This window comes from Ambystoma mexicanum, chromosome 6p, assembly GCF_040938575.1.
Source record: "Ambystoma mexicanum isolate Mex_15411 chromosome 6p, UKY_AmexF1_1, whole genome shotgun sequence".
Lineage (NCBI taxonomy): Eukaryota > Metazoa > Chordata > Amphibia > Caudata > Ambystomatidae > Ambystoma > Ambystoma mexicanum.
The window spans coordinates 228345579-229499011 of NC_090935.1; the positions used below are offsets into that span (position 1 = coordinate 228345579).

The following is a 1153433-nucleotide window of genomic DNA, read 5'->3' on the forward strand; positions in this document are numbered from 1 at the left end:
ATAGGGAAAGTCTTTGGTATGCTGTTGCTAGATAAATTTAAAGCCTGGGCCAATCAAGCTCCATGTGTTGATCATTTTCAAACGGGTTTTAAAATGAACATGGGAATGGCAGCAAACATCTTCTTAATGAATGTCCTAAAGAACAAGGTTCTAGAGGGAGGACCTCGAATCTTTATCGCCTTCATAGATTTAACCCATGCATTCAACAAACTAGACAGAATCCACCTCTGGAATAAACCTGAAGCTTGGGACTGTCCACCAGATCTTCTAGCTCCCATCAAGGCACTTTATACCGACATCACCATGCGTGTGCGACTAGACCAACAAGGAGCTTTATCATCAATGATTCTTACGGCACGAGGCGTGAAGCAGGGGTGTCCATTAACCGCAGCGCTTTTCTTAGAATATTTGAGAGATCTTAAGGAGTCCAAGATGAACATATAATACTTCTCACAAGAAATCACTGCAGTTGCCATCCCACAAGATGTGGTCCCTCGAGCCCTGCTTAACTGGTTATGGTTATGCAGCTCACCTCAAAAAGTGAGGAACCAGTGCCTGCTGCTATGCTAGTGCGACTGTGTGAAAGTGAACTCTGCATGACCTGACCTGGCCTGATGATGTCTTCTTGAACATATGTGCGACTCCTTCTCGGTCTCCGTCTCTTTTAAGAACAAATGTACCAACACAAATTAAATACAATATTAGAAGCACCAGGGCAGGTGGGGTGGATGCCGAGATTAATTTGGGCTGAATGTGCAGGACACATGAGAGAAGTATTCAGTGGCGGCTGGTGAATTATTTAACTGGAGGGGCGTAAATATTTGTCCCAGACATGCCACGCACCACTGAAGGGGAGTTTGTGGGGGTTCTATCCGCGAGAAGTTTGAAAAAAAATAATTGGTGAAAATTGTGCATTTTAGAGCACACTTTCTGGAAAAATTGTGTAAAAAGCCAAATAGTTTGCAATTGGGTTTTGTAGGGTAACTCATGAAAAAAATCCAATAGATGCAACTCACCAACATTGCACAGGGGAATTTCTCCAACACCTTTTTATGATGCCTTTTCCCACAACATGTGCCAGTATAAAACATTCACACTGGCCGTGCCCATACATTTCCATGCTAACTGCAGCATTATACCCTATTATTACCATATAAGAATATACCCATGTTTGCTTGGCGCATAATGCCAGGAATGATACTATAAGAAAACATGTCCATGTTTGTTCTGCCAATATATCGCAGTATCCCCACATAAGAACATACTCCAGTAGGCTTTACCATGTAAAATGCATGCCAAAGTATGAAACCATGTCCAAACTGGCTATACTAAAATAACAGTCGAGCTACTTAATAACACTTATCATGCTTGCATTATCAAAGATGCCCAATACAAAATTTCATACTGCAGTAAGAAATGCTAGACTAAGCGTATAAATGGACGCTCTTGCTTCATAATAACACTTATCATGCTTGCTTTAACAATGATGCTTAATACAAAATGCCATACTACAATAAGAAATGACTGAACTTGCTGCACTGAAATGCCAATCTAGCTACATAATAACACTTATGCTTGTTTTACCAAAGGTGCCTAATACAGAATGCCATGCCAGTGTAAGAATAATACCACTGATCCTGCTTGCTTTATCAAAGATGCCCAATACAAAATGTCATGCCCCAGTAAGAAATGGCTAGACTTGAAGCATAGAAAATGCCTGTCTTGCTTCATAATAACACTTATCATGATTGCTTTACCAAAGATGTCCAATACAAAATGTCATACCACAATAAGAAATTACTAGACTTGCTGCATTGGAATGCTATATTAGCTACACAATAACACCTATGCTTATTTTACTAAAGATGCCCAATACAAAATGGCATGCCTCAGTAAGAAATGGCTAGACTGTTTGAATAAGAAAAGCCAGTCTTTGTTCATAACAACACTTATCAGGCTTGCTTTACCAAAGATGCCCAATACAAATGTTATACCACTATCGAAAATGACTAGACTGGCTCAATTGGAATGCCAGTCTAGCTACATAATAACACTTATGCTTGTTTTACCAAAGATGCCCAATACAAAATGTCATGCCTCATTAAGAAATGGCTAGACTGGCTGCATTAAAATGCAAGTCTAGCTACATAATAACACTTATCATGCTTGCTTTATCAACCATGCACAGTAAAAAAGCCATGCCTGCTCCATGGTGTGCCAGTGCCTTGCAGTCAGACATAATCAAAATAATAATGAATGTGATTATGTGTGATTGCGAGGCACCGGGGGGCACTGGGTTAAGGCATATTTTTTTTTACTGGCCATCTATCATAGATGCCCAGTAAAAAAAAATGTGGTGCCTGTCCCCTGGGTCCCTCACACATGCACACAATCAATGTGGTTATGTGTGTATGCCAGGCACCGGGGGGCCAGGTGGCGGGGATGGTATTTTTTAATGGACACACAAACACACACACACCCACACACATATTTTTTACTAAACATCTAGAGCTGATTGTACAAACATCCTACCCCCACTCATCAAAATCACCTTGGACCAGCACAAACAAACACACATATACACATCATACACACAGCAAGCACTCACTGTCTCATTCACAGTCACAAGCACTCATTATGCTCTCACTCATAACACAAGCATACCTGCACCCATACACATATTTAAATAACAAACATACAAACACAGACATTTACACAAAATGCACACAGAAAGCGATCTCTTTCATTCACACGAACATCCATCATGCACTCACTCAAAACGCAAGCATTTGGTATTGCGAGTATAGCTCTTGGGCAACGTGCTTGCCTTGAAAGCAATGCAATGCAAAGCAACACAGGTTCGATCCCGATCCACGCTTATAAACCTCTGGGTATTAAGTGTGTTATTAATAACCAACCAAAATGAATACACGCATCCATACACATAAACATACACACACACACATTTACAGAACATACAGACATGAAGCACTCTCATTCAAACTAGCATACTTTCATCTAACAACACAAGCATACATATAATTAAATGAACATAAACAAACTTACCTTCTGCCGCGGGTCCAGAGGTTCCAGTATTGCAGCCACCTGCAAGCATGACCAGGAAGCTTCCTGGTAGGGGCCTGAGCATGGGTCCGGAGAAGCCTCACCCCAGCCTGCTCTGTCTGTATGTGCGAGGAGGCGCAGGAGCACCCTCTTGCACATATTGACGTGTAGTTCCCCAGCCATCATTTCCAACGAGCCATGCAAGGCTGGGGAAGCTAACGCCCCTCGCCTTGCATGCCTCCTTGAGCTTGCGTGGTATGGGAAATGTAACTGTGAAAGGGAAACAGCGGAGCACTCCCTCAGCTGAAAAAAACAGCAGACGGAGTGCTCGTATTTTACTGGGCTGGCTCCTCCATAATGGGTGAGAGGGGGCCAAGACCTGGTAGGTCAACGCCCCCTCTCCCATTATGGACGAGTCGGCCCTGGAAATATTGGAAATTAAACTGCAGAGCCCAGAACATTTTCTGCGCGATCAGCATCATAATCATTTTCTTCGTGACAAGGAAGAGGGGTCCTCCACCATGGCCCCCGGGTGGGCCCCAGTGCTGCTGAATTAGTTGAACCAATACCTGTTAGATCCCTGCAAAACACTGCAGAAAATCAAACATGGACTGGGCCCCTGAATGTTGGAAGGCAAAGAGGAAGTTGGCAACCATGTCTTTTCAGCATGTATGGACAATGCATGGATGTGGACTACTATTGACATGTGATCGTAGGTCTGCCGTGGTTGCTCTGCTAGTGGGTTCATTTATGTCCCCTATGGCCAGGCTTGGACTGGCCTATAGGGCACAGCCCGAACCAAAACACGCAAAATGCTAGTGTGGGCCCATTTTCTGGGTCAACGGGGGCCACGTTTCTGGCCATTGTGGGCTAGTTTAATAAGTTACTTCACCATGCGGCTTGTAGTTTTGACCAGTGTTACTGAATAAATATTCTTTAAAATGCACAATTTTCATCACATTGTATCAAAAACCTCCTGCCTGGGAACTATTCAAACAGTCTGTCACAAAAGGAATTCATTGCCATTTGCAACTGTGGCCCACTTTTTCATTGGTACCCGAGACCATTTTCTGCCCTTGTCTGACCCTACCTGTGGCTGGTGTTTTTCAATAGGGCAGGGGATGTATAATAGATGGATTTCAGTGGAGAACACGGAGTCTAGCTAAATCACGGGCGGTATTCCAGGAACCAGGCAGTATTTCTGATACTTCCTGCTTTCACTAAACACACTATCAGTATATAGGTATATACTTCATGCAGATTTTAAGCTCTACATTTTACCAGATGAGGGGTTTGAATACCACCGGGAAATCAACCAGGGCAATGAGAAGTAATAGTCTGTAAGTTTACTACCACCCCAAGTTGGAGGTGTGATGATTTGCCCATGCTATAAAACATGTTAGCTTGTCAATAAAGGAATGTGGTTGTGCTCCTCTTGCACCTGTGGGCCAGAAAGATGTGGCTGAGTCACAAATGGGGTGAACATTTGATCATCTGAGATGATTATATTTTCACCCTCAGAGAAGGGCTAGAAATGGCAGCCATGTGCATTTTCTCTCCACTGGGCAGCAGTGGCGGGACCGCTGCTGTCCCGCAGATGTTACCATCCTTTTCACAGGGAAGGGAACGCATATTTACCATTTTTCACAATTTGGACTTGGGATATTTCAGGAATTGCAAATGTGGTTCTTCTGAAATACTGCATTTATTTCCACATGTATAAAGTGCGACAACCCTGCGGGAGACCGGGCACTGGTAGTGTGAAGTAGAAGATAATCAGAAGATGTGGAGAGTCCGAGGTGAAAAGACAACTCAGTCAAAGAGCCAAGTCTTGCGGTGTTTTCTGAAGGATTTGTAGGAGGGATCAGCGGGGAGTGCCAGTGGCAAGGAGTTCCAGAGCAAGGAGTTCTATAACAGGGAAGCTAGAGCCACCTGCTCTGGTACATTGAAATCTGGGAAAGAAGAGCTTAAGACTGTTGATGGTGCGAGTAAGTCTGTTATGTTTTGTAAGGGAGAGTCTATGTGAGGTAAGGCGGCGCAGAGTCAGAAAGGCATTGATGGGTAATAGCCAGGGTTTTGAATTTTATAAGGTCTCGAATTGGAAGCCAATAGATTTCTTTCCTTGCGGCAATAGTATGCTTTCATTTGGGGAGGTCAAGGCAGTTCATAGGGCATTGTTGACTGGGTTGACTGAGGTGGGTGGTTTACTCAGCTCAGGGCTCATTAGGTGACTGCACTGTTGAATTTGCGCTTTGTTACCTAGGACACCGCTGCATACAACATTAACTCTTTGTTGACAATTGTGTTTTCTCTCTGCATTTAAACTGTTTAAAGACACGTGCTGTGACAATATAAATCAGCGCGTGCCTCCACGTTATATTTGTACTGAGATTAGCTTAATTGTCAGGTGAACTTTGCATGTGACCAGTGTTAGGGTGCACTGCCACTACCTGTGCCACACCTAGTACAGCAAAGGACTTACCATAGACTATTTAGGCAACTTTAAGATTTTGCAGGACTACAAGTCCCAGAAGCCCTGGCCCTCGTTATCTCGAAACGTCAGGCGCTTCAGTGCTGGTACTTCGAGTGACAAGCCGTCCATCGGCGTCTGCCCAGACCCCTGGCACTTTCTCCCCAGCCCCACCCACAGCACACAGTGAGAATGGGTATCGAACCCATGGGTAATCTGTGGGTTGAACTACATGCCATACAGTGTCTGGAGGCAATCCAACAACACGCAATGCTAGTTATGGAACGGGGCAGGATACAGCCTCAGAATGCCTTACATAGTTTGCTAGTAAAACGTGAACGCTCCCAGAAACAGGCACGTAAATGTAAGACAAACAAGACCATCAGTACCTCAACCAAAACCATGCCAAACATAAACCTAAGGGTATGTTTGCTAAACACGCGCTCCCTAAATCAACACGCCCAAAGCATACATGATTTTATACAGGAGGAAAACATTGACATCATGTGTCTTACCGAAAAATGGTTGCAAGACCTGATTGGTCCAACCTGCAACATTGCGGTCCCAACGGGTTACACCATACACCACACTAACAGAGACACAGGAAAAGGGGGTGGCATAGCAATGATAATTAGGGACTCACTCCTAATGTTTCCATCTACCTTGACCTGCCAAGGCTGCGAAACACTTCATCTGAAACACTGCCCTTCTGACACCAACTGCTTGAACATTGTCCTTAATTAAAGACCTCCATCTCTTACGTCAGAGTTCATTGAGGAACTCTCTGGACTACTCAACCTACTCAAAAGCCCCAACTCATCTTCGCTGGTCGTAGATGACCTCAACCGCTGGCGGGGTGACACTAAAGATAAAAAGGTGATAGATCTAGAGAAGGCCCTAACCGACCTTGATTTCCAAGTAGAAAACTCTGAACCTACAATGGATAATGGTCACCAGCTAGACTGGATCATTACGAACAATATAGCAACTAATAACTATGGAGCCACTCCTTGCATCTGGTCCGACCACTATAAAATATCTTTCACTCTAATCATGCCCACTCCACTTAAGAAAAGCCCCAACGAACCCAAGAAAATGACATGTAGGAATTTCAAAAAATTGAAAGAGCACACCTATTGTCCTGTACCAACAACATCCTAGCAGACCTTAAAGACGAAGATACCTGTGAAAAAATCATACTCAAATATGAACAGCACACTTCATATCTTATTGACAAGACAGCCCCTATCTACGCTAAAGTAGTCATACCCAATACTAACCATCAGAAATGGTATTCTCCAGATCTAGCGGCTCAAAAAAAAGAAAAAAGACAGCTTGAAACAGGATGGTTGAAGAAACCTAACACTAGCAATAAGGACAGTTGGAAGGAACTTGAGAGGTCCTACAAAAGGAACCTTGTGGAGGCAAAAAATAACTATTTCAGCACAAAAATACAGAAAGCCGCCAATGCCCCAGCTAAATTGTTTGAGATACCTAAATCTATTAACAAGCCTGATTCGCTGACTCCGGCCTTTGTCCCATCCCAAACAGAATGTGAAAACACTCAATTTGCATTCAGCAAAAAGATCACTAAAGCAAGAGAAGTAATAATTACCAATGCTGATATGCTCAACACTCTGGCATCAATGAAAACTTAATCTTGCGCAGAAAATATTCTCCCTCCTAAAATCATACTTGAAAATGCTGATATTTTTGTACCATTGTTTACAAAAATGGTCAATGCCTCTTTTCGAGATCAAATGGTACCCAAGAATATAAAAAAGGTGACCATCACCCGACTGGTCAAAAAACCTAACTTAGACCAACGAGAGCCAGGGAATCTAAGACCCATAATTAATTGCAACTTCATATAAAAATAATGGACAAAATTGCAACTGCACAACTGCAAGCATATGTAGAGACCAATGGTATACTACATCACCAGCAATTGGGCTTCCGTGCTGCCTATAGCACCAAAACGGCGATGCTGGACCTGCAGACGAAAATGCTGAGTATCATTGAAAGGGGCAATACGGGTCTGCTTATCCTGCTAGACCTTAGTGCTGCGTTTGATCTACTAGACCATCAGCTACTACAACAAGCACTGGAGAAAATCGCCAACTGCTCTAGGGTAGCCATAGGCTCGCTAACCTCATTCTTAGCAGACCGTATCTCTAGAGTGAGTACAACATTTTCTGTGGTGTTTCCCAGGGAGCTAGTCTCTCCCCACTACTCTTCAATCTATATCTACACCTATTGTGTGAAGCCCTAGACAATATAAATGCCTTTTTTACTAACTATGCTGATGGCACTCAGCTGGTAGTGGAACTGAGTGGGGACCATACGAAAGATAACAAAATGGTAAACAAACTCTACAATATCATTGAACAGTGGATAGACCATAACTGGATGAGTTGAAATGGGAAAAAAAACTGAGCTGATGGTCTTCGGGTCCAAACAAGCCAGGGCCAAATTACCATCCAGTTATGAGTCTTTCATGATAAAAGAGTCCCACATCCAAGTAGTGACTAGTGTCAAAACCTTGGGCATGACACTGGAGGCCTCCCTGAGCTCAGATGCTCAAGCCTCCTATGTCAGCAAAAATTGCTCCTACTACCTGAGATTATTAAAAGCCATCAGACCAATAGCCAGAGCGACTATTCTTTCTAGATTGGACCACGGCAACACCCTACTATTGGGTGCCAGTAAACAATGCCTGACAAAATGTCAACATATTTAGAATCATGCTGTGCGAATAATCAAGCATAAGAAAAAATCAGATCATATCAGTGAAGCAAGGAAGGAACTACATTGGCTAAGGATTAAAGACTGTGCAATGTTCAAATCAATGACATTCACAAACAAGTGCCTATATGGAAAAGCTCTGGCTTACCTTAAGTACAAGATTGTGGGCTACATCCCAACCTGCACTCTTAGATCTGAGGCCCAAGGGCTCATTACAACTAACCTCCACAGGAAAGCAAATGGTTTGGGCAGAGCCTTTCCAAACCGGTCTGCTCACCACTGGAACAAATTGCCTCTGAACCTGAGAGTTGAATCCAACCTCCTCAGATTCCGAAAGCAATTAAAAACCTTTCTATTCAAATGAACTAATAAACCCTAATTAGTAGTCCTGTGCCCTGTTCATCCAGTCCTTCTATGTATGTAAATGTCTTAATGTGGCACCCCGATGCCTGCAGGCTTTTGGCACCTTATAAACAAACAAACAAATAAATAAATAAATAAATACAATTGTTCTGGATCACTTGTACTTGTTGAGACTTCGTTTGGTGGTGCCTGCAAAGAGGACGTTGAAGTAGTTCAGGTTTGCGCTGATAATGGAGCGTGCAATGGTAAGGCGGTTGCTGTTGGTGAGAAAAGGATTGCAGGCGTTGAGGAGTTCAGTGGTGTATGCAGCAGTAGATGCAATAGCATTTATGTGTCGTGGCATGCTGAGGGTGGCATCAAGGTACACACCCAGTGTTTTGATGACAGGGGACACGGATAGTATTGCCATTGATGAAGAAGGACTGGTAAGCAGGGTCGAGAATGGAGAGGGTTGTTTGAGTACCATCGATTAGGATCTCGGTTTTATCATCATTCAGGCAGAGATTGTGGGATGCCATCCAAATTTGGATAGGTTCATAAATGCATTGAAATTGGAGCTATCCTCAAGGTAGTTACCTCAAAGAGGGATGAGAATCTGGGTGTCGTCGGCATTGTTGTTGTAGGTGCTGCCCAGACAGTCAAGGTGCTCAAAGAGGGGTTTGATGTAGATATTATATAAGGTAGGTGATACACATGAACCTTGAGGGACTCCACATAAGACAGGAGTGGGAGGGGCACTGGAATCCATGTGGCGGGCATGGTGGGAGAAGTTGGCTTCTGAAGTGAGGTGATGACAGAGAGTTTGATGGTCGACTAGGTCGAAGAGAGGTCTATCAAGAGGAGGCGGGCAAGTTGACCAGAGTCGCAGGTTAGTAATGTCGAGAAGAGCTGATTCAGTTCCATGGTGTGGTCAAAATCCAGATTGTCGGAGGCTAAGAATATTGTGTTGTTCAGGATAGTTTGGATCTGGAGATAAACTGCTCTATCATCGATTTTCTAGTAAGAACGGTCTTAATGGGGCAGTCATTGGCAGGGATCAATGGGTTGAGTGAGGGTTTTTTCAGAGGTAGGGTGCCCCATGTTTCTTTAAGTTTGATGGGCTGTGCAGGATTCGGAGGAGGTGTTAATGATAGGGGTAATGAGGGTGAGGAGGATGTCAGCGCAGTCTTCGATCAGAGGGGCTGGGCAGGAGTCACCTTTACAGCAGGATGGGTTTAGCCCCTTAATGATTTGGGCAACATCAATTTCTGTGACAGGGTGGAAGTTAATGGTAGTAACAACGGTGGGTGGGGGCGTTTGGAGGAGTGTTGGGATCTGGCGTGGATATACAGTTGTTTGGCCAGCATCTTCTTTTGAAGAGAAGACATTTTCCCAAAGATAGTATTTTGTATTTCACTGCTCTAAGTATCATTGATGGTGATCATGGAGAGTGGAATGGAAGGGATTTCTAGCTCTCACAGGCTGGTCAAGACCTTGTGTGAGTTGGAGCTAGCGTTGGTGATTTTAGTGGTATGCTCGAGGATTTTTCTGTATGTATTGCTAGTTTGTATTCCTTAGCTATGGTGGAGAATTGAGATTTGGTGACGGTCGATGGGTTGCATCACAATTCTGCTTCACTAGCACATTTGCTAGCATGGATGGCTGTGGGGTCAGCAGAGAACCAGGAGTATGTGTGGTGGATTTAGACTTTGTTAACTTGAGAGGGCAAGGGTGCCAACTGAGTGGGAAATTAGGTTGTAAGCTTTGACAAAGGAAGTAGGGTCAGTTGTGGAAGTGGATGGTGAGGTGGTGCTGGCTAGCAGGGGGAGAAGATGCTCATTAGTGAATGTCCATGTGTGCTGTGACAGGGTGTAGACATAAGTGGTGTGGGAGCACCAGGAAGTCGGTGTGAGTTGGGAAGAGAGAATGTGATGATGTGGTGGTCAGAGCAGGCACAGGGCGTATATGAGTGGAAATGCGTGTTACAGTCGACAAGCCAGTCTAATGCATGGCCTGGGATATTGTTAGTTCAAAAATATGAGGCTACTGCAAAGAAATTAAGACACACCACTCACAAGGGACAAATATATAAACAACCATTAGCGCTCGAGCGGACTCAGGTATTCGCAATGCATGTACACAGGCATAGAAAAAGTGAGCTAAGACATGGGGGAGTGGACGTACTTTATGCAGGTTTGGAATACCATAATAAATTTGGGCTAGCTCATCAGGTGATGATGGCTCATGACCTACGGACCTACAGATGTGGGCATTTTACCATAGCAACATGTACTAGAGCACTCAATGTAATCTCGCAGACAATTTACTGTCTGGGATGCAGAGCAGAGTGGGGTGTAGGAGTATATTGTGTTCCTACACAAGGTCACATTCCTTGCGCTAATTTATCTATGTTTTTTCTGGACTAAAAGGTCAGTCTGTTTTTCTACTCAGTAGCTTGGGCTTTCAGAACAACATATGCCATGAATTGTGCTTCACTTAGTATGGATGCACATTCACAATTAGCTGTGGAAAGAGCAATGGCGCCAAGGAAGACAGGAAGACACCTAATTTACAGATTAGCTACGTCCCTGCCAGTATTTCAAGGCTTTAAGGTTGAAAGACAAACAATGTGCTCAGCAGTTTCAGCATTCCTGTGCAGGGGCATGTTAGAGGAGTTTCCGAGGCGGTGAATTTGAGAATTCTCACCGCATTCAGAAATGAAAACTTGGAAATAAGAGCAAAACAACCAAGATGGCGTTTGGAGGCTGTGATAGCGTGATTTAATTTGTACGCACTTAGGCCAACATTATAATGCAAAATGGATATGCTTTTACAATATGGGAGGGAGTCAGGAAGAGATATGTACCTCCAATTCTGTGAATGGGGTTGGCAAGGGAAGTGGTATTGAAGTCAGTTGTATCATTGAGTCCAACATTCATATTTAAACGTAGATGTAATACATTGTCTAAAGTCTTCCTCGAAAGTGACAATTGGCCCAGGTTGCCGGAAGAGGAGGTGGAGGGCTATGGAGGATGTGGGTGATAGGGACAGTTTGGTGGAGAGTAGATTGCAGTTAGATAGGGTGTAAGAGGTAGTGTTTTGGATGGGGATGGAGTCTTGGTAGATGATTGCCACTCTGCCACTTTTACCTATTAGTTGTCGATGCAGTATATGGTGTAACCAGCAGGTAAGGCGATGGATAGGGCTGGACCAGAATCTGTATGAAGCCCAGTTTTGGTGATGGCAAGTAGGCCTAGGTATTTGCTAGTGATGATGTTGTAGATGTCAAGTGTGTGCGCAGGGGGAGAGAGAGCGTTAATTAGAGTGCAGCTGAGTGAGATGGAGCTGTTGTTATTGCTGCTGTCGTGGGAAATGGCTTCTGTTGATACGAGAGTGGGTGAGAGTGTGCTAGTGTGTGTAGGTGTGCATATTTCAGTGAGGGCGCGTAGGTGGGAGTTTATGGTATGAGGAGAAGGTGGGAATGAGAAGGAGGTTATAGAGGTGAGGCTAGGTTGGTGAGTCAAGAAGAGAGGCATCAGGGCATGGTTGTTTGTTAGGGGCAGGAAAAGAAACAGAGGGTTGCATGGAGGGATGAGTGGGAGAGATGGTGAAAGAAGAGACAGCAGGGAAATGGAGGAGAGGATGCAGGAATAAGATGGGGGTGGTGAGCAAATGGTAGTAGGGCTGATAAGTCTGGCGATGGGTGAGCAGCTACTTTTCAAAGGACTTACCTGGAAACGGTAGCCTAGCGAGCAGCGTGGTTCCAGGGGTGCATAGCCTTAACGGGGTGACTGATAGAGAAGGGTTAGGCCACTCCATGCCAAGACAGGTGTCAAAGGACTTTTATATGAGCCTTTGTTGGGAGCCTGATTCACCTGCAAGCTAGGGTCTGAGGTCATGTTTACCTCGGAGTGCAGTCAATCAGGGAGCTCGGCATCTGGGGCTTGCAGCAGTGCTGGTCTGGTGCAGCTTGGTCCGTGAGGCATCGAGATGGCAGTGGCCATCATGTCATTGAGCGGGTGCTCCGAATCGTCCAGAGGATCAGGTGCACTGTATTGTGTACTGTCTCTGATGGGGACAGCATGGTGGACGAGCCGGTAGTCGAAGGAAGAATGGTGGTCAAGGCAGTCATATTCGGGTGGATGTATTGCCCTACTAGCGGTAAAACTATAATGGGTGTGTACCACCAAACGTTACTATAGGTAGTAAGTAATCACCCAATACAGTATTCCTGGAGGGAATAGCACACAACCTATAGTGACCCCCTTAAAGTACTGAATATTTGCATTGTCGCTTTCCTTGTTTGCAATAATGTGCACAAAAGATGCATCATTAAATGTTGTCTGTTTGCTAAAAGACTCTTGTGTTTGTGTTATTGTATAAACCTCCACATATGTACTATTTATTTTGTGTATAGGTATATCAATGTGACACTTACTGTGATATTATGAAATGGTTTCCCTAGTTCATATGATGCCTTTGTGGTATTTACAATTTAAAGTAGCGGACTGCGTACGATACCTTAAACGTAAAACAGTACTGTCATAGTGGAGGGTTCTACTCATTCTGCTATTAGAATTCTAGAGCAGCTTGTTTTGCACATCATAAAACTGGTATGGATAATTTTACCTTCAACATTGCTTGATAATAAGATGGTCCATTTATGCATGCATGCATAGCTCCGGTGATTTGTGTGTCGATTAATTGACTAGTTAACTCATGATGCCTATTTATATTATGCTCATTTGATTAAGGGTAGGAGTGAGATTTGATGTTATCATCATCAGGTTTCATTTGCAATACAGTTTGAAGATAGAATACGTAATGAATATGCATGAAGGCCAGCCGTTCATCAAGATGGAGGATATGGGGTAAGGGGAGGGAGAGGTTGGTGTGTGTGTGTGTGTGTGTGTATATGCACAGTCACTTGCAAGATAGAGCCCTATCGAGGACTCTGATGTACTCTGGGCAATTTTGAATTACTTAGATGAAAGATCAATTACACCTTTTTCTAACATTGGTATTTGCAATAGGCAAGCAAGGTTGCCTATCATTTTTAGCTTGTTCCGTTTCAGTCAAACGCCTTAATTCTGCCATTTTTGAATTTTGCAAACAAGATTAGGGCAGGAAACCATTACAAAAATAAAATGAAAAAAAAGTATCACACATTTTCAGCCCTTCAAGAGTTCATCCAAGGTCAAATGCAGAATTGCTGCTCTCTAAGTGGAGACCATTTCCCACATATTATAGTGTGGCACCTCCACCACAGCATCTGAGACCAACGCTATAAAAAGGATTGCACAGGCAGAAAGCAGCTAGTCCAAGGCTGCATCGAGATGTTCAGGACTAGAATGGCCGGCGACCGGAAGCGTTGGACATTTCCATTTTGTTTTCTGGATTAGCAACCAGTGTTAATAACTAAAGGGAATCTGTTACAATAGCCTAGTCCGTGAGATTTTGAATGAAGGGAAGGTATGCCTAGTGGTGATGCATTGATAATAAAGCATACACTCATGTACTGTGTTTTGTCTGAATTTGTGGCAGGGTGCCTGTGTGATGTCATAAATCCAAGATGGCTGCCATTACGGATACGGATATTCCTTTTTGAGCTGTAACTGATTTTAGGGTGGTTCTATGAAAAATGTGCTAAGTAGGCTTTTTGTTAAACATTATTGAAGGAATAGAAAAGATCATATAAAAATCCTTTGATATATTTTACTGTTTTGGAGATGGGCCTCATTACACGGAAGGCGGTAAGGGTTAACGGTCACCGGTAATGCTACCGGTGACCGTTAACCCTTACCGCCTACTACGAGGTCCCTTTGCGGGACCCGACCTTAACGGCTGGTGTAGACCAGCCATTAAAGTAGGGACACGCAAAGGGACCTTGGTGCTAATTACGGTACCGCAATTTGCGGTACCGTAATTGGCGCCTTCCCCATTCCCATTATGCCCTATGGGGCAAAAATGGGAATGGGGAAGGGCCATGGCGGCATGGGGAATTACCGCCCCACCAACCTCGGAATGGGGTGGTAATTCCCCATTCCGCCATGGCGGAATCGGTAAATTACCGGCATGAACCATGATGCTAATAGCACCATGGTTTAGCACCTACCATGTAATGAGGCCCATAGTCTCATAAATTATTGCTACTTCATCACAAATCTTCGACTGTATGCTCAATAAATTAGAAAGTTTGAAATAGTTTGCAACATCCACATTGAACTAGACTACTTATTAAAACTAAAATAGCTATTTACATTTGAAGGGAGAAGGTCCCCTTCTGAGTCCCAGAGTTCATTTTCATCATCTACAAAATCAGAATCACAGAGCTCTTCGTCGCCACACTTACACAGTTCTGTGCACCTTAGTGACTGAGCTCAGCATTTGCAATGCACAGCACACCATTCTTGTACGCATGCACGCACCAGCTGCATGATTGTGGTGCACATGGAACCGTACACATAGGAGAATATTAATTATCTTTCTTCTCCCACCTGAATTGTGATGGATCTGGGAGATTTGGGTGTTGTTGAGCAACCCGTCACCTCTCGATCACCTGGTAATGAGTCCTGAGATGTATGATATTAGAGAGGAACTTGTTGTGACATATTTTCCCTTTGCATCTCTTTTTTAGTGAACATCCACCAACACAGTTGACCAATGTTTGAAATGTTTGTTCCTGGCAAGTAGGCTTGATAAATGAATCACTCTTTCAATCATTTATCTTCCTCCTTAAATTGTTCTAGACATCCAAGTCTTGCCAAAGATGCAAGGATTTATTTTTCTGAAGTCTTGAAAACATTTGAGAAAGATAGTTTTCCTTTTTTCGTAAAGTAACTGGCAACATCACGCCCTGAAAGAGCATGCATGCCTAGTAATGCCTGCATTCTTGTAGGCCCCAAGCAGGAGCACACACTTTTGAGATCTATAAATCTTCTGTTGGTTCCAACTCCTGTGACAAACATGCTCTTAGATGGGAAAAACAGTGACCACCACAGTGAAAGGACAAAAACATTGGTATGAGGTGAAAAAATGTGGAAGGTAGTAGCATGACGATGTGATACATAAAGGGAGTGAAGAGTTAGGTGTGTGTCCCGCTCCTCTGTGTGCTTTCCGTTCCGCCAACATCATTTCCATCTGATGACTTGGCTTAATTTCTCCAACTGGCTTCCAGGCTTCTTTTTATCCTCTTTGTGTGCAGAATTACTTTACTTGAGGGGTAAGCTGTTCACTCATCTTTAGTTTTAGAATGCAATAGGAGAGTTATCAAGGACCATTTTTCAATATTTGTATAATCTGTTATTTTGTACTCAACAGGTGTGGCTTTTCCTGCTCCTTTCCTTCGCATGGAGTTTTTGAGTGAATTTTAGGTATCAAATACTATATGGGTTGCATCATACTTGAACAGATAAGGTTCTATTTTCTTATTGAATTCAATTGCAAGGTCATAGCATGTCTTCGCATATCACCGTTTCTACAGTGCTTGCAATTCTGCCCTTCCGTCGAGGACAGCTGCTGAATATGTTTGCTCTGGTACGCAGATAATCTGTCCTCAGTAATAAATGGAAAGACCTATGTCATGTTGTTAGAGACCTCCGTATGTTGTTCCTCTTCCAGTGTCTTCATCAGCTTGCTTTTGTTTGCTGCTAAAATCCTTGTACCATCTAGGTTGAACATTGAAAGAGAATTTGCAATTGCTCAAGCATTGCTGTAGATCAATGTCAGTTTGACTTTGTGAAGCAATCAGCAAACATGTGAACAAAGAATGATCTGCCATCAACTGCACTATGGTTTCTGAAACTTTGTCTTAAGAACTTTGCATGGACTTTTACACAGCTGAAGTTTATCTTTTTTCATTGGTGCCCACAGGCTACAACTGTCTGATTCAATCTTGTCTTCTTTAACGCTGTTTTACATTTGGCAACCTTTTTCTGTCATTCTTGATATGCCCTTCTGAATTTTTTCATCAAAAACGGCCATTGTCGAATTGTTGATGAGCTCTTTTCCTTCATAATTCACAGCTTTAGACAATGTCATGTTCGAGCTGTAGATCGTTTGAAAATCTTCCTTTTGGTGTGTTGCTTTGAATGCAACCACTGCTTCCCTTGTTCGACATTATGGTAATTTGTTATTTTTGTGCATAAAAAGTGTATTCTGTATTTTCTTTTTCGAAATTTTCGGCATAAACGTTACCAGCAACTCTTCATCGAAAGATTCTTGAAGACTTCGGCCATCATCCAAAGTAGGTCCTCAAGCCTGTTAGAATGTAAAATGACCTTATTCTTCTCTGTAAAATCATCAGTGATTTGACTGCTTCCAGGATTCTGTGGTCTAAACCCTTTGGGACTGTTGCAAGACATGACCTCAGACAGGGACTGAGGAATCTTCTGCAGTGATCGAAATGATGATGGTGCTAATATTTCAACTGGGTTTAGGACATCTGACTCCTCCTTCTCCTGATAGACCACGATAACTGTACCATGCAAAGTTCCTCCATACTCATCCATGCCTTTTATCACCTCTCTGGCTATCTGTGTCTCAAGCCAAAGGACACTGGCATAACTTATAGAAGCCCACAGGCTATGCAGAAATTGAATGATGAATTTGCTGTGGGTAGCTGTGTGCATTGTGAGCCCAACTGCCACTTGCAAGAGCATTGTGCAGGTATGCCGTGTGGTAGAAGTGCTTGCTTAGGAAGCTTGTCATGCTGATAGCATTTCATATATAAACATCTGTGACAATTTATGAACCCTGTTCATTACAATGGTATCCAGTTATTCTGAATTACTTTTCATATCCCTCTGTCCTTGACAGCACCACTTGTAAAAAGAACAATTTCCTTTGGAACAACATCTGCAAAATTCACTTTTTCAAAACATCCAGTGAATTTCCATTTTATTTACAAGTTAGTATGGCTCTCTGTAAAATTATAGTTTCTTCAAGAAGGATTCTCATATTTTTCTCAATATCCTCAAATTCGTCTTCTGCATGACATAGTGCAACATCTGCTGTTACTTTCAGTGAGACTCGTTGTGGTTAATTTACCCTTTTGGGATTAATAAAAATATTGACAATACATTCAAGCTCTTCTTCTATGAAAACTTTGATTTGTTTTCTTGTTTTCATCTCTCCTTCTGTTAAACCATTGTTAGCTGCAATTTTCCTGTAAAGCTTTTAAATTTCCCCCATTATTGTTACACTGCCTTCAAGGAGAAAATCACTGATTGAAGATACAAATTCAACATTTGTTGCTCTGTAAAACAGTGAATTTGGCTGCATCTTTCCGCTCAGTGTAGGCTTGCATTGTACGACATTCACTACATGTGTGTTCCAACATAGCTTGTGATATGCAATTCCCCTTGCGTGAGGGTCTCCAGGATCTGTATATTTGCTAAGACGAATCTTCAATATGTCATTCTTAGACAGTTCTATTGCTCTCTTCAAACGGATGCCTGCTGAATCAGTTGCTATCAAATATAGTTGATTTCTTCTTTTTCCTTCTTTACTGCAAAAGAAACATTTATTTCTTTTGTACATTGTTATTTTTGATCTTGTAGTGTAGCTTCGTTCTACTTCTTCCTCTTCTTCATGCCTGAAGATAGACGGCTTTTACTCACTTAACTGCTCTCCATGCAATCATTTGCTGTGATCCATGTTTGCCTTATGAGTACATTACTTGTAGCGTTCCAAATGAAATGATGCTTTTTCATTTTTCACGTCTTCAGGTGTTGAGATGCCTAATCATAGACTTATGTTCACATATTTGATAAGATTTCACTCGGCTCTCTTCGTAATACACTCTAAAACCTTTTCATAACATTTTGGATTAACCAGGAGAAATTTCTTTCTTTGCTGACATAAAATACACAAGGAAAATGTATCCATTTTCTTTTTTGGTGGATGGTAGAAGTTTTGATATCTGGAGGTATTGACATTTAAAAAAAATAGATTTTAATGGAAGATAGAATCAAATGTCATGCTTCAACTGCTCTTAAAAAATTCAGAAGGAAAATAATGTTAGAAATTATGAAAAACGAACTGCAAACAGAAACTGGCAAACAATAAGAGATATCAAATTCTTTCATGGACCTTCTTTTTTTCTGTTGTTATGGTGAATAAAAAGGTCCTTAGAAAATATTTGATAAGATCACTTTGAAAGGAGTTATAGATTAATTCTGATTCTTAAATTCTAGTGGTGGCCATCTTGGATTACTGACGTCACACAGGCCCTCTGCCACAAATTCAGACAAAACACCTGGTAATACATGATTATATGCTTCATTTGAAATGCACCCTTGGTATTCATAACTTCCCTTGATTCAAAATCCCACAGAATTACATATGTCCCTCAAACATAAGAATTAACCAGACATCCCTTGTTGTACAAATGCCTACATAACTGCGACAGCTCCATCTTTTTCAGCTTCCTTCACTCTTCACTCTTCAAATGTTGAGACCTTTCCCTAGTCTGTCTACTAAGGATTCTCCTGATTTCTACACCTCTTTCTGCACCAGATACCTTAGATCTACAAAAGAGCCACAAATGGGCCAGGCGGATATCTCTTGGGCAGTGTGTTCCAAGACAACTCAGAGCAACCCAGGTTAGAATCCTGGTCCTGTGTGTTACAACAGTTCAGTCTCTCTTGACGTATTGACGTATGCCATGTATTCAGCGGATGCAATGTGCTGATGAATTGTTTTGAAGACTTGCTGACAGGGTTCTGACCATACAAACAGTGTTTGTTGTTTTGTTTTGTGAGGGCTCTCAGCGGCGCACTCACAGATGCAAAGTCTTGAATATAACAAGGACAATAGCTAGCAAGACCCAGGAATGATCGTAGATCTGATACATTGGTTGGGGGCTTACACTGTTGAGTGTCGCAACCTTCAACAGGGCTGGGGTCATGCCTTGGGCTAAAAATACATGTCCAAAGAAGCCAAGTGTACCTTTCCTGAACTTTTCCCTATCTAGCATGAGGTGGGCCACTTCCAACGCCATGCATACTCTCGCTAGCATGTTGTCATGTTATTCCTGGTTTTCCCAAACACCAGTATGTAGTCACTGTAATTTAGGCAGTTCAGAATGTGCTTGATGATATTAAGTAGTTCTGCTTGACAAATGTTGGCAGCCAAAGACACTCCGAATTTGTGGCACTTAATGTATGCGCTATATAAATAAACTATCATATCATATCATATAAAGGCCCAGGTGCGTGATAAATGATGTTATGTACTTAGACTCCTCGCTCAGTTCCAGCTGGTGGTAGCCTTTATTTAGATCCAATTTGGAAAATACAGTGGCCCCATTTGACAGATGAAGCATATCTGTGATACGCGGGCCTGGTGTCGTTCCCTCAAGATAGCCTAATTTGGTCGGTGCATGTCCACGCATATTCTGATGTCGGTGACTCTTTTTTGGGACCGGCACAATTGGGGACACCCACTGGGTGGGTCCAACATCCGTCTCGATGATGTCTTCCTCGATTACGTTTTGTAGTTCATTTTCTACCTGCTGCTGCATGTTTACTGGGATGATCCGGTAGTGTTGAGCCACTGGACGTACCTCCTGATCTGTGTAGGGTAATCTGTCATTTTTTTAGTTTGGCCAAACCCTTGAAGAGTGTCAGGAATAGTTATTTGATTTCTGCTGATGGATCAATGTATTTGTGGGCCATGAGGTGGTACACTACATTAATCCCATGTCTATTGCCGATTTAAAGCTTAGAATGCACACGCTGTCTGTGGCAGTTTCCAATACATGTATGGGTTTTTGTAGTGATTGCATTTTGTATTTACATTGGACCATGAAGTATCCTTTGCATAGCAGCAGCATCTTGGATCCATATGAATATATGTTTATCTCTGCTGGTTTATGTTTTGAGTGTGCGGTACTTTGCCATTAAGCTCCTCGCTGATTACATTTATTGTTGCTTCTATATCAACCAGGATTTTTGGTGTGTATATTATTAATGTGGAGGAGCAGTATGGGGCTCTGTCCATTCGCGATGGGATTTCCTAGCGCTTAAAGATGTCCTCTCTTCCTTGGTTCCTCTTGTGGATGTTCCTTCTTGCGTGGCTCTTCCGCAATGATTGGCTGGACCCACTATCTGTTTGAGATTGTTGAGATTGTTCCACTAGATATCGGACGTATCGTTTGGGCCACCTCTTGGTTTGTGAGGTGGATGGTATGCTTGCTTGCCATTCGACTGGTCCTTTATCGGATGTTCTTCCCTCATCCTTTTGCCCTCGATATCTCTGAAGAGGTGGTTCATGATATTGACTCATTATTGTGGGCGGTACTTGGGTCATCTCTTTCACATGTGCCATCATGCCGCCACTCGTTTCCCCTTGTGCTTGGCTGTGGTACATGCAACACACAGCCTTGAAGTGATTGTCACCTCCACATGCTGATCATTGTTGTCCTAGGGTTGGGCATGTGCCATCAAGGGGAAATTCATATCTGCATCAGTAGCAGAAAGGTTCCCCATTTTCTTTGAGGTGTGGTGTGGTTTCTATCTTGTTGACACTCTCAGTCTGCCCAGTGGCGACCTTCACATTGCCAATGTCCTCACCTGGAGGGCTAATGCCACATCTGACCGTGCGAGGCACAGGATTTTGTCCGGTGAGTGTAGTTTTTGAAGCATCCTTTTCCTAAAGTCTGCACAATCGCATCCGGCAAAAAATTGAGACATTAATGCCTCTTCATTGGAGTAATTGTTGAAGTCACAATGCTTGAGGTGAACTTGGAGCTGAAATACAAAAGCGTCCATAGATTCCCCTTTGTTCTGCCTGGTCGTGTGGAATATTTGTTGTTCGTACTCTAAATTGGTGTGTGGCGTGAAGTAGGCTGTCAAGGCTGTTCTTAGGTCCACGTATGTGTCAGTTTATCCTGCCGGGAACTTGTCTACGATATCACATAGATTGGGGCCAATAGCTAGTGTCAGGTGGCTGTGCTTCTTTTCCTCTTCCAGCGGGCACATGGCCTTCATGTATACTTCAAAATCTCTCGTTCACCTTTTCCATCTGGGACCCAGGCTGCTGGTTTCAGTCAGATCAATGTGGTTGGGTAGTTGCATGGCAATTTTGTCCTGTACTCTGAAGGGAAGCCCCCTGGTGGTTTGATGGGCGCTCTCAGGTCTTCTTGGTCCAATATTTTTGACTGTGTGTACTTGGGAGAATCAAGCAGTCTGGCACCTGCTTACTTTTGCAAATTAGTGTAGCTAGCAGCTCGGTTTGTGCACTGCTGTCGCCAGTGCTTGTTATGTGAGACTGACCTGATTTCTTCTGAACCAGTCAGGATGCGCCAACACCTCCCAGGCCCTTTGTAAGGCGGGTGGTAAGCGTATTATGGCAAAATACAGTGGTAATGATCAGGCCTTGTTTAGTTGCCTCCCTAAGGTTTCCCCGTTCTTTCTACTCTTTCTACTCTCTTTAAAGACCGGTCTTCTTTCCTGCTGGCACGTGATTGTCTACTTGTGTGCTTTGTACTGCTTTCTTTTATTGTCAGGGCGCGTGCTGTTCCTGGAACTCTCCCGTAGTGCGCACCTTCTCCTGTTATATTGCTACTGCACAGTGAGAGGGGCGCGTGTTGTGCGCCGCTTCCGTCGACCTCCTCCGCTCGCTGCTGCAGTGCACGCAGCTCTACCAAGGACACTGCAGATTTCTTTTCAGCCACCATCACTGTAAGTAGTATATGAGTCGTCACGCCGGCGGAGCCATTACCTACACCAGGTATAAACCTCCAGTGTTGCGTAGCTTCACACGCTATGAACTGTCAGGCAGGAGCGGGCTGACCTTCGTCGCCAGTGTAGCATTCCCCTTCTCACACAGCACCTTATGCAGCAGGCATAGCAATGAGTCGCGGACACGGGGAGCTGTATAACATGTCTTTATTCATCTACAACCTGACTCTAACTGACGTTTCCTCTTTTGCCCCTCCCTTTCTGCCCACCCTGAACCCTGTGGCACCCTCCCCGATCACGTGAGTCCCTTCTTGACTTCCTTTCATGACATTTCAAATACAGCATTTAATACTGATCCTAACTGCGCCCAATTGTGTCAGATATGGCTGTTGAGTGAAAAGGAATTTAAGAGCTTTTCTGACTGTCGCATAGGGCTGCCAGTGGTAAAGAGCAGGCCTCTGTATTGTGAGAGGGCAGGGCTTTGACAGTAGGTGCCACACAACCCAGCCTTCAGTGAGTGCTGGACAGTTAGATATCCTTTGGGTTCCAGTGCTCATGTGATTGGAGGTCTGATACCTGCTAAGGTGAGTAGCCTACACAAGGACATCATTTCACCAAAATGCCAGCGGTAGCGGAAGAGATCTCACATGACCTTTGACCTCTGATGGCATCACAGGAAGTGATGTCATTTGACCCCACTCACCCGGAATTGACATTTATCGACCTCAGAAGGATGAAAGGCTGAGTTGAGGTGTTTAAGAACAGACTAAATCAGTGACTCACCCCCTGAAGTGTGCCTGAAATAAATCATTAATGAGAGTAGGAATTATTGTATTGAATTTCTGAAAGATACATTATTTGTTATTCCTATTCTTTCTTATTTAGGGTCACTGCTCAAAGTGTTACACTTGTGGAACCCCCTGTTTTTTTTAAAGAGGCCTGAAAGAGAAAGCAAGCCAAAAATAAAGAGCCACATGCCACTGGCCACAGCCTGTGAGATTACATTTAAAAATAAATGTAAAAAAAATAAAAACTTTTTTCTGCTTTTTTTGGGGGGTAGCAAGGGAGACCACAGGGGTAGCAAGGGAGACCTTAGGAGTCACAACTGTGACCCCTGGCGACCCCGAAATGACGTCCCTGAGCATACAGCTGCCTTACCCCGCATAAGTTCTATGTGGGGGATTCCCTAGTAAAGCTAGAAATGAAAGCAGTACAGCAGCGCTCATAACATTGCATGAGCGCTGCTGTACAAGGCCCCGAAAGAAAAGCAGAGGTCTGCAAGGACCCTTGTGTATCTTGCGAATTGTTTGTGGGATTTAGCTACTATCTAGTGAGGGTATTGTGCAATGCGAGTTAGAGTCCTGGTTTATTGCAGATGTACGTGGGTGGGTGGTCGTGCTCATTGATGGATGCGGCTATCTTCCATTGAGATGGAGTGTGATATGTACCAGGGAGGCATGACTGACATGTAGTTACGATGAGTGAATGCAGATCATGCGATGCAGATCGAAAGGAATCCTGTCAGTGCGTGATAGGTACTGTCTTGTTGTCTCCTCACATGGCTCATCAGAGCCCACACCTGCCTGTCTTGGGGTTCAGCCATGAGGTGCACTAGGCTTGTCAAGATGAGGAAGGGAAGAGACAGGTCTGGAGAGCCTTACAAAAAGTGAGCTGATCTTCAATGCGGCAGATGCTAAGAGGGAAAGAGTTCCATATGGCGGGTGCTTGGAAGGAGAAGCAGGATACCCTTATTCTGCCCGATTTGGCAAGTGGGATGACCACAAGGGCTGCTGCGCCTGATCTCAGGTTTCTGGTGGGCCTGTAGGGGGTGAGCTTGTGTTGTAGATATTCTGGGCCAGTGCATTAAAGGGTGTCTCCCCATTTTACCCTTATATGCCATTGCACACATTTAGCTGGACCGATCCAATACTGTTTACTTACAATGTACAATGGCTACCTTTAACAATATCTATCATTTCCCTTTCTCTGTAACCACTTTTCTACCCACTGCTAAATAGTGCTCCATTGTACAAGGTGGGTTGTATTCTGATCTGATGTGTAATTTTGATTGAGAGATCTATGAGGTCATAAAAGTTCTGGTCGCAGGGAACTGTAGAAGGGACGATCCAGGGAATACACTTGGCACATCACATGTAGTTAATGGAACGCAACCCACGGCCACCATCTTCCAAACACCAATCGTCAATGGCCTGGTTCCAGAATCTGACCGCATCCTAGAGTGACACTACAACGTTCTGCATAAACAAGGTAACTACATTCATGTACAAAGATAACTGTACCCCACACACTATGAATGTACTGTGAATACTAACCACACACTACAACAGGAACCTTTGGACCAGTGATGCAGGTGTATGGTTGTTAGAGCCTGCTGTGTGCATGTACTGATGGATTCTGATCTTAGCCAGGATTGTCTTACAAGTGGGGCCTGAAGCTAATCTAGTTGGGCCCACTGTGGTGACATTAACATCGGCAAATGACCACACAGCACTGCTGAGTGGGCATTTACAGATTTTGGGTGGGCCTTGCCCACTCAGGCCCTACCCTGTCTACGCCTCTGAGGTTGAACCTCTTGCCTGCTGCCTGCAAGCGGTAACTGCAGATCACAACTGTGGGCGACCACATGTTTGACCTCCACATTTTGTGCCCTCAGATACGAGCTGGCCCCACACATCATCATGGCACCTGGGGAAGGGCGCTCAGTCAATCAGGTGGATGGAACAGCGGGCGAGAATACACATTCTCCAGCCACCCCGAAGCCCTTCCCTGAGTGGCACCATTTGTAGTTTTCTGGAATGCGGGGAGGCAACAGGGGGCCTCGCCCTCAATTAATTAGTTACTCATTAGTAAATGGTTCTTGCACATTTGTTTCATATTAATTATACATTCATTAATAAATGCGCCATATCATAAATTGCTCCCCTATTTTCTTTTCAAACTATCACACTTTTCTTGCATTTCCTTCTAGGCTAAATGTGGATCAATTAGGAAGGAGAGACATTTCCGCCATGACCCGGAAATTATAGTTTGATGTACAAACTCTTTGCAACTGTACTTAGGTCTGTAACCAGCGCCTCGATGCCCCCAGGCTTGGAACGCTTATACGAATGAATAAATAAATAAAACTCATCGTGTGTGAGGGAGAGTCTGTGGAGTTTGCACAGAATTAGTCAATATGGCGCGCAGGGCTAAGCTCTCACAGGCCACCCAGGCCTATTGGAGCAGAGATAGACCCGTGGGCCATGGACATCAAAACAGAAGCGGAGAAACTGTATATACTCGATAATCAGTAAATGATCCAATTAGCTCCATTAAAATTACTCCTGTCACCCACCACCACGACACAAACAAATTCGAAACCGGCCAGCGACGAGCTTGAAACCTTTGAACAAAGGCTTTTTGCCTGGTTTGATATTTCAAAGTTTTAGGTTACTGAATAAGAGTAACCGAGCCCTTGCCTTCATAGTACGATGTTCACATCCAGAGTAACGACGCTGGTGTGTTGGAAAGTCACACAACATACTACTTACTGTACGAGTACAGGGATTTGAAGAAACACATGAATGATTTTTATTTTTTTATTTTTATTTTTTTGTAATGCATTTATATTATGGGCTACAACAAGAACACGTGACATGCCCTGAATGGGCAGGGTGCAATGAGAGGATGGGGGATAGAGGAAGCAGCACGCACAATACATCTATCAAGTGTAAAATGCAGAATGTGTAATCTATGCGAAATCAGGTTCTACTCTCAATATGTTTGATTCCTCCAACCTTTTATTATTTTTTAAAGTCAAACTGATGAACACTTCCATGAACAAAAAAGCAAACAGTGGCCACAATGTGGTAGAATATTCACACACAAAGAACAAATTAAACGAAGGCAAGGTACATTAAAGCCACATTTTATGTGGTTAATTGCTCAACAATAATGTGCATCCAATATATCTGGTAGCCTGTCCTCTTTTGTTACATTTCTGAATTAAAATGTCGGCTTGGAGGCCACCAGGGGGCGCAGGCAAGATGGCGGCCTGAGCTTGTTGCTCCGTCCGAAAGCCCCGAGGTCCCAGAGGAGTACATGCGGAGATGGGGATCCAGCCCCAATAAAAGCACCAAAAACACACTTAGGAACGCAGAGCCTACATGAGGAGACGGCTCCGATATCTCGAGGTGCCCCCTGAGTCGAGACATCTCGACGGACGTTTGGGATGACCCCTCCCCCACGCCCACATTGCACAAGAAATCAGGGGAGGGACCGTGTCCTGCGGCCGACGCACCAGTGAGCCGCGGGGGCCGTGGAATACACCAGAGTCATTAGTCGGATGCTGCTGCACAGGTCGCGAGATCCCAGGGACGCATCTACTTGTGCGGGCCTGAACTCAACACCATAGGAGCGCGGCTCCTCCCCGGGACCCCTGCGCTGAGCCGATACCTGCCCGCGGATACTGGAGAAGGAGGAGGCCCCTGCACTACATACCTCCGAGGGGGCAGAAGAGCTGGGCTGAGGCATTCGCGAGCTGTGCGGGGTCCCTCCTCCCACCTCCGCCCCTGCTGCATATCCACGGGCCCTGCCCGAGGCCCGCACCGGAATCCCCTCCTGTGCCTGCAGGGTCCCCCCGGACACGCAGGCATACTGACGATGCCTGGAGGCGTGCAACGCCATCGCCGGAACTACGGCTGGCCCTGGAGCTGCGCCCCCGCTCCCCCTCTGACTGCCCTTGAGGGGCTCCTCCCAACCCAGCGGTAAGTGACTTTTGCCGGCACACAGGGGGCGTGGAGCTGATGGCCATTGCAAGGGGGCAGTGAGCGGCTAGAGGAATCGGAGCAAGGGGGAGAGTGCACACACACCCGTTGCACCTGAAGGCCCCTCGAGGGAATGGCTACCTGGCTCCACAACGGTAATTCCAAACAAAGCTAACAAATAACCGGACCACTTCATAGACCTTTTGAAAACCCCACCCGGCTGCCACTCTGTGACAGAAGCCTCTTCCCAGCAGCTGAACCCTGCGCGTACCGAGAGACGCCCACCCCAGTGCCGGACCTGCCAGCATGGAGCCCAGAACTATGCTATACACACTAGCCAAGAGGGGGCTTGCTAACACGGGCAAAGAAGGTTGACACTTGACAAAGCAATTTACCCGGTCAGGTCCATAAGGGAGTGCCATTTGGTCTGAGGACAGCCCAGCCCTAAGGCACATTGTAGGCGACACCACCGCCGCCTTATACTGCGCTTGCATACCCCCACTCAAGAACCCTCCCGACACCAAGCTGTCCTCCCCTCCTGCCGGCCAGAGGGGGGGACCTCAAGTCAGAGCCAAAAAGTGATTGGTGACTCCATGCAGGCACCCGGAATCAGGTGTGTTAGGTGCAACCAGTGACTCCGCATGGATCCAATCCTCCCTTTGAGCTGACACCCACAGACGTGGCGTCCCACCCATTAACGATTTCTGTCTGACATGATGAAGCAATCAATGGGGTACGGATAGGAGACTCACATTGTAAGATCGGCTTGTTTGCCGATGACGCCCTGCTCTATATCACCACACCATCCCAGACGGTGCCTCTGGTACTGCAAAGTCTAGCACGCTAAGGAGAACTCTCTGTGTTTTAGGTTAACTTTGGGAAGTCGGTGGCTTTTATATGGGGAAATCTGACAGATGCAGAGGTGGACTACATGGGAGGGCTCCCCTTCCAGCTCCAGAGGGACGGGTTTCGATGCATGGGTGTTCAAGTGACACGCCGCCCTGACGATCTTTTCCCCAATAATTTTCACCCCCTCTGGATAGAAGTCTAGAGGGATATGGAAAGATGGGCGAGATCGGGACTCTCATGGAAAGCACGCCTCAATTTGGTGAAAATGGTGATTCTCCCCAAGTTCCTATTCTTGTTCCAAATGCTCCCGGTACAAGTGCCCAAGACATTCTTAACGGAAATAAAATGAGCCCTCCTGCGATTTCTCTGGGCGGGCAAGAAACATAGGATCTCCTATGAGGTACTAACTAGGCCCAAGGAAGATGGAGGTTTGGGGTTCCCGGACTTGGAGACATACTATAAGGCCTCCCAGTTGAGGGTGCTGGTAGATCACTTCACCCCGGGGACGGAAAAGCAGTGGGTAGCGATGGATAACAAGTTTCTTGCCCTGGTAACATTGGATGAATGGCTATTTGTCCCCAGAGCGCGCATCCCGAGAAGGGTCCTGCATCACCCAGTGCTGGGGTCCTGTGGTCAGTATGGAGGGAGGGGGGTTACTATAGATGGCTCACAACCTGGCCTTCCCCACTGAGTTGTATCTGGGCCCCCGTTCATAGATAAGGTAGCAGAGCTAGCCGCATTTCAACAATGGTACGAAGCTGGTCTCAGCGGGGCGGGTTAGCTGTGGGTGGGGGGGCTCCTTTATACCCCTGAAGGACCTGGAGGAAGCCCTGAAGATGGACAGCCTTTCCCTGTTCCGTTATCTCCAGCTCAAGGGAGTTATCACTGAACCCTCATGGGGGGACACCCTCAGGAGGGACCTGACAGACTTTGAGAGACTACTTATCTCAAGCTGGGGTTCCAAGGGAGTGATATCTCGTCTCTACAAACTCCTCCTTCTGTCAGCTCCAAGGGATCCTCCGCCAGCGCGGATATAATGGGAGAAGGACCTAGAGGGGGTAATTGATGATAAAAGATGGTCCAAAATGTGTAGACGAGCTAACCGCTCAACGGCTTCACTCCAATTCTGACATCAGGCTCTGAAGGTGCTACACAGGTGGCACTATCCCCCGCAGGGGATAGCTAGGATGAGGGTGAAATATGACCAGCACTGTTGGAAGTGTTGGACGGAAAAAGGTGACTACATACATATGTGTTTGAGGTGCCCAATGGTGCAGACATATTGGGGAGAGGTCGTATCCTGGATTAAAGGGGTCTATGGAGTGGGGAGGACCCTGTGACCTTGGCTCCTCCTTTTCGGAATTGATGTGAATGATGACCACGAGGAGACCCAAAGTCATATGTTGCAGGTCATGCTTTTGGCGGCTAGTTGTTGTCTGGCCCAGAAGTGGAAAAGTCCACACATGCCAGGAGAAAAAGAATGGGTCACCAAAGTCCGGGCTATTTATGACATGGAGTTCTTAACACACCTCATTGATGAATCCAAATCGAACAATGAAGAACTGTGGCTCCCCTTTTTCGAAAAGTATGGACACCTGGCCTGAAGTGACAACATCACGCTTGGGGGCTACCCCAAACATGAAGGACCATCAGAAAGTGTACATTGAACAGATGGTGTGCTACACGAGATATGTGCCACAGGGGAGACAGAGTCCAGCCCAAGGCTCCAGTGTGCAAGGAAATAAGGTTCTGATTGTACCTTGAAATGTTCTCTGCGAGCTCTATAGACGCCGTAGATACCTGTGCTTGACCCATGGCTATGGGTGGGGGTGCGGGTCGGTTGGGCGATGGCTACTGTTATAATTGTACCAAGGAGACGACTTTTGATATACAATGAATGATGTTATAACCTAAAATGCCAATAAGTTTTGATTTTCCCCAAAAAAAGAATTTCGAATTAGCCATATTCAAAATGGAAACCGGTTGTGCTTCCAGACACCTGTCTGGATGTTGTGATCTGGATAGATTTACAGACCATGTGATTAACAAACGGCAAGGCGGCCGGGAGGCGGGCCTTGTAAACTGAGGGTGTTCATTAACTTTGAAGACTTTATAATCTGAGGGTTCTGATTGTAAACGTCTGTGTTCTTGTAGCTCGAGCAATCTAAGCATTCATTTGTAACCAACACGTTCCTTGTAGATATTGTATTATGAGGGTTTGTAATGTGGCATTAAGCACCCGTTCCAAGGGCTGGAACGGGTGGTAAAGGTCTGGCGGCCCAAGTTAAAGGCCTGAGCGAAGTGGGGGCTTTTAAAGAGCGCCCTGGGCCGTTACCACCCTTTCCAGCCCTTGTAATGGGTGTTTACTGCCATTAGCACTCGTCCCATGGACTGAGGTGGGGCTAAATTAAAGTATTTATGTTCGGTGAACGGGTCACCTTGTGGTGTCCCATTCACGGAATGAAAAAACGGTTCAAAGATGGCCTCCATGGAAAGGGAATATGGGGCTCCGTAGGGAGAACCTCCTTCCCTTTACATGGTAGCCTCATGCATAAGAAAAGGAAGAAGGAAGCAGTGTCAGAAGCAAGGGGGGAAGATGGTGGGCAGGGAAAGTGGCCATCAGGTGGCTTGGAATGCGGACTAACATCGGGACATTCAGCCCACGTTTCAAGCCTCCTGATTGACTGGCTCCCCATCCAAGGGTACTAATGTTCTTAACGAGGTGGAAACCATGGATGTCACTGAGATGTCTGCTGTGGTGTAGTACATTTTCTTCGTAGGTTATCAGGTGAAGCATAGTTGGAGCAGATTACTGGGCAAAGATTTCCTTTCCTAGCACAGATGATTATCAACTGTACTCAACTGTTATCCCTGGAACCCAGACATGGAACACACACATGAGGACTCCACACAGCTGCCATTCATCCATTGTTCCATTTAGCAGACCTCAAGCATACAAGATACAACATCCCCTCCTTCCTTAAATTCAAAGAGGAACAAACAATGCTACAGGGTTCTTATTGTGAACTAACCTTTCCTTGTAGATATTGTAATATCAGGGTTTGACTGTAAGCTACCCTTTCCTTGTAGCTCTTCTATCGTGAGTCTAGGGCCCTGCTCAAATTGGGGCAGACGCGACCTGTTTGCGTTGTTCCTGTTCAGTTTTTTTTCCCCTGTGTGCTGAGTAACAGGGGGTTACATTTCCTGACTTCCTCATTTGATGGTGTGACATCACTGAGATTCCATTGGTCGCCACTTCCTGAGCTGCAGTGACCAATTGCTCACTGCAGGGGCACTGTGGCACCTGGGAGATGTGAGACAGGGCAGGACCATTTTTTGATTGAAAGGGGAAAGGATACGCAACCGATGTGGGACTGACAGGAATGTGACAGTTGGTACTGATAGCTGGGCTCCAGAATAAAGGTAGTGATGTGTCCGCAAGGAGAACAGTTCTGGGAAAGGGTAACAGAATGTGGGTGGAGTCTTGTTAACTGTTTACTAGGTATAGGCTGGTAGTCCGGTCATGGAAAAAATAATGTCAGAGGAATGGCTCTATTAGTGTTTAGGTGTTGATAGCCATGAGTCAGGACTGAGTTTTTTCAAAGTGGAAGGAGGTTTTTGTCTGGTTTATCATCCAGGACTCGAGTCAGAGATGTATGTCTCCCAAGATTAGTATTTTACTGAAAGTCGAGGTAAAAGGCCCTTCAGGAAGTCTGACCACTTCGATGTAAATGACTATTGTATCCTGGAGATCGGCATTTCACTAGGGCTAGTGATTGACATTCCCATATGGTGTTCTTTCAAAAGTGTTTGATCCATATTCCGATACGTTGAGGTTTGATATTTGATTAGCAAATTTAAGCTTACCATGCTTGTGTTTTTGTGACCCTGTTGTTGCCCATCCCCGTGTTTTTCAAACCTTGTTGCTGGAGTCGATATTATACGCAGTTGGGAGCAGCATAGCGAGGATATGGTGAAGTTGTCAGTGAAACAGTCCTTATTATGCCGATGAGGTAAAGATCAAATTCTTCAACGTCATGATATATATTTGTTGCGTTTTTGATGGCTTACATAGCAATCGACTAACATTCAACATTTAATGTTGGGTTTTGGCGAGTGGAGATTCACACGTCTCCGTCTGCTCTGGCAAGGATTACTGGGGTGGTGTGGAGGACATTCCTCATAAAGGTTTGTTGGGCATACCCATTTCACTTGATCATTTTTAGAATTATAGGTATTGATTTGCATTGATTAAGGTTTTAACTTCTGGAAGCCATTTCGCCTTTGTGCCACGTTCAAATATGCTGTCTAAATTAATTGTGTGTGCATGAGCTTCCAAAACCTCCCCATAACTTTGCTGGACTATTCGTAACATACCCAGAAAGGTGTCTTCTATACTGCACCAATGATCCCTATTCAAACGGGTAGGCATTTGTCTGCATCGTAGATGTGCCTGTCTAGTGTTGAAATATCCCATGCATAAAACAGCACTTCCTTATGAGTCAATAAAGTTTTCTAGAGTCAAAAGGAGTGCATTTGAGCAAATTTCCAGGCCCACAATACACTGCTTGCGTGCCTCAGAACGGGTAGTTGAACTTCCAGTAATGGCTACAAGTCTTTGTAAATCCACCCTAATTTTGCTAATGTGTTCTAAACATTCTCAGATGCTCTGACCAAAGTGTGTCAGGCTATACGGCACCAGTGATGCCAAACAAGGGTGAAACATGGACGCAATTGTTTACATCCTTGGAATGTGTCTGTCTTGGGTTGGACAATGCGGACTATAAAATAGCACTATACTATACGAGAAGCAGTGAAAACCTGCCTTTCAGCTATTTTACACAAACCTAATGCTTTGTCCATGTGACTCTGAACTGGAGGTGAACGTCCAATGATGACACTGTAGCACACGTGATGTAGCCAAAAGAGCTCAGTTTACTCTCATATTTTAGGGGGGAGGTTTTTTGTCAAACCTTTATAAACCCACCATAATTTTCAGGAATGTAATCAACACTGAGCAGCCCCCCACCCCCCAAACCCCAAATACAATAGAATTTCCAACTGTTTCCGTGCCAGCCAAAACCAAAAACAGACCTCTCTGTCACTCCCCACCAAACCATGCAGCACAGCTTTACGACGTGAGAGGGAAGGGAGATTCTGTAGATGAACCACGTGACCCACATCTAAGCCATCGTTGGGTCGATGAAAAGGGACACCGGTGCCGGCCATTGGCGCATTTTCTAGTCTTGGCCACAAGGGGACGCTGCTCCTAATTGAGTGCTAATTGGTAGACATCCAGCTATAAGATCCTTCGTTTAGCAAAGAATCAAGGGGACGTCGATTATTTCCGGCTGGCGCTGGGGATGCGTTAACGTGATTGTGGTGCGGCTCTGAGGAAGAAACCCCATCCTCCTGCAGACATCAAAAAGGGGTCTGTGACCAGTTCACTTCAAGAAATATCACATACAGGAATGCAAATACCACCGTTTATTCAGAAAGGTTTCTGCCTCCACTGGTGTGTGCATCCGTGCTCGTGCTGGAGAGGGTGTGTGAGCAGTGGTAGCAGTGTACTGAAAAAAGTAGTGGAACCGTGGTCCATGTGACCATTTGTTGCGGCCAGGGCATTGAAATAGTCTAAGAGACTAGTAACTAAGGCTCCTATCACAACTTTCCACTTGCCTAGGGACATACCTGGGCATATCCTGTATATAGACTGGTGAATATGGTTGTAAAAAGCTGCCGGCCGTTCCCGCTCACTTTGATCACTGTGTGTGTATATGTGTCTGTGTAAGTGTGTCTGTTTGTGTATGCGTGTGAGTGTTTATGGCATGTATATATGTATGTATCAATACCATCCGTTCGACAAAAGTTCCCTGCTCTAACTGATCGAAGGCTAACTTCACATGAGCCTCTAATACTTGTGAAGCAGAAGTCCTCGGCAACCATGTTTGCTTCTGGGTTGCACGCCACCAGTTTTTGCCCGGGCGGTGAATGGCTCAGGAATTCAGGTTGTTTCGGGATTCCTGTACCCTAGACCATCCCAACCAGAAAATACTCCTGATGGCTGTCATTACAGTGAATCCCCCTGGATTTTGCATACATACATTTTACAGTTCTAAGCAGCGGTGGAAATTCGTGAGGATTCAAGGCTCTCTTCCCGCATCAACATTGCATGCACAGATGGTGTCTTGTATGTCTTCACTGAGCTGTGTAATTTTACACAGCAATCGAAAGGAGAAGTGCTTTCAACGAACAAAAAAGAAGTGCATACACTTACTGACGTAGGCTTTAAGTGGGCCGGGGCTCAGCACCAAAAATTGTTTTTATGCCAAAATCCTGCTGGGGCTCCCTGACCCATTTCTACTAACCTCACTCTGTGTGACCAACTCCATTTGTGTAATTCTCCATTTGTCTCACTTTCTATGTGTGTCTCGCTCTTGGAGTCTCTTTCTATTATTGTCCCTTTTTTAGTAGTCTTTCTCCCCACCCACAGTTCTCAAAATCCAAAAGCCATAGGGCCCGATTCACAGAGCGTGCTTCAATGGGATTGCACCATTATAAAACGCTTCTCCGAATAAGGCACACAACCAAAGACACCTTCTTGAATTCCTGTTTTTGGGCTAGTGTTGACAATGCAGCTATGGGCAAAGCGGATCGGAACCATTTCTTTTTTACTGAATGGCATCTCCCATTAAATGATGCTGTAAAAAGGGGTCAGAACAAATTGACCCTCTGAAAAGACAGCTATCAGTGAAGAGAAATGGAGCTGGTTCTTTTTCTCAAGATGTCCCTTTGAAATGGCCGTCAAGTAAATGATGTCATGTTCTCCCTCCAGTCATGTTCTCACCTCTCATTTAACTCTCAGTCCCGCTTTGTTCTGTGCCTGGGCCTTGGCAGCATGGTGACAGTGATCCCAAGCACAATGTGAACATAATGGTGACTCTGTCGCAACCTGTCAAAGGTGTTCATCAATCACAGACTGATTTTGCCTCGTTTTGGTGCCAGTGTTGTGATATACAAAGGCTTGAAGGTTTTTAAAACTTCCAATTTGTGGGTGCAGATAATGCACAGTGCTATTGATTTATTTGCCATAGATCACACCCTTTGTTAATCAGTGATGCTGGGATTTTAACCCTCTGTGCAATTGAGGCACCTGACCACATACGTTCTGAGCTCTAGTTGGGATATATATTCATGTTTTGGCATTCAAAAACCTAAGTCTTATAAAGTATGCTCGCAAAGTACACACATTGCATAGTAGACCAACTTGACAATGTATACATTGGTACAGAAACATGTTTAGTCCAAAAGAATATCCTTGCAGCTTTATTTTGCACATCCTAAAGGGACAACTACAGATGCCCGAATGCAAAGTAATACAGCCTAACATAATCTCTTCTGTTGTGCACCACTTTAATTTTAGCCCTTAAAGATACACAATTAAAGAAATATTGTGATAAGGTCACCTGCCTAAAGTAATTATTTGAGACACAACTCCAGCTTGTTTTATGTATGGTGTTAAAAATATTTGAATATTTATTTGTTCTCACTTTCATGGTCTAGTAAGGAGGGCAATATTTGGTAGGTATCCTCGAGTGGCATGTGGGCTTTTAGTCCAAATCATCCCAACACAGGTCAAACCACCAAAACATGTACACATTAGAAAAGGCCCTGCTAATAAAAAAAGAAACATTAAAATTCAATTGCTAGGCCCTTCTTAAGGCGCTGCCCATGCACACTCTCAGCATCAATCTGCCGTGCTCATGAACACTCTGGAGAGCTCATTTAGCCAAAGGGTGTTGCTTGTCCAGTCAAAACACCAGCAGCCCAGGCACTGCATCTTCAGGTCTCCTTTTGCTCTGCAGGCTGGGTCCTGAAGGAGAACTGCTGGGCCCTGTGGGTGGGGGAAAGAGAACTATGCATCGTTCCAAGGAAAGAGAATTTCAGTACATCACGATTGCTCCATGTCTCACTAGTTGGCCAACATGCCCATGTCTCAATGAGGAAAATTTCAGGACTCCCAGTAGTGTGATTTCCCTTACTCAATTAGGATTACCCAAAGACCTTTTCCCCAGCAGCACTGCAGTAATCTGATTTCAGGGAAATTAACATGATTGTACTGGGGGTAAGATCTAATTTCAATCGTGCTGTTTTTAAATGAACAGTTTCTCGCATCAATGCCCAGTATACCGTTGGCCACTCTCTGGGCCCTGAATTAAATCCAAAGAAAGTCAAAGGTACTCTGCCCTGATGGTGGAGTCTGGTGTGATTTAGAAGGTCCTCACGGATCACAAGTAGGGATCCACGTTACGCACGGAACCAATGGATGCACTTATTGATCAGCGCTTTCTTGGTTCCTAGGCGATGAGGGGCCCGTTTGGACACCTTAAACAAGAATATAGACCCCCCCTATGCATCCCCCTCTCGTCCCACTGGTTTTCGTACCCCACCGTGGCTGTAATCTGTGGGCCCTGGGCAAAGCACCATAGGGTGCAGGGTTGGAAGGTCCATAGCCCGCCCTGCCAACGGGTTTGCCATTCGTGCGGGTCCCTCTGAGTGCACGGGGTACCTTCCAAACTGTCATCTGTTGTGGTGACAGTGCTGCATGTTTCACCAGTATCAAGGTAAGGGCTGTAAGGCCTAGCTGGTTTTGGGCCTGGTACCCTTAGCCAACCTAGGCACGGTTAATATCAGTACTCTCTCTTGGTAGAGAGCAGGGGTGTCATTTGGGGGTCGCAGGGGTCACAATTGCGACCACTGGAGTCCCCCTTGCTACTCCTGTGGTCTCTCCTGCAACCCCTAAAAAGTTTGTTTTCAAACAATATATATCTTTTTTTAAATTGAAGCTACTGGTCTGTGGCCAGCGCCATGAGGCTTTGTTTCTGGAGTGACTGTCTTTCTTGTTCAGGCCTCTTAAAAAATAAAAAATAAACAGTGGTTGCACAAGTGTAACACTTTGAGCAGTACCCTAAATAGGAAAGATTATGAATAACAAATAATTTTTCTTTCTGGAATTCTATGAAATAATTGCTAGACTCATTAAAGGTGTATTTAAGGCACACTTCCGGGGATGAGTCATTGATTTAGTCTGTTCTTAAACACCTCAATTTAGCCTTTCATCCTTCTGAGATTGATAAATGAGTACCAACATAGGTTGGGTGATATTGTATGTATATTTGTCCTATATAAACCGTAAGTGCTTCATAAAAACACACCATTCTCATTTGGCCATAGACGTCTGCTTACATTCACAGTAATTTGGTAATATGGGCCTGTACACACTGATATTAACGATACATATGCTTGTATGAAATGTATATCACATTTTAGTGATATCGTAATCATATTTTCCGCAATGTATTGAGAAACAATGTCATTTGATGCCCCTTCCTGTTTTGTCAAGGGGTGAAAGGTCGTGTTCCATCACTTCCTGTGATGTCACTCCAGGATTGGGTGAAATTACATCACTTCCTGTGATATCACCAGAGGTCAAGGGTCGTTTGATGTCACTTCCGCTACCCCTGGCATTTTGGTGAAATGACGTCCCTGTTAAAAAGACTTGGACTCGGTCCGGCCACACGGGTACTACTTGTGATAGTAGGGACGTGTTGGTTGGGGCGGTCTATCTTGTCCAATGGTTTAGAAGTCCTCTGTACATCCTCCTGTCTAGTTAGTGTCCCACCTGTTGTTCCGCCTGCTCCATGGGCTTCAATGAGCGACAGGAGCAGCCTTTTTAAGCCTGCTATCTCAGACGGAGCAAGGCTGCATTTGCAGCAACCATCCAGGGGTTGCCCCAGAGGCACCTGTGTCTGGGTTGTGTGGAATGAGTAAGCCGGGTGTGGTAGATGGGCAGCAGTGGCTGGTCCTCGACCTGGTGCCTTCGTGTTTAAATCTGGGCCTATGTGGAAGGGCATCTCATGGTTGGCAGCGCGCAGGTTATCCCCAGTGCCCTCATTATCCATGTTTTCCGTAGCCGGGGTGGGGCTAGTAGAGCCCGGGGGTGATTGATGCCAGTGATATGAGATCAGATTGGGTGATCAGTGCAGTTATTTCATCATCTTGACAGTCCCACATATCCCTGGGTAGCGGCCACTCCCCCTGTGGGCAGTTCACTAATGCACTGTTCTATGGATTCTGGCCTGTGGTAACCAGCATGGGCACTGCAGCATTTTCGCCTACCGCAGTTCTGGTCAGTGTACTGCCAAAGTTGTCCGGACTGTTGTTGTTAGTTAGTGAAGCTTTGGGAGGGAGAGTCTCAGGGGATGTACTGGTTGAGACGCCCCAGCACGTCTCCTCGAGTGGCGGTGGACCCGCTATGTCATTTTCTATGCGATGGTCAGTGGTACTCCACCCAGGGCTTTCTCTGTGGGTGGTCACTCCGCTGCCAGTGCTTAGGTGCTCCTTCTCATTTTCCTTGTTTTCTGAGACTTGTCCCCCACCAAGTGATCTCATTTACACCAAGAAACTGGTTAATTTCCTTTATCAAAAAATATGCTTTGCCCATGATTCTAGTGGGGCTGTGGGGTTGTTTCAAGTCAGCGGCTTTTGCGATGGGCAGAGAAGATTCTAATGGCATTATTCCACAGGGGAGAGCCCAAAACCGATATGGAAGAGGGGGCGTGGCTCCAGCCTGCTGTGTGAGGCAAGTACCTTGGTGCAGTCTCGGTGCTAGGCCGAGGTCCGACAAACATCCGCGCCCTTTCCCTGCGGACTTATCCGGCTTTTGGCGCTTCGCGCTGTCGGGATCTTCTACTTCCACGTTCCCACGAGATCTCGTGGGACTGCGGGTCCCGCGATATCTCTACATATGTATTGGGCCTATCAATCAACCCTTACAGTTTGGTGCTGCTCTTGCTCGTCAGTAAGTGGTCGCCAGTTTGGACTGGTAGAATCTTTAACTAGGTCAAGCAACCCCACTGATCGGCTACTTCATGACGAGCCGGGACCCAAAATATGTGAGGAGTGGGCTGGGGTGAAGTGTATGTATGATGAGGGTGTGTCTGTGAAGTGGGGAGCGAGTTGGGTGGGAGGAATGTATGGTGGAAGTATGCTTGTAAATGGGTTGGGAGTGCTGCGATGTAACATGCATATCTAGGTTGGTGTGAGAATGAGGTGCGGGGGGAGGATCGAGCGGGCCATAGGTGTTTGGTCGACTGGTAGAGCATTAGTACGTTGGTCATGTAAGTAGGCACACACTCATTGACATGTTTATGAGTCAGACTTAATAGCTTAAAGTCTATTCGTGTAGATTGACATCCTCTGAGAAAGCCCTGGTTGGAGTACCACTGACCATCGCATAGAAAATGACATAGCGGGTCCACCGCCACTCGAGGAGACGTGCTGGGGCGTCTCAACCAGTACATCCCCTGAGACTCTCCCTCCCAAAGCTTCACTAACAACTAGTCCGGACAACTTTGGCAGCACACTGACCAGAACTGGGGTAGGCGAAAATGCTGCAGTGAGCCCATGAGGTTGACAGCGGGCGATTTAAGAACAGATAGTAATACAGAAAGATCCTACGCTGACAATAAGAAGGCATAGGGCCCCCAACTTGATGGGGCTAGAGTAATCCTATTACAGTACAGCCTTTCTACTTTGGAAAACTGAATATCTTCCAATATTTTGGTGTCTGCGAAAGTGGGTCTGGCTGGTGTTGCATTTTGTCACACAAGGGAGGACTGGCAACATTTAGCCTGGAAGGAGAGTGACATTTTCTGGCCGATAGTCAAGTTTCCCAAGCACACAATGCAGCGGCCCCACATTCCGCAGCACACAAAGTCAATACCAGCCTCCCCCATCCCACACATAGATAGTAGGCATTTCTTTCCTTTTATTAAATATGCCTTTCAGTTATGTTTGTGTTTCTTTTAGAGCCCGGACCACCAGGAAAATCTCCCATATAGCAAACATAGGAAAATGGTTTCACCGGGACAATATAATTGTTGAAATTGCGCCGCAGTTTGCAATTTGACAGCAGGCTACATCAAGCCCTGTCCGATCCGATCCCGTCTTTAGTTTTAGAACAATGTAAAGAGGTGGCAAAGCTAGAGAACTCATTGGTAGAGCCAGCCATTGCTGAAACAGGGGGGCTGGCTTTGCTCTCACAGCCAAACATGAGCTGCCGCGGCACGAGATCCATACCTGGCTTCCTGAGTCCCCAGCCCACAACACAAACCCATCACTGGCACCCTAGCACCCTGTCTACCCAATCCCCACAACATAAGACCCTCACTTGGCATCCTGCCTCTCCGTCAGTAAACATTATATGAAGGTTACAATGAAAGTTATATATAGATTAACACTACAGACTTTAAACCCACATGAGTGAGACTTTCTCTGCGGATAGCTAAGGAAAATAAGGCAGTGATAAAAAATGATTTGCTCAGGATCACACAATGTATTAAGTGTGGACGGTGGGGATGTGAACCCTGTCTTCCTGGTTACACATTTTCAATTTAGAGAGCTGGGGCGACTTACGACCTGATTTACAGAAGCGTTTAATAATGACGCAATCCCATAAGAAAAAGCCCTTAGAATAAGGCCTTTAATCTTTTCCTATTCCATCTTGGATATAAGCAACAACAAACCACTGTCTGCAAAGTTCTTATCCAAGGGATAAACTAGTACACTGTTCAATAACTCGAGCTTTCAAAGCACAAATGAATCTACAAGAGGGAAGCCTATGTATCGTCTGTATCCTTGGGCAAACACATCTATGAGTACACACAATTGTGCAGACGAAGATTATAATTATTATGCCAACTCACTATAATTATAAATGGCAAATCAGGGTGGTCTATTGTCTACATGTGAGCTGGGGAAACAGAATGCAGTGGGGGGCATGTAATGGGATTGGCATGATGGGTAATTAAAGGGGGTGATTTGCAAGGAATTGTGACTGAGCAATGAGGGTAAGGTAAAGGGTTGCGTGCATGGTAAGGTAGGGAATTGATCTAAGGGTTAAACGATGGAGCAAAAGGGGAACATAGGTCTGCAAGTTAATTGTAAGGAACAGGGGGTCATCACAAATGTGGTGCAAGTGAAGGACAGCAGTGGGTGATGAGTAAGAAAAAAAGGGTAACTGATCCAGAGGTGCACATCTGGAAAGGTCAGCAGGTTGATCAACGGTTGCCGAGATCTGTGCCTGACCTGCATGCCACGAAACCCGACTGTGGGACTAGCTCGGCCCTTTTCTTTTTTCCTGGAAAAGTGATGTTTACTTGCTTTATTAACTTATATTTCAATTAATATTTGAAATAATACGCCTCTTATATTTTTCAGGCTGATTTATCACGTCTTGGTGCTTTTAAAGTACACACAATTGTACAGAGTAAGCAGAGTAAGACTATAGCCTCTGCCAGACATGACATGAATCCATAGTCAGGGTTTTGCTGGTAATTGTGGCTATGGGGTCTGTACTTGGACAACACAGAGGGAAAGACACCAAGGAGACATGGCTTTTATTGTGCTCCCACAATGCCATTTCTTGGAAAGTCAGCTGCCTATTTTAATTCCTGAAAGCAGAGGGAACTGCAATGGGAATCCGCATGACTTCTGGGGATGGATAGGGCGCATGAGTAACCTACTATATTTATGTGAGTTTTCAAGGAAGGTGGAGTGTGGGTGTGTGCGCGCGCGCGCGTGTGTGTGTTTTTCAGTTTCTGTGACTGGAGTGATGCGTTAGAGTGTATTTGTGACTGAACAGGTACAGGTGGAAGGATGCATCTGTGTTCATGTGTCTTTGTATCTACATATCTGAATCTGGTGCCGATTTGTATAGGTGTCTTATGTTGGTCAGATAAGAGAAGAGTGTTCTGGGCAAGCAATGACAAATGATCACAGAGTTAGGTGGTCATTCAGAGTTGGGTGGTATCAGTAAAATCCAAAGTATTTGGAAAATAACACTGATTTTACCATCCACACAATTCAGGGTTTCATCAAATACTGTTGGCAGTATTCCCTGGGAATTTTCTGTGATATTTTAGAATGAATTTCTGCAGAAAATTCACCTATTTTTATTTCCACCTAGGAGGTGGAGTTAAAAAACCCAAAAAGACCTCAAATGTTTTAAAACCTTTTCTTACTGTACTGAAGGAAAGCGCAGGTGCCTCCCTTCAATAGAGTGAAAGCAGTTTTTACAAAGAGCCATGTCATGTCACACCCCCTTACCCATGTAATGCATTAAAAGGCTCAGAATTGACCCTTTTTTGCTTAACCAAAATGTGGTTAGAAGCAACTACTGTACATAATCCCTTTCTCCTTTAACATTGATGGTGAAAATGGCTGTAAGAGTGTTAAAAACACTTTTAGGTTTCCACCTTCAGAAGTGGTGGTATTTTTTAAATAGCTCTGGAGGTATTTCAGAAATACCACCACAGCTGGTTGTAAACTTTCAATAGGGCCTATGAAGGACCCCCTTAGTTTATAGTCTACTAATAATTAATCATACCTGAATGGAATGTTACATTTTTCAGTGTGTGTTTTTCAAGTTGGCCCCAAAAGTAGTTACCATAAAGAATCCAACAGCCATATCATTAACTACAATATAGTCTCTTCCAGAGGTGCCATTGGGTTTCCTTTGCAATAAACTCACTAGTGATCAAGAAATTCACCAGATCTTAGGGGGACAATTCTTACAAAAGGGAACTCTAATAAGATATAGACACGTGCTTTCTCGGCAAGTAGGTTGCTGTGGATTGCAACACGCCAGTGTGAAGTTATGCCAGCCTTACAATCCAGGGTCACAGAATCTTTCCCTTAAACGTGTACACTGCCGCTGGGCGGTATGAACATGCCTCTACAGCCTAGACTCGTCTCCCTGGCTCACCCACCGCGAAGATCCATGTGTGGAAGGCACCCAGGCACATTTAGAACATAGCTGAAATCAAGACGTGTGCCTCGCCCCCATCTACACAGAAGCCGAGAAGGCCTTGCAGCACTCACTTCCTTTCAAGCAGGCTGGATTCTGAAGGATTTTGTCTTTTTCAATTCCTTTTTTAAAACATTTTGCAGATTTGGTCCAGGAGAGCACATCCCAGCCTTGGGAGGTGGGGGGGGGGGGGGGTAATTGCCTCCTTTTCCCCCCTACCCAGTCCACCCCTGCCAAATCCTGCTATAATTTCAAGTTTTTATAGAACACCCCATGCCGGCTTCCCTATTCTTCTAAGCGCTGGAAGGATAGATGTGATAGCACTGGGATGGGGCATCCCTTACACCTGTGAGGAGAGAAGGTCGGTGTTCAAACTACAGCAGCGGTGTGTGCCCATGCTGATCTCGTGGCGAGCCTTTAGAACAGGATATGTGGACACCAAGGTGTGAGTCCATAATGCAATGCAGATCTCGGAAGGACTTGCGACACTCACCCCTAACCTTTTCCAATGAATACAAAAGGATGCTTCAGATATTATCACAGATATGAATTATCACCCTATGGTGGTGTAAGTCCATTGACCCCAAACCCCTTTTCCATGCAATAATCTTGTAAATGTGTGGATTGTTTCAACAGGAAGAATCGTATACATGTGCGTACTTGGCACCTATTTTAATCACATGTATGCATATTCTTACATTGCACATGAAACAATCACATACATGGGTGTACTTATAGTGTCCCATAACTAATCATACAAATGTGTACAATCTCAACGCACCTGACATAATTATATAAATCTGTGTGTATTCTATATAATATTATCATATGCATGTGTACAGTACTTAGAATGCATAGGAGTCTGCAAAACAAGTATACAAGCCTATAAGCAAAGTGCATCTAGTTGTGACAGCACTACTGATTTGTATTAAGAAAATAACATCTCTAGTGTAACTGGAATCATTTATTACAGTTGGGGATGATGTCACAATGCCTGCAGCTGGAGCCAGCACAGGGCAACATTCCTGTTGTCACATCAACCCTTAAAGCAATGACTAGTTGTTCATCGTCCTTGTTTCTAAAATATGTGACACTTTCCAGCTATTAACTGATTCATAACTGTTAATTGTAGTTTATTTATTTTGAGCACTGCTAGAGTTTAACACCAACTAAACAAATCTTTCTGCATTTGATCATTTATATAAAACCACAAAACAGCGTTAGATGTATTTTATTGAACTGTTTACACTATTTCCTGCAACACATTAAAAGTTGCCAATTTGCGTGTGACAGATTTCTATCTGCGAGGCTGTTAAAGCCCTAGCTTTTGTGATCTTCATTAAAATAAAATGAGGTAATTTTGTTTCAGAAAGACAGATCTGCTGAGAACCTCCTTTCATAAATGCACCATGCCAGAATTATAGTGCACACATGTGCATTTTCTGTGATAGTCTATATACACCCTTAGCTCCAGCCAGCCCTGAGGTGCCACAGAGCAGGTCACATGTGCATTCCTGACAGCTGCTGGAACATAAAGTTTCTGCAAGCAGAGGTTAGATTTTAATCTTCTGCTCCTTAGTTTCAAGATGTGATAATTGTATGCCTTAATCTGTCTGCTGCACTTACCATTTGAAATATAAGCCATGCAGGATTGTGGCATGGTGACTGCTAAAAGAACCCAATTATGCAGCCACCACAATTTAATTTCACGCTAATGTGAACTCTGTGAGCAGGGCCCAGGTATGACAGGACTAATGTGCATTGGTGTCCGGTCTGTCTTTAGAGCTGCAATCTGGGACAATGGCCTGGATGCTGCCTCCCCAGAGAAAGGCCTGCATCTTCCTTCAGTCCCAGGAGGATAGCTCAACGGCAACGTGCTTGCCTTGGAAGCAAGATGACACGGAGCAACATGGGTTCGATCCCTGGGTCCGCGCTTAGAAACCTCTGGGTATTAAGCGCGTTATAAATAACCTATCATATCATATCATATATCAATGGCACATAAGCCTCCCCCAGGAGCACTACTGGCAACAGGTGCATCAAAGGGAGCACTGCACTGACATAACAATGCCACCCACCCACCAGGGTGAGGGCCACTGGAGTCTCTTGGGAAGCTGTTGAGTTGGAGTAGGCAGGAAGGGGAGGTGAGCTGAGAGGAAAGTTTCACCATCTTGTTTTCTGTTAGGGCTCTCTACCAGTTCTGGCTCCCCACCCCCCATTTTCTCCAGACAAAGTACTCTGGGTGCAATGTCAGAAGACAAAGGGTACTGTTAGAAGGTACTGGAATGGACACCTTCAAATGGCTTGCTTTGGACCAATCTTCTGTGGCATTTTGCCTTAATAAGGAGAGGTCATCCTTTCTTCTTTGGGTTCCCAGAAGGATAAGAAAGATTCACTGACCCTCTGTTGGGGGTACAGCCTGCTCCAAAGTCATCTGTCATAGAGGTGAAGACAGATGGTACCCAAGACAGAGGAGAGCTCTGTCCCTTAAACATCCCCAGGGAACATTGGGGTGAACTGCTGCACACCAAAGGCTCTCTGCTGGCTGGACTAGAATCAGTACCCAGCTCACTGGAGGTAAGGGATCCCCTGCAGATGGCAGCCAAGTTCCTTGGAGTGCAGAACTAAGGACTCACCTTGCGCCTGGAGACACTGGGTTGGGTCTCCTAGCAACCCAGAAGTCAAGGAACAGCTCTGAGCCCTGTTTCCCACATAGAACCGATTGTGAGCTACGCAACCTGGACATTACCTGCATGTCCCAGCTTCTACGTGCTATGTGCCATTGGTGCTTGGACCCGTGTTGGACCCAGTCGGCCATCTTACTGACACAACACTGACTCACCACCTCAGGAAGGCCCTAGAAGTCTGGCTCAGTGCTGTTGAGCCCCAAAACACAAGAAAGAAGCCAAAGCAACTGTGAAGAGACCATGTACCCAGGTCCACCTTTTGGGACCATAATGAATTTCAAGCACCCCTTCTGTACTCTTTTTAGACAAAGACACATCCTTGAACTTTTAACATTGTTGCCATGTCTCTTGCCTGAACGCCCCTGTGGATCAAGGCAGCGTGACCTTCTCACCAAGCTCTGCATTCTCTGTGTTTCTTCTAAAGGGGTGCATTTGTAATGAATGTTTTTATTCCGTTGCATTATTTTATTAAAGTTTGTGTTTGTATCTATGATGCATCTGTACTAATCATAAAAGGAGAAAATAAACAGCATATCTAGAATTGTTCATTTGTAAGTATGTATTTAAATTGTTTCTTTAGCGCATACATGTGTGTATGTGCATTGCGCATGAAGAAATCACACAAATGAATGCAACTTTCCTTCACGGGTGTATTTTATTCACAATTATTATTATTATAATTGTTCTTTTATAACGCCCGAGTGGTTTCTAATCGCGGGATCAGGATTCGAACCTGTGTTGCTTCCAAGACAAAGTCGTTCCCCCTGAGCTATCTTCCCTCCCCAAAAACTTTATAACAATCTGATAGTTACTAACACTCCCTTCAACCGACAAAAAGCTGGAGGGTGAAAGGTTAATCCCCCCTCTTCTTCGCCCCACATGCGCAACCTGCACTCTTTCACCGTAGTCGTTTTACAGCGACCGCCTACACCCTTTCTGCAGCACAATAGTCTTTTTTTTTAACACAACCAGAACACTCTTCTACAGCTACAGTAGTAATTTAAATGATGACAATGGACAATCTTTGTATAGCTGCAGTCATTATTTTACAGTCACAACCCAGACTTTTTCTACAACTAGAACAGTCGTTTTGCAAGCAGGACCTGCACTTTTCTACAGCCACAGTCGTCACTTTAAGAGCTCAAACTACACCCTTTACGCAACCACTGTAGTCACTCCACCAGACTATTGAGTTATTCACTGCTCCACTCTAGGTCTTATCTTAGATGAACTTAAAGAGCATCTTGGCACTAAAACAGGACAGTAGCCACATACATGATTAACAGAACTTTTTAAAAAACAATCACCAGCCAGAGACTGCACCACTCCCAGGAGTGACAACCCCACTCCCCTAGTTCCTGATTAATCGAGAGCCAGACTATGCAAAGAATGAATTGTGCTATATTATATTTTGCTAAGACTGATGTCTTTTTAATTTTTTATTTGTCCATGATTCAATACAAAAGTAGAACCTTCACAAAAATCTTATTTACAGTGACCAATTAAAACAAAGCTTCGTTTAACAAATTATATAAAACAGGTATACACAATACAAGAGAACTTATGTCTTTCGTTTTGTGTTTTTTGTTAAAAAATTAATAAAATATCAATGTTGAAAAAAATACTACACCTCGAGGGTATCAGCATACGCCTGTGCATGTCTGCCTGTCACTCATCATTGGCCTATCTTGGCCAATTGCATCCTTTTCAGTAGCCCATTCATCTGCCGGAAGCTACTCCTCCATTGTGTCATGAAAAGAAAACACATACTAGGCAAAGTACAGGTCAGCCTACCGGTAGCTTCAGCCTGGCGCGCCCGTCTGCACCCCATTGGCACTGCATGCCTGCTCCCTGATCGAGATCGCCTTCCCTTCATTTAAGCCTCAGTTCTGGGAGTAGACCGCTTATGTAGCCTTAGTCAAAAAAGACGTTGTTTTCTCTGCGGGTCAGGCATGGATCCGGAGGCAAGGACCGGGCAACCGGAGGAGTCAAGATGCGCCGGCTATCCCTGCCGGGCTGCCACTGCTGGTCGCCAGGCCAAGGTAGATCTCTTTCAAGGCTAATGAAGTCATTAAAGAAGCATGAGGCTGACAAGGGCCCATCCAGCCCGGAGTAAACTCATGAGATGAGAAAAGAGAAAGCCAAGGAGAATGTCTAATGACATTGTCTTGCCATGCGGAGATTGCCAAAGGTTCTTTATCTCAGTGGCACATACAAAACTGTGGCCTGCCTTGCCGCACGGTGTGGGTTACCTTTAGTTGAGATAACATCCTCTTTACCCTCTACTCTGCAAGTGAAATTAATAGAGTCCGATCCTTATCTCCATCGTGCCCATCATGTGGAACTTTACTGAACCCGCATACGTTGGGTTCCTGACTGCAGAGTTACATGGTTGAATCAGTTTGGTGATGATGATGAGAACAAATAATTTTCCTATAGCGCTTGTTACCACAGGTTTTTCGGTTCAGGGCGCTGTAAATACAAGGCGTTATTATCACCCAGTTTACCTCAGTGATAATGAAACCTGGTATTAGCAGCTGGTATTTTACCTGTACTCAATTTACCAGCCTCACGTGGGTGAACAGTGGGCAGTGGGTTGCTTTGAGTTGATGGCATGGCATTCTTACAGCATGCATTGCCTTCTTAGTCCTGCTGTCCCTAGTAGCAGAGGGGCGGCAGCAGAAGCAGCCATGCACAATGCTGGAAACGGACACAATTTACTGGGGGAATCCCCGCTCCCATTTAAGCGGAGGTGGGGGGGGGGGGTTCTGAGGTGTGGGCGGGACTGCGGCCGGAATGTCAGTGGTGTGGGTGGGACTGTGGGGAGGAGCTAAGTGCTGAATGACATGTGTGCCTTGGCTATAGGATGCTGGCTCTTTTGCAGGCTCAGCCCTGGCAAACACCCCCTCAATTTAAGCACTGCCTATTGCAGAGGATAAAGAGGACGATCAAGTTGAAGGCATCGCAGAGAACAACCAAACAAGCTGCAGGTTGCAGTCCTTGTGGAATTCTCAGAGGCGCACTCAAACTGCCAGACTTCCTACCATACCGGCCCTCCAGCAAACTCAGCTGGATGGTTTCTCTGAACATGTTCTGGCGATTTTGTGGCCTCTCTCTTTTTGCCCAAAACATCATGCTTTGATGTCGAAGGTCAGCACCAAAGCCCACCGAACAGTTTTAAAGAACCCAGAGGCCCCACATTATAATTATGAAATAAAAGAGTGGTCTATATCGAAAGCTGAGTCCAGTGGCAGAAGCAAATTCCTCGCTGCCGGTTCTCCCATATTTGTTGGCGTGTCGTCCTCTCCAACAGACGCGGAACTCGCAGCTCTCGTGGAAAGAGGCAACAGAAGCAAATGGTCTCAGTGGTGGAGAATTAGCCAAAGGTTCTAGTGGAACAAACATGGCTCCAACGGGGTGGCCAAAATAAGTGGCGCCCCTCAAATGATCTTTCGACCACCGTGGTTATCTATCAGCTTCAGTTTGTCATACTATGTACGTGGGACGGCAAATGAAAATAGCTTGGCCAAGAAGGCTGAAGGTCCTAGAAAGGAAGCAAGTATCCAGAGTCTCAATAAGATGCCGCACTCATCTGTCGCAGCAAATGCTCAACATTCCCGAAAATTAATTTGCCAGGTAGGATTATTCCCATTTGCCTCAAAAAAGTTTCACACAAAAATGAGAGACCTTCAGGTGTTATGCGTCCGTCATGTGGCCCAGGCCCTAAGCTAGTTCAGAGGGTTGGTACGACAGTTAAATTAACATCCAGAGGCTCCTTGAGTGAAAGGGCTGTCTGCTGCGTGATGGCTCTGTAGTCCAGGAGGAATGGGCTGGAGGTCCTGGCTATCCTATGGTTACTAACTAAAGAGTCATCAGGCAGCATGAAAACCATTTAACCGCACAGTTAAAGTGCTTTTGTGCTGCCGGGTGACTCTTTACTCAGAAACAATAGGAGCGCCGCGCCCTCCAGGCCTCCTCCTGTTTCTGAGTACAGAGCCATCAGACAGCCTGTGTAGCCGAAGCCATGGTTAAGCGGGCTGTCTGCAGGTGTCAGTACTTTAGTTTAGAAAAAAAGAAAAGTTTATGGCTTTTCTTTTTTTCTAATCCAAAGTGCTGACACCTGTAGGCAGCCGGTGTAACCATTCAGCACTTCGGCTACACAGGCTGCCTGAGGTGTCAGCGTGGCAGGGGCTAGTCAAGGGTGGGCCCCGGCATGGCCCTGGCTTGGAAGCCCTTTCTGAGGACTGCCTCGGCTACCTGGCCCACTTAAAGTCCTAGGCATGTCTGAAATATATTTATTTATTTTATTTATTTATTTCATTTGTAAACCACACACAATCCCTCAGACATCAGGGCGCTGACTATACATTTTCTTTATAGGTAGTAGGCAAGGTAAAAAAGAAACTATTTAGACATGTTTGGATCCAGCTCAGGGTTGTATTAATGGAATATGAAACCTTTGATGATCATTTTAATTGGTCAATAAAAAATTGTAACATTTTAGCCCCATACCTGAGGAAATATCCGTCGAGAGAATTTAGGTTCAACATGTTGAGAGTAAAGCTAAATCGATGCCCAACTAGGGAAGTATTAGGGAGAAGGAGTAAGGTTTCTAAAGGTAAATGGTCATGTCGCTATTGTGCCCTAGAGGATGAGATCTTAAAAAACATCTGTGTGTCTCACGCCCGGATTTACGCTACGTGTGGGAGAAAATAACCCAGCTGTGCCCTGAGCTGACTGAAGCGGATCTGTGGATCAGAATCCTAAATACTAATGAGCTCTCACTGTCAATAAAGTTATTGGAGTTTCTGGAAGTTGTTCTCAAGGATTCTTAAAGGAAAATAATTTGGTTTTGTGATTTAAAAAATATTATGTCAAAAGGATTTTAAGGATTTTTGTATTTGAATTTTAAGGAATTTTGTATTTATTACATCTTTTAACTTTTGATTTTAAAAGATGCTTAAATTGTTAATGTGGTATTTGTGTCAATGTGTGAAAAGGTCACTTTTGTTCTAAAACACACAATAAATAAATACACATAAATACAATATAGGTAGTAGTACAGCCCAAACTCCCCAAGGGTGTACCTTTGTCAGAAGGGTCCCGCTGTGCGTGTGCCATGCGGTGCGGACCCTTCAAAACTAAACAATTTAATTATCTGCGAGGAAGCACCGTTGTGACATCTGCTTGATATCTCAAGCCTCAATCAGGAGGGCCAAGCTGGCACTCTACTCAGAGTCCCTCAAAACAAAGTACCTGGTTGATCCTGCCTGTCAGCGCGTTGCCCTGCAACCAGAAATGACACTGCACACCTTGCCACTGCCATGGACTGGCTTCTGAACACGGCACACCATGAGGAGGAGGGGCGCCACACCTCAGCTCTTTGCAGTGGCGGGCTCCACTCTTCGGTATGGAAGCGGACTGCTGCATTTGCACGCATTTGCTGCTGCCCGGGCTGCATCTGGTATTAGACGGTGCATCATATTTAAATACTACAACGTTGTATTTATGGTTGCTGTGGCTTCAGCTCTGAGTCTCCTGAGACTCAAAGCTGAAGACACAGCAAACATAAATACGTTATAAATGCTGCAGTTTTCTTTCTAAGTTAGAAAGAAATCTGCAGCATCTATTTCGCAGTGCTTTTAAAAAAGAATGAAATTTAAAGCACTTACCAGCAGCAGCTTGTGTTAATCTCTGCTCTCCGGCAATAATGAAGAAAAAGCCACCTGCTGGTAGCTTTTGTTTATTACAGCTGGCTGGCTTTTGCTTCATTAGTGCCGGAAGGGCAGAAAATAACACAAGCACAGGAGGCTCATCCAATTCACAAAATGGATGCCTCTTAGTGCTTAATATCTGTGACTTTGAGCCTCATTTGCTCAAAAGTTTACATGGGAACTTTCTTAATGAATATTTTTATATATATATTTTTGATGATGGCCCATCTTTCGAGCGAATACAATTTTTTATGGCACTATCTCTTTAATTACTAGAGTTCTCTTTTTACAATGTTACCATAGATTTACTTTCTTTTAGGTATCTTTTATGAGAAGTGTAATGTAAATGTATTTTCTGATGAATTTTCTTGTAGTTATTTTTCTGAATTATTGTGAACAATGTTTCCCTTTTTTCTCACCTCCTATTTTCTTAGGTTTATCCGCCTCTCTTTTCCTCTTAACACTACCTTATTTTTCTCTCTCTTTTTCCCCCTAGTCTTCTTACACAAACCTTACGTCTAACACTTACGCCCCATCATTCCATTTTAATGTATCGACATTCTGTGGTTCACTACAAATACCTCTGGAGTGGTGAAACATGCAGTGAATTCATATTGCATGTTTTACCACACCTCCCGATTACGTGCTTCGTTATGGTTACACTGCATGAGATATTACCACATGTACTAATGGTAAACAAGCTTGGTGGAATTACCTGATATAATACCACTAAACCCATAATAACTCCATTTTTGTTTTCACTTTGTGATCCTGCCTGGTGATTCAGTGTCTCAATTCATCTAGTAAGATAGCTCAGCGGGCTGAGCCCTTGCTGCTGTGATCTATGTATGAATCCTAGAAAGGCCAACTCAGCCGTTCATCCTTCCGAGGTCGATAAATGAGGACCAACCTCAGTTGTGATGATGTATGTAAATATGTTCTATGTACAGCGCTTAGGCGTAAGCACTATATAAATAAACAAATCATTATCATATTGCTATTTTTAAATAGTTCATCATGCAAAAATATTATTCAAATGAAACATAAAAATGTTATCCGTGGCATGCTTTGGATATAAAAGACTGTCTAAATATCATTCTGTTTTCATAATTATTGCTATGAGAGTTGGAAATATTTATTTCCATCAAATTACATTTTATTTATTTTTATTTATTGCACATTTGTAAGGCACCTATACAGCAGAAAGTGTTTCCAGGTGTCCCAAGACTAAAGGGGAGGTGGGGGAGGTGGGAGCAGAGGATAACAACAATAAAACGTCCTACTAGACCCTTGTGACATTCAGATCGCGCAAGTGCTGCAAGACAGGAAGTGCAGGGGGGCAGGTCAGGGCAGGGGGAAGGTAGGTGCGATGGGGTGGGGGAGGATGAAGGCGGGAGGGGATCCCAGGGGCTGGGTATGTGCTAAGGGGAGCCCGGAAGGCAAGTGTGCTGCTAGGGGGATAAGGGTCAATTGCGAAGAGTGGGGTGGACCAGACGCATTGGTCCAGTCAGGGAGGGTGTCCGAAGGCAAGTGCTGATAAGGGGGTTCTAGAGCAGACTGACTGAGGGAGGGCCTGACCCCTGTATGACTCCGAAGGGACTGGGCATTCAGTTGCAGCAGCAGGGGTAATTAGCAAAGGAGAGGGAGAGGGAAGGAGGAGTAGAAGAGGAAAGTTTTTAGAAGCTTCCAGAACTTAAGGAGTGATCTAGCTCAAGTCTGAGAGGGGCGGGGGCCATTCCAGCAGGAGTCTCCTGCCAAAGAAAGAGATCTACCCCCCACTCTCTGCTTGGAGAAACGTCTGACCTGCAGAGCGTTTTAACTAGAGGACCGAAGGACTCTGGCAGGGAGGAATTTAGGGAGAGAAATTTGGATGTAGCGTGGTCCCAGGCCCCAGAAAGCCTTGTGGATGATGCGAGAGGGTCTTGAATTTGATCCTTGCAGCCACCAGGAGCCAGTGGAGAGATTCTAGGTCTGGAGAGATGCAGTCCCTGGGTCTGAGGCCAAGGATAAGTCTTGCAGTCCTATTCTGGATTAGTTGAAGAGGGCGGATAGAGGAAAGAGGCAGATTGAGGAAGGGGATGTTGCAGTAGTCCAGCCCGGAGGGAACCAGAGTTCTAGAGACATTGAGTTCCTGGGGGAAGGTGAGGAAAGGGAGAATGCCTTTGAGGAAGTGAAACTGAAAGTGAACCGTCTTGGCAATGTCAGCGATACGAGGTGAGAAGGAGAGAGAGGAGTCGAAGATGACAACCAGGTTTTTTGCCTCACAAGAGGGTGAGGGGAGGGGACCCAAGGAGGACGGCCAGAGAGTAGGGGGGAGGAAAGGAGGGTGGAGTTCCAATGAGAAAGATCTTGGTTTTACTGGTGTTAAGACAGAGATCGTTGGCTGCACACCATGCCTGAGTACTAGTCAGACAATCAGGAATGAGGGGGGGAGGAGGGAAGCTTAAAGGAGAGGTCAGTGTCATCCGCATAACACTGGAAATGAGAGAAGGTGGAAATCAGGTGGGCAAGAAGTGCTAGGTAAATGTTAAAAAGCTACGGCAAGAGAATAGAGCCCTGAGGGATGCCGCGAGTACAGAGTGAGGTAGAGGAGAGAAAAGTGTTTGAACCTGGGAGGGCCGATTTGAAAGGAAGGATGTCAGCCAAACCAGTGGCTGGGCCGGGATGTCCAGAGTATCATGGAGCTGTTTTAGGAGGATGAGATGATTGACAGTGTCGAAGGCAGAGGACAAGTCAAGGAGGTTGAGAACAGAAGGAGAGTTTGAGTCGAGGTTTCACAGCAAGCCTTCACTGGTGTTCAGGAGAGCAGTTTCCATATATCTGGTTGCTCTGAAGCCAGACTGGTGGTCATGGAGACAGCCAACAGTGTGATGGATGCTGGATTCGTTGGGAGATGGCCAGCTTCTCCAATAGTTTGCACAGGGAGGGGGTGATGGAGATAGGGCGTAGTTAGCCGCACAGGAAGGGTCAGCAGACAGCTTTTTTAGGATGGGCTGCACAAGAGAGTGCTTGAGAGGAAATGGGAAGGAGCCAGTGGCAGAGGAGTGACTGTAGAACTCATCCAAAGAGGGAGGCAGCAATATTGTCCTTGATAGTTCTAGGGGCGCAGGGAAGCATATGTTTGGAGGAGACTTTCTTAGAACAAACAGTCTTGGTAACCTCATCTGGTGCTATGGGTGAGAAGGAGGAGAGCAGGAGGGATGGAAAGAGAAGGGCCAAAGGAGGCAAAAGTGCATGTGGAGGAGAGAGGGGAGTAGAGGAGAGTGAGGACAGGATGTCCTGGGTTTTGGTAGTGAAGTGGGAGATCAGATACGTGCAGAGGGCCTGGGAAGGAAAAGGAGAGACTGCAGTAGGATTGGGAAGTTCCTTACAGATTTTGAAAAGTTCAGCCATGTTGTTGGCGGCATCAGAGATGCAGGCTTGGATATAGGCCCGCTTCTTGGAACGGATAGAGAGTCTGTAATGCCTTTGGAGCAGGTGACAGGCCAGTTTGTCTGGGGATGTATAGTGCTTTGGAGCAGGCGACCAGCCAGTTTATCTGAGGAAGTTAAGTGCTTCCTGTCTTGTTTAATTGTTTAAGCATTTTAGACACGCACAATAGTGATTATTGTGGGATGCATTCAAACGCCCCAAACAGAAGTCCCTTTCACATGAACAGCAGAATTTTAAACACTGAAACAAAAACGGCTTGGCCTTTGTTTTTGTTTTTCAAGTAAAATTAAAGAGCCATGTGGAAAAGGGGCCTACCTGTCATTACCAAAGGAAAAGCTGCATTTTAATTTACAAAAGGAGGAATCAAAGATCCCGTTCACATGGAAAACAGGATTTTTAAAAAGTGACACCAAAAATGGCTGGCACATGGGTGTGCAAATAAAAGCAGTTTAAATATGAAAATGTATCACTGCTAACAGAAACTGTCAGATAAAAGACATGATGTGCGGGTTGAAAAAAAAACTCAATGTATATTATGTTTCAAATACAAAATACCAGTGATATTTGAAAAGCCACTTTGTTTTCATGGAAAAATGTTAGCACAACACAAACCCTTTTGCTGGCTGTGGGCAAACTTCAAAAGGAAATCTCCCACTCCCAGCATGATGTCACATCTCCCGTCTAATAACCAACTGTAATAAAGTGTCCGGCTAAAGGTGTCAACATTTTGTGTTCTCCAGACCTGCTGGTTCTGAAGGCATTGACTGCAAGAGAAGTTCCCCTTGGCTGGAGCATGACTAATATGTGTGAAAATGGGGATAACAACTTCAAAGAGCAAGCTTCCAACACAAATGAAACTGATAAAAAAACTCTGGGTACAGGCTGACCCAGTGAAAACAAATGGCCGGAAGGCAGCAGAAAAACCATTTGTCCAACATAAAGATTCACAAATAATGTTAAAGGACTATAATCATTTAGGCATTTTTCTCAGCAACCATAAGGTGGACTGTTTTCATGTCTGTACCATTTTTTAGATAAATTCCAAGCGATTTTGGAGATATAAAATTCATCCACCTGCGACTCATGGAATTGTAATGGCTATCTTAAATGTGTTTCTGGCTGATCTGAACATGTTCCAACTGTGAGAGTTGGTGAGCGGGTGGAGAATAAAATTAGGGATATGGTTAATATCTTACATATTCATAACTGTTATGCTTTTTATGGAAACGGCAGAAATGTACCACATGGCTGTGCTACATGTACGGACCTGGTGGTCAGCCTATCTAATTCCCCATGATTACCTGAATCAGCAAATATCTATGTTATGGAAATTGCTAGTAAAATTATGAAGTTGTGATATATATAGCCAATTTTTGCCAACAATTTGAAAGGAGAACAAATGGCGATTACAAATGGGAAATGCCATATGTTGTTCCAGACCCCTAACTAATCCTGACTTGGAGGCTGGGTTTGGGTGGAAAGAGAATGGTAATTGTCCAATCCTACTTGTGGGAATTATTGCAGGGTACGTCCCCGAGATTGTAAAAGTGGTGGTGTCATAGCTGCTATATAAGGGGGACAGACAAGAGACAAGGAAGGCTGCTGAAACTTATCATCTGACAGCTGTAAGGAAACACCAGAGGAGATTGCTGAGAGTACCTCTGGGTGGAGCAGGCTATTTCTAGGAAGGACTCAAAGCTGACTGGGTCCGATGGTGGAGAGCGAGAAGCCATCTTTGAGAGTGGACTGCCCATACCCCTGCCCTTTCTTTCCAGCTTGTCCTGAGATGCAGCTCCCTTTCCTGAACTTAAAACAGAGGCTTTCTATGTACGTAGAACTGAGTCCTAGAAAGCAAAAGGCGGGGGTGTCTGCTTGCCTTAAATCCGTTGCCAAAGTAGGGGCGGGGTCTGAAAAACAAGCCGCTAAATTACCCTGTGTTTATTTTAAACCAAAAGTGTGGGTAAAATCATAATTTCCATATGTATTTGTACCAATCTTGAAATCCTACTGCTAGCCTTTTAAGCCCAAAGGAAAATCAAAAGTGCACACACTGCATGATAATTGTTTTGATTATTGATCAGTTTCATTATTTCTTGAAGTGAAATTTGCAGAAATTGAAGAATTGTGAATGTGTTAATTTCAACTCACTTTTCTGATTTATTTATGCTGAGAGAAGTTGATTGTGTTGTACCACGATAAAAGTGGTGTTTGACATTTTCATGTTAATTTCTGTTACTTTTATTTAAATAAATACCAGTATATTTCCCATACACCTGCCTGATTCTTGGCTCATTGGTAGCTCAGGGGAGAGGGATTCAAGGGGCATGATATGCGTCTCAAGTAGGGCTGAAGAAAAGAATCCGATAAATAGTTTGTTGCGTGACACCTTGAGTTCGGAGGCAAGGAACTCCCTGTGTTCAGTGTGGTCTCTCAATAAACCGTAGAATTATAAACAAAAAGGGTTGGTGCATGAATGTTCTGTTCACACGGGCTTTCACGTATAAGTCGGGAAGAGACATGTATTATAGAAACAAAGTGAACAGCTACCCCTCCCTCAGATCTCCAGTTCTAGTCAGAACTCTATTTACAGTGCAAATGTACTATTAGAAACGGACAACGCCTTTGTATTTTCTTCATGCATACAAGATAATTGTGCTTTCAATGCAGTCAAAATATGTTTATCACTTTCAGGTTTTGTACAATGTTTTACAGGGTGTGTGTTAACAACCATTGAATTTTTGTCTAGTCGGATTTTATGTCAGAACACTTTCCCATAGCTAGATCACAGTATATGTTGTTTGTTAACGGTTGTTCAACAAAACGCGGAACACCAGGTGGCTGCACACAAGTAAACACAGTAACCACTCTTCTATTTGTTAATCGGATGTTGTTTCAGCAGTTTCGTCGACACAAAGTGTTTCGGCCCTTTTGATACTAGTTCGCACATCCAATCGACCATACCATGCAGTGTTCTAATGGGCCTTCATCAGGCCAGAGGAGGCACTTTGAATACTAACCCCACAATAGAGGCACATTGTAGAACAAGATTAGCCTATATTGCATTAGAAAGATGTTGTTACATGTTTTATGTTTGTCATGATATGTATGTATTTTAAATATTTTGATTAATATGGATTGTGCATAACAAGCAGAAATACATTATTTAGGTGTAGCTGTTCACTATGTTTCTATAATACCTGTCCCAATAAACTGTTACATTACATCCTTGTTAAAAGCAAAAACACTGTCAAGCTGCATTAATGTCTAATAATATTTTCTCTTCTCTCTGATTCAAGTGAAATAATGTAATTCACACAAACTTAGTAGTTCCACAAGGGCGACAAGGAAAATAACCCTGCTGTATATATCTGTATAGAATGCCTCCAGCGCTGTCATGTGCCGTGTGGAGCCCATTTTACACCTTGATTCTCTATGTGTTCATTGCGATCCTAAAAATAGACCTTCTTTCCTTCTATTACTAATTGATTAGTACAGGTATTTAAAGGTTAATGCACAGGGTGGAGAACAGTTTACATTGGAATGTAGTATAGGTGGCCTGAACACAGCGCACACTCTTGTTTCTCTGCTTCCTCACCATGTTCCTCCCCCTATGATTGTAAAGCGCTCTGTTGCTTCCTGAGTCTAGGTCTGTGCTCAATAAACACCCTTATAATAATAATAAAACAGAATCTCATAGGTAAGGAGATTCCCTGCACCGCACACACATTTTTACACACCATGAGTAGGAAAAACATAGTCTAACCATAAGGAGGACTTCTTTAACTCTTTGACTTCTTTGACTCTCAAGGGCATAGTTCAGGATTTCAGTAAAACAATTACACAAAACCTATAGAAAGGATAGCACAGATTTCATCTCCACAATTTTTATAGTGACATGTTTGGTTGCGGCACTTTGATCACCATGACATAATCGATGAGACAAAGTGGGGGAGGTGGAAGGGGGAGAGGATTATGGGGGGTACCCCATCACTAGGATGAAGATAGGAATTAGATGGCAATGATGAAATTGACTCTCAGAGATGAAACGAGATAGAACCCCATATAGATAAAGGTTGACTGTGAGGCCACATGGAGAGGCTATGCTGTGTTACATTAGTACTAAGAAGTGGCAGCAGCAGTAGAACAGTTTTGTTCAATATCAAGGTACACCAGAAAATACAAACAAGACAAAGACATAAAACACAAGAAAATAAAGTGGTATGAAATATAACAGTAATACATCAGGCTGGTGTTGTATTCCAGTAACAGATGAAGATATTTGGTACAAAACATATGCTACATAGAGTCAATTGGCAGGCGATGATCAAGTTGCCAAAATGGCAAGAAGAGGTTGTCATAGACCAGAGACAGGCTCTCCTTAATGTTCTGAGAAAGTGCATTCCAAGGGCAATTCCCCAACACTCAAGGGAATATCCCACCGATTCGTTCTTTTTGCTTACTTTTAGACAAGGTGCCATATTTGCACGCAAAATCTGGCTGGTACGTAGGGGTCAGTTAACTTAGTGAGATTATATGGGGCAGTACTATGAAGTATTTTCCATGTTTGCGACAGAACATGCCAGAAAATATGCATAGATTTGGTCATCCATGACTAGCCAGCCTAGACAGACATACAGACATACACTTTCCTCTTTGCAAGCACCTCAAAACCTTCCTCTTTGCCTCCGCTTTCTCTCCCCCTCTCCCCTGCTAATACTACTGAAACTGCACTGAATCTGCAACTGGGCCATTCACCGTTCTCGGCCCAGCCACTCTCCCCTGCACTGCCTTCACGGCAACCCCTGCACTACGGGACTGTGTCTGTATCCATACAGCCCCCCTTCCCAGCACTTGTCTGCACTTACCTCGCACTTGCCACCAGCTGGCCCTTGTTATTTATCCTGTATGCTGTATGCTTATAACCCTGTACTGCACTTTCCCCTCTCCCTTTCCCCCATGCACTTTTCCCTTCCCCTCTACCCTTGCACTTGCGCGATCTGAATGACACCTGGCCTAGTAAGATCGCTGTCTGTCTCCCCTTGTTCCCCCCCCCTGCCTCGTCGTGCCTTGAAACACTTGTGTATAGGCGCGTTACAAATGCCTTATCATATCATATCATATCATACATATATGATCCAGAAAAAAAAATCCCACATGGTGCAAATGGCCCTATTTTGCACTGCTTGTACTTTCGCACAAGGATTTCCTAACATATCCTGAGATGTACCGATGTGCAAAATTCCTACCAGCACTAGCAGTTTGCAGAGATTTTGCACAGAAAACAGTCAGCCTCTTCGGATGTTGAAAAAAGATGATACCATTCCTTTGCTACTGCATAGACCCATGGGGAGAAGGAGAGTCGACTATCAAGAATAACAACCAGATTTGGATGACTCGACTTGACTGGAGCTGTGGATTGGCCAAGATGGTGAGTCAATGGGAACTTTATTGAGGCAAAGATAGACCTGCATCACCACTGCACCCCATCCAAGCAACCCGCCACTGCCGAACCACCACTGGCATCACTGCGTAGATCGCTCAGGATATGGATTTAGTCAGTGCTGAAGGCCCAATCCTTCCACCATCTGGGTCAGGAGATAGTCATTGTATTTAAATAAGGCATTGTGCACACATTTCGAAAGTAAATGCTGAATGCACATTCAGCTGGGTCCAAATATCAAATCCCCAAATACCAAACAAGGGGAGCGGTAAAAAAATTGGTTTGGCGGTTGCAGGGGTGCCCCCGATTCCAAGGGAAGGATTTACTGGCTGACGTACGATAAAGTGAAATAATGAAACAAAAAAAACCCTTTGACGGAAGCCCCTACTCACTTTTGCGTAGGAGACCTATGTCACAGGGAGACGGGAGGGACACGGATCGGCTCATAGTGGAGGTACATTGGAGGAGGCAAAGGTAGGTAGAGAGCAGGGGGCACGAGTAGGGGTTCAGCAGCACACTGAGATCCATGTGCTCACTGTGTGCCGCCGTTTTGGGATTCAACATTTTCGGATTCGGTAAAATAGGGTGCAGTGATCACATAGATCCTTTACATAATAGAGGCGAGAGAGAGGAACTATGCGGTACGTCATAGACGACCAAGCGGCTGGGTGAGAAGTAATTGCCCAGATTCCCTCACTGACTCCTCTCCCTCCAAAATGAATGCATATCAACGCAGACCTTTTCATCTCCATGATATCTTCCAAGAAGTGGAACAGGATATGATGGTCTATGGTGTCAAATGCTGCTGACAGATCTAACAAAAGTAAGTCAGCCGACCATCTCCAATCCACCATGTTGAGCAGATTTTTCCTTATCGGAAGAGTGGTGGATTTCAATGTGCCTTGTAACATGAACGCCAGACTCCATTTCCGAATCATTGGGTAGCTGGTAGGTTCCACGTCTTATAGACTATTTCCCATGTTACACTAATCTAACGTTTGAGGGAGATTTCATGCCCTTAAATGTTCCAATGCGAGGGCACCGCATCTGGCAATATTTGCAGTATATGGATCATAGGTTGTTCTCACTTTTCAGTTTCTCCTGCTTTCCCCACAATTACCTTCCATTAACCTGTTTTGCTGATAAACATCTTGAGCAGGCCATCCCGGGCAGGAACAGCCCACTTTTCTAACAGACCGCTCGAAGCGATATTCAATACCAAAGGCCGTGGCTGTTACCGGCCAGTACCGTCCACCCAACCATTGTTTAGTGCCAAAAATAGCTGGTGTGCAAATGGTTTATGTTTATTTTTAAAACATTTCTTTGAAGGTAAGAGGCTTGCAAGTGAGAATCTTAGCATGGAACAGAGAGCCTAAAGCAAAATGGCCACCAGGGAGGAAGAAAATTTTACTAAAAAGAAGAGGCACTTTTCAATTTCCTTCAAGGGCACAACGGGTTGGAGGTGGTGTGGCGGAGGCCGCATACCGTAAGCTGAAATATTATGAATTTATTCTTTATAAATTTAGAGACTGTTTGGAGAGAGGGGAAGTAGTGGGTGCAGCCAAATGAGAGAAGACTGAGAGCGTGGACTTGTGATCAGTGATCCTAGCATTCCCATCGTCTGACAAACTCATCTAGGGAGGTCGTTTTTAGAAATGATACACAGTATGGGATAGGATGTGATCACAAGAGCCACAGTTGACTTGTGTCAGTTAGTTAGTGAGTCATGTGGTGTGTCACTTTCAAGGACATTTTTAGGGAGAAACATCTCCATGCCACTTCTACCTTGATATCGGAGTTCCTGTAAACAGGGAAAGAAGAAGAAAGGTCCTTTGACGCTGTGCAGGTAAATGCTTGGCCATTATGACAGGAATACCTAGTGAGAAGAGACAGGTGGAGAAGCAGGCAGCAAGACCGGCATCCTCACTGAGCCACCTGTTTCAGATGGGTACATCTCTACCAGTCATAACAAGGTTCTTGCGTTTAAAGATCACTCTAGGATTGGCTTGCAGAATATTTCTTGACAGCAGCATAGAGAGGAACATCTCAGAAAAGGTGTCAGGCACAAAACACAGGAGAGGAGTGATCCTTGGACCCAGGGTTCAGCTACAGCTGTGTAATACTGGAGCAGCAAGCACTGCCTGTGCCATCCAGCATGATGTATCCAGGTTAGCCTCTGATGGGGTGGGACCAAGCCTGATTTGCATATGATCTTTCCCCCCCTATAATGGCTTGGGAGCCTGAAAAACGAAGATCATCTGGAGGGTTGCCCAGAAACGTTCTCGTGGTTATGATTTATTCAAAACCTTTCCGCCATCAACCTTTGGTTTTGCTGTAGTCCCCATCTTGCATTCAAATAAAAGAATAATTCAGAGCAGTGACCCGCAAACATGGAACCTTGGTAACAATTAAATGAATCCTGAGACTAATCGACTACAGGACTCACCAATCACAATAAGAAACTCTGGGCACAGTGCTTTCCAGTGAAGACGAGATAGATTGGGAAACCAAGATTGCCACACTGGACAGCACTATTGCATCTGCCATCATTGGTGAAAATGAATTGTGAATATTTGACCACAAGCATAGCATTTTCTGCTAATCGCAGCCCTTTCTAGTCACTTGCACATGGAAAAGTGATTCACTGCTCTCAAATGTGTTTTAATTTAATTGTTTCAACAATCTGAGCATGCCAGAAGCAATTTACCATACATATTATTGGCCTCATTACAAGTTTGGTAGGCAGTGTAAGTCCACATTTTCTGGAGTTCATAAGACTCCAGGGGAATTTTGGCACAATTATCACCGCTGGTTGCGATTTTCTGGGCTTCAGTATGAGTTTGTCAGTGATTCAGTGGTAATGACACCAAATTACCACCAAAATAGTTTGCAGTTACAGCCACTTCGTTCCATGGGTTTACCACGGGATTGCAAGTGGTTGTAGAGTAGTGTAATTCCCCATTTCTGGAGTCTATAGGATACCATGGGGATTTTTGCCTGATTGTTTCCCAGCAGTATTACCACACAGTTAATCCACAGATGTTTGGAGGCACAGTCGAGGATTTACCTCCAGCAACAAGCTGGAGGTGAATCTGCCACTTTACCTTCAAAAATACTTCCAGCGGTAAATCCGCCAAAACCTTTAAAATGGCTATTACCACCAAAAAGGTGGCAGTAAGTTAATTACTGCCATTTTCTTCCCGCACCACCACACATGTAATGAGCCCTCTTTAGATAATGATTCAAATTCGCTCTAACATTAAGGAGCATTTCTCTATGGCTTTCGTAGGATCTAGAGGGACGTTCATGGAACTGCAGCTACAGGGCCTCATTACACGGTAGGCGGTGAGCCATGGCGCTATTAGCGCCATGGCTCATGCCGGTAAAATACCGGCACCGCCTTGGTGGAAAGGGGATTGACCGCCCCATTCCAAGGTTGGATGGGCGGTAAGTCCCCCTTCCACCATTGCCCTTCCCTATTCCCATTTCTGCCCCATAGGGCTCTATGGGAATGGGGAAGGTGCTAATTACGGCACCGCAATTTTGCGGTGCCGTAATTAGCTCCGAGATCCCTTTGCGGGTTGGATTTTAACGCCTGCAAAAAGCAGGCGTTAAATCCCCCAACCCGCAAAGGGACCTCGTAGTAAGGCGGTAAGGATTTACCGGTGCCGGTATTTTACCGGTACCGGTAAATCCTTACCGCCATCCGTGTAATGAGGCCCACAGTGTTGCTTGACTGCCCGAACACTGAAAGCTCAACACAGGAAGAAGCATTTTAGCAGCATTGTAACTAGAACTCTCCTGCTAGGGATGCAACCACACAAATTCCGCACATGCCCAGTTAAACAAAGTATCTCCCAATCTTACCCATTGTGTTTCCAGCCACTAAAACACAATGGAGCTTAGTACATACCACACCTCGAGGGTCGGAGGAGAGACATCAAGATCCAACATGGCGAAAAAGCCAAATATAGACTCAGCCGACCCCCTTGAATTCAAAACAACCACAGGTGCCCACAGAGAGGCCAGCCACTCACACCCCCCACCAAATTATCAGCCACAGATACAGACCTTCACCAAGAGAGCCACCCAATGGGAAGAAGGAGCATACTACGAAAGCATCCTCTCCAATCAGGCAGTGTGGTTTGTAGTAGCAGGAGGCTCATGTTTGGAGGAGGCTGGAGATTGGAGAGTGGTGGGAGGAGCAGAGGCTGGAGAGGTGGAGGAGAGTAGAGAGGTGGGAGCAGGGGAGAGCAGAACATCGTGGGTTGACAGTGACCAGAAGGAGGTGGGAGGAGGTGAGTAGGTGAAGGATTAAATGATATCGGCATGTATTGAGAGCCACTAGAAGGAAGGCAACAGGAGTTTTGTGCCACAGTATAATTCATCGGAGGAGAATTCATTGCATTTTTTTGATCGGATTTTGCCCCAAATGTATGAGGGGGGTGGATTTAGGTGAATAAATAATGTAGGGTATGAAGGAGATATGTGGACGGGCTCCAGTGTATATAATTGCGGCAGAATCGATCATGAAAACAAATAAAATGGGTGAATTCTCCATCGATTAATCCTTTTCGATAAAATCATGTAGAACAGAAGGGAGTGGCGGAGGTGAGGAGATTAAGGAGGAAGCAATAATATGTTTGTTTGTTTGTTTACAACGCGCACCAGACCCGAGGGTATCAGGGCGTGAGGATAAGTACATTTTCAGCTTACATGGTTACAAAGATACAATGTATATACAGGGTCGAGAGAGAACAGAGGAAGGTAGTGTAGTTCAGAAAGGAGAAAGAGGAGGCAATAATATCAGGAGGCGGGAGTGGACAGGAAGAAAAGGTCACCCGAGAGAGGTAATAAGACAGAGAGAGGTGGTGAGAAGTAATGGCCTAGAAGAGGAGGAGGTAGCACCAGCGCAAGGACAGTGAGGGAAGGAGAGGATAACAGCCTGGGTGAAGGAGGGATTGCATGATCTAAAGGGAAGGAAGAAGGGGTGATACCAGAGCGTGGTATTTACACTGAGGAGATCATGAGGAGGAGTCAGAAGTGATGGTAAACGAGGCACCGGGGAGAAAGAGAAGGAAACCTGGAGGCAGTGAAGGCGGGAACATCTCACTAGAGAGGGAAGCAGCCAGTTTATGGTGGGTCTGGGTGGCCCTATGCAGGACCAGCTGGCGGGAGAAGGTTCAAGACGGAAACTTAGAGAGGTGGGGAAAAAGAGCATGGGAAAGTTCGGGCAGACCAGGGATCTTCCCCTCCCCCTACTCACTCACCTTGCTGGCAATGTCCACTAACCCACCTCCCAACAGAATAAATACTAGCCGTGTGGTATGGGACCCCGAAAAACCCTGTATCTTATTCAGATTGCGAATATGAAGGGTTCAGATGACCCTAAACCCTGCAACACGAAGGAGAGTTGAGTGAAACGCCTCTTGAAGCGATTGCTTTAAAGGATGGGGGATCCCTAGAGAGCTGCTGGCTGTGGAAGATACATTGGGTAAGAGAGTTGCCTGTGGAGGATGGGACCCAAGCCTATTTAAGGAGAAGGCCATCCTAAGATGTTATTTGTGTGGGGAAAATACTACTGTTTACTTTGTTGCCCAATCGTATATCAGAGCCACCATAAAACACTGTTGGAGCTGAGATCTGGTCTTGGCATCCATCTTGATCCCAGGCAGAGCCTGTGGCATAGGTCACTTACAATGTTTTATGATGTCTCCTCCTGGCATGGCGCCTCAACTGTGGGAACGCTCACACTAGAGCGGGTGTGAGGTATGTTGGAGCCACATTGGCCTGTCAGAGGGGCTGACAGAGAGGTGTGAAGTACACATTAGCCTGTAAGAGGTGGGGTAGCTGTTATGCAATAAGCTGTGACTCTACTTCAGTGATAGGAAGCCTGTGGTTCTCCAATCACTTTCTTTGTACATATGCATGATAAAGCCAACACCTGTAGCTATGCCAAACCCCAAATCTGGGAATAGAATTCAATCAATGAAGGTGGAACCGGTTATCTCTGGTGAAATGTTTTATTTGATGTGTGCCAATCCAGTTCCAGTCCAGATAGGAAGAATAGTGTTGGATACAATGGTAACCTTTCCCTACAGAAAGCTACAATTCCTGATCCTATGCGTGAACTGGTTTTAGAATGCAGAGTTCATCATCTATTGACTTATTATGTCACCAAAACCCCACTTTTGACCCTGGTTTTGTCCAATGTAACTTACTTCTGTTCTCTATATGTTGGTCTACCTAATTATGTTCTCTTTCCTTTTGAATCATCTTGCATCCTGACGTTACTCGCCGCATCTGACATCGTATCCAGCTGGCTTACGCTGGTTTCCTATTCTGCATATGTTTGAACATCACTTTGTATGTATTGTGTTTACATGCGAACATGGCCTTGTGCCTGATTCTCCTGCTGCTTTCATTCCTTCATATCAACCTTCTCTCCAGCCATGAAAAGCTTCTTTTGCTGTAGGCCTAACATCCACCTTGAGCAATGTACCTTTTTTTAAATCTATTTATCCATCCATCCATCCATCCACCCATCGATTCACCCACCTACCCACCTACCAATCTATCTATCTATCTATCTATCTATCTATCTATCTATCTATCTATCTATCTATCTATCTATCTATCTATAACATTGCATCAATTTAAATCACCCTTAAAAGAGCTTCTTTAGCTTTTTCGCCAGTTGATGAAATTGTGCATCTTCTTTTAAGGCAGCTATAGTTTGCATATTGTATGTATTTGGTATTCTGCTCTTTCAAATCATTGGTGCCGTTATTTTCATTGTACAGCACTTTGGATGAAAACACTGTAGAAATGTCTTTTTAATAAATAAATAAATGCATTTTGAGATATCTTGGAAAGGGAATGCAGAGTGGGAGGAGGCTCGGTGTAGTATTTGTGGGGGCTTTAGTTGGGAGTGTGCCGGGCAGTGCGCCCCGTGTTGGCCATGCATAGGTTTCTGAGCGCGTGGCACTACATTGCGTCCATGACCCGGTGTGAGGGAACCAACGTTGTGCTGGGCGGATGGTGCGGATGAGTAGAAAACAGTGAGAAGCCAGATGCTGTTGCGTCACCGGTTATAACTCAATATGCGAGACAGTAAGGGGGAATCATTGGACATGTACATATGGGCAGAAATACACACCAAAGAACATCAATTTGGTTAAGGTAACAGGAACTAAAGACGAGAAAGAGAGAAGGAAGGTTAAATGATCCCACTACTTTGCCATGAGAGGCCACTGTGATGGCGAAGGAAAATGTGAGTACTGTAGGCATTTTAAGCCACAGAGCTTTGAGGAATTAGGAAGTGCCGAGAGGGTTACATAGTGTATTACACATTTCCTGATCCTGCATATGGACCCACATTGTCACCTACGGCTACAGGATTTTTTGACAGTCACTTGAGAGGAGTTTTGGCCGGCTGCCTTAAACACAGTGGGCCTCATTACACGGAAGGCGGAGAACCATGGCGCTATTAGCACCTTGGTTCATGCCGGTAAAATACCGGCACCGCCTTGGTGGAAAGGGGAATTACCGCCCCATTCCAAGGTTGGCGGGGAGGTAATTCCCCCTTCCATCATTGCCCTTCCCCATTCCCATTTTTGCCCCATAGGGCTCTATGGGAATGGTTGAAGGCGCTAATTACGGTACCGCAAATTACGGTACTGTAATTAGCTCCCTGGTCCCTTTGCGGGTTGGTTTTTAACACCTGCAAAAAGCAGGCGTTAAATTCCCCAACCCGCAAAGGGACCTCGTAGTAAGGTGGTAAGGATTTACCGGTACCGGTAAAATACCAATGCCGGTAAACCCTTACCGCCATCCGTGTAATGATGCCAGTTGATCCTTCAAAATTACATTGCCACGTGTGTTGACTACTTGCCCACTCCCTGTTTAAAGGTGAAACACTAAACTTGCCCATGCCCCTTGTCAGAGAAAATAATGTGGGAAGAACAACCAGCATGAACTGATTTCTACAGCTGAGCCAAGTCTTCTGCGGGTCAGAGGTTTAATTCAATTGTATTTTACTTGATGTAGTATTTATGCAGTGCACTACACATAGTTAACTGCTCAAACAAGCACGCACAGGGAAGTCCTCTTGTTTTGGGGGCCGATTTGGGAGAGGACATAAGTATAAGTTCTCCAGTAATGGGCCTGTGGATTTGGTGCACGTTAGCAGTGGGCCCGAGGCGGACTTCCATTTGAAAGGAGCGCTGCCATGGAAAATGGGATATTGTTATTGAAAATGTTCATTGTGGTTTCAAGATGTTGTGAGAAACAAGTATTAATTCAAAACATTGGCCTAATATATTAAAACCCATCCCCCCTCCAGAAAAAATCATCAGCCCCTCTCCTCTCACTCTTCCATTGAACAGAATGTAAAGACTAGATTTTGGAAGCCAAACCGAAAAGCATGGACACATAATCCCAGGCCATCCCCACACATGGCCATGGCAGTGTAGGTTGGTCAGCATCAGTAGTTCAACATGCCCAGAGGCTGAATCTAGAAGGGCAAGGAACGTCACTGGTCATAGCTTTGACAAAGATTAACATTCCACCCCAGATACTAACGAGTTTCAGGAGTTTGTAATGCTATGCATAGTTCCTCTTCTCATTCACTAGCATGCCCATCCATTCATGTGGGGAATACATCGCTTCCCAATAGACAGCGTTCAGAAGTCTAGCGCATAGAAGAGCCTTCATTCCAATCTCATTGCTTCCGGGGTGATAAGAATGAATTCCCTTTACAGACTCTCTTAGGAAACACCTGCAAGAGATTGGGGAGAGCTTAATCCAATGAATTCGTGACAAGATATTACAGCAGTACCTCACCCACTGAAGGCATAACTACCAAATGTGGGGACCCATGCCAGCACCCCTGCAAGCACATCAGCAAAGGCCCGATTCTCAAGCCTGCCCATGTCCTTGCATACATGTGTAAGGTGTAGCCATCCTTTAATTGGGGTAATTAAACTTGAGTCATTTTAATGGACTCCACATCAATCAACATCTGCATGAAAGACTGTGGAGCACACACATCTGTACCCTTTTGGCTTTTGAAATAAAATTGGACTGTGTTCCCACTCAGCCCACCAAATCCCAAGAACCCTTACCCATCCAATGTGCAGCAAACCAAGAAAATTCAGGGCCAAAGAGGAAAGATGAGCTATGAACAGAACATGAAAATCTAAGATAAAGAGAGCAAACTAGGGTAGCTGAAGGGGGCCTATGTCATTTCATCGACACCCGTTTTTATGACAGGTGTTTTTACGATGAGTTTTTGCCAAAAAACTCATCAAACATTGTTTACATCATTTTTGGGGGAGTTCTCCCTCCAAGTTCCCCGTCCTCTACTATTTTATATTATTCCCAACCCCCACTCCAACCCTTTAAATGTGCTTTCCGAGCCCCCCAAAAGACAATCGAAAAGTTTTTGGGGAAAAAACTCGTCGTAAAAACACCCGTCGTAAAAAACGGGTGTCGATGAAAGGACGTTGTACCCTGAAGGGATTGTCTAGACTCTAAATTCCCTGGAACGGGCCCTGGTGAAATAGCTGCAGCCGCTTAAACATAAAAGTGAAGAAATTGCACTGTCCTACATCCTACCCTAAATACAACAGACCTGCAATACACAGGGAAACAGTAACATGAGATGTCACTAAAGGTCAATGCAAACCAATTTTAATATAAACCTAAGCCTTCCTTTGATCCTCAACTTCCCACAGTTCTTCCCAGAGTAGGACATCAGGATGGGTAGACAGACAGAGACACGAATACTAACCTAGGACACTGGGTTCCCCCACACCCATCCAGGCAGCCGCTCTCATCCAAGTCCCAACCGTCCCTCCAGAACTTCTTCTTCTTCTTCTTCTTAATTATCGGATGCATGGGCGGACCCACGCAGGCGCTTCCCCATCCTAAAGGATGATGTGCACCAGACCCACCAATCAATACTTAGCTTACATAAACTCACAACTCCTCCCACCACCCCGTTTGCCTCAAAAATTCAACATCACACTATTCCTCCTCCTGCCTCTCTCCCCTTCACCTCCCAGCAAAGTCTTCCCACTCAGCTCAGCCACACCCAGCGCAGACAATCGAACACTCATCAATTCTCTCTCCTCAACATGTCTCTCACACCTAAGCAGAAAATGTCCCACAGTCTCAGGCACACCACACACCGCACAATTTCTCGACTCTCGTTTCCCCACTTGAAACAGACAATCATTCAGTCCCGCATGTCCTATCCTCAACCGATTCAGCATCACCTCCTCCCTCCAGAACTTCGAAACCACCACAATGCAGACACCAGCAACTATGCCATCACCCCCTCAACACGCACGTGTCAATACAACAGAACCCTCTCCTGTCAGGCTGCGTGTCTAAGCGCCAGAGAGGACGGCGGGCAATCCGGTCCTCCCGTACATCTATTCGGGCAGTTTCGATTACCTTCCGGGTTTGCAGGAAGCTAAATTGGTAATCACAAAAAAGGCGTGAGATTCAAATGTGCAGAGATCCGGTCAGTGGTAATGGGTTCAGGAGCCTTGGCTGCAACAGGGTTTCAATCTATGCGCCTTGATACCTCTGGGCTAAGCGCGATTTATGAATGCCAAATAAATAAATAAATAAATACATCCCAGCAGAGATATTTGATCCTTGAAAGTTTTCCAAGGCTACTAAAATGAGCGCCTTTGAGATGAAAATATTAGCCACTGTTATTCCAGAGACAATTCCGTTTGTGTTGTGGGTTAAACATTCAGCAACTGTGTGTTTTTTCAAAGATGGCTTTGGTAAGAGTCTTTTCGCTTGTCTCCAAATGGCAAGTTTGATATACATTTAATGTTGTGAGATGCAAAGCAGAGAAATGCTTTTTTCATGATGCAATACTTTATATACCAATCTTATAAGTAACATGTAGTGCCTTGTAAATGAGAACGCCTGGTGGCGTGACCTTTTGTGCTGAAGACATATATTGGATTTGGTCTTAATTGATTTTCCAGCGTGGGCGAAGGAAACCTTCCACTCTGACGTGCAGGTGGCACGAGATGCCGGCAGTGCGCCCGCTTCACAGGCAGGAAACATGTGTCATTCTCTTCTGAGCAGGGCGTGTGCCTCGCCGACAAAAGGTGTGCGCTGGCGGCCTGTGTGAAGGCCGTTTGCAGTCAACAGTTACCGTAAACTGGCAGAGATCGCCCTGGCGATCGCTATGGTTACAGAGAAGGAACATTCTCCCGCCGTGAGCAAGGGAAACAATGGATGTTCCACGTGTCTTCTGGCAGCTAAGAAAAAACACACAGCCTTTGTGAGGAGCAGCTGGCTGTGAGTCTACCCTGTGGCGCCGATGCAGGGCTGAACACTTGGCCCTACGAATATATTTTTCTTTTTAACACGCAGTGCCTAATTCTAAGAATGCAGACTGGAGATATAATATCAACTCTTCAACTATGTTTTCATTTTATGCTGCTGGGCATAACTGCCTACATTAGAAAATAAAAAGCCCTGAGATATATGCCCCGCCCATAGCCACACAAGACTGTCCAATTGCATAAGGCTCCGCCCATATGCCCCGCCCACATGTCAAAAAGGTAAGCTCGGTCGATGTAGCTGCCATTAGAAACACGTGTGCAGTTTGTACTTTACAGTGTAATGCAATAAATGTGATTTTTTTGAAATTAGAAACCCTATTTCTATTACAATCTATGCACCACACAGCTGCCTCCCCTAAAGAAAGTTATTTGCCTATGTTGCACTAAATGTATTCCTCCAGTTCCTTAAACTATATTGATCGTGTGATCGGCCATGTGCACAACACTGCTCCAAATGAAACTGCCTGTGCCCTCAAAAAGCGCATTTACCATTTTTAAAGTGCCACACACCATTCCATTCAGAGACAGTCTTGCAGCCTCTTTAAGTGATCCACCTATACATTGCTTTGAGAAAAGATGTTCCATTGATTTATAACAAGGAAAAATCCTCTGTTCGCCCCAAAGTCATACTACTGGGACCTGTGCACTACACAAGAAAGGTTGTTTCATGGACGTTTCTGTATATCTGATTCACTATTATAGCCACGAGGTAGCGATATCATCTCACTTTTCAATACTTTACTTTAGAAAGACTGTTTGATGATCTAACTGTCACAGACCTGCATAAAGGATTGACAACTCAGAGACTACACTCTTCCCAGTAGACCGGGAGAAGAGCGTAAAAATCCCAGAGTCTCTGGGCTAAACCCAGAGGTTAGGCAGCTATGCTGTTGAGTCTCATATAGCGCAGCTTCTGACATTTGCAGCACCCCTTGGCGTTTGGGTCCCGCAAAGAAAGGGGGTGGAGTTCTCAGTGGAGCAGTGGGAGGACAGCACGTTTGGTGTGGGTGAAATGGTGGCGCAAGTCAGATTGGATGAGCCATGCTACGGTGCGAGTAAACGTCCTCATGTTAAGAAATATGTGGTGCTAGGTGTGTTGCAGCATGAGATCTCGATTGGTCAAGTTGCTTCATGCTGCACGGCATCCAAAGGACTCTTGTGTAACCCCCACGCGGCAGTTGGCGTGTTGGTTAAGATGTGGTGTGAAGGGGAGAGGGTGTTTGGTGAGAGCAGATACTTGCTATACTTCAAGGGTAAAGTCATATGAGGTGGGTGAAGGGTGCCTATGAGTGCTTTTGTAGAGGAACGTTGGTGTTGCTTAGAAACAAGGCTAGGAGATTGATGCTAGCAAGAATTTTAGCAAGGCAGTGTGCACAATAGCATACTCCACCGTGGTTGTCAACAATATTTGGAAAACGAAATAAAAAATAGAGAAGCCTTCAATACAAGGGCATTCAATGGCGCTCTTCATTCTTGTGCGGCAAATCTTATTTTGTCTGTATCTCTGTTGTTTTTACAGTTCTACACTTGGCCAGCTCTTTCCATTTGTATAGAGGGATAGCTCTATTCCATGTCTTTACTCCCCTGTGGCAGAAGCAAGACCAAGTGTAGGGGAAGTTAGTCAAGTGTTTTGGGGTACATGATACATGTTCCCCTTGTTGAACAGGTCCTTGTGTTCATATGAGAGTCCACAGGTACTGCACAAGCCACAGGCTCTCTGTACGTTTGCAAACCCAGTGCTTGATTTATTTTCTTAAATCACAGTTCTCTCTTTTCAGCCCACAGTTTCACTCATTTTTATGCAATAATTCTCCTAGTGGTTCAATAGTATTCATATAGAGCCACAAAGGATAAGAGTTGTTCTTTATGAGTCGGTCTGAATGCACCCTCAATAGGTCTTACTATCTATGTCTACATGGCATTTCATCAGTTGATGCACTGTGACCTAAGTACTCTACTCTCCCTCTGAGAAATACCTATTTATTTCGGCATAAACACATATCTTGTGCGACCCAACATAGCATTGCTTTCTTCTTCTTCATCTACTACATACCTATAGAAATGAGCAGGTCATCCCAAAAGCATCCCCTTGAGCTTGGATGTCCCATTTGGCATTACACACAATGCAAATGGTTGCAGCTTTGGGTTCCGAGCAATCTGGTTTAAACATTTTAAATCTAGAATTGTACAGAATGTGGGCCAAACTACCCTTGAGATGCTGCATTGTGGGGAAATTGTGTCAGTAAACATGTCAACAATCAAACTGCAAATCTATACATTGACTAGTTTTTCCTCTTGTCTTGAATGCTACAACAATAGGTGATAGCTAAAGAGAGGGATTTGTTGGTTCAATGACACATTCACTTTACCGTCTGTTGAACAAGTCTGCCAAGTCTTTTTCAGACCTGCACTGACACATCCATAACGTTCTGGCACAAAGTTTTAGTTATTTAGTGTCCTGGCGAAGCCTTGCTCTTTCCATGCTCATGCCTGGACACCTTCCTAATATACACTATTGTCTGTTCCACACCTGACACTGGGCCTACTGACAGAACCTGCTCCTCAAGGCATACATTAAATGAATCTTTAGCATCTGTGTGGTTTCACCTTGTTACAAGGTAGTTTTTACAACATGCAAAAGTCTTGCTTAACGTACGGACAAAACATCATCTAAAGTATACTGACTTCAATTACAGCCTTCATTTTAAGTCTGGCAGATTTCTGATTGGAAATACTACAATGGGTAATTAACGTTACTGTTAATGCCATAATGAGGGCCATTTCATTTCCATGCACTTTGTGGCCTCTTGGTTTATTTCTCTGTCATGGAACATCACCATCACAGTTGCTGGAATCTGAGTGCCAGAGGCTTGCTGCCAAGCTCAGCAAAGGGGGAGGAACAGGCCAGTGGTGGTGGAAGCTTCAGGTGCCAGGTTGTGTGCATGGTTCCTAACCGAGAAACTGGTATTGCAAATGATTTAAAGTCATTGGCGGCTGGTGATCATTTTCATTGGAGTGGCATTAACATCTCCACTCAATTAATGTGAGCGATCAAGCATAGTGAGGAAGCCCTAAATAATGCAGTCGTGGTTCTCAATCCGAAATTTTATTTTTAAATGTATCAAAATGTTGCATTTTACTGCACAGGTACTTGCCAAAATGGGAGAAAAGGACACAAAATGTATGATTGGTTCTCTAGGGTAACACAATATACATTCCATTAGATACAGGTCAGTGTAGTGCACAGGAGAATGTTACAGCATTTTCCTGATGCCCCTGCTGACAATATCTGACAGCACTTCCACTGTAAATCAAATCATCTGCTTACTGTGTCCACATATATGTCATCATTGCCAATGTAAATCATTTCCATGACACTGGCGACACAATTCAAGGTCATCATTGCAACTTAAAATCACATTCATGTAGCTGGTACCACCAATATATGTCATCATTGCTATTGTAAAACACTTTTGTGGTGCTTTGAGCCACACTATATTACATAAATGTTGCTTTAAAATAATGTTTGTGACACTGGCGCCTCCAATATAGGTTATCATTGACACTCTAAAACACTTTTTATGGTGTGGTACAACATTTTATGCCATCAGTGCCACTACAAACAGCTTTCATCATGCTGTTATCCACAGTATATGCCACCAGAATCTCTTTAAATAACATGCATGATGGTGGTGTCCCCAATATGTCATCTTTTTCACTTTAAAACAATTATACGATTATAGTGCCCTGAATATAGGTCATCATTGGCACTGTAAAATGCATTCATGATGTTTTTTCCACACTATCTATCATACATGCTACTTTAAATGTCCTTCAGGATGCTGGAGCCCAGGGTATGTATCAACATTGCCACTTTAAATCGTGTTTATGATGCTGGTGTCCCTAATATGTTATAATTGAGACTGTACACTAGTACAGTCATTTCCTGATGCAGGTGTTCATGAACGAATACATTGGCCTCTGCCTCTGGGTCTGGCAGTCGCCACTGCATCTCTCCGGTGTAAGGACTAAGGAAACAGAGGCGAGGCAGAGGAAATGCTGTATTCACCTTCTGTAACATCATACTAGGGAAATATGGCTACCATATTCCATTGGCATGACGTCATAGTAAGAGGAACGGCTTTTAGAAACAAATTTAAATAACAACTTTAAATTATATTGACTTCCTATCAAAGCTGTGCACCTTAGATTGTGAGAGTGCATGAACACTAAGCATTCACATGCTAGAGCTGGCTGTAACGCTACCCTAAGGACTCAATACATACATACATGCTCGTATTCATGGCACATATTGTATGCATCCCAGTATCAAAAGCGCTTTCAAACACAATTTACTTGCTGTATAAGCGCCTTACAAATGCACAATAAAATAAAAGATAAAACAGAAAACCTTTAATTAGTGGCAACGAGCCACAAAAAGAGCAGTCAAAAGAATAATCAGAAAACAAAATCTCTAAGAAAATGTAGCAATTGGACTTCCAGCTACTTCTCAAACAAAAGAACAATTACATACCCCCATTTCTTGAATATGAATGAGAGAAGAATACTAACATGTGTACATCAGAACAGGTGCAAAGGGATGCTTTCACAACATAACTAATGTTAAAATAACAAAGAATCCATAAAGCCGAACAATTGGCAAGAAGGGTATCCCTTCCTTTAAAAAGTATTTTGCTCTTTATCCTTTGGTGAAATACACAGGGCCCGATTCATGGAATATTTGCCCGGTTCAAAGTGACTTTGCACTGCTGAAAAGTGACTTTTCACTGTCGACACCAACCCAGATTAATGGAACCATGCAAAGTGTATTTTTGCAGTTGAAAGTCCAGGCAAAGTCATTCTGTACTGCAGAAATGACTATGCACTGACTTTGCCCGGACTTGCACTGCAAAAATACACTTTGCATGGTTCCATGTATCACGGTTGGTGTCAGCAGTGCAAAGTAACAAACAAACAAACAAAGTCACTTTTCAGCAGTGCAAATTCACTTTGAATTTCTAGATTGGACTATTGTAACAGCCTCTTTCTAAATCTACCGGCCTCTACTCTCTGCCCTTTGCAACTCATCAGGAACAGGACTGCAAGACGTGTCCCTGGCCTCAAGCCCTGGGATCGTATCTCTCCAGCTCTGAAATCACTCCACTGCTTCCCAGTGGATGCAAGGATTAAATTCAAAACCCTCTGCATTGTCCACAAGGCTTTCTGGGGCATGGGTCCAAAATATCTTCAGCTATCCCTCTGTAAATATCTCCCCTCTCGAGCACTTCACTCCTCTACCTCTAACTCCCTCATGGTCTGTCGTTTTCCAAGAAATGACTTGAGGGTAGATCTCAGTCTTCGGCTGGGGCCTCCTTCTGGAACAGCCACCCTGCCACTCTGAAACTTGAGGAGAACCATCTCCGGTTGTGAAAGCACCTCAAGACCTTCCTCTTTGCCTCTGCCTTCGCCCCTCCTCTCCCCTGCTGATCTTCTCTCTCTCATCACTATGCACCTGGCCCACCCTCTGACTTCCGTGTCCAGGTACCTGCTCACCTTGCCACCCACCTGCACTACCTCCTGGCAATCCCTTGCACTGGGGTCTGTATCTGTTACCATTCAGTCCCCCCCTCTTTTTTCCTGCCCTCATCAGTCATACCCTGTCTGCTGCCTTAAACCCAGCACTCGCCATTCGCTGGCTGCACTACCACTGTTTGTTGCCTTTTATTATTTATTTATTTTACTATTTATCTGTTTTCCTTTGCTCCCCACTTTCCACCTCTCCCCCCTTACAAGCACTTTTCCCCTCTCCCCCTCCCATGCACTTGCACGTTCTCAATGTCACTGGGCCTAGTAAGATCGTTGTTTTTTTTCTCCCTTGTCCCCCTCCCTTGCCTTGTCGCGCTCTGAAACACTTGTGTACGAGCGCAATACAAATAAAATATCAATAACAAAATATTCCATTAATCGGGCCCACAGTCTTCTTCTGCATTCCAAAGCCCGCTGGAGGCATGACCTTTACATCAGACTGCTCAATGAGAGCAGTCTAATGTGTACATTACAAAGGACGTTCTTTTCTTTCTGCCTTTTTCTGTGTGGGTGATTTTAACACCAGTATTGCCAAAGCCAACAGTTTTGGGTTTGCAAAAGGGAACTCCTTCAGCCGGCTAGGCCTCTAATCAGACAAGGAAACTGGAGATGCGATCGGCATAGTCAAAGGACCACCGCAGTAGGAGAGGAGCCCATGGTTCCCGCGTTCCACTAGACCATCCAAGATGTTTTATTGCGCGTTTGTCTTGGAAGCAAGGCAACTCGACAAAACACAGGTTCGAATCCCGATCCCGCATTTAGAAACCACTCGCTGGTATTAAGAGCGTTATAAATAAACAATAAAATAAAAAAAATGTTTGTATTGGTATATCTAGTATCTCTACCGGAACTACCAAAATAAATTGGGTCTGGCATTGAATTCCTGCCATATAGCATCATTGTTACACCTGTCATCATTTCAATGATGAAATAAATAAATAAATAGGTTGACCCTCATTTGGCTTGGTAAGGACCAGGGCCATTTTGCTTTGGCCGATGTTCAGATCGTTTGGGCCCACGCTCGATGATCCGCCTGCGGTACACCTGCACGGTGCTGCCACGCGCTCGCTACAACAGAGCTCCTCCCGCTTCAACGTCCATCTTGTTTCTCTAGTTCCACCTCCGATTCCCCAAGAGCCCACAAAAGGGTCTTGGAGATGAGGTATTTATTTTCGATTAATGTTAACTTTTTTTTTACGATCTTTGGCCTGATTTACAAAGCATTTTCCAATGGCACTGCACCATTGAAAAACGGAAAACGATTTTATAAATCGGGCCGTTTAAGTATCTCTGTCAGACCAACGAGAAAACATTTCCTTTTTTCCTATCCCAAAATCTGATTCTTGAGTGTTGATATTTCCATTTTTCACTTGGCTTCACAATACAAGCCAGCATTTAGGAACACTTAAAGGAAGATTTTAATTTTTTTTATCAGTGAGCATTTTGTTTGGCCACCGGTTTGCATGGGCACGGAAAAAACAACGGGTTTCCCAATTAACCCTACTAAGAGTGGGGTGCCGTAATCAAATCACCTCTGATTACCGCCAAAAGGGGCCTCTTCCCTGTAGTACTGACTTCATACATGTATATTCTCACTGGTACATGAGATCGAAATTAAGAATGATAAAAACCTTTTATTTAATAACAGAAAAATATGTATGTATAAATAAATTGATTTGACAGTACATGTAATTACTTCATACAGTAGTTGAAAATCACATTCTCACCCACATGCACACGCATTCCCTAATGAGTCCAGCTTATCTCCATTCATATCAACAGCATGTACGACCGATTCATACAGTTTCAAAAAGGACTCATGAGCAATTTATGATTATAACTTCTTTGTCCAGCCAGTCTGTCCGGAACTGATATTCTTTTCTTCAATTCCTTAATACACTAAGATCTCAAATAGTCCAATGCCACGAATACTACAATGTAAGAAGCACTCTTCATGATCTGTCAGGGCTGGGCAGCAGTCCTCTCCTCTGCGTTCAGCTTACATCACTGAGCCCATAGCTGCTCCTTGCCGGGCGAAGCTATGAATGTGTCTTAGTTTATATTGCTATCACTTAGTGTGTTGCCTCTAGATTGCTCCCAATGTCTTGGTTTGCGTTGCTTAATAGACCGACTTTGACACTGCTTCATACAGGTAGTAGGTCAAAGGTTTGAAAACAAAAGGCTCAAATGCCTTTTTTTCAACACCCCTTTTGTTCCCCCCCAACCACCCCATTTTGTTTTTATAAATAAATTTGTATGTACACTAAACTTAAAAAATATATAAATAAATAAATTGAAAAAATTCGACCTTTTTTTCGGTCCTTTTGGATTCGAACAAAAGATCATTTGATCCTTTTAATTTGATCCTTTGAACGGACACCCTTTGGTACGGTTCTACGTTATTTTGCCGTGGGATTTTTTGTTGCAGGTTTTTTTAACCCCTCCAAAGCCCCTTTTTTTTCAATTATTCCCTTTCACCCACAAATATTTATTTAATTTTTAAACCCCCCCAAATTTTTTTAAAAAAGATGATTTTTTTTTCGATAAAAAACCGGCGATGAAAAGTCCCGCGACGAAAAATTCTGCGGCAAAAGAACTGTATACCCTTCGGTACACTCTTCGGAATTAAATGAGGAAACTGATTAATCTTTTTCTACCCAACATGATGAGGATTTTTGATGTGTGTTGCATTCGGGGGCAGATTGAAGTGCCAGGCTGAGCTCAGCTTAAAGACCAGACAGAGCAAAGGCAGAAGCAGATCCGGCCATTAGGAAAAGAGCAGAGACACCTGCAATTCCATCAGGCTTTATCGTTACTAACTGCTGCTGGATGTCGAGAGGGGAATTCAAAGCATATGCATCCCACACAAATGCAAGACAATTAATGACACGCTGCCCCTGGAGGAAAGATGGGATCTCATTAGGATTGAGCACAAGCTGTCCCTGGAAAGAACAGACGCGTGAAGCTAATGCACGGCTTAGAATTGCGAGGAAGGCCACAAGTGGGTGTCCTTTTCCATATTCTTATTTTTACAGCCCCATTGTTGTCAAATTATATCAAATTAAAAGAGGTTGACATAACTTGAGTTACAAAGAGGAGACAAATATTTAAGCTGTTTCCGCCACGAAACCCTCAAGCACCGCCAATACAGCAGGGTGTTGCGATGTGGCTTTGCGGGCCAGAACCTATCACAGCACCCAGCCAGTAAGGAGGCAGGTAAGGGGTGACTGGTTCACCTCCTACCATTCAGCAACAGCACCAACGTATGTGATCATCCTACACTCTGAACAATATTCTGCTCGGTATATCTCATCATGCCATACCCCTGCGTGACTCAGCAGCATCTGCACCAAACGGGCATGCAATGCATGCGACAAACAGGATGTAACATGGCGGGTCTTCGGCTCCACCCGCAGCCAAGCCAAGCCGGATGGCTATTACCCAGTTGTAAAAAAGAAACAACCCACAGACATGGCTTCTAAAACTACAACAAAGATTTGCAAAGTTTTCCATATGACTGACCCATTCCTTGTTCGTCTTCAGAGAAGGACTTAAGACTTTAACTTGGAACCACCTCCCAGGCTTCCCCTATGCTGAGAAGGAATTGCCATTCGGGATAAATAGGTGCTCAAGTCAAGCGCTGAAGACTGTATCACAGTGCATGCTCCAACCCACCGTGCCCGGCTTCTCCTATCCTATTGTCTCGGGAGGATAGCTCAGGGGCAACTCTCTCACCTTAGAAACAAGATGACACGGATCAACACAGGTTCGTTATAAATAACCTATTATAATTATGAAAATTATAATTAGAATTCACTCCCCAGTTATCATCAAAATATGGGTCATCTCACCCCTCCTCTTCCTAGAATTCTGTAAATGCATACATGATGATTTGCCCCCCTCCCACTGCCCCATGTATAGAGCTCAATCGCCTCCTGAGTCTGCACTTCACAAATATCTCAAAGAAAAGATGCTACCTACTATTGTGCACTAAAATGTTCATCCACCCACACAACGGGCCACATAGGAAATTGTAAGTAAAGAGAATACTACCCCATTGAGTTAACATTTTCTTAAGAACCAGATAATGCAGGGTCCTCAAACTCTGCTTATATATGGAATTCAAAATACATCCATCAGCAGACAATGAATATTAGAGAACATGGATACAGTCTAAGTATCCTCCCGGCCACAGTTCACATTGTAGAACATGTCTGTTCTCGTGTTCTCGTGTTGACTACTGGACAATGGGCTCAGGCTTCCACTTACCGGTGTGCTCCTCCCTTCTCCCATCCACTCGAGTAAGTGGCGTTTTGCTCCCGGGTGTAAATGTACGGCTCAGTTGGCAGTCGGTGTGGTAGAGTGAAAACCAGTGCCGACACGGGAAGGTCCAAGTCTTCTCTTTTCTTGTGTTGGTGACGGACACTTCCTCCACGAACCAGGCCTGCTGCTCTTCTATGCCGTCGTGCTTCAAGAGAATATTGAGAAAGGAGAGGAGCGTGAGTCATGGACTCAAATTTAAGACATTTCAGAGAGTAGCAAGAGCACGAGTTGGCTCACAGGTGTGGATTGAGATCATTTTATCATGGAATGGGGCACGGTTGTGGCACAAGGCTGTCTATCTCCCCACCAACTACGCTGTGTCCTACATAAGATAAGAAGAGCCGATTGGCCTTAATTCCTTTAATTTTAGGCACAACAAAAGATAACTTCAGGGCACAGCATCTGTCTGTTGTGAATTCCCTCCTAAACTGGCTTCACTTGGAATCCGCCAGTAAGTTCTCATTTTATTATGGGTAATTTAGAAGCAGAGAAGAAAGGAGGGAGAACAGAAGATAGCCATTCATAAGCCCTGCCTGGCCGGTGGGATCTTGCTGCCACAGGCGCCAATGCTACGATATGATATGATGTGATATGGCATTTATAACGCGCCTGTACATAAGTGTTTCAAGGCGCCAATGGGGGTTTTGTGTGTAGTGAGAGATTCTTTCTAAACTCGGAACAATAATGAGTGTTGAGTCAGCTAAGAAGGTTGTGTACGAGCATGCGGGCATTCAGATATGGAAGGAAATGGGTGGCAGCATAGAGTGGCGAAGGGCTACGAGTAAATGAGCGACCACCAAACACTGCATCTTCAGCATGTCGGAAATTCTGCCTCTAGACCCTATATGCAAATTATCACCAAGATTGCCTCTGCCCGGCCTTCCCTCACTCTGCCGGCAGGCTACCCGTCCAAAAGAGCTCACAACCTAAACCAGCCTGAAAGAATCTGCAGAGCCCTCAATGGTTTTGGACCAAACTATCTAAGTGTTAATACTCTCCAAACACCCCGCAGACAACTTCACTCAGTAGAAAGCAGAGCTATTGAACTGTCTACCTTTCCCCGTGTGTCTGGAAACCACGCTGTTGAGATTCAGGAACAGTCTGAAGACTTGACTCATTTAGAACTCATTTCTTCCTCGAATCCCTCCTTGAAACATTTTGTGGGCTTTGGCGTGTTACAAGATTGAGAAGAAATCGAAAGAAAATATATCCTGATTGCAGACACTGCAAGATCGTGCATCCATAGGCAGGGGCTTGCAGTTAAAGTTTGGAAGTGAGACAGAGAGTGCTGGAAGATGCTGCCCTAGACAAAAAAGGGACATGACACCATCAACTCATGACAGAAGAGACCCGAACCAACCAGACGATGGTAGTAAATGCCTGATCAGAGTGGGCTTGGGTTTGAGTTGAGCCAGAGGTGGAAGGCTTCTCTGCTTGTGTCTGGCCAGTCATCCATAAAGGAATGGTTCAATCTGGCACAAGAAGGGGGGGAACGTGTTACATGCATGGGACATTCACTCTTCTAGGTAATGTCATAGCTGCAAGTGGAAGAACAAGTACACAATATCTTAAAGGCTTCAGCGCATAATGCGTTCAAAGGCAAGACTTCAAGGAGGCTCCTGGTGAGTGCATACCTCCTCTCATGGAATTCCAATGCTCGTAAGGGCCTTGTAAAGCTATTCATTGGCCTGCAATAAGGAAGGCCACATTTCCTCAAGTGCAGTGCACTGACTGCTTGTTTGTATGGGTGGGGGCATGGCCCCTTGCTTAAGTGGCAGGCAGCACAGCACATTGTTTGCAAGGGGACTGTGCTACCTGCCTCTGGACAGGGACACGTACCCCTGCTACTTTTTGTTTCAATGCATAGCGCCAATTATAAGAATCCTCAGTGCCTCTTATTAATGTGCCACTACCGCAGGCCATGTTGACTGACAGGAGAGGTGTCCTATCCAGTTCTGCGAGTCAGTGCGCTTTGCGAGGGGTGTGCACGTCTGGATGGCTCTCTTGGTCCTGGTGTCTGCGTGTTGATGGTGCGAGCAGGAGGTAAGTGAAAGGTTAATGGGCAGTGTTTGTCTGATGTGTTTGTGTGTATGCATGCATGCAAGTTGGGTGTTATGAGTGTGCATATATTTGTTTTTATGTATGGGTGCATGAAGGGAATTGTCAAAGTGTGGTATGAATGCATGGGAATGAGAGTGTATGCTGGGTGAATGTATAAATGTGCGGGCGAGTAAGAGAGTGTATGTTGTGTGAAGATATGAATGCACAGGTGAATGAGTGAGTGAATGTTGTGTGAATGAGAGTGTGTGCACTTAGAGGTGTGTGTGCCTGTGCAGCATGTATAAAGGGGAAGAGAGCCTCTCATGTTTGGGGTGGCCTTCATAATTAGTTGTATTACATAGCTAGTATGGCATACTTTGGCACAACCAATCTAGCCATACTTTCTTACTGTGGCATAGAATTTATACTGGGCATCAAGGGTAAAGCAAAAATGATGAGTGCAATTATATAGATAATATTAGGTAAAGTTTGTCATAATATTATCAACTGTTAGAGGAACCCAGGGGAGCCGCCCGTGCAGTGGTTGCTGCATTGGACTACCAATATCTTGGAGAAATTGAGCTCCACCTTTTCTGTGTTTTATACTATTATATAGGTAGACAGGCATACTTTTGTGCGGCCAATCTAGCTATACTTTCATAGCATGATATTTATACTTGAAATCAAGGGTAAAGCAAACACGATGAGTGCTTTCATATAGCTGGACATACTTTGGTGATGTGAGTCTAGCTATACATTCTTACTGTTATCAAAGTATTGTCTACTGGGCATCAAAGGTAAAGCAAACATGATGAGTGCTATTATGTAGCTAAAATGGCCTACTTTGGTGCGACCTGCGGCAAATAGGAGTGGTGAGATTTCCATAGGGCCAGTATTGCCTACAAAGATTGGCCGTGAATTTCCCGCCAAGTTTGACAGTGTTTGAAGCAATGTTACCAGTACCAATAAAACACTGTGATGGTCTATGGTGACGGTATAGAAAACTGGTTCCCTGCCCCACCTTAGATCTGATCCAAGGGTCACTACAGGTTTTTGATTGTTCTCCCTATCAACCCTCAACAGCAGTACCAGATACAGCGACGTCCCCTGTGCTGGGTACAGGATTGGGCCCCAACCAAAATATGTGGGCGTGTCCCAGTACAGGCACTATAAAGGTATTAAAAGAGACGTTGGCCGAGCACTGTGGCAAAGCTCTGGCAATGGATGTCATAGGAAGTCGAATGTAACATGTATTACCTATTCCAACATTATCAGAAGCCAAACCCTTACAAAGAGTTGGATATACCATTATGAACCCCTCTGTCTTGCCACAATCAATGTCTCTCTTTAGCCAATCCAAGGAAGACTGCTACCTGGAGGAGGCGGTCTACACAACACAGGTCAAGTCTATGGGTGTGCCCTGGCTAGTTTGGGACCTGACAATAGAGGAGATGGCTTCTAGGGCAAGGGTAAGTAAATATTGTCCAGATATACCCCCCCCCTAGAATTCCCAGGAATTCATATTGGTGTGCCCCACTTGCCACAGTAGCAGGATGCTCTGTTAAGGGAATTGACACACAAGAAACAGAAACATCTCACGTCATTACGACCTGAGGTTTAGTTTTCTGCTCTGAGTTCCGTTGTTGCAGTGTTCTTAATCCCACACTGTGGCGTTCAGTTTTTCCTCGCAGACCAGTCAACGGCTGGATCTATGCCGCGTTCCCACAGTGTCCTGGCCTCCTCAGCCTTTCTGTAGGAAATACAGGGAATGAAACCCTGCTTCACTTACACCAAGTCACCAAGTTTGGAATTTTCAGTCTCTTGTCAGTGACACGTGTGCAACTATTTACCGCCTAAAGGGAGGTGATAGCACCCTGCAAGGATAGAAACAGGCCCTTTCAAAGAGCCATTCGATTACCAAAAAGCGGTGGCGCTGTAAGCAGAGCATTCTGAAACCTTAGGAATGATAATCTATAACCTGATTACCTTGCAACCCAGCTAAATCTCCCAATCCTTTACTGTATTCAGGCAACTGAGGGTGGGCTGCAATTGCCCACAGGCCTCATTCACAGTTACCTAGAACTGTGCGTTATTCTTATATGACAGTCCGCGCCCTTCTATAGTGGCTATATGATATGATATGGCATTTATAACACGCCTATACACAAGTGTTTCAAGGCACAACGAGGCAAGGGAGGGGAAACAGAGGGAGGACAGAGACAACGATCCTACTAGGCCAGGTGACATTGAGATCACGCAGGTGCAGGGGAGGGGGGAAGGGGAAAAGTGCAGGGGGAAGGGGGAGTGGGCAGTGCAGTACATAGGATAACAGTACAATAAATAAAGACAATAAATAAAAAAGTGCAGCCAGCTGGTGGCAAGTGCAAGGGTAAGTGCAGACGTCAGGTGTCAAGTGCTGGTAGGGCCTGTAGGGATACAGAAACAGTCCCAGAGTGCAAGGGTTGCCAGGAGGACAGTGCAGGTGTGCAACTGGCAGGGGGCTTGGTCCTGAGATCCGAGTGTAGCCAGGTAACCAGTGCAGTATCAGCAGGATCCTGCTATCAAGGCGAGTAGCAATACTAAAATAATCCTGTCCCCTGAAACACAGCAACTTCCTACTAACGGCTGAACAACCCACAATATCTTCCTACATTTGCTAATGTCTGAAGTCGAGGGGGCTGGATGCACGAAAAGTCCATGGATCCGAGACTATTAAAATGTTGTTGGTGGCATCACATTGAAGACCTGTTGGCACCCAAAAGAAAGACCCTCCTCTGGCACCATGCCCTGCCATGCGGAACATCCAGAAATCCTTCCTCTCTCTGCGCCCTCCACAAACAAAATGCTCTCATGCTAGTCTCTTCTGATCACACGTGGGGCACGGATAAAGCACACATGTAACAGTAAGAATTGAATTACTCCTGTGTTTCCCACAATAGTATCTTGTAAATACCACTTGTGGGCAGATGAACCGTAGTGGGTCACAAGGACTGCTTTTAAAATATTCTAGGAATTGAAAAAAAAAATATTCCCATGAATAACTGTTTGAATGGCACATCTGGTATGAATGTCGCTAAAGCGTAAAACATCCGAGCATCTGCCGCAGAAGCTGGCAACGCCTGCGGCTTTGCGGCATGGAGAAAGCGTACGCCTTTGCAAGTAATGCCGCTTTGCATCTGGAGATAAGTCTACCATGGAATAAAAAAATATATGACTTTTCAGTCCTAGCCCTTTTTCCACCTTCTTAGCTGAAAGGCCAGCAGCAAAGCTATCCTACATGTTCCCTCTCTCCCCCTAACACACCTAGCTCTTTCTGATTTGATAGAGCGCCTGGAGGCCATGCAGATGGCAGCGGTGAGCGGTATAGTTCCAAGTAACACGGTATATACCGCAAAACATTACACTTGAGGCCAGGAGGTGGAGCATTTGCTGATCTGCGCATTGAGCAGTTGCGCAAAGAGCATAACCTCCCATCCACTCTAGTCTCATCACAGTCCTTACTAAGGGAAGGCTCCCTGACCTCCAGCCATAAGGGTAATATACAATTACCCTTGTCCTCTGCCAGTGTTTTGATGTCTCCACGTGAAATCAACGGGCTGTTGCCAGTTTGAGGTATTGAACATAAGGGTGGCGGAGTCTCACTGTTGCAAACTATAACCCTCTCCTCCCCCTGAGCCCTTTCCTAACCGGAGCTGTGCTGTTGCAGGCGGCGGGTGTCATTCAATTTCCCAACTTCCTATTCTGGCTGCGCGGTTGCGGGTCTTTCACATGGATTATTGTTGACGGCATCACATCGTATGTGGTTGCACTATTGCGAGTGCGGGATCCTGCAGTCCCTTTGGGTCGTGCTGGTGAATGGGGATCCCTCTGGCAGGTAAGAATTTGGGCCTTGTTACAAGTTTGGTGGTGTGGTAATTCCGTTACCACCACCTTTTTTTGGTGGTAACAATATTACCGACATTTTTACGGCACTGCCAAACTACAAGATTGACTTGAAGTGGAGAATTTACCCTCCAACAGAAAGCCAAAAAGCAGCCGATTTACCACAGTGTAATTAGTGCTCTCTGTGAATACACCAAAATCGCCATGGAGTCACCCAAAAATAGGGACTAGCACCACCATACCACCACTCAGAATCCTGTATCCATGGTACAGAGTTTGAGAACGGTAACCAGTTTTGGCAGTAATTCTGCAGATGTACGACCAAATTACCACCAAACTCGGAATGAGGCCCTTTATGCTGTGTGAATTGATTTTCAGCCCGACATGAATGGGGCCCGTATTGCAAGGCCAGGTGCAGCGTTCTAATGACAATATCATTCTCCAGCAGTTCTAGCAGCATTCCTAGAGGGCTCCAACTTAGCGACAGTCAGCACCAGCCCCCACCCTGCATTGTAGGGGAGATGCACCCTCACCCGCTGTCTGGGCATGTGCCTTTTCAATAAACACACAGACACAATGTGTGTAATTCAACGGTATGGGTTGCTCTGCCACGGCCGTGGCGGCTACAACTCCTTTATTAACTCCTGCAAAGTGATGTGACATGCATCATTGCGCCCAGATGTTAGACTGTACTCAAACGCCCAACGTAACACCCCTCCTTTATCATATACATACATTAACTCTCATAACGACATGTTAAACAATAAATATATAAATATTCATAGATTCAGTGAAAAAACTTTGTTAAAGGGACATTATGGTTAAGTTGCACTAATAAACACTTATCAAATTCAGTGGAAAAGCTTTGTTAAAGGGATATTATGATTACAAGTAAAATAGAAAACCCACAGAAAATCGCCAGTTATGGTAAGATAAGCAACCATAATTCGCACAACCACTGCTAAGACTAACACCCAGGACATCAAAGATGACATCACAATTTTCATTGATGACATCACTGATGACATCAGAAATCTGGGCCACTTGGTTTTGTTCAATGACATATGAAAGCCAAATGTTTTTCTAAACGGACAGTAAGAATTCTGAAATGGAAAAGTTGCTATATCTGTAGAAGACGTTAACCTTCTTGTATATTGTAGAAGTCATTTCCTTAGGGTTTGGTGTCAGCTCATAGTGCACAGATATGGGCCAATAAACAGGCCGTAAACACACAATTCATTTAAGTACTTGATGATGAACTGTAATGTTATTGACATTTTGTATTGAAGTTGTCTCTGTCTTCTATACTGTAGTTTGCCTGTGTGGGCCTCTAATTTGTATGCGTTTTGGTCTTTATATGTATTGTTGGTACAAACACACGTATGTAGCAAGTCTTGACTTATTATCTATGTTCTCCATGCTTAACATTACTGAAAACTCTCCAAGGATATCTTTCACTATTTTACAATGCAAAATTACCAGAATATAAATATATTCGACTTTGACAGTGTATGCTGCAGCCATTTTTTTGTGTATGAATAATTATCTTCCTGCATTAACAACTACACTGCAATATAATGTTTTGGTTACATAAGTGCGTTCGTTCATACATTAAGTCGTTTCTCATCGATCTCCTGATCACCCCTAATACTTTGTTAGCAACATTATAAACACAACCGCTTGTAAGGACTTGACAATTGTGATGTCATCTTTGATGTCCTGGGTGTTAGTCTTAGCAGTGCACAGTGGTGGCGTGAGTTATGGTTGCTGACCTTACCATAACTGGCAAAGTTCTGAGGTTTTTCGGTTTTACTCGTAACCATAACGTTCCTTTAACAACATTTTCATTGAATTTCATAGGTTTTTATTAGTGTAACTTTACAATAATGTCCCTTTGACAAAGTTTTTTTAGTGTGTATATATATATATATATATACATATATATATTTTTTTTTTACAAGAAATCCAGATGCATTGGTTGAGGTACATGCACCACTCTGCTACTCCATTCCAGAGAAAGGAAGTGAACAGAACAATGCATGCAACAAGAGGCTCTTACACGTCCCGCTATATTGTGCACCAGGTGTCTGAATCCTTTGGCTGTTTAGATGTTTTAGAATACACCCCTATCAGCTCTAGCCATTATAATGAATGGTGAGGGACCATGGGCGATGTAGTCCATAACATCTGGAGAGCCACGGATTGCAGACCCCTGTAGTAGAAAATGTCACAGGTAGGAGAGAAGTGATCCTAAGACCTTCTTTCCCCTAAACACCTTACGTTACAGAAAATGGAACAAATGGTTATAGCCATCCATCTATAGAAGATGCCACGAGGATTTGAGCCCCAGCTATTTTCACGGCAGTTATACCGGTATTAATCCTTGGTGCAGAATCACAAATTATTTGAATCTAACCCTAGAAGGCAAAGTTAATTTGAATATACAAGGCTCATTTTGCTGATGTGTAGTGCCGATGACCAACTCAGTGCATAGTGGAGCCCCCGGGCATGCCTCTGTCACACAAGTGCAGAGGGGGGAGAATTCCATGATCTACTCATGACAGGTCAGCCATTCACACATGCACAATATGTGCTCACTAGTGAAAATGCTTTATGTTAACAGTTTTTTATTCTTATACTGTGAAAAAAATCACTGCCATTGTGGTCTCAGATAGCCTAGGCTTGTCTCGAGGTTGGCTTATTGTGCCCCCGCAAAGAGTAACTGGACCTTAATCTGCAGAAGTAAAAGAAGCAGTGGAAAGATAAAAGGGTGGGAAAGAGGGGACAAGTGTCACCTCTGTAAACACAGCGTAGCACATGAGAAGAGCGGGCAGGCGTAGACAGTCATATTCGTGTCTAGCAGGTTTCTAGCTGTTTCTAGCTGTGGAAATCTTTCTAACCTCCAGTGTGATGTCTCGGATCTCTCCGATATCCGGCCCGTACACTTTGAAGGTGTGATTGGACCCTTTGCTGAACTTGAAGGCGCTGGTTTTATCCGATGCATCAGATCCTGTTTTCTTAAATAGACGCGTCTTGTTAAGTTTTCCTTTCGAGCCCCTCATCCGGATAAAGACCTGAAAGAGAAGTAGTAGACATCACATCTTCAGGTTATCTCATTAAAGAATGTTCAGTAGCAACATTTTAATGAAGCTACCCGCTACTTACCATTAACCATAATCTGGAGAGGGCTATTCGGTTCACAAAGACGCTAGTATGATTAACTCCCACTTAGTAACAGTAAGTCATATAGTAAATACATTGTTTCCAAGTTCCTGGACTTGGTTAGTTCTGCCTGTTTATTTGATGAGCATGGTCACTGTAGTTCGGGAGAAGAGAAAACATGCCCTTCTGCCAGTTAACCATGCGGTCAGGTACACATAATATTCATAACAAGTCAGGAATAAGTTTGACTTGCTGATAGTGCGGTTATGTCATAGCCATCCTATTTCAATGTGGAGGATTTGGATTTAAATGTCACTGCAACAGGATTATCAGCTAATTTCACACCAAATGTTCCTACTAAAGCGTTTCGCAGTTCCCTTCCACTGCTCTATTTTATATTTGTGTAGATGTGTATTTTGCATTTATTTGAGTAATAGACCTGATGTTCCGCTGTCCATCATCTTGTTGCATCTTGCACGACTTTGACAATGGACATTGTTCCTGATTGAACCAGTCGATAAAACATTTAGGAGATTCTGAGTTCAGCAAGCCCCTGGTACAGCACGAACAACATTAAGCGGGGATAGAGGGGGTTTCTGCAGTTTAGGGCAGTCTGCAATCACAGGGCTGTTCAAAATGCATCACTTTCCTGGGGAAGGGCGTGGGGGGGGGGCGTCTAAAACTACCCTTAGTGCAGCAGGGTATGTACTCATCAAAACATGTTTCCAGTGAGGAGCTGTGCCCTTATGGAAATCCAGCAAAATAAAAATATTTTGAGCATGGGTCGGTCATATGCAAGGCATTTGTATTTTTTAAATTTAAATTTGTGTAGGGTATAAACTACAAATACTATTTTTGCTATTGTAGGGGAGGAATGGCCACGAGGCCCTCCTCACCTACAGCTCCCTCCCCAGGTGAGGACCATGGCTCGGTGGGAGCACCCTCATGCCACCCGGGCCCAGGTGGAGGGGGGTTCACCCGCCGACGACATTGCCCACACGCACCCTGTCTTTGCATTTACCGAAACTTAAGTCAGGCCTAGACGCCATCTTGCACAGCAAACATGGTGTGAGTTCAGCACACTGTAACGAGGCCCCCACCTTTGGAGGGCCTCTCATGCATCTCTGCCGCCTCAGCAGCCCTGGCAGATCCGCTGCGAGCGCGTTCCCATGAGAAAGTCGGAGATGAGCTAAACCCGAGATGCCAACACGGCAACATTATATTAGTAACAATGTGATATTGCACCCCGTATGACCCGGACCGCAAGGCCGGGGCAACGGGGAAAAAAGCTGAAGCATCACTATCTGAAGAAGGTAGAAAATAGTTCAAGTATTGGTATTAATGAACTACCTCTGTTTAAAATGTGAACGAACCATAAAAATGTAACGTTATATGATATCCCTCCAGGTCTGGACTAATGCTGCTATAACCACGGAGAAAGATGTTGACCAAACGTGTAACCTCTATTTGTAGAAGTGTTTTTCAATAGTATGTAGAAACTTGAACTCATATATGTTTTGAATCACCCAAAGCGGCGAGCATCAATCTCTGTAGGCCATAACCTAGATATCCCTCGTATAACGTCTAATGTACATACAATACGCACACAATGTAGTGAACATAATGTTAGGTAATGAAAAGGTACTGGAACCGACTGTATTAAAGAAATGTGTAACGAACATGAAAAATATATATATATATGTGTGTCTGAATAACGTTAAAATAAGGCAGAACAGTATAAAACTTCTGCATTCACTGATCAGCAACGCACGAGGAAAATACCTTTGTGAGTATATGCAAGGTCATTCCCTCTCCCACCCCACCAAGCCTGCCAGATAAAAAAGCTAAGACTTGTGCTGCGCTCCCTCACCTCCCCCAACCAAGCTGGCGTTACTTCAGAGAGTTAGAGGCCCCGGCGCCGCAACCAAGGCCACAGCCCGCCACCTATGTTATTTACAGCACGGTAATAAACCCACGGATGAACCCACTGATCTACCAGCACCTTCTCATAAATCCCCACGAACCCCCCCCCCCAAGAATCCTGACCCCGTGTAAGGACGACCCCCATCAGTGGGACAAGACACAAAGACCCATCTATATAATAACCTCTAACGCAGCAGACAGACATGTATCACTCGGCCCAGGTTCCAGAGCCCCGTCCCGTGACCTAAAATACCGGTCAATAAGACACAGGTAAATCTCACCCCAACCGACAACCACCAGACCTCTCACGAGGTGCATTCCTCATGTGTTGTGTTTATTTTATAAGATAAGCCGGTGAAGCGATTTATTAATGAACGTAAATGTCATCTTTTGAATAACTGTAGTGTGCATGGCCTAGGGCAAATGAGACAGGAAAGGTATTCGTCATTGTCACAGGCTGCCCCAGCACATCAACACCGCACGGATGACCTCAAGCCGGCCTGCCAGGCCCAACCCAACCCACGAGGCTGACCAGTGACGTCGTCCCGCCAAGACCAACCCCGCGGCAGCAACACCTATAGTTAGTCGACACCACCCAATCCCAATTGACTTGTGCCCCCTATAGTGTTTAGGTGTTGATGACGTTTTTTGTATTAGAAATACGCCTGTCTTTGCTATTGTCAGGCAGAGCGCTCTCGTAGGTTGCAGAGTTCTTTGCATGCCTTATCCTTGGATAAAATCCCACTTACGCTCACCCGCACTCTGTCTTGGTCTTATTCCCACTACGGGAGAGTCCCTTATTGTCTCTCATTACGGGGAGGATCGTGCTGAATTAGGGGCGCTTCCCTTCAGTGGTGACCCCGATAGCGTGATATCTCCAAACTATTTTTCCTAACTCCTTCTTAAACGACCCCCTTGTGGCACGAGAATCTCCGGTTGAGAAGGGATACGCACGGTGAGCCGTCTCCGGGAGGCCGCCCGCCAACGGCGACCGGCACAATAAGAAGTGCGCACTCAATGAGAAAGGGTACGGGATCCCGATTGGAAAAAAATCCCCTTTGAGTGCCGCTCGCCGGAGCCAGGGGCTGACCGTTGAGTTACCGGTGACGCCGCCTGGACGGACCCAGTTTCGGAGAGTATCGGTTCAAGACGGGCACGTGAGTACCGAGTGCGAGTGATCGTCAAGGGGAAAAGAAAGGGAATTGGGAATAACAGAACGGGGACAGGTAGAGGAGAAGAATATCGGGGGTCTACTACAGACGGGTCTTGAAATTTTCTTTATTCTTTCTTTTGCATATGGCCATTAGGAGTAAGAAATAAGTGACGTGGTAGAAGTGACGGAAACCTAGCTCCGAGAGGGGATGGAAGGCGGCGCCGCATAGTACTATCTAGACTAGTACTGGGAATATATGAAGAAGTGAGAAATAAGTTATTGGTGTCTAGCAAAAGGAGACACCGGGAATATTTTTTAGTGATTGTGCTCTCTCTCTCTATTTCTTCTTTTTCCATTTCCACGGGGTGGGGGGCGAAAATGAGAAGGGTATAAAGAAGTTAGAACACCTTAAAAAGGGGGAACTCAGTAGTGGCACGTACAGACGTGAACACAGTAACCTTAGCAGGAAAACAGGGACAGCTGGTTAGGGAGGAAAGGGAGGAGAAAAACAAAGAGTGTGAGTGGAAAGCATTGTGAGGGGTGCGCGCACCGTACGAGTGAGAGAGACGAACGGGTGGCCGCGAGGTGGTGTCAGAGAGTGTGGCCATAACCAGTACTTGATCAATTACAAGTGAGATCACATAAGAGTGCCTGGGAATGGGAAGGAGATGAGATATGGTGAGTGAGAAGAGATTTGTGCAGTGAATAACGGGGGGTGATAATTTTAAGAGGTCCGCTCTTGTCTGTGCCATAAAGAAATACATACGCATATTTACAGCTAATAAAAAGTAACGAAAGCGAACGTGGTAGCGCTAGCGATTTAAAGGATGGGGGCTGAAACTCCTTTGTCACACATTTGCAAGAGCTTGCCGGGATATGCTGAACGCATAAATAAATATCATGATCAATGGTTAACAGAATTGAAAGGGGAGGGGTTGCCCCAGATTTGGCCAGAAGGAGGGTCTTTTGACAAAAGCGTTCTTGATATGGTATGTACATGTATTCGCCTCAAGTATAAGGGAAAACAATGGCAGAACAGGAAGGAGATATTAGATCTTTGGAGATTGTTTGAGGAAGTACCCCCACCCAAAGCTCCAGCTCCAAATGTTGATTTACCCTCCACCACAGACAATCCACTAATGATCCCGCGAGAGGAAAAGGAACAGTTAAGTACAGAACAGCCTGCGGAAGTGGTTATGTTGTACCCAATATTACCTAAACCAGCCCCTGCAGCAGGATATAGCGACCCGATTTATGTGCCTCCCCCTTCAACCAGCACGCCACAAAGACCAACTGCACCCCCACCATACGAAAACACCAGAGAGCGCACCCAGGGAGGCACACAGAGAGTGGACATAGAGAAGTTAACGAGTGACTTAGAGTCGAGGCTTACAGTGGCACGAGATGAGCTCTCAAGAATAAAAGACATATGTGAACGCACAGCGTGCGCCCCCACACAATCTGGACGCACGTCTAGAGCGTCGAGCGAAAGTAGACAAATTGAGGAAGGATGGAAAAAGGGGGAAATACTGTTCAGAATTGAGGAAGAACCGACCAGGATAATAGAAGTAGGGACAGCAGAAGGAAGCATTGGTGATGTCTCGCGAGAGAGAGGGATCAGAGAGGATTTGTTATGTGATGTCAGAGGAGGGGGGGATGAGAGTGATAGATTGAGCATGGCAGTAGGAGGAGAAGGCGAGGAGCTAGATGGGGCATGTTCACTGGGGACTATAGAGGATGAATGGATAGGACGACTAAGAAATAGGGTGGGGAAGATGGCGTCATTAGAGTCAGCAGTGACTAAGGAAAAGGAAGCTGCAACGGCAAAAGGGAAATTACAACTACCATTACTCCACAGGGGAGGTGGGAGGCCGAATTATATACCATGGGCTCAGATGGACAAGGCTAACTTAATGAAATTACTACCACAGCTGTCAGGAGGGGCAAGCAAGTGGATATATGCATTTGAGAAACATACCGCGGGTATACCGCTGGCAGTAGGCGATGTGAAAAGCCTACTAGTGTCCGCAGTAGGGGATCAGGCAGACAGAGTGTGGGCTAAAGCGGGTTTTCCAGCTGTAACTTTGGAGTGTGATCGCCATGATGGGGCTTCTTTCAATACCGTGCGAGCAAGGGTGTGGGACGCACTGCGGGAAACCTTCCCAGATACCCCTGATTTGCAGTCAGTAATGCAATGTACCATGAATGATGGGGAGGACGCTATGGATTACATTCTCCGGGTGCAGGAGATGTGGAGAGCGGAAACGGGTACGCCCTGGCACCAATCCACGTCTCTATTTTACTTCATCATTAAAAGAGGGCTCCCAAAGGAAGTGCAAAAGGCACTAGATAAAATAGCAGGTGTTGAGGCAAAAGGCTGGCCGGAGATCCAAAGCATAATAGTACACCATTGTAAACGGATCAAAGAAAGAGAGAGGGAAGTAGCACAGAAAAGGTTGGCGGACGAGGCGAAGTTGGTGCAATCAAAATTGGTGAAGGTCGCAGCAGCGGTAGCGGGACTCCCACTCATACGGGAGGGAGAGGAAGGAGAGGAGGGGCAAATAGCAATACAAGGAAGAATAGCAGCGAATTGGGCAGGACAAGGGCAACGACAGTGGACAGAGCAGGAGCAGAACGGAGGTCCAACGTGGCAAGAGTGGGCCCCAAGAGGAGGAAGAGGTGGGTACAGGGGGCGAAGAGGAGGACAAGGGTATGGAGGAATGGGAGGAAATGGGTGGCAGGGTCCCAGAGGTCCACAGGGGAGCTGTTGGAATTGTGGGAGATGGGGGCATTACTCAAGGGAATGTAGGAGCAGACAAAACAACGGTTTCCAAGAGATAGAACAGTACGGACACCCCCATCCAGGAAGCCCCTACGGCCTCCCCATGGGACAATACCAGCAACCAGACAATGTAGTACAAAGGAGTAACGCACAACTACACGGACATCAATACCGAACACAAACCAGCCCACAGAATAATGACAATGTGCACTACACGCCTGGTAATACTTTCGCCACAGGAGCTAATGGGGCACCAGCCCCCGCACCTTACAGTGGAGTGTCAGTAGTTTCGGGGAACATTTTCGATCAAGGGGGGGCAATGAGACACCCCGCATAGGACAGCCCACAGAGAGCACTTGCGTGTCCAGTACTGTCTACGACCCACAATGCATCAGAGGAACCATTGATAGGAGCGCAGATAGGAGACAAGCAATTCATATTCATGGTGGATTCGGGAGCGGAGAAATCATGCATTAGAGAGGGCCGGTTCCCGTTATCTAATAGAACGTTAGAGACGCAGGGGTTCTCTGGGGCTGTAATTGAAGTTCCTTACACAGAGGTATTGGATGTGACAGTGGGGGGTAAAACAGTGAAAGCACCCTTACTGTACTATGAAAACTCTCCCATCAACTTACTGGGGAGAGATCTCTTGAGCAAACTAAACATGACCATATCATTCACAGGGAGCGGCATCGTATGTTCAACGCCAGGCATATGCCCCCTCCGTATATTAGCAGTAATACACGGCCACACAATAATAAAAGAGATCAGAGGGGTACCAAGAAATGAGGAGATGTTTGTTGAAGGCATGAGAACATTGGCTCTCATAGTACCAGAACTAAAAAGGGTGGAGTGGAGAATACCAGCAGAATTCCTTTTTCGTCCCATAGCAAGCCCTGACACTGCTCTTGGGGAAGTACTATCGTTGGATTTGCATGCAATACATGTATCAGCAAACAGAATATGTGTGATTGGTATTGACATGGAAGGGTGTGAGTGGCGGACAGTATTGTGTACAAATGCAAATATCCCGCTAAGAGAGCTCTCGGACGAGGAGCTATTTTCTGACACTGAGGGAGATGGTGAAGTAGTGATGGAACTGGCAATGCCCTGCGACATTGTAGTTACAGCCAGACAAACTAAAGTTGAACTAATGGCGGTAGTAGGAGCACCGCATACATTCCTTGATGAAGACATGAGTTCAGTACCCGCTAACTTATGGACTAATGGCCCCCACGATGTAGGGTTGCTACATGAAGTTCAGCCTGTGGTGATAAAAGTAAAACAAGGAGCAATACTACCCCGGGTGAAACAATATCCACTGTCGCGAGAAGCAGAAGAAGGGATCAGAGAGACAATAGAAGCACTGCTAGCACAGGGTATAATAGTGCCCTCAAACTCCCCATGCAACACATGCATTTACCCAATCAAAAAAGCAAAGGGGGGTTCATGGAGGATGATACAAGATTTACGCCCATTGAACGATGTGGTAATGAAGGAGTTCCCTTTAGTCCCGAACCCGGCGACAATACTGTGCAACATTCCAAAAATAGCATCACACTTCACAGTAATTGACTTAAAAAATGCATTCTTTTCGATTCCCTTGGCAGAAGAGAGCAGATACTTGACAGCATTTACATTGGGAGGAAGGAGGTTCGAACACTGCAGACTATCACAAGGATATTGCGAGAGCCCAAGCATATTTAACAGGGTACTACACGAAGATCTGGGGAATTTGTCTGTAGAAAGCACAGTGATTCAGTACGTTGATGACTTATTGGTTTGTGCACAGGCTGAGGAAGAATGCAGACAGGACTCGATAACACTCTTGACATTATTGGCAAATAAGGGGTACAAGGTGGACAAGGGGAAGTTACAATACTGTCTGACGGAAGTCCTATACTTGGGTCAGTTGATATCAAAGGATGGCAAGCGAATCATACCAGACAGGGCACAGGCGATTAGAACAATTGGGGAGCCCAAAACAGTAAAAGAGATGCAGAAATTTCTGGGTATGTGTAACTATTGCCGAGCATGGATATTGGACTATGCGGCGTACACAAGGCCCCTGCTACAGGCACTGAAAGAAGCACAACAAGAACACAAACGCATAGAATGGACAGAGGTGATGAACACAGCATTTAACTCACTAAAAGAGCTGATATCAAGCGCTCCAGTACTAGCAAACCCAGATTATGGGCGCGAATTCTTCTTATTTTCACACTGCAAAGGAACATTGATGACAGCAGTACTGACACAGAAAACATCCTTAGGGCACAAACCACTAGCTTACTACAGCGGCACCCTAGACGCAGTAATGCAAGGTCATTTCGCCTGCGAGCAATCCCTAGCTGCAGCCGCGTTCGCAATTGAAAAAAGTGCCACGATAGTGATGGGCTGCCCGGTGACACTGTTTGTGGAACACTCACTTTTTGCAATATTAGAGCGAACAAAGAGCACATTGACAACACAACGCGCCACAGCATATGAGATAATACTGTCCAGCGCTAACATCCATATAGTAAGATGTAAAACAGTGAACCCAGCCACATTCATCACAGAGGCATGCACCATAGAGGACATGCAAAACCACAACTGCGCCACGTACACAGGTGACGAAAGTAAGGATCCAGTGATTTTTGAAAATGCCCTGACCGAGGGTGAGATGTATTTTGTGGACGGGTCAGCATCAATAGACATGGAGACAGGAGAAAAGCATGTGGGTATGGCAGTGGTACGATTAGAGGAAGATGAATATGAGATACTAGTACAACACCGCCTCCCATCACACTATTCAGCGCAAGCAGCAGAACTAATAGCGCTAATAGAAGCATTGCATGCCGCCAAGGGGTGCGCAGTGACCATATATACAGACTCAGCATACATGACAACAACAGTTCACGGTGGGTTGGCCCGGTGGGGGCGGAGAGGGTTCCGACGAGCAGACGGAACGCCAGTCCAGCATGCAGAATTATTGAAAGAACTGATTGAGGCCCTGCAAGACCCCACGGCAGTGGCCATTGTAAAATGTCAAGCCCATACCACAAATACAGATTTTGTATCTTTGGGGAACGCGGCAGCAGACGCCGCTGCCAAAGCAGCTTCATATCTACAAAAAAGTGAAATAGGAGAGTACATATTGCACCACACAGCAAGCCAAGAGGTCCCCACAGGATACAACATGATGTCCACACAGGAGATAATAGAGCTGCAAGAGGGAGCTAGTGCAGAGGAAAAATTGCTGTGGACTAAGAGAGGATGCAGCAAATCACCGACTGATTTATTGTGGCGACAAGAGAGTTCAGGAAAAGTGGTAATGCCAATCACGCTGTTAGAAATAGCATTTCAACAACTACACTTTCCTGCACACAACACAAAGAAACACATAATGGCAGAGATACAAGAAGATTGGTTTACACCTTGCCTCCAGGAACACGTCACAAGGTTAGCTCTAGAATGCACGACATGTCAAATTTACAACTCAGGTATGACATTGCGTACACTAAGGGGTACGATACCAAAACCAAGTGGCCCATTCAGAGAGCTCCACATTGATTATGTAGACATGGGAGAAAGGTGTAACGGGGCTCGATACATGATTGTGGTTGTATGTCCATTTTCGAGGTGGGTGGAGGCAGGCCCTTGTGCCCGCCCTGACGCGAAGGGCGCCGCGAAGTTCCTAGTGCGGGAAGTGTTTCCGCGCTGGGGAATTTGCGACGTTATTCGCTCAGATAACGGGACGCATTTTGTTAATGAACTCTTTAAAGAAGTGACCACATTATTGGGAATAAAGCACAAATTATGTTCGATTTATCATCCTCAAAGTAATGGCGTCGTAGAAAAGATAAACGGCCTGTTAAAAAGCAGATTATCAAAACTTTGTTTTTCCCTTAAAAAGACTTGGATGTACTGCCTGCCTTTGGCCTTGTTTGAGCTACGAAACCAGCCAAGTAAGGATCACCATTTGTCCCCGCACGAGATCGTCACGGGAAGAAGAATGCACACAGCGCATTCGCCTCTCCGTGAGCGTTCTGATGCACACAGAAGCGCAGCTATATTGGGGGAGGAGTTCACAGAATACCTGCGAAAATTGACACGGGCAGCGCGCGTAATTTCAAAGCAACTAGCCCCCCCCTCGACAAGAGAGGAGGGGAACGCGACTGAACCAAACGGTTTGCCTGAAAAACCACTACAGCTAATGCCTGGTGACCTTATATATGTTAGAAGTTTTGTGCGGAGGTGGAACACACCACGCTTCCATGGCCCCTATGAGGTAGTGTTTTGCACGCCTACAGCAGTAAAGGTTAAGGGCCTGCGATATTGGGTGCATTTGACAGATGTACGTAAAGCTTACAGCGCTGCGGAGATTGAGGTGCAGGATGAGGCACAGGCAACAGCGGACGATGAGGTTGTGCGGAATGAATGATTGGAATTTTGTGTGCTTCATGAGATGAACAGCGAACACAATTAGCGCGCAACAAATGTCCTGGACTAAAACATGTACACATGTATATGTAAATTTTCTTTTTTTTTACAATTTTTGAAAGTTTTGCGTGGGGTTCTTTTTTCCCTTCCTGTGCTCTTTAAGATGTTTTTTATTATTGTTGTTTTTAAAATGTCATGTTTTTTATTATTTATATATATATAGTAAGGTACGAATAATATTGACTGAAAGCTACCTTGTCTGTCAACAAACCCCCGTCCTCACCCAACCTTATATGATATCACCGAAACGTTACAATGTGGAAATGATTACATGTTTGTACTTAATGAACTTTTGTGTCTCAAACAGGATTTTATCATGGCATCGAATGGGCAGCCTGCAACTAATAGATATGTTAGATTTAGAGAAATGTTAATGGCTAGATTAACATATTCATTTGAATGTGGTTTATCAATGTGTGCTATCGTGTTCTTCATCTCAATGTTTTGTCTGGTGTTACACTGGATTATAGCGTTCATCTCTACCGAGATGAACGAGGGGGGAGGGGGGAACAACACCACCCTTGCTCCTGGAACGAAAACAATTCCGACTGTAGGTATCAAAGAAGGTGATTTCTTGATCTGGGATGGATCACACTTTGTGTGGGGATACTATACTACACCACCCACTGCTGTCCTCTCACAATGGAGAACCAAAAATGTAGATAATGACACAATGTCCCAACCTGGAACATACAACAACCACACGATCCCTCCCGCCCCAGTTTCAAACAACGATCTCTTGTTTATTAAGGAGGATGGAAAAGTGATTATGATGACAGAACACAAGTCCCTATATGAAGAATTAGAAAAGGGGGGTGGGAGGGAGGAAGGGGGGCCTGGTTCTTCACCTCCTATAGCGAGAAGGTACAGAAGAAGGGAGAAAAGTAGGCGGAGAAGAGAGACTGGTGGAAAAGGGTATGATGAGTATTATGGGCTAGGGTTAGACAAAATGGAAGACCCACGACACCCTCACCAAGCAAATAAATGGTATGCAGATATGAGCACAACAGCTAAACAAACAACCAATGAGAGCTGTTATGTCTGCTCACTTATCCCCCATGCATCAGGCACACCTAAAGTATTGTTGCCACGAGAATTGCCCATTGTGGATGCCCAATGTCTCCTTCATCTCACGCTGTGTAGAATAAAGAACACTTTCCAAGCACACGATGTCTCTTTCAGAATGGTGCAGAACAACAAAACGTGCTATTCGCAAGCGTCTGGAGTGATCTGCCTCAAAGAACCTTTCTTTGCAATACAAGGGACACTGTTTTCCGAAAACAAATGGAAAGACGAAGAAGTGCTGTGCAAGGCAGAAGCACTGAAGGGTGTCCAACCGGAAAAGTTGCGGTGGATGGAAAGAACGTGCTTGCCAATATGGAAGGAACACATCCCTAAATTAACATGGGTAACAGCGATGGAAAAACCCTTTAAGCTACAAAGTGAAATACAAAACGAACTATGTTTCAAGGGAGAAGGAAAAATGGCAATAGGAACGAACAAGAACTGTAACAAAACTCTCACCATCCCAGATATGAAAAAAGGAACAGCAGCACTAATGGACACCTACTGGGTATGCGGGAACAAGGCGTACCTGCACCTTCCCCAATCATGGAGTGGTAGCTGCTCAATGGCCACTTTGCATTCAACACTAATGGTGATTCCCGAAAGCCATATTGACAGAAGTAACACGATGAACGGAGGCTTGAACCAGAATGCAGCGTCCCCAACTACACAAGCGCACCTTTATGTCCTGTCCTCCGGAGGGAAAGGAGAGGAGCTCTCAAGGAACAGGCGAGCCTCGAACTACATATCACAAGCATCATCTGATTTATTGGCACAGATCCCAGACAAGTATCGCCTGTTCAGCTCCGTGGAAACATTCTTTGCTTCACTAGTATCAAGTGTCCAAGCAAGAGCAAATGCAAAATGGCTCCAGATCACACGGTGGGAACTGATCCAGTTGGCCAATGACACTGAAGAAGGGTTTAACATAATAAAGGTGGAACTACGAGCTCTGCGATTAATGACCATGCAAAACAGGTATGTTCTAGACCTGTTAACAGCAATCGATGGAGGTGTTTGCCGAAAAATAGGAAGTGCATGCTGCACGTTCGTACCTTCCGAAGACGCAGAAAATGGGTCCCTGTCCCACGTTATTGAAGCAGTACATAACCTGGGCGAGAAGATGAAAATGGAAGGTGGAGCTGAGGATAGCTCGTGGTTCGACAATATCTTCTCTTGGGTTCCCTCATGGCTTGGAGTGACAATAAAGTTCCTGATACCAATAGTGGTGATCATCCTTGTGATGTTCTGCCTGTGCCAGGTGGGCCTCCGATGTTGTGCTAATGCAGTCCCAAACGGTGCAATGATGATGGTGACAATGGGCAACTCCGGTGGTACAATTAAAGCAACACAAGAAGTACATGTGCAGACAGGAACAGACAACACCCCCAGGTACCAGTTAGTGCCTATGTGCCGTGACAAGTACATAGTAGATAAGCTATGGCACACCACGATTAAAGAACCACGAGACGTAGAACTGGAATGGTATGAGGAGGTTTGGGTAGATCTGGAAGAGACCGGCGACTGTATATATTTGACATGTACACCAGACGAGTATGCTAGGAGAGGTGAGAGCTTAAGGGGGGTGTGCAGAGCATGGATGCCTATAAAAGGAACCCCTGCATGGGATGGTGCAGTGTTAGAGGAACAAGAATGTAGAAGATTAGAAGAGCTAAAGAAATTCGTTACTTTAAGTAACGAAAGGGGGGAAATGTAGGGGAGGAATGGCCACGAGGCCCTCCTCACCTACAGCTCCCTCCCCAGGTGAGGACCATGGCTCGGTGGGAGCACCCTCATGCCACCCGGGCCCAGGTGGAGGGGGGTTCACCCGCCGACGACATTGCCCACACGCACCCTGTCTTTGCATTTACCGAAACTTAAGTCAGGCCTAGACGCCATCTTGCACAGCAAACATGGTGTGAGTTCAGCACACTGTAACGAGGCCCCCACCTTTGGAGGGCCTCTCATGCATCTCTGCCGCCTCAGCAGCCCTGGCAGATCCGCTGCGAGCGCGTTCCCATGAGAAAGTCGGAGATGAGCTAAACCCGAGATGCCAACACGGCAACATTATATTAGTAACAATGTGATATTGCACCCCGTATGACCCGGACCGCAAGGCCGGGGCAACGGGGAAAAAAGCTGAAGCATCACTATCTGAAGAAGGTAGAAAATAGTTCAAGTATTGGTATTAATGAACTACCTCTGTTTAAAATGTGAACGAACCATAAAAATGTAACGTTATATGATATCCCTCCAGGTCTGGACTAATGCTGCTATAACCACGGAGAAAGATGTTGACCAAACGTGTAACCTCTATTTGTAGAAGTGTTTTTCAATAGTATGTAGAAACTTGAACTCATATATGTTTTGAATCACCCAAAGCGGCGAGCATCAATCTCTGTAGGCCATAACCTAGATATCCCTCGTATAACGTCTAATGTACATACAATACGCACACAATGTAGTGAACATAATGTTAGGTAATGAAAAGGTACTGGAACCGACTGTATTAAAGAAATGTGTAACGAACATGAAAAATATATATATATATGTGTGTCTGAATAACGTTAAAATAAGGCAGAACAGTATAAAACTTCTGCATTCACTGATCAGCAACGCACGAGGAAAATACCTTTGTGAGTATATGCAAGGTCATTCCCTCTCCCACCCCACCAAGCCTGCCAGATAAAAAAGCTAAGACTTGTGCTGCGCTCCCTCACCTCCCCCAACCAAGCTGGCGTTACTTCAGAGAGTTAGAGGCCCCGGCGCCGCAACCAAGGCCACAGCCCGCCACCTATGTTATTTACAGCACGGTAATAAACCCACGGATGAACCCACTGATCTACCAGCACCTTCTCATAAATCCCCACGAACCCCCCCCCCCAAGAATCCTGACCCCGTGTAAGGACGACCCCCATCAGTGGGACAAGACACAAAGACCCATCTATATAATAACCTCTAACGCAGCAGACAGACATGTATCACTCGGCCCAGGTTCCAGAGCCCCGTCCCGTGACCTAAAATACCGGTCAATAAGACACAGGTAAATCTCACCCCAACCGACAACCACCAGACCTCTCACGAGGTGCATTCCTCATGTGTTGTGTTTATTTTATAAGATAAGCCGGTGAAGCGATTTATTAATGAACGTAAATGTCATCTTTTGAATAACTGTAGTGTGCATGGCCTAGGGCAAATGAGACAGGAAAGGTATTCGTCATTGTCACAGGCTGCCCCAGCACATCAACACCGCACGGATGACCTCAAGCCGGCCTGCCAGGCCCAACCCAACCCACGAGGCTGACCAGTGACGTCGTCCCGCCAAGACCAACCCCGCGGCAGCAACACCTATAGTTAGTCGACACCACCCAATCCCAATTGACTTGTGCCCCCTATAGTGTTTAGGTGTTGATGACGTTTTTTGTATTAGAAATACGCCTGTCTTTGCTATTGTCAGGCAGAGCGCTCTCGTAGGTTGCAGAGTTCTTTGCATGCCTTATCCTTGGATAAAATCCCACTTACGCTCACCCGCACTCTGTCTTGGTCTTATTCCCACTACGGGAGAGTCCCTTATTGTCTCTCATTACGGGGAGGATCGTGCTGAATTAGGGGCGCTTCCCTTCACTATTTCAAGCATGAGGGCCATTGATGCTCGTAATATTGTTTTTTTTCAATTTCTAACATCAGACACTAGATTCTAGGCATAGGAAAAATACTATTTCTGGCAAGGCACACTTGCTACATGGATGGATGAATAGGTGGATGGATGGATGGATGGATGGATGGATGGATGGATGGATGGATGGATGGATGGATGGATGGATGGATAGGCAGATGGATGGATGGATGGATGGATGGATGGATGGATGGATGGATGGATGGATGGATGGATGGATGGATGGATGGGCAAATGAAGCACAGAAATATAATGTTTTCAATTTCTAACAGCAAGATACAGATACGGAACATAGAAAAACAACTAATACTGCACAAGGACACTGGATGGGTGGGCAGATATGAGCACAGACATATCATATAAGTGCCACTTAATATAAAATCCTGAAGTGGTCTAGGAACATCTTAAGTGTTGTTATATATGTTTTGCACATTTTTTAAAATGTGTTTTTATTGTGATATGGTTAAAAACAAACCTTTCACAAATTAGCAAGCTAATACAAAAAATATCACAGGTTTAAAATGACATGATCTTTTACATACTAATCTTCATAAAAACAGTCACTAAAAATACAGTGTAGAAGGTATGACCGCAAAATAGTTTTTAAAAAAAAGCTATTCAGTATTTCATCAATAAAAACAGAGCAATATAGCCATTGGGCACGCAACCAAGGATTATCAAAAGCATCAATTGAATACTTCTAAATGATGCACATGGAGCACGCAAGACTAGTGTCCTTTAAACAGAATGGCATCAGCCTGAACTGGCCTCGGAATCTTAATGCTGCAATTACAATTGGTGTAGGAGAACCAGCCAGAATCCGATGCCAGAATGTATCTATATCATACATTCTGAAGTCTCTTAAAAATCTTTCAAAAAAGAATTGCCGTTTTTCCCTTAAGTGCAGACACTGACCCCACTTTTTGTGATCCAGGAGTAAATCTTGGTAAAGTCTATACTTCCCAAGCGGCGCACAGGTGAGGTCCAATCCCAGTCCCAACTTTTTGAAAAACAGACCCTCGACCCAGCCATCCCCACTAATTACAGGCCTATTACCACAGTCCCATTTCTCCTTAAAATCATCGATAGAGTAGCCTACCTCCAAATCCAAAACTATCTTGAGACGAACCAACTACTAGGATCACGCCAATCTGGATTGAAACGGCCCTTATCGATCTTAAGACACAAATCGACGAGTTGAAGGACAAAGGTACAACAGCTATGCTCCTCCTCCTTGATTTATCAGCGGCCTTTGACCTGGTGGACCATGCAGTGTTATGCAACCACCTAGCGTCTGCTGCCCTTTTCTCATGTGAAGCTATAGCCTGGGTACAATCCTTCCTAGCCAACCGCACGATGAAAGTCTTCTCCCCCTCAGCCTCAGCGGACTCAATAGAAATCAGCTGTGGCATCCCACAAGGTTCATGTGTCTCCCCTACTATGTACAACATCTTCACTAAGCCACTCTTCGACAAACTGGACAGACTGGGGGTAACTTACACTAATTACGTGGACGACACGCAGATCCTCTTACCACTATCTGGCTACTTTGTTGAAGACACAGCTTTAGTAAATAAGATTTACCTCATCATTCAGGCATGGGTGGCCTCTCACGGCCTCTGCCTGAATGATGACAAAACAGAGATACTGATACTGGGTTCCGACTCTAACCTCAAAAAACGAAGCCCTAATTATCGTGACTTTAACATAGATGGTAATATAATCAAAGTGGCAACTGAGGTGAAAACACTAGGTGTCTACCTCGACGCCTCATTATCTCTCAAAAAACAAGTTAATTCCCTAGCCTCCTCCACAGCTTACACCTGCAAATTAATAAGGTTACCTTTCCAAAACGAATTGCATTACTTTAGCCAATGCCTTAGTCATGTCTAAATTGGACTATTGTAATGCCCTCTACGCAGGCGCTAGCAAAACTATCATAAATAAAATGCAAATACTTCAGAACAATTCTCTTAGAGCAGCTCTGGACATACCCCGCAGAGCCCACATATCCAACATTAGGAAAGACCATCACTGGTTAAAAATCAGTGACAGAGTCCTCCTCAAGACCCTATCCCTTACCTACAAAGGCCTGAACAATACTCAGCCCCCCTATATCTCGGCCAGACTGACTAAAAAATCCTCCACTCAATCCACTCCCTACTTGAAATACCTCGATTTATACTATCTAAAGCAGGTGGAGCGATCTTCCCGGTTAGAGCTGCCCGTGCCTGGAATGCACTCCCTACTGCACTGAGAGCCAACCTACCTTACACTAGATTTAGATGTAATGTGAAAAGATGGCTATGGTCTAATGATGACTTGCAAGAGACGCCTCTGCGCTAGCCTAGGATCGACCAGCATACTTATCTGACACATATTAGTAGTCTACCTCAGATAAGGGACCCGTACTTTGCTTCCTCGTATTCACTTGAACACTTTGCACATCTGTATTCATGCTATTTCTTCAATATTACATGTACGGCAATTTTTGAATATCTACTATGTTTGTAACCTAAGCCTAAGTATTCTTGCAACTGCTGCGCCCGGCTACCCTTGAGTTTGGAGTGCATTATCAAATAATAAACTAAACTATTGATAACTGATTTGGATTGGCAGCATATTATCTTGTGCTTATATACACAATTATTTTGTGCACTAAATCTAAACTACAAGGTAATGTCAGATTCCCACTGAGATAGATGAATTCACAGGGTATTTTGCATTTGCTCAGACTGATTTTATTGCTGTAGCACAAACCTTCACACTTTATTGTACACATTGGGCCTCATTACGAGGTTGGCAGTAGGTGTGCCTGTAGTACAGGCACAGCTTCTGCCGGTATTCATTTTTTTCCAGCAGCCAGAAAAGGGCAATTACCGGGTCATTATGACCTTGCCGGACCCGGTAATTGCCCTTTTCTGGGCGCTGGAAAAAAAGATTCCCCATTCCCATTTGAGCCCAGTAGGGCTCAATGGGGAGGATGGTAGCAGCGGTACCGTTAATAACGGTACCAATGCTACCATCATGTTCTGCTTGCGGGTGCCGGTACGGCCACCAGGTCAGACCTGGTGGCTGCAAGGGCACCCGCGAGTAGAACTCGTAGTATGGCGGTACGGTAGTAACGGTGCTGGTAGCGATACTGGCGCCATTGTTGCCTTAACGCCATACTTGTAATGAGTCCCAATGACATTGATTGTGCAGAATTCCTCCACATCATCAATGCCTGCGCAGGCAGCAAGAGCAGTTCCCACAGAATGGCGTGCTTGCTTTCAGCTGCTTCCTGCACCTGGAAAAACATGCACAATCCACTGCTCATGCGCTCACTGCAGAGATCCCTCGGGAATCCCTGCACGCATGCATGGAAGGGCACGAAAACAGGGGCAGATCCCAGAACCCAGAGATCTTCACCAAATACATGCAGTGAGCCCCTCATTTAGAATTTTGAATGTGCAAAAGGGCCGACGCGGTTGCATGGTCCTTTCTATGCAAAACGAAAGAGATGATGGCTGGAATATTTGGAATTTATCCTAACTTCTGGCATTGCTATGAGCAACCCTCCAAACCATTGTTCTTCAGCCTGCCAAGCCATTACAGAAGCGGAAAGACCGTGATTATGATGTATTCAAAACCTTCCAGTCATCACCTTTTGGTTTTGCTATTATCACCCTGAGTGGGACGGGTATGCCCAGAAGTGGGTCCCGTGCCTGATGGGACTAGAGATCCCTGCTACTCCTCACTGATGAGGCCCAGCAAGGCCAAAACATGTTTGCGGATGCTTGTGGTCTTGTGCAGAAGGGATATGACCTAGCAGTTTGTACTAAACAACCCCTTTTGAGGTGTGACCAAGCCAGATTTGCATGTAGTTTTTCCCCTTCTGTAATGGCTTGGCAGGCTGAAAGACGATGATCTGGAGGGTTGCCCAGAGCTGTGCCCGTGGTTATGATTTATTCTAAACCTTCCACCCATCAACTTTTGGTTTTGCATGCTCCTTTCTATTTCATTAAATGCGTGAGTCCTACTCTGTCAACCCTACATTACAAAGGGAGCGTTTCTTAATTTTCATTGGTCGTTACCCATGCAAATGAGGGACTCTCCTCCTCCTGTATGTATGCTCCAATTACAAAAGCATCCAGAAGACATGTCAAAAGTCTACCCAGGGGTGGTTACATTTAGTTATTCCCTTATCGCCTTATGAGAGTTAGCTGTCCAAATGTTTGGTCATTTCTATCCTACTCTCGCCTCACCTGGCCTCTCACATCTTTGCTCTTGATCAGATGCGTCACTCGATGGGGGCGCAGGGGGATATCGTCCTGGGTCCTCTGGTTGTAGCCCCGGATTGGAGCCCAGGGGCTCAAACCAAAAGGCTAGCTAGCCCCGAGTCCCGACAGTCCCTACATTAGCATAGCCCCGGACCTTATCCAGACCTAGCAGCACCGCTGTTCTTGACCTTTCTCCCACAGACCACGGTCCGGTTATCCCTGGCAGGGGTACGCCACACCGCTGCCTGCAAAGCCTTGGTGACGGGAGGCCATTAGTGTGGTGTATGAAAGCTTACTAACATAAGATAACATCCCAATGAAGTGTAATACTGTACAGGTATGCCACAGATTGCACTATTAATGCGCGATATCCCACACGGTGCTAATTTGCACAATGCACTATCAATCAGTGTTTGCACATGCATTAACCTGCGGCGGCTTACATAATACAGTCTTTATTCCCTTAAGGCACTGGCTAACAATTTATATTCCGCAGTGACAAAGACGTGTGAATATGTCCTTACCCGTGCGTCAGTTCCGGAATTCCTCTTTTCGCCAGTCTTCACAGACACTTTGTACAGCACTTTTGCAGGAGCGACAGGACCGGGCCAGGTATTAGATCTCTCAGGCCTGTTAGACGATACACTTCTGGCCCGCTTCTGTAAAGAAAAAGAAATGATCAAACTGTAAAAAGCGGGAAAACACAAAGCTATCAAACCTGATACTGTTGTAGTATGAACGTCCAAGATAACTCACCTTGCCCCACCCCCCACTCTCCTTTCTAAAGTCATTTCATAGTAAGTGCTCATTGCATGGAGGGGACGTCAATGTTAGCACTTAAGCTGTTTCATTCTGCGGTGTTCTCCTCTGTGCAGTTTTAAACATTTGCAAAATAGAGTGGAAAGCAAAGAGTAAAAACAGGCCGAATGGCTTGTGCGGCTCTTTTTTCTCCGCATTTTGCAAAAAGTGCGAAGACTGCTGGGCATATAGGCTGCGGAGACAGCTTGTACAATGGAGGAAATCCACCTGCTTTTAGCCACAGGAATCCATAGGCATCAATGGAATCCATAGGGATCAATTGGAATCCATTGGTCTAACGCCATCATAAGAATACATGCTGATGGTGAACCATGTGTTATTTGAAGGCGGAGCAGGAATGCAGAGCGTAAATGTACCATCCTTACCGTGCCCTTCTCTGCTTACAAATGAATTGAAAAGGCCAGATTCATGAACCTTTAGCGCAGTGCAAAGTGACTATGCACGGGTGCAAAGTGACTTTGCACGACCACCAAACACCCTCATTCACAGACCCATGCAAAGTATATTTCTGCAGTGCAAAGTGACTTTGCACCACTTTTGCACCAGTGCTAAGTCACTTTGCATTGCAAAAATACACTTTGCACCGCTCTGTGAATCAGGGTGTTTGTTGGCAATGCGAAGTCACTTTGCACCGTGCTAAAAGTTCCATGAATCAGGCCCAAAGTCTCCTGACTTGCAAAGTGAAGTGATAACTAAAGGCTTACACCTTGGTTTGACACGGGGTCCGAGGTGGTACTCTGATGAAAGAAATGTGCATATTTCCTATTAGGCTGCATTTCACATTAAATAAAGTGCACAGGACAAATCAGCCTTTGCCAAGAAAACACGTTTTCTTAAAACCTTGCTTGCTAAATACAAAAGTTATGCACCTTGGTCTTGAAACGAGTAAGAACACCTATCCTGTACAGCAAAGCCTCAATAGCAGTGCTATCCAATCACCTGCTTAGAGATTCTTCAGGTTACGTGCCTAGGTTTCTTGTCTCTCAACCACATGATCCGGTTTCTTTATCAAGTGGGGGCAGCACTTTACATTTTTTTATTTTATTATTTAAAAACACACAGGGCCTGATTCACGGAACATTTTCCTATGGGATAGCGCCGTTATAAGATGCTTCTGTGAATCAGACCCACAGAGTGCACGGAATCCACCCTGTGAAAAAAGTGGGAGGAGACCATCCACCCGCGTGGTCCCTCCAATTGAGCCCTGCTTTTGCTCCTCACTTTCACAGTTGAGGGTTTGCAAAATGGCCGCCATTGTTGGCCTGCGTTGGGCGGCCCTCCGTGTCTGCAGCCTGCCTGCTGATATGCTGCCTTGTCATGTTATGAGCTGGGTGCTGGTGTTGTGGAGCGATACGTGCCATTAGTTTGAGAATAAATGTCCATCCCAGCATAAGGGGGGTGAGGCTGTGTGCGTTTTCCCACAGTTGCATATCAGCAAGGTGTTGAAGTCATTCCTGGAACTTTCCTAATCTCGGACAGAGAATTCACAAGATTGCTCTATTTTTAAGCCCTGACACCAGAGTGTTAGGAAACGCTTAGAAATTGTGTTCAGCGGAGCGCGCGCATGCACTCGGCTCTCCCATATTAGAAGCGCTCCCCTAGGCTGCACTTGCCCTCGTTACATGTATTACTCACTGAAGTTACGTCAGCAGGCCCTAATGCCACGCAAGATGTGTAGATGTAGAATTAGATGACAAACATATGTTATAAAAAGTTTTAATATAAGCAAACAACATACACATGTATCACACATGAAGCGTACAATTAATGACTGCAACCTTAAACTCCAGCAATGTATTGCATTACTGGCCATGGCTGCTCATCACAGTCTACTGAGCATCTGGAAAACCTTGGACCATCGCTTCATTCACTCCACTAGCCCTCGGAATGCCACTGTAGCTCCCAGCTAACTGGATGCCTACTCATTGCCGACCATGGCTGCTCATCGCAGTCTACTGAGCATCGGAAAACCTTGGACTATCACTTCATTCACTCCACTAGCACTCGGAATGCCACTGTAGCTCCTAGCTAGCTGGATGCCTACTCATCGCCGGCCATGGCTGCTCATCACAGTCTACTGAGCATCTGGAAAACCTTGGACCATCGCTTCATTCACTCCACTAGCACTCGAATGCCACTGTAGCTCCCAGCTAGCTGGATGCCTACTCATCGCCGGCCATGGCTGCTCATCACAGTCTACTGAGCATCGGAAAATCTTGGACTATCGCTTCATTCATTCCACTAGCATTCGGAATGCCACTATAGCTCCCAGCTAGCTGGATGCCTACTCATCGCCGGCCATGGCTGCTCATCACAGTCTACTGAGCATCTGGAAAACCTTGGACCATCGCTTCATTCACTCCACTAGCACTCGGAATGCCACTGTAGCTTCCAGCTAGCTGGATGCCTACTAATTGCCGCCATGGCTGCTCATCACAGTCTACTGAGCATCCGGAAAACCTTGGACCATCGCTTCATTCACTCCACTAGCACTCGGAATGCCACTGTAGCTCCCAGGTAGCTGGATGCCTACTCATTGCCGGCCATGGCTGCTCATCACAGGCTACTGAGCATCGGAAAACCTTGGACTATCACTTCATTCATTCCACTAGCACTCGGAATGCCACTATAGCTCCCAGCTAGCTGGATGCTTACTCATTGCCGGCCATGGCTGCTCATCACAGTCTACTGAGCATCTGGAAAACCTTAGACCATCGCTTCATTCACTCCACTAGCACTCGGAATGCCACTGTAGCTCCCAGCTAGCTGGATGCCTACTCATTGCCGGCCATGGCTGCTCATCACAGTCTACTGAGCATCCGGAAAACCTTGGACCATCGCTTCATTCACTCAACTAGCACTCAGAACGCCACAGTAGCTCCCAGCTAGCTGGATGCCTACTCATTGCCGCCATGTCTGCTCATCACAGTCTACTGAGCATCTGGAAAACCTTGGACCATCGCTTCATTCATTCCACTAGCACTCGGAATGCCACTATAGCTCCCAGCTAGCTGGATGCCTACTCATTGCCGGCCATGGCTGCTCATCACAGTCTACTGAGCATCTGGAAAACCTTGGACCATCGCTTCATTCACTCCACTAGCACTCGGAAGGCCAGTGTAGCTCCCAGCTAGCTGGATGCCTACTCATTGCCGGCCATGGCTGCTCATCACAGTCTACTGAGCATCCGGAAAGCCTTGGACCATCGCTTCATTCACTCGACTAGCACTCAGAACGCCACTGTAGCTCCCAGCTAGCTGGATGCCTACTCATTGCCGCCATGGCTGCTCATCACAGTCTACTGAGCATCAGAAAACCTTGGACTATCGCTTCATTCACTCTACTAGCACTCGGAATGCCACTGTAGCTCCTAGCTAGCTGGATGCCTAATCATTGCCGGCCATGGCTGCTCATCACAGTCTACTGAGCATCTGGAAAACCTTGGACCAACGCTTCATTCACTCCACTAGCACTCGGAATGCCACTGTAGCTCCCAGCTAGCTGGATGCCTACTCATTGCCGGCCATGGCTGCTCATCACAGTCTACTGAGCATCGGAAAACCTTGGACTATCACTTCATTCATTCCACTAGCACTCGGAATGCCACTATAGCTCCCAGCTAGCTGGATGCTTACTCATTGCCGGCCATGGCTGCTCATCACAGTCTACTGAGCATCTGGAAAACCTTAGACCATCGCTTCATTCACTCCACTAGCACTCGGAATGCCACTGTAGCTCCCAGCTAGCTGGATGCCTACTCATTGCCGGCCATGGCTGCTCATCACAGTCTACTGAGCATCCGGAAAACCTTGGACCATCGCTTCATTCACTCAACTAGCACTCAGAACGCCACAGTAGCTCCCAGCTAGCTGGATGCCTACTCATTGCCGCCATGTCTGCTCATCACAGTCTACTGAGCATCGGAAAACCTTGGACTATCGCTTCATTCAATCCACTAGCACTCGGAATGCGACTGTAACTCCTAGCTAGCTGGATGCCTACTCATTGCCGGCCATGGCTGCTCATCACAGTCTACTGAGCATCTGGAAAACCTTGGACCATCGCTTCATTCACTCCACTAGCACTCGGAATGCCACTGTAGCTCCCAGCTAGCTGGATGCCTACTCATTGCCGCCATGGCTGTTCATCACAGTCTACTGAGCATCCGGAAAACCTTGGACCATCGCTTCATTCACTCCACTAGCACTCGGAATGCCACTGTAGCTCCCAGCTAGCTGGATGCCTACTCATTGCCGGCCATGGCTGATAATCACAGTCTACTGAGCATCGGAAAAGCTTGGACTATCGCTTCATTCACTCCACTAGCACTCAGAACCCCACTGTAGCTCCTAGCTAGCTGGATGCCTACTCATTGCCGGCCATGGCTGCTCATCACAGTCTACTGAGCATCCGGAAAAAACCTTGGATCATCGCTTCATTCACTCCACTAGCAATTGCAAAGCCACTGTAGCTCCCAGCTAGCTGGATGCCTACTCATTGCCGGCCATGGCTGCTCAATCGGAAATTCTTGGAACATCGCTTCATTCACTCCACTAGCAATTGGAATGCACTATAGCTCCTAGCTAGCTGGATGCCTACTCATTGCCGGCCATGGCTGCTCATCACAGTCTACTGAGCATCTGGAAAACCTTGGACCATCGCTTCATTCACTCCACTAGCACTCGGAATGCCACTGTAGCTCCCAGCTAGCTGGATGCCTACTCATTGCCGCCATGGCTGTTCATCACAGTCTACTGAGCATCCGGAAAACCTTGGACCATCGCTTCATTCACTCCACTAGCACTTGGAATGCCACTGTAGCTCCCAGCTAGCTGGATGCCTACTCATTGCCGGCCATGGCTGATCATCACAGTCTACTGAGCATCGGAAAACCTTGGACTATCGCTTCATTCACTCCACTAGCACTCGGAATGCCACTATAGCTCCTAGCTAGCTGGATGACTACTCATTGCCGGCCATGGCTGCTCATCACAGTCTACTGAGCATCTGGAAAACCTTGGACCATCGCTTCGTTCACTCCACTAGCACTCAGAATGCCCCTGTAGCTCCCAGCTAGCTGGATGCCTACTCATTGCCGGCCATGGCTGCTCATCACAGTCTACTGAGCATCTGGAAAACCTTGGACCATCGCTACATTCACTCGACTAGCACTCAGAACGCCACTGGAGCTCCCAGCTAGCTGGATGCCTACTCATTGACAGCCATGGCTGCTCATCACTGTCTACTGAGCATCCAGAAAACCTTGGACCATCGCTTCATTCACTCCACTAGCACTCAGAACCCCACTGTAGCTCCCAGCTAGCTGGATGCCTACTCATTGCCGGCAATGGCTGCTCATCACAGTCTACTGAGCATCCAGAAAACCTTGGACCATCGCTTCATTCACTCCACTAGCACTCGGAACACCACTGTAGCTCCGAGCTAGCTGGATACCTACTCATTGCCGCCATGGCTGCTCATCACAGTCTACTGAGCATCCGGAAAACCTTGGACCATCGCTTCATTAACTCCACTAGCACTCGGAACACCACTGTAGCTCCTAGCTACCTGGATGCCCCCTCATTGCCGGCCATGGCTGCTCATCAAAGTCTACTGAGCATCCGGAAAACCTTGGACCATCACCTCATTCACTCCACTAGCACTCGGAACGCCACTGTAGCTCCCAGCTAGCTGGATGCCTACTCATTGCCGGCCATGGCTGCTCATCACAGTCTACTGGACATCCGAAAAAACCCTGGACTATTGCTTCATTCACTCCACTAGCACTCAGAACGCCACTGTAGCTCCCAGCTAGCTGGATGCCTACTCACTGCCGGCCATGGCTGCTCATCACAGTCTACTGGGCATCCGGAAAACCTTGGACTATCGCTTCATTCACTCCACTAGCACTCAGAACGCCACTGTAGCTCCCAGCTAGCTGGATGCCTACTCATTGCCGGCCATGGCTGCTCATCACAGTCTACTGAGCATCCGGAAAACCTTGGACTATCACTTCATTCACTCCACTAGCACTCGGAACGCCACTGTAGCTCCCAGCTACCTGGATGCCCCCTCACTGCCGGCCATGGCTACTCATCACAGTCTACTGGGCATCCGGAAAACCTTGGACTATCGCTTCATTCACTCCACTAGCACTCAGAACGCCACTATAGCTCCCAGCTAGCTGGATGCCTACTCATTGCCGGCCATGGCTGCTCATCACAGTCTACTGAGCATCCGGAAAACCTTGGACTATCGCTTCATTCACTCCACTAGCACTCAAAACGCCACTGTAGCTCCTAGCTAGCTGGATGCCTACTCATTGCTGGCCATGGCTGCTCATCACAGTCTACTGAGCATCCGGAAAAAACCTTGGACCATCGCTTCATTCACTCCACTAGCAATTGGAACACCACTGTAGCTCCCAGCTAGCTGGATGCCTACTCATTGCCGGCCATGGCTGCTCAATCGGAAATTCTTGGAACATCGCTTCATTCACTCCACTAGCAATCGGAATGCCACTATAGCTCCTAGCTAGCTGGATGCCTACTAATTGCCGGCCATGGCTGATCATCACAGTCTACTGAGCATCGGAAAACCTTGGACCATCGCTTCATTCACGCCAATAGCACTCGGAATGCCACTGTAGCTACCAGCTAGCTGGATGCCTATTCATTGCCGGCCATGGCTGCTCATCACAGTCTACTGAGCATCGGAAAACCTTGGACCATCGCTTCATTCACTCCACTAGCAATTGGAACGCCACTGTAGCTCCCAGCTAGCTGGATGCCTACTCATTGCCGGCCATGGCTGCTCATCACAGTCTACTAAGCATCTGGAAAACCTTGGACCATCGCTTCATTCACTCCACTAGCACTCGGAATGCCACTGTAGCTCCAAGCTAGCTGGATGCCTACTCATTGCCGGCCATGGCTGCTCATCACAGTCTACTGAGCATCGGAAAACCTTGGACTATTGCTTCATTCACTCCACTAGCACTCGGAATGCCACTATAGCTCCTAGCTAGCTGGATGCCTACTGATTGCCGGCCATGGCTGTTCATCACAGTCTACTGAGCATCCGGAAAACCTTGGACCATCGCTTCATTCACTCCACTAGCACTCGGAATGCCACTGTAGCTCCCAGCTAGCTGGATGCCTACTCATTGCCGGCCATGGCTGCTCATCACAGTCTACTGAGCATCGGAAAACCTTGGACTATCGCTTCATTCACTCCACTAGCACTCGGAATGCCACTATAGCTCCTAGCTAGCTGGATGACTACTCATTGCCGGCCATGGCTGCTCATCACAGTCTACTGAGCATCTGGAAAACCTTGGACCATCGCTTCGTTCACTCCACTAGCACTCAGAATGCCACTGTAGCTCCCAGCTAGCTGGATGCCTACTCATTGCCGGCCATGGCTGCTCATCACAGTCTACTGATCATCTGGAAAACCTTAGACGATCGCTACATTCACTCGACTAGCACTCAGAACGCCACTGGAGCTCCCAGCTAGCTGGATGCCTACTCATTGACAGCCATGGCTGCTCATCACTGTCTACTGAGCATCCAGAAAACCTTGGACCATCGCTTCATTCACTCCACTAGCAATTGGAACACCACTGTAGCTCCCAGCTAGCTGGATGCCTACTCATTGCCGGCAATGGCTGCTCATCACAGTCTACTGAGCATCCAGAAAACCTTGGACCATCGCTTCATTCACTCCACTAGCACTCGGAACACCACTGTAGCTCCGAGCTAGCTGGATACCTACTCATTGCCGCCATGGCTGCTCATCACAGTCTACTGAGCATCCGGAAAACCTTGGACCATCGCTTCATTAACTCCACTAGCAGTCGGAACACCACTGTAGCTCCTAGCTACCTGGATGCCCCCTCATTGCCGCCATGGCTGCTCATCACAGTCTACTGAGCATCCGGAAAACCTTGGACCATTGCTTCATTCACTCCACTAGCACTCGGAACGCCACTGTAGCTCCTAGCTACCTGGATGCCCCCTCATTGCCGGCCATGGCTGCTCATCACAGTCTACTGAGCATCCGGAAAAACCTTGGACTATCGCTTCATTCACTCCACTAGCACTCAGAACCCCACTGTAGCTCCCAGCTAGCTGGATGCCTACTCATTGCCGGCCATGGCTGCTCATCACAGTCTACTGAGCATACAGAAAACCTTGGACCATCGCTTCATTCACTCCACTAGCACTCGGAACACCACTGTAGCTCCGAGCTAGCTGGATGCCTACTCATTGCCGCCATGGCTGCTCATCACAGTCTACTGAGCATCCGGAAAACCTTGGACCATCGCTTCATTCACTCCACTAGCACTCGGAACGCCACTGTAGCTCCTAGCTACCTGGATGCCCCCTCATTGCCGGCCATGGCTGCTCATCACAGTCTATTGAGTTCCGGAAAACCTTGGACCATCACTTCATTCACTCCACTAGCACTCGGAACGCCACTGTAGCTCCCAGCTAGCTGGATGCCTACTCATTGCCGGCCATGGCTGCTCATCACAGTCTACTGGACATCCGGAAAACCCTGGACTATCGCTTCATTCACTCCACTAGCACTCGGAACGCCACTGTAGCTCCCAGCTAGCTGGATGCCTACTCACTGCCGGCCATGGCTGCTCATCACAGTCTACTGGGCATCCGGAAAACCTTGGACTATCCCTTCATTCACTTCACTAGCACTCAGAACGCCACTGTAGCTCCCAGCTAGCTGGATGCCTACTCATTGCCGGCCATGGCTGCTCATCACAGTCTACTGAGCATCCAGAAAACCTTGGACTATCACTTGATTCACTCCACTAGCACTCAGAAAGCCACTGTAGCTCCTAGCTACCTGGATGCCCCCTCATTGCCGGCCATGGCTGCTCATCACAGTCTACTGAGCATCCGGAAAACCTTGGACCATCACTTCATTCACTCCACTAGCACTCGGAACGCCACTGTAGCTCCCAGCTAGCTGGATGCCTACTCATTGCCGGCCATGGCTGCTCATCACAGTCTACTGCACATCCGGAAAACCCTGGACTATCGCTTCATTCACTCCCCTAGCACTCAGAACGCCACTGTAGCTCCCAGCTAGCTGGATGCCTACTCACTGCCGGCCATGGCTGCTCATCACAGTCTACTGGGCATCCGGAAAACCTTGGACTATCGCTTCATTCACTCCACTAGCACTCAGAACGCCACTATAGCTCCCAGCTAGCTGGATGCCCACTCATTGCCGGCCATGGCTGCTCATCACAGTCTACTGAGCATCCGGAAAACCTTGGACTATCACTTCATGCACTCCACTAGCACTCAGAACGCCACTGTAGCTCCTAGCTAGCTGGATGCCTACTCATTGCCGGCCATGGCTGCTCATCACAGTCTACTGAGCATCCGGAAAACCTTGGACTATCGCTTCATTCACTCGACTAGCACTCAAAACGCCACTGTAGCTCCTAGCTAGCTGGATGCCTACTCATTGCTGGCCATGGCTGCTCATCACAGTCTACTGAGCATCCGGAAAAAACCTTGGACCATCGCTTCATTCACTCCACTAGCAATTGGAACACCACTGTAGCTCCCAGCTAGCTGGATGCCTACTCATTGCCGGCCATGGCTGCTCAATCGGAAATTCTTGGAACATCACTTCATTAACTCCACTAGCAATCGGAATGCCACTATAGCTCGTAGCTAGCTGGATGCCTACTCGTTGCCGGCCATGGCTGATCATCACAGTCTACTGAGCATCGGAAAACCTTGGGCCATCGCTTCATTCACGCCACTAGCACTCGGAATGCCACTGTAGCTTCCAGCTAGCTGGATGCCTACTCATTGCCGGCCATGGCTGCTCATCACAGTCTACTGAGCATCGGAAAACCTTGGACCATCGCTTCATTCACTCCACTAGCACTCAGAATGCCACTGTAGCTCCCAGCTAGCTGGATGCCTACTCATTGCCGGCCATGTCTGCTCATCACAGTCTACTAAGCATCTGGAAAACCTGGGACTATTGCTTCATTCACTCGACTAGCACTCGGAACGCCACTGGAGCTCCCAGCTAGCTGGATGCATACTCATTGACGGCCATGACTGCTCATCACAGTCTACTGAGCATCCGGAAAACCTTGGACTATCACTTCATTCACTCCACTAGCACTTGGAACGCCACGGTAGCTCCCAGCTAGCTGGATGCCTACTCATTGCCGGCCATGGCTGCTAATCACAGTCTACTGAGCATCCAGAAAACCTTGGACCATCGCTTCATTCACTCCACTAGCACTCGGAACGCCACTGTAGCTCCGAGCTACCTGGATGCCCCCTCATTGCCGGCCATGGCTGCTCATCACAGTCCACTGAGCATCTGGAAAACCTTGGACCATCGCTTCATTCACTCCACTAGAACTTGGAACGCCACTGTAGCTCCCAGCTAGCTGGATGCCTACTCATTGCTGGCCATGGCTGCTCATCACAGTCTACTGGGCATCCGGAAAACCTTGGACTATCGCTTCATTCACTCCACTAGCATTCGGAACGCCACTGTAGCTCCCAGCTAGCTGGATGCCTACTCACTGCCGGTCATGGCTGCTCATCACAGTCTACTGGGCATCTGGAAACCCTTGGACTATCGCTTCATTCACTCCACTAGCACTCAGAACGCCACTGTAGCTCCTAGCCAGCTGGATGTCTACTCATTGCCGGCCATGCCTGCTCATCACAGTCTACTGAGCATCGGAAAACCTTGGACTATCGCTTCATTCACTCCACTAGCACTCGGAATGCCACTGTAGCTCCTAGCTAGTTGGATGCCTACTCATTGCTGGCCATGGCTGCTCATCACAGTCTACTGGGCATCAGAAAACCTTGGACCATCGCTTCATTCACTCCACTAGCACTCGGAACGCCACTGTAGCTCCCATCTAGCTGGATGCCTACTCATTGCCGGCCATGGCTGCTCATCACAGTCTACTGGGCATCGGAAAACCTTGGACCATCGCTTCATTCACTCCACTAGCACTCGGAACGCCACTGTAGCTCCCAGCTAGCTGGATGCATACTCATTGACTGCCATGGCTGCTCATCACAGTCTACTGAGCATCCGGAAAACCTTGGACTATCGCTTCATTCACTCCACTAGCACTTGGAACGCCACTGTAGCTCCCAGCTAGCTGGATGCCTACTCATTGCCGGCCATGGCTGCTCATCACAGTCTACTGAGCATCCAGAAAACCTTGGACCATCGCTTCATTCACTCCACTAGCACTCAAAACGCCACTGTAGCTCCCAGCTAGCTGGATGCCTACTCATTGCCACCATGGCTGCTCATCACAGTCTACTGAGCATCCAGAAAACCTTGGGCCATCACTTATTTCACTCCACTAGGCCTCACAACCCCACTGTAGCTCCGAGCTACCTGGATGCCCCCTCATTGCCGGCTGTGGCTGCTCATCACAGTCTACTGAGCATCCGGAAAAAACCTTGGACCATCGCTTCATTCACTCCACTAGCACTCGGAACGCCACTGTAGCCCCCAGCTAGCTGGATGCCTACTCATTGCCGGTCATGGCTGCTCATCACAGTCTACTGGGCATCCGGAAAACCTTGGACTATCGCTTCATTCACTCCACTAGCACTCGGAACGCCACTGTAGCTCCTAGCCAGCTGGATGTCTACTCATTGCTGGCCATGGCTGCTCATCACAGTCTACTGAGGATCCGGAAAACCTTGGACTATCACTTCATTCACTCCACTTGCACTCAGAACGCCACTGTAGCTCCGAGCTAGCTGGATGCCTACTCATTGCCGGCCATGGCTGCTCATCACAGTCTACTGAGCATCCGGAAAACCTTGGACTATGGCTTCATTCACTCCACTAGCACTCAGAACGCCACTGTAGCTCCTAGCTAGCTGGATGCCTACTCATTGCCGGCCATGGCTGCTCATCACAGTCTACTGAGCATCCGGAAAAAACCTTGGACCATCGCTTCATTCACTCCACTAGCAATTGGAACACCACTGTAGCTCCCAGCTAGCTGGATGCCTACTCATTGCCGGTCATGGCTGCTCAATTGGAAATTCTTGGACCATCGCTTCATTCACTCCACTAGCACTCAGAACGCCACTGTAGCTCCTAGCTAGCTGGATGCCTACTCATTGCCACCATGGCTGCTCATCACAGTCTACTTAGTATCCGTAAAACCTTGGACTATCGCTTCATTCACTCCACTAGCACTCGGAACGCCACTGTAGCTCCCAGCTAGCTCGATGCCTACTCATTGCCGCCATGGCTGCTCATCACAGTCTACTGAGCATCCGGAAAAAACCTTGGACCATCGCTTCATTCACTCCACTAGCACTCGGAACGCCACTGTAGCTCCCAGCTAGCTGGATGCCTACTCATTGCCGGTCATGGCTGCTCATCACAGTCTACTGGGCATCCGGAAAACCTTGGACTATCGCTTCATTCACTCCACTAGCACTCGGAACGCCACTGTAGCTCCCAGCTAGCTGGATGCCTACTCATTGCTGGCCATGGCTGCTCATCACAGTCTACTGAGGATCCGGAAAACCTTGGACTAACGCTTCATTCACTCCACTAGCACTCAGAACTCCACTGTAGCTCCGAGCTAGCTGGATGCCTACTCATTGCCGGCCATGGCTGCTCATCACAGTCTACTGGGCATCCGGAAAACCTTGGACTATCGCTCCATTCACTCCACTAGCACTCGGAACGCCACCGTAGCTCCCAGCTAGCTGGATGCCTACTCACTGCCGGCCATGGCTGCTCATCACAGTCTACTGGGCATCTGGAAAACCTTGGACTATCGCTTCATTCACTCCACGAGCACTCAGAACGCCACTGTAGCTCCTAGCCAGCTGGATGTCTACTCATTGCCGGCCATGGCTGCTCATCACAGTCTACTGAGCAACGGAAAACCTTGGGCTATCGCTTCATTCACTCCACTAGCACTCGGAATGCCACTGTAGCTCCTAGCTAGCTGGATGCCTACTCATTGCCGGCCATGGCTGCTCATCACAGTCTACTGAGCATCGGAAAACCTTGGACCATCACTTCATTCACTCAACTAGCACTCAGAACGCCACTGTAGCTCTGAGCTAGCTGGATGCCTACTCATTGCCGGCCATGGCTGCTCATCACAGTCTACTGAGCACTCGGAAAACCTTGGACTTTTGCTTCATTCACTCCACTAGCACTCAGAACGCCACTGTAGCTCCTAGCGAGCTGGATGCCTACTCATTGCCGGCCATGGCTGCTCATCACAGTCTACTGAGCATCCGGAAAAAACCTTGGACCATCGCTTCATTCACTCCACTAGCAATTGGAACGCCACTGTAGCTCCCAGCTAGCTGGATGCATACTCATTGCCGGCCATGGCTGCTCAATCGGAAATTCTTGGACCATCGCTTCATTCACTCCACTAGCACTCGGAATGCCACTATAGCTCCTAGCTAGCTGGATGCCTACTCATTGCCAGCCATGGCTGCTCATCACAGTCTACTGAGCAACGGAAAACCTTGGACCATCGCTTCATTCACGCCACTAGCACTCGGAATTCCACTGTAGCTTCTAGCTAGCTCGGTGCCTACTCATTGCCGGCCATGGCTGCTCATCACAGTCTACTGAGCATCGGAAAACCTTGGACCATCGCTTCATTCACTCCACTAGCACTCGGAAGGCCACTATAGCTCCTAACGAGCTGGATGCCTACTCATTGCCGGCCATGGCTGCTCATCACAGTCTACTGAGCATCCGGAAAACCTTGGACCATTGCTTCATTCACTCCACTAGCACTCGGAACGCCACTGTAGCTCCTAGCTACCTGGATGCCCCCTCATTGCCGGCCATGGCTGCTCATCACAGTCTACTGAGCATCCGGAAAAACCTTGGACTATCGCTTCATTCACTCCACTAGCACTCAGAACCCCACTGTAGCTCCCAGCTAGCTGGATGCCTACTCATTGCCGGCCATGGCTGCTCATCACAGTCTACTGAGCATACAGAAAACCTTGGACCATCGCTTCATTCACTCCACTAGCACTCGGAACACCACTGTAGCTCCGAGCTAGCTGGATGCCTACTCATTGCCGCCATGGCTGCTCATCACAGTCTACTGAGCATCCGGAAAACCTTGGACCATCGCTTCATTCACTCCACTAGCACTCGGAACGCCACTGTAGCTCCTAGCTACCTGGATGCCCCCTCATTGCCGGCCATGGCTGCTAATCACAGTCTATTGAGTTCCGGAAAACCTTGGACCATCACTTCATTCACTCCACTAGCACTCGGAACGCCACTGTAGCTCCCAGCTAGCTGGATGCCTACTCATTGCCGGCCATGGCTGCTCATCACAGTCTACTGGACATCCGGAAAACCCTGGACTATCGCTTCATTCACTCCACTAGAACTCGGAACGCCACTGTAGCTCCCAGCTAGCTGGATGCCTACTCACTGCCGGCCATGGCTGCTCATCACAGTCTACTGGGCATCCGGAAAACCTTGGACTATCGCTTCATTCACTTCACTAGCACTCAGAACGCCACTGTAGCTCCCAGCTAGCTGGATGCCTACTCATTGCCGGCCATGGCTGCTCATCACAGTCTACTGAGCATCCGGAAAACCTTGGACTATCACTTGATTCACTCCACTAGCACTCAGAAAGCCACTGTAGCTCCTAGCTACCTGGATGCCCCCTCATTGCCGGCCATGGCTGCTCATCACAGTCTACTGAGCATCCAGAAAACCTTGGACCATCACTTCATTCACTCCACTAGCACTCGGAACGCCACTGTAGCTCCCAGCTAGCTGGATGCCTACTCATTGCCGGCCATGGCTGCTCATCACAGTCTACTGGGCATCCGGAAAACCTTGGACTATTGCTTCATTCACTCCACTAGCACTCAGAACGCCACTATAGCTCCCAGCTAGCTGGATGCCCACTCATTGCGGCCATGGCTGCTCATCACAGTCTACTGAGCATCCGGAAAACCTTGGACTATCACTTCATGCACTCCACTAGCACTCAGAACGCCACTGTAGCTCCTAGCTAGCTGGATGCCTACTCATTGCCGGCCATGGCTGCTCATCACAGTCTACTGAGCATCCGGAAAACCTTGGACTATCGCTTCATTCACTCGACTAGCACTCAAAACGCCACTGTAGCTCCTAGCTAGCTGGATGCCTACTCATTGCTGGCCATGGCTGCTCATCACAGTCTACTGAGCATCCGGAAAAAACCTTGGACCATCGCTTCATTCACTCCACTAGCAATTGGAACACCACTGTAGCTCCCAGCTAGCTGGATGCCTACTCATTGCCGGCCATGGCTGCTCAATCGGAAATTCTTGGAACATCACTTCATTAACTCCACTAGCAATCGGAATGCCACTATAGCTCGTAGCTAGCTGGATGCCTACTCGTTGCCGGCCATGGCTGATCATCACAGTCTACTGAGCATCGGAAAACCTTGGGCCATCGCTTCATTCACGCCACTAGCACTCGGAATGCCACTGTAGCTTCCAGCTAGCTGGATGCCTACTCATTGCCGGCCATGGCTGCTCATCACAGTCTACTGAGCATCGGAAAACTTTGGACCATCGCTTCATTCACTCCACTAGCACTCAGAATGCCACTGTAGCTCCCAGCTAGCTGGATGCCTACTCATTGCCGGCCATGTCTGCTCATCACAGTCTACTAAGCATCTGGAAAACCTGGGACTATTGCTTCATTCACTCGACTAGCACTCGGAACGCCACTGGAGCTCCCAGCTAGCTGGATGCATACTCATTGACGGCCATGACTGCTCATCACAGTCTACTGAGCATCCGGAAACCCTTGGACTATCACTTCATTCACTCCACTAGCACTTGGAACGCCACGGTAGCTCCCAGCTAGCTGGATGCCTACTCATTGCCGGCCATGGCTGCTAATCACAGTCTACTGAGCATCCAGAAAACCTTGGACCATCGCTTCATTCACTCCACTAGCACTCGGAACGCCACTGTAGCTCCGAGCTACCTGGATGCCCCCTCATTGCCGGCCATGGCTGCTCATCACAGTCCACTGAGCATCTGGAAAACCTTGGACCATCGCTTCATTCACTCCACTAGAACTTGGAACGCCACTGTAGCTCCCAGCTAGCTGGATGCCTACTCATTGCTGGCCATGGCTGCTCATCACAGTCTACTGGGCATCCGGAAAACCTTGGACTATCGCTTCATTCACTCCACTAGCATTCGGAACGCCACTGTAGCTCCCAGCTAGCTGGATGCCTACTCACTGCCGGTCATGGCTGCTCATCACAGTCTACTGGGCATCTGGAAACCCTTGGACTATCGCTTCATTCACTCCACTAGCACTCAGAACGCCACTGTAGCTCCTAGCCAGCTGGATGTCTACTCATTGCCGGCCATGCCTGCTCATCACAGTCTACTGAGCATCGGAAAACCTTGGACTATCGCTTCATTCACTCCACTAGCACTCGGAATGCCACTGTAGCTCCTAGCTAATTGGATGCCTACTCATTGCCGGCCATGGCTGCTCATCACAGTCTACTGAGCATCGGAAAACCTTGGACCATCGCTTCATTCACGCCACTAGCACTCGGAATGCCACTGTAGCTCCCAGCTAGCTGGATGCCTACTCATTGCCGGCCATGGCTGCTCATCACAGTCTACTGGGCATCAGAAAACCTTGGACCATCGCTTCATTCACTCCACTAGCACTCGGAACGCCACTGTAGCTCCCATCTAGCTGGATGCCTACTCATTGCCGGCCATGGCTGCTCATCACAGTCTACTGGGCATCGGAAAACCTTGGACCATCGCTTCATTCACTCCACTAGCACTCGGAACGCCACTGTAGCTCCCAGCTAGCTGGATGCATACTCATTGACTGCCATGGCTGCTCATCACAGTCTACTGAGCATCCGGAAAACCTTGGACTATCGCTTCATTCACTCCACTAGCACTTGGAACGCCACTGTAGCTCCCAGCTAGCTGGATGCCTACTCATTGCCGGCCATGGCTGCTCATCACAGTCTACTGAGCATCCAGAAAACCTTGGACCATCGCTTCATTCACTCCACTAGCACTCAAAACGCCACTGTAGCTCCCAGCTAGCTGGATGCCTACTCATTGCCACCATGGCTGCTCATCACAGTCTACTGAGCATCCAGAAAACCTTGGGCCATCACTTATTTCACTCCACTAGGCCTCACAACCCCACTGTAGCTCCGAGCTACCTGGATGCCCCCTCATTGCCGGCTGTGGCTGCTCATCACAGTCTACTGAGCATCCGGAAAAAACCTTGGACCATCGCTTCATTCACTCCACTAGCACTCGGAACGCCACTGTAGCCCCCAGCTAGCTGGATGCCTACTCATTGCCGGTCATGGCTGCTCATCACAGTCTACTGGGCATCCGGAAAACCTTGGACTATCACTTCATTCACTCCACTAGCACTCGGAACGCCACTGTAGCTCCTAGCCAGCTGGATGTCTACTCATTGCTGGCCATGGCTGCTCATCACAGTCTACTGAGGATCCGGAAAACCTTGGACTATCACTTCATTCACTCCACTAGCACTCAGAACGCCACTGTAGCTCCGAGCTAGCTGGATGCCTACTCATTGCCGGCCATGGCTGCTCATCACAGTCTACTGAGCATCCGGAAAACCTTGGACTATGGCTTCATTCACTCCACTAGCACTCAGAACGCCACTGTAGCTCCTAGCTAGCTGGATGCCTACTCATTGCCGGCCATGGCTGCTCATCACAGTCTACTGAGCATCCGGAAAAAACCTTGGACCATCGCTTCATTCACTCCACTAGCAATTGGAACACCACTGTAGCTCCCAGCTAGCTGGATGCCTACTCATTGCCGGTCATGGCTGCTCAATTGGAAATTCTTGGACCATCGCTTCATTCACTCCACTAGCACTCAGAACGCCACTGTAGCTCCTAGCTAGCTGGATGCCTACTCATTGCCACCATGGCTGCTCATCACAGTCTACTTAGTATCCGGAAAACCTTGGACTATCGCTTCATTCACTCCACTAGCACTCGGAACGCCACTGTAGCTCCCAGCTAGCTCGATGCCTACTCATTGCCGCCATGGCTGCTCATCACAGTCTACTGAGCATCCGGAAAAAACCTTGGACCATCGCTTCATTCACTCCACTTACACTCGGAACGCCACTGTAGCTCCCAGCTAGCTGGATGCCTACTCATTGCCGGTCATGGCTGCTCATCACAGTCTACTGGGCATCCGGAAAACCTTGGACTATCGCTTCATTCACTCCACTAGCACTCGGAACGCCACTGTAGCTCCCAGCTAGCTGGATGCCTACTCATTGCTGGCCATGGCTGCTCATCACAGTCTACTGAGGATCCGGAAAACCTTGGACTAACGCTTCATTCACTCCACTAGCACTCAGAACGCCACTGTAGCTCCGAGCTAGCTGGATGCCTACTCATTGCCGGCCATGGCTGCTCATCACAGTCTACTGGGCATCCGGAAAACCTTGGACTATCGCTCCATTCACTCCACTAGCACTCGGAACGCCACTGTAGCTCCCAGCTAGCTGGATGCCTACTCACTGCCGGCCATGGCTGCTCATCACAGTCTACTGGGCATCTGGAAAACCTTGGACTATCGCTTCATTCACTCCACGAGCACTCAGAACGCCACTGTAGCTCCTAGCCAGCTGGATGTCTACTCATTGCCGGCCATGGCTGCTCATCACAGTCTACTGAGCAACGGAAAACCTTGGGCTATCGCTTCATTCACTCCACTAGCACTCGGAATGCCACTGTAGCTCCTAGCTAGCTGGATGCCTACTCATTGCCGGCCATGGCTGCTCATCACAGTCTACTGAGCATCGGAAAACCTTGGACCATCACTTCATTCACTCAACTAGCACTCAGAACGCCACTGTAGCTCTGAGCTAGCTGGATGCCTACTCATTGCCGGCCATGGCTGCTCATCACAGTCTACTGAGCACTCGGAAAACCTTGGACTTTTGCTTCATTCACTCCACTAGCACTCAGAACGCCACTGTAGCTCCTAGCGAGCTGGATGCCTACTCATTGCCGGCCATGGCTGCTCATCACAGTCTACTGAGCATCCGGAAAAAACCTTGGACCTTCGCTTCATTCACTCCACTAGCAATTGGAACGCCACTGTAGCTCCCAGCTAGCTGGATGCATACTCATTGCCGGCCATGGCTGCTCAATCGGAAATTCTTGGACCATCGCTTCATTCACTCCACTAGCACTCGGAATGCCACTATAGCTCCTAGCTAGCTGGATGCCTACTCATTGCCAGCCATGGCTGCTCATCACAGTCTACTGAGCAACGGAAAACCTTGGACCATCGCTTCATTCACGCCACTAGCACTCGGAATTCCACTGTAGCTTCTAGCTAGCTCGGTGCCTACTCATTGCCGGCCATGGCTGCTCATCACAGTCTACTGAGCATCGGAAAACCTTGGACCATCGCTTCATTCACTCCACTAGCACTCGGAATGCCACTATAGCTCCTAACGAGCTGGATGCCTACTCATTGCCGGCCATGGCTGCTCATCACAGTCTACTGAGCATCGGAAAACCTTGGACCATCACTTCATTCACTCCACTAGCACTCGGAACGCCACTGTAGCTCCTAGCTAGCTCGATGCCTACTCATTGCCGGCCATGGCTGCTCATCACAGTCTACTGAGCATCGGAAAACCTTGGACCATCACTTCATTCACTCCACTAGCACTCGGAACGCCACTGTAGCTCCTAGCTAGCTGGATGCCTACTCATTGCCGGCCATGGCTGCTCATCACAGTCTACTGAGCAATCGGAAAACCTTGGACCATCACTTCATTCACTCCTCCTTCGCACCTCTTAACAAAGTACTACATTTCGCTAACCCCACGCTCCATGACCTGCCAGCTCCTCGCCCACATCCACTCAGTCCCTTCCCGCTGGGAGATTACCCATGCCAAACTGATCCCTTTTAAAACATCTTCTTGTCTTCAAGTCTTCCCAGACACTCCTCCCCTAAATGTCTCAAACCCACCCTATCCCATTACTCCTTTCTGCCCATTTGCCCTCCTTAATCAGAGGTATAGCCAGCATTGTCTAACAAGTGGGGCCTAAAGCTAATATAGATGGGTCCACCATAATGACATTAGCATCTGTAAATGCCCACACAGTGCTGCTGAGTGGGCATTTACATATTTTGGGTGTGCCTTGCCCGCTCAGACCTTACCCTGTCTACGTCGACCACTGGATTGGGTAGCAGCTCCCTGCCCCAGATATTGAGGTTGGCGCCAAAATTATCAGAAATAAATCTGCCTTCAAGCCTCAACCTGTCACCTTGGAGCAAACCTGCGGCCCGTCCCCTCAACGCTCATTCACTGCCATAATGCCCACTGCTGCGAATGAAGGGCTGTATGATTGCGCATGGCTGTACACTTGGTAAGTAAACATGATGTCTTTCAACGTTTTGTCTTGTAATCTCTCAATTTTCTCTACCCGGCTCAAAGTTAAAATTCAGTTTTTTGTAACAAAATGCCTCCATTGAGTCTTTAAAAAAAAACTAAAAATTATAATTACTATTATTATGGAATTTATTGAGCAAAGACCTAGATTCAAGAAGCAACAGAGCTCTGTTATATTTTGTGTTTTGTTTTATTACATGTTACGCTTGCATTCAGCCCGGATTTGAAAAAGGCGCCAATGAAACGCCGAAACACGTGTCATCCACATGGGCAGAACATATATCAAATAAATTAAAAAAAATATACTTGAAGAAACTTGACTACGTACTTTTATTCATTTACATCAGAAATCTGGCGCAAAGAGGTGTAGGCACAAACAAACGGCTGCTTACTTTACAGACGGAGCTGAGGGACTCTATGTCTCCGTGTTGACCTACATCCTTGCGACACAAGAATAAAATAATAAAATAAGAAAACCATTGCCAACCTTAATAGCACTAACATACGGGTCGCGAGAGTACACCTTATGAGATCCCCACTCAAGAAGTTCCTCACTCAGTAGATAAATAAATAACTACATACAACAAAAAAAACACACAATTAAAAAAAGAAAAACAGGCCTATTGGCTTTCTCAGTGTCTGCTACCGCCGCACCACTTGTGTATTCTCCAGAGCACAAACATGCTTTTGATTTTCCTCGCAGACTCTAATCGGATGATGTACTTATTACATATGTATTAGATACACATTAGAAAGGTATTACATTCTTAATACACGTAGAAGTGGAGAAGAGGTAGTTCACTCGTGGAGGAGGAGCCAAAAGCCTCTACCGGAAGTCCCGCCCCTAAGTAGCCTATTTGTTGGGAACTGGAAATAGTGACAAGCACAACACCTGTAAGGATGCCAATAACACGAGCAGCCTTTGAAGCAAAGTATCCATTGAGAAAACCTTTCTTTATGTATCCACGAAGAGCTGACAGTCTCTTGGGGAAGATCACTGAAGAGCGAGAGTAGATGGACAAAAGAGCTGACTGGTGACGTCACATGACGTAAAGTGACACACAGAGAAGGAGATAACAGAAGAGAAAGTAAAGAGAACATAGAGAATCTGGTGACGAACTAAGAATCGAGTAAACGTTCACATGCAAAATGAGGATGACGTGTGAAGAGCACGGAAAAACATGCAAACCATTTTATAACTGTACAGATGCTGGAAACACAAATAGACTATAAAAAGGCTGGCTCTACGTAGTGAATAGATTGCTGCGATGCGCCAAGGTATATATATGCATAGGAAATCTGGATGTTCCACATCATGTTTTAGAAACTGAGACCCCATGCAGTAGCTGATGAGCAAGAAAGAATTCAAGAGGGCTTGGTTGGTCCAGTGTCAAAAGGCCAGTGCAGCCGAGAACTGGTTGTCGAGCTTCAAGAGGTACAATGAATTCAAGAGACGGGCTCAGCCCCAGCCATGGTACAGCAAAAAGACAAGAAGTGCCAACTTTTATTTGTTTTAATAACATTAAAATGCAAGAAAAGAAGCTTGAAACATGATCTCCAGTCACGTGACCTAGATGGAAATAGGCTTGGGCAGAACAGTGCACTTCCTTTGAATTCCTAGGAGTTGTGAGGCTTGCAAGGCCATGTTCAAAGTCTAATTGAATGACAGAAAGTAAGAGCAATGATAGATGTTGGGTTAATTGGGTGGGGAGGCATGGTCAAGCCCAACACACCAACATCTGTGGTATCAGCTTGCGTGCTGCTAGCAAGTGGTATATTTCATAAGGGTACAAGCGTGTCAACCAATTATAGCGGGCCACGTCTGAAAGAGCCCTATAGCTTGTGAACCAATAAACCATTGTGTATCTTTTGATGATGACTTGCACTAGAGGAGTGCTTAGTTGCCCACCTGACAATAGAGTCCTATCACAACCCAATACCCCATAGAAAGTGTATGTAGATGTTTCACATAGACCAACCACAATCCAGTTTACGTTTTACAGATTGCCATATAGTGTGACATCCGTCATGATGACGTTTTACTATATAAATGTGTTTTTTATGTTTTTCGCTTATACTATGAGATGTCCGTTGATGTTCGTTGTACTCCCTGTTTTAGATAATTGTTAATAAAACAGCGTACCTTTTGCCAACTTAATGAGTCGATCTTTTCATTGACGTTTGAGTAAGCTCTGAATCCCCATCCATCCCATGAGAGCGCCACCTCATCTTAGAGGTCCCATATGGGTTCACACTGCTGCCACCTTAAAAAATAAATGCACTGCTCTATCGGAAATAGGCATCTGACCCCTACACTTTTGAAAGTAAAGTATCCACAAATGTGAAGATAGCCCGTAATCACAAAAGGCATCATCAGCCTATCTGTGTCTTAGTAGGCAGATGAGGAAATGCCACAATATGGTTGCGATCATACAGTATTAAGAGGAGATAGCATCGTATTTACAAAAGAGTGATGTCTCATTACACAGAGAGACTCTGCCTGCTAATCACGACTCTGAGCGGTGGACGAGGCCTTACACCAGCGTCATTCTGAGGCACCTGGGAATGATCACTGTGACTGTCTCAAATACCTGAACACAGTGGTAACTTATTGTTCTGGGGAGAGGTGGTGATGGTAATGTGAATTCCCTGACAGCTGCTGGAAGTCATATTACAAATAAAGGGCAGGTTCTATGTTATTATTTCGAAAAATATCTTTTTCACAACTCGCATTGCAACAAGTCTCTCGTGCAATGGGAGTAGTGAGAAGGATGTAATTTCACTCCATGTCCCCACCACCCACTGCACCTTCCCCCTTCTGTTTCTCTATTGGACACTCCCGAACACCTACCCATTCTACCCTCCCCCGTTCGCTTTATCCAGAGGACAGCGCTGGAATCCCAGCCACATGCCCTCTCTCCCTTCCCCATTTCCCTTCCCCTCTGCACTACCTCAGTACACTCGCCCCTCAGACTATGCCACTATTGATTTAATGTTCAAGCTGTTATAGGCTATGTCATTGATGATTTCTTGTCCAAGCTGGCTCTTATTGCTTCCTTGAAAAAACTACTAACCGATGCAGAAAAGGCTCGTATTTTTCTTCAAGTCATATTTCGTTCACATGACCTACCAGAAATCATAGTCTCACATTGGGCTCCCAATAGGTCTCAAGATTCTAGACATCCCTCAGTAAAGAACTTCAAATTCATAGAGACCTATCATCAGGTTATCACCCCCAGTCCAATGGGCAGACTGAGAAATTGAATCAGACTATAGAACAGTACTTGCACTGTTTTTCCTCTGCAACCAATGATAACTGGCTAGATTTACTACCCACAACAGAATTTGCCTGTGATAACTCATTGCAATTGCATTTTGCCCTCAGGAGTAGTCCTTTTCTGTGTACACATGGGTTACATCTGCAGATCTTCCCTTCTGCCTCAGGATCTGACGTGAAGGTACCTGGCATATACAAAAATCTCAAGAGCACCCAAAGGTAGCCACAGAAAAGCCTTGGATATCCTTCAGGAAACCTGTACCTTGATCAAACGAGCCACAGTCAAGAAACACAAGACTGCTCCACACTATCAGGTGAGAGATCAGGCAGGGCTCTCATCATGATACCTGCCTCCGCACCTGACTCTTTCCAAGTTGGCTCCAAAATTCTTTGGACCTTATCGGATCACCAGACCACTTACCTTTTACCTGGTCCATATCCACCCATTTTTCCATGTGCCTCAACTGAAGCCTCATCCTTCCAAACATTTTTGTGACTGAGGCAAGGCTCCCCCATCTCCTGTTTTTTGTGATGGACCTCCGGAATATGAAATTGATCATATTTGTGACTCCAGGTACCATTGGGGTCTCTTGCAGTACTTTACCGACTGGAAAAGGTATGGTCTGTGGGATTGCTCCCGGAAGCCTTCTTCTCAGGTCCATACTTCCTTTTTGATTCGTTGCTTCCATCACTGCTCCCCTTGGAAGTCGGGTCCCCGCCCTTCTGGAGGGGTACATGCTGTCACTCCTCATTCTCGCCAGAACCACACTGGCTATTATGGAAACAGTGGTATCATCTCATATGTTGCCTTCATCGTTTCTTTGTACGCCCATTCCAAAATAGCCATTCTGCAAGGCCACATTCAACAGAACTTGACCTGACCTGGACTCTGCCTCCTTCATTATGGCACTCGATCCACAGCCGGCTTCCTGACCGTATTTAAGGTAAGGAGTTTTCAAGCTCCTTGAGTCACAAAGTTCACCCTTGTGTTGACTTACGGTTTCCTTCAAGTTAGTCATTTTTCTTCCTCGCTCCTCCTTCCTGCCTTGTGTTGCTTGTGGTTCACGCTATCCTTGTCTCACTCCTTCCATCCTGCTTTTATTCTCTATTTCTGTGTTCAAACGTCCCGGTACCCCATTGTTTTGTGGATTCCTGTTATCCTTCGCCTTCTTTCCTACCGGGACTTCTTCTGGATTCCTGCTGGACACCTCCCTCAATGCTTCTTATTGGATTTCCTGGCCCAGAGGTTTTTCACCCCCATTAGGGTTTTCCTTTGCTGCCACTCTGGGATCCCACTTATTTCTTAGTGTTAAACTCCTGGGAACATCGCATCTACCAGTAGGGATAAACCTAGTCTCACCTTCCGAAAATGGCAGCAATCTGAAGAGGTATTTCCCATTGTTGACACTAGATTGTGGATTTTTTATTAAAGCATATTTATTTTTCTGATTTTATTTGTATCGGCTTTATTATGCGCTATTTGTTTTCTGTAACTATATATGTTTACGGTAAAGCGCTCTGATGCACATGTTGCTATGTTCCCACAGCATAAAAACCTAAAATAAGCTCATTTCAAACTCTTTAAGGAGCAGAAGAGGTTGCCAGACCTGCAGATGGCGTAAGTTAGAGCTGACCATAACTTTATTTCGATTTAACCTTTGTTATTATAATTCCATGTACATAGGTCTGACTGAACATCAAACACACCAACTCAGGCTCATTTAAAACTGAGCCGTAAGAAAGATCCTGGGAGTTAACATACGGAAGTCCACCTTCCATTCACTCAAGGTGATCCACTGATTCCCATGCGCATAGAATCTGCCTTTAGGTACTGGCACTCCAACCCCTCCACTACCATGGGCCCAAGTACATCTGCCATACCCCTACTCACCCGCCAGGAACCTCATGTCATCAGGTCCTACCTCTTGTACCACCCCAATTACAAAAGGCTTTGTCACGGAGTGAAATCTTCAACGCCTTCACCAACAATCGATGGATACTCCGGCCCAATTCTCTTAGAACTAAACCCAACTCTAAATGATTCAAGCAACTCCTTAAATCAACCAGCATCAACCTTAAAAAATGTGCACCTACAAATACCACATCCAGCTCCTTAGACCCGAGTCGCCTCTTCCTGGCCCCTTGACTCGGCCTGAGATTCCCACCTTCAGGGACCACGAGACGATAACTAAGCTTCGGTGATGCAATTGTATTGCACTTGTTTTGCACTTGTATCGCTGTCCACTAGGCTTTGTTGTCAAATAGGAATGCACCCTACTCAGGAAGATGGTTTGTATGCACTGCCTTCTTTCTTCCCTGCACTATGAAACAATTTCTCTTTTATAATGACCCTATACAAAACAGATATATACATAAAAACATACAACTTGGTATACTGCCGTTTTTTCCTTACTGTGCTAACTGGGCTGCATGGACTTTAGCTCTAGTATGCCAACTGGGATCATAGGCCTGCAGCCTTACTGTGCTAATTGGGCCACAGTAATCTCACATCACTCTGCCAAATGAGCTTGCTGGAAACTACCTGTTCTCTGCTGACTGGACACAGTGGATACACTGGAATCTAAGTTTACTATGATTTGTAATTCATAATTGATTGTTTACGCAGAGGTTTCTAAGTGCAGACCCAGGGATTAAACCAGTGATGCTCCGCGTCGTCTTGCTTCCCATGCGAGTGCGTTGCCCTTGAGCTATCCCCCCGAGATATGAACATACTGGAAACCACCATTACCATACCAACTAGGTATGATTGCTGGACCTTTAAAATCTGGAATTGGCTCTGCTCACTAGGCATACCGGAATCTGGCCCGGCTGTACTTAATGGGAATACTGAAATCAGCCCTTAGGGTCTCCCTGAGCATGGTGGATCCTGGCCTTACTATGCTAACAGATCAAAATGGCGTTTGGCTTCACAGCACCAAGTTGACATTGTAGAATCTGGCCTTATTGTGGCAAGTGTCATAAAAAAATCTGTCACTGATGGGCGAACTTGGAATTGCTCAACCAGCCCTAACTACGATGACATGGCCTATTCAAAATAGCCCCTACTATGCTAACTGTGCATATTAGTGTCTGGCTTCACTGTGAAAACTGGACTACACTGTGCTAACAGTTCAAATGTAATCTGCTGTTACTAAGCAAGCTGGGCATACTGGAATCTCTCCCGTCTCTGTTACCCGGGAACACTGGAAGGAAGCATTACAGTGGTAACATGCATACTGAAAACTGGCCTTCATTGTGCAAGCCGGCATGTTTGCACTTAATGTTCTGAAGAGCCACAGTGTGATCTGTCCTGACTGGAACAGAGGTGTATAGTGGTAAGTGGGCATGTTGGAATCTAGCTTTACTTTGCTGATTGGGCATATCGAAAGCGGATGATGCTGTGCTAACTGGGCATGCCTGATTGACCCTAAATTGTCATACGGCATATTCCAAGTTTGTAATCTTTTTCATCGAATGCATGCCATCGAAAATGGAATGCATCGAAACGTATGCAACGAAAAATGGTCCATCGAATTACCATACATAAAGTGTAAAGTGTTTATACATCGAAACCCTTTCATTGAAAAGGGTTTCGTTATATAAACACTTTACATTTCTTGCATGGAAAGTCGGTGAAACATGTAAAATGCTTTAACGTTATATGGAGCTGTCCAGTGCTTAAGTCTGAACAGCTCCGTATAAGATGTGTAGTGTGCACTTTTATTTTATTGGGGGGAGTGTCCAATAAAATAGAAGTCCCCAGTCAGAGAAAACAAAATGAAAATTTACACTACACATTTTATACAGAGCTGTTCAGATATAAGCACTGGACAGCTCCATATAACTATATGACAACACACTACACCAGTCAGAGGGAGCTGTCCAGTGCTGAAATATATAATGCATTTCAGCACTGGAATGCTCCCTAAACCTCCCCAACTCCCGGGGTCCCCTTTCCCTAACCTCCCACCCCAGCCGACATTTTCAAAAATCGTTTCTATTTACTTCAAAATCGAAATGTATTCAATGAAAGTGCATTTCGATGGAAAAGGCTTTCAATTAATACATTTCGTTGGATTTTAATTCGAGGAAAGTATATTCGATGGATAGACTGGATTCCCATATTCCCGTGCTTTATTAATTAGACATATTAGGCTCTGGAATGACCATGGAAGCTGAAAATAGTGATTCTTTTTGTAGCAACCTGGAATATTGAAAGCTGGCCTGATAGTGTTAACTGGTCATACCTAAATATGGCCTTACAGAGAATGTCAGATACATTTATGAACCCTTAGTCTGTTAAATTGATGTGCTGTCATATAGCTTACTGTGCAAACCTGTCTTTACTATTTTAAATGTCTTTAGTGGAGTCTCTCCTTACTGTACTAATTGGGCTTAATGAAATGCATGGCCTACCTGTGGCAATGTGACATATTGGGTTGATAATGAAAATGATAAATATGTGTTAGCTTTACGGCGCTTTCGCCAAAGCAGTGCCCACAGAACATTTTACATTCAATGATCACCCAACCCAAGTTGGTACTCCTATCTCCACCTCAGAAGGATGAAAGGCTGAGTTCACTGTGTCTACTGACATGGAGCCTCACTGTGCTAAAAGGGCATAGTAGAATCTGTCATGATTGCGTGAACTGGGAACCATGGACTGTGTCATTATAGAGGCGCTGCTGTTTAGCCAGACATTGTAGTATGTGTGGCCTTACTACTGTACATGGGCATAAAGGCATGCGGCTGTGCTCTCCTAACTAGGAGGAATGGAATCTGGCACTACTGTGATAGCGTATAATGTAATCTGGGACTACTAGGATCACTGTCCATATTGTTGACAGTGGTGTGAATATTGGCCATATGGTGTGGGTGCGTGGCCAATAGTGTGAGTACCCAGGTACATGAAACTGGAGCCTGACCAAAGCCCATACAATGTCCATACATGAGCCAAACCTGTTGGCTCATTCAATGCTTCATGTCAGTATCACACGCTCTCCATCCAATCTCCTCTACAAGCTGCCCTGTCACCTTCCTCTAAGATGGCGGGATACGTCATTGAGTTTAATGAGATCTGCGTGCAAGGTGCAGGTCACATGTCCACATCTAGAAAGGCTGGCGTCAAAATGTCCTCTTTCTGAAGCCGATATATTCAGCAAGATCAAGTTGAGTGATGGCAGGTCCGTTTTTAGACAGTGCCAAGAAATGGCAGAACATATAGTAGTGGGCGCTGCAGATATCATAGGCTATTAATGACCTGTCCTCCTCCCCTCTCCCACAGTCTGTTTTTGGCTAGACCCCATCACTTCTCCTCAGGACACAGACCATGGGCTGCAGTCCCCTGTTCTTACACAACTGAACACAGGTAAGAGATGCTAATCTCTGCTTTTCATTAAGGAGAAGTTGGGAATGGGTGATCATGACTTATGTGGTGTGGTGAAAATGTCGTCTTATTGTATGTGATGGATGCCATATTAGAATGTTCTACTTGCATAGCGGGACACTTCGTTGAAAATGCCTTACTAGTGGCGTCCTTTCCTAGATAGAAGGCATACCAGGGATGGTAGTGTTCGCGACAAACAGGCTGTTATGCCCACCGCTTAATCTTTGCATCCATAGGAAAAGCAGTTGCAGTTGGCAAGCTTTCTTACGGGTGGCTCCACTGCAACCAAATACAACTGCGAGCAAAAATACAACACGTTGGAGTATACGTACAGCTGAAGGGGGCCGTGGGTTGACTTGTAATCCAAACTTCCTGGCGTAGAAATCCATCATGTGCCAGTCGTTCATCGAGTTATATTGCGGGAGCACGTCAACGTGGCCATTTCTGTATCGATGGCCAGTGGAACCAGCACTGAAAGTACGGGCTGCAGAGACAGTGAGAGATAAGTGACATGTGAGGCAAGCAATGACTATGACTATGCACATGCAATTATCTACGTTCCATGATCGATTCGAACCATTACACGATATCCAATGATCGTCTCGAACCATTAAACGATATCAAAGCCAACTTTGTTCAGGCCTTTATACAGCAGGACTACATCTCTAACATTCTCCCAGTGGGGAGATTAGCAATAGGGAAATAGTTGGGTCTAGTGATTGAAACTGGATCCAAATAATACAGAGGGTAATCTTTCTCAAGAACTTAATTCTATGAATCTAGAATTGTGGTGTGATTGTATGAACTCGCATTCTGCCATGTTGCTCCATGGGACAACCCTGGCTTCCTGATTGACGCAACAGTCGGTTCCTGCATAATCCACCTGGAACTCCTTCCTGCCATCCTAGCCCTTTTTACCTTTGGCAGTAGGTTCCACTTGGGCATCCGATGCATCCTGCTCAAAGGGCCCAAGCGGTCTGCTGTGTGGCTGCAGGATTGCACATTAGTGAAGACATAAGAGAACATACATATCACCACTGCACTCACCTCACTACACTATTTGCCTGTGGCACAGAGAGTTCAATCCACAGAGTGATCCACTATCTTGGCCCCAAATGTATAATTTCACAATTTACCCGTTAGGGTTCTAATGAGCCTCTCGGCTAGCTTTTCACAAACTCCCTACAATGCCACCAGTTAAATGATGGAACTCCCTCCCTCATGCCTCTTCAGTTACGCGATGATCGGCATGTAAGTGAAGAAGGGACTAGTGCTATCATTGTTGCAACACCTCTGCGGTAAAGTCGCTTGATGGCATATTGGCTCTACAGATCCCTCCTAAACTAATACAGAACCACTGTCACTGCTAAGTAGCTCTGAACACCGCTGGACCCCGGTAGTGATTTTCGTTCAGCATCAGCGTGAACCAAGGCCAATGGGAAGCTGGAGGTTTCTATGAGAAGCACGGCTGAATGGATGAATGCCCTCAATTGTATGGGCGTAATCACCACTGCAGCCAATTATGAACTTCCCAACCGGAACGATGAAGTGTCAACCAGCATCAATTTTACATACTGGATGAAGCTGGGATTGTCCCAGTGGTACCCGTACATGGATGCCCCACATAGAGGCAGAACATGAAAGTCTAAGAGGAACAGACATGATTTCTGGGAATGGAATCTATAGGCACTGTAAAAACACTTCCACACCATCTAAGTTGCCGAGGGTCCTATAACAAGAGTTTGTGGATTGCATCTATATTAAGTGGAGGGCCTTTGGGACTCACGATGAATGCTGAAGAGGTTGGGCGATGTTATATAGCAAAACATAGGGAGCCAATCATAGAAGCTAAGTTATAAAAGCAATATCCTTATTAAAACAAGTCATGCCGGATACATGACTTCTTTCATCCATATACGCTTTATCAAGGGTGATAAAGAGCAATTCATTGGCTCCCTTTATCTTTGGTTTCACTAAAGCCAGTTACTGTCAGCCATCTTGTAATGGCATAACCTTAACATAGGGGCACCTATACCATGGCATATGATTATTATAAAATATATATATACAGAATGGTATTAAAACATTAAATCATAAATTCACCTATTGGTCATGGATACATCCGCCATCATGGACTACCAGACAAGCGCCATTACATTTCAGCTCATTAATCAACACCATTTGGAGCTCCACATTTGGCTTTTAACCCCCTACGCACACAATCCCTGATTCATAATAGTAGTCGACCGGTACATTAGAACCAGTTAAAAAGACTGTATATTAGTGAAAATCTCACATACCAAAAGGTTTCAGTGGCTATACATGGCTACATATTCTGACAAGGGAGAAACATAGATCACCCGCTTCTTATTTCAAGAGAAACATAGTTCGGAAACCACACATTATTTACTTGAGAATAAATGGAAGCCATCACTAATGCAGGGGCCTTTTGGATGAAGGGTACATTTGTGAATAATCATTGTTGTGTCCAGCTGTCTCAAAAGTTGTTCCCTCTATCGCCTCTCCTATTTGGATCCACAGTCTGTGCTGCAGAGAATCACACTCACTGAGTGTCCCTTTGATGACACTCTGCATAATGTGTTGCCAACAGATATTGTGCCTCTCCCTTTCTGATTGCTCGAAAGTGTTCTTGAGCCCTCATCACTAGGCGACAGTATGGCGCTCCCCACTGATAGCCTACTGCCGGGGCATACAAAAATACAAATTACAGAAGTGGTTTTACAAGTCAAAAGCTGTCTGATCCCCACACATTTGTCATCTTAATGTCTGTATAATTCCTTAGTTTATTTATTGCATACTTGCATGTATAAATGTATGCATATACAATCCAGCCTCTGTTGTTTCAAGCCACATGTTACTTTGTGGTGGCGGGCGGGTCTCAAAATAACTGTGTACCAAATTATCCCTCAGGGTGCGTTATCTCTAAGAAGCAAAAGAGGGTTTCCCACCAATCCTTGGTGTAAGAGTCAGATCTTGTAGAAGCAACTTGCAATGTATTTTAAATTTCTGCCTCCTCTGAAATAAAACCTGTGCTAAGCCACCACCTAAATGAGGTCTTAGTCTAGGATTTCAGCAATGCAGCCCTACTCAATTGTTTCCCTTCATGCTTTTCTAAGAAATCAAATTGGACAGCTCCACTAATGATGCTGCAGAAAACAGGGCCTTCTAAGCACTCTGCCAACACCCTATCCCTCCGGGGGACAGCAGAGGATCCCAAGATGGATAAAAGGATCTCATGGGGCAAGCCCATAACAATCCAGTATCCAGGTCCACTCCGCAACTCATCCCATGTCCACGTAATCCCCAGAGCCAGCAAAGGGTGACTCCATTTTGTTTTTTGCTGAGGGTAGTAGGTTTCCCAAGAGCTGAACCATAAGAGAGAGGCCATAGATCTCAGAGTGAGAAAGAAGGAGACATGGCCTCCAGTCGGTCACTGCAAATTATAGCCCCGGCACTGGGTAGTGGACTTTGTATTTTTGATTATTTATTTATTTTTCATTTGTAACGCACTAAGCATGCTTGTGACAATGTTCTTTACCTGAAAGAAACAAGATGTAAATTTACATTGACATGCTGACATTCAAATCCTTTTCAAATACGCCCAATTTTAATAATGTGTGATACATCCGTCCATATAGTTTACATATGCTTTGCCGATATAGCACTTCCCCTTGAGTGGAGAGATCAGATGTGCTATAAAAACACACGAGAAATAAAATGAGCTATTTGCGTCTTAAAAGTATCAAATATTAAGAAAATGAGAACATTGAACATGCATGGATTCAGTTAGCAGAGTCTTGCAAGGCGTGAGTTAAATCTTGTCTTCATGGTGGCCATTTTCTGGGTGCCTTGGAACTTGCGTTTATTGAAGAAACACTAGCATGTCACATGAGACAAAGAAAGAGTAACGGTGGCCACCCTATACATCCAAAATGGCTACCTGCCTACTCACATCCTTTTTTAAGGCAGCTTGCTAGTTTTTTTCATAGGACGCAAATGATCAACTCTTTTTGGTGCCTTATTATCGATAATTTCAAAGCAGGTGCATTCTCAAGCAAACGACTCTTCGGAGTGATCGCCTCACCAAAGCTACGTGCAATGGCCCACTATACCAATAGTTGCATTTCTCTCAGTAGTAGAGATCAGGTGAGAAGGATTCAGGGATGGCAGTCAGCTGTTTGTGAGAGAATCCACGCCCTTTCCAGCATATACTAAACTAAGCTATTGTAGCCAGTAGCTAGTGTTTGACGAATGCTGTATGAGGGTGAGTAGTAGCCTGAGCTGTGTGTTTTGCTGGTTTTCCTAAAAGGAACATGTATGAATTACCTTATGAGGAGGACACCCACATACTACTTGGCTTGGATGGGTAACTGGAGGTCCCGCCAACCAATGTCAGGTGTGTAGGTCAGTTATCTAAGATGCCTCCAACCTAAGCGTAGTGGGAAGACCAGGTTTCGCCTATAGGTGGATCACTTTGCCACTGGTCCCTTGCTTATACACAACCTTTATTGGCACCCTGTCTACTCTATATGTGATGGTTTCGTCCTATCAGCTTAACACTGCTGCATACTTAAAAAGCACCACTGCTGCATACATAAAAAGCACCTAACATAACCTAAGCCATAGCTATCGTTAAATTGGCCCTGTAACCCTCCAGATCGGCAGACCTCTGCTTGTCCGGGAGGCACCTGTTTGATTTCTGCACGCTGTCTAAAGAGGCGACTTCATTCCTCATTGACTTTGGTAAGTTCATTGGCTCTGTGCTATATGGGAAGTCCACGTCAACGCCCTGAGCCTGACTCACAGGGCTTGGCAGGGACTTGGGCCCATCTATATTCAGGCTCACACGCCCTGCATCCCAACAGAAATCTCTGCTGAGCCCAACTATGTCTTCTGTTGGTGCACGCTACCATCGCCCATGGTTAGAAGCAAGTTTATTGCCCAGCACTGTTCCACCCCTCTGCAGCCTCCTTCTGTTGAACCTCAGGCCTATCGTTAATCCCTTTGTCTCCAGGAAAGCTTTGAAGACCCAGCTCTTTCGGCTCAGGATTCCAATATCCTCCATTGTGCCTTGTCCAGGAGACCCCTCTAGCTATGTGTGCAACTTAGAAAAACTATAGCAGAACTTCAACATAACAATATCCCTCTGTTTCCTTGTAACATATCGCACTGTAAATAGATTCTAATCTGTTCTCTGTAAAATTCTATATTTATTGTACATGCTACACCTCTATTATTGATCTATTTGTATGTGTACTTATATGATGTGTATCTGCTGAGTAATTGCTTTGTATTTGCTTGTATTTGATATGTAACTAAGTTGTAAGATGTCTTATTGAATGCGCCCTGATACCTTTAGGTCTGGTGCGCAATACAAATAAATAAACAAACAAACAAACAAACAAACCCTTATTAATTTACAGTGGATAACCAATTAGATATACACATAACCATCCACATTCTAGGCTGGTCAACCGGGCATAATGTCATCAACATGCTCATCATTACATTACCACTGGGCACATTTTCCACCTGAAATGCTTACCAGCAAATGGAGCTCTTTTGCTGAGCAGGGATTGGGTGGGCCTGTGGTGAAAGCTTCCTTTGTGTCGTCGTAGCGAGTTGGTCCAGGCTTCAGGTTTGGTTCTTTGATCATTCCAGACTGGCTTGCCGCGTGGAGGAGAAGCATCTCGGAACTGAAACCCTAAGAGGAATTGAAGAAGCCTTAGATCGCAAGGATGTGGTCAAGATCGCAGCAGAGTTCGCATCATGACCTGTATTAAAGAAACTTTGCACCACTGCAACACTGCTTTGCTTGGTGTTTGCACTGCTGCAGAAATCGAGACATACTTATTGACCAGATGCAATTTGCATATAAAAGGTCCCTTTCCACATCATAGCCCCATAAAAGCATTGTGTACACTTGTACTATCTTTGAATCATGCAAATTCAGTATCATGAATTGGACTTGTCTTTCCATCATCTTTTCCATTATTGCATCATCTAGCTTCTAAGACACTGCTTCTCCCAATAAGCACTAACCTGTGTCATTTGCTGTTCATTTATTGACATACTAGTGGAAAATACTGTCTACATGGGCCAAAGGTTTGTTGGATGGAGGATTTCCATCATTGTTTTTGTTAAATTTCCATTGAGCAGCATTTTTTTGATTGGTGATGTTGGTGCGGACATTTTGTTGCGTTCACGATTGATTTTCCCTTTCACGGTCTCCTTCTGCGCCTGTCCTATTCATTCTACGGGATGCAGAACGTGATAGTTCCGGGGCCTGTTGGAGAGCTGTTTCCCGAACTGTCATATTGGCTCTATTTGCTTGCAATATTCTTTCACTTTGACGTGCCCTTTGTTGCTCAGTCATATTTGTCAGACGAATACGTTGAGCCTCATTTCTTCTGCGTTTAACGTTTTCTGTATCTTCATGTGTTAAAATGCTCTTAGGAGGCATTGTGGAGGAGTGATATGCTGAAAATAATTGTATTTACAGAAAGCTCCTTATGGGGGGAAAAAGCAATTCAGTTTGTTATATTAGAGAAATAGTGCAACAGCTCCCTCTAGCAGTGACAGCAGGCAAAGCAGGTAGTCCCTGCTGCACATGACTGCATCAGACAAACATACATCTGGCCTTTTATTATTATAGAGATGCATCCTGATAAAGCACTGGAGGGAAGATTTATAAGGAAGTTACTTTGAGTAACTCTGGCTTACCCTTGACCTACTCCTGGAGAGGGCTAATTCATTCGCAAATGTGGTTACTATGGGAAAGCATGACTTACTCCTGACCTACTTCAAATAGTGGCTTTTGCATAAGGGTATGAAGGGCTGTACTGACCTTACATCCTCTAATGGTTCCTTTCTCTGGATGGGTACCTACCTATGTGTCCGAAATCCCTCTGATAAGTATTATCTAATCAATCTTATATTGTTCTTCTGTCTGGATGGGTACCTACCCATGTGTTGACGATCCCTCTGATAAGTGTTATCTAATGGATCTCCTTCTGTTCCTTTCTCTGGATGGGTACTTACCCATGTGTCAGAGATCCCTCTGATAAGTGTTATCTAATGGATCTCCTTCTGTTCCTTTCTCTGGATGGGTACCTACCCATTTGTTAGAGATCCCTCTGATAAGTGTTATCTAATGGATCTCCTGTTATTCCCTTATTTGGATGGGTACCTACCTATGTGTCAGATCCCCTCTCTCCACTGCGCCTGTGGTCAGTTGCTTTATAGACTCAGTTTTCTGCTTGTACAGGAAGCGCCATCAGTCACCCCTACTGGCAGTTCTGGCACTAGTTCCACACACCCCCTTAATGCATGTAGGTACAGCTATGCGTTCCATCGATCAAGGACAGAGAAAATACAGCAGCATGTAAAGGTCATGTGCTCCCATGTGAGTTATTCTGTAAACACTTCACTCAGTGAGAAAATCAGACTAGTCAAGAGGAGCAGTATTGTGCAATCAATATTGCACAGCATAAGAACTTGCAGAGGACTGGATGGTGCCCCACATTACAAAGGTCAGTCTAATCTGTTTTGATCATTCTTTGATTTGTTAGTTGTGGTGGAAAAGAACAATAGCACTTTGATACAATCCGAAAGCAGCAGAGAGTGGTCGCAATCTCAGGATTTCCACAGACACACGAACAAGTAGAGGCACCGTCTGCCCCCTATCAGGGCTTTCTGTCTTCCCACAGACTCTACAGGGTCCTTTGCAACCTAATATGGCATTGGAGGGATTTAAGACCAACTCAGGTTCCAGGAGCACCTCAAGACCTTCCTCTTTGCTTCTGCTTTCTATCATCCTCTCCCCTGAAGATCTCCTGGTTGAATCTGAAATTGCACTGGTTACCTGGCTATCCCCTGATCTCGGGCCCAGGTCCCCCCGCCCCCTGCAAGTTGCACACCTGCACTGCCTTCCTGGCAACCCTGCACTTGGGGACTGTTTCTGTATCCCTACAGCCCTTACTAGCACTTGACACCTGATGGCTGCACTTACCCTTGCACTTGCCACCAGCTGGCTGCACTTCTATTTATTGTCTTTATTTATTTTACTGCTATCTTATGTACTGCACTGCCCCTTCCCCTTTCCCCCTGCACTTTTCCCCTTCCCCCCTCCCTTGCATTTGCGTGATCTCAATGTCACCAGTCCTAGTAGGATCGCTGTCTCTGTCCTCCCTCTGTTTCCCCTCTCTTGCCTCGTCACGCCTTGAAACACTTCTGTATAGGCGCGTTATAAATGCCTTATCATATCATATCATATCATATCATATCATATACAGGACACAATCCATGATCATGGCATAGATAAGAGGCTTCTTCCCTCTTCCGCAGTAGAGAGATCCTTGCCCCCTCACTAATATGGCCCATGATCATATGTAGCCAAGAGATCCTGCAGAACATGCACTAAGAAGTAAAGTAATTGATGAGGTGACGGCACATTCTATAGGTTATCCTGACATATTTGCTTTCCTTCCTGAAAAGAAAAATGAATATAGCAGACATGTTCCTAACCCTGACTCTGGGCTGCCCATCCTTTAGAGTGTTAGCAACATATTCCCGAAGTAATGGCTGGATTCTGAAAAAAAGCGATCTCGAGTCCCACACCGAAAATGTACCTGCTTCAAGGGTTTAGCACTGAGCTCCTAGACTGCATTAAGGTAGTCTCACTGCCACCTTCCTTCACGACCAAGACCAAAGTGGCCTCCAAAGACATTTCACTTTCAGACCATGTGGATGACAGAGTTGAGGGTTAACTGAAACAAACCATGTAGTGTAACATTATGACATCTGAACAGGGAGTCTTGCTCCTTATACTTCCCATTTCATCTGAAAGGACTCTCAGGCAATTGATCATGAGCCTGTAGAAAGGTACCAATTGCGCACGTGTGATCGAGCATCCCGAGAAACAGCTCATGTTCACATCTGACATTACCTGGGACTTCCTGCCGGCCATTGCCATCAGGTGTGAATCAGTAGTGAAGGGGAGGCCCCACGTTTGTTGAGGGCATGGAAGGCCATTCTCCTTCCCTTGCTGTATCTGGGCTAGAAACTGTTGGCCACAAGAGAGGCAAGAAGTCAAGGAGACAGCTGGAAAATCCAACCTGGCTCTTTCCATTCAGTCTAATGCCCTCCTGACCAGTCCGAGTTCACCAGGGCAGGAGATATGGGCAGGTATCATGACAGGGTCAGTGGCATGCCCTCCAAGATCCACCTTGCTGCCACACCAACCCCACAGCATTTCTATCAGAGCTTGTGCCATCCTCCTTGCTACTGTTCCAAAAACCTGAGGGGGGGAGACTTTGCCTCTTTGTAAATGCTTGTTTGAGGAGGATCTAGATGTCTGGACTCAGTATATTGCTCTAGATGAGCATCCAATAACATTCACATCTAGATCACTCAACTCCACGACCAGTGGCTGCCGGCAAGAAATTTGCTCTGAAGCAGAGATTTGTCCCTCCTGTAGAAATGGCCATCATCAAGCTCCCACTCCATGTGGGGATTGACAGACTATTCCAAAACCTTACTGGTACCAAAAGTATCAGGAGACATCCAACCCATTATAGTGGGTGAACAGGTTATTCAGCATTCTTACCATATAGAAGGAGACCTAACAGAAGAAAATCATCATGATTCTTAGTGTATCTATTTTGCTTTGTGGACTCAGAATACGCCTACCACGGCATAATGACCCTGGAATCTTGCCCGCACTATTTTAGCGCCATTTTGCATGAGACCCATTTCTATAGATGCATCATCTATAAGGGAATCAACCTCAAGCCACCCAGCTGACTCGTGGAGAAACTCAGCTTCTCCAGCGGACAGCAGACCACCAGAAGCCAGGACACGTGCAGACTTGCAATCCGCTGCTGCAAAAAGGAAAGGGCCAGAAAACAAGCCCTTCCTGCCTACAACGCTATGGAACCACTTCAACATAAGCATTAGACTCTCCTGCACGCTCCTACAACTCAGAAAATAACTCAAGACCCACCTTTCCCCCTCAACACCTAGGCCATCACATTGCTCCACGCGCCACCTGTCTCGCTAGATGATGCCCGCTCCCTCTCCACAGCCCTACCCCTCCTCTGTTCCCCTCTGTATCCTACCCGCTACTGTATATCTGTTCTGTTGTTACCTCTGAAAAGCGCTCTGTTATATATCTGTATTGGTGTATACCTCTGTAAAGCGCTCTGTTATGTATCTGTATCGGTGTGTACCTCTGTAAAGCGCTCTGTTATGTATCTGTATTGGTGTATACCTCTGTAAAGTGCTCTGTTATGTATCTGTATCGGTGTGTACCTCTGTAAAGCGCTCTGTTATGTATCTGTGTTGGTGTATACCTCTGTAAAGCGCTCCGTTATGTATCTGTTCTGTTGTATACCTCTGTAAAGCGCTCTGTTATGTATCTGTTCTGTTGTATACCTCTGTAAAGCGCTCTGTTATGTATCTGTATCGTGTGTACCTCTGTAAAGCGCTCTGTTATGTATCTGTGTTGGTGTATACCTCTGTAAAGCGCTCCGTTATGTATCTGTTCTGTTGTATACCTCTGTAAAGCGCTCTGTTATGTATCTGTGTTGGTGTATACCTGTGTAAAGCGCTCTGTTATGTATCTGTGTTGGTGTATACCTCTGTAAAGCGCTCCGTTATGTATCTGTTCTGTTGTATACCTCTGTAAAGCGCTCTGTTATGTATCTGTTCTGTTGTATACCTCTGTAAAGTGCTCCGTTATGTATCTGTTCTGTTGTATACCTCTGTAAAGCGGCTCTGTTATGCATCTGAACTGTTGCATACCTCTATGAAGCGCTCCGTTGCGTCTAGACGCTAGGTCCATGCTCAATAAATACCATAGTAATAATAATTTCCAGTTCAGGGTGTTTTCCTTTGGCCAAACATTGCCCCTAGTGTATCTTTGAAGGTGATGGCATGCTAGTAGGCACATCTATCTGCACCCTTAACAGGGCCTATGGCTCTGCAGCAGCCCAGGATACAGATACAGAGCAAATGTGAAAGCCTTGTGTGAAGTTTTGGTTTTTGCAGGAGTTGTGCATTCCCCTAAAGCCACCTCAAACCACCCCAGGATTCCAGTGACATAATCGATCATGTGAAAATACCGATTTCAACAGAACATGCTTTGAAACAATATCTTGAGACCCAGATGATTACTGTAGACCCACTACATGAATAAATACATTCCAAATAGTGTACTATTTGGGTAACATGATCTCATGTTCTGCCGCTTCCCTACTTGCCTGAGCATGAAACCTCAGAAAAAACTATGAACCCTTCTGCCCCAGCTCATGGGTGGTTAAAGCCCCAGCTCATCAGTGGTTAAAGCCCCAGCTCATCAGTGGTTAAAGAACCAAGAGTACATGCAGGCCTCCGTATTCGTCATGCTTTCAGCCATGGGCACCTGGACCCCTAGTGAATTGCCTTCTCAGTCCCTGGGATCCCAGATACTCGTTCTAGACGAGCCTTGCTCCAATCACACTGCTGATCATCTGAGAACTTCAATGGTGTTATGTTATGTTAGTGATTCTTATAAAGCGCACGGTCGGCCGAGGGCATCATGGCGCTAGGAGAAATGGAGCCAATGGTGGCTTCAGGAATACACTCCGATGGCTGGTTTCATCTCCCGTGGTTATGACTATTATGCCAGTTCCAGGGGGTAGGAGGCCGCACTGGCCCAGGAATAACCTCAGGGTGTTTGGTCTTTGGAGGATGCACACAATTCTCTGCTGTCCTGCTGGCCCTTTTGGAATTAGCCCCCAGAATCAAGAGTTGGCCCATTCTCCTTCGAACAGATGACATGGTGGCAAAATTCCAACTCAATGACTGGGGTGGACAAGCCCCCCACCAGTACTTGGAGCAGGTCGTCATCCGGATGGACAACATGGTGATGAAATTACACTAAGCAACTGGGGTGGACAAATCTACAGTATTTGAAACAAGTACAGGACTCAATCATGCCTTGGGCAGAATGCATTTTCCATAGAGGTCACCTACATGCCAGGGATGGAGAACTGCAAGGTGGAATTCTGAGTAGGCCTCGGCCTTCTTTGTGGAGAACAAGCCATCAGGCCCTAAGGAGACGTGGACCCCCTATTATAGATCTCCTTGCAACCAGGAGGACCGCCCTGCTCTGTAATTATTATTGTTCCAGTACATAGGACCAGTAGGATTGTAGGTCGGATTCGCTGTGTCTCATTTGGCCTCTATGTCCTCTCTATGCTTTTCCTCCATCTGCGCTTCTTTCCAGATTTGTTTTCCATTTTTAGATTTTAGAGGGGAGGGACTGTGTTGCCTCTAGATTAGAGGAGGAGAATCTGGTTTTGCTCTCTTCCTTCGAATGCCATCAACGACATGGCTTCTCCCTCTCTCTAGACTCCTTGTGACCACATGGCCTCTGAACATAGTGTCTTAGATTTCCCTGGCATGCCTGGAGAATCAGCCTATGCCAGGACATGACATTACTTTTGCTCTTGGTGTGGGGTTCAAGGCATGGCCCTTGTTTCTTGTCCTCCCATTCTTATTCTGGAGTTCCTTAAGGAAGATTTCAGACTGGAGCTGGTTGTCATTTCCCACAGGTGTCAGCTGGCTTCCATCAGTGCATTCAGGGAACTTAAGATGGGCATAGGGAATGAGAAGAAATTCACGTCTCCTTTTATGAGGAAGTGCCAGAGTTCTAGACCAGCTATCAGAACCCTATGCCCCATGTGGAATTTTCTTTCCGGTGCTTATTTGTCTGAGCTGCGTCCCTTTTGAACCCGTAGGGGGGATTCCCACAAAGTTGTTTTCTGTGTTCCTTCTCTTTGCCTCGGCTAGGCAAGGTAGGGAGGTGGATTCTTGTCCTGGTGTTTCCCAATTCTTGCATATTCCCTCTGACCACTTTGTTCTACTCTCCGCTTGGGGTTTTCATTCCAAGGTTGTCTCTTCTTTCCATCTGAATGAGGACATTATGCTTCCTGCCGTGTGTTGTCTAGGGTGCAATAATTGCTGTTGATCCTATTAGCCCCAGTTGTTAGTAGCACAGGCAGGGAGGAGGCTGACTGGGCCGCTCTTCCATTTTTGGCTCCTTTGTTCAAGGCCATGGAGAGTCAAAGCCCCCTTCCCAAACCCTGAGCAGGTGGACCAGGCCAACTATCTCTTCAGCTGTGGGATGTTTTTACCCATGCATCCGAGCCCTACCTCAAAAACTGGGCAGTACTGGCGTTGAAAACATCATGATGGCCAGAACTTCCCAGAAGATGCCCAGGGAAGGGCATGAAGAATAGGCTGCCACCCATTTTGCCGATGTTATGGGCACAGAAGGGCACTGCCTAAAACCACCATTGGACTACCCGCACAGTAGTCTGAAACCATTGGGAATGGCAATGCTGATTGCCAAAAGCCACCTAGAATTGTGGGGAATTCATTTTTCTTGAATGTCAAATATGGCAAAATCATGGGCACAGAATTACTTTACTTCAGAAACACACCAATGCCATGTCCTGAACATGGACAATATACTCCATGTAATATCACTTGCTGAAATGAATCAATCTAAAAAAAATCCCAAGGATGGATGCAGTAACCGCAAAATCCTGAGGGTGGCGCTGGCGGTCTAAACTCTGACAGGAGAGCTGTCTTGCAAAACTGTCTAGTGCAAAGAAAGGGGTCTCATTTCATCAAAAGTTCAAAGGGGTTGCCTGTCCTGAGAACTCTTGACACTTCAGAACTCAACACAAGAAGCCAGGAAATCACAGGGTTCTGTTAATTAAATGCAAAGTGGCTCCCTGGCCTCCTGATGTCAGCTTCCCAGAGACCACACAATGGCCCCTCTCCTCTGAAAGGAATATGTTGATTTTTACTGTTTTACTGTCAACAAAGGCCTGCCTGCCAGAAGACATGTGACTGACCCACCCAAGTCTTGGAGGCGGACTCCAACACTCTGAGGACTGAATTGAAAGTAAAATATATATTTTACAAAAACACTGATAACTCTTTGTAATCAAATGACAGAAATGTATAACTTTGAGAGACTTAATTTAAAAAATGTACCTTTAATTCAAGCCCAAACTCCAAATTGTGGGATATTCTGGGACAAAACCCTGCTGTTTATTAATATTACAGACTCCCTGTTTCAGCTAGACAAACGAAAATGCATTGGTATTTGGGTAGATATGTGAGGAACAGTTGTATAAAATTTAATGAAGATCCAATGTTGTTTAGCACATTAAAAAGTGCTAAAAGTTGCCATTTTTGAATGCAAGCTCTTAGAAACAGCAGATTTGGGACAGAGTATACCTCATGTGATATGTGACATGGGTATGTAATTTCAAACAACTGTGTAACTGTGAAATATGTATTTTGATCATATATAGATTTGGGTGCACAGATGACAGGGGAGTTTTTTCAAGAGATCATAAATGGCTGACATCACTCTGACACAACTTAGCTCCCCCAATCAGGGGAGAAATGAAAGCTGGACCCATGACAAGTGAGAGGGGCAAGTTTAGTTATGACCAACACACACACCCACTTGCAGAACATATAAATGGACCACTGAAACTTAGGTAGAGACATTCATTTCCATCTGCAGCGGGACGCTCTGCCGGAAAAATCCATACTTACCTCCATCAACCTTCAAGGAGCCAACACTTAGACTCCAAGATAAACAGAGACTACAGAACCTTAACCAAAAAGGCCACTGCCAGCAAGAGTATTTATCAACAGGCCTGAAAATCTTTTTGCAACTGAACTCTTCAGACAGCCGGCTGACGCCGTCTGAATTTTGCCAAGAACTTTTGCAAGAACCCGGTGACAGAAATATCCAAAGAGAAGGCAGGACCCGACCCAGAGAACCGGTGCCTAGCAGAGACCAGGCCATTGTATCCAGAGTGCTGACCCCGATGCTGTGAGCAGTTCCAGAGGCCAGGCGCTGTGAGCGGAACTCGGGAAGACCTGACCAGGCTGAAGTCCGTGACCAAGTCGCTTTCCGATTCAAAATCTCTTGTGAGTACTCAGCAAAACTCAGAACACATCTCTTAGTTAAAATCATATAATTCAATCCATTTTTAATCTAAGTAGAACTGCAGCTTAGCAATTGTGTTTTTCTGCCATCATTTTTAAAGCTGAAAAAGTGTTGCGTTTAAAATTTGCAAAACCAAAAACGACCTTCACTAGATCGCTCATATCTCCGCGACCGTTTGTCTTAGAGACTTGCAGTAACTTTCATCTGAAAGCTTAGAATCTTAGCTTTTAATCGCACCACATTCCTACCCCTTATAGTGTTACCGCAATCGCGGAACACGCATTCGCAAATATTGCCGCGATTTGCAAATTTCTTCACGTGTAAAAATCTGCTGCTGCTTGCCTTCCATTTGCCAGAAATTCGTTTAACCTGCTAATTATCCCTGAATCATTGCTAGTGTGAGCCTGGACTAATATTAACTAGATACCACTCACCCTGAACCTCTAGAGGGAATTAAAAACATTTTAACATATTTTCACTCCATTGCCAGCACATATCAAAGCATTTTGCCTGTGTTTCCAACTTCTGTAGTCTAAGCTTGCTAGGGTTAACTGAATCACATTTGATTCCATTTCTGAGAACTGTGTGCCTCCCTTCCATTTCCTTGCATAGCATAAAAGGAGGGGGGTGAATTGTCCAAGAAAGTGATTACATTGTCTTTTGCTGAAATCCTATCAAGTTATTTTCTGTACTGCATTTCATTCCACATTGCATCCATTTGAAACCATAAAAGTATTGTTGCTATCTTATCCATTTCATGTCAACTCCTTAGTGATTATCAAGAAGTGTGCTAGTGCCAGATTCTCCGTTGTTAATCTTTATCATATCAGATTAAGTGTGCTATTCAATTATTAATTTATTCTAAAGTGTGATATATATACCTATTGTTGAAACTATCAATTAAACCTTTTATCTTGCAAAACATAACTACTTCTTGGCTCAGTGGGGTCAGGAGGATTCCAAGAGAGGGGTGTAATATAGGGGTAGTCATCCAGAACGCATGAACTGGACATAAAGATATATCAATAAGGGTTTTCATTCAGTATTCTAGACTAGGCGTAGACTTGGCTGTAGTGCTGAATTGAATCCTCTTACAAATTGGGGGCTCGTGCCGGACGTTTGGGTTAGATCTACCATTTGTGCAGATTAATACAGCGTGCCAGCTGACCAGATACACATATCCGGTCGGATCACCACGCTGTGTTACGCTGTAAAGCACTCCTCAAAGGAACGCTCTTAGGAAAAGGTCTGTTTTGCAAAAATAAAATACAAACTTCTGTAAGTCAGGACAGAGACCAATCTCTAGAATGACGACCTTAGTAGACATGAAAATAGCCAGAGAGCACCTCTTACATAAACTATTTGTGAGAGGTGAATGGACTAAACAGGGCCAGGATGCCTGGTTGCAGGCCATCACGCGACAGGTCACTGAAACAGGGTCAGACCTATGGAGAGATCAGGGTCCATTACATGTGGCCCTGAGTGAACTATATATGGCTCCTAAAGCCAAAGATGAACACAATAAGATTGCCAGGATAGCAGCATACCTGTGCCTATATATGGGAGACATGCAGGATAAATGCACTGAAAGCCAAGATCTGGCAAATAGGCAACAGATGGCAGTAGAGAAGGCCCGATCTGATCTGGCCTCTTCTGAGCAGAGGCTGCAGAGGAGCCAGGAGTCAGAAAATGATAGTAGGCAATATATCATTAAAATAAAAGAGGATATGGGCATCCTACAACAGGAAAAGACAGACCAGGATACCAGATTTCTGGCCCTGCAGAAGGAGCACCAAGACAGTTTGGACTCCTTACTGCAGAACCAGAAAAAGTTGGAGCAACAGATCAATTTCAACAGGGCATGCGCAGAGCAGGTAGTCACCCTGCAAAGCCAGCTAGATAGAGAGAAAGAGGAGAGCACTAAACTGATTCTGAAAGACCTGGATACCCAGGCAGAGTTTGATGAGGAGCGCCAAAAAGCTGGTGCCTTTCAACGACAGAGGGACGACCTGGCAGCACAGATGCAGGCTCTCAGTCAGGAAAGAGACACTTTAGGCCAGGAAGTCTGCCACTTAAAAAAGGAAATTGAAGAAAATCACCTGGCCCTCCAGGGGCTGGGTGACCTCCAAAAAGAAAACCAGAACTTGGTAGAGCACACCAGAAGGGTGGAAGTTGCTCTGGCAAGAAAGGAGCAGGCCAGTAGGGATGGGACTCAGGAGGTAAACCTCCTGCAGTAAAGACTGGCCCAGTTCTCCAGGACCAACCAGGAAGCACAGAGGGAAAATGAGGCCCTCTGTCAACACAATGATAGGCTCCAACAACAGGTAGCGATGCAGGAGAGACTGATAGAGTCTAGTAAGGCCTTGACTGAGGAACTGAAAGCACAAATGCAGGCTCTTGCATTGCAACAGGGAGCAGGGGCGGATAGAGATGAGGTTCGCTGGGAAAGGGAAACTCCTGAGCATAACCTCAGGAGCCCTAGTACCAGAGGCCTGTATCTCTCTCAGTCCCTGGACTCTGCCACCCCCATGTCCCCTGGCGCACATGAGCACAGGGCCACAGGGATGGCAGATTACTATCCAGCTAAAAGTATGGGGCTCATAGGCCAGTACCACTCAGGAATGGAGGGGTGGGCATCCGGGTATGGGCACCCAAGTACAGTACAGTTCAGTGGGGAACCCCAGGAGAGTAGGCCCCTTAAGGGCATCCTGAAAACCTCTGCCCAGTTAGGTCAGTGGGGGGGGGGGTACCCAGCAAATCCTGGCAGCAAGGAGGGATCTGAGGACTCCTCTGAGCACCACAGGAAACAGGAGACCAGGTCCCCACATTCTGCCAGCCATTCCCAGGCTCGCAGAATCCGGGAAAACCTGGAAGATCTGACGGGAACCTCTGGGAGCAGTGCCTCTGAGTCAGAGGATGAATGGACCAGGGTTACCCGAACCAAAAGGGCCAATAAGGCAAAAAGGGCCTTGCTTAAGGACCCCTTAAAGCAGATTAAGGCGATCAGGAGCGTCATCACGCCTTACCATAAGAACGCTAAGTATTCTGTTTGGGAGCACTTAGAGTTGTTTGAGCAAATGATGGAGACTTTCCATTTGAAGGACAGCCAAAGCTGTATTCAATATGTAAAGTGGACCTTCTCCCCAGAATACTCCAGTTTCTTTGCGGGGCTGGAGGACCAAAATCATTTAAGATGGTCCACCTATAAGGCGGCCATCTTGAAACATTTTTCCATTCATAGAAATCCTCAAGAGGCTCGCAAGGCAGCCTACAATTTGCAATGTGGGGAGGATCAGGCCCCACAAGAATTTGTGCAAGAACTGAAACGTGCTTTTGCGCAGACCACCAGAAGGATGCGCACAGACAGTAGAGAATTCATTAATACATTTTTTCATGCCTTGCCCAAATACATAATGACCCAGCTCGTGAGGGATTTTCACGAGAAAAGATCTTTAGACTGGGTCATTGAACAGGCTACCCGGATCTATGAGCTGCAGAAACCGGTAGATAGCAAAAGTAATGCCCAGAAAAACCCCAAAGCCAACAGCACCCCTGCTGCTGCCAAGGTGGCAGAGGTAAAGGTCACCCCCGTTTTGGATTTGGAGATGGAGGGGGCCTAAAAACCTACCTGCACCTAATAATGCTAGGCCCAGAAGGTCCTCGGGCCAGTCACAGACAGGGAGCCAGGGAGGCAGCCCCACAAATGGGGTCCCTCGCTCTCCTGATTATGTAAGCCCCCGTTACAAGGGAAACAGACCCATCCTGGGTTATGTGTGGACTCCTCCAGCCCAAGGGGGGAGATCCAGCCAAGAACCTAACCCAGGGAACTTTCCTCCTAACTTCCCACCGGAGGGCAGAAATTCTCCGAATCCTGGGCAGAACTTTTTCCCCAGGTATCCACCCAATTTCCAGCCCCAAAATCCTCCACCCTTCTTTCCCCAATTCCCTGAGCCCAGACAACCTAATCCGGGAGAGGGGAGGCCAAGGGGGGAGGGGTACCCAAATCTTCCCAACCCGGGGTATTATCAGAGGAGGGACAGCTACCCTTCCCGGGATCAGCCCAGGGGAGAAAACAGGGCCCCGTATCAGCCTGAGCGGGTTTCCCAGTTAGAGCGCCAGGTTCAAAACATGGCGCGGGATCTGGGTCACATACTGAGGGCTCAGCAGAACCCTCAGATCGGCATGCCGGCGCAGAACGCACCCAACTCTGGACCTGGTGCTCCAGAACAATGACGGGGGCAGCACCCCGATAACTCACCGGTTCCCAGGGAGGAGGCACAAGGGGAAGGGGGGTGTAAAGCCTTGGAGGAAGCTTCCTTCCTCACTTGTAAACAGCCCCTGGAAACCCAGGAACCGGAAACAAAATCTCTTGCCCCTGAAAGTCTGCCTCCTAAGGAGCAGAGGGGGTGTAGGAGAAACAAAAGACCCAAACAGACCCAGTTTGAGGAGGAGGTACAGATCTTCCAATTTGAGGGAGAGGGATCCTCAGAGGATCCTGGGAAAAGGATCTTCTCCTTCAGAGAGGGGGGAACTCCTCCCAAAGAAAAATAGGTCCCTAGGGATGCAAATCCAGACTGGGGAGATGTGGAGACTGAGCTGCCGCCACCCACCATCTCGTCCCAGAACCAACCGCAAGAAAATCCCCTGGTTCAAACCCATCCTGGTGACTGCCTCCAAAAAGGGGGGGGCGGCCCAGAACCGGAGCCAGGGGAACCCACAATGGCTCTGATCTCCAGTTGCCAAATTTTTCTTTCAGATTCCCAAGGCTCTCCACAGAATTCTGCCCAAATCTCTTCGCTAGCGATGTCCAAAACCAGAAAGTTAGCCCACCGGTTGTCCAAAAATGTGCATTATCTGTGCCCCCTTGAGGAGAAGGAGGGAAGATACTATGCCCCGGTACAAGTACAGGGGCAGGGCACGATTTCAGCGCTGGTGGACACGGGATCTCAAGCTACCCTTCTGTCCAGAAGGGCCTTTGATGAACTGAATGCAGGAAGGGGAGAGAATTACCGAATTCCTCTCACCTCTCTTCCTGGGCAACTCCAGAACTTTGACGGGAAGGAAATTCCCGTCGAGGGGATGGCAGATTTGGACATTAAAATTGGGCGACACAAGTTGAAACACCCGGTCATAGTTGTGACTCCAGAGGGCACCCCTTGTTTACTAGGGAATGACCTCCTGAGAAGGTTGTCACCCCTAATAGATTGCGTAAACAAGGTCCTCTGGACCCAGACTAGCCGACCAATAAAATTAAAACAGAGTGTCAACCATGTTAGTTTAAACGGCACATGCCACATGGTTGAACAAAAATCTGACCAAGTAGAATTCCACTTCCAGAACAACCAGATTCCAGACGTGACAGTAATAGCAGTAGGACAACAGACTGGTGATGGAGGGTCCTCACTATTTCTGAAAATCAACCTTCCTTCCAGTCTAAAGTGGTACTCCACGCTGGAAGGAAACACTCTGAGATTCTATACTAATCCACAACCAGAAACTCCCACTCCTATAGTCCAGAAAGATGTGAAATCAGCTCAGAGCCTGGCTGATATTCAGCAAATTGGAGAGCAGTTGTTCATCCCTGTTCAGTTAAATGATGGGAAGGACTCTGTTCTCGCTCGAGTGTGTGTGAACAACGGTAAGAGCTTCATCAGCGAAGCCATGTTCCGCCAACTCCTAAAAGATCCAGCCATTCCCACATTCAAACTGATAGACAAATGGGAAATGGACCTGGAAGCACCTAATTCCAAACATCTCCTGCCAAGCAGGTGTATGCTCAAAATCTCCATTAGCAACAAGAGCATAGTCCACAATTGTTGGTTCGTGCGAGACGTCCCTGCCGCCTTTTACTTAGGCAGTGACATTCTCAATCGCTTTACCATTAGTTTGGACCTAATAAACTTCAAAGCTTGGTCCCGATTAGCGGATAATCCCATGGGCTTTGATGATCCAGAAAAAGCATTTAGGTCAGCTCAATTGCTACCTTATGCAGTTGAAATTCAGGTTAAAGAGGAAGTCACCATCCCAGAAAGGACCCGACAATTCTCCCTGGAAGTGAAAGTTAAAAGAGGACAATATTTGCAAAACCCTGATGCTTACATACATCTAAACGCTTCTCTCCAACAGCAAGGGTTGGGGGTAAACCCAACTCCATTAGTCAACATAGAACATGACACCATTCTAATAGAGGTGGATAACAGCGACTTAAAGAGTATTACTCTAGCCGCAGGCACCATTATTGGAATGGCGGTTGATGACCGACATTTTTCCATCGACCTAGTAAATGAACTGTTAGGACCAATCCCCAAGGACTGTTTTGACAGTGACAGTGAGGACAAAACAACACCAGACAGGATTTTTACCCGGCATGGGGGAACTTCCTGGTGTACACTTCCTGCCCTATGGTAAGGAAGATGTGACTTGTGACTTCAGGAGGGATGAGGTGATTTTCCAGATCCATGAGGGCTGCCTTTCCCACCTGAAGCCTCCAGTCCAAATCAGCACTCTGACCAGGGACTTCTCCACCCAGCTGGAGGAGGCCGCTGAAATAGCCAAACCAGAAGTCTTTCCAGGCTTCAGGCAGATGGTGGAAGAGAGAGTCAACCTAGCTGATGCCTGTTTGACTCTGGAACAAAAGCAAAAGTTGAAACAAGTTTTCTTGGATTTCCAAGATCTCTTTGCGGTAGACTCATATGACTGTGGTCGCACCAACATCCACACAACCACAATCCCCACGGACCCTGGCATGACTCCTGTGTTTGTGAAGCAATATCGCTTGCCTCTCGCATCAATGGAGTCCCTTACTGAAATAATTAAGAACCTTGAGTCCAGGGGAATAATCCGTCCAGTCCACAGCACCTTCAATAACCCGGTGCTGGGAATATTAAAGCCAAATGGCCAGTGGAGACTCTGCGCCGACCTCAGGGAGCTCAACAAACGGGTCCATACTTCCCGATGGCCACTGCCCTACATTGACCAAGGGCTGGCCCAGATCCAGGGGTCACAGGTATTCACTGCAATAGACCTGACCAATGGGTACTGGACCGTGCCTGTCAGTAGGGAGGACCAATACAAACTGGCTTTCACCTTTGGGGGCCAGCAGTACACATGGACCCGGACTCCCTTCGGATACCTCAACTCCGGCAATGAATTCAACATTTTCCTACATAAGGCCATGCCCGACCTGGGTGCGAGGGGTAACCTGGCTTATGTAGATGATGTCCTCATCAAAAGTTCATCTGTGGAGGAACACATAGCGGAGATCCGTTATGTTCTGACGCAGTTGAGGGCCGCCGGAGCAAAACTTTCCTTTCAGAAAGCACAGTGGTGTAGAACCTGTGTTAATTTCTTGGGGCATGAGATTACTCCTCAGGGTCTCTGTCCCCAGGAAAAGAAAGTGGAAGCACTTCAGAAACTGAAAGACCCCACAACTCTGCGAGAACTAAGCAGCCTCCTTGGACTGACTAATTACAGCAGAAAGTTCATTGAGGGCTACGCAGAGATTACCAGACCCCTGATTCATCTCCTGAAGGGGGGGGTCAAGTGGGAATGGGGTCCAGAACAATCCGAGGCAGTAAGACAACTCAAAAGAAGCCTCTCACAAGCGCCTTGCCTAGCTTACCCTGTCAGAAACAAGGAGTTCTTCCTGGAGACGGGGTTCTCTAATACGTGCTTGACGGCAGTATTATACCAAAAGCATGACAAGGTCAATAAAGTAATCTCCTATGCGAGCAAAACTTTATCCTCTGTGGAGAAAAAATTCAACGATTGTGAGAAGGCACTCCTGGCAACGGTGTGGGCATTGAAGAATTACCGCCCGTTTATCCAGGGGGAACACATCATAGTGGAGACTCCACACCAGCCTCTGCAATATCTCCAAAGTGACAGAATCCGGGCCGGAAATGTGAGTAATTCCCGAATTACTTCCTGGATTCTGTCAATGCAAGGCTTTCCTGTGGAGGTCAGATATGGCCAAAACAAGAAGAGTCACCTCGCGCAAGGTCTGGCTGACTTGCATGATTGTGCCAGAGAAAACTGTCTCGAGGACGAAAGTCTAAAAGTCAAGGACAACACGGAGGCATACCTTAATTCCCCACACAAAGTCTTTGAAGAAGACAAGTGTGAGGGAATGCCTACTGTGTATGTGGATGGATGCTCTTACCATGTTGACAACAACGGGGAGAAAGAACTGGTGGCCGGCGTAGGGAATGCATGGGTGAATGAGTCCCCAGAACCCTCCGCTGGATACAAAATTGGTCCCCGAAGTAGTCAGGTGGCAGAATTGATGGCTGTGCATCAGGCCATCCTCACTGCTGTCCAGCATCAACTCCGCGAACTGGTCATAATCACAGATTCGGATTATGTACGGAACGGGTTCGTGGAGCACCTGGTTAATTGGAAAACCAGAGGCATGTTATGTGCTAATAACAAACCCTTGAAACATGGGAAGTTGATCCAAAACATTGATGATCTGGTCACCTCGAATGAGATGACCATCTATTGGAAAAAGATCAAGGGTCATTCCAAAGTAGAGGGACCAGACAAAACTGGAAATGACTTAGCTGATCAGCTGGCCAAAACCGGGGCCATCCAAGGGGATCTAATTGAGATTGAGTCCCTGTTGGGGGAAATCCAGGTCACTGCTATCACTAGGTCCCAGACAAATGCTCACAACAACCTTTCAATTGCCCAATGGAGCAAGGAGACCCCTGATGCTGATTTGATTACCGCTCAGAAGGGGGATCCAGTTATTGGTAAGTTTTACCAACATCTTGAGGACCCTGAGAACTTTCCCCTGACGGATACCGATTACATTGGGAAAGAGGACCTAAGAGTGTTGATGAAATGTCCAAAAATGTTCCGAATCCAAGACGGTTTGCTGGTAAGGAAATCCAAAGCTGGCCACGATCAGTGGGTGGTTCCTACCTCATTCCGAAGCCTGATGTTAAGTCACGCCCACGATGCGGCCACCGCCGGTCATAAGGGGTTTCAGACAACACTGGAAATCTTAAGAGAGGTTGCATACTGGCCACACATGGGGCAGGACCTCGACCAATACTTGAAGGGGTGTCTTGTGTGTGCACAATTTCAGCCATCATCCCTCACACACCGTGCGCCTCTCCAAAAGCGGGGGATGACACTGCCATGGTCAGATTTACAAATCAACTTTGTAGGCCCTGTGATTCGCTCTGCTAGGGGGAATAAGTACATGTTGACTGTGACATGCTTGTTTACCAAGTGGGTGGAATGTCTCCCAGCCCCAAATTGCAAGGCAGAAACCGCAGCTGCCCTGATGATTAACCACATCTTTTACCGTTTTGGTCTACCTCAAAGGATTGAGTCAGACAGGGGTAGCCACTTCACCAGTGAAGTAATGACAAAGATGTGGGAGATACTGGGGGTCAAAAGGAAGTTGCATATTGCTTACAGGCCAGCTTCTTCTGGGGCAGTAGAGAGATATAACCGAACCATTGTGAGCATATTAAAGAAGTTTGTGGCAGATTCTGGGCCAAGTTGGGATATCCGATTACCTCTGGTCCTAATGGCCATCAGATCTACCCCTTCATCTGCAACCAAAATGTCACCATTTGAGTTGATGACTGGGCGCAAGATGGTGCTTCCGCAGCATTTGCTCTACAGGACCCAAGAGCAGACACTGATAAATGCCTCCACAACTCATGAGTATGTGGAGAATTTAAGGAAACACCTCCAACATGCTTTTGCTTATGCTCAGCGGAATCTAGAAAGATCGGCTGATAGCATGAAGACCCACTATGACCTGAAGACTTCCAGGAAGGAATATCAGGTGGGGGACCAGGTCTATCTATACAACTTCCAAAGAAACCAGGCAAAACAGCGGAAATTTTTGCCTACGTGGAAGGGACCCTTTGAGATCATCGACAAGATCTCCCCTGTGGCCTACAAAATCCACATCCCCAAAGGTCCTTTGGCAGCGGGGGAAGACAAGTGGGTCCACATAAACCAGTTGAAGTGTTGCCATCCCAGGCACACTCTGCAACAACTGGAGGAATCCTCTGGAATCCAAGCGGGTACTGACTCAGACTAATTCAGTTCCAATCATAAAACATACCACATCTAGTCTCTAAAATATTGTGATTTGCATGAAACTGTCTCTTAGTTATACTGTTTTTTTATCAAAATAAGAATGTAATGTTTCGTTATGATGAAATGCATATGCTGCCCCACTATCTCAACAGTGGTGGAAAAACGTCTATGAGTAGGTATTGCCGCTCTTCCTTTGTCGTCCTAGGAGAAAGAAAACCTGGAGACGGGCCAAGGAGGATGATCCGGAGACCGGGAGCAGAGACGCAATGGGCCGGGGTACCGCCCAATATTCCCATCAGGACCGGCGAGGAGAACCGATCGATCCACCGGATGGAGGAAAAGATGCTGAACTGTGCCATCTATTGGAAGAAGATGAGGAAACATCCCAGGTCTTGCGAGTCCCATCAGGAAACAGAATGGCCATCGCAAGAGGGGGGCTTGTGGGATGTTTTTACCCATGCATCCGAGCCCTACCTCAAAAACTGGGCAGTACTGGCGTTGAAAACATCATGATGGCCAGAACTTCCCAGAAGATGCCCAGGGAAGGGCATGAAGAATAGGCTGCCACCCATTTTGCTGATGTTATGGGCACAGAAGGGCACTGCCTAAAACCACCATTGGACTACCCGCACAGTAGTCTGAAACCATTGGGAATGGCAATGCTGATTGCCAAAAGCCACCTAGAATTGTGGGGAATTCATTTTTCTTGAATGTCAAATATGGCAAAATCATGGGCACAGAATTACTTTACTTCAGAAACACACCAATGCCATGTCCTGAACATGGACAATATACTCCATGTAATATCACTTGCTGAAATGAATCAATCTAAAAAAAATCCCAAGGATGGATGCAGTAACCGCAAAATCCTGAGGGTGGCGCTGGCGGTCTAAACTCTGACAGGAGAGCTGTCTTGCAAAACTGTCTAGTGCAAAGAAAGGGGTCTCATTTCATCAAAAGTTCAAAGGGGTTGCCTGTCCTGAGAACTCTTGACACTTCAGAACTCAACACAAGAAGCCAGGAAATCACAGGGTTCTGTTAATTAAATGCAAAGTGGCTCCCTGGCCTCCTGATGTCAGCTTCCCAGAGACCACACAATGGCCCCTCTCCTCTGAAAGGAATATGTTGATTTTTACTGTTTTACTGTCAACAAAGGCCTGCCTGCCAGAAGACATGTGACTGACCCACCCAAGTCTTGGAGGCGGACTCCAACACTCTGAGGACTGAATTGAAAGTAAAATATATATTTTACAAAAACACTGATAACTCTTTGTAATCAAATGACAGAAATGTATAACTTTGAGAGACTTAATTTAAAAAATGTACCTTTAATTCAAGCCCAAACTCCAAATTGTGGGATATTCTGGGACAAAACCCTGCTGTTTATTAATATTACAGACTCCCTGTTTCAGCTAGACAAACGAAAATGCATTGGTATTTGGGTAGATATGTGAGGAACAGTTGTATAAAATTTAATGAAGATCCAATGTTGTTTAGCACATTAAAAAGTGCTAAAAGTTGCCATTTTTGAATGCAAGCTCTTAGAAACAGCAGATTTGGGACAGAGTATACCTCATGTGATATGTGACATGGGTATGTAATTTCAAACAACTGTGTAACTGTGAAATATGTATTTTGATCATATATAGATTTGGGTGCACAGATGACAGGGGAGTTTTTTCAAGAGATCATAAATGGCTGACATCACTCTGACACAACTTAGCTCCCCCAATCAGGGGAGAAATGAAAGCTGGACCCATGACAAGTGAGAGGGGCAAGTTTAGTTATGACCAACACACACACCCACTTGCAGAACATATAAATGGACCACTGAAACTTAGGTAGAGACATTCATTTCCATCTGCAGCGGGACGCTCTGCCGGAAAAATCCATACTTACCTCCATCAACCTTCAAGGAGCCAACACTTAGACTCCAAGATAAACAGAGACTACAGAACCTTAACCAAAAAGGCCACTGCCAGCAAGAGTATTTGTCAACAGGCCTGAAAATCTTTTTGCAACTGAACTCTTCAGACAGCCGGCTGACGCCGTCTGAATTTTGCCAAGAACTTTTGCAAGAACCCGGTGACAGAAATATCCAAAGAGAAGGCAGGACCCGACCCAGAGAACCGGTGCCTAGCAGAGACCAGGCCATTGTATCCAGAGTGCTGACCCCGATGCTGTGAGCAGTTCCAGAGGCCAGGCGCTGTGAGCGGAACTCGGGAAGACCTGACCAGGCTGAAGTCCGTGACCAAGTCGCTTTCCGATTCAAAATCTCTTATGAGTACTCAGCAAAACTCAGAACACATCTCTTAGTTAAAATCATATAATTCAATCCATTTTTAATCTAAGTAGAACTGCAGCTTAGCAATTGTGTTATTCTGCCATCATTTTTAAAGCTGAAAAAGTGTTGCGTTTAAAATTTGCAAAACCAAAAACGACCTTCACTAAATCGCTCATATCTCCGCGACCGTTTGTCTTAGAGACTTGCAGTAACTTTCATCTGAAAGCTTAGAATCTTAGCTTTTAATCGCACCAAGAACCACATTCCTACCCCTTATACTTTTACCGCAATCGCGGGAACAGGCATTCGCGAATTTTGCAGCGATTTGCAAATTTCTTCACGTGTAAAAATCTGCTGCTGCTTGCCTTCCATTTGCCAGAAATTCGTTTAACCTGCTAATTATCCCTGAATCATTGCTAGTGTGAGCCTGGAATAATATTAACTAGATACCACTCACCCTGAACCTCTAGAGGGAATTAAAAGCATTTTAACATATTTTCACTCCATTGCCAGCACATATCAAAGCATTTTGCCTGTGTTTCCAACTTCTGTAGTCTAAGCTTGCTGGGGTTAACTGAATCACATTTGATTGCATTTCTGAGAACTGTGTGCCTCCCTTCCATTTCCTTGCATAGCATAAAAGGGGGGGGTGAATTGTCCAAGAAAGTGATTACATTGTCTTTTGCTGAAATCCTATCAAGTTATTTTCTGTACTGCATTTCATTCCACATTGCATCCATTTGAAACCATAAAAGTATTGTTGCTATCTTATCCATTTCATGTCAACTCCTTAGTGATTATCAAGAAGTGTGCTAGTGCCAGATTCTCCGTTGTTAATCTTTATCATATCAGATTAAGTGTGCTATTCAATTATTAATTTATTCTAAAGTGTGATATATATACCTATTGTTGAAACTATCAATTAAACCTTTTAACTTGCAAAACAGAACTACTTCTTGGCTCAGTGGGGTCAGGAGGATTCCAAGAGAGGGGTGTAATATAGGGGTAGTCATCCAGAACGCATGAACTGGACATAAAGATATATCAATAAGGGTTTTCATTCAGTATTCTAGACTAGGCGTTGACTTGACTGTAGTGCTGAATTGAATCCTCTTACACAGCCTCTGGCTTGGCTAAGGCCCCCTCACAAATGGCGCTTAGTGAAGAGGTCCCAAAGACGTTGCCTTCTCTTGGTCAGCCATCTAAGGGGTGGCAATTACTAATACTTGCTTGGGGATCTGAACACTCTTATTACCAATATGATCTGTGCTTCTGCCTTTGGCTTAGCCGTTCATCATATTAAAGACTAGGGTGTTCGTGGCTAGTTTTTGCTAGAAATAATGTCACTGGTGTAGATTAGTCCTGACCTGGTGTTGCCTCTGTTACATGTTCTGTGTCCGCAACCATGCTTGATATAGCATCTACTTGGAGAACTCAGACAAGGACGATATATGGAGGTGCAACGCTCTGATTACTTACCAGTAGTCGATATCATACCTTCTGTTCCTCGCCTCATTTCGACGTCCTGACTCTAACACCGTGGGGTATTTGTGGTTGGTCCCCTCGCCTGGTCATGCACTGGTGGATTTGGGGGGAATGCTACCCTTTATGCCTTTGGGGGGAGGGAGTATCCACTACAGGAAGCACATTTAACAGAAGAAGGCCTGGGTGGTATGATATAATAGGTTATTTATAACACGCTTAATACCAAGAGGTTTCCAAGCGTGGACCCGGGGATCGAACCTGTGTTGCTCCATGTCGTCCTGCTTCCAAGGCGAGCACGTTGCCCTGAGCTATCCTCCCGAGACAGGGTGTGGGCCACTGCTTCTCTGAGGACCGGGACAAGTAAGTGTAGGATATGCTCGAGTTACGTAATCCCGCCTTTCACTTCTAAACCACAAGAGAGATTTAGCATCGAAAGGTCACTAAGAAAAACCAGAGCATTTGAGGATAGTTTTATAGATTTTCATAAAGTTGTGAAAAACAATCCGCATTAAGAAGACTTTTAACAACACAAATGGGCTTCCATACTTGCCAGTACTTCACACTACATTGCAGCCACTGGAACCAAGTAGAAATTGAATAAAGGGGCACAATCAGTGAAGGAATGGTAACCCACTTGAGATCACTCCGAGAGACAACTGTGGTCTGGACATTACCCAAGACCTTCTCAGGGGCCACCTGCCATAATACCTTCCAGACCTGAGCAGTCTCCTTTCTTCTTTCATGCAATGAGTAAGCGTCTTCATTGGCTGTCTGAGGTGTGCCAGGGGAGGGGTCTGGTTCCAGAGTGAGTATAGGGGTCTGCATAGCTTTCCAGACTTCATCATAGAGCATGTGCTTAGCAAATCCCTATAAAAAGGGTTGGCAGACATTTACTAGGGTATCTCCAAAATAGAGGGGTGGTGCGCTCCTTTGCAGATGGGGAACATGAGCACCATGGGTGGACTGGGAACCAAAAGAGGCCCTGGAAATAATTTTCAAAGTGACCTCATATTACATATTTTCAGCAAGCTGAAAATGTTCCCCATGCGAACATTTGAAATACCACAAAAAAGAAGCCCAGGGTGCAGAGGCCTCCTGGGAAATCTCCAGAGTTCCCTACAGGCCAGCCCAGCCGTGATGGACACCTCAACAGGTGTGTGTGTGTGTGTGTGTGTTTGAATGCATGCAGCATCAGTACTTAAAGGTAACAGCATTATAATAACTCCTTATGTAGTAGTAATAATAAAAATGTGGATCCAAAATTCCTATATCTATAAAATGACGAACATCGTAGCAACAAATATAACATTCAATAAATAAATAAATCATTAAAAAATCAGCAATTCAATACACCAATTCCATATAATGCTCAGGTTTACGTCACACAGCATCTAAAAGTTTAGAAAACCTCAAAACAACCTCCGCTACAGTCAAAACACTAAAAAACATAAAATCAGCCCTACAACTTACAATTCTATTAGAAACAAGTTATCATACATTTCATAGTCAATGTATAGAGGGTAAAAGGACACATTGATATAGGGATTCAGTAATTGATGTACAAAATGGACACAATTCAGACTTGAAATGATCCCACTCAGCCACCAAGTTAGCTAAGGGTAAGAGATCCAGCCGGAAGTTTGCATATAATGCATGAGTCCGTAGACACAGTATCCACTCCAAATTGTGTTCACAACCCCAAGTGGTTTTCTGACATAAATATTCAATAGACCCTTTTAATTGCACGTTATCTTCATTAAACAAAAGGCTGAAACCTAAATCTTTTAATAATGACTTCATCAGGAATGGCCTTTTCCAATCACTGCCTTGATGTTGTCGGCTGAGTTCCTACAAAGCTCGTTTATGTCCTTTTACTTATTCCCTCACACTATTACGAAACCAAGAAGACAAAGCCCTCGACCCGACCTGACACTGCACAGGTAACAGCCCAATGTGAGAATGCACAGGCAGTGCAGGCACACACTTTGCGAAGCACAGGAAACTTCCCCCAATTCAACCGCTTCTTCTGCAACAGCGCTTACCGGTTGAGGGGCGGATCCGAGGCACTGTTGCGCTTGGGTAGGCATCTCTGGGCCGGGCAGCCGTTCCATCCCCAGGTGATGACTGAGACTGCAGGATGCCAGTCACTGAAGGAGAGGAGTTGTAATACTGAATCTGGGTTGGCATTCTCAGGGGTCCCGGCGTTCATATGTGTAGGGCAGAGTAATCGCGAACACCGTCAGTGGAGGTAACTGGTTTCAGCCTTGCCTTGTCTTCTGAAAAAGAAAGAGTTACTTATCAAAAACTCATGCAGCTGCGAAAGCAAGGAAGCTAACAGGGAAAGGGGATCGCCCTTTGTGTCCAAATGGATGCTGCTACGTTAGGATCAAGTTGCCCAGTAGTAAAGTTTACACAACCGTACAAAATGGATCAAATTCGACTGCAAAATATATGCAATATTGAAAAAACGGATAGAATTACACAATACACAGATTCATGCAAAAGGGCACTGAGTTTTCTTCTGGATTGTAGAGAAGGTTATCTGAGAAGAGTTTTTGGTCTGGAATGACTGCTGAACCAAGCGTATCCGTGGCACAGTTGTGACTTTCGTCACTGCCAGCATATATTATACTCACTGCCGGTGTCTGCGAATGCCACTGCAGATATAAAGAAAGTGACTTCAGAAAAAGGCTACCAGATCCGTGAGTCAGTCCATTCTCCTGCATAGCGGAGCCCCTACACACCCCCATTCGTCAACCCTGTTGCGCCGGACACCCCACAACTCTCACTGCCTTTTGTGTGTGTCAGAAGATTTGAGGAACGTCGCTTTTATTGTGACACACTGCCTCTGCATTAGGCATTGGTAAACTGGCTTCAATCACATTGAAACCTATTTAAACAATGGTGGTCCGAATTCAAACCTTAAGAGTTAAACTCAACGTGGCTCTAAAGATTCAGACTCTGATTCAAGCAGCTCGAATAGACAAGAGTACGTGCTGGGTCAACTAGTTTTAACATTTAGGCAGCTTTTCTCTGTTCACTGAATTCATTTACTACTAGGTTAGACTTATATGATGCATTTACTCCAACAGAAATTGATTCAACAAATTGATTGTTTAGAATGAACAGATGTGTTGAACCCAAACCTCAAGGCAGATTGAGCATTTTAAGGAGTGGTTGAAATCTGATCATGAGTCACTTCTACAGAGGTTTGGCTGATTGTAACTGATTTAAATCATGATCAGTGGCCTTGGAGATGAGTGGCGGGCCAATCTGACAAAAACTCCCAGCAGCAAACGAAATGGAGATCAAATCTACATCCTAAAATAGATGACAACAGAGACCTATGCCCCTACCCACACAGCTCCATGGATATAATTGGACCAGTGGGAGAAGCAGATCAAGGCCACAGGATAGGGCACTAATATCATTAATGCTGAACTTAATGGTGAAAACGAATTGCTAGGTGGCAATAAGTATGGATTACAAAAAGATTCCATCGAGATGTTCAACAGTAGCAAAGCAGAGGTCAAGGATTCCAGCCCAAGCTCTTTCCACACTCCCTTATTGTAGGCAAACAGCATGCATGCTGCCCAGTTACTCCGGAAATACGATATGTGAACTGTTTCACAAAGATAAAAGTTTTAAGAGAGATCTAGCACTATTTTGATGATAATACATATATGTCTAATAGGGCAGGCCCATGTCATTACATGTTTTACGTGGGCTAAAACCATCAGTGTGTCATAGGATCAGTTCTAAATGCATCATTGCTGGAGTATCTTCTTTGTTATTGTACAAAATGGGGAACTCACCCATAGGTCTCCCCATTACTTTTTCACCATATTGGTACCAAAATTAACATTGGATACGCAGGAGCTAAAGGCAGCTCCTGGATATCAGCATTATCCAGTGACCAGGAGCTACCAATGGGGAATGAGCAGCTACAACATTGCATTACGAAAATCAAGCCGCCACATGAGATGCAAACATATCATTACGTTGATTATTTATGACCTCTTACGCTTTCAATGTTGTATAGATGTGTCCTAATGTTTATAGATTATACCAAATGCACTTGGTTATATTCACATCAGTTCATATGGGGGGCCAAAAGTAGTTCCTGGTAGCTGTTGGTTTCAAACTATCCAGGTTCTGCTAGACTACAAGCAGGGGCTAAATAGCTCCCAGCTCCCCTCAATTTCCAACCTTGCCATACCCCGTCCTCTTTTTAAAATTAAAATGTGACGCTCCATAACCAATGCGTTGAAGCTGATGCTGAGAGCCATAGTGGCGCCGCGGCAACGATGTAAAGATATGTCTCAGATTCTTCTGCCTATATTGCAATGGTTCCATGTCATTTCGCCGACAGGCTTTTTTTACGACTGCCTTTTTTACGTGGACAGTATTACAAAAAAAGTAGTTGCATTTTTTGGGGGGATTTCCCCCCAAACTGCCCTTCTCCACCGATTTTTAACTATTCCAGAGCCCCCCAAGCCCTTATCTGCCCTTTCCCCAGATGACGTTTTCGTAATAGTGTCCACGTAAAAAGGCAGTCGTAAAAATGCCTGTTGATGAAATGACGGTATACTCCCTTTTCTTATAGAGCAAGCAAGGGTGTCAGTAGCACAGCTGATAGGCGCTTGAGCATGCCTGTCATGAGGTTTGTACCTGCATGCTTCAGGTGAGCTTAAGTGCCCTCTGAAAGAGCTCAGCCAGAAACAGTCTTAAAAACATCCACTGATTATTGCTGAGAGTTAACATTTTGCTAGCAAATGACCTGGATAACATGATACACGTTTGCTCAGAGTCTATTTGGGTGAAATGTTGCTTGATCAAAGTTTCGTTTTTAGCACCAATTGTATTAAAAGGCACGCAACATTATTTCAAGATGGCAACTGCATTTAACCTGTATGCACTTTACACAAGAGATTCCTCAGGACACCCACTTGGCTAACACAAATTTCCCTCCTTCAAATTAAACTTGCATAAAATGTTATTATCCAAGGAAGTGGTGAGAAAGAATAATTACATTGCCCCATTGATGCCTTGGAGAAGTGATCACCGAGTCAGTGAACATAACATGAAGAAATGAGTCTGTCTTCCATGACTATGATCAAATGACTTACCCAAAGTACTCTCGGAGAGAGAAAAGAGCAGCCAAGAGTTCTGACAGAGCTGCAGTGTTAGTGCGTGCAAAGAAGCCACAGAGAGACAGGGAAAAAAGGGGCACGTGTACTGAAGGTGAATGTCAGACACGGCGCCCATAAGCAGCAGAGAGGACACAGCTGAGGGGGGCCAAGACAGCAAGATATCACTGATAGAACTTGACGTGTGGTGGAGGAACACCGGATTCTAGGACCACACAGAGCATCAGAGTGTTTCCCGGGAAGTGTGCACATGAGACTAGGCTACGAGGTGAACAGGAGATGGTGAGGGGAACCCACAGAAGAGCGATGCTCATGAACAGCCATCAGTGCAGAGAAGCAGAGAAGGAGAACCGAGGAGGCCGCGGGACGCGAGGAGTAGGTCCCAGGAGCACTTCCAAGGAAACAACATCGAGAAAGTGTTTACAAGTAGCAAGGCTGTCGGTTGGGACAGGAAAGCACGTTTTTACGAGCCTGATATGAGGCAGGTTGAAAGGAGAAAGAGTAAAAACTGAAACCCAGAGAGAACATTCTAGGGCCAGTAGCCAAAGTGGTTGCCTGATGAAATGATGCAAGCTGGAACCTGAAGGCAAAGTTCCTAGAACCAATTAAATAAATTGACTGAAATTCTAACCATGCACACTGCCACGCTAATGCAAGGATCCCAAGTGGCGTCAAGAAACCGAAGGAAGGAACTGTGGCTCACTGAGAGTTTAGAGTTCCTAGTGCCCACCTGGTCCATCTAATTTCCAGTAACATTGTGGAACTACATGACGTCTCTGGTGTAATCAAGTCAGTAGATTGTGGCAATTAATATTGGTTATGATGCGGTCCGCAAGCAAGGGAGGACGATGGCAAATGTTGCCATCCACTGCCATGGGTTGGCCCTCAATAATGCAAAACTTTCAGCAGGCCGTGAACAATGGGTCAGGATTAGCAAGTGATAGCTTGCAAAGAGCTACAGAGCACGCCGCTGGATGTCCGAAGAAGATATCGGCGACCCGGCTCCAGACCATCAGAGCGAATCCTATCGCCCTCTTCACTGTCCAGAACTGAAAAGTCGAACATTTATATTGCATGTTCTGTGCCAGCTGCCGTTACAACTCTAGAGGTAGGGATAAGCAACAAGGCAACCCCATTGTACTGGAACACACTGATGGCGCTGTCTTGGAACATCGCACAGTTCCGCCGAAAAGTTGTGGGACACGGCTTTGCAAAAGTTGGAGCTGTACCATGATATAATACGCTGCAACAATCCCGGGCCAGGAGGGAATGTGGGTTTGTTCATAAGAGAAGCCTCGTGAAGTTTCGATGGCGGGCTTTATTTATTAATTTATTGTGCATTTGTAAGGTGCTTACACAACAGGTAAATTGTTTTCCAAAGCAATGGTGATCATTAGGGATTCATGTCAATTAGAGCCCATCCCTGGTTGCTGGGGAATTATTATTGTTAAATGCAGGGACACAGTCCAAGGTGGCCAGGTGCTTTTGATAGTGAAGATCTATTAGATCAGGATCTAGAAAAAATCAGATCTACCCTGAAGTTAATAACGGGGCATTACCCACTTCGGGTAATGCCCCGTGGCCCATAGTTACAGACCCGAGCAAAGCGAGGGCCTTAACTAAGGCCCCGGGGCATTACTGGTAATGCCACCCCTGCTCGAGGCCTATTGCTATTAGTACCCCGGCCCATAAGAACGGGGTACTAAGAGAAATCTCATTGTCCCTCGCCAGGTACTAATGCAATTTAGTATTGTGATTCTCACAATGATGCTATCCTTATTATTCGTAAACCCACACACCGATCGAAATTGATACATGTCTGGCCGTGATTTGAGGAATTGCAATGGAAGATCTGCATGCACCATTCGGCTAGAGTAAGATTAACGGGCAATAATTGACTGCATATCATTTGATATATTCTCCAGGAAAGCTTCTGTAGCAATTGAGATCTACACAAGACCAGAAGGCAACCATGGTCAATAAGGATTGTTTTGAAATCGCAGAAGAAATAATTGCTGCCTGTATATCCTCCTAGGAGTTAGCAGTGTAGCGCAAAACATAAACATCCCAGCGAAAGTGTGAGGCCAGGCACCTGGAAGCAATCGCCAGAGCGAACATGTGAGATTGTGTAATGCAAACAAGCAGGACCCATTTGAAATGATGCTCATTTGTGTGTAGGGAATCAGCATGGCTGGTGCATTGGTGCACGCGGCAAACGCAGGCCAACAGAGGAGCCCAAGGATGCAGAATGTGTTGCTGATAAGTAGGCATTAAACACTGTGGATGGGCAGGCCAAGAGGGGGATATGGCTATTCAACCAACTCAAATTAGTTTTGTCCAAAATAGCAACCACAGCTCTTTCGAGTCTCTGTCATGCCCAAAACCATGGACAGCACAGAAGCCAGATGACCTTTCTGTGGCGACTGTATGTGATTACACCGGTTGGGTGGAAGGACTGTTCGAGTAGGATAGCTCTGGGGCAACGCGTTTGTCTTGGAAGCAAGACAACACAGAGCAGCACAGGTTTGAATGCCGGTCCCACACTTAGCGACTGGTCTCCTGTATTAATGTTATCCTGCTGTAGCGGTCTCATAGATCCAAGTCTAAAGTAGTAAATTGGGTAGGCCCGAGGCTGCCGCACAATCAAGGTGCTCTATGCTGCAGGCAGAGTTTATGGTAGGTGGTAGATGTACAATAACACATTAGATAAACTTCTGCATATCTAAGGCAGTCTACTCGCTTTTATGGAGCTGGTTGACATGGGTTTCAGTCCGTCATAAAACGTGTGCCGTGTGGGAGGGCAACACACGAGATCTGCATCATCAAAGAAGTCCCTCACAAGGATTCCTGCGACCAATGCTAATCTTCATTTACATGTCTCTTGAGACCCCTCTGAAATTTCACCAAACCATATTGATATAATACCCTGCTCTAAGCATCATAGCACTCACAGACAAGGTATACAGCCATTCATAAGGCCTTTGCAGAAAGACATTTGGTCATTACCTTTTCAGAAACCTCACTCATGCATTTTGGCTGGCCCCAATCAAAGGCCCCATGCAGAGGAAAGTGGAAATAATGAAGGTTGCTAACACCTATCTGTATCTAGGGGTGAAATGCGCCTGCTCGGGGAGTTGCAGGGAACACCTGACTAAGGCTCCATGCTCAGTCTCTACTATGGATATGGCGTATGGTACCCTGTCGTTTTTCCGACAGGAATTCCTTTAAGTAATTTACTTCGAAGGAATTCCATCGAAAAACTCATCCAAATATATAGGTGGTGGAACAAGAGGTTAAAAAGAGTGGGGAGGGTTTTGGGGTACGGCACTTGTGGCGTTGCCCCTTTAAGGGTACGCACGCGACGGAGTGACGTCAACTCCGTCGCGTGCCAGTTTAAATAAACGGGGCGGCTCCTGGTGATGTCAGTTCACCGGGGAGCCCACACCGACAACATCTCCGTCTCTGTGTCTCATTACCACAGGGGGTGGGGGGCTCACGGAGGCGGCCCATCGGAGACCGCTAACAGTGGCGACGAGACCGGGATCGCTTCCTGGGACACGCGGGGGAGTTCCGCCGCAGCGCAGATGATCGTATGTGAGCGCGCGACGAACTCCGACCGCAGAGAAGGAAGCGACGCACGCGGCCGGCGGCCATTTTGATGAACAGGCTTCGGAGACTCACGGCTTCATAACGAAGCGTCGGTGAGCCATCCGGGCTTAATTTTTGGAAATTTCAGCGGCGGATGGTCGCTGAACACAGCACATGTCAATTTCGTGAGGAAATTTTGACAATTTTCACGATTATTGTCGAGCAAAGGCAGGGAGACTCCATGGGGAGCCTGCTGTTGCAATAGGAGTCTGTCTCTTCCTCTACTCAATTTTTGGACACATCATTGTCTGCATGCTGGCTGGAGTGACACCTTCACGAAGATCACGGCTGGTGGTGAGTTGCGGCCCCTTTCTTGCCAATCTTGTGGGGTGCCTGTGCGCTTTCCACCATGAACCAGGATGCTGCTGCTGCTGCTGCTCCTGCTGTTGTGGGTCCGGCACCGCCTGTGCTTCCACCTGCCCCTCCGCCGAAACCACCGGGGTCCCTACAGCCAATGCGTGAGTTTGATATCTCGGGTGCTCCATCGGGCCTGGGACAGAGGTGGAAGATGTGGATGGATAGGCTGGAGATGTACTTCAGGGCCACAATGGAAACAACGGACGACGGCAAGCTGGCCACCCTCCTGTACTCTGCTGGTCCGGCGGTGCATGAGGTATTTATGTCCCTGCAGCCGGTGGACGGATCGTTTGCTGCGGCAAAGGAGGCACTCCATAATCATTTTCTGCCAATGGCCAATGCGGACTATGAACGTTTTCTTATGGGAACGGCTCGCCAAAAAGATGATGAGACTCTGGATGTATTCTTTGGGCGGCTGCGGCGTCTGGCAGCACCGTGTGCCTGGAATGACCCCGAGGTCATGATTAGGAACCAACTCATTCAGGGGTGCAGCTCTGGGAAACTGAGACGCCAGATCCTGCGAGAGCCGGGCATCACCCTCCCTCGCATCCTAGAACTGGGGAGGTGCCACGAGGTCTCTGAACTGCGGGCAACCAGGATGGAAGCGGGTATTCGCCCAGCCAAGGTGGAAGAGATCTGTGCGGTCGGAAGAGGCCGCGGGTTAAGGCGCCCCATGAACAATCAGAGCCAGCGCGCGCAGGGGTCGAATGTCTCCTGCCCGAAGTGTGGCTACGATCTCCCGCACCCCGCGGAGTGCCCGGCAACGGGAGTCAAATGTGGCAGATGCGGAGGCCCTGACCATTTCGCCAGAATGTGTAAGTCTGCCGCCCCCAAAATTGTGCCGAGGGGACCAGTTCGAGCCGGCTTCTTCCGGCCCCAGAGGGCCTCCAACGTTGCCCAGGTGGACCAAGGTGACGAAGGAGCCCCTCAGGAGGAGGAGGAGGAGGACGAGGACGAGGAGAACGTGTTTTTCGTGTCCAGTGTGAGCGTACTCAAGTCCCGCTCCAAAAGACAACCCAGGTGTAACGTGTTGGTTAATGGAGACTCTGTGCCGATGCTAGTGGACACTGGCGCATCTGTAAATGTAATGGCCCGACAGCATTACAAGACCATGCTGGCCCCGCCTGCGCTGGCTGCGCCGAGGGCACGCATATTCACCTTCGGCGGGGACCGGCCTTTGCCTCTAGACGGTGTATTCGTGGCCCGTGTGCAGTATGGGGACTCACACATACGGGCTTGATTCTACGTTACACCGGTGAGCGACAACACCCTGCTCTGCTGTGCCGCGGCGGAGGCACTGGGTATTGTCACGTTCGCATACGCAGTATACTTAGAGGACATCCAGGTCCTCCTGGCCAAACATGGATCCCTGTTTGAGGGCATTGGACAGCTGGTGGGTGAGCCGGTCCGGCTCCATATCGATGAATCCATACAACCAGTGGCGCTGAAGCACCGACGGGTCCCTTTCCATCTCAGGGATCTGGTGGATCGTGAACTTGACAACCTCGTGGGGTTGGACATAATCCAAAAGGTTGAAGGACCCACCCCCTGGGTGTCCCCCATTGTCATCGCCCGCAAGCCCAAGCAACCCGATGCTGTGAGAATTTGTGTGGACATGCGGCTGCCTAATAAGGCCATAAAGAGGGAGCGACACCTCACCCCCACCATCGATGACATTATTGCGGAGCTGCAGGGTGCAAGGTTTTTCTCTAAGCTCGACCTGAGATCGGGCTATCATCAGGTGGTCTTGCACCCCGAGTCCAGGTACATTACTACCTTTACCACACATCGGGGTCTCTATCGATATAAAAGACTAAGCTTTGGGGTGTCCTCGGCAGCGGAGGTCTTTCAAAACATAATAAGAGGTGCACTGGCGGATCTGGAGGGCGTCCTTAATATCAGCGATGATATCCTAGTGTACGCCAAATCGGAAACGGAGCATCTGTCACGCCTGTCCAAGACTTTTGAACGGCTACGTCTGCTGGGCCTCACTTTACACAAGGACAAGTGCGAATTTCTGAAGACAGAGATCAAATTCTTTGGGTTCGTATTCAAGGCGGATGGGGTGTCACCAGATCCCCGCAAAGTGAGAGACATCAAGGAGGCGCGCCCGCCCGAAAATGTCGCGGAGGTGAGGAGTTTTCTGGGGATGGTTACTTACTGCGGCCGTTTCATCAGAAATCTCGCATCCCGCTCTGAGCCCCTGAGGTCGCTCACCAAGAAGGACACCACCTGGCAGTGGGGCCCTCTGGAACAGGCGGCATTTGACGATATTCAAGGGGCGTTAGCGGCGCATGACACCATGGCATTCTTTGACCCGAGCCTGCAGACGGAGATCGTGGTGGATGCCAGCCCATATGGGCTAGGGGCAGTGCTCACGCAAGTGGGAAAAGACCAGGAGGTCCGGCCAATAGCATACGCCAGCAAGGCCCTGTCTGACACTGAGCAACGTTACTCTCAAATCGAGAGGGAGGCCCTGGCGGTGCTGTGGGGCTGTCGGCACTTCCGCCTCTACTTTCTGGGGCGTCCCGTGACCGTGGTCACTGACCACAAGCCGCTGTTGCCGATCATGGCGGGCTCGTCATCTCGCCCGCCAGTGAGGATTGAGCGTTGGATGCTCGCCCTGCTGGAGTATGGGGTGTCATTGACCTATCGTCCCGGTGCCAACAATGCGGCGGACTACCTATCTCGACACCCCAGGAACGACTCGCAGGTGTCGGCGTCGGCGGAGGAAGCCGACGAACACGTCTGCCTGGTCATAGAGACTGCGACACCCAACTCCATGCAGGTGGAGGAACTTGAGGCGGCTTCGAAAGGCGACGAGTGTTTCTCCATCCTGAAGGAGGCCATGCAGAAGGGTGCCTGGAAGACAGTGCTGGAGGCGGTGGAGCGAAGAACATGTGAGGCCAGGGTCACTCTCGAGCAGTTGTGGAGAGTGAGAGAGGAACTAACATTCTCCGAGTCGGGGCTACTGCTAAGAGGGGAAAGGATCGTAGTGCCCCAGGCCAAAGTGGCACAGGTCATCGCGCTGGCGCACCAAGGTCATCAAGGGGCCCCCAAAACCAAAGCTCGCCTCCGTCAGAAGGTGTGGTTTCCTGAGTTGGAGCGGAAGGTGGAGGCGTTCGTGGCCTCTTGTGTGTGGTGTCAGGCGGCGGCCCCGGCCCAGAAGGAACCGTCCATTGAAGCAATGCCCCGCAGGACTCGACCATGGGAAGTGGTGCACGCCGACTCTGGGTCTACATCCAGAGGCACGCATTTTCTAGTGGTGGTAGACGAGTGGTCGAGGTACCCGGAAGTTGAGTTTATAGACTCAGTGGCGTTTGAGAACGTGGTGGTGGCGCTGGAGAAGATCTTTGCCACTCATGGCCTCCCCTCTGTGCTGTGCTCGGACAACGGAGCCCCATTCCAGGGGGAGAGTTTCGCAGAGCTCATGAAAGAGTATGGAATTCAACACCGGCGGGTCACCCCGCTGTGGCCCCGCGCCAACGGGGAGGCCGAGCGAATGATGCGCACCCTCAACAAGGTGTTCCGCATTGCCCATGGAAAAGGGGAGTGTTTGCAGAGGGCTCTGTACGTATTCCTACGAGGGTACCGCACCACCCCTCATTCGTCTACGGGGGTGGCTCCGGCAGAAGCACTATTCCAGCGGTGCCCGAGAGATGTCATACCGGAGGTGGGGGACAGAGACCCCGCCGTCATCGACAATGAGCAGGTGGAAGAGGACAGACAGGTCAGGACACAGATGGAGAACATCCGGAGGGGGCTCAGACCCCCACACATCGCGCTGGGGGATGAGGTGCTGGTAAGAAATCGTCACCCTCATGGAAAACTGTCTCTCACGTATGAACCCGCCCCCCTGGACGTGGTAGCTGTCAAGGGGTCAATGGTGACTGCATCGGATGGAACTTCATCGGTAACCAGGAATGCGTCGTTCTTCAGGAAGATTGGTGACCCCAGAGTGGACAACCCGGTCAACCGAGAAAGTGAAGGCGCTCTGGATGAAGGTGGGGGAGAACGCGCCGTAGTGGAATCGCCGGCTCGAGGCGGACCCAGTCCAGGAACACCAGCCAGGGACGGTGGCAGGAGGTACCCCCTGAGATCAGGGCGTGGGAAACCTGCCCGTCTCAGTGACTATGTTACGGACTGAGCTGGGAGGCTGACCGGGGACTAATGGTCAGGCCATGACAGGTACACACGGGGGATCCGGGGTGGCTGTCAATAAATGGGGGTTTTTGTTGAAACTTATAGAGTGATATGTGTCATAGATGTGTGCTAGTTAAGTACTCCTATTTCCAATTTGTTGTTATGGAAAAGGAGGAGTGTGGCGTTGCCCCTTTAAGGGTACGCACGCGACGGAGTGACGTCAACTCCGTCGCGTGCCAGTTTAAATAAACGGGGCGGCTCCTGGTGACGTCAGTTCACCGGGGAGCCCACACCGACAACATCTCCGTCGTTGTGTCTCATTACCACAGGGGGTGGGGGGCTCACGGAGGCGGCCCATCGGAGACCGCTAACAGCACTAGTATAGGGAAATAGGGGTGTTTGGGGGAACCCCTTCCAAAATGTTTTTTTTAAAAACAATTCAATGAGCTTTTTCGATGGAATTACTTCGAAGTAATTCCAGTCAGTTAAACCTCATGGAACCAGATCCACGCTATTCTGATATATGGGTGTGAAGTGTGGGAGCATGAGTAAAAAGAGATCCTGAAACATGTGCATAATAAAAACAGGACAAATAATCCCTATTTACCCCATACAGTAGTATGCAGCCTTTTTTCTAAATATCTTAAGGGGGATTAAACACAAGTTGTTTATGAAAACACCATGTTTTAATGTTAGCACCAAGATCATAACGAGGAGGGGCGTGTCTTGGGCGTGTCCCAATTTACAGCCAAATGTGCTCTGGGATCAAAAACTCTTATGCTTCTGATAAGTGCATTAGCTACCAGTGCACCAATGTTAATGCCTGTCTGTGCAGGTTATCAGGGATAGAGACCCCACTCAGGGGCCCATGACCCAATAGGAGGACTACCAGTCCAGAGGAGAAGAGAAGGTGGTGACTCAGCAAGGCTAGAGGCAGGATACATATTTTATGTTTTATTTATTTTATTTCCTTATTTATAAATCGCTGAAAGCCCTCCGGGCATCGGGGCGCTGAGACACATATACAAGGACATTCCATCAATGAATGGGGGACAAAACATTTTTCTAATTGGGTTCTTATATCGCGCTTCATGACGCAGTCCTGCCTCTAAGCGCAGGACAGAGTTTCAGACCTCTGCTGCTTGGCAATGTCTTGCCTCCAAGACAAGCGCATTGCCCTTGAGCTATCCACACAGCAATTTCGCAGTTAGATCAGATATGCATTGCAGATGGCCTAGTTCTAAGACACTGCTTAAATATGAGGCGCAGGAGAAGCTAGTAGCTAGTTTGGGAAAGTCAGATAATGTCCCAGAGTTTTCCTAAATCTCATGCAGCTTTCTCGAAGTCTCATGATGTACAGTCGTAGTTATTTGCGTATGTGGTTCCATTTGGCACAGACCAATCCTCCAAAGGTACTTCACAGTGAAGTCACTATAGATATGGAACCCTGAGGTTTAGTGTGCTGTGGTTGGAAAATAAAACAATAGGTGACTCAAGGAGGTTTGCAGAATTCCGGGATGCATAAACAATGTTCACATCTAATTAAGTGGTGTGTCCACATGACACATATCAAGCTTTTCAATTTGAATGAATAAGCCAGGAAATCAACGCAAAATACCGTAGACTGGTGGATCGACAGGCACCTATGAATTCATGGACCTAAAGCAGAAATGGACCCCTCTGAAACATACACAAACAATGCACTCAACTGGTTAACATAAACAGAAATAGGCGAGGCATTTTCCGACTCGGGCATATCCTTCGTTCACAGATAACTACAGTAAGGTGCAATATACACTATCAACACTAGCTCCTTAAAAAGAGATTGCGATTGTTTGAACGTTGTAAGAAGGTCACTATGGCTAGAGAATTTACCTTCATTCACTGAGGCTGTTATAAACAGGGACGCCATTTTAGGTGTCGCTATGGTCGCAACAGTGACCAAATATGAGGTCAGATTTTAGCCGGGCATAGGACACTGATTTCCAACATCTCCTCCATCTGAACTTTTATCCTGTGTTTTCTACACTCATTGGCATGAAATATTTTTGCTCACAAACTGTTAGTTAAAATGCACAAATGAATGCTTTACTTGCCATGCCTTTTACTTTAACTTTTATTTTCGCATTGATGTCATAGTGAATGTTTAACTATGCTTCTGCGTTCCACAACGCACATTACAGATTGTCATATGTAAAAAACGTACCAAAATGCTTTGCACAAAGAAAATAAGCATCAGCTTATCAATAAAAAGCTGCAATTGTGTACAAAAGAATTGGAATTTTGTACATCAATACTACATTAGAGATATCTGTTTGACAGCAGCAACGATGCCGTTTCCTTCAACAGCTGCCCAAACTGCACGGGCACCCATCAGGGTCTAAAACCAGCGTGCACAGAATTTACCCTACGCACCCCCAAGATCCATAGAGGGTAGGACAACACCCCTTGTTTTCGCAACAGTGACCCTGCCAGGGGCGTTGCTAGGGGGGGCTAAGGGGGCTATAGCCCTTGATCTTTTGGCTGTAACCCAGGATAGAATCTCAGGAGCTACAGCCAACAGACTAGCTAGCCCCCAGTCCCAACAGTTCCGACATCAGCTTAGCCCCGAGTCTTTTCCAGACTTAGCAACTCCCCTGGACCCTGCTGTCTCCATTGGTACCCCTGCTGTCTCCCTTGCTACCCCTGCTGTCTCCCCTGCTACCCTTGTGTAAAACAATATTTCTTTTTAAAAGGAACTGGCTGTGGGCAGCCCTCATCATTTTTACATCGCAACGGAGTCCAATGCTTCCCCAATGCATTTGTCACAGGCTGTTATGCCATTGGAAGTCTTTGAAAGAATGGTAGCATCTAGCCTGGTAGTGACACATGTGCCAGTAAGTCCCAATGATGAGTGGTGCTACTGGGCTTGTTCCTTGGTTTCCGGTGTGTCTCCAGTTCATAAGTGGCATGCAGACCTGTGATCAGATTCTTCCAAGATAGCCTCGATGCACCTACAAGTGCAGAACACAGCTCTTTACGGTGGCCTGGCGCAGGGAAAGCGATATAGAGGAAAGTCTCCAAACCACGCAGCGAGACTACACTACCATTGCCAGAGGTCTTCTTGTAGGCTAGTGCCGCGCAGGCACCTGGGGCTTGCTCTGCCGGATGTTTGAGCGGAGCGAAGTGCAATGGGCACAAAACCGCCAAATGAAAAGACAAGTAAGACAAGAAGAATGCACCACTCATGACGATGACCATGTCAAACGCTGACAAAGAAGATGACGATCAGAGTGCCAGGATTGAGTGGCAAGAGGGTAGGGAATATGTATCCATGGGTTTGCAGGGCCTCATGCAGTGCCAGCCTGCCCAGAAGTCTCTAGAGATAGACCGTGCCAATGCAAGCCATTGCAGCAGTCAGTTGGGCACTAGACATAGGTGCATTCATTTACAGCTCACAAATAACATAGCCAGAATTATGACACAAATCACACGTGAAAGATGGCAGTGAAACGCACACAATGACCTGCCTTTATCATTGCCATCGAATGTATTTCCGAATGTGTTGTATTCCATAGAATCATGTCGTGATGAACTGCAATTCATGTAACAAATTAACATCAATATTACTTATTACATATGTGTATCCAAATGATAAACGTAAAAACAGTAGAAATGTCTCTCGCGTTGGACTTGTTTGGGAGCTCATTCCCTTTGGCCAAAAGGTGGCTGTCCTAGCACTGACTCTACGCTGAAGCCATTGGACTAGAGTACAGGAAGAAGCGGGGGAGATGGGATGTCAGGAGGGCCACATATCTTGTGGATGTTGTTTGGGTATTTACCCACTAATTTACCACCAAAAGCCATGAAAAATACTGTGCTCTTTCCTATCAGCTACTAGCCCATGCACACCCTAAGTTCAACATCGCGGGATCTTTTTGAGCTAGCTCTGTTATGCAGGCACATCATGCTTGGCGCTGTATCGGCTTGCCAGTGGTATTTCTAAGTCTTCTTCTGGGAGATGATAGCTTAATTGCAGCTGTAACTGAGGCCCTGTCGTAAAAAAAATGTTTTAACCGAGTGTGCCTTTGGCCACTTGATTAATAAATAATGTGTGTTCTTGTATATGTTTTTTGAACTGAAGTCTAGTTAAAATAAGCCTTTGCAAAGCCAATAGTTGTGGCTTGTGCATAGCTACTGGGCATTTGCCAGGCACTGACATCACATTCCTGCGTAGTCACACCATTTTCCAGCTATTACAATTTTTTGGGCAGGCAGTGCGATTAAGGCATTCCCCAGCAAATGCCTGGCCCAGTCCTAAAAAGCCAAACCTTTTGGCTTTGCCAATGCTTGTTTTTTTATTTGTTTCACTTGCCCGATGCTTTATATATTATATGCCATGCACTCCAGGGAAATGCAAAACCACTGCATTTATTCTGAGGAAGAAATCATGCAACAGGTCAATGGCAGTCAACTCTTCTCTTTTTCTATTAGGGGCAAAGGATATGGGTTGTTTGCCCGTAACAGAAAAGTTTGCGGCCGAAAGACCATAGCTAACTTAACCGTTATGGTCAAACAACCCAAAGTAAATGCCTCCCCAAACATACCCTACATATACACTCCTCTCTTCCCCCCTTACTTACCTTTTGGCGGCACACGTAGTGTGCCTCCGACACCATGCGACAATGGTCCCCTTTTATTGAATTATTTGAAATGAAGCTATTTAAAGTGTTTGTAGGTGCTTCCATGATCTAGTGTTTAAGATTCAATGCATTGCACTACCTACTATTAGCATTTGGATGAATGCGCCTGGTGTGCTTATTGCGTGTGGTGTGTGCTGTGCTGTGCTGTGCTGTGGGCAAGAGTGAGGCACATTATTAATGCTAGTTAGTGCTCGATAGTTGCAAAGCAGAGGGAAATTCGAATGCCTTCATGAAGTTGTCATTTCGGTAGAGCTAAACTAGAATGCCATGATGTAGTTGCCAATTAATGTGATTATAGAGAAGACACGTGATGCAACTATTGACGTTGATTGCTTTATAATGATTATTTACATGCACAACATATATATGCAACGTTTTTAAAAAAAGTTTTTTAATGCACTGAATTAATACGGATTAACCATAATCCATTCTGGGATGTCAACATTATTTTGGTATTCGATGACAGAGCAGCGTCTGATGAACACTGTTCTGCCAGGTGCAATTGTCATCCCTAAACCACCATATTGATAAAGTGGTGTAAGTGCATGTCTAGTAATGCTGTGCTTGTTTTAGGTAAAATGTAAGCACCTGACGGATTGTGCATGTTTGGGGTGGAACTTGCTTGAGTTGTTGAGTATATTGTGTGCATGTTTAGGACTGCGTGCATGTAGTTTAGAGATTGCGGCCCACATGCTGGCCAGGTGCGGTGCCCTTTGTGCAATCATTGCTAGATCACTAGTGAAAAGGTTGTTAGAGTGAAACGGAATCTTAGAGCGGATATTGACACAGGTTTGCTGATACATGATGTCATTGTTAGCTCCCTATGTTGTATGAGTCACGAGTTTAATCTGAGCGACCAAAGTTTGAGTTATGTTCCGGGGGTTAAAGTTGTCGCGTGTTAAATTAGAGCGGCGAAAGTATAATATAGAACCAGTGATGTTGGTTCAGATTTGGTAAAAGGAATTGCAGGGGGTTTGGAGACGTTGGGTGCCCTAGAAAGCAAGCCTATAGCGAGTAGAGTTTTTTTCACTGTATTGTCCTGAGGAGAAATGTGTTCATGCAGTTGGAGTGCATGTGTTTAATGTTGTGTTGCCAGAGTTTATAATGATGAGTTAGGATTGGAGTTCCTATCCTTGAATAAATAGGTTTATTTGGCACACAGTTACCAGTGTTTTTAGGTGTACAGCAAGTGCTATCATGGTGATATGTGTTTTAAGGTGTACAGGTAGTGGTTTTGTGGTGGTATGTGTTCTTGTTAGAACCTCGTGGTTGTGTTAGACACTGGCGATAAGGATATGTCATATATGTTTTGAAATAATAAATTCAATATTTTCCATTCAAAACTTTTCTTGCTAGTACAAGATTTTACTATTCTGTTTGTGCTAGCATGCAGATGTGCACTGCACGCCTGTGGGTCATTCTGACAGGGCATGTGTACTATCATGCGCCATGCCTGTGTGGCTGCATACTCGTTTGCCTGTGCTCTTTGTGATGTTAGTTGCTTTTTCTATCAACCATCTCATTTATTTATGTTTCTTCTTTTGGGAGAAAGGTTGGTGTTGTGCAGGTTTGTTGGTTGGTTGTTGTTCTAGTGCTGATTTGGCTAAAATGGGTGCCAGGAGCGCTGTTGTTTGTTTGTTTGGTAGTTGTGTCCTCTTGTGGGCATTGGTATAGTGCGCAGATGTGCCAGACCTGTTGCCAGGGAGTGGAAGTCCCTGGTGCAAGGAGGTTCAGTTTTCTTTCGGGTTGCGATTGAAGGTAGGCTTATTTTGCCATTGTGGGGCAAGGGTTGTGCTTGCGAGTGGCAGTCACATTACCCTGGTGTGGCAGGCTACGATGCAAGAAGTTTTGGTTGATTTGTGATGGTTGGTCCCGGCTTGTACAGGGTTGTCCTTTGTGAATGTTTTGTGTTTTTGCAGAGGGAGATGTGTTGTGTCTGAGAATATGTGCATGGATGAATGCTGAGGTAGTCCTATTGGAATGTAATGATGTATGCTGGAGTGACAGGGACCGTGAGGGTCCATGAATGTCAGATAAAGGACTTGGAGTAGAGAAAGGAACCAGGGGGGATGCATGAGCCCGACTCTCCCACTGCTAACTTCTCATGCCGAAGAAGAATTAAGCATCCTGTTCCTTCACACTTACCTGGCTCTGGTCTGGTACCTGCCCCATGTTCATTTAGAGACCCAGATACTTCACTAACCTGAAGCGGGGGATGGTGAACTGTAAAATGTATATATTTCCATTCATGGTAATACAAAAGTGTTAGAGTAGGGGGCTTTTGACAGACAGAGGAGGCAGGAGTTATAATTCATTTCACAGGTAAAATTGCATTGCTGAAAACGTATGTACCCAAGTTGAGCATTTTCTAATCCTAGCTGGCTACTTATCCTAAACTGAATGACTGCAGTTTTTCTAGCAATAATGTGGGTGGAGCGCGCACACTCAACATGTTGTTTTCTAAGATTGAGGCAATAACATATAAACATGTGGGAAATAACTAAACCTTTTCCCAGCAAGCAAAGGTGTGCACCAGGAATGTGTATGCCCCCCCCCCCGCTATTTAAAGTGTTTATAAATGACTTGCCACCTTTCTATTAGCTCTACTAGCCGATGACCCTATTTTAAACAGCTTGAATGTAAGCCTATTTTTAATTCCGGTTGACATAACTATTACTTATGAGTATTAAGAAAACATTCATAGAAGTTGTAAGATTGGGTAACATCGAGGATCTTATTATCAATGATTCAAAGAAATCACCTCACATTTACTTGGACGTGAACGAGTGAGGATTGAAATCGTTGATTACTTTGACTATTTGATTATACATTTCAATAACACAGGCAATTGGCAATACCAACTCCAAAAAAGTGATTATGAAAAGACACATGGGGCCTGATTCACAGAAGGTTTTTTGTTCAATTGGATTGCGTCATTAAAAAATGCTTCTGTGAATCAGACCCAAAGTTTCGACTTTAGATTTTTGGCAAGAGCTTCAGGGTACGAGCAGTGGCCTCGATGATAGACATGCATGGGATGCAACTAAAGCTTCTGATCTCTACGGGCAAACACATTACTGGTATAGGTCAAATGGGGATAGACTTCGTGGTATGTCCGAAACCAGTATTGTTATGGCTAAAACTGTAGTACTTGATTAGACGAGTACCAGACTGTCATGAAAAATGTGCTTCAAAGGAGCAGTATGGAGCCTTGGCACTGCTTTTCCTATGAATAATGTTTTGCCAAAAATGAATATGGGTAATCTGTGGGCTTGCCCAGAATTAGAAGCTAGCTCTGCATCCAATGAATTTAAGAGTGCATTTTGGGATTGGGCAATGATGCCCTTTACAGATAAATATGTCAATACCTAAACAGGATGGGATTAATATACTTGTATCTTGGAATGATTACCCTGATTAATTTTATTAATTCCTGTAATACAGCAAATACACAGAGATGTCCGCAGTGTAATTATTATAAAGAAGACAAATACCATGTGTTATGTCTATGTCCTTTTAACAAAGATTGCAGTTGTTCCTGGCTTGTTCCGTTGCTTAAACAACACAATATAGCATCGTTAGCAGGGAACTCTTCAATTGTTTAAATGATCAGGGAAGAATTTAAAGTATTTGCTGTGTTAGGTTTTTTTTTAACAAGGGCTTGGATCGAAAGATCTACATTTCTTAACAAATTATGTTTTAATGTTTTCATTAATGGTTTTAATATAGTGAATGTTTGATTGTTTTAGTAAGTCCTAAATTGTATTTTCTAAATAAGTGTTTACTTTGGATTGAGCACAGTGCACTTAATATGATTTTGTCTAGATATTGAAAATTCTGCCATCATATTTTGTTTTTGTCATTCTTATGCAGCTTTTTCATGGAAAATATTTCTGAAATAAACTTCATGATGATGAGATGAGGATGCAGAAATTCCGGGCTTCAATATGGAAGACGCCACCTCACGTTTGACCTTGTGCTGTAGCCCAATATTTTAAAGTTCAACAGATGCCTAGTGTGTTGAGGAATTCTATGAAACCTACATTATGAAAAGGTATCCCCAAATGTGTTGCGAATGTTTGAAGATTAGATTTAAAATGTCTCAACGGTTGAAGAGCTACGCAAAAATGTAAATTAATAAGAGATGGAGCTAGCAACATTAAAAAACAACCTAACTATTTTGATCAGTGTGGACAAACAGAAAGAAATGTTGGAATGCATTAATCATAAAATAGAGAACTACAAAAAATAACTGGAATAAAATAATTCTATTATCATACACTGGATTACAGATTTGATGTAGTGTATGCCTGGTAGTAATTTAATGAATGAAAGGTGTCTGCACAAACAAGAATTACAAGTACATTATGTCATATATAGTATATATAGTTCAGAATTAGAGGAACTACAATAGGCAATAGTCAATTTCTATCAATCCCTCTCAATCTACCAATATTCATGGCGCCCCTGACATTGACATAATAGTTGGACAACCAGTGAGCTTAGCTCCCCTTTTTCTAGCTAAACAAGAAGCTTTTTTTGTACACAACATTATCTAATTAGGAGAGGTAAAAATATGCACTCCATTAGGAAAAATGACACAAACTAAAAGGCATAGCAGACATTAATTCTGACCTACCATTTACTAGAGTTATTAGTGGAAACAGAGAAAGTCTTATCATGTTTTCCTAGCTACAACTGAATTGATTTGTATTGATTAATACACAAAATTAAATGAACCATTTTGCATGACACTTAAGAACTATTCGCTGTATTGATATCTGCATTAGGAGAATATAATGAATGTAAACCTTAATCCAATTTCTGTCCCATTTGCTTTGACAGCTCAGAAAAAAAGAGCTTAAGAAAATATCATATTTAGACAATAGATCTGAAAAACTCACATTGAAACACGTCAAAAAGATAAAGAAGCTTACCCTTGAGCCAAATATTTTGCATCAAAATGATAGTCTCTGAAGCATGTGAATTGGGGTAATAAAACATCACATTAATGAACAAATTCACAACTGGATGCTACACAAAAGATAGGTTTGAAAATTGGTTTTCAAAAAGCAAGCAAAGAAATAGATACAGGTTTCTTCACTTGTAAACACATAAACAATAATTTGATCTTGTATATGCAACAACTTATTCTTAACAAGATTCTCAAAATTAAGGGATTTTATATTGGCTCTGGATATTATTCGATCATGATAAGCTACTGCATAAAATGTGTCTTGATCCACTTGTATTTGCATACAGAAAATCAAACCTACAAAATGTGTTAATGAGACTTTACAAGGCCACAGCCCAGTATTTGCTGGCTGAAGAATATTTAACTATTATTGCCACTCCTTTGGGGTAATTCTTGGGGCCTTCTTTTATCTCCTTTTGCTCCCCAATCTGTGTGGGGTACACAGTGGGTTTTGTATTTCACATTAGCTATTCAATGATTTGCAGATTCTCCTGAAGAAGGAGACTCACACTGGAAACAGTCAAAACATCACTGACATCCTCTAAAAAATCCAGAACTGGGCCATCATTAATCATCTGTGCTTAAATGCCTCAAAAAGAAAACTCATGTTTTTTGGAATACCTACACTCAACTAGCCACCTTTTGTGTAGCCCTCCCCAATGGGTCTTGCCCCTACTCCATACAAACGGGTCGAGGCCCTTGGAGTTACCCTCAACAACAAATGTATCCCCAATATCAAAATTATGACTATTTCTCAAAAATCTCCTTTCCACCTCCACATACTTAGGAAAAGAACACGTTCCTGACAGTGCCACACACAATAGATGTCACAGGATCCATGCTAATCTCGCACCTGGACTACTGCAAGAGCCTCTGCTCAGTCTCAAAAAATATATTACAAAAGAGGTGGCCACTTTGTGGTGGCAGTGGTCTGCCCTAGGGGTGGCGTACCAGTAAGGGGCTAGTAAGACTTGTATTCACAAAAAAGAGTACTGGTACGTCAAGGGTTGGCCTATGAACGGTATAAATGAATTAGTACCATATCGGTCCAATACCTGTATAACATCGTTGGTTATGTAAAGAACACTAGACCCAATTGTATATAACAGAGTCATAACCATTCATAACAATTGAAAACACATTTAATGTGGAAAATACATACATAGAATTAAATCAAACATGTAATTCAAATTTTTAACAGTGGATAAAATCTTTCAAACCATATATTAACGAGTTGAACCTATGAGAAATGAAGAGAACAAAATCAAAAATTAAACCAAAAGGAGAAAGGAAGAACCCGGACCAAATCCGGATATAAACAAGAGTTCCTTGTCATTTAGACGTACAATTTTTTCTATACAAATAAGAACAGAGAAAAACTCAGTGAAGTTACTCTGAAAGTCAATGCAATATTTCTAACTGCATTATTGCCGTAGACTGTAAACATCAAATGTGCAAAAGGGAAAAAAAATGTGTTTCCAATGAATAGTCTTATTAATTGAAAATAAAGTCCCAGGCTAAAAGTATTGAAAAGCTGAGATTGGGTCTGCCAACGCATCCGAGGGAGAAATATCAGTTGCATCTCCAGATGATAAAAATTAAGCTGCCAGATTCACCCTCGGCTTCAAACTGTAGGATCATGTCTCGAATACCTAAAATCCTACAAATTATTTCAATTTGACATTCGGGTCCTACACAGGGCACTTTGCCTCATTTTCTGGCTCCATGATAGAAGTACCCAAGCATCCCTAACTGTCTCCACTCTCACATTAACAAATAAGCCTGTAATGGATCCCTGAGAACCAGCCTTAAGAACAGCATTTCTATAACACACTTCAAAAGAACAGGACCTGTTGGGTGGTCTCTACCACCTAAAAACTGGAAACATCTCCCCACCATCTTGAGAACGGAAGCCAGCTTCAGAGGATTCAAAAGACAGCCAGAGCCATGACTTGCTGAACAAAGTTCCAAAGCACTGGGATTCCCCCATCCTAATAATAGCTCTACCCAGCCCTCCTCTGATCCCACTGACCTCCCTCCTACTGGCCACTTCCTAGCTTCCCAAGACCCTCGAACCCCAGTCTGTGCACAACAATGGTAACAATAAACATGCCTTATGCTTCTATAGCGCCAAGGGGCAAGGCCTTGGGTGCATATGCGCTCTGCAAATCTACCTGTAATGCTGCTGTGAACCGAAGATCCTGCCAAGTTCCACGCTTCTTAGCTTGATAAAGTCTCAAGTGTATGTTCAGTGTGAAGCGGTAGCTGGGGGTAAGGCAGGACTGGGGGCAGTGCGAGGGAGTTCAGTGGAGTTTCTGGTAAATGTGCCCTCTGCCACGCACTTCCACCTTATTCAGAACTTTTCATCTCTCTTCTGACCCCAACTAGCACGTGCCACTATATATAAGGACTTTACGCTCAGTGCTCTCCCTCTCACGCAGCATGCATCACAAGGCTTCTTTCAATAGATACTGAAATCTAATTAGATCACAGATGGTTTAGACACTGACATGGCCCCTGCACGCAATTTCAGAAATGTATTGTGCTATCATTCTTTGCAGCATACAGGGGGCGGCGGCGCAGGAAGTAGGGATATCGCGGTGCTGCACAACCTGAGCAAGCTGCAGAATGGACAATAATGCTGTTTTTGATCGATTTTCATTCTTCAATTAAGACTTTTTGCCATCGCCAAGGGGGTGCTCTAGATTTATTTCTTTTTATTAACATAAAATTATTCAGGTAGTTAGGTTTCAATATATGGTGATCATACCCCCCCTTTAATAAATGCTCCATGACAGAATTATAGTCACATGTGCCTTTGTTGAAACAGCCTACAGACACCAAGCTCTGTAGTGTCACATGTGTATCCCTGACAGCTGGTGGGACTCAAAGTTCTTGCAGGCAGAGGTGGGCTATTATTCTCCTGTACCTCTGATCTAAATTGTAATAAATGTATGCCATAGTTAGGCTGGTGGCATGTACATCTTTAAATATAAACCATGCGTAGTTGTGGTATGACGGCTGATGAGAGTATATCATTTTACAGCCTCAACAACTTGAAATCACAGAGTATCAGCTCTGTGAGCAGTGCCAGCTATGATAGGACTGATGTTTATTAGTGTTTTGTCTGACTGTCTCCCCTACAGCCATATCAAACAATAGACACAACTGCCCCTTTCATTCTCCTGCAGGAAGGAGAACACTTTCCCCCAGGGCATAGAAACTTCCTCCAGAAGGTCTCCTGGGAACTGGTGATTCAGAGACAGCACTGGCGTAACAAACTGACTCTCACACCAGGGTGTTGACTACTGGAATCCTTTTGCAGTCGGCATGAATGGGAAGGCGGTGGAGTTAGAGTATCCAGAAGGGAGAGGTAGGCTAGGAGAATGGTTATACCATCTTGATTTCTGTTAGGACTCTATTCCTTTTCCTGTCCCCTCCATTTCCAGTATGCACAGTAAGCTGGGAGTGAGGTCATAAAATATAGAGAGAAGAACAAGAAAAAGATAAAAAGCGGCCCGAGGAACAAAGGAAGTACAACAGAAGAAAGAAAGTAATAGAACAAAGGGACAGGAGAAAAATAAAAAGAGAGGAAGAAGAGGGACTACAAGTGAAGGAAAAAAGATTACAGAGAAGAAGAGAAGAAGAACGAAGGGAAGAATATGTTACAACAACCTGGACTGGGCGCTTGCAGCAGCCTTGCTTTGGACCAATCCCCTATGACATTTCTCCTTTAAAAGGAGGACAGTGGCAACGTGTCATTCTTTGATTCCTCTTTGTGCCAACAAGAGAAGAAGAAGGATACACTTTTGGACTTCTGTTGGGCGTGTGATGCATTCCTACGTCCTTGCCATGGAGGTTAAGACAGAAAGCATCCAGGGCTGGGGAGATATCTCCTGCTGTCCTGAGTGTCTTCGACCAACAAACTGTTGTACTCGCATCATCGGACATGACAGCACTGCTCTCAGACTCACTGCCCAGTGCCCAAAGCACGACTCAGTGTAGCCTGGCTCAATGCTTCTGAGCCCACAAAAAAGACCTTAAAAGGTATTACAAAGAGTCTCCTGCCCACCTGGACTACTTTTGGGAATATTGTGACTTTTAAGCCCCCCTTCTCTCTACCTTGTTCTTAGAGAGATATCCTTTGAACAATGACATTGTGCCAATCTTGAGCCTAAATAACTCTGCACGTCTAGTTAGACTACCCTTTCACAAACATCTGAATTCTCTGCGTTCATTTAAAGGGCTGGGTCGTCTGAGTGGTTTCTGATTCGTTTTTTGCATTTAATTATTTGATTAAAAGTCTATGTTTGTGTAGAACCTTTATTGGGCATACTTTCATTTTGGACTAATACTTAAAATGTTTGGGTTGCTACTGTTATCAGCTCACAGCCCTCCCATAGAGTATAGCCCTCCCTCGGCCTGCGCTAAGTCACAAGGCGGAGGAGGTATATCTGTCTGGCGATGTCTGTTTCGCCTCCCTGATTTGGATCACTGCTGGTTTAATGGTAGTGGGGGGTTAAATAGGTGGTTTAACCACTACTAATCCCTGTACCCCTGCAGAGAGCATTAGTCTGTTCATAACATCAGTATTTGTAGAGTTAGAAAAGTTCAGGAAACAAATATCTTTTTCCTTTAACACTGCGTTACATTTTTCTGGCTAAAACTGAGGGTATTTTGTGGCCTGAATCTAGTGCGTTCTCGCTAGAACGCACAAGAAGGTGAAAGGAAAGGCTTTGTGAAAGGTTTCCTAACAAACAGATGTGACAATTATTATGGATTTTTTAAAGTGAGCATTGTGAGAAGCTAACAGCACTTTTCAGCAAGATTGGCCTCATTACGAGTTCAGCGGTAGCCTGCAGGGGTGCTACTGGCGGGTTTCCGCCAAACTCGTAACACTGTTTCTGATGCCTGATACACCGTGTGCCACAGGGACGTCATGGAGATGTCGACGTAATTACCACCAGTGGTAACTCCGCAGAAATGGACGGTTTTTGGCAGTAAGGTAGCAGAATTACCGCCAGCATTTTTCCTCCAGTTTACCACCTCCAAAGCCATAGTTCAGCAGTGCAGTAATGCAGCGGTAATGCACCAACAAACTCATAATGAAGTCCTAGTCCAGAAATGTAGGGAAAATCGCATTTGAAAACAGAATGCGCCTTGATTTTCTGTGAATTTCTCTTACTTAACCAGCAGAAAGGAACAACCCTCCAAGCTTTGTTCCATCACAGATCAGAAGCAACATTCAGACCCCAGAGTACATCCCTCTTTTTCCCTGGATTAAGAACGACAAACTATAGTCTCATTGAAGCATTCCTCGCTCTGGAATCGAAGTCTTTGGGTTCCGATCCCAGCCTGACGTAGTGAGTGCGTGATCCTGGGCGAACACCTGTAGCTCCATGTACTTCCATTGTGTCCTGGAACAGAACTGGGTTTTCTACCTCAGCATTACGCTCTATCTTTCTACATATAAACAGTCGCATCGGTGCAACCCTGTAAGCTAGTGCCTATAGGGAAACTGCTCTGAAAATCTAACCCCTGCTAAGCCACAACAAGCACTCGGTGCAGTGTGTGAATGGGGGAATAGAACACACATGGTTGATACCCGAAGTGTTTATACACGGTGTTCCAGCGCGATGAAAAGCGGCCTATGTGTGTTCCATGTTTTGGCCAGGATGCGCTGAATATCCCTGCTCTGCGTTAGTGCCTGTGCTTGGCTGCCTTACCTGGGAGCTGTAGTCTGGAAGCAATCAGTGTGTGGACCCAGCACTTGCCACCAGGTCTGGGGCACAGGTGGGCCTCCCTGTCTCGGGGGATAGCCGACCCGCGTCTGTTCTTGTCACCGGCCGGGGTGGACTGGCCTTAAAAAGCGAGGGACAGGCTGCCCTGTTGTCCCGATCCCCCTCCTCCGTGGCTGCAGAGTGGAAGGCGGCGTCAGTCTTGTTGCTAGCGGTTGCTAAGGACGCAAGAGCTGCTGTTGCCAAAGGCCTGCGGGCTTCAAAGGAGGCAGACGGAAGGCGAGAGACAGCAGAGGGAGAGGGGCAGCCTGTGGCTATGGCGGGAGTTCAAACATGCCAACCTACTGACTGGCGTGTGCTGAAAGAAAGCTCAGGCAGGGGGGGCGTGTCTAAAGGTGTATGCCTCCTATAGCCTGGCGTGTACTGAAGTATAGCTCAGACAGGGAGGTGTGTCTAAGGGTGTTTGGCAGCACATGCATCCATAGTCTGGCGTGTACTGAAGTATAGCTCAGGCAGGGAGGTGTGTCTATAGGTGTATTCGCAGCGAATGCATCCTATAGCCTGGCGTGTACTTTAGTAAAGCTCAGGCAGGGAGGTGTGTCTATAGGTGTATGCACAGCGCATGCATCCTATAGCCTGGCGTGTACTTTAGTATAGCTCAGGCAGGGAGGTGTGTCTATAGGTGTATTCGCAGCGAATGCATCCTATAGCCTGGCGTGTACTTTAGTAAAGCTCAGGCAGGGAGGTGTGTCTATAGGTGTATTCGCAGCGAATGCATCCTATAGCCTGGCGTGTACTTTAGTAAAGCTCAGGCAGGGAGGTGTGTCTATAGGTGTATGCGCAGCGCATGCATCCTATAGCCTGGCGTGTACTTTAGTATAGCTCAGGCAGGGAGGTGTGTCTATAGGTGTATTCGCAGCGAATGCATCCTATAGCCTGGCGTGTACTTTAGTAAAGCTCAGGCAGGGAGGTGTGTCTATAGGTGTATTCGCAGCGAATGCATCCTATAGCCTGGCGTGTACTTTAGTAAAGCTCAGGCAGGGAGGTGTGTCTATAGGTGTATGCACAGCGCATGCATCCTATAGCCTGGTGTGTACTGAAGTATAGGTCAGGCAGGGAGGTGTGTCTATAGGCAGTGCTTTAAGTGGCGTAAAAGAGTGAGGGGGGGCTCATTTGGGGCGTGTCTACCATGGTGGGAGTGGCCTAAAAAGTGCACACACCATAATAAGGTGTGCAAACAAATATATAAATGTGTTTAAGCATTTATATATTTGTATGCGTACCTTACTATGGTTTGGGTACTTTTCAAGCCATCTTTTATAAACATAGAAATGTTACATATTTCTATGTTTATAAAAGGTCGCTTGAAAGTGCACAAACCATAGTAAGGTAGGCACACTTGTGTACTTACCTTACTATGGTTGGTGCACTGCCACTTTTCAAGCCACCTTTTATAAACATAAAAACGTGTTACATATTTCTATGTTTATAAAAGATGGCTTGAAAAGTAGACAATTCAAGGCATCTTTTATAAAGCTTTGCCAACGGACAAAGACGTCTTGGGCTCAGTGATCTGTGCTCTGCTCTTTAGAGCCTGAGGCGTCTTTGATCCTCTGCAAACCCAGGAGCTCTGTGATCTGATTAGATCACGGAGCCCCGGGGTTTGCTGAGGGTCAGTGACCGGGGGAGGGCAAACAAAGCGACCATAACTTACTCTTGTGACCCCTCATGCGAGGGGTCACAAGAGGAAGTTACAGTGACTGACAAAAGTGCCAGCCAGCCAGAGCGTTGCTGTGGCTGGCTGGCACTTCTGTCAGCTTGCCTGAAATTAAAATGGTGGGCGCATTGCCTGTCGTGGCTATGGCCGTGGCAGGATAATGTGTCCCACCATGGCGCGCTGGGACCGGGGGTCCCCGGCAGAGCCCCAGCTCAGCCCTAATTTTTGGAGACTGCCGGGGCTCGGCCCTGGCTGGGCCCGGCCCACTTAAGGTGTGTGCATACCGGTCTACATTTGAAAATCAAAAACCCTGAGATATATACCCCGCCCACAGCCATACAAGACTCCACCCCTTTGCACATGGCTCCACCCACAAACCCCGACCACATGTCAAATTTGCAGTTTGCACTTTACAGTGGAATGCAAAACATTTCATTAAATTGGCTATTCATAGCCACCCAGTATTTAGCGTTCGCATGGAAGGGCAACTACACCAAGGCAAAATGGCCAAAAAGAATGAAAGCATTAATGACACCGGATTGAAAGCAGTGTTTTATGTTTATTTTGCTCCAGTCTGCATTCTTCTGTGTACTTGGGACAGACATGCCAGAAATGTGTTTTATTCTTTCAGGTGTCAATCTTCTTTCCTCCTTTGACAGGAGGTATCCTAAATAGGCGACCTCCTGGCAACAATATTGAAACTTTTTAAGCAAAGCTTTGTGAACATGCTTAGCTAGATGGATGAGCAACAATACAGTGCACTCTTTGCAAGAGCTCTCAGAATCTGCTGCTAAAAGCAAGTCGTCAACGTACTGAAGCAGCGTACAAGTAGGGGGTAATTCAAGAGTATCAAGATGTTCTTTCAAGGCCCTACTATAAATGCTAGGACTCTCGGTGTAACCTTGAGGTGCACGAGTAAATGTGAACGAGCGTCCCCCTAAGGTGAACGTGAACAAATATCTACTGTCCTTGTGTATAGGAATACTGAAGAAAGCATTCTTCAGGTCCACAACAATAAAGTAAGTAGCCGTAGCTGGAATCATAGTTAATATCGTCGTCACATCAGGCACAATTGGAAATTGTGGAGCAACAACTCTATTGATGGCACGCAAATCAATTATAAAACGAAATGGAATAGCATTATCGCCTTTTTTGTACACGGGTAAGATCTGACTATTGCACAAACTTCCTGTAATCTCCTCAATCACCCCACGGTGCACAAAATCGAAACAATGCTCTTCAAAGCTCGCTCACCTTCAACCGAGATCTTATACTGCGGGATACGTGGCAGCTTAATACCATGTTTCAAGACTATTCTAACAGGCTCAATCTGTAGAACACCGACATCATTGTCGTCAGCCGCCCACAAACACTCCGGGACATTACTGAATTCTAGTGGCAAAGGTCTAGTCAAAAATTGTGAAACAGAAAACTGCTGTGGTGAAATCGTCAAACGCACTCCATCAGATGAATAATGAATTACCGCATTTAATTCCTTCAACAGATTCAACCCCAACAAATTCTCTCCACAATTCGAAGTCAAAAGAAATGGACAATGGTCCGTAAAGGGACCCAAAGAAATAGGTACCGGCAAAGAAACCAGACAAATGACTGGTGTGCCAGAGAACCCTACAGAGACATTGGTTTGCCCTGACAGTGGAATGTTTGGAACCCGAGAACGATAGGAGGCATAATTTAATATCCAGTTTGACAGGATGGAGGATTGGATGGGACCCGGAAATTGCAGCGAAAACCCGGAGTCTCTAGGAGAAAACCTATATGAAGTTAGCAAGTTAGCAGTATATAGTCTGACGGTTACTGAAGCATAGCTCAGGCAGAGAGATGTGTCTATAGGTGTATGGGCAGCTCATGCATCCTATAGCCTGGTGTGTATTAATAGATAGCTCCGGCAGGGAGGTGTGTCTATAGGTGTATTTGCAGTGCATGCATCTTATAACCTGGCGTGTACTGAAGCATAGCTCAGGCAGGGAGATGTGTCTATAGGTGCATGTGCAGCACATGCATCCTATAGCCTGACGTGTACTGAAGTATAGCTCAGGCAAGCTAAAAGGTGTGTCTATAAGTGGATGGGCAGTAAATGAATCCTGTAGCCTGGCGTGTACTGACGCACAGCTCGAGCAGGGAGGTGTGTCTATAGGTGTATTTGCAGTGCATGCATCTTATAACCTGGCGTGTACTAAGGCATAGCTCTGGCAGGGGGGTGTCTATAGGTGCATGTGCAGCGCATGCATTTTATAGCCTGGTGTGTACTAAGGCATAGCTCTGGCAGTGGGGTGTGTCTATAGGTGTATGCGCAGCACATGCAACCTATAGCCTGACGTGTACTGAAGCATATCTCAGGCAGGCTGAAAGGTGTGTCTATAAGTGCATGGGCAGTAAATGAATGCTGTAGCCTGGCGTGTACTGACGCACAGCTCAGGGAAGAAGGTGTGCTTATACACAAAGGCTCCTTCCTGTCCCGCGCCTGTCCAGAACTGCCAAACGCCTTCACCAGGCCTTTCTGCCTAAAGTAATCCCTCCTGCCAGCACCCAACCATCAGCATGATCCACCCTGACTGAAACAACTCCTTGCACCGCAGGAATCATCCGACCTACACGCCAGCAGCCAACCCTGCTGCATACCAGTAAGCAGCGGTCTATGCCTGTCTGACCATCCCGCGCATGTGTTCACTCCCGCAATAATTATCCTTAACACTGCCTCGATTCCTTTTACACTTACCGCCAGTACTCATACAGCATCGGCACCGCCCGACCTAACACTCGAGCCTTTTGGAATCACTGCCGGATCGCGCGGTTTGACTTAACATGTAATGAGCTAGCCGCTCACTGTTCTCATATCTGCAAATAGTTTATAATGCACTACTAGAGTGACGAGTCGCTAACAACATTATACTGCATTAACTGGATTGAATGTTGCAAACAATTTGCTTTTGTTATATCTTCTGTATCTAGCCTACAACGGATCTAACAGATCAGAAAAATCTTTTGACTTTGTACTCATGAAAAAATGCTTCATTCCTTCTCATCTGCCACGATTGCATGGAATGCTAGCACTCTAGATACACTTCCATATTCACTATTGGAATCAATGGTGATGCATGCGTTTATATTCTAGGCTGGCCATCAGCATACTACTACAGCCACCTTTCCATAGTTTGAGACGCCCCCCGCAGATAACGACTATAGTCAATTGCACCCTATTCCTAATGCCGGTAAGCATTCTTGCCTTCCTGGACCCCATTGGCAGCCTACAGCGTATGACAACCGCTCATGCCAAAACCGCCATATCACTGCGGAACGCCATGCTAGCACTCCTCATATTAGCATACTCAGCCAACCACTCATTCCATTGCATTAGTAGTGGTACCTTACCTGCACAGCCCCCTCTCCTCACCACCTCAACTCACCAGGATAGCAGCACCATGAGTACCAAACCATGCACCAAGGGTACCTTCTTCCACCTAGGCACAGGCCTAGCACGTATTTATTGCCCCAGACACCACCCCCCCACCCTACACCCTTATTGCCCACCATATTAGCATTTCCCCCATCTTCCTCAATAGCATGCACAAAACCACACCCACAACTACTATAGGTGCCTTGCGCTGCTCACACCTCTGCGGAAGGACACAAAACACTCGGTTCACTCCCACCAAACCCATACTAGGCTCATGAAGGCTAGCTAGATTATCCTCCCGCCGCCCGTGTATAAACAAGAGCAAGCCTAGTGTTACGCTCACCTGGCTCCCACAGAGGCGTCGATCGGAACTGGACAGCTGCGGTCTCCACCAATCTGACGCGTAGGGCCGAGATGACGGACTGGACTGGCCCACCTAGCTTCGTTTGCTTGGCCTGTAGGAATATTCTTCTGCAAATGGAGAAAGGGGATTAACCACCCGTGGAGTTGAGCGTAAATCCCCCCACCACTGCAGTTCTCCCACAGATCACCTTTGATGTCCCCTCTTATAGTCTCACCTGATGGTTTGAAAAGATGAGCTCTCCATCCTGCAATAAGCGCAGGGGCGCGTTGATAACCAGTTGCTTCACTGGCTCGAAGGATTTGGTGAGTTCCAGAACAATATCGACTCCGAAAAGTATGTAGTTCGTAAGAGTTCACATGTCTGACTTTCACTCTTGTATGATTCCTTGCAGTTTGCAGCTTGACCCCAGCGAAGAGTTCCTCGTGGTAGCTGACGAAGTTCAGGTAAGGATTTGGCTTATCCTACACAGTTCAATAAAATAAGGCCAGAATGTAACCTGTTGCTTGCTCCCTTATTCAGGTGTGGAGAGAAAATATGAAGTTCGGGGAATAATGCCTCCAGCGGTAAAATTAGATAAGTCTATTGTGGTGAGAAGAGTTCCTCTTCTTTTGTCCCTTTGTCTCACCTTGTTGTCTTTTTGTTCCCCTTAGGGGCCGGGGTATGGCGAGGATGCAATGGAGACTGCGCCGACCCATGAAGAGGAATAGTACCCCCGGCGGTAATCAGGTAAGTCTATGGGGGTAGTTACTATTGCCTCTGTTTATTCCCTTGGCTCACCTTTGCTGTTCTTGTGTTCCCCTTAGGTGCCAGAGTGCGGCGGGAACATGCAGAAGGATGCGGTGGATCGTGAGGATGCTGCGTAGGCCGGTGAGTTCTGCGCGGCGCTGCAGCAGGCGAGGCTGCGCACGTAAAATGCTTCTTTCTTCCAGCTCGAAGGTGCGGTGGATCCGGAATTCAGGTAAGGATCGAAGGTTTTGCTCTTATTCTAACCTCTTCTCCTTCTGTTCCTCCCTTTTTCTAGGAGCTGCGGCGGGCGGGCGTGGCAGAAGACTGGATGCAGGCTTGCAGACACGGTGAGCGTTACGCTGCTGGATGCAGAATAACGCGAAGCGTGTGCTGCTCTTCGGGCGTTGTTTAAATAGCCTCCATAGTAGTCTCAGGTAAGTATTCCTCCCCAGCCCCACCCGAGTAAAAAATAGTCCCTAGGTAATATAGTCCCTTCCAAGCCTCATTTGGCTTGGAGCTCTGCAGCATGGTCTGCATCTGGTAGACTTGCAGCATGGTCTGCATCAGGTAAGTTCTACTCTATGAGCCTGGCGCCTATGGGGTAGGACTGACTCTCCATATGAGCCTGGCGCCATATGCGCCAGGACCACACCGAAACAGCCCCTAGCAGGGGTTTTTGGGCTTGCTCAAAATAACGTGATGCCTGCTTCCGGGGTTGCTGGACCTGGTCTGGTTCCCCGGGGGTAGGCAGAATTACAGCACTCACCCCCAAGGCCCCTCCTAAAGTCGTTCTTCTCCGTGGTTTTGGTTTGTCTGGGAAATTTCGGTGGAATCTTTTCACAAATCGAGGTGCATGCACGTGGTCACTAGGTTCCCAAGACCTTTCCTGTGGTCCGTAGCCTTTCCAGTCAATTAAATAAAAAAGTTTTGACTTCACCATCTTGGAGTCCAGGATTTTCTTAACTTCAAATTTGGGTTCCCGTCTATGAGGATGGCGTCTGGTGGCTTGGTTAGTCTTGTCCCTGGTTGCACTGGCTTCAAAAGTGACACATGAAAGACGGGGTGAATTCACATATTAGCAGGTAATTCCAACTTGACGGCCACCGGGTTGATAGTGGCCTTAATAGAGTAAGGTCCCAAATATCTAGAGTTAAAGGTCCACGTTCCCTTGAGAGGGATGTGTTTTGTGGCCAACCATACTTGGTCCCCTATCTGGTACTGTGGAGTATCACTTCTATGCCGATCAGCATCTTTCTTATATTTCTCCTTCCCTTGTTTTAAATGTGCAGTTGCCTCCTTAAAGGCTTGTGTAATCGTAGCGTGTAGATGGTCCACTGCAGGCATTTCTAAGTGTTGGGGTGAGTCAAGGTCTGAGGTTCGAGGGTGTTGCCCATATAGGGTTTAAAAGGGGCGTTGTCCAGTTCCAGAATGTACTGAATTATTGTATGCATATTCGGCGATCCAAAGAATGTCCTTCCAATTACTCTCAGTCTGATGTAACATACAACACAGGTATTATTCAAGAGTCTGGTTGGTCCTCTCCGTTTGACCATCGGTCTGGGGGGTGACTGGTCGATAATCTCACGTCGATTTGTGCCAATTGACAACATTTCTTCCAAAAATGTGAAATGAATTGACTGCCCCGGTCAGAGACCAACACAGACGGAAATCCATGTATGCGAACAATGTTTTAGGGAAATTCTTTGGCCAGGATTGAGGCTGATGGTAGTCCTTTTAAAGGAATAAAGTGGGCCATCTTGGAAAAAAGATCCACAATAACTAGAATGGTGTTAAACCCATTACAAGGAGGTAAATCGGTAATAAAGTCTAACGATAAGGTGTGCCATGGTGTAGGCGGAATGTTTAAAGGTTGTAAGAGTCCAGCTGGTTTTTTCTTTTGACTTTTGTTTTGGGCACAAATGCCACAAGACATCACAAATGATTTAATATCCTTTCGCCAGGTGGGCCACCAGAATTGTCTTTTAATTTTAGCTTCAGTTTTTGCAATACCTGGGTGCCCCTCCATTAGGGTATCATGATAACGGGAAATGACTAGCTCTTGTAGTTCCTTGTGTGGCAGAAATAGCCGCCCTTGGTAATAAGGCAGATCATTGTTGACAGATTAGTCTGGGCCTTTCTTTACCCAGTCCTGCAGGGCTGTAGGATCAAAAAGTTGCTGGATCTTTACCTGAATGTCCTCTAGTGTCTGTAGAGTAGTCATGCCAAGAATCCTTTGTTCGGAAATTATAGGTACTGGTTCTGGGTTCACTTCGGCCTCTCCCATCCCTATTCGGGATAAGGCGTCTTTACCATTCTTACAACCTGGTCGATAGGTTATCATGAAATCGAACTCGGAAAAGAACAATGCCCATCGGAGTTGACATGACGATTGGGCCTTTGCTGTTTTTAAATACTGTAAGTTCCGGTGATCGGTGATCACAGTAATGGTATGCCTGGCAACGAGAAGATAATGCCGCCAAGCCTTGAAGGCGGATTTAATGGCTAATAACTCCTTGTCGGTAACTGCATAGTTTAACTCGGGTGCCGAGAACTTTCTGGACCAAAATGCTACTGGGTGAAGCTGGCCAGTTTCAGGGTCCTTTTGAGACAGGACAGCTCCCATGGCTAGACTGGATGCATCAGTTTCCACTATGCATGGAAGTTCAGGGCGCGGGTGCTTTAACACAGGTGCAGACGTGAATTTCGCTTTCACCTCTTGGAAGGCTTTTTCAGCTTCTTCAGTCCACATAAAGCGTTTATTTTTTCGTAAGAGTGCTGTGATGGGATGTACGACATGTGAAAAATCTGGGATGAATCTGCGGTAGAAATTGGCAAAGCCGAGCATGCTTTGTACTCCTTTAACTGAACTTGGTGATGGCCACTTAAGGATTGCGTCCACCTTTCGTGAGTCCATTCGGACTCCCTTTGGGGACAGGATAAACCCAAGGAATTCAACTTCTGTGGCATGAAAAACGCATTTTTCTAGTTTTGCATATAGTTTGTGCTGGCGCAATTTCTCAAGGACTGCTCGAACGTGCTTCACATGGTCAGATTCTGAAGAGGAGTATACTAGAATATCATCGATATACATGACAAAACAAACGTCAATGAGTTCACGAAGGGCATCGTTCATGAAGTATTGGAAGGCTGCTGGTGCATTGCACAACCCGAAAGGCATCACCTGGTATTCGAATAACCCATACTTAGTGCGGAAATCAGTCTTCCATTCGTCGCCCTCTTTTACACGTACCAGATGGTATGCCCCCAGGAGATCTAATTTAGTGCATATACAAGCGTCCTTCACTTGGTCTAGTAGTTCAGGGATCAGAGGCAATGGGTATCGGTTCTTTACAGTTATCTGGTTCAATGCGCGGTAGTCTATGCACGTTCTGAGGTCACCTTCCTTTTTGGGTACGAAGAACAAAGCTGAAGATCCAGGGGACTTGGATGGGCGAATAAAGCCATTGGCAAGGTACTGGTCTAAGTATTGTCGTAGGTGAAGGTTCTTAGGTTCCGTATGGGCATAGATCCTGCTACAAGGGGTTGTGCACCGGGTATGAGATCGATTTGACAATCGTACGATCTGTGAGGAGGTAAGGTGTTTGCCTGTTCCTTCTGGAATTCTTGGTATTCTGGAGGTAGTTGCATGACTGCTGTGGTTACTGTGGCCAGGCCTGCGTTCTGATTTTTCTTTGGGTAACAGGTTTGTGCACAATCCGGGAAGGTTATTCTCTTCTCTCTCCAATCAATACAAGGATTATGTGTTTCCAACCAAGGTATCCCCAGTATTATTTGGAACTGTGGGGCTTTGATTAGATCAAACACAATAGTCTCTCGATGCCCACCCTGACCCAATAGTGTCATCTCTGGGGTGGAAGGAGTTACAGGCCCAGAGGCAATTTCAGTTCCATCGACTGTGGTGATGACATCTGAGGTGGTTTTTCGGCAGAGAGGTAGATTCATCCTGGAAGGAAATTCATAGTCCACATAGTTTCCTATGGCCCCGCTATCAATGTATGCCCTTAATGCGTGCATACGCGATGGCTGCCCTGGATCTACGAGGAACATTGGTATGATGAAATGCGAGGTCTGAGTATCCTTCTTCAAGCTCGGCAAGCGGACCTCTATGCTTGTCGGGCGTGGTCGTTTCCCGAGTCTGACTCCATAAGGCTTTTATCAGCAGCTCCTACCACCTTCCTGGGTGGTTTTACAGGGCAATCCCGTAGAAAATGCCCAGAAGTTCCACAATATAGACACAATTGCATTTGCCGTCTCCTTTCTCTTTCCTTCTGGGTTAAGGGTCCTTTAACCCCTCCGATTTGCATGGGTTCTGAAGCATCTGCTCCTTTGGGGTTAGCGTGGGTTTTGACCAACACCCGATACACAAACTTGGCTCGATCAGCCTTTCTGTTCTGAAGTTTGTGATCTAACTGGACCACTAAGTCTATACATTCAGTGCAGTCTTGAGGTGGGTTCACGACTTGAGCCAAGACATCCTTGAGCTCTCCTCGAAGCCCTCGATCAAATAACGTGATTCGTTTTACCTCAAGCCATCCAGTTTCCACTATCAACCTATTAAAGGTCGCGATGTAGGATAAAAGGTCCTGGTTACCCTGTCGTAGGGACAAAAGTTCGTTATCCAGGGCCTGTCCTTGGGAGTGCCGGGCAAATATTCTTTCCATGCTAGTTTGAAAGCCCTGAAAATCCTGAAGAATTGGGTCATCCTGAGTAACTAGTGGAATTGACCATCAGCTGCACTGCCGCTGTGATATGACAATACAAAGGCTACCTTGGCTTGATCGTTTGGGAAGGCTCCAGGTCTGCATAAAAAGTGCAAGCGGCATTGGTTCATAAACACAGTAAACCTTTTGGGATCTCCGGCAAAGCGTTCAGGTGGAGCTAATGAAATATTTCCTGGTAGGTTTATTTGCACAGGGTTACTCGATAACAGAGGAGCTGGATTTCCCCCGGAACCAGGTAGGGGTGCTTGTCCAGCAAGGTCATCAGTTCGCTCCTTTGACAAAATCAGTTCTCTCCTAAGAGCATTGGTTTCTTGACGGGCGGAATGCACTTCAGCCCTCAGTTCCCCTAGTAATTGGGTCAATTGGTTAGTCTCTGAGGTATCCATAACGCCCGGGTGGGAATTTGTGGGTAGGCTTCGGGTTCTGTTACGCTCACCTGGCTCACACAGAGGCGTCGATCTGAACTGGACAGCTGCGGTCTCCACCAATGTGACGCGTAGGGCCGAGATGACGGACTGGACTGGCCCACCTAGCTTCGTTTGCTTGGCCCGTAGGAATATTCTTCTGCAAATGGAGAAAGGGGATTAACCACCCGTGGAGTTGAGCGTAAATCCCCCCACCCCCGCTGTTCTCCCCACAGATCACCTTTGATGTCCCCTCTTATAGTCTCACCTGATGGTTTGAAAAGATGAGCTCTCCATCCTGCATTGAGCGCAGGGGCGCGTTGATAACCAGTTGCTTCACTGGCTCGAAGGAATTAGTGAGTTCCAGAACAATATTGACTCCGAAAAGTATGTAGTTCGTAAGAGTTCACATGTCTGACTTTCACTCTTGTCCGATTCCTTGCAGTTTGCAGCTTGACCCCAGCGAAGAGTTCCTCGTGGTAGCTGACAAAGTTCAGGTAAGGATTTGGCTTATCCTACACAGTTCAATAAAATAAGGCCAGAATGTAACCTGTTGCTTGCTCCCTTATTCAGGTGTGGAGAGAAAATATGAAGTTCGGGGAATAATGCCTCCGGCGGTAAAATTAGGTAAGTCTATTGTGGTGAGAAGAGTTCCCCTTGTTTGTCCCTTTGTCTCACCTTGTTGTCCTTTCGTTCCCCTTAGGGGCCGGGGTACGGAGAGGATGCAATGGAGACTGCGCCGACCCGTGAAGAGGAATAGTACCCCCGGCGGTAATCAGGTAAATCTATGGGGGTAGTTACTATTGCCTCTGTTTATTCCCTTGGCTCACCTTTGCTGTTGTTGTGCTCCCCTTAGGTGCCAGAGTGCGGCGGGAACATGCAGAAGGATGCGGTGGATCGTAAGGATGCTGCGAAGGCCGGTGAGTTCAGCGCGGCGCTGCAGCAGGCGAGGCGGCACGCGTAAAATGCTTCTTTCTTCCAGCTCGAAGACGCGGTGGATCCGGAATTTAGGTAAGGATCTAAGGTTTTGCTCTTATTCTAACCTCTTCTCCTTCTGTTCCTCCGTTTTTCTAGGAGCTGCAGACTCGAGGCGGGCGTGGCAGAAGAGTGGATGCAGGGTTGCAGACACAGTGAGCGTTACACTGCTGGATGCAGAATAACGCGAAGCGTGTGCTGCTCTTCGGGCGTGGTTTAAATAGCCTCCAAAGTAGTCCCAGCTAAGTATTCCTCCACAGCCCCACCCAAGTAAAAAATAGTCCCTAGGTAAAATAGTCCCTTCCAAGCCTCATTTGGCTTGGAGCTCTGCAGCATGGTCTGCATCTGGTAGGCTTGCAGCATGGTCTGCATCAGGTAAGTTCTACTCTATGAGCCTGGCGCCTATGGCGGCAGGACAGACTCTCCCAATGAGCCTGGCGCCATAGGCGCCAGGACTGCACCCAAACAGCCCCTAGCAGGGGTTTTTGGGCTTGCTCAAAATAACGTGATGCCTGCTTCCGGGGTTGCTGGACCTGGTCTGGTGCCCCAGGGGTAGGCATCATGACACCTAGAGTACACTCCCCACACTCAAATGCAAGCACAGGAGCGCAAACAAACTGCCATGCCCAAATATGCACCACTTCCCCCACTAATAACCCTGCCACCACCATACAACCCAACACTCAGAAGGCTCACCACACTCCACCTCAAGTCAATACAACCCACCCCCAGCTCACATCTATTGCACCAAGCATACCTGCAACCAAACCGCCCCTCAAAGGCGCCCTACTGAGTGTTAGATCCCTAGACGCACATGCCATCGACGTGCATAATTTAATACTAGAGACCCAACTTGACTTCTTTATAATGACGGAAACCTGGCTCCACCCATTTTCAGGTCCACTACTCACCCTAGCAATCCCAAATGACTACACCATCCTCAGATCTGACCACACTGAAACCAATGGAGGAGGTGTCGCCATCATTGCCAAAACCTCCCTGGAGTTCAGAGAATGTAAAATAGAAACTCTAGCAGGCTATGAACTCCTAGCCCTCAAACTATCCACTGATCCTAAAACCAGCATCAATGTCTTAATAGTGTATAGAGCACCAAGCTCTTCCAGTAACCCAGACATAGATATCCCACTACTCATCACCCCTCTCATCAAACCTAATACAAAATTCATTCTCCTAGGAGACATCAACTTAGGTTTCAATGACATAAATGACCATAAAGCCACAGCTTTTTAGAATGCACTTCTTGAAATGCAATTCACCCACTTTGTAAATGCCCCAATGCATACAAAAGGTAGAATCCTAGACTGGATCCTAACACTGAATACTTCAGTCACTCTAGAAGACATCCTAGAGGTCTCTTGGACAGACCATGCATTAATCCAGAAACACCCGTAAACTTACCTCCAAAAAATCTGACCCCCATTCTTAACAAGCTACTCAGCTCACAGCCGCTAGTAGACCCCAACCCAGACAGTTTATCACTACTTTATCACACAGGCCTGAGAACTGCCATAGATGAAGTAGCCCCACACAAGTTGAAACTACCAAGAGCTAAACACAGTAACCCATGGATCAATGAGGAACTTATTGAACCCAGAAAAAAGAAAAGACCACTAGAGCACCTTTGCAAAAAAAAACTGTACTAGTGAATCCAAAAAAGAACTCCAATCCCTAGCCAAAACTTACAAACTCGCAGTAATCTCTCACAAGGCCAACTCCCTCAACGCTCGTATCGCCAATGCTGCTTCAAACAGCAAAGAACTTTTCACAATCAATCGGAAAACTTCAAACACCTGTCCCACCATCAAGCCCAACTATAGTGAGCAAAGCCTGGTGCACCACTATTCAAAACGCCCTGGCATCCAAAATTACCTCACTGCAAGACAAAATCATCATGCAGAGAAAGGCAGAGAAAGATACTGCTGAACTGACCCCTTTGGTAAAACCAGACAATTCCGACACAGTCCCCCAATTTCATTTCACCGCAGTCACCCCAACCCAAGTACTCTCTACCATAGCCTCGCTCAAGCCCTCTAACTGTAAAGGCGACAGCTTTCCAGCTAAGCTAGTTGAGGATTGTGCCCCTACCTTGGCCCCCATTATTACCAAATTCGTAAATGCCCCCTTCACCCCCGACTCCATCCCACTACACTAAAAGAAGCATGGGTTATACCCCTCCTCCAAAAACCCACATTAGACCCAGTCATCCCGACCAACTATAGACCCATCACCACTGTTCCCTTCCACCTCAAAATCATAGACAAAATTGCATATACCCAAGTACAAACTCACCTAGAGAGCATCCACCTACTAGGAGATAGACAATCTGGCCTCCGCCCAAGACACAGCACTGAGACAGCCTTACTGAATCTAAAAAATCAGATGAATGCCATCAGTGACTCAGGAAACCTGTGCATCTTATTATTACTTGACCTATCCGCCACATTTGACCTGGTGGACCATGATAAATTAGCACTAACACTCTCGCAAAACTTCAATTTCTCCAAGGATGCTGGCTCCTGGATCAAATAATTTTTGTCAGACTGCACCTCCGGAGTAGCCATTGGAGAGGAAGCAGAAGATGCCGAATCAGTCCCTTTAGGTGTCCCACAAGGATCCTGCCTCTCCCCGACACTGTACAATGTTTATACTAAACTTCTCTTCGCGGCACTAAATGCCATGGGTGTAATTTACACCAACTTTCCGGATGATACGCAAATACTTATCCCAATTTCAGGCAACCTAGAACAGGACAACATCCTAGTAAATAACATGTACTCCATCATCCAGAAGTGGATGGCGTCAAACAGCCTCAGCTTTAACGTAGAAAAAACAGAGATCCTCATTGTAGGTACTCCTGCACACCTGAGGAATCTACCCCAAGAGTACACTTCCATCGTCATAGATGGCACCCCATCACCATTTTAAATCAAGTCAAGACCCTAGGCATGTATCTAGATTCCAACCTCACTATGTGTAAACACATTAACACACTGGCCTCATCCACAGCATGCACAGCAAAACGTATTGCCCTCAGTCGGCCGTTCCTCACTCCTCAAAATTGTATTACCCTAGCAAGAGCCCTTTTTATGTTCAAATTAGATTACTGCAACATCTTACTACTAGGCACCACAAAGAAAAACCTAACTAAAATGCAAGTTCTACAGAACAAAGCCCTTAGAGCGGCTTTGGGAATAACCAAAAGGGAACACATATCTCATCATAGTAAAGAAACACACTGGCTTCCGATCCAAGCCAGAATATTCCACAAAACACTCACCATCACACACAAGTGTGTCACACACAATGCCCCCACATACCTCAGCCAATGTCTCACACGCAAAGCAGTAATCAGAACCCTCAGATCCAATGCCAACACACTCTTACACGTCCCCGTTTCAAGAACGCTAGAACAGGCAATTTCAGCTTCCCAATAGCAGCACCTAGAATCTGGAACTCACTACCCCCTAACATAAGCAATGAGCCTTCACGCATTCATTTTAGGAAATTACTAAAAACCTTGCTCTTTAACAAATTCTAACCTCTTAGCTGTACCATGCAGGGACGTGGTTCTACACACACTTCCCGTCTTATGGTACTATCCCGGTTCACCCACGTTACCGTCCTCACCATGTTCCCCTGTCTTGTTTCAACTGATTTAATGCTTACCATAAAGTACATAAAGTATTGTTGTAACCTATAACATGTATTCTTGTAACATGTAAGTGATATGTTTTCTTGTACTACGACGTGACACCCCTGGGTTTGGGCGTATTACCAAATGGAATAAATAAATAATAAAATATGTCTTTGGGCAGTGCATGTATCCTATACCCTGGTGTGTACTGAATCATAGCTCAGGCAGGGACGGAAAGGGGGAATGTCTATAGATGTATGGGAAGTGCATGCAGCCTGTAGCATAGTGTGTACTAAAGCATTGCTAAGGCAGGGAGGTGTGTATGTAGGTGAATGTGCTGTGCCTGAGGCAGTGCATGCATCCTGTAGCCTGGTGTGTACTGACACATTGCTCAGGCAGGGAGGTGTGTATGTAGGCATTCGGGCAGTGCATGTATCCTTAAGTCTGGCATTGTGGGGTAAAATCTAGCCCCTGAAAGCCAGAAATAAAGAGGTCAGAGTCATGTGAAAATGCTCACCGAAATAATAAGGCCAGCACAGAAATTATGATGTCAGACATAAGGCCTATTGAACCTGCATCACCAAGGAAAGCAAATGGGCCTCAATTAAAAGTGTGAAGATGTACGCAATGCATTTCAGGAAGGAAAGCGAAGACATGTGCACAGTATCTTCAATGGGATACAAGAATTGTGCTCCAAGCAGCTAAAGTGAAATGGAACATTGCATGCAAAATAAGTAAAAGAATTTTGTTTTTGTTTTTTCCTCATCCAAATTGACAATATGCTTAGAGAAATGCTCACCAGACTTTCAAAGTATGAATATGATGTTCTTCTATAACAGCCTTATACACATGGACAAGTTAGTAGTGACACTCATGTATGTTGAAGCTGTGAAAGCTTTATAATATGCTGTGTGAAATTACAATTATGTGCGAGTTTAAAGGCTATTTGTGACAAGGTACATGGACGGTTATTTCTCCCAACATGAAACTGAGCTTCAAGACCTCCCCTCTGTTGTTCTAAAGACAGGCCTGGTTGCAATAATCAATCAGAGCCATTTCTTAAAAATACAAGAAAGAATAACATGACTTAGATTGAAAACACGGTGAAGACCAGATAAGTCCATCTCTGTTCTTGCAGCAGGATTGACCTTGAGGTCACAAATCCAATAAAGTGTCCATTAGGAGCTGTTATCAGGGCATCACATGCCTTGAAGGGGCACGCTAACATAAACCTGAGCCAGGCTCTTCCTAAGCCACATGTCTAAAGAGAATTGAAACTTTAAAAAAAGTGGGGCAGGAGTGAAGGTGGTCTATGAAACTGCATTTTATTAAATGGAAGAAATACATATAATCACATACAAAGGGCAGCATCCATGTCACAGTGGCAATTCTAGACTTCTGTACAAGGTGACAGTCACCCCCTTCTAACCATGCTAAAATGATTTTGGTGGGATAAACATAACTAAAGTTATTCATGAAAATGTGATTTGGGCCTTCCCTTGATTCTGAGAGATTTGAAAGTTGGTATGAGCGTGAGGGAGATAAGTAATATGAAAAACTGTAAAGTGGCATATTTTTCACGGATATGGCTCCTGAGTAAATCAAGAAAAACAGTACCTCTGCATATGAAGGGTGTGCTGACTTCAGACTAGACTTATGTGATTCGCCTTAAAATGTAGCTCTTAAAAATATATTCATACATGTAAAGATTTGGAAATTGAGGGTACTTGCCATGTTAGGAGATTTCTGTGTCCTAAAGCATGCCGAGCCCACCTGTCAAAGTGGGATGATGAAGCTTTCTCCTCCCACAGCTATCCCAAAGCACTCCCCATCCCCTTGTCCTATCAGCACACAAGTGGGAGGTGGGTAGTGATAATCAACCAATCCCATTCACGAGAATCATGACAAGTAAGTGATGTAATTTGCTTTATAAATAAACCAGTTTGCATCAGAACTGGAGATCTTCCACTTTTCCACTTATTCCTGCTGATGAAATCTGGCGAGAAATATTCCAGCTCATAGGCCTAAACCTTGCATTGGAGACAGGAACCAGGAGACATAGAAGCTGATTGGTTCACCTTGGAGGACTCAGAGGAGCTCCTTACCTGACCCTTTGCTGTCCTAGCGGTGCCTTGATGTTCCTGATGCCCAGTTTAAGGCCTCTCCTGTAAGTAGAACTACCACAAAGCCATAGATTGAAAAGGCCCTATATTCTTCCAGCATTGTTTTAGTTATTTCCCCATTGAAACATATCCTGTTTGTCTGTGTAGATCCCTAGCATATTTAATCATAGTAAATCAATGAATTTTCCTATTGATATCATGGGTTCTGATTGTTGGCATTCGAAACCAACAACCTTTTCCCAGTATGTTTTGAACCGTTGTAGACATAAAGATCTGCCAAAAGAATAAATCCCAAAACCCTGTTTCCACGTGAGTGTGCAGGGTACAAAACGAAATTCCCCATTGATCCCCTTCATTTTAAATCAGAAAGGGGAGCCTGGTAGTGCCTTTGAATATGCAAGGTGCCAAACAAAATTGTCCCTTTGTATCCATTGTGCTCTGACCAGAACCCCAAAGCCCTGCCTGTGATTGTTAGGTGTAGCAAAACAAATGTCCTATTGCCTTTCTTCTTCACATTGCATCTGTGATTCTAATCTAAAAAACAATTTTCCCATTGTGCTCTGACCAAAATCCCAAAGCCCTGCCTGTTATTTTTAGGTGTGACGAAACAGATTTCCCATTGCTTTTCTTGCTTTCACATTGCATCTGTGGCTCTAATCCAAAAACAGATTTTCTCATTGTGCTCTGACCAAAACCCCAAAGCCCTACCTGTTCTTTTTAGGTGTGGCAAAACGAATTTCCCATTGCTTTTCCTTCTTTCATATTGTCTCTGTGATTCAAACCCCAAATCCGATTTTTCTTCTGTATGCCCACTCTCTGCCACTGCCTTCCATTCGAAGGAGTCAAGTCTAATTGATGTTTGGAGGATGAGGGTAGCTGGGAGAGAAGTATAACCCCATTTGCAATCACTGTGTGTCTTGAATTGTTCTTTTCTTGTATTGGTGGGTGATTTAAAAGGAAATAATTGTGACTGCATATCTCTGTGTTGGTGCTTTACGGAAGTCATTTTGTTCTTGTTTTGCCACAGCAGTGCTGGCTGATGTTAATCTATTTGTGATATTTGCTTGAAATAAATTAATAAATATATCCATTTTGAATACACACCAGCCTGGTTCCTAGTCCATTGCAGCACCGGGTACTTGTTGGGGTTGGGTACGAGATGGTTTGGAAGCCTTACCACAGTGAACCAAACAAAAACTAAAAGTGCTTTATTGTGTGCCACATTCATTCTGGGTAAAGGAACTACCTGAGTTGGGTGTAATAAATCGCGACAAAACGTACTGAAGCAAGGCTCAGTCAGGGAGGTGTGTTTATAGGTGTATGTGCAGCGCATGCATCCTATATCCTGGTGTGTACTGAAGCATAGCTCAGGCAGGGGTGTGTGTTTATAAGTGTATGCACAGTACATGCATCCTATAGACTGATGTGTACTGAAGCATAGTTCAGGGAGGCTGAGAGGTGTGTTTATAGGTGTATGGGCAGTAAATGCATCCTGTAGCCTGGCGTGTATTGAAGCATACCTCAGGAAGGAAGGTGTGCCTATATGTGTGTGGGCAGAGCATTTATCCTATAGCCTGGCATGTACTGAAGCATAGCTCAGACAGCGAGGGACAGAGAGGTGTGTCTAAAGGTGTATGCACAGTACATGCATCCTATAGCCTGACGTGTACTGAAGCATAGGTCAGGCAAGCTGAGAGATGTGTCTATAGGTGTGTGGGCAGTAAATGCATCCTGTAGCCTGGCATGTAGTGAAGCACAGCTCAGGCAGGGAGGTGCGTTTCTAGCTGTATGAGTAGCACATGCATTCTATAGCCTTACATGTTCTGAAGCATAGCTCCTGCAGGGAGGGACAGAGAAGTGTGTGTTAAGTTGTATGTGCAGTGCGTGCATCCTGTAGCCTGGTGTGTAGTGAAGCATAGCTCAGACAGAGAGTCAGAGAGGTGTGTCTATAGGTGTATGGGCAGTAAATGCATCCTCTAGCCTGGCATGTCCTGAAGCATAGCTCAGGCAGGGAGGGACAGAGAGACGTTTCTAAAGGTGTATGTGCAGTACATGCATCCTATAGCCTGAAGTATACTGGAGCATAGCTCAGGCAGGGAGGTGTGCCTATATGTGTATGGGCAGAGCATGTATCCTATAGCCTGGCGTGTACTGAAGCATTGCTCATACAGGGAGGGACTGAGAGGTGTGTCTAAAGGTGTATGTGCAGTACATGCATCCTATAGCCTGATGTGTACTGAAGCATAGCTCAGGCAGGCTAAGAGGCGTGTCTATAGGTGTATGGACAGGAAATGCATCCTGTAGCCTGGCATGTACTGAATCATAGCTCAGGCAGGGACAGAAAGGGGTAATTTCTATAGGTGTATGGGCAATGCATGCACCCTGTAGCCTGGCATGTACTGAAGAATTGCTAAGGCAGGGAGGTGTGTCTATAGGTGAATGGGCTGTGCCTGAGGCAGTGAATGCATCCTATAGCCTGGCGTGTACTGAAGCATTGCTAAGGCAGGGAGGTGTGTTTATAGGTGTATGGGCAGCACATGCAGCATGTAGCCTGGCGTGTACTGAAGGATAGCTCACGCAGGGAGGTGTGTCTATAGGTGTAAGCGCAGCACATGTATCCTATAGTCTGGTGTATACTGAATCATAGCTCAGGCAGGGACGGAAAGGGGGAATGTCTATAGGTGTATGGGCAATCCATGCAGCCTGTAGCCTGGCATGTACTGAAGCATTGCTAAGGCAGAGAGGTGTGTCTATAGGTGAATGGGCAGTGACCGGAGCAGAGCACAGATCCTAAAGTCTGGTGTGTACTGAAGCATAGCTCAGACAGGGAGGTGTGTCTAAGGGTGTTTGGCAGCACATGCATCTATAGTCTGGCGTGTACTGAAGTATAGTTCAGGCAGGGAGGTGTGGCTATAGGTGTATGTGCAACACATACATCCTATAGCCTGGCGTGTACCGAAGTATAGCTCAGGCAGGGAGGTGTGTCTATAGGTCTATGGGTGGAAGCACATGCAGCCTGTAGCCTGACGTGTACTGAAGCATAGCTCAGGCAGGCTGAGAGGTGCGTCTATAGGTGTGTGGGCAGGAAATGCATCCTGTAGCCTGGCGTGTACTGAATCTTAGCTCAGGCAGGGACAGAAGGGGGTAATGTCTATAGGTATATGGGCAATGCATGCACCCTGTAGCCTGGCATGTACTGAAGAATTGCTATGGCAGGGAGGTGTGTCTATAGGTGAATGGGCTGTGCCTGAGGCAGTGAATGCATCCTATAGCCTGGCGTGTACTGAAGCAAAGCTCAGGCAGGGAGGTGTGTCTAAGGGTGTTTGGCAGCACATGCATCTATAGTCTGGCGTGTACTGAAGTATAGTTCAGGCAGGGAGGTGTGGCTATAGGTGTATGTGCAGCACATACATCCTATAGCCTGGCATGTACTGAAGTATAGCTCAGGCAGGGAGGTGTGTCTATAGGTCTTTGGGTGGAAGCACATGCAGCCTGTAGCCTGGCATTTACTGAAGCTTTGCTAAGGCATGGAGTTGTGTATATAGGTGAATAGGGAGTGAATGGGGCAGTGCATGCATCATATAGCCTAGCGTGTACTGATTGCAGAATGGATGCAAGCCCCTATGGCCGAGACTTGCCAAACTACTGACAAGGGTCGAAGATAAAGGAGAACCTTTGCAGATAAGAAAGTGCAAAGCTGTGCTTCAGAAACAATGGCACAAGAAAAGTCAGAGATAACCAGAACTGTGGTTTAATCTTCGATGTACCAAGAATGAGGAGGAATGAGCATTGGAACAGCAGTGATAATGGATATGGACTGGGGAGGACGATGTTCCATAGTAAATGTTCATGTTCCAGCATTGGTGATTCCTAAAGGTGACTTGAACATTGGAAGCTTTCCTAAAGCTGACGCTCACCTGAGGAAGAAGAGATCTGTGGAGATGATAAGTAGATTGAAGTGAGAGAACTATTTCTCAGCCAAGTCAATAGAAGCCTTTGATTCGATCCCATATGAGCACAGATTGTTCAGCCAGACTTTGTCGATATTCACATTGATCTTCATGCCAAGGATTTAGACTGCAGCAAATACTAAATGGTGCAGATCACCAGATGGGGGTTGTTGCAGACAATCAACACTACCATAAAGGGATTCAATGCTATCAGGTAAGAGCTGATAGCCATTCGATTGATGACTCTTCAGAACAGGTACGTTCTGGACATGATCACAGCTATGGATTTAGGTGTTTGTGCAAAAATTGGAGAATCATGTTGCACATTTATACCTTCTCATGATGATGAGAATGGCACCTTGACAGAGGCCATAGAGATGCTGACGAAGTGCACGTCCAAACGGTGGACGAAGTGGAAGACATTGCTGATGATAGCTGGTTTGGATCGCTCTTTTCTTGGGTTCTACAATGGATGGCCAATGGATGGCAGATATGTTCAAATTCCTTGGAGACCTGATAGTGATGATATTGCTTGGATTCTGGGTGATTAGGATAACTATCTCAAATAGTAAAAAGACTGCAAAGAAAGCCAAAGGGATGAAGATCATAATTGATGTTGAATCAGGATGGAAAACCAAGGAGCTGACAGAGGGAGAAATCAGAGATTTCATGAAGGCCAACATCCATGCACCCGAGGGAATGCAATTCCTGTATCCAAAGAACCATAAGAAGTATGTGGAAAAATGGATCTATTGCAGTGCAAGTGGCCAGTGCATGCTCATGACTTGGAACAAGGATGAGCATGTGAAATCAGCTGGATGCCTGAAAGGAGTAATAAAGATATGGGTCCCAAAGAAGCATTTCTTCAGAAAAGGATGTCTGGATGTGAAGGATGATGTGAGAGCGGTCAATGAATCACCCAGAGTAACGAGGGAGCCAAGTACCCCCACCTCAAGCTTTTCGCCCATTTTGCCTATATGTTGGGAACCAGAGTGTGAAACACGTGCAGTACCAGTGAAAATACTGATACCTAGGAGAATCCTGGAAGCAAGGTTCCCATTAAGAAAGCCATACCTGCATACATGACAGCATGATGGCCATTTGAATGAAATCCCAGAGGAAGCATGAAAAAAAGAGTAAGGGAGTAGATTGGTGACGTCACACAAAGTAAAAATGGCGCACCTAGAAGAATGCAGAGACACAAAACTGAAGATAGTCTATAAGTCATCAAGAAAGTATCAAAGATAAGTGACATCTCGGGATCGAGATGAAAAAGCTTATGTTACAGAAACGATGAAGATATCAAGTCATTTTACACATGTACAGATCCAAAGTAATGCAAGCAGACAAAGTATTCTTGAGGCTAACTATGTAGTGAATAGGTTGTGGCAAGCGCCAACATATACATATATAGGAGCAAGTAAAGAATGGATGTTTCTACTACGTATTATAGCAGAGCTGTACCAGAGAAGGAAGGCCTCTTCCAGTGTGTTGCAGTTGAAAAACAACTGAATTACAGAAGTGAATCTCAGAAAGGCTCAGCCCCAAGAAACCAAAGTCTTATCGGACATTGATGAGCAGACCTTAATTACAATTGTGTGAAAGAATGAAACTCCTGTTAAAAAAACATGGATGAAAACAAGGAAGACATCAGAGGTTCATCAAATAGTAGTATTTTAAATGCACCAGAGCTCAAATTGGTGGTCTTCATTCACGTGGAGGGATGACACTGGACAAACATGATGAACCACACCTACGCAGAGGGGCAGAGCATGCCTCTACTCCCCTGAATTCTCCAGAGCAAAGAACATTTCCAAGGCCAAGTTCAAAACCTTAATTCATGTGCAGACCACTGAGGTGATGAGAGATGATATGCTATTTGGTGAGAAGCTATGGTTATGACTAGCTCACCAGCACCTGGAAGTCCAGCCTGCATGCTGTTAACGTTGGTGGAAAAGTACTGACGGATGTAAGAGTGCCAACCAATTGTAGGGGGCCGCATAATTAAGGGCCCTATAGTTTGTGTAGCCAATAGGACGTTGTGTATTTAATGACGTTCATGGTGACCTATTTGATGGACGGGCCTAGTAGTCCCACCTGATGTTGAAGAGGCTATCATTTCTTAGACTAGTATGGAACCTATACTTAGATGTTCCCTTTAAGCCTATCCCATTTGCCACTAGGTTTTGTAGTTTGCCACGTAGGATGACTTTAGCAAATACGTAGGTTAACGATATCAATGACTTGTTTTTGTCATAAAAATAATGTTTTTATGAAATGCATTGCGAGACCGTGCTATGAGACGTCCGTTGATGTCCCTTGTACTCCCTGTTTTAGATAATTGATATTAAAACAGTCAATGTTGCCAACTTCCTGAGTGGTTTTGATTATTGATGTTTGAGTATCTTCTGCATCCCCATTCATCTCAAAGTATTGCTACCTCGTTTTAAAGGGCTGGTTCGACTGTCCCGGTTCACCAGGAAGAGTTGTGCCTGTCACACTCTGATGCATTGGAACCTTCCCTTTAGAATACAGTGAGATACAAGCAATAGAGGTTTGTTTCTGTGTGTGTGCCACATATGGAAGTAGTGTATGTATATGAATCCACAGCTTGGGATGTACTAGATGGCCTTCTAGGCAGAGGGTGTCTGCCACCCTCACATATATGTTAAGCACAGGACCCATCCTTTTGTCACACATGCAAGCAGTTCACACATGTGCACACACAGTCTGTGATGCACTGATCAGTGCTGCATTTGGGAAAAACAAAACCTTGCCAGGCAAGAAACCTGAAGATCCTTCAAGCCAAGAGACAGGTTGCACCTGCCAAAGGAGACCTGCCCCGTTTTACCAGTGGGAGATGACTGGGAGATGACTGCCAGGAGAGGGCAGAGTTTGTTACCATGGTGGGATAGCCACCTACACGTTTTCACTACAGAGGAACAGATGGTCTCCACCACCCTCACCCACTGAAAGTCACACTTGTCATTCGTTTTCTACCTTGACCAAAGCAATGGTAATGTGCCCAGTTCCCTGAGAGGACTAAACCATCTCCTGATCAATGAACAATCAACAACCCTGCCTCTGCACCCCACATGATCATGAAGCATTGTATACCCCTACATCCTTGGCATGGCAGCACCACTGGTAGAATTGACCTTCTATGTGTATGTGCATTGTGTTTTGCACTGATGTCTCCATGCATCAGTTTGTGGGCCAACCGCACAACATGTGTTCTTCCTGTGTACCTGGTAGTTTTCGGGATGCTGCTTATCTTCCAGTCTTCCAGCTTAAGTTTGGTGTATTCTACAGATCCTGAGATCTAAGCCTACATCAATGTGTAGTGATTTGTGTGTTGTAAAATAAGACAAACTAGCTGTACGCGGCAACTGTCTAAATCTCTCTCTCTCTCTCTCTCTCTCTCTCTCTCTCTCCCTCTCTCTCTCTCTCTCTTTCTCTCTCTCTATCTCTCTCTCTCTCTCTCTCTCTGTCTCTCTCCCTCTCTCTCTCTATCTCTCTCCCTCTCAGGTGAGGGAGACATTGATATGCTCGCTACTGAGTTCTGGAGCTCTGACATACCTTTTAAAAGCAAAACCAAAGCAGTGATGGCTGGAAGGTAGGAAGGTTTAGAATTAATCCTAACCTCTGGCATTGCTCTGGGCAACACTCCAGACCATAGTTCTTCGCCTGTCAAGCCATTACAAAGGGGAAAGACCATATGCAAATCAGGCTTGGTCCCACCCCCATAGGGTTAGTCCAGCCCGAACTGCTAGGTCACATCCCTTCTGCACAAGACCACACACATCCCCAGACATGTTTTCAGCCTTGTTGGGCATCATCAGTGAGGAGTAGCTTGGGTCTCTAGGCCCAGCAGGCACGGGACCCACATCTGGGCATACCCGTCCCACTCGGGGTGACAATAGCAAAACGAAAGAGGTGATGGCTGGGAGGTTTAGAATTAATCTTAACCTCTGGCATTGCTCTGGGCAACACTCCAGACCATAGTTCTTCGCCTGTCAAGCCATTACAAAGGGGAAAGACCATATGCAAATCAGACTTGGTCCTACCCCCAAAGAGGTAGTCCAGCCCGAACTGCTAGGTCACATCCCTTCTGCATGAGACCACAAGCATCCCCACACATGTTTCAACCTTGTTGGGCGTCATCAGTGAGAAGTAGCTTGGGTCTCTCGGCCTGGCAGACTCGGAACCCACGTCTGGGCATAATCGTCCCACTCGGGGTGACTTTAGCAAAACAAAAAAGGTGATGGCTCGAAGGTTTTGAATTAATCATAACCGCGGGCACGGCTCTGGGCAACCCTCCAGACCATCGTTTTTCAGCCTGCCAAGCCATTACAGAAGGGGAAAAACCATATGAAAATCAGGCCTCCACTTTAATGTCAGGCCTACTTTTTACCAACCGTAAATGGTTTTTAGGGGCCAAACAAATAACCCAAGACAATAATTGAAGAGGCCTATGGGATACATTTCCCATTAATTGTCCATGAAAAACTCTTCTGGGAGCATTAAAACACAAACTACTGGATTCACTAGGTTAATAAGGAGCCTATTTTCTGTTAAGTAATGCAATGTTAACTTTAGCCTTCTCTGCAGACCAATCGGTGTAACATCCATAGGAAGGAGACCGTCTGCATAGGCTAACCAGCCAACTCCCATAGTGCCCAATCTAGGGGGGAAACGTGAGGCTTACAAATACACAAGGGTTAGGTCCAAAAAATGTAAGTTATATAAAACTGGTGCATGGACTTGAAAAGCATTATTGAAGTATCTAAAGACTTTTGCTCTACAACGGATTGGTCATGTGTCCCTAATTAACAAAAGGGAATTCCTAAACATTACCGAATATCTAACATTGACTATATCGGAGTGACAAGTTGCAGAGGGTGAAAACTACATCAAAAGGAGGTCACGTGTGACTAATTGTTAATCAGACTTTGGGTATAATTAACAACTTTCACTTGCATTTAACATTACGCGAGTCACTTTGGAGCTAGCTACAGTTACCGACAAGGCTTGCGCAGTGTATTTGAATGCTGTGCTTCACTCACTGGCTTCTGTGACACTGGTTTTGCAGGTTGCACTGCTTTCCTGACTTCCTGTACTATTTCTGCTGCTTACCTTCTAGCTTGTGGTGGACTCACACCCTTCTCCAGCACAGGTGTCTTCCGGTCTGACCACTTAATTTGGGAGTTCCTTTTCCTCCCAAGAACCTTGGCTTGCCTTCTGCTTCTAGCCTTAGTCTCCTGCACTTCTACGGCTCTGCAATCACGGCAACAAGGCTAACATGGGGAAACCTCATCCTCCAGCATGTCTCCCGTTTTGCAGCCCCTGCACTGGATAGTTTGGGAGAAAAGGACTCTCTGAAATCTGAAATCTGCTGTCTTCACGCTCCGGTGTCCCTTCTATGTTTACACTTTCTTGTGATTTGCCAGCCTTCTGCTTCTCCTCTACTACTGCTGCTACAGCCAAACTGCCAGCACCTGTTCCAGCTCCTTCTACTCTTCCTTTCCTGCTTCGACCTTTTATGCCTCACATGTTCAATGATTGTGTTCAGGTGTGGGCTATTAGCCTTTCTTGCCTGACAATTGTAAAGGCTACCGGGCTTAATTGCCATCTACATTACTCTTCAGCCCTCTTCTTCATCTCAGTACCTCTAGGATTCTGGGACTTGTAGTTTCTTCCAACAAAGTTAGGTTTTTCATATTCTGCATTATTTATGAGGGCATATTTAATTCCCTTAAGGTTTTTAACAAAGGATCTATGAGAATGTGCTATCACAGAGGACGATGGTTTAGTGAAGACAACATTTCCATAATCCTTTTCATTGTACCTTTGGGTTTGAGGAAAGTGTTTATTCAGGGATACAAAATAAAATAATACCTTTCTTTTGGTACAGTTTGTTCCGATTTTCTAACCTTAGGGTTCACCACCTTAGATCTCATATGCGGTAGAGAGTCATTAAAATGACAATAAACCATAACCTCTTTAGGTACAGTGGTAAGAATGATCCTGTCAGAGTAAAAATGTCACATGCCACGGAATCTCCTCACCACCCTGGGCCCTATCTCTTCCCAGGTAATCCTCCCGCAGTACACCCGTCTCCCCTCCCAGGGTTGGGATCAGGAAGTGTCTGCCTTCCCCTGGCCAAATGGTAGGAGACTTTAGGCAGGGTTTCAGTGAGGGATCCGCAGGATTCCACACAGTAGTCTCAACGAGAGGAATGCATTGCTTAACTGTGTGACAATTTAGCATTGTGTGACATCACTTACTTTACATAGAAAGGGGCTCATTGCGAGTTTGGCGGTAATAATTGTGGTAATTCCACCATACAGAACTACTGATATCGCCAATGTGGTTGGCAGAATTACTACCATATTATAAGGTCATGGACATGGAAAAACCCACCTTGTGGTAATGATAATTCCGCCTGGTGGAATTACCGCCATAATCCAACACTGAGTGGTGATTCCGACAATTTTTGGCAGAATTACTGCTACCGCGGTCAAAATTGGATGAGTTACTGACTGGCAATTCTACCAAAAATGGGTGGAATTTGCGCCAGGCAGAAATAGCCTTTCCTTGAAAAGGGGACGCTAATCAGAAGCCATTTTGAAAAGCACAATCCATTGAGTATCAGCATTTGCGCAGCCATGCAAGCCAAAAAAAAGTGCCCACCCATGTCAGGGGGCAAAGCCAAATCTTGTGTACTGGAAAATGAGGCTGTGGAAGCCAAAATTCACAGAGGCAGAGCTGACGGTACTGGCTGATGAGGTGGTGACAAATGCTGACTCGTTGCATGGGGCCAGTAGAAGAAAGACCACACTGTAGCGCAATTCTGCCATCTGGATAGAGGTTCATGACCAATTGGTGGCAATGTATACCGTACCCAGGGATATCAATGCCATCAAAAAAAGATGGAATGACCTGAAGACAAGGGTGTACAGTCTCCTTGAACAACATCACAGGGAGACAGCTGCCACAGTAGGAAAAACCGTGGCGCCCCTTTTCCTGACCCCCTTGGAGGAGACCGTCAGCACCATCCTCCACCTCTCTGGGCAGGAGGGTGTAGGAGCAGCCGAGTACGCAGCTGGTAGCCAACCTGAGCCTGGTATGTGCAATGTAAAACATCAGAAACAATACAAGCCCACTGCTCGTCAACCTGTTGACTATGGAGCTGGCAATAAAATGCCAAAGGTTCAAATCAATCAGCAGGCCACCTGGCAGCACATACCCAAAAACACCTGATGTGCGGTGAGCAGGCACTGTAAAAAAGTACCATAAGTGTAACATAAGTAGCTATGTGTACCCTGAATGGACCAACAACTCTCCAGTGCATGGGCATATAGCATCAACCTGACACACAGAGGCATAAGCAAACATGTCATGCAATGGATCAGAAAGACTTATGTGTGGCTTATGCCACTTATCCGCACATCAACAAGTCTCATGAAGGGCTGTAGAGATGCTGGACACATCAGTGAAGGCCAACTCAATGAAACGCTGCACTCAGCCTCACTGCTGCCACTACACAATCCCTTCACAGTCGGGCCACCTACTGCATTCAGGCAGTCAAGACGCATTCACCATTTGCATGGTACAAAGCTATCAAGTCCCTGGGGTCCCATGTGAAACACCCACGCCCTTCCCAAGAAGAACTGCATTGGGTGGGTGTGCTATGAACAATGTTGTAATGTAATGCACAATCAACCCCTTTTGCACATGGGATCTGATGGCATGTAACTTATCACAGGTAGCCATGGTAGCACCAAGGACCAGGAAGGCGGTAGCACATCAGGCACCTCAGGCACCACAACCTCAACACCAGCACCACCCCCCAACCACACCCCCAGGGATGTAGGTCAGAGTGCTGGCAGAGGTAAAAAAGGCAGACTGTCTGCATCAGTCACCACAGTACCTGATGCCCCAACAGCTGAAGCAGTTGCGACTTCCAGTACTGGTGACAGCAGTGCCATCTCCACCTCTGGCACCTGTGTCACTGTGGTACCACCACCATCGCCATGACCACAGCCATATGTGCCTCCACGTAAGCCACAGTGGCAGCCACCAGCAGAGCTGCATCTGTCTCTGTGCCTCAGACCACCTGTGTGCCAAGCCAATCCTCTGGGACAAGGGTGGTAATGGCCACCGAAGAAAGCATTCCCCACACTTGTGCCATCGGAAGATGTCTGCCCCATCAGCTTGGCTCTCCACCACTTCCTACCCTCTCCCCTAGTACCACCACGTCATCGCCCATATACACTGGCCAGCCTCTGCAGTGGAATCATGATCAGGAGAATAATTCCACTCCTGATGATGATAGACACTGCGGACGGCAGGCCAAGTGCATCTGGGGGGTGATGCCCCATGACCCACCATCACCAGTCTCCACAACCACACTGGATGTCATCTGGCAAAAACGGAGCCAAATGGAGCAGAGGCAGGTGTTAATGGAGGCCACAGCACAGGAGCATCTGGGGCACGCTCAGGCCATGTGGGATGCCATTCAGGGGTCCTCGAGAAGGGCGGCCACTGCTGTGGAGAGGCAAAGCAGGAGGGTTGCAGATGCCACAGCGACAGTGACATTAGTGGCCAAAGGGTGCGGGAGTTGGGTGTGTCCATTTCCTCAGGTACTGAGACCATGCTCAGGTCAATGACTCTGATTCTCTAGCACATTCATGGGGTTGACACGACCGGCTCCATTTTGGCCATGCCCACTGAGGTATTCCTGTCCAGCACCCCATTGAGGTGCTCCTTGAGGAGACAGCCCTCCTCACCAACTGCAACACATGGACATGGCAAGAGCCAAAAGAAATAGGAGGGGCCATGCCACAGGCCTTGTTTTGGGAATGTGGGTGGTGGGTGGGCAAGGGACTGTTCACGTAGAATAAAAAACATCACTCCAGCAAATGAGTACAGTAGTCATTGAGTGTACTGAATATTATTATTTGTAGTGGTGTTATGTTACAGTGCATGTATAGGTGTAATCAAAAAAAGTTCAGAGTCAGCTTCTGGGTGGCTAATGTCTTCCTCAGGAGGAATAGGGCTAGTCCTCCGAATGTACATGTTGTATAGCATTGCACAGACCATGACCATCTTCCCCACCTTGTCAGGACTGTACATAAGTGGCCTCCCTGTCCGGTGGAGGCACCGGAATCTTCAGTTGAGAAGTCCATGTACGTGTCTGTGCCTCGATGTATGCCGCAGTGGATACCCTGAATCACCTACAAGAGATAGGTGTCATGATTAATGATGGAAGTTTTTGTTGTGTACTGTGAGAAACCTGAGGGTATTCTCACTCCTAAACCACCCCTTGGATCCTCGATGCTGGTGGCCAGGGAAAGGCCATCACTATTGAATTCCGACCCTGGGGGCGGGAAAGCGAGGGAGGATCACCTGGGTAGGGGGTCTTTATATATTGGGAGTGGGGTGCCCTTTGGTGAGACATGGTATTTCCCTTTCTCTATTGATAATCAACCCAATCCTTCCCCAGTCTTTCTGTACTGTTATAAGCCAGGTCCTCTTATTCCTTCGCAAGGACAATTGACAGTACTGGGACAAATGTAAGGAGTGAGTGCCCATGCAGCTGAGGAACCCTAAACAGAATGTGCACAGCCACGAGAAGCAACCTTTGTGCATCAGGAGGAATGTTATAGGCATCCCCCTTCCCGCACCCATATGCGAATACAAGAGTCAGGGGGCACACGTTGTGACGAGAACCATTAGCCTGGGTTCTAGTGCATGCAGTGGACAGTTACCACCCCGAGCGGGTTTCTATGGCAGAAACCAATAGGCCAGAAATAACGGCACCACTCATGAATTTGTAAACATGAAATTACTTTTATATATTGGGCTCAAATAAATAAATAAATAAATAAATAAATGCATAAATAAATAAATAAATGCATAAATACATAGCTTGACTCCAGAAATAAATGAGTAGGTGGCGTATATGTCCTACACATCAATGAATACAAGATATATCAATACCAGGAATTCATACGTAGACATTTGGTAGCAATTTTATCCCAGCCATGAATTAATAAATATATAAATAAGTAGCATCAATTCAGTTAACATACTATATAAACAGAGGAAATCCATATGCACTTGCTTTATGAATGCACTCTGACTTGCTCAGTTCAGTTCAATAGTTGGTAAGCCTGAAACTACCAGGCCTATATAGGGCCTAATTACAAAAATGTAGGACGACCGACTGAGGCAAAATCACCTCACTGACACACCTGTTCTCCCCCTCCATGAGTCAAACCATTCGCCAACATGCAAAGGCCACAGCACCCCAATGGTGGCATAGCAGAAGGGCATGAGAGACATAGAAAGGAGACAGTTTTCACTGAAGGTGTTCAACATAGAACAGAACACATAACAAACAACCCATTCTTTTTTTTCCTTGTAATTGTTAGTAAATACCTATACATGAATACACCTTATAAGCATTCTCTACCAACAATCTCTGACATGCCGTACCATAGAAGGGCACTTTATTGACCCCCAGCAGTATGCAGATTTACACAAAGAAGACGCAACTAAGAGCAATGAAGACTATGCTCATTCACCACTCTGGTACTGGGACAAGGAAGATGCCTACCATGCCCAGGCATGTCCCTTTAATTGTGGTCCGGCAGGGCTAATTGAACATTCACACCTGCAACCTGTCAATGGGCCGCAGGTTTAAGGAGCCCAATTCAAGGTGTGAGGAAGAAGGTGGAAGCAGAGGCGTAGTCGAAGCAGCAGAGAGATCAAGAGAAGCAGTAGGGAACCGTGGCGAAGAGGCATGCTGCGGTCTGCCCAGGGAAACAACCTATGGAAGCGCGGAATGAGAGCTCATATCCCGTGGAGCAGATCCAGCATAGAAAATGTAGCTGTGTGGAGAGGCGGTCCCTTTTCATGGAATTCGAAGTGCTTGTTACCCTGTGTTCAGACGGTGAGACACAGGAGTGTCTGAGGGGCAGTAATTGGAACCCAGCTGCGGAAAGCATTGGACAGTGTGATCCCTGCTGCTGGGAGGTCCTTAAACACAACGAGTGAGTTTCCAGCAAAGGAGAAACCAGGTATACAAGTGTGTGAAATTTCATAGCGGAATACATTGTATCAGAGTGGTCGGGTGTGAGCGCTGGACATTGAATTTTGAAGTAAATAGAGATTTCTTAGAGGATAGTTTTGCATCGGAGTGGTCGCATGTAAGAGAAAATACGTTCTCAAAAGTTTCCGAGCATTGGAAATTTCATTTTTAAGTGAATAAAGACGTTTTATACCATGTGCTGTGAGTGAAATTTACGCACATTGAACATTATTAATGAAGTATTACACAGCAGGCTAAAGAGCAAATGTGTTTTGAGTGCAACCCGTGCCTGTTGAACACCGAACTTACAACTCGGGTAAAAAAGGAAGGTGTGTTCTAAATGCAACCCATGTCCAATGAATCCTAAACTGAACAAAACTTAACGAGTACAACTTAACAGTTGGTGAATACCGAACTGAGTGAAATCTAAAGTGGGAACTTTATATTGAATTCGAAATTCCAACTGAAGCCACAAACTGCATATCACTGAGAAACACCTTTAAAAGCAGAACATTAAACTTTTGAAGTTGCTTTTGAGTATAATTACCATTTCTACCTGATCCATCAAATATAAAGAGAAGACTCTTGAGTGGCAAAGACCTTCACAGAGACAAAAGACAATTTTGGTGTTGCTGAACTTAAGTCTTGGGGAAGGGATCCCTAGGACTTGAATTCTTTATTGACTTGAGGAAGAAGTCTAAAGATTCATTGGTATTTGGATAAGTGTTGGGAAGGGAACGCCGAACATTGGTGAAAACTACAATAATCTATGTGCAAGAGAGGTAACTTTGAGACTTTTTCTAAAACTGTTTCATCCTTGGGGAAGGGAGCGGAAGGGAAGCTGCCAGCTGGAAGAGGCTCAGAACATATGGTTGGACACTATTTCCTTTGGTTGCTGAGATTCCTACACATTTTGCCTCATTCTGAGGCTGGCGCAAAGGGATACCGGGCACCGGTTAGGACACCGGTGCCGGTAATCCTTTGCGCCCTATTCCGAGGTCCCTTTGCGGGTCCCGCTAAGGCCGCCTGGTTTTACCAGGTTTTACCTGGTTTTACCTGGTTTTACCAGGCGGCCTTAGCGGGAGTCGCAAAGTGTCCAGGGAGCAAATAACGGTACCGCAAATTGCGGTACCGTTTTTTGCACCTTCCCCATTCCCATTGAGCCCTATGGGGGCTCAAATGGGAATGGGGAATGGTATTTTCAATGGGGACTTACCGGTCCCGCAAAGGTCCGAATAGACCGGTAAGTCCCCATTGAATGAGGGCGGACTCGGTACCGTTATTGAAGGCAGCCATGGCGCTATTAGCGCCATAGCTACCTCCAATCCCGGAATGAGGCCCATTGTATAGATTAGTTCTGATGGCAAGTACAGGGTTTGGAGGCAGACAGATTCTTATAGTTGAACTCTTTGACTGAGACTTTCCCTAGTTGTATTTAGGTAGGGTAAGGTATAGGGCACGTTAGGCCTTTCTCCATCCTGACATTTACTTTAATAAATTATTTATTTTAAATTCTAAGGGCCTGATCACGAGTTGGGCGGTAGCCCTTAAAGGCAGCGATAACTGTGTTACCGCTGCATTTAAGGGTCTGCCCAATCTCGATTCTGGCGTGTTTACCCCCAGCTCAGAGCTGGGAGTAAACATGCCGGATAAATGCCAATTTTTGGCTCAATTACCGCTGGCAGTATTATCACACAGTAATGGTGCTGAAAATTCCCCATTGGGTTCAATGGACCCAATGGGAAATGGGGACTAACAGTTAGCACCCAACCAGTGATCCAGTGGTAATACCGCCGACGGGTGAGCGCTAACACAAATAAAGGTGGGTGGTATCCCAGCCAGGATACCGCCTAACTCGTGATCAGGCCCTAACTCTATTGTCTGTGTCCTTCTTCATGATGTCTTCAAAGAACACACGCCTCTTTGTGCATTGCAGCATGTGTAATAATTACATCAGGTACATCATCACAAATACAGGAAGCATCTCTCTGCATGACATTGGGGGTGGCTGGACCTTACAGTGGCTGATAGCGGAGCAGTACTGTTGATCCAGCAGCATGTTGAATGGGTTTGCCACCTTTGTTGTCTCCTTTTAACAAGTGCAATGTCATCTTTATTCTGTTCTTTTTCACTGTCCTGTTGCTACTTTGGTTTTTGTATTTTGCTGAGCATAGTTATGCGGTTTTGTCATTTGTATGCCTTTCTGTTTTTTACTGTCAAGTGATTATTAACAGGGATTGTGGGGCGCACATCAATGCATCCTTTGTACCCCACTATCAGGGCTACGCATGTCACTCTTCCTATGGGTGGGGATGATGTGGTCAAAGGGCAGTTCAATCTGGAGTATAGAACTTTCACATCATGCACCTGCACATTGTTTGTTTTTACATGTCTCATATGTGTATGTGTATGGCAGTACTCCTGTGCCCCCCCACCCCTTTCATTTTCAACCCTTCACATGTGTTGGGCCACATGTGCATTACTTACCCAATATCCACATATGTTGGTCCCTGTGGGAGTCCATGTACGCTGGAAGGGTGCTGTTCCTCAGGATCATGGCATCATGGGTACCACCCAGGAAATGGGCTCTGCAGTAGCTCCCTGTCAGATCAGCATTGCATGTCATTTGGACATTGATGGAGAGCTACTGCCATCTGTTACTGTACATTTTCTCATGGGCCTGGGGTGGTAGCAATGCCACATGCGTGCAGTCCAGTGCACCATTCACATTGGGGAGGTGTGCTGTAGCATAGAAACTTGCCTTGGTGGCATGCACCTGGTGTGGGGTTGCGGGCATAGCAATGTGATTTGATCCATGTCACATTAGTGTGTCAAGCACCTATGCCAATAATTTAGAAAGAATTGACTGCAACATGCCATATAGCATCCCAACAGTGTTCTGAAATGTGCCCATAGCTGGAAAGTGCAGGGCTCTACCAGATTCAGCAGGTGTGGGATGATTGCTGTCCTGATTCGGATCCCACTCTGGACGTCTTGCTGTATGAGAATAAGCAGCTCTGCTACAGTGTCCCTATTCAGCCAGTAGTGTGTGGTCATCTGGTCATCCATCATTGTCGAGGGCGAGGGTCTGAGCCGTGGTATGCGTGGTCTCCTCATGACATTATCCTCTGCCTTTGCGAAGGCAGTCTCCTTGGCAGCTACAGCAATGCATGCCTCTGCAGCTCAATATATATCAAGTTGTGGAGCCAAAACTCCTTGTCATCCAGGGGCTGTATGTTGCTTCTAAGTGATTTTGGTGGACAGTGTGGGCCTTAAATACTCTTTGGCATGAAATTGGATGCATCTGTAGCTCATTTTCTACTGCAGTGCTTTCAAACACAATAACGTTGTATTTATGGTTGCGGTCGCTTCAAAAGCTAACTACCCACTGTCCACCAAAAAACTCACAAAAGAGGAACCCACCGACATGGATAAAGGGCTGCGCCTCCCCTCAACTGAACTGGAATACATATCGAGGAACAAAACAAAAACAAGAACTCCACCTGCCTCAAGCTGCCCCTTGAAGCCTAGGGCCTGCCACACCCCAGCGTCCCTTAAAACGGATATACCACTGACAACCGGAACCCCTCAGAGCACCTACAGCCTTCCACCCTGGTCCGCCACCCCAGGGTACCTGGGCTGCCCGGGCACTAACCCAACTCAAAAGAGAAACCACCGGGCACTAACCCAACTCTAATGAGCAACAACAAGCACAACTGACCACATCAGCTCCAACACTCTAAAATATAGAGAACAGCTTTACCTCCACACACAATCCAACCTCAAGATAATATGCACATCAAGTCCCTGTGAGCACACACCTAGCACACAGGGAGCTTAGTTCCTACCAAAACACTGCTACACCCATGGGACCCCTAGTCCCTGCCAACAAACACCTCTATACCCTGGGACCCCTAGTCCCTGTCACAACACCGCTACACCTACGGGACCCCTAGTCCCTGCCAAAACACCTCTACACCAATGGGACCCCAAGTCCCTGCCAAATACAACACCACTATATACCCTGGGACCCCTAGTCCCTGCCAAAGACAAATAGAGTTGGCACCTCCTAACGTGGGACCCCCAGAACTGACCAGGCTACCACAGTGTCACACTCACCAAAAACGTCCAAAATGGCACACTAAAGTGGCACACACAACCTTAAAATGGGACCCCTAGAACCCACTAGGCTACCACCAAGCTACGCCACACATGCACCATAAAGATGCGCACAAACACTCACACTCACCTCAACACAACATACGACACATGAAACATCAACTCAAATCAAAGGCGCATCTTAAAAGTCACAAAATTCCGTAGTATTCACTGAATCCAGTAGAACTGTTCTTCACTTGAGAACGAAGTTTGAACATTTTCCACAAAGCGAACAGGCAAAACGCCGGCCTAGTTCAAATAAACCAAGTTCCCAATAAACGTCAGCCAGGATATTCCACGAGTGCCGTAGCAGGAACGCCCCCCCCCCCCCACGCATACACATATTAGTAAACAACGTGGTGGAGGGCACTCCGCCAATGCCGCAGTCCAAACCTACCTGAAAAAAAAAACATGTTAACAATAACAATGCAAAACATCATTCCTAGCGTTTAACTGTGTCCCTTGCATTTAAATGTTCACATCCTATAACAAAACGGGCCACAACATAAACACACACACACTTCCACACTGGCCCGACACCCGAAAGTAGACCGAACACAAAGAGGCCACAACACATTCATGAGACACCGCTCACACAGGCTTCAAAACCATGGCACAGACCCACGCAATATAAATCAAGTGCTACTCGCTACGGTCTGCCATGCACCTCTCCTCCTGGGCTCAGTCAACATTTCACCCTTACTCACGGAACCCGGAAACAGTCCATCTTCATCCACGATGAACAAAACGGTGTCCACATTAATTTGCGAGCCTCTTCCTGTAATGACCCGCGGTACTGACTCCCGAGGTAAATCCAAATTGCAGCCATCAGCGGGCACATCACAATCCATAGTGAGAAAGTGCTCTTCACAAATCCGCTGCCCATGGGCTACAACACAATCCCAACTGTCCACGAACGCTGGACGTTCCAATTTACTTCCTGAAACTGGAACGAGGCTGTCATTGCGTTGTCTGCGTAAGCGGCACGCAGAGCATTCCGGAATCCTTCTGCGCTCCAGTACACCGTACAGGAACGTTCCGAAGGCACAAAGAAACGTCATCATTTCAGTTTCTGCATCGGAGCATCCACATCTCCTGCATACACAACACTGGCTCCCAGATGGCAACCCGTTACATCTGCCACAACACTGGGCCACCCGGCATGAGGCAGACAGCAAAACAACCCTCTTCTGCACAGACATCTCCGCCGCCGCTCTCAATCCACCTTCCGCCAGGGGAGCGCAACGGTCTTCTGAATGGAGAGAGCCGCCGCCGCCGCGCTCAACCCCCCTCCCGCACTGGGGAGCGCAGCGGTACGGATAACTGGGGGTCAACAGGCTCCCTCCCAGATGGCAATCCTCCTTGCACATGCGACTAGACCACCCGGCCTCCAGTCACAACAGGCCTCCTCTCAGATGGCAATGCTCCTTGCGCATATGACTGGACCACCGGTCTCCAGTCACGGCGAACTCCAATTCCTCTCCCTCTTGAAAGTTGAGGACCCTACAGATCCAGGTCCTCGACTCCTCCCGGTACTACCTACAATACCAGGACCCCGCTCCAAATGTAGAGGAGCCTCCTACTCACTCCAGCACCACCCGGCCTGCTGGGCTGCAACTCTGGTACACTCTGCTCTGGACCCAGGGGTACACTCCCCTGCTGCAGACCACCAGAGCTCTTCCGGACCCTGCTCCTACTGAATGGGAGCCTACTTCCTCCAGCACCACCCGGCCTGCTAGGCTACAGCCTCTGTCCGGACTTCAAGGGCTGCATAGCTGGCTGCTACCAAGATGTGGACACTTGGAGGGCGGTGTCCTGATCAGCTGCTGTCCCCTCCTCGACAGGATCCCATCCTCGTCGCCAGTGCAACAATGTGGACTCGTCATCAACACACCTGAGCCAGCAGGTAAGTTATATGGGTTTATTAGTTCATAAGTACAGCAGGAAAGCACCGGCACATCCTAGCCAGCCAGCTCTCTATCTCCAACTGTCCCCCATGGAACACTATTCAGATGACAACACCCTGAACACTCTGAGCATAGTGACCTCACCACATTCCACTGACATCACCACTGCAGGGAAGACACAGGAGAGGAGACACTCATTACAACAAGGTCCCTCGTGGTTCTTCTTCCCTGACCTCGCTGAGCCCATCATAGAGTTTCATGCTTTGTTTAGTTTCTCTTTCCACTGTCTGGTTTTGACGTGGGCCGACCTCGCCCACTGGACCCTACTGGCCTGGTTGATTTGGGGACTGTTGTGATCCATCTCCTCTATCAAGCCTCTGCAACCCAATGTTCCTACTTCCTTTTCCACCTCATCTGTCCTGTCTTCACTTGCTGATGTTGTGCAATACTTCTCTTGTGACCTCACCACCTGGCTTGTGTTGTCTCCAACATCTGATGTCACACCTCCAATTTACCCTCCTCTTCTCTTGGTGTTATTACTTCCTGCCTGCAACCTACCCACTTTGATGTTATTACTTCCACATTCTCTGTATCCCTCTTGCCACCTGTTACCACATCTTCTGTATCACTTTCAGCCCCTGATTTGATCACCTCCTCCTGGCTCCACTGTTTGAACATATCTTCCTGATGATCATCCTCATCTCCTTCTATAGTCACCTCCCCCTGCACACATTGGGCCTCATTATAAGGCGGCCGGACCGGTATTAAAGTACTGGTTTTAACGTGCACCAGCATTTTACTCGACAGGCTGACTAGAGGTTTGATGGTAGGGCACCAGTTGTACCTCCAGCTAAAGACTGGAGCTAAGGCAGATGTCCTATGGGCGCAAATCGCTGTTATCACCGGCACCGGTATTGCCGGTGACGGTAATAAAGATGAATCCCCACATGAAGTCCTATGGGACTCCATGAATGGGGATTTACACCGTCACTCCAGCACCCATAATCCGGCGGTAATACCGCCGGACCGAGTGTCGGAGATGGTAATAGCATTTGCCGGTATCCCAATGGATTGACTGCCACCCTCTTATCCAGATAATGCAATCCGTGGCTTTACCACCACCTCCTGACTATGACAGAATTTTCATGGAAAGTTTTGGTTGGTAGTGACATTTGTAATGTATCCTCGGGGAGGGAATGCTCTGCCAGGAGACGATAACGGCTTACTTCTTATTCACATGCGGTTACATCTATGCCAGTTTTACTACGTAGTATCTGGATCCCACAGACAGAGAAACCCATGGGCGGAAACCCACAAACTTGCAAAATTGTATAATGTGAGGGCCATCAGATTTCACAGTGCTTTTCAATGGGGTTTAGGATTGTTTCCTCTAGTGTCTAGTAAAGAGTATCAGAACCCACGCACGCGTGCAGTGTCCAGTTAATTAAATTGACGTCACTTGAAGGGAAGCATTTGTTCCCCATTCCTGGGTCTTAAGAACTTCAGACTCTCACAGTAGACGAGGATTCTGGTTAATGGGGCTGCTCTATTAAAGGTCAAAGCTTCCCAAATTGGCCTGCACTGTCCCCATGAGGGGTGAGGAATTGTCAGTGCTACACAGGCTGTCCCATAGTGGGTTGTAGGGATTGTCCTCTTCCCTTTGATTGGGACCAAGTGAGGGTGACTATGGACCCAGCATCCGCTGGCACAGGGTGGCACCCAGCTCCCGGTGTCCCCACCTTGGTGGTCCCTAGAATCAGATAGGGGACCTCGTCACAGAGTTCAGAGCCACACGCTAGAGGCCCCAGAAAGTATGGGAACTGAAAGCAGCCATGATGTAAATAAAGAAGTACACATGAAAGTGCTGACACAACACAACAATACCAATCCCTCCCTTCAATAGGTTTTAGTTTGTCATGTAGGATGGCATCATACAGGGCGCCTATCAAGGTGTAAAACCTTTGTCTAATCACACTTTGGTTTCAGTACATAAATTACTGCCTGTTATTCGCCAGATTGCCCTACTTTATTTTTATGCTAATAATAATGTAGTACTTTGACATATTCTTTGGGTGTGTCCGGTTATGTGGGTCCGAGCTCATTATTGGTAATTCCATCTAGCACTTGAGATACTTCAAGGTGCTAGAGCACACTTCTTTGTCGTGACTTATCTTCTTCCTTCCAACTCAACTGGTGCTCACATCCACGGTCCTTGTGGCCCTTTCCCACGCTGTCGCTTTCTCAGAAGCGTTCACATCCAAACTCTGACACCCACAAAGCCAGGTATCCCAGTGCATTACAAGAGCAGGCGGGCCAGTGGGACCTGTTGCAGGCAAAATAAACTGAGACAAAATGGCCACATTTCCTCAATTGGCTTATGGAGCTCAGCAACTTTCCTCTATGATTTGGTTTGGACAGTAACGAAGTTATAAGATTACTTTCTGGAAGGGAACTAGAGGGTGCACTGTTACGAACAGGTGACTGATTTTACAATGTGTGCTGTACAACACACACATATGTATGAAAATTTCTTCTCTCTCTACTTTATATGGCCACTGAAAAAGTACTTTAACCATGAGCCTGCCCAAGCTTCTACCAGCCCCTAGGGAAATGGGACCGCCCCCCAAGGGCTTGCGCGGCATGTCACCATGGGGCAGTTCTTTTAGCCAATGTGGGCCACCTAAAATACAGAATGCATCATACAGCTGGGGCCAGATTATCTAAGCTCGCTCTTCCCGGTGCAAAAACATGCATCAAATACATTTAGCACCAACTCAGCTGCTTGTATATCCGTATAATCTCAAGATATTTCACTGGGTCAAAAATCCAGCAAACTATTTGTTCCTTGGTTTTCTGCGTAACCAAAAAAGGGACGTAGTAAACACATATCCTTTTATGTTACACAATACAAATAAGCAGGATACGTGTTTGCCCGAGTGAAAAATGTTTTTATATAATGGGGATTGGGACAAAGAATGTTTGCTCTATTTCAAATGATAAATGCAGCAAAATTGCTGCTAAGTGCGTTTGCTCAATGCTTAGCACCAGTGCAAGTGTTGGATATACTGATCCCTGGTCGGTGTTGCTCAATGAAGAGCACCAGTGCAAGTGTTGGATATACTGACCCCTGGCCGATGTTGGTCAATGCTTAGCACCAGTGCAAGTGTTCAATATACTGATCCCTGGTCGGTGTTGCTCAATGAAGAGCACCAGTGCAAGTGTTGGATATACTGAACCCTGCTCGATGTTGGTCAATGCTTAGCACCAGTGCAAGTGTTGGATATACTGACCCCTAGTCAGTGTTGCTCAATGCTTAGCACCAGTGCAAGTGTTCGATATACTGAGCCCTGCTCACTGTTGCTCAACGCTTAGCACCAGTGCAAGTGTTCGATACTGACAGCTGGTTGGTCCGTTTTGCTCAATGCTTAGCACCAGTGCATGTGTTGGATATACTGACCTCTGGTCGGTGTTGCTCAATGCCTAGCACCAGTGCAAGTGTTCGATAAACTGACCGCTGGTCGGTGTTGCTCAGTGCTTAGCACTAGTGCAAGCGAGGGACATACTGATCCCTGGTCGGTGTTGCTCAATGCTTAGCACCAGTGCAAGTGTTCGATATGCTGACCCCTCGTTGGTGTTGCTCAATGCTTAGCACCAATGCAAGTGCTCGATATAATGACCCCTGGTTAGTGTTGCTCAATGCTTAGCACCAGTGCAAGTGTTAGATACTGACCCCTGGTCGGTGTTGGTCAATGCTTAGCACGAGTGCAAGTGTTGGATATACTGACGTCTGGTCAGTGTTGCTCAATGCCTAGCACCAGTGCAAGTGTTTGATATACCGACCGCTGGTCGGTGTTGCTCAATGCTTAGCACCAGTGCAAGTGTTCGATATACTGACCCCTGATCTGTGTTGCTCAATGCTTAGCACCAGTGCAAGTGCTCAATATACTGACCCCTGGTCGGTGTGGCTCAATGCTTAGCACCAGTGCAAGTGCTCAATATACTGACCCCTGGTCGGTGTTGCTCAATGCTTAGCACCAGTGAAAATGCTCAATATACTGACCCCTGGTCAGTGTTGCTCAATGCACTTTCAAAGAGCGAACCGTGAAATCCAGTCAGTCTTTCCAGGTATCCTCAATGAACTTGTGTGGCAAATATTTACATACAGCTCATTACAATGGACTTATTTGCCTATTTCTGGCCATTCTGGATTTCGCTGTCCGAGGAGCCTGTTGCCTTTTTTCATTACCGATTTTTCTTTTTGCCCTTCGCTTTTTTTATTATCATATTGTTTCTCTGGAGTGAGATTGCTTTTACGCTTAGCATATTATTTCTGGGAGATTTCTATGGAAACCAATTTGTCATCATCTACGCAACTGCTCTCAAAGTGATTGCACCTTTTCAGAATATGTAATCCACTGCCGCTGCTCAGCCCTTTTCTTTCCTTTTTTTACTCATTCTTCACTGACTACTTTGTACTGTCTCTGTACATTATGTTTCCGATTTCTGCACCATGCCAATCATCACATGTCCACGTTTTGTGTGTGTCTCTATGGCGATCTCTGTTGTTATATTTGATTATTATTATTACTATGGTATTTACTGAGCGTGGATCTAGCTTCGAGAAGCAACGGAGTGCTTTACAGAGGAGTACAACACTATGGATACACCACGGAGCGCTTTACAGAGGTATACACCAATACAGATTCATAGCAGAGCGCTTTACAGAGGTATACACCAATACAGATGCATAACAGAGCGCTTTACAGAGGTATACACCAATACAGATGCATAGCAGAGCGCTTTACAGAGGAATACACCAATACAGATGCATAGCAGAGCGCTTTACAGAAGTACACACCAATACAGATGCATATCAGAGCGCTTTACAGAGGTATACACCAATACAGATGCATAACAGAGCGCTTTACAGAGGTATACACCAATACAGATGCATAGCAGAGCGCTTTACAGAGGAATACACCAATACAGATGCATAGCAGAGCGCTTTACAGAAGTACACACCAATACAGATGCATATCAGAGCGCTTTACAGAGGTATACACCAATACAGATGCATAGCAGAGCGCTTTACAGAGGAATACACCAATACAGATGCATAGCAGAGCGCTTTACAGAGGAATACACCAATACAGATGCATAGCAGAGCGCTTTACAGAAGTACACACCAATACAGATGCATATCAGAGCGCTTTACAGAGGAATACACCAATACAGATGCATAACAGAGCGCTTTACAGAGGAATACACCAATACAGATGCATAGCAGAGCGCTTTACAGAGGAATACACCAATACAGATGCATAGCAGAGCGCTTTAAAGAGGTTGTAAAGAGGTGGATCGGTCTCCCGCAAACTTAGACATTCACATCTACGAGCTTCCAATATAAAATGGACAGACACGCATGCGGTGCGAATCAACACGTCTTTATTTCTACACAGCTATTCAGGAACTGTCTGAATACCCGTACTTCCCGTCCCTCCCCTTCCCGTTGCCCCATTTCCATTCCCACGTGACAAGGGAGTGAATGACGACATCACACCCCCCAGATACTAAACATGAAGTTCAGGATCATGACATTTCTTCAATGAGGCGATGTGGTTTTCTGCGAGTCCTTTGTGGCCTCCAGTCGTTTCTCTCGCTCGATTCCTGGGAGAGCCAACATGGCTCCTCTGCGCCGGAATCCTCCCTGTCTCCTTCGTAGGGTGCGTCCTTTTCCCATGTACCTCGGGGTGTGCGAGGTTCAACTAGCGGTACAATTTCTGGCATCCTTTTGAAGTGGGAGCTATTTCTTGTCAAGACATGGGTGCTGCCTTCAGCCGTGATGAGAGACCCTTTCCTATGCGTTACGGTGAGGGGCTCTTCTCTGAAAGCTGCCATGTTCTTGCGATTTTGCGGCTGCCTTGCAATGACGATGTCTCCAGTTGTTAGAAGATTCTCTTCAGCCCTCCTTTTCTTATCAGCTGTTTCTTTCATGTCCGATTTCCGTGATGCATCTTGCTCTCTCATTTCCGCATCACCTTTGTATCGTTCTTCTTCCAGCCCTATGTGAGGTAGTCTGGTTCTTACATTTCTTCCAAACATGACTTCGGACGGCGATTTGCCTGTGGTGCTGTGGGGTGTGTTGCGATAGTGTCTCATTAATTGGCACAGCAATTTTTCCACCGATTCTCCTGTCAGGCGAGCGATCTGCGTGGTACGCTTGATGTTCTTCATGAATCGTTCAACTGTACCATTGGCTTGAGGCCACAACGGTGTTACTTTCCTGTGATGGAAACCCATGTATTCTGCAAAGTTTCTAAAATCATGTCCAGTAAATGGGGGTTCGTTATCGGATTTCAGTATTTTTGGAATGCCATAAATGGCAAACATCCGATCCAACGCAGGAATGGTATGGTATGCTGCTGTGGAAGGTATGATTTGTACGTCCGGAAATCTGGAATATTCATCAATGGCCACAAGGATATATTCACCTCCTTCTAATGGGCCATAATGGTCTACTGCAATTTCTTCCCAGGTCCCTTCAGGCAATTCAGTCATCCTGAGTGGTTCTGGTCTGGTTTGTGGATTGAGGACCACGCAGGTGGGACAGTTTTTAAGCAGTTCTTCTACTTGAGTGTCCAATTGAGGGAACCATACTCTTTGTGGCAACATTCTTTTGGTGGACATTATTCCTCGATGTCCTTCATGCGCCAGCTCCAGGATTTTTTTTCTCAGGGTCTGGGGAATAACTAACTTGGTTCCTTTTAGTAAAAGTCCTTCCTCTGTTTTGGCAAGCTCCTCCTTTACGGCCAGTAGACACGTGATGTCTTGTTTAGTCTCATCTCCTCCATTCTCTTTGAGTTGTTTTGCATGTTTCCAGCGGCCCTTCTCGAGGCATCTCATGATGATTTGTATTGCTTGGTCTGTGTTGGTTTCTCTGGCTATTTGCTCCATGTCCACACCTTGTGGGGCATTTCCCTGGACTACATACATGATGTATTGATCCGCTATAGAGGGGTCTGGGCTGCTATCCTGGCTGGGGTGACGCGAGAGAAAATCTGCTGGATTTTGTTCTTTCCCCGGCCGGTGAATGATGTCAAAGTGATAATCTTGTAACCTTAAGGCCCATCGAGCTATCCTAGGGGGCATCTTGGCCTGAGCACTGCCGTAGATGAACAGTAATGCCTGATGGTCGGTGACTATTGTGAATGGTTTTCCATAGAGAAATAGATGGAAGTACTCACAGGCCCAAACTACAGCCAAACCTTCCTTTTCAGCCTGTGAATAGGCTTGTTCAGTTTTTGAGAGGCTGCGACTTGCATAGGATACCACATGTGCGGCTTGACCATCTTTGCGATCAAGTTGAGTCAATATGGCCCCTAGGCCAACTGGGCTTGCATCCACGATTAGTTCTCTGTGTCTTTTGGGGTCGAAGTAGGCCATGTTTTTGGCATCCGCAATGCGTTTTTTGATGATTTGGAAGGCTTGTTGGCACTCGTCTGACCACTTGAATTCTGCACTGAGTTTGGCGAGGGCTCGTAGGGGTGCGCTGACCGATGCAAAATCCTTGATGTATCTTGTGCAGTAGCTTGCCAAACCCAGAAATGATCGCAAATCGGTGACAGAGGTTGGTGGTGTGGTGTTTGTGAGGGCGCTGACCTTCTCAGGATCCGGTGTCATTCCACTTTCAGAGAAGATGTGCCCGAAGAATCGTAGTGTTGTTTTCCTGAACTCACACTTCTCTTTGTTTAGTGTGAAGTGCGCTTTTTCCAGTGCCATGCACACCCGCATGAGTGTGTCATCGTGCTGTTCTTGAGTCTGTCCGAAAACCAAGATGTCGTTGCTATAATTTAGGCAGTTTGGCACATGTTTGATTACGTTGTGAATTTCTGACTGAAAGATTTCTGCTGCTGAGGAGACTCCAAAACTGAGTCTCTTGTATCTATAGAGACCCAGGTGAGTAGCAAAAGTGGTGATGTACTTGGATCTTTTATGGAGTTCTAGCTGATGGTACCCTTTGTTGAGGTCCAGTTTTGAAAAGACGGTGGCACCATTGAGTAGGTGTACCATATCTGTTATTCTGGGAGATTGATGACGTTCTCTTAATATTGCTTCATTTGGTCTTCGCATGTCCACTAAATGCGAATGTCCGGGGAGTCTTTTTTTGGTACGGGTACTATGGGGGACACCCAGGGGGTCAGACCTTCAGCCGGTTCAATTATGTCGGCTTCTAGGAGTTTGATCAGTTCGTTTTCTACCTGTTTTTGTATGTTAATGGGAATTCCTCTGTAGTGTTGGGCTACAGGCGTGACGCCATGGTCTATGTGTAGTTCAATTTGCCTGTCCTTCAATTTTCCTAGACCTTTAAATAGTGCAGGGAAGACTTGATCAATGCTTGAAGTGGGATCCAAATGCTTGTGCATCATGAGTCTGTATAGAATATGTATTAGCCCCATGTCGACAGCCGATTTATAGCTGAGAATGCACCCACTATGTGTGGCGGCTTCTAGGACATGCATGGGTATTTCTTTCTCGTGATCTTTGTATTTGCATGAGGTCATGAAGAAACCTTTGCACGCAAGCGGTGTCGTGGAGCCATATGGAAAAATAAGCGCTCGGGCTGGTTGCAGGCGTGGTGCGTTTGGCATGCTGTTGTAGACCTCTTCACTTACTATGTTGACCGTGGCTCCCGTGTCCACTAGAAATTCAGCAGCCACCTGGTTGACTTGTATTATGAGAGTGGGGCTGTTTTCTTTTGCCGTGGGGTTCCCAAGTGCGTATAAGTAGCCTTTCACCCGTGGTTCTCCTTTTCGTGGTTTCAGTTCATTTTTGGGATTGTCTTCTGAAGAGGTGTTGGAGACGCTGTCCGACTGTGATTGTTCCACCAAACACCTGTCGTATCTTCTAGGGCGCCTTCTTCTTCCGGAGGACGCCGCTTTGTTGTCTCTCCACTCTCGTGATGACCTTGCTTGTCTTCGGTCTGTGGGTTCCTCACGAAATCTGTGACGTGGCGACTCAGTTTTGTTGTGTGAGTCACGACTGGGACTTGGACGCCTCGGCTCTCTTTCTGGCGTGGATCTTCTGTTCCTTCTGCTTCCTCGCATTGTACTGCGATATATGAAACAAACAGCCTTGTAATGGTTTTCCCCCCCACATGCAGAGCAGATTTGACCCATGGCGGGGCACGTGCCCTCATGTGGGTACTCATGCCCGCATCGATAGCAAAATGGGTCTGTGTTCCCTTTAGGGTTGTTTTCCAGTTTATGTAGGCTCTCATGTTTTCCATGGGTGATGGTGATGCCATCCAGCCCTTCTACCTGTGCTGTTAGGGCTGCCTCTGATCGTGCTAGGCGTAGAATCTCTTCCAGACTACGTGGTTTTTGCAATAGTCTTTTCCTGAAGTCACCACTTTCACATCCTACTATTATTTGTGAGCGAAGTGCTTCCTCATTGGAATATTTGTTGAAATCACAGTGCTTCATTTTTACTCTCAGTCTCATCACGAACGCGTCCATTGTTTCACCTTTTACTTGTTTCGTGGTGTGGAAATTTGCCGTTCATAATCCACAGTGGTGTGGGGCGTGAAGTAATCAGTGAGAGCAGTTTTTAAGCTGATATAGGTGTCTATGGTATCTTCAGGCATTTCATCTAGAATGTCTCTTACGTTAGATCCTATGGCATGAGTGAGCAGACTATGTTTCCTTTCATCTTCAAGAGGGCCCACTGCCTTAAGGCAAACTTCAAAGTCCCTAAACCATTTCTTCCACCTGGGCCCTAGCGTGCTGGAGTCACTGAGGTCAAAATTGGGGGGCAGTTGTGAGATCAGGCTGTCCGTCATTTTTGAGCGAGTTGTCCGGGCAGGTGTTATTTGTACGGTAAGTGACTCCTCTGAGGAGTCATCCAGCATGACACAGTTATTGTTTGCTGCAGGGCGGCTGGTCAAAGGAGATGCGGGGAGCCGGCGCTCTCTTCCCACGTGAAGATTTATTTGTGATGAGAGACGAAATGGGAGAAAAGAAGGAGAAAAACGAAGAAAAGGAAAGTTTTCAATCCCGTGGGGAGCCGATATGCTCCACCCACATGCGTTGCCGCCTGTAGCGGGATTCCGTTTGATATGTGGGGAGCCGATACGCTCCACCCACTTAGATCACGGCTTACTTGGCGGGAAAATGTGGTGAGGAGCCAAATGCACTCCCCTCCCGTGCATCCGCCTCTGGCGAGTGATCTGGGAGAAAATGGCAGCCTACCTTCACGTGGGGAGCCGACGTGCTCCACCCACTGCTGTCTCCTTTTCCCAGTCGTGGGCAGCTTCCTTCTACCCCGGGCCCACGCCGCTGGTGGGATGACCCGCCCCTACTGCAGGGAGCCGACGCGCTCCACCTGCTGGGCGGTTATTGTCGTCGCAGGGAGCCGACGTGCTCCACCTGCTGGGCGTTTGTTGCCGTCGCAGGGAGCCGACGCGCTCCACCTGCCGGGTGTTCGTTGACATCGCAGGGAGCCGACGCGCTCCACCTGCCGGGTGTTTGTTGCCGTCGCAGGGAGCCGACGCGCTCCACCTGCCGGTTGTTAGTTGCCATTGACGGGTACGTGCAAGTACCCCGCCCGGAATCCTACCAAGTATGATGGCTGGCGGGGAGCTTTCTCACTCCCACCCGCCTTACCTTCACCGTCACGTCTTGGTAGGGCCGCAGCCTGCTGCTCCGTCTGCACTCGATGTCTCCGAGCGCAAGGTGCTGGGACTTGCGTGGCTGTGCTGGCGGTGGTTCTTCCGCCTCGTCGCCAATGTAAAGAGGTGGATCGGTCTCCCGCAAACTTAGACATTCACATCTACGAGCTTCCAATATAAAATGGACAGACACGCATGCGGTGCGAATCAACACGTCTTTATTTCTACACAGCTATTCAGGAACTGTCTGAATACCCGTACTTCCCGTCCCTCCCCTTCCCGTTGCCCCGTGTCCATTCCCACGTGACAAGGGAGTGAATGACGACATCACAGAGGTATACACCAATAGAGATACAACCCTAGGTCTGTGGGTCCTATCCTTCTTTCCTAAAATGAAATGCAGATGGGTTCTGATTAACTGATACACACTTAGCTCAGTAGGATTGTGCTCTGTTAGTGAAGGGGGCTATAAAGAGTGGTGGCCCAAAAAAGCCAGCAAGTTGATACCTTAATTAGGCTTAAGACGTCCTTTTTTGTAGGCTTACGTGATCTTCCAATCACTTTGACAAACACAAATGGATTGAAATGTTCTTATGAACCAGACCATGTAAGTGGTCACCCCTGGAATCCCTTTTTCCTTCCTCTCTGTATCCGGATGAATCCGGCAAACTTTGGACACTGTTGCAAGGGGTATGTTTTGTTTCTGCGCCTCAGTCATTGGATGGTTTAAAATAAACATGTGTTATTGGCGTCCCCGTTTCTATCGGCAGCACGGGGTAGGGCTGTGTCGGGGCGCTGCTGCTCACAATCCACCGACTTGCGTTAACTTAGCCGTTTCTGTAAACTGCATGCCCAGCACATGCATTATACATGGTACAGCTGTGCCCAATGCTATCTCCTGTACGGATCCATGTGCTGATCATGGGGGATGGGCCCCCCATGTGGGCAGAAGACGGCACCGTGCATAGTGAAGTTTGTAGGTCATTGAAATCAGCACTTTTATACATAGTCCCCTCTTCATTAGTACATCTTTCAACATATATGTAGTCATACACAAGTTGGGCTATCATACAAACCTACATCAGCAGTTAACCAGTCTTGTGAGCGACATGGGGAGATATATGGCTGTAGCAAATCATGAGACATATTACAGTCTCCGAGATACAGGGACCTGTAGTCGATCATGAGACGTATTACAGTCTCCAGTGTGAGATGCAGGGCCCTGTAGCAGATCATGAGACATATTGCCATCTCCAGTGTGAGATGCAGGGCCCTGTAGCAGATCATGAGACATGTTACACTCTCCAGTGTGAAATGCAGGGTCCTGTAGCAGATCATCAGACATGTTACACTCTCCAGTGTGAGATGCAGGGCTCTGTAGCAGATCATGAGACATGTTACACTCTCCAGTGTGAGATGCAGTGCCGTGTAGCAGATTATGAGACATATTACAGTCTACAGTGTGAGGTGCATGGCCGTGTAGCAGATCATGAGACATATTACACTCTCCAATGTGAGATGCAGGGCCCTGTAGCAGATCATCAGACATGTTACACTCTCCAGTGTGAGATGCACGGCCCTGTAGCAGATCATGAGACATATTGCCGTCTCCAGTGTGAGATGCAGGGCCCTGTAGCAGATCATGAGACATGTTACAGTCTCCAGTATGAGATGCAGGGTCCTGTAGCAGATCATCAGACATGTTACACTCTCCAGTGTGAGATGCAGGGCCCTGTAGCAGATCATGAGACATGATACACTCTCCAGTGTGAGATGCAGTGCCGTGTAGCAGATTATGAGACATATTACAGTCTACAGTGTGAGATGCATGGCCGTGTAGCAGATCATGAGACATATTACACTCTCCAGTGTGAGATGCAGGGCCCTGTAGCAGATCATGAGACATGTTACACTCTCCAGTGTGAGATGCAGGGTCCTGTAGCAGATCATCAGACATGTTACACTCTCCAGTGTGAGATGCAGGGCCCTGTAGCAGATCATGATACATGTTACACTCTCCAGTGTGAGATGCAGGGCCGTGTAGCAGATTATGAGACATATTACAGTCTACAGTGTGAGATGCATGGCCGTGTAGCAGATCATGAGACATATTACACTCTCCAGTGTGAGATGCAGGGCCCTGTAGCAGATCATGAGACATGTTACACTCTCCAGTGTGAGATGCAGGGTCCTGTAGCAGATCATCAGACATGTTACACTCTCCAGTGTGAGATGCAGGGCCATGTAGCAGATCATGAGACATGATACACTCTCCAGTGTGAGATGCAGTGCCGTGTAGCAGATTATGAGACATATTACAGTCTACAGTGTGAGATGCATGGCCGTGTAGCAGATCATGAGACATATTACACTCTCCAGTGTGAGATGCAGGGCCCTGTAGCAGATCATGAGACATGTTACACTCTCCAGTGTGAGATGCAGGGTCCTGTAGCAGATCATCAGACATGTTACACTCTCCAGTGTGAGATGCAGGGCCCTGTAGCAGATCATGAGACATGATACACTCTCCAGTGTGAGATGCAGTGCCGTGTAGCAGATTATGAGACATATTACAGTCTACAGTGTGAGATGCATGGCCGTGTAGCAGATCATGAGACATATTACACTCTCCAGTGTGAGATGCAGGGCCCTGTAGCAGATCATGAGACATGTTACACTCTCCAGTGTGAGATGCAGGGTCCTGTAGCAGATCATCAGACATGTTACACTCTCCAGTGTGAGATGCAGGGCCCTGTAGCAGATCATGAGACATGTTACACTCTCCAGTGTGAGATGCAGGGCCGTGTAGCAGATTATGAGACATATTACAGTCTACAGTGTGAGATGCAGGGCCCTGTAACAGATCATGCGCCATGTTACACTCTCCAGTGTGAGATGCAGGGCCCTGTAGCAGATCATGAGACGTGTTACACTCTCCAGTGCGAGATGCAGGACTCTGTAGCAAATCATGAGACATATTGCGCTCTCCATTGTGAGATGCAGGGTCCTGTAGCAGATCATGAGACATGTTACACTCTCCAGTGTGAGATGCAGGGCCCTGTAGCAGATCATGCGCCATGTTACACTCTCCAGTGTGAGATGCAGGGCTCTGTAGCAGATCATGTGCCATGTTACACTCTCCAGTGTGAGATGCAGGGACCTGTAGCAGATCATGCGCCATGTTACACTCTCCAGTGTGAGATGCAGGGACCTTTAGCAGATCGTGTGCCATGTTACACTCTCCAGTGTGAGATGCAGGGCCCTGTAGCAGATCATGAGACGTGTTACACTCTCCAGTGCGAGATGCAGGACCCTGCAGCAAATCATGAGACATATTGCGCTCTTCATTGTGAGATGCAGGGTCCTGTAGCAGATCATGAGACATGTTACACTCTCCAGTGTGAGATGCAGGGCCCTGTAGCAGATCATGCGCCATGTTACACTCTCCAGTGTGAGATGCAGGGCTCTGTAGCAGATCATGCACCGTGTTACACTCTCCAGTGTGAGATGCAGGGACCTGTAGCAGATCATGCACCATGTTACACTCTCCAGTGTGAGATGCAGGGCCCTGTAGCAGATCATGCGCCATGTTACACTCTCCAGTGTGAGATGCAGGGCCCTGTAGCAGATCATGCACCATGTTACACTCTCCAGTGTGAGATGCAGGGCCCTGTAGCAGATCATGTGCCATGTTACACTCTCCAGTGTGAGATGCAGGAGTCCTGTAGCAGATCATCCTATACTCTCCAGTGTGAGATGCATGGCCCTGTAGCAGATCATGTGCCATGTTACACTCTCCAGTGTGAGATGCAGGGCCCTGTAGCAGATCATGAGACGTGTTACACTCTCCAGTGTGAGATGCAGGGCCCTGTAGCAGATCATGCACCATGTTACAAGCTCCAGTGTGAGATGCAGGGCCCTGTAGCAGATAATGAGATGTGTTACACTCTCCAGTGTGAGATGCAGGGCCCTGTAGCAGATCATGCACCATGTTACAAGCTTTAGTGTGAGATGCAGGGCTCTGTAGCAGATCATGCACCATGTTACACTCTCCAGTGTGAGATGTAGGGGTCCTGTAGCAGATCATCAGACATGTTATACTCTCCAGTGTGAGATGCATGGCCCTGTAGCAGATCATGTGCCATGTTACACTCTCCAGTGTGAGATGCAGGGCCCTGTAACAGATCATGCGCCATGTTACAAGCTCCAGTGTGAGATGCAGGGCCCTGTAGCAGATCATGAGACGTGTTACACTCTCCAGTGTGAGATGCAGGGCCCGGTAGCAGATCATGCACCATGTTACAAGCTCCAGTGTGAGATGCAGGGCCCTGTAGCAGATCATGAGACGTGTTACACTCTCCAGTGTGAGATGCAGGGCCCTGTAGCAGATCATGCACCATGTTACAAGCTCCAGTGAGAGATGCAGGACCCTGCAGCAGATCATGAGGCATATTGCTCTCTCCATTGTGAGATGCAGGGCCCTGTAGCAGATTATGATACATGTTGCGCTCTCCATTGTGAGATGCACAGTCCTCTAGCAGATCATGAGACATGCTGCGCTCTCCATTGTGAGATGCAGGGTCCTCTAGCAGACCATGAGACATGATGCGCTGTCCATTGTGAGATGCAGTGTCCTCTAGCAGATCATGAGACATGTTACACTCTGCAGTGTGAGGTGCGGGCCCTGTCTGCCTTTCACCTTTAGTGGAAGCATTATTCGGAAGAACCTGTATCACTCCTCCAGTTCCCCCCTGTGCCTAGTTTGACCATACAGACATGCAACACTGCTGCGAGAGCCATGCTTTATTTCTGTGTCTCAATCATTAGCGGCGCAGTTTTAACATATATATCTGTTATTTTCTCCCTCCTTTTTTCCTTCAGAACTGGTCGAGGCAGGCCACTGACGTGCTAACATAATCATTGTTGTAAACTGTGCGTGCCCACATTATGCATTATAAATGCTCCTTATCTCTTCCTGTCTGTGTGTTACTGATCTGCACAGAACCTGTGAATGACTTTTCTGCTTATCACTATTATTTATCAGTTCAATTAGCAAACCTGTTCACAAATCTCAACACTAGTTAGGCCCCCAAGTTAGCCTCGATGTTGTTTGTGCACAGCTTTCGAGATGCTCTTTATTATTTCACCACTAGAGGGCGTTTTGCTGTTCAACAGGGAATCCTCACAAGTTTGATATTTTGTATTTATAGAGTGCCACAGACAGAATTACCTGAATCAAGGCGCAATGCATGGTCAGTCCTCAGACTAGGGCCTCATCGCGAGTTGGGCTGTAGCCCTTAAATGCGGTGGTAACGGTATTACCGCCGCATTTAAGGGCTGGCCCTATCACGAGTTGGGCGCTAAATGGGCTGTTTTACCTCCAGCCTTTGTCTTGAGGTGAAAATCCCCTATTTTCGGCTGTAGTACTGCCGGCTGTATTAGCCTGCATAATTAGTGCTGAAAATGCTCCATTGAATCCAATGGACCCAATGGGAAATGTTGATTTACCGTTAACATCCAACCCGTGATCTGGCAGTAATACCGCCGGACCGTTCGGTGCTAGGGCTATTACATTCGGGCTGTATTACAGCCCAACTCGTGATGAGGCCCTAGGAATGCAGCAGGATTGACGCCTTAGAGAAATGAAAGCAAGTTACATATCGATCGAATCTCTAAAGGTGCGGCTACAGAGAACCGCCATCACCTCTATGTATGAACTGAGATTTAGGGGTCATGAGACAGGTCTGCTCTCATAGTGGTCTAGCGGCGCTATTGAGTTGGATTTTATATTGAAGATGGGGGGAGTGAGTCCATGAAGGCCCTGAAAGGTAAAGGCAAAGAACTCTAAAGTGATCCGGCGTGTGACTGCCAGCAAATTTATGGATCTGCAAAAGCTGGTGAATAGCACAACGAGTAGTGTGCTTGCTTTGACACCCGTGATGCAGGTTCCAATCCTAGCAGGGCCAAACTCAGTCTCTCCTCCTTCCAAGGTCAATAAATGAGCACCACACACCGTGGGTAATATTAGGCAGTGCTCAGATGCCTGAGGTTTCTAGCGCTATATGAATGCTAATGATTACTATTATTATATCTGAATGAATTGCAATGATTGATCGTTGAATGGTTAAGTTAGCCAAAAACTGAAAGAAAATAGTCTCTTTTAGGATAGCTAGAGGCGCTTCAAAGTTGGCGAAGTTTGCAGAAAGGGGATTTCAAACGGTGTGTAATTTTGCCATCTGGTGTTGTCAATAAAAGCTTACATTTTTTACTTAGGGGCTAAACTCCTGCTGATATCGAAAAGAATAGGGGTAAGCCAAAGATTGTCAGCGGCTAGAAATGTATATTTTGGTCCAAAAAATGTCAACTTTTTCAGTTGGATTCAGTTTTCAGGAGAGCAGAACTCCAATTCCCAAGAGAGCTGCAGTCCACTTCTCCCATTTTAATTGGCCATGAGGCGCGTCAGCGTATGGCGCGACAGAGACCAGCTGGTCCGTGTCGGTCCGTGGTGGACGTGAGGTTCGGTGTGCTCTCCCTTTGTGGCTGCCTCAGTGAGTGCTCTGATTGTATTATTTGTCATGCTCACTGTGCACTGTTCAGTCCTACATTATGGTACAAATGTACTCTGGTGATTGCTTGCATGCTCTCAGAAATATATACACGGCACTATTTAATTACGCTCGCTTATAAAATTAGGAGGTGTAATATTGAAGCTGGAAAAAGCTTAACTCAACAACCATTTGTAGTCCCCTCGTTGAAGTTAGCATTGATCAATGCCCGCTCAGCGGTTAAGAACTCCACTGCTCTAAATGAGTTTATACTTACTATGGAGTGTAGAGAAGGAGCCAAGTGCCCCCAATTCAAGCACCACTCCCATGTTGCCTATATGTTGTGAACAAGAGTATGACATGCGTGCAGTGCCAGTGAACATACCAATACCAAGGAGAATCCTGGAAGCCAGGTTCCCATTGAGAAAACCATACCTGCAGACATGACAATATGATGGCCATTTGAATGAAATCCCAGAAGAAGTGGGAAAAGGGAGCAAAAAGGAAGATTGGTGAAGTCACACAAAGCAGGGCTGATGCACCCAGAAGAGATGATGAGGCGAGAGAACATAAACATTCTATAGGTGTTAAGAAAGTTTTGAAGATAAGCAACATTTCGAGATCGAGATGAAGATGTTTATGCTACAGAAACGATGAAGATATCAAGTCCTTTTACACGTGTACAAATGCAGGAAACGCAAGCAAAGAATTCTTAAGGCTAGCTATGTAGTGAATAGATTGCGGCATGCACCAAATATATATATGTATAGGAGTGAATGAACTATGGACGATTACACTACCCATTTTAGCAGAGCTAGACCCAGAGAAAGAAAAGCTTTTCCAGTGTGTCGCAGTTGAAAAGCTATTGAATTACAGGGTTGAATCAAAGAAAGGCGAGTCTAGACCAGCACCAAGAAGCCAAGGCCGCTCTGGGCATAAAGAATCACTTTCCCAACAAGTATGGAACGTGTACCCATATGTTCCCTCTAACCTTATTACTCTCTCAAATAGGTTTTTGTAGTTTACTACGTAGGATGAGATTCGTAATGACATGTTTTTACTGTGTAACCTGCTTTTTAATGAAACTTGCTGAGCGAGAAGATCGAGGGAATTGTCAATGTTCGTTGTAACTCCCTGTTTTATACAATTGCAAATAAAACAGATGTGATTTTCCAACTTCCTGAGTTAGTTTGATTGTTGAGGTTTGAGTATCTTCTGCATCCCCATCCATCTCAAAGTATTGCTACCTCGTCTCAAAAGGCTGGGTTGATTACCCCATTTCACGTGGTAGCAGAGTATGGTTAAAAATCCATCAACCTAGTAAGCTTTGGGGTCCCGGAAATATCGAACATCCTCTGCCATTTAGCTGGAAGAACGTGAAGCTCCCTGTAGATAGCGGCAGTTCATTTACAAATCTTGCAAGTGCTTGTGGGACCGTCCCCTCGGTTTCAAACAGATTCCCTTCCCTATATCTACAGGAAGCTGAGCGGACCGAAGGCTGAAGCGGCTGGTGTGAGGTGGCAAAATACGAATGGTTGTTCAAATAGGGGAAAGTGATAAGCGGAAATAGGTAATGGAGGGTTGATTGGGATAAAAAAAAACTCAAGACGATGAGCATCGAGTTATTAAGTAATTGACTTGAGACAAGGAGCGTCAAGCAATTAAGGTACATAGATAAAGAAAGATCTATATGATAAGCCTGAGACCTACATCAATGGATGTTTAGAAGGAGCTGTTTCAGAGTCCCAAGGTGGACGACGTAGACTACAAACAGATTGGAACAGCTCCCACTCTGTGGGAGTAATTTTAGGGGCAAGAACAGTCACAAGGAGGGTGGACTGAGAGATATATGTGGGCCGGCCAAGTCTGTCAGTATTGTCTGTCTGTTTGTATGTTGTATTATATGTATGTGGTGATGAAATACTGAACATTGAAGGAACGGGAAAGGAAGCACAGCGATTTGTTATTTAATTATTTATTTATTTCATTGACTGACTGTGTTTAGTGAATAAAATAGATTGAAACAGAACGTGATATAAAAGGCTTGGAGATGCGACGATTGGTGCATGCTCATATTGTATTATTTTTCAGAAAAGTATAAAAACAACGGTAGTGTTGACAGTCAAGTGTGACTAGTCAAAATGGAGGATATTACTCCTCTGCAAACAATTACCAAAACACACACCAAAGCGTAAGCAGTATAATGCGGAATGGGTTAAGGGCACAGCAGATAAGATGTTCATGCCATGGCCACAAGGGGGATCACTAGCAAAAGCAGTGTTGCAACACATGACGACATACTTGAACGCAGCATACACGGGAAACAAGTTAGAAAAGAGGCTAGCGAGCTTAGAGCTCTGGAAAATGTACTAGGAGGAAAGGGAAGACCCACCTCCTGAAGACTGGATGCTTAACGAGTGCAAAGAGGGGGGTGAGGAGCCTTCTGCTCTCCCCGCCGTGCCTGAAGTAAATGGCGATAGTACGAAGGATGATGGAGTGTACCCATTGAGAGAGTTTAAGGCGGCAAGAGGGTACAGCAACCCAGCATATGAGCCGCTTGCCCATGGCAGCGACGAAAGTCCAGAAAAGACTCCAGAAAGAGATGTGATTTCTAAATTTCCACGGGACAAGGAGAGAAGTGATCGACCAAGTACATCCTTAGACATAGAGAGGGAGATAAAGGGAGATAAAGAGATGGAAAGGAGAGAAAGATAAGGCTTATGACGTATGAGGCCTATGAGGTAGCACTCATACAGAATGAATGGATGGGCAGTCATATATCAGAATTTTCAGGAGGAATTGAGTTTGTAAACACAGGAACCGTGGGGTAAATCAATACATTTATTTTACCATATATTATGTCAAGGGCTGCCAGATCAAGTGCAAAGACAGCTTAAGAAATTGGTGGGTATGGAGGCAAAACCGTGGTCAGAAATACAGCTGACCTTTGCACATTATTTCTGATTGTTACAAGAGAAAAATAGAAGGAAAGATGATTTTAGGAAAGTTGTAGAAGCAAAGTTAGTGCAAAATAAATGGTCAAAATACGCCATAGACGGGCAATGTTAACTAGTGGAGAAGGGCCAGGATGACAGCAAGCAGCAAGCATGCCACAAGTGAAGAACCAAAGTCAGTTTGACCAAGGTAATAATGGATTCGTACCAAGGGTAGGGGAGGTCTCCGAGGTAGAGGCTTCCAGAATAATCAGGGACATTTCCAGAATAACCAAAATGGGTTTCAAGATATGCAGAATGACAATCAGAGCATGTTGGACATGTGGAATTACAGTGCACCTAGCGCAAACATGTAGGAACCAAGGGTTTGTACAGAATGGGAAGTTCTCAAGAGGTGGGACTGCTTATCCACCTGCATATAGCCGACAAAGTAGCAACGGGTTTGTTCAAAATCAGACAGTGCAGCAAGGACAAGTGCAGAGAATGCAACAGGCTTTGCAACCACAGCAAGCACCATTGAATCCGCCGCAAGGGCAGTCACAGCACACACTCATGCAGATACAACAGGGCACAAACACGGGCAGTTATTGACTCCTAGGATAGGGACTGTTAGCATTGAGGGATGGAATCCTTTCATGGGCACAGGAATAAGCATGTACCCACAATAGGACAGCTCACTGGGTGACTTAATGTGTTCAGTGCTATCTGTAACTCCCAAACCTCAAGACAAACACAGGGTTGACGTCACTATAGGAGGCAAAACTGTTTCTTTTTTGGTAGACATGGGTGCAACACTTTCATGTATACGGGAGGAAAAAAAATTACGTTATCGGGAAATACCATGAATGCTCAAGGTTTCACAGGAGCTACAAGTAGAGTTCCTTTTACTGAAAGATTGCAAGTCTCTATAGGAGAATGTGCTATGTCTATGCCATTATTGTATTCAAGGCAGCCACCAGTTAATATACTGGGCCAAGATTTAATGACAAAGTTGAATATGACGATTTCTTTTACTGATGAATGTATAGTGTGTTCAACGCCAGGAATTTATTCCTTAAACATGAGTGAATTTATCATGACATTTACAGGGCGAATGGCCATACGAGGGGTAATGTTAGAACCAGACGTCTTTCACTATGGGGCATGCATTTTGTTAACGTGGCTACCTGGTTTAGTGGGCAAGACTGTGAGAATACCTGATGAATTCTTGTTCAGACCGAGGATACCTAGGGATGAAGAGGGGGGGCAAGTCTTTCCTTTAGAATTACAATCAGCTACAGTCCGAGGAGAGTTAGCTATGTTTGAAGGAGTTGATATTGATGGCAGGACATGGAGCACAGTGATTGGGGTTACAGGTTGACTGATGTCACTGATGAGGATATGTTTAGAGGCCACCCGTCAGATGACGAATTATTATTTGAAGTGAGTATCACTTATAGGATTAAGATAATAAGATGTGAAGTTCCCCAGAAAATGATGATAGCACGGCACCGTCCGCATTTTATGATGACGACATGGCGAAAGTGCCCATTTCATTATGGACTACAGGCCCTTATGACGTAGGCCTATCAAAGGGGGTTGGAAAAGTTAAGATTAAATTGAAACCAGGAGCAATTTTGCCTCAAGCACGTCAGTATCCCATGTCTCCAGAGGCAGACAAGGATATTTTTAAGACAATATCCGCCATGATGGATCAAGGTATTTTAGTGACATCAGAGTCACCATGCAATACCACAGTCTACCCTGTGAAAAAATAGAAGTGGGTGTTGTGGCGTTTAGTGCAAGACATGTGCCCAATTAATCAGATTGTAGAGGCTGAGTTCCCTCTAGTTCGTAATCCAGAGACGATCTTATGTAGTATCCCTGTTGAGGCGCGATATTTCAATGTGATTGACTTGAAAATGCATTTTTCTCAATCCCATTGCCTGAAGATTCTCAAGATAAGACATAATTTAAGTTCAGACTTACTAAGTTAAAAAGCACAAGATTACCCCAGGGGTAGTGTGAGTCCCCATTGATTTTCAATAGAGTCCTGAAGATGGACTTGAGCAATTTGATTTGGAAAGTGTTGTGTTGCAATACGTGGATGGCATTTTAGTCTGCAGCACATCAGAAGAAGAGTGCAGATGGGACTCAGTTCAGCTAATGAGTATTTTAGCAGAGAAGTGATATATAATAGATAAGGAGAAATTGCAGTATTGTCAAGAAGAGCTGTTACATATAGGGCAGTACATTTTGCATGAAGGAAAGAAAGTTACACCTGAAATGGCTGAGGCTATTTTGAAAACAGCAAAGCCACACACAATAAAGCACATGCAAAGGTTTTTGGACTATGCAATTATGTTAGAGCATGGGTATTCGATTATAGTTCATATATAAGACCCTTGTTACAGGCTCTGAAAAAGGCGCAGGTGACACAGGAAAAGATTGCCTGGACTGAGGAAATGGAGGAAGGGTTTGATGACTTGAAAAAGTCAATTTGCACAGCTCGAGTCTTAGGGATTCCCAATTATGCTGAGGAATTCTTTTTGTTGTTTTCGCACACAAATAGCACAGTCATGATAGCAGTCCTCACGCAGAGAACCACATTGGGATGTAAGCTTCTAGCATATTACAGTGGGATTCCGGACCCCACTGTAATATGCTAGAAGCTTACTAGAAGGGGTCACTTCCCTTGTTAACAATCTTTGGCAGCCACCACGTTTACCATAGAGAAATCTGCCAGCATAGTGATGGGGTGTTCCATGACGTTACTTGTCAAGCATGCTTTATTTGCTATTTTGGAGAAACCCAAAGGTACTTTGACATCTCAAAGGGCTTCTACCTATGAGGTGGTCATATCGAATTCAGCGATAAAAATAGTCAGATGCAAAGTAGTCAACCCTGCCATGTTTATAGCGGAACCACTGGCAGAAGACGAGCATGCACATGATTGCTCACATAATGAGGAATTTTATGAGATCCCGAGGGTGAAGGAAAATGCTTTAACAGCTGTGGAAATTCTCTTTATTGACCGTTCTTCAAAAATCAATCAAAATGATGGGCAGAGAAATACAGGTGCTGCTGTGGTAAAACACAGGGCTAATGGGGAATTCAAAGTATTGATAAGTGCACGACTAGTGTCTCACTTTTCAGCACAGGCTGCATAATTAATGGCGCTGATTGTCGCACTCGAGAAACATGCAGACTAGGAAGTAATGGTGTACAGTGACTCCACCTATGTGACGTCGACAGTACACACACAACTAGCACGTTGTAAAAGGAGCGGCTACCTCAGAGCGGACCGCACTGCAGTGCAACACGCTGCATTATTGGACAGACTTATTAGAGCACTACAGCTCCCAGTATGCATTGCGGTCATCAAATGTGCAGCGCATGCTAAAGGAGCAGACTTTATTTCGCATGGAAACCAAGCCGCAGATGAAGAAGTAAAATGAGTTGCATATTCAGTGGAAATAATGAGCTTAGACACGCCTAATGTGAATGAAAGAATGGTGGTGATGATGTGTGTGAACAAAAGTTTTAATAACTTGTCTAAAACCCAATTAATGGAAGTTCAAGGGGAAGCACCACAGGATGGGAAATATCTGTGGACACGGAGGGGGTGTTTTTTAACCCATTCCGAAGCATTGTGGCGACAGGAAAACACTGGTAAACTGGTGATGCCTGTAGCCTTATTAAGGGTGGCGTTGGTACAGCTGCACTACCCTGCACCTGTCACTAGAGAAAGCCTCACAGCTACTATTCCAGAGGACTGGTTCATACCGAACCTGCTAGAACACATTGCATTTTATCTAGTAAATTGCAACATATCTCAAAAGTGTTCTGCTGGGCACATGCTGCGAGCAGCCAGAGGAGTTATCCTGTGACCTAATGGTCCCTTTCAGCATTTACACATCGACTATCTCGATTTGCTGCAGACTTGTAATGGATATAGATATATGATAGTGGCAGTATGTCCATTTTCAAGGTGGATTGAAGCAGGCCCTTGCACACACCCTGACACCACTTGCACTGCAAAATCTTTAGGACGGGAAGTATTTCCCAGATGGGGAATATGTGAAGTATTAAGATCAGATAATGTGCCACATTTTGTAAATGAAGTATTCGAGCAAATCAGCTTGTTGTTTAGTATAAAGCATAAGTTTTCTTTGGCTTATCACCTACAAGTCAATGGGATATGTGAGAGAATCAACTGCCTGCTTAAGGAAAGGATAGCTAAATTGAAGTAAACATTGAAGAAAGGATGGTTACATTGCCTGCCTCTTGCATTATAGGTATTGAGGAATCAGCCAGGCTCTGGCCACCATCTTACACCCCATGAGATAGTGACAGGGAGGGAAATGAGGACTCCCCTCACTCCTCCATCGAGAACTAGAAGTGATGCCCAGACAACAGCAGAATTGTTAGAAAATGAGTTACATGCCTGCTTAACATGTATGACTACAAGTGTCTCTGTCATTTCAGAACAGCTCAAACGGACTGGGTGTCGGGCTCAGAACACAGATGAAGACCATACAGCAGCCAGACCAAAGGAACTTTTTTTACCACAGATTTTCCCAGGTGATCAAGTATTGATCAGGAACTTCGGCCGCAAGTGGCATGAGCCACGGTTTAACGGTCCTTTCGCTGTGCAAGACGTTACGCCATCAGAAGTAAAAGTCTTGGGAAGATGAGCTTGGATATTCCTCAGCAACGTAAAAGTCTACACCGGAGAGTCCCCCTCTCCACCACCCCAGTCGGAAGCAAGGATCGGAGAACCAGTTTAGCACGTGCAGACTAGATCGATGACGAGGAAGAAGGATGCAGAGACTCTCCAATAGACAGATAAAGAGTACATTGGACTGTGGTTCGTCCAGGACACTCTTTGTAGCTGCTAAATATGGAGTGAAAGAAAAAACTATTGTTCTTGAATCACATGAGCTTGCTAACGTTGAACTGAGACATACTGAAGTCTTGAAAAGAAAAGGCAACACCAGACCTAGAGTTCATCTTCGATGATTGGAAGAGGGAGCAGTTCCCATATCCTTTCTCACAGAGTTTCTTTTTGGAGGGACCCATGGTAGTGCCTGATGACCCCGTTCACCCGATCATTCTTACTGTTTTTCTCTTCATTCTTCGTGCATACCCTGCACTTGTGGGGAGGACTGTTAGCGTTCATCTGTTCCTGCAAGATCCTAAAAATGCTCCAATCATGAGGAAATTGCTTGCAGCCATAATGGAGCAGGTTTTCCAGCTTCGTGAGTACTATTTGGAAAACACAAATGCCCCTATCTGTGGAAAACACTAATAGAATAGTTGGAATGGTCTTTTATTTCCTGATTGAAGAATGCCCTCATCTTGTTGAAAGACAAACTGATGTTTGTACTTTTCTGAGAGATCCTAGGAACATAGTGGCAATCAAACAATTGCTACTTGACATCATAGAGCAAGTACTTTCATTTTCTAAGAGAACACAGAGAACATCCCGAATGAGGCTTTCAAGAGAAGACATTCAGAACTTACTGTCCTTGATCTTCTATTATTTACTGGAAACACATCTTCATTTTGTTTGGCAAAAGGACGACTCCTGTGTGTTAATAAGGAATCCTGTCAATCGTCCTGCAATCAGCCAACTGCTTGTGGAGCAGATCCAGCTAATCCAAGAGTATTCTATGATGTTGCTTGATTAAAGTTTTTTTCTTCCTTAAAAAATATTGAGAATGGGCATTAAAGACAGTAATAACAACGTGGGCAACAACGAGAGACCACCACACAGAGCAAGAAGCTATTGCTGCGTGAAGTGGCCTACTGGTATATAATCCTATTCATTGTGATTCTTCTCTCACTAACAGTATGAACTGTTTATCATGTAGATCCAAATAAACCAAGGATCCATGTGTATCTTCCTATGCAGCAGGAGGGTACAGATGTGACAAATATGAGACAACAAAGACCTTATTTAAATTATTCCTACACCAGTAGCACATGTAAAGACACCAAGTTCACTGAAAAATGTTCCTATGATACCCCAAGTGAGAAGGAATTATGCTGATATACATCATGAGATGATTAAAAAAGCTCATGAGCCAAGAGTGAGACCTAAGAAAAGTATTGGGGAGGATGATCATGAACTGAATGATTACCTGGATAGTACAGCACATTTTGGAAACAGCATGTGCCATCAGCACATGAAAGAAGTGGGAAGGAGGACCTCGGAGGAGGAATGCTATGTATCTGCCTTATAGTATGGGGAAGTCTAAGATTTTCATAGCTATGGAAATAGATGTCCAGACAGCACGTTGTCTATCTCACATTGCACTCTGTCAAACAAGAGGTTAGTTTATGGGCCGAACAGCCTACCTAAAATGAGCAACTGAATGGACGGATCCAGAAGAGGACGACTATGTTGAAGACACAAAGACAAGATTAGGAGCTCACACTAAAAATCACTTGATAAGATACGAAAAGCCTGGAGGGAAAGGAGCTGGAATCAGATGAGAAGTAAACAGAAGACTTTAGAGTCCAGGAAAAACTGAATAGAGACCAGATGCAGATTTGGGGATCAGTACTTTCACCCGATGGATGGGAGGAAGGTGTGGTCATCTGCAGAGAGTGGGTAGTCATTGGATTCTACAAACCAACCATTGACATTGTACAGAATGGATGCAAACCTTTATAGCCGAGAATTGCTAAACAATTGAATTGGGTCAAAGACAAAGGAAGGCCTTTACAGATAATGCCTCTGGAAAGTCCAAAGCTGTGTTTCAGAAACAATGGCACAAGAAAAGTTGGAGAGAACCAGGATTGTGGTAAAATCTTTGACGTGCCAGGAATGAGCATTGGAACATCAGTAATAATGTATCACTACTGGGCTTGTGGATCCATAGCTTACATGAAGCTGCCCAAAGATTGGGGAGGACAGTGTTCTATAGTGAACGTTGATGTTCCAGCATTGGTGATTCCTAAAAGCGATTTAAACATTGGTAACTTTCCAAAAGCAGATGCTCATCTGAGGAAGAAGAGATCTGTGGAGCTGATAAATCGAATGAAAAGAGAGGACTATTTCTTAGCTAAGTCATTAGAAGATTTTGACTCCATTCCATATGAACACAGATTATTCAGTCAGACCTCAGCGATACTCACAATAATCTTCATGCCCAGGATCTAGACATATGCGAATACTAAGTGGTTACAAATAACCAGATGGAGTTGTTGCAGACAATCAACACTACCATAAATGAATTCAATGCTATCAAGGAAGAGCTGAGAGCCATACGACTGATGACTCTTCAGAACCGATATGTCTTGGACATGATCACAGCCATGGATGGAGGTGTTTGTGCCAAAATTGGAGAATTATGTCGCACATTCATACCATCTCATGATGATGACAATGCACCTTGACAGAGGCCATAGAGATGCTGACGAAGCTACACGTCCAAATGGTAGATGAAGTGGAAGACATTGCTGATGATATCATATGATATTTTATTTGTATCTTGCTCATACACAAGTGTTTCAGAGCGCAGCAAGGCAATAGAGGGGAACAGTGGAGAACACAACAAGGATCTTACTAGGCCCAGTGACATTGAGAACGCGCAAGTGCATGTGAAAGGGAAAGGGGAAAAGTGCATGGAAGGGGGAGAGTGGAAAGTGCGGAGCAGTGGAGAACAGATAAATAATAATAAATATAAATAGATAAATAATAGAGGCAATAAACAGTGGTAAGTGCAGCCAGCAAGTGGCAAGCGCTATGTTTATGGCAGCAGATTGAGTAAGTCTGATAAGTGCAGAAAAAGAAGAAAATGGGGGGGGGGTGTTGGACTGTATGGGTACAGATACAGTCCCCAGTGCAAGGGGTGGTCAGGAGGCAGTGCAGGAGGGTGGCAGGGTGAGCAAGTACCTGGGCCCAGGTGATAGAGGGTGGCCAGGTGCACAGTGCCAAGAGAGAGCAGATCAGCTGGGGAGATTGGGAGCAAAGGCAGAAGCAAAGAGGAAGGTCCTGAGGTGCTTCCAGAACCAGAGATGGTTCTCCTCAAGCTTTAGAGTGGCAGGGAGGCTGTTCCAGAGGGAGTCCCAGCCAAAGACAGAGATCCTCCCCCAGCTCATTTCTTTGAAAAGCGACTGACCCTGAGGGAGTTAGAGGTAGAGGAGCGAATAGCTCGAGAAGGGAGGTATTTGGTGAGACATAGCTGAAGGTATTTTGGACCCAGGCCCTAGAAAGGCTTGTGGACAAGGCAGAGGGTTTTGAATATAATCCTTGCATCCACTGGGAGCCATTGAAGGGAATCCAGAGCTGGAGAGATACGATCCCAGGGCTTGAGGCCAAGGACAAGTCTCGCAGTCCGGTTCTGGATTAGTTGCAGAGGGCAGAGAGTAGAGGCAGGAAGATTTAGAAAGAGGCTGTTACAATAGTCCAACCTGGAGAGAACCAGAGCTTGGGAGACAGTGAGCTTCTGGGGGAAGGAGAGGAAAGGCAGAATACCTCTAAGGAGGTGCAGTAGGAAGTTAGACTTTTTTGAGACTTCAGAGATGTGGGCGGAGAAGGAAAGTGTGGAATCAAAGATGACCCTGAGGTTTTTAGCCTTGCAGGTGGGGGTAGGAGGAGGGCCAAGGGAGGCCGGCAAGAGAGTGAGGGGAAAGGATGGTGAAGGTGTGCTGATGAGGAGGATCTCCATCTTGCTAGCATTCAGACAAAGATCATTAGTGGCACGCCAATCTTGAATGGCAGTTAGGCAATCAGAGGTGAAAGTGGGAGATGTGGTGGCCGAGAGCAGACTGAAAATGAGTTGAGTGTCATCAGCGTAGCACTGGAAATTTGAGCAGAAAATGGTAATGCAGTGGGCGAGAGTTGCCAGGTATTGGTTGAAAAGCCAGGGCGAGAGGTTAGACCCCTGGGGAACACTACAGGTAGAGAGCAAGATAGATGATAGGAAGGACCCAAGTTGGACCTGGGAGGGACGATCAGAGAGGAAAGAGGTCAGCCAGGCCAGAGCCTGATCAGTGATACCCAGATTATTACAGAGACGGTTGAGCAGGATGGTATGGTTGACCGTGTTGAAGGCAGAAGAGAGATCGAATAGGATGAAGACAGAGGGAATGTTAGAGTCAGGTAGGAGAGCAGATCTTCACGGATGTTCAGGGGAGCAGTTTCCGCGCTTCTGGCCGCTCTGAAGTCAGACTGGTGGTCATGGAGACAGCCAACAGAATTGGAATGAAGGTTAAGCTGAGAGATGGCCAGCTTTTCCAGGAGTTTGCCCAGGGGCGTAATGGCAATTGGGGGATAGTTAGCTGGACAGGAAGGATCAGCTGTGAGTTTCTTGACAAGAGGATGCACAAGAGAGTGCTTCAGAGGAGAAGGATCCTGAGGAAAAGGAGTGGTTGCAACAGTCGGCAAGGGCTGGAGCAAGGGTATCAATGTGGTCCTTGATGGTTTTAGAAGAACAGGGATGAACCTGTCCTAGGTTTTTGAGACGAAGTGAGAAGCAAGGTAATTGCAGAGAGCCTGGGAGGCAATAGGAGGGGTAGAGACTTCATCAAGGTTGGCAAGCTCCTTGCAGATTTTAAAGAGTTTGGCTGAGTTGTTGGATGCCGCAGAGACAAAGGCTTTAATGTGGACTCTCCTCTTGGTATGGACAGAGAGTCGGTATTGCCTTTGGAGCAGGCGACAGGCCAGTTTGTCAGAGGATGAACAAGAACCCCTCCATTTCCTCTCAGCAGCCTTACACTTACGTTTAAGTGAGTCTAGGTCGGAGTCATACCAGGAATTGCATTTGGCTTTGGACTTGTCAGGATGTGAGTCAGCCAGAGGAGGAGTCAGGGAGAGAAGGTGGTAGCGAAAGCCTGAACTGACGCACGCTTCATAGGTCGCATGTTTGAGAAGGTAGGTGGCAGTATTGGGGTGGGCTTGGCTTTGGGGGAAGAGTCCAGGAGAGAGGAGTGGTCAGAGGGATAGAGAGGGAGAGGTCAGAGGAGATCAAGACATCAAGTGTGTGTTCTGCAGAGTGTGTTGGGCCAGAGGGGAGGAGAGAGAGGAAGAGAGAATCGCAGAGGTCGCGAAAGAGCAGAGATGAGGGACACAGAGAATCGAGGTAGATGTTGAGGTCACTAAGGAGGAGGAGTTGAGTGGTTGAGGCCAGGAAGGGGGAGGAGGAGAGGTCAGCTCACACAGAGAGAAAAGAGATGATTTGTCTGGGGGGGCGGTAGAGAGTAGCAACAGTAAGAGAGTGGCTAGGATAGATCAAGAGCCTGCAGACAAGGCATTCCAAAGAGGAGTAAGTCTGAGTGGGAATGATAGTGGCAGGAATCAACTCAGGAAAGATCAGGGCTACGCTCCCTCCATGCCCTGTGGATCTGGGTGCGGAGATGATCTTGTAACCGTCGGGGAGGAGAGTGTCAAAGTTTGTGGCAGAGCTGGCCGTGAACCATGTCTCCACAAAGCCAAGGAGATCAAGGTCCAGTTCTTCAAGGAGGTGGCAGATGTCAGAGGAGTGTTTGACAGCAGAGCGAGAGTTGAGAGTGGCAAGATGAAGAAGGTTGTCGCCTGAAAGACGTTCCAGGGAGGGGTACAAATCAGAGGTACACCCTGCGGAGTTGTGAAGGTAGCCTGAAGAGGGGCGGAGGACGAGGGAAGAGTGGGCAGGGTAGCCAAGGAATGAGAGGAGGGGACAGCCGGAGATGAAGGGAAGTTGATGAGGTGAGGGAACCGCCTATCGAAGAGGAGGAGATTGGCCTGAGGACCTTGAACCATGACAGTGCCATTTAGGTAGAAATTAAGGATGACTCTGGAGGAGTTGAAGGAATCCATGAGGACTTCCCAGCCACCATTAATGGGGGAGGAGGAGACAGGACAGAGCACAGAGATCATATGGGGGGTCCATAGATCAGGCAAAGGAACAACAAAGAAGATGTCATTGAGAGTCCGTCTGGAAGAGGCGCTGATATAGGTATGGGAGGGATAGGGAGACCAGGGTTGGAGACCAAGATATCCTTTTTAAACTTATTCTTTCCAGACTTAGTGAGAAGCGAAGGATAGGTGATAGAAAAGCAGTTGGAAAAGATAGGAGAAACAGAAAGCGCCATGAGTGGGAAGAAAGGAGGCAGAGGGAGGAGGAAGCAAGTACAGCGGTATAGAACAGTCACTGGGCTAGCAGGTTACAAACAATATCCAAAGTTAAATGAAAAATACACCCAAATTTGACTTACAAGTTAAATGCAAAATACACCCAAATTTGACTTACAAGTTAAATGCAAAATGCACCAAGTTTGACTTTCAGGTTAAATGCAAAATACACCAAGTGTGACTTTCCAAGTTAAATGAGGGCCCAGTAGTTAAGGAATTTAAAGAGAGAGTTGGATGGTAAAGGTGAGTACAGAAACAGCTTCAATTGAGTACATAAAAGGGAGAGCAGAGAGAACCAGCCAAAAAAGGATGTACAGGGAGATCAAGAAGGAGGGAACTAACCCATGCAGAATATGGTAAGAGAGTCATGGAAGTCCAATAGTCCAGAGGTAGCAGCCTCAGGGAGGATTGGGCTGTAGGAGAAAGTCTCATCAAGCGGCCTGAAAGTGGACAGGGAAGCTGACAGGGCCTTAGAAGTGGGCCTTTGAGGCAGTGGGCCGGCTAAAGTCTGCCGGTCCCTCGTTGGTCCTGAAAGCCAACTGACCCACCAATCAGTGAGCAGGATGGAGGCAGGAGGCTCAAGCAACAATGCCTCCCAAGTAGAGAAGGCCCGGGCGTCCATGTTGAAGTCACCACCTGGTGCAAAGAAGTACAGGCAGGAGAAACCCAAAAAGCACCACAATCATGTGCAGGACAGCAGGAGCAGTGAGCAGAGTTGCCCCAAAGTGCGTTGATTCTGCGCTATATTTACGGCAGCAAAACACACAAAAAAATACAAATATTGTCAATTTTGAAAAATTTGCCGCCCATGTGCCACAATTCTTGTGATGGTGTAGGGGTGAAGGACAATTGCTCCTACCTTGACCTGGGGTGCCAGAAACCTCTCTGTTCAAAGTTACAGGCTCCGATGGTGAAAGGCAGATTCAGGAAGGAAGGCTGTGGGCCCACGCACTGCGTCGTGTTGGTGAGAAAGATGGTGAGAAAACGATAGTTGGTTTGGATCACTCTTTTCATGGGTTCCACAATGGATGGCAGATATGTTCAAGTTCCTTGGAGCCCTAATAGTGTTGCTTTTGCTTGGATTCTGTGTAATCTGATTGGCTATCTCACAATGTAAGAAGACTGCAAAGAAAGCAATAGGAATGAAGATCATGATTGATGTTGAATCAGTATGGAAAACCAAAGAGCTAACATATGTAGAAACCAGAGACTGTGTGAAAGCCAGCATTCATGCTCTTGAGGGAACAAAGTTCCTGTACCCAAAGAATCACAAGAAATATGTGGGGAAGTGAATCTACTGCAGTCCAAGTGCACAGTGCATGCCTATGACTTGAAACAAGGATGAGCATGGGAAATCAGCTGGATGCCTAAAAGGCGTGATAAAAATATGGGTCCCAAAGAAGCATTTCTTCAGACAAGGATGTCTAGATGTGAAGACTGATGGGAGAGTGGTCGATGAATCGGCCAGAAGGGGGAGTATAGAGAAGGAGTCAAGTGCCCCCACCTCAAGCACCACTCCCATGTTGCCTATATTTTGGGAACCAGAGTGTGAAATACGTGCATTGCCAGTGAAGATACCAATACCAAGGCGAATCCTGGAAACAAGGTTCCCATTGAGAAACCCATACCTGCATACACGATAATATGATGGCCATTTCAATGAAATCTCAGAAGAAGTTGGAAAAGTGAGCAAAAGGGAAGATTGGTGACATCACATGAAGCAGGGCTGATGCACCCAGAAGAGATGAAGAGGCAAGAGAACATAAACATTCTATAGGTGTTAAGAAAGTGTTCAAGATAAGCAACATTTTGAGATCGAGATGAAGATGTTCATGCTACAGAAACGATAAAGATATTAAGTCCACGTGTATACGTGTACAGATGCAAGAAATGCAAGCAAAGTATTCTTAAGTCTAGCTATGTAGTGAATAGATCGTGGCATGCACCAAGTATATATATGTATAGGAGTGGATGAACTACAGACGTTTCCACTATGCATGTTAGCAGAGCTAGACCCAGAGGAAAAAAGGCTTTTCCTGTGTGTCGCAGTTGAAAAGCAATTGAATTACAGAGGTGAATCAAAGAAAGGTGAGGCTGGACCAGCACCAAGAAGCCAAGGCCGCTCTGGGCCTGAAGGATCAGACAGTGGTTACAAGTGTGTGAAAAGAACAAACTCCTGTTCAGAAGATGGGCACGAGAGCAATGAAGACGTCAGAGGTTCATTAAATAAGAGTATTTTAAATGCAGCAGACCTCTAAAACATGGTCTTCAGTCACGTGGATGAGTGAAAATAGATAATCATGACGTGCTACACCAACTCCAGGAGACAGAGTATTCTATACTCCCTTTTATTCACAGGCACGAAGAACAAACTCAAGGCCAATCTTCAACGGGCTAATTGACTAGCAGACAGCAGAGTGTTGCTGGATAGTGGGCTAATTGGTGGGAAGCTATGGTCAAGACCAACCCACCAGCACCTGGATGCCAGCTGCGTGTTACTGGCGTATGTGGAAAACTACTGACGGATACAAGGGTGTCAACCAATTATAGAGGGTCACATAGTAAAGAGCCCTATTGTTTGTGTAACCAATGGGACATTGTGTATTTGATGACGTTCGTAGTGACCTGCACTAGAGGAGGGCTTAGTTGTCCCACCTGATGTTAGAGACCAAATCACTTTCCCAAAAAGTATGGAACGTATACCTAGATGTTCCCTCTAACCCTATCACTTTCTCAAATAGGTTTTTGTAGTTCACTACGTAGGATGACGTTAGTAATGATGAGTTTTACCATATAACCTGCTTTTTTTATGAAACTTGCTGAGCGAGAAGATCGAGATAATTGACAATGTTCGTTGTTGCTCCCTGTTTTAGACAATTGCAAATAAAACAGATGTGATTTGCCAACTTCCTGGCCCTCATTCATAGTTTGGAGGTAGCCATGGCGCTATTAGTCGGTCTGATTCCGGTCTGGTGAATGGAGTAATTACGAGTCTAGTCGGCAATTTGCGGTACCGTTATTTGCTCCCTGGTCCCTTTGCGGCTCCCGCTAAGGCCGCCTGTTAAAACCAGGCAGCCTTTACAGGACCTGCAAAGGGACCTCGTAGTAGGGCGCAAAGGGATTACCGGCACAGTGTCATTACCGGTGCCCGGTATCCCTTTGCGCCAGGGTTGGAATGACCCCCCCTGAGTTAGTTTGATTATTGATGTTTGAGTATCTTCTGCACCCCCATCCATCTAAAACTATTGCTACCTCATCATAAAGGGCTGGGTCGATAACCCCAGTTCTCAAGCTTGATATTTTATTTATAACTGAGTCATGGCTTACTGAGAGTAGCATTTCACATTTTCACCTTCTAGTGCCTGACTCTTCACATTAAATGGCATAAAAGGGAGAATATGAAATGAGGAGGCGTAGCCATCGTAGCCATATCATTTCTTGAAATAACACATTTTCAATCTCTGGATTGGGACACATCCTCATAGGTTTTAGCATGTACATATCATCTATCCCCCACTGAGGCCTGCCGTTTTCTACTCTGTTATAGACCTCATGGTCCTGCTACTCCCTTTTTGGACATGCTTGATGCCTATTTAGGATCTGAAAGACTTCATTATTCCAATTTAATCATCCTAGGCAACCTCAATATATGGTACAATGTCCCGGAAGAAACAGACACTAAATATCTTTTTGGTATATTACAAACTCACGACCTACAGCGGCTATCTGATTTACCTACTCACACTGGCGGACATAGTTTGCACCCCATTTTTTAGGGGTCTAAAAATATACAAGCATGAAATCACCCCAGTGAGTTGGTCTGATCATACAGTAGTATGTTTCCTATTACCTAGTAACCACAGACCCCATAGCACACCCATCAGGGTGCAACGGCTTTGCAGGAGAAAATAATTGAATTTAATCTTAAATAAAAAACTTTTGGCGGACATGGTGCAGACCCAATCTGTCACTGTCTGTTCAGAAAGGTACTCATATATCATGACACATCTTCAAACCAATTGTGACAGCATGGCCCCTATAAAAAGTGCATAAAAATGGCAAAAAAAATCAAAATCAATGGTACAGTGAAAAGCTACAAAAACAGTAAAGCATATACCGGAAAAATTAAAATAATATGGCTTAAGACCAGACATAGTTCAGACCGTCAGATAGTGAAATCAGCATTGGGAGCATATAAACAAGAGATTTTGTCAGCAAAGTCTCTTTCCCTGCAAAAACAGATTAATATTGCAGATAATCGACCCAAGACACTTTTCTCTGCAATAACATTTATTACTAACCCTCAGTGCATTAATGCTGGATTGCCAGCCTCTACTCAAATGGCCAACGAGCTTAATATGTTTTTTCTGGATAATAGCATCAAAGCTCTGCCTAATGTTTCCGAATCTGGCCCGGTGTGTAACAATACTCAGTTGGATTTGCAAAACGTATTCCCCAATTCTACATTCAAAGCAGTTAGTATTGTGGAAATTGTTGATTTGTTAGCTAAATTGAAGCCCACCACCTTTGTGTATGATCCCATCCTTGCCTGTTTGGCCACGCAACATGCATGTGCCCTTGGTGAGATTATACAGATGCTGTTGAATGCTTCACTATCACAGCATTGTGTTCCATCGGATTAAAAAAATGTCTACCTTACACCACTGCTAATGAAGTCAACACTGGATCACAAACTTGTTTTCCAATTATTACCCAATTGAGGGCCCTTTTTGGGCCGCCAAAATATTGGAGAAAATTGTAACTACACAGCTGCAATGTTTCTTGGAGGAATGTAATTTGTTGGATGTGTACCAGTCGGGATTCAGACCAGGCCACAGAGCCGAGATGGCTCTTGTGGCAGTCTGGGATGATCCGTTGAGGGCTGCCGATGATTGGGTCATTAGCATGCTAGTCATGCTTGACCTGTCAGCAGCTTTCAAGACAGTGGGCCTCATTACAAGTATGGTGGTACGGCAACAACAGTGCCGGTATCGCTACCGGTGCCGTTGCTACCGAACCGTCATACTAGGAGTTCTGCTCGTGGGTGCCCTTGCAGCCACCAGGTCTGACCTGGTGGCTGTACCGGCACCCATGAGCAGAACATGATGGTAGCACCGGTACCATTAATAACGGTACCGGTGCTACCACCCTCCACCTCCCCATTGAGCCCTATGGGGCCGAATGGGGATGGGGAGTCCGTTATTACCGGCACCTGCGAATGGGCAATTACCGGGTCCGCCAAACTCGAGAATTCGCGGGTGACCATTTTTTTTCGCAAGTATGGAGGTAGCCTGCCTGTATTACAAGCATGGCTACCTCCAAACTTGTAATGATGCCCAGTGTATTTTAAGATTCTTCTTTCCAGGCTGACATTGGTAGCAAAGGTCTCAGATGAGGTCCTGGAGTGGTTTCGATCATTTATACCTAGCCACACATATCAAGTAAAAATTGGCGCATGTTTATCTGACTCTCTACCAGTGGATTATTGGGTACCTCAGGGCTTTGCTTTGTCCCCACTGTGGTTCAACATTTAAATTCAAACACTTTGAATTTTTTAGGGGAGTTTGGGCTGTGTTATCACTCCTACACTGATGACACCAACATGTATGTACGGCTTGAACAACCCTGCGAGGTCATGGACTGAGTTTTACTGTGTATGGAAACAATTAAAACCTGAATGCTGGATAATAAACTCCAGCTGAATCCATCTAAATAAGAAGATGTTGTTTTTGGCCCAAAACGGAAAGTAGCAAATATGCTCCAAACCATTCCCTGTCCACTTCAGTTTGGTGCTCCTACAAAGTTTTCTGACAAAGTAAAGAATTTTGATTGAATTTGGCAATCCAATCTAGACTGCAATTTGTATGTTAATCAGACATTCAAATATGTATATTACCAACTGAAATTGATTAAGCCTCTTCCGTCCCTTATAGCAGAGAAAGATTGTTCAATAGTGGTTATACAAACATTGCAAGTGGCACAGAAGTCAGCGGTTAGACTGATTTTTACATTGTCAAGGAGGTCATCTGTTTCTCAGTATCAAAGAAGTCTTCATTGGCGCCCGATCCAACAGCGAATTCTGTTCAAGACTCTGTGCCTGGTATTTAGATGCATTCATGGCCTGGCCCCGACTTACTCAGTGTCTGAAATCCAACATCACCAGCCTACCGGATTACTTTGATCAGTCGGGCAAAATGTGCTGGTTGTCCCTTTTGCCAAAACGACATCCTGGGTTCATAGGTGTTTCTCTTCCTTTGGTCCTCGTTCTTGGAATTCTTTACCCAAGGACTTTCGACAGATCGAATCCCTATCCGTGTTCAGGAGGACACTAAAAACTGTAATTTAATTTGCCCAAGCCTTGATAAGCTTAGGTTAGCATAATGATGCAAACTACTGATTTTATTAACATCTGCGCCTAGATGCAGGTCTGCTTGGACCCTATTCAATGGGTATGCGCGTTACAAATGTTAAAATCAAATGAAATCAGTTATAAGCCATATCCAAGCATCCAAGATTCCACTTCACCCATATCAAATGACCAATCTTCGAGTATGGGCCAGTGGCTTTATTTAAATGTGAGTGTGTTTGGCAAATGAATGATAGCCACGCTTGAATTTATTATAAATATCCAATAGTGGTTTGACACATAGGCTAAACAGTAACTGGGATTTAGAGGTGCCCCACATGTTAAATATCGTTTGGGGGACGAGGAAGACCCAAGTTTCACTTGTTGTATTCGGTCTTTTCAGAAAGATCAGAGCCATTTGGTGGGTTGCGATGCAAGCACATTTCTCAATTAAGATGTTGTGATCGAATGTGTCAAACAACGCCAATAGGTCAAACATTACCAATAGGGTCAGGACACCTTTGTCTGACCGTTCTAGAATATCAGCCAAGACAGCAAGTAGGCTAGTTACAGTGCCTTGTCTGGGGTGAAAACAAGGTTGCACCCGAATGAGTAGAAGGTTAGACCCTAGAAAAATGTTGGAGTTGGGATGAGACTTCCTGTTACAAACGTTGTGAGAGGCAAGTAAGGCCTGCCACAAATCATTTTAGTTGTGCATTGCAACACTGTAACTTTGTTTAAGGGGGCATTTTATTAATGTGATCTCAGATTTTTAACTAGCTACAGTTTTTAAAAATTGTGTGTATTTAATATTTTTTACTGGGGTTATTTTTTTCTTGCTAGTGCGAGCATTATCACTGCATTTGTTATTACTTCAATAACCTCAATAACAAAGTAATAACACTGCACTTGTTATTACTAAATCCTCAGCGTCCGACTCTGAGACGCTCAATATTGAATCTGGCACTGTGTTCGACGACTTGGTTTGGGACTTCATTTTCCAGCCATGAATTGGTGGGCGCACCGCCTGAAGCGTCACTACATTGCGCCGCAGGCATAACAAGCCAGGGTCATCACAAAGCGCTGACGCAAAGCCTGTTTAGGCCTATTTGAGGCCTGTGGCGGCCATCAGCCAGAGACGCTGCTGGTTTGGAGGCAGAGTCCTCACTGGATTGTTTTTTAGGTATTTATTCATATTTCCTGTTTTTTTTTTAAATGCGCAGCCATTACCATGATGCTCCATCAGTGTGGCAGTCTAACCCTACGAGCTATGAATAATGATGGGGGCTATTTTACTCTTCGAGCTCTCGATGAAGCGTGTGTCCTGGCAGACCTTGGTGCCTGCTGGGACTGGGATTATAAAGGCTGCTCGAATTAATGTTAGGCCTGCAGTTGCTCATGGCACTGGATTATATGATATTAGAGAGGAGCACGAAATTGAGGTATTATTTATAACAGAGACTTGGTTTACAAATAGTTCACAAGCATCTTTTCAAAATACAATTCCTGATGGATTTTTAATACAATCTATAAATCTTGAGAGTATGAGAGGGGGAGTTATAGCAGTGACTTATATATCATCATGACAGATCTGCCATCTAGATCTATTGGAGTGGGATGGGCTGTCACAGGTGGAACAGCTGTTCATTTGAACGGTATCAGGTAATAAATTGCAGCAAAAATGTTGCTGGTAAAATAAATCACTGCAAAAATGCTGTGGCTTGACCCGGTAAAGGTGTACCCCATTATGCCAATTAAGAGAATTGAGGGTTGTGGAGGAGTCCCACAGGCCCCCTTAAATGGTATAATGGGTCTGCAGGTTGCGGGGGTGTTCCCTGCATCCTTTACTTGATTGTGGCGGCAAAAGCACAGCATTTTTGCCATGATATTTTGTATAAACAGCCATTTTTGCCACAATGTTAAGACATGGAACCATTTGAACCACCCCCTCTTTTTCTTCTTGGAAAGTTGTTTTTGGTTATAGACCTCCTGGTGCAGCTAAGGCCTTCTTAGAACAGCGGGACCTGTTCCTGACCCTATCAGGAAGTAAATATAAAAACTTTTTGTTTTTAGGGGATTTTAACATATGGTTGGAAGATCAGACTAATTTGGATGCCAAGGAACTCAGGGAGATTTTTGATAACAATGGCTTTTTCTCATTGAATACTTTTTCCTCCCATAGCAAAGGCCATTGTCTATATATTTTACTACTGAGAGGGAATAGGGTGACCTTGGCGGACACGCTGCCAGTTCACTGGTCAGATCATTATGCTCTACTTTTTTTGCTGAAGCACAATGTGGAAAGGCAATTTTTGACTAATGATAGATCTACAGTGTTAGTGCATAGAGTAAAGGACCTAACAAATATCTCTGGAGAGGATGTTCACATCAAGCCGTAGCAACGATTGAAACAGTCTTGACATGTCAAAAAATAGTCCAGAGGCACCCCTGTGCGAGAAGGAACATGGCTAAATGACCAGTTCTTTGGGAAGGTACCCACTTGAGAGTCTGCAGCCACACTTTAGCTCACTGTACCTTTCACAGAAGGGAAATGTCCATTTGCAAATCAGTCTTTGTCCCAGTCTTTGCTCGTTCTCGCAGAGGGGCACCTATGATTATTTTGTGATTGTTTAAGGGATTTAAACCCTTACCGCCTTACTACGAGGTCCCTTTGCGGGTCCTCCCTTAACGCCTGGTTTTTCCAGGCGTTAAGGACGGGACCCGCAAAGGGACCTCAGAGCTAATTACGGTACCGCAATTTGCGGTACCGTAATTAGCACCTTCCCCATTCCCATTATGCCCTATGGGGCAAAAATGGGAATGGGGAAGGGTAAATGGGGATTGGGGAATTACCGCCCCCGCTCACCTTGGAGTAGGGCGGTAATTCCGCCATCCACCAAGGCGGACTCGGTACGGTACCGGCGGCAACCATGGCGCTAATAGCGCCATGGTTACCGCCTACCGTGTAATGAGGCCCCTAGGCTTAGTCACCCTAAGTTTCCTAGGGTCATCCAGGCGTGGACCCCTTGCTCACTGTGCTCAGAGAGGCACAGCTCCACATCACTGATGAGGCCCAACAAGGCTGAGACACGTGTCTGGGATTACTGTTGGTACTCTTGTTCAGAAGAGAAATGCCATAGCATTTCGGTGCTGGACTGCCCATGTGGACGGGACAAAGGCTGATATGCAAATAGTGTTTCCCTTCTGTGAAAGGTACAGTGAGCTGAAGTGTGGCTGCAGACTATCGAGTGGGTATCTTCCCAATGAACAGGTCATTTAGCCGCGTTCATTCTCGCAAAGGCGCCTATGGCTATTTTTTGATAGTCTTGAAATGTGATGACTTTTTTTCCTGTGGTACTACCAACCTGGATAACATTTGTTCTTTGAAGGCACCACTTAAAGCAATAAAGTCAAAAAATCCAAACCATGGATTACTCAGAATGTATTGCCCCTGCGGAAACAGTGTAAGGCTGCAGAGTGAAAATTGAGAGTGGCCAACATTCTAGATAGTCACATGAGGGGAAAAAATGCATTGATGTTGTATAAACAGGTGATATTTCGAGCCAAATCTGCCTATTAGCATGCAAACATTGATGGTGCAAAGAATCATCCCTGAGAGCTCTTTTCAGTCATCTCCGGTCTTTGCCATTCAAGGTGCACATCTTCTTCCATGGAACTATCATTGAGGCAGGCTAACTTATTTAAAATATTGGTTGAAATATTCCCTTAAGCGGCGCTATGCTCCTCTGCAGATATAGTACAGAATGCAGACTACCGATTGAGTTTGATGATGACCAATGTCAACATTTATTTAAAAAACCACAAGTCCTGTACTTGAAAGGAAATCACCCTAGAAGAGTGATATATAGTGTTCATATGTGCCAAAACATCAACGAGAGCTTACCTCTTATCGTGAAAGTCCACCCAGATTTGGCCAACTTCATCGCCACCTATTCGAGCGACAGTGGACAAATCTATCTCATGCTAAAACGTCACTGGCACATCTTAAAATTGGATTCTGATATTTCGCAATATTTATCGGACAAACTGAGGATCATTTACACCGAACTACCCACTTTACGCAACAAATTGAGCCCCTCTTTGCTCAAATCTGGACCGAATAAGCAAGCTAATTGGCTGAGTACACCCACTAGGGGCTTTTTTCAATGTCGTACTTGCAACTTTTGTAAATTTGCATTATCTCCCACTAAAATTTTTCAAATGTCAGGAAGGTTTGTAGTTAGAAATCTCAGATTTTATAAATTGTAAAACAAAATTCGTTGTATGTGGCATAATATGTGTCTGCAAAAAAGTATATGTAGGAAGTACCATCAGAGACCTTAGAGTGAGGATAAGGGAACACCTGTCCAACTTGAATAACCAGGACATGAACCTTTCTTTGGCTTCCAACTGGCAAAGATACCATCAACAGGACGATAGGTAAGAAATCTGCTTTGTTGGCCTACAGCATGTCAAACAACATCCCAGAGGGGGAGATCGACAACTACTCCTACGACAACTAGAAGCACGGACCATCTACAAATTACGATGTCTGACATTGGGTTTAAACATTGAACATGAACTGAATGTTTTCTTGTTATGTCCATCGCGTGTCCATGGCCAGTATTGGAATATGCCATTAATCATGAATACTATATCTGATTCTGAATCACTATGGTAACACATATTTCAGCAGCAGCAGAACCTGTATATTGACTGTATCGATATGATCGCTTCCACCTTTATGGAACTCTAGCCTTATTTGCAACGCCTCTCTAGTAATTATGCCAAGCTTTAGAGTACCCCACATTCATCAATATCATATTATCTAAATATAACATTATGAACCTAAGCTACGAATTTGTAGCAGAAAGTGCATTAATGGGTGCAATAATGCATTTTTAAATGTACCACTATGGAAGCCAACACTGGAGGTGCTGAATAGAATTCCAGAGCCCATAATGGAGGGGGGTGCAATTAGCACTCCGTTCTGGGTCCGCCCGAGTTTATAATGTCACACTAGGTTTCCCAATCAGCAGCAGCTTTTTATTTATTTATTTATTTATTTTTTGTTATTAATTTTATAAGCAGCAGCTTTTTAGGATCATCCAACTATCTGTTGGTGTAATATCACCCAGGGACAAGGTTTTTGGTGCAGCCATGCTTTAATTGTAAGCAAGGCGCATCTAAGTGAGATACAATCAATGCCGCTTTGGCAGTATTGGCGACTTTGATTTTCATGTTTAAATGAACAGGACCTTTTAATGAGCAGCACCAGAGCAGCGCTTCCAATTAATATTAATTATTGTATTATTGGTAGCATGCAACAATCATATGTGACAACTAACACCTTTATTGGAAACCAACAACATCACGTGCTAAAATACGTGACAGCTAGTCACGTATATAAGGTGTGGCCAAATAACAGACCCACCCTTTGATGGACTAATGTCACCAGCGCGCCTTTATGCAAGGACCTTTTTGCACGACCGTATCAGGTGAGCATTACAAGCGAGGGCTTTTTTCTTAGCTAACTAAAGCACCGTTGCAAGGTTGAAGACGATCTAGCACTGAGCATTTATATATGTCTTTCACAGCAAATAATACTGTATGTGGAACCAGTTCTGGAGCACTTCCTCAGGCGTCTTTTACCCTAAACTCGATAGAAGCCCAGACAGTGTGAGTCGGAGCGACCAGGTACGGCGGGTAAGCGACCACTTGCATGTTTCTTGTGCAGCAACAATTTCAGGTACATTCGCCTTTTTATTCGGAGGCCGACGTTGATGGCATTTTCGTTGCTTTTATTCCATTCATCACAGCTTTCACTAATCAAGTGAAGAACAGCTACTTTGCAAAACAGCTCTAGTAGAAATACGCCGACGCATGTCAAACATTCGTTCCACTTATTCCATCACCATTATAATAATTTGGTATTATTCAATCTGAACTATTATTTCAAGTCAATTATTATTATTATTTAATTAAACATCACCGTTCACAATATCAAAATGCGAGATGCAAACGCAGTGTGTACAATGCTTTCTCAGGCTAATTCATTTTGAGTTTCAAACTTTCTGATACCTAATTATAGCACTCAAATGTCCTTAGAGAATGTCAAATTGAACAAATAATTATGAGCCAAAACGAATATGTGTGTCCTGGCAAAATCGCTAAATTGCTTTGTCCACTTTTCTTTCTCCTTTTTGTTTCTTTTCAGAGTGATAGGCGTTCAAGCAAGATGAAAAGACTAATGCGGTTTGTGTTTTGGATCACCGAATTTGGTTTATGAACGGATGCATCATCTAATTTAGAGAGTATTTGCTAATAGATGTTGTCAGGTGTATCGACCCACGTTCAAGTTATTATGCTGCAACATTTGGTGCTGTGGGCTTAGAAAATTCAAGATGGCAGAAAAGCCCACATTTGCGCCAGAATCCAGGAAAACCGCGCAGTTTTTGCGCACACCAAAATGGTCGCCTGACCTGCCACCCACTAGTGCGAGCGTGATGGGCCAGAAGCGCCATGAGTGAAATGTGGTGGCAAAGGAAAAACAGCAGTGCCTGTTAGCTCAAAAGGCGGTTTGAAATCACCTTTGTTTCTCTGAATGCAAGCTCAAAATGCCTATTTCAAACATGGCAAGATATTCAAAAATCTTACTGAACACCAGCAGACGTCTGGTAGAATGAAGTCTTGTGTGCATACAAAATTTGGAAAGACGAAGAGCCTAAAATAATGTTCATAACAAAACTGGCTGGGCTGTGGATGTCAGCAGCTTAAGTGAAATGGGATTTAAAGCCACTAAAATCGAAATGTTTAAAATAAATAAGGGACCTACTTTTGATTGTCACATAGGTTGCAACTGTTTAAATGTCATGGTTTTGAACTTAGAATCAGCGTTCTAGCTGCATGTGTCAAAATTGTAAGTTTGATTTGAATGAAGAAAAATGGGAACATAAGTGACCTTTGGCTGAAGCCGGGCTTAAAGGGACTGAATTCTGCCCGGCAACTACCATGGACAGGAGTTGAAACTTGCCCAGCAACTGTATTCACAGGCCTGGCCTGCCTCCTGCTGCCCGCACGAAAAGGAGATTACACCTCTCTGATTGAATCAGGGGAGGGGTACCTGGAAGCAGGGAAACAGAACAATGAACTTCCCTTTGCTCCAAGCAATTGCTAAATCAGGGGGTCGTAAATGGTTTCCTCTTGGAAGGAAATGGGAGGGGCACTGCTTCTGTGAGCCAGCTGAGCTTGGAGGAAGTGGACAAACCAGAAATTCCCCCATGTGCTTTGGGGAAACCACACCCCTCTGGGCCAGAGCATAATTTGAGAAAGATGGATAATTCATAATACATAATTGTCAAAATTATATCAATAATATCATTATTCCTGTGATTTTTCTGTGCACATTTTAAGAGGTGTTAGGACTCTGTGGTATGTCTGGGGGTAGTAGCAGAAAATATGGTATTACACCAAATGTCTGTATGTTAAAAATCTGACACTTCATCATCTGATGCCCATATTCCTTGTGCACATTTGTGTAAATTCTGGAAAGGATTAGAGATTGTGTTCTGGATGAAAAGGGCAGAATTCTGTCAGAAGTGAACACAACATATTACAAAGACAGGGATCGGATGGTTTGGCGCTACAGAAAATATGTTAACTGGACATATAATATTAGAAAAATTGTACATAGATAATTTTGCATTTAAGTCAAAAATATATATGTGTGCAAAGTGACAAGAGCAGTGTTCTTTCTGTATGCCATAAAAATGATGCCTGATGACATGAGAATTCAGTTTCCCAGTCAGGTGACAGAGAATCCTATAGCCTATCAGGATCCTCAGAGGGTTGGGCATAGAAAGTCAGCCTTTCCACCCACTTTCAAAAGACATAAAAAGAACCACTGAAAGCCAGATAGGGACTGCTCTTTCCACTTTCTTGCAAAGCACTTTGCCGCACCAGACAATATCCAGAAGGACCATATCCAGAATTTAGACTCCAGATAGATTCTAGAACTTTGAAGCAGAAGGCCTACTGCAAGCTAAAAGTATTCTCAGCTGGCCTTACAATTTTGCAAACCGATTTACCCCAGACTTTCAAGGGGCACATCAGAATAAAACAGCTGGGCTGTGCTGTTTGATTCTAGCCAAGAACTCTGTGCCAGAACCAGACCGCTGTGCAGTGTCAAGTACTTTTGCCAGAACCAGAGAACCAGACCGCTGTGCAGTGCCGATAGAAGACCAGACCGCTGTACAGTGCCAAGAACTTTTGCCAGAAGCAGAGATCCAGACCAGCAGAGCAGAGAGAACCGCATCTAAACCTGTTGACCAGATCTGTGACGAGGCCCATTCCTTCCAAAGTTAGAAGTGAGTATCCAGTCAGAGCTGTGCAAGACCAATCTCTTAGTTTAAAATATTCTAATTCAAACCATTTCCACCTATTTAGAACTGCATATAAATCGTGTGTCCATTCTGTGCTTTCAAACCTGTGAAAGTGTAATTTGTCATTTGAATCTTACTTTATTTCAGAGAATCTACCTCCACTAAATCGTCCGTATCGTTTGAACCATACGTGCTAGGAATGAGATTTAACTACTCATTATAGTTTTTCCGTAATCGCGATCGGCGCACTCGGAAAAAGTGCTGTGAATTGCAATTTGACTCAAATTTCTCCACCTGTAAAAAAAGCTGTCCTTTTGCTTGCAACTGCTGAAATTCATTTTCAACCTGATAATCACTCATGAATCATTGCTAGGGTTGACCTGAACTAATTCAAAGTAGCTATCACCTACCCTGAATCTCCTATAGGGAATTAAAATCATTTTTAGCATATTTTGCACTTCATTTCAAATCCCATTTAAAAGTATTTCTGCCTATTCAAAGCATACCGGTTGCTCCAAGCTTGCTAGGGGGAACTAGAATTGGTATTGCATTTGACGGTATTCCTGAAAACTGTGTGCTCTCCTTCCATCTCCTTATATTGCATAGGGGGGGGAGTAAATTGTCACAAGGAAAAGTGATCATATTATCTCTTGTTGAAACCATATCAGTTTATTTCTGTGCTGCATTCTTTCCATCATTGCTTTTCCTTGAAACCATAAAAGTATTCTCTGCTATCTTATCCTTTCTATACTAACTCCTCACTGATTGAAAAGAGTGTGCAATTGTAACATTACCCATTGTTGATCAACATTATATTCATAAGTGTGCTATCAAATATTAATTTATTCATAAAGGTATGATATATATATATATTGTTTAATTTTTCAAATAAATCTTTTAATTTACAAAACAAACCTACTTCTTGGCTTAGTGAGGTCAGGGGGATTCAAAGAGAGGGGCGTTATACAAGGGTTTATCTTCCAGATCTATGAACTTGTCATAAAAATCTATAAATAAGGACTTCCCTTGGGCATCCCAGACTAGGCATTGACTTAGTTGGAGTGCTGAATTGAAGTCACTTAGCAATGTTTGAGTACAATTTTTGTTCTGGTAGACATTATAAGTATTTTCAAATGCACTGTATGTGCCACGTATGTTTCATATGTATTAAAGACCAAAATCAAAGTGGATAATCCATATCAAAATCGGTGCAATTAAGTAGTGCACGCCCTGAAGAGGACCCATATGGGTTGAAACACGTGTCGGCACATGGCACTATAGTAGCAGGTACCTATGTTTATGAAATCCTAGCACATGTTACTTTTGGCACATGGCACCATTGTAGCAGGCATTCATGCTTATGCAATTTCTGGCAAATGTTACTTTCACGATAAGAGATAAGCTCTCTTTGATGTTTTGGCACATATGAACACTATGGGCCTCATTCCAAGGTTAGTGCTAGTCATGGCGCCATTAGCACCAATACCGGTACCATGTCCGCCCTGGTTCGATGGGGACTTACCAGTCTAGTCGTATCTTTGCGGGACCGGTAAGTCCCCATTGGAAATGTCAATCCCCATTCCCATTTGAGCCCCTATAGGGCTCAATGGGAATGGGGAAGGTGCTAATAACGGTACCGTAAATTTCGGTATGGTTATTAGCTCTGAAGTCCCTTTGCAGGTTCAATCCATAACGCCTGGTAAAAGCAGGCGTTAAGGACGGAGCCGCAAAGGGACCTCAGAATAGGGCGCAAAGGGATTACCGGCACCGGTCTTCTTACCGGTACCTGTAATCACTTTGCGCCCACCTCGGAATGAGGCCCTATATATCACTCTTGAGTCTCTTTCAAGTATAGGACTTGTGGTTTTTGAAATAAATTATGACGTTGGTCATCATCACTCAATCGGTAGTCTGCATTCTGTACTATATTTGCAGAGGAGCATAGTGCGATTTAAGGGAATATTGCAACCAATAATGTCAGGTGGATAGGGGTATCCATCTTTCCCTCATACACTGCTGCCACACTCCATTTCTAACAATATTCAATGTTTTTATATTTCACAATACTGTTTCAATATTATTTAAGATCTCAGCGCACAACAGTCTAGGAACCCCAACTCACCAGTATTATTTAATATATACTTTTAAGGAGAAAATATAATCAATTCAAGGTAATAATCTTTTGAGTCTTCAATCTTCTCCTGATAAAGGCCCAAATCAGATTGGACATAGTCTCCCAGGACAATTGGTGGTTCCCGAGTGCATAGTGCCTTTTGATTTCAGCCCAGTATCAGAGGACGTATTCTCATTAATTTCTCAACTTAAACCCACCAATGATTTGTTATTCCCTCTGCCAGCCTGTTCTGCAAAGCCTCTAGCCTGGGAGATTGCTCTCTTTATAACAGATTTTATAAATAAATCATTGGAGCAAAGTAGTGTGCCCAGGACCTTAAGAAAACTATTATCATGTCTCTATTGACAAAATCAAATCTGGTTCCATATACGCTTGACGGGGTGATTTCCCAGGGGCCGGCAGGGCCGTCCGCGGACCTCCGGGGCTGGGGAGGCCCCAACTCCTCCCGCGTTCCAAAAGAAGTATGAGGCACACACAAGAGCAAGGTAGATACTGCTGTTTATTACAGAAACAGCAGGGACGAACTCTCAGAACATGGGCATCCAGGAGGCTCTCATCATCAGTGGGGCTCGCAGGCCCCTTTTGCCACTGTATGACGCGCTACTTGCGTCACCTGGGAAAAATATCCCAAAACCTATCACCACTTCGGGTTGGCTCCCCGAGTGGTAGGGTCAGTATAGTTACCTATATGGAAAAGTGTTATTGGGTGAGGAAGGGTCAGGTGGTACATTTGGGCCGTCCCTAACAGTTGCTACACGAAAGTTGGTGATTGGCTAGAATATATTGGCATCATGATGTGCCCCTCGTATTCTGATTGGTTCATCCGCGAGCCCCCAAGCCTGGGACCATCGTTGTTCCCAGCTCCCGGTTTACCTGGTGCTGGCAACAATGTGCGACTATGTTTCAGGGGCAGACAATGGACAGGTCTGACTATTGGCTAATGTGCATGTCTTTCCCATCGCTGTAGGTGTGCCAATTTGTGACTTCCTTGTTGCAGACTGTATCTCAGACGTGGGACCCCAGTGCTTTTCTGTCCCGTAAGCTTGGCATCGTATCAGGTTGGCTTGGTCACGTGTGGAGAGACCGTGGCTGGAGCAGAATTATGAGCATTTGATTTGTATTTCGGCTCTGAGGAGCGTTTAGCTGTGGCAGGTGAAACCTTGCCGCGGGGAGCGCGGCATGTAGATTGCAACATCGCGGCCTTGGCTGCAGGCTCTCATTGGGCTCATTCTGCGTGAACAGCGCTTTGCAGTTTTGTCTGAGAGGCTTCTGCCTGGGGACTTTTGCTTTGCGGCCTACCGTGGCCTAGCTTATGGGTGGCGGTACATGAGCCATAATATGGGGGTCGCGAGGGGCGACAGAGGGTCATATGCATTAGTAGATATGTAGGGTGGTGTCTTCATGGCGTTAGTGGCGAGAAAGCGTCTGCAAGCATATACACGAGCTCTTCAGGCATCTTGCGTTTCTGCGGTGCTGGAGGTGGCCTATGTGAAAAATAACAACGATGCATGTCTGTGGGTGTATACGGTCCTTTGTGTCATAGCACTGAGTATATTCTTTGTGTAGGTTGGTGTGTGAGTGTCCGAAGTGCATGGTGGCACGTGTGTTCTTTTTTGTTGGCTATGTAGTCATGGCATCTCTAATGATGATGGCATTTGTGGTCACTGGCTAATCGAGTTGGTCCATAAGGTCAATGTCAGCTCCACCAGAGGTTCCTGCACGTGGTTTCATTAGTGGGCAGGCTCCCTGGCCGTGAAGGGCGCGGCCGCAGTGGATCTTGACGTCTGGTGCGGAAGTGAGCGGGTCGAATTCCTCTCGCAGGGGGTGCTTGGGCCGTGACGTTCTAGGCCATGGTTTGGATGAGAATGGGGGGAAGGGACCCTCCCATTTTCCCTCTTCACGCTGCAGAATCATCGACCTATTGCAGGTATCCATGGCCAGGCAAACTGTTGGAGAAAGTTGTTGCTAGACAACTACAGGGATTTGCTGAAAAGGAGTCCTAGCTGGACCCCTTGCAATCGGGTTTCAGACTGACGTTACGGACTGAGACAGCGCTACTCGCAGTGCAGGATAATTTGTTAAAGGCCGTGGACTAGGGAGATCTCTCATTATTGGAAATGCTGGATCTCTCTGGGGCCTTTGACACGGTTGATCATTCGATACTGCTCAGTCACTCGAAAGAAATTGGCAATGCCTCGGACCATGCTATGGAATGCTTTGATTCTTTCCTATCAGATCGGTGCCAGCAGGTAAAAATGGGTGGTTTTTTTTCAGACCCCGTCTATATAGGTTGTGGAGTCCCACAGGGATCCTCTCTGTCCCCTCTGCTTTTTAATCTCTATTTGTGGCCATTGATTAATATCCTGAGGAGTCATAGGATTCATTTCTATTCTCATGCCAATGGTACCCAAGTTTTCATCGAAATAGAGAATGTTGATGAAACATTTCTTAGGGTCTCCCAATGTCTTGAGGAAGTTAGCTACTGGATGTCGACAAATCAGCTGCAATTAAATGCAGCCAAGACTGAGGCTGCCCTTTCTGGGCTGAAACATCTTCTCGCTGCTGGGAAACATCCCCAAGATTCCAATTTTTTTGGGGCTGAACTTAAATTTGCCTCCAAAATAAAAATCTTGGATACATATGGCAAGACAATCTTGGCAGCGAAAGTCGGGTCAGTGCCAAGATTCAGGCCGTGTTTTATTCCTTCCATCTTCTTTGACAAGTTTTGACATTTATCCCAAGCAGTGATCATGCAGTTGCAATAGGGTCCTTGGTAAATTCACATTTAGACTACTGCAACAGCCTTCTTGCTGGAATTCTGTCTAAACAGCAGCAGAGGCTGTGGAATCCCAGAATGCAGCCGTCAGACTGGTTTGCAGTCTGAGTAGATCTAACCATGTCTCGACTGTCCGCAGACCTCTTCATTGGCTAGCAGTGGAAGACAGAATTAAGTTTAAGATCGCCTGCTTGATTTTTAAGAGTTTGAAGGGGTCTGCACCAGTATACTTAGCAGACAAACTTAGTCGATATCAAGCGACCAGGCTGTTATGCTCAGGGAATCAACTGCTGCAGAACTTTCCCCGATCCCGTTATCTTACAAGGGGAGACAGAAGATTTGCTGTATACAGCCCTAAGCTATGGAATAGTATTCCCCAAGAAATCATGACTGTTGAATCATTGTACCAGTTTAGAAGAGCCCTGAAAACTCCTTTTTCAAATATTAAGGATATTAGTCTTCTTCTGTTTCCTTGATGTGTGGCTCTCTCTGATATTCTGACCTTTTTGATCGAGGTTTCCTTTTTTGATATGCTGTGCTAAAATAATCTGTGCCATTATACAATTCAGTTCGTCTTCGTGCGCATTTACAAATACCTCAAATCAAATCATAATAATTAAAAATGAAAGGATCTGGATGTTTATTTTCAAGATGGGAGATATAATAGCAGCCTTTAGTTGAACTGGAGAAAACCCTGCAGGTAGAGATTTATTGACAAATAAGATATTATATGGCGTTGGCTGTAGGTGAACATTTTTGGAGTATGCAAGTAATTTAGTTTACAGAAACAGACTGTTGCTCAGGTAGTTCAGTATAAGAAAGCTGAGCTATCTTTTGACGGCTCTTGATTGCATTCCTTGATGCATTTGGAAACTAAAAGTAGTCATTTAAAACAAGACAATGTCCTTCAGAGATGGGAATTGAGTTGTGAGCAATCATTGGATTTAAAGAAGACTTGATTGTCTTGAATCATTTCCTGGGTACATTCTTGGCTTGATTATCCTACTTTTTTGGCTTTGTACAATGCCTAATTCATATTTCTTGCATATGCATTTAATCAAATTCAGAAGATCCGTCAAGAAACATTTCTTTCAGAGTCATTCTGCTTTGAGCAGAGAATGTTTACTTTCCTCATGGAGCAGATTTATTGTGAGTACTAATATTTAAGAGTTGAAGGGTGCCAATATGATTAAATACATTGTGAAAATAGGAGACTAAATAATGATAATTACGTGTCTTGCTTTTTGCACTTTAATTGCTTGGGAACATCAAAACAAAAACACCAAAATAAATCTTAAAAAAGGTGAATTACAAAGGCATTAAAGGTGGGAAGTCAACCTATCCCCTTGCCAGCAATGGTGAACACTCTCCACTTCACAACTAGAACTGTCTCCATGAAGCCTGGAGAACCATAAACAAAGTTCATCCCATCACCTTACATCACAATGTACTCAGCTGCAAAGTAGCAATTCACTCAACTACAAAGTGGTAATCGCTTTCCAGCACTCTATCGTATGGTACTGTACAGTGTAATCTCTCCACGCCCCCCACCGGCAACACCTTAGCACTATTCTAGTGCATTATTGCTTAATTACAGCATTGGTGAGAATGCAGCACATGCTTATTCCATCTTGTAGTCCCAGCCCACTATCTTCAACTCTATCTCACTAAATACTCTCCCACTAGACCTTCGCTCCAATGGCACCTACTCTTTGTGTGTAAAGTGTTTTGCTAAAAAGAGGGCAAGGGGTTGCTCAATTTCCTTTGCGGGCTCCTTCCTTTGGAATAGCCTCCCCCTGCGCCTTGAGCAGGACCTTCTCAAATTCCGGAAGCTCCTAAAGACTTTCCTCTTTTCCTTCTCCTTCCCACCTTCTCTCCTCTGGTAGTCCCACAGTTTTTTTAAATCGGTGTCCTTGGCCCTTATGCATTTTTTGGGCTTTGATCTCCCTCACCGATTACTCCCAGCTCCTGTCTGTCCACAGCACTTTGCATCTGCACACCCTGCGCTCTGGAGACTCACACTTACACCTCCTGCAGCTCTGGCCGTGTAGCACCCAGCATTCTTAGCACTTCCTCAATGGCTCTCACAAGAGCCCGTACTACGCAGCACTTATCCCCTCTTCCTTCCTGCATGTGCACGTTCTGAATACTCACAAGGCACGTCCCTCTTCCTCTTCCCCTCAGCTCTTAATGTGTTGTAATGTACCCTCCCTCCCTGCCAAAGCTCCAATCCTTGATGGCCATGCATGCCACACATTGATTCTCTTGGCTTTCTGCCTCTGACCACAAAACGGGGGCATTCAGACATTGCTTTAAGCTGCCCCCATGCCATGGACCTTGGGAATTGCCTTATTTCGGGAGCCTAGTAAGTGGAAAAATGTGTGCCAGGCACCATAGACTTTGCTCAAACCCTCTGGTGCCAGCCACTATCTGTCAAGTACCTGGACCCGTCGCTGCCGGCTTTGTGGTCTTGTGACTTGACTTTCCACACTTACTCAACAATCCAGGCTACTTTGGGCTGCTAGGATGATGCAGGGAGCACCCCTGTGCCCTTCTCTTACAGAGACTGACAGGGAGAGAACACAGAGGCCAGCTCCACATGCAACGATATAGATTTCCCGGACTAACATGACTTGGACACAGCGCAAGTGCTGGCCGGGAAAGCTGGGCCTTGAATGTTCAGCAAAACCAAGGCACACAGTTCGTAAATGAGATGTTGTCAGGTAAGGCGGAGCAACAGTGGCTGGGAGGAGGCAGCACCACAGGTAATGCAGACCAATATAGGCAGGGAGATAGTAACAGGATGAGAAGTAGCCCAGGAAGGAAGGACTGGCAGAACTGGGCAAGGTAAGGCAAGGCAGAACAAGGTAGAGAGCAGAATCTTCCAGGGTCCAGCAGAAGGAAAGAGGATGCACACCATACAGAGCATATTGAGACGCGTCTGGAGTGGCCTAGGCAGGCTTTAAATAACCTGCTGCTCCCGCATTGCGTTCATTGCAGCGGGAGTCATCCCCATGGCAATGGGGAATGCTGCGTAAGTGCAGCTAACTTTGGGAACACAAACGGGCTACTGCTCATGCACGCATACAAGCCAACATGGCCGCGCCCATCACGGATGCACCGGAGCCATGGCTGCCTTCTGGATGCTGTCCCATGTCACCTGCCCCACCGTGCCACCAGTAGGTTCCCCCGCGCCACAACCACCAACAAAGGTACCCGCCGACCCTCACAGGCCCAACTTTGGTCCTTCCTCTCTGACATCTTTTTCTCTACCTGTGGTGTCCCCCAGGGATCTAACCTCTCTCCCTGGCTGTTCAACCAATACGTGGCACTCCTTGCCCACCGCATCGCCGCTCTCTGTCCCAACTTTCAGTGCTATGCGGATGATACCCAGCTCATTTTCAGGCTGCCCTCGGCATCCTCCTCCTCTCCTTCCCTCATCTCTGACTGTCTGTCTGCCATCCAGGAATGGTGTGCCACCAACGACCTCTGCCTTAATGCCAGTAAGCCTGAGATTCTACTCATCGGCACACCCACTCCCTCCTTCCCTGTAGCTCTCTGGCCGGCCTCTCTTGGCCCTCCTCCCACTCCCACCTGCAAGACTAAAAACCTCGGGGTCATCTTCGACTCTGCACTCTCCTTCTTCCCTCACATCTCTGACGTCTCTAAGACGTCACACTACCAGCTGCACCTCCTTAGAGGTATTCTTCCTTTCCTGTCCTTCCCCCAGAAGCTCACTGTCTCCAGAGCCCTGGTCCTCTCCAAGCTGGACTACTGTAACAGCCTCTATCTAAATCTGCCTGCCTCCACTCTCCGCCCTCTGCAACTTATCCAGAACAGGACTGTGAGACTTGTCCTTGGCCTCAAGCCCTAGGATCGTATCTCTCCAGGACTGAAATATCTGCATTGGCTCCCAGTGGCTGCAAGGATTAAGTGCAAAACCCTCTGCATTGTACACAAGGCCTTCTGGGGTCTGGGGCCGCAATACCTTCAACTCTCTCTTCCTAAATATCTTCCTTCTCAAGCTCTTCGCTCCTCTGCCTCCAACTCCCTCAGGGTCAGTCGCTTCTCCAAGCAACGAGTTGGTGGCAGATCACTCTCTTCGGCAGGGGCCTCTCTCTGGAACAGCCTTCCTGCCTCCCTGAAATTCGAGGAGAACCATCGCCGGTTCCGGAAACACCTCAAACCCTTCCTCTTTGCTTCTGCTTTCTCCCCCCCCTCCCTTGCTGAATTCCTGACTGAAATTGAACTGGTTACCTGGCCACCCTTTCTGATCTCTGGCCCAGGCCCCGTCAATTGCCCACCTGCACTGCCTCCCTGGCAACCCCTGCACTTGGGAACCGTTTTTTCTGTATCCCTTCAGCTCCCCTACCAGCACTTATGTCTGCACTTCCTTGCACTTGCCACTAGCTGGCTGTTTTATTTGTCTTATTTATCTTATTTATTCCACTTTCCCATGTACTGCACTTTCCCCTCTCCCTTCCCCCTGCGCACTTTTCCTTTCCCCCCTTCCCATGCACTTGCCCGATCTGAATGACACCTAGCCTAGTAGGATCGCTGTCTGTCCTCCCTTTGTTCCCCCCCTTGCCTCGTCGTGCCTTGAAACACTTGTGTATAGGCACGTTATAAATGCCATATCATATCATATCATATTCTCCAGGTAACCTGCTGTGGGCTGCAGCAGTGACAGGTCCGAGACTTGACACCTTGCCCCCTCCCTGGCTTCCAAGGAAATTGCAGGTGAAAACGCCAGACAAAACAGGGAGCATGGACAGCCAATGCATGCTCCCAGGAGCGGTCACATGCAGAATAGCCCAGACAGTCAGTCAGGTAAAATAGACGACCCAACAGAACTTGAGTTGCAGATCTCCTGTACTTCATATTCAGGCAAACCGTTCACATCCAGAGGGAAAGATCACTTAAGAGAACCTCCATAGGAGTCCTTCAGGTACGGTTCAAACAAAGAGACGTGGAAAACAGGGTGCACTCACCAGGCAGAAGGCAAGGATGATTGGAACGCCACAGGAGAGATTTGAGTGAGAATGCGAAAAGGCCCCACAAACCAGGGAGCCAACTTGACAGGCATATTCCGAACCAGCAGATCTCTGCAGGAAAGCCAGACCAGGTCCCTGACCTGATGGGAGGGCGCGATAGACCGGTGGCAGTCAACGATGGACTTCTGTAGTTCCAAACTCTGGAGCTCAAGTGTGACCCATTTTTGGACTTGAGACAGGTGTAGAACCAAGGCGTCAGCTGATGGAACAGCGCTCTGTATGGGAAGAGGCACAGGCAGAATCTTAGGATCTGGATCATAGTTACAATAGAACGGGCTCGTCTTGATGGAAGAGTGACAGGCGTTGTTTTAAGCCACCTCAGCAGTGTCCAAAAACTCAGCCCAATTAGACTGCAAGGCATTTGCATAGCAACGTAAGTATTGTTCCAAGGTCTGATTGGTTCTCTCTGTCTGGCCGTTACTTTGCAGATGGAATCGAGAACTCAGAGCACGATGGATACCCAGTAGACTGCAGAGAGCTTTCCAAAAATGGGAGATGAATTGGGGTCCCCTGTCCGATATTATTTTCTCTAGAAGCCCATGCAATCAGTACACTTCATGAAGCAAAACCTGGTCCATTTGAGCAGCTGTAGGGATTGCTGGAAGAGGGACGAAGTGCGGCAATTTAGAGAAGCAGTCCACGATGACCATAACACAAGTATTTCCTTTATACACCATGAGTTGAACAATGAAATCGGTAGCCATGGTGTGCCAGGGGTAAGGTGGCCTCTCCAGCAGTTGAAGGTGGCCGATTGGGTGTCTTCTACTGAATTTACTCTGTAGCACATACTCTTGTATCTGCTGATGTATTCCAGGACACCAGAACAGTCGAGAGACCACCTCTAAGGTAGGCTTGATGCCCCCATGACCAGCAGTCCAGGAAGCATGAAGACAAAACAAGACAAGAGACCAGAATGCAGTCTCTTGTCTTGTTTTGTCTTCATGCTTCTGTACATACCCTCTAAGGCCCAGAATGCAGGGCCTTAGAGGGTATGTACAGACAGCCATTTCGAAAGTTAGCCACCAGAAGAACAAATCAAGGGGTTCTGCTGGAGACTAACAGCTTCTGGAGAAAGTGAAGTGGCGTTCCTAATCTGTTCCATGTAAAAAATGATCATATTCACAAAGTGTTTCTCAGGTATAATGGGTTCTTTTTGATCAGAGACAATGGTTTCAAAATCATACGGCCGCAAGAGTGCATCGGCTTTCTGGTTCTGGGCATCAGGAATGTAGGTGATGACAAAATCAAATTGCGAAAAAAAGAAGGTCCATGTGCCTGAGGACTGTTGGTATATCTGAGTCTGTACGAATTTCAGGTTACGATGATCTGTATGTACTACATCTTGATGCATACCTCCCAACAGATGACGTCTCCACTCTTGGAATGCCTATTGCATGGACAACATTTCCGTTTCGATTACTGAATAGTTTGTTTCACAGGGTGTTAGTTTCCTGGAGATATATGCAATGGGATGTTCCACTAAGGTTTCAGGATCCAGTTGCAACCGAACTGCCCTGATAGCGTTGTCTGAAGCATCTGCTTCAGCGATAAAGGTACATGTGTCATCCAGATTTTGAAGAATGGGTGCTTTGGTAAAGGCGGTTTTTAGAGCCAAGAAGTCCCTGTTGGCAGTATCATCCCATTGGAAGCTCGTCTTGGAGCTGAGGAGACGGGTGATATCAGCCATAAGATGTGAATACCTGGGCATCAAACACAGATAAAAGTTAGCGAAACCCAAAAACTATCGAGCGGCTTTTATGTCTCCCAGAACAGGCCAATCCAAAACTGTGTTGCTCTTACGCAGATCCATGTGGACACCAGAGGGGCTGATTATGTATCCCAGGAATTCAATTTGTTCTTGGTGAAAAAAACATTTCTCTGCTTTGGCACACAGGTGGTTGGCAGCCAAGCGTGACAGAACCTCAGAAAACATGACATGTGTTCAGTACGTGATGGTGAAAAAGTCAAGATGTCATCTAAATAGACCAGAGATGTACCGAATACTGAAATTACTATTCAGCCGAAAACCGAATAGTTAGACAAAGTATTCACCCTAAGCCAAATAGTGAGCGGAATTGGTGGTTTTTAAAATACATTTTTCAGCACATGAGAAATACTGCTTCGCAAGACAGTAAAGAGCATGTGAATGCACGCATCATAGTACACACATTCAGATTCCCTTTTCAACCCCATTTGAGAATTTGCACAAATAAGCAGGCATTTCTACACATTTCAATTTGCATCCTAACGCATTGATGCACATGTAAATGCTTTAAAACGGAAACACATTCCCCTTCGTCTGTATGGACAATTTTTTACGCTGTTGTGTATTAGTTTTTAAGTGTGAGAGCAGAGGTTTTAAATGCTGCTGTCACACTGGCATTTCTATCCCATCTCTCAAACAGGGCTAGAAGTGCAGCTAAGGAGTCGTCACTGTGAAATGCAAGCAGGTGTAGGTAGAAAAGCAAGCAGGTGTAGGTAGAAAAGCAAGCAGGTGTAGCAGCAAGGGAAGCAAGCAGATGTAGCAGCAAGGAAAGCAAGCAAGCAATGGTGGCAAGGAAAGCTTGGCAAGGGCGGTGAGGAAAGCAGCCTGGGTGTTGGGTGAAAAAAAGCGAGGGTAGCAAGGAAAGCAAGCGAGGGTAGTGAGGAAAGCAAGCAAGGGTATCGAAGAAAGCAAGTAAGGGTAGAGAGCAAAGCAAGCATGGTTAGGGAATGAAGCGAGAGTAGAAACCAAGGGAAGGAAGCAAGGGTAGTGACGAAAGCAAGAGAAGCAAAGAAGGATACATAGTGCATGAGGTGCTATAAGACAAACGAGGACAGCATGCAATCTGTTTTTCTCCAGACTTGTTTCCCATAGGTCGTCACTTTAGTGCTGCCACAGGACCACTCCCTCCAATCCCCCGCACTGGAATTCCAAGTGTCCACCTTTTCTTTCTCGCTCCCCCATCATGTACTGCACTTCAAAACAGAACCAACGAGTGATTTTAACATGAATGAACGCAATTTGATTTCCTTCCATTCTAATTAATTACTCATATAGCCTACATCTCTGCACTACAATGGAAGACTCGGCAGTTGAAAATGTGCCTCCCAGTAAGTGGGGAAAGTTACCCATTTTCGAGACAGTGAAACATCAGCCATGACTTTTTCTGTGTACCACATTGCACCCACGGCCATGACGCAATACCCCAGCCTTCAGATAAGACAGTAAAGACTGAGTGGGAGAAATGGCCATTATCTGACCACCCTGGCACGTGAACGCTATATTTATTTGCACCAGGGGCAGAAAATAAAACGCCAAGGCTGAACAGCGCAAGCATTTTGCTTTTGTTTCGTGGCCCTCCCACAAATCGATGATTTGAAGGTGGACACTTAGCTGATGCTGCCACTATGACCGTCTTTCCTCGGGCTTTATCTTCTGGACGTCTTCTTCTGGTCTCGGTGCCTCGGTGCACTGTCCCCAGGCTTCAGGGTATTTTTCCTTCTTCTGCCTGCAGCGGCCAGTTGGCTAACTGCTTACTGGCTACTGCTGCTTTCCCACTGTTCTACTTTCTAGGATTGGCTATCGTCTCTCACACTGAGAGAAGATTGCTAATCATAGAAAGGAATTCAGCCGAATACTTACCGAAGTTCGGTACACCCCTAAAATAGACCCACACTGAGATCCTGATTAGATCAGAAAACAGAGTCCATGAAGCGTTGAAAAACGGCAGGGGCACTGCAAAGGGCGAATGGCACTACGTAGTACTCAAAATGTCTCAGTAGTGTTTTAAATGCTGTCTTTCACTCATCACTGTTTCTGATCCGCACCAGGTGATAGGCACCACGTGGGTCTCAATTGGAGAAAAGCACTGATGCTTGAAGAGATTCTAGAATGTCACACATATGGGGAAGCGGATAACAGTTTTTCACTGTGATGTAGTTTAGTGAGTGGTAGACCAGGCACTGGCGAAGCGTGCCCTCCTTTTTAGGCACAAAAACAAGGGGGTTTCTGCTGACAACTTAGATGGTGAGATATATCCCTTTTGAAGGCAGTCATCCAGCTAACGAATTCTTGTTTTTCCTGGGTAGTCAGGGAATACACTCGTTCACGAGGAACATGTTTGTGCGGAAGGAGATCGATCCCACAATAATGCACTTGGTGAAGAGCTAAAGGAATAAGGTCAATATCACAGAAGACATGGCCAAAACTGAGATATTCCTTCGGTATCTTCTGTTGAGTACATCCCGGAGAAGATACGTCTGATGGAGGCTTGCCGGAGGATTTCTGTAAAGGTACGACACATTCCGGGTCCGTAAATCATAAGGATAAGGAAGACCAGTTGATGGATGGATTGTGACAACAGAGCCAAGGTAATCCCATTATGATGGGATAGGATGGTGATTGTATGACATCAAAAGCAAGGATTTTGGTATGGTTAACAATGCACAGGGAAACAGAAGCCATGTGCTGAAGGACCGATCCAGAAGCCAAGGGGGATCTGTCCATTACTTCAACCAAAAGAGCAGCAGTTTTATGAACTAGCGGAATATGCAAATTGCGAGTGAAGGTCTCATCAATGTAATTCCCAGACGTCCCACAGTTGAGTAAAGCAGTAGTGGAAATACTGTCTATGGTTCTCCGTATGTGACCATCAAGAGACAATAGAGTTGATGGAGACATGGGTAAGACGGTGGAAGCTAGAAGGTTTTCTTGTTTGATGACTGGGCTTGTTGCTACCTCCTGTTCCTGCAACAAGCCCTTTAGTTCCAGCCGATTTAGCAGGCCGTAAAGGACAGGTCCCAAGGAAGTGGCCGTTACCACCACAATAAAGACATCGAAGGTGAAGGGGAGGTCTCTTCCGTTCGGCCTCTGACAAAGGTCCTTTCAAGGCACCCAGCTGCATAGGTTCATCTGTAGTATCTGTTCTGTTAGGTCACAGGGTGGGCAAACTGGATCGAACAAAAAAGCGCCCTCATCTGATCTCTTCCTCTCATCGCTCCATTCAGCTAGGCGATGGTCAATGCAGATCACATGATCTATTAAACCTTGTAGTGTGTCTGGTGCCGGGGAGTGCACTAATTCATCTTTATGATGGTGAAAAAGTCAAGATGTCATCTAAATAGACCAGGGTGTACCGAATAGTGAAATTACTATTCAGCCGAAAACCGAATCGTTAGCCAAGGTATTCAGCCGAAGCCGAATAGTGAGCCGAATTGTTGTTTGTTTTTTTTTTAAACTTTTATTTTTGGACGGCATAAGTACACAAGGCACACACAAGGCAACAGATACATAGCAGTTACATCATGAAGAGCACATCACTAAGGGATACAGCAATCACAGCATGGACAGTCGGACGGTATCTGAGAAGGAGTACACCAACAGAAAAACAAAGGAGCAAATTAGGGCCTCACGCAGTGGGATCAGGGCCTGACGGGGCGGGGGACGGACCATATTCGGGGGTGCCCTCGCTCTGGACGCTAAGGTAAGCATTAAATTCAGCCCAAATGTTCCTGGGGCGAGACTGGGCGGGGAGCATAGACAAGTATTCTTCCTCGCAATTGCGTGACCAGGTGAGTAAGCGCAACCATTTCTGAGAGACCGGGGGAGTGGGGCTTTTCCAGCTCTGGAGTATACATTTTTTGGCAATCATACAGCTTATATTTAGGAACTTAGCTAGGCGTCTGGTTTCATCGGTTTTCCAGACCCCGAACAGAATCGACAGGGGGTCAGGGTCAACCACAGTTTCGGTTATGTCAAAGAGTGTTTTCAAGATGCATTCCCAGAACCCAGATAGCTCCCTGCAGGACAGAAACATATGCAAGTGATCAGCCTCTTCGGCTCCACAGCGTGGGAACAGGGCCGCCGCGGTGCGGGCGAATGTCGAAGTCCTGTATGGAGTATAGTAGAGCCTATTGAGGAGTTTGTACTGCATGGCGCGGTAACGGAAATTGAAGGAGACTTTTTGGGTGTGTAAGCACATTGCGCCCCAATCGCCATCAGACAACTCCAGGCCCAACTCATTCGCCCAACCGCTGCGCGCCCTGAGCACTGGGACTGTCCCGGACTCCTGAAGGATCCTATATAGTGAAGAGACGACACCGCGGGCGCCGCCTGAGTTGGCAATGTATGCGATCGCCGGGTTATCCGGGAGTTCATCAGGAAATGAGGGCCACGCGGCGCGGAACGCTGCGCGTAGCCTATAGTATTGGAGGGTCTCCAAGGCGGATCTGGTGTGGCCTTGTTTCCATGTTTGGGGGCCAATGAACTTGCCATCTGGGTAGAAGTCGGACAGTGCTTGATACCCCAGCGTTCCCCAATGTTGGGCTAAGGCATTATCGTGTGTTGGTTCCAAGTCAGGCAGGCGCCACACCGGGAGCCATTTGTAGTAAGGGGGGACCCGTCCGTTGGCTGTAGCAGGCGTTCCCAGGCGTGGATGGTCGCAGCGACAGGGTCAATGGGCGAGTCAGGTGTGTAATGGCGATGCAATATAAGGGACATCAAATTGGTGCCGGCGGCCGCTAGTCGCTCTAACTTGACATGTGGACGCGTTGGGGAGCCCGGGTACCAGTGGGTGGCATGTTGAGCCTGGGCCGCAGTCCAGTAGAGTAGCAGGTTCGGGGCAGTGAGCCCCCCTTGTTTATAGGGGAGCGCCATGTCAGACCACTTCTTACGCACCGCGCCGGAGTGCCACAGAAACTGTGCGCATAGTGTATGCAGTTTAGTGAAGTAGCTCCTTCCAGGCCACACGGGAACGTTGCTGAAAGTGTAAAGGAGCTTGGGGAGCAGGATCATTTTGATTAGAGAGAGACGACCAGTCATGGATAATGGGAGCGATTGCCATCTTAACATCTTGGCCTCAGCCGTTTGCGCCGCGGTGAAGTAATTGTCGGCTAACAGAGTGGATTTAGTCAGGGATATTTGCACCCCCAGGTATCTGACACCGTCCGGGGACCAACGAAGGGGGTACTCGGTGGTAGGTTGCTGGGTGGATTTAGTGAGCGGGAAGATATCTGACTTTGAATAGTTGATCGTGAAGCCAGAGTAGGTGCCGACGCGGGTGATGTCCCTCAGTATGGGGTCAATGTGGGCCGTGGGCTCTCTAATGTATCATAGCACGTCGTCTGCATACAGAGATATGATTTCGGGGTCATCCTTCAACCGTATCCCCTTGCGGGCATGCCGATCACGGACATGATCCGCCATTGGCTCAATTGCGAGGGCGAAGAGGATCAGGGAGAAGGGGCAGCCCTGACGGGTACCCCTGAAGAGTGTGAAAGGGTCGGATGTCAGGGAGTTAGCCCTGACCCAGGCTACAGGGGAGGCGTACAATAGTTTAATGAACCCGATCATGTTTGGGCCAACTCCCATCGTCTCCAGCACCAGCCACATGTAGTTCCAAGAGACCATGTCAAAGGCAGTCCTTCTGAGCGTCCAGAGTGACCGCCACGGCCTGGGCATCTTGATTAATGCGGGACATAACATTAAACAATCTCCTTATATTGTGGGAGGTGGACCTGCCAGGGACGAAGCCCGCTTGGTCCTCATGGACCAGATATGGCATAATGGGGAGAAAGCGGTTAGCTATAATCTTAGCAATGATTTTCGTATCTAGGTTCATGAGGGAAAGGGGCCTATAGGACCCACACTCGTCGTCTGGTTTGCCAGGCTTAAGCAGTACCGTGATGACCGCCTCTCGCATGGACGGGGGGAGAACAGAGAAGCGGAGCGCTTCGACCCAGACCTCGAGTAACTTGGGAGCCAGTGTGGCCGCGTGTTCTTGGTAAAACTCAGCCATGAGGCCGTCAGGTCCCGGCGCCTTGCCTTTGGGCAGGCTAGAGATGGCGGTCACCATCTCATCCAGTGTTATCGGGGAGTCCAGTTGGTCGCGGGCAGTGGGGGATATTTCGGTGGTGGGGATCTGAGCGAGCAGCTCGCGCATGTGGCGTTCGGAGTGTTCAGGAGGCTGGGAGTAGAGGGACCTGTAGAACTCAGTAAATACCTCCAAGATCTGTTGGTCAGCCCACTGTACGTTACCAGATGCCTCCTTGATGGAGGTGATCTGGGTTCGGCCAAATTCCCCTCTCACTACGCCTGCCAGCATCTTCCCCGGTCTGTCACCCTCACCATATTTCCTGGCAGCCTGTGGGCGGCTGAGGTACCGGATTTCATTGGTAGCGAGCGCATTGTACGCCTGCAATTCTTCGCTAATTTTGAGAAGTAAGGCGGGATCAGCACCTGTGGCGCATTGCTGCTCCAACTGTTTCAATTTGGCTTCAGAGCGACCGAGGCTGGCTCGGATAGCTTTCAGTACCCTGGCCTCCCGTGAGATGGACATCCCCCTGATGTACACCTTAAAGGCCTCCCACCTAACCGCGGCTGATGTGTCTTGGAGAGAGTTGTGGTCAAAGAAGGATGTAATGTCTGCGAGGATCTCAGCCCTAAATGCAATGTCCCTGAGGGCCTCAGATTTGAAACGCCAAGTGCTCAGTGTCGGGGTGGGTATACCCAGCCTCAAGGAAAGTGTGACTGGAGGGTGATCGGACAGAGTGCGGGGGAGAATCCAGGACCCCTCCACCCCTCCCATGGTTTCATTGGACACTAAAAACAAATCTATACGAGACGAGCTGTCGTGGACAGATGAGTAATACGTATACTCCCGGCGCATGGGGTGTACTGTCCTCCAGGCATCACAGACATTGAGCGTCTGCATATGGCTACGCAACCTACGTGCGGCACTGGTCAGGGCTCAAGAGGATGTGCCAGTCCTGTCCAAGACGGTGTCAAGAATAAGGTTTAGGTCTCCCCCCCATATAATATGGACCCCCACATAGCCCAACAGTATGGCAGTTATCGCATCGAAGAACTTAGGGGAGTCAACATTGGGGCAGTAAGTGTTAACAAGTAGGTATTCTTTATTCACCATCGTGCAGTGTAGTATAACATAGCAACCCTCAGGACATAGGTAACTTTTGTGCAGAATGAATTTGATCGATTTGTGGATCATTGTGAGGACTCCCCTGGATTGGGAGGAGTAGGAAGTGAAGAATCTAGTGGGACCCCACGATAGGGCCATGGTGCCCGGAATGTGGGCATTGGAATGTGTCTCCTGTAGTAGTAGTATTTTACAGCCATGCCTGTTAGCAAAGGCCATGATCTTGCGGGCCTTGGTGTGATTGCTTAATCCGCGAATGTTCCAGGACATTATGACGGTAGACATGTCAGTGACGAATATCTAATCCCGGTATACTCGCATTAATGAACCTCCCAGATCCAGCAGCAATGCGCATTACCGGGGTTGAAGTTGGGAGAGCGCTTATGTTTCGCCAGTGTGCATGCCGTGAGCCCTAGCATGCCGTTTTTTCAAAACATCCCATTCCCACCCGCCACCCTCACCACCAACCCAACTTCAGCAGTGTAAACAACACCCACCCTCAACTGTGCAGAGCCGGGCCGGCCCCAACGTGGCCCGTACTGCCCAAAAGCCCAACAGGGGCTGACCCACAACAAGGGCATATCCAAGAACAGTGCAATCGCAATGGGGTGCGCCGTTGCCGTGCAGGAGCACGCTAGGAACCAGCTGGTTCCCTTACAAAACGAACATTGTTAGCGGACATATCGTGAGTACCCCAGTCCCACCCAATGGGGCTCAGGGAGCGACACACACATCACAGGGATCCAGCAGCCCAGCCCAGGCGAGACCATGAGATGAAACATACCCCTGTGCTCGTGAAGGGAGGGCAATGGTTGCTGCCAGAACAAGGGAGCTTTGCATGTCAGAGAGCAACAGAAGTAAGTGTGGGAGAATAACTTGGACGGGATGACAGTTGCTCCCCAGAGAGCGTAAATTAAACCTGCGTAGGTACACATTGTATACAAGTGAATGCAGAGGTGTGGTCACTCATGGGTGTGAACAAAGAGTGGCATGAATTGATCTACCAATAAGCATAGTATCAAGGCATCGCAAAGCTAACATAAAATTCACTCATTATTCACAGTGTCATCAGCCGGAGGGTGGAGAGGAACATGTGCCTCGATGAATTTAACCGCCTCAGACGGCACTGTAAAAAAGTATAGTTTGCCGTTGAACGTGAACTTCAAGCGTGCAGGGAAAAGTATGGCGTAGGGGATGTGCCTTTCCCTGAGGAGTTTCTTCACTCCGAGGAACTGGCGACGTTCCTGCTGAACTCCGGTGGAAAAGTCGGGGAAAATCCTGATCACCTGCGAGTCCATTCGTAACTCGCCTTTTTCCCGTGCGAGGCGGAGGATTAAGTCGCGGTCTTTGAAGCTCAGAACCTTGGCAATGATGGGCCTCGGAAAGTCACCGGGTTTAGGCCGGGGTGACAGTGCCCTATGGGCCCTCTCGATGGTGAAGAAGGGAGACATGTCAGGGTTGCCCAGTAGTTCCTTCAAGAGGTCCTCGACCGCCGATTCCAGTCGACCCTTCAGCGCGTTTTCAGGGACACCAACGATGCGTATGTTGTTTCTACGTGACCTAGATTCGAGGTCATCACACTTGGCCTTGACCGCCTTCATATCCGAGACCAGAGTGGACACAGTGCCCTGGAGTGTAGAAATATTATCCTCGTTGGTGCCAATCCTGTTTTCAGTCTCCGTGATTCGAACCCCCTGCTGATCCAGTTTAGCTCTGAGTGAGGCCACGTTGGCATTAATGTCATCAAGCTTTTCGTGGAAAGCTGCAAAGTTTCTAGCCATGGATTCCATTATCGCTGTGAGGTCAGTGGTGGGTGCCTCGGCGCATGGCGGGTCGTCGGCTGGGTCGCTTGGTGCGTGGGCCGAGTCAGGCCTCGGGGCGGCTTTAGCGAATTTGTCCATGGCCCCGGTTTTATTGTTATTCCTTGATCTGTTAGACATCGTGGATAGTGTTGCAGGGGCCCTGAGTGGACAGAGTGAAGACTCGAGTGAGGGGATGCAGGAGAGGTTCAAGGCCAATGATGGTGGTCCGGCCCGCCGATGTAAACAATCCTGACAGAGGCGGCAGGAGCCGTGGCAGCGGGGAGGTATAGAATAGTTGCAGGGATCGAGCCGCCCTAGAGAATGAGGATGGAGTCCAGAACAGACCCCGAGTGAGCACCACAGAGAGTACAACCAGCAGGAGTGTGGGCCTTAGTGCAGGAGCGGGTGCTACCTGCGGCAGTGACGGTGGTGACCAGCAAGGAAGATAGGCTGTGCCAGAGTGAGGGCCACGGTAACGATCCGGGGACCGCTGTGCCTGGAGGAAGGCCCCGCAGCGCCGCAGGGTATGGGCCCCGAGATCAATCAAGGCAGCGCAGGAGCCAGCCGGGGCTGCGCGGGGAGAGAGGCCCAGATAGAAATTGGCCTGTAATGGATCCGGGGGCAATGCAGCCCCGATGCGCAGCGGCCCCAGCAGCTCCTCACCTGGTGTGCATCTCACGATTATCCAGTCAGGGAGCGAGTGTAGTTCCTCCTGTCCTCGGGGGCCGCCAGGGGCGGATCAGGTCCCAGCAGCAGCACAGAACAGAAGGATGTAGGCCGCAGCCCAGGCCGCGGGCGCGGGCCGGCGGGCCTCCAGTCGGGCGCCGCAGTCAAGGGCCGCACTGCCCAGGTGTCGAGCGGCGTGGAGGAGAGGCAGTCCGGCCGGGAGGACCGGTCACCTAGGCCCGAGGGCCCCGACCACGGAACGGGGAGAAAGTCCAGGACGGCCGGCGAGAGGCACGGCTCAAGCTGCGGCCGCCGGTCCAGCGAAGGGCGCGGCCCACCTCACAGCGCTCCCAGCGCGGTCCGCAGGGCACCGCGGTATGCGTCCCAGCAGGCGGGCCAGTGGAAGGATGCAGCAGGGGAGGCAATAGTGGAGTGGCGGGAACCGGGCGGAGAAACCCCGATGGGCCTCCAAGCGCCGTGGCAGCCTCGAGGTTCCCGCAGCGAGGATCTCCAGCTCCCGAGGTCCGATTCGTGCCAGGATCGCAGCAGTACGTAGCCCCAGTTATAGGGAGGACAGGGGGTCGGTTGAGTAGGTGCAGAGATGTATTAGCCCGCAGATGTCATCGGATGAAGAGCGGCTGTGCACGGAGCGCAAGAGCTAGGCAGCCATCGTGTCGGCTGCTCAACAGCGCCCCCCAATTGTTGGTTTTTTAAATACATTTTCTAGCACATGAGAAATACTGCTTCGCAAGACAGTGAAGAGCATGTGAATGCACTCATCATGGATACACTCTTCTTGTTTACAGATCCGCCAGAGCGCCTGTGGACCAATTCCGTTGGTGACGGTGCACAGTACAAATACCTTTAACATTTATACTCTTCTCTGAGGCCTCTTCGGAACAGTGTCTGCTGTGTAACCTCTGGCCACAGTCAGTCGGCAGCTGATTGTCGAAAAACAGCTTAGGTAGGTCACTAGATCTGAGTGTCCTTGTTTTAGATCCATTCATTGATTCTGATCTGTAGCAGCAAGGTTGGGTGACTGGAATACTGCCAAAAAGGCCTTTTCAAACTCCCTTTTGAAATCCTCCAGGATGTACAGAGCAGCCCAGTCAAGGGCACTGCCAGGCAGATTGCTCAGGATGAACCCAATCTTTGCCTTGCCATGCTGAAAGTGACGACAAATGAGCCACAGTGCTTCCTGCAGAAGCCACCGACGGATCACGATATAAGGTGCCACGCAGCACGTTATTATCTTGTTCCAGGGCTGCAACCTCCAATTTTAAGGCCCTTTGTGTAGCTCCTGTACTGCTTCCATGGTATCAGTGATTTGCAGCCATCTCAATCTGTCAAGTATCTGGTCTCGTCGCTGCTATATTTGTGGTCTTGCGAGTTGACTGTCCACACTTTCTAGGTGATCCAGACTGCTTTGGGCTGCTAGGATGATACCGGGACCACCCCCATGCCCTTCCCCTACAGAGACTGACAGAGAGAGAACTCTGAGTCCAGCTCCACATGCCACGACATAGCTTTCCCAGATTAACATGACGTGGAGACAGCGCAAGCGCTAGCTGGGGAAAATGGGTGTTGGATGTTCAGCGAAACCAAGACACACAGTTTGTAGATGATATGTTGTTCAACAACTTGTACCAAGGTAGAGAGGCAGGAAGAAGGCAGCAAAGGTAAGGCAGAGCAACAGTGCCTGGGAGAAGGCAGCAGCACAGGTAAGGCAGAGCAACAGAGGCAGGGAGATAGTAACAGGAGAGAAATAGCCCAGGAAGGAAGGACTGGCAGAACTGGACAAGGAAAAGAAAGGCAGAACAAGGTGAATAGCAGAATTCTCCATGGTCCAGCACAAGGAAAGAGTATCCACCCCATTTAGAGCGTATTGAGACGCGTCCGTGAGTGAACTAGGCAGGCTTTAAATAGCCTGCTGCTCCTGCATTGTGTCCATTCACACGGGTGTCATCCCCATGGCAATTGGGAATGCTGCGTATGCGCAGCTGACTTCGGGAACCCAAACGGGCTACTGTGCATGCACGTGGACACGGCAACATGGCGGCACCCATGACAGACGTGCCGGAGCTACGACTGCCTTCGGGACGCTGTCCCATGTGACCTGCCCGTTCGTGCCACCAGCCGGTCCCCCTGCGCCGTAACTAACAATAAGGGTATTTTTTATTTATGTATTTATTTATTTATTTATTGTTCACTTGTTAGGACCTTATACAGCAGGTACATTCTGTGTCAAAGCGCCCACATGGAAACAGGGATGGGACAAGAGGATGAGAAACATTAAAATGCATAACAAAATATGAATCGTGTTGGGAGAGGACTAACGTACTATGCATTGTGAGTGTTAAGAACGTGCAAGTGCAGAAGGGAGGGGGAACGTCATGGGTGCTGGGGCGCTCATGGGTAAGCAACAGGTGAAGTGCAATGTATGGTAAGTGAGAACCTCCAGGGTTGAGGGTGTGCCGAGGCAAGTGCTGAGAATAGACAGAAGCTGGGGGAGATTTGGTGTGGGAGGTCAGGACCCCAAGGGTGCATAAGGGCCCTGAAGAACAAACAAGCAACTGTGAGATTAGCAGAGGAGAGAGGGTAGAATGAGGAAGTAAAGAGAAACATTTTGAGGAGCTTCCGGAATTCGAGAAACAAAGACAAAGCTCAAGACAAAGAGGGAGGGGGAGGCTGTTCCAAAGAAGGGAGCAAGCTGAAGAAAGCGACCGACCTCCTGCCCTCTGTTTAGCAAAACGCTTTACACATAAAGAGTTGGTGCCAGAGGAGCACAGTGGTCTAGAGGAGGAATATTTAGTAAGAGAGAGTTGCAGATAGTTTGGTCCCCGGCCCCAGACAGCCTTGTGGATGATGCAGAGGGACTTGAATTTAATCCGTGAAGCAACCCGGAGCCAGTGAAGACTTTTTAGGGCAGGAGAGATGTCCCTGGGTTTGGGGCCAAGGATAAGTTTTGCTGCCCTATTCTGGATTAGCTGGAGGGGTCACAGAGTGGAAGAAGATAGATTCAGGACGAGGCTATTGCAGTAGTCATGTCTAGAGAGAACCAGGACTCGGGTAACAATGAGCTTCTGGGGGAAGGAGAGAAAAGGTAGAATTCCTTTGAGAAGGAAGACCTGAAAGTGGTACATCCTCGAAAGTAACATGCTGCGGGGCGCAGCGGTGACAGACACAAGACCTGACACTATCAGACCAGCAAATTCACTTTGGAGTCCCATGAAAGTGATCATTAACATTGCTGTGCTGCTGTGGAGAGATTGCTGTGATCGCCAATCAAGTCCCTAATGAATGCTTGGTACCTGGTCACAGCCACATTAATTATGCACTGTAGCATATTTTCTGAACCGGTAACAAAAAATGGTGTCAATCATTCTAGTGAGAGAAGCTTTGAGGCAGATATCCCGTTGCATCAAAAGACAAGATGTGCATGGTGACTCCCGCCGGCAAATGAATACTCCACGCATGTAGGAATGCCACGTTACTCAATGTCATCGGAAAGCAACATTTGCATTTCACCTGTTTACAGTATACACTCAGGTATCTGCAACGTTTGGGTCTCCATATGTTTTGGCCTACAATTCACATCAGCCCTATTCAGCATTGTCAATGGAGAAGGATCATGGGAGTTGTCAAAGCACTAAGATAACCCCAGGTTGCAGATTCATATATAAAGGTTTATGCTGTGGTGCGATCCAATATGATTGTCACTTGTAGTAGAGTGCATTGTGAGATGTGGGTAATGATTAATGCTCCTCTATGCTTATATAGGCTTCATCGTCATGACGTTGGTGGTGAAGTGGTTTAAGCATTAGTCTCTGGTAGCAGAAGGCTAGCAGAGCTCTGTTTGACTCTCACCTCCAGCAAAGCCTTTTTGAATTGACGTTTTTGAAATGCATGTTGGTCCTTTTGTCTGGTATGCATTGATGTTATCGAATAGATAACAAAGAATGGAATTTTGGACGAACCCAAAACATTGAAAAAAATTACGAATTTTAGAAGACTAATTAAATGTGGTTGGGAATGGGAATAGTAGTTTTAGGGGGAGGGGAAAGTATTTTAAAAAGTAGGTTGGGGGGCAACCCCCCCAGAAAACAACAAACTAAATTCGTTTTTTAATACATGTATTTTGCTCATTCAAAATTAATTCTTTGTTTTCTCATTCGATAAAATCACATGTAACCCTTTTGTCTGAGCTGTTTGACCACCAACGTTGTTTTTGGCTTCCAGGTAAAATAATAATAATTTCAATGGTTACTGTGATATCTTTGTTTAAAAATGTGCAATGGTGGGCTGCTTTCTTTCATTTCTTGTTTTTCTTATAGAGTCTGATTTTTGCCGTTTTGGTGGCGAGGGTAACTTCCTGCAGAGGACTTAATACTTACTCTGTTCGGAGCCCTGCACATTTGTACTAAGGACCCAGTCCCTGTCAGGTGTGAACTGCTGGGCAGAGAGATGAGCAAGGGGAGTCTAGCACGAGCAGATAAAGAAATTACCTAGTAAACAATAATGATATTAAAAAGTGTAGATCATGCCTGTTTCTTGATTTTTATGTTGGCAGTTTGCATTTTAAAATAAACACACACAAAATAAAAGGTGAAAGGCAAAGAAGTTTGAAATGTGGCGATTAGCATGGAATGGTAATTGTTAGGCCTCACTTAACTGTGGCCATCTAAATTGTGCGGTCAGCTACATATGAATTGCCTATGACACCATTCTGCGTAATTTAAATCTGTAGTTTTGTAATAGATACAATAAAAAAAAGCAAGGACAATTTCCAAAAAGGGCATTGGAGTAAGCAGAATTTTAATCAATTTCTCATGAATGGTCCTCATTCAGAGGCCCAAGTTGTATCCACTTGCCAATCCAATGCCATGAGATTGAAGCTCACAAAATCCCAGATGAGACTCAGCAAATCACCATATGTCACCATACACAGGACCAGAGGCGTTGCTAGCGGGGGCTGAGGAGGCTATAGCCCCGGGTCTTTTGGTTGTAGCCCAGGATAGAAGCTCAGGGACTACAACCAAAAGGCAATTGCTAGCCCTGAATCCTGCCAGTCCCGACATTAGCTTAGCCCCTGATCTATTCCAGACCCAACAACACCACTGCACGCGACTCAGACAAACCTTGCACATGGGCGGGGTGATTTCCATCCGGCTCCCCATGGTGGAGAGAGTGAAGGGCTGCCGTTACTTTCTCTTTAGGCGTAACAGTGATGCGGAAGACATAAACAAATCAAGCAGACATCCCTCAACAAGAGACTGTGTCTCCCTCTGTCGGATGATAATTAAAACTGTGTGACAATAGCACTAACAGGCTGCTGTTGGATACATATGAAGGGGGTGGAGTAATGTCAGTCACTGCAGTTACAAAACTGGCACTGCCCTACCTCTTCATAGCTTCCTGAGAGCAGTCTAACAGTGCTTCTTTCTCCCTCTTTTGGCGTAGATGTATTAGTGCCCCCTTGAAACGTGCTGGGGTTACCCGTTGACGTCCATGCCTCTCTGTGAGGAAACTACACATTAAAAACCACACCTACCAGAATAGATCAGGAGTTGCACAGATGGCTGTTTACATTTTTCTTTTCTGAAAGTTTCATTACATGTGTGCCTGAAGAAGTCATCAGAAGATTAAAAAAAGTCTGCCTATAAATGACATTGTTAGGTTAAATAACATGTCTTTATATTCACACACACACAAAATTATACAAAGCGAGTGTCTACAGGGCACATGCACCAAGAAAGAAAGTGACCAGACATCAATGTGTTCCTTTAGAACTGAAGCCCCAAGCTTCTTTATTTGATAGTTAGTCTTCTTTCAAACACAGTGACTCCTAAGTAAGGTACCCTGATTATGCTCTTAGTTATGGCTTACATCAAGAGACAGGCTAAGCATCACAACTGTACCATGTCTACGAACAGTGAGCAGAAATGACAGCGATGCCGGCAGTCACTCAATGCACAGCACGGGTGAATCCTTCAATTTCCCACTCTTCCGCGACACACTTGTTCCGCAGTCTGACATCCAGCAAGATCACAAGGTACGCCTTGCACCACAGGATGTGAGCACGTTTGCTCATGCTATGGCACTGGGATCCAAGAGATTATACAGGCGTTTGGCTTTGTGGTACACAGGTGACATGGTCCTCAATTTATCAAACTCAGGAAGGGGATCATGGTTGATATTGCTGGGATTTCAAACAACAACCATCCTATTTTCACTGAATTTTCCATGTAGCACACTGGGCAGTAGATCTCCATAATTCCTTTGACTGCAGCCGAGTCGTTGCTATTGCCTTTGAGGGATAGTCATTCCCCATTAAGGAATGATATCTGAGAAGTATCTCTTCTTTGTCTGACGGGAAGAAATCTTGAGGAGAGTTTCACGCAGCCATGTGTTGCTGTCTGGTTGGAAGGCCTTTGACGTGTACAGCACTATGATACTCTAAGAACAAGCAATTAGACAAAAAAAACGCTCCAAACACTTCATCCAGGGAGCCTCTCCTTTCCCCCTTGGAATGAAAACAAGCCCAGGCATTTCTCGGTACTCGTCTCAGTCCTAGGATATTCACACACAACGGTTATTTGCGGTCTATCGAAGTGCACGCCACTATCTTGCTGCAAATATGAGGGGAAGAGAGGTAAACACATATATGTTGCTTATTTCTGCTGTAATAAATGTCAACAAAAACCATATTCTAAATTCTTTTCCCCCTGGCGCGGAAGGAACCTTGGTTCACTGCAACATATCATTCTATTAATACTTTGCCCTGGGTATGACTTTGTCGCTACTCATTGTTGACAAAGGCGTTTGTAGATGCTTCTAGAAAACATGGTCTCACAGTTAAAGGGCCTCTCTGGGTTCAATGTGATGCCACATCGCAACATGTAATTGTACCATGCTCCATATGACACAGTTGCAGAAAACAGCTATCATGTATTTGAAACAATTTACAGGACTTACTGTAATGTTTCACCGGCACAAACATGAAAGCAAGCTGGATATCCATATCCTTATCCAATGTCACATGCCTTACTGTAATGAATTTTCATATCTATGGCTTAAAATGGATCCCATTTTATACACACTGTCTTCAATGTGATATGATGCGAGCTGTCGTTATTCCAACTTAGCTGTTAGAGGAAACTCTACAAAGTACATTAAATGCATAATGGCATCATTGGACATGTTAGTCATGTCACTATCAGCATACGACATTGCATAGCTTTGACAAAATAATTAAACATGTAAAAACGATCAAATAAAAAAACTAAGCACATTTGGGCCCTCTGTAGATTTGAAGTTCTTTAGAGGGCGTCTTCTCACTTTGTGGATTTTTAGTAGGGTGATGGGTGGCACTAAATGAACGCAAGAACCCCAATTTGCACACCCACGTAAAAAATAAGCCAACCCTGATTCTGAGTCATGGGAAGATCTCAGAATACACGTCACGCTCTTCCTGGCCATACACACTAATCACACATTCACCAGAATGTCCTTCCTGCATTTAAAACCAACAGATTAGGTTTCCATGTAATTCTTCCGGACAGACGTACAGAGAATCCCAACCTTAGCATTAGCTCGTTACATTTACACAGAAGGAAATGTCTTGCGAGAGGCAGTGCCATTGACAAATTAAGGCCAGGAGCTCAGAAGTGGGCATAGTCAGAGGAGGACTTTGTTTCATAAACAGAGACACAGGTTCGTGGTTACAGCTTGTTTTCCCTTGTATGCCTATTAAAAAGTCATCGTGAAAATCGACATCATTCTTTACCATGAGAAACATGATGACTGTTCAAAACTGGAGAACTGGACAATCAATGTACAAAATTAAGTACAACATCCATTTCAGATGCCAGCTTTTTTAAACCCCAGCGGCTGCCACGGTGCACAACTACACAGGCAATGGAGACAATTGGCAATTGCATGCAGCTTGTAGACGCGTAGGTCTAGGGGATACCAGCTGGCAAAACTGCATGGCTAGGTCTACACTCAAGCACAAATAATGGCGCCCTTTGTGTGCACATGTTACATTTACACGCTCACGTAGCGGCCAAGTTGCCCCATGTCATGTGTGATACCTTCAGGCAGTTGTGGCACTTTGGCCGATGAAGCTTTCTCCGTTCATGAGGGCCCGCTCCACAAACAAGCTTCCTCGACCATCAGAAATGAGAAGACATTCTGGAAGGGGATTCCCGTGCTCAATATCATTCCTACTTTATTGGGGAAATGGTGGGCGACGGGCGTTGGGCAGAAGGCATCCGCCATTAGAGTGCCTCCAACGGCTGACATCACAAGGCACTCGCTGTCCTATGAGATGCAGATGAGAGCTGGCCCTTCTTCAGGCTGATGTTAGGGAGCTATCGCTACCATTGTTTATAAGAAACATATCCTAGATGTTACCCATGGATTTTTATTCAAATATCTTGTTGTCTGAACATTCACATTTGAATTTATGGTTCTATGTGATGTTACCGAAATATGCTTTACCGAAAACTGTTTTACCAAGCTGATTTTACGGAAAAACATTTTTGGTATATTTAGTTTTTGGGCGGGTCCCCCTTAACCCTCCATTTCTTTTCTAGTTGTAACACCACCCCAACTACCCCTGTACCCCGTTTACCCATTTACCCCACCCCCCCAACTATTTTTTAAAAATACCAACTTTGTGTTTTGGTAAAACATTTTTCGGTAAATATTTTCCGGTAAAGAAATTTCAGTAACATCACTAGATACCGAATTTATACATGAAAGAGTGGTAATTGCCATTGAGAAAGCGAGCTTCTCCTGCGAAACTCGTGTTGCTCGCCATTTTCCCAATACATTTTTTAAGAATATTTCTACTTTTGATTGTTGAAGAAACTTGTTTTTGGAGTGCTCCATTTCACATTGAGACTCTTTTGTCATACATTGGCTGGCAGTCGATAGTTTCCTTGTTGTGGCATATGACAATTGGTTGTTAAGTTGCATTTTTTTTAACATACTAAGCACATGATTACTCATTATCTGCCATGTTTATGGCCTGAGAATTGAGGCTGATATTTACATTGGATAAACTAAACCACAAACCCCAGAGTGCAAAGTGCTGTTGTCTGTAAAAGCCTGGAGATGGGTGAGGGAGTCAGTTAAGGAATGGGGCCACTTGCCTCTCGCTACAAAGGTATGTTATACATTGGCAAAAAGCACATAGAAAAAACATAACAATTCACAAATAATTTTCTGCATAATGATAGCTATCTTGCTAACAATCAAAATATTTTACAGAGGTTAATCAGTCTAAATCTGAATAACACAATAAATTGCACTTATTAGAAGAAGGCAAAGAGAGGAAAAGAAAGAAAGGAAAGAAGGCCAAATGGCAACAAGGATATCGCGTTGGCTTTGATTATCGTTCCCCTACGCGCACAGTGTAAAGCAAAGGCAAGCAACCTAGGGGCCTCCAGATATGTTGGACTACAATTCCCACAAACACCAGCCAGCAAAGTCAATGTGGAGGCATCACGGGAGTGGAAGTCCTACACAGCTGGAGAGCCACAGAGTGCAGGCATCTGGTGTAGAAGCAACCCGTTATCACTAAAAAGATGGACTTGCGCTCCCATCACATTCCTTTCAGTGTCACCAAATGACGTTTCTTTGATTATGGTACCTGCTTTAAACCAAGTTTTAACTCATTTCGACACTTGTGAACATAATATTGCTTATCCACTTTAAAGCCAGAAAATTAGCTCATGGAACTGCCTTTAAATGGGATTTTGCCATAGGCACTGGATGGAATAAAGCACAAAAAAGGAGGATGGCCTCAAAATACATATATACCATAAGGAGCATTACAAACCATTCCACATACCCAAAGTATCAAAGGATCAAGGGATTATTGTGCTTAACTCTTTGAATGAGGTAAAAATCCCTAATCTGCAATGGATGAACCGAAAAATGTACATTTGTACTGATTCATTCTGGAAAAGGGTAAAGTTTCAACAATAAGCGTTTCACGCCAAAAGAAAAGGGTTGCTCTCGGCAAATCACGAGCCGCTGTACAAGCTGACCGACCTAGTGAATTAGGGCGACTTTCTCCTCACTTCGAAATTACCACATATTTCTCCCTTTTCGCTTCTCAGCTGTGTACCCACTTTGGCTAGAACTTCTCAGTTCTCCACGCACATGTGTGCAATTTAATAATGGGTGAAAAACCAGAATTCCGATCTATGTGTGCACACTCCGCCCATGCGTGGTATTCGGAGTTTATTTGTGTGAACGAACAATGTTCGCATGTGCAGTAAGTGCTCCCTGGATTAAGTACGGCTCTCAGTATAGAAAAATGATCATATTATTATTGTCTTGCGACCGATTTAATAATAGAGACGCTCTCAGAGGAATGGTCGCTCTCATGATGCGGGCCAAACATCGGCACCTCAGTCGTGCGGCCATTTTACTCACAGACGCCCTTCACACAAAGTCGAAACAGAGTTTCAACCGCATAAGCGCGAAAACCAGGTCCCTTAACAATGTTTAAGAGCCATGTAAGACTTTTAAAAGCAAAAGGGGTCTATGACACCAGATCCCTATCAAGTAGAAGATAGACCAAAGGCCCTGATGCTCGCCTTCTGCTCTTGGCATGACAAAAAGGGCTCACTCAATGGCCATCCCCCTGACTCGGCATTGGGACCAAGTTAGCCAGCAAGGCAGATGAGTTCTTCATCGGTTATCCTCGTTTCACTGTACAGGAACCCTCCCAGGGAAATGGCTGAGTCTCCTGTATTGACTTGTATGTGCCTCCTTTCTGTTGAAAATGGCACCCAACTTTCAATAAATAAATACATTCAAATAAAAATAAATACTAGGTAAAGGTAACAGACAGATATAAAAATAGGTAACGTGAGAGCAAGGAGTTTTTAGGTAATTTCAGGATACCCTCCAAGGGACCCACCAACACTGCCTGCCCTTTGCTATGGATGGACACCGAAGTGGCAACAGACGGTACCCCTACAAAATATCCCACCAAAAATATCACCGTACATATGGCCCTTTGTCTCGCCATAGGCGATATTTTTGGGTGGGATCATTTGTGGGAGCAGGGGTTGCGGGGGTGTCCCCTGCACATTAAAGGGGGTCCATGTGTGAATTTTGCCACAAAAATATGGTGATATTTTTGCATCGCGATATATTTGCGGTGGAATTAACACATGGAATCCAACAGACTAGGGCAACTCGGCCCTTAAGAAGGGCTTGCAAATGTGCCGACTTCAGCAGAATTATGATGAGTCTAGAGACCCATCAATGGGCGGAAAGTTGTTCAGAGCCTTTTAGGGAAAGGTAAAATACTAGGAGAAAACGATATCAGGACCTTAAGAGAGGGATCAATTGCCATCATTAGCAACTGAAGGGATAATCAAACCCACAGACTCTCTAGCAAGGAATTTACCAACACCTGGCATATAAACTCAAGACCCACATGCCGGAACTGAAAGTGGATGCTTACCTTCACAGTAATATTGCCAAGGAGGGCACAGTAGGCAGAGCCAGAGAAAGCGTCAGCTGATGAGATGAATTGCAATAAGATGAGAGGCAGTTCTGCCTCATGTCTCATTTATTGGGCCTACAGGCTGATGCCGTGTGAGCACGGCCCTGCTACCCTGGCCTGCAGGCTGATGCCGTGTGAGCTTTGCCCTGCTACCCTGGCCTGCAGGCTGATGCTGTGTGAGCATGGCCCTGCTACTCTGGACTGCAGGCTGATGCCGTGTGAACACGGCCCTGCTACACTGGCCTGCAGGCTGATGCTGTGTGACCTACTACCCTGGCCTTTAGGCTGATGCCGTGTGAGCACAGCCCTGCTACCCTGGCCTGCAGGCTGATGCAGTGTGAACACGACCCTGCTACCCTGGCCTGCAGGCTGATGCCGTGTGACCTACTACCCTGGCCTGCAGGCTGATGCTGTGTGATCATGGCCCTGCTACCCTGGCCTGCAGGCTGATGCTGTGTGATCACAGCCCTGCTACCCTGTCCTGCAGGCTGATGCTGTGTGACCTGCTACCCTGGACTGCAGGCTGATGCCGTGTGACCTGCTACCCTGGCCTGCTGACTGATGCCATGTGACCTGCTACCCTTGCCTGCAGGTTGATGCTGTGTGATCACGGCCCTGCTACCCTGGCCTGCAGACTGATGCCGTGTGATCATGGCCCTGCTAATCTGTCCTGCATGCTGATGCTGTATGACCTGCTACCCTGGACTGCAGGCTGATGCCGTGTGACCTGCGACCCTGGCCTGCAGGCTGATGCTGTGTGATCACGGCCCTGCTACCCCGGCCTGCTGGCTGATACCGTGTGATCACAGCTCTGCTACTCTGGCCTGCAGTCTGATGCCGTTTGATCACGGCCCTGATACCCTGGCATGCAGGCTGATGCCATGTGATCCCGGCTGTGCTACCCTGGCCTGCAGGCTGATGCTGTGTGATTACGGCCCTGCTACCCTGGCCGGCAGGCTGATGCCATGTGATCACAGCCTGCTACCCTAGCCTGCAGGCTGATGACATGTGAGCACGGCCCTGCTACCCTGTCCTGCAGGCTGATGCCGTGTGAGCACGGTTGTGCAGCCACCACTGATCTGGGAGCCCCCAGGCCACTGTCAAGCTGTGTGACCACAGCCCCCTGCGATCCCGGGAGCCCCCAGTCACTGGTGTCAGCTATGTGACCACAGCAACTGGAAAGGTATGCAACCATCGGGCTTGCCTGTATGCCCCGTGAGCCTGCCCGCAACAACGGCAATGGAATATACTGGGTGCCCCCAGCAATTATGAGGATGGCTCGTTTGCCCACGGACCGCCCCCCAGAAGACCTTGCATGAGCGCCATTGGAGTCAATCTAAAGTAACAATGTCTAAGATGCCCTGTTCATAGATTGGACTACAAGCGTCTGCCATTTATACGGCTCTTTATTGCATATTTTACCAGTATGTGCCCTCACAACCCCATGGAATTCACTCGACTAAAACAGTGCCAAATATTTCAGGGTTTTTGGCATGCTTAAGAGACATGTTCTTAAAATGATTGAGTCATTTTTACATGTCTATGACCCATTGAAAATGTGCATTCCCGCACCGTCTGCTTTTTCCTTGCTCGCGAGATGAAAGCGCCTTATGCATTGTGCAGCCCTGCACATTTCTTGTGAGGGCTCTGGACCCCACTTTTTGTTAATATTTCTATTGCTGCATACTTAATAGAGTGCATGAGTAACTGATACTGGATGGATGTAAAAATACCCCCAGCAAAACATTGCCAACAATAATATCGACATGGTAATAAATATCCAATGGACAAAGGAGACCACCAAGGTTTGCACCTGTGTCCTGCTGGGTCCCTGCATGCAATTTCAACAATTCACAAAGTGGACTGCAAACTCGAAGAGTCACACCGGGCAAACGTGTCTCTACTTCTCACTTTTGCTCTCCGTTTTGCGAATAAATAAATAAACAACTCCTGCAAATGATGCTTTGCAGGTGGCCTTCATGTATGGCTTCCTATGCTGCTATTTAGCAAGTGCAAAACCAAGGCGGATTCGATAGGAATCCATTCACGTTGCCCGGCACGAAAATCTCAACAGGCGTACAAAAGAAACGGGTGGTCAAGATGCCGCAGGTCGGCACAGGGGAGCTCTTAAGTCCGCTCGGCGCCCCTCCCTTGCCTCATCACTCCAGGAAAACGGGACGGAGCAGGAAATGGAGTTAGGCCTTGCTCTGGCGCTTCCGTTTCCCCTACCTGCCCATTTAAAAGTAGGCTGAATACGCTGTTTTGGCTCTAAGTGAACATTACCCCAACAAAAACATTGTCAACAAAATTGCCCGGAGTAACAGAAGAATAGAAATTATCCTCATTCAAACATGCTGGTAAATAGAGCCAACATTTCTTGTAAATGTAGTTGTCTCGGGAGGATAGCGCAAGGGCAAAGTGCTCAGACGGAGCAACACAGGTTCGATCCCTGGGTCTGCGCTTAGAAACCTCTGGGAATTAAGCGCGATATAAATAACCTATCATATCATAAAAAGAACTTCCAGCATATTCCGGCTCGATTCATTTATGATTCGAACTTTAGTCCCGGCAATTGAAGACGGAAATGACCGATAGAAGTCTTTCTAAAATTGAAGAAGGGATACTTTGCTCCTGACACTGTATTGCCATCGTGAAGTTATTGTGGCAAATTTGTTGTTGGGGATATTACTCAGAGATCATTTCAGGGATAACGTTGTTCCGATTGGCAGTGTTGTTAACTAGAAACACTGCAGAAATTGTTACAAGTGCTCGACTTTTCCAACTTACCAAACACCCCCTCGCCCTCGAAAGGTGAGGAACAACACCAGTTGCACACACTGACTTACAGTGAGGGGCAATCCTGCAGTTGCACATATTAGCAAGGGCTCTAAAAGGTATCAGAGCCTGAGACTCAGGGTATTAGTGCATTAAAAAAATGCATTAATAAGGCAACAACTGTACTTCTTACTTGTACAGCAGGACTTCCTCCAAAGGAGATCTACACTCCAATCTGTATTTTTATTGGTTATTCAAGTAATGGCTTCACAGATGCAATAAGACTATCTAATGTTGGTTTGATTTGTAAAATATGGGTGGAGTTAATATATGTAATGTTTTTGCTTGTTCTATACCAACAATAAAGTCATTTCACAATCCATATTAGAGTCTTCTAACAGGCCAAGGTGGAGATGGCCATCTCGAAAAGAACACAGTGACATTGTACCAGCCGGGTACCTATGCTGAAAAATCCTATAGCCCAATTGGTCGGTTCTGTATCTAGGTCTCAGGAGGATAGCTCAGCAGCAACGCGCTCGCCTTGGAAGCAAGACAAACGCGCTCGCCTTGGAAGCAAGACGACACGGAGCAACACGGGCTCGATCCCTGGGTCCACGCTTAGAAACCTCTGGGTATATCATATCGTATCATAGGTGATACTGCACTGCCTCTTCTTAGTAAGACCTCCAGAGTGACGTCATCAGATGGTATGGCCAGCCACAAATATGGACCTCTTTTAGCCGACCAGTTAGCAAGGATACCAACAGGACGCACTTGCAGCGTATGTGTTTTTGGACATTCGACCAAAATAAATTGGGCAGATGAAACAAAAGAAGTTCGACTGACTTAAAAAAGACATTATAAAACAATAGACATTATTATTAGATGCCGATGACTAGTACAACTGGAATAACATGCCATTTTCACTATGTCGACACAGTCGATGCCCAAGTAACTATCCAGCAGAACCCATTGCAACCAGGCACCTAAAAGCTTCATCTGAAAGATTATACAAATTTAAAGTGTTGATATCTTTTTATAGACTAACTGGAAATGTTATACTGAGATATTAAAATCTATGCTGCGGATCATGTAAGTTGTTAATACCACTAACAAACAATAACATTCTACGCTAATCAGTTACGCAACCCCAGCATTCATTGTACCATTTCAGCATATAAACACTAGGGGGATGAGTTTAGCGGTTAAGTTCTCAAGTTATGGAAGATTAATTTCATCGGCTTTTTGCCATAGCGTAAATTGCTGTTTTCTAAGCCTCACCTTCCAATCTACTGATCCAACATCCACAAGCTCGGAGCTTGCTGTCATGTCAACTACGAAAGAGCCCTTTCATTACCATTGAGCTTGACATAAAAGCGCTAAATTTGTTTACAGTGCTTTTATGTTGTGAGCACCAATACGGAATGGGGCTTTCCTGTAGAATGGGGGCCCTACTAAATAACATGGTCCTCTTCTTGGGTGGAGCAGTATGTCTTGCTATCTAGACAGAAGGCACCGGTGGAAAGACTTTACACAAGGGAACCTGACGGTATCTGGGTTCGATCGTGGGGAGTACCAGTAGTATTTACTCAGCCCAGTGGATGGTGGCTGATAGGGGCACCTTTTGTCGGCAGTGGGCCCAGAAGTCCCCCAACTCGCATAGCTCAGGCTGGTCTTCACTGGACCTGCTGCAGGCCCACCACCAATACCCCTAGAAATGAGACCAGCCGAAGACCACTGTCTAGCAATATTTCTGCTGGTGCATTCTTCGCAGACGGTCTAACTTGGTCTCGGAATCGACTGCCGAAGGAGACTGATGGTGTATAACATTAAATACGCGATATCCCCAGGCAAATTGATTCGGATGGCAGTGTGGTATAACAGTGGACTGAACTCTGGTGCGTGGAGTGCCAAAAACTGGCACGTCTCACAAACGACGCCTCATTATATGGTGAAAGGTACGGTACAGCCAGTTGCATCAGTGCTCAACGAACGCCATTCCCACACCATCCATCAAGACGTCCACATGTTTTTAGCAGCCTGTGATATAATGCTCGTTTTTGGCAAGAACAAGGAGGCTCTTGCACAAAATATGTGCTATGCTGATGTGCTGTCTACATTGTACAAAAGGCAGGGGAGGAAATGAAGCATTTAGTGTATTCACTAACAGCCACGCATTTCAACCGAGCGGAAATCTGCTGTATGCCTAATGTCTGGTTTTTCGAACCATAAAAGAATGTACGAGCCAAAAAATTGACATGTATAAATTGATATACACCTATGTTAAAACCGATCAAATGTAGGGTGTGGCAAAAACTCCCTTATATTTTCTCCACAGTTTTCACCCTGTTGAAAAATAACATGTTTCTCTTGTACCTACAATATATTCTTTCCCTAGAGATTCCAAGAATGGTCACATTTTCATTTTTGTGTGGTTTTGGTCCCCTATCTAATTTGTACTTGAGTTACCATTTTTATGTGAGCCTGCTGTAAGAACACCTAAAATAATTTTTTTTTAGGATAATAACAATTTCAACAAGTAAACAAATCACAGTTGTGAATTAGAACTCCTACATAAAACATGGCGTGTGGTGGACCTCATCAGCACGCAGTTCTATTTTCCGCTGGGTCCTGAGCATGAGTATCTAAGACATGTGCTCGTTTGATGGACTATCTTTCAAAGCCGTGGTTCCAGGGCAGTGCCAACGAGCCTGGCATCTGAACACGATCCCACCGTGCTCTGAGCTGGCTTCCGTCAGAAGAACAACCAATGGTGCTTAATCCAGGTCAGGTGGGGACAATTTCTTAATATCTTGGTCTACTTTTATTAAAAAAGATGGCAAAAATAATTGCATAATCCCTGGATGAATTGAATAAAACTCATTCTTGAAGAGCGTGCCTTTTTAGTTCTCTCTTCTGTGCTTGGTGGCCATCTGGGGGCACCATGGAGACGGTATCTCATGAACAACAAGTGCCTGTGTGGACACGAAGGATGCCTTTACTGTGCATGCGGAGGAAGTTGAAGATCTCCGTGGGCATTGCGTGGAAGCCAGGGCGAGGTTTCACGTTGTCGTAATAATGATGGGTGATAAAAATCCCCGAAGGGTTCATGGGAAAACCCCAAAATCCAAAAAGGTGCACCTCCTCGCAAAGCTCCAATGCAGTTGTCACTAATATGAGGCCGCTGCTAATTCGCTTGGCTCGGACACCTTGAGTAAGCCAAAACCGTGACACGTTGATGAGGTACTGAGGGTGAAAATAATAGACGGCCTGCTGGGACTCGAAATCATCCAGGACATACTTGACTCGAATGGAAACATCAGTGTTGCGGGTGTTGTAGAAAGCCGGCATTAGCACAGACGCATTCTCGTAGGCTTGCAGCACCTCGAAGAAGGGTCTTCTCCATTTCTCCAACTTGTGAAATCTAGAGGGAAGAAAGATAATGATTTGTGGAGTGATCAATGCAAAACAGCGATGCAAGACAAATCCAATCGCAATGACCCAGGTGCAGAGTAGGAACCCGTGACTCCCTTCTTGACTCTTGGAAACCTAAAGTGGAAGGATTTTTTTTATGGTGAAGAGCCATAAGATAGTCACCCATGAACTTGACTACTACAACCGATCGGTTGAAAAAAGGCTTCAATGTCACAGGCGATTCTGAAATCCTACCTTGAATTCCTTTTGGAACGTTTATTTGTTACTTGGCTTAATCAATAAAAATGGGGAACATGCTATGGCTCACAACTGAATTATGCAAGTCTGTAAAGCTTGGGGTGTTCTATCATTTCATGGTATCTAACACGAAATCCACAGATGTTTTCGGTGGTTATTGTAGGTAGCATAAAGGTCCTCCTTGGCATGCACAGAGCATAAACTGTAGTTAGCAAAGTACTGGCCTGGAAGATGAATAGGAGAGCAACACATGCCTGTCAGTGCAGAACCTGTGGCTCAAAAGCAACAATCACTTAATTGCAAATAAACTTCCCATTGTGTATCTGAAGGAAGGAATCCTGGTGGATGGTGACAAAGGCTAGAGAGGTAAAGGTGGAGCACAAGGGCTGGATCCATTGTCCTACAGTAAGGTGGCATGAGAAACCTATGAGCGTAGGATGGCTGTTTCTGTGCTACGGAAGGGTAGGAATCCCGATTACATGTGTGCCTATTCACTGTGATGATTTCTTGACTGCCACATACTACATAGAGGCCCCTTCAAAGGAGCATTGCACTTAAAAGATGGGTTTTGATGGGGTATTTTTTGGAACTGGGTTACTATATTTGTGCAATAAACTTGCTTACAAAGGGGAGCGGTCAGATTATGTTGAGATTTGATAGAGTTTCTACTTTTTAATAGTGGAATGACTTATCCTGAATTAGTACCCAGCGAGAGACAATGCCCACTGAATATCTTAAATGCTTTTTGATGCTTTTGGCAGATCCCAGCATTGGATTTCTCCCATGTGCGTTAGAACACATGAGCCTTTAGGTTTTCCCTCAAAGACCTTAGGTTGGGTGGAGGCGAAGGCATGCCTGTTAGTGGGGGTTATTTCAGTGCTGAGGAGTGATTTCGGGTCGTGCATGTCCTGGGCAGGACGCGAGGCTCTGTTGTGTCAGTACTGAGACATCTTTTCTTGCAGGTTGTGTGGAGCGGAGCTGCTGCAGATTCTGAAGGTGTAGGACACAGTAGAAGGTTATAGACCTGCACCTGAAGGCAATGTACCCATTTCACAAGCTGGGTGATTGATTGGTTTCTGCTGAAGGTAAAGAAGAACCCCCCCTGGGCACCATGTACATTCGGAAGCTTTTGATGTGATAAGCGGCAGGCCTGCATAGAGATCATACGAGTAGGCCAGCCTTACAAATGTCTAATCAATGAAAGTTCTCTGCTCAAATAATGGTTCACATCATTGAAATAATGGTCTGAATCAGTTTGAATTGGTCAAAACTCTATGGAGCTGACGGGTGAGAAAATTTGGACCGAGACGTCAAATATTTGATTCAAACAAAACTTGATTCGTCTTGTCTAGATTTTAGTTGGTACAAGCAAGTTCAAAGAAGAGGTACCTGTACATTTAAATCAGGTAAAATCAATTCTAAGCTAAATAAATACATACTATCAGAATAAAGTCAAATAAACATAAATACAACCAAAATAAAAATAAAAAGCAGCCAAATGTTCTCGCATGTTTTGGAGTTTCTGGTCGTTTTGAATCATTTTGAATTGCTTGGATGGTCTGAACATGAATTGAGCCAGTTTCCACATCCCCTAGTAAAACGATATGTTCCTACTAACTGCTAGCAATGATGGGAAGAGTATAAAATAATAGAAACTCTCCATACTGACCTTTCCATAAGGATACTGGGATTAATCGTCACAATGTCTGTCTTGAGTCCAACATCTAGTACATATTTCTCAGATATGGGAGGTAAGTTGCACCTAAAACAAGAAACATGCATCATTATTGTGTGAGACTGTTGCGAAGTGCATTGGCAAACAGTGAAGCCCCTTCTAGGTTTTTGTTGTCCTTCATGGTGAGTTGAATAGCAGTTTGTAAACCAATAATAAAATAAAAGATGTTCTAAAACAGTGTGTAGCATCGAATAAAGGAAGAGATTTTCTTTGGTTAAACTGCTTTTATTTGATCTTTATTTTTTTTTTCTGTTACCGATACAGAATATAATAACATTTGGTTGTGTTGGTTTAGAGGTGCAGAACACATTATGTATTTTGAATATTTTGTACATACAAACATGTTACTGTTAATGTTTTTTTCAGGTTTTTTGCTTATGTCCTATTTACGCTAAGTGTTTGCCTTAGGGGTTGTGTCCCTAAATTGTAATTTGAAAAACTAAAAGTCTCTTTTGCCACTCCGCGAGTAGCAACCCACAAGTATTTTCACCCCATTTTTGGACATATTTTAATGAAACGAATAAATATATAATGAATCAACTCACCCAGCGCCCCACATATCGCCCAAACCATAACTCCAATAACCTAAAAGCCCCCGGATCCTCTTCTTCACCTCATTCTCCCATCCCCTGACCTTTGCAAGCCTTAAATATGTAGACACTGTGGGCCTCATTATGAGTTTGGTTGTATCTCGGCGGCAAATCTGCTGATATACCACCAAACAGATCTACCTATACCGCCACGCGTTCCCGCGGAATTACCACTGGATTACAAGTGGTGGTATGAGAGCATTTTCGCACCTGTTGTAGAATTGAAAAAAACAGTTCAATTTCAAAGCACTTCAAATATAACATGCAAGCTCACAGATAGTGCTAGATGTTATAATACTCCGGTAAAGTACTTTGCAAGTTTCCCTTTGCATGCAAATATGCTGGTGTTGCACTGCACAACTTTTGCACTGAGTTAAAGGTATTATTTGACAGGGGTTTGGGCCCCCCCCCATAGTGGGTTACAGACTGACTGTGAAATGTGGAATTTTCTTTATGCATTTCATTTAGGAAATGTCCCTATTTTTCGTTGCATTTGACACTTGCAGTTTTGCTTTTCCCAATATTAACGAAGCACTGTGCAAGTCCTAGAAAGTGAAGAAGACACCAGGACAGGATAAGCAAACCCCATGGGGCATGTAGGCAGTGGCAAATATTTACATATGATCAATAGGTATTAGCAGACTTTGTCGAAAAACATTTCTTGGATCGTTTTTTTGGTCGAAATTCGGCCAAATATAATTAAATATGTATATGTGGTGGGTTAAGGGAAATAGGGGCACTGCGGGGTGTCCCCCTGCATTTTCGACAAAAAAAAGAGCAAATAGATGTGGTAAAATGTGAAAAGGTCAAATATTTTTGACCAACTAGACCCAAACCGAAAAATATACATGCACTCAAACATAGTCAAGACATGTTTTCCTGAACACACTCTATTGGTGTTTTAAATATAAGCTTGGACTCGTTTAAATGTGACATGCGAAGCACTGTGCAAATTATTTACTAAAATACATCAGGAAAACCAATCATGCCATTGAGTAAATCGTAATGTGCACTTAGGTTTGTTCCACAGCTATTGTTATGCCAGCCAAAAGTCACAATAAATGCGATCAGGGGGTCATTTAGGATAACGATTGAGCTTATGCTTCCTTCAGCGCTCGAGCCAGGCCATTAGCTAAACAACATATGAAAACGGTACAAGAAGTAAATACACCGCGCGCGCGCACGCACGCACGCACGCACACACACACACACACACACATCTAGACAGTGCAAAAGAAATGCAGATTTTTCTGTGGCTGCACTTGTGTGCTGCTGAGACTTTCAATCAATCCAAAATGTAACCAAGACTCGTGAGCCACATTGGCCTTCACTCCTGGACGCTGCTCTTTCGACCTCTATTCGAACAAGTGCAGCATAGAAGCTTTGGACTAGGGAAAACCACTGGATATCACCCTGGATTCAGCATTGTCTAGGGGCACCACAGATCAGTAGTCTAATCAGTTCCACTCACGCCCACCTTAGAATTCTAAAACAACTTCAACCCATTGGGCCTCATTATGTGGATAGCGGTAGGGGGTTAACGGGGCCAGTAGAGCTGCCGGCCCCGTTAACCCCCTACCTCCTCATTACGAGGTCCGCTCGCAGGACCCGCGAGTCCGGTTTTGCGAGACGTCCTTAGCGAGACCCACGAGCGGTCCAGCATGCTAACAACGGGCCCGTCATTAATGGGCCCGTTGTTGGCATGCTCCCCATTCCCATCGAGCCCGATGGGGCTCAAATGGAAATGGGGATGTAACGGGTCCGCGTTCACTAAATGGGGAAATACCGGGCCCTCCAAGGTCGGAATCGCCCAGTATTTCCCCATTCAGGGAACCCGGACCTGGTACCCGGAATGGGGGTAGCCATGCCGCAATACCTCCTCCTTCGTAATGAGGTGCATTGTGTCTGAACCTGATAGTAATACACTAGCGCAAGCAATATTTGGTGCCAAATTAGGCTACTGTAACTGCCCATAAGCAAGTCTTACTAAGAATCCTATCCAGCCTGCACACAGATGGCAAACTTTGCCTCTCACATTGTAGCCAATTGCAGATAGAGAGATCATATGACTCCTGTTTTGAAAAAACTTGACTGGCTTCCCAGTCACACCAGAATTCATTTCAAATGGTGACAGTGAGTTACAAGACCCTGTATGGTACAGCTCATTCATACACAAGGCAGCGGTTTGCCTGCCATCGCTCCATCAGGCCTCTAAGATGCTCCGTCCGTAGGTTTCTAGAATCCAGGACCTTTCGCAGATTCAGAACTGTTACAAGTGTCAAGCTTTGGAACAAGCTCCAGCTGGATATTAGGGATATTCCTACTCTTCTGCAGTTTAGAAAGAGAAAGAAATACATATTTGTTTGACTCCTGTTGCCAGTCAGTGGGGTGTACAGAAGACATTGGGCTTCATTCCAAATTTGGTGGTTTCCCGCTGGTAAATCTGGTGGGATACCACCAAACTGTATTGCCGTTACCGGCACTTCGTCTGCCGAAATTACTGGCAGACTACAAGTGCCAGTAAGGGATGCTAATCCCCATACTCCAAGGGGGGGTTTGCTGGTATTACTGGCACTGTAATACCGGTGCCTGTAATACCTGCAGTTCTTACTGGTAAGGCACCGGAGGCAGCCTTGCTTGGCTGGAGGTAAATCAGACACCCCACCGGCAAACTTGGAGTATGCCGGTGCGGGAACTTGCCTGTAAACGGAATTATAGGCATGTTAATTCCACAGCAACATACTCGTAATGAGCATTTCTGAAACCCTGTCATTTTACTTTGTGGGATTGGAAAGGTGCTGAGAAACCAACTGGTAAGAGTACCTTTCATGGCTTGTCAACTAGGAATGTAAATAGATATCTCACCCCACAGATGGCTCAGAAGAATGGGAGGTCTTAGCATGTACAGGTGGTGGGCACTAAGTAAAGGAGCACCACATCTTTTGCACTGGTGGGTGGAGGGGGTTGGGCGGTCAACATGCCTTGACAGGTGCCAATATAACCGGCTACAGAAGGGAACCTGTAAAAAGGTGGTGGTTTCACTATGGTGAAGAGATAATAACCACAACCGCCTTCAATCTATGAGCAACCACTCATATGGAGGAAATATCACATCTGCGTTCTAGGTGCTCCTTCAGTAAAATTATGATAAGGAATTGAGTAATGGCATACAGGGTAATGAATCGCTGAGACCTGAATGGCTATCCTGTAACACGCTTGCTACTAGCTAATACCTTAGATGGTGATGAGACAGGCCTTGCACTGTCTCCAAATTAAAAACAATAGTTCTAATTGCCTTAAAAGACAGGGAGAGTTTGTGCAAGAGACTGGTGGGGGCATTCATTATTAAGACATGGCCATGCCACCAGGGTCCATCAAAAACTGTTCTTACCACTAGTGGGGAGTTCAATGAATGGAAGACTAGTGAAAGCAAGATAGAATCTGATTCCCATCACTTGCCAGGCAGTAGGTTACATCGGATCTTTGCATGTTGGTCATTGTTTGGTGTTTCTACGGCTAGACCAATGAATGGGAGACTAGTGAAAGCAAGATAGAATCTGATTCCCATCACCTGCCAGGCAGTAGGTTACACCGGATCTTTGCATGTTGGTCATTATTTGGTGTTTCTACGGCTAGACCAATGAATGGGAGACTAGTGAAAGCAAGATAGAATCTGATTCCCGCAACCTGCCAGGCAGTTGGTTACACCGGATCTTTGCATGTTGGTCATTATTTGGTGTTTCTACGGCTAGACCAATGAATGGGAGCCTAGTGAAAGCAAGATAGAATCTGATTCCCGCAACCTGCCAGGCAGTAGGTTACATCGGATCTTTGCATGTTGGTCATTATTTGGTGTTTCTACGGCTAGACCAATGAATGGGAGCCTAGTGAAAGCAAGATAGAATCTGATTCCCGTAACCTGCCAGGCAGTTGGTTACACCGGATCTTTGCATGTTGGTCATTGTTTGGTGTTTCTACGGCTAGACCAATGAATGGGAGACTAGTGAAAGCAAGATAGAATCTGATTCCCATCACCTGCCAGGCAGTTGGTTACACCGGATCTTTGCATGTTGGTCATTGTTTGGTGTTTCTATGGCTAGACCAATGAATGGGAGACTAGTGAAAGCAAGATAGAATCTGATTCCCATCACCTGCCAGGCAGTTGGTTACACCGGATCTTTGCATGTTGGTCATTGTTTGGTGTTTCTACGGCTAGACCAATGAATGGGAGACTAGTGAAAGCAAGATAGAATCTGATTCCCGCAACCTGCCAGGCAGTAGGTTACATCGGATCTTTGCATGTTGGTCATTATTTGGTGTTTCTACGGCTAGACCAATGAATGGGAGCCTAGTGAAAGCAAGATAGAATCTGATTCCCGTAACCTGCCAGGCAGTAGGTTACACCGGATCTTTGCATGTTGGTCATTATTTGGTGTTTCTATGGCTAGAACAATGAATGGGAGCCTAGTGAAAGCAAGATAGAATCTGATTCCCGCAACCTGCCAGGCAGTAGGTTACACCGGATCTTTGCATGTTGGTCATTATTTGGTGTTTCTACGGCTAGACCAATGAATGGGAGCCTAGTGAAAGCAAGATTGAATCTGATTCCCGTAACCTGCCAGGCAGTAGGTTACACCGGATCTTTGCATGTTGGTCATTATTTGGTGTTTCTATGGCTAGAACAATGAATGGGAGCCTAGTGAAAGCAAGATAGAATCTGATTCCCGCAACCTGCCAGGCAGTAGGTTACACCGAATCTTTGCATGTTGGTCATTATTTGGTGTTTCTATGGCTAGAACAATGAATGGGAGCCCAGTGAAAGCAAGATAGAATCTGATTCCCGCAACCTGCCAGGCAGTAGGTTACACCGGATCTTTGCATGTTGGTCATTATTTGGTGTTTCTACGGCTAGACCAATGAATGGGAGCCTAGTGAAAGCAAGATAGAATCTGATTCCCGTAACCTGCCAGGCAGTAGGTTACACCGGATCTTTGCATGTTGGTCATTATTTGGTGTTTCTACGGCTAGACCAATGAATGGGAGCCTAGTGAAAGCAAGATAGAATCTGATTCCCGTAACCTGCCAGGCAGTAGGTTACACCGGATCTTTGCATGTTGGTCATTATTTGGTGTTTCTACGGCTAGACCAATGAATGGGAGACTAGTGAAAGCAAGATAGAATCTGATTCCCGCAACCTGCCAGGCAGTAGGTTACACCGAATCTTTGCATGTTGGTCATTATTTGGTGTTTCTACGGCTAGACTAATGAATGGGAGCCCAGTGAAAGCAAGATAGAATCTGATTCCCGCAACCTGCCAGGCAGTAGGTTACACCGAATCTTTGCATGTTGGTCATTATTTGGTGTTTCTACGGCTAGACTAATGAATGGGAGACTAGTGAAAGCAAGATAGAATCTGATTCCCGCAACCTGCCAGGCAGTAGGTTACATCGGATCTTTGCATGTTGGTCATTATTTGGTGTTTCTACGGCTAGACCAATGAATGGGAGACTAGTGAAAGCAAGATAGAATCTGATTCCCGCAACCTGCCAGGCAGTAGGTTACACCGAATCTTTGCATGTTGGTCATTATTTGGTGTTTCTACGGCTAGACCAATGAATGGGAGACTAGTGAAAGCAAGATAGAATCTGATTCCCGCAACCTGCCAGGCAGTAGGTTACACCGAATCTTTGCATGTTGGTCATTATTTGGTGTTTCTACGGCTAGACCAATGAATGGGAGCCTAGTGAAAGCAAGATAGAATCTGATTCCCGTAACCTGCCAGGCAGTAGGTTACACCGGATCTTTGCAAGTTGGTCATTATTTGGTGTTTCTATGGCTAGAACAATGAATGGGAGCCCAGTGAAAGCAAGATAGAATCTGAGTCCCGTAACCTGCCAGTCTGTAGGTTACACCGGATCTTTGCATGTTGGTCATTGTTTGGTGTTTCGACGGCTAGACCAATGAATGGGAGACTAGTGAAAGCAAGATAGAATCTGATTCCCATCACTTGCCAGGCAGTAGGTTACATCGGATCTTTGCATGTTGGTCATTGTTTGGTGTTTCTACGGCTAGACCAATGAATGGGAGCCCAGTGAAAGCAAGATAGAATCTGATTCCCGCAACCTGCCAGGCAGTAGGTTACACCGAATCTTTGCATGTTGGTCATTATTTGGTGTTTCTACGGCTAGACTAATGAATGGGAGACTAGTGAAAGCAAGATAGAATCTGAGTCCCGCAACCTGCCAGTCTGTAGGTTAGACCGGATCTTTGCATGTTGGTTATGAGGCAAAGGAAATGCAGTGGCAATAACGAAAAAACTAAGGTGAGGGCCCGTTGACCGGTAGAAGAGTGTTAGTGCGGGTCTCATGGCTGCCAATGTAGCTGCGTCATTGTTAGGGGATGAGGCGGGAGTGCGGATTCTAGAACACCGATCCTTCTCCACTGAAAAGCCATTGAACCAAAGTGCTTAACATTACACATTTCTGATTGGAGTCTACTTACCGAAAGACAAAATCTGCATTATCAATCTCCCGCCCACATCTGCTGTTCTTTAATATCCCCCCGTTCCCCACCACGGCACATTTCTTGAACTGGGAGCGATAGTAGGGCATGTCCTGCAGTAAAGAAAAGCAAGTTGTTTTCACCACAAAGGCACACATGACAATAATTAGGTTTGACAGTGCAGTTGAAAAAGGAAGGTGTAATGCAATACAACAAGGAGGGAGAACTTTGAAGCAAATCGCCTTTTCCAATGCACGGCATGGGTTCATTCTAACATAATTGCACAAGGGCTGGCACGCAGTGGTGAGCAAAGCATTTGCACTGCCCTTTAAAGAGTGGGAGTGAAGTAACAGCAATGTCTCACAAAATTTCCAAAAAGGTTATATTGGATGCATAGTGAACATTCATAAATGTATATTCTGTCTCGTAGTGGTCCGCCTTTTTCTGGCATTTGCAATTCTGATCTTTCTCCACACACCGTGGAGTTGGCTCAATGAATGAGGTGCAGAAACACATGATCCGCTCACATATCCACACTCTTCCTTCCATGCGTGCCTGGGGTCATTCACAGTGCATGCATGTCCCATAGCAGAGAACAGCAATGACGGGGTCGCCATCACAAAAATCACAGCCTTGTAAGCAGGCACCAATCTCCACAAATTATAGGCTGAGTAGTGGGGGCCCCCCCGTCGCTCTTATTCCTATTACCCTATTCCCCCGAAAGAATAGTACAGACAGGTTTTTGTTTGTGGAAAAATTATCGGCCGTAGGCTTGTTTATTTTCTACAGAAAATAACACCAAATAATAATCATAACAAACACAGAATAACATCAACTCGCTTTTTGGGCACTTCGTGTCCAGGGGTTGTAGATGCCCAGCCTTCTCCTCGGCTCGTCTTAGTTACCCTGGGGCATCCGTTCCTGGACACGTGCCGCCGCCTACGACTTTCTTCTACCGTGTACCGAAGAAAGTACTCGGCGTTCCTGTTCCTTGTTCTGTCTCCTTTCCTTGCCTTTTTTTTTTTTTTTCTTCTGCTGGGTGGGTTGGGTGGCAAAACGTTTCCTTCTCCCCCTTCTCCAGGCCTTAGGAGCTTACCCGAGTGAGGTGAGCTCCTTGCCTGGTTGTGCCCATCCTGCATTTCCTTGGGGTACTTATACCCCCCTGGCCCTTTGTTGTCCCTCTGGGGGGGCTGGACTTCCTCCTGCCCCCCTGTTGCTTTCCTCACACCTTTCCCCCATCCGTGTGGGGTTTCCCTAGCAACGCTGAGGGTGGGGGCGCCGCTTGGCTGCGCCTCCCCTTGTATTTCGCGCCGTTCTGTTTCCCCCACCCTGCGCCTAACCCCCCAGGCCCTCCATCGTGCCGTACTTTGTACTGCACGGGGCCTGGGGCATAGTCTGAGTAGTGGGGGCCCCCCCGTCGCTCTTATTCCTATTACCCTATTCCCCCGAAAGAATAGTACAGACAGGTTTTTGTTTGTGGAAAAATTATCGGCCGTAGGCTTGTTTATTTTCTACAGAAAATAACACCAAATAATAATCATAACAAACACAGAATAACACCAACTCGCTTTTTGGGCACTTCGTGTCCAGGGGTTGTAGATGCCCAGCCTTCTCCTCGGCTCGTCTTAGTTACCCTGGGGCATCCGTTCCTGGACACGTGCCGCCACACCTGAGTGGGTGCCACTCGGCGGCGCTCAGGTCCCCCCAAAAACGCGCTCCTAACTGCATCCTCGCGCTGCTAAGGCTCTGAGAATATTATCTGAAAATTGTCCCATCCCTTAGCTGGATAGGTGTATGCCGTCTTGGTGGCGCCTCTCCGGAATGTTCTGTGATAAGCCATGCTTTATAAACTGGGGCCCTGTACTCCTACGATAACTCTCCACTGCCTTGTTTAGCTTTTTCCTTGTAGTTTCAATGGCCTGCATCCTGCACGCCCCGTACCAGACTCTGCGTGTAAATATCTCAGAAATTTTGGTTTCCCACCAGCAATGAGCTATAGCCTTTGATGACTCGCACATGTTGCGCATCAATCCGCCCCTATCTGTTTTGGCCAGGTCACTACCCCCAAGGTGGGTTACCTCAACCCCCCCAACTTTCTTTGCGCCTTTCGCTCCCAGGCCTCTTGCCCATGCTGATGTGGCTTGCCCCTGTTCAGAACGGGTGGGTCCCAACTTCCGCTGCATCCCACCCTGCTCTTGCAATCTTGCCCAACCCCTCATTGCATTCCTTATCCGTGTGCTATTTGTTGGGTCCGTCACCCCGGCCACCTTTGTGGTATATGCGACCGCAGACAAATGTGCTGCTGCCTATCTTTTCCTTTTACCCTGGGCCAATGCTTTTTTAACAGCAATCGCCCCTGTTGGCCATTGACATTGTCCCTACGTCTTGTCCTGTTTCCGCTATCACCTATTTACCTGCTTTTTGTACTGCTTACCCGTTTTGTACGTTCCTGTCCTGATTCTCTTTGACTCGCCCTGGTTCCTTTGGTTTTACCTATTTCTCGGACCTCCTTGTTGCTATTTCCGCTTCTCCTCCCGTGGCACCCATGCCTTTTCGGGTGTGGGCGTTAATTTCTTGCCATACACCTGGCCATATTTACCTTTTCCAGCCAAACCTATGGCTAACCCTTTCCTTATTTCCTGTGCTCATTTGTGGAACCCATGCCTTTCCCGGTATGGGCGTTATTTTCCTGCCAACCCGTGGCCATATTTTCCTTTTCCAGTCGTCCTTGTGGCTAACCTCTTAATTATTTCCGGAGCTTTATTCGTGGAACCCATGCCTTTTCCTGGTGTGGGTGTTATTTTCCTGCCATCTACGCGGCCATATTCTCCTTTTCCCGATGCTTTATTCGTGTAAGCTTAATGGACACTTTGGCATTTCCCCTTTCCTGCCCTTCCTCTTGTGCTCCATGCTCCCAGCTATGCTTTTCCCGCTATCTCCCCTGCCACCCCTTTTGCACCGTTGGTGGTCTGTTACTTTGCTACTCTGCCGTCCTCTTTGTGTCCCCTATTGACTGCCCCACAGGTTCTGTTCCCCTGACCTCAAATGATTCCTTGTCGTTATTATCGTATCCTGATGTTTGTACCTGTCTTTGCTTCTATCCGTATTTTCCCATTATGCCCAAATGCTTTGTAGACCTTTAAGACTCTCTGTTGGTATGTTACAAGTGACACCCCGTCTTCTGTGTATTTCTGCAATATAACAATGTACAATCTTTGGAAAGCCGCCCTCCCATTATAAAAGGGGGGTCCTTGCTACTGGTGCCCTTTTAATAATCCCTTCTCATTCTCCTTCATGTCCTCTACTGATACGTTTTGACCTCTCTTTTGCCAACTCATTAATGAAAAAATATCAATGCATTTTTTTTTTTTTTTACCATGTTTTCTCCTTCACTTTCTCATCCATATACCATGATTGCGCCTTCATGGACCGGCCTTGGGCGTCCTTAAACGACTGAGGGCCTGCCATATTTCGGCATTACTGCTTCTGCCCCTTGTATTGCTACAGTGGTGACCCCTCCCGGTGTCACCGGTAAGCTGGTGGTTGTTCCCTGGTGAATAGACCCTTGCGTACTTCCTTGTGCCACCCTCTGTCATATGGGAACCCTGTTGCCCACTGGTCCAGGCCCCCCTTTTCTGTTCGTTATTGCTCACTACTCCCTTCCTATTCACTCATGCCTTTAAATGGCCCCCCTCACTACCTTCGCTACTTTTCGTCTCTGAAGACGTTACCCCTTGCTTTTCCCTGTGCCTCTTGTGCTTCTTAACCTTCCCTCCACGGGTTCTGGGCGACTTACCCTGAGCCGTGCTGCATGCCTTTAACCTTTTTACCAATTTTCCCCCAACTCAGTTATCTCTTTTCACCGTACCTTTCCTTTGCCTCCTCGACGGCGCCTGCGGCTGCTCCTGTGCCCCTCTCGGGTCTTCCCTCGGCCTCCTTTGGCCTTGTGGTATTCCTCCTTGCTGCTGCTGGACTCCTTTAGCAGCAAAGGCGATCTTGCCCTTGCCTTTTCATCCTTATTCATTACATCCAGCACCCATTGTGCTCCATGCTCCAAGGTTCTGGGTGACTTACCCTGAGCCGTGCTGCATGCCTTTCACCTTTTTAGCATTTTTCACCCAACTCTGTTATCCCTTTTCACCGTATCTTTCCTTTGCCTCCTCTACGGCGCCTCCGGCTACTCCTGTGCCCCTCTTGGGTCTTCTCTCGACCTCCTTTGGCCTTGTGGTATTCCTCTTCGCTGCAGCTGGCCTCCTCTAGCAGCAAAGGCGACCTTGCCCTTGCCTTTTCATCCTTATTCATTACATCAAGCACCCATTGTGCTCCACGCTCCCAGGTTCTGGGCGACTTACCCTGAGCCGTGCTGCATGCCTTTAACCTTTTCACCATTTTTTCCCCAACTCTGTTATCCCTTTTAACAATACCTTTCCTTTGACTCCTCAACGGCGCCTCCGGCTGCTCCTGTGCCCCTCTTGGGTCTAGCATGTTCTTCTCTGGCTTCTGCGACTCTTCCGCCACTTCTCTTGCCCTCTTCTGTCCTTGGGGTACCGCGGCTTCCCCGTTGCTGTCCGTGGAATCCTCTAGCAGCAGGGGCGACATTGCCCTAGCCCTTTCTTCCTTTTGCATCACATCCAGCACCCATTTGGCCCCATGGTCTTTTTCTGCCTTTTTTGCCCATGGGCTGAATTCTTGCGCTCTTCTTGTTCTTTCTTCCGTCATTCACGACTTTTGCCTCTTCTGGCTTTCCTGTAGACTTGTCTTCGCTCGCCTTGTTCCTCCTGTCTTGTTTCACCGGGCCCCTGTCTGGCTTCCCGTGTTGCCTGTTCCGACCGTTGTTCTAATTCAGCAAGTACTGCCCCTTTAATGCTTACTGCTGACTGCTTTTACTGATTGTGCCACGGGTGCTTTTAAAATAGGAACGCTTCACGAATTTGCGTGTCATCCTTGCGCAGGGGCCATGCTAATCTTCTCGGCGTGACTGTCCTTTCTTCAGGTGCTTAATTGTCTCCTGGGCGAACGCTGCCCTAACCAGCTTGATCTCCTAAATGCGGGCTTCTCCGGCAACCCCATACTGATTGTCAGATCCACCGTGCCTGATGCGGCCCGTGATATCACCCTCGACACAGAAAGGAGAGAAGTCCCCATGCACACACAGGGAAAACTGGGGCAGCCTCATCTACTCGGTCCCTAATATTTACCTCCATTCGTTAACTTTCCTTATTTTACTACATGCGCATGGCTACCAATAACACCCTTGACTCCCACTTCAGGCCAGAGGGCGCTACCACTCCCATCCTCACTCCTAAGTACTCCAGGAGCCCCTTTCCCACAACAGTTTTAAACAAGTGCTAGTCACTGGTGCGCCCATGGTGCCGTGGTCGCAAAAGGGGGCCTGCCATCCAAGCAACATTTCCATCCAAATACCTGCATAGCGGCCATAAACCGCCGTGGCCACAAGAGAGGCATGCCATCACAGCAACTGTGTCATAAAATGTATGCATATCGTCGTGCCACCTGCGACACCATTCTTAAAACCCCCTACCCCCCAGGCCCTCCATCGTGCCGTACTTTGTACTGCACGGGGCCTGGGGCATTGTTAGTTGGCTCCCTCTCGGAGCTGTGAACTGACCTGACGCTGCCCCCCCACCCCCCATGCTCCTGGTCTGCTCCGTGTCGTCCTGCTTCCAATGTGTGCACTGCACGCACACTGCGCTGTCCATTCAGTGACTGGCCTGTTTTACGTTCTCGTGGCAGCATTCGATCCTTGCCAGCTGCTGCCTCCATGCGAAGCTGAGGGTAAATCGGACTGTTTTTATTCGTTTGCTGCTTTCCTGGCCCATTGGCCATTTTTTGAAAAAATACATTTCGTTATCTATTTTTCCTATTCCGTTGGCCAGTAGATTACTTTTTTTTTTTTTTTTTTTATATAGCCCTTTTAGAATTTTGGCGATCCTCCGGGGGTCTGGCCCGAACCTCCACTTTCCGATTACTGGTCTGGGCACTTAGTGCTTTGTGCCACCAGCCTCGTGACCTCTCGTGCGCGGCTGTTTCTTTAAATCCCCAGCGCGTCCGATCCTTGTTGAACTTTTTCCTCCCTTCGGCCACGCCCCCTTGTCTTGCCGTCACTCCGTCTTGCTTTCGGTCCACCCGGGACGATCTTCCGATGCGCCCGCTTCGTCGTCCTGCTTCTTCCTGGTCTGCGGCGTTCCTGTGGCGGCTCCTCTGCTGCACGCGGTCGTGTCCTTGATCCTCCGCTTTCACTCGGCCGCCTCTTCCAGCTGGAGCCCGTCGCACGCCGCCCGCTCCCCGTGCCTGGTGCCCGCGTAGCTTCCTGTGAGCTGGACTTCCTCCTGCCCCCCTGTTGCTTTCCTCACACCTTTCCCCCATCCGTGTGGGGTTTCCCTAGCAACGCTGAGGGTGGGGGCGCCGCTTGGCTGCCCCTCCCCTTGTATTTCGCGCCGTTCTGTTTCCCCCACCCTGCGCCTAACCCCCCAGGCCCTCCATCGTGCCGTACTTTGTACTGCACGGGGCCTGGGGCACAAGATTCAGGAGGAGATGGAATGCCTATTTCTGGTGGTTCAGGCACAGGTGTGAAAACTCTGCACAAGTTTACCATGGCGGTGTGACAACTACTCATGTTTCCTTGGTTTTGAAAGGTGGAAAAGCATGAACACAGTTCTGCATTGATTGTCACCATGTCTGCCCAACTCAAGATGAGGCTGTAAGAAGAGACTTAAGAAATGATCTGAAATGATGTGGAGCACCCCTCAGCATACTCATAGGTCTGCCCCACTCAAGATGGTGCTGTAAGAAGAGACTTCAGAAACTATCTGAAATGATGTGGAGCACCCCTCAGCATACATATGTTTGCCCCACTCAAGATGTTGCTGTAAGAAGAGACTTCAGAAATGATCTGAAATGATGTGGAGCACCCCACAGCATACTCATATGTCTGCCCCACTCAAGATGGTGCTGTAAGAAGAGACTTCAGAAACTATCTGAAATGATGTGGAGCACCCCTCAGCATACTCATATGTCTGCCCCACTCAAGATGGTGCTGTAAGAATAGACTTCAGAAATGATCTGATATGATGTGGAGCACCCCACCGCATACTCATATGTCTCCCCCACTCAAGATGTTGCTGTAAGAAGAGACTTCAGAAATGATCTGAAATGATGTGGAGCACCCCTCAGCATACTCATATGTCTGCCCCACTCAAGATGGTGCTGTAAGAATAGACTTCAGAAATGATCTGATATGATGTGGAGCACCCCACCGCATACTCATATGTCTCCCCCACTCAAGATGTTGCTGTAAGAAGAGACTTCAGAAATGATCTGAAATGATGTGGAGCACCCCTCAGCATACTCATATGTCTACCCCACTCAAGATGAGGCTGTAAGAAGAGACTTCAGAAATTATATGAAATGATGTGGTGTGCCCCATATAATACCAAATCAGTGCTGTACAGAAAACATTGTATGCCTCGAATGCTGGGGATAAATGTAATATATCTATCAGTGGAAACTTCACAAACCTTCTAACAGAGGCCCATAAAATGTCCTTTCATCATCAATCTTCTCAGCTAGTTGAATTTTCAGTGGTTAAGGGGCTGCACCCGTGGAGGCAAAACCACTTGGCAACCTTTGGGTTCATGCTGATTCTCAGCGAATGGAGTCTTGTGCCTGCTCAGGAGGCCGATACCGTAGCTCCTCTGACAAGTTGGGGGCATTGGATGTGGCTGGGGAGGGTGCTATGGCATTGCTGAGCACAGCTCAGTGGCGACGTGCTCGTCTTGGAAGCAAGGCGATGCAGAGCAACACAGGTTCGAGTCCCGGGTCCACGCTTAGAAACCTCTTCGATATTAAGCACGTAAGTGCCTTCTTAGATGCCAGGGCTCAATAATTACTCTTCTATGAACTCTACCAAGAAGCAGGTGAGTTGCCACTTTCAAGCTTAAATGTATTGGTGAATATGTATTTACTTGCATTTTACCATTTCTTGTCTGTTATATTACCGGCATCCATTGGTATCCACGGTAGACCGGTGTGCCACGCAGTGTATCCACCCGTACGATTTGGCCTGGAGAGTGCTGCTCTAGAGCTGGTGAGGCTTTAAATCTCTCCCTGGACCGGAATAGATGTTTTTGGGATAAAACCAATCAACAAGCCTAAGGGATGAGTCAGAAATACCTTCATACGGCCACATTATTAGGTATTATTTTTGTATTGGCGCTTTATAAGGCAGAATCTGTACATTCAGTTGCTTTGTAGTCTCCCCCAAGGGAGAGAGAGGAGGAGAAGGTGGGGTGTCATTCACTGCCTCCGAATATTCCAAATCAGTTACGTGCTGAGGGCTATTGGCATGGCAAAGTCTCACTACATACAGTAATATCGATTTCATTTTGTTTGAAGATAATTTGGGGGTCTCTGACAGCCAAGATAGACCTTTCAGTGCTAAGTAGAAGAAAGAACAAAAAAGGGTTTATTGAAATAGGAGAGTTTTCAGTGTCTTATAAAAGGGCAGGAGTTTATCAATCCTATCAATTTCAGTAGACAGGTTATTCCATAGTGCTGTGGCCTGCACCAGAAAGAGCCCCATTACTCTTTTTCTGCTTAAACGGAGGGACCGCAACCAGGTAAATCATGGACTGGAGGTTTCTACTGCAGGCCTCACAACATTTAACAATCCCGCTAGACCTACAGGGCGAGTTCCTAAGAGGAATGCACTAGCCCCACGGTGACGGGGGACACAAAATATTAACCAATGCCTTCCGTAAAACGGTACATGTCACCATAAGCACACTTCTTTTTTGGTGCAATGCTGTCAGCTATGCACAGTGAAACATTTATTTGCCATTTACTGGAAAAATGTTACAAACAACCCCATACTCGCCAGCAAGGTCGAGTACCATGCATATGGTATTCGCCCTTCATAAAATCTCTTCACCACTGCGAGTGGCCTTGTACATTTTGAGAGCCTTTTGCAGGTAATGTGCCATTTGATTGTATCTTTGAAGTCAGCCGAGGCAGGGCCATATAGAGCTTTATGCACTAAGCTAAGTGTTGTAAAAGAAACCCTGCCCTATACAGGCAGCCAGCGAAGTCCCCTAATAATGGGTGAAATATGAAAAGAGAGTGGAGAATTGGAGTTCTGGCCACAGTATTCTGTAGAGAACATTGCAAAAGTCAGGTTGCACTTGCATTGTAGCAGGAGTAATCGCTGCACAGTTGGCTTCCGACAAAAACAAACGGATGCGTCTGAGTAGCATAATGTAATAAGACAAGGAGCGCTCTATGGTGTTAACCTGCGAAGACGTCGTGACGAGTGGAGTCAAACACGACACCTAATGATTTTGCATTGTCCACTGTATGTGTCTTATTACATTTCAAAAAAAGAGGGGTACCTGTCCCACAGATTCTCGCGTCGAACGTGATAATCTGTGGGAACTATACAACACAGACTTTTTTGCTTTCCCAAATTGATGGGGAGTGCTCTTTGTGAACCACGAATGTTCTAAGATGCATCACATTTACGACTGTTTTCTTATGTATAGACCATTTTTTGAAAAAAACAGTGTGATAGTTTGTCGAGGAAAGTGTGAATGTGGATGAGTGAAAATGAATGAGCCACAATGTTTTATTGAAATTGTGTTTAATAATTATTTTAGACTTGTTTTTGAATTAAATAAAAATCTTGGAAATACAAACCAAGTTACAAAACCTTTTGCGTCCCACCACCCCCTTTCTTTGTCTACAAGTCCATCCCCCTGTTGTTTCTTGTGTCTTATTACATGCAATGAGGATGTATGGGTTTATGGCTTTCATCCACATTTTTAGATGATCGATATATAGCAGAAGAATTATGTTTTAATATGGTTGAGAATCAGCAAGCTCCCCACATCCAGAACTCTATGATGTCAAAGCAGAGCTGGGTATGATTAAAATTATCAGAAGGCTTACCTATCGGCCTTCTTAGGAGCTGGGTGTCAGCAATGCCCATTCCTGGATGAATAGGTCATGAAGGAGTTTAATGCAAACATGAAATAAGATGGGTGACAGGCAAGGTGCCCTCTGGAACCCCACATTTCAGGGTAACTGGGTATGAAGCAGGAGTATCCAGCATGATGAAAGTGGTGAAATGCAAAGCGAACAGTGGAAAGGCAAAAAGATGGAACGAGGTGGAGGTAAAGGTAAGTGAGGATCAAAAACAAAAGAAGAAAGGGAGGGGGCAACAAGTTCAAATATCAAAACCACCTATGGGAGAAAAAGAAAAGATAAGAGGGGAGGTGAAGAGGCCACAATCATTGCAGGGACAAAGAAAGAGGAGGAGCTTAGAGGTAGAGTGGACCAGACCAAGAGGGGGGTGGACAGGGTACCCATGGAATGGGCGCCTAACTACCTCTTGCTGGCAATGACTTTGGTAGACGCAGGGGAATTACACTCAAAGCTGCCCACTGCCAATGAGATCTGCATAGTGTTGGGATGCATTTACAGTGTCGCAGCCAGGCAAACACGTTCTGGTTGAGGAAAACCTATTTGAGTGCACCATTGTGGGAGCAGAGTGAAGGTTGTGTCCTGGACATGGCATACATTGTCTTAGTTAGGTTTGATACATATTAGATCATTACATATAACAACACAGAAAGAGCAACACATGTATTCATATTGAGGTTGCATAGGTAATTCATAGGGCAGCATTGTAGGTTAGTGTTTAGTTTGTGTATTGTAGTGATGTAGGATAGCGTGATGTGTGGGAAGGATTGAAATAAGTGGAAGATGTAGTCAGCAAGGCAGTGTGGTAGAAGCGAGGTTGGTGTATTAAATTGGCAGATGTTTTGCCATTTTCGATGTTAAGCCCTAGCACAAGATCAACAGAAGAGAACGAGGAGCTTGGTTTTGAGCTGCGGCTCAGGTAGTTCAGCTCCGAAAACAAATTCCCTTTCCCGTTCCCCGGGAGAGAAGTCAAGGTCAGAGGCACCCATGGTGCACAGATAAGCACTAATTGTATCCAGCTGCTGGGCCTGAATCTAGTGGGAAGGGAATGTTAGTTGATAAAAGAGCAGGAAGGGATCCACCCTTCGCATTACAAATTCACGAGGATAGGGCATGTGGCTCTGTGATGACTAAGAGCCAGGCAAGGATTTAGAACACTACTGCCCTCACCATGGGACAGATACCCCATATGAAATACACCTAGGCACAGCAAAGAAATCCTCGAAATTCAGACGGAGGAGCAGTGCCCTGGTCATGTCATCCCTGGCCACCTTGGGTTGGGAGAAGATAAGGTGGGATCCGCATCTAGAACGTCTTGTGATTTAGGACATAAGGAGCGAAGATGAGGCCAATTCATTAAGTACAAAGTTGGGGGTGCAGCTTGTGTGCGCAATGGTATCTGGGTTAATGAGGAAGCCTATTGTATAATCAAAGCAGAGTTGTTCTTACCAAGTTACTTTGATCACATCTGGAAGAGAAGGGTGCACATCATGTGATGGTCCCAAATTTACAAACCTATTCCTAAGAACCCAACTATCATATACCTGGGTTTGATAGTGACAATGTAGAGGACCACGTGTCTAAGGGAATGGGGGTAGCGTAGATGTGGCCAATCGGTCAAGGGACTATGGGGGGATTATTATCTTCTATTGTTGGTAGCCAATATGGGTGCTGGGATTATGCCTTACTCATTATTATGCATAGTGTGGTTAGTTTGCGGGCTGGCTGTTATATAACCTGTAACCCTTTGGAAAATCAGAGAGTTCTGTGCCAGGTTGCTTCTACGGGAGTGTATAAGACCCTTTTTGCATGTAATAAACATTGTTTTCCCCTGAAAAGAGGTGCAGTGATTATTTTGTCATGTGGATTGTTTTCATTCCATGGTTGTTGGGCTGCCGAATTAGTGACCCCAACGTGATACCAGACTCTGTGAGGTTGGAGGTGTCCCAGCCACGCATCCTGGTGTCCTGCGGCCATCTGCAGTAACCAGTCACCACGCACGACTTGAAGACAGGTTTAGAGGTGCTGTGTTGCCAGAAGGCCTGTCTGCTCTGTAGATCAGGGTTCTGCCCCCAAATTGTGCAGGCTGTTCAAAGTACCCCATATCGGAGGAACTCAGGAGAATGCATAGATTTAAGTGCACCTTTGCGGGAGAAAACAAAAAGGGGAAAGTATGTGTGTGAAGTGAGTTGATGGCGAGTGAGACAAGTATGACAAGACCACATGGCAGAATATAGTAGTTTGGTATAAGTTGACGTTACAGTATATATTATGAGCTAAAAGATGACCAGAGAGTAATGGGACCTTCTCTGATTGTGGAGGAAAGGTAGCGCTGCAGTACAAAATAAGGAGTAAGGTCCATTACATGGAGGACCTGGGAACATGCCACTCAGCACAAAGGAGTGTGAGGAGGTAAATCCCCTCTTCCAGAGGCAAGGGAAAAGAGGAAGGGTCTACACCATGTGAAGGCATCTTGTGAAGGCATCATGAAGCAAGACGCAGACAACAGATTCAAAGTTCAAAATAAAATGATTTATTAAATCAAATGTCAGGATGGTAGAAGGCCTATCTTGCCCTATGCTAAATTGGGATTTCCCTACCTTAACAACACTAAGTCAAAGAGTTCCAATTAAAAGTCTGTCTGTGTCAATAATAAAAGAAATGGTGATTAACACTAAGTTCCGAGCTTCTTCCATCTCCTAGCTTCCTTTTCAGCTCCCCTTCCCCAAGTTCAAGAAAGTTCCAGAAAAGTCTCAAGATTGCCTTTCTCAAGTTCACGGTAATACAGTTCCACACAATCCTCGGGTTTCCCTTCTCAAAGTTCCAAGCAATACAGTTTAAAAGAAAAGGGTTCTGAGGATTCGTTCTCACGCCAACATTTGCAGTTCCTCCAGTCTCTGGGTTCCCTTGCCCAAGAGTTTAACTCAGCCACTTGTACATGTGTCAGTCTTTTCAAAAGTTCGACAGAACTCTAGGTCAGCCTTACTCTCCTTCTGGATTGCATCGCCAGTTCAGTTACAGTGTTTTTCCTTGGCTCACTGGTCTAGGCACAGTTGTCAGACCGCACGGTGCACCCATCACAGGTTGGGCAACCAGGATCCCTAGGCCCTTCAGCCCACACAGGTTCTACTGTACTTGCCCTTGTGTACAAATTCACTTATGCTTATTTTCCCTTTGTCAGCTTCTTGGCTTTATGTGCAGTTTTACACTCTTCTGGCTTCTCCTATTTAGCCTCTTGGCTTTGCCATAACGTGTCACACACCTCCTGCCAGCCTTTGGCTTTGCTGCATCCACTGCATCCATTCATAAAGTGCACTTTGTGGTAGACTATTCATGCCCAACCTTTCTATGGAACTCTTTCACACTTGTTCTCTTTTCCATAGGTTGCTTTCACATGGGTACTTTCCCTTTGGCTGCTATTTGCTTTGCCCATAAAGTTTTATTCAATTCAGTATTCAATATGTTTAGTTTCAAGTTTTTATTCAGCGCGGTATTCCATAGGCATAATTCGTCTTGGTTTTAAGTTTTCATTCATATTATTCAAATTGGTATTCAATATGCATAATTCAACTTGGGTTCAAGTTTTCATTCAATTTGGTACTTTGTTGCTTGTGCGCAGCCCGCTAGTGGCGTCCCGACTTTGAGAGGCTTTCCCGACACTCACTGGTCCTCGACGTTCCACCCTGGCAGTTCCTGCTGCTTCCTTTCTGCTTCTCAGGTCGGCAGGCTAACTTCTGCAAGCCCCGCTCACATGTCAGGTGCTGTCGTGCACCTGCCGGCAACTCTGTTGCCTCTGCACAGATGCAGACGGCATCCTCTTGTCTTTCCTGGCAGCCTAATGGCCCAACCCTCCTTGGGCTCCACAGGCCCTCTGGGATGTCAGCCGGCATCTTGGCTCCTTCTCATGTCCCACAATGGCTGCCTCCTCATGAAAAGGGTCTCTTGCTAGTCGTTCCCACACAGGCCTTCCTGATGCTCTCTCTCCTGTTCTCTGGCTCTCCCTTTATACACCTGCAACCACTTGACAGGTTGCAGGTGTGGATTTTTAATTGGGCTTGCCTGACTATAATAACAGGGACATGACTGACCATCACAGTACTGTGCAGGCATCTACCTCGTCCCAGTACTAGAGTGGTGAAATGGGCTTTTAGTGTTCATTACTCTGTCACCTCTTTCTTGTCCCAGTACTGTCAGAGATAAAATGTGGGGAAATGATGGGAGCTGGCGTACAGTAGCCTATAAAGGCTGGGAGAGGGTTAGGCTGATCTTCAATAGTGGAAGGGGGATACCATGTCTCTCCTGTGGGAACCCCACTCCCAATCCCCAAGGTCCCTCCACCCAGGTGATCCTCCCTCACTTCTCCATCCCTAGGGTCAGGATCCAAAAGCGATGGCCATTCCCTGGCTACCTGAGAAGAGGATCCAAGGGGAGTATGTATGAGTGAGGATACCCTCGAGTTTCTCGCAACCATTTGTAAATAAGTGGGATTTTCTTGTGTAGGTCCATTATATTGTGGACCTGGGATCCCGCAGAAGGGGGCATAAGGAGGTACATTTCCTCATCCTAAGTGGAGATTGGGGAAGGCTCTAAAACATTGTGTATATATTTTTGTTTTATTGATTTATGGTTTAAGGTATTATTGAATTGTTGTGGTGTGAAGTAGTAGTTGCTGAATGGTGTGGAGAGTAGTGTGTGGTATTTAATGTGCAGTGTGTTGGCTACAAGGGACGGAAAGGGTAACTGGAAGGGTGGAAAATAGTGGGAGGGTGAGGAAGATTGGTACAGGTGGACCAGTGTCTAGGAAGTGAGATAGCATTACAAGGTTAGGCTTGGCTACAACATGAGTTCCCTGATGGCACTCAAATATAGGTTTACAGCCCTTCCGCTGTACCAGGAAAAAATAATGAAGTATCACAACAAGTGGGTCATTGAATCACGAGGGGGAATGTATAAGCCCTAGCCCAAAGAAGCAACAAATAATATAGAAGATTTGAGTGATAAGTACACTTATTTGTCGGTGAAAAATAAGGGGAAGAAGTTGAGGAGTAGAAGGGCGTTCTCGAGCTCTGAAGAATAGTAGACGATTTGGAAGATGTCTCTATGGATCCAAAAAGAGGAGAGGTATTTATACAAGCACCTTTCATCATTCCCACTACTCCTAGTGCCATGACGGTAACCTGTGAGCAGCCTGAAAAATCCAAAACACCCACAAACCCACATCGCTGCCACCCCATCCGGGGTGTTACCCCATGCAAGCAGCTGCAGGATATACTAGCCTTCAGTATGTGCCCCATGCCATTCCTCAACAGCAAGCCCTGAAAATGTCCCTCAGCCCCTAGCAGCAAGTGCTGGGTGCAACCCATTAGTAATGGAATCATAAAATAGGGCACAAAGAGATTAAGAAAGGGCGCTCCAAACGACAGAAGCAGAGCTTGTGTGAGTAACACAGGAGAGGGGAGAAGGGCGAAGAGTGCCAATAGGTACCAATGAGTGGAGAGTAGATGATATTTCATTTCAAATTGAAAGTACTGTGATTAGAGATGTACATTTTGAAATGAGGGCTCATGGACGCTATGATGAAAGATATAGGGAAGGGTGACTGCAATCAGATAGTTTAGATTATGAATCCATCCGATCAGATGCTGAGGCAGGAGTGGCGGAGGAGAAGGAAGAGTGGGGGACAGATGAGGAGCAGGAAGAAGAGGTTCCACCTAGAGTGACACCAAGAGTAGAGAGTTTGTGGGGCCCAAGATTAAGAGAATGTCCAGGTCGTATGGCAGTGGTGAAAGGGAAGCGAGCAGAGAAGAAGTTATCAGCGAAGCAGGTGGGAACACAGTTTTCATTGTTATATAAAGGCCCTGGCATAGAACAGTACGTGCCCTAGCCGACACATGGATAGAAACAATCTGATTAAGGCATTGCCCTCACTTGCCGCGGGAGTGGGCATGTAGATATACGCACTTGAGGAACAGCTTCAGGTATTACCATGGACATAGGAGATACGAAAAGCTTGTTTGCTGCAGTTTTGGGGGACCAAGGAGATGACATTTTGAAAAAAGACAAGCTATCCAGGGGTATGGATGGTGAGAAAGATCATGATGGGGTACATTTTAACAATTGCCGGGCTAGAGTGTGGGCTGCACGAAAAACAGCACAACCTGACACACCGGAGATGCATTCAATTATGGCATGCACTATGAAGATAGACGAAGATCCAGTGCAGTATATATAACAGATTCAGGAGATGTGGATGGCTGAGACAGGGGACTCATTGGACAAGACAATAGCAATATTTTATCATATGTTAAACAACTCCCATAGAAAGTGCAGTAGGATTTGGATAAGGTAGTAGGGATCGAAGCAAAGGGCTGGGCAGAGATTCAGGCAATAAAAATCCATCATTGCAAAAGGCGACAGGAAAAGGAAGTAGCGGATATCGAAGTTAGTACAAAAGAAGTTACGGGTTAACCCATACAGCAGGTAGAACAAAGGACAGCTCTGGTAGAAGTGTGAATGGCACCGGGGTGGACCGAAGGGGGATACCAACGGTATCCGGACAACCAAGGGTATCAGATAGGGCACCAGAGTGGTTATCAGGGAGCTTACCCAGGAGGTTATCCGCAGGGAAGGGGAGGGTTTCAAGGGGAGGTAGAGGAGCAGAATTTGGCAGGATAGGACCAAGACTGTGTTGGCCATGTGGGAAAGTGGGCAATTATGCATGAGAATGTAGGAGCAGGCAACCTTATTCATATAAACCAAGAGAATATCCTAGTGGAGAGGTAGCCTCAGTTACATATCATCAGTATGGGACGACGCCCCCAAGCAGTCCATATGGTGTGATGCCTGCGCAAGCACCCCTAGCAGGTACAACAAACCCAGTATTAATATCAAGCACCTGTACCCCAGCAGATGCAACTTATAGCACCCAATAATGCTTTGCCACACGGCACACTGTCATCATACACAGTGGCAAGTGAGGTGGGTGGTAAACCTTTTGTATTCCCAGGGTTGAACACATATCCCAACTAGGACAGCTCACAGAGAGCACTGATATGCCCAGTCCTGTCAGTCACTGCTGACCCAGAAAAGGAACCCCATGTAAATGTGGAGATAGGCAACAAACCGTTTGTGTTTATGGTTGACAGAGATGCAAAAAATCATGTATAAAGGAAGGGCCCTCCCCTTCTCAGGTAAAGTAATGAACACGCCAAGATTCTCTGGGGCAATACATTTGGTTCCATTCACATAAGACTTACCCATCAAGGTAGGTAACCAGGAGGTATTATTGTTTTCAAAGGCAACACCAGTAAACTTGTTCGGGCGGGAATTGTTAAGCAAAGTGAACATGCCCATTTCATTTTCAGAGGGATGGGTAGTGTGTTCCACACCAGGAATTTGTTGCTCTAGGGTCCTGGCAATAATACGAGCATTGTTCAGTGATGGTGCTACTGTCACGCTTACCTCTGGTGCCTTGCAGGAGTGACTAGTCCGGACTGTGCTGCAGAGTGGCCCCCGTATTGGTCCCTTTCACCCGGTTGTATGTCCAAACCACCCCTTCCCTCACATATCACGTGGTGGAAAAACCTCCAGGGGGCCGTGAGGTTGGGGGTGGCCTGGGTGTATTCGGGACTTGCTTTATTGGTGTTCTGGGGGGTGTTGTGGGAACCTAATGGGCGAAACAAGGGTAAGTCTACTGTGGAAAAGATAACCGTAGTGTTCACCCAGTCCCCTCTCCCTTCCCCTAATCCCCTTAAAATGCGAGGCTGGCTGGAGCGCGTGGATGCTGAAGAACCGAAGTAATGCTGAAGAAGTCCCAACCGGATGCAGAAGAATGCCCTTGACCAAGGAGCTCAACGCAGGAAGATGCTTGAGTGCAAAAGCGGTAAGCGAAACACTACTTTTGTCAGGAGCAGAAGAAACGCTAAGCACAGGGTGCGGTCCGGGTGCGGCTTTATAGTCCTGTGCCACACCCTGCCGGAGCTAGATGCGTAAGGGCGCTGGATTTGTGCACGTGCCAGGTATATTGCTGCACATGCCGGGCTCGCATGCGCTCAGTGCTTCTTGGCTTGTGATGGGCGGTGCCCTTGCTTTCCACTCTTCCCGGCAGGCCGCAACTAGGTCACGCCCACCCGCACGCTCGCGCCAGCCAGCCACCTTCCCTGTCCACCTTTTCCCTATTGTATGAGAGGGGGGCTCCCTCCACCTGTTTTCCCGCCACCCCTGGGCCCGTAACAGGATTGTGACAGCACTCCGCTCCAAGACCCCCCCCAAGGCGCGTCCCTCACGGTCCTTGTTTGTGGGGATAGTTATGGTGGAAACGGGCAATCAATCGAGGAGCGTGAATGTTTTCCTTGGGTTCCCATGTCCTATCTTGAGCATTGTACCCCTTCCAGTCTACCAAATAGTATAAATGTTGCCTACATATTTTGGAGTCCAGAATTTCTTTTACTTCGTATTCTTTTTCTCCTTCCTGGATTTCTACTAGGGGAGGCTTGTTGAAGGAATCCCGAGTCCCGGGGTGTACGGGTTTAAGCAGGGATACGTGGAGGACTGGGTGGATCTTTAGGTTTGGGGGAAGTTCAAGTTTTACTGCCACTGGATTAATAATGGCGCATATAGGGTAGGGTCCTATAAATTTTGGGTGGAACCTCTTTGAGCCTTTTAATCGAATGTGTCTGGTGGAGACCCATACCTTGACCCCAACTCTATATTCGGGGCCTCCCTTCTTTTCCTGTTTGCGAATATCTTTTGTGTATTTTTAGTTTCCTGAAGTGTTGCATGGGCTTTTTGTAATGTTTCTTTAATGTTGGTATGAAGGGATGTGACTGTGGGCACCTCCAGAGCAGTGAGTGGATTGAACTCAGTGGTCTTTGGATGTCGTCCATAGAGAAAATAGAAAAGGTTGAACCTAGTGGCACTATGTATGTTATTATTGTAAGCATATTCGGTCACCTACAGGAGGTCGACCCAACTGTCTTCGGAGTGAGGGAACATGCACCGCAAATACTGTTCTAGTGTCTAGTTTGTTATCTCGGTCTGCCCATCCGTTTGTGGGTGATGGCTTGTAGATAGTCGGACGTCAATATGGGCTTGTTTGCAGCAATGCCTCCAAAACTTGGATATGAACTGACTTCCTCTATCCGAGATGATGATTGATGGAAAGCCATGTAACCACACAATGTTTGTCATGAAAGAATGCGCTAACCACTCGGCATTTGGTAACCCCTTAAGGACAATGAAGTGTGCCATCTTTGTAAGCAAGTCCACTACCACCATAATGGTAATTACATCCATTGCACGGAGGAACCTCGGTTATAAAGTCCATCAAGATGGTGTGCCATGGGATGGGTGGTATTGGCAAAGGGTGAAGTAATCCAGAGGGCCTCGTTTTAGGCATCTTACTACGCGCACACACATTGCAAGTCTTGATGTATTGTATTACATCTTTTTGTCAAGTGGGCCACCAGTAATATTGGCGGATTTCCCCCAAGGTTTTAGTGATCCCCGGGTGGCCCGCAAGCAGAGTATCGTGGTAGTTATGCATTAGTTCAGTTTTCATGCAAGGCACAGGAACATAGAGCCATCCTTGATGAAACGGAAGGCCATTTTCAATGGAGCGATGCTCATCTTGGGTTATCCATTCTTGCCATTGCTCTGGGGTCAGGGCCTGCATGATATCCTGGTGGAACTGGTCTAGAGGTGACACCATTGGGCTGATTAGCCCTAGCAATTTGTTTCCTGGTATGATGGCCACAGGTGCAGGGGGTGCATAAGCGTCTTTTTCTTCCTGACTCCATCCAATGCGTGACAATGCGTCTGCATTCCCATTCTTGACTCAAGGGTGGAATGTGATTATGAAGTCATATTCAGAAAATAACTGGGCCCAACAGAGCTGATGAGGTGATTGGGCGTGTGCGGTCGGTAAAAACTGCAAGTTTGGATGATCCTTGTAGACCATAATAGTGTGTTGTGCCCGCAGTAGATGATGACGCCATTGTTTAAATGCCGCTTTGATGGCCAGAAGTTCCTTGTCGGTTATGGAGTAATTCATTTTGCTAGGTGAAAATGTTTTCGACCAGAAGGCGATTGGGTGTAGGTGAGTGGTAATAGGATCCCTCTACGATAGCACCCCCCCATTGCGACACTGGATGCATCTGTTTTGACAAACAGCAGGTCAGGATTTGGATGTTTTACAATACAGGCCGTTGTGAATTGTGTCTTGAGTTGCCCAAATGCTCGTTCTGCTTCAGATGACCACTTGAAGGTTTTGCGCTTTCGTAGTAGGGAGGTGATGGGATACGCTGTGTCTGAAACCCTGGTATAAACGGTTGATAGAAGTTCGCAAAACCAAGGAAGCTTTGCACTGATTTTATGGACGTGGGAGTATGCCAATTTAAGATTGCTTCCACCTTCCTGTTATCTATCTGGATGCCGTGCGGGGTTAATATGAATCTCAGAATTTCTACCGTCTCAACGTGGAAATAGCATTTCTCGAACTTGGCGTACAAGTGGTGCTGACGAAGCTTTCTCAGGACTGCGGTTCTTCTTCTGATGTTGAGTAGATAAGTCTATCGTCGATGTAAACCATGACGCACACATTAAGTAGCTCCCGTAACACATCGGTCTTAAAAAATTGGAAGGCCGCTATGACCTTGCACAACCCAAAAGGCATTAAGGTGTATTCAAATAGCCCATATTTCGTGCGGAAGGCCGTTTTCCATTCATCTCCCTCTTTTATACGAACAAGGTGGTACACTCCGCGTAGATCTAATTTGGTATATATTTTTGCTTCTTTAAGCTGATCCAAGAGTGTGGGAATGAGTGGTAGTGGGTATCTATTTTTTACTATAATCTTGTTAAGTCCCCTGTAATCAATGCAGGTCCGGAGTTCACCTCCTTTCTTCGGGATGAAAAAGATCGCTGAGGATGCTGGGGATTTGGATGGTCGTATGAACCATTGGCGAGGTACCGGTCTAAATACTCCTGCAGGTGTTCATTTTCTTTTTTATGTCAGCGCGTAGATACAACTGCATAGGGGTTGCATTCCAAGCATCAGGTCGATCTGGCAATCGTATGGCCTGCGCTGTAGCAAGGTTTCCGCAGCCTCCTTCTGCAAAACGTCTTCAAACTCTTGATACTGGTGAGGTAGGAGCCCTAACACACCAGGGGATACCGCAGCTCCCAATTTGAGCGCTCTGTGGACTGGGGACAGGTAGGAATAGCAGGTACAGAGGCAATCTGATAGGAACATGACTGTATGGTTTCTCCAGTTGATTACTGGCTTATGACGTAAAAGCCAAGGCATGCCTAGGATTAACTGAAATTGCAGAGCAGTGATCAGGTCGAAGGTTATGCTTTCTCGATGGCCATCTTTACACAACATCTCTACCTCCTCAGTGCAAAGCGAGACGGGTCCTGATACCAGCAGCGAACCATCCACCGAAATGAGATTATCGATCTTCCCCTGCTGCTGTCTCTGAAGGCCAATTCTTCGCGCAATGCCCATGTCAATATAGTTGCTGATGGCTCTGCAGTCAATGTAGGCCTCTAGTGCATGCATCTGATGGGGGTGCCCAGACTTAATCTGAATGACGGGTACAGTAAGATGTGAGACTGTGTTTACTTTAACCTCTCTTGACAAGCCAATCACTACTCTTGGCGATAACTGCAGTTTTCCAACGGCTGTTCAGGCTTCTCTGGATAATTCGCTATCCCTCCCATGACTCCCAAGGCCTTTTTCTTTGGTTTGTTTATGCAATCTTTTAAGAAGTGGCCTGCCTTGCCACAATACAAACATAACTGATGTGGCCGCTGTCTCTCCCTTTCTTCTTTCGAGAGAGGGCCTTCGGGCACTACCCAACTGCATGGGTTCTGGGGTGCTCTCCGTGGGACATCCTGTCCCTTCACGTGGATGAACATAAACAGGCCGGGTCCCTACCTTACTCCGATCAGCCCTTCTTTCTTGTAAACAATGGTTCAACTGGATTTCTAATTCTATGTAGACTGCGCAGCGTGTAGGTGGATTGACCACCTGAGCCAGGTCATCTTTTAATTCTCCCCTGAGACCCCGATAGAACAGAGTGGTTCTTTTTTCCTCCGGCCAGTTTGTTTCAGCCACTAGTCGGTTAAAGGCAGTAACATGCACCAATAGGTCTTGTGACCCCTGCCGTAACGTCAGTAGTTCGGCATCCAGGGTTGCCCCATGATTGTTACGGGCAAACAGTTTGTCTAACTCCTATTGGAAGGCACCAAAGTCATGCAGAACAGGATCATCCCTATTAACCAGGGGCACTGACCAATTGGCAGTGTGGCCCCCGTAAGTAAGACAGGACAAAGACTATTTTAATCTGGTCAGAGGGGAAGGCCCGGGGCGGCATAGGAAATGCAATCTGCATTGATTCATAAACACAGCATAGCTCTGATGGTCCCCTAGGAATCGTTCTGGCGAGGCCAAGGGAACTGAGTGTGGGGTGGTAACCTGGATGTGGGGCGCCCTCTCAGCTCCCCTTTCCATGGGTCCGCGAAGGGGGACTTGGCCAGCTTGAGAGACTAGTAACTGTTTGGCTAAATCCTCTGTCTTCTCCCGGTTGACTACCACTTCCCTTTTTATGGCATTGGTCTCAGATAGGGCCGCATGCACCTCGGCCTGCAGTTCTCCCAAAAGGGTGGACAACTGATCTACTTCAGGGTCCATTGCACTCGGGCAGGGATTACCACGTGGGCTTAGCGTTTTGTCACGCTTACCTCTGGTGCCTTGCAGGAGTGACTAGTCAGGACTGTGCTGCAGAGTGGCCCCCGTATTGGTCCCTTTCACCCGGTTGTATGTCCAAACCACCCCTTCCCTCACATGTCACGTGGTGGAAAAACCTCCAAGGGGCCGTGAGGTTGGGGGTGGCTTGGGTGTATTCGGGACTTGCTTTATTGGTGTTCTGGGGGGTGTTGTGGGAACATAATGGGCGAAACAAGGATAAGTCTACTGTGGAAAAGATAACCGTAGTGTTCACCCAGTCCCCTCTCCCTTCCCCTAATCCCCTTAAAATGCGAGGCTGGCTGGAGCGCGTGGATGCTGAAGAACCGAAGTAATGCTGAAGAAGTCCCAACCGGATGCAGAAGAATGCCCTTGACCAAGGAGCTCAACGCAGGAAGATGCTTGAGTGCAAAAGCGGTAAGCGAAACACTACTTTTGTCAGGAGCAGAAGAAACGCTAAGCACAGGGTGCGGTCCGGGTGCGGCTTTATAGTCCTGTGCCACACCCTGCCGGAGCTAGATGCGTAAGGGCGCTGGATTTGTGCACGTGCCAGGTATATTGCTGCACATGCCGGGCTCGCATGCGCTCAGTGCTTCTTGGCTTGTGATGGGCGGTGCCCTTGCTTTCCACTCTTCCCGGCAGGCCGCAACTAGGTCACGCCCACCCGCACGCTCGCGCCAGCCAGCCACCTTCCCTGTCCACCTTTTCCCTATTGTATGAGAGGGGGGCTCCCTCCACCTGTTTTCCCGCCACCCCTGGGCCCGTAACAGGATTGTGACAGCACTCCGCTCCAAGACCCCCCCCAAGGCGCGTCCCTCACGGTCCTTGTTTGTGGGGATAGTTATGGTGGAAACGGGCAATCAATCGAGGAGCGTGAATGTTTTCCTTGGGTTCCCATGTCCTATCTTGAGCATTGTACCCCTTCCAGTCTACCAAATAGTATAAATGTTGCCTACATATTTTGGAGTCCAGAATTTCTTTTACTTCGTATTCTTTTTCTCCTTCCTGGATTTCTACTAGGGGAGGCTTGTTGAAGGAATCCCGAGTCCCGGGGTGTACGGGTTTAAGCAGGGATACGTGGAGGACTGGGTGGATCTTTAGGTTTGGGGGAAGTTCAAGTTTTACTGCCACTGGATTAATAATGGCGCATATAGGGTAGGGTCCTATAAATTTTGGGTGGAACCTCTTTGAGCCTTTTAATCGAATGTGTCTGGTGGAGACCCATACCTTGACCCCAACTCTATATTCGGGGCCTCCCTTCTTTTCCTGTTTGCGAATATCTTTTGTGTATTTTTAGTTTCCTGAAGTGTTGCATGGGCTTTTTGTAATGTTTCTTTAATGTTGGTATGAAGGGATGTGACTGTGGGCACCTCCAGAGCAGTGAGTGGATTGAACTCAGTGGTCTTTGGATGTCGTCCATAGAGAAAATAGAAAAGGTTGAACCTAGTGGCACTATGTATGTTATTATTGTAAGCATATTCGGTCACCTACAGGAGGTCGACCCAACTGTCTTCGGAGTGAGGGAACATGCACCGCAAATACTGTTCTAGTGTCTAGTTTGTTATCTCGGTCTGCCCATCCGTTTGTGGGTGATGGCTTGTAGATAGTCGGACGTCAATATGGGCTTGTTTGCAGCAATGCCTCCAAAACTTGGATATGAACTGACTTCCTCTATCCGAGATGATGATTGATGGAAAGCCATGTAACCACACAATGTTTGTCATGAAAGAATGCGCTAACCACTCGGCATTTGGTAACCCCTTAAGGACAATGAAGTGTGCCATCTTTGTAAGCAAGTCCACTACCACCATAATGGTAATTACATCCATTGCACGGAGGAACCTCGGTTATAAAGTCCATCAAGATGGTGTGCCATGGGATGGGTGGTATTGGCAAAGGGTGAAGTAATCCAGAGGGCCTCGTTTTAGGCATCTTACTACGCGCACACACATTGCAAGTCTTGATGTATTGTATTACATCTTTTTGTCAAGTGGGCCACCAGTAATATTGGCGGATTTCCCCCAAGGTTTTAGTGATCCCCGGGTGGCCCGCAAGCAGAGTATCGTGGTAGTTATGCATTAGTTCAGTTTTCATGCAAGGCACAGGAACATAGAGCCATCCTTGATGAAACGGAAGGCCATTTTCAATGGAGCGATGCTCATCTTGGGTTATCCATTCTTGCCATTGCTCTGGGGTCAGGGCCTGCATGATATCCTGGTGGAACTGGTCTAGAGGTGACACCATTGGGCTGATTAGCCCTAGCAATTTGTTTCCTGGTATGATGGCCACAGGTGCAGGGGGTGCATAAGCGTCTTTTTCTTCCTGACTCCATCCAATGCGTGACAATGCGTCTGCATTCCCATTCTTGACTCAAGGGTGGAATGTGATTATGAAGTCATATTCAGAAAATAACTGGGCCCAACAGAGCTGATGAGGTGATTGGGCGTGTGCGGTCGGTAAAAACTGCAAGTTTGGATGATCCTTGTAGACCATAATAGTGTGTTGTGCCCGCAGTAGATGATGACGCCATTGTTTAAATGCCGCTTTGATGGCCAGAAGTTCCTTGTCGGTTATGGAGTAATTCATTTTGCTAGGTGAAAATGTTTTCGACCAGAAGGCGATTGGGTGTAGGTGAGTGGTAATAGGATCCCTCTACGATAGCACCCCCCCATTGCGACACTGGATGCATCTGTTTTGACAAACAGCAGGTCAGGATTTGGATGTTTTACAATACAGGCCGTTGTGAATTGTGTCTTGAGTTGCCCAAATGCTCGTTCTGCTTCAGATGACCACTTGAAGGTTTTGCGCTTTCGTAGTAGGGAGGTGATGGGATACGCTGTGTCTGAAACCCTGGTATAAACGGTTGATAGAAGTTCGCAAAACCAAGGAAGCTTTGCACTGATTTTATGGACGTGGGAGTATGCCAATTTAAGATTGCTTCCACCTTCCTGTTATCTATCTGGATGCCGTGCGGGGTTAATATGAATCTCAGAATTTCTACCGTCTCAACGTGGAAATAGCATTTCTCGAACTTGGCGTACAAGTGGTGCTGACGAAGCTTTCTCAGGACTGCGGTTCTTCTTCTGATGTTGAGTAGATAAGTCTATCGTCGATGTAAACCATGACGCACACATTAAGTAGCTCCCGTAACACATCGGTCTTAAAAAATTGGAAGGCCGCTATGACCTTGCACAACCCAAAAGGCATTAAGGTGTATTCAAATAGCCCATATTTCGTGCGGAAGGCCGTTTTCCATTCATCTCCCTCTTTTATACGAACAAGGTGGTACACTCCGCGTAGATCTAATTTGGTATATATTTTTGCTTCTTTAAGCTGATCCAAGAGTGTGGGAATGAGTGGTAGTGGGTATCTATTTTTTACTATAATCTTGTTAAGTCCCCTGTAATCAATGCAGGTCCGGAGTTCACCTCCTTTCTTCGGGATGAAAAAGATCGCTGAGGATGCTGGGGATTTGGATGGTCGTATGAACCATTGGCGAGGTACCGGTCTAAATACTCCTGCAGGTGTTCATTTTCTTTTTTATGTCAGCGCGTAGATACAACTGCATAGGGGTTGCATTCCAAGCATCAGGTCGATCTGGCAATCGTATGGCCTGCGCTGTAGCAAGGTTTCCGCAGCCTCCTTCTGCAAAACGTCTTCAAACTCTTGATACTGGTGAGGTAGGAGCCCTAACACACTAGGGGATACCGCAGCTCCCAATTTGAGCGCTCTGTGGACTGGGGACAGGTAGGAATAGCAGGTACAGAGGCAATCTGATAGGAACATGACTGTATGGTTTCTCCAGTTGATTACTGGCTTATGACGTAAAAGCCAAGGCATGCCTAGGATTAACTGAAATTGCAGAGCAGTGATCAGGTCGAAGGTTATGCTTTCTCGATGGCCATCTTTACACAACATCTCTACCTCCTCAGTGCAAAGCGAGACGGGTCCTGATACCAGCAGCGAACCATCCACCGAAATGAGATTATCGATCTTCCCCTGCTGCTGTCTCTGAAGGCCAATTCTTCGCGCAATGCCCATGTCAATATAGTTGCTGATGGCTCTGCAGTCAATGTAGGCCTCTAGTGCATGCATCTGATGGGGGTGCCCAGACTTAATCTGAATGACGGGTACAGTAAGATGTGAGACTGTGTTTACTTTAACCTCTCTTGACAAGCCAATCACTACTCTTGGCGATAACTGCAGTTTTCCAACGGCTGTTCAGGCTTCTCTGGATAATTCGCTATCCCTCCCATGACTCCCAAGGCCTTTTTCTTTGGTTTGTTTATGCAATCTTTTAAGAAGTGGCCTGCCTTGCCACAATACAAACATAACTGATGTGGCCGCTGTCTCTCCCTTTCTTCTTTCGAGAGAGGGCCTTCGGGCACTACCCAACTGCATGGGTTCTGGGGTGCTCTCCGTGGGACATCCTGTCCCTTCACGTGGATGAACATAAACAGGCCGGGTCCCTACCTTACTCCGATCAGCCCTTCTTTCTTGTAAACAATGGTTCAACTGGATTTCTAATTCTATGTAGACTGCGCAGCGTGTAGGTGGATTGACCACCTGAGCCAGGTCATCTTTTAATTCTCCCCTGAGACCCCGATAGAACAGAGTGGTTCTTTTTTCCTCCGGCCAGTTTGTTTCAGCCACTAGTCGGTTAAAGGCAGTAACATGCACCAATAGGTCTTGTGACCCCTGCCGTAACGTCAGTAGTTCGGCATCCAGGGTTGCCCCATGATTGTTACGGGCAAACAGTTTGTCTAACTCCTATTGGAAGGCACCAAAGTCATGCAGAACAGGATCATCCCTATTAACCAGGGGCACTGACCAATTGGCAGTGTGGCCCCCCCAAGTAAGACAGGACAAAGACTATTTTAATCTGGTCAGAGGGGAAGGCCCGGGGCGGCATAGGAAATGCAATCTGCATTGATTCATAAACACAGCATAGCTCTGATGGTCCCCTAGGAATCGTTCTGGCGAGGCCAAGGGAACTGAGTGTGGGGTGGTAACCTGGATGTGGGGCGCCCTCTCAGCTCCCCTTTCCATGGGTCCGCGAAGGGGGACTTGGCCAGCTTGAGAGACTAGTAACTGTTTGGCTAAATCCTCTGTCTTCTCCCGGTTGACTACCACTTCCCTTTTTATGGCATTGGTCTCAGATAGGGCCGCATGCACCTCGGCCTGCAGTTCTCCCAAAAGGGTGGACAACTGATCTACTTCAGGGTCCATTGCACTCGGGCAGGGATTACCACGTGGGCTTAGCGTTTTGTCACGCTTACCTCTGGTGCCTTGCAGGAGTGACTAGTCAGGACTGTGCTGCAGAGTGGCCCCCGTATTGGTCCCTTTCACCCGGTTGTATGTCCAAACCACCCCTTCCCTCACATGTCACGTGGTGGAAAAACCTCCAAGGGGCCGTGAGGTTGGGGGTGGCTTGGGTGTATTCGGGACTTGCTTTATTGGTGTTCTGGGGGGTGTTGTGGGAACATAATGGGCGAAACAAGGATAAGTCTACTGTGGAAAAGATAACCGTAGTGTTCACCCAGTCCCCTCTCCCTTCCCCTAATCCCCTTAAAATGCGAGGCTGGCTGGAGCACATGGATGCAGCTCACCTGTGGTTCTGTGTCTGCAAGCGCGGCTCCGGAGATGGGTCCCGAAGAGGGAGCTGCAGCCGATGATAGTCTCTGTCCCAGGCGTGATGTCTCTGCTAATTGTCTTATGTTGTTTCTCTCCCTCCAGGTGCTGGAACTTCAGCGTAGAACCAATGGCGGAACCCTGAGGGAGGCTCGCTCATTCCTGAATACAGGTAATTTCTCGAGTTTTTAGATGGCAGGGTTGGTTTTGATGGGAGGCAATCGGAAGGCGGAGGCTATCCTGTTGCTTGCTTTCGAACAGGGCGTCTGACATCAGGAGCTGGAGGCCTGGAAGACCAAGGGCAGTAACAAGTCCATGCAGGTTGTGCGGAAGATGGAGCCCGACGCAGAGCTGTATTGAACAGGATGCTGAAGGTCGCAGACCATGACTGAAGACCAGGATACTGAAGATGGATGCCGAAGCACAGAAGGATGCTGAAGGACCAAAGGATGCTGAAGGATGCTCTTGACAATCCATGGGACATGTCCTTTACTTATTGCAAAAAGCACGACTGCATATTTACAAGATGACCTGCTTCAGGTACCACCACTTTATGGATGGACAACCCTCATGACGTAGGGCTCTTGAAGTGCATAGGAGCAGTACTTAGTAAGATGAAGCAAGGAGCAATGTTACCTTGAGTGCAATAGCACACACCGTCAAGAGAAGCAGATAATGGGATCCATGAGACAATTGTCCAATAGCGGCAGGGCATTATAATGCCCTCAGAAACACTGTGTAATATGGCAATACACCCTGTAAAAAAAGCAAAGAGGTCAAGTTGGAGGTTCATACAAGATGTACACCCATTGAATATCATAGTTCCCACTTGTACTGAATCCCGCCACAATTCTATGCAACATACCAAAATAGGCCACACGTTTTACACCCTGATTCTCAATGTCTTACTGTGTTTCTCTACCGCGGACAGAGATTTAAACAAAACAGACTCCCACAGGTGTGAGGAATTCATGGTGGCTTCAATAAAGACAGACACAAGTGATCACTGTTCAAGGGTGTTTATTAAACTTTATAGTTAGGTTGGGAAAATGCCTACTCTAAACCTAATCTAATATGGGAGCAAGCTATGATAATCAAATCATAATAAGGCAGTCCTAGTGGTGCCTTGTCAAATAAAAGGACCTATACTAAAAAAAGATATTGCCAATCCTTACAACTAAATACAAAGAGTGTGGGATAGTGTTCACAAGAAAGAAAGAAGTGTTCACAGATGATAAGTCAGGATGTTATAGCCTTGGGGTTTCTCTTCACCACGTTTTAAACATGGGACAAGACGGGAATCTTGCGTATAGCACACTCTCAAGCTTTCACAGCACGAGATTACAGTTCTGTTCTCAGGTATCAGGATCTTCGGTGGTTAAGTTTCTTTTCCATAAAAATTCTATTTCCTCTGAGAACCGGACGGGTTGAAAATAACAAAACAAAAAGTTTGTTTCTGTATGTACGATGGGTGATGGCTTTTCACCTCTGGGTCCCCCTCTTCCGGGGTCAGATCCCTCTCGAATAGCAGCCTCCCTCTGTCGGGTTCACTACAGCTTTGAATCACAAGATTTCATCTATTCGGTGTTGGTTGATGGTTTTCACATCTGAGACCCCCTCTTCCAGGCTCAGGCGCCTCTCGAATGTCAACCTCCCTCTGTCGGGTCCACTCCGGCTTTTATTCATACGATTTTGCCTGCTGCATTCTCAAGTCGTTGGGTGATGGCTTTTCACCCTTGGATCCCCCTCTTCCGGGCTCAGACCCTTCTCGCATGTGGTATTTAAAAGGTTTTCACCTGTGGTATTCAAAAGTCGTTGGGTGATGGCTTTTCACCCTTGGATCCCCCTCTTCCCAGCTCAGACCCTTCTCGAATAGCAGCCTCCCTCTGTCGGGTTAACTACAGCTTTTACTCACAAGATTTCTCCTTTTGCATTCACAAGTCTTAATGTCTTTTTAAACAACCCACTGTGGACATCCCTCTGTCAGGTTTATTCTTGTCAACACAATGTTCAATGGGGCATCATGCTTCACCCCTTTTTGTAGGCATCCCTCCGTTGGGTTCACTCTCGCCAACCACACTGTTCCTTCTCCTTTCTCACTATGGCGGATTCATCTCCCTTAGCTTTCCAATTACGTGCCGATCAAAGACTTTCGACTGTACAGGATGCTTTGCTAGACCCCTGTATTACCACTTTGACCTTTTTCTTTACGGTTCTCCTAGGGCCTTCTAGTATCGGTAGTTTTGACAATATGGGAATCAAGTCGTACACCCACGTGGTGCCTGACCCCTCGGCAGCTAGTTTGCCTTAATTTGCCCTTCACAACTTTTGTTCAACACAGTTCGGTTTCTTATCGGTCTTCCGTTCGACTCACCGGCTGTGATGAGCTGCTTGGCTTTTCTTTGGTCTGGAGTCATGGACGGTACCATGGTAGCAAGCGTCTCTCCTTGTCCTGCTTATCAGTATAGGAGGGCCCCATGTACCGTTGACATCTGCTGCAACACATGCTGGCTATTGTTCACAGTCTTATGATTCCTTTCTGGAAGCCTTCACGGGACTTGGTCAGAAAGAGCAAGGACACGCCTCTCATTGTCGCCCCTTCAGTTCTGGCCGCTTTTCTCCTCTTCCTGAACTGCTGCCCTGGGATACCTGTCTCGTTGTGCGGTTTGCCTTGCTCGTATTTTGATCTCGTGCTCCATTTTTTATTCCTGTGGGGAAGGGAAAGGGCTGTCAGGTGTGTGCGATTCGGGTCAATTGCCTGACTCTATCTGACCCTTGTGTCGGGACATGTCTGGTAAACGGTTCTAGCATTGATTCATTGGTTTTCATGGGGTGAGAAAGTGTTTGTGTTAGAAAAAGGGGGGTAGAGTTTCTAAGTATCCTAGAGTGTAGGATGGGGAAAAGGTGTCATGAGGAAATATATTCTTCGTCCTAGGGCGGTAGGTGAATTTGGAAAGGTGAGTTTGGTAGGGTTTGTGATAGATAGATAGATAGATATAGATAGATAGATAGATAGATAGATAGATAGATAGATAGATAGATAGATAGATAGATAGGCGGTGATGTTTTGTCAAAGCAGTTTGGGAGTATGGAAAATAATAGGCAGAGGGATGTGGAGGAGAATGACTGAGAGTATTCAATTAGGACACCGGGATGTAGCGGTTCTGGGAGAGAGAATTTCCAAGTGCAACAGGGTTTGGGTTCCCAGGGGATTTGTCATATACTATGGGGATGTTGGATCTGGGCAAGAGAGATTAATTGGGGGCAAGGAAGACAGATGTGGTACAACCTACAAAGGTCCCAGGGATCTCATCCTCCTCTCCTTCTTCCCCGGTATAATACTGCATCTCACCTGGAGCATTACCCCAAGAACAACCCAGGGTTCCCCTACCCAGTTGGTCCTCCCTCACTCGTCCACCCCCAGGGTTGGAATCTGAGAGTGCCAGCCCTTCCCTGGCCACATGAATAAGGGTTTCTCAAGGTCTACTCAAGAGAATACCCTCAGGTTTCTCACACAGGGGTCTTGTTAGACCATGAGTATTTTTATCAGAGTATAACACATGGATTTGGGCAATATACATGAACTGAGCACAATCATTCCGTATGTAGATGATCATCTAGTATGTAGCACAATGGATGAGATGTGAAGAGCAGATTCTATTACACTATTGACAGTGCTTGCAGACAAAGGATACAAAGTAGACCAGGAGAAAATTCATTATTGCCAGAAAGAGGTTGTGTATTTGGGACAAATAATATCATCAGCAGGGAAAAGAGTAACTCCGGAAAGAACTTCTACAGTGCAGAATACACCACAGCATATAGTTCCTGGGTTTGTGTAACTACTGTAGAGTTTGGATTTTTGACTATTCTATTTACACAAAACCTCTCATGCAGGGACTCAAGGAAGCACAGAAGAGGAAGTGGTCTCTGAAATGGACAGGGGAAATGGTGAATTTTTCACAGAATTAAAAAATGCTATAAGTATTTCTCCAGTACTGGCAACCCCTGATTACACAAAATAATTGTATTTGTTCTCACATTCTAACAGACATACACATTCTGCTGTATTGGCTCAACAAACATCCCTGGAACACAAGCCCTTAGCATTTTACAGCAATAATGTAGATACAGTAATGCAGGACCAATTTCCCTGTGAACAGGCTTTGGCCACTGCAGCCTTTGCTATTGACACCCCCGCAACCCCAATTCACTGTATAGTGAACAAGGGTGTGGGGGACACCCACAGAACCCCCACTTCCCTTGACACACTGAATGGGGGATTTGCACAAACCTTTAGGCCGTTCAGTCTTTTATTTTCAGTCTCTTTGGATGATTCCAAATCACACACCTATCAGCCTCTAGTTCAAAGTTGTGATCTTTGAATCCACTAGGCACTGTTGCCACTCATCAAAGCAAATACTAAGAGTATCTTCTATAGCCACAAGGTAACACGCTTCTCACTGGGTTCAGCTTTGCTTCCTTCCAACCTGCCCCAGCCCCTCCCCCAATAGGTTAAGTTTAGCATTTTTTTAATTGTAACATATAGTTTATTACAAACTTTTATTACAGCAATCCACACCCATTAATCTCATTCTTCACATTTGGTCACAATTATAATCATTATTAGTCAGTCATGCTGATTGGATTCACAGATAAATTCAGCCTTGTTTAAGCGATTTCTTTCCGCTTTTAGTTCATAATTTTGTCAAGAAAATGTATGACGGAACAGGTTAAATGCACCGAGTTCCCACTCAAAATACGCAACCACCATTCGTCCATATTGTCGTCCATTGGTGCAAATTTGCCAAGATAAAGGGTCCTTTGGTCCTTAAGTAATGAACATTCTGTTATTAGATGTTTCATAGATTCAGTTTTAACCAAACAGTGTCTGCAGGCATCATCCTTTGTGTCCTGATCGTGTCTCATCACCAGCATTTCCTTTGATTTATATGTGTTTACACACAGTCGAAGGAAACCGTCGCAGTGATATCACGACGGAAATTGTAGGTAAATTGGCATTTTTTCCAATTTATTCATTGTTGGGCCCAAGTCTGGAGCTGTAGATAATCTTTCGTACCCGGACACATTTTGAATCCAAGACCACTGCTTCAACTTTCTTTTCACAATTTGGGGCTGGGCCAACAGGGTGTCCATCGATATGTCGGCTGCTAGCAAAATCGCCTTCAGCTTTTGATTCCATGACATTAGTATTCCAGCATATGGACGGATGTCATTTGGCTGTAATATTTCATATGCTGGTTCAGGGTTTGACATGGTCATCTTCCTTAATAGCACCATAGATTTCCACATAACGGTTCCATAAAGCTCATTAAGTGCTAGATCGTGTCTTGAACCCAGCTCCATTCCTGTATCGATTTGTTAATCATAACTCCTAAGTAACGAATTTCAACAATGTCCTCAATCACTTTGTTGTCAATCATCCAGCTGAAGGTTTTGTTTTTTTCTTCCTTTTGATGGGCCGATCTTCATAATTTTAGTTTTTTTGACATTTATTCTTAATTCGTTCTCATCCATATAGGTTTGCAGTTTTATGAGAAGTCGTTTTAGTCCTATTTGAGTAGAGTTGATTAGGACTAAATCATCAGCATATGTTGCACAGCAAATATGGTGTTCATTGATTTTTTGAGGAAAGCACTTCACGTTAGTTAGGGCAGTAGGCACATCGGCAATAAACAACTTAAATAGGGAGGCGGCGAGGGGGCATCCCTGTTTCACCCCTTTATGCGTGTCAATTGCCTCTGATAAGTCCCCCTTTTCATTTATCCTAATTCGGACTGATGTCTTTGAGTGAAGTGCTTTTATCGGCTGCAGTAGATTTTCTGGGCAGGCCCAGTATTCTAATTTCTGCCAGTACATCTTACGGTTTATTGTATTGAAAGCTTGGTGCATATTGATAAAAGCCAAAAAAAGATTTGACCTCTTTTCCAAAGCTTCCAATTTCAACAGGTTTTCCAGGGTCAAGTTGATCTCAGTTCTGACTCCCATTGTGAAGCCTGTCTGACGACAGTCCGAGATTCTGTTTTTGTTTGCCCATGCCATTAGTTTTTGCTGCAAAAAAGTGGCAAATATCTTGCCAATTGTATCGAGGATGGCAATCAGGCGATAGTTGGCCGGATCAGCACGATTGCCCTTCTTAAAAACCGGGACAATTATAGCCGCAGTCCATGATGGTGGTATTGAGCCTTGGTCAGCAATTATAGAAAATAACTTTGCAATAAATGTGGACCACTCTTGTTTGTGTGCTTTCAGCATCACATTCGTTATGCCGTCTGGCCCAGCAGCTCTCGAGTTTTTTAACTTTGCAATAACATGACTTATATCTTCTATGGTCTCCCGTATATCCCAGCTTGTAGCAGCCTCCACTGTTGTAGTTAGGATTGTGGATGTTATCATGGAAAACACCTCCTTGAAGTGTTTTATCCAATCACCCTCAGCGACCCCATTTGCCATCATGTCACTTTGTTTTCCAAACCCCTGTTCAGGATACACTATATCTCTTTTGAATTATTTGTGTTTATTAGGGACAGCATCTTCTCACCACGTTCTTGATCTCGCAAGTAAGAGAAAGCTCTTACCCAATTCTGGTATTTTTGCTTCTGTTCTTTAATTGGACCAAAAGTACAAGCACCCCATTTTGATTTTTAATTCACGTATGTCCTTCTTAACTTGTTTCTTTTCATTGTTTACACTCGTACTCCATTCGTGATTGTGTATTTTTGTGCTTTCTGTCTTTAGTAAAGACCCCAGACTTTGGTAGGGTAATAATGCTACATAGTTTGTCGAGTCTCGAGCTGTTTTGTCTATTTTTTGGAAGGCTTCGGTCAGTTGAATTATTTGTTGTTCTTTTAATCTAAGCCTGTTTCGCCCATAATTTGTTTCCATTTCTTGGCTCAAGATCGATTCTTCCATTTTTCGATGTAACAGCCAGGACATTACCAGAACATCATGGTCGCTGTTCTCAGTCGGATTTATTCTCAGTTTCTCAATTTTGTTCGATACATTTTTTGAAGTCCAAATATAGTCCAAAGTCTTGTCATAGCCCATACTATGGCAGGTGTAATTGGGGGGTATATCACCAGTGACATTCCCATTAACCATATCACAAACTTGTGCATCCATTTCAGCGTCCCATCTAGATCTTCTGGATTTAACTCTTTGTGCTTCCTTATTGCTGTCGTGAATGAGATTTTTTTTAGAATGGAACCATGCAATATTCATATCCCCACACACGATAATCGATAAATCGTGATGGCTCATTTGGTTTTTATCAATTATTGACGTTACTGAGGATATGACGTTTTCGGAGGTAATCTTAGCTCGGTTCGAATATACATTAATTAGAAGCAACTGTTGTAATTTCTGGGTCTTTCTGATGGAGTGTTGGATCAGAGTACTTTGAACAAAGCTGTTACGGTTTACTATTTCGATCACTTCCCAATGTGTACCAATCTTCACCCGGAAAAGGGACGACCTTGGGAATTTTTCTCTGCTGGATTTAGCAATGTTAAGTAGCCATCTTTCACTGGTGGAATTCGCAGCCACATTTCTTGTAGGCATATGGCAAAGTTGTCCATCAAGTCTGCTTGGAAATCATTATATAAGTGTCAAAATGCTTGCGTATTTCAGGATATCAGCGTAGAAGGAACTTCCTGTCCATGCTGTTCTAGTTAATGCTTCCTCACCCCAATATTGCTGTTGCCAGACAATAGCTGAACAGTTGGCACAGTATTCAAGTGTTATCTTAACTCATCTTGTCGCTGTTCACCTCAGTGATGAACTTATCGTTAGTACTAGAATGGTTTGCCAGTACTTTATGATCGTCTTCAGAGATCTCAAATCCCAGAAACAGTAATTCTTCTTTTGCAGGCAACAAAATCAGTGAGGTGTAAATGTGGCTTCTGAGAGGACTTTCTTTACCATCACAAAGATTTCCCACTACATGATTGGGAGATGGGAAGCAGGTGAACCTCAGCAGATGAGTAGATATGCTCCCATTGTCAATATCTTGATCCGAGGTGAGGTGAGGTGAAGCGTGTCCTTAGAGCTTAAGGCCCAGGAATAGTCAAGCTATGTAGTTTTTATGGGTTGCAATCTTTGCATGGATTCTTTTTTCAAGCCTAAGTAATATCTAGTGCTAGATAGAGCCTAGATAGGACTACGGCTCTGGTAGGTTCAATTCTATGGGACAGCTTAAGAATTGGAGTGATCGTTCTGAGCATAAAGGTGGGATTTTGCGGTATGTGTCATTGATTTGTGCAATAAGGAACAAGTTGTGATCAAATAGTGCACCAAAATATGTAACCTAAGTTCCCAGTATAGGTTCATATCAGATCTCCATGGGTTTGGGCAACCTGAAGAGAAAGTGTGCCGGGGATGGGCCAATGAATAATATTTCAGTTTTTCCAATGTAGAGGTGGTCCCAAATAAAGCCTGCACTCCAATCGCCCATTTTGAAGTACCAGGAACGTTCACACAGAGAAATGTGACGTATGATAAGCAAATAAACCAACAGAGAGCCGCAGTAGGGCTCTGTCCTGTACCTATCAGAAGAACAGCACCTATTGAAGTACCAATACCAAGGAAACCATGGACAGTAAGGTATCCATTGAGGAAACCCTATCAACAGATGAAGCGAATTGAAGATCATCTGTGTACAGTCCCTGAAGAAACCAAAAAGGCCTTAATGGAAGAAGAATGGTGACGTCACGAGGGCCCGGACTGACTCACAGATAGAAGAAATGACAACAAGAGAATGATGCAAGGAGACGAAATGCCATGAACAAGGATATCGTGAACCTAAAGTGAAAGGACAATGTCAAAATGCAAGAAGCTTAAGCTGTAAGGGTGGCAAAGAAATGGACAAGTTTACACCTGTAAATATGCTTGAAACCGCAAGAAAGCTAAGAAAGCAGAGCGGCATGCTGTGCTTAGTAGAAGAAAAGTGCTGCAAGCACCATTATACATAATCTAATTCAAACGAAGCACCTTATTATAAGTATAGTTCCACTTTGCACAAGAAGCAGAATCAACCCAGGTTACTAAAGGCCATACGAGAAAAGCTTCACATTTAGCAAAAACGAGAAGAGACGGCTGAAACGAAACTCAGCAGAGACAACTCGTGCCAGAAGAGCCAAGGTCATACCAATAGAAGAGATGAACAGTAGCTACATCTAATTGAAACTAAGAACAGAATATCCTGCCTCTGAAAGGTCGAGATAAGAAAGCAAAGGCAGGTGGCTGGTGAAACAAAAATCAAATACACAAATTGATGGACAAGAGACAAATTCACGGTGTCTGAATCACGTGACCAGCTGAGAGAGAAGAAGCGAGAGATCACACCTACGCATGGCACCAGGCCAGATGAATATATCAGAACGTTTTCCAGACAGAAGATGCAGTCTCGAGGCCAACCGCAGAGAAATAATTGACACATGGCAACTAAAGTTATGATTGATTGTAGCAGGGACTGGAGGAAGGCCGGGTAACTAAGGGGCACCTCGCACCTGACCGACCATTTTGCGTGCTGCTAAGAAGAGTGGAAAAGTATGCATGGGGTTGGTGCCAACCCAATCACAATGGACCAAATAATCTAGGGTCCTAGAGTTATTAGAACCAATGAGACGTCGTACTTTTAGTGACATCTGCAGTATTCATTTTTGAAGGAATGGCTTAGATGCCCACCTGACAGTGTTTACCCAATCCCCTCACTCCGTTACCATATACAGATATAGTACCGATAGTAAAGTTACCATTTCCTAACCAATAGCATTACATGTTAACTTTTGAGTGTTACACATCAATGATGACGAGTTTTATATAAATCTTACAACTTGTATGAAGTTTGTTGGAGTTGAAGTGAGAAGGTAGATCGCATCATTGCTGATATCCATAACTCCCTGTTTTCTGTACTTGTCATTAAACGGACTCCCTTTGCCAAACTGTTTGAGTTGGCTTTATTGATTGGTGTTGAAGTATAAAATCTGCACCCCCATCCATCTCACGGGTGCTGCTATCCTGTCTTAAAGTGCTTCTGAGCAAACTCTGACTCTATGGGCCGGTCGGGGGTCTCAGAGTACACTTGGTAGCAGAGATAGGCTAGTTATCGATTATCTATTAGAATAAGACACCCATTGCCCGTCGACATAAAGTAACTCTAGGTCCTCAGCAATATCACAACTCCTTTGCCATTCGGCTGAGTAGACTGTGAAGATCCCCGTACAAAGTGGTAGTGTAAAAAATAAAATCTGCATTACAAGGTCTGAAGGGACCTGTGCTTCCCCACGTAACCCCTTCCCACTCCTACGGGCAGCTGAGCGGGAGAAAAGCTGAAGAAGGCGGTGACAAAGGCGGTGATCCCGAGGGTCCAGAGTGGAAACATGCAAACGGTGAGTGAAAAAGACTATTGCTTTGGCAAAAGTGCATGCCTTAGAAACAAGTAAGGCAAAAGGTAACGGAGGGAGGCAGGAAAACAAAATATAGTCAGAAGTAGAGAAGAATGTATATATATATATATACATATATATATATATATATTCAGTGAAAAAACTTTGCTAAAGGGACGTTATGCTTAAGTTGCGCTACTAAAAACATATGAAATTCAGTGAAAAAACTTTGTTAAAGGGATGTTATGGTTCCAAGTAAAACCGAAAACCCCCCTGAGATTCGCCAGTTATGGTAAGCTAAGCAACCATAACTCGTGTCACCACCGTGCACTGCTAAGACTAACACCCACATCATCAAAGATGACATCACAAATGTCATTGATGACATCACTGTTGACATCACATGTCTGTCTCCCTCTTTTTTCCTTTACTGACACATCTAGGCCACATGCTTTTCTTCAGTCAGTAACTAAAAATTGTAAACGTACTATATTTGTAGACTTATCCTTCAAGTATGTTCTTACAGTAATTCTCTTAGGGTCCACTCATATGATATGAAACATACGCATAGGGGAAGACACAAGCTTGAAAGACAGCAATCCTTTCTGTGCATGAAAATAATCAGTAGAGTTATTAGCACTTTCTGATAGTTCTGTTTTTTTTTTTGTTACTATACTATACATTCCCTCTATATGTTCATATTTGTGTACATTGTATTCACACTACTTTCCTTAGGGTCCAGTCACATCATGTAATACATATACATAGGATAAATAGCAGCTTTGCAACAGAGCAATCATTTATTAGCATAAAGATAATCCGTTAGATTATTAATTGTTTCTGCTACTACTTCTGCTTTTTTGCTTACTTCACTTTCCCTGTATATACACATATTTGTACGCGTTATTGTGTCTTTGTGTTTTGTCTGTAATAATGCAATTATGTAATACGTGGGTTTTATTAGCTACTTATTACATATTTCACAGTACATAAAACTCTAATAAGAAAACAGTTATCATTTCATTATTCAACATATCAACATTATGAATATTATACATTCCTCGTGTATGCTGCACACAATGCCTAGGTTTCTGCCTGAGTAGCTTAGTATACTGGATAGAACTTCATAATAGAATGCTATTTATATCAATGCATTGCTTAATGCACTAATTAGTTCATGATATTTATTCCAATGGTCCTTGACACTTTTTTCTCAACATTATAATAAGAATCCCTTATATAGACATTTCATGAAAAGTAAATTCATATGTGATGTCATCATTGATGTCATCAATGACATTTGTGATGTCATCTTTGATGTCATGGGTGTTAGTCTTAGCAGTGCACGGTGGTGATGCGAGTTATGGTTGCTTAGCTTACCATAACTGGCGAAATTCAGGGGTTTTTCGGTTTTACTTGGAACCAAAACATCCCTTTAACAAAGTTTTTTCACTGAATTTCATAGGTTTTTAGTAGCGCAACTTAACCATAACGTCCCTTTAACAAAGTTTTTTCACTGAATTTCATAGGTTTTCAGTAGCGCAACTTAACCACAACGTCCCTTTAACAAAGTTTTTTCACTGAATTTCATAGGTTTTTAGTAGCGCAACTTAACCATAATGTCCCTTTAACAATGTTTTTTTACTGAATTTCATAGGTTTTTAGTAGCGCAACTTAACAATAATAACTCTGACTTTATGTACAAGTAACATAGAACATACCGAACCCCCTCTACTGAATTTGATGTCTGCGAGCTCTTTTAATGTTCGCGGACATGTGCGGACAACAGCAGCACTACCCAACAAGTCTGGGGGCTATGTTAATTGTTATATCATAACATATGAACATTTTACAAATTCACAAACCAGCACACATACACATTATATGTAGTAATAAATAAGAATTGTAACCCATATATATAACACACTAACCATTCATTTAAATACAATATGTTCTAAAATGGAATATACCAAAAGAAGAAAGATAGGCTTCCAACATGATTACCTCACAGAAACTCCACAACTAAGAGGAACAGCAGATCTACAGACCACTCAGAACACACCTTACCTGAAAGAGTAAGTGTACTGCATTTTACTCATATATTTGCAAACTTTCTGTATTAGATACAAAACAAATGATATTATGTTTTTTCTCTCACAGAAATGTCTAGTACTCTGGAGTGGCTAGAGGAGCATTTCCCACGTGAGGAAATGTCAGAAGATAGTGAACCTAATGGTAGACACTTTACTATATAAACCAATTAATAAATATTATTTTATAAACATTTAACATATATATTTTATTTTGTACAGACCATACAAAAATTGAAAATACTAAAGAAAAAGCAGTATTGGATAAGACTCTTCAGCACATAGAAGAACAAATGGACCTACTCTTGGCAAATTTTAATAATTTAAAAAACTTTGTGGAGGATCACTTCAGACAAACAACTACATACCATTGTCCCACATGTACCTGTCCCCCCTCACCATATCCCACTCAATTATCCCCAAACCCGCTCCATGAACCAAAATGTTTTGATGAGACTTCCATCCATTCTTCACCTCATATAAATCCTATTGAAACCCCCAATTCTCCTGTTTTTGTTTCAGTTTCTGCCTCACCTTCTCTGTCATAAATTTAACATACATGTAAAATAAAGTAAAATGATTATATTGTGTCCTAATTCATTTCTTGTTTTTTTTTTTAATAAAGCAATTAAGGTGTCCGGAATGTCCATGAAGAAACAAAAATGGAGGTGTCCTAAGAACATTATATCTGTCCGTATGGTTCGCTAGCAAGATGAAACTGTTCTCAGAACACACGCGGTGTCCTGAAATGTTCGTAAAGAAACAAAATGGGGGTGTCCTGAGGACGCTATGCTGTCCGTATTGTTTGCAGGCAAGTTGAAACTGTTCTATGTACACAGGCTGTGTCCTGAAATGTTTGTAAATAAACAAAATGGGGGTGTCCTGAGGACGCTATGCCTTTCTGTATTGTTCTGTATTGTTCGCAGGCAAGTTGAAACTGTTCTTACGCCTGTCCGTAACTGTTTGTTTCACTTGTGACGCACTTTTAATCACTTCAGGAACCGAACAGTGTCCCTAGAACACCAACGCGCATGCGCAAAACAGTTTCAGTGCATTTGGTGTCCTGTGGACACCCGCTCCCTTCGCGAACATGTTCGCGAACCTATCATGTGACCGCGCCCGTGATCAGTCTATGTTCTGATTGCGAACACTGTCCGTGTCCCCGAACAATTTAAAACTACATTTTCAAGTAATCTACAATATTTTTCAATAAAAACTCACCATAGAACAAGTCCCACATAGTAATCGTGAGTTTCTACATACTTTTTGTGACTTTTTGAACCCTTTTTTCTGTTTGATCTGTCTGCGGACAGCACGCATGTCCATGAACCGCGCTCCAGCACCCCAATAAAAGACCACGCCCTAGAGCTCATTCTCATTGTGTTTCTGGCTATCCTACAGAGCACAGCGAATTTTGCTGCCAATTTGCAGATTTTCAACTCCAAGCTGATGGCTTCTATGGCTCCACTCATGCCACTTGGTGCTGCATCTGCCTCAGCACCACCCCCCTCGGGCCTGAAGAGGGGAACAGGAGTGAGGATGCACAGGAGGATGAAGAGGATGACGAGAATGAGGTAGTGAATGTCCGTACTACCAGCACTCGGTGTGAGTGTTGGGTGTGGCGGTTATTTACCATTCGTGGTAATGGTCCTAAAGCGCGTGCGAACCAAGTCACCTGCAACGAGTGCAAAATGGTACTCAGTCGTGGGAGGCATGGTTCATACAGCTTTGGGACAACTACCCTGAAACGACACCTAAAGTCATTCTACTCTGGGGCCATTCGCAAGGTTGTACCTTGTGAGGAGCGTAGCAGGTTGACTTCCTCTAGTTCATCCTCCTTTTCCGATCCTGTCACCACAAGGAACACTCCTGTGGGACAGGATATTCCTCAAGCAGCCTCACAGGCCATACGCAATACTGATTACCCTTACCTTTCTAGGGTCACAGTTGTGTGTATGTGCTGCGACGCAGTACTGTGCAGGGGGGAGAGACTTCGTAGTGCTTTTGAGACTATCGTCTCAGAGCACGAGAAGGTCTGCTCACTACCCAAGTAAAACCCACTCTACATCTTCCTCTCTCAGCTCGCCCTTTCTTATCCCCGTGGTTGGTGCCCCCTCACCCTCCTTTCCCCTCCTCTCCTAGTGTGTCTTGTATAAAAAAAAAAAATAATATAAAACAACATTTTTAAAAAAAGGCTCTTTTCAGAGCCACCTTTCACAGTTAAAAAATAGAAGTGAAAATAAATGAAGCAGGTCCCTGTGTATTTTTTAGAAGTCCGCGGACATCTAAAATTTTGGGGTGCTACCCTATCATAACCATTGCACTTTTATCTGGGAGGAAGTGGTGGCTCTGAAAAGAGCCTTTTGGTGGAGTTTGTTTGGGTTTGAAAAATTTGAAATGCTCAACACCTACTACAAAATTGGATGCTGTAATTCCAAAAAAGGTCGCAATGCATTTTGTACATTTCTCAGAAAAATCTGATTGCCAGCATAAGTAAGATGGACTCCATCTCTGCGAAAAATGTATGTACTACGAAACATAATATTTTAATTGTGAAAAGAGGACATGCCAAAATCTCTTAGAAAGGCACAAACAGCCTTATTGACATTGTGCCTTGCTTTCTCCATTTGTGGACCAAATGAAGCAGAACGAAGCCACATTTGTCTCTGCGCAATCCGTGAAAAAATTACTTGAGAATTTGGAAACATGTCCATGACCTTCCCAAGTCCTTCTTTCATTGCAAATTGCAAAGAAATTCCAGACACATGTCCTAAACTGTTTCCTCCACAATGAATTACAATTATGTCTGGATGTTGCTCTGTCTCCAAAGTAGCACAGAGAGGTAGCAAGTCCAACCACTTCATTCCACGTACTCCATGCCAGTGCACTTCCACATGTGGGAATCCAAGATCTACAGCTGCTCCACAGCTTTCTGCATGCACCTTCAACCAATGTATCCACGAGTCTCCCAAAATCCAAACAATCTGTTTTCTGAAACACACAGCCATAGCTATCTGTTCTTCTCCCAGCAAAAAGAGTATCTGAGAAACTCTCTCCTGGCACAACACACCCACTAAACTTTCCTGACCAATCCCTTTCTCTGCTCATTCTCATTTGCATGGCTCCCCAACCCAAAATCCCTGGATGTAACACCCGATGTCCGCGGACTACCACCATGTCCACGGACATATTGTGACATGGAAAGTCCTACCATTTCCTTTTCACTTTCTGTGCCATTCCCTCATTGGATATAGCTAAGAAGTCACATGAACATCCACCAATCACATCCAAGACCTCTACATCTAACTGCATCATCGTAGATCAGCACTTTAAATGTACTGGTAATCTCTCTGAGTACAAGTGTCATATCATTGGAAAGCACCTTCTACCAGAAATACTGTACAAGTCTCCAAGATTTCTACTTGCACTGCATGCATATCCATATGCATGAACACAAACTACAGGTATGCATATTTTCTATATGGTACATGTACAATTCTTATAGATTCATATAAACAGATTAACTGACATTTAGCTTGTATAATCTATAAATTGAATTTACTGTCATTTTTTACATCTCCTAAAATCAACTGTCACTTCCAAACCTATCTGCTATTTAATTTCTTTTTACACACACATTTTTAAAGCATGTTGAACTAACATATTTAAAGTACAATATGAAGAGTTAACATACTCAAACAAAATTGCATGCACACAGTATGTTCAAATATCAAACAACAATTCTTGTACAAAAACATAAACATGTATTTACTTATATTTATATACTGAGCAGGCAGCCCATGGCATTGAGGCGCTGTTACTTACAAGAGCTTAGTTACAGAAATAGTGGTATTCAGTGGTACATTATGAATTCCACAAGCATACAAATGATATTTTGGTTGGTACAGTTAGTCATTACAATACAGTTTATGCATTAAGAACATATGATATGTATTTAACTGGTGCGACGCATTTTATGTGAATAAGATAGTTTTCATGATTTTGAGGAAGGCGCTGAGGGTCAATGTCAATTTAAAAAAAGCAATGTCTAAATTAAAAACAGTGCTATATACAAACAAAATTACTTATTTGTTTCCTTTACAACTGCAGTGAAGACCATTCTCCTGAAAAGAAGCAGCCGAATTTGAAGTACAAAGAACAACTAAGTTGAATACCACCATATTATTTGTACTATTATCCAAACACACTGTAAGGTTAATTCATGCTATTTCTGTGCCTAAAAATAGAGATTGTGCACCATTCTGCCTACAAATCCCCATTTCTTAAACAAAGATTTACAGGCAGAATGACGCACAATTTCTTATTTTTCGACACACAAATGACCCATCTCAGCCCCTAGAATTTTGATATTATAGAACAAACAACTGTTTTAATTGTATACCATTAGATTTACTATTTCTACTTCTCCACACCACCAGCTTACTTTCTATATCATCTGAACCCCAGTTTAGTAGCACATAAATTCAAGAATACCCATTCGAACTATTTGTAGCTGCCCAATGCACAATCACACCATTACATATATCTTTATCATCTTACTCAGACACTTATGCACACAGCACACATACATTAAGAACACCCCAACCCATAACTTCTTTATTTTTTTCAACAGACCCTAAAGAATGCCTACCAAAAATCAAGTCCGTAGAACGCAATGGAGAAGTAGAGCAAATGAAAATAGAAGTGTCCAAAACAAGCATCCATCTCTAGCAGAATTTGTAAAAAAAAGTTAAAACAAAACAGCTAATACAGTCATTTAGCGAAACAAAACAAGCTTCAACTACAGAAACTTTGCCTCCTCTATCAAAATGTAAAACGAATCACAAACCAATTAACAAAAAATCAGCTACCACTATAGATAAAACTGCTCCTATAAATCTTGATATAGTGCAAACTAAGCATACCAAAAAAGTATTTTAGCAAAAATGTTCCGTCAAAGAGTCCTTCAAAATCTTATAAAAACAGGAGAGAAATCAAGCTCAACCCTTAAAACCTATCGTAGGAAATTAATCTTAGAAGCGTTGATAGACAGTGCAATCCTTCTCAAAAGAAAGTTATTTATTTTAGTGTTAAACAAAATGAAACCACTAACAAAACTAATGACTAAATTACAAAAAAGACTTCTCAATAAATGAAATGTCAACAGAAATAACTTCTTAAGTATCTGTGGAGGTGAATGGAGTCACACTACGAACACAGAACCATACTTTAATGAAGAAGCATACAAACAATAGCAAAGAAATACAATTGCCATACATAGCAGTGGACGAGATTATGAAAAAGTTAATAATACCATAATGGAACAAGAAATACTGCTTACAAAAATATCCCCAGAAAACTTAGAATTACCTGTTCATTCAACTGAATCAGAACGTCTAGTATACAAATGGCCATGCACGTCAATGTGTAACATTCCCAAAGAATCTTTCAAGTCTTTACGCCAATTCCTTAATCAATATGTGAAAGGCAAAGACAAAATCAAAATTAAACTACTGCAAAATATGGATACCTGTCCAGTGCCCAAGTACACAGGACTACAAGGACAATTCATTGGCCTGCATTTCAGGACCTACTTGCAAAACCACCTTCCATTATATCAAAATGATATCAACACATCATTCAACTATAAGAAATCTAGTCTATAAACTGTACTATGCTAAAAGTTCTGCTTTAGCACGAGCCAATTTAAATAACATTCTTCTACATGGTACAGCAAAAGACCTACTTGAAGAAATCAACTATATCCAGAAAAAATATTTTGGAAGTGAATCCCACTTACAGAATAAAATAGCTTTAAAGCAAATTAGCAACAATTCTATGCATGGCAACCTTCTACTACACACATACAAAAAAGAAATACTGAAATTTAAAAGTACATCTGCTGAAAAAACAAAAACTGTAGATCTAACATACAAAATAGAAGACAATGAAGATTTTAAATGGTTTGAATTACCTCTCTACCTTATAGCAGAAAACAAATACGAAATAACTGACCCCTTAATACTTTGCAGTTACTGCACTACACAACTTGACAACAACCAAACTCCTTCATGTGCTATCACAAATAATTTTGAATTATTTCCAATACCAAAACCCCTACAACAACTGAATTTATATGAGAGCATCATAATTCAAACAGTGCACCCATTTCAAGCAATAATACCCCATCAACCAAAAACAGCTAAATGATCTCCCTCTGAATTAGCGAAAGGTATTCGGGGGAAAAGTAGTGTATTTACCATTAGATCTAAAAGAAAATGTGCACACTCTATGAGTGCAACGTCCAATGGAGCAATCTTTAATTATCTTAGTAAATGGTGTACCTACAAAAGACAAAAAAAATTGGCAACAACTGGTAGATTTACATAAAGTTAGACAAGCATTGCAATTTCTAAAAGACAATAATGAATACTACAAAGAAATTAATATTGAAGAAAACTTGAAGGATACCACTGAAATAATTCAAGAGACACAAGAAGCTGGTCAATTTGAGCTCCTAGATCCTGCTTCAATATCCAATACTTTAGACCATTATACAATTCACCCATTGCACTTTAATGACACCGTAGAAGATGCACTAGAAACGTACCAAATGCATCAAACAAAACGATCACCAATCAGCATATGGGAAAAAAGTATAGAAGCACGTGCTTTTCCTCTACTTTTTCCTACTGGCAAACGAGGAAGGTACGATGATAGACCTATTCAAATAACAGCATCACAATACTGCTCATTACGGATGTATTCTGAAGATCCCAGATTTAGACAAAATGTGGACTACATATTCCACCTACACTTTGAAAGTGAACTAGCAACTTTATGTTACGGAGTTGCACACACATTAAAATCAGGATCCCACTTTCAAAATATGTCAGCTACACATTTAATACAAAAAGTGCAACAAAAAGGTGAGGTTTTACAATCAAATATTACAAATCTATTAGAAAATATGCATGGTACTAAAGAGTACTGGTTTTGACGTCATGGAGATGTACGTTGTATGATAAGAAACCTTGGCCCACCCACTTGGTTTGTTACATTAAGTTGTGCAGAACATGCATGGGAAGATTTACATGATTTCCTATGCATATCAAACAAAAACAAAACAAACATAGATGAACTAACACCTGGAGAACTTTGTTCTCTGGATCCTGTTAATGTTTCAAGATATTTTCACCATCGCTTCATTGCTATGCTACATTTTATTTGTAATAAAACTGTTCCTTCCCTCGAAGAAGTGCAACACTTCTTTTGGAGAAAAGAATACCAAGCCAGAGGAGCACGACATATCCACATGCTTTTATGGATTAAATATGCTCCTAAATTTGGTCAAGACAGTGACGCCACTGTTTTACAGTTTATTGAAAAATATGTGACTTGTGAAATTCCATCAGAAGCAACAAATAGTGATCTTCATGCACAAATTTTACAATTTCGAAGACACAAATGTGGCAAATATTGTCGTCGCAAATACAAAAACAAAGGGAAATACTACACCAAATGCTGCTTTGGTTTCCCTAGACCGGTTACAAAAACAGGTCAAGTGAACAACTACATGTCTTCAGTTAGACATAGGCCCTCATTACGACCCTTGCGGAAATCGACTGACCGGAGCGCCACAGCGTAAATAGCGTTTCCGCCATTGCACGAAGGAGCAAAGTGCGGCCCATTCCGACCCATCGGGCACGAGCACCACGGCATGGCGGAAGTGCAAAGTCCGCGATGGCGGAAAAGACCCCAAAACGGCCCACACCGCCGCCGTACGGCGCCCCAGGTGCAATACCGCCACCCCTCTTAGCGGTCACCGCAGTGTGCGCCTACCGGAAAGTACGGTGGCCTGAAATATACGGAAACGGAAGTTAAAACACGGGCCCGGAACGGGAAACATCCCGGCGTACACCTATAAATACACTAAAACCACACAACCACTAAAAACACTACCCTGAGACACACCCCACCCCGTCAACCACCCTAGCGAAACCAAGAAAAATGGGAAAAGCAGCGAAGAAAGCGTGCGACCGCAAGCGGCAGGTCCACTTCTCCCGTGAGGAACTCACCGTGCTAACAGAGACCCTCCAGGAGAATGCTGCCGTGGTCTTCTCCACGCAAATGACCAGGACGGCACTTGCAAACAAGAAGGCCATATGGGCTCTGGTTGCACAGCGGGTAAGTGCGGTGGGGACCGCACCCCGCACCCCACAGCAATGCCGCAAGCGATGGGACGACCTGCGGATACGCGTCCGCAGCATACTCTCTGCCAACCGCAACATTGCCACAGCCACCGGGGGAGGTCCTGAATCACCCATCAAGTTGACCCCCTGGGAAGAAATCTGTGCCTCCACCATCGGAATGGAGAGCATTGAGGGAGTCGGAGGGATGGAGAAAGGAGTGCAGACATCCGAAGATTCAGGTAGGTGGGCCAGATAAAACAATCCACACAGTCCATCCATGTGAAGTACCATGCGTCCACATAGTGCAACAGAAACACATGTCCAGGAGAACGTCCACACACATCGGCCTGATAGCGCACGTTAAAAACCACAATAAATACATAAATAATTAAAAACCCCTAAAACACGCACTACACGTGCAGCAGGCACACCCTAACTGCAGGCTGCCAAACAACTGCACCCTCACTCCACACACAAATGAAAGCACCTCCAAGGCCCCGACCCAAATCACCCTCAGGTACCACCCCAAAGCATGTGATACTATGCCATTCCAATTCCCACAGACCCATCAATGACCCTCGCTCTCCTTTACTCCACCACAGGGTCCGATCCAAACGACGAGCAACAGGACACCCCTACCAGCACACCTGCAAAGAGGGCCAAGACCAACGGCCAGAGACCCTCCACCTCAGCTGCACGCATCAAGACACGGCAGCAGCACAAATCAGGTGGCAGCACACAGGAGGGAACATCAACAGGCACCCCAGCAGCCAGCATGCCCACAACACCACCACCACAGGTCCCCCCAATGGATGCCACAGAAGGCACTGCCTCTGGTGGCAGCAGCACCATAGGTGACACCCCATTGATGGCAGCATGCTCGGACACAGAAAACGGGGATGCCGAAGTCAGATCCATCCATGACCTGTCCCAATCCCCCTGTCTGTCCCATCCCGTACAACATGAGGATACCACGCAGGGGCACCCACAAGACGACGACTGGCCATCCCCCCCAAGCCCTGTGGGAAGGCAACATGAGGTCAACAGCCCCTCTGCGACACCCCCGCAAATGGCCATGGCCCAGCAGAGGCAACAGTCCCTCGACCAGTTGATCGAACAACAGCAGCAACTGGCCAAACTCCTCAAGGACCATGCCGATGAATGTGGGGGCACCAAGGCAGACATAGAAACATCAACTGAGACACTTAGGGCAGAAATGGAGAGAGGCACAGAGACGCTAAGGTCACAAATTGAGAGAAGCACCGAGAGCCTGAGGGGGGAACTGCATGCGACGTCCAAAGACGTATGTGCCGAACTTGCCGCAGTGCGCCGTGTGCTCACTGAGCTCTCGCAAACCCTTAGGGACATGCATGGACGTGAGCAGGCAGACACATCATCCGTTGCAAGTTCCGTCCAGGGCAGCCCCCAACGTAGATCTGGGAGGACCCGGCGCTCCACAGGCAGGGGTGCCCCTGATACCCGCAGAGGGGGCATGCAATAGCGACAGCCCACTGACAATGAGCATCTTTGAACACTGGTGTTCGGGGGGGAGGTAGGAGGGTGGAGGGGGTGTGTTGGGCTCACTTGGGTGGCGGGTCGATAGGGTGTACAACATGATATCACATATGCCATAAACAGTGCACGATCAACCAATGAGATGTGTGGACATTGATCTTTGTGTACTAGGCCATCATAGGCGTACAGTCCATTTCGTGCATGTTCCAGACACACACAGTGCCACGTGTCCCGTGTCCATGTATCAGCCACCAGGCATGAGTGCTAGAAGCATACATCAATGAGATGCTGACGAATGTCACGGGCCTCCGGTGCCTCGCAGACTCCTTGAGGTGCTGCCACATCCCCACCCTCATCATGACCATCATCCGGTGCTTGCAGTTCTGCGTCAGGGGGCATGGGCACATTTCTACGTACGCACATGTTGTGGAGCATGACACATGCCATCACCATCTTTGCAACCTTCTCATGGCGGTACAGGAGTGCCCCGCCAGACCTGTTGAGGCAGCGGAAACGGCCCTTCAGTAGGCCGAATGCCTGCTCAATGACTACACGGGTACGTGAGTGGGCATGGTTGTAGTCCTCCTCATGCTGGTCCCGTGGGTTCCGGACTGGTGTGAGGAGCCATCTCTTCAGTGGATATCCAGCATCACCTGTATGTGGACGAGAAACGTAGGATGTGGGATGCCATTGATACGTACGCACACCCCCCCCCTTCCTGCCAGTACATTGCCAAATCACATACCCCACATCATCATGCATGCAATGAGACTCACCGAGTAGCCAGGATCTGTTCCCTGCGTGTCGCTCCATGTAGCGTGGTATGGTAGAGTTCCTCAAGACCATGGAATCATGGGTTGATCCAGGGAATCGGGCACAACAATGCGTAAAGATCCTGTTGGAGTCACACACCATTTGTACATTCAGGGAATGAAATTGTTTTCGGTTGCGGTACTGGGCCTCCATGGCATGTGGCACGACCAATTCAACATGGGTGCAGTCGATGGCACCAATGCAACCCGGTATGCCGGCAAGTGCATGGAATCCCACTTATGTGTTGGTTATTTCCTGCTCCGAGCGTGGTAGGGAGATGTAGTCGTCTGCGTGCTGCAGGAGGGCATCGAGCACTTGGAATAGTGTCCGTGAGAACAGTGGCTGAGAAATGCCATGCAACTGTCCGACTGTGTGCTGGTAGGTGCCTGTGGCCAGGAAGTGGAGTACAGACACCACCTTCAGTAGGGGTGGGATTGCGGTTGGGCTATCTATCATGCTGACTAGGTCAGCCTGTGTCATGTCCACAATGGCGGCTATGGTGTCCCGGTCCAGACGGTAGAGGGTGTGGATCTGCTCATCAGTGAGGTTGAACGGATGTGCTCGGAGGCGTGGGATTGCGGGCTGCCTGCGTGGTGGTAGTGGCTGTGCTGCTGGGCCTTGCTGGCCCTGCCTTGGCCTCCTCCTCCTCCTGCGTCTCCTCCGTGCGGCTGGTTGTAGTTGTTGTTCGTCTTCTTCTTGGAGTCGGAGCACTTGCAGTGCTATCAGGTCCCCCAGGGCCAACATCGCGAGTCCTGCCGGTAGCATTTCGCTGTGGTTGTGGGAGGAGACTGGGTGTGCAATTTATGTGTTTCCAGGCTGTATGGCCTCCACCTGTGGTGATTGATTCCACCTGTGCAAACTGCTCTCCCCTTTGGCCGAGCACGTCCCGCGCACTACGCTGCAATTCGGGGAATGGTATCTTGCTATTGCAATCATGTATTTGTACCCGATGGGCGTGTAAGATTGGTTGATATGTTCATTCTGCTGTGGTCCCATTGTTTCCCATACTATCTGTGCAGTCGCGAACGGACTTGTGAAGGGTCAGTGGAACGTAGTACTCGAGTAACGGTGGGCCCTCATGCATCACTGTACCGAGTTGCAACGACGGGCGGGGCGTCCCATTTGTGGGTGAAGGCAGTTGCCATTTTCACACACAGCCGCACTCGATGGAATAATTAGTGATTTCAAACGGCCACAGATGCCTTTTCGACGTGATGTTGCAAATGAGGAATTCGAAGGGCGGCGCTTTCGGTTTCCAGCTAGCGGCGAGGAGATGCCCACAGGTCTGACTGCAAATATAACGTTCTATTGTTCTATGTCCTTGAGACAGGGCCCATGGCGAGGGAGCAATGATTGATATGAATAGTTTGGGATGCGCAATAGCTACGTGGGCGATGAGGCCGGCCATTCCCAAATACATGTTACTTCACAACACTGGATTTACGGGCTGGGGCACTGTGGATTTAGCAGGCTGCATTACGCACAGACTCAATGGACGTTTCTAATGTCATGTGAGTAATTATTCATGCGTTTTGATCCCGGGATGAGGGAATGATGAATGGATGCATGGGCAGGTGATTTGATGCAGAGTTTGCCATGTACAGGGCTTCTTGGGATCTATCCGCCTCCCCTACGCTATGTGATGCAGGGCTGCCATAGTGGGACCATCGTCTATCTGGCCTTGTTGAGCCCTCCCTGTCTCGACGCGCCCTCAGACACTTGTGTCCATGCACGTTAACATTCCCATCTGATGGATTCTGTTTTGGCAGACGCATGCACAGGTACACTCGTTCGTGATGGTGTTTACACCTAGGTATAGATGGTTATGAGTCGCAAGTGGCTTTGGGGTGGTGATGATCCTTTGGAGTGGGCTAGCATGCATATGGCTGTGGATTTCGTGTGCTCATTGAAGTGAGTTGTTCGAATGTAGTTCTGATGGCCATTCTGTTCTTGTTCTTTTCTTTGGGTTGACAGGTATCTCCTCCCCTTTTGCCACTGCCATCTGTATGCCACTCCTGCAGATGGATTTTACTCCCGACACCTGCTGCTTCGTGTTAATCGGTGGAGCAGCATTACGATCTTATGGGACGATCGCCAGTGGCCCACATGCCCTTACGCAGTACTGGTGGCTCGGAGCAACATTTCGGCCTTTCAGCTGGACTAGTGCCTCCCCATTGGGACGGCCCTGCGGTTGTGTGCGCTTCCTTTTTGCCTTTTCGTACGTGATTGTGGCTCTGTGTACCATGATGGGACAGGGCGTCACACAAGTAGTGGCTGGTCATTTCTTGCGGATGCAGCCCACAATGGTGAAATGTGTTTTGGAGTTCATGGCCTGATGGCTGTATGGGCTTGGTGATTTTGTTGTGCATTAAATTTCTATTCTGATTTGGCCCGTGTAGCGTTTTTCTTTGCAAGTGATGTGGCATGTGCCTATATGTGGGGCGATGTATTGTGAGGAGATCTGCATTGGGTTCCTGCTTCGGGGTTTAGTTGCGTGGTACTGTGCTGGGCGCGTTTGCCTACTGAGCCCGTGAGGTCAGGGATGGGGGCTGCCTATATGACAGTTTGGATGTTGTCATGCTCAGGGGCGGGGGATTGGGTTTTGTGTGACAGATGGCGGTCAGCCAGGTGGACTGGTGGAATGATGTGATTTTCGGAATGTTGCTGGTCACAGGTGCCTGTGTTTGCGTGCGTTTCTTGGTGGGGGACTGTGGTCATGTCCATTGGGATGGCTTCTGTATTCGTGCCATCTGTGACCTGCAGCTCCCATTGGCCCCTCTTGTGTTGCTTTTGTTCGTTGGCATGCATGGGTGCTTTGTACATTTCACTGGTTGCATTGTGACTTCATTGCACCTACAGGGAGTTGTACTTTGTGGGCAGGGAGCGGTGTACAGGCACTCAGTGGGGCCGTTTACGGTTGATTCGCGATGCCGTACTTCTCGCCATGGCGGAATGGTCCATTCCGCCATGCCTGATGGCGTTAGGTACATGTCCGCTGGGGTCGGAATTGGCGTACCGTTGCACCATGGTGGTGTTTGCGGTTTGGCATGGCGCACGCGCGCGTGCTTAGTGCAGTTAGCGTTGGCGTTCACTACGGTGTCGCTAATGGCTTCGTACTTTGCGGTGACGGGTCATAGTCGCACCGAGCGCTATTCGATGGCGGTATTGCATTTCCGCCATCGTTTTCCCCTTTCCGCCAGGGTCGTAATGAGGGCCATAGTGTTAAAGGTAAATCACCTAAAAATACATGTTACATAAAAAGAACAGAAGAAGAAAAATATATCAATGATTACAATGCAATCATTGCCCACTTATGGAATGCAAACATAGATGTGCAGTACATTGCAGACAATTCCACTGCAGTTGCACAATATGTTACAGTATACTTAACCAAAGCAGAAAAAACAGAGCTCCAAGACCTCTGGAATGACCTGTCATCAGACAAAACACTGTCTCAGAAATTATACATCTTGGGCATAAAAATGCTCTCCCATAGAGAATGTGGCTACTATGAAGCAGAAGATCGTTTAACTGGTATTGCTTTGTATGGAAAATCTGAAAATATAGTATGGCTAAGTCTTGGGCCTGCTAAATCTAGAAAAAGAGTTCTAAAATCATACGAAGATATAGAAACAATAGCCAAACATGATCCCAACAGCCAAGACATTTTAAAAAACAATTTACTGGACACATACTACCCAAAGAGAAGTAGCACTTTGGAAACCATGTGTCTATACCACATAGCCCAAAACTTCACATACAAAAATAATATGGAGAAAAGAAGAAGAAATACTAGATAACTATGACTCCTATGAAGACGCTTTCAAAGCAAATGAAAGCACTATGACTGATGTAAACTTTACACAGTACAAAACAATGTTGCACAATGAACAGCAACACGAAGAAGAACTCCAGGCCCAACTAGATAAGGACACTCCTGACAGTAGTCAACCTTCTATAACAGGAAGCCAAGAACCACTGGGAGAGCCACTAATAACAAATGAGGCAGAATTAGCTATGACAGAAGTAGAAAACACCATGTGTCAGTAAGAAGATAAAGAAGACTTAACTATAATGAGCAATGCAGCATTTTTGAAGAAGTAACAAAAGAAATTGCACATGGTGTACAACATGAAAACAAAGAATGCACCTGCCAAAATTACAAACCTATACTACTGTACGTCAGTGGTGAAGCTGGTTCTAGCAAAACATTCTTAATCAAAATCATCAGTAAATTACTTCAACAATTGACAAATAACAAACTGTCAGCTGTTGTCACTGCCCCCACAGGTTTAGCTGCCTACCACATAGGCGGTGTCACTTTGCACCGATTACTACTCCTGCCAGTAGAACACCAAAACAAATGAGCCTATTACAAACTTTCTACAGAAGCTGCAATGGAACTACACAGAGTATTAAAACAAATGAAAATGCTACTAATAGATGAAGTGAGCATGGTCTCCAACCTAATGTTGGCCTTGATTCACCTCAGATTACAAGAAGTACTCAAAACAAACTACAAAGAGCTCTTTGGAGGAAAACACATTATTGTTTTCGGAGATCTTCTTCAATTGACACCAGTAAAAGGTGAGCCTATTTTTAAAACCTTAGGACACAAACTCTGCCGTAAAACTGTTGGCAGCATTGGAAATGTCAACCTTTGGCAACATTTCCAATACAGAGAATTAACAGAAAACATGCGGCAATCTGCAGATCTCACTTATGCCAACATCTTAAAAAGTATTAGAGTTGGTATATTATCTCAAGAAGCACAAGCAATATTGAAAACCCGGCACATCCATGCACTTTATGGTGATAATGCATGTGCTACGGATGTTATGGAACAATTAGCCCACAACAATGTCAATTGTATGGCCTTAATGCCAACTCTTGCAAGCTGTTTCAAATTCAATGAAACAATGTTAAAAAAAGAAATGCAACCAATAATTGAAATTAGCGCCACAGACAAACCAGACATACATGGTATGGCACTACCCATGTGTGAACAAGCCACAACACGACTAAATACAAAGTTACTAAACCAAACAGTAAGTATATTATATTAAGTACAACCATCACAGCAAATCACACCCATAGTGACTTATAACTTTGCTGCTTATAAATTTGATTCTTGTCCATGCACCCAAGACTATAGGCCCTGCCCACAACCACCACAGCATATCACACCCATAGTGGCTTATAACTTCGTTGCTTATAAATTTGTTCTTGGATCCCAAAGTTATAAGCCACTATGGGTGTGATATGCTGCGATGGTTGTGGCCATGCTCCCAAGACTCTATGCCCTGGCCACAACCACCGCAGCATATCACACACATAGAGTCAAACATTTTAACTATGCCATATTGGCACTTTTAATGTCCGCGGACATGATGAGTGTTCTTAGAACAGTTTCAACTTGCCTACGAACAAAACGGACAGGCATACCGTCCTCAGAACACACCCATTTAGTTTATTTTCGAACATTTCAGGACACTGCGAGTGTTCTTAGAACAGTTTCAACTTGCTTGCGAACAATACGTACAGGCGTAGTGTCTTCAGAACACCCCCATTTCATTTATTTACAAACATCCCAGGACACTTCATGTGTTCTTAGAACAATTTGAACTTGCTTGCGAACATGTGTTCTTAGAACAATTTGAACTTGCTTGCGAACAGTACGGACAGACATCCCGTCCTCAGGACACCCCCATTTTGTTTATTGATGAACATCCCAGGACACATGATGTGTTCTTAGAACAGATTCAGCTTGCCTGTGAACAAAACGGACAGGCTTACCATACTCAGAACACACCCATTTAGTTTATTTTCGAACATTTCAGGACACCGCGAGTGTTCTTAGAACACTTTCAGCTTTCTTGCAATCAATACGTACAGGCGTAGTGTACTCAGAACACCCCCGTTTCGTTTATTTAGAACATTTCAGAACATCTGCGTTATCCGCAGACAAAGCGAACACAACAGGGGGGTCTACCACCTAAATAAATACAACATTTAACCCATCTCTTACTCCCTTACCCTCCCCAAACACTTTTACAATTTTACACTTTTACACACTCTACTAAATAGTATGTTTTCCACCAAGTTTCACCGTGCTGTCCGCGCCAAGATGGCGGGCGTTCCCGAAAATCTGACGTGCTTCACGCTCTTCACCGTCCAATCAGTAAACACGTTGCATGTCTGCAGACATGACGCAAGCCGGTTGGCCAATCAGGACACTGTCCGCGGAGCGAACAAGGAAATGTGTCCGCAGACCGAACATAGATATCACACATTTTTTGTGACCTACTTTTTGGTCATTTAAAAAAAAAACTACTGGACGGATTTTCACCAAATTTGCAAAAGCACGCTTTCGGGACCAAGCCGCTGTTCCTGGTTCAAATTTGGTGAAAATCTGTCCAGCGGTTTGGGCTGTAGGCGTGAGCAATTTTTTTTCCCCATTCAGTCTATGGGAAAAAAATAAGTTTTGGGACCCCCCTATAACTTTGCCCCCCTGGACCAAACCTCACCAAACTTTGCAAAAATTCAGTGACCCATATACTTTTTTTTTCCAAAGTTTGGTGAGGATTCGTCCAGGGGGAGCCAAGTTTATAAGCCACCCAAAAATACTACCGTGGCTGTGTAATATATATATATATATATATATATATATATATATATATATATATGGAAGGAAATAATGACTCAAGAATAATTAAGTAGATAGAGGGAAGATACTGGGGAGGACACCCGAGAAGAGAGAGGTTACCAGGGAGGACACCCGAGAAGAGAGAGGATTCGCCTTATTCCTACGCTTTTTATATAAGCGGCTACAAGAAACTTGCATCCAGAGTCCCAAATAAAGGGGAACGAATAGGCCACCGCAGCGATTAAAGGCACCGCGAAAGGGATAAGTTTAAACTCCATGTCGGGGTAATACTAGAGGCAGAGATACACGTGACCGGATGGAGTTCGTCTAGTCTGTTAACGTCTGTCTTATGTGTTGATTGTTGTGATGTCATAGGACAGAACATTTTCCTTTAACAAACTAGCATAAAAACTGTGCGATTGGATATTTGGCAGGTTGTAGAAATCAGCCTGATGTTTTTGGTGTAAAATAGAAGATATAGATTGTAGAAAAAACGGGATTGGTGCTTGCAGTGTTTGGTGCTCGTTCATATTGTTGGAATCGTTTAAGTGACAAAAGCATTAACAGGTGTTACATTAAAGTGAAAGTGAACAAAGGTTAATATGGAAGGTATAATCCCCTTAGCACACTTGTGCAAACAGTTGCCGAAACATGCACTTCAACTGAAAAAATACAGCACAGAATGGGTACAGAATGGGTTAAAGGAACCACCCACAAGATGTTTATGCCTTGGCCACAGGGCGGGTCATTATCTAAAGCTGTTTTGCATCATATGACAACATATGTGCACGCCACATACACAGGCAAAAAGTTGGACAAACGCCTACCTATTCTAGAGCTGTGGAAAATGTATGAACAGGAGAAGGAGGAGGAGCCGCCATCAGATTGGATACTTAACGTATGTACAGTGGGGGGTGAGACGCCCACAGCGCAACCCACCCCATCTGAAACAAATATTGAAGGCAATGAGGACAAGGGGTTATACCCACTGAGAGAACTTAAATCAGCCACAGGATATAGTAACTCAGCATATGAGTCACCTACGCAAAGTAGTGACAAAAATCAAGGTAAAGATAAAGATAAGGATATCACCTCCACAGTCCCAAGGGACAAGGAGAGATGCAATAATGAAAAAAGGGACCAGACACAGACAAGTGCATATCTCGACAAGCAGAGAGAAGGTAAAAGATGGGAAGGAAGCAAAGATAGAACTGATGAGATAGCATTCGCAAAGAAGGAATGGATGGAAGGGCAGATTTTATTGAAACTCGATGGCAAATGCATTGATGATGCAAAACAAAAGGAGAGATTAGACGATGTACAGAGAAAGGAGAAGGAGAAAGAAAAAGGATTGAGAGACAAAAGAATAAGGAAAAAAGATAGACAAAGACGAGAACAGTTATATTGGGAAGAGCAAGAAAGGCAGCACAATCGCAAACAGAGAACAGCCAATGATCAAGACAGACAGGAGCAGCGTAGGTTAGAGGAATAGCAAAGAATACGAGAGAAAAGAATAAAGAGACGGAGGGATGAGGAAATTCAAAGGGCAAATGAACATAGAGAGGCAAAGAAAGAGGAAGAAGATAGGGTCAGAGAAGAGGCGAAGAAGCGCAGAGAATTTTATGACGATGTAGAACGTAAGTGAAGTCAGAGAGCACGCGATCTTGAATATGTGGAGAGAGAGGTTAAAAAACCTGAGCCATTAGTAGACTGGGAAGACATAGAAGAATTCTTTCCTGAGTGCGATTCAGTACCAGGCACGTCTAGGGCGAATATTGAAGATGACTTCGACACCAGAAGCATCGGAGAAACAATCGATAGAATATATGACGAAATGGGAGTAGAACAAATACCCCAAGGGGAGGGGGAAGACGAGCGCCTAGAGAGCACTCAGCTTTACGACACTGGGGATATCTCCCGAAGTAGTGGGAATAGAGAACTATCCCTGGATAGATTAGAAATAAGTAGGAACAAAGAAGACGCAAGAAGTTGCATGAGTTGGGGACAGACAATGTCTGACACAGAAAGGGAGGAGTGCGAGGAAAAGGCAGAAGAGAGATGGCGCAAAATACGATTCCCAAGGGGAAAAGGGATAAGATGTTCAGACACTAGTGAGTCTGCACCGAGGGCATCAGAGTTAGCCACACAGTCAGAACGACATGAAGAAGTATCTCATGGTCAGAGGGGGGGTCTCCACCGCCCTAAGTGAGCAGGCTGAGGACATTGCCAGGCAGGCGGCGATGCGGGAATATTACCCCTGCATTAGACAGGAGAACAATGAGAGAAGAGAGAGAGGGCTATGCATCCCAATTTTCATTACTCGAGAAAGGGGGAGCAAGACCATAATATATTCCATGGCCACATATGGATTGAGAAAACTTGAAAAACAAGCTTCCAATGTTGACATCAGGAGCCGAAAAATGGATATACGAGCTAGAAAAAATTACAGGACGGAACATGTTAGCTATAGGGGATATCAAGGGTCTCTTAATCGCCATACTTGGTGAGAGAGCAGACGACATGTGGACATGGGCAGGTTACCCTGGTGTGACCACAATTAATACTGCGCATGACGGGGCTCCATTTAACAATTGCAGAGCCGCAGTTTGAAAGCACATCGAGTGCTATACCCAGACACTTCCGATATGGGAGCTATAATGACACGGAAAATGAAGGAGTCGGAGGATCCGTTGATTTACATACAGAATTTTCAAGACACGTGGGTAATCGAGATTCATGAATCTTGGGGGAAATCGTTACCTGTGTTTTACCATATATTGTGCCAAGGACTGCCAGAGCCAGTACAGAAACAGCTCAAGAAAATGGTAGGAATCGAAGCCAAGCTGTGGTCAGAAATACAGCTGACCATTGCACACAATTGCAGACTACTGCAGGAAAAGAATCGAAAAAAGGAAGCTGCACGAAAGGGTGAAGAGGCAAAACTAGTGCAGAAGAAATTGTCAAAATATTCTCTCGAAGGAGCAATGATAACTAGCACAGACGGATCAAATATGCAGCAGGTGAATAATCCACAGCAGAGTAATCAGGGTAACATGGGGTTTTACCCTAGGGGAAGAGGATTTAGAGGAGGATGAGGGCAGAGTAATCAGGGAGGTTTCCAAAAGAATCAAGGAGGTTTTCAAAATATGCAAAATGGCAATCAAGATATGTCAAATAGGCAAGTGATCCGACCACTGCCAGTATGTTGGTTGTGTGGGATGATGGGGCATTTAGCGCGCACATGCATAAATCAAGGCATGATGCAAAACAGCCAAGGAATATGAGCAGGCATAGTGAATCCACCCGCGGTTTTACACCAGGGAGTTGCACAGTATCACACGGCGCCACAGCAAATGCCAGGAGCACAGCAAAGCCCACAACCTCAAAATGTAGTGAGTTTTCCACAAGGACAGTCCCAACAGTCACTGATGCAACTGTCACAGACGGTGAGCACAGGACAAACCGCGAACCCTGGAATGGGAGGTAACACTGGTAATAGGGGAAATCCATCAGCACAAGGTAGGCCAAAACTATATATGGACCAGGACAGCTCACTGGAGCCCTGATGTGTTCTATCCTATCAGTTACACCAGACCCTCACCGGGAACCTAGGGTGGATGTTGTTATAGAGGATAAAGAATATTCCCTCTTAGTTGACACGGGAGCAACACGTTCATGCATACACGAAGGCAAGTTTTCCTTGTCCGGCGATGCCATAAATACCCAGAGTTTCACAGAAGCTACAAGTTGTGTTCCCTTCACAAACGCACTTCCAGTCTCTATAGGAGAATTACTGCGCACCATTGTCGGCCTTCATCGTCATAACTATCGATCAAAGCCATTTTCCCTCGTACTGAAGCTGTGTGTATCACCAAGGGAAATACTTGTCCCTTTTCCTCATGTATAGGTATTCTTGGCCTAAATAGAAATTCATCTGGGGTCCTCATGGTTCTCTCAGCAAGGCCTAGCAGCCTTGCCATAGCACACATATTCCATACGCAAATACTTCGGGCTCCAATGGTATAGCTCTCATAGCTGTGTGTCCTACGTATGCTCCAATCATTTCACATAAGTTTGAATAGTGCATTCCTGGAGTCGAACATACTATGCCCTCCTCCGTGAGCAAGATTGTCATATTTAACTTTGTCATTGGATCTCAACCCAAAATGTTTACTGGGGTCTGCAGTGAATATAATAAAGGCACATTCTTTTCACATTCTCCTATGGAGACTGGAAGTGCGTTTGTGAAGGGAAGACGACTTGTAGCTCCTGTGAAACTCTGGATATTTATGGCATCGCCAGACAAGGAAAACTTGCCTTCACGTATGCATGAACGTGTTGCTCCCGTTTCAACTAAGAAGGAATATTCTTTATCCCCTATAACAACATTCACGCTAGGTTCCCGGTGAGCACTGGTAAACCAGTAATGACTATAGCCCTGTTAAAATTAGCGCTGGAGCAGTTACATTAACCAGCTCACATGATAAAAGGGAATCTAGCGGCAACGCTCGCAGAAGACTGGTTCATACCAAACATAATTGAGCATGTTGCATTTTTCATAGCGAACTGTATAATCTGCCAACAATTCACAGCTGGGCACACATTAAAAGTAATGAGAGGAGTCATCCCAAGGCCAAATGGGCCTTTTCAGCACTTGCATGTCGATTACGTCAACATGATTCAAGTATGTAACGGGTACAGATACCTAATTTTTGTGGTGTGTCCATTCTCTAGATGGATAGAAGCAGGTCCATGTACACACCCAGACTCTACCTGTGCAGCCACATTTCTAGTGAGAGAGGTATTTCCCAGGTGGGGGTATGTGAAGTCATGAGATCAGATAACGGGACTCATTTTGTAAATGAAGTTTTTGAACAGATTTGCTTGCTGCTTGGTATAAAACAGTTCTCATCGGCGTATCATCCGCAAGGTAACAGATAATGTGAGAAGCTCAACGGCTTATTTAAAGGAGAGGATAGCCAAGTCGAAGCTTACTCTAAGAAAGGGATGGTTACACTGCCTTCCTTTGGCACTGTATGCAGTCAGTAACCAACCTGGTTCTGACCATCATCTCACGCCGCACGAAATAGCCACAGGAAGAAGATTGCGCACTCCCCTGACGCCCCAAGATAGGGCTAGATGTGATGCCCAGTCAACAGGAGAAATCTTAGGGTGTGAAATGCAAAATTACCTGAATTGCATGACATCTTGCCTTACTGTAATTTCAGACCAGCTACAGCGATGACGAAAAGGGTGCAGGGTAGCACAAAACACAGGAGATACTACTACAGGCACAGCTCAAGGACTTTGTGTACCATCCGTTTTCCCTGGAGATACCATCCTGGTAAAGAACCATACGGGAAAAGGTGGGACGAGCCAAGATTTAACAGTCCCTTTACAGTGGAAGACTGCACTCCTTCCGCAGTGAAACTGCAAGGCAGAAGAGCTTGGATTTTTCTGGGCAGTATCAAACCCTACATCGGAGAAGGCCCCCTGCCTGCACCCCAGCAAGAGGAGACTACGAGCGACGGGGAAGAACCACAGCACGTGCAGATGAGATCCATGGCAAAGAAGGACGCAGGAGCAGCAGCAAAGTAAAGACAAAGGAACTTTTGTGAAATAGTTGTGGTTTCCCTTTGGACATTCTTCTGAGCAAAAAAGAGGATATGAACATATAAAACGGACACTCTGTGCATCCTGGTTGCAGGGTTGTAAAGACTGGTAGAGGGTGTCTGTACTTCCGCTCTCTATATGGTAGAGGAGAGGCACAGCGGACCCCAGCCAAGATTCTCTATAAGGTAGCAATGGACGAGCAATCAAGGCCTAGCTTCTCAGGAGGTGATGCGGGCTGGTTCTTAAGTACAGTGTAGTCCCCGAACCCCCACAAAGGAATGTCCACACACTGTATTACTGAAAACACAGTCTTTATATAATTAATATTCAAAGGTATGTACACGATCACAATAACGCACTTTGTACTTGGAAGTCAATAATGATAAATATATACAATTCTAAAGTGGTATCACCAATGTTATCAAATCTTATTAAAGTGCATCAACTGTACGGTTAAAATGTCACACAGATCAATAACGAGGAAACCAGCAATAGAAATAGGCAGGAACGTAGGATGGTTAAAACAATAGACAGAATACTGACCCCTACCACTAGGCACAGTTCTGTGTGGAGATCCCCCCACCTGGGCAACCTGTAAATAAAGATATATCGCACAAGCCCAGTCCATTAGTTCAATAGTCTCACTTCCTCCTATTAAGGTTTTACCCCCCCAATGTACCTGGTGGAGTAGAGTTCTCCGACAATGCGTCGACCGATCCTTCTTGAGTGCCTCCCTTTCAGGCGGGAGCCACGGATCGTCGAGAGGTGTCGGGGAACTTGGCGTTCGGTGTCGGGGAATCCACGGCCCTTCTTGAGTGCCCTCCCTTTAAGGCGGGAGTCACGGGTCGTCGAACGTCCGACGGTGAACAGGGTGAACTACGGCAGGGAAGTGGCAGCTTCGTTCCTAGCGGTGCTCGTCGACGACAGAGCGTTGGCGTCCTGCAAGGAAGAGATGTGCGGGGCACCTCGGTGATGATAGTTCTGGACCGCAAAGAGATGATGAAGAGCTGTGGCCCAGCAAGGGCGTCGAGTCGTCGGTGTCTTTGTGGTCCTTAGGTGGCGGGAAACCCACCGGTGGATGCTCCTCGGCGTATCGACGGTCAGGCCTTCTCCAGCGGGAGACAAGCGGGTGACGATGCAGACGAGAGCGTCCGATGATCAATGGAAGTTCTTAGGCAAACGGGAGCACTGCGGCTCCCGTCGGCGACGGCGGTCGTCAACAGTGGCGGACAACAGTCCGAGTGCTTCTCCTTGGAGTTCCGCAGCAGTCCCCGTATCGAGTCGGCAGCCTGTCGAAGGTCTGTCTACCAGGGAGCATTGGCAAAGATCAGCTGTGCACGATGGTCCCTCGTAGCTCGGGAAGAGGACGCCTTACCAGGTCCTCTCTGGGTCAGTCCTTGGAGGCACAGCAGCTTTCAGATTGTGAAGGAGAGCAACAGCAATTCTTCTCATCCAGCAGGGCTTCAAGGTCAAGCATCAGTTAATCCAGTTACTCGTCGTAGTGGACTTCAGCTTCTGAACACGATTCCTAGCAGTGAGACATCCCCAGATATACTGTTGATCTCCCATCCATTCCGCTGGGTCACAATCAAGCATTTAATCACGACTACGGGCATTCATGCAGGCAGGCAGCCAATCAGGCACACGAGGTATTCAGGCCATTCACTTCTCTCCAGACACTCTCAACAAGTTATGTGTATTGGGACAAGTACCGAGCCATTCAACACCCCCAGCTGCATTCATACCGGTTTCAGGCAGGGGTGTCTCAGTCATTGTGTCAACCACCAGATACTAGACACCCACAACACAGAATGCATATTCGTCACACATTCTATTCACCCAGGTCCCACCCACAGGAGGTACCCACAACATACATCACCGGGAAGGCTCCAGCTAGTCAGGCCGGGCCTTCACAACAACACCATATATGGCATTTCCACCCAACAGCCAGCCAGGGGGAAGGGACAGAGTCAGGGCTTCCCAGGACTTTGGGAAAACAAAGTAATGGGTAATAGAAAGCAAGAGGCCACCGGGGCCATCTTGTTTTCCACCAGGAATCAACGGATCCCAATGGCAGGGCCGGGGTATCCCAAAATGGAGGATACTCCGCGCACCTATCAAATTCAGCATGGTGCTGCCACCAGCCCATACCCTGCTCTGCGGGCCACCCACAGGCGCCCAAAAACATACACTAGGGGCACAGGGTTGTACCCCCACCCATGGGTGCCATAAGGGTATCCCATGGGTCCGTTCACCAAACCAAAAGAAAGCTGCACCGCCAGGAGTCCCAAATGAACTCCTGTGCGGAAAACATGACAGAACACACGATAAAAAGCAGTAAAGGACAAGGATACGGAGGCCTGTCCCTCCGATGCATTTCCAGCATCACAAGGGTGAAGAAGAAATTTGCATTTATAAACCACAACATAGTCTGTTGATTTTGAACTTTGGACTGAGGCACACTAAAACCATGACCAGAAAATAACATGCCAAATTTTGATTGAGGACACATAAATTGGAAGAAAATACAGTACCCTTATTCCTTCCACACAGAGGGCCTCATTACAACTTGGGCGGTAAGGGATACTGGGCACCGGTAAGGAGACTGGTGACAGTAATCCCTTACCGCCCAATTCGAGGTCCCTTAGCGGGAACTGTAAAGGACGTGTGGTCTGACCACATGTCCTTTACGGGTCCAGCTAAGGGACCAGGGCGCTAATAACGGGCCTGCTATTTGCAGGTCCGTTATTAGCACCTTCCCCATTCCCATTGAGCCCTATAGGGGCTCAAATGGGAATGGGGAATGGTTGGTTGAATGGGGGCTTACCAGGTCCTCAGGGTCGGAATGACCCAGTATGTCCCCATTGAACCAGACAGGACCCGGTTTGTGATGCAGCCATGGTGCTATTAGCACCGCCCAACTTGGAATGACCCCCAGAGACTTTGTTCGGAGTTACCTATGGTGTCCCACAGTAGCAGCATCACCAAAGACGTGGTGGCATACTTCGATCTAGTGCTAAGATCGTACCCGTCACTGGTGGGGAGACTCACAAGTGTCACTGACTTTCTTCAAGATCCTGAAAACGAAAAGACCATAAAAAGACTACTTACTGTGATCACCGAGCAATTCCTCCTACTTCCTGAATACAGCGGGGAAAAGCCAAATGTCCCAAGCAAAGAAGGAAGTAAATGAGCTTGTCAATACATTGTTCTTTTACCTAATCGAAGACTGTCCCAATCTTGTCAGGAGAACGACAGACATACTCACGTTTCTTCGAGATCCAGCAAATACAGAACGTCTGAGCATACTCCTAAATAACATTGTGATCTTCCACGCAAACAGAACGTGCAGACATTGTTCATAGTGAAGTGAAAACATACAATCCTGAAACTCAGCAAGACAGGACAAATGTCCCTGTCACCAGAAGACAGCAGGTTGGCCAGCAACCTTTTCTTTTGTTTAATCACTGATTTTCCAGAGCTAGTGGGGAGACCTGTAGATGTTGATGTCCTCACATTCACCAGAGACCCAGCTAATGCTACACAGATGGGCATGCTCTTGCATGGAATAGTAATGCAAGTGGAACTCTCCAACCATCAGCAGAACTCTTTGAGAAGATTTTAGACTTTCTGCCGAGGGACAAATCGAGAGAACACTGCCAGAGATTTTACTTCTTATTTTTATATTGACCAGAGCACAACATGTCTTCGGGAATGAAGCAGATAAGAGGCATAGACTGGGAGCTGACCTATTTTGAACATGCACAGTATAGAGACTTGCTGAGTAATTGCTTGATTTTGACACTTCCCATAGCCAAGCAAGAGAACTGTATCCCGAGATAATAGACAAATCATTATTCAAACAAAGGAGGACAATTGTTTCAAGATTAAAAGCTAACAGTTTGGCGAATGATCGTGATGGGGATCCAGAGCAGTAATCTAGTCCTCCCACAGGAGAAAAGACGTCCACGTTTGTCTGGAAGAAAATGCTGCCGCCTTACCTACAGGGGCATAATTTATGTATCATATTCATCATTGTTTTATCGTCTTTAACGATTAGAACTGCATTCTTTATTGGTACACAAAGCGTTCCTATCGCAGTACACCCACCTACCGATGCACATGCACTCATGAAGCCTACAAAGGTACCCAGACCTTACATAGTCATTCCAGCCCCTAGAAGGTCCGATGGTGGAGTGAATGAACTTGAGATGGATGTAATTAACAATGACACACACACTCTTGTGGTGACAAGCAAATCGAAAAGCCGGAGACAGGGTCGGCAAAGTATGAATGTGAAAAGGTTACTGACAACCACATGCATGCAAACATTGAATGCACATACAACAGGCCTAGTGTCAATGACTGCAAAACCACAAACCAAAGCATGGGCGAAAAAAAGACTGCCTACTATGAGAAATCCCACTACAAGTGAAGTGAAAAGACAAATGGAAGAAGCTGAACCCCTGAAGAGACTAGAGGAGCTGAGGAACGAACCCACAGAGACAATATTGCCGAGCATATATGTTCCAGTGAAAGTGACAAGTACAAGCTCCACAATACAACCATATACCGGACCAATGCCAGCGTGGATATGGGAACTTCTAACCAGAAATCAAAAGATATACGAGGACAGGGAAAAAGGTGCCAGACTTTTATCTACTCAAATGGCGCAGATGAGAAGGCCTGCACCATGGACCGGGATACCTGAGAATCCTCCAGCAAGAAGGAGCCATACAGATGCATTCAGGGATATAGTTATAGCAAACTACATGAAAACATTAAGAATCAAGAGAAGCATGCATGGAGATGACAGTGAACTAAACGATTACTCAGACAGCACAGCACATTTGGGAAACAACATTTGGTACCAGCATATGAAAGAAGTTGGAAGACTAAGTTCAGTAGGGGAATAATTTGTTTGTGCACTCCTACCGTACAGCATGGGGAAGTCCAAGATCTTCGTAGCTGTAGAAATAGATGTCCAGAAAGCACACTGTCTTTCACACGTAGCCATGTGCAAAACTAGAGGCCAGTTCATGGCCAGTCATGCCTCATTAAAATGGGCAACTGAAACAGCTTATCCCGATGAAGATGATTATGTTCAAGACATAAAGACAAGAAATAGAGCTGAAACTAGAAATCACGTGATCAGGTATGAGAAGCCTGTAAAAGGAGCTGAGATTAGATGGTATGTAAATCAGAAGCTAAACGTGCAAGGAAAAACTCCAGAAGAGGCTTGGGCCCTCATTACGACCCTGGCGGAAATCGAAAAACGATGGCGGAAATGCAATACCGCCATCGAATAGCGCTCGGTGCGATTATGACCCGTCACCGTAAAGTACGATGCCATTAGCGACACCGTAGTGAACGCCATCGCTAACTGCACCAAGTACGCGCACGCGCGCCATGCGAAACCGTAATTACCACCATGGCGCAACGGTACGCGAATTCTGACCCTAGCGGACATTCACCTAACGCCATCAAGCATGGCGGAAAGTACCATTCCGCCATGGTGAGAAGTACGGCAACGCGAACCAACCGTAAATGGCCCTACTGAGTGCCTGTACACCACTCCCTGGCCACATTGCACAACTCCTCGTAGGTGCAATGAAGACACACAATGCAACCAGTGAAATGTACAAGTCACCCATGCATGCCAACGAACAAATGAATGTAGGGGCTCCAAGTGCCTTGTGAGTGGCCATCCATATTTGCCATGTCAGCATTGCCGTACTGATGCAGCACAGGCATGTGAAGGTTCAAGTACAGCAATATGAACTGAAATATGAGACAAAACAACAACAGGCCCCCATCGCTTGACACCAGTGTAAGGCAACATTCAAAGCAGTAACCTGAGGGAGACTGCACCAGCCCTGTACTCTTGCCAGTAAACAAACCAACCATCAGCATAAGCATGTACCACACAAGTTGGCAGAGTGACTGAGCAGCCAGGCCCATCTCAAGAGGGGCCAATGGGAGCTGCAGGGCACAGATGGCACGAATACAGAAGCTATTCCAATGGACATGACCTCAGTCTCCCTCCAAGAAACGCACGCAAACACAGGCACCTGTGACCAGCCATATTCTGATAATCACATCATTCCACCAATCCACCTGGCTGACCGGCATCTGTTACACAAAAGCTAATCCCCCGCCCCTGAGCATGACATCATTAAAACAGTCATAATGGCAGCCCCTATCCCTGACCTCACTGGGCTTCGTAGGCAAACGCGCCAAGTACAGTACCACGCAACTATACTCAGAACCCGGAACCCAATGCAGATCTTCTCACAATACATCGCTCCACAAATAGGAATATGCTACATTACTTGCAAAGAATAACGCTACACGGTTAATATCATAATAGAAATTTAATGCACAACAAAATCACCAAGCCCATACAGCTATTAGGTCATGAACTCCAAAATATATTTCATTATTGTGGGCTGCATCCGCAATAAATGACCAGCTTCTTCTCGTGTGACGCCCTGTTCCTTCATGGTACACAGGGGCTACATTCACGTTCAAAAAGGCAACATGGAAGCGCCTAGAACCGCAGGGCCGTCCCATTAGGTAGGCACTAGTCCAGCTGAAAGGTCGATATGTTGCTCCTAGCCACTAGCACTGCGTAAGGGCATGTGGCCCATTGGCGATCGTCCCATAAGATCGTAATGGTGCTCCACTGATTAACACGAAGCAGCAGGTGTCGGGAGTAAAAGCCATCTGCAGGAGTGGCATACAGATGGCAGCGGCAAAAGGGGAGGAGATACCTGTCACCCAAATGAAATGAAAAAGAATGGTATGGGCATCAGAACTTAATTTGAATTACTCACTTCAATGATCACACTAAATCTACAGCCATATGCATGTTAGCCCACTCAAAAGGATTATTCCCACCCAAAAATCACTTGCGAATCATAACTATATAAATCGAGGTGAAAACACTATTACAAACGAGTCTTTGTGTGCATGCGTCTGTTAAAACAGAATCCATTAGATGGGATTAGTAACGTGCATAGACACAAGTGTTTGAAGGCGCGTCGAGACAGGGAGGGTTCAACAAGGGCAGATAGACGATGGTCCCACTATGGCAGCTCTGCATCACATAGCGCAGGGGAAGTGGATAGATTCCAAAAAGCCATGTACATGGTAAACTCTCAATTAAATCATCTGTCCATGCATCCATACATCATTCCCTCATCCCGGTATGAAAACGCCTGATTATTTACTCACATCACATTTGAAATTTCCATTGAGTCTGTGCGTAATGCAGTCTGCAAAATCCACTGTGCTCCAGCCCGGAATTCTAGTGTTGTGAAGTAACATGTATTTGGGAACGTCCTGCCTTATCGTCCACTACGCTATTGCGCATCCTATACTATTCATATCAATCATTGCATTCTCGCCATGGCCCCTGTCCGAAGGACATTAAACAATAGAACTTTATATCTGCAGTCAGACCTGTGGGAGTCTCCTCGCCGCTAGCTGAAAACCGAAAGCGCTGTCCTTCGAATTCCTCATTTGCAACATCACGTCGAAAAGGCATCTGTGACCGCTTGAAATCACAAATTCATCCATGTAGTGCGGCAGTGTGTGCAAATGGCAACTGCCTTCACTCACAAATGGGACGCCCCGCCCGTCGGTGAACCTCGGTACAGTGCTGCATGAGGGTCCACCGTTAATCGAGTACTACATTCCACTGACCCTTCACAAGTTTGTTCGCGACTGTAAAGATAGTATGTGAAACAATGGGACCATAGCAGAATGAACATATGAACCAATATTCCACTGCCATCGGGATTAAATACATGATTGTAATAGCAAGATGCCATGCGTCGAATTGCAGCGTTGTGTGCGGGACGTGCTCGCCCAAAGGGGATTGCAGCTTGCACAGGTGGAATGAATCACCACAGGTGGAGGCTATACTGCCTGAAAACACATAAATTGCACACCCAACCCCCTCCCACAACCACACCCACTCCAAAATGCTACCGGCAGGACTAGCGATGTTGGCCCTGGGGGACCTGATAGCACTGCAAGTACTCCAACTTCAAGAAGAAGACGAACACCAACTACTACAACAACCGGCCGCACAGAGGAGACGCAGGAGGAGGAGGAGGGCAAGGCAGGGCCAGCAAGGCCCACCAGCACAGCCACTACCACCACGCAGGCAGCCCGCAATCCCACGCCTCCGAGCTCATCCGTTCAACCTCACTGATGAGCAGATCCACACCCTCTACCGTTTGGACCGGGACACCATAACCGCCATTGTGGACATGACACACGCTGACCTTGCCAGCATGATAGATAGCCCAACCGCCATCCCACCCCTACTGAAGGTGGTGTCTGTACTACACTTCCTGGCCACAGGCACCTACCAGCACACAGTCGGACAGTTGCATGGCATTTCACAGCCACTGTTCTCACGGACACTATTGCAAGTGCTCGATGCCCTCCTGAAGCACGCAGACGACTACATCTCTCTACCACGCTCGGAGCAGGAAATTACGAACACAAAAGTGGGATTCCATGCACTTGCCGGCATACCGGGTTGCATTGGTGCCATCGACTGCACCCATGTGGAATTGGTTGTCCCACATGCCATGGAGGCCCAGTACTGCAACCAAAAACAATATCATTCTCTTAATGTACAAATGGTGTGTGACTCCAACAGGATCATTACACATTGTTGTGCCCGATTTCCTGGATCAACCCATGATTCTATGGTCTTGAGGAACTCTACAATACCACGCTACATGGAGCGTCACGCAGGGAACAGATCCTGGCTACTCGGTGAGTCTCATTTCATGCATGATAATGTGGGGTATGTGATGCGGCAATGACCTGGCAGGAAGGGGGGGGGGTGCGTACGTAGCAATGTCATTCCACAAACATTCTTTATTGTCCACATACAGGTGATGCCGGGTATCCACTGAAGAGATGGCTCCTTACACCACTCCGGAACCCACAGAACCAGCATGAGGAGGACTACAACCATGCCCACTCACGTACCCGTGTAGTCATAGAACAGGCATTCGGCTTACTGAAGGCTTGTTTCCGCTGCCTCAGCAGGTCTGGCGGGGCACTCCTGTACCGCCATGAGAAGGTTGCAAAGATGGTCATGGCATGTGTCATGCTACACAACATGTGCGTACGTAGAAATGTGCCCATGCCCCCTGACGCAGAACTGCAAGCACCTGAAGATGGTCATGATGAGGGTGGGGATGTGGCAGCACCTCAAGGAGTCCGCGAGGCACAGGAGGGCCGTGAAATTCGTCAGATTATCATAGATTCATGCTTCTAGCACTCACGCCTGGTGGCTGATACATGGACACGGGACTTGTGGCACTGTGTGTGTCTGGAACATGCACAATATGGACTGTACGCCTATAAAGGCCTCGTACACAAAGATCAATGTCCACACATCTCATTGGATGATTGTGAAATGTTTATAGCATATGTGAAATTATGTTACACACCCCATCGACCCGCCACCCAAGAAAGCCCAACACCCCCCCTCCACCCTCCTACCTCCCCCCCGAACACCAGTGTCCAAAGATGCTCATTGTCAGTGGGCAGACGCTATTGCAAGCCCCCTCTCCGGGTATCAGGGGCACCCCTGCCTGTGGAGCGCAGGTTCCTCCCAGATCTACGTTGGGGGCTGCCCTGGACGGAACTTGCAACGGATGATGTCTCTGCCTGCTCACGTCCATGCATGTCCCTAAGGGTTTGTGAGAGCTCAGTGAGCACACGGCGCACAGCGGCAAGTTCAGCACATACGTCTTTGGACGTCGCATGCAGTTCCCCCCTCAGGCTCTCGGTGCTTCTCTCCATTTGTACCCTCAGGCTCTCGGTGCTTCTCTCCATTTGTGCCCTTAGTGTCTCTGTACTTCTCTCCATTTCTGACCTAAGTGTCTCAGTTGATGTTTCTATGGCTGCCTTAGTACCCCCACATTCATCAGCATGCTCCTTGAGGAGCGTGGCCAGTTGCTGCTGTTGCACGATCACCTGGTCGAGGGACTGTTGCCTCTGCTGGGCCATGCCCATTTGCGGTGGTGTCACAGAGGGGCTGATCACCTCATGTTGCCTTGCCACAGGGCTTGTGGGGGATGGCCAGTCGTCGTCTTGTGGGTGCCCCTGCGTGGTATCCTCATGGTGTACGGGATGGAACAAACAGGGGGATTGAGACAGGTCATGGATGGATCCTACATCGACAGCACCGTTTTCTGTGTCGGAGCATGCTGCCATTAATGCAGTGTCACCTATGGTGCTGCTGCCACCAGAAGCAGTGCCTTCTGTGGCATCCATTGGGGGGACCTGTGGTGCTGCTGTTGTGGGCATGCTGGCTGCTGGGGTGCCTGTAGAAGTCCCCTCCTGTGTGCTGCCACTTGATTTGTGCTGCTGCCGTGTCTTGATCCGTGCAGCTGAGGTGGAGGGTCTTTGGCCGTTGGTCTTGGCCCTCTTTGCAGGTGTGCTGGTAGGGGTGTCCTGAAGCTCGTCGTTTGAATCGGACCCTGTGTTGGAGTAAAGGAGGGCGAGCGTTATTTATGGGTCTGTGGAAATTGGAATGGCAATGTATCACATGCATCTGGGTGGTACCTGAGGGTGATTTGGGTCAGGGCCTTGGAGGTGGTTTCATTTTTGTGTGGATTGAGGATGCAGTTGTTTTGCAGCCTGCAGTTAGGGTGTGCATGCTGCACGTGTAGAGGGTGTTTTTAGGATTTTTAATTATTTATGTATTTAAAGTGACTTTTAAAGTGCGCTATCAGGCCAATGTATGTGGACGTTCTCCTGGACATGTGTTTCTGTTGCACTATGTGGACACATTGTACTTCACATGATTGGACATTGTGGATTTAGCATTGTTTTATTTGGCCCACCTACCTGATTCTTCGGATGTCTGCACTCCTTTCTCCATCCCTCCGACTCCCTCTATACTCTCCATTCCAATGGTGGAGGCACAGATTTCTTCCCAGGGGGTCAACTTGATGGGTGATTCCGATCCTCCCCCGGTAGCTGTGGCAATGTTACGGTTGGCTGATAGTATGCTCCGTACGCGTATCCGCAAGTCGTCCCATCGCTTTCTGCATTGCTGTGGGTTGCGGGGTGCGGTCCCCACCGCACTTACCCGCTGTGCCACCAAGGCCCATATGGCCTTCTTGTTCGCAAGTGCCGTCCTGGTCATTTGCGTCGAGAAGACGACGGCAGCATTCTCCTGGAGGGTCTCTGTGAGCACGGTGAGTTCCTCATGGGAGAAGTGGACCTGCCGCTTGCGGTCGCACGCTTTTTTCGCAACTTTTCCCATTTTTATTGTTTTCACTAGGGTGGCTAACGGGTTGGGATGTGTCTCAGGGTAGGATTTTTGATGGTTGTGTTGGGATTCTGATTTTATAGGTGTACGGCGTGCTGTTTCCCGTTCCGGGCCCATGTTTTTACTTCCGTTTCCGTATATTTACGGTCACCGTATTTTGCGATTACCGCTCATTACGGTGACCGCTATGATGGGTGGCGGAATTGCACCTAGGGCGCCGTACGACGGCGGTGAGGGGCGTTTTGGGGACATTTCCGCCATCGCGGACTTTGCACTTCCGCCATGGCGTAGTGCTCGTGCCCGATGGGTCAGAATTAGCCGCACTTTACTCCGTCGTGCAATGGCGGAAACGCTATTTACGCTATGGCGGTCAGGTCAGTTACTTTCCGCCAGGGTCGTAATGAGGGCCTTGAAGTTGGAAGACAGAGGCCAAATGCAGATTTGGGGAACAGTGCTTTCACCAGATGGATGGGAAAAAGGAGTAGTGATTTGCAGAGCATGGATGGTTCTTGGAGCCTTCAAAGAAGCAATTGAAAATTCACAAAGGTTATGCCAACCATTGTGGCCAAAGCTTGCAAAACTGCTGACATGGGTCGAAGACAGAGGAAGACCCTTACAGATAGTACCACTGGAAAGCTCAAAATTGTGCTTCAGAAACAAAGGCACAAGAAAAATGGGAGAGAATCAGAACTGTGGACAAATCTTTGATGCCCCAGGCATGGAGCACAGAACTGCAGTAATTATGGATCACTATTGGGCATGTGGATCCAAAGCATACATCAGACTGCCAAGAAACTGGGGAGGTACATGCGCAATAGTGAATATCCACGTTCCAGCGTTGTTGATCCCGAAAAGCGATTTGAATATTGACAGTTTCCCGAAAGCAGATGCTCACCTTCGGAAGAAGAGATCTGTGGAACTGATGACTCAACTGAAGAGGGAAAATTACTTCTCTGCCAAATCTGAAGAAGCCTTTCATGCAATCCCATATGAACATAGGCTGTTAAGCCTCACTTCATCAATATTCGCGACAATTTTCATGCCAAGATTCCAAGTTGGAGCAAATACTAAATGGTTACAGATAACCAGATGGGAGTTACTGCAGACCATCAACACCACCATAAAGGGATTCAATGCAGTCAAAGAAGAGTTAAGAGCCATCCGACTGATGACTCTCCAGAAAAGATATGTACTTGACATGATCACAGCTATGGATGGAGGTATTTGTGCAAAAATTGGAGAATAATGTTGCACATTTATACTATCTCATGATGAGGAAAATGGAACCTTAACAGAAGCCATAGGTATGCTGACAAAACTACAGAACCAGATGATTGACGAGGCAGATGAAGTTGATGATGACAGTTGGTTTGGATCACTATTCTCATGGGTTCCGCAATGGATGGCAGATGCATTCAAGATCCTGGGAGCCATACTAGTGATGATATTATTAGGCTTCTGTGTTATTAAGATAATAATCTCCCAATGCCAGAAAACTGCGAAGAAAGCCATAGGGATGAAGATCATGAGTGACGCTAAGTCAGAATGGAAGCCCAAAGACCTGACTGATGAGGAAATAGGAGACTTTGTGAAATCTAGCATACATGCACCTGAGGGAACAGAATTTCTCTATCCCAGGAAACATCGAAACTATGTGGGAAGATGGGTTTATTGCAGCCCAAATGGACAATGTCAACTGATGACATGGAATAAAGACGAACATGTAAGGACAGCGGGAAGTCTGAAAGGAGTCATAAAGATATGGACACCAAAGAGATACTTCATGTATAGACCCAGAAAGAAGGAATGAACCCAGGTGATGAAGTGAAGGTAAATACAGAAGAACCGAGTAGAATGGATCCAAAGACGGAAGGGAAAGTGGTCGATGAATTGTCCAGAGGGGGAGTGTAGAGGAGGTCCAAAATAAAGCCTGCACTCCAATCGCCCATTTTGAAGTACCAGGAACGTTCACACCGAGATATGTGACGTATGATGAGCAAATAAACCAGCAGAGAGCCGCAGTAGGGCTCTGTACAGTACCTATCAGAAGAACAGCACCTGTTGCAGTACCAATACCAAGGAAACCATGGACAGTAAGGTATCCATTGAGGAAACCCTACCAACAGATGAAGCGAAATGAAGATCATCTGTGTACAGTCCCTGATGAAACCAAAAAGGCCTTAATGGAAGACGAATGGTGACATCACGCGGGCCCGGACTGACTCACAGATAGAAGAAATGACAACCAGAGAATGATGCAAAGACGAAATGCCATGAACAAGGATATCGTGAACATAAAGTGAAAGCCCAATGTCAAAATGCAAGAAGCTGAAACTGTAAGCATGGCAAAGATATTGACAAGTTTACACCTGTAAATATGCTTGGAACCACAAGAAAGCTAAGAAAACAGTGCAGCTTGCTATGCTTAGTAGAAGAATAGTGTGGCAAGCGCGATTATACATAATCTACCTCAAACGAAGCACTTTATTATAAGTATATTTCTACTTTGCACAAGAAGCAGAATCAACCCAGGTTACTAAAGGCCATACGAGAAAAGCTTCACATTTGCAAAAACGTGAAGAGACAGCTGAAACGAAACTCAGCAGAGGCAACTCGTGCCAGAAGGTCATACCAATAGAAGAGACGAACAGTAGCTACATCTAATTGAAACTAAGAACAGAATATCCTGCCTCTGAAAGGTCGAGATAAGAAAGCGAAGGCAGGTGGCGGGTGAAATAAAAATCAAATACACAAATTGATGGAAAAGAGGCAAATTCACGGTGTCTGAATCACGTGACCAGCCGAGAGGAAAGAGACGAGAGTTCACACCTATGCATGGCACCCGGCCAGATGAAGATATCAGAACCTTTTCCAGATAGAAGATGCAGTCTCGAGGCCAACCACAGTGAAATAATTGACACATGGCTACTAAAGTTATGATTGATTGTAGCAAGGACTGGAGGAAGGCCGGGTAACTAAGGGGCACCTCGCACCTGGCCGACCATTCTGCATGCTGCTAAGCAGAGTGGAAAAGTATGCATGGTGTTGGTGCCAACCCAATCACAATGGACCAAATAATCTAGGATCCTATAGTTAGTAGAACCAATGGGACGTCAAACTTTTAGTGACGTCTGCAGTAGTCATTTTTTAGGGAAGGGCTTAGATGCCCACCTGACAGTGTTTACCCAATCCCCTCACTCCGTTACCATATACAGATATAGTACCGATAGTAAAGTTACCTTTTCCTGACCAATAGAATTGCATGTTAACTTTTGAGTGTTACACGTCAATGATGACGAGGTTTGAGTATAAATGTTACAACTTGTATAAAGTTCTTTGGAGTTGAAGTGAGAAGGAAGATCACATCATTGTTGATATCCATAACTCCCCGTTTTCTCTACTTGTCATTAAACGGACTCCCTTTGCCAAACTGTTTGAGTTGGCCTTATTGATTGGTGTTGAACTATAAAATCTGCACCCCCATCCATCTCACGGGTGCTGCTATCTTGTCTTAAAGTGCTTCTGAGCAACCTCTGACTCTATGGGCCGATCAGGGGTCTTGGAGTACAAAAAAATTCAGGCAAATAACATTTATTGTCATCTAATCTGGTATGGTTTGCAACCAATTGATAATATCTTGGGATCCTCTTTTAAGGTAATTTGGGCATCATTAGCACATAGTTGAAGGATATTGATAAAAGCTTTTTTCTGGGTCTGTGAGTGGTTTGGCAAGGACAGTGAAAGGAAATAGTGAGAGAGTAGTAACGTGAGGGAAACTCTTCTCAGTGCATACTTTCGGAGATCACAAATTGCCAAGTTTTACTTCAGCTAATGTCCCGTTAAATAAGGAAGATAATCAATTTTGGGCTATCCTCTCAGAGCCTATATTGGTGTTGAGGTGTTTGTCTATTGGCAGTATATTATACATTTGACAACAAACAACCATCAGCGTATTATTAGTACCACAGGGTGATTTCCATAGAGAAGTATGTGTTTTTCCATAAACCTAATGGTTGTTTCCATAATACAGTTTCTATCAGAAACCTTATTGATTACTGTAGGAAACATTGTTATACTGCTGTAGTTGGTGAACTGAGCGGCTGAATTCTCTTCCTTTATTTGTGAAAGATTTACTTGGAAACCATATCATAATTAAAAAAATAATACACAAACGTACATAGTACAAAACCTTGGGTATTGAATGCACCTACCAAATAGCAATAACAAGCAAACCTTTCCATTCTTACAATGAGATCTTCGATTTTGTGTTTGTCCGGGGAACCCATTATAGGGCATACTAACATGTAATTAGCTATTGTGAAGAGATGCTGCAAGATATTGATGCAGACATGCTATGCTTACACGAGGATTAATTGGTACAATACATGATTTGAGGGGCTGTCGATCAAACAGTGGTATAGTAAGAAAAGAAGAGATGTTGAAGAATGTAAGAATGATGTGAAGATTTCTAATTAAGCCCTGAAGAAGAGTGCATGCTCGAAACACGTGTTGGCACATGATTACACCATTCAGCTAACTTTAAAAGAACTTTCCAATATATTCATATGACATACAGCTACCTGTAAGTACATTTCGGAAAAAATGCATATCCTTGTTATTGCTATTTGGTAGGTGCATTCAATACCCACGATTCTGCCCTGTGTATCACTACTATTGCTTTTATTAGGCAAACAGAGAAGTGTCTCAATCTTAGGGTGCCTGCAACACCATAGACCACAGGTTTGTCCATTGTATGAGACTGTGTATCTTCATCTATGATGCATAATAGTCAATAAACAAGTCATAGAAAGTATGTCAAGGAACGAAAGTAGTGGGGGTGAGAAGGAGTAGGTGAGTCGGAATGTGGGAGTTCTTACTTCTAAAAAACAAGGGAAATCAAGATTATTAAATAAGACATGTCCTGTAACAAAATGCTAAAACTATGAAATGCTTTCAATACTCAGGCAAGCAAATGCTAATTAAAATTGAGATTAACGTTGTCAATAAACAAGCATTGGCAATGCCAGAAGTTTGGGCTTTTGCATAGGCATAGGAAAGGCACTTACCAGGCACTGCTCTAGTGGTATTAACTGCCCATTGATAGCAGCAGGTGCATAATAGTGTGAGTACCTGGGCATCTCATAGCAGTGCCTGCCAAATGGCTAAAACCTACCCAAAACCTAAAATGGTTGGCTTTATCAATGCTTGTATTTACCAGGACTTCAGTGAAGGGCATGCCTAGAGCTCACAAATCGAGTGGCTGAAGGCAGACCTGGTTAAGATATTTTTATTACAGCAGTAGCGGGTTTGCAGCTCCAATTAAGTCATCAACCTGTACACTTGTGTACAGACAGGTTATAAATGACTTATCATATCATAACTCTCAGAAGACTATTTAAAAAACACTGGCAGGCACTTCGAGTGCAACGCTTGATGTAAGGCTTGATCAAAGCAAGGTCAGAGTTCCCATGAGCATGTGTTTTGGGCATGGAGGGGCAGGAAATGGGTGGAAATGGCCAAAGGGATTAGTATGGGCGTGAGCAGTCAATGGGTGGGAAAATAACCAAACAACACTGACAAGCCTTGTGTCCCTCCTCATATGCCATCTCTCCCTATCTGTACTCTAATGCAATCGTTTTGGCGTATAGGTTGCGCGTTAGCATAGACCTGCAATGAATAGAAGAAGGGAAGAAGTTACATAAAAGAAAAAGAGAGCTGGGCCTTAGGGAAGCGATCAGGTGAGGAATATGTTGAGAAAAGGAAGCAGATCATGTGAATGAGAGGCAGTGGAAAGCGATGGGAGAGAAGGCAAACAGAAATAAGGGATTAAGCCGGGAAAATCCCAAATCACGGATTGTGCGGGAAATCCTTTTGGGACTGCTCCAGCCTCAATAAAGCAGCAGCAGCAGCAGCATCGAGGCATGAATTACCTTTGGAAAGATCCGGAAGATTTCAGGGCTGATGTGGAATAATCCACTAGTGTCCACTTCGTATTTGAGCTTCGTCCCAAGGGGTGTATTTTTTTGGGTGGTGAACAGAAACGCCGGGGCATTGCAACACCTGGACAGAGCCAACCTGAAAAAACAAGAAAAGTGAGTGATGATGGGGCACAAGTCATTTGGTTGCATCTGAAAACCAAACACAGAAAAAGGAACAGTTATCAAAAACCCACTCACTATGGTTGTAGGGTGCATTGTCTTAAATCACTTAGATGAGAGGTGAATTGTTATTATAGTATGGAAACTATTTACCAAACAGATACATTGCAGTGTGATTCACTCAACACAGCACTGTTTCACTATTAGAAATTATCATGATTCCATAAGTGATGTCATATGTATATCATTTCTTTCACTAAATCACAAAGGTTTTCACTGAATTTCAAGGGTTTTGCTATACTATTCACCTCACCACCTGTAATACTGTCTTTTTCTCTTATACCATGACTGATGCTGAATCTTTTTTTTGTTATCAATATCATTTCTTGAACTGTGGAACATCTGTTTTATCAAGTATTTCCTCGTTTTGGGTGTTGTGAGGGCATTCTCACAAGTGGTCCCTGGGGTCCATTGCTCAGGTGGCCAGGGAAGGGCCATCGCTCTTGCATCCCAACCCTGGGGGCGGACAAGCGAGAGAGGATCACCGGGGCAGGGGGTCTTCGGGGACTGCAGGGAGACCGCCGGAAGGCGAGTCATAATATTCCCCCATTCCTTACCCCAATCAATGCTACCCACCCTTGTTTTTCATGGGATATTGCCACCCAGATCCTGTCCTACCCCTTGACCTTTCCTCACGAAAAGGGGAGATAAAATATCTTGGACAACTAACAAGAACAAACCCTTTCACAACTCTTGACACTACACTGTTTTTCTTTCTTCAAAACCCAGAGGATATGCTGGGAACCCCCTCTTTTCCTCCCGGTTATCCCCTTCCAATAAACAAAGGGATTTAACATCACTCACTCATCCTTAATAGGCCCCAACAAGCCCCCATACTTGGTACTTAAAAGAGGATGAGACAATTTAAAACTCCCTCAGTCTGTCTAGGGTATTTCCAATCTCGCCCATCTCCCTCTCCCCTTTTCCAATAAGTACTGGGATGAGGAAGGGGAGATAAAGAGCAATGAGGATTACCCATAGGAACAACATGGAGAGGCAAAGAGAGACCTACTACATAGCACCATTAGGGTGTCCCACTAGTAGAGCCAGGGAAGGTCAGGCACTTTGCTACAACTGTGCACACCTGACTCCACTTGACTCTCCATATACTTGCCAACATTCTGTGACCAAAAAGGTGTAGGATTTTTTAAGTATCAAAAATAATAAATTGCATAACAATGATATCAAAGGAAAATACAAAACCAAAACATACATTGTTGGCATCATTGAAGCATTCTAAAATACACAACCTATCAAATAGCACAAATGTAAAAAATGTATAATTCTGAATGGTAAGTTAACACCAAATTCAGTTACCTAACTTCACAGAAGGTAATCACACAGAGCTGGTAGGCAATGTTTGCCACTGCTCTGTAGCAGCAGCCTGGGCAGTACACTTAATGACATGGAGACTGATAACCCCCTCAGTCTGATAGGCAGATGCTGTGTGATTGTGTTACGCTCTGCCACTTGTCTTCACTGGTGGTTCACCTAAGGGAGGTACCGGCAAGAGTGCAGGACAGAGTCATGTAGCTGTCAGGTCAGTGGATTGGTCTGAGCCCAATCAAAGGAATCGCCTACCAGCCCATGGTGCAGACAGACTAATTGATGTGTTGAATGTTTTGGCCTACAACCTGCCTTAAAGTCACATAAATTACCTGCTACTGTAAAACTGTAAAAAGCAGTAGGATTTGTCACCCAAATCTGTAGGCGGCAGGACTGCTTAAAAAGCAGTAGCCTACTGCCTAAATCTGTAGGTTTGGCAGGTATACACTATCATAGGTTTAGTTCTGCCAGAAGCAGGGAGTGAGCTGGGGTTTCTGGATGGAACCTGGAGGCCAGCGAGCAGAAGGCTGCAGAGAGGGGATCCCGAAAGATCCAGTTTAGTACAGGATGCCGAGACGCTGAACCGGTGTGTCAGATGGGCTGCAGCATGGCGAGGGAGGGAGCCGAAACCGGACGAATTGCAGGCTGTTGCCTGTGCCCAGGACAATGCTCGTTCCCTTGGTACGTGTGCTGGTCTCAGGGGTATCTGAGGGGCAGGTTGTAAAACCCTGATCTCAATTTAAGACCCCGGAGAACTGCTCACCAGCGCTGTGCTACTTTGGTGAGTTCCACGAATTAGAGAGAGAGAGAAACTCAGTAGCGTGCAGGTGGCTGGAGCTCGAGCAGAAGCAGGGAACGTGAGCAAGCAGCCCGACGACTGAAAGCGAGAGAAAGCAAAGCAAAGTGAGAGAAAGAGTGCTTGCGGCGCGGAAACCGAAAAGTCATAAAGAGCAAGAGAAAGTATGCTATCAGAATTGTTGGGGATTCTTACGAACGTGGCGCTGCACCTAGAATTCAAGTATTTCGATTTAATTGTATTGATGGTCAGTTTGTTGGGTCTCACTTCAAAAAATGAGGAAAACGTATTGGTTCCATTTGTGCCATTGGTTTTTAATGTTACTGGAAGTGCCGACACGTGTTTCGACAACATGGTGGTCTTTATCAAGGCTGTAGTTGTCATCGATTAAACAGCATTTTTTTCATTATGAACAGATGTCAGTTCCAACAAAGGTGTGATGCCGATGTTTGGGCAAAGGCATGATCAATAACCTCAAAGGCTTGCGTTTGTTCAATAGCAGTATATAGGGCTTTGCCATCCAATGTCACAAGGTAAAGTCCTGGTTTCCATTCAACTTCCAGCAGCAGTGATAGTGTCATGTAAGTAGGTGGGAATTTTGGTTACCTCCTTTTGTATGATATTGTTCACATATTTAGCCATTGCTTCTGTGATCTATCTGATGGCACTGACAATCGGTCTTCATTCAGGGAACATTAGGTATGGTTTATGTACTTTCAGAAGAAAGTATATTGTTGGTGTTCTTGGGTGGTTAGGCTTCAAATATTTATACTCATCGTCCGTTAGTTGCCCTCTTTAGTGCCATTTGGCCACTAGTTCTAATGCCAGTTGTTTGACCGTTGTTGATGGATTGGATGGCAGTTATTCATAGCATCCTGGAGTCTTGAGGTGGTTGTGTGCCATTTCAATGTAGTCAACTCGGTTCATGATGGCTATGTTACCTCCCTTGTCAGCCTCTTTGATGATGATGTCCTGGTTGTTCTTTATTGTTCTAAGTGCTTGTTGTTCCTGTGTACTGAGGTTCATGTGTCCTTTCTTTTGTTTCTTGTATAATAGTCCTCCAGTTTGTATAAATCCAGGGTTACCTGCCTTGGCGAAGATGTCAATAGCGTTATCCCCTTGGAGGTTCGGGGTGAAGGTGGATTTTTCTATCCTTTTCTCCCTTCTCGCTTCTTGGTAGTCTGTTACTCCTCTTTTTCTGTGGCATAAACCAAAAAAAACTGTAATTTTCTAAAATTTGCTACATATCTCAAAACCGCTACATATTACAATGTATTTATGTTGATTATAAACACCACCTTGTCATTTATGTTACCAAGACACAACTCACAATGCAACACTGTACTACTTGTTTCCCCATTGGCACAACTGGGTGATAATGAGATGCGACACCTTTGTTGGACCCGACATCTGTTCATAATGTAAAAATTCTGTTTAATCGATGACAACTACAGCTTTGATAAAGACGCCCATGTGGTCAAAACACGTGTTGGCCTTTCAAGTAACATTAAAAACCAATGGCACAAATGGACCCAATACGTTTTCCTAATTTTTTAAAGTGAGACCCAAGAAACTGACCATCAATACAATTAAATGGGAATACTTGAACTAAAGGTGCAGCAACACTTTTCGTAAGAATCCCCAACAATGCTGCAAACATCCACCGCAAGGAAGCAAGCACAAACATTCCCGGTCCCCCATTACCCTCCCCCTCTCCTTTCTAAAGTATGCTAGCAGCACGGAAACCAAAGAGATAGAAATAAAGTGAACCAAAAGCAAAGAGTATGTACGAGGGACCCGAAAATGGGAAAAAGGGGGCGAGCAACCCGAAACCAAAACAGAGCAGGGGAATGGGAAATGAAGATGCAAGAGTGCATGAAACAGTAAAGAGAAGTGTGCAAGAGGCAGAGCAATGCATAAAGGTGGTGCAAGTGTGCACAACAGAAAAGAAGGGGTGCAAGAAGCACAGTGAAGTGGAAAAGAGCAGAGTGAGAGAGGTGCAGAAGGGGAAAGGGCCAGTTGAAAGGTGCAGAGAATAAGGAGAGGGGCTAGATGTCAGAGTGGTCGTGCCTAGGAGGAGCAAATAGCCCAGCGTTTTCGAAAGTCTCTGATACTACCTCCTTTGAAAGAACTATACATTGAAATGTACATCCTGACCAGGAGAACTTTTTTTGTTTAAAGACGGAAAGGGGCCTAGGCTTGGGGAAGGGAACAGTGGGAGGCCCAAAGAGAATTGTAAAGAACGCTGTTATAAAGATTGAGGCCTAGAAATTGAGAAAGGGAGCCCTGAGAGGCCTCAAGAGTCTATCTTTTCTTTTTGTATCAAAGAGGCCTAGGCTTGAGGGAAGGGAATACTGAGAGACCCACAGAGACATTGTGAACTTTACAGGAAAGGCCTAGGCTTGGGGAAGGGACCCTGAAAGGTCTAACAGGAACTGTGTCTTTTTGTTTGGAACTGGAAGAATCGAAGCTTGGGGACGGGACCCCCAAGGGACCCAAAGACCTTGTGAACTTTATTGACTTACTGCAAAAGCCCTACGTGGAAGGTTCAGAGAGCAACTCTTTTGAGTTTAACTATTTTGGAAACTGGCAGAACTACACCTATTGGTAAGGCTACCAGAAACTAGCTGTGGTTTGCATTTCCTTTTTGAGCCACCATTTTTCCACATTTGGCCGAAGAGTGAGGGCAAGCATAGGTTTGGACATAGATGAATTTTGGTTTTGGATTTACGGACATCGACGGCCCTTAGAAGCATCATTTGAGGGCACAATCCCCTATGAGTTAGGGCCAGGTAGGTACCAACACCACAAAGTTCGGTAATAAAGGTTTTCAAACTGTCACTTTTGAGTCTGTGTCTCTTTTGATAGCATGCCTGTCTCCAAGTATCCACTAGATAAGAAGGGATCAGTAATGGTGTACTGTGGCGAGGACGAGCGAGGTAGGGTTAGTGGATGTGGATTGTGATGAGGAAGACTGAATGTGTGTATTTGGGATCTAAGGTGAGGAAGAGTGAGGTGCGGCAGTTGGGCACTGTGACGAGGAGAAGTGAGGTGGGGTAGTGGAGGGCTGTGAAAAGGAAGAACAATGTGGGGTTGGTGGAGGACTTTGATGAGGAATACTGAAGTTGTGTAGTTTGGGACTGTGATGAGGAAGCGTGAGCTTGAATTGTTGGGAAATGTGATGAGGAAGAGTGAGGTGGAGTTAGTGGGGGACAGTGATGAGGAAGAATGAGGTGGGGTAGTTGGGACTGATGAAGAAGAGTGAAGTGGAGTTAGTGGGAGACTGATGAGGAAGAGTGAGGTTGGGTAGTTACGCACTGTGACAAGATAGTGAGGTGGGTAGTGGGGTACTGCTATGAGTAGGAGCTAGGTGGACTTAGTCAGGTGCTGCAACAAGGAAGAGTGAGGTGGAGTAGTTGGGAAATGTGACAAGCAAGAGTGAGGTGGAGTTGGTAGTGGAGCCAAATTCAACAATATAGATGGAAAACTGATTACCCCTCCCTTCGCCCAGATATCTTCGGTTGGTGACACTTCAGTTAACCTTTTGTCAATACTGGTTAATCAATTATCTCTGCCACGAGTAAATAAAATTGTTCAATTTGAAAAATGTATTCTGTACTTTCAATTATACGTACAAACACAACATCATTCATGGTAGTGGACTGTCACAAGGAAGTATGAGATGGAGTAGAGGGGCACTGCGATGAGGCAAAGTGAGATGGAGTTAGTGGGAGTTTGTGAAGAGGATGAGTGTGGTGGAGTTAGTGGTGTACTTCGACGAGGAAGCATGAGATGGAGTTAGTGGGGCACTGTGACGAAGAAGAGTGAGGTGGAGTTAGTGTGGGACCATTACGAAGAAGAGTGAGATGGAATTAGTGGCGGACAGGGACAAAGAAGAGTGAGGTGGCTTTAGTGGGGAACTGTGATGAAGAAGAGTGTGTTGAAGTTATTGGGGGACTGAGATGAGGAAGAGTGAGCTATGGTAGTTGGAGAATGTGACGAGGATGATTGAGATGCAATTTTGGGGTAATCCAATGAGGAACAGTGAGGAAGAGTTAGTGGGGGACTGTGATGAGGAACAGTGAGCTGGAGTTAGTGGGGTACTGTGACGAGGAAGAGAGGTAAGGTATTGGGGTACTGTGATGAGAAAGGGTGAGGTGGGGTAGTGGGAGACTGTGATGAGAATGAGTGAGAAGAGTAAGTGGTGCACTATGATGAGGAAGAGTGAGGTGGACGTAATGGGGGACTGTGATGATAGAGAGTGATGTGTTGTTAGTGGGGGACTGAGATGAGGAAGAGTGAGCTGGGGTAGTTGGAGAATGTGACGAGGAAGATTGAGATGCAATTTTGGGGTAATGCAATGAGGAACAGTGAGGTAGAGTTAGTGGGGGACTGTGACAAGGAACAGTGAGGTGGAGTTAGTGGGGTACTGTAACGAGGAAGAAAGGTAGGGTAGTGGGGTACTGTGGTGAGAAAGGGTGAGGTGGGGTAGTGGGAGACTGTGATGAGGATGACTGAGATGAGTAAGTGGCGCACTGTGATGAGGAAGAGTGGGGTGTACTTAATGGAGGACTGTGATGATGAAGAGTGATGTGTTGTTAGTGGGGGAATGAAATGAGGAAGAGTGATGGGGAGTTAGTGGGGCACTGTGATGAGGAATAAAACGATCCGGTAGGGGTGAATTTAAAAAATGAAAAATCTTGGCACCTAGCAATGCATCATGGAAGCTACAATAACACACTTTTTAGGTACAGGAGCACCCTGCTCTACGGCAAATTAAAAAAAGTCTACCGGACGGATTTGTGCCAAATTAAGAAAGCATTTCCTTTGAGCACTTTGTGCACGGCTTATTTCTAATTTGGCGCAAATCCACCCAGCACATTTGAGCTGTGCCTGTGAACAAAAATTGGCCATTTTCCATAAGGGGAAATTAAAGTAAAGTTAAAAACACCTTTTTTTACCCTTTATATATTTTGAGCGACAACATGAATTTGCATGTAATTTTTGCAGTTCTGGGGGCCTTGGGCCTCCGAATAGGTATGTCAAATGTCATACCGATCCGTCCAACAGATCACATGTTTTAACCAGAGGATGTTTGCATTTCCTATGTATGTTAGACTTCACCTTAACTATATGACGGCTAGCAAAAAGGTGCTCCATATCTCGATGTTAACCATGTCCTATTTTTTTTAAGGTACTTTCTTGAGGGTATAGCCTCCCTCATGCAGATACATGGGGAAATTAGCACACCTCAAACACACAATTCATTTGTATACATGATAATAAACTCTAATCTTATTGTCATTAACTGGTGATGTCCTTTCTTTCCTCCTTACTGGAGTTTCCCTGTATGTGTCTTAAATTCCAATGCATTGTGGCTTTTCATATGTATAGCTTGTACTAGTACATGTGTGAAGTAACTCTTGTATTATTAGCTATTAATTACAAGTTTAACATTAGTCAAGATTCTGATAGCCTTGCATTCATTATTTTACTGACCATTATTAGCAGATTAAAACCGCTGTATTTTTGTGGTGCATGCTGCACCCATTGCATATGTGTATGTATTATTAGATTGTTTTTTTAACAACACTCCAATATAATATTTTGTTTAAATGAGTACATTTTGTAATACATTAAGTAGTTCATGAGAGCACTCCCGATCATCCCTCATATGTTGCTACCAACATTGTAAACACAACCCCTTGTAGAGACTTCCCATCAGAATTAATTTGATATGTGATGCCATCAGTGATGTCATCAATGACATTTGTGATGTTATCTTTGATGTCCTGGGTGTTAGTCTTAGCAGTGAACGGTGACGGCGCAAGTCATGGCTGCTTAACTTTCCCTGACAGGTGAATTTCTGTTTTTTTTTAATTGTAACCATAACGTCCCTTTAAAAACGTTTTTTCACAGACTTTTATAGGTTTTTATTAGTGCAACTTAACCATAATGTCCCATTAATAAAGTCTTTACACTGAATTTCATAGGTTTTCACTGGTACACATTAACGAACTTCTATATTATGTTAAAAATCATGTTATTAGAAATGTTGATTATCACTGTCCTACTTGTAGCTGTCCACCGTCCCCAACAATCACCATAATCAAATTCACAAAACATAAATCAAAGACGGTTTGATGAAACGTCTCTCCCTCCATCCCCAAATAATGACTTTATAGAAATTGCAAATTCTCACATTTTTGTTTCCCATTCGGATACCCCTTTTAAAAATACATTTTTTTTTTTTAATCTATAAATATCCTGTATATTATTCTCTCCCAATATGTAGTCTGTGAACTATAGGAATGTTCAGAGTCTGGTTTAGCAATAGATGAAGTTTGCGGATGTCATGCCATGTCCGGATGTGTTTGTGTCTGGTATTGTGTGATACAACTTTAAGTCTGCAGACAGCACCTCCGATCGCAGACACTCCTGCGCATGCACCCGGCCCCTTCCGCTGTCAATGTCCCTGGACAGAATCACATGACCATGCACGTGTGGCGTGATAACGTGTCTGAGAACGGGTCTGTGCTTCACAGACATTTTGTAACTGCATTTCTGGGCAATCTAGGAAGGTTCAAATTGAATGTTTACCGTTCCTCAGCTCCTAGACCCATTCTTAGTTAATCTCTCAACTTTCCAAGACCTATATTCGACTCGATAGTCCACAGACAGTAGGGAACACCGCAGACAGTTCCTCTGAAGTCACCCACCCATTACTTTAAGTCATTCCCAATCTGGCAGTCCATGAGAGAGCCCCTGCTTGGAAGACTATTGGCACACCTGCTATTTAACATCAAAAATGGCATCAGTCAAGGCCATCCCTCCTTCTCATGGGCCACCACCACCCATCACCACCACCACCACAAGCTGGAGGGCCAGGACAGGGGAACAGGTGCGATGATGTAGAGGAGGATCAAGAGGACCAGGAAGATGAGATAGAGGAAATGCCTACATCCAGACAGAATCATGTGTGTGGCGGTTCTTTAAGACCATACGAGGGGTACCAAAGACTTGCGCTGCCCATGTTGAATGCATTGAGTGTGGAATCATACTCAGTCATGGACAACAAGGCAGTACCCTTTTTGTACCACCTTCATGTTCCATCACACCTGCTCAAACCACCTGGGGGCTCTCAGAAAAGCTGTTCCTTTCTCAGGGAGTAATAGGCTGCCTTCCTCTACCTCATCTTCCTCACCAGCTCCTGCCACCACACAGGCTACTCTTGTGGGGCACGGGATCCCACCAGCTGCCTCGCAGGCATTAAAAGAGGCTGTTGATCCATATATTTCCAGGACAACAGTACTCTGTATATACTGTGTCTATATTGACTGGTTTGCTTATTTGTGGAAAACATTGCAATCTTATCTAGATTCAACTTTGGCAGAAAATGTGTTTATTGCAAAATTTGATCTCACTCACATTAACACTACAATTATGTGAACGAGCAGTCTTTCTTTACTAGGCACGTTAGTTCCTGCAGTAAAAGGGCAGTTACAAGCTGCTACGCTGTAACAGGCCTGCAACGTAGTTTCTGGGAACTACATCTCCCAGCACCCCCAGGGCTCTTAAAGCCCAAGGTGGCGCATTAGCATCGGCGGGCTGCGGGTGGCACCGGTTTGTGTTTGGGAGAGAGGGGAGAGCACTTTTCTGTGTAATTGGTGCTTTTCCTTCAGTCCCTTTTGCCTTTTGTCAGGTAAGCCCTGTGGGAACCTTTGTTTTTCCAATATGGCCCATTTTAGCGGTCTCTTTAATATATTACGTAGTACCAAGACTACTGTTTCACACGGTGGTGAATGCTACCACTCTACCCCGAGAAGTATTTTAGAACGCTACTTTTCCATCTATAGCCATGCCACTCTGCCTGCTTTAAACATCCAATCCAGCACTGATAGGCTGGAAGCAGCTACCTTTAATCCACTGCATCCTGTGGCTGATGATACTAGGGCTACAGAGGTAGCAGTTCCCACAGCTGATAAGAGCCTTATTACAGAAAAACAATCTTGTCTTGATATTGTGCATGACGCCACCTATACAGTTACCATATTCCACAAGAGGACTCTAATTTGACATCCTCATTTCTGAACATGGAACTTTTAAATATATACGCTCCTTAGTACAGCATGGAGCAGAGGTAGAAAATTATCTTACAACTTCCAATCTCGACATACTGGGTGTCACGGAGACCTGGCTGAGTGATGCAACTAACTTGGCCGCTTCCCCTGCAGCCTCACAGGCTATAAAATCCTTCAGGCTGACCTTACTGACCAGAGGGGTGGAGGAGTAGCAATCCTGATTAAAGAGCACAGGGATTGTCATGTGGTGCAACATATAGAACTAGCGGGCTGTGAAATTCGGCTCATTAAAGTAAGAAAAAATCCCAATGTCTCTATTATATCCTTATCATCTACAGACCACTTAAGGATATGCCATTATTTGAAGAGCAATTGTATGTAATTGTTTATTTGTAAAGCGCTTACAAATAAGTGAAGTGCTTCAAGTGTTGGCTCTCCTTAATAGTCAAACCAAACCTAAGACACCATTATCATTTTAGGGGATTTTAACTATTAGGCAGAAGACAAGCGAGACAAACCAGATAATTTGCTACTTACATCCCTGGACACAGTCGGCTATACCCAATGGATCACAGAACCAACGCACAAGGATGGTCACACCTTAGATTGGGTTCTTTCACATTGGTTAAACATATTGAACCCCACCTCCATGTGTTGTCCTTGGTCTGACAACTTTAAGGTCAACTTTATTATATGTCTCCCTGAAGCACCAACTCATCTAGATAAACTACCAAGAACTCGGAAAAAGTGTTGTAATTTCACAAATATGACTCAATCTAATTTCTCCCCACTTTTGAATTCCAAAATGCTACCTCCACACTCATTTGAAAACGTCTCATCCTAAGTCTCTCATTTGTCATCTACCATTTCCTCTGTGATAGATGTGTTAGCTCCAGAAAAAGATAAACTAATCAAATCAGAGACTTTTAATAACACCTGGTTTAATGATGACGTTCTCCTGTCATGACTGAAAAGGGTTCTGGAGAAAGAATGGCATCGAAATCCATCACCCGGCGCTTTAACCAACTATAAAAATCTGTCAAGAATTTAAAGAATGCTATTATTGAGGCATAATCAAAACATTTTAACCTCAAAATTAGCAATACCATATCTAGTTTGGGGGAACTGTTTAAAATTGTGAAGGAAGTTGAAGGCAAGAGTGTTGACAATGCCAACACCAAAAGAGATTTGGCCTGGTGCTAAACAATTAAGGAGGAATTCTCTAACAAAATTCAGGGCCATTCACTCACAGCTACTTGGCTCAAATGACTGCTGCTTCTAGTCTTGACCTTCTGACATATGAATTCAGCTTTAGACAAAGCTCTGAAGCAGAGATTCTAAAGATAGTCACAAAGTTTACACCTACCTTATGCAAGGGAGATATCTGTCCTACAAATATCCTTCAAGAATCCCTTGACCTACTGATTCCATGCATTACTATAATGGGGAATTTGCCTTTTGGTGAAGGTGTGGTTCCTGGCTCCCTTAAGGAGGTTTGGGTTACTCACCTCTTTAAGAAAAGCTCCCTTGATCCATCTCTAGCTAGAAACTATTGCCCAATAACCAATGCCCTATTCCTGCACAAGATCCTGGATAAAATGACCATCTTCAGTTCTAGAACTTCCTGGCGAAGAATAACATCTTAGACAGCAACCAATCTGGAGTTAGAGCACGGCACAGTACAGAAACGGCCCTAATGGACCTTAAAACCACCTTGACGAAGATAGTAGAAAGAGGGTATCTGGGATTGTTGATGCTACTTGATCTCTTTGCGGCCTTTGACCAGGTCGACCATGTTATTCTTGTATACCAATCTAGCATCCAACTAGATCACCTCCTTTCTCGAGCCTCGAGTCTCCAGAGTAGCAGTTGAGGAGGTTCAAATTTACCCTGATATCATCAATTCTGGTGTACCACAGGGATTTTGTATATAACCTTCCCTTTTCAATGTCTATATAAGACCACTGCTTGATTTACTAGATGCTTGGGCGTCCGGTAAACGAAATATGCAGATGACTCCCTAGTGGTCATTGAGCTATCAGGTAACTATGCACCGGATCCTGTATCTCTTAACAGTGTACATGCTGCAATCTAGTCCTGGATGGCCACCAACTTGTTTGCGCCCAAAGACAATAAGACAGATCTTCTTATTGTGGCCACTGGGCAAGGACTCAAGAAATTGGATGTCTTGTATAAAAGCTTCAACATCGCAAATAACCAAATTATGATTAGGGACTGCGTAAAAACCTTGGGCGTCCATCTTGACGCAGAATTAAATATGAAGTCTCACATGTCACACATTCACTCATCTTGTGGCTATGTAGTCAGGCTTTTTATTCAAATCAAGCCTTTTATCTCAGTCACTAGAAGATCCATCTTGGTTTCAGCCCTAGTGAATGCGAGACTTGACTACTGTAATAGTCTCTTAATGGGGACATCACAGGGGAATCTTCAGTCACTTCAAATCACCCTGTCGGGGAGGATTTCGGTCTTAATAAACAATACCAATGCCATAGACTCTCACAGGACATTGCATTGGTTGCCTGTCAGGCAAATAATTATTCACAAAGTCTTAGCCTCGTCTTACAAGTGTTGGACTTCTATTGCCCCTTCGTATCTCTCTAGGCATCTTCGCTCTAGTGACCAACACAAATTTAAACAGCCTCGGTTCAGGCTGGCGAGGTTTGGAGGTGTTAACTGTTCTTTACATGCTCCCAGAGAATGTAACGCACTCCCACTGCCAATGAGAACCTTCAACTCCTTGTCCATGTTTAAGGGGGCAGTTTAAACCTACTTGTTTAACATTTATCCAGGTTAAACTTGCCTTATTTTTCAGATGGCCTTTCTCTGTCCTGATTTGTTGGTTGTATGCATTGTTTGTTCTTGATGTGCGCCCTGATGACTATGCATGTGTGATGCGTTAGAAGAAAAATATAATAACACCACTCTGCAGGGGGAGCAGTTTCAAAGTGCTTTCGAAACTGCATTCAAGGAGCATGAGAAACACTGCCCCCTACCTTACATTTAAGGCACGCACAGAATCTTCCCCTGTCCATCTGCCCCTCTGTCTCTCTAGTTGGTGCCTCTTCCCTCACTCCGCTCCCCACCCTTACTTCCTTGCCTCTCCGGGAAAAAAAAAGAAAAGAAATCCTCAAAAATCCAAAATCAAAAACCACCAAAAAAGGTTCCTTTTGAGCCACCTTTCACAGTTAAAAAAATAGAACTAAGAAACAGAATCTTATAGACTCCATCTGCTTCACATTTTTCAGTAAAGTAGTTATAGAGTAATGGAAATAATTGGACAATTGTATACTAGAGAAAATTAAAAAAGGACAGAAACTATTTTCGGTCCCAAAAACCTTTCTCTAGGATACAATAAGGACTATAGAGCACATACCTTTGTGGCCATCTGCGGTCTCTGCAGTCCCCTTTCCATGCCAGGCATTATTAGTTACTGCCACGTACCATGTAATAAACCTTTCAATAAGCATATTCTCTTTTTTAACCACTTTATCAAATGCCATGTATTGCAGCATTGTGCACCTGGTTACATCAAGTGGCAGTTACTTGCATGTACTGGAAACATGTTAAACCTCTACACTCAAACTGCTACTTAACAATGTTCTACAAATCTTTTGCATCTGCATCTTTCTTACTTATACAAACAAATTACACTTAGTGCTGCTATAAATGCACATATGCATTTTTTTACTTTCAACAACATGCTCCAAAAAAGAAACATGTTTAAATGCGCAGCATTTTCCATGTTTCCTTCTATATACGTGTCATACTTTCCAACCATTCACATTACATCCCTTATAGTGCCACCATTCGCCACCTACTCACATATATGTATATACTGTCAAAGGAGTCAACTTAATGGGGTGTAAGCAAGCTGGCAGGTATTTGGAAGCAAGCCAGTCCTCGACACCAATACTGTACTGAGGAGAGGGAGTACGTCTTATGGCAGCATATTTCTTGAAATCTTTTTGGGACTCAGAAAGATTGCGCACTGCTAGTCGATGCATATCTTGACGTTTAAGCAGTAATTTGTCAACTGTTGGAAAAGAAGATTCAATGAGGTCGGATGTAGGCAACCATTTGGGATGCAGTCCGTAGGTACAATGGAATGGAGTCATTCCAATGGAGGTGTAGAGGGGCAGCTGCATGCCTCTGCTGGAAGTCCAGCCACCCTACCTGCTATATGTTGCAAAGTGGAGATTGTGCCATGTTTGACACCAGCAGTTGTGCCAATACTGCAGCGTATATTTGAAAGGAGATACCCATTGATAAAGCCCTATCAAATGTATCCCTGAAGAGATGACAATCTGAGGGAGGAACTCCCTGAAGAAATATGAAAAAGAGCAAGGAGAGGAGCTAGTGACGTCAATGATACATGTGCAGCGCCCTAAGATGTTGGCTAGAGAGAATGCATGGATCCTATAGAACCTAATGATGCATTTAAGAATCGAGTAAACGTTCATATGCGAGAAGCAGATTGCATGTGTGTGAAGTGCTGCAGAAAATGAACCCTTCAATTATTGTACAGTTGATTAAACGTAATGTAGATTTAAGTTATTGTAACGCTCACCTGATTCCCGCAGAGGCGCCGGTCTTGACTGGGTGAATGGCGTATCTTCAAAGGTGATGTGTAACACACGGTTGGCTCTTTGGGCTGGACCTCTGTGCACTGTATGTCTGACTCGAAGAGTAAGATGTCTGCAGATAGAAAATATGGGATTAATGAACTGGGGTTATTGGGTGCCTCTCTCCTCTTCCCTTTCTCTTCTCCTGTAGAACCCCAAAGGTTAACGCCCTCACCTTAGGTAAGTGAACGCCAAGCTCTCCATCTGCCTCGGGGCAGGGTGCCGTAACCAGTTTCTTCACTGGATAAGGGTGCAGGCCTCTTGACCTCAGAGGACTGCTGTCCGTCGTTAACTGCATGAACGGTAAGTTCTGGGCACTTCAAATGTCTTAAAAGTCTTTTGTAATGATATCTCTTGTTTTGCAGGGTTCCGGCGATGGCGGATGGCGGGCTGATGAGAGTTGAGGATCGAACCCGCGTGAGGAATAGAAGCGCCTGGAAGCACGTAAGTAAGCGCTTGTAGCCTGCTTCACGATGCGCACTAACTGTCCCTTTTATCTTGCAGGTACAAGTTCGGAGCTTTAGAGAAGCTGAAGGGTGCTGGAATACCCACTGGATTCGGCGTGGGAAGGAGTAATGGCACGTGAGTAATAAAGTTGCCCAATGTCTTTAAACGCACCTTCTTTTGTCTTTCAGATGCGGGATGCAGCGCCGAAGGCCTCCGGAGCGTGCAAAGAGCTGGTAAGCTTTTGTCTTTCAGATGCCGGAATGCAGTGCGAAGACCTCCGGAGCATGCGAAGAGTAGGTAAGCCTTTGTCTTTCAGATGCCGGAATGCAGCGCGAGGCGTTGGTGACAGCCGATGGACCAGGTAAGAGATGCGCTGCCACTGAAGACCGTAGTGCTAACCTGTTCTTTCTTTGACTTTTCAGGTGCTGCTGAAGACTGGATTCCAGGATGGTAAGCCTTTGTTCCCTTAGGCCCAGGATCAGAAGCAGAAGACACGATGAGCGTTCTGCTGCAGAGAATGCAGAATAACACAAAGCAAGATTCATCCATCGGGTGTGGTTTAAATAGCCTCCTGTAGTGCTTAGGTGTCTCCTTCCACAGCCACGCCTAGGTAAGAAAAGAGTTCCTGCTTTCCAGAAGAGTTCCAGTGTTCTGAACCTAGGGAGTGGCTCCTGCCCCACCCAACAGGAAAAGTAGTCCCAAACAGAAGAGGATCAGGGGTTCAACTGGCAGGTAAGTAAGCAGCATGGTCTGCTGCAGGTAAGTCCACCCAAGCATTATGAGCCCGGCGCTTCCAGCGCTGGGACTGGGCATCTTTATGAGCCTGGTGCCACTGGCGCCAGGACAGGGTCCAAAAGGTCCCAATTGGGACTGGCTGGCACTCGGAACCGGGGTTATGGGTCTGCTTCCAAGGGAGTCGGGCAAGTCCTGATCTTTTGGAAGCAGAGATCATGACAGTTATCATGGAAGCAGGCTATACGTAGTAAATAGAATGCAGGCAGAGCTGCCAATGTATAGAACCTGGACATCAGTGTCATGAATTTTAGTAAGCCAGGACCGATGAAGAGAAATGGTGAGAATCGTGACACAGCAAGAATAAGCTAAAAATGGTGGAGCTGCATGGCAGTGCTGTCTGGCCTGGTATCATAACTGAAGCAGCCAAGGTCAGTTATCTATTCTTGAAAGGAGTGAACATGCAAGGGAATCATCTCTTGTTAAGGTGCAAAGAGAGAACACAAGAGTGCAAAGTTTTATTCATTTAAGACATTTAAAACCTGTGAAATGTACCAAATTGTGGTCTCCTGTCACGTGAGTCAAGGATGAAAATAGAGGTGAATTTGGAGTACTAGAACAACGATAGTGAGTACCTGTACCCCCCTATATTCCTAGAGACAAGGATACTTTGCAAGGCCAAGTTCAAAGACAATCTTCATGGCAGAAGGCTTGGGTGATGAGAGATGATGGGCTAATTGGGTGGGGAGGTAGGGTCAAGTCCACCTCTTTGCACCTGGGTCTGGGAATATGTGTTGTTAAATGAACCGAATGTTCCAGACATAGCACAAGCATGCCAACCAATCGAAGGTCCTTATAGTTTGAAGACCAATTGAAAACCGTGTACTTAATGATTTTTATGATGACATGTTTTACAGGTAGGCATATATTGTCCACCTGACAGTGAGCAGCCCATTACAATCCTAGCTCCTATAGAAAGTAAACTTAGATGTTCCTCTTGAACCAATTACAATCCCTCATAGGTTTTCCATTATTTGCCACATAGTACGACATCCTCTCTGATGTATTCTTAGTATAAAGTCTATGTTTTGTGAAGAAATCATTGAGAGCATGAGTGAACGTCTGTTGATGATCGCTGTAAACTTCCAGTTTTAGATACTTGTTAATAAAACAGTATGCTTGACATCTTCCTGAGTTGGTTTGGTTATTTGGACTTTGGAATTACTATGCGATCTCATCCATTGCAAGCATGTTACTTAAGGGCCGTAAACTCATGTAGTTGCAGTGCTCCAGTGTTTCGGACGATTGCGTATCCTCCGTCATTAGCCGGAAAATCGCTGGGTTTCCTGTGGAGAGCAGCCGATAGTACTCACCATTCATCTAGAAGTCACTGAAGAAATTGAACATGGTCTTAAACATTAAATAAAAACTTGCAGCTGTACAACGTTTTAAACCTCTGCTCCTGTATGTAAGTGGTAAAGCTGGTTCTGGTGAAACGTTCTTAATTGAAATAATCACCATATTTCTACAAGACTTAACAAACAACAACCTTTCAGCTGTTGTAACAGCCCTCACAGGTTTAGCTGCCTACACCATAGGAGGTGTAACTTTACACTGACTACTGCACCTCCCAGTCGATCACCAAAACAAATAAGAATAGTACAAATCACCAGCAAATGCTGCTACTGAAGTACGCAGAATTCAAAAATAAATTAAAATGCTCTTAATAGATGAAGTAAGGGTGGTTTCCAAACTCATGTTGGCTTTAATTCATCTCATGATGCAAAAGTCCAAAAAACCGACTACGAAGAACTGTTTGGAGAAATAGACGTCATTGTTTTCAGAGAACTCCTACAGTTAACACCAGTAAAAGGTCAACCTATTTTTGAAACATTAGGACACAAACAATGCTGTAACACACTCGGTAGCATTGGAAATGCAATTCTCGGGCAATATTTTCAACCCAGAGAACTAACTCTAAACATGCATTAGTCTGCAGATCCCACCTATGCTAACATTTTAAAAAGCTTTAGAACTGGTCTGTTTATTAAAGATGCAAAATCCATCTTAAAAACTAGACTAATCCATCAGCTATATGGGCAAAACACATCTGCCCAACAATGAACTTAACGAAACATACAATGCATATCCTTAATACCAATCCTTGCAAGCTCTAGTCAATTCAAAGATACATTCAAAGAAGTTTGAAAAAGAAATGCAACCCAGCTCCACAGACAAACTAGAGGTGCAAGGCATGACACTCCATATCGGTCAACAAGCTAAAGCACAACTAAATAGCTTAGAAAAATGTATCTTCAACACAGCTGGATTAGAAAAAGTATTAACTCGTCAGGAGGCATGAACTGTAAGTCCCTATTCCCGTGGGGTCCCATAGGACTCCACGGGAATGGGAAACGTGAGCACCGGCACCGTTAATATCGGTGCCGGTGCTGCCGGGAAAACCATGCTTGCAGGGACCAGTGCTCCTGGCAGGTCAGACCTGCCGGGAGCACCAGTCCCTGCAGGCATTCTTGTCTTCTGGTGGTCCGGAGAGGGTGCCGGTATGTTGCTACCGGCATCCTTATTTACGGACTGCCAGACTTGTAATGAGGCCCCAATGTCATGAAAACCACACTGCTCTCGGCAAAAACATACTGCAACCAAATGTTGCAGAGCAACATCCTTTTCATGATGATAGAGGTTTGGGTAAATGTATGGGACACACTCAATGAGATTTCCAAAATGGGTGTGTGCATTATACAGGGCCTCTTTAGATATCGATACAATTCTAGGACTATGTCAAATGTTGGATTGCAATTAGACTTTACAAATGTTTTAGTATTGCAGAAATCTTTTGTCAGTGAGTTTGAGCACCGCTTTTGACTTCCGCTGTAATCCTTTCAAGATGGCCTTCATTCGTGGTAACATTTTGACCGCATTTATGGAAGGTTTCAAGAACCATGCGAGTTGCAGTAGGATGTCATTTGCTTTTGACTCGATATTCTTTGCTTTGAGGGTTGCCTGTTTGCCTCTGGGGTGTTTTGAAATACAGTATTTGAATCACCTTTTTCTCGTCAGTTTCAATGTATCATTGATGGTCGCTAATTCTTAATGTGCTTTTGAAATGGTTTAAAAAGCGCAACTGTTATCTAGAGTTTTGCACTTTCTCTTGTTGAGGGTAGTGTCCAATGTGTTAATTCTGATTCTGTGCACGTGTTTGTTACAGGTCTCTGCACCTTTAAGGGAGAGGTCAGGGCACTGACAGCAAGCGGGCGTGAGAGGGAGGAAAGGGAGGAGACAAAGAGGGAAATAGCAGTTCTCATGTAGCCATTGAATAAAGTGGAGGTCCCATCCGTTCCTCTGGTGTTGAGTCATTTCTTGGCGAGTAAGACTCGCAACAGTGTTACAATCTGATTGTGGAGTTATTTTTTTGGATCTCTGCATCCTGATCTTGGGGGGGGGGTCCTATCTAAAAAAACAGACCCTAGAGCCTCTAGGGCAGGGCTGGGAGGATGAGAAGAAAGCAGCCATTGAACAACCCCTCTCTCATTATTATCGTCCGCATCAGTGGAGCCTGTCGACCCAGATTCCAGACTTATCCTGACCTTTTGCAATCGCTTATGCTTGAAATTGTTCATTCCCCTCTATGATTGTTCCTCTAACCATGAATAGACAGTCGAGAGGTTCTAGTTTTATCTTATATAATATATCATTTGGGTCAGTGTTCAAAGTGTACGAAAACTTCCCTCCCACGCACAATCCAAACCCCCAAACAAACAGATCCTAAGGGAATGTTGAGGGCAGTGCATTGAGGTGCAATTTTCAACTTCTTCCTACACTTGTGTTTTAAAACGAAACCATTCCGGAACAGTTTCTCTTTAAAATAAAAGTGTAGGAACAGTAATGCATTGCTCGCAACCGCACCCACCCACTTCAACCACTGATTTCTGTAAAATTCAAGGATGTCATATGCACTTTCCAAGGATCTTACCCCACTCGGGAGCCAGTAGCCTCTATAAGAAAATGTTTTTATTATTCAAATCCTCAGTTTCAATTTTGGCTATTTGAAATGTTAATTCTTGAATGGTGCTTAAAAGCAGGTTGCAAGATCACTTACTCAGTATCCTCCTCTATTTCGCGATTGTAATTGTTTATTTGTAAAGCGCTTATACACAAGTGAAGTGCTTCAAAGTGCAATGAATTATTTAATACCTCAACAGTTAATGTCTGTATCATGATTCTCAAGTCTTGCGACATTCACTATATTCTTTTTCGCATGGTGCATGTAAGTTGATTAACAGATATTAGCGCTCTGAAAGAGGGCGCTAGCCAATGAGGAAGCTCGGAACGCGGGCTGTGTTTGGTGGTATAAGGCCCCCCTTCTCTTTCATCACTCCTCCTTCACCACTTAGCTCATGGGTATCTCAAACGGGAGGGCTAAGGGTGTGTTTCCATTAAAAAATAAATACATCTTACCTAGTGGCCACACCGCATTGAACCCATGACTCACGACATGGTCTTGTTCAAAAGCATGCATGTTACTCTTGAGGTAGCCCCCCCAGCAATATATGATATGATATGGCATTTGTAACGCGCCTATACACAAGTGTTTCAAGGCGCGACGAGGCAGGGAGGGGGGAACAAGGGGAGACAGACAACGATCCTACTAGGCCAGGTGTCATTCAGATCGTGCAAGTGCATGGGTAGGGGGGACGGGAAAACTGCACAGGGGAAAGGGAGAGGGGAAAGTGCAGTACAGGGTTAGTAATGAACAAGATAAATAATAAGGGCCAGCTGGTGGCAAGTGCAAGATAAGTGCAGACAAGTGCTGGGAAGGGGGGCTGTAGGGATACAGAGACAGTCCTGCAGTGCAGGGGTTGCCAGGAAGGCAGTGCAGGGGAGAGTGGCTGGGCCAAGGACCGAGATTGGTGAGTGGCCCAGTTGCTGATTCAGTACAGTTTCAGTGATTTAGCAGGGGAGAGGGAGAGAGAAAGCAGAAGCAAAGAGGAAGGTTTTGAGGTGCTTCCGGAACCGGAGATGGTTCTCCTCAAGTTTCAGGGAGGCAGGAAGGCTGTTCCAGTGGGAGGCCCCTGCTGCGGAGAGAGATCTCCCCCCAACTCGTTGCTTGGAGAAGCGGCTGACCCTGAGGGAGTTGGAGGCGGAAGAGCGAAGTACTCGAGAAGGAAGATATTTAGGAAGGGAGAGTTGAAGGTAATTTGGCCTCAGGCCCCAGAAGGCCTTGTGGACAATGCAGAGGGTTTTGAACTTAATCCTCGCAGCCACAGGGAGCCAGTGTAGCGATTTCAGTCCTGGAGAGATATGGTCCCTGGGCCTGAGGCCAAGGACAAGTCTCGCAGTCCTGTTCTGGATGAGTTGCAGAGGGCGGAGAGTAGAGGCAGGCAGTTTTAGATAGAGGCTGTTACAGTAGTCCAGCTAAGAGAGAACCAGGGCTCTGGAGACAGTGAGCTTCTGGGGGAAGGATAGGAAAGGAAGGATACCTCTGAGGAGGTGCAGCTGGTAGTGTGACTTCTTAGAAACGTCAGAAATGTGAGGAGAGGAGAGTGTGGAGTCGAAGATGACCCCGAGGTTTTTTGCCTTGCAGGTAGGAGCAGGAAGAGGGCCAAGAGAGGCCGGCCAGAGAGGTGAAGTGAAGGAGGGAGTGGGTGTGCCGATGAGTAGAATCTCGGTCTTACTGGCATTAAGGCAGAGGTCGTTGGCGGCACACCATTCCTGGATAGCAGAAAGACATTCAGAGATGAGGGAAGGAGAAGAGGAGGGCGAGGGTAGCCTGAAAATGAGCTGGGTATCATCCGCATAGCACTGAAAGTTGGGGCAGAGAGCAGCGATGCGGTGGGCGAGAAGTGCCAGATACTGGTTGAACAGCCAGGGAGAGAGGTTAGAACCCTGGGGGACACCACAGGTAGAGAAAAAGATGTCAGACAGGAAAGACCCCAGTTGGACCTGGGAGGGTCAATTTGAGAGGAAAGAGGTCAGCCAAGCCAGAGCCTGACCAGTGATACCCAGGTTATCACGGAGACGGTTGAGCAGGATGGTATGGTTGACAGTATCAAAGGCAGAAGAGAGATCAAGCAAAAGGAGAAAACATGGAATGTTAGAGTCAAGGTTCGAGAGCAGGTCCTCACGGATGTTCAGGAGAGCAGTTTCCGTGCTTCTGGCAGCTCTGAAGTCAGACTGATGGTCATGAAGGCTACCAACAGATTCAGCATGGAGATTAAGCTGGGAGATGGCAAGTTTCTCCAGGAGCTTGCCCAGGAAAGGAGTGCAAGAAATACAAATAATTCCCACAAAATGTGAAAGTCCTCGATTCACAAACACTACCTCTCATTCTGAGGGCAGGGATATGCTGCACAGCTGGATCCCTTATGAAAATGCATAACCTCCCCTTTACTGCATATGATTTTGCCTACCCACATGACAGAGTGCAGTGGGTTACCGTCAACGCTGTAGGCAGAGTGCGCATGCGCACATCCAGTCTGTGTGGCTCTAGGCACGCAGACTGAAACTGTACATGGCAACCCCCGGTTAGGAAGTGGTAAAGTCCGTCCCATGGTGGAAGATAGAGGATCTCCTGAACCTCCCACGCGCCCTCCAGTTAAATGTACAATGCATTCAGTGGGCCTGTTCACCATTGCACAATCTTCCTTGATATGACATGTGAGCAGGTTCAAGGGGCAGAGGCGTTGCTAGGCAGGGGCTGAGGGGGGTATAGCCCCGGGTATTTTGGTCGTAGCCCCAGACAAAAGCTCAGGGGCTACAACCAAAAGGCTAGCTAGCCCCGAGTACCGACAGTCCTGCCATTGGTGTAGCCCCAGATGTTTTTCAGACCTAGCAACACACCTGTCAAGGGGCAATCCCCGTATTTGCACGAAGAACGACCCCACATGCATGGGTGCCAAGTCTGCACCCACACATTCACTATTATATACATAGACACACATCGGTTTGATGCCCCTTCTGTGAAATTATAAAGGGCCTGATTCACAGAACGTTTTCCTGTGGGATTGCACCATTATAAAACACTTCCATGAATCAGGCCCAAAAATGTCTTGACCTGTGTGAGATATAGCACATTGTGCTTAATTTCTCGTTGAAAGAAAGTTGGCTTTCAATGTGAACATGTGAAAATGTCAGAAAAAGGCATAGCATTTGGGGGAGCAAATACATTAAGCACTTACAATCTAAAACAAGTATTGGCAATGCCAACAGTTTTGGCGTTTGTGTGGATATGGGAAAGGTATTTGCCAGTCATTGCCATAATGGTACTAACTGGGCATTAATGGTAGCAGCGTGGAAATGGTGCACGTACCTGGGCAGTGCGTTGCAAATGCCCATCTAGTACATATACACAAGCTGAAACTGTTGCTTTGCTAATGCTCGTTTTTGCCAGGACGTTAGTGAAGGACATGCATACTGCTTATAAATCAAGTGGCTAAAGGCAGACATGGTTAAGACATTTGTATTACACCGGTAGCATGCTAACAGCAAACTATTCGCTCTCAGAAAACCGCTTTAAAAAAAACCCTAGCAAACATTTCGAGGGCAAAGTTTGATTTTAAGGCTTGATAAGGTTAGCTCAAAGCGGGTGTGTTTTGGGTGGGGAAGTTCAGGAAGTGAGGGGAATGAGCATAAGGATTAGCACTGCCATGTGCAGTGGGTAAATAAGCAAACAAAACCTGCAAGCATTGTTGTCCCTCCTCATTTGTCATCTCTCCCTAGCTGTACTCCAAAGCATTAGCTTCGACTTATACATGGCGCAAAAGTGCCACCTTTCAACCAAAACTGAAAACAATCATTTCAGTCAGCCAATGGGGAATGAAACCCTCAGTGTCCCACATCTAAACTGAGAGGCAGTTTCTTCACCTCCATCCTCTTGAAGGCTCCAGTTTTAACGCAAGCAGGTTCCTAATCTGCTTTCACAGATTCTATTTGTGGCTGTAATGCCGTTTGTGTCGATCCTGCTTACTTGAATGTGTTGGCTTCTGTGGTGTTCATTTCCCACTTGCAAACCTCCAGGCTCTTCCATCTCTCAAACAGCTCGGATTCCTTCACCCTGCAGCAAAGGTATATGCTGGGTTAGATATACACTGTTTTGCAGTTCATTCTAACATGCTTATTTTTGACACTCTCCTTTACTGCTTTCTTTCAATAAGACAATAAGAGAAATGTAAATTGAAAAAAACAGTATTGCTTTTGGACATTATACAATACTAAGTGCCAGATTGGGTAATCGCAGTGCATTTCTACAGCGTTCCCCAGCAGGGTTCATTTTGGACCAAGACAAGACATTGAGGCCTGAAGTAACATAATGGCACACATTTGTAAATCATCTCAAATAATTGGTTTCCCGACATGGTTTTAGTCGTATTAACTCACTACTTAATTGCGTTTGTTACAAAACTGTTTAGACAGCCAGACATAACCTTTCCCTTACACAGCACGCAGCGCATCATACCTCATAGGCCAGAGGATCCGACAGGCTCGGACCGCAGGCTGCAACACTATCCCTCGGGGTGCAGCCTCAGGTTACAAAGATCATATAGGCTCGGTGACCGCCATGCTACCAGAGGATACACAGATCGTATATGCCCGGCCCTGCACTGCAGAGCACAGCTACAGAGAGGTCAGAGGCTCCAGGATTACAAAACAAAGTGGTCCATCAGGTTACACGGATGTTACAGGCTCAAGCAATACCTTTTGGGTTACACAGAGGACACAGGCCCATGGACAGGACAGTGGCGCTATACCATTGTGACAATGTCATGTGAATTAAGATTTTTACTGTTGAGTTACCTGACGATATTTCATCAAAGGCGACCAGAAACATGTGAAGTACCTTTTTCCCAGGGCTGCACCAGGCCGTAGTAATGATGCCCACATGTGTGCCTCCACCCACACTTTGCACTAGAGGGCGATTGGGAGGCCATAGCCACTGCCTGGGCAACCTGTGTCAAACATATGGCTTTCCTGTTCCATCTACCAAAGCCATAGAGAAAATAAGTACTGCAGTAAGCGGCCAGTGCAACGAAGATAGCACTTTTCTTACAAGTAGTAGAACGGCCTGAGCAGCTGAACCAGTGTTGGAGCATAAGCTGTACAGGTTTTGAGACATAAGGTCAAGCATCTTCCTGCTTGCTAAATGTAGCCAGCACCTCTGTCCTCTTTTGATATCAGTAATCAGGTAATGCAATGATTTCTCAATGAAAGCGAGGTAGGTTCAGCTTTACCGACTTTGAACAGAGCCTGCCAAATCATCACATCAGGGATATCGCTGAACATCTTCACGCTTGCAATACAGTGCAGAGGAACAACTTGGCTCTGAATGCAAGAATGTCCCTTAGGGAATATAGACCAATATCTAAGTGTGTATGCAGTTCTTATTTAAAGTTAGAACTTGGTTTTCAATAAACTGTAGTCAAAAGCTATATTTCTTTGATGAAACTCAAAAGACCAAAACATGTATCAGTCTATGCATCATTATCAGTCCTACTCTATCTTCAGAGTCCTTATTAGGCTTGGAGCTGCATTGTCTGAGCTCTTCTCGTGTAGAAACTCACATTTGACAAAAGGTTGGTACTATAGAACAAAGAAATGGTGGCTATATTGTATGACCTCAAGTTAGCGTTCAGATATGCAAACCTTGAACCCATCGCTGTACCCGGCAAGATCGACTAGAAATCCATATTGCACAGAAAGTAGTTGCTAATTGCAGAATAGCGAGTAGAAGGCTGTTATGATCCAGAAGAGAGGTGGAACAGAGATATAGAAAATCAGATAAATACTCGAAGCTCAGATCACGTGATAGTGACATCCATAAGGAAATAATATCTTTACTCACCAAATTTCAATTCTCTTCCCAAGAAGCTAGTTCTAATCTACAAAAAACCTCTTTGGTATCGGCACATAAGAGACAACTCTCAAACAAAGTGTTGAAGAAAAGAATGCAGATATTGAGATTTTTTTTCCACTTCTCCGAAACAGAAAATAAACTGAGGACCTATTGGAGGTTGATGAGGTGTGTGAATTTTTGGTAGTGGGCAAAAAATGTAGTTACAGTGTATTCATCCTAAAGAAAGACCAGCTCATCCTTTGTTAGTATCTTGCCACCCAAAAACGACCTATCACAACCTAGACCTGGGCATTGATGTGTATCAGAGCACCAAACGGCATCATTAAAAACACAATCATGGACACAATCTAAAACATAGTAATGAAAGCAAATACATTGAATTGAACAATGCAAATATAGTACTGCACAGGCTTACCAGGAAAGAGCATCTAAACCATGAGGAATGTTCACACAGTTGATCTGAATCATGGCTCTGAGAATGCTATGGTCTGTGATCCTGGGCATAACAGTAAGACTGAGCATTGACACTGGGGGCCCCGGCGCTCAAACTGTCAGGGTAAGTGAGAGAATATCCTGTGGCTGCAGTCCACTAAATCCCCAAAAAGAGCATCACAAAAAATATACATCCGTAGCTGAAACACTTGCATATGTAGGTGGTTGCTAGGGTATATATTATCACAATAACTGAATGTCAGATGTATCATATGGTTTTGCTAGTCTTCAGGCAAGCTGACTGGGCCAGACACCCTCCATTCCATGCTACAATGCTGATGAGCCATAGCACCCATGGATATACATTAGTGGCACTGGGCTGCAAAGCAGAAGATATGAATTGTGGGGGTAAACACAGCCTTCCCTTACAAGTCACATTTCGGGATAAGAAAATACGACATAATATGCTGACTTTGCATTACCATTTATTTTATGTAATTGTCTGTAACTCTCTGAGACTGTAACGATTGTAGACCTTTCATAGTGTTCAAATTGCCAAGATACACTACCTGCATTTCAATGGGAATGGTCCTTTCATGATCCGGAATTGAATCCCAGTCTAGGGCAATGTTGTTAACAAACAAATGGTTGTGTAGGGTGCACACCTGTAGGCCCTTGGAGTTTCTCCAAAACTCAAAAGGGACAACTATTTTGAAGCACTAGGATAACGCCAAAGGATGCTAAAATCCACCTAAAAGAGAGGGTAAAAGAGAGTGCTCCTTCCTGTGATTCCATGTCCTCATGTATAACCTTAGAAACACAAACTGTTACCAAAGCAGTGAGGAAGAACAAGTAGGAGAAACACAGTGAAAGGACAAATCTAAAAGAACTATCTGTCTTTGTCCCAAATTTCAGAATCTAACATACAGTTTAAGAGCTATATTGCCCAACACGGTTCTTGGCTCAACACTCAGTCTCGAGTAGATAGCACTGAGCTCATCTCTTGGCTTCTCGTACCCGCAAAGCTATCCATGGCTCCTGCTCAGTTGCCGATGGAAGTCCCTGGCAGGGCCAGAATGGGCGAGGTCTACCGGCAGATGTCTAAGAACGGGTGTTCCTCTCAGATGTCTGAGTGGTGCATGCGTGTTAGTATCAAGTCACTGAAGATCTGGTTTTACCTTGACAGCCAATTCCTGTGGGGACATGGCGGCCGACATTCGTTGAACTCTTTCCTTCACATGCCAATAATCTCAATGAGCATGAACCAGAAACAGGTTTGTTCTTGGGTGAGTGACCCCACTCCTCCCAATCCCATAGTAATTAGTATATTTATGTTCTGCTGGGACTGTGGGCTCTCACTAGTGCTCCAAGATGGGCAAGTACAGGGCACCTTCCTCTTCTAGCTCTTCCAGCTTTTCTCCCAGTGCCACAGTTAGAAGACCTTTCCTGCTTCCTCATTATAACAAAATAGACCTTGTAAGATTAGCAGAGATTTTCCAAACCTAGGGCCAGGTCAACAGCACATAGATGCAGAGACTCCCCTTCCTTATCCACACCTTCCTCTTCATCTCCTCCTCTTCTTCCCCTGTTTTGTAAAGGGACGTAACCAAGAGCGATCCCTAGAGAAATCATCTGGATCATGAAGCTGTGGGAAATGTTCTGGAGCATTAGGCAGCCCGAATGCAATAGCCAGGTGAGGAGGCCTCGGACTCCAATGCAAAGACTACAGTGTGGCATCAGGAAGGGCCTACCATTGATAGCTGACATCAAGGACAAAGTCCTGAATGAGTGGAAGGAGCCAGACTACATCTCAGACCGCAGGTTCCAGGAAGAGAACCAGACCAGGCTCACTCCCTTACAAGTTGATTTCTATATTTCACTGAATGAAGTGGTAGTGCCTGACCACACCAATAAGAAGGTTGCTGCTGCTTTGTGTAAGAAATATGCAGGCGCACATCTGTCTCTTCGAGCCTCAAACTGCACTTCGTACAAAGGCCACTCTTTACTCAAGTGGCTTTCAAGAACATTATACTCGCATTGAGGAGGGTGTTAAATGTTTTGTGCTGCTTAGCAACATGCATCACCAGGCAGAATTCCTATTGTGCTTGGCTTGTGATGGGGTACGGTCAGCTCCTCTCACTATGGGCACTTTTGTGGTAACCAGGAGCATGTGCCCATTGGCAGATTGAGTTCCCCCATTGAACTCCATCAATCCTGGGCTCCAGGTTGTTCAGGAAAGTATGAGAAGGACCATCGGGTCCATAAAGAAGAGAAACACTCCTGGACATTTAGGCAAAACAGAAGCCACGTTCCAGCTATCACAGCTCCTTGTACACTACAGCGTGATCCGGATCAAAAGATCAAAGCTTTCTCTCCTGCCAAGGCTTTTCAATTCTGACTAGCAGAATACCTCTGATTCCGCTCCTGTTTGCGGAAGGCTATATCTCTTCAAGACTATCTGGAGCATGTCCATATCAGATCCCGGAGTCTTAGAGGTAATCGGAAAGGGTTATGGTGTGGAATTTGCCTCCTATCATTCTGACATAGGAACTTTGGATATCCCTGGTGCCTCGGATCTGCAGAAGAGAGCCTCCATACAGAAAGAGATCCAGTATCTACAGAGGAAGAATGTCTCTGTGTGACTTGAGGTTCAGGGGGACATAAACTGGTAATACACCTCAAGGGTGTGATCAATGTGTGTCCAGTATAGAAACCCTCCAGTGTATTTGTGTATCATCCCATTCATGTTGGCAGGAGACGGGTTGGCCTCCCTGGAGCTCAGCAATGCCTACCTGCATGTGTTGATGCATCCCTGCAATCATTGCTTCCTAAGGTTTGAACTGGGGGGCTCTCCACTTTCAGTTCACAGTTTTCAGTCTCCTCCCAGTGTGTTTACCTACATTCTGGCACCTTTGCTTGGAGGCTTCAGTAGGAGGGCCTGATGGTGTATCCCTACTTGGACAATCTTCTCATCCAGGGGTCCTTTGAGCTAAGCAGGCCTCTAGCAGTGTTCAGAGACTCATTCTTCTTATCCAACCAAAGCTTCCCCATCAATCATTAGAAGCTGCAAACAGCTACTGCCCTGGACAGTTGTATTTCAGCATCCCATCTTCGTTGTACATATTATTGTTAAGATGGATTTCTGAACTCTGACCTGGTGGGCAGAGGATCAGAAGGCCAGCCTAGTTTCTTGGAACTGGGTAACCTTCTGGACAAGACAGACCAATCAAGGTAGCATTGGCGGGGTCAAGACGAGGTCTCAGGAGGGGTGAGGGTGAGCGAAAGCCCACAATGAGCACACACAGTAAACAACACCACAAATTCCTCTCAGTCAGATGTATATATTAATAATACATATATATTTATTAAAGGACTTTTAAATCAAACACAAAGTAAATATTCAGCAGTATTAACAAAACCAACACAATACTAACTATGAAACATATATACAGTAACCAATGACCTAAAGGGATATTACATAGTACAGATCCACAACCTGAAAAGAAAGGGGTTGCACAGTGCGAATATTGTTTACACAGTCCTTCACAATTTGAACCCTAGCTAAGAGAGAGTCCAGTCCCTAAGATGAGTGGAGCCTTGAGCCCCAAAATACATTTGGTGCTGGTGCACACGATTGTGCTGTTAAGTTCAAAACCTTGTCTCTTCAAGGGGCTGTAGAGACTCCGGAAGGTGGGTGAGGCAGTGAAGAATAAGTTCCCACTTATTCGAGGAGGGTCTTCACAAGAGGGCAGAGCAGGATCCAAGAATTGGGAATAGCTCGGTTGCGCAGGCTACCTCGATAAAGAAGAGTGGCCATCAGGAAACACTCATGCGTAAAAGTCTATGGATGCGCCAGGGGCTACTGGTAAGGGATGCAGGTACTTACCGAACCTCTGCGCACGCCAGACCAAACTTCCCCAGTCCAGATCAGTCACAGGTTCAAATTCTGTGGTTGCGCGGCTCTGCATTTTTCAGGGGCTACGTTCCGGAATTGATTCTGTGGCGGGACAGTGGTGATTTCTTCGCTCGTTGTGAAGGGAACAGACCAGTTCCAATGCAGCGAGTCAAAGGGCAAGGAGGGCACAGCAGGAAGGCACCCATGAAGTTAGTCACCACAGCTGGATGACACAGTGACCGCATATGCTCGGGTGCAGGCATACTCTCCTAATTCCAGACCTAGGAGCGGGAGAGTGCCTTATACCCAGAGCTTACAGTCTCCAAATGCTCAAGTTGAAACTGGAGATGGCGATGGTTCCAGGGCAAAGGTCCCGTACGAGCTGGTCAGTTAACTGGGCGGTCCAGGAACCCCCTGAAAAAGCTTGCTTACAGGTTAAGCAGGAGGTCCCGAGAATAGCTGGTCTCACTATTCCTATGGGTCGAAGTGCCCTTGCAGGCCTTCTAGGTTCGATCAGAAATAAGGGGTCAGACGGGACGACAGCAGTGTTAGGGTGTGAAACCTTCCAGTGTGTCACCAGCAGTTCCACAGAGCTGCTTCTTCATTTCAGGATACTTGGCTCTTTTAATAAGTTTGGTCAGAAGATCGACCTGGAATGGGTGTAAGATGCCTTCTCTTATCCAAAATCTCCTTTGCGCCAAAAGGAAGAGAAACCAATGAGAGATCTGCTCACATACAACCATCCCAGACATGGACCAATCACAGACAACAGTGGTCCCAGTCATCCCAGCACACCAGACATCCTAGCACCCAGGATGTTTATTGGAACTAGACAGCTCCAGCCCACATCCTGGAGGCACAAACGCAAGGCATGCAGAAGCCTGCGAAAGCTTAGGTTTGCGCGGTGGTCTGCATGACAAAATAAGGAATTTCCAAGGTCTGGGGAAGGCAAAAGGGACAAGATGGCCAAAGGACAGAACAAAGGAGCTTGTGGCATGGCGGTTTCAGTCAATGGCCACTCTACTGGGCCAAACGCAGTATACACAGTTTGGACCATAGAAAAGAGTTGAAAATACATAAAAAGTAACAGCTGCCACCAGCTAAGTCTAGGGCACACTTGTACATTCACCCAAAAATCCTTTGAGGGTGTCTCGGACCTTAAAAATGAAAATGGGACCCCTATGCACTGTACTGTAAGGTACTTTGTGCACTGATAAAATTTTACTAAAGAATAGCAACAAAGTTAAAGACTGAGGGAAACAAAGTCTCCCAATACTGGCTGTCTTAAGGGCAAGTCAGTTTCCCCATAATAAAATGAGCCAAAGCCCAGTGAGGTACAGCATAAGGCTGGGCTGCACTGGCAAATGTCAGGCTAGGATGGTCAGACAACAGCAAAAAGTTGAGGGGTTCATAACTTGAGGGAAAGTTACCCATAAATGGAAATCCTTCCTCACAATTATAAACATATTTTTTATGTAAGCAGCACATAAACATTTCTTTAGCACGAGACAGTTTGTGGAGCAGTTACTACTTCGTTTTCCACAGAGGATGCAATGCCATATTACTTCAACTAGTATTTATAGTGAATTGGGGCATTCCCCCAATACCACAATAATGGCATTAAACTGGACCTGCCTAAGGATACTCTCTAAATGGCATTTCTGATAGTCAGTGACAAAAAATACCAGCTGTCCTGAGAACAGGAATCAAAGGAGCACATCCACACAGGAATCACACTGTAGTAGACTCACGCCAGGATGCTGAATATCAAAAGGCCTTTGATTCTTTTGAGAATGGAAGGGCAAATGGTTAAGGAGCCCTTTACAACTGGAAGAAGGTTCCACCATCTTGTTTCTCTCTGCCCCTATCTTTCCATCCTGTCACACCATTTCCTGTAGCACAAAACTCTTTAGGTGTGATGTGAGAAGGCAAGGTCCACCGATCTAAGAACAGGATTTGGACTTCTAAAGCAGGCTATTTTTAGTCCAATCACCTGGGGGCTTTTTAAAAGAATGGGTCGCCCACCACTTCTCAGATTCACTTGGAACAAACACCTAAGAATTATTTTTTTGGACCTCTATTGGGAGAGCCCTCCACCAGTGAGGTGAAGACTGAGTGTCCAAGGCAGAGGTGAGCGCTGTTCCCTAACCATACCCCATGCACACAGGGGAGGAACCTGCTGCTGGAACAATACCTGCATCTGTGCCATTCACATTGCAGCCAGGACCCCAACTTGGTGAAGAACCCCTGGAGGTGTGCACTAGCTTCCCTTGCTGGGAGTCGTGAACAAGGACTGAACGTGTCCCTGAGACCCCATAGTGGGAGTCACAGCATCTTGAGAACCAAGCCAGCCAAGTGCCCTGTATTTCCTCACATCAAACCAGTGTTCACCACATCCCGAACAATCAAGACCCTCCAGAGCTACTTTTTTGCACTCACCAAGCCCTTTGAACTTGAAGTAAATGTTCGAACCTCTTGGCAGCCACACCGCACTAGCCAAAGCACGTTGTAGCCGTGGCTCGAATGACAAGTTCTTTGTTGTATCTGCTGCCTCTGGACTGCCGCTCACCCCACCAGCATCTTCACTGTTGATTGTCATAACCACTCCAACCAACCCTGGTGGATCCTTGAGCCCCTATCATCGGATAACATGGCTGCGTGAAAGAAAGAAAATGGGTCCTGAAGACAGAATCTATGGGAAATGCGAAAGAAAATTTGTTTGGATCGTATTTGCAAATCATAGATAGATTCCAGAAACACATGTTTAGTGTTGAAACATTGTGGTCCTTCTTATAAAAGAAAGGGGGAATATCAAATCTAATATATATAACCAATTGTGGATATATGGTTTAGTCGGGTTTTAAAAAAAACTCGGCGCAATGTGTTAAAATGCATACTTATTGTAATGAAATGGTGTGAATTGGAGAAAAAAATAGCACTTTTTTGTGAACCATTGTTTTTTTTACAAATGAGGTTTTTTATGATTGTTTTTTATGAATGTGATGGACATTAAAATATGTATATTTTTTTGAAAAAACTTGTGTGCCTACCTGAAGTTGAAAAGGGTGGATTGTGTATGTGTCAGGCTTATGCCATAGACAGTTCTATAACCTAAAGGAAGGAAGCCGTTTTGATGGGTTTTTGTTTTTGTGATATAGTTTAGTCCTTTCCCATACGGCCCCTAAAAAGAGGACAATACAGCTCTAATTAGCTGGTGGCCTTCAGAATCTGCAACTCCATGAGCACTTCATTGAACTTATTCCGCAGACCAGTGCATACAGTCACCAGCCTCCTCGATCAGACCATCGGGCCAACTCTGGTGGCCCTCACAATCCTCTCGTCTTCAAGCATCACCTTGAACCACAACGAGCTCCGTTCAACCACTGCCTGACACCATTTCTCACCTAGGGCACGGCGGCCACCACACTCAAACAGCCTCAAACCGCATGAACAGCACCAAACAGCCTTGTTCGACATAATAAAACCACCAACAAGCTACTATTGAACCATAACTACCACCTTTGGTTATTTATGTGCCCTTGAGATTGGTTAGGTCACTTGTGCACCCCAAGACATATCCTTTTAAAAAGAACATTTGGTCATTGAACTTGCCCTCACACCCCTGTATTATCTCCTAGAATGTTACATTCTCCCTTTTCTGCATATTTTCTGCTTTTTCCACAGGGGTGGGCGAAGGTACCGTTTTCTATGTAGTTTTGTTGGAGGTGGATGGTGTGTTTAATTAAAGGAATGGTTCAGTCAGAAATATTATTGTCCCTATGGTTCGGCCATGTGTTTTTAACCATAATTCGATCGATCGCACAAACATTTCCTATGCACCTTACCCGAGTTTTCGTCTCTTGAACACAAGCAAAATCAGGCAGCAGGGTGCGGCCATCTTGTGATAATCTTATCACTTGCCGCATTGCCTTGGGTGACCTGCGTTTGCGGCACGAAATCATATCCCCCACCCCTGGGCCTGACATCACTAGATGCGTACCGCCCATTTCACAACACCAAAGCACGTCCCGTGTCAACAATCTCTGCACCTCAGCTAATGATGTGTCATCATGGAAACGACAGGAAGCCTCTTTCCTCGATAAGTATAAACAGAGCGTTTCACAACACACAACAGCAGATATTCTTTTCCATTCCTCTCGCTGTATTTCTTTGAGTATTCTGTGACTCGTTTCTGTGCTCTGGTCAGCTACCTTTGTTGCTTGTAGCCCGTGTGAACAAATACCAGCACGACCGCTATAAATTATTTTCGTTTCTTTACCACACAATGGCAACAATAATGCCCTACCTGTACGAGCCCAAGTATTCTGAGGAGGAATTACTGGAAAGAGCAAGCTCTGTAAACAATGGGAATTCGGACAACAGTTGGGCGGACGTTTCAACAGATGAAGAGCCTGGGCCTAGTCGCATGGACGGTGTTACCACCTGGTGTACCTGCAATCGGTGCACGCTAATGCCAACCGAGGTGGAGAACTGCTGCTGCCGAGAAAACTCTGGATGCTTGTCCTACATATCGCAAGGCGATCCCCAGCCGCAATGCGTTACCGAGCATGCCAGACTTCACAGCAGTCTGTCTCACACGGTCGTGTTGAGGATTTTGATGGTGCTTATGCACAAACTTTGCGCAACAGTTCGCCCTTGTAATCCAAGTAAAGAGTAAGTATAGTCTGGTTGTGATGTCAGTTATGCCACTACTATTTCACGGTTGTCACCTATATTCTCGTAACTTCCAGATATCATTGTCATATCCGTTTAGTCTTGCAATTCTCTATTAATAGTCGCATAGAAGTCGTTCAATATTGTGCAGTGTCTAGTTAGCATTTGTCCTGGCAAAAATGCCATTGCATACAAGAATTGTCATTGACAACTAAGTATCTTGGTCATTTAAAAACAGATTGTATCTTTCTCTTTCATAGGTGGTACCGGCTGGTGGCCTATCGTTCCTACACATGGAGGCTTCATGGGAGGCTTGGACACCGCGTTCGACGAGTAATACCCGCCTGTGTCGTTGGCGCCATTAGACAAACTTTCCCCAGTGACATCGGTCAGTACAGGGGATTTTACCTCGCTTAGCTGCAACCAGACCTTTACAATGTCTAGCATTTTTGTGCCATCAAAATAAGAAACCAAATAAAACACAACATATTTTTTATCAATGGTTGTTTCAGTTTTTAAGTGAATCAAGTGTGTCTTCATTCAGCAGTGTTCCGGTGCCTTGTCTGCACGCCTCCCGGGCCCATCCATCCCACCCCCCACTATCAAAGGTAGTTCGCACCAGTGGATGTGTGCTGCCATGGGTTGCTGTCAGGAGCGCGAATGGGCAAGGTGCCAAACAACGTGTACACTTCAAAAGGTATCCTACACCCGGGGGGCATTGTTCACATGGCCTCCTCAGACCCCGTGTCTCCAGGCAGGCTCCCCTGAAGCAGACCGTGCCCCTGCAATCCACATAAGTGTGTCTCCATTCAGCAGTGTTCGATGCCTTGTCTGCACGCCTCCTGTCCCATCCATCCCATCCCCCACTATCAAAGGCAATTCGCACCAGTGGATGTGCGCTGCCATGGGGTGCTGTCAGGGGCGCGAACGGGCAAGGTGCCAAACAACATGTACACTTCAAAAGGTACCCTACGCCCGGGGGCCATTGTTCACATGGCCTCCTCAGACCCCGTGTCTCCAGGCAGGCTCCCCTGAAGCAGACTGTGCCCCTGCAATGTACATAACCACGACATATACACGTCATTCATTCACAAACACACCCCTTTTTGTTATTCTTTATAAACCACTGGATATTTACCATGAGAACATCTTTGAGCACTGCAAGTCAACACGTGAACGTGCTACTCTGTGACCGCTTCGAGTGAACTCGTCAGTGTGCTATCTGTGAACATCTCCCTGTTCTCCTGCCACTAATTACTCTGCTTGCTGTATCCAACTGTTTGTTGGTCAAGGTAAGGGCATGTATCCTAATCATATCTCCTTCATTTGTAAATGTAGATCTATTCCGAAGTATCGAACTCCGTAGTGCATTGCTATTGACTTGGGTTTCTTTTGTTATGTTATCATTCTATCAATTTTTATCAGTGTCAATTGGCATCGTATTGCATTCTTCGCGGACCATGTCTATAATATAAGCATTTTTCCTTTTCATGCATGATAGTACATTCAAGGGACAAGTAACATGTTATGATTTTCAACACATCAATGAATCCCTTTTGCAATTTATCCCATAATACAGCCGCACACGCTGCACTGGTTTTGCTGTGGTGCCCAAAAGAAAGCGTGCAATGAACAATGTATGGTCCAATTCATTCTTTCTCACATGTTTATGCAAAATAATTTTCTAATAATGTTGACCTTTTTTTTGCAGAATTTACAACAATGCCTGCATGTTCTATTTTCAGTTGCCCTTCGAAGACCCATGAAAAATCCAAAGGCATTAATTACAATGCATGTATTCCCTAAGACTGTTGATCGAATAAGAGAATGGGTCAAACGTTGCGGATATCCACCAGAAGAGCTTGAAAGTAGAGTCAAACAAGTCTTGGAGGACAAGAGGGGTCATCAATACCTCATCTGCAGCCTGCACTTCGACCCGGGTATGTACGACACATCCTTGTACACAAAGAGGAATCAACTGAGAACTCGGAAATTGCTCCCAAACGCTATTCCGACTTTATTTGTGAAAATGCTGCCACAGGTGAGTCAAGCTTCCGGATTTAGCTTTATGCCTGTGGTTTTGGTGTAAATGTCACTTATAGTACTTCCATATTTATGTGATTGAGTAGCTGTTGAAATAATGACTATTTTGCTAAACATCAGTCCTTGTTTTGTAGAACCCACATAGAAAAATGATTTATGGGGATGGGTAACTATGCTATATTATGCATTTCAATAAGTGTAGTTTTCTCGTATTCAGTCTCCTTACATGACATTTTGTAATGTTGGAATTTCTAAACTGAATTATACTTTCCCTTTACCACTCCATGACTATCCACTGAATGTGAAGGAACAAGATTCAACATCCATGTCTTGCCGGGAATCATCAACCACTTCGAGCACGTATCAGGTAATCGTACCTAGCTATTCTGTTCCAGATTGTTTTTATGCACGGAATTCTAGATAATGTGATCATTGCTTTACACACAACTTTACTATTGATATGTACCTTTGTCGTCTTTCCAAATTGTGTGTCCCGTTTCCAATCTTCTCGTCCTTACTAATGCAAGTACTGTGTTTCATGGAGATTCTGAAGCGTCCACTACAATTACAACATCCCTCTTAGTCGATCCGGTGCTAGTGGTATGGGTCTTCATAGCTCAATAAGACGAGATAATCTGATCATATTTTCATATCGTGAAATTGTTTTACACAATGTTTCATTCCTACTTTACTGTTGATATGTACCTTTGTCGTCTTTCCAAATTGTGTGTCCAGTTTCCAATATTTTCGTCCTTACTAATGCAAGTACTGAGTTTCAGGGAGATGCTGAAGCGTCCACTACAATTACAACATCCCTCTTAGTCGATCCGGTGTCAGAGGTATGGGTCTTCACATTTCAATAGGACGAGATAATCTGATCATATTTTCATATCGTGTGATTGTTTTACACAATGTTTCATTCCTACTTTACTATTGATATGTAACTTTGTCGTCTTTCCAAATTGTGTGTCCAGTTTCCAATCTTTTCGTCCTTACTAATGCAAGCACTGTCTTTCGGGGAGATGCTGCAGCGTCCTCTACAATTACATTATCCCTTGTAGTTGTTCCGGAACCAGACCTTACAGTTGATCCGGAGCCAGAGGTATGCGTACTGACAGTACCATCTAATGAAAGAAAGTCGGTCTAATTATATGTGTAATGCCAATGACTTATTTTAAATGGATAGTATTTTTGTCGGGATGTATACAGGGTCCGTATATTGAACCGGAGGAACGTGGATCTGAGTCGGTGCGCCAGTTTGCTGATTTTAGAGTAAAGAAGGTTTCTTTATCTGGTAGCGGTAAGAGCGTGAAAATTCCCCATTGAGCCCAATGGGGAATGGGGAATTCCCGAATGGGCTCAGTGGGGAATGGGCAATACCTGTTCCGCCAAACCCGTGATCCGGCGCTATTAGAGCTGGGGGGTTTGGCCGTAGGGCTATTAACGCCGGCGCTAATAGCGCAGCCGTTACCGCCCAACTCGTGATGAGGCCCTGTATGTTGGATTTACACTGAACATCCCTTTTCCTATCTATCCTGTAATTGCCCGATGGAGTATGGACTATGCAGACACAGACAGCGATACAAATGACAGATGCTGCTTGACAAACTGATTTCACCATGGAGGAACTATTCATTGAGGCGCGTCATGTTCACCCTCGAGATGCCTATGTCCAATGGCCAGAAAATGAACTTAATAAGACCGGCAATTCCAGCAAAGTGTTCTTGGACCATTGCTACAATGCGCCTGCTCCACCAGAGGAAGGTGAAATTGAATTTATAGATGATAGTTTAACATTACTAGATGAGCACTTGACACAACCGACACCCGCCAAAAAAATGCCCCCCAAAAAACAGTTCACATTGATGTTTTCTCCTATCCATGCTCAAGTAACAGATGTTGAAATGACAGAAACTGAAGCTTCAACACTATTGACCGACGAAACAGACAAAGATATCGACTATAGTATGTCCAGTTTGGCTGATATGTCCACAACGGTTCAGTCCGAAACAACAGTGTTGCCAGATGACAGTATAATAAAAGAGGCCAAATACATAGTATTCGACAGCAGCTTGATGGAGATTATAAAGATGCTGAAATGTGTGCATTCAGTGGGAGGGAAAGTATGTGGAAAGCCATTGGTGAGCGTGACTCGTCTAACACAAGGCAGTAACCTCAAAGTGCATGCCACCTGTGAAAAGTCACATTAAGCATTTTCGTGGTCCGCTCAACCGATGCTGGGGAAACTGCCAGCTGGCAATCTACTGTGTGCTGCAGCTTTACTTTTCAGTGGCTCTAGTTTCACAAAGTTATCCAGTTTCTTTCAGTTTGTGGGACTACATTTCATTTCTAAAATGCAATACTAAAATACCAACGTGATTATCTATTCCCTGCCATTAGTGATGCTTGGAAAATTGAACAATTGGCTATTCAAAGTACATTCCCCGACAAACGGTTCAGGCTAGCCAGCGATGGACAGTGTGACAGCCCCGGATTTTCTGCTAAGTACTGCACCTACCATCTTCAGGACATGGTAAGTAAGAAAGTTGTGAGTTCGGTGGTCGTGCAGGTGTCCCAATGTAAATCCTCAGTGGCCATGGAGAAACTTGGTTTTGTAAAATCACTGGAAGATCTGCAATTGAGGCGAATGCAAATCGACCTCATAGCCACGGACAGACATGTTTCAATAGCCAAGACAATAAGAGAGCAGTATCCAAATATTAAACATCAATTTGATGTATGGCATGTTGCCAAATCAATCAATAAGAAAATCACGCCTGCAGGGAAAAAAAAAAGGTTTGGAAGGTATTTCGCAATGGTCCCAGTCTTTCAGCAACCATCTTTGGTGGAGCTCCAAAACATGTGATGGGTCTGTGGAAATTCTACTAGAAAAATGGCGGTCACTAATGCACCACTGTTCCAACGTTCACCAATGGACAAAAAACCAACATTTCCACCAATGTGAACATGGCCCTTTGTCCCCAGAGCAGGCACGGAAGAAGAAGTGGTTGATCCCATCTTCACCTCCACACAAAGCCCTTGAGAGGATTGTGTTTGATAAAACTCTATCAAGAGATCTGAAGGGACTCACAGAATTCTGTCACACAGGAGATTTGGAGGTGTTCCACAATATGTGCCTAAAGTACAGGCCAAAGAGATTGCATTTTGGCATCCAAGGGATGAAATGTAGGACTTTACTTGCGGTATTGGCGCATAATGGGAATGTAGGCCAGGAACAATCTAGGACCGCAGGAAACTTAGGGATGCTTCGCTACACTATGGCCTTTACGATAAGAAGCAAAAAATGGGTTGTCAAACCAGTATATGAGAAAATGGAATTCGATTTTGTGAAAGATATTATTGTTAATGTCGTCGAGATGCATACTCATGGAATCGCGCACAAATCTGTTCAGAGCACACATACATTGCCACAAAACATTACCAGCGTGCCATGTCCACCCAAAGCAGAGCTTGTTAAATCGTTCAAATCCCGGTTGAAATGATTACCGTCTGTTTTTATTTTTGCAAATTTTTTTTCTATAAACTGTACAAATAAAGTATGCAATTTCTCTTTTGAAATCTATCCTCTCAGTCCTTTTCTTACAAATATATTACAATTATTACGATTGCTTTCACATTTCACAGTTTAGTCGAGATTATGTGGGACCTTCATTTTTCGTGTTAATGACCAATGGGTGACAGTGTGTAAGAATATTTGGGTTTTGGCAGTTGACTTGCAATAAAGTTCCGCAAAAAGCTGAATATCTGCTCGTCATACAAAAGGGATTAGACCTAGGCCACAAAACATTCTAGGTACGCAAGAAGTACAGACTGTGAAAACATGCCATGGGGTAGGAGGGCATTAGATAAGCAGAGGTGGGCCTATCACTAGACACATTTTGACTCATTTTATGTGTTACATCGACTATAATTTCGGAATAGGGGGCATTCTTCCGTTAGCAATTTTTCCCCTACAGCTCAGCAGCGCCACGAAAAACGAGCAAGGACAGCCCCAAATTTCATGTGCCCATGCTTCAATATTCATGTTCTCATGGATGAGTTGACACGGGATGTTGCGAAGTAAGAATTTATGTTCATTTTGAGTGAAGGACACCAGCTTTGAATTTTTGCTTGGAAGCTGGGAGGCCCACGCGTCGCGCGCACAGTATAAGGTTCTATTGTTTTTTGACCTTGAGAGGCAGGGCCCATTCCGAAAGGGATTGAATTGAAGGGGGGGTGTAATAACGTATGATATGATAAGGTTGCCCATTCCGAAACTGCACCTAGTTACATATAAGTTCAGTTTATGAGAAATCATTGACACGAACGGAGGAGTCTGCATTACGGTCTGCAAAGCGCCAAGAGAATGGAAATGCTGAATATAATGTAAGTTTCTCTTTAGACGATTTCATACCAGAGCTAGTCGAAATACGAATAGCTGACCGTTATTGCTGGGTCACATTGTACTTGTTCGTTCTGTGGGGGATATTGCATTGAAGTGCTAGTACAACCTTTGTGTGCTGGGCTATCTACCGGTCACATGTGCAGGCCAGCATTGAGACGCATGTAGACCACCACTCGTTTCTCCCTGGCTCTACGCTAATAAATCATTACATTGTTTTTGCACCTCAAATTCTTGCCCCAGTTTACACATTACGTTTAGAGCTCAACATTCTCGATCGCACTAGCCTCAGAAGCAAATAGTAGAGTACTTTGATATTCCACGTTGTATTCTCTCGGTTCACATTGTGTCAACTCTTCGCTAATAAAGAAAATGATTAATTGTAATAAAGATCGGCTACTGAGACACATTTCGATTTGTATCTTTTGCAAACAGGTACATCGTGCCGTTCTGCAACTGTCATCTATTCCAGACCCCGACCGATGGCTTCTTCAACCGCCAGCTGGATCTACTTAACCGTATTTTGAGACGACAGACAAAGTCCAATATGTCCGTACGCGGTACCGGCGATTAGGAGCAACATAACCTTTAGGGTGGTCTAGTGCCAAGTTGATGGACCAGCCTTGCAATTCACTGAGCGATCGAAGAGCTTCATTTAGACAAAACGAACACCCTGTGTAACCAAAAGGAACAGCGCGTGACTCACGATAAACATTTGCAGATTTATGGAACGAGAGCAAAGAAAAAAAATTCCATTTTCTTTGATTATGTCAGACGCCGAATATTATCGAAACATTTAATGTGAAATACATGTACTTTACCAATTGTACAGTCTTGCTGTTTACTTTTAAAGTACAGTTTCATATTCCTAATTGTGACGCGCTGTGCTGTGAGACGATGGGCCTCATTACGACCCAGGCGGTAAGTATTGAACATTACCGGCATGGCGTAATGAACGTTTACGCCGTGGTCCGATGGCGTAAAGAGCGGCACATTCCGACCCATCGCGCACGAGCATTACGCCATGCCGGTAATGTAAATTACGCCATGGCGTAAATGACCCTAAAACGGCCCCTACCGGCATCGTACGCCGCGCAAGGTGCACTACCGCCACCCATCATAGCGACGACCGTAGTGAGCGGTCACCGTAATTAGCAGTCACCGCAGTTAGCGGTGACCGTAAATAAGCGGAACCGGAAGTAGCTTCATCGCGGCGGAACGGGAAAGAGCACAGGGGCCATCTTTAAAAACACAATCCATTGCCATCCTCCCCAACCATTCCACATCCGACCCTGAGACCTGTCCAAAACCATAACCCACCCAATTACCAACCTGAAAATGCCAAAAGTTGTTAAAAAAGCATGCGATCGGCAGCGCCAGGACCGCTTCTCCCGGGAGGAACTAACCATGCTTGCTGAGACCCTCCAGGACAATGCTGCGGTGGTCTACTCCACGCAAATGACCAGGCCGGCAATAGCCAAAAAGAAGGCCATATGGTCCCTGGTGGCACAGCGTGTCAGTGCGGTGGGGACCGTACCCCGCAATGCACAGCAGTGCAGAAAGTGGTGGGACGACCTGAGGCTACGCGTCAGGAGCATCCTCTCAGTGAATAGGAACCTGGGCACGGCAACCGGGGGTGGATCTGATTCCCCCATCAAATTCCAAGCATGGGAGGAAATCTGTGCATCCACCATTGGAATGGAGAGCATACAAGGAGTCGGAGGGATGGAGAGAGGAGTCGCGACATCAGGAGATGCAGGTAGGTGGCTCCAATCAAGCCTTGCAAAAATCACCAAAGTCCAATCATGTGAAGTACTATGTTGCCCCATAGTGCAAATGCAACACATCAGCAGGAGACTGCCCACAGACTCCACCCTGTACACATGCAGCATGCACACCCTAACTGCCGGCACCCACATACCACCATGCTACTTCCACACAAAAGGCAGACAACCTGTAAGCCCCAGCCTCAATTGTGCAGCATGTACCTACTGATAAGATGTCATTCATCACAATGCACCCCCAATGTCCGCAGACCCATCAATAACACTATCCCTCCTTTGCTCCACCACAGGCTCTGATTCAGACCTCCAGGTGAGGACACCACTGCCTCCACAGCCACCAGGAGGGCGAGGACAACTGTGCCTAGGCCGCAAGCCTCCACCTCTGCCGTCCCGACGAAAACACCCCAGCAGCCACAAACCCTGCCAGGGGAAGAGGACAGGGCACTGACAGCCACCACAACTGTCACCACAGACTCAGCAGCAGCAGCGCACATGACACACATTGTGCCCACCGAAGGGACAGGCTCTGCTGCAAGCAGCACCCTTGGCGAAATTGCTGCCATAGCAGCATCCTCCGACAGTGAGGCAGGGAACATCGAGGAGATCGATGATGGAAGCCCCACTGCACACCCACATTCCCCCTACACATCCCTAAGCCCCCTGCAGGCGGATGCCACACAGGGGCAGTCGGAGGCCGAGGATTGGCCAGCCACCCCATCCCCGCTGCCGGAGGTGAGCAGCCCAATGGGCATGCCAATGCCATTGGCCATGAGCCAGAGGAACCAGCAGACCCTCGATGAGATTGTCACCCGGCAGCAGCGGCTATCCACCCTCCTCAATGAACACGTTGCAGAGTGTGGGGGGGCAAGGTCGGAGTGGGTGTGTCATACCTTTTCACTATTATAATACACTTTATCGTTTAGCACAAATCCAATGTGTGGACATTGCTCATTGCGTATGTGTGCTTTATTGTTGTAAAGTCCACAGTGTGCATGTCCCAGACACACACAGTGCCCCAAGTGCCGTTTCCATGTTACACACACCCGCCGTGTGTGCTAGAAGCATTGGTCAATGAGATTCTGACGCATTTCACGCCCCTCCTGTGCATCGCTGCCTCCTTGAGGTGCTGCCACATCCCCACCCTCCTCATCCTCATCGTCAGGTGGTTGCAGTTCGGCGTCAGGGGGAAGGGGCACATTTCGTCTGACGCACATATTGTGTAGCATGACACATGCCATGACGATCTTCGCAACCTTCTCATGGCGGTACTGGAGTGCCCCGCCAGACCTGCTGATGCAGAGGAAACGTGCCTTCAGTAGGCCGAAAGCCTGCTCAATCACCACACGGGTACGTGCATGGGCACGGTTGAAGTCCTCCTCATGCTGGTTCTGTGGGTTCCGGACTGGTGTAAGAAGCCACCTCTTCAGGGGATAGCCTGCATCACCTGTATGTGGGCAACAATGTATGTGACAGGGATGAGGTTGATTTCTGAACATGACGTGCCGCCATGCCTTGCATTCAACTGTAACTTTGCACCACTTTTAGTTGCGCTTATGGATCCACACTATGCAACCGGTATATGTTCATGGCTCTCATGTACTGTTTTGCATGCCAAAACACAATGTATGCAGGGGGGACAAGTGCCTTGTGAGTGCCCATCCACTGTGTACGTTCAGGCCGTTTCTTTAGGTGACCTGGCACGTGTCCTGTGAGGTTAACGCTCACATGATCGCAACATTGCTGTCTGCCTCATTATGATCCCAGTGAACAATACTGATGTCAATAGGGACAGTTTGTGGGCCTTGCTGTCTGTGTTGTGGTGCATTGATGTTCCAGTCCATCATGTGCCTCCTTTGGGCACAGTTATGGGGGACAGGCCTTTCAGTAGATGGTGTTTGGTGACGTGCATGTAGGTGCATTTCGTTGGAGTCAATGTGGTCACATTTTGTACAATGCACTTGCAGATGGTTGTGTCATGGTTGGGACACACCTTCATTCACATGTTAGGGCTGCTTAGGTCAGGCATCACGTATACAGGTGTCAGATGATGTAAGTGCTGCCTCAGCGTACGATCTGGGTACTGCTAGTCGCAGCCAGGTGAAGTATGGATCATTCCCCCCCACTTTCTGCCAGGTGAAGTATGCATTGGTACGTCGATCACCTACCCACTTCACATTTCCATGCTTATGACATGAGACTCACCGAGTAGCCAGGATCTTGGCCCTGCATGTCGCTCCATGTAGCGTGGTATTGTGAAGTTACGCAGGACCATTGAATCATGGGTTGATCCGGGGAATCGGGCACAACAATGTGTGAAGATCCTGTTGGAGTCACAGACCATTTGCACGTTGATTGAGTGAAATAGTTTATGGTTGCGGTACGGTACCTCCATGGCACGTGGGACCGACAATTCCACATGGGTGCAGTCGATGGCACCAATGCAACCAGGTATGCCAGCTAGTGTATGGAAACCCACTTTGGTGTTAGCAATCTCCTGGGCAGACCGTGGCAATGAGATGTGGTCATCTGTGTGCTTGAGGAGGGCATCCAGCACTTGGATCAGTGTACGTGAAAATAATGGTTGTGATATGCCATGCAAGTGCCCCACTGTGTGCTGGTAGGTGCCTGTGGCCAGGAAGTGGAGCACGGACACTACTTTCAGTAGGGGGGGGGTGGCGGTGGGTGTTTCAATCATGCTGACGATGTCGTTGTGTATCATGTCCACAATGGTGGTGATGGTGTCCTGGTCCAGTCGGTACAGGGTGTGGATCTGCTCAGCGGTGAGGTTGAATGGACTGGCTCTGATGCGTGGATTGGGGGCTGCCTGCGTGGTGCCACTGGCTGTGCTGGTGGGGCTTGCTGGCCCTGCCTTGCCCTCCTTCTCCTCCTGCGTCTCCTCTGTGCAGCCTCTTGTTTTTGTTGTTGTTGTTGTATTTGAAGTTGTAGCACTTGCATTGCTATCAAGTCCTTTAGCCCCAACATTGCTAGTCCTATTGGTATCATTGTGGAGTGTGACTGGGTGTGGGAAGGGGTTGGGTGTGCTCTTTTTGTACTTCCTGAGTCTGTATTGCCTCCACCTGTGGTGATTCTGTGCACCTGTGGCAGCTGGATTTACTTTACATGGCCCTTTACGGTTGGTTCGCGATGGTGTAATTAGCACCATGGCGGTAAGGTACTTAACGGGCTGGGTGATGGCGTTAGGTGCATGTCCGCTTGGGTCGGCATTCGCGTACCTTTGCGCCATGCCGGTAATTACGGTGTGGGATGTCGCGTGCGCGCGTCCTTGGTGCAGTTAGCGGCAGCGTTAACTACGATGGCCCTAATGGCATCGTAGTTAACAGTCACGGGTCATGATCGGACCTAGCGGAAAACGATGGCGGTAATCATTTACCGCCATCGTTTTTCACTTACCGCCTGGGTCGTAATGAGGCCCGATGTGTGTTGTTTTCCGGGTTCTGCGTCTAGTCGCATAGGTGATGACTGGGCGCGTTTGGCTACGCTGCCCAGCAACGTCACGGAGAGAGGCGGAGAATATAAATGATTTGGTGATGTCAGGCCCAGGGGTGGGGATATGATTTAGCACCGCAAACGCAGGTAACCCAGGGCGATGCAGCAAGTGATAAGAGAAGTGCAGAAAGTCGCAAGATGGCCATGCCCTGCTGCCTGATTTTGCTTATGTTCAAGAGACGAAAACTCGGGTAAGGTGCATAGGAAATGTTTGTACGATCGATCGAATTATGGTTAAAAGCACATGGCCGACCCATAGGGACAATAATATGTTCTGACCGAACCATTCCTTTAAAGTATATATATTTTTATAGAACTTTGATTGGACATTCCCTATAGTTTTAGCTGTGACATTTTGCTGTTTAAGTCACTACAGAATCGCATTCAAAGCCCTCTGAAGAGCATAGCCTACCCACGTTACCACAAAAGGCGAAGGAGGTATATCTTTTGACTGTGCCTGTTTTACCTTTGGAATTAGGATCCTTGTTGCTTTGTAGAAGTGTGAGTGCAGAGTAGGTGGTTCATTCACTGTTTACCCCTGGTCACCACTATAAGCCTGCAGGGCAGAAGTCATTTCAATCCAGCTCCCTATTGCGGGAGGTACAGAATTCTCTACAAGTTTAATTGTAGGAATGCGGACTGTACAGAGACAGTCAAAAAATAGGGCTTCATTACAAGTTTAGTGGTATCCCCCGAGATACCACCAAACGGGATTACTGGTACCGCCACTAGGTCCGATATTATTGATGGATTACAAGTGGCTGTTTGGTAGTGTTAGTCCATGGGAGAATTTTGAGAGTAAGGCGGCAAAATTACCTCTGGCATATTGCTGGAGGTTTTTCTTCCACCTCACTGCCAAACCCGTAGTATTACCATAATACTGCCACATTTTTACTCCGCTGCCCAACTTATGAGGCCATAGTCCCTTTTTTGATAAATATTGCAAGATACTGAAAGGGGAAAATGTAGAATTTTCAGTATGCAAAAATAGCTAATCTTTATTGCAAACAAATGTTTTTGAAAAGGTCAGCACTGACATTAGAACATTGTTGTAACACCAGTCATTCAGACAGTGAAAGCCCTTCACTGTGTGTAACAGAAGCCCTGTGCAAGCAGAGGACACAGGACAGATGGCTCATTGTCCGGTGATTGTGCCAGCCTAAGCGCAATAGTCTTTGGGAGAGGCAGGGAAGTCACTGATGATGAAAGCTGAGCATACTGAGCTGTCTGTGCGCCATGTGGAATCATGAAAAGTCTCTGGAGCGGTTAGTGTTATTGTCTCCATCGGGGACAAGTCAATGACGGTGCGGTGGCGACCACATCAAGAAATGACATTCACATTCGGTGGAAGGGTGTGGACTGGCCACGCCTCGAGGGGGACATGCTCCTTTACTTCTCTCCTTGCGTGCTTGTTATTATGGAGGCAGGGTGATAGGGGCTGCATCACCACTATCCTATCAACTTTTTTTTTTTTTTTTAATTTTCCTTTATTGATTTTACAAAAACAGAAGACAAAAGAAGGGCAAACAGTATTCAAAGAAAATTGTACATCGTCCAGGGGTACATGTCAGAGAAGAACTGCAAAGTAACAAACAATATTAAAATGGCTTAGATTCGTGACAGTTCCATTTGCCTGGGTATGTCTCTTACACTGTTCACCCCAACCCGCTCCCAGCCCCCTCCCCCACTTGGGATAATGTACATCGTAAGTATAATCGTCTAACATAAACATTGGGAGCACATATTTGGCATAGTGCGACATCTGTCGTCACCGTGGCTGCTGGGAATGAGTCTCTGATCCTTCGCAGTGTTCTTTAGAGTACGACCTCGTTAAGTTAGGCTTCTGAGGGTTCTTCTGACTGGGAGTCTGTGATAGGTGTGATGTGTTTGTTCTTAAAGTCCATCCATAAGGTTTCACATTTAGCTGATTTAATAACTTTTCAAACAACAACAAACATGTACTAACTTGGTAACAGTCTAATAGGAAACCTGTTAGTTTGACAGGTGCCCTACTGGTCTCGAAGATGGGTCATTTGGGGGTCAGGTGTGACTGTGTGTGTTCAATCCCCCACATTGGCTGGGATTCACTCAGGTCTGCTTGGGTTTCTTGTGCTTCTGTGACCCATCCAGACATCTGGTCCTCATCCATATTCTCCAGGTGCAGTAATGTGCCCATCATGCGGTCTTCCTTTTTCACTCTATCATCACTTGATGACTTGCCTGTCCCTCTCTGTCCAGACTCTCAATGTTTGTGTACCCAGCTACAGTTTCTTCTTGTTGTTGCATTTCTGCTTTCAGCTGCCACTATTGACCCTTTTTAGACTGGGCCGAGTGAATAGCTCATGGTCAATGTGTTTGGCTTGGAATCAAGACAACGCTGAACAACACAGGTTCAAATCCCAGTCCTGTGCTTAGAAACTGGTTTCCGGTATTAAGCACGTTTTAAAAGATTAATTAATTACTGTCACTGTCCATGGAGCAGTTTCCTATGGTATAAAAAGCTTGTTCTGTGGTTGTCTCAAAGTGATCTTCTTCTACGCTGTGTTTGGTTGGTACTGTGACAAATCCCAGGGTATTGTCACTCCTCTCATAGGGGGATCCCCTTCCCATGAGGCCAGGGAGGTGAGACCGCTACCCGATAGTCCCCCTGGGGGTGGTAATCAGCAGGAGGATCTCATGGGGTGGGACCAGTGACGCTTATCGTGAAAGAATGCGATATGTACACCCTCATCTTCTGTCCTCTTTATCCTCCTACCCCTCCTACCCAACCAATCCTTTATAGTCCTCACACTCTGATATATTTGTGTAGAGTAGAAGACCACATCCACATAGGGCATACTGAGAAGAGGGATTTTGAGGTCTACCCAGATAGAGTACATGGAAATACTGGGATGAAGAAGAACTGTCGATGAGTAAAGATGTGCCGTCCAGTCAATACGAACACTATGTGAATATAAAAAGGGAAGAAGGACCAACCTGCCCTGGAGAAGCCGCAACACTGGGTCAGCTGAGAAGCCGGGAGTCCGAGACGGGAGGAGGCTGGTGTAGAGCAGAGCCAGAAGCAGGAGACTGCTCGCCGAACACCAAACGCCTGTCCCTAGTGTCTCTACACTTTGGTCAGTGTGGAAAACCGAGACCAAACCAAACCTCGAAGGGATTCCACTGCATAGCCGCCACAGCACAGAACCCAAATCAGAGAGAATGAGAAGCCCCGTCATGATCCTCGGGCACCAAGGGAAACCAGCAACCTGCAGGTGACGAGAAACCAGGTACGCAGTTCACTGGGAAGGGGTGAGGGGTAGGGGAAGTCCTGTGAAAGCCCCAAGAGGAAGAAGAGACACAGAGAATAGTCAGGAACCCATACAAAGTTAGGGAAGCCCAGATAGAGCCATTCACAAGGGTCAGGCACCCATATCAAGTCGGGCAAGTCCCGAGAAGCACACAACCAGGGGTCTGGCACCCACACATTGGTATATGAACTTTGGTTAAGAAGGCAGAAGGGTCGGGAACCAATTGTTAAAAGAGAAAGACCATTTAGAACACTGATCTCCATCGATAAGTCTGGCAGAACAGTGAACCAAACTTGTTGCTACATCGGTGAACCTTAGAAAGGCCAGGGGAAGGGAGACATTCCCCCTGATATTTGAGAACTGTGTTTATGTGAATTAGACAGCCTGAGAAAGGCAAGGGGAAGGAATACATTCCCCCATCGATCCTTTTTGTGTGAGTTTTGAGAAGCCTGAGAAGGTTAGGGGAACCGGGGCACCGCCCCTAACAGTATGAACTGGGAATAGAACTGAAGAGACTTTTCTTTTCTACATATTTGTAGGAGAACTTACTGAGACCTTTTGATTTAACGAAAGGAGAAGAACTTTTTGGTTCTTCATCCGGAAGTGAACATTAAGCTGGATCAAGAAGATACCCAGTTTTCCTCAATTTAGTTTAGAGTGTAGGAGAAAGAAATAGGTTTGGAAACAGAATGGTGGACCTTTTACTTTATTGGACATCCAGAGAGAATCCTTAGTATGTTTGTTGAGGGAGGGCAGCCCCTCTTAGATATAGGACAAGATAGATTTTCTTTTCATTACTTGTATTCCTCAATGAAAGTCTTTGCCATCAACTACACCACCACTGTGTCGGATTCGTACTACTGCACCCTCACAGTACGTATTTGCGATCTTAGCACTTAATGGACTTTGAGCATCTCATGCTTCTGAGATTCATACTCAGGAATGAGGGAGGGCATCATTTCTGGATCAGGATGACCTAGGCTGGTGCAGCATGTCTGGTAGCATTCTGTGCACCATTAGGAACGATGTCAATCCCACTTCTAGAGGGCTGTTTTTCTGCAGTATTCAGAACGCTTTACTTAAAGTCCTCATAATGCGTTCCCCGGGCCAACGGAGTGATCCGCTTGTGTTGCACTCTATAAAATCTGGTAAAAACCTCATCTCAGTGCTCTGCAAAGGCAGCTGTTTGTGATATCATATTGAGTCAGTGATGTCATGGGCAGGAAACAGGTCCTCCAAGATGTGGTCCACTACTTTCGCTGATATGCACTGCACTTATCTGACCTGGCTATTGAGAGAGTTTGTCAAACCCTACCACGAAATGTCATGTAGGCTGGACACTAGCAAAATCCACACTCAGGGCTTACCATAGGACATGAGCTCTCAGTTGGGATTCATTTGATGGAGGAGGGGTGACCGCCAATGTATTTTGACGCCATGAGCTGCCATTCATTATTGTGCCCCCTCATTACTCAAGGACGTCTTGCTGCAGTCTAACTTTGCTACTGCAGTCTAACTTTGGTGTTTCTGGCCCACAGTGGCACACATGAGTCAAGTATATGACTTGTGTGATCAGTTATGACCTGAATACAGAGTTTCTTAGAGGAATGACTGTTCCTCTAGCGTTCTGTGTTGATGTTCTGCAAGAAATGTGCCTCATTTGCCTGACTGCAGCTGTTTCAAAATGATTTGCATTCCTTTGTGCCTATGGGCCTCATTATAAGTGTGCTTGTCCGGAAACAACAGTGCCGGTAAGTTTACCGGCACCATTGTTTCTGGATCGGCACACTACAACTCTGCGGGCGGGTGCCATCCCGGCCGGCATGTCAGACCTGCCAGGCGGAATGGCACCAGCCCGCAGTGTTTTCAGGGAAGCACCGGCACCGTTCTTAACGGTGCCGGTGCTTCCGTGGTCCCTACTCCCATATGAGAATGGGGACTTACAGTTTACCGGCACCTGACTTTCCGGTCCGCCAAGGTTGTAATCCCCCAGTGGCATGATTACCGCTGGACTCGTAATGTCACTTCCACTATATCTTGCAAGGACATGGACTTGAGCATTGCAGCACTTGCAATGATGCACACAACATTACTTCATTGTTCTGCAGCTGCAATAAAGATTGTTCAGGCCTTACGGGCGGTCTGGGTTCCAACTGAATCATTGCAGGTATGAGCAGCTTGTCATCATTGATAACAGCAATGGGCTGGCTGAAGATATATACCTGAAAGAGGCAGCAGGCTCACGAGACCACCAGCATTTCACATTTGATTTGTGAGTAGCGTATTTTCGTGGATGTTTATACTTTGCTGGAGTATGCGATCAGTCACCGTGTTCCATAGCTGATGACTTGAACAAAGACAACTCCAAATCTGACCGGCTGGCAACTACCAGTATTTATATTGGTCTTGTTGGATCAAAAAATCACAATGAAGTTTCTGCTCGCAGGGCAGATTTCCTGGCTCCAAATATTGCATTACAATGGCCAAGTTGGGAATTAAGCGGCTACAAAATTGACCACTCTGCATTAGCCGAGTACCTCGGGTAGTGATAATGGAGATGCAGCCATTCTGATGCCCTTGATCTTGTGAGGGTCTGACAAAAGCCCATTCTCTTGAAATACGAACCCAAAGAAATCAATCTTGGGTTATAGAAATGTGAGCTGTTGAAGGTAAGGCCATATTGGTTGAACACTGGAATACTGTGGTTAGCCTTCATGTGCTCCTTTTCAGGGGTTGAATAGATAAGCACGTCATAAATGACATTGGCCCTCATTACGACCCTGGCGGATTTTTTCCGCCATCGGCGGACTTTTCCGCCATGGCGCAAAGTCCCTTTACGCCATGGCGGATGGCGGACTTACCGCCCCATTCCGAGGTCGGCGGGGCGGTAAGTCCCCATTGACCCATTTACCCTTCCCCATTCCCATTTCGGCCCCATAGGGCTCAATGGGAGTGGGGAAGGTGTTAATTACGCCACCGTACACTACGGTGGCGTAATTAACACCGAGGTCCCATAGCGCCATGGATTTTTACGCCAGCAAAAAGCGGGCGGAAAAATGACCATGGCGCTATGGGAACTCGTAGTTGGCGGTAAGGGGTCGGCGCAGCTAACGCTGGCGCAAACCCCTTAGCGCCAGGGTCCTAATGAGGGCCATTGAGTGTTTCAGGGAGTCCTGCTAGCACCAATCTTATCGTATGTTGAAAGAACTAGCCGGCTGACGAGACCCCAAAACTCAACCTCTTATACCTAAAGAGAGAAGAGTATCGTGATCGTTCTGGACTCCATCCGAAGAAGCACCTGATGGTCTTCAACGTTCAAGTCAATGGTCGAAAGAACTGGGGGCCTTTGCATTATCAGCAATTCCATCATCGAGTGTTGCAGTGAGAGGTCTCTCACAGTACATCATCCAGTTTGGTAGCCGCATGCCCACACAGACACAGACCACCTCTTGCTGCTGGGGATTACATGCTACCACTATCTGGGATACCCATGGCGTGGGACCCACCTCCTTCTCAATAATGTCAGCTTCCTCTAGCTTTTGCAGTTCCATCACCACCTTTTTTCTCAGGTGGACTGGAATCTTATGGTGCCAGAGTGCTAATGTTCGAACCGTAGGATTAATGTGGAGACTGACCTCTTGGTCCTTGAAACACCCAATGACTTCAACCAGACCTTTGTGCACCAACAACCGTGTGTCAATGTTCTCTTGATAAATGTGGAGGGCAAAGTCGACAAACCCGAGCTCTTCTGCTGTATTGCAGCTCAAAACGATGCCTTTGGCAGCCAAAGTCACACTGAATGTAGCCAGAGTGGAGCAGCAGTTGTGTTGTACTCTGGTATGGAATGTGCCATCTAGGGGACATGGTATGGACCCTTCATGTGTAAAGATGCATATCTTTCGTTTTTCCAGGTTTGGAAGTGAGTGTAAATGGCAAAATTAGCCCATTGGCATTATGTTCAATGAGGAGAGGTATCTGCTCTGACACGATGGCCACCAAACCGCAAGGCTGACGCCTTTCACTGTTCTCACCTTGGAAAATGGTGAAGACAAAGAATAAATAATTCTTCAATTTCTTTGTCACTTTCCGGTCCTTGGACTGTTAGTATACTTTAATTGGTGCCTGCATCCACACTGCTATATCAATATCGGGGAGTTAGACTGTTAGATTGTTTATAGTGTAGGAGAACCCTCTCACAGCAGAAAAAATACAACCCACTAGGGAAAAAGGCCCAATGCACCTCTTGCAAGGAGAACAAGTTGTATTTCCGTAGAAAAGGTGCCAAAGAAGAACTTTGCGGCCGTGGAACGTTCTGCCAACATCTGCATGAGCAACACATTAAGACAGTACATAGCGTCATCAGTAACATCATATACAGTAGAAACCCACGCTGCTGGTTGGCGAGACCCTACATATAGGTCACCTGCTCCATAGTGGATGCCAGGCCATTGATCTCAGCCCTGTCGTCCATCTTCTTCCACGTGGGCGATGTTGCAGTCGTCATTGATCAGCAGATGGCCAAATAATAATTATATTACTAACTAAACAAACAGATCTATCTCTATATCACTGACAAAAAACGTTGTTAAAGGGACGTTATGATTAAGTTGCACTGGTAAAAACCTATGCAATCTTTGATGTCATGGGTGTTAGTCCTTGCAGTGCACAGGGGTAGCGCAAGTTATGTTTGCTTCGCTGACCATAACTTGCGAATTTTGGGGATTTTTCGGTTTTACCTGTAACCATAACGTCCCCGTAACAACGTTTGTCCATTGAATTGCATAGATTTTTACTAGTGCAACTTAACCATAGCGTCCCTTTAACAACTTTTTTGTCAGTGAATTTCATTGGTTTTTAGCAGGATACCCTTAATATGTAAACAAGAACTCACATAGTGCAACTGCTGGCACCATGTTAATGGGGACAGCAGTCGCGGACTATGCGTCTGTTTGTAGAGATCCTGTGGCATCCAACCTGCTGAAGAAGGCAGGTGCTCTCTTACATAGTGGTACCAATCACCAAAAGCAAAGAACATAGACAAACAGCACCATGTGCAAGAACTGCAAGGGAAAATAGAGTAGGTTTGCAAATTGTGTACTTATGAAGCAAATAGGACAAAGGCATAGGGAGTGCACCATAACAGAATGCATCAACAACAGAAGTGACGTCTGCCTTCACCAATCTTACCGCACTGCTACTGTAAAGGGGAACAAAGAATGAACGGCCAGAGTAACGACTGGAGAGTGCTAAGACCTGAACATCACTACAATGTAGTAAGGACACTAAACTGTGTCTAATAATTTCACAGGTGCTGCAGTATGCAATAGTACAGAAGCATAACGTGTCTTTTTGTAACGCTACAATGGCAAGCACCTTAGAGTGGCAGGATGAACATTTCCCTCATTACGCAATGACTTTCTATAGTAACCCCATAGGTACGCACAGTGCTGTGAACCATACATTATGTAATATGTATTGCTTCATGTACACCAACCACAATCTCTTTTCGGTAAGAGAACATATTGGAAAGGAAAGCAAGGCAATACAAGCGGCAACCCTTCCACAGCAGCATACGGGCAAGGAAAGGAAAGAAACTCTGTGCATAGAGAAATGGACTGTGTGGAAGTCAAAGTGGAGAAATTGGTGACCAATTGTGCTGCATTAAAGGTTGCGTACAAGGATATATTTTGGACAAAATGAAACGGCACTGGCACACCTTCACGTGTACTCCTTCCCCATTTCAGAGTCCGGCATTCCCTCAAAAACCGTTTCATGGGAGACATTATGGTAATACATCAATCTCATCCTCCCCTCACAACCAAGTTGTGCAAATTCCCATTTCCCCACAATAAGTATCCACTTCTGCTACCCGTTCACTTTCCAAATGGGGTGTATGCATGTGTACAACTAAACGGTAATAATGAGAATGTTGTTGTTTGTTTGTGTAGTATTCTTTTTTTACCTGAAATGGGGTTCTGACTCAGAGGCACACAGTCCTTGTTACAATGACCGCAAGTAAGAAAAAGGTAGGTGTCCTACGGACACCGCAGCTGTCCGGCCTATCCACAGTGACAATGAAGGCATCCGTATGCCGCCAGCAGGCTCTGCATGTCCGCATGTTGTCTACCACCTATCAATGCGTGTGGGAGCAGACGTTTGGGCGTAGTGCAAGTACACGCATGTGTATTTGTTCCTCTGTGTCCTGGTAACATCGCCACTGTGCAGCATATGCGAAAGAACGTTAATTAGACAAGTATCTATACACATAAACATCCCACCTGTTGTACCCTATAAATAGCCAGCGTCTCCCACAATGGTCGGCACATGTTTGGAGCACTTTTAGTCAGTAGAGCAGACACAACAGTGTGCATAGGACACCCATGCACGTTCGCCCTAAACGCGTCCAGCGGACAGCCGTCTCAAAGGAGAACATTGGCAACCGCACCCACCCTTATTTCGGGGACAGGAGCCGGACCCTCGAACAGCGGCAAAGTGCAGGGTTGAGCAATGTAAGGAGTGTTTTTCAGAAAGTACATGCTTACAAACACACCGCAATATGCCGTTGCACATGTATGTATGTTTTGGAACAATGTAGGCCTGATTTCCGGGTGAAAGTTGTCCACAACAACCCTACAAAAGGGCACACCGCAGAGGGGCTGTGCAATCTGTTTGCAGCTTTTTAGAACAGAGTAGTAGGCCACATAGGTTTGCCCTGTAAGTAATGGTGCACCAAATCTGCTGTCCTACAGTGCATCTGCAACTAATAGCAACCATGTCAGTCCGGCTGAGTACGCACGGTAATGGAGAAAATTATGAACGGGCCTTGCTGTGACCCACACCTGCAGCTGCGGTAGTCCCCATTGTCCCAATCTCATGTGTAGCTAGCGGCAAAGGGGCATATGCGCACGTGCTTTTCCCCCAAGGATTGCGAGGGCCGTGTCTCAATGAAGCAGAAACACTCCGTCTTCCCTTTCCAGTATCTTCTTTGCAGCACGCCATCATTGCGTACTGTTAAAAAGTTCCACACGCTTCCACCAATGGCATTGAAGAGCTCTCCATGTAACAGTATCAGTTCTGTACAACAGTCCTCTGCGTACACACCACGCCCAGAAACGTTGTTGCGCAATCCCTGTGGCTCCACAGTCCCATTTCCATGGGCACCATCTTGAAAACCCCCGGATGTGGCTTTCATGCTGCGTGCAAGCATGGGGGAATAACTTGCAAGCAGGGTAGGGGGAGTTAGTTGTAAGGGGCGGCTCTGAAAATAGCTTTTTTTTAATTGCTTCTAGAGAAACACCTTTTTTCACTTTTTATTTGATTTTGTGTTTTCTTGTGCAGACATTGTTACAGTAAACGCTTCACCGCATCTTGTAGACGGGCAAACGAAACAGCATTACCAATGGGCGACAAAGAAATGCTGTTTGCTTGGAAAAATTCTGCATTTCCACAACTAATGAGGTTATTGTTGCAGAAGAACATCCCAGCAGGGTACAAAAAAGTATACACGCTTCTGTTGATGAGACACCTTTCTGCCTCTGGCTCGGAACAACTTCCAGGAGCAATGTCCCATTCTCTTTGTGGTGTTATGGATGAGAAAAGCACCTTGGCCATGGGAAAAAGCCTCTTCAGTCGACAGAACAAGCCTAAACAAGACACGTAACCCATATGCATGCCGCCGTAGTGGATGACGATAACATTGGCTCTAGCAAAAGTGGCCAGTTCTTTGCAAAGTGCGTGCATGTCGGCGAAACTGCACTCGTAGACACCGTTCCACAATGCAACCACTCCTTCCAACCTGAAATTGTCATCAAAGTTTCTTTCCAGGGCAAACTTGAGCAGATCTAGTAGAAAGGCATCATCTATAGGCAACACAATGCGTTTCGCCATGTCAGCCAGCCTTAATACTCAGAGTGTAATGTACAGAAGTTTGACCGCCCCTTCCTGTGAACCACACCCACAGTACCTGATTGGATAATCCCGAAAAAGTCCCATGTCCATTGGCCAGCAAGGTAAGAAGTGCAGACTGTGGCACCTGCAGTGCCCAAAGTACCGCGAGGGCCGCACCCCAGTAAAGCAGGAGCAGTCCTTCTTCCCTTTCCACTACCTTTCGTCCAGCACAACCTCATTGGGTACGGGTAAATGGGCACACATGATTCCACCAATGCCATCCAAGACGTTACCCTCTAACACTTTCAGTTCTGCACAACACTTCATAAGTACCATTACAAATTCAGCCTGCTAGTGTGCTGTCACTGGACAGCTAGTCCAGTAGAAAGTTCAGTAAAAGATTGCAAGATGTATGCATCCACATTCATCCACTTGCGCACCCATCACCACAAAAAAGAGGTACGGAAACTGTTTCTGCACTATCTGTATGACTGTGTTATAAGTGCCTCTGTGCACGGTATCTGCCACTGAGTGGCCACTACGTTCTTTAAAAGCATACTGTTTTTTTTGCCACCCCCTACCATGAAGTGGCACTTCAGTGATATGTGCATGTAACATTCTCATTTAGCCATATCATACAGTGTAATATCGAAACGGGAACTCTCTGCTTTCCTTCCGACAATGCTACGAAATGTTTTCCCCACTAACCCACCTCCTAGGTAAATTGTAAAAAAATGCCAACAATAGTAGCATTGAATGTATGGTACCAAGCAAAAGCAACTTTCCAAAAGATCACTGTCTGCACAGCTGTACTTCTGTCTATGCTGCACTATTGCAACAGGCTCTTTTTAAATCTGCCCCCTTCTGCTCTCCGCCCTTCAGAAGAGGAGTGCACAACTTGGGATGGTATCTCCCCTGCACTGAAATGTCACCAATAGCTCCCAGTAGCTGCGAGGAATAAAGTGAGAAGACTCTGCATTATGCGGAAGGCCTTCTGGCCCCTAGAACCTCAATACCTTCAACTGTAACTCCCCATATATGTGCGTGCGCAAGCTCTTCCCCCATCTGTCTCCCTCAGGGTCAGGCGCTTCTGCAAAAAAACAGTTGGTGGTATTTGTGCTTTTTCACCTGTGGCCTCCCTCTGCAACAGCCTCCCTGACTCCCTGACACTTGAGGAGAACCATCGCCGGTTCCGGAAGCACCACAAAGACTTTCTCTTAGCGTCTGCTGTTTCTGCTCCTCTCCCCGCACTAACTGCTTGATGTAACTGATTCTGCACTACTTACTTGGCGACTCTGTTATGTCGGGCCCATGTCACCTCCCCCCGCCAGGTTAACCCCTGCACTGGCTTTCTAGCAAACCCTGCACTTGATGACTGTTTTCTGTATGCCTAACAGTGCATCCACCACCTGTTGTGTGCACTTATCCGTGCACTTGGCACAATTGCCCCTTATTTTCTACTTATTATCATTTGTTCTTCTTCCCATGTACTGTACCTTCCCCTCCCTCCACACATGCACTTGGGCGATCTAAGTCACACCTGGTCTTGTAGGGTCATTGTCTCTGCCTCCCTTCTGTTTCCCCGCCCTTGCCTCGTTGCGCTTTGGTAGACGTGTCTGTAGGCGCATTAAGAATGCCATAGCATACAATTGCACATCATATGATATCATACACACAATGCATGCACAACAGTAGGATGCCTGCCACTTCCCGTGTTCACTGCAAAGTTGTTTTTTGTTTTCTACAGTACCCCACTTACTGTACACGTTTCAAAAAATATTGCGCACACCCAGCACAGCTTGCATGTTACTAACTGCAAAAAAAATACATACAGTTCATGCATGCACCCAGGAGGCCTGCCCCTTACCTTGCACACTTCCACCATAGCCTTCTGCACTTCTTTGGGCAAAGAGACCTTCTGGCACAGTGTTTCTGTACACACCCGTCCCACCAACCTTAAAGAGCAGTGTCTTTCACTCTACAATTTCCTTACCATGGCTCCCATCCAGAAAATGGCTGGATGTGGCACGTGGAAGCGTAAAAGTACAATGTAATCTGCTGAGTTTTCATGATATTGAGGGAAAGGGGGTGGGGTATTAGGGGGTAAATGTAAAATAGGGTAGGGGTTTGGGTCTGTAGTGCTGTCTCAGAAAACAAAAGGTTTCTATTTTATTTTATTTTTTTTACCTGTTTTTGTTATGTACGTGCTTGCATACAAAAACATTTTTTTTAATCTTTACTCTTTCGATGACTTCCTGTTTGCTTCTCCTCCTCACATTTGTATGGACTGAAAGTCAATATTTCTCTTACTGTTCTATAGGATTCTCTACAACACTGCGTGCAGAGTGGCAAACAAAACAGCATTGCCAATGGAGTAAAAAAAATGTCATTTCCCTGGAACCACTGTAAATCTTGCTCGTTAATGCACAGTCGGTGCAGAACATCCCAGCACTGCACATAAAGTCACACATTCTTCTGTTTATGAAACACTTCCCGACCTCTGGCTGTTGGCAGATTACACCGGCATGGTCCCATGCACCTCTTGGTGGTATGGAGGAGAGAATCACCTTGGCAGTGGGAAAAATCTGCATCACTGCTGTCATCAACTTCTTGAGGTGATGGAGCAAACGTGAGCACGACATGTACCCCAAATGTAGTGCTCCATAATGCACGACCACAACATCCACACTGCCGACAGATGACACACATGTACAAAGGAGAACCATGGCACCGAACCCCACTCATACACTGTGCCTCAAAAAGCCTCTTCTCCTTCCAACTGAAAGTTAGCATCAAAGCCTCTTTCCACGGCATACCTGTGCAGATCTTGCACAAAGGTATTAGCCACGATGAGCACTCTGCATCTGTCCATCTCTGTCAACCTCACTGCATCGAGGTTTGGGGAAATATATCACCGCCCCTTTCTGTGACCCACACCCTCGACAACTGATTGGATAATCACCACAGTTCCATTTGCAAAAGCTCCATGCTCAAAAGGGCAGATTGCAGCACATGCGCCTTCCCAGCTACAGAGAGGGCCACACCCCAGTAAAGCACAGGCACTCTTAATTCCATTTCCACTATTGTATATGCAACACTCCTGCATTAGGTAGTATGCAATAATCACACACGCATGTAGCATTCACATCCAAGACCTCTGCATCGAACACTGTCATTTCTGCACTGCACTGCAGATGTACCTTTACACTCTCACAGTACAGGTCTTGTGTCATGTGAAAGCAACTCCAGGTAACAGCTCTCCAAACCGATGCACGCTTTCAGCGTCCACATTCACCCAGAGCGGCACCTAGCACCACGAACTGCAGGTAGCCATAGTTATTTTCCTCCCAGCACTCCACCAACTCCAATGATAAAATACTTCAAAGTGCAGTACAGTAGTTAGTAATCTGCGCAATGCACACTACTCAAGCACATACACTATGCAGTTGAGCCCTATGCACTGGTACACAAACACTTTCTCACCAAAGCACTCAGTGGAGACACCGCAGAATTGTTCACTCCATAAGCTCCTGCCATGCACTGGAAAATGTACCATGTGCGAGCAATGAGCACACCCATGCAATCAACAATGCATGCACAACTCACAAAGCACACACGAAACGCAACAATCTGAGTAGTAGTTGCAAGCAACCCACATAGCTGTTTGTGTAAGGGTTCCAGCCATGCATGCAAGACACTAGGCCCTCAACACACACAGCACTCCCTAGTGCACCCCATGTTGTACTCCTCATGTCATGTGTAATGCATTCCCCATCTGCAATTGCGCCTGCCACTTTTCACCCTGGCCACATCTTTGCATGCATGGCTCCATGACGTTGGGTTGTCTGTGCTGAACGGTATGTGCATCGCTCTGTACATTGTCCATATTGCAACCTTCTGATGCCGATGACTTCCTTTCATGAGGCATGAGGCAATGTGGTCAAACACTTTCTCGAGCAAGGGTCTTATAAGTGCCTAACTGGTGGCTCCAGTTTCCCCACCCTTGCAGCCACGCACTGGAACGCCCTGCCACCTCACCTCAGACTCATCGAGTCCCACCTTGCCTTTCGTAAGGCTATCAAAACCAGACTCTTTGTGTGACTTAACCTGTTTCTGCCTTTATGCCTGCTAACTTGTAACTAAGAGCCTCCGAATGTAATCTTAAATCTGTGTTTCCTCTGTAACAGCGCCTCGATGCCTCATGGGCTGCAAGTGCGCTTAACAAATGCAAATAAATAAATAAATAAATAAATTGCAAATGCAAAAGGTGACATGTGGCTCCCTATTGTGCAACAGGGGCAATGATGAACACCATATGCTAATGTACGCATAGCAGCTCACTTCTGCTGTTCTATCAAGTGTACAATGTCCTCCGCAACCATTGTGTGCTACTCACCAACTTCAAATGCATGCAGAGTGACAACTGCATTGCTCCATTATGTTGTGCCAGCTATAATGAAGGCCTAGGCTGTTGGGTGCATGGTCTACAGCCTATGGCCTTCGGCTATGCACCCAACAGTCTAGACCTTAGGCACACTCACCACAACATAACAGAGCTATGCAGGCTGTGCCAGAAATCACAAAGACAACATACGCACCAGCAGTTCCACTCATCAGTCGCACCACAAAGCAGTGAGGCAAGGTCACGTGTTCCACTTAACGTAATGCAGAAACATATCGCTGTGTTTGGCACTGCTACGCACTTCCAATCACAAAGCATTATAAGCATGCCAACCAAACAAGACAATCTTCACAACATTGGGCCTGTTCCCAACACTCTAGTACGTGCATAGAACCGATGGTGCACTGCAACACTTACTAATCTGCGCAATGCACAGTACACAAGCACATATAAGAACCAGTTGCACCATGACCTCTTCCATATGTACACTATTCCATTAGTGCACCCAGTGGAAACACTGCACGACTGGTCACTGCAGCATCTGCAGCCATACATCGGCAACTGTAGGTTGTTCTACCATTCACCACACCCATGCAACCAACATTGTGTGCACTGCAACCGAACCACACACAAAAAGCAACAATGTGGCACCTACTTTCAACCAGTGGACATACCTTTTCAACCAGTGGACATACTTTTCTGTGCTAGTGCTGCAGCCATGCATCGATGGGGCTACAGACTTACCTCACACAGCACACCATAGTACATGCTATGTTTAAATCCTCATGTCTCGTGGAATGCACTCCCCTTCTGCAAATGTGCCTGCCACCACTCATCACAGAAAGACATCGCTGCTGCAGCTGGCATGCCATAACAAAAGCTGCCTGCAATGACCACACAAGATTGTTGCTTGTTGAGGTATCCGCGCAATGGTGGAGCTTGCACGGATGGCACTGGTACACCACTGTCTTCTTCTAATGAGATATATCACATGAAGCACTTCTCACTCCCACACCCTTTCCATCCCTTCTTCCCACCTCCCGATGCCGTACATTATGTTTTTTAGCCCCTTTCTTCGCCGCATTGTCCTCCGATAAAACATGCCGCCATCATGGAACACTTTTGGCACACATCCCGTCACAGCACACTGCATTGCAATCAATATTTTGACCATGCGGCGAACAGGGAAATGGGAAGCCAGAGCGGAGGCAGATATGACTAATATTACTGTGCACACTGCTACATACAAGAGGCCCAGCCATGCACACAATGGCTTCGAGCCTTGCCACACACACTACAACACTATCCTTCGATACACCATGGGGGTGTTTCCCAAAACCTTTGACGCACAGCACACTTCCCTCCAGTCAACCACCGGCCGCTTCCAATGTTTGCCGACAGCATGGCGTACCTCAGGCCAATGAGAATTCGGTCCGCGGAGCGAACAGGGAAATGAGGCCGCGGAGCGGATCCAGATATCACTAATTTTTTGAGACATACATTTCAGTTCTTTGCAACAAAAGTACTGTTCGGATTTCCACCAAACACACAAAAGCATGCTGTCTGACCAAAGCCCCCAGCTCCTGCCGCAAATTTGGTGAAAAACCGGCCAGCCGTTCGGCCAGTAGCTGTGCGCAAAGATTTTCCCCATTCAGTCTATGGAAAAAAATGTGGGGCTCCTCCTATAACTTTGCCCCCACCTGCACGAAACCTCCCCCAACTTGGCGAATAAATTTAGAGTGGGCCATATACTTGGTGAGGATTCCTCCAGGGGGAGAAAAGTTATAAGCCACCGAAAAAGGGCTCTTCCTATAGGTTTAGCAACTTAACCATAACTACACGCCGCTACAGTGGGCCGTGTAATAACAGTGCACCTGGTACAAAAAGACAGGGACCCAGGGGGAAACATGAGGTCATACTATCACATACTTCACTCGTTCCCAGACAGGCCGGCATTCCTCCAAGGTCTCCCACCCTCATTTTGGGCTATAATTCTATCCCTCCCTGCACCTTGCAGAAAAAGTCACATGTCCTAGATGTGAAGGCAGGAAGCTCCTGCTTTCTGATCTTTTGTTCGATCAGTGGTCCAACAAGTTTATGGTTGGTAGTATGGAGTTATCTGGTACATTGTAATTCAGGGGTCCCAAAGCTAAGGCATTTGGGTGCTATAATTTAGATTTGGGACTGATGGGGGTTGGTGGCCCGTGCCTTCCTTCTCGTATGATTGCACTATTCATAGGCACTCATTCTCCTCCTGTGGCCCTGCAGGGCGCATTCTTCCCAGGGCGCAAAGGTTGGCAACATTTTAGGGAAATGAAGGGTTTTATGGCTCTGTGTAGCTCTGGGTTTTCTCATCAGTGTTTTGTATACAACCTATTCCATTGCTCATGTTTGTGTCCTAGGCCTGCCATGCTCCATTTAAGATTTGTGCCACAATATGGCTGCTAACATCTAAGAGGGCTGCTATTCCCGCATTCACACTACATCTACAAAATGTACACTAATATGGCTGTGTAGATGCCTGTGAAGGCACCCCCCTTTCCCCTGGTGTCTTACATTACTGGTGACAGTCTTTGCCTTATTCTAAAGCACCTGGGGTTGCGGGAAGATCTTGTCCTCTTCCCAACATTCCCCCCTTTCATTAATTCTACATTAACAAACTCCCCTACAAGCCCACCTGTTGTTCCCCGGTAGAGCACCTCTTCCAACCTTTCATCCTGCAAATAAGGCAGCGATCCCTCCTTTAGGACCCATGCTCTGCATAAATGAAGTAAACTCTGAGCAGACTGGGCAGACTGCTCAGGGGTGAAAGTCATGTATTTACAACTCCTCATCCCCTGTTAAATCAACCCAATGCTCTGAATAATGCTTAGGGTCAGGTGGAGGTGTAGTGATAGTACCGGTAGTGTGCAAAACCTACTCTATCACCACCATTCATGGGTTGTTTGGGTCATCTCTTTTGAAAGCACTGTCTTTTGTACCGCAGGTTGCATTTGATACACTAATCAAAACCATCATCAGGGCACTGCTAGATACTGCTTTGGCACAGCATCGAAGTCCCAATTGGCAAGTGCAAAAAAGGACTAATATGAACATAATAACAGGCACCAGCATCTTCACGATCACCCCATCCAGGACAGTGCCCAATCGAAAAGTCCACCAAACCAGCCACCTTCTTGTATGCCAGCTTCAGTTTGCATGTGCGATCCGAGGTTGTGTAGTGCTTCTATTATTTGCATCCGGGAGCCATTCTCTGCATTATTTGGAGGCACGAATGTGCAACAAGAATCGTCAATTTTCCAGCAAACCTCTCCTTCCATCGCCGTGAGCAAATCAAGCACATACAGGTTCTAAAGGGAAATCCACTTTATGGAGTGCATCTCGACCATGATTGCGTTGACGCCTTGTTCTGTGTTTTTCGCCAGCTGTACGAACTCCCATTTCACAATTTGGAGCTACTTTTCATTCGCAGATGTTTGGACCCCAGGAAGAAGTAGAGATGTGAAAACATTTTCTTCTTTGCTAAACAGTCTATATTCATTAAGTATTTCTTGGAGCAATCCAGAGGAGTCTCGAGACATATAATTAGATCTTCTTTTTCTGTGTAGCTTGCTGTTATTTTCTTTCTCAGGCAAGACACAGAATATGGGGTGTCATAACGAGTTTCTGGTGGGCCCTATTGTGGCTGGAGCTGGAATTGGGGCAGGTAAAGTCTTCAATCCCACTGCAAAGTGTTCTTCAGGGATTACAAGGATCGCTGAGTGCAGCATGGCCTGAGCAATAGCCCCTCCATGATGGTGGGATGAGCAAGAATGCCTGGTGTCCAAACACCCAGTAGTAGTCCATTACTACAGCAGTACCCTTTTTGTGGGGACAAACAGTTTCTTATTGCATTTGCTATTAGCCCCACAAAAACAGTTAATTCCTTATAAAAGCATAGTTCAAGAGTTTCCTGCTGCTGCACTGTTACTGGCTTTTCCATTTCTTTGATCCACATTAGTGTGGCGACATGCTAATTCCAGAATTGTGCACATACTGCATTCACTTCAGTCAATACTTCATCTCCAAATCCCAGCAGCCCTCCTGCTGTGCAACACATTGATGTTTCTTGCTACCTGCTGTCTATGGGCCTCATTACGACCCAGGCGTTAAGGGTTAACGCCGTCGTTAACCCTTAACGCCTATTCTGATTTTAATGGCTGCTTTTAGCAGCCGTTAAAACCCATGGTGCTAACCTGCCATGATGCTAATTACGCCACCGTAATTTACGGTGGCGTAATTAGCGCCTTCCCCACTCCCATTATGCCCTATGGGGCAAAAATGGGAATGGGGAAGGGAAAATGGGAAATGGGGATTTACCGCCCCACTCACCTTGGAATGGGGCGGTAAATCCGCCATCCACCATGGTGTAAACATAGTTTACACCATGGTGGTAAAGTTGGCGCAATTAGCGCCTGGGTCGTAATGACCCCCTATGTATTTCAGTCCTTGTAAGTTCAGGTATGGCCTCTGCAGACACTGGGTGCTGTTGGGGTTTTGTTTGCATTGCAGCTGATCAGGATCCATAGTTTCTATTTGCACATTTTGCGCCTGGAATGTGCCTTGCAGCCTACACAGTGTCCAGTGGACCAGGCACTGAGCCTCTAAAATTGGTAGTTCTTGTGATATTAATACATTAGGTGCCCCTGACGCATGTGGTATCAACAAATAGACATAACAACTTCCATTCACCCTTCTTTTTCCCACTGAACTCATGTCCGTGTATCAACATTTTGAGAATTGTGAATGATGCACATCTTCTATTGTATCTAAGCCGAAGCCATTGTACTTATCATATCTATATTTTCTAAGTTGACTTTACTTACGTGATAAACTTATATTATATACATTTTCAAGAGACCTGGTGAGATCAAAAAGTATTGTGAAAGGGGTACTCAAATTAGTAGTATTATGAGCAAGGCTGTCACTTCTCATTTGATCATCAACACTGGTGTCTGTGGCCAGTAGTGTGTGTATAGTGTTTTGGTCATATTTACATCCTTAATTCCTCTTTTGGCCAAGCTAGCATTCTGAATAGACCCATTAGTGGTAACATTTGTTTGTATACACCCCATCCCTTTTATTTGCCTTCCCCATATAAAAGTACACCCCACATATATTCCTAAACCAAACATGAATACTGCAAATACTCCAGCAATGTAATGCTTTGCACATAAATATGAATAGGAAAACCTCGACATAGTACTATACACATGACTTTTCCTAATATAAATGGAGCAGTTGGAGCTGGCTGGATACATTGCAATGTCCACCTAACAAAGGATTCTTTAATTATAAGAAGCAGATGAGAGGAGGGAGCAAGACGGAGAGATAGATATAGCAATAGAGAAAGGTAGAGAGAGACTGAGAAAGGGTATGGGGAACTGCAAGGGTGCAATTCTTTAAAAAAGGGGTGCTTAGGCTGTGATTGAGGGCAGAGTTTTGATGTTATGAGCAAGGGGCAGTTCAATCTGTCTGTGCAGATTGGGGCAGGGGTGCCTATAGGACATCATAGAGGTGCACCCTGTAACTTAGCTCTTTCACCTTGACAGCGAGGGGAGTGGCATAAACGCCCCAAACGGACCGTTATACCTGGCCTGGTTCTATCAGCGAATATAATTCCTAACATAGATCAGATCAACAGGAAAGAGTTGCAGAGGGTGTGACGTTGTAAGCAGTTGCATCATCTGTCAGGGGAGGCGCAATCTTTTGGGAGACAAATTTGATTGCCTTTGCTAGGGACAACAAGTGCATTTCTCCCCCAAAATGGATGCTGCTCTATGAGCGTCTGATGCTTGCCTGACAGGAGAGAGTGGGGTGTGCATGCAGCGCCCTGTGAACACTTCATGGGGTGATAAATGGTGGTATTTGCAGGGCTGTGTGCTCAAACTGAATAATGCGAGTGGTAAACAGTGCACCCAGTTCTTTTTTAATGTGGTGCACAGTTTTATCAGCTTGCTTTTTAGCAGGCCGTTGAACCTTTTCATAACTCCTGGGGGTGGTAAATGGTGCACATCCAATGCCTGATGCGCAGTAATGTTGCAATTTCTTTGAAAATGTCATTAAAGAAATGTGTGCTGTTATCTGACCTTAATACATTGCCACACCCCATCGATGGAAAACCTCACACACTAAAGATTTGACAGAGCACTTAGCATCTGGATGTGCACAAAGTCCCACCTCCACCCATCGTGAGAAAGCACAAATGACCACAATTAGGTAACAAGATCCATTACATCTTTCGCCCATGTCTGTATTATCAATGGGGAGTTTGTGGAACGGCCCCGTAGGTTGGGGAAGGGTGCCTCTGATAGTCCTCAATGTGAGGCCTGTGGTGTACTTTGGCACGTAGTGCAATGTGTGGCCATGTTTGTCAAATTTTCTTGTAGGTTGGGACCAAACCAATTTTCCTGAATGTCTGCTACAATGCGCTGTTTGGAAACGTGTGATGGATGATGTACCTGCCCAAACGCTACTAGTAATAACTTATGGGACATCACTGCTTTCCCTGATATCTCCTGTCTCCAAAAGAGATCTGTTGGAGACTTGGTACACCCCCTCTTTACCCAAAACTCTTTCACCTCTTGCAGTGCCCTTCCCTGTAACTCAAACTATGCAATTGGTAAGGCATTGTATGGAGTAGGCAACTGTTTTATGTAAGGTGTCAACACAGGATACTCGACCACTTGTGGCAGCGGTAGGTATGCTGCAGATATTGCAGCGGCATCTGCTGGTGCGTTACCAACTGAGACCTTGTCTGTGTTATTAGTGTGGGCGGTGCATTTTTATTTTTATAAATTATTAAAATGCTACACCAGTAGTACATTGGTGGAACATGGCTTCAATATAACTTTGCAGTAGGTATAGACAAAACCCTCCACCTTCATCCTCCCCTGACCTCATCTTCTTCTCCGCTAGGCTCCAACACTGAGCAAAAGAGTTCTGTTACAGTCTTGCGGAGGTAGGGGGGCCGTTTTGCCAGTGCTAGGCTGTCCGTAGGAAGAGTTTCACCATTTGTGGTTGATACGTCTGTGCCGGGCAGTCTTGCTCATAGTCTAAGATTGGTGCCCAAATATCTGTGAAGTGGTAAATGGTTCCTGCCTTAGCTGCTGTGACCTTTTCCGCTACTAAGATATCCCAGATCTTAACCCACTTGTAGCAGTGGGCCCTCTTGTAATTTCCACCTGCAGGCGAGTGTGATTTTCGCAGCTAGGAGGAGTTGGGTAATTTGCTTAGCTGTAGTTCCGGGTTTTGGGTAACTCTGCGGGTGCAGGGTCCCTAGAAGGATTAACTCAAGTTCCAATGATATCGCTATATGAGTAATGGCCTCAATTCCCTTGATCGTGCCACCAGGCATTCCCACCACAGGTGGAACTAGGAACCACAAGCCCCACATTTCCTCCATCAAGAGTGATCTAGTGAATTCTCAAAGTGATGCAGGCGTACTGGAGGGTCGTCTCATCGGTATATTAATTTGAGGGCACATTCTTTATCAGTCACACATCTAGAGGCAGCTTTGTTCCTGGACCAAATATCCACCTAGGTTTGGTCTTCTATGGGATGACCCAGGTCAGACTCCCAAAGTGCCATGTCATATAGTCAACATGTCATCCTGCAATAACTTATATAACTTATTATAGTAATGTTTCCTCTCTGAGGGCCCTCCTGCACCATGAGTTGTAAGAAATTAAGTTCCTGTGTGGCCCCTTGATTGCTGAGTGGATGGGTAATCCAGTGACAGTTTTGTGTATAAGAGAATCTGTCCGATTCCAACAGGGCAAAACTTTCTTTGCATTTTTCAAGGTCACGCTGAGATATTCTCAAAAAGTTGTGAGATTGTGTGTAACCCGCCCCAGATCCAGGTCCTGAAATTAGCTAGACTTAGGCCCGGGGTAAAGTCTGGGTTTTCAAAAGCTGGGGAGAGTGGGCTTACAATCTTGAGGGTACATTTTCTTTTTAATGGCCAATCCTAAATTTTCATTGTGGTTTTGGTAGAGACGAGAAAGTTCGTCCAGAGTTTACACGCTGACTGTGAAATATGTGCCAGGGAGCTGCGAGGGGGAGGAATCCTAGATTGTTCCATAATCACCCATTTCAGGGGGGGTTGCAGGAGTGAACCATGCAAGAATATTTGCTAATTGTGCTTGCGATAGTAGTTACAGAGATTATGGACTCCCATCCCTCCCCATTTGACATCACCCATCATCACCTTCTTTGCAATCTGCAATTTTCCCCCTTCCAAACAAACCAGGAGACCTGTGATTTCAGGGGATTTTCAACTGGAAGTGCCGGGCAAAGGTACAGAAATCTGGGAAGCAGATTCATTTTACAAGCCATGATCCTCCCCGTAAGTGAGAGCTCTTGGGCTGACCATATCTTAAGGTCGGTCTCCAGGTCACCAAAAAGACAATGGAAATTAGCTGCATATATGTCCTTTGGATTCGACACTATGTAGACCCCCAGATATTTAGTTGATTTTGTACTCCATTCCATTGGACAGAGGAGTCGAAGAGAATTTATCACTTCTGCTGTTAATCCAACCCTCAGGGCACCTGATTTAGAATAATTAATGGCAAAGTACGCCACTTTCTGAAAGCATTTAAGCTCTGCTAGAGCCTTCGCTAAGGAGGATTGGCTATTTGTAAGAGAGAGAATTATGTTGTCTGCATGAATAGATATTTTGTAGTGATCGCTCTTTAGTATCATCCCTTCAATGGCGGTGTTGTTGCACATTAGTTGGGCAAAAGTCTCCATGATTAGAGTGAAGATCAACAGGGAGAGCGTGCACTCTTGTCGAGTCCTGCATTAGAGCGAGGCCGAGAATTTCTGGTTAGCCCTCAGGACGGTTCTTGGGGAACTATAGTTTGCTAAAAGCATTTAGCAAAATAGGAGACCAAAGTCAAATGCTTCGAGGGCCAGGCGCATACATGCCCAATCTACCTTGTCTGTGGCTTCGTCTAATGTTAGTAGGGCTAGTTCTCGGCGTTCTGTCTTTGTTATGTCTACTAAATTGAGGGCCCTCCGGATATTATCCCCGGTGCTTCATCCCAATATAAATCCTGTCACGTCTGCATCAACAATTTTGGGGAGAATATTCGCTAGTCTATTTGCCAGCACTTTAGAATAAATGATTGCATTAATATTGAGTAAATAAATGGGGCTATACGATTCACACTCTCTAGGGTCCTTACCAGTTGTTAGTAATAGGATAGTTGTCGATTCTTGCATAGAAGGGGTTGTGGAGCCTGTCTCTGGGAAGGAGACCCATGAGTGAGGAGTGCATTAAAGAGTTTATAAAACTTGCGGAAGAATCCATCGGGGCCAGAGGCTCTAGTTTTTAGGGTTTAATTACTGACTCAATATCCTCTGTGGTGATTGGTGAATCTAGGGTTTCCCTATCTATCTCGTATATGCTAGGAAGGGCGGCTTCTTCAATATACCGTTCCTGTTGAGCCATGGTTCGGGGATTGGCCGACATGGTTTCAATCAAATGTGACGCTGCCAACTGTAGCTTAGCTTCTTCCGCGTATTGAGACAAGCCCTGTGAGTCACGTATTGAGACAAGCCCTGTGAGTCTTATGAACTTATAATCAGGTTATTCCTTTGGGAATTTGCCAGTTTCCTCACCAAATTCTGTTTACTTTATTGCCCTTAGCGTAATATCCTTGTTTCGTTCGTAAAAGGGTTTGAGCGGTTTCCTCTGCAGAGTGGGCCGCCAGTTAGTTTCGGGCAATGCGTAAGGCTCAGGAAGCTTTGGATGAACAACCTTTCTTGTGTTTCTGTTCGGCTGCCGCTACTTCGCTATCTAGCTGCTCTTTAGTTTTTCACTGGCATTTTTTATAGGCCGCCGCATGGGCTATCAATTCCCCCCTGATGACAGCTGTCATTGCTTCCCATCTAGTGGCTATCAATGTGGGCCCCATAAGGTTTTCTTGGAAATAATTATGGATGGCTTTGGCTAGATCGTCCCTGAGTACCAGGCATTCAGCATTGGGTCGTATAGATTCCATCTGGGTCTCGGATGGGCGTCAGGGTTGCATATTCGGGCTGTAAGGATCATTGGTGCATGATCCGAGATCACCTTAGTTCCAATAGACACTTCATCATTGTAAGGCAGGAGTTGGGGACTAGTTAGTAGCAGGGCAATGCGAGAGAAGGTGCGGTGCACATGTGAATAAAAGTGAGTCTTTTGCCTCTGGGTGTAGGACCCTCCATGAGTCAACCACATCCAGGGATTTTACAAAATGAAGCAAGCCTAAGGCAATTTTAAAGTCTCTCAGAGCTGGTTGATGGGATTTATCAGTGTGGCAGTCTGGGACCCCGTTAAAGTCCCCCCCCATGACCATTTGTCCCTCAAGGAAGGGTCGTAGGCTAGACTCCAGGTCTTCTAAGAAGGACTCCTGTCTTTCGTTGGAGGTATATACTGAGACCAGGGTAAATAAAAGGCCACACAGCTCACCTTTGACGCCAATATATCACCGCTTCTGGACCATGTAGTACTTCAAGTTCTGTAAATGGGACTCCTCTCGGCAGTAGGATTGCTGTACCCCCCTTTTTTAGACCCGCTAGTCATCATATCAATATCTACGCAAAATAACAATGCCGTCCTCACCTTAGGCCGCACTATATGAATATGCTATAATTTATGATGTTGGCATGGGATTCTGCTGGTTCATTACAATTCCTCCAATGCATCTCGCCTTACTTTAAAGCGCCTAGGGGGAGGGGATGGAGCTGTGCCCTTCACAACAATATCTCTGCTGTGTAAACGTGGGAAGTCTGCCTCAATCAGGTGAGTTTCTTGAAGGAATACTACAGAGATCTCCAAGTCACTTAAACGTCACAACGCAGATCTACGTTTGTTGGGAGAGTTCAAGGCCTTGTATATTAAGAGTTACAAACCGCAGCTTCTGATCAGGGGAGGCTTCCTGCGGATCCGTCATGTCCTTCGGCAGGGGAGAGTTAGAGTGATGCTCAGCTGCCAACTGGTTCCATGGTCCTTATCCTCTGCAGTCGCAACTAAATGGAGAAACCAAACCAAAACTGGGCCTAAGGCCTGTAGGCCAATGAGTATATGCACACTCTAGGCTGGCGTATGCCATGTGGAGCCCGGGATCCCTCTGTGCATTGTTGTAGGGAGCCAAGATTGGCAATTCACTGAGGTGTGTGTGTGGAGTGTCTGTGGGGTGTCTGCAGGTACTGGTCATATCTATTGAGGTGCGCTTCCCGGTTTCCGACCCTTCGCTACCTTCGCCCAGGCATTGTGTCTTTGCTTAGGGGCTCCTTCTTTTCCCACAATAGGCAATGGTGTTGTAAGGTCTTCATCCGTGGTTGAGGGCCTCCCTGTAAGGATGCCTTTGGCTTCCTCAAAGGCGCTGATTGTCCACTTCAGGCCTTCATATGTGAATTGGAGGGATGCGGGTAACAGCCAGCGATATGTTATTTTTCGTTCCTGAAGGAAAGTTGTTACGGGTGTAAGCGATCTGTGCCTTTGCACCGTCACTATCGGCAGATCTTGGTAGATCTGTATCGGTGCGCCTTGAAAGGTTAATTCGCCCTGTAGGCCAACCATAAGCTCTTGTTTAGTGGAAAAGAAGAGAATGCGGGTAATCACATCTGGCCGGCATTCTGTGGAGGCTCCTCTGTGACTTTGTATTCTGTGGGTTCAATCTAGTAGCAACATTGCTTTATCGCACTCCAGGAGGAGGGATTTGAGAAGGTTACTCAAGTACTCATGTAATGCTTGATCTGACGTGGGGACCCATGTGATTCTTACATTTTTAATCCGGGCTCTGTTTTCAATATCCTCCTGCTTGAGCATTATGGCTTTGCTTTTCTCTTCCAGAGCCTGGACTTTCCTTCACAGCTCTGTTAATTGCGTTGTTTGATCCAGGGACTGATCTTCCGCCTCACTGACCATGTGCTCTATCCCCTCCATCCGGTTGTCTAAATGGTCCACTCTATAGGAGCTCTCTGACATGCAGTTACGAAATTCAGATTTGATGTCTGCCAGAAGTGATTGGCTATCGTCTTTTGTGGCCCATTGGCCTGGTGGTGAATGTATCAAAGAGTGCTCCCCTTTTGGTTTCCTTCCTTGTCCCTGTCATGCGGTTGTAAAAGCGTGTCTATATCTGCTGATTTTTGTGACTTTTGTTGTTTAGCCATCCTGATTGCTGTCTGCGTATTCTGCACCAGGTAAAGATATCTGTGCACCCCCCTGTATGTGAGTTGGTGGATTGTAAGCATGCCTCAGATTTCTTTTTCAGCCCCTTGGCGCCAGGGACTTTGCATAACAGAGGGGGAGTGGGGAGGAAACAGTGGCACCTTGGCTTCTGTTGCGTGTTGGTGGTGGTGGGGACGTGTATTCTGCCCTTGCCGGTGGCCAGTTATATTCTTAGGCTAGTTGGTTGATTCGGTTGTGTTTCAGCTCTGTCCCCCTCCTCCCTTGCAGATGTGGCATCGACTGCTGGTCAGGTTCCAGGCTCTTCCCACTCTCAATCCACCACTACGGCATCTTCCCTCAGTCGGTTGTTCCATGCCTATTCCCCTCTGGGACCTGACTCAGCCCCTCTTTATTTCCTGATTCACTTATTTGATAGCGAGATGTTGTTGCAGAGGCAGAGCCTTGTTTGGTCCCTTGCTTGAGCTTTTCTTGAGCGAGTGTTTAGGCAAGATTTGATTTAATTCCCTGTGCTCCGGGATGGGCGCCATCTTGTTTAGCTTTGCTGTGAGCGGCTGCCACAACGTGTGACCAATATTACAATTTGTAAACAAGTGATCTCGCCGCTGCTCGCTCCAGGCACCCCATGACAGTTCCTCTTTCAGTTCCACTGCTTTTCATTGCAGAGTCTGCTCCATTTTTATAATATTTGCACGATTCACAGGCTCCTCACAGAGGCTCTCAGAGAAGTGTCCGCATTGACAGTGCTTCAAGCCACACCCCGTGAGTGGTGCATTTTACGACCGTCTTTGCAGATGGCAGGGAGCGTCATGGATGAGCTTGTCTAATAATGCAGCATGTTGCACCGGAGATCGGCCCGCCCTCCTGAATCCCCGTCTCTTCCATCGTGCAAGGCCTGCATGTACTGTGGTGCTAACATATGATGAGTTGGAGTAAATGGTCACGTGACACCCTTGGGATGCTTGCACTGCTTCAACAAGGGCTATGAGTGTGGCAGCCATAGCCAAGAAATGCATTGGTAACCTCTTCTGCACTAGTGTTTCATTCCCCATCCACTAGGCGGACCACTGCTGCCACAGTGTGTCGTAAGCCTGTGTCCTGGTCAATTGGGGCTGACGCATCAACGAAGAGAAGCCCCCGCCCCCAAATGGTCTGTCATGTGCTTCAGGGATATCATCTTCCTCACCTTCAAAATTTACACAGTCATGGTTGGCCAAGTCTTTGTTAGAACACATTTTGGTTGGAAAAGTGGCAGGGTTAATCTCATATGTGGATTCTGGCTGTGTGGACAGTGGGGATTTAGAGCGTTCTAAAATGGCAAATACTGTATGCTCAAAGTACTATGTAACGGAGCACCCCATAACGATAGTCAAGCTTCTTCAATTGAGATTGCAGCCACAGCAAGTACCTTCTCACAGGAAAAATGGCCCTGCATCACTGAATCTATGATACCACTGTAATAGGACAAAGGCTTGTGGTCCATGGTGCTCTTTTATGTCAAACACTGCAGTCATTAGTTGCCAGTTCGAGTGGGAAAATAAATAGAACTCTTGTGTATAGTCTGGAGTTGCTAACACTGGTGCAGTGTTAAAAAACTTCTTCCAGGCCATTAAACTTTGTACGCATGTCCTCTGTCCATGCTATTTTGTTGTCACCTTTCTGAGCTTCCTTGAGGCCTTGCAACAGGGGTCTTTTGTATGCTGTATAATCAAGTATCCAGGCCCTAAAATAATTACATAGCGCCAAACACATTTGCCTCTGCTTCACTGTTTTGGGCTGTGAGGGTGGCACGCAAACAGGTGGTGCGATCAGGAATTATTCTTTTGACATTGACAGAAATTAATTGGCCTAAGTAGAGCACCTACTGAAGGCAATACTGTACTTACACCTTGTCAACTTTGTATACCTTGAGGGCCACAAGTTGTAGGAGTATTATGGAGTCCTGCCTGCACTGGTGCACGCTGACACTTCAAACTAGTAAGTTGTCAACATATTGAATGGTAGTACAATTAATGGTGGGCACGTGAATATTACCTACAACAGCATCCAGTATTCTGTTGAAAATGCTGGGGGACTTGCAGTGCACTTGAGGCAATCTTGTATTTTCAAAACGCATTCCCCCATGTGTAAACGCGTTGAGGTACTGCGAATCAAGGTGCAGGGGGACAGAGAAGAAGGCATTTTTAAGATCCACTACAGTAAAGTGGGTCGCCTCTGTGGGGATGTTGCAAAGTATTTTCGCGGGGTCCGGGGCAACTGGAAATTCTGCCTGTACAATGTCATTGAGAGGGCTCAAATACTGAATAATTCTCCAACTCCCCCCTTTTGCCTTCTTTATCTGGTAGATCACCATGTTACATGGGGGAGTAGTTGGTAGAACTATCCCTTGATTTAGTAGGGCAACAATAATGTCCCATATTGTCCTCCGCCTCCCTCGATAAGGGGTACTGTCTTACCCGAGGCAGCACCGCTCCTGACTTGAGGGTAATTCGAACTAGGGTCACCCATTGCTAGAGCCCAAAATTGTAAGCATTTGTCGTCCGCAGTCTCTGAGAGACCTGTTCTAAGTCTGTGTCAGTGAAAGGGTGTGGTACTACAAGGGCTATTAATGAACACTGCCCTTTCGGATACTGCACCATAATATCGGAAGGGATAGAAATCGCCAGCACAACATCACCATTGTCTGGTTCGATCTTCCAAAAAATCTGCACCTGTCCCTTCTGTGATGGGCATTGTAGGGTCAATACACAACACTGTGCGCCAATCGCATCCATCTGAGTTGGTTCGCATTACAACAATCCATTTAGCTGACACCATCAGACCCTGCAAATCTAGGGACAATACTGTTCCTGCCACCAGTGCAGGAGACACCACAGGTAAAAAAATGAAATCAGACAGCACCCGCCGACAGGCCTTGTCAATTTGGGGAACTGCTTCAAGAAGCCCTAGTGTATAGGAGCAACCGAATGCCTCTGCAAGAAGTCCCGCCCTCCTAATGCCTAATTGTAGGAAGCATGAACCTGTACCTTGTTTGACACCAGTAGTTATGACCATACCGCGATGAGTGGTCGAGAAAAGGTATCCATTAGGAAAACCATACCAGATGTATGCTTGAAGAGATGACAGTCGATTGGAAGAGGTCCACGAAGGAATATGAAAACAAGAGTCAGAGAAGCTGGTGACATCACCAAAAGTAAGAGTGATGCACTAAGAACATAAGAAGAAGAAGATGTATGGACCTTATAGAAGCTGATGATAAAATAAGGAATCGAGTGACTGTCCCGTATGCAAAGAGAAGATTACATGTGTGTGACGCACTGAAGAAAATACAAGTCGTTCAATGAATGTACAGACGCAACAATGCAAGTAGACCAAGTGATCATAGAAACTGGCTATATGTAGTGCATAGATTGCAGTCGAAGCTGTCATTGTATATATGTTGAAACTGGACATCAGTGTCACAATTCAAGTAAGTTAAAACCCACAGAGAAAGAAGGATCAAGAGCTGTGTGTGTCAAATTAGCGCAAGATCGTGGACTTGGAGTGAGAAAGGCTGTCTGGCCTGGTGTCAAGACTAAAGGCAGCCAGGAAATGGTTATCTATTCTCAAAGAACAGTAAACATTAGAAGCTGAATTATCCCTCATCGAGCTGCAAGGAAGGAACACCATGAGTGCCAAGTTCATTAATTCAAGACAATTAAATGCTATAAAATGAGCTAATTTTCAGTCTCCTGTTATGTGAGCCCAGGATGGAAATAGGAGATGAACATGCAGGCCAGAACTGTCATAAGGGTGTATCCATACTCCCTTTTATTCCCAAGAGACGAGAATCTACTGCAAGGCCAAGGTCAAAGACAGTCTGCATGCAGAAGGCATGGGCGATGAGAAATGTGGGGATAATTGGGTGGGAAGCAAAATTCATGCCCACCTCACGGCATCTGGGTATGAGCTGAGGTGCTGCTAGTGAGCCGAAGGTTCTAAGACAAGGCACTAGCATGCCAGCCAATTGTAGAGGGCTATATAACGTAGGGCCTTATAGTTTGAGAACCAATAGTATTCTGTGTACTTAATAAGTGTTGAGGATAACTTGCACTAGAGGCAGGCTTAAGTTGTCCACCTGACAGTAGATGTCCTATCACAATCCCAGTCCCTATAGAAAGTATACTTAGATGTTTTTCTTAATCCAATCCCGATGCATCATAGGTTTTCCTTATTTGCCACGTAGTTTCACGTCACTTATGACACATTTTTAGTACTTAAGTGCAATTTTGTATGAAATGCATTGAGAACATGATTGATGTTGGTTGTAACTCCCTGTTTAGACAAATGATATTAAAACAGTCGAAAAAGACTTTGCCAACTTCTTAAATCGGTCTGATTATTTGATGTAATAGTTATTCTGCATCCCACCCCTTGCATGACAAGTTAATGATTAAAGAACTTATATTCCCTGTTATATACGTACAAAAACACATCAGGGTCCACTGGGATACTGCAAAACACAGACTCTCCTTCCCTCGCATGTATTATGACCATTGCTCTTACAACACACATGCCCGGAGAGGCACACACCATCCCTTGATCTGTGAACAAAACGGTCAGCAAACGGTCGGAATACAGCAAAGGTGCTCGGACTATTCTTCCTCCTAATTTGATGTTGTCTTTTTGTATAGGGAACCGTGGTGACAGACCCAGAGAAGCCCCGTTTGTCAAGAGTTCCACCTGATAGTGGGATGTTTCCTTCACTGATGCATGATTTAGTGGCACCTCTGTCAACCATGAAGATGAATTGCTTGTCTCAGTGCCCACCAGGGTTCCTCATCATGGTGGACTGTTATGGGCAGGACTGGGCACACAGGAGTTCTCTGTAGGCTGTCCTAGTCAGGGTATCCAACACTTCCTTTTTTCCTTGCTACTGCCACTCGGCCAAACCGGTTCCTTAATCATGGTCCCCACAAACTTTCCACCCGTGGCGTAATCTCTGGCATCTTCTCATCCCCTTCATTATCCTCAAACTCCTTCACTGTATCCTATTCGTCTTCCCTCAGCTCTTGGTCCGTACCCCTGTCTGACCTAACAGTCCCATTCCCCGTGCTCCCTGCTCGCCTGTTGCCACCCCACTCCTTCTCAATATGCATGTCGTTCATGGCCATAATATCTAATCTGAAAAAAATATCTCCTGCTCTTCATTCATCTAACCCATTCCATGTATTCCCTCCTCTGTCCTGGGAGGCCCTAAATCGAGCCAATTCCACCCGCGTAGCCTCTAATGCTTCTTCTAGCTCCTTCTGTACTCTGCTGTCTTGGGGCGGGATAGCACTCAGTGTTGGTATGTAGGGAGATGTGGCAGTCGCCAGGGTGGGTGCGTATGTCAGGTTTGTATACCATGTGGCTGGGCAAGTGGTAAGTGGGTAAATCCCTGTGTGCAGGGACCCAGTCCCATCACCCTGTGTTGCCACGGACAGTACAACTAAGGCGGCCTCTTCAGCACTCTGAGTCCAACCCCCATCTGGGTCCTCCACATCCTCTATCATCTTCCACAGTTCCAATATCTCTTTTCTCTTTTGGAGTTGTTTACCGTTATATTTAGCAGCTAATAATGTGATCATGTGGTCCAATATCCGTCTATTATGGGTGCACTGCTCTGGCCAGGAGCGGGCCATCCCCCTTGTGTCTTTAACACCCACTGTTTGTGATACTTCTCTATCTTGTCCCTGTACATTGGTAATGCACCGTATATATACTCCAATGGCGTCCCCCTCAAATCATTGCAATTTACGCACTTAGAAACCCTCACACTTTAATAATGTAGGCGCTGCGCACATGTTTATCACAAAAAGCAATTACCAGTCCACCCTTCCTGCCTCCCCATCACCCCATGTGAACACTTCCCCCTCCCTCCCCTTTGACGCTCACACACCCACGCTATCACATGGCACACTCCCAATACCAATTATTAACACCGGCTCACCTCCGGCCTCCACCGTACACACAAAATCGTAATACACCAAATCAACAAGCTAAAATAACAAGCTAAAACAATGACCACTACTTCCTATGAGCGCTCAAATTATATGGAGCTCCTATTTTTCCTTTATCTCATGGTCAAAAAGCAAATGGTGCCATCATCTTCCGTCACTCGGGAATGTTCCCTACAATCCTGTTATTCCTCCGGAAAATCCTCTTTAACTACCAAAAATAATAATAAAAAACGAAATCTTGCTTTGTAGCTTGGCCACACTCCTCATATACTCATAGATATCACATTCCCCCACACACATTACCCCTTGTTGATATCCCTTTCAAGGGGTGTACTCACATCTGCATGTTCACTCAAGCCCCTCTATCACAATGTCCCAATAAAGACCTGCACTCTCCCAGGAGCCACGCCCCGCTCCAAATAGCAGACAAGAATTCTGTGAAAATGACTCATGCACACCTCTGCAGGTTTGCGCGCTTGGGACTGGTTGCTGCAGTTGGGCTCGCCCCCTGCAGTGAAGTGGCCTGGAAGCCTCTATCATTGCCGGGTTCGCTGGGATCACGTCAGGGTCACCTAAAATGTAGGAAAGCCCCTAGATGCTCACCAGAAAAAAATGCAACCCACTAGGGGAAAAGGCCCCATAGACCTCTTGCAAGGATAACAAGTTTCATTTCCACACAAAAGGAAAAAGCACAAAGAACACTGCTGCTGTGGAACGTTCTGCCAAAATCTACATGAGCAGCACATTAAGAAGGTACATAGCATCATCAGTGACATCATATACAGTAGAAACCAATGCCAGGCCATTGGTCCCAGCTCCAATCTCTCCATCTTTTCCATGTGGGTGATGTTGCAGTCGGCAGACTGCCAAATAACAATGTTATTACTAACTTTAAAAAAAACCACATCTGTCTCTAAATAACAGTGCGCCTGGTACGAACAGACAGGGGCCCTGGGAAAGCCGAGGTCATACTAACTCACACACTTCAAAATATAAATGTTATGATCGTGTAGATGCCTGTGAAGGCACCCCACTGCCGCCTGGTATCTTACATTTCTGGTGATGGTGTTTGCCTTATTCTAAAGCACCTGGGGTGCGGGAAGATTGTGTCCCCTTCCCAGCAATAGTGGCTGGCTGAGTCAGCCATGGCACCCTACAGACTTTGGCAAAATGTTTGGCCTTGACGCATCACCCGTAATTTTGACCCAGTGCTGGGTGCATACAATAGTATCCCACCACAGGAGTCGCATGTGGTCTGCCTGGCTCGCCAGCCGTGGGTTTATTATATGTGGAGGCGACCACCTCATCTGTCCCGGGACTTTGGTGGTGGTTTAGTTCTGACCGCATGCACCTCTCCTACTCCGAGGGCTTTGATTGCCTCTTCTATGTGGGGCTCTCTCGTTAATAGACTCTGACCAGCTAAATAAGTGTGTGTCTGCATAGCTAAGAGGAGAAACAGTTTTGTATTATTTTGTGCCATAATCTCATCATCTTCATCCCTCAGAGCACAGGACATGGTCTATGTGTGGTAGCCATGCAGGGAATGCGTCCAGCAATTCTTGTGCCTATTCACTAACCTTTATAGCCTGAACTTCTCATATTCCTTGTGCCCCAGTTCCTTGATGTATCTTTGCAGCGCCTCCTTGACTGTCGTGTATGTGTCGTCTCCTGTTGGAAGAGTCTTAAAGAGTTTATGCACCTCTGCCCCAGCATAGAAGAGCAAAATGAAGCACTTAGCCGCAAGGTCCATTTCACGCGTGGCTGTGAAAACCATTTCTAGGTATTCTACCCATGGGCTCTGGGCAGGGCACAACGCGGGAGCATTGCCAAACAATTCCTACTCATGGATTGGGTTGCCTTTGAATTCCAGTTGGCTCCTCCTCACATCCAGGAACAAGGGTGTGACTCCTTGCATCCCTTGATGCCTACCAGGGGGGTAAGAGGAGACTGCATCTTTCTCATCATATCCTTCGCCTTCTATGGTGAGGGGATGTTGGAGGGCAGTCACCCTGGTGTCACCCTCGCGGCAGCACTGGCATACAGTGAGGAGACAGATTCATGAGTGAGTGCTGCATCTCACACTGCCTCATCACCAGCTGTTATAGTCTCTGTCGAGGGGGGGACTATGTTGGTGCAATGGGGACCACACCAAGGACACCATTTGCACTTGGTCAAAGGGGGTTACAGTCTTTTAATTGAAAGATTTTCCATCGAAAAATGTTCATTGAAAACCTTTATCATGCAAAAAAACGTTCAATGAATATTTGTTCTATCACAAAATGTATGCATGTATATTTGGGTGGGCTAAAGGCTTAACGGGTTAAATGGTTACTTTCGGAAAACAGGGGTTTCAAGGGGGACCGCCCAATTAGAGAAATAAATAAAAATAATTTGGAAATTGGTGTTTTAAAGGATGAAAAACAGGGGTTTAGTGGGAACCCAATTTAAAAAAAAATGTATACAGGTTTTCGATGGAAAGTGGTATTAAACCAAATTAGATGAAAAAAAATGTGTTAGAAAAAATTCAATGGAACATCTCTTCAATGAAAGAAATTCGATGAGAAGACATATTTCGAAAGGTGTGTTCTGCCGCGGCTCGAGGGAAGTGCACCCCTTTCTTTCTTCTCTCTTCATGGACATCATCAGGGATTCAGGGTGTTAGCATTGGATGTCCTGTGTCACCACAGTTAGGACCTCCAACTTTAACCTTTCTACTTGTCACGCTTTAGGAAGGCCAGGATTCTTTTGGCAGTCCTTTACTTGTGCCGTGACAACAGCATTGAATTGGCAGGTATATGCATATGGAGGTAGCGATAATACAAATGTCCTCTCTCCGCTCAGCAAGCAGCCAAGTATTCAAGTTGCTATTGAGGGCAGAATGCAAAAATGCCTACAACCATATCCTGTGCTAGATGTTGACTATTAGCAGATCAGTGCAGCATAGTGTTGTAAGATAGAGCCAGGGGTGTTGCTAGGACTCGAAAAAATCTGGGGCTACACTAATGTCGGGATTGTTGGGACTCAGGGCTACCTAGACTTTTGGTTGTAGACCCTGAGAATCCAGGGCTACAACCAAAAGACCCAGGGCTATAGCCCTTTAACCCCCAGCACTGCCTCTGGATAGAGCAGAGAGTTGTCATGGAACTACATGTATTTGTTCTCATTGTGAAGAAATGCAATACAAGGAGTAACAAAGAGAACAAATGTTAAAGTAAGAGCCCAGCTGTCAAAAATCGAGAGTGCAGGTCCTTTTGCCATAACTGGCAAAACATGCAGAATGATGCCATCATCTTTTGTTTTAATTGCCATTTACCCCCTGGCCTGTCAACGTATCGATAGCGACCAGAGTTTATCTACGTGGAATTTCTCAGAAAAGTGTCCAGCACATTGTGGTGTTTTTATCCTTTCCTGCCCCTTCCTCTTCTCATGGCTACTCTTTTCAGATTTCCCGGAACATGTTCACATAATTCAAGTTCACATATCCTCCCTGGATCAACAAACAAATTAAAAAAGAACACATCCCAATCATTCCCCTAAGTGGTGCTGTCTCTCTCGTATCGGTGGAGCTTGTCAGGCACCTCTTTTGAGGCATTTCTTGATGATAATTATCCCATTTGGTGGCCATCTTTGTCTCTAGGTTCTCTGTGTCAGATCTGTTTCTGGATCCCTCTGTGCCTGTGATCCACTGGATCGTCAATCCCTTGATTGATTTTAGTCACTGTCAGTGCCACTGATTTAAAGGTGGGCTTTCTCCAGAGTACGGCATCGCCTTTTCCAAGGGGAGACACTTTAGCAAGCCTCTTTGGATCAGTGCACGTTTCATCTTCTCTGTTTACCAATTGTGCCTTTGTGCATACACGTGGTGGGCAAGAGGCAATGCCGGGAGTTCAGGGCGAATGCACGTGTGCAGTGATGTTTCGTAGTCACTTAGTTTGGCACAAGAAGCATGAGTCAGTGACAGCCCACTTCAGTGTTCACTGTGTTACACTGTTTTCTTGAGAGTCCTAATGAAGTGTTCCATCGTCCCATTGCTTTAAGGACAGAAGGGCCCAATCATTCTGTGCTTGGCACCCACACACCTTATACACTTCATGCCCATTGATTGAAAGATCATTGTCCCTCTTGAGAAACACTGGGATGGCCATTCTGAAAAAACTTCATCCAGAATTGGAAAGACTCCATTGGCAGCTGCGGAGAGGATTTGATTCACCATTGTGAATCTGGAGTCTTCATCCATCAGGACCAATAGATATCTGTTGTTTTTTTTTTTTTTTAATGAACCAAGGACGTCCATGGTGACTTCTTGCCAGGCGGTCTGACATTTGCAACAATTGTGGTTTGTTGGTGCTACTTGCAAAGTATTTGTACAATACGAGCATTCTAAAGCCCACCAAAGCTAAAACTGTGGGCAAAGCACTTATTTATCTATCTATCTATCTATCTATCTATCTATCTATCTATTTATTTATTTATTTATTTATTTATGTAGTTCACCAATACCTGAGGCATCTGGATGCATTCCTTACAAAGTAACAAGTTACGCAGTTACATAGTATTTAGAGAGTACAAAGATCCATTACATTACAGTACAGGAGAGTACAAGCAGTACATCATTATTATGACTCTTGCGCGAAGAACCAGGTTTTTACATTTTTTCTGAATAAGAAATAGGACGATTCTGCTCTTATGGTTAGTGGTAGAGTGTTACAAAATGTTGCTGCTAGCACAGGGAAACTACTGCCTCCTGCCTTCTGGAGCTTAGACCTGGGGATCTTAAGGCTGTGTGACTGTGCGGACCTTGTTGGTCAGTCTGAGATGTTGCATGAGAATTTGTCCGTCAAGTATTTGGGAAATACTTTCACAAGACTTTTGTGGGGAAGTGACAGAGTTTTAAACGAGATTCTATGATTGACTGATAGCCAGTTCATGGTGCGTCCCAGTTCTGATATGTGGTGGGATTTGGGACAATTCAGCACAGATCTAAGCACGTTGTTTTATATTCTTTGCAGCTTTTTTAGGTTACGCTGACTAGTTCCTAAATTACTAAATACAAAGCATTGCAAAAGTCTAATGTGGACAATACGAGCGCCATGGCTATGGCACTGCAATTAGTGGTGGATAAGAACTGTCTGCAGGCATTGATTAATTTACGGGTGTAGGCGGTGGCAGATGCAGTCACCCACGTTCCTTAGCCAGAGGCATTGCTGGGAGCAGCTGGAGGGACCTGTAGCCCCGGGTCTTTGGTTGTAGCCCCAGAATGAAGCTCAGGGGCTACAACCAAAAGGCTAGCTACCCAGAGCTCAGACAGTTCCGGCATTAGTGTTGCCCCGGATCTTTTCTAGACCTAGCAACAACCATGTGACCTGAGCTAAAATCACTAATTCATTAACACTCTTTTTAAAATTAAATATGTGCAGAAAAAAAGCTCTAAAGCCTTTTTCAGGAAATTCTGGCATGCTTAGAACACATGACATTTTGCATTTCCGTATCGAATATAAATGCCTGAACACAAGTCCTAGAATGCAGCATAAGAGCATAAAGCATGCGTTTGCAGAGTGCTTTGACGAGTGCAGTTGAGCAGCACCTTACCTTCGTTGTGGTACATTGGAGCCATGTAGCAATTCTACTATTCCTAAACTAAGCTTGGTTTCCCCGCCCACTTCTGATTACTGCATATAATCTCCAGGCGGGTGCTTAGCGCCCGTGCATGCCTTTGCAGAGTGCTTTGACAAGTGCAGTGGGTGAGTTTGGTGGAATATTTTTCTCTTTTATTGACTCAATTTGGTTAGTTTGTTCAACCGTCTTTTTCACAACTATTCGACAATGACTGTCACGCGATGATGCCAGCAAAAAAAACATGTCAGCTACCTAGCATGACCCGACGTTCCCATAAAAGAGGCACTCTACCAGGCATGTCCCATGTATTTTAACCTAGTGCTTGCCCTTCTGAAGTCAACTGCTCAAGACAGAAGATCTCCTCGCAAGTGAAAATCACAGGGTTTTTCCAACCGCCGTCTGAGTATATTACAAAGAGTAAAGACATAAATGAAGGACCTGTTGCGGTGTCCTCTCAAACAAAGAATTCTTTGTTGCCTCCTACTGACAATAATTCTGTACTGAATGTATGCTGTACTCTTCAGCGAGCATCTCTGCGTTACCCGCTCCCAAGCTCACCAATTCTACACATGGTAGATCATGGCAATAGATCATGGTAATAGATCATGGTAATAGATCATGGTAATATAATGGGCACAACTGCATCCAAATCCCCTGATTTGACACAAATTGCGCAGCATGATGCTCAGCAGTCACATGATGGATCTTTTTTTAATCATTCTTCAAGCACCTATAGGGTATGGGCAGTGTATACGTGTGCTCTGGTACCTTCTATAAAATATTCAGAGAGCAGCAACCACAGTTAATATAGGTGTTACCCTTCACCTATTAAGAAATATAAATTCAACAATCACATCAACCGGAATGATTGCGCTGCTCTAATGATAATGTTATATAGAATGTATTTCCGTTGAGGCTCAAAACAAAACAATATACAAAAGAATATAGCTCTTAACTCAGACTCTTCCCTATAATCATGAAACTGTGCACTGTGCCCTTAAAGAATCGTAGTCAACACATGTTTCGACCCCTAGGTCTTCGTCAAGACTATTGTACTCTTAATGGCACATTCTCTTGTCATATCCTTTGACCTGTATTGCGTGCTTTAAGTGGCAGTTATTCGCATTACATATTCCAATTTGTGCTGGTCCTTAATCTATATCAATATTAATATGGCTTATGTCCAACATGTCCCTTGAATATCCATTTAATTATGTTCACTGTGTTTCTTTCAATGACTGCCAGTGCATTCTTCTTCACTTAATGGATATTTAAGGGACATGTTGGACAGAAGCCATATTAATATTGATATAAATTCCATATAATATTATCATTGGAGCAGCACAATCATTCCAGTTGATGTGATTGTTGAATATAGATCTATTTTATCACCCTGTGTAATATCAGATGTGTCTTTAATGACAGAGGTTGACTGCTACTGTAAATGCTCCTCTACTGCAACAGAGCAGAAGGCCCTGGGTTTTACCATGGCAATAATTGTTGACATAATCCTTAAAAAAAAGTGACCAAGCCGTTTCGGAGAACGATAGTAATATGTCAGGTATCTCAGGTTGAAGTCCACAAGGGAATTCAGTGAGTCGGTTGCATTTATCTACTTTGTAAGGACAGGGGGTTTCGCAGCCACCCACGCCTTCGATAACTGATCATCGCTACTTCCTGTTATTACAGTAATCAATGATTCTATCCAGGCTCCTATGGAACTGTGTGAGGTGGGAGCCATTGACAATACTGGCCTTTCTGCTACTGCTGCGATTGTTGTTGAAGTTTTGTCCACAAGAGAGCGTGAAGGAAACGTAATAAGAAGTCATCTAAGCTTGGGGATGCATAATCAAGGCCCCTCGCTCACTATGGCTGCACTGCCCCCGGAAAGAATGCTTGGGGTTTGGCCCATTCTAGCATCCCTAATGTCTCAAATGAAATTATTGGAAAATTGCAGCCACATAAACATAAGCTTGTTTCCACGGAGGAGAGGTGTATTAATCCACAAGCGGAGATGTCTCATAGGGGCCCTATGGACTTGTGGTTAAAGGGAGGAAGGACACATCTGGAGGACTTGATCTCGCCTCATGATGTTATTTCTCCAACAAAAATGGAATTTGATACTGTTGATGTCATTTCCCCAATTAAGGAGTTATTGCGTGAAAACAAAAGATTTAGTGACCTGTCTTGTCTTCCATCTCAGATGGTGTCCGTGAAAACAATGAAAATCTTAGATTTATTTGCTACTTGTGACAGTTCCTTCCTAAATAGATCACGTGTACGACTACTACTCAAATCTATTCCTGAATGTATGATTACATCCAGTGATAAAGATCTTGTTGAGCTACCCGATTCCCCCAGTCCTAGTAACAGCGCTATTGTTTACTTTGTTTCGCCAATTATTACTAATCATGTCATGCCTTTTTTCTAAAGGTTTTTAAAAATGGGTTATTAATTTACCCTTTGACAGTACAATAAATACGAATCAGAGTTCTACTACAAAGAAAACTGGGTCTGATGAGGGTAAACTAAACAAACTAAAAGATGCCGTAGAATACATTATTAAAGAGAGTATTCTTAAAAATAATGAGGAATCTGATGGGGGCATTCTGGCTGATCTAACGTGGCTGTCGGATGCTTTTTGGAGAAAACAACGCTGATATGAGCAGATTAATAAGGTCTGGAGTATACTTTACTGGAGTTCTAGAGGCTACCGCTCTTTTTTATCTTGCCCCGATGGTCTATCCTACACCATAGATAGTGTATTTGTATGCTCCTGGAAACTTGCTCTAACAGCTCCTTCATGATTGACCCGTCCAGGTCAACTATGGGTAGACCATCTGGGGGACTATGTATTGGAGCTAAAGTCGGTTCCAATTAGACTGAATTTGTACCTGAATTATCTCATTCCCATATGTTATGTGGTGTTTTATTTCCGTCTTTTGAGTGTACATTACCGGCTTGGCTTGGAAATTTCACTAGTGATGTTTTGAAATGTAGTAAAGCCATCTTGGAGAAGTGGTCTAGGGCTCATGCTAATGCATTGTACTTATTAGCAGGGGATCTTAATTCTTATTGTGATTTATTCAAGTACTAGTTAACGTCTGAGGGTGACCATGTTACTTGTAAACTGGAAGAACAGGTAATACAGCATACATTGAAATCTAATAAACATAGAAGTAATCTGTTTATTCCGTCTTTGGAGCAGATTTAGAATGGCCTTAAATGGCAGGACTGCTTAGTAGCTTATGATCTGGTTTATCTTAACCCTAGGCAATTACCTTCCTTTTCTACTTTTTATACGTCGACTAATGGGAAGGTTAGTACCATGATCGATTATGTTTATATACCACTTAAACATATGAAATTCCTGATCAACTTTAAAGTTACTTTTACTTTGCGATCACGCAATTCTGAAATTAACTCTTGGAATTAACTGTAATAATGTTAATGCTGTATTGCCTGGTTCAACCTTAATTAGTAATCAAGCTAATAGGATTAAGTGGTACGAAAGCAATGTGGAACATTTTAACTCTAAACTGATTAATAATTGCTTCTTATGTGCTGAGGTGAGTTGTGAGTGCTCTGTCGGTGATGTAGCTGCTATTTTGTGAGAAGTTTAATGCATTATGACAACTATGACTATAAGCCTCTCATTATTGCACCCAATCCACATTGTAGGAACATTTTTGACGCGGCTATAGATGGGAAAAGAATTGAACTAAAACTTGAAATTAATTATATCAAAGGAGTTTATGCTCTATCTTTTAGCGACCAATGTGCTGCTGTAGCCACAGTTCATAAAACATTTAAAAACTGGCTTAGGGCCCACAAATATAGCATTCATAATGCTCATTGGCAAATGATTTTTAATATAGTGCGAACCAATGACAGTAAAATATTTTTGAATCATTATCATAGACATATGATGGAAGAGAGTACCTGCAAACTCAACCCCATTAATGAAACAATCTGCGGGATGGCAACCAATGAAAATAGCCGCTGATACACTCTTAAAAGAAATGACCAATACGTTCACATGTATGCGTCACCGTCATTTCCGGATTTCGGACAGCTCTCACGCAACCTGGACAAACTGAAGCAGAGGTAAGCTAAACTTGAAAGGTAATGTCGTAAAGCTTGAGCCAGTTTAAACGCTTTGGGAGATTTTAACAAGGAACTAAGAGAATGCGTTCTTTTCCTATGCTTTGTCCTTCGACACATGTGGACTTCTCTGACGCGTAGACATGATTCCGAAAAGCCGTTGCTACAAAAGAAGTAAGAAACCGTAGAGACACATTTTCCATATGCAGCGCCAATCGCCTCATCGAACGTTGTGAAAATTCATATTAACAAGGTAAGCCGCCCTTGTCGAATACGAGTACAGTTAGTTCAGGGACATCATGTATTTTCTTGGAAAAAGAATTTTAAAAAGTAACTTTCCCATATTATTTGTTGTTCCAACCAGACGCTGGGAGGTGTGACATCTCTGATAGCTTTAGGACACCGCCCCTGCGCTCCCCAGATCCATCACGACAATACGATCGAGATCAACGGAGTGAAAAAGAACTCTTCTTCTCCACTCACCCATATAATCCTGACACCTCAGGAGAACCCAACACCTAATTACAGGCACAACATTAAACTAATCAAGAAACTCCCTTTGAATTAGGTGTTAAAAAGCAATGTACCAGTGACACAAAAAAATCGATGATATTGCTGTCTAAGATAAGAACCATAACAGTGATACTAAGGATCCCTATTTCTAAACCCAAACACAAAGAAGCCTTCATCGAGATAATTGGCATTGATTCCAATATAAGAAGCAAAACTGAAAATCTGACGCCATGACAATATATAAACTATGAACTCACCAATTTAGGACAAAACCATTTGATGTGGTACGTGTAAAACTTTTGATTGATGCTATTCTTGTCCGAATATGTTTTCTATGAATGCCTCATTTAATGACTCTAAGCCAGATTGGTCCTTTTTAAGGATTAGCTTAGGTGCCATGCATAAACTCTAGACAACATGCACAGATGGGAAACAGTGAGACTAATACTACACTGATTCCCAAGAATTGGAGACGATATGAGATTGAATTGATGAATATGCAAAGCAATTAGATTTTGGGTGCATTTACTCACCCGTATTCATTTTCCACTCTTTTTCAGGGGAAGAACACTCTGGAGAGTCTAACAGAAATATAGACGCTGACGCACAGACGACACTAATGGTCACTTATTGTTTATTGAAAAATACATAGTAATGTATGGTCTAAATTAATAGATACAGAATGAACAGTGAAGATTGTTGTTTACTAACCAACTCGAAACAGGTTAACCCCTGAACAATTTCCACAGAACAGTTAGAACATCTTTTGGAAAGAAACATGTTGGGTTGTTGACACTTCATCTCCTTGTAGATGAATAACTAGTTTTTAGATAGTATGAATGAATTTGTTTAGTGATCCAATTAGAGATTTCTTTTTAGTATGATTTTTTTAATATGACCTGTTTTGCACAGTGTTGATATATATCTGTATTCGTTCAACTCGTGACCTATAATGAATTCATTTTTACATTTATAACATTGTTTATATAACTGTGTATAATAATAATAAAATATGTAAAAATATTGGTTGGGACTCACAGACCTTTTGACTGACCTGGAAATGGTTAGAGGATTTTGTTCTGGACCCTGCATTAGATTGGTTTATGTTCATAAGCACTATTGTTTGAACGATAAAGGTTGGCCACCTTTTTAGAGGGACTGCTTATGGTTTTTCCCTCAAAACTGCGGGTTTTGGTATACAGTTCTGACCTATATTAATGCCACTTATTATATTGAATCCTCCAAAATGATGCCTGTTATAATGGATATTAGTGGATTAAAGGAATCCTATTTTAAATTCACTATGGTGGATGTATTGGGAATTATTAGTTGTCTGAAACTATCTCGTGCCCCTGGCCCTGATGGACTTGCCAATGTGGTGATAAAAAGAGCACCTTTATTCTGGGCCTACCTTACTCTACAAATTATACCTGAATAGATGTAAGGAGAATTGCATTCCCCAGAGTTGGAGAAAATCTATACTAATCCCTACATTCAAAAGGCGAAATAAGGAGAATCCTGATAACTGCCTTCTGGCAATGATAGATTCATCGTGTGCAATCTCCTGCAGTATTACAGTGAGAGAAATGAACAGCTGAGGTATGCAAAAAAATCTATTTAAGTCTCAACAGACGGTTGTCAGCGCAGGTATGGGCACTTTATATAAAATGTGGACATTTCATTATATTATCTCTTCCACTTATTGTCATCAGGGTGCCAAATTATATATTTGTTTTGTTGATTTTGCCAGTGCTTTTGATTTCGTTATATACTCTCTTTTATGGTGGATAACTAGCTGAGTGGGGCATTGATCCTTTAGTCCTACAATGGGTGAAGAAAATGTATGAGGACACTACTGTAGCAATTACTGTAAATGACTGTACTTTGGCCCCAATTAGAATGAATTCTAGCCAATTAAGCAAGGTTGTGTGGTGGCCCCTTTGCTTTACAATCTTAATGTGGTTCACATACATGAAGCACTATCTAAATAAAGAAATTTACAACCTTGTATTAACAAACTCCCACTGAGTTGTCTATCGTATGCAGATGATAATATCATTATTGATCAAACACCCACTGGACTTCAAAGATCGCTATAAGCATTATATGAATTCACATTAAAGAATAATTTGAAGATCAATTTAAAGAAAATGAAAATATTAATTATTGAATAGAATAGACAGAGATCTTTTAATTTCACTTGGAAAATTGTTCATACTACAATTAAAGTCATTGATTCTTATGATTACTTAGGAATGCTGATTACTAACAAACCTAGAAAATAATTTTATGAAGATAAGATGGTACTGAAATCTATAAAGAAACTTGCTGTCATTAAAGGGTATATGTCATGCAAAGGTGGCCATTCGTTTGAGGGATATTTGGAAATCTACAAGACGAGTATTACAGCTGGTATATTATATGGTTTGGAAGTTCTCTCTAATAAGGATGGTATGTGGCTCAATCAGATTGAGGGTAAACTGTGGCATTCAGCTTTGGCTTTACCTACTTCGGTTCTGAATGAAGCTATAAAATGGGGATTGGGGTTAACATCCTTAATGACACTATGGGTAATAAATTCATAAATTCAAATGCGCCATAAATTTTATATGAAAATCTTGAATGCAGAGACTGATGATGACTCCTTATTGGACCTCACTTGCCATGATTATGGAATAAGAATAACAAGGCTTTTTATGATTTGAAAACCTCTTGGAAGACATATTTTAGGCTTGTTGGCTATAGCTATGACCTTTTAATTGATGATGATCCTCACATGATCAATGTAAAGGAAAAATCTTTCGACTAGGATACGTTTTTAAATTTGGAAAATTTGACTAAAAAAAGACTTATACAGAGTATATCACTCAAGGCTTTAAGATCTTAAAACCATGTAATTATGTATACAAAACACATGATGCTGAATTGAGAAGGTTTATATTAAATCTGGCCCCTGGAAAGGCATAAACTATGATATCAGAGTGTGTCGCTGTTACATGGGCCCAGTAGAAACATCTCACCATTTATTGACTGTCCACTAGACTGCACCTAGTCCTCTAGACTGCGCCTAGATTTGATTAAGTTCATCCTGTTGCGTGCTATAAATATCTCAAACTATTGACGGATCACTATATTAGGAGACATTTGAATTTTACTTGTGATCTCTCTCGTCTTAAATCTGATCAAGTTTGGCCCAGTGTTTTTATGGTTAGTCCTTTAATTGTAACTGTGGCAGCTTATCACAGTTGGAAAAGGATAATGAAATATTCAATTAGGTTGATGTCATGAGATATGTTCTTTTATTATATTCGTTTGTTTTTTAAAATGACTATATTAAATCACTTTGTGTATGTATGCTGATATTAATCAGGTGTATGTATATTTATTATGATATGAATGGAATGTTTTATAGTGTAAAAGAATGTAATGCTATTAAAACAGATACACTTAAAAAAAGTAAGAGCGTACAAGCCAGGGAGTTTATTTATTCCACACCTGACATTTGACAAATTGAGATCTCCATAAGCTGTCCTATAGGTCTTACTAAGTCCAAGACTTAGAAACCCCCCCAGAAAAGCCATTATGATAAACCAATCTGCTTGTTTTCACCATTTGAAAAGACAGGCATCTTCTTATGTATAATGTACACTACATGTGCACATCAAATACTCCACATTAATATTCAAGCAGAGCTGAGATTTGTAAAGGCAAGGGCCATCCTGATGATGTTAAATGTTTTTTGGCAGCCATTAATTAAACTGCTGTCCATTGGAAGTGCATTCGTCAAAATAAAGCCAGTGTGAATAAAAAGGGATTTGCTGCTACGAGAAAAACAAAGCTGCCTCACTCACTAGTCTCGGGGGACCTGTCATCCAAGTGGCAAGGACACGGCCATCGCTTTTGGATCCAGTTCCTGGGGGTGGACCAGTGTGCGAGGATCATCTGGGTGAGGGGTCTTCGGCGAGTGGGAGTGGGACACCAGATGGTGAGATGCGGTATCCCCTTCCTTATAGTACCTTTACCCCATCCTACCAAGTAGGATATTTAGGGATTGATAAGCTGTTTTTCCCTGCATTCAAGCCGGCCTTAGCGTCTTTAAATCACCCCGAGAGCTGCCAGCTGTGACGAGAACCTCCTGGACCCCTCGCATGCGAAGGTGAAAGCCCGGGAGCCGAGGAGAGAAGACCGCGCATCCCACGGCGCGGACAGCCAAGATGGCGGCTTCCATCTGCTGAGCCCGGAGAGCCCAGCGCCAGCTCGCCCTCCGAGAGAAGGCCGTCCTACGTCGCCAAGTGGAATGGTGGGGGGGCGCCCCTGCTGACCCCCCCGGCGGCCACCCCAACGGTAGGCTCGGGAGCCCTGGGCCCGAGGACGAGAGAGCGACTGGGGCGGACGAGGGCGCCCGCCGGCCCTGCTGCAGGAACCACGGGGATCGAGGCCCGGCCGGAGCTAGAGACCGCGCACTACATCGAGTGCGAGCGCCGGCCACCTCGCGCTGCCCCCGGTCGGCGCTGCCACCGGAGCTGCACTCACCATCCATCCTCGCCTTGGTGTCCACAAACCACCCCGAGAGCTGCTACCAGCGACGAGAACCTCCTGGACCCCTCGTACGCGTAGGTGGAAGCCCGGGAGCCGAGCGGAGTGGTCCGCGCACCCCATGACGCGGACAGCCAAGATGGCGGCTTCCATCTGCTGAGCCCGGCGCCAGCTCGCCCTCCGAGAGAAGGCCGTCCTACGCACACCATCCATCCCCGCCCGAGTTGCGCTTCGGCCCGGGCCCCCCTGCGTCCCGGGGGCGGGTTGCTTGAACCGCGATACTCGGAGCGGGCAGCCACAGAGAGGAGCCTCCCCCGAGCACCGAGAGAAGCAGCTTAGGTCGGAACAAGAGGTCTCCCACGAACCACCATATAAGGCCCGGCTCGGACCTATCGCACCCGGCGGAGCTTGGAGGCCCTCGGACCGGCGCCGGAGCGCCAGACACCCCGCAGGAGGGCCCAAAGTGCAGACCATAACCTTACGAGTGCCGGAGGACAGTAAGTGGGCGACCTCTACAGTGGGCACTAAAAACTCGCCGTGGTGAGAGGATGTCCTACTTGGACAAGCCTACGGGGAGGGGAGCCAGGTCTAAACAGCGGCAGACCACCCTGGACGCTTACACAGCCCCCGAACCCCCCAGTCCTGAGTGCCCAACCATGGCGACTGCCGCTGGGGACGCGAGCCCTACTCCAGCGACGCCTGAACCCACCAACTCGCAACTCTTGGAGGCCATCAAACTAATCCAAACGACCATGGTGAACAAAATTGACGCAGTGGCCATAGATCTGGGACTCCTCCGCCATGACGTCCGCTCCCTGGCTGATAGAACTGATGCGCTCGAGACCCAAGTACGTGAGAACTCCGAAGCGAACACCCAGCTTCTGCACGACATGGAAGGCCTCCAGCAAACGGTCAAGAATCTCGAGGACAAGATGGAGGAGGCCGAAGGGAGGGCCCGCCGGAATAACATCCGGCTGCTCGGACTGCCTGAGGGCATCGAAGGCTCGGACCCCACCAACTACGTGGAAAACCTCCTGCTACAGGAGATTGGCGCAGAGAAACTATCGCAGGGGTTCTCCATCGAAAGGGCTCATAGGTCGCTTGCCAAGAGGCCCCCGCCTGGAGGCCCACCCAGGCCTATGATAGCAAAAGTATTAAATTACAGAGATCGCGAGGTCGTCCTGGCGTACTCTCGGTCAGGGGGCCAGATATTGAGAAATTCGGCCAAGATCGCTATTTACCCAGACTATACCTTTCAAGTGCAGATGAACAGGGCTCAGTTCACCTACACCAAAGCCAGGTTGAAGGCCGCTGGTTTGAAATACATGCTCCTATACCCTGCAAGGCTGAAAGTAATACATAAAAACAGAGCCCACCTATTCGACACGCCGGAACTGGCCCGGGACTGGATGGATGAGCAGCAACTTCCAGACATAGAAGGCAAGAGGCGCAAGCCGCACTGATACACCCACCTAGACTGCCGTATCGCATCGCACCATAAGATCATTGCAACACAACCCCGAAGCAGCTGGAAGGATCCTATCACGCGGAACACCGAGGTTTTAGCTCCCGCAACCCCCCAGGAGCTTGTTCTCTTTTCTTCTGTTTTTTCAGGGTACGTTTACCCACCTGTAGGGCACCCGAAGACCATGCCAGGTCCTAGGGAGCGGAAACGGGACAGTCACGACAAGGAATACCTCGTCAGACCAGTTATCGGTTGGGAAAGTTTTTTCTTAGGGAAAGGGGAGCCAGAAATCCGCACCCTAGTTGGGAACCCTAAAGTTGAAATACCGAGACCGCAGGACTCCTTCAATACCACAGCATCTCTAACGAGACCGAGCCAAGGACCAGAACAAGTGAGAGAACACCACCACGACTATGGCTGAGAAAGTAAAAGTTATGACATGGAACGTCAGAGGCATGAATAGCCACGTGAAACAACGAAGAATCCAAACATACCTGCGACGATGCAAGGTAGGGATCGCCATGCTTCAGGAGACACACCTAACAGAGGCTAAACTGACAGCGCTAGCCAAAACCTGGCGGGGGACCTTGGTGGGATCCTCCTACTCCTCATATGCTAGGGGGGTCCTGGTGTGGATTAACCCGTCAGTCCCTTTCAAAGTCACGGACACCAAAACGGATAACGAAGGTAGGATGGCACTGGTGCAGGGTACCTTGGAGGGAAGAGACCTATGCCTGATTAGCACCTATGCGCCTAACCATGACGCCACGGCTTTCTTCCACTCCCTGAGCTCTAGACTATGCCCCCACGTAAATTGCACCATGATCTGGGGTGGGGACCACAACTGCACTTTAGACCCCCTCAAAGATAGGTCAGACAACAAACACTCCCGCCCGTCCCCCCCTGCCAAGATACTATCCAAACTGATTTCCCACCTGTCACTTAGCGACCTGTGGAGGGAATTGAACCCGGAGAGACGGGAATATTCCTTCTTCTCCCCGCCACATAACGTCCACACCAGGTTGGACTACATACTGGTCAGCCAGGAGCAGCAGGCCACTTTCAGCGAGGCACAATACTTACCCAGAGTACTATCAGACCACTCACCCCTGTCGGTCACCTGGGAGATACACCCGCCCAGACCCCCGATCCCTACATGGAGACTGCGAGCAGAAGCATTGCTTGACGCGGCCTTCAGGGACCACGTACAAGACAGCACAGACGAATACTGGCTACACAATCTAGGCAGCGTAGAATGCATTAGCACCGCTTGGGAGGCATATAAGGTGGTTATGAGAGGGGACATGCTGGCAGCAGTAGGGGGGACTCAAAAGGTCATTACGAATGCCCTGGCTAAAGCAGAAAGTAGGCTGGGGGAGCTGGAGAACAAGGCAAATCCGACTCCCGAGCAGGTACGGGAAATAATAATACAGAGACAGGCCTGTCTGTCGCACTGGGAGTCCCTGGGGAAATTAAGCTACGCCAAACACACTGAAAGGACACACGCCCTAGGAGACAAGCCCGGCAAACTCCTGGCCTGGCTGTACAAAAGGGAAACCCCTAGGACCCCCATCTGCCACATCCTCAGACCAGATGGCACTCCGGTGCACACCCAGGCTGAAATTAACATGGTCTTCGCAGAATACTACCAGGACCTGTACTCCAAAACCCCGCCCTCGCTAGATACCGGGATCGAGGACGCCCTAGATTGCATAGAGTTACCCAAACTAGACCCACAGTTGGCCGTAGCCCTAGAAGACCCAATCACCCCAGACGAGGTCAAGGCAACCATTAGATCTTTACCCTCTGGGAAAGCCCCAGGTATGGATGGTCTCCCGGGGGAATTCTATAAGACATATGAGGAGACCCTGGCCCCTCTGCTGGCACAAGTGTACAATGAGGCCTTTGACTGCGGCATACTCCCTGACTCCATGAGGGAAGCAATAATCATCCCCTTGCTGAAGCCCGGCAAAGATGGCACGGATTGCGGTTCATATAGACCTCTCTCTATGCTAAATGTCGACTGCAAAATACTGTCGGCACTCCTCGCTAATAGACTACGCAAGGTGATCCCCCTGCTGATTCACCACGACCAAACTGGCTATGTACCCGGGCGCTCTATCACTGAAAATTTACGCAGGTTGCACCACATCATATACCGCACCGAGCAAGACACCCAGAAATACGCGGTGGCATCTCTAGACGCCACCAAGGCCTTTGATTCGGTTAAGTGGGAATGGTTATACGCCACCATGGCTAAGATGGGCATTGGACCCGCCTTCCTCAAATGGACCCAGTTGCTTTACACACACCCCGAGGCCAGAGTGCGTACCAACAAGACGTACTCCGACAAATGGCCCCTCCACAGAGGCACACGACAGGGATGTCCCTTATCCCCCATGCTCTACATCATTGCTGCAGAGCCTGTGGCCGCGTACATCCGGCAGGAATACGGTGGAGGAGGCATTATACTAGATGGAGTGACACACCTCATCTCCATGTACGCGGACGACACTCTCCTCTACCTGAACGACCCTGAGCACCTCCTGCCCTACATCTTGGAGACACTTGACTGCTTCCAAAAACACACAGGCATCCAGATAAACAAAGACAAGTCGTGTCTCTACCCCCTCGCAGCGCTATACAGCAATGAGGGCGGATCCCTGCCCCCACTGGCTCTACAGTGGCAGGTAACGTCCTTCAAATACTTGGGCATTGCCATACACCGTAGCCCGAACACTGAACACATCCTCAACACAGTCAGAACAAAGGATGCACTCACCAACTCCATGGCTTTCTGGGGAAAACTTCCTCTCTCCGTGGCAGGAAGGGCAGGCCTCCTCAAAATGGTAGCGCTCCCACGCCTGCTACATTGCTTCACCAATGTCCCCTACAACATCCCCTCAGCCTTTTTCAGAGACTTGAACAAACTCTGCAGAGAATTCCTGTGGCAGGGAGGAAGGCACAGGGTGGGGCTTGACATCCTCCAGAGACCCTACGAGAGGGGCGGACTGAAGGTCCCTAATTTCGAACTATATTTCCTGGCCAGCCAATTGAAACACGTAATGCACTGGATGGCGGATGAAACCACCACTGACACCAGACTTCTCCAGCCGGCTCTGCCACTACTGCTACTTCGAGACTTGTTGTGGGTCGAGAAAGGGGCCCCACAGCGTCACCCATACCTGGCCAAGTTGGGAACTCAGCTCTGGAAGAGGGCCTGTAAGGCTGTGGGGCTGCGAGACCCTTACTCCCCACAGATCCCCATCGCTGCAGTAATGGCGACACCCTCTTGGGGGCACACCGAGGCTCGATCAGTATGGGAGCCTTACGGGGTGGCGACACTGGGCGACCTCGTGCACGAACACGAACTTTCTTCATTCCCCGACCTCTGCGAGCTGACGGGCCTGCCCACCGGGCAGTTCTTGCTCCACGGGGCAGTAACTCGGGCCTTAAGGAAGAGATGGCCTGAGGCAGACAATCAATTTACTGAGAACGAAACCATCGAAACATTGCTGGACACTGCCGAAGGAGGCCACGAAACCTCCAGAATATACGAGGCCCTATTACAGGCAACGACAACGAATGAACTAAAATGCAAAAAGAGATGGGAGAGCGAAATGGGCCTCGTGTTCGAGGACAACACATGGGAAAAGATCACCCACTACCATAAAAAGACCTCCAGGAACGCTCGCCTCCAATTAATACAGCTATACATCACGAACCGAGCCTACCTTACGCCTGATGCCATACCTAAGTTCAAGGGGGCCACGCCACAAACATGCCCCAAATGCCATGCGCCACAAGCAGGAATGACTCATATGTTCTGGAGCTGCCCCGCGGTCCTGAGGTTTTGGACCCAGGTGCGAGATAGGGTGGCGCTGGCCGGGATTGAAGTTGAAATTCACGAACCTGCAGCTTGCATACTGGGGACATACAGGCGAAGCACTAAGAACAAGCCCCTAAATAGACTTCTGGACTTGATTTACATAACAGCAAAAAGGCGCATAGCCATGGGTTGGAAGAGCACAAGGGGACCTAGTGAGGCCCTTTGGTGGTACGACCTCAAGAGATGGGCCGCCGCGGAGACGGCGGCTTGGGAAATGGCCATCCAGGTACAAAAACTTGACTCCAGTGCAGATCTTCTCCGCTGGGTAGAGCTAACAGAACCGCTACTCCGCTCAGCAACAACGGACAGCACACCAAACAGTCCTGGCGGTCCCTGCTCGGCACACGAGCCTATTGAAAACTGAGGCCTAACCTGCGGTCTCGAGGGGAGGGGGGTGGGATGGGTGGGGAGGGATTGTTAAGGTTGTTGTTGTTTTTTCCTCTTCTTTTGTTATTACATATATTACACCGCCAAGCCGAAGCGCTGTTTGTTATATGTCTTGAAAAACCAATAAAGATTTTTCAAAAAAAAAAAAAAAGTAGGATATTTAGGAACCCCAAACCACCCCAGCCCCCTTTACTGCACAAACACTTTCTCGCGGACAGCCCACTATGAGAGAAAATTGACTAACACCCGAGCAGTATACCTTACGTGTCCCAGTACAATGGTCTGGCAAGGTCAGGCAATTACTGACCATCCCACAAACCTGACTTCCATTAAGCTTCCCCACACGAATAAAAAGTGGAGCACGAGAGGACACTCTGAGTGAGGCAAAGCACACAAGGAAACAGAAGTTCCAAGATGGCAGTTTAACAAGAAGAGAAAGATGGCGAAACAGAAGGGGATTGCAAGGAGGGATGTTCCCTTGACCTTTCTGACAAGGAACCTTTGCTTTCATGAGTCCTCGAGATTGGAAAGCCTAATACCAGGAAACAGGCTGAAGAATCGAAATGACTACTGCTCTGCAGGAGTACAGGGATGAGTAGAGGCTAAACTGCCTCCTTTTCCCCACACTACTACTAAACCAGCAGTGATCCCAATCACAAAGGTAAAACAGACACAGCCTGATGGGTATATCTACTTCGCGTGTTGTGGTAACATGGGACTAAAGCAGGCTATACTTCCAGGAGGGGTGTGATGTGATAACAGTAGCAAGCCAAACTGCAATAGTGCAGACTCCAAAATAAAAGTATGTCCCATCAAGGTTCTATAAATATGTATATATTTTAAACAATCAGAAAATGCAAACAACTAACTAAAAGCACAAACAAAACCCTGCCCCTTTGGAGAGAACACAGTAAATGTAGAACTGGGCTTGAATAGCACACTGAGTTATTGTGCTGGAGGATTGGGCAAGCAATTGCAGCAATATCACTTTTCAAAGGATATGTCTTTCAACCAAAATGCTGAGAAGTGGTATAAAATATCACTATGGCCCCAAATGTGGACCAGGGGGCAATGCATCTTCAGAGTGTTAGGCCAGGGATCTAGGAGCTTCCTGGGGTTGTGATTTAGAGTTGGGCTCAGATGGTTGACTCGGTCCAACACGCAATGTGGCTCAAGCAGCAATGGCACCTGGCGTGAAGTAGGTTAGGACAGGCAAGCGATGTTCGGATCAGCGTAGCTCACAAGCAGTTCAATGCAGGAATCAGGGCCTTGAGCTGTTCCATGACTTCTGGGTTGCTGGGAGGCCCAATCCAGTGTCTTCAGGGACAAGGTAAGTTCTTTATTTTCACTCCCAGTCCAGGGAGCTTTGTTGTCACGGCCAGGGGATCCTTCCACTCCAGTTAAGAATGCCATGGCTACAGTGCAACCAGCAGTGACGAGTTGGTCCAACACCCCCACTGTTCCCTGGGAATGGTAAAGGGACAGAGATGTCCTCTGTCTTGGAGGTCTTGGAGGCATATGATACCTCTGATTTGAGTGTGGGGTGAACACCACTCATGCCCCAGAAGTTTTGCTGGCAGGATCATCTTTTCATCCTAAGGACTTTTGGCACGGAACACTGTTGATCCTAGCGTGAGGATCAAACCACTCTTGCCTACGGATACTTTCCAGGCAGAACCAAAACTTTGCTAAAGGACTTTTTTTTTTTTTGTTGTATGTTATTATTACCTAACTAGTGAAATGGGATTTACTGCTCTTTGAACAAAGAAAGACATAGAAAGGATTTAGCTTACCTAGCGGTGTGGCCATGTTGGCAATCTATTTTGCAGTACTAAATTATGCATACATTAGAGACATGTTCGCACACGGCTGCATGACAAGGAAATGATCTATGGAATATTGATTTTGGTATGAACAATTATGATTTATTCATTACTTGCAGGATTCACCTGTTTGGGTTACTTTTTGTACTTATAAAATTGTCTATTCCTCACCAACCTCACTGTGTTATGATCCTGTCATACCTATTTGGTTTTGCCAACCTTTGATTTCATTTTTTTTAATATTTATCTCTATGTATTGTTTCTCTTATGTTATGTGCATTATTACATCATAGATAAACTTGTATTCACGCTACCCGTTTGGCTTTCTGTGTGTCTCCTTCTGGCATTCTATATTAATGATTTGATCATTTGTCTTCAATTATGCCTGGGTGTACGTATTAGGCTTTGAATTATACAGCCAACATTTGTTTCACCCGCTGGTAGCAGTTCCCTTTTTCTGTTAATTGGAAGTCTTCTGTCGCCTACTCTATGGCAGAGGACTTTGGAATGGAATACACTCTAAACTGAGGTCCCAAAGTGTATCCTTCTTCTCTTAATGGTCCAAAGAGGAATCCACGAAGAAGTGTGAGACCCCTTCTTTATAAAGGCAAACGGTCACAGGGAATTGAACATGAGGGAGCATTAAAGGCCTCTCTGTGCTGGCCTGATTCCCATGAAACCTGAGTTGTTCTAGTAATAGGACAATGATCTAAGGGTTATTGCAATAATGTTTGTTTGATTTTAGGTTGTTCCGTAGGGAAAAAGAGGGGAATTGTGGGAGAGATTGAAAATAAATAAATATATATCTGAATAGAGGAGATAGGGAAGGACGTGTCTCTTTCACGAGGACCTTTGATCATGACTTGAAATAAAATGTATCCTCTCTCCTATGATGTCATTAATCAACCACCTCCCTTAGAATCGTTTTTATTTTTTTTTTGCAGTTTGCTGTGGACTTTCTTAAGACACCCCATTCCCCATTTTGGCTTTCCCAATTCATGTCTGGACTATGGACTCTTTCAAGTATGCACAGCAGAAACTCGACTGAAGGCTGAAGTAACTAGGCCAAGGACGAAGACCATCTCAGAGCAGATTGAACTTGCTGAAACTGGTCAGGACAATGGAGCGGGTCATAAGCAATGGGAAGCCATCACAATATTGGAGGGATGACTCCCCTGGGCCGGTATCGATAGTACGGATGTCATATTATGCCCTAAATGGAAATTGACAAAGAAAACAGACTCATGGGGAATTAATTGGTTTATTGTGGGAAGCGGGATAAGTGTGCTGTATGGCCTAGCAGTAGACTATGTCATGAGTGCCCTTTAAAAGTATGTCATCTGGGGAGCGGGTCAGGTCAATCAGGTGGGGTGTCGAATTAAGTGCAGGACGCTGTCTCTCTTGGCCTTGCAAGCCAATTAATAGTGCCTCTGTTTGCTATTATCTGAAATGAATGCATGAGCCTGGTTTCTTTGATGGACAGAACAAGCCTGCTGGGTCCAATCACTGTTGCTGTAACAAGTAACCCATGCCTTCTTGTATCAATCACGGAGTGCCTTGTTCTGCAGGAAATGGAGGAGACAGGAAGTAAAGAAAGCTCCACAGAAAAGCAATATGTTGGAACCCTTTAAAGTTGACTTCATTCTCTCTGACTATCCTAACTCTGCATCATTTCCATGTCTACAACTTCAAAAGCCCTTTGGTGTGCAGCTGATCTTTGATGTGTGAGTGCATCTTCAAAGCAGAGTTCCCAGGTGATCTCTTGGTTGAAGCCCCAATGTCTAAGGTGAGGTGTCATCCTTCCTCTTTAGGGGGTGCTGAGGAAGACATCATCCTGGGAAAAGAGCAAACAGCCAGGCTGCCATGAATACACATTGCCTTCACATAGCTAGTCTGGGCTCACAGAGCTACCACTTGAATGTCAACAGATTGGTGTGGCTTTCATAACTGTGCCCCCTTATCATTCACCATACCATACCCACATATGGCCTATTCATAGAGTTTTCCCTGCCACCAGACAGCTAAGTCAAAATGCATTAAATCTGCAATTAAAGGGTGCTGAAGTTAAAATCTCACCTCTGGCTGCAGTGACTTTGGGTCACAGCAGTTGTCAGGAATGCACATGTAACCTTTGATCCTGCCTTGTGCCACTGAAGAGCAGGTGCTGCAGTTGTCAAGAGGCTGTTGCAGCAAGGGCACATGTATGCACTCTGCTTTTGATATGGAGCTTTATGAAAAGTGTCTGATTAGTAGTCTCCCCTTTTAGAAAGAGAATAACGCATATCATTTTATTATTTAATAAATATTTTAAAAGCTAGAGTTTTCAAACCGTTGCCAGGTGGCAATTCATCGCACGAGCACTCACAAACACACACGAGGGTTTTCATTATATTACAGCAAGCATACATGGAGGTGGCAGAAAAGGGGTTTGTCAGTTATTGACCTGCACGAGATCCCTGTGATGGTCTCCTTAGTGCCAAATGACTGCAACCTTCCACCTTTACAAATTGACTAATGAAAATCCATAGCAAAATGCAGTGCCAAATCTTAGAAGTCTTCACGCACATGCGGTAGAAAACAGACAGTTCACCTGCATGCACCGCTGTTTCTAAAGATGCATTCATGGCAAGGAATTCCATCGGCCCAACTTTAATGTAAACAAAATTCCTGTATTGCGCCCGACACTTGTATACTCACATAGACAGCACTTTGACATCCATAATATCCTTCCTCAATTCCAGACATTTTGTAGAGTTGAACTCAAAGGGGCCTTCATAAAAATCGAAGTACCTGCAAAAGAACAATGACAAATATTCATTATCGATGCACAAAAAAATGCAATGTAAACCCAACCAACTCTTCTAAAAATCGACCTGTAGCTTTGCAATAAATCGCACCACCATATATAAGGTGGCCTTGCGGGTGGGACCAGGCTGATATGCATATCATTACTCTCTACTGGTACGGCACAGAGATCTAAACTGTGATTGGGGTCCTTCTTCATAGGTTACGGACCACAGACCAAGCCAATTGGCTTGTGTACATTCTCGATAGAGGATGCTTGGCATTGTCGGCTAATACACACTATGCCTGCAGCTCTGAGAAAATGTGAAAACTCGAGAACAATCTTGTATATTAGGGCAGGGACTTCATTAAATCAAATATTGAAATCCTTCATACATTCTAAGTAGCCCCAATCGAACACGTCCATGTGTCCTGGCTTTTTAGACAACAGGCCTTTGGAGGTTGTACCTTTGAGGACCACTGCGACGGTGGGAAAAACAAAACTAAAACTTTCAGACTACCAAGTGCTGCTGGCTGAAAGGCCAGGAGTGACTCAAAGTGTAAGACCAGGAATGGGTCCTTTTAGTAGTTGTGAACATTAACCGACATCCCTGGTTTTGATGAACAGCAAAAGTCGACTTACAATTTAAATGACCTATGAACATTTTAAAGCATGTACCTGCTTGCTATGATATGATATGATATGATAAGGTATTTGTAACGCGCCTATACACAAGTGTTTCAAGGCGCGACGAGGCAGGGAGGGAGGGAAACAAGGGGAAGACAGACAAACGATCCTACTAGGCCAGGTGTCATTCAGATCGCGCAAGTGCAGAGGAAGGGGAAAAGGAGAAAGTGCAAGGGGGAGGAGGTGGGGGGGAAAGTGCAGTACAAGGTAAGTAGCGTAAATAAATAATAAAAATAATAAATAATAAATAAAAAGGGCCAGCTGGTGGCAAGTGCGAGGTAAGTGCAGAGCTGGGAAGGGGGCTGTAGGGATACAGTGACAGTCCCGCAGTGCAGGGGGAGCCAGGGAGGCAGTGCAAGTGGAGAGTGGCTGGGCCCTGGACCGAGGTCGCTGAGAGTGGCCCAGATGCAAGTATAGTGCAGAATTCAGTGGGGAGTTAAGCAGGTTTAGCAGGGGAGAGGGAGAGAGAAGGCAGAAGCGAAGAGGAAGGTTTTGAGGTGCTTCCGGAACCGGAGATGGTTCTCCTCAAGTTTCAGGGAGGCAGGAAGGCTGTTCCAGAGGGAGGCCCCTGCTGCGGAGAGAGATCTGCCCCCAGCTCGTTGCTTCGAGAAGCGGCTGACCATGAGGGAGTTGGAGACGGATGAGCGAAGGGCTCGTGAAGGAAGATATTTAGGAAGAGAGAGTTGAAGGTATTTAGGCCCCAGGCCCCAGAAGGCCTTGTGGACAATGCAGAGGGTTTTGAACTTAATCCTCGCAGCCACTGGGAGCCAGTGAAGAGATTTCAGTCCTGGAGAGATACGGTCCCTGGGCTTGAGGGAATTTCAGCGTAATGTTGTGAAGGAAATAGTTCTAGCCCACCCCTCTTTAGACGATTCATGGGGAAAAACTCAAAACAAGAACAATCACCCCCCATCTAACACGTGTACCGAGTCTTATACCATAACAAAGTAGAGAACTAATCCCGCCAATACAATTTATACTAACCTTCTATTCTCTATCACACTGTATTGCATTAGAGTTCGCCTGGACGCCATCTTTAACTAGGCCCAAAATCCTGCCATTCGGTGAAGCTGCACCACCCACATCGAAGGCCTCTCTCATAAAAAGACCAAATAGCATGACATAACAGGCCAGCACAGCACAAGTCTTATTCTCACAGAAGTTCATCCGTTCCCTGTCCTCTCAATGTTACAATTCTCAAGTAGGTTTATTTTGTTCCGAATGTGCCCAGCGAGGCGCGTGAGACAAGAACAGGCTGTAGCACAAATGCACATCCATCTCCACTAACCTGCCCGTGACCTCTCCTCCTCCACCCCGCCAGGCCATCCCTTTCATGATAAGTATCTAACCCCCTTGTCTCTACCATTCCAGACCACCCACCATAAACCCTTATCTTAGGTAACCATATATTCGTCCCAAATGACAACCCATGCCTGCTACATCACAAGGACAGGTGGTAAAGTGTGCCCCCTGGAGAGGTACAGAGCGCAGGAGGTGCGGTATCAATGAAAGCCTGAAATGTGGACGTCGTCGGACCAATATATTATTCCTAACGTACAAAGACCCAGTTTCATGAGAGGTCCAGATATTGATCATTATTCAATTCCTGTTGTTTAATTTAGACAGTGAGGAATGCAGCACCAGCTCGACCCGACCTTCACCGAGGAGATGAACCCAGCTGACCCATGTGCATCACAATCGACTGAAATGCATTGGCCAATGAACGCCTAGCATCCCCTATGTGATATATGTTCTCCACCAATTCTGAGCAGCAGAACTACCAAAGTCTAATGATGTCACTGATGAAGTAATTGTCTGTTATAATGTGCTGCCCGATTAATTTTTTGCAGAGCTCTCTCGGGCAGCAGAGTTCTTTGTTGGAATGTATTATTATTATATTAACTTTGTCACCCTTGCAACTCATCTCTTGGTCTCATTTCCAGACGGGGTGTGTTATCTTATTTTTTCATTATTATTGGGACACGTGTAATATTGGGTGCCTTTAGTAAGAACAACAAGTCATGTCTTAGGAATGGCAGATCTAACTTGTTTAGGTTTGTATGGAAACACATTTTGTCTTGCATGGTGTTTCATGAGCTATTTTTCAAGCAGTTGTACTTAAAATAATCTTTGATATTTCCCTCTATTTCTTTGTTTTACTGTTAACCATAAGGGGGCTCCCGGGGGGAACGCAAAGCGTTTCCCCCCGGGGTTTATTTTGGCGCTGCACACGGCCACCGAGTGGCCGTGGGGGGTAGAGCGCCTCCAGGGGGTGTTTAAGCTTTCAGGGAAGGTTAGGGAGGCAGGCGACAGTTGGACTTTGAGATTGATCAGTCCTGTCACCTGCTCCCGAGCCTTCCCTGTTAGCTGTGCTTTCGTGAGTGAGGTAGAATAGGTGAGGTGGTATAGAGTTGTGGTATTGGGGGAGGTTAGATATAGTGGTTAGTAGCATTTTCTTGTACATTTCATATATGTTTTAGATATATTTTATAAGTTGTATCATATTCGGGGGTACCGTACATAAGGTACCCCCCCTTACCGGCTTCTCCTTCCTTGTTGGGGCAGCCCATGGCTTTGGGTGCAGGGTTTTTGCTGTAGCCGTATTTACGTAGTTGTTGGGCACCGGGCTCGGAAAGTAGGATTCCTGCAGGAGCGGAGCGCGTAGGCAGTCAGCGCCCGCCCCTCCCATATAGCGTGTCCTTGGTGTGCGTGGGGTGAGGAATTTTTGACTCCTCTCTCCGGGACCGTGTTGCTGTAGAAGGGCTTCTTTCCACCGGCATGCGGCATAGCATAAAAGGCAGAGGGGGCAGGGTCACATAAAAAGGACCGCTACAGGCATACAGGGGCGCTGGGGAAAGTAATTAAGGTGTTATCCCGCCGCGAGTGCTTGATTCCTTGTCGAGTGTTTCGGGCGTGCGGTAGCTGTCTCTTAACAGAGGAGGCAGTGCAAGTTTCTTAAAGGGCTTGTGCATAATTTAGAGCAGTTACAGTGCGGTTCTCTCTACAGGCCGACAGAGGGCAGTGTCTAAGTAGGTTTCTTGCTTATCTGGAGCCTGTGAGCGCAGTTTTTTGGGTTCTTTTGTGGTGTTGGGCTATTAATTAGTTAAAGAAGGGGTCTAGCAAGGAAATGGTAATTTTAAGGGGCAAATAAAAAAATAAAAAATTATTAGGACAAGACTACTATATTCATTTTTGGCATTATAGAGTTAATTAACTCTTTGCTGGGGTGGAACATTTTATAGTTCCAATTTTCGTTTTGGGTCTACCATTGTAGGGGCATTTATCCAAAGGTAGGTATTGGCTCGGGGACGTAGTTTAGCTAGTTGTGCGATATAGGGGCATATTATAGTGCGCTTTCAGACTATTTGGTGCACGGTGGTGGGCCAGGGTGCAAGTAAGAAGGGTCTGGTGGATGCTAGGGCTTTGAGGGAGGCCCTAGAAATCATTAGCAGGGGATCTAGGGCCCAGTTGGAAGGGGCGGTAGGGGAAGTCACGGGAGAGGGGGAGGTAGCTGGTGGTAGGCCACATCGTAGAGCAGCGGCAGATGGGGCTCTCGCAGCAGTGGTGGCTTGCACCCCTGCAGCTTGGAGAGGGGAGGTTTGGGAATCCAGGGGCAGGAAGATGAGGAGGGAGATAGATAAAAGAGCGTCCGGGGGAGAAATGATTTCGGGTGGGGAGCCAGAGAGGGAGGGAGTTAATGATAGCCGAGGGGAGGTTAGGAGTGCTCAGAAAGAGGTGGGTCAAGGGAACCACAGTGGGGGCGGTGATGGGGCACAGAAAGGGGTGACAGGGCAGAGGGGAAAAGGAGGTAAATACCTGCAGAAGAGTGCAGGTGGGAGAAGGAGAGAGAGGTGCCCATCAATTGAGGAGGTTAGAGAGGGGCGCGGAACGGCTCCCCCGGGTAGGAGGAGTGAGGGCAGAGGGTGCGGTGCAGCCCCCGCTGTTCAGGTGAAGGGAGAGGGTTTAAGAATGGCCCCTCCTCGGTCAGCACAAGGAGAGCCTAGAGGGTACAGCACGGCCCCTAGCGAGGAGGATTACAGGGTGGAGGACTGCATGCCTCGCCCGAGAGAAGAGGACCAGGCAGGGGTTTCTGCGGCCCCACCGAGAAGACGTCAAAGGAGTTGCGGGGCGGACGCCCCGGGCTCGCAGGAAGAAGATCGACTCAACTCGAGCATGAGCTCGCATCCACAATGGTATTTAAGGGGTAATGAAGTTGGATTGGAGGATTATGTGGGGCAGTGGGAGGAAGAAGGTTATGAGGTGGGATTGGGAGAGACAGGTGCAGGGAGGTCTGAAGGCGAGAGGTCGGGGGAGCAATTGGCTGGGTGAGTCTGCTGACATGTTTTGTCCCCGCAGTAGGAGCCCGTTAAGAAAAGAGATGAGGTACTTCGGTGTGGACGCCAGACCACAGACGGGCTGTGTGGAAAGAGGTGAGCGGGAAAGGGAATGGTCATCTGCATGGCAGAGAGGGGACACGAGATTGGGGACGGGAAATGAAGGGTCTGGTCTGCAAGGGGTAAGGAAAGAGGTTGGTGTACAGGCCATTGGAGCCTTGGGGGATGAGAAGGGCATTTGCTCAGTGGAAGTTCAAACGGACAAGGTGGTGGAGCCATTGGTGCTCGAGGTAGAAGAAGCAAAAGAAAAGGAGGTTGAAGTGAAAGGAAAGGAGAAAAAACTGCCGTACATGGGTATAACAAAACCTTTGGGGGCGCACTTGATGGCAGCAACCAGGGAGAAGATTCAGGTGGGGGAATTTGTAGATGTTTTTAAGCTGCTCCATAGGGAAGTGAGAGCAAAGGAGGGGTCTAAGGAAGAAGAGAGGGAACTGGCTTTGCGCCCAAGGGTCCCAGTGACTATTGAGAATTGGACGTCGGCATTTATCATTTATGCCAGCGTAAATTGTGAGAAATTCCCTGAGCGATGCGTGGCTCTGCTCAAATATATGGATGTAATTAGGAAGGCTTTCACGAGTTTTGGGGCTTTGCGTGGGTGCGCTATGATGAGGAATTCAGAGCAAGAATGGCGGAGGACAGTCAGGCTGTGTGGGGGGAAATAGACAAGGATCTTTGGCTGCAATGGATGGCTCCAACGAGGCCTGCCCCGACATTGCACACAGCAAGTGTTCTGCCTGTGCCTTACTGGCCCTTTCTTGGTTGCCCCACCCATGAGGGGGTGGGGGGAGGAGGTAGAGGACAGTCCTCAGCAGCGTGCTGGGCATTTAATAAGGACGGCTGCACAAGGAACCTATGTAGGTTCAGGCACGAGTGTAGCAAATGTGGAGGAAAACACCCTCTCACTCAGAGTTTCTAAAAGGGAGACAGAGGGAGGGGGAGAGGATCCGGTAGAGGGGTTGTGGGGAAAAGCTTTTACTCCAATTAAAGTGGAGGTGCTGCAGAAATGGTTGCAATTTTATCGGGACAGGGAAGGGGCTAAGATTTTGAGTGATGGGTTTTGTCAGGGTTTCAGACTGGGGTACCAGGGCCCAAGGGTGCGTCGGTGGGCGGAAAACTTGAAGTCAGCCAAGGAAAATGTTGATGTGGTAAGACAACAATTGGGTAAGGAAATAGCGGCAGGGAGGATAGTAGGGCCATTTGATGACCTGCCGGGTGACCTAGTTATATCCCCACTGGGGGTGGTGCCCAAGAAAGCCCCGGGGGAGTTCAGATTGATACACCATTTGTCATGGCCTGAGGGCATGTCGGTCAATGATTTCATTGCCCCGGAAGAATGTGGGGTTGTATATGCAAGTGTGGACCAGGCGGTAGAGTTGGTGAGGAAAGAAGGGCGCGGGGCCTTCATGGCCAAGTGTGACATTAAGGCGGCTTTCAGGTTGTTGCCGGTGCACCCGGAGGATTTTTGGCTGTTAGGTTTGCAATTTGAGGACCGCATATACATAGACAAAGCCTTGCCAATGGGGTGCGCAAATTTCTGCGCTTTGTTTGAGCGGTTCAGTTCTTTCTTACAGTGTTTTTTTTTATTTAGCTCGGGTTGGGAGAGTGTGCTGCATTACCTGGATGATTTTCTGTTCATTAGCGGGGCAGAAAGAGAGAGGGAGTGCAAGGAAATGCTAAAGTTGTTTCAGGAGTTGATGGAAGAGTTGGGGGTGCCTCTAGCGGAAGACAAAACAGAAGGGCCGGCAGTGGTGTTGACATTTCTAGGAATTGAACTGGATTCAGTGGCAATGACCTCACGCTTGCCGCACGACAAGGTGAGCAAATTGGTTGGACTGCTGGAGAAAGCGGTAGGGGCCAAGAAAATGATGCTGGTGGAAATGCAGAGATTGGTGGGCATCTGAATTTCGCATGCAAGGTTGTGGCCCCAGGGCAGACTTTTTGTAGGAACATGGCGAGGTCTATGGCGGGAGCGAAGTGCCCACATCATCGGATAAGAGTTTCGGGTGCAGTGCGGGAGGATTGTAGAATTTGGCTGTATTTTTTGGAGAGCTTTAACGGAGTGTCCATGTGCTTGCAGGGAGACCCAGTGACATGGGAGGTACAGATATTTTCTGATGCAGCAGGAGCAGGAGGTTTCTGAGTTTTCTGGGGAGGAAAGTGGTGTGCGGAGAAGTGGCCATCTCTGTGGTTGAAAGAGGGAAGGAGTATAGCATTTCTTGAATTTTTCCCTTTGCTGGTGGCATTGGAGTTGTGCGGGAAGGATTTGCAGAATAAGAAAGTGAATTTCAACGTTGACAACGAATGCGTGGTTCATGTAGTGAACAGGCAGTCAGCAAGGGATCTGAGGGTGGCAAGACTGATGAGAGAGTTTGTTCTGCGTTGCATGGAATGGAATGTGATGTTTAAGGCAACACAATTGCCAGGGAAGGATAATGGCATCGCTGATGCATTATCTCGTTTTCAATGGAAGAGATTGTTATGTTATGTTATGTTAGTTATGCTTATAATGCGCCAAAGCCCGCAGGCATCCAGGCGCCGAAAGATAGAAGTAGAGAGAAACAGAGCTGGAGTTATTCTATTTAAACAGGATTGTCTTCAACTGTTTACGAAAAGCAAGATGATTCTCTATCTTGCGCATCTGTGGTGGAAGAGAGTTCCAGGCTTGAGCACCTCGAACGTGGAAGGCCCGTCCTAGACCACGAGATCTTTTATCCGGGGCAAGACCAACAGAGAGCCAACGAAGATCGTAAGCTTCTTGTTGGTTGATAGACGTTGATCTTCTCCTTCAAATATAAAGGAGCGTTTCCAAAAATACACTTATGGCATGTGGTAAGCATTTTAAATTGGATACGGGCTACCACTGGAAGCCAATGAAGTTTTCTTCTTGCCGCACTGGTGGGTTCCGAACTTTTCATCTGAAGAATAATTCTGACAGCTGCATTTTGTGTCTTCTGCAGCTGTTGGATGTCAGCCTTACTGGCTCCCCCCCAACAGTGCGTTGCAATAATCTATGCACGGCAATATTACTGCTCTTACAAGTTTTATACGGTTTTCCACCGATATTAACAGGGCTACTTGTCTAAGTACCTTTAGATGGTAGTTAGTGTTGGTAGAAATGGCTGTAACATGTGCCTCACTATCAAGACTTTCCTCCATATAGGTACCCAAAGTCTTAACTTTCTTCACAATTTTGATTTGAGTGCCTTCTATCGTAAGACAAATGTAGTCTTGACTTAATTTGGATTGAGCATGCTGGGAGCCGAAGAGCATCAGCTCAGTTTTGGCAGCGTTTAGGCAAGGCCAATTGGTTGACATCCATTGTTTTATGACGTCATATGCTTCGGCTACCGTTTGTTGGTCAGCCGCATAGTTCCCGGTTATGTTCAATACCAGCTGGAAATCATCTGCATAGTTACAGAAAAAGATCCCTAGAGATTCCAGCTAGACACATAAGGGAAGAATGTAAATATTGAACAACAGGGGGGAAAGACATGCCCCCTGAGGGACTCCACATGTTATAGTCTATGGCTCGGAGGCACAGTCACCCCAATGGACACGAGACCGACGACCCTCCAAAAAGGATCCAAGCCAGGAGATGGCATTTTTGGAAAGTCCACCTACCAACACCATTCTGTTGAGCAAGATTCCGTGATCCAGCAAGTCGAAGGCTGGCGATAGATCCAACAGCATCAGCAGCCCCGACTTGCTGTGTTCCAGTTTACCCAGCATGTATGTTTGGAGATCCAATAATGCGGTCTCCGTTCCATGAAAGCTTCGGAAACCTGATTGCTTCACGTGCAGTATGCCATAGTTGAGTACATGGTATTGTAGCTGCGTAGTTGCTGCCTTATCAATGAGTTTAAGAAAGAATAATGTGTTTGTGATAGGTCTTAAATTGGCTGCATCCAGCGGATCCAGACCTGGTTTTTTTTATCAAGGGGGTAACAGCCAAATGTTTATTTTTTTTTCAAATATGTTTTTATTGGTATTTATGCATGCCAGCTTAACATTGCAATGATAAAGACACCTTTCGCAGAAGGCTAGCAAGAAGTGTATTACACCGAAAAAGAGGAACAAAATGAAACATTAATGGAACACAATTTGGGCCCAAAAGTGGGCGAGTCTTTGGGTCTCTAGAGGGGGAGATCGCGGGGGAGCTATCTGCTGAGGGGGGAAGTCGGGGAGCAGAAGGGCGATGGTGCGGGTGGTGGGGCTTACCGCATGTCCAGGTAAGTGGGGTCCGGCTCGGGGCCGGTCTCCACGGCTCTTGGGGCGTCGGCCGGAGGGTTGGGCCGGACCCAGACTAGCTTGCCGCTGGCAGAGGTGGTTCCTGTTCCGGCTTCACTGGCTACGTCTGATCCCCCATCCAGCGGAGATTGGGGGGCTGTCTCGCTAGGCCCGGGTATTTCCCTGTGTAGTCCAGGAAGGGGGACCATAGAGTGGGGAATAGAACCTGTGCAAAAAGAGGACTTAACAAACCAACAAAGAAAAGGAGCAAACAGTTCTTGATGCTTCAGTATGTATTTTGAGGGGAAGATTTCCCCTGGACAGTTGGGTTGCATATCTTTCAGTAGCACCAACTTTTCAGCTAAATTGGGTTCTATAAAATTAAAATTACCTGGGGTGCTAATGGGATTGCCTGTTTTAGATGTTTCAGGTGTTGACGGGGAATTTGACAGAGGAGGGATTAATATTTCCTGCTCAATTTTCTTTTGCACCTTCAACAGTTTATCTGCGAAAGCCTTCTGGACTCTACTACAGTCATCTATAGTGGGTTTAATAGAGGGGTTACAGACAGTGGGTTTCTCCCATGACCTGAAGAGGCGGAAAAGTTCCTTTGTTTTGTCTCCGGCTTGGTTTATTTGAGCGTCGTAGAAAGATTTCTTGGCCTCTGAAGTCATCATTCTATAGCCTTTTTCAATATGTTTCCAGGCCAGCAAATTATCATTTGTTTTGTTTTTATGCTAGGTGTGTTCAGTCTGCCTTTTGGTGATTTTAAGTTCAGCTAGTGCAGGAGAGAACCACTTATTACGATTGGGCAAATCTTTAACTGTTTTATCTTTCATGGGTGCATGTTTATCTAGCATTTCTGACATGACATCATTGTAGACTTTTATAAGTCTCTCAGGATCATCAGAGACATCTGTTTTGCTTAAAAGTAATTCCACACTAGTTGTTAAAATATCAGAAGTGATATTCTTAAAATTCCGTGATTTAACTGTGTGTGCCTTGGCATGCACTCTTACAGGTTTAACTGGGAGCCCAAGGCGACATGTCAGAAAGAAATGATACAACCAGATTCATGGAATGGTAGAGATAGGCCAAAATTGAACGTTTCCCCCTCCAACCCAGTCAAGGATATGTCCCTTGTTGTGCGTAGGTTCAGCATTATGATAGGTGATGTGATGAGTATTCATCATTTTTTCCAAGAGAAGTGCTTTCTTGTCTGCCTTGTCATTTTTCCATACATTAAAGTCACCCAATATGACCAACCCTGAATTCGTGGTCAACATGGGTGCTATCAGCTTGACTAAATCATCATTAAAATCACATACTTCTCCATACTAGATTCCGTGGCTTGGCTCCAGATGCGGATCAGGAGGGGCAGCAGATTCCAGAGGAGCTGTGGAAGATAGGAGGCTGAGAGCGCTGGCTTTGGTGGAGGGTTCACTGGCCTAGGCATCTAAGGAGGCATACAGGAGGGCTTGGGAGGATTTTATAAGGGGGGGGGCTTGTAGTTGGAAGGGTAGGTGGGATGCGGAAGAGCAGAGGAGGGATGATGTCATGAACTTCCTCTTGAGGTGCATGGACAGGGGCTGGTCTAGGGCAACTATAGCGGGGAAGTTAGCCGGATTGCTTTCTAAGGGAAATGGTTTTGGGGTTTTCAGCCGAGCGGTGGGGAAATGGCAAATAGGATGTTGGAAGGATGGGCAAGGGAAAATAAGAGGGAAAAGGATAAGAGGTGACCGGTATCGGCGGAATTGCTAAAGAAGTTGAGTCAGGCGGTGGGGGGGGGGGGTTTGCTGGTCGGCATGGGAAGGGGAGCTGTTTGTGACTTGTTTTACTTGGTTATTCTTTGGGGCTTTTCGGGTTTCTGAGTTGGTGGGGGGTAACGGTGGGATAGGGGGACTGCAATGGGAAGATGTTCAATTTACAGAGTCCGGTTTGGACATCAAGATTAAGAGGTCTAAGACGGATCAAAAAGGAAAGGGCTCTTGGGTTTTGCTGGGTCGTGGGAGCAAGGATTTATGCCCGGTTCAGACAGGTCAGGTGTGGAAGGAGCGTTGTGGGGGAAGGACAGGTTTGGTCTTTCAGCATGAGGATGGGGCGCCGGTTTCAGCGGCTCAAGTTCTGGGGGTATTTGAAAGGCTCTGGTAGCGGTAGGGGAAAAGGCAGAGGAGTTTGGGACACATTCCTTTAGGATGGGTGCAGCATCTGAGGGTAGTAGGCTGGGTTTTTCAGAGGATAAGGTGAAATGTTTGGGGCGTTGGAAGTCTGGGAGATACAAGGGGTATGTCAGGGATTTGGGAAAAGGGGACGTTTGAAGGAAGGCGGCAAAGGACCTCATGAGAATTGAGTGTGGTAGGATGTTTTAATTTGTAAGTGATTTTGTAATTTCTTTTTCAGATGCTGCTCGAAAGGAGGGGGAGTTGGCGCAAGTATGGATCGTCGGCCATTCAATAGTTAAGTGGGCTGGGAAGGAAGCAGAGAGAAGGGTTTTGGGCAGGCAATTGGGGTGTAGCTACAAAGATGTGGTGGTAAGATGGTCCGGGTTAGGGGGACTGCGCTGGGATCAGTTGCTTCCTATGTTGGCTGGGTTGAGGGAACGCTATGGGTCTCCAGAGGTGGTGATTATTCATGCTGGGGAAAATTACATGGTAAGGGATACGGGTGTGGCTCTTCTTAGGAAAATGAAAATGGATTTGGTGTGGGTTCGAGAAATGTGGCCTCAAGCATCTGTAGTGTGGACTAAGTTGTTGCCGCAGAGAGTTTGGAGGAGAGCGAGAAGTGAGGGAGCGATAGAGCGGGCTAGGAAGTGGATAAACAGAGAGATGGAAAAGTTTTGTGCCTCGGTGGCGGTACAGGTTTTGGACCATAAGGAAATAGTCTATGAGGGATTCATGATATTTAGAGACGATGGTGTACACTTGTCAGTTTATGGGAATAATCATTACCTGGCGGACATGTGCTCTGGGCTGGGAGATTGGTTAAGGAGTTGGAGGTAAAGAGAACTAGCGGGGGGGCAGAAAGAACACCTCGTTGGAGGGTTTTTCTGGTGCCGGGGGCATGGACCCTTTAGATGTGGGGGGAGGGAAGCACAATGGGGGAATGGCACAGGAAAGGATGTGGTGGTGCTGTTTGCACAAGCGGGCCACCCCGGGGGAACAGGTATTGAGCCGGGAGGGGCATGGCCCCAGGGAGAAAGCGGGATGCCTGGAGAAGGGGTAAGGAGACGGCAGGGTCCAAGGGATAGTTAAGGAGGAAGTGGTTTATTTAATTATTTAATTGTTGGGGGAAAATGAAAATGTTTAATTATTTAATTGATTGTTTAAAATAGTTTATTAGTCTGTAAGGCCATGGAGCCAGGTAAGCGTTTAATTGTAAGCTTTGGCCTGTCACATTAAAGCAACCTTTTCCACTTTAAATGAGTCTGGGTTTTTGTGCAGTAAGCCAAAATAAAAAGTGCTGCAGCAGAACCACATCCCTGCACTGTGCAGCCGCATGGAAGGAGCAGCGCAATAGCCCAGAGCTGCTCATGCTTCAGTAGCTGCCACTGCATTTAGTATTTCCTGGCCTTCAAGATGAGTTTTTTTTCAAAATAATGATTCACTTTGAAGTGGAACCTCTCAGTCAAAGCACACGTCGGAAAGAGACACAGACAGCCTGGTAACAGCCCCTGATCCACCTCAAAATGGAGACCTACACCCCCACCATGGACTGGAGAACCACCATGGAATCCATGGCGTTTTTCCACCTGGAAGGTGGCAAAGTCCTCCTGGCAGGTGTTCCCCCGCACTATCAGCTAAGGTGAAAGATGTTGAACATGCCAAAGCCCACCTCATCGCACCACTAAAAACATGTGACTTCATTGGTCCTACACCAAAGGATCGTCATTGGTTAACTCTGTATCACCTTCAAGAAGGCTTTATTTATTTCTTTTATTTATTGTGCATTTGTAAACTATTGCATCAACTATTAATTTCTGATGACCAAGACAACCTTGCATCTGGCTGAATAAAATTCACCATTTCAAGATGCTAACGACTCCTCTCAAGACACCCCCAGATTGGTATTCAAGATGTACAAAAAGATGAAATTGAGAAAGCAAATATTCTCCTGTTACGCTCCCAGACTCTGGAACAGCAAAGCCTGTAACATTATGAGACCCACTTCCTTTATGAGGGAAATGAAGACCCCCGTGCTCAAGAAACATTACACTGACTCATGATTGCCCACCTCTCCTTCAGCTCCTCATCATTGCACCCCTCCCAAACCTTTACATGTGCTTCCTATCTAGGTCTACCCTAAAGAAATCACCCAGAGTGTCCTGCAATGTAAATCAAACACTAGAATACTGTGGAACATGGGATGATAAACTAACAATGAATATGTTGGATGTGAGTTGATGCTTAATGTAAGGCAGTCAGCAAATAATGTGTGGAAAAACCACATTGGAAATGCTGGAGCTAACAAGTCTTAAATACTGTCAATTCTTCTTGGCAGAATGGACATTTTTGTTATTTTTGTTTGTTAAAGCCTGTCCATGCCCTAACAAGAATCCAACCATAGGCAAAGAGTCTTGACCCAGCCCCTGAAAGCAGAGCTAAGAACGAAGTGCTTGACCATGCCCACTCTACATGCTGCTTGAGCATTGTTGGGTATTCTGTATGTGAGTCAGCTTGAGTTACTAAGCTCAACCAGCACAGGACCTATGCATGGACAGCCTCTTCCCAAATGCTCAGCAAGCACGGGACCTATGCCTGGACATCTTCTTCCCAAATGCACAGCAATCACAGGACCTATGCCTGGACATCCTCTTCCCAAATGCTCAGCAAGCACGGGACCTATGCCTGGACATCCTCTTCCCAAATGCACAGCAATCACAGGACCTATGCCTGGACATCCTCTTCCCAAATCCTCAGCAAGCACAGGACCTATGCCTGGACACCCTCTTCCAAATGCTCCGAAAGCACGGGACCTATGCCTGGACAGCCGCTTCCCAAATGCTCAGCCAGCACGGGACCTATGCCTGGACATCCTCTTCCCAAATGTTCAGCCAGCACAGGACCTATGCCTGGACATCCTCTTCCCAAATGCTCAGCAAGCACGGGACCTATGCCTGGACATCCACTTCCCAAATGCACAGCAAGCACGGGACCTATGCCTGGACATCCTCTTCCCAAATGCTCAGCAAGCACAGGACCTATGCCTGGACATCCTCTTCCCAAATGCTCAGCAAGCATGGGACCTATGCCTGGACATCCTCTTCCCAAATGCACAGCAATCACAGGACCTATGCCTGGACATCCTCTTCCCAAATCCTCAGTAAGCACAGGACCTATGCCTGGACATCCTCTTCTCAAATGCTCAGCAAGCATGGGACCTATGCCTGGACATCCTCTTCTCAAATGCTCAGCAAGCACGGGACCTATGCCTGGATATCCTCTTCCTAAATGCTCAGCAATCGCGGGACATTTTCCTGGACATCCTCTTCCCAAATGCTCCGCAAGCACGGGACCTATGCCTGGACAGCCTCTTCCCAAATGCTCAGCCAGCACGGGACCTATGCCTGGACATCCTCTTCCCAAATGTTCAGCCAGCACGGGACCTATGCCTGGACATCCTCTTCCCAAATGCTCAGCAAGCCCTGGACCTATACCTGGACATCCTCTTCCCAAATTCTCAGCAAGCACGGGACCTATGCCTGGACATCCACGTCCCAAATGCACAGCAAGCACGGGACCTATGCCTGGACATCCTCTTCCCAAATGCTCAGCAAGCCCTGGACCTATACCTGGACATCCTCTTCCCAAATGCTCAGCAAGCACGGAACCTATGCCTGGACATCCTCTTCCCAAATGCTCAGGAAGCACAGGACCTATGCCTGGACATCCCCTTCCCAAATGCTCAGCAAGCATGGGACCCAGACCTGAACATCCTCTTCCCAAACGCTCAGCCAGCACGGGACCTATGCCTGGACATCCTCTTCCCAAATGCTCAGCCAGTACAGGACCTATGCCTGGACATCCTCTTCCCAAATGCTCAGCAAGCCCTGGACCTATGCCTGGACATCCTCTTCCCAAATACTCAGCAAGCACGGGACCTATGCCTGGACACCCTCTTCCCAAATGCTCAGCAAGCACAGGACCTATGCCTGGACACTCTCTTCCCAAATGCTCAGCAAGCACGGGACCTATGTCAGGACATCCTCTTCCCAAAAGCTCAGCAAGCACGGGACCTATTCCTGGACACCCTCTTCCCAAATGCTCAGCAAGCATGGGACCTATGCCTGGACACTCTCTTCCCAAATGCTCAGCAAGCACGGGACCTATGTCAGGACATCCTCTTCCCAAATGCTCAGCAAGCACGGGACCTATGCCTCGACATCCTCTTCCCAAATGCTCAGCAAGCACGGGACCTATACCTAAACAGCCTCTTCCCAAATGTTCAGCATCACAGGACCTATGCATGGACACCCTCTTGCCAAATGCTCAGCAAGCACGGGACCTATGCCTGGACATCCTCTTACCAAATGCTCTGCAAGCACAGGACCTATGCCTGGTGTTACGCTCACCTGACTCCCACGGAGGCGCTGGCCTGGTTCGCGCTGCTGTGACCTCTTCTAAGGTGATGCGCAGGGTTCGGAAGACGGACTGGACTGGGCCCCCAAATCTGGCTTGCCTGGCTCGCAGATGTATCCTTCTGTAGGCGAAAATAGGGGATTAACTGTCTGCGGGGTAATGCAATCGGCCTCCCACTTTCCCCTCTCACCCTCCTCGAAACCCTTCTGTGATTTCTCGTAGCGTCTCACCTTAGGGTCTGGAAGGACGAGCTCTCCATCCTGCTTCTGATGCAGGGGCGCGTTGGTATCCAGTTACTTCACTGGATTTTCGGATTGGTGAGCACCAAACTTGCTTGGCTTCCAGGTAAGTTTTTTGATAAGAGGTTCCCCTTGTGTCCATGCATTAATGTACTAATGCTAGTGTCTTTTTATCCCCATAGGGGCCGGGGTACGGAATGCCGGGGAACAGGCACCGACCCGAGATGAGAGGTGAAATCCTTGTAGAAATCAGGTAAGACTTTAATGAGCGTTTTTTGGTAATGTCTTTTCATTCGCTCATTAACGCTGATGTCTCTTTTTCCCCTTAAGGGCCGGGGTCCGGAAATGCCAAGATGCGGCGTGGACCCGAAATGAAGAGGGAATGAATCAACAGGTAAGTCTTAACATGGAGATTTAGCTTTCCTTATTCCCTTCTCTCTCTCACCTTTTGTTCTGGTCTTTTTTCTCCCTAGGCGCTGGGGCGTGACTGCGAATCCGGATGATCGCTGCTGAACATGGAGGCGCCCTGTAAAAGTGAGTGGAATGCGGCGCTGCAGCGATCGACGCGATGAGCTTTTAAATTAAAGTCTTCCTTTTCAGGATTGTCGGCGAGATGTCTCCGGGATGCGGATTTAGCAGGTAAGGACTTTTCCTTCTTCTGTTCTCATCTTCTCTTCCTTTGCAGGAGATCCAGGATGCTGGCAGGCGTGGCAGAAGTCAGGATGCAGGAGGAGACACGGTGAGCGTCCAGCTGCTAGATGCAGAACAACGCGAAGCACGTGTGGCTGTTCGGGTTGGGTATAAATAGCCTTGGAAGAAGTTCCAGGTATGTATCCTTCCTCCAATCAGGTATGTATCCTTCCCCGACCACGCCCGGATGGTAAATTAGTCCCACAGGTAAAGTAGTTCCTTTTAGGCCTCAAGGAGGCCGGGATCCTGCAGCATGGTCTGCATCAGGTAAGTGCACCCAAGCACACCCATAATGAGCCTGGCGCCATAGGCCATAGGCCACTGTCCAAAGGGCCCCTATATGGGGTTGCTGGGTCCTTCCTTGGGGACTGGATGTCCGCTTTCGGGGACGCAGGGCTTGAACCGGCTCCCCGGGAGCGGGCATCATGACAGCACTCCCCCCAAGGCCCCTCCCAAGGTTGTTCCCTCCGGGGGTTTTGGTTTGTCTGGGAAGAGTGTGGAATTTCCTGACTAATCGAGGTGCATGCACATGGTCGCTGGGTTCCCACGACCTCTCCTGAGGTCCGTACCCCTAACAATCAATTAGGTAGAACAGTTTTGACCTAAACATTTTTGAGTCTAAAATGTTCTTCACTTCGAATTCGGGCTCCCCATCTATTAGAATAGGTTCTGGGGGTTTGAGTAGTTGGGTTCCGGGTACCACTGGTTTCAGAAGTGACACATGAAAAACAGGGTGAATTCGCATACTGGCTGGTAAATCAAGTTTAACAGCCACTGGGTTAATTATTGCCATAATAGAATAAGGTCCCAGATATTTTGGGTTAAAAGTTCGAGGCCCTTTGAGTGGTAAATGTCTGGTAGCTAACCACACTTGATCCCCAATCTGATACGGAGGTGATTCCCTCCGATGTAGATCAGCATTCTCCTTGTATTTTCTCTTGGCTTGTTGTAAATGCGTAGTTGCCTCTTTGAAGGCTTGGGTAATTGTAGAATGCAGATGTTCTACTGCAGGCATTCTGAGGTTCTGAGGTGAGTCAAGGTTTGAGGTTCGAGGGTGATGCCCAAACAAAGTATAAAAAGGACTGTGGCCAGTTCCAGAGTGTACCGAATTATTATATGCGTATTCGGCTATCCAAAGAATGTCTTTCCAGTTGCTTTCAGATTGCTGTAACATACACCGTAAGTACTGTTCAAAGGTCTGATTTGTCCTCTCGGTCTGACCATCGGTCTGAGGGTGGTGACTGGTCGATAATCTTACGTCGATCTGCGCCATTTGACAACATTTGCGCCAGAAGTGGGAAATGAATTGGCTTCCCCGGTCAGAGATTAGTATAGATGGGAATCCATGTAGCCGAACAATATTTTCGAGGAATTCTTTGGCTAGGACAGAAGCTGAAGGTAAACCTTTCAAAGGAATAAAGTGGGCCATTTTGGAAAACAAATCCACAATTACCAGAATAGTATTGTACCCTGAACAAGGAGGCAGGTCTGTAATAAAATCCATTGATAGGGTGTGCCAGGGTGCTGGTGGTATGTCTTTAGGTTGATGGAGACCGGCTGGTCTTTTCTTTTGACTTTTATTTTGGGCGCAAACACCACAGGACATCACAAAAGATTTAACATCTTTTCGCCAAGAGGGCCACCAAAATTGTCGTTTCACCTTTTCCTCTGTCTTGGCAATACCGTGGTGTCCCTCTATTAATGTATCATGATAACCGGAAATAACTAGTTCGTGTAATTCCTTATGTGGCAGGAATAAGCGTCCTTGGAAATAAGGTAAACCATTATCTATGGTAAAGTCTGATCCCTTTTGTATCCATTCCTGTAAGGTTGTAGGGTCCAGGAGTTGTTTCACTCTGGCTTGAATGTCTTCAAGCGTCTGTAACGAAGTCATGCCTAGAATCCTCTGTTCGGGAATTATTGGTACTGGTTCTGAGTTTGTATCAGATTCTCCCATTCCAATTCGGGATAAGGCGTCTGCATTGCCATTCTTGCAGCCAGGTCGATAGGTAATCACGAAATCAAATTCAGCGAAAAACAAAGCCCATCGGAGCTGCCGTGATGACTGAGCCTTGGCGGTTTTCAAATACTGTAAATTCCGGTGATCAGTGATCACTGTGATGGTATGTCGAGCGCCAAGCAGATAATGCCGCCAGGCTTTAAAAGCGGACTTAATGGCTAACAGTTCTTTGTCCGTGATTGCATAATTAACCTCGGGTGCCGAGAATTTTCTGGACCAAAATGCTACGGGATGCAGTTGGTTGGTTTCGGGATCTCTTTGGGACAGGACTGCTCCCATGGCTAGGCCGGATGCGTCAGTCTCGACGACATAAGGGACATCTGGACGCGGGTGTTTCAATATAGGTGCAGAGGTAAACTTAGCTTTTAAATCCTGAAAGGCCTGCTCGGCTTCTTCAGACCATTCAAAACGTTTATTTTTCCTCAAGAGTGCAGTAATGGGTTGTACCACGCGGGAAAATTCCGGGATAAACCTGCGATAGAAATTGGCAAAGCCGAGCATGCTTTGAACCCCTTTTACAGAGCTAGGTGATGGCCATTTGAGGATGGCATCCACTTTTCTTGAGTCCATTCGGACTCCTCTGGGTGTCAGGATGAAACCTAGAAACTCGACTTCTGTGGTATGGAAAACACATTTCTCCAATTTAGCAAATAGTTTGTGTTGGCGCAGTTTTTCAAGTACTGCCCTGACGTGTTTTCTGTGATCAGATTCCGAAGAGGAGTACACCAGAATGTCATAGATATATACGACAACACAAACATCTATGAGTTCCCGAAGGACATCATTCATGAAGTATTGGAAGGTAGCCGGCGCGTTACACAATCCGAAAGGCATCACCTGGTACTCGAATAATCCGTATTTAGTACGGAAGGCAGTTTTCCATTCGTCGCCTTCTTTAACTCGTACCAGATGATAAGCCCCCCGGAGATCTAACTTGGTGTATATGCAAGCGTCCTTCACCTGGTCAAGAAGTTCAGGGATCAGAGGCAGAGGATAACGGTTTTTAACCGTTATCTGGTTCAATGCGCGGTAATCGATACAAGTTCTAAGGTCGCCTTCTTTTTTGGGCACGAAGAACAAAGCCGAGGATGCCGGGGACTTTGACGGGCGAATAAAACAATTAGCTAGGTATTGATCCAAATATTGTCTCAAATGCAGATTCTCAGGTTCGGTAAGGGCATAAATCCTGCTACAAGGGGGTTGTGCACCGGGCACCAGATCGATTTGGCAATCGTCCGATCTGTGAGGAGGTAACGTGTTGGCCTGTTCCTTTTGGAAGACGTCCTGAAAGTCTTGGTATTCCGGAGGTAGTTGCATGGAGGCAGAGGTTACAGATGCTAGATTAATCTTCAGGTTTTCTGGGTAGCAGGTTTGTGTACAATCCGGGAAGGTTATTCTCTTAGCTCGCAGGTCAATTCGAGGATTATGTGTCTCTAACCAAGGGATTCCAAGAATAACCTGAAACTGTGGAGCCTTGATTACATCAAACACAACACCCTCCCGATGGCCGTCGGGAACAATAAGAGTCACCTCAGTAGTGGAATGTGTTACTGGTCCAGAGGCAATTTCAGTTCCATCGACTGTGGTGATGACATCTTTGCTGGTTTTAGGACGGAGAGGGAGGTTAATCCTAGAGACCAATTCACGATCCACATAGTTTCCAATAGCCCCACTATCGATGTATGCCTTTATTGCATGCAACCGCTTAGGCTGTTCTGGATCTACGAGAACCATTGGCACAATGAAATGCGAGGTCTGAGAGTTAGTTTTCAAGCTCGGCAAGCGGACCCCTACACTTGTCGGGCGGAGTCGATTCCCGAAACAGAGTCTTCATGGTTTTTATCAGCGGCTCCTACCGCCTTTCGGGGCGGTTTTGCCGGGCAATCTCGTAGAAAGTGTCCAGAATTCCCACAATAAAGACATAATTTTAACTGCCGCCTCCTTTCACGTTCCTTTTGAGTTAAGGGTCCTTTAACCCCTCCAATTTGCATAGGCTCAGAGACATCAACTCCCTTGGGATTAGCATGGGTCTTGACCAACACCCGGGTCTCAAACCTGGACCGATCTGCTTTTCTGTTTTGAAGTCTGTGATCCAATTGGACCACTAAGTCTATATACTCTGTGCATTCTTGGGGCGGATTTACAACTTGGGCCAAGACATCTTTAAGTTCTCCGCGAAGGCCTCGATAAAACAACGTGACTCTTTTATCCTCTGGCCATCCCGTTTCCACAATTAGTCTATTAAAGGTTGCAATATATGATAGGAGGTCCTGATTGCCGATTCGCAGGGATAGAAGTTCGTCAACCAGAGCCTGCCCCTGGGAGTGTCGAGCAAATAACCTTTCCATGCTTGCTTGAAACCTTTGAAAATTACGGAGAATCGGGTCATCTTGAGTAACCAGTGGAAATGACCAATCGGCAGCGCAGCCGCTGACATATGACAATACAAAGGCTACCTTGGTCTGATCATTAGGGAAGGCCCCAGGTCTGCATAGGAAGTGCAAACGACACTGATTCATGAATACGGCGAATCGTTTGGGGTCCCCAGCAAAGCGTTCGGGTGGGGCCAGCGCTGCTGTGACCTCTTCTAAAGTGATGCGCAGGGTTCGGAAGACGGACTGGACCGGGCCCCCAAATCTGGCTTGCCTGGCTCGCAGATGTATCCTTCTGTAGGCGAAAATAGGGGATTAACTGTCTGCGGGGTAATGCAATCGGCCTCCCACTTTCCCCTCTCACCCTCCTCGAAACCCTTCTGTGATTTCTCGTAGCGTCTCACCTTAGGGTCTGGAAGGACGAGCTCTCCATCCTGCTTCTGATGCAGGGGCGCGTTGGTGTCCAGTTACTTCACTAGATTTTCGGATTGGTGAGCACCAAACTTGCTTGGCTTCCAGGTAAGTTTTTTGATAAGAGATTCCCCTTGTGTCCATGCATTAATGTACTAATGCTAGTGTCTTTTTCCCCATAGGGGCCGGGGTACGGAATGCCGGGGAACAGGCACCGACCCGAGATGAGAGGTGAAATCCTTGTAGAAATCAGGTAAGACTTTAATGAGCGTTTTTTGGTAATGTCTTTTCATTCGCTCATTAACGCTGATGTCTCTTTTTCCCCTTAGGGGTCGGGGTCTGGAAATGCCAGGATGCGGCGCGGACCCGAAATGAAGAGGGAATGAATCAACAGGTAAGTCTTAACATGGAGATTTAGCTTTCCTTATTCCCTTCTCTCTCTCACTTTTTGTTCTGGTCTTTTTTCTCCCTATGCGCTGGGGCGTGACTGCGAATCCGGATGATCGCTGCTGAACATGGAGGCGCCCTGTAAAGGTGAGTGGAATGCGGCGCTGCAGCGATCGACGCGATGAGCTTTTAAATTAAAGTCTTCCTTTTCAGGATTGTCGGCGAGATGTCTCTGGGATGCGGATTTAGCAGGTAAGGACTTTTCCTTCTTCTGTTCTCTTCTTCTCTTCCTTTGCAGGTGATCCAGGATGCTGGCAGGCATGGCAGAAGTCAGGATGCAGGAGGAGACACGGTGAGCGTCCAGCTGCTAGATGCAGAACAACGCGAAGCACGTGTGGCTGTTCGGGTGGGGTTTAAATAGCCTTGGAAGAAGTTCCAGGTATGTATCCTTCCTCCAATCAGGTATGTATCCTTCCCCGACCACGCCCGGATGGTAAATTAGTCCCACAGGTAAAGTAGTTCCTTTCAGGCCTCAAGGAGGCCGGGATCCTGCAGCATGGTCTGCTTCAGGTAAGTGCAACCAAGCACTCCCATAATGAGCCTGGCGCCTATGGCGCCAGGACTGATGTCTTTTATGAGCCTGGCGCCATAGGCGCCAGAACACTGTCCAAAGGGCCCCTATATGGGGTTGCTGGGTCCTTCCTTGGGGACTGGATGTCCGCTTTCGGGGACGCAGGGCTTGAACCGGCTCCCCAGGAGCGGGCATCATGACACCTGGACATCCTCTTCCCAAATGCTCAGCAAGCACAGGACCTATGCCTGGACATCCTCTTCCCAAATGCTCAGCAAGCATGGGACCTATGCCTGGACATCCTCTTCCCAAATGCTCAGCAAGCAAGGGACCTATGCCTGGACATCCTCTTCCCAAATGCACAGCAATCACAGGACCTATGCCTGGACATCCTCTTCTGAAATAGGGAGACTATTGCTTGAGCCAATACTTAACCAATGGAAATCCTGTGAATGCTGCTCTGTTCTATAGGTTTGCTTCTTGTCTCTGCCATTAGATATGCAGATCAATAAATAGAAATCCTTTTTGACCGCAACCCCCAAATGAGCAGTTTAGGCGGTTAAGCCTCATTCCCAGATCCACATATTTCCAAATACATTCCAGCTTTGGTGGGTCACCAGCTTGGAGTGGCTAACTTCTCATTCAAGAAACATGATAATGCCAAGATCGTAGAGTGACAGGATTCCCACGGAAATTCTAACTAGTCAAGTGGCACTGTTTTGCAGGTGCCCAGGGAAGTGACTGTTGGGTTTACCTACTCTCTCAAACCTGCCAAAAGTGCAAGAGTCTCTCTACTGAGAACTAACATGCATAAACACAGGTTATGTCGCATGGTGTGCAGTTTGGAGGGTCTACAAATCATGCTTTAGCTCTTAATGCCATACCAGAGGAGAAATAGCCATATTATGAGGCCCACATAGGCAAAACAGCACTGAATTGGCCGACAATTCTCCTCTTAGCAACAGAAACATCAGTACACCCCCACATGGTTACGGCGGCACCAGATCACCCCTTATGCATGGGTCAGTCCAGGAAATAAACATGCACGGTGTATGTTCATGTGGCCCTCTTTGCTTACACACCTTAAGTGCAGTTCTGATTTAAGGCTCAGAGTAGACTGGCCGGAAAATTGACAACTCCTTTCAACATTTGGGAAAGAAGCACTAGGTAGCAGCAGGAGTGAGGGCTAATTGATTGTCAAACAAATTGAGCAAAGCCCAATTTTGAGGAAGAATCACTGTGCCTACAGCATGTAGAGACACAAGGCACTATAAGAAAGGTGATTGTACCACCAGGCTTATTTGGTAACGCCAGTAGAATGAAGCCTGGACCTTGTTTTCTGGAAGCTTCCACCTTGATCAGCCTGATCACTTTTGTCTCCATGAGAAGGCCTGTTGGGCTCTTAAAGCTCCCACCAGCAAGCCAGGTTCTTCAGTGCACCACACCTATTGTACGACTCCCCTTAGATAGGGTGCATTGTGCTTATACCCCCAAGTGGGCCATTGCGCACTGCAAACATGTGACAGTCCACTAGGTGCTGCTGTCTCTGTTGAAAATATTAGTCTGTTCGAGCGCCTGTCAGTACGGAAGTCATAGGTGAGTTGAACCTGAACATTAACAGCCACCAGCAGAATCTCTGACCAGACTGGCAAAGAGCGTCTCACTTCCCACGCGACGGCTTCCAATCGGCTACAGCTCCTTTTGACACTCTCCACCCAGACATGGCATTGCCCAGTCAGATCGCTCATACGCCCACATGCTCATCACATCACTCCCACTGCAATCAAAACTCCATTTACCCGCTCTAAACATAGTCTAATGGGCGCCAGACTAATTCGACCATTTAATTAGACCAACACTATCATCCAGAAATTCTGCACTATTTCCTGCCTGGGACACCATTACCTTATCCTACAAAACTCTCTGATAACCATTTATTTATTTATTTGTTTTATTTACAGTATTACATTGTCAACAAAATGTAACTTTTAATACTACATAAGCATGTCATTTATTGTGCCCTCTCTCCATATTCGCCCACCTCACTATCGTGCCTGAGATGCTAACCAACCCCCATCACAGTCACCGTAAAAACAGTAATACACGCCCACCTCTGCAGGATCCAGAACATCTGTAACCATGAACCAGTCGGAAACTGTATCTCTTGGCCTTCACCGCAATTTTGCACTTGAAAAAAAAAAAACATCCTACAATATCTCCTACCGCCACAGTTGCCAACCATCAGAGTATTCCTCGCCTATCTCTCGTTCCCCACTTCCCACAACAACCACACAGTCCTCCTTTACACCCAAGAGATAACCTGCAGTGCCCTTGGTACCACCTAGCGCCCCTAAACCTCCTTCTCTACACCTCGTACAGTGCTCATACACTGTCCACGCATATATAATGCAACTGCTGTCCCACCTACACACATCCAGCCTTTTCTTCTCACTATTCACTCTTGTACCCTGCGAATCACAACACCCCTTGTTCTCTCTCCAAACACACACACACCTCAACTGGTCACTCAGCTGTAGCACCTAGGCTTGCTGCTTTCCAACACCCCTTCTCAATCAGCCCACAGCGGGCCCACATATTTCCCCCAGCTACCATTAACTCTCCCTCTTACTCTTCATCTCCAAAACTACGACATGTCAAATGTGTACAGAACTCAAACTCAACCTTGCCACCAACATGACCCCCATACCATTAGGATTTGCTTGACTCAACTCAACCGAGTCTTCTCTCATCCAGGCATCCTTACTGATAAGCAGTGTACCAGCCAGGTTAACTCCAGAAAAACAGTTACATACCCCCCAATAAAAAAAGAATAAGTAAAAATACCCTAAAGATAAAATGGTCCATCATCCATCCCTGTTGTTCTTGGTGCCTCCAACAGACAGAGTTCTGCAAAGTTCATACCAATCTGTGCCCAGAGAAAATGAGAACATCTAACTCCTCTCACCCTCCTGTTACTCACATCCACCCCATACATATTTTCACGCCCCTCAATGGCAAACAACAGTTTGTCCCCAGTTAGTGAATTGTTTCTCATATTCTGTCTTTGTCTACTACTTTAGTATTGATGTCAGCAGGGGGAGCCACTGGGGCCATGCCCTCAACTCCCTTTTCCCTGGCTGCTTGCTTCCCCTTATAGCTGGAGACCACCACCATTATTTCAGGATCAGGACGGTCATTACCAAAGGAGTAACTTTTCTGAAAATGTTGGGGGGGACATGACAACTGAAATAAAGGGGCAGTTTGGAGCAAGGGCGAACGATGACTCTGAGGGATAACACTAAACTACTACACCACAAGAGTTCATTGCCGACGCTCTGTTATAACTTTCATAAGACTGGTGGCGTATCTTTAAAATTCCATTCTAAAGATACTCCAGTCTTCTGAAAGATATAACACTACAATTGGTCTTTAGAATTCACTGCATTGACAACAGTTAAAAAGCTTGGCCCCCCTCTACCTAAAGAGGGCCTGCAAGCAGGCTGAAGGGAGCTGGTGTTTGATTATTGCCACCAGGGCACTGACTCAAACAAGCATATAGACATAATATAAAATGGATGCCTGCAAGATTTTAAAACAGCGCATTAGGTTGCTTATTCTAATTTCATTAATTACTTGCAACATTCGGACTTAAGGTATGTTTTCTTGTGTTCAAATGACCCCAAGCAGTTGTGTGCCAGCGGGAGGTCAGACCAGGACATTTGTCAGTGGGACACCTCTCCCATTGGCACCTCAATGAGGGCGCCCAACGGGAAAGGTGTCCCGCTGGCAGGACAATGTGTGTAGAGCAATTCCTGCTCAGCACACTCATTGTGTTGGCAGCAGGACACCTTACCCTTTCCGAATGGTGGAGGTGTTTTGCTGCCAGGACAATGCCCCAAGGAGCTCCGGGAATCAGAACGTCCTCACGTTGCTCTGTGTCAACAGAGCATTACGTTGCGAGCCATTAGGCACTGATGGGAGGGAGGGGGCGACTATTAGCAGGGACTTTTGTCCCTTTACAAATGTGTATAGAAGGGAGAGATCAGAAGTGATAAGGATGCATAATATGCATAATTTTGCATGCTTTATGAAATAATGACTATTGCTTTAAAACCCAAGGGGTATTTGTTAGGCTAACGTTAATCTTCATGATGCTATTGTGACTTTGCATTCAGGATGGGGAGAATAAAACTAAAGCCATACTCTCATTCCTCAACATATATCTATGACAATGTATATAGTGTACAGTTAGTTTACTATGAAAGGCTAGCTTATTATGTAATGTGGTTGGCTTCCAAGGCATTGCCAGTTATAATTATTTAAGCAAATGAAATGGAAAGCAAACCCCTACTAAATATCTATATCAACTAAACCTGGGAAGAAGTGCACAGTTGCTTAAATTGTTCACATCCCAGTTTCATCATTTAACCAAAGTGTGTGATCCTGGCAATTCGTTAAATCACATTGGGCCTCATTACAAGTTTGGCGGTAGCTTTGCCGGTAAAACCTGCAGGCTGCCGCCAAACTTGCAATATTTTCCGGTGCCCGCAAATGGGCAATTACCGGGGCATTTTCGGCCCCGTCGGACCCGGTAATTGCCCATTTGCGGGCGTGGGAAAAAAGATGCTCCCCATTCCCATTCGGCCCCATAGGGATGAATGGGGAGGTCGGATGCACAGGCACTGTTTATAACGGTGCCTGTGAATCCGACATGCTGTGCTCGCGGGTGCCTTTCTGCCCGCCAGGTCCGACCTGGCGGGCAGAAAGGCACCCGCGACCACAACTTGTAGTTTGCCGGACCGGGAACTACGGTACCGGCAAGCTTACCAGTACCGTAGTTCCAGGACCGGCAAACTCATAATGAGGCCCATTGTGTCTTATCTGAAGCTCTGTACGTGATTCTGATTCACTTCAAAGCTTATGTTAATATATCATGCTATTATAATAAAAAAGCCTAATGACTATAGAGTTGCACCATATATAACAATAGTGCAATATAGGTATGGTGCACCACTAAGTTATTTGCCACTTGGCTTACATATAAACTTATTCTAAAGTCTCTTCCATGGCGCCTCCAAGTATCAAAGGCTGATGATGCTTCTTGCAATGTCGTTTTCTGTGAATTCACTTCTGTTGTTGTAATCCATGTGCACATTAGGAGGCTTCCATGTATTTTGCCCCAGAGGGCCTGGACAGAGCTCTAATAGATGAGTTTCTTGCATCTGCTATGATCCTGCAGTTTTATTTTTTTTATTTTTAAAAATGCCATCTGCGACTAATGTTACCAAAAAAGTAGATTGGGGTAGGGGTGGGCGGTTTGGGGATGTGGATTAAAATGTTTACACGCACTGCATTTCGTGGCTCACCTCACCCCTCACTTGCAATGCTGGATTCTGCCCTGACCCCAAATGTGATTGTCCAAATTTGGCCCCCTCACTAGGGTCAGCCTGCAGCCCAGCCCTCCAACCAACATACACACATTACATTACATTATGTAATGAGACAGCGCAAGCCTGGCTGGGCACTTCAGCCAGGCTCGAGCTGTCCTATTACATGATCAAAGAATGCAGCGCCCACGATACGGTTCCCCGGCCCTCCCACAAAAAGATGGGGGGGGGACAAAAAAAGCATGCCACAAAAGTTGTGGGGGACTTGTTCCCCTCCATCCCCCCCCCTATAATTACACCCATGGTCATTACCCAACCAACAATCTATCTAATGGAGTCCTTTACGTCTGTGCAGCATATGGGGGTAACCCCACCCCCTTGCAGCAAACCCTCAAATACTGCAATCTGGGTCTTGGACATACTTCCACCCTGCACCCAATGGCATCTTACTGTGGTGCCGCTGGCAGCTGTGTCTCCCAGAACAGGAGCATTGCTCCCATTGATCAAGGCGTGCTCCAAAAAACTATGAATTCACTAATAACGGGATCAATGTGAATACTGCCGAAAAAATATTTCCAGCCCAAAATACTAATTTTTTCTGTTTTTACTCCGCTTTACTGCATATATATATATATTCGCTACAAATCAGTATAAAAAACGCCCAAGAGAAAAACAAACGGGACATACTGAGGTTCAAATCAAGGAGTTAACCGCTTTGACAGACCTGGTTGACCTGGAGAGAAGCATATCCGTGGGAGATCGAGGTGAACCCGTAGTTCTACAAGAGTTAGACATCAGAACAGACTGGACACCCAAAAGTCAATTGAAATCTATGTCCAAATTTAATCCCGTGGCAAACCTTGGCAATAACATAGAGGCATTTCAAAGTTTAGTGATTGAAGATCTGAAAAAACTCAGAAGAAAGGAACAGAAAAATATCTGTAATGATAATTTATCATTCACAGACAGACAGGCATTGCAAGAGTTGCATGAATTAAAAAACTGCATCATTAAACCCTCGGATAAGGGACGCAACATAGTCCTGCAGAATAGGGAGGACTATGTACGAGAAGCCTACAAACAGCTTAATGATAACCAATGTTACATGAAAATTGCTCACAATCCCATCAAAGAACTTGAAAGCAAAATCAGGACGTCACTTACAGAATGGGGAGCAAAAGGCCTTCTGTCTGAAGAAAGTTGCAAATTCCTAACAACCACTAACTCTATTACATCAACTATTTATTTCCTCCCCAAGGTACACAAAAACATGAAAAAGCCCCCAGGAAGACCGATTGTCTGTTTGATAGGATCTGCTCTGGAAAATATGTCTAAGTACATAGATGAGGTCCTGTTTCCATTTGTCTCGACATTACCATCGTACCTCAGAGACACTACTGATTTTCTATCTAGAATCGAGGACATTCCCTGGGAGAAAGATTATTTGTTAGCAAGCATGGACGTGGTTTCATTGTACACCTCGATCGGCCACGAATATGGAAAGCAGGCATGCCAACACTTCTTACAAACTCGATCTCTCAATTATCTGGAGCATACACAAATGGTATTGTCAATGATAGACCTATGCCTAACTAATAATATCTTCCTCTTCAATAACGAATATTTCAAACAGTTACAAGGAACTGCTATGGGCACTACCTTTGCGCCGTCCTATGCCAATTTGACAATGGGCGCCTGGGAAGAACAGGAGGTGTAGACGGAGATGAACCAAAAATATACAGATAACATCATTCTCTGGTTGAGATATATCGATGATCTCTTCATAATATGGAAAGGGACCGAACAAGGATGGATGGAGTTTGTTAAGTATCTTAACATCAATGAAAACAATCTCCGGTTCACTGAAACACACAGTCGTACTCTGATTACATTCCTCGACGTTAATGTGAGAATAGTAGACAACAAACTCACCAGTGAACTACACAGAAAAATCACAGGGACTAACTCACCACTCCACGCACACAGTGGACATCCGAAAAATCTGATATGGAGTGTCCCCTATGGAGAATTCATCCGGCTACGAAGAAACAATAGCACCCTGAAAACCTATGATATGGAGAGCAGAATCACTGCGCAAGGTTTTTCCAAACAACAATATCCAAGGAGAGTTGTGGAGAGGGCATACCTAAAAGCAAGAGCTAAGGAACGCTCGAAGCTCATAGCAGGAACCGAATACAATGAGAGGAAAAACATGGAGAAAGACAGTACACGACTAATTGTAACCTTTGACACTCAAGCATCCAAGATTAGACGGATCTTAACCAATCATTGGAGAATCCTCATGGCGGATCAGGATCTCAATAAAAACCTCCATAACAACCCACAGATAACCTTTAGAAGAAATAGATCGATAAGGGATGTCTTGGTTCAAAGTTATATGACTCAGGAAGAGGACATCAGAGAGATGAGCTGGTTAGTTAACAACAAAAAAGAGGGTTTTTTCAAATGTACCCGGTGCAACATCTGCAAGTATGCCAAAACACAAGGCTCTTTTAAACATCCGATCACTGGTCAATTGGTTCCCATATCAGGAAAAATCACCTGTGAAACGGAATACGTTGTTTATGTGCTGACCTGTGCGTGCACCAAGTGGTATATAGGAAGCACCAAATGTGAACTCAAATTACGTATTAACCAACATGTAATAGTAATTGTGAACAACGATGCCAATTACCCAATGGCTAAACATTTCGCAGAATATCATGAAAAGGATATGAGTAGTTTTGGGTTTTTTGGCATACATAAAATTGAGACGGGACCAAGAGCAGGAGATAAAGAAAAGATTCTGAGACAAAAAGAGACTCGCTGCATATTGGATTTCGATAGTAAATTTCCAAATGGACACAACATAGATGAGGAACTCTATACATTTTTAGGACAATGATTGTTAAGTGTTAGATATTAATCCTTATTCCCTCTCTTTCCTGTTCCCCGTATGGTTCCTTTTCCCGTGGTTTCCTTGGTTCTTCCCAACTTATAATCTTCCAGCAAACATCGAGAATTGAGAAAGACAACAAATTGTTGGAACTATCTAGTCCGCAAATACTGAGAGATGCTCAAAGTTTGTATTTTAACATGGTTTTAACTTGTTCGTCAGCACATATACACATATATGTTTTTAACTCAATAGGTGATTGTCTGTGCACCAACACGTTTACATTGATTGTTATTGTACACATTTTTTATAGATATTTTTGTATATTAGAGTTTATTTTAACAGTTGATGCAAAGTTTGTGGAAATTTCTGCCATGTTAGAAGGTTGAGGAGTTGACAGGATAGGGTCCTGATTAAATGAGCTAAGTCCCCCCTTTGCAGTTCTATATACTATGCACCGTACAACTATGAATTTCAATTTTAGTATTACTTTGCTGCACTATGCATTGGACAAACGAGTGGTGCACGTGATTTGGATTGATGCATTTTATTAAAAGCTTTAAGTTCCGAATTTTAGATCTATGCATCATGCACTACACAGGAACTGGTACATCTTATCATCTAATTGTTATGCACTAGGCACTTTATAATGTTTGATACACTCTACTGATGTATTGGATTATGCTAGCCGTACAAGGCATTCAAAAGTGGTTAATACATTCCAATAGGCATTGGCGCACTACACTTGTAAAATGACCAATGTACCTTGATGATCACTGGGATATCCAATATTGTTGAATACTTTTGCATTTCAGCAACAGAAAGGGAGTTCCCATATGGGGGGGGCATAGAGTATGCATTATGCGCCATCCAGGATAATCCCAAAAGTGACCTATGTTCCATCAATACAACCACTATAATGCGTTTTTCTGTGATGGTTTGGCATTCATTTGATCATAAGTGGCATTGATTGCGAGAACAAACTAACCGCAATATTGAGGGCTTGTCAACAAAGCATATGCTCATTCGACGTTCCAAAGATTGTACGGGACGGACGACTAATAGTTATGAGGTATTGAAGCTCACACTTGGCATAGAGGGACTCTAATGACTAACACTCATCATTAGGTGCGAGTTATGGTGAGTCCATTGTGGGGACCTAACAGACGAGTAGTCTGTTCAAAATCTATACAGAAAGTATATGTACATGAAATACCTATGGGGATAAGAGTAGTTATTTCCATTTGGCTGTGATTTCGCCAGTATAGTGGCTTTAACAGTCAAACATGTCCGCCTCTGACCCGCTCCGGATGGGTGTGTTTTCCAGTGGAGTCCCTCTTCTATTTTGGCGGTAATGGTCGCCGTCTTGCTCTGCACCACTGTTGTTTTAAACTCTGTGGTTCCAAGGGGACGAACTGTTGTGATCAAGCGGCAGGAAAAGCCGCGAAACGCGTTAACGTTCCCAACGCGCACACTATTCTTGCACTTTGGGGGAGCCTCATGTTAATGGCTTTTTAATTTGTTTGTGTCGCTCTGCAAGGCACTAATAAAGACTGCATTTTAATTTTGAACTGGATGTCCGGACTATTTTTTCTGGAGAAGTGAAGAGTGCTGCTCGTTTTTGCCTGATTCCATCAGTGTGAAGAAAAATATATATATATGTGGGGGAGACCCCTGGCAGCCCCTTCCCCCAATGACCCATCGCCTTTTTTATTTAGTTAACCCACACCCCCACATGTATATGTGGTAAAATGGGGGTCTCGAATTTTGGTATTTTGGCCTTCGACATTTTTGCATACTTCATTTTGGTATGAACCCTGATAACGCACCCGGCACCCCCTGTAAGGGAAGGAACATGCAGATTTTGAGAAATGAGGGGGGTGGGGGAATGAGGAGTGAGGATCAGGAGTGACATAAGAGAATTAAGCAGCATTAATGGTGGCTGAGGAAGAGGAGTGGCAACTAAAGAGAAGGGGTGATGGATGCATGAGTTGGGAAGAGGAGCATGAGGTATGAGGTGTGAGGATGACACATGAGGACTTCAGGGTTATATGATATGGGAGGACTTGTGAGAAGGAAGATGCCTGGAGGTGTACAGTATGTGAAGTATACACCACTTTTGCCACATTTTTTGCCGCTTTTTTTTTTACCACAAACAGGTAGACGGCAAGGTGGCATAAGGTATTTAGTAGTAGGGTGGCGGTGGAAGGGTGGTTGCGGGGGTCTCCTGCCGTTACTTTAAAAAAAGAAGCAAAATTAGCCCAAACAAATTCTGCGAACCTGCCATTTACCAAAGAAATCAAATCGGCAAACGTTGAAAGAAGCATGTGTGATGAGCGAGGAGGAAGGCCAGGGAGGAATGGCGTGTGAGGAGTGGCGAGGGAAGATTCATGAGTGTGGCTGACAAGTGAGGGGTGAGAAAGACAGATGAAGGAGGGAGGGGAGACATGTTGAGGTCCTGAAATAGAAATAGTTTTCGTCTGCATTGTTCCCCAGCTGGGAACCTCTGACAGCATTGCTGCTTAGCAAACTCAGTGGCACGATGTTTCCCTCATATTGCTGTGCAGCAGGTGCACAACCTCTCAAGCTGTAAAATAATACAGCTGGAGAATATAGATGGAATTTCCCATAGTGGGAGAGGTTCAATGCGCTATGCGTTGGTCCGCCAAGCCACCAAACCGCCTGAGCACCTTTCATTGGACAGATCGATGTAGATGACAGGCAGGATAAATCACCCGAGAGCCCATAAGTGGAATACCCTCTGAGTAACCTCGGCCTCTCCCTGTGTCACGTGCCAGCTTACTGAATTAGAGACCGCCGGCTCAAGTGTCAGGCACCTCACTAGCGGACCCAAAGCGTGCTGCTTTCCATCAGCCGGAACCGACCTGGGATTTCCGGCCGAGTGTCACTGGGGAAGGGGCTGGAATGGGCACCGAGGAAACAGACTGTACATTCCCAGCAGTGCCATCAACTGGACACACCACTTCCTGTTTACACAAACAGCCATGCCCAAAATAGGAGGGACGAGTATCACATTTAAGCACTCAAATAGAACCGCGCCTAACTGGAAAGGGACAGTGGCTGACCCAGAAATACAATAAGAAGCCAAATACTGCCAGATGGCTCTCACAAGGACCCCCGTAAGAAAACTGCCAGGGTGAGAGGTGGTCGAGAGGCTACATGAGCGAAAGTACATTCGGAAATGTATACATTGAAGGGTGCGATTGGGAGTGTGCACTCATTTCTGAACTCCCCAAAGCTACTAACCCCATCCTGGCTATACAACAGGGTGTTGGAAGGCGTTGCCCGCTCTCAGAGGTTGCTATGCCCTGGAGCACAGGCCATGTACCGCAAATGTTTGTCATCAGTGCTACCCAATGCAGAGCCTCAAAGCTCTTAGAAGCAGCCAGAAAGTACCATGCTATCACAAGATGAAACACAAAAACAAATACAAACACTAAAACAAGCACTTGCAAAGACAACACGTTTGGCTTTTGTGTGGGCTTGAGATAGGCAATTGCCACTTACCAGACACACCCATAATGGTACTAGCAGATCAAAAGATGACAACAGCTGGCAAATGGTTGCAGTGCCTGGCAAAACGCCCATAAAGCGCCAAAACAGTTGGCTTTGCCATTACTTGTTTTTAAGAGGAATTCGATGCAAGGACACGCAATTATTGGTTAAAATCAAGTAAAGACGCACTTGGCGAAGACTTTTTAAAATTACGGTAGGATCTTATTTAGAACTGTAACTAAGCTATTGCCTTTCAGAAGACTGCTTAGAGGTTACAAGGGCAGCCCCATAAAAGCCTGTAGTTTGCTATTACTGCATGATAGAGCTAGTGAAAAGAGATCCCTCACTGTGCAACCCTTCGGGATGAGAATATCTCATGTCCTTTTCATAGATAAGGGAACATGGTGCACAATATCCCATGACTACTTCTAGGAAAGATGTTCTCTCCGGAAAGGAGGATGTGTCTTGCCTAAGGGTTATCCCATCTTTAATCCCCAAGGACCCTCTATCCAGGTGGTCCTCCCTCGCTTGTCCACCCCCAGTGGCAGAATCCAAGAGCAATGGCCCTTCCCTGGCCACCTGAATGGAAGATCCCGAGGGAGTAGGTGGGAGAACACCATCAGGTTTCTCACAATATATCAGAGCAAATGTGAAACTGGGTACCACCCATTACTAAAGAACCACTAGTTCATGATTTAAGTCCCTCCTAAACTATTATCCCCTTTGCAGTGGGATTTTCGATGCAGCAATTCCAACAGGAGGATTGGCCATTATACCTAAAAACGAACTGCATCCCTGTAACTTCTAAATAATTGGCTAATACCAGGTAAGGATTTCAGAATGCAATGATTAATCATTGGGATTGGCTAATTTTAGGTAATTAATCTATAGGACACAGATTTATATTTAATAAAATGTCTTTACAGTATACAGCCTAAGAAAGACAGAAGCTCTCAGCTGGAGAGGATTTCATATTGTATATCCTTCCGGGATACTACAGACAAAGCTATTTTAGCGACATATACTTAACAGGTATGCAAGATCAACAGGATATAAATATCCCTGTAGAGTAGAGCCAATTGAGTACATTAGGCACTCTGTATCATCAGTGCTCTTACGAAGAGTGAGTTGCCTTGTTTATCATTCCCTCAGGTTTGCGTGCAGCCCTGAATTGGAGCAATTGGTTGTGAACATTACCACAAGAACGTGGAAAAGCAACCAATCTTCTCTCATATGGTGACCATAGATCATTATCACAAGAAGTTAAAATCGTAGCTACAGATTGACAGTTTTAAGGGATGACTTTAAGTAAGGCATTGAAGGAGAACAGCGGGTTGTCCCATTAGGGAATCGTAAGCACTATAGCCTTCAACTAACATATAGGACACCTTAACTGGGTATCGATAGTGACCTCGGAAACATATAGGTCAAGAGTGCACATACTAAAATAGAAGTGGGTTTCACAACACTTTCATATAAGTATGTAACAAATCTTGAATGATTTTGGGATATAAGGTCCTGATGCGCCTTTGAATGAACTAACTAAAGTTTACCTGCATTTGACGGTCCTATAAGGCATGATTGGTGTCAGATTGATTTTGGTACTACTAAACCCCCATTCTCGAGGCATTTAATAATAATTTGATGAACATCAACATAATGTTAATGGATTATTTGTTTCCCTTTTCTTTCTTCTCTTTTCCCTTCCCTTGCCCTTCCCCCATCTGGTATCCCCTCCCACCTGCTTTTTGGGTATCATGAACTGCTGAACTTTGAACATGCCATATTTGATGTGGCTAACAATATATGATTGTGTGTGTATATGTAATGGATGTACATTAATTCATCTCAATATTTTCATTTTACTGACAATTCCGTTGTTTGGATTGTGTTTTGGTGATTACGCAATAGGGTATGTGCTCTTTTTTGTAACAAATGTTTCTTAGACCACATCATGTTGTAATATGTTAACAGCCCTGATGAGGGCCTTTTAGAAGTCGAAACACGTGTCGGCTTGTTGTGTGTATTAATCTGACATTAAATTCTTTAAAAAGCCCTTAGGCTTTGTGTGATAAATTCAACAATGTGTATTTAGATTGAAAGACCAATCTAAATGCAGATTTAAGATTTGAAAGACCAATCGGAACAAGACACGTACATGACATGATAAATGGGAGTTAAGGTTTGCATGGATAACTGCTAACCAGTGTAGTATGGTTTTTGGGAACGAAGGATGAGGTTAAGGATAAACTTCCACAATGCAAGAAATGTGCATGTGAAGTGTTGTGTCTTATTTTCCATGAGAGAGTAAAGAAGCTCACAGTATAATGCTGCAATACACAGGCCCTTCCCAGTGCCTAAGCAGTCCACCCCTCTCATTTGTTTCAGCACAAGAGTTCTGAATGTAGTTTTTCCACAAGGTTGCACTGTAATACATCGGTAAACCCCAGTACTGACTGAGGTGTGCATTGCTTTCTTCTCCATAGCTTCATAACATATAGTGTTCCATAAAAATTGCATGGCTGCACTGCATGGGACCCTTTAACCTCCTTGTGCTGATTCCTTATGTTTGCCTCTATATCGAAAAAAGACATCACTCCATATGTGTTGACCATGAGCACAGGCCTGTGTTATAATACATCCTTTCATCTCCCAGTGAAAAGTGCTTTTGTTTCCTCCCATGTAACACAAGAGGGCACAATAGACTCCATACCAAACTTCAAAAGGATACACTATAGTGAGTGACTCTGTCCCCCAGTCATGTTCTCTTGCTTTCTCCTTCATTGCTATTTGGTCCTGCAGTGCCTGGTAGTGGAGTAACTTTGCGCTACTGCTTTCGATATGGAACCAAACATAATAAATGTGTTTTTGGATGTCGCGCGGAAGGGGGCATCTCCCTGGTTTTGTCCTGAACCCATGGTTTGGGTCGTTTTTGTGCGCACAAAACACCTGTTTGCAGAGCTGGAGGTGCACTGGTTCGAAGCTGCTCAACAGTCCAACGGCAGCCAAAAAGGTGGTTTGGCCTTTTTGGCTTACTGCACAAAAACCCAGACTCATTTAAAAGTGGAAAATGTTGCTTTAATGTGACAGGCCAAAGCTTACAATTAAACGCTTACCTGGCTCCATGGCCTTACAGACTAACGAAATATTTAAACAACCAATTAACTAATTACACAGTTTTCATTTTTCCCCAATAATTAAATACTTAAATAAAGCCATTTCCTCCCTAACTGTCCCTTGGACCCCACCGTCTCCTTACTCCTTTTCCAGGCGTCCCACTTTCCCCCTGGGGCCATGCCCCTCCAGGCTCAATACCTGTTCCCCCGGGGTGGCCCGCTTGTGCAAACAGCACCACCCCATCCTTTCCTGTGTCATTCTCCCATTGTGCTTCCCTCCCCCCACATCAAATGGGCCCATGCCCCCGGAGCCCAGAACCACTTCAATACCCTTAAAAACTCCCCTCTACACCAATCTCCCCCTTCCTATGACCTGCAGCCAGTCTGACCTGCCACATCAGCAACAGAAATTTTTACATCACAACTTCACTAATGCCCCGACCTGTCACACCAAACTACCAGCCAATCGCCCCTTAACAGACACAAAAAAACCCCAAAAACTTGCCATGGGATGTAAAAAACCCCCGCATAACAAAATACAATGGTCCCCCCCCTTTCAACAAACCAGACCCCAGACCTAAACCAAAATGAAGGGGTGGGAGGGCGGGACAATCGCCAAGTCCAATTGTCACCTGCCTCCCAAACCTTCCCCGACCCCTTAAATACCCCAAAGAGGCGCTCTGCCCCAACGGCCACTCGCTGGCCGTGTGCAGTGCCAAAAACTTCCCCGGGGGGAAACGCTTCACGTTCCCCCCAGGGCCCCCCTTTTGGCTTACTGCACAAAAACCCAGACTCATTTAAAAGAGGAAAAGGTCGCTTTAATGTGATAGGCCAAAGCTTACAATTAAACGCTTACCTGGCTCAATGGCCTTACAGACTAACAAAATATTTAAACAACCAATTAACTAATTACACATTTTTCATTTTTCCCCAATAATTAAATACTTAAATAAAGCCATTTCCTCCCTAACTGTCCCTTGGACCCCACCGTCTCCTTACCCCTTTTCCAGGTGTCCCGCTTTCCCCCTGGGGCCATGCCCCTCCAGGCTCAATACCTTTTCCCCACGGGGTGGCCCACTTGTGCAAACAGCACCATCCCATCCTTTCCCGTGTAATTCTCCCATTGTGCTTCCCTCCCCCACCTCAAAAGGGGCCATGCCCCCGGCACCAGAAAAAACCTCCCAAGAGGTGTTCTTTCTGACCCCCCTCACCCCTTTCACTTTACTTCCAACTCTTTGACCAATCTCCCAGCCAAGATCCCATGTCCGCTAGATAATGATTGTTCCCATAAATCGACAAGTGTACACCATCCTCCCTAAAAATCATGAAGCCCTCATACACTATTTCCTTATGCTCCATCACCTGCACCGCCATAGAGGCACAAAACTTCACCATTTCTCTGTTGATCCCTTTTCTAGCCCGCTCTATCTCTCCCTCGCTCCTCGCTCCCCTCCACACTCTGCGCGGCAACAAATTAGTCCACAACACCTCTGCTTGGGGCCACATTTCCCGCACCCAGACTAAATCCCTTTTCATTTTCCTTAGCAGAGCCACCCCCGTATCCCTCACCAGGTCATTCTCCCCTGCATGAATAATCAACAACTCCGGCGCCCCGAAGCGTTCCCGCAACCCTGCCAACATAGGCAGCAATTGGTCCCAGCGCAGTCCCCCTAACCCATGCCATCTTACCACCCCATCCTTATAACTACACCCCAGTTGCCTGCCCATAACCCTTTTCTCTGTTTCTTTCCTGGCCCATTTAACAATTGAATGGCCGACAATCCACAATTGCGCCAACTCCCCCTCCTTTCGCACAGCATCTGAAAAAGAAATTACAAAATTACTACCTTAATACATACCCCAGACTCTGTTGTCAACTAACTTCTGTCACCCTCCTTCAAAATTCCCCTTTATGAAACTCCCTGGCATACCCCTTGTATCTCCCCGACCTCCAACGCCCCAAACTTTTCACCTTATCCTCCTGAAAACCAACCTATTACCCTCCGATGCTGCGCCCATCCTGAATGAATGTGTAACAAAATCCTCTCCCTTTTCCCCTACCACTACCAGAGCCTTCCGCAATACCCCCAAGACTTGTGCCGCTGAAACCGGCGTCCCATCCTCATGCTTAAACACCAAGCCTGACTCACCCCCACACCGCTCCTTCCACCACCTGCCTGCCTGCACTGGGCACAAGTCCTTGCTCCCTTGGCCCAACACAACTCTAGAACCCTTCCCCTTTTGGTCTGTTTTAGACTTATTAATCTTGATATCCAACCCCATTTCTGTAATTCGCATATCCTCCCACTGCAATCCCCCAGACCCGCCTTTTCCCCCCACCAACTCCGAAACCCGAAAAGTCCCGAAGAATAACCACATAAAACAGGTTGCAAACAGCTCCCCCTCCCATACTGACCAGCAAACTCCCCCCACTGCTTTAACCAACCTCTGCAGCAATTCCGCCGATATCGGCCTCCTCTTGTCCTTGTCCCTCTTACTCTCCCTTGCCCAACCTTCCAACATCCTACTCGACATGCCCCCCCCACTTGGCTGAAAACCCCAGAACCATTTCCTGTAGAAAGCAATCCCTGCTAACTTCCCTGCTATAGTTGCTCTCGACCAGCCCCTGTCCATGCACCTCAGGAGGAAGTTCATGACATCATCCCTCCTCCGCTCTTCCGCATCCCAGCTATCCCTCCAACTACACGCTCCCCCTCCAATAAAATCCTCCCAGGCCCTCCTGTATGCTTCCTTCGACGCCCCGGCCAATGAACCCTCCACCAAAGCCAGCACTCTCATCCTCCTATCTTCCACAGCTCCTCCGGAATCTGCTGCCCCTCCTGATCCGCATCTGGAGCCAATCCACGGAATCTCTGCCACTGAAAACGAGATAATGCATCAGCGATGCCATTATCCTTCCCTGGCACATGTGTTGCCTTAAACACCACATTCCATTCCATGCAGCGCAGCACAAACTCTCTCATGAGTCTTGCCACCCTCTGATCCCTTGCTGACTGCCTGTTTACCACATGAACCACGCATTCATTGTCAACATTGAAATTCACCTTCCTATCCTGCAAATCCTTCCCCCACAACTCCAATGCCACCAGCAATGGGAACAATTCCAGGAATGCTATACTCCTTCCCTCCTTCAACCACCGATCTGGCCATTTCTCCGCACACCATTTTCCTCCCCAAAATACTCCGAAACCGCCTGCTCCTGCTGCGTCAGAAAATATCTGTACTTCCCATGTCACCGGGTCTCCCTGCAACCACATTGACACCCCGTTAAAATTTTCCAAAAAACGCAGCCAAATTCTGCAGTCCTCCCTCACTGCCCCAGATACTCTTATCCGATGATGTGGGCACTTTGCTCCCGCCATAGCCCTTGCCATGTTCCTACAAAACGTCCGTCCCGGGGCCACCACCTTGCATGCAAAATTCAGATGCCCAACCAATCTCTGCATGTCAACCAGCGTCATTTTCTTGGCCCCTACCGCTCTCTCCAGCAGCACCACCAATTTACTCACCTTGTCGTGCGGCAAGCGTGAGGTCATGGCCACTGAATCCAGTTCAATTCCCAGAAATGACAATACCACCGCAGGCCCTTCTGTTTTGTCTTCCACTAATGGCACACCCAACTCCTCCATTAGCTACTGAAACAACTGTAGCATTCCCTTGCACTCCCCTTCTTTTTCCGCCCCGCTAATGAACAGAAAATCATCCAGATAGTGCAGCACACTCTCCCAACCCGAATTAAATGAAACAACCCACTGTAAGAAGGAGCTGAATCGTTCAAACAGCGCACAGGAAATTGCGCATCCCATTGGCAGGGCTTTATCTACGTATATGCGGTCCTCAAACTGCAAACCTAACAACCAAAAATCCTCCGGGTGCACTGGCAATAACCTGAACGCCGCCTTGATGTCACATTTGGCCATGAAGGTCCCTCGCCCTTTTTTCCTCACCAGCTCCACTGCCTGCGCACCCTTGGGCCCTGGTACCCCAATCTGAAACCTTGACTAAACCCTTCACTCAAAATCTTTGACCCTACCCTGTCTGGATAAAATTGTAACCATCTCTGCAGCACCCCCACCTTAATTGGCGTAGAAGCTTTTCCCCACAACCCCTCTACCTGAACCTCTCCCCTTCCCCCTGTCCCTCTGTTGGAAACACTGCGTAAGAGGGTGCTTTCCTCCACACTTGCTACACTCATGCCTAAACCTACACAGGGTCCTTGTGCAGCCGTCCTTATTAAAGGCCCAACATGCTGCTGAGGACTGCCCTCTGCCTCCTCGCCCCACCCCCTCATGGGCGGGGCGACCAAGAAAGGGCCGGAAAGGCACCGGCAGCCCACTTGCTGTGTGCAATGTCGGGGAAGGCCTCGTTGGGGCCATCCATTGCAGCCAAAGATCCATGTCTATCTCCCCCCAGACCGCCTGACTGTCCTCGGCCATTCTCGCTCTGAATTCCTCATCATACCTTACTCAGGCAAAGCCCCCAAAACTTGTGAAAGCCTTCCTAATTACGTCCATATATTTAAGCAGGGCCACACAACGCTCAGGGAATTTTTCACAATAAACACTGGCATAAATGATGAATGCCGACGTCCAATTCTATATAGTCACCGGGACCCTTGGGCGCAAAGCCAGTGCCCTCTCTTCTTCTTTCGACCCCTCCTTAGCTCTCACTTCCCTATGGAGCAATTTAAAAACATCTACAAATTCTCCCGCCTGAATCTTCTCCCTGGTTGCTGCCATCAAGTGCGCCCCTTACGGTTTTGTTATCCCCATGTATGGCAGCTTTCTCTCTTTTCCTTTCACTTCCAACTCCTTTTCTTTCCCATTTTGCCCCTCGAGCACCAATGGCTCCACCATCTTGTCCGTTTGGACCTCCACTGAGCAAATGCCCTTCTCAACCCCCAAAGGTCAATGGCCTGCACCCCCGCGACTTTCCTCATCCCTTGCAAACCAGACCCTTCATTTCCCGTCTCCCCTCTTGTGACCCCTCTCTGCCATGCAGCTGACCATTCCCTTTCCTGCTCACCTCTTTCCACGCCTGCCGTCTGCGGTCTGGCGTCCACACCAATGCTCCTCATCTCTTTTCTTAGAGGGCTCCTACTGCGGGGCCAAAACATGTCAGCAGACTCACCCAGCCAACAATTCCCCCGCCCTCTTGCCCCCCGACCACCCTGCTCCTGCCTTTCCAGATCCCACTCCCAACTTCTTCTCACCTCCCCCCTTTCCCCTACTCCCCTATAACCTTCCACCTCCCATTGCCCCACATAATCCTCCAAACCAACTTCATCACCCCTCAAATACCATTGTGGGTGTGCGCTTGTGCCCCAGTCAAGTTGATCTACCTCTTGCGAGCCCGGGGCGTCCGCCCCGCCGCTCCTTTGACGTCTTCTCGGCGGGGCCGCGGAAACCCCTGCCTGGTCCTCTTCTCTCGGGCGAGGCGTTCCGACCTCCACCCTGGAGTCTTCATTGCTAGGGGCCGTGCTGCACCCTCTAGCCTCTCCATGCGCTGCTCGAGGAGGGGCAGTTCGAAAACCCTCTACCTCCATCTGACCAGCGGGGGCTGCGCAGCGCCCTCCGCCCTCACTCCTCCTACCTGGGGTGCCGTTCCGCACCCCACCCTAACCTCCTCCCTTGATGGGGACCTCTCCCTCCTTCTCCCACCTGCACTCTTCTGCAGGTATTTACCCCCTCTTCCCTTCTGCCCAGCCACCCCCTTCTGCGCCCCCTCACCGGCCCTGCTGTAGGTCCCTTGAGCCACCTCCTTTTGAGCACTCCCAGCTCCCCTAGGGCTATCATCCACTCCCTCCCTAGATGGCTGCCCACCCGAAATCATTTCTCCCCCGGACGCCCTCCTGTCTACCTCCCTCATCTTCCTGCCCCTGGATTCCCACACCTCCCCTCTCCCCGCCACGGGGGTGCAAGCCAACTCCGCCGCCAGAGCCCCATCAGCTGCAGCTCTACGCTGCGGCCTACCCCCCTTTATCTCCCCCTCACCCGTGACCTCCCCCACCCCCCCCTCCAGCTGGGCCTTAGATGCCCTGCTGATGATTTCCAGGGCCTCCCTCAGAGCCCTAGCATCAACCAGCCTCTTCTTGCTAACTCCTTGGCCCACCATCGTGCACCACCAATCTGATAGTGCACCAAAATTTGCCCTTTGACGCTCACTAGCTAAATACGCCCCCGAGCCAATACCTACCCGTGGAACAAACTACCCCTAGCCGAGGGAACCCGAAGAAATTGCGCTATAACACTAATAACCCAAAGGGGGTTAAATAACCCCAAACTAACAATTATCCTGTTCTTTTTTTTAAAAAAAAATGATTTTCGCCCCCCCACCTCAAAATACCCCTCTCCCAAAGAGAACCCCCCTCTCCTAACTCGCCTTCTTCCCTTGATAAATGCACACCACCCAGGAGCCCCCACCACTGCTGATGACAATCCCACTATTTCCCCTTTTTTTTTTAATTTTTTTTTTTTTAAACCCGGACACACAGACGAAAAAATTCACTTAGCACAGCCCGCCCTGCCCCCTGGTGGCACACGAGCTGCACCGCACCACCAGCCGCACCAGGAAAAATAGAGCGGCCCCTTTAAGGTGCCTGCCCTGCCCCCTCTGACAGGAGGCTGCCACCGCACCGGGACACTCCAAAGATAGAGCCACTTCACCCCCCGCCGCCACCCCCGCAAACCAGGAGGACCCGAGCAAAGAAGGACCGGTGCCGTGGGAAGAGGGCAAAGGAAATGTCCCCAGATCCCGTGCGGAACCTCCTAACTATACTGCCCACCCAGGCCTGCGCTCCCCGACTCCCGCGCGCGGGAGGAAAAACAAGAGATGGGCCCGGCGAGGAACATCCCCGCTCCCACACAGCGACCCGGGTCCCCAGAAGACCGGAGGCCGGGAAGGCCAAAACCGTCCCAACAACCCCACCGCCCTGCCGTGCACAGCAACGACGACGGCAGCTCAGGTAAGGAGGGAGGGTAACTTATTTACGCTACCCCCGGCTAGGCGAGAATCCCCGGCACAGAATTGTTTTTTTTTTTAATACTAGTACTATATAACCACCCTCCACTTAGTAAATCCCCCAAAAATACTCTACCTCACCTGCTCTACCTCGACCCACTAGGCCCAGCAGACTCGGGGAAGGCTCGGGAGCAGGTAACAGGACTTGACAATCGCCAAGTCCAACCGTCACCTGCCTCCCGAACCTTCCCCGACCCCTTAGATACCTCAGAGAGGCGCTCTGCCCCAACGGCCACTCGCTGGCCGTGTGCAGCGCCAAAAACTTCCCCGGGGGAAACGCTTTGCGTTCCCCCCGGGTCCCTCCTTCCTGAGTAATAGCAGCAGCCGAGGCTAAGAACCTAGCGAGAACTATGGGATCATGGATTTACTTGCTTATTTTAAAACAAAACTCTGCTTCAAAATCCTTCACTTTTTCATTTTTCTTTTCCTTCAGTCTCTACTGTTAAACACTTGTAAAAATTACCTTGGTGATTATAATCTCGTAGATAAGAAAATAAAAAAAAAATGGAAAAAAATAGCAGCAACCAGAAGAAGCACCTCGGCACGTTAGGAAGCTGGGGTTCAGGGGTTATACTCCCTTCGAATCACAAGAACTTCCCTGTCTTCTGTTGGGTACCTGGGTATTCGGATCTCTTGTCCAGGGGTGGAATGGGCATCAAAAGAGGCCCTGGAAATAATGTTCAAAGTGGCCCCATATTACACATTTTCAGGAAGCCCAACCCTTCTCCTATGAGAACATTTGGAAATAAAATAAATTAACACACATAAGAGGGCCAGAGTGCAGAGGCCTACAGGTAATTCTCCAGAGTTCCCTTTTGGCCAGTCCACCCCTGCTCTTGTCCCCAGCAGCAGGCAAGTTCCTAGTTCTTCCAGTAGACCCCTCCCCACCCCCGGTATCCCAGGGATGTTGAGGGAATGGTCTTTTTCCCTCCATTGATCTTTGCCTTCACTCGAAGGGAAGGAGGCTTTGAGTCCACTCAAACTCCTACAGATATCGACTGAGTGAGGTTCTCACACTCTATTTAATTGGTAATCTTACCAGGGGATTGGTAGTCTCCAAATCCTATCTACGAGGATATAATCCCTTGCCCCTCCTGTTTGTTGCAGCGCTACCCAAGATGTTTGGCTCCTGGTGGGGTAACTTGTTGGCTAACGCTATGGATTTAAGGAGCTTGAGATGCTGAAAGTGATAGCCACAGCTCCTGATCTTCTTGGGGGGATTAGCACCGCCCCTTTCCTGCCTTCCCAATAACAAAAAGGTTATGACTGCAATTACCTCCCATTGCTGTACCCTACCGCAGCTGTCCAGGAGCCAAGGATCTGTTTGGGGTTAATCCAGGCCATGGAAGCCCTCCCTACACACACAGATAAAGTGTGAAAATATCAATAACTATGGGGTGCTTACTGTGTACCCCATGCTGACTGTCTCCCATGCAATCCCAACTCATAATTAGTTGGTATTTTGAAAGCAGGAGGTATTTTTCCATGTTTACAGTTTGTTCATTTATATAGCGCTCCCCACCCAAAGGTGGGTGCAAGTTTACATGTTACATTTTGAAAACACACGGTTAACAGGCTGCAGACAGAGATACAGGTAAGTTACATTACACTTTGTAGGTTAATCATTTCATGTTACCATTGTAGTGTGCAAGCAGAGAAAAAATGGCAAAAATACATATCTGTCAATGCAGGTTTGGCAGTCATCAAGATAAGTTAATAAGTAAATAACAAGATATACATAGGGCGATACTCAGAAGGATAAGGACTGGGATCTGACTCTATGGGACTAGATTTCTTGAGAGAATAGCCAAGTTTATAGTTTTTTTTCCGAAAAGTCCAGTATACAGTGTCCGTTCTGAGGTCCAAAAGCAGAGCATTCCATTGCTTTGCGGCTAGTTACTATTGTAATGAAGAAGAGGACACTAAGGGCCTGATTCATGGAACATTTTCCTATGGGATTGTGTCATTATAAAACACTTTCATGAATCAGGCCTACATACCTCTGCGAGAATGTACTTCCCTTTCAAAAAGCTGCAGCGACATATTTTTCAATTTCCCTCCCAGGCCCTAGGAGGGTGTTTATGGTAATCACGTTATATAAAAAAACACAGGTGCCTGGGAGGGCGCTCCATTGCAGAAAGCCCGTCATGCACCTTACACCTTGTAGTGTGATGCGGTCAGTCTATTTACGGTATTATGGAAATCATGTGGATATTCTGTCTGATATACGTAGAGAGGTGGCTTGGCTACGGTGTGTCTCCGGTCACAGTATGTCACTGACACTGCCTGTAACGAAAGTTTGGAGAACAGCAGAGATTAAACTAATGTGCTTTAAAGATGGAGTATGAATAGAAGCGCAACTGACGCAAAAAGGAAATCGAAGTGCACCCATTTTTGTTAATGAGCTGTATGAATTGTATTGAGATTTATGTTTTGTATTTATAAATGTATGATGAATTATTTGAGTTATATTATGAATAGTGTTTAGTGTGTAAAGTGAAATGTATAACTAAAACACACAAACCTGGAATGCACAACCCCTTGCACTTAGAGTGGAACAATCCTACTTCAGCTTCAGACGCAATACCGTAAATTGGCTGAGAACTAATGACATCTAACCGGTCGCTCTTCTACTTTTGCACACAGTATTATGTCAAGAATTACGACCTGATGATAACTGTACGGATTGCATCTCTGTATTTACCTTTTTTTTTATTTTATTTTTTACATCCTGTATTTTTACATGTATTTGAATGTCTTGCCTTGTTACCTGTCCTGTGCATCTTTACCTTTGTACTCTGCACTCTGTAACGTAAGCTTAAAGTAATCTTGTACCTCTTGCGCACAGTTACCTCTGGGTTTGGTGCGCCATACAAATAAAATAAACAAACAAACAAACAAACAATTAGAAAAAATAAGGGGGCCCTTGTACCACATCTGAGTTGCAAGGAAACACATGAGAGCCATTCCACAAATGTACACATGAAGATTTCCAGATGCCTAGTGAGCTTTGTGGGTCTGATCTCTGCCCCTGTTACTCACTGACCTTGTACACACTAATGGCATGTGAAGTAGGCGGGACAGGCAAGAGGTCAGAAGGGACGTCAGGTCACAATTCCTGCTATACACCTATTTTACCATCAATCATGGGAACATTCTGGAAGAACTAAGACAAGATTTAATTGAACTGTGGTTGGCAAAATAGTCAGAGTGGACAGACCTCCAAGGTCAGGCTAAGTGTCTATTTTGGAGAAGTTCAGTAGCTCAGAGCTCTAAAGATGTTCCGCTGATTGTGTTACAAAGGCATGTGGAAGTCATGCTCTGTGAAGCCCTGCCAACCTCAGGCCGCTGTGTTCCGCTGGAGCGAGACACCCATTCCTGCCATAGCAATCAAGCCGCTGACCGGTCCTCTAAGATTACTGCTTCGAGCGCCGTGCTTTGCTTCTCTGCCAAAGAGGCTGGTGTTTGGGGAGGGCAGGGAGAGAGGTGCCTTCAGGCTACTAACCGCTATAGGTTGCATTTGGATCAGGTGGTACGGGAAACAATAGGTTCACAGATGTCTGACGGTTCCCATACAACCAAAATGCTGCTATTATGCAAGCGTTCGCTGCAGAGTCCCGGGAGACTATAGCGTTGATAATGCTTCAATAATGTGGACGTGTAGGCAATCTGACGCGTTGAACCTCTCCCCGTCCTGCAGCAGACACTTCAGGGAGACCGCGCTTGGTGCAGATTTATAACTCCCTCACTACAGTTCATCACTGCCATTTATTCTGATTCCTCTAGTTGTCTGGGCTACCGTTCACCGAGTTGTTCATCCCTCACTCCTTCAGTCTCCCTCACATCTTGGCTTTCGGGGCGCCATCCTCGCTTGGGTGGCCTCCAACCGGGATAATCTTTCCTTCTCCATTTCCTGGAACACTGTGACCTCCTCTGCCACCGCCCTATAGTAGGGGTCTTTGTCCACCTCCTCACTTGGCAGCCTGCTCTCCTCCTTCGGCTTCTCGTTCTGCTTTCCTGATGATGCTCAAAACTTCTTTTTTAACCCAAACAGTCCTCTGGCATTATCAATTCCTCTCTGCAATCCATCACTGGATGGCACTGCATTGCCATATGTTCAACTCCCTTAAATCTAAAGTGATCTTTCTCCAAGTCTGCAAAACTCTACCCCACCTCCAATGCTCCCGGTACAGGATATTGACAGTGACCAGCAACTTCAACAACCCATCCCCTGCATTGCTACAGCTGCCAGAACTAAGCACCAGAAGATATGCCAAATGCATCCACATCTAACACCTCTCTTCACCACAACATTCTTTGTCAAACTGGTCCATAGCATTCTAATTACTGCCACTACCTCTTTACAAGGCTCCACCACTTCCCGCCCTCACTAGACACTGACATTTGCTACCTGCGGCAAACTCCCATGATCCCAACCTCCCTTTCATATTGACTGCACACAGAGTGGCTATCCCCGCACAGACGCTCATTATTCAAATTCCTTCTTCTTGTGATTAAATCTATCCATGGGCCAGCCCGCCCCACCTCCAAGTCCTACATGGCCAGATCTATCGCCCACTACTCACCTATTCACGCCATATGACGCCAAGCCATACTAACAGCCTATCCTGTGCTGCCTTCAGCTTTCACACCTTCACCCTCCTAGCTCTGTGTCCCTGAAACTCCCATTCCCCAGGAAGGTCAGACCCTTACTTCAAGATCAACCTTAAAGACCATATTTCCGACCAGGGGGAGCTCTAGAGTCTTAGATAGCTATCATCCAACACCCCCATGGTCCTTACCAAGCTAATTCCATAACTGCAAACACTGAAGAAGTATTTAACATCTGTCTTGTGATGTCACCATTTACTCTTTCTAGCTTCTCGCTACCACACTTCACTTAATGTATTTATTTACATCGGTTTCTGTAACACGTGTGTGCCCTACCCAGTCCATCTGAGCTGGGGGTACATGGTTAGGAAGGCCAATTACTAAGAAGAAAGTAAACAACAGATGGGACATCTATGGGTGCATTAACTCATTTCTGGGAAAGAGAGATGCGAAGTGGGGGAGGAGGGGCTAACGCAAGTACCTCCGATTCCCACTTTTCCACCCATCATAACAAGTGAACGACTAAATACCAAGAAACACATAACACTGAAATCAGATCGTTTTAGCCCCTGCAAGAGGGGCAATATATTGTACCAAACCTTATTTATCCTCGTTACGCCACCCTCTTGTGCAGATCTTGCACTACTTCTCCACAAATGTAAGGTATGTGAACCCCAACAACTAGTCAAAGAGTCATAGCGATTTATTTTCCATCACCCCATGTCATTGCTTTCATCCGTTTCCTTGTACCCAAGGGGGGACTCAAAGGAACACTGATGGCTGGATCGAGTAAGCAGCACGCCTCAGATTGTGCCAGGCTTGTCAATGGACCCCACTTATGGCCAGCACACGGCAGCTATAAACATGCTACTTTACCACTACGCTCCATCCCTACACCAATCCCAATGTGGTTACGCCAGACAGATAGTAGGGGCAAGGCAACGTATATCAACTAACAACAATAATACATTTCCTATCCCAGGTCATCAGCAGTCTCATGGGGACTAGGGCCTCATTACAAGTTAGGCAGTGCGGGCAAAATGTGGCGGTATTACCATATACCGCTGCATTACCGTACCTCCCAACTATAACTTTGGCTGAAAGTTGGAGGATTAATTGGAGGTAAATCTAACCACATTTCGGCAGAATTACCGCTTCAGTTATTCTGGCAACAATCTGCCATGGAGTCCTATAGACTCAAATTAATGGGGACTAACACCGCCTTCCGACACTTTTAATCCGACAGATTTACCACTGAGATACCCCCAAACCTATAATGAGGCCCTTTGTTTGGTCACAGAAGGGAATACACGTTCATGATTCCTGTCTCTTGGCTTATCTTCTGTCTAAAACGTCGTGCCTCTTTTGGCACTGCTGTCTTGCTCTTTTTAGTGGCTGATGACCAAAGGTCCACAACAATTCACTGAATCAAGCCCAAGACCGTCATGATTCTCCTTCTGCTGTTGCCTCCGCCACCGTGCTGGAACTATGCGCAGCTGCGCAGCCTCTCTCCTTGGTCCTCTCACATAGGTCAGGCATTGGATCTTGCACAGGGCACACATCCTTTACCTCAGCTTCATCTGCACTAGTAGCCCAGTGCTCAAACTTCATTCTGAGCGCCTAGCATCGGGCTCAGCAGGACCCTCATGGCACAGAGTCAATCCGGCCTCAGTCAATCCGGCACCACTTCAGGCATCCCTCCGATCCTATAGCAGGTCGCCCAGGTCATGTGGGCTCAAACTTCACCTAGGCCACTACACCACAGCGGCCTGTATCTTTGAGTGCCCAGCCGATGTTGCCTCAACCCACCCGCAGTGTGACTCCTTCTTCCAGGCTGGGACTACGCTGCAGAACACCCAATCAACGCCCATATGTCACTGGCAAACCCTAGGCGGTGATGGGGGGTGGCACCTAATGTGACTGCCCCTTTGAGAAACTCCTCTCCCCATCTCCATTTTCTTTTCTTTTTTCAGCTCTCAGATGTCCTTACCAACGGTGCCCGGTTGGCTTGTCCACAATATCCAGAACCAGACGTGTGTCCAAATTAAGTTTCACACGTGAACATTCCAAACGACTCCCAGCCTGGATCATTTTACACTGTGTAGATGTTCTCAGCATGGCCATTCAAACTGAGAAATAACAACTCCAATCAAGGCACAAGTAGAAATAGGCCTTTGTAAATAAAGCAGGTACGTTCCCCAGTTAAATGGTTCATAATATATGGTCTGCCCATAAATCATGGCAAGTACATCCATGGTCTCTTTCCATGCATTTCCATACATGGACAGGCAACCTTTGGTTTTCCATGTGGTCATGGATAAACAGAGTTGTTTAGTTCTACAAATGGTCATCACTGTTACTTCTGACCCAGTTGGTCCATGGTCTGTTCATGAATCAGAGTAATTACATGGTCACTGTCCATGTAGCAGAGGTGTACAAGAACATGCAACACGAGCTGTCCAATGTCGCGCATACATGGCCAGTCTTTATTTTGTCCAATGCAATGTGACAATGGTTTGTCCATGACCCACGGACATGCCCTTTGATTTTGGTTATCTCCTTATTTCATGGATAATATTAACTGTAGAGGTGTTAATGCTTAAACGGAAAATTGGATTTGTGAAATAAGTGAAACACTAGTTACTGTTTTTCAACTCCCTCTTAAAGGAAACTCCAGGTCTGAAACCCTCCAAAATCTTCAAATTAATTTCAGCCAAAATACAATAATTCCCCTTTTCCTCCATCTGAAAAATATTTGATTTAATCGAAATCATTTTATCAGTACAAACTGTGTGAATTGCGAGTAGGTCAGATTTTCACTCCTGCGCATCCCAGCATCACTGGGGTGAAGGACATGCAGCCACAGACGTAGCACGTGTGCCGTTCCCCACACAGATTGGAGAAAGGACATGTGCATGCGCAGTAAGGGAAGCCACGAGGACCCAGCAGTGTGCGCACCTTTATTGAATAAAATCCTCTTGTACTCTGTCTTTGAGTCATGTTTCCTCTGTGCTTCATCAGAGTGTATTCACACTAGAATACACCGCAATGGCGATGACGATGGGATGTACTAGAGGTGATGACCCTCAGAAGTTCGTCTAGCAAATAAAAACAGGCTTACACACGCCAAATACACCTTAACTGCCGGTTGTCAGAAGTAAGACCTGTGTGAATACCAATCCCTGCAACCTCATTCCTGGATATTACATGGAAATATGTCTAAGAGCACATTCTCAGAACAGCGACCCCTGATGGACACGTTCAGAATGTGCGTCACTATGTCTGAAAACAAAGCCAATAAAGCCATCAATACTGAACCAACAGCTGCATTTCACCGCCCAACGACGTCTGTCATGTCTGATCCTCAGGTGCTGGTTCCAAGCTTGGAGTGTTGGTTGCAGTGATTTGAAAACTACCTTGAAGCCTACAACGACGACTCATTGGACACATTTGTCAGCCATCTCTTGTTCAACCTGGTAGGTGATGAAGTTGAAGATCTCTCCCCCACTCTCCCGCCCGATCAGATTGATTCGTACAAGGGACTGAAAAAAGATCTGAGCACTTACTTCGATCCTCAAAGGAACATGAGTCCAAAGAGACACGCATTCAACACTGTGTGTCGGTCTCCAGGAGAGTCGGTCAATACATTTACGGAAGGGCTCTGCAAATTAGGAGCTCACTGTGACTTTCACAAATTTACAAATGAGGAAGCCATTCGATTTCGGATCATAGATGGGTGTTTGTCGTTTGCTTTACGGAATAAGCTATTGAGGGAGCCCCTGCCGCTAGCAAATATTCTCATGATGGCCCAAACCAAAGCAAGTATGGAAATGAGTCTCCACGGATGGATACTTGTGTTTCTCATATAGGTCACTTGCTGCATTTTAATGTTTTCTAATGTATTGCATGTCACTTGGTACATTTTAATGTATTACATGATGTTTTTTATTTCCACAAATGTATTTCACTGTATGTGACTGCACTGACCCAGAAACAGGGGATTGTTGAATTTCACTGTATTACATGAAGGTTGTTCCTACCCCAGGCACAATTAAAAGCTGCCAGATTTACAGCCAGTGTAAAAATCTTCAGCCTGGGAGTTGGGCCCGCCCCTTTGAAGTCCTGGGAAACGTTTCCTGCTCCCATAAGGGGCCTTGCCCATGCTACACCCTGTGATTCCTGCCCCCCCCCTTTCTCCTTGGACTCATAAGAACAGCCGTGGTCACCACAGGGGTGGGTCAGACGAGCCCTTCCATCTCCTTCTTTTGCGGTTGTCCATGGTTGTTTGCCCACCTGTCATGCCCATTCCCCATCCCTCCTTGATCCCTCCATCCCCTTCCTGGAACAACTGTGGAGGAGGAGGGCTGTGCCTACCTGTGTCAGCCTACCCCTGTCCCCCATGTGTATCTCACTTTTTCCTGTCACTTGGACCCTGGGATCTATTTTGACCTTCTGAGAAACTCTTCTCCCCTCTAGAGGGGGGAAGCGACCACTGTGGAGGGGGGACCTGTGCATGCATGTGTCATCCTACACTCTGTCAATACCCGTCCCCTTCCTCCTTAGACCCTGTGGGCAGGATCTGCAGGGGTGGAGCAACAGCCTTATACGTGGACAGAGAACCAGGGCTGGGTCTCTCTTTTGGCTGCAGTGCTGGACGTGTGGCTAGGTGCAGGTGAGCTAGAGACCCCTAGCAGGTATGCTTCTCCCAGTCTGGCCTACTCCCTTTTCATCCCCTTGCATCCCTTCCTCCCCAACCTTCTTTCTTCTGCCCCTGCTGCCCCTCTAACTCTCTCTCTCTCTCTCTCTCTCTTTCTCTATCTTTCTCTCTCTCTCTTTCTCTCTCTTTCTCTCTCTCTGTCTCCCCCTTTCTCCCTCTCTCTCTCTTGCCCTCTCTTTTTGTCTCTCTATATCTCTCTGTATCCATCACCCTCTGTTTCTCTCTCTGCATCTCTGTTCATTTCTCTCTGTCTCCCTAACAATTTCTCTCTCTCTCTGCCTCGATCTCTCTTTCTCTCTCTCTGTCCCCTTCTCTGTCACTCTCTCGTGTCTCCCTCTCTTTCTCTCTCCCTGTCTCACTATGTTACCCTCACTCTCCCTCACTCTTCCTCTAGGTGTGCTTAGCCAGTATTCCTCTCATCAATGCCCCTCCTTGTGCCCGCAGTCCAGTGCAGACAATCATCCATGTCTAGGGTACCTAACTTACTCGGCTGGCAATGAGCCTACTGCCCTCTCTGTACTAAATCTGTTTGCTAATTTCTTCAAATACTTTGGTGCCTTCTTTTGTGCTCTCACTTGCTTGGATAGCCTGGGGGACATAGTCTGCATACACAAAACACACCTCACTGGGGTCTATTAATTCCCAGGCCCAAAAATCTGGATCTGCCTGAGGTCTCTCACATGGCCTTCCCCATTTTGGCCTTCCTTCCACTTCCACACAAGAGCGGAAGCGCAAGCCACACAAATGGAGGCCAGCAAAGAACCCAAAAGTAACGAGCTCTACCAACTCCCTCATTCAATAAAGAATAGACAATAAAGGCTTCTGCCGGCGAGGAGTTATTCATCATGAGGATGATGCTATAGATGTGGTCTGCCATTTCTGCATGAAAAAAGTTAAATGTCTTACGACAGGTAAAAAATGCAGCAATTGTGATAGAGAGAATCACATAGAAAACGTATGCAATTCGATACCAGTAAGATGTGATATGTCTGCCCGCAACTCTGCACCCACCAGAAGTGATGCAAGCGGCAAAAGACACCTGGTGATTCACGTTCGGAAAGTGGTTGGTAACAATCCAGAGATAGACATAGATAATTGGAAAGGTAGAGGCTTGATCTGCGATTCTCGGAGCGCGCTCATATTTGTTGTTTTAAGAATATTGAAAAGTGGCGAAAGTATTTTACAAAACCTGGTAAGTATTGACTGTCAATTGAAACTCGTCACAATGGGAGACACTCCCCTGATGCATTTATGTAAGACATTGCCAAAGCACATGCCAAAGCTCAAACAGTGTAGTGCGGAATGGGTGGAAGGCACGGCAGATAAGATGTTCATGCTGTGGAAACAACGGGTATCACTGTCAAAAGCTGTATTTCAACACATTACCACATACTTGCACACTGTGTACACGGGAAAGAAATTGGAGAAAAAAATAGCGATTCTAGAGTTCTGGAAGATGTACCAAGAAGAAAGGGAGGATCTGCCACCTGAGGAGTGGATTCTTAATCAGTGTAAGGAGGAAGGTGTTGAGCCCTCAGCTACCCTTACCTCGCCTGAAGTAAAAAGTGCTAGTGCAGAAGTAGTAGGGTTGTACCCACTAAAGAAATTGACAGCTGCAACGGGGAATAGTAATCCAATATACGAATCGCGTGCTTATAGCAGTGGCGATAGTCCAGAGGAGAGTAAGAGAAAAGAGGAGATCTTTAAGATCATACAAAATAAAGAAGAGAAGAGTGAGCAATCAAAAGCATAGAGATTAAGAGATGGAAAAGGAAAAAGGACAAAGCTGATGAGGTAATGCTGGTGCAGAACGAATGGATGGGAAGACAGATTTCCTCAAGGTGGATGGGAAAAGCATTGAGGAAGTAAGGCAAAGTGACAATAAGGAGGAACAGGATAGAAAAGACGGAAAGTGAGAAAAGAGGTTGAACGAAGATGAGCATAAAAGGAAAGAGCAAGGAGTGATGAGAAGAGATGTAGCAGGAGGAGCAAGAGAAAAAACAGGAGCGTGCAGAGGAGCAAAGAAAGTACAACAATAGGCAGAGAGCAATAGAAGATAGGGATAGAAAAGAAAGGAAGAAAGCAGGATGAAGCACAGAAATTATAGGACAAAAGGATACAGAGACGAAGAGAAGAAGTGGAAAGGAGGGCAGAAGTAAGGAGAGAAGAGCGAAGACAAGAAGAGGAGGGAATTAGAAGGGAGACGAGAAAACAAAGAGAATTAGATGAAGACTTAGAACGAAGAAGGAGACAGCGGGACATTGATATTAGCCTTTTTCGTAAGGCACCAGTAGAGTCAAATCCAGCAATACGATGGGACAGAAAACAAGAATTTCTTCTGTTAAAAGGAGCAACGTCCGGAGCATCTAGAGTAGCATTAGAAGAAGAAAACTTTGAGATAGGAAGTATTGGAGACAGGATCAATAACGCCTATCAAGAATAAAGCAAGCAAGTAAATATGGAAACCGAGGGAAGGGAGATCAGTCCCTAGTATTCCAATGGTGAAGCGGAGAAGAAAATCCATTTCACCTCGAGCACAGAGCCTTATCCTTAAGCAGAATGAACTTAGATAAGGGTGAAGGGGATGAGAGTAAGACTAGTTGGGGACTAGACATGTCAGATGAGGAAAGAGAATCCTTCCTTGAGGAAGAGGGAGAGAGCGTGTGTGCCCCCAAGGGAAGCCTGCAGACGGACAAAGAAGTAAGATGGTCTGATCTAGAGCAACCTAAGGATAGGATGCCAGATCCCATAGCATATCCAGAGCGTCCCAGAGGGTGATCGTATAGCAAAAAAAGAGAATCACTGCCATATGTGAGCAGTATAAGATCACTACCAGTAAGGAGACAGACAGGGACGATTGTCCCTGCCATGGATAGACAGATGATAGGAGCCGACTGCGAGTTAGGGTTTACACAGTTTCTCTTATTCTTTCCTTTTTTTTATTTTTATTTAAAATGTTAGCACATTTTTTTACAAAAAATCTTACATCACATCATGATAATCATCCCCTGAAAGAGAGAGCGAGAATTTACTTGCTAACATCAATTGACGATATGCCATTTTATTTTTTGGGAGAAGCTTAGATTGTTTCTAAGGTTTCATAAGATCAATGTTCTGTAAAAATTGGGTCACTGCAATAGTTCTTTCTCCCTCCATTAGGCGATTCCACCAAGTCTATTCGTCATAGTAAGATAGGTCTTTAAACAGATGGATCATATGAATCATTCTCTCTTTCTCCAGACCTTTACAGTTCAATAGCAGGTGTCTGATAGTTTCCTTTTGATCCATCATCTCATAAAAACGACATGAGTTTGTACTTGATGTCCCTCGAATGGCTCTTATTTCATTTGTTACGAGGATGTTCAAGCAAGCTGTCATGAAGGTTTGTCGAGATTGTCTATTCGGAAACTTCCTCAGATAAGGACTTGTATCATTCAGTTTTCTGCTTACTGGTAAATATGAGCCACTGATTTATATGTGACTGCCATGTCTTGAGTTTTTATCCAATCCAACGTTTCTAGTTTTGTTGTCACTTTTGTAGGATTGTTTATAAGTTTGGTTTCAGATGATCCTATGTCAGTTATAATATAAGTGATTTTCTGTAACCACGATTCTAACAGTTTTGAGTTTCGATCATACAGTTCATCATGGATAATGTTGAAGATGGTTGGTCATTCGGAATAATCACCTTTCTAAAAAGCATTAGTCGGTTTCTTTCTACAATGGCCTTTAATGAGTAAATGCTCAATTCCCTTCTTATTAGGGCCATAAGTGTTGACGGTGGTAAATTCAACAGGTGCCTACAAAAGAAGCTTTCGAGATTCTGCCATAGGCCATCTGCAAGGTTTAGAAAGGCTTCTGCTCCAAACACAATTGTTGGTACAACCTTCATCCGATAGAACTGAATTATTGGTAGCAGTGAAAATCTGGTTCCATGTAATAATGTCCCCTCAAAAATATTGCCATGCAAAAATATCGCCGAAAAATTGCCGTTTTTTGTGGGGACATTATTGCATGGAACATGCAGGGGACACCCCCGCAACCCCGAAACCCTTTTTTTAAACTTTTTTTTCTTCCTGCCCCTGTCCCTATATATATGGTCACCCATATAATATCGCCACGACCTCTTCCCGGCGGTATTATATACAGCGACCATATATATGGGGATAATATTACCTGATACCGAAAATCTGCAGAATTTTCTTTCGATTTTCTTTGCTTGAGCACTTAGTCTCTTTGTATTATCCCACACATTTTGTTGCATGTTCTTTTCTGTGGGATTATTGCTTATGATGACACCCAGGTATTTGAATTCTGCAACCGTATGAATTTTTGCTCCCTCCAGAAGCCATGTAAAGTTGGCGTTTGATTTCAGCGATTTTTGAAATGTCATTATCTGTGTTTTGGTCATATTGATTTCCAAGTTGTTTTTTCTTATATACGCACTCAAGTTATCCAACTGCCTTTGCAGGCCTATGGGTATTTGATCCAAGATGATTAGATCGTCGGCGTATATATCTTGATCCCACCCAGTTTTGGTGGAAAAGATCTTACCAACGTATCTGAGTCTTTAAAATCCCATAGGTAGGCGTTAAACAAGGTAGGCGCCAATGGGCATCCCTGTTTAACCCCTCTCGACGTTTGAATGGGTTTAGAGATGGTTCCCAGTTGGTTCAATCACACAGATATTGAGGTTTCACTGTGGAGCGCCGGAATTTGTTCCAAGCTTCTTACAAAGGAGCTCCCTGTTGACCTGGTCAAATGCCTGAACTAGGTCAACAAAGGCCACGTAGAGAGGTGGTCTATCTTCCTTGGTTTTCCCTTTTAAGATGTTAATTAGGAAGATGTTTGCCAAAGTTCTGACATTTCTAACAAACCCTGTTTGGAATGGATCTGTCACCTTTGTGTCGTCAGCCCATTTTTGAAAAAGATCTAATAGGGTTGAACCATAAAGCTTGCCAATAATGTCAAGCAACTCTATTGGTCTATAGTTCTTGGGGTTTTCTCTCGGGCCGGTCTAATATATTGGAACTATAGTCGCTTTCTTCCAAGATAAAGGTATTGTTTTCATTCTTGTGATTGTATCAAAAACAGTTCTAGTAAACTTGGCCCATTCCTCCGGAACTTGTTTCAAGTGGGCGTTTGTTAAATCGTCCGGTCCCGGTGCCTTGGAATTATTCAATTTTCGAATTTTCATTTCAATAGATGTTAAATCAATAGGGAGGTTCCATTCCACTTCCGTCTCATTCTGAGTTTGTAAAATCCCTATGTTTGGATTTTTGAAAAGTTCTGTGAAGTGGTTTATCCACTTCTCTTCACCCACATGATTATGGAGTCGATTATCTGTGCCATTTGGTGATGTTTTTATGGCTAGCTAAAATTCCCTCGAGTTGCGTCTGTTTATCAATCTCAAGAATTTTTCCGCATCTGCTTGGTACATTGATGCTTTATGCGATCTTAGCCAATTTTCATAAGACCTTTTCGCTATGGCTGCTGATTCAATATCCTTTATACGCTTAGTTTTCTTTAACAAGCGGATTGCTTTCCTCACTTTTTTCCTCTCTTCAACCAAGTCTTTATCATAAGTATGAATATTACCGTTCAGGTTTGTTTTTGAGTTCTTAACCATATGTCGGTATATATTTAAATGTTGTTCAAAGTCAGAGGTAATTTGAGCCTTGTTTACGTGTACCACAGTATACTTTTCAATCAGGTTTCCCACATCTCCTGCATTGACATTGAGTTTTATTCTTCCACCAGATTCTTCAATTGACAGTTGCATCTGTCTTCTTGTCTCCTGCGATGAAGTCCACGTGAATTCTAACATGTTGTGATCACTGTTTTCAGTAGATATAATCTGAAATTTAGTAATGTGGGAGAGAAGTTCACGTGTAACAAAAATGTGATCTAATGTAGCTGTAGCATCACCCTTTTCCCAAGTTGGAACGTAATCTTTGTTCTTTCCTTTTAAAAGGTGGAGATTATACAGGTCATATACTTTCATTAGTTTTGGCCATTTTGCTCCTCTTTTGATTGGCAATGTTTTAGGGGTACGGGTGATGTTTCCTCGTATGACGTCTGGGTAAATTAGATTTAAATCTCCACATATTATCAAGTGAGACAGATTATATTCAGAGGAGGTTTGCTTTATATATAAACTGTTTGTCACTTTGAGCCAAGGGGTTCCAATAGGAGTTTATTATTATCTCCTCATCACTTGAGCGATTCAGGTGATGGCTCCCTTCCCACTTGAGTTGGAGGACCTGTAAAAATAAAGATGTTTCTATCACCTTTGTTACTTGTAATTCATTATACGACCGGACCAAGGTCAAGAGACCCGAGGATGGGCGGCCAAAGAGCCCCTTTGCCGCCGGTGCAAGAAAAGATTCATATCCGTCCATGTTTGATTGATCTCTTAACCAAGTCTCTTGGAGACATAGTACGTCATAATCTCCCAATCGTATGTCAGTGGGTCTCAGTAAGTGTGCGAAACCTCTTGTGTTCCATGATCCAAATTTTAAATTAGTCCCCTTCTTCCACGAGGTCCTAATACGGTCCTCTGTAGATGATCCTTCCTGGGGTTGCTAACTTCGTTTTCCCAACTCTAGTGCTCTTGAAATCCATGTCCATTGTTTCCCTTCCATAATTTGACCTTGTTCTTTCTCTCTGTTTTGTTTGGGATTAGCTCCAGTTCCCACTACTTCCGGTGCAAATGTTATTCTCAATTTCGGGAGTGGGCCTTTGGGCAATCGACCCACGTTCAGGAGATCCAAGTACAGTTTGGTATTTTCTGTTTCCAGTGGTATTTGGGATCCTTTTAATGTTTTATCATATGGAGGTTGACCTCTTTCTGGATTTGTTCTGGCATTTTCTTCATCTTTTTTCTCTGTTTGTGAGGAATCCAGAATAGAATCCTCTTTGCAATCTGTTTTTCTAACACGAGGGGATATCGTTGTTTGTGGTTTTAAAGCAGATTTGTACACTTTGTCTGTATACATTTTGGAGTTATGATTCGTGTCCAGTATTTGGGCGTTTGCGCCGCATTCTGTTAGGTCGTAACCTAATATTATGAAGCTTTCAACCGTTTGTAATATTAAAGCACGTACCACCAAAGAGGGTACGTGTAAGTAAACGTTGTCCAGTTTACCTTTTACTCCAAACTCCACAATTTTTATGTCCTCTGTTCTGATTACTCTTAAGGAGGGGATGCAGTGGAACAAGATCAAAATGTTCCTCCTATTTAGAATTGCTGCATCTGATTTTTCAATTGCTTTAAGAAGGAAGTTTCTTTCACTTTTTATTTTTTCCTTGTATGTAAGCCTTTCCCCCCTTTTTGTTCTCTCTCTTGACTTTGGTCTTCTGTGGTCTTGCGGACCTTTCATATTTTCATTGTGTCTTTTTAAATCGTACTTTGATCTCCATCTCTTACTTTCCCTAGAGATTGAGGATCTGTGTTTCTTTTCCTCCCAGGGAACAGAGTGGTGGTTAAAAATTGGAGTGTTTGAGGATATATTAAATTCTTCAGGGTTTCTTGACTCAGTAGGTGTCGGGTTCTTCTCACGGGTCCCGATGGTTGTATCCCTTGACGGGTCATTTCCACCTTTTCCCTCCTTGCAGCCAATGACATAAAAGGAGGAGAGTAATTACCCGTGGTATTTTTAGTTTCTGTATTTGACTTTTGAGATTGTGGGTTTCCTTCCTCAGGCAATAAAGATCTGGTTCCGATCCCTCTTTTGAGTATTCTGATAAGTCCATAAGGTCAACAGAAGTATTCCCAAGGTAATCAGTCACTATGCGGTTTGATATGGAAAATGTATGGGAGTCAGAGGAAACTGGTTTTAGGGTTGGTTCCAATGTCGATTTCTTTGCGTTAAGACTGAGAGAGCTCTCTCGTCTTCACTTTCATCGGTCAGAACAGTATTCTGTATATGCTGAGCCAGCTTCTCTTCAAAGGTTACACTCCTTGTACCTATCCCTTTGGCATTCATTGATGGCAAGAATACTGGGTATATATATTCTTTAAGCACTTTTGTGTTTGATTTGATAATACTTCTTCTATTACACTGTTGTTTTTAGTCCCCTTCAACTCTAATACTACGCACCCATTTAGGTTTGTTTTCTTTGAATCTGACTTCGAAGGTCTTAAGTCTTTTTCTACAATATTTGGTTTTACGAAGCCTGAAGAGGCTAATTGTGGTTGAGTGACAATTTTATTTACGCTCATCTCTTGAATTTTGTATGATGAAGATGCTTCTCCTGTTTGAGTATCATGAGTTACTTTCAGTTTTTTCAATTCTAACTCTTTCATGGGTAGCGTTTGGATACTTGACGATGATGGGCTCAGGTTCTCTGTTTCTGTACTTTGACCCTTTGTTTGGGGTTTAGCACAGTCTTTGGTGTATGGCATGTTGTTGCCTATAGGTTCTTTCAGTTTTTCACACGTCATAATATAGCCTTCCAAATAAGTAATTTTCGTGTATGTCATTGCAATCATTGTAGAGTGATCCTTAAGTGTATCGTTTATTCCCTCGTGAAGTTTTGAAAACGGCGCCAAGGCAATTGTGAATGTGGACATCAAAGCCATCAAGTCCGGTTTTTTAGAAGGTGTATCCTTTTCTATTGGCTCCGAAAGTCTAGATGATGGTCTCCTTCTCGTGGGCAAATGTGTGGATATATTTATTGTCTCTAAGTTTCTACTAACTCTTGGAATGGAGTCGTTAGATTCGTTATAAGGAAACGTGTGTATATCCTTAGGCACTTTAGGTTTAGAAGGGCTCTGGAGTGGCACTTGTGGTTTTTTGTGTCAATCGGCAGTTCTTTCAGTGGTAATGTATCCGTGATTATCGATGATGTCATTGCGTCTCCCTCGTCGGCCTTTTTAACCTCTGGTCCTTCTTTACTATCTTGTTTTGTAAGATCGTTGTTAATTTCAACGCGCTGAGATGTATGACTGGTAACTCCCCTATGCACTTTTTGAGTTGCCACGGTGGATTCCTGTGGACTTTTTCTGGAGTCCGTCCCCAAGGCACTATCTCCCTTGTTCTGAGAATCATCGGGGGTTTCTTTGCAACTATTAGCCTCCGGGCCGGGCTCTTGTTCGTTAGTTCGTCCAATTATTTGAGAAGGCCACGATTGACCATTCACGGATGCTGTCTGGTTGTTCTATCCTGGATCTAGGCCTGTCCACGTAAAGACTTGTAAGTCCGGTAAGTGGCAAATTGGAGTTAAGTCCGCTCCCTGTAATATTTCTACGTCAGACAGTTCTCCCAATGCATGTTGTTCTTCATATTTTTTTTTTTAACTGCAGGAGGGCAGATTCTTTTGGAACAATATTCTTTTTCTTTGAATTATTTTTTTATATGTTCTTTTTGATTATTCGTCATTGTCTTTGAATCTTTGTAATGACTCTTTTTTCTTTAGGATTGCTGGGAGTGTTCCACACATCGCTCCGTTCTTATTCATTGGTTTTACAGTCATCTTTTTCGTTTAAGTGGTGTTTCTTTGAAGTAGAAAGCTTTTTGTTTTTTTGTTGTTATTGTTGTGTCTCTTTGGTTACTTTGCTGATTATCAACATCCGTTGAGTTTAGGCGTTTTTCTAGGTCTATTGTTACATCTAGAACTTCGCCATGTTCAAACACAGTACTTGAAGTGTCTGATATGTCTTTAACAGGTTCGGAGTGGTTGATAAAGTCTACATTTTGCATCTTACCTTTGGTTATTTATGGAGAGATACTCCAGATATATTTTGTATTGGGTGTAGGATGGATATCAATTGTAACTTGGGTTTTATTTATTCCTTGTGATGCATTTTGAAGATCTGGTTCCATATCCGGGTTCATTTGGGACCCCCAGAGAGCTTCAAAATGTATAGTATTAGATATGTTGGTGGGGAGTGGCTCAGCAGACTGCAGGTCTCCAAATACAATGGAATTTCCACTAGGGATCACAGGATCTCCTGTTGTCAATTCAATATCACTGGCTTCCGGGGACCGGGAGGCCGATTCAGACCAGGACGTGCGGTCTTCCCCACTACCTCCGTGTCTACAATCATTGCAGCCACGTTGGTCCGAGGCACCAGGGATTGTGCTGGAGGTCTGCCGTCAGTTCGACTCCTCCCTCCGACCCACCTCCCTTCTCGTTGGCATCGGCTCTTTCACAAACCATAGGAGGATGGGGTGAAGGGTTACACTGTTGTGAGTCCCGTTCGGTTCCCAACTGCTCCCTTGAGTTCACTCCTTGAGAGCAGCATGTTGGAGACGGTAAGGGGGGACAAACAGTTATATGGCAGAAGGGGTCTGGGGTTTCCGTAGATGAATGCGCTGAAATACTTTGCAACAAAATGTTCGTGTATGAAGCGTTTACATCAGTTTTGTCTGTTACAGTCTTACCTCCGTTGGGAGACTTTGTCACAAGGCGATCAGGTTTCAGCGAGCTTCTATGCTCCAAACCGTTGTTGACTGCCCTTCTGTGGCTTTGACTCCTAAGTCGCCTCCACTCCTCTTTGGTAGTCCGTGGCATTGTCGTTGCGTGCCGGAGACTGCCATGGACTGCCAAACTCTGCGGCCGCTCCGCAGCAGCAGGCACTTTATGTAGGGCTGGCTCCTCCTCACACACCAACAGGCAGTGAAAACAGATTTCGGGAATGAAAGTAAAGCAGAATTTGCTGCCGTGGACTGCCAATTCTACTGCCAAACTCTGCGGCCACTCTGCGGCGACAGGCAGATTATGTAGGCTGGCTCCTCCTCACACACCAACAGGCAGTGAAAACAGACTTCGGGAATGAAAGTAAAGCAGAATTTGCTGCCGTGGACTGCCAACTCTACTGCCAAACTCTGTGGCCGCTCCGCAGCGGCAGGCAGATTATGTAGGCTGGCTCCTACACACCAACAAGCAGTGAAAACAGACTTCGGGAATGAAAGTAAAGCAGAATTTGTTGCTGTGGACTGCCAGCTCTACTGCCAAACTCTGCGCAGTTTCCATTATGAAACACACTGGCCATAGGGGACATTATGGTTCTCTTTGCAGATATTCTTGGGGAGAGGGCTGATGACATATGGAGGAGAGCAGGCTATTCAGGTGTGACAGCACAAAACACAGAGCATGGCAGAGCGCCATTCAATAATTGTAGAGCAGATGTTTGGAGGGCTCTTGGGGTGCAATATCCTGACACATCAGATATGGGTGCAATCATGACACATAAGATGAAGGAAGATGAAGACCCTATTGCTTACATTTAAGAGCGTTGGCAACTTGAAATGCGTAACCCATGGGAAAAAAATAGTGGCATTATTTTACAATATATTATATCAGGGGTTGCCTAAGCAAGTACAGAGGCAAATGAAGAAACAAGTGGGAATGGAAACGAGGCTGTGGGCTGAAACACAATTGACAATATTGCATCACTGTCGGCTATTACAGGAGAAAAACAAGGAAAAAGATGAGGCTAGGAAAATTGAAGAAGGCAAATACGTTCAGAAATAATTGTCCAAATTTGCCAAGGAAGGGGCGGTATTGGCAAGCGTGGAAGGATTGGGAATGCAGCAAGCAGTGGGTGCATCGCAGGTGAATAATCAACGCCCGATGGACCAAGGAGGGAATGCGTTCATGCCGCAAGGCAAAGGTATGGGCTATAGAGGAAGGGGTGGATTCCAAAACAATTAAGGTGGGTTTTAAAATTTGCAAAATGAGAATCAGAATGCGCACGAAGGATTCAACCAATGGGGGCTAGTCAGGTGGCCTCCCCCTGTATGTTGGACTTTGACAGGACACATTGCACGTATATGTGGGAGCCAAGGAAATGTACAGAATGGCCAATTCTCAAGAGGGAGGAGAGCTTATCCTCCACCGTAAAACACACAAATGAGAGATGGGTTTGCCCAAGATCAGACAGTGTATCAGACACAAGCGCCGCAAATTAATCCACCGCAAGGGCAATCTCAACACGCCCCCAGGCAGACACAAAAGTATGCAAACACGGGACAATTACTGACACCTAAAATAGGAGGTGCCATTGTGGGAGGAGGAAATCCTTTCACAGGTACGGGGGCATGCATGTACCCACAATCGGAAAGCTCAGGGGCAACGTGCTTGCCTTGGAAGCAAGACAACACGGAGCACCACAGTTTTGATCCCCGGGTTCGCGCTTAGAAACCTGTGGGTATTAAACACGTTAGAAAGAACCTATCATATCATATCACAAGGCGATTTGATGTGTTCATTACTATCAGTGACATCAGACCCCCAGGAGGAGCCAAAGGTTGATGTGACGATAGGAGGAAAATCTTTTTCTTTTCTAGTAGGCACTGGGGCTACTCGTTCATGGATAAGAGAGGGAAAATATCCAATGTTGGAATTGCCATGAATACTCAAGGGTTCTTTGGAGCTACGAATTCAATTACCAGTCTTTATATGGGGAATGCGACATGTCTGTTCCATTGTTGTATTCACGACAAACACCAGTTAACATTTTAGGAAGCGATTTGATGACAAAACTTAACATGAAGATTTCATTCACTGACAAGGGAATAGTGTGTTCCACTACCGGAATACACTACTTAAATGTGGGTGAATTCATAGTGGCGTTCACAGGGCAAATTGCTCTGCAAGGCATTCCAGTAGAGCCAGAGGTTTTTCTTTATTGGGTGAGCATTCTACTAACATGGATACCTTGTTTAGTGGGGAAGACTATGAGGATACCTGATGAATTCTTGTTCGGACCACAGATACCTATGGACAAAGAGGGGGGACAGACTTTCCCGCTAGTGTTAGAAGCAGCCATATTACGAAGGGAAATGGCGCTGCTCGAAGGAACGGATGATGAGAGTAGACCATGGAGGATAGTAATAGCTCTCAAAGAAGGGTACCGGTTGACTTACATTACTGATGATATGTTTAGAGAAGACCCAACAGACAATGTAGTAGTGTTCTTTATGAGCATTACATACAATAGAGAAGAGGGAAATCCCACAGCGAATGGCAATAATGCTTCAGAGTTCAGCATTTTCTGAAGAGGACTTGGAGAAAGTACAGGCCCCTATGATGTAGGATTATTAAAGGGAATAGGGGAAGTTAAAATAAAGCTGAAGCCGTGGCCGATTTTACCTCGAGTAAGACAGTACCCCATCTCTAGACAGGCTGATGAGGGTATATTCAAAACCATTTCAGCACTGATGAAACAAGGTATTCTGGTACCATCAGAATTACTGTGCAACACTGTGGTGTATCCTATCGAAAAAATCAAAGGGAGGGTATTGGAGATATGAGACCGATTAACCAGATTGTAGATGCCAACCCGGCGACAATACTATACAGTATCCCAGAAGAAGCATGATATTTCACGGTGATTGATTTGAAAAATTCGTTTTTCTCAATCCTGTTGCACAAGGACTCACAAGACTTGGCTTCATTTACGTTTAGCCAAACTCGACTGAAACATACTAGGCTGCCTCAAGGGTACTGTGAATCTCCATCAATCTTTAACAGGGCCCTCCATATGGACCTAGTCAATGTTGATTTGAAAAGTATGGTGATACAATATGTAGATGGAATTTTAATTTGTAGCACTACAGAAGATGAGTGCAGGCAGGACTCGATTCAGTTGATGACTATCTTAGCAGACAAAGGATACAAGGTAGACAAGGAGAACCTACAATATCGTCAAGAAGAGGTGTTATACATTGGACAGTTGATTTGATTATGAAAACTGCAAAACTGCACACAGTAAAACAGATGCAACAATTTTTGGCACTATGTAATTATGTTAGAACCTGGGTGTTTGACTAAAGTTCGTACACAAGACCCCTTTTGCAGGCTTTAAAGAAAGCACAAGTAAATGAGGTTAAAATACAATGGACTGAGGAGATGGAGGAAGGGTTTGAGGAATTGAAAAAGGTGATTTGTACAGCCCCTGTTTTAGGAATTCTCAACTATGCTGAAGAATTGTATTTTTTTTCGCACACAAATGGCACAGTCATGACAGCTGTGCTTACACAGAGGACTACACTGGAGTACAAGCGTCTAGCATATCATAGTGGGATTTTAGACCCAGTTATAAAAGGACTCTTTCCTTGCGAACAGTCATTGGCAGCCGCCACGTTCACAATTTAGAAATCTACAAGTATTGTTAAGGGCTGCTCTATGACTCTCTACGTGGAGCATGCTCTGTTTGCCATTTTAGAAAACCCCAAAGGTACATTGACATCTCAGAGAGCCTCAGCCTATTAAGTCATGATTTTGAACCCAACAATCAAAATTGACAAATGTAGAATAGTGAATCCTGCCACATTTGTAGCCAAGGCCAGTAACAGAAGGCGATCATGTGCATGACTGTGCAAATTATGTTGAATTTTATAATATACCTTGTGTGAAAGAAAATGCATTTCCAGAGGTTCTTTGAAAATTGATCAGATTAGTGGAGAAAGGCATTCTGGCGCCGTTGTAGTGAGGCATACAGCGAATGGCAAGTTTGAAATTGTAGCAAGTGTTAGGCTACCGTCTCACTTTTCAGCGCAAGTGGCAGAATTGGTAGCACTCATTGTCACTCTCGAGAAACACGAAGGGCTGTAAGTGACAGTGTACAGTTACTCCGCCTACTTGACATCAACCGTACCTGCAGGGCTAGCATGTTGGAAAAGGAGGGGCTTCATCTGAGCAGACGGCGCTCTAGTACAGCACACATCTTTATTAAGGCATTACAACTCGTTATAGCGGTTGCTAAATGCGCCGCTCACACTAAGCGAACAGATTTTATTTCTTGCTGGAATGAAGCCACAGATGCAGAAGCCAAAAGGGTTGCATATTCCCCAGATATCTCAAGTTTTGACACTCCAAATGTCAAAGAGAAAGTAGTCACGGATATGGTAATTCAAGAGGGGTTTAATCATTTGCCAAAGACCCAAATAATGGAGATTCAAGAGAGTGCACTACAGGAATAGCAGGAGTTATGGAAATGAAGGTGGTGCTCTTTATCCCCCACAGAAGCATGGCAACAGGATAGCACTGGAAAGCCGGTGATGCCAGTAGCATTCTTAAAAGTAGTGCTTGAACGGCTGCATTACCCCACACATGTAACTAGGGAAAGTCTTGCTGCAATGATTGTGGAAGACTGGTTCATTCCAAATTTGTTAGAACATGTTGCATTCTTATTAGTGAATTGCATCTTGTGTCAAAGGTTTATGGCTGGGCATACACTGATAATGATTAGAGGAGTAGTACCTTGACCAAATGGTCCTTTTTAGCATTTACATATTGATTATGCTGCAAGTATATAATGGATACAGTTATCTGATAGTGGTGGTGTGTCCCTTCTCTAGGTGAATCAAGGCAGGTTCGTGTACACACCCTAACGCCATTTGCGCAGCAAAGTTTTTAGTACATGAAATCTTTCCAAGATGAGGTGTGTGTGAAGGGCTAACATCTGATAATGGGCCACATTTTGTTAATGAAGTGTTCAAACAGATAGGACTATTATTGAGTATTAAACACAAGTTTTCTTCGGCTTATCACCTGCAAGCAAATAGGGTATGTGAGAGGCTCAATGGTCTCCTTAAAGAATGGATTGCAAAAATCAAGTTAACTTTGAAGAAGGGCTGGCTATATTGCCTGCGCTTAGCTTTATATGCCCTAAGGAATCAGCCTGGTTCGGACTACCACCTCACCCCACATGAACTAGTCACAGGGAGGAAAATGAGAACGCCTCTTACACATCCATCGGGGAGTAGAAGTGATGCCCAGTGTACAGCGAAATTGTTAGGTGATGAACTGCACAACTATTTGAAGTGTATAACCTTGAGCATCTCTTTCATTTTAGATCAACCCACACGTCAGAGGGGTCGGTCTCAGAACACAGATGAAGACAATCCAGCAACCGAATCTCCTGAACTTTTGCCAACACCTAAATTGTTTTTTGGTGACACTGTTCCGATAAAATATTTCACCTGAAAGTTGCACGAGCCATGTTTCAATGGCCCCTTTTGCGTTTAAAATATAATGCCCTCAGCAGTAAAAGTCCAAGGCAAGTGAGCTTGGCTTCGCTTGAACAATGTGAAATTGTACAACGGTGAGACGGCCCCTCCTACTGTTGCCGATCAAGAAGCAAGACAAGAAGAAGGATTTCAGCGTGTGCCGACTCGATCGATGATGAAGAAGAAGGACGACAAACCAACCAGCTGATAATACAGATTTTGCATTTGGACTGTGACTCATTCGGACGCTCCTTTATAGATATTTAAGCAGGAGTGCAAACCTTTGCTGAGAGTCACTAGAATCTTGAAAAACTGAACTTTAACAATCACATGGATATGTCAAAATTATGCCTAATGACAGTTCCTAGTTAAGAACTGGAAACGAGAGCAATATCCAGATTCCTTTCTCACTGAGTATCTATTTGGTTAGCCCTATGGTCCTAACTGACAGGGATGTGCATAGGATCGTGTTTACTGTTTTTGTATTTCTTTTTCAAGCTTATCCTGCTCTTGTCAGAAGAAACATTGATATTCGCACTTTTGTACAGGATCCTAAAAATGGCCCTGTGATTAAGAGGTTGGTAATTGTAATCATTGAGCATATACTGCAACACCAGGAGTAAAGGCATTTTTTAATGATTATATTAGAAATGAGGAATGATGAGGCAAAAGCGATTTTAGGGAATGAACGGGCACAACCAACACCAGAATGGTGAGAGAGGTGGTTGTCAATGGTCCTATGCATAGTTTATGCATGTACAATTTCTCTTTTTGTCTTTCTGTTTCTCATGTTTCACGCTCTTCGTCACATTAGTCCAAATAAAGCAGATGTCCTGTTGGCTCTTCCCACTATGAAAACCACTTTTGATTCACTTTGTTGCCAGTACACAAACCTTGCATATGGGAGAGTTTGGAGAAATGCAGAGGAAGAGAATGAAGGGATAAACACTTATCTAGATAATGCAACACACTTGGGTAATAACATATCGTATCAACACATAAAAAAGGTGGGAGAGAGAACATCTAAGGAGGGTCGCTATGTGTGTTCCTTGATACCTTATGCTTTGGGAATCTCTAAAATATTCATAGCCACAGAAGTATCAGTGAAAAAAGCACATTGCCTGACACATTTCGCCCTTTGCCTGACAAGAGGACAGTTCCAAGGAAAAACAGCATCCATAGTGTGGATGAAAAAAGCGACATCTCAAAGAGAAGACAATTATGTTCAAGATTGAAAGACAAGAGAGAAGCCAGAAACAAAGCATCAAATAATAAAATATGAACAGCCTGGAATGAATGGAGCAGGAATCAAGATTGAAGACAACAAGATTCTGAAATGCAAAGATAAGAATGTGGAGGAAATACAAGAATGTTGGGAAAGAGGTCAGCAAAAAATCAAATGAACAGTAATTACTCATGAAGGATGGGCTGATGGACGTGTTGTGCAAAGCAACAGCATTAACCGGACAGTGGGAAGCAGTTGTGGCAAATGCAGAAAAAAAATGCAAAGATCAATGGCCAAAGATTGCAGGATTGTTGGCATGGGTCGACAATAAAGGAGGGCCAGTGCAGATACTACCCCTGAAGGATGTGTCCTTATGTTTCAGAATTAATGGTACAAGGAAGTTGAAAAGAATCACCAGTGTGACCACATTTTTGATGCACCAAGCATGAAGGAAGGGACAGCCATCCTGATGGGTCATTATTGGGATTGTGGGTCCAGAGCCTACATGAAGCTGCCCAAGAACTGGGGAGGGACGTGTTCCTTAGTGTTTATCTATGTTCCAGTGTTAGTGATTCCTCAGAGTGACCTGAACATTGGAGAATTTCCGAAAGCAGATGATCATTTAAGAAGGAGATCGCTCGAATTTCTCAATTGGACAAGGAGGAAGAATTATTTCTCAGCCAAATCAATAGAAGCCTTTGATTCTATCCAATACGAGCACAGGTTGTTCAGCAAGACTGCCTCAATATTCAAGATTATCTTTATGCCTGGGATCCAGACGATGGCGAACGCCAAATGTTTACAGATTACCAGATGGGAACTCCTGCAGACCATCAACACCACCATAAAGGGATTCAATGCTATCAGGGAAGAATTGACGGCCATAAAAGTAATGACCCTGCAAAACAGATATGTCCTTGACATGATCACAGTAATGAATGGAGGAGTTTGCGCCAAAACTGGGCCATCATGTTGCACGTTCATACCTTCTCATGATGACGAGAATGGGACCTTGACATAGGCCATAACAGTGCTGACAAACCTGCACAAGATGGAAGACAGAAGACATCACAGATGACGGATGTTTTGCATCTATTTTCTCATGGGTTCCACAGTGGATGGCAAACATCTTCAAGTTTCTTGGGGCAGTATTAGTGATGGTGATGTTCGGATTCTGTGTGATTGGGATAATAATTAAGTAGAAAAAGAAGGTCAGGCGCGCACTCTGGTTCCAAGTCATTTAATCCTAATGTAAGTAATAATAGGGTTGAATCCCAACACAGTTCAAAAAATAATATCAGGGCTGAATCCCAGATGCAAATAGTCCCAACAATGTTCAAAAATCACCAGGGTTAAATCCCAACTGCTACAGTTCCAAAGCACAATAGGTAGTTCTACTCCTCCAAGTACTTTCAAGTCTCAAACTCTCATCAGGGAGGCTGTGTTAGCTGTGTTCCTTTTCAGGTGTTGCTAATTACTTTTTTCAATTTCAGTCTCAAAGGATTCTGGTTATTGTAGTGATGGCACAAGTGTTTCATTCAGGAGACCAGGTACCAACTCCCCTCCAAACACAAATCTTACCCACAATTAGGGGAGGGAGGAAAACCATGAATATGGCTCTCCAAAGTGGGGGCATAAAAGCCCCGGTGCAGCTGCCTCTGGAGCCCGGGTCTCCTGTAACATTAAGTAGAAAAAGAAGGTCAGGCGCGCACTCTGGTTCCAAGTCATTTAATCCTGATGTAAGTAATAACAGGGTTGAATCCCAACACAGTTCAAAAAATAATAACAGGGCTAAATCCCAGATGCAAATAGTCCCAACAATGTTAAGAAATTACCTGGGTTAAATCCCAACTGCTACAGTTCCAAAGCACAATAGTTAGTTCTACTCCTCCAAGTACTTTCAAGTCTCAAACTCTCATCAGGGAGGCTGTGTTAGCTGTGTTCCTTTTCAGGTGTTGCTGATTACTTTTTTCAATTTCAGTCTCAAAGGATTCTGGTTATTGTAGTGATGGCACAAGTGTTTCATTCAGGAGACCAGGAACCAACTCCCCTCCAAACACAAATCTTACCCACAATTGGGGGAGGGGGTAAAACCATGAATATGGCTCTCCAAAGTGGGGGCATAATAGCCCCGGTGCTGCTGCCTCTGGAGCCCGGGTCTCCTGTAACATTAAGTAGAAAAAGAAGGTCAGGCGCGCACTCTGGTTCCAAGTCATTTAATCCTGATGTAAGTAATAACAGGGTTGAATCCCAACACAGTTCAAAAAATAATAACAGGGCTGAATCCCAGATGCAAATAGTACCAACAATGTTAAGAAATTACCTGGGTTAAATCCCAACTGCTACAGTTCCAAAGCACAATAGTTAGTTCTACTCCTCCAAGTACTTTCAAGTCTCAAACTCTCATCAGGGAGACTGTGTTAGCTGTGTTCCTTTTCAGGTGTTGCTAATTACTTTTTTCAATTTCAGTATCAGAATCCTTTGAGACTGAAATTGAAAAAAGTAATTAGCAACACCTGAAAAGCAACACAACTAACACAGCCTCCCTGATGAGAGTTTGAGACTTGAAAGTACTTAGAGGAGTAGAACTAACTATTGTGCTTTGAAACTGTAGCAGTTGGGATTTAACCCTGGTAATATTTGAACATTGTTGGGACTATTTGCATCTGGGATTCAGCCCTGTTATTATTTTTTTAACTGTGTTGGGATTCAACCCTGTTATTACTTACATCAGGATTAAATGACTTGGAACCAGAGTGCGCGCCTGACCTTCTTTTTCTACTTAATGTTACAGGAGACCCGGGCTCCAGAGGCAGCAGCACCAGGGCTATTATGCCCCCACTTTGGAGAGCCATATTCATGGTTTCGCCCCCCTCCCCCAATTGTGGGTAAGATTTGTGTTTGGAGGGGAGTTGGTTCCTGGTCTCCTGAATGAAACACTTGTGCCATCACTACAATAACCAGAATCCTTTGAAACTGAAATTGAAAAAAGTAATTAGCAACACCTGAAAAGGAACACAGCTAACACAGCCTCCCTGATGAGAGTTTGAGACTTGAAAGTACTTGGAGGAGTAGAACTAACTATTGTGCTTTGAAACTGTAGCAGTTGGGATTTAACCCTGGTAATATTTGAACATTGTTGGGACTATTTGCATCTGGGATTCAGCCCTGTTATTATTTTTTGAACTGTGTTGGGATTCAACCCTGTTATTACTTACATCAGGATTAAATGACTTGGAACCAGAGTGCGCGCCTGACCTTCTTTTTCTACTTAATGTTACAGGAGACCCGGGCTCCAGAGGCAGCATCACCGGGGCCCTCATTACGACCCTGGCGCAAAGCGAAAAACGATGGCGGTAAACGATTACCGCCATCGTCTTCCGCTAGGGCCGATTACGACCCGTGACCGTAAACTACGATGTCATTAGCGGCATCGTAGCTAACGCTGCCGCTGACTGCGCCAAGGGCGCGCGCACGCGAACATCCACACCGTACTTAGCGCCATGGCGGAAAGGTACGCGAATGCCGACCCAAGCGGACATGCCCCTAACGCCATCACCCAGCCCGTTAAGTACCTTACCGCCATGGTGCTAATTACGCCATCGCGAACCAACCGTAAAGGGCCATGTAAAGTGAATGCAGCTGCCACAGGTGCACAGAAACAGCACAGGTGAAGGCAATACAGACTCAGTAAGTACAAAAAGAGCACACCCCACCCCTTCCCACACCCAGTCACACTCCACAATGATACCAATAGGACTAGCAATGTTGGGGCTGGAGGACATGATAGCAATGCGAGTGCTACAACAGCAACTACAACAACAACAACAACAACAACAACAACAGGCTGCACAGAGGAGACGGAGGAGGATAAGGAGGGCAAGGCAGGCCCAGCAAGCCCCACCAGCACAGCCAGTGCCACCACGCAGGCAGCCCCCAATCCCACGCATCAGAGCCAGCCCATTCAACCTCACAGCTGAGCAGATCCACACCCTGTACCGACTGGACCGGGACACCATCACCACCATTGTGGACATGATACACAACGACATCGTCAGCATGATTGAAACACCCACTGCCACCCCCCCCTACTGAAGGTAGTGTCCGTGCTCCACTTCCTGGCCACAGGCACCTACCAGCACACAGTGGGGCACTTGCATGGCATATCACAACCATTATTCTCGCGTACACTGATGCAAGTGCTCGATGCCCTCCTCAAGCACACAGATGACCACATCTCATTACCACGGTCTGCCCAGGAGATTGCCAACACCAAAGTGGGTTTCCATGCACTGGCCGGCATACCTGGTTGCATTGGTGCCATTGACTGCACCCATGTTGAATTGGTGGTCCCACATGCCATGGAGGTACCGTACCGCAACCGTAAACATTTCCACTCAATCAACGTGCAAATGGTCTGTGACTCCAACAGGATCACCACACATTGTTCTGCCAGATACCCCGGATCAACCCATGATTCAATGGTCCTTCGGAACTCCACAATACTACGCTACATGGAGCGACATGCAGGCCCAAGATCCTACCTACTCGGTGAGTCTAATGTCATGAGCATGGAAATGCAAAGTGGGTGTTGAATGACGTACCAATGCATATTTCATCTGGCAGATACAGGGGGTGATGCATACGTCACATGGGTGCAACTAGCAGTAGCCAGATCATTCCCTGTGGCAGCACTGACGTCAACAGAGTAGTGTACACATTATGCCTGACCTAATCATCCCAACATGTGAATGAAAGTGTATCCCAAAAACGACACAACCATCTGCAAGTGCATTGTGCAAATTGTGACCGCATTGACCCTAAAGAAAACCACCAACATGCACGTCACCATGCACCAACTACTGAAAGGCCTGTCCCCCACAACTGCGCACAAAGGAGGCACATGACAGACAGGAACATCAATGCACCACTACAAGACCCACAAACTGTCCCCATTGACAGCAGTAATGCTCACTGGGGTCATAATGAGCCAGACATCAATGTTGCTATCATGTGAGCTTCAAGCTCACAGGACACGTGCAAGGTCACATGAATGACGGCCTGAACAGACACAGTGGATGGCCATTCACAAGGCAATCGTCCCCCCTACATTGTGTTTTTGCATGCAAAACAGTACATGAGAGCCATGAACACATACTGGTTGCACAGTGTAAATCCATTAGCACAACTCTAATTGGTGCACAGTAACAGTCGGAATCAAGGCATGGTTGTGCGTCATGTTCACAAATCAATCTCGTTCCTGACACATTCATTTCTCACATTTTACAGGTGATGCGGGCTATCCCCTGAAGAGGTGGCTCCTCACACCAGTGCGGAACCCATCGAACCAGCATGAGGAGGACTACAACCGTGCCCATGCACGTACCCGTGTGGTGATAGAGCAGGCTTTTGGCCTACTGAAGGCACGTTTCCGCTGCCTCAGCAGGTCTGGCGGGGCACTCCTGTACCGCCATGAGAAGGTTGCAAAGATCGTCATGGCATGTGTCATGCTACACAATATGTGCATCAGACGAAACGTGCCTCTGCCCCCTGACGCAGAACCACAACCACCTGATGATGGGGATGATGATGATGGGGATGGGGCAGCACCTCAGGGAGGCAGCGATGCACAGGAGGGGCATATAATGCGTCACAATGTCATTGACCGATACTTCTAGCACACACAGCGTGTGTGTAACATATGGATGGCACTTGGGGCACTGTGTGTGTCTGGTATGTCAACACTGTGGACTGTAAAACAATAAAGCACACATACGCAATGAGCAATGTCCACACATTTCGTTTGTGAGAAATGAAAAAGTGTATTGTTCTTCTGAATAGGTATAACAGAACCCCTCCCCCTCCCCCCTGAACACTCCAACACACCCAATTCCCCCCTCCCACTCCCCCCTGAACACTCCAACACACCCAATTCCCCCCTCCCCCTCCCCCCTGAACACTCCAACACACCCAATTCCCCCCTCCCCCCTGAACACTCCAACACACCCAATTCCCCCCTCCCCCTCCCCCCTGAACACTCCAACACACCCAATTCCCCCCTCCCCCCTGAACACCCTGCAAACATGTGACAGTGCCCGTGGTGAAGTGTGTATAGTTTTGCACACTATTGCCTGCCCCCTCTCCCGGAACCTGGGGCCCCCTGCCTGTGCTCCTCAGGGTCCTGGATGACCTGCGGACGGGAGAGGCTTGTACTGAACTTGCAGCTGAGGATGTACCGGGCTTCTCAGTACGGCATGTGTCCACAATTGTCTGGATGAGCTGGCTCATCATCTGCCGCACTGCAGCAAGTTCGGTGCATATGTCCCTGCTGGCAGTTTGGATGGCAGACCTGATGCCATTAGCACTCCTCTCCATGGCTGCACTGGCACTTCCACATTCTGCAACATGCTGCGTGAGGAGTGTGCCCAGTACTTCCTGCCTGTTGGCAATCTGCTCCAGCGACAGCTGGAAATCTGGCCCAATGGAGGGTGCCAATGGGGGACCAATGGGACTACTCCCATCTTCCCCAACTCCCCCTGGGCTTGGAGTTGCTGGCCATGAATTAGCAGGCGATTGGCCCTGGGTGTCATCTCCATGATGGCTGATTGGGGATAGGTGTGGTGAGTGAAGTTGCGTGTTGTGGGCAAGTCCAGTGTCATCCTCCACATCACTATCGGAGCAGGCACCGATGGCTGCAGTCTCCCCAACAGTACTGCTCCCTGCTGACACATTGCCCTCAGTGGGCAACAGTGGGTGTTGTTGGGCTGCAGGCGCTGTCACGACCCCTTCCTCGGGGGACTTTGCTGCCCTGGCCTCTTCAGCCTGGCGTGGTTTCGGCCTGGGTCCAGCAGAGGTGGATGCATGGTTCCCTTCTCCCACTTTCCTGGCCTTCTTGGCTGGGGTGCTGGTGCTGTCGTCCCTGCCAGTGTCCGATTGCGAGCCTGTGGTGGAGCAGAGGAGGGTGACTGTTATTGATGGTTCAGCGGACATTGAGCAGGCATTGTGAAGAGTGTAATGGATAGATGGTGGAGTTAGTAGCCCGTGACATACAGGTTGCCTCCCTTTAGGTTCGGTTTTGCATGCAGGTGTGTGTCTGCCTACTGTACAGTGTACATGCTGCATGTGCGCAGGGTGTGGCTCATCTGCTGATCTGTTGCGTTGAGAGGCCCCTCTCTCAATCTCGCCGACACCTTCGATGCACTCAATGCCAATCAGAGAGGCACATGTCTCCTCCCATGGCTGCATCTTCAGTGGGGAGTGTGCTCCCCCACCAGTTCACAGGGCCAGGTTACGGTTGGCAGACATAATGCCCCGGACCCTGATCCGCAGGTCGTCCAACCTCTTGCGGCACTGTTTGGAGGTGCGTGGGGTGGTTCCAACAGCACTGACACGTTGTGCCACAAGTTCCCACACCTCCTTTTTGCGGCCTATGGCTGGCCGGGTCATCTCAGTGGAGAAGACAACATCGGCCTTCTCCTGGAGCGTGTCTGCAAGCATTTGCAGTTCCTCACGCCTGTAGCGCTCCTGCCGCTGCCTGTCACATGCCTTCTTCACAACTTTCGGCATGGTTGGGTGAGGAAATGGGTGGGTTATGGGAATGACAGGGTGTGAGGGTTGGTTGTGGTGTGGTTGGGTAGGATGGCAATGGATTGTGTTTTTTAAGATGGCCGCTGTGCTGTTTCCCGTTCCGCCGCGATTACGCTATTTCCGGTTCCGCTAATTACGGTGACCGCTGACTACGGTCGGCGCAATGATGGGTGGCGGTAGGTCACCCTGCGCTGTTAACGAGGCCGGTAAGGGCTATTTACGGCATGGCGTAGTTTACGTTACCGCCATGGCGTAATGATCGTGCGCGATGGGTCGTAATATGGCGCTCTTATCGCCATCGGACCATGGCGTTAACGCTCGTTACGCCATGGCGGTAATTTCGATTACTTACCGCCTGGGTCGTAATGAGGGCCCGGGGCTATTATGCCCCCACTTTGGAGAGCCATATTCATGGTTTTCCCCCCTCCCCCAATTGTGGGTAAGATTTGTGTTTGGAGGGGAGTTGGTTCCTGGTCTCCTGAATGAAACACTTGTGCCAATAACCAGAATCCTTTGAGACTGAAATTGAAAAAAGTAATTAGCAACACCTGAAAAAGAACACAGCTAACACAGCCTCCCTGATGAGAGTTTGAGACTTGAAAGTACTTGGAGGAGTAGAACTAACTATTGTGCTTTGAAACTGTAGCAGTTGGGATTTAACCCTGGTAATATTTGAACATTGTTGGGACTATTTGCATCTGGGATTCAGCCCTGTTATTATTTTTTGAACTGTGTTGGGATTCAACCCTGTTATTACGTACATCAGGATTAAATGACTTGGAACCAGAGTGCGCGCCTGACCTTCTTTTTCTACTTAATGTTACAGGAGACCCGGGCTCCAGAGGCAGCAGCACCAGGGCTATTATGCCCCCACTTTGGAGAGCCATATTCATGGTTTCGCCCCCCTCCCCCAATTGTGGGTAAGATTTGTGTTTGGAGGGGAGATGGTTCCTGGTCTCCTGAATGAAACACTTGTGCCATCACTACAATAACCAGAATCCTTTGAGACTGAAATTGAAAAAAGTAATTAGCAACACCTGAAAAGGAACACAGCTAACACAGCCTCCCTGATGAGAGTTTGAGACTTGAAAGTACTTGGAGGAGTAGAACTAACTATTGTGCTTTGAAACTGTAGCAGTTGGGATTTAACCCTGGTAATATTTGAACATTGTTGGGACTATTTGCATCTGGGATTCAGCCTTGTTATTATTTTTTGAACTGTGTTGGGATTCAACCCTGTTATTACTTACATCAGGATTAAATGACTTGGAACCAGAGTGCGCGCCTGACCTTCTTTTTCTACTTAATGTTACAGGAGACCCGGGCTCCAGAGGCAGCAGCACCGGGGCTATTATGCCCCCACTTTGGAGAGCCATATTCATGGTTTTCCCCCCTCCCCCAATTGTGGGTAAGATTTGGGTTTGGAGGGGAGTTGGTTCCTGGTCTCCTGAATGAAACACTTGTGCCATCACTACAATAACCAGAATCCTTTGAGACTGAAATTGAAAAAAGTAATTAGCAACACCTGAAAAGGAACACAGCTAACAAAGCCTCACTGATGAGAGTTTGAGACTTGAAAGTACTTGGAGGAGTAGAACTAACTATTGTGCTTTGAAACTGTAGCAGTTGGGATTTAACCCTGGTAATATTTGAACATTGTTGGGACTATTTGCATCTGGGATTCAGCCCTGTTATTATTTTTTAAACTGTGTTGGGATTCAACCCTGTTATTACTTACATTAGGATTAAATGACTTGGAACCAGAGTGCGCGCCTGACCTTCTTTTTCTACTTAATGTTACAGGAGACCCGGGCTCCAGAGGCAGCAGCACCAGGGCTATTATGCCCCCACTTTGGAGAGCCATATTCATGGTTTCGCCCCCCTCCCCCAATTGTGGGTAAGATTTGTGTTTGGAGGGGAGTTGGTTCCTGGTCTCCTGAATGAAACACTTGTGCCATCACTACAATAACCAGAATCCTTTGAAACTGAAATTGAAAAAAGTAATTAGCAACACCTGAAAAGGAACACAGCTAACACAGCCTCCCTGATGAGAGTTTGAGACTTGAAAGTACTTGGAGGAGTAGAACTAACTATTGTGCTTTGAAACTGTAGCAGTTGGGATTTAACCCTGGTAATATTTGAACATTGTTGGGACTATTTGCATCTGGGATTCAGCACTGTTATTATTTTTTGAACTGTGTTGGGATTCAACCCTGTTATTACTTACATCAGGATTAAATGACTTGGAACCAGAGTGCGCGCCTGACCTTCTTTTTCTACTTAATGTTACAGGAGACCCGGGCTCCAGAGGCAGCAGCACCGGGGCTATTATGCCCCCACTTTGGAGAGCCATATTCATGGTTTTCCCCCCTCCCCCAATTGTGGGTAAGATTTGTGTTTGGAGGGGAGTTGGTTGCTGGTCTCCTGAATGAAACACTTGTGCCATCACTACAATAACCAGAATCCTTTGAGACTGAAATTGAAAAAAGTAATTAGCAACACCTGAAAAGGAACACAGCTAACACAGCCTCCCTGATGAGAGTTTGAGACTTGAAAGTACTTGGAGGAGTAGAACTAACTATTGTGCTTTGAAACTGTAGCAGTTGGGATTTAACCCTGGTAATATTTGAACATTGTTGGGACTATTTGCATCTGGGATTCAGCCCTGTTATTATTTTTTGAACTGTGTTGGGATTCAACCCTGTTATTACTTACATCAGGATTAAATGACTTGGAACCAGAGTGTGCGCCTGACCTTCTTTTTCTACTTTTGGGATAATAATTACACAGTTTAAGAAGACAGTGAAGAAGGGAGTAGGAATGAAGATCATGTTCGATGTCGAATCAGGGTTGCGACCCAAGGAGTTGTCAGATGAAGATATCAGAAAATACATATAGGCCAGCATTGTAGCACCTGAAGGAACCAAGTTCCTGTCCCCAAAGAATCACAAGAAGTGCGTGGGACGATAGGTCTATTGTAATCTGAATGGACAGTGCAGCAACATGACCTGGAGTGTGGATGAACATGTAAATTCAGCAGGATCCCTGCAAGGAGTGATGAAGATTTGGCCCCCGGAGAAGCACTTCTTCAAAAGAACTCAAAATGTGGAGATTAGTGAAGATGTGGTTGATGAATCGACTAGATGGGGGAGTGTAGAGGATGAGCCAACTGCCCATGCAGGAAATCCAACCACCCTACTACCTGTATGCTGGCAGCCTGAAATTGTGCCATGCTTGACACCAGCAGTTGTGACTATTCCGTGTCGAATCTTCGAGAAAAGGTATCCACATTGAAAACCCTATCAGATGTATTCCTGAAGAGATGACAATCTCTTGGAGGATATCCCCAAAGGAATATGAAAAAGAGAGAAAGAGAAGTTGTGACATCACAAGAAACGAGTGTGATGCACTGAGAAGATTGGCTGAAGAAGAGAATGTATGGACCTTATAGAAACTGACCACCAAGTAAAGACTCGAGTAAACTTTCATGTGCGAAATGAAGATTGCACGTATGAAGAGCACTGTAGAAAATACAAATCGTTCAATAATTGTACAGAGGCAGCAACGCAAGTAGATCAAGTCATCTTAGAAGCCGGCTATACGCAGTGAATAGAATGCAGGCGGAGCCACCATTATATAGAAGCTGGACATCGGTGTCACAATTTTAGTAAGTTCAAACAATGAAGAGAAGGGCTGAAAGCTGTGGCGCAGCAGATAATTAGCTGGTAGTATGGAAGAATCGAGAAGGGCTATCTGGCCTGCTATCAAGACTGAAGGCAGCCAAGACTGGTTATCTATTCTTGAAGGCAGAGAACGTGAGAAGCTGAGTCATATACCTTGTTAAGGTTCAAAGAAAGAACACAATGAGTGCCAGGTTTGATTAATTCAAGACTATCAAATGCTGCAAAATGGGCTGAATTGTGGTCTGCTGTCACGTGAGCTCAGGTTGAAAATAGTGTTGGGCACACAGTTCCAGAACTATGATTAGCGTGTGTTCACACTCCCTTATATTGCCAGCGAAGAGAATATATTGCAAGGCCAAGTTCAAAGAAAATCTTTATTGCAGAAGGCCTGGGTGATGAGAGACGTTTGTGATGTTTGGGTGGGGATGTACAGTCCAGTCCACCCCCTGGTACCTGGGGTATGAGCTTACGTGCTACTAGTGAGCTGAATTCTCCAGAAGGGCATGATTGTACCAACCAATTGTAGAGGGCCATATAACAAAGGGCCTTATAGTTTGACAGCCAATGTTGTAGCATGTTTCTAATAACTTATGAAGATGTCTTGCACTAGGGGTGGGCATGAGTTGTCCACCTGACTGTAGAGACCCAATCACAACCCGACCCCTATATTTTGATGTTCCCCTTGAGCCAACCACAACCGGCCCGTAGGTTTTTCTTAATTGCTACGTAGTATGACATCACGTATGACGAGTTTTTACTATAAAAGTGTTGTTTTTTATGAAATTCTTTGAGAGAATGCTGTGTGAAGTCGGTTGTTGTCCGTTATAACTCCCTGTTTTAGATAATTGATAATAAAACAGTAAAAGGACTTCCTGAGTTGGTTTGATTATTTGGTGTAAAGAGTTACTCTGTTTCCCATCCAACTGCATGACACGCTACAGGCCAAGGGCCCTAAGTTCAAAGGCATTCTGTTTTACAATACAACTTTGCATAAAACCCCAAAAAAGCTGTGCGTCTCCTGAAAAATATTTTCACTTTTACAGTTATTTCAACTGTGAAACTGCAAATATTTTACACAGAAAGTGCTGACCTGGGTGAATTTCCCACAAATTCCTGCAAAATGAGCACAGCATGAATTCACAGAAATTCCCCTAGCGCCAGTGACGACAGCGAAGAAGAATGCAGTGTAAACAGTGGTCGATATTTCCTTTGAACATTCACAGGCATTTACATGTGCGGTGTTTTGGAACCACTGGCCTCCTACAGTGGAGGGGGAGGTCCACAGTGGAGGGGGAGGTGTCCGGTGCTCTGTCTCACTGGCCGAGATGTGCATGTTTCGAAACATGTCTAGAACACGGTTGTTGCTCTGAATTAGGGGATTAAATATTTTTGTTCTGGATCTAGCGTATGACCAACATCCACACTTGAGTGAACTTTTAACTTACCTGGAGGAAATTGGGGGAAACAATGAACACAGTATGTTGATGTTCAACTTAAATATAGGGTGGCAATTGCCGTTCAAGGCCACCTGTAAACTCAGGGTACAGGTAGGAAAGTCGAGAGAATAGACTTTAATAACAGTAAATGTTTATCATTGAAAGACAGCGTTGGTTCCCCAAGGGGAAGGGGATGGTGAAATGGGAATGGATGGATTTAAGAGTATGCTCGTTCTATTTGAATAGACATGCATAATAGCCCAGCAGTTAAGGGGTTAAATAAAATGGTGTTTATGTACATAGTGGGAATCAGAAATAAGGACTATAAAGAAACTTATGAAAACAATTGGTCGGAGGTTGAGGCAAAACCTGCATTGAAGGGTTATCATTGCGGAGCAGAGGCAAAGCGGTAACACCAAAAGAGGTAACAGAGTCTCTAATAAACCGTTCCACAAGGGACCAGATCCTTTTGGGTATCACAATGAAAAAGTCTTAGAAAGCCATATGACGCGAGGCACCAAATATCAGTTTCCAAAAGCATCGCCTTGTTCCTTCACTGTGATCCGATAGCCATAATCCGTGAGGCACCAAATACCAGTTTCCAAAAGCATCGCCTTGTTCCCTCACCGTGATCCGTTAGCCATCTGCTGTGAGGCACCAAATACCAGTTTAGAAAAGCATTGCCTTATTCCCTCACCATGATCCGATAGCCATATGACGTGAGGGACCAAATATCAGTTTACAAAAGCATTGCCTTATTCCCTCACCGTGATCCCATAGCCATATGCCGTGAGGCACCAAATACCAGTTTCCAAAAGCATCGCCTTGTTCCCTCACTGTGATCCGATAGCCATAATCCGTGAGGCACCAAATACCAGTTTCCAAAAGCATCGCTTTGTTCCCTCACCGTGATCCGTTAGCCATATGCTGTGAGGCACCAAATACCAGTTTAGAAAAGCATTGCCTTATTCCCTCACCATGATCCGATAGCCATATGACGTGAGGGACCAAATATCAGTTTCCAAAAGCATTGCCTTGTTTCTTCACTGTGATCCGATAGCCATATGCCGTGAGGGACCAAATATCAGTTTCCAAAAGCATTGCCTTATTCCCTCATTGTGATCCCATAGCCATATGATGTGAGGGACCAAATATCAGTTTCCAAAAGCATCGCCTTATATCCCTCACCGTGATCCCATAGCCATATGATGTGAGGGACCAAATATCAGTTTCCAAAAGCATCGCCTTATATCCCTCACCGTGATCCCATAGCCATATGACGTGAGGGACCAAATATCAGTTTCCAAAAGCATCGCCTTATATCCCTCACCGTGATCCCATAGCCATATGACGTGAGGGACCAAATATCAGTTTCCAAAAGCATCGCCTTATATCCCTCACTGTGATCCGATAGCCATATGCTGACGACGTAACAGTAAGGGGTGTATGGTGCCAAATGGCAAGTACAATCTTACAAGCATTATTTTGCATTTGGCATTTAAAAAGATTGGTAAAATAATCTATGATATTCAAATACCCAATACAGACTGAAAACACCTTGTTCAAATGCAGGCCACCACAATGTGTGCTCAAAACCATTTGCACAATAGCATGTCAGTGTTGGTGACTGGTAAAGCAGTTGACCACATCAACCATGTACGTACAGTACATTATGAACATATATGCAACGAGGGTCAGGGCACTACAGAGATCTGCAATGAGGACTAGCTATGACTCCATTACAAGCCTGAAGGAAATAAGGGTGCATGTAACAGCGTACCAGCACCGGGCAGCCGCTAATCTCCTAATGGGGCCATAGCTTTACAGAAAAGATTATGTTAACTAAATCGGGTGTGCAGAGTGTAAAGAGGCCAATGGCAGCAGAGGCACCCAGGTTATATTTAGGATAGGTAAGATACCCCAGTAGAGTGCAGTCTGCAGAGTCGTTCAATATGTCACCTTCCCATCCACACCGCTCCTTCGGGTTGTCCAAATGTATCGGAACATTTTTTGTTTACGGCATGCAAACATTTCAGACAGTTAGGATGTCAACATTTTCGTGCATCCCACCTGACCAAAATGTTTGCTTCCCTACGTCAAAAGTTGCAACAGAAGGTGAAATTGTGCACGCCAAATGACGAAAAACATGTTTTTCGCAGACAGTGTTGTGGAGGGTGGGATATTTCTCCCAATCCGCTATGAGGTCCATGGAAAGAAAATGGGTAATCTTGACCCCAGTTTAGGGTAACCAGATGTCCCGATTTTGCCAGAACTATCCTGGAATTAGGGCCTCTATCACCTTGTCCTGAGAGGATTTTCTTTTTATTTAAAAAACACCGCCCGGTTCTGGTAAAGGGAAGGTGGCAACTACAGGAATGGAACAATTACAGATTACTTTTTTACATAATACTCAGTTTTACAGTTTGCCATTATAACTTTTGTCAGACCTCTAACATGCCAGGGCAGCCTCAAACCTACCATCTTTTGGTTCATGACCATATGCAATTTCTGATTGCGCCACAGCGTCTGAAAAGAACATAGGAACGCGTCTGGAAACACTTTCTGCTGTAGTATAGGCGCCATACAAATGTTCAATAAATAAAAAAGCCTGTAACAACAATCAAAGCAAAAGCCTCATAAAGCGCTCTATTGATGTCTCATTTTGCAACCATGCAGTATAGGTGAAGTTCTGGAAATATTTATTGTAATGTGTGATGACATCGGGTCCGAGGGGGGGCGCACATGGGCGGGGTTATGAAGTCGAGGGTTGTTTAATGGGCTGGGGGTGCTAGTCCAACTTTTATGTTTATGGCCTTTCCAGGTTTTTTATTTTCACAATCTGGTCACCCTACACTAGTTGCTTTACCACAGAAACGCAATAATAAACTAAATATGAGCAAAGATGGCAGCATCCAAGTCTCCCCAAGCTGGCAGAAAGACGGAAGCCACCAGTAGTAAATCACTAAAAAGATGTAATAACAACACCGTTCGCAACAAATAGATACAAAAAAACAATACTCTCTGAATAACGTTAACTATACTTTTGTAAAAGCTAGTAATATTCCTGTCAGGAATGGCCAGCTTGCACAAATGGTGTGAAGGATCATACTAAGAGCGCCCTTGTCAGATCGCTGCATACGCTGGCGTGCGTGCACTGTACGCAGCCGCGCGCAATAAAGCTTTCAGTGCAGCCTTGTCCTATGCGGCAGACGTGACGCCATTTTCTAGCTTTGGAAATTAAACAGAGCTTCTATTCTTCTGTTTTGGTCAAAGAACAGCGTTCGTTCCAAGATATGTCACAGTGAAAACGCCTCCAGTACACAAAGAAACCCTGTTTTCGTTCAAGCTAAAGTTTAACAAGCTTTTCTGTGAAAAGTGCCTTTCTCTGCTGAATTTCATTCAGACGGTGGAAACTGCTCCCAGTGTGATGAAACTCTACAAGTAGTCACAACTGCAGAACAAAATAAATCCCAAGGCCTTGCACAGATAAAATACTATGGCAACAGCCCTAAAGTAGGAAATCTGACACACATCGGACCCCAAAAATGACCTTCAATGGACTTGCTACCAGAGGATTGGGCTCATTGGATATCGCCTAAACTTTTGAAAGAGGCTGAAGACTCACCTCTTCTTGTCAGCCTGTCCTCAGATGCCTCTTTGGTCCATTTAGCGATATATTAAATAAATAAATAAATAAGATACAAACCAACTTACTGTGTGATGTGTTCCAGTAGCAGAGCCGGCCCAAGGTGTGATCAAGTGGTGCAGTCACACAGTGGCGCTTTTGCCGCTAAAGCGCGCAGCCAGCTCACACAATGTAAAGTGTCATCATGACACTTTACATTGTGTGAGGCAGTGGCGCCCTTTACATGACACTGTGACAATCACACATCGCCGGGCGAAGAGCAGGGGGCTCACCCTGTGTGAAAAAACTCGAAAAAGGCGCTGGTAGAGGCAGGGGCTGGCACTGTCCAGTAGAAAGGAGTGTTTGTACTAGACGATGTTGTAACTTAAACCTCTCTTGAGCTTGTGCAGTGTCACGTGTTAGGCGCACTTGGCACACACCATGTGATGCCTTCAATAAAAGGGGCGCATGGCTTCCCATGTGGCAGTTGACCACCAAACTCACTTACTCCTGTGTGCATACAAAGCCAGTATGCAGGAGGGGGTCCAGCCCTGCTGGCCCTCTGTTACAGTTTGCTTAGTTTGCGAATAAATACTCTGAGCCAATAAGTAGATGTATGGATTTCAAAGAGAATCCACTTCTTTTATTAATAACTTTCTTTTCTCTTTATCGTACTTAAGGCAAAGGATACGGTTTCTTTATATGTCGGCAACCTCTGGATTCATGCTAGGAAGTATTGGTTGAGATGGTTCTGTATGTCTTCTTTTCTATTGACAGCGTCCAGACTTCCGTGATCTATTGTCCCTCTCACTATATTGGAAATATGCAGCTGCTTGAACTTTCAGATTCCTTCAACAGTCTCTCATACTTTTCCTACTTTTCTGTTGTGGTTTGAAACAATCTTATCCAGCTCAGATAACAGTCCTTTTCATGGATCACCTTTAACCTTCAGGTCTGGTATACTTTACTATAGATGAGGGTTCCCCTTTCAGCTTTCCTCCCCGCCTGCTGATAATTACTCCTCTTACTACTGTACTGAGCTTGCCTGGTTTTATCCGTAGATGGATCCCGCCTCCCGGGCCCTCTTGTCTCGCTATTTGATTCTTCGTGGGCCGCCTTGAACAGCTGATTTGGGAGTCTAAGCTGTAGTTGGGTCCCGCTTCCCTGTGCCCTCTTGACTCACTGTTTGTTCGTTCGGCAGCGTGGACCATATGATTCGGGAGCCGGCCGTATCGTCCTCGGTTGTGAACTGTCAGGAAGGGCCCGGCATCTTTTCTAGGCTTCTCCTCACACCATACTTTCTCTCCTCTTACGAGAGACTCGATCAGCTGTAAAACGGTCTTTTCGTTTTCAGCCCGTACGAAGGAGAAAAGTGGCGTCACGGCCGTACCGTTGCTCAGCTGGCTGTAGCTCCGTCCCTTCGCTCTCGCTCTCTCGCTCTTATCTTTATCTTCTTTTTATCGTCGGAATCGGCCACAAAGAATGATCTTCACTCGATCCCGCGTACTGTTTAACTATAACTATACGAACTCTTAAAACTAGCGCAACTGCGCATATAACTTCACTTCATTCCTCTTCAATATGCCCACTGGTAACGGACTTCGTTTTCTTCCCCTTCAAAACCGCCCGTTCCCTAGGTAACCAAACAGAGTCATCATTAGAGGAAAGGCCATACATCAACACTTCCCTATGTTTACTTCCTGTATTCACAGGCATTCAGGCACGTAATAGACAGTGAAGAGATAGTCTCCATATTGTCACACTGTCACACCCCCTCTACTAAGCCCTTACGCTTGGGAAGGGTTTCAGCCCTGGATAAGAAATCAGCTTGTATCAGTAGCTTTCCAGGTTTATGAACAGTTTTAAAAGAGAAGGGCTGGAGGGAAAGGAACCATCTGAGTACCCTCTGGTTTGAGTCTTTATTACGGGCAAGCCAGACTAAGGGAGCATGGTCTGTTATTAAAGTAAATTCTCTTCCCAATAAGTAATACCGAAGGGCATCAATGGCCCACTTGACTGCCAAGCACTCTTTTTCAATTGTGGGATAACTCAACTCATGTGGTAAGAGTTTCCGACTAATAAATAGTATTGGTCTTTCTTCCTCTCCTTGATTTTGGAATAATACTGCCCCAATGCCTGTACCTGACGCATCCGTCTGAAGAAAGAACGGGGCCTCAAAATCTGGACAGTGTAAAACAGGCTTAGTGGTTAGGGCCTCTTTTAGTTTATTGAAAGCTTGCAGAGTCTCCTTGGTTTGCCAATTCTTTTCTGTGAAAGAGGTTTTCTTTAACAAATTTGTTAGAGGAGCTGCTAATGTGGAAAATTGTGGGATAAACCTCCTATAATAACCCACAAATCCCAAGAAGGCTCTAACTTGCTTTGGAGTTCCCGGGAACTTTAACTGCTTAATAGCGCTGATTTTCTCCTCCTGGGGCTTGATTATACCTTGACCCACATAATATCCTAGGTATTTAGTGTGATATGTAGCCACCTGGGTTTTCTTGGGATTTATGTGTAGACCAGCTTGTTTTAGGGTTTTAAACATACTTTCTAGATGTCGTAGATGATCTGACCAGGTGTTACTATATATTATAATGTCATCTAGATAAGCTCCAACATATTCTTCATGACCTCTGGTGAGGTAGTTCATTAATCGTTGAAACGTAGCCGGTGCTCCATGTAACCCGAAGGGTAACACCGTGAATTGGTACAACCCCGTAGGAGTGGCAAATGCTGTCTTTTCCTTATCTGAAGGTAATAATGGGATCTGCCAATAACCTTTGGTTAGGTCAATGGTAGTCAGGAACTTGGCTTTTCCTAAATCGTTTAATAAATCTTCGATCCTTGGCATTGGGTAAGCGTCGAATTTAGATATCTCATTCAGTTTTCTAAAGTCCATGCAGAATCTTACACTGCCATCTGGTTTTGGAACTAGTACTACAGGAGAGCTCCACTCACTATGGGATGGCTCAATGATTCCTAACTCTAGCATTTCCTGTACCTCTTGATTGAAGGCCTTTATTTTTGCTTCCGGAATTCGATATGGTCTTAGTCGTATGATGGTCTCCGGCTTGGTAACAATCTGATGGTGAGTTAACATAGTCTTTCCTGGTAGTGATGAGAATATCTCTGAAAAGCCTTGTAATAGTTGGGATAATTCCTTTTTCTGGGTATTTGTTAGCTCCGGATTAATATTCAGGCCTTCTAGACCTAATTTTTCTTTGAATTTTGGGAAATGTTCTTCTGGGGCCCCATCTAGCGTTATCATGGCGACGGTTTGGGTGGGAGGTATCCATCTTTTAAGTAAGTTCACATGATACGTCTGACAGGGTATCCTTCTCCCTGGTTGTCTCACCTTATATGTTAAAGGGCCTAGGACCTCTTGTATTTCATATGGCCCTTTCCACGCCGCTAACATCTTGTTCTCTGACGTAGGTAATAACACCAATACGTTTTCCCCCACTTTGAAAGTCCTTAATTGTGATTTCTGATTATAATGTCTTTCCTGATTTAATTGAGCCTGAAGTAGATTGTCTCTAGCTATAGCCTGTAATTTCTCAGTCCTTTCCTGTAACTGAGACGCATATTCTGTTAGGGTTATCTCCTGTCCCGATTGCTCCTCCCAATTCTCTTTGAGAATGTCCAGCAGTGTTCGGACTGGTCTTCCGAATAACAGCTCAAACGGTGAAAATCCTGTTGAGGATTGAGGAGTGTTCCTTAATGTCATCAGTATCCATGGTAAGATTCTATCCCAATCTTTATTCCCAGGAACAGTTGTCTTCTTTAACATTTGTTTGATGGTCTGGTTATAGCGTTCAACTAAACCATCGGTTTGTGGGTGGTACACTGCTGTTTTTAGGTGTTCAATTTTTAGCGTCGCACAGACTTGTTCCAGGACATTGGACATGAAATTGGAACCACGATCCGTGATGATCTCTCGGGGAATTCCAACTCGTCCGATAAAGGGAATAAGCACATCACATATCTGTTGTGTATTCGTGGCCTTTAATGGAAATGCCTCCGGATATCTGGTGGCATAATCTACCACTACCATAATATACTTATGGCCTCTCTTGGTTGGTTCTAAAGGTCCCATAATATCGACTCCTATCCTGCTAAAGGGCTCTATAACGAGAGGCATCGGTTGTAGTGGTGCTTTTTTTACATTGGCCCTATTCTTTTTTTGGCACTCCTCACAGGATCGGCAAAACTTAACCACTTGATTGTACACTCCTGGCCAATAAAATCTGTCCAGAATCTTCTTAGTAGTCTTTTCCGTTCCTAGATGACCTTCTCCAACTTGTATGTGGGCGACTTCTAGGACAGTCTTGTAGAATTTCTTGGGTATCACCAGTTGCTTTAGGTCCTCGCCGTTCCGAGATTTGGTTATTCTGTATAACAACCCATTTTCCTTCCTAAAGTGTGGACCTTGCCCTGGTGGGTCTTCTAATGCCCTATCTCTGGCGTATTGTAGCAATGGATCTAAATTCTGGGCTGACCTAAAGCTATCTCCATCCTCATCTAGCCTCCAGTCAACTGTGATCGGACAACTAAATCTTTCCTTCCATTCCTGTTTTAACGCCCTTTTTATCTTCCTACTTTTCTGGGTCTTAACCATTGGCGTAAGTATTTCTTCTTTATGGAAAGGGGCCGTTTCCAACCAGCTCTTCTCTATTTCGTGGACTAATTTAGAAAATTTTGGTATATCCGTTCCAATTAATAAAGGTTTGGGTAAAACAGGTAATACCGCAGCTCTCACATTCATAGTTTCCCCGGCTATCTTTATCTGTACCTTCTTTGAGGGATAAGCCTTTATGTCCCCGTGGACACATCGAATAGGTATCTCCCCAGATGAACAATAATTTTCACCTACCAGATCTGTCGTTATGGCGGTCTGTAGACTTCCTGAATCGACCAAGGCTGTGGTGGGTTTCCCTTCCACCTCCGCATCACAAGTATACAGATATTGTGGTTGTCTTCCCTGTGTTTGTTCATATGTGTCAGCCTCCTTAATGGACTCCAGAACACCTACATCCATGGGTTCCGTCTTTGGTTTCTTCGGACAGAACCTGGCAAGGTGGCCCCACTCCCCACAATCGAAACACTGAGGTCCTCGGACAGCTGTTGGTGACTGACGGTAGTTGCTAGGACCTTCACTGTTGGGTCTGGAGCGTATAACTTCCCCTTCGGGCTTCCTTAGCATCGAATGTGGCCACCTTGGTTGTGTCATAACTTTATTCGCTACGGCATGAGGTCTAGTATTGGTTGGGTAGGACCATGCTTTACCCTGTCCGGCCTTCTGATATGCGGAGGCTACCTCCACGGCTTCAGATAGCGTTAGACGATGGTGTTGTCTAACCCACCTTTGTACTGGACCAGGAAGTGCTTCAATGAACTGTTCTAAAATCACTTTCTCCGTTATTTCTATCGGGGAATACATGGTAGGTTGTAACCATTTTTCGGCTAATTCTTTTATTCGGTAAAACATTTGTCTCGGCGTTTCTTCTCCAAGTAATTTAACATCTCGGAATTTTATTCGATATGTCTCCTCATCATGACCCATTCGTTCCAACACCACTTTCTTCATATCTCCATAACCGGTATCACCTGCGGGATTCGCCGCTTGGTAGGCACATTGCATTTCGCCGGTCATTAATGGTGCGATGTAATGGCACCATCTCTCGGCGGGCCACTGTGCATTGCGAGCTACTCTTTCAAAATTTACAAAAAAATGCGCCGGGTCTTCACCAGTCGAGTATTTTTGTAATACTGAGGAGGGAACTTGAGTGTTGTTTCTGGAATTAGTGACTTCCAATAGTTGGGCCTGTTGCATTTGTAACGCCTGTTGGAATGCGAGTCTGTCAGCTTGAGCTTGTTGGGTTTGCATTTGTAGGGCCTGTTGTAATAGTTGTTGTCCCTCAGTTAGGGTTTTAATAAGGTCCTCCATGGCGCTCTCTCTATCCCACTTCTGACACCAAATGTTACAGTTTGCTTAGTTTGCGAATAAATACTCTGAGCCAATAAGTAGATGTATGGATTTCAAAGAGAATCCACTTCTTTTATTAATAACTTTCTTTTCTCTTTATCGTACTTAAGGCAAAGGATACGGTTTCTTTATATGTCGGCAACCTCTGGATTCATGCTAGGAAGTATTGGTTGAGATGGTTCTGTATGTCTTCTTTTCTATTGACAGCGTCCAGACTTCCGTGATCTATTGTCCCTCTCACTATATTGGAAATATGCAGCTGCTTGAACTTTCAGATTCCTTCAACAGTCTCTCATACTTTTCCTACTTTTCTGTTGTGGTTTGAAACAATCTTATCCAGCTCAGATAACAGTCCTTTTCATGGATCACCTTTAACCTTCAGGTCTGGTATACTTTACTATAGATGAGGGTTCCCCTTTCAGCTTTCCTCCCCGCCTGCTGATAATTACTCCTCTTACTACTGTACTGAGCTTGCCTGGTTTTATCCGTAGATGGATCCCGCCTCCCGGGCCCTCTTGTCTCGCTATTTGATTCTTCGTGGGCCGCCTTGAACAGCTGATTTGGGAGTCTAAGCTGTAGTTGGGTCCCGCTTCCCTGTGCCCTCTTGACTCACTGTTTGTTCGTTCGGCAGCGTGGACCATATGATTCGGGAGCCGGCCGTATCGTCCTCGGTTGTGAACTGTCAGGAAGGGCCCGGCATCTTTTCTAGGCTTCTCCTCACACCATACTTTCTCTCCTCTTACGAGAGACTCGATCAGCTGTAAAACGGTCTTTTCGTTTTCAGCCCGTACGAAGGAGAAAAGTGGCGTCACGGCCGTACCGTTGCTCAGCTGGCTGTAGCTCCGTCCCTTCGCTCTCGCTCTCTCGCTCTTATCTTTATCTTCTTTTTATCGTCGGAATCGGCCACAAAGAATGATCTTCACTCGATCCCGCGTACTGTTTAACTATAACTATACGAACTCTTAAAACTAGCGCAACTGCGCATATAACTTCACTTCATTCCTCTTCAATATGCCCACTGGTAACGGACTTCGTTTTCTTCCCCTTCAAAACCGCCCGTTCCCTAGGTAACCAAACAGAGTCATCATTAGAGGAAAGGCCATACATCAACACTTCCCTATGTTTACTTCCTGTATTCACAGGCATTCAGGCACGTAATAGACAGTGAAGAGATAGTCTCCATATTGTCACACTGTCACACCCTCCTAACAACTAGCGAGGAGGACTACAGCATCTCACATGCAGCCTGGCCATGCCGGAACCCGCCGTGGGGAGAACCCGCCATGCAGACCTCTCAATGTTCATGTTGGATCATGTCTGACGACCATCAGCAAAGCTGACGTGGTCCCGCGGTGCATGGGCGCCTGTTGACTGGAGCTCCCAGTGCGGGCTTACATGCGCCACAAAAAGCATGTCAAGGACTGTCCTGACAACTGCCGGTCTGACGACGAGGATCGCGCACACCGGAGAGATAGGGGTTTGTTTGTTAGCTTTAATGGAGCTGCCGCAGCCATGCAGAGGAAGGCGGCGTGAGGCTGCACTAATTAAGGATCCCGCCGGAAATGGAGAAATTGAGTGGCCGCAGCTGCGCTATGGAAAATGGCGTGAGGCCGCACTACATGAAGGAAGGCTCCTGACTCTGAGGCAACGGCCTGCTGCCGCTGCTGCAACAGTAAACAGCCCAGAGATGGTGCAGCTAACACTGCTGCACCGGGGGAGAGAGTGACTCCTGCCCCGGGGTTGAAATGGAGCAGCCACGCTGAGGAAAGCGGCGTGATGCCACTCTCAAGGAATTAAATCTCCCGCTTATGGGAGAGAGTCAAAGCGCCCTGTTTCCGCACTGAGGTAAGGGGCGGGGTGCGTTGCAGCACTGCAGAAACACAGGTCCGGCCTGGAGGAGAATAGCAGCAGCGTGAGCTTACAGCGTAATAAAGAAAACTCATGTCTGGGGGGAGAATGAATGTGGGTGGCCGCAGCGGGACAATGTGGTGGAGAATGAATGCGGTGTGCGGCCATGGTGGAATACATTAATCCTCTGCCTGTGGAGTGTATATGTAACGCGGCACAGACACCCTGCCACCAGTGTCTCGCTGCCTACCGCCAACCCCTAACCATAATGATTCAGTGCCATCCAGAATCATACAGAATACTGCCTACATGGGAGCTCCCTGAAGGTCCATCGCAAAGACCTTTTACAACCTCCTGAAGGACACTGCCTGTCTGACCTTTCACAGAAACAGACAATCAGCGCTCTGCGCAGCAGATGTGGCCCCCTGGTGATGCCGGGTGTGGCTTTGCTTGCACGTGGACAGAGAGGAGCCTATTCCCAGAATGTGAACTATGGACAAGTTATTGCCCAAGTCTGTTGGGTTCAGTGAACTGTCTTGTGCTGTTGGAAGCTGAGATCCCGCGAGTGCCAAATGATAAAAATGGACACAGTGGCCCTCATTACGAGTTGGGGGCAAAGGGATACCGGCACCGGTAAGGACACCGGTGCCGGTAATCCCTTTGCGCCCTATTCCGAGTTCCCTTAGCGGGTCCCTTCCTTAACGCCTGGTTTTACCAGGCGTTAAGGACGGGACCTGTTAAGGGACTTTAGAGCTAATAACGGTACCGCAAATTGTGGTACCGTTATTAGCGCCTTCCCATTGAGCCCTATGGGGGCTGAAATGGGAAAGGGGAATGGCTTTTTCAATGGGGCTTTACCGGTCCCGCAAAGGTCGGAATTGACCGGTAATTCCCCATTGAACGAGGGCGGACTCGGTACCGGTATTGGAGGTAGTCATGGCGCAAATAGCGCCATGATTACCTCCATACTCGGAATGAGGTCCAGTGAAAAGTTGGAATCCCACGTGATCAACATGCTTAAAGAGAACCCAGCAAAAGCAGTGTTTCCATCTATTTCAAAAATGCTTAAAATTGATCCAGTATAAGCACATGTCACTCCTGGACTAATAAAGTATGTTGTATGTGTGTAACGCCCAGTGCCCCACTGGCTGGGTTTTAAATGTATGTAATTTGTGTCTGACATCCTGCGACCATCAGCCTGGTTGTAATGTGATCACAATTGTAAGTAATGGAATGCTTTGCCATGTTGTGCGAAATGTCACATCATGTCGTTGTTTGATCATTTAACCTTGGAATGGGATGTTGTAACGTAAGCCCCTCCTGGGCTCATGCAGTGTCACGTGTTAGGCACACGTGGTACACACCATGTTTTGCATTCAATAAAAGGGGTGCACGGGAAGCCACCAAACTCACTAACTCCTGTGTGCATGCAAAGGCAGTATGCAGGAGGCGGTCCGGCCCTGCCGGCCCCCACAGCAGACTCCGAGCCCACACATGTCCCAAATTCCTCTACAGGGTGTGTAAATCACAGAACCGATGTTTTCTCATGAGAAAAAAGTATTTAAGAATAGCATACACATCAAATGGGCCATGCACAGTTATATAGTCGCATAGAGCTCCGTAAGATCCCAAACCTCTTGCAATTACTGAAAGTCAGATGATTTGCCTCATTTTCAAAGAGGCTGCAAGCGTTTTACAAAGCTGAGCGCCCAGTATGACCAATGTGCGCCCCACTGTCTTTACTATCTTGCATATGGGCAAGGTTGTGTGTTGGCACAGCAGACTAAGGGGTTACAAAAGGAAATGTTCCAAAAAATAGCTTGCTGAAGAGAATCAGGACGTGTCCCTCCTGGTGCTCTACATATGAGGTTACGGAACTTGAACTGTAAGTGCCCATAACCGATAAGCAATGATCAGTGTGTGCTGCCAAATATTTGGTGAGGTGTGCTCCTTATGGTAACTATTGAAATTGTCATGTACCGCTCCAGATTAACATATAGCTTCCTTTAAGTTTCAGCTTTGCAACCATACTCCCCCCGCAACCCAAAGACTTTGGCTTCCCGGAAGCTGCTCGACGGGTCACGTGCATAATGCCGCCGGATTGCAAGTTGGCATTGTTTATGGTCGGAACTACGACGGTATCTGATCGTCTTCGAACCTCTGACTTTCGTTGTTGAAAATGAAAACATTCTTGGCAAATGCTTTTGCTTTGGTTCGTCTTGCGCCGGTCCAAGAATTTCACCTCTAGCAGCACAATATGAATGCCCCCGGCCTGGCTATGCTATATTGCAGAAGAAGGCTGGCACAATGATAGAAAGGACAAATAACACTGCAGTCTGTTCCCATGTTTAATTCTAAACACAATACCCCTGTCACAACTGCAATGACTCCCTCAACAAAAGCAATCTCTTCTTGAAAACGTGAATAAATAAATACTTCTAAACCACTCCCATGGCTAAGCTGTACATATACTAACTGCAGAGTAGCTGGTAGCATGGTAAATTGCCAGGCCCAACCTATCGTCCTCAGCCAATTAGTTTATGGCCCTGCGTACTGACATGAGCCGTTCTGCCGAGTTCTGAAAGGATTGTGAAGAAGGAACTCATCTCTTTCTAATCATGTCACTTCACTTTCCTATATTATATCAGGTTTTCCAGGAGCATGCAAATCCTTACTTGTGGGATGTCTAGCGTTGATGGCAGGGATTCAAGTTTGGAGAGAGGTCTGACTACCCAGTCACGCTCCTAGGGAACGAGGGAGTCTCTCAGCCATCTCTTGCCTCATTTAGTGCACAACAAAGACTACGTTTTTGGGAAGGATCCAGTAGGGCTCACCCGAGAGGGAGTCACCTATATAGGCATTAGGGCATTCCTCAGGCAGGCATAGGGAAAACATTGCTGACTTGGGCCCAAACTCTACTTGGGATCAGAGGGTAATAGGCAAAATGCAGATGGCACGTGCAACAATGAATTTTAGGTGCCAGTGTTAAGGCCTATACAAATGTGGCAAGTAATGGAGTTGGGAGAGCAGTATAAATTGGGAGAGTACGTAGGGCTTGCAGGAGTTGAAACACCTAGGCCTGATGTTATCCTGTAATTACTGTATATACATTGTATTAAGCTATTGAATGTCCCTCCTTCCACTTGGGGCCCCTTATCCTGGGATACAAAATAAAGTGTTGTCTGGGTATCTCGGGTACATGGGGCCTGATTACACCTTTTGTGGTATTTCCAAACAGTAATAACATTAACACACGCGGTAAGCATGCAGTAACATTTTGGGTCTGCATGATTAAAGGTCATGCAGAACCAAAGTTATTCCCCATTGTAGAGACTCCTAGAACATGATAGGTACTTTTTATTGCCTCAAGAGGTAATTACTGCATATATAATGCATTTGTTTGGCAGTAATTACTACTTCAGAAAAGCAGATGGAGAAGACACATTTCAAGCATGAAACTCATAGTTCTAAAACTTTGGTTCTGCAAGCGGTGGTAGGAGAAGCCAAAGGAGGAGATATTTTTATCAAGGGAGAAGGTGTAATGCGTGAAAATCAGAGGGGCTAGGACTGAGGCTTTCGGACACCTTCTGGGAGAGGACTGGGAGCCAAGACCTAGAATCTCTCTGTGGAAACCTTTTCAGCTAGACTCCTATCCATTCCCAAGGTTATAGCTCCCATTCCCTTCTGGGATCTCACCGTAGTTCTCAGGGCCATACAGGGTGAAAACATTTTTCCTCTTGATGCCATCTGTGGTGAAGGATCAGAAAAAAAGCACACACATATCATGTATGAAGTTCAAACAACTTGTATCACCTTTGTCAGGATGGGCGGGAATAACCTGTATAGTTGTGTAGTATCAGTATACACAATCCAGCCCGAGAATGCGGGGCTCGTGGCGAGGCCAGGCAAGCACGAGCGGAGATCTGATGAAGCACGTCATAGTGCGAGGAAGACGAGGACGTGGAACGAAGCGAGGAGATTGCCAACGGACGACGCTCGTGAGCTGGTGGAGCCCGATAACAGCGGACTACTTATTTCCCCTTGTAACTGCAATAAACACATATAAATATATGCCATACCGTGTACGCGCCTCAATCACTTCTAACAACTGTTAGAAGCAATAGAAAACATGCCAAGGCCCAAATCCAAAGAAGAAGTACGCACATTCATCGGCATGGCCGAATACTATTCAAAATTCATGCGTGACTTTGCTACACATACTGTCCCTCTACGTGAACTATTGAAGAAGAAAACATTTAGATGGGATACAGAATGTGAAGAAGAATTTAAATGGATAAAACACGAACTGAATAAAGCACCATCATTGAGGAATTTCAAGAGTGGAAAGAAGACCATTATCACGACAGATGCCAGTAATGTAGGTCTTGGTGCAGTCATCACACAAGGAAATGATGGTAAAGAGAGGTTGATAGCCTTTGCTTCCAGATTGCTGAAGGGAGCTGAAAAAAACATATGCAGCCATTGAAAAAGAGATGTTGGCCATTAAATGGGCAGTAGAGAAGTTTCGGAACTTCATTTGGGGTACAGAGGTGGAGTTTCGCACAGACCACAAACCATTGGTCCATGTCATAATGAGTAAGGGTTTGGACAATGTCTCGAATCGTATGAAAAGATGGGTCGTACTTCTACAAGAGTACAACTGTGTGGTGAAGTATGTACCAGGCACGAAAAATCGTGCTGCTGATTGTCTCTCAAGGCTCACAAATGTCTCGGAAGTAGATGACAGTGAAGATATGGAATCTGAGGTTGTGTTAAATATTGAAGGACTATCTATATCAGAGAAAGAATGGAATGAAGCAGAGGAATTAGATGACACATTCAATAAATTGAAACGCATCATTGTAAGTGGTAGTTCGTTGACCAAGGCCAAGTATGAAGAAAATGGGCTTTTGGAATATTGGAAAGTTGCGAATGAACTGAAGGTAGAAAATAATAGAATTATGAGGAGTGACAGAATTATTCCACCTGCAAGCCTACGCCGGAAGATCATTGAGTTAGGTCATGAGGGCCACCAGGGAATTGTAAAGACGAAGAGAAGAATACGAGATGATTTCTGGTGGCCAGGATATGATCTACAGGCTGAGAGAGTCATACGTGACTGTATCCTTTGCAAAGAGAGTGACAAAGGATGTGTGAGTGAGAAATACCCCATGGTAATTACTGAACTTCCGGGTAACATTTGGGAAGACCTGGGTATGGACATAATAGGTCCAATTCACAGTGAGGGAAAACAACAGTATTGTATAGTGATTATTGATCTTTTGACTAGATGAGTTGAAGTCATGATTAAACCATGCATGACTGCAAAAATGGTAGTTGATTTCTTAAAGGAAGTATGTGGAAGGGAAGGGTTACCCAAAAGCATACTAACAGACAATGGAGTTCAATTCCGTTCAAAGGAAATGCAAACATTTTGTGTGGAAAACTCCATTGTACACAAGAGAAGCGCCATATATCACCCACAGACTAATGGAGTAGTTGAACGTTTTAACAGAGTGCTTAAAGATGCTGTGAGATGGGCTTGGGCAAACGGTATGAAATGGGAAGAAGCTGTTAAACAAAAGATTAATGCACACCGTTTCACAACACACTGTACGACAGGCTTGTCGCCGTTTGAGATGAGTAGAGGCAGGAAAGCTAACACTAAGTTAACACCATCCTGGTTAAAAAGAATGACTGTGTTAAGGAAGGATTTTGGAGATGCATGTCAGAACATCAGAGTTATGCAACTAAGAAACAAAAAAAGTCATGATGTGTCTGTAAGTAATAAAAGAAAAAAAAGAGGACCGCCATTGATGGTTGGGGGGCTAGTGAGAATCAAACTTCCACCTGTATTGAGAAATGGTCCATGTAAATGGTCCAAGCCAGTTGGGGTCGTAGAAGTGTTTAAACATGCGGTGAGGGTTGAGGATGGAAGAGTCTGGAATATGGAGAGAGTGTGTGTGTGGGATACTCCGGTGGGGGATGCATCAATACATGGTAGTCGAGGGGAGTTAAGAGAGAGAACAAATGCAAATGGTACCATTGATGTTGAAGAATATCAGAGAGATGTAACACAAGAGATAGACTCATCAATGATTTCCTTGCCAAAGCCTAAAACAGATATCTTGCGCACATCAAGAAGAGGGAGAGTCATTCATCATCCCTGCAGACTGAAAGACTTTGTGTGTGAACAATAAGCCCAATACTATTTGTAAAGGGACAGACTAGTTGTGTTTTCGAATATTTAAGAAGGGGAGATGTGTAGTATCAGTATACACAATCCAGCCCGAGAATGCGGGGCTCGTGGCGAGGCCAGGCAAGCACGAGCGGAGATCTGATGAAGCACGTCATAGTGCGAGGAAGACGAGGACGTGGAACGAAGCGAGGAGATTGCCAACGGACGACGCTCGTGAGCTGGTGGAGCCCGATAACAGCGGACTACTTATTTCCCCTTGTAACTGCAATAAACACATATAAATATATGCCATACCGTGTACGCGCCTCAATCACTTCAAGTTTCTGTGGGAATCAAACAATAAAGTGTACCTTGGAAAAGGTGTCGGGATGGGTCAATTAAACACATCTCCATAGACTTACTATTATTAAACGGATGTATACGATATGGCTGTGGCAGAATTCTTCACGGCCGAATTGACTGTGCTCAACTCAGCCGTGAAGCCAATTTAGCCAAATTTGGCCAGGATTTAGCACCCCATGGGCCCCAATACATCCCCCCCACTCCCTACTTACCTTCGGATCCGACGCCACAGGGACCCTTTTCTTTTCTTGTTTTTTTTCCCGTGCCCCGCCTCCAAACCTCCAGAAGTGGGGGACACCCCTGCTACCACCAAAGGCCATCACTACCAAACATGGGGAGCAGTGGACACCCCCGCAAACACCGCTCACCATGTTTGGTAGTGTTTACCCCCATTTGATCATTTTGAATCGATCGAATGTTACTAGCCGAATTCGGCCAGATGTATCAGACGGTCAATTAAAAATGATCAAATTGGGTACTTCTGATTAAACTGATCCCCCAGGATTCCTGGATCAAATTCCCAGTTCAGCGTCTAGTGTCTCAATTTCGTTCCTAGGGCTATCGGTCCCTGCTTTCATCTTAGCAAATTCGTAATAGAAAGTACTTCTTCAACTTTTCTGTTTGGTGATTGGTGATTGTCGGGCAGAGATATTCTCGTTCCTTAGTTGTAGCTCACCCTCCTGGGTGAGGGTCAATATTTCTTAACACACTGCCACCAGCAATTATTTCTTCCAGATCTATGCAATAACTGTGCATTCATTACTGCTGCGCCCGAAAATGTCGAATCGTTTACAACACATTGAGGTGAAAATTAATTCAGGGGAAGAGCCCCCCGCAGTCCCTCCCCACATCACCCCCACTTTAATATTTACTCCCAACTTACCTTCCCCCTATATTTTTGCATCGATTCATTGTTAACAATGCAATATTTTCAGCCATGCATGTCTGTGCAGTACACAGCTGGTACCTTTCTTCCCCCTTGGTTCAGAGTTTTGCCAGTGTGTTAGTAGCTCATTGCATCCGTCACTGCTTCAGTGATGTGACACAAATATCAGTCTACTTACTTCCAGTATTTCTATGGGATATACAACATATTTAGAAGAGCACGTACATGATTTACCATGAGGTTAGACTCTAGTCCATCCTTTCTTTTTAGTAAACGGGAGGGATTGAGGACCTATTTAGCAGGGTCTACTGGGGTGAAGGCACATCACAATAACACCAACCATTGAGTGTTTAAAAAAAATACTATTTGTATTCAATAATTACACTCAATATGATCATAATTCATTCTACAACAATCTTCATAAAAACAACAAATATACCAAACATAAAACACCTTAAAAAACTACTAAAGTGCTTAAGTGACTAACTGAATTCCCTATCCAAAATTAAATCTAAATTTTGAGATAGGGTAGGGACAGATAAATTAATAGTTTATACTCCCTCTCATTCAGCTCAACATGTTTTGTTCATTAAACCTCTATGGTGAACATTCTTCAGGAGCTTTTCGTTTGGTCACTTTTTGAAATTCTGTACTTTCTTGAATCACTATCTCATTCTAAGAACTTGTTCCTCCACAACCTTGTCCACTTTACTGTAAAAGAAAAAACATGACACTAATTAGCTCCTAATGCTAATAAAGTCATGGTGTGGCAGGACATTAACCTGCCACTCACTTTGCTCTCCCTACCCAGTGTAATTACCTGTGGGAGATTTATTTGGGAAAACACAAATGGGGTGGATGTCTCAATCTCAGTCGAGGCTCCCACTGCTACTCCATCTACAATACAAGACAACGAATAATTTGTAGTAAGTATGTTTAAGGGGTTGCATAATATCAACAAACGTAGTTCTCATTCCCCCACTTTATCTAATTATTCCACAGCATCATAGTCTGTGTGTCTCATGCCACATATTTAAACAGGCCAACTTGCTCACTTCTCGAAGTGGGCGGCAAGCGGAAACCACTCTGTTGACGCCACTAGATTGTTGCATTTTTCCCTGGTGTTCAATATCTATTGGTCGCAGTATGTCCAGTCAGAGTTCTTTTATACTGCGCACCTTCCATCTATCAGAGAGGGAGAATATGTGTAAACTTTTGCGCTTCATTCACGCTTTTGTGTTCCGTTTGTGAACCTAAATTCTCACCTATACTGCTTCGCAGTGTTCCCATCCACTCCAATCCGCTCTCTTCATTTTTTGCCCGGCAGGATCATACATTCGTTACCTGTTACCGTTTCCAGCAACCTTATTTTGGCTTTGTACTCTGGCTGTGCGCAACAACTCTATGGCCCTGGTAGCTTTTTCAGTGGCCATTTTGGATGGGGCATATTTCTGGTCAGCAACAATGTATTCTTTTTCGTGCAGCCACCCAGGTCCCCAGACAGTGAAACCTGCAGGCATTTTGGATCGGGCCTATCTCACCAGCGCAGTCAGCCATTTTGGAACAGGTTTTCACAACACCTTGTATATCGGGTCTTAGTTCCAAAATTCTCTGTGTGCCTTTCTATTCCTTATTACATAGTCTGTTGATGTCTCATCATGGTACTATCTTGGTGCTCAGTAGGTTAATCTTATCCTGCTCCCTAACTCCCAGTTCTAGCCTATAAGCGTACTGAAGTACCAGTTTTCAGACTGTATGCCGCTCAACACCCTCATTGAGGCCTCTGCTGTCTATTTTAGTGGGGAAGATCAGCTCTTGTTCCCTTTGGATCAAATTATTTTCTTTTATTTTCACAGTAGATCCATACATTTTTTGCAGCACCGTCCAAGAAAAGTCTTCATAACCATGTTTCATCATCATAAAATGCTTGACCATTGGTTCCAACTGTATTTTGTTTTTCAAACAGCTTTGATGTTCCATTATTCTTATTTTTACTTTTCTGTTATCCAAAATGGCCACTGAAAAAGGAACCAGGGCCATAGATGTTTTCCACATAGACGGTGTACAAACACGAAATAAGGTTACCGGAAACGGTAACAGGTAACGAATGGATGATCCTGCCAGGCAAAAAGAGCGAATTGGAGTGGATGTGAACGCCACAAGACCAGTATAGGTGAGAATTTAGGTTCACTAACGGAACACAAAAGCGTGAATGAAGCTGTGGAGGAGTAGCTAAAAGCCTCTACCAGACTCCCCTCCCCCAACTTGCCTAACTGTTGGGAACCAGAAATAGAGACAAAGGCGACACCTGTAACGATGCTTAAAACACAAACAGCCTTTAAAGCAAAGTATCCATTAAGTAAACCATTCTTTATTTATCCACGGAAAGCTGACAGCCTGTTGGGAAGGATGCCTGAAGAGCATGCGGCGAAGGATGAAAGAAGAAACTGGTGATGTCACATGAGGCAAAGTAACAAGCCTAAGAAGAGATGATAAGAAAAAAGGTGGATAGACCACTCTTGGTGAGCCTTTTTTGTTAATATTTTCTTGGCCCCAAGGCCCTCTAAAAACCCCTACCAGCCCCTCGCAGCCTGCTCCCACCCTGCGCCCTCTTAATGTTTCCCCTTCCCTCCCGCCTCCCGATCCGCCCACCCCGCTGTTATTGGTCCTTAGGACCGTGTTGTGTGCAATCTAGTCACTCGACTAGAAATCACCGGCTCCATTTGCACCGGAGCTCGGTGAGTGCAAGGCCCTCTTGGTGAGCCTTTTTTGTTAATATTTTATTGGCCCTGAGGCCCTCTAAAAAACCCTTCCAGCCCCTCGCAGCCTGCTCTCACCCGCGCCCTCTTCCTGTTTCCCCTTCCCTCTCGCCTCCCAACCCGCCCACACCCGCTGTCATTGGTCCTTAGGACCGTGTTGTGTGCAATCTAGTCACTCGACTAGAAATCACCGGCTCCATTTGCAGTGGAGCTCGGTGAGTGCAAGGCCCTGTTGGTGAGCCTTTTTCTTATTATTTACTTGGCCCCGAAGCCCTCTGAAAACCCCTCGCAGCCTGCTCCCACCCCGCACCCTATTCCTGATTCCCCTTCCCTCCCGACCCGCCCACCCCCGCTGTCATTGGTCCTTAGGACCGTGTTGTGTGCAATTTCGTCACTCGACTAGAAATCACCGGCTCCATTTGCAGCGGAGCTCGGTGAGTGCAAGGCCCTCTTGGTGAGACTTTTTTGTTAATATTTTCTTGGCCCCGAGGTCCTCTAAAAACCCCTACCAGCCCCTCGCAGCCCGCTCCCACCCCGCACCCTCTTCCCGTTTCCCCTTCCCTTCCGCCTCCCGACACGCCCTCCACCCTCCCATTGGCTCCATCTACTGGTCTTAACTGGCCCTCCCAGGGCAGCCCTCTTTCCGGCAGCCTCCTTCGGCTAAGGACCCTGAGTCAAAGGACGGCTCCTACAAAAGACTAAGAGATTGTACCTGATAGCATGACTGTGGATTCATTCAATTTAGAAAGTGTCTAATAACCACATTGTGCCAAAGTTGAATTTAGAAATATGCATAATAGTGTAACTGTGGTCTAGTTCATCTTAGAGAGTGTGTCTAACAACCTCACTGTGTCAAAATCTAAATTTAGAAAGTGTGCCAGTAGTGCTGCTGTGGTCTAGATCAATTTAGAATATGAGTCTAATAACCTCATTGTGCCTAAATTGAATCTAGAACTGTGCCTAATAGCGTAACTGTGGTCCAGCCCAACTAAGAGATTGTACCTGATAGCATGACTGTGGATTAATTCAATTTAGAAAGTGTCTAATAACCACATTGTGCCAAAGTTGAATTTAGAAGTATGCATAATAGCGGGACTGTGGTCTAGTTCAATTTAGAATATGTATCTAATAACCTCATTGCACCAAAGTTGAATTTACAATTGTGCCTAATAGCGTAACTGTGGTCTAGTTCAAATTATAAAGTCTGCTTAACACCCACATTGTGCCAAAGTTAAATCTGAAAGTATGCCAAATAGCGTAACTGTGGTCTAGTTCAATTTAGAGAATGCACCTAATAGCGTACTATGGATTAGTCTATTTTGAATGTTTGTCTAATTAATAGACACACATTAATGTACCTAATAGCGTGACTGTGGTCTAGTTCATTTTAGAGAGTGTGTCTAATATCCTCACTGTGTTAAAGTTTGAATTTAGAAAGTGTGCCTAATAACCACATTGTGCCAAAGTTGAATTGAAAAGTATGTTATGGTTCAGTTGAACTTAGAAACCATCCCTAACTGTGGTATAGATAATTCTAGAGAGTGTCGATAATATCTTCCGGTGGCTCAGCTAAACCTAGAAACTGTCCATAACTGTGGTATAGGTAAAATTAGAAAGCGCGAATAATATCTTGCTGTGGTTTTTGTTGAACCCAGAAACTATCCCTAACTATAGTACAAGTAAACCTAGAAAGTGTGAACAATTAACATCCTGTAAGATAGTTGAACTTGGAATGTATGAACGAAATCATCCTTTGCCAAGTTCAAACTTAACCACGCCATGAGTCCACGCAACCCACCAAGGTCTGCAGAAAAAGACCTGCTCGCGCCCGCGCCCCTTCCCTCTCGCCCTACCTCCCACCCTCCACCTCCCCTAACCATCCCGCCCTCCACCACATCCTCAGCTCACTCCATATCCAACCCCCAAGCCAGAGGGACCACCCCATCCCATTTGAGCCCACCCTCCACCGCGCCCCCAACCCATCCCCTATCCAAACACCAAGCCAGAGGAGCCCGATGGCGAACCAACCACCCTAAGACCCCTGCCCCTCCAATCCCCTCCACCCCCCCAGGAACCCCCTACTAACGGCCCGCCCAGCCTCCCAAGCATACCCTTCCCCTCCACCCACCTGCCCACTATCATCATACCCGCACCCCCAACCCACACAACTAAAGGCGAGCCCAGCCTTCCAAACACACCCAGCCCCGCAACTGCCCACCTGCCTTTCCTCTCATGAACTCCCACCAACTTCCTCCCCCGACCCCACTCTTTCCCCTCCCTAAAAACTGCACGTCTCGCCCTGGCAAGAACAGTAACCGCATCCCTTTCACCCTCTGACCCCCCCACCCTCTCTCACACACACACCCACCCCTCAAAAACCCTGAAGAGAAAACGTACCTGGTCTCCCTCAATCTCCCAGTACTCCTCGCCACTCCTATCTCGACCCACCACCTGAATCTCCCAATCTCGATCATCACCACCCTCCTCCGTCTCACTTTGCCTGAAACCCCTCTCCCTTGAATTCTCACCAACCACAACAGAAACTCCTGACCCAAACCCATCCAACCCCACACACCCGTCCAACCCCTCCCCCCCGCACCCACCACCTTGACCGGCCGCTTACTCTTCCCATCGACCACCAACCACCCCCCTCTCTCTCTCCCCAGTTTCCACTCTCACCCACCATACCCCTCCACCCACCCCCCAACCACCCATCTGACTCAATATCCCCCCACTCCCATCCTCTGCTTCTGCACCTCCACTATCATCCTCCTGTACCGAAGTAAGATGCATCCTTTTTAATGCCTGATCTGTAGCAAAAAACAGACACAGCATCTTTGACCTCCTCACCTCAGACAAACCAGACCTAGTCTTTATCACGGAAACCTGGTTCTCTGACGACTTTGCCCCTATCGCCAATGACGCCTTTACCCCAAACTACTCCCTAATCCCACTAAACTGACCCTCTAGAGGAGGAGGACTAGCAATCACCTTCAAGTCTCACTTCTCCGCCTTTAGCGAGCCCCCTGAGGACACACTCGGAAGACAGGCACACGTGTCTACACGTGGTGCTCGGCCCATATATTAACTTTCACTGATGAATGCGGGACCAATAGTCTTGAGGAAACAAAACTATCGGTTCAAAATAGTTTTTCCACCGAACTTGTGTGTGTATTTTATCTTTAGAGAAAGTATGAGCCTGACAACAGAGGGGCCATTTAATCACACATGCCCATGAGGCAAATTAGAAGCTCGTATTAGACACAAACTAGACAATGTGCCATTTAAACAGTATGGCAACCCACAAGGCTAAAAGGCAAATTATGTATATTTACATATTTGACATTTTCAAATACTGTCACGAACAGGATTTATGGATTAGTAGTATAGCAATACCCCTATGGAGGTCGCATTACAAACTCGCATAACGCACAGGCATGGATTGTTTTGATCACCTTCAAGTCACACTTCTCCGCCTCAATCATCGACAACCAGCCAACTATCCCTTCCTGCGAAAAGTTTCTCGTAAAACTATCCCTCCCACAGATTCCTAATCATCTACAGGAAGTCTGTCATAGACCTCCAGGCTACGACAGACAATTCTCAAACAACCTCTGCGACTCGATAGTCACCATCCAATTAAACCAACCCACCCTCACCCTTCTAGGAGATTTCAATATCTGGCTTGACATCCCCACCAATCCCATGACCCACTCTCTGGTCGATTGCCTCGACGCGATTAACCTCCATACCGACACAAACGGGCCAACTCACTATAAAGGACACACCCTTGATGTCATCTTCAGCTCCCACGACCAGATACATCTAAACCCCCCAACCCTATCATTTGGTCGGATCACTTCATTGTCTCTTTCACCATTCGTTCACCCACACCGCTGCCTGTACCTGAACCAGAACCCCCAAATCTACGCAAATGCTGGAAGAAACTAAAAATCCTTCCCGACCTAGCCGACGTGCTGCGTCAGTCTCCTCCCCCTACCTGCCCACCCAATGAACACCTAACCTCCAACACCTTTGACTCATGGCTCAATACCTCATTAATCCCACTCACCCACTCTTGCAAACCATCAGCTCACCATGTCCCTTTTCCTAGATGGTTTACACCAGAACTGAAGACCACAAAACAACTATATAAATCCCTCTAACGCAAATGGCGGAAAGACAAAAACCCCTGAGCAGATCCACCATGGCCCGGCACCATCGCCACTACAAAACCGAAATCCGGAAAGCAAAAAAAGCCCACTACAACTCCTGAATCCTGAACTGTGAAAACCCCAGCAAAGAACTCCACAAAAGCATCTCCAAATTTACCAAACAACCATGTACCACCACCCATTTGACCCCCTCATAATAACTCTGCGACTCACTCTCTCTCCACTTCTACACCATTGCTCTCGAAAGAACAAATTCTCTAACCAACAAACTGGACCTCCTCCACCCACCACACAATCAATCCACCCTACCCTCCACCCTACCACCTGCTACCGCAACCCTCCCGACCTTTGACTCTTTCACTCCACTATCAACTGACTCATTTCTCAAACTTCTCTCCACCAGCAAACCATCCGGCTCCCCGCTAGACCCCTGACCAGCTGTCCAGCCACAACCCTCAAAGAAATATTTGCATCTACCTGCGCAGGAATACACGCAAGAACCATCATAAATGACTCCCTCTCTTCAGGAATTTTTCCCGACGCGTTCAAAACCGCTCATGTGAAGCCTCTTCTAAAAAAACCTTCCCTCAACCTTCTTGACCCCAAAAACTACCACCCCATCTCTAACAGCAGGTTCCTTGCTAAACGCATTGACCGAACCGCCTACTCCCAACTAATTGCCTTTGTCAAAGCCAACAATCTCCTAGACTCCGCTCAATCAAGTTTCAGACCCCGACACAGAACCGAAATCACCCTAACCTCAATCTGGGATGACCTTAAAAACACTGCAGACTCTGCAGGATGTGCTGCACTAATCCTTCTCGACCTATCAGCCGCCTTTGACACAATCAACCACTCAATCCTCCTCGACCGCCTTCACTCCCTATGAATCCGTGGAAACGCTCTCAAATGGATAGCATCCTTCCTCACCAATAGGAACCAAATAACCCTACTCTCCTCCTATGCTTCCACCGCCCGACCAGTCAATACCAGAGTTCCACATGGAGCGTGCCTATCAGCCCTCCTGTTCAACCTCTATATGTCCACCCTCCCACGAATAATCCGCTCGCACAATATCATGTGCTACAACTACGCCGACAAAACCAAACTAATCCTAAAACTCCATAATTTAAATCCCAACTGCAAACTCGACCTTGCTGCCTGCCTCCTTCACATCGATCACTGGATGACCACAAACCACCTCCTGTTAAACCCCTCCAAAACTGAAATCATGGTATCTGGCAACACCAAACTTCTTCCGCACCCCCTACCCTGGCCATGTGCCATGGGCAATCCCCCAACAACCTCAACCTCAGTAAAAAACCTTGGAGGCACTCTCGACTCTGACCTAACCCTCTCGCACCAAGTCAACAATGTCTAAGTCCTGCCACTACCACTTCAAAATTCTTAGGTGCATTTTTCCATACCTCTCCTTTGCCAACAGACTCTAACAGACAACTGCTAACCCCCTCTACCTCAAAGTCCATGCGTACCACCTGACTAAACTACAAAGAGCACAAAATGCTGCAGCCAAACTGCTACTAGCACTTGGCCCAAGAGATCACACCTCCCCAGCTCTCAAAACTCTGTACTGGCTTCCGGTTGCCCGAAGGGTGACCTTCCAAACTTTATGCATTTCTCACCGAGCAATGCATAAAACTGGACCACAATATCTTCAGGACAAACTAAAACCCTACCATCCACCACGCACTCTAAGATCAAGCTCTGCCCGACACCTAGTGATACCAAAAACTAACTCAGTCAGGTTAGGTGGATCATCATTCTCAGCCCTGGCCCCCGCTTTATGGAACTCGCTTCCACCCCACATCCGACTCACTGAAGACCTCATGTCTTTCCACAAATTACTGAAAATGTGGCTCTTCCCCTAAAAAAACGACTCTTAAACACAAACAGTATAACAGCAACAGTAAACAGTACCTCAAGGTTGCCGAACCAAAAAAGCATCGAGACCTGATCATGATAAACATAAAAGCTAAAATGCCAAGGTAAATTAAAACGGATAATCTAAACAGAATGGAATAAAATGGATGAAAGAAATGAAATGGATGAAACGAATAAAACGGGTGCAATGGGTGACAGAAGATGGAGCGGATGGAGTTGGTGGAAAGGACGGAGTGGATGGAAAGGACGCAGTGGATGGAATGGACGGTGTGGATGCAACTGATGGAAGCAACGGATGGAAAGGATAGAAAGGTCAGAAAAGATGGAATGGATGGAGAGGATGGAATGATTGGAATGGATGGAACGGATGGAATGGAATCACAAACCAGTTATTGAGCGTGTGGAGAAGGGATGCAATCCTCTCTGGCTGAAGCTTGCAATGTGGATGAAGTTTTCATGTACCAGGAATGAAGGATGGGACAGTAGTGATAATGGATCACTACTGGGCTTGTGGATCCAGAGCTTATATGAAGCTAGTTGAGGAACCTATTTTGGGGGGACACATGGTGATAGACCTCAGCGCCCTTATTTGTGCTCAATAATAGCTCCTTTTCAGGGTTGCATGGGAGGGTAACAACTGAGTCTATGGCTCATCCACTCCGTTTAAGTAAAAACTGGAAATGCAGTTACACTGATGGATTACCCATGGGGCCACGTTTTGCCAAAAAAGAAGACATGTAACCTCTTTCTCAGTGTTTCAATACGTTTTTTTAATACCGGTTGTCGGTGCCCTCTGTGATTACACGTGTTTCGACGGACTCCCGTCTTTTTCAAATCAGGGCTGGTTGTGTTGAACGCGATATTACCCTTTTTTTGGAAAACAAAAACCATTTTTGTGATATGGTAACATTTCAATTTCATAATAAGTGAAAGGTTCATTAAATAACAATTTTGGAAAACAGCCATATTCAAAATGTTTCATAATTGTGTCAATCATTACAAGAACCCCAATGAGTTCTGGCAAAGTATGATGTAAAGGAATTGGCCGTTGAGGGAGGGGTAAAGGGTAGGAGTGTTTAAGGATAGTGAAAAGACATCAAAAATAAGTTGTAAAAGAAAATAAAGAAAAAACAGAAAAACACATTACATTAGTATGTTTTAGATTCAAAATCTGGTTCTTGCAAAATCTGGTATGCACGGTATTCTGACATATTTTGATTCTGCTTACCGAAATGGTGGTTGTTTGCATATATGTTCTATAGTCTTTGTTGTCAAATCTCGAGTTAAATCCCAGCCTAATTGGAAGGAAAACACACAAGTATTTGTGCTTGGAACTAATAAAAACAATCCATGCCTGTGCGTTATGCGAGTGTGTAATGCGACCTCCATAGGGGTATTGCTATACTCCTAATCCAAAAATCCTGTTCGTGACAGTATTTGAAAATGTCAAATGTGTAAAGATACATAATTTGCCGTTTAGCCTCGCGGGTTGCATTACTGTTTAAATCGCACATTGTCTAAGTTCCTTGGAGCATTACTGCTGATGATGATGTTTGGATTCTGTGTGATCAAGATAATAATCACACAGTACAAGAAGACAGCAAAGAAAGCAGTAGGAATGAAGATCATGATTGATATTGAATCTGGATTTGAACTCAAGGAGCTGACCTATGAAGAGATCAGAGACTATATAAAGGCCAACATTCATGCACCAGAGGGAACAAAGTTCCTGTATCCAAGAGACCACAAGAAGTATGTGGGAAGATGGATCTACTGCAGCCCGAGTGGACAGTGCAGTCACATGACTTGAAATGTTGACGAACATGTAAAATCAGCATGATCTTTGAGAGGTGTGATGAAGATATGGACTCCAAAGAAGCACTTCTTCAAGAAAGGATGTCTTGATGTGTTGTCTGGTGAGAGAGTGGTCGATGAATCAACCAGAGGGGGGAGCGTGGTGGAGGAGCCGAAAGCCTCTACCGGAAGTCCTGCCCCTAACTTGCCTATCTTGTAGTGAATAGTGCAGGAGGTGCCGCATAGTTATATATATGCATAGGAATCTGGAAGTTCCACAGCGTACTTTAGCAAACTGAAAACCCTGTGAATAGAAGGACTTGAAGCGTGGCGCAGCAGAATAAGCCTGGCTGGAGATGGAAGGAGAATCGAGAAGGTCTGCCTGGCCCAGTGTAAAGGATTAGGGCAGCCAAGAAACTGGTTATCTATCATGGAAACATACAATGAACGAGAAGGCGAGAGCTAAGCTCCTATTAAGGTGCAGCAGAAGGAAAATGAGTGCCAAGTTGTATTCTTTAAATGGTATTAAGCACAACGAAGGAGCTCAAAACATGGTCTCCAGTCACATGGTCAGATAAAAATAGACTTTGGGCTAGCTACGCCAAGATGAGAAGATAAAGCCATGCTCACACTCCCTTTTATTCCCAGGAGCAGTGATACTTGCAAGGCCAAGTTCAAAAGACTATTCTTATGGCAGATAGTTTGAGTGATGATAGATGATGGGCTAATTGGGTCTGGAGGCATGGTCAAGTCTGACCCACCGGCACCTGGGGTACCAGCTTGCATGCTGCTAACAAGTGGAGTATTCCAGAAGGGTACAAGCGTGCCAACCCTTTATAAAGGGCCACGTATCAAAGAGCCTTATATTTTAGAGATCCAATAAGGAGTTGTGTATTTGATGACGCTCACAATGACTTGCACGAGGGGTGGGCAGAGTTGTCCACCTGACAGTAGAGACCCAATCACAACACCAACCCCCATAGAAAGTATACCTAGATGTTTCCCATTACAAAACCACAGTCCCGCATAGGTTTTCTTAGTTTGCCATGTAGTGTGATGTCAATGATGACGAGTTTTTAGTATATAAGTGTGTTTTTTAATGAAATATTCTGAGCTCTCACTGCCAGACATCCGATGATTTCCGTTGTACTCCCTGTTTTAGATAATTGTTATTAAAACAGACAAAGGGCCTCATTACACGGATGGCGGTGAACCATGGCGCTATTAGCGCCATGGTTCATGCTGGTAAAATACCGGCACCGCCTTGGTGGAAAGGGGAATTACCGCCCTATTCCAAGGTTGGCGGGGCGGTAATTCCCCCTTCCCCCATTGCCCTTCCCCATTCCCATTTTTGCCCCGTAGGGCTCTATGGGAATGGGAAAGGCGCTAATTACGGTACCGCAAATTGCGGTACCGTAATTAGCTCCCTGGTCCCTTTGCAGGTTCGTTTTTTAACGCCTGCAAAAAGCAGGTGTTAAATTCCCCAACCCGCAAAGGGACCTCGTAGTAAGGCGGTAAGGATTTACCGGTACCGGTAAAATACCGGTACCGGTAAACCCTTACCGCCATCCGTGTAATGAGGCCCAAAGTCTTTTGCCAACTTCCTGAGTCGGTTTTATTATTGATGTTTGAGTAATTTCTCCATCCCCATCCACCCTGTAGAGTTTTACCTCGCCTTAAAGGACATAAGGGTTCAAATCATAAAGGTTTACACATATTTCCCCTCTCTGATAGATGGAAGGTGCGGAGTATAAAAGACATCTGACCAGACATACCGTGACCAATGGATATTGAACACCAGGGAAAGACGCAACAAGCTAGTGAAGTCAACAGTGGTTCCCGCTTGCCGCCTACTTTGAGAGGTGAGTGAGTTAGTATGTTGAAATATGTTAGAAGTGGTGTAAGCCACACAGACTATGATGCTGTCGAATAAATAGAAAAACTGGGGGAGTGAGAGCTGGGTTTGTTGATATTATGTGAGCCCTTAAACATACTTACTATGTATTAATTTGTGGTCTTGTATTGTAGGTGGAATAGCAGTGGAGCCTCGACTGAGATTGAGACGGCCACACCATTGGTGTTCTTCCAAAAAATCTCCCAGAGGTAATTACACTGGGTTTGGGGAGCAAAGTAGACGGCAGGTTAAGGGCCTGCCACACCAAGAGTTGATTAGCATTAGGAGCTAATAGGTGTCATGTATTTTCTTTTACAGTAAAGAAGACAAGGTTTTGGAGGAACAGGTTCTTAGAATCAGGTAGTGATTAAAGAAAGTACAGAATTTGAAAAAGCGAGCAAACGACAAGCTCCTGAAGTATGCTCACCATAGAGGTTTAATGAACAGAAATGTGTTGAGCAAAATGAGAGGGAAGATAGACGATTAATTTCACTGTCCCTACCCTTCTCACAATTTAGATTGAATTTTGGATAGGGAATTTAATTAGTCACTTAAGCACTTTAGCAGTTTTTTAAAGGTGTTTTATATGTGGTATATTTGTTGTTTTTATGAAGATTGTTGTACAATGAATTATGATCAAGTTGTGTGTAATTATCGCATAAAAATAGTAACTTTTTTAAACACACTAGGGGTGGTGGTATTGTGATGTGCCTTCACCCCACTAGACCCTTCTGAATAGGTCCTCAATCCCTCCCTGTTACTAAAAAGAAAAGATGGACTAGGGTCTAACCTCTGGTTTTGTATATTAGAATGTACAGTGCCTGAAAATGACAACACATAACCACTGGTATAGCGGGCGACCCCACAGTGCTGGAAGCCCCACTGCTCCATGTCCGGGTGGACCCTACCTAAGTCCTCACCCTGACTTAAGTCAGGGAGAAGTCTGGGTTGGGGCCAACTATGGCTGGTTGCCAGGAAGGGGGCAATCTGCCTAAGGCTCCCTTGCACATTTCAGAGGAACCAGGAATATCTCCCTGCTTCCTGGTTCTTGTCTACATGGAGTGTGGAATTCGGAGGCCTGGAGTGCTGGAGCATTGAGCATGATGGACCGCTGCTGCCAAGGGCAACTGGTAAGAAAGCTTTTTGATTGTAAATGTTTATGTGTACATTAATGTGTGTTTATGCATGTGTGTGTCAGATGTGGATATTACATGGCTTGCAGTAGTGGCCCTGTAGTTATGGTTAAGTTGCTCAACCCATATGAAGAGCACTTTTTGGGCGGCTTATAACTTTGCCCCCAATGGACGAAACCTCAACAAACTTTGCAAAAAAAGTATATGGCCTGCTCGATTTTCCAAAGTTTGGTGAGGTTTCGTCCAGAGAGGGAAGGTTATAGGGGGTCCTGAAATGTGTGGTTTTCCTCATAGATGCAATGGAAAAAAGGTTTGCTCACTCCTACAGCCAAACCGCAGGACGGATTGTCACCAAATTTGCGGCAAGAGTGGTGGCTTCGTCCCGAAAGCAGTCTTTTATAAAACAGGTGTAAATCCAGCCAGTAGTTTTTTTTTAAAACGGTCAAAAGGTAGGTAAAACAAATTGTGATATCTGGGTTCGGTTCGGAGACTCACTTCCCTATTCAAGCCGCGGAAAACCACCTGGACCAATAAGTGGACGGCAGGATTTCTGCTGACATCGGGCGCTCCCGCTGTTTGGATGATTAAAGAAAATGTGAAGTGCATCAGGTATTTTGAAACTGTCGCCATTTTGTATTTACAGACAGCTGACGTTGCCCAGAGACGTTGCGGTAAAAACATATTATAAAACACAACATTCCATTTGTCGAACTAATAAAACAATCTCTTGGGAGGTTAGGAGTGATGAGGATGGGATATGGCCATAAAAAGTCAAAAAAATTGTGGTTTTCCACATTTGAAATTCGTGAACAGTTCGGGGCAGCTCTGACTCAGATGCTCAGGGACATCGATACATATTTTTACATTACAGGTTTGGTGAAAAGCAATTTTTGGATGGCTTATAACTATGGCGCCACTCAATGAAACTGCATAAACCTTAGTTATATCATTTTAGATCTGACCCTGAATGGTTCTACAAAGTCTGATGCTGTTTTGCCAAGAGGGAACAAAATTAGAGGGGGCGCCCAAAATATTTCAAAGACTTATACATTTGGTGCCTTTTCACGAATCTGCACAAAAGTCTGTAAAACTATTTAATACCCAGATTAGAATGTTTCTGCAAGGTTTGGTGGGATTTTGTGAAGAGGGGGCAAAATCAGAGAGGGGTTTGAATATTTTTAGATGGCTTATAACTTTTTTGCCGTTTGACAAATGTGTACAAAAGATTTTAGAAAGATTATAGACCCAACCTTGAATGTTTGTGCAAAGTCTGAATGGACTTTGCCAAGTGGGAGCTAAGTTATGACTATTGTATGTATGTAAATGTTGACACTTTTCAAAAAAGAAAACATGGACGGATTTGCAGTAAAGTCGTGCAAGGAGCATTGGCAAGGACCTGAAAGCATGGTTTTGCAAATGTGTCCGTGTTTTATTTTTTGAAAAGTGTCATTATGTAGGTACAAAGAATAGTGATAAACATTTGGTGACTGAGGTCCAGCCTGTTCGCAAGGGCAGTGGCCAGATTGTACGAGTTATGCACTGTGGCCATCAGCAGTATTTATTTTATTTATTTATTTATTACATTTATAATACGCCCAGACCCGGAGGTATCACATCCAAAGGCCATGACTCAGACAATCTGGCTACTGGCCATGACCACGAGGGACTGGCAATGGGGTTAAAGTGGGCATGGCCACCAGGGAATGGTTATATGGTAAAGTTTTTGAAAATAGGTTAGGTTTGAATGGGATTTTTGTTTTTGCCTGTGGCTAAAATTCTGCCTGTGGCAACAGCTCTAAGTACTGCACAGGATTGCATCAACAGATCACTGTGACTATGTGTGCATACACTCTGAGACAATGCTAATCAGCAAATAATTACCAAGGACACTAAACCAGGTGCCCCCATGGTCACTAAGCCATCCCTTCAAATTATTAACTACCTTTATTTGTGACCATACCAGGACAAGATATTGGGATTGCATGCCAGACTCATTTCCACAACCTCACAGCAATGACTGGCCCACAATCCACACGCATTGAGAAAGACCCGAGAGAGTCGAAACACAAGTCGGCTGACATTTAACAAAAAATATAGCACGAACAATTGTTTTCAAGGCTGCTTTATTACGACAATAGTTACTTATGGAATAACCCAGCTCAAAGGTCAACAGGGCTCCCTCTCCTATTCGAAACCTAACACTTGAAGAAGGAAGGGCACCTTCACAAAAGAACCCCAACACTAGCAGCAGGGTAATCTATTTAAATTACTACATGAAGCGCAGTACTACAAACATTCTACCACCCTGCAATTACTTGATAATCGTGTACTCTGATCTGAATATTGGGGCATGCAGCATGGCTGAAGTCCTAGTTTTGAATGGGAAAGAATATTTTACTTACGGGTACAGCCTGAAGTGCTGTATTGAATTACAGCAAACCTGTGCAAACAGCATCATTAAGGACCTGAAATCATGCTTTTGAAAATCTGTTTTGTGTTTCATTTTTCCAGATTGTCCAAATGTAAGCACAAAATATAGTGATATAGGTTTGGTGCATGAACAATGGGCCTGGCCCTCGGAAAGGACTAATGCCTACTTTGATTTACTTATTGGGGAATGCGGCATGGCCAAACTATAGGATTAAATGGGAAAATACATTCTGCTTGCAGCTGTTGCCCAGAATGCTGGATACGATTTCAGCAAACTTGTGCAAGGAACATTAGCAAGGACTTGAAAGGATGCTTTTGCAAATCTGTCCTGTGTTATTTGAAAGTGTCGAAACGTAAGTACAAAAAATAGTGATATCACTTTTCTGCTTTGGGCAGTGGGTCTGGCCCTCGACAAGGACAAATGTCTATTCTGATTTGCCTATGAGGGGTATGTGGCATGGCCGAAGCCCATGCCCCATATATTGTGAAGACTGGCCATGAAGCCATGAGCACTGGCCATTGTTTACATTATGACGGTTTATTGGACACCTAACTAGGATGCTGGGTAGGTGCAGTGGATAACGGGGGTGGTTTGGTGGGGCTGATATCATACTCGAGCCTCATGCCCTAAGCAATTGAACATTGACTTGCCCCCCCAGCATGCACTGCTGATAACGATACACATAAGTATGAGTATCAAAAAATAGGTTTGTTGAAGGAGGTTTATAGTTGTTTAATATATGTTAAAAGAGGAATTATTAATAACATATATAGTGATGTAACATTATGAAACATTTTCACTTATAAAAACCTATTTAATTGACGGAATAAAGGAACGTTACGGTCTAGATGTTCCCCACCTTTGGGACTCCTGTGCCCCAGCAGTTAGCTAGTGGCCTCTCACCTTGGCATCCCTTGGAACTTTCATCCTGGGTTCCCATGAGCACTTGTCTTTCCGTACTACCCCTTTATTTCATGGAATTCTCTCACTGCACAATGCATATATGCATTTATAGGAGCACTATGTTGGATTTTTTGGTATAAGTATGGGGAATGCAGATGCAAAAGATTTGTAGAACATAAAGTGGCAGTCGGTGGGTAGAAGTTTAATATGTTGATAGGCTATATGTAGAGTTTTTTAAGTGATTGGTGGATATATGTTTGAATGATTTAAAGCAGGCAATGAGAGAGTGTTACAAACATAACAGTAAAAAGATTAGAAGGGCTGTCTTGTGTGATGGTGTGCATGTGCAATCTGGGTTTTCTAATAAGGAATGAGCTAGATAGGGGAATGCGGAGACTGGGTAGTTATAAAGAGCAATGGATTATGGTGTTTATTATATACTAGAGAGAAGAATTTCAGAATGTTGGAGAAAATTATTGAATCTAAATACTTCACTGAAAAATGTAAAGTAGATGGAGTCTAAGAGATTTTTTAATTAAATTGTTTAACTATGAAAGGTGGTCCCTAACAGAATTCTTTTTGTATGTTTTTTTTTGTTTGTTGTAGGAGAGACCAGAAAGTAAGTTGGGGCGGGAAATGAGGCAAGGGGCACCAACCACAAAAATGAAGGGGCAGTTGGACAGGGGAAGATGTTGTGCATGTGTTACATCTAAGGTAGGGGCCAGTGGTTCTCGGGCTCCTTGATAACAGCTTCAAAAGCACTTTGAAATTGCTCCCCCCTGCAGAGCGGTGTCTTACAGTATATGCAGAGTACTTTTGTCTTCAAAAGATATGGATCAACAGCCTCTTGTATTGCTTACAAGGTAGCTGGTGGGACTTTGTGTCCCACAGAAGTAGGCTGTGTGGTTACAGTATTGGTTGAGGAAGATGAGTTAGAGGAAGACAGCCTACTACTTCCTAAGAAAGGAACAGCCCTTCTGAGAGAATTGCAGTTGTTGGATTTGGAGCGACGGTGCATGGAGGTAGTCCCGTATGAGTACTGCCGAGGTAGTCCGCGACTGAGCACAACGTTACACTCATTGCATTTCACTGTGGTAGCTTTAGCCTTTGGTACATTCCCAACAATGGTAAAAAACAGCCACACCCATAATTCTTTCTGGTTGCTAGAGATAGGCACTTCCTCTTCCTCATCTTCCTGGTCCTCTTCATTATCTTCTTCTTTTTCTTATTGTTATGGTGACTCCAGAAACACAGTCCCAGAGTTCCATCTAATTAGATGATGTTCCCCAAAATAAGCACCACCAATCAGCCAACCATCCTCACTAGATCTCGTCCCACTTCCCTGTCTCCCACACAAACTGAACCAGGAACCTACACTGATCATCCACCACCCCTCTTTTCCAACTGAACAGATCAGATAACCCTTGTACAACCACCCTAATGCCACTCATCCTTACTCTGAGCCATTCCCTCTGTACATGAAACCTCACAGAGTCCAACATATAATGAGACACTGTCTCTGGACACCCGCATTGTCTTTTGAAGTATTTTGCTTCTTTCGTTGTGTAGGTCCTAAAGCTGATGGTGGCGGCTCTTGGGGAGGAAGGATGGCAATAGCTGAGGCCATTTTTAAGATAAGGTATGTGCTGTGTGTTAGTTTGTTAATGGTTAATGAGTAAGAATAGGTGTAGGAATTTTGAGCTTCAAAGTTCCTGAATGAGCTGAAAATTGCAGTTTTGAACTTTTCGCGAAGCACGGACCCATTGGTGAAGTGCGGATGCATTTGCGAACACGTCATCTTGCCACGCGCAGTTACTTGACACTGTCCAGAAAGTCTGCAATGACGTCAGACGTTTGCAAACATCGAACAGAAAAACAGTGGAAAAGGTTGCAAAAGTGTATAAAACTGTTGAAAATGATGCTATAAGGTGCGGAAGGTTTTAAGGTGAAACTTCTAAATTGGACAAAAATGTTGCTATGTTGGGGTGAATATGATATTAGTAAGTCAAAGCAAAAAGTGTGTGTACTGGTAAAAACCAATGAAATTCACAGAAAAAACTTTGATAAAGGGACGTTATGGTTAAGTTGCACTAATAAAAACCTATGAAACTAAGTGACAAATAAACCCTATGAAATTCAATGTAAAAACGTTGGTAAAGGGATGTTATGGTTACAAGTAAAACTGAAAAGCCCCAGAAATTCGCCAGTTATGGTAAGCTAAGCAACCATAACTCACGCCACCACCGTGCACTTTTAAGACTAACGCCCGGGACATGGAAGTCCAACCCATTCTTCTTCGAAGTCAGGTCCCCAAAAGTATGAAAGGAAATCCCAAAACCTTAGTTCATCTTTATACACTGAAAATAAAAGCGCTGGCACCCCTAACACTGGGACGAGTGGGTTCTCACCACCCAGAGGTTGTTTCGTGTCTAAGGAGCTGGGCCATAAGAAAGCGGATCCTGCTTGAATGGGCTTACCCAAGCAAGTTGTTGTGAATGTTGGTCTCATAGAAGAGGCCATCATTAGTGTGGGCCTCCTAGAAGAGGACTTCCCACAAGGCCAAGGAATGGCCAAATGTGGATTGGTTACCCTGAGTGGGAACGGTACCGGGTCTCCAGAAGAGATCCCAGTTCCCAATTATACTCAACTCTATTTTATTTCAATGGACACACAACTCCTGCGGTCCAGAGACACCGCTGCTAGCCTCACTGATGTCACCCGGCAATGGGTACAGCCTGACCAATATATTGATGGGCTTGATTTTAGCATCAGTGGGTTTGATGGAAAGAGAAAGTGCCCCTTGGCGATAGTAGAGTTCAACTGGCGAGGTGAAATGACCAAGCACTGTATAACGGTGAAAGACTCCATCCCTGTCCCATGTCTGTTGGGTAATGTTCTTCCTAATCCCAAAATAGTCGCAGCCGTTACCCGATCGAGGGCCGAAGGGATTGCCAGATTGGACACTCCTAGAACCTTAGGCTTATTGGAAGTATCAGCGTAGCTGGTAACCCCTAGTCCAATTCCACAAACTGCTGAGCCACCTACTCCTGCGGGAGAGGGGGCAGTAGCCACTGAGGACCCTACTTTGGTAGCAGAGGACGCAGTGACTTCAGAGTTGCCTGGCACAGTGCAGGAACCTGAGATGGAGGACCAGGTGGGTGCAGATCTGAAGGGCCTGCCCACGCTGGATGAGTTTGCATCAGCTGGGAGCCCAGATCAGACTGACTTCTGCATAGCCCAGAAAGAGTGTCCCACTGGAAGCAGGCGGAGGAGCAGGCTATAGGTGAGGCCCCTGGACTGTTCAAGTGTACTGGGAGGATGAACTCCTATACAGTGAGCCAAAAGACTCTGAGGGTGAGGGCACCAGGAGGTTGGTGATTCCCCAGTGGAACAGAAAGTTACTTTTGGATTTGGCTGAGCACATTCCTTTAGCGGGTCTCTTGGCAGTGACTAAGACATCGGACCGGTTGTCTGTGCACTTTTACTGGCCACAGTTTGGCATAAAGGTTAAGGAATTTGTCTGGTCCAGCCCGACTTGTCAAGCTTCTGCCAAGTCAGGTGGTGCCACAAAGGCCCCCTTATTTCCACTACCCATGGTTGGGCAACTTTCTAAAGACTAGGCATAGATATTGTGGGTCCTTTGGATCCTCAAACCAGCGCAGGGAACAGATACATCTTGGTGGTGGTAAACCACACCACAAGGTACCCTGAGGCTGTCCCTCTGAGGAGCATCAAAGCCCCTCTGGTTCGAAGGCTCTGATTGGGATATTCACCCATGTTGGATTCCTCAAGAAATTAATTCCTGACAGGGGATCAAACTTCATATCAGCGTATATGAATGCTACGTGGGAAGAGTTTGGAGTCACCTACCGGTTCTCTACATCATTCCATCCACAAACAAATGGGTTTGTTGAGTGGTTCAACAAGACCCCGAAAGGCATGATAGGTGGCTTGGAAGCGCACCCGAGGAGAAAATGGGATATTCTCCTGCCATGAATCCTGTTCGGCTACAGGGAGGGGCCACAGGACAGAGTAGGGATTAGCCCCTTTGAGCTTCTGTTTGGATACCCTGAATGAGGTCCCCACAGTCTAGTGAAAGAGGGATGGAAGGGCAACCCCTCATCCCCTACACGAAGTGTGGTGGACTATGTACTTGGCCTTCGGTCTAGAATGGAAAAGTACATGGAACAGTCGACGGGAATGCTAAAGGCCATTCAGGAGCTGATGAAGCACTGGCACGACCAAAAGGCTGCAGTGAAGTCTATTCTTCAGGCCAGTGGGTGTGGATTATGGAGGCTGTCAAACCCAGTGCCCTTCAGGACAAGTAGACTGGGCCTTACTGTGTGCTGGAAAAAGTCAGTGAGGTAAATTATCTCATTGGCATGAAAAGACCTAAACAGATGTGCAGGCTCTTTCACGCCAACCAGCTAAAACCCCATTATAGCCTGGATGACTTGGTCATGGCATTGGTGACCGACAGAGAGACTGAGGAGGAGACTGATCCCCTGCCAGACCTCACATACACTGAAGCCACAGATGGGTCAGTTGAAGGTGTCAACCTTCCGACAGACCTGTCAGAACAGCAAATGATAGACCATCGCTAGTTACTGGGACAGTTTGCCGGTCTGTTTTCGCTGACTCCAGGCCATGCAGATTGGTGCACTCATGATGTGGACACTGGAGACAGTAAGCCAGTGAGGAGTAGGATTCACTGGATGTCCGATAAGGTCAATGACACCATCAAGGAGGAAGTTTCCAAGATGTTGTCCCTAGGATTGATAGAGCCATCCCACAGGCCCTGGACTAGCCCAGTGCTACTGGTCCCTAAAAACACCAGTGGCGGGAAAACTGAAGTCTGCTTTTGTGTGGACTACAGAGGGCTCAGTTCTGTCATGAAGACATATACTCACCCCATTCCTCGGGCAGATGAGTTCATTGACAAGCTCAGTGCTGCCAAGTACATGAGTACCTTTCACCTCAACGAAGGGTACTGGCAGGTCGGCTTGACAGATGGAGCAAGAGAGAAGTCAGCATTCTCAACCCAGGAAGGACATTATCATTTCGCTGTAATGCCCTTCGGATTGAAGAATGCCCCAGCCACTTTTCAGTGGATGATTAACCAGGTTTTGTCAGGGCTGTAAAACCTCAGTGTCACCTATTTAGATGCCATTGCTGTGTTCAGCCACACCTGGGAGGATCACATATCCCACCTGAAACAAGTGCTTCAGGCGCAGCAGAATGCAGGTCTGACTATCAAGGCCACGAAGTGCCAGATAGCACAGTGCACAGTGATGTACCTAGGTCCCCTGGTCGGTGGAGGTAAGAAACAACCTCTCATAGCAAATGTACAGGCTGTGAAGGATTGGGACATCCCCAGCACACAGATGAGAGCCTTGGTGTATGGGGCCGTTAGTATGCCCCTGAATGATAGAACTTCCAAGAAAATGCGAAAGAAGGTAACTCGGCCCCCTGCCTGTCAAACCTCCTTTCAGGATTTAAAGGATGGATTGTCCAGGGCCCCAGTTCTTAAAGTGCCAGACTATGGTCAGGAGTTCATTATCCAGACAGACACCTGTGATTTTGGGATTGCAGCAGTGTTAGCACAGCTGAACTCTCAAGGGGTAGAGCAACCTGCCACCTACATTAACAGAAGATTGACAACTTGGGAAAGGACCTGGGCTGTCTTTGTCTCGTGTGGGCCATAAAGAAGCGGAAATCCTACCTCTTTGGGTCACACTTTATGATCCAGACATAGCACCAGCCTCTTCGATGGTTAATGGCCATGCAAGGAGAGAACCCTAAGCCTTTGTGTTGAGCCATATCCCTACATGGATTAGATATGGACATCCAGCACAAGCCAGGCTCACAGCATGGAAATGCAGATGGCCTCAGATGGTACTTTTGCCTTGATGACGAACCAGACCTTCAGTAGGGTGGTGGTTCATAAGTTGGGGCTGGGGGGCATGTGAGGAATTCGACCATCTGCCCGGTGGGTGTGCGGTCACCTGGATGTTTTGAAATTTCATATGAAAGTGAATGATGAAATTCTACCATCTGCAGGGTGGGTGTGGGCTCACCGGGGCTTTTTTGAAATTGTATATGAAATTGAATGATGGTAAATCAACATCTGGAAAATGTCTGGGGCTAATCTGCACACATGTTCCTATGCTCACCGCACGACATACACATAGACCTGTGTACTCTGGGTGGACACAGCCTACAAGCACAGTCCTTCCTGGCACATTTTATTGGAATGTGACACCCAGCAGTACATCAAAGCATCTCAAAAGGGGGAGGGCAAACGTTTCTTCTGCCATGGCCGGCATAATTAAATTACAAAGGCACTATGGATCTGCCCTATTTTTTGTTTCCATGGCTGGTGGCAGTGACACATACTGATGAGAGTTAAATTAAGCAGGCCCATGAGAAGCCTAGCTCCAGTGGATAACAAAAGACAAAACCCCCAACCTCCTTTGATATGCACTGTGGCAACAAGAAGCCAGCTCCCGCCCCTCAGTATCAAGGGCAGTGAAGTGTCATGTCTGGTACATGTGTTTACAGTAGGCAACCCCCACAGGGGGACCCTTTTCACAGAGGATGGGAGTATGTGATTTGATGGAGACAGAAAGTCTGTTCTCGCCACAACTTCAATGGAGATCTGCCTTTATTCAGGGAGCTCAATTAAGAAGAGATACCCTTTGATCCACAACACACAGGAAGATGGGTGGGACTTAGTAGAACTTGTTGCACCCCTTTACCTTTCCTGTTGCAAAGCACCCTGGTTATGACCTCATGCATAACAGAAGATTGTTGGTGGGGACCCAAGTTAAGCCCCTCTTTTGGCAGATCATCTGAAGACTTTGCAAAGAGTAGCAAGAATAACTTTTTTGGACCCTTGCTGAAGGCACAGTCTCCCTCACATCTTCCACCAGTGAAGGAAAGCAAGGATTTACAAGTGGAAAGCAAGATCCCTCCCCTAAACATCTGCCAGGGGACAGAAGGAGATACTGAATCCAGAGGACCCTCCAGCAGCTCCAGAACTGGTACCCAGCCAGAACACAGAATACCCTGCAAGGCTCTGTAAGCAAGCTTCCTAGGTGAGAAATGCCACCTAGAGTTTCAGTACCAGACCAAGAACAAGGCTGTTGCCTGCAACACTCTCCTCAGCTTTGGGCCATCCGCCTTAAAGGTCGATACAAGCCCAGTGAAGAAGCTAGGAGGAGTGCATCAACAAGCATCAACCAGCAACTGCTTTAAGGAAATTTGTTCAAGCCAGTCGAGCCCCTTGAGCTACAACCAACTGCACCACTGGCTGTTGTCACACCGCAGTCACTAACATTGTCCGAGACACCTTGACCAGTGCTTCAGACCCACCAATCAGCACTGTGACAACAATTCTTGACCCTGTGCCACTGTATAGGCCAGCCTGCAGCCGTCCAACCAGCCTCCGTCTGCGAACTTTGTGCCGCATGATACCCGCAGCTGTCTCCCATCTTGAACTCTGGCGCAGAAGCTGCAAAGCGCCCTGAAACTGACTCAACCCTGTGGAGCACCACAAACGTCTACATGCACAAGGAACATTGTGGTTCTGTCCTCCTGGTCCTTCTCCGAAGTTCCCTGGTGACATTTTACAACCCATTGCACCCTTTGTGCTGAAACTAAGTATCCTTGAACTATTGCGAATAATTATTTTACTGACTACCCTCCTCCCAGTATCCAAAGTGCATCCCTTTTCCTTCTTGAAACTGTCTGTCCTCTGCATTCCTTTGCAGGGTGGATTTTATTTTGTGGTGTGTTAGAACTCTCTATTGAATTATAATAAAGTAGATATTTGTATACAACCTTGACTGGACAGTCTCTTTTATCATTGGGTAATAATTGTATTTTCACTGTGTTGCAACTAACCAACAATCTACGACATTGCGGAGATAAGCCTGCCGTTCCGTCCATGTTAACAAAATTGGTAAAGGTTATAATTGACTTGTATTTCCAATCTCTTTGGATCCCTTCTGGTGTACTAGAGGTGTGGGGCTGATTGATGGTTTAGAAACCGATATTCATCCCTGGACCACTGGTGCCATGGAAGTCGATTCTTCAGAATGAGTAATGTGTTTTTGATATAGATTTTTTTTTAATGATGTTGATATGAATTAAAAAAAAAGGTCAGTTAGGCAGCGGAAGTTGGCTAAAAAGCTTTGTTTGATATGTAGCTTGGAGTCCGCAAAGTTTAAGGACAGCCCACAATCACAAATGATGAAAGCATACTTGCCCCTGAAACAGAAACATTTGTCCAGATGCCAAAATTGTCCACCGATGTTCCCCTGTTTTAAAGCATGCACTGACGAGATTGCAATACGATCTTGATGCATGCCAAAATGAGCCCAGCAACTGCAGAGAAACTAATCTCAAAATGGCGTATCGGAAAAACAATAAAAACATATTTTTCTGAAAAAGCTGCATATATTTGTAAAATTATAATGGAGTATACCAGTGCACAGCTATGTGTGAATTCTAAACACGATGAAACTTGAATCACACAATGCCAAGAAATGTTTAATGAAACAAGTCCTATACAAAGCCAAAAAACATGTTCGAAAGAGTGCTTGTTTTAAATCATACGTTAACAACTTTTCACTGTTCATTGTTGTGTTACGTTATACAGCTTTTATAATGTACGCATTGTTCCAAGTTAGCTTGAACGGTCAAGAGCAGCGTTCCACTTCTTTTATTTTTTACTATGAACAGTTCCACTCATTTTTGTGACCATTTTCACCATTCCAGAACTGTTCTTTGGGCAGTTAAAGCATTCTTCTCCACTTTACCACCCGATAGCAGTTACAGCTAAACTAAAATCTGTTTCACCTCGACTGGCTGTCAACTGGCACTGGTGCAACCAATGAAAAATGTTTTGCATGTTGCTCCCTTCCTGCCTTCTCTGTCCCACGCCGGGGTCACAGTTCCACTACTTTCTTGGTACACTTCTACCACTGACTGTGCAGCGCCTAGGCGCGTCTGAGGGTTGGTGTATAGTGTTGAATCAGAGAGAAGGAGGTAATTTAGACAAAGGGGGAGGGCTGAGGGTTTGGCAGGCTGAGGGTAGGGATAATGCATCCAAGAAAAGAGTGTTTGAAAAAGCTTGTAGGCCCTATTACATATTATCAATATGTAAACGCTATATCACAGTAACAGTGATGTAGCACCAATAAGCATGAAGGCAGATTCATTGTATCTATCCCCGAGTGAAATGATGTGTATTGAGTGTCTGGAAATGTGGTCAGACTTTGGCTTACGGTTCTTACAGAGCCAGCGTGGCACTATCTGGTCCTGTTGATCCTGGAAAGTCTGCCTTCAGGGAGTGGAATGATGCCTGCTTTCACCCGGCCTACCCATTACACTGCTGGGTTCTTCCTTTGCAAACCCAAGAATCCTGTGGCCCATTGTTTTTTCCAGCATCATTACTCTTGTTTCCCCGTTCCTTGTGCCTGGTTATTTGCACCCTAATTACTAGGTAGATGTTAGGCAGAATCAATCATATGCAGTACCCTTTGGGAACAATACACACAATTAAGACTACAACTGTAAGTACAAATTCACCTTTGGTACACTATCTTTATAATACTCTTTAGCATTATCTGGGATGGAATTATAGACATCTAAATTCTGTTGTTCCAACAAACCCAGGGACACTAAAGAAACACTAGCTGAGACTTTCATGGGTTCATCAACCAGTAGGTGAAAGTTTCCACTTGCAATAGGTACTTCTTCCTCTGGGGAGAAGGCTAAGGAGACAGTGTGGACCCCTGAAGGTTTACCCTTACATCTGGGATCCCCTTTCACATGGTCAGTTGACCCACAAACATAACGTTGTTGTTTGTGGCCCTCTTTTGGATTGGAGCTGTTAGAATTCTCCTTGTTATCTTTCTTTGACTGCTTTCCCTCATCCTTCTTCTAAGTTGCCCCAGAATCCTTGTGAGTAGCCCTGTTGGCAACCCACAAGTCAGAAGCCTTAGCTAACTTCTTTGGATCTATCTCCTTAGAATCAGCCAAGTGCTGTCTGAGCTCAGGAGAGCAGGCATCATATATTGACTCTAAAATAACAAGATTTCTCATACCTTCATAAGTGTTTACTCTGTAACCCTTAACCCAACCATCTAAGTTTTTGAAAAATTCACATACCCAGGTAGCCCAAGGGGTACCATCATGCTTTTTGAGGGCCCTAGACCTCTTAAAATACTGGGAAGGGGTATTCCCAAATCTAGCAATTAAAGTTAGCTTCACACACTCATAATCCATCCTATCTGCCTCCCCCAACTCCATCACAACATCAGATGCAACAGTGGGTAGCCTAGAGAAGAGCCAGGGAAGCAACTGATTCCCTTTAATGTCATGAATCCCATGGTTATACTGAAATATTGCCAACCAATCCAAAATATCAGGTTTAGCTTCATACATACCCACAATGACTTTAGGCATACGTGGTCTCTTAGGACTAGAAGACATAGAAGACTCTGGGAGAGAAGCATTCTCAATAGACAATTTCTTCATTTCTAGTGTATGGTTCAACTCCATTTCTCTGAGCTTAAGTTCTTGATGCTTTTGTTCAGTTTGAGCATTAATACGTTTGAATTCCAATTCAAGCCTCATCTCTTCTAGAGCAATGAATTCAGGACTGAGTGTAGGACCTGATGGGGTCCCAGTGGACAAAGGTAGAGGTTGCTGAGCAAGCAGAGGAGCAATAGGGTCTACATTGTGAGGCACATCTCCCTCATCTAACTCACCCATGTTGGACACATTGGGCTTCATTACACGGTAGGCGGTAAGGGTTTACCGGTACCGGTATTTTACCGGTACCGGTAAATCCTTACCGCCTTACTACGAGGTCCCTTTGCGGGTTGGGGAATTTAACACCTGCTTTTTGCAGGCGTTAAAAATTTGCGGTACCGTAATTAGCGCCTTCCCCATTCCCATAGTGCCCTATGGGGCAAAAATGGGAATGGGGAAGGGCAATGGTGGAAGGGGGAATTACCGCCCCGCCAACCTTGGAATAGGGCGGTAATTCCCCTTTCCACCAAGGCGGTGCCAGTATTTTACTGGCATGAACCATGGCGCTAATAGCGCCATAGTTTACCGCCTACTGTGTAATGAGGCCCATTATCATCCTCTTCATTTTCCACATTTGCTGGACGGGCAGGTGTTTCAGACCCACTCTCCAGACTTTCTTTCTCCAAAAACCTTTCAATTAATTCTGACTTTTTGCCTTTAACAGAGAGATTCCTTTCTCTACACAGATTTTTCAAATGATCAACAGTGTAACTAAGGAGGGTCTCCTGAATATAGCTTTCCATATCAGACATGATTAAAATTGCTTTTAGTGGTGTTTAGCCTTGTGGTTAGTTGAGCCAAGGTAATAGCATCACTCTAAATGTAATCACTATACTTTATGCTCACCACTGACACCAGTGTTAGGCAGAATCATATGCAGTACCCTTTGGGAACACTAAACACAATTAAGACTACAAGTGTAAATACACATTCACCTTTGTTACAAGCCTTTACTACACAGACATTTGGTAGCGGTGGCTGAGCAGCCAGACTTATCTCAAGAGTAAAGGGAGCAGTTTTAGAAGTTACACAAAGGACAACAATTACCATGTTTCAAATAAACACTGATTCAAGGTTTCAGAGTAAAAGAATATACATTTATTTACACCATCAGTTATAAAACAGTTCACTAATATAAAGCAGCAGAAAATCACAATCTTAATACACTACACACCACCCAATCAATTCTGGACAAGTTAAGCTCAAAATGAAGTGTGAGCAAAATGGCACTCCAGCAATTAAAAAGGGAGAAAAGACAAGGTTATCAACAATCAAGCAGCACCAACAAGTAATAGGCAGGGCAATCTAGAAAAGGCTTACTACAAATATGATTCAAATCAATAGGCCTGGGCTAATGGTAATGGTTCAGAGTCTTTGCAGAAGATCACACAGTTCAGAGTAGTTTGCGGTTAAGTCTTTGCCAAGAGTTCAAAACGAAGTTGGTCGGAAGAAAAGTTATTAAAAGGAGAAGAGAAGGACAAGCCCTCAGGTAGGCGAAAGGTTTCAAACACTTTCACAGCGGTCGGACGGAACGAACGACTGGATTTGTACAGTACCTTATATGAAGAAGAATGCTGTTGCTGAGGCAGAAGTTCCTGGCAGGTCCTGCAGGCTCACGGTTCCTGAAGCGACTGTCATGGTGACAAGAAGGAGGAAGACTGGAGGGCCTGCACTGCCCAGGGAAGAAGCCAGCAGCAGAGCAAAGCAACAAATAAAAGGTGTGCTCCTTAACACCCAAAAAAGGTTCCTTTCCTCCTGGCTATCCCGTTCACTGCAGCAAGGCACAGCAAATTCGACCAGGAAAGGGAGGCCGGCGTTTGGTGTTTGGCGAACTAGTTGGTCGCACCAGCTCAGGGGAAGAAGATTCCTTTCAGAGCTCCTCTGTCGTTGAAGTTTCAGGCAATTCAGACCTCCAGCAGGGCTTCATCGGGATGTCTAGTAGTTGTAGCAGTCCTCTTCCTCAGCTTCTCTTCGGTTCTCTTGATACAGTGGCATCTCTCCCTTCCAAGACCCAGAGACCTGCTTTTAAGCAGTTTTCCCCCATTCACACAGCCTGGCTGTCAATCACACAGCAGGGTGGCTGTCCTTCTAGGACAGCCACCGAGCCAATCAAACTAGAGTGCGACTTGGGTCTCCAAGGAGACCCTGTGCAGGGGGCCTCAAACCCCTCCCTCACATCCTGTCCATCCAGACACTCAGGCACCTAAGGAGGGCTTCTGTGCAGAAGCACGCCAAAGGACAGTGAACGAAGGGACCAAACCTGGTTTGGCGCGCAGAGTAAAACATGAGAAAGATCTTTACAAAAAGAAATGGTTAATAAAGGTGACCGGAGCCAAATAAAATTAAAAGGGGTCCAGCGGATTAGAGTTTGAGGCTACCACCATAGCCTCTAACAGTACCGAGGCTATTTTCATAGCTCGCGGTAGAATAAAAATGGTAGATACCACTGCCACCAGCCACATCTTAGAAAAAGGGGAACGAAATAATTTTCCATGAGAATCAGACAAAAAGGGATAACTATTAACCCTTCCAGTACTCTATGGGAAGATAGGTTGTAATGGGTCTGTGAATTTAAAAAGACTAGTAAAGTCAATGGCAACTTTACAGGTTCTGGGAGACAGGAGTCAGTCCTAGAAAATGGAGTTTAAAGAGGACCGTCTAAAAAGACAACCCTTTGTCACTGCAGTAAAGGTGCTGTTTGACACACAGTAAAAAGATGATGCCTCTGAAGTAGGTGAGACTCCATAGTCTATGAACACAAAAATGTACAACACACAGCAAAACACACGTAAGAGTGGGAAAAAAGTCTCACACTCTTGCCAGGTGAAAAAAATAAATCCTAGAAATCCAGCAAAGCTGCTGAGGGACTCAGTAGGTAAGGGAAATTAGCCATTCTGGAGAATTATCCCTAAAAGTAGATTGTATCCTGTCCAAGTTGTAAACCCCTTTGAATATGTAACTCCCACACGTGCATGAAGGTAGTTACTCTGGACAAATGGTGGCATTACCAACGGCAGGAATTCCTCCCATCTCTCCAAAGATCAATGGAATTTCTGAATGGGGAATAACTTAATCTCAGCATGTGGCGAAACGGCCACTGTTGCCAACAGGGATAACAGTGAATCCAATTGCTGGTATTTCTAATACAGTCAGACTTGAAAAGGAGGCCCAGGTCCTTAGAGTCTTGCTTCAGTTTGTTTCAGTTGGAATGCAGCTATCCTGGTCCAGAGTGCCACTAATTCGATATGCATTCAATGTAATCCTGAAACGTTCCTGCTTGAAGACTCCTTCTGTGGCTTTATAGCCTGACCGTCAGCCTCAACCATTCCGGTTGAACCATTATACTGTTTCTTGTTTTCTGGTATTAAAGCAGTAACAGAATAGTCATGTGTGTTCTTATATACTGCTCAATGCTGGATTCTCCCTCTTGTAAGCGCTGTAGTAACGGGTGTTCTTCTCACCCACTTCTGGGGAACATTGCAAGTGTTCTGCTGCTGTAGAGTCTGCATTTTGCTGGAACACTTGTACCAGGACTTTTCCTACTGGAATTGGTACACCTGCAAGTGTTCTCTGGCAATCATACTGTATGGAAAGGGCAGATGCAGGCCTTACATCTCCTCTGATAGGCTGCACAGGGTCCCACAGCACCCCAGGATCAAAAGGAGCAGCCTTGGCCTCACTCTGTCTTCAAACACTTTTTAAGCCAGATTGACAGCGAACAACCTGTTACAAGCTGTTGCAACACCCAACTGACTGCCTTACACAGTCTACAACTGCTTTGAACTGCCAACTCAACATTGTCTGCCTTTTCTCCAGCGCCTTTGAACTGATGACCGCTACTAACGACATTCTGTAGTTGGACCCAGTGGATCCAGCTCACCACTGAAAGTGAATCTCAGTGTCAAATCGTGAGAATTCGAACATCAACCCATGGATCCACCTTGTATAGAGCGTAACGCTGTCTCTTGAGGTGAACCATGTCTGCCTCCCATCGAACCATCTCGACTGCCTCAACGCCGGCTCATCCCCACATAAGGCACTCAGAAGCCATGATGGATGCTGGAGGAACCTAGAGAAGAACAATTAAACGTATACCAAAGTGATTCTGTCCCCTTGGCTTGGTTATAGGAGCCTTTGGGACAAATAAGACCCCACTCCATAACTTTTTTTAAGACATATACCTAAACTTGGACAGTGTGTCAAAGACACCCGTCGTCGCAGCCAGAGTAACACTTTCAAACACATGTCTGCTTACTCTGTGTATTTCATTACAGGGGGTGAGTTGTTAGTGTTATTTTTAGTTTGATTAAAGTTTCATTTTTTGTGTAAAGACTGTTGATTGGAAAAACATTTTCTTTTGGTGCACCAGTACTATTGTTTTGGATGCTTCCTTGCTGGATCGCACCCCTCCTGAAGAGTATAGCCTGCCTTCACCTCATACTACCTTAAAGAGGCGAAGAGGGTGTACACTTCATGTTGTGCATGCTTCACCTTCACGAGGACACTGCTGGCTAGATAGCAATGTGGAGTTTGGAAAGCATTACTGATCCCTGTACCGCAGAGATGTTTTTATGGGAGGGCAAAAGGGGCACTTGCCCAGGGCCCCCACCTTGGAGGGGGCCCCCACAAGGCTGCCTGATCTAAAGTAAGATTCCATTGTTTGCCAGACTTAAATAGCACAAGCCAGGAGATTTTATGGAATGCTGCTGAGGCGCTAAACCTATTGCCTGTCTGTTTTGACAAGTACATTCTGCCTTGAAATTAATCATGTAATGCTTTCTGTGTTCACTGAGGAATACATAGTTTGTGTGTTCCTATGGCACAACTTCTGTAGCATGCTTTGCTTCCTGTGGGAATTTAGATTGATCATGTGCAATAGCCAAAGTTGAAATCCATATTGATTCATTGAGTGCCACAATGGTTCAGAAGTTAGCTCAGTGTGTTAAGCACTCATTGCAGAGATATGTGTTCATGTGAAAGATTAAAATAACACATTCCAGCAAGGCTGGCTGAAGCTTTCCTATGTCTGAAGTTTATAAACCTACCTGCATATGTACTTGGTTTTGCAGCATAAGAGGTGCTATTATCTGCAATGTTCCTGCACCAGATAGGAGTTGCTATAAAAATTAACATGTCATTCGTATGGTGAAGGTCTAGAAATTGGTTTGTTCAGATGGGCCATTCTAAAACCTAGGCATTCCCCTCCAAAGATGAGCAGAATCTATTAGTCAGAGAGGTGAACAAGTGTCCAAATTTAAGATTGTGGAACCAAAGTGTTCATGCTTGTATCCTGGCTTTGCCAGCAGACAATACAATGATCCTGGTCAAATCATACACTATCTCTTGTATTACTGTGCTGTCATCTTGCATGCTGGTGGCATTGTTTAGCTTATTACTTTATATTACTTCTTATGTAGGCCATTTGAGTGGAAGGGGTGGTAGACAGGAGCGAGCGGACCAGATGTTGTAGGCCTTAGGCAAGCATATTTTAAGGTCTGCTTGTTTGACACAAAACACGTTTTGCTTTTTGTATACAAGTCAAAAGTTTTTCTGCACGTTTATGAATGACAATTTCACAAGTCAGAATGACATGTTAGTTTTATTTTGGAAGTACTTAAAGCTACAAAAGACATACCTAGATTAAATCTGTTAAATCACATTGATTGGTATGCTGGTACTTATATACTTCCCTTGATGATGGTGAGAATGAAGCTAGAATCATTCCCATTTTGCCTAACACCCTTCTGTAATATTTTGGTTTTAAACATTGTCAGGTTTGGAAATGTGATTTGTGTACTTTGCAAGTCAGTTTTTATAAAATGAGATTGTTTTAGTACATGGTAAAACCTGGAAAAGAAAGTGTCCAAATGCAGGAATTGCATAGTTGGCACAAATCTCAGCTACACCCCTTAAGCAATGTGTGATCCTGGGCATCTCATTTAATCTTTTATTGCCTAACCTATCAGAATTGCCATTCCCTAAACGTTTCAAAATTGTCAGCCCTTCAGATTGATTTCCTTCTTAGGGCATGATCTTCATAAAAGCCTCACTTGTGGTTTCAGGGGCTATAGGGTTGCTTCCACTATAATAGTGAGCATTGATATACTGCACACCATGGCACTTGTTCCCTTGATCTCTAATGGCAACACTATTTGAAATACATGTCCCACTTCTAATCTCAGTCTGTCTGGATAGAGACACCTGGTAGCTTCTAATCTGCATTCACTATCCATGCTATGCTATGCGTAGCTTTCTTCTTCCTTACAATTGGTCTACTCTATCCCTGCCTGAGCACTTTTGCATTCTCTGATGCTGCTAATGTGAGTTCTCTGCCTATTCTGGGTTAGAGTGTACCTTTTACATACAGTCACGCATAAATACTACAGGCTGCATACCATCCCAGATGCTATTGATGAAAAGTATCCTGTTTCTATACTATAGGAGAAGTAACCTCTTCGTAGATTGCTAATGTTGGCCACAAATGCTACTTGTTTATCATTCTGATTAGAGCAAGAATGAAGAGGGTAAGGGGACTTAAAGGGAGTAAACATGCTTATTTTGAATGCTGCGAGGTAGCATATCAACCTATAGGTTATCATCACAGTGGGGGGTGAGGACACCAGATATTCTTGATCACTTTATTCCTTTGGTTTGGTGGAGGGGGCGCCCGAAGATGTCCATTCCCAGGGCCCCAGAAATGCTTAAGATGGCCCTGCCTGTACCCCTGGAGGGTAGTAGTCATTTCCTCACAGGGAGGGCCTTATTGTAATGCTGCCTTGTATGCTAAAAAGCCCCATGCACTGTATGAAAAGTGTTGGTCCTCCATACAGTCCTTAATTGTAATAACCCCAATAGAGGGCTTCCCGCTGAGCTCCACTTACCATTTGTTTTCAAAAAAGAAAGAGGAATCCTTTCTGATATCTTTTGCAAAATACACATTCAGTGAAATGATGCCTTGCTGTGCCTGCCTGTGCCCTTTCCTAATTGTATATTTGGCTGTGCCTGCCACACTATCCACCAGAGTTTTGTATGGAAAACATCTCGTGTACCAAAGCGCATTGGGGAATCACAGGGATGCCATGCACTATGTCTGGAACCATGTGCAGCACACTATCATTCCTCATTGCCTGGGAACATGTGCAGCATAATGTTATTCCTCATTGCCTGGCAACATGTGCTCAACACTACCAGTCCTCATTGCCTGTGAACATGTGCAGAATAACGTTATTCCTCATTGCCTGGCAACATGTGTTCCACACTACTAGTGTTCATTGTCTGGAAACGTGTGCAGCAAACTGTTATTCCTCATTGCCTGGCAACATGTGCTCAACACTACCAGTCCTCATTGCCTGTGAACATGTGCAGAATAACGTTATTCCTCATTGCCTGGCAACATGTGCTTCACACTACTATTGTTCATTGCCTGGAGACATGTGCAGCACACTGTTATTCTTCATTGCCTGGCAACATGTGGAGCACACTACTATTCCTGATTGCCTGCCAACATGTGCTCCACACTACCATTTCTTGTTGCCTGGGAACATGTGCAGCACACTAACATTGTTCCTTCCCTGGAAACATGTGCATCACACTACCATTCTTCATTTCCTGGGAACATGTGCAGCATACTGTTAGTCCTCATTGTCTGACAACATGAGCACCACACTACTATTCCCGATTGCCTGGGAACATGTGCAGCACACTACCATTGTTCCTTCCCTGGAAACCTGTGCAGCACACTACCATTGTTCCTTCCCTGGAAACATGTGCAGCACATTACCATTACTCATTGCCTGGAAACATGTGCAGCACACTGCTATTTCTCATTGCTGGAAACATGTGCACCATTCATTCATTCATTTTGTTATTTGTTATAGCGCCTTTTACCATATTTATGGTCCCAACCCGCTTTTGGTTGAACACCCTCAGATGGACTGGAGTCAAAACATTTGGGAGGGTTTGGGAGGTGCTATTATACATGTTTGCATTTGAGCCATTAAAGTTCTGAAAGGGTGGCCAAGACCCGGGTAGTCACCCATGTCTAAATGAAGTGTGTATGGGCGCAGCAGAAGTAACACTATGGACTAAAGGGAGGGAATGTGTTGAAGTCCAGGTGATCCTCTATGAGTCGGAGCGTGATGGGGAAGATGTTCCAGAAGGTGGGTGGTAGGACAGAGAAACAGGCACCTCCATATCTGGAGAACTTGAATGGGAGGACTACCAGGAGGCGTACAGAGACTGATCTGAAGATTCGGGTGGGTTTGTAGCGAGTGAGTTTGTTTTGGAGGGATTCCGGCCCTTTCTTGTGGATTGCATGGTCGGTAATGCACATGGCTTTAAAGGAGGCCCTTTGGCTGATAGGCAGCCAGTGGAGTGTCCTGAGTGCTGGGGAAATGCACTCTCTGGGGGAGAGTGCGAGGAGGAGCTTTACTGCAGAGTTTTGCGTCGTTCTCAGTTGGTATGTAGGTGCACCTAGATAGAGGAAGTTAGAGTAGTCTAGGAGCAAGAGGATGATGACGATGATTGTGGAAACTCTATGGGGGTAGGAGAGGTAAGAAAAGATTTGCTTGAGGAAGGTGCACAATCTGGAGGATGCATTGATGTAATGGGAGAGCGTCAGGTCTGAGCTAAAAGTGCACAAATGGATTTTGACTGAGGGGGGATGCAGTGGGGACTGGTCCTAATGACTGCGGCCAAGGGATTGGTTGGGGAAGGAGAGCTGTTTTGCGACAGATTAGGATTTCTGTTTTTCGGGGGTTGAGGAGCAAGTGATTTTCTGGCATCCAGAGGCCATTGTCTGAGAGGCAGGATGCGAGGTCTGGGTGGGGTGAGGAGGGGGAGCTGGGAATCTTGAGTGTCAACAGCATAGTTGTAACAGGTGAGATTGTGGGTGCGAATGAGCTTCAGGAGGGGTAAAAGATAGAGGCTGAAAAGGAGGGGGAGAGGGAGACTCCATGCAGAACTGGGTGGGTAGGAGGGCAGAGAAAAAAGCATGGAGAGGGACAATTCTGGAGCGGTCGGAGTTGAAAGAGGAGATCAGTCTGAGGGCAGAGTCCCTTATGCCAAGATCAAAGAGTCTGTTTGTGAGGATGGATCAGTTAATCGTGTCGAAGGCTGCTGAGAGGTCAAGGAGGATGAGAGCAGCACAGCCCTAAATGTCTGCTGTTTTTTTCAGGTCGTCCCAGATAGAGACCAGGGAGGATTCAGTTCCATGGAGGGGTCTGAAGCCAGACTAGGCAGGGTCAAGAAGGCAGTGGGCCTCAGTAAAGAGGCATTGCTGGGAGTAGGCTGTGCAGTCTAATAGTTTGGCTATGAGGCTGTTGTTGGAGATGGGGTGGTCATTGGAGGGGAGGAAGGGGTCAAGAGAGGGCATTTTTAGGAGTGGTTTGACGTGAGAGGTTTTGTATTCAGTTGGCAAGATACCTGCTGTTAGCGAGTGGTTGATTAAGGATCTGGCAAGGCTGCCTTCACAGGTGGAAGAGAGGATGTTTTTGAGGAGGGCGGGTGAGCATCGGTCACGAGATGGGAGATTACAGAGAAGGAGCTGAAGAGGGTCAGAGTTGGTGGCAGCGGTCGGTATAGGGAGAGACAGGGTTGCTAATTTAGTGTGGATGTCGAGATTCCTCTCGCTGGTCATGTTGAAGTAATGGTCAGAGAGGGTGTTACACTATGCCTGGGAGATGATGTGTGGAGAGAAAGATCCGACGGGGGGTCTTTCCTAATTTCGAATCTGTAGGTTCTCGTCTGTCTAGCCAGAGTGGCTTTGTTTTGTGTGGATGGGTTGGTCTTCCAGAGTCGTTCCTGGTGATGGTTGAGGGTTTATCTTTACAAAGGTCTACCGTTCCCCTTATTTAAACATTCCCTCTCTCTCACGGTTAGGGGATAACCAACATTTTCATCATATAAAGGAGACAGAAAATACATTCCCCACTCAACACTGATCTTTACATATCGTGTGATGCTGAAAGACCCTCTGGGGGACCTCACAAGTAGGATTACTGCAGTGTAGGTGTGCCACAGTGCACCCGAATACCCTCCGACCTCTTTGAATAAGTCTGATAATGTTCTCTAAATGGTTCTTTGGTAACCCTGGATCCTTTTTACTGAAAATTCTGTTTTAGAGTTAGTTTTATAAAAGAACAAGTTGGGTTGTGATTCAACCTATTAAAATAAACTATTTTTGATATTATAAAAAAACAAATAAGTACTAGGTCTATTTTTTCAAGACTATTGGTATAAAGAGGGTCTTTCAGCATCACACAGATGGTTGAGGGTTTTCAGGAGTTTGTAGTGAGGGTTGAACCACCAGGGGGAAGGACCTGTGCGGTGGGACAGAGGTTGTGTGGGTGTTAAGGGAGACAAAGCATCTGAGAGACATTGGTCAAAAAGGTCTGGGGTGGGAGTCAGACAAGGTCAAAAATCATGTATTTGTTTCTGGTGACTGATCTGGTGTTTATGAGGATGCAAGTGAGGGCGTGAGGGGGGCTATGTCCTGAGCACGGGTGGGCTGGGGTTAAGAAGAGAGATTCTGTGGGTAGGGCTGGAGGGAAAGTGTGGGGTAAGAAAATGGGGATGGAGAAAGGGGGGAGAGGACAAGAGATAGGACGGGGCTGGACGAGGGGGAAGTGGCGTTGTGTAGCAGAGTGGGGAAGAAAGGGTTTGCAAGGGCAGAGGGTGGAGGAGTGCGGCTACTATTCCTCATTGCTTGGCAGCATGTGCAACACACTACTATTCCTCATTTCCTGGAAACATGTGCAGCATACTACTATTCTCCGTACCTGGAAACAAGTGCAGCACGCTGCTATTGCTCATTGCCTGGCAACGTGCAGCAGACATGCATTCCTCATTGCCTGGCAACATATGCAGCACACTGTTATTCTTCATTGCCTGGAAACATATGCAGCACACTGTTATTCCTCATTGCCTGGAAACATATGCAGCACGCTGTTATTCCTCATTGCCTGGAAACATATGCAGCACACTGTTATTCCTCATTGCCTGGAAACATATGCAGCACATTGTTATTCATCGTTGCCTAGAAACATGTGCAGAACATAGTTATTCCTCATTCCCCGTTTGCCCTCTGGGAGCTGTAATGGCAGCATGCACATCTGATGTTACAGAATCTCAGAGTGATGGGGTGCACAGACTTTGACCACTGTGCAAACTCCCCTGTCCTGCCACAGTGCTGGCCAATCAAAAGCTGACCTCTGAGAGAGAGCCAACAAATCTCTGAGAGAGGGAAGACTAATGGAGTGCAGCATCAACGAAGAGGGAGTAACTATCCCTCCATTATAGAACTATACATTGGGAAACCACCACACAGAGAAGGTATCGAAGGTCACCCCCTACGTACACGAAAGGGCCTGAGACTAGAACACCAACACATAAGCATGGTTCAATCTGGCATCTTCACTGGTGCAAAAGAAGAAAATGAGGAATGGGGTACTCCGCTGCGGGACATGGGTGCTCACTCTGGGCTGAGGGTGAAAGGTAGAGTTTTACTAGCACGTTTGCAAATGGCTACAGTATGCTCATGCCACCGAAGGCCCAAATGGCTCAGGACACTTCATGCACAAATGTGGATTCTTGGACAGTATCTCATGACCAATGGATGAGTCAATGTCACCTTTCGCTGGATCTATATGTTCCATTTCACCTCTCTTTTCATATCATGTGTACCCCGCGGAAAGAGAGCCAGTGGCATCAAAATGGTAACGTAATGAAATGTAAGTAGTCTTGCATAGCGCCTGACTGCCCCTTTTGGAGGCTTCGCTGCACTTGGCTCTGTAAGAGGAAAGGGGCTGGGGTTCCTTAGTGGAATAGTGGGAAAGGCAGATGTGAAACCTGTGCTGTTGATGGGCGCAGGTCCTAAGCACCCGGTTCCTGAGGGCCAATCTGCTTTCTGTGGGTTTGGCGGAATGAACTTGGGAGTATGTTGTTGTAGTGATACACGAAATTGCAACCTTGCCAATCAGGGCTTTAGATGACAGCATTAGCCGCTGAAAGCCAATAGTGTATTCAAAGTATGTGCTAAAAATGCTGACAGTAGTCTGTTGTAGCACTTCCATTATGCAGTAGTGAGCTACAAGGAATATGCAGGCCTAGTATGAAATAGGTCAAATTAAGCATTGTTGATAGACAGGCAGGGAGGGCCCCTAGCTATGTAGCTAATAGGTATTTTTGGAGTGTTTGGAACATCATGGCACCTATATAGCGCTTAGATAGCCAGTCTTAAGCGCTATAAACACTAAGCTATGAGTGCATGCCTTTTAGAGCTTGCAGATGGGGTTAATACATCCCTGCTTCCCTTAGAATATTCAGCCTCACTAACGTTAGCCCTGGCTCCAAGCTAATCTTCCTTTTCTCTGGGAAGGTACTGATAAGACATTCCTCAGCCAGCGCAGATGGGAACAAGGGAGGGGGTAGGAGCGAGCAGGGAGCATCTCAGAGAGAGCTGGGTTTTTTCCATGAGCCAGTTGCACAGGGAAAGTTCTGGAACTGTGCGTCATGGTGACTGACAGCAAGAGGTTATAAAATATCCCTGCACACATGGATCAGGGGGAGATCGCCTGTGGACTTGATTCGTGCAGAAACAGGTGCCCGGCATTGGCTCATACGGTGTCCTTCAGCATTGTCCTCTGAGCGGGGCTTGTTTACAGCTAGCTTATGAGGGCCCAAGGTCTCCCCAGTGCTGATTAAAGGGACGTAAGACTGTGTTTCTCTATGTTTCTCTATATTTCTCTATGTTTATCTAAGTTCCATGTTTCACTATATTTTGCATTGCTCTTTGTTTTATGCTTTGTAATATTCTCTTACATTAATCCCAAATGTATATGAAATTCACTGCTTAGAATAAATATGCTAAAGCTTTGAGGGTGTCATTTGTCACTAGCATGAGATCACTGCTCAGCACAATAGAACCTGTATTTTGGGCTGAATTGGGTATTTTTGCTCTCAAAGGGCTGGCCCCGAGGAAGATTTTGCCCAATATCAAGACATTTGGTGGCAGCTTTGTGGGATTTGTGAGAGCAGTGCCATGCTGACATGACAAATGGTGTGAGAGAACACAGTGTAGAGTGGGGAGCAGGCTGTCGCATTTCCTTGATGGTCTCACTGCAGCTCTGAGACCTCAAAAGGCAGCAATGTTGTGTCGGCTTGCCGTGGCCGATAGCTTGTGTGGTTAAGACTCCCTTCAGTAAATCAGTCGTGACTGACTTATTGCATGGGATTGGTGCCAGGGAGTACAAGGCAATAAACGAGCGGGAAATGGCTTTGTTTAAAGCACTCCGATGAATGGTTAAGAAAGATGTATGCTCAATTAGAAAAAGAATTTTATCATGTGGTTTCCCAGTTTAAAGTTGTAATTTGGAATGCATAATGAGACGGAGTTCTCATCTCTATTCTGTCATGAGGGCAGGAAAAATAATTGCAAGAATTTGACATGCAAATTGTGAATAGTGATTTAACCATTGACTCAGCCCCAGTGTGCTAGCGAGTGGGGGCTGTAATGTTCGGAGGCGAAGGTTCGTCTTTTTTGATATATGCTTTTGAAGGGTTGGCATTCCTGAATAATGAGGAAGGGGAATGAGCCATGCTTAGGAGAATGAGTAACATCTGTGCTGAGAGCCTAAAGAGTTTTTTCTTTCTTTTGGCAACTGTAAAATTCCATGTGCTAATGGTGGCAAATTCTGTTTAAAGGAAACACACTAAAATGGTTATATTGCATTTTAGGCTGTGCCATGCTTATATTGGGTGAGAGACTCACTTAAAAGGAAAGTGAGTGAATGTTATTTGGATTTTCGATTTTTGTGTACTGATTTGAAATTGCAGAACCAGTTTGCAATGGTTGGGGGGAAAAACAATTTATTTTTTAAATGCACTGAACTGAGTGGTTATAGTTTGGCAATGGTACAACAGAATGAAACATCTGTGTGTGATAAGATAGCACAAAGATTTAATGGGTTGTGAGTTCTCTTGAAAGATCGCACATTACAAGAAAAAAAAGACGCTTTGACATTTTGCAAAATTACATGGAGTAGAAAAATGACAAGAAAAGTGCCGCTTTTGAAAAACAAGAGTCTTGCTGTGTGTGCAGAGCTTGTGCCTTGAAGCTGTCTTGGGCGAGGTGCGTGAAGGCAAACAAAAGCAGAAACAGTACAAGAAAGAGGTAATCTGGATGAATTGTCTGAAACGAGTGAAGCCGCCACAGTATAAGAGTTATAGGCAAAAGAGATAAGCTGTGTGCTAATGGCGCTGCCAGGTGCACACGAAAGATAAACATGCCTGCATTCCTGAGGAAGGGGGAGCAAAAACAGAGAGCTGTTCAAAAAGTAAAGAATTTGCCCAGTAAACTGTGGTACGGAGCAAAGGCTTCATGCAGGATGGCAGACGGGCACATCACATCTGAACATTTACCTATGCATCTGTGAATGGGCCAAGAAAAGACAGCTGCCCATTCCAACAGACATTACTGTGCAAACCGCATTCCCATGTGATGTGATGTGAAGTGAAGTAAAGCGCTATTGCTGTGCAAGCTGCATTCCAATGCTCCATGTGATGTGAACTGAAGTAAAGCGCTGTGCACTGGAGAAGAAACCTCTAGGCGCTTTGAGAAGAGAAAATACACATCTGGCAAACTGCAAGCTACATTGCCAGGGGATGGAGTAACTGACAAAGACATTATGGCATTCCAGATGGAAGCAAAACTGACAAAAGTGCTTAGCCGTTTTGCAAGAGACAACATGCAGAGCGGGGCTTTGAAGTACAACATGAACACTGCACATTAGCCATGATCCAGAAGCCACACGGCTTAGTGCAAGAATGAATGATTTGTTGAAGCAACAAAAGAAACTGGCTTAGACTATCGCACTCAAAGGGGTGGTTCAAAAACAGCAAACGCCCTTTGAAAAAATGACAAGTGAAAAAACCAGAGGCTTGAAAAGACACTGCTAAGAAAAGAAAGATAAATAAACAAAGCTGCTCGTACAACTGCAAGAGGTATTGGACTGAAAGACTTTACCTTTGAAAAATGGAGTGATGCCAGCAGGGCAACCTAAACCAAGATCATGAGACACTGGAAGCAAGTTGGCGCCTGGCATTGGTGATCGCTTTGGTGAAAAAAGAAAAGCATTGTGCGACCTGGGTACTTACTATATGGCTTTGTAAAAGCACAGATCAGTCTGAGGTACCATTGACCAGCTATGATTGCATTGCACAAATGAGTTTGTGATTAGGCAGTTACACCCCGTATGGTTGAGTGTAAATAAGCCCCCAGAAACATGCAGAAAGGTGATAAATAATTGCAGTAGCAATGACAAAGTGTGTAGTTACCTGATGAGACTTTTTGAAGATGGGGGTGGTATTAGGGGAAGGGGTGGATAACGCTGATATTGAACTTTTGATGAAATCCTAACATTTCTGTTTGTATTTTGCCTAGGCAAAGCACGACAAGACATTTCATAATATCAGAAATTAATATGCAGTTTGTGGGTGACACTGATCAAAGAAGGGTCAGACGCATTCTCAGAGAAAGCGAGCCACTGCGACATGCTATTTCAACTTTAACGTGCCCTGCACCGCACTCAATGCTGTAACCTGCGAATAGTGTCCAACAGAGTAATAACTTTTGCTGAACTGGCACGATGCAGACTTGGCTAATTATCAAGTATTTGATGCTACACATTTAAATGACATGTTTTGCCCTTTCTTGTTTAAAGGACTATGGACAATGAATTATGGACTGTAACATCAGGCACCACATACAGCTGTGTGACACAGCAATTGAATGCTAACACATTGAAAAATGGTTTTTAAATGCACTGTTGAGATGAATCTGAAAAAACCAAATGGTTTTACTCTTCCAACTGAATGGCTTTAACCAGAGATGTTTTGTTTTTTGAAGGAAAAAAAAAAAATATTCTACATTGCACGTAGGCAGGAGAATGATTTATGAACTGTTGGGGCAGCAGAATTATGCAAGCAGGAGCGTAATTTATTTTGAGATAAGATGAGTGCGCACATCAAAGTCACCTGTGTGTAGGTTAAGATTCTTAATTGAAGTAATGCTGCCAAGTGTATGAGCTATAATTTGAAATGGTAATCTTTGAAACACTGGATACTTTTACAGCCAGCTTAAGGCAGGTAAATGAAACCATGACTGACTTGATGTTTGATTTTATGACACAGAGTGTGACACGGTTTTTTGTTAAACCAACCAGTTTCATGTTTTTGTGGGGACAGCTGTCTCCAGCACACTAATGCAAAGAGTCACCTTTTGATTGTAAACATTTGGAATAATTCTTTGGAAAAGCGCTACAAATGAGTATCCACATGGAATTGCTAGTGTACTGGCCTGGCACATTGTCAGGCATCTTTTGTCACTGAATGGATACCATTTGTTTAATTTGTCTAATGTGATGTTTTTCTGACCAAGAACTGCAGCGAGTGTTCTCGCCAAGATCTTATGAACTATAACTTGACTAAATGAATTTTTTCCATGGTGTGATGAAACAGCCACTGCCGGATAGTAGTATGGTGTTTGTGGCTAAAGTTAATATTGTATATGGTAGATATCCCACTTGAAGAAGGGTATTCTCCAAGTCACAGAAGGTAGACACTGTGAACCTGTTAGATTTTCCAGTAGTAAGACAACATGTAAATTGTAGGCTGGTAATGCACACCTTTATTATTACAGTGCTACACTTAGACATAGATTTATCATGAGGCAATGTTTCCTTAGTACTACCAAGCTGCTACAAATGGAGTCCATTTCTATGGCCCATCACTAGAGTGCGCGTAGCTAGGGAGCTAGATTCATTAATTGCAGGAGCTTTATATGCTTGTGACATAGAAACTGTGCACAATAAGCTAGCCACTATGGGTTCTGATGCCAGCTCTGCTATAGAACTTCTGGCCTAGTGGGGCCCATTGATATGCCCAGCACTGCTACAAGTATTGACAGCCAATTGAAGATAACAGAATTTTAGACATGAAGACATTTTTGTCTGCCATAGGGCAGGTCAACAAGACTGCTAAATACACACAATGCATTGTATGGCAAACATTGTTAAATCAGCAGGTGTTGGCTTTTTACTGGGTGGGGGCAACCATCCTCCACACACTGGCACGCAGAGCTACAGTTACCAGCATACATATGGATTGAATTGCTTGCTTTTTGATTGCATGAATAACACATGCCATGCTTTGATGTAAATTAGTAGAATTGTTTTTATTTAGACAACCTGGTGCCCATGGGTTCACCTTGTTCACGAAATTAGATGGTTTCTGGTTGGGTTCCACCTACCTGGGGGAAGTGTCTAGTCACACAGCCCATAGTCACGCTTGAATGCCCTGGGATCAGGGGGAGGGTAGGCCCTTAGGGTGAAAGGCTGCCAGGTTTTAGAATTGGTAACCATACATAAATGCAATAGTGCATTGTAGATTAGACTACACTGGATTGCCTTGACATTTTAACTGCATGCTGCTTTTTAACTGACAATCAGTTATACAAAATTGATTTAGGTATTTTTGTGTAGGCCAGGTTTTGGCTAGAGTAAATGTCCATGTTCACTTTGTGTAGGTATTTTTGTGTAGGCCAGGTTTTGGCTAGAGTAAATGTCCATGTTCACTTGGCGTAGGTATTTTTGTGTAGGCCAGGTTTTGGCAAGGGTATATGTCACTGTTCACTTTGTGTACATTTTTGTTTAGGTAGTGTTTTACCTTGCATGCCACGCTAACTAACCGCTATAAGATAGTTTGCTTAAACCTCTTGCAAAGCCCCAAGGTCTTTATCACTGCACTAAATACTATATTGATAGGTATTAGTCAGCATTTGTCGCACAAACGTTGAATAGGGGTGGAATGTAGTGATACACGAAATTGCAACCTTGCCAATCAGGGCTTTAGATGACAGCATTAGCCGCTGAAAGCCAATAGTGTATTCAAAGTATGTGCTAAAAATGCTGACAGTAGTCTGTTGTAGCACTTCCATTATGCAGTAGTGAGCTACAAGGAATATGCAGGCCTAGTATGAAATAGGTCAAATTAAGCATTGTTGATAGACAGGCAGGGAGGGCCCCTAGCTATGTAGCTAATAGGTATTTTTGGAGTGTTTGGAACATCATGGCACCTATATAGCGCTTAGATAGCCAGTCTTAAGCGCTATAAACACTAAGCTATGAGTGCATGCCTTTTAGAGCTTGCAGATGGGGTTAATACATCCCTGCTTCCCTTAGAATATTCAGCCTCACTAACGTTAGCCCTGGCTCCAAGCTAATCTTCCTTTTCTCTGGGAAGGTACTGATAAGACATTCCTCAGCCAGCGCAGATGGGAACAAGGGAGGGGGTAGGAGCGAGCAGGGAGCATCTCAGAGAGAGCTGGGTTTTTTCCATGAGCCAGTTGCACAGGGAAAGTTCTGGAACTGTGCGTCATGGTGACTGACAGCAAGAGGTTATAAAATATCCATGCACACATGGATCAGGGGGAGATCGCCTGTGGACTTGATTCGTGCAGAAACAGGTGCCCGGCATTGGCTCATACGGTGTCCTTCAGCATTGTCCTCTGAGCGGGGCTTGTTTACAGCTAGCTTATGAGGGCCCAAGGTCTCCCCAGTGCTGATTAAAGGGACGTAAGACTGTGTTTCTCTATGTTTCTCTATATTTCTCTATGTTTATCTAAGTTCCATGTTTCACTATATTTTGCATTGCTCTTTGTTTTATGCTTTGTAATATTCTCTTACATTAATCCCAAATGTATATGAAATTCACTGCTTAGAATAAATATGCTAAAGCTTTGAGGGTGTCATTTGTCACTAGCATGAGATCACTGCTCAGCACAATAGAACCTGTATTTTGGGCTGAATTGGGTATTTTTGCTCTCAAAGGGCTGGCCCCGAGGAAGATTTTGCCCAATATCAAGACAGTTGTCCATTGGGAAGCGAGCAAGATCTGATAGACAACAAATATCTCGAGCACACTGCATGGTTAAGAAGATCAGAAACTTGGTGCATCTGCTTCTCTTGCAGAATATGATCCCAGACTCCTACTGAAAGGGCGAGAATCATTGCCCTGCAGTTCCACTGAAAAAGGGGACACTGGGGGCGAGGCCATTAAAAACCGCTGTACTGAACCAATTTGCATATTTAGTCAATTAGATCCACTAATAGACCACTGTACGGACAAAACGGGCCTCATTACGAGGTGGGCGGAATGGGTTTAACGGCGCTGGTAATGGTGCCGGTGCCAGTAAACACATTCCGCCCTATTACGAGGTTCCCTTGCGGGACCCGCTCACAACGTCTGGTCAGACCAGACGTCCTTTGCAGGTCCCGCAAAGGGACCAGGGAGCTAATAACGGGCCCATTATTAACGGGCCCGTTATTAGCTCCCTCCCCATTCCCATTGAGCCCTATGGGGACTTGAATCGGAATGGGGATGTTTTTTTTAATGAGAAGTGCCGGGTCCTCCAATGTTGGAATGACCCGGTAATTCCTCATTCAAGGAACCCGGACCCGAGTTTGGAAGCAGCCATGGGGCTAATAGCACCATGGCTACCTACAAACTCGCAATGAGGCCCAAGGTGCTTCCTAAATCAGTACAGTGGGCCTTATTACGACTTTGGTGGTAGCCATGCTGGTAAAACCGGCACGGCTGCTGCCAGATTCATTTTTTTACCAGTGCCCGGGAATGGGCAATTAAAGGGTCATTACGGCAATGCCGGACCTGGTAATTGCCCATTCCCGGGCGCCAGTAAAAAATGCTCCCCATTCCCATTCGAGCCCCATAGGGCTCAATGGGAATGGGGAGGTCGGATGCACTGGGAAAAAGGCACCCGCCAACAGAACTCGTAGTTTGCTGGTACGGTAACAATGGTACCGGCAAGTTTACCAGTACCGTTGTTACTGTACCGGCAAACTTGTAATGAGGCCCAAAATGACTGCATAGTAGGAATGAAGGCTTATCTCTTTCAAGCGCGACGCAGAGAGCCTTGCAGATCTTGGCGCCATTAACAGATCATGTGCACTGTGCTAGCGGCGTTCTGAAACGTCGCGCCATCATCTCACGCGCCCTGGAGGACATCTTCTCTGCATTGCGGCCTACGTGGACTGAGTCAATCGAAACAATGGCAGCACAAAAGGATTCCATCCCACTTCCTAGAACAGATGGGGGGCGTCACGCCCTCCGGTGTAAACATGCATACGTGCAATCTTTACATTCACAAGATACAGGCGGGCCAGGGGTTGCATTCATGAAAAGGCAATGATTCAATGGATGGACTCGCCTGCTGTTTGCTAGCAGATTAATATTCTGTGTTGGTCTGTACCTGCCGCCTGCGTCACTGCCCGTCTTCACTGCTCCGTCATCCGTGAAATTAAAGGTCCCGCTCCAATTTCCCAAGTCCTCGCCACTCTGCCAGCTAAACTGCAGGCCTCTAATGAGAAAACGAGGCAGTTGATATTTCAGGTCACTTGCGCGTTGGAGCTCTTGCAGACTTAGTTCATAACATGCACAGGATGCAGGATAAATGTCATGATTAAGAAAGGCCTATCTGTGACTTTGTCAGAAGCAATACTAGTGCGGCGGTGGGGGGCAGCTTTTGAGTCAGAGGGAGAGGGTGAAGGTGGAAGGGCACCTCATGGGATATTACTCAGTACCATTTCACTACTTGGTGGGTGGCAGCTGGAGGCATTGGGATGTGAAAGGAGCCCATGGGGGGCATTCGCCCACTCAGCCTCTCCCCCAGCTCTCCACTGCAGTACTTCCTCATATACGCCAGCCTAGTACCAGTATATTTCAGTCTATTGCTTCCTCACAGTTTTGGCTGTTTTTTTTCGTCCCTTTGTTTCCCAGAAATTTTGTTTCATATTTGCTACCCGTAATTGTCACGATTCTTTGTTTATAGTTTTGCAAACTGATTTTACTAGCCATCGCAGTTGAGATCAGGACTCTACCATACAAGGCCCTCCGGATATGTTGGACTGCGACTAGCATGACTGCCCTACGTTGACTCTCTCGTCAAGGGATTTATTTGTTTATTTATTTATTGTATTTGGTACGTGCCGAAAACCCAAAGGTATCAGGGCGTTGGTTACTTCAATGCTTGACTAGCTACAATCTTAGAGTCCTGGGATATACATATAATCCAGTTACAATATATTCAGGGAAGTGACAGCATTACTTAGTCGAATTTGTCAAAGAGCCAGGTGTTAATCATTTTGATGATGGGAATTATAGTCCAATACATCCGGAGAGCCTAAGATTGCAGACCATTGGTCGAGTTGGTCATTTAAACTATTTCTAGTATCTCATGTTTATGATTTGGCTATTCTAGGGGAAAGAGTACTTAAACAGGGTACTACTGAAAATTTACTCGCGTGGATTAAACAACGGTGGTACTCTACCGTATCGTTCGGAGAGATCATGTGCGCTACCAAAGACGGCGCATTAGGGAATCTGTGTTACAGCCATGTGTGTACCCATGGTTTTTCTGAAATGATATGCAACACGCCCAGCTCACTTACCTTGATTTTAAACCACAAGCAGCTCAGGAGGGGTATATACCCCATTGGGCCATACTGGTGACAGGTTATAAAGAAACAGATTATTTACGTGCTTGGAGGTCCCCGTTACTATCAAGGCACACAGGCTTAAAGCAGAGTTATATCAGAAACCTACTAGCTCCAATGCATTGTTCTTCTACGAGCAGCCCCCCCACGCACCTTGAGCGAAGCATCCCATATGGGGAACTAGCTAGGATGGAGCCAACCTGAAGCCAGCCAACTAAGATATCCCAAAAGCATCATTGAATCTGGTTTTCCAAAGAGAGTTCATCGCCAACAGAAAATAGAGACTCAGGAGAAATTTGACTAGAAGGAGAAAAAGGCATAAAACATGTGCTTGATTACTACAAGCAATGGAAAGGATTGGAGGGTAAAGTCTGGCGGCGTACGCTGGACTTACCCATAGGAGCTCCAATCAGACGAATAAGAACAGAATTCTAATGACCATCACTGCCAGGCATTCCCTGTCTGCTATTCTTGAAGGGGGGTAGATAAATGGAACTCAATGGGCCTCATTACACGGATGGCGGTAAGGGATTACTGGCACCGGTAAGGGCACCGGTGCCGGTAATCCCTTACCCCCCTACTACGAGGTCCCTCAGTGGTTCCCGTCCTTAACGTGTGGTGAGACCACACGTTAAGGATGGGACCCGCTGAGGGACTTTAGAGCAAATAACGGTACCGCTAATTGCGGTACCCTTATTTGCTCCTTCCAAATTCCCATTTAGCTCTATGGGGGCTCAAATGGGAATGGGGAAGGGCCATGGTGAATGGGGAATTACCACCCCCGCCAACCTTGGAATGGGGCGGTAATTCCGCCAATCACCACGCCGGACTCTGGCGGCAACCATGGCGCTATTAGCGCCATGGTTACCGCCATCCGTGTAATGAGGCCCAATGGCTTTAAAAACAAAACAAGAAGTGATGAGAAGAAATTGGAATTAATATTAATTGGACCCTTCCCAATAACAGAAAAGTAGGAGAAATGAAAAAGAAAGAAATTTTCTATGGCTGGATGACCAATATAAAACACAGAGACACAAATAAGCTATCAAACGAGTATATGAATATATATCTACAATATATAATCCCACAAAAATACGTACTCTTCTGCCCACATCTAAAAATAAGATGATGTTTCATTTTAATTCACTGGAAACAAGAGAATTCAGGGCTGCCTGGTAAGGTATTGATAGGAATGAAGCAGTGTGTCAACGTTGTTAGGATCCAACAGAAATAGAAACGATAACACACGCAGGGCCTAAGTCACATAGCGTTTTGCAATGGGGTTTTGCCATTTTAAAATGCTTCTGTCAATTAGGCTCCTAATTTTTTGAGTGCATAAAGTCTGGTGGAAAATGATGATATATAGGGAGAAATGTTAATATCATCTACCAAAAAGACATAAGTGGCCATCAAAAGTCATTAATAGTGTGTGCTTTCAATTTCTGGAAATGTACCTTTTGTCTAGTGCAAGCTTTTAAAACTGCGCTGATTCCTATTGGGTAGAGGACACTCTGCGATCCACTCGTTTTATCAGCACTGTGCGTCTTGACTTCCTGGTTATTGATTTCATTGGATGGCAAGTTTATAAAACTAACATTTGAACCAATATTATGAAAAATATGTTTTGACATATGTGACAGGGTCAAGAGGGGATCAAACTTGCTGCAGAGGCATGTGTGGGAGTTGGGAGATCCCCAGTCTCTGTCCCTTCTACATGTACCTGGATGAATATGTCAGGTACTGCTGTCAATCTCCTCCTACCTGTTGTACACATTGCTGGCCAGTCTCTTCCTTCGACCTCCCCCTCCCCCCGGAGTGCTACAGCTACCACGAATCATGGTGCAGAATACCCGGCTTCAGTATTGACAGAGAAGAGAGACAGCGGAGAGAGCGAGGAAACAACAGAAAGTTGCGCCAGTCGAACGAGCCCTTGAAAAGCCCCCTCTAATGCGGACACAAACTCTAATGGTGACTTTTCTCTCAAAGTCTGGCCATTATAAAGAGCTGGTAGATCCATGAACAAAACGGGGCGGGGCATAAAGCTAATTTTATACTTTCCGATCATTGTAACCCGGCCCGGGGAGAAAAAAGGCAGTGGGCCTGGGGAACCAGCTGACACTTAGGAAGGAAGGGAGAGTTTGAAATAGAACAAAGGGGACCTGCCAGTGTTGTTTGTTTGGGTGAGGTTAAGGCAGGAGAAGGCAAGCCAAGGACGGTGCAGCAGAGCATGGAGGAGACATAAAAAGAGTGCGTGCAAGAGGAGGTATTTTGAGGTGAGAGAAAGTGGTTCTTGGGTATCAGAGTGTTTGTATGGTGAGTGAAGAGAGTGACTCTGATTTAGGCTAAGAGTAGCGAGTGTATGAAAGTGTGTTTGTATGGTGAGTGAAGAGTGACTCAGATTCAGGCAAAGTGTAGCGAGTGTATGAGAGTGTGTTTGTATGGTGAGTGAAGAGAGTGACTCAGATTTAGGATAAGAGTAGCGATTGTGTGAGAGTTTGTTTTTATGTTGAGTGAAGAGAGTGACTCAGATTTAGGCTAAGAGTAGCGAGTGTGTGAGTATGTGTTTGTATGGTGAGTGAAGGGAGTGACTGTGATTTAGTCTAAGACTAGCGTGTGTATGTGAGAGTGTGTTTGTATGGTGAGTGAAGAGAGTGACTCAGATTTAGGCTAAGAGTAGCGAGTGTGTGAGTGTGTTTGTATGGTGAGTGAAGGGAGTGACTGTGATTTAGTCTAAGACTAGCAAGTGTATGTGAGAGTGTGTTTGTATGGTGAGTGAAGAGAGTGACTCAGATTTAGGCTAAGAGTAGCGAGTGTGTGAGAGTGTGTTTGTATGGTGAGTGAAGAGAGTGACTCAGATTTAGGCAAAGTGTAGCGAGTGTATGAGAGTGTGTTTGTATGGTGAGTGAAGAGAGTGACTCAGATTTAGGCTAAGAGTAGCGAGTGTGTGAGAGTGTGTTTGTATGGTGAGTGAAGAGAGTGACTCAGATTTAGGCAAAGTGTAGCAAGTGTATGAGAGTGTGTTTGTATGGTGAGTGAAGAGAGTGACTCAGATTTAGGCTAAGAGTAGCGAGTGTGTGAGAGTGTGTTTGTATGGTGAGTGAAGGGAGTGACTGTGATTTAGTCTAAGACTAGCGAGTGTATGTGAGATTGCACGAGAAAGCTGAGAAAGTGAAAGGAGAGGGACTGGGGAAGAAGGTGGGGGTGGAAAGCTGAGTAGCGCAGTGTTGTGGAGAAGCGAAAGTAGTGCAGTGGAGAGGGGAGAGTAGTAGAGTGTATAGGAAAGTACAAGAGCACAAGGAAGAGTAGTAGAAGAGAAAAGAACATTCGAAGGAGACAAGGGAGGAGAGAAGGAAAAGAAAGAAAGTTGAAACACCAGAGAAAGGAATACAAGTGTGTGAGAGCCAAGGACGAGTGGAGCCTGGGCAATTGAAAGGCACCTATTCCAATCGTAAGGACTATTGTTGTTCCGAGGGAATTCTTGAGAGGATCCACCTAGGAACTCCCAGGGGGAGACAGAATGATAAGGTGTTTGCATTTAGGCCATCACCATTAGCCAGTCAGCTGTATATAGTATGGGTTACCGATCTCTGGTGACTACCTTGGGAAGTAGGAACACCTGGGCTAGGGAAGGAAAAGCTCACGGGAGACAAAAGAGAGAGGGACGGTCCTCAGAGAGCCCTTCTCCAAAAATCTTTATAGTAACACTTGAACCTTATTCAAGAGTTTGTAGGTTCCTGAGGCCATCTGTGTCCAATAGAGATGTATTGGAGTAGAATAATCCATATTGTTACTGATATGTCTTCTTGTGTTTTTAACAGTGCAGAAGGGTGCACTACAATAATTAAAAGTAGAGAGTGAGGAAAATACATGCTTTGACGTTCCCAAAGTGATGAGGGAATCCATGCACCCCTTCCAGTTGATCAACAGGACAAGAGAGCTTGATGGAACTTCAAAACATCAGTGAACGGCCTCTATGGGTTTTAGGAAGCTCATATTTAAATGTCAATATTGGTAACTCTCCACTGAGCCTGGGGAAGTCAATGGGAAGACTCTGTACATGGTCTCCTGGGTCCTAGCAGGCGTCCCTATTAGATTCAGGTTGGCTATCATTTCTCATTCATGGTCATGTCAGTCAGGATGGATCTCAGATTAATTCACCTGGCCGTGGTTCCTGTTAGCTGTCACTCTCTGTACAGGGTTTATGGGGTTTACACCTGTGAATTTGGGGGATCATGGGGCCTATATCTGATTCTTCACATTCCTGGCATGTGGAGATGCTGGAGGTTGCAGTCTTTAGTTCATCGCACAGGCCAGTCTATGACCAATGTAAGATGGCTAGCAGTGTTTTTGAACTATTTTCTAATTGTAAAATGGCACTTGAAGATTATAAATCCATACCAGATTATTGCTGGTAACTCAATTAGATGTAGCAGTATGTCTTGAGCTTTGACACCTGAGCACATTGCACATAGTAGGGGTCACCCTCTTTCTTTCCGCATGTTCACACCTAACTGATGCTCCAGGAGCGGATCATCTAGGGCAGACATGGTGGTATAAATGTAGATAGTGGCCATTGTCTCTGACAGCGCTATTGTATATGCAAAGTTGTGTCCCGGCAGCTCTGAACTACAAGAACTAGAATTCCTTGCTACAACATCCTGGTACTAACCAGTAGGATTCATCCTTGCACACCTCAATCAGACCTACCTCCAAGAGCATTGTTGAGGCATGAAAGTGCATGCTAGGAGGAGAACACCACTGGACTGTGAGCTGCTTCCGGCCTCCCCATTCCCATTGAGCCCTATGGGGAGCAGGCTTTGCAGAGGGGCTGAACTCAGGTTACCTATGCTTGACTCTGGTTGGTAATTCCTCCACTTCCCACTGGGGGTAACCATGAATAATGGGGGAGAGTTGTATCCCGGCTGGCTCTGAACTACAAGAACCAGACTTCCTTGTCACAGGCCCCTCAGACTGGAAATCTGGGGAGAGTTTAATACAAAAAATGAATACGTTATTAACAAAGCAATAGAATGCTGTTTTTGGCCCATTCACATTCTTGTTCCCATAGAGAAAAAGCCTAAATTTGTGTGCAGCGCACAGCAAAAGCCACTGAACGGAATTGGATCAGGTAAACAACTTGGGCACGAATGTAAGGGAAGCATGGTACCAAAAGCAAGACAGACACAAAAGATAAGTTTGGAAAACATGTATTGTTCTCAAAGAAGGGGTTGGAAGAATGCCTAGGATGGGAGCACGCTCGACCATCAAATAATAAACAAAACAGTCCTTGTGGAGTCTGTCAAAACAAGCTGGTCTATACTAACAAAACCTAATGTCAACCCTTACTCTAATGTAACAAAATATGTGTGGGCAAAGGTATATGCAGAAGAAATAATCTGCAAATCGATAAAGAATCAATGTGGCTGAGTCAGCTCTCTTTCCCACACTGGACACCATAGGGAAAGGCAGCCCCCGTAGACAGGATGACAGACTCTGGCTCAGGTTCTCAAAATTAAAGGCAGTTCAAAACATGGATCGAGGCCTGCCTGGCCTTTCACGTAAAAAGTATTTCTTTTCAGCTTCATGCCGATCTCCCTCAGTTGGGCTCGGACCATTCAAAACACAAACTTCACACCGGGCTCCCTCAGTCAGGGTCAGACCATTTCAAAACTCAAAGTTCATCTAGGTCTCCCTCAGTTGGGCTCAGACCTTTTAAAGTACAAAGTTCAGGTAGATCTCCTTCTGTCAGGCTCAGACCTTTCACAGTTCAACAACACTTGCCGGAGCTCTCTTCACCAAGCTTTTTACACTTCGGGTCTCCCTCAGTCGGACTCAAACCTCTTTTCAGATGTCGAAGACTTTTGAATGTGCAGGCTTCTTTTACAGACCACTGAAGGACCACTTCAACTCAGAATTCAATGTTCAGCTTTTCCTCTCCCCTTCTCTAGGGGTTAACTACGTTCACTTTAGCTATCGCCTAATACAATGCACCTTTCACGGAGACGTTCGAGTGGGCTACTCCTTTTCGCCGGACCACTCCGTTACTCAGTATCGCTGATTCCACAGCTATATTTATCTTAAAGTTCATTCACAGGTCTGTCTTTGCTCACATCTCATCCACAAATGTGCAGCCTTCACTTATATTTTTTGCAAACCTCAATCTTTCTTAGCACACAATGGTCTGTCAGCCCCCTTGCCAACCCACCGGCTGTGTGCAGTTCTTTTTTGCTATTTTTGATTTCCAATTCACGAGTCAAGGTTAGTACCACATGCTTGGCCTCGCCTCCCCAACTCTGCCGTTCATCTGGGAGGGTCGCTGTCCTCCTCGAAACACAATGCAGTCTTCAATATTGGTATCTGGCCCTCTCAACGTGTCTTTTGCACCCTTGTGGAGGCAACAACCTCCTGTAGGGAACTTTTGGGGTTTTTGACCTGCTGCTCTCATCCCTTGGTCTGTCCCTCTGCTCCAGTAGGTTCACCTTCACCCAGAAGTTCTACTCATAGTTGTGATCCACCATGCTCAGTTTTTCTCAGTAAAATGTCTTTGGACTCTAAGTCCCATAATCCTTCATTCTGATTTGCTCCCACTTCGCTAGCTCCCCCTTTTGGCACTCTGGTGGTTTTGGGAGCTGCAGGAATTCAGGGGGATACTTGTTGAGGTGAGGGCCTCGCCACTTGCTCCTCAAAGACCTGGGCTGTTCTGCTTTGCCCAGGGGAGGAACTCGGGTGTGGGCACTGCCTGGTTACCCCATCTGCTCCTGGTTTGGCTCCCTGGAGGTACAGTTCCCTCTCCACACTGCAGCCTCCGCTGTACTCACAGGTCCAGCAGTCAGGCAGACCTTCTTCTTCCAGGATCCCTCCAGCTCGAATGTTCTCCCTCTGGCTTCTGTGAACCATCCAGCATCACCAGCTCACTCAGAGTGTGCCTGTAGGTTCCACCTTTTATATTTCCTGGGAGAGTCAACCAGATGCCTGACCTTTTCTTGTCCTTTCTTGTTAAGGGGAGAGTTTGTTGTTAAAAGGAAAGAGTCTGTCCTTTGTGTGTTTCTTCTCAGTGATCTTCATCTTCTCAATCCCTCTCTTCTTCGTCTCAGTGTTTGTATAAAATGGGGGCGGAGTTGGGAAGTTGTAGTGTTTTCTGTTAATCATGGGGAAACTGGGTAGGGTATTGTCAGATTGGGGAAGGTGGATGTAGGGTTGCAGGTACAGGGGTTCTAGATTTCCATGAGGCTCTCCCCTTTTTTCCTTTAGGGAAAAGTGCTGGGGTAGCATGAGACATGGTTTAACATATCCCATGTAGACTGAGGGGTTGTCAAAAAGGGTGGTGTCAGAAAGGTGGGAATACAGCATCTCTCCCGATGGCATTCCTCCTTGAGTCCCCAAGGACCACTTGTCCAGGTGATCCTCCCACACTAGTCCAACCCAAGGGTCTGGTTCTAAAGGCAATGGTCGTGCCCTGGCCACCTGAACAAAGGATCCTTGGAGTCTATCTGTGAGAACACCCACAGGTTTCTCACACGAAACGTGGACTCGATTTCTGGTAGGGGTCTGTCGTTATTCCATCCAGTAGTTGTGGTGTCCCCTTCTCCCAAAGTTATAGCTATATATGGGTCTCAGAATACATCAGAAAAGCTTTTCAGAAATGAAAAAGCAGCCATTTTCCCCCCAAAATACTATTGCTAATAACTTTTGACTTACTGGATGGATGTCGATGACATTTTCAAAACAAAATGTTTTTCAGGAGTCCCTTCCAAGCTGCAAATGTAATGGGCCCCAAAGAAACCTATTGGTGCAACATATACAGTGGCCGGGCCCCAAAGAAACTATGGTATAACAAAACCGTTGAAATTCAGTGAAAAATCTTTTAGCTAGGAGAGAGTTAAGGTGATCAGATTTAATGTGAAAAATACATAGCAACAAAACCTTTGAAATTCATTGGAAAAACCATGGTTAAGAGAGAGTTAAGGTGGTCAGGTTTTACGCAGCAAAACCCCTGAAATTCAGCAACCATATTTTGAGAAAGTCCACCTTAACTATGCGCTTCCTGTAGCAAAGCGTATGACCACAATGATGACATCACCAATGACATCACTAATTAACCATACATGTAAAAACCGATGAGATCAATAATTACATCAAATGTGACATCACTGAGAAAATAAGTTGATATTTTTATTGACCTCTTTTGATACATATTTTTATTTCCTTACACAATTACAATACTTCATTGCAGGGAAATCACCTGATTCTGGTAAATCTATTTCATGTGTTTCAAACATAATATAATAAGTATATGAAGCAGTAAAAAAAACATAATAAGAATAGGTAGAAGTAGAAACATGTTTAATAGTAAGTCTTATGAAAATTGTCAGTGTCAATGTTCACATTTAAATTTCTAAATGACAAGTTTTATAAAAAAAGAAATAAAAATGCATACAAAACAAAGTATGTGCCTGTGTGCATTGTGATAATATATAATCTAAGAATTTAAAATGTGGTTAATATGGACACAAACAATCAGTTACTTATGCTAGGTAATTGCATACCGCACATTACATTTAAAGAAACCTGGACAAGATACATTTGTACTGTGTAATTATGAAATATGGACAAAAATGTTATGTTAAAAAACAGAGTTGTCATATTTCAAAATGTAATTAAGCAAACCAATGACACCAGTGACACCTGTGATGTCATGCATGATGTAATTAGTGATGCCATCAATGATGTCATGTATCATGTAATTAGTGATGTCCCCAGTAATGTCATATGTGGTGTCATCATTATGGTCCTACGCTGCGCAACAGGGGGTGCATAGTTAAGGTGGACTTGCCTGAAATGAGATTGCTGAATATCAGTGGTTTTGTTGCATTAAACCTCATCACCTTAAATCTTTTTCAGTTTGCTTGCACCGTGTTAGCCAAGGGTTGAATAGTGCATTGATCCAAAAGAAACCAACGAGTCAACCCGTTCAATGGGCTAATCCTTTATTTTGGTTATTTGCAAGTGGTTATGGAATTTCACCACTTCCTCAGACAGGGATGGAACGGTATTTGATGCTGTAATGTTTTTCAAAGCCTTTATTTCAACCATGCCTGAGAAACTTTTTAAATTCCATGAAATCCTGCAAGTAAGAAAAATAAATGACTTAGTTAGCCTATTTAACGGATCAACTCGTTTTATATAAAATAATGTTTGCAAAATTGATTAAATAAATGAGAACGTTAAAAATAGTTTCAATTGGTTAAGAAAATTAAAAAAATAACTAGTTGTCAGTTACAATTATTTTGTTAATGCAATTTAGATTACTCTTTGTAAAGTGAACCATTAGCTACATATTCACAAACGCAGTCATCTTTCCTAGTACTGTTTGGTTGTTCTAATGGATTCCTTGTGAATTATTTCTTGCAACAGGGAGTGTTCATTAGGGGTAATGTTTTTTTATATAAAAAAATAAATAAGTTCATGAGAGAGTCAAAAGCCATATAAATCCAAGCATTTGTAAAATGAGCAAAGATTTGGATTGCAAAATCCAGTATGTGCATTTTCTTTGACCTTTTACAAGCATTAACACATATATCATTGCCATGATATTACAATGTGTGCAAGTGTGCCAATTAAGGATGCAGAGTAATTATGGAAGAATGTGGTGTGACTATAAATGTCGGTATACAAGAATTAATATATTTTAGTTTTGAGACAAAATTAGATGTCACAGAGGTACAATTTAAAAAATAAGTTTGAAAGAAAACAATAACTGTTTGGTATTAATTATCAGAGCATATTAGAAAACTTAATCAGTGTTTTATGTAACAATGTACATATCAATGTTTATGTATACGATGCAAAATATGCTTTGTCAAACTCTTCTGTTATGTAGCTGCACGTTTTTGTGTTGTGAGGAGTCAGGAATGAGACACGGACACAGAGGAGACAAGTTTGTGGTTACAAACATTTGTTAACAAAATGGGAGTTGGAAAATACCTCACTATCCCTAATCGAGGAGGAATTTCTCTACCTCATACAAACTAATGAATCTGTCCGGTGTCAAGATGCCCAAACAAAAGATCTGTCCTGTGTCTGTAATCCTACCCTGGCCCTCTGTAAAGACTGGAGGGGGGGTGGTATCTGTTTCTGCCCTCTATATGGCAGGGAAGAGAAACAGAGAACCCCAGCAAAGGTTCTCTATTTGGTAGCTGTGGACGAGCAACTAAGGCATAAGCTCTCAGGAGGTGATGTGGGCTGGATCTTAAGTATAGTGTGTCCCCGACCCCCCTCCCCACAAAGGAATGTCCACACACTATGTTATTTGCTAACACATCTCTTTATATAAAAAGAAGGTTCAGATATATAAACACATTTCAATAACACACTTTGTACTCTGGTAATGCTATAATGACACATCTGTACTTTTCTATGTGGTACCACACCCAGACTGTAGGTTCCTTTAAAATGCATCATCTGCTGACAGTTATATCCGAGCATACAAATCATTCAGCCAGGTGAATCAGCATATAGTTAGAGAAGAAAGACAGGTCAAGGTTAAGTAATGGCTGAATGCTTTCTTTGGAGAGAGATACACAATTCTGAGTGAAGATCCCCCACCTTGGCAACCTGTAATAAAAAGATTAACAAGCACAGTCCATACATGCTCAATAAGCCTTGCTTCTTGGTTAGAAAGTTCAACCACCCCAATGTATCTGGAGTGGGAGAGTTTATTCAATGGTCCTTCGATGGTATCCTTCGAGGATGGACCTCCTTTGAAGAAGGAGCCACTGGGTTTCGAGATCCTTGAGGGAAAGTAGAACACGTGTGGTGATACAGCAGCTTCAACCTTCGTGGTGCTTTTCGATGATCAATCGTTTCCTCGATGGTGTAAGTCCTGGGAAGATGAGGCGTACGGAAGGCCTAGATGCAAAATGTTCAGTGCTGCAAAAAAGACTTTGAGGACTTGAAAGACAGTCGGCAGTGATGGATGTAAGCCCGGAAGTGGGCGTCGGATGTCAGGAGTCGTGGTCGTTGGTCCTCTGGCCTGTCAGTGCTGTAGCCACAGCACGTACTTTGGGATAGCTTCAGCGCGATCTGGCTTCTAGGGTACTTTGATGAAGAGCAGCAGTTTTTGCACAATGGTCCCTCGTAGCTCAGGGAGAGCTCTCCTAGCCAGGTCCTCTCTCGGATCAGCCCTCAACAGACTCGACAGCTTCAAGTTTTGACATCAACTTCTGAACAAATTGGTAAGTGAGAGGTCCCCAGATATACATATCTGTCCCTCATTCACTCTGGATGTGGCAAGCTCAGTAAGCCAATCAATCACAGAGAAGGGCATTCATGCAGGTAGGGATCCTATCAGACTCACAGGCATTCAGGCCATTCACTCCACCCAGACACCCATAACAAGGAATGTGGATTGTGGCAAGCACCCAGCCTTTCAGCACACTCCACTTCATTCATGTCAGTTTTCAGGCAGGGTTGTCTCATTCATTGTGCCACACACACAGAAACCAGACACCCATAACATGGAATGCATATTGGTCACACACTCCATTCACACAGGTTCCACCACAAGGATGTACCCACAACATATAGTCACTGGGAAGGCTCCATCCAGTCTGGCCTGGACTTCCCCACAAGACCATATATGGTTATTCCACCCAACCGCCAGTCAGCGGAAGGGACAGAGTCAGAGCTTCCCATGACTTTGGTAAAACAAAGTAACAGGCAATGGAAACCAAGAGGCTTGAGGAGCCATCTTGCCTTATATCAGGAACCTGATTCCTATGGCAGGGCATGGGTATGACAAAATGGAGGATGCTCAGAGCTCCTGTCACATCAGCATGAAGCTGCCACCAGCCCTTACCCTGCTCTGTGTGGAACACACAGGTGCCCCAAAACATACACTAGGGGTACAGGGCTGTACCCCCACCCATGGGTGCCATAAGGGTATCCCAATGGTCACTTTTCACTACAACCAAAAAGAGGAAGAGCACTGCCAGGGGTCCCAACTGGACTCCTCTGCAGAAAATAACACAGAACACACATTATAAGGAAGTACAGCACAAGGACAGGGAAGCCCTGCCTCTCCAAAGCATTTCCAGCATCACACCCTCACACTCTAAAAAAGCTCTAATGTGTAGGGGTATTGACTCTTGAATTTTCAAAGTGTTCAAATGTTCACGTTCAACACAAAAGTTCCAATCCAACAAAATGTTTTCCAATGAACTATGTTCACAGTTCCAGGGATCAGTTTCCTTCCTCGCATTCCATGTTTCAGGTTTCACCAACTCAACAGAATTTCAGATTCCAAGAGTATTACTCGCTCCTCTAGGTGTATTTACTTGTTTTGGGCTATCGGCTCCCATCCCCAAGCGTTCTCTTCCTCTTTTACACATTCTAAGGACTCTCTTTCTCTCTGTACAATTTCATAATATTTTATTATTCCAGGGTATAGCCTTCCTTCAGAAGGTATTTGGTCTACACCTGGGATACTCTCCCTTAAGGTATTCACACAAATGCCTAACTTTCACTTCACCTTGTGCAACTTCCCTCCATGACTTTATTATCTAAACATCAATCTTCACCTGGTATACTTTTCGGCCTGGAATTTGTTGCACAAACACTTTGTTATGCTGATACTAAACTTCACCTGGTATACTTGTTTGCCAGGAGTTTGTTACAAGCATTCTTTTTATACACATACTTAACTTCACCTGGTATACTTGTTTGTTAGGACTTTACCGTACGAGTCATTCCTTCTTTCAGTTTAGGGTTCAATAACCCATGTTTAACTTGTTTTGCTAATACTCTCACTTCTTTAGTAACAGCGCCATTTCCCTCGCACTGTGTTCACAAGAAATGATTTGCCCGGAAACCCACTTGTTCCTCTCAGGTGCACCAGTTGTTTCGATTGCTTCTGCAGAGCGAAGTATACTTGCCGGCAACCTGGTTACCCTTTTTTTCCTTCCCAGGGCTTTCGATAGTCTCCAGCGTTTGTCCACTCTCCCCTGTTTCGGTGTACTGGGTTCACGTGCGCGCTGTCAAGCGCAGCTCCCTCGTTGTGTCAGCTTTCACAGTGCGCTGTCCTGTTGCTCTCTCGCATTCAGCACCAATCCGCCCAGACCCTGGTTTCTCTATTCCCTTCTTGGATTCACTTCCAGGTCGCCTGCCATGTTGTGCTCCTCTTCAGCACGGTGCTCAGAATTTTTACGGGCTGCGAGGCAGTCCCGCGTCTGCAGCTCTCTCTCCTTCCCATAATCAGCTGCAGCCGGGCCCTAGTTCACTGCACTGGTCGATCGGTCTTCGGGATCCTTATCACTCTGTTGCTCTTTCTCGTGTCAGTCATTATGGAGTTGCTTTCTGAATGACTGGAAGGATGTGGCTATTGGGCCTCCTAGGAAGTCATCCTCACTACTCCCTGCCACTTCCTCATCCTAGTTTTCCAGATTATATCCCTAATCACTATAGATCCTTGAGGAGCTGGGGTATGAATGTAACAATTTGCCATTCAGACATGGAGGATTGAGGAAACATCCCTGGAAGGGAATGGGAGCATGTGGTTTTCTCCAACGATATCATCTGGTCTCCCTGAGCATCACCTCCCCCTAAGTGGCCCTCCCTCATATAGCCGCCCCCAGGATAAGGAACAGGCAGATGCTGCTGTGCCCTTGCCACATATGGTGAGGTCATCTCAGGGAAAGGAATGATGATATTGTCAGAATCATTGATGTCAACAGTAATACAAAAGGAATAATAATATTACAGAATTCTTATGACTTGTAATAGTAAGTAAAACCTAAAGACAGAGTTATTGTAGGCGTCTGAGTTTCCCTACAAAGGTATTTTTAAACATTATACATTATATATATTCTGCATTGTCATACATTATTTTTCTCAGATTATATATGGTATACAAAGTAGGGACATTGCAATCTAAATTTAAGTTGCTTTACAAATTTGTGAATAATGTAATATATCGTCAGATATCTTGGGATCATTTTGTATGAGGTTATTGTGTTTGTTCATTTCACAGTTACTGTACTTTTGATATAACACAATATAATTCCTTCCCACCGCAGATTACATCACTGACCAAATCATTAATTACATTTTGCAAGTAGTTGTATTTGCCCCCTTAGCTCTCTTGTAAATCTACTGCAAAGTTAATACAAAATGACTGTAAAAGTATTGCGATTTTACCACAATAACGACTTTCATTGGTAAATAAAAAGATGGCAGGATTACGTGGAAATGGAAATGTGCTTGACAATTTGAACATTCTTCCCCATCCTCACTGAAAATGTCCCTGTGCCCACATTTACTTTCCAGGTATCCCCATTGTATAAATCCTCCCCGATCCTCTCATATAACCCCCTTTCACTCGCCTGTTCATGTGACACATTCCTTCTTCAAGCCCAGCAGCGGCCGTTCCATGAGTTTCCCCGCAGAAATCCTGTGGGATTCTCCCAGTAAGACAAAATTGTTCTGGAACAAGCGGGCTTCCCAGCCCATCAATACGTTTCCCACTAGATATGTGGTCCGGATATGAACCCCCCACTTTTCTTTTTTGGCTTCCCTCTTGATTACTGTGTGAATCACTCACTTCGAGGAAACAGAAATTGAGCCTTTTCACGCATGATCTGCTGTACCAGTAATGTTACTCATGAGGCCGTAAGTGATGTCATATGTGAAATCATCAGTGATGTCATGTGTGATGTCATGAGGGTACTTACAGGCGCAATGCAAGCCTCATAGCTGCTGAATTTCTGGGGCTATACTGCATTAAATCAGCACCTTAACATTACTAATGTTTTTTCACTGAATATAAATATAGATACACATACAATATTCAGTTAAGCACATCCCAACAGCAAGGTGCAGTAATCCCCTCAAGCGTAACAGGCATGGACTTGGCAAGTACCCCCATCACAAATGCACCATTTCAGATTGCCCTGTGTGGCACTATATGGATGCTTGATTGGGGTGTTTACCAAGTCTCTCCCTATTGATGGAAGCCTTTGCCACTATTTATCAAGCAGCTTCTGTAATTATGCCACTGGCATGACTTTTAGTTGTAGGTAGTCAAACTGCTAGTGGTCCTTCTCTATCTGGACTGTATGATTACTCTGTACTCTGCTCCATCCCTATTAACTGGACACGTGCAACTTGGATAAACCTGCTGATCAAGGAGCGTAGTGGAGAGGATGACCTCTTCCTCCCTGAAGTCCAGCGTATCCAATCATTGTCTATTTCTTCCTAGGTCTCGCCGCGTAATACATGAATTAATAAGGAAGAGAATATCACCACAGAGAACCATTTGCCAGCAGGCGTCTTCACACAAAAGCTATCATATGGTCAGGTTGAAGAATCTGTTAGATTGTGGGTTTAGGGTTAGTTGAACATTCTACAAAACGCCTGTGAATCCAGGTAGTGTCAGTCCAGCACAAAGAGAAACCAATTCCAGTGTGAACTCATCACTCCTCCCTGTTAAGTATCAGGCTGGGCACCATAATTCCCTTCGAAAGAGATGGCCCGACACGCAGTGCTCCGGATAGGATTTTGAAGTGGGAGTATTTTACTCCCTATTTTTTAAAGTTGCAGTAAAATAATTTTTTAGGGAGCAAAAAAGTAATTCCCATTCCCAAATGGAGCATTTAATAAGTGAGTAAAAATAGGTTTTAACTGTAAAACAGAAATGTTTTATAACAAATATTGCTTGCAACAAGTTATTCATATCCATAATTGTTTACCTCTTCAGATCAGCCAGTAATATTAATTTCTTCCTGTGGCATTTAGTGTACTCCTGGACCAAGAATATCAGTGCAGTTGTGTGGATTAAGGTAGGGGTACAGGCTGCTATGTGTCTGTTTCCTATTTTTGTTGGGAGTACTTGTACTCCCTATTTTTTTTTTGTTGGAACTATTTGCCTCTTTTGTGGGGATAAAAGTGGCTGATAAACCCCCTTATCTGTAGGGCTGCAGGCGCAGCTCAACAAACAGTGGTCGAAGCGGGTGGGAGCAGTGCTCCTCTCATTTGTTTATTAAGTTTTACTGTACCTATACTTTGATTTTAAAAAGAAACCGTTCCGGAATGGTTTTGTTTAAAAATAAACGTGTAGGAAGAAGTTGAAACTTGCACTTTCAGTGCACTACACTGAACGTTCCCTTAATCAACAGGCGGATGTGTTTGGGGGTTTGTATTGTGCGTAGGAGGGGGCGTGGTGATGGGCTTTGTGGGGACTGGTGCAAGCCAGTAGGGCACATAGTTCCACTACTTCTTTTCGTACACTTCGACCACTGTCAACAAGCAATACAGTTTTAAACAGCTGACAATCCACAATACAGGCCTGGGCACGGGTGCTAGGGACAAGGGTCAGAGTTGGCATGTCTATTGTCCTCACTCTCAGAAACCAGTCACAGTCAACAATGAAAGACTGAAGGTCAAGCCTTAAATTGAATCGGAACAATACGAACTCTTCATTAATGATCAGCGCAATGTGGACAATAATCCTCAATGAAAGGTATATCTCTGCTAACCTAATCCCCCTACACTTTCCCCCACTGACTCATGCCTCCCTCACTGACCACCTTACACTAGTCCCATCACCCTTCACACATGACATGACAGGAAACAACCTACAAGCATACTGCTCTACTGAAGCAACAGCACTCCACACTGTTCCAGATCTATTCCAGCAGTCCTCACCCAAGCAGAGGCTAACCTGCTCTCACACTGCTGACTTCAATTGTATTGGTCAGGGGCCCTCCACTATGGATTAAATGAAACACATACCCAAGTGTCACCCCCACCTAGCTGGTACTTACGTGCCACCTAGCAGGGCTCATATACTTCCACTCTGCATGCATCAACATCTCAGGAGTCACACGTGCCTTTCCCTCTAGCCTAGTGCCAACCCACCCCCTCCTTTCCAGAGCCAGGAGGGGCCGCAAGGGGCCAAAGGGCAGAGGGATGGTCCTATCTTTCCCACTAGCCTAGTAGCAACCCACCCCCTCTTTTCCAGGGTCACAGGAATCAAGGGGGCCAAAAGGGCAGAGGGACGGTCCTATGAATGATTGCCAACTTCCTTTTGCTTACACTTTTGCAGAATTTTGTTTTCTGATGTGTCCACTATCTATCTATTATAATTCTTATATAGCGCCCTATCGCACTTTATTTTAACACAAAATGTGGGAGAACTTCCGTACCCAGCCTTACAACCGCCACCCCACTCCCACATATATACCTAATCCCAATTTACCATTCGCATTTTGGGGCAAAATAATGGAAAGAAAATCAGTAAAAAGTTATTTGGTGCACGTGTGGGTTGGCAAAAGTGAGCTAGACCAGAGGGCCACCACAAAAGGTCACCGTATATCAGATTACATAATAAAGATAATGAGAACACCACCTCCGCAATATAGAAATGCCAGGAACCAGGGTTCAAGTCCAGGGTGCACGGCAGTGGACTGCATCCGGACACTTTTTTCAGAGGGCAGATGCTGTCCCCCCATTTATTTTGGAGGCCGTGTGCAGACTGAAAAACATTGCCTGTCTTTTCAGAATTTATGCTGACCTTGGAAATTAAACCACAGTCACTAGGTTCACAGGCAAGACCTTCACCACTGCACCATATTTTTATTTTTATTTTTTAGTGCTTATGGTTAAAGCAAAACCTTTAAACTACAAATAGTAATGGAAAAGAAGAAAAAAGCAAAGAAAAACAAAATGTTATCACCCATTTAACAAGTTGTTAAAACCGATCTTAAAACAATTCATTAATTAGTAGCAAATCAATATAATAATAACATTTTCACGGGTCAATACCTATAAACTCTACAAATCGAAGCGTATCTACGATTAAGGAGACATATGCTCCTCAATGTATCATTGTCCAAACAGTTTCTACTGAGAGGTCAATAAAATCTTTAAAATGCTTCTTCAAAACTGTATTCCTTTGCCCATTCAACATTGAGCACTTTACCAGTGAATGTTTTAGAGATTCAATTTCCTCGTGGCAAAATCTACAAAGGTTCGATGTTGCTTTCTTTCGATCCCTCGTTGCTAGTACTTCATTCATTCATTGCCTCCAAATTTAACCAAAAGCTTAAAAAATATATTCGTTTCTGTTTACAGAGGACGTACTCTAAATATGATGGCAGTACATTCCAGGCTTTAGATTCTCGGTGCAAATATGCAACATTCTTATACTTCTTACATTCAGTGATTGTATTACACCAATATGCAGTCCAGAGTAAGTTTTAGTGAATCAGGTATTCCTTAACCGCGGTCCTCACAAACTTTCCACCCATGGCATGACCTCCGGTGTCTGATGCACATCCCCTTCCTAATCCTCAATTTCATCCACAGTATCCTGTTCTTCTTCCCTTAGCTTTCGCAGCATGCGTCTGCATACAAGATTATTTCATCAAGTCCAAACATTCACATTGTACGGTGCAAAACTGTTAGCCCAGCCACCTTTTTGACAGAAACGTGTTCTGACAGAGACTTGGCCAACCACGACTGTGTAACTTTTGAGGGAGAGGAAGATGACATCCCAAAAACACATGATAAACCACTCATGGCAAGGGTCTTCCTTGTTGACGGGTCAGCCACAATTGACCAGGACATAGGCTTACAGCACACTGGTGCAGCATTGGTCCGTCTAGTAGATGGAGAATACGAAACATTAGTGCAGAAGAGATTGCCTATGTATATATCGGCTGAAGATGCCAAGCTCAAAGTGCTTATTGAAGCGCTTCAAGCGTCCTAGGGGTGCCACATGACCATTTATTCTAATTCAGCATATGTCACTACCACCACAGTGCATGCAGGCCTTGCACAGTGGAAGAGGAGGGTATTCAGGAGAGCTGATGGATCACCAGTTCATCATGCTGCATTATTGGACAAGCTCATTCACGCACTGTTCCAACCATCTGTAGCGGCAATCCTAAAATGCGCTGCCTACACTAATAACACAGACAAGGTCTTACTCTGTAACACTGCTGCGGATGCAGCGGCATATTTTTCAGTGACACAAGTTTCAGAGTATCCTGTGTTAACACCCAACATTGAACAGTTGCCAGCGCCATACAATGCCCTACCGATTGCACAGCTGATTGAGTAACAGGGGCAAGCACCACAAGAAGAGAAAGAGCTGTGGGTGAAAAGAGGGTGTAAAGAGTCCTGACGGATCTGTTATGGAAGCAAGACATATACGGTAAAGCGGTAATGCCACATGAGTTATTACTGGTCGCATTCAACCAATTACACCATCCATCACATGTTTCTAAACAGCACATTGCAGCAGACATACAGGAGGACTGATTTGTCCCCAAATTACAGGAGAACTTGACTAAAATGGCTGTATGTTGCATTACATGTCAAGGTTACAGTACAAGACTTACATTGAGAACTATCAGAGGCACCTTGCCCCACCCTACTGGGCCGTTCTGCAAATTGCATATTGATTATGCAGACATTGGTGAAAGGTGCAATGGATCTCGTTACCTCATTGTGGTCGTGTGTCCCTTCTCATGATGGGTGGAGGCAGGACCATGTGCACATCCAGATAATAATAATAATAATAATAATAATAATAATAATAATAATTATACAGATGCTAAGTGTGTAACCACATTTTTAGTGCAGGAGATTTTTCCTCGATGGGGCGTATGCGACGTATTAAGGTCAGATAAGGGCATGCATTTCATTAACTTTTCAAAGAGGTGTTGACAGTACTGGGCAGCAAGTATCAGATGTGCACCATTTACCACCCCTGGCCAACAGGGCCGTCGAACATATCAACAGCCTATTAAAAAGCAAGCTGTCAAAACTGTGCACTATATTAAAGAAAAACTGGGTGCACTGTTTGCCACTTGAATTATTCAGTTTGTGCACACAGCCCTGCAAAGACAACCATTTATCACCCCACGAGGTGGTAACAGGCTACCGCATACACACAACGCTCTCCCCTGTTTGACGAGCATCAGATGTTCACAGGTAGCATCCATCTTGGGGGTTGAATTTAGCAGCTATTTGTCCTCCCTAACAAAGGCCATCAAATGTGTCTCCCCGCAGATTGGCCTCCCCGGACAGGGGAAGCAGGCGGCGCCGCAACGGACATGCCAGCAACGTCACCCCCTCTGCAGTTGTTCCCTGGTGACTGGATATACATTAATAATGTCATGCGCTGGTGGAGCGGGCCCAGATATAATGGTCCTTTCCAGGTCATATATGCCACTACCCTTGCTATCAAAGTAAAGGAACTATGTTACTGGGTGCACCTCTCTGATGTCCGCAAAGCACTCCAGCCCGAGTCCATACCAAAACTATAAAGTGCCCCACGTCCACAGCACCCAAACCTCACCCTCAACCACAGCCCACGTGCCCCTATTAAAAGAATAAAGGAATATTCTCCAATATCCCGACGCAAACACTACACAAAGCTTCTACGCATTACATTTGCACAGGGAGTGCACTCTTGCACTCCCCCATACTCTCTCCTATCCTTGCTCCCTTTCACTTCTGTCTGTCTCTCTCTCTCCCCTTCTCTGCCTCTCTCTCCTTCTCTTACTCTTCTTTTTCTCCCTCTCTCTATTTTTCACTCCCTCTCTATTTCTCTCTTTCTCCTTTTAAGCGCATTTCTTTTCAGGTGGTTTTCACAATGGATTCAACTGGTTCTAATAATTCCATTTATAATAGGAAAGGTAACATGTATGATATCATGTCAAAGCTTTCCTACTCATATTTATGTGCACTGAATTATATAGCTGGACTGTTTGCAATGTTTATGTTTGGATTTGGTATCTATTTGAGATGTACTTTTATATGGGGAGGGCATATAAAGGGGAGGGGGGCATGAAAACAAATGCTACAATTATGGGTTTATTCAGTATGTAAATCCCACCAAGAGTATAGACCTAAATGTGTCTCCATTTTTTTTTAGTACCCAACACTGTGGCCACGGACACCCAGGTCAATGACCAGATCATAAGTAACAATACTGTCAATGGCACCAATGACTATTATTTTTTTCAAGATACGTTCTGATCTCATCAGTTCTTTTGATGATGTATATAACATAGTTTTAGGAGGTAGCAAGAGGCAACTTAGAAAGTCCAAGTATGACGAGAACTGTGGACTTGTCTAGATACAATAGAAGATGTGCATCACCCAGAATTCTCAAATAGTTGGTACACAGACATGAGCTCGGTGGGGAAGAGGAGGGTGAATTGTAGTTGTTATGTGTGTTCATTGATACCACGTGCGTCGGGAGTCCCCAATGCATTAATATCACAAGACTTAACAATTATAGAGGCTCAATGCATGGTTCATCCGGCACTGTGTACCTGTGAGGCATCTTCCAGACGCGAAGTGTGCGACTAGAAGCTATGTATCCTGACCAGCTGCAATGTACTCAAAATCCTAAAAACATCCAGTGTTTGCGGAGGCAATATCTGAATTTACAAGGAGTAAAGTACATGGACAGAAGGTGGCAAGAGACATCAATGAGTTGCGGAGCAGGAGGGCTACTGGGATTCAGAGATGAAGTGTTGACCCAAGTGACTAACGCATGAGCGCCATTCTGGAAAGAACATATCGCAAGACTGACGTGGATCGAAGCAATGGAGAAGCCAGTAAAAGTGCAACAGCAAGAGACTCATAAACTGTGTTTTTAAAATGAAGGAACTGTTTTTGTAAGGGCCAACCAAAGATGAAATAAAACTTTCTGCATTCAAGACCTCAAAAAAGGCCCTTCTGCAGTAATGAATTACTACTGGGTGTGTGGACAGCAGGCAATCTTGCACCTCCTGCCATCATGGAGGGGCTACTGCTCACTAGCCATGTTGCAATCAGTGCTTCTCATGATCCCTGAAGACCGCCTCGCAGTGGGATCAAAGTACTTGTTTGCCCCAACCCCAGCTCCAACAATAGGGGGGCCCAGCAGAAGCCTGCTGCAGCCCCACATCTTCCGTAGCTTGCCTGAAAAAGAGAAGACCAACAGGTTGCGCAGGAAGCAAGGTAAAATTACCTGTCTCTGAATTGCTCAATGAAATACCCAATGAAAATAGAGTGTTCAGCAAAGAACTATTTTTTTTCCCATCTCTACTACTGCCTGGGGTTCAGAAAGCTGCAAACGCCAAGTGGCTCCAAATAGCGCGCTGGGAGGTCATACAGCTGGCGAATCACACAGAGCAAGGCCTCAACGCAATCAAGGTCAATATGCGTGCCATAAGATTGATGACCCTCCAGTAGCGATATGTGCTCGGCCTGCTCATGGCGATGGAGGGATTGGTGTGCCGCAAAATTGGCGATTGACTACACAGAGAACGGTTCCCTGATGCAGATAGGGGTTAGTGGGATGCCTCCAAAAGCTTCTACATGATCACATTATTGCATGCCTTATAGATGTAGTGCACATAAGGGGATAACAGCCATCTTAGATATTAGCAGCCATATTGGAACACAAGGCTTACATGTAGTGCAGCAGGCACCCTCACAAGTCTAGGCCGCAAGCACGAGCAAAGAAATAAGTTGTATCTCGGGCGCTGATGAGAAAGGCCAGAGCTGCAGAGATCCATAAACCCTTCACTGTCTAAAAAATTGCCAGCCTTCATGCTCTGGGAAGAATGTGCCCTGCAAGGCCACAGGAAGAGGGCTGAGCATCTTTGTACGATATAATCCCCAATCCCACGAGAAGGAGGGCACGGGCCTCCGACCCCCACCAGTCCCAATCCTAAATTATAGCACCCTAGCCTTAGTACCTCTGAATTCCAAGGTACCAGCCAGCCACAGGCCACTGATCATAAACCTGTTAGACCCCCCTCCACCGGTCAATCAAAAAAACATCAGAAAGCAGGGCTTTCCTGCCTACACTTCTGGGTCACGTGTTTTGCGCTGCGAGGTGCAGGTATGACATTATAGCCCAGAAAAAGGGTGGAAGACCTTGGAGATGTGCCTGCTTGTCTGGGATCTAGTGAAGTGTGTGAGTTAGTATGACCTCAGCTTTTCTCCTGAGCCCCCGTCTGCTCGTACCAGATGCACTGCTGCATCTCTAGGTATGTGTTGATTAGTTTATACACAATTGCCAATTAGCCACCTTGTGACCGATGACGAAGGTATTGTACAAAAGGACTGAATACGAAAAGTTTGACTCCCAAAAGTCTGACCCCCAATTTTCCGCATATATATATGTGGGGGGTAAAGTGTATAAAAAATGTATAGGGGTAAAGTGAGGGAATGCGGGGGGGTCTCCCCCTGCATATATATGTGGACATTTTTTTTTAAAATTGAACTTTTGGGAGTCGAACCTTTTGGGTTTGGTAAAATCACGCAGATCCATGACGAATGCAGCATCGCCCACATAGAAGATGATGGACGGACCGGCTGGGCCCAATGGCCTGGCATCCCCTATGGAGCAGGTGGCCTATGTGTAGAATCTCACCAACTAGCCTCACAGGTTTTTACTGTATGTGATGATGTCACTAATGATGCTATGCACCTTCTTAACGTGCTGCTCATGCAGATTTTGCCAGAACCTTTCCTGCAGCTGCAGAGTTCTTTGTTGGTGCTTCCATTTTTATATGGAAATAAACCTTGTTATCCTTTGCAAGTGGTGTATTGGGCCTTTCTTCCCTAGTGGGTTGTATTTTTTCTGGAGTGAGCATCTATGGGCTTCCCTACATTAGCTGCAGCCCGGGGCCCTGAATATGAAGTACGCCCCAGCATCTCTGAATATGTGTGGGGAGGCACAGAGCACCCCCTCACACATTCAGATCTGGGGTACCCTAGCCTGCATCTTTTATGGGCCATGCAAGGTTGGGGAAGCAAAACGCCGCCGGCCTTGCATGGCCCATTGGAGATGGAGATGCACGCTTGGGTATGAACTGTCAAAGGGAAACCGGCGGAGCGGTGAATGGAAGGAAAGGGGGCGCTGGCTGTCAAGGCAGCTCGGAACGCAGGCTTCTACCATACAGTACAGCCTGCGTTCTGAGCCTCCTCATTGGCCAGAGCCCTCACCCAGGGTACTATTGAATAGTTCACACAGGTTTGTCAGAAACCTAGACATAAATGTAAAAATTGATCAATTACGTAATTTCATTAAAATGTAATAGTCCATTTTTAAGCATGGGCAGAGTGAGTCAGCAGTAAGCATTGTCTAATGGACCAAGTACAGCGCTTTCAACGAGGCTGCATACATAGAAATCTGCTTCTGTTTTTGTATATTATGATGTATTATTGTACTATAGTAAAACTAATAAAGATGTAAATACAAAAAAAAAAATATCTGCTTCTCTTGCTTTAAGTAACTGAGAATGTCTGGTCATAGGTCGTGGCCTTATGTTTCACTTCACCCAAACGAACTCATAAGATATAACTGACCTATCGTTACTGAAGGGAATTGCATAGTTTTTAGGAAGAGAGAATATTTCGATTTTTAAAAAAAAACCTGTAGCTTTGGAAGAGTGGGGAGTACAAGCGGCGGGTTCCTCAAACCGCCGTCACCCTGTTTTACCTAAATGACTGTGTTTTAGTTGAGGTAAAATGGGTGCTTCAATTTGCTGTAAAAAGCGGTGAAATGCTGTCTCCCGCCAGCAGGACTAATATGCAAGTACGCCATACAGAGCAGACACCTTGTAGTTCGGAAATAAAATACTGCCTTTCACTGCTGTTCACGTCTTAAAGATCACATCATAACATGACCTCGTGACATCTCCCCGGAGAAAACAACTGTTCCCAGGCCTGACCTCAGCGCCGGAAACGGAAAGCCCAGCGTGCCCAGAGCCTTCTGCTGTCTGGAGGCCAGAGAGGTGCCCTGAAGAGACATCGCCTGCCAAGGGGAACACACTTTTCTGGCAACTCAAGCGTCCACTCTGCCAGCTTCCCCCTGGCCATGCCACCAGTCCAGAAATGTGGGCACTGCACTGCAGGCTGGGGAAGGATATTACTAGCCTGGCAGAGGCTTGTACTCAAGCGAGTGCGCCAGACAAGATGTACAGGACTGATGATGGGTGAAGTGTGTCTCCTTGCTAAAGCAAGTTCATAGATCATACATGAAACATGGCGAATAAATAAGGCGAGAAGGCAGTTTATGTCACATTAACGGTAAAGATTTCTTAAAACCGTGCACATTGGGACTGTAGGGTTAGACATCTACCATAAAGCACAGAAGCGGGTGGTGTATTGGTGTTGCCTGGCGGGGCAGTGAAGTGTAACCATTGGGGATGCTATTTGAATCCTGAATCCTGAAAATAACAGTGCTACATTTCTTCACGTGTATACATTTTGATGATTTACTTGAATAAAGGGTAAATGATCACACTTTGTATGATTAGGTGCAAGTGGTAATAGTCATTGCAACAACTGTATGTTTGATGGCCTTTCAAAATTGTGGTGTTCTGTTGGGTTGTGATCAGCTGTTTTGGCGAATTGTCAGGCATTGTGCTTCAGGTTGCAGGGATCTATGGTAGGGGTGTGCCAGCAAACTCCAACAAGATGGCTGCCCTTATTTACACCATCTTAAATCTCATCTACCTTCCAAATGAACATTTTATACCCAGGAAGACAAACTGATCACAGGGAATTCTAGTACTTGAGCCATTTCGAGAAAAACTGATAATTTAATTCCTCCGCAGTGTTACAATTAAATTAAAGAAGTCCGACTGCCTGGTTGATGCCATTCAACACTGAAAAAGTGTAATCCCACAGTCTGAAAACTGGAACCAGCAGGCCACAAGCTCGAGCAATTGGAGTCCTCCTAGAGGGACTGGGGCTTTCGGCCCAGGGGTTCCACTTTTTTATATGATCCCTCATATAGAGTCAAAGGTGTAGAACCAAAAATGATGAGCTAGACTAGTAAACTTGAGGGCCATATAACTAGCACACACTTATTGTAGCATAGCCGTACTCCTGCGTCTTGTAACTTTTCTAACACCTTACGAAGAGTTACATCATGTCTCTGCTGGTCCTCCGCATAAATGAAAATGTCATCTTGGAAGTAGGAAACATTCCCAATATTTCTCAACAGGGAGTCCATCATGCGTTGGAACACAGAGGATGCTGAAGACAACCCAAAAGGCATTCTGGTGAACTGATACGTTCCAAAGGGGTTATGAAAGAGGTGAGAGGTCTGGACTCCTGATGCAAGTTGATCTGGTGGTAGGCATCTCTCATATCTAACTTTGAAAAGACCTTTGCGTCCTTCATCAGCAAAATCAGTCCATTTATACTCGGTAATTGATAACGGTCTGTCGCAACCTCAAGATTTAGACTGCGAAGATCGATGCAGAGGTGTAGGTCCCCAGTATTCTGTTTCTTTATAAGCACTACTGCGCTGAGCCATTCTGACGACTCCACCCTCTCTATGGTTCCTTCTTCTAGCATCTTGTTGAGTTTCTCCTGCAGTGCGACTCTCGGCGGCACCGGTCTCACCCTGTGCTTGTCTGGCACAGCTCCTAGTTTTAACTTTATTTTGTGTACATAGTTCTTTATTCTGCCGGGCGTGTCTGAAAATAGTTCCAGAAACTCTTCCTTGTTGACTGATGTCCCACTTTTGTGTATGGACAGGACTTGTCCCTCCAAGCTGGGGACCTCCAAACACTGTGGGGTTGAGGTTTGTCTTGTAAGCCTCGACTCTCTCTTTTTCCCACCATACTTTTGTACTGGTTCAAAGGTATTATTGTAAGGTCTGAACGTGAGTCCGCCATCACCCTTGTTTCATGACCGTATACTTTAATGGTGCAATGGGGCTTTTCCCTCCGGGTCGTGAGGCTGTTAACCATGAGAACTGTGGCGCATAATTCTTCATCAGAGTAGGCCTCTTTTCTGCCCTCGTCACTCTGAATTGCCGCCACAGCCTTTCTCCCTTTCTAGGTTCACACTGATGTAAAATGTGCATACATTCTACATTTCAAGCATTCTTTATTCTTCGCTGGGCATTCTCTGCTGTTCGCTAGATGACTAGTGCTGGCGCACCTGTGACAATTCAACGGTTCTTGTCTCCCCACTGTGTCATCTTTGACATTGTGTTGCCCTTTTCTCTTCTGCCCCTGGTCTGTACCCACTGAACCTCCAGTGACTGCGTACTTGCCACACACTCCTTGCGCCTGCAGGACGTCTCCCTCTACTACTCTCGCAATCTGGACAGCTTTGTCTAGTTGTAGCTCCTTCTCAAGGATACACTTAAATTGTACTTTTCGGTTATTCGGGTGCACAATGAACATGTTGCAGATTCTTCCTTCCGACGTTTCCACAAATGTGCACAATGCTGCCAACTCTCTCAACTTGGCCACGTAATCATCGACCGGTTCCGCAGGATCCTGTGTAGAAGGACATTTTCTTTGCAGGAAAACCTCCTGGCGATTCTCTGCACTGCTTCCTGATAGGCATAATTGCCTTCGCCCACCGGGGCTTTCGGATGAAGGCCTGCAAAGGTTCTTTGTCCTTCTATCCCCAACGCTTTCAGCAGCATGGCCTTCTTACGTGCTGCTGGGTAGCCTGTTCCAGCCACCACCCACAAGTACATTTGAAACAAAGTTTCCCACTGGAGCCATGGAATAGCTGGCTTGCCGGGGACTTGTAGGAACATCGGAGGTGGCGTTGCTCATTGTATCGTGGAGTGCATAGGTCACTCTTGGATCCTTGTCACCAATTATGTTGTGGCCTAAGAAAGGACCACACGCAGTCGTGATGGTGTAGTTGTAGGTATTTAGTTCCCTCATACAAAGCAGCAGCATCCAGACCTGTTGATGCTTTGCTTATGTCACATGCATACACATATCTGGTCCTAGCTGGAAACAACTGTGGTGTTGCCTAGGAAGTTCAGTCTAGGGTAAAGTTTCTGATATTAAGGAGAGCGCTGGACTGCCGTGTTGTTTGCTGGCTCGCTACGCTCCGAATCCTTTGCGGGAAGTCTGTGCTTCTAATCTCGTGTCGGGATCGTGCAAGAGCGCGCGCAGGCCTTCCTTGAGGTCCTTTACTCTACACTATTCCCAATATCTTGTTGAATCTCTCTCAGTGCAAAAACATTGCTGCAGAGGCTTTGGGGAGATGCAGCGTGGTTCTGATGGACAGTTAATAAAGACGTCAAGGGGTAATCATGGCTAGAGCTGCCCTGCACAATGTTAAAGGTTTTTTATACCACGCACTATCACCACCTGTGTGTTCCCTTGGTGGTCTGGCAGATCTGTAAAGCAAGAGGGTAAGATGTGGGGGGTAAGTTAGTGCGACTGAGTGGGAATAAAGAGCAAGAGCTGTGATATGATGTTGGCAGCCTCAGTTCGGTTTACACCGTTGACTGAGCGTAGGTTTAAATTTTCAGTCGGTAGCCGTCATGTGCTGTTATTCAAGACTTGGGACTCATTATAATTGTGCCGTTCTGGAAACAACAGTGCTGGTAAACCTACCGGCACCGTAGTTTCAGGACCAGTGCACTACAACTCTGCCGGCGGGTGCCGTCCCACCCGACAGGGTCAGACCTGCCGGGTGGAACGGCACCCGCCTGCAGAGTTTTCACAGGAGCATCGGCACCATTGTTACCGGTGCCAGTGTTCCCTTGACCCCATTCCCATGGAGTCCTACGGGAATCCATGGGAATGGGGACTAACACAATTACTAGCGCCTGACTTCCCTGCCACCGGACTTGGAATAACCCAGTGCCACCAGGATGTCAGGCACAGTAATTTCTTACGGGTCCGGCGGCATCCCACTGGTAGCACTGGCAGGGTTACCGCTGGACCCGTAATGAGGCCCTATGTGTGGTTTATTTCGTTGTTGCGGTGTAGTGAAGTGAGTGTGGTTTGTTATAGAGGTATGGTTGTGTTTAGTTCACAGTTTGAGAGGTGTATACAGAGGGATGAGTTTTTTTAGTGGGGTCGGTTAGTGCCAATACCTTATTGTACTCCCTCCGTTTTGGCCACCTGTGACAGTACAGTAACCAGCATGGTGGTTTCTGGAGGGGTTGTGAGAACCGTTCAGATGCTTTAGCATAGAGTTAATCCCATAACCAAAGATTAAAAACACTGAGAGTTAAACCTGTTGCTCTGTACCACATGGCTGAAACCAGAGTGATCTCGAAATTCACCCTAGGGGGGAATGCAGCAGAAAAAGAAGTGACCGTGAGCTACACATTCTGGTCACTATTCTTATCGGGGAAACAGTATGGTGCAGTCACTTTGAAGAACATTATTCAACTTTTCTAAGTTCAAAGAGCAGTGGAAGAAAAACACGGATTAGAAGGGTGTGAAAATCAATAAGCAATGAATCATGAAGCGCAGGGAACATTATACCCTTGAAAGCTGACGTGGGCAATCATGTTTGGTGTCTAAATGTGCAGCAGATCTCCCTTAGGCATGGCATCAAACTAGCAGAAAACAGGGCAAGATCCTCTGCTGTTCAGTGAAAGAAAATTCATCAGCAGTGGCGAGCAGTAACAGGAGACATAAACCACCGCCATCAGCAGCGGCAAGCAGCAACAGGAGAAATGAACCGCTGCCATGAGCAGTGGCAAGCAGCAAAAGGAGAAATTAACTACCGCAATCAGCAGTGGCAAGCAGCAACAGGAGAAATGAACCGCTGCCATCAGCAGTGGCAAGCAGCAACGGGAGAAATTAACCGCTGCCATCATCATTGGCAAGCAGCAACAGGAGAAATTAACCGCTGCCATCAGCAGTGGCAGGCAGCAACAGGAGAAATGAACCACTGCCACCAGCAGTGGCAAGCAACAACAGGAGATATGAACCGCTGCCATCAGCAGTGGCACCCAGCAACAGGAGAAATGAACCAATGCCATCAGTAGCGGCAAGCAGCAACAGGAGAAATGAATGGCTGCCATAAGCAGTGGAATGCCATCAGCAGTGGCAAGCAGCAACAGAAGAAATGAACCGCTACCATCAGCAGTGGCAAGCAGCAACAGGAGAAACGAACAGCTGCCACCAGCAGTGGCAAGCAGCAAAAGGAGAACAGAACCGCTGCCATCAGCAGTGGCAAGCAGCAATGGGAGAAATGAACCGCTGACCTCAGCAGTGGCACGCAGCAAAAGGAGAAATGAAACGCTGCCATCAGCAGTGGAAAGTAGCAACAGAAGAAATTAACCACTGCCATCAGCAGTGGAATGCCATCATCAGTGGCAAGCAGCAACAGGAGAAATGAACCGCTGCCATCAGCAGTGGCAAGCAGCAACAGAAGAAATTACTGCTGCCACCAGCAGTGGCAAGCAGCAATAGGAGAAATGAACCGCTGCCATGACCAGTGGCAAGCAACAATAGGAGAAATGAACTGCTGCCATCAGCAGTGGCACCCAGCTACAGGAGAAATGAACCACTGCCATCAGTAGCGGCAAGGAGCAACAGGAGAAATTAACTGCTGCCATAAGCAGTGGGATTCCATCAGCAGTGGCAAGCAGCAACAGGAGAAATTAACCGCTGCCTTCAGCAGTGGCAAGCAGCAACAGGAGAAACGAACCGCTGCCACCAGCAGTGGCAAGCAGCAAAGGGAGAAACAAACCACTGCCATAAGCAGTGGCAAGCAGCAACAGGAAAAATGAACCGCTGCCATCAGCAGTGGAATGCCATCAGCAGTGTCAAGCAGCAACAGGAGAAACAACCCACTGCCGTCAGCAGTGGAAAGCAGCAACAGGAGAACGGAACCGCTGCCATTAGCAGTGTAAAGCAGAAACAGGAGAAATTAACCTCTGCCATCAGCAGTGGCAAGCAGCAACAGGAGAAATGAACCGCTGCCATCAGCATTGGAAAGCAGCATTCAATGCGGCATGTGCTCAAAATCGAGAAATGCTGCGTGCACTGCCCATCAGTTGGCGAGGTCATCAGATCACCGAAAACAATGAATTTGAGCGGGCCTCCTGCCCCTCTCAACGACTCTTGCAGATCGCAGCCCTCACCCCAGGGAGCGTGTTCAAGGGCTGTGACCCACCGTATAGGGGGGCAAGACAAGAACGTGCTTATAAAGACAAGAGAAATGAATAATCATTCTAGGCCACACCCCTTGTTGCTATGTACGGTACCACCAACCAACGCCAGGTCTAAGAATTGAATTGGCCCCAACACCAGCACTCATCACAGTGCTGTGTCTTCTGTCTACGTTATATATAGAGGGCCATTCAGTTTTGAAGAAAAGGAAAAGCATTCTGCAATGGCATCTTCCTTGGCATAAGTCATCTGCCCAGAGCATAGCCACTAAATGGGGCTTAGCTGCACCACTGTGGCTACACGCCAACACTCTTTTGGTCCCCAACTCTCTAACTTGCTGGAGGCATCCTGGCCCTAAACGAAATAGCCATTTGGGTATGGTGCTGTCTCTCATGGCCTGTCTCATACTTGAAGGCTTCTCTGGATGGTAAGACTTCCCAGGGGGCGGTGGGACCAAGGCAGGCTCCCCCCACCCCCACCACAGCACTCTCGCTGGAGCCACAGGTAAGTTATGTATTAGTTACATCTTTTAATCTTGTAATAAGAGCAATATATATATATGTAGGACCTCCCCCCCCCCAGTGTCCACCACCAAGGTAAATGTCACCAAAGGTCCTGAGTGGAATCCCCACGCAAGGCTCATTCCATACCTCACACTCTGCACAGGACATCACATACTCTGACATCACACTCATATGCACACTGTGTGGCCTGAAGACTGCTGTTCCAAAGCATACAATAACAGCACTCCCTACTTTATGTTTATGAAAGTGTTTAGCTTTGAGTGACAATATGTTTTAACTATTTTGTAAAAGGCCCATTCATCATTTTTAGCCAAAGTTCAGCCGAATTTTTGTGCACCCCTAGTATAACCCCCCTTATTGGGGAACTGTCAAATGGTTGGTCAAAGTTATGCAAGATTTGCTTAGGTGCAGCTTCAAAAAAACACAGCCTATATACCTGGCCTTCCCCCATAGACCAAACCGGCTAACGACAACAGGTTGGCTTCTCCTGCAGAGCCTTTACAATGCCATACATGATGCTGGCTCAAGAACAAAAGGCCTCCTTTCCATCATTCAGGGCAGTCATCCTTTGTTAAGAGCAGGGAAACTCTAAACAACACATGGATGCTCAAAGTCTATCCTTATATTGCCATTACCATTGCCCTTACTTGCCTTCTGCAAGGTCATTGCAATCTTCAACCTTGTACATTTTGGTTTGATCATCAATAAATGAAATAGAGGAAGACTATGTATACCAAATCTCCATTATACACACCCATCTGTATGGTCAAGATACTGTAAAAGCCCACTCAACTGGTGCCAATTTGGACCCAATGGTGCCAGACAATCAAATATGCTGGATGATGTAATGCTGGTCATCAGGGAGGCAGAGAGCCAGTAGGTCAAACACAAAGACCAGATAACAATGCTTTCCAGTCTTTTGCCATTTGGACCCTCAGTTATCTGACCTCCAAAATATGTTATCCAGCGTTTTCTTGACTGGGGTCGTGCCACTGACAGCAATGTTAATGGAGCTTTGCGGATGATGAAGTGCTGGGTAACAACGCTTCTTCTATAAATCAATACCTGCTTAGTTAATACCACTTCTTTATATCCATATCTATACAAAGGTACAACGTTGTTACATCGACTGTCATTTCTTCGATGGACTTTTTCTTTTTAATGAAAAATCTCTAGAGGGAAAATATAGGGGGGTCTGAAAAGATATATAAGTGATAGGTAAAAAAAACAATAGGGGATAGGGTCTTGGGGGGATCCCCAAAAATAATACAAAAATGCATTGAGTTTTTTCATTAAAACATTTTTGAAAATAAACCCATCGGAAAAAAGACTGTTGATGTAATAAAATAGATTCATGCAAAGATATGATCCCCAGGTTTTCAAATGAGACAGTGGAAGAGCTGTAGGGTTGGAATCAGCTGGAAAGTGCATCACCGACATGCTAGGCTGCTTTCCAGCCCTTTGTTCGTCAGTTTGACGATGAGCCATGAGACCATCAGATACAATCCATTTAAGTTGACATAGGATTCGGAAGCATTCTGCTTCGGCGGAATGTCATGACAGAGTTGGTGTAAACAAATTCCCCCTAGTTATTAGGGGCCTTCACAGTTAAGGGAGATCGCTGGCAGGAACATGAAATAACAACCCAAAGCAAAAAAAGAAACCTCTCGAACAATCGATAATGGGGAGAAGTATTGATCACCTGCTGCAGTAAAAGGGATACACCCTCATAAGCATATATGAGGCCAACAAGCAAATCCCCAACAAAATCCAGATCCTACAAAACAACGCCTTGAGAGCAGCATTAGGCGTATTTAAAAAATCCCATATTTCAGAGATAAGGAGATCTAAAAATTGGCTCACCACTAATGACAAAATCCTTCTAAAAACGGCCTCTCTCACATACAAATGTCTTGAAAACTCTGCCCCACGATACCTCATAGACAGATTCCAGAGGCAATCATCTAATCACCCAATTAGAAGTGCTAACGCCAACCTGCTAACAATACCCAGATTTAAACGCTCTAAAACTGGAGGTTGCAGTTTTCCAGTCAAGGCCACCTGTTAGGCGATCTTCTGCACACCAGTCCACTCCACATCAGAACACTGCGCACATTCCCCCAACATCTCCTCCCACGGTTCGAGGCTCAAGTGATTCGATGAACCCAAAGGACCGAAAACACCGTACCAGCTTTGGTGTACGGGCTCGATTGCAACCCTTTCTGCATTGGCAATTGCCTTGGAGAACGTATAGCAGAAGGGGCGGCGTTACGTCTTCACGTCGGTCACGTGATCCAGTGTGGCGTTCCTCACGTGACCTTGGTGGACGTCACATGACCCAGAGACGTCACATGACCCAGAGACACACAGTATAAAGGTCTGAGAGACAGAATGCTCATTGCTTCTCAGCTGTCTTCAGACCCTGTTTGGCGTTACGAATTGCTCCTTGTTACTGTGATCACGGAACTCTACCTCGGACTCCTTCGGACACCCCTTTGTACCTTTGCTTGGAACTGTTTACCTGTTGCCGGATTTTTGGACTTCACCTCGACTTGTCTTTGGATTATCCCTTGATACCTTGCTGAACTTCTACGCCATTTCCCTTCTTGGGATTCAAGTCAAGCCCTCTCTCCTACAGGTGGCTAACCCTACATCCATGCTCACCTGCGGTTCTACTATTCCAGGGACCGCCGCATCATCTGAGTCTCGAACCTCTCTACTAGGTTACCTGGGTTTCCCTAACACCAGATAGGTAAGACTCTTTAGATCCTATTGTTTACCTGATTGTATTGTAATTGCCTGGTACTTAACCTTGTTCCCTTTTAACAGCAGCATCGGTGTTCCAGAGGTTCCGTGGATCTGGGAAGACATCTCTCACCTGTGGCCTCAAAGGTCGCACAGCGGGTTTCTATTAGTTCCCCTGTGCGTCACTTGGGGACGGAGGTCTCATCGGTCTACACGACTCTCAAGTCAGAACAGACTGAGAAGCCGTTTAGTCGTGTTTTGACGATGCAGGGATCCACGGAAGAACCCATAGCTGCCTTAGTCCAGGCAATTACAATATTAAGGGCAGATATGGCCGCCGCGAACATGGTGATCCACCAAAGGTTAGATTCCATACAGAGTGTTCAGCATTCTCTTCCCACAGACCCTCAGTTTGGAGATGCTAGCCCCTCAACTACACCCCCTCCCTTGGCTACTACTACAGTCCCAACTCCGGTGGTCCTTCCAACCCCTTCCCCCCTGGCTGCTCCTGAACGCTATCAAGGTGACCCCAAGAAATTCAGAACCTTTGTTAATCAGTGCAAGTTACATTTCTTATGCAGACCTTTGGCCTTTCCTACTTCCACTGCTAAAGCCGCTTTCGCCCTTTCCCATTTAGCCGGGACAGCTGCCGCTTGGGCTAATCCCCTGCTGGAGAATAATAGCCCAGTCCTTTATGACTTTGATCTGTTGGTTCTGGAAATGTCTCGAGTATTCGATACCCGACACAAGGCACAGTCTCGGGATTTGGAGTTGTTAGCATTAACTCAGGGTAGAAGGACTTTGATAGACTACATCACCCGGTTCAATCAACTAGTTGCTGAAACATCATGGCCAGAAAATAAGCGGGCGGTGGTCTTTTATAGGGGGTTGAGTAACACCATGAAAGATGCTTTAGCAGTGATCCCTTCTGTGCCCACTCAGTATCAGGAATTGGTTGATCTCGCCCTGCAGATAGATGCACGGCGATCGGAGCGTAGAGCCAAATTGGGGGTCTCTTCCCTTCCTACTCTTGCTAGTACTCCTGCTCCCAGTACAGAAGAACCTATGCAAGTGGGAGGTTTACGTAGTCCTATTACGACATCTGAGAGGGAACGTAGGAGGGTGGATAATGCATGCTTTTATTGTGGCACCACTGGACATTTTGTGAAAGAGTGTCCTCGACGTCCCAAGAAGAGCCAGGTTTTTCGGACAGCTCGACCTTAGATCCGGAGAACAGGTCGAGTGTTCCGTCATCATCTCCGGATACCCCTGTTGCCTTTGCTCGTGTTCAACCCATCTCTGTAAAGGCTACTCTATGTCCCTCTACAGGCCTTCTTCATGCAGTCAATATCATCATTGATTCAGGTGCTACTGGTAATTACATAGACATTGATTTGGCCCATTCCCTCAACCTACCTCTAGTGGTAAAAACACGACCTGAACATGTCCAAGCCGTAGACGGCTCTGCGTTAGTTTCTGGTCCTGTTAGACACCAAACTGCACCTCTCTTGTTGAACATACAAGAAATACACACAGAGACCTTAAGTTTTGATTTGATTACCACACCTCAATTCGGTATCATATTAGGGATTCCATGGTTACGTGAACACAATCCGCTGATCAATTGGCAGTCCGGCACTGTGCTCTTCGAGTCCGAGGTCTGTCAGAATTATTGTCTCCCGGTCCATCAAACCACTGACACACCTTCTCGGGCCTTGGGAGCCTTAGCTCAACTCAGGCTGACTGTTGAAGATCCAGAGATTGTGCATTCTCAACCTGTTGGGGGCTTGGTGTCTGGGATTCCACTGGAGTACAAAGCATTCGAATCAGTTTTCGATCGTGGCTCTTCCGAGGTACTTCCTCCACATAGACCATATGACTGCCCAATCGAAATACTCCCTGATTCCACTATTCCTTCGGCCAGGATCTATTCCTTGTCCCCTTCGGAAGAACAAGCGTTGAAAGAGTATGTACAGAACGCCCTTCGTTTGGGACATATCCGCCCCTCTACTTCACCAGCGGCAAGCCCTATATTCTTTGTACCCAAGAAGGAGGGGGATTTACGTCCTTGTGTGGATTATCGGCGTCTTAACGCTATCACAAAAAAGGACAGATATCCAATCCCGTTAATCACACCACTTCTAGATCACTTATCACATGCTTCTATTTTCACCAAGCTTGACCTACGCGGCGCATACAATTTAGTGCGCGTTCGCGAGGGAGACGAGTGGAAAACTGCTTTCTGTACTCGTTACGGCTTGTATGAATATCTAGTCATGCCCTTCGGCCTATGTAATGCCCCGGCCACATTCCAACGATTCATGAATGACATATTGAGGGATATTCTGGATGTATACATGGTTGTGTACTTGGAAGACATCTTAATCTTTTCTCATAGTCTTGATGACCATGTAAAGCATGTCCGAGAAGTACTATCCCGTCTGAGAGTACATTCCTTATTCGCCAAACCTGAGAAATGTCAGTTTCATAAAACGTCTGTTGAGTTTCTGGGTTTCCACATTACCCCAGGGGCGTTATCCATGAACGAATCTAAGGTCAAAGCAGTATTAGATTGGCCAGTACCTCAAACACTCAAGTCCTTGCAGGCCTTTTTGGGATTCGCCAACTTTTATAGACGTTTCATTTCTTCCTTTTCCACTATTGTTGCCCCGCTCACGGCTCTGACAAGTCCTCAGGTACCCTATCGGTGGCAGAGAGAACATCAGGAGGCTTTTGAGGCATTGAAAACCGCCTTTACCACCGCACCGGTGCTCCAGCACCCCAATCCTGATCTTCCGTTCATAGTTGAGGCGGATGCCTCTTCTTTTGCTCTCGGTGCGGTACTGTCTCAAACATGTCCTACAACAGGCAAGTTACAACCAGTGGCATACCATTCCCGTAAGTTTTCCAGTACTGAGACTCATTACACCGTTACGGAGAAGGAACTCTTGGCTGTCATGGATGCCTTTCGTGTTTGGCGCCATCATCTTCTGAGGGCCAAACATCCCATCACTGTATACTCAGATCATCGGAATTTACAGGATCTGGCTTCATTGAAGTGCATTAATAGCAGACAGGTCCGATGGCATCTTTTCTTTTCCTCTTTCGATTTTCGTATTATGCATCGTCCTGGCACTTCCCATGGAAAAGCAGATGCCTTGTCACGTTCCCCGGGGGGGGGTCGAGTTGCCAACCTTCCCTGACACTGTTCTCGGAAAGAGTCATGTGATTTGTCTTTGTACACCCTCATTGTCATTATTAGACTCAGTCCGAGCCTGGACTAGCAATCATTCCGATCAGTTGCGAGAATGGGACCCAGTGTATTCTGATGGATTACCTTTCGTACATGAACGTCTGTTCCTTCCCACACCTGACACACGTAATCTGGCCCTTGAGTGGTCTCATGATGCTCCCTTTAATGCCCATCCCAGTCAAGAGCGCACTTTAGATCTTCTCAAGCGTTGTTGTTGGTGGCCCTCTATGAAGCGAGATGTAGAATGTTATGTCAATTCGTGCGCAGTATGTGCTCAGGCTAAACATCGAAGGGGTCGACCGGTTGGGTTGTTACTTCCGCTTCCGGTACCTCCCAGGCCCTGGCATACGTTGACTATGGATTTCGTTACCGATCTCCCCAAGTCGAAAGGCTTTGATTCCATCTGGGTAGTGGTGGACACGTTCACAAAAATGGCTCGTTTTGTTCCTTGTAAAGGCATTCCTTCGGCCCCGGTCTTGGCGGACTTGTTTTTTGAACATGTGTTCATGTTATTCGGCCTTCCTTCGGTCATTATATCCGATCGAGGATCACAGTTCACCTCTCGGTTCTGGAGGTCGTTGACGAAATTACTGGGCATAGATACCAGGTATTCTTCGGCCTATCATCCTGAGACCGATGGGCAGACCGAAAGGACGAATCAATCTATGGAGCAGTACCTTCGCTGCCTTACATTGCAACATCAGACCTCCTGGTTGGCCGTTTTACGGCTTGCTGAGTTCGCGTACAATAATGCGGCTCATTCGGCTACTGGTTATTCTCCCTTTTACGCCCTCTACGGCCAACATCCCAAGGTCTTGCCGGTCCCTGATGCTTCTAGTTCTTCGAATCCTGCGGCCACGACATGTCTTAGGGATCTGTCTGCTGTACATGCTAGTACTGTGGTTCACCTCACTGAAGCAAAGGCTTCTATGAAGGCCCGTGTGGATGGCAAACGTCGAGCTGCTCCCCCTCTGGTGGTGGGTTCTAGGGTCTGGTTGTCTTCACGTCATCTTCGCCTAGTGGGTTGCCGGAAATTGCTACCTCGTTTTGTCGGCCCGTATGTGATCTCTCAGGTTGTGAATCCGGTGGCTTTTCGTCTAGTGCTTCCTAGTTCTTGGCGTATCCATCCTGTGTTCCATGTCTCCCTCCTCAAACCTTGTCCTGATTCCGTCCGTCTTCGAGCCCCTGTTGCGCCGGTGTCCCTGACCTCTCCTGATGTCTTTGAGGTGTCGGCCATTTTAGGGTCCAGATGGTTTAGGGGTAGGCTCCAATATCTGGTGGATTGGAAGGGTTACGGCCCGGAGGAGCGTTCATGGGTTTCCGCCTTGGTTCTGAACGCCCCTCGGTTGGTGGCCCGCTTCCATAAGGATCATCCGTCCTGCCCACGTAGTCGTGGGCCGTTGGGGGGGGGCTATGTTAGGCGATCCTCTGCACACCAGTCCACTCCACATCAGAACACTGCGCACATTCCCCCAACATCTCCTCCCACGGTTCGAGGCTCAAGTGATTCGGTGAACCCAAAGGACCGAAAACACCGTACCAGCTTTGGTGTACGGGCTCGATTGCAACCCTTTCTGCATTGGCAATTGCCTTGGAGAACGTATAGCAGAAGGGGCGGCGTTACGTCTTCACGTCTGTCACGTGATCCAGTGTGGCGTTCCTCACGTGACCTTGGTGGACGTCACATGACCCAGAGACGTCACATGACCCAGAGACACACAGTATAAAGGTCTGAGAGACAGAATGCTCATTGCTTCTCAGCTGTCTTCAGACCCTGTTTGGCGTTACGAATTGCTCCTTGTTACTGTGATCACGGAACTCTACCTCAGACTCCTTCGGACACCCCTTTGTACCTTTGCTTGGAACTGTTTACCTGTTGCCGGATTTTTGGACTTCACCTCGACTTGTCTTTGGATTATCCCTTGATACCTTACTGAACTTCTACGCCATTTCCCTTCTTGGGATTCAAGTCAAGCCCTCTCTCCTACAGGTGGCTAACCCTACATCCATGCTCACCTGCGGTTCTACTATTCCAGGGACCGCCGCATCATCTGAGTCTCGAACCTCTCTACTAGGTTACCTGGGTTTCCCTAACACCAGATAGGTAAGACTCTTTAGATCCTATCGTTTACCTGATTGTATTGTAATTGCCTGGTACTTAACCTCGTTCCCTTTTAACAGCAGCATCGGTGTTCCAGAGGTTCCGTGGATCTGGAAAGACATCTCTCACCTGTGGCCTCAAAGGTCGCACAGCGGGTTTCTATTAGTTCCCCTGTGCGTCACTTGGGGACGGAGGTCTCATCGGTCTACACGACTCTCAAGTCAGAACACCACCCAGCTTTGGAAGTCCTTACCACCAGCTCCTAAGAACAGACCAAACTTACCCACACTTCAGACTTAATATCTCGAAATGGATTAAAGAAAACGACCAATAAACTTCCTTCCCCACCCTGTACATACTCTACACCTTTCCTCCACTTACTTACCCCAGACCTTTGCTCTGTATCCGAACCTGTATATTGTTTTTACACACTGTATATATTGTACATGACTTGTATTGTGTATTGAACCTGTATGTATTTGGACAGCACTGTAACCAAGCTGAAAATGTACTTGTAGTTCCTTCTGCGCCCTCATACCTTCGGGTCTGGCGCGCACTATAAATAATAAAACAAACATACATATAAAGATATTTTCGTAGAATATGATTTCTATATTTGCAAAAAAACCTCAGAATTTGCCTCTCCTTTTGCTTTCCTCAATTCACTAGCAAACTTATTTTAAGAGTGGAGCTGCCTTTAATTAATTTGTTCTTGCGAAATTGTATTAATAAGCAAAACCAACAGAGGTAACCATGCCAGCAATAATAGCATTCATTTTAAAAACTTCACAACATCCGGCCCAATAAATAAAATTTATTTTTGCAGGTGAAGCCCAGAAGGCAAAATGAAAAATATTCAGGAACGGTAAGCATTCCGAAATGTTGACCACATATAGCTCTTTCAAGGTTGCATGGCATAGCTTCCTTATGCTCAACCTTCTAGTTCTCACCATTAAACTTGGTCTGCCCATAGGACTTCCATACATATATAAATAACTGTCCAATTTCTCCCGCGGGAAGTGAATACATGTCCAAAATTGCTGGGGTGATCAGGGACCCATGCAACACTTTTGTTTGGGCTGCAGAAGTCTGGGTCTGTAAGGACGACGGGGCGGGGCAGAAGACAAAGGGTTGAAGCAGAAAACCAAGTTGTAACAGCAACTATTTGGTAAACAAGGTAAAAAAACGGCCCGGAGTGGGGCATGAAGAATGGAGTCCAGCAAGAGTCTGATAAATACTGGATTCAGGCCCTCAAAATGGAATAACCGCTTTACTCTGTTGGAACAAGAGAGTTTGATTTTTACAGCCATGCTACAGTGTGTCTTGGCCATTGATTAAGAAAGGTGATAGAAGAAATATCCCAATACTGGACTAAGGCAGCAGGAAGTAATAGGCACAAGAGTTGTCTTTCAAACATCTACAAAGCAAAACAAAAGAGGTGATGGCTGGAAGGTTTAGAAATCATCTTAACCTCTGGCATTGCTCTGGGCAACCCTCCAGACCATCGCTCTTCACCTGCCAAGCCATTACAAAAAGGGAAAGACCGTATGCAACTCAGGCTTGGTCCCACTCCAAAAGGGGCAGTCCAGCCCGAACTACTTGGTCACATCCCTTCTGCACGAGACCGCAAGCATCCCTGACATGTTTTCAGCCTCATTGGGTATCATCAGTGAGGAGTAGCTTGGGTCTCAAACTTCTACAAACCGTTCATAAAAAAGGATGCTGAGAGAAAATGTTGCATGTATGCACACATGGAAGCAGAGTTGCATAAGCAGCTCGATACTGCTAAACGGAGAGAACATGGCAGACGGGTAGAGGGCTCCTCAAACTAAAAAAAGATGCATATACTTTATAAGGTAGGTGGCACACAAATCTGTTAAGGAGCAGTTCAGGTAATATTTTGAGAGACGGCCGATTAGATTCCATGCTTACAAATTTGAATGTCATTCCTTTTTTTGGAATTGTACATGCTTAACATTTCGGAGTGTTATAGATTTGCATGTAAAATCCCCCAATTTCACAAATGCTGGGAGTAGCTGGCTCCGCTCAGAGAGATTTTCTTGTCAGCATGATAGCCTTCAAGTACATAATACTGCACTGTCCCCATAGCAACAACCAACTTTCAGGCAGCAATAAGTGATAGTATGCAATCTTAAACAAATCACCCACAGCAACAAAAAAGCTCAGTCAGTTCAAGAATAGCTCTTCGGCTCCACCGCTGGAGTTCTGTCCTTAAATCATCACAAAAGTGCTTCGCCGGAAGCATTGCCGGCATGGTTAAAATCTGGCTCTTTGGATGTATTCTGGAAAGAAAGCGGCCACCCCTTATGGAGTGAAATAAAACTTATGCAAAGAATCCCATTCAAGTAAAGTGATAGTCATTTGGTTGGGTGCTCTTGGATGTCAACTGAAGGCCTTTGAGGATGAGGAATTGGCATACAGTGGATGGTCCAACTCCCCTATATTAGGGACTTAGCTACCGCAGTGAGGAAGACAATTGCCAAATGATGGAACAAGCGACACGACTGGATTCCTCACACCCACCAGACTAAACTACTGCTGAGGGAACATGGGACATATCCCAAACACGCTTGACCAGCACCAGTATTTGATTATCCAGACCCCAGACCTACATGGCAATTGTCACCCCAAAAGGTAGATTCCAAATCCTAGGGAGGTTTTCATTGAACACTGCTAAGCATCCAGAACATCATCTAGATAGTAGCATACATTTTATTTAATAGCACACACCGGCCTCACTGATATCTGTGCGTTTACAGGGGATGAAGAGGAAGAGGAGCTCCTATTAGTTAAGCTATCCACCTCACCCACTTCTACTATTACTATCCACCTTGTCTATCGTCTGCCAGGTCCCACCACTACCTTTGAAAATGATATCTCTCACTTGCTATCCACTAACACTAAGAAGAATTCACAAATCATCATCCTGGGAGACTTTAATTTAGGCTTACACTACTCCAATGACCAGAAAGCATCGGCTCTTAAGATCACAATGGCTGAACTAGGACTTACGGTATCTCCGAACCCACTCACAACAAGGGTAGAATCCTAGATTGGATAGCGGACCTCAATTGCAATATCGACATCCTTTCCAATACTCCCTGTATTTGGACTGACCATCACCTCATCCTACTTAATACCAATGAATCTAGATCACCTACTCTACATACTATAGCGCCAGCCACAATGACCAGGAACAAACGTAATCTAACGTTAGATAAACTTATCCCGCTACTTGAACCCATTACTAACCCCACCACAACTATTTCTGACCCCACAACGCTGGTCGACCTGTACAATTACACTATCCTTAAGGCCATCAACACGCTAGCGCCTATGAAACTTCGTTAACCAAAACCACATACCCATCTCAACACCTGGTACACTCCTCACCTTAAGGAGCTCAGGAAAGTTAGATCTTCTGAGGCATTATGGAAGAACACTCTTTAGGTGCTAAATAAGGCTAATTTTGCTGCAGACGCCTTCAACTATAAAATAGCTATAATCCAAGCTAAATAAGACAACTACAGCACCTGTTTCTCGAAAGCAGAGTCCAATATCAAGGAACTCTTTATCATCCTGAAAGAATTAGAAACTCTGGCCCCACTCCCCGACTCTTGCATTAAGGACACCCAATGGTGCACCAATATTCAGAATGCACTCCAAGACAAAATTACCATGCTCCAAAATAAAATAGCCATAAGACAATCTCTTATCTCTAATGCCGACCCTACCCAGTACTTACACTCTGTGACCAAGAATATTCAGACCCAATTCAACTTTTCACCTTTATCAATCAAAGAGGTGGAAGCTATTATCATGAAACTCAAACCATCTAATTGTCAGGTAGAAGCATGTCCTGCCCCTCATATCAAGGAACAAGCAAAGGAACTAGCCCCTATCATTACATCAGTTATCAACGCTTCGTTCAAATCCAGCAAAGTACCCAACAACTTAAAAGATGCCTGGGTACTCCCGTTGTTAAAAAAAACCTTCTCTGGACCCTAACAACCCAGCCAACAACAGACCTATTACAACAGTCCCATTTCTGTTAAAGAATCTGGACCAAGCTACTTATTTGCAGATACAGCAATACTTGGAATCTAACAACTTACTGGGTCAAAGACAATCAGGATTCAGACCCAGATATGGAACTGAAACCACTCTTATTTGAGACCCCAGGACTCAAATTCAAACTCTGAAAGATAAGGGCAAACTAGCCCTGCTTCTTTTACTTGACCTCTCAGCAGCATTTGATTTAGTGGACCACAAAATCTTATGCAAACACCTCTCATTAGACGCGTATTTTTCAGAAAGAGCTAACACGTGGATTGAATCCTTCCTCAATAACAGATCCTTGAGGGTTTTTGCACCCTTTGCCATTCCTTCCCCAGTCACTTGTGGGGTTGCACAAGGGTCCTGGGTGTCTAATACACTTTACAATGTTTGCACCAAGCCACTTTTCGATGAGCTTGGCTATCTGGGTGTAACATATACGAACTATGTGGAGGACACCCAGATAGTCATCCCCATCCCTGGTGATTATGCTGTGGATAGTAGGACACTCAATGACATCTATCTTATTGTACAAGCCTGGATGGCTAAACAGAAGCTCTGTCTTAACAACAATAAGACAGAGCTGCTCCTCCTTGGCTCGCCCACTAATCTGAACAAACTGGATGTGTAATTCGCCTCATTCAATATTGATGGCAACATTATAAAAGTTACTAATCCGGTGAAAAGACTAGGAATCTATATCGACTCTGCATTGACACTTAACCGACAAACCAATGCCTTGGCCTCCTCGACGGCCTATACCTGTAAGCTCATAACAGCCTGTTGACCATACTTGTCCACAGCCAACTGCATTACCATAGCAAGAGCCTTAGTACTTTCTAAGATCGACTATTGCAACGCACTTTATCATGGTACCTCTCAACAAAACCTGAACAAGATGCAAGTTATGCAAAATAACGCCCTCCGAGCAGCTTTAAACATCCCAAGGAACCTACATATTTATGAAACTAGAACCTCATTAAAATGGCTTAACATCAAACAAAGAATAGCTTACAAAACGTTGCCCCTCACGCACAAGTGTCTCTCTAACCAAGCACCCCTCTACCTGGCTAATACTATCTCATAGGACATAACAACTCGGCCCACTAGAACTGTCATGAGGCATTGCGTCAACATACCCCGATTCAAGAAACAACGAGCTGGCGGAGTTAGTTTCCCTGTCATTGCGGCCAGAAATTGGAATGCCCTCCCTCTTTCCCTAAGAGAAGATCCATCCTACCACCTGTTCCGCAATAACACTAAAGCCTGGCTCCATGAGCAAGACACCACCTTGATGGCTTAACCATTTAGCTAATTTCCTTCTGTAAATATCCTTTCTATGATTGTTGTATATACTTAAAGATGTAACCTGCTCTCTCTTATCTTCACACAGTGTATAGCTGTAAAACTGCAAAATGTTATATCTCACTGTCTGCCTATAACATGCCTGTATTTTATGTAACATGTAAGATTAGCACCCAGTTGCCTAATGGCTCGGTGCGCACTATAAATAAATAAACTAAAGTAAATAAACTAAACTAAGCAGGGGTCCATCTGAGAATACATCACTGCGTACAAAAATGGCTCTTTGGCTGTATGTGGGCTACCTTCGGATGGTACACTCTCTGCTACATTCTCCATAGAACTTGTTGTAGCATTGAGAAAAGAGTGATCATAGTTGATATTTAATAGTAGTATAAAATAAATCAATATTTGGAATCCATTCTTTGGCTATCACTCCTTTATGGTGAACACGTTTTATACGGGACATGCACCCAGGGATTTATGTTCCTCTATTTGGATGGGGCTGGCCGAGGATGGCAAAAAGAATCGGTGTATATATAACATTAGTACCTGGCGCAAAAAAATAAATAAAGAAATAACCTGTGATTGGCTACATCCTGAGCCTTACTACACAGTAATCCCAAGCACACAACGGCACGCTGCTCACTCCGGTCCTGACAGCATTTTCATTCCGGAATGGCTGCCAGGGAAAGGCATAGTCCCTTCTCCCTGTTCCATGGCAGTCATTTTTTTGTTAACTTTTTTTTCCAATTTACTTCAATGGCCGCCATGTAAAGGGAGAAGGGAGTATGTGTAGTCCCTTCTGCCCTTCCATGGCGGCCATTTTCTTTGTTTACTATGGCCGCCACAGAAAGAGAAAACAGACTACATTTTCCTGACCATGGCGACTATTTTTTAAAAAGCTTTTTTAAACATTCTTTTTTCTGGATGCGAAAAAACACCATTAGGAGAAAAAAACACCATTAGTACCCCAGTCTAACGGGCCGGGATACTAATGGCAATAAGCCCCTCAACTGCGGGCCATTACCGCATACGGTAATGCCCCGGGGTCTTCGTTAAGAGGCTCGCTACGCTCAGGCCTGTAACTATGGGCCCCGGGGGCATTTCCTTATGTGGTAATGGCCCAGAGTCTCTGGGCTTATTGACTTAATGGAGCAGAGTTGTCGCACTTTCATGTGATTCCCAAGTACTGACCGCCAGGATTTAAAGCAAACTTCCACGTGGTTGGGTCTTTCCACCGTGCTTTAAGTCTTGTCCCTCATACTTGAGGATAATGTAGAGTCTGGTAGCTGGTGCTTCTCCTCTTTAGCATCATATATCCTGATAAGGACCCCACTACCAAATTCAGTACTTTGAGGGCCTCAGAAATCTCTAGCAAGCACGAGAACTTGAGATTTGCCAGTAGGTCACAGACTCGCTCTCTGAAAGAGGAGGTTGGCCACTAATACTGGCATTCTTGTTCACTCCCTCGCTCTCTGGTACGCCCCAGGTATGTGGTGTATATTTCCTGCAGTCCTTTCCCCCAAAAGAAAGAGGGTCCAATAAAGAAATATATGTGCAGAGCTAACTGTAGTAGTATACATGTCATCTTTGAATACCCAAATAATGTTCTGATTACAGGCCGACATCACTAACGTAGCTTTAAATAGTTATTACAGTTGGGTTGTGATATGGTAATGCCTGCTGCTTGAGCCAGCACGAGACAGACTTCAGCTGTGACTGCTGAAAAGCAGTGACTAGTTTTTCAGATTCCTTTCTCCTAAAATAGCTTTCTGGGACACTTTACTGCCATTATTTGATAACCAATTATTTGGTGCACCCAAACTCTTGTCTGTAATTAACCTCTGCAGGGACGTCATTTCACCAAAATGCCAGGGGTAGCGAAAGTGACATCACACGGCCCTTGACCTCTGATGACATCACAGGAAGGAATGTCATTTCACCCCATCCCGAAGTGACATCACTGGAAGTAATGGAATTACCTTTCAGCCCTTGACAAAACAAGAAGTGGTGTCACATAGCATTGTTCCTAAGTACACTTCGAAAAATATGGTTAGCATTCCATTATAATGTGATATACATTTCATACAAGAATGGATCACCATATGTATCGTTAATATCAGTGTGTATAGGCCCATATTACCAAATGACTGTGAATGCAAGCAGACGTCCAAGGCCAAATGGTGATGTGTTATTATATAGCACTTACACTTAAGCGCTGTATATAGAACAAATATACATACAATATCACCCAGCCTGCGTTGGTACTCATTTATAGACTTCAGAAGGATGGATGAAAGGCTGAGTTGAGGTGTTTAAGAACAGACTATATCAGTGACTCACCCCCTGGAGTGTGCCTGAAATAAACCTTTAAGGAGTCTAGCAATTATGGAATCGAATTCCAGAAAGACACATTACTTGGTATTCCTATTCTTTATTATTTAGGGTCACGGCTCTGTTTATTAAGAGGCCTGAACAAGAAAGCCAGCCACTCCAGAAACAAAGAGCCCCATGGCGTTAGCCACAGCCCAGGAGCTTACATAAGACATTCTTTTTTTAATTCACTTTTTTTGTCTTTTTTTCAGGGGTAGCATGGGAGACCACAGGGGTACCAAGGGAGATCCCAGGGGGCGCAGCTGCGACCCCTGGTAACCCACAAATGACATCCCTGAACCTCTGTAACCACTTTTAAACAAAAAGTATTCATGCGACGATTGTAACTTTCCACCTCTGTAAGTAAGCACTGCAACCACTTTCTTAAGCTAAAAGCGCCTAGAAGCTTCTGGGTTATGTGCACTATATAAATGACAAAAAAAAAAAAAACATTGTGGACTGCTGGAACTTAATACGGGAAAGCAAGAATCTATCTGCATTTTATGAGTTATTTTAACAGACAGCAGTTTTTAGATGCATTTTATGAAACTGCTTGTGCTATTTTTTCTGCAACACATTACAAGTTCCTTATTAGTGTCATTACAAGTTGCAAATTCGTGACTTTTTCAAAAATCCTAACATATTCTACATTGATTATGTGCCGAAACAATTGGAAGATCCCTTGCATACAATTAAGCAAGAGGCCAGGAAATAAAGGGGATGACAGTGCGTGGCCATGCATGATATGAAATAACATGTATTGTCTAGCCTAGAAACACTTGTGTACAGGCATGTTATAAATGACATATCATATCATATCATATCATACCCCCTACTGTACACAAAAAGGATATTGCAAGCCACTGTTTGGTAATGGAACTCCACTGTGACTTGCAATATCCTTATAAAACATTGTAGGGGGTACTTTATCCCAAATACTTAAGAGTGTTTTATTATGTAAAACACTGCAATGGGAACAATTCAATACTATGAACAAAAGGGGTTTGCAGTACCTTCCAAAGGCAGCCTGAAATAGTCATAGATTCATATGCAAATTGAGGACTATTGTTCAGTATTGGTGGCGTGTGTGCAGCCCACATCCGCTCATACTGCTAACTTGCGAAGTTGTGATTTCCTTTGTTAGTAAAACGCTTCTTGAGCCTGGCAGCAGCAAGATATAATCAGCCAAATGTCTGACAAATCAAGATCTGTCATGTTATTTGTGGGGCGCATTCCAATTCTCATTTAGAAACCGAAGGCTGTAGAGTTTGGTGCTCTTTAGAGGACTGTGGCACCGAGGTGTAATGATGGGTAAAGCAAAGTTCATCAATGATGAGGCAGGGCTTTTTCTGGTGCCAGCATTAAGTCGTCCATTTTGCAAATGAAAAGTAATGTTCCCCTTTGTCATGCAGTAGCTGTACTTGGTACTGCTTTATTGTGAGCATGTCAGATGGTAGGGTGTCACACTGAACGTGCCAGGGAATTGTCACCCCGTTCACTACGTTCCTAAACAATGTCAACGTGTCACAACGGGAGCTGGCGTTTCTGGCGGAGAGTGTCTATGTCTATGACTATGTATTTATTACACGCTGAAAGCCTGCGGGCATCAGGGCGTTCTATGGTTCTAGGGTGCAGCAGCCTGGTAATTATTGACTCTTTGGTTTCTTCATTGCAAGATGTCCCTCCTGCTCTACTCAGCACCTGGAACAGCTGCAGTTCACACATCTTGGAGGAAGGACAATAAGAAAAGCCTTAGAACGTGTAACATCCCTATCACCTTATAGAAGTCATACTGTTCTAAGTATGCAGCTTCAATCATGTAATGCGTTGCTTGATCCTGGACTCGCCAGAATGTCTCGCCTGCCTGTCGTGTCCGGACCTTTGCTTTTCCATTCCAGCTTGTTACCTGTTTTCTTTAGAGGTCCTCCTGTTGCTGGATTTGGAGAGGCTTCCCTGCTGCCTCTGCAGTTTGATCTCTCTGTACTCCATTGATCTTGCCTTCCAGGTGTTTATCTCCTGCTCTGCTCCTGTTGGCTTCTTCTGTGTTTCACTGGGCTTTGTGGACCATCACCAAAAGGGGTCTTTCCGCATCTATCATCCCTGTACCATCATTCCTCTGACAACATGGTGCCTGGCCAGCATTTTACTGCTTCATAACCTCTTTTTGTTCAGGGTGGTATTGGGGTTCTTGGTCAAAGGCATTCTCTGGCACCCTTCCAGTACTAAGTATGAGTTGGGAGCACTAGAAAGCTAAAACTACTCCACCTGATCAGTACACGTGAGTGTGCCCTGCTGCGTGTGCTGGTGTCTCTTAGGACAGTGCCCCATGATCCTGGAATGGGAAAGCAGGAAGGAGGTTGGAGGCGCACACAGTTGCTCTAGATGCTATAGAATGGATGAGAGAAGAGTCTCTCTACTAATGAGTCGGAAACTTGGTTCTTTGAGCAGTGTAACAAGTGTTTTTATTCATGTAGCCGACACGTGTTTCGACCCTCAGGGGTAATTTTCAAGGCAATATAGAATTGATGGGACTGAAGCAAGTCCTGGTGTGTGTTCAAAGGAGGAGCCCCATATACTGGTTCAGTGGATAATCCACAAGGTGATCTAATAGGAGGCCTGTTAGGGCTCTAGTCGGAGTCACTTGGTGGCGGCACTGCAACTGCGCAGGGCCTCCAAACCCCCTCACCCTTTCAGTACTGTCCTCATTGCTGCCACCCAGACTATTCAGAACCTTTTGATACTTAATGAACCAGGAACCAGTTACTGTGTTTTCATCGTGACAATTTCTGCCGTTGCTGTTTTGACCGTAGTGTTTTCACCACGGTCAATTTTGCCAATATTTTGTAAAATATATATATATATGTGTAGTGTGTTTGTGTAGGGATTTTGGGGGTGTTGAGTGAGGTGGTGAGGTGGGTTATAGTTGGGAAGTTGGGAGGGGACCACCTCATTAAAATAAAAGAGCCAGAAACGGCTGGGGTGATAACACCACAGACAAAACAGCCACAGCAAAAAACGGCTGCGATGAAAAAACATGAATCCACCAGAAAAACATCAATTGTACTGTAATTTCGGAAGCACGCGCAGGCGTGATAATTTTGGCCTAATGCTCTCCAAGTGTTTTTCCTACTCTGGAACATTTTCTCTGTTTTAATCTTCACAAACAGTACACGTGATCACCAGCCAAAAAACCAGACACACATCAACACATCGACCCTACAATAGGCTACCATGCCAGGAGGTATAACCTAGTAATTTTCTCAGCGGGGACTGCACAGCATGATCCCTAGTGTAGTGCCCTCAAAGAAATCACATTTTATACACATACTTTCCGGAATCCATGCATTCCATAGTAAAATGCTGCTTGAAGCAAAGACAGCCATCAATTCAACCAAATTATTGTTTGATATCTAAAAGAACTTAAAACAATCTCCACTGCCAAAGAGGTGAAAAGCCTACACCAAGATGGTGCCAGGAAAGCCATGCAGCCCTCCTTTCTAGAATGAAACCAAAACAATTGCAAACAATACCAACAACAGTCTAAATAGACGCATCAATAGCCAAAAGGAATGCTAACGCGTAATAACCTATGACATGTCAAGCTAACACTTGATATTACAGTTTAAACAGTTGCACAAAGGTACCATAGCCACTACAATCTATATAAAAATGCACCATTTTGTGAACAAATATAATTGCGAAAATGAATATAGTATAATGATTGCAAGCACTTTTTCCCCAATAGCTTGAAACCTGTCTCACAATTCTCATCAAACTTTAAGCCCCTACAATGAATTTCCTTAGGGTCCAGTTTGTTTGGTGTAGGACAAATCTCAAGCATTATTTGGATCAAAGAGTGAATGGTTGATCATTTTGATGGCCCTCAAACCTGGCAGGTTTATAATATTGTATTCTATGATTGTTTTTTACTTCCATTAAATTGTTTGTTGCTGGTTTGCCCGTAATAACCTTGTAACGAACACATGAACGTACAAAACACTACTCATAAACCAAGAACTGCAGAAAGCCATGACGAATATTAGTTTAAAATAAAAACCAAAGGACAAAACAGGTATAGTAGTGCACGGAACGGAATAAATGGGAGCAAAAATAATACATTTTATTTAATTTATTGTATTGGTCATTTGTATGGCAGCTATACACAAGTGGTTCCAGGTCCACAAGACAAGTTTGAGGGGTGGACATAGGAAAAACAACTAAAAAGTGTTATATTGGCTTGTGACAATCCTACTGTGCAAGTACAAGACAAGGTGTTAAGTGCAGGAGAGCGGGGGGTAGAGGGAGAAGTGCAGGAGTGGGGTTCCCAAAGGGATGAGGTGGGCAAGCACTGGGGGGGGCCAAGGCGGCAAGTGCCTGGCGAAAGCAAGGAGGAAGGGAGGATGAGTGCGGTGGAAGTGGTGGACCAGGTTAGGGCAAGTCCGGTATCCAGTGTTTGTTACGAAAAGAAAAATAACAACACACTTTTTAAACGACACCTAAATAACGACAAAAAGTCGAATTTTAAAGAAAGTATATATGCGGGGTGGGTTATGGGATTAAAAGGGTTGGGGTAAAGGGTAAACAGGCAGTAGAAACGAGGGGCTTGGAGGGGATATCCCCAAATGACACGTTTTTCAGGTGTCGTTTTAAAAGTATGTCGTTATTTAGGGTGTCGTAAAAACATGGAACCGGCTAGTCCACGCAAGGGAGCCTGAGGGCAAGTACTGGCAGGGGATGCTGAGGGGACTGGCAGGGTGGGGGTCTGGCCCCTGGATGACTCTGAAGGGACCAGGCGCCAGTCGTAGCAGCAGAGGGAACGGCATGAAAGACACTGATTCGGACACCAGCACTTGTCCAGAGACAACATATAACATTATAGCTGGGTAGCTATCATCAAAGGGGATATATTTGACCGAGGGGGTCACAAGTGACATCTGATAGACACTATGAGTGAAGCTGGAGTTTTCTAGGATATCACTTGGAAATCCGAGGTTTAATGTACCTTGGAGTTGATCACTACCAATCAGTAATCATACGTTGTGTATGATTTCCTTACATCCCTTCTCGGATCCCGTGGGTGCCCCCGTGGACCAGAAATGAAAGGGGTCTAGAAGTGAGGCAGGAGGGAACAACATTTTTATTTTTCTAAAAACCAGGCTCCCTCCCTCAGCACTATTCAACAACCAAAAAAGAAGAAAATAAATACCTTGCAGACAAAATGCTGTGTACCCCTGCATGGATGTCACAGCAGCTGCTTCTGAAGTCTTTAAACCCCTACAATAAGAGGATACATCACTTAAAAGGGAAATACAATACCCACTAATGCCATACATAACAGATGTGTTTCTAACATTCTCGGATAAAAGCCCAGAGTGAGGCGGACATGAAGGGCCAGTGTTATATGATTGAGTGCCCAGGGAGCTGAAGCTGAGAAGGTATGATCTTAGATTTAGGGTTCTAGGGTCTTGCAGAATCCTTGCTGTGGGTGGCACACACTTAACTAGAGAGGCCAAGCTTCTTGGCAGTATAAACGATTTGAATCAGTTTATATTCCTCGGATATTTCTTTTATTTTTTTAATTAAGTATTTAGTATAAACAAATACAAACTTTTGCTTTAACAGAATTCCCATCCTGGAGCCATAGCCAAACCCAAAGTTCGTTTTTGGCACCAGTTTACTGGGGTTAATACACTGCTTCCATTTGAGTTTCTTGAGCAAGGATTTCATCAACTTGCTATGTCCAGCTGGTTGGTGGTTTGGCTATGTATAAACATCGATGCATGAAGAATCGAGATTCAGCAATCATTTTGACCAAGTTCATTAGCATCAACCATTAACTCCACCCAAGAGTTTTTCAACAGCATTTCGAGAAACATGCCTAAAGCTCTGATCGTCTTCTGGTACACGGCACTCCACCAAAAATTTGCAATTCCTCGGAGATGATGCAGCCAAGTTGAAATAAAATACAACAGTGCAATGGAAGCAAGTACAGTTGTAAAACAAAACAAAAAGAAGGACCATGGCAGTCTGCATGCCCCAAATGAGCCGAGTATTCTGAAATGGGGATAGACAGGAGACGGGTAGCTTGCCAAGAACTGTAGTTGTACCGCCGAGTGGATAAAGCAAGAGCGTGCATGGCGGTGCAATCATCCGATGAAGATAGTAGTGAAAGTGGGGTGCCCCTGAGATCAGTTCATCTACGTGTGAATGAATGGAAGTTAAGGCGGGAGTCAAGACCGATGCTCCAGGATTTAACGAAGAAATGAGGAAAGGAGTGATAGTGATTAAGCCCATGGAGAGCACACTGAGGCAAGTGATAGAACATCATGTGGCAGGCCTCCCCAGTATTTACTCACAGATCCCAAAAATGGAAGATAAGCCACCTGCTCCTAACAGCGGCATTGAACATTTTTACAGTCCACTAAAACTTGTCTAAGTAGTTATAACAGAATCATTACAGATGCTTATCAATTTCAGATCAAATGAACAACAAAGACTGGCACTGTTTTTCTTGACTGCAATGTAGCTCACTGGACTGGGCACTCACCTGCATTCATAGTGTGCTCCAAGTGTCTGCCCTGAGGTAAAACTCTCAAGGCATTTGCGAAGCACCACCTGGTTCATGCATGTTCAATCTCAGTGTCCCAACAACTCTCGCAAAGGGCACCAAAGTCTGAATAGATGTAAAGGTCCAGTAGCCCTCAGACGGAGCCCTAGTTGTCCTCCTAAATGCAATGGCATATCGGCTCTCAGAGACTTCACAATCCACCGGACTTAATGCTCCCAACCGTAATAGCTTCACAATGATTCGTCCCCAAATCACTTCTTCACTCATGCATTGTTCTTGTATCCTTCCTATGCTGAAAGGATATATGTTTTGCCGTTGCACAGGAAGCAGATCCTGGGAACATCAAATGACCTTAAAAACCCAGTCCCTACTCAGCTGCATGCTCAACCCTTATGGCTCTCCTCGGTATCCTCTAGAGCCGATCCCTTACACCTCGCAGTCAGTCAATTCTTTAGTCTGCAAATGGATAATGCAGAAATTTCATTGCGGATCCATGGACTTTCTCATCTGCCCCGTAGAGATCAGACGCAAACATAGGTATTGATGAAACACAGGACCCCATGGACGCTCTGTTATCTCAGTTCTCCTGTCTGCTAAAACGCTATAGCTTTCTGCAAGTCACAGGCTCTATATTTGCTCCTACACTTTAATAGCTCCTGAGTGCTTGTATTGCTACATATATTAGCCCTCCACTCATGCTTACCGAGAACACTGTCTCAACATACATGCAGTATGCTTTCTTTGATGATCCAGTGTCTTCAAGATTACATGAAGTGCCATTTTGCCTTGGTCCAGTTATGTCTACGAATGTGAATATCACCAGGTTAGCCTACATTATATGCCGTACATTGGCTTTCTTGCTCCCATTTTGGGGACAGATCTGTCGAAATGATCAGACTTTTTCCACTCAATTAAGATGATTCAGTGAAAAGACCTGAACTGTATTGACTGCTCCATAGTTTATAAGGCTAGGCAGCATTACCATCATAGCGTTGAAATAACGTATTGAATTTCCATTTCAGCCCCAAAAGAGCCTAATTATTAAGGGGATGTAGCACGTGTTCGTGTTGATGAGAGGAAGACAGGGTCTCTACTGAGAGTAGACTGCACACATGTACATGTCAAGATGTTATGTTATCATGTTAGGTTATGTTACTGGGATCTGTCCTGCAGCCCACCTCTGTACGCATGGTCGCCAGGCTCTCGGGCAGACAGAGACGAGAGAAGGCTGGGTTAGGCAAGTGCAGAGAGATGAAACGCAAGATAGTGTTGCTTTTGTGTTTATATGTGCAGACCAGATGTGGTCCGTTTCTACCTGCTCTGTGTGGATAGCGCTGAGGCATGGCTGTCCCGAGGAAAGCCGTGCGTCCCTGTGGCGCTAGAAGTCATTGACCACCACTGTAATCTGTAAGTTGGTTGCACAGGTGTAACGTTGTGTTGTTTGATGTCTTGGGGGAAATTCTTAAGTTCCGTTGCGCATTTGTGTTTATTGGTATTTGTGTAGTGTGTTTGAGAGGAATTGTTGAGAATGTTAGTGTGGGGAAGTTAGTGGAGCATGGTTCGGCAGCCTGGAGCATCCTAGCTTGAAATCCCATTGTTAATGTTAGTGGCCAGTGGAGTTGGTGAACTGTGCAAGGCCATTGACCTATTTTTTTTAAAAGCAGTTTTTAAAAATGGTTGGTGTGCGCGTGTGTTTCCCTAGTCATTATATAATGTGTGCATGGACCTGATGTCTGTATTCATCAACAATCCCTCTGTGGATATTGTGTGGACCACTCTGCTGTGTCCTATTCCCTAGGTGTTGCAATATCTCCTATTCGTCTCATTTTCAGCCATCTTTGATTGGTCGCCCTTTATAATGTTTCTAATAACTCTCTTTGTCATACGTGCACACATTGTTCACGCCTCACCCCCTTATCTACATTTCAAATTCTTGGTGTGATGTATTTTACTCTATATCTTCTATAATTCGGTTGCTCGCCTAGGCTTGTAACCATCAGGTGTTCCACGTACATACCTATTACTCTAATGCAGTGCTGTCAACATGTATGGATCATGAGTCCACACATGTAAGCATATGAATCTGTCCACTGTCACCACAATTACGTTTCTCATTGTTGACTTTACACATTGCGTTGAATACCTGAAATCTGTAATGGGAGCCTCCATGTTAGTGTTATTTACTGTTTAGGCAGAATTGCAAACATTTCAACATCTCATTAAGTGCACTCCTGTATCTGTTCTAAAAATCCTGCATTTTCCTCTCCTCCTTGCGATTTGTATCAAATTATGCTGCAATGGAAGCCATTTTATGTCTGGCCTTCTCGTTTGCAATGCACTACTCGGTGGATCATTACCCATAATCCTTCTGATGCAAGAGTGGGAGTCGGTCATTCTTCCTTTCTCCTGTCTCAGTGTCTTCACCACATATGACCGGTTTGCCTTTGTGTCGCCATTTGTGAAGGGATCTACGTGAAATAATCGAAGCGTAAAAGAACGCAGCGGAATTTTACAACGTCGAAAACTTCAAATTACGCGATACCCATGCAACGTTTGGCTCCCACGCCTAAAATGGGTAGTGACTTCCGTCGCAGGGTCCTTTTCTTTTTTTTTGGTTTTTACTATATTATTCCTCGTTGCACTCCTCCGCAGCCCCCGAATCTCATTATATCAAACATGGGGAGTGGGTGACACCCCTGTGACCCCCAGGCGATAAAGTGGGATTCATTTTCTTTCATGCCAAATGTGCATTTGTTGCACATTCAGTATTTTTTATTCGATATTTTCGGTCAATTCATTTGCGAAATCCCTCCAGGATATATTCAGACCATTAAAGTCCAATGTGTTTGCCATGGCTGACCTTACACATGCACTACATTGTCCACTGCTGTGGTGACCCAATACTAGTGCTAGTTTAAGGGTTCTACACAAGGTGACCTCTGTCAGTTCTGTTTTAGGAGGATTCTGGGATGCTTTTACCACTCAGAGATTGGCTTTGTTTATATGTGAAGATTGGCAATGGGTATCGTTCTTCCTATATGTTTCTTATACGGCAATGGTTTTCGATGATGGATTTCATTGTTTAACTCAATAAATTGAAAGTTGTAATGTATACTATTGTGTCGTTTTTGTCACTTGTTGTGTATCAAATGATGGGTCCTGTTTCACGGGTTACCTACTGTGCAGGGTTGTCTTGATAGGTGTGATGGATAGCCTCCCTATGTCATGTCTTTCATCAGGTTCTTGGCAAGTAGGGAAAAGTCTTCATATCTAGCAATGTTGGCGATGCGCCTTCTATTGCCCGCACCTATAGATCGCGGGCAAAAGAGGCCACACACGGAAGCCTGCAGAGCGCTGAGGCCTGCCAATCCTTGCCCCTCACCGCACAGAAGTGGCGCAGGGGCTGGCAGGCTCCAGCGGCGCGAAGAGGGAAGACGTAGGCGCAGGCGGTTGATAAGTGGGTGTTTGTGTGTGTATGTGTATGAATGTATGCGTATGTCTGCTTCTGTGTGTGTGAAGGGGAGCACTATGCGTGTGGCAGGGATGGGAGGAGGCAGGGAGGGAAACACCCCCATTTAAAGCAAATCCCACCAATGCGGCAGACTTTTACGTGACAACAATCGGCCTAAAAACGCTGGCTTTTTGGTATGCGGCCTTCAACGGGCGGGATTTGGACATAGAACCATTCTCTCTTAAACTGTAGTATTCCCTATACAGCAGATTCCTCATATAGGTGTTCAAGAAATGAATGTGGGTGTCACTTATTTGGCAGGTGAAGGAGTGATGGGTGTGCTGCCCTTTTACCCAAGCCTTTCCATCCATAAAACTGGCTGCCGGTACCTTACTCAGATGAGACAAGATATCATTGATGCACCTCTCCCATTGCTTGATCTTGGCTCGGGCTGGAATGGCGTCTACATCTATGCATACCTTATTGCAATCTGCCATACACCAGTTCCCTGGATAAAATGAGCCTATCGCCGGTTTATGGTCTTTCCATCGAAAAGGTTTCCTACAAAACCTTTTCCAACGAAAATTATGCATCGAAAATGTTTGCATCGAAAGCATTTATTTTTTTTTATTTTTTTTTAGGGGGGGTCCCTCCAACCCTGTTTTTTTACCCTTAAAACTCCACCCCATCGAAAATAAACCCTTTACTAAACCCATATACCATTCGATGGATATTCTTTTCGATGCATCATTTTCGTTGGAAAAGGTTTCAATGGAAACCTTTTCGATGGAAACACTAGATACCCACTTCGCCCCTTTGCTGGTCTCTGAACACTGTAAATAGGGCTTGTCTTTGTATGTGAAGGGATTTCTGTGAATGCCAGGTCTGCTGGTGTGATGATAAATTCTCAGGGGACTCAATACAGACTCTGTCACTTTAAGACAACTTCATGCGCGGCTTGTTGAGGGATGTTGGTGTATGATAACACCATGTACATTGCAACTAACTGCTCATTATGTGTGTCAAAATGCAGGCCTTACCATATCCATTTTGTATTGAATATGGCATTTTGTTTATTGATAGATTCAGCCAATTCTTGCCACAATTGGACAGCCAGGAGGGTTCATAATGGACTTGAGTATTTTGGAGAGCATGTATAAGGCAGGTATGACATGATTTGCTTAGTTGCGAAAGAGATACTCCTTTGAGCACAGCGATCCAGCTTCCATCCCTTGTTCTGCATATTCCCTTATTTGCAGTGTAGTTTTTCCATACAAGTTCTTCTTAGTTTGTTGTGGTGTGGCTGATTTTAAAATTGTAATTCAAGTTCATGATTGGCTAATCTTATTTTTTAGATTCTCAATTCCTCCCAAATTGTGCCAATTGGCTTACTGGTCGAGGTTCCGGTGTGGACATGTTAAAAGGTTTGCATTCTGTGAGTGTTGTGTCCACCTCTTTTAAATCCTCCAGTAAAATGTACTCAAAGGAAGAGGCTCACCGCCCTCAAATTCTTCTTCCCATTCACCATTGCCCTCTTCCTCTACATCGCCCTCTGCTGATATTTCCACACTTGTGCAGGATACAGCCAAAAGACGGCCAGTCGCTGCAGTGAGATGCTTCGGGTGTACAGTGCTCTGCATGCCACGTGGTGAGCTCAGGCAGGGCCTTGCTACCCCACCAAACTTATAGGTAGCAAGACACAAGGTCTGGGAGGAAGGCTAGATCGGGGGCAACGCATTTGTCTTGGAAGCACCTCAGGCAACACAGGTTCGAATCCTGATCCCGCACTTAGAAACCACTCACTGGTATTAAGCGTGTTATAAAAGAACAATTATAAAATAAAAATTATAAGGTGACGGTGTGTAGTGAACATGTGGGAGAAATGACGACATTCCATGGGGTATGGTAATTCGTGCTTCCATTGTAATACAGTTGACATAGATGGAATAAACATGCCAATATCTGTTGCCTAAACTGACATGATGTCATGGATGGCTGGAAGACAAATAAACACTAACAGCTGTGCCATCAGCTGTTACCAACCTTGCATGAACCAGTAAAGGTGCGATGAAGTAATTCTTTCAATGACTCACACTCAACAAAAGAAAAGAACAAACCCTCGAGCGGAAGATTAGATAAATGGCCTTTGTAAGGGAACGCCTCCCTATTGGTTATCCCCGGATGAATGGTGTCTGGATTTAGTTGGTGTAAAGGAGAGGACAGGGTTATAGCTAGAGAAAGCCCTAAAGTCATTCGACTTTCTAAAATCTAAGAATACATTGTATAAAAATAGCAAAAGAGCCAACTATCAAAACATTGAGAAATGTGCTACTGTCTGTTCCAAAGATGATTCATGGTGCGATAGAGGAAGCGCCTTATTTAGTACCCATTACTTTCATGTTCAGTAATCCCTTGAGTCCCTTAAGGCGCCCTGGCCGTTCCTAACGTTCCCTATTCCTTTTAGCAGTATCTTCCTCCCCCTTGTATCTGGGGCACCTTACCCGCATTACCCACCTTACCTCTTTCTTTCTGACTTTGTTCATTCTCACCTGTCACACACCTGTATCCTAGCCCCGTTCCCTGCAGGTTCTTCTTCATTCCCTCACCCCACCATCCCCTGCCGTCTCTCCTTTCATCACTTAACTCTCTTTACCCAGTACCTTTTTCATTTGTTAGCATGTTTGTTAGGTCCCCTGCTCATCCAGCACTGTTCAGCTTTTCTTAGCTTCTCCTCTGGCTGCGTCCTATGTCCATTAAACATAGAGATGGGACTGAACATAGAGATGGGACTGTCCTGAAGATATTGCCAACTTGGACAGAAAGGTGCCTCCCCTTCCCTTTAACTTTCTTTAGGTTGTTTTTCTTTTTTAAAGGCCAGTTTTTTATTTATCAATCAAATATTTAGTCATGTTTTAGTGAAAAAATGTCCCAGTCAAACTTTTCATATGACGAATGAAATCAACACCGGCAATGGTCCACTACAGAATAATTAGAGGCTTGCGCAATAAATAATGCAGTCGCGCGCTGCCCTTGAAGAGCAAATGTTAGTATTCTCTAAAGAACCAAGCACAATTGCAAAAACACAGTAATAAAATAATGCTAAAACATCTGTTAGGGGGCCGTGCAGAACTAATGCCAATAAATATTTATTTTAAAAAACACAATTACCTATGAGTGCAAAATATGACCAAAATCATCTTTAACAGCAATATTGAGTGTTTTACCAAATGCTAAACACTTCCCAGACTGGCAAAGACTGTGGCTAAGCCCTAATAACGTGCCAACACAGAAGATGTAAGTTACAAGTGTACAGTCGCAATGAAACTGACGCATTAGTTTCTCTTACTTCCGAACTGATTAGAACTCACTTCACCTTAAAAGAAATGAAAACACATGGGAGATCCTTTTCCAAGTCCCCAGAGCGTAAATAAAGGAGTGTAAAGACTGGTACTAAGGTGTTACGCCTGTCTTAATTCACGCTGCAGGGCACTTTTGTGGTTTTGGAAGGTGGAGGAGGGGCACGGAACAGGATAAATGTTTCTGCCCTATTTTTTTCCCTCTGCCCGCAAACGCCAATTGCATAGTATTTTCATGCCAACGTAAAACCAATGAACTCCTTTGGAGTCCATCTGATTTTTACACCATCAAAAAGCAGGCGGTTTCCATTGGAATCCATTGCAAATGCTGCCTGCAATGAGCAAAGGGCAGACAGCATGTACTCATCTTTCACTGCGAAGTGCAAAAGGGAGGCATAAAAGTGATTAGGCCGGTTGTTTTGTAACTACTTTTTGCACTTCATAGTTCAATTGATGAAAATTGCACAGAGGGACCTGCTACGTTTGCACCTGAGCGCAAAGGTAACAGATCTCCTCCGTGCATTTTACGTTTTTCACAAACATGAGCTCCAGGGAGGGCAAAAGTCAATGCATGTGTTTTACCCTGTATTAGCAAGAGTTTTTATAAGCGTTCGGCATTTACTGCATCCCATTCCCTAGTATATGCTGAAAGGCATACATGTGCTTTAAAAGTATTTGTGCTATTACAGAAGATATGAAACAACGCAAGTGCAATTGCCACTAGAGCAAAAATGTCTCTATTGCAGAATACATATATTTCGATATATTTTTGCACCAGTGCAACAACCTGGATGAAGGGAAACATTTCCCTAGTTCAAAAAACAACATACAATGCATTTTTGCGGTACAGAAAAATATGACTAATGCTAATACAGAATGGTATTAGCACTAGTGTAAAGTGTGCACAAGTGTAAAAATGCATTGAAAGCATGGGCCATATTATTGAACCTTTACATTGCATTAGAGTTAGGGCGAAAACGACCCTAGATCAAAAAACATATTGTTTTAATGCATGTGTGCACCAGAGCAGCGTTTGCCCTAGTCCTAGCCCCTGGGATGTAAGTGTTCCAGTGCAAAATGCATTGAAAATATTGTTTTGCCCTAATGTCACAATCATGTAAAACTGCACCAATGCAAAGTTTCTGTAGTATGGCACCCAAATATATATCCTATATTTTTACAATATGCCATGCACAGCTAAGTACTGTTTGCTGTAGGTGCTGTCCGTGCTGGAATACTTTGCTCATTGACTTTTTGTAAATACCGGTGTTTTCCCGTTTCCTCGTGCTGACACGGAGTGAAATCCTCAGGAGGACGTCTTTCCTGACGACATGACTTCCTTACAACAAACAGGAAAGAAGGTGATTACGTCCTTCATTGTGCCTCACTCCTTCGGTCCCCTCACTAGTGGAACCATCCTTGTATTATTTTGCACGCAAATCTTTCAACTATTAAGTATACTTTTTTGTTTCCTTGTTTATTTAAAGGCTTCTCCCACGAACGAGGCTCCGCCCCTTCAGCCTCCGTGACGAGTAACGTGTTCCCTTAAATATGCCATGCACATCGTTTTGACTCTAACTACTGTTATACGATACCAGGCGGTACATCTCGTATGCTTCTATAATTAAAATAAAATTAATATAAACCGGAGAAAAATGTTGCCTGAGTCTAGACGTGCTTATTGATTAAGGATGGTTTCGGTTTTCAGGGACAACACAAAAGTAGGAGGAACTGCAGAGCTAAACCTTATCCTTGAAGGCCATGGGTCGCCCTTGAGACAAACCCACAATGAGGTCAGCAGAAGAGCAGCACCTGCTCCTGGTGATTGGTGCAGTGCAGTGGTCGAAGTGTACGAAAAGTAGTAGTGGAACTATGTTCCCTGCTGGCCTGAACCCACTCCCCATAAACCCCATCATCACGTCCCCTCCCACACACAATACACACATACCTGCCTACATTTGAAAATCAAAATTCTGGTGATTTAAGCCCCGCCCACAGCCACACAAGACCCCGCCCATTTGCACGCAGCTCCGCCCACACGCCCCGCCCACCTGTCAAGAAGGTAAACTCCGTTGTTGTAGACAAAGTGCCCAAGGGGTCTGTCTAAGCATTTCTCTTTACAATCTTTGAGTTTAGTGAAGTTTGTTTACATTTTTTTTTAAAGCTTTCAGCGTAAAAAAATACAAACTTTTGCTTATAAACACATTTTTCCCTCATTCACATACACAAGCCAAACCTATTATCTTCTTTCTTTCTTAGTTCTGCATCAGATTTAATCCAGATTTGGCTGGGTGTTAACCAAATTTTGTCCATAATGTTTTTGCACCATTTCAAGTCTCTTTAGCATTGATTCAAGCAAAATCCCTAAGACTTTAGTAGTTTTCCTATTTGGATTGTCATATAGGGATGACCACCGTAGGTCAGAATCTAGATCGCATGCTGAAGACAATATTGGTTGTAATAGGCATCCCCTTTCGGTTGTGAGTTCTTGGCAAAACATGATTAGGCGTCGAGTCGTTTCATCTTCTTGTTTGCATAATCTACAAAGCTTTTCTTTTGCCAGGCCGTATCTGACCAGGTTTGTCCTTGTTCTTAGGATGTTCAAACGGAAGCGCATTGTTAGGTCTCTATGCTTCTGATTGGTGCTTTTTTGTAGATATCCTGGCAGTATCTGTGGGCATCTAGTTATCTTTTTAGACAAGGTATGATGACTCGAATTCACTCTTGCACGTTCTGTTTCTGCCCAATCAATTGATAGCAGGAGAAACTTTACTCTCTTCGGATGTTGACATAGGGCACTCATTGATACGTTCATATTTTGCAATAGTTCCTTGCATTTTAGTTTCCATTCGTCCAAAGGCCAAAAGGAAATTCCTCCTCCTTCCTTCTTTAGTATTTGATACTGTTTTGGACAATCTTCTATTGAGATTTTTCTATAGGTGGCCAGAGTTTTCCAGACTATTCGAGCTTGCATAGAATACAATCCCAGCTCGTGCCGTATAATACTTATTGGTACACATATAGGGATTTTCAGCAGTTTACGCCAGAATCTGGCTTCAAGTTTGTCCCACGTTTCCCATGGGATCCTCAAGGCTGTTTCTCCCGCGTATGTTACGGTAGGGATTACTTTAGCGTTGTAAAATTCTACAATCGGACGAATGGAAAATTTGCAGAACTTTCTTTTTAATATTAATGCCTGTGATGTTAGTTGATCCATTTTTCTCTGTAGATGATCAATCCAGCGTTGCTCACTCCAATTCGCGCTCACGATTGCTCCGAGGTATTTTGTGTCTTTCACTATTTTTATGTCAAGCCTGCGCCATGGGCGCATCCATTTGCGCTCAATATGGACTATTTGTTTATCATTTATTTACAACAGACTCTTGGATCAATCTATATTTACTTTGGGGACTTTATTTCCCATTTGCGAGACTTTGGTGCTTTATTATTTTTTCCAACAAACTACGCATACCACAATGCACTTGGCTATAAGCATCGATTCCTGGCTGTTCCTATTGGTCATCAAAGGAACTACACCCCCCAGAAGCCCTAGGGATTGGCTCTGCTTCCACCAACTCAGGAACAGAGAGGGAGGTGGCCGATTGTCTGCAGGTGTGCTTAGCCAGGTGCAACCAATTACCCTCCCTCTGTGCTGGGCTAGGCAGTATAAAAGGCTGCTACCTGCAGTGGCTCAGCCTCTTGCATTGAGAGACCTTCCTCCACCTTTCGTGTCTTCCTACGGATCTTTGTATGCTGTTTACCATCACTCCTGCTTGGATCCTTCCTTGCTGCTTGCTACACCCTGCTGCCTTCAGCCCTTGTCCTCTGGGCTCCCTGCGCTGCAGCCTGCCTCACTCCGGCTGCCTTCAGCCCTTGTCCTCTGGGCTCCCTGCTCTGCAGCCTGCCTCACTCCGGCTGCCTACAGCCCTTGTCCTCTGGGCTCTCTGCTCTGCAGCCTGCCTCACTCCGGCTGCCTATAGCCCTTGTCCTCTGGGCTTCCTACTTTGCAGCTTATCACGCTCCGCTGCCTACTACCTACCTTTTTCCGCTGGGTTCTCGGCCTAGCAGCCCTCTACAGTCCTCTGCAACCATCTACGGTCAGCGGCCCTGCCCCTCAGGGTCCCCTCCTTGCTGCCCGGCCCTTCTGGGTTCCTTACCGTGCAGCCTGCTTTACTCTGCTGCCCTAAGCCCTTTTCCTCTGGGCTCTCTACCTTACATCCCTGCTCCTGTGGGCTTGCTCATTGCTTTCCTGCTCCTCTGAGCTCTCAACCTTGTTCCTTACTGTCCTCTGCTATCCTACCCTGCTACATGACTTTCCCTTCATTTCCTTCTGCTAGTTTGCTATCAACCTCCTTTTCCTGGATTTGTCTGTAAGTATCTTCTCTTGTCCTGTTTGTGGACCCTTTTGTACAGAGCTTGTCTGTTGGTTCCCATCAGTCAACCTCTGCCCCTTCCCTTGTCTCGTTTCTACATTACAGACACCCATAGCTGCTGTTCCAAGCCATGAGCAAACAGCGTGGGCCTCTGTTATAGCAAACTGTGCAGAAGGCTTGAGTATTTCCTAAGGTTCGTGGAATACTCTTTTCCTATATCTGCATGCACCCCAAGAGGGAATTCATTCTGTACCTTTTCCTTGCTACTCTTGCCTACTCTTCGTTCTCTTTCCTTTCAGCTGTGTGTGTGCTTCTCTGTCCACTTTATTTAGGCACAACCACCCAAACCCTTTTTGGGTGTCCTGTGCCACTCTTAATAGAGTGCCATCCCTGACATTTTATTGCTTCATTCTCTATGTGCCATTTAAAAACTTTCTTGGTAGTAGGACATGGTTTTGCGATTATCATTATGACTGATTTTTCTGGATTAATTTTTTGTTTGATTTCTTTCAAATTAATGTTTAAGGCTTCCAGTTTCCTCTGTAGCCCAATTGGGGTTTTGTCCAACACTATAAGGTCATCTGCATGTAGTAGATGACATATTTTTGTTTCTCCTACTTTAGGAGAACAAGCTCTTGGTGGTTGCAAACAGTCTTTAACATCCAGGATATAGAAGTTGTAGAGTATGGACGCTAGTGGGCATCCTTGTTTGAGCCCACACTTTGTTACGATTGCCTTTGTTAGATTTCCCTTTCGATCCAATCTAACACGCATAGATGTGTTTGTATGGAGAATTTTGATGGCTTCTATCAGGTCTCTCGGACAGCCTTTGTCTGTCATTTTGGCCCATAGAGTTTGTCGATCCACACTGTCAAAAGCAGCCGCCATATCTATGGAAGCAATAAAGAGTTTTTGGTTTTCTTGGATGTTCTTTGCTTTTAATACATTTAGAATGAGGAGATTTAAACTACAGTCTACGTTTTCCACGAAGCCTGCTTGTCTGTAATCAAAATTATCAGAAGTTTGAATCCATTCCTTTAATCTTTTTAGTAGTATGCCGGCAAAGAGTTTGCCGATGACGTCCAAAAGAGATATTGGACGATAATTGTCTGGACATGCTCTGTCTCCTTTTTTGTGTATCGGAATAGTGATTGACGTTGTCCAAGATTCTGGAATCTGCATTGTTTTTACTATTCGTGTGAAGAGTACAAAGCACATGTTTGCCCATACCTTCGGGGCTTGCTTTAGTATTTCATTTGTCAGGCCATCTGGCCCTGGGGCTCTGGATCTGCTTGCTTTGGTGATCAATGCTAGGATTTCGCTTTGCGTAAATGTGATATCCCAGCCATTGTCCTTGTCAGTTACTTGGGGGGATAAATCATTTGTAAGCTCACAGTTGTACTTTGCTTCGAAGTATTGTTCCCATTTGCTTTCATGTATGGGATTAAGTTGTTCTTCAACTTGTCGATTTCCTTTTTGATTTAGCAAGGACCATAGGTATTTTGCGTTTTTGTTTCGTGTTGCCATAAGCATCTGTTCAGAGTCCTTTTGAAACAGTATCGCCCTATGTGATTTGACCCAATTTCGATGCCCTGTTTTCAGGGCCTTACTGTTTATTGCCATATCATCACAAGCAATATTCTCTTTTTTCAGGGCTCTTAATTCTTGTGCTAACTGTCGTTTTTTATCCGCTATTTCAGCATTAAAATGGTGTGCCCTGTTTTTTGTGTTCCTTCTTTTAGTTGCGGTGGCCACTCTGAAAATGGTAAGACAAGTTTCATACTCAACATCTTTTCCTGTTTTAGATTCCCATTTATTTATCGATTTGGTTAGCAAAGGAATCACTTTCGTCGTTATTCTCAGTCTGTTTCAACCCTCATTTATATCAACTTCAGTTGGCCAAATGTTCCTTTGTTCCTTGTCATTTTCATTAGCGATATTTGTCTCTGAGCAAGTGAGTATTAGAATTTTATGATCACTACTTTTTGTTGGTTTAGAGACATTATAGTGCCAAAAGTTTCTCGATCTACAAGGAAGTAGTCCAGAGTTGCGTTTGAATTGTACAATGCCCATGTGGATTGTCCTACTAAATCTCCTTGAACATTACCATTCACTTGTAAAATGTCACAGTTCTCCATTTCCATTTGCCATTTTCTTGCTCTCGATTGTTTTTGTCGATTATGACTCGTCCTATTTGCCTGGTTGTTTTTTATTTTTGTCACAGGTGATGTTAAGGTCACCACACAGAATTAGTGCCGGGTTGTCGTATTCTGATCTCAGTTGATCTAGATAGTTGGTAAGCGTGTCCAGAAAAGTTTGTCCATCTTTGGCCTTGATATTCCAATACATGTTAAAGATAATCAGAGTATTTGTTTTCTCTCTTTCGTTTGAGTTGCCATTTCTTTCTGCTTCTTGTTGCAGAATTATTATTTGTATCTGAGAGGATGGTTGAATCGTACGGATTACTTTTCCAAAGTACGTGTTCTTTATAATGGTTAAGAGGCCTGTAGAAGGTCTACCTTTTTTTCCTTTGAGAGCTTTGTTCAGGTAGCAGGTCGCTCCATGTAAGTATGGTTTTTCTTGTAGCCAACACTCTTGAATACAACTAATGTCTGCGGTCAAGATTTCGTTGTTAATTTTTTCAACCAAATAATAAAAACCTCTTGTGTTCCAGGAGGCGAATTTTATTTTTCTTCGGAGTTCCTGGCCATCGATCTATTTTGTTGTTTCTTTTGTTTTTGTATCCAGTGTTTCTGCTAGCCATCCCCATGAGCTTTCTGTATCAATTTTTGTTTCAATGGCATGCTCAATATTCGATTCAGAGGCCAGATTCAATTTCTCATTTCCTTTGATTTTCATCCGAAGAGCATTTTGGCCCCGTAGTACTGTTGGAGAGAACCGTATTGGTCTATAGTCCACTTCATCTTCACTTTGGTCCCCGTGGGTCTGTTTTGGCTCTTCGGAGCTTTTTTTCTTAGTACGTTCTTTTTTTGATCTTTTTCACTCTGTTGTTGATTTTCTGTTTTGACATCAAAGCCCAGTACTCGGAGGTTGTCTGCTGCTTGCCATATTGAGGTCATGACCGCCTTTGATTTTAAATGTATGCATATTCTGTCCAAATGTTCTTCATTCAGGAATTCTACAATTTTTATATCTTTCGGTTCAATAACTCTCAGTTGTGGGACGTTATGCAGGAGTTTCATTAGATTTGATCTATTTAAGAGCAAGCCATCCTTTGCTCTTAAGACTCTCTCTATTCTTAGTTTGTATAAATGGGTTTGGTTGTTGAAGGGCTCTAGTTTGTTCTTATCGCTCCTTCTATCTTTTGTCTCATCGTGATTGTAGGAGCTTTTCAATCCTGAGCTCTTATTTGCATTTGTGCTCTTTCTTACCCGTCCTTTGCTAGATTGTTCAATCATGGCGCTAAGCAAATGTTGTTGCTTTTTTTCCTGATCCTTTTTCTTCTCAATTTGCATTCTTTTTTCATGCAGAGTTTGAAAGGGCGAGGCCGGGCCTTCTAGATTTTCCGGTGATTAGTTTTCTTTATTTCCAGGCACTTCACTGTCCTCCATTGACTCTTGCAAGCTTTCATTCTCGTATACTGATAGGAGTAGCAAAGATTCTTGCCTATTTGACTCATTTAAGGAACTTTCTAAAGTACTCTCAAGTTCCACATCTTTGATATATTCTCGATCTTGGTTTTTTGTTTGTGGTGGATCTTCCTTTTTTTTTCATTATTTGCACTTGTTGAGTAGGATTCGGTGTCTCGTGTCCTATAGGCTTTAGATTTCTGATGAACTGCCGTGTTCCTTCGTAAGTCCATTTTTTTTGGTTTGGCATATTTTTAGACTTTTTGTCTAATTTTTCTATGACTTCTTTCTGTCTTTTGTATTGTTTTTCTAACTCGTCCTTTGATTTGTCAGCCTTGTCTGGTCGTTTTAATTCTTTTATATTTTCGATGGAGAATAATGGATAGATACCATTATTCTGGTTTTGGCCATCATTATGTTGTGAGGTCTGTACCATTTGGCCATTGTTCAAGGCATCTTCCAAGTTTCTTTCAGTTCTTCGATTGCCTATTGGCAAATTTCGACTATCCATTTGATCTATCACACAAGAGCTTGCTGTTTCGGTTTTTCTACTCCGCAAGTCTGTCACAATTTCCCTTTTTTGTTCCTCACTCGACCTTCGGGTTGTGTCCAATTTTTCTGTTAGGGTACTTTTGTTCTCAGATTGGATGCGATTTCTTTGGCCCTCTGATTTAAGTAGCTTGATGGTGTCACTGAAACAGTGCAAAAAGGTTCTCTTATCTTGCCGAGCCTCTTCAATTAGGTCATTTAAGGTCTTGATTATGTCTTTTTCTGTCTCTTTTTCTTGTATCTTTCTTTATCTACCTCAAGCTGTTTTTCCACCTTTGTTAATTTGTTTTCGATTTGATCCAGTACGTATTCTTGATCCTTACAATTTTCATGTAGTGCCTCATATAGCTTTAAATATGGTGCAAGAGCTATCGTCATCATTGACCCTACAGCAGCTTGCATGTTTGCACAGATGTCTATTGATGGCCATGGGTTTTGTGGCGGAACTTGGTCTCTTCTAAGATCCTTTTCTTTCGCTTCCACACTATTGGGGCTTAGCACGATATGTTCTTCGTCATCCTGCTGTGTGGCTGAAATCGTGCTACTACTTATTTCTTGAGGTACATCTTCATTGGTCATTTGTGATGGAAGAAAGACATCGTCTTGCAGTTCTGTAGTGATTTTTTTATTCACTACCTCTTCTGCACTCATGGCACTTTTTTTAAAACATTTTTTTCTTTTTTCCTGGTCCATAAAAGCAGTAGATTTATTTACTTCCACCTCTCCATATTGCCTTTTTGTTCGTGCTGTCTGCGGAGTTGAGGAATTTATAGGTTCATTTATGGATATCCTTTGGGCTTCCTCCAATTTATCAGCTTGTTTCTGTTGTTTAAAAGCTGCATTTTTTGTGATCACGTTTTTATATCCTTCGGTCTCTATAATCATTTTGCCATTAAGTATGTTAGTAGAGCCGCTTTTTTCCATTTCGGGCTGTTCGTCCTGAGACATTATTTGCTCACATCGGCCCGATGCTAGAAGAAGGTCATGATCTGACATTTCCATTTCAGTTTGCTGCTGTTTGGAGTCCATGACCCTAGTTCCCAAGGTGTGATCTTTTTGATGAGCAAGTAAGTCTTTATTTTTAAAGTGTCATCTTATGGTTTTTATTCCTGAAAGGGACGAGGCACGCGGTTTGGGTTTCCGCATAGGAACTTGTTTCAGAGGGCCACCTGTCCCATTGATTAAATTTGTTCTTGCGTTTATTTTTTCATGTGCCTCGACATTAGATGATTTTTGGGTATTACACTGTGCGAGGCTCTTTTCTGGAACACACATTGGTTCTTTGTTCTGGGGGGACAATAGATTTGACTTGTCCTTCTCACACAATTTGTGTCCATTTTCTTTTGCTGCTGGTAGTTTTATTTTTGTGGCTTGGGGGCTATCCATGCCATCCACATATGCTGCTGCTTCAATGCTCTCATATAGAATGCTTGGTATAAATGTTTTTGGTGCTTTAGCTTTGTTAATGATTTTGTTATTCGTTTTTTGCCTTGTGGTGAAAGAGGCTTCTTCCTGTGGTAGACAGAAGCCTTCATTCCTGGCTACTTCCCTCACCGACACCCCCCCCCCGCCCAAGCAGTGACTCTCCATCTTGCAGTCGCACTCCTATACTTTGCTCTGCTCCACATACTTTGCCTGAGTCTGCTATCATGATATCATCGCCATGCGCGAGCACATCTCCATCAGCATCGTCGCATGCAGCAGACTGCGACCCGACGTGGCTGATAGAGGAACTGCATAAAGGTGAGAACTGAAATTTGTCCAGGACAGGTAAGGAGTTTACCGGGGGGGTGGAAAAGGGAGTGGTGGGTGAGGGGGGGATCAGGGAGGCAGCGGCTTTGTTTGTGTGGATCATACTGTCAGTGAGGGAGATGGGTGCAGCTGGGGGCAGAAAACATAGCCTGCCTTGGACATGTGCGCCACTCGGTGCCTCACTTTTTTCCCCCATAGGGCCCCCTGTGCCGGGCAGTTTCGTACGACTGCGGGTGTTAGGTACTTGAATGCTTACCGTATCTCACACGGTCATGTTTGATGTAGAGTCCATGTTGAGCCTTTTGCTTCCCACTACGCCGCTCACTCGCCAAACTGCCGCACAACAGCCAGCGGGCTTGTCTCCACCAGGCTTAACGCCGCAAGGGTGGCTCCAGTAGTAATATATTCACTGCTAGGGTCACATGCTGCCAACTGAACCTGCCTCCTCCAGGAAGCAGGGTTCTCCTCCACCAGCAAGAGGCTTGCCTAGCTCGCAGTGCTGTGGTGACTGGATTCAAACTGCAAAGCGTTCACGTAGAAAAAAGAAACAGGGTTCACTTCTCCTCGTAGCAACACACCCCGCTCGGGCGGCTCCAGCAGTAATATATTCACTGCTAGGGTCACGTGACTGCTCACGTGCCGCCAACTGAGCCTGCCTCCACCAGGAAGCAGGGTCCTCCTCCACCAGCAAGAGCCTTGCCTAGCTCGTAGTTGGGTAGCCCAGCCTCTCACATCTTTATAGATATATGAGTGTGAGTGACGGGTTAGGAAAAGAGGTTTAGCCCAAGTACCTTGGAGAGCTGCAGAACGCTAAGAATGTTTTCTTTTCCTGTCTGCTGTGAGATAAGCGGCACACCAGGACTAGTAGGGCATAGGCAGTCCCAGACAGCGGGTACCTCTTCCTCCATATCCTGGCCAGTGTGAAGAATGTTGCACGTGTTAGCAATTTGGAAGTGCTGGTCCTTTTTTGTGTAAACACTATTTTACACTACGAAATCCCATCATGCGCAGATATGCCGTTGTTTTCTTATATCCCCCAGGTCAGAACCATGTTTCCTGCCCTCTGTTGCACCCTCACTCCTTTCCTGGAGCCCGTTGGGCTTATAGGACTCACATGATAGTGAGGGGGTCGCCCAGCCTCTATGCTCCAGGTAGCATTTCTCTTATAAAATAGCTATTTCATAGCAGTTTTATAATCGTAAATGATTTTATAGCCGATAGCTCTCTTTAACTATTTTTACTGGTTGCTCTTTTCTGCAGAATGTTTTCATAATATCTTTTGCATGTTGAGTCTGCCCAGTAAGCACGCTATTTCACCCTGAAACCCCCATTACATAGTCGCACTGTTGTTTCTGCCTAGGTTGTTTCTGATTTACCCCCGCCCCCACAGTCACGCACCCACACGCGTCCCCGGCGCCATGGCAACCCTGCTCCAGACGCCCAGACGCATGCGCGGTTTCCCCACACTGTTCTCCCGCGCAGGCGCACTAGTATATGTACACACAGCTCGCCTCCATCCCAACGCAAGCGTCCTGATTCTACAGATCCAGCGCGCAAGCCCCGAATTGACAATAAGGTCCGTGCTTTACTGCAGCAAGGACTTCCTTGCCTTGAGCCCACCTTTTCCAGCACACCGATGATTTTTCACGGAGGATTCTCACTGTCCTTGTGCATCTCTCCCTTTCCTCTCCCCTCATTTTCGACACAGACTCCCAGTCTCCAGACCTCTAGGCTGGCACTGGCGTCCCGCTTCCACACAAGAACCTTCACCACGGAGACCCCGCAGAACCACACACTGCCGCTCCTTAGCCCAAAGGTACCATTTTGTGCTCCCTCTGCAGTATAGGAGCTGCAGCCTTTTGTGGATGACATTGCTGACCCACACCCCTGTTTGTTTTCCGTATCCACAGATCTCCTCACTAGTGACCAATCCACATCTCTCAGAAACCAGAACACCAACCTCCGGCATTTTTTGGCACACAATTACCAGTTTCTGAATCTTCTTACCAAGGCGCAAGGTTAGTGCCTGGGTTCTGAGGGTCTCCATTCAGAACAGCCTCTCCCAGGCTCCTATTCTCTACATTTGTAGGATTGATCCAGCTCCTGGACCATGTAACAATATGTATTCATATTGTTTTTTATCCATAGGGAGACCTGCTCTACCTGGCCCCAGAAGAAGGCTGCCACCCCTTTTACAGCCGAAACGTCCAATGTCACCATGTTCTTACTGAAATCTTAGAACAATGACCTGAACTTTTACCACCACCTTCATGTTGACGTCGCCTATAGCAGAATCTATTTTTAGGTTTCTTGATCATTAAGCGATTAGCTTGGTTTCATGCAGATGATTGTTGATACTGTTGTAATACAATGTGTGTTTGGCAAATATGATGTAATACTTTGCAAAACTGTGCACAGGCAAAACAACTCTGCACTATTTTGTAAATGTACCTTTCTTTGAACTTCCAGTGCATTTCAAAATGTCACTTTAGAATTCTGGCTTGTATCAACTCAAAGAGGCCAGATTCAGTGCCCACCTGTCACCAATGAAAATGTAACGTGATTCAATGTGCACGAAACGATTTCCAATTGTTACTTATGGGGCCTAATTAATAAAGGACACCATGATAGTTTTCCAGTACCTGGACCAGAACCTTCTTCCAACATTGCATATTTGTTTTCGTTGTAGTAGCATTATTTTGGAGCTTTGTTTGAATCATCACTGCAACAATTAATTGTAGTGTAAATGTTTGAGGACAGGACTACCTCCCTGTACAAAGTATTAGCCAAGCCTTTCCATCCTGCCCGACCACAGGCTTTCCCTTTTGTTACATAGGTTGCGGGTTGGAACTACATTTCCCGACCACTGAGCTGCGTGCTCACTCTTACGCTCTTTTCTGGATCTTGACGGCCTTCAGGGCGTGGAGAGGGGTGCATTATGCTGCTGGGTTTCCATAGGATTCTGGTTTTCTAGATGAGTCGCTATGGCGTCTTGGCAAGATGCTACAATACACAAGCTCATTTCTAAGGTCACTTAATTGGGTTTCCCATTTCATCTAGTGCCTAACTAATGCTGAGAGTAATTGGATCCTAAATCACGCACATTTACACACATTTTATTTTTTATGTTTTTATTGTTGAAAGCTCGGGCCCAGCTCGATAGCAAGTGAAGTGCTGTACAGGGTGTAGGAAGCCGCCATTAGGGCTGCCATCTTTTAACAGTAGCGCAGTACTGTGAGGTCTGTGCGTCAGTATATGCGTCCACTGGAATTAGTCCTTGGTCAGGGTTGTTGAAAGAGCCAGAGGATGACTATATTGCGCACAGGTCCCAAGCTTCCCCTCGTTTATGCATATATAAGTCTTTCTCTACCCCAAACTCCCACACCCCCACCCAGTATTCTCAGGTCTCTTGATTTGCTGAATTCTGTTCTCATTAATGTCCGTACTGCCATTGCTACTGCTCTTATATTCATGACCTTATCTTGGAATAACAGAGACCCTTCTTAATGGATCCTCTGGCCCTTCCGAAAGTCATCTTATTCTGCCTGGCCATGAGTTGGCAGTCGCCTACTACCTCTTCTTCATGACAACTACTGATGGGTAAAAGGGGCGATTTTTGGCGCTGCACAGGCCAGCGAGATGGCCTGCGTGCAGAGCGCCACCTAGGGTATTTAAGGGGTCAGGGAAGGTTCGGGAAGCAATCGACGGTTGGACCTGAGATTGAGATTGAGCAGTCCTGGTCACCTGCTCCCGAGCCTTCCCTGATATTTGGGCCTACTTTTTGGGGGTTAGCGGTGAGGAGGTAGGGTTTCGTTTAGATAGGGGTGGTTTAATAATATTTCAGCAATTATATATTTTATTGATTAAAAAAAACAAAAACATTTTTGGTCAAATAGTCGGAGGTACCGTACATAAGGTACCCCCCCTTACCAGAGCTGCCGCCGGCATCATGTGTCTCCTTTTGGGCGGGTTATAGTGTTTTCCAGTTTTCTGGCCCATCTCACTGTTTATGGGGGGTGGGTAGCTTCGTCGCAGGTCCCCTCCAGCATTCTTCCATGGGTAGTGTAGTGTGTCTTTCTCCCGTCTCTCCTCGTGTGCGTTTTCTGAGGGGGTTTAGGAAGCGGGTGGCTCGAGTGCTCCGTGGTGCCGTGTGTGTGTGGGCAAGCCACGTCGGGCCCATCCTTCCCCCGTTGTCGCTCGCTTGCGGTGGTCTGGGCGTTTATTTATCTTGTATTTGTTCTGCTACAAAGCGCATCCGCGCGGTAGCAGGCTTAGGTCTTAGAGGACAGCTAAATTCCCTCAGGGGAACTCGCCTCATTTATTTCCTCAGGATTAAGTAGCTTGCGTTTGTGCACGGTTGCATTCGCTGGGTCTAAGGGGGCACTGTAGTTCCCTTGAAGGGACCGCTCTATTTTTCCTTTGCCTTTACAGTGCGGTTCGGCCCGCGAGCCTCCAGGGGACAGTGTGATAAGGTATTTCTTGGCCCGTATTGAGCTTGGGTTTCTGGTTTTCTGGGTGTGTTCTGCTGGGGGCAATTTTAGGTCAGAGGTTTGGGGGTTTTCCAGGGCAAGGGCATTAGGAGGGGGGTTATACATTTAAAAAAAAAAAAACATATGATAATAATATTTATTATATATTATCTGGGAATTATAAGAGTTATTTAACTGTCAGGGGGCCAGTGTGTTATTGTTAGCTAGATATGTGGTTGTATAATATACACAGGGCTGGGAACAACAGGCACAGGTTAAATCCCCTTGGCTTTGAATATATGGGAATCACCAAGAGAGTGCCACAGAAGTTTCCAGAGATATGCACTGCTATTTGTGATACCAGCTGCTTAGTTATTACTTTGTGGGCATTCACAAGCACGTTGCATATTTGCAAATAACTTACAACTAAATGTATTAGGTACAGAAAGCATAGCCAAGGGCATCTTTTTTTCCAGCATGTGTGAAGGAATAGGTGTCTTACATGGTCAAATTATGTATGCCACTATATCGTTCAAAGATGCAGCCACATAATTTTGTAGGATTTGGAGGCGATGAAGAAGATAACCAGAAGTAGTCTTTCAAAATACCCCTAAGAGAAAAGGTGTGTGGACAAATAGCACCAATGACAATTCCATGCTACTTTGCATAAGGTCAAGGAGCATTTTGGAAACGTAAGAATGACCATAAATCTATATATTGGCCAATATCAATATGAAAGAAGAGTTACAAGCATGAATCAGCTACTGCACACTGGGCTTGTTGCTCATTTCATTTTTTATAACACTCATTCTAACGTTAAAGTATTTGTAACCATGAACCATATATGCTTATTCAGACAGCTACATTTTGGATGCAAGGATACAATTACTGAAATATCTGTTGTGGAGTGCATTCAAAGGCCCCAAACAAAAGTCCCTTCCACCTGAAAAGCAGCATTTTTAAACAGTTACCCCAAAAACAGCTTGAAATCTGTATCTGCAGTTTAAATGTGAAGATATGTCACTACTAACAGGAAAGGTGTCAGGGAAAAAGACATGGTGTGTGTTGACAAAAAGTAATGTATATTATATTTCACCTACAAAATACCAGTGACATTTGAAAAGCCACTTTGCTTTCAAGGAAAAATGTCAGCCCAGGGCAAACTTTTGTTCCTGGCTTTGGGCAAACTTCACAAGGAAATCCCCCACTGCCAGTCTGATGTTACATCGCCATCTCCCCTCTGATCTTTGTCTTGTTATATGTCTTGGTTGTCTTGTGAGCGCCCTAGGGCCTGCGGGCATCTTGGCGCTATATACAAAAATATAGAATAGAATAGAATTACCAACTGCAATAAAGTGTCCTGCTAAAGGTGTGGAAAACCAGTGTTTCCCCAGACTGGCTGGCTCTGAATGCAGTGACTGCAGGACAAGTACCCCTTGGCTAGATCATGACCAAAAGTGTGAAATTGGAGGCAACCAACTTCAAAGAGCAAGCTGCAAACACAAAGAGAATAATAAAAACTCTGGTTACAAGCTGACCAAGTGAGACGACATGGCCTGAAGGCAGGAGAATGGCCATTTGTCCCACATGAAGATTCCAATTTCTTTAAAAGGACTATCATTATTTAGGCCTTTTTCTCAGCATCCATAAGTCATTCTGATTACATGTATGTGTTATTTTTTATATAATTTCCAGGCGATTGTGGAGATATACAATTCATCCACCTGCGACTCCCAGAACTGTAATGGCCATCTAAGATGTGTTTCTGGCTGATCTGAAAAGGTTCCAAATATGAGAGTTGGTGAACGGGTGGAGGGAAAAAATAGGAATATTGGTAATAAATTACATATTCATAACTATTATGCTTATTGTGAAAACGGCAGGGCATTGGCAGACAGTCGGACAACATGGTGCGGACCCAGCTGTTTGATTAAATGCCTCACGATTAGCTGAAAAGGAATATATATATATTACAGTAGTTACTAGTAAATGACAACGTTTTTGATACATAACTAGTTTTTGCCAAACATTTGAAAGGAGAACAAATGGCAATTACGAATGGAAATTGCCATATGTTGCTGGGTTTAGGAGGAGAGAGAAGGGTAACTGTCCAATCCTAGTTGCGAGAACTCTGGCAGGGTTCTTCCCCAAGATTGTAAAATTGGTGGGGTCATCACTGCTATATAAGGGGGACTGCACTAGGAGGAAGAGACAGGCAGAGATGGTGAAATTTACCATCAGGAGGGCTGCTGAAATGTACCATCTGACAGCTGTAAGGAAACACTAGAGGAGATTTCTGAGAGTGCATCTGGGTGGAGCTGTCTATTTCTAGTAAGGCCTCAAAGCTGACTGGGTCCCAGGGTGGAGAGCAGGAGGCCATTTTTGAGAGTGGAGTGCCCAGACCCCTGTCCTATCTTTCCAGAGTGTCCTGAGATGCAACTGGCTTTCCTGAACTTTAAACAGAGGCTTTCAATGTAAGTAGAACTGAGCCCTGGGAAACCAAAAGGTGGGGGACTCTGCTTGCGTTAAATCCTTTCCCTTTCTAGTGGCCAGGGAGGGAATGGCGGGAACTGTGTAGATCCTTAGCCTATTTAACTAAAAATATTAATTTAAATAATTCCCCATTTGGCAGAACACTACGGGTGTATTTTGTTAAAATTCAAAATGAACAAAGTTCACTTCCCAGTGTGCGCTGCAAACTATACACTATAATTTAATTGGGTAATCCCCTTTCTCCTGCTGACACCTGGGGGTCTGAAATCCAAATTCCCCAAATCATTCCAATTTTTATGTCCGGCTTCCCCAACACAGACCGGTGGGGGAATCTGCTAAATCACAACCAAAGCCAAAATGTGGCCGAAATCATAATTGCCATATGTATTTGTATCAATCTTGAAATCCTAATGCTAGCTTTGTAAGTCTGCAGGGAAATCAAAATCGCATGACACTACATTTATAATTGTTTGGTTATTGATCAGTTTAATTATTTCGTGAAGGGAAATTAGTAGAAAGTGAAGAATTGTGATTGTGTTCTTTTAAACTTACTTTTGTGATTTATTTATGCTGAGAGAAGTTGATTGTGTTGTGCCACGGAAAAAGTGGTGTTTGACATTTTTGTGCAAATTTCTATTACTTTTAATTTAAATAAATACCAATTTATTTTGCGTACACCGCCCTGGTTCTTGGCTCATTGTTAGCTCAGGGGGAGGCATCCAAGGGTCATGAAACACCTCTGAAGTAGGGATAAAGAAGAAAATCTGTTAAACAGTTGCGTAACACCTTGAGTGGGGTGGGAAGGAAATCCCTGTGTTGAGGGTGGCTTCTCAATAAACCATTACAAATTGGGGGCTTGTAGCTGGGTGTTAGCTGCCTATTTCTGACCCATGACAAGTACATTGTGACAGACTCACATAGCCCGTAAACTCTGGAACGCCCTACCCAACACCCTCTGTGCTGAAGCCTCCCTCACTATCTTCCGAAAAGGCTTCAAAACTACACTATTCAACGGACACTCCCACTGCTGCCTGTTGAACGTTGGACCCCCCCATGTATTGATTGTAACCAAGTATATATAACCAAATAGACCGTCTTGCAATTAAGCTTGTTTTTGCTTGTCTCTTTAACAGTTATGCTCCCTGTAAAAAGATTTGTTTCACCTGTAACAGTGCCACAATGCCTCTGGGCTGCTGCGGTACTTTATAAATGTAAATAAATAAATAAATAAATAAATAAATAAATAAGACTATCATTGTGATGCAACTGCATTAAGGTGGCGGGAAAGTCATCTTTGTTTTGTTAAAGTGCTGCAAGGACTTGACCCCTGAGTTCCAGGGAGGTGTATAGGTGGAAAATGAAGATTGTGTAAGAATGTATTTGTGTGAGGAAATAAAGCAGGAACGGGGTGATTTTGCCCCTGCATAAAGAAAGTTTTACTAAGGTGCAAAAAGCCATTGTGAAAATGACTTCAATACCAATTGGGGAAGCCAGGGACTAACTCTTAACTAAATTATTTCTTAAAGGAGAATGGGTTGAAGACGATGCTGGAAACTGGCAAACTAGAATGGTGTGGGAGGTTACCTGAGTAAGCAATTTTATTTATTTTATTTTGACATTTGCCAAGCGCACCGAACCCGGGGGCATCTGGGCGTTGGTTACATGGAAAGCTTAGTTGCAGCAGGTTACAGGCAGAAACAGCAATAGGTACTTAGATTACACTGTGTACATTAGTTAATAACATTTACATTGATAGCGTTAGTTACAGAAATAGTTGCAGGAGATGGTAAAGTAAGTTGTGCATACATTTTGTCTACCGCAGCATATCTAGCTTGAGTTAAGTTAGATTTGGAGGGCTTGTGATAACAGCCAGGTTTTAAGGCCTTTGCGAAAACAGACCAATACGAGGCATCAGATCGTAGGGCTAGTGGAATGCTATTCCATAGCTTGGGACCAATCACCGAGAAACTACTTCCCCCTGCTTTCTGCTACTTGTATCTGGGAATGACAAGTGAGTGGAAGTAGGTGTCATGGGTGGGTCTGGTTGGCTGGCCATTAGTGATTTTCCTGGACAAGTAAGTAGGTGCGGTGTTGGAGATGCATTTATGGGTCAGGGCTTGTTTTGAATGTGACGTGTTCTCAGACCGTGAGCCAGTATAAGTTACATCTGGCTGTGGAGATATGGGGCCTTATTCCAAGATTGGAGGCAGCCATGACGCTATTAGCGGCATGGCTGCCTCCAATACCGGGTCCGGTCTGGTTGGATGGGGATTTACCGGGTCATTCCGACCCTGGAGGACCCCGTAAGTCCCCATTCAACCAAGCATTCCCCATTCCCATTTGAGCCCCCATAGGGCTCAATGGGAATGGGGAAGGTGCTAATTACGAGCCCGCAAACAGCGGGCCCGTAATTAGCGTCCTGGTCCATTAGCGGGACCCGAAAAGGACGTGTGGTCAGACCACACGTCCTTTACGGTTCCTGCTAAGGGACCTCGGAATTGGCGGTAAGGGTTTACCGGCACCGGTTTCCTTACCGGTGCCCGGTATCCCTTACCGCCCAAGTCGGAATGAGGCCCATGGTCTTTTTTGGAGATGTTTAGGGCTGCTCTTAAGGCGTTTTGATTGATCTGCAGTTTTATATTGCAGTTATTGGTACCTGAAAAAAGGGATTTGCAGTAGTAGATCCTGGATAGGATGAGGGCTTTGGCGATGGTGATGCAACTGTCAGTAGACAAGAAGGGTCTGCAGGCGTTGATTAATTTGGTGGAGTATGCTGCTGCTGCTGCTGCTGATGCAATGGAGTTAGCCTGTCTAGTTAAGGAAAGAGTGGAGCCTAGATATACTCCCAGGGTCTTTACCTCTTTTGCGACAGTAATGGTGTTATCGTTGATATTGATTGTTTGGTAGGAGTTGTCAAGTGTCTTTAGGTGTGATTGTGTGCCAATGAGGAGTAGCTCAGTTTTTTAGTTGTTGATGCATATGCCATGGTGCGCCATCCAGCCCTGGATGGTATAGTAAAGTTTGCTGAGTGCGATGGAGTCTGTGTTGTAGTTTCCGGAGATGGGTAGGAGGATTTGGATGTCGTCAGCGTAGTTTGTGTACATGACGCACTGGGCATCAAGGCAGTCAACGAGGGTTTTGATGAAAATGTTGTACAAGGTCAGTGACACGCGATCCTTGAGGCACTCCACAGGTGACTGGTGAGGGTGAGGCTGCCGCAGAGGCAGAGAACACTCTCATGGTGGGGTTGGTAAGGAAGGAATCGTTCCAGGCGATGGCTTGGGGCAAGAAATGGGCAGCTGAGGAGAGATTTTGGCAGAGAGATCTTATGATTGACCAGATTAAAGACTGCTGAGAGGTCGAGGAGGAGGAGGCAGATGGCCAAGTTGCTGTTGTCTGTGATCTCGTCCATTCGGATTTTTAAATCCAGGATGGCGGATTCTGTTCCAGTGCCAGGACGGAAGCCTGATTGGCAAGTGCCGAGGAGTTTGTGGGTTTCAAGATGGATTTGGCTTTGCAGGTAAGCTGCTCTGTCAAGTATTTTGAGCAGGAAAGATACTGTTGTGATGGGGCGGTAGTTGGTGGGTATGTTGGCGTCAAGTGTGGGTTTCTTGAGGAGGGGGAAGTACTCAAGCTTCTTTTAGATTATCTGGGACTTTGTCAGTGAAGAAGGAGTTGTTAATTAGTGTTGTAATGAAGGGGGCAAGCTCTTCAGCGCAGTCCTTTGTAAGGGTGGCCAGACAGGTGTCTCCTTGGCATTTTGAAGGTTTCAATCCTTTGATGATCTTGGTGGTTTCAGTAATTGTGAGAGGGGTGAATTTGAACGAAAACCAAAACAGCTTATTGCTAAGCAGTAAGCCCGGATGCACTCCTAAGGAACCGTAGTTCAATTCTTTGGGTCCTGCCTAATAGGCAGAGATAAGTCCAATGTAGTCTTATTCATGCATTCATAAAGAATATAAATACACTATATTTAAACCTAGAAGTCTATACTGAAGATTAACCTCCAAATAAGACAGCATTCACAATGATTCCTAGAAAAATGGGACATTTTAATTGTCCATTCTCTGTTAAACACAATTAAAGTTTCAAAACAAAATTTCAAAGAAAAAGTCATACATTACATAATAACAAGGTGAAAGTAAATCACTGCACAGTATGTGTTCACAAAGTAAATCACTGCACAGTATGTATTCACAACAATATACACTTAATTCAGTGTTACATTGGTAATGGCAAATTGAGTTTTCCTTAATTATAAAGGACAATCTCCAATCTGAAGCCTTCTTTTTCTTGCAGATATTAGCAATCAACCGACGCGTTTCGGATCAAGGGATCCATCTTCAGGGTAGGGGCTTCACTCTTAGGGTAAATCTTGTGAAATATAATGTGAAAACTTAATCAAGGTGCTTGTCCTATAAAAAATTAGAGAGGGGCATTATTGTTGGTGATATGCAAAAAGGAGCTGAGAAGTAATGGCTAAAGCGCCGGGCGAGGCAAATGTTACTAACCTCAAGCAGAGGGAAGTAGTGTCACAACTCTGACCTATTCAAAATCAGAAGGTGTGGGAATGTCAATATCTCACATACATAAAAATATTCAGAGCAAAAACGACAAAATGACAGTGGATGCCAGAACCAATCACTCACCCAGTCCAGGACCGGAAAGTACTTTAGACTGGGACGCGGCAATGAGCGGCTGGGGAGACCCTAGAAAAGGATACGAGTGTCAAGATCATTCGAATTGAAAGCGTAACTCATATTAACGCTGAAACCCAAAAGGGAGATATCTATCAGACCTATAGTCACAGTTAGAAATCCTTACCCATAGGACGGGGAATCTTGGACAGCGACCGCCTCCAGCAACAAGCCAAGCTCGACTGCGAGTGGCGTTCCTTGTTGTCAAGGGAGCCCCACGCATGCGCGTGTGGGCCGAGGAATGGTCGGCCATCTTAGTGTGGGCATTATGTGCGTCACCGCATCTTCATGGTAACGGCAGACGCTACTGGGCGTCAAAGCGTAAGTAAACCTATACGGAGAGAATCTAAAGTAAAATTACTGGTAAAAATGTACCCTGTCACAATGCCCTGGGCCGTGACAGAAGAGTTAAAGGTGTAAATGATGCATGTGGAAGCCCACAGCGACCAGAGGTGGAGCGCAAAGCGCCCCAATCTCACATCCAATTCGAGAGACAATTTGAGGGGAAGTTCACTGATTGCTAACTCGTGACCTCAATCGAGGTAATTAAAGTGCATAGAATGCAAGTGAGGGCTCCAAGCGAAATTCCCCAAAAGGGGAGGTACTCTGGGCACCCCCATCTTGCATACAACTTAAAGATTGTAATTAGGATGTTTAAAAAGGGAGGGCCCAAGAAGAAATGCTCCATTGCTGATGAAAAACGTGATTGTTCTGGCAAAAGGGTAAAAGGGCAGAATGCCTCAGTCGAGGTAAACAATCCATTGGGATAGAGGTAAAAGTGAAGTCTGTCACAGTTTTAAAATTCATCTTTCAAGAACAGTGTGTCGACAATTGACAACATCCGTATGTTACATACACCCTACTGGGAGGGTTCATGTTTACAGGGTCTGAATCACATGCTGATACACCAAATCAAAGAGGTCCTATATCCTATCATAGAATATTGATTGCATGGACAATCCACAGTAAATACATCAATTGAACTGTTGTGTGTTAACTACTAGCCAGCAATTTAACAGGTTTTTGAATGGTGATTTATAGTCAGTCCATATAAGTGCCTCTTGCAAGTAGCCTGGCTAGCCTTACAAAAAGCGATGTACAGAAAGCAATATACAAAAGACAATATATAAAGAAACATCCCAAAGCACTGTACATAGATATATAGATACAAATTGAACATTCAATAATTACAGTGTACATTCTGTACAGTTTCTCTAAGACCTATGGTATTTAAGAAGAGGCCTCTATATGGGAGAAAGAGTCTCTATGTGGGTACCGTCTAGTGGTAAAGTTACAGATAACACATTAGGTCAAATTCCAAATTCATACCACGAGGGTGTAAAGAGTCCAAAAGGTCTATCCACAAAATTTCATGTTGTGCTAGCTTACGTTGCAGATCACCTCCTCTCCTCCCTGGTGCTACTTGTTCAAGAATGACACACTTTAGTTGTGCCACTGTATGTCTTGCCTCTGCAAAGTGAACTGAGACCGGTGATTTCAGACTTTTAGTACGTATGTTAGACTTATGCTCAGTCCATCTTGTTTTGGCTTTTCTAGTGGTCATACCTATATAATAGAGACCACAGGGGCATTTAAGTGCATAGATTACATTTTCCGCGTCACAGGTACAAGAGTGTCTTAACTGTATTTGTTTGCCTGAGTGCGGATGCGTAATATAATTGCCTTTTATGATGTTCCCGCAATGTTGGCAGTTGTAACAAGGTATTGTCCCCTTATATTGGGATTTGGTATTTGGCACGGAAATTTCAGCCTTCACTAAACTCTTGCGTAGCGACTTGCTGTTTCTATAGGCAAACGGGGTGAATTTGAACTAAGGGGTGGAGGGAGGGATGCAGGGGTGTTGGTCAGGGGATTGGATAGGTGTTGGGAGATTGTTATTTTTGGTGATGATTTTATTTTGGAGTAGGGTGATTTTGTCTAGGAGTGCATTTTGGATATTTTAGCACCAGTTGAGATCTTGAATTTTGCTGTGCCCAGTTCCCCCGCATCCCCCGCATCGTGTCTCCCACCCTTCCTCCATGTCAAGCATAAAACTCCTTCTCACCCTCGCAACCTTCACATGTACCTTTCTCGCCCTTCTCCCGCTCCACCTTCATTTCGGGGGCATGACTGATACTTGGGGACAGAGGCACTTTAGTCCATGCGGTAGCTCACGTCCTGACACTCCACTACTCTCTCTTTTCTTCCCCCTCCTCCACGACACCTATGGCACACTGTCTCCTATTTTTTCTAACTGTTTCGGTATTGTCTATCTTACCCTTCTCACTAAGTCTTGTAGGAAGAAGTTCAAAAAGGATATCTTGGCCTCTAACCCTGGTCTCCCTATTGCTGACACCTACTCCAGTGCTTCCTCCAGACAGACCCTCACCGACATCCTTTTTGCTGTTCCTTCGCCGAACCTTTGGACTCCTCATATGGTCTCTGTTCTTTCTTCATTCTCTTCCTCACCCATTAATAGTGGCACCTGGTGGGAGGCACTCCTGGACCCCTTCCACTCCTCTAAGGTAAGGTGATCATTAATGTCTACTTTAATGGCACAGTCATGGTCCAAGGCCCTCAGGCAAACCTTCTCCTCTTTGACAGACGCTTCCCACGCCTCATCAATTTCCTTTCTTCTCCTGCTGTCCCGTCTCTCGCTTCTTCAGCTTCCATGCCTCCCACCTCTGCCTCCAACTTGGCTACCTTGCCCTCTCCTCCTTCCTCTTCTGCCTCTCCTCTGGCTCCTTTTAGACCTCCGCAGGGCATACCTCTGATTTTTACCCCTCCCCGGAAGTCCTTCAAGGATGGCAACCTTCTCCATATTGCCACTCTCAACTCTCGCTCAGCTATCAAACACTCCTCTGACATTTGCCACCTCCTGGAAGAACTTGACCTCGATGTCCTCGGTCTCATGAGACATGGTTCACAGCCAGCTCTGTCACAAGCTTTGACACTCTCCCCCCTGATGGCTACAAGATCCTCTCCATGCTCAGACCCAACCATTCCGGAGGAGGTGTAGCCTTGATCTTCCTGGAGTGGATTCCTGCCTCTGTCATTCCTATGCAGGCCTACAACTCTTTTGAATGCCTTGTCTGCAGGCTTTCTCTCTCTCCTGGCAACTCTCTTACCGTGGCTACTATCTATTGGCCACCTGGTCAGATCTCCTCCTTCCTCTATGACTGGGCGGACCTCTCCTCCTCCCTCCTGACCTCGACCACTCAACTCCTCCTCCTTGGAGACTTCAACATACATCTGGATGCTTCTTGTCCCTCCTCTGGACTCTTTCATGACCTCTGCAACTCTCTCTCTCTCTTTCCATTCTCCCCTCTGGCCCGACTCACTCTGCAGCACATTCTGGATGCTCTGATCTCTTCAGACCTCCCCCTCTCTATCCCCCTGAACACTCCTCTCTCCTGGAGGGATCACTCCTTCCTTTCCTCCCATCTCTCCCTCTCTACCCACCAGGTCAAGCTAATTCCATCACTGCCACCTACATTCTTGGTCATCTGACCCATGAAGCGTGTGTCAGTTGAGGTTTTTGCTACCACTTTCTCTCCCCCTCCTCCACCTCTGGCTGACTCACATCCTGACACAGACATTTCCATGCTCTACTCTTCTATCTCTGATACTCTTGATGTTATTGCCCCTGTCATGAGAATCCGATTGAAGCCCAACGCCAAGTGCAACTCTTGTTACGACTCTAACCTAGTTACCCTTAAACTCAAGTGTAGGGTGGCTCTGAGGAAATGGCGGGCTTCTTGTGCATCCTCTGACAAACTGGCCTGCCACCTGCTCCAAAGACAATACCGGCTCCTTGTCTGCACTAAGAAGAGAGCCCATATCCAAATATGCATCTCTGTGGCATCTAACAACTCAGCTGAACTCTTTCAAATCTGCAAGGAGCTGGCCAACCCTGCTGCAGTCTCTACCTCTCCTGTCGCATCTGAGACCCTCTGCATGGCCCTTGCCTTTCATTTCATATAAAAATCCCAGGACATCCTATCCACCCTCTTGTCCTCTCCTCATCCTCTGCCTTCTCTCTCTGATACCTCTGTCCCCCCTGTAGCCGCCTCTCCTCCCTCTTTCTCTTCTTTTCCTCTGTTCTCCCCTGACGAGATTTCCAGACAAGTCCGATCTATGAAAGCCTTGTCAAAACAGGTTCTTCCCTGTTCGTTCAATACCATCAAGGACTACATTGACACCATTGCTGCTGCTCTGGCCAACTTCTGCAATCACTCCTTCTCCTCTGGAGCCTACCTCTCCCCTCTGAAGCACTCTCTTGTGCAACCTCTTCTAAAAAAAAAACACAGTCTACCCCTTTTACCCGACTAACTTTTGCCCGATTTCTATCTCTCCTTTCCTGGGGAAACTCCTGGAAAATCGGGCCATCTCCCAGCTTAATCTTCACACCGATTCTGTTGGTTGTCTTCATGACCATCACTCTGGATTCAGAGCTGCCAGAAGCACAGAAACTGCTCTCCTGAACATTTGTGAAGACCTGCTCTCCAACCTTAATTCTAATATCCCATCTGTCCTCATCCTACTTGATCTTTCTTCTACCTTTGACACGGTCAACCAATCCATCCTGCTCAACCGGCTCCGTGATAATCTGGGTATCACTGATCAGGCCCTGGCCTGACTAATCTCCTTCATCTCCAACCGACCCTCCCAAGTCCAAATTGGGTCCTTCCTTTCCTCTATTTCAATTTCTACCTGTGGTGTCCCCCAGGGATCCAAACTCTCAACCAATACCTGGCACCACTCGCCTAGTGCATTGCTGCTCTCTGCTCAAACTTTCAATGCTATGCGGACGACACCAACTTGTTTTCAGGCTCCCCTCTGCCACCTCATCTCCCTCTCTTATCTCTGACTGTCTGCAATCCAAGAGTGGAGCGCGGCCAATGACCTCTGCCTTAATGCCAGTAAGACAGAGATCCTCCTCATCGGCACACCTGCACCTTCCTTTCCTGTCACTCTCTGGCCGGCCTCCCTTGGTCCTCTCCCTGCTCCCACTTGCGAGGCTAAGAACCTCAGGGTCATCTTTGACTCCACGCTTTCCTTTTCTCCTCACATCTATGACATCTCAAAAAAGTCAAACTACCAACTGCACCTCCTCAGAGGTATTCTTCCTTTCCTCTCCTTCCCCCAAAAGCTCACTGTCTCCAGAGCTCTGGTTCTCTCTAGGCTGGACTATGGCAACAGCCTCTTTCTAAATCTGCCTGCAACCACTCTCCATCCTCTGCAGCTCATCCAGAACAGGACTGCGAAACGTGTCCTTGGCCTTAGGCCCTGGGATCATATCTCTCCAGCCCTGACATCTCTTCATTGGCTCCCAGTGGCTGCAAGGATTAAATTCAAGATCCGTTGCATTGTCCACAAGGCTTTCTGGGGCCTGGGTCCACAATACCTTCAACTCTCCCTCCGTAAATACATTCCTACTCGAGCTCTTTGCTCCCTCACCTCCAACTCCTTAAGGATCAGTCGCTTCTCCAAGCAACGAGGTGGCAGTAGATCCCTTTCCTCAGCTGAGGCCTGCCTCTGGAACAGCCTCCCTGAAACTTGAGTAGAACCATCTTCGGTTCCAGAAGCACCTCAAGGCCTTCCTCTTTGCTACTGTCTACGCTCTTCCTCTACCCTGCTAATCTGTCTGCTTTGGCAGCGGGCACCAGGCTACCCTCTAATTTCGGGCCCAGATCCCTGCCCTCCCAGCCACACACCCACACTGCCTCCTTGCAACCCCTGCGCTTGGGTCTGTATCTGCAACCCTACAGTCCAGAACTTATCAGACACCCGTTGTCTACACCATATGCTTGCACTTACCACCTGCTGGCTGCACTACCTGTTGTTGGTCTATCACGTGTTCAGCACTTTCCACTCCCCCCTGCCCCTCGCACTTTCCCCCTTCCCTCTCCCCTGCACTTGCAGGTTCTCAATGTCACTGTGCCTAGTAAGATTGTTGTTTGGTCCTCCCTTGTTTCCCCTCCCTTGCCTCATCGCACTCTTAAACACCCGTGTATGGGCGCGATACAAATAAAATATCATATCATTGATACGAAAGCGTGTTGATAAGGCCTACTAGGCTCACTGCAGCCTTGCTGCGAGCCCCAGAGGATCCTCAGTCACGAGGGACATCGGAGTGCTCCCCCAGCCTGCCCCAGCCCTGCAGGCCTGAATCCGAAAATCGCTGTACATGTAAAAAATGGCCCGTAAAAATGGGTGCTGCCGATGATTACAACACGATTCCTATGGCAACCAAATTTAATAATGAATTTGCTGTCGCAGGCCCAAATTGGCTCCCTTAGCTTCCTGCAATACAGCCCTATAAATGGCCCAACACATAGCCGGTGGATAAAGCCGTGCTGCGAAGTCCTGGTGTTAAGGTCTATTAGGCTCTCTGCAGCTCTCCGCTGCTTGCAGCGATCGCCCATCTCCATGTCAACATCCACAATGCGCATGCCAGTCGCAGGTAAGCCACTTGCCCTAAAAAAAGAGCCTGCACCGCAGAATCCTCTCAGGACCTTGGTGCCTCTCTCTGCATTCACTGCAACCTGCTCACGGCTGGCCTCCAAAGTGCCACTCTCCTCCAGAGGTCCGTGCACCTCTATGCACGCACCCACCTCCTAATCAACATCACACGGCCTAGAAGTGTGACTAGCCGTAACCATAGGCTGGTCTTTAGACTCCAGCATCCTATTGAGGCACCCATACCCACACGTCTTTCTGCTCCCACAAAGCCATTGTGGGCCTAGCGACCACAACCCCTCCTTACGCCCGCAATACCTCCACTACCCAGGGGCTCCCTAGCACCTCCATGCAGCCGTGCTCCTCCTCATCCAGGTCTACCGACCTCAGAAATATTCAATCTACCGGACCTGCATTCGCCCTTGCCCACCTAAGCATCCACCCTTCTAACAGCCATCCCTCACCCAAAACCTGACTTTCCAACCACAAAACTGCCCGCCTCACTAACACACGCCATGCACTCAATCTCTTCTGCCATCCACCCACACGTGATGACATTCCTACTGCTGCATGCACACTTGCCTCCATGCCCTCAACAGCTGTCGCCATACCCAACCTCTATGATGCTGCCAGCACCATATGCCCACATGATGCAATGCCACTAACTGTTGCCATGGCTACTACTGTATGCCCACTTGTTGCCATGCCACCAATTGTTGTCACTGCTACTATTGAATGCCCATATGTTGCGATGCCACCAACTGCTGTCACTTCTACTACTGTATGCCCATATGTTGCCATGCCACCAACTGCTTTCACTGCTACTACTATATTCCCACTTGTTGCCATGCCACCAACTGCTGCCTCTGCTACTGCTGTATGCCTTTATGTTGTCATGCCGCCAACTGCTGTCACCGCTACTACTGTATACCCTCTTGCTGCCATGCCACCAACTGTTGTCACTGCCACTACTGTATGCCCATATGCTGCCACACTGACAACTGTTACCGCTGCTACTACTGTATGCCCTCATGCGGCCATGCCACCAACTGAGGCCTACTTGCCAATTTCTGATGACGGTAACACTACTACCCCTATAACCGCGCCTGACACCACCCCACCCCATCCCATACAACACAACACTGCTATCTACACCTAACTCGCCTAACGTCCACAGTACTCACATAGTTCACGGCACGTTTGTCCGGGAAAGGAGTGATAGAAATCAGGCAATAGTTAGCCAGGCAAGAGGGGTAGGCTGTGGGTTTTCTGCCTCACCCCTAACAGAACCACCCTCCTCGGAACCCCACCCCTTCCACACACCACCTTTAGCTGTGCCTTTATTAACACATGTTCCCTCCCTGCTCACGCCCCAGGTCTACATGACCTGATTACAACCCATAACCTCAACCTCCGTGCCACCACAGAAACATGGTTCCATGAAGCATCTGGCCCTGCCATATTGATTGCACTCCCCACCGGCTATACTATCTTCTGACAGGACCGACTGAACGCCAAAGGAGGTGGGATAGCCCTAATAGTCAAGGAGTCTATCTCCATCAGAAAGATCGAAAAACCAGTCTCTAGGAACTGCAACCACTTAGTCCTCAAACTTAACACCTCCCATAACTTCACCATCACACTACACATGCAACCTTCACACACCTCCTCTCTGACAACCTTAAGACTTCTTCTAAGGTCATCCTGGCAGGAGACCTTAACTTAGGGCTCCACAACCCCAACAACGCTCCAGCTAAATCCCTCGCCAGGGCCCTGGAAACCCTGGGCTTCAAACACTCCAACTCGGATCCTACTCGCATCCAAGGTTGTACCCTAGACTGGCTGGCACACCACAACTGCCCACCAGTCGTCAGCGCTAACACTCCCCTCTCCTTAGACCGACCGCCACCTGATCCAGTTCACACCCCCGCATCCACCAACTACCAGAAACCCGCCGCTGTGCCTCTCCCCCCTCCTGTGCCAGAAGCTCACGCCTACTCACTAAAGAGAGACTTGTACCACATCTACAAGTCCCAGCCTTGAGGCCCCTGTTTTCTAACAACCCGATGCATTGGCCCATACCTTTACTACTATCTTAACGGAGGCAGTGGAGGCCATTGCCCCACTAGCCACCCGGAAAGTCAAACCTACCAAACATTCTAACGCATGGTTCTCTCTGGAACTCCTAGAACTACGTTCTAAGAAACGGGCAGCCCTATCTACCTGGAAATTCAATCATTTGGACTCAGCCAAATTGGAGTTGAATAGACTCTCAAAGGAATACAAAAAAGCCATTACCCAGGCCAAAGCTAACTCTTTCAATACGAGAATTGCCAATGCCAATTCCAACTCCAGAGAAATCTTCGCCATCTTCAGGGAAGTGGAAACCCCAGCCCTCCCCCGCCCAGGCCATATCTAGAGATTAAACCTGGTGCTCAGACATACAATCAGCCATGCTCAACAAGCTAGACGCCCTCCACAATAGAATAGTTACCAGCCAACACCCACCTAAGTCCCCCCTACACTCTCACACACCGCCCCCTTCTATCCAAGTGGCCCCTGACACACCGCTTTTCTCATTCAGGGACGTCAATGTACTGGTATTCATCACCCTCATGAAGAACAACAAACCCTCCATGTGTAAAGGGGACAGCTGCCCTGCCATCCTCATCAAAGAATGTGCTGATTCGCTCGCACCCTTCCTCACTGCATTCATTAATGACACCTTCGCTTCAGGATCAGTCCCATCCAGCCTCAAGGAAGCGTGGGAACGCCCCCTTCCTAGAAAAAAACATCACTCGACCCTAACAACCCCAACAACTACAGACCCATAACCACAGTCCCCTTCCTATTAAAATTCTCGACAAAGCAGCCTACCTACAAGTCCAGCACTTCCTAAATTCTAATAACATCCTTGGCTCCAGACAATCGGGCTTCCATCCTGGTCACGGAATGGAAACGGCCCTGCTCGACCTAATGTACCAGATGGATGACATCAGAGACACAGCCAACCCCACCATACCCCTCCTCCTAGACCTCTAGGCCGCTTTTGACCAGGTCGACCACCTGCTGCTCTGTCAACACCTCTCCTCTCCACACTTTTCCGCCAGGACATTCGTTTGAATCTCCTCCTTCCTCCAAGGCAGAGCCTTGCAAGTATTCTCTGATCAAGTCTGCAAAACCAGCCATCATCCAATGCGGAGTACCACATGGCTCCTGTATATCCAATATGCTCTACAACATTTTCACCAGACATCTCTTCCCTCTCTTCAACATACTTGACTCCCTCAGCATCATGTACAACAACTACGCCGATGACACTCAAGTTCTCCTCCCTCTGTCCGATGACTATGAGGCCAATGCCAAGATCCTCAACACCAACTTCGCCACCATCCACACCTGGATGGCTTAAAAATGTCTCTGTCTAAACGGTGAAAAGACAGAACTATTACTACTAGGACCGACTGACACCCCAAGAAAGCTTGACAACCGGTACTCATTTTTCATTATTGACAATGCTGCTATCCCAGTATCCCAAGCAGTAAAAACACTTGGGGTCTATTTAGACTCTGACCTATCCATGGCCAGACAAGTCAGCGCCATTGCCTCCTCTGTAGCTTACTACACTAAACTCCTAAATGCAGCTAGGTAATTTCTCTCCACTGCTAACTGTCTAAGAATTGCCGGAGCCCTAATCGGTTTGAGTATAGACTATTGCAATGTCCTCTTTACAGGCACCTCCTCTAAAAACCTTGAAAAACTGCAAACCAGCCAAAATAACTCCCTACACGCTGCCACTGGCATCCCAAAAATGGAACATCTCGGCAGCCAGACGACAAGCCAACTGGCTGCCTGTCCGCGAATGTGTCATCTTTAAAACAGTTGCCCTTACCTATAAGTGCATCCATCACAGAGCCCCGTCCTACCTATCACAGAGAGTTAACATACCCCTTTCCTCGAGACCTACAAGAACACCTTACGCTAACCTGTTGCTTGTACCCAAAGTCAAGCGGGCCAGATAGGGTGGCGTAAGCTTCCCCTTCATCGCTGCTAGGCAATGGAAGTCCCTCCCGCTCGCCCTCAGATCTGAACCCTCAAATCTTGCGTTCAGCAAGGCGGTCAAAACTAGGCTATTCGCCTACACCCCTCACCAAACAGCAGCGCCTCCATGCTTTGATGTGCTCTCATGTAATACCAGCTATATGTACTGTGCATTGCCAGGTTATGCTATGCAACTTGTAACCCTACGTGTAGCCATATTGCCCCCATGTAATATATCATGTACCTATGTATGCACACCGACCTGCAACTATAACCAAACCAATTCCATGTAACAGCACCACAATGCCCCTGGGCTGTTTGTGCGCTTTATATATGCAAATAAATGTAGATGTGCTCTAGATAGAGTTGATTATTATTGGGAACTGGGGTCTCTTCTGGAGATCCGGTCCTGTTTCCACTCAGTGTAACCAATCCACATTCAGGCACTCCCTGGCCTAGTGGGAAATCCTCCTCTGAGAGGCCCACACTAATGATGGCCTCCTCCATGAGTCCCACATTCACTATGGCTTGCTTGGGTAATCCCTTGCAAGCAGGATCCCCTTTCCTATGGCCCAGCTCCTTGCACGTGGAACAACCTTTGGGTGGTGAGAACGCAGGTATCCCAGTGTTAGGGATGCCTGTGCTCTTCTTTTCGGTGTGCACGGCTGAACTAGAGTTTGGGGGGTTCCCTTTGCTCTTTTGGGGACCTGACTTTGAATAGGGTTGGGTTGGTCCTTTGTCCTCCCATCCTTGCTTACTTTTTTGTCCGCTGATTTCTCTTCCGGTTTGGGTGTGCTCACCTGAACCTTTTTCTGGACTTGATTACTCACAAACCTGTTGGCAGCCTTTGTAAGCTCCCTAGGATCTGTGCTAGTCTTGTCCGCTAGATGCTGGTGTAGGTCAACCTCACAATTTTTCAACACATGCTCACACACAATCAAATTGTGCATCTGTTTAAATGTGTCAACTTTGATACCACCCTACCGCTCAGATATTTAAACAAGTGTGTGAACATATCAAATGTCTGCCCACTTTTCTTTCCAAGCTCTCTGAAGCTCTTTAGATACTGTTCTGGGGTTTCATAAAACTTCCTGAGGAAGGCTGCCTTCCTGGTCTCATAAACAGGCCTTTCCTCAGGAGTTAACTGAATAATTGCATCAGTCCCTGATGTCAGTAGGCAACTCATTAGGGCTGCACCCCACAGTACCTCGCCTGCCTCCTGCAGCTGGAATGCCAGCTCGAGTGCTTTATAACAGTCCAAAATATCCTTCCCCACCTCATATGCCTGTACTAAATCTTTGGGGATGTGCTGTCGGTGCTTATCCCGGGCACTCTGCTTTGAGTCACTACTGCTGTTCTCGCTAGAGGCAGACAGGTTGACCTCCTTCTGCTCCTCAAGCGCCACATTGCGCAGCTCTATGGTGACTTTGTCCTGCTGTTTCTGTTCCTCTTGCGCTGGTCTCCCCTCCTCAAGCAGGAGCTTTCTAGCCACTACCTCATTAAGAGCCAGAACAATTACTGGGCCACTTAGAGACTGTGCTGAGGCCTGGGACCTGTGGTATGCCACACTAGCCCCTGTCCTCACTGACACTCTTGAGTGTAGAGAAACCACACTTGCCCCCCGGCGGGATGATTGTCGAGAGAAACTGCTTATGCGGTCGTCCTCATCCTTGTCCCCCTCCAGAAGGTCTTGTCCGTTCGGGTACACAGGGTCTAGCCTTTCCCCTGGGGTCTTCTCCCCAACCATCCTCGCTTCTACCCAAGCTTGGAGGCTGGTCAGCAACTCAGGTTTATTAACCTTAGTGCTGTGGGGAAGTCCTCTCTCTTGACATAAAACGCACAGGACATCCGTGGTCATGCCTTTTACAGTCTCCATGTCAGGCTCCATGACTATTACTATTACCTAGCAGTGGCTAAACATTGCCTGCAACAGTACTTTTATCGTTGGGTGACTAAGCTGTGCGCAAGGCTCCAACTGATCCGACAGCGTGCCACCAATGTGAAGAATCAACTACCAGGGCACTAGTGGTATAGGGATGAATGTACGTTTCTAAACCATCAATCAACCGCGCACCTCTAGTACACCAGAAGGGATCCAAACAGATTGGAATGCATGTAAATTATAAAACCTCCATGTCCAATTTTGGTAACATGGACGGAACGACAGGCTTATCTCTGCATGGTTGTGGATCATTGGTTAGTTGCAACACACCGAAAATACAATTACAAAATACAATTATTATCCAATGATAAAAGGGACTGTCCAGTCAAGGTTGTATAAAAATATCTACTTTATTATTACTACAACATACAGTCCTAGCACACTACAATTACAACCCACACTGTAAAGGAACACAGAGGACAGACAGTTTCACAAAGGAAATAGATGCACTCTGGATAATGACTGGAGGGTAGTTGGTAAATTAATCAGTCTTATAGTTCAAGATTATTTGGTTTCAACACCAAATGGGCAAAGGGTTGTAAATGTCTCTAGGGGCCTTCGGAGAAGGACCAGGGGAGCAGAACCACCATGTACCTGGTGCGGCTTGGTCTCGACAGCGTCGAGGCGGCTCCAGGGTGCTTTACAGCCCGTGAGATGGAGTTAGTGGTGGAGACAGCTGCGGGTATCAAGCAGCATGCAGTTTGGCAAGCGAGGGTGGATGGACTTCTGCATGCTGTCTGGCGCAGCGGCTCAAGGCCAAGAATCGGTGTCTCTGTGCTGATTGGCGGATCTAGAATGCTGGTCGAGGCGTGATGGACGGCTCTGGTGACTGCAGCGTGACAACAATCATTGGTGCTGTCAGATGTGGTTCGAGGACTCAACTGTCTCGAAATTGTCCTTAAAATGATGGACGCTGGATGATGCTTGTGTGGCACTCCTCTTAGCTTTTTCGCATGGCTCGTGTCCTTTCAAGGCAGATGGCCCAAAGCTCAGGAGGGTGTTAGCCGGCAGCAGCCTTGTCCTTTGTCAAGAGACTCTTTCGCACTCCCCACCTCGGAAGCTTGCTGTCAAAACCTAGCAGGGCATGCTGTCTGCTGGCTGGGTACTGGTTCTGGAGCTGCTGGATGGGTCCTCTGAGTCTGGTATCTCCCTCTGTTCCATGGGAGAAGTTTAGGGGATGGATCTTGCTTCCTCTTGGAACTCCTGGCCTTCCTTCACTGACGGAAGATGAAAGGTAGACTTTACCTTCAGCTCGGGTTGAAGTGAGTCCTTCTTCTTTCTCCTTTTGAAGTCTTCAGATGATCCGTGAGGGGCACCTCCCTCTTTTAAAGCCAAACGGGCCCTAGTTATTGTTGCAGGCTAAGCCCACCTTTATGAACCAATCCTGGGTCCCCACCAACAATCTTCAGTGATGATTCAGGTCAGAATCAAAGCGCTTGGCAGAAGACAGGGGAAGGATGACAACAGATACTTCTAAGACCTACCCATCTTCCTGTCTGCTGTACATCAAAGTGTCTCCCTAATAACTGAGCCCTATGTGGTGCTTTGTCACAACATGGGCCTCCTTAGAAGTAGGGGGTTGTAGGCAGACTTTCGTCTAATACAATTCACATACTTCCCTGCTCTGAAAGGAGTGGTTCCAGACAGGACATTCAATGCCCTTTCATACCAAGAAGGGGTGTTAGTACCAAGTTGACACATTGCATTACAAAGAGGTGTTGGTCTGTGGCCTCCATTGTCATTTCCTGCACCCAGGCCTTCCCTGAGGCCTGCTAATTAAAAAATGTCATTTGCCGCCACCAGCAAGGTGTAACAATGGAGATGCAAATCCACGAGGCCTTGAAATGCTAATCAGGCTGCCCACGGCCAGAGGCTTTTGATGCACCCACAGCTGTCAGGTGTCAGCTACACATGACAGAGAATGTCGGCGCTAGTAAACTGTGTCCTCACAGAGTGTATGCGCGTGGTAAATATGTGCAGGAATGGCCCCACATATTTTCCAGAGGTTGATCTCCCATCATTCATTCTTTTAAATGAACAAAAAAATCAAATAGGCCAGGCGAGCGCACTCGCCCTGTTGGATGGTCGAATTCCTCACATAGGTGCTAGGTGTCTCGTGGCGCATTAATGTCGGTCAGTGGTTTAACATGTGTAATATATATGTACCTGGGTCCAGTTTAGTCCACTCAGCGTGCTATACAAGTTTACCAAATCAAACACCAGCCTTAATTACCCGCAAATAGCATCTGCAAGCCCACTAAGGTCCCAACTCGTCTACAGGCTTCCACCCTATGCCAGCAGGCAAACTCATTGACCTGTGACAGGCACATGGGGTTTGCACTGAAGGGGGGCAGGGACTTGGACAGCAATGGTTGCTGTCTGCTTTCTGAGAGCTTTTTTATTTACAGGTAATGGAACAGGAATTCCGTCTGAAGGAGATGGATAGGCGAGCCGAGCTGCTTCTGTTGTGATTGCAAGGACAGCGCGCGTTATTAAAAGCCAATTGCGTTTGATAATCATTTCCTCTGACGTGGAAATCTAAAAATCTAAATTTAAACACGCCAGGCCTCTCAGCGAGCGACGCCCCCTCCCCCCATCAAGCTTCGAAATGCAAACAAGAGATCAATTACAGCAAATCACAGAGGTGCCTTTGAAAAGCGGGGGGTTTGCCCTCCCAGCCTGCCAACCACAAGCAGAGCATCCTAATGCTGAATGAATGGCAATGCCTGGCGAGCTAGCACACATCTCCCGGCCTCGGGCACAGAGCCAAGCCTTGATGGGCTCATTTCTGACCCGCAGGTAAACATGGGTTTTAAGATAGGACGCCCATCACACAGACAAGCATTCATTGTGAGAACTGTGCGCGTGTCGGATTTATAAAGGGCAAACCTAGCTAGAAAGGTTCCATGTGATAATATCCCCGCAAAAACGTCCACATACAAGAATGGCGCCTTTTTCTTCCCGGCGATATTGCCCCATGGAACCTGCGGAGGACTCCCCTGCAACCCCTGCCCCCTGCACCCATTTACCCCATAAATAATGTCACCTATGCCGTTTCCCGGCGACTATATGTACGGCGACATTATTTATGGGAAAAATATTACCTGATACTGCAGCAGAGCACTGTACAGGAATATAGGTGTCTGTACAGGAATATAGGTGTCTGTACAGGAATATAGGTCTCTGTACAGGAATATAGGTGTACTCTGGAGATTAGAACGCCGTGAGATTTGGAAAAGTTACCAAAACATCAAGATGGCATCAGAGGTGCATGTGCACCCATGGTGTGTTTAAAAACAAAACCCCTGTATTAGCCTATTTCCCCAGGCGAGGTGAGTGTAACATTGCCCCCATGTCCCCAGCCAGCAATCCAAAATTAATCCTAGTGCCTTAAAAAGTACGTAGTGCATGGCCGCAGCACGGTCTCTCCCCGGCATTGCCCCCTTCCTGGTTCTCTTATCCCGCCTCCCATCGGCCTTGATTGGCCCGGCAATCCCACCCACAACACAGGCCTAGTGACCTGTGAGCCGCGAGGCATCAGCGCCATTAGCTGCAAATCCCTAGGCGAGGTGAGTGTAACTTTGCCCCCATACCCCAGACAGCCATCCAAAATGAATCCTAATGCCTTAAAAAGCACGTAGTGCATGGCGGAGCGCGGTCTCTCCCCGGCCAACCCCCCCTCCTTGGTTCTCTTATTCCCGCCTCCCACCAGCCCTGATTGGCCCGTTGTACCCTCATCAAGGACACCCTAGGGCAGCCCTCTGCCCCAACGCAAAGGGCGGCTACAACAGATGCAGCTCCAGAAAGTGTCTGCAGGAGTCAGGAGGGGAAGCCAACAGATGCCATCAAAAACTCTAAGTGTGGCATGGGTGGGGAGTAGAGCAACTACTCTACTCCAGAAAGCCCCCGCCACTCTATCTCACCTTTCCATAACGTAGACTGTCATAGACATATACCATGCATATATAGAGAGACTTGTGACCACCAGCCTAAATCTATTCATGGATGGACTGGAAATGTTGCCTTGCATCACATACTAACATACTTGCCAATGTTAACAAGTGTCACACCTAGAGAGAACCTTGAAGATTAGCCTGTGTCCCATTTACACAGGTGTGAACAATGTTAGCTTGCACCACACGTAGTTGGAATTCTTAACTTTAGCCTGCATCGCATCTAGACAGAAATGTGAATGTTAGCATCTGCCACACTTAGAATTGTGAACATTAGCCTCCCTCCCATCTAGATAGGATTATGAATGAACGTTTGCGTGTGCCACACATAGATGGAATTATGAAGGTTAGCAAGTCCCACACTTAGATGGAATTATGAAGACTAGCAAGCGCCACACTTAGATAGAACCGTGAACTTCAGGCTGTGTCGCATATAGACAGGATCGCAAATGACAGCATGTGCCACACATAGATAGTATTGTGAACTTTAGCCTGAGCAGCATATAGCTAGGATTGTGAATGTCAGCATGTGCCACACTTAGATGGGATTGTGAACATTAGCCTGTGTCGCATCTAGATAGGACTGAAAATGTTAACATGTGCCACACTTATATGCAATTGTGAACACTGGCCTGCGCTGCATCTAGACAGGATTGTGAATGTTAGCAGATGCCACACATAGATGGAATAATGAGGGTTAGCAAGTGCCAGACTTGAATAGAGCTGTGCACACTGGCCTGCGCCGCACCTGGATGGGATTGTGAAGGTTAACAAGTGCCACACTTAGATGCAATTGTGAACACTGGCCTGCGCTGCATCTAGACAGGATTGTGAATGTTAGCAGATGCCACACATAGATGGAATAATGAGGGTTAGCAAGTGCCAGACTTGAATAGAGCTGTGCACGCTGGCCTGCGCCGCACCTGGATGGGATTGTGAAGGTTAACAAGTGCCACACTTAGATGCAATTGTGAACACTGGCCTGCGCTGCATCTAGACAGGATTGTGAATGTTAGCAGATGCCACACATAGATGGAATAATGAGGGTTAGCAAGTGCCAGACTTGAATAGAGCTGTGCACGCTGGCCTGCGCCGCACCTGGATGGGATTGTGAAGGTTAACAAGTGCCACACTTAGATGGAATTGTGAAGGGTAGCAAGCACTACACTTAGACAGAATTGTGAATATTAACATGTTAAATGTCATATAACCCACTAACCAAAACAAGCTCAACATTTCTGCATACTTATCTCACTCAAAAAACTCACACAACCATCTCTCGCACAACAACCCACACGCACTTGACAACATCACAACAACACATAAACCGCACCAACAGCACACGAGGACTGACATCGATCCGATACTCACACCAAAGCTCAGCACCCGGTGAGTATCGAGTTGAAGCTGCCAACAGAACACCACTCCTCTCACTATCCTACTCCGTCTTCACCTACTAACCCATCCCACCTTCTCGTTTGCAGATTCGCCAGAGCGCCTGGGGACCAACTCCGTTGGTGACGGTGCGTGGTACAAATACCTTAAACTTTTAACATTTAACATTGTTTGAGCAATAACATGGCACCTATGAGATCCATACAGACTGCCAGCGCTGTAATAAATGGATATGATGTCGTTTCTGTGAATTACAGGATTTGTAAATAAAAATAAGGTCTATAACCACATAAACGTGCAAAGGCGTTCACGTGCAACTCTATGGTCGCAGGGCACTTGCAGATAGTACAACATATATTCCAGTGCCAACAGATCTCAGAGATTTCTTACTGAGGCCTGATGTGCAGATAACTACTGCAATTAGGAAAGCTAGACATTATGCAGTCCATTAGCCCAGTTAAGCCATCACGAGGCTCTGCTTCCTCAACCCAGAGCCGCTCCGCCTGACTGTCTAATAGCATGCTGCCATGCATGTTGCCCTATATATGCTCATTACATGGGTGGCGAGCTGTAAGCATCATCATGGCCCGCGTCAATCCTTTGGCAAGCATAGCATAGCACGTCACTAAAACAGAGTTACCGCTAATGCCGCAACAGAGGTAAATTCCCCCAGTTATACATTTGGTGTCTCCCCGGGTTCCATAGGCCTGCATGTGGGTTTGGGGGAATTGCTGCACGCGCTGAGACGGCCATTTTCCTGGCAGGCAGCCATTTTCCTGGTATTACCTCTGTCTCGGCCCCCAACAAAATATTTGGGCAGACTGAAAAAAACAGGCAGTCAGTTTCTGCCTGTCTATTCATGTCCTGCTGGGCTGGTAACGAGGATCAGCATTGTTAATCAACGGGCATCGTTCTTATAATCCATACTTCACAGGTACTACGTCACACGCGCGAAATACAGTCATATACCTATGAATGGGACATGCTTTCCACGAAACATGGGCCTCGATTCTAGCGTATGACCACACTGTAACAAACTGTGGATTTTGGACCAATCGCATTGAACATATTGTTTACCTTGAGATATAGAAATATCATGACCCGCGTGCACTCTACTGCACGGGAGACCCTAACCTACACTTTACTGGACGTCAGCCCTGACACCACATCTTGCTCCTAAAATAAAAACAAGCGACTAGTCAAACTTACCAACCTACAACTGCAGTTCAAATGTGTTCCAATGATAAAGGCAATAACTACTAATTGTACAAAATTCAAGGAGCCTGACTGAGGCGGTTGCATCGCCCTTCCCGCCCAAGGCGCTAGCAGCGCCCCATGATGCGGTTTCCTTTTCTGAGTTGATCCTGTAGCCGCTGTCCTGTGTCTTTGAGTAGGAATGCATGGCTATGACTCGTCGCGCTTGATGCCCTCCAGTCCAACGTGGCTTGCTGTCTTTTTCTAGTACATTTAATTATTTATTTTTTATATTTATTGTGTTGAACTATGGCTTTATTTTGCTCTATAGCAAAAGCAATTTTGACATGTTTCCCAAGATGGAGTTTTCTTGATTGCTGACATCTCAGACGTGCCCATCCTGTTCAGCCTCCCCACGTCTGCTCAAATGAGGCCGCCTCCCCATCCAGCCTCCTCTAAAATTAGGCACTGACTCTAATAACACAATTTGAAAGGCATAAACACATCAGGGAATCTATTCCGTTTTAGGGGTTGTCAACGCTCCCCCCTCCCACTTCTGAAAACCACATTTTGAGAAGTCTAACACTTTCTACAGGAATGGCAATTTTCCAGATGTCCGCTCCCCACCTGCCAATAAGCTCACTTGGGGAGAATGAGAATGTCACTGGGTTAATTAGGCTCGGAGAGTGACTTGGAATTCACTATTAATTAGACACCCTCCTGCAACACCGACATCCAGCAATTGTGAGACAGAGGCAAGCCCAAAGGATCCTTGAAGCACCCTTGCTTTATTTAATGTGGTGTAGAGCAAACTCAACACTTAACAGCATCAGAGCTTCTTCAAAGTATAATCAAAGCTGCCAATGTGAAAAGAGTAGACCTTTATTAACTTATTGGGCCTCATTACGACCCTGGCGGTACGGAGTGAACGGCGCCGTAAAAGGTGCCGGCGCCATTCACTCCGTACCGCCGCATTACGAGTTCCCCTCGTGGGACACGGTAAGCATGCCTGGGAAAACCAGGCGTGCGTACCGGGTCCCGCGAGGGGAAGAGGGAGCAAACAACGGGCCATCTCGTAATGGCCCGTTGTTTGCTCCCTCTCCCATTCCCATTTAGCCCTATGGGGGCTGAAATGGGAATGGGGTAGGACCGTGTCCGGGTCCTCGGAGGGAGGAATTACCGGGCCTTCCGAACTCGGAATGGCCCGGTAAGTCCTCATTCCGAGGAACCGGACCCCGACGCGATTTCGGCGGCAGCCATGCCGCCAATAGCATCATGGTTACCGCCGAACTCGTAATGAGGGCCATTGTCTCTTAATACTACAGTAAAAGGTAGAAAAATAAAACCAGACATTTCTTAAATGACAACGTGGACTTCATTGTAATGGTATTCAGGTAGGTCCAGAGGTCAAAATTGAGCAGGAGCTATCAAGAAATGAGTTTCATTACTTTTATTTTATACTGTTAGCAGTTCCACCATTTTCTATAACCATTTTCTCCATTCCAGAACTGCTCGTTTGAAGTTAAAGCATACCTCGACATTTCAATGCCTTACAGTAGTTACAGTCAAACTGAAATCCGTTTGATCACGACAACGAAACAAACCAGACATAAGAGTTCATTCTGAGCCTGCCGGTCCGGATAAAACGGTGCCGTAAACTTACCTGCACCGTTGTTCCCGGACCGGCATATTACAGGTCTGCCTGCCGGAACCGCTGGGCCGGGCACTGCGGCCATGGTTGCAGCCCGTGACGGAAGCAACGGCACTGTTAACAACGTGCAAGTGCTTCTGTGTTCCGCATTCCCATAGAGTCCTATTGGACTCTATGGAAATGAGCAATTACAATTTACTGGTGCCTGACTTTCCGGACCGCCGCGGTTGTAATCCCCTGTTGTTACCAGGAAGTCAGGCGCAGTAAATATTTAGGGGTAGTACCGGCATGGTTATCGCCAGACCTGTAATAAGGCCCATAATCTCACCCAACCCCACATGGTGACTACCAACCGAAAAAACACACCTCTGCTCAGTGACATGTTTCTCTGAACTGAAGCTTCCAACAGCACATCACAGCTCTCTTGCACTTTTCCCTGCTCAGTCCTACGAACAAAACCCACCACCGTCCTTGCATTACAGATCCGCCAGAGCGCCAAGAGACCACGCAGGTGGCAAGAGTGTGCGGTACAAGAACCTTTAACGTAATATAACCTTGCGCATTCACTACGCCTGGATGTCGCTTCAGACTTGATGTACTCAAAGTGGCTTCATGTTGGCCAGGAAAAGATGGAAGGGGTTCTGCTTAGACTAAGAAGGTAGCTTTCCTCACACCCCATTTCCACCTGATCTTTTGGAAAAACGTGTCAAGTTATCTCAGATTACATGCTTAGACATCACACTTGATAAAGGTCTAGGCCTTTGTCAGGGTTGCTATTTTAATATCATGGGATTTGGCCCTCCATGCCGCTGGCCGACTGTGCAGTTCTTTTGGGATCCTTAGTGACTAGTCACTTGGACTATCACAATGCATTCCTGGGGGTTACTTCAATGAAACTTGATAGCAAACCCCAGGCAGCTCAAAACTGTTTTTGCGCGTGCAGTAAAAGTGATCATGTCCAAGCTGCTTAAGAACCTGTTATGGCTTAGAGTAGAGTAATCAACTCACAGCACAGCGCCACTTGATACGTCCGACAATGGAACATTTGGTCTACGAAGGAACACAGACTATTTATCCCTACGACTCTCTGTCAGACCAGAGGAGATAAAAGGTTTCCAGACTTGCTGCCAAGCCTATGGAATAAATTACCACATTCTACAGCAGATGGCACAGTTCTTGTTAGTTTCAGAACCCTGTGGAAGCAGCATCTGTTCGGGCAGGTAGGTGTGTGTTCCAGCGGAGTTAAGACAGGAAATGGAGGGGATTGATTTCACAAAGGCAATATTAAATGTTCCATCAGACTGAGAAAACAATACCAGGAACAGCTGTCTTCATTCCATTCAACCAATTTGTACAAAAACCTGCACCGGCCGCAACCCCTTGACATGGGTTGCTTAATACTCCAACCTGCCCTGTCCTCTTGTGGGGTCACAGTGCCACCACATTTTTAGTACACTTCTACCACTTGTGATGTCCCATACATTCCATGCTATAAGGGTATATAAAAAGTCAGAAACAGTCTTCTAAGTATATCTTTCCGTCTGGGGTCAAGATCAACAGGGAGGGTGTGCCACAAGCAGGGCAGGTAGGCCAGTGGGTGGAGGGTTGGTTAAGAGGAAAGATTTTCCCCAAGATTTGGAGATTTATTTTTTATAAGTCAGTTAAACCAAGTGGGGTCTGTCTGATTTAGTGGAGGTAACATTTAAAGTGATAATCCAAGCATGTATGTATAACCTAAGGTGATAATCCACGCATGTGCCCAAACCATGAGAACACACAGAGGCCCTGAAAGCCATGCCGCCGAAAGGGAGACCACACCAGGACACTGTGCCTTTTCTTTGTGCACGATGGCAGTGTAAAATATCTAAATGTTCTGACCTGCTGTATACATTTTGATTGCTCTATGACTTATAATTTGAAAGTATGATTTGTACTAGGTGTGATAAAAAAGTTATTCACCTTCACTTGTCATATTTACTGTGGTGCTGTGTTAGACTGTGCATGCCGATTCCATAGCAGACTAAAGTGTTATCCTATGCTCACCATCCACTCCCCGATCTCCCACTATTAACAACACATCCTGAAAAACCAAACCCTTGACCCACAAGCAAACCACCAGTTCAAATTCTCATCAATGCAAACCCTAGAACACCCTCTCCAAAGTACAGGTTTCCGGCATAGCTGACATAGGCCTGCCCTCATCACCCACACCGCAAAACCCTTCCCCCAACATGTTCCTCACAGGCGCACGTCTGAATGTGCGCTCCTTAGGTGCACATGCCATCGACACACACAACCTCATCCTAGAACACAAACTAGGTTTCTTAGTTACAACCGAAACTTGGCTCCACCCTGCCTCAAGTCCCTTACTGTCATTAGCTATCCCTCCGGATTACACCATCCTGAGAACCTACCATCTAGATGCTACGGGAGGAGGAGTAGCCATCATTGCTAAAACTTCATTAGAGTTCAGAACTTGTAAAGCAGACCAAATAGATGGATATAAGCTACTAGCCCTCAAACTCTCCACCGACGCTAAAACTAACATCAATTTCCTTATAGTCTACAGAGCGCCCAATTCCACCAGTCATCCTGATATAGACATTCCCCTACTCATCACTCCTCTACTTAAGCCTAAAACCAAATTCATCCTGCTAGGAGACATCAATTTGGGATTTAATGACGAGCGCGACCACAAAGCCACATCCTTCCGCACTGCATTACAAGAAATGCAGTTCTCCCAAATTGTCAATGCTGCCACTCATGATAAAGGCAGAATCCTAGATTGGATTCTCTCCCTGAACATAAAAATATCCCTTGAAGACATCACTAAAATCTCCTGGTCTGAGCACTCATTATTTTCCTTTAATGTCTTAACTACGGAAGCCAACGACTTACCCACGCTACCACCCATTCCTAGCGGGAGCCATGTTGTTGTGAGTATTTCTCACAATAGTAGGAATAGGTCTCTCTACGGAGACGTCCCCTAACTATTTGACTGACAATATAGCTACATCAACCCAGTTCAACTTCACCCTAGTTATCCAGGACCATGTACTTAAGACCGTCGCCTCTCTCAAACCTTCTAATTTCAAACAAGATAATTTTCCTGCCAAACTAGTCAAGATCTGTGCTGCCATGCTAGCACCTATCATCACCAAATTCATGAACTCCTCATTCAGTAGCAACTCCATCCCCTCAGCTATAAAAGAAGCATGGGTCACTCTTCTACTGAAAAAACCAACACTCGACCCAACCCTTCCTTCTAAAAATAAATTGATAAAATTGCATACACCCAGGTACAGGCATACCTTGAAAACAATCACCTTTTAGGCGATAGACAATCTGGTTTTCGCCATAGACACAGTACAGGAACAGCACTATTAGATCTAAAAAAATCAGAAGGATGCTATAAGAGATTCAGGGAATCTTTGCATCCTTCTACTACTAGATTTGTCCACCGCGTTCGACCTGGTGGACCATGACAAACTCTGTCTAGCATTATCAAAAAATATTCAGTTCTCAAATGAAGCAACCTCCTGGATTAAATCCTTCTTATCAGAGCGCACTTCCAGAGTAGCCATTGGTGAGGTAGCGGCCGACCCTATTCCAGTTCCTCTGGGTGTACCCCAAGGATCGTGCCTCTCCCCTACCCTATATAATGCCTACACAAAACTTCTCTTTGCAGCATTAAATGATATGGGTGTAATCTACACAAACTTTGCAGATGATACACAGATACTCATCCCAATAACTGGCAACCAAGACCAGGATTCTATCCTCATTAATAAAATCTACGCTCTCATCCAAAATTAGATGGCAACAAACAGCCTGTGCCTTAGCGGCGAAAAGACTGAGATCCTCAATGTAGTTTCTCCAGCTCGATTGAAAACATTACACTCGGACTACACCTCTATTATCAAAGATGGTACTCCTATTCCTGACTTAAACCAAGTCAAAACTCTAGGTGTGTACCTGGATTCAAACCTGACCATGAGCAAACGCGTCTACTCGCTAGCATCTACCACTGCTTATACAGCTAAACTCATTGCCCACAGTCGACAATTTCTCAACCCTCAGAACTGCATTACATAGCAAGAGCCCTTATTCTGTCTAAGTTAGACTATTGTAACTTACTATTGCTAGGCACCACCAAGAAGAAATTAGCCAAACTGCAAAAAGAAGCACTGAGAGCAGTGCTTGGAATCCAAAAAAGGGACCATATCTCACGGACTAGGAGAGCAGTACACTACCTATACAATCGAGAATACTACACAAAACGCTCATCATCACACACAAATGCATATCCCGAAACGCCCCTACCTATTTTACTCATTGCCTCACTCGAAAAAACCTCAACTAGACACCTAAGAACACATTCTAGCAATCGCCTATTCATACCTCGCTTCAAGAATTCAAGGGCAGGAGGTTCCAGCTTTCCTGTAGCTGCTCCCAGAATTTGGAACTCTCTTCCACTGAACATAAGTAAGGTGCCTGCCCACACTCACTTTAAGAAACTGCTTAAAACCTGGCTATTTAACACATTCTAATCTGTCTCCATCTCGGATGCATTCATAAGTGCCCTGTTCACCACTTCATAGTAACTATGGTAAGCCCATTTTTTTCCTCCACTATGTAATTGTGCTGCTTTGCTGTCAACGTCGTTATTCTCACCTGTCTTTGTTTCCCATGTAACCAGAAAACTTTACAGTAACCTTGTAACCTATGCCTTGAATCCCTTGGATTTGGGTGTATTATCAAATGTAGTAAACAAATAAATAAATAGGGTTGACCAACTCCAGGCCTCGAGGGCCGGGTCCATGCCGGGTTTTCAGGATACCCCTCTCAAATATTCATGAGCTATAGTTACATACTATGATTCTAATTGTATGTATATTTTCAATCAGGAATATTAATGAGGGATATTCTGAAAACACGTCAGGATTTTGCCCCTTGAGGCCCAGAGTTGGACAATCCTTCCTGAGCGGCCCTTTCTGCCACCACTGCCCATGGGTGTACCCAGGAAGGTACATCCAGACACTTCCACAGGGCCTGAGTGAACAGGTACCCAATATCATGTCGTTCTCAGGATTCCATGTGCCATAAATGCACCCAACCATAAAGCGGGCCTGACATCACTTAGAGGTGCCAAAGCAGAATATAAAGCCTCCAGACCCATGCCGTAGTAGGTCAAGTCATATATATCTTGGTGTACAAGACATGTCAGTGGCTGCATGTCATAGATGACATCTAACTTCCACAGACTCCGAGGAAGTCACAGTGAAAATATTATTCAGAGGTCCAAAGTGGAATGTGATGACGTTCCATAAGCACGGGTAGTATAGCTCAGTGGCAACCTGCCTGTTCCAGAGCAACAGGGGTTCGAATCCCGGGTTTCGCTTAAGAAACCTCTTCGTATTAAGTGTGTCATAAAAAAACAATTATAATTTATAGAGTGTGGAAGCTGGGTGGATCCCCATCCAGTTTGGTTATTTAGCTCCCTGGAGAGGTATATGGGGGAACCATCCAGGGTCCCCAGTCAATCGCTTGCCTTGTCTGTGCACCAAACCACATTAACCCCAAACCACCCCATGGTGTGGAATTTAGGAGACGGGAAGAGGAGAAATGTGCAGACTGAAAGGCAGCAAGAGAGTGAGGTAGAGACGGAGGAACAAGAGGAGAGAAGGGAGAAAGGAGTGAAGGAGAGTAAACAAGGAACCAGGCTGGAGGGAAGAATGCAGGAGGAATGAAAAGGAGGTGGCAGATAGAGGAACAGAGATAAAAGCAGACAGGCAGGAAAGGAGATGGGTGAGAGAAGAGCCAAGATGGATCGAGGAATGGAGGAGAGCGAGAAAGAAACAGAGAAGGAAGGAAACGCCAAATGACCAACAGGATCAGAGAAAGCGGGTGCTATTCAACAGGAAGTTGAAATTAACAGAAAGGCAGGTTAGGAATATGCTCAAGGTGAAACCACGAGGAGAACAGAGAAGGGAAAGTGAAACGTGAATAGGGATAGAATGAGACAGAAGGAAGCAATGGAAGGGATAAAGGGAAGAGTAGGGGGAAAGCATGGAGGGCCATAGAGCATCAGCCCTAAACCCCTGTAGAAGGGTCTGTTGGAGCCAGTCTCGCAACACCGAAATCCTGGTGCCCCACACCAGTTAAAGAGCCCGACACCCTGGCCTCATCAAGATGACCCAAGACACCCGGGGTGGTGGTGCGAGCTTTTAGAGAAGTCCCGTTCAGCCAATGCAACATCCTGACAAGACCAAATGAGCGAAGTCTTGACCAGATGGCAAGAAGAACGCGCAAGTACTAAAAATCCAAGACACTGTGAGGGACTGTTTGTCTTTGTCTTTTCTCCCACACTCTTCTTGTGGGCTCAGTCTGATCCAATCTCCTGACTTTTATGTAGCATCCAATAAAAATACAGAGACTTGGGTTTTCAGATTTTATTTTTATCCCTGGCCAGTGGCAGGCAACAGTTGCCGTCGGAGGTCCAGAAGGTTGCAAGGCCATCAGATTAAGACAGTTGCCACTCTCAGTCAGGTATTTCAAAGCAAATGTCGCACTCTTATGATCCCTTTGATATTCAAATCACACTTTACGTAGTCCGTGGTATCAAGTGTCAACATATCCATATTTACAACTTCCTTAAGCTCGGGCGCCTAATGACAGAGTCCTTGTCTTAGCTCCAAGACATTAAGTGCCAAAGCCAAGGCACAGCACTTCAAGGAAATAGCTCTATATTTGACCATGTACACATTCTCTCTGTTGTGCTTGGCAAATGATTAGAAGGTCATGGACAGGAGTTGGCTCCTTGACATGTTTGACAATTCGGCAACCTTTCACATCATTAACCATGGTAGACTGATGGGCAGCTTCCTGGGCAGAGCAGGTACTGTGGGAATGCATCATTGAGGAGCCCATTGAATGTATCTCCTCATTCCTGCAGGCCAGGACCCCAAGTTTTATCAGGGGACCCTATTTCTCACCAGTAGGTGCTTTCTTTAATGGGACCTTCCCCCCTCTATCATTCAATGTGTTTGAAATGGAGCTGGCTGCCATCTTAAGAAGGCTTGTCCGTAAGTGCCATCTGCATGCTTGTGATACAAGGATGGCCGTCTCCTTCAAATACAGCCCACATATGCTCTCCAATTTGCTTTGATTAAAATTACCGTTTGATTGGAGACAAATTGCCTAAAGTTGAATGTAGACAAGATGGCGATATGGGTTCCGAGTTCAGAAAGGGCGACGGAGGTGAGGTCAGGATGAGTGTGATCAGCAATTGATTAATGCCACACAGTCTCTCCTTGTCACCCAAGTATGTCATTTCGTCATCCTGTTTAAGCACAGCCGTGACATGCCGCAAAGGGTTCCTCATGTCGCCATGATGGATAAGGCTGGGTATTTTTAAAATCAGGACAGCCATGAGTTTGTGTCTTCTTCGTAATGTAGGTTGATTTAAAATCATTGATCCAAGTCACTGTGTCCACGCAGTTGGACTAAGGAAATATGCTTTCTGCAAAGACTCCTGTATATAAAACACAGCTGATGCTGAAATATATCTGCGTCCTGTGTGATGCTGCGGAGGGGGACTACTGTCACAGAGGGCCAATAATCACAGAAAGGAAAATGATGACGAGACACTGGTCTTTCATTGAAAAGTACAATCCAAGATGTAGTTTTTACATGTGGCGCTTTCAACAAACTAAGAGTAACTGACAAAATCCAAGATAGTCAACCTAACCTTCCTCAGTCATGTGACACTGACCATAAAGCAGAGCACGATGTGTGAAGAGGCTGAACTAAAACCCTATGAGCCAATAGAATTCAAAACAAATGGGAAGGAAGCTGCCTACCAATTAGGTCTCAAGAGGAGAAGTATAAGAAGTGCATGATGTGCTAATGACAATCCATCATCTTCTTGAGCAGGAGGAGGAGCGTGGAGCTGGTGGCAGTACTTGGCTATCAGGCCGAGGGACTGATGCTTGAAGGTCTCCTGAGAACCGTGAGAATCGCTTAAAACCTGGGAACACTGACAACCCAAAAAGCACCTAGAGCCTTAGAGGTGCTGAGAACCCCGAAAAGCACCTAGAAGCTAAGAGTTGCTGAAAACCCTGCCTAGAAGGTGCGTAGAGTGTTAGAGTAGTACTTGAAAGTGTGATACGAGAGGGGCATTGAAATGTTTCAGAAAGTACTTTGTGCCTTAGAGAGGCGCCAATTGGACTCAAAGATCCCCATAACCGGAGAGGGACGTTGAATGGTTTCAGAACGCACCTAGAGCCTGAGAGGTGTGCTGCAAAGTCTCTAAAGATGCCTAGAACATGACAGTGGCATGTTAGAAAGTGTCTAGCACCTGAGATGGGTGCTTGGAAATCTGAAGGAGGCTAGAATGCAAGAGGAAATAATGCTTAGAGCCTGAGAGAGGGGGTAAGATGTTTTTAAGAAGCCTAGAACCTGAACAAAGCATACAGGAGCCTGTAGGATGTGCTATGAAACCCGAAATGCAAGTACTTGAGAAGGACTAGGAATTGTGAAAGACTTGGTAGCACTTTGAGAAAGTAAAGGCAGGTGGGAGATGAGATTCTTGGAGACTAAGTCATCTCTTGAGTGTGTCCCTGTGTGTGAATGTGGTGCAAATCCAGGAATCGGATATTCATGAAGGGCATAATGTTCATATAGAGATGTGTGTGGTGGTGCAGGTCCTGCATGCAGCGGAATGCAGAGGGGGATCGAGGTTTATGATTGGGTGTTTGTTAGTGTGTGTATCCGCCATGCAAATCTGCTACTCTGCAACTCGGCATCTGAACGCACAGGGTGGCATACCTACCTGTGCAACTCGGCATCTGAACGCACAGGGTGGCATACCCACCTGTGCAACTCGGCCTCTGAATGCACAGGGTGGCATACCCACATCTGCAACTCGGCATCTGAACGCACATGGTGGCATACCCACCTCTGCAACTCGGCATCTGAACGCACATGGTGGCATACCCACCTCTGCAACTCGGCATCTGAGCGTACAGGGTGACATACCCACCTGTGCAACTCGGCATCTGAACGCACAGGGTGACATACCCACCTGTGCAAATCGGCCTCTGAACGCACAGGGTGGCATACCCACCTCTGCAACTCGGCATCTGAACGCACAGGGTGGCATACCCACCTGTGCAACTCGGCCTCTGAGCGTACAGGGTGACATACCCACCTGTGTAACTCGGCATCTACATGCAGAGGGTGTCAGTTTGTGAACGTTTGCTTGTATGTGCATGCCTGTTGGTGTTTTTCAAAGGCATTGGGCCTCATTACAAGGTTGCTAGTCCGGTAACAACGGTACCGGTATGCTTGCTGGTACCGTTGTTACCAGACCAGCAAACTCCGAGTTGTGCTCGTGGGTTGACCTGGCGGAATGAAAGGCACTCGCGAGCATAGCATGCCAGTAGCACCGGTACCGTTCTGAATGGTGCCGGTGCTACAGGCATCCCTATTCCCATTGCGCCCTATGGAGCTGAAATGGGAATGGGATATACCGGCACGGGCATCCACGACTGGGCAATCACCAGGTCCGGCGGGACCGGAATACCCCGGTAATTGCATATTCGCGGGTGCAGGACTTTCATGCCGGTATGGAGGTAGCCTTGCCGCTCCTACCAGCAAGGCTACCATCAACCTTGTAATTGTGTATCAGTCTTCACAACGTTCCATTTCCACAAGGTGTTTTGCATCTATAATTTGCATTGTCAGGCTAGTGCATTCTCTCTTGAATTCGGATGCATGTGTGGTGGCCCATCTCCATAACCCTGCAGCTCTGAAAATGTGCCTGCCGGGTTGCACCTGCAATTCATATTCACTGGAGTGTCCATGCATTCGCTCATGCATGGTTACATAATCTGCATTCGTAAACTGGCTTGTGTGACGGCGTCTACTGTGCACAGCGCAATGCGTTCTCTCAATCTTAAAACGTGAATACGTTGGGTTTCCCTGGTTCTATTTCTATAGTTTATGGTGAGTCCTGTGAAAGAGTTAAGGAGCTCCAAGACCAGTGCGTATCTTCTGCATAATTGAGGCTTGTAAACCTTTTATCACAAATATAAAGGTCTGGGCTCATTCTTGTGTTCACAAAATGGTGTGTGGGTTTTGTGCAAAGCAGCCAGGAACTCTCATTAGTCCAATTTATCCCATTCGCATTTCGCAAAGGGGTATTTCGAAGGAGTACGACAGGAGTGTGCCAGGAGTGTGCCAGACTGCCCACCTTGGAATCACAAGCTTCCACGAGAAAGTAATGTATCTATATGTTAATTCTAGGTTTTGATTACGTGTTTTCCTCTGTAAGGCAAGTGTAACTTTCTTTTTATGACAGCAGTATATACTTGAAGTGATCATTGGAAATACAAATTGCACAATTTTAAGAAGAAACACTTTACAATGTTCGTATAATTTAAAAATGTCCTTTATTTAAAGTAGTTTCTTTTTAGAAAAAAAAAAACAGCTCCTACTCCCTTCAAGATATTTTTTTATTTTCTCTGGTTGCACTCTTCTCAGAAACTGCATGGGTTGACCTTGTGTTGGGCACCATGTTCTGTGTGCCCAACACAAGGCTGTGGCATGCATAAGGCATTACAGGCAGCATTATGAAAACGTGACTCCCGAGAGACATAGGGCCTCATTACGAGGAAGGTGGTAGAGGGTTCACGGCGCAGGTAGAGCTGCAGGCGCCGTTAACCCTCTACCGCCTCATTATGAGGTCTGCTCGCGGGTCCTTCTAAGGATGTCTGGTAAACCCAGGCATCCTTAGCGGGACCCGCTAGCAGACCAGAATGCTAAAAACGGGCCTGTCATTAACGGGCCTGTTGTTAGCATCCTTTCCATTCCCATTGAGCCCTATGGGGGCTCAAACGGGAATGGGGATGTACCGGGTCCGGGTCCCAGGAAAGGGAATTACCAGGCCCTCCAAGGTCGGAATGGCCCGGAAATTCCGCATTCCTGGAACCCGGATCCGGTACCCAGTATGGGGGTAGCCATGCCGCTAAGAGCGGCATGGCTCCCTCCATACTCGTAATGGGACATAGGGCCTCATTAGGTGTTTGGCCGTAATAACTGCTGAATTGCCAGAAAACTCGATTACCATTACTGCAGCTTGATCTGTCAATGCATCTGCCAGATTACGAGATGCAGTAAGGTGATGTGACGTCTCCGTTTATGGAGTCCGCGAGGACTCTATAGGGATTCTTAAGTAATTACCACCAGTGTTCAATTTACCTGTGGGAATCCTTTCAGTATTTAGAGGCAAAGTCAAGGAACAATGTCAAGACAAGTCATGGAGATATTGACTATCTCCTTGGATTATCTCCAAAACGGTGTTAGGGTGGTGCAGTGAAAGTGGCAGTCATTTCATTAGCGAAGCTTACCAATTGGGCAACCCCCTCTCACAGTGGAAGCTGGGGTGATTAATTAAGCAATATGCCCTGAGCGGCGGGGGCATTACAGAGTCAGATAATGCTCCAGGGCCCATAGTTATAGCCTTAACGAAGGCCCCGGGCATTAGCTGACTCGGTAATGTCCCCGCCGCAAGCAGCATATTGCTATTAGTACCCCGGCCCGCAAGATCTGCGTGACCGGGGCACTAAAAGCATTTTTTTCTGTCTCGAAACGCTGCAGTATTTTGGGACAGAAAAAAAGAAAAAACAACCAAGAAAATGGCCCCTGGGAAGGGAAACCGGAGTCCGCTTTCCCTTTCCATGGCGGCCATCAGGAGCGAACGCGTTGGGAACAGAAGTGTTTCCAGCGCGTCCGCTCCCGAAAGACGACAGAGAAGAAGGTAAGTGGGGTTGGGGGGTGGGAGAGGGGAGAGAAGGGGGAAAGAGAAAATAAAAAGACGCACCAGAATCTGCGGTGGGGGACGATGGTGGCCTCCAGGCGTGTGGAGACACCGAGCGGGGATGGCCCTGCTTCGAGCCTCCTCATTGGCTGGGGGGCTGCCACACCCCCCACCGTGGACATGGCGGCTGGTATCCCGGCCGAGAATCAAGGGATTCTCAGCCGGGTAACAACCCGGCGAGAGCCAATCAGAATGCGTGTTGCATTCAGCTTGACTCTCGCTGGGTACTAATACTAGAAAAACGACAATACCCTCCACAGGAAAAATAGTACTTGATATGAATCATGCATTCTACTTTCATGACTGCCACTTTTTCCATGGCACAGCCATACTCATGGTGAGGACCATAGAGTGAGGCAGAGTGAGAGAGAGAGAGAGAGACAGAGTAAGACAGACCGATATGAAGAGACCTCAAAGAGAGACAGAGTGGGGCAGGGAGAGAAAAAGAGAGAGCATTAGATCAGTGTATGTTTTCATTTGTTGGGTGAAACGAGTGTAGCAGAAAACGGATTCCACGTGAAGATAAAGCACCAACCAGGAAAGGCATGGTGTATCTCACCAATACTGAGATGTCTTCATGGGTTTGCCCACGTGCTCATTAAAGCAGCTACCCACCCCTGTTAATTTCCGCCTTGTTCTTTCCCTGGCTCTCGCCCCAGCAGCTTTGCTGTTCTTTTAGTGTATGTAAAGCTCTCTTGTTTGGTGAACGCCAGAGCACTATTCAGCGGAATGAGGCCGAAAGAAGCCAGCTGCAGTGGTGTCCACAGCAACCGACGCCGTGTGTGGAAAGAATGCCTGAACTAAACCGAAAAGACATGGCTAACTAGAGCATCAGAGCGCCTTACAAAACACATATCTTTTTTGTTTTATTGTCATTTGTTTATTTTCAAGCCTTTGTCAGACAAAAGACCATGAAATTATTACAAGAGCAAATAAAAAGAAATTGATCAAATTCCAACACATTCAGCATGTGTATTTCATCACAGATTATGCAAAACAGTTCATCAAGTTCGCAAAGCAAACATCAATACCCGCGGAAAGTAATAAGCAAAAAATTCATTAAAACATTCAGACTAAATAAATATGATACCAGTGAAATAAAACAAATTCAAATTTCCACAGATCTAAAACCTATACATACATTCAAGTTTTAAACAATTTAAAAAGCAACAACGCTGCAACAACAGAGGTTGCCCGACCCGCTAGGCATAGTTGCCAGAGAGATCACTCCCTCGACATTACTCAATGAAACATTATTCTTAAAATAGAGGTCCCTCTTTCCCCTACGGTCTGAGCAGTGCACAATTAAGTGTTTCAATGTTTCCGCCATTGAAGGCAAGTTACAGACCCGACAGGCCATAAGTAGTTGGGATCCAGTAGTGTAGCGGGGTAGTAACTCCCTTGTGGGAATCAGTTTCCACCTAAAACGAATACAAAGTGGCCTAACCGCCAGATGAGGATAAATAGTCAAAAAAGGGGCAGTGGTCTTTGCTTTTTTTAGAATCAAATTTGAAATGTTGCAAAGAAGCATAGGAGTGCATAGTATCCGCTGTAAGAGCCCAACCATGCCCATACAAAGGTTTCTTAGCTCGTTCAGTTTCAAATAAGTCAGTGGGAGTCAGGCCCATGTCCGTGAGAATCAGAGCGCAGAAAGATAATAGGGCCGCAAAAATGCATCCCTAGAGTTCTCCATAATATTCCGTAGGTCAGTACACAGACAAGACGCCTGCTCTGAGGTGATCACTTTCAAATAGAGTGTAAGAAACTTCCAGGATGCTCTAACCTCCAGAGAAAAAAGCCCCAGGTCATAACGTATAACGGCAATGGGAACACTACTGGGTACATGTAAGACCCGTCTCCATATACTTCCCACAAATTGCACAAGCAGGTCACAAATCCAACCAGGTAACATTTCAATGCCATACAACAACTTGGGTATTATTTTCACCTCATAGAATTGAATTGCTGGGAGATTGGAAAACTTGCCATACTTGAGGTCAACTCGAAGTAGCCGATTACCCATACAAACACCCCGCGTGAGTAGCCAGTCTCTCATAACAGTTTTGATTCCCGTGATAGAATAGCAAAATCCAAGTATGTAAAGTGTTCCACTCTCTCCAGTAATACCTGATCGATGTACAGTTTACAGCCAGAGGATAGTCTCTTCTTTTTGGTCACACAAGTAAGGACTTTTGTTTTGGTGGGAATAATGAGCAAACCAGATGCAAAGACGAAAATGTGTTTAACAAACGCTCAAGGCCCCTGGGTGTCAGATCAAACAACAAAATGTCATCTGCACAGGCAAGCCAGGTCACCTTCAGGTTGTCAATTCGAGGAGAGACCAAGGCAGCCTTGCTCAGCGGTTCCCCAATGTCAGAGTGGTAGAGATTAAAGAGGCATGGAGCCAAATTACATCCCTGCCTGACACCTCTCACTGCGGTCAATTTCCTTGACAGGGAATCAGCAGAGTCCAAATGAATCTTAATATTTGTCCTTGAATGTAAAGCAATGATCAAACCAAAAGGCCAGCTGGAATCCCCCATCGCTGGAGCTTTGACCACAATAGATTAAGATCTACTGCATCAAAGACGGCAGACTGGTCGATCGTGGCCAAGTAAACAGCATCAGTCTTACCCTTCCATACTTGGCTCAAAATCCTCTTAAGCATCAGACCATTCAGGACAGTGTTATGTTTCCTTCTAAAGCCAGTTTACCACTTGGGGATCCTGTCAGCAGCTTTCCGCCAGGACTCCATGTGCTCAAGCAATATCACAGAGAAGACTTTACTCTCATCGTCTAATATCGCAATTGGCGATAATTGCCCGGATCTGATCGAGAGCCCTTCTTGTATATAGGGAAAATGTGAGCTGTCGTGCAGGAAGTGGGGAAGTAGTTCAGAATTCACAATGTCCCTAAAAAGCATAGTTAAAGTTGATGCCCATAAGGCAGGATTCCCCTGGAAGAGCATATTTGAAAGATTATTTGTCCCCAGGGCTCTAGACGAACTAATGTTTAAGACGGTCTGAATCACTGAGTCGCAATCAAATTTCAACGACCAACCTTCACGGTTCTGAACAGTTAACTCTCGGCAAGTCCACCGAACCATGGAGGACACTGCAATGACCCCCATAAGGTAGGCTACCCATTTGGCTTCCATAATTGATATCGTTCGATGACAAGATTGCGTCCCATTCATGTCATTCACCAGTGACCAGAAAGCTTGTCTATCCTTGTTTAACAAGGAGTGCAGCATTACTTCAGCATCCAGCTGGGATTGTATAGCCCGATTACAAGGAGGAGAACCATCTGGTCTTTAGAAAATTGCTAAAGACCAGACTGTTTGAGTAAAATACTGTGACCCTGGTTGGTCTTTTGCTGAATCCCATTGAATGTGACAGCGCCTGGATGCCCTAGGGATTTGGCGCTATAGAAATGTAGTAACATAACATAAAATAGCATTACCACTCACCCACCATCTATAAGTTAATACAACCTGCTTTATCGCCAACTGGCTTTGTTCAAGAGAGTATAATGTCCCATTTTTAATAGCCCTAGTCTTAGCACGAATAATCCTTCTCTGCTGGACTAAATCAGAATTATAAACATGCTGATACTTCCTAGAGCATGTTTACCCTGTTTTGTCCTCCCAATTACCAAGCCCAATAGTTCTGTCACTATTGGGCTTGGTAATTCCCTCAAATCTTAAGATCCAAAATTATCCAATTGCCAATTTAATGAAGTAGTATTGAGCAAATTTAAGGTGAGTGTGCTAACTTTTTCGACCCTACCAGGAGTCCAGCTAACCCGGTTACCAGACGAATTAATGCTCAAAATGTGAGAATAGCACTCAGGCAAAAAGAGGTCATAGCTTTGAACCTAGTGGATAGATAACTATGGTCACTGAATGGATTCTCACACAAAGACATCTGCAAGCAGAGCTTAAACAATGGAATAATTACAAAAATATAATCGAGAGTGGAACAAACCGTCCCATTACTCCATGTGGACTTACCGGGCTCATCCCCATTGACTGAACCACTGAGCATTAGTAAACCCAGCCCATTTAAATTGCTGTCCCAAATCTTGGCAAATTGGGATTTGGCCAGAGAGCACGCCTTCAAGCCTATTTGCGAGCCCTTTTGAATACAACTAGCATTCAAATCCCCTAGGAGCATGAGCTGTCCTTTGCCAAATTTTGCCAGCCAATCATTTGCTTGAGAAACTATTTGGTCAATAAAAAGCATTAGCGGGCACACACCGTGCCAGTATATGTTAAACACCAATATGTCCCAAGTAGTATCCAGTCCAGCTCTAATGTGAGTGGCCAATATTCCAAACCGTTAGGCCACAGAGGAGATTATAGATGATGGACTGGACATTTTAACCATAGTCAGGAGGCCACCAAATGGTCTGCCCAGGACACCTTTGCGTGCCGATTGACAGGCAATCTGGAAGCCATCTTGGGCTGGGCATCGGAGTAACCATGTTTCCTGTAAAGCAATCACTGTATGGGCATTGAACAATCTCCCTACTTTAGGATCAGATAAAGACATTGTATGCCCCCTAGTGTTGCAAGAAAGTGGTGACATAAAATTCACCAGGGTTGACATTAGGGATGTATTTGATTTTGATTGTAGTTTGCTCTGGCTTTCCAAAGTACAAACTTTGCCGTAGACATTCATTCTCTGTACACAGTGCTTCCACCGTACCCCGAAGGAAGTTTTATCCCCCAATGTTTCCCCCAACAGAGGGTGGGTTTCTCGTGCAGAGAGAGATCAAAGCCCCTTGATCTTATTGCATCCAACTCCTTAAACAAGAGATCCAAGACAATTGTCGATTTAAGATAGAGGACCACGCGATTAGTACGCTGGTGATCAACAAAGAGTACTCCATCGATGACATCTGAGCAAATGGAGGTTAGGGCAGGAAGAGAGGGCAGAAACCCCAGTACATTTGAGCAATTCAATACTGAAGATATATTGGCCGGGGTTACACTCTCAAGCATTACCATCAGAACCCAAGATGATTTCGCCACCTACATAACCCTTGAAGCCATCTACAACCACTGAACCACACCCCCTCTCAACTGTTTCATTGACAGGGGCCATGGGGGGCCCTCACAGTTTTGGCTCCCCACACGTCAGTCCTAGATGAGTAAGTCAAGGAAGGTGGCAGAGGTGTAAATTTCAAAAGGTCTTGACGTACAGTTGGAAAGAGTGGCTGTGTGGGCGGCAATAGAGATCGAGTACCAACAAATGGTTTGAATAGAAGTGTGGACGGTTTTGGCACAGTGGAGGAGGTACATGGAGCTAGCACTGAGTGGTTAATTGTGGAGTTGTAGCCTAAAGAAGTCATACCTCGGCTAAGAGTAATACTATGACATCAGCATCCTCAGCGGAATTAGCATTAGAGGGAGCCATCTGTGCTTCCAGATGATGTTGGGAAGGGGAACTACCGATAGCCTTAGGATCAGTAACAGGCCTCAAAGGTCCTTTATTGGACCGCAGTGGGTGATGTGTGTTCATTAAGTGTGAGCGTGACCAGGGGAGCTCAGCCATCTCCAATGTACTTTGGCCTGACCCCAAGGGAGGGTTGATGCGGGCCGAAAGACCACCATCCAATAACCTGGGCTTCACATTCCCTGTGCCGTAATCTGAACCAGAAGTAACCCTTGAATTACTACCGACTGGGTTACGTGCCTCTGTAGCAAAATTAAGCTGCACAGCCCTAGATCTTAATTTTCATTTTACCACAGGATTTTTTAACAAGGTCCGATCGTGTTTTTAGAGACTTGCCGGTTGTTAATGGGCATAGCAATGTTTTTAGTATTCTTTAAGTGTTTTCCCTCTTTTTTGCCCACCTGCAAACCCCGCCTCTTAGGCATGTTGTTGATCACCATTGTATTTTCCTCCGGGCCAGGCACCCCTTCCCAATTAAGATCAATATAGGAGTCATCATACTCTAAGTTGATTTCAGGCCCTCAGCCAAAATCACCACTGACGAGTGCAAAGTGTTTTGGCCCAGAGTAAGGCCAATACCCAAGTCCAGAGCTATAACAAAAGTTTTAATTAGAGACTGTGATAGATTATTACATGACACCTGTTTTGATGACATAGGAAGTCAACTTTCTCCCCGATCGGAGGGGAGACCGCCCGTGAGTTTTTCCAGAATTGGCCAGCTTGGGCTCATTTGATGTAAATTCACCCATTTGACAACTTCCAGCAAGCCAACTGAATCGACCCCAACTTGTTCAGCAGATTGTTCTGGAAATCTCCTGTTGCAGTCATTGGCAGTCAAATGTAATTGAACATTTTCAAATTTAAATAATAGTGAGTCCAAAATAAAAGAGTGGGTTTTTGACCCAGTTTTCAGTGACCCTTACAAGGAGACCAATATTGCCAAGATTTGGTTGAATTCCCCAATACTTCAGGCACAGAAAACTCATCTGGCCCTCTAGTGTGCTTAAAGGCTGCCGAGAGTCGTCCATTCGGGAGAAGTGTAGATGCCAAAGAGAAAGATGAGAACAAGGTCTCCAAGTCCACTTGAGCCTCCCCATGTGCTTCCAAGTGAGCCACAGAGTCAGAGATTAAGGTTGGAATTGGCTCTGACAAGCGTTTCGATATCGATTTCCCTATTGCATTGACCACAGGCCTTCTGGGACTACGTCCTCAATACCACCAACTCTCTCTTCGTAAATACCCTCCTACTCGAGCTCTACGCTCCTCCACCTCCAACTCCATCAGGGTCAGTCGCTTCTTCAAGCAACGAGTTGGTCGTAGATCTTTTTCTTCAGCTGGGGCCTCCCTGCCCCTCTGAAACTCGAGGAGAACCATCTCCCGTGCCGGAACCACCTCAAGACCTTCCTCTTTGCTCCTGCCTACTCTCTTCCCTTGCCCTGCTGATTTCCTGTCTGATACTGCACTGGTCACCTGGCTACCCTCTGATTTCGGGCCCAGGTCCCTTTGCGCCCAATTGCAAACCTGCCCTGCCTCCCGGCAACCCTTACACTTGGGTCTTTATCTGTAACCCCTACCTTTACTTTTGAACACCTCCTGTCTGCAATTACCCTTACCCCACACTGAAGGAGCATGCCAGTGTGTTCTGAAACATATAAAGGGAATAAAGTGAAAAGGCAGCACTGCTTTGCTGAAAACCCAAAATTCCCCTTCAAAATGAAACATTTTCATCCTTTAAAAATGCTGCTTTGATGCTTATTCCATCTGTTCTGTCTTAAACTACTGCTATTAAAAAGGCCCTGCCATGTCCAGGATATTTCGTTGTGCCTCACCAAAACCAGCCATAATCTCTGAATGACAGGCCCTGTCAAACCAACTCAGAGAAATCAACAAGAAACACTTTATTTTGTGCTATAAAGTGTCAAAGGAATGAACCCTGCAAAAGAAATCATAGCTCTGTGCACATGTCCATTCCAGGAGACCATTGCCTTGTACAGACTGTTGTGTATAAGAAACTGATTATGGCTGCAAGGCATTATTGGGAAAGCAGATGGCAAAATCGAATTTGAAAGGAAATGTTAGCAGTTTTCAACACATGTGTAAAAATGGGCTTTTGCAAAACAAAAGGAGAAAAATGCCCATTTAAAAAGTAAGCTGTTGAAGGAAAGCATGCCATTACCTAGCAATGCGAAGGGTTTTGTGGCTGGTGAAAATACATACAGGGGCTATTTCTATTCCACAGGTGTGTTTTAATTCTGGACCCTAATTAAGAAAATAAAGATTTAAAACACATGGCCTGAATTTGCAAGCTCCCAAAAAAACAGTCAATCCAGTTGCCAGCCCTGAAACTTCCCCCTAGGAAGGGAGACACACCATAAACTTCCAGGACATGAAAGTGATAATTGCCAGCTTGAAAAACTTTGAATGGGCCAGGACAAAGAAAGTTCACACGCTCATCAGACATTCGTCTGTGCTCCAGGCTGGGACAATAGAAGTCCTGGGACACTAACCTGTGAAGTGTGAAGGGGCAATAAAACCTTCAATTAAGCTGAGAAACCACCACCTTGCTTTGAAGGAAATGTCACTTGATAACAGTTGAAGGAAAGAAAAAAAGATGATCCAGTCACATGGACTGCCATTTGCTTCCAAAGACTATTTTATAAATAAACTTTAAAGGCTTTTTATCATTGCAGTAAGACTGTAAAAATGTAAAATTTTTGCAGTGTGAAAGTGATTTTTTGGGCTTTCTTGTAAGACTTGGTAGAATTCATTGGCACGTTGGGGACAGAAATGGCAAAATATGGCAGACTACGAGAAAAGAATCCATTCTGCAAATGTGAATTTTGGTACATACATGCTAATCCACACCCCTGTATAAAGTTATAGAATTTTGAGTATTATAAATCCTATTGAAAAGCGTGAACACTCGGTAGAAGGGCGAAACAATGTGCTGCACAAAATATGTAACCTGTGTATATAATTTGCTAAGAGATTGCAATTGTATAAATGTATGTTTGTGGCAAAATTGGATTTTAGTTAAAGTAACTATGGGAGGTTTTTGGACATTGTAAAACTCACACCATAAATCTGACATCATTTTCCTAAACTCCAACCAGCTGAGAGCGGGGCGGAGACTATCACCCGTGTCCAATCCCGTTGTTAGAGGCGTGTTTAGTTAAGCCTGCCCCAGTCATATACTTTGATGATGTCACTTGGCATTATAAATAAGAGTCCCTGACAAGACTCTACAGACACTCTTCCTTCCCTGCGCTGGCGTACTGTTCCTGTTCCATCCATCCAGATTCCAGATCCCAACTACAAGGCCAAAACATTGCTGACCCTACTCCAGGGCCCACTGCAAAACCCAAGCATTGCTGATCCTGGTCCAGTAAGGCCTCAATTCTGCAATCTTACTAAAATTCCCAAATAACCAAAGGGGAAAGCTGTGGTGTTTTTGGGAAGCATCCTGGTCCCACTAACTGCATGCATCCTGCAGACCTGCCATCCAGCTCATCTTTAGTATCCAGTGACCAGAATTGCCAGTCCAGTGCCATCAGGTGACCAGAACTGCCCAGCTGTTTACCAGGCGCCCTGCTGTGTAGTGACCAGAACCCTTGATGGTCCAAAATCCCAAACTAAAAGTGTACTGTAAGTATCGCCACCCCATCTAAACCCATAGCCTATCTTGTCTTTGTCCTTATCCCCACTCTAAGTCCTCCTATCCTTATCCTGATAACTTGTAAAACTGTCAGAATTATCTGTGCAACGTTGCCCTTGATTTCTAGTGTTAGCACCACGTTTCTCTTCATTTCTGTCTTGCATAGATCCTAAGTCCTCAGCGATATTGTGCTTAAATAAATTAATGTTACTTTAAGAAAAGGGGTACACTGCGGGAAGGGGTACAACTGCAGCATAACATTTGATATTCAAGGGTGTCGTTCCTCTTTTCTTACCCATTAAACATAGTTTAAGTGAGATTTGCCTTTCAATTTTAAAGCCGATTCCTCTTTTCACTGCTCTATTTTCCTAAAAATGAACCTCACTCTACCTTCCATATCTCGTTCAATTTACCAGCTAGAGACTTACTTTAACTCCCATATTGCACCTGAGATATACCTCTACACCCCAACCAAGGAACCGCAATCAGTGTACTTCATCCGTTTTTATTAAAAACCTTTTGGTTAATTTTAGGCGGGAATGGAAAAAAATGCAACTTTCACACATGTCATTTTGCTGCGGTCTGTTTTAAACTTGCCACTTATTTTCGAACTGCATGCCTTTGGTAAACCATTCTTTGTGATTATTAGTGTCTTTGCATTGTTTATTTAGTGAGAAAATATATTTGCTTCAAGGTTTTTAACCCACAAACATTATTTATTTGTCCATTTCCAAATGTCATTTTACATTGCAAGGGATTCAAATCTGTTTTTCTCTCTTATTTGGGAAGGAAAGGTTAGATTTGAATTCTGTTTCCTGGTTCTTCTTCCTGATTACCTGCTGCTACTGTTTACACACTCAGAATTCATTATTTGGGGGTTGAGGGAACATTGTAGGTAGAAATTCTAACTTAGGTGCTATCGTTCCTAAATCAAAAAGAGCTCCTATTCTGCTGTGTTGTGTATCTGTTTCACTAGCAGGTTAAACCCAGTGCATTGATCACATTCTCATTGTAATTGTCACCCCATTGGTGATTGCTGCCCCATATTAAACATTGTATGATTTCTTTTGAATTTTAAAATAAATAAATAAATATTGTATTTTACCAATCAGCCTGGTTCATGGTCCATTGTGACCCGGGGTATTTGAGAAGGGGGTGTGATATGAGTGGTGTACCATCTCAATATTGAATCAATATAAAAAGATAAGCATTTCAGTTGTGCAGCATACTAGGCCGAGACCAAGGTGTGTGTCGCCTGATTGAAATCCTTAACAGCACGACACCGGAACACTTTGCGAACGCTTCGTGTTCTCGCTAGGCTACAGAAGTTAAAGGTACAGTGTCTTGGAGCTTCAAAAGTGGAGGTTTCCAGCAGTCAAGCAACGTAACACAGCACAACACTGGAAGACTTAGCAAAACACTTTGCTAACGCTTATTGTTCTCGCAAGGTTTAAGTAGGCTGCAGAAAATAAAGGTACAGCCTCCCGAAGCTTCAAAAGTGGATGTTTCCAGCAGTCAAGTAATGCAACACAGCACAACACTGGAACACTTAGCTAAACACTTCGCAATACACGTCTACAATATGGTACATAAAATAACAAAAACAACAAGGCAATCAAATAAACTACATCCTAAAAACATCCTATACCCTATTGTTTAGTTAAAAACTATCTCAATAACTAATTTATATAACCTATCAAGAATTTCTACTAAAGCAATTCATAAAGATAAACAACCATCCTATACATCTAAAAATCCTGTACCCAGCACCATGTTTTTACTTTTTTCCTGAACTGTAGGTAGTTTTCATTCCGTCAACTATCTTTTGGAAGTGAATTCCACAGTTTCACGGCCGGCCCAGAAAATGATCTTTTCTGGGTAAACGATCGCTTAAACCTTGGAACCTCCAATTGCAGACACTCCTGGCTCCGAAGCCCTTTTAGGTCCCTAGAAATCTTTTAGTTTTCACGTCAAATACTCTGGGGATGGAGCATAAAGTGCTTTGTGTACAATGCATAACAATTTAAAATGTATACTTTAATCAATGGGTAACCAATGCAATTTAATTAAAATAGGGGAATTTTCGACCCCCCTCAGATTAACCGGCGGCTGCATTAAACACTGATTTTAGTGGACACAAGATCTTTTCTGGGAGCCCTGTCGGCAAGGAGTGACCGGTATCAATCTGGGAAATGACCGATAACTGGACTAACATACGAAAGTGAGGCTTCACTGCTCTTAACGAAGAAGAACGGAAATGTAGCTGATTTTACTATAGCATGTATGTGACTAGAAAAGGAGAGATGCGTATCCAGAAGAAAACCTAAGGATTTTGTAACCGTTGCAAACTGAGAAAGGGCACCCAAGATTTTTGCTTAATGAAACCTTTAAAACTTGCTGGCAAGAAATTAAAAAGAATTCTCGGGTACACAATCATGGCTTGCTATAAAGCATGCAATCCCTTACAGCAAGGGCGTTGCTTGGGGGGGGCTAAGGGGCTATAGCCCCTGATCTTTTGGTTGTAGCCCTGGATAGAATCTCAGGAGCTACAGCCAAAAGACTAGTTAGCCCCCAGTCCCAACAGTTCCGACATCAGCTTAGCCCCAGGTCTTTTCCAGACCTAGCAACTCCCCTGCCTTACAGTACAACCAACCGCCCTTTGCATGATGTGGAGGTATAGGCGGCCCATACCGAATGCGCAGCGCTCTTGGTTAAAAAAGCCACGACGGGTTGACTTTATGGGTCATACATGGCATGGTGCCACGTGGCCAGGGGTGGACTGGGAATCAAAAGAGACCCTGGAAATAATTTTCTAAGTGGCCCCATATTACACATTTTTTGCAAGCCCCACACATTTCCGATGGGAAAATGTGGAAATACCCCAGAAAAGAGGCTCAGGGTGCAGAGGCCTACCAGGAAATCTCCAGAGTTCCCTATAGGCCAGTCCACTCATGCACGTGGCAGATATGCTGTATGCTGTTAGACGATGGGAATTCGCTCATGCCCTTTGTACCCCAGGCCACACCGAAAGCCTTAGCATGTGGTGGGTGAAAAACGTGCATGTCCAAAGGCCATGTTCTGTTTCCCAACACACAGCTATGCCCTTGTTGCCCCTGCCAAAGAACCTGGCATACATAAGACTTTACGACGTCATGTCCAATGTGCATCTCAAACAGGGCATGGCCAAAGTTGTGCCTTGTGAACCCCATGTGCCAGTGTGTGGCATATCCAAGGGCCCTGCACATAGAGCATAGCATAAGCCATACCATGAAAGGCGTGCACAGGGCACTGATGGAGGGCAGACTCTGTTTCTCAAACCCCTGTGCATAAGCCACACTCTCCACACACAGGGCTTGGCCATAGATCACACTTCGCCAGAGGCCATGACCCGGACAATCTGACTATAGGCCATGACCACAAGGGACCGGCAAAGTGGTAAAGTGGGCATGGCCACCAGGGACCGGCTATGTGATAAAGTTTTTTGAAATTGGGATAGGTTTCAACGGTAAAAAAAAGGCTGCACGTAGCTACAGCCCAAAGTGCTGGACAGGATTGCAGCAAACATTCGCGAGGAGCATCAGCAAGGACCTAAAGCATGGTTTTGCAAATCTGTCCTGTGTTTAATTTTTCCTAAAGTGTCAAAATGTAAGTACAAAAAATTGTGATATAACGTCGGCGTCTGGGAAATGGGCCTGGCCTTCAGCAAGGACATGTGTTATGTGTACTCTGATTTGCTTACTGGGCGTGCGCCATGGCCGAAGCCCTAGGTTTGAATGAGAAAAGATATTCTACTTGTGGCTACAGCCTGAAGTGCTGGACTGGATTACAACAAACCTGCATGAGGAGCATCAGCAAAGACTTGAAAGCATGCTTTTGCAAATCTGTCTCGTGTTTTATTTTTCCAAATTGTCAAAATGTAAGTACAAACAATTGTGATATAACGTTGGTACATGGACAGTGGGCCTGGCCCTCGGCAAGGATGAATGCCTACTCTGATTCACTTATTGGGGCATGGCCGAACCCCTAGGTTTAAATGGGAAAAGAATTATGCTTGTGGCTGCAGTCCGAAGTGCTGGACGGATTTGCAGTAAACTTGCACAAGGAGCATCAGCAAAAACCTGAAAGCATGCTTTTGCAAATTTATCCTGTGCTTTACTTTTTTTAAAGTGTCAAAAAGTAAGTCCAAAAATAGTGATATAACTTTGCTGCCTGGGCAGTGGGCCTGGCCCTCGGCAAGAACAAATGTCTACTCTGATTTGCCTGTCGAGGAATGCGGCATAGTCGCAGCCCGTGCCCATGGATTATGGAGACTGGCCACGGCTGCAAGCCATGAGCACTGGCCATTGGTCACATTATGAGGGTATAGTGGACACTGAACTAGGATGCAGGGTAGGTGCAGTAGATAACAGGGGCTGTCTGGTGGGGCAGGGTTCATGGTTGAGCCTCATGCCCTAAGCAATTCAACCATGACTTGCATCCCCAGCATGCCCTGCTGATAATGACACACAGTATGCGTTGCAAAAAATATGGTTCCTAAAAGAGGTTTGCAGTTCTTTGATATATGTTAAAAGAGGAATTATTAATAACTTATATACAATGATGTAACATCATGACACATTTTCATTCATAAAAACCTATGAAAGTCACAGAAAAAACGTTAACGGGACGTTATGGTTAAGTTGCACTAATACAAACCTATGAAATTCAGCGAAAAAACTTTGTTAAAGAGACGTTATGGTTACAAGTAAATGGAAAAACCCCAGAAATCCACCAGGTTTGGTAAGCTATGCAACCATAACTCACGCCACCACCACCATGCACTGCTAAGACTAACAACCAGAACATCAACAATGACATCACAAATGTCATTGATGACATCACTGATGACATCACATATCTGGGCCACTTGTTTTTGTTCACTGACATATCTAAACTGGGAGGTTTTGTTCACTGGCATTCAAAATATGAAAATTGAAAATCTGCTAATTATCTAGACGTTAAGCTTCTTGTATGTTCTTAAAGTACTTTCCTCACGGTTTGGTCTCAGCTCTTGGTGCACATATATGGGGCAATAAGCAGGCCTCAAACACATAATTCATTTGTATACATGATGACAGAATGTGAGTGTTTCAAGAGGAGGAAGAGAAGAGACAGGTTTGAGGACCTTTCTGACTACCAAGTGACTGTCAATATTGCGGTTGTGCAGGGGTATGGATTTCCAGATGATTGGCACTTGGACAGAGAAGGAGGATCTGCCCCGTTTGGTGGAGTTGTAATATGGGACAACTAGGAGAGATGCTGTACCAGATTTGAGTGTCCTTGAGGGGTGGTAGCGAGTGACTTTGTCTTGGAGGAATTGGGGGTTGGTGTTGTGGATAGCCCAGTGAGTGATGTATATGTCTTTAAAGGTAGTGTGTTGACCAATAGGGAGCCAATTGAGTATTCATTGTTCAAGGCTGAGGTGTTCTCTGGGCGGTAGGTCAATGAGCCGGTGGGCTGAAGCGTTTTGGATTCTTTGCAGTTTCCTTAGCTGAAACACTGGTGCGCTTAGGTAAAGGCAGTTTGCGTAGTCTAAGCGGGACAGGATGGCCGAGATGATGGCAGAGAAATGGTGAGGATAGGTGAGGTTTGGAAACATACGCCTGAGGATGCGTATATGTAAGAAACCGGTTCTGGATATGGAGTTAATGTGTTGGGAGAGGGATACATTTGTGTCCAGTGTGAACCAGATGTTTTTCACTGAGGTTGATGTTGCTGGTGGGGGGCCTAGGGATTGAGGCAAGGGGATAGGTGTCAGCACTAGCCGAAATGGACCCCCCTTCTTGACCCAACCCGTCAGCCCCCTCTTCACCTGAAGTACCAGGGTCCGCGGATGGTTGAAGTTTCTTCTTCCACAGAGCTTTTTTCTTTTGAGGCGGATAGAGACTGCCCCGGTAGGAAGCCACCCCGACCTGTGTCAGAGAGGTCTAGGGGGGCCTTTCTACCGGAACAAACAATATGGGGGGAAAAAGCCAAATGGCACACAATCCCCCTCTGGGCAGGAGACGTGAAGATCTTGTTGGAAGCAGCCTTGTAGTATACGGGAGGCATGGAGCCAATGGAAGGGAGAGCCAAGGGCGACAAGGGAAAGAGAAACAATACGAGAGAGGGGAAGGGAAAAAATAGCGGGAAGCACAGGCAAGAGCCAAAGGTGCAATGGAGGCAGCAAACAAAAGGAAAAGAAAACTGGAAAGAAACTGGAGAGAGCGTGAGGAGAAAACTACGAGGAAGGACAGCAAGCGGCGTTTTACCTGGAAGCCTAGCGCAAAAGGGTTGCAACGCGCTGACTTCCGGGTGAAACCGACAGAAAAAGGCAATTGGCGGCAGAGCTCGCCAAGACTAGAACGCTGATGCGCAACGTGGGAGATACGTGGCGGAAGGCTCAATGGCCGCCTAGGCGCCATTGAGTCCATTTACGCCATGTTCTACAGTGTGTGACAGTATGCCCCCTTCTATTCCTCTCACCTCCTGGTTTACCTGGATGGGTGCGGTGGAAGCTCCGAGTAAGGATAAGGGTGTGGACATAAGACTCTGGTTCCCAGGAATCATCTGAACGGGGATAACCCTTCCAAGCCACTAAGTATTCCAGACATCCCCGTCTAAATCTGGAATCTCGAATGTGGGAGACTTCATACTCTTCTGGAGTGGACCCTGGACAAGGAGGTAGGTTGGGTCACTTGTTCTTTGTTGTACTTGGGTCTACTGGGCGTAGTAGGGAGGAATGGAAAACTGGGTGTATTCGACTCATCTTCTTAGGAAGTCCGAATTTAAATGTCACTGGGTTGGTCTTTTGGGTGATCTTAAAAGGCCCCACATAATGGGAAGACAACTTAGTTGGGTGTAGCCAACGAGGAAGGTACTTGGTAGATAACCAAACCCGGTCACCCTCCTTCCACCGAGGACAGGGCAAGCGATGGGAGTCCGCCTGGGCTTTATACCTTTCTTTCGCGCGGATAAACTAAGTTGGGCTGTCCTATGGGCAGTGGCGATCTCGCTCAAAGTGGACTGAATGGTAGGTACATTAGAGGGGGAATGGAATACTGGAAGGACACCCCGCGGGTGTACCCCATAAGTACAGAAAAAAGGGCTAAGATTCGTAGCAGAGTGTACAGTGTTATTATAAGCAAACTCTGCAGTAGATACAAGCGACACCCAATAGTCTTGATGTCGATTTATGTAGCATCAAAGGTATTGTTCTAAAGTGGCATTAAGCCGCTCCGTCTGGCCATTGGTCTGGGGATGGAACCTGGAAGATAACGCTCTATCAATTCCTAGGCGTCGACACAAGGCTGCCAAAAACCGGGATGTAAACTGGCTTCTTCTGCGGTGATGATCTTATCGGGTAAGCCGTGTAGACGGAAAATGTCTTTGAGGAACACTTCAGCCATTTTGGATGCAGAAGGAACCCCAGTTAGCGGGGAAAAATGAGCTAATTTGGTGAATGAGTCTACTGTGACCATGAGGCAGGTGAAACCTTGGGAGGCTGGCAGATCTACAATGAAGTCCATAGAAATCAGGGACCAAGGTCGAGTGGGTATTTCTGGTTGCTCCAACAAGGCCAAAGGTTTACAGGTGAGTGTCTTACTTTGTGCACATACCGGACAGGCCTTACAATACTTCTTTACATCTCCAATCAGGGTAGGCCAATAAAAAGAACAAGTGACTAACTCCAGGGTACCTCTTTGTCCTCGGTGGCCTGCGGTGGTATGGTCATGACACCATTCAAGTATCTTCGACTGTAAGGTTCGACTGGGTACGAACAGTCTTTGGTTCACTAACAACAAGCCTCCAGTCCATTGCAGATTCCGCCGTTCTTTCTGAGGAATCATAACTTCCAAATCTGGTGTTGTGGCAGTCCTTACGTCCTGCAGAAAAGTTGAGACGGTGCCTACAATTCTATTGCGTGGAAAAAAGTATTCGGTGAGAGGGGTGATACGTACCGCAGGAGTATCTCTTTGAGATAAAGCATCAGCAAGGTCATTTTGGGTACCCGGTATGTGCGTGATGGTGAAGTCATACTGACTGAAAAAATGCGCCCAGCGTGCCTGCCTGGAGTTTACACATTCATACCACGAAGGACCTTCAGATTCTTGTGATCTGTGCGCAGGATTAATGGATATGTGCTCCCTTGTAATAGGTGCCTCCATTCTTCGCAGGCTGACTTGAGGGCGAGTAATTCCTTTTCAATCACGGAGTAATTTCTTTGGCTTGTTGATAGGGTCTTTGAGAGAAAAGCTACCGGATGCTCCATACCCCCACTTTCCTGGAGTAGCACTGCCCCCAATGTCTCGGAGGATGCATCCGCCTCGACCACAAACGGTTTTCCCTGATCCGGTTGACACAAAATAGGAGCAGAACAGAACATCTTCTTTAGTCGTACGAAAGCATTGTTTGCTTGCTCTGTCCATTGAAAGGGTTTGGCCTCTTTTTTGAGCAGAGCGGTGATGGGAAACACTGTTTGAGAGAAGTGGTCTCTGAATTTCCGATAAAAGTTAGCCAAACCTAGGAATCGTTGTACTTCCTTCAGGGTGGTGGGAGTGGGCCATTCTAAGATGGCAGTCACCTTCTTGGGTTCCATTGTTACTCCTTCTTTAGAAAGGATGTATCCCACGTATGGAACTAAGGCAGCCATGAAGACACATTTTTCTGGTTTCACTAAAAGACTATTAGACTGAAGACGTTGTAGAATGGTCCTGAGATGTTGAGAGTGTTCTTGTGGGGAACAAGAAAATACCAAAATGTCATCCAGATAGACTATAGTATTGCTAAATAGGAAGTCAGAGAATAAGCTGTCCATGAAACGTTGAAATATGGCTGGTGCATTGACAAGTCCAAAGGGCATCACCCTGTATTCATAGAGCCCAAATGGGGTCCGAATGCTGTCTTCCATTCATCCCCTTCGTGGATGCGAAGGAGGTGATAGGCACTCCGTAAATCCAGCTTTGAGAAAATAGTGGAACCCTGCACCGCTTCCAGGATGTCACTAATGAGGGGCATGGGATATCGATCCCTAATCGTGACTTTGTTGAGACCCCGATAATCTATACATGTCCTCAACTCTGAGGAATCGCGCTTTGGAATAAAAAACAGTGAAGCACCTGCGGGGGATTTTGAAGGTTGTATCAAACCATTAACCAAATGGGAGTCCAGGTACGTCCTTCTTTTCGGTAACGGATAAAGGAAACATCCTCCCAAACTGTACCAGATCATCCTGAATGAGATCAATGGCACAATCCTCAGGTCTATGTGGAGGGAACTCTAGGATGGTCTTGTTACTAAATACCTCTTGGAACTTAGAAAGTTTGGATGGGATGCAACAGATATCACACGTGTTAGTTAATTCTGATGGAATAATCTTGATCAGCTCCTGAGGTTGTTGTGGCAGGCAGTGCTACTTGCAATACCCTGACTCAAATGTCATGGAGTTTCTGGCCCAGTCTATGTGTGGGTTGTGCTTCCTCAGCCATGGAATGCCCAATATTACAGGAAAGTGGGCTGCTCGAATAAGATCGAACTTCAAGAGCTCCGAGTGCTGCTGTATCATAATCGTCAACTGTTCAGTAGTGTGGGTAATGGGTCTGGAGGACATTGGAGATCCATCTACACCCTCCACTTTCTGGGCCTCCTTTCGTGGTACCAAGGGGAGTCCTTGGCGTCCTGCCCATTCAGTGTCCATAAAGACACCCGCGGCCCCACAATCGATGACAGCTAAGGTGGAGAGTTGTTTAAGTGGAGTTTGAAGCTGAATTGATACCACTATAAGATGGGAATCCATTGTGTTGGATGGAGGTGCTATGGCCAGCGTAACATAGGGACTCGGAAAGACACCTCGGGAACCCGTCCCCTCTAGCTCCGAGGTCTGTCTTTTCCCGCCCTATGAGGAGGGACTTCAGGACAGTTGCGGAGGAGGTGAGTAATAGACCCGCAGTACATACATAGTCCAGTATCATGACGTCTCTTTCGTTCTTCTGGAGTCAATGGAGCTCGAGCAGATCCGATTTTCATAGGTTCTTCCTTATTGCTGGCTGATGGTTGGGACAAGAGAGGGGGGGCAGAGTGTGTTAAAAGAACTGGATTACGATGTTTTCTCCTTTTGACGCGTCGTTCGCTCAGGCGATACTTTATCTGGAGTGTGATGGACAGTCGATCTGAGAGGGTCGTAGGTCGAGCGATGCGAGCCAATTCGTCCTTTAATTCTTCTTTTAAGACTCGGCGGAAGATGGTATACTGGGCCTATTCTGGCCACCCTGCCTCAGCAGCAAGGCATTTAAAGGTGAGATATAAGTACGTAAATCAGTACTCTCTTGTTGAACATCGAGTAGTTCTTCCGCTGCAACATGGGTAATTTCTTCTTGTTCGAAAGTCTGCTTCAGCAAGGCCAGAAAGGCCCCGTGATCCTGAAGTATGGGATTATTCTCTGTAACCAGAGGGGAGGCCCAAGCCAGAGCATTTCCTGTCATATTTGAAATCATAAACCCCGCCTTGGTGTGACCACTGGCGAATGTGTGGGGACGAAAGGCAAAGTAAATGGCACAAGACTCCAAAAACTCCTTGAGTTGTTTAGGAGATCTGTCAAATTTGCCTGAAGACAAGGCCATTGGGAGAAGATCAGTTTCTCTGGGTTCCTGAGCGGATACCATTTGCTGCAATGCCGCATTCTCAACCTTAATGTTCTGCAGTTCAACGTTCATCCCTTGAACTGCCGTAACCAGCTCCTGAAATTGTTCAGGGGTAGCCATGGTCTTTTCTGGGTGTTGCAAACCGTCAGCGCTAGCCAAAATGGACCCCCCTTCTTGATCCAACCCATCGGCCCCCTCCTCACCTGAAGTCTCAGGGTCCGCGGGTGGTTGAAGTTTCTTCTTCCGCAGAGCTTTTTTCTTTCGGGCGGATAGGGTCTGCCCCGGTAGAAAGCCACCCGACCTGTGTCAGAGAGGTTTAGGGGGGCCTCTCTACCGGAACAAACAATATGGGTTGAAAAAGCCAAAAGGCACAAAAAAAATCCTTTGGGCAGAAGACGTGAAGATCTTGTTGGAAGCAGCCTTGTAGTATACGGGAGGCGTGGAGCCAATGGAAGGGAGAGCCAAGGGCGACAAGGGAAAGAGAAACAATACGAGAGGGAGGAAGGGAAAAAATAGCGGGAAGCACAGGCAAGAGCCAAAAGGTGCAATGGAAGCAGCAAACAAAAGGAAAAAAAACTGGAAAGAAACTGGAGAGAGCACGAGGAGAAAACTATGAGGAAGGACAGCAAGCAGCGTTTCACCCGGAAGCCTAGCGTGAAAGGGTTGCAACGTGCAGACTTCCGGGTGAAACCGACAGAAAAAGACAATTGGCGGCAGAGCTTGCCAAGACTAGAACGCTGATGCGCAACGTGGGAGATATGTGACGGAAGGCTCAATGACCGCCTAGGCGCCATTGAGTCCATTTACGCCACGGTCTACAGTATGTGACAATAGGTTGGGGGAGGAGTGTGGTTTTCCCGCAAACTCGGATTTCCATTTTCCCACGAATGAGGATGAGGTGGTTTGTCAGTAGTCAATATCCGAGAGGCATTATGACAGATCTGAATGGTTGGAACCTGGCAATTTTGGAATTTTAAGGGTGATCTGGATGTCATCTGCGTAGTTGTAGCAGTGGGATTGTGGGAACTGATGAGTGTGAGCAGTGGATTTGGATAGATGTTGAAGAGGAGGGGAGAAAGGGATGCTCGTTGTGGAACCCCTTTTGTTAATGGTCATGAGGTGGAGGTGAACGGGTGGAGGAGCATGATTTGTGAGCGGTCAGAGTTGAAAGAGGAGATCCAAGAGAGGACAGTGTCTTTGATTCCTAATGAGTCTAACCTGTCTAGGAGGATGGCTTGGTTGATGGTATTCAAGGTGGCAGAGACGTCAAGAAGGACGAGTACAGCACAGCGTTCTGCATCTGCTGTTCTTTTTGGGTCATGCCAGATGGACACTAGGGAGGACTCCCTTCCATGAAGCGGTCTGAAGCCAGATTGGGCAGGATCAAGTTGTTGGCTTCGGTGAAAAGGCTGAGCTCCTTGTATGCTGTGTGGTCCATGAGTTTGGCCATGAAGCAGGTGTTGGAGATGGGCTGGTAGTTCAGGGGATGCAGTGGGCCGAGTGTAGGTTTTTTGAGGAGGGGTTTGATATTGGAGGTATTTAAGGCTTCCGGGAAGGTTCTCAATGTTAAGAGTGGTTGAGGATGGAGCGTGCGATACTGCCTGCACAGGTTGAGGCTAGGATGCTTTTGAGGCGGATGGGAGGGCAGAGGTGCTCAGGAGAGCCTGATGGGTGACTTTGTTCTAGGATCAAGAGGAACTCCTGGTGTGAGTTTGGGGAGAAAGAAGGTATCGAAGGGGGGTTTGGATGGGCGTCAGGCTGTGGATGAATAGGAGGCAGGGGCATGTGTTCCAATTTAGAGATGATGGTGGATTGTCTTTTGATAACAACATTGTGGAAGTATTCTGATAGAGTGTCAACACAGTGATTGGAGTGAGGGGGAGGAGTTAGAGCAGTCCGGAGAATTGAATTCAGAAATGATTCTATGCAGTTCCTGGCTCGGGTTACAAGAGTTTAGGATTCTGTTCCCATAGAATGTTTTCTTGGTTTTTCTGATTTCCAATCTATATGCTCTGGTTAGTGTGCATAGGGCGCCTTTGTTATGGGCAGTAGGGGTGGTTCTCCAGGTCTATTCCAGTCGGTGCTTGAGGGTCTTTAGTGATTTGAGGTTGGCTAACGAGAGCCAGAGGTCAAAGAGTTTGAAGGGGGCCCTTCCTGAAGGGAGAGTGCTGGGAGTGAAGAGAAGAGGGAGTTGGTTAGCTCTGGGGTGATAACAGCTCTGGTCCAGAGTGGAGTGAAAGAGGTGGTGGTCGGGCATGACCTTGGGCGTGTGCCATGGTGGTCAGCTGTATGGAGAAGATTGCTGAGTGATCTGTCCATGGTAGAGGGCATGGAGGCAGTGTAGATATGGTGTTTGTGGTGCTGAAGATCGCATCGAGGGTGTGGCGTCCAGTGTGGGTGGATGTGGAGATGCATTGTCAGGTGGAAGGCTCCTAGGTTGTCTGCGAGAGATTGGGTGATAGGGTTTGAGGGTGAATCAAACCAGATGTTGAAGTCACCTAGGATGGTAAGTATTGGATGTAGGTTGAGGTTAGTTTTCATAGCGTTGCAGAGTGTATGTGTGAAGTTTTTGTTGTAGCCATGGGGTCTGTAAATGAGTAGAAAACTGTGTAAGGCAGGGGTTGGAAGTTGAAGATTTACCAGAAGAGATTTATAGTCGGTGGTGTTGGTTGAGGTGTACTTAATTAGTAGTGGGAAATGGTGTTTGTGTAGTATCGCCGGCCCTCAACCCCTTTGCGATCTTTTCTGAACAGTAAGGTTGTATCCGGGTGGGAAGCCATTGTGCGCAATGGGCTCGTAATCATCAGCAAACCAGGTCCCTGTGAGTAAAAGGACGTGTGGGTTTTCTTCAGTGATAAGGTCAAAGATGTGGAATTTGTTTTTGGAGACTGACCTGGCATTGATGAGGATGCATGAGAGTTGGTGGGGTATGCTTGCGAGTGCTGGACAGGTCGAGTTGTGGATTGTAGGAGGAGCGGGAGTGGAGGAGGGGGAGGTGGATGGGGGTCGGGGGAGGGTGTGGCGGCTGGGGGAGGGCATTAAGGGAAGGGGAGTTGTCGGTGTGGGTAGGTGGAAATGGGTGCGCAGGGGAGGGTGTCGGGGAGGGCAAGAGAAGGTGTCGGTGGACCCAGGGGGATGGGCAAAGAGGGGAATGGGGCTAGGATCGGGTTGTGTTCCGGCGGGGTGGATTGAGCCCTATTTTGAGGTGGCAGGGCTTGGGATCTGGATTGGAGAATGGGTGATGCTAGGTCAGGCCTGGAGTGGCCTAGGTCTGGACCTTTCATTGACTTTCGGTTGGCCCATGCGGTGTGAGTGAGAAGGGGGGCTGTGGAGGTTGGGGTTTTGGCCAGGGATGCTCTTCTGCACTAAGAGAAGGGAAGCATGAGTTGGAGGTGGGGTGTTATGTTGTTCAGGAGAGGTATGAGCAGAGGATGCAGGTGAGTAGCTAGCGAGGGGGTGGGGTGGGAAGGTTGGTTTGGCTGGGTCGCTGAGTGGTGTGGTATGCTCTGGGAGTCAATTCCCTCAACTCCTGCTTGCCATTGTGCCGCACTTGATTGAGCAGAGTGAGATCTACATGGAGGATGTAGCAGGTGGGAGGAGTGGGGGTTGGGCAAGCGAGGAGGAGGGACGTATACCTTGGAATTTTGTAGGGAAGATGTGGCGAGACGAGGTGGCTGGTCGGGATGTTGGGCTGTGCATTGGGAAAGGTTGGGTTAGGGTGTGGTGGGTCTTGTCAGGCCTACTGTCATGCCAGCGTGCAGCTCTGATTTAAGCAGTGTGAGGCATGGTGTCTATCCTGTGAGTGGGGTGCGTCCTACGTTGAGAGGTCACGCATGTGTGGACGGAGTGGTTGTGTCAGGTGTGGGGCTAGGGGTGGTGGTTAGGCCGGGAAGTGTAGAAATAGAAATGCCTAGATTTGGGACACCTGAGTAGAGGGCGCACATCCTACTGGGGTGTGACAGTAGAAGTATACTCACCTGAGCTTGGGTGTGGGGGTATGGGTGGGGTGGGGGTTAGTCCGGTAGATGTCGACTCACTTGGCCTTGGGTGTGGGGGTATGGTTGGGGGTTAGGCCGTTAAGTGTAGAAACAGAAACACCTAGATTTGGGACACCTGCGTAGAGGGGGGCACATATAATATATGTTATGGTATGTAAAGGATTTTTATACTGCACACTATCACCACCTGCATGGTCCCTTGGTGCTCTTGCGGATCGATAAAGCAAGAAGGTTGGGTATCGGGGGTGAGTTAGTAGGACTCAGTGGGAAAATAGAGCGAGACAGCTTGGATGTGCTGTTGGCAGTTTCAGTTCGTTTTACACCGTTTGCTGAGCGTAGGTGTGAGTTTTTGGCCTGTAGCCGTCATGCGCTGTTGTGCGTGGCTATGTGTGGTTTGTTTCGTTGTTGCATATGCATCCTATGTGGGCAGGCAGAGGAAAGTGGCCAGCAGCCAAGAGAGAAATACTATAAGGAATTCACTATATGTGCAGCCCAGTGAGGTAAGGGAGCTATCCTGTTACCAGTCCTCACTAGAGATGTGCAAAGTTGTGGCACCTCATCTCTGTACACTTTGTGAAGTTTACTGTAACAGTTCGCCAAAACTTCACAAAGTTGTCAAGTTTTTGCAGGCATCATTAATTTGCTGAAATGATTTCTCACAAACCACGTACTTCCGGGTCAAATGGATGACAGAGAAGAGCAGGCTCAGTGCTGCAGGAAGTAGGCTACAAAGCGTCCTGTTTCTATTACCAGTTTTTCTCTCGCGACAGCCCTGGGTCAGTAAACCCTTGTGACTGGAAGGATCTGGACGTGTCCTTGGGTCTGTGGTGCGAGCATGGCATATTTTATACTAAAACACTTATTGCCTTTATTAGAACTAACTGGTTTGTGTTTGGTGATTTCATTAAATCTTTTTTTGGAGGGATGGAACGGTGCAAATGGAAGGCAAATATGGTTACATATGTGTCCACGTCAGCTAAATGTATTTTAAACTGTAATACACTTCAGCAGAAGTGGTTAAGGGTATTATTTTGACCGCTAAATGTACTTTTAGCTGCTAATAAACTTTGCAAATATATTTCTCTGAACAATTGGATTCTGTGAACTTCGAACACATGAAGTTCCCGCATAATATTTGAGCATTGATGTTTAACCGCAACGACAATTGGTGGGAAAGGCAATCCAATAAATAAATGGCACATGCAAAAAAAAAATTGCTGTCAGTGTAGCTGGGGGAAATAATGGGAAACTTCCCAACTTTGCATAGGTGCAAAGTTGGGAACTTCATACAATTACTTGGCCAGAAAGAAATCCCGATTGGCTAAGGTAGGCCATCTCCAATTCACTATCCCTGTGAGAGAGAGCTACTTTAGAGGCACGCCAGTGGAGTGACCTAAGGGGGGTTTCTGTGAGGCAGGATTTCATGATTTGCATTCCAGAGATGTCTGAGGAAATAGGAATTGGCAAAACTACCACGGAATAGAATTGTATGGCCTAATGGCCAATTTAAGTGCATTGTGTCAGGTTGAAGGCTCCTAGGTTGTCTGTGAGAGATCTGGTCATAGGGTTTAAGGGTGAATCAAACCAGATTTAAGTTATTTACACACTGCTTGTTTTTTGGTGTTAGTACGTAGAACTCACGTCATAAAGAATACATGAGTATGTTGCTTTGGCAGCTCATGCGTGCTAATTGCCGCCATTGAGCACAAGAACAAAGCAACATGTAGACACAATAAGAAATGCTGGCCACGAGAAAGGATGCTTGAGATAATTGAAACTAGCTTGTTTACTAAATCACCATATGGCTGCCCCTTTTAGGCAAGCAAGAGAGCAAGTACCTTATAAACTAATGTGTGACATGGGTCCAAACTGCAGGCAGTACAGTACTGTAGAGTGCACCTTTAGCTCAATCCCTGCTCCTGGGGACACACCATGGTAGTGTAACGGTGATGCATCCCCATGTTGGGGTAGCTATGACAGTGGGGGACATTCAGGAAGCTGGTAGGAAGCGTAATGAATGTGGCTCCTGCAAGGTCCTAAAATGAGGACAATCAAGCATCAGGATTACAAAATGGTTTCCCGTTATATTTTCCATTGATGGAAGGATGGCCCTGAGTCTAGAGCAGCCGAGTCATAGTATCCCTGCGGTGTGCACTGTCAGGCATGATTGATTGCGCTCATTGAAGGACCTTGCAATAGCTACATTCATTACGCTTCCTACCAGATAACTGACCATCAGATCCAAAAGACCAAATCAAAAAGTATTTATCTTCAATACAACTCAAGTATGATACTTTGCAATGTACGATTGCCTTGATAAGGACCCAGGAGGGGCGAAACACGTGTTAGCTATAGAATATATATGGTTTGTTTAAGATCAACAGAGTTTGCTTGTTGTTATGAACCAAGAGGGGCAACGCGTTTGTCTGGGAAGCAATGCAGTGCTGTGCAACATGGGTTCGATTCCTGATCCCGTGCTTAGAAACCACTTGCTGGTATTAAGCGGGAGAAACCACTTGCTGGTATTAAGTGGGTTATACATGAAGATAAAATAAGTAAAAGCAATGTCTTAAATTAATAACCCTGCGCATGTGAGAAGGGCTCTCCTTTACAGAATTGTTGAGACGTTGCTTGGGACAGTCGGGCACCGTCCCACTTGAACCCCCACACACATGGCAGGGTACCTTCGAATACCTTTCATCAGCGCAGTGGTCCGCTCATTTTAATGCCTTAATTTTATGGTTTTGTACATTCAGGTAATATTGCAAAGTTTTGAGGAAAGTATCAGAGACAAATTCTACATAAACATCCAGTTATACGCTAAATACCATTGACTGGAGGCCTGTGGATTCCAAACTTTTTTTTATCATGAAGCCTCCTGGAATAAAAATGTTGTCTTGGCCCCACAAATGCCAGAACTGGTTAAATGATCAATTAAAAGCAACCACCCTACTCCCTTTTAAAAGAGCCTCGAGCGACACTGGGCATCCCTCAGGCCACCTAAAGGGGCCAGCCCTACAGTTTGAAGCCCACTCCTCTAGACCATGGTTACCGAGAGAACAAGCAAGGGGCGCATTAGCTCAGATTCGCAGATGTGAGAACTGTGTGCTTCCGAGTGGTGCTGTTGGCCTCCCGGATGCAGGATAGGATCTGTCTAGGCATGGAAGGACGGGTTAGCTACTTTGACCTGGTATCATGTAAGCCTTGGCATAAACTGGCAGATCCCTGGTCATGGGCACCTATACATTTTGGAACACCCTGGATAGATGGGAATATTTCTACTTTCCCTAAACTGCCAAAATGCAGGTGCGGCAGGAGCAATGCGCCAGCACATACCTCTGAGCTGGGGGCCCCTAAAATACCATTGCCAAAAGTGGGAAACCTGTTTACTTTACTCATAGATGGAGTAACTGAAACGGTGGCAGAGATTTGCATCATGAAGAATTCTGACTCCCCCAGAAAGAGAAGCGTTGGTTTGAAGGCACTCTTCTGTTTCACATTCACAAGTCTAGCGGGTCTGGCAGCTACTGCTTGTCATGAAACACACACTGATTAAATGTCAGCCATCCTTCACGTTCTCTCAGGAATTGGCTCTCAATTATGTCATGGTTACCTATAAACCTAATTATCATTTGTTGTTGTCGGTTATTGCACCATTGTGAGTGTTTACAGCAGATATGGTTCGAACGTCACAAGGCCTAGTAGGACTTTTATTTGTATCTTCCTCCTCCTCCCTACCCCCACTTTTTGTCTTGTGGCAGATTGAAACACTCGTGTATAGGTGCGTTACAAATGTCCAATAAAAATAAATAAATATGTTCTCTCTGAGGTCACTTTAAAGGTAAAGACCGGAACTAAGCAGAACCTGCCTTCTGTCCCTTTAACAAGCAACGCTGTGAACTCTTTGTCATAATCCAATAATCATGAATGAAATGTTGGTGGAAATTAAAAAACATTTTTCAAGAAGTTAGAAAATCAGCCCAAAGAAAGATGGCAGCCAGAGAAACAAGGAACTTATTAAGGCTGAGGGTTGTTTCTATTTCTATGGTGGAGTGACGGAGATCAACATGGTGATGAGCACACTTTAGGTAGTGCTAGGGTAATTTTGGATGTGCTGGGTGGGGCAGTGAAAGTACAGTGGGCGTAAAGGAAATAGGGGGTCTGTTCAAGGGGACCACCCGGGTGTCACGCCATCCATGGAACATGTGCATTTCACAGACAAATAAGGGCAGTGTTTCACAAACCCTGATAGGCTAAGGCAGCTGCCCAAGGGGCTAATAGGACATATGTGACCCTTCCTTCCATCAAAAGACTCTAGAACCATGATCCAGGCATCTGGCGAAACACCTGGCCCAATTTAGGGCTGCCCAACATGAAACAGCATGATGCATAACAGGAAACAAGAGAACTCTTGCCCACATTTCTCCCATCGCAAGTGAGCTGCAAAGGATTCTTATATCAGCCAGAATACTATGTTTGACCACCTGCAACCATCACTCGCACACCTGCCTACATAGCTTCAAACCTAGGGCCGGGGGGATAGCTCAGGGCCAATGCGCCTGTCTTGGAAGCAAGGCAACGCAGAGCAACACAGTTTACAATCTTTTCATTGAAAAATGTTTCAGTGAAAAGATTTTTCATTGAAAATGTTTCATTGGAAACTTTTTTCATCGAAAAGATCTTTCAATTAATTATTTTCTTATCTAAAATATATGTATGTTTGAGTGGGGTAAAGGGTTAAATTGGGAAAACAGGAGTTGGGAGAACACCCCAAATAAAAAAAAATATTTGGGAATGTTTTGGGCTGTTTTAAAGGGCAAAAACCAGGGGTTTGGGGCGGGGCAAGGGGTGCCGAATTTAAAAATAAAATAAAATTCGATGTACATATTTTCGATGAAAAGTGTCATGACTATACATTAGGTAAAACATTTTTCAATGAAACATGTTTTGATGAAACATCTTTTAATGAAAGATTTTTCAATGGAAAGACATGTAACCGAGCAACACAGGTTAAAATCCCATTCTGCTTAGAGATTGAGATCCGGGGTTAAACTCGACAGCTTTGGCGGTTCATCTCCTCCAGGATCCAGGCCATCCCAAGGCTTTAGTTAAAATGAAACTGGCACACAAGATATTAAACAGGAAACTGGCTTTCCGTTGGCATGTACTGTCTATTGGAACACCATCCTGGTGGAAATCCGTACTGTGCCCACCATATTAGAGTTAAGGAAGTCTAGAACTCAAGGCCTGACTCTTCAGTCAATACCTAGGTGCCACCTTGGCTTGTTGAGTTCATTCATCACATCCCACCCACATGGGCGGAAAATCTTGTGCCATATGTCACTCTTACTTTATTTGTTACCCTCGACGACATGTACAATGCTCCATTTCATCCTAGGTAGGGACAAACACCCCCCTTAACTATTGGACCCCAGATTTCTGGCCCTCTTCTCTTGGTCCCTTCCCCCTTCCTTCTCTTACGGTGAGAAATCTGAGAGTTAAGTTTTCATCTTCTCTGATGATGACGGAACAAGTAGGCGCAATCTGCAAAGCCGGCCATTTCAAACTGCGGACTCTGAGAAAGGTTCTCCCCTCCATCCCGAGCCATCTTCATGCCCCAGTGGTAGGAGCACTGGTTCTCAGTACAGTGGATTACTGTAACTCGCTCTACTATGGCCAACCACATTATCTGCTCAATCGTATCGAAACGCAGCAGCCCATGTCATAGTTCGCCCTCCGGCATGGTCACACATGATCCCCCTTCTGAGACAACTGCACTGGCTCCCTATTGAACAACGGATCCTATTTAAATCCATGTGCTTGGTTCACCGACCCTTCTATAAGGTGGGAGCGGAGTATTTGCAGGAGAAATTTGTCCCCTTAACGCCAGGGTCCTAATGAGGGCCATGGAATCAAATTGCTGCCTGTAAATAAATCACTCTTTCTCACTCTTTATATAAACAATTCAATCAGTCCGTAAATCATCCTCATTCTGTAAATAAATCACCTGGTATAAAGAGAAAAGGGACAAACGGCGCCAATGTAGATAACTGGCTGATTTGCATAAGATCAAAGAGCATTTTGGGATCATAAGAATGAACACAGATTTTATGTTTGACAAATATGTTTGTGATTAAAGGGACTGAATCACTAGGTAATGTAATGTAATTTAAGTTCCCTTGTACAGCACACATCAGTCACTATTGGCGGCCTTGCTGCACAATCTGATAGACAACAGCATTTTGGGTCTGGTTAGCCATTTATGTGGGGAGAGCAACAAGGCTAAAGAGAAGAGCTCAGTCGTAGCTCGTTTAGTGTTAATGTGCTAACGGCTAAGCCTGTGCTGGCAGTCTGGTGGGGGGGAGGGGAAGGAGGGATTTGTGTGTAGCTAGTGTAAGGTGGAAGGACATCTTAGAGGGGTTCATCTGGGGAACGAGGTAGTCGGTCTTACAAGACAAAGCAGCCCACAACCCTACAAAATATACACTGGGCTTGGTGCTCGTTTCACCCTAACAGCAAAAGTTCTTGAACCCACAATTCATATGTACTCTTTTGGACAGCTTACAGGGTGAGGCTCTGGCTGTCCTGCTTTAGCAGAGTACGACTTCTCAATTCCCTGCAAGTCTCAGCTAGCAATCGTTTCATGAAGTCCGCTTTCAGACTACGAATGTAGTCCTTATTGGTGTGGGTCAGAAGGAGCCCCAATTTGGGAGCAGTTTTGGGAGACTATGGTGTTACAGGCAGAGAAAGCCCTCGTGGGTGAGATGCGACAGGCACAAAGCAGCTCTGCTCTGTGTGACATTATAGACTGCAAAGAAATTCTCCTGGCTGTAAATTCATAACCAAAGAAGGGCACTTTCTGTCCAATATCACAAGTACAAATCCACACACCTGAGGGAGCTATCCTAGCCTTAAACTCTCAACAACAGTCTGTTCGATGTCTGGAAAGTGCCTGATTTATTTCTCCCTCAGCGTTTAATCTATGGAATTTGAAACAAGTATGTCCTTGTTAGTCCGAGAACATTTCCAAAGCCAAGTGTTTTTTTTTCAAAATTCAACTATTTATGTCACAGCGAATCAAGCTAATGCTTTTTTGCGTTGCTAAAGTTGATGAAAAATCCACTTTCACCAAAGCAACTCTCGCTGTCCGCTGTGAAATGTTGAGATTTATTGGGTTGTTTTCTTATATGATCACAGAAATTCAGAACAAAATACCACGGTCATCTCTTAAATCCCAAGTTTTGGGCCATAAAACTATGGCAATATTGTCAAACTAGAAATTATATCATGCCTCCTATTGCTATGAATATATGTATATTGGCCTACGCCAAGCTGCTAACAAGCTGCTTATAAACTACATGTGAATAAACTCGCATTGCAAGGTCCTGACCTTAGAAACCATGTAAACTGTCATTTTGGGTCAAGCAGCCATTTTAGGTTTTCTTGCTCTATAAAGTCACCATGTGAGCTAAAATGGTAGCCTATGTTATTCAGAACAGAACTCGATTGTCATGACCTCTGTACAGCTAATGTAGAACTTGCCTGCAGGCCACTTGTTAGGGTCATGAGCTAAGACCTTGTCCTTCTGCTGACCTGTGTGCAATGGATTACCTGTGTCACCGAAACTGATCTATAATTGAGAACACCTGCTTAACTATATTGTATAAATTAAGTCCCGCATTGTCATGTTAGGCCTAGAGCATACATTATTACCATTTCTTCTTGTTCATGTATAAACCTAAGATGAACTAGATTTGACCTGGCAAGGGACCATAGAGCAGTAACTTATTTATGGAATGGTTAACCCAAAGGAGGGCTGAACAGCAGGCTTGAAATGTATAAAAGCCTGACTGTTTCAATGAATATTTGCACTCACTGAGCACACCGAACCACGCCGGAGTTCGCTGTCTTGTACTGAGGGTCGATAGCTATCTGAATTTTGTTCTGTTCTTTTGTAACTGGATTCAGTATAAAATAAAGTACTTTGTATGTTCCTTTGTAACCTGTGGTTGGTGTGTTTCCTTTTTGGTTACCCTGCCTCATATTATTTCCTTGTTTTCACAATATGGGTTTCTTTTATTCTTCCTGACAGTGACAAACTTAAATCTTGATGTCAGTTTTTCGATTTTTCTGCCATTTATTCTCCAGCTCCCACATCTTTCACTTGGTATGAATTGTTTCCTGATTCCCTTAAAACATGACATGTTTCTTCCCTATTAAAAAAAACTAATCTTGACATATGATGTTTGTCTAATTATCAGCCATTGACTTCCATTGAGATAGAAAATGGTAAGTAGGGGTCAACCTCGTTCTGATCCTTTCTTGACCCTTTTGGGGTTCCCCACGGATCTATTTAATCACTCATGCTTTTTAATTTATGTACGGAACTATTGGGTAATCTTTTTAAGAAACAAAGAGTATCCATGCATCAGTACGCTAATCAATTTCTTCGGAAAGTAACATGTTGTTTTTCCATAATTGTCTTTTGGACATTGAAGCATGGAAGGCTTACCACTTTTTGAAATTGAACACAATTAAACTGATTTTCTTGTACTCTCTCAATCCCCTTGCTTACCTTCTTTTTCAAAATGGTTAGTTGTTGCTAACAAAAACCTGTGGCCCTCTCCCGAATTTTCTAATACCCCGAAATCTCAGGGATTTATGTCGGACTACCGATTGTCGGTAACGCCACATGTTAGTAGGGTCTGTTTGCCTTGAGCTGGGTGACAACCTTTTTCATTAGATTCGCAGTTTCGGCTTTCGGTGCAGTTCCTGGTTTTATCTGGAACTGACTGCGACTACTCCATTCTCATGCATCGTCCTCATTCTTCTTTGGAGCAATTGGAAGTCGTTTTTTCACACGGCTACCGGTTTGGTTTTTGGAGCAAAGCAATGTGATCACGTTACTCCGATTTTGGCTAGCTCCAAATGCTTGTATTTAATTTAAAGTATTACTTATAAAGCAATTCATTTTTAAACCCTCTCTGACTGAAAAACTGAAGATGTCCAGGGGTTCAAGTCAACATAAGTCATAAAGTCAGAGGGACAACAGAAAAATACGTACGATAGGATGATAAGAGAAATGTTAAAAACACATCCTCAAGGTATATATGTGCTCACCAAGTAGTATTTTCATTTATTTATTTATTTGCATTTGTAAAGCGCACTGTAGCCCTCAGGCATTGAGGCGCTATGAGAAGGCTTAGGGAGGCTTGATTCAGGGTTACAAGAATGCGGCACCAGCAGAGACTTGAAAACAGGAATTAGTTACAGTTAACAAAAGACATTTTCATGACAGTTAGGCAAGAAAGCAGTACATTGTCAGAATCATGTTACAGTATGCATAGCAAAGGTTGTTTAGACAAAGAGTCTAGTTTTGATGGCCTTCCTGAAGGTTGCATGGGAGTCAATCCCCCTGATAGAGGGGGGGAAGGGAGTTCCACAGCGTGGCTGCCATGTTGGGGAAGCTTGTACCGCCCGCTTTCACTCTGCGGGTGGAAGGTACAACGATTCTGATGGTATAGGCCGCTCTGGTGGGCCTAGTAGGCCTATAAAATAACATAAGATAGACTGGTAGAATGGAATAGAATAAGGGAGTAAGACATAGGCAATGACATGGTACAGGACAGCAATGATGGTACTCGTGTCAGACTTTGTTGGTACATTATTTTGTATTTGACTAACTAGTTGATTTCCCGCATACCCAGTCATCGCTCAGCCCCACTCAAGGGCTTGTCAACCATCCTTCTCTTCAGAGGCGTTGCTAGGGGGAGTATGAGGGGGCTACAGCCCTGGTTCTTATGGTTGTAGCTCAGGATATAAGCTCAGGGGTTACAACCAAAAAGGCTAGCTAGCCCCCAGTCCCGACAGTTCCAGAATTAGCATAGCCCCAGATTTCCAGACCTAGCAACACCCCTGCTTCTCTTCGTTTGACGTCCGACTTAACCGCCCCTACACAATCTTCCATACCCTGGATAGAGCCATGTGCAATCCCGCATTTAGGGAGTCAATTGGCCTCATTCCGAGTATGGCGGTAGTCATGGCGCTATTTGCGCCATGACTACCTCCCATACCGGTACCGACTCCGACCTGGTTCAATGGGGACTTACCGGTGTAGTCCGACCTTTGCGGGACCGGTAAGTCCCCATTGAAAAATCCATTCCCCATTCCCATTTGAGCCCTCATAGGGCTCAATGGGAATGGGGAAGTAGCTAATAACGGTACCGCAATTTGCGGTACCGTTATTAGCTCTCTGGTCCCTTAGCGGCTCCCGCTAAGAGCGCCTGGTAAAAGCAGGCGCCCATTTCGGGACCCGCTAAGGGACCTCGTAGTAGGGCGGTAAGGGATTACCGGCACCGGTCTCCTTAACGGTGCCCAGTATCCCTTACCGCCCTACTCGGAATGAGGCCCAATACATCGCTTGCAGAAGTTTATGATTATATATGTGCCGTTATATTGTACAATGCACAGAAGAATTCCTGATATTTGAAATACATAGGGAATGGCACTACTACGTGCCTTGTGCCGGATAATAGCGAATTTACCGCAGTGAGATGTCATAAATGGGGAATGGCCCATCTCAGTGGAGTTTCATGGGTAGAGAAGGATACACGATTTCAGACCGGGAATAAAAGAGCTGAGTGCTGCGTCCTATGCAGACAATTGCACACGAGTGTGTGCTGCCACAGCCATGGACTGGCACACTTGGCTGTGGTCCTACGAAGAGAACGCCACACTGAATTATGATCTCCTAGACACAGAATGGTGCACCTGTGTGATGTAAGAGGCTGAGGATGGGACGACAAAGTATGATGGGAGAGGCCCACTCATGAGCAATAAACTCAGTGAAAAAAGTGGGCACCACCAAAACACTTTAAGTTCCAAAATGATAACTCATTGTGATTAGTGTATAGTAGCACTGTAGTGAGGGCCAATGGCACATTCAGGGGATGAAATCCAGCGAAAGGAGCAAGGGCCACTTCCTTGGTACTGCGTGCTCACAATGTGGGATAACCGAATGACTGAATACATTATTATAGCTAAAATGTCCTTCTAGACTAAGATCTATTCAATTAAGATGTGAAGGGACATATGTTTCAATAGGAAAGACAATCTTTGCATAAAGCCACCAGGAAAGAGACTTCGGACGAAGTCCATCACCAGGGCAAAGTCTGATTTCCCTAGAAACAGACAAACACATCTGAACCATTTGTTTATTAAATACAGCCTGAATGCAAGAAACAGAAAGAAATCTGTGATACCCAATAGTATGCGGTAGGAATAATATGGAAAGTAGCCACCATAGAGGAGCACGCCCACTCGGGTACAAGGCCATAGGTAGAGAATAAATAAATGGCTGGCAAAGGCAGGTTATATTAAGTTTAAATTAAGATTACACACATTTATGATTTTTAATAGATAGAGAATGATTGACCTGAGTGTAATGCCACTGTAAGTGTGATACCATAAACCAAGAATTAAAGACATCATTTGTCATAGAGTGTGATTGACCACAGGGTGATGTCATGGACAGAAATTGTCACAATTGGTTGTGACGTCACAGGCAAAGACTAACGCTTATTCGTGGACATAGATACTGCTTATACTACAGGCTTCCCAATGCACTCCCATTCTAATATTGCCATCTGCGTGTCACAGGCTGAGAAGTACACACCTTAATGGGGTTCCACTGTCAGAGAAGAGCAGATCTGGGTGTGATTTCACATGTGCCGAATGGCTTGCATATTGCACAATATCAGACAGAAGATGCCTCACCTGCGAGCATTCTCTGCCCATGACATCACAAGAGAAGTCAAATCAAACAAATCATTGTCTAGCCAAAACCTTTTCTTTTAACTATGCTTTTTCAATTTTACAAGAGTTTGGAAGATGGGCATCTCGTTGAAAACATCACAATTTACTGGTGGTATGACTATGGCAGGGAGTGTGAATCCACCCACAAGTATTGGAAATAGGTATGGCTAAATGGAAGTAATTGGGATCTATACTATTTTTATTGACTTGTACAGCACCTCAGGTGTGGTCCTGGATGCAGGTATGTAAATTCATGGTGTCATTCGTGGGCACCCTTTTCAAACTAGGGGTTACCGGTTTTATACAGTTTATCGCAATGCAGTGGTTTGGTGAACTTGATGGTGACTCTGGTGAAGGAAGGTGAAGCATGATAACCGACTCTATTCACAAAAGGTGGTGGTGGATTTCTGAAGTGTTTGTGAATTACTTTACAGATAAGTGCTCTTCTCTTTACATTTAATCTAGCTCCTGAAGACTTAGTCCCCGAAACATGTTAGCAGTATCCACGGGATTGTATGGACTACATATCACTGTTTTAATCATTAAGAAGAACAATAAAGACACTTGTTTGTTTAAAGGCATCCAAAGAAGGTATTACCCAAATTGTTCGTAAACAATTGTTCGAATGAACAATTGACCGAATTTAAAGGGTCACAATTGACCTTTTCACAATTGACCGTATATATATATATATATATATGTATATATCAGTTTGGTTATATATATATATATATATATATATATATATATATATATATATATATATATATATATATATATATATATATATATATATATTTTCAAAGAAACTGGCTTGTTGTCAGTCATTTAAGGAGCACTCTCCTTCATACCAGGCTTCAAAAAGTAGACGGTTACCAGCGTTCCATTAAAGGCTTCTTTATTTGTTAAAATACATCTTTCATTCTTCCCAAGAAAATCGACGCGTTTCGCAGCATTACTTGCCGCTTACTCACAACCACATATATATATGGGTTTTGGGGGGTTTGGCGTTGGGTGGGGGGTTGTGGGGGGTTTCCCCCCGCATATATGTTACAATTGACCTTCACAATTCGGTCAATTGTGAAAAGGTCAATTGTAATTCGAACAATTGTAAAACGAACAATTTGTATACAACCTCTAAGAATGCATAAATTCTTTACGTTACTATTGACACCATTGCATTTAGCTAGTGATCTGGTATTACGGTGTGCAGGGGAATGGAGGGCTCATAGACTGGGCCCCTTTATATGTGGCTACACAAATCCCCCACTCCCCATATAAGAACTCTCATCATGTTGCATTTTCTCCCTAACGGCAGTAAAAAAGGTCATGCCACAGTAACAAAAACATTGCCTTGCAGGCTGTACGAACGCCCCCACCCCAATGTAAGAATACTTATGTTGCCGTTTTCCTTAACACCAGTAATAAACTGCTATGCCACAGTAAGAAAACATGCTCTTTCTGGCTAGCCGGTAAGATAGCTCAGTGGGCTGAGCGCATGCTGTTGTAATCTGAGTGTGAGTCGCAGGTTCACATCCTGGCAAGGCCAACTCAGCCTTTCATAGTTCAAAGTGACCTTCCTGATCTCTACCCTCCTCTACAGATCTTGTACTATTATGTTGCTTTAAGCACCTTGTTACCTCTCTCTTACTCTGTAGTGTACTGTGTTTTCCCTGCTCACCAAGTTATACAAGTACTGTGATACTTACAAGTCTGAGCGTTGTCAATAAATGCAATAAATAAATAAATAAACCTTATTACATGAGTGCAAACTTCAGTTGAGTGAAACATTTTATGTAAATATGTTCTCTGTAGAGCGGTTTGGCGAAAACGCTATATAAATAACATATCATTACACAAATCCCCCCATATAAGAACACTTCCTTGCACTAATCATGTTATATTCCCCATGTAAGAATATTTATGTTGCCTTTGACCTTAACACCAGTAAAATAAAAAGGCAAGGGAAAATAAGGAAACATGCCCTCTCCATGTAAGAACACTAATGTTGGCTTTGCCCTTAATACGAGTACAACATTCCATGCCACAGTAAGACCCAGCCAGGTCAGCTCCACTGTAGTATTTCCATCCAACAGCCCCCCTCCAACCTCACCATCACATAAAAACAATCAAGTTGGCTTTCCTTTGCCCACAAAAGGCAGTAAAACATGCCATGCTTTTGTCAAAAAATGTTCATCCTCCAATGCCCCTCCCCAGGTCCCAGCTTGCATACACACAGATACACACATAAATATAGACACATTAAGACACATTCACCCACCAGTCACACACCCACACAGCTGATTTGTCATTCACAGGAGCCCCCATAACATTTACACTGTGCGCTCATTAACATGCGCAGTGTACACCAATCACACTGCCTTCATTCATAGGTGTGCACTTGCAGACACCTCCTAGCAAACAAACATACACCCAGTTACACACTCCCTCGCATGCATGCACGCATACATTCATACACGCATGCATACAATTCCTGCATGCACACAAATACACTTTTATGTAGTTAATTGGAATTATTGAAAGCATGGGCCATGCAAAAGCTGAGCCAGCAGTTAAGTCTTTAGCTGCAACATGCGGGGGGGAGGGGGAGGCTCTGATATCCCTATGGCAGGCTTTTGTCCTCTACCTCTACCTTCACTTCAATGTCTGTTTTCACACCTCGGAGAGTGGTGTATTTGCTCAAGTAAATACACTTCTCTCTGAGGTGAGAAATGTGACAGGTTCTAGAGGTCTGAGCCCAGGGCTGAGCGTAAAGTGGGGGGGGCTTTAGCCCTCCCAAGCTCATGCCTGGTGCCGCCCCTGCATCGAACCGCTGCAAGCTGTGATTTGAGCGCCTTCAACACCGTTCCAACCAACATGACCCTCTGGAGCTGCCTTTGAAACGCGCTGACCTTCGAACCAAAGATCTGCATGGTCAAACAAGTTCACTGCCACACTGCGCTGCTTGAAGCGCGTTGCAGCCTCGGCTCAAACCGCTGTACGAACCCCTGCCTCTTCATCGCCCAACAAGTGAACGATCGAGACAACCCTGGTGTTCTTTCTGAACTAGTCTATGTCCTTCGAGCACTGCATCAAACCGACTCAACTTGCACATCGTAACATTAGGCTGTCCACTGGTGAAGCGAACTTGGTGATCTCCACAATCCACATGACTTGAGCATCGCTTTCAACAACAGCAACCTTCAATTCGGCCCCGACGCGACATCTGCTGATGGACTGGACTACCATGACAGTCACATTCGAGTGCTAGTCAAACTGCCAGCATTGCATCGAGAAGCCTGGTTTGCTGCTGACAAACCGACAAGATGCTGAAAAGGTATGATTGCCTGATAACTGCCCCCTGGTCCATTGTGGGCCCTTGAGACTAGCTAGGTCATTTTAATCCCTTTTGCTACAAGACCAAATCCCTTTCTAAGAACATTGTGTTTTTTATTCACATTTCCACCATGTCTCATTTTACAGAGTGTCTTTTTCTACAGAGATGGGGTTTGTAGTGTTTTCTATGTAGTTATTATTGCATATGGTGTGTTTAATTAATGAATATATATTTTTATAGAACCTTAATTTGACATTCCCTTTATTTTGGACTGTTGTACTTTGCTGTTTGGGTTGCTACCGAAACACATCCACACCCCTCTTGAAAGTACAGCCTTCCCTCGGCCCACGTTACCACAAAAGGTGAAGGAGGTATATCTCTTAACTGTGCCTGCTTTCTCTTTATGACTGGGTTCACGCTTAGTTTGTATAGGTGTGATGGCTAATAGGTGCTTTAGCCTCTACTCATCCTTTTACGCCTGCAGGGCAGAAGTAAATTCGCCAGAGAGCACCTACTTAACAACTGGCAATAAAGGCATAAAATGCTGGGCCACCCTGAGCTCCTTCTTCACTCTGATAAGGTGGGGTGGAAATATGCAAGCACTCTGCTTCACCATTAAATTATCATTGCGGAATCAAGCACTTCTTTGTATTTTATTTGAACTTATACCGCACTTTACGCCAAAGCGCTCAACATATTAAAACAGTACATCAAATGAAAACATTAATGGAAATAACAAAGTAGACCATTTAGTAGGAAAGACGAAAGTCTTCAAGGCAAGCATGATATAGATAGTAGGTGGAAAGAGAACAAAGATACAGTGTGAGCGTATTCCAATGTCGCAGGGCCAGGAGAGCAAGAGTGCGGAATCAGGGCTGGGCGCATGGAGGCCGAGGGACAGTTAGAAGAAAATGGAACTGCGAATGGAGAGAACGAGTAGGAGAGTAGAAGGACACAAGAGAAGACGGATAGTTTTCATAACCTCTCCCCGCACTAATCAGAGAAAACTTTACTTATGGGGTGAGTGAAAGGGAAGCCAACGCAGAGAAGAGAGAGCAGGGGAGATAGAATCACAAGAAGACAGAGAGACTAAAAGATGGCTAGACGAGTTGCAGATAGATCTAAGAGGTCTTAAGCGTGAGACAGTAAGACCAAAGAGCAGACAAGAATAGTAGAAAAAGTCTGAGAAGATTAGCGAAGATATTATTAAAAAAAAAGCTCAGACGCGTGCAAAGAGAGTAAAGGCCTAGCTTTACCAATAGCGTAGTGGTGTCCTCTGCAGGAGCGAGATCGAGAGGAAATAGGATGGGAAAAGGAAAGGGAGGAACCCAGACAGACTCCAGGATTACAAGCGGGGAGGAATCCAGACAGACTCTGGGATTACAAGCGGGGAGGAATCCAGAAAGACTCCGGGATTACAAGCGGGGAGGAATCCAGACAGACTCTGGGATTACAAGCGGGGAGGAATCCAGACAGACTCCGGGATCACGAGCGGGGAGGAATTCAGACAGACTCCAGGATCACAAACGGGGAGGAATCCAGACAGACTCCGGGATCACGAGCGGGGAGGAATCCAGACAGACTCCTGGATTATAAACGGGGAGGAATCCATAAAGCCTCCGGGATTACAAGCGGGGAGGAATCCAGACAGACTCCGGGATTACAAGCGGGTGGCGAGATGAAGTAAATGAAGGGAAAGAGATAGAGGGCGTTGGGAGAGGAGGAGGAACAGTAGAGTCAGGAAATAAAAGAACCTCTGTTTAAGAGGAATTTAGGGCACGGTAGTGGTCGGCCATGCAGGATTGAATAGCTAGTACACAGAGCCCACAGCGATTTAGCCCAGCTGAACTTTAACAGGAGACTCAAGAGAAGAAAGTGTGTCTCTTTATTTTGTTAATGGAGCAGTTCATAATCGCCTCATACTATGTGGCAGTAGAGGATGTTTTAACACATCTGTCAACGTAGCAAACAGTCTTAATATTTCAGTGGACTACACTGATTTGAACATAAACCTATCGCTTTGTCTTCCTAGCATTTGACATTGTGTGAGGGTGAACAGCCTGGTGCACTTGTAATCCACACAATGGGCCTCATTACGACCCAGGCGGTAAGTTACTGCCTGGGCCGTGACTTTACCACCATGGCGTAAACTATGTTTACGCCATGGTGGTTGGCGGACTTACCGCCCCATTCCGACCTTGGCGGGGCGGTAAGTCCCCAATCCCCATTTACCCTTCCCCATTCCCATTTTTGCCCCATAGGGCATAATGGGAGTGGGGAAGGCGTTAATTACGCCACCGTAAATTACGGTGGCGTAATTAACTCCATGGTCCCTTAGCGCCATGGATTTTAACACCTGCTAAAAGCGCACCTATACATAAGTGTTTCAATGACAGCGCAAACCTTTTTTTCATACAAATACACACTCAACATAACCACCATGGAAATGATGGGCAGGGCTCCATTTGGCAGTATTCTCCCATTACCATGGCAGCCCAAGAGCTGGTGAGGAGTGGCACGGCGGCGCTGCGAACGGGTGGGAAGATAGCAGGCAGGCGTGAGCAATGGTGACTTGCTTAGATTGAGGACTTTGAATTATAGTGCACCCATGTGCCTTTGCTGTGACAACATTCTAGCAACCTGAGTACCACAGAGCAGTTTCAAAAGCTCACATCTGCATTCGTGACGGATGCAAGAACACAAAGTTTCCGCAGGCAGGTGTGGCTTTTGAATCTTCTACACCTCTGTTTCCAATCTTAATAATTGTAGTACTCAGTCAGTCTAGTCTCATATAAATCGTTAAATATAAGCCATGTCGGGTTGGGCATGGGGTCTACTGAGTGTACACAATGATACAGTCAATTATACAGCCACAGAAACTGAGCAGAGCCCATCTATGACAGGACTCATGTGTATTGATGTCTGGTCTTACTGTCTACACTCCTGCCATGTTGACCAATGGCCAGGATACCTTTTCAATCTCCTGCAGGAAGGTCAACACTGTTCTCACAGATCCCAGGAGCCCACACCAGACGATCTTCTGTGAATCAGTATTTCAAGGGCAACACCGACGTAATAAATACAACTCACACTAGGGTGCTGACCACTGGAGTCCCTTTGAAGTCAGCAGGAATGGGAAGGGCTGAGAGTGGGCTTCCACCATCCTGGTTTCTGTTAGCACTTCCTGTCCCCCCCCATTTCTTGCAGGGCAAGGCACTCAGAAGGCAAGGATCACAACAGGGATTGGACCTCTTGCGGCATGCTTGCTTTGGATCAATTCCCCATTGCATCCTGCCTTGATAAGGAGATGGGCACCGCTCACTCTTTGATTCATCTTTGTACTCTCACAAGGACTACAAGGATTCACCGGACCACTGTTGGGATTATAGCCTGCTCCGAAGACGCTGCTATAGAGTTGAAGACAGAAGACATCAAATGCAGAGGGGAGCTCTGTCCCCTAACCATCCCCAAGGGGCATTAGGGGTGAACGGCTGTGCACCAAGGCCTCTCTGCTGGCTAGACTGGAATCCGGACTGTCTTCACTGGAGGTGAAGAATCCCCTGTAAAGTGCCAGACACGCTTCCTGTGTGGGAGTGCAGCACAGAAGGTCTTGCCTTGTCCTGGAGCTCTTGGATTGGGACTCTCAGTGACCCAGAAGTAGCTGGAATCCTGCTTCATCGCATTGAGACGTCTGCAGACAGGCTCGGCCTCACCCAACAACTGAACCAGTGGTGCTGCTTTTGGCACTCTACAAACCTTATAACCACGTTCTGCTTTTCATTCAGACTCCCACTCGACCTATTGAAGTGGACTGACTTGTCTCAACCTGACTGCGGACTTGACATCATGGGCGCATCAGACTAAAGCACCGACTCAAGCATTGGAAGCCAACGACTCGCCCACCTAGAACACTGGCTCGAACCAGCAGAACCATTGTCTCACTGCCAGCTCGCCCGTAGCCCCAAACTGTTGGAAGCCCTCATCTTGCTGTCTCAAACACCAGCTCAACCCATCATGAGCCTGGACCATCGAACTGACTTGAATCCTACTACTTGTGGGGTTGTATTGACTCAAATATGTCAATGCCAGTTTACTACAGCAAATGTGTCTAGAGCTCAGGTTGATGCTGTCGAGGTCAAAGAACAATAAAAAGATAGGATGAAGACGCCCTGTCCCCTTGATCGTAGACACAACCATTAACAGTGACACTGTTGCCAGTCTGTTGCCTGAACACTCCTGCTCATCAATCCAGTGTGCCCTTTAACACACATCTTCTTCTCTATGTTTCTTTACAGGGGTAGGAGTAGGCTCTTTTAGTGTTTTCTAATTAGTTGATTGTATTTTATTGTTTCTTTGAAAGTCTTATTTTATAGACCCTTGACTGGGCATTCGTTTGTTTTGAAAGCATTGTACTTAAGTTGTTTGGGTTGCAAATATCAGCTCACACCTCTCCTGAAAATATAGCCTGGCCACGGCCTACACTACCAAAAGAGGCAAATGCGGGATACATTTTAGGCTTTGCCTGTTTCACCTTTGGCACTGGGATCAGTGCTGGTTTATTAGTGGTGTGGGGCTGAGTAGGCGGTTAAGCCATGACTCATCCCTGTATTCATTGCGTCACAATTAGTGCCTCCTCTCTGAGCCTCCTCATTGGCTGAGAGGCTGCCACACCACCCCTGCCAGGTACTAATGCACATTACAAGTTTATTTTTCTTTGCGCTCACTCACGGAAATGTCACATGAGTGCCATAGTGTTCTCCTACTGGAAATGTGTTATCGATTTTATATTTTAAATGTACTTTACCTAAACATTTGTTTGTGCTCTTTTATAATGATTTCTATAGACATTACAATTGTAAATCACGCCTGCAAAGCTTTCCTTTTTCCTTGAACTTGTCATCAGAATCACTGCTTGTCCTTTTAACAGAGAGAATACTTCAAATATATGTTAAAGTGCAAAATACTATCCCTTAAAGTGCAAAAAACTATCCTGATGTCCACAAGAGAAGCCACTGTTGCAGCGCCTATGCATTCGTTTGTTTTGAAAGCATTGTACTTAAGTTGTTTGGGTTGCAAATATCAGCTCACACCTCTCCTGAAAATATAGCCTGGCCACGGCCTACACTACCAAAAGAGGCAAATGCGGGATACATTTTAGGCTTTGCCTGTTTCACCTTTGGCACTGGGATCAGTGCTGGTTTATTAGTGGTGTGGGGCTGAGTAGGCGGTTAAGCCACGACTCATCCCTGTATTCATTGCGTCACAATTAGTGCCTCCTCTCTGAGCCTCCTCATTGGCTGAGAGGCTGCCACACCACCCCTGCTAGGTACTAATGCACATTACAAGTTTATTTTTCTTTGCGCTCACTCACGGAAATGTCACATGAGTGCCATAGTGTTCTCCTACTGGAAATGTGTTATCGATTTTATATTTTAAATGTACTTTACCTAAACATTTGTTTGTGCTCTTTTATAATGATTTCTATAGACATTACAATTGTAAATCACGCCTGCAAAGCTTTCCTTTTTCCTTGAACTTGTCATCAGAATCACTGCTTGTCCTTTTAACAGAGAGAATACTTCAAATATATGTTAAAGTGCAAAATACTATCCCTTAAAGTGCAAAAAACTATCCTGATGTCCACAAGAGAAGCCACTGTTGCAGCGCCTATGCAAGGATATTCATTTGGCGAATAAGGAAAATAACCATGAGGGTCTTTCCTAGGGTCTTTCCTATCAATGGCAACAAGACATGACAATAGTCACACCTGGGGGCTTCACTCTGTAGATTGTCAGCTTGCAGCTCAAAGGTATTTTATATAAAAGAGACAGAAATGCAAAGTGCAACACTCACCCAATCAGGCGCATTCTTCAATCCCAATCTGGGCCAGAAAAGGGGATTTGCTGATGCTTGTCTGGTGTTACTAGTCCAGGACCTGCTGCCCAATGGTCTGTTTTTTCCAGAACATACATTGGTTCCTTTCAAACCTATCCCAGCATCCCTGTGCGCTGGTTGGGTGGTCAGATAGTGCCTGGCATACACGATTTTATTTCCAGCAAGGCTTGGCGAGGAGACAAAGTGGTGTAAAGCCAAAGGGGCAGGCCGCTAACCACTCGGTTCTCAGAGTAATGAAAGAGAAAGACTTAAAAAAGCAAACAGAAGGGGCTATTTAACCCTAGAATGCAATGCTGACGTGCCCAAGACTACACCTGACGTATACTGTATATGCATTACGCCAGCCTGACTAGTACTGGTAGACCTTCCAATGGACTTTCTCGTGTTCAGTATTTTTTACAAAAGTGTTTCAATTTCCAATACTTTTTAGAATGACTAAATATTCTGTTCCTTCCAAAACTTGGGGAATGTTCATTGTTTTGATAGAAAGATAGGACTATGGGTCACAAATGTTTCTGTGGAGAAATGAATCCCTCCGCAGGACCCCAGTAAGGAGCACAGACCCGATTCATAAAGCCTCGGTGTGCAACCCACAGGTGAACTGTGGCTACCACACATTGAGCGTGTACCTTTGTGGAAGCTGCAGGCAGGTGCATTGCAGACTCACAAAGAATCCCAATGCGAACGTGAGCCATCTGCACCGAATCCCGTGCCAACGTGAGCCATCTGCACCGAATCCCATGCCAACATGAGCCATCTGCACCGAATCCCATGCGAACGTGAGCCATCTGCACCGAAACCCATGCCAACTTGAGCCATCTGCACCGAAACCCATGAGAACGTGAGCCATCTGCACCGAATCCCATGCGAACGTGAGCCATCTGCACCAAATCACATGCCAACGTGCGCCATCTGCACCGAACCCCATGAGAATGTGAGCCGTCTGCACCGAATCCCATGCCAACGTGAGCCATCTGCACCGAACCGCATGAGAACGTGAGCCATCTGTACCGAATCCCATGCCAACTTGAGCCATCTGCACCGAAACCCATGAGAACGTGAGCCATCTGCACCGAATCCCATGCGAACGTGAGCCATCTGCACCGAATCACATGCCAACGTGAGCCATCTGCACCAAACCCCATGAGAATGTGAGCCGTCTGCACCGAATCCCATGCCAACGTGAGCCATCTGCACTGAACCGCATGAGAACGTGAGCCATCTCTACCGAATCCCATGCAAACGTGAGCCATCTGCACCGAATCCCATGCAAACGTGAGCCATCTGCACCGAATCCCATGCGAATGTGAGCCATCTGCACCGAATCCCATGCGAACGTGGCCATCTGCACCGAACCGCGTGAGAACGTGAGCCATCTGCACTGAATCCCAGGCGAACATGAGCCATCTGCACCGAACGCCATGGGAATGTGAGCCATCTGCACCAAATCGTTTTACAAAGGTAGTGGGCGCCCCTCTCTCGCAAGAACAGACATGATAACCTGATCAGTGGTTATTAACCACTTTGAGAGTTCGCAGCCACTGCTTTTACTCACTGTGCCTTTCACAGATGGGAAATATCCATTTGCATATCAGTCTTTGTCCTGCCCAGGGGCAGTCCAGCACCGAAATACAATGGCAAATCCAATCTGAACGAGAGTACCACCAGCAACCCCATACACGTGTTTCACCCTTGTTGGGGATCATCAGTGAGGTGAAGCTGATGCCTCTCTAAGCACAGTGAGAGGGAGACCACGTCTGCACCGAATCCCATGCAAACGTGGACCATCTGCTCCGAATCCCATGCGAACGTGGGCCATCTGCACCGAATCCCATGCGAACGTGGGCCATCTGCACCGAATCCCATGCGAACGTGAGCATCTGCACCGAATCCCATGCGAACGTGGGCCCTCTGCACCGAGTCTCATGCGAACATGGCCATCTGCACCAAATCCCATGCAAACGTGGGCCATCTGCACCGAATCCCATGCAAACGTGGGCCTTCAGCACCGAATCCCATGCGAACGTGGGCCATCGGCACCAAATCCCATGAGAACGTGGGCCATCTGCACCGAATCCCATGCGAACGTGGGCCATCTGCACCGAATCCCATGCGAACGTGACCCATCTGCACCGAGTCCCACGCGAACGTGGGCCATCTGCACCGAGTCCCATGCGAACGTGAGCCATCTGCAACAAATCCCATGCGAACGTGGGCCATCTGCACCGAATCCCATGCGAAGGTGAGCCATCTGCACCGAATCCCATGCGAACGTGGGCCATCTGCACCGAATCCCATGCGAACGTGAGCCATCTGCACCGAATCCCAATGCGAACGTGGGCCATCTGCACCTATCTGAAACTGACACTGAAATAGCACCTGATTCACAATGAAGGAGCAAATACCCATGATCAGGGGTCAGGGGACTCACACGTGGCAAAGAGAAAAGAAAAGTACACCAGGTATTGGCGCAGCCAACAGTTTTGGCTTGTGTATGGGTACTGCATATGCGATCATATACCCAGGTACTCATACCATTTTGCAACTGTCATCATCTTACAGTCAGATAGTACAGTCGCCTGGCATATGCCTATCCTATGCCTTAAACAAAAGTCAAAACTGCTTACTTTGCCAATGTTTGTTTTTTCCTGTATGTATTTGATGTTCTACAGCGCGGCTGTCATTGGGGAGCCTCAGAGCGCTGTACAGTAAATGGCAAGAGCGCCATAATGCGGAGGAGACTGGGAAGAAGGGGCGTGAAAGATGTCATGCTGGTGTCAGGATCTGTGGCTGACGAGATGTTCTTTGAAGAGTGGAGTCTTGAATTACTTCCAGAAGTGCCACCGGGCGGGAGCCTTTAAAGACATGGCAATTGTTTTGGGGACCACAGGCAAAAGGGTCAGAGGAACACAGTTTCACATTCAATAAAAATTAAAAAATACTAGTCTGCTTACTGTGAAGGCAACATGAAGCAGGACAGAGACAACAGATTCAAAGTTCAAACAAAAAGTCTTTATTAACTCAAATGTCAGGATGGTGTAAGGCCTAACTTGCCCTATACTAAGGTGAGATTTCCCTACCTAAATAAACTCGGGATAGTCGGTAAATTCAACTTAAAAGTCTGTCTTTGTCCAAAACATATACTTGCCCTCGCAACTAAAGCTAAACAATGTGTAGGGATGTCAGCAACCAACGACAGTGTTCACACTAAGATTCTGAGCTTCTTCCAGCTCCAGGTTTGTTCTTAGCTCCCTTCCCCAAGTTCAAACAGTTCCAACAAAATTACCTTGGTGTTCCCTTCTTCAAGTTCAACACAGTTCCACCAGATTGTCTTAGGGTTTCCTTCCCCAAGTTCACAGTTCCTACAAGGCTTTAAATTCACAGTAAAATCCATTTGTTTGGTTTGCCTTTTATTTTCATCACCTGCACAACTCCTAGGCCGCCCAGTCTCAGTCTCTTGACTCCTCTTCGTTCACTCCAAGGAAGGGCTCCTTGGTGTAGGAACAGTTGTCGGACCACACGGCCGACCCTTCACAGATCACGCAACCGATAACCCTTAACACTCTACAACAGTTCATACTTTATCATAGGACTTCCTTGACAACACAGGTTTCCTTTCTGCATCTGTGTTATAAATCCACTTATTCGACTGGTGAGCTTTAATGGCTTCTGGCCTTTATCAACAAGTGACTCTCGCACACTTTTCTTAGTGGTATTCTTCTGGTTACCACTAAGCTTTCACACTAACCAATAGTGTTTTACTTTGTGCACTTTTCACTTGATTTGCAAATGCCGTTTCTTTAACTTTGTTTCGTTCAGAAATGCACTTTGCGTATTGTTTTATTCATCCTTCTATAATTCGGTATTCAAATTTATTCATGCTTGTCACCTTGTTCGGTATTCAATAGTTAACTTTTCCGGTTTCCAGACCCATTTAGCTTGCATTTCAGTTTGTTCGGCCTTTGCCATCACCTACATCATGCCCCTGGAGCGCCCCGGCCTGAGTGAACCTTCCCATCACGCACCGGTGTGTGGCCGCTGCTCCGGGTACACTGGCCTTGCTCGCAGATTCTCTCTCACTCATCCTATAATCCCAAGGGGCCCCCGCGAGCAGCGCTCACTCTCTCTCCATTCTCTCCTGCAGCGGTCAGCAGTTTCTCAGTGTTCGCCACTCCCAACAGAGAACACACAGCAATGGGCTTCGCTCAGCACCAGACCGTCTCGCGGCCTACAGTTGCCTCAGCGTCTTTCTGGCTTTCCTTCTCTCAGCATCCTTTTCACCGGCTCATGTGTTGCCTGCTCCACCTTGGATGACTGCACTCTCCGCCCAGCTGCTCTCTCTCTGCTGTCTCTGCCTCCCTTTATACACCTTCAACCATTTAACAGGTTGCAGCTTTGAACACTCAGTTTCACTTGCCTAGCCATAGCCACTGGGACATGCAAGACCCTCATAATACTTCTCAGGCTTCTTCCTCGTCTCAATACAAGAGTGGTAAAATGAGCTGTTAGTGTTCATTACTCTTAGTCACCTCTTTCTTGTCACAGTACTATCATGGTTAAAATGATGAGAAATGAGGGGAGATGATTCACAACAGAATATAAGGGCAGGTGGAAGTTTGGTTCTCACTCAAAAAGGGGGGAATAACATGTCTCACCTGCGGATATCCTCTCCTCAATCCCCAAGGACCCTTCAGCCAGGTGATCCTCCCTCGCATCTCCACCCCCCAGGGCCAGAATACAGAAATGATGTCCTTTCCCTGGCCACTTGAGCAGCGGATCCAAGGGGAGTAGTTGTGAGCATACCCTCAGGTTTCTCACATTACCCGTTGAGTGGTTCCACAGCCATACAGGTCAAGGGAGCTGCATTGTACGACGGGTTCAGAAGTGTGGGCCCTTTATGAAAGTGTGCATATAAAGTAAATAAATAAGCCCCAAGCCATAGGCCCTCAATTTGAGTTTACCAGTATCCCGGCGGTAATTCCAGCAGAATACCAGAAAACTTCACTTATCATCTCTGCCACCGATATCCCGGTGTTACTGGCATATTACGGGTGGCAGAGAGCCACCAAGTTCTCATTCCCATAGCGTCCCACAGGACTCCATGGGATGGGATTTACTGAATCACTGGTGCCGGTGATTCAGGCATTTATCTATCGGAGGGGGCCTGATCTACTGGCAAGTCAGGCCTGCTGGGAGATCCGTGGCCTCTACCGGCAGACTTGTGCTTTGCCGCTCCAGAGAAAATGCTAGTGCCGGAATTAACATCATGTTTTCCAGACCGGCAAAGTTGCAATGAAGCCCATGGTGTGGTTGATGCACCCTAGCAATTTGGATTAATGGCTAGGAAAAAATTCTAATAGTAGTATTGTGTTCCCGATTTTGCGCTTTGTGCCAGACTCACCCAACTTCTACTAGAAACAGAAAAAAACATCACAGTCCCTAACCTCCTGCCCCTGCTACAACCCATCACCAACTTTGTGAACCTACCCTCCAATCCTACAGATCTGGTTGACCTGTACAATAATACCATTAACACAGCTATTGATACCATTGCACCCCTTAAACTCAGCAAAGAGAAACCCATCGCTCACCTAAACACGTGGTTTACTCTCAGGCTAAAAGCCCTGTGCATCGAGAAAGGACTTGCTGAGAACAGATGGAAAAAAAAAAACAACAGCTCAGAATAAGCTCCTTCTCACATCCGTGGCCGCTAAGTATAAAAAGGAAATCATTCTAACAAAGAAAAACACCTTCAATGATAGAATAGAAAAAGCCAGCTCAAACGCCAGAGAAATCTTCACGATCCAAAGGGAATTGGAAACCCTGGTCACTCTCAGGGACTCCTGTATCAAAAATAAATCCTGGTCTACAGACATCCAAAACGCCCTATGCAATAAAATAACCTTGCTCCAAGAAAATATTGATGCCAAAAAAAACACCCTACATAAGATTGCCTTAGAAACGCAAGACGCCATTCTGCAAGAAACCTCCTCCAAACAAACCAGACCCAGTCACCAATTTAAATTCAACTCTATCTCAAGCTGAGGCTGAGAAAATAATCTCTTCCCTAAAACTGTCTAAATGCCTTGGAGACACATGCCCAGCACCTATTATTAAAGAAGACGCTAATAAAAACCTGGCCCCGTTCATCTCCACTTTTATCAACACCTCCTTCAAATCCTGCTCAGTACCCACCAATCTCAAAGATGCCTGGGTACTACCCTTACTAAAAAAGACCCCAGTATTCCCACCCACTTCAGGCCAATCACAACCATACCCTTTCATCTCAAAATCCTTGATAAAGCTGCCTACCTCCAGATTCAAGCTTATCACGAGATCCACAACCTACTGAGTACGCGCCAATCAGGCTTCAGGCCTAGACATGGGACCGAGACAGCCCTCATAGACCTAAAGAATCAATTAGACGACCGGAAAGACAAAGGCGAAGCCTCCATCCTTCTCCTGTTAGACCTGTCCGCCGCGTTTGACCTTGTCAACCATATTGTCCTGTGCAATCACTTTAAAAGAGCTGCCCACTTTTCTAAGGAAACCACCACCTGGATAAGCTCATTTTTGGACAACATGTCCATGCGAGTCTTCTCACTCACCTACGCAGCAGACCCAGTACCTATTACATGCAGTGTACCACAAGGTTCATGTGTCTCGCCAACCCTATATAATATTTTTACAAAGCCCTTGTTTGACATACTTGACAATCTGGGTGTCTCATATACCAACTATGCAGACGACACCCAGATTCCCATCCCTATCCTAGGTGACTATGACAAAGACACAACCATGATCAACAACATTTATCTAATTATACAAACATGTATGGCCACCCACAGCCTATGTCTCAACGACAAAAAAACAGAGCTTTTACTCGCTGGGTCCCCTAAAAAACAGACAAAATGATGGCAGGGGCCTTAAATCCTTTCCAAAGTGGACTACTGCAATCCCTTACACCTAGGCACCAGCAAACGAAACACCACTAAACGACAGACAATCCAGAACAATGCCCTAAGAGCGGCTCTAGGCATATCAAAATCTCACCACATTTCTCACGTGAGACGCGATACCAATTGGCTTTCCATTAATAACAGAATCAAGCTCAAATCCCTCACCCTTACTCATAAATGCCTGTCCAACAAGGCTCCCCTATACCTCATTGACAGATTCACCAAACACACCTCAGTACGTTCCATCAGAAAAGCACAATCCAACAGCCTCAGAATACCCAGGTTCAAGCTCAAAAAAACAGGAGGTGCTCGCTTTCCAGTCCTGGCAGCGCAACTTTGGAACTCCATCCCTGACGCATTAAGAGCCATATCGCCCTTCCATTGCTTCAAGACTAACGTCAAGAAGTGCCTGCACTCTCTAGACTGCTGACCCCCTGATCTGTTTTCTGGTACCTCCCTCTGTAGAGTTCACCCAAACAAGAAACAGTAACTAAGGAATCTATCTATTGTATAGAAGTACTTTGATGCTACATTCACCTGTATATACCTGTATAAATCTGCACATTGTACATACTGTTTATTCTGTATATTTTATCCTGTCATATGTAACCCTGTAACCTGCTCTCCGCCCAGATACCTACGGGCCTGGCGCGCACTATAAATGACTAAACAATTACAATTCTAAGTGCTAGTATTGTTACTACCCAACTCTGAATGCTACAAACGTGCAAGTGCAGAAGCAGAAGCAGGCTGTGGAATTTGCAGAGAGGATTTCTTCCTTACTTTGCTGCCTTGCCATTGACTTCCAGTAATGGCCTCATCAAGGGCATGCGTGGGTAGGTGGTGATGAAAAGGTTCCAGGTGGCAAATGGTAGGTGGTGATGAAAAGGTTCCAGGTGGCAAATGGTTGGACGATGGTAAGTAAGCAGTCTTCCTGAGACATGTTCAAACAAGTGAAAACCTGTGTATGCTGTGTGCTGCTAATACCAGGTTATCAACATAAAGGTTTTAAGATCTCGCAGACCTGGGTAGAAAATAAATGGGTGTAGCAGCTTCTTCGCAGCCATTAAGATTGGCCGCTGATTGATGAGGGTGGGCATGTCTGTTTAGGATGCGCGTGGCTAAGAGTTTGCTCCAGAACCCATGAACATTTTTTATCTTTGAAATGCACTCCATAATGAATTAACTTTCTAGGGCATTTGGAATTTGCTCACTTGCACAGTTAATTCTTTTGCAATTTGCACATATTAGCAGATAGTCAATGTGTTTACTTTTGTGCAATATTCTACCTGGCAATTACTTTGGCACTGTATTCTATCTGATAAAATAAGATCAGCACACAATACGATTACATTTACGTAGGATTAGAAAAGATTCTGAAAAAATGCATTGCTGTGGAGTGCCTCTGTGTTTGTTCCATTTTTAGTTTCGGCTATTAATTGGCGCTTGCGCTAGCTATAAGCTGAAACTATTTCATTGGAGTACAGGTAGGGGGAAGTGGCATACACAGCTTGTAGGTGTTGTTTGGTTATTTGCCCACCCATTGAGTGCCATGGACATGCTAATCCCTACGGCCATTCCCACCCAGTTCCTGCCCCTTTCCTCCCAAAACATCTCCTTCTCATGGGAACTTTTTGAGCTTGCTTTAGTCAAGCCTTACTATCAAACTTCTCCTGTAAGTGTTTTTTAAACAGTTTTTCAGAGAGTTAATGACTTAATTGAAGCTGTAAATCTGCAACTGGTGTAATACAAATGTCTTATCCAGATCTGCCTTCAGCCACTCAATTTATAAGCACTATGTGTCTCCTTCACTGAATGTCTGTTAACAAGCATTGGCCAAGCCAACAGTTTTGGCTTGTGTATTAGTATTAGGCATTTACCAGACACTGCTATTAGATGCCCAGGTAATCGCATCATTTTACACCTGCAACCATCAATGGCGAGTTAATGCCACTGGGGCACTGCCTGGCAAGTGCCTTTCTCATGCCGAGGCTAGAGCCCAAACTGTTGGCATTGCCAATGCTTGTTCTTAATAGCAGTTGATTTAATAGGTTTGGCTTCCACCGTTCAGTATAAACAGTATTAACACATAGCATTTTTGTAACACATGAGTAAATCCATATTCACCTAAAACAAACGTAGCTTTGTTTTGTCATAGCCTTAATAATTATAAAATCCCTGATCAAATTACATATAAAAGCACTTTGGTTCATACTCCTATTATAAATCCCTGCCTTCCTTAATTTCTTCCCCTCACTCAGCACTTCTAACCATACCCTTGTTGGGGGCTTAATTTTCAAACTAGTATTAACCATGCGCCTGAAACACCCACAGAAAAGCAACCATGTTTAAATATTTCGGTTGGTTACTTGTGCATGCTGACATGTGTGACCTCTGAACTAGCCTTTTGGAGAAAGATAAAAACGGTGTAGCTAAGACATTTGAGCAGAGATATTGTCAGTGCTGTTGCCGTCTTCCCCGATGTGCCCACTTTCTTGGTTGCATGATACTTTCTGGTGTCTGCCTTCACCGTAGCTTTGTTTCTGTGTGTGAGAATTCACCTGAGAAGGCCTGTGTTCCTCAAGGCCCTCTTACAACATCTGGCCAGAGTGCATGCGCTTCTCTCTCAAAATGGCTGCTCAGAGTATATAATTCCCCGCGTTCAAAGGTCCAGAGTAAGGTTTATCTTAGAAATAATGTCAGGGTGAAACGTGTCTCGCCACACAAGATTGGTTTGCATCTGGCTGAAACCTTTTGCTCCTCCCAGATCTGTTGAGTCCCATGGAAGTAGGAGATTTGTACAGTGCTTAGAGGTGGGAGGATTCTTGCATGAAGTGCTGTATCCAAATTTGATGATGCTTTTACTGAAGGCATGCCCCAACTATCCCAAAATACTTTAATGTTACAGATCGAGTAAATATAGCTAAATAATTGTGTGCCCGCATTGGATAGGCCCTTGCCAGACGCTGCCATAATGGTGCTAGCTGGCCATAAAATGGCAACAGCGACACAATGGTGTAGCCTAGCAAACGCTGAGCTAATGCCTCTACTAAGCCAAAACTGTTGACGTTGCCAATACTTGTTGTAACAAGACTTCGTGATAGCACAAGTACACTGCTTATAAATCAAGAAACTGAAGGCACACTTGGGTACGAGGTTTTAGTTACACCAGTAGCGCGTGTATAGCTTCAATTAAGCCAGTAATTCTCTGATGGCTGATTTGAAATAACACTGGCTGACACTTGCAGCACGATGTTTGAGCTTACCGGCTGATAAAGCTCCCTCAGAGGACTGTGCTGTGGGCAGGGGTGGGTCAGGCAGTGGGTGGAAGTGGCTATAGGGATTAGCATGGCAATAGGCAACAGACGGATGGCTGAATAACCAAACAACACCCACAAGATGTGCCTCACTCCTCACATCCCATCTTCCTCCTATGCTGTACTCCAATGCAGCAGTTTCGGCTTACAGTCAAAAACGGTTTCGAAATAAAAAGTAGTAGTCCCTGTAGATTTTCCACAACTTCGTACGCCAGGCCCTAACACACACATATTGTGTCCAACGGTGGACTGGGAACCAAAAGAGGCCCTGGAAATAATGTTCAAAGTGGCCTCATGCTCCACATTTTCAGCAGGCCCAACCCTTTTCCTATGAGAAAATGTGGAAATAAAATAGGCAACAACACAATAGAGGTCCAGGGTGCAGAGGCCTACCAGGAAATCTCCAGAGTCCCCTATAGACCAGTCCACCCCCGGTTATGACTTGGGAAAGCAGGAGGACAGGGTTTGCCCCTTGTCTAGGTGTGCCCTTTATTTTCATTGTCAGCCATGTCCATGCCTCGCCTTTTATACAGGGGGTAAATGGCGGTCAGTCCCAATTGCCTACATCCCGTCACATATATGCCCTGTGCCTATTCCACAGTCGCAATGCATCAGAACCATTTCTCTCACAACTTCCTCTTGTGAATCCCGTGCAGTTTGTGGGTATGCAAACCACATGAGAGCCCATGTGCATTTGCAATCACAACAAAGTGTTCTGAATCCTGTGTTAAGACCATGTTAAGACCAAGGCGATGATACATAGCAGTTGTGGTCGAACCACCCGATAGGAGGCCATTGTATATTCATTCACAGTCCACCCCTTCAAAATGCGGTACCTCCGAAATATTCACGTGTAGCTCATGAGGTTGCTCTAACTTTTGGAGCCCCCTTCTGCCAACCTTCTCTTTCACGCCCCGCCCCTTCAGGGAAATACTGCTGCCCCCACACGGTGAAATAAATGCTTCAAATCTCCACCACAGGCTGCACTTCCGAACTCCATATGGAAAACACAACATTTTGGTCACTGGACATGCCAGCCACATTATCTTTCTCTACTTTTATCACAAAGCCAGCTGTCAAAGAAAATATAAAAAATAGGAAAACATTGGGCAGGATTGCTGTCGACGCTTCAAATAAAACATCTGGCCAATGTTCTGTTTCTGGTGTGAGCAATACAAGAAGAACATTTAGTTTTTCTAGCTCTAGCATGCTCATTCTGAGAATAAAAAAATATATATTTATATTTCCCAGACAAGACCAATAGAAAGCGGAAAACATCCTACCATGGCACACAGCCAGGAATTCAGACATGTTATAACTGCTGGACCCATATGCATGCAGTAACAATAACCGACCCTGCCCTCCCCGTGAAGTGAGGTGGACCACACAGTTTACAAGTGTTGGCATTAAAAGGCTGTAGGATTTTATTGTTACAGATATGGTTATGCAAACAATAACAATAATCGCATATCCTTATGGTATCATACTTTTGGGCACTGGGTCCTGAGTTAACCCCCTCTGGCCCGTGCCACCACACACGGGCAGGTTATCGGCTATCTGTGTTCCCCCAAACTTGGTTATTTGCAGCCCCTGCTGGCTAGGGTGGTGGAAATTTCCCGGAAGAATTGCTCCATGCCTGGTCCTGACAGATGTGTCCCGTCTTTGAGAAAAAGGTTGGGATCTCCCAATGTGATGGCCGGGTGTTTTATGAACCCCAGGCCTCTGGCCGTGCAGAATTTTTCTATCCCTCTGTTCAGTTTCCTTCTGGAGATGTCCACTGATTTATAACAGCTGGCCCCCTGCCATTTTCTTCTGGGCAGGATGGCAGAAAAATAGATTTTCGTACCTTTCCAGTTGTGTGAGATACTACCTAATGAGATGCACATTTCTTCGAGTAGGCTACGTCTTCCTGTGGATACCAGGTCATTGCCCCCTAGGTGTATGATTAGGAATTCTGGCGGATCCCTGTATGCGACCAGATCTGCTAGCTTATCGTGTATGTCTGCCCAAAGGAGGCCTCTGTATCCCTACCAGGATGCAATAGTGTTCCTAAATGGCGAACCTTCTTTGGTTTCTTCTGCCCATCGCCCTGTCCTGAAAACTAAAGAATGTCCGATTATCCATGCTGATCGGAGTGGGGCCCTCCACCAGTCTGTTGTTTCTGTTGGGTGGAAAAGGGAAATAAGTGGTGGAAGGGAGAGAAGCTCATATTATTTCTGGTCTGATATATCTTCTGTAACAGTATGATTTCCAGCCCCCAATGTTTTTTACCTGTTGGGGGACAAGCCCCGCTTTCCAGGCTGAAGTTGTGGCCCCAATTCTAAAAGAGTGGGTGCCGAATTCCTTGGAGTCCCACCCTGCTTTGCGGATGGCTTTTGATAATACCCCTTTAAATTGGTAGCGTCTTAATGCAGAGGCATCCCTGTGGATGAGGAACCTTCCCCGTACTTTGGGTCATTGTGTGTAATAAAGGTTGGTGATGCACCCCGGGTAGTTAGTTGCATTGGCGATGCAGTAAATGTTGATGGTTCTTTTGGCCCCTGTTTTGGACTGTTGTATGTCTATACTGACACTGTCCTGTCTAACCCTGGTTTCCATGATCCCTAGCCCGTTGTTGGCTTTGGTGCTTGATGCGATGAACTCTCCTATTCGGAAAGCCCTGAAGTAAGCCAGAAAAAATGCCGTTCTAAACAAACCGGTTTCATATGGGTGACAGCATATGCTGTCCAGTTGGTTTGTTATCTTTATTAATTTGTCAAAATCAAGCGGGCAGCGGGAATCTACCTGCGGTCTCCCTAGTTTGTCCCAGCCCTTCATGGCGTAGGAGATCAGTAGACTTGGGGTGGGATCTGTGTCCTCCTGCAGTTTGGAGTAATAGGAAATTGCTAATAGGTGTCTTCTTGCCCAATCCCTCTTAAAACCCTGCTGAGCGCCCATTTAAAAAATATCTCTATATCTTTTATCGTTATTAAGTCAACGTGTTTTAAGCCTGTTGCTCTAAAGACTGTTTGTAGGCCCTTACTGTTCTGAGCTATGGTGGTGTTCGCCAGTGCTTTTTCTGCCCTCTCTGCAAGGAACCCCGTGTCAGGGTTGCTGATCACTGTGAGCCACGTGGTGTTGGCACCCGTTTTTGAGGTGCCTGGTTCTCGTTGTACATCCCGGCCTTGGCTCTCTGGCATTGGCGTTGATGTATGTACTTTTAGATCCCCATAATTGCCCAGCAATCCGCTGGTATTGACGTCATCATTTCTTGGGAATGAGGTACTAGCTCCCAGAATCCTGTCCACTGAAAGCGAGATAAGGCATCTGCAATGTTATTATCCGTTCCAGTGATGTCTTTGGCATTTACTACAATGTTTTCTTGCAGTGTGACTGTGGTAATGGCTCTTTGAACTTTTAGTACTAAATGGCATTTGGTCGTTCTTCTGTTTATGATGCCTACCACTGCCATATTGTCACACCAAACCAGAGTTCCGTGTTAGCTAGCTGCCTGCCCCAGATGCGCAATGTTAGCCAGATGGGGAATATCTCTAAAAGCGTGATGTTTTTTAACCAACCTGCTGGTTGCTTTGACTTGGGCCACTGCCCAGCCACCCATTCTGTGTCTAGAATGGCTCCAAAGCCTCTGCTCCCAGCTGCATCTGTGAAGAGGACACTTTTGGCCCATGTACTCAATGGCGTGCGCCAAAGTGTGGTCCCGTTGAAGTTTTTGAGGAAATTCCCCCAGACTTTTAGGTCCTCTTTTACTTCTTTAACCAGATGGGTATGGAGGTGCGTTTTTTGGTGCATGCTTTGGTTTTAAACTAAGCCCCTGGAGAATACCTTCCCTTGCGGGATGACTCTGGCTGCAAAGTTGAGGCTACCTGCCAGTGATTGCAATTCTTTTACTGTGCCCTTGTTTTTGGTACTTAAGTTTTGTATTTTCTCCAGGAGTTATGTTATCTTTGTTTTTGAGATTCTGCAAAGGCCCTCGAATGAATCTATTTCAATCCCCAAAAAGACTATGTTGGTGGAAGGTTTGGTTGTCTTCTCTGTGGCCAGGGGGATGCCCCATTGTGCGGCCTTCTTTACTAGTTCTGCCAGAGCCCTTTTGCACTCTCCTGACTCAGCTGTTCCCATCACCATGAAATCATCGAGAAAGAGTACCACTTTGACCCCTGGTAGTTGAAGTAGAAATGCCCATTGAAAAAATATGCTGAATTGTTCGAATAATGCGCAGGTAACGGCACATCCCAATGGAAGGCATCTGTCAACATAAAATTTGTTTTCAAAAGTAAACCCTAGCCATTGTTGTGAGTCTGGGTGGACTGGTAAGAGTCTAAAAGCAGATTCAATGTCTAGTTTGGCAATCAGAGCATACCTGCCACATTCTTGTATAAGTCTTACTGCTTCCTGGAAATGGGTACCAGCAGTTACCCTGCCTCGCTTTGGGAGGCCCTGCAGCATTGCCCAGAAAGCACTGAGCAGGAAGTCAGCCTGCCCTCCCACAGATGGACCTCCCATGCGTGAATCCCAAACTTTTTTGTCTGGATCTTCAAAAAAGTTCTAAAGTTATATTGTCCTCCAAACTTCCAAAATGTGGGTGGTTTGTGTTTCCCCCAAACTATAGTGCCAATGGGCCTTATTATGAGTTTGGCTGTAGCCGTGCGCTTATTAAGGGCACGGCTCCCACCAAACTCGCTACTAGCCCCGGCACCCGCGAATGGGCCATTACCGGCCTATTATGAGATGAATGGACAGGTAATTGCCCAATCGCGGGTGCCGTTATGGCTGGCCTCCCGATCCCCATTCTGCCCAAAGGGCAGAATGGGGGTAGGAAGCATGGTTGCACCGGCACCGTTAATAACGGTGCCGGTGCAATCACGAGTTCTGCTCGCAGGTGCCGGTCAGACCATGCGTGCAGTCCGGCACCGGCAAACATAACTCATAATGTGGCGGAGAGGTAACAACAGCGCTGGTAGCACTACCGGCACCGTTGTTGCCTTTCCGCCACATTCGTAATGAGGCCCAATGTCTACTAAATATCAAGCAGCAAAGACCAATAGCGTAGCAAAAACTAATACTCTGGTAAAATCCAACACCAGGGCTAAAGCTAAAAGCATAATAATAACAAAACCTAAGCAAAACTTCAAGAAAATAGTGACATTAAAGACCACAGTAAAGACCAAACCCATATTGCGATACAAGCGCATAGCAAAAATTAAGATCAAAGTAAACAACAGTAGTCGTTGATTGTGGACAATATGGCATAAGTTGCCTTGTCTGTGGCAAGGTGCCCATTCAGATGGACTTACCCTCACATTTGAGCCCACTGTGCAGAGGCGTTGCTAGAGGGGGGGCTATAGACCCGGGATTTTTGGTTGCAGCCCCGGATAGAAGCTCTGGGGCTATAACCAAAAGGATGTAGCTTGCCCCGAATCCCGCCAGTCCCGAAATTAGCTTAGCCCCTGATCTTTTCCAGACCTAGCAACACCACTGCCACTGTGCCTTACCAACCGAGAAACACCCAATCGCATAACAGTCTGGTCCAACCCACAAGCATGAGCCAGCACCAAAATGCGAGGTCCTCTGAACAAGAGTACCACCAGCAGTCCCGGACGCATTCCAAAATAAGACAAAAGTGCGTGAGGGTGAGCAGGACGTAAATGGTCTGTTCTGTGGAAAGGTGGCCTACAAGAGGACAAATTGCCATGAATGCATGTCTCCTCTGATGAAGAACAGTGTGGGATAAAACGTGATTGTAGATCGACCTGAGGGCGCACCATCCCACAGCTCATATCATTTAAGGCATTTTGGTCCTGAGTAGAGGGGCTTTAAAACAGGAAACAGGAAAGAGCAGACTAAAGACCTAGACAACAACCAAGATCGGTGCTATAGTATGGATGAAGTCCATAGCATAAAGTAAGACCGTAATATAGGCCCGGATCATGAAATACACCAAGACTACAGTAAGGACCAGGAACGAAGTAACAACAAGACTATAGCAAAGACCAACAGGAAGGGAAAAGAGCACAGGAAAGACTTAGAAAACAGCCAAGACCAAAGCAATAATATAGCCTTGTAGACCAAGGGAGCAGTCATTATCGTGGGCTAATTACACGCCACCACGTTATGGCCTGAGAAGAAGCCAAGGGCCATAAGTTGGAGAAGGGTCCTTATCAAGCGCGATAATGACCCCTCCCAAGTTGTATAAGCTTATTAGCACAAAGTGGTAGTAGCGATACATGTTTTGAGATTTTGGTGGTGAAGTAAAAATGTTGCTTTAATACTGGCTTAAAGTAAATAGGCAACTCAGTTAATAAATTAAACGTGGTCTCATTTTGCAGTATTGAAATAACATGGTTGTCCTTGTAAACAAAGCATTTTAATTCCAAACTTGATTGAACTGAAACAGGTCTAACATGAGCATACATGTATGACATGTAAATGTCAACGGTTTCTCTATAAAAAAAAAAGTAAAATCATTTTACTCTGTGTTAACTTTCTCTTTTGTGTGTTAAATAGGATGTTGCAGCAAAAAAGACCTCTCAGAATGGAAGTGTCTAGTTGAAAGAAATCTTGCCTGGAAATTGCATTGTTAATTCCCTGTCTTCTTTTAAAGTCAGAATGTTCGGAACACAGTCAACACCAGTCGTTATTGACTGCACTTTATACATTCTGATGGGCTGAAAGGAGGTCAATAATGATTTTCAAGTGCTAATATGGATGAAGTACATAGTATAAAGCAAGGCCCTAGTATAGGTCAAGATGATGGAATATACCAGAGACTACAGTAATCACCAGGAACACAGTAACGACAAGTCTATAGCAAACACCACAGAGAAGAAGCACAGAAACAGGAAAGGAAAAGAGCACTGTAAAGACCTAGAAAACAGTAAGCCACATTGCTATGGTATAGATGAAGTCCATAGCATCAAGCAAAACCATAGTATAATACAAAATCGTGGAATAGATCAAGACTATAGTGAAGACCAGGAACAGAGTAACAATAAGACGACAGTCAAAAAGCACAGAAACAGAAAAGGGAAAAGCACAGTAAAGACCTAGGCAACAACCAAGATCAATGCTATAGTATGGACGAAGTCCATAGTATAAAGGAAGACCATTATATAGGTCAAGATCCTGTAATAGACCAAGACTAGAGTAAAGACCAGGAACACAGTAACAACAAGACTATAGCAAAGACCAAGACCATGGAGAAGATTCAAGTCAACAGCAAAAGGCAAGAGCACAGTAAAGACCTAAGCAAGAGCAAAGAAAGCTACTATAGTATGGACAAATAATCCAACCCGTATCTAAACAGCATTTATAAATGAACTGAATGAAAAGGTAATTCAGTAAATAATCTGCAAATGCAAGGTCAATAACTGGTATGTCCTATCTGGATGGGAACAATCCAGTACCATTAAAAAGGGACAAATAAGATATAATTTGACAATTTAATGACTATGACGTGTTAAAAATTTGAAATAAAGCAGAAAAGGTGCAGGTTCATAAACTACAGTACTCTTCTTTTTTTATTTTATAGTATGGACCAAGTCCATACTATAACGCAGGCCCATAATAATGGCCAAAATCATGGAACAGACAAAGACTATTGTAGAGACCAGGAACAAGGTATCAACAAGACTAAAGCAAAGACGATAGTGAAGAAGCAAGGTAACAGGAAATGAAAAGAGAACGGTAATGACCCAAGCAACAGCAATGAACAAATACAGTTCATGAATATATTTGTGAAAGCAACCTAAGACTATCAACACTGATGTAGCCACTGTCTTAGATAAGCTCTGCTCTTTTAGTGTCTCTTTTGATAGATTCTGACTTTATGAATTGAGTGAACGCCTGGACCCCACTATCCCAGCCCCCTTTCCTGCCCACTGTAGGATGGAGTGGAGTTGAGCAGCAGATGGGAAGCTACACAGACAGTGCGGCTCAAAATGCAGGCAATTATTTCACCCACAATGTGTCCACTTTCAACAGTGAGTGCCCATCACCACGTTGTTGTTTAGACCTTGTGCTAAGCCCTAAAATGAATATGGGGTCACAGAGAGGGAGGAGCCTGGCCCGACCAGCTGTAGGCCATGAAAGGACTCTGATGCCATGCTGTTTGCCAGGGCCTCTGTAAAGTCCACTCACAAGAGATGCCACAGTCATCTTGGTATCCTGGTTGCTCGCAGAGGTTGCATCCAGGATTAGGGCATGCGTTGGTGAGTGGGTGTGAATGCGTACACGTTAGTGCATGTCTGACTGCTTTTCTTTCCTCAGATTGCCAAATACTCATCTCTTTTGAGCCCATCTGCTCATAGGCATATGGGTGTTGGTGTTGTATGTTTCCCATTGTGCTCCAACCACGCCCATCAGGTGCTAATATGCAGATACAGTGTTCTAAGCGCGTGCACAGATGCAAGTTACGAAAGCCCCCGCCAACTAGATATTAGGCCTTTAATGGTAACGTGGCTGTCGCGTAGACGCCTGTAAGGTTCTTCAATGTAATAGGATAGTTAAATATACACGCAGAAACATGTACTCAGCAAAAATATATACACAGCAAGGTATGCAGTAAAGTATTAGAAAACACATGTAGCAAAAGCTTTTAAAACATATAAGGGTAGGGTGTTATGCATTTTTTATATATATAGTTTCCCTTTATAAAGCATAGTTTATGTTAGGTCATTAGAATTCACACATGTCCCATATTCATATTTGTGTTTTGACAGTGTGTGCTGCCATGGCCCATTGTGAGCAAGAGAACGGCCTTGTTAGTACAACATCACGAATTCCACCATGTTATCTTGCTAAATTGCTCTAAAGCACTAGGGCCCCTTTTTATTGACTTTTATTCTGTGGTGGGTGCAAGCGCCCCAAAGTCAGGATGTTTTGGTAGGAAAAGCAGATATCGGGCCTCATTACAAGGTTGCCGGTCCGGTAACAACGGTACCAGTAAGCTTGCCGGTATCATTGTTATCGGACCGGCAAACTACGAGGTCTACTCGTGGGTGCCTCTCAGCCCGGCAGGTCTGACCTGCCGGGCGGAACGTTACCCGCGAGCAGACCTACACGGTAACACTGGCACCGTTATTAACGGCGCTGGTGCTACCAGCCTCCCCATTCCAATTGAGCCCTATGGGGCTCGAATGGGAATGGGGAGCATTTTTTACTGGCGCCCGGAAATGGGCAATTACCGGGTCCGGCAAGACCGTAATGACCCAGTAATTGCCCATACGCACTGGTTAAAAAACAACTCCGGCGGCAGCCGTGCCGGTAATTACCGGCACGGCCACCGCCATAGTCGTAATGAGGCCCATTGATTAATTGTTGTAAAGATAGCAGCCCCCATAACTTGAGACTCAATGCCAGACAAGCAGGTGCCGTCCATGGCAAAATTTGAATGAGCACACGACATGGCATCAGTGCCAATTTACAAAGTTAAAGCTTGAACACAGTTCCCCCAGTGCCATGAAAAGCTCTGTTTTGTGAGGTAACTACCTTGATAATCAGAAGAAAATAACTGATATTAAAATTCGAAAAGCGGAACCTAAGCCTGGCGGTTCATTAAAGAGATGGTCATGGTGTACTGGTTTGTGGCTTGTGTCGAGATGGGAGTTGCAGGGCGTGGAAAACAAAGAAACCCAATTATAATGTTCAGGGCTTCGCAGCATATCTGCCCTCCCTATCATTTCCCACCTTCCCATTGGTCAGATCTCAGTGAGACGCGAAGGCTCAAAGTTATCTAAAATGTTTTATAATCCAGTTAGTACAGAGCTTCGTCTGGAATGCCTCACATGGGCCAACCAATAGGAACATGGTCCGAACCTAAATGAGGTCATGGTTTGAGGGTGTGGGATTTTTAACAGAGGGCCCGCGCACGTGGGTCATGGAGGCAGCCCCTAGAGTGGCTGGAGTTGCACAATGATGAAGTTTAGGGACAAATGCATCATTTTTTTTAAAGTTGCGTTTATTTTACAGTTTTCTGTGTTTGGGGGTCTGACCCTAGCTAGAGATGGCTGGGCCTCCTTCCCAGGTTTTGCTGTCAATGGTGGTAATATTGAATAATCAAGCCTGAAGCTAAGGTTGGAAATGATAGGGTTCGAGGCAATGGGCAATAACATGGGCAATGGGAAGGGACACTACACTGGGTGATATCACGGGAAAATTCAAACAGCATGTAGAACCATTGTGTTCATGTGCCTGGTCTTCTTATACAACACACACAGACTTAAGGGAGTTCACCTTTTAATCTCAAAACATAACAGGGGGTTACCTTTTTTGTGGGTGCTGCTTGTGGCACATGAAAGACCCCTTAACTCCAACTTACCACATTCATATCTTCTCCAGCTCCACGGGGCCCTGCTCCAGGGCAGTGAATGGAAATGCAGATGGAAGAAGGGCAGTATAGTGAGGGAGAACAGTAGAGCAGGAGCAGGTAACATGAAGACTGATAGGACAGGCGCGTGGAGAGTGGAGGAGGGCAGACGCATGAGTGAGACATGGAGAGTGAGGGAAGACAGGAGATAAGGTGATTGAAGGGAGCCAGGTGAGGGTAAAAGAGTGAATGAGTGCAGATAATGTAAGGCGGCGGGAGAAGGGAGCAATAGTTAATAAGGCGCAGGGGTGAGGGGTAAAGAGGATTAAAGGGAAAAGGAAATAGAGAGCAGGGGGTTCAGGAGTGTAAGGAGAATGGGGACTAATGAAGGTCTAAAGGGTCAGGGAGAATTGAAGAGTGAGGGAGGGTCAGAAAAGGGAGAGAGGGGAAGCAAGTGAGTGAGGAATAGGGAGTGGATGTGGAGCAACGTAAAGGCAAATGATGTGTGGCGTGGGTAAACGAGGGAGGGAAAAATTGAATGAAGGAAGTCAGGAGAGTATCCGATTAGCAGCAAAATGAGGAAGAGAGCAGGATCTTTCTAACAAAGAACCTTTGGCAGAAATGCAGAAAATAAAAGACGGGAGGATTAAGGGAATGAGGCAAGAATAGGGGACGACAGTGTTCAAAAAGTGCAGGATATAGTAGTCTAGTAGAGTGGAAATTGCTGGTAAGGAAAAAAGATGCAGGCAAAAAGAATGTGGTATGCGAGAAAAAGGAAGCGGGAGGGAAAGGAGTAAAAGAGGAGCATATTTGTGATGCAAGGTAGGCAGGCGCTTTCCCTAGGTGCCCACCTATACGCAGTCACAGCGGCAATAGGCATCGTTTATGAAAATCCCCTTTGTGCGAGCTCTCCCTGTTCACCTTATATGAAGTTGGTAGCTAAACAAGCCCCGATGAAACCCACAGTTGGGGAACTAAGCTGGTTGTGTCTGTAGAGTGGCCAACCCTCCCTCATTTTGCGTGAATGTCCCAATTTTATGGGTTGTGTCCCGTGTCTCACACACAGCCAGCTTGGTACAGGAATAAATCTTCACTTTTGTCTCTGAAGCAGGATCAGCTGTCCAAAGTGTTCCCAGCTCACACTTTTCGGTTGACAGTTAAAAGTGCAGGGAAGCACAGCACCTTTCCCACTGTTCTCCCAGCACCCTCAGATTCAGCTTTGTGTCATCCCCATTTCAAAAAACCAATGAGAGGTTGATGACCCAGACGCATGGGCCCCTCGGTAAAGACTGTTGTCCATTAGAAGGTGCAATTGTCAGGTGATAATAAATGGGAGGGCAGTATAATGTTGCATGCTGAGTAAAATAATGGCTCAAGTAGATTACCTTATATTAAATTATCTTTCACTGTGAGTACCCTTTTTTAAACCAAATGATATTGTGTTTAAGTCCACATTCCTTTGCAGTCTGGTATTGCAAGTGATTTCAGGGTGGTGAAAATAAAGCTATACATGTCTTTTTGCCTGGCCTATTTTTATAACAATTAATATAATGTCAGGTTGATTTCTTATGTGATTTGTGCACTTATTGACAGAAAAATTAATTCTTTATTTTTGGAAACCCAACCTTAAAAAATATATGTGACCTATCACTGGAAGATATGTAGACAAGTGCTTAAATCACAGCCTAGGTCCATATACTAATTTAACAAGATGTGTGATCCTGGGCAAATCATTTAATCTCACTGTGCCTGATCAGCTGATATTGGGTGTCTCAATAAGTGATGTAGTTTCCAATTTTCCAGATGAAGAAAAACCCTCATGGTTTACTAAGCAATCGACTTATCAATTATAGTGATTGTTTATGTATTGCACAGCACGTTACTATCTTGGCTTACACATAAAAACTTCTTTGAATGTATTTGCGTCTTTGGATATTCATGTAGCAGCGTTGCATGTTTGGAAGGAGTTTATTAAAATCATTGAGAATGTGAGATGAAACATTGTGGATCCTCCTTTAGATGTATGATGGGACTGAAGTCGGTACTTTCTTTTTCCTTTATCTGCTTGAGAAGATGTAGGTAATTTGTTAAATGAAATTGGAAAATGTGTTTTTAATTTCATGTCTTGATTAACACTGCTTATTTTATTTAGTTTGCCTTGCATAGTGTTTAAGGTATGAAATGACTAATCAATATAACACTTAATAAAACATTTTTAACAATTGCTCGCTCCTCTAGTGGGCCTCTTTAATTCCTTTAGGGTCACAGGTAACATAACCCTTTCTATGCAGGAATCAATCGCCGTCCTCCTGCCTAAGCCAGGAGCGGACCTAAGAAACCCTGCGTCATACAGGCCAATTGCACTGCTGACATCGATGCCAACATTTACTCTAAAATACTGGCAACACGCCTGTCTCAGGTGATACCTGACATAATCCATCCCGACCAAACAGGTTTCATCAGAAACAAATCCACAAACGACAACATCCGTAGAGCACTGAATTTGGTGGATCTAACCGCCCAAAACTCTCAAAAACTAGTCCTCATGGCTCTCGACGCAACTAAAGTGTTCAACAAAGTAGTCTGGTCCTTCATGACACTCACTTTGGAAGCCTTTGGATTTGGGCCAGAGTTCAGAACAATGATCCTAGCCAATTACCAAACACTGAAAACCCTCCTTAGAATCAATGGCTCCCTCTCCACACCAATCTCCCTAACCTGTGGCACTAGACAGGGCTGCCCTCTATCCCCTCTCTTGTTTGCAATGATCATGGAACCCTTCACTCAGGGGGTCAGGCTAAACAAATTCATCAAGGGCCCCTGCGTTGGCCCCTCTCCACACAAAATTGTGCTGTATGCGGACAACGTCCTTTTGACCATCTCTGACCCCCACCCCACACTGCCACACGCCCTGGCGGAAAAAGGCAGTTATGGTAGAGTAACCGGATTCTCGATCAATTTTAACAAATCAGCAGCCCTGGGGATAGGGTTAACTTCGGCAGACAAGGAGACCATCGCCGCAATGTGTCCAATCCAATGGAAAACGAAGGTGATCACCTACCTGGGATTCCAAATCACAGAGGACCCAAAGATGGTATACCAAGCAAATTTCCCCCCTTCTCTTTAAAGAACTGGAAGCCGACCTAAAGTGCTGGGCATCTCAAGAAATTTCACTGATGGGCTGAATTACTGCCTGCAAAATGAATCTGCTCCCCAGATTCCTATACGCTTGCGCAACACTCCCAATCATGATTCCTTAACCGTCCTTCGCGGCGTGCATAGGAAAATGCTACAGTTCATCTGGAGAGGGAGGAAAGCCCGGATCCCTAAGGGAACAATGCTAGGCAGTGCAAGACTTGGTGGCCTGGGGGTTCCGGACCTGCAAAAATACCAAATGGCAGCGCAGCTAGCATGCACACAAGCATGGCAGACCCTCATGAACCGACCCAGATGGGTGGAACTGGAACAATCGTGCCCCCCTCGCCCCCTACGTTTCCTTCCACACATCCCACCCCTGATGCGGAAGCGATGGCAGGGTCTCCTCATGTCCACCAAACATACAGTGAACACCTGGGACAGAGCCCTAAAACAGAAAGGGATCCCAAGAGGACTAAGCCCCTCCTCTCAAATATTCCTGAACCCAGCCTTTGCACCCGGAGCACACCCATAAAACTTTAAAAACTGGATCGAGGGGTGCCTGGAGGCACTAGGACAGCTCTTCGAAGATGGATTACCCCGCACCTTTGAACAATGCAAAGAATCCTTCCAGCTTCAAGAGAGCGACAAATTTACCTATATTCAGCTGCGCCACTGGTGCTCCCACCTGCAAACCTGTCAAGCGGCGACCAGAGCCCCCACAGCCTTGGAACTAACGCTCAAAGATCTCCCGCCCCAGGGCAAAATATCGATCCTGTACAGACGCTTCCAAACAGATTTCCTAGCCTCAAGAACCAGATCTATGGCACAATGGGAAGCAGACTTAGGCCACCCAATCGAGGACCAGGCCTGGGTGGACATCTGGTCTTGCACTCATTCCGCATCGACATGCATCACTAACAGAGAATGCTCCTACAAGATCCTACTACGCTGGTACTATCCCCCCTTGAGACTCCATCACATGAACCAAATTCTCGATCCAACCTGCAGGAAACGGTGTGGCCAAGTGGGATCCTTTTTTCATATGTGGTGGTCTTGCCCTAAGGTTCAAAACTTTTGGAAATAATGTCTAACAGTCATTACAGAGATCACCCAAACAAGACTCCCTCTGGAACCCGAACCTATCCTCCTGGGGTCTCCCGTCCCAGGAATCTTTCCCTGATCAGGAGCCAAAGCCAAGCTACTATCCCAGTGCCTCCTAGCGGGTAGAATAGTGGTTGCCCGCACGTGGAAATCCGTTGAGGGCCCACTCATGCCCCTTTGGTGGACGAAAATATGGGACGTGCTGATAGCGGAGAAGGTAACGGCAGCCAGAGCGGGCCGGCTCCATCGCTTCCAAAACATTTGGGGGCCAATAATCGAGTATGACCAGGAATTCCTGGCCCTGACCTATAAACCGCAACTGGACAGAAGGATCCTCGAGGGCAGACTCATGTCCTAAGCGCCGGGGGAGGGAATAGAGAACTGTGACACCCAGTCGGGATAACTAACGGTGAGGAGGGGAGGGGACAGAAGGGAAATGTGAGATGATTTGACATTAAGGTTGTACATGTTTTGACTTAATATGTATTGTTACCGCTCCGCCTGTTTCAAAAATAAACATATTTTAAAACAAAACATTTTTTTAAATGTAATGTCTTTACCAATGGTGTCCTCGAGCAGTGAAGACTGATGCCACTGCTTGTAATGTAATTGACTGTGATTTCGCTTCTGACCATGTCAATTCATATCTTGCAAACTAGGGTTCTGCATATCTTTTGCTGGACAGGTCCAGAAGGCAATCCATAAGAACACATCAGTGACTTGAATGCCTAACGTTCCCACTGTGTTGTGATTGTGTTGTTCGGAGCCCAAGCTGTCCCTATTTGGGCAACATATTTCTTACTTTAATGGCATTAAATGTGCACTTTGCCCTGCGTGCATGTTACATACTGCCCCTGGCTGGCTGCTGTCACCTTAACTGAAGACTTTAAATGTGCGCTTTGCAGCCGGTTACAGACTGGCTTTGATAGCACACAACAGTGTTATCACCTCTTCCGCGTAAGCCCCTCGCTGGCAGAGCAATTACGAACTTTTCAGTGACAGTTTGGTGTTTCAGCAACCCTCTGGCTGCCTGCCCGTGATATTAAAGGGCATTCCTTTGTATTCCTTCTTATTTATTTATGTATTATTATCTAAGCAGCCCAAGGTTGGCACAGACTGTGTCCACTCCCCCCTTAACTGTCAGCAAGGGGGAGGAGGCAATCATATTGAAATGGGCCCCCAGGAGCCCTATGAAATGTTTGACCGGCCCCTGTGAGGGGACGCTAAGACTGCTCTTTGTTATTCCAGTGTGCCTCACTGCCAGCCAGGTGGGATGAGGGCATGTGTGCTGTGGCTGGCGTCGGGCCAGGACACTGCAGGGCCTGCTCGCCCCTTTGTCCATCATCCCGGTGCTACATTCGAGTGCTCAGTTAGTCGGAATGGACCATGGTCCAGTGATTGCAACTCTCAGCATTAGGCGGGCACGAGCAGGGGGCGTGAGGGCGCCTGTGTGAAAGCTGTTCTGTGTTGCAGCAGTTTTACAGCTGCGGCCATTTAAGATTGCATCTGGTGCGTTTCTTAATGCCCGAGTAGCTTCTGCTATGGGGGCGGGGGGGAGGTGCTGCGGCACGAGGATATACAACAGTGTGTCCTGAGCCCAGTACACTCGCGCTGATCTACAGTGGACTAACATACCTTGACTGGGACTCACTCAGAGCTCACAGCTAAGCAGACACTCGGCTTCTAGCCCAAGGGCATGCTCTGTCGATTCAAAGCATCCCTGTGCTGTCCCAGGTCTCACTGGCGAACCTTCTACTAGTGGCCCTGCCTGAGCACCTAGCCCTCACAGCCCAGACGACGCACCTCTTGGGGGCCTTTCTTCAGCACTCACTACTGTCCTCGGCATCCACTGAGCCCCTCAACATGCAGCTCAGACTACTGTACCCCCCCACAGCAGCGCGCATGCCCCTGCGCCACTTCACCAAGACCCTTGCAAATGTGGCTGTCGCGGTCACCCCCCCCCCCCCCCCCGCTCAGCTGTGGTCTTTCGCCCCAAGCGCAGCGCACTTCTTCCGTGTCATCGTCACTGTGGCCTCGCACTCAGTCTCACTCTCCGGCACTAGCAACTATGACCTTCGCCAAAGGGCGCGCCATGACCCCCTGGAGCCAGCACTCACCCGTTCACTCAGCCCTGTCTCCCTTAACCCAACAGTCGCCAGGAATAACAACGTCCACTTCCACAACTAGCAGCGGTGACCCTCACTGTAATACTGACTGCTGTCTGTGACCCTCTCATCCACGCACTCGCTGACGTTTCCCTCTCTCGAGTACTCCCTACACTGTCATTCACCCCAGCACTCGCCATTGGCTCTCGCGTCCACACACCACTGCCCAGAGCACACATGTCTGTGCCCTCCACACCAACAAATGGCATTACCCGGCTCACCTTCAGCATCCTCACCGCTGTGAGTCGATGCACTCATCCAGCACTCATCCAGCACTCACTACCGTGTGCATCTCCCAGGAATTTCACGCCAGCCGCCTGCATCTCAGTGCCGACCCATGTGGCTGAGCACTCACCCAAGCACTCACGTCCAACCACCACTGCCCAGAACACACATGCCTGTGCCCTACTGTCACCGCCACACTGCTACATGTCATTACCCAGCTCCCTTTCAGCATCGTCACCCCTGTGACCCGATGCACTCATCCAGCACTCACCACCGTGTGCATCTCCCAGGAATTTCACGACAGCCGCCTACATCTCAGTGCCGGCCAATGTGGTTGAGCACTCACCCAAGCACTCGCGTCCAACCACCACTGTCTAGAGCACACATGCCTGTGCCCTCCTGTCACCTCCACACTGCTACATGTCATTACCCAGCTACCCTTCAGCATCCTCACCCCTGTGAGTCGATGCACTCATCCAGCACTCACCACCGTGTGCATCTCCCAGGAATTTCACGCCAGCCGCCTGCATCTCAGTGCCGACCCATGTGGCTGAGCACTCACCCAAGCACTCACGTCCAACCACTAATGCCCAGAACACACATGCCTGTGCCCTACTGTCACCGCCACACTGCTACATGTCATTACCCAGCTCCCTTTCAGCATCGTCACCCCTGTGACCCGATGCACTCATCGAGCACTCACCACCGTGTGTATCTCCCAGGAATTTCACGCCAGCCACCTACATCTCAGTGCTGGCCAATGTGGCTGAGCACTCACCCAAGCACTCCCGTCCAACCACCACTGTCCAGAGCACACATGCCTGTGCCCTCCTGTCACCTCCACACTGCTACATGTCATTACACAGCTCCCCTTCAGCATCCTCACCCCTGTGAGCCGATGCACTCATCCAGCACTCACCACCGTGTGCATCTCCCAGGAATTTCACGCCAGCCACCTTCATCTCAGTGCCGACCCATGTGGCTGAGCACTCACCCAAGCACTCACGTCCAACCACCACTGCCCAGAACACACATGCCTGTGCCCTCCTGTCACCTCCACACTGCTACATGTCATTACCCAGCTCCCCTTCAGCATCGTCACCCCTGTGAGCCGATGCACTCATCCAGCACTCACCACCGTGTGCATCTCCCAGGAATTTCACGCCAGCCACCTGCATCTCAGTGCCGACCCATGTGGCTGAGCACTCACCCAAGCACTCACGCCCAACCACCACTGTCCAGAGCACACATGCCTGTGTCCTCCTGTCACCTCCACACTGCTACATGTCATTACCCAGCTCCACTTCAGCATCGTCCCACCTGTGAGCCGATGCACTCATCCAGCACTCACCACCGTGTGCATCTCCCAGGAATTTCACGCCAGCCGCCTACATCTCAGTGCCGGCCAATGTGGCTGAGCACTCACCCAAGCACTCGCGTCCAACCACCACTGTCCAGAGCACACATACCTGTGCCCTCCACACTGCTACATGTCATTACCCAGCTCCCCTTCAGCATCGTCACCCCTGTGACCCGATGCACTCATCCAGCACTCACCACCGTGTGCATCTCCCAGGAATTTCACGCCAGCCGCCTACATCTCAGTGCCGGCCAATGTGGCTGAGCACTCACCCAAGCACTCGCGTCCAACCACCACTGTCCAGAGCACACATGCCTGTGTCCTCCTGTCACCGCCACACTGCTACATGTCATTACCCAGCTCCCTTTCAGCATCGTCACCCCTGTGACCCGATGCACTCATCCAGCACTCACCACCGTGTGCATCTCCCAGGAATTCCATGCCAGCCGCCTGCATCTCAGCGCTGGCCAATGCGGCTGAGCACTCACACAAGCACTCAAACCGTTGACCTTGACTCAAGCACTCACTGCCGCGTCTCTGGCCTTGGCAAGAAGCCCGTAACCCTGTCACACATGCCCGTGCCCTTCAGCCCATCTGCCACTGCCATGACCTTAACCCCCAGCACGCTGCTCCCCTTACCCACGCCACCCCAGGGAAAGGTGCCCGGAGCGCGCCACTGGGGTCTGCAGCCAGTGCCCCACAGAAGCATTGAGCGTCCTCATGCCCCCCTCGCCCCTCACCTCTTGAGGTAGTTTCTCCCGTACAGGATCTGCTGCAGCAAAGTCACCACCCCAAACGCGCAGACGAAGATGAAGAGGAGCGTCCTGTTCCCCAGCAGGTCTCTGCCTGCCGAGGGGTCCGCGTACCCCATGCCGGGGCCCCGGGGCGTCAGGAGAGGCGACCGAGACCGTTCGATTCTCTTGAAGCGGGTCTGGCTCTTGCCTTCTCCTGGTCCCTAGGATGTCTCTGAGAGTGGAACGTATCCCCGCGGCTCCTCCTGCAGCTGCCCGAGTTCCCGTGCGGCTGTTCCAGGTGAGCGCTCTCTCTCTCGCCAGCGATTAGCTGTCCTGCCGGCGGGAAGCTCCTCCTGCAGCCCAGTTCAGTTCCCGGCGGAGGGCTCCTAGCGAGCAACTATTGCCTGCTGCTGGTGAGTTCCTGCGGGTCCCTGGGGTGTCTCTGCGCGTGGAAAGTCTCCATGCGGCTGTCGCAGATGAACTCTCTCTCCTGCCACTGATTGGCTCTCCCTCCTGCTGCCCTGGCCGGCGGGAACCTCCTCCTACTGCCCCTGCCGGCGGAGAGCTCCCCGCTGCTGTCAGTGAGTTCCTGCGGGTCCCTGGGATGTTTCTCAGCTTGGAAAGTCTCCCTGCGGTTCCTCCTGCAGCCCCTGCCGCTGGAGAGCTCCTCCTGCAGCCCCTGCCGGTGCTCGAGTTCCCGTGCTGCTAGTCCAGATGAACTCTGGCTCCTGCCAGTGCTTGACTCTCCCCCTGCCGTCTCTGCCGGTGGAGAGCTCCTCCTGCAGTCCCTGCCGCTGGAGAGCTCCTCCTGCAGTCCCTGCCGCTGGAGAGCTCCCCCTGCAGTCCCTGCCGGTGCTCAAGTTCCCGTGCTGCTAGTCCAGATGAACTCTGTCTCCTGCCAGTGCTTGGCTCTCCCCCCTGCAGTCTCTGTCGGTGGAGAGCTCCTCCTGCAGTCCCTGCCGCTGGAGAGCTCCTCCTGCAGCCCCTGCCGGTGCTCGAGTTCCCGTGCTGCTAGTCCAGATGAACTCTGTCTCCTGCCAGTGCTTGGCTCTCCCCCCTGCAGTCTCTGCCGGTGGAGAGCTCCTCCTGCAGTCCCTGCCGCTGGAGAGCTCCCCCTGCAGCCCCTGCCGGTGCTCGAGGTCCCGTGCTGATAGTCCAGATGAACTCTCTCTCTCGATCTCCTGCCAGCGCGTTGCTCCCCCTCCTACAGCCCCTGCCGGTGGAGAGTTCCTCGTGGGGTTGGGACCTGTGGGCGAGGAACTCTTCCCTGCTGCCGCCCGGCGCCGTGCTGGGGCACTTCCTGCGGCGGTTCTTCCTACAGCCCCGGCTGGCTGTGAGCTCCCCTCACTCCCACGCCGCGGCCGCAGCTGGCCCCTGCTGCCGGCTACCAGGAGGTGTGTGCGCCGGCAGCAGCCTCAGTAGAGAGCGGCCCATGGCCCGGCCTGTCCAAGGACGGTGCTGGTGGGCCCCCGGTGCCTGCAGCAGCCCCTCCCCCCCCGGGACACGTGCGGGCTGTGTCACGGCCGCGGTGCTAGCACGGAGCCCGTCGGATGGGGCAAGGGTTCACTGTGCATGGCAGACTGGCAGCCGGCTGCACCCTGCCCCGGCGGCGGCAGCAGCATCCTCTGCTCACACTGCATGCAGCCTGCAGAGCAGGGACGTGAAGGGGGGCGGAGAGGGAGATGGGAGGGGGGGGGGGCAGGGGTATGACTGTGGCTGAGCGTGTGTGTCCTATTCTGCTGCACACCGCCTGCACGCAGTGAACTCGAGCGAGAGAAGTTAATATCGCTTAGCTGCCGTTTGTGCAATTCTACACGAGAAAGGTATTGACTGCGTGCCCGCAGCGAGGAGTCGCCCTGGATGGCAGCTGCACAGCCTCCGTGAGTGCTGCAGGTTTACCTTTCCTAGAGTCCGTTCTATGGGGTGGAGGGTGTCAAAATTCCCTTAACAGGGCGTTGTATTAAAGAAACGGGTCACAATGTCGCCTATTGATAATTATTCAAAGTTAACATATGTTTCACTCTATCTTGCTCTTCCTCAGGGTTCGTGTAATAAACTGTCGGTATAGGGGAGAAAAAAGACAGTAATACAATAATGGATAACAAAAGCAATATCAGTTTAAACAGTGAGCAGACCAAGGGACGTGTGCGTGTGTGTGCGTGTGCGTGTGTGTGTGTTTCCTCTCAGCGGGCGCTAGAGAGAGCGACCCATGTATTGCATTGCATCTGGGAGCGCGCGGGCGTCTCTCAAGAAGTTCCTCTTCAGAGCAGTTCGGTGCCCCTCTCTGTGCGTCTCCTCCCACCTGTTAATGGCAGGTCCCTCGGTGCCTGCTCCCGCCTCCACTTTTGCCCCTGCAATCCCGTCTCTGCCAACACTCCTTTGACACCGCCTCTTTCTTATGCCCCTTGCCACTGCCATGTGGCTGACATCACCAGCCCCTCTTTTACCGGTCTACCTGCCCCTTACAGCCTTTCTATGGCTCCTTCGTCCTACCCACCGCTCATGACTCTGTCCGGCGAATGCATTTGCTGGCCACATGCCTTCTTGCCCCTACCAGTCCCTCTCTGTTTGCCCCTTCTAATCTCCGTTACTGCCCCCATGCCTGCTTGCCCCCATCAGTCCCTCTCTGTTTGCCCCTTCTAATCTCCGTTACTGCCCCATGCCTTCTTGCCCCTACCAGACCCTCTCTGTTTGCCCCTTCTAATCTCCGTTACTGACCCCATGCCTGCTTACCCCTACCAGTCCCTCTCTGTTTGCCCCTTCTAATCTCCGTTACTGCCCCCATGCCTTCTTGCCCCTACCAGTCCCTCTCTGTTTGCCCCTTCTAATCTCCGTTACTGCCCCATGCCTTCTTGCCCCAAGCAGTCCCTCTCTGTTTGCCCCTTCTAATCTCCGTTACTGACCCCCATGCCTGATTGCCCTACCAGTCCCTCTCTGCTTGCCCCTTCTAATCTCCGTTACTGCCCCATGCCTTCTTGCCCCTACCAGTCCCTCTCTGTGTGCCCCTTCTAATCACCGTTACTGCCCCCATGCCTTCTTGCCCCTACCAGCCCCCCTCTGTTTGCCCCTTCTAATCTCCGTTACTGCCCCATGCCTGCTTGCCCTACCAGTCCCTCTCTGTTTGCCCCTTCTAATCTCCGTTACTGCCCCCATGCCTTCTTCCCCTACCAGTCCCTCTCTGTTTGCCCCTTCTAATCTCCGTTACTGCCCCCATGCCTTCTTGCCCCTACCAGTCCCTCTCTGTTTGCCCCTTCTAATCTCCGTTACTGCCCCATGCCTTCTTGCCCCAAGCAGTCCCTCTCTGTTTGCCCCTTCTAATCTCCGTTACTGACCCCCATGCCTGATTGCCCTACCAGTCCCTCTCTGCTTGCCCCTTCTAATCTCCGTTACTGCCCCATGCCTTCTTGCCCCTACCAGTCCCTCTCTGTGTGCCCCTTCTAATCACCGTTACTGCCCCATGCCTTCTTGCCCCTACCAGCCCCCCTCTGTTTGCCCCTTCTAATCTCCGTTACTGCCCCATGCCTGCTTGCCCTACCAGTCCCTCTCTGTTTGCCCCTTCTAATCTCCGTTACTGCCCCATGCCTTCTTCCCCTACCAGTCCCTCTCTGTTTGCCCCTTCTAATCTCCGTTACTGCCCCCATGCCTGCTTGCCCTACCAGTCCCTCTCTGTTTGCCCCTTCTAATCTCCGTTACTGCCCCCATGCCTTCTTGCCCCTACCAGCCCTTCTCTGTTTGCCCCTTCTAATCTCCGTTCTTGCTCCTGCTTGGCCTGTCCCTGCCCGGTCTCAGACCATTCCATCTTGCAGGCACACCACTCTTTACTCTTTCACCATCCTCTCCTGCACCACTTTTTGCCTTTCCCCTTTTTGCCCCGGCTAGACCTCGTCTGACTGCCTCGCGGTCTAGACAGTCTCTGCCACCCCCCACTCTCTCTTGCCCCTGTCCAGATCCTCGTTGCCTGTCGCCTACCTAAGACTCACCCTGCCTCGACCCTCTCTGCCCCCCTCCCCCGTCTCCCCTCCCATGGTCGCGGCGCTTCCTTCTCCTCTGCAGTCGCCATCCCTGGCAAGGTCACCGCATCCGTCAAGGACATCTCCGCTCCGCGGGCGGATTACAGACGGGGCTCGGAGCCGCTGCCAGGGCGACCGGCGACGGAGCCTCTGCCAGCCACCCACTGACCCCCTCCATCCTAAAAATACACGAAATAGGGGCACTGGGACCACGTGCAACATAAACCCTCCTGTGCTCAGGTGCTCACACGGTGCCCCCGCTGGACGCGGCTAGCTGTGCCCCCCACCACCCCCGGGTTATCTAACGTGTGTCAGCCCTCGTGCCCTCCCGTGGGCTGTGCTGATCCCCCCCACGGGAAGCAAGGCGTGCTGAATGCGTGCTGCATTCCCAGTGGAGCTCATTATGCAGACGGGCGCACGCATCTGCCGCTGCCAGACCAGGCTTGGTTCCCAGCAAACGTCCTGGTGGCGTCACGCAGCAAGGTGAAGGGCACGGCCCTCCTCCCTCCCACATTCCGGGGACCCCACGTTTTCCCTTCATCTGCATTTACCTGCACTTAACGCGAGCGCATCTAGCCATTAGAAAAGCGGACCCGTGGCTCCCGGTGGCAGAAGCAATACATGTCGCAGGTATGCGATGGTTGTTCTGCGGTGTTTTTAGTTGTACCACAGACACCTGTCCCTAGGGTATATTGGTCGCATGTATTTCCAGAGGTTATGGTAAAAGGTGTCATGCTGGGCACGTCACCGCTGTTGTGGTCCCAGAGTGACCAGGCTTGTCTCGAGGGTGGCATATTTTGCCCCCCCTCCCCCCGTGGCACCCAGTCCTATTGTCAGTGCAGGAGAAAGGAGCATGCGGAAGATAACAGGAAGGGAAGAGTAACTGTAAACTCATGTTTTGGTGTTGGCTGTGGGCAGGCCATACTTTTAAGAGGGGCGGGGCTGTCATAACAGCAGCTACACAAACAGCAATAGTACAAGATCCAAAATAAAGGAATGTCAACTCAAGGTTCTATGAATATATACTTTAATTAAACACACCAATACACAATTTAAATATACTAGAAAAATAGTAACAAAAATCCACCACTGTGGAAAGACCACCGAGTACGCAAAATGTAAGTTTAGCTAGCACTCGGGGTAACGTAGCAGAAGTGAAAGGCAAGAAATTGCAACAATGGCCCTCATTACAAGTTTGCCGGTCTGGAAACAACGGTACCGGTAAGCTTGCTGGTACCATTGCCGGTACCATTGTTTCTGGACCGGCAAACTACGAGTTCTGTGAGCGGGTGCCTTTCAGCTGCCAGGTGTGGCGGGCGGCCCGGGACCCGCTCGCAGACCTTGATGGATGCACCGGCACCATTCACGAATGGTGCCGGTGCATCCATCCTCCCCATTCCCATTGAGTCCAATGGGAATGGGGAGGAAGGCATTAGAACACAGTTGACTGGGTTTCGAGGATGGTCACAAGCTGCAGAAAACAGGAATCCAACAGATTGGTTTCTTCTGGTGCTGCGGGTCCCAAACCAGGGGCTCAGAGACAAGAGGATACCTTCAGCTCTTCATCTCCACTCTGGCGAGGATGGCTAGCACCCTCAGCAGTCCTTCACCCCCACTGAGGAGACTGGGCACCGGTGCAGGCGTCAGAGAGTGCAGGTCTTCGTCCAACAGCAGGTCACCCCCAATGTTCCTTGGGGATGGTTAGGGGGCAGAGTTTGCCACTGCCTTGGAACACCTACCTTCACCTCACAACTGGGGGGGGGGGGGGTTTGTAAATGACTGCTCTCCCAACAGATTCCAAACAAATCTGTTCCCATTCCCACCTGAAAGGTGGAAATCAAGGGACAACCAAAACTCAAGCACATATCCTGAACTGGTTCACTTGGCCTGGGATCTATGTAGATGTAAAGAACATTGTGCTCACTTGCTCCTTTTGTCAAAGATCAGTATCCAAATGCCCACTCCAGCTCCATTACAGCCTCTTCCCATCCTTCATATATCTTTTTGACATAGTTGGACCCCTTGAGCCATCAAAATTGGGAAACTGACACATACTGGTGATATTATACTATGCAACCCATTACCTTGAGGTATTTCCTTTATGGAATAACACGACGCAACAAATTCTCAAGTATTTAATTCCATTTTTTTCGAGAGTTGGTTTTCCGAAGGATATCTTAACAGACCAAGGATCTACCTTTATAAGTAAACTCATATCAGAAGTAAAGGAAATTCTCCAGATTAAAACTTTGCATGCTTGTATATATTACCCTCGAACTGATGGTTTAGTAGTATGGTTCAACAACACTTTAAAGTACATTGTAAAGAAACTGGTTCAAGCCGATGGAACAAATTGGGATGTAATGACACCTTGGGCCCTTTTTCCATTATAAAGACCTCACAATCCTCAACAGGATTCTCCCCATTTGGACTTTTATATGGCAGAGAGCAGTGAGAAGTGCTTGATATGTTTACCTGGGAAGAAAGAGAGAAAGCTACTTTACCACTATCCCAAGATGCCCATAGACCAAAAGAACATAGGATGGCAGTTAGATCCATAGTACTAGCCAACGTGATTTGTACCCAAGAACATCAGAGAGGCTATCACCATAGAAAAGGATTTTAATACAGCTTTTCTATCGGGCAATGGGTTCTAGTTCTCCTCCCTTCAGCTGACAACAAGATGCTCTCTAAGTGGCATGGTCCCTACAAAATAATAGAGCAGACAGGGCCTTATGATTACTGGGTCTCGCAACCAGAAGGAAAGATCAAAACTCACATCCAGCACGTAAATCTTCTTAGGAAATTGAGAGAATAGCCCATTGAAGACACTACCATGGTATTAACCAGTTTGTTGTCTGATGAAACCAATATGAATACTCTGACACCTGAAGCCAGAAAGAACATCATTGTTGAGGAAATAGAAGATATGCTAGTGGCTGATATTATTGAGCCCTCTCAGAGCCCGTGGTCATCCCCAATTGTATTAGTTACCAAGTCAGATAAATCGTGGAGGTTCTGCATTAACTTCAGGAAGGTAAACATGGTCTCCCAATTTGACAGCTACCCCATGCCCAGAATGTATGATCTTATTGATCGATTGGGGTCTGCCGTTTACCTTTCCACGATTGATCTGACAAATGGGTACTTGCAAGTCCCTATTAATCCAACATATAGGGAGAAAACAGCATTCTCTTCTCCCATTGGGCTCTTTTCGGTTTAAAGTGCCACCTTTTGGTTTCTATGGGCCTGGGCTACCTTTTCAAGGTTAATGGACCAAATCCTCCGACCCTATGCATCTTTCCATGGAGCATACATCAGTGATATTATCATCCACAGAAAATCCTGGAGAGAGTATGTTTAGCACCTATATTTAGTTACCAGGGCACTAAGAAAAGCTGGGTTTACAACAAATCCAAAGAAATGCCATTTGGCTAGTATATCAGTCAGTTATGTTGGATTTCTCGTAGGGAAAGGGCGGATCCAGCTCCAAGCTGAAAAAGTCAAGGCAGTTGAAGAAACCCCAAGTCCCAAGATGATGAAAGATCTGAGAGCCTTTTTGGGTTTAGTTGGATATTAGACATTTTAGCCCTAATTTCTCATCTATCACGTCCTGTCTTACTGATAAACTCAAAAATGCTGAACCCCAGAAAATTAAATGGTGAGAGGAAGATCAGTTGTATTCTGACAAACCTAGGCACATTTTGTGTAGTGGACCTGTGTTGAATGAGGCAGATTTCAAGTGGGAATTCATCATACAAACAGACGGTTTGCATATTGGCCTGGGGCAGTTCTTTCACAAGATCATGATGGCACCGAGCATCCCGTCTTCTATAGTAGTAGAAAATTCCTCCCACGGGAGAACAATTATGTGACTCTTGAGTTAGAGGCCTTGGCTATAAAGTTGGATAGGCAGAAAATTCAGGCTAGTCACTGGCCATGCCACATTAACACGGATGAGCCTCTGCAAAGAAACAAATGCACTGGTTCTTAGATTTACAGCCCTATTGTTTTACAATGGAACACAGGAAAGGAAAAGAACAGGGTAACATGGACTTCCTTTCCCCTTTTCAATAGGTGCTGAAAGAACCACCAGCAACCTAGGGGAAGGGTATGTGAAGAATCATATTGCGTCATCATAGATTCCCCAGTGGCGACCTCCTCTCATGTGGCCAGGAGACAGCAGCCACAAACTGATCCTGACCCTGGAGGGTGGCTATATAAGGGAGAATCACACGAGAGGTGAGAATTACTAGGGAGATGTCATGACTTCATTGTATGACACGCGGAATTCCCCTTTCCCATGAGGAAGACCCTGTAATACCCAAAACCTTAATGGCCTACTGTCAGCTGTTTGTTCCTCCTTGTAGAGGAAGTAAAGAAATCTCTTCCCAATATTCCTTAGGTCAATTCCCCATCCTTGACCTAGACACAAAACTCCAACAAACACCCTTTCGCTTTTGGTATACCTTTATGTGAATATGTTATCTCATGTAAAACTACAGAGAAAAACTATCTAAACGATATATGTCTGCTGACATCTATGGACGCCAACTCCCATAATCACTGAAGTACTGAGATGAAGAGGATGAAAGAGTTGGTACAAGGTAATAGGAGCCCAAAGCTCAATGTGCAAACTAGTTGTTCTACTGAATCGTCTGTGCACTGGACATTTAAACATGGTAACCACACAGTCGAGAGACAGATGAATACATCATTCATGGTGACTATCCCTCCTGTGCCCCAATACTCTAAAGGTGTGAAACGCTATGTGCTAAGGCAACCGTATCGGCACTATCCCAGACAAATACAAGTAGAAATGAACCTGATTGTAACTAAGTATGGAAAGTGCGAGTGAACTCACTGCTAACTGACACATGCAAGTACTATGGACACAACGCAGATATGCATTCACCATGAAGCAACACGGACACTAGGTCAAACGTGCATTTAGAAACAAAGAATATAACATAACCAATATATATGCTGAAATGCACCATGAATAATATACACATATAGCTTGCTAACATAGAAACGCAATGGTAATGAGTTGCCATCTTTTATAGAAAATGGACGGTGGAGTCGCATTAGAGTGAATAGGGAAGGCTTGAGGCTGCATCGAGGTTTGACTTGCTGAATTCGCTGAAATACAGATCGGTGCAGGACAGACAGTAGCCGTGTGACCCCTTTCCAAGGTAACTGTGTATTGTTGATGGAGATCGATTTGTTCTGTCTGAGCCAGTATAAATCCCCATTGAGCCTCTGACAGTGAGTGTGCCATACTGTCTTTCTTCCTATTTGACCCCACATGAGGGCGAGGGAGGAGACCCAAGCATACGAGCTGAACTATATAAGGACGAGATCACTTTTCTAGGAGAGGTCGGGGCTACAACGTACTATAATTTTGGGAAAGCCTCAGGAGTGTTTGGGAAGTCAGGCCACCTAAATTTCAATACCTCCCAGAGGCCGAAATACAGCAACAGGGTAACCAGAGTCAAGTCACCCCTGGCCTTAAGTTCCTCCCAAGCTATAAATTTACCTTGTGGTACCACGTCTCCTTGGGTGTAGATTTACAAATTCTGAAAAGGACGAATAAAGATATGCTCCTATGTAAGAGGAATCACTCAGACCATGTATATAGCCATCATGGGTGAATACCACGGTCCCATCCCGCCCCACTAGTTTGCTAGTTGATCCCAGGCTTTGAGCGTAATCTCCAGGGGTTGGACCTCCGCCCTCACGTGATGCTCCCGGGTGGCCCAGCGGAAGCCTCTAAGATCATCAGTCTGGGCGATCGATCTCATAAGAAGCGAATGTGGAGAATTATTCGTCAGGGACCACCACCAAATTGAATATTGGATCTTAGCAACTAGGTAGTAAAGAAACAGATTGAGGACCTCCAACACCCCATGGGCATATGGGCTGCACATTGTACGCAAGGAGATGCAGGGTCGCTTCCCTGCCCAAATCAGCCTAGACATCAGGGACTTTATGCGGCTCCAGAAGGATGCAGTGGGCCATATCGGGACGTTATTAAAAATGTATAAAAGTTTCGGTAGGATAACCATTTTGGATAGAGGGATACGGGCTGCCTGGGAAATAGGGAGGTGTACCCATGTGTCTACTCTATGTCCCAGGTGCTTCAGGGCAGCGACATAATTCTCCTCGAACTGCTGTGTAGGGGAAGTGGACACTCTTATACTCAAATAGCGGATTCCCTGTGGACACCAAGCGAAGATCTCACCCACATCTTGCGGAGCAACCCCAGCCGTGAGTGGAAGCACCTCAGATTTAGACCAGTTTATTTGGAAACCGGACAACGCACCAAATGTAGATATCTCCTCCATCACGGGCCGTAAATTGGTCCGGGGGTATTTTATATATAACAGCATGTCATCCGCGTAGAGGGAAACAATAAATACATGTGAGCGAATTGTCACTCCGCAGTGGAAGTGAAACTCCCTCAGGGAGCAGGCCACCGGCTCAATGGCGAGGGCGAATAAGAGAGGGGGAAAATGGGCAACCCTGCCTAGTGCCCTAAGCAGGATAAATGGAAGCAGATTGAATTCCATTTGTGTATAGCAGTGCCCGTGGGGCTGAGTAAAGAAGGCAGATCCAATGAAGAAACGTGGTACCAATGCCCGTGCAGTGGAGGACCTCGAACAGGAAAGGCCATTCAACCGAATCAAATGCCTTTTCCGCATCCAAGGCCACCACTGCAATAGGGACGTCCGGGTTCACATTGTGTATTAAGGTGAATAGTTTTCGCAGATTATTCTGAGTAAATCGACCCGGAATGAATCCCGCCTGATCTGGGAGGATCAGAGCGGGCATATTGGGGAGGAGCCGGTCCAAAAGTAACTTCACGAAGATTTTATTGTCAATGTTTATCAGTGACAGGGGATGGTAAAATGAGCATTTTTATGGGTCTTTATTAGGCTGCATTAGCACCGTGACTAGAGCAGTCCTGGTGGACTCCGGAAGTACTCCAGAGGATTCTGCTTCCTCAAACATCTTGCATAGGTGAAGGATAAGTAGATCTGGAAAGGCCTTGTATAATTGAGCCATTATCCTGTCTGTTCCCGGGGCCTTACCATTCAGGAGCGACTTTATGACCTTGCGGAATTCTTCTTCTGTGGGGGGGGTCATTAGGGAGCACTCCCACCTCCGAGTCAAGCCAGCCCAAGGCCACCCTGTCAAGATATTGGGCAATGTCATCGTGCCCAGCAGTGCTATGGGCAGAATATAACTGCCCATAATATTGGCGAAATATCTCATTTATCTCCACGCATCCCTGGTAGGCTCTCCCCCCATGGGTTCCACTTCTAGTATGGGGTCCAAGCGACTCTCCTTTCTGATGGCCCATGCAAGGGTTCTGCTCAGACGATCTCCCTCCCCGCATCTCGATGCTGCGACAGGTTCGCATAAAAATCGCTCTTCTCTATCCATTAAGGCCCGAATTTACCGTCTCTTAGCCGCAAGGTCGGCCTGAAGCACGAGGGAGTCTGTCTTCTCTTGAAGGAGCTCCAAGTTCTTAATTTCTTTCTCTTTAAGAGCAATCGCTCTGCGGATACTTTTCAGTACCCCCCCCTTCCTGTGCCATGCACCAACCCCACAGAAACACCTTAAAGGTTTCCCATACGACATCCGGACTAGGGACGGATGTTGCGTTCAGCTGAAAAAATTCTACAATGGCCTGGCGCAGATCTTCCCGGAACGCCGTATCTTCCAGTGCCCAAGCCCAAAACCTCCAACGGAGTTGCTTGTGGGGGGGATGAAGGGCCCTTGAATTTCACAAGCACCGAGGAGTGATCCGAAAGGGTACGGGGGAGAATCACCGCCCTATCCGCCACATCGTTTTTTGTGCGCCATTCTGCCCGCAAATCCCTGTTTAACAAATGGGGATTTGCGGGCAGAATGGCACACAAATCCCGTTTTATTATGGGCAAATAATACATGAATTACCCCCTTATAGATGTAATCGATCCTAGACGAACTCCCATGCACGTTAGAGCGAAACGTGAATTCCGGAGCATCGGGGTGGTGCCATTGCCAGATATCAAACAGGGACTAATCGGACGCAATGGATTGCCATTTTTGTGCTGCACGGGGAGGCAACCTTAGGGCCGATGTTGATCTATCTAATGTTGAGGAAAGGACTAAGTTAGAATCCCCCACCCAAACCACCTCATATCCCGGGAAAGTTCATAGGTGTTCCGAGCATGCCTGGAAGAAATCGGGGGAGTCATAATTAGGGCCATAAACATTTATGAATAGGACGGGCGAAGTCGCGATCTCCCCAACCTCCAATAGGAACTGACCTTCACTATCCGACACCTATTTGTGAAGTTTAAATTCCAGAGAATGATGTATATATATATTGCAACACCTCGGGAGTGTGTAGAATAGGAGGACCCATATCTGTGAATACCCCAACCTGACAGGGCAGGGAGCTTGTGATCCTTCCCCAGACGTGTCTCCTGTATACATAGGACATTAACCTGGTGGGTTCTCACATAGTTGGAAATGAGACGTGTCTTTTTTGCATTAGTGAAGTCCTGAATGTTCCATGTGAGCAAAATTATGTCAGAGTTAGCAGGGGCCTGTGGTCCCGGGGAGACGGTCACATTATGGCTAGCTTTGCATTACTTGTAGGGACTGATGCCCCAGAGGTATCATTTGGTGTAAGGCTATAAGAGCATATTACCAAATCAAGATGCACATAGAGCATTATGTACCCGGAAGGGAAAATCCGCCCACCCCATCCCCTTGACCATAATACAACAGAACAATCATAACTGACCCTAACCCCCCCACCATGCCAGAAACAACAACCTACCGGCCACCATAACCTACCCCCCATGCCCCAACCTACAAACATAACACCTTAACCCAATAGAGTGCCGCTGGGCACTGGGGGGAGCCGGCAGCCGCTGTGCCTTCCATTGGCGAGAGGCTCGGGTACCATATGTATTATTTGGCTTGATGCCACTGTTCGCGCCTAGGAATTGGACCATATCTAACTGAGAGCTAGGAAATCACGTTGCTGGAGGACTGGGACCCGTCCACAAGTATAAAGGGGGTACAAGCCCCCCAAGTTTGTTTAGGGAGAGTGGGCAGGTGATGCTCTTGGAGCTGGAATCTCCAGGGCAAACCTCTCCGCAGATTCAAACGATGTGAAGAATATGGTTTTCCCCTCATGCTCCAGCCTGCATTTAGCAGATTTACATTGAATACTGTACGTTTTTCTTTCTCAGGGTGTTTTTTGCTGCTTAAAAGGGTTTCCGTTGCTCCTGCACCTGCTGACTGAGATCCGGAAACAGTCGAATAGTTGCTGAGCCCCACCTCAAGGACCCTTTAGCACGCGCAGGCCGAAGCAGAGTGTCTCGGTCACGGTAATTAAAGATGCAAGCTATTATAGCCCTCTCAGGGGCCCCTGGGGGTGGTCTAACCGCTAATGATCTGTGGACCCGCTCCACCATGAACATGTCCGTGACCAGCGGGTTGTCTAGAATCTCTCTGAGTGGTTTTTCCATCACCTCCATGTTGTCTATTGGAGTGGATTCCGCAACCCCAGTAATCCTAATGTTATTGCTTCTAGACCTACCCTCCAGGTCATCATTCTTGGTGACCACCTTTTTGACCGTTTGCTGCAAGGAGGCCACCTCACGTTGTAATTCCGCAATCTTGTCCTCACCAGACCCAATCCGATGTTCTGCCTCAGACATCATGCCACACAGTTTATCAATTTGAATTGCGGAGACATCCACTTTACAAGTAAGTGCGTCTATTTTGGCACCCAGACTGTCCGTACTACTTTTAAGCGCCAGCCGTGTTTGATTAAGCATAGAAATGTCCAATTGAGGGGAACCAGGGTTGTCGCTTTGTTGCAGAGGGTCGGCGCGGGCATACTGATCCATCTTTGACTGTTTCTTCTGGTTCCCAATACCTCAATTGCCACCACAGAGTATTTGAGAATTAAATGCAGAGGACCCCACAGGCACTCAGGAGGTGGAAGGAGAGGAGGAGACCACAGAGCCCAGTGTAGGGGACCGTGATGCAGTCAAGATTCTGAGGAGTAACCCCGTCGTGCTGGTACCGTCCTCCACATCCCATAAAGCCCACAGCAATGCGAGGGTCAGAAGGGGGCCAGCCACGCTGTGTTCAGACAATGTACCTTGATCATGTCAGTCAAGCGCCACTGACATTGAGCAGCTTCTGCGGAGTATAGGACCACTTCACCACACGTCTCCCCCCCTGTAGACTACACAAGACCGCTGTCCAGGTGCAGCACGCAGGCTAGGAGTCAGGAATCAGCAGAGTGCCAGGCGAGCAGTGAGGAAACCAAATGTCCAGACCCGGGGAGGTGCCCCGGCACCGTTATTGAGCCACTCGAGTGGGATGTGTGGCGTCCCACCGCCACCGTCTCTCGAGTGTTATCCACATTGGGGCTGTTATCCCACCACCGTCCTGGACTCAAACCGTAGGGGGGCATGGGGATGAAAGAACCAAGTGTAGCTCCAGCACCAAGGGGAGAACCCCCCGTTTCGCACCGCATGGGGGGGCCCACAATTACCTGGGGGGTCAGCATGAGCCATAGTCTCTCCTTGCCCGGCCCCCCAACTCACCGCCAGGTTCTGATGCAGCGGCGCCCCAGTTCTGTGTCACAAGAACCCTCTGCTGCCACAATTAGAATCCGAGCTGGGCTGGGGCCACCCCCCGCCGTCCAAAAGATTAGGGTTCCCGAAGACCAGCACACCAGGCGGCCAAAGAGCGCCTTCCGTTGCACAGCCGCCCGGCCTGGAGCCCGAAGAGGATGGAGGCTCCCTGCGCGCTGATGCGCACTCCGCTGGTATTCTACTGGTCACAGCTCCACAGGTAGCGGGACTGGCAACACGGATGTCCCGTAGCAGGCAGAGCCCGGGAAGGTACTCCATCCCCACAGTCGGCCAGGCCGATACGGTGGGTCCACATCTCCGGCAGAAATGGCGGCCGCCAAGGGGGGGAAGGGGACAGGCCGCCACAATAATGTTCAACAAAGCATGGTCCCCTCCGGCTCCTCGCGCCTCAAGGTCCCTGCCGTATGTGTAGCAGGCACGCCGACGTATGTTCCTCTACTTCGCGTGGCCAGCAGCACAGCCAAAATGCAGGATTCTATGTGTTTCCCGAGCCTCTGCCGGAGCACATTCAGGCAGCAGCCATTTCGTGAGTCGCGCAACAGCGCCTCCATGCATTGGCATTTTTAGCGTTTTTGGCAAAGGCTGCAGATTGTTTAATAAAATAAAATACAGCTGTTTTTGCTTCATAAAGCATCAGTGACAGCAATGTTATTCACAACAGACTAACCACTAACGAAAAAGGTAGCATTATCTAGGCTATAATTTAATGTTTTTTTAGACTTTGAGCTAGATTAAGGGTGTGCAATCCCACTGTAGGCTTCTTGGCCGTGGTCCACATTGCTACCCTCAAGAGTTGCACCAGAGGAAAATAAAGATCTGGATGAAGAGTATTTAGTGAGAACCAGTTGTAGATAGCATGGTCCCTGGCTTTTGACAGCCTTGTGGATGATGCAGAGGGATTTGAATTTGTTGCTTGCAGCAATCAGGAGCCAGTGGAGAGTCTTTAGGGCTGGAGAGATCCAGTTCCTGGGCTTGAGGCCAAGTATAAGTCCTCCAGCCCTATTCTGGATTAGCTGGAGGGGTCATAGAGAAGAAGAGGGTAGATTAAGAAAAAAAGGCTATTGCAGTAGTCTAGCCTAGAGAGAACCAGTACTCTAGAGACATTGAGTTTCTGGGGGAAAATGAGGAAAGGAAGAATTCCTTCAAGGAGGTGGAGCTGAAAGTGGGACTTCTTGGCAAGGTCCTGAATGTGAGGGATGAGGAAAAGAGAGGAGTCGAAGATGACTCTAACAGTTCTGGGTTTAGATGAAAGAGAAGGGTGTGATCCCATAGAAGAAGGCTGAAGTAATCAAGACGCTTCTTGATGGATAACACAGCTACGTTCATTTAATGACTAACCCAGCACCCTGCTTGCATCCACTGCCAGCAGTCTCCCATACAACTGTACCAACAACCACTCCATTGCACTCAAACCCTCTCCACCTTTCAATCAAAAATCTTTGACATGCAGATGCAAACAGCACCGCCTGCATAACCAAATACAATTGCAGATGGAATACAATAATATACAAATGACATCATAATGCACAGATACAAACACAACTGAGATACTACGCTACTCCCCCAGAAACCATACAAAAAGAACAAAATTGCAAAAAGGATAAAAGAAAAAACAAAAGTTTTGACTACATGCAAAACTTGATATACCTTCAACGAATGCAACTACGAACAAATTTCCCTCCAGCGTATGGCGGTCCATTAATCTATTACATAGTCTCTGAAACACACTGGAAGTCTCCTGACTCTCGTCCTCTGCACTATTCTCTCACCATCCACATCATCTCTTCGGTGCACATCCTCTCTGCTTACATTCATGTGTGTCATCCTCAAATAATTCAATTGTCCTTCTATTTTCCTTTCTTCTCACTCGTTCACCTACACCACCTCCAATACAATTCCACTTACTGATCCTATCCATATTCCACACCATGCCAGCTTGAACTCTAACAGTACGCTTAAACACTTCTATCATTTTCACAAGATCAGAGTATTTGGAATCTCCTTTTCTCACAGCACGTCCCTTCCTTATCCTAACAAAATCACCCCAATTCTCAACTTGTCCTTCTCCTCTTGCTGAACATATTTCTTAGCACATCCTTCTTCCTTCCAGTTGTTAACTCAAGCAGGGTTAAGCAACGTGTTGGGTTCCCTGCTTCTCATCATTTCGAACAGAGATGTACCTGTGTCCCTTCTGACAGAAACCCTACTATTACAAACCTTTTCCTTGAGTTCCTCCTCTATAGGCATATTGTTCCTCACAGCTTGCTCAGTTGTCTCCACCAAAATTCTATTACATCTTTCTACCATGCCGTTAATTTGAGGATGATAGTATGCTGAAAACCTCCAATGAATCCCCAAATGTCTGGCAAAATCTTTATTTTCCTTACTTTTGAACTGGACCCCATTGTCGCTTATCACAATTTTGGGATAACCCTCTCTCCTGAAAATTTGCGATAAAAATGTTATCATCTCACCGGTGTCAATTTTGTTTACTAATTTGACTTCCATCCACCTGGAACAGTAATCCACAAGTACAATCATAAATCTGTTTTCATGCATTAGATCCCCATACGGTCCTACAATGTCCCATGGCGATTCAACTTTAGACAAGCTAATGGTCTCGTTTTTTGAACTCTTGCAACTCTTGTCACAATTGTCAAGGCAAGGCCAACAATCTCTCACAAATCTCTCAACCATTATGTCAACACCTGGCCACCAATATTTGGCCCTTACTTTATTCTTTATACCTGAGATACCTGGGTGTCCCTGATGAACCTTCTCAATCAATTCCATCCGTAAAGGTTAAGGGGGAATTAGTTTGTCCCCTCTGAGTAATAACTTATCTTCCACTGAGCATTCCTTCCTAATGTCCCAGTATTTTGCACACTCATCAACCAACACCTTCTTATCTGGCCAACCAATCCTGGTAAAAATAATGGCTTTGACTAAAACTTGGTATTTTGTGAGTTCATCTAACCACACCTCCCTTGATGTCACATCGAACACAGCTGTTACCACCTCAATGTCCTCACTTATATCAGTATTGGAACCAACTAAAAGCAATCTTGACAGAAAATCTGCCACTTGGTTCCTTTTCCCTGGAACATATTTCACCACGAAGTGGTAATCTTGCAGTCTAAAACTTAACCTGGCTAATCTAGGAGTAGCTTTGCAAATACCACATACTGTAAGTACCTCTACTAATGGTTTGTGGTCAGTGTGCATCACAAATTTATTTCCCCATAGGTATTTTCTAAAGTAACTGATTGCCCAGACACAAGCTAACATTTCCCTTTCTATAACTGAATATCTGCTCTCAGTGTCAGTAATTGCTCTGGATGCGTGGCTTATAACATTCTCCTGACCATTTTCTGAAACCTGAGACAAAACAGACCCTAAGCCAATTCCACTGGCATCTACAGTGAGTTTAGTCTGTTTTCCAAACACGAAACCTCCTAACTCTACAGCTCCACAAATTCCTTCTCTGATGTATTCAGCTGCAGTTTTGCATTCATCATCCCAACTGAATTTTACATCTTTTCTCAACAACTTTCTCAAAGGTTCAGTAATGCTGGCGAAATTCTCTACAAACCTATTGTAATACTCACACAACCCTAGAAATGATTTGAGTTCATCTTTTGTAGTGGGATCAGAAGAGTCTTTGATTGCTTTCAGGGCTTCTACCTTTGTCATTCACAATATGCCCTAAGTACTCAACTTCCTCTACCTTGAACTTGCATTTGCTCCATTCAACTTTCAGTCCTCTAACAGTCAATCTGGTTAACGCTTCATTCAGTCGTCTATCATGCTCATCAGCACCTAGGCCAAAAATGATTATATCATCCTGATGTACAAAAGGTCCAACCAGTCCCTTTGACGCGTGTGCCATAACCCTCTGGAACACTGCTGGATTTGTCCCGGTTTTATTCACTTGTTCACTGTTGCTGCTCACTAATAGTACATGCTCCTCCTCGCAAGGATCCAATCTGATCCGCAACGCTGCCTGGTCTCTCCACCCAATTACATTTACTCCCTTCTCTGCCACATATACCTTCACCTGGGCTTGTCGATCCTTGAATTGTATGATGCTGCTGAACCATCCTTTGATTTATATTTTTGAGCCTTTAAACCCACCAGGATTCCTTATATCAGGTGTCTTCAGAGTACATTTGAGACCCTCCACAAGAAGCTTCTGCCAGGTCTTCCTAATGTTGTGAGTGTAGGTTGAACAACTGTCCACCATGACAACTAACTTCAAGTTGTCTAAAATGACTTCTCACCTTGGACATTTGAACTCCCCTCCAGGTAGTTCATAAATTACTATGACTCTTTCTTCATCAGACTCTTCCTCTTCTTGCACCATAAATACCCTCTTTTTATGCCTGCAAGTATTCGCAAAGTGTCCATTTGTTCAACAGTTCCCGCATTTCTGTCCAATAGCCGGGCAATTTTTAGAGTATGCATAATGACCTAACCTGCCACAGTTGAAACAGCTATCTCCATCCTTGGCATGCGGTGAATACATCTTCAAATCATTTCTTGCCCAAGGTTTTTTTTAAATTTCCTCTCATGTCTTTGTACTCTGACCCTGAGAAACAGCCCAGAATAACCTGGGATGGGCGGTCACTGAGGATGGAGTTCAGCCAGTCCAGTGCCCACTCCAAGATACCTAGGGTATCGTGGAGCTGTTTTATGTGGATGGAATGGTTAACCGCATCAAATGCAGAGGAGAGATCAAGTAGAATGAGAACAGCTGGAAAGTTGCAATCAAGAGGTGTGAGCAGTGCCTCACAAGGGTTCAGAACAGCAGTTTCTGCATCTGGATGCTCAGAAACCAGATTGATGGTCATAGAGGCAACCAACAAGTTCAGTGTGCTGGGTCAGTTGGAGGAAGACCAGCTTCTCCAAGAGTTTCCCAAGGATGGGGGTGCTACATATGGAGCAGCAGTTGGCTGGACAAGATGGGTCTGTAGAAGGTTTTTTCAGGAGAGGGCACACAAAGGAGTGCTTGAAGGAGGAGGGGAAAGATTCAGTAGCAAGAGAGTGGTTGCAGAAATCAGCGAATGCAGGGGCAAGGGAGCCAATATTGTCCTTAATGGTTCCGGAGGAGCAGGGGGAAACCTGTTTGGAGGAGACTTTCATGGAACGGACAGCTCTGGTGACCTCATCAGGTGTGGTAGGAGAGAAAGGCAGAGGGAGGATGGGACGGAGGCCATAGGAGACAAAGGGGTGGGGCAAGGGGTGGAGGAGAGGGATACAAGGGTGCACAGGATGTCCTGAGGTTTTGCAGTGAAGTGTGTGACCAGTGCATTGCAGTGGGACTGGGAGGGAAGATGTGAGGAGGAGACTGCGGAGGGGTTGGCTAGTTCCCTGCAGATTTTAAAGTGTTCAGCCATATTGTTGGATGTACAAGCGATGCAAGCCTGGATGTGGGCCCTTTTCTTGGTGCGGATGGAGACTCGGTATTGCCTTTGGAGTATGGAACATGCCAGTTTGTCAGAGGGTTAGCCTGAGGTCTGCCACTTCCGTTCTCCAGGTCTGCACTTGTGTTTCAGGGCTGCAAGTTCGCACTAGTACCAGGTGTTATGCTGTGAGGCGTGTTTCACGTGGATCCTCATGACTGGGGCAAGAATGTCAAGGGTATTGGTGATGGCGAGATGCAGGTTGCTTAGAGCAGCATCTTAGGTAGAGTCTGTAGTGGGGAGAGAGGGAGGGATGTAGGTAGCTGCAAAGGCAGCAGCTGACACTCATTTCATCGACCGGATGTTCATGAACAAGGTTGGCATGGCTAGGGGGGTGAGGTCAGAGGCTGAGAGGGCCCAGGTGAGAGGAGACGAGAGAGTGGTCTGACCAGGAGAGTCGTGTGATCAGTGGGGAGGAGAGTGAAAGATCAGTGTGGATGAAGGCATCAAGAATGTGTCCCTCCGAGTGGGTATGACCAAAAGGGAGAATGGAGAGGGAGAGTGAGGTGCAGAGGTCATAGAAGAGAGTAGATGGCGTGCTTGAGGAGTCAAGCTGGATGTTAAAATCACCCATGCGAGCAAGTTTAGTAGTGGTTGTGAGGAGAGAGGAAGAGAAATCAGCCCATTCAGAGACAAACAGGGTGGTAGAGCCAGGTGCCCTGTAGATGGGGGAAATGGTCAGGGAGGTGATGGGTGAGATGACAAGCTTGCATACCAGGCTCTCGAAGGAAGATTAATGCTGGGTGGGTATGAGGGAAGAAGAGATCCACTCAGGGAAGATAAGAGCAACCCCACCATCTGTACGGCTAGGGCGAGGCTTGGAGATGATCTTATAGCCATCAGGGAAAAGCAGTGACCAACTGGCCTTGCACCATGTCTTGTAAAGAGCAATGATATCGAGGTCCAGGTCTTCAGATGCTGGCAGAATATTTGGTGGCAGAATGAGCATTAAGTCTCCACCTTTTAGGTTTTCCGAGTAGCAGTACAGGAGCTTGGTACACCAGTTGGAGGAGGGGACTGTCATGATCTCTGCTTCCAAAAGGTCAGGGTTTTCCCAACTCCCTTGGAAGCAGATCCATAACCCAGGTTCCGAGTGCCAACCAGTCCCAATTGGGACCTTTTGGACCCAGTCCTGGCGCCAGTGGCACCAGGCTCATAAATATGCCCAGTCCCAGCGCTGGAAGCGCCGGGCTCATAATGCTTGGGTGGACTTACCTGCAGCAGACCATGCTGCTTACTTGCCTGCCAGTTGAGCCTCTGATCCCCTTCTGTTTGGAACTACTTTTCCTGTTGGGTGGGGCTGGAGCCACTCCCTAGATTCAGAACACTGGAACTCTTCTGGAAAGCAGGAACTCTTTTCTTACCTAGGCGTGGCTGTGGAAGGAGACACCGAAGCACTACAGGAGGCTATTTAAAGCACACCCGGTGGATGAATCTTGCTTTGCGTTATTCTGCAACCTCTGCAGCAGAACGCTCATCGTGTCTTCTGCATCCGGTCCTGGGCCTAAGGAAAAAGGCTTACCATCCTGAATCCAGTCTTCAGCAACACCTATAAAGACAAGAAAGAACAGGTTAGCATTCCGGCATCTGAAAGGCAAAGGCTTACCATCCTGAATCCAGTCTTCAGCAACACCTATAAAGACAAGAAAGAACAGGTTAGCATTCCGGCATCTGAAAGGCAAAGGCTTACCTACTCTTCGTGCGCTCCGGAGGTCTTCACACTGCATTCCGGCATCTGAAAGACAAAAGCTTACCAACTCTTCGCACGCTCCGGAGGCCTTCGGCGCTGCATCCCGCATCTGAAAGACAAAACAAGGTGCGTTTAAAGACATTGGGGAACTTTAATACTCACGTGCCATTACTCCTTTCCACATCTAATCCAGTGGGTATTCCGGCACCCTGCAGCCGCTCCGAACTCGTACCTGCAAAATAAAAAGACAGTTAGAGCGCATCGTGAAGCAGGCAACAAGCGCTTACTTACGTGCTTCCAGGCGCTTCTTTTCATCACACGGGCTCCATCTTCAACTCACTTCAGCCCGTCATCCGCCATCGCCGGAACCCTGCAAAACAAGAGACATCATTACTAAAGACTTTAAAGACATTTGAATGACTCAAAACTTACCGTTCGTGCAGTAAACGACAGACAGCAGTCCTCTGAAGTCAAGAGGCCTGCGCTACCTATCCAGTGAAGAAACTGGTTACAGCACCCTGCCCCGAGGCAGATGGAGAGCTCGGCATTCACTTACCTAAGGTGAGAGCGTTAACCTTTGGGGGTCTACAGGAGAGGAGAAGAGGAAAGAGATAGGGACACCCCAATAACCCCAGTTCATTAACCCCATATTTTCTATCTGCAGACATCTTACTCTACACGTCAGGCATACAGTGCACAGAGGTCCAGCCCAAGAGCCAACCGGGTGCTACACATCACCTTTGGAGATACGGTAGTCGCCCAGTCAAGACCGGCGCCTCTGCGAGAATCAGGTGAGCGTTACAGAACGCAAAGCCTACCGCAAAACTCTCGCCCAGGCGCTATGGAAACCTCGGATACTGACCCCCTTACTTGGGGAACTAAGGGCAGAAGTGCATGCAGCTCGTCAGGAAACGAATGCTCTAAGAAGGGAACTAATTATTTCCAAGGAGAGAACAGACAATCTTGCTAGACAAGTGCTACAGTCACAAGCCGGACAGACCCCGTTACCCGCATCAGGGGCAAATCTTCCTTCAACATCCTCTATGAATCCAGTGCAGATCAACCTACCTGGGAATGTACCTCTGGCTCCGCCCGAACGATTTTCTGGTGACCCAAAGAGGTTTGCAGTATTTATCAATCAGTGCCGGTTGCACTTCTTATGCCGGCCAGCAGCCTTTCCAACTGATCAAGCAAAAGTAGCTTTTGTACTTTCGTACCTTAGTGGCAATGCGGCAGACTGGTCGATCCCTCTAGTTAATCAAGATGATCCGGTTCTCCATGATTTTCAAGCCTTTCAGCTTAGTATGGAAAAACTGTTCGCAAGACATTCACAGGGGCAGGCCTTGGACAATGAACTTCTTTCGTTGCGACAGGGTAATCAAGACCTTTTGGCTTATATTGCATCTTTCAATAGACTAATAGTGGAAACTCAATGGCCTGAGGACAAAAGGATTACGCTGTTTTATAGAGGTCTACGTGGAGAGCTCAAAGACGTTTTAGCCCAAGTAGTGAATCCCCCACAAGACTGTTCGGATTATATAGACTTGGTCGTTCAAATAGATCACAGGCTGCAGAACAGGAAGGCCGATCGTTCCAAGTTTGATGCTCGAATATTTTCCAAACCGCCAACTCCTTCCAAGGGAGTAGACTCCGGGGAACCCATGCAAATAGGGGGTCTGAAAGGTCCTCTAACACAAAGGAAGCGGGAAAGGAGGAAACAGTTGCAATTATGCCTATATTGCGGAAACTCAGGGCACTTTCTTCGAGACTGTCCGGTGAAACCTGCCAAGAAGGCAGTAGGAGCTGCAGTTACCAAAGTTACAAACTCTGAGCAGGGAAACGACCTCGCCCGACAAGAATAGAGGTCCTCTTGCCGAGCGTGAAAACCAGTTCCGTGACCTCGCATTTCGTGATACCTATGGTCCTCATTAGCCCTGATAATCCGGATCGATTACATGCAATTGAAGCTTACGTCGACAGCGGTGCCATCGGCAATTATGTGGATCATGAAATGGTTTTGAGGATGAATCTAACTCTTTGTCCCAAGGCTGTAAAGGACGTCATTACTACGGTGGATGGTACAGAGATAGCCTCCGGGCCAGTAACGCATACCACTCAAGAGGTGACGCTAGTAAGTCAAGATGGACACCATGAGAAGATCGTGTTCGATGTGATCAAGGCCCCTCAGTTTCAGATTATTCTAGGAATACCTTGGTTAGAGAAACACAATCCTCTGATTGATTGGTGAGCAAGAACGGTCCAGTTTCCAGAATGTGTCTCTACTTGTCACCCTCCACCTGGTGTTGCACTGGCCGCAATTTCTTCAGAGACTCCCCAGTTACCTCCCGAATACCTAGAATACCAAGATGTTTTCCGGAAGGATCAGGCTAACTCTCTACCTCCTCATAGGTCTTATGACTGCCAGATAGACCTGATACCTGGATCTACTCCTCCTTGTAGTAGAATTTATGCCCTCACCGAGCCTGAGAACCTTCACCTTCGACAATACCTGGATCAATACCTGGCAAATGGGTTTATTCGTCCTTCCAAGTCCCCTGCTTCTTCAGCTTTGTTCTTCGTTCCAAAAAAGGAAGGAGACCTTAGAACTTGTATCGATTATCGCTCCCTGAACCAGATCACCGTTAAGAATAGATATCCGTTACCTTTGATCCCTGAACTCCTGGACCAAGTCAGAAAAGCATGCATATATACAAAGCTGGATCTTAGAGGAGCTTACCACTTGGTACGAGTAAAAGAGGGCGATGAATGGAAGACGGCCTTCCGCACCAAGTATGGGCTATTTGAATATCAGGTCATGCCCTTCGGACTTTGCAATGCCCCGGCAGCCTTTCAATATTTTATGAACGATGTCCTCAGAGAGCTCATAGATGTATGTGTTGTTGTTTACATTGACGACATCCTCGTTTATTCTTCATCGGAATCTGAACATCGGAAACACGTGAAAATGGTCCTCGAAAGATTGCGTCAACACAAACTTTTCGCTAAGTTGGAAAAATGTGTTTTCAACGTGACTGAAGTTGAATTCTTGGGATTCATATTATCACCTGGCGGAGTGCGTATGGATTCGAAGAAGGTCGATGCAGTTCTCAAATGGCCATCACCATCCTCCGTAAAAGGTGTGCAAAGCATGTTAGGTTTCGCTAACTTTTACCGCAGGTTTATCCCCGAATTCTCTCGAATAGTCCAGCCCATCACTGCCTTGTTAAAGAAAAACAAACATTTTGAATGGTCTACCGAGGCGGAACAAGCTTTCCAGGATTTGAAGACTAAATTTATCTCTGCACCAATCTTAAAACACCCTCGCCCCAAACTCCCCTACATCGTGGAAACTGATGCTTCAAGCCTTGCCATGGGGGCAGTTCTATCACAAAAGGACCCGGTAACCAATCAGTTGCATCCCGTGGCATTTTGGTCCCGCAAATTCTCGCCTCCTGAAATCAATTACACGTTTACTGACAAGGAACTTCTGGCTATCAAGTCTGCCTTTAAGGCTTGGCGGCATTACCTGCTGGGGGCCCGACACACCGTTACTGTGATTACGGATCACTGAAACCTGCAATATTTGAAAACCGCAAAAGCCCAATCCTCTAGACAACTCCGTTGGGCATTATTCTTTGCCGAGTTTGACTTCATAATTACCTATCGACCTGGTACAAAGAACGGTAAAGCTGATGCCCTTTCTCGGATGGGAGTGGAAGAACACTTGATCAACCCCAAACCTGTACCAATCATTCCCGAACAAAGAATTCTGGGTGTAATCGCCACCGAATCCATAGAGGAAGTTAAGGATAAAGCCAGGCAACTTGTAACTCCAGCAGACATACAGAATTGGCATCTGCAGGGAAAGGACTTTGCAGTAAAGGACAACTTATTGTATTTCCAAGAACGATTATACCTACCCAGCACAGATTTACAGAAAAAAGTAATCTCTTGTTATCACGACTCTTTAATGGAAGGTCATCCCGGTATGGCCAAGACCTCAGAAAAGATCAAGCGCTACTTCTGGTGGCCGTCTTGGAAGAAAGATATCAGAGACTTTATAATGTCCTGTGGAGTATGCGCCCAAAACAAGAGTCAAAAGGAAAGACCAGCAGGCCTCTTACACCCTATTGACATCCCACCTCGCCCTTGGCATACGCTTTCTATGGACTTCATCACCGATCTACCTCCATGCTCCGGATACAATACGATTCTAGTAATCGTGGACTTATTCTCCAAAATGGCGCATTTCATTCCGCTCAAAGGCTTGCCAACAGCAGCAACTCTGGCCCGAGAATTTCTCGAAAACATCGTCCGACTGCACGGTTTTCCTTCGGTTCTAATTTCGGATCGAGGTAGTCAATTTATTTCTCATTTTTGGCGAAGTTGCTGACGGTCGGCTCAAATTGATGTGAGACTATCGACCAGTCACCACCCTCAGACCGACGGACAAACCGAGAGGACCAATCAAACTCTGGAACAGTATTTACGCTGCATGCTGCAACAAACTGAAAAAACTTGGAAAGATATCCTTTGGATAGCCGAATATGCCTACAATAACTCTGTCCATTCGGGAACTGGGAAAACCCCGTTTTTTCTTTTGTACGGCAGTCACCCTCGAACCTCGGAGTTGGATCCCCTCCAAGATCTTGAAACACCAGCAGTAGACTACCTCCATTCTACAATCACCCAAGCCTTTAAGGAAGCTGTTTCTCACCTTCAAAGGGCTAAAGAACAATACAAGAAAGGAGCAGATCAACATCGGAAGGAAGCCCCTCACTATCAAGTAGGGGATCAAGTCTGGTTATCCACCAAATATCTATCTCTAAAAGGGCCACGCACATTCAACCCAAGATACCTTGGTCCCTATTCCATCACTACCATAGTAAACCCAGTAGCGGTCAAGTTGGACTTGCCCCCGCACATGAAGATACATCCGGTCTTCCACGTCTCTCTATTAAAACCCGTGCAACCTCAAACCCGACTAACCAAATCTCCAAAACCTACCCTAGTTGATGGAGAACTCGAGTTTGAAGTTAAAAGCATTCTGGACTCCAAGATCTCCAAATCTAAACTATTCTACCTAATTGACTGGAAAGGCTACGGCCCCCAAGAGAGATCCTGGGAACCTGCTGAATATGTCCACGCTCCTCGCCTAATCAAAAGATTTCACCGAACATTTCCTGACAAGCCAAAACCCCCGCAGAAGCCCGGTTTGGGAGGGGCCTTGAGGGGGGGTACTGTCATGATCTCTGCTTCCAAAAGGTCAGGGTTTTCCCAACTCCCTTGGAAGCAGATCCATAACCCAGGTTCCGAGTGCCAACCAGTCCCAATTGGGACCTTTTGGACCCAGTCCTGGCGCCAGTGGCACCAGGCTCATAAATATGCCCAGTCCCAGCGCTGGAAGCGCCGGGCTCATAATGCTTGGGTGGACTTACCTGCAGCAGACCATGCTGCTTACTTGCCTGCCAGTTGAGCCTCTGATCCCCTTCTGTTTGGAACTACTTTTCCTGTTGGGTGGGGCTGGAGCCACTCCCTAGATTCAGAACACTGGAACTCTTCTGGAAAGCAGGAACTCTTTTCTTACCTAGGCGTGGCTGTGGAAGGAGACACCGAAGCACTACAGGAGGCTATTTAAAGCACACCCGGTGGATGAATCTTGCTTTGCGTTATTCTGCAACCTCTGCAGCAGAACGCTCATCGTGTCTTCTGCATCCGGTCCTGAGCCTAAGGAAAAAGGCTTACCATCCTGAATCCAGTCTTCAGCAACACCTATAAAGACAAGAAAGAACAGGTTAGCATTCCGGCATCTGAAAGGCAAAGGCTTACCATCCTGAATCCAGTCTTCAGCAACACCTATTAAGACAAGAAAGAACAGGTTAGCATTCCGGCATCTGAAAGGCAAAGGCTTACCTACTCTTCGTGCGCTCCGGAGGTCTTCACACTGCATTCCGGCATCTGAAAGACAAAAGCTTACCAACTCTTTGCACGCTCCGGAGGCCTTCGGCGCTGCATCCCGCATCTGAAAGACAAAACAAGGTGCGTTTAAAGACATTGGGGAACTTTAATACTCACGTGCCATTACTCCTTTCCACATCTAATCCAGTGGGTATTCCAGCACCCTGCAGCCGCTCCGAACTCGTACCTGCAAAATAAAAAGACAGTTAGAGCGCATCGTGAAGCAGGCAACAAGCGCTTACTTACGTGCTTCCAGGCGCTTCTATTCATCACACGGGCTCCATCTTCAACTCACTTCAGCCCGTCATCCGCCATCGCCGGAACCCTGCAAAACAAGAGACATCATTACTAAAGACTTTAAAGACATTTTAATGACTCAAAACTTACCGTTCGTGCAGTAAACGACGGACAGCAGTCCTCTGAAGTCAAGAGGCCTGCGCTACCTATCCAGTGAAGAAACTGGTTACAGCACCCTGCCCCGAGGCAGATGGAGAGCTCGGCATTCACTTACCTAAGGTGAGAGCGTTAACCTTTGGGGGTCTACAGGAGAGGAGAAGAGGAAAGAGATAGGGACACCCCAATAACCCCAGTTCATTAACCCCATATTTTCTATCTGCAGACATCTTACTCTACACGTCAGGCATACAGTGCACAGAGGTCCAGCCCAAGAGCCAACCGGGTGCTACACATCACCTTTGGAGATACGGTAGTCGCCCAGTCAAGACCGGCGCCTCTGCGAGAATCAGGTGAGCGTTACAGGGACAGAGAGAGTGGAAGAAGGAGTAGCTGGAGTGTGGTGGAAGTTAATGAGGAATGGCAGGTGCCGGTCAAAGAGGAGGAGGCTGGATTGAGGACCCCGAACCAGAACAGCTCCAGTGTGATATACATTAATGATACACCTGGATGTTGCGAAGCCCGCCAGGAGGACTTCCCATTTAGTGCCACCATTAATGGGTGAGGATGAAAGAGGAGAGAGAGTAGAGTAGAGATGAGATGAGGAGTCCATAGATCCAGGGAAGGGACAGAGAAGAGGATATCAGTAAATACCAGTCTGGAAGTCGTGCTGACATAGGTGTCTGCGATAGGTAGGCCAGCGTTGGTGGTCAGGCTGTCTTTTTTAAGCTTTTATCTTCCAGACTTTGTAAGAGAGGGAGGATAGGTGATCATATAGCAGTAAGAGAAGATAGAGGAAATGGTGAGTAACATAGTGGCAGAGGATCTGAGGAAAAAAGAGAAGGAGCTGCACAGCACAGTACGAGTACAAACTCACCAGGCGGCCTAGTAGCTAAGGGTGCAAGAAACAAATCCACTGGAATAGCAATCAAAGCATACACAACATATGCAAGAAATTGACAACACAGATGAAAGGGCACCTAAATTCGATTTTTGTCACAAGGCACTCTGAACACACAAAACAAAATTGGCAACACAGGTGGAGGGTGCATTAGAAAACATTTTGGCTAGGCAGGCAATCATAGGCATGTGAAACACGTTGGTGATGGCTCATGCTATGTGTGAGTTGGAGAAAGTTGGTGCATGAAGGAGCACATCACAGTGTCAACAGAGGTAATGTGACGGAGAAGAGGCTAGAGCGTGCCACATGGTAATTTACTGGTAGATCAATTTCCATTTCTCAGGGCTGTGAGGTAGCAGGAGAATGCAGGGAGAAGTGCCCCATGCCCCGACAGGCTCAGAAAGGGGGCCTTTGTCTGGGGGCCGGCTAAGCTTGCCTGTTTCCCATTTGGCTGATGACGTCCCAGGCTGGCCAATCACAGGGAGGCAGGGCTGGCTGATGAGGCACTGTGATGCCGAAAATCCTGTCACCCAATGTTAGGATGAAGGCCACAAGATGTAGAACTGCAGCCCACCATGGCTCGCAGATGATTCTGGGCACCCAATGAAAGCAGGGTGCACAGCCTAGTGAATAAAGACAACGTGCCTTGCTCTGGACAATTTTGAAATAATTTTTACAAAAAATGCACGTGCGTCGAGTGAGTGCACACAATTATTTCAAGGCCCATTAGGGCTTAACCATGCTGCGCCGATGTTGTGTGCTGCCGAGAAAGGTAGTGGTGAGGCCAAAACCTTCCAACGACCACATTGATACCCTCGCTCCAGCCTTGGCTGACTTCTGCAACCACTCCTTCACCATTGGAATCTTCCCTTCCCCCCTGAAGCACTCTCTTGTGCACCCTCTTCCCAAGAAACCGTCAGCCAACTCCTCCTGCCCGGCTAATTATCGCCCGATATCCATCACTCCTTTCCTGGGCAAACTCCTGGAAAAGCTGGCCATCTCCCAGCTTAATCTTCACACTGAGTCTGTTGGTTGTCTCCATGACCACCATCAGTCCGGCTTCAGAGCAGCCAGAAGCACAGAAACTGCTCTCCTGAGCATCCGGAAGACCTGCTCTCTAACCTTTTTGCTAATCTCCCCTCTGTCCTCATCTTACTTGATCTTTCTTCTGCCTTTGAGACAGTCAACCATGCCACCCTGCTTAACCGCCTTCGTGATAACCTGGGTATCACTGCTCTGGCCTGGCTGACTTCTTTCCACTTGGATCGACCATCCCAGGTCCAACTTGGGTCCTTCCTCTCCTCTTTCTCTCCCTCCACCTGTGGTGTTCCCAAGGAGCCTAACCTCTTTTTATTGGTTAAATTTGGCCTAAATTTATTGGTTGTTCAACCAATAAATAGCACCTCTCACCCACCGCACTGCTGTTCTCTGCCCCAACTTTCAGTTCTATGCGGATGACACTCAGCTCGCGTTCAGTCTCGCCTTTGCTACCTCCTCTCCTTCTCCCATCCCGGATTGTCTGTCTGCAATCCAGGAGTGGTGTGCCACCAATGATGTCTGCCTGAATGCCAGTTAATAAGTGGATCCTCCTCATCGGCACACCTGCACCTTTCTTTCTGCCACTCTCAAGCCAGCCTCCCTTGGACCTCTTCCTGTTCAGACCTGTGAGGCTAAGAACCTCTGTGTCATCTTTGACTCCACACTCTCCTTCTCTCCTCACATATCCGACATCTCTAAGAAGTCAAACTACCAACTGCACCTCCTGTAACGCTCACCTGATTCCCACGGAGGCGCAGGTCTGGCTTTGAGTGCTGATGCTTCTTCAATGGTGAAGCGCAGGACTCTGAAGATGGACAGGAAGGGCCCTCTACTCTGGCTTCTCCGGCTCGCAGGAATATTCCCCTGTGCGTGAAAGGGAGTATTACCTACTGACTGAGTTATGCTCAAGCCTCCCACTCTCTTCCAACCCTCCACGATACCCTTCCGCGATTCCCCGTGAAGTCTTACCTTAGGGTCAGGAAGGATGAGCTCTCCATCCTGCTTCTGATGCAGGGGCGCGTTGAAACCCAGTTACTTCACTGGATTGAGGATTGTTGGGAGTTCAGGTAAGCTTGATTATTCAGGTAAGGCTCTGTAAAAGTTCTGTTGCAAGTTCAAAAGTCCAAGCTTAATAATAATGTTCATTGTCTTTTTGCAGCAAGCGCTAATGCTTATGTCTTTTTTCCCCTTAGGGGCCGGGGTTCGGAATGCCGGAGATATGGCGCCGACCCGAAGTGAAACGTGCAGTTCCAGTTCCAGTAAATGGCAGGTTAGTTCTGGATGAGCGCTCGGGAACTGTCTTTGCATATGCTCATTCAATGTCTTTGTCTTTTTTCCCCATAGGGGCCGGGGTCCGGAAAATGCCTGGAAGCGGCAAGACCCGAAATGAAATGGGAATGACCCAACAGGTAAGTCTTATTCCCTTCCTTCTCTCACCTCTTATTCTTGTCTTTTTCTCTAGGCTCTGGGAAGTGGCTGTGTATCCGGATGATCGCTGCTGAAGATGGAGGAACCCAGGAAAGGTGAGTGAAATGCAGCGCTGCAGCGATCGTAACGAAATGCTTTTAAAAATGATGTCTTCCCTTTCAGGATCGTCGTTGATGTCTCCGTGGTGCAGATTTAGCTGGTAGGTCTCTTGTCTCCCTTTGCAGGTGACCCAGGATGCTGACAGGCGTGGCTGAAGTCCAGATGCAGGAGCTGACACGGTGAGCGTCCAGCTGCGAGGAGCAGAACAACGCGAAGCGTGAGTTGCTAATCGGGTGTGGTTTAAATAGCTTTGGAAGAAGTTCCAAGTGTGTATCCTTCCTCCGATCAGGTATGTATCCTTCCCCGACCACACCCGGGTGGAAAGTAGTCCCACAGGTAAAGTAGTTCCATTCAGGCCTTAAGAGGGCCTGGATGTGGCAGCATGGTCTGCATCAGGTAAGTGCACATTAAAACACTTGAACACATGTCTAGCTTTATGAGCCTGGCGCCTAAGGCGCCAGGACAGAGGTCCAACATGAGCCTGGCGCCTAAGGCGCCAGGACTGCGTCCAAAGGGCCCCAGCTTGGGCCCGCTGGCACTCCCCTGGGGGAAATGATGCCTGCCTCTGGGGTTGCTGGGTCAGACCTGGCTCCTTGGAGGTAGGCATCATGACACCTCCTCATAGGTATTCTTCCTTTCCTCTCCTTCCCCCAGAAGCTCTCTGTTTCCAGAGATCTGGTTCTCTCTAGGCTTGACTACTGCAACAGCCTCTTTTTAAATCTGCCTGCTTCTATTTTCTGTCCTCTACAACTCATACGGAACAGGACTACCAGACTTATCCTTGGCCTCAAGCCCAAGGATCGCATCTCTCCAGCCCGGATATCTCTCCATTGGGTCCCAGTGGCCGCAAGGATCAAGTTCAAACCTTTGCATTGTCCACAAGGCCTTCTGGTGCCTGGGACAACAATACCTCCAACTCTCTCTTCGGAAATATCTTCCTACTCAAGCTCTACGCTCCTCCACCTCAAACTCCCTGGCAAACCTTGCACTTGGGTCTGTATCTGAAACCCTACAGATCTTTACCTGCACTTATCAGACACTTGTTGTCTGCACTTAACCCTTGCACTGCCACCTGATGGCCGCACTACTTGTTTTCTATCCTCTGCCCTGCACTTGCTTCTCCTCCCCTTCTCCTGGCACTTTTCCCCTTCCCTCTCCCCTGCAGTTGGGCGATCTCAATGTCACTAGGCCTAGTAAGATCGTTGTCTTGTCCTCCCTTTGTTTCCCCTCCCTTGCTTCGTTGCGCCTTGAAACACTTGTGTATAGACGCGTTATAAATGTCATATCGTATCATATCAAGGCCCATCAGGGCTAACCTATACTGCACCGATGCCCTGCACTTGCCCCTCCTCCCCTTCTTCTGGCACTTTTCTCCTTCCCTCTCCCCTGCACTTGCATGATCTCAATGTCAATAATCCTAGTAAGATCGTTGTCTTGTCCTCCCTTTGTTTCCCCTCCCTTGCCTCGTTGCGCCTTGTAACACTTGTGTATAGGTGCGCAGGGATGTCATTTCACCAAAATGCCAGGGGTAGCGGAAGTGACATCACACGACCCTTGACGACATCACAGGAAGTAATGTCATTTGACCCCCACCCCAAAGTGATTCTGCGGGAAGCGGTGGAACACTATCTTTCACCCCTTGAAAAAACAGGAAGTGGCATCACATAGCATTGTTCCTAAGTACATTACGAAAAATATGGTTACGATATCGCTATAATGTGATGTACATTTCATACAAGAATGGATCTCCATATGCAGCATTGAGATCAGTGGGTATAGACCCATATTACCAAATTACTGTGAATGCAAGCAGACGTCCAAGGCCAAATGATAACGATGTGCTATTATATAGCACTTACCGTTAAGCGCTTTATATAGAACAAATATACATACAATATCACCGAACCTGTGTTGTTACTCATTATCAACCTTAGAAGGATGAAGGGCTGAGTTGAGGTATTTAAGAACAGACTATATCAGGGACTCACCCCCTGAATTGTGCCTGAAATAAACCTTTAATGAGTCTAGCAATTATTGTATAGAATCCCAAAAATACACATTATTTGCTATTCCTATTCTTTCTTATTTAGGGCCAGTGAGACTTGTTCTTTATTTTTTCATTTTCTTTTTTCATTTTTTTTTGGAGGCCTGAAAATAAAGCCAGCCACTCCAGAAGTAATGAGTCACATGGTGCTGGCCACAGGCCAGAAACGTGCATTACCAAAAAAAAAGAAAACTAAAAAAGACGTTTTTTAAAATTCTTTTTTTAGGGGTAACAAGGGAGACCCCAGAGGTCACAATTCCGACCTCTGGCAACCTCTAAATGACGTCCCTTTAGGCGCATTATAAATGTCATATCATATCAAGGCCCAACAGGGCTTACCTATACTGCGCCGATGTCGTCTGCTGCCGAGAAAGGTAGGGGGGAGGCCTCCAGGCCACGGGGATTGTAGAGATGCCCCAGCACCTTCCCTTGGTGCTTGCAAAGTGGGGCATGTTGTTATTAATCAGGACCCTTCAGTGGTAAAACCCTAAAAACTGCTTTTGTTAAACATTACAGACAAAATACTATTCACTCTTCATGTGTACATAAAACCGTTACAACACCTTTAACATCTACTGTTTATGATGGTTGTTATTTAAACAAATGTATCAAGACATCCAACTTAAAATGGTTTAAAACTCTCCTAGAAAGCCTTAAGTACGGTGATGAAGAAGAGGGGTAAGGAATCAATGTGGAGTGAAAGTAACATCAATTACAACATGCGGTCTAGTAGTTGTCAAGTTCACAATGAGCTGTGCAGCGCATTTTAACCTGAAGATCACTGGCCATTAAAGGAAGGAGAGGAGATCTGCAGAGAAAGCAGAGTGGGAAGCGGTTCCAATGGAGGAGGCAGACACACAGAGATTTATTTTATTTATTTTATGTATTTATAGCAGCGCACACAACCCTGAGGCATCTAGACACTAGTTACAGTAGAAATGGTGTTAAACAATGTAGTTGCAGGTAGGTTACATTTTCTGCACGAGGCTGAGGTCATAATCAGTAGGTAGGTTACATTTTCAGCACAAGACTGAGGTCATAATCAGAAGTTAAGTTACATTTTCAGCACTGGGCGAGGTCATAATCAGAAGTTAGGTTACATTTTCAGCAATGGGGTGAGGTCATAATCATAATCAGTAGTTAAGCTACATTTTCAGCACTGGGCTCAGATCATAATCAGTAGATAAGTAACATTTTCAGCACGAGGCTGAGGTCATAATCAGTAGTTAGGTTACATTTTCAGCACAAGGCTGCGGTCATAATCAGTAGTTAAGTTACATATGCAGCACGAGGCTGAGGTCATAATCAGTAGTTAAGTTACATTTTCAGCATGAGGCTGAGGTCAAAATCAGTAGTTAAGTTACTTTTTCAGCACAAGGCTGAGGTCATAATCAGTATGATTATAAGAGAAGCAGAATGCTCAGAGGCAACCAACTGGGGGCGTACTTTACCCGAGGAGCGGGAGTCTGGCAATCTGACAGTGGATGCCCTGGAGGGACCACTGGGAGAAAGACAGCTGCCATGAGACCAAAGAAGATGCAGTCCTGTGGGGTTGCCTTGGTTCCATCGCAGAGCAGGTGGAAAGCCTTTGCAGGAACCGAACGAAAGTCTGCCCGGACTGTGGAAGCCTGTCCAACAGTAAACCTTTGCCACCTGAGCACGTTTCACCAGTGAGTTGACCAAGAGAAATTGGGGGTCTCCGGACGTACCACCAGACCTATGAACACATGGGTGAATATTTTGAATAATGTTCAAGTAGAATTGAAGGACAAAAGTGGTACAAATCTGCTTATATGAGATGCCAATTTGGGGAACCTTGGAACACACATTGCCACAAGGCAAGAGACACTAACAAAGAAGTTGAAAGGCTAAAGCTGTACAAATCTCCTTATATGAGATGTTAATTTGGGGAACCTTGAACAAGCATTTGGTAAAAGCCAGGAAATAAAGTAGAAGAAGTTGACAGACAGAACTTGAACAGGCTCCCATATATGGAATGCCAATATGGGGGAAGTTGGATCAAGTAATAACTGAAGTGAATAAGGAATAAACAGTGAAGAAGTGCAACTGTGTTATACTTGGAAGAAAAGTGAACATTGTAGAAAAACATGGTGATAAATATGCATGAGGCAGTGAGCCCTTTTTGGAAAGAGATACCTGGCAGGAGAGTACACTATGGGCTCTGCAAGAACCAGAAGGGGGGAATTCCTGAAATGGGAGTACACCAGGAATCTATAAGGTAGAGGAAAGGAAAATATAGATTGAGAGATGCCTGGCAGGAGAGTAAACCAGGATATCTAAAGGTTCAGTTGAGTACTTCCTGGCAGGAATGTATACCAGGAAATCATTTTTGAACCGTTGTGTGAAAGAGACATTTTATCATTTGAAGCAGTTGTGAAATTAAACATTTGGCCATCCTGTAAAGTAGAGAATACTCCCTTTTGCAATACTCTAAACAGTTTTGTGTTAAAGGACATTTGCTTTGCCATCCTGGTAAAAATATTCTATTGAAAAGCCATTTGCTGTGCCAACCTGTTTTGTTGTTTGATTGATTCATATTGTAATTGCTTCAACAGTTTTATCGTTCATATTTTATGTATTATGTATGTTGTACTGCGCTTTGGTGTAAGGCGTTTTATAAATCAATAAATACAAATACAAATACAAACCTGGGGAAAGTAGTTTGTGAAAGAGACATAACAGAACATTGTTGGAACAGAACATTTCCAACAGTTTTCCTGAAATAGTTCATGGGTAGGGAATCAACCCCTGGACACAAGGATTGCTTTGTTGGAATTTGGAGTTTTGCACATTTTGGTTGGAAACAAAGACTTATACGTTGCACCTTTTGGTTGTGTATGTTAGTGTGAGAGTCAGATATAATTTGGACACACAGTCAGCTTGCTTTAGTTTTAGTTTCATAGGCAGGAAAACTCATTAGGATAGGGACAGATAGGCTTTTAATCAAACCCCTTTTTATTTTAATGAAAATAGCTAATGTTGAAAACATTACTACTTTGTGTCCGACTCTCATTTCTGACCCCTCACAGAACCCCTTCGGGTGGAAGACAATTAACTTGACTGATGTCACACCCAAAACACAGTGATTGACTGCGGTAAAACAGAAAATGTAGTTCACGCAATTCCCATTGTTAGAAAGGGGGAGGACAGGCGCAATATATTCTTGTCCATTTTTGGACAAGAATAATTTAGTTTGTAGTCTACCACTTTGATATCGAGAGCGGGCAAGTGGATCTATGAATTAGAAAGAATAAGAGCAGGAATTACGCTAGCAGTGGGAGACATTAAAATCTTGCTTGCTGCCATCATAGGGGAGAGGGCTGGCGACATTTGGAAGTGAGCGTGGTATCCCGGAGTGACAGCTCAGAATACTAGTCCTAACGGAGGACCGTTTAACAACTATAGAGCATATGGAAAGCACTCAGAGTGCAATATCCCATGATGACAAAGAGCCAGTTGCCTACATTCAAGATATTCAAGAGAAATTGTGCTTGCGATGATAGAGCTGTGGGATAAAACTATATCTATATTTTATCACATATTGTGTCAGGGGTTGCCTGAGCCAGGGCAGTGACAATTGAAAAAGATAGAGTGGATGGAAGCAAAACCGTGGCCAGAGATTCAGTTGACTATAGTTCATCAATGCTGGCTAAGGCAAGAGAAATCCAGAAAGAAACCTGAAGAAAGAAAGCTACAGGAAGCAGAAATAGTTCTGAAAAAGTTATCAAAGTTTTCAGTGAAAGGAGCGGAGATAACTGGTGGAGAGGGAGTGATTACACAAGCACAGCAGGTACAGCCAATGGCTAAAGGGAACTTTGCAGGAAGAGGAGAATACAATTATTGGCCATGGGGAATGGGGGTACACCCAGTGGTAGAGGATTTGGATTTCAGGTCCAAAGGCTCCACAGGGAGGAGGTTTCAGTGGGGGACAACCAAGGTTTCGAGGACAGCCTCAACAGTGTGGTAGGTGTGGAAAAATGGGGCACATTACATGAGCATGTAGAAGGAGGGGGGGGATGCAGCAAAATTGCCAAGATCCAAGAGTGGGGGTGAGGGCTCAGAAATGAGAGTCAAACACAAGGTATTCATATTCTCAAGTAAAGACATTTATTAAAACAAAAATCGGTTGGGAATTTCTCTACCTAATATATCAAAACTAAGGGTCAGGGTCAGTCTATGGGCCTCATTACACGGTAGGCGGTGGACCAAGGTGCTCTTAGCACCTTGGTCCATGGCGGTAAAATACTGGCACCGCCTTGGAGGAAAGGGGAATTGCCACCCTATTCCAAGGTTGGCGGGGCGGTAATTCCCCCTTCCCCCATTGCCCTTCCCCATTCCCATTTTTGCCCCATAGGGCATAATGGGAATGGGGAAGATGCTAATTACGGTACCGCAAATTGCGGTACCGTAATTAGCACCCTGGTCCCTTTGTGGGTTGGTTTTTAAAGTACCAACCCGCAAAGGGACCTCGTAGTAAGGCAGTAAGGGTTAACGGTCACCGGTACCATTACTGGTGACCGTTAACCCTTACCACCTTCCATGTAATGAGGCCTTATATCAGGAAGTCAGTAACTGAAAAGCTGTCCTGTGTCCAAAACATCCTATCCTGAACCTCACACTAAAACTAAACAATAAAGGGTGCAAGGAAATCTCTTTTTCGTGGTGTTGGCAAAAAGTGTTCAAAAACCAAATATGCAATAATGACTCCATCAAAAATGTTCTCCCTTCCCCTGGTTTCTTGAGTAGGATGGCAAAGGTTCTACTTTAATTAACAGTTTCTTTGTTCCTTCACTGGACTCACAAAGTTCTTGTTTAAATCACAAGTTTTGCAACAGTCTTTTTGTAACATTTCCTTTAACTCTGTTCTGTAAGATTTCCTTTAACTCTGAAGATGGCTGGCTTCCTCTATCATTCCGGCTGGATGAACGCTGCTTCCACGAGCGGCCTGACACACAGGAGCTTCTGCGCAGCTTGTCGCATCCCCACGGCTTTTCCTGCTCATCTGCAATCTGCAGTGTCCCTAAAGCAAGAGTTTCTGTATGTCTCGAGTTCGCAAGCTTCCACCTGGAGTGTACCATCGTCTCCTGCACTGCTGCTCATCTTCTGAGTGTGGACACCATCTGTAAATGTCCCACGTAATATAGACTTTCACCAACAACTAGCCTGCCTGTTGTGCTTTGGGCACTGGCCACTCTGCACAAACTCTCTCATCCTTCTCTTCGTCTCAGTACCTGAGTAATTATGGGAATTGGAGCCCATGGATGTTGTTGGGGTTCCACTTTTCAAATGATTTTCTCAGGACCTTTAAAATAAAGCACATTGGAAACAGAAGGTGGTATGTGTGTGCTAGGGGTGAAGGCCTGACTGCAATGGCAATAGGCCATTAGGAGTTTGGGTATCAAAGGGCTTCCTCATGGGAAAAGGGGGTATACGGTGTCTTGGCCACTTGAGCCAAAACCTCCCATATCTCCTCCCATGTGATCCTCCCTCAAAAAAACGCCCCTGGTTCGGGATCAGGTAGCGGCTGCTGTCCCCTGGCCACATCGGAGGAGGTTACCTCTGGGGAATCAGTGATGTCTCCATTTGATTCATCGCATACCCTTCCCCTAATGTCGCTGGTTCTTTCAGTACCTATTGGAAAACGCGAAAGGAAGTCCACATTACCCTGTTCCTTTCTTTTCCTGTGTTCTACTGTGAAACAATAGGGCTGTAAATTCAAGAACCAGTGCATGACTCTTGCATTATTATCTTTGCGGAGGCTCTTCCTTGTTAATGGGGCATGGTCTGTGACCAGCTTGAACTTTCCACCACTTAGATAGTATTAGAGGTAAGTTATGGCCCACATAATGGCTAAGGCCTCTAGTTCAAGAATCCGATAATGTTTCTCTCTTGGGAATAACTTCCTACTTGTATAGAGGATGGGATGCTCTATACCGTCATGATCTTGTGAAAGAACTGCACCCATGCCAATATGTGAGGCATCTGTTTGTAGGAGGAATTCCCGGTTGAAATCCACCACCTTCAACATAGGCTCACTACACAAAATGTGTTGAAGTTTGTCAAAACACAATTGATCTTTGTTGTGCCATTTAATTCTCTGGGGATATGCGTTGTTGAGTTTATCAGTAAGAGGAGATGTTATAGATGAGAAATTAGGGATGAAACGTCTGTAATATCCGAGTAAACCCAACAAGCCTCTGACATCTCTCTTTGTTGTAGGAGTGGAGTTTCATTAACTGCTCTGACTTTTTCTATCTGGGGCTGAACTGGCCCGTTTCCTACCAAAAACCTAAGGTATTTAATGGGCGATATAGCTAAATAGCATTTCGTTGAGTTTGCTGTAAACCCCACTTTCCTTAGTGCCCTGGAAAACAAAATACAGATGGTAAACATGCTCCTTCCAAGACTTACTATGGGTGATGATATCATAGATGTATGCTTCACATAAAGAGGCATATGGCTGCAGCATTTGATCTATTAACCTTTGAAAGTTAGCTAGCCCATGCAAGCTAAAATGCAAAACTTTGAATTGAAAAAACCCAAAGGGATCAGAAAAAGCTGTCTTCCATGTATCTGCTGGATTTACAGGAACTTGCCAGTACCCCTTCATCAGGTCAATTGTGGAGAGGTAAACGGCGGACCCCAATCGATCAATAAGATCATCAATTCTGGGCATGGAGTAGCTATCAAATTGGGAGACAGCATTTACCTTCATGAAATCAATGCAGAACCTCCACAATTTATCTGGCTTGGCTATTAACACGATCGAGGATAACCATTGACTTTGAGAGGGCTCAATAATATCAGGTAACACAAAAAGAGAAAACAACGGGTGGGCAGACAAACCCTAGCGTCAATGCGCCAACAAGCATATATAATGTTCGTAGATGATCCTACATGTCTCAGAGGAAAGCGGGAAAATGAGGACAATGCTCACCTGTTGTGCATTAGAGTGCTATCCCTAGTCAGCGCTGGTGGGACGCCTGTCTACTAGTGGATAGAAAAAGAGACAGAGGGCCTCATTACGACCCAGGCGGACTTCGCGGTGCTAAATGCACCGCGAAGCATGGCGGAAAGCCGCCGATAGCGCCATGGGGGTTGGCGGATTTACCGCCCCATTCCGACCTCGGCGGAGCGGTAAATCCCCAATCCCCATTCTGCCCTTCCCCATTCCCATTTTCGCCCCATAGGGTATAATGGGAGTGGGGAAGGAGTTAATTACGCCACCGTAAAATACGGTGGCGTAATTAACAACGAGGTCCCGTAGCGCCATGGTTTTCTCCGGCTGGTAAAACCAGGCGGAGAAAACCTCCATGGCGCTACGGGAACTCGTAGTATGGCGGAGAGGTACGCCATGCACTACGCTGGCGTAACACCCTCTCCGCCAGGGTCCTAATGAGGCCCAGAGTATTATACTCAATTTTTAAACTGATTTTTACTTTCGTTCAAAAAGGCTTGATGTACTTGTGGCCCAGACGTTGTTGTGTACAGAGCTTTACAAAGTGTAAACACGACAGGTGGCATTGATCGACCAAACCCTGGCTTATGATCAATTTAAAATTATAGGGTACTTTATTGGCCATTACTGAAAGTAAGTGGACCCTGTAGGCCTTATTATAAGTCCGGCAGTAGCCGTGTCGGAAAAACCGGCAGGCTGCAGCCGGACTCGAAATACCATTCTGCCTCTGTGATTGCCTGAATCACCAGGGCATTACAACCCCGGTGACCCAGTAATTCCGGAGGCGGAATTCCGTAAATCCCCATTACCATGGAGTCCAATGGGACTCCATGGGGATGGGGACAATGGAAACCCTGGTTCCGTCTATGATGGAGCCGATGTTTCCATTTCCACCTGCAAGCGGGTGGCGTTACTCCCACCAGGTCAGACCTGGCGGGAGTGAAACCTTGCACCTGCAGAACTCGGAATCAGCCACTCCGGAAACAACGGTGGCGGCGGAATTACTTCCACCGTTGTTTCTGGACTGGTAGGGTCATAATGAGGCCAATTGTCTTGGATTGCAAGACTAAAATGTGGTATTGTTTAGCGAAGACTATCATAGGGTAGTAAGTGCTAGAGTTTCTTACTCTCCCCCTGGTGCAGGCATGGTTTGCGGTCCGAGACAATGGGCCTCATTACAACTCTGGCGGTAGCCGTGCTATTAGAAACGGCATGGCTGCCACCAGAGATGCATTTTTTCCGGCACCCGTGAATGGGCAAGAACCGGGTCATGCAGAGTTAGGCAGACCCGGTACTTGCCCATTTTCAGGTGCCGGAATCAAGGGCCTCCTCATCACCATTCTGCCTCATAGGGCTGAATGGGGATGGGGACGTGGGATGCACCGGCACATGCAGAGTTGTGCCAGTGCATCCGATGTGCTGTGCTCGCGGGTGCCGGTCAGCCCACCAAGAAAAACCTGGCGGGCTGGCAGGCACCCGCGGGCCCAGCCCGCCATGCTTACCGGTTCCATAGTTCCCGGACCGCCATACTTGTAATGAGGCCCAATATCTTTTAAACAGGGTCCACTTACCTCCAGTAATGCCCAATAAAGTGATCATTTTGCCCTAATACTGTTTGGTATTTGCAAGTACCCCATAATTTTAAATTGATCAGAAACAAGGGTTTGGTCTATCAATGCCATTTGTCTTGCTTACTCTTTGTATAGCTCTGTACGTAACAAGGTCTTGGCCACAAGTTCATCAAAGCCTTTTTGAACAAAAGTAAAAGTCAGTTTAAAAATTGAATATAATACTCTGGACCTCATTACAAGTCTGGCGGTAACTGTGCCAGTAAAACCAGCAGGTTGCCTTTGGACTTGCAATATTTACTGGCACCTAACTTCCCGGTAATAACGGGGTATTACAACCCCGACGTTCCGAGAAGTCAGGCGCTGGTAAATGATAATCCCCATTCCCATTGAGTCCTATAGGGCTCAATGGGAATGGGGATAATGAAAGCACCAGCACTGTTAATAACGGTGCTGGTGCTTCCGTGAAAGTCTGCGGGCGGGTGCCGTTCCACCCGCCAGATCTGACCCTGGCGGGTGGGACGGCACCCGCCCGCAGACTCGTAGTGTGCCGGTCCAGTAACAACTGTTACCGGAACCGGCACACTTGTAATGAGGCCCTCTGTCTCTTTTTCTATCCACTAGTAGACAGGCGGCCCACCAGCGCTGACTAGGGATAGCACCCCACAGAGGTAGGGACAGTTAGAACATTCTCTGTCCCTCTTTGTAACCTACTATTCTGTCGCTTGCTGACAGACCCAGACACATCTTATTGTTACCTGTAGATTACACAATAAGCTATTCACAGCACTCTACAGCACAACAGGTAAGCATTGTCCTCATTTTCCCTCTTTCCTTTGAGACATGTAGGATCATTTACGAACATTATATATGCTTGTTGGCACATTGACGCTAGGGTTTGTCTGCCCACCCGTTGTTTTCTCTTTTCGTGTTACCTGATATTATTGTGCCCTCTCAAAGTCAATGGTCATCCTCGATCGTGTTAATAGCCAAGCCAGATAAATTGTGGAGGTTCTGCATTGATTTTATGAAGGTAAATGCTGTCTCCGAATTTGATAGCTACGCCATGCCCAGTATTGATGATCTTATTGATCGATTGGTATCCGCCGTTTACCTCTCCACGATTGATCTGATGCAGGGGTACTGGCAATTTCCTTTAAATCCAGCAGATACGCAGAAGACAGATTTTTCTGCTCCCCTTGGGTTTTTTCAATTCAAGTTTTCCCTCTTTCCTCTGAGACATGTTGGATCATCTACGAACATTATATATGCTTGTTGGTGCATTGATGCTAGGATTTGTCTGCCCACCCCTTGTTTTCTCTTTTCGTGTTACCAGTTAATGCTTGGGCATAACCTCTATTGATACTTAGCAACCCAAAAAAATGGTGTAATTCTTACTCAATAATATCAGCCCTTAACATATTTTCAAACTCCTTTTCAATAATTCTTTTTCCAGCTTCAGGTATACGATAGGACTAGAGATGTACCTCTTTTCCTGGGGGGTTTCTGATGTAATGATATACCCCTTTTACTCTCCCATGTTCTGCTCTGAATTCATTAGGAAACTGTTCTATGAAGTCCAGTAGGTCCTCTTTTTGATTCTGAGCTAGATCTGAGGCGATTAGAGTATTTGGGCTGGATTAATTGGATAAAAAGCTGGTGAACACTATGGTAGTGCCTTCAATAGGGCTTTCTTTCCATTCCATGAGAAGACTCACATGATAAATTTGAGTCTTAATTTTCCTCTCTGGCTGTGATACTGGATAACTGTGAGGCCCTGTCTGTTCTATTATCTCATAGGAACCATGCCACGTAGAGAGCATCTTGTTTTTGGGAGAGGGCGGAGAATAGGACTCTCTGTCCAATAGAGAAAGCTCTAATACAGCCTTTCTATGATGATAGCCCTTCTGAAGTTCCTGGGTTTTGATCATCATAGTGCACACTATGGACCTAACATCAGCCAAGTGCTATTTTAATCTCTGAGCAGTCTGGGATAGTAGATTTATCTTGTTCCTCCCAGGTTTCATGCAACATATCTAACAAGAAGGCTCCATCACTGGCGGAGCTGGGTCCCTGGAGCCCTCCATAGGAGCAGGAGCTCCCCAGCACCAACGCGCTCTTCAAAACGGAGCTTATTCGCCCGATGAATCCTTGCCAAGACGAGGAGGTAAGTTGCAGGCACACGACCAGCTGCCTCAACTCCTTCAACGCTCCGATGCCACGAGCGCTAATTTCCGCCTTGAAATGATAAATATGCTGGCACCTACATTCGATTTTGTGCTCATCCACTTTCCCAGCCCACATGCATAATTGCTCCATTGCTGTTTTCGGTGCACACGAGCATTTCAAGTGTATCCGCACTAAGCTGAACTCCCTTAAAATGACCGCCACCAGAAGTGCACACAGCGCCTGATCCGGTCCCTCCTGGCTGCCTGACCTCCCCGCCCTCAACGCTGTGATTGGTTGCCCCTTTATATCCAATCCTAAGCAACTGGCAGTCGTGAGCCGGCTAGAGGAGTAAGGCAGAGGAAGAAGGCTCCATTACTGACGGAGCTGACTGAGCGTACCGAGTTGCCAGTTGCGCCAGGTTAATTGCAAGTTGTCCACAATAGATCTGCACACCCGCCCGCGCTGGATGACTGCTACCTCCTGCTAGCCTCGCCCAACACACGGTGAGACTGACGCGCCACCTAGCCTCCTAGTCACCCATACTGCGACGAACTACAAACACTGAGACATTAACATTGTTGTTGCTTGCATTATCTGCACACTTCGACCGCCATGTGTCTAAAATCACCCGTAGCCTCCCTGTTTTAAATGCCTTATAGGGTGTTGTATTTCATTGTTACACCTAGTTATTGACCTGATTCTACTTGAATTTCGCCAGGTGTTAACCTCCTATATGCACGCCTTCTGCTGATTGCTGACAGATCAGTACCTAAATACACTGTTATTATGGTCACTGTTGTTTAACATTGTGTGCATGCCATTGCATCTACCGTAGTTATTGTTACTGTTGTTCAACATTGTGCGCATGCCATTACATCACTTAGATGAACTATCTGGTTCCAACTACCCCCTTGTAGTTCTGGTAGGCATCTGCTTTTAAGACTATATTATGCCAATATGCCCTCCACTAACAGCCTCATAGCCACGTATTCGATCAAGTCCACCCTCACTATTCTATTTGCACGAATACTGCCCATCCTACTCAATCTCACACGGCACACTGGTGGGACCATACTCAACCACACCACCGCCTCCCTCCATCCCCCTCACCCTTACAACACCTTAACTATGCCTTCCATCGCTCACCATACCAACCCTTACCTCAACAACCCAGCCTTATGCCTCCAACATTTTGCATCTAGACCTTTACCGAACATACTATGTTCCATCACCTTGAGAAATGCCAGACTTGGCTCGCAACTCACTCACGCCTCCCACCACTCTGCACATCTTAACAAACAGCCTCTGACCTCCACCTCGTCCACACCCACACCAAACCCATCATCACCTCACTCTAACCCTCCTAATACCAGCAATATTAAGGGAGCGTTAATCAATGGCAGATCACTCTCTGCACACGCTCTAGAAGTGGCTGACCTCATCCTAACTCTCGACCTCGACTTCATGGCTATCACCGAAATGTGGCTTCACGCAGCCCCTGGCCCACTTCTCTCCCTTGCCATCCCTCTAGGTTATAACATTATCAGACATGATCGTAACTCCAACCAGTCCAAAGGTGGTGGCATTGCCATTATCCATAAAAAAGCTGTAAACTTCCACCTTTGCTCTGTGCATCACTTTTCCTCTATGGAAGCACTGACAGCCAAATGAGCCGTCACCCATGACCACACTATCACCTTCCATCTACTTTACCTGGGCCGCTTTCCACCTTCGCTGAGGACCTTTCTAACATCATCACTCATAACACCAAAAGCAAATCCTAAGCCTCGATATTAGGGGATTTTAACATTGGCCTTACTGATCCCAATGACACTGCTGCCACGACTATTGATAATATGCTTATGAATGCACGATTCATACAGATTATTAACCAACCTACCCACGCTAAGGGCAGACCCTTGACTGGCTAGCCCCCCACAATTGTCCCATCAACATCATCTCCAACCAACAATGTGCATGGACTGACCACAACTTAATTACGTTTAACATTCAGTCCAAACCTGTCAGTGCTCTTCCTGTTGACCGAGGGGGTCGCCCAATACCAAGATGGCTGGGGGTTCCAGTGGCACATGTATCACACTCAGTATCTGGGAATCTACATAGTTAGGCATCCAACCGTTGTGTACCACAGTAATTACCTGACGGTTTTGGAGCAGGCATGGGAGCGCATGCTAAAATACGGCTGAATCTCCATCGTTAAGCTGACCCTGCTTCCCAGATTCCTCTACGTTTTCCTAAACTACCCAATAGCGGTGTCGGGAGACTATTTCCGCAGTCTAAAGACCGCTGTGCTACAAATCCTATTGGCAGGGAAACCAGCCAGGGTATCCTGGAACAAATTGGCAGTGCCAATACACGAGGGACGTCTGGGTCTACCCGACTGTGAGTCGTACTATAAGGTGGCGCAAGCCCGGTTTCTTACACATTGCTATGAGATGCAGGGAGATAGAAGGCATGTGGAGATAGAGAGGGCAGTAGCCGCACCCGATTTGCTTAGATCAATCATATTGATGGCACTGCATAGAAATCAACACCGGCGGAACCTGGTGGCGATGAAATGCAGGGCTTGGGTCAGAATAGAATGTAAAAAGTGGGGGAGGTGCTATACTCGCCCCGACTTCCGGTGATACACACAGCTGGGATACCGATCACCAGTGAACTGGGGTTTGTGAATATGGTCAAGAATCTGGGGATCACACACTTTGGAGGCTTATTCCCTGAAGGGCGGTTTATAACGCTTAATGAGCTGAGGATGAAGGGGACCCTGTCGGCCTTGGACATGTTCCTATACTACCGACTGCGGCTAGTGTTTGCCAAATTTCCTGAGCAGCCTCAGATCTCCCCCATGCTGGATAAACTACTTAGGGGTTTGATGGGTCGCAGAGTAACATCGTATTTATATTCAATGCACATACAAATCAGAGGAATCACTGGGTCGCTGCCACAGGAGAAATGGGAAAGAACGCTGGGAAGGGAGATACCAGCATATACATGGAAACATTGTTGCGAAATTACCTGGAAAGGGGCCATTAATGCCAGGTTCAAGTTGATTCATTTTAAGTACATACATCAATTCAATTACACACCAGCCCAACCAAAAAATGACTGCTCGGATACTTTGGGGAGATGCAAGAGATGTCGAGCAGAACAAGCTGACTTCCTCCATGTAGCTTGGGATTGCCCGGACATAGAGCAGTTCTGGGGAGAGGTGTTTAACACGCTTGGTGAAATTATAGGTCAGACAATGGACCCAGACCCTCTCATTGGTCTGCTGGGCTATACCAAGGATAAATAAAAGTAAATAAATAAATAAGGATGTCTCCAAGAGCACAAATAAATGAGTTGGGTTGCTTCTTATTCTTGCTAAACGGTGGGTAGCAATGCAGTGGGGTAGGAAACGGAGCCCCAAGATCTCGCAATGAAAAGCCGACATAATGTACTGTATTGATATGGAGAATGGGTGGAGGTCACTGTTTCGACATCGGTGTCATGATATGATACGATATGATATGGCATTTATAACGTGCCTATGCATAAGTGTTTCAAGGTGCGACGAGGCAAGGGAGGGGGAACAGAGGGAAGACAAAGACAATGATCCTACTAGGACAGGTGTCATTCAGATTGCGCAAGTTCATGGGAAGGGGGAAGGGAAAAGTGCAGGGGGAGGGGACAGTGCCGTTCACAGGATAAAAGAATAAATAACAATAGGTAAAAGTGCGGCCAGCTGGTGGCAAGTGCAAGGGTAAGTCCGGACATTGGGTGTCAAGTGCTGGAAATGGGACTGAAGGGATACAGAAGACAGTCCCCAAGTGCAGGGGTTTCCCAGAAGGCAGTGCAGGAGTGCTAGTGGCAGAAGTGGGGACCTGGGCCTGAGATCAGAGCAGTTTCAGCAAGGAATTCAGCAAGGGAGAGGAGGAGAAAAAGCAGAGGCAAAGAGAAAGGTTTTGAGGTGCTTCCGGAATCGGAGATGATTCTCCTCAGGTTTCAGGGAGGAAGGGAGGCTGTGCCAGAGGGAAGCCCCACTGTAGAAAGAGATCTACCACCAACTCATCGCTTGGAGAAGCGACTGACCCTGAGGGAGTTGGAGGCGGATGAACGAAGGGCTCGAGATGGAAGATATTTAGGGAGAGAGAGTTGAAGGTATTGAGGCCCCAGTCCCAGGAAGGCCTTGTGGACAATGCAGAGGGTTTTTAACTTAATCCTTGCAGCCACTGGGAGCCAGTGAACAGATTTCAGTCCTGGAGAGATACGATCCCTGGGCTTGAGGCTAAGGACAAGTCTCGCAGTCCTGTTCTGGATGAGTTGCAGAGGGCAGAGATTAGAAGCAGGCAGATTTAGAAAGAGGCTGTTGCTCTAGTCCAGCCTAGAGATAACCATAGCTCTGGAGACAGTGAGCTTCTGGGGGAAGGAGAGGAAAGGAAGAATACCTCTGAGGAGGTGCAGCTGGTAGTGTAACTTCTTAGAGACGGCAGAGATGTGAGGAGAGAAGGAGTGAGTGGAGTCAAAGCTGACCCACTAGGTTTCTAGCCTAACAGGTGGGAGCAGGAAGAGGGCCAAGAGAGGCCGGCCAGAGAGTGAAAGGAAAGGAGGGAGCGGGCGCGCTGATGAGCAGCATCTCAGTCTTACTGGCATTAAGGCAGAGATCATTGGCGGCACACCACTGCTGAATAGCGGACAGGCAGTCAGAGATGAGAGAGGGAGAAGAGGTGGCTGAGGGTAGCCTGAAAATGAGCTGAGTGTCTTCTGCATAGCACTAGAAGTGATAAGAATTTGTGGGATGCGTACACAAACTATCTGTTTCAACAACATGGCGCCCAGGATGAGCTGTCCCCAGTGGCTGAGGAAGTGATGCAAGGGATCAGAACGTAATACGGACAGGGGGAGGAGGGGTTTATTGTTAAGCTCTAATGTGCTTTGAATGACTCATTGATGAAACTTGCGAATCAACTCGCACTATAGTAAGATGTATGTTTAAACCTTGATGCTAAGGCCAGATGAACAATTAGCCATGATGGGGTGAACCGGGGGAATTGGGGGGGGACAAAGGGGTTATTGGTATGGGATACTGAATGTGTGTTGTTTGATTTTTGAAATGCCAATAAAAAATGTTTTTAAAAAAAAGTCCTGTCAAGAGTGTACCAGGTGAAGTCAAGTTAATGCGGTGTGTAACAAAGTCCTGGCAAGATATACCAGGTGAAGTTAAGTTATAAAAAAACGAATGTGTTGTGTAACAAAGTCCTAGCAGGAGAGTATTTCAGGTGAAGTCTGTAACAAGCTAATGTGTTGTGTAAAAAAGTCCTGGCATGGGAGTGTTGGAATGGAAATGAGTTTAACCCACCGCCTAGGCACTTTAAGGTGAAGCGATTCCCGTATGAAGTCGTGTAGCCTGTAAGGGGGGGGAGAAGACCCGTGCAAAGCAACTCGGCACAGCTATAGTGGGACGAGAATAATAGATGCATAGATTTAGCGCACCTAGAACAGAACGCCCTTTTGTAGTTATGGCAGGTACACAGTTTGCATGGCAGCGCGCTACAACTTTGAGATGTGGAGAGCAGAAATGGGAAGTGCCACGCACCAGTCAACATCACTTTTCTATTTTATAGTAAAAAGCTGCCTACCTAAAGAAGTACAGAAAGCGTTTCACAAAATACCTGGGGTAGAAGCAAAAGGATGGGCCAAAATTCATAGTATTATAGTTCACCATTATAGGGGAAGAAAAGAGCACGAGAAGGAAATGGCTCAGCGGCGTCAGGCTGAGGAAGTGAAACTGGTTCAAAATGGACTAATGAAAGTAGCTGCGGTATCGACAGAGCCAACCCCAGAGTAGGTGGAAGAGGGAGGGTACACCCCAAACACAGCACAAGCAAGAATAGCGGCAGTGTGGGCTGAAGGGGGATGAGGACAGTGGGGAGGCGACCTGCAATTCTTGGGACCACAGTGGCAAGGGAAATGGCAATGAGGGTGAAGTGGGTTCAGAGGGCACCGATGGAGTTGTTTTGGGGATCCGGGACCAAGAGGAGGGGGTCCAGGACATGGCTGGACTTGCGGCGGTGTCTGCATTTTTCAAGAGAGTGCCAAAGTAGGCAGGGAAAGGGGTACAACTGACATCCCGCTATCAGGAAAGACTCTCGACATGCAGGGCTTCTCTGGGGCTGTTTTGATGGTTCCATGCACACAAGACATAGATAAGTGGGAGGGAAGGTTGCAAGGGCCCCCCTCCTGTACTCTGAGAGTTTACCTGTAAATTTGCTTGGTAGGGATCTGCTAAGTAAGTTGAACATGACAATCTAATTTACAGACCACTGTATCGTCTGCACCACACCTGGCATGTGTTCACTAAGAGCAATGCTCATGATACATGCCATGGCATGTTATGTGGCGGTACGAGGCATCCCTGTCAACCCAGATATGTTCATTTATGTCATCACAGTGCTAGCACGAGCAGTCCCACAGATTCCAAGAACCTGCTGGAAAGTACCCACTGATTTCATCTTTAGGCCCGTGGTGTCCCCAGAGTTAGTTGCAGGAATGATACTCTCCCCAGACCTAGAGAGCCTACTGGTGTGTGCCAAAATAATTGTAGTGCTAGGAACTGACCCTCATGGATGTCAGTGGCGCAAGGCTTGTGCATCGATCCTACCATACCCCTAAAAGAATTGACAGACACTGAGCTTTTTGAAGATGACAACAATGATGGGGAAATCATCCTCGAGATTTGCATACCATTTGAGATAATGGTGCAATACCGCAGAATCCAAAGTCCTCTCATGGCCGTGGTCACACCGCCCCCATTCATTCAGGCAGACTTACAATACGTTCCCACACATTTATGGACCACAAACCCATATGATGTAGGGATGTTAAAGGAAGTGACTCCTGTAAAAATCATGCTTAAGTCAGGGGCAGTACTCCCCCGAGTGAAACAATACCCATTGTCCAGGGAAGCAAAGGAGGGGAGCAGGGAAACAATACAGGCCTTGCTGCATCAAGTGATAATAGTACCCTCTACCTCACCATGCAACACAGTGATATACCCTATCAAAAAGGCATCAGGGTTCGGTTGGAGGATGATCCAGGATCCCAGCCCCCTTAATGATGTAGTTCAGAAGGAGTTTCCACTTGTCCCCAACCCAGCATCCATTTTGTGCAGCATCCCAAAAGAAGCAACCCATTTCACCATTGTAGACCTGAAGAATGGCTTCTTCTCAGTGCCCCTGCCCCCAGACTCACAGTACCTCACATCATTTATCCGGGGTGGAAAGCATTATGAACATACTCATTTGCCTGAGAGGTACTGCGAGAGCCCCACCATATTCAATAGGATCCTGCATGAAGACTTGCGTGACATTCAAGTACCCAGCACAATAATTCAATACGTGGATGATTTACTAGTGGACAGTGAGCAAAGCTGCCGCAGAGACTCCATTGCACTATTGCAGCTGCTAGCACGTAATGGATACAAGGTAGACAAAGCAAAGCTCCAGTACTGCCAACTGGAAGTACTGTACCTAGGGCAGCTTATCTCTGAAGACGGGAAGAGAATAATCCCTGACAGGGCAGCAACAGTGCGTGCCACTCCAAAGCCACACACAGTAAAAGACATGCAGAAATTCTCAGGAATGTGCAATTGCTGCAGGGCATGGATTCTTGACTATGCAGCATACACAAGGCCTCAAGGAAGCACAGAAAGAGAACAACAAAATAGATTGGACCGCAGACATGATCAGGAGTTTTAATTATCTAAAGGAAGTAATATCAACAGCATCTGTCTTTGCCACCCCAGATTACATGCAGGAGTTTTATATCTTCTCACACTGAAATGGCACACTCATGACTGCAGTACTCGAACAGAAAAGCACAATGGACCATAAGCCACTGTCCTATTACATTGACACACTCGACTCTGTGATGCAAGGGCAATTCGCTTGTGAACATGCTCTTGCGGCTGCAGTGTTTGCAATCGAAAAAATTTCCACAATTGTCATAAGGTGCTCAGTAACATTTTATGTGGAGCATTCACTATTTGCAAATCCTGGATCTCTCAAAGTCCACCCTCACCCCCAGCGGGCATCCACTTATGAGATTATGTTGTCAAGCCCACACATCCACATTGTAAGGTGCAAATGTGTAAACCCAGCCACATTTCTCACACAACCATGTCCCATCGAAGATTTGCAACAGCATAACTGCGCAACTTATGAAGGCAAGTAAGATGATATCCCCAAAGCCAAATACAGCTCCATAGAAGAAGGAGAAGTACTTTTCGTTGACGGGTCAGTAACCATTCACCAAAGCACAGGGCAGAGACATGTTGGGGTGGAAGTGTTGTTGTTAGAGGAGGATGACTACAAAACACTTGTAATGAAAAGATTTCCCATGCATTATTCAGCCCAGGCAGCAGAACTTGTAGCACTCATTGAGGCACTTCGGGCATCAAAGGGATGTTCCACGACCATCTATTCAGATTCTCCTTATGTCACCACAACGGTGCATGCAGGTCTTTCATGTTGGCGAAGGAGTGGCTTTGGGCGAGCAGATGGCTCACCAGTGCCACATGCCGCCCTGCTCCACACACTAATTTCCGCCCTCGCAGAACCCTCCGTAGTAGGGATCGTTAAATGTGCAGCACACACCAACAATTCTGATGAAATCTCATTTGGGAACGAGCTGCCGACATGGCAGCAAAAGCTGCAGCATACCTCCCTGTGCCCACCTCTGCTGATTATGTTGGCACAGCAATGACCACCAGACTGGAGACAGACGCATACACAGCCCTCCCAATAACACAAATAATTGAACTGCAGTGCAGGGCACCCTTGGAAGTTCAAGCCATATGGCTCAAACGTGGGTGCACGCAAACACCAACTGATCTCTTATGGAGGGAGCAAAGCACAGGGAAAGGAGTAATGCCCATAGAATTGCCAAACACAGCTTTTGAGCAATTACATTACCCTTCTCATAGCTCCAAGGAGCACACTGCAGCAGACATCCAAGAGGACTGGTTCATTCCCAAGGAACACCTCTCAACGATGGTCATTCAATGCATCACCTCCAAAGTGTTTAATACAGGGATGACACTCAGAACATTGTGAGACACCGTGCCCCACCACATTGGCCCATTTCGTGAGCTGCACATTGACTATGCAGACATGGAACAGAGATGCAATGGGGCATGATACCTCATTGTGATGGTATTTCCATTCTCGAGTTGGGTTGAGGCTTGTCCATGTGACCACCCAGATGACAAGTGTGTTGCAAAATTCCTAGTATGTGGTACTCATTTTTCAAGGAGCTCTTTAAGGAGATCACAGCACTGTTGGCATAAAACACTACATGTGTTCGATTTACCACCCACAAGCAAATGGGGTGGTAGTACGGAACAACGGCCTACTTAAAATCAGGATCTCCAAATTGTGCAGCACCTTGAAAAAGAACTGGATGCATTGCCTGCCGCTGGTCCTGTTCCATTTGGGTACACAGCCCAGTAAGAACCACCACCTGTACCACCATGAAATAGTGACTGGCAGATGCATGCAAATGCCAATCTCCACTGCGAGGAGGGCATCAGATGCCAATAGAGCAGCAGCAATTCTGGGGGAGCAGTTCATGCAATATCTGGCTCAATTAACATGAGCAATAAGATGCATATTGAGACAATGGCCCAGCTGAACCCAGAAGATACTCAAACACCAGCAGCCCCACAAACAGACTCAGCACCCTCCCAACCTTTGTTGTCGGGGGAGCTGGTCCATGTCAGAAGCTTTGTGAGGAAATGGAACAATCCCAGGTTCAATGGGGGTCATGACCACCATGAGGGGGCACAAGTTGTGCCACAAGCAGGCTCCCACCAGAAGCCTGAGGGCCTTAAAACCCCTGCAAAAGGGCTCCTGGAGCCAGTCCTGGCGACTTTGGCACTATGCTCATTTGTAGGAAGGAAGGGCTGTTCAAACTAGGTCCCATTTATGTACATGGGCCTTTAAATCCAACATGGAAGCACCCACACAGTCTAGTTCTAAGAACCAAGCCATGCGATCTAGTGTTTTGGGTTTGGCAGGCGTGGAGCTACTTTCCCTGGTACTACTTTACCAGGGCTATATAAACCACACCCTGACTGCAGAACATGCTTCGAGTTATTCTGCAACCCGCAGCGTGACGCTCACCGTGTCCAGCTCCTGGTCTTCAGCATCTTCCTGTAATCATGCAAGAACAAGAACAAGATTATTCTGCCTTACGTGAGATAACACCATCCAGCACTCAGCATCTCAACTGGGCTGCAATCTGTGGAAACCGAGAGAAGAAGAAACATCACTCACCTGTGAGTACTAGCTTAAGGACTTCCAGCGAACCACTACCACAGCTGCTGTTCGAACATTGCGACCTGCAATAACGAGAAAGGGAAAAACAATATTAGAACGGGTGCTTCCGAAACATCAGATTCCATTAGTCTTACCTGAATTCCATCGCCATAAGCCACGCTACCATCTGGAGCACCAAAGCAACATCTGCAAAGGAAAATAGACACATTCAGGTTCGCTTTCAATATTAAACAACCGCACAGCACTGTACTTACCTTGACGGATTCCGGGGGCCTGTTTTTCATTGCGCTCTCATCCACTCGCAGCACCACAGCGGCCTGTGAGGAGAATAAGAGGAAAACACAGGTTAGCTTTAAAAGACAATAAAGGGGCTGTGCTTCACGCTTTCTCTTACCTAGAAAACGTGCCTCTCCAGCCGGCATGCCAGCATCAAGACCTTCGCACCTGAAAAGAAGGAGATAAAGACATTAACGAATTCCCACCATAAACAGAACAAAGACTTACAATTAACAAACCTACCTGCCTACCAGCAAATTCGGGGTCGCAGCAGGCCTGGGCCCAAGGAAGGCATACTGCACCAGTGAAGCAACTTGGGCAGATCGCAAACCAACGATAAGCGTCTGTGCACAAGAAACGCAGGACGGATAGCTCACCTTACAAATAACTAAGGTGAGAAAAGAACCCAGTGGGAAGAGAATCGGTCAGAGGGAGGTGGGAGATTCACCTATTGGAGACAGTTATCACAAATCCTCCCTTCTGTAATTGCAGATTAATTATTCAGCACTAGGCAACTACGCATCCAGGGTTCCAGATCTCAGAGCCTTCCAGACGCCCCCGGGGATATCAGGTGAGTGTAACAATGGGCCCTACGAGTTCGTGTAGTCCACCCCTGTCGCAGTAAAAGTGGAAGGGGTCCGATATTGGATACACCTCTCTGACATTCTCAGGGGCACACCCAGTTCCACACCAGCTGCCCAAGACTACCGCAATGAATCTACCTCAGTTTAAGTAGTCTCATGCTGACCACATAAGCGCATGTGAAAAAGTTAAACATACATGCATTGCTGCTAGAAGCATGGACTACTCTCACTCTCTCTCTCTCTCTCTCTCTTTCTCTCTCTCTCTCTCCTCTTATCCCCCACTCCTTACCTCATTTTCCCTAAATTCCAATACCTTCCAATACCTTAATTTTGCCCTTTTTTTCCACTCCAGGTGTTGCAAAGATGAAGACTTCAACATCGAATTGTTTATTGACTAGAAATAGAAATGCTTCTTTTAACAGCCATGTTGTTTACAATTCTAATGTTTTTATTCGGGATATACTGGGGAGATCTTTTATGTGGGCTGGCCATCTAAAAGAAGGGGGGGAACGGGGAATTGGAACAAAAATACAACCAATAATTTAACTGAATGGATCCCAAGCCCAAACCTGAATGACAGTCTGAATGAAAGCACCCCTTTCAAATTAGCGGAACAAAGAAATATAACCACCCATATTTATAATATGACCCCAACCAATGCCAGCGGTACTCATATGACTGTGTGCACAAGTAAAATGTTTGAAGCATTACTCCCAAATGTTATAAATGTTGTATGTAGTACAAATACTAGTGTAAATATCACAGCCACTAAAAGGAGAGTGGCAAAGCGGCATGTGGTACGCCAAAGCAGAATAAAACGTAAAATATGCAAAAATAAATATGACGCATACCATGGCCTAAGTCTGGATGCAGTTGAGGATATCTGTCACCCCAAGCACTCCAACAGTTGGTATTCTGACATGAGTATAGTGGGAAGATGGACAACTAATAGCAGTTGCTATGTGTGTTCCTTAATATCGCACGCATCTGGGGCAGCCAAGGTTCTAGAACCACAAGAAGTTCCAGTTATAAATGCACAATGCCTAATACATCTTGCGCTGTGTAGGCTCAGAGGCACCTACCAGGCACGCAACATCCATCTGGAACTTGTTTAGTCAGACACCCAGAAATTTAAAACAAGTGAGAGCAATATTAACTGTCCAAAACAGCCCCAACTGGTGATCAAAAGAGCAAAGTATGTGAATAACAAATGACAAGAGACGACTGTCACGTGTAAGGCTGAAGGACTTCTAAGGTTTCCAGAAGAGAGAGTGGCCCTAGTCAGAGAAACATGTGCACAAATATGGACAGACCATGTCACAGAACTGACATGTATCACAGCAATGGAAATGGCAGCAAAAGTACAACAAGAAAAGACTTATGAACTGTGCTTTTATAGTGAAGGAACTATCTCTGTCGGCTCGAATGAACGTAACAGAAGCATGCTGATTCCAGACCTCAAGAAGGGGACCGCAGCGCAGATGGACTACTACTACTTGGTGTGCAGCCAACAAACTGACTTGCACCTCCCGACATCATCAAGGGGCTATTGTTCGCTAGCCACGCTGCACTCGGCCCAGTAAGGTAGCTCAGCTGGTTGAGCGCTCGTTGCTGTTATCTGAGCATGATATGCAGGTCACAGGTTCAAATCTGCAGGTCGCAGGTTTGAATCCTGGCAAGGCCAACTCAGCCTTTCATCCTTCTGAGGTCGATAAATGAGTACCAATTTTGGTTGGGTGATATTGTATGTAAATATTTGCTCTGTAAAGCGCTTTGGATTCATTATCATTATCATTAGTAGTCCCAGAAGAACACCTGAAGGGGGGGCCCTTTTCCCAAAAAGCGCCCACAGTGCCCCCGACAATAGAAGCACAGCACACATTGCCGCCACCAGACTTTTGCATCCTTCCTGAGAAAGAGCTGTATGATCAACTGCAAAGGAAAAGTTCATCCAATTACATATCAACAGACTCATCTGAACTGCTCACACAAATACCTGATGAGTACAAGCTCTATAATTCTGCAGAGAAATTTTTTACATCTTTAGTACCCCGCATACAGATGGGAGCAAAATGCTAAATGGCTGCAAATAGTTAGATGGGAGCTGATCCAGTTGGCTAATGACACAGAACACAGGTTTAACATCATACGAATCAAGCTGTGAGCCCTCAGGTTGATGTCAATGCAGAGCAGGTATGTGCTGGATCTACTGACAGCAATGGAAGGAGGTATTTGCAAAAATATCGGGAGTTCATGTTGCACATTCATACCTTCCGAGGATGCTGAAAATGGGATATTGTCACACGTTATTGCTGCAGTGCACGAACTGGGGGTGAAGATGAAAAAATAAGCTGGCGTCCAAGAAGAGGATTGGTTCTCACTAGCCTTCAGCTGGGCCCCAGCATTGCTTGGAACATTGGCAAAAATGCTGGTACCCATGATCGTGTTTGTGTTCGTGATCTTCTGCACATGCCAATTGAGTCTCCGGTGTTGTGCCAAAGCAGTGCCTAACAGCAAAATGATGATGGTCTCTATTGGCGGTCCAAAGGTGTCTCGAAATACAAGGGAGAGAGAGGTGCAAACTGACCACCCCATTGGCTACCTAGTCCCATCCCTGTTGAAGTCATAGTTGACCGCTTGTATCACACAACCATTGTCCCTCCTTCTGACCCAAAAAATTACAAAAAAGTATTGGTGGACCTGACTGGGTATTGGGGTTGCATTTATATGACATGTACATCAGAGGAGTAGGAGCGAGCAGGAGAAAGCTTGAGCCATGTGAGTAGGACATGGATGCTGATAAAGGGAACACCCGCCTATGCGGAAGCAGTGAGACAAGAAAAATGAGCGTAGATATGGGGAAAAAGGTATTACTGTGAAGTAACGAAAGAGGGAATGTTGGGACGCTTTAAGGTGAAGTGAATCTCATATAAAGTCATGTAGCCTGTAAGTGGGAGAAGATCCAGCTCCAACCATAAAAACAAACTGGCTATAAAAGACCTAAGCATGTACGAATATTTCACCTCTTCACATAAATACATCCTTTCAACTGCGAGGTACAGGGAGGGATACATTATAGATCAAAACGAGACTTGAAAACCTTGGGTGCGAGAGGAGCGGTATCAACAAAGCCTGAAATGTGTGGGTCAGTACGACTGTATTTCTTCCTCCCTTCCCCCTGGCACTAGTTCCTGAGCCCCCTAGGTGCATGCCATAGTGATATAGTAACTCAGTATAGTGCTCAGTGATGACTCATATTCATAACAGTGTCTCATTTCTTGCACCTCACAGGCACCACTATACCTATTCTACTCTATCCCACTCTACAAGCCTTCTAAAAATCTCTGCTCTGCCTCCTCAACTACCCTTGTCGTCCTTAACACCCTTCCTGTGCTTCCTGTTCTTTGTCTCTTCTTGCTTGACTTGCATAGATTTCTCTTCTCCCGGAAATCCAAAAAACAGTCCACATGGATCTGTTCAAAACCATACTAAATGCCTACCTCCTTGCCTCTGATTTACCCTCTTAACCTAAATCTCATTCGCCTGTGAGCTAACATTTTTTCATCGCCTCTAACCTGCCTCTGTCACTCATTCCTCTGCCTCCATTCTAGCACATCAGCCATCATGTTCACATCACAAGCACAGCTGGCCGTACCGCCTGACTGCACTTAAACATTTCCAATGTGGGCTGTCTGTAAGCTATGTATGTCCACTTGTGTAATGTCCCTGGTGACTTTTCCATTTATTGCCCTATACAACCTGGTCAGAATATCCCTCAAACTTATTCCACTGTAGAAGCTCACTGCTTCCAAGCAAATATGGTTTTGTATCTATTGTACATTCTTTTATGATCACAAGAGCATTGTTCCTCTTGTATATAAATAAATAAAATAAAAAAATAAAAGAAATAAGGTTGCCAACTCGTTACTTTCTCTCCCTTCGATTCTCTCCAACTCTTTCTCTTTATCTCTTTCTACTCTCTATTCTCCTCTCTCTTTCTCCCCTCTCTTTCTCATTATCCCTTCTGTTCTCTTTCAATCTCTTTCTCTGTTATCTCTTCCCTTTCTCCCTTTCTATCTTGATCCCTTTGTTTCTCTCTTGTTCTTCTTCCTTCTCTCTTCCCCCTGTCCCTTTATTTCGCTCTCGCCTGTCTCTTTTTCTCTCTCTCTCTTCTCGCTTCTTCCCCCCTCTCTTTCTCCAATCTCCTGAAACTGAACCATGTAACAGGTTCCAGAACCCAGTGTTTGTGATCTCTCATCTTCACAGTTCTCAATGTTTGTTGTTACTCTTGGAAATTTCACAACAGGTTCCAGAATATGCATGCTTAGGCCCTCATTACAACTGAGGTGCTAAGTGCACCAACTTTACCACCATGGTGTAAACTGCGTTTACACCATGGTGGATGGGGGATTTACCGCCCCATTACAAGGTGAGTGGGGCGGTAAATCCCCATTTCCCATTTTCCCTTCCCCATTCCCATTTTTGCCCCATAGGGCATAATGGGAGTGGGGAAGGCGCTAATTACGGCACCGTAAATTACGGTGCCGTAATTAGCACCAAGGTGCCTTAGCACCATGGAACTTAACGCCTGCAAAAAGCAGGCGTTAAGGTGGGAATCAGGCGTTAAGGGTTAACGGTGGCGTTAACCCTTAACGCCTGAGTTGTAATGAGGGCCTAGTCTTTTGTGTTTATCTTTCTCTGGCATGTAACGGTTTTAATGGACCCATCTCCAGAAGTCAGGAGCAGTTTGCAACTAAGTCATGGTTGTTTTACAGCGATTGTGACCAATGTTATGGTTGTTTTACAAAACATTCTTGTCACTTTTTTTGGGTTCTGGTGCTTTCTGCTACAACCATAACATCCCGTAATAAACTTTGTTTCACTAAATGGGAACATACTGGTATGGAGAAGATGTGTGGAGACATTAGGGTTACTCTCGAGGACCGGGAGCTGTTGCTCCCGGACCTCGAGAGTAATCCTAACCTAGTCTCACGAAATGTAACGAACCTTCGTCAAGCTTAAAAACCGAAGAAGGACTTCCAATGTGGTGAACAGAGAAGGCTAAGGCATCTGTGATTTCACCTCTCGGTAGCAGAACCCAAGGAGCGATGTGGACCGAAGCAGAGGGTCCAAAGAGCCGCCGAATCACTGACTCACTTGCTGGTGGCGTACTAGACAGAGGGTGAGAGTGCAGAGCCCCAGAAGTCCCCCGACCACTGAGCAGAAGAGAGCCACCCAAGAACCAGGCTGGTAAGCTTTAGAGAGTGGATGAGCTGTCAGACGTGGGAGAGAAAGGAGGATGACAGCAGGAGCAAGAAGGGAACCCATCCAGGTCAGAGAGAGGAAACCCACCAGCCGCAAGAATGGGAAAGAGCAGGAGAAGTGAGAAAAGCCTGCAAGGCGCCCGCCCACTCCCAGAGAAGACTTTGAATCGCAACAAGGTAATGGGAGACACGGGTGCACCGGTGGGGATACAAGGTTGGTAAAGGGGCATCGACTTAGCCACTGGCTCAATCCCAGTGATATAAACATTGCATAATGGGGTGGGGACCCCAACAGTCAAGAGGACAGTGTATGCATCTGAGGAAATCTTCCTTGTATCCGTGATGAAGAGATAACCACTGACCAACAGGAAAGAAGGGTTGAGGACCCGTATTACAGAAAGGGGAGAAGTATGAGTCCTCTTCTTCGTTGCGGTATCTGTCAGGAGAGTAAAACAAGTCTGCCCAAACCAAACGTGAAAGGAACATGGATCCGGGGCCCACACCTGAGAACGGTGCAGGAGAAGTTAGACCTTCCCCCTGGTTTTGTGAACTATGAGATTAATCCTGAGAAAGGCCAAGGGAAGGGAGACATTCCCAGGCCAGGGGAAGGGAGGCATTCCCCCTAGTGTTGTGGACTGTGAACATAAAGCCAAGAAAGGCCTGTGGAAGGGAGTCATTCACCCCGATGTTATGAACTGTGAGAACAAACCCAAGGAAGGCCAGGGGACGGGAGTCATTCTCCTAGTGGTGGAGTTTGCAAGGAGGATCAAACTAGTGATCCAGGGGCAAGAGACATTCCCCCAGGAGTAAAGAAATAGTGACCATTCTGATGCAGAGTGTTAACAAATCAGCCAGCGCTATAGCCTTGAACACAATCCCCCCTTTAGTCCGTAGTATTCCTTTGCTGCACCTATACATGGGTGACCAGGGTCTTGGCCACCCTTGCATAACTTTAATTGTTGAAATGAATACATGCATATTAGCTACTCCTAAACTTTCCCACATTTTGGACTGCGATCCCTCTATGTTGGGACCATAATTATGGTGAAAGGCGCTGTAGCAAATGACAAAATGAATGAACGAATCCTTTTATTTGTGAAGTCTAAAAACCAGGGGAAGGGAGTCTTTCCCCCTGTTGAGGAACTTGTAACCAGAACCTTTCTATTCAGTCCAGGAGGTGGTAGTCATTCTCCTAGACCAAGAAGATTGACACAACCTTTAGTTCATTTATAAGTGTAAGAGACAGCGATAGGGACGTTTTGACACAGGGTGGTGGACTCTTTAGGTTACTAAAGACATCCTGACAGAGCCATTAGCATTTTAGTTGATGCAGGGAAACCGCTCATAGATATAGGGAAAAATAGGTGTTCTCTTTATTTTTATACTGAATAAACGTCAAGCCCAATCACTATGCCACTGTGTGTCAGTCTCCTCCTTCTGCACCCTTACAATAACTGTCGATTGACCAAAGGGTTTTCACAGATTTCTTCTTTCTTCAATGATGTACAGTATCCTACCTACAGTGACCATCATTGCCCCGTGACCATGGGCGAACCCTGTCAGATTTCTTCATGTTTGAACCCATCTTATCACAACTCCCTCTGGCTGTTGTTGTACACTTTCCTGGGCACTTACAAGCTATCTGAAATGTCTGCTGTGTAAGTGCTGTGTAAGTGATTTCAATCTGGCACTCCAACTAAGTCAATCCCTAGTATGGGATGCCCAATGGAAACCCTTATTTATATATTTTTATGTCAAAGTTCGTTTAATTCTGGATGATGTACCCTTATATAACGCCCCTATCTTTGAATTCCCCCGGTCTCACTGAACCAAGAAATAGGTTTGTTTTGCAAATTAAAAGATTTATTTGAAGAAATGAACAATATATATATCACACTTTTATAAATATGGATAATATCTGAATATCACATTTATGAATATGAACAATGATCGGCAATGGGTAATCTTACAGCATCAACAATCTCTTTAATCAATTAGGAGTAGGAATAGGAGGATTAATGTAGCAGAGAATACGCTGTGTGGTTCAAGAAAATGCAATGATAGAAAAGAATGCAATACAGAAATAAACTTGATATGAATTTAACCAAAGACAATGTAATCACTCTTTCCCCCTGTTGTTACTCACTCCCTCCAACATGCACTATGGAGATATGGAATGAGGGCACACATGTATCAGGAATAACAATCAACAATGCAGTTCAATCCCAATTCCCCCAGCAAGTTTAGAGAGAACAGGTATGATTCTAAACAGGTCAATTGCTTTTGAATGTGGTTTGCAATGAATGGGAAAATGCTAAAATTGATTTTAATTTGCTAAATGGGATTTAGAACTAGTGATAGTGGCTTGGGATAGGTTCAGTCAACACTAGCAATGATTAGCAGATGGAAAACAAAATACAGAAGATGAAAGCAAGAAATTGCTTTTTTACATGGAATGAAATTTAGCCAAATGCACTATGGCGATATGGAATGAGGGCACACAGGTATCAGGAATAACAATCAACAATGCAGTTCAATCCCAATTCCCCCAGCAAGTTTAGAGAGAACAAGTATGATTTTAAACAGGTCAATTGCTTTTGAATGTGGTTTGCAATGCATGGGAAAATGCTAAAATTGATTTTAATTCGCTAAATGGGATTTCGAACTAGTGATAGTAGCTTGGGATAGGTTCAGGTCAACACTAGCAATGATTGTAGAATGATTAGCAGATGGAAAACGAAATTCAGAAGTTGAAAGCAAGAAATAGCTGTTTTACATGGAATACAATTTAGCCAAATGTGAAATCGCGGCAACTTTTCTGCGTGCAGGAAACGTGATTACAGAAAAAACTATAAGGAACTGGAATGTCATATTGGGTTGAAAGCTCAGGATGTTAGCTTCAAAATGACATTTAAATTTCGTTTCTAGGGCGTACGGGTCAAAATTTACAGAGAGTTTTGTGAAGGTAGATTTTTCAGAAACAGAGTCAAGATTCAAAATGAAAGATGCGCTTTAAAGATTAGGAACCAAGATGGACTTATACTAAGGGGCTACGACAGTACAAGATACCCAACGGGACAACCACCAGAACAGGGCGCCTTCCGCTCTGATTGCTGTGCACCAGGACACTTGACTTTCTTCAGAAAATATCAGCGCACAGAGGATTATCGCTGCAATTATCACAGACTATATAATGAGAAGAATTCAGGATGGACACAAGATTCTATAATGCAGTTCTGGATAGGTTGAAATGGATTGAATAGGATTACTTTAAACTAAGAGATGTCTATAGACAGTTCTATACTAAATACTCACTCCTATGGCTTTGGAATGGAAAGGGCCCATCAAAGATCTGGTCAAGGGTTTGGACTTCACTCGCCAGCAGACAGGATCAGGGCACCTGGACTCTGCTGTCAGCAAGGAACTCTGGTCTGCACGACCTCTTGGACTGGATCTGACGGGTTGGTTCTGGGTTCAGCTCTGCTCTATGGGTCTGGATCTTGGTTCTAGCATGAGGTTCTTAGCTAGAACAGCAAAACAGCTCAGCCAGGCTGCTGGATTCTGTGGTGCCCCTTGGAAGTTTAGGGGTTAAAATCAGGTTGCAAGGTTTTTAAAGGCCTGTTGAAAAGGGTTCAGCTTTTTGGAATAGGCCTCTGCTTCAGGGTTCTAGAGTCTGGTTCTAGGGTCTGGATCTGGAGTCTGGATCTTCCTGCAGGGTGCTTCGCCAGGGGATCAGTTGATGAGTGAGAAAGTGTGTGTCTGTGGGTCCTCAACAGTCCCTATTTATCCATTTTCCAAAGTGGGTGGGGAGGCTGATGTCTATGCCCAACCCTCTAAGGATCTGATAGGTCAGAGAATTCGCTGTCCCCTGATTTGAGAAAGGAATTGTGTGTCATCATATGTCAGAGTGATCCTGCCATTTACAATCTAGGGAAGAACCCCCCCTTTGCTTTTACTTAGAAAATCTATTTTTCCCCAAAAACATATTTCCCATATGGCCAACTTGTTCATAATACATATACACATCACAGATTAATTAAGGCACGTCTCTGTTCAAGTCCCATGTTCCTACGGGTTTCGGGTTCACAAATGACCGTTTTTTCGTGCTTTTGGTTGGTTATACATTTTCGGATCTGTACAATTTTTTACATATACATGCACATACCATCTGGTCATACTTCTGTAATTTTTCATGTTCCTAGCACAACCACAATAGCTGCAATATTAAAGACCTTCGTGGTTCAGTGTCAGAACATCGCACAGATTCCAGACTAGTTTAAAACTGTGAGCACATTTTTCATTTTAATAATCTCTAAGTTTCATATTTTTGTCAGTACGGCACAATATTTTAGAAGTATTTTCCTCAAACATATATTTAAACCAATTTCAAATCCACATTTTCAGTCTGGCCCACCTCCAAGGTCTAGGCTGAGTCAGAGAATCACATGGCCTTCTTCCTGCCAGAGCAGTTTCTATTGATGCCCCAAATTAGCCTTTCCATTCAGCTCAAGGGAGCCCTTTGTCAGCACTCAGAGCAACAGGCCAGGTGCCCCTCCCAGTTCCTTTTCACACCAGCCTGCCATTTTCTTAGCAGAGCACAGGAGAACAGATTCCTTTGTTTAGGGAGGAGGTGTGGAATGTGTTTGAAGCCCAGTGTGGGAACCTTCCACTTTTAAACACAATGTCTGAAATTGTCTTGTCTTAAAATATAACTTACATTTTTAACAAATACATCAACCAATTTCTTACTTCAAGCCTTTTTAGAATATAGTTTTGAATTGTTTCCACCTCTTAGGTTTCTGATAGCAAGTCTTTCTTTGGCATAGTTTGAGTTCAATGTACAACTTTACACATGACAGGTTTTAAATAGCCAGCTTCTGACAGAGGTGAGTAACGGTATTACACCCATTTTTGACAGATTTCTTCCAGCAACCACCTTCAAAAGTGGACTTTGTTCAGATAACATATACTTCTACTAACATTATATTTATGTGGATTCTTGAAGTAGAATGATGTTAACCACCCAACAAGGAGGTTGGATCTTTTTGGGTGGTTTGTGAGCCCTGATTTTTGCAAATTTGACAGCCAGGGAAAAACAGATTTTTAAAACAGCTCTGTGTTTCTTTTGCAATGATTTTGCTCTGTGGGCAGCCAAATGATGGGATTTGGCAGTGGTCTCCTGTGTTCCCACTGACATAGGCAAAAGTGGATGGCGGCCTATTTTTCAGATTTTTACTGCACACTTTCTGGTGATTTTTAGCGAGCAGCATGCTTTCCGGCGGCCATTCTGATGTGAATGCTGCAAGCAATGCACACTAATGTTGCAGGGCCAGGACTAGTGGGTTGAAACATCCCACAAGCCCCCCTCTTGCGATTGGCGTTGATCGACCATCAATGGGAATTTGCAAGACTGGGATGTCAGTTTCATCTCTTCTGATTCCACAAATGGCAAAGTTAATCATCTTTTCCTCCATCAGGGGTGGATCAATCGGTTCCCCTCGCCAGTCCTGATGGGAGTATTGAGCGATAATCGGGGCCCCTCTGAACTTAACTCCCGGTCCCCGGGTCGTCCTCCTTGGTTAGTCTCCATGCTCTCCAATCAACTATAGGTTATGTCTTACGATGACAAAGCAAAAAACATATTTGTAGACATTTCCCCACTACTATTTAATGTAGTGGGGCTGACACATACATTTGATAAATCAGAACACATTTGTATTATTGTATTTTATAGGCTGTACGTGGAATATTTTATAGTTGGAGTTTTATGGATCGGGAGTGGCCCCCTCTGGGGTTCCAAAAGAGTCCTCCAGTTGCTGCAGAGTGTGCCTAGGATGGCAACACTTTAGTTGATTAATATGGACCCACTTATCTTCCCCCTCTGTCAAACTGCCTTTGGGTATGCATATTTTGTAGGCGACTGGTGAGATTTTTTCTACAATTTCAAAAGGACCCCTCCAGGTAGGCAGAAATCGCTGTTTGGCCTTGTTCCTTTAGAAATTGTATAAGTAGACCCGGTCTCCTACATTATATTCTTTTCTGGTAGTCTTTAAGTCATAGTGGGTCTTCATGCTGTCGGCTGATCTTTCTAGATTTTGCTGAGCATAGGCAAAAGCATGTTGAAGGTATTTTCTTAGATTTTCAACATACTCATGAGTTGTGGAGGCATTGATCAATGTCTGCTCTCGGGTCCTGTAGAGCAGATGCTGGGGAAGCACCATCCTGCGTCCAGTCATCAGCTGATGAAGAGGTAGATCTGATGGCCATTAGGACAAGAGGTAATCGAATATCCTAACTTGGCCCAGAATCTGCCACAAACTTTTTTAATATGCTCACAATTGTTTTGTTGTATTTCTCCACTGCACCCCTAGAGGCTAGCTGGTAAGCAATATGTAGCTTCCCTTTGACCTCATGTATCTCCCACATCTTTGTCATTACTTAGCTGGTAAAGTGGCTACCTCTGTCTGACTCGATCCTTTGGGGTAGTGCAAAACGCGAAAAGGTGTGATTGATCATCAGGGCAGCTGCTGTTTCTGCCTTGCAGTTTGTGGCCGGGAGACATTCCACCCATTTAGTAAACAAGCATGTCACGGTCAACATGTACTTGTTTCCCCTAGAGGAGCGAATCGCGGGCTCGATGAAATCTACTTGCAAATCTGACGATGGCAGTGTCATCCCCCTCTTTTGGAGAGGCGCATGGTGTGTGAGGGATGTTGGCTGAAATTGTGCACACACAAGACACCCCTTCAAGTATTGGTCGAGGTCCTGCCCCATGTGTGGCCAGTATGCAACCTCTCTTAAGATTTCAAGTGTTGTGTGAAACCCCCTATGACCGGCTGTGGCCGCATCATGGGTGTGACTTAACATCAGTCTTCGGAATGAGGTAGGGACCACCCACTGATCATGGCCAGCTAGGGATCTCCTCACCAACAAACCATCTTGGATTCGGAGCATTTTTGGACATTTCATCAACACTCTGAGGTCCTCTTTCCCAATGTAATCGGTATCTGTCAGGGGAAAGTTCTCAGGGTCCTCAATGTGTTGATAAAACTTACCAATTATTGGATCCCCATTCTGAGCCATAATCAAATCAGCATCTGGGGTCTCCCTACTCCATTGTGCAGTTGAGCGGTCATTGTGAGCATTTGTCTGGGACCTAGTGATAGCAGTGACCTGGATTTCTCACAACAGGGACTCGATCTCAATTAGATCCCTTTGGATGGCCTCGGTTTTGACCAGCTGATCAGCTAAGTCATTTCCAGTTTTGTCTGGTCCCTCTACTTTGGAATGACCCTTGATCTTTTTCCAGTAGATGGTCATTCTATTCGAGGTGACCAGATCATCAATATTTTGAATTAATTTCCCATGTTTCAATGGTTTGTTGTTAGCACATAACATGCCTCTAGTCTTCCAGTTAACCAGGTGCTCCACAAACCCGTTCCGTACATAATCCGAATCTGTAAATATGACCAGTTCGTGGAGTTGATGTTTGACAGCAGTGAGGATGGCTTGATGCACATCCATCAACTCTGCCACTTGACTACTTCGGGGACCAATCTTATACCCAGCAGAGGGTTATGGGGACTCATTCAACCATGCATTTCCTATGCCGGCCACAAGTTATTTTTCCCTGTTGTTGTCAACATGGTAAGAGCATCCATCTTCATAGACAGTGGGCATTCCCTCCCACGTGTCTTCTTCAAAGACTTTGTGTGGGGAATTGAGGAATGCCTCCATGTTGTCCTTGATTTATAGACTCTCGTCCTCGAGACAGTTTTCTCTGGCACAATAATGCAAGTCAGCCAGACCTTGCGCAAGGGGAGTCTTCTTGTTTTGGCCATATCTGACCTCCACAGGAAAGCCTTGCATTGACAGAATCCAGGAAGTAATTCGGGAATTACTCACATTTCCGGCCCGGATTCTGTCACTTTGGAGATATTGCAGAGGCTGGTGTGGAGTCTCCACTATGATGTGTTCCCCCTGGATAAACGGGTGGTAATTCTTCAATGCCCACACAGTTGCCAGGAGTGCCTTCTCACAATCGTTGAATTTTTCCTCCACAGAGGATAAAGTTTTGCTCGCATAGGAGATTACTTTATTGACCTTGTCATGCTTTTGGTATAATACTGCACTCAAGCATGTATTAGAGAACCCTGTCTCCAAGAAGAACTCATTTTTTCTGACAGGGTAAGCAAGGCAAGGTGCTTGTGAGAGGCTTCTTTTGAGTTGTCTTACTGCCTCAGATTGTTCTGGACCCCATTCCCACTTGACCCCCCCTTCAAAAGATGAATCAGGGGTCTTGTGATGTCTGCGTAGCCCTCAATGAACTTCCTACTATAATTAGTCAGTCCAAGGAGGCTCCTTAGTTCCTGCAGAGTTATGGGGTCTTTCAATTTTTGGAGTGCTTCCACTTTCTTTTCCTGGGGACAGAGACCCTGAGGAGTAATATCATGCCCCAAGAAATGTACACGGGTTCTACAACACTGTGCTTTTTTAAAGGAAAGTTTTGCTCCAGCAGCCCTCAACTGTGTCAGAACATAACAGCTCCCTGCTATGTGTTCCTCCACAGTTGAGCTTTTGATGAGGACATCATCTACATAAGCCAGGTTACCCCTTTCACCCAGGTCGGGGATGGCTTTATGTAGAAAAATGTTGAATTAATTGCCGGAGTTGATGTGTCCGAAGGGAATCCGGGTCCATGTGTACTGCTTCCCCCCAAAGGTAAAGGCCAGATTGTATTGGTCCTCCCTAATGACAGGTACAGTCCAGTATCTATTGGTCAGGTCTATTGCAATGAATACATGTGACCCCTGGATCTGGGCCAGCCCTTGGTCAATGTAGGGAAGAGGCCATCGGGAAGTATGGACCGTTTGGTGAGCTCCCTAAGGTCGGCGCAGAGTGTCCACAGGCCGTTTGGCTTCAATATCCCCAGCACCAGATTATTGAAGGTGCTGTGGACTGCACGGATTATCCGATGGGCCTCAAGGTTCTTAATTATCTCCATTGATGCGAGAGGCAAGCGATATTGCCTCACAAACACTGGAGTCATGCCAGGGTCCGTGGGAATTGTTGTTGTGTGGATGTCGGTGCGACCACAGTCATATGAGTCCACCGCAAAGAGATCCTGAAAATCCAAGAAAACTTGTTTCAACTTTTGCTTCTGCTCCAGAGTCTCACAGTTCCATCAGCTAGGTTGACTCTCTCTTCAACCATCTGCCTGAAGCCTGGAAAGACTTCTGGTTTTGCTATCTCAGCGGCCTCCTCCAGCTGGGTGGAGAAGTCCCTGGTCAAAGTGCTGATTTGGACTGGTGGCTTCAGGTGGGAAAGGCAGCCCTCATGGACCTGGAAAGTCACCTCATCCCTCCTGAAGTCACAGGTCACATCTTCCTTACCATAAGGGCAGGAAGTGTACACCAAGAAGTTCCCCCCATGCCGGGTAAAGATCCTGTCTGGTGTTGTGTTGTCATCACTGTCACTGTCACTGTCACTGTCAAAACAGTCCTTGGGGATTGGTCCTAACAGTTCATTGCCTAAATCAATGGAAAAATGTCAGTCACCAAACCGTCATTCCAATAATGGTGCATGCGGCTAGAGTGATACTCTTTAAGTCACTGTTATCCACCTCTATTGGAATTATGTCATGTTCTATGTTGACCAATGTTGTTCGGTTTACCCCCAACCCTTGCTGTTTGAGAGAAGCATTTAGATGAATATAGGCAACAGGGTTTTTCAATTTCTGTCCTCTTTTAACTTTCACTTCCAGGGAGAATTGTCAGGTCCTTTCTGGGATGGTGACTTCCTCTCCAATCTGAATTCAACTGCATAAGGCTGCAGTTGAGCTGACCTATATGCTTTCTCTGGATCATCAAAGCCCATGGGATTATCCGCTAATCGGGACCAAGCTTTGAAGTTTATTAGGTCCAAACTAATGGCAAAGCGATTGAGAATGCCACTGCCTAAGTAAAAGGCGGCAGTGACGTCTCGCACAACCCAACAATTATGGACTATGCTCTTGTTGCCTATGGAGATTTTAAGCATACACCGGCTTGGCAGGAGATGTTTGGATTCAGGTGCTTCCAGGTCCATTTTCCATTTGTCTATGAGTCTAAATGTGGGAATGGCTGGATCTTTTGGGAGTTGGCGGAACATGGCTTCGCTGATGAAGCTCTTACCATTGTTCACATTGTTCGGGTGAGACCAGAGTCCTTCCCTTCATTTAACTGGGATGAATAACAGCTCTCCTTTGTCTCGGGAGGATAGCTCAGTAGGCAACGTGCAAGCCTGGGAACCAAGATGATACGGAGGACCACATGTTGGATCCCTGGGTCCGCGCATAGAAACCTCTGGGTATTAAGTGCGTTATAAATAACCTATCATATCATATCATATCAATTTGCTGAATATCAGCCAGGCTCTGAGCTGATTTCACATCTTTCTGGACTATAGGAGTGGGAATGTCTGATTGTGGATTGGTAAAGCATTTCAGAGTGTTTCCTTCCAGTGTGGAATGCCACCTTAGACTGGAAGGAAGGTTGATTTTCAGAAATAGAGAGGACCCCCCCATCACCAGTCTGATATCCTAATGCTATTACTGTCACGTCTGGAATTTGGTTGTTCTGGAAGTGAAATTCTACTTGGTCAGATTTTTGTTCAACCATGTGGCATGTGCCGTTTAAACTAACATGGTTGACACTCTGTTGCAATTTTATTTGTCGGCTAGTCTGGGTCCAGATGACCTTGCTTACACATTCTATTAGGGGTGACAACCTTCTCAGGAGGTCATTCCCTAGTAAACAAGGGGTGCCCTCTGGAGTGACAACTATGACCAGGTGCTTCACCTTGTGCCGCCCAATTTTAATGTCCAAATCTGCAGTCCCCTCAACGGGAATTTCCTTCCCGTCAAAGTTCTGAAGTTGTCCAGGAAGAGAGGTGAGAGGAATTTGATATTTCTCCCCCCTTCCTGAATTCAGTTCATCAAAGGCCTTTTTGGACAGAAGGGTAGCTTGGGATCCAGTGTCCACCAGTGCCAAAATTGTACCCTGCCCCTGTATTTGTACCGGGGCATAGTATCTTCCCTACTTCTCGGCAAGGGGGCAGAGATAATGTACATTTTTGGACAACTGGTGGGTGAGTTTTTTAGTTTTGGACATTGAGAGAGAAGAGATCTGGGCAGAATTCTGTGAGAAGTCTAGGGAATCTGAAAAGAAAAGGTGGCAACTAGAGATGGGAGAAGTTTTGAGTTCCCCTGGTTCCGGTTCTAGGCCACCCCTCCGCCCCTTTTTGGAGGCAGTCACCAGGATGGGTTTGAACCAGGGGATTTTCATGCTGTTGGTTCTTGGGTTGGATGATGGGCGGCGCTAGCTCAGTCCCCACATCTACCCAGTCTGGATTTGAATCCTTTGGGACCCATTTTTCCTTGGGAGGACTTCCCCCATCTCTGAAGGAGAACATCCTTTTCCCAGGATCCTCTGAGGACCCCTCTCCTTCAAATTGGAAGATCTGTACCTCCTCCACAAAATGGGTCTGTTTGGATCCTTTGTTTCTCCTAACCCCCCTCTGCTCCTTGGGTGGCAGGCTTTCAGGGGCAGGAGATTTTGTTTCCGGTTCCTGGGTTTCTACAGGCTTTTTACAAGTGGGGAAGGAAGCTTCCTCCAAGGTTTCACACCCCCCTTCCTCTTGTGCCTCCTCCCTGGGAACCGGTGGGTTGTCGGGGTGCTGCCCCCGTCATTGTTCTGGAGCACCAGGTCCAGAGTTGGAGGCATTCCGTGCCGGCATGCCCATCTGAGGGTTCTGCTGAGCCCTCAGCATGCGACCCAGATCCTGTGCCATATTTTGGACCTGGCGCTCTAGCTGTGAAACCCGCTCAGGCTGATACGGGGTTCTCATTTCTCCCCAGGGCCGATCCTAGGAAGGGTAGCTATCCCTTCTCTGGTAATACCCCAGGTTGGGAAGATTTGGGTACCCCTCCACCCTTGGCCTCCCCTCTCCCGGATTAGGTTGTCTGGGCTTAGGAAAGTGGAGAAAGAAGGATGGATTGTTCTGGGGTTGAAAGTTTTGTGGATACCTGGGGAAGAAGTTCTGTCCATGATTTGGGGAGTTTCTGCCCTCCTGGGGGAAGTTAGGAAGGATTTTCCCTGGGTTAGGTGCCTGGTTGGATCCCCCCTTGGGCCAGAGGAGTCCATACATAACCCAGGATGTGTCTGTTCTCCTTGTAGCAGGGGCTTACATAGTCAGGGGAGTGAGGGATCCCATTTGTGGGACTACCTCCTTGGCTCCCTGTCTGTGACTGGCCCGAGGGCCTTCTGGGCTTGGGATTATTCTGTTGTGCAGGCAAGTTTTTAGGCCCCCCCATCTCCAAATCTAAAATGGGGCAACCTTTACCTTTGCCACCTTAGCAGCAGCAGGGGGGTTGGTTGTTTTGGGGCTTTTTTGAGTATTCTTGTTGTCTATGGGCTTTTGCACCTCATAGATCCGGGTGGCCTGTCAATGACCCAGTCTAGTGATCTTTTCTCATAAAAATCTCTCACTAGCTGGGTCATAATGTACTTTGGTAGAGCGTGGAAAAAAGTATTAACAAATTCTCTGCTGTCTGTACGCACCCTTCTGGTAGTCTGCGCAAAGGCACGCTTTAGTTCCTGCACAAATTCTTGTGGGGCCTGATCCTCCCCACATTGCAAGTTGTAAACTGCCTTGCGAGCCTCTTGGGGATTTCTGGGAACAGAAAAATGCTTCAAGATGGCCACCCTATATGTGGACCATCTTGAATGATTTTGGTCCTCCATCCCTGCAAAGAAACACTAGTATTCTGGTGAGAATGTCCATTTAACATACTGAATGCAGCTACTGCTATCTTTCAAATGGAAAGTTTCCATCATCTGCTCAAAAAGCTCTAAGTGCTCCCAAACAGAATACTTAGCGTTCTTATGATAAGGCGTGATGACGCTCCCTATTGCCTTGATTTGTTTTAAGGGGTCCTTAAGCAAGGCCCTTTTTGCCTTATTGGCCTTCTTAGTTCGGGTAACCCTGGTCCATTCATCCTCTGACTCAGAGCACTACTCCCAGAGGTGCCTGTCTGATCTCCTAGGTTCTCCCGGATTCTGCGAGCCTGGGAATGGCTGGCAGAATGTGGGGACCTAGTTTCCTGTGTCCTGGGGCGTTCAGAGGAGTCTTCTGATTCCTCCTTGCTCCCAGGATTTGATGGGTACCCCCCCCCACTGTCCTAGCTGGGCAGAGGTTTTTAGGATGCCCTTAGTGGGCCGACCTGGAGTTCCCCACTAAACTTCACAGTACTTGGGTACCCATACCCAGGTGCCCGCCCATCCATTCCAGGGAGGTACTGACTTGTGAGCCCCATACTTCTGACTGGATGGTAATCTGCCATCCCCGTGGCCCTGGGCTCATGTGCGCCAGTGAACATGGGGGTGGCAGAGTCCAGGGACTGGGAGAGATGAAGGCCTCTGGTATTAGGGTTCCTGAGGTTATGCTCAGGTGTTTCCCTTTCCCAGCAAGCCTCATATCTATCTGCCCCTACTCCCTGTTGCCATGCAAGAACCTGAGCTTTCTGTTCCTCAATCAAGGCCTTACTAGTCTCTATCTGTCTCTCTTGCATGGCTACCTGCCCGTGGAGCCTATCATTTTTCTCACAGAGAGCCTCATTTTCTCTCTGTGCTTCCTGGTTTGTCTTTGAGTACTGGGCCAGTCTTTTCTGCAGTAGGCTTACCTCCTGAGTCCTGTCCATACTGTCCTGTTCCTTCCTTGCCAGAGCATCTTCCACCTTCCTGGTTTGCTCTAACAATCTATCGTGCTCTTTTTGGAGGTCACCCAGTCCCTAGAGGGCCAGGTGATTTTCTTCCAGTTTCCCTTTTAAGTGACAGACTTCCTGGCCTAAGGTGTCCCTTTCCTGAACAAGAGCCTGCCTCTGTGCCGCCAGGTTGTCCCTCTGTCTTTGAAGGGCACCAGCTTTCGGGCGCTCTTCATCAAACTCTGCCTGGGTGTCCAGGTCTTTCAGAATTAATTTGTTGCTCTCTGCCTTCTCACTATCTAGGTGGATTTGCAGGGTGACTACCTGCTCTGCGCATGCCCTGTTGAAATCCAGTTGTTGCACCAGCTTTTTCTGGCTCTGCAGTAGAGAGTCCAAACCTTCTTGGTACTTACTCCTTCTGTAAGACCAGAATTCTGGCATCCTGGACTGCCTTTTCCTGCTGCAGGATACCCATATCCTCTTTTATTTTAACTATATACTGCCTACTTTCATTTTCTGACTCCTGGCTTTTCTGCAGCCTCTGCTCAGAAGAGTCCAGATCAGATTGGGCCCTTTCTAATGCCATCAGTTGCCTACTTGCCAGATCTTGGCCTTCAGCATATTTGTCCTGTATGGCTCCCATAGATAAATATAAATATGCTGCTATCTTAGCAATCTTATTTTGCTCATCCTAAGGCCATATATAGTTCACTCAGAGCCACGTGTAAGGGACCCTGATCTCTCCAGATATCTAACCCAGTTGCAGTGATCTGTTGTGTGATTGCCTGCAACCACACATTCTGGTCCTGCTCAGTCCACTCACCTCTCACAAATAACTTATGTAAAAGGTGTTCTCTAGCTATCTTGATTTCTACCAATGTCCCCATTTTGGAAATATTAATTTCCTGCCTGACTTACAGAAGTTTTTTATTTTATGTTTGCAAAACAGACCGTTTCCTTAGAGCGCTCCCTTTTGAGGGGTGCTTTTACAGTGTAACACAGCATAGTAGCCCAACAGGTTTTAGTATCCTGTCAGTTAGCACACTGTATTAAGCTGCACAAGTGGTAGATCTACTACAGAAATCCCGGCCACGAGCCCCCAATCTGTAAGTGATTTCAATCCGGCACTCCAACTAAGTCAATGCCTAGTATGGGATGTCCAATGGAAACCCTTATTTATATATTTTTATGTCAAAGTTCATTTAATTCTGGATGATGTACCCTTATATAACGCCCCTCTTTTTGAATTCCCCCGGTCTCACTGAACCAAGAAATAGGTTTGTTTTGCATTAAAAGATTTATTTGAATAAATGAACAATATATACATCACACTTTTATAAATATGTATAATATCTGAATATCACACTTATGAATATGAACAATTATCAGCAATGGGTAATCTTACAATATCAACAATCTCTTTAATCAATTAGGAGTAGGAATAGGAGGATTAATGTAGCAGAGAATACTTTGTGTGGTTCAAGAAAATACAATGATAGAAAAGAATGCAATACAGAAATAAACTTGATATGAATTTAACCAAAGACAATGTAATCACTCTTTCCCCCTGTTGTTACTCACTCTCCCCAACATGCACTATGGAGATATGGAATGAGGGCACACATGTATCAGGAATAACAATCAACAATGCAGTTCAATCCCAATTCCCCCAGCAAGTTTAGAGAGAACAGGTATGATTCTAAACAGGTCAATTGCTTTTGAATGTGGTTTGCAATGAATGGGAAAATGCTAAAATTGATTTTAATTTGCTAAATGGGATTTAGAACTAGTGATAGTGGCTTGGGATAGGTTCAGTCAACACTAGCAATGATTAGCAGATGGAAAACAAAATACAGAAGATGAAAGCAAGAAATTGCTTTTTTACATGGAATGAAATTTAGCCAAATGCGAAATCACAGCAACTTTTCTGCGTTGTTAGCTTCAAAATGACATTCAAATTTTGTTTCTAGGACGTACGGTTCAAAAGTTACAGAGGTTTTTGTGAAGGTAGATTTTTCAGAAACAGAGTCAAGATTCAAAATGAAAGATGCACTTTAAAGATTAGGAACCAAGATGGACTTATACTAAGGGGCTATGAAAGTACAAGATACCCAACGGGACAACCACCAGAACAGAGCGCCTTCCGCTCTGATTGCTGTGCGTCAGGACACTTGACTTTCTTCAGAAAATATCAGCGCACAGAGGATTATCGCTACAATTATCACAGACTATATAATGAGAAGAATTCAGGATGGACACAAGATTCTATAATGCAGTTCTGGATAGGTTGAAATGGATTGAATAGGATTACTTTAAACTAAGAGATGTCTATGGACAGTTCTATACTAAATACTCACTCCTATGGCTTTGGAATGGAATGGGCCCGTCAAAGATCTGGTCATGGGTTTGGACTTCACTCGCCACCAGACAGGATCAGGGCACCTGGACTCTGCTCTCAGCAAGGCACTATGGTCTGCGTGGCCTCTTGGACTGGATCTGTCATGTTGGTTCCGGGCACAGCTCTGCTCTATGGGTCTGGATCGTGGTTCTATCACAAGGTTCTTAGCTAGAAAAGCAAAACAGCTCAGCCAGGCTGTTGGATTTTGTGGTGCCCCTTGGAAGTTTAGGGGTTAAAATCAGGTAGCAAGATTTTTAAAGGCCTGTTGAAAAGGGTTCAGCTTTTTGGATTAGGCCTCTGCTTCAGGGTTCTAGAGTCTGGTTCTAGAGTCTGGATCTGCAGTCTGGATCTTCCTGCAGGGTGCTTCGCCAGGGGATCAGTTGATGAGTGAGAAAGTGTGTGTCTGTGGGTCCTCAACAGTCCCTATTTATCCATTTTCAAAAGTGGGTGGGGAGGCTGATTGTCTATGCCCAACCCTCTAAGGATCTGATAGGTCAGAGAATTCCCTGCCCCCTGATTTGGGAAAAGAATTGTGTGTCATCATGTGTCAGAGTGAGGCTGCCATTTACAATCTAGGGAAGAACCTCCCCTTTGCTTTTACTTAGAAAATCAATTTTTCCCCAAAAACATATTTCCCATATGCCCAACGTGTTCATAATACATATACACATCACAGATTAATTAAGGCACGTCTCTGTTCAAGTCCCATGTTCCTACGGGTTTCGATTCACAAATGACTGTTTTTTCGCGCTTTTAGTTGGTTACACATTTTCGGATCTGTACAATTTTTTACATATACATGCACATACCATCTGGTCATACTTCTGTCATTTTTCATGTTCCTAGCACAACCACAATAGCCGCAAAATTAAAAACTTTCATGGCTCAGTCTCAGAACATCGCACAGATTCCATATTAGTTTTAAACTGTCAGCGATTTTTCATTTTAATAATCTCTAAATTTCATATTTTTGTCAGTACGGTACAATATTTTAGAAGTATTTTCCTTAAACATATATTTAATCCAATTTCAAATCCACATTTTCAGTCTGGCCCGCCTCCAAGATCTTGGCTGAGTAAGAGAGTCACATGGCCTTCTTCCTGCCCGGTCAGTTTCTATTGACGCCCCAAATTAGCATTTCCATTCAGCTCAAGGGAGCCCTTTGTCAGCACTCAGAGCAACAGGCCAGGGTGCCCCTCCCAGTTCCTTTTCACACCAGCCTGCCATTTTCTTAGCAGAGCACAGGAGAACAGATTCCTTTGTTTAGGGAGGAGGTGTGGAATGTGTTTGAAGCCCAGTGTGGGAAACTTTCACTTTTAAACACAATAAGTGAAATTGTCTTGTCTTAAAATATAACTTACATTTTTAACAAATACATCAACCAATTTCTTACTTCAAGCCTTTTTTACAATATAGTTTTGAATTGTATCCACCTTTTAGGCTTCTGATAGCAAGTCTTTATTTGGCATAGTTTGAGTTCAATGTACAACTTTACACATGACAGGTTTTAAATCGCCAGCTTCTGACAGAGGTGAGTAACGGTATTACACCCATTTTTGACAGATTTCTTCCAGCAACCATCTTCAAAAGTTGACTTTGTTCAGATAACATATACTTCTTCTAACATTATATTTATGTGGATTCTTGAAGTAGAATGATGTTCACCACCCAACAAGGAGGTTGGATCTTTTTGGGTGGTTTGTGAACCATGATTTTTGCGAATTTGACAGCCAGGGAAAAACAGATTTTTAAAACAGCTCTGTTGCAATGATTTTGCTCTGTGGGCAGCCAAATGATGGGTTTTGGCAGTGGTCTCCTGTGTTCCCACTGACGTAGGCAAAAGTGGATGGCGGCCTATTTTTCAGATTTTTACTGTGCACTTTCTTTCCGGCGGCCATTCTGATGTTTCTGCTCCAAGCAATGCACAGTAATGTTGCAGGGCCTGGACTAATGGGTTGAAACATCCCACAGCTGGGCATGGCATTGCTACTTTGCCTGGGTCAATGTCTTTCGCCATGGCCTAGGCTCCCATGATACCCAGGCCTTATGTCCCATCCTGGAACCCCCAAGCAATTCATTTGGTCTGCGTCCAGGTTCCGTGCCCAAGATAAATTTCATTTCTGCCCCAGGAACCCCCTGACCACCCAGTGATCGCACTCACCAAAATGAAAATAAACATATAAAAATGCCAGTGTGAGGAGATGTGGTCTTCTCTAGGAAACAGTCAGTTCAGGGCAAAGCCAGGTGAGGAATGTGTCTATCTGGAAGGAGTTTGCAGTAGTATTCCAAACCCAGATCGAGGGAAGATGGGTTCTGGTCCATACTGATAACCATATAACCAAGGATTATCTGAACAGGCAAGCGGTGTGACAATGACCCATTAGATAACACCATAAGCTCCTCCATGTAGTCCAGCCAGGCCTACTATATGTAATTAGAATTAGATTCTGGGCCGCACCTTCAACATAACCAGCAGCGATTTGTATGGAATGATGCCCTTTCTCCCACCAGTTCCACATAAGCCTTCATTATTTTGTAATGCACATATTTCCCATGGAGTAAAGACCTGTTTCCGAGATATGGCTTCTACAACTGCTGTCAAAGCTCCCACTATCTAGCTTCACACTACTTGCAGTAGGACTTAAAGTATGTATATAACACGTGTGCCATGCTCCCAAACCACCAGGGTGCCAATGGAGCATTCAAAGGTAAAGGGTCCCCTGCTGCGAAACCGCTAAACAGAATCTCAACTTCCTGGTCAATTCAAAAAGTCGGGCAGAACAAGATGAAAATAGCAACAAATGCAAATCTTTGTAAGAGGGGAGACACCTGTCAGGAGCCAAAGGGAAAGGGGAAATGTCCAATGCCATTTTGGGAAATTATACATTTCAGGGAATAATAAATTGGGACCATTATTGAGCAATCTAGGACATTGGGGACTGTAGGATATATTTTGGGGTTATATCTAGTATGTCGCAGTATTTTTGTGGTATCTTTATAGTGGTGGGACTCATTTCCGAATACTGCCTAATAATTATTTCACCTGGTCCCTAACAACAAACAAATACTGGACTTAATATGGTTCATGCCGTCCTGTGATGCTTTATGTACAACATCACTTTGATGCCCTTTTGGCTGTGTTTCAACAAATATAAAGCATGCAAATGAAATACAATACATTCATTAAGCGTCTCTAAGTAAAGCAATTCACTGTGGCTAACTTTGCTTTGAGATATTTCTTACCACACGTTTATCTTTCTATGCATGTTAAATCAAAGAGACTGACTGCAGAAGAAACACAATGAGACTAAATTACCTTCTGGAAATTGTTCTTTATCATAAACTAGAGTTATGCAAGTTACACAGAGTGACACGTACGCCCATGTTATAATTCTCAATGTGAGCAAATGTTTTCTTGCAATGTCTTTCAATGCTCTATTTGTGATAATGTGCCAAGCCCTGCCAAATCAACCTTGGCTTCGTAACAAAACTTGGCAGAAAAAATAACAGCAAGACTTTGAGAAGTATAAACACAGTTTTAAATGCACATTTAAATTATCATCGTTAATGCAGTGCCTACAAATTAATTGAATTATCTAATCTGCGCTATATAGTATCATTCACCTCACCAGCACCTCAATTAACTTTATAATTACCTTGATTAAGTTGGCAATATTCCCCGACTCCGCTTGGCAGTGTTCCAGGGTCCCTCACAGCTAAGGCTGCTCGAGATTTCAGAGCCTCTCCAACCCAGGAGAGACAGCCAGCAGACAGACATCTTGCAAGCACTGAACTCAGTCTGCCCTGGAAGCAGCACTTCTGCCTCCTTCGTCAGTCAGTGCAAGAATCAGAATGCCTCATAATTCTGCCTCAAACCCTTTTCATTACACAAGTGCACCTCCCTTTGTGTAGTCCATCCTACTAACATCACACAATTTCCTCTGTGTTTTCCTCATTGTGTGTACTGCATTGCTGAATAGAACTCGCTACATTCTTCTTGCGCTTCCTGCTCCAACACAATCATCTGTCTTTAGGAACAGATCTTCACCCTCATCTTACAACACAGATCCAGCCTGCACGTTTAAATCTTTTTCTTTCTCATTTTCAGAGCTTCATGCATTTTACTCAATCTGCATCCAGCTTATTTCATGGGCTAAGTTGCACTAAATGTTGTTATTGGAATCTGTTACATGCTAAATGGAGTTGGGTTAATTAGTACATCAGATCCATGATAGTGTTATATTTTTTAGTGCAACTCAGCTCATTAAAATACTTCCTGGAGCAAAGTGATCATTTTCTATTATGTGCTCTGTGCATTGGCATCTATTTAAATTCAGCCTGAGACTCATACTCTTGAGTCCAGCAATGAGTCTCACACTCTTGGCCCTAGTTAAAGTTGAAACCCTTGCTAAAATGTGAATGCTGAAATGCAAAGTCTAGATGTTGAAATGCAGAGTCTAGATTCTTCCTACACTCCCTCCTTTTTATCTGCTGGGTTATAACCTAAAATCAGTGCAGGAAAAACTAAGATCTATTCTCTAAAACACATGTGCTTCTCCCAATTGAATCTTCTCTCTTCCCATCGTCCATCAACCATATCAAAACAATTGGAACTGCCAAAATCACAAAAGCTCTTTCCATCCAGGTCCCCCAATTGAAACTATCTGCCTCTGTCAGGCCTAACCTGCTCACAGTAATGTTATCTTTATTCAGATTCATTCTAATAGTGTGTACGCTTTTATGTTTCAGAAAGAATTGAATATCTGGATCAATAGGAAATGCATTTTTTTCAAAAGAAATCAATGTTCTCCACTTTCCTTTGTGTAATCTGTGTCATCATTTGACAAATGATATCAGATGACACAAAATACAGAGTTATGTGGCCTTGAATCAACTGAGATACCAAATTTTGACTTTCCCTTAAATACTTTGTCATAATGCATTCAAATGCAGTTACCACAATTAAAATATCATGCAGCAGTTTATCATGTTTAACAATGATTATTGGTACTATGCTCTAATGTTGTGGCCAGAATTGTTTCATTCACATAACGGATCGCTTCTTTCTGTCCACCCCTGAGCCCATCTAAAGTTTGTTGCAACTCTTTCAAATCATAACTCAATTCGTGTGCCTTGTTACTCAGTGTGCTTACAGATACAGCATTGGCTGTAAATATTGTCGTGCCCACCACTGCGCTAATTATGGTCATCACAACTGCCGTCACTAATAAACCAGCCATCCTTTTCCCCCGTCCTTTTTTAACACTAGATGAACTCATAAAAGTCTTTTATAGCTGTAACATTATTTCCTTGGTTGCCCTCCAAGCTTCTTCATTACACGGTTGCACCCATTCCGTCACTTGCTCTGATTTTATTTCTGACCCATTAAGGAACTTTTCAATGATTAAATCTGGATTTAGTCTAATGTATATGTTCTGGTATAACAACCTTCTATTCTCCAATATAAAACCTGGTGCTTCTTCTCCTGCAATTCCTGATGTTGGTCCTGGCTCAATCAGATCTTGTGCTTTCACAGCCATGGTACATGGAGCTTCATAGCTACTACCACCAATAGTAGCCGAAAGATTGAAAAACAGCCAATCATACTTTTCTCTGCAACCCAAATTTCCTCTTGGGGTCATCATCTTAACATCTTTTGGGGTCATCATCTTCACCCCTTCTTCGGTCCAGGGGGATTTCCAGGGGACTACAGTCCAGCGGTATCCTCCAGGGATCCAGGGCTCCAAATATCCGGCTCTGACGGGGAAAACAATTATTTTTCTAGGGTAAAAGTAAAAGACAACTTAAGAATCAAGCACAACAAATCGTTTACTTTTCCTTTCTCACTGGGATATCTGAAATCAAATTCAGTTATGCACACAAATGCAGATTATACCAAATAATATATACTACATCCAAGACATCTCTTTATGACCAACTGAAAATAAGATGAAATCAAGCACACTAATATCACATGGTATTGTTCAGGTAACAGTCTCAAACACAACACACCTTTCTCTTTGTTACTTACTTGCATTTTTGTTCACTAACTTGATATGTGTTACCCCTTATTTATCTCATTTTGACATCTTTACCCTATTTACACCTATTCACCTGTTCTGGTAATTCTATTTAATAGATGAGTACTTTACTTTTTCACTCCATGCTAGTCTTCGCTTGCTGTAGTCTTTTCACTTTATGTGTCCGGTGAAAAGGCTTAATTTTATTAACATGGGCAAACTGTTGCACTGTTAATTCTCCCTCCTTTTTAGCAGTTCTGTAGATCTACAATTCTATACAGCCCTTGCCATGCTGCAAGGAACTTAGTAGTACTCTTTGCAAAATTAAACTTGTATACCTGGTCTCCTATTTCATAGTCTCTCACAGATACCGTCCGATCATAATATGTCGTTGCACCATCAGCTGCCTTTTCCAAATTTCGCTGCGCAAATTCAAACGCATAGTGCAAGTGCTTTCACAATTCTTCCACATATTCATGAATTATGGACGCACTTACAAGCACCTGTTCATTTGTTCTGTAAAAACCATTTTTCTTCCTGTCAAGATTTCATGGGGACTGAGATTTGTTGATTTAGAGGGCGTCGACCTGAGAGCCATTCGTACAAATGGAGGTCGCAAATCCCAACTAGATCCTGCTTCAGCTATAAAATTTTTCAACACATCAACTATCGATATGTTACACCATTACACTCCCCCTGAGGAGGCGGGCCAGTAAGAAATGTGTAGCTTCCTCTTCACTCCCAAGATTTGCCATATTTTTGTCATTAATGCACTAATTAAATGACTTCCACGGTCTGACTCTATTCTTTGAGATAAACCAATTCTTGGAAAAATATGATTTACAAGTAAAGTGGCCGCCGTTTGCGCACTGCTGTCTGGAGCTGGAATGCACTCCACACATTTAGACATTAGACAAATGACTGGCAGCATGAACCTGTTCCCCTGCTGATCTGCCCACGGGACCGACATAGTCGACTTGTAAACCAGACCATGGGAGTGTAAAGCCCCTATTCATCAACTGTGCTCTATGAGCCAGTGACGAAAGTTGAAACTGTTCACACACTAAACGCCCTCTGGTGTAGAGCCCAACATCGTGGGACATGTGTGGCCAATAGGTATAATCTTTTAAAATTTCCAAGATTTGTCTGTGAACCTCTATGTCCTGCAGTTAATGCAGTTAAGGCATCATGGGCATGATGTAACATCAATCCCCAAAATGACAAGGGCACTACCCATTGGATTTGGCCTGTCACAGATTCCCTAATCATCAGTCCATCCTGTATCCTAATTCTCTTTTTGTTTTTTAATAGCACTGTTAGTTCTTCTTTCCCTTTGCAGTCCTCTTCAGTCAGAGAATTATGTTCTACATCTAGCAAATGGTGGTTAAATAGGCCTAGAATAACATCTTTCTTTTGCGCTTTGATCAAGTCCAGATCTGGGGTATCAAAACTCCATTGTGCCACAGGCTGCTCAACTGTTTTCGGAGTTTTGGAACGTGTTATCGCATCCACCTGTATTTTCCAAACATGCGTTCAATAGGACATAACTCCCCCATTACAGCTCCAATTTTGTGATCTGCCTTATCATTTCCTTCCTTATCCTCGTCTGGTGTTTTCAAATGACCACATATGCTCCTCCAACGGATTATCAGGTTATTTTCTGATACAAGTTTGTCTATAGCCTGAATCATCTTACCATGTTTAAGTGGCTTCAATCGTTTCAGGATGCCTATTCACATGGAGAGGGATCCATGGCTGCCCTTCTCCCTGTGTGTATTTCTGAGATTGTTGAAATGTGTTTTTCTTTATTTACCTATGAAGCGACATTTGGTTGCATTTTTCTTCATTTAGATAAAAAGGCAGCGTATTTTCATCTATTTCTGTTTGCCAGTTTTTCTTAGGGTTCAAGTAACTCTCCAAAGACTGCTTCTCTTTTTCTCCTCGCAATTCATGCTGGCAATTCATACAGCTGGTCAGATACCACAGCGAGTAGAGCGTTCACTTTGACATCCGTGCAGAGCCTGCGGACGCAGGTTTGAATCCCAGCAGGGCCAAACTCAGCCTTTCATCCTTCCGAGGTTGATAAATGAGCACCACACACTGTGGGAAATAAGCAGCGCTATATAAATGCACAAACAAACACATGAGAATGATAGTGATACTAGGCACACAGCCATTCTGCAGATATACTTCCACTGTACTTTCTGATTTAGTAATGGTGTGGCATTCTTTTACACTGCTGCTTTTGGTCATCATTTTCTTGGGTCTCAATGGCTTTTTAGCTAAGAAGCACAATACTCCATTTACCGCATCAATGAGGGGCAAAAACCTCTTCAGGCAATTTGTCCCTATGAGAAAGGGTATTTCATTAATGGAGGTGATGAACACTTCCTGTTTCATCTGATGCTTCCCTATCTTTATGTCAACTTCAGTGACACCTTTGATAGGTATTTCTTCCCCATTGAAACTGTGTACAGGTCCTACATTTTGCCTCACCTTTACATGATTTTGTGGGGATCTCCCTTCATTTATACTTTTCACCAGTTCTTTTGACATTATTGTTGCTCGGGCACCTGTGTCAAACATTGTAAATGCATTACGTTCTTCTTCAATAGTGATATGAGCATAGTACCTGTCTTCAACCTCTTCTAGTACACATAACAAGTGTGGTTTTTTGTTAATTTCAGGACTTACTTATCTTATCTCTTTTTTACTCTGTGCTAGGCAAATGGGCATATATAATGCCATTTTACCCTCCTTTTTGCCCACTTCATTTTGAATGTCTGTGGCTATTCTCCTGCGCTCAGAACCCATTTGGGGTGTAGCCACTTACTGCCCTTTTGACTTGGGGCCACTAGTGTTCACACCCCAAATTCTTATTGTACTTTTCTCATTTTCTGGTTCCTCTCTACTTACTTCTACATTGCAACCTATTGGCTGGGTATTTTCACAAGTGTCATGTGCCAGCCTGTCAACCTCTGGCGTATGACAATTATCTGCATTTTGCCTGGAGCCTGTCATTTCTATTCCTTGGAATATCCATGTTTCAAAATACTCCTTAGGTGACTGACTTGCACCCTCCTTTTGGGCCATTGTTTCCTCTGTGTTGGTATCATTAGTATTTTGATTATCAAGTAACGCTATTCTATCTGTTGATCTTAATTCTTCATTTTGTGTTTTATTTTCATATTGGATGCTCTTTTTAAATCTGCTTCCCTGTTCTTTGGGTTTTTCTTGTTCATTTTCCCCCTTTTGTTCTTCATTTTCGCACACCTGAATAGTCTGATTCAACTCTAAATTGAATCACACTCCTTGTTTGTGTGTGTTGAAATTCCCTGTCTCATTTTCATTTGTTTGTTTTCTCATTTTTTAATCAGCTCGCAATTCTGTACCATTATTCAAGGGCAATTCATGGGCATCTGTTTTGTTCTCATCATGGAGGAGGTCATTAGCTAGTCACTTGTTGTTGGTATGCACAAGATCACTCCTGTGGCCTTCTGCACCTTAACTTGGCTGTTGCGTTTGGACTGCACATCATTTTCCTATCTGTTCAAACAACATTTTGACTCGGCCTCTGAGCATTGAAACCTGTCCATGTCTCTGAATTCCTCTCTTTGTGGCCTGGGCTGGAAATTATTAAACTCACCCTGATTAGGCTTTTCTGATATCTCTCAGGAGATTGATTTCTATTTTTGTTAACTCTGATTTCATGTCACACAGGAGGTGAAAAACGCAAAGTGACCATCCTTTGACCATGGACGACTAATGATGATGATTGATTAACTTGGCGAGGGACAGAATTAATATTTTGTCTTTCATTTGGTGGGAAGTGTTCCCTATGCTGGTTTCCATTTTCAATGAATCAATCCACATATCTTGATCTTTATTGGTGACCATATTCCATTGTATTAGGGTCAAATCTACTCTGGGCCCCTAGTGTCTGGTACGGGCCATTGAACATTTGATTTTGATTGTTATTTAGGCATATCATATCATGGCGAAATCCCACTCTGGAAGAATGACTAAGATATCTAGGGCTAATGTAAGCACTCCTATTGCTCAGATAAATGGATTGGAAGACAGGGGTTTGGGCAGATGTCTTCTGTGGAGGCACGCCCCTTTGACTAGATGTCATGCTGTTCCTTGCCTGTGTTTGGGCTGATTGTAGGGGCATCTTTAGAGATTTTACCTAAAAATTGCTGGTGGGGATTCCCTAGACTTTGGTTTTGTCTCTTTATTCTTAGGTTCCTCCTTTCTCTGACCAAATATCACTTCATACAGTTCCGTCCCCTGTTCTATTATCCATTCTAGTGGTTTTTCCCTATCAAATTCATGAATTAACTGGGAGACAATTTATTTTTGAAGCCCATAAAAGTATGCAGTCTTAAATTCTGCAGAGTTAGGGTTAAAGGCCACATCAAAGCCTGAAAATGCTCTTTTTAAATTTTGACAGTATTGGCGAGGTGACATATCTGTCGTTGCTGTCATAGTAAAAGCTGCTTTTTTGGCATCCTGTATTGACTGGGAAGGTGAAAGTTGACATCTAACCTTGTCCTCAAAATCCACCCATGACAAATGTTCCTATTCATTGAGACCACGGATGATACTAGCAGATGCCGCATTTAGGGTGAGGTGAAAGTACTGTCTATATTGTTCCCTAGGTATTTGAAGGGCTTTGAATAGATCATGAACGGTCTCTAAATGGTCTTCCATGCAACAACTGCCTTCCTTTGTGAATGGTTTATTAAAATCTTTATGGATTTCATCATTTTTATAGGACTACATGGTGCATTCTGGTGTGTGTCATTTTGTCGCTCATTCCTGTTCTCTTGTGTGAATATTTGCAGGTGATTCAGACCTCGCCATTGGGTTATAACTAGGTCTGGCCAAATGGACAGCTGTTGGTACAATGTTTCCTTGGCCAGAGCTGTGATTGAGTTAAGCTCCAGTGAACTTAGCACACTGTCACTTTTCCTGAGATTTGAGATGAAATATTTGCTATTCCAGGTTCTTGCACTGTCCATGAAGCTGTTCTGCCTCATGACAGAGATCATAATTCTCATCCCTGACCTTATTGATTATTGCTTGTAATTCATTGAGTTGTGTCTAAAACTGATTAGGTGCTTTGGCCTTTGCGTCATTTTCTTCCAGTAATTTAAATATCTCCTGTTCCATAGCATGGAGTTCTTTATCTTTCTTCCTGCCATCTTCTATAAGGGCTTGTATTTCTGAAATAGCAACATCTTTATCGTGTTTTATGTCATCTAAAACTGCATTTAAGTGGGTCAATTCTTGCTCACTCTCATTAAATTGTTTCTCTCTCTGAGCCAATTGAGTAGCAAGGTCGCTACATTTGGCTTGCAATTCCTTCTTTAGCTCCCTCTGCTTTAATTCCTCTTTTAATTGCTGCACCTGATCACATTCATTGTCCAAACTGCATTGTAACTTGCTGATGACTTCACTGTCTTCCCCTTGCATCTTTATGGATTTGGCAGCAGGTATCAAAATTGTGTGCACTGTCTAATGATGCAGTTTTTCTCCTCCCTGCATTCTGTCACTCGGAACAACCTAAGGAGACACACTTGCACAACTCTACCTCCATCAAAAATATTTTCAGATGCCTCCTTTCCTACCTCTGTGGTAATTCTGTTTTTCCATATTGTCACATTTTCCGAAGACCAAACTGCACGGGCGTAAAGCTTTGCCTCGAGGTCATCTGACAAATCAGAAAACTTGGCCTGAATCGGAGACATGGCAGCACTATAACCAATGACACTATAATGAGAGTCAAATGAGTACACAATACTGCACTACCTCACAGTACTAATTCAATTAATGAGTGCACAATATGATTATGCTTTAGGATGCAACGTTACACCCAGTAATTATTTTAAAGTTTCCCAGCCAATGCACCAAATCTGTAGGATATATTTTGGGGTTATATCTAGTATGTCGTGGTATTTTTGTGGTATTTTGATAGTGGTGAGACTAATTTCAGAATACTGCCTTATAATTATTTCACCGGGTCACTAACAACAAACTTAACACACTCTGAATAAATGGCTCATGCTCTCCTGTGATGCTTTATGTACAACATCACGTTTATGCCCTTTTTGGCTGTTTTTCAACAAATATAAACATACAAATGAAATACTAAATATTCATTCAGCCTCTCTAAGCAATTCACTGCAGCTAACTTTGATTTGAGATATTTCTTACTGCACGTTTATCTTTCTATGCATGTCAAAACAAAGAGACTGACTGCAGAAGAAATATAATGTTACTAAATTACCTTTTTGAACTTGCTCTTTATCATAAACTAGAGTTATGCAAGTTACACATAGTGACACTACACCCACGTTATAATTCTCGATGTGAGCAAACTTTTTCTTGCAATGTCTTTCAACGCTCTATCTGTGATAATGTGCCAAGCCCTGCCAAATCAACCTTGGCTTCGTAACAAAACTTAGCAGAAAAAATACACTTTGAATAACAGCAAGATTTTGAGATGTACAAACACAGTTTTAAATGCACATTTAAATTATAATTGTCAATGCAGTGGCTACACATGAATTGAATTATTTAATATGTGCTATATAGTATCATTAACCTCACCAGCACCTCAATTAACTTTATAATTACCTAGATTAAGCTGTGATATTCCCTGACTCATCTTGGCAGTGTTCCAGGGTTCTTCACAGCTAAGGTCGCTCGAGATTTCGCAGTCAGTCAGCTTGCAAGCACTGAACTCAGTCTGTCCAGGAACCAGCACTTCTGCCTCCTTTGACAGTCAGTGCAAGAATCGGAATGCCTAATAATTCTGTATCAAACCCTTTTAATCACTCAAGAGCACCTCCCTTTGTGTAGTCCATCCCACTAACATCACTCACTTTCCTCTGTGTGTTTTCATCATTGTGCTAACTGCATTGCTGAATAAAACTCGCTACATTTCTTTTGCGCTTCCTGCTCCAACATAATGATCTGTCTTTAGGAACAGATCTTCATCCTCATCTCACAACACAGATCCAGCCTGCACATTTAAATCTTTTTCTTTCTCAATTTCAGAGCTTCATGCACTTTGCTCAATCTGCATCCAGCTTATTTCATGGACTAATTTGCACTAAATGTTATTATGGGAATCTGTTACATGTTAAATGGGGTTTGGGTTAATTAGTATATTAGATTGATGTTAGTATTATATATTTTAGTGAAACTCAGCACATTAAAATAGTATCCTGGAGCAAAGTGATCATTTTCTATTATGTGCTCTGTGCAACGGCATCTATTTAAATTCAGCCTGAGAATCATACTCTGGTGTCCAGCAATGAGTCTCAAACCCTTGCCCATAGTTAAAGTTCAAACCCTCGCTAAAATGTGAGTGCTGAAATGCAGAGTCTAGATGTTGAAATGCAGAATCTAGATTCTTCCTACAGGACCCTATGAACATCCTAGGACTCTGCAGAGGAAGACACAGACTGGGTTACAGACTAGGAGGAGGAGGAGGAGGAGAGCAGAGCAGAGCCAAGAGAATTGTTCAGACAGGGCTTTTCCACCACCTATGCTTGTGGTTTTAGAAAGGCTAATACCAGTTCTTAATATTCCTAGGCCAGGATAAAGAATCATTTCTGTGCGAGACCAGATGTGTGAGAGAGAGAGAGAGAGAGAGAGAGAGAGAGAAAGAGAGAAAGAGAGAGAGGGAGAGAGATAGAAAGAGAGAGAGAGAGAGAGAGAGAGAGAGAGAGAGAGAGGGAGAGAGAGAGAGAGAGAGGGGAGAGAGAGAGAGAGACAGGGGGGTGGGTAGCAGAAGTGAATTAACCAGACAATGGGAAGCAGTTGTGGCAAATGTAGAAAAAGGATGCAAAGATCAATGGTCGAAGATTGCAAGATTGTTGACATGGGTCAACGACAAAGGGTGACCATTGCAGATACTACCCCTGAAGGAAGCGTCCTTATGTTTCAGAAATAATAGTATGAAGAAGGTTGACGAGAACCGCCAGTGTGGCCAACATTTTGATGTACCAGGTATGAAGGCAGGAACAGCTGTCTTAATGGATCATTATTGGGCTTGTGGGTCCAGAGCCTACATGAAGCTACCCAAGGACTGGGGAAAAACATGTTCCTTTGTGCTCATCCATGTTTCAGCATTAGTGATTCCTCAGAGTGACCTGAACATTGGAGAATTTCCAAAAGTAGATGCTCATTTAAGAAGGAGACGATCTCTTGAATTTCTCAATCGAACCAAGAGAGGGAATTATTTCACAGCAAAATCTATAGAAGCCTGTGATGCTATTCCTTATGAGCACAGGATGTTCAGCAAGACTGCTTCAGCATTCACAACTATCTTCATGCCTAGATCCAGACGATGGCCAACTCCAAATGGTTGCAGATTACCAGATGGGAAATTCTGCAAACCATCAACACCACCATAAAGGGATTCAATGCTATCACAGAAGAGCTTAGAGCCATACGACTAATGACCCTACAGAACAGATATGTCCTCGACATGATCATAGCGATGGAAGGAGGAGTTTGCACCAAAATTGGGCCATCATGTTGCACGTTCACACCTTCTCAAGATGACGAGAATGGGATTTGACAGAGGCCATAACGCTACTGATAAACCTGCACAACAAGATGGAAGACGAGACAGAAGACATCATAGATCATGGATGGTTTGCGTCCATTTTCTCATGGGTCCCCCCATGCATGGCGAACATCTTCAAGTTTCTTGGAGCAATGTTGGTGATGGTGATGTTTGGATTCTGTGTGATCAGGATAATGATTACACAGTGCAAGAAGACAACAGAGAAAGTGGTAAGAATGAAGATCATGATCGATGTCGAATCAGGGATTTAGACCCAAGGAATTGACAGACAAAGAAATCAGAACATAAACTGAGGTCAGCATTGTAGCACTTGAAGGAACGAAATTCCTGTATTCGAAGAATCACAAGAATTACGTGGGATGAAGGATTTATTGTAATCCAAATGGACAGTGCAGTTACATGACCTGGAGTGTTAATGAACATGTAAAATTGGCAGGATCCTTGAAAGGAGTAATGAAGATTTGAATCCAGAAGAAGCACTTCTTCAAGAGAAGAAATGAAGATGCAGAGATTAATGAAGATGTGGTTGTTGAATCAACCAGAGGGGAGCGTGTAGAGAAACAGCCAACTGGCTCTGCAGGAAGTCCCGCTCCCCTACTACCCGTATGCTGGAAGCCTGAAATAGTGCTGACAAAGAGAATGTATGGTCCTTATAGAAACTGATGATGAAGTGAAGAAATGAGTAAACGTTCATGTGCGAAATGAAGATTGCATGTGTGAAAAGCATTGAAGAAAATGCAAACCGTTTAATTATTGTACAGATGCAGCAACGCAAGTAGACTAAGTGATCATAGAAGCTGGCTATATGTAGTGAATAGACTGCAGGCAAAGCCATCATTATATAGAAGCTGGACATCAGTGTCACAATTTTAGTAAGTTCAAACCATGAAGAGAAGGGCTGAAGATTGTGTTGCAGCAAAGAATTATCTGGGAGCATGGCAGAAGCAAGAAGGGCAGTCTGGCCTGGTGTCAAGACTGAAGGCAGCCAAGAAATTGTTATCTATCCTTGAAGAACAGTTAACGTGAGAAGCTGAATTATCCCTCGTTAAGGTGCAAAGAAAGAACACCATGAGTGCCAAGCTTATTAATTTAAGACAATTAAATGCTGCAAAAAGAACTGAATTGTGGTCTCCTGTCACGTGAACCAAGGATGGGTACAGAGTGGGCACGCAGTCCAGAACTTTGATAAGCGTGTGCTGGTTTTCCCTTATATTCCCAGAGACGAGAATATATTGCAAGGCCAAGTTAAAAGACAGTCTGCATGGCAGAAGGCATGGGTGATGAGAGATGGTGGGCTAATTGGGTGGAGAGGTACAGTCAAGTCCACCTCCTGGCACTAGGGTCTGAGCTCACATGCTGCTAAGTGTATTGAATGTTCCAAAAGGGCACAGGCATGCTAACCATTGTAGAGAGCCGTATAACGAAGGGCCTTATAATTTGTGAACCAATAGAGTATAGTGTTTCTAATAGCTGATGAAGATGACTTACACTAGGGGTCGGCATACATTGTTCACCTGACTGTAGAGACCCAACCACAACCTGACCCCTTATAGAAGGTATACTTAGATATTCCCTTTGAACCAACCAGAATCCCCCATAGGCTTTTCTTATTTGCCACGTAGTATGATGTCCAGTATGACAAGTTTTTGCTATATAAATGTTGTTTTTTATTAAATGCTTTGAGAGAAAACAGTGTGTGATGTCTGTTGCTATCCGTTGTAACTCCCTGTTTAAGATAATTGATATTAAAACAGTAAACACAATTTGCTGTCTTCCTGAGTCAGTCTGATTATTGGAGTACGGAGTTATTCTGTTTCCCATCCAACTGCATGACACACTACCTAAAGGAAAGCCCATATGGTCAGGGTCATCTGTGTCCTCTGGTAGTTCCATGTGTGGTTGTCAAGGGGGGTTGTTTTATCTTGGGTACTGTCCTCAGTCTGTGGTCCTCTATGTCTGAAAATTCTTCCTGAAGTATGATGTCCATTAGTTCAGTCATCTCCTTTATTGGGGACAGGTTGATTATGTTAATCCTCAATGTCTGCGGAGTTACTTTGGACTGTGGCTTGTCTTTTGCAGTGGAATGGTGGTGCTCCGTCGAGGACCTGAGCTGTTCTGTTTACGAGTGGGACGTAGACAAAAGAGAACTTGCTCATGCATGAGCCCTTTTTCCGTGGATGGTGCCATACCTGTCAACAGGTTCGACGTAATGAGTGCTTACTATTGAATAATGCCTTGTCGATGGACCGTGGTTTACCCGTCCACGATGGTTCCCTGTTTGACAGGAGGTTTCCTGTTGACAGTTTACTGGTCTTTGTCGACATTCCAGTCATCGACAACATTTTCTCATGATGCTTCGACGATGGGGTAGCCGTCAATTAGCCTGATTTGGCCCATAAACAGTACCATGGACGACTTGCTTGGGGATGTGCCCTCAGTGGTTGACATACCTGTCGCGGATGAGCTTGTGGACAATGGGGGTCATTACGAGGTTGGAGGTAAGTATCTGTCCTTAGCGGCATGGAGCAAATACTGCGTCCGTGTCATAAAGAGCCGGCTAATAGAGGGCTATTATGACTACACGGGCACAAGCTTTGCGCCATGCCAGTAACAACATTACCAGCATGCTGCTAAACTCCCGAAAATGGCCCTTAGCGGCATCATGTAAAGCACAGATAGCACTACCGGCATGAATCAAGACGGCATTAGCGGTCACCGCTATAAGCGGTGACCGCTAATAACGGTCACCGCTAAGAAGCGGAACCGGAAGTAGCGTCATCGCACAGGAACGGTAAAGAGCACGGCGGCCAGCTTTAAAAACACAATCCATTGCCAACCTCAGCACCCAGGACCTGGAGTGAATTGCTGTGTACCCACATCAAACCACAACAGGATTATAATGCCCAAGGCAGTGAAAAAAGGCACCTCCCGTCTGTGCAAGGAGTGCTTTAATGAAGAAGAGCTCACCATTCTGGCCGAGACCCTGGCTGAGAATGCGACATTGTATTTGCCCAGAGCCTCAAGAGGGAGGCAGTCATCAGGAAGAAGGAGATCTGGGCACTAGTTACACAGAGAGTCAGCGCGGTTGGGAACACCCCACGCACAACGAAAGATGTCAGGAAGAGGTGGGATGACCTGCGCCTGCACGTCAGGAATATCCTGGCCGCAAACAGGAGCCAGGCCATTGCAACTAGCGGAGGATCAAGCTGCCCGATAAAGCTGTCCCGGTGGGAGGAGATATGTGCCAGCACGATTGGCATGTAGGCCATTGAAGGTGTGCGTGACATGGAGTGTGGTGCAACATCATCAGCGGAAGGAGGTGAGTGTCCTAAGAAAACACTGTGATGCAGAGTCTGATGATAGTCCACCAATGTGTCTGTCTGAAGAGGCAAGCCATGCCCTAATACACACACATTCCAAGCCTGCTTGTCGTCCGCAGCACAGACACATGCAGATGCCTGGAGCAAGGCAATGCCATACCTAACACAAACCACACAAAACTGTTAATGGCATAAGTCACACTGCATGCAGGCCACAACAGATATGCATGTCACATAGCATACGTCCGCCCCAACATGAGTGACCCCAACGGATGCCTGCATTACCCACCCAAATAGCAAGCAACGTGATCATCCTAACTCCACTGCCTATTCCCCTCTATTGTGTAGATGAGCAATTATACAAATGTATGCATGATGCTTCTCAAACCATCACTCATGCCGTCCCTCCCTTCGACCCCCACAGGTTCAGATCCTGACAGAGAGGCCCAGGCTCCCACCCTCACAGCCGACCACACCCCGGAAGAGGGCCCGTGATGAAGGCAACAGGCCTTCCACCTCCAAAGCCCCACAGAAGCCACGGCAGGCACCTAGAGCAAACTACCCCAGGATGCCACGGCACTGGTGCTGCCAAGCCCCGTCACCACTGTACCCACAACTCCAGTGACACTAGACAGGAGACATTTGAAGGTGCACTCTCTGCAGACAACAGTTCTGTCTGGGAGGCGGCAGCTACTGCACCCCTGACTGATGAGGACGTGCAGGGACATGTGTGTGTGCCTGTGGAGGACAACTACACCGTCCTGCCTGCCACACCAAGTCCAGCACCATCCTCCCAGCTCACATCGGTGGACTCGGACAACGGCACCACCCCGGAGCAGTCGGGGGGGAGTATATCCAAGGGAGCATGAGTCCCATAGAGGACACAATCGAATTTCAGCATGACACACATGCACCCTCCACCTCCACTGGTGTACCAACGGTGGTGCAGCAGGCAGGGTACACTTCGCAGTGGCAGGAGGAGCTAACTGCCCTGGTGAGACAGTTTGTCAATGACAATGCCCAAGCAAGGCAGGAGTGGCGCGAGAACACCGCCTCCCTGGGGAAGATCATTGTGGATAGCAATAGTAGACTGTGCGAAGAGGTGTCAGCCCTGCGGCAGGTCCTCAGCCACATTGCCGATGCAATGGAGGCTGAGCGTCCGGCCCTCCAAATGGAGCAGGTGCCCACTCCATTGTCCTTGAGCTCCATACAGACCAGCCCACTATGCAGGTCGACGTGCACCCTGCGCCGCCCCGGACATGCCGCCACCAGTTGCAGGGAGTGGCAGGATGTAGACTGGCCAGCCTGATGAAGGCACAAGACAATTGTTTGGACACCATGTGTGGGGGAGTTATGGGGGGAGGAGAGGGGGATGAGGGTGTGTGGGGGAGTTGTGGGGGAAGGGGGAGGGTGGTGAGGGTGTGTGGGGGAGTTGTGGGGGAGGAGGTGAAGGTGTGTGAGGGAGTTGTGGGGGGAGGGGAGAGGGTGAGGCTGTGTGGGGGAGGGGGAGAGGGGTGTGTGTGGTGGAGGGTTAGTGCACTTTCATCTTTGTTGGACAGTTGAATACACCTGTTGTGTGAAAAAAATCTTGAGTGGACATTCCTCATTGGGCATGTTTCATTTATTCATATACAGTGCATAGTGTACATGTACTCCCACACCCAGTGCCCTCTGTCCAACCATCATGTCAGCCTCTGCAGCCATGTGCCAGAAATATTGTGCAATCACTGACTGACGCACAGCACGTCCCTCCTGTGCATCGGCACCGCGATGATGTGCAGTCACATCTTCTTCATCCCCTTCATGATCACCAGGTGGTAGCAGTTCAATGTCAGGGGGCAGGGGCACGTTCCGTCGGATACACATGTTGTGCAGCATGACACGTGCCATGATGATCTTGGCCACCTTCTCATGCCTGTAGAGGAGTACACCACCCGACCGGCTAAGGCAGCGAAACCGTGCCTTCAACAGCCAAAGGTCTGCTCAATGACCACACGGGTACGGGTGTGGGAACGTTTGTGGTCCTCCTCGTGCCTGTTCTGTGGGTTTCGGATAGGGGTGAGGAGCCACGGCTTCAAGGGATAGCCACTATCACCTGCATGGGAGGGAAAAAACGGTATTTGTCAGTCGATTCATGATGGACAGCTGTACTAGTCACACATGCCTGCAGATTATCATTGGTCACATGCACATGTCCCTGGTTGTATGCACGCCATTTCTATACCCTCAATGTGTCCTGTGCCATGAACTGATGGTGTGGGTTGCATCTTCAAGAAGATACACTGTGTGCACTGCCTTGATGTTGCTCATGCATTGTGGACGCATACAGCTGTGTTTGTGTCAAATTTGTGATGTGTTGTGTTCTGTAAGATTCACTGACTGGTAGCGTTGGCTGTAGCCTCTGCAATATTAGGCATTCAGCGCTGATTTTTCCCCTGGTGACGTGCTGCACTCCTTTGGTTGTGGTGGCCCTGTGACAGACAGTGGATTCCCTTTGTGGTTTTGTTCAATACACCCCATGGATGCTTGTCCGTGGTGGTGATTTGCTGGAGACAGCAACATAGTGCATATTTACTGCGTGTTGCTGGATGGTGTTACAGAGGGTGAGGTCCGCTGATGAGTGGTGCATGTGTTGTGGGATGTGGGGTGGTTTACTCTTTGGCATGTTGTGATAGGTGTCGAACTTACTTCAGTCCTATGGGATTTGATTGTCATGTTCTGTTTGGGATGCTTTGAGGCACAGTGTTTACTGATGTGCACATTGTGCTGTCACACCAACATTGACACCATGGTGGTGTGTGCATCTCTCCCCCGATTCCACTGCCATGTGCCTGTCATGCAATTTACCAAGCAGCCAGGCACATCGTCCAGCATTTCGCTCAATGTAGCGTGGTAGCGTGGAGTTGCTCAGGACCATTGAGTTATGAGTTGATCCGGGTTATCGGGCACAACAATGTGTGATGATCTTGCTGGCGTCACATACCATCTGCACATTGAGTGGTATTGCTTGCGTTTGCGGTACACCACCTCCATGGCATGCGGGACCACCAACTCCATGTGGGTGCAGTCGAGGGCACCTATACAATTTGGCATGCCTGCCAGTGTATGGAAGGCAAATTTTGTGTCAGAGATCTCCTGGGGAGTCCGTGGTAGGGATATGTAGTCCCTTGTGTGCTTGAGGAGGGCATCCAGCACTTGGTTCAGGATGCGAGAAAATTAGGGTTGTGATATGCCATGCATGTGCCCCGCTGTGAGCTGGTAGGTGCCTGTGGCAAGGAAGTGGAGCACCTACACTACCTTGAGTAGAGGGGGGAGGGCGGTGCGTATTTCAATGAGGCTGACAATGTTGTTGTGTATCATGTCCACGATGGTGGTGATGGTGTCCCGGTCCAGACGGTACAGGGTGTGGATCTGCTCAGGGGTTAGGTTGAATGGACTGGCTCTGATGCGAGGGATTGGGGGTTGCTTGCGTGGCTGCACTGGTGGGGCATGCGGGGAGTGTCTCACCCTCCTTCTCCTCCTGCATCTCCTCTGTGGTGGCTGTTGTTGTTGTTGTTGCTGGTGTTCCAATGCAAGCATGTCCTCCATCCCCAGTATTGCTACTACTAGTGGAATCATTTTGGTGTGGGAAGGAGTGTGGGTGTGCTCCTTTTGTGCTGGGTCAAACTCCATTGACTCCACCTGTGCTGATTGTGTGCAATTGTGGAACTTGGGAACACTGCACATAGCATTGTATGGTTGGTTCACGATGCCGGTATTGCCGACATGCCAGTAACCCCTATTAGCGCCTTCATGATGCCGATATTTGCATGTCCGCCTGACTTTGATGTCCTCCCATTAGCGGCATGCCGGTATTGCCGGCATGATGGGCCGCGTGCCTGCGCCCTTGCCGCTATTAGAGGCACTGTTATTAATGGTGCCGCTAATACCGGGGTCTTAGGTCGGAATAGCCCGGAGCGGTATGCGATGCCGGTAATCCTTTACCGGCATCATTTTTTCATTTCCTCCAACCTCGTAATGACCCCCAATGTCTTAGTTGTGCTTTTGCACCTCGGCTGATGAGCTTCCGTCGATGAGGAGTGGCTTACTGTGGGTGTAGGGTGCTTCTCAGCACTAGATGAGCCCCCTTTTTCAGTTTCACCTCTGACCTGGGTCCGAGGAAGTGGCCTCTTTCCACTGAGGAAGCTCTCCTTTTCACTGGAGCATGCTTCTCAGGAGTTCTGAACAGAGAGGCGTGGGCTGTCCTGATAAATTCCTCATCTCTATAAAAAATGAAAATACATTCTCATGTGCCTGTCTTGAAGAGTTTTCTGGGTGAAGGGATGACTTATCTCACAAGCCTCTGTGTTATGAGGATGTAGACAATAAATAAATTGCTGGTGAGTGTCCCTCAGAAAAAGGTTTTCTTTGGGATTTTTTAATCCTCGAAGGATCTACCCTGCTTACCCCCGCCATAACCACGAAGTGCCATGTGAAGACAAGCCAGTTGATGTATTCTCTCTCAGTGTTGGGTTGTAAGCAGTAGCTAAAAAGCACAACAGTTGGTAGAATAAGTGTAGAGCTTCCAAAAGTATGTAGATTGTGGGGAAAAGAAGCAGTAATATTTAGGTTTGTTGGTTGAAAAAAGCTCAGAGAGCTCTGAGGACTCCCTGTTCAATTAGCACGTGGTGAAGAATTTGAAGATGGCTGCAGGGTGGAACTAAAGACTTATCACATCATTGGCTAGGAGCGACAAGAATCAAAATTAGCTTGAAAGGCTGCAAAGGAGACGTCTTTAAGGCTTTATTAGCAATGTCCATTGTTTTGTATGTAATATTTTATTTATCGTAGATTCGCAGTCTGATGACAGAGAATCATTCAAACATGTGAATCTATGAAAGAATTGGCAATCCCATCATTAAAAATGTAATCATGGTGGTGGACCTTTACTACTGACCCATGAGCTCTGTTGCTTTCTACCTTGGAGTTTGCACATGATCTCATCTGACGGGAGCCCTGACACGCAGTTAGGCTCCTGCTGTGAGCCCGTCATCTTTCACTGTTAACCACTAGACCCTGGCCAGTATGAATCTTCATGCAGGCTGCCTCAGCAGGTGTGTCCATCTTTAGGCGAGTATTTTGTCATCAGCGGTGGGGCCAGGCTAGTTCTGGGAGTTTGGTTGCCCACCCCCCATGGCTTTTCCCTGGTACCCAATTCACCCACCTTGGCTCACGCAGGGCTGGCTCTCTGCTAGGAGTGCTAGTCCTCATATTTTCAATTTAGAGAAAGAATTATGAACATGCAATGACATGTGCAGCACAACACGTCACTCTGAGGCTGCTCAGCAACCACATTGCTCAATGACATAGCGCCAGCGTGCCATTGGTGTTATCTATTGCCTGGTCTCCAGTGCTGTGCCCATGGCCATGCCAAAAAGGAAGTGTGTTTTTGCATCATGTGTATGTTTGAATATAATGCATGATGTGTGTGCATGTGTATAAAACTATTTGAGTGGGTCTGTAACCATGTGTGCATGTTAGCATTACAGTGTGTATTTGTGTATGTTCCCACACTCATGTGTGTTTAGGCACAAGTGTGGGTGTGTGTGCCTATGTTTGCATGGTGGGGTTGGAGGGTGAGGATCAGAGTAATGCTGATTACTGTTGCTTTTCATGCTATTGTTAGCATAGTATGCTGTGCCCTCACTCAAGCTCAAGCATGTGATTTACAGGGACAATTACTGGCAAAAAGAGATGGTGCTAGCAGCTTCATGTACGTGATTTACAGTGACCATTACTGGCAAACAGATTGTGGCCACAGCCTCATGCAGGGAATGTACAGTGCCCATTACTGGCACAGATATGTTGTGGCTTCAGGCTCAGGAATATGGTGTAACCTGCTTCTGTATAGTGTACTGTTAGTGTGATGGCATTTAATGATTTTGTTCATGTAAAAACTAACTGTAAATTGTATGGCTTTTTACTTCATTTTTCTCAAAAATTGTGATGCAATTGCCTCTTTCCAGCATATTATTTTAAATATTTTCTTGAGATGGGGGGCTTCACTACACTCAAGTTAATTTCAGGAAATATTTAGGCCCATTCACTGAAACCTTTCACCAGGCATGAATGGCTGTGGGGTCTTCAATACGCTTGTGTTAATTTCAGTAAATATTTAGCCCCATTCACTGAAACATTTCACCAGGCATGAATGGCTGTGGGGCCTTCACTAGGCTCGCGTTAATTTTAGGAAATATTTAGGCCCATTCACTGAAACCTTTCACCAGGCATGAATGGCTGTGGGGGCTTCACTAAGCTTGCATTAATTTCAGGAAATATTTAGGCCCATTCACTGAAACCTTTCACCAGGCATGAATGGCTGTGAATCAGGGAATTTACTGGATTATTTTTCATATGCTTCACAAGACAACTAATTGTAGCTTTTCCCCAATTTTACTTAAAACTTCATTTCGGCACGTTATTATTTTTAAAATGTTTCTTGGGAGAACCCCCAAAGTCCCTCTTAATTATTTTAGGCTCCCTCACTGTGTCTCATTTGTATATGCTTAGGGGAGGGAATATTTAGGCCCCTCCACTGAAAACATTCACCACCGGTGAGGACTCGTGAATCATTTAGAACCTTGTGGCCCCTTCGGGAGCTATCCACACCCTCTGGCACCACAAGCTGCCTCTGCCACTGTTCCACATGTCACAAAACATTTGCCCACCTGGAAAGTTGGTGGTATCAGTCCTGGCTTGATCTTAAGAAACCCTCTGCCGACCCATCCTGCCCGTCTAACTATTGTCCAATCTCCATCACTCCTTTCCTGGGCAAACTCCTGGAAAAGCTGGCCATCTCCCAGCCTAATCTTCACACTGAATCTGTTGGTTGTCTCCATGACCATCAGTCTGGCTTCAGGCCTGCCAGAAGCACAGAAACTGCTCTCCTGAACATCTGTGAAGACCTGCTCTACAACCTTCATTCCAACACCCCTTGTGTCCTCATCTTACTTGATCTCTCATCTGCCTTTGACTTGGTCAACCATGACATCCTGCTCAACTGTCTATGTGATAACCTGGGTATTTCTGATCAGGCCCTGGCTTGGCTGACCTCCTTACTCTCTGATCGACCCTCCCAGGTCCAACTTGTCTACCTGTGGTGTTCCCCAGGGGTCTAACCTCTCTCCCTGGCTGTTCAACCAATACGTGGCACTTCTTGCCCACTGCATTGCCGCTCTCTGTCCTAACTTTCAGTGCTAAACGGATGACACTCAACTCATTCTCAGGCTCCGTTCCACCACCTCTTCTCCTTCTCTCATCTCTGAATGTCTGTCCGCCATCCAGGTGTGATGTGCCGCCAATTATCTGTGCCTTAATGCCAGTAAGACCAAGATTCTCCTCATCGGCACACATGCTCCCTCCTTTCCTGTCACTCTCTGGCTGGCCTTTCTTGGCCCTCTTCCTGCTCCTACCTGTGAGGCTAAAAACCTTGGGGTCATCTTCGACTCCACACTTTCCTTCACTCCTCACATCTCTGACGTCTCTAAGAAGTCACAATACCAGCTGCACCACCTCAGAGGTATTCTTCCTTTCCTCTCCTTCCCCCAGAAGCTCACTGTCTCCAGAGCTCTGATTCTCTCTCGGCTGGACTACTGCAACAGTCTCTTTCTAAATCTGCCTGCCTCTACTCTCCGCCCTCTGCAACTCATCCAAAACAGGACTGCAAGACTTGTCCTTGGCCTCAAGCTCAGGGATCATATCTCTCCAGGACTAAAATCTATGTACTGGCTCCCAGTGGCGGCAAGGATTACGTTCAAAACCTCAATACCTTCATCTCTCTCTTCCTAAATATCTTCCCTCTCGAGCTCTTCGCTCATCCGCCTCCAACTCCCTCAGGGTCAGTCGCTTCTCCAAGCAGCGAGTTGGTGGTAGATCTCTTTCTTCTGCTGGGGCATCCCTCTGGAACAGCCTCCCTGCCTCTTTGAAACTTGAGGAGAACCATCTCTAGTTCCAGAAGCACTTCAAGACCTTCCTCTTTGCTTCTGCTTTCTCTCCTCCTCTCCCCTGCCAATCTCCTGGCTGAATCTGAAACTGCACTGGTTTCCTGGCTATCCTCTGATCTCGGGCCAAGGTCCCATCACCTCCAGTTGCGCACTGGCACTGCCCCCTTGGCAACCCTTGCACTCAGGGACTGTTTCTTTATCCCTACAGCCCCTACTAGCACTTGACCCCTGATGTCTTGCACTTGCCACCAACTGGCCGCACTTTTATTTATTGTCTTTATTTATTTATTTTTCTGTTATACTATGCACTGCACTGCCTCATCCCCTTCCCCCTGCACTTTTCCCCTTTCCCCGTCCCCTGCACTCGCACAATCTTAATGTCACCTGTCCTAGTAGGATTTATGTCGTTTTCCCTCTGTTTCCCCTCCCTTGCCTCGTCGTGCCCTGAAACACTTGTGTATAGGCGCGTTATAAATGCCATATCATATCAATGCGGAACACATTTCAACATCTCTTTCCCTAATACACATCACTTCATCTGGGCACCTCAGTGTGAATGGTGACAACACTCGCATCTCCATGACCGGAAGGCCAGCTGTACGCCTTGCCGTGCTTTCTCTTTCTCTATGAGGTTCTTCTGAAGATAGAGAATGAGAGGAGCAAAGTGCTCTAGATTGCCTGGTACTCTAGATCGCCTGGTACTCTAGATTTCCTGGTACAGGACACAGATATTCTGGATCCCCTTGTCGTGAAACTGGCCTCAGACCTGTAACGACACTTTCAATTTGCACAGCACCCAATTCAAGGAAGTTTAACAACCCACCCCCAAACAAGACTCTCACAATTACCTTTGTCTAATGTCCTGGCACACCACAATCTCATCCCCACCTCGATGGCACAAGAAATAAGCTGTGTTGTAATAATATCTTTATTTTATTTTCACCGCAAAATAAATGACAGGTGACTCCTGGCTCTTATAACCTGGTAAATACTGGTACCAGAAGAAGCAGAGTAATTCACAGTCTCAGTATGAATACCTTCTGCCTAATCGTATATTTCTATTAAAAATTAAAATAGTTACATTTGCGAAATTCATGCCAAACAAACACACCCCGTTCTATCAGTAGATGGACAGTAATTGAGACTAACACTGCATAATCACAGAATTCGTTTTCTGTATGTATTTGAAGTGGTTTGGAAAATAAAAGACCAACATATTTTTGGAATGTGTGACAGAGTCAGGAGCTTGACCCTAGCAGAGTGAACAGGGATCCAACCCAACCGAAGGTAGGCAGCCTTCCAGGGCATACCCCAGAGCAGAACCTACTCCAGCAGTGGGCTGAATGAGTTGCGGGTGCCCCAGTGTCTGTAACCCCTGATCATATGCTGAAAATGCGGGTGCCAGTGCCTCTCGCACTGAACCTTCTAGCCTCTTATCTGGCCAGAGTTCTTTCTCATTACCCACAGAATTGCCATCTACCAAGTCCAGTTAATCAACAGGGAACGCACAGCGCAAAGAGGCAGAATTACCTAACAGGAGCCACGCTCATCAGGCGTAGTTCAGTCTACCACAAGGCGCACCAACTTCTAAGGGCTGCAGGACAGAGTTATGCACAACGAACGCCAACAAGACCAGGTATAAAAGACCCGCGCACACAAGCAGTGATGAAGGGTGTTCAGTGGCGGGCAGGAGTAGAAGTGGTTGACCAAGACCCGGCACAAGGCTGATGTTGGAGATTGTGGCAAAGATTAGAGGTGAGATATCATATGTGAGAGAGAGTTGTACCAAGAGTGAGAGAGTGGGGTAGTTGTGAGAGTGGGTGTCAGAGTGAGGAGTATTAGAAAGAAAGAGGGATAGGAGATAGACACGAGCAAGACTAGAATGCAACGACAGACATTGCAGATGGGAAGCAGGTGCAAGTGGATCTAGGTCACCTGGCCTAAGCACCACCCACTTTCTTAGCCCTGCCTCTTCCTTCCTGCTCTTAACTCTTAGATCAAGGGTGTCTTGCCCGGGCATCCGAAGCGAAGGGCAGACGAAGAAAAGGGCAATTCCTGCTTGGACCTGTACGGACCAGGAGGACCCAGGGCCCGACCCCCTGCTCACACAGCAGGTAAGCAGGCCCCAACATGTGTTTACCCCCTCTGTCCCCACAGGCCACCCCTCTCTTCTGGTCCCCCCGTGATGTTCCCTTGTGCCCCCCATCCTTCTCGCACACAGGTGGTGCCTGTTTTGCTTGATTGTTCTACCCTGCTCACCATACCCCCCTTTCCCCATCCAGCCTACTTCTGCAGGAGTCTGCCCTGATAGATTCTGGTTTCACCATCACCGTCTTGTGGCCAATGCTGGATTTGACTTTTATGAACTTCATTGATTCACAGTGCGTCACACTTTCTCACCTCTGATGCTGGACTTCCTTTGCATCTTGTACTCATGGTGGCCCTGAATCATGCTGTTCCCACCTTCATCTTGTATGCTGGTCTGCAACATTATGTGTTACTACTAACTTCTGCAATTGTATTCGCTCTCCCCTCGTGCTTATCCACTCTTTTTGACTGCTTACTCTCTGTTCTCTCCTCACTCCCATTCTCCGTTTTCCTATCTCCTCCCTCCTCCCCTTACTTTCTTCTATTCACTCACTCTATCAGAATTGTCCCCGGACCTAGTATGATAGCAATCTCATCTGTCTCCCCTCCCCCCTTACTTGTTTTTCCCCCCTCCTCCCTCCAGCACTATCTGAAATATCGTCAGGCCTAGTACAATAGTCGCTTGTTTTGTTCCTCCCCTCCCTTTCTGCACCCCTCTCCCTCACCTTTTGTTTTCTCCGGCTCTACCAGAAATATCATCAGGGTAGTACGGTAGTCGCCTGTCTGTTTCCATTTCCTTCCCACTCTCCCCCTCCCTTCCTTATCTATGTCTTAGCTCTTGCACTATCTGAAATGTCGTCAGGCCAAGCATGATAGTTAATTTCACATCCTTACTGTTCATGGCCTGTAAGAATGTGGTTGTATTTTCCCTTGTTCCCTCCCTTGCCTTGAAGCGCTTTGAAACACATTGTGTACAGGCGCTATATAAATAAACTATCATATCATATCAAAGGTGAGAGTGGTACAGAGAGAAAGTGTGAGTGCAAGTGAGTCTGAAATGGGGAGTGAAAGAGAGTACGAGTGTAGAGGGTGAATGTGAGGGGATAATAGGAGAGGGAGAGAAGGAGAGTAAGAAAGATTGGCAGGACAGAGTCAAAGAAAGACAGGAGAGAGTAGTCGGGGAGCGGGAAGGAAGGAGAGTGAGAAAGATCAGAGAGGTGGAGAGAGGCTGGTGGGAGCAGTAGGTGAGAGAGAAGGAGGAGAGGAGGGTAAGAAAGATCAAAGAGACAGAGAAGGGAGGGGGTAGGGTGAGAACTAAAGAGAAAGAATGAGGACACATAGCAGGGAGAGGAGAGAGAGCAGAGAGTGTGTGAGTGAGAGAGATTGAACAGTTACAATTTGAATATCATACTCGGGAGGATAGCTCAGGGGCAAAGCCTTGGAAGCAAACCGGCACGGAACAACACAGGTTCAATCCACGGGTCTGCGCTTAGAAACCTCTGGGTATTAAGCGCGTTATAAATAACCAATTATAATTAATTACACCATCATAAAGTGTGGCATCTTTAGAGAAAGGTTTTCATTGGAAATTTCTGGAAGTAGCCAGATAAGCCTGAAGTCTTTAGGCCCTCATTTGCCGTCCAGGATCAGATTACGAAGTAGGGGTAGCCTCTCTCGAGTCTTGCCGTCCGATAGGCCGAGGAGTAGGGAAGCTTGCAGTAGGGTGGAGGGCACCCATGGGACATTGAGTCATAGACTAGGGGCTCCGCTTTGTCTGGTTTTCCTGCAGTCCATCCTAAGTAAAAGTGTGGAAACTGCCAATAATAACGCTGAGCTATCTAAGTAAATCCTAGATTTATTGAAGCCTTCTATGGCAAACGTCACACAATCATGATATTAGGATAGCAAAATAGGGAAGGAATCAACAAGTCACTCACGTTTGTGTCTCAGGCATTCATTTATGGTAAAAAACACTTTGACTTCTTTACTATTTAAAATTGCAGTTCTAACTAAATGGGTCGTTTTGAAATGAAAATGTATTTCCGTGAGAAATGGGTAAAACTAACCGACTCATAGGTGTCTTTATGGGGTTTGTTCCTCATTGTCCAGTACCTTTAAGGACCATCATTTGCTGGATGCGTTGTGCAGGGTTGTTTTTTAGCCAGTGTCTCTGTGTGCATTGGCTGTCAGTGTAGTGCCCCAGTGCCCTGCTCTTGTGCTGCTTTCAATGCCTGCGTGCTCTCCTCCTGGTTAGAACAATACCCACTAGTGCTCCTGCAGGCGGCTCTGTCACAGCCATTTTTCGTCTGTGCGTTTTAAGGTGTAACCTAGCGACATTGGCTGCACAGTGGGTGTGGGCGATATTTCTACTGGTTTGAATGGGTGGGGGGTAACTCCAAATGTGGCCCATTTCTTTCTTGCAGGTGTGCCCCTGTGATGGCCGCCAGGTGAGAGGATTCCCAAGGCAACGTGTGCACTAACATGCACTCTGTCCCTTGTGGTTGGTGGCGAATCGTCATGGTCACATGTACTGTTTTGTGTCCCTCAGGTTTCTCGGTTTCTAGCAATGCGTTTCAGTGTCTTCTCCTATTTCCCTTGCGTCCAATGGAGGGGCTTATTTCTCGCCCCACATGTCCCTGTATTTGCACGCAACTCTGCACTGGTGGTGGCATCTATTGATTTTGCAAAAAAGCAAGTGCTGTGTTCATTGAGTGAGTTATGTGCTTGCTTTTCTGTGCTGGGAGTTTGATTCTGTGGGGGTTCTTTTGGTAAGAGTGCTTTGGCCACAATTACTTTTGGGTATTGGGTTAGAAGGTGTCGGAGGAGGCTTTTAGGGTTTGCCATACTTTGAGTCAGTTTCTTTGCTTAGATCACTGTATTTGTTTTGAGCATTAAGCTTGGTTATGTGTTGATGTAAAGGTAATTAACGGACTCCGAGCCAATAAGTGTTTAGCACCTTCCTTAATCGTAGGTAGATCTCCATTCAGTAATCATTTAGCCGGGGTGTTTTTCTGACCAATCACTAGCTGCACGTTTTGGAGATTACAGCTTCCTTCGATCAGGCCCATTATCTGCTGAGGACTCCGGGGTGCAGGCAGCCCTCATGCTCGTTTTCAGGAACTCGAGGAATCCAGTCTGAGTGGTGCAGCCTATAGGCCTAGCCACTAGATGAATCGTCCATTTGCAGGACGCAGGCTCTCTAAAAACTACTAGAAACACTCCAGGCGTATAAACACTCCATGAAGTGGCTCACACAGAGTCACAAGATCCTGCCTTGCTGGAATCAACTGCATGTTGACTTCTGCAAGCTTTTAGCTCTTCCCTGCTCTAGTAAATGTCATTCCATGGCAAAATATTGACATTTCTCAGTGGGTTAACAGAGATCATGTTGCAGCTGAATGGACTGGATAAAGCTGAAGGACCCCCTATATGGAACACAGTCACAAGTAAAGACTGTAGAAATCAGAACAATTATAAAGGGTGTGTGATACACTGTGGTTAACATAAGATGTCACAGTAGTTCAATTTGACCGCTCGGGCTTTTCCCCTGAAAGCTCTCTTGAGATGGCACATGATCCAGTCTTTAGAGAGTGATCTTGCAGACCCAGTCTGGTGAATCTCTTGCCTTTTACAGTAATTCATTTAGAATGCATCAGGGGCCCTCAAAAGTTCTGGTCAGATCGACATCACAGATGAACTACAATGCACCAGGAAGTTCCTCCACATTGGCCAGGGCAGAGATTACAAACTATCTATGTCTCTCACACTTATAAAGCCAATCACAAAACACAAGAAAATCCTATTTCACAAGGTATAGGCTGCAAAAATACTCATTTTTCCCTGGAAACCACTGGAGGGGTGGGGGTGATATTTGCTCTTCTAATCTATTGAGCAGCGGCATGTCTGGCGTGCGTTCAAGGACTCTTGGCAGCACTGATTGGTGCCCAAGAGGGTCACATTGGCTCTGAGTGTGACTTTGAAGTTTGAGGGTGAGAAAAGCTAGGCTTCAGAGTTATGGAATTTGGTTTAGGGCTACTAGATGGAGGCTGAGAGTTTCTGAGTTCAGCATGGTCTATGACACTTATAACAGATTCGGCTGTACTAGGAATCCTAATATTGTCAAACTCATGTCTGTTAGTGCTTGTAATCACGGAAATTGCAGGCGTTAGAGGATGTGGTTATTCCACCTTATGGAGTCGATTGGCAGAATTACCACATGCAGCAATTCAGTCTGCAACTTGTGACGAATTCCAAGATGTCATCAGTGCTCCGTGGGGGAAGCCCTTTCCCATGAGGCCAGGGAGGTGAGGCTGTTACCCTATAGTCCCCCTGGGGGTGGTACTCAGTGGGTGGATCTAATGGGGAGAGAAAACCCCTATGGGAAGAGGGATGACACCTTGGTAGATACACAGTATAATTCCCTTACACCCCAACGTCCCTCACCATGTTAACCTGCAGATGAGATAACCCCACACACTTCCATGTATGTCTGCAGAATAGACAATGTCACTGCCCCAAGAAACACTGAGACGAATAAGAATATTGAGTACAGGAATCACTACACTACTGGGGCAAGGAAGAGCAACAACACCTTAGTGAGAAGTGAATACCTCACTACTGAGTTAAGGAAGAGGCACGCATCAATGTGGCAAGTGCTGCAGCACCAAGGTGCTAGATGTCATAAATCAGCTAATACCGTACAAGTCATAAAAAGGGAAGAAGGACTGGAAAAAGAGAGAGGTCCTCCCAGCAGGAGGTAGGACATTCAAATGCTGGTAGCTGTGGACGAGAGGGGTCACTGACAGTACAGAGAACAGGACGATTACCCGCTGGGAACAGCGTCCATAGAAGCTCTGTTGCAGATGATCATCCGGGCGGGGCAGCAGCCTGAGCTCCCATTTAGTCAGGAAGCCTGTAGCACTTCGGGAAGCCAAGACGCGCAGTTCAGAGGCCGAATGTCAGCGCAGAGACGATGCAAGCTGTGGAAGCAACAAAGGGAAGCCGTGAAAGTCTGAAGTGCCCACGAACGACTAAGAAGCACTGATAAGCTCTCCAAAGAGGTCTGGGAGACTGGGACAGCTCGGAGAAGGGAGGGTCACAAAAGTGAGTCAGGGACCTGCACCCAGATACCTAATCATGGCCTCCACACCAAACCTCATAGTTACAGTACCTGTCAGGATAGTGCACCAGGTTGGCTGTGACCAACTAAATAGTAGTAGTAGTAGTAGTAGTAGTAGTAGTAGTAGTAGTAGTAGAATACTAGCAAGAAGACCACAATTAAAGAAAGGTGAATCAGAGATCTGCACCCACATGAAGAGAGAGCCAAAGCAATCTTCATACTCACAGCACCTGGCAGGAGAGTATACCAGGTTGGCTGTGACTGATAACATAGTAGTAGTAGTAGAAGTAAAGCAAGAAAACAAGACATTTTACGAATACTAAAAAAGGAAAAGACCCTAATTGAACATTTGGAGTGCATGACAAGGAATAATCGCCCTCACTAACATGAGATGGGGTTTAGATTCTATTACAGGCACAGAGTCAAGCACTATGCATCAAACCTCTTTACTACTAATACCAACAGAAAAGGAAAAACAAACTTCACAGAAAACAAGTTGTGTTTTAAAACTAAATTTTCATAAAACCAACATTATGTGTGATTATGGGGCTGACCCCAATCAAAGATGGAGGAAGGCCATGCCCTGGCAACAACCAGTAGGCTAGGAAACTCCACCATAAATCCTTTCCTCTATGATGACGACTTCCTCTGCAGCTGCAACACAATGTCTGCCATCCAGAAGAATAACCAGACAAGAATAGAAAAACATCCAGAAACAGAACCTATGGGCCTGTCTGCATGGCAGTAGTCCGGAGAACTCCTGGACATTGCCTGCATGTTAGAAATAATATCTTTATTGTGTTCAGCTCATAAGAAATTGCACAAAACAGATCCATAAGAACATGTATAAAATTACATAAAAATACATATAAAATATTAACAAGGTCAATAAAAAACAGACACGCACAAACTATCACATTCAAAGTCAAAATCAAAATCAAGAACTCCCTAAATTAACATCCAAGCATCTTCTTTGATTTTAGCCATACTTGATATAGGGCCAGGTGTCCAGAGGTAGAATCTGTGTTCAAACATAGGCCCAAAATTACTTAGATTTTAGTGAGACACAATTGTGGACTAAGGTCCCTAGCATCTCAATGTAAACGGGACCCAGGTCAACACAATTGGTAAAGACTTTCAAGGGAGTTTCAGGAATGTCCTCCTTACAGCAGATCTGACAATATCTTTCATTGTAAGGGAGTTTATGTTGAGATCCCACAATAGAACAGCAACTGATTTATATGTTGCAGCGAGAGAAAGCGGCATACAGCATGATGAGGACATAACAACATATACGACTGAGGTTTAAAAAATTGTACGTTGCTTCCGCTGCCAATGCATAATGCTTCAAGGTATACAGGTGCTTAAAGTTAACTTTCCAGTGCCACAATTTTTCTGAAATCGGCAATAAGACCTCCCATCAAGGTTCCGAGTTAAACTGAGGAGCCGAATCAATGATCTTCAATAATTCCTGCATAAAAATCCTCATACTCACTCCCGATCCTTGCACCACCAGAACCCTCTGCCAACAAACGAAGTATCAGGCATTTGGGAGAGACCCTGGTTTAAATGTACAACACCCCGTGCTTCCTAAAGACCCCCTTAAGTGAGACAATACCCAATTCCAAGTGCAGATATTCCATGGATAAGGAATGGGCTAGTTGCAACATCTTCCGCCAGAAAAAGGCTTCAATTTGGTTCAAGCACAACCAATTGTTCAAGGATTCGAGCCCATACAAAACTGCCAGGCAAAAGCATTGATTATATGGCATTAAAACCCCTTCCATAGTAAAGCCCGCCGTCATGTTAGAGTAGCAAATCTGTAAATGAAACCCGCTAGTTATTTCGCCTTCCTGGTTTTAACTTCAATAATAATAATAATAATAATAATAATAATAATAATAATAATAATAATAATAATTAAAATTGTAATTATTAAAGAATAATCACCAGTCAAAGAAAACTCCAGGCCCAGATAAACATAACTATTGATGTATTTAATATTAGCTAGAGTGATACTCATCTTGACTCTCTTTATCTTACAGCTGGTTACCAACATCACTTTGTTTTTGTTTAAGTTAATCGTCAGATAATTTTCCGAACTGTAGGCCTGCAATTCATTTATCATGTTTCTCATACCTGGAAAAGTTCTGTGAAAGACAATCAAGTAGTCAGCATATAAAAGCGATGATATCTTGGTCCTACTCTAGGCAGACAATTGGATTGTGGTATATCCTAACTGGGAGATCCGCCAGATATAAATTAAATAGCAGGGGAGAAAGCACACAACCTTGCTTGACTCCCCTGCTAAGTTGGATTGATGATGAAATAGCCTCTTCATGGTTCATTCACATGTTGGCACTAGTATTAGTATAGAAAAGAATAAGGATTTCCAAAATGCAATTAGGACATCCCAGCGCTTTCAACTTCACCCACAGCTTGGCTCGGTTGACAAAGTGAAATGCGGATGAAAATTTTATAAATGCGACATGTAGGCTATCTTCCTTCCTGGCTCTGACTCTTTGCAAAAGCACATCTACCAGTCTGATGTTATGCGTGGTGGATGAGCCAGGAGAGAAGCCAGTCTGGTATGGGTTCAACAAGTTCTTTGCTCCTCTCAGTTCCATAAGTCCTTTAAAACCAAGGTGGTAAAAAAGTGTGCCTGTACAATCAAGTAAGGAGAGGAGCATATAGTGCCAGGTAAGTCTCTATCGCCTTTCCTGAATACAGGAATAAAGATCGAACCGCTCCAGAACGGCGGTAACACACGTTCTTGACATATTCTGTAAAACGATAAATGTAAGATCAGAGACCAGACATCAGGATCACACCTGATTACATTGTTCGAAAAGCCATTTGGGCCAGCAGCCCTGGAGGATTTAAGGTGTCTAATAGCAGTCCCTATATCCATTATACTACATGCAAGCAGCTACTTCTCACGTTCAGTTTCAATCACAATCTCTTCACTAGATCATTGGCTAAAACTAACATATTGTAGCCAGCTTTCTTCATGAATGGGATTAATCAACGATAATGTTGAATTCCCCTTGCCTTCCCGTTGGATAGAAGTTGCCATATAGTGCATGGGTTCTTGCCCTTCAAAACCTGGACCATATGTTGCCATTTGGCATTGGTCTCAGTCCTTTTCCACCTACATAACCAGCTTCTATACATCTGTTTGGTCCTTGCGACCTTCATTTCATTCAATGGGCCACAGATTTTTGAAGTGCTCTAATCTCATGGCGCATAAGCCGTTTGGCATTGCGTATCTTGATATCAAATGGTGCCACTGTTCTTCAGCCCCATACCAGTTTCTAATCGGTATTGATCAAAACTCAAGAATGAAACCGAAAAAACCATAGCACTATCTCTTCGACAGAACATTGCTGCAATTAGGACGAGTCAAGTGGGAAGGCTCTCCCCACAGCCTGAGAGATCCTCTCGGCATTCTTGTCAGTCCAACGTATACAACCCCCAGCATGATCAACCCTGATATCCCCAGTTATGACTTGGGCCCTGGGTTCATTCCAATCTAGGGTCAGTGATACTGACAGTTACTGCAGGTATGTCAGCAACTAGATGCAGAAACACTAGCAGGGGATACATCAAGAACATACTCTGTGTTACGCAATTAATCAGTATAGGTTCAACCCATAGCTGCAGTCTCAGGTAAACAACAATGAATACAAGCTATATTTCGCCCTTCCAGTTTCATAGTCTCAACAAAGTCAAAGTATGTAGAGTTCAGGACACATAAAAGGGGAATTCTATGCAGCAAAGCAAGCATCACTGAATGATTCAAACTCTTCTTAGTAGTGTCTATTGGCTCAATACCTATGGTAAAGACTTTAGGGTCAAAAACGGTATCTGCTGCAAAGGTTAAAATAATGCTGGGGACTGGCCGCCAGGGAGCGCACAGATGTGGATCTCCTCCATGTGAGCTCCGACCCACGGGCCTCAAAAGTGACATGAGCCCCCACTTTTGACCCCCCCACCCACGCAACAACGGCTGTCCAGGCTGTAGGAACCGGACCCCACACTCCGGGCGAAAATCCGGAAGAAATAGGAGCGGTCTGCCCCGAGAAAAGTCTCCCGGCCCATGCCTCTCCCTCCAGGCCTTCTGCGCAACACCCTCATCAAGCCCCGCGACCTGCAGAGGCCTGGGATTATTAGCTCTGCCCACTGACCTCTTCTAGAGCCAGTGAGCCGGGCTGCGGCTCCCCTCGGCGGCTGCTGCCCCTCCGCTCTGTCGTACGCGGTGGCAGCCCCAGACGCTACATGGACCGAGGCCCGACGATCATACGGGTGAGTGCCTACCTCCCACCCGGCGAAGCACGGGCCCGTCCCGCGAACTTTGTGCCCTCTCCCCTGGAGGCGCGCCTGGCCCTGACTCCACACGCGGCCGGCACTGCTCCATCCGCGAGGGCAGACCTGAACTCGCCCTCACATCGAAGCCAACACAGAGGGTTGGGCCCCCACTCGTGGGGCGTGTGCCCTCCTCTGTACGCTCTTCCTGAACCTCTGCTAGGACCTAGGCTTCCCGCCTCGGAGCCCCCTTCTACGCAATCTTAACAGATCCTACAAGTCGACCCCCAATACCGCTGGAACACCTCGGACACCGCCTCAGAGCCGAGGACTGGAGCCAACGTGAACAGAGAGTGACACAGTTGGAGGGTAGGGCCCCTGGTCCCAGGGCATGTGCCTCCCCCCACCATAACACCCTTGCTCAACATGACACACCGGACACTGCTCCAAAACACACCCCAGGACCGGTCTGATGCATCAAATTCTGAGGGTAGTGCCCCGCTTTAGGGGCATGTGCCTCCTCGCACCCATACACCGTATGAGCACCAAAAGTAAGCTAGCCATATACGCCTATACTCAGCCACATCCTGATCCAGAAATTAACTGCACAATGTCGGCGGAACCCTCTTAGACGGGAGCGACAGCCACCAAGGGAGACATAGCCGCCCTCCTGAGCGAAATCAGAAATATAGGTGCCAATCTGGGTGGCAAAATTGACAAGATGACGAGGGCTTTGAGATCAACCAAGCCTCGATCGACACACTAGAAGCCCAACTGGACCTCCGAATGCGCAATATAGAGAAAAGAGAGGAAGACATTTGCCTGAAGATAGACAATTTAGAAAATAGGGAAAGGCGAAATAACCTGCGATTCTTCGGAATTCCGGAACGGAAGGAGAAACAGAAGAGGACCTCAAGCATACCATACATGACATCATCAGAATCCTAACCGCAGATGAGAATATTGACGAACCCGCAATAGAAAGAATACATAGAGCTGGTGGCCCTTCAGGGGGCCCGAGGTTGGTCCTGGCCAGATTTCATAGGTACCAAGATAGAACGAGGATACTCGCGAAAGCCAGGTCAGGTGGCGCCCTTACCCTCGGGGGAGCCCAAATAACCATCTTCCAGGACCTGTCTTCGCTCACCCTGGCCCTGCGATGCCTCTGCAGCCCTCTAACTAAATGGCTCAAGGACCAAGGCACAAGATATAGGTGGGGATACCCCTTCTCCCTCACGTTTGAACACGGAAGCAGGAAGATAACACTCCGCTCCGAGGAGGAATTTCGAGACTGTATCCCAGATCTCCTTGGCACTGACCCCAAAGAAGGATCACAAGATGAACCGGCACAGGATAGAGCACGATAGGGACCTCAAGGCCCGAAAAGGAAGAAAGTCAGGGGAGCCAGGAAATACAGATGACCTAATGATACGCCAGAGAGTGCCAAATGATGCGGTACGCACAAATTTCTCGACCTGGTTAAGTCCACTCAGGAATCACGGTTCAGAGACTCTTTAACATGCTGTAGACCGGCACACTACAGCCACCAGGTCCGGCCCACAACAAACTTTCTATCAGAGCTATAACAGATGACCGGCTGGCGGCCAATGTATCCGGAAACCGCATGTATTTTTACATTTGCTATCTCACAATAACAGTCGTTGTTGCTTGTTAAGTTGTAATTCAAGTTGATTTTTCAAAGCTGTGGGAGAGAAGGGGCTCAAAATGTTAATATGATAATATTTGTGATGGGGGTCGCGTGGTTACGACCTTCACGGGCGGTCCGACAGTAGACCGGCTGCATGCACCTGGTCCAACTCGGACGCCATCAAACTGGGACTCAGATACTCGCAAGGAAAACGATGTTCGAAAAGCTAGAACTGAGGACAACGGATATTATGTACAATACCCTGAAAATGGGGCAGGGGGTGGGATACACAAATCTTCGAAGTCCCATTCGGCTCGGGACAGCTATCAGAATACTTCCAAGGTGGCGACTCTTGGCGAAGGCCGATGTGATGTGATTAGGGAATCCACAGGACTTACCATTGATCGACGGTCGTGACGAATCAGGTGACAGGCATGGCACTCTTAAAATTGGCACACTCAACGTCAAGGGGCTTAATTCCCCCACCAAAAGGTCGCTAGTTTCCCGAGAATTCAAGAGAGCGAACCTAGACGTACTTTTCTTGCAAGAAACCCGATAGAGCAAAGGAGAAGAAAGGAAGGTACTCTACGCCAAACTAGGCATAGAATACTGGGGCTCCGGCCCTCTGAAGAAAGCTGGAGTTGGTATTCTAGTCAACAAAACATTCCGATTTGAGCTCTTGAGGTCCTGGTCAGACGTGAGTGGTAGAGCACTTGTGTTGGTTGGCAGGATACAGGACACCATCATCACACTCGCATCCGTATATGCACCCAACACTGGACAGTCCCGGTTCCTCCAACAAACAATCCCCAAGTTCATGAACGAGGCAGAGGGGGAAGTGATAACAGGAGGCAATCTCAACACGTGGATGGACCAGGATATGAACAGACAAGCAAGCAACCCGTCCACAACCTCTTCAGCGGGTGTTGGACGCTCGCGGGTCACAGATATGATGGACGCCTACAATCTCACGGATGCATGGAGACACATGAATCCGAACGGACAGGCTTCACCTTCTACTCTACACCACATGCCACGTACTCCTGAATTGACTATGTATACATAACCTCGGCACTTGCTGCAGCAACGACCGAAGCAAGCATATCACCGGTTACGTGGTCGGACCATGACATGGTAACGGTCACCCTCGATCGGATGGCTCTCCCTCGGAGGAGCTCCAAATGGCGATGCAATGAGATGCTCTTCAAGAACCCCATTTTTCCAGAGCAGCTTGAACAGGACATCACCCAATACTTCGAGCAGAACAATATAGGTGAAACCCCCATTAACATAGTCTGGGAAGCGGGCAAAGCCACATGGAGGGGAATTCTTATCAGGGAGGGAGCAGCGAAGAAAAGAGAATGCATACTTATAGAAAATAGACTTCAAAATTAAATTACCCAACTCGATCTCATGGCCCAATCGGCGGACTCTGACAGATCACACAAGATCAAACAGGCCAACGCCAAGAGGGAAGAACTACGGCAACTAGAAACAAGTAGCATTGTGCACAAACTCCAATGTCTGAATCAAAAACACTATGAGCATGGGGACAAAGCTGGTGCCTTACTCGCTGCAAGACTTTGCGGCCAATGCCGCGGCCGATGGGTGCCTACGGTGCACGATACAGACACACCCCACGACCATCGTCCCCCCAATATCCCCGAAACGTTCACCGATTTCTACAAGAGATTATACACCTCGCAGGCCGCACCACACCCAGAAGCGATCACAGACTATTTAACCAAAGTGGCCATGCCAACCCTCCCGTTGGAAACTACACAAGCCATGGATGCTCCCATCACGGGGGAAGAAATTGAGGATGCAATCAAAAGACTCCCAGCGGGGAAGGCTCTGGGAAATGATTGATACCCGGCAGGGTTCTACAAGACTTTCCAGAATGCCCTGCTCCTGTTCATGGTTGGCCTCTTTAAGAACATCCTTCACTCCGGTGTGGCCCCCGAATCCTTCTCTGAAGCGCTAATAACAGTGATCCCCAAAGAAGGAAAGGACCCCAAGCAATGTGCTCCTACCGCCCAATATCGCTCCTGAACATCGACGTCAAAATCTACACAAGGGTTCTCACTGCATGTCTAGAGTCGCACATGCCCGCAATGATCCACAATGACCAAGTAGGCTTCATCCTGGGCAGGCAAGCCGCAGACTCCCCCCGCAAGTCCCTCCGCCTGATACATGAGGCCAGAACGTCGCCGAACATGCCAGCACTGTTCTCGATTGATGCTGAGAAGGCGTTTGATAGAGTTGAATGGCATTTCTTGGAGGCCACGTTAAAGCAAATAGGACTGGGCCCCACTCTTCGACGAGCGATCAAAGCTGTCTATACAGCCCCAAAAGCCTCTGTAGTAGTGAACGCCCAGTTCTCCCGCTGGTTTCCTCTTAGTAGAGAAATGAGACAAGGCTGCCCCCTTTCGGCGATACTTTTCGCACTCTCCTTAGAACCACTGACCCGAGCCCTCCGAGCAGACACCGCCGTCGAGGGAATGCAAGTCAATGGCAGAGAATATAAACTGGCTTTGTATGCAGACGACATCTTGCTCCATGTATTAAACCCACTGTCATCAATCCCAAGGGCGATACGCATCATAGAGGAATATGGGGCACACTCTGCTTTCAAAATAAATAAGACCAAATCCATCCTCTTTCCACTCCACGAACCCTCCCCAGAGCAGCAGATCGAGCTCGAAAGCCTTGGCCTGAACATCGGGGGCCCCACACTGAGATACCTAGGGATCAACCTAACAAGAGATCTAGCACAGCTCTACGAAGCAAACTTCCCACAACTCCTAAATGCTCTCAAAACTGATCTCACGAAATGGAAGTCTCTCACAATCTCCTGGATGGGACGTCTAAGGGCAATCAAGATGGTGAGCCTCCTGCGTTTCCTATATCCCTTCCAGGTCCTGCCCATCTCGATACCGGATCACTTTTTCAGGCAGGTCAAGAAGGTCATACTGGGGGGGCGCTGTTGCGCGCAACTAAGATCCGATCCCACGAACATCCTATATATCAATAAAAACTTTTTGGAGCCGCGGATAGAAGAAACTACTAAACTGTCCGTTTCCCGTACTCCTGCTGCACATTGTGTGCGAATCCTGCTCAAAACCGCGGAGGCGCGAGGGAGTTCGCAGCCCCCTTCAGACTAATGGCTTCTCCAGTGGACTGCAGCCTGTCCCGGGGATCAGGAAGAATCCTACGCCAGACCGAGGTGCCATCATCACCACAAGGCTGCATGGGGGAGGAGCGCCGATCACTGCAGTGCAGCCCCGCGGCACAGGCCCGGCGTCGGACCGTGTGGGCAGATATCAGGACCCAGGGTGGACACGAAGCGGTCTGTGGCTCCGGCCCACCTCCCGGATAACGACTGGGTCGGCACGCCATCTTTCACGTAGGGCCCCAGCCGACTCATGCCTCAGGCCTGCCGCCGAGCGAGCCCTCGTCCGACGTTGTGAGAGCAAGTGAGAGATGTAGAAGCGTGCAGACCCAGAGACAGTTTTGTAAAATCCTTTTTGCACTGGCTGCCATCCAGAGACAGTTCTAACGCGGGAGGTCGCAGAACAACCAAGGACCCGTATGGCAACGCCATATACCTGTTATGCTCACCTGGCTCCCACAGGGGCGTCGATCTGAACTGGACAGCTGCGGTCTCCACCAATGTGACGCGTAGTGCCGAGATGACAGACTAGACTGGCCCACCTAGCTTCGTTTGCTTGGCCCGTAGGAGTATTCTTCTGCAAATGGAGAAAGGGAATTAACCACCAGTGGAGGTGAGTGTTATCCCCCATCCCGGCTGTTCTCCCCACTGATCACCTTTAATGTCCCCTCTTATAGTCTCATCTGATGGTTTGGAAAGATGAGCTCTCCCTCCTGCATTGAGCGCAGGGGCGCGTAGATAACCAGTTGCTTCATTGGTTCGAAGGAATTGGTGAGTTCCAGAACAATATTGACTCTGAGATTTCCGGCGAGACTCTGTAAGTATATAGTTCGTAAGAGTTCAAATGTCTGACTTTTACTCTTATCCGATTCCTTGCGGGTTGCAGCTTGACCCTAGCGAAGAGTTCCTCGTGACAACCGGTAACATTAAGGTAAGGAATTGTATTATCCAACACAGTTCGATAAAATAATGTTAGTATGTAACCTGTTGCTTTCTCCCTTATTCAGGTGCTGAGAGAAATTATGAAGTCTCGGGGAATAATGCCTCCGGTGGTAAAATTAGGTAAGTCTATTGTGGTGAGAAGGATTCCCCTTGTTTGTCTGTTTGTTTCACCTTGCTGTCCTTTTGTTCCCCTTAGGGGCTGGGGCACGGCGAAGATGCGGCGGAGGCTGCGCCAACCCGTGAAGAGGAATAGTACCCCAGGCGGTAAAATCAGGTAAGTCTATGGGGGGTAACTAATATTGCTTCTGTTTATTCCCTTGGCTCACCTTGCTGTTCTTGTGTTCCCCTTAGGTGCCAGAGTGCGGCGGGAACATGCAGAAGGATGCAGTGGATAGTGAAGATGCTGCGAAGGCAGGTGAGTTCAGCGCGGCGCTGCAGCAGGCGAGGCGACGCGCATAAAATAACTTCTTTCTTCCAGCTCGAAGGCGCGGTGGATCGGGAATTCAGGTAAGGATCAAAGGTATTGCTCTTGTTCTAACCTTTTCTCCTTCTTTCTCCCTCTTTCGGAGCTCCAGACTCGAGGCGGGCGTGGCAGAAGACTGGATGCAGACTTGCAGGCACGGTGAGCGTTACGCTGCTGGATGCAGAATAATGCGAAGCGTGTGCTGCTCTTCGGGCGTGGTTTAAATAGCCTCCAAAGTAGTCCCAGGTAAGTATTCCTCCTCAACCCACCCGAATAAAAAATAGTCCCTAGGTAAAGTAGTCCCTTCCAATCCTCTTTTGGCTTGGAGCTCTTGCAGCATGGTCTGCATCAGGTAAGTTTGCAGCATGGTCTGCATCAGGTAAGTTTTAATCTATGAACCTGGCGCCTATGGCGCCAGGACTGACTCTCCATATGGGTCTGATGTGCGAGCCTCCACTCCGGAGGAAATCTGGACACCCTCCCCTCCAAAACCTCTGTGAAAGAAACATTTAAAACATGTGGCATTACCTGGAGCCATTCTCACTCTACCAAAACCTCTGCTGGCACGCCCTCTGCATTGGTACCCTCTCTGGGAAAGATATCCGACTTGAGCACCTGTTGCAGAGGAGGCGTTCTAAGTAGGCTCTACCTCTTTTGGCTTTGTCAAGAGATTTTGGGACAACAACTTTGCGCATGTTATATTGCACCTTGTCCAAGGTAGTAAAGGTGTGGACCAAAGCGGAAAAGTCCTTTATAAATCTTTCTCCAACTGAAAACTTGAAATCCTCTGGCTTGGCTTGTCCAAGAGGGAAAGGAAGCTTCCTCAGCCTCTATCTTGCTCTTTAAAGCCTTTTTAGGAGAGATAATTTGGACACGGGAATTAGGACTTCAATTGTCCTCTAAAACTAAATGTTTGCACTTAGCCGTGCATTTTCGAGGAGTATGAGCGGGGAGCCAGTGCTCAAGGCTACCACGAAGATGGAAGTCTGCAATTTTATCAATGAGCCTATCAAAGGCTGAGGCCAGAGTGGAATTGAGCTCTTGCAGAGCAGTATCCATGATATCTTGAATTACCTTAGTTACTAAAGTAGGGGCTGAAAGGGGTACCTCACCTGACCCCCTGAGAAAGATCTCTTCTGTCCCCAAACTCTCAACTGATTTCCCACTTTTCTTTTCAGGTCTAACTTAAGTGCTAACATCTGAGGAGGAATGCCCCTGTAACCCTCTGGGAGCTGCCATCTCAGAAATGGCAGCTTATTGACAATAGATACAAATAAAATAAATTAATGCAAAAAACGAAATTGAATGAAAATTAAATTTACAATGCTGTTTAAAAAACAGTTTTGAAAAAATGGAAGCACTGTGCTGACAACGTTATGCTCTGCAGCTGAGGCTCATGTACAGGCAACACTGAGCAGATGCGGCCACGAGAACCCTGCCTCCAGAAACACCTGCTAGGTTTGAGGGTCTCAGCCCGCAGGGTGTTAAAACACAGAAACACAAGGAAAATACCTCGCACTCACTTGAAGCCGTATGCCTTATAGTGCCAATCAGGCGAAATTAAAATAGCCACCCAGAAAAAAATTCAGCTCTACTGCAGTGTCGGCAGACGGTGATGGGAAGGAGACGTGAGGGCATTGACCGAAGCTCGGTCTGAAGAGAAACCTGCATCGCAACGACACAACTGTCCACGGTTTGAATCCAAAGAGCAGGATGCGTTGTGCGGCACCATCCGCAAGCCCCGCTGCCACAGAAGGTGGCCGCGCTGAAGGACACACTGAACGTTATAAAGGTCAAGAAAGTACAGCGAGCCTAATTTCCTGTAAAAAATAAATTAAATAAGACACAATTCTTGTGACAAAGTATTGCAATACCGCCACACATGAAGGTAAAACACTGACGAATGGAAGTGGACATAACTTCCGGCATCAGCAAAAAAGAAAGGGTTGTCATCATAGAGGAAAAGACGCATATGGTGAATGGTCCTAGCCTATTGGTTGTTTCCAGGGCATGTCCTTCTTCAATCTTGGATTGGGGTCAGACCAATAACATAATGTTGGTTTTATGAAAATGTTGTTTTAAAACAAAATTTGTTTTCAGTGAAATGTGTTTTTGCTATGCTGATGGTGTTAGTAGTAAAGAAGTTTGGTACATAATATTTATTTATTTTTACATTTGTACTGTGCTCTAAACCAGTGGGCATCAAGGTGCAGCTTGCAGGGAAAAAGAACAGAACATCATTAATCAATATTACAGAAAAGGACATCATAAATACGTGTTACTGAAAAGGACAGAGATGTGTTCGCTTGGGTAGGAAAAATCACGGTTCCTGGAAAGCCAGGTTTTCAAGTGTTTATGAAAGATCTAGTATGATTATTCACCTCTCAATGATGGGAGGAGAGTGTTCCACCATTTTGCTGCAATGACTGGGAAGCTTGATCTGCCCACTCCTGATAGTCCGAATTTAGGGAGGAAAAGCCTGTTAGCATAGGCAGTTCTGGTCGGTCTTGTGGACAGGCCTCTTGGGAATTTCTGTACAAGATAGGGGGGGCATCTAGGAGAAGCATCTTTGGGGGATAGACAATGTTTTGAAGATGATTCTTTCTTGGTCCAGGAGCCAGAGGGCAATTCTTCTCACAGTGGCGATGTGGTCTCATTTGGAAAGGTTTAGTGCTGAGCGGAGAGCATTGTTTTGGATAACTTGTAACTTGTGAATGTTCTGCTTGCCAGTACCAACAAATAAGGTGTTGCAGTATTCCATTCTTGCACCTGTGACGGCACGGGCAATAGTTAGGCAGCTATCAGTCAATAACAAATGCCAACAGGTGTTAATAAGTTTGGAAGTGTGGGCTGCCGACGAAGCAATTGAAGTAACTTGGCTTGTGAGAGTGAGGGAGGCGCCTAGGTGTACTTCCAGAGTTTTTACTGATTGTGAGACAGGGATGTTGATCCCATCGAGGGTGAAAGAGACTTATTTCTGGCCACGGTTCTTGATCACAGTGGGTAGGTTGACCATGAGTAACTCTGTTTTATCATCGGTCAGACAGAGGAGATTATTGGCCATCCACGATTGGATGGTTTGATAGATAGGGGTAGTTTCTCTGCGTCTTTGTAGTAGTTGCCAGTGAGGGGAGGAGAATCTGGGTATCGTCAGCCTAGTTGGAGTAGGAGATGCCCATTGTTGATTCTAAGAGGTCCAACAGACATTTAGTGAAGATGCTGTAAAGTGTGGGGGGGTGCAAGAACCTTGCGGGACGCCACAGAAGATGTGTGCCGTGGGGAGCTAGCATTGTCAGGAAAGACTCTGACTGTTCTGTCTTTTAGAAAGAAGGCAACCCGACTGGACTTCTGGTTAGTAATTGGCCGCCAAGGTAAGGTGTTGGCAGAGAAGTTTGTGGTCGACTAGATCGAATGCTGCTGAGAAGTCCAAAAGTAATAGGAGGGCTGAATTTGTAGTGTCCTTAATTTCATGTAGGTGGTTCTTTAAATCACGCTGGGTGGATTCAGTTCCAGGATATGGGCGGAACCCTGAATCTCTAGCCCCCAGTATGCAAGGCTCCAATTAGTTCTGGATTTGTATATAAGACGCTCTAACCAAGATCTTTAGGTGAAAGGAGACAGTTGTAATGGGTCGGTAGCTAGTGTGGGTAGAAGGATCCAAAGATGGGGGGTTTTAGTAGCTGGAGTGCCCAATCTTCCTTCAGCCTACTGGGGACTCAGCAGAAGATGAAGGAGGCATTGATGAAGGTGGTGATGAAAGAGACTAGGGCACTGCACAGTCTTTAATGATAGGAGCAGGGCAGGCATCTCCTTTACACCTGGAAGGCTTAAGGAATTTGAGTAGGGAGGTGACTTCATCCTCAGAGATGGTGGTAAAGCAGAAGGGGGAAGTCGGATGGGACTGGTGGGCTAAGGGAGGTTCACAGTGGAGAGCAGTGAGATTGTGGTTTGCTTCTGTATGATTCTTTTGTGAAGCAGGATGAGTTTGTCCAAGAGAGCATTTTGGACTTCAGAGCACTAGCTGTAATCTTTGGAAAAGTCAGGAGTGGGGGAGGGGTGATTCCAGTTCTTTGAGAACGCTGAATATCTCTTCAGCATTAGAATTCGCGTTTGCGATTCTATTGTTGTAGGTGGCTGACTTTGCATGTGTGATGGCTGTCTTGTACTTTTTGACTGAAGTGCATTAATTGGATTTGAAAAGGTTGGATGGGTCTTACCCCATTTCGCCTCAGCATCTTGTCTCTTAGAAAAGAGTGTCAGGAGGTTGAGGGTGAACCAGGCTTGAAGATGTTTGGTGGGTCTTGATTTATGAGGTGCGAGAGATTCAACTGCTAACAGCAATGTGTTGGAATAGAAGTTAACAAGCATGTCAGGGTCAAGGTGGGCCAGGTGTGGTGGCTGTAGCTTGTCAAGCATGGGCAAGATACAGTCTTTTGTGAGCTTCCGAGAGCTACAGGCAATGGTGGGTGGCATCTGGATGGCACAGAGGGCTGGTGGGCAGTTAAGGGCGATCGAGAAGGTAATGATGTTGGTGTCAGTCCAAGGACAAGGGAGGTTGAGCAGGACATAAATCTGGCAGTTTAGGATGGTGAGCCAGTCCAGGATGCAGCCTTTTGGTGGGAAGGTGCTGTGATGCACTGTTTAAAGCCTAGCCTCATTTTTAAATGGAAGACTCATGAAGGTCTTCTCAGACAAAGCCTCTGCATCCCCCACTATCATCCACTGTGGCGTCCCTCAGGGCTCCTGCACCGCCCCCACACTCTACAATATATTTACCCTTCCACACTTCAATGATCTTGACTGTTGCAACATAGCGTACACCAACCACGGGGACAACACCCAGGTTCTACTTCCACTAACTGGGACCTACAAAGAAGATGCCACAGCCCTAACCAAAATCTACACAGACATCCAAACCTAGATGGCTAAAAACGGCCTTTGCCTAAACGGGGACAAAACTGGAATCCTTATAGTAGGTACCACCGAAACTCTCAACAAACTCCCCCCGTAATATAAAACCTTCAACATCGATAATTCCACCATTACAGTTCCCAAGACCGTCAAAACCCTAAGTGTCCACCTAGATGCCTCATTATCCATGTCTCGCCAGGTCAATGCCATAGCCTCCTCTTCTGCGCTCACCACCAAGATGATCAATGCAGTCAAGCCCTTTCTCTCCACCAAAAACTGCCTATCCATAGCCAGAACCACAATAGGCACTAAACGTGACTATTGTAATGCCCTATTCCTAGGCACCTCTGTCAACAATCTAAAAAAACTCCAAATCACGTAAAACAACGTGCTCCGGGCAGCGCTGTCCATTCCCAAAATGGAACACATCTCTCAAGAAAGGAAAGAGGCCCATTGGCTTCTGATTAAGGAATGTATACTCTTTAAAACCATGGCCATCGCACATAGATGCCTTACATCCGATGGCCCACCCTACCTCTCAGAGAGAATCACCCTCTCTAACAGACCCACCAGAGCCCACCGCACCAACCAGATCTATGTTCCTAGATTCAAAAGAACCAAAGCCGGAGGGTCTAGCTTCCAACACCTTGCACCCAAAAATTGGAATGCCCTGCCAACCTCACTAAGGAATGAAAAATCATACACCACCTTTCGCAAAAACCTAAAAACATTTTTGTTCCGCTAATGCTCCATAACCTGCCTGTATAATTACGCTATTGCACTGTAACCATAGCAAAGCATTATACTTGACTTGCTCTGTTTTCTACTACCTGTCATTCTCAATGCTGCACTCAGAGTATGTAATCTGTATGTAATCTGCTATACTACTATGTCTTAAATATGACCTTTGTTAAATTCAAGCTCGCTGTAACAGTGCCACGATGCCACAGGGCAGTTTTTGTGCACTTTATAAATGCAAATAAATAAAAATAAATAGGCAGTTGAGTGTGTTTGCCATTGAGGCAGCATTAAGGTCATTAGGGTTGTTGAAACCTACGTTAACCTAAGTAAAATTGCCCAGAAATATAGTTTTGGAGGATTGTTTGATATTAGTGCTTAGTAAATGAAGAATTTACTCCTGGAATGAATTCAAGGTGGCTGGGGGCGATAGATAACATGCAGAGTGATAGTCTTGGTATGAGAGATGGATATTTTGACAGAGAGTAGATTACAATTTTCCATCTGTGCGGAGCTGATTTGTCTGATGACAAGGGCATCTTTTATTATCAAGGCGATCTCCCCCACCTCTGATGTCAGGTCTGTCACAGAGAAAGATGGTATAGTTATGTGGAATGGTAATAGACAGAGAGGAGCCCCGTGGCAGAGTCGAGCCAAGTTTCAGACACAGCAAGTATGTCCAGATTAGTTAGTGATGAGATCAAGGATGTCAAGGGGGTGGGCTTCGATCATTCTGGTGTTGATTAGCACACAGTGTAGTGGGGGTTCTCTATGGTAGGTGTAGTAGTATTACTGCTAAGTAACGTGGAGTTATTTGTCAGGCCGGGCTGTGACGCAGACGTGTGTGATTCTTTGTACAATGATGCAGGATTTGAGGATGGAGGTAAGGATGTGGAGTTGGCAGACTGATGGATGGTTGGCAATGGTGAGTGGGACAAGCTATGGAAATCATTGGTGTGTAAGAGCGGGAGGGCGATTTGTGAAAGCGAATGTGCTGGGGCTCTGTCCTCTACGGTTGTTGCCTAAGGCAATGGATGAGCAGTATCAGTGGTGGATCCTGACTTAGGGGAATGTGAGGGGATGACGTGAGGGCTGTTGGCTGACTCGCCTTGGGTTATGTCATAACTGCAGTGCTGCATGCCAGAGGTATGTCCTGCAGTACTCTGCCTAGATGGAGAGAGGCTAGGCAGCAGTGCATGGGAGTTAGTGGGTGAAGGGGTGGGGAAGGGTCAGTCCGGCTAGCAAGGCATGGCCTTGATTAGCTGGAATGTGTTATTTGTGGAATCACGGTCAGTTGACAGAGGTTTGGGCCTCGATGCAGGATCACTAGATGGTGACAGGTGGTTGTGCGTATGGCAGCTGGGCAATCCTCCAGTCTTGACATAGAATCTGTGAGTAAGGTTGTCCTTGAACACTAAAAGAGGAAACGACCCTCACTGAACATTCGGAGGGCACGACAGCCTAGGAGTAAGGTTGTCCTTCCTTTTGGAATTTATTTGTTGCACCATTTTAGAACTTGTTTTGTGAGTTGGAACAGAACCTTGAAACTAAAGAAACCACTTTCCACATTAGTTTAGGTTCTTAGTGTGAGGGCTGAAAATAGGAATGTTGACACAACGGTAAACTTGTTTATTTTGGACTATCCTGACAGACTCCTTAGAATATTATTAGAGGCAGGGAAACCCCTCTTAGTAATATGGTCAGGAAGGTATTTCTACAACCCTTATTTGTTTAATAATAATCTCTGCCAACAATCATGACCTGTGTGTCAGTCTCCTACTTCCGCACTCTTACAACCTTTACATCCAATTTTTCTGGGGGATGTACCCCAATGTCGAACTGGAAGCTTTCGACATAATCCAAAACCAGGTGCTACTGCAAAACTAACGTTATTTAGAAATACTGCCCGTTTTACCATTTCCACCAGACTGGTAATGAGGGTTCAAAATGCGTGTGTTGTTTTGAAAGTGGTTAGGGAACTCTACAGGAAAGGTGTCTGCAGTCCTTAGCTGTCACTCCGCACATTTCCAGAGAGAGTCTGTTGTTGCTCTTATTCACCTGTGGGAGAACCCACGTAAGCTTGACTCACGCCGCGGAGCGGCCCGCGATGCTGTCCGCAGAGGTGTCTGCAGTCCTTAGCAGTCACTCCAGTCTGCACGTTTTCAGAGAGAGTCTGTTGTTGCTCTCTTTCGCCTTGTGGGAGGACCCACTTAAGCTCGACTCACGCTGCGGAGCGGGCCGCAGAGGTGTCTGCCGTCCTTAGCAGTTACTCTGCACCTTTCCAGAGAGAGTCTGTTGTTGCTCCCATTCGCCTTGTGAGCGGACCCACTTAAGCTCGATTCACGCCGCGGAGCGGCACGTGGAGCGGTCCGCAGAGGTGTCCGCAGAGGTGTCTGCAGTCCTTAGCAGTCACTGGCAGGAAATGGAAGTGTTACTCACTGGCCTGGACACAGACTTTTCAAGCAAGCCCAAGCCGGATGAAGAAGGGCCAGACGCCGACTCCAAAGTCATCGCTGCCTATCAGAGAGAAAATCTACATTGCGTGCAGGTAAGAACCGCGTGGCTCTCGCAGATCTCGAACTCACTGTGGGCAATGGGTCCCAAACTCAACTCCAATCCCAGACCCAGGCCCCAAATGACTCACGGCAGATTGCTTCTCAGGCACTTGTGAGAGACACTGTCCTTCTGTTGTTGAAACGTCTTCCTGCATCTCCTCCGGTTGAGAGGACCTCCACCCCCGTGAGAGCAGTGAATCCAGCACGGCAGGCAGTATGGCGATTGCTGACAAAAAAAGTTCACTCGTTACCTGTAAGAACCACCGTGACGAGCCAGCTCCTTCTGTATCTCCTGCGCCCTCCGGCAGTGACCTTCGATCCCGGGTCCCCGAGCAGGCAAGTGGTGCCGTGGCAGAGTCTATCGGAGGACGGACGCTGTAAGGGCCCGCCCTGGATATCGAGGGCACGGTGGGGCGTAGTGAGTCAGGCACCTACGAAACAGAAGGAAGTCAAGGAAGTCAAGGGGCTCCTGCCTTTGGACTACTCAACCTGGCGATTTCTGTAAGGGTTTGTAGAGCCGGGTCCTCTACAATCCCCAGTTCAACTATACCCTCAACAACACCCTTTGTTGACACGCAAATCAGAGTGACCTCAGGACCAGAACTAGCCACTATTAAAACAAGTGCCAAAACTGTGGCGTTGGTTCATGAAGAACCGGTTCACCCACCCCCGCCTCCAAAGAGAGAACACTGCGAACAAACTAAATCGAAAATCTATGACTTCCAAAATTTCATTTTTGATTCCCCTCATGTTGTCAGACGAGACCGGACAACAACCATAGCAACGTAGGCAACAAAAGTGTAAGTACAATAAACCAGAGCTCAGAAACTCCAACATCTCTCCCAGATCAGGTGCCATCTCAGAACCCGAAGCTGAAAGTGGATCACAATTCGAGAAACAAAACTACCCTAAAGAGAAACCACAACCATCAATCAAAGGGGAAAAGCAGACAATGCGGGGCTAATTCAACTCAGAAAACAAAATCCTGAAAATGTCCTGCCAAATCCACTATTGTCAAATGCCTTAAAAGACTTCTTTAAGAAACAGTACAAAAGAAAATTGAATTCTTCTCTCGAATTATCAGATGCAGAAATTCAGGCCATTGAAGATCCGCCTCCAGTGAATAAATCACGAAAAGTGGAGGACTTAGTGGCTAAGAGAGTCTCATCGTCTCCAGTAGGTCTTCTACCCAGTCCCTTGCCAAGTCCAATAACTGCTAGTCCCATGTGTGAGCATCAGAAACCGGACAACATTGACGAAGCTAGTGGCGAACAGAAAAGCAACCAGCATCATGAAGATGGTAGCTCGCCCTCAAATTCAATCAAAGACAGCACAGAGGAGACACCAGCTACGGGACAGCAACCCGTAAGGATCTAACGGTTGAGGGGGACTGCTCACCTTCATCGTGGACTTTGCCGGTGCAGGCTCCAACAACCAACCTTGTCACAAAGCCCGCCACTGTACATCCATCAGCAAAAAAAGCAGAACCCTCGGGCGACACTGACGAGATAGTGGTCTAAACTTTATGCAACCCGCCTCTTCATCTCAACCCGGCTAAAAATGATCCACTATCAACGGCTCCACGCCCTGAAAGGAAAAAACAATTTGAATCCTCAAAAAACTCATTAACCCCTACACATCAGGACAATCCGGTGGTCTTTACGCCACCCAGGAACAGAAGACTGAGCCAAATTCCATCTACATCAGCTAAAGTCACCCCTTAAAAAAAAAAGATCTTCTGACCATAATGTCAGCTGTGACAATAGCCCTGGCACATTTTGACAAGCTATACGAGTCGTTAAACGACTCCTTAAAAGATAACACAACCATCCTTGCCATGATGCATTCAAAACTCATCTTCGTGGAAGGGTATATTACAGCACTGGAGCAAAAATCGGCAGAACATAAAGCCGCATGGGAAATAAGATTTGCCTCGCTTCAAGCCCAAACAATTCAGCAAATCACAGATAAGTTGAAACAGATGAATAAACCGCAGACAGAACTACAATTATCTCAAGGTCCATTGCACTCAATAACTTTGTTATCACAAAATACAATACTGACTAAAGAAACTAGGAGTTCAAAGACAGACGACACACCCTCGGTCTGCAAACCATCAGAGAAAATCTCGCACCAGCTAGAAGCTGATTCGAACAGGCACTCAACAGTGAGCACCGTAAATAAAAAATTCAGCCTGCAAGAATGAGAAACGCCATCCCAGATGTTAACGTCTTCTCAAATTAAACCAAAGGGCTTTCCGTAGTTTGACAGCACAAAACCAAAGGTGATTCTAGATCAGGAAATAAAAAGGCTAAGGCTCAAATCCCGGGTCCAAAAACTAGAAGGCAGTCCGAGCACACATCTACACGATCCAAAGAGAAATTCAATCCAAAACTCTCAATGAAGCCCATAACCCAGACGCTGAGGTGTGGGTCGTGACCATATCACTGGATAACTAGAGGGACTGCTCGGTTTTTTGGGAGGCCTTATGAGCTAATAATCTTTTAAACAAAGTGTGGCGTCCTGCCACATGCATTTACCTCTTTACATAAATATTCTCTGTAAAGAATTTCTATTTTTTCATGCTTTGTATTGCTATATATAGATCAAATCACCAACAGCAGTTGAAGACTTCATGGGGGACAAAGCCCTCATGGACCTAACACAGCACCTGGACCAAGATCCGGAACTTCAAAATCATGAGTCCACACTCCAAACATCGCCAGTTATAGGCCTCACCTCGTCTGAGAAAGTGTCGGCACGTCAAATTCATACTCAACCACAAGAAAGTCTTGGGAATAGTGCTTCGATTCCTGACTTCAATAGCAACAATATTGAGCAGTTAGCCGACGGGACACCGACCCAGTACCAAATGAGTGATACATCAAAAAAACAAGACTCAAATGGTGAAACAGAAAAATGACCATATCTGTACTCCAGGCCTAACCAAAAGCGACAGCCGCTGAGCAGGTCTAAATCAGCATATGGACGACCTTTCATTGAGGAAACACCAAAGGAGAGAAAGAGATCTTAACAACTAGAAGTCTTATCCACAGACAAAAACAAACTCCAAACACTTACTTGAGACTAGAACTTTCAAATTAGAACAATTAACAAAAGGATAAGGACTTAGTCCTGAACAGAAAAATAGTATTACATCTCCTAAGTAAAGTAACGAAATTAAGATCTCTAAAATCTGATGACTTTGCACTCATTGAACCTTATCATAGGGAGCAGAAAGCCAAAGCCTACTTGCATATAATAGCTTCTTCGGTATGTGACGTTTCCGCAGAAGTCAACCAAGATCTTGGACACACGGGACTCTGCCTCACCGAATTAACTGAAAAACACCCAGTGAAACATGCTTGCTCAAGAAGGCGAACCACCGCGACTAAGGCTCATCGAGGCAATTCAAGAACTGAAGAACGTTACAAACACAACAGATGGGGCAAGCCTTACAGAACCCCTAAGGACCACTGGCACAGATCAACCCAGCAGGACTTAGGGTGGTCAGAACGACACAGATCCCCTCGATCCCATTGGTACAAAAACAGACCAAGACAAACCCAGAACCATACACCAGGAACTGAAGGTCCCAGGACCAAAGATTGGCAGAGGAATCAACACCCTACGAACCATCCCGAGGGTGTAAAAAATACTTCAAGTGACCATAGGTCCAAAAGAGCTACAAGAATCTCCTCAGAAAAACCTATCTATGAAAAAAAGAAAAATGGAGCATGGTCGTGGTTTCCTACAGCACTAACAAACAAGCTAAAGAGATAGCAACCACAATCGAGCACCCAACTGCTTCAAGACTCTCTGCTGCAAGACTCTCACAACGCTCGACAAAAGACACTGATGATGGGGTCTTGGAACACCAGAGGCCATTCACATTTGATAAAACCTGAGGGTCCTGACCTTGGGGCCTTTGATATTTTGTGCCTACAAGAGACCTGGCTGGTCGAGAAACCATCACTTGATGGTTTTTCTATTGAAATCTCTTCAGCCTCAAAGGGCTTACTGGGGCGGCCATCCTCAGGCCTTCTACTCGCGGTGAGAGCTGTCTAGGGCCTTAACATCATGAAAAAGCTTGAGGAGTCCTACGGCCTACCAGCAGTCCTGGTATACTGAAAACACCGTAAAATAGCTTTGAAGACCAAGGAAACCACGCAGATGGCAATCATAACCCTTTACTGGAACCCCCAAAGAACCACAAACAACAATTTCTGTGTGTTAGTGGCAGAGGCTATCGACAAAATATACATGGATCACAAGATAACTCACCTCCTCATCTGTGGAGACTTAAACGCGAAATGCAAAGATTGAACCCAGATTGGAACAAAACAACTAACTGAGTCGCCGACCGAGGAACGTGGGGCAATATGGTCAGAGCTAATGAGCTTGCGTAACTTCCACAATGTGGCAGAGCTACAAGAAGGCACCCCACAGCTCCCCACTTGGTAGCAAGATAACATCACGGGTACCCTGGACTATATTTTCGTTTTGCACGCGTTGTTACCTTTAATTTCAACATTTAAGGTAATTAGAACCGAAGAAAGCACCATAACTTATTGACCATGACATTGAACACTGGCCGCCCTCAAAATCCAACGTACAATATAAACATTGAAACAAATACCCAGCAGAGGCGCCCACGACTTACGGCTGCTAACGTACTAGACTTAACACAAAGGTACAAAACGCAAGCGTCTGGAGAAACAAACCTCAAAACAGCAAAAGCAATAAACTATAAATCTCGTCTATCGGAGTACAAAGTAAATCCAACTTTAGTAAAGAAAACACCAACCAAAAAAAACAACCACATGCATAGCAAAAGGCTGGTGGAGAAAAGGAGGCGGCTCATGCAAATGAAAAGAAAGGTCCAAAACATAATACACAGACCTCCAGGATCGCCTTGCGTGAAGAAATGAGGATTTACAAATCATGGCTCAGAAATTACCGAATATGTCTCTAGCAAAGAGACGCTGAAGCAATGTTGGAGATCGTCTGCAACAAGAAAACAAAGGAATTTTGGGCATTAATCAAGAGATCGGACCTCCAAACCGACGAAAAACTCACTAACTCAGTAGCTGAATGCACATGGGTGACCCACTTCAAGAACATGTTCAGATCCCCAAGTGATTCAGCTTTAGCAGTCCTGAAAAGGTCAGAGGCATCATGGGTAGACCTAACTGATGAAGGAGACATCATAAGAGTAATTCTAAAACTAAAATCACCAAGAGCACCGGGACCAGACGCTCTAACTAACATAGATCTTAACCTCCATGCAGATGAATGGACAATTTTAATCAGATCTTTGCCTGCTGTTAAGAATTGAAATCTATTCTGTCTTCAGGGACTTCAGCGGTCGTAGTACCAATTTACAAAAAGGGCAATAGAGAAGAACCAGTTAGCTACCGTCCAATTGCCCTTCTGGATATTATTGGTAAATTCTTCGTATCCCTCCTGCTTGCGAGATTCCCGAAATGGGCGAAAGCTTCTCCCAGCGCCGACCCTTTCAAACAGGCTTTTTGAAGAACGCGCGCACGTCAGAGAACATCTTCCTTTTGAACAAACTTAAAAGCAACATCAAAGCCGGCGCACCAAGAGTCTTTCTAGCATTTATAGACTTGACTCATGCTTTCAACCAAGTTGACCGGGAGAAACTCTGGAAAAAGTTAGAAACATGGAACTGCCGACAATCTCTTTTGGGTGCCGTGATTGCCCTACACACAAATACCAGCAGGCGTGTGCGCCTAAGGGTTGTAGGTGAAAGGGTCGAATGCAATTGTTAGCTCCTGCCCTCTTCATTGCCTTTCTGGGGGACTTCAAAGATTCTGAAAAAACAGTAAGAACATTTCCTCCGAAAATAGGCATGGGTCCTGTCTCTCGAATGCTATACGCTGACGACATGATCCTCTTGGGCCAAACCCTGATTGGATTGCAGCGTCAGCTGAACAACCTGTTGCATTACATAAAGGAGAATAATCTAGAAATAAACAAGCTAAAGACTTAAATCTTGATATTGGGGAAAGGCCAAAAAAATGTGAAAAACTGAGCTGGACCATCGACAACACAAAAATTTAAACTGTCACGGATTTCAAATATTTGGGTGTTTTATGATCGATAGTTCCAGGACAGAAGCAAAAATGCAACAGGCTCTTTGGGACAAAACTCGAAATCTAACCGCCCAAACTAGAGCAATGGACAAAAGGTGATCCCCTCCATTACGTATGGGATGGACGCAACCCCGAACTTGTCTCCGACAATATGGTCAAAGCTGGATGGACACTTTTGGAGATCGGTTCTTAACATACCAAAATCAACTTCCATTGCAGCAATTAGGCAAGAACTCGGCCTAATTTCCCTAACAGCGACGTAGAAATAAGGAGCATGCAACTTTTCAGGAAAATCTTGATGAATGACAGACCTCCCCTTATCAGAGGATCGCAGAAGAAATCAAAAGCAGCTGATGCAAAATGCTATATGCGTGGGTGTCAGCAATGAAGCACCAACTCGAACAAATTGCATGCAGTGAGGAAGAACTAATCTCCAATCCCCAAAGAGTAAAAAAAAAAAGAACAGAAGAACGGGATTGGGTACAGACCAACGAATTTGTAGCAACTAACAAACTGCTAAAACATCTTCCAAGGTCACCGAAAAAATTGAAGGAACCTCAAGCCTATTGCACAAAGTTTCCAGATAAACCACTAAGAAACTTATTTATGAGAGCGTGACTAAACTTACTACCCATACACAAAATCCTGGCTATAAGATCACAGTCAAGCACTAACAACTGCAGACTGTGCACCGACCACCAGCAACCAGAAACATTAAGACACCTGCTGATGTCATGCCCAGAAATTAGATTGGCAGGATCACCTAACATGACCCCCTTGATCGTTGATCAGGGATCTAAAGCTTTGTGAAGAAGAGACTTGGTGGGCCCGTCTGATGTCAGGCGAAAAGACTAAATGGACAATTGCTACAGCCAAGACTCTGAAATATGCTATGGAGAAGATCGAAGTCTGCATGAAATAAGAAAACATCTTTCTGTTAGTCTTAAACTACACATCATCCGAATTTTTCTTCTTATCTTTTCGCTTCGGATCTTGTAAAAATCAAATTGATTAAATACAAGTAATAAAAAAATTTTTTAAAAAAGATTCTCTTCTCTCTCAAAGAACATATTCCTCTCCCCTGCGGCCACTGATTAGAGGCTCCCAACTGTCTCTATTTTTACTGCACAAACATAGCCGTTTGCTCAACACGAGCATGATTCCTGCTGCCCTCTCCTGTCTAAGCGTCAAGCTGTGCATCCCTCCGTCGACGCCGCAGCTCTCACGGGGAGGCATGCCCTTGAAAAAAGACATTTCCGCAGTGACTGCTTACGTTACACCACTGCATGCCACAGGTCGCAGCTCGCGCGGCTGCTAAATGCCGTGCAACGGAAGAATATGTGCCCGCGCTCTTGTGCGTCAGTGCGCACGCGGGCTTTTATCTGAGGCGAGGGAAAATTAGAGACCCGCTTATTGTTCCGTTATGGAGTGCATAAAACATTCGATCTCTAGAAACGAATGTTACATGTGTAAAAACAACACTGCTGAGATCGAGTCGCTGGAAAAAAAGGCCTAGGGCAGAAACAGAGATTTCGAGATGAGATATATGTATTCAATGAATCTGGAAATACAGCATGCTACTGTGATGGCGGCTTAAACCCAAGGTCTTTTAAATGTAGACTAAAACAGACCCGTTATCACTAAATGATGTGGGAGGCACATATTGGTCTAGTGGAGAAAGAGAAAACGTCTGACACTTTTTGTATCTCGCCCTAAAGAAACACAGTTTTATCCAAGAAGCCATACATTAAACAAGCATTCAAAAGCCTTCAAATGGTACCGAGTAAGATTAGAGCAAGAATTAAGAGGATCTGGGGACTTAAAGGGAGTAAACATCTTTATTTTTTATGCTGTGAGGCAGCATATCAACCTCAAGCATTCTTTTGATATCTGTCACCTTCTTGAAGAACTGGACCTTGACGTCCTCGGTCTCACTGAGACATGGTTCACGGCCAGCTCTGTCACCAGCTTTGACACACTCCTACCTGACGGTTACAAGATCCTCTCTGTGCCCAGGCCCAACCGTGCAGGGGGGGGTGTAGCCCTTATCTTCCCTGAGTGGATTCCTTCCACTGTCACTCCTACGCAGACCTACTCCTCTTTTGAATGCCTTGTCTGCCGTCTCTTTCTCTCCTAGCCATTCCCTTACCGTGGCTACTATCTATCGGCCACCTGGTCAAATCTCCTCCTTCCTCTCTGAGTGGGCTGACCTCTCCTCCTCACTCCTGTCCTCAACCACTCAACTCCTCTTTCTTGGTGACTTCAACATCCACTTGGATGCCTCCTGTCCCCCCACGGGACTCTTTCGTGACCTCTGCGACTCTCTCTCACTCTCTATTCTCCTGTCTGGGCCTACTCATTCTGCAGGGCACACTCTTGATGCTCTGATCTCTTCTGACCTTCCCCTCTCCGTCCCTCTCTCCACTCCTCTCTCCTGGAGTGATCACTTTCTCCTATCCTCCCACCTCACCCTCCCTACCCCACAGGCAAAGCCACCCTCATCGCTGCCACCCACCTTCTCGGTCATCCGACCCATGAAGCGCGTGTCAGTTGAGGCTTTCGCTGCCACCTTCTTACCCCACCTCCCCCTTCGGCTGACTCCCACCCTGACACAGCCCTCTCCATGCTCCACTCTGCTATATCGGATACTCTTGATATCTTTGCCCCTGTCATGAGAATCCGCCTGAAGCCCAAAGCCAAATGTAACTCCTGGTATGACTCGGAGCTCGTCACCCTTAAACGCAAGTGCAGGGTGGCAGAGAGGAAATGGCGTGCTTCATGTTCATCCTCTGACAAACGGGCCTGCCGCCTGCTCCAAAGGTAATACCGTCCCTCCGTTCTCACCAAGAAGAGAGCCCTTATCCAAGCCCGCATCTCTGCAGCATCTAAAATCTGCAAGGAGCTTGCCAACCTTGCTGCAGTCTCTACCTCTCCTGTCCCCTCCCAGGCCCTCTGCACTGCACTGGCCTCTCACTTCATCTCTAAAACTCAGGACATCCTGTCCTCACTCTCCTCCTATCACCTCCCTCCCTCTCTTCCAGGGCTCTTCCTCTGGCCCTTCTGCAGCCACCCCTCCTCCCTCCTTCTCTGCCTTTACCCTTTTTTCTGCTGACGAGGTTTCCAGACAAGTCCGATCTATGAAATTCTCGTCTAAACAGGTTCACCCCTGTTCCTCAAAAACTATCAAGGACCACATCGACTCCCTGGCTCCTGCCCTGGATGACTTTTTCAACCACTCCTTTGCCTCTGGAGTCTTCCCATCCCCCCTTAAGCACTCCCTTGTGCACCCTCTTCTTAAGAAACCCTCTTCTGACCCCTCCTGCCCGACTAACTATCGCCCAATCTCCATCACTCCCTTCCTGGGCAAGCTCCTGGAGAAACTGGCCATCTCCCAGCTTAACCTCCATGCTGAATCTGCTGGCAGTCTTCATGACCATCAATCTGGCTTCAGAGCTGCCAGAAGCATGGAAACTGCTCTCCTGAACATCCCTGAGGACCTACTCTTGAACCTTGACTCCAACACTCCGTGTGTTCTCATTCTGCTCGATCTCTCTTCTGCCTTTGACACTGTCAACCATGCCATCCTGCTCAACCGTCTCCGTGATAACCTGGGTATCACTGGTCAGGCTCTGGCGTGGCTGACCTCTTTCCTCTCCAATCGACCCTCCCAGGTCCAACTGGGGTCCTTCCTCTCTGACATCTTTTTCTCCACCTGTGGTGTCCCCCAGGGATCAAATCTCTCCCCCTGGCTGTTCAACCAGTATCTGGCACTCCTTGCCCACCGCATCGCCGCTCTCTGCCCCACCTTTCAGTGCTATGCGGACGATACCCAGCTCATTTTCAGGCTACCCTCGGCCTCCTCCTCTCCTTCCCTTATCTCTGACTGTCTGTCTGCTATCCAGGAATGGTGTGTCACCAATGACCTCTGCCTTAATGCCAGTAAGACTGTGATTCTACTCATTGGCACACCCACTCCCTCCTTCCCTGCAGCTCTCTGGCCGGCCTCTCTTGGCCCTCTTCCTGCTCCTACCTGCAAGGCAAAAACCCTCGGGGTTATCTTCGACTCCACACTCTCCTTCTCTCCTCATATATCTGACGTCTCTAAGAAGTCACACTACCAGGTGCACCTCCTCAGAGGTATCCTTCCCTTCCTCTCCTTCCCCCAGAAGCTCACTGTCTCACGAGCCCTGGTTCTCTCAAAGCTGGACTACTGTAACAGCCTCTATCTTAATCTGCCCGCCTCCTCTCTCCGCCCTCTGCAACTTATCCAGAACAGAACTGTGAGACTTGTCCTTGGCCTTAAGCCCAGGGACCGTATCTCTCCAGGACTGAAGTCTCTACACTGGCTCCCAGTGGCTGCGAGGATAAAGTTCAAAACCCTCTGCATTGTCCACAAGACCTTCTGGGGCCTGGGGCCTAAATACCTTCAACTCTCTCTTCCAAAATATCTTCCTTCCTGAACCCTTCACTAATCCGTCTCCAACTCCCTCAGGGTCAGCCGCTTCTCGAAGCAACGAGCTGGGGGTAGATCTCTCTCTGCGGCAGGAGCCTCCCTCTGGAACAGCCTTCCTGCCTCCCGGAAACTTGAGGAGACCCATCTCCGGTTCCGGAAGCACCTCAAAACCTTCCTCTGTGCCTCTGCTTTCTCTCTCCCTCTCCCATGCTAATTCTTCGCTGAATCTGCATCGAATCTGCAACTGGGCCACTCTCACCGAACTCGGACCTGGGCCCAGCCACTCTCCACTTGCACTGCCTCCCTGGCAACCCCTGCACTGCGAGACTGTCTCTGTATCCCTACAGCCCCCGTTCCCAGTACTTGTCTGCACTTACCTTGCACTTGCCACTAGCTGGCCCTTTATTTATTTTATTCTACTTACCTTGTACTGCACTTCCCCCTCCCCTTCCCCATGCACTTTCTCCCTTCCCCCTACCCCTGCACTTGCGCGATCTGAATGACACCTGGCCTAGTAGGATTGTTGTCTGTCTTCCCCTTGTTCCCCCCTCCCTGCCTTGTCGCGCCTTGGCGCGTTACAAATGCCATATCATATCATATCATATGGGTTGTGATTATGGCGGGGAAGGGGCGGGGCAGATATTCTTGATCACTTAATTCCTTTGGTTTGGTGGAGGGGGCACCAAAGATGTCCGTGCCCAGGGCCCCAAAAGTGCTTAAGATGGCCTTGTTGAGCCGGATCTCCTCAAGTTCCACAAGCACCTCAAGACCATCCTCTTCCCCTCCTCCTTCCCTCTCTGTGATTGGTGGCCTTCGGAGGCCTGACCTTCTGTCCAATCGCCCGAAACTTCCGCCCTCCTCCCGGCACTTCCCTTCGGGCACCAACTGGCCTGTGATGTCCTACAGGCCTGCACTTATTGTATTAGCTGGCACTTACCTGTTGCCTTTGCAACTGACTCTCTTGCCCTTCCATCCCTCTGTGCAACCTCTAGCACTTACCCCCTCCCCTGTCCTTTCTCTCTCTCTGCACTTGCATGCTCCAAATGTTCACACGGCCTAGTAGGACCACTATTGTATTTTGCACATCACTGTTATCATATTACATTGTCTTGCTCTTCCCGAGTTCCCTTCCCTTTGCGCTGTGGGCGCTTTGAAACACAATTTCTTGAGGTATAAGCGCCTCACAAATGCCCAGTAAATAAAATAAAATAAATAATACTTATACACAAGCCAGAACTCTTGGTTTTGCCAATGCTTGTTTTTAACAGGACTTCCGTGAACAACTTGCATTATGCTTAAAAATCAGGTGGCGGGGGGGGCTGTTGAGCAGCCGTCAAGATGACTGCCTAGCTCTTGAGCTCCGTGCACCGCCGCTCTTCATCCGATGACATCTGCGGGCTAATGCAGTGCTGTGACTAATCGACCGACCCACTGGCATCCCTATAGCTGTAGCTACGTGTCGATGTGATCCTGACTCGGATTGGACCTTGGGAACCGGAGATCCACTCTGCGAGACTCTCGGGCCTACCCCGCCGCATCCCTCCACTGGCCCGCCTGCGGAGACGTACATCGCTGGGCCTGTGATCTGTGCCGGGAGCAGCGCGGACTGGGTCGCACTCTTCACCAGACTGGCGCCCGCTGTTCGGGCCGTGCCCTCCGCCGACCATCCTGGATTTTCTTTGGGCTTCGCTTAGCCCACTCTCCCCGACCGTGAGGCCCGGCACTAGAAGGCCCCTGGCTGTCTCTCCTCCGCGCGACTCGACACTTGGCCGGCGCGCCCGCTGCTGGGCTTGGCGGCGGCGCTTGACTATCTAGTCTGACATCAGCGGCCTGTCGCGCCCTGCGGCCCCCGCTCTGCACCATTGCCGAGATCGGAACTACCTCCGGCGACACCCGAAGGCCAGAGAAGCTGCACTTACTTCCCGACTGGACACTTGCGGGCTACATACCAGGTGAGGGGCTGTTGGGTCTGCGGCGCGCTGAGGCCCCCGTTACCGCTACAGTCCATCCCCGTCCTGGGCGGGCAGCCCCGGCTGGCTCCCCGGACTAACACTAGGGCCCACACTCTGGCGCGGCCCGCTGCTCTTCACCCTCATCCTCACGGCCCCATGCAACACCCGCATAGGTGCTAGGGCCTATACTCCTGCGGTTGGTACTCTCCGCGGTGCTCGCTCCGGGCCTGTTCTGGACACCAGCGTCACCCTCCAGAGCGGTTGGATCGCGCCATCCCTGCTGCTACTCTATACCTTCTTGACGCCACAGCTCCTATCACCTATGTCGGGATCTGCTTGAATTGGCGAGCTGGACCATTGTCATCTGCCTTGAACCTCTCCCGCTCCCTCACTTTGGCCGCTCGGGGCCCCGCTACGACATTCACGATGTCCAACAGATCGAGGAATAACAATAAAACTGGGGCCATGGACAAATTCGCTAAGGCCGCCCTGAGACCCGACTTGGCCCACGCACCATGCGACCCTGCTGAGGAACCGCCGGGCGCGGAGGCACCCACTACGGACCTCACAACGATAATGGAGTCCATGGCTAGAAACGTTGCGGCCTTTCATGAAAAGCTCGATGACATTAATGCCAATGTAGCCTCACTGAGAGCCAAACTAGATCAGCAGGGGTCCCGAATCACAGAGACAGAAAACAGGATTTGCACCAACGAGGATAATATATCTACACTCCAGGGCACGGTGTCCACTCTGGTCTCGGATATGAAGGCGGTCAAAGCTAAATGTGATGACCTCGAATCTAGATCACGCAGGAACAATATATGCATCGTGGGTGTCCCCGAAAATGCGCTGAAGGGTCGACTGGAACTAGCGGTAGAGGAACTCCTGAAGGAACTTCTGGGTAATCCGGACATGTCTCCCTTTTTCACCATTGAAAGGGCCCATAGGGCGCTCTCACCTCGGCCCAAACCCGGTGACTTTCCGAGGCCTATCATTGCCAAGGTCCTAAGCTTCAAAGACCGCGACCTAATTCTTCGCCTTGCACGGGAGAAAGGCGAACTACGCTTCGACTCGCAGGTCATCAGGATCTTCCCCGACTTTTCCACCGGTGTTCAGCAGGAACGTCGTCAGTTCCTTGGAGTGAAGAAACTCCTCAGGGAAAGGAACATCCCATATGCCATCCTCTTCCCTGCACGCCTGAAGTTCACGTTCAACGATAAATTATACTTTTTTACAGTGCCTTCTGAGGCGGTTAAATTCATTGAGGCACATGTTCCGCTCCATCCTCCGGCTGACGACAATATGAATAACGAGTGAACTCTATAATTCCCTTGTGATGCCTTGATACTATGCTAATGTGTGGACTGAGTCCTGCCTCTCTCGGTTCGCTTACGCGAGCGATCACGCCTCTGTATCCACTTGTATGCAATGCTTTCCTATGTGGGCTTAAGAATTGCTCCTTGAGGAGCAACTGGCACCTCGTCCATGTCACCCTACCACACTTACTTCTGCTGCCTTCTAATATGCACAGCTCCCGTGATCTGGCCGCAACTGTTTCCCTCTATCCACGACCACTGGAAGGTGGTTCCTCTCATAGCTCCGCTTGAGCTGGGTTGCTGTACCTATGTGATATGTGTGTTGCTCGCTGCGCTCCATGGGGCGGGACTGGGGTATCAAAGTATTGCCCGCTAACAATGTTCGTTTTGTAACGGAACCAATGGTTCCTAGCGTGCTCCCGCACGGCAACGGCGCACCCCACTGCGATTGCACTGGTTTTGTATACGCCCTTATTGTGGGCCAGCCCCCGTTGGGCTTTTGCGCAGTCTGGACCATGTTGGGGTCGGCCCAGCTCTGCACAGTCGAGGGTGGGTATTGTTTACACTGCTGTAGTTGGGTCAGCGGTGAGGGTGGGGGGCGGTGATGGGGTAAATGAAAATAACGGCACACTAGGGCTCACGGCACGCACACTGGCAATACACAAGCGCACTCCCGACCTTAACCCCGACAGTGAACACTGCTGCTACACCTGGGATGTTCATTGATACGGGTACACCGGGATTAGAGATCCGCCATTGACATGTCTACCGTTATAATGTCCTGGAACATTCGCGGATTGAGCAATCACACCAAGGCCCGCAAGATCATGGCCTTTGCTAATAGACACGGCTGCAGGATACTACTCCTGCAGGAGACACACTCCAATGCCCACATTCCAGGCACCATGGCCCCGTCGTGGGGTCCCAATAGATTCTTCACTTCATACTCCTCCCAATCCAGGGGAGTCCTCACAATGATCCACAAATCGATCAAATTCATCCTGCACAAAAGTTACGTGTGTCCCGAGGGTCGCTATATCATATTACACTGCACGATGGTGAATAGAGAATACCTACTTGTTAACACATACTGCCCCAACGTTGACTCTCCTGAGTTCTTTGATGCGATAACTGCCGTTCTACTGGGCTACGTGGGGGTCCAGATTATATGGGGGGGTGACCTAAACCTTATTCTTGACACTGTCTTGGACAGGACTGGCACGTCCTCCCGAGCCCTTACAAGCGCTGCACGAAGGTTGTGTGGCCATATGCAGACGCTCAATGTCTGCGACGCCTGGAGGACAGTACACCCCGTGTCCCGGGAGTACACTTATTACTCATCGGTCCACGACAGTTCGTCTCGTATAGATCTGTTCTTAGTGTCCAAGGAAACCATGGGAGGGGTGGAGGGGTCCTGGATTCTCCCCCGCACTTTATCTGACCACTCTCCAGTCGCACTTTCTGTAAGGCTGGGTATACCCACTCCGACTCTGAGCATTTGGCGTTTCAAATCTGAGGCCCTCAGGGACATCGTCTTTAGGGCTGATATACTTGCAGACATTACATCCTTTTTTGACCACAACTCTCTTCAGGACACCTCAGCCGCGGTTCGGTGGGAGGCTTTTAAGGTATACATTAGGGGGATGTCCATCTCGCGGGAGGCTGGGGTACTGAAAGCTATCCGAGCCAGCCTCGATCGCTCTGAAGCTAAACTGAAACAGCTGGAGCAGCAATGCTCCACTAGCGCCGACCAAGCCTTACTTCTCCAAATCACCGAGGAACTGCAGGCATATAATACGCTTGCTACCAATGAAGTCCAGTACTTCAGCCGCCCACAGGCTGCCAGGAAATATGGCGAGGGGGACAGACCGGGGAAGACATTGGCAGGAGTGGTGAGGGGGGAATTTGGCCGAGCTCAGATCACCTCCATCAAAGATGCATCTGGCAATGCACAGTGGGCTGACCAACAGATCTTGGAGATATTTACCGAGTTCTACAGGTCTCTCTACTCCCAGCCTCCCGAACACTCCGAACGACAAATGCGCGAGCTGCTTACTCAGATCCCCACCACCGAAATCTCCCCTGCTACCTGCGACCAGCTGGACTCCCCGATAACGTTGGACGAAATAGTAACCTCCAAATCTAACCTGCCCAAAGGCAAGGCGCCGGAACCTGACGGCCTCACGGCTGAGTTTTACCAAGAACACGTGTCCGTACTGGCTCCCAAGTTGCTCGAGGTCTGGGTCGAAGCGCTCCGCTCTTCTATTCTTCCCCCGTCCATGCGTGAGGCCGTCATCACTGTACTGCTCAAGCCTGGCAAACCGGACGATGAATGTGGGTCTTACAGGCCCCTTTCCCTCATGAACCTAGACACGAAAATCATTGCTAAGACCATAGCTAACCGCTTTCTCCCCATTATGCCATATCTGGTCCACGAGGACCAGGCGGGCTTCGTTCCCGGCAGGTCCACCTCACATAATATAAGAAGACTGTTTAATGTCATGTCTCGCATAAATCAAGAGGCCCAGGCCGTGGCGGTCACTCTGGACGCTCAGAAGGCCTTTGACATGGTCTCCTGGAACTACACATGGCTGGTGCTGGAGACGATGGGAGTTGGCCCAAATATGATCGGGTTCATTAAGTTACTATACGCCTCCCCTGTGGCCCGGGTCAGAGCCAACTCTTTGACATCCGACCCCTTCACACTCTTCAGGGGTACCCGGCAGGGCTGCCCCTTCTCCCCGATCCTCTTTGCCCTCGCAATTGAGCCAATGGCGGATTATGTCCGTGCTCGGCATGCTCGCAAGGGGATACGGCTGAAGGATGACCCCAAAATCATATCCTTATATGCAGATGACGTTCTATTATACATTAGAGAGCCCGCAACCCACATTGACCCCATACTTAGGGACATCACCCGTATTGGTACCTACTCTGGCTTCACGATCAATTACTCAAAGTCGGATATCTTCCCGCTCACGAAATCTACCCAACAACCTACCACTGAGTACCCCCTTCGTTGGTCTCCGGACGGTGTCAGATATCTGGGGGTGCTGATATCCTTGACCAAATCTACTCTGATAACCGACAATTACTCCACCGTAGCGCAAACTGCCGAGGCCAAGATGTTAAGATGGCGGTCGCTCCCACTATCCATGGCTGGTCGTCTCTCCCTAATTAAAATGATCCTGCTCCCCAAGCTTCTTTACACTTTTAGCAACGTTCCCGTGTGGCCTGGGAAGGCCTACTTCACTAAATTGCATACACTATGCGCTCAGTTCCTGTGGCACTCCGGTGCAGTGCGTAAGAAATGGTCTGACATGGCGCTCACCTATAAACAAGGGGGATTCACCGCTCCGAATCTGCTACTTTACTGGACTGCGGCCCAGGCTCAACATGCCACCCATTGGTACCCGGGCTCCCCAACGCGACCACATGTCAAGTTAGAGCGACTAGCAGCCGCCGGTACCAACATGATGTCCCTTATATTACATCGCCATTACACACCTGATTCACCCATTGACCCTGTCGCCACGACCATCCACGCATGGGAGCGCTTGCTAAGTCCGTCGGACGGGTCCCCTCCCTACTACAGATGGCTCCCGGTGTGGCGTCTGCCTGCTCTGGAACCTACACACGATAACGCCCTGGCCCAACACTGGGGAATGCTGGGGTATCAAGCGCTGTCCGATTTCTACCCTGAGGGCAAGTTCATTGACCCCCAAACATGGAAACAGGGCCACACTGGATCCGCCTTGGAGACCCTCCAGTACTATAGGCTACGGGCAGCGTTCCGTACTGCATGGCCCTCATTTCCCGATGAGCCCCCGGACAACCCGGCGATCGCATACATTGCCAACTCAGGCGGCGCCCGAAGTGTCGTCTCTTCACTATATAGGATCCTTCAGGAGTCCATCATAACTCCAGCACTTGGGGCGCGTGACGACTGGGCGAATGAGCTGGGCCTGGAGTTGTCTGATGGCGACTGGGGTGCAATGTGTCTACATACTCAAAAAGTCTCCTTCAATTTCCGCTACCGAGCCATACAGTACAAACTTCTCAATAGGCTCTACTATACTCCACACAGGACCTCGGCGTTCGCCCGGGCCACTACGACCGGGTGCCCTCGCTGTGGATCTGAGGGGGCTGATCACCTGCACATGTTTCTGTTATGTAGGGAGCTATCTGGGTTCTGGGAATGCATCTTGAAAACGCTTTCTGACATAGCTGACACTGTGGTCGATCCTGACCCCTTGTCGATTCTGTTCGGGGTCTGGAAAACTGATGGAACCAGGCGCCTAGCTAAGTTCCTAAACATAGGCTGTATGATTGCTAAAAAGTGCATACTCCAGGGCTGGAAATGCCCCGCTCCCCCGACCTTTCAGAAATGGTTGCGCTTACTCACCTGTTCGCGCAATTGCGAAGAAGAATACTTGTCCATGCTCCCCGCCCAGTCTCGCCCCAGGAACATCTGGGCTGCATTCAACACCTACCTCAGTATCCGGGACGAGGCCACTCCCGAATCTGGTCTGTCTCCTGCCCCGTCGGGCTCTGATCCCACTGGGTGAGCCCCCACCTTGTTCCCTTGTCTTTGTATTGCTATGCTCCCTCTCAGATACCGCCCGACTGTTCATGTTGTGATTGCTGTATCCCTTTTGATGTGTTGCTCCAAGATGTTAATGCTATGTACCTACTGCCTTGTGTGTGCCTTGTGTACTTCTGCCGTTCAAAAATAAAAGTTTTAAAAAAAAAAAAATCAGGTGGCTGAAGCCACACTTGATTAATACATTTGTATTACACAAGTATCGCGTTCACACCTCCAATTAAGCCATTAACTCTCAGAAGACTGCTTTGAAAAACACTGGCAGGCACTTCAAGCACACATTTTGATGGTATGGATTGATAAAGTTAGCTCAAAGAGATCCCAGGAGGATGTGTTTTGGGCTGGGAGGGGCAGGAGGTGGATGGGAAAGGCCACAGGGATTATCATGATCATGGGCAGTCAATGTGTGGGTAAATAACCAAACAACAATGACAAGCTTTGTTTCCCCCTTTTGTGCCATTTCTCGCTAGCTGTGCTCTAATGCAATAGTTTCGACTTATAGGTGGATCTTCACGTAATAGCCCAAAATAACAAGAGAATACATGAAGCTACATTACAGATAACAGAAGGCCACTGTGATAACAGGGCAGCTCCTCGATAATAAGTCCATACTTCATGCGCACCCCTGGACCCATACTGCAAACTCTGGACTGTAAAATAACCCCAACATTTTAAATACAAACATAGCTGGTTTCATGACCCTGTATGTAAATTCCGTAAAGACCGTCAGTATAGATAAAACAATATTTCTAATATTAATTCACTTTCACATAAAATGCATGCACTCAGTTTGCATATTTTCAGAGATATTGTACATAATATGACCTTAAGGTCATGAAAGCAGATCCTAGGGCTGAAAGACAGGTCTTAGGGTAAGAGGATGATACAACCACCTGCTTTCATGACCTTAGGGTCGCCTAGACCGAAATGAATTGGACTTTAGTGCCTGTGTCGTTCAAAATTAAATATTCCTTTCATGGATACCCCGTTGAGGACTCTGCAAAATTTGTAAAAAAAAAAAAAAAAGAACACAGAACACTATATCAAATATTATGTACAATGTTTCTGAAAATATGTAATCTGAGTGCATGCATTTCATGTGATTTGCCCACAAGTGGTTCTTCCAAACTCCTAGGTCATGACAGCCTAGCAACCATTCACACACATTTGATCCAATCAACCATTCTATCAATTCTGCACTCCACAACCTGGGGACTGCCCATGCGGCTAATCTGCCTCGGTCCATACCAACCATATACAACATATAGATTTTCATATGGGCACACATGTAACAGGTACTTACATCATGCATTCATCAACACCACAGGGTGTCCGACTAACACACTCTCTTCAGCCGCCTGACAGAGCCATGATCAGGGAGGCCAACATTACTGGCAGACGTGCACTACATAAGACCACTTTCCATTCCATGAAATTCATGTAACGCCCTTTTGTTGTCTGAGCAAGAAACTGACACAAACCCACCTATGTTACCCACTGCTGGCCCTAAACCAATCCGATGCCGAATGCATCACAAGAACTCTAAATAAAGATCAAATCATCTGCCAAGGGGATCAATTACTGGCATGGAACAGAAACCTCAGTGAGAAAACCATCCACTGGTGGTCACACAAGCACACACGAGAGTGGTGACAGCCAAGTAGTCCAAAGGACCAGTAAAATGTAACTCAATACACTTGAAAAAGCTGAAAGGATACCCATGGACGAACAACAATGGCAGCCAGCCCTGCTGAAGGTAGTGTGCTCGATGATTAGCCGGACTCCTTGGGTGTAGTTTTTTGTAGACATGACAGCATGCATTCCTGTCACCTCACTACTTAAGGCCCCAGTGCTGGACGCAAAGTGGAGCCTGGGATCACAGTAGGATCTAAGAGACCTCTTGGCCATCCCTCAAAGACTGATACGCTGGGAACATAGACGTGGTACACTGCCATTGCAGGTCAAGCAGCAGAGTTAATTAATCTAGTTCTAATTCAGCATTGAAGGTGATGTTAAGAGCACACCCCCACACACTTTTCACTCTCTGTGGTCCACGTTGAGGAGAAGGCTGCACCCACACAATCACGCGCAATGCACGGGCTGTGATGTAGTAATGTCACAACTCAAGAACATACTCCCCTGTTTGACTATGAGTCAGAGGCAGAAGATAGCCACAAGAAGTGCCTTGTACCTCTTGCCTGCACTACCCAGCATCACCCTACCGAGTTCTAACATGGGGGGAAGTGACTTTGCTCATGAATGGGCTTTTACTGTCCTGGCTGAGCTAAGGGAATGAGGCTCACTCCAGCCATCGTAAATTGAGTGTGTAGTGGGCCATGCCATTATGCAACATAGAGGAGGAGGAGGCTGCAGGCTCCAGGTACAAACCCATTCCGCATCAGAAGCCAGAAGGCTGCAGTGAGCACCAACAACCCCTGCGCACGCTCTGGTGGAGTTTGAGTCAGCTGCTTTTAGGCACCATCCTGTCTGGACTTTGTCCCATCTGAAGAGGCCATTTTGGAAGTAGCTTCATCGTTGGCCCTTCTTGCCCATGTGTCACCCAGTAAATCCTGGACCAGAGGCGTCCCACCACCTGGATCCACACCAAAAAGCTGCATAGACAAAGGAAGATACTGTTTGGCCCTGTTATGTGACCCCTTACCCTGCTCTATTTACTCCATCAAGCCAGTGTGTCACGCAACGTCGTTTAGGTCACCATGGTAACACTTAAAGGCTTCAGCCATGGCACGCATGCACGCAGCGGCTTTTGTGGTACACAGAGCCAGCGGAGGTGAGTTACACAAGGGAATACAGAGCGAGCCTCAGATGGTGATATGTACCTGGGAGTTTATGCTTCTAATTAAAACTATGTTTGCTGGTAATCCAACACCGTAAGGAAATGACTCCTACGAGGCAAGTTGGAGCATAGAAGGTAATGGGAGCAGACAGTATTACTGTTCCTTGAAAGACTAAAGGGTGGGAGGAGTCTCGTTCAAAATAAGCATTTGACGTTATGTATCATGTTGATTTACAGGGAGGAGATTCAAGTCACAAGCTATGAACTAATTCATTTGCATAAAACGTAGAATGTAAGAACATAGAATGAGGGTGTGCCGTAAATGCTAAAGATGGTGTGTATTTTCTCTCTTTCCTTTTTAAACGAAATGTGGGGAACAATTATGCACAATGGTGTGCATCTCATATTGAATATGGTGTGACATGTGATGTACTGCGTGGTTGCACTATGATTACAGCCCTGAAGATGGAGCATTATAATCCGAAATGCATTGGCTTGTAGCCACTCTGTGACTTTGGAGTCAGTTTTGCCGTTAAGCCAATTTGCCCTTAAAAACCTGGAATAAAATTGTTTTACACAACTGAAGGATAATTGAATCTATAACAATACAGAACTTTGAGGATGCTACAGTGTAATATGAACATAAGATATGAAAACAGTAAACAAGATAAAAATATTTTTTTTTTGCTATACCAATAGGAACTTTTTTGCTCAAAAGGATTGAGCTTGGTGAGAGCATCAGGCATTACCAGGTGGTTCCACTGGTTGTTTGTTGGTTTGTTGTTATGTTACTGCATCACATCACCAGCCTAGCAGTCAAAGTGCTGAATCCTTTCCCCGTGCCCAGGGTCACCAGGCCAGAGTCGCCTAGGAAGAACAGCATGAACCAGGGTGATGTAGGAGGGGTGGAAAGTAGGAAAAGAGTTTGCAAATACAGAGCGGGAGTTAGGCAGGATTAAATGCATGTATTAGTATGGATGTGTAATCGTCCATTATAGGTAGACCATCTTCTAAAGAGAGGCAACAGAGAATGCATTCAGCTAATGCACGCACTGAGGTTTCAAGGAAGTTGTCGACTATGATAAGATCGAGATAGAATACTGTTGGGGACATCCTATCATCTATCTTCCTCTCCACCTGTGGGGTTTCCCAGGGGTCTAACCTCTCACCCTGGCTTTTCAACCAATACCTGGCAACTCTCGCTCACTGCATTGCCATTTTCTGCTCATATTTCCAGTGCTAAGCTTATGACACACAACTCATTTTCCGGCTGCCCTCGGCCACCTCCTCTCCCTCTCTCTGACTGCCTTCCTGCCATTCAAAATTGGTGTGGTGCAAATGATCTTTGTCTGAATGCCAGAAAGACGGAGATCCTCCTCATCGGCACACCATCTCCATCCTTTTCCCTCACTCTCTGGCCAATCTCCCTTGGCCCTCCTCCTACCCCTACCTGCGAGGCTAAGACCCTTGGCGTCATCTTTGACTCCACACTTTCCTTCTCGGCCCATATCTCTGATGTCTCTAAAAAGTCAAACTTCCGACTGCACCTCCTCAGAGGTATTCTGCCTTTCCTCTCCTTCCCCCAGAAGCTCATGGTATCCCAAGCTCTGGTTCTCTCTAGCTTGGACTATTGTAACAGCCTCTTTCTAAATCTACCTGCCTCTACTCTCTGCCCTCTACAACTTATCCAGAACAGGACTGCGAGACTTGTCCTTGGCCTCAAGCCCTGGGATCGTATCTCTCCAGCTTTGAAATCTCTCCATTGGCTCCCAGTGGATGCAAGGATTAAATTCAAAACCCTCTGCATTGTCCACAAGGCTTTCTGGGGCCTGGGTCCAAAATACCTTCAGCTATCCCTCCGCAAATACCTCCCCTCTCGAGCTCTTTGCTCCTCTACCTCTAACTCCCTCAGGGTCAGTCGTTTTTCAAAGAAACTAGCTTGGGGTAGATCTCTATCTTCGGCTGGGGCCTCCCTCTGGAACAGCCTCCCTGCCACTCTAAAACTTGAGGAGAACCATCTCCGGTTCCGGAAGCACCTCAAAACCTTCCTCTTTGCTTCTGCCTTTGCTCCCCTTCTCCCCTACTGATCTGCTCTCTTGGCACTGTGCACCTGGCCACCCTCTGCCCCCTGGGCCCAGGTACCTGCTCACCCTGCTACCTTCCTGCACTGTGTCCTGGCCACCCCTTGCACTGGGAACTGTATCTGTACCCATACAGCCCCCCCCGATTTTTCTTCTTTTTCTGCACTTATTCAGACTTACCCAGTCTGCTGCCTTAAACACAGCACTTGCCACTTGCTGGGTGCACTACCACAATTTGCCTCAATTTTCTATTTGTTTTATTTATCTGCGCTCCTCGGCTTCTGCACTTTCCACTCTCCTCCTTCCATGCACTTTTTCCCTTTTCCCTTCCCCATGCACTTGCGCGTTCTCAATGTCACTGGGCCTAGTAAGATCGTTTTTATGTTGTGCTGTGTTCTCCCTTGTTCCTCTCCCTTGCCTAGTCGCGCTCTGAAACACTTGTGTACGAGCGCGATACAAATAAAATATCATATCATATCATATCATATCATGCACGGCTTGAGATCATGTTCAGGCAATCCTGGTATATAACTAGGCTTAAAATAGCTGCCAATTCCCAAATAATAATTCTGCCAACTCTGAAGGTGGCCTAATCTAAGAGTGGGACACGTGAGAGGTGAATGCTGTCGGTAACAAAAGTCAAGGGAGAAGGATAGACAGAATTAATCATGTAAATAGGTCCTACCTTGCCTTAGATGTAAGCACTGCGCTGTGTAGCTCTTCCTGCAACAGTAGGGCCACTTCTCAGCAGCGAGCAGTAGGCAGGGAATGCTTTCAGGCTGCAAGCCAACCATGAGAGAACCCATATGCCAAGCACTGAGGGGTGCCTCAGCCCTCCCCTGAGCGGCCACCACTGGCCCATTCTGCAGTAGGGATAAGAGCGAGATCCTGGAGGCACCTCCGGGCTTTCAGTATGCACATTCCATCCTGACACCACCAGTGCCCGAGCACTCATCGTCCCATTCTGATATATAAGTAACTTTGGGTCTCAACCTAAGTTACCAGGGGAATCCAGACGTGGACCCCTTGCTCACTACTCTTAGAGAGGCACAGCTCCTCCCTACTGATGAGGTCCAAACAGACCGAAACACGTGTCTGGGGATGCTGTTGGTACTCTTGTACAGAGGAGAATTGCCTAACATTTCGGTGCTGGACTGCCCCAGGGCAGGACAAAGACTGATATGTTTGGGATATTTCTTCTCTGTGAAAGATAGTGAGCTAAAGACTCTGGGTAAGTCTCTCGTAACCAGGACTAATTTCTGGCAGAGGGACTCCCAGGACCCCCCTTGTTAATTTGCATATTTAAGTAACTTTGGGTCTCACCCTAAGTTACTAGGGGAATCCAGACGTGGACCCCTTGCTCACTACTCTTAGAGAGGCACAGCTCCTCCCTAATGATGAGGTCCAACCAGACTGAAATACGTGTCTGGGGATGCTGTTGGTACTCTTGTTCAGAGGAGAATTGCCTAGCATTTTGGTGCTGGACTGCCCCAGGGCAGGACAAAGACTGATATGTTTGGGATATTTCTTCTCTGTGAAAGATAGTGAGCTAAAGACTCTGAGTAAGTCTCTCATAACCAGGACTAATGTCTGGCAGAGGGACTCCTAGGACTCCCCTTGTTAATTTGCATACTTAAGTAATTTTGGGTCTCACCCTAAGTTACTAGTGGAATCCAGACGTGGACCCCTTGCTCACTACTCTTAGAGAGGCACAGCTCCTCCCTACTGATGAGGTCCAACCAGACCGTAGTACGTGTCTGGGGATGCTGTTGGTACTCTTGATAGTGAGCTAAAGACTCTGGGTAAGTCTCTCGTAACCAGGACTAATGTCCCCTGGCAGAGGGACTCCGAGGACCCCCCTTGTTAATTTGTACTTGAAGTTTTACAAGTACATTGAAATGTCACTGTTTCTTTAATTCTGTCCGAGGTGAAATAAGTAAATGTGTGCTAGTGGTTCTGAGCAGCAGTACATACATTGGGTCTAAGAAAGCCTTTGAGATAGGTGTAGTGGCAGAGGAAAAGAGGTAATTATACGGACACCTGAACATGTGAGGCTTTCCCTCACATGATGACTGTATTAGCCATATGAGGCCTTACATATCACTACAGCAAGTTTGAAGTACAGTGGCATTATGTGGGACTGCTCAGGCATTTCAGGCTACACTTAGCATATGGCAATAGTACCTGAACACATGAGAACATAACTTACTCATGATGAATATACCAAACATGAGAGGCCTTGCCTGGTTTTGGATGGCACTGATTCAACATCTGAATTTGGACTTGATTCATGATAGCAGCACCTACACATTAGACTGTGCCATACACATGGTAGCAATGATATGATATGGCATTTATAACGTACTTATACACAAGTGTTTCAAGGTGCGACGAGGCAAGGGAGGGGAAAAGAGGGAAGACAGAGACAACAATCTTACTAGGCCAGGTGAAATTGAGATCGCGCAAGTGCGGGGGCGGGGAGGAGGGGAAAAGTGCGAGGGGGAGGGGTAGCAGAAGTACAGTACATAAGATAAATAGTCAATAAATAAGAACAATAAGTAAGAACAATAAATAAGAAGTGCAGCCAGCTGGTGGCAGGTGCAAAGGTAAGTGCAGGCATCAGGTATCCAGCGCTGCTAGGGGGCTCTAGGGATACAGAAACAGCCCCAGAGTGCAAGGGTTGCCAGGGGGCAGTGCAGGTGTGCAACTGGCCGGGAGGTGACCTGGGTCCGAGAACAGAGGGTAGCCAGGCGACCATTGCAGATTCAGCCAGGAGTTCAGTAGGGGAGAGGAGGAGAGAAAGCAGAAGCAAAGAGGAAGGTCTTGAGGTGCTTCTGGAACTGGAAATGGTTCTCCTCAAGTGTCAGGGAGACAGGGAGGCTGTTTCAGAGGGAGGTCCCAGCCGAAGAAAGAGATCTACCACCAACTCGTTGCTTGGAGAAGCGACTGACCCTGAGGAAGTTGGACGTAGAGGAGCGAAGAGCTCGAGAAGGAAGATATTTAGGAAGAGAGAGTTGGAAGTATTGAAGCCCCAGGTCCCAGAAGTCCTTGGGGAATGCAGAGGGTTTTGAACTTAATCCTCGCCGCCACTGGGAGCCAGTGCAGAGATTTCAGTCCTGGAGAGATACGATCCCTGGGCTTGAGGCCAAGGACAAGTCTTGTAGTCCTGTTCTAGATGAGTTGCAGAGGACGGAGAGTAGAAGCAGGCAGATTTAGAAAGAGGCTGTTGCAATAGTCCAGCCTAGAGAGAACCAGAGCTCTGGAGACAGTGAGCTTCTGGGGGAAGGAGAGGAAAGGAAGAATACCCCTGAGGATGTGAAGCTGGTAGTGTGACTTCTTAGAGACGTCAGAAATGTGAGGAGAGAAGGAAAGTGTGGAGTTGGAGATGACCCTGAGTTCAGATATATGAAGTATTAATTGACATAAAATGTCAGTCCCGGGTATTTGAGCCTGCACCTGGCATATGATGACATCACATGGATATGTGGGGCTGTCCCCTGCATATTATGAATGTACCCGGCACGTGAAGTCATAACTAGCATATGATTGCAGTACCCACCTATAACAGACTACATTCAGCGTATGAAAGCAGCACCTAAGAATGTTGACTCTGTTTAGCATATAATGAATATACCTGGGGCCAGATTACAGAAATGTCGCACTGGTGGGAGGCCAAAGTTGCACGGTATTAGCATTAGGGCAAAGTTTGCCCTATTTCTAAAAACACTGGGACATATTAGACCATTGCACAATGTCAATTGCAGTATGGAATGTTATAAGCACAAGGGAAAACATTGCATCGAAAATGTATTTACTTTGCAATATGGCAATTATTTTGGCCCTGGTGTTAATATGCTTAGTGTTATCATATGCTAGTTATGATGACCTCACATGCCAGGTACAGTCATAATATGCAGGGAACAGCCCCACATGTCCATGTGATGCCATCATATGCCAGGTGCAGGCGCAAATACCTAGGACTGACATTTTATGTCAATTAATACTTCATATATCAGCAATATTAGATTTTGGTCATCTAAGGTCTTGTTTTATCACCTCTTTTATTTTGCTATATTCACCTGAGTGGGACAGGTATGCCCAGACTATGGCAGGCGAAGAATGATGGTCTGGAGAGTTGCTCAGAGCAATGCCAAGGGTTAAGACTAATTTGTTTTCCTATTTCTCCTCCACTACATTTTTGTCTGCCCAAAGCCCTCTAAATGACAGTCACCAAATTTGCTTACATGCAGACCCCTCCCATTTCCTAAAATCACCATACCCATTATCCTGCTTCAAACACCGGTACCGCAGCTGTGGTTTGGTCGCTACCGGCCAACCTAAGTAGACAAACAGATATGCAACACATCCCTGTTGCAGGGCTCATTCTGCCTCATGTCTGCTCCACCACCTCTGCTACCTCCCATCTTCCCCCACTACACCATGCTCCCATTTACCCTACTTCTCCACCTCACACTCCCGATGCCCATCCCACGATAACCATATCTATCCTGCTCGCCATCCTCCTGCTGTTCCCCTTTCTATCAGAATAGGACTGCAAGACTTATCCTTGGCATCAAGCCCAGGGACTGCATCTCTCCAGCCCTAAAATCTCTCCACTGGCTCCCAGTCACTGAAAGGATCAAATTCAAGACCCTCTGAAACAGTCACAAGGCTTTCTGGGAACTGGGACCTCGCTACATTCAACTCTCTCTCTCTAAATATCTCCCGGCTAGAGTTCTTCGGTCCTCTAGCTCCAACTCTCTGCATGCAGATGAGTTCCTCCAAGCAGAGAGTGGGGGGTAGATCTCTCTCTTCGGCAGGAGCCTCCCTCTGGAACGGCCTCCCTGCCCCTCTTCGACTTGAGCCAGATCTCCTTAAGTTCCGGAAGCTAGTCAAGACGTTCATTTTCTCCTCCTTCCTCCGTCTCCCCCTCCCATTCTAGTCTCTTCCTGCTGCTACGAATGGATGCCTCTGTCCCTTCTGAGTATCTCCAGGGCCAGGCCCTATTTTGTCCAGTCTTTCCCCTCTCACCCTTCCTACCAGCACTTGCCCTTGGGCACCCTTCCCTGACTAACCTTCCTAGGTTGGTCCTCCCCCCCTCACCAGGTTCCATGTCATTTCATCGCGGGATGTATTTTCGTGGGGTTTTTTACTGGAATGTTTTGGGGCGGGTTTCCTCCCCTAAACCCCCTATTTTCTAAAAAGTTTGATGTTTTTTTTGGAAAAAATATGTGCGGTAAGAAACCCCTGAAAAAACATCCCGCGACGAAAGGACGTCGTACCCCTCACCATTACCCATGCCCCTTACTCTGCCTGGTACTTGGCCTGACCACTTTCCAACTGATATCCAAAACGCCCCAGACATTAGCTCAATAGGGTATGCAAACATGCCAATGTGTATATTCATGAAGCATATATAATGGCACTGTGTTTCTTTTCAATCCACCCCACCATCGCCAGGTTTGCCTATAACCAACTAACCACCACATATTGTAAAGACACCCTCAACCCGGGACTTCTTCCATCATCTGATACTTTATCCTACCTAAGCTGTTTCTGTTCGAGATGGAATCCTGACTGTCTCAATAAGTAACTATTAAATACAATGAGGGGGTAATGTTGACAGGGTGCATAGATAGATGCACCCAGGGGAGGGTAATGCTACCAGGAAAATGGGGCACAGCCAATTCTTCCATTCAGCTCCAGTAGGAAAGGTTGGGTGAGGAGGAAAGGTCAGCTCTAGGAGCCGCCTACCTCAAGTCAACCCTTGAGCAAGGCAGCTGGAAAAGGGTGTCTAAAGCTTGTCATATTGTGAGGGGGGATACGTTTGCCGGTGCTCGCTGTCAACTGCCTGCATTAACAAGTGTCCGAAGCCGGACCCCTTTAGTTGAACACTGCATTGTAGCCATTGAATAGCAATAACAACTAAGGTTCAACGATGGGTGTTACAGTGAGATTTACAGCTGCCCCACAACCTTCTGTTTACACTAGCTTTTGCCAGTCTAGCATTCTCTAGCTCTCTCTCTCTCTCTCCCTCTCTTTCTGTCTCTCCATCTGTTTCTGTCTCACTCTATGTCTCTTTCTATGCGGCTGACAGCCATGTTGTCAAGTGCACGTTTGCTAGAGCCAGCCCAGCTATTCCTGACAGCTGTGTGATCAGAGGGAAAACAGATATCTTGCCCAGGGGGTTGGGAATCTGTGTCTTTTGCAAAAGCAGCTATGAAAGAAACAGAAAGGAAAGTATGTAGTTGTACTACCATTGCAAACTGTCTCTTTTTAAAATACCACTCTTTTCATTTAAAAGGAAGGCCTTTCTTATTCAGTTCCATGTTTCTTATTCTAAAAAACATCCCGCGACGAAAGGATGTCGTACCCCTCACCATTACCCATGCCCCTTACTCTGCCTGGTACTTGGCCAGCTCTTTGGGCCCACTCCCTCCGGCACATCTCCCTCCTTTACCCTCTCCCTACCCCATCCCTTGTCCTCACCTGCCCCCTCACCCTGCACTTCTTGATATTGCACTTGCACGATCCGAATGTCACATGGCCTAGTCAAACCGTTTTTGTTGTTTCTCCGATAACCCCCCCTTTTTGTCTTGTGGTGCCTAGAAACACTTTCTGCTGTATAGACGCCATACAAAGGCTCATTAAATAAATACATAAATACATAAGTAAATACATCCCTCCATACCCCTTGCCTCATACTGACATTATTCTTGTCTATTCTGGAATGTCCAAACGCCTATATCAAAAAATCTTTTCTCACCGACAACTTTGACTCCCATCAGCCTGACCTGTTAGTGATGGACGTCTTCAAAACCTGGACCACCATGATGACACTATCCCTCTTGCTGCCCTTCCAAATGACTTTGCCACCTACTCCCTCACCTCATGATACATAAAGGAAAGCAGCCAGTGTTGGCCTAATGACCAGAATGGGCTCCCCATCTGCCCTCTCTGACTTTACTCCCTTCATTCGAATACATCTCTTCCCAACTTCTTCTCCACACCTCTCACCTCTCTTACCATCACACTCATCTACCACCCACCTGGAACCCACAATCTAGCCTTCTCTGGTCTACTACTTGTAACACTTCCTGCTGGTGTGTCTATCATCATGATGAAGGCCCATCATCTGCAACTAGACCCCACGCCTCTTATCACTTCCTGATTAACATAGTGTGATGAATTGCAGGACATCGTCACTTCTCCCCAAGGGGGAGCAACCGCTGTGAGGCTAGGGAGGTGAGCCTGCTCTGCAACACCCTCTCTAGGGGTTGAGGCAAGTGAGACCTCACAGAGAGAGACAAGGACTCCCATTCAGCTGAGGGACTCCCTCAAGAATATACCAATTGTACCTCTTCAGACATCAACTTTTCAGCGTTCTGCCCTCCCTCTCCCTCTTTCTGGTTCTACTCTTTCTCCTGCTCTTTCTCCTTAATCTCCCTTCTCGACTGGAAGGCCTTCGCTCTAGCCATCCAAAGCAGCCCAACAGTGGAGCTCTACAAAACCTGACTCAAACACCACAAACCAGCAAGAGAAAGAGCCTCTCCCAGCCCCTCCACACCACTTTCCAACTGATATCCAAAACGCCCCAGACATTAGCTCAATATGGTATGCAAACATGCCAATGTGTATATTCATGAAACATAGATAATGGCACTGGGCCCTGTATGTCCACCCTATATATGACCGACTCCTTGTTACTGTCCCTGGTCTATGTTCCTTTCAATCCACCCCACCATCGCCAGGTTTGCCCGTAACCAACTAACCACCACATATTGGAAAGACACCCTCAACCCGGGCCTTCTTCAGTCATCTGATACTTTATCCTACCTAAGCTGTTTCTGTTCGAGATGGCATCCTGACTGTCTCAATTAGTATGTATTAAATACAATGAGGGGGTAATGGTGACCGTGTGCATAGATAGATGCACCCAGGGGAGGGTAATGCTACCAGGAAAATGGGGCACAGCCAATTCTTCCATTCAGCTCCAGTAGGAAAGGTTGGGTGAGGAGGAAAGGTGAGCTCTAGGAGCCGCCTACCTCAAGTCAACCCTTGAGCAAGGCTGCTGGAAAAGGGTGTCTAAAGCTTGTCATATTGTGAGGGGGGATACGTTTGCCGGTGCTCGCTGTCAACTGACTGCATTAACAAGTATCCGAAGCCTGACCCCTTTAGTTGAACACTGCTTTGTAGCCATTGAATAGCAATACCAACTAAGGTTCAACAATGGGTGTTACAGTGAGATTTACAGCTGCTCCACAGCCTTCTGTTTACACTAGCTTTTGCCAGTCTAGCATTCTCTAGCTCTCTCTCTCTCTCCCTCTCTTTCTGTCTCTCCATCTGTCTCTGTCTCACTCTATGTCTCTTTCTATGCGGCTGACAGCCATGTTGCCAAGTGCACGTTTGCTAGAGCCAGCCCAGCTATTCCTGACAGCTGTGTGAGCAGAGGGAAAAACAGATATCTTGCCCAGGGGGTTGGGAATCTGTGTCTTTTGCAAAAGCAGCTATGAAAGAAACAGAAAGGAAATTATGTAATTGTACTACCATTGCAAACTGTCTCTTTTTAAAATGCAACTCTTTTTATTTATCGGAATTACATGCAGTATATATTTTAGTTGTAATAAGAATATCGCACTTGTGTTACAGAGTGAAGCACACAATCGAAACCCATATTAATCACATAATAAACATTATTTTCTTACATATCATTTACATCGTTTTCTTATAAAAGATTATCATTCCAAGATGGATAGTCTGGGCTCCCTTACTGTACGTTTTCAAAGTATTCCCTATGAGAAAGGGCAAGGGTACAAATAGCACCAATGAGGGTTCCAGCTTGCTTTGCATTAGAGCATTTCGGTGAACATACACCACATATGCCTGCAGATCGTTATATTTGATAAATATGTCTCCAAAGAATGCTCACTGGACTTGGAGCCCACTTAATACTCACACCATTCAACCTAACTTTGAAATGTTTGTAGCATTCAGCATGCACACTGGTTCAGACAGCATCAGGGCTTGAATACGAGAACAGAATGGCTGCAACCCTAGTGACTCCTTTTGGGGCCAAAGCACATCTGTAGATAATGTGTGATTCCCTAGAACTTATTTTTTAGTAAGTCTCAGAGTAATAATGGGTGGGCTCATGTTCAGTTCCCATGCACAGCACTAAGAGAAACATGTATGTATAGGATAGGATGACTTGCACATAAGATCCTGTGTGTGTCCGAGATATCGTGCTCCACGCGTTGTTTGCGGTGATATCAAACACACACATTAAATAGATGGGACCTGTTTTGTGCGCTTTCCAGAGCTGAATAAGAAAGGCCTTTCTTTGCAACTGCAGACTGGCATTTAATTTTGCTAATGCTGTTGGCAGCTGTCCGACAATCTTTTCTTTTTAGCATTAATGGTGGCACTTTTATCCGAGGGCTGCGTTGATAATCGGATGCTGTTGAGTAATGTACAGACTAGGTTTTTTCAGGTTTTAACATGTCTAACAACAGATCGTGATTTATGATGTTGTATCACAGCCCAGTTAGCAAGTGTCCAAGGCACTTGAAACAAAATATATGCCGTCCAGTGTCGCACTCCACTCAGTAGCTCTTTCTTCTCGGTCATTAGGAGACTGATTTGATTTGATTTGATTTGATTTGACAGGCATTTGTAAATTGCAGCGTGCGCCCGAGGGTTTCTTGGCGCTAACCTAGCAAGAGGATGACAGGACGCTGGCTAAAAGAGTCTTCAGAGCTTTGCGAACGGCGAGATAGTTGGAGGTAGGTCTGAGAGAACAGGGTAGAGCATTGCAGAGGCCAGCCGCCTGCCACTACAGAAAATGCACAGCCCCCAATGCGGGAGTACTTCTCCGCTGGAACAGGCAGCAGACAGGCATCGGCCGAGGGTAAGGCCTGTCTAGGAACATAGGGTCGGAATTTAGCCTGTAGATATTCTGCCCGTATCCATACAAGGCACGGTGAACCAAACATAAAGACTTAAAATGGAGGAGCTTGATCACAGGGAGCCAGCGGAGTTGGGTCAAAATCAGAGAAATATGGCAGCAACGAGGAGTAGCTGTGGCTAATCTTGGAGCAGAATTGTTAAGAACCTGAAGACGCTGAAGGATATAAGCAGGTTGAGCCAAAGAGAGAGAATTCCAATAGTCGACAGAGGAAGAAACAAGAGCAGGCACCAGAGGTGTGTGAAAGTGCACTGGAATGAAAAGCAGAACCCGACATAGTGGTTTTTAGCTGAAATGACCTAGTTTACAGACTGCACTAACCTGGGGTTTCCATAGACAGGGAGGAAGAGAGTTTCATTCCGAGATCTTTAACAGTATTGACAGGTTTTGGAAAAGGGTCAAGAGAGGAGGGCCAGAAGTCAGGGGTCCAGAGAGAGGAAGCCGTCGGAGGGCCTACTCCCAGCACCTCAGTCTTGTCTCCATTCAACTTGAGCCAGTTGTTCTGCATCCATTCTCCCACAGCTTCAAGGTACAGCCGGAACCTAGCCGCTGACCCAGGGACGGACAGATCCAGAACGCACCAGGATTTGCATATCGTCTGCATATGAATACTAGAGGAAGCCATGGGAGAAGATACATTTGGTCAGTGGTTGAATGTAGATGTTGAAAAAGATTGGGGATATAGCAGACCCTTGGGGGACACCACAGGAAAGATTAACCGCCTCAGAGAGGAAAGGGGAAAGTGAGAGGGTTTGACGACGATCCATGAGAAAAGCGGTGAACCAAGCCAGGACATGTCCCGAGAGACGGGCTCCGGCTAAGCGACCCAGCAGGATTCCATGATCAATGGTGTCAAAGGCGGCTGAAAGATCAAGCAGCAAAAGAGCACTAATGCCGCTTTTGTCATGGCTCCATGCTAGTTCGTCCATAACAGAGACCAGGACGCTCTCGGTTCCCCGGGATTAAAACCAGATTGCAAAGAGTGGAAGAAAGATGATTCTTCCAGAAAGGTGGTGATCAAAGGACAGACTAGAGATTCCAAAAGCTTCATGAAGAAGGGCCATAGAGAGATGGGCTGGATATTAGCTGGAATAGAATGGTCAAGTGATGTTTTTTTTCAATAATGTAATAACCATAGGATGTTTGAGGGGGCTGGCATCACCCCGGTCGACAGCGAGGTGTTCACTGCCATAGTCAGAAGGTGGATAAGATGGGGGTCGATGGTTTTAATGATGCTAAGTGGGATCGGATCTTGAGGAGAGAATGACTTAATCTCGACAGATAGCAGCCACGACATCGGTGGGAGAGAAAGAGCAGATGGAAGACAGACCAAGATGCAGACAGACCAAGATGCAGGGAGCCCTATAGGAGGTGGCGGCGGGGCAGCTACATGGGGCAGCCCTATACTGATATTGAGCCTAATAGTTTAGATTTTTTCGACAAAGAAAGAAGACAGAGAGTCACAGAGTTCCTACGAGGGGGGAACCAGATCAGGAACCACAGAGGAGAGGCCACGTATGACCTTTAAAAGGTCTTTAGGCCAATTGCGAGAAGTTTCAATCAGTGAAGCAAAGAACAACTGCTTGGCATTAGAAATGGCACGATGATATTGCCACGTGGCCTGTGTCAGCGTATATTCTGCTGATGGGGCATAGGAAAGTCTCCACTGGCACTCGAGTTGTCTACACTTCAGGCACATAGCCCAGAGCTCCCCTGTGAATCATGGTTTCCTAGGCCATGCCGACAACCTCGACCTCTTAAGGGCGGTGAGGCGACCAGCTGCTGACAGAAAATTGTTGGATAGCAAGCCAGAATCCACATGGGAGGTATCAGAATGGCCGGCAAGAATTAGCCTGGAAATAGTATCTGGTTGAACAGAACTAAAATACCGATGGGAAATGGTGTAGGTGCGGGGGCCCGTTTAGGGGCCCTGAGGTCCCACATAAAAGGCACAATAAAGTGATCAGTCCAAATGGCAGGAAAGGCAAGATATACCAGAGCCCCAGCTTCAGGAGAGAAAATGAGATCAAGTGTATTCCCTAGCCCATGTGTGGGGCCAAATACTTGTTTTATGAAAGCAATTCCCTTCATAGAAGACAATAAGTTCTGGCTCTTAGAATCACCCACATCATTTACTTTAAGGTTAAAGTCCCCTAGGGGGGGCGTGGCCAAGCAGCCATGTAGGAGGACGTGTCCGTGTAGAGCTCTGCTGGATCCGCCCATTATCCTGAACAATCTGCGCTATATATGCGCCAGATCCTGCCCACAAACAAGTGTCCATACAGGGGAAGCTGCGGAGCATATTCTGGGCAACACAAATACGATCACCTGCGTGGAAGAGACACTGGAGCCTGCTTCGCAACGCGAGAGTCAGCCAGAAAAACCAAAGAAAATGGCCGTCGCCTAAACGGCCAACGAACAATGAAGAGACGGGCCCCTGGCTGGACTGCGCCAGTGGTACGCAGAAGAACTGGCACCCGGAACGGACGCCCGCGGTTGGCACAGCGTCGTGGTGCTGTGACCCTGTGAGGTAGAATTGGTGCGTGTCTACAGGCACCAAGCGGGGGCCGCCTGTAACAGGGAACGCTACGCGATCAAGACAAAGGACCCGAGACAATCCGGAGCGCAACGTTGTTTCTTCCTTATGGATCCCGGCGAGCGCACCACATGAGACGCGCACCGGGAGGCAAGACCGCTGTAAGAATGGAACAGCGGCCGCTACATTTGTATCCAGGCCGGATACCCTGTAGAAAGGAACTGAGCCCCGTAGCCTCGAATCTTGTTGAGAGGCAGCCGGGAGCATCCAACTACTGTAGCTGACTGAGGTACGGTCGGCCGCACATAACAAGAAGGACGGGGGGGAGCAATTTTGGAACGCCTGGGTGCACGGGAGGCGCCCATAGAAACTAGCTGGACAGTGCACACCTATTGTTGGCAACATGCAGATGAAATAGAGACAGGGAAGAGGGAGACAACCCCTAGCCTGGACAGTAGGCATAAAGGGGGGAGCAAAGAAGAGTGCCTGGTGCTGAGCTCTACCACTGCTCCCCAAGTGCTAAGGGCAACGGTGACTTTGTGGAGCCTAGGGCCAACACTCGCCAGGGCAGGCACGCACCCGAATAAATTTGTTTGCATTGGATGGCGGGCCCTTAGTGCTGGTCCCGCAGTGACTTGGACAGGCAGCCACGGCGGACTGACTCGCCCTAGAACAACCACGTGGGAGGACACAGCCCACTCCAGGAACTGAGCTGGCCGCATAGGAGATCCCCGGGTGCCGCTGGTCAGGGTTCGAGCACCAGAAGTAGCCTAGCCTGGTGAGGGCCAAGACCTAGGGTGGCAGTGCACCCATAACTGGCCACGAAACACTGAGATGGCCACCAAAATGCCCAGAGCAAAGGGCAAGCAACCCACGCTCGAAGAGTATGCCAGAGCATCACCAGGTGCAGAAGGGACTAAGAGCAGAGACAAAACCCCCTCTGGGAGTGCGGATGCTGCGGGCAGAGATCTGGAGATCCTTGCTGCGATAGCCGACTTAAAAGTGGCCTGGGAAACCAAACTAGGATTGGCTATGACCGAGCTGAAAGCCGCATTAGAGCTCAAAGTCGGGGCAGTACAAGAAGAAGTAAACCTCCTCCGGCAAGATGTAAGAGCGCTAGCGGAACGCACAGGAGATCGGGAAAAAGTGGTAGCCCCGAACACAGTGGCATGCGCAGCTCACAAATCTGACCTACATGCCTTGATACAACAAGTGGGCAACTTGGAAAGCAGGGCGGAGGAAGCGGAGGGACGCGCCCGAAGAAATAATATACGCATCGTCGGACTGCCTGAAGGAGCTGAAGGTCCTAACCCCATGGAATATATTGAATCAATGCTGCTGCAGGAGATAACCGGGGGAGTTTTGTCCCAGAGGTTTGCCGTGGAAAGGGCGCATAGGGCCTTGATGAGAAGACCACCACCGGGAACTCCCCCCAGACCGATGATAGCTAAGATCCTGAATTACCGTGACCGGGAGAGGATCTTTGAACACTTCCGGAAGGGCGGAACGATACAAAGGGCATCAGCACATATAACGGCATACCCGGATTACACTCTGCAGCTGCAATGCCGATGCATGAACTTTGGGACCGTGAAAAGGAGCCTGCGTGAAGCAGGCCACAAATACATGCTGCTATACCCGGCAAAACTGAAGGTGTTCCACAAGAGCAGAACTTTGTTTTTTGAAACCCTGAAGATGCCATGGAATGGCTTGACCAGCAGACCTGTCCCCAAGAGTCGGGCATCCAGAAGGAAGACGGCGAAGATGAGTAACACGCGGCGGCGGCACATAGCGTTGCGGCATAAGACATTGGGACTTGAATATAGTAAGGGATATAGCCTGCTATAGATGTGTGAACAGGGCAGAATATACATGTATGATCTGTGATCTGTAAGCATGCAGAACTTAGCTAACGGCATAGGAGCCTAACGGAACCAGCCCTCGTACCCCCTCAGAGAATAGACTAGTTAGGTCACCGGCAGACCGGTGACACCCTGCCGGTTTTGCATTCGGTATTCCGAGGCCAGACCAAAAGCGGGGGAGCCTGAGATCCAGGGATGGAGCTGGGCGCTTGTTGTGGTTGGGTAGGGTGGGGGGAGGGAAGGGGTAGTGTGCAGAGTTGGAAGTTGGGAAAGGGAAAGGGGGAGGGCAGTTGGGTTGGGAGGTTTATTGTTGGGAGCGGGAGGGGAACAAGCCCAATTATGTGTTGAATCAGGTGGGAAGGAAGAACTGGGAGGGGAGGCAAGGCAATCCCTAGATGGCGTCGGGTAGCCTTAGGGTAGTGACCTGGAACGTGAGGGGCCTTAACAGTTACTTGAAATGCAATAAAGTAATGATGTACCTGAGAAGGTTGAAGATTGGCATAGCGCTATTGCAGGAAACCCACCTCACTAGGGAGAAGCTGGAGGTGGTCCAGAGGAAGTGGAGAGGGAGTACCACAGGAGCCACATACTCAGCCTATGTGAGGGGGGTCATCAACTGTTGCAGACCTCAATAGTCCCAGAAGGCAGAATGACAGTGATGAGGGGGATGCTGGAAAATTATTAATCATTTTTAATCTATATGCCCCTAACCAGGATACGGCAGCCTAATTTAGGACTTTACATGGCAAAATGAGCCCTGTATTGGGTGGAGCGATCTTATGGGGTGGGGATTTTAACTGTACAATAAATCCTAAAATGGACAGATCAGACAGTAAACTAGACAGACCCATCCCAGCTGCGAAGGCACTGCAGGCCTTGCTGGGAAACATGGGACTCGAAGATGCCTGCAGACAGTTACACCCAACAGATAGGCAGTATTCACACTACGCAGCCCCACACAACTTGCACACGAGGTTGGACTACATCTTTGTTGCCTCGGAGCTGGTGGGAAAGATGACGGGTGCGGAATATAAAACTAGAGTGCTATCGGACCACCCCCCTAGGTCCTGGAGTGGCGACACCAGCCCCCTAGAGCAAGAATCCCAACGTGGGAGATTAGAGTTGAGGCCCTGCAAGACTCGGGATTCCGGGAGGACTTGAGGGAGGCGATCACTGAGTATTTTGATATTAACACTGGTAGTGTCCAATCGGAGGGAACCTTGTGGGAGGCATTTAAAGTGGTAATACGAGGAGCGGCTATTTAAAAAACTAGGGGGCTCCGGGGGGCGTGCAGCGGGAGTTGCTGGAAACAGAGAAGGAGCTGGAAGACATAATGCATAAGGGGGGCACCTCACAGGAAGACGTGGATAGGATAAAGCTGTTGCACCAGGCTAGCAGCGAGCACTGGGATAGATTGTTCAAACTGAGCTACAAGAAGTACATTGAGAGGCAACAGGCGAGTGGAGATAAACCGGGTAGGCTGCTGGCATGGTTATATAAAAACGAGACGCCTGGGGCAGCGATTAGGGTGATCATAGGAGATGAGGGCCAGTGCTGGGACACCCAAGAGGCAGTCAATGAGGGGTTCCTTAGATATTATAAACGTCTTTACAGAGACGTAGGGGAAGTGACGGCTCACAATATTTAAGAAACATTAGAGGACATAGGCCTGCCCAAATTAGATGATCGGGAACGAGAGGAACTGGACGCTCCAATTACGCTAGAAGAACTGGAGGTAGTGGTTCAGCACCTGCCCACGTGCAAGGCCCCAGGGCAGGACGAGCTCCCCAGTGAATTCTATAAAACGTATAAACAGGAGGTGCTCCCCCCGCTGTTGGCCATGTTAAATGAGGCCTTCGAGCATGGCAGACTGCCTGAGTCCCTACGAGAGGCGGTGATCATCCCACTTTTAAAACCGGGTAAACCGGATACCGACTGCGGGTCATATAGACCCCTATCGATGCTTATTCAGGATTGCAAAATCCTCACAGCAGCGCTAGCGAACAGGTTTAAGCGAGTCATTGGCAAATTGATACATCCTGACCAAACAGGTTATGTACCCGGCAGGAACATAACCGACAATCACAGGAGGCTCCACCACATTATTGACCAAATGGAGCAGGACCCCGGCGAACTGGCAATAGTCTCGCTGGATGCCATTAAGGCCTTCGACTCGGTGAGATGGCCATGGCTGCTGGCGACCCTGAGGGAATATGGGATGGGGCCAGGATATCTGAGATGGGTAAAAATGTACAGTTCTCCAATTGCTAGGGTCAAAACAGGCTCCACGGTCTCGGACTGTCTCGGACAAATGGCAACTCAGCCGTGTTACTAGACAGGGCTGCCCCTGGTCGCCCATGCTGTATATCCTTGCATTGGAGCCATTGGCAATTTGCCTCAGACAACAATACGGGGAGATAGGGACCCGCACTGTGGGGGGGGCTTGCACCTCATATCATTGTACGCCGATGATATACTCTTGTATCTCTGCTTCCCAGAAGAAAGTTAACCCCAAGAAATCGAGCATATTCCCCCTGGGGAGGTATAGACACACCCAGCCTGCGAGCTTACCAGTATTGCCCATACCCTGGCGAGACGTTCCGGTATTTAGGAATCAACATATACCACTCAACGGAACAGGAACACAAACATAATACCGTAAAGGCGGTTGATGGCATTAAGGAAAGCATGGGGTTTTGGTCCAGACTGCCCTTGGCTATGATGGGTAGAGCGGCCCTGATTAAGATGGTAGTCCTTCCCAGACTGCGGCACTTTTTCTCGAACCTCCCGTTCGCGATTCCTAAACGCTTTTTTGTTACACTTCACAGTCTGTGCAGGGGATTTTTGTGGCATAACTCCAGGAATAGGGTGGCCTTGTGGAAATTACAAAACTTGTGCAACACAGGGGGAATAAACCTGCCGAATTTTGAGTTATATTATTTGGCGGGACAGCTGCAATATGTGACCAGGTGGTTATCTGAAGATGAAACGGCTGAAGCCAGGCTATTGTGTAAAGACCCTGCCCCCTTCTTCCTTAGAAAGACAGTGTGGCTGGCTAAACCAGCTGGTGCTAGTCTGGGAAGTGTGGCGCAGGGCATGGCAAATAGCGGAAATTCCATCCCCGTTCTCCCTGCAGATACCACTTGTGGCACTATGCGAGGAGGACTCTCAAATGATGAAAGGGATACGTAAATATTGGGAACCGATGGGCCTGGCAACCCTTGGAGATATATGGCAAGAAGGGGTAGCACTGGACTTCCAGGGACTAGTGGATGACACCGGGGTGCACAAAGGCCAACATATCACTTATACTAGAATCACCAAACGGGTGCGAGAAATCTGGCCGGAGTTTGTACTTACAGAACAACCTGATGCAATCATCGAGACGATGTATGATATTTCGGAGGGTGGGCATGAGATATCTCGTCTATATGAGCTACTGGGGACCAGGGTTGGGAAAGAGCTGCTCCAACTGAGGCGAGACTGGGAGGAGGAGGTGGGAGAACCCATGCTGGATGGGCAATGGGACAGAGACCAAAGGTATCACAAGAAGGTGTCCCGAAACGTGAGGCTTCAGCATATTCAATTGTATGTCACCCACAGAGCATACATGACCCCCAGTAAGATAGCCAAGTTTGGAGGATCGACAGCACAGAAATGCCCACGGTGCGGGGAGGAGGGAGTGGGGATGCTACACATGTTTTGGGCTTGTCCGGAGGTGTGGAGGTTTTGGACTGAATTGAAGGCTCGCCTCCCTGAAAAAGGAATTACTTGCGATATAGAGTCTGCTTGGGCATGCATGCTGGGGAGTTTTACTAGATCACGTAACCTGAAGCACATTAGTAAACTAATTGACCTGGCCTACATTCTGGCCAAACGGAGAATAGCTATGGGTTGGAAGGCAGCCCGACGGCCCAGAATTGAGACATGGTGGGCGGATCTGATGAAATGGGCTGAAGCAGAAACGGCTGCTTGATATGAAGCAGTCAGCAGGGGAGGGGGGGACGTGGGACCCCTGATAGCATGGAGACAATTGGTGGCCTCAATGACGGGACCCTCCCAGGTCGTCCATAGTGAAGATGATACGGAAGAAATAACTGCAGTAGATTTGCCTGAAGACAAGTAGGATAATGACATGGAAACAAAGGCTCGAGTTAAGGGGTGGGGAGGGAAATGGACTGAAATGTTAATTTGTATGTAAGTATAATTGCGAGTGTCCTTAAAGTTTGTAATGTTGGGAGTTTGTGTTGGAAAAACAATAAAAATGTTCACAAAAAAAGATTTAAAGTCCCCTAAAACAAGTAGATGGGTGTGCCTAAGTTGAATATCGGCCACGAAATCTAACAAGGCAGCACTAAATAGGGGGTCATTACCAGGAGGGTGGTAGACAATCAGCAAATAGAAGCAAGAATTAGAGCCAAGGGAAAGGTGCACTAGCATGGCTTCCATTTTGATATGATGGCTAATAGTTAATAGAGAGCCTGTGCAGAGCGAGCTATAAACAACAGCAATTCTTCCACCAATCCTGGGGTGGAGGGGCATCAATATTAAGTATCTTGTAGTTAGCTGGTAGCATTTGGACCAATGTGGGGCCAGAGGTTCCCCCAGCCATGTTTCGGAAATACAGGCAAAATCAGGCAGAGAAGGTTGTGGCAGTAGGCAGTGTTGGCCATGAGAGAGCAGGCGTTAAAAAGCAGGCCTTTAAGTGGAGCAGTGGAAGAGTTCAAGCTAACTCTCCCTAATGCGCTCCAGCTTTTCGGGAATACTGTGGTGGGCAGTGCAAGCGAGATTAACTGGCGGCGAGAATATAATGCAGGACCTACTGCCATGGTATGTGACCAGGGCACTAAGCCTCCCGTGTCGGACGTTCCACGGACGGGCACAGACGGGCTTGACTGCTAAATCTGTAGGGCTTACTGGAGATAGTGGTGAGAAGATAAGAATTTGAAAACAGGTTCAGTGGAGAGAAAACACCTTCTGGGAGGGTATTTCTTGTTTCAGAGAACATCAGCAGGTATTTAGTAGGGGATATAATATTTTGTATAATTGGGAGTGAGTGGCAGTTGATATGTTGACCCCGCTCTATGGTGGGCATGTTACCCAGAGATTCGCAGCATCAGAAATCGAGGTGGGGGCTTGTTTAAGGCTGAGAGTGCTGGACTATTAGATCAATCAGGAGGCCTGCTAGAGGATGGGAGCAGTTATGTCCTGTTGTTAGAGGTAGTTTGGTGCTGGGGATGAGTACTGTTAGGTCTTGGGGATTAGGGTTGTAATGTCCTGGTTGTGAGGGCCGGTAGGTACTGGAGATGAGGGCTGTTAGCTTCTGGGGTTGAGAGTTGTAGAGGAGCAGGTGGACACGTCATCCCTAGCTCTCGACCCCCTCACCTCCATCATACTGGAGTAGCAGGAGAAAAGCCCTATGTGCGACACCAGGTATCATCCCAATACGACATCGAGTGTATGAGAGATGATATGCACTCAGACATCTGTACCGAATGTACTCTTGCAGTGAAAGGGTGGAAGGATGTCTGCACACACCATTGGACATCATAGAGCTATAAGTGAAATCTGATGAGGGCAGAGTGACGTCGTGAATGGAACCCATACAGACGCACTGAAACGGTATGCAAATACTGAAGAATAAAGATATAAATGAAGTAACAAGAGAAACATGGAATTGAATATGAAGACATCATATATGTAAAGAAGATAAAGTAGCCTGCTGACTAATAAGTGTATATACCAGACCTTCCAGGATTTTGCGGCATGAAATGGCAAATTTTGCAGCATGAAATGGCAAATTTTGCAGCACAAACCTTTATTTATTGCAGCATTTTTGCGGGACATTTTGTATTAACTCGAGGGTGTAAGATTGCCACATTGCAGGAAATAGGCAGCGTGCAAGGCTACAAGAGAGCCAGGTTATCATTATTATGTATCTTTTGTATTCATTTAATAGCAAGAGTCCCAAATGTCTCTGGCTTGGCAGAACAGTGTTTGATTTGGCTACATTTCTGGTTTAATGTTCATGCCTATTTTATAGTATTAACTAAATTGATCATTATCAATTGTAATGCTGAAAATATTCCCCTTCTATGTTCTCCAATCCCCCAAACACCCACACACCTCTCTCACCAACACACATCTCACCAACTCTCCATCACAATTTGCATTCCTTAACCTCTCACTTTGTCATACAAATACGCACGTGCTATGTCACATTGTCAAGTCACAATTTGCACTGCCCAGCCCCTGCCACACTCCAAGTCATACTCCCAACTCACACCTTACACTCTACAATTCCTCCCGCAATATACAGTCCTTCATTCTTTTGTGCTGCTTCTGCATCTTGCATCCTTTCTCCCATTCTATCGCACTCTTCCCTCATCCTTTTTCCCAATCTGCAGCTCACTGCCTCTTTCTGGCCAACCGCTTCCTCTCTGCTTTGTGGCTCACTGACCACACGCTGCCTCTACTTTCTGTACCTCTGCTCGCTCTCAGATTTCTGGCCCACCGCATCACTGCTTCCTCTGCTCTCTTGGGCAGCGCTTCGTACTCTGACCCACTGCTCTCCCTCTGCTTTCTTGCCTATCACTTCACATCTCACCCATCACTCTCCCTCTCTCTCATAGTGTAACCATTTTTTTTTAAATGTACATTTTGACCCAGTTCCTCAAATAATGGGGCATTTAAAAAAAGAAGGGAGGATATGGTATTTTTAGACAACCCATTTTTGGAAAAGAGAAGGTCACCTTATTCTTAAAGGTGACCGGCGCATTTCCACAGGCTTGAGCTGTAGCGCAAATTGTGCGCTAGCTAGCTGCCTTGAATGGTGTTCTGGGTTGTTTGACCGAAGTGTCATTATTTGCGGCGGAATTGACCGTAGTCAATTTTGCTGCGAATTAATTTACACTTCAGCCAAACAAGGCAAAATGTACCTTTCACCACCACCCCACCCTCTCCCCTACTTAACTGCTTGGTCGCTGCCGCTTCCCCTGCAACCCTGCGGTGCCAGATCCATCCCTCTAACGTGGGTCGGATCTGACTCCGCAGGGTCCCTTTTTCGTTATTTTCTTTTTTTCTGTCCCCGCCTCCAATTTTGAGGAAAAAAGGGGAAAACACTTCTGCAACCACTCTAGACCAAAAATACTGAACATGGGGAGCGGGTGACACCCCCGCAACACATGTTCAGTATTTATAAAAATCGATCGAATAGTACTGGACGAAATAGCTCAAATTGGAACATTCGATAGATTTTCGTCATCAAAATGGGCAGTACTTTGAATAGAATTGCTCTCCTGACAGTGTTCTGCAAGCTCCCAGCGCCTTTCACAGGGACAGGCCCTCCAGGTGCCTTCCGCTGTAAAATGCGACCCAAAAAAATGCATTTTTATCCTGTTTGAGGAACAGAAATGCAAGCGACACAGCAGCGGTTCATACCTTAAAAGAAATGCATGACAGGGTCAGGAAAGACCCTGTCATGCAGTGGCAGCCCCACATCCCGTGCGCGTAGGGTTGCCTACAATTTCTACACATTTAAAAGTGCCTCTTGCTTGGAAATGAGGGATGCGCTTTAAAATTGACAGAAACGCCACTTTATTTGATCAAGGAGGTGAAAAAGGCGATCTAAATGGGCGCGCATATAAAATGTGCCCATTCATGTGTCCCTTGTGGATTGGGCTGCACTTTTTTGGGGCGCAAGTGATGAGATGTGTTAGCGCATTTCATTTCTTGTGTAAAAAAAAAAAAAAGTTGAGAACCTGGCACCTGAGTATAATTTTTCTTAAAACAGTAATTTTTGCAGATAACCTTTTAAAAAATAGTTTTTAAAAAAAAACTTTTTTTTTAAAAGATGCTGTTTTTGCACAAAACAGCTGTTTTTGCGGCATTTTGCGCAAAATGCTGTTTTTGCGGCATTTTGCAGGATCGCAAAATCGCTATAAGCTGGAGGGTCTGATATACGTAGAAACGCAAGGTAGATGAGACATATAGAAGCTTGCTGCAGAGGAAAAAAATGTGGCTAAAGCGGCCATGGTGGAAAGATGGATGCCAAACTCGTATTAAAACTAACCAACCAACCAAATGCTCTCAGCACCTGGGGTCCATTTTGCTTACGTGCTGCTAACGAGACGAAAGTCAAAGATTGGAAAAGCATGCCAACCAATCAGGGGTCTATGCAGCAACAAGTTATACAATGTCGCTAAGATGAACCCGCTGCCATTTTTCTGCTATAATCAGTATTATACGTATTTAGAGGTAGTTTGAGGCATGCCTAACAGATAAGAGGCAGCCAATGGTGTCACTAACATTTATATATACTACAGGTGCATATGCTGCATATGCTCCCTTAACCAATCTCTCCCTTCAATAGGTTTTACAATTAGCCACATAGGATGACATCAGTTTTTTTATAACATTTTTTTAATTGTTTTAAGCAACAACCACAAAATCTAAAACAAAATAAGGGCTAGCATGTCCATTCATAGACGGATAATACTACATATAGAAGTAATCACAAAAAGCATTTCACGTAAGTACATTCATATGTTGTTCAGAGTCTCACAACATATGCCAGGGGGTCCTAGGTCACCCCTTCTTCCCATCTCCCCCATATTTTGGAAGCTTTGGTAGGGCAGCCTCTCGCATTGTAAACCCTATGCTCCACCATAGCGCATGTGTCCATATCTATTATCCATTGATCCAGCGTCGGGGGGCTCTGGGGCTCCCCATTTCTGTGCAATGTTACGTTTCATCAGTCCCGCTGTCGTGGTTAGAATAAGTCTTTGCCACTTATTAACATCATTCTCGTTGGGTATGCCTAGGAGTAGGACCATTGGATCCAACTGTACGGTGCGGTCCAGGACTCTAGCAAGTTCATTGCAGCATGCATTCCAAAAGGTTTGGATATGGGGGCATGTCCACAGGATGTGTATAAAAGTTCCCTCTTCCTCTCCACATCGGAGACAGTTTGGGTTTGGGGCCCGTTTCCAACCATATAAGCTTGTTTTAGGGTAATACACTTGATGCAAGATTTTTAACTGTATCAGACGAAGCCTAGAAGAGATAGCAACTGCGCGAGGATGCATTGCACCTGAATCCAGTCTTCTGGGTCTATCCCTCCTACATCTATTTCCCATTTGGCTTTTAAGCTATTTAGTTCAGGAGTGGCAAAGGATGACATAGCATTATATAAAATGGAAGTGTATCTGTTTGGGATGTGTGCTGGCAGCATATTGTGTTCTATGGGTGTGTAGTCAGGTATGGTGGCATCTGCTGGTACATGGGTTTTCAGGGCATGGACCAACTGCATATAGTGGTACCGCTTGGTACTCAGGATTTGGAATTTTAGTTGCAAGGCATGAAACAAGGCCAGATTCCCATCTACAAGGATATCCCCAACTTTCAGAATCCCAGCCCCTATCCATCTAGGGCATGGCTCAATTTTCCCAATCTCGGCCAGATTGTTATTTTGCCACAGGGGCTGTGCAGCGGTTATTTTGTTTTTCCACCCTACAAAAGTATGCGCTTGTAGAGGAGGTCCCAAATAAAGCCTGCCCTCCAGACGCCCATTTTGAAGTACCAGGAACGTTCACACCGAGGTATGTGACGTATGATGAACAAATAAATCAGCAGAGAGCCGCAGTAGGGCTCTGCCAACTACCTATCACAAGAGCAACACCCATTGAAGTCCCAATACCCAGAAAACCATGGATAGTAAGGTATCCATTGAGAAAACCCTATCAGCAAATGAGACGAAATGAAGATTGGCTCAGTACTGTCTCGGAAGAGACCAAAAAAGCCTTAATGGAAGACGAATGGTGACGTTGCGAATACTCGGACGAAACGTCATGAATAAAGATATCGTGAACCTAAAAGGGGAGAACGATGTTGAAATACAAAGAAGCTTAAGCTGTAAACAGGATGAAGATATTCAACCAGCTAATACCTGTAAATATGCTTGGAGCCGCAAGAAAGCTAAGAAAACAGTACAGCTTGCTATGCTAAGTAGAAGACTAGTGCGAAGCACCTCAAAATGAAGCACAGTATTATAAGTGCGATTCCACTTTGCACGAAAAGCAGAATCAACTCAGGTTACTAGAGGCCAAACAAGACAAGATTCATATTCTAGCTAAACGAGAAGAGACGGCTAAATCGGAGGACACCCGAGAAGAGTGAGGTTACCGGGGAGCACGCCCGAGAAGTGAGAGGATTCGCCTTATCCCTATGCTTTTTATACAAACGGCTAGAAGAAACGTGTACCCAGAGTCCCAGCTAAAGGGGGAACGATTAGACTACCACGACGGTTAAAGACGTCATGAAAGGGGTACGTTTAGACTCCATGAAGAGGTTATGATTAGAGGCAGAGATAACTGTGACCAGCTGGTGTTCGTCTAGTCTGTCTTACATGTTTTTTGTTGTGACGTCATATACCAAAATGTTTTTTTGAGAAAACAGATTTAAATTTTACACGATTTAACAGCTGAGATAAAATCACATACGAATTGATGTTTTTTAAGTAAATTAGAAGATATAACATTTTGTGAAAAATTTGGATTGACCAGTGTTATATAAGAGGAAAGGGAACAGATTAAAGTATGGAGGACATAACATTGACACCCTTATGCAAATAGTTGCTGAAACACGCTCCCAAACTGAAGAAATACAGTACAGAATGGGTTAAGGGAACCGCCCACAACATGTTTATGCCATGGCCACAAGGTGGGTCCTTATCTAAAGCCGTCTTGCAACACATGACAACATATTTGCATGCCACATACACGGGCAAGAAGCTAGACAAACACCTGGCTGTTCTGGAGCTTTGGAAAATGAATGAACAGGGAAAGGAAGAGGAGCCGCCAGTAGATTGGATACTTAATGTATGCACAGAGGGGGGTGAGACGCCTACCGTGCCACCTGCCCCATCAGAAACGAAAGTTGAAGAAAGTAAGGATGAGGGATTATACCCGCTGAGAGAACTTAAAGCAGCCACGGGGTACAGAAATCCGGCATATGAGTCACCTACGGAAAGTAGTGACGAAAATTAAGGGAAAGATAAGGATAAGAATACTATCTCAACAGTCCCACGGGACAAGGGGAGTCGTGATGACAAAGGAAGAGATCAGGCACAGACAAGAGCATCTATCAACAAGGAGAGAGAAGGGAAGAGATGGAAGGGAAATGAAGATAGAACTGATGAGATAGCATTCACAAAACACGAATGGATGGGAGGACAAATTTTATTGAAACTTGATGGTAAAAGCATTGATGACATGAAACGAAAGGAGAGGTTAGATGAGGTAAAGAGAAAGGGAAAAGAGAAGGAATTGAGAGATGAAAGAATAAGAAAGAAAGACAGACAAAGGCGAGAACAGCTATATCGCGAAGAGCAAGAAAGACAGCTCAATCGCAAACCAAGAGCAGCCAATAATCAAGACAGACAGGAAGAGCAAAGGTCAGAGGAAGAGGAAAGGATACGTGAGAAAATAATAAAGAGACGAAGAGATGAGGAAATTCGAAGGGCTGAATAACGTAGGCATGAAAAGAAAAAGGAAGAAGAAAGAGTAAGAGAAGGGGCGAGGAAGCGCAGAGAATTTTATGACGACATAGAAAGTAAATGGAGACAAAGAGCCGGCGATCTTGAATATCTGGGGAGAGAGGTTAAAGAACCTGATCCAGTAGTACATTGGGAAGATATAGAAGAATTCTTTCCTGCGTATGATTCAGTACCAGGCACGTCTAGGGCAAATATGAAAGATGACTTCAACACCAGAAGCATCGGAGAAACGATCAATAGAATATATGATGAAATGGGGTTAGAACAAACACCCCAAGGGGAGGGGGAAGACGAGCGCCTGGAGAGCACTCAGCTGTATGACACTGAGGATGTCTCCCGAAGTAGTGGGAATAGAGACCTATCCCTGGACAGACTAGAAATAAGTAAGAGTAAGGAGGACACAAGAAGTGGCACTAGTTGGGGACAGACAATGACCAACTCAGAAAGGGAGGAGTGCGAGGAAAATGAGGAAGAAAGACAGAGCGAAAGACGACTCCCAAGGGAAAAGGAATAAGATGGTCGGACACTAGTGGGTCTGCACCGAGGGCATCAGAATCAGCCATGCAGTCTGACCAACGTGAAGAGGTATCGCATGGTCAGAGGGGGGTGTCTTCACCGCCCTATGTAGACAGGCTCAGGACATTGCCAGGCAGACGGCGATGCGGGAATATCACCCCTGCAATAGATAGGAGAACAAAGAGAGAGGAGAGAGAGGGCTATGCATCCCAATTTCCATTGCTCGAGAAAGGGGTAGTAAGACCGCAATATATTACATGGCCACACATGGATCGAGAACATTTGAAAAACAAGCTTCCAATGCTGACACCGGGAGCCGGAAAGTGGATACATGCGTTAGAAAAAATGACATGAGGAAACACGTTAGCTATAGGGGACATTAAGGGTCTCCTAATCGCCATACTTGATGAGAGAGCAGACGATGCGTGGTCACGAGCAGGCTACCCTGCTGGTGTAACCACAATTGATACCGTGCACAACGGAGTTCCATTCACCAATTGTAGAGCCGCAATATGGAAAGCGCTATGAGTGCTATATCCAGATACTTCTGATATGGGAGCTACAATGACACAAAAAATGAAGGAGTCTGAGGATCTGTTAATTTACATACAGAATATTCAAGATGCATGGGTGCTCGAGACTCATGAATCTTGGACGAAATCTATACCTGTGTTTTACCATATTTTGTGCCAAGGGCTGCCAGAGCCGGAAGCAGAAACAGCTCAAGAAATTGGTAGGAATTGGGGCTAAACCTTGGGCAGAAATACAGCTGACCATCGCACACTATTGCACATTGCTGCAAGAAAAGAATTTCAAAAGGGAAGCTGCTCAAAAGGGCGAGGAAGCGAAATTGGTGCGGAAGAAATTGTCAAAATATGCTCTTGAGGGATCCATGATAACTAGCGCATCTGAATCAAGCATGCAGCAGGTGACTAATCCACAGCAGAATAATCAAAGCAGTACTGGGTTCTATCCCAGGGGGAGAGGATTTAGGGGAAGAGGATGGCAGAGTAATCAGGGAGGTTTACAAAATTATCAAGGAGGGTGCCAGAATATGCAAAATGTTAATCAAGATATGTCAAACGGACAAATGATTGGACCACCGCCAGTATGTTGGTTGTGTGGAATGACGGGGCACTTAGCTCGCACATGCAGAAACCAAGGCATGATGCAAAACGGCCAAGGAACAGGAGCAGGCATGGCAAATCCACCTGCAGTTTTACAGTAGGGTGTTGCACAGAATCACACAGTGCAACAACAAGTGCCAGGAGTACAACAAGGCGTGCAACCTCAGAGCATGGCGAATTTTCCACAAGGACAAACCCAATAGGCACCGTTGCAATTATCACAGACGATGAGCACAGGGCAAACCCCGAACCTTGTAATGGGAGGTAACAATTGGAATGGGAGAAATACATCAGCACACAGTGGGCCAAATTTGTATATGGACTAGGGCAGCTCACTGGGAACCCTGATGTGTTCTATCCTATCAGTGACACCAGACCCTCACAGGGAACCTAGGGTGGATGTAGTTATAAGGGATAAAGAATATTCCTTCCTAGTTGACACGGTTGCAACACGCTCGTGCATACGTGAGGCAAGTTTTCCTTGTCCGGCGAGGCCATAGATACTCAGAGTTTTACAGGAGCTACCAGTCGTGTTCCCTTCACAAATGCACTTCCAGTCTCCGTAGGAGAATGTGAAATGAATGTGCCTTTACTATATTCACGTCAGACCCCAGTAAACATTTTGGGGAGAGATTTAATGACGAAGTTAAACATGACAATCTCGTTCACGGAGAAGGGCATAGTATGTTCAACTCCAGGAATTCACTATTAAAATGTATGCGAAATGATCAGAGCATACGCAGGACACACAGCCATGAGGGCTATACCATTAGAGCCAGAAATATTTGCATATGGTATGCGTGTGCTTATGACAGGATTTCCAGGTCTTGCAGACAGAATCATGAGAACCCCTGATGAGTTCTTATTTAGACCAAGAATACCGATGCACGAGGAGGGACACGTATTTCCCTTGATGATACACACAGCTGCAGTGCGAGGGAGAGTGGCCTTGATTGACGGTTATGATGACGAGGGCCGACAATGGTGTGCAGTAATTGCCATTGAAGAAGGATATCGATTGACTGACGTCACTGATGACAGTCTGTTTGAAGAACAAGCAGATATGGGAGAGACAATGGTGGAAGTGAGTCTCACCTTTTGGGTGAGAATGATCAAAAGAGAAGTACCTGAGAGAATGATGTTGGCTCAAAACCGTCCTGAATATTTTGACGACGACATGGCCCAAGTGCCTGTCTCAGTATGGACTACAGGACCCTATGACGTAGGCCTCTTGAAGGGGGTTAGAGAAGATTAAACTGAAACCAGGAGTAATCCTCCCAAGAGCACAGCAATATCCCATGTCCAGAGAGGCAGATGAAGGGATTTTTAAGACAATTTTGGCTATGATAAAGCAAGGCATCTTAGTTATGTCAGAGTCGTCATGGAATACGTCAGTTTACCCTGTGAAAAAAAAGTAAAGAAGGGTCTTGGAGGCTAATCCAGGATTTACGCCCAATAAATGATATTGTTGAGACCGCGTTTACTCTAGTCCCTAACCCGTCTAGAATTCTATGTAACATACCCGTTGAGGAAAAATATTTCACGGTGATTGACTTGAAAAATGCATTTTTCTCAATCCTGTTGCACCGTGACTCACAGGATCTGACGTCATTCACGTTCAGACAAATGCATCTGAAAAGCACGAGGCTGCCACAGGGGTACTGTGTGTCTCCTATTTGTCCGGCAGATGGACTTGAGCAATATTGCATTAAAAAGTGTTGTCATGCAATACGTGGATGACATCTTAATTTGCAGCACCACAGAAGAACAATGCAGGCACGATTCTGTTCAGCTATTGACTATTCTGGCTGAGAAAGGATATAAGGTTGACAAGAAAAAATTAAAATATTGTCAACAAGAAGTGCTGTACATAGGCCAGCTGATCTCACATGAGGGAAAGAAAGTGACCTCAGAAAGGGCTGAAGCCATACTGAACACGGGTAAGCCACACACGATAAAACAAATGCAGAGTTTTTTAGGCCTATGCAACTATGTTAGGGCATGGGTCTTCGACTATAGCTCTTACACCAAGCCTTTACTTCAGGCCCTAAAGAAGGCCCAAGTGACACAAGAAAAGATTGAATGGTCTGAGACCATGGAGAAAGGATTTGCTGAACTCAAAAAAGCTATTTGCACAGCACCAGTTCTAGGGATCCCTAATTATGCTGAGGAATTTTATCTGTTTTCACACACGAATTGCAGCGTTATGACAGCAGTACCCATGCAGAGAACCACATTGGGGTACAAGCCCCTAGCATACTACAGTGGGAATTTGGACCCAGTAATGAGAGGACATTTTCCTTGCAAACAATGTTTAGCTGCTGCAGCGTTCGCCGTAGAGAAGGCTACGACCATTGTGATGGGATGCTCAATGATGTTGTACGTCGAGCACTCACTATTTGCCATTCTAGAGAAACCAAAGGGCACATTGAGATCTCAGCGAGCTTCTGCTTATGAAGTGATCATATCAAATCCATTGATTAAGGTAGTCCGATGTAAGATAGTGAACCCAGCTATGTTTATAGCAGAGCCAGTCACTGAAGGAGAGCCAACAGATAACTGTGCAAATTATGAAGAATTCTATTATGAAATTCCCAGGGTGAAATAAAATGACTTGGCAGAAGGAGAGATCGTCTTCATTGACGGGTCTTCAAGAGTCAATCAACGTGACGGACAAAGATATACTGGCATTGATGTGATGAAACACACAGCAAATGGAGAATTTGGAGTGCTTCTTAGTGCACGAATACCATCTCATTATTCAGCACAGGCTGCAGAATTATTGGCATTGATACTCGCCATTGAGAATCACGCAGAGCAGGAAGTAACGGTGCACAGCGACTCCGCCTATGTGACGTCGACACTGTACGCAGATCTAGCGTGCTGGAAAAGGAGCGGCTACCTCCGAGCAGACGGCACACCAGTGCAGCATGCAGCCTTATTGGACAGGCTGATCAAGGCACTACAGCTCCCAGTGGGCATAGCGGTCGTCAAATGTGACACCCACATGAAAGGGACTGATTTTATGTCACGCGGAAATCAAGCAGCAGCCAAACGTATGGCATCCAAAAGTGAGAAGAACATGGCAGTGGTAGTTATCAGTTATAGGTAATAGTTTCGAATGCATAGGATTGAATGCCAAAAGGATCGAATCAAAAGGACCTAAAACCAAAGGGCCACATTTTTTATTTCATTTTTTTTTATTTTTTTTATTTTTTGGGGGGTCCGTCCCCCCCAAACACCCTTTTTTGTGGTAAAACCACTTTTTTTCAAAAACGGAACCCCCAAAAAAATATATATTTAAAAAGAAAATATTCAACCCTTTGGTTTTAGGTCAAATTGAGTCGACCCTTTGGCATTCGATCCTTTTCTATTAGGTACTTTAACCGGACACCGTAGTTATCTATGCCAACGAGCGAACGATAGTTACACGAACTGCACCTGAAAGTTACAGTAATTTTGGACAAACACAGCTTATGGAACTCCAAGGGGAGGCACCACAGGAAGAAAAGAATATTTGGAAACATTGAGGGTGTTCTTTAAACCCCTCTGACAGCTTGTGGTGACAAGACAGCACTGGTAAACCAGTAATGCCTGTAGCCCTATTAAAGATAGCGCTGGAGCAGTTACATTATCCGGCGCACATGACAAAAGAGAATCTAGCAGCAATGCTCGCTGAAGACTGGTTCATACCGAATTTAGCTGAACACGTTTATAGTGAACTGTATAATATGCCAGCAATTCACGGCTGGGCACACGTTAAAAGTAATGATAGGAGTCGTCCCAAGTCCAAATGGGCCTTTTCAGCACTTGCATGTCGATTACATCGACATGATTCAAGTATGTAACGGGTACAGATACTTAATTGTTGTGATGTGTCCATTGTCTAGATGGATTGAGGCAGGTCCATGTACACACCCAGACTCTACCTGTGCGGCCACATTTTTAGTGAGGGAAGTGTTCCCCAGGTGGGGGGTGTGCAAAGTCATGAGATCAGATAATGGCCCTCACTCATTGGCGTATCATCCACAAGGTAACGGTATCTGTGAGAAGCTCAATGGCTTGTTGAAGGAAAGGATAGCCAAGTTGAAGCTTACTCTAAAGAAGGAATGGTTGCACTGCCTTCCTTTGGCACTGTATGGCCTTCGGAACCAACCCAGTTCCGACCATCACGAGATAGCCACAGGAAGAAGAATGAGAACTCCTTTGACACCCCGAGATAGAGCTAGATGTGGTGCATAGTCAACAGGAGACATTTTAGGGTATGAAATGCAAAACTATCTGAACTGCATGACATCTTGCCTTACTGTAATTTCAGACCAGCTGCAGCGACGACGAAAAGGGTGCAGGGCAGCACAGAACACAGAAGGAGATACTACAACAGACCAAGTTCAAGGTTTACGTGTTCCATCCGTCTTCCCTGGAGACGCCTTCCTTGTGAAGAACCATAAAAAGAAAAAGTGGGACGAGCCAAGGTTTAACGGTCCCTTCATAGTGGAGGACTGCACTCCATCCGCAGTGAAACTACAAGACAGGAGAGCTTTGATTTTTCTTGGCAATATGAAACCCTACATCAGAGAAGGCTCCCTGCCTGCACCCCAATGAGAGGAATTGACGAGCGACGGGGAAGAACCACAGTACGTACAGACGAGATCCATGACGAGGAAGAAGGACGCATGACCAGCTAGACAAAGACAAAGAACCTTTTGCAAGTTGTGGCTTAAATTGGACACTTCCTCTAAGCAAAAAAGGGGATAAGGACATGCAAACGGACCCTCTGTGCATCTTAGTTGCAGGGTGAAGAAGAAAATTGCACATATAAGCCACAACATAGCCTGCAAACTTTGAACTTTGGACTGAGGCACATTTAAGCCTTGATGAGAAAAGAATATCTCAAATTTTGATGGAGGACACTTACATTGGAAGCAAATACAGTATCCCGACTGATTCCATACCGAGACCCTATTCGGAATCACTTATGGTGTCCCGCAGTAGCGACATCGCCAAGGATGTGGTCACCTATTTTGATCTAGTCGTAAGATCATACCCGTCATTGGTAGGGAGGCTCACCAATGTCACTGACTTTCTTCAAGATCCTGAAAACGAAAAGACAATAAGACAACTGCTCATTGTCATTGCCGAACAACTTCTCCTACTTCCTGAGTACAGTGAAAAAGAACCAAATGTCTCAAACACAGGCGGAAATCAGTGAGCTTATCAACACCTCATTATAAGTCAGGCGGTAAGGGGTTAACGGTGCCGGTAAAGGTGCTGGTGCCGTCAACCCCGTACTGCCTGATTACGAGGTCCCTTCGCGGGACCCGCTCTGCACGTCTGGTTTTACCAGACGTGCAGAGCGAGTCCCGCAAGGGGAAGAGGGAGCAAACAATGGGCCACTCATAATCTTTGTTTGCTCGCTCTCCCATTCAGCCGTATGGGGGCTGAAATGGGAATGGGGAAGGTCTGGGCCCGGGTTCCTGAAGGGAGGAATTACTGGGCCCTCCGAACTCGGAATGAACCGATAATTTCCCATTCTGGGAACTGGGACCCGGACCCGATTTTGGCAGCAGCCATGCCGCCAATAGCGACATGGCTACTGCTAAAGTCGTAATGACGGCCATTGTTCTTTCGTATAATCGAAGATTGTACAACTCTTATCAGAAGAACAAAAGATACACTCACGTTTCTTCGAGACCCAGAAAATACAGAACATTTAAGCCGACTTTTAAATAAAATAGTGATCCTAGTCGCACTTCACGCGACCGGACAGTGCAGACATTGTTTACATTAAGGAGAAAGTATACAATCCTGAACCTCAGCAAGACAAGACGGATGTCCCTGTCAATAGAAGACAGCAGATTGGCTCACAATGTCCTTTTTTGTCTAGTCACTGACTTTCCAGAGCTAGTGGGGAGAACGATCGATGCTGACGTCCTCACATTCATCAGTGATCCAACTAATGTTGCACAGATAGGCATGCTCTTGCATGGAATCATGTTACAAACAGAGTTCTCGAACCATCAACAGAACTATCTGAGGAGATTCTAAAAAGTGTTCCGCCGAGGGACAGATCGAGGAAGCAGTGTCAAGGACTTGGCGTATTGCATTTGTCATTATCCTGTCCGTATCGTTTATATTGACTAGCATACAATATGTCCTCAGGACTGAAGCAAATCCAAGGAGTGGACTGGGAGCTTACTTACTTTGAACATGCACAGTAAAAGGACTTACTGAAGTGTTATTTAATTTGATTTTTTCCATAGTCTAGCAAAGGAACTGTATCCTGACATAAGAGACAACTCATCATCCACAAGAGGGGGGACACTTGTGGAGCACCTGACACTCTTAAATACAGAACTTGAAAGACGATATTGGTTAAGGGAATATAATAACATTGACATTTGACGAATGATCGAGATGGGGGTCCAGAGCAGCAATCTGGTCCTCCTGTAGGAGGAGAGACGACCACGTTTCTTGGAAGAAAATGCTGCCGCCTGACATGCAGGGGCATAATGTATCTATGCATCATATTCATTATTGTTTTACTGTCATTAATGATCAGAACTGCATTTTTCATTGGTGCACAAAGTGTTCCAATTCCAGTGCACCCACCTAATGATGCATGCATGAAACCCACAAAAGCACCCAGACCTTATATAGTCATTCCAGTCCCTAGAAGATCTGATGGAGGAATGAATGAACTTGGATATGATTAGCAATGATACACACACACTTGTGGTAACAAACAAACAGAAAAGCCGGAGACAGGGTCGGCAAAGAATGAATGAAGAAAGGTTACTGACAACCACATGCATGCAAACACTGAATGCACACAAAACAGGTCTACTATCAATAACTGCAAAACCACAAGCCACAACAGTAGAGAAGAAGAGACTGCCTGCCATAAGAAACTCTACAAAAGACATTGTAGAAAGACAAGGAGAACCGAAGACAAAACCAACAGAAATGATGATCATAAACACTCCTGAGACAACACTGATGAAGACAAAGACAAACTCAAAGAAGATTTCGCAAGCACAACTAATAGTAGACCCATTATGGCTGTTCATAGCAAAAGCAAAGAAAATCCAAGAGGAAATGAAGAATTAAACTGCAGAGACTGCATTGCCAAGCATATATATTCCAACACAAGGGACAAGTACCAGTTCAACAGTACAACCATATACTAGACCAATGCCAGTATGGATACGAACATTCCTAGCCAGAGAGAAGGAACTACATGAGGAACAAGAGAGAGCTGCCAGAATTCTGTCAACTCAAATGGCGCAGATGAGGAGGCCTGCACCATGGACCGGGACACCTGAGGATCCTCCAGCAAGAAAGAGCCATACAGATGCATTCAGAGATGTAGTGATAGCAACCTACATGAAAACCTTAAGGATCAAGAGAAGCATGCATGGAGATGACAATGAACTGAACGACTACCTGGACAGCACAGCACATCTGGGAAACAATATTTGGTACCAGCACATGAAGGAAGTTGGAAGACGAAATTCAGAAGAGGAATGCGTTGTTTGTGCACTCCTAACATACAGCTTGGGAAAATCCAAGATCTTCGTAGCTGTAGAAACTGTGATGTCCAGACAGCACACTGTCTTTCACACGTAGCCATGTGCAAAACTAGAGGACAGTTCATGGGAAGTGATGCCTCATTAATATGGGCAACTGAAACAGCCTATCCCGACGAAGATGATTATGTTCAAGACATTAAGGCAAGAAACAGAGCTCATACTAGGAATCATGTGATCAGGTACGAGAAGCCTGGAGTTAAAGGAGCAGGAATAAGAAGGGAAGTGAACCCGAGACAAAATGTCCAAGGAAAAACTCCAAAAGAGGCTCGAAATTGGAAAAACAGAGGCCAAATGCAAATTTGGGGAACAGTGCTTTCACCAGACGAACGGGGGAAAGGAGTAGTGATCTGCAGAGCATGGATGGTCGCTGGAGCCTGCAAGGAGGCAATTGAAAATTCACAAAGGATTTGCAAGCCATTATGACCAAAACTAGCAAAGCTGCTGACATGGGTCGAAGACAGAGGAGGCCCTTGCAGATAGTGCCGGCTAGAAAGCCCTAAATTGTGTTTCAGGAATAATGGGACAAGATAAATGGGAGAGAATCAGAACTGTGGACAAAGTTTTGATGCCCCAGGAATGGTACATGGAACTGCAGTAATTATGGATCATTATTGGGCATGCGGATCCAAAGCATACATCAGACTGCCAAAGAACTGGGGAGGCATATGCACAATAGTGAACATCCATGTTCCAGCATTGGTGATCCCGAAAAGTGACCTGAATATTGACAGTTTCCCAAAAGCAGATTCCCCCCTGAGAAAGAAGAGATCTCTGGAACTGAAAACTCGAATGAAGAGAGAAAATTACTTCTCTGCTAAATCAGAAGAAGCCTTTCATGCAATCCCATATGAACACAGGCTGTTCAGCCTCACCTCATCAGTGTTCACGACACTCTTCATGCCAAGAATCCAAGTTGGAGTAAATACTAAATGGTTGCAGATAACCAGATGGGATTTACTGCAGACCATCAACACGACCATAAAAGGATTCAATGCAAGGAAGAGTTAAGAGCCATCTGACTGATGGCTCTCCAGAACAGATATGTCCTTGACATGATCACAGCCATGGATGGAGGAATTTGTGCAAAAATAGAAGAATCATGTTGCACATGTATACCTTCTCACGACAAGGAAAATAGAACTTTAACAGAAGCCATAAGTATGCTGACAAACCTGCAGAACCAGATGATCAATGAAACCGACGAAGTTGATGATGACAGCTGGTTTGGATCACTGTTTTCATGGGTTCCACAATGGATTGCAGATGCATTCAAGTTCTTGGGAGCCCTGCTAGTGATGATAGTACTAGGATTTTGTGTTATCAAGATAATAATCTCGCAATGCCAGAAAACTGCGAAGAAAGCCATGGGGATGAAGATCATGATTGATGTAAAGCCAAGATGGAAGCCCAAAGACCTGACTGATGAAGAAATAAGAGACTTTGTGAAGACCAGTATTCACGCACCAGAAGGAACAAAGTTTCTCTATCCCAGAAAACACAGAAACTATGTGGGAAGATGGGTTTACTGTAGCCCAAATGGACAATGTCAATTAATGACATGGAATAAAGACGAACGTGTAAGAACGGCAGGAAGCCTGAAAGGAGTAATAAAGATATGGACTCCAAAGAGACACTTCTTCAAACCATCATGTATAGATGCAGAAGATGACGAAGGAATGAACCCAGGTGAGGGTGTGAAACTAAATACAGACGAATCGAGTAAGTTGAATCCAAAGACAGAGGTGAAAATGGTCGATGAATCGCCGAGAGGGGGGAGTGTAGAGGAGGTCCCAAATAAAGCCTGCACTCCATTCGCCCATTTTGAAGTACCAGGAACGTTCACACCGAGGTATGTGACATATGATGAACAAATAAATCAGCAGAGAGCCGCAGTAGGGCTCTGCCCAGTACCTATCAGAAAAGCAACACCCATTGAAGTCCCAATACACAGAAAACCATGGACGGTAAGGTATCTTTTGAGAAAACCCTATCAGCAAATGAGACGAAATGAAGATTGCCTCAGTACTGTCCCAGAAGAGACCAAAAAGGCCTTAATGAAAGACGAATGGTGACATCACGAAGACCCCGACAAACTCACAGATAGAAGAAATGATGACCTGAGAATGACACACAGAGACGAAACGCCATGAATAAAGATATTGTGAACCTAAAAGGGGAGAAAGATGTTGAAATACAAAGAAGCTTAAGCTGTAAGCAGGATAAAGATATTCAACCAGCTAACACCTGTAAATATGCTTGGAACTGCAAGAAAGCTAAAAAAAACAGTGTGGCTTGCCATGCTAAGTAGAAGAGTAGTGTGGCAAGCGCCATTTTACATAATCTACCTCAAAACGAAGCACAGTATTATAAGTGCGATTCCACTTTGAACGAAAAGCAGAATCAACTCAGGTTACAAGAGGCCAAACAAGACAAGATTCATATTCTAGCAAAACGAGAAGAGACGGCTGAATCGAAACTCAGCAGATGCAACTCATGCCAGGAGAGCCAAGATCATACCAATAGATGAAACGAACAGTAGCTACATATAATTGAAGCTTAAGAACAGAATATCTTGTCTCAGAAAGGTCGAGATAAGGAGGCGTAGGCAGGTGGCAAGGTGAATAAGAATTAAATGCACAAATTGAGAGAAACTAGACAAATTCACGGTGTGGGTAGCATGTGACCAGCCGAGCGAGAAGAAGCACGGGTTCACACCTATGCTTGACATCCTCCCAGGCAGAGATATCAGAACTTTTCCAGACATAAGATGCAGTTTCGAGGCCGACCACAGTAAAATAATTGACACATAGTTGCTTAAGCGATGATTGATTGTAACCTTAATTGGAGGATGGCTGGGTAACTAAGGGGCACCCTGCACCTGGCTGACCGTTCTGCGTGCTGCTGAACAAAGTGGAAATGTATGCATGGGGTTGGTGCCAACCCAATCACAATGGACCAAATAATCTAGGGTCCTGTAGTTAGTAGAACCAATGGGACGTTGTACTTTTAGTGACATCTACAGTAGTCATTTTTGAAGGAAGGGCTTAGACGCCCACCCGAAAGTGTTTACCCAATCCCCTCACTCCGTTACCATATACAGATATAGTACCTATATTAAAGTTACCTTTTCCCAACCAATAGAATTGCACATTAACTTTTGAGTGTTACACGTCAATTATGACGTGTTTTCAGAATAAATGCTATGATTTTTATGAAGGTCATTGGAGTTGAAGCGAGAAGGACGATCGCATCACTGCTGATTTCCATGACTCCCCGTTTTTTGTATTTGTCATTAAACAGACTCCCTTTGCCAAACCATTACGTTGTCCTTATTGATTGGTGTTGGAGTAATAAATATGCACCCCCATCCATCTCAAGGGTGCAGCTATCTTGTCTTAAAGTACTTCGGAGCAAACCTCGGCTCTATGGGCTGGGCGCGGGTCTCTGGAGTACACGCTTGTCTCCAAACAGTACTATACGCGCTGCGGTTGTAGGCGGAAGGGGTCTCGGAGGAGGTTGGTATATCAGGCGTAGTGGGTCTGTGTCGTGAATAGCCGCCACTTCAGCCCTTATGTGGGGTAGTTCCCGGTCACCATAGAGCAGGTCATTGACCACTGCAAACTGTGAAGCCCAGTAATAGGTTTGGAGTCGGGGCATTCCTATCCAACCTTCCCAAATCGCTCTTTGGAGCATAGTTAACGCGATACAGGGTTGACCTCTACCCCATATGAGTTCCCTAAGAAGGGTCTGTACCCAGTCAAATTCAGAGTCTGGGATCTTGAGCGGAGCACTGTGCAAGATGTATAGGAATCTTGGGAGGGTCATCATCTTAAAGAGTGCTGTGCTACCCATAAGGGTCAGGGGGTGGAGTTTCCAGTGGTGAACATCGCTGACGAACAATGATCGGCAAGAAATTGTGTGTTGTATAACTAGCCAGGTCCCCGGATATCCAAATTCCCAGATATCAAAGCCGTGCCGCTCCACTCGGTACAGACAGTCCTGGAGGATAGCCTGCACTCCACCCTTTACCAGAAAAAGAATGGATTTCCCCCAATTAATTCTCAGTCTGCTGAATTCACCGAAGCGGATGAGCATCCGCATCACTTTAGGGAAAGACCAGGCTGAGTCCCCCAGCTATATCAGAAGATCGTCTGCATATAGGGATGTCTGGTCCTCATGCCCCTCCAGCCATCTAAATCCCACCCAAGCTGCGCTCTGGCGGAGCCACAAAGCAAGCGGCTCAATCGCGAGGGCAAAGAGGAGGGGAGAGAGGGGGCATCCCTGCCGTGTATCCCTGCCGAGAGGAAAGGGTCGAGAGGGCCACCCATTCACCCTGACCTTTGTCTGGGTATTTGTATAGAGTAGTTGTACCCATCCCAAAAAGGTTTCTCCAAACCCTATGTGTCGCATAATTTCCCAAAGGCTGTCCCCTCGGATCGAATCAAACGCCTTCTCAAAATCAATTGCCAATAAGGCAAGTGGTGTATCTGCAATGGGAGCGCATTCTAGTGCTAGATGGAGGCGTCGAAAGGTTTATTCGGGTTGACTTATGTGGCATAAAGCCACATTGGTCCGGGTGGACCACGCTGGAAGCGACCGATTGTAGTCGATTAGCTAGGAGTTTGGCGAGAACCTTGGCTTCACTATTAATTTGCGATATGGGCCTATAGGAAACGCATCTTTCGGCGGGCTTGACCGATTTGGGAATAACTACGATGGTTGCCTTACACAGGTCTAGTGGAAGGGTTCCCTGTTCACGTGCACGAAGAAACATTTTATGGAGGGGGGACGCCATTTTGTCACCACCCAACTTTTGTCAGGTTTCGACCGGAAATCCATTAGGACCCGGTGTTTTCCCTGCTTGCAATTGTGTTACCGCCTCAGCATTTTCCGTTTCATAGAGGTTGTAGTCTAATTGCTCCTTCTGTTGTACAGAAAGAGATGGCAGGGTAATATTGTCTAAGAGGGAGGGGTCCAGTGAAGAAGCTGGAGCCCAATATAAGTCAGCGTAGAATTCCGCAAAAGCTTCCGCTATCTTATCATATGAAGTGACAATCTCTCGGACATGGCGTTGTTCCTCATCTCTTTTGTCAAGCTAGGCCAGCATTTTGCCTGCCTTGTCCCCAAATTCGTATATATCCTCGCTCCGGAGTCCCAGGGGGCTTTTTTTGGCATTGTCCAGCTCCATATTCAGAAGGCGCTCCTTGGCGCGCTTAAGGGACCCATGAACCTCGGGGGCTGGATCAAAAATATATTTATTTTCCCAATTATTCATCTCCCCTTCCGCTTCCACTATCTTTTGGAGCCGTTCTTTCCTTTTGTTCACTGTCCAGGAAATTATCTCTCCCCTCTGCACTGTTTTATAGGCTTCCTGTATCGTCACTGGGCTATCCACTGCAGCTTCATTGATCTCAAAGTATTCATTGTTTACGTCAGTGAGGCGGTCAACTAATTCTGGGAACCCAAGGTAGTAGTTGTTCAATCTCCATGTTCTAGGGGGGATTATGCCATGAATTCACAATTCCTCCATCAGTGGTGAATGGTCCGAGATACCACGGGGAAGCAGCTCTGCGGACATTGCCCTGTGCAGGTCGATGTTTGGAAGGAAAAGGTAGTCCAACCTAGACAGGGAGCCGTGGGCTCCTGAGTGGAACGAATATCCCTTAGTTCCCGGGTGTAGTTCCCTCCACACATCACGGAGGCCTAGGGTGGATATAAAGTTTGCCAACTTCTGGGGGTGTCCGGATTGCGGTGTCTAAGGTGAGTGCAGTGCATGATATTACACATGACATCGTTGAAGTCTCCCCCCAGAATCCACATTGTGGGTTGATGTCTTTCCATAGGAATGGTCAGTTCGTCTTCCAATTCTTGCCCCAGTCCCGGTGGAGAGTATGCTGAAGCAATGGCCATCTTCCCACTCCTAAGATTAACACATAGCGACCCCTGGGATCTTGCTCTACAACCTGTGGAACAAATGGGACATGTTTATGTATCAGGATAAGAGTGCCTCTGGATCCCATTGTGTATCCCGCATGAAATGCAGAACGGTAATTAGTTCTTTGAAAGAAGGTGCAGTTTGACCCTGCTAGGTGTGTCTCAGTTATCAGAGCTATATCAGGGGAGTGTATTTTTAGGAGTTGCGTAACAAGGCGTCTTTTGATTCCAGAGGTCATTCCGTTCACGTTCCAGGTGAGCAGTTTATGGGATCTGGGACGATCAACAGATGACGGTTGGGATTGTGCAGATGCCATTTACAGCATGTATTGAAGGGTCTTCAGGATATCATGATCAGGAAGAAAGGTCAGTATCCCGCTGGTGTGTGCTGCAGGGGTGGGGTCCCCATGTGAGGTAATGTGAGGTAGCTCATACAAAGGGTTGTGATTGGATCGTCGGGTGGACATGTGATAGCCCAAAATAATAAAAAACCGTGCAAACTCTCCCCACCCTCCCCCTCCCTATACTCCCCAACATGAAGTACTTGTCGCCCAAACATTGCTGATGCTCAAAAGCTTTGGCCGTCAGTTTAACACTCTAATACTAACAATAACAAAAAGAACAAAAAGAAAAACCACTATCGGGGGGAGGCCCTTTCTGGAGCTCCATCTCCTGCGCCGTCTGTTCGTAGTCCTCCTAAATCTATCATTGGTTCACTGGATTTATTGATTTGTGTGACATTAGGGGTAATACATGGAATAAATGTGCGTAGAAATCAGTGGCGCAAGCAGGCGTAAGCGTGAAAAAGCCAGCGCACGCAGGTGAATCGCACGCTTGCGATTCATGGAAGACCCTGCATGTGTATTTTCCGGGATGTGCGCCAAATCCACGCGACGCACACAGCGAAAACACACAATGTCAGCGCACACATCAAAAAGTGGGCGGAACAAGGGGCGGAACACGCAGAATGGGGAACAATGCGTGAAAACAAGAGCGTAACTGGGGAAGTACCGCTGGGAAGTACACAGAACGCCCACACGCATGCGAACTACACGTATTCATGGAACAGAATAGTGGAAACCCGCGCATGTCAAAACACACGCACACGCACAATTACGTCCGGCACACGAAAGCAGGCGGAAGCACCCTCACGCAGCATAAAAGTGTGTGCAAACAACAAACAAGCATATACAGCTACGATGAATGTCCCGTTCATCGCAGCAGTGATCGTGGGACACCGCAGGAGGAGGAGGATAGCCAGGCCCCGCATTGTTTTGCCCAACCTTTTTGGGATGCCTGATGACCAGGTCTATGGTAGGTATAGGTTTCCACCTCATATCATCCTAGAGCTGGTCAGTGAGTGGGAGGATGAACTCACATCGCCCACCCTGTGCTCCCAAGCATTGAGCCCCTTGAAGAAGGTGCTCAATGTACTGCATTTTTTGGCCCACTGGGTCATTTCAGCGGACAACTGCCACAGTGGGGGGTGTCTCACAGGGCACGCAGTCACGCTGTCTACACCAGGTGTTGGCAATCATCACTGCGCGCCCCTCAGTCTGCAGGCACATATACATGCCCAGAACACCTGCAGACAGGCAGGCCGTGGTCCTGGACTTCTACAGGGTGGCACACTTCCCCAAAGTGCTCGGTGCCATAGATTGCACCCATGTGGCCCTACGTCCACCTAGGGGCAGTGAGCAAATCTATCGAAACCGCAAGCACTGGCATTCCATCAATGTGCAGGTGGTATGCGATGCCAAGGGAATCATCACCTCTGTATATGAAAACTTCCCTGGGTCTTCCCATGATAGTTTCATATTCAGAATGTCCGCCCTGAGCTGGGCCCTGGAAGCTGGGAGGCATGGCGACACATGGCTCCTAGGTGAGTACAAATGCCTGTGCACATGCATACATGTCACACACAGACAAATACACAAGCCCCACTAATTACAACTATTATCACCTTACCAGGGGACAGTGCCTACCCTCTGAGCACCTACATGATGACGCCCATACGGAACGCCACCACACCACCCCAGGTAAGATACAACGCAGCCCATATTGCAACCAGGGCCATAGTGGAGCGCACATTCGGTGTGCTCAAGTCACGCTTCCACTCCCTTGACCGCTCTGGTGGACAGCTACTATATGCACCCCCAGTAGTGTGCAGGATCATTGTGGCAGCATGTATCCTGATCACGTTGCAACATGGCATGGCGTACCGGTGGATATGGTGGTGCCCCCACATCCCCAACCACACGCATGGGAGGGGAAAGGGCATGTGGCGAGGCAGCCCGTACCTAGCTTGTGGTCACATTTTTCACCTAAACTCCAACCCCTGCGGAGTGCACACAGGCCTGGCACATACCAGGTCACAATCGATGATGAGAAAGGGAAGTCAACTGTCACTTCCTTACCACTCTGAGAATGTGTCCACGGAAGTGCCACATTGTGTGCATCCCTAGCTACTTAAACACAACCAATCCCATGTGACCAAAGGGAACACATTCAAGGCATCACCCCCTTGCTAAACAGGGCATGAAAGGACTGGTATGTCAACCAAAACCTTCCAACACTCCTCAACCCTGACTGCCACATCATACCATGGCATGCAACATCTAAACATCCAACCATATGCACAACACATGACACAATAGCCATGAAGTGCCATGTGATAAATGTAAATAGGCACCAGACAATTATACCTCACATGGAATTGGAAGAAAGGAGTGACCAAAACCTCACACCCTGAAAACGGTGCCACAAATGCATTCCACCAGCGGTTCAAGCAACAAAAGTCTGAATACCTTTTGCCATGCACACTGGACAACAGCAAATTGCCATATCAAACACTGCACACTGCACAGCACAGTGAGTGTGCATTGCATTGGTGAAAACCCTTCTGCATCATTTAAAAAAATGGCATACAACCAAGTATTACCCTGTCATGCATGCACACGATAAATGACTCGGAGGTGAACATGGATTGTCGTGACACAGCATGCATGAGAAGGCAATCTGAGTGCAATGTAGTTGGGGGGGATGTTGCCTAAGTGGATTCGTCCATATGGACATGCCTAGAATACATGCATGTGAGATGAAGTGAATGCCATTGTCCCGTACACAGCACATATGAACATAGCACCAAGGAACCCCCTGTGTCTCAAACCACAGCCATCCCCTGACACCTCAAAAGAAATCACTACATTGCATCAGCCATTGACCAGCAGAACATATCATGTACATAGTACACCACATCGGCAATGGCAGACAGTGACCCATCACTGATTCATAGAAATCCATATAATGAACAACACACAAACTTCATCAAAGCGCATCAATGAGGGAGTGAATAAGGGAGAAGAACAGTACATTCCTACATGTCTTCAAACAGTCCACAGTGTGATAATGAACTGGAAAAGCAAAGTACATATTACAATTGCCTGGACCAATAAGGGAGAGTATGTAGGATGACATAGCTAGCATCAACATTCCTATGCCTGACGGGAATAGTCGCAGTGCAGAGTCACAGAAGGAGGGGAGTGATGGAAGAGGAGGGAAGAGGTGAGGAGAGTAACAAAACAGGTGACAAACTGTGGTAGGTCTACAAAGAATCTACATAGTGCATAGGGGGAAGAGATGACCTGGTGGAGGGACTAATTATCAAATTAACTGTCAAAATAATACTTAAAATGGTGAAGGTGGGTGTGGAAGGACCGAGGCAGAAGGGCAAATGTCTGCAAAGACCAAGCACCTGCGTATCACCATGGTCAATGGCAATTGGGGTAGTGGATGAAAATGACAGCCAGAGTACAAGGAGGGGGCCAAAGGGTGGTGGAGAGGGAGGAGTGAAGGGAGGAGGGGGCCAAGCTCAAAATGACCAATGGGAAGATGGTGAAATAAAACACACATAGGGGGCAGAGGGAAACCTGACGGTGCAGGAGAATAGGTGATGTGATGATGAAGGGGGGAGGCAGAGGGACACTGACAGGGGCAGAGGAGACAGAGGGGTATTCAAGTGACTGAGAAGGCATGTGGACAGGTCTAGACAGGGTCACCTTAGTGGGCCTTTGATAGTGGTGGCAGACTCAAGCATCCTGGTTGTCTGGATTGTCACAAGGGCCAAGTGCAAACAGTGGGAGGGGGGAGCAGGTCCAGGACACAAACTGAAATTTTAAATGACAAACAATGTAGTCATAACTCAGCTGTCATATCCAAACACCAGCCAGGGCTGGGAAATGTCCAAAGTGGTGCTAGCAAGGATTGGGTGTTTGTTGAAATACGTGGTGACAGGGGTAACTCAGCGTGCAGCCTTCATGTGGCATATCGAAATCACTGTGTGAAAACTGTCCCACTTCAACATTCTCAGCACATGGACCCCTCCCACCATCAGTGTGTTGTATGCAGCCAAAGGGTGCATGGTACCAGCTACAGCAGGAAGAGCATCAACATAGACAGTCAATACATAACAAACATCTCAAGCAACATGATGAAATGCACAGTCAGCTTAATACTCACCAAAGTTAAGTGCAGACATGCATTGGAGAACCCATCTGGAATACCCACTAGAGGTGTACACACAAGTAGAACTGCAGGCTGGCCACAGATATGACGGGAGCCCAATGCCCATGTGTCATATGCTGTTACACCGAGCCATCCTTGCGAGCCCATGGAAAAGGGAAGCATGAGTAGCATATGTGTCAGGACCCCAAGCAAAACACATACACAAGACAAGCCTGAATGGGCCCAGCAGGAACACACAGTGGATGCCTTCCGATGCCACAAAGCACCACACTGTCACATGTATGCACAATAGACAAAATAAAACTGAAAAAAAGATTTCTAAAGAAAATACAAATTAAATCAAATAATCAATTGAAATAAAAAAATGAAAAGAGTAATGAAAGAAACAGAAGCAAAATCAATAAAATAGAAGAAAACCAGAAAGAAAAACATAACAAATAAAAAGCAAAGTGAAATCATTGAAAAAGAACAACAAAATAATGTAAATATTAAATAAATTAAAGAATTGAAAATAAAAAGATAACATACTCACCACAAACCATACAATTCGGATGAAAAATCAAAAATATTATCAGAATAAAAACTGCTGAAAAAAAAAACAACTTGCAGGAAAAAAAATCAAAAATGGGCATATATGACCCAGGGCGTGAGAGGGGGCATCCAGGAGGGTGGAGGTACAGGGTGCACCTCTACACCCACATGTGTAGATGTCGAAGTAAAAAAAGAACCTCACTGGGCTCAGCGCCTGCACGGCCCAACCTATGTGGGAGATAGGTTGTCATCGTCACCCTCTGGATCTGAATCAGAAGGTGGATGTGGTGCAGTTGACTCACCACGCCTAGCCATACCTTGCCCCTCAATGGCAGCAAGTATGCGGGTCTGGTAAGCCAGGTCCTGGCGGGCAATGAGACTGAGGTCAGCATGCATTACCTCACGTGTCACATGTGCTTCCTCCTGCAGGGACTGACGTGTGAGAAAGAGTTCTGCTTGCATGGCCTCACATGACAATCGGAGTGACTCCCGGCTTGCACGGAGTTCAGCCGAGATGGTTCTTTCAAGCTGTTCAAACCTGTCTTCTGTCCGCCTACTCTGATCCATCATGAGGTCAGCTAGAGTAGATTGGAGGGCTTGTTGTTCCACCCTCATGGCCTCACTGTGTGCCTCTGCTTGAGCATTAAGTGTTTCACGCAGCGCCACCATTTCAGCCCGGCGCGCCCTGTCATATGCAGTCATGCCAAGTCTGAGTGAGCGGCATGTGGACTGCGTAGCCCGCTGATGGAGCACCATTTGCCTTACAAAGGGAGGATGGAATGGGCCACACTTTCCATACCTTCAGCAATCACCTCAACTGCCTCCCCCCGTTGCTGTGCTATGGCAATCATGGAACGCTCCCACTCAGTTGACCCCGGTGGCACACGGCCACCGCGTTGCTGGACACCACACCAGCTGGGCCCAAGGATCCGTGGTCCTTGCTGGGTTGGTGCCGCCCGCGGCTGCAAGACTGCATCCCTCCGTCGACCTGATGCCCCAGGAACATGGCCAACTGGTGTCGAGTGTGACCGTGCACCCGTAACCACCACAGGCAGACATTCCAACGCTGCCTGGCCCCCTACTGCAGGGGTTGCAGACAGAAGACCATCCGACACAGGATCACCTACCGGTGTCGACACGTCATGATGCAGATCCGGCTCAACATAGTGGTCAGAGGATACATCAGAGCCTGACTTAGAGTCAGCTCTGGACACGATGGCCTGGAGCACCTGTGAGTTCTCATGGGCTGCCACCCCACGACCACCACTGGTGCCTGGTTGATCATGTGAACTTACCACCGTGTCTGGGATGACATCTTCATCCTCTGCCACCAGTGCATCATCACCTGCAACATAAAAAGGAGAAACAAGAAAATGCATGTCAGTAGCACATACCACACACATACAGTTCACAACATTGATAGACAAATAATGAAACAGCCATGTCACAGGCAAATCAAACCCCTACATTCATCCAGTAGCATTGCAATGCAGGGCCATCCCAAAAGCAGTAAAGGATGTGTGCAAAATGTAAATGCCACACAAGTATTGCATGTGTTACCACACAAATAGACACAGCTAGAAATGTAACCGAAAACACCATGATACATGTAACATGCATGCTCATGTGCAGCACTCAACTACTATCAACTATGCACAGTACATGTGCCATAGGAGGCACCTACGCTAGTGCATTTCCTTACTGTGTTGGGAGGGACATGGGTACATACATGTCAGGTCAACATCACACAACACCATCAAGATTGCACTCGTACGAAAGTGGCTCAGAGCTCAAAAAATCAAAGGGAGGGGAACAAGGGAGAAAAGGGATTCAAAACAACTATCATACTGGTCACAGAGACATACAGAACACGCTAGTGCATGGATCAGGGATAAAGGGTTGAAGACCCAGGAAGGGGGAGAAGGGAAACGTGCCAAACAGAGGAGACCAAAGAAGGAAAATGAAGTCCATTGAGAGAATGTCCATTCAAAAAGTGGGAGTGCAGCCAGCAAGTGGCAAGTGCAAGATGTTTTGGACATGGCGAATCTGGTGATTGCAGACAAAGAGTGCAGGACTGTATGGGGACACACACTGGACCCATTGATGTGGGAGGCCTGTAGGCAGTGCAGCAAAGAGGCAGGGTGAGCAGGTACCTGATTCAATGGACAGAGTGTGTGCAGGGGCACAGTGCCAACATAGGAAACTGTTCAGCTGGGTAGAAGAGGGGCCAATGCAGGAGCAAGTAGGAAGGTGTTGAGGTGATTCCAGAAAGCAGATATTTCTCTCCTCAAGATTCAACATGGCCAGTTGGCTGTTCAAAAGTGAGCTCCCAGCAGCACACTCAGATCTGCTTCTACCTTATTTATTCAAGTAACAACTGACCTTGAGGGAGTGTGGGGTAGGGAAGCAAAGGACTCAAGAGGGGTGGAATTGGTAGAGGGATTGTTGAAGGTACTTTCTACCCAGTCCCAAAAAACCTTGTGCACAATGCTGAGGGTCTGCAGTAACATCCTTGCATCCACTGGTAGCCAATGAAGAGGTCACAGCGCTGGAAAGATAGGATCTCAGGGCTTGAGGCCAAGGTAAAGTCTTGCAGTGCTGTACTGGAGTAGTGGTGGAGGGTGAAGGCAGGTCGAACATTGAAAGAGACTGTCACAGTACCCCAACCTTGAATAAACCAGAGCTTGACAGACTGTGAGCATGTAGGAGAATGTGAGGGAAGGCACATACCCTTGAGGAGGCAGAGCAAGAGGTTAATCCATTCCAAGATGCGTCACAAATATGTGTGTAAAAGGGATGTGTTAAGTCAAAGGTGACCCTGAGGTTCTTGGCCTTGCAGGTGAAGGCAGGAGGAGGGCCAAGTGGGGCTGGCCAGAGATTGATGGCAAAGGATGGCAAAGGTGCATCGATGAGGAGGATGCCAGTCTTGCTGGCATTCAGACAGAGACTGTTGATAGTACACCGAAAGCAAATGGCCATGAGGCTATCAGAAATAAGTTAGGGATAAGAGGTGGCCAAGATCAGCCAGGAAATGAGTTGGTTGCCATCAGCATAGCACCGGAACTTGTACAAAAAAATGATAATGCAGTAGACAAGAGCTGCCACTTGCTCTCCATGAATTGGGGCCGAGAGGTCAGACCCCTGGTGAACAACACAGGTGGTGAGGGGAATTGAAGATAGGAAAGAGCCTACTTGTAGCTGGGCAGGTCACACATGCCAAACACACATGTCATTGATTTACACGCATCAATACTCACCAGATGATGCATCATAATCCATCCTCTCTCCCACTCCACGGATTTGTTCTTCTGGGATGAACTCTGAAGCGATCTCCTCATGCTGAGTGAGTTCATCCTCCTCTGGTTGTGGCCCACCACTAGTCACCAGAGTCATGGTGTAATTGGAGGCATGCTTTTGCTTAGCACTGCGTCTGAGGTCATTCCAGCGCTTGTAGCAGTGCTGAGCTGTGCACATCTGGAATCCCGTGGATGTCACACCATCCGCAACATGCTGTCAGTGGACCCGACGCTGGTGATGCTTTGTATGGCACTGTGGGCACACAAGCATATTGTGTTGGTGGTCCGACACATAGTCCACAAGGAAGTCCAGTTCCTTATTGCAGAAAGGCTTCTTCCTTGACTTGGCGGAGGCCAGAGCCGTGTCTGGGGTTCCAGCCTCTTGTGCAGGAGCACGCTTCCTCCTTTTGGACGGTGGTACTGACCCTGAGGGGGCAATGTGGCCCTGATCAGTGGGGGCAGTTGCGCTGGTGGACTGGCCCAAGGCAGTGGGAGTTGGTATGAGGACAGAAGGTGTTGCTTGGGTCTGAGTCAATGCCGGGGTAGTGTTGGCTGCATCTGCACATGCAGTTACCACCACCCGGCTGCCTGGGGCAGTAGATGTCAGAACTGCCCCAGATATGTGTGCCACAGTCACAGCCAGAGTGGACACACATGAGCCCACCCTCTGGACAAGATGGGAAATCGCCCTGGGAGTCCTCCTCACACAACGAAACATGCGCTGCCTGACCCAGAGCCCGGGTGGAGGTGTCCATAGCTGCACCTGCAGCTACCACCACCGGTGGGCCTGTGACAGCAGATGTAAATTGCTGTTGGTTGATATGGGCGCCAGGTTGTGATGCAACAGCTGCATCACCAGGAACCAAAGGGGGTGGTGGCATGTCTGCACCAGCACATGGCTGGGCATCCCGTCCCAGAGGGGCACCCCTGCCTCTTCCACCCCTGTAGCCAACCTGGCCTCCCCGTCCTCCCTGGTCTTCGCAACCACGTGCCCGACCACGTCCAGAGCTTGGAGGACACCCAGCGTTGCCTCCCTTAGCCTTTGGTGGCCTCCCAACCATGACACCGATGTAAAATGGGCTATGGGAGATTCACTCAACAATTGTCCTGGGCAATTGGCTAGAAAGGGGCAGGGTACTTGATGGTATAGGTACCCAAGTAGCCCTGCAAGGCTGTCTGTGACCCCTGGGGAGAAATGACGGTCACGCAACGCTCAGGCACCCCCAAAAAGAAAAGTAAAAAAACAAAAAACAAAAAATGTTTAAAAAAGAAAAAATTCAAGCACATGAAATAGGAAAAAAAGAAAAGAAAAATATGTGCACGCAACCCCGGATACCCATGTGCGTGAATATTACTTCCAGCAGTACGGTGTGGCACCCAGGAACACAAAAAACACGTACGCGTGGAACACACGGGCTACTATGACCTCTAAGTGGTACGCATGCACAGGGGGAACCACAGTGGGAGAAAAGCGTATGCGACTCACCGTCTGCCTTGCGTGGAGAAAAAAAAAAAACACACACGCTTGTGCGTGTAGGCAACACCCCACCAAAAGAAGAAGTATGGACTTCAGACGCTATGAAGTAATCGCGTGTGATTCCAGCAGAGTAAACACATGCGTCGGTCTACACGAACAGCACGTACAGTGTTTTGCTGGCCCGCGCTCACCTTTTACCCATGCAGAGAGCAACATCCGCGCGCATAACGATACATACTCGCGTACGCACTTAGGCCCTTTCCTCGAATTACATGCATTCACATGCAGACGTGACTTTTTTGCATGTACGGATTCACCTGTGCTGAGGGAAACACCCGCACGTATCATGTCACATACGTGCTTACGCAGTAAGGGCCTTTCCTCGAATTACACGTGCAGTTTTTTCACGTGCCAAATCACTCCGTATCAAGCTGGCCACCCGACAACACACGGAAGACCACGCTCCTGCCCAGAAGGCCATTTTCCTGCCCCCCAGATCCCTGAGCAGCCTCCCACAAGCCATCTGCTGCTGCCTGCCTGCCTGCTGCCACCGTGCCCTGCCATTGGTACCTGCACATCTGCCATCTGCAGGGGTACAGTTGCTGTGACCACCCATGCTGGAACAGAAGACTCCCGACTGGTATTCCATCGCTCCACAGCCCAGCTCCAGGACCCACTTGCCCACTCACACCAATGCCTAAGGGGTTGTCATGTCCAACACAGCACCATCTGGCAACAGTGGCAACCCCCCAGCAGAGAGGCAGAGGCTGCCAGCTTCACTGCCAATGAAGTTGGCATCCTGGTGGAGCAAGTCCTGGGGCATTATGATGCCCTCTTCTCACCATCGTACGCCGACAAGGAAGGACGGAGGAGGATCTGGACGAACATAGTGGGTGCCATCAATGCGGAGGGGGTGGCAGCCCGCAACATCAAACACGTCCAGAAGCGCTGGGACTACAAGTCCAGGACCCTCAAGAAGGCCCGGCACCTCTTGGAAGCAGAGGATGCAGTGGGGCACTGAGGCCAGTTTACCAGCCAGCAGATGAGGGTCCTGGAGCGCATTCGCCTAGTGCTTCAACACCAGATCCTCAGGATGCAGGCCTGTCTGGAGTCGAGCGGTAAGTGGCCATGCATTCACGGGTAAAAAAGGGCATGTGCAGTGTGCTGGCTGGTAGTTAGCTACTTGGCTGCATGTGTGACATGAGTCATGTATGGATGTGTGTGTGCAGGGACATGATGGTGCTGCATGTGAGTCCAGTCAGGCATGAACCACATGGATGGTTTATGTGTTACAATGCAACATGCGGAGCAGCATGCGGAATGCACACATGAATGCATGCCTGTCTCTGTACTTGGACATGTTTGGGGTGTGAGAGATGGGGGCTGCTGTCATGGACATGTATGGTGTACATGTCTGTGTGTCTGAGTAGCGTGTGTGTGACTTGTAAACGCCATGGATGTGTGACACATGTCCGTGACGATATGTTCATTCACTGATGCAGCCTAGTCATCCTTGTATCCACTGTGTCTGGGGTATATGAGGCCAGATGCATGAAACTCCGGTGATGTGTGTGCATGTGATCAGTATGACCCATGATGCATGTGAGTTTCAACCCACCATTGTATGTTTCAACAGTGCCTTGGACATGGATGCAAATGTTTGTTGCATGTGCTGTGCCTGTTTCTGTATGTGTGTTGCCTGCACTGACCCATGTGTTGTGGAGGAACATGATGGAAGTGACGTTTGACAGTGCCACTCATGTGCTATTGCTTTGTGTCTAGGGGGCTATAGTTCAGTACCCTGATGCTTGTGTGCAATGTCTCCCTTTACACAGCGGTGAGTGAAGAAGAGGGCGGAGACAGCGCTGTGGAGCAAAGCGGCGGGGATGCCTCCAACGGCCTGTGACGCAAGGCCCAGTCACCCTCCCAGGAATTACCATCATCCGGGAGCGAGGGGACTGGTGCCGCGTCTGCCACTATGGCTGCAGAGGAAGGGGTGGGTGAGCCCCCACAGGGGCTTGCGAGGGCGGAAGACGGTGCAGAGCCATCCAGGTTGGTGGCGTGCACAGAGCAGGAGGAGGCCGCAACTGAGCCGCACATGGGGCCTGGTGTGGGTGGTATCACTGGTGCAAGTGTTGCAGTCCAAGGGCAGGGGCAGGAGGCAGCACAGGTCACCGTGGAGGGGCCTGTGCATGTCACTGTCCCAGACACTGTGACTGCATCACCATGCACCAGCAGAGGTGCCCCGTCCCAGGCCCATCTGCAGGTAGGGGGGAGGTCCACGTCATCTGGCACCCCTCTACCTGCCGACGAGGGAACCCGTGACCGGATGGAGTCTGTCCTGATTGGTGTTGTGTTGCGCACGCGTGACATTCGTGATGACGTGCGTGCTTCCTGGGGGGACCGCGCACGTCATCATGAAGAGCTGCGTGCCAGCGTGGCCCAGTTGGGAGCGGCCATGGACGGGGGTTTCCTCCATGTGTCGGGCAGTCTTGTGGCCCTCTCCTACTCTGTGCAGACTATGTACCAGTCTTTCTGCATGCCTTCTTCCAGCCCAGATGCCACCAGGGCCCCCTGTGGACCTGCCCCAACCAACGCAGCCAGACTGGTGGAGATCCCATCCCTGCCACAGTCGGGAGTCGGAGGTCCAGCAGGGGTAGCCACCCCACCAACTGGACCCCAGCAGATGGAGGATGTTCTGGCATCATTGACGGCGCTGCGGGATTCCATCAGCCCAGAGGCCGTTGTGGTGGCAGAGGCAGATGCGTCTGAGGCAGCAGCAGGCTCAGCGTGGGAGGCATCATGGCTCGGGGCCATCGACACACCGGGGGGCAGGCATCGGCTAAGGAGCAGGAGGACCCCGGACTGCAAGTGTCTTCCATGTGGCAGCGGTTAGGCCGGCAAATAGATGCAGAGAGGCGGCGGGCAGAGAGGGCACGGTTCAGAATGGTCAGGGCGGAGTACTCCATGCTCCAGGCTTTGAGGCAGGCGGAGGGCCTCGAGGAAACTCGCAGGGAGTTGTGCGATTCCATGGCTGCATCCCTGCCTCAAGACCTCGAGGCCAGGGAACAGACCCACCTCCGGAATATCGACGTGGAGTTCGATGATGCCCTGGCCCGGAACATCATTAAATGAGCCGTGGGACTGGCCCGCCACATTTGTAAATAGTTATGTAGGTGTAAGTTTCCTTTCCATTTTCCTTTCCTTTGGGGTGCATGGACTATGCCCCGCCTTTTTGTATATAGTTATTTATTAGGTAGGTTTTTTGGTAGGTTTCCTTTGGATAGTTGGGCTAATGGACCCTGGATTTTTAAATTGTATATAGTTCTGGACTGGATTTAACTTCATTTTTTCTTTTTTTTCCATGGAGTGAGGGGACATGAGTCAGGGCCTGCTCCCAGGTGCCCGCCACTGGGGGTGAGGGGACATGTGTCAGGGCTCCCAGGTGCATGGTGCCATGCGGGCTGCCTGCGGGGCATGCCCATGGGTGATGGGCTGCCTGCGGGGCATGCCCAGGGGTGTAGGGTGCTTCCCTGTGGTGTGGGCTGCCTGCGGGGCATGGGGAGGGGGTTAGGGACACACCGGGGAGGGACCACACTGCCAAATCGTGTGTAAAACTCCCTGCGCACCCCCCTGAATACACGTCACCCATTCGCGCTAGCGAAAACGCGTGTAAAACTCCCCGCGCACCCCTCAGAATACACGTACCCCTCTCTCGCTAACAAAAACACATGTAAAAGTTCCTGCGCACCCCTCAGAATACACGTACCCCTCTCAGGCTAGCGAAAACGCGTGTGAAACTCCCCACGCACCGCGGGGAGTTTCACATGCATTTTCGCTAGCGTGTGAGGGGTACGTGTATTCTGAGGGGTGCGCGGGGAGTTTCACGTGCATTTTCGCTAGCGCGAGAGGGGTACGTGTATTCTGAGGGGTGCACGGGGAGTTTCACGTGCGTTTTCGCTAGCGCGAGAGAGGTATGTGTATTTTGAGGGGTGTGCGGGGAGTTTTACACGTGTTTTCGCTAACGCGAACGGAGGACGTGTATTCTGAGGGGTGCGCGGGGAGTTTTACACGCATTATCGTGGTTGGGGGGCTGTATGCTGGTCCACTAGCCTTTGCGCCATGTACTGGATTTGTGCAATGTTTTTGGCGCACGGGGCGGGGTTGGGGGCATAACTGGCGCTGCTGCAGGGTCGCTGCACCACGACTGGTTATGGATGTTAAAATCCATGAATACGCTGTGCAGTGAAATGGGTTTTGCTGCACGCGGCTGGCACAGACTGCGGCACGCACACACTGTGCGTCAGCCATGTGCGCCACTTGTGCGCCAAATTCTACCAAATTCCCCCTTAAACTGAGTCTAGTTAATGAACTTTAAAGGAATCAAAGTAATGGTGGTACCAAGTAGAGCTGTGTATATATTTGCCCTTGTAGATTAACGGAACACAAAGTGAGTTATTGTGATTGTGGATATAACCTTGAACCTTAATTATATAAAGACTGTATTTTAACTAATACAGGTTGTGGACATTCCTTTGTGGGTGCTTGGGGACTACACTGTACTTAAGAACCAGCCTGCATCACCTCCTGAGAAGCTAGGCCTTGATTGCTCTTCCATTGCGACCAACAGTAGAGAGCAGGAGTACAGACACCCCCCCTCCGATCTTTACACGTTCCCCCTTCAGACTGAGGTTAAGGCGTCTAATCTCACACGAGATTGACACCCTCATCCAGACGGTCAACATACCTTCTGGAAAGGCCATCTGCATTATCATGACTCTTCCCTGGTCTATGCTCTATAGTGAAGTCTAGCCTTTGCAGGCTAATGGACCACCTGAGCAGTTTCGGGTTTTCACCCTTCATCTGCATAAGCCAATTCAGGGGCTTATGGTCTGTTTCGACCTTGAAGGTAGACCCTGTAAAATAGGGCCTAAAATGCCTAAGTCTCCAAACTATACTAAAACATTCCTTTTCAGCAGTGGCCCACCTAAATTCCCTACCCTTGAGTTGTCTACTGATGAATATGATTGGATGTCCCTCCCTTTGTCATCTAACTGGGACAAGGCAGCTCCAATTCCGGTGTCGCAGGCATCCATCTGGACGATAAAGGGCTTGCTATAGTCAGGCGCACGCAAAACAGGTGCCCCACACAGACTTTCTTTCAAGCCAACAAAGGCCCTCTGACAGTCTTCTTTCCAATTAACCTTCCTCAGTCGTTTGGGCGAATTCTGAGCTTTCAGAGGGGCAGCTGTTGTTCCATAGTCCGCCATGAAGATGCGATAATACCCAGTGAGGCCCAAAAAGGCTCTCATTTGGGTTTGAGTAGTGGGAGTCTCCCAGTCATGTACATCCTGTACCTTAGTTGGGAGTGGTTGGATTTGACCCCCTCCTATCTCATGACCAAGACAAGTGGCTTTCCCCTGAGCTATCTGGCACATGGTGGCCTTGATATTGAGGATAGCCCTTTTCAAGGCCTGCAGCACTTTATTGAAGTGAGTCAAATGCTCCTCCCAGGTGGAACTGTAGACAGCGATGCCGTCTAAGTAGGCCACACAAAGGCCTCCAGCCCACTGAGTGCATGATTCACTAAACATTGGAAAGTGGCAAGTGCATTCGTCAACCCAAAAGGCATGACTCTAAACTGGTAGAGCCCCTCAAGTGTTGAGAATGCAGTCTTTTCCTTGGTATGGTCCGTCAGAGCTATTTGCCAATAGCCTGAGGTAAGGTCAAAGGTGCTCAAAATCTTGGCAGCACCTATGGTGTCCACAAGCTCATCAGCTCTGGGCAATGGGTGTGCGTCAGTTTTGGTGACGGAATTGACCCCTCTGCAGTCCACACAGAACCTCCAATCCTGGGAACTTGCCTTAGGGACAAGGACCACTGGACTGGACCAGGGACTGGTTGAGGGTTCAATAACAACCAGATCCAACATCTTGGCAACCTCAGCCTGGATGTGGTTCTTAACTGTATCTGACATACGGTAGCACCTGCTTTTGACAGGCACACTGTCACCAGTGTCAATTTCGTACCTACACCACGGTGTAAGGCCTGGTGTCAGTGAAAACAGAGAGGCATACTGCCAGAGCAAAGCCTTGCAGGCCCTCTGCTGCTCTGTCGTCAGATCTGGAGACAGATGCACTCCCTCCACTGAGCCATCCTGAGGGTTGCTATGCAGCAAATCAGGTAGGGGCTTACTCTCATCCTCTTCTTGCTCTGAAATTAGCAAGAGACATGAGACTTCGGCTCGCCTATGGAAAGGCTTGAGCATGTTAACATGGAATACCTGAGGGGCTACCATAGGGACTCCCATGACAACCAGATAATTGGCTTTGCCCATCTTGGAAATTATCCTGAAGGGTCCAGTCTACTTATCTGCCAAATCTCGAGGCTTGGTAGGCTCCATCACAAGGATCTTCTGTCCTGGAGTCCTATCCACTTGCGAGGCTTTAAGGTCATGCCAGTACTTGTTGAATTGCTGGCTGGCCTTGAGATTCGCTGTCGCCTACCCCATAATTTGTGTCATCCTCCATCTGAGGCCTAACACGTAGTCCCCCACTTGCTTGGCAGGACCTGGAGGGGTGGCTTCCAAACCTTCTCTAATCAAGGTAAGTGGCCCCCTCACTGGATGTCCAAAGAGTAACTCAAAGGGGCTGAAACCAACACCCTCTTGAGGTACCTCTCTGTAGGCAAACAGCAGGCATGGTAGGAGTAGATCCCATTTCCTCCTTAGGGGTTCTTCCAAAGTGCCTAGCATGCCCTTGAGAGTTTTATTAAATCTCTCGACCAGACCATTGGTCTGGGTGGTAAGAGGTGGAGAACTTGTAAGTAACTCCGCACTCTTTCCACATTGTTTTCATGTAGCTCGACATGAAGTCGGATCCTCTGTCCGAGACGACCTCTTTAGGGAATTCAACAACGGTGAAAATGCCCTGGAGAGCCCTGGCAACCACCTTGGCAGTAACAGTCCGAAGGCGTATAACCTCAGGGTACCTGGTGGCATGATCAACCAAGATCAGGATGAACCGATGACCACCTGAAGTGGGACGGTCAAGGGGACTGACAATGTCGATGCCCACCCCCTCAAATGGTGTGCCAACCACTGGCAGTGGCTGCAGTGGGGCAATAACACTGCCTCCAATCTTGCCAGACAACTGACAAGTTTGACAGGTCTTGCCGTGGGACTCCACTTCTACTCCCCTCCAGGGCCGCCAGTAGAAATGGGCAGAGTCTTTGCTTTGTCTTCTTGGTACCAAGATGACCAGCCAAGGGCACCTCATGTGCCAACTGCATTAGGAAGGACCTATAAACCTGGGGTACCGCCAACCTCTTGAGGGCACCAGATTCAGGCTTAGTGGGCTCACTAAGAAGGAGCTCACCCTACTAATATATCCTGAATGTCCTAGGCACTTCTCCCTGTGCCTGGGACAGGGCCTGTTTCCTCAGACCCTCGAGAGAGTGGCACTCTCTCTGACCCTTACAGAAGTCTGCCCATGAGGGCTTGTCCTCGGGTTGAGCACCTCTCCCGCAGGAGAGTCTTCTGCCTTGTCTCCCTCATGAGTTGAGTTTGGGTTTACCACTGGACCCAGCCCTCCTGGAGCATGAAGCCCAGTGGGTGCTGCTGAAGCAGCAGGAAGAGAAGGGGTCCTTTTCGCAGAGGCGTCCTTCTTGCTCTTCCGTCTTCGCTGTGCCTTGGGTTTCCCCGTCGGCAAAGGTACCAGACTCGCAGCCGGACCCGGTGTGACCTGTGGTCGGGTGACCCCTGCAGCGGCCATGGGTAAACCATCCAAGATCATCCCCATTTCTACCAAATAATTTCCTAACAAAATGTTAGCAGGCACGTTGTCCTGAACCAGGACTGGAAGCTTTGCTGTCTTGTCTCCAATCATAATGTGGACTAAGGCTACAGGCGATAATTAGGGAGGCCCACCAGCTAACCTGGTTGTTCTCAGAGGAGCACCTATATAATCCTCTGGCTTGAGCAGGGTCCTGTCCACCACTGTCATGCTCGACCCAGTGTCTCTCAAGCCAGTAGAAGGCTGGCCATTCAAGAGGACACTTCTCAAAAACCTACTGGTGTTCTGTGGGATTGTCGCCAGTACTTCTGCGTACTGGTCCCAGGCCCCATGGGACACTAGGGAAATCTCTACAGGGGCACCAAAGGTGATCCCTGTAGAGGAGGGGATGACAGTGGCCTCCACCTCCGGCATGGGGTAAGGGTAGGTCAGGCTGACAGCCTGGAATCCAAGTGCCTTATCTTTATACTTGGGGTCACCCTTCTTGTGATCGAGAACCCCACAGTCTCAACAAGTGCCAGGAATGCCGGGTACGGTACTAGAACCACTGGGAGCCTGCTTTGCAGCAGGTGGACCACTACACTTACTCCCTCCCACATAGGACGTATCCCCACTGGATTTTTGGGTCTTAGGAGAGGAAGGTTTTGGTTTACTCGACTGTGATTGCTTCTGGGACTCCTCAGCTTTCTGAGAGGCCCCCTTTTCTTTGTCCTTGTCCTTCCCACTGGGGTCCTTAGGGGACACCCGGTGGGAGACCCACTTGTCAGCTGGCCTGGCCAGCTTAAAGGGATCTAAAATGTTCTGGTCAGCAACATACTGATGCAGTTCCGTTTAACAGGCTTCCGAAAAATGCTCAAAAAACAAAAGGTGTGACAATTCAACAAACGTTTTCACCTTGTAACCATCAATCCACCCCATCATGTCCATGTGCGCAGCACTCACCCAGTCAATCCAAGACACATTCTCTCTTTTCTTATATTCCCTGAACCTTTTAAGGTATTGGGTAGGTGTCTTGCCAAACTTGGCAATCAAAGCAGACTTCATGCACTCATACTGGCCCCTTTCTTCCTCACTCAGTTTCAGAATACAGTCATACCCAGTCTGAGGCACTCTGCTTAACGAACACTTAGCCCAATCTCTTTTATCTACATCATGAATTGCACAAGCCATTTCAAACGCTTCAATCCATTGGAGGATATCAGAGCCCTCCACATATACACCAACCAAATCTTTCATAAACTTGGTGGCTGAGGACCTGACACTCTCAACTGGTTTCGCTGAAGTCTCCACTCTAGCTTTCTCCAGCTGAATTTGATGGTGCTCAGTGTCCCTATCTTTGAGTATCACTTGCTGTGCCAACTCCTCCTTCTTTACCTCAGCTTCGGTTTCCAACGTTTTGTATTGAAAGGCTAACTGTTCCCGTTGTAGCTCCAATTTTAAAAGTTCAATCTTCAGGGCTTCCCCCTGAAGAGCAGTGCTGGGTTTCGGAACAGAGGCAGCAGGAATGGTGGCGTTCCCAGAATCAGATTCAACAACACCACCAGGGGTAAAGTCCTCATTAGTTGCATTCCCCCCTTCATGAGCTTCACAATCAATCTGGTAGTCCACCCGGGCAGCTATAAGCTCAGCCCTAGACGTATCCACAAAGTCTAATTCCCTGACTTCACAAGCACTATGGAGAGCCTCTAAGTTTCTCCGAGTCAATTTACCATTCGCAATAGATTCCATTGCTTGTAATGTAGTTATCTAGTACACGACTAAACCTCAATTTAACAAAGTGTAGATATTTTGTAAGTGGCGAGGTTATACACTGATTCTAAAAACCATAAGCATCCCACCGCTGCCACAAGTGTAAAGACCAGAGGGGGGTGTCTGTACTCCTGCTCTCTATATGGCAGAGGAGAGGCACAGAGGACCCCAGCCAATATTCTCTATTGTTGGTAGCAATGGGCGAGCAATCAAGGCCTAGCTTCTCAGGAGGTGATACAGGCTGGTTCTTAAGTACAGTGTAGTCCCCAAGCACCGACAAAGGAATGTCCACACCCTGTATTAGTTAAAATACAGTCTTTGTATAATTAAGGTTCAAGGTTATATACACAATCACAATAACTAACTTTGTGCTCTGTTAATCTACAAGGGCAAATATATACACAGTTCTAGGTGGTACCACAATTACTTTGATTCTTTTAAAGTGCATTAACCAGACGTAGTTTAAATGTGACACAAATCAATAAATCCAGTGAACCAATGATAGATTTAGGAGGAAAACAGTTGGTTAGAACAGTTAGGCACAACAGTACTTTAGCTACTAAGTCACAGTTCTATATGAAGATCCCCCCACCTGGGCAACCTGTAAATAAAGATATAACGTACAAGCCCAGTCCATATAGTCTTCTCAAGAGCCTTATTTCCTTCCAAATAGGTCTACGACCCCACAGTACCTGGTTACGTAGAGTTCCACGATGAGTCGTCGATGGGCCCTTCTTGAGTGCACTTCCTTTCAGGCAGGAGCGACAGGTCGTCGCGATTCGGTGAAGAAAAAGGGTGAACACTGTCTTTGCAGCAGCAGCTTCAGTTCTTGCGGTGCTCGTTGACGATTGGTCGAAAACGACCTGCAAGCTGAGGCTTGTTGGTCACCTCGACGACAGGTGTTTGTATCCGCAAAGAGTTACTGAATAACTTTGGCCCAGCAAGGGCATTGAGTCGTCCGACGTCTCTGCAGTCTTCGGGTGGCGGGAAACCCACCGGCGGATTCTCCTTGGTCGTCGACGATCTTGACTTTCTCCGGCAGGATGAAAGCGGTCGACGAGGATGAGCAAGGGAGTCCTTTTTTCAATGTTTTTAGGCAAAGGAGCACTGCAGCTCAGGTCATCGACGGTGGACGGCTGTCCGGGGCTTCTCTTCGTTCTCCTCGGCAGTCCCCTTCTCCGGTCGGCAGCCTTTCATAGGTCTGTCTACTCGGGAGCTTTGGTAAAGATGAGCTGGTACACGATGGTCCCTTGTAGATCGGGAAGAGGTCTCCTAGCCAGGTCCTCTTTTGGATCAGTTCCTTGAAGGCACGGCAGCTTTCAGATTAGCGAAGGACAGCAGCAGCCGTTCTTCTTCTTCCGGTGGGCTTCAAAGTTAAGCATCAGTTTCAACTTCAGCTTCTGAACGATTTCTAGCAGTGAGAGGCCCCCAGATATACTGTTGATCTCGAATGGACAGCGTCAGGGTTTGCGGGCCTTTGGGAAAAGTAAGGTAACAGGCGATAGAAAGCAAAGGCCACAGGGGCCTTCTTGTTTCCTACCTTCTTGTTTTCACCGTGTATATCTTTTGAGGTGGAGACAAAGTCACTGAATGCTGACTGGATTCTAGCACAAATCGGGTTCCCCAAAATCGATGACACTTTCAGAAATTCATTCTGTTCGTTATGTGGCGCCGTTGATATTATGTAACGCGTCCTCGTAAAGGTAAATGGAACCGTTTACCTTTACGAGGACGCGTTACATAATATCAACGGTGAAACTAATGAGGTGTGTGGTTCGAATTGGTAACTGGGAAAGGTGCCATTCGTTGTGGACTAAGGATATTTTTTGCATTCAATAACAAAAGATTGCTCACAAGATTGGTCGGTGGCCCGCTCCGTCCTGTTGGGAGTTGCAGTTTGTAGTCTTCGAAGCAATTTGATCCACCCTACTAGATCAAAAAGGGGCGTTACTGTTGTTCCTGTTATATGTCCTGAAGATGGTTGGCGTAGGAATCAAGTCTAGAAAATACAACCTGAAACACGTGTCGACTCACTGTCCAATTAGAGATGGGTAGTTTTTTATATGTGAACATTGTACAAGGATGAATTAGCAGTAAACAGTAGGCAACTAGAACTTTGGAATGTGACCTAATCTTTGTGGTCACAAGAAATATATGCATGGATGTTAGTGTGAGAAAGTGATATGAATGGCACGTAGGGGTGAATGATTTTGTGGATCTAAATGAATTGTGATTTGTATATCATGTTTTAAGTTTGTTGCACATTTTTTTGAGTGCATTTTAGAAATATTACTAATAAATAATATTTTGGTACTGAAATAGAAAGATTGAATCATTTGTGATTATTTATAAAAAAAACAAATGTGTATATTGTCATCCTCTATCTAAGGGTTCATTTTCTATATTGTATTGTATATTTAGCCCGTAGGACCCTAGATTTTTTGGGCTACCCCCTTATTATTGAAACTCCCTCTGGAACAGCCTCCCTGCCACTCTAAAACCTGAGGAGAACCATCTACGGTTCCGGACGCACCTCAAGACCTTCCTCTTTTCTTCTGCCTTCGCTCCCCCTCTCCCCAACTGATCTGTTCTCTCTTGGCACCGTGCACCTGGCCACCCTCTGTCTTTTGGGCCCAGGTACCTGCTCATCCTGCCACCCTCCCGCACTGCCTCCGGGCCACCCCTTGCACTAGGGTCTGTATCTGTACCCATACAGCCCCCCTTTTTTTTCCTGCACTTATCAGACCTACCCTGTCTGCTGCCTTAAACCTAGCACTTGCAAATTGCTGACTGCATTACCACTGTTTGTTGCTTTTATTATTTATTAATTGTTATTTATCTGTTTCTCCTCTGCTTCGCACTTTCCACCTCTCCCCCTTCCATGCACTTTTCACCTCCCCCCTCTCCCATGCACTTGCGCGTTCTCAATGTCACTGGGCCTAGTAAGATCGCTGTTTTATTCTCCCCTGTTCCCCTCCCTTGCCTTGTCACGCTCTGAAACACTTGTGTACGAGCGCGATAGAAATAAAATATAAATCAATCAATCAATCATGGGTGCCATAAGGGTAGCCATAAGGGTATCCCAAGGGTCTGTTCACCAAACCAAAAACAGGAAGAGCCACACCGCCAGGAGTCCCACATGAACTCCTGCGTGGAAAACAAGTCAGAACATACATGATAAAAAGCAATAAAGGATAAGGATTCTGAGGTCCGGTCCCTCTGATGCATTTCCAGCATCCCACTCCCTCCCCCTCTCGTTCTTCCCGGCTGTACACTGAATGAGGGGCTACATGCCTGCCCCGAGACTCAGCACGCCTGATGCCCCCAGACTCTCCAATCCCAACCACCACGCCCTCTAGCTCCACACAGATTTATTTAAAAAAAAACATTTTTATTTCATTTTTATATAGTGCACAAAACCCTGAGGTATCTAGGCGCTTCAATTTAAGAGATTGGTTTCAGTGCTTCAGGTTACAGAAAAAGGGTGAATTACAACATCGTGGAACATGCAAGGTAATACATCATACGCAAAGTGCAAAAGAGAAGTACATGGTAATCACATCCATAGAGCCTGACCCCATGTTGCAGGGCGGCAGCAGCACACAGATGCAAGAGTAAAATCTGTGGGCAAGTACATGGTGCCTACCCCATGTTGCAGGGCGGCAGCAGCACACAGATGCGAAGGTCCATCAATGGGAAAGTACATGGTGCCTACCCCATGTTGCAGGGCGGCAGTAGCATGCAAGTGAAAAAAATTAATTAGGGGGCACTATCGGACTTGGAGGAATGGTATGAGGGGAGGCGGAAGGGGGAGGACATCAGGGGCAAGAATGGGAGGTGGGGGCACACACAGCATCACAGGGGACCAGGGTGGGTGGGGAGCACACACAGCATCACAGGGGACCGGGGGGGCACACACAGCATCACAGGCAACCAGTGGGGTCTGGGGGGGGCACACACAGAACACAGGCGACCGGTGGGGGCACACACAGCATCACAGGTGAACAGGGTGGGGGCACACACAGCATCACAGGCGACCTGGGGGAAGCGGATAGGGAGCTGACAGGGGCCTTAGGAGTGGGCCTTGGGATGGGGGCTGGCCAAGCTTGCCAGCCTTCTGCCAGCCTTCTGACAGGCCATTTTGTGTAACAGTGGCCCCCATACGCCCCAATCTCCATACCTGCTCGGTTTCCCAGAACCCAGCCTTCACTTCCTGGCTCCATGCTGCGAACACTGGATATAGAAAGTGGGCTATGCATTCATCCATCTTGTGTTTGCTGTGCGGGCCAGTTTCTGGCTCATGGATTCATCAACCAGTATTCGGCAATGTTGTATTAGATGAACCAATCTTCAGTGAATAAGGGTAGAACCACGCTGTCAAGTGGCTAGAAAGCTACATGATAGCACGTTAAAAAAAACTGTAAATATATGGATACCTGTACATGCATTAAAAACAAGGAAGCTGCCACACTAGAGAGCCAGTCTGAAGGGCCTCGTCCTTCTGAATTCATTTAGTATTCATTGTAATGGTTTAATCAGAGCTGTTTAATTTATGTATGAGAGCCGCGTCACGTGAGTCTGCACAGCTGTTCCGCGGCGATTCAGGCTCAGATAATTGCCATTTAATAGCAGCACTTGTTTTAGGCCCATTATCGGGTATTACTTGTTCATGTTCAGGCGCAGAATTCGAACCACTGCTCTGGAAACGCACCCAGCGAAGGACTTGATTTCTGCTGCATTTCGATGAAGGCATCCATCACATCAAAATCTTTTATTTAGAAAGCGGCCCGCCACCCCCAGACGCCCCACCCCCCAGAACTCTTTACTTAAAATTGTACTTAGGGTAATGGGATTAGAAGTGATGAGAGAACAATTCTGGTGTACGTTTTTCTTGTTAAGTCTCTTGATGAAAAAAAGAACACGAACGTCAATGCTTATCTGTGATCTTATATACATTATTTGTCATCGTCATTAAAATGACAAATTACCATTTATTTATTTGTATTGGCCGAAATTATGATACTGTTTACATTTGTTTTCAATGAAGTTTGGACCTGATTCTATAACTATACGGCATCATGAACATGGCTATAACCTCGACCCTGGTGCCACCGGAAGTCAGTGCATAGATATAATGACTTGTGCTACAGTGCTTCCTGCCTGCAACCCTTGGCTCGTGAGGTGTTTTGGACTACAACTCCCATGATCCCCAACCATTGACTTGTTGGCTAGGCTGATGGGAGTTGTAGTCCAAAACATCTGGAGAGCCAAATGTTGCAGACCACTGTGCCACAGGATTACATTTCTTCAGTCTGAACAGCATGTGTACGTCACATTTTCGATCCTTTCTTGTCTTTTCAGGAGTGGGCGTGAGATCTCAAGGTAACGCTATTCACATAATCAAAATGCAATAGCAGCCAAAGTCCTAATTGCTTGTCCTTAACGTAAGAGGGAGACAGTTAGACAGCAAACATGCGTCTGGGTGATCTCATCTCATGATGAGACTGCACTTTTCTGCACCTTTTAAGAGATGTGCCTCCACTGGCAGTACAGACTCCATCCTCAATCCAAGATTCCTTACCTTCTGAGAGGGTTTCGGACTGGCCCCAGAGGTGTAGCCAGGATTGTCTAGCAAGTGGGGGCTGAAGCTAATGTATTTGAGCCCACTGCAGTGACAGTCACATCTGTAAATGCCCATGCAGCGCTGTTGAATAGGTGTTTACAGATGTTGGGTGGGCCTTGCCCGCTCAGGGCTCTACCCTATCTACGGCTCCTGCCCACACTGTTTAATTATTTGGGTATCATCTGTATTTGAGCCACAGCAACCAGAGTTTCTTCTGATTTCAGCTTCACCTAATCCTTGTTCATGTGGCGCCCATGAAAAGAAGGCATTCAAGGAACTTGTAGATAGCGTGCAGTTTGTCATGGAGAACCTCAAAAATGGGTTGGTGGTTGTCAGCATAGTTGCACAATGTAACACACATTTATGGATTTCAGCAATAGATGGAGGTAAGTACGCATTAAATAGAAGCGATGCCAGGCATGAGACCTGTGGAACTAGTATAGTTCTCGGAGGGTTGGGATGAAGTGGTGTTATTTCTCTAGTTTTGTGCTGAGAAGAGTTAGGGTGTATTGGCCAGGGAGAAGGCTGGGCCTTAGATAAGGAGTCCACTGACCTCATCCTATTGGGCAAGGATCAAGGGCTGGACGACAGTTCTGAAGACTGTAATGTGGATACACAGTTTGAGTGACACCGAGAACTTGCCAGCTGGACTCTTCCATGGGTGGAGGTGGAACTGTGTGACTGAGAGGTTCTGGTGTGTGTGAGCGGAGCGACATGCGTGATGTGAGGAGATCTGCCATTGTCGGCTTCAGATGAAAGGACCAGCAGTGTTTCAACCAATGGAAAAAGAAGCAGGAGTGTCTGGTGGGAGGGGGCTGGGGAAGATGACGGCTGGAGTGGACGTGTGGGGATTGCAGATGTTGGGTCCTTCCACTTGAAGGATTGATTGGAAGTGGGGATACTGGGTATCAGAACTAAGACATACCCATCAATTAGAGCCACTGGCGTTTGAGGTTAGTGTACTGCAATGGTGCAGCTATACCCTCTCAGCTGCCTCTAGATCAGGAGAAATAAGATGGGTGTTCAAGTTGTGTTGTCCAGCCTGTCTCATGAAGGGGGTACTCCGCCTTTCTCCATTGTGTCCATGTTGGTGGCCCCTACAGAGAATGGGTAGACCTCCTTGGTGCCCAGTATTTTATTCCTGCATCTGTTTCAACTACCTACGGCCCCTGTAAAATGTTGACCTAATTTGCCCGGGCGACTGGGGACCCATGAGAGTTGTCCACATTTTGTAGGTTTGGTCACCTTGCCCTGCACTGTAATCTGAACAATCCTTTTTGGATCAATGCTATTGTATACAGGGGTCCTCTGATCATACCATAAACAACTTGTAAGCAAAAAAAGAGGCCACGCCAGGCAAGAGGTAACGCTGTTTATTATAGCTGGGTAAGCACAAATCAAACAGGACAGTGGACAGGCACTGTTTGATGAGAGCTGACAAGAGGGTGCACAAGAACATTAGTTTAATAGGGTGAGTACAATAGTCTAAGCCTTTGAAACTGTTATGGTTAAAATGTACATAGTTTCTATTGTCCCCAGGACAGTCATTGGCTGTGTTATGTCATATCCTTAGTGCTGTGCGTATATTAATGAAATGTGATTGGAGCAGCCAGAGCAGCAATATCCCAAGACATCCCTCGCGTGTGGCACCACACTGATTCTCACCCCTGCGTAGAACACTTTGTAATTGCTAATATAACATTTGTGCTGACCGCTGGGGCTTTATTACTCTGCCATTGGTCAGCACCTGTTGCGACTAAGACACAAGACATCCTGCTTCGGGTGGGAAGGAAGACAGTCACACGGTACCTTTGCAATATTGACCTTCGCAGTGTTTGTAATTGATACTCTGAAGGCTGGCCACCTCTCAGGGACACAAAATGTGCCGCATGATTGGTTCCTCGACGAACGGCACTGCACTCAGCTTCTGTTCACATAGCCACCCGCCGATTGGCATTCGTAGGGGGTGTGTGTGTGTGTGTCTCAGTCTGTCAGAGATGTGTTGCGTGAGCTCTGCTCCCCCGCCCTCCTGGCCTATGGAAGGATGATCACGTGTTTTAGTGGGATTTCCCATACAGTGTGGAGTACCCCTGTTGAATGTGGTCTATTTAGAATAGGATGTTTCTTTTGAATGCTAATTATATGTGGGCCCTTTGAGCTGTTAACAAACATAAGACAACTGCACTCCCGCAATTCCCCATATGATCTCTTCTTATGCTATGTCAGTATTTTGATTGTCCCGGGTTTTCCACACGCACTTTCCCCATTTCCTATTTCCCCTTGCATACTCCAGCAGGTTGTAGGTTCGCCCCCTACATGGCGCTGATTCAGCACTGTAATTATAAAGAAATAGAACAAGTAAAGACAGGTCAGGTGGAAGGTCCCTAAATGGACAGAACTGGGACAGCCCCTTGAAAATGACTATAAAACACTAAGGTTTAATAAATTAGAGCTAGTATTAAAACAAGCATTAAATCAGGTATTAAGTTAACCAATAGTGTGACACAGTAATCAAAGGTCAAACAATTACATACTTCATACAATGCATTTCATAGGAAAACAACAAACACAAAAGCCTCTTAATGAACGAAGTGAAAGAGGTAAGTATGTAAATCAGTGATAGATAACTGTGTACACTTACACAACAATAAATTGATACATGTATTAATTCACAAACTCTGGTATCTTCCAGAGTTCATACAGTCTTGACATGTTTCAGTTCTTGTGTCATGTGTAACTTTCTTCAGGAGAGTGATTTTAAATAGAGTTCCTATGTTCAAACTAACAGGGCGGACCAATCACCCGACCTGTCATGAAATAAAATGGAGACGATGTCAGCTATGGATGACGTGTAAGTCTCATTGAGAACCTAAGAATGGTTCATGAACCAAAATAACAAGGCAAATAATTACCTCGAAAGGGTTCTTGTGGGGGCGAACACTTGTGGAATGAAATGTCGAAGGATAAACGTGGTACTCCTTGGGCGTAACTACAAAAAAGCACAGAAAATGGCTTTAGAAACTCTAGCAGTGGTAAGGGATACAGGGAGCAACACTTGTAACATCCAAGGGAAGGTAGTTGAGGAAATGAAACCACACTGAGGGCCCACCTTAGTAGATAGATGATGTCCCACATCGATGGAAAAGGCAATGCTCGGGGCCTCTAGTGGAGAATGTGCCAGGAGGTGCCCAACCTGTACTCCTATGGGCTCATATGTCTCAATAGTACCTTCAGTACATTCCATCAATCTTTCCATCAATCTTTCAATCTGTATGTCTTTCCCACTCATTTTGTTCCCTTTTTCCTTGTGCACCTACACCGCTGTGTCCCTGTTTATGTCCCCTTCCTCTTTATACCCTTCTATGTATTTTCCGAAAACAGTATTTACTCGCTGTCAGGTGGGCATTCAACCAACAAGGCTTTGTAGTTTTCTAAATCCTGCGGGGCTGCTATATTAATTAACTCTACTTCTTCCTCACTTCCTTTCACAACTGGATGTCCCTCACCTAACACATTATTGAGTTCTATTTTCTTGGAATTCATTTTATACTCAGTCCTTCTTTGCTGGCAATTGCACCAGCCGATAACCCACCGGCCGATGCAGATGGCGATAAGAATCACTATGAGGAGGGGGACACTTATTTTAAACATCGCTGCCAACCATTGTGACCCCACGTGTGGAGATGACAGGAGCCCCCACACTCATCAAGGACGAGGCCCTCTACATAAAGAAGCCGTGTGCTGCGCGCCGCATCCGACCGGCAACCCGACGCCCTGCGCCTGCACACATCAGCTGTGGCTGTATCCTGTCCTGCCTGGGTTCTTCATTACTGCCCCCGACCTCCATGGGCCCTGAATTCGCTTTGAAACCGCACGCGCCGACATTAAATACTTTCAAAATTTTGTGTGCGATGCTGGATGAGAATGAGGCTGAGACGCCTCGGCGTTGCTAGGCAACACGTGTTTGTGTTCTTATTTAAACACAAACATCCGCTGGCAGGCGGAAGATCCGGCGGCCATCTGAAGGCCTCTTAAGGCCTATCTACCCTGTTTGCCCCTGTTTGCGCATGGATGCACCTTCTGAATCCTCCAGAGACGTGACTGCCGCCAGCCTCTGCATTTTGCTGCCCCAATACGCTACGCAGCCAGAAAACTAAGAATTTAGCCCGTCTTGCGACACCCACATCCAGCTCCACAGCCAACAAGATGATTCTGTAAGTAACCACTTGTCATGCTTCACAAACAATTCACCCACTTTCTGATTATGATTGATGGCCCACATACCCAGGAACAAGCTTTCGATAGACTGCTTTCTGAAACTGACACAAAGTCATCCATGTGCTAGGCTACTGTCATCACTTATGCACTAGCCTCTTGCCATACCTCAGCAACCTTAGTACTTAAGCTGATACTCTATGTATCCCAAGGCACCTGTATCCATCTGGACGTATAACTATTATTTACATAGCCCATATGTGCCCTGCCATTTGATTGTTGCATTTAGCTTTTCCATGGACTGTTACATTTAGCCCATATGTGCCCTGCCATTTGACTGTTGCATTTAGCCTTTCCACTGGTTGTTGCATTTAGCCCATATGTGCCCTGCCATTTGACTGGTGCTTTTAGCCCATATGTGCCCTGCCATTTGACTGTCGCATTTAGCCTTCCATTGATTGCTGCATTTAGACCTTATGTGCCTTGCCATTTGATTGTTGCATTTAGCCTTTCCATGGATTGTTGCATTTAGCCCATATATGCCCTGCTATTTGACTGTTGCATTTAGCCTGTCCATTGATTGTTGCATTTAGCCCATATGTGCCCTGCCACTTTACTGTTGCATTTAGCCCATATGTGCCCTGACATTTATGTTTATGTGTTTATTATTTGATAATGCGCACAAAACCCAGGGGTAGCCAGGCGCAGCAGTTACAAGATTACTTAAGCTTAGGTTACATACAAGGTATAAAAACATGTCAATGCGGTACATACGGTAATGCGGTACATACATGTCAATGACAACGGTTGGGAAAAAAGTAGCATGTTACAGTAATGGGAAAGTATACAGGTAGAAGTGAGAGGGCAGAATTATTTTAGCCTGAGTTACAAGGGTGTCGTGGCCATAGGGTGCCATGGGAATTAGTTGTCGTTGGACCAGAGCCAATTTTTTACCTTGCATCTGAAGTTAGAGTAGGGTAGGTTAGCTCTCAGTGCAATGGGCAATGTGTTCCAGGCCTGGGCAGCTCTGACGGGGAAGCTTGCTCCTCCCGCTTTGGATCGTCTGAATCTGGGAGTTTCAAGCAGATAGTGGTTGATAGCCCTAGTGTGGTGACTGGATGATTTTCTGGTCAGTCTGGCTGATTTGATTGTTGCATTTAGCCTTTCCATGGACTGCTGCATTTAACCCATATGTGCCCTGCCATGTGTCTGTCGAATTTAGCCTTCCATTGATTGCTGCATTTAGCCCTTATGTGCCTTGCCATTTGATTGTTGCATTTAGCCTTTCCATGGATTGTTGCATTTAGCCCATATGTGCCTTGCCATTTGACTGTTGCATTTAGCCTGTCCATTGATTGTTGCATTTAGCCCATATGTGCCCTGCCACTTAACTGTTGCATTTAGCCCACTCATCCAGCCCTCCATGGCCGAAACACTCCTGTGTCGATCTCCCGTGACACAACTGTAAAAAAAACCTTTTGTGTATGTTCTGTAGATATAGTTGTGTACACCCGGTGTTAACTACGCCCTGGACCATTTTCCGTCCTGGGTGCACTTTGTTCAACTGTAGGTCTATCCGACTGTCATATGTGACTGTGCCCTTATGTGGAGCTTTTACCTCAACATCTTAGCGGTAGATACTTACCTTGTATTTCTACTGTATATAATCACACCTGTCCGTTGTCATTCGCTTTCGTGCTTATCGAAGGTTGTGTAAAGTAATTTAGAACCCATCTCCAAAGAAACCTGTGTTTTTTAAATACATGTATATGTTCAGAACCACACAGCTGCTTGTAGGATCTCTCATCCTGATTTTGTAATATTTATATGTGTACCCTCCTGGGTATATCAGGACCCCGCCAGGCGCCCTAATATTTAACTTTATTTACCACTAGGCCAATCCCTCCAGCAGCCAATATGGCACCTTCATGCCCTACAAGGAACAAAAATGTATCACTAAGGATAAAGTAATTCCTGCCATTTTACCCATCCTAAACCAACTCGATGAACATTTGGACCCAGAGATGCTCGTGGAAGAGTATAACAAAATTATACAAACCACTCTTGACAACGTCGCCCCTTTAAAACTTAGACCAAGCAAACCCAAAGCCCACCTTAATAAAAGGTTCACCCCTAAATTGAAAGATCTCCGTCAACTTAAAAGAAGTTGCGAATCCACTTGGACACTTACCCCATCAGATGACCATAAAAATAAACTCTCAGAAATCTCTTTACAATACAAGAAGGAAATGATCTTGGCCAAACGCAACTCATATAATAATTGTATCTCCTCGGCCAACTCAAGTATGAGGGAGTTGTTTGCTATCTTAAAGGAACTAGAGTCGCCTACTCCCAACCTAGATATATGCACAAAAAACAAAGCCTGTTGCACAGAGATACAACAAGCTCTGGCCAACAAAGTTACCATGCTCCAAAAAAAAAGCAGCTAAAAAAGCAGCCCTTAACCAACCACATATAACCAACACCAACCCTCCCTCTATGGAGCAAAACACCACTGCCCAATTTAGATTTGCTAAAACATCTATCCGAGAGGTGGAGAAAGTCATCCTCTCTCTTAAACCCTCCAATTGCCAAGGTGCCCTGCACAACTTATAAAAGATTCCGCGAGAGAACTCACCCCCTTCATAACTAAACTCGTAAATGCTTGATTCACCTCCTAGAACACCAGAAGCTCTTAGGAGTAAGACAGTCCACAACATGGGACTGAGACCACTCTCATCAATCTGAAAGCTCAAATTGATGAGCTAAGAGACAAAGGTCAAACAGCCCTCCTTCTACTCTTGGATCTCTCAGCCGCATTCAACCTTGTAGATCATAAATCCTTTGCAACCACCTTAAATCCGCTGCACACTTCTCTAAAGAAGCCATAACATGGGTTGAATCCTTCCTCAGCGAAATGACCATGAGGTTGTTCTCCCCCTTAGATGCAGACGATCTGATCCCCATTTCATGCGGTGTGCCCCAGGGCTCCTGTGTATCACCAACACTAAACAACATATTTACTAAGCCCCTTTTTGATGATCTGGACCTTCTTGGTATCACCTACACTAACTATGCAGATGATACCCAGATTCTCCTCCCGCTTACAGGGGATTACAATGAGGGTTTGGCCTTGGTAAATAGGGTGTATCACATCATTCAGGCATTGATGGCTACTCATGGTCTATGCCTGAAGGATGACAAAACAGAGTTTATCGTCTTGGGCACTCACTCCAATCTCAAAAAACTAGGCCAGAACTACTCTGCCTTTGAGATCGACGGGAACACCATTAAGGTAGCCAGAGAAGTGAAGACGTTAGGCTTCCATCTAGATGCCACCCTCTCCTTCAACGAACAGGTGAACTCATTGGCTTCGGCCACAGCTTACACATGTAAGCTCATCAGAGCAGGTAAACACTTTATCTCTGACGACAATTTCATGATTCTAGCTAGAGCTCTTGTACTATCTAGACTCGATTACTCCAACGCTCTATATATCGGAGCTAACAAAACACATACTACATAGAATTACAATTCTACAAAATAATGCCTGTAGAGCAGCTCTAGGTATCCCTAGACGAGCACACATTTCTAAGATAAGGCGAAATAACAACTGGCTGTCGACCCAAGACAAAATCGTTCTGAAAGTTGCCTCCCTCACACACAAAGCCCTGAACAACGTGGCTCCTAACTACTAACTGATATATTTGTAGAAAGAAGATCCTCCAGACCATCAAGAATTTCCAATGCCAACACACTTATCATTCCTAGATTTAAATTGACCAAGGCTGGAGGTGCTAGCTTCCCCGTCTGGGCGGCCCAAATATGGAACTCATTGCCCACACCATACGTGAGGAGAAATCCCACCCTAAATTCAGATCCAATTACATCAACCATCTGAAACAATTGGTTATCTAGCCAGTACTACCTCTCCCACCTCCACCATGTTGATATGCTACCTGTAATATCCTGTATATAACTCACTGTATGACTGATACAGCCTGTATATATCTCTAATTGTATGTGTAACTACATAACTATGTAACCTGTGCCTCGCATATCCTGTACTGCTGCGCCCTCTTACCCTCGGGTCTGGTGCGCATTATAAATGAATAAAACAAACAAACAAACCAACCTGGCACCCATGCAAATAGGCTCTCCAACCAGGTGCGTTTCCTCCGTCATTCTTTCGTGAATTGGCTGTATCTCCTCGACAGCCTCTGTGAGTGTTCCATTAGCTGCATCATTTGTGGGTGTTCCATTAGCTACATCATTTGTGGATGTGGCGGTGCAGCAGGTGCTGCCAATCTTGTGGCGCACACCCCGTTCCATTGCTGTTATTAAGTCAAGTACGAAGCAGTTTGGACGGCCATTAGACGCAGAGCTCAGAACTCCTCTCGCACAGTTTTTCGTTCTTTTTCTGTTGCATTAGCCATTTGAAGCAACTCATATCTGGTCATTAGTATACATTTTGGATTGGTAGCTGTTTGCACCCCTGGCAACAGGAGGGAGGTGAAGAAGACAGATCCCTTACTAAAGAGCCTAAAATGTGGTGGGATAGCTTTCAAATTTTGGGCAGACTCCGCTGAGATGTAGTTGCTTGCCCTCTTCCACCTTGTTATGGTGGGCCACACCTCTTGTGTCTTGTGAGGCGCAGTATACTCCTTCTGCTTTTTTTGTGCAAACATGAGGCACCACCAATGAGGGACTGTTTAAGGTCATCAACGCACACACTCTGCCCCAGTCAGGTGGCAGCTGGGCATATGCTTTTGTTCCACAGTCCCACCAGAAGTCCATCACTGCAGCCGTCCCTCTCTCCAATGCTGCGACACTCATTGCCCTCTCACAGCCAGTGTTCACCTCCAGCACCACTGTTCCGTTCCCTCTGAACCACAAATTATACTGTGCGAGTGATTTAATGTTAACAGGGTGGTGTTTTTCATCTATCCAGGTTAGGGCATGAATGTTATTATTCCATATCGCCCAACACTCCCCAGGTACCCTCTTCATCACCCTTTCCTCAAACCCCACCAATCCCTCTGCACAACATTGGACCAGCCCTCTTCCCATATTTCATTGTGATACACTGAATCTCTTATTTGCATAAGGGGTCTGGTGTGGCACCATAGCATATCTTGCTCTGCTGTTGTTTTGAACTGTATTCTCTTATGGGTAGCTGGCAACTGTTTTCCTTTCAGTGGTCCTTCTGTTTTATTTTCTAATACTGTATGTTTGGATGATTCACCAAGAGGTATACTTTTGAATTGTATTAAGTTATCCTCGAAATCTTCTTCACCTTCATCAATCCATTTCACATCTACTTCATGTCCCTGGAATAGTCCCCTTGTTTTGCACAGAGACAAGTACATCAGAGATCCCTCTTCCTTTACAGTAACCTCTTGGGCCAAAAATAGTGTTGCTGTCCCTGCTAGGTGTGGGATGAGGGAGCACACGTAACAAGTGCCATTAGTGCTCTCTCTCACCCCACCTGCTTCATTTCCCTATATCAGGTGTTTTCGGAAGCCAGGTCCTCTCCTTCCCAATTGTGTTATATAATTCTTCAATTTTACATATACTCCTTTAGTGCATGTCTCCCTTTCATCATGAGCAGGTGTACTCATACTATCACTTTGTATTAGGAACCAAAAGAAATGAAGAAGGAGAAGACAAAAGGCAAATGCACACAGTATTCCGATCCCCATTGTATTTACAGTAATTCTCTGTTTCCCCTTATTTCCCCTAATTCTCTCTTGCCCATCATCTTGTTCATTGGGGGGCCTCCGATACCACTTAAACGCAGTACAAAATGTCCAAGAAATCTCATAATACTTCCCATCAGGTGATGCTTGGTGGTTCCGTGGTGCTGCTGTTGTCTTTACGAATGTCAGATATATGAATCCATGCCCGTCTCTCTTTTATCTTTACTGCTTTTGGCATTGCGTACACCACCTCGAAAGGACCACAGAATCGCGGGTCCTTCCACTTTCAAACCATGCTGTGGATGAGTACCCGGTTATCTGGGTAAAGGGGATGTGCTTCTGGAAAGTCTTTCCCCTGATGAGCACTTGGCTGTTTTTCTGCATTGACCAACTGACAGGTAGATCGCTGAACCTGGCGTGAGATTTAGCGAAGAGCTTTGATCAGTTCAGTCATATATGCTTTCATTTCATCTGAAAGGATTTCTGAGCTAGGGTAAGCATCTGAAATTGAATGTGTGGGAGGTGTGAGAAACCTGAGGCTATTGTCCCAAGTAGACCTCGGGAGTCACTTATTTAGGTGGCCAGGGAAGGGCGCGTGCTCTCAGATCCCAACCCTGGGGGTGGACGAGCGAGGGAGGATCACCTGGGGTTGTGCTTGGGAAATAACCAAGGGGAGATGCAGTATTTCACCAGGAAAGAAGGTGAGGAGGGTGAAATCCAGGATGCTTCTGTAGGCTGCTACAGATCTACCCCCTTTCCTTTCAATGAATCTCCCTTAGCTGAAGCCAACAAACCATCCATATATAGTAGACTCTTTAAGAACTCAAAATCCAGTGCCATGAGAAACTACACCTTCCAGAATCCCTGTCTTTCTGTTACAAACCAGAATACGCCAGATTATTTTCTTTTCCTTCCCTCTGATTATCATTTCCTGCATTCCCAACCTGCTCCGATAAAACACTACTGTCCCCACAAACCTCTTTGTTTATTTTATGATAATAATCCCGATCATTCCTGTTTGCTTTACAAACCCCACCAATCTCACCCTTCTGAATTTACCAAACCCCTCTTTTGAGACTAACCATAGAGCTGTTTACCTGACATGTCCCAACACAAGGGTCAAGCAAAGTCGGGCAATTAACCAGAATCACACACACCGGATGGCACTTTCCCTTCCCCACAGGGATAAAAGGTAGAGCACAAGAGCACAGGACAACCAAGGTAGACGGCACAACGTGAGAGCTAAATCAGCACAGCACTTCAAGAGGCGGCGAAATACGGCGAATACCAAGAGGGTCGCAAAGAGAGAAGTGACCTTGCCCTTTTCAACCCAGTCTTGTGAAACCTCTGCAGAAACATAACACCACAAACAAAAGCCAGCGTGTGTTGCAGCAGATGTCTTCGGTACGCAAGACCCTCCTCTGTTGATAGCCAAGCTGGGGAAGGACATTGGTCTCAGTGGTACCAACCTTGACTCCAAGAATAAAGAAAGGCAAGTAGTTCATCAGAGCCGGGGAGTCGAGGGGAGAATCGATAAGAAACTGATCTGTGTTGAACGAAAACTAGCCAATGGCAAATTTGAACTTTGAAAGGCTTAATGATCTATTAATAAAAGAAAGGTAAATCCAGCAACAGAGGAGTACGGCACCACGTGGGTGATCAAGTAAGAAAATCTGGGTGAAGGTAGAAACTACTGTAAACAGAAGCCCTTGGGAAGAGGCAAAGAAAGGTCAAAGTGGTCATACAGGGGTCTTGTAAAATCCTCTGTACCGTTGAAAGTCTTTGACCGACAGATGATTGAAAAGCTAAGGGAAATGAATCCTGCTTGGTAAAATCAGTATATGAACAGTGTGTTTCATAAAAGGATAGCAAGAGTGAACCTGGCGGAGGGATGGTAAAAAAAGGTGTGAAGTCCAAAGTCCCGAAGTACAGTGAACTGTTTGTAGAAGTTGGCGAAAGTGAACCCGGCAGAGGGAAGCCGACAACCAGAATAGTGTATTGAGTGAAGTGAATCCGACCAACGGGTGTCCACAGTGAACTGTCAGTACAAGTTACCAAGTGTGAACCTGGAAGAGGGAAGCTGACAATCAAGGACAAAGCCTGAAGTACTGTTTAAAAAGACATTAAGACTTGTGAAAGTAAGAGGTATTGGAAGACCAGGGGAAGTGATTTGTCCACCTTGTCAAGTGGATCCGAGCCCGGTCGAGAGAGATCCTGGGATGAAAAATCATCACCCAAAGTTCATTGAGAAAGGAACTGTTCAATTGATAGGTTGAATACGAAACGTGATGGGTCATGCCTGGAAGAGGGGAACCCAGGGGTGAAGCCATCACCCAACGTGAACTGTGGAAAATAACTTTTTGTTTGTGTTTGTTTGTTGGATACATCAGGCCTCGAAGGCAAGAGACTTTTTAATGAAAACAGACTTTACCATCAAAGAACCTGGTAGCTGGAACAGAACTGTCAGCTCATGCTGAGAAAGCTTGAGCGTGTACTGTGTTAGCTGGAACAGAACTGTCGGCTTGTGCTAAGAAAAGCTCGAGCGTGTGCTGTGCTCCAAGGTCCCACCTTGTCCCATGCTGAAAAAGTGGGGAAGGGAGAACTCTGGCAATCACATCCTGACTTATTATTTCAGAACATTTCTTTCTTTATTGAAACCCTATCCCACACTCTTTCTGTAATTAGTTGTAAGGATTTGGCAATAGGTTTTTCTTAGTATAGGCCCTTTTATTTGGCGCAGTGCCACTATTTTTCATTTGATGGTCGACGCTTGCTCCCATCTTAGATTTAGGTTTGGGTTAGGCGTTTTTCCACCCTGCACTCATTGTTCAATAAACACCCTTGAACTGTGATCACTTGTGTCTGTCTTTACTTTTGCCACCATGAGTTCCTTACAGATGGACAGGCGCATGCATCCTTTGACCCATTACAATTTAATGCAGAGTCAAATGGTGATCCTCACTGCGTGAGTTGCGTAGGGTGAAAAGGGCAAAAGGAGGCAAATAAAAGCCATTTTCGGCACAGAGTAGAGGCTAGCTTCACCAAGCGTTCTTTTAGTAAGCCGTTAATCCGCGCCACAATCCCATTCACCTGTGGCCGGTACACTGTGCAAAGTTTGTGTGTTGTTCTCATGAGGCACGCAATTTCCACAAGAAGGTCATTGGCAAAGTGCAAGTGATTATCCAACTATATTTCCTCATATATACCCCATCTTGAGAACACCTCCCTCACCAAAAAGGGCGTTTCACTCCTTGCATCATTCTTTGCAAAGGGTCTGGCCTCAAGGCAACGCCAGAAGGGGCAGACAATTATTATCATACACCTATAAGAGGCACATCGTTCTTGCCTGTTAATGTAGTTGATATGCAAGTGTTGGAAGGGCCCTTACGGCTGAGGTATTGTTCCCTGCACTGTCTTCAGAGTATGGTCACACAGATACTCTTGACACTTCACACAATTTCCTACAAACTCTGCCACTCTCTCATGCAAATTAGTCAAGTACCACCCATCATTTATTTCTACTGCTACATTTTCTTTGGAAATGTGGGTGGGGAAGTGCAGCTGCTCTAGTGCCACACTTAACAATTGCCTAGGCATTACAGGCACTACTGTGCTATTCTGCCTCCAGATCAGATTGGTTGGGGACAATGAACACCCATGCTTTATCCATAGATCTTTTTCCTCCTTTGGTGCCTCTCCATGCAGCTCGATAATTTGAACAATGGTTATTGTATTGAAACTCTCTCTTTCTTCCTCATCACTCACCTCCCTTTCTGTTCCCATGAATTGGGCCCTTTTTTTCATTCCTGGGTACCTTCTTACACTCCCTTCATGTAAATAGACTGCTTCTTTCGCTGCCCTGTCTGCCATTTCATTCCCAAATGATATTCGGTCCTGTTTACCTGTTTGGGCGGCACATTTTAAGATGGCCACCTCTGCTGGTGCTTTTAGCACCTCAATTAACTGTTTAAGCAATTCTGCATTTTCCACAGGGGACCTGTCACTTCTTTTGAAACCTCTTCTCTCCCATCAAGCTAATCCTGAATCTATTGTTGAGGTAACATGGGTAGAATTGGAAAGAAATGTTGGCGGCATGTCCTTCCATCATGTTTAATGCACTGATCATTTCCACCAATTCTGCTGCTTGCGCCGAAGTTGTGATGCTATTACATTTTCCCCATCTATAGTGCACACCAATGCTGCTCCAGTATGTTTCCTCCCTGTCTCTGGGTCTATACTCAATGAACCATCAATATAAACCATGTCTGCCCCCACTTTCTTCTTCTTTTACCCGTATGTTCCCTTCCATTCTGTCCATGTGTGCCACACAGTCATGTATAGAATCCCCTTCTTCTATGAGCTCTGTGATAAAGATAGCTGGGTTGACTACTCAGCACTTCACAACTTCAATGGCAGGGTTAGTCAGTATTACCTCATAACCTGATGTCCTTTATGTGGTTAGTGTACTCTTGGATTTCTCGAGGATGGCAAATAATGCATGCTCCACATACAGTACTACGGGGAACCCATTGTGATCTTTGCTGCCTTTTCAATAGCAAATGCTGTAGCCAGAAGGGCTTGCTCACAGGGGAAGTGGCCTTGCATTACAGGATCTACTGAACCACTGTAGTATGATACTAGCGTGTGTCGCTTCTTTTGTGTGAGGACCATCATCAGCACTGAGCCATCTGAGTGTGAGAACAGATAACATTTCTCTCTAAGTTTGTAGTTGACAGCCCTGGCACATGAGCCAATGCGTCTTTTAGCTCTGTGAAGCTCTCATTAATTTCTGCTGTCGATTGTAGCTCCCTCTTCTCTTTTTGCGCCTCTTTGAGGCCCTGCAGTAGTGGTTTTGTGTATGTGGAATACTCGCACACCCATGCCCTGCAGTAGTTAGATATCCCCAAGAATATTCGCATCTCTTTTACTGTGCAAGGGCGTGTGGTGGAATCAATCTCTTGCACCCCTTCTGGTGTTATCATGCACCCCTCAATGGATAGTATATGTCCCAGGTACAACCTCTTCCTGACATTACTGTAATTTTGCTTTGTCACCTTGTATCCCTGTCTGCTAACAAGATATTCTGAATCCGTGCTACACTCTTTCTCGGTTTCACTGCATATCAACAAATCGTCAACATACTAGATCACTGTGCTTGGCATGTGTACATTACTCAGATCCATTTGGATCACACTGTTATTGATATTGATATTTTATTTCCACCGCGCTCGTACACAAGTGTTTCAGAGCGCGACAAGGCAAGGGAGGGGAACAGGGGAGAACAAAATAGCGATCTTACTAGGTCCAGTGACATTGAGAACGCGCAAGTGCATGGGAGAGGGGGAGGGGAAAAGTGCATGGAAGGGGGGAGAAGTGGAAAGTGCGAAGCAGAGGAGAAACAGATAAATAACAATAAATAAATAATAAAGGCAACAAACAGTGGTACTGCAGCCAGCAATTGTCAAGTGCTAGGTTTAAGGCAGCAGACAGGGTAAGTCTGATAAGTGCAGGAAGAAAATGGGGGGGCTGTATGGGTACAGATACAGACCCCAGTGCAAGGGGTGGCCCGGAGGCAGTGCGGGAGGGTGGCAGGGTGAGCAGGTATCTGGGCCCGGAGGACAGGGGGTGGCCAGGTGCACAGTGCCAAGAGAGAACAGATCAGCAGGGGAGAGGGGGAGCGAAGGCAGAAGAAAAGAGGAAGGTCTTGAGGTGCATCCAGAACCGGAGATGGTTTTCCTCAAGTTTTAGAGTGGCAAGGAGGCTGTTCCAGAGGGAGGCCCCAGCCGAAGACAGATATCTACCCCCAACTCGTTTCTTTGAAAAAGGACTGACCCTGAGGGAGTTGGAGGTAGAGGAGCGAAGAGCTCGAGAGGGGAGGTATTTGCGGAGGGATAGCTGAAGATATTTTGGACCCAGGCCCCAGTTAAAGATGCTGGGCGACTCACAGTACCGTTGGGGCAACCAAGTGTGTTTCAATCTGGTCCTGGATGAAACGTCATGACCCAACCTTTGAATTCTTGATCAGGTATATTGCTGTGTTGCATGGCAACGAGGTGGGCTGGATGATGCCCTGTTACCATAGTGCGTGTAGGGTAGAGTAGATTCCCTCATCCGCTTCTCTGGATGATTAGTATTGCTTCGCCCAGGCCAGCAGTGCCCCCTCCCTGAGTTTCATCTTTACTTCCCCCACTCCCTTCAGTACTCCTACATCATGGGGCCCCTTGGTCCATAGTTTCTCTGCCACTTTCTTGAGATCCTCTTCTGCGTGCCAGTTCCCTCTCTTCTCTAACTGTGTCAGTATTGTTATCAGTTTCTCCTTAACGTGGACTGGACAAGGTATCTGTATCTGAAACACCATCTCTCCCTCCTCCTCATCATCGGAGAACAATTGTTCATCTGTTACTCCTGTAATTGTTAGTGTTGAGTCGATGCATAGCACTGTACGCCATTACATACAGTCATTGTCTGTCCCGCACAGGATCACCATGTCTTTTCTCACTACCACCTCTTCTAGTTACAGCATGTGTGGTCTCTTTTATATCATCTTTCTGGCACTGGGGTCTGAACAGGAATTCTGAGGCCAGTCATAACACCTTCCCCTGTATGCCTGTGACCCATCCTAGCAGAATCTTGACCCCATACAAGAACATGCTCAGGTATAAGGGCTGTTCTCACAATGTGCTTTGGGTGTGTGCTGCTAAGAGAAGTGAGGCCATGCGTGTGTAATACATGCCTGGCGTGGTACACACCATACCTTTCTCTGTGAATGAGATTGTTGCATTTAGTTGGTTTAGCAAATCCCTTCCCAATATATTGATAGGGGTGTCTTTGGAGTAAAGTAGAGGCACCACAAGATTATGCATCCCAATAGTTAAAGGTAAATCTTTGTAACTGGAAACATGACCACCGCCCCAGAGAAGCCCTGCATATCCTTTACTTTGTTTGATAGTGGGAATCCCCCCTCCCTGATGCAGGATTTAGTAGCTCCTGTGTCTATGATAAAGGAAAATTCCCTTGGTCCTATTTTCACTGCCACCTCAGGTTCCTCTTCAGGGTCGTCAGTTACTGCTAGGACTGGAGACACTCAGGCCTTTTGTAGGCCCCTCTATCGCTGCAAGTTGTCTGGTGGAAATGGGAACGGGTTTCCCCCCACAACAATGATCCCGGTGTAGAGGGGCACCACGTTCTATCCCAGCATTACTGCATTTCCCAGGGCCACGGCTGGTGGTTGTGCCATGGCCGGAACTGCTACTTGTCCTTCTGTGGTTCCCCCCTGTGTTGGCATCCCACCCTGCTGGGTGGGCATTTGTGCTTGTTGTGTTTCCATACCGGAAGAAGCTGGACCTGCTGCCACTGTGGTGGTGTTGTGCCAAACCCTTGTTGCTGTGCTGCCTCAATTGCCCAAACCTTCGCCTGTTGCACGAAAGGGCAGGTACTCGCCAGATGCCCCATGTATTGACATATGTAGCACAGTCTGAGAACCCTGTACCCTGGTCCTCTATATACCCTTACCCTGCTGTGTGTCTGTATTCTTGGCCACTCCTTAGCTTTAATGCCCACAATCTTATCCAATGATGTCTGTACTTTTGTTGCAAGTCCCTTTATCAATATGTAACATAGCAAGGGTATACATTCATCCCACGACCTCTGTGTCTCCTGTGTCCATAAAACCTGGACCGTTTTATATAATCTGCAGGGTCATCGTCGTTTTTTGTTTCATGGGCTATTACTGTCCCTAAGTCATAACTGTCAGGATACATGCTTCTCAGAACCTCCCAGACATGCACTCTGCAGTTATTGAAGGGAGCCCAGTCATGAGTATTTGTGCTTAACTTCACTCCTTTGTATCCTGCTTGGTTCCATATTTTGTCTGTCTGCTCGCCTATTATTTCTGCAAACAAACTTTTCATCTCCTCAAACGCTAATGTTACTCCTGCCATCTTTTTCTCGAACCCTTGTATCCGTTTACTGGCCCCTACAAGGAGGGATGGCAGACTGCATATTAGATTGTCCCTGTCCATTGTCAGCCACGGCACATAATGCGCGCCCCCTCTCCCTTTCTGTAGTAGTGACAGTGCTCGAGCCTTTGGACCTGTTTCTCCTCCTGGTGCAGTCACTTAAGTTATCCCCATTTTCACCTTCTCTACCCTGCTTCAGAGGGAGGTGGACCTGTCACTCCCATCACTGTGTTGTCGCTTTCTCTCTTTCCTCCCCCTCCTCCTTGTCTTGTCGAGTGTCCATTTGTCACTATCCCCATCACTCCATTCGTCCCTTAACAGTCCGTCATCTGATGGTGCATCATCATCACCCCCTCATTCCCCTTATTCCCTTCTTCCCCTTCTTCATCTAATTTGAATTTTATTCTTCCTGATAGCCATTCCCCCTTGTTTCCCTTGTTTTTCCTTTGTACGTCCTCTTCCATCACCCTCTCCACCTCACTAAATAGTGCATCCAACTGTTGTCACGTATTCATCTCTATATCTGTTAGGTAGCTAGGTATTTCCTCTCCCCTTGCATGCAACTCCTTCCTTTGGGTGTCTTTGTCCTTTTCCCTCCCTTTTTTGCTCCGTCTCCTCCTGGTATTTCTCGCTGTGGGTTAGTGTACCCCGTTGCGGGTCTCTGCAATGGTTAGACACCATAGGGCGGGGGCAGTGAACTCGGTCTGCTACCTTTCCTGGGTTCTCCCTCCTCTTTTTTCATTTTTTCCCTGCTCATATAGCTTCCACAGCCCTAGTATATTCTGTCTGCTCTTCAGCTTAGAGCCCTTGTACTTTGTTAATAGGTATGAGAACGTATTTTCTATTATTTTGCTGTCAAAAGTACCCTGCCTCATCCCTGCATAGAATCACTCGCTTCCAGTCTCCTGGGCCCACTGAAAGTTGTATTTGTGACAAATCAACTTACGGGGCCCCAGTGGTGCAGGGATTGACATCTGTTCCTAAACCATCAATCAGCCCCCACATCTCTAGTACACCAGAAAGGATCTGAACAGATTGGTAACACAAGTAAACTATAAACCTCCTTGTCCAATTTTGATAACGTGGATGTAATGGCAGGCTTATCTCCGCAAGGTCCTGGATCGTTAGTTAGTTGCAACAAAGCAAAAATACAATTACTACTCAATAATAAAAGGGACTATCCAGTCAAGGTTGTATAAAAATATCAACTTTATCATTATTAAAACAGACAGTTCTAGCGCACTACAAAATACAGCCAACCCTGTAAAGGAACACAGTGAACAGTTTCATGAAGGAAAGGGATGCACTCTGTATACTGACAGTAGGGTAGACGGTAAAGTAAACAGTCTTAACTGTTCAAGATTATTTGGTTTCAGCACCAAGAGAGCAAGGGGTTCACTAAGGGCCTTCGAAGAAGGACCAGAGGGCCAGAACCACAATGTACCTGGTGCTTGAGATGAACTTGATGCTCGACAGCATCAAGTCGGTTCCAGGATGATTTGCAAACCAGCGACAGAGTTCAAGATCGGAGATAGAGGCGGGTGGCATGCAGTTCGGCAAGCGATTTTGGACGGACGGCTGCAGGCTGGCCTACATAGTGTCTCAGGGTCAAGAATGGTTGTCTCTGTGCTGGTTGGCTGATCTGGACCGCTGGTGGAGGCGTCGCGGTTCGAGGACTCAACTGCCTTGAAAACTTCCTTAAAAGATGGACGCTGGTTGATGCTTGTTTTGGCACTCCTCTTGGCTTCTTCGTAGTGCTTGTGTCGATCTTTAAGGTGGACGGCCCAAAGCTGAGGAGAGTGTTTGCATGCAACGGCCTTGTCCTTTCTTCAGAGACTCTCCGGCACTTCCCACCTAGGAAGCTTGCTGGCAGAACCTAGCAGGGCACACTGTTTGCTGGCTGGGTACCAGTTCTAGAGCTGGTGGACAGATCCTCTGATGTCAGTATCTCTCTGTTCCCTGTGAGATGTTTACGGGAGGCATCTTGCTTCCCTCTTGGAAGTCCGGGGTGTGCTTCACTGGAGGAAGGTGTAAGGCAGACTGTACTTTCAGCCAGGGTCTAAATGAGTCCTTCTTCTTACTACTTTCGAAGTCGTCATATGATCTGCCAACAGAGGGGCTCAACTCTTTTTTAAAGTCAAATGGGCCCCAGTGATTGGTACAAGCTAAGTCTACCTTAATGAACCAATCCTGGGTCCCCCCAATAATCTTCAGTTCTGTGTAAGGTCATAACCAGAGTGCTTTGCAACAGGAGAGGTAAAGAGTGAAACATGTACTACTAAGTCCCACCCATCTTTATGTCTGTTGTGGATCAAAGTGTCTCTCTGGTTAATTGAGCAGTATGTGACTCCTGATCAAAGGCAGGTCTCCCTTGAAGTTTGTGGAGAGAGCAGACTTTCAGTCTCATTCAAATCACATACTTTTTCCCTCTGAAACGGGGTTCCCTGCAGGGGTTGCCTACTGTAAACAGTTGTCCCAGACATGACATTCACTGCCCTTCATACAGAGGGGTGGGAGCTAGCTTCAAGTTGGCATATTGTATATCAAAGAGGTGTTAGATTCCTGCCCCTTGTGTTAGTTCTGTGACCACGTCTCTTCCCAGGCCTGCTTTTGTTTAACCCTCATCAGTATGCGCTGCCAACGCACAGAAATTTGACAATAGAACCGGGTGGATCCATGGAACCTTTGATGTTTAATTATGCTGGCCATGGCAGTAGGAAGGTGTTGCCTTCCTCCTTCCTGAGATGCTTTGGTGTACCCGTGGCTGTCACATTCCAGCTAAATCTGACATGGAGGACTGTGTCTGTAGGCTTTGTCGCCCCAAAGTACATTTGACTATGTGTTTGTTGTGCAGTGAGCATAGGAAAATGTTTGCTGATTAGCCCCACACATTTTCTGAGGTTGATCTCATTCTATTTCTTACAAAATTTCAAACAATCCCAGGCGAGTGCTCACTCCCTGTATGTATGGTCGAATTCCACACATTCCCCCCAGCCTCAACATGTGAACCACCACCCTACATAGGGTCTGGTTCATCATCAAGGCGAAGGTACCGGCTGAGACCATCTGCATTTCCATGCTGGGAGCCTGGCATGTACTGGATGTCCACATCTAATCCCTGTAGGCATATGGCACAACGCAAAGGCTTAGGGTTCTCCCCTTGCATGGCCATTAACCATCACACAGGCCAGTGGTCTGTCTGGATCGTAAAGTGAGACCCAAAGATGTAGGGTTTCAGCTTCTTTAGCGCCCGCACAACCGCATACACCTCATTTTCTATGACTGCCCAGTTCCTTTCACTTTTGGTCAACTGCCTGCTAATGTAGGTGACAGGTTTCTCTACCCCTTCAGAGTTCAGCTGTGCTAACACTGCTCCGATCCCAAAATCACAGACGTCTGTCTGGATAATGAACCCCTGACTGAGGGCCTCATCACGAGTCTGGCAGTAACCCTTAAATGCAGCGGTAGCGCTATTACCGCCGTATTTATGGCCGGTAGTATATGGTGAGACCGAAAAAGGCACTCACCTGCGTCTGTGTGGTGGGGATTTCCTAATCCTTCACAGCCTGTATCTTTGCTTCGAGAGATTGTTTCTCACCTCCACCGACCAGGTGGCCTAGGTAAATCACTGTGCCCTGCGCTAACTGGCACTTCGTGGCCTTGGTAGTCAGACCTGTATTCTGCAGCACCTGAAGCACTTGTTCCAGGTGGGATAAGTGATCCTCCAAGGTTTGTCTAAAGTCAGCAATATCGTCTAAATTGGCGACACTGAGCTATTCCAGACTTGACAAAACCTGGTTGACCATTTGCTGAAATGGGGCTGGGGCGTACTTGAATCCATTGGGCTTCACAGTGAACTGATAATGTCCTTCCGGACTAGCATTTTGAGGATGCTGACCTCTCGCTGGCTCCATCTATCAAGCCAACCTGCCAATAACCTGCCGTCAGGTCAAAGGTACTCATGTACTTGGCAGCGCCAAGCTTGTCAATGAGCTCATCTGCCTGAGGAATGGGATGAGCATCTGTCTTCGTGACAGAAATTAGCCCCCTTTAGTCAACACAAAAGCGAACTTTAGTCTTCCCACAACTGGTCTTTCTAGGGAGCAGTTACACGGACTAACAAGGGGCTGTGGGACTCCAAGGGACAGCATCTTGGAAACATCCTCCGTGATAGTGTCCCTAACCTTATCGGACATCCGGTGAATCCTACTCTTCACTGTCTTACTGTCTCCAGTGTCCACATCATGGGTGCACCAATCTGCGCAACCGGGAGTCAGAGAAAAAAAGACTGGCAAACTGTCCCAGTAAAGGGTGACAGTCCATCAATTGCTGTTCTGAAAGGTCTGTTGCAAGGTTGACACCTTCAACTGACCCATCTGTGGCTTCAGTGTGGAAGAAGTCTGGGATGGGATCAGTCTCTCCGTCAGTCACTAATGCCATGACCAAGTCATCCCGGCTATAATGGGGTTTTAGCTGGTTGACGTGAAAGACCCTGTACATCTGTTGGGGTCCTTTCACGTCAATGTGATAATTCCCCTCACTGACCTTTTCTAGCACAGAGTAAGGCCCAGTCCACTTGTCCTGAAGGGCACTGGGTTAGACAAGATCCATAATCCACACCCACTGGCCTGGAGAATAGACTGTCAGTGTGGCCTTCTGGTCATACGAGTGCTTCATCAGCTCCTGACTGGCCTTTAGGTTCTTTGTTGACTGTTCCATATACTCTGCCATTCTAGACCGAAGGCCTGGTACATAGTCTATGACATCTCGTGTAGGGGATGAGGGCTTGCTTTCCCATCCCTCTTTCACTAGACTGAGGGGACCTCATACAGGGTGTCCAACCAGAAGCTCAAAGGGGTTAAACCCTACTCCAGTCTGTGGAACCTCCCTGTAGGTACAGAAGTCATGGCAGGAGAATCTCCCATGTTCTCCTCAGGTGCTCTTCCAAGCCACCTATCATGCCTTTCAGGGTCTTGTTGAACCGCTCAACAAGCCCATTGGTTTGTGGATGGAAGGATGTAGAAAACCGGTAGGTGACTTCACACTCTTCCCACATAGCCTTCATATACGTTGATATGATGTTTTATCCCCCGTCAGAAATGAGTTATTTGGACAATCCAACACGGGAGAATGTCCCGATGAGAGCCTTTGCAACCACAGGTGCTTTGGAACAGCCTCGGGGTATCTTGTGGTGTGGTCTACCACCACCACTACATATCTGTACCCTGAGCTGGTTTGAGGTTCCAAGGGCCCCACAATATCCATGCCTTTTCACTGCCTAAGCACGGGTAGTGGAATTAAGGGAGCCTTTGTAGCACCACCTGACTTGCCAGACGCTTGAAAAGTTGGGCAGGACCGGACAGATTCCTTAACCTTTACGCCAAACTGTGGGCAGTAAAAGTGCACAGACAACCGGTCTGATGTCTTAGTCACTCCTAAGTTATCTCTGTGAGAAACCAGAAGGTGCCTCACCCACTAGTCTCCAGGGATCTGTTTAAGGAACTCATGGTGGCAACAGTAAAGACAGACACAAGTGATCACAGTTCCATGGCGTTTATTGAATAATTAATGAAAGGAGGAAAAATGCCTAACCTAAACCTAAATTTAAATTGGCAAAAAAGCGTTGACCATCAAATGAAAAATAAGGCAGTCCTAGTAGCATTGTGTCAAAATAATAGGACCTATACTAAAGGAAAACCTATTGCCAATGCCTTACAACTAATTATAGAAAGAGTGTGGGATAGGGTTTCAATAAAGAAAAGAAGGGTTCCCAATAATAAGTCAGGATGTGATTGCTAGGGGTCTCCCTTCCCCACGTTTTCAGCACGGGACAAGGTCGGACCTTGGAGCACAGCACACGCTCGAGCTTTCTCAGCGCGAGCCGACAGTTCTGTTCCAGCTATCAGGTTCCTCAATTGTTAAGTCTCTTTTCAATAAAAAGTCTCTTGCCTTCGAGGCCAGATGCATCCAACAAACTAACACAACATTCAGTCTGACATATACTTTGGGTGATGGCTTCATCCCTGGCTCCCCCTCTTCCAGGGATTGACCTTTCACAAATCGTATTCAACAAATCAACTAAACAGTTCCTTTTCCATTGAACTTTGGGTGATAACTTTTCACCCCTGGATCTCCATCTTTTGGGCTCAGACCCATTTTTTAATGTCAGCCTCCCTCCTCCGGGTTCACTGTGGCTTTTCTTACTTTTACAAGTCTTAATGTCTTTTTAAACAGTTGTTCAGGCTTTGCCCCCTTTTGTTGGCTTCTCTCTCCCGGGTTCACTCTCGCCAACTTTTACAACACTCTGTTCATGTGCTCATTTCACCAAGCGGGATTCATTTCCCTTAGCTTTGCAATTATCTGCTGGTCAAAGACATTCGATGGTACATAGGATTTTACAAGACCCCTGTACGACCACTTTGACCTCTTTTCACTTCTTCCCAAAGGCTTATGGTTATGGTAGTTTCTACCATTGGGTAATCGCCCAGTGTTTGCTGCTTGAGCACCCACGTGGTGCCGGGCGCCTCTGTTGCTTTGGTTTTCCCCCTCTTTCATCAATTGTTTATAGCTATAATTCTTTCAATGTTAAAATTAGCCATTGGCTACTTTTTGTTCAACACAGTTCAGTTTCTTATCCATTCTCCAATGAACCACTTGCCTTTCTTTATCATTGGAGTTAAGGTTGGTACCACAGAGACCAGCGTCCTTCCCCAGCTTGGTTATCAGAGGAGGAGGGTCTTGCGTACAGTAGACATCTGCTGCAACATACGCTGGTGATTGTGTGCGGTCTTATGATTCCTTCTGTGGATGATTTACGGGGCTTGGTTGAAAAGGGCAAGGTCATTTCTCTCCATGTCACTCTCCAGACGGCACCGTCTTTGTCCTCCCCTTGAACTGCCGTTATCTCTCATGTTGTGTGGAAGCCTTGCTCTTCCTATGCTTTTGTGTTCCACGTTTTATCCCTGTGGGTACAGGAAACGGCCGTCAGGTGTGTTTGGTTCGGGTCAATTGCCTGACTTTACCTGACCCTTGTATTGGGACGTGTGAGGTAAACGGCTCTGTTGTTAGTCCGTTGTTTTCCGTGTTGCGCGAAAGTGTTCGTGTCGGGAAAGCGGGGGGCAGTTTTTTGGAATCTCCTACGTGGCAGGATGGGGAAAAGGTGTTGAAAAAATGGTGATACCGCGTCTGTGTCCCACTCCCACTCCCCAAGGACCCCCCCATCCAGGTGATCCTCACTCACTGGTCCACATCCTGGAACTGGATCCAATAGCGATTGCTGTGTCCTGGCCACCTGGATGACAGATCCCTGGGGACTATCCAGGGAGACACCTTCAGGTTTCTCACATCTGTCATCCAGGTGGCCATGACCCACCATTGCTTTTGGATCCTGTTCCTGGGGCTGGACCAGTGCGGGAGGATCACCTGGGTGAAGGGTCTTCGGGGAGTGGGGCACCGGATGGTGAGATGTGGTTTCCCCTTCCCTGTAACACCTTTACCCCATCCTACCAAGTAGGATAAAGTAGGATACGTAGGAACTCTACCCCCCCCTTTCCTTTTACAACATGAACACTTTCATGCAGACTGCCCACTATGGGAGAAAACCAACTAACACCCAAGCAGTGTACCTGACGTATACCAATACAATAGTCAGCTGAAGGCAGGCATTTACTGACTATCACACACACCTGACTTCCATTAAGCTTCCCCACACAGATAAAAGGTGGAACGCGAAAGCACACTCTGAGTGAGGCAAAGCACAAAAGGAACCAACAGTTCTGAGATGGCAGCTAAACAAGAAAAGAAAGACGGCACCAACAGAGGGGATCACAAAGAAGGACATTCCCTTAACCTTTCCAACAAGAAACCATTACTTTAGAGAACACTCGAGATTAGAAAGCGTAAGACCAGGCAACCAGGCTGAAGAATCCTGCATTGTGTTTCGGTGATACCCGGGGACCTCCCTCATCAGTAATCAAGGCAGGGAGAAGCAGCAGCCGCCGTTGCACTATCCTTGGCTCCAAGAACAAAGCAGCATCAGTGAAATCAACACAGCAGGTGAGTAGCAGGGTAAACCCACAAGATCTCCAAGTAAATCAGCAGCTATGGAATAATGATGCATGGGAATTAGTGAAATAAAGTGCAGGGTGAGCCTAACTACCTCTCTGTAAGTCCGCCATTTCAGCCAACAGTATTCTACACTTTGTGTTGTATGCTAAATAAGTCTCAACACATGTGCCAAGGTCAGCAGGTTTTTAAGATATAACAAAACATTTATTCACACATTAGTAAATTATTACACAACTAAAAACATATTTGCCTTATTCTTGTGCGCTTTCCACAAGGCACATAAACAAGGTAACAAACATTTGTCTACAATTTAACAAACCCGATGTAGGGCTAGATAGTGGGGTTAGTACGTGACAAATTTTGCTTATGTGCACAAATTGACTTTAGAATCAATCAACCTCGTTATAATTTTATCAATAATTTGCATAGAATGATTTTACCGAAACAGGCAGTTAATAAAGTCTCTTTTTTGGACAGATTCCTTTTGTGTCCAGCAGATGTGTCTGCATATGTTTCGGCTAGATGAGTGTTTTAGACACCATCCCTGGTGCCTATCCCTCTTGGTTTAGCCGTCTTCAGGACAAAATATTTCTTCGGTATAAATTGTACACTCATATATTCTCCAACATTTCTTGCCTTGTATTCACTACAGACAAAGCATAAAAACATAAAAGTAGGAGTTTTAAAAACATATTGGTAAAAAGCCTGACAGGGCAGACAACTTGTAGGGTGGTGAGTCCCCCTGTGACAGAGTACTGACCCGGTCAGTGTTCTTGATCGGACATGAGTATCATCATTTTTGTTGAGGGGCTGTTTTGTTAAGCTGCATGTGTTGTTTACTTTCTCAATTGGAAACAAAATTTTGTTTAATCTGTTTGTGACACAAATCAAATTTCTGTTGTACTACAGATACGATTGCTGTTGTGCTGTTATTTCAACAACATACATTTGAACATTTTATAACTTCAGTTTGTCATAGTAACTTTTTTACTGATCTCTATCTGTGTTTTTCCGTGTTGGTGTTGTGTTTCTGGTCAGTGTTGGGCGATAAAGGATGGCGACTACCCAATTTGATGACTTCACCACACTTATGAGTTCTTCTGGTTAGTGTCAGGCTTTTCCACTTGCTTGTGTCACAGCTGGTATAAGTGAAGAAAAAGACTTCAGCAGCATTTTATTTTGAAGGAGTGATACACCCCCCGCACTGTTTTTAAATTTTTGTTTAAAAGCTTCAATTCATTCTATATTCATATTTGTGTAGGTTGGCAACATATTTGTAAAGAGTGTGTTTGTATCCCAATTCATATGGTCTGGTTTATATTGACCGCAGAAGGCTAGCTTCGGCTAGTGTCTATTTTGTTGGCCTGCCATCTTGTAGACTAGGGAAGCAACAATATATACAGTCTAGTTCCATACAGCGCTGTACGCGTAGCACGCAAGTTAGGATGCGCTTGACAGAAACCTTTCAACAAAATCGACACTAGCCAACATAGCACGCTGAAGCTCCAGACGCCGGTCCATGTACGACATTGAGTAGCAGAACTATACGAATAAGACCTGCATTATCACTTAAAGGAATGGTTCGGTCAAAAAATGTTATTGTCCCTACGGGTTGGCCATGTGTTTTTAAGCCTAAATCGCTCGATTTTTGAAAAATTTCCTATGGACCTTACCCGAGTTTTCGTCCATTAAACGCACACGAAAACAGGCATCAAGGAGCTGCCATTTTGTGATAATCCTATCACTTGCCCCATCGCCCTGGCTGACCTGGTTTTGCGGCACTAAATCATATCCCCGCCCCTGAACCTGTCATCAGCAGACGCGTACGGCCCATTACACAACGCCAAAGCACGTCTCGTGTCAACAATCACTGTGCTTCAGCTAATGACGTGTCGCCATGGAAATGGCAAGACGCCTCTTTCCTCAATAAGTATAAATAGACCGTTTCACAACACACAGCAGCAGATTTTCGATTCCATTCCTCTCACTGTATTTCTTTGAGTATTCTGTGACTTGTTTCTGTGCTCTGGTCAGCTACCTTCGCTGCTTGTAGCCCGTGTGAACACCTGTACCATCGCTAAAAATTACTTTAGTTTGTTAACCACACAATGGCTACAATAATGCCCTACATGTACGAGCCCGAGTATACCGGATGAAGACACTGGACCTAGTCGCATGGATGGTGTTTCCACCTGGTGCACATGCAATTGGTGCAAGCTAATGCCAGCCGAGGAGGAGAACTGCTGCTGCTGTGAAAACTCGGGATGCATGGCCTACATTTCGGAAGGCGAGCCACGACCGCAATGCATCACCGAGCTGCCAGACTTCAGGGCAGCCTGCCTCACACAGTCCGTGTTGAGGATAATGATGGTGCTTATGCACAAACTTCACGCAACTGTTCGTCCTCGTAATCCGAGTAATGAGTAAGTATACTCTGCTTGTGATGCCACTACTATTTCATGGTCGTTTCCTATATCCAAAATTACATCTACATATCATTGTAACGCATGAAAGTCGTTCAATTGTGTGCAGTGTCTAGATAGCATTTGTCCGAGCAGAATGCCATTAGTTACAAGAATTGTCATTAACAACAAACGTTTAATAAACTTGTCTTGGTCATTAAAAAACAGTTTGTATCATTCTTTTTCATAGGTGGTACAGGCTGGTGGCCTATCGTTCCTTTACATGGTGGCTTCACGGGAGGCTTGGACACCGCGTTCGAAGAGTAGTACCCGCCTGTGCCATTCGTGCCATAAAACAAACTTTCCCTAGTGACAGCGGTCAGTACAGGAGATTTTCCCTCGCTGTGCTGCAACCTGACCTGTACAATGTGTAAAGTTTTGTATTTTTGTGCCATCAAAATAAGATACAAAATAAAACAACACATATATTTTAACAACAGTTGTTTCGATTTTTTAAATGAATCAAGTGTGTCTCCATTCAGCAGTCTTCCTGTGCCTTGTCTTCACGGCCACCGGACCATCCATCCACCCCCACCCTATCAAAGGCAATTCGCTCCCGGGGATGAGCCCTGCCATGGTGTGCTGTCATGGGCGATAACGGCCAAAGTGCCAAACACCATGTACACTTCAAAAGGTATCCCACGCCCAGGGGCCATCACTCACATGGCCTCCTCAGACCCCGTGTCTCCAGGCAGGCCTCGCCTGACGCTGGCTGCCCCCTGCAATCCACATAAGTGTGTCTCCATTCAGCAGTCTTCCTGTGCCTTGTCTGCACGGCCACCGGATCATCCATCCACCCCCTCCCCTATCAAAGGCAGTTCGCACCCGGGGATGAGCGCTGCCATGGTGTGCTGTCAGGGGCAATAACGGCCAAGGTGCCAAACACCATGAACATTTCAAAAGGTATCCAACGCCCAGGGGTCATCGCTCACATGGCCTCCTCAGACCCTGTGTCTCCAGGCAGGCCTCGCCTGACGTTGGCCGCCCCCCCTGCAATCCATAAAAGTGTTTCTCCATTCAGCAGTCTTCCTGTGCCTTGTCTGCATGGCCACCGGACCATCCATCCACCCCTGCCCAATCAAAGGCAGTTCGCACCCGGGGATGAGCGCTGCCATGGTGTGCTGTCAGGGGCGATAACGGCCAAGGTGCCAAACACCATGTACACTTCAAAAGGTATCCCACGCCCAGGGGCCATCGCTCACATGGCCTCCTCAGACCCCGTGTCTCCAGGCAGGCCTCGCCTGATGCTGGCCGCCCCCCTGCATTCCACATAAGTGTGTCTCCATTCAGCAGTCTTCCTGTGCCTTGTCTGCACGGCCACCAGACCATCCATACACCCCCTCCCCTACCAAAGGCAGTTTGCACCCGGGGATGAGCGCTGCCATGGTGTGCTGTCAGGGGCGATAACGGCCAAGATGCCAAACACCATGTACACTTCAAAAGGTATCCCACGCACAGGCACCATCGCTCACATGGCCTCTTCAGACCCCGTGTGTCCGGCAGGACCCCCCCTCACGCTGGCTGGCCCCCGGCAAACCACATAATACCACGACATACACACGTCATTCATTCACAAACACACCCCTGTTTCTAATACTTTATAAACCACTTGATATGTCTCATGAGAACATCTTTGTGCTTTGCAAGTCAACTCCTGAACGTGCTACCTGAGAACCACTAAGATCTATGCTAATCTGCTCGTCGCTGTGCTATCCGTGAACTTCTGTGACCGCTTCGAGCAAACTCGTCAGTGTGCTACCTGTGGCCATCTACCTGTTCTCTTGCAACATACTGCTCGGCTTGCTGAATCCAACTGTTTGTTGGTGAAGGTAAGGCCATGTATCCTAATCATATTTCGTTGATTTTTAAATTTCTATCTATTTGCGAAGTAGAGTACTCAATAGTGCTATGTTCATTGGTCTCATTGCTATTGACTTGAGTTTCAATTGTTATGCTATCAATAGATCTATTTTTTCTTTCATATGTGTCAATTGTCATCGAATTGCATCCTTCGGGGGTCCAGTCTATAATGTAAGCATGTTTCCTTCTCGTCCAAGACAGAACATCCAAGGGACGACTCACATGTTCAGAGTTTAGTCAAATCATTTATAAATTTCTGCAACTCATGCAAATACTAAGCCGCACATGATGAACTGGTATAGTTCCGGCGACCAAAACAAACCTTGCATTGAACATTGTATGGTTCATTTACTTTTGTATCACATTTTTATTCATCAAGATTGTATAATAATGTCGCTATTTACTTTTCAGAAATTTCCACAATGCCTGCCTGTTTGATTAGCGGTTGCCCTTCGAAGACCCATGCTAAATCTGAAGGTACTACAATGCATGTATTCCCGAAAACTGTTTATCGAATAAGAGAATGGGTCAGACATTGCGGGTATCCACTGCATGAGCTTGAAAGTAGAGTCCAACAAGTCTTTGAGGACAAGAGGGGTGATTGATACTGCATCTGCAGCCGGCCCTTTCCCTCGAACATGTACGCCACATCTTGGGTAACAAAGAAGAATAAACGCTGAACGACATGAAAATTGCTCGCAAACGCTATTCCCACTCTATTAGTCCACATTCCGCCACTGGTGAGTCAAGTGTCCGGATTTAGCTTTAGGCCTTGCGGTAGTGTGTAGGTAGCCAAATGGATGAATTGATATTTTAGGTGTTGTGTCCCTTGTAATACTTTTGACATCGATATGAGTGTATAGCTTTTTGAATAATGGAAATTTTTAATATTGGCATTTCATTAATATAATTTACCTTTACAACTGCTTGACTATCCTTTGAATCTGAAGCAAGAACATTCTACATCCGTGACGTGCTCGCAGTTATCAACCACTTCTAGCGCGTATCAGGTAATCGTACTTGGCTATTCCGCTACAGACTTGTTTTATGCATGTCAAGTAATAGTTTTTATGTATCGTGTAATTATTTTACCGAATGTTTGGTTAGTGCTTTCCAATTGATATACACCTTAGTTATCGTCCACTGGAGTTTGTTTTCAGTTATAATTAGTGTAATCCATACTAATGCAAGTACTGTCTTTCAGGGAGATGCAGAAGCGTCCGCCACATTGACAACATCCCCAGATGTTCTTCAGCAACACGAGGTATGGATACTGACAGGTCCATCGAACTAGATCATCAGAGCTGGAATACTCGTCGTTTGATTGTTCTACACGATGTTTCATTCGTGGTTAGCCATTGATATGTACCTGTGCGGTCGACCCCAAGTGTGTGTTATGTTTTCAATATTTGAATCCCTACTAATGCAAGTACTATGTTTCAGGCAGTTGATGGAGCATCAATCCCTAAACTTGATGTGGAACCTGACATTCAAGTAATTTCAGGGGAAGTGGAAGCAGGACCTTGCGTATACGAATCAGCGCAACAGATTTCGGAAGTGCGCACTACATTTGCAACATCCCTAGATATTCTTCGGCAGACAGCTCCATCGAGCGTGATCATATAACGTGATTCCATTTGCTATACTTTCTTCCCTATTAACACAAGTACTGTGTTTCAGGGAGACGACGGAGCTTCCACTACAATCACAACATCCCATTTAGATGATGCAGATCTAAATAAATCGGAGAAATAAGTCTATTAAATCTGATCATATTTAGATATTCCTTGATTCTTTTAGACAATGCATCATTTGTGGTTATCTCTTTATATGTACCTGTGCCGTCGACCCCAAGTGTGTCTTATGTTTACAATATTGCAAACCATACTAACACAAGTACTGTGTTTCAGGGAGATGACGGAGCTTCCTCTACAATCACAACATCTCTTGTTGGTAATGCAGATGTAAAGAATTCAGAGAAATAAGTTGATTAAATCGGTTCATATTCAGATATCCATTGATTCTTTTAGACAATGCATCATTTGTGGTTATCTCTTTATATGTACCTGTGCCGTCGACCACAAGTGTGTGTTATGTTTACAATATTGAAAACCATACTAATGCAAGTACTGTGCTTCAGGGAGTTGCTGATGCCTCCTAGCCAATACAATCATTCATGGCAGTCCATGCGGAGCTAGAGGTATGGATACTGACAATTCCATCGAACTAGATCATCAGTGCTCCAATACTTGTCGTTTGATTGTTCCACACAATGTTTAATTCGTGTTTAGCTATTGAGATGTACCTGTGTGTTCGTCCTCACGTGTGTTTTATGTTTTCAATATTGTGATACATAGTAATGAAAGTAATATGTTTCAGGGAGTCGGTGGAGCGTCATTCCGTGCTGTCTATGCGGATACAGAAAATATAGTCGTTGCAGCGCAAGAGGAAGGGAAGACATGCGGAAACGAATCGGAGCAACAGCGTGCAGATGTTGAAGTTCGAGTCAAGAAAGTTGCAAAGAAAAGAAACAAAAATAAGGTTATTTACAAACAGTTCATAATTTTAAAAATTGGTTTGTGCTGGGGACTATATTATGTTTTTTTCCTGTCAATTGTACTATACTTTATCTTGTGTTTAAACTGAACATCCCTTTTCCAATCTGTCCTCTAGTTACCCGTGGGTCTACGAACTATACATACACAGACAGTGAAGCAAATGAGAGATGTTGCTTGCCAGACCTTTTACACTATGGAGGAACTATTAATTCAGACGCGGCGTGTTGAGACTCGAGATGCTTATGTCCAATGTCCAGAACATGAATTGAATGCGTCCGGAGAATCCAGTAAAGTTTTATTGGACCATTGCTACAGTGCGACAGCACCGCCACAAGAAGATGATACTGAATGTATTGAAGATAGCTCTGAAGTAGTCGCAGATCAATCCACACAATCTACACCCGCCAAAAAAATGGCACCTAAAAAGCTGTCGACATTGTTGTGTTCTCCCATCAATGTTGAAGTAACAGATGTTGAAATGAAAGAGAATAAACCAGCAGCAGCATTCACCGACGCATCAGAACTTGATATCAGCGATATTCCTTTCAATTGTGGTGATATGTCCTCAACGATACAGTCCGAAACAAATTTGACGCCGGATGACAGTCTAATGAAAGAGGGCAAATACATAGTATTCGAAAGTTGTTTGATGGATATTATAAGTATGCTGAAATGTGGGCATTCAGTTAGATGGAAAGTATGTGGGAAGCCATTGATTCATGTCACTCGTCAAAAACAAGGCAGTCACTTCAAAATACATGCCGCCTGTAGATTAAATCATACGTTCTCATGGTCTGCACAACCGATGCTGGGGAAACTGCCAGCAGGCAATCTACTGTGTGCAGCTGCCTCACTTTTTAGTGGGTCCAGTTTTAGAAAGTTAGAGTCTTTCTTTCAGTTTGTGGGACTCCATTTCATTTCTAAAACGCAGTACTACAAATTCCAACATGATTATCTATTTCAGGCCATTAGTGATGCTTGGAAAATTGAACAATTGTCTCTAGCAAGTACATTGAAAGGCAAATGATTCAGGCTAGCTGGCGATGGACAGTGTGACAGCCCTGGATTTTCTGCCAAGTACTGCACCTACCACTTTCAGGACATGGATAGTAAGAAAATTGTGAGTTTGGTGGTCGTGCAGGTGTCCCAATGTAAATCCTCAGTGGCCATGGAGAAACTAGGATTTATAAAATCATTGGAATATCTACAATCGAGTGGAATGCACATCGACCTCATAGCCACGGACAGACACGTTTCAATTGCCAAGACAATGAGAGAGCTGTTCCCACATATTAAACATCAATTTGACGTATGGCATCTTGCTAACTCAATCAATAAGAAAATCTCGGCTGCAGGGAAGAAAAAAGGTTTGGAAAGTATTTCACAGTGGTCCCAGTCTATCAGCAACCATCTTTGGTGGAGCTCCAAAACTTGCGAAGGGTCAGTGGAAATCCTACTTGGAAAATGGCGGTCACTGATGCACCACTTTACCAACGTTCACCGCTGGACAGAAAACCAACATTACCACCAATGTGAACATGGCCCTTTGTCCACAGAGGAGGCACGGAAGAAGAAGTGGTTGATTCCATCTTCACCTACACACAAAGACATTGAGAAGATTGTTTTCGATAAAACTCTATCAAGTGATTTGAGGGGACTGACAGAATTCTGTCACACAGGAGGTTTGGAGGTGTTCCACAATATGTGCCTAAAGTACAGGCCAAAGTGATTGCATTTCGGCATAAAGGGCATGAAACATAGGTCTCTACTAGCGGTCTTGGCCCATAACGAGAATGTGTGCCGTGAACAATCTAGGACTACGGGAAATGTAGGGATGCCTCGCTACACTACGGCCAAAAAGAAGTAAGAAATGGGCGGTGAAACCAGTATATGAGGAAATGGAGTTCGACTTTGTTAAAGGCCTTATTGTTACTGAACTAGAGAAGCACAGATATGGAATTTTGAGCGTTTCTGTGCACAGCACTGATGCATTGCCACCGAACATTGCCACAGTGCCATGTCCACCCAAAGCAGAGCTTGTTGAGAAGTACAAATCCCGGTTTAAATGATTGTAATCTGATTGTCTTTTTGAAAATAATGTTATTGTACAGTGTGCATACAATGTATGCTAACCCTACCCCCTCCCTTCACCATCCTGGGTGGCGAACAACATGGGTATCATCTTTGACTTCTCTCTCTATTCACCTCATATCGCTGACCTTGTGAATGTGTGTATGTATATATTTTTGTTGCTGTGACTAAGTTTTGCAATCTCATGTAAATGCTGCACACTGTTAACCGAGGGGAGGCTTGCGTATTGCAAATAATAAAACAAACAAACAATAAATCTCACTTTCAACTCAACTCCTCGGGTACTTTATACTTTCCCTGACCTTCCTCCAAAAAGTCAATGTCTCCATAGTTATGGTTCTCTAGGGCTGCAAAGCTCGCGGACAACGAGGACAAAATTGGGGGCCTTAGAACGCGCCAAGCGAGGCGTTGCAGAGCCAGTTCGCATTTGCACATTGAGGCCTAGTACATAGATGGAGTCGAAAATTCAAGTTCTCACAGATGGCTTTACACGGGATGTTGCAAAGTAAGAATGTATGCTCATGCAGATTGAAGGTCAGCGGCTTCGATTTTTTGCTCGTGGGCTGAAGAGGCCCGTGACTCGCACTGCCAGTATAAGGTTCTATTGTTTTTTGACCTTGAGAGACAGGGACCATGCTTAAAGGACTTCATTTGAGTGAGGGGTGCAATAACGTAAGAGACGATAAGGCTGAACATTCTGAAACTAGACCGAGTTTCATGTTAGTTCAGTATATGAAAAATTGTTGGCAAGAACACAGTGGGATTTACGGACTGCATTACGCAGAGACAATATGGAAATGGCAAATATAATGTAAGTAACTCTTTAGACGCTTTTATACCGGAATGAATGAATGAATGAATGAATGAATGAATGAATGAAGAGCAAGTAAAACGTTTGTGGGATCATCTTTCTACCGGGCACATGGGCATGCATGGGCCCATTCGACACGCATGTAGACAGTCGTTTCTCAGTGGTTCAACGCTAAAAAATAATTACATTGTATGTTTAGCTCAATTTATTTCGTTAGTTTTCGCATTGCTTTTAGAGCCGAACATGCTCCATTGCACTATCCTCGCAAGCAAATAGTTTCAGCTCGGCCGTAATAAATAAAATGAATTATAGTAATAAAGATCAGCTGGTGAGACTCATTTCAATTTTTATGTTTTCTAAACAGGTCAGGTACATCCTACCATACTACCACCTATTCCAGACCCCGGCCGACGGATTTTTCAATCGCCAGCTGCAGCTTCTTGTAAACAACTGCACAACGTTGACCATTTTATGGGACGATCGCCAAGGGCCCATATGCCCTTACGCAGTATTAGCGGCTAGAAGCAACATATCAACCTTTACGGTGGCCTAGTGCATGGTTTTTTTTTAAAACGGTTTTTATTAATTTTTAAAACAAACAAACAATACAAACCAAACTGGCAGCGCTTTTTGCAACAATCACATGAACATCAATTAGTCAAGACCACTGCTCCCCCAATCCCCCCCCTCAAGAGCTTATTTGTCCTTCTCATTCCGTATCTGCTGCGTGTGGCAGGGTATCACCTCCTTCTGAGACTGCAGAATCCGTTATTGTTCCAAACAGTCCTGCTATTGATACTCTCCATGCCAGCAGGGTACCCACTTCTTCTTCCCCACACATGGTACATGCCTCCTGCCATACCACCGTTTCAGCCTCCGCCCATTTCCGCAATTCCCGCCACCATACCTCCACCCGTGGCTTATGGCACTGCTTCCATCCCATGGCAATCCTTCGTTTTGCGAGCACATATGCCAAGTCCTTCAATTTCCCAACATGTTTAAGTTTCCGTGGTCTGGGAAACCCTACAAACAGGCGGGCCCAGGCCGTATCTATAATGAGCGTGACCCCTTTGTCCGCTAGTTTTTGCGCCCCTCTCCCCAGAAACTCTCAATCACTGGGCAAGACCAAAACATGTGTGTCATATCAGCATTTTCCTTATCGCATTTTGGGCATGTTTGTCGTCCCGCAATTACAAACTTCGATATTCTCATCGGGGTCATGTAAGCTCTGTGCGTTATATACAACTGTATTTGTTGTAATCTAGCATTTCTTGACACCTTCTTGTGGTATCCCATAGCACGCTCCCACATCCCATCTTCCGTCTGTGCTCCCACCTCTGTTTCCCAATCCAACCGCAAATGCGTCAACTCCTTCCCAACCGGGGTCATCACCATCTCATACAATCTAGAGATCTCATGCGCCCCTTCTGATATGTCATATATTGTCCCCATAGTGGCGTCTGGTTCCTCCGCCAGTACAGTCTCAGGCCAGATTTTACGAATATTCTGCACCAGGCTTAGGTACGTGACATATTGGCCCCTATGCAAGCCCACCTCTTCCGTAGTCCGTCAAAATCCCTAATGGCCCCCTCTTGCCAAACATCCCCCAATGTAACCAGCCCGACCGACTCCCAGTAGGTCCTGATTATCATCCTTAGTTGCTTGTCTTCCCCTGCCAAAGCAACCAACGGCACCTGCGGGGAACACGGGTACGCGTCCTCCATCATTCGACATACTCTACGTCACATCTTCCAACCCAGCAACATCATTCCCCGGCGCTCCTTCATTTCTGACCTAGGCAACCAAATAATTTCCTTCAGGTAAAACGGGGTGCAGTCCTGTCCAAACAGCCTAAATTCGGGAGTTACCTCATCAGAGAGCCATTTGACCACATATTGCAACTGAACAGCTACATAATAGGCCTCAAAATTAGGCAGCTAAATACCCACCCTCTCATAGAAATTCTGCAACTTCCATAGCGCCACTCTATTCCGGGTGCCATGCCATAGGAAGTCTCTGCACATACTATTCAGCTTGGCAAAAAACTTCTTAGGTATCATATACGGAATATTGCTGAACAAATGTGAGAGCCTAAGCAGGACCACCATTTTAAGCATTGTCCCCCGTCCCATCATCGCCAACGGCAACTTCTCCCAAACCTTCATGCTTATATGGATTTTTCCCACAGCCACCTCGGTGTTATGCAAATGTTCCTCCTCTACCGTGTGATACACATCTATTCCGAGGTAGCGGAAGGAACCAACCGCCCATGGTATCGGCAACACTGGCAACCGCTCCGGAAGGGTTCCACTGTAGCTACCCAATGGGAATATGCTCGATAATTTGGGGGTTCACCGCTATGCCAGACAGTTCTGCATACCTTTCCATTACCTCCAGAATATATTGAAGATTTTCCTCTGGATATTTCAAATATAATAGCAAATCGTCAGCATACAGGGATATTAGGTGTTTCTCTCCCCCTACCTCAATGGCTATCATGTCATATTGTTGCCGAAGGTACACTGCCAGGGGCTCCAGGGCCAGAATATATAACATCGGGGACCAGGGGCACCCTTGTCTGGTGCCTCTGCTAAGTTGCCACCTCTCGGATATCACTGCTCCTGTACGTACCCTAGCTAGCGGCTCACCGTACAGCAACTTCGCCCACCTAATATAGCCCGGCCCCATCCCGTATTCCTTCAGGGCCTCCAGCAACCACGAATCGAAAGCTTTGACTGCATCTAAGGACACAATCGCCATTTCACCCTCGCTCTTGCTCCCCCATTCAACCACCCGGTGGAGTCGCCTATGGTTGTGGGTTATATTCCTGTTGGGGACATAACCTGTTTGGTCCGGATGTATCAATTTACTAATAACTCTCCGCAATCTATTAGCCAGGACCGCCGTCAATATCTTGCCGTCCTGGTTCAGCATTGATAAGGGCCTATAGGAGCCGCAGCTATGCCCTGGTTTGTTGGGCTTAGGGAGCGGTATTATTATCGCTTCTCTAAGCGATTCCGGAAACCGGCCCACCACAAACGATTCATTAAGCATTTCTAGCATGGGGGGGGGAGTACTTCCTCTCTATATGCTTTATAAAATTCGCTAGGAGGTCCGTCCGCACCCAGGGTCTTACTGGTGGGCAGCTGCCTCACCACCTCCTCCAATTCTTCCAAAGTAATCGGTGCATCCAGCTCTTCTCTTTCTTCTAATCGGGGGCCTAGGGGTTTCACTCTTGTATAGCCACGCCAAGAGACGGCCCCTTTTATCCCCACCTGCATGCTGCCTCTCAACATACTTCTTATAGTTAAGGTTGCAGAGCCTTTCCCAAAGTTCCGCACACCGCTGCTGTAGTTTAAGTAATAGCTCTGCATCCCCCCTCCACTATTGAGTTCCCTTTCCAGTTCTTCCTCAGCTCCCCCTAACTCTGTCAGGACCCCACCCTGCAGGCCCTTTGATTTAGCAATGGCAGCACCTCGCAACACCACCTTAAAGGCTTCCCACAGCATGCCCGCCGAATCCACACTGCCAGCGTTCTCTTTGAAATAATGTATGATCTCGTCCCTGATATCCTCTCTGAAGACCGGATCCTTGAGCGTCTCAGCCCGGAGGCGCCACGTCGGTATCCGCGCTCTGGGGTGGCAGTACTGCCACCCCAGGACCAGAGACGAGTGGTCCGACAGGACCCTCGCTTTGTATTCTATTTGGGCGGTCTCTACCACCACATCTGGCGTGGCAAAAAAATAATCAAGTTTCATATGCAGTTGTTGCGGGGCTGAGTAATGCGAACACTGTTTCCCATTAGGATGTTTCAGCCTCCAAACATCTGCCAGCCCGAAGTCGTCGATCAGTGTCTGCAATGCCCTGGCCGCTGGGGTGGGCCTATCAATCTTATCATCAGATCTGTCTACCCTGAGGTTCAGCACAGCATTTAAATGCCCTCCCCAAATAACCTCCCTACCCACACACGTACCCAGGTTGGTACACAGAATCCTAAAATATGCCGCCGTGTTTTGATTGGGGTCATACGTATTTACAATGCACACCTCTTTATTCTCCACCAGTGCCTTCAATATGACCATCCTCCCCTCTGTATCCACCACCTCTTGTGTAAGTTGTAGCGGAACGTGCGGTGCCACCCAGACCAACACTCCCCTAGCGTAGGCAGAATACGGAGAACCCACTACAATACCTCTCCACTTCTTCCCCACCAGTTCCAACCGAGTCAGATGCGTCTCCTGCAACAGTGCAATATCAATCTTCTGTCTATTCAAATACATCATGACCTAGTTCCTCTTTAAGTAACTATTGAGTCCCCTGACATTCCACGTTACGATCTTAAGATGCCCCATAGCTCATAAGTATCCTCCCCCCTTCCGTGCAGCAAATCCCACCTGCCCACGCGATACATATACAGCCCTCTGGCTTTTTCTTGTAGCCTCATGTACAAACCCGAACTCCCCATAACTATGTACACCCCAAACTCCCAACTTCCCTCCCCACCCTCTACCCATCCCTTCCCCAAAACCACACTCCCCAACTGCTGCCCATCTCCATCCATGGAACTCAGGCACCCCCACATCTAGCCCTGCAAGCACCAACCAATGCCCAGAGCTCAGTAGGGTGAAGTCGCCCTAATGGCCACTTAACTAAGGTTACTAAGTGGGGTAAAGAGATCCGCTCTGCAAGGCTCCCCTAAAAATAGCAATAGTCACAGTGCTCATAATATATTGTTTAACAGTCTGACCTTCTCTGCCTAAGGCCGCTCAAATGACTATAATCAAGTCCCAGAGACCTAATCCGCGCCATCTTGTAGCGCCCTCCTCGTGCACTACTTATCTCCTCCATCTCCTCTTCCCGTCTGAACGTTAGGCTCCTGGGGACATCCCTGCGTGTCGAGCCATCCCATGGCGTCCTCCGGAGTCTCAAAAAACAAAGTCCTGTGTTTGTGAAAAACATTCAATTTCGCCAGGTACAGCAACATGTATTTATGGCCCGCCTCTCTCAATCTCCGCTTTACCGTCCGCACAGTCAGGGTATAGTCCGGGTAGGCCGTTATGTTTGCCGCTCCTCGTGTAATCGTTCCTCCCTTGCGGAAGTGTTCTAGTATCCTCTCCCGGTCCCGGTAATTAAGGATTTTGGCAATTACTGGCCTAGGTGGGTTTCCCGGCGGCTGCTTCCTTGTCAGAGCTCTATGCACACGTTCCACCGCGAATCCCTGAGATAAGGCTCCTCCGGGTATCTCCTGCAACAGCATAGATTCAATGAACTCCGTGGGATTGTGGCCCTCTGATCCTTCTGGCAGGCCCACGATGCAAATGTTATTCCGTCCGCCTCCTCCGCCCTGTTCTCCAAGTTGCCCCATCTCTGCACCAGGGCATGCAATTCGGCAATATGGGAGGCACAATCCGCGGTGTTCGGGTTTACCTCTTTCTCGAGGGTCTCAGTGCGCTCCGCCAGAGACCTGACGTCCTGTCGAAGTAAATTCACCTCTTCCTGCACCTCACTGACCTTAAGGTTCAATACCGTTTTCAGCTCAGTTACGGCAAGTTCAAGCTTAGCCTCCCAGGCCGCCTTCAGGTCGGCAATCGCAGCCACGACCTCTTGGTTAGTACCCGTCACAGGGATGCCGCCTGCAGGCGACTTATCCTTGCTCTTGGAACTTTCCGGACCAGGGGACGTCTTGGCGAAGTCGTCCAACGTGGGCTGCTTCGCCTTCGGTCTCACGGTTCTATTAGACATGACCTAGTGGACCTGCATTCCGCGCAAGTTACAAATGCGCACACAGTCCGCTTCTATCGCCCGACCACCGTGCGGCCTGCTCCTTCCTTTGTTCCGGTCGTTGATCGGCCATTTTGTTTTGTCTTCCGTCTCCGGCGCTCCTTATCTTTTTCGCACAAAACTCCACCACCATTCCTCCCACACCTTCCAAAAGTTCACCAAGCGCAGTCAGACCGTTCACACACCAACATGTGTGTTTTCAGCAGTCATAGGCATGTTGTTATGCACTATTTCGCCAGGATCATTTCAGGCTCTCAGGAGCTCCTCCAGATCGCGTCCTCCTACATGGCCCTCGTAGCCATGCCCCCGGCCTAGTGCATAGTTGATGGAACAGCCTTGCAGTTCACCGTGCGTCCAAAGTGCTTCTTTTAACGAAAACCAACACACTGTGTACCATAAAGGAACAGCGCATGACTCACGATAAACTTTAGAGGATTTGCGGATCAAGAGAAAAGAAAAATAAATTCCATTCCGATTTAATATGCCAATTGCTGAATATTCTCTAAACATTTAATGTCAAATAAATGTACTTTACCAAATGTACCGTATTGCTGTTTGATTTTAAAGTACAGTTTCATATTCCGAATTGTGGCGCGCTGTGTTGTGAATTGATCTGTGTTGGTTTCCGGGTTCTGTGTGAAGTCGCGTAGAAGACGACTGGGCGCGTTTGCCTACGCAGCACAGTAACGTCACAGAGAGAGGCGGGGAATATGAATGTTTTGATAATGTCAGGCTCAGGGGCGGGGGATATGATTTAGTGCCGCAAAAGCAGGTCAGCCAGGGCGATGGGGCAAGTGATAGGATTATCACAAAATGGCAGCTCCCTGGTGCCTGTTTTCGCGTGCGTTTAATGGATGAAAACTCGGGTAAGGTCCATAGGAAATATTTCAAAAATCGAGCGATTTAGGCTTAAAAACACATGCCCGACCCGTAGGGACAATAACATTTTTTGACCGAACCATTCCTTTAAGTGATAATGCAGGTCTTATTCCTATAGTTCTGCTTCTCGATGTCGTACATGGACCGGCGTCTGGAGCATCAGCGTGCTATGCTGGCTAGTGTCGATTTTGTTGAAAAGTTTCTGTCAAGCGCATCCTAACTTGCGTGCTACGCATACAGCGCTGCATGTAACTAGACTGTTTCTATTGTTGCTTCCCTAATCTACAAGATGGCAGGCCAACAAAATAGACACTAGCCGAAGCTAGGCTTCTGCGGTCAATATGAACCAGACCATATGAATTGGGATACAAACATACTCTTTACAAATATGTTGCCAACCTACACAAATATGAATATAGAATGAATTGAAGCTTTTAAACAAAAATTTAAAAACAGGGCGGGGGGTGTAACACTCCTTCAAAATAAAATGCTGCTGAAGTCTTTTTCTTCACTTATACCAGCTGTGACACAAGCAAGTGAAAAAGCCTGACACCAACAAGAAGAACTCATAAGTGTGGTGAAGTCATCAAATTGGGTAGTCGCCATCCCTCATCATCCAACACTGACCAGAAACACAACACCAACACGGAAAAACACAGATAGAGGTCAGTAAAAAAGTTACTATGACAAACAGAAGTTATAAAATGTTCAAACGTCTGTTGTGGAAATAACAGCACAACAGCAATCTTATCTGTAGTACAACAGAAATTTGATTTGTGTCACACACAGGTGAAACAAAATTTTGTTTCCAATTGAGGAAGTAAACAACACAGACAACTTAACAAAACGGCCCCTGTCAAGAAAGGAGGAAATCCCTTCAACAAAAATGATTATACTCATGTCCGACCAAGAACACTACCCAGGTCAGTACTCTATCACAGGGGGACTAACCACCCTACAAGTTGTCTGCCCTGCCAGGTTTTTTACCAATCTGTTTTTAAAACTCCTACTTTAATGTTTTTATGCTTTGTCTGTAGTGAATACTGAAAGTTGTCCTGAAAACGGCTAAACCAAGAGGGATAGGCACCAGGGATGGTGTCTAAAACACTCACCTTGCCGAAACATATGTAGACACATCTGCTGGACACAAAAGGAATCTGTCCAAAAAAGAGACTTTATTAACTGCCTGTTTCGGTAAAATCATTCTATGCAAATTATTGACAAAATTATAACGAGGTTGATTGATTCTAAAGTCAATTCGTGCACATAAGAAAAATGTGTCACGTACTAACCCCACTATCTAGCCCTACATCGGGTTTGTTAAATTGTAGACAAATGTCTGTTACCTTGTTTATGTGCCTTGTGGAAAGCGCACAAGAATAAGGCAAATATGTTTTTAGTTGTGTAATGATTTACTAACGTATGACTACATTTTGTTTTATTATATCTTAAAAACCTGCTTGGCTTGACACGTGTTGATACTTATTTAACATACAACACAAAGTGTAGCATACTGTTGGCTGCAATGGCGGATTTAGAGAGAGGTAGTTAGGCTCACCCTGCACTTGGTCTCACTGTATCATTCCCATCTGAAGCTTAATCCCCCTTTACCAAAAAATGGGAATTACTCAATTGAATCCCCTTGCATGGGAATTAGCCGGTGTGATAACTTGTCCGGAGCCATGGACCACAGTATTGAATATTAGCGATACAGGAAATCTATTATGGAAAGATTTAAACAAGACAGAAGAAGAATAAATTGGTGAGGGGAGGGATCTCCCCCAAAGACCTACAGACCCCTTGCTTGTCTCAGAAGGGATAAGAACTGAAGATAGAAGTGTGTCTGTACTTCAATCGTACTTCAATCACGAAACTCTATAATGGACGGATTGGAGGAGGGATCTGAAAATGGACTAAGAAAAGAAGTTAAATTGGCACCAAAACAGCCCAGCGTACAATTTCTTGGAAATGTCTCAAATTCAATACTGGTGGAAAACTAATGCAGGACATAACTGCCTTAAATGGGAAAAAGCCAGGGAAAAAAGGCAAAGCCTTTAATTTATAATGGAAAGAATTGCAGCACTAGATTGCAAATTGCTAACGTCATCACCACTGGGATGCAACTGCAGGAAATTTCCAATATCCCTGGGCAACAATGCTCTGGCCAAATAGCACCATCAAGAAAGGAATATATGGCCCGACAGTGGCCCAGGAAAAGGGCTCTGATAAACAGAGTATGGAAACCAGAAAGAAAGAGGAGATGGAAAGGAATAGAGAAGAGGAGGTCAATAAGGGAAAAAGCAATGAACTCAACCATATCCACAGTACGGTGATGGCAATATCGGTGGCCCCTTTTCCAAAGTTATATGGGACCATAAACACATCACACCAAGACATGCAAGCCAGAAATTCAATGGCCGCTCTAAAACTCCACGATGTAGAAGGTTTCATGAACAAACTGGAACAACAACTGGACAAACTGGACAAAGAAGCTGAACTTACGAACTCATGGCAAAATCGCTTATGAGATGTGGCTAGAAGGGAATCGAATGATAAGGCCGTCCTAACTGAAGCAGTGTTAGAAGACTGTAAGTGGATGAGACATCATTTTAAACGGGCAGAAATAAACCAAGCTCTGATATTGCTCTGAGAGAAGAAAACTCTAGAACACCGTCAGCTGGAGAAAAAGTTAAGGAAGGAAAAGGAGATAAACCTAGCCGTGAGACCGGAAACATCATCAATAGAGCTGCCAAAAATAAGCTTGGAACTAAAAGATAAGGAACCGACAAACCCAAGAGTAAAGGATAAGCGGAGATCAACAAACTTCCCGATTTTCCAAGGCCTAGAAAAGACAGAAGTATCAAAACATTCTGAAAAAGGACCAAGGTTTTAGTTTTGGAAAAACAAAATGAAACAAAAAAAATGAAAAATATGAACAAACCTACAAAAAGGAAACTAAATGGCTCCAGGTCTTTTCTAAGAAACATAAGGACCCCGCCGAGATCGGAGCCAAAACAATGTGCGAAGAAAGCGCGAAGAGAAATGACCATACCAAAAGAACGCAAAGAAACGCAAGATCCTAGCGAGGATGAGTCTGATGCAGACCTAAGTGATCTCATCCAAATTATAGACAAGAACAAGGATGAGGAAGAATGGGGCAACCTCAGTGACTTGGAATGGGAAGAAATAGAAAAAAGGTGCCAAATTTGGTGACTAAAGACCTGGTAAATTGCCCTCAACCGAAAAACAAGAGAGGAAAAAACAACTTAAACCAAGAGGAAGCAGTAAAGGTGGTGGGGAAACAAAATGTGACTGCCACAAGGGCTGAAAAGCAGAACCAATTCCAAACAATGGAGGAGAAAAGGAAGACCCTGAGGAGGTCCAATAAATCACCAGAGAAAAATAAAAAAAAGAAAAAATACAAAAACAGGAAATGAAGATCTACATGATAGTGGAAAGCTAAATAGAATGAAGGAAAGCCAGTTCTACAATAAATAAAATAGAGAGCAAATAACACAAATGAAAAGGAAAGATGGAACAAGGTTCAAAATAAATTTGGAAAGAACAATGCAGGTGCCTAAAAGACTAATCTTAAATAGGAAACAAGTGATGAAAGTCTTTCAGCAAATTCCAGCAACTAGATTCATACTGTCAGAAGACATACGGATAGTGAAATTTGTAAACGAACGAAGAATGAATTGGGTCACGCTCCACTTGAAGTTGCAGGTGATTAAAGAGTCAATCATGGAAGCACAAGAAAAAATAGCCCTGTTAGGATATATATTTAGTGATGCTAATGACTGGGAAAACCGAAAGGCACCAGAAAAAATAACATCAAAGAGAACGGAAGCTAACTAACAAAAAAGACCCCACGAAGAATATGGACAGTTCGATGGCAATAAATCTGATAGAGGAAGCCGAAGAAATCTAGCGATAACATTAACGAAGGCTTTCCGCGGTTCAAGGATCTAGCAAGTTCCTTAAGGAAACCCAAAGACGAAAGGAGCCATACCTAAAAGAAGGAAAAGACCTGGAAAAAAAAAATCTGTGATTCACCATCGACAACTCGAGGAAAAATTTTAAATTTACGAAAACAAAACAAGAAGATGGTGTGGCGCATGATGATTGCTCCTGGATGGCGGAAGCCCTTACAGGCAAGAAGAATCAATAGATTGAGACGAAAGAGGAAAGGAGGAAACTCATCTGTGCCTTCTGGAACACCTGTGGCTTTGTACACCTGTTCTCAGGGGAGGATGGCTTACTCAATCAATATGAAATCCTGTACTTACAAGAAACCTGGGTAAGGAAAAAAACGCTACGTGAGAACTATGACGTTTTTATTAACCCAGTAAGGAAAGGAAGTCGGGGGCGACCATATGGAGGTCTGCTAACCTTAATAAAAACAAATAGCATTCTAAAGGTAACAGACTTTCGAAACCCAAATCCTGACGTGCAAATATTTAAAATGATATTTGGAGTGAAAAAATGCTGTCATCAGAGAAATATCTAAAGGATATAATGAAAGAAATAGATCAATCAATGCTAAAGGAACCAAATCAACTAATCCTGATCTGCGGGAACTTAAATATCAAATTATTAACAAAAAATGGGCAGCCAATTACAGAATCCCAGCTAAAGGGGAGAGCACAATGGTGGGTAAATGAAATGGCAATACGAGACATGAGAATGCAGAATGGCCAAATAAATGGCGACCTTCATGGCTCTGCCACGTGGGGTCGAGGGAAAAGCCGTGCATGCCTGGACTATTGCTTTGTCTCTGGAAAAATGATGGATTGGATGAAAGGGTTTGTAGTAATAAAGCAAAGAGCAAGTGATCATGACCTACTGAAAATAGAAACATCTATTCCACTGTTTAGTAAGGAAAAGCGGATGACGGGGCAGTGGAAGTTCCTTGGGGTTTATATAAACGGAGAATCAAACATGATAAAATACCAAAGGTGACTAAGCTGTATGCAATTTACGTGAGTGAAAACTACTGAGCTGTGGAATATAGGTGGGTTTTAAAAGAATATGAAATTAGTAAAAAACTAACAATTAAAGCAAATGTGGTGAGGAAACATGACTACGATAAAGAGGTGATAGATAAAAGGAAAAAGCACAGATCACAGATTAGAAGATTACAAAAAGGGGAAGGAGATGATAAGCAAGAGAAAATAAGGAAATGCAAGCAAACAAATAAAAACAGGATCAAAGGGACCAGGGCAAAACTAGCACAATCTGAGGCGGAAAAGATGCTGGCGTCGGTGTCTACTAATAATGCCCAAAGTCTATGGGAAATAATCAACAAGGGCAATGACTTCAGTTGGCTTTTACTGCAAATCAGGTATTGGAAGCCAGCTGGGTTGACCGTTATACGAAACTATTTGAAAGGAAAGAGAATCAGGAATTCATCAAGGGAAATGGAAGCAGTGATTTGGGGGCCTGGGACATAAGCTTCGATCGTAAAGACATAGCAATGATGATTTAAAAACTTAGCATGTCAAGAGCAGCCAGCCCGGATGGCATCTCTAATATGGAACTTAAAACAAAGAAGGAACACTGGGGAGAAATTATCTACCTGCTGTTTACGCAAATTCTACAAACAAATTAAATCCCACTGTCTTGGAAAGAAGGGATAATCGTCCCAATCTACAAAAAAGGTGATCGAGGGGACCCCCGTAACTACTGCCTAATTGCCCTGCTGGACTCAATAGGCAAATTACTTGCCACACTGGTGCTGAGAGATTTTAAACAGTGGGCAAGTTCAGCTGGTCTACTAGATCCGAGACAAACAGCATTTCTCGTGGGAGTGGGAACAGTACTCAATATATTCATTCTAAACTTGCTTAAACAGAGGGTAATGGATACCAAGACTATAATCTACCTCAGATTTATTGACCTCGAGCAGGCTTTGAACGCTGTGTGCCGTGATCGTCTATGGAAGAAATTGGGAAAATGGGGCTGTCCTAAGGACCTAATTGAGGCAATGCAAGCCCTGTATACGGGCACCTCTGCTGTTTGTCCTCTATATGATACACATGGGAGAGTCTGAAAAGCAAACACAAGCGTTCCCTCTGAAAATAAATAAAGGAACTATCATGTGGATATTGTACGCAGATGATCTGGTCTTTATTGACCAGACAGCAATTTGTCTGCAAAGACGACTGGATACTTTCCAAAGCTTCCTGGAAGAAAATCACATGAAAGCAAATGTTAAAAAATCTAAGATTCTGATCATGAAGTCTGCTCGTGGTTATAAGAAGAAGGAAGAACCCTGTAATTTGTTTCTCAATAGCCAAAAGCTGGAAATAGTAAATTCAATCATTTACATGGGAGTCAGAATAAATAAAAACTTAAATAAGTCTGACCAGTACCAGCTAATCAGAGATAAGCTAGTAAAGCTGACCAATCAAGGAAGAGCAATTCACAATCGCTATAGCACGTACTCCATTATCCCCATCATAACGTTCTATAAGCAGAAGGTGGTGGCAGTCCTGTCTTATGGAGCAGAGACACTTCTAAATCTGTCCTGGAAGGTATGGGGTATCTGTGAAGGATATTTCTGAAGAAAGTTCTTGCGACTCCCTAACTCTCTCCAAAATTACATGATTAGATTCGAGCTGAGACTCCAATCCCTGAACTCGATAAATATGTGGAAAACTATCACCCTCGAGCGGAAATGTATAATGGATTCCCCACCAGTACCTTTTAACATCTTGAATAATCCACACATCGGCAATGATAAATACTTGAACCATTGGAAAAAGTGATGTAATGAGTTTCTGGAAGAAAATAGAATTGAAGCAGAGACTCTAAGGGGGTAATTCATAGAATTCAGCGCACAAGTGGCGCATGCGGCTGGCGCACAGTGTGCGCGTGCGAATCCCTGCGCCAGCCGCGTGCACTAAAATCCATTTCCGCGCACAGCGTATTCATGGATTCCAGCCACCAAAACCAGCCGTGGCGCACAGTGGCGCAGCGACCCTGCAGCAGCGCCAGTTACGCCCCCAAGAACGCCTCTTGCGCAGGGAAAAGCCATCAATATACCCAATCCAGCGCAAAGGGCTGCGCTAACCCTGTACCAGCACGGCAAGCGGGCTACGTGTATCACTGGGGTGCGCGGGAAGTACCTCACGCGATTGGCCCCGTGCGAGCAGGGTACGCGTATTTCAGGGGTGCGCGGGAAGTTCCACACGCGATTTCCGCAGGGTACGTGTATTTCAGGGGTGCGCGTGAAGTTCCACACGCGATTTCAGCAGGGTATGTGTATTTCGGGGTGCGGGGGAAGTTTCACATGCGATTTCAGCAGGGTACGTGCATTTCAGGGGTGCGCAGGAATTTCCAGGCGCGATTGGGCCCGTGCGAGCAGGGTACGCGTATCTCAGTGGTGCGCGAGAAGTGCCACACGCGATTTCAGCAGGGTATGTGTATTTCGGGGTGCGGGGCAAGTTTCACACGCGATTTCAGAAGGGTACGCGTATCTCAGGGGTGCGCGGGAAGTGCCACATGCGATTTCAGCAGGGTACGTGTATTTCAGGGGTGCGCGGGAAATTCCACATGCGATTGGGCCCGTGCGAGCAGGATACGCGTATCTCAGGGGTGCGCGGGAAGTGCCACACGCGATTTCAGCAGGGTACGTGTATTTCAGGGGTGCGCGGGAATTTCCACATGCGATTTCATCATGGTACGTGTATTTCGGGGTGCGGGGGAAGTTTCACACGCGACATCAGCAGGGTAAGTGTATTTCAGGGGTGCCAGGGGAGCACCACATGTGAATTGCACGTGTGGGTCCTCCCAGGTGTTCCCTCTACACCCTCCACGGCCCCTGCAGGTGGCTTTCACCACAGGGGCCTACCCTGCACATGTCCTGCAGGCACCCCATCCACCATGGCCATGCCCCCCAGCCAACCCACATGTCAACTTGCACTACTGCCCACCAACGCATATCCCCCTGCACCTCCAGCCACCAGGGGCACCCTCCACCAGACCCCCACCCATGTCTCCCACCCCCCCCACCAGTGCAGGGGCACCCTCCACCAGGCTCCCACCCATGTCTCCCACCACCCCCACCCCCCAGCCACCAGGGGCAGCCTCCACCAGGCCCCCACTCATGTCTCCCAGCACCCCCACCCCCCAGCAGTGCAGGGGCACCCTCCACCTGGCCCCCACCCATGTCTCCCACCACCCCCACCCCCCGGCCACCAGGGGCAGCCTTCACCAGGCCCCCACCCATGTCTCCCACCACCCCCACCCCCCAGCACTGTGGGGCACCTGCCAGCAGGCCCCCACCCATGTCCAACTCATGTTCCCCACCCCCCTCACCCCCCAGCACTGTGGGGCACCTGCCAGCAGGCCCCCACTCATGTCCAACTCATGTACCCCTGCACCCCCACCCCCCAGCACTGTGGGGCACCTGCCAGCAGGCCCCCACCCATGTCCAACTCATGTTCCCCACCACCCCCACCCCCTAGCACTGTGGGGCACCTGCCAGCAGGCCCCCACCCATGTCCAACTCATGTCTCCCACCACCCCCACCCCCAGCCACCAGGGGCAGCCTCCACCAGGCCCCCACCCATGTCTCCCACCGCCCCCACCCCCCAGCACTGTGGGGCACCTGCCAGCAGGCCCCCACCTAGGTGCAACTCGTGTTCCCCACCCACCCCACCCCCCAGCACTGTGGGGCACCTGCCAGCAGGCCCCCACCCATGTCCAACTCATGTACCCCTGCACCTCCACCCCCAGCACTGTGGGGCACCTGCCAGCAGGCCCCCACCCATGTCCAACTCATGTTCCCCACCACCCCCACCCCCTAGCACTGTGGGGCACCTGCCAGCAGGCCCCCACCCATGTCCAACTCATGTCTCCCACCACCCCCACCCCCAGCCACCAGGGGCAGCCTCCACCAGGCCCCCACCCATGTCTCCCACCGCCCCCACCCCCCAGCACTGTGGGGCACCTGCCAGCAGGCCCCCACCTATGTGCAACTCGTGTTCCCCACCCACCCCACCCCCCAGCACTGTGGGGCACCTGCCAGCAGGCCCCCACCCATGTCCAACTCATGTACCCCTGCACCTCCACCCCCAGCACTGTGGGGCACCTGCCAGCAAGCCCCCACCCATGTGCAACTCATGTTCCCCACCCCCCAGCACTGTGGGGCACCTGTCAGCAGGCCCCCACCCATGTCCAACTCACGCGATTTCAGCAGGGTATGTGTATTTCGGGGTGCGGGGCAAGTTTCACACGCGATTTCAGAAGGGTACGCGTATCTCAGGGGTGCGCGGGAAGTGCCACATGCGATTTCAGCAGGGTACGTGTATTTCAGGGGTGCGCGGGAAATTCCACATGCGATTGGGCCCGTGCGAGCAGGATACGCGTATCTCAGGGGTGCGCGGGAAGTGCCACACGCGATTTCAGCAGGGTACGTGTATTTCAGGGGTGCGCGGGAATTTCCACATGCGATTTCATCATGGTACGTGTATTTCGGGGTGCGGGGGAAGTTTCACACGCGACATCAGCAGGGTAAGTGTATTTCAGGGGTGCCAGGGGAGCACCACATGTGAATTGCACGTGTGGGTCCTCCCAGGTGTTCCCTCTACACCCTCCACGGCCCCTGCAGGTGGCTTTCACCACAGGGGCCTACCCTGCACATGTCCTGCAGGCACCCCATCCACCATGGCCATGCCCCCCAGCCAACCCACATGTCAACTTGCACTACTGCCCACCAACGCATATCCCCCTGCACCTCCAGCCACCAGGGGCACCCTCCACCAGACCCCCACCCATGTCTCCCACCCCCCCCACCAGTGCAGGGGCACCCTCCACCAGGCTCCCACCCATGTCTCCCACCACCCCCACCCCCCAGCCACCAGGGGCAGCCTCCACCAGGCCCCCACTCATGTCTCCCAGCACCCCCACCCCCCAGCAGTGCAGGGGCACCCTCCACCTGGCCCCCACCCATGTCTCCCACCACCCCCACCCCCCGGCCACCAGGGGCAGCCTTCACCAGGCCCCCACCCATGTCTCCCACCACCCCCACCCCCCAGCACTGTGGGGCACCTGCCAGCAGGCCCCCACCCATGTCCAACTCATGTTCCCCACCCCCCTCACCCCCCAGCACTGTGGGGCACCTGCCAGCAGGCCCCCACTCATGTCCAACTCATGTACCCCTGCACCCCCACCCCCCAGCACTGTGGGGCACCTGCCAGCAGGCCCCCACCCATGTCCAACTCATGTTCCCCACCACCCCCACCCCCTAGCACTGTGGGGCACCTGCCAGCAGGCCCCCACCCATGTCCAACTCATGTCTCCCACCACCCCCACCCCCAGCCACCAGGGGCAGCCTCCACCAGGCCCCCACCCATGTCTCCCACCGCCCCCACCCCCCAGCACTGTGGGGCACCTGCCAGCAGGCCCCCACCTATGTGCAACTCGTGTTCCCCACCCACCCCACCCCCCAGCACTGTGGGGCACCTGCCAGCAGGCCCCCACCCATGTCCAACTCATGTACCCCTGCACCTCCACCCCCAGCACTGTGGGGCACCTGCCAGCAGGCCCCCACCCATGTGCAACTCATGTTCCCCACCCCCCAGCACTGTGGGGCACCTGTCAGCAGGCCCCCACCCATGTCCAACTCATGTTCCCCACCACCCCCACCCTCCAGCACTGTGGGGCACCTGCCAGCAGGCCCCCACTCATGTCCAACTCATGTACCCCTGCACCCCCACCCCCCAGCACTGTGGGGCACCTGCCAGCAGGCCCCCACCCATGTCCAACTCATGTTCCCCACCACCCCCACCCCCTAGCACTGTGGGGCACCTGCCAGCAGGCCCCCACCCATGTCCAACTCATGTCTCCCACCACCCCCACCCCCAGCCACCAGGGGCAGCCTCCACCAGGCCCCCACCCATGTCTCCCACCGCCCCCACCCCCCAGCACTGTGGGGCACCTGCCAGCAGGCCCCCACCTATGTGCAACTCGTGTTCCCCACCCACCCCACCCCCCAGCACTGTGGGGCACCTGCCAGCAGGCCCCCACCCATGTCCAACTCATGTACCCCTGCACCTCCACCCCCAGCACTGTGGGGCACCTGCCAGCAAGCCCCCACCCATGTGCAACTCATGTTCCCCACCCCCCAGCACTGTGGGGCACCTGTCAGCAGGCCCCCACCCATGTCCAACTCATGTTCCCCACCACCCCCACCCTCCAGCACTGTGGGGCACCTGCCAGCAGGCCCCCACCCATGTCCAACTTATGTTCCCCAGCCAACATGTCATCACAATCTAGATCCCTGGTCCCCATGGTCAGCATCCAAATGCGAAACACCCACCCGAGTATTGCATCCACCCACTCATAATTGGCAATTACATGACAGAACACCAATTGCAAGTTCCAAAACAAACACATTTCCCTCACATACACCCAATGGGTGTCAGTGAATCTCAAAACCCATATCATGAAATGCATGAAACCAATGAGATGATACTACACATTGAAGTATGATAAAAAAAATATGTATTAAAGCAAACATAAATAGAATAAAAAATAAAGAAACATAAATGTGAATGTACAAAAATCAAAAGAAGCATGTCTGTGAAAAAAAGCAAAACCAAAAATCATATCCCAAAGTAATGGTGTCCAAAGTCACTGTCCACAAAACAAAATCCAATGGGAAATAAAAAAGAAAGCCATTTCTCCATGGTCAAAATGTGAAAGAAAAATACAATCCAACAGTGAACTATGTACATGGGAACAAGCCAGGGTCCATTATCCCAACAAAAGAAAGGAAACCTATCTAACTACACTAACTAATAAAATAAACTATATACAAAAATGTGGCCAATGTCCGAAAGGTCCAAATTAAATCCAAAAAAAAATGAAACCTAACACTACCTACATAACTATGTACAAGGGCAGCGGGCTAGTTTGACGGCTCACTTGTGGATGTCCCGGGCCAGGGCATCATCGAACTCCTGCTCAATGTCCCGGCGGTCCTCCTCCATGGCCCCGAGGGTCCACAGGGCCATCGACGTGTCCACCTCCAAACCCCTGTGGATTGCTTCGAGGCACTCGGCCCGCCTCAGGGCCGTCCGCATGGAGTTCTCCGCCCTGACCATTGTGAGCCGTGCCTCTTCTGCCCGCTGCCGCTCCGCATCTATGGCGTGGCCCAACCGCTGCCACACGGAAGACACTCTCTGTCCTGGGTCATCCTGCCCTCCGGCCGATGCCTGCCCCTCCGATGTTGAAGGCCCCGAGCCTTCATAGCTCCCACCGCGTTGCTGCTGTGCCTCTGCCGGTGCACTGCCTCCAGCTGCCTGCACATCCTCCGCCGGCTGGGGTGCAGTCGTTGATGTGGCCACCCCTGCTGGACGTCCGACTCCCGACTGTGGCAGGGATGCCTCCTCCACCAGCCTGGCCGCACCGTCAGAGGCAGCTCCACAGTGCACCCAGGTGACTGATGGGTGGGAAGATGGCACGGAGGACGACTGGCGCGTAGGGGGTCCAGTTGAGGAGGGGGTCGTAGCAAGCCCCATCATACGGAGGAATCCGGCCTGGGTGACCTGTCTCAGCAGGCTGACGTGGTCAACGAGCCATTCGAGATGACGTGCAGTCTCCTCATGAAAAGACTGCAGGTCACCTCGCATGGCCCGTTGACGCAACGCCACACCACTCAGAACAGGCTCAACCCGGACTCGGATAGCCACATCCGCAGGCAGAGGAAGGCCAGTTGACGTGAGCTCATCCCCTGCCTGAAAACGGGTCTGGACGTAGGCATCCCTGCTGGTGCAAGATGATGCAGGGACAGGATCAGGGACAGGATTGCACACAGGCACCTCCGCGGCGGCCTGTGCTGCCTCCTGTCCCTGGTCCTGGACTGCACCACTAGCACCAGTGGGATCCCCACCTCCAGACCCCGTCTCTGTTGCTTGCACGGTCTCCTCCTCCACCAAACCCCCCACCAACCTGGATGACTCCGTGGCATCTTCCCCTGTTGGGCCCTGTGGGGTCCCAGCTGCCCCTTCTGCTGCCGAGGAGTCCAACTCCAACCTCCGCCTCTTGGACCTCCCCCCGGCAGCTGCGGCCTGGGACGCGGCACCGGACTCCTCACTCTCCGACGAGATCTCAACATGGGAGGGGAGCCGGGCCTTGCGTCTCCGGCTGGCGGTGGGATCCCTGCCGCTGTGCTCCACAGCACCTTCTCCGCCCTCTTCATCAGTTGACGCTGCAGACAGGGAGAAATAAAACACAGGCATCAGGGCACTGTACAATGGACACATACACACATGACAGTTGTACATGAGTGGCATTGGCAAACCTCAGACATGTCATCACAATCCCCAACACACATGTCATTTCAACTCACACACATGAGCCATACCACAACTGCCAGCACCATCCATACACATACAACAGCATGAGCAGGCAAAGGTGAGCCAGACATCACATGCAACAACGGAAGTGCACCACACATGTACACACACCACCACACTTGCATGCATGAGTACACCTCTGCCAAGTGTCGCAGTGTTCAGACGGGCATCCATGTCACATCTGCCGATCAGGCTTCCACATGCCGCTGTCACATGCATCCATGTTGCATCACTGTTGCACCCTTGTCAAATACACACACATGCACATGTAGACAGTGCTGATACATGCAGATGAAAACAACATACATGCGTGACATCACGGACATGTCTACTTACATATACATTCAGCCAAACATGTGTGCCCACACAACTGCATTTGGCATGCAAGCCTACACACACAAGCACCATCCATGTCTCACACATTCCAGCCCTTGCATGTGTTAGCCCCACGGCCCTGTACACCCCCACCCATACTCGACCCCATACAAACAGATATGCAACCTGCACACTACTGAAAAATCACCACACGCACTGCTCACAATCAGGATGCATGTACACTTACCGCTCGACTCCAGACGGGTCTGCCTCTCAAGGACCTGGACGTGGAGCGCTGGGGATATGCGTTCCAGGACCCTCATCTGTTCTTCCGACAAGTGGCCCCGGCGCCCCTTGGCATCCGCTGCCTTCGAGAGGCGCCAGGCCTTGTTCAGGGTCCTAGACCTGAAGTCCTCCCAGCGCTTCTTGACATGTTGTAAGTCGCCGACTGCCACCCCCTCCGCGTTGATGGCAGTCACGATGTCAGTCCAGATCCGAGTCCGTCCTTCCTTGTCGGCGCGGGAACTTCCGAAGAGGGCATCATACTGCCCCAGGACTTGCTCCACCAGGACACCAACTTCGGTGGCACTGAAGCTGGTGCCCCTCTGCCTCTCTGGCCGGGGGTTGTCAGTGGTCTCAGATGGTGTTTGCCCCGACATGACAACCCCAGAGGCAGGAGTGGGTGGGCAACTGGGTCCTGGGGCTGGGCTGTGGAGCGATGGAATCCCAGTCGGGAGTCTTCGGTTCCAGCAGAGGTGGTCACAGCAAGAGCACCCCTGGCTGATGTGCAGGCAGCAAATGGCAGGGCACGTGGGCAGCAGGCAGTAGCAGATGGCAGGTGGGAGCGTGCTCGGGGCTCTGGGGGGCAGTAGTTCGGCCTTCTGGGCAGGAGCGTGGTCTTCTGTGTGCTTACGCGTGGCCAGCTTGATACGGAGTGATTTGACACGTGAAAAATCTGCACGTCAGCGTGTAATTCGAGGAAAGGCCCTTGGCGCGTAAGCGCGTCTGCACGCATACGCATTTTCATTTGACAGAAGGCCCCTCAAGTGCAAGCGCCCCTGTGACGTGACACGTACAGGCGTACATGGGCATTTCAGCGCGCGTGAAAAACTGCACGTCCGCGTGTAATACGAGGAAAGGGCCCATGCGTGTAAGTGACGTGACGCGCGCGTGCGTTTCCCTCAGCACGGGTTAAAGGTGAGCGGGCCCAGCAGTTCGCTGTACGTGCCTTTCGTGGAGACCGACGTGTGTTGCTGCTTCCTGTTGTTTCGCGCGCCATCACAACTTCACAGCTATCAAGGACGTATCTCTTCTTTTGGTGGGGGTATTGGCTACGCGTGTTTTTCTGCATCGCGCTAGTCAGACGGTGAGTCGCACACGCTCTTTTTCCCACTGCGGGTGCCCCTGTGTATCGCATCCATTTTCGATGTCATAGTAGCCTGCGTGTCCCACGCGTACGCGTTATTCGTGTTACTGGGTGCCACCGCGTACTGCGGGAGGTTGAATCCACGCACGTAGGCTGCAGGGTTGCGTGCACGGTTTTACTGCAGTTTTGGGGTGCCTGAGCGTTGCGTGACCCGTCACCACATCACCGGGGTCACATACAGCCTTGCAGGTGCAGGGGGGCTGTTAACATCTTGCTTCCCACCCCCTTCACCCCAATTGCCCAGGTCAATTGTGGTGTACACCTCCCATTGGCACCACTCCATCTGTGCCAGCACTACTACATCTGTGCCATGGTTGGGAGGGCACCAAAGGTGAGGGGTACCTCAGCTGGGCGTCCTCCTCGTGGCGGGCGTGGTCGGGGACGTGGCCGTGGTGACCAGGGAGTAGGGGGACTCCAGGGTGTCCAGGGCAGCCACAGAGGGGGAAGAGGCAGGGGTGCGCCACTTGAGCACAATGTTGTGCCATGTGTCGGTGCAGCCATGCCACCACCCCCTGTGGTTCCGGGGGATGCAGCTCCTGCATCTGGCACTGGCACCCGTACGGACCGGCAGTCCGTTCGATCGACTGCCACGGGCCCAAGGGTAGTGGTAGCTGCAGGTGGAGCTGTGGACACTGCCACCCAGGCTCAGGGTCTGCCAGCGCAGGCTGCGTTGGCACTTGAAGAGCCCTTGGTAGATCTCCAACAGGCCAGGGGGGAAACCATAGGGGCACGCCAGGCTGCTCAGACCAAGACACGTGTCCCTGGGGCAGTCATGTCATCTGCTGCCCCGAACAGCCGGGTGTTGGCAAGTGCAGGGGCAGATGCACCCAACCGCACCCCAGTTGTGAGTCTGCCAACCAGGACCGTTGCGGTCAATGACCCTGCCACAGCTGATGTTGCTGCGCAGGGCCCATTAGTGGGCACCCAGCTGCCACTGACACAAGTCAGGCCTTTGGTCATCCCTCCACCTGCCACTCCCTTGGCTCAATCCACCGAACCCACTGGCCATACTGGTCAGGGCGGCATTAGCCAGCCAGGGTCTGCGCCACAGTCCAAGAGGAGGAAGGTTGCACCTGCAGCACAGGCTGGGACCCCACACACAGCCACGACCTCCTGCACGTCGAGGAAGAAGCCTTTCTGTAAGCAGGAACTGGACTTCCTCGTGGACTACGTGCGGGGCCACAGCCGTGACACACTAGTGGGTGCCAATAGTCAGACTACGGCTGCCCAACGTGACACCCACTGGAAGCATGCAGTAGGCCTGCACCAGAGGAGGAAGAGCTCACTCCGCATGAGGCTCTCATTGCGGAGTTCATACCACCTGAATTGGTCGAAGGAGTGGGAGAGATGCTGGACTTTGATGCCCAGTCCAGTGAGTGTTGATGCGTGTTTAATGAGGACGTGTGTGTTTCACTTGTGGGATGTGGTGTGCATGATTGCTGCTACATGAGACGTGTACATGGTTCTGATGTGTAAGTAATGCAATGCTTCCGTCATGCATGTCTCCTCTGCCTGCATGCTGGACTCCATGTAGGCATGCTCCCTTGCCCCTCCTCCGCCACTCTGCATCCCAGTTCCGCCTTTGCACTGGTCTGCTTCAATCTTTCCAATGTGTAGTTTCTTGTTCATGTGTCCTGTGTAGATGCTAACTTCCAGCGTAGAAACTGCCAGACATATGCCGTGTGGTACAGCCTTAGTACTCGATGCAGGGTATCTCACTTGTACTGTGCATGGGTCAGATGTCCCGCAGGGACATGAGTGCCCATTCATGCTCCATGTGCATTGCATGCATGCCTCTATTTGTCCTTGACTGGATGATCACTGTAATTACATACATTGCCTGCCATCTCATCAGCCTTCCCATGTCAACTGTGGCTCAGTCCTGCGTTGCACACATGTTTAGGCTCTGACACTCTGTGTGGCTCACAGGCCTCAGCCTGTTCAATGGCCAATGACTCTGTCCAACTCTTGTTGTGTCTTCTTCACACGTGGGCGGCCTCCGGAGTTTTCATCATGTGTCCTGCCTACTGTCCCAGCATCATTTGCAGTGTTGTAATTTGAATCACATTAAGCTGTTGATGCCAGTCAACACTGCCTGTCAATACACAGGTGTATGGTCAGCCTTTTGATACCATGCTAGGCATCCCTGCTTTGGTACTGGGGTGGAGGGGTGCTTGGCTTCTAGATATGGTACACATTGAATGCACAATGCACGTGATGTGTGAATTTGACATTGCACTTCCTTCACATTTCCTGGCACACACCATGGAGTGCTTGTACATGTAGGTAGTGAGTGGCGTACACATTTTCTGCACTGCATAGACCCACTTCCATGGAAACTGCCACCTTTCAACAGGTCTGATCACAGAAGCTATTCAAAGTAGACCCAGCATGCATGCCAGGTCATATGTTGTGTGTCACATGTCTGCCGGATGCCTTTGCTGTCGGTGTGTGTGTGTGTCGTGTGCTTCTGACATGTGTAGTGACCTTTTTTCTCTCTATTTTTCAGGTGATGACGCAATGGAGGCGGAGGATGGTGTTGTCATGCCAGACACAGGGTTGGTAACACCACATCAACCCGGCACTAGTGGGGGTCGTGGGGTGGTAGGCCACGAAAACCCCCAAGTACTGCAGACCATCTTGTCTCTGGCTGCCTATGAGTCCAGCCTTGATGACGACTCTGACGTCCATGTTGAGTTGGATGAGCATCAAGTCCATGTGTCAGGGGTGAGTGATTCTGATGTGGACACTCCTCTGTCTGCGACACCTGCACTGAGGGATCAGACAGTCTTGGTTCCTCCGCCCGTGGTGGATCGGGACGCAGGGTCACCCTCCACACCAGTCACTGATGTGCCTGGGACATCACGTCGACGGGGGCACGTAGTCGTGCAGCCGCAGGCGGTGCCAACACAGCGAGGACCCCCGGTCCTTGGGTCCCGCAGGGGTGAAGCCCGGCAACGCGGTCGCCGCGCGCAACCGCTGTATACTGAGTGGGAGCAAGACATGACTGCCAATTCCGAACGGCAGGGGGCAGCAATGGAGAACATCGCTGGGAGCATGGAGCGTGTGGCCCGATCTGTGCTCCCCCCTGCTAGGCAGGGGCTTCTCCAGCAGCAGGCGGCACGGTCCACTGCCCGCTCGCTCAGGCTGGGCATGGCGGCCTCAGACAGGGCACGCCAGGCTGAAATGTCGTCTCTCCGTCAAGCAATTGCTGCTCACGCAGAGGCGCACATGGATGCCCTGAGGGAGGAGTATGCTTCCCTCAGATCCACTTTGGGTGTCCTTATGATGTCCCAGAGGCAGCAGGCAGAGGAGAGGTTTGCACAGCTTGAGCATACCATCTCGGCTGAGCTACAGGCTTGCCGGGAGGTGCAGCGGTTGTCCAGCCAGGCCTTGCAGGAGGAACTCCGTGTTACACGTGCTACCTTGCAAGAGGAAGCACGTGTATCACGTGAGGTTCTGCATGCAGACCTATGTCACATCGCCACACAGGACCAGGCTCACCCGTCCGGCAGACTTGCTGCCGACGAGGGGCAAGCTGCGGCTAGGCGTGGCCAGGCTACTGTGCCACGTCCCCCTTTACAGGATGAGCCAGACTCAGACGACCATCTATCTCCCACATAGGTCGGGCTGTGCAGGCGCTGAGCCCATGGAGGTTTTTTTTTTGGCTCAGCATCATCGCATGTGGATGTTGAGCAGCACCCTGTACCTCCCCCCTCCTGGGTGCCTGACCTCCCCCCGGGTCGTATGTGGCCATTTTTGATTTTTCTTTTAGTTTAGTTAGTTAAGTTTCTGTTTGATAGTTAGTTTAAATAGGTAATGTAGGTTTTCCATTGTTAGTGTAATTAGTTAATAGTTGATTTAGTTTAAAATTGCTAGTCTATTGTGCTTTCATGTGACGGTGCGGTGCTTTGTGGCTTTTGAAGGCATCCACTGTCTGTTCCAGCTGGGCCCTTCATGGTTGTCTTGTGTATGTGTTTGCTGCTTGGGGTCCTTGACTCACATATGCCACTCCTCCCTCCCTTATCCATGGGCTCGCAAGGATGGTTCGGTGTTACAGAATATTACACAAGAGCTTTGGACTGTCATATCTGTGGCATGTCTGGTGCTGTGTGACTTGTGTTGACACCCCTACTGGGGATGATTTTGGTGTTATTGTCCACTGTTCAGCTTTTGCTAGATGGGGTGTGTCATGATTAATGTGTACATTGATTGCTATGCATTGTCTAGTATGTTTCATATCTTTCCTGTACACGTGCTTGTTGCAATTCATGCTGTAGATAGTGTTCCACACTTTGGATGTGAAAGTGATTGTGTGGTGTGATTTGTGATGTGACTCTCTGACATGGTCAAGTAATGAGATGCCTGATGAGACACACACAGATTACTTTGAAGCATTAATCATGTGTTTCATGCCCTTTCTGCAGGGGGATGAGCCTCCAGAGCACCTTTGCCAGCAGACATGGCCCATTGGACGACGGAATTCTGGACCCGTTTGTTGGTGCCCACATGCACATGTGAGCACAAGCAGAGGCACAGTGATTGCAGACCCACATCCTAGAACTGCTGACATGTTCCAAGGAACTCCAGGCAAGGTGAGCATCACAGGGGGGCCACGACACAGCAAAGCTTGCACCAGGCGAGTTGCACATGCAGGCTTAGTCACAGCACTGAGGGTGAGCTTAGACGAATATTGGTGTTTAAGCACACAATGCAGCTCAGATGTTTTTGTGGACTGATGGCTGTTGATAGTATGGTTGTCTGGGACACATGCAGGGGCAGTGGCACATACCCTCCGGTACACCAAGGTCCATTGAGGCACTTGTATCAACCATGTAGCCTTCCGAGACATGGAAAGGGGCAGCTCACAGGGACATACAGCAAGGGACATACTCGGGTGCAGTGCATGTCTTTTCCATGTACTTTATGATAAATGCACTGCCAACTTTGTTTCGGTCATGGTGGTACGCAACTTTTTCTGTAGTCATGGCTTGCTATATGGGTCAATCTGCTTACCCAGGGAACATTGCATGTTGTGTGAATTGTGACACATTGGTGTTCCATTTGCCACGCACCCACCAGCGGCTGACTTACTGCATTGACTGTGTATGACCCGTCACAGGGGTGATGTTATATATGGATACGAAGCATCGACCCCAGATTGTCTGTTTGTAGAGTAGTTTGTTGCTATGGGGCATGTTTGGTGTTGTGTTTTTGTGTAATTGGCACGTACAGGTTGTTGACTGTGGCTCTCTTTGCAGCATTGCAGTGCTCCTGTAACCGGACCTGAGAGTGCGCAGGCAGGAGGCCAGCACTCAAAATCAGAGCTAAGTGTCGTGTTGTTTTTCTTTCGAACTGCTCTGCATAGGCTTGCTGGGGAGTGTACTAATGCATGGATGTATGTGTGGTTCAATTTGGTATGTTTTTTCTCCCTAATCACCCGTGATCCTATGCTATTTTGAAACTTGTACCCTCTACCCGGTGTTCCTGCTTCCCGTACCTATCCAAGCAACGTTCCCTGACCCTCTTTCCCCGCTGGGGTTGCAGATGCCTGTGTAAGCCCCAAACTTGCAGGCACCAAAACCCTAGAGGGGGTGGTTGGTTCGTACCACTCCTGAGCCTGGACTACAGAAGGCCATGACAATGATGTCCAAGTTTGTTTGGATTGTGTATGTGTTCATGCAGGTTGTACATTTTTGTGCATTCCCTAGTTTCATGTGTCATTCCTCCTCCCCTCTCCTGCCACTCATTCCAGTCATCCAGTGTGTCAACACCTGTCCCAACTGCAAATCCCTGAACCTCCTTCCCCACCAGGGTCTCAGGGGCCTGTGTGAGTTTGACCTTGCAGGCACCCGGGACATGGTGTGGGTGGTTGTTTCGTGACACTCCCGCGCCTGTTCATGGTGCATCATCCTATGTCATGTACCACACATGTCTCACATCCTGTCGTGACATTGTTTTGCTGAGCTACCTTGGTTGTTGCATCATTACAACATGTCAAGAAGCGCTGGGAGGACTTCAGGTCGAGGACCCTGAACAAGGCCCGGCGCCTCTTGAAGGCAGCGGATGCCAAGGGGCGCCGGGGCCACTTGTCGGAAGAACAGATGAGGGTCCTGGAACGCATATCCCCAGCGCTCCACGTCCAGGTCCTTGAGAGGCAGACCCGTCTGGAGTCGAGCGGTAAGTGTACATGCATCCTGATTGTGAGCAGTGCGTGTGGTGATTTTTCAGTAGTGTGCAGGTTGCACATCTGTTTGTATGGGGTCGAGTATGGGTGGGGGTGTAGAGGGCCTTGGGGCTAACACATGCGAGGGCTGGAATGTGTGAGACATGGATGGTGCTTGTGTGTGTAGGCTTGCATGCCAAATGCAGTTGTGTGGGCACACATGTTTGGATGAATGTGTATGTAAGTAGACATGTCCGTGATGTCACGCATGTATGTTGCTTTCATCTGCATGTATCAGCACTGTCTACATGTGCATGTGTGTGTATTTGACAAGGGTGCAACAGTGATGCAACATGGATGCATGTGACAGCGGCATGTGGAAGCCTGATCGGCAGATGTGACATGGATGCCCGTCTGAACACTGCGACACTTGGCAGAGGTGTACATATGCAGGCAAATGTGGTGGTGTGTGTACATGTGTGGTGCACTTCCTGTGTTGCATGTGATGTCTGGCTCACCTTTGCCTGCTCATGCTGTTATATGTGTATGGATGGTGCTGGCAGTTGTGATATGGCTCATGTGTGCGAGTTGAAATGACATGTGTGTTGGGGATTGTGATGACATGTCTGAGGTTTGCCAATGCCACTCATGTACAACTGTCATGTGTGTATGTGTCCATTGTACAGTGCCCTGATGCCTGTGTTTTATTTCTCCCTGTCTGCAGCGTCAACTGATGAAGAGGGCGGAGAAGGTGCTGTGGAGCACAGCGGCGGGGATCCCACCGCCAGCCGGAGACGAAAGGCCCGGCTCCCCTCCCATGTTGTGATCTCGTCGGGGAGTGAGGAGTCCAGTGCCGCATCCCAGGCCGCAGCTGCCGGGGGAGGTCCAAGAGGCGGAGGTTGGAGTTGGACTCCTCGGCAGCAGAAGGGGCAGCTGGGACCCCACAGGGCCCAACAGGGGAAGATGCCACAGAGTCATCCAGGTTGGTGGGGGGTTTGGTGGAGGAGGAGGCCTTGCAAGCAACAGAGACGGGGTCTGGAGGTGGGGATCCCACTGGTGCTAGTGGTGCAGTGCAGGACCAGGGACAGGAGGCAGCACAGGCCGCCGCGGAGGTGCCTGTGTGCAATCCTGTCCCTGCATCATCTTGCACCAGCAGGGATGCCTACGTCCAGACCCGTTTTCAGGCAGGGGATGAGCTCACGTCAACTAGCCTTCCTCTGCCTGCGGTCGTGGCTATCCGGGTCCGGGTTGAGCCTGTTCTGAGTGGTGTGGCGTTGCGTCAACGGGCCATGCGAGGTGACCTGCAGTCTTTTCATGAGGAGACTGCACGTCATCTCGAATGGCTCGTTGACCACGTCAGCCTGCTGGGACAGGACACCCAGGCCGGATTCCTCTGTATGATGGGGCTTGCTACGACCCCCCCTCCTCAACTGGACCCCCTACGCGCCAGTCGTCCTCCGTGCCATCTTCCCACCCACCAGTCACCTGGGTGCCCTGTGGAGCTGCCTCTGACGGTGCAGCCAGGCTGGTGGAGGAGGCATCCCTGCCACAGTCGGGAATCGGACATCCAGCAGGGGTGGCCACATCAACGACTGCACCCCAGCCGGCAGAGGATGTGCAGGCAGCAGGAGGAAGTGCACGGGCAGAGGCACAGCAGCAGCAGCAACGTGGTGGGAGCCATGAAGGCTCGGGGCCTTCAACATCGGAGGGGCAGGCAACGGCGGAGGGCAGGAGGACCCAGGACAGAGAGTGTCTTCCGTGTGGCAGCGGTTGGGCCACGCCATAGATGCGGAGCGGCAGCGGGCAGAAGAGGCACGGCTCACAATGGTCAGGGCGGAGAACTCCCTGCGGAGGGCCCTGAGGCGGGCCGAGTGCCTCGAGTCAATCCGCAGGGGTTTGGAGGTGGACACGTCGACGGCCTGCGGACCCTCGGGGCCATGGAGGAGGACCGCCTCCAAGACATTGAGCAGGAGTTCGATGATGCCCTAGCCCGGGACATCCACAAGTGAGCCGTCAAACTAGCCCGCTGCCCTTGTACATAGTTATGTAGGTAGTGTTAGGTTTCTTTTTTTTTTAATTTAATTTGGACCTTTCGGACATTGGCCACATTTTTGTATATAGTTTATTTTATTAGTTAGTGTAGTTAGATAGGTTTCCTTTCTTTTGTTGGGATAATGGACCCTGGCTTGTTCCCATGTACATAGTTCACTGTTGGATTGTATTTTTCTTTCACATTTTGACCATGGAGCAATGGCTTTCTTTTTTATTTCGCATTGGATTTTGTTTTGTGGACAGTGACTTTGGACACCATTACTTTGGGATATGATTTTTGGTTTTGCTTTTTTTCACGGACATGCTTCTTTTGATTTTTGTACATTCACATTTATGTTTCTTAATTTTTGATTCTATTTATGTTTGCTTTAATACATATTTTTTTTATCATACTTCAATGTGTAGTATCATCTCATTGGTTTCATGCATTTCATGATATGGGTTTTGACATTCACTGACACCCATTGGGTGTATGTGAGGGAAATGTGTTTGTTTTGGAACTTGCAATTGGTGTTCTGTCATGTAATTGCCAATTATGAGTGGGTGGATGCAATACTCGGGTGGGTGTTCGCATTTGGAGGCAGACCATGGGGTGCTGGGGGTATGGGGGGGTGGGAGACATGGGTGGGGGCCTGGTGGAGGGTGCCCCTGCACTGCTGGGGGGTGGGGGTAGTGGGAGACATGGGTGGGGGCCTGGTGGAGGGTGACCCGCACTGCTGGAGGGTGGGGGCCTGGTGGAGGCTGCCCCTGGTGGCTGGGGGTGGGGGTGCTGGGAGACATGGGTGGGGGCCTGGTGGAGGGTGCCACTGCACTGCTGGGGGGTGGGGGTGGTGGGAGACATGGGTGGGGGCCTGGTGGAGGCTGCCCCTGGTGGCTGGGGGGTGGGGGTGCTGGGAGACATGGGTGAGGGCCTGGTGGTGGGTGCCCCTGCACTGGTGGGGGGTGGGGGTGGTGGGAGACATGGGTGGGGGCCTGGTGGAGGCTGCCTCTGGTGGCTGGGGGGTGGGGGTGGTGGGAGACATGGGTGGGGGCCTGGTGGAGGGTGCCCCTGCACTGCTGGGGGGTGGGAGGCATGGGTGGGGGCCTGGTGGAGGGTGACCCTGCACTGCTGGGGGGTGGGGGTGGTGGGAGACATGGGTGGGGGCCTGGTGGAGGCTGCCCCTGGTGGCTGGGGGGTGGGGGTGCTGGGAGACATGGGTGGGGGCCTGGTGAGAGCTGCCCCTGGTGGCTGGGGGGTGGGGTGCTGGGAGACATGGGTGGGGGCCTGGTGGTGGGTGCCCCTGCACTGCTGGGGGGTGGGGGTGGTGGGAGACATGGGTGGGGCCTGCTGGCAGGTGCCCCACAGTGCTGGGCAGTGGGGGGGTGGGAGACATGAGTGGGGGCCTGGTGGAGGCTGCCCCTGGTGGCTGGGGGGTGGGGGCCTGCTGGCAGGTGCCCCACAGTGCTGGTGGGTGGGGGTGCAGGGGTACATGAGTTGGACATGAGTGGGGGCCTGCTTGCAGGTGCCCCACAGTGCTGGGGGGTCGGGGGGGGAACATGAGTTGGACATGGGTGGGGGCCTGCTGGCAGGTGCCCCACAGTGCTTGGGGGTGGGGGTGGTGGGAGACATGGGTGGGGGCCTGGTAGAGGGTGCCCCTGCACTGCTGTGGGGTGGGGGTGGTGGGAGACATGGGTGGGGTCCTGGTGGAGGGTGACCCTGCACTGCTGGGGGGTGGGGGTGGTGGGAGACATGGGTGGGGGCCTGGTGGAGGCTGCCCCTGGTGGCTGGGGGGTGCTGGGAGACATGGGCGGGGGCCTGGTGGTGGGTGCCCCTGCACTGCTGGGGGGTGGGGGTGGTGGGAGACATGGGTGGGGGCCTGGTGGAGGGTGCCCCTGCACTGCTGGGGGGTGGGGGTGGTGGGAGACATGGGTGGGGGCCTGGTGGAGGGTGACCCTGCACTGCTGGGGGGTGGGGGGGTGATGACATGAGTTGGACATGGGTGGGGGCCTGCTGGCAGGTGCCCCACAGTGCTGGGGGGTGGGGAGGTGGGAGACATGGGTGGGGGCCTGGTGGAGGGTGACCCTGCACTGCTGGGGAGTGGGGGTGGTGGGAGACATGGGTGGGGGCCTGGTGGAGGGTGACCCGCACTGCTGGGGGGTGGGGGTGGTGGGAGACATGAGTTGGACATGGGTGTGGGCCTGCTGGCAGGTGCCCCACAGTGCTGGGGGTTGGGGGGGTTGGGAGACATGGGTGGGGGCCTGGTGGATGGTGCCCCTGCACTGCTGGGGGGTGGGGGTGGTGGGAGACATGGGTGGGGGCCTGGTGGAGGCTGCCCCTGGTGGCTGGGGGGTGGGGGTGCTGGGAGACATGGGTGGGGGCCTGGTGGAGGGTGACCCTGCACTGCTGGGGGGTGGGGGTGGTGGGAGACATGGGTTGGGGCCTGGTGGAGGGTGACCCTGCACTGCTGGGGGGTGGGGGTGGTGGGAGACATGGGTGGGGGTCTGGTGGAGGCTGCCCCTGGTGGCTGGGGGGTGGGGGTGCTGGGAGACATGGGTGGGGGCCTGGTGGAGGCTGCCCCTGGTTGCTGGGGGTGGGGGTGCTGGGAGACATGGGTGGGGGCCTGGTGGTGGGTGCCCCTGCACTGCTGGGGGGTGGGGGTGGTGGGAGACATGGGTGGGGGCCTGGTGGAGGCTGCCCCTTGTGGCTGGGGGGTGGGGGTGCTGGGAGACATGGGTGGGGGCCTGGTGGTGGGTGCCCCTGCACTGCTGGGGGTGGGGGTGGTGGGAGACATGTGTGGGGGCCTGGTGGAGGCTGCCCCTGGTGGCTGGGGGGTGGGGGTGCTGGGAGACATGGGTAGGGACCTGGTGGTGGGTGCCCCTGCACTGCTGGGGGGTGGGGGTGGTGGGAGACATGGGTGGGGGCCTGCTGGCAGGTGCCCCACAGTGCTGGGGGGTGGGAGTCATGAGTGGGGGCCTGGTGGAGGCTGCCCCTGGTGGCTGGGGGATGGGGGTGCTGGGAGACATGGGTGGGGGCTGCTGGCAGGTGCCCCACAGTGCTGGGGGGTGGGGGTGCAGGGGTACATGCGTTGGACATGAGTGGGGGCCTGTTGGCAGGTGCCCAACAGTGCTGGGGGGTGGGGGGTGGGGAACATGACTTGGACATTGGTGGGGGCCTGCTGGCAGGTGCCCCACAGTGCTGGGGGTGGGGGTGGTGGGAGACATGGGTGGGGGCCTGGTGGAGGGTGACCCTGCACTGCTGCGGGGTGGGGGTGGCGGGAGACATGGGTGGGGGCCTGGTGGAGGGTGACCCTGCACTGCTGGGGGGTGGGGGTGGTGGGAGACATGGGTGGGGGCCTGCTGGCAGGTGCCCCACAGTGCTGGGGGGTGGGAGGGGTGGGAGACATGTGTGGGGGCCTGGTGGAGGCTGCCCCAGGTGGCTGGGGGGTGGGGGTGCTGGGAGACATGGGTGGGGGCCTGCTGGCAGGTGCCCCACAGTGCTGGGGGGTGGGGGTGCAGGGGTACATGAGTTGGACATGAGTGGGGGCCTGCTGGCAGGTGCCCCACAGTGCTGGGGAGTGGGGGTGGTGGGAGACATGGGTGGGGGCCTGGTGGAGGGTGACCCTGCACTGCTGGGGGGTGGGGGTGCTGGGAGACATGGGTGGGGGCCTGGTGGTGGGTGCCCCTGCACTGCTGGGGGGTGGGGGTGGTGGGAGACATGGGTGGGGGCCTGGTGGAGGGTGCCCTTGCACTGCTGGGGGGTGGGGGTGGTGGGAGACATGGGTGGGGGCCTGGTGGAGGGTGACCCTGCACTGCTGGGGGGTGGAGGTGGTGGGAGACATGGGTGGGGGCCTGCTGGCAGGTGCCCCACAGTGCTGGGGGGTGGGGGTGGTGGGAGACATGGGTGGGGGCCTGGTGGAGGGTGACCCTGCACTGCTGAGGGGTGGGGGTGCTGGGAGACATGGGTGGGGGCCTGGTGGAGGGTGCCCCTGGTGGCTGGGGGTGCAGGGGGACATGCGTTGGTGGGCAGTAGTGCAAGTTGACATGTGGGTTGGCTGGGGGGCATGGCCATGGTGGATGGGGTGCCTGCAGGACATGTGCAGGGTAGGCCCCTGTGGTGTGAGCCACCTGCAGAGGCCGTGGAGGGTGTAGAGGGAACACCTGGGAGGACCCAATGTGCAATTCACGTGTGGTGCTCCCCGTGCACCCCTGTAATACACGTACCCTGATGAGATTGCGTGTGGAACTTCCCGCGCACCCCAGTAATACACGTACCCTGATGGAATTGCGTGTGGAACTTCCCGCGCACCCCTGGAATACACGTACCCTGCTGATGTTGCGTGTGATACTTCCCCCGCACCCCGAAATACACGTACCCTGATGAGATCGCGTGTGTAACTTCCCGCGCACCCCTGAAATACACGTACCCCGCTCAATCGCGTGTGTAACTTCCCGCGCACCCCCGAAATACACGTACCCCGCTCAATCGCGTGTGTAACTTCCCGCGCACCCCCAAAATACACATACCCCGCTCAATCGCGTGTGTAACTTCCCGCGCACCCCCGAAATACACGTACCCCGCTCAATCGCGTGTGTAACTTCCCGCGCACCCCCGAAATACACGTACCCCGCTCAATCGCGTGTGTAACTTCCCGCGCACCCCCGAAATACACGTACCCCGCTCAATCGTGTGTGTAACTTCCCGCGCACCCCGAAATACACGTGCCCCGCTCAATCGCGTGTGTAACTTCCCGCGCACCCCCGAAATACATGTGCCCCGCTTGCACAGGCCCAATTGCTGTATGTTGCCACTTTTGTAATGCGCAGGGACTCTACCGCCTGCCTTCGTGTGGCGGATGTGTTTCGGCTTGTGCGTGTCTTTGGCTGTGCGTGGCTTTGCCCTATTCGATTCCATGAATACGTGTGGTTCGAGTGCGTGTGGGCATTCCGTCTGCTTCCCTGCAGTACATCCCCAGTTACGCCCTTATTTTCGCGTGTTGTTCCCCATTCCGCGCGTTACGCTCCGTGTCCCGCCCACATTCTGGTGTATGCGCCGAGATTGTGCGCTTTCACTGTGCGCGTCGCGCACGCCTTTCGGGATGTTGCAGTGACTTGTGCGCCATACACGGGTTTGGCGCACATCCCGAGGTAAACACGCGCAGGGACTTCCATGAATCGCACGCGTGCGCGTGCGCCTGTTTTTTTGCGCTTGCGCCTGCTTGCGCCAAAATTTTCGCCGCCCGTTTGTTCCATGAATCGGCCCCTAAATTTCAATCCTCTCAAAGTGAAAGAAAAACTACAGGAAAAAGAATGGCAAGATACCTCAGAGCAAAGGCACGAATATAAATTATGCAAAAACATTATCTGGGAAATAAAGAAGTTAAATGTGCCATTGAAATATCAAAAGAAATTCCCTTCTGCCCACTACCGAGACCTGTTTATAAGATTTAGACTGAACATTCTTCCCACAGGAGAGGTCAGACTGATGAGAAAACAGATTGAACTGAAAGACTCAAGCTGTCGCCATTGTGGTTTACATGGAAATTCAGAGACTATAAAACATCTAATGATATTATGCCCCCGCATTGAATGAGCACCGAGAAAAATTGCTGGGTGAATATTACCAGCTCCATTCCCCAATATCAAATGAAATGTGGTGGGAGAGGATAATGTCAGCAGAGAAATTTGGTATAACAATTGTGGCCCTGAAACTAATGGAAGAAGCACTCATGATTAAAGAATAAGAAAGAGGAGATGCAGCTTGGAACGGGACCTATATAATGATGAAATGAGATGGAATAATGTTAAAGGTTTCAAATGTATTAACCAATAGAACATTCGTCTTTTTAAATTTAAAAAATATACACAAGTGTTTCAAGGCACGACGAGGCAAGGAAGGGGGAACAGAGGGAGGACAGAGACAATGATCTTACTAGGCCAAGTGACATTGATATTGTGCAAGTGCAGGGCAGATGGAGGGGAAAAGTGCCTGGGGAAAGGTGAGGGGGCAGTGCTGTACAAGTGCGGTCAGCAGGTGGCAGGTGCAAGGGTAAGTGCAGACAGCTGGTGTCCAAAAGTGCAGGTAGGGGGACTGTCCGGTTACAGATACAGACCCAAGTGCAAGGGTTGCCAGGAGGCAGTGCGGATGTGCACTGGGTGGGCAGGGACCTGGGCCAGAAATCAGAGGGTAGCCAGGTGACCAGTGCAGTATCAGACAGTTTCAAATAATCTTGAAAATATGACCAACACACGCCTTTATTAGACCTAGCGCTCTGAATTCCCCTTGTCCCAAACCTTTTCTTTTCGGTACCAAATCAGTTTCGGTTCCTGGACCATCAGGTTTAGAAGACAACCTATCAAGATATTTCCCTCTGGTGTAATCAGGCTCGCAGGAGACAGACGACTTCGAAACTCTATCCGACGTAGTTGAGACCTATTTCTTTTCTGACTCAGAAAATAATACGGAAGTAACCTTTACCCCGCCGGAAGACATGGCCGACCTGGCAGCCATCATGGCCCAGCTGGCCAGCCATCAGATTTAGGCCGAAGCTAGGCCTCAAGAAAATTTAACAAAATTGGTTGAGTTACAGCCAAGGCCCCTGCTACCTCAAGGGCTCAAGGGATACTACAGCCATACCAAGAGGTTGAAGACCTAGCGAATTTCTTTGTGAATTTTTAGCGATTAGCCGAGCAATTAAGATGAGAGGAAAATCTAAATTATTTTTATTTAGGACCTCTGTTGAAGGGTGAGCTACAGACAGAGTACCAGCTACTTAACCTTGTCCAGGGAGCTACCTTTATATCCATAAAAGAGGGGCTTCTAAGAAGGGCAGGCCAAACTGTAACTTCTATCGGAAAAAATTAAGGGCCATTAGGCTAAATCCCGGGGGAAACTCCCTTGAATTGGGAGAACAAATTAATAACACAGTTGCCCTTTGTATTAGCAACAAAACAATAGAAGAATTGGTATAAATGATTACTCGGGAGCAGTTCACCAATTCTTTACCACCCTCTTTGCAAAAGGCGGTATTACAGCTAAATCAACCCACCATAGTCATGGCTATTGAGACTGCCCAAAACCACTCAGATGCAGCCAAATACTTCCACTCGGTACACCGAAGTGAGGACCGGAAAGATCACAAACTTGCTCATCGCTTCCAAACCTAGGTATTAGATAGGGGAAGAGGATCCTATAAATCCAAGGAATGGATACTGAAAGAAAGAATGGAAGTTAAACTATCTGACCCCAGGGGTAGAGAGGAAAGCAAAAGAGAAGAACCTAAGTAAATCAAACCATCTCCTCCTATTTGCTTTTCGTGTAGAGAAATAGGCCATCTGTCCAGAAACTGTCCTAAAAATCTTAAGGAACAACCCATGGAAATAGGCTGTCTAAAAGGGGAAGAGGGGGAAGAACGAGAAGAAGATTTGTAAACCTTTAGCATATGTTTATGTCAGTCCTCTGAAAAGGCAATGGAAAATGGGAAACAAGTAAAAGCAAGGAAGGAACATTAAATGTTTGTTTGTTGCATCAGGCCCTCTGAAATAAGAGACTTTGAATGGCAAAGATACTTTGACATTGAAGGCCTTGATGCAGAGGTTTTGAACTGCACCCTTGTGTCAGAAAAGTCAGAGGGTGTGCTTAGCTCGAGTGTGCCGCCTTGTCCCGTGCTGAAAACATGGGGAGGGAGAGCCAATGGCTCACATATCCTGACATATCATTTCTTGAACACTTTTGTTTTGCATAATATTGTTTTCCACACTATTTGTTTTTAGAAGTAAGGATTTATTTTGACAGACTCTACTAGGACTGCGTTATTATTATTTGATGGTTGTAGCTTGCTCCCATCTTTAAATTTAGGATTAGATAGGTGTTTTAAAAACCCATTTTGAAGTTCATTAAAGACCCTTGAACTGTGATCACTTATGTCTGTCTTACTGTTTGATACCATGCCTTCCTTACACCCCGTAAAGGAATTTGGTGAGCAAAATCCAAAAGGAACTTTCTGTGGCATTTGGGAATCACCAACCTTCTGGTGCCCTTGTCCTCAGAATCTTTTGGCTCACTCTACAGGAGCCCATCTTCCCAGTACACTTTCAACAGGTCAGGGCCTCGCCCCGAGCCTGCTCCTCTGCCTGCTTCCGCAGACCTGCCAGAGTGGGACACTCTTTCTGGGATGTGAAGAAGTCAGTCTGACCTGGGCCCCCATCTGATGCGAACTCATCCAGCTTGCACAGACCATTCAGATCTGCGTCCACCTGGTCCTCCAACTCAGATTCCTGTGCTGCGCCATGCAACTATGAAGTCACTGAGTGCCCTGCTACCAAAGTAGGGTCCTCAGAGGCTACTAGCCACGCTGAGTAGGTGACTAATGTCACGGTGCATGCCCCCAGACATGAGGAGCAGACCAGCCTACCCCAGTTACTAGCACCTATGGGGACCTTTAAGGCCCCAAAAGGTTGCCTCAAGACTTCCTGGACTCTGTCGTTAAGTTCTTACCAGAAGTTCCATCTGAAAGGCTTCCTCTTCAGTGTCCCCGGAGTCACCGCACCTGCCGAACAGTAAAGAAACATCAAGCCGCGCAGGAAAAAAAGGCCATATTAAAGACATTTCAGCATCGCGCTAGCGCTAATACTCACCCGGAGGCTGCACTCTCCTGCGATTCATCGAGACGTCTCCACGCGATCGCCGCTCCGGAGTCGCTGCACCTGCAGAACAGTAAAGGAATAGCAGGTTAGTCGCGCAGGGGTCAAGAACCGTATTTTAAGACATTCTCACTTCGCGAGAATACTGCTCATCATCGTGGAGTGGAGACACTCTTTCACCGGGCACACCGAACCCGCATCTGCAAAGAAACAAGCACAGTAGTGAGGACTTTGGTAATAAGAACCTTAAGCAAAACTATACCAAGGATCTATTGGCATAGAGACTTACCTACAGAGTCACAGCTGTTCAAAACTCTACAGCAGCTCGTAGGATCAGTGACGCAACTAGATCCTATGAACAGCAACGCGCCCCTGCATTCAGTCGCAGGACGGAGAGTCTGCCATTAATAAATCTAAGGTGAGACATAGTGGAGGGCTGCACAAGGAGGCCACTGGAGGTGGGAGTCGATCCTCCCCCTTACGGCTGGTTAACATTTTGTTTCAACATTCCAGTCAAACCTTCACTCGTGACGGAAGGGTAAAAACAGAGAGGACATGGGCACTGCTCCACTTCGTGTGACGCTGGTGGCGACAGTCAGCGCTCCGCTTCGTTCGGTGCCCCTGTGGAGACCAGGTGAGCGTAACAGAATGTGAAGCCTTCATACAAACCTCTACCTGGGTGCAATGGAAACCTCAGAGAGAGACCAATTAGCCCAGCTTTTGGGGGAACTCAGAGCAGAGGTGCATTTAGCTCGGCAAGAAACCAACGCTCTAAGGAGAGAACTGATTGTGGCCAAGGAGCGTACTGATGACCTAGCTAGACAATTACTCCAATCAGAGGCTGGCCAAACACTGTTACCTGGAATGGGTGCATCAATCCCAACTCAGTCAAGCATACCAGTGCAGGTGGTCCTTCTGGGAGCTATACCTTTGGCTCCACCTGAACGCTTTGCGGGAGACCCAAAACGGTTTGCGGATTTTATGAACCAGTGCCGCCTTCATTTCCTATGTAGGCCTGGAGCCTTTCCGATCGACCAATCAAAAGTGGCCTTTGTACTTTCATATGTCAGTGGCAATGCCGTGGACTGGTCGTTACCACTAGTTAATCAAGACGATCCCCTTCTACGAGATTTCCAGGGGTTTCGGCAGAATATGGAGAAGTTGTTTGCCTGACACTCCCAAGGCCAAGTATTAGATAACAAACTCCTGTCTTTGCGTCAAGGGAACCAGGATCTGTTAAAATATATTGTAACCTTCAACAGACTGGTGGTGGAAAGCAGTTGGCCTGAAGACAAAAGAACTATGCTGTTTCATCGTGGGTTGAGAGGCGAGTTAAGAGACGTTTTGGCTCAAGTGGTCAATCCACCAAGAGACTGTGTGGAATACATTGACTTGGTGGTGCAGCTTGATCACAGACTGCAGAACCGGAGAGCTGACCGAGCTAGATTGGAGAATCGGGTGTTTGTGCGTCCAAGAGACAACACTTCCAAAACCACCGACATGTCCGAACCAATGCAGATTGGAGGAGTAAGGGTACCACTATCCAAGGCTGAAAGAGACAAAAGGAGGCAACAACAGTTGTGCTTATATTGCGGGACAGCCGGTCATTTCCTTCAAGACTGTCCAGTGAAACCACCCAAGAAGGCAGTGGGGGCCGCTGACAAGGTCAGCGCAGAGCCAGAGTCGGAAAACTACCCCGTCAGACAAGCGTAGAGGTCCGTTTGTCGAGCAAGAAGAAGGACTCTCAGACCTCGCACCTAGCCTTACCAATGATTCTCATCAGTCACCAGCAACTGTCTCATATGCATGCGGTCAGAGCTTACATCGACAGCGGAGCCATTGGTAACTACATGGATTGAGAATTGGCTTCAAGGATGAGTCTTCCTCTTTGCGAAAAGGCAACAACCGATCTGGTCACCACTGTCGACGGAACGGAGGTCTCTTCTGGTCTTGTAACACACTCGACGACAGAGATGACACTGTTGTGCCAAGACGGGCATCGGGAAACCATTGTGTTCGACTTAATCAAGGCTCCACAATTCCAAATAATTCTGGGAATGCCGTGGTTAGAAACACACAATCCTTGCATAGACTAGCGTGCTAAGAGGCTGACCTTCGTAGAATGTGCTCATACATGTTATCAAGCAGAAGAACCCCTGACCAAAGAAATTGCAACAGTCATGAGTCTAACAAATCCGCTACCCCAGGAATGCAAGGATTTTCAGGATGTTTTCCAGAAGGACCAAGCCAATATATTGCAGCCTCCTAGACCATACAACTGCCAAATCGATCTTATACCTGGCGCTCAGATTCCATGCGGTCAGATCTACACGCTCACTGAGCCCGAGAATCTTCATTAAAAAAAGTATTTAGACCAATACCTGGCAAACGGTTTCAT

At 46.3% G+C, this 1153433-nt stretch overlaps 2 protein-coding genes and 1 pseudogene across 5 annotated transcripts in view; all 3 read right to left on the bottom strand.

The window, feature by feature from the left end:
• LOXHD1 (lipoxygenase homology PLAT domains 1) overlaps nucleotides 1-197689 on the bottom strand; it is a 1234736-nt gene extending 1037047 nt beyond the window's left edge. The window contains exons 1-8 of one of the 2 annotated variants that reach the window (XM_069626920.1): nucleotides 197346-197689; nucleotides 191582-191617; nucleotides 170707-170940; nucleotides 145354-145512; nucleotides 140120-140271; nucleotides 110304-110438; nucleotides 90172-90345; nucleotides 81296-81494 (exon numbers count right to left, since the gene is read on the bottom strand). In XM_069626920.1, coding sequence (XP_069483021.1) covers nucleotides 81296-81494; nucleotides 90172-90345; nucleotides 110304-110438; nucleotides 140120-140271; nucleotides 145354-145512; nucleotides 170707-170851 — 964 coding nt within the window. In that variant the 5' untranslated portion in view covers nucleotides 170852-170940; nucleotides 191582-191617; nucleotides 197346-197689. The remainder of the gene's footprint in view (nucleotides 1-81295; nucleotides 81495-90171; nucleotides 90346-110303; nucleotides 110439-140119; nucleotides 140272-145353; nucleotides 145513-170706; nucleotides 170941-191581; nucleotides 191618-197345) is intronic. The other variant, XM_069626921.1, reaches the window with a different exon arrangement.
• Nucleotides 197690-309715: 112026 nt separating this feature from the next.
• On the bottom strand, nucleotides 309716-860063 carry ST8SIA5 (ST8 alpha-N-acetyl-neuraminide alpha-2,8-sialyltransferase 5). Of its 3 annotated transcripts, XM_069626922.1 has the most exons (8): nucleotides 858428-860063; nucleotides 667949-668056; nucleotides 517309-517401; nucleotides 435878-435964; nucleotides 411638-411782; nucleotides 330744-330856; nucleotides 323587-323679; nucleotides 309716-321669 (listed from the first exon to the last, which is right to left on the bottom strand). In XM_069626922.1, the coding sequence occupies exons 1-8, from the start codon at nucleotides 858556-858558 to the stop codon at nucleotides 321204-321206; spliced, it is 1236 nt and encodes a 411-aa protein (XP_069483023.1). In that variant the 5' UTR covers nucleotides 858559-860063; the 3' UTR covers nucleotides 309716-321203. The 3 variants fall into 3 exon arrangements, with proteins under 3 accessions (XP_069483023.1, XP_069483025.1, XP_069483024.1); XM_069626924.1 differs by lacking the exon at nucleotides 667949-668056; XM_069626923.1 differs by lacking the exon at nucleotides 435878-435964.
• On the bottom strand, nucleotides 335651-335716 carry LOC138512387 (U6 spliceosomal RNA; annotated as a pseudogene).
• Nucleotides 860064-1153433: the final 293370 nt, after the last annotated feature.

Bases quoted from the DNA above. Each gene is read 5' to 3' on its own strand.
- ST8SIA5 (XM_069626922.1), bottom strand. From the start codon at position 858,558: ATGGGGTACGCGGACCCCTCGGCAGGCAGAGACCTGCTGGGGAACAGG. The intron at 668,057-858,427 runs GTGAGGGGCGAG...TTTTCTCATTAG, and splicing joins GGGAGAAACTACCTCAAGAG to AGGCCTGCAGTTTAGCTGGC. The intron at 435,965-517,308 runs GTGAGTATACAA...CCTTTGCTGCAG, and splicing joins GATGTCAAAGTGCTGTCTAT to GGTGAAGGAATCCGAGCTGT.